The sequence below is a fragment of the Cydia fagiglandana genome, chromosome 11, assembly GCF_963556715.1.
Source record: "Cydia fagiglandana chromosome 11, ilCydFagi1.1, whole genome shotgun sequence".
Taxonomy (NCBI): Eukaryota; Metazoa; Arthropoda; class Insecta; order Lepidoptera; family Tortricidae; genus Cydia; species Cydia fagiglandana.
The window spans coordinates 8,909,100-10,004,844 of NC_085942.1; the positions used below are offsets into that span (position 1 = coordinate 8,909,100).

The window sequence follows — 1,095,745 nt, forward strand, 5'->3', positions numbered from 1 at the left end:
AAGATCGCGAGTGTTCTCAACTTCGTTTAGTTTGCAATCGTCTATATAGTAGTCGGACTGTGTTACATTTTGTTTTCGGGTGAATTTTATATGGATGCATTTTTTGATATTAATGTGCATTAGGTTATGCTTACACCAACTACTCAGTCTTATAATATCGCTTTGAAGTAAGGTGATATCTTCAGTTGTGTTAATAACGCGTGCGAACTTAAGGTCATCTGCATACATAAAAACCGTAGAGTGGTGGAAGCATTCAGTTACGTCATTAATAAATAAGTTGAAAAGGATAGGACCTAAATGCGAGCCTTGGGGTACGCCAGATGTTATATTATGATAAGACGATTCGTAGCCATTTACCACCACATAGAAAACCCTTTCAGTTAAATAAGACTGTAACCACTGTAACACATTGCCTGATACACCATATGCTGATAATTTGTACATAAGTATTGAGTGAGAGACCTTATCAAAAGCTTTACTGAAGTCAGTATATATCACGTCCGTTTGTTTACCTGCGTCCACAGCATTTGTTAGTAACTCGGTAAATGATACTAAGTTTGTACATGTCGATCTAGAACTCACAAACCCATGCTGATTGTCAGTCAAATAAGGTTTAAGATGTCTTTGTATATAAGGGTAGATAAGGGATTCTAAGATCTTAGCATAACACGATAAAATCGATATTGGTCTATAGTTTGAAACTATGCTATCGTCGCCTGATTTAGGAATAGGGACAACCTTAGCGATCTTCCAAGCTATAGGAAAGACTCCAGAGGAAAGTGATTTGTTAAAAATATGCCATAAGGGCTCAACCAACTGAGATGCACAAGAAACAATAAAGATAGGTGGGATACCATCTGGTCCGGCTCCTTTGCTACAATCCATACTTTTCAGTTTAACAAGTAGAGCTTCTTTGTCTATGATAACAGATGATAAGCATTGGCTATTGTTGATAAGGGATTGTGGTAACGGTGATTTATGTTCTAAACCGACATCATAAGAATCGGTGATGTACACCGAGGAAAAGTAGGATGCAAACATGTCGCAGATTTCGGTATTATCTGTGGTGGCCATTGACCCGTGAGACATTAATGCCGGATAAGCACTTGACCCACCTCGCTTAGCTTTTAGATGTGACCAAAATAATTTAGGATTTGCAGTAAGCTCATCTTCCACCTTTGATATATAAGCATTGTACCCAGAGGCGTAACTAGGGGGGGGTTGGAGGGGGCACGTGCCCCGGGCGCCGTCCAAAGGGGGGGCGCCAAAATGGGCAAAATACCTCCCATAGAAAATGGACCAGCCAAAATGTAGGACACAGCCAAATTTTTTTTTCGCGACTTGCTCAGTAGGTGTAATCCCAAATCTCCCTGGCAAGGAAAATGCAGTTATTTTTTAGCCAACCTGTATACAGGATGGTCCAAACCTTGACGTCCAAAAATTTTTTTTAGTATCGTCGTCGTGGGTTATCAGAATATATATACCCCATGATTATAAGCCGATTTTTCGTAGTTTACGAGTTTAACTTTTAACTCTTGTTAAGAAATTCCGGGGTGAAGATTTGCTTTGCTTTTATGTCTTCTAATACATGTTCGTGGTATTTGCACATATAACATGAAATAGCGATGGGGAAGTGACACCATAAAATAATAGTAGAAATAACAAAAGAGGACTTTTTTAATGAATTACTAATTTGGAAGCTTTCCACCTCAGTTCCTTTGACCGGCGACTCTGAAAAATTAGGACTATTAAGTATCACTTTTTTGACCTTTTAAAAAAACTTAGGGTCTAGCAGTTTCTAAAATAACAAAAAGTCCTTGAAATCGCTTGTATTTTATCATTATTTATTTTTTATTTATTTAGGTAAGGGCAACATCTAAGCTTGAACTCAGCTCAACTCAGCCAAGTGAGGATGCTGTTGTTTTAGCAACTGCGCCGTTGGTCATAGTCCGGGAGCCGCATGAAACAAACCTCATCAAAAAATAGAATATACCTACCCTGTAGAGGTACCTGACATTTAGTAGATTCCAACGCACTTGGTCGGCCTAGGCTTAACCTGGCAGATTTTGTACAAATGGCAAAAACGTTGGACAAAAATTCATCAAAAAAAACCTCATCGAAAAATAGAATGAAACTTGTATGGTAGGATACCTGACCTTGAGGACAGTAAAAAAAAGTGGTCGGCCTCACCTTAGCCTGGCAGTTTTTGCAGTCCGACCAGATTTATTGGGTCACGTGAGAGCTACAATTTACCTCATCGAAAAATAGAATGAAACAAACGGATTATAATAGCTAAAATAAGCCTGTCGACGTATGTCTTGGTCGGCCTCACCTTAACCTGGCAGTTTTTGCAGTCCGACCAGATTTATAAAAAAATCATCAAAATTTTTTTATCGAAAAATCGTATGAAACTTGTATGGTACGATAGCTGCCTTTGAGAACAGTAAAAAAAAAAGTGGTCGGCCAAATCCTGTGTTTGCAGGTTCCTGTGTCCGACCAATTTTGTGGTACCACGTGAGAGCTACAATTTACCTCATCGAAAAATAGAATGAAACAAACGGATTATAATAGCTTAAATAAGCCTGTTGACGTATGTCTTGGTCGGCCTCACCTTAACCTGGCAGTTTTTGCAGTCCGGCCAAATTTATAAAAAAATCATCAAAAAAATTTTATCGAAAAATCGTGTGAAACTTGTATGGTACGATAGCTGCCTTTGAGGACAGTAATAAAAAAGTGGTTGGCCAAATCCTGTGTTGGCAGGTTCCTGTGTCCGACCAATTTTGTGGTACCACGTGAGAGCTACAATTTACCTCATCGAAAAATAGAATGAAACAAACGGATTATAATACCTAAAATAAACCTGTTGACGTATGGCTTGGTCGGCCTCACCGTAGCCTGGCAGTTTTTGCAGTCCGACCAAATTTGTGATACCACGTGACAGCTAGAATAGGACACACACATGCTGTATTCCATACGCATCATGACTTTGTGTACCTATCTGATGGGCGGGCGTATATGAAACGCCTTCTTGTACGTGCAGGTGATCCAGGTATACACCAAAGCTTAGTTTTCAATCGAACACTTGTAATATAAGAGGAAAAACTGCACGTGATCCTTCCAAAATTTAAATAAATGGTAAAATGTTCCTCCACGATGTTCTCAACGGGCATCTAGACTGCGTTGGATTGCTGTCACAGTTAGGGCTCCGCGCTCCCACGCGCCGAACTCGTCACACCACACTATTCCATATTCCCTGTCATCGTACCAATTATGGCCAAAATTCTATCCTGAGTAGAATCGCACGTACCTATAATAAATCGTTCCAAAACATTGACCCTTTCTTCTCCTCCAGACGTGTTTTCAAATCACAAATTGCAAAGCAACTTTCCTGGTAGTCACGCACTATCACACCCACTTACACACATACACTCACCCACCCACCCACCCACACACACACACACACACACACACACACACACACACACACACACACACACACACACACACACACACACACACACACACACACACACACACACACACGAACACATAAATTCCAATAAATGCATACAAACTAATAGATTCGCTCGTTTATGTAGGTACTGTATGTATTTTTATTTTACTATTTTTTATTTATTGTTTACGCAAAATTAGAGCTATACCTACTATTTTAGGATTTTTTTTCCAGTTTACAGTTATTATTAATTTTTTCTCTTTTTCCTTGTACCGTAAAGACTTACAAATTAAGTTATATTTACGATTCTTGTACAGCACAAGTTACAAGTCTACCCACAGATGATTTTTTATTATGTATAAATTACAGGAAGTTCTGTTATTGGCTATGCTATAAGTTCTCATGTTTTTTGTATATTATTTAATGTAAACGCTGTTGAACTTCTCAATAAATATAAATAAATAAAAATACACAAAATAACCTCACATATATTAAGTGATTATCTTATTGTTATTTCTTCGACTCGCAAAGGCGTTATGTGTCCTTCAAACCATTTGATCTTACACATTTCATCTCTTAATGTCCAGCCACAATGTGTTGCATCAAATTTGATGCAAGTGGATTCTGCCGCACACTGCCACATTGAATTTATGAAAGCCGCCCGAAACAAGCCATACGTCAACAGGGTTATTTTAGCTATTATAATCCGTTTGTTTCATTCTATTTTTCGATGAGGTAAATTGTAGCTCTCACGTGGTACCACAAAATTGGTCGGACAGAGGAACCTGCCAACACAGGATTTGGCCGACCACTTTTTTATTACTGTCCTCAAAGGCAGCTATCGTACCATACAAGTTTCATACGATTTTTCGATAAAAAAAATTTGGTGATTTTTTTATAAATTTGGTCGGACTGCAAAAACTGCCAGGTTAAGGTGAGGCCGACCAAGACATACGTGAACAGGCTTATTTTAGCTATTATAATCCGTTTGTTTCATTCTATTTTTCGATGAGGTAAATTGTAGCTCTTACGTGGTACCACAAAATTGGTGGGACACAGGAACCTGCCAACACAGGATTTGGCCGACCACTTTTTTTTTACTGTCCTCAAAGGCAGCTATCGTACCATACAAGTTTCATACGATTTTTCGATAAAAAAATTTTGATGATTTTTTCATAAATTTGGTCGGACTGCAAAAACTGCCAGGTTAAGGTGAGGCCGACCAAGACATACGTCAACAGGCTTATTTTAGCTATTATAATCCGTTTGTTTCATTCTATTTTTCGATGAGGTAAATTGTAGCTCTCACGTGGTACCACAAAATTGGTCGGACACAGGAACCTGCAAACACAGGATTTGGCCGACCATTTTTTTTTTACTGTCCTCAAAGGCAGCTATCGTACCATACAAGTTTCATACGATTTATCGATAAAAATGTTTTGATGATTTTTTTATAAATCTGGTCGGACTGCAAAAACTGCCAGGTTAAGGTGAGGCCGACAAAGACATACGTCAACAGGCTTATTTTAGCTCTTATAATCCGTTTGTTTCATTCTATTTTTCGATGAGGTAAATTGTAGCTCTCACGTGACCCAATAAATCTGGTCGGACTGCAAAAACTGCCAGGCTAAGGTGAGGCCGACCACTTTTTTTTTACTGTCCTCAAGGTCAGGTATCCTACTATACAAGTTTCATTCTATTTTTCGATGAGGTTTTTTTTGATGAATTTTTGTCCAACGTTTTTGCCATTTGTACAAAATCTGCCAGGTTAAGCCTAGGCCGACCAAGTGCGTTGGAATCTACTAAATGTCAGGTACCTCTACAGGGTAGGTATATTCTATTTTTTGATGAGGTTTGTTTCATGCAGCCGGCTCCCGGACTATCAAGGATTATGTTACAAAAAGAAACAATAAAGTTCAATAGTTTTTTTTTAAATTAAATCATCACCCCAGAATTTCTTAACAAACGTTAAAAGTAATAAAAATCATAATTCGAAAACTACGAAACGTCGGCTAACTTACATATTCTGATAGCCCACAGCGTGAGAAATTTAAAAAAATTATGGACGTCAAGGTTTGGACCACCCTGTATAAGACATGCCGTGATAACATCGCTCGTTCTGTGATACTAGAATATCGTGAAAAACCTGTGTCAGGTTTCGATGTGGGATCAGGACAAACTAGTCCAATTCAATCCCACCAAGACTCAATTTTGCGCGTTTAGGGCTAAGAAAACCTCATTTTTCAAGGCACAAGCCTTCCCATCTCAGGGAGTATTGGGAGCCTCGGTGTTGAGATCTCCATCAGTGACGTCCAATAATTTCGTAGCCACCTTGCTGGGTAGGCTGCGCTCGTATCCAAAAAAAAACTCGGTGTGCTCAATAAAGGGAGGCGATACTTTACTCTGGGGTAGACAGATCCCATTTATTGAGTACTGCTGTCACCTTTGGGCAGGAGCATCTGGATGCCACCTTGGACCCTTCAAATCAGTCCAAAGGCGCGCTGTACCTGTGAATAGTCTACGATCCCAAACTCACAAGCGATATTGAACCTTTAAGTCTAAGGAGATCTCCAAAAAATAAGTGTATAAGTTTTAAAATGGTCGGCAACGCGCATGTGACCGCTGACCATCAGGTGGGTCGTAAGCTTGTTAGCCACCGATGTACTAAAAACACTTTTTTGTCTCAATTAAAAGTAAACTGTAAGTAATAAGTAAAAAAGTAACTCTTTCGTTAGTTCATTTCGTTTGAGGGGGAGGGGGGGCGCAAATTTGGTGCCTGCCCCGGGCGCCATATCCTCTAGCTACGCCTCTGATTGTACCGAGAGGTAGCCAGACACTCGCATCGCTTGCTAAGCAATTTTAGCTCTACGGCATCCATAGGATTTTTGTATTTTTTATAGCGAACCCTTATTTTATTTTTCTCATTTAACGCTCGTTTTAAGTTCTTATCAAACCATGGGGGAAAACGGTTGCTTTTAGGCTTAGCAAGTGGTACGTGTCTTCGAATCAGCTGTTTGACTACCTCTGTGAACGCGCTTAGCATGTCGTTTACGTCGGTGAGGCCAAAAAATATATCATCCCATTGACAATTACTAAGATCTGCTCGTATAAGGTCATATTTGGCTTTGTAAAAGTTTGGCCGGGTGTTAACATTATTGTACGACAATCGAGGTGCGCTTGCAAACGTAATAAGAACTTCAAGTGAAGGATGGAAAGGGTCTATATTGCTCAGAGGACTTACATTTTGAGAAACATTACATGACGCTACTGTAGACATGACTAAATCTAAAATACGACCCATATTATTAGTAATAGAATTGAATTGTTTTAACTTGGTAAGGTGCATAAAATCGATTAAAATATTGCTAAATCCTAGTGCTATGTAATTACCGTCATCTTTTTGTATAAGATCCCAACTAATGTTTCCCAAATTAAAGTAATAACAAAAACTAATCTGTAATAATGTAAAAATATTGTTTTTCTGTAATTAATCCTTATAACATTAAACTAATGATGAATAGAAGTTCATTATTGTATACTTTTTAAATGCCAACTGATATAACGTAGTAGGTATTGTTACTCATATAGTTAATTGTGAATGCGATTGGTGTATTTTGTCACTATATAAATACCTACCTGTAATTCTAAGTAGTACCTATTATGGAAAAAATAGGTACTTTTTGTTATTACAAAATTATTCCGTATGTTATGTTACTTGTTATTATTATGCAATTACAATTACTATTATTAATAGAGTCTGCAAAATAATTAAATTTATTTCAGATGTCTTTAATGTATTGATATAAAAAAATGTAAAAAAATGCATGCTGTATGGATTTTGAATTGTATTTTTTTTTCTCTTTTTTGTATTTTTGAAAAGGGAAGATGTCATATTATGTATATGTGGGTAAGGAGCGATTCTGTATTTGTAGGCCTACCCGTCTATAAAAATAAACAGTCAGTCATTGCTTGATCTTGTTGTTTGATTGGAGTGTTCCCTATACTTTTACAGTATTAATTTCTTTAAAAAAATATTTGATCTCGCTTCCTTAAGTGAGCTTCTAGTGATTAGGCTATTCGTTAATAATGTTAAAGAAATTTAAATCCCATCCCTCTCTGAGATATGATAAAAACAGACACAATATTTGACATTGACTTTCTGAAGAATCATATCACAATTAGCAATGAATTCTCCCTTACTGAATCTGCGATCGGAGGAGACAGGTAGGTCATGGTTCTATCCTCCTGAGTCCCAGAGGCCTTCATAAAGGCTTTATTCCAAAACGTAATTTGAACTTTTGGGTGTATCGCATAAAGTAGTGCAAAATATTGGAGCCGCAAATTTGATCAGTATGGCGCTGTAAGGCCCCATACGTTTTGTGGTGTGTTAGGTGTGTAGTTTAAAATGAGCCTTCATGCATTCTAATAAGGTTTTATAGCGTGTCATTTAAATTATTTGGAGCTGCAATACTTTACACTTTGTAGCATTCCTTATACACATGGCACACAATAACCCTTCTCTGATGGAAAGCCACCTTTTACTTAATCTATGCTACGAATTTAGCCCACTTGGGAGTCTAAAAACTGAAACCATTTATTTACTTGATTTCATTTATTTCTTTACATAATGCATACACCTTCCACTAAGTAGTTAAATGTCATTTCTATTCATCGTCGGTCAAGAGTGTAACGTGTAAGCTGTGCTAAATAAAATTAGTCCGATTATATTTTGATATAAGTCGCACCAAACAAAATCTGCAGCGGATTTGATAGCCCACGCAGTGTGTTATGTATACGTCATAATTTCATAGACGTTTAAAATTACACTTGCACTGCGTGGGCTATCAAAATCGCTGCAGACTTTTGACGGTCTGACTAGGTGTAGTTACTTTGATTGAATTAAGAATGGCAGCAAGTTTCACTGTCACCGACAATATCTACCTAAGGCCTTACCATAACTAAAGCTATAAACATAAATAATATTACACCTGTATCGGACACCATTCGGTCTCATTTTTATTTTGTACCAAGTCATAAAGGGTAACTCTATGAGACACTCATTTCAATTATCAATTTTATTCCAGAAGCGTGTGTGAAAAGTGGGGGCCACCGCGAACATCGAAGAGGAACGTGTATCGTACAACGTTTTACAGTACATATGGCCCTTTAAACTTTTGTCATACGCACGAAAAGTGCTATTTTACGCACTAGTGCAGGAAAATAGGACCATGTGTACTGTAAATTAAACTTTTGCCATCTCTATCACTGTCGCATTATTAGAGCGATAGAGAAAATTTTCGATAGAGTAAGAATTTCGATAATCGATTCAATATTCAACAATGATATTCTACTTCAATTGATTACCTTATTGATGATTTCGCAACAGTACCCGAGGATTGCAAATTAAATCAAAATCTTCATCATCAGACATTCTCCTGGAATAAAACAGTTACAGTAAACTATAAGAAAATCCTTAATATTCCTATACCTAAATGATTGATGCGTAAATGCATAGTCAATGTGGTATTTTAGTTCTAAAGTATACATGTATAAGTTATTACACTGAATTCTTGTTTATACTCTAAAGGTACTTAGTCATGGGATGGGATGGCTTTATACTAGATACATAGAATATGGAAATATTAACAATTTCTTCTAGGTGCAAAATTATAGGCTGAAAAGCAGAAATCCATCAGTATTTAGAAAACATAGCCCTGTTCAGCTGGTAATGCCAAGCACTTTGTTCTTTATGTACTTAGCATATTTACTCATTTCAACTATTCACCTTTTACAATTAAAAACTACCCACCTTAAAGAAAATATGACATGGAAAAGTGTAATCACATTGAAAGCTTTTGAGTAAACTTCTAAGTAGTTCAGATCCGTGCTAATTCGTTCTAAATCGCGCTTGGGTCTTGCTGCGTGTTTTTTGCAGGCTTGCCGACGGTTCCACAGGCGCTGAGCTCTTACCCCACCCAATGTACATGAAGACTGTGGAATACGAGTACATAATTCCAAAGTGTGGGCCCGTATCTTGGCGGACGCGTTTGGCAGGGTTCTGTTTCTCGGGCTGGCGCGGCGGGTGGTTGATGCCGAGCTCGCCGTTCCCGTAGCACCCGGCGATGCGAGTTTGTGGGAACGACGCTCGGAAGTAGTCCTGCTCGACTTCGTGCTTTTGGTCGCGTCCGAGGCAGGAGAGTTTGATTGCCACGCTGTGTTCGAACCTTGGCACTTGTCCTGCGAACTGTCATACAAATGAGGCTCCCATACAACAAACGTGATTTTTGACCAAAGTTAAGCAACGTCGGGAGTGGTCAGTACTTGGATGGGTGACCGTTTTTCTTTTCCTTTTTTTTGTTTATTTTTTTGCATTATGGCACGGAACCCTTCGTGCGCGAGTCCGACTCGCACTTGCCCGGTTTTTTTAATGTCTTACAATCAGCATCAAATAGATAATGACGACCATGAAAGGGGTCAAATATATTGTAAATAAGTAAGTAAACACTTTATTGTACGGAAAGGACGTGTAGGCCGATGTATTGGGCTTCTGTGGCCGTCATGTGCATGCCCTTTTTATCTGTATTTTTTTTATATTAATATTATAGGTTTTTTATGTAATTCGACATTAAGAGACCATATACATCTCTAAGTAATTGTAATACGTTAGTTTGAATTGTTAGTTGTATTTTATAAAATTGTTGATGTATTGTTATTATTTTTGCTTGTATGTAAATTCAATGTTGACGTGTAAAAATGCCCTTGTGTCCTATTTGCTGAATAAAGGCTTGGCCACAGACAGAGCGCGACGCAGCACCGCGTCCGCGCCGCGTGATGACGACGCCAAGCCTGGTCAAACAGGGCGCGCGCCGATCGCGCCGGCCTCACGCTCTCAACACGCCCTCAAGGCGCGCGTGAACGCGGCGCGGCCGCGCGGGAACGCGGCGCACCGCTCGCTGCCTAACGTCCGATACTACTGATGTGACATTGCGCGACGCGGCGGGCCGCCGCGTTCGCTCGGCGCAGCGCTGCGCACGCGCCGCGCGGACGCAAGGGGCCGCGCGGCGCGGGGCGCGACAGAAGCGGGGCGTGATACCGGCGGGACGCAGTCTGTTTGACGTCGGTAACCTGTTAGCATGTGCCGCGGTCGCGCGGCGTGGACGCGGCGCGGACGCGGCGCTGCGTCGCGCTCTGTATGTGGCCAAGCCTTTAATGTTGATGTTTGTCACGTCACTGTCTATTTGATGGACTGCACATCTTTATTTACATTTTATTACAATGTAATAAAGATAAGTCAACTAATACATACATGTGAAAATTAAATACCTATAGTCAGTTCAAATAACATATTCACTAAGTAAATGATGCAATCGAGAAACAACTTTACAAACACAATTAGCTTAAGATAATATATATTATGTAAAACGTTCATAAGTGCTTTTTTATCGGCCTACATGAATAAAGTATATTTGACTTTGACAACACCAAAATTGTTGAATGATCAGACATCGTAAATTATATATCATTTTCGGTGCAGCGGAGTGGTGTTATCGGAATTAATTGATATAAACAATTTCAACCCTAATTATTAATTAATTATATCAATTCCGTTAACACCACTCTGCTGCACCAAAAATGCTATAAAATTCGATGTCTGTTGACGATAGTGATATTGATATATCAGCGCTATTATTTTTTTACATTACATTTTGTTTAAATGTCTGTGATTGAGTGTGTTGCTTACACTAAGTTTTAATTTATTGCCAACTCACCTCAGTGATTGCACTGCTTATTCTTGACTTGGCCCAGTCCGAGGTATCAATGATTAGCGAGTACACTTCAAAGTTGTACCTGTCAGCCTTCTCCTTATTATCCTCACCCTTAGGTGCTGTAAACAGCCCGATGGAGATGAGATTCTCTGTGATGAAGTCTTTGCCCTCATTCACTTGGTCTACAATGTGGTTTAGATCACTCTGTTCAAACATTGTGTCCTCCACTATGCATCCTCCCAAAGCATATGGAACATCAGGTTGCCTGAAATGAAGGATCATATTTTAGATTTAGAGAGTATGACAGCAAATAAATACTAAACACACTAGCCATTGTAAAATGAATCAAGGAGAGCAGTGGATCACAAGCTTTTTTGTTCTACTACTTCTACTGTCATTTTTACTCATGACGGTCGACGCAAAAAGAAGGGTGTTGTATGTTTGACGCCAATGTCTGTCTGTGGCATCATAGCTCTCCAACGGATGAGCCGATTCCGATGCGGTTTTTTTACGTGACAGCGAATGCTGTGAATTTTAGCTATGTTTAACACAATTTAACAATTTAAAGAGTAGGTACCTAGCTCTTCTCCAAAATGATTTATGACATTTTTTGCATAAAATGGATTTTATTGGCATAATATAGCATAGTAGGTTTTTTTAATTGAATTAGTTATCTAATAATAATTTTCCCAGAAGTTGAATAAGTTTCCCAATAAAAAAAAGAAACCTGTTATTTCTTTCTAGTTGAATTTATAATATGGTACTCATACTTACACTTCCTTTATATAATTTAAGAAAACTATATCCTGCACTGAATGCAAAAGATATTTCTCAGTTACATAAACAATGACTCCCTTGAAGATTCTAGTTTCTGAGATTCTATCTATTTCTCTATAGAAATCAGATTTTATATCTCCTTTAGATTTAATGTTTATTACATGGAATTCTACATCAGGTAGCTTTGGGATGTAAACTCCTCCGATGAATGGATTTGAGCGGACAAACATGTGGCGAGTGATTGCATGTTCATAAGTTACAGACTGTGGAAGTGGCATGTATGAGAGGTACTGAGCTCGCACAGTCAGCATACAATCTTTTGGAGCACTGACATATCTCTGCACCAGATCCAGCACTGTAAATACAAAGTCAAACTTAGTAGCCTCCTAAGACCCACCATCTAAAGTTTTAATTTTTTTTTTATTTGAACCTTATTCTATGAGTAAATTAGTACGAATTTCGTTTGTTTTAAAAAGCAATGAGACAAAAGAAATGCTACTTTATTTGGTTCATGAAAGGTCCAAATTAGGTTGCACAAATATGTACATTGTAATGTACATTTAGTCTCAGAAGGTTAGAGTTTATAAATCAGTAAAATATTTCACAATAAAAGATTGATTTTAACTTACAGCAATGTTCCTTTTCACAGGGGGGCATACAAGGAATGGGGCAAATGACTTTACATTTGCATGTTATGTTGAAACCGGCTGTGTTCGCAAAGGTTAGTACAGCCAAGGGCTCCGTAGCAAAGTTGGCAGACTTCTTGTACTCTATCCCCACTCTAGACGAGCAGCAAGAATGCAAGTCCATAACAAAGTCTGCCGGACTGAGTTGCTCCCGCTCCAATGTGTGTACAGCAGAAAGCCATGTGCTGCACACAAGCTTAGCTAGCATCTTCTCCTGCCAGCACAAGTTGCTAATAATTTCTTTGGCTATTATATAATTAGAAGTAACTTTTTCTGCCAAACTATTACAAGGCTTAATCTGATCATCCCTTACTAATTCCCTTTTTTCTAGATAAGCTAAAATGTTGTCAGGCAGTGGTAGTTTCAGACATTTCACAATCCCATGAGGTGTTGTTGCCTCGCCAGCCTCTCCGGCGCCCTCGCTCCCAGACTCGAGAGTGTCTGCCATGGCTGATGCTATAGCTCAGTTACGATCTCGTCATCAGCGTGGCGATTCAGTGGATCGCCTTTTAGTATAGCTATTATGAAGCAGTACAGATAAATGAAGAAAAATATCAAGTAATACCCGACATAGATCATCACATCGCGCAAGTGCTTCTTCAGCTGTCCGCGGTTGTGTATTTCGGCTGGATCGTAGGCTCCGAGGTTACCTTGTGGTATAGTAAAGTATTCGTAAGTTAACCATATGAGCATAGGCAGATTTAGCAGGAATAGTAGCAGCTGCCCGTGCAGTAATAACAGAAAAGTCATGAACGAATGTCCTATATATTTTGGTAGCAGCCAATAGTTTAGTTTGTCACAACATTCTTGAGCGTTCAAGTAGTCACATTCTAAGTCAGATAGGGTAATAATAAAATAAACTAATAAAAATAATATCGCTCCACTATCAATGAGAGACAAAGAAAACAACAGAGTTTCGCCTAATATCATAACTTGTTTGGACAAATACGCTTTCAGATAAGATAATACTATGTAAAAATAATAAAAATACTCAAATTACTTTAACTTAAATTGTCACAAACTAAAGGTATGAAACTGTTCCATTTATCTTGTACACTGTAGCACTCTAGTTCCACAATTTGGTTGTAAAATACGCCAACAGCTATTTTTTCATGATATTTTCACCAAGATCGCGAACTCGGCGAACTGCCATTTTCTTCATATGTCAAAAAAAAACCACAGACTAAAGACGCCACAGACAAGCAATGATCAAGAGCAAATCAAGAGATGAATCGAAAATGACGAAACGAAACGAAACGAAATACAGTCTGGCAAACCAATTTTGCCAGTAGCTGTAGAACAAAATACTATAGTCTGTCAAGCCATTTCCGTCAGTAGGAAAAAGCGGCAAATTTAAAAAATGCGCGCGCGACAAGTTATTGTCCCATAGAAAATTTGAATTTCGCGCCTTTTTCTACTGACACACTTGTTTGATCGGCTATAATTTAATAATAGCTGTAACAGACTTCCGCACCACGACCTTGGTGCGCCACACGCACCCATAAATGAGAGCGGAAGAGATTAGGCCTCATTCGCACGACAACTTTTTCAACGCGCGTTAAAAAAGCGTTTGAATGACACAAATGGATAGCCTTGTATGTATTCACACGACAGAGCTGGCGCTTTTTATCAAGCGTTGTTGGATTTTCGACTTTAAGCCTTGGTCAGTAAGTCGAGTTTAGAGTGCAGACAGATTTAAGCGCTTTTTTAACGCGCGTTGAAAAAGCTGTCGTGCGTATGGGGGCTAAGAGCCAACAGGAGTGGTCATTCCTCCATACAAACGTACTCTTCGTTTTCCTCCGTGGTTTTTGAAGCTAGAGCAATGATTTTTTCGGGGCTCGGGTAAATCCATTCGACCCTCTCAGCAAATATCTATCCTATTTTCATAAGGTGCCATAATATGTGCACTTGTCTAGATTCTTTCAAACTAATCAAGAGAGCATTACGAGTAAAGAATATAAATAAAGTTTATGTGGGGGGAAGACACACCTAGTCCAAGCTGCACTCGTATCCAGAGTAAACTTACATTTATTAGGAAATCTCGAGGTCCTTAATAAAAGAATATTTATTTGTGTCAAAACTTTTAATGTAACATTCTTTCCTTAAGCTAGTACACAAGGCTTCAAATACAGGGCAAGGTATAAAACTTTGATTACCATAGAATCGACTCTATCACAACGTATTTATTGATTATTGGTTTTTCTATGATTTATATCTTATTTTAGAAATCGGGCTTTAAGCCCAATATTGTGTACGCTATATTAGGTACTTAAATCAATTAAAAATGATATCTAAGCTGGTTTATTGCGATAATAGGTATAATTCAAAAATAGTTCAGCATTAGTCACGGTCATAAATGTGTATACATTTTTCAAATTAATTACAATGAAATAAGGTGTAAATTTGGTGACGACCCTGACTACTTATTTCGACTTTTGCGAAAATATACCAAACCAATATAGCTACATGTAATTGATATTGTTGATTGAAGCCAATGTATAATACTTAATGTATAAATACTCGCATTACAGAGAGCTAAAGTACGCATGTTAAATTCAGCACGATTTATTTATCACTTCGGAATATAATCTAGTTAAAACAAATATTAAAACTTTCCTAAAATAATTACAACAATAACAAATATGCAGATACATAAATACTATTTATCAAAACATTAATCTCACTTAGTTTCTCGTTAAATACATTTAAACTAACTCTTAAAAGAGTGAGTATGAAAGCCATGAAACACACAAGCTTGTTAAATGTGGAAGTCGATTACGAGTACACAACAACAAATGGAAATATACGTCTACCACGCACGTTGACTCCAATCATTGGCTATACAGTGTAGGTACATTTTAGATAATGAGCAAATAGATTTTTATAAATATTTAAATCTAAAGGGTATTGTTAAAATTTACTTAGATAATGGAATATTACTTATGTTTACAGATTACTTAATAACCAAACAGCAACTTGATATTTGTACCAGCTGTTTAGCGTTGTGTTGCTTATTGGTTTGACTGGCAAAATAACTTAATTCTCTGCAGGTGATAAATACGATATTAGTGGTTGAAATTTATAGAGCCACACATACAAGTACATGGGTTGTATATGTATACGTACATCCTAAAAATTATACTTTATAAATCAATGTTACCTTACATTCTATTAGCACCAACCCTTATATGACTGCACTTCAAAATACAAGCGCTTTTAAAGTACGGTCACATATTTAAACCACCAGCTTTAATAATTCAGACCAATCTCTATATATTTATATGTGCAGAAAAAGCCCAGATTAGGTAATATAATTTGTATATAAATATAGATTATGCATGTTATATATATCACAAAGCGGAAGATGAATCTAAAATTATTTAAACAGATTGGCACAAGCGGGCAGTAACGCCACATTCGTTGTTCTAAAGGTATTCTGATAACATTATACATAAATGCAATTAATGGCAATTTACTTTCATAAAACTATGTTTCCTTTCGCTCTTGTTCTGGTTACACTAGGGTTATGACAGTAACGTAACTATATAGTTAATATAACACAAATAAATTAGTGAAGACCTCACATATCGCAATGAACACACCCGATCAAAACAAACGGTACACCATCAAATAATGAAATAAATAATTATAAATAATGCAGCCAAACAATTACACAAACAGGCGAGGGATTTGAAGAAAGAATGTACAATACCGCCTCCGCAGTTCAATCAAACAGCAACTTACTTATAATGGTTCACCTATCCTACACTTTAGACAATAATAAATTGGAATGATATATTTTCAAGAATGTAATGTTTACGTAAGAATCCTTTTAGTTAAAACAAAATGTTAAGGACAATGTTTAATTACACTCTCCAATACAATAAATTGTTATAACATTTTGATTTTCTACAGTCAGTTGCAAAAACAGCCACGCGAGCGATGTAGGCACATAATTAAATTATCTGTAACGACTCTCGTCAATAAAATATTATTAGGTACTATAGAGAAGCCATATTAAACAATGAAATTGTCGTAATCGCAACCTGTACCACGCGACCGTGAAAATCATGGCGCTTACGCGTTTAGATCGCGAGATTGACGCTCCGCTTCCATATTTTTTTCTCGGCCGGCAACAACTCATGACGGTTCTCTGTGCTGTGCCGGTTCCATACGTAGTAATAATAGTTCAATGGGCTCGTGCAGATTTTAAGCAAGACATTTTGCGAGGCTGCTTCTGAAGCTGACTTTAACTCAAAAAAAGGATTATATATGCATTACGCGAAGTTTTAAAGGAAGAAAGTGATGTTTAATAACTCTTGCCTCGGCCTGCCGTGTAATTGTCTGTACGCGCGGAGCCGGCTCCGTGCTTTAACTAAATGATTCGTATCTAACTTTGTTCCCGAGCTGGTCCCACCCATGACGATGGCTTGTCAACGTGCAATTATCAAACTCTCTCCAAATAACTTACTGTCACAAATATGCTCAGACAAATTATTGCACGAATTATTGGTTCCGCTGTTTATATTGTCGACAGAGGCTAGAGTGCAGGGGCTCTGCATGTTGCACTTCAACAAGACTGGAATGTCATACAATGTTTTGGGAAATAGCTTCACATACGACAGAGGCATCATACAGCATTTTTGTTAACTAACAGAACATGAATTTGTATATTAAATAAATAATAATTAACACGACGTGTACGTAGCAGGTGTCTCGAAGATCGACCGTCGGTGCCTCGACAGAAACATCTTTCCTAATGATAAATTTCCCTTACGTTTTAAGTCATCGGGCGGAATGCAGAAATCCACAACTATGTTGAGTATTATTACATTATACTTTCAATATATACATAAGTAGACAATGCCTATACACACTAGTAATAGTACATAGAATGGATTCGATAGGGTCGAGCGCCGAGCGATGACGGCGACGCTCAGATAACGATATAATGAATAATTAGACTATATTATCAACTAGCGGTACAAACGAGTCGCCTCAACTGTTAAGTACAAAACACCAAAGTCTACAACTAACTCTATCGATGCCAACACTATGTGTTTAAACATCACCGAACTCCTCCTATCTAGTCAATACTAAGGATCCCGATCCCGAAGGAACGGGACACCGGAGACTAGCGCGGGTCGCTACGCGGCGAATAAAATTAGCGTCACACTCCACTTCGCGACGTCACTCCGACTACTAGAGATCATAAATTTTAAACGACACCGAACGCGCATAAATTATGTTTAACGATACAATTTGAACTACCGAGTAAGGCATTCGACGACGCCCGCATTGCTAGTTAGACGGGGACACCGCAGGCAGCGCGCGGGGGGTCAGGTGGCGTCGTACTCGATGCGGTCCCACGAGTAGTGCTTGCGCGCCGGGCGCGGCGGCGGCCGCGACAGCACGGCGCCCAGCAGCGGGTCGCGCTGCGGCACGTGCCCGCGCCCGAACAGGTTGGGGATCAGCTCCGTGTCCATGTAGTCGTACGCGTCGCCGTCCACCGTCATGTTCGACCCGATGTCGATCCCGAACTCCTTCAGGTCGAACTCGCACGGCCGCTCCTGGATCATGTCCTCCTGGAAGGACGGCAGCGACAGGTCGTCCATGTCCTCGAAGCCGGCTCTCGTGTGGTCGAGGATGTCGCCGTTGGTGAGCGGGGTCATCGCCATGCGCTCGGGCGGGTCCTCGCCGATGTCCATCGCGGTCTGCGAGGTTTCGTCCGCGTGGTCCGTCTCGCCGGAGAGCAGCCCGAAGAAGTCGTCGTGGTCGCCGGACGTGGGATCGGAGCTGAAGTCCGGGTGGAAATCGTTGTTCGTCAGTAAATCCACGTTGAGTTCCGGGTCGATGTCGGCGGTGGTCGAGTCTATGTCGCAGCGGTTGCCGTTGACGGCGTGGAGATCGGCGTGGTTCATGATCTCGTTCTGGATGTCGTTGAGCTCGCGCTGCAGCTCGTCGGCGGCGAGCGAATCCCGCGTCCGGCCGTCTCCGAGAACTTCGGCCGGCGAGAACGCGTCGGCGCTGTCGCTCAAGAACTCCGTCCGCATCGGCTGGGCCTCCGCCGCGCCCACCACCGAAGGCGGGAGCTCGCCATTTTCCACAAGCAGCTCGATGACGTCGTCCATGTCCTCGTTGCGGTCGTGCAGCGTCGGGAGCGGCATCGGCGGAGGAGGCGGCGGCGGGGGCGGCGCGGCGGCGCGCTCGGGTTCGTAATGCGGCGAGGGTAATATCGCGATGGGGACCACCTTGACGCCGTTCAGGATGTAGTTGGCCGTCTTGGCGGCGGTCGGGTCGACCGCGTCGGCGGCGGCGGGCTGCGCCACGGTGAAGAGACGCACGAGGCGGTCGGGCGCGGCGTCGGCCGTGGCGAGCACGTAGCGCGGCGGCGGCGCGGCGGGCGCGGCCGGCGGCGGCGCGGCGGCGGGCGCGGCCGGCTGCTGCAGCGCGTCCAGCTGCGCGCGCAGCTGCGTCACGCACAGGTGCGCCTGGAGAAGCCTCCGGCTCTGGTCGCTGGCGGCCGCGCCGGCCGCCTCGCGCCTCACCGCTTCCAACTGCTGGCGCGACGCCTCCAGCTTCCGCTCGAGCTCCTCGATCTGTCTCCGCTGGGACTGCACGATATCCTCCGCCGGCTCCGGCTCGGAGCGCGACTCGGGCGACGCGACGGAGGCGACCGAGGCGACGGACGCCGGCGAGCGCGGGGGTTCCTCCCCCTTCTCCAGAAGGAACGGTCGCAAACGGCTGATCAGCTGCGGCTTCGGTCCGGACACGCGCAGGTTCCGTCGCTTGCATTCCGCCCGAAGGTCGGACACCTTCATGTCTTCGTACCGCGTCGGCACGTGATGCAACGTAACGTGCAGCGGCGTCGGCGGCGGCGGCGGGGGCGGGGGCGCCGAATACGCGTCCGAGGAATCCGACGCGATGGAAGCGGAAGACGGCGCCGGCGACGCCGGCATCAACTGCAGGAGCAGCTGCTGCTGTTGGAGGAGCAGCTCGTACGGCGTCTCGGTCGAGTCCGGGGGCGAAGGCGCTTTATGCGCATTCGGGGGGCCTTTGTATTCGTGGAATTTGAAGCGCGCTTTCGGCTGCTGCTGCTTATGCTTGGTCTTCTTGCGGTTTTTGTCGGCTTTGCCGGGGGCGGGGTGTTGGACGGGGGCCGGGGAGGGCGCGGGGGAGAGGAGGCAGGGCGGGGAGGGCGAGGGGGAGATGTCCTCGGGGGGCCCGCAGTAGGAGGAGGGGTGCTCGGGGCGGCCGGAGGCGCCCTCGGAGGTGGCGCGGAAGGCGAGGGTGCCGGACTTGACGGCGGTCTCGATGTCCTGCTCGGTGTGCAGGATGTTCTTCTTGATGAGCTCGAGCGGCCCGGGCCGGTGCGACAGCTGGTCGTTGAGCGCGTCCGCGAGCCGAGCCTTCTTGAGCATGCGCTGCTTCTCCGCGAGGCTCGGGTCCACATGGCTCTCCTGTAAACATATTCTAATATTAACAATAATAATAATTACGAGTCTGCTAGTAATTAGATAAAATTTATATCGAGAGATTCTAAACGCTATTTGCTTATCAAAACAAGCGTAAAACGTATCCGCATCTAATTTCCAACAGGAAGCACTTATGTAACTCGCAAATACACATAGGACCAAGAAATTAGGCAGGCGGAATACCATTCTAAGGAACTATATTTATTTATTTGTTATTTCGATAAACAATGGTAATTATTATACCTATTCCACATCCCATGTTAAAATTTGCCAAAAATCAATTTTAGGTACAGTCACCACACGGGGTTTCTTATGCCATTTAGGGCTCTTGTTAAATTGGAAATTCTATAGCGTAAGTATTGAACAACCAATTTAGCTGGGACCCTAAATGGCGCAACAATCGCGGAGCGTAATGTACATCAATTTCTTGTAAAAATGGAGAGAACTCGATCATAACCAAAACATTACATATTACCATTAGTTGTAAGATTAAAATGTGTCACTAACGAAATTGATCCATTGTTGGTCTTAAATAAATTTAATTTAACTTTTTTTATTGAAAACACTGACCTGTTCCAAAATATGCCGTCTCTCAAGTTCTTGACGATCTGGTCGTCGCTGGATTTTGGCTTTTAGCAGATCTCCAGTTTTTGCTCTCTCTAGTTGCTTCGACTGTTCGAAGTAAGCGGGTGGCGTCTTAAGTGCTGTAAAAGAACAACAATAGTTGTTTGATTTATCCAGAATACACGAAATTCTCTTCTTTTTATCTTTGATGTGTATCACTTGATATGTTCTCGCCAGTGGAGGCAGATCGATTGAACTTAAAATATAAGGGACAAAACACCAATTTTCCTCAAAAATAGCAGAAGGCCCTTTCGTTTTTATTTTCATAACTATCGTCATTCAAGTTTCATTTAATTCAATAATAACATTTGCTACACATCGTACTGAGATAACTATATAAAGCAATAAACATAACTTTGACTACGTGTTGTTTACGTTCACAATCTTAAATAAAGTACGCAAGCTAAGTACTTACGAGGCATGATCCCCTGCGCCACCAGCTGGTTTATGGGTCTCCTCATCATCAGCTTCACCTTCAATGCTGAAATTACAAGCATAGGTTACACTTACAAATAATTTCAATAAAACACATAAAACGCACATGTTAGGGACAATGCCAAGGGCATACTACATTCTGGGAGCAATTATTTCCTTAATGATTTAATTGAAAATAACTGAGTCGGTTTTCCGCCTTATATTCCTACCATCATCGTTTATTTCTTTTTTTATTGATGCTACCAATGTTAGCTTTTCGGTATGATATGTTTAAAAATATAGATGGTCAAGCAGATCTTGTCAGTAGAATAAGTTTTTGGCAAAAATTTCATTTTTGGTACAAGCTTTTATCGCCGACTGTACTTTTTTTCCACAGGCGACTAATGCTCATCGAGACAATTCTAAAAACCCCAAACACAATTAGGTTTTGTTGTTTTATCACAGAGTTCCTATGGCCACCTTCGGTCTCCATCATCAAATTAGCTCGATGACACCATAATATTGCATTGTCACCCGACTTACGCATGTATGCAAAATTTCAGCTCAATCGGAAACCGGGAAGTGGATCAAATTTAACTTGCAAGATTTGATTACAGACAGACAGACAGACAGACAGACAGACAGACAGACAGACAGACAGACAGACAACGGTCAGGTGAAACTAAATAAAAGCTTGTGAAAGGCGGCAAATTTGAAAAATGTAGGCGCGAAGGGTTATCGTCTCATAGAAAATTTGAATTTCGCGCCTTTTTTTTTACTGACAAGATTTGCTTGACCATTTATAACTGAATCGGTTTTCCGCCTTGCGTTGTTATTATCTACTCTACACTGATGCACCTCCGAAACACACGCAGGAGTGTGAATGAGACTGTGCTGTCGTAAATAGCGAGATCCAGCTCGCGCACACGCGGATCCGTATCCATTGTGAATACCGCTTTAATATCCTATCAACAACACTGTATTCTTTTTTTATTTATGTTACCGGTGTCAACTTTTCGATTAGAATGCAGACGACATCGACAGTGTACGATTACCTTTTGCATACAACTATTGTGTATTCATATGGATTCATATGCCGGACCACTAGAGATGGGTAGTGAGTAAATACTCACGGATAAATACCGAGTAAATACTCAGTATTTACTCAATTTACCCGTATTTACTCGTTTATACCCAAATTGGTGGGTATAAACTATTTAGAGTGCTGAAAGGGGCATATAAATTTGAAATATAGGTATATTTTGTAAGCCGCTACTGGATTACGTACTCAAAATTGTGAGAAATGTATTTTTAAGAGGGGCACTCCATACATGTAACTAATTGTCACAAAAAAAAAATCTCAGAAACCACCAACATTTTGCACATCATTAAATGGGTCTTTAAAAATAACTGGAATGTTTCTAAGAACATTTTTGGATAAATTGAATATTTTTGGAAAAAAACCCTTTCGAAAGGCCAAAATAATGTTTCCCTCTCTATAACTTTAGAACCAAAGTTCAGAAAAAATATGAAAACATATCGGGAGATTAGCCGCATAATAGAGTACAAAAAGCAATATTTTGAACATCATCGGTTGAGCCATTTTTGAGTTTTCTTTAAAAAACCCTTAATAAAAGGTCGTAAGTGCCGCGTAAACACGCACTTTTGCGCGACATGCACTTATCTAGAACATCGGTAGAATTTAAGTACTCATATTTTTAAAGTAAATACCTTCTTATTTAAAACATAATTGTTAACAAAATTTTCCTCTCACTAATAATTACCTTTTTTTCCTAAATTAAGCGTCCTCTATGCTTTTTATTTTAAAGATATTGTTAATACACGTTAGCACTCTTCAACAAAAGACAATTTTGTTCTTTAATCTCACTTTTTGAATATTTTATAAGCAATCGTTTTTACCCACCTAAATGAGTAAATACGGGTATTTATCGGGTGCTTTGAGTAAATACCGAGTAAATACTCAGTATTTACTCACCCCTACCCATCTCTACGGACCACAGTTTATGACGCCCGGGGTTAAAAAGTATGTTTTGTAAATACAAGGAACCGTGCAAACGGAGACTGTGCGCACATTTCAAGTTCGTTATCTATCTTCATCGCTTTTGACTTTAGTAAATAGCAACAGAAAATTAACTAGCGATCATCATCAGATTCATCTTTGGTTATGTGGGTCAGGTGGTATTTTTTTTATTTAAGGTAATTTTCAATAAATATAATAGTGGGGTGCCACATATATGTAGCACATATATGTGGCACCCCACTCATTTTACTTTTTATTGAAAATTACCTTAAATAAAAAATAAGAAGTGGTGCAAGTATACTTGCATAGCCACTTCTTAGGTATTTCGCCATGTGCGATACAACTGACGGAAATCGGGGTTTAAATACATAGTTTATTAAAACCCCCTATTTTCTACCTCAACTGGCAAATTAAGGTACTTAATTCTTCTCGTGGCAAATACGAAATGCTAGGTGTCTTTTATATGTATAGGTCAGCAGAAACGCGTCACGCGTCATTCACCCTTTTGCTATGCGTTCGGGAACTCCTCTAAGTGGTTATAATATGTATCGACACGTGTTTATGACGCCAGGTAGTTTGACGTAGAGGTAAATATAAGAGTGTACGTGATCGATACGTCGCGATGTATTACGATTCATCGATTCCATTCGGGTGTAGGCGCGTTGTTTGCGTGTATAGACAAGCAAGACGGGCGGACAACGCTGGCCGCCGGCCAAAGTAAACAGTGCACAAGGAAACTAGTGTTATGCCGCGACCGTATTACAGACGAAACATTCACTACCACTGGGCCGAATATTGTGGGTTACTGGGCGCCGCCATAACCAGAACGGTTTTAACATGAACTTACTTTAGGCGCATTAATTAATTTAAAGAGGATTGTTACCATATAAAATTATCACATATTGCATCCCGGGATGAGGTTAGGTATAATTTATTTTCTATTATTTGCTTTTCAACTCCACGTTTGGGACGTTTGTCATTTGACGTTTGTCGTTGATTACGTATTTCAATGCCATCGGAATGACGTAAAAGCAGTGGGCCCACTCAGCGGTAAAAATATCATTAGGTACGTTAACTCTATCCTAATTTTAATAGAAGAGGTTTCGAGATACGAAGTCCTACACTCCTAGCGATCTAATTTTGAATTCCTTGAACAGTTTATCCGGAAAACAACAATCTTACTTTGATCGTCGTTTGGTAGATGATGTTGAACTTCGGTCTTACAGCGATTTTATCTGCCGATCGTAAAAACGTTCATTTATTTTATGAAGACACGGGTACATGTTTTGTTTTTGCCGTTTGTGTTGACAGCGTCTGACATGTGATTCGCACGGCTGCTCAATTCACAAAACATTTTATCTCGTCTGTTCGTTCGTTTCTAGCATATCTGGATCTCGAGATCCCGAGGATCAGAGATCAGACTTAGACTGGTTCGCTTTAGGGTGATTTGTTCCGTTGTCGTGAATCGCACCCCGACGCAGACGGCACAACACAACAACCGGATGTGTTGACACCGTCGGCATTCTAATGCGGCCGTGGACACCAGCCATTGATCGAAGATAACACCTTTATAGTTGTTGAACTTCCAGGCGCACGGAATCATCTTGATTAACCCTTAACCTTAATATAATAAACCTTAAGATATTACGCACACAAGGTAATAAACATTAGGATAAATGCCTAATGCATTCTGTGACAGTCTTATTGCGGACGTTATTATTATAAGGATTCATCGCGCTTCGAGGAAAACTTCCTTATAATAAGTTCACTGACCGGAATTAAAAATATTATTCAATTGATGATATCATTACGTCCCGTATTATCATTGGAAGAACTCGAAGTCTGGCAGTTGACTAGCCACGTGGCGTTTTAGTTGGTCTTTGATCAGTCTGACTTTGTTTCGGTCTAGGGCAAATAAATCATTTGTCAGCGACAAATGATAGTTTAATCTTAATCATCAATCTTTTATCATACAGTTCATTGGCAAACCAACTATTTTACCATCAAACTTCTACGTAAAATTCACGCTTCAACGCTTAAGATGCGTCCTGTGCTGTTTATCAAAAGCTTGAAACTTGTAATACAAGTGGAAGTCCCTTTCTTAACAAAAGCTGTCAAAAAGGGACGTCCACCTGTGTTACAAGTTACAAGCTTTTGATAAACGGACCCCTTATCAGTCTTATCTGACAAACGCGACACACATGCGCCTATTTACAAAGGCCCTGCATTACGTAGTTATAACTCTCGAACAGTGCGTTAGTTCTGGATGCACCTTTAGACCCTGTGTTCAAACGGCGGGTAAGTTAGTGATACTCTGGCCTAAGGGTCATGAAGGCATACAATCTTACGAGGGCAATAAAACTAATAATTGAATGTGTATACTTACATTCCTTATGTTTGCCCATGGCTGGCTGCAGCGGGCTGTCGTCCACGACCACCTTCGGCGGCGACACGCGCGGCGGCGAGCTTGCCGGCTCGCCGCCGCCCGCCTGGCGGCTAGCCATTTCCTCTGCGCCCGAACTGTAACAAACAATATAGGTATTGTTAATGACTCCCCACAAATAGTTTACAGGGCCTAAAAGGTATGCATCCAAGGTCACCAGTATGGAAAAAAACAAGGCCGTGTCGCTGATAGTTTAAAAGGATGAGTTCTTACTAAAAAGCGGTTACTTCGATCTCGAAATAAAAGTAACGAAAGACAAAAGGATACATGTCGTGTTTTGTAAAATTCTTTCAAAGAATTCAAATTAAAGAACAAATTTCATAATTAAACTCGTCTGGTAAAAGTGGTATATTGTGGAAGTGACACATTACTGTGGTACTTTATTTCGATATCGAATACATCAATTAAGATACCTAAATCAAACTTTGAGAAATCATGCAAATATTTGCACAACTCTTTACGATTACTCTACATAGTCTATTACATAAATAAATTATGTGGATTGGAATACTGCGGGCGCAGCACGGTTCCATTTTTATCGACTATCACTATGCGCGTCCCTTTCGCACTTACATACTTGTTAGAACGTGACAGGTATGGTGACAAGGGATAAAAACGCCACCGTGCCACGCCGCCTGGTCACGCGATCGATGCGTATGAAAATGATTGCAATAAACAATAACGAGTTTGGTTTTCCCGAGTCAGTTCAAGTGATTCATGTCGATAAATAACATGATATTGTTATCCCTAAAACGCTTATGATATGTGTCGAATGATATGAATGTTGCTGACATAGCTTGAGTGAGGATACTTGAAGGGAAATCTCGCTCTCCCTCTTTAGAAATCTTACGTTTTATGTTATAAAAATATTAAAATTTTTGGAGGTGGCCAAACTAAAAGCTTAGGCCTATTGAGAACATCGAAAATCGAAATCTCTCTAGCACATTCAAGCGACAGAGAGGCAGATACGGAAAAAAAATGTTTATCGTTGTTATTGCGGTAGGTTCTCGAGGAAGCGCAACTCCGTTGCATTGAAACGTACACGTGAACTTAAGCTACATTTTGCAGCAAAATTGCTAAGTATGAAGCTTTAATACCACTGCCTGAAGAAAAATCAGGGTTACAACATCAGCAAACAAAATACTGAAGTCGTATAAATCGCTTCTAGTGTAATTAGTTGAAGTCGTTAGACCCAATGTAGAGTCGAATTAAAGCAAATGAGTTTCGCAATACCAAGGAGGCTGTTTTGCTATACCGTGCCCCTAGATAAAAATTCGCTAGTAACAAAGCTAGACCGCCCTGCCTTTCATTTTCATACGGACACCGTGGGGTTTGCAAAAGTACAAAGTTAACGTTAAGGGGGTTATTCCCACTATTTAGTTACCACCAAGTTCTTACCAGTGGTAACTACTGGGATTTTTTTTCCCACCTTTAACCAGCGGAAATAACCCGTTTAGGGGGACAATCGATTACGCGGTGGCTGTACCTGAAGGTGTCGTCGTTCGGCGATGTGGCGGGCGTGCCCGGCGAGGTGGGGGTGGTGGAGGCGGGCGAGGCAGGCGAGGCGGCGCGGCTGCGCTCGCGTCGGTGCTGCGGCTTGAACCACTCGGGGTAGATGGCGCTCAGCGTTTCCACGAGGTCGTGGTCCAGCGTGACGCGCCACGACGCGCGCCCCTCCGGGCCCTCGGAGCCGCCGCCTCCGCCGCACGACGATCGGCTCTCTGGATAACAGATAACATTTTGTTAACGTACATTCGCTTTTATAAGTATGTACTCACTGTATGTATTAGCCACCCGGTAACAAGTTTTGGTTTCCAAATAAATGAACCGCAAAATACAGTCGAGTTGCAGTAGCTGTATGAGCTCTCTGCGATTTGCAATTTGTTAAAATTTGCAGTCTCTTATTCTTTATTTTAAGTACATAATTAACAAATCGAATTTTGTCGTTTAGGGTAACTAAAGAAATTAACCCCAAAGTATTATGGATGTATGAAAATAGTTAAAATGAAAAGCAAACATAAGGAAAAACAGCGATAAGTCTGAGACTTATGTTTAAATTAGAAACCATAAATAATATTCATACAGATAATAAATAATTAACAGTTTTGATTTCAATTAACATCAGAGTTTACCGCACTTTAGTCAATTATTACTAAAAAAAAATAAACAAATTAAAATAACTGAACGCTGTCACAACTGAAACGTGCGTGGTAGTGACATCGGAATTGCGTACGGCTCAATACACTGGGTGCGGTTGGGCGGGGTAGACTCATGGCCACACTCGCGACCCAATGACTTCTGATCTATTTATTAGTTCCGTTAAAAACTATTCATGCGTGTAATCTGACAAAAAAAGGATAATAAATAATCGTTTGTGGTTTATTGTCGTGGACGTCGCAGTCTATTTTTGAATAAGTATCTCGCTAACGATGTATATAACAATGAAAGAAATACAAGGGCTTAGTAACTCGTGACGCACACAACATTATTTTACTGTGGATAATATCGTTTAACACTTTGAATCCAAAGCAAAAGTATCTTCCGAGGGGAACCCGGGATCTTATAGGCACCCGGGGTATTATGGTCTCCCATTGTCCTGTCCACACTAGCCCGCACACGCCGTAGGCAATAGCTTGGACGGGCGCCTATCGCTTTTAAGAGCATACATTGCCTAACAAAGAAAATTAAAACGCTTCATTTGTTTGATTAACGTAATAAAAAGAAATCAATCAAGAGGAAAACTTTCAGCTTTTTTTGAAATTCAGTCAAAACTTGGCTCAAAATATTCTAAATTTGCAATTGGCTTTCAACACTGACATATTCTACTAATTTGCATTTCTATAGGTATCCTCTATTTCTTAACGACATTAGCGTCAAAGCACAATAACATACGAGGCAATTTATATAAATTATGGCATATTCACATTATGACGTTAGTTTGCCCCATCATGTATATATCTCCGAAAAAAGATGGCAGAATTACGCAATGTTTAAAACTCGCTATAAAGCTGGAAATACGATGCGGAATAAATAAAACATCTGTCGGCATACGCGATGTATAAAAGTAAAAGTTACGTAAACAGGTGCAGACTTCCAAAATGTGGAATATTATTATATTGTACATTTTTGAAAGGCAAATATTTTTGCCTTGTTTGTTTAATAGAGCATTTATGTTGGCGTCGCTAAGGAATCTCCGAATTTGGTTATATTTTCACGTTTTTTTTTCCAAGATACTATTACAATCCTAATGTAATTACAGACAAGTTACACTAAAGAAAACCTGTCACCATCACACCAACAGTAGTTCCTGAAATTGAAGATTTTTATTTTCTACTGCGGCATTGTCAGTAGGTATTGATTTAATGAAACAGTTAATGCTCTGTCAGGAGATATGCAAGAAATGCGATCAATAAATTATCGATATCAAACCTATTACTCGTACCTACAACTTTCTACTGTCTAAATACAACATTCCAACAAAATTTGTAGTAAAAATAAATATGTAACTTATGCATGTATTTTACTTTGACCCTGTATTGTATACCTATAGTAGAAAAGATGTTCAAACATAGCCTAAACTTTCAATTAGCTACTATGATGTAAATGCCTGTTTTATATCTGTGTATATCATAATATCGTATTGTAAACAAACTCGCGCACGTGCGTACGACTGACTCATTACAAACTTTGAAACGAATTATGGCGGAGCACGTACATAATGTTGCAGATTTCATGAAAAAGTTCCTATAGCGAACATCATAACTAACAGTGATCGTGAACTTTTCAGAACGGCGCTAAGAATCATAAATCATTAACAATTTACGCTTTTCAAAAACATATCATAGAAACTGTACTCACACATTTGTATTTTTAATATCAGCACACTTTATTAAGCCAATAATTCATTGTTTCTTGTTGTTTTAAAAAATATTTTAATGTCACTTAGTGTAGGTAGATTTGTTATTTTTGCCACCGCTACTGCAACGTGGAACTGTCAACAAGGTAATGATTCGTATCATTTCTACGCTTCCCACGCGATTTTATTATGTTAATGTGTCATATTGAGATAAATTAAAACCGGTCGGTCTGTGACTAAAAAAACAATTAATACGAAAGAGTTTCAAGTGGCTCTTTTGATTTGACATGTCGTATCCTGACCAAACGTCTCCGAATGAATGGGGCCGCTAATAAAGTGTCCCAACACAAAATCATAACTCAAAACATGACTTTTGAATTAGCTAACCTTAAATTTAGTTTATAAAGTAGATCAAGGTTTACATTTTGTGTGAAGTCGGGTCGCAGTTGCGCCTAAGTAGCGGAATATCACCGGGAGGATAAAATAAAGTCGGTAACTTGGTCGCATGCGCCTCACGTCAATCAAGATGTCAGTCAGCGACGTCGCAAGCGCCGCTATTTGATTTTTAAAGATTTCTTTAGTTTCACCAAATCACCACAATTCATGCCAACGTATGCGTACTAAAACAATTGCTTGTACTAAAACAATCACGACGAGGCAATCGGATTACTAAAGGATAGGTACCTAGTTGTTTATGCAATATGTTGATGTCATTAGGTAAACAGAACGACAAAATCAACGCTTTCATATTCACTTACAATTTTATTTTTTATTCTATGAGATTTAATGTTTATATTAAAACCAGAGACTGTGGACTGCGGCAATCCATTATAGTCCAATTTATAAAAATATAGACCGGTATGAATAAACGTCAGACAAGCGCTTATTTATTTGCTTAAACTTTACAAGATTTTCACAAGAATCCATTGAGGTCTTGCAGTAAAAGTAAATAAAACCACGGTAATCGAATTAATGACTAATAATTACCAAAGAATAATTATCTGGACAAAAATAGATGTCAGGTAAACGGAATATGGTATACATAACTGTCGAAGGAAACAATTATTTGCAGTAACCTTTTTACGCATTAATTGGCCGCCCGTGACTTTTACTGATCGACTTTACTTGATCTGTTTGTCTCATTATGACAGCTGATGTAAGAGCTCCGAAGGTCCGCGTGACGGAGGCTATGAGGGTGACGTCAGGCTGTGCACACGGTCCTACCGATATTGCGTGGGCGCAGGGCGCAGGCACCTGCTCAACCCACGTACGGCTTGATCCTGGAGACTCATGATCTTACTCAATGATTTTGATAACAACAAGTTATGCCATATTGTTAACTGACAAAAATCGTAAACCTAGCAACCTTTAGCTGAGCCCTGAGCTTTAACCTAGCAAAACTTCGGTGACGAATGCATACGACACGCGATGACGTCATAGACAGCGGTACGCTATTAAGTTTTTGTCCAGTCAAACAAAAATAGGACAAATTAGTATCTCACAGGTGATAATTTAGCGTGAGCTTCCTAGAATTTAGGTCGTGCCCAGTTGTGCCATGTATCAGATGCCCGGTTTCATTAAGGCGTCTATTCCAAGACAAACAAACAGCATTTTCTCTATAGTACTAAGCTAAATATGATTTGTTGGACGAATCTCGGAAACGGTCGGCGACGGCGACAGAGGAGTGACCCCGATTTGTTGCCGCGCCTGAGGGCCTACCGCGAACCACGTTCGACGTGTTGCCTCCCTGTCACACTTACGTACTAATTTACAAGTGCGACAGAGAGGCAACACGTCGAACGTGGTTCGCGGTAGGCCATCTGCTGTAGCGACGGGAGCACGTTCGCAATGTAAAACATCTAGCTAGACTACTGGTCGCCTCCTTGTGATTAGACGAAGCTCTGTCAGGCATGCTTGTCCATGAGTAGAAGATTATCAGCATATGATAAGATTGTATGCGGTGATAGCTATAGGTAGGAGAACGAGCATAAAATAATACACATGTTTGACGTGTTCTCCATTTGCAGGGTTTGAGAAGGGTTTGTATGATTTTGTGTAAATGTTATTTGTGAAAAACAAAGCATTAGCAGATTCCGGGCAAACTGTTGAGAGATTGGAAGGCAACACACGAACCGATGACGGAAGCCGATATAAACTAAGTTTAGAAGACGCCCTTGTCTGGGCCCTAGCGAGGTTATCGGATTAGGACGAGCGCCCGTCACTGACTCATTGTTTGACTGAGATTGAACCGAAACACATTTCAGCAAAAATCAACAAACACTGTTATGTTTATATTCAAATGGACCATAAAACGATGTTTGATTAATCGCAAACTTTAAATTGTGGCATCATCTTTCGAAAACGAATGAATTTTAAGAGCGGTTAAATAAATAATTACACTTATAATCTTATGTAAACAACATGGTCAGGTTTACTAAAAAATGTAAAATCTTAAGTGGATTGCAAATGGCGCCACCAATCGCCTGCAACTAGCAGCACTGACGTGACGTCTGTAAAAATATTGCTCTGAGTAATACGTCCGGCGATAATTGACGAAATTGTTGACAAGAATATGAATTGCTATCTAAGTAAATTACGACCGGTCTGGCCTAGTGGGTAGTGACCCTGCCTGCGAAGCCGATGGTCCTGGGTTCGAATCCCAGTAAGGGCATTTATTTGTATGATGATACAGATATTTGTTCCTGAGTCATGGGTGTTTTCTATGTATTTAAGTATTTGTATATTATGTATATCGTTGTCTGAGTACCCACAACACAAGCCTTCTTGAGCTTACTGTGGGACTTAGTCAATCTGTGTAAGAATGTCGTATAATATTTATTTATTTAATATTTAAGTAAATACACAATATAGGAAACATGCCTAATTAATAGTCGACAATGTATCGAAGGTAACGTGGCATACTATAAACGTACCTACTTCTAACCGAACCCCTCTCTTATGAGCCTAGCCACCTTGAACTTAGTGTACTGACGTACTTACCATCTTGCCCGGTGCTACAACATGCTCACCATGCAAATAGTCCAAAGACTAACAAATCTACACGCAGTCTGTTTGCAATTCGATAATTAGGGGTCAGCAAACCGCAAGGATAACTGGGGCTTTCGAGTCGCTACCACGGTTATTCTAGCTATATTAAAATTACCTAATATAATAGGTAAGGGGCTATTCATAAATTCGTCATTTCAAATTAGGGGGGGAGGTCTGGACATCGGATGATGACGTAGGAGGAAACGGGGTCATTCGAAGCATGATTTTTTGGGTGATTTTAGGGGGGGGGGGGGAGTTAAAAATCGAAAACGTAATTTATGGACAGCCCTATATCTATTGATACCAATGCAACTGTTGATTGAAAATTCGGTTTGCTCTTCTTCTAAAAAAATATATACATATATTACCAATATCATTAGTGATTTGACTGATTTGCCTATTTCACTGAGCGAACCGTAAGTATCCAAATGGTTTTGATCAGAAGCGCAACCAGAATTGCCGAGTAGTTCGCTTGCACAACGTGTATATGTTTGGCATACCGAACTAGGCTAAATTCGGATCTCAATTGACTTTCGTAAGTCGATGAATGAAACGCCGGCAACGGTAATGTTCTAGCCGATTTCTTTACCATACGATTGAAAACACGTAGCTAAAACGAACTAAACACCTGACTTAGGCAACCAGTAATCGAATCTAACAACAGCTTTAGGTACTTTAAAATCCGTCAAGCCGTTTGAATTGTTAGTGTAAGGAAGCTTGCTCATCTAATCTACATTTGACTACAATAAACATTCAGTGGAAGAAATAAAAACGCTTCTATACCAAGTAGGCCGTAGTCAAATTTTGAAATAGAAATATAAAACCATTAATGGGATTATAATTAAACGAAACAGATGTAATGAGTTAATGAGACAAACATAATGTTATAAACCACATAGTACGAAGTAGGTTTATGGACGATTTCAACGATTAACAACAACAGATCATAATATTTACATTGTCAATAAATGCTATAACTGTTTTATACGAAATTGCGAACTGGGGGAAACGACCTATGAATGTGTTATAATGCTCCAGAATCCAGAATGCATATGGACGCAATAAAGACAAGTAATGTTACACGACAAGTTATAATAATGTTAATTCTGAAATAGTATTAGAAATAGGTATCAGAATTAATACGCCATATACGACTACATTTCATCAAAAGGTTCATTATTACACTGAGCTTAAAGAAACTATTTTAAAGTTCATAGAAAACGCTAAAGTAATGTGCAATAGATAATCTAGATACTGTCCAGAACTGATTAAAATAAACCTAGTGTTTAGAATAGGTAAGTCTAGGCTGGAATGGAACCATAACCGGCTGATGACGTAAAAGGATGTTTTCAGCGAGTCGGAGGCCGTCTGTTTATCGTCGGAGAACAGTTAGAGCTGCCCAGACTGCTCCTATACGGTGCAGCTGTAAAAACACTCAAAATTACCCTACTTCTAAACCCGCAACGCAATCAGTGTACAATTGTATGCGAAAACCTGTCAAGCAACGCCTACGTAATTACAACACAGCAACAGATGAAATAAAACAAAGAAAAGCACAAAATCAATCCAGTTGTCAGCAAAACACGCACGAGCCAAAAGATGACAATTAAAGATTGCAACGTCGAAGTGGAAAAGTCTGGACTCGTTTTTAGAGAGTATAATTTAGACTTTTTATGTCTTCGATTCTTTACATTTTAAGATTACAGCTGCCGAATAAAATATATCTTGGTTCTTACGTATTTAGCGGTAAAGGTACCTAAAGTTATATCCAAACTATGATTAGAAATAAAATGTCTGATCCGCAACTCACCAGCTCGTTCATATGCTACTAAATCATTCAAAAATAAGTCCACGGCAGTGCCGCCGACTACCAATAAGTCACATAATAAGATGTAGTAAAATAAAAATACGCACTACCTAATCCAAGGCCAAGGAATTTTATAAGCTTTTCATTCGGTATACATATGACTTCCTGACTTGTAATATTACCACATTACTGTAGGTAGGTATCTAAAATACGATTTAAAGGAAGTTTATATTATACTTGTTTTCATGGGAAACCTTGGTCTTGTTTGATATTAATAATTACTTTTAAAGCTTATGGTACTAAACCTACTACATTGAAATTTGCATTTGCACGGGACGGGACTAATTATTTATAAGAAAGAAAGAAAGAAAGAAAATACATTTATTTAACGCCACAACATATTACATCTAGAAAACAAAGACATACAAACATAAAAAACATTGGACGCTAAAATAGGACCCCACTCAGCATAATGCCGCGGCAATCCGTGGCGCTGGTTTTCAGTGGGGACCTGACTTAAAACTATGAGACGACAACACATACGCCAGCGACACACAAAAAACAGACATAAAAAAGAGAGAGACACTAAAATTTATACATACTGAACAACAACGAAAGAAAAGGAAAACAAAAAAAAAAAAAGAAAAAACATACTAATAACATATAAAAAAAAAACCACACTGAATTATACAATATACATCAAATTTAAAAATATTAAAAATAAAAAGAAAAACTGTAACCTAAAAACTTAAAAACTACCCACAAACAAATTATAGTTATTTTAATAGAATGACGGTATCAAACCGCAAAACAGTCTAAACTAAACTACATACGTCTCCAGAGAGATAAAGTGGTTAAAGTGGTTAACGTCTACGTTTGTTACTTATATTGCAGTGATGTTTCAATTTGTGTTTGTAATAAGTGAGAACGACATTTTGACTTGAAGCCACTCAACGACTTCAGCGAACGGATTGGTGGAGGCAGGTCATTCCAACACTTCGTGGCAGCGTACCGAAAACTGCCGCGAAAGGCCGTAGAATGGTGACGAGGGCAAACAAGTTGCAGATACCTGGATGATCTGACATCTGAGGATCTGGAGTTATGAGCCCAGGTTAGCTTATCGTAAAGGTACGAAGGCACCCGGTAGTGCACAATGCCAAACATAAGCGACGCTAAATGGACCTTTTGACGCGTGGACATTTTCATAACGTGGTTTTTATTCAAGTATGGTGTTACGTGCGAGCGGGGAGGGATATCAAAGCAAAAGCGTGCGTATAAAATATAAGTAGGTAATTATTTTCCCTTGCTGATAAGAAATCGTTGTCTCCATTTGTCCTGTTTGGGATGACCATATGTAAAAAAAAATCACTAAAGATGCCTATAATATCCCTCAGTTGCTCTAGGTCCTAGGGAAATCCTAGAGCCTATGATCTTATCATCCAATACTAAAAGTATGTGTTACCTATAAGAATAATTTTCCTTAAAAATATGCCTAAATAAAAATCCCGACGAAATGAAAACAAAAGGAGTTCATACAGCAACACTCCTAACTGTGCATCGGTGGATCTTATTACAAAAGGCATAAGGTCCACCGATGTACAGTTAACAGTGTGCGGGCGATGGTACCATGAATGATGAAACAAAGGTCAAATAAAAATCATTTTTAAGAGGATCAGGTACAGCGAAACGTTAGCAATAAATATTGTCAGTGTGACGCTCGCATAGGCAAGCCAAAGCAGTTTGGTATTTTCATCGGCCGCCGGGCTCGGCCATGGAACATTATTTTAGTAATCGGACGGCTACTATTTTTTATTAACTGGGAATAAAATTTAAATATGTATTAGCCTAGTCATTTTAACAAGTCTCTCTCATAAATTCTTAACTATGGCTTCTAGCTGCCACTTGAGAGTTCCTGGCCGCGTAGCCAAGATGCCAATCGCTCACGCTCCGTAGCGATCGAAACGCAACTGTCACTGTCGCTCTAATACGGAAGAGTGATAGAGAGACATAAAGCTTTTCGTTGTCGAAGCGATAGCGATTCTAACCTTGGCTAGGCCTACTGGAGTTCAATTGCTAACATATAAATTTTTCGAGCGTGCTACACATTGCGTCGATTAATTTTTCGAGCGTGCAATGTGTATGTAAATACTCTACGGGGCGAAATAGAGCCAAATAATTCTAAGGAAATGGGGCATTAGTTAGAAGAAAATAAATATTGAAACGAAACGTCATGAAAAACTTCATCCCGCGTAATACAGTTACATTTTCAGGAATTCATTTAAATTATAAACAGATCTAGTTGTTAATTTATATTCTTTATCTTTTAGTTCTATCAGAGCAGTCACGTCTTAATATGCACAGAAGGACTAATCCCATAAATCATAATGTATTAGGTATAAAAGTAAAATTGCTTTTTACTAGTACTTAATCATTAGGTACAAACATCAACTATTTTTCGGTAATCCTTAGAACTATTATACGAATATTTTGTTTCAAATGACAATACTTAGTTCATTTTCATAATAGACTTAAGAATAATCGCTTAATTTGTTGAAGTTTGTACAAACTATGTAACGCCGTAAATAAACCACAGACCAATGATAACAATCAGATTTTGTACTAAACATGTGAAATGTATTACAAACGATCTGTGACAAATTGACGAGACTTTATCTTTGTTCTAAATATTCTCATTCCGAAGTTCTGTCTTTTCGTGGGTTTGGAATTCAAAATAAAATTTTGAAAGTCCAACAAAGCGAGCTCGAGTAACCTTGGCGTTGCGAGGCCCGAGGAGACAGTTATGTGAGCGCGATAATACCGGCGAAAGATTAATTCGAATTTATAGTCATTGGCAACAGAGCAGAACTCACACTAGACAATTAACTGAAACACTTGTAATGTGTCTCACGGAGACAGTATGAAATAACTTTCCCAGCGATACTGCCACGATCATTGCCTTGGCAACGTTGACCAGACTGTTGCAAAGTAATATGCCTGATTAAATGCCATCCATCGAAGATTTCCAGGTTAACCAATTGGCTACACATCTGCATGTTATGGAGGTAACTCGTCTAACAGACAGAACATAATGATATAAACAAAATTAACAAACACCCGAAATATTTGCCTCAAATATACTGATCAAACAAGCAATTTCAGGAGAACACGCCATTAAACTTTCAAAATTTACGGGCAATCAATCAGTATAGACAAGGTAATTTAAGAGGCAATAAGGTTGTGTTATGGCTAAACAGTTCCATCGCGTCGGCCGGGGCTTGCACGTGAGTCCCATTCATCCGTCATGTTCCACGTGCCGGGGTCCGCGCGCTGGCAGCGCGCCGCGTGACGATTTCACGATCGTTTCCATGGGACATTTCTGTATAATGTCACCTTTTTAACTACTAAAGTGAAATATAAATTGCTATAAGACTTTAAGAGTCCAACAGTAATACCGTATGTAAGATTCACCTATAAAGCGATCAAATACAAATTGGTACTGCCTGAAAAACTAGCTCTTGGCCGGCGCTGCGCTGAACGCAACTACTCGGCCACGCGAATAACAGACGAGCAAAACGAGCTCTGTTTTAGGTCAACGTTGAACAAATACCAAACGGGTCGTTCGGACGCTTCCGTGGTCTATTTCTGTTCTGCATTAAACGACGGCTGGCGAGGACTGCGGTGCGACTTTCGCGACGTGTGCGCCGAGTCGCTGCCGCTCTTTCTCGTTTTATTGCATTTTCGTTCTACATACCCACTTTGAAATCATAACAATCAAACATTGAACCACAAAAATGAGAAAACAACTATTAGTAATTACTCCAAGTAACCTTTCGTGTATCATAAAATCCATATTTATGAGTAAGCTGTTTAATTTTATTGTATGTAAACTTGAAGAAAGCTACCGTGGTATTATGGATCGAATGTTAGATTGAAAGCATATTGCGGAAGCAATCTCAGCATTTTGCGGAGTAGTGCCGAGTGCGATCGGTCGTCGTCTCCACTCTATAATCTAAATAAGGAGCAAAAGTTCAACGGCCGCCTCAGCCGACTAGGAAGAAAATTTCGAGATGTCTCTACTGATTTACATGTCCACTTTAAATAGATCATTGCCCCAAAAAGGAAGGATTAAGGGATTTCCTTCGAGCGCGAGACTAGACTTTGCTCTAGGTTCACGAGATGCTTTCATCATCATTGGTTCCTTGTGATAATAAATAACAACTTATAGTGTTTTCTATCCCGGAAACTAACTTTTTATACGCTGGTCTGACACACTAACTGTCACTTCCCTTTATTTTATGTCTCAGATCAAATATAAATAAACCCAAAACAAGATCAACATCCTGGAAGAGTAAAACTCTTTTTTAAATAAAGTGGATTATATTCGGATAGGTCGTTTGCATTTTGAACTCTTTCAATGTGCTCTTGCAAGAAGAACCCATAATAAATCAATCATCACGTTCGTCTATTATTGTCGAAACAATGACCAGTGCTATGGACCATTAGTAATTAACTAGGTCACCATATACCTGCCTACTTGAGCTGGATTCAATAAGGTCTTATGTACATAACTTCTGACAGAAAAATAGTATGAAAGTAGAATGCGAAGAAGACCACTTTACTTCAACGGGAAGATAGCGACGCGACGCGTGACGTAGCTGTTGGCAACCGCTGGGGTGTGAGACAGGAATTGCGTAAAGGTGTCGTGAACACTTCATTCGAGACTCACTGAGAACTTTTCACGACAACGAAAGTACAGAAATACCATTAGCGTCCGTCAACAATGTCAGAAATAACTCGCAATAGTCACAGGTTACTAATCCACTAGGCGGAGTCTGTTTGTTTATTGACGAGGATGACGATGCGCTAGTAACCTTAAAACAGTCATAAACGATGTACATGAAAATACGCTTAAATCCTCTGATAGTTAGCTGTTATTAGTCCAGTCTGCAGTAGGTATAATAAAAATCATATTTACGAATTAAAAACTTTAAACGGCTGCAGTCGAATGACGCATACTTATTATGCGACAAAATGAGGAAAGCTTCAAGCAAGAGTTAGCTGAATAATTGAACAAACTACGAAACCTAAACGCGGAAAAATCTTGGACTTGCTCCAAGCAGCTGATTGATGAGGATGGTCATTTCGTACACGGCCAATCCCGAGTTTTTTCTTATTATTTAGCGGAGTAGTGGACGAGTCTATTTCTGTGACCCGAAAAACAAGCCACCACAAAATACGCCAAAATATTTTACACAAAATTTAGTCGTAGGTGTTTGTGCGCACCACACGTGTAATTTATGATCGGTTAAAATAAAGGTGGATTTTATCCAAATATAGAAGAGGAAACTTAGAATTTATATTGTTAGGTATTTTAGATTATTTTTGGTAGATTGATATAAACCTGAAAATAATGGTTTACGAACAAATATATTTCAGAAGAGACATAATACGTTGCTAACACGCTAGTAAAACCTGAGAAACCACGTTAAATCGACACCGTTATGCCAACCGCAATCTACATTTATATATGGAAATAATTATACGGTGCGGTAATTTTTGGATTGTGCGTTGATAATATACATTTTAATAAAGTAAATTAATATTTTTTATTCTGAATTTTGAATTTGATAATGATAGTGTTCGTTGCGATCGTCAAAAATTTCATTCATCTTTTCTGCCTTTTTGAAATCTTAACTTTACGGACTGAAGAAATTTGTCGAAGCATACATAATTACTATTTTCTAATACACTTAAGTCTACTCTTTTGATTAGCATTATGGTATAAAGAGCCCTATACCCTATGGCATTTTCTCCGAATCTAACGGCTTACCAATTTGAATTCTGGGCCACGTTAAACCTTTTCAGTCTCAATAAAATTCCTCATAACTTTCATATTAATACTCATCGTTATCATCAGCATGTTTCAACAACGGATAGAATCAGTTGTATGCGCGTTATGTTTCTCTTTTAGTGCCATAAAGGTTTGTTAAACCAAGTTATGGCTATTCGGTATTATTATTATTCAGAGCCCACTGTGTCCCACTGCTGGGCAAAGGCCTCCCCCCTCTTTCTCCACTCGTCTCTATTTAGTGCAATATCTGGCCAGCCTCTCAAGAAGGAGTCCAAGTTATCCCGCCATCGCCGACGAGGCCTGCCGGCTCCCCGGTTAGACTCGTGGGGCTCCCACTCTGTGGTTAACTTGGCCCACAAGTCGTCCGGCATTCGGCAGACATGACCAGCCCAGTCCCATTTTAACTTGGCCGCTTTCCGAGCTACGTCTATTACACTCTAAAAAAAATTTGGTTGGCCCTATCAATATTTTGATAGTCGTAATCAAGCATCTTGATTCCATACGAGCCTAACAAGGACTTCGACATTTCAAATAAGGTAATTCTGATTGATCTTACTATTGCTATGTAACTGAGCCAACTAAGATCTTGTTCAATATATACATGAAAAAGAATTATGGTAACTAATTGACCCTAGTAAGATCAACTAAGCTTGATATTTATTGAATCAACCTACGTTACATAATTATGTCAACAAGTTAATAATAGATGCAAGGTATACAATTGTTAGGATTAATCAATACCTACTTTATTAGTTCAATCACAGATACACTTATTGTTTTAAGTAATCAGCTTTCATTGATTTATATAAGATCGTAATTGTTGTAATTAACTTAACGTCAACTAAGAAGAAACTGCTCTTAGTTGGTCTTCATTTTTTAGAGTGTATTCGAGTTTTAGAGCGCAGCGTGGTGTTTCGGACTCGATCCCTTAATTTTACACCTAATATGCTGCGCTCCATAGCTCTCTGGCAAACCCCGAGTTTGGACTTCTGAGCTTCCGTCAATGACCAGGTCTGAGCACCGTAGGTGAGAACTGGAAGTACGCACATGTCCATGAGCCTACGCTTGAGTGATAGAGGTAGGTCTCCCTTCATCAGGTGTTTCATTGACCAATAGCTCTTCCAGGCGTTTTCGGTGCGTCTTTGGACTTCTTTCTCCTGTCGCGCCTGGAAAGAGACTATTTGGCCAAGATAAAGGTATTCTTGGACATATTCGGTATTAATTTATCGAAATCGGTAACTTCTACTTCTAATCTAACACTGAAAGGCCATACTTAAAATGTGAAAGGAAGTAATGGATCATTTAATTGTACGCTTGCAATGCAGACGTGGGTGTGCGGTGCGCCCAATGCGCTTACCGACTAGATAAATCTAAATGCTCCACATTTCGCGAACGTTAACGTGCTGCGAAATTGAGAAGTAATAAAAAAATTCTACCAGCTGTTTCCGTAAATTAGTTTATAAGTTTGTTTCATTTTTGATTGTTGCTTAGTCGATAGATTCCTATGTGTAAAAGACACGTTTAACTATAAAATATATTGTGTGCCAGAATTGTCAACGTTACAACCGTTACAACCCGAAACTCTATTGCGAAGCAGCGCTGGTGGCCTGCGGTAAGAGCGTGCGGCTTTCAACCCGAAGGTCGCGGGTTAAACCCCGGCTCGTACCGATGAGTAGTAAAACCTAGTGTCTACGCCAAGTGTTGGGATTAGTTGTCAAGCTAACCCCAGGCTCTCATGAGCCGTGGTAAAAAATGCCGGGATAACGCGAAGAAGAAGAAGAGTACCCGAAACTCTGTTGCAATAGTAACGATATGCAGAACTATCAGTCCTTCTTTCCTCTGCGGCTATGCTCTTAACAGGACTAGAGAGAGCTGAACTGACGTCGGCAGCCATAAGACTAATTAATTATATTGATGTCGTCCCATGACAGTTCACATTTGAAATTCTGGTACTTATCTACAGACCAAGAAAGTTTGTCATGCCAAATCCTGTTGTCAACCAGTTTGTAGACATGTATAGTGAAACTTCTGCGTAGTTCTAATCACTCTAGTTTCTGTCTACGTGACTGCCACTAAGCCAGCAAGGGCAGCTCATTGTCATCTTCAACACGTATTGGTAATGTCCCAGCTTTAGTAGATTTGGAACCATGAATCAAAAGTAGGTGGTACACTTGGTACTAATTTGTTATTTATTTATATAGCGTCTATTGTTATACGCATGTTGTCTTATTTCGAGCGTAACTAATTAGTGTTTGTCCCAGACTTACCAGAATTATTGTGGATTTGCCAAACATTTAGCCGGTCAGAAAAGAGGAACGTGAAGGTTAATTACCTGCAAATACAAAATAAAATATAAATACAAATTAGACCCAAAGCTTAACATACTTATAATTTAGAGTGGGGATGGGGCTAAGGATATTAACCCATTTATGTTACTAAAAGTAGTAAGTCCATTTCCTCCAAGGCATATCGTGGACCTTTTCGTCTGAATGAAACTTGGTTAAACTGACATATCGGCGTTCACTGTCGACCCGGAATGCAAAGGGACCTTTATAAAACCGTACTCTAATCTAACCAAGGAATATCTAATAAGATTATATGTAATTATGTATTTGCCCTAGGTATTAAAAAAAATCAGTAGACATCCTCTTTTTTTGAAGAAGAAATAATAGTTATTTGTTTTACAAGGGGGCAAAGTTGTTGTTTAACCGCTCGTGCTAATATTGATACCCGAGCAAGGGAAAGATTCCAAAATTCCACGAGCGTAGCGAGTGGTTCAAAAAATGGAATCTTGAGCGTTGCGAGGGTTTCAAAGCACGAGAGTTAAACAAAATTTGCCCCCGAGTGAAACACAAAATTTTTCGCCACACCAACCCGAGAAAATATTAAATGTAAAATATCAAACAAAATCAAATCCAAGTAACATATTTAATATTTATCGTCCATAATCATCATTTAAAAGTCAATTCTACCAGCCAACATAAGAAAACAATTCAAAATTTGCATTTGATTACTTTGCCTCACATGTGAATAAAATGCAACTTTGCTATCAGTTCTTGAAGTGCAAAGTAAGCCTTTCCCAGCTAGTGTGGTGAAAAATAATAATCACATTCTGTAACAAGTGACGAACAAGTGTAACAAGTGAAGTGAGTGAGTGAATTATTTAACTGGCGTTTCGCCGCCTCGCTCGAGCACAATTGTATTCAGTTGATGACAACGTAATCACAGTTGTCCCTTCGTTAATCAGTGTGTTTAATTGTTTGTACTTAACTATATTTACATTACAGTACACTAACTCTCGCCTCTGGGATTCAAAACAGACATTTATTTTAGATTCTGCTTCTGACTCTTGCAGACCCTGGGCTATGAAGCAATAAGGTAGGTATCGCCCACACTGTTAACTGTACATCGGTGGACCTTATGCCTTTTGTAATAAGGTCCACCGATGTAAAGTTATGAGTGTTGCCGTTTGTACATCCAGTCGGGGCATATTCGCTAGATCTGAACGCACTTATTTATCCTACACTTATTTATTTTAAATCCTACACCGGAACATGCGACACAACTGAAAACCGCCGTGTGTCGCCGAAATAATTTTTTAACTTGTAAGATTTTACTATGGGCCTTAGTTGCCTGATAATAAATGATATTTGATTTGATTTAGATTTTTATATGTGAAGATATCACCGGAAAACGCTAAGACATGAGTTTGAGACAGATATTATTTTGGGAATCTGCACCAGCCGAAACTAGAAAACGACTACTATGAGGAATATTACGAAAAAGGAATTGCCCGCGATTATCTGATCTTTGTTTGTCTGTTACTGAGTTAACACTTGACAAAATGGCACGAAATATCGTAAAAGATGCACGTGTTCTCTATTCTATCTTTGTTTAAATAAAAACAGAGTGTAGCAGTCGTCAGACACATGAATGTCACAATAATAGACTTTATTGTCATAACAAAACAATTTACACCTCCTGCGTGCCTACAATGAGAGAACGTTCCAGCCCAGCTGCTGGCGTGACTATAGGCTGGTGATTACGGTTATATAATATAGTAAACATGTAGGATACGTGACAGCAAAATTGATTATCGATTTCCTGCTTCCAGCACCCACGAAGCCAGTACAATTGTCAACTAAAAGACGCAAATAGACAATAAGCGGTAAACAAGCAGGAGTAGCGCCGGCACCGCTGCCCACGCGCATCGCGTTTGTCTGCGCAAATGAGCCCTAAAGATATTTTAACGCGCTTACTAAACCGAAAAGCATGCTGCTAATCGTAGGACTTTAAAAACTCTCGTAAGATTTTATGAGGACTTTTAAGCGAGTTACGTGAAAGGGTTCCAATCATGGGAAATAATTTTAAACTTAATGAAAATATATTTTTTTACTCATTCACCAACTAAAACGTGACCTATGGTGTACTTATATATTAAAGAATTATAATTACTTTCCATGATTCGGACGTTAAATTATTTTATGCCAAGGCCTAAGTGATAACGGCATGAATTAGTGAAATTAGTGAACAAATTTATCTTATCATAAGTCTTCAAATCGCTTTTTATCGTTTAAATATTACATAATTTGTTGATGCAACGTAGTGACTCATGCTTGGTTGATACGGCAGTTACAACTTTCCTTATAACAACCAAGAGCAAAACCAAATTTCACGCAGCATGCAATAACTACATGTAATCACACGATAATGTATTCTAAACATGAGCGTAAATTGGTTTAACAATGCTCGCCATACAAATCAGCTTGTCACCTACGATTTACCTGTATCGCTTTATAGGTCAGGCGGCTGAAGTTCGTTAATCTCTGAACTGACAATTATTTTCGAGCGACGGCGCACCGCGATCACCGTATCGACAAGCCAAAAGGATCGGCCATTCTGGCGGTGTACCAAGGAACGCAATAGCCAGCCTAACTAATGTACATTTCGCGACCCAAGTTGGCATTTTGTCCGATGACTGTGACATCCGACTAATCTACTAGACCTGCTTGGCTTTAGATGTGACATAATTCCTTTACAAGCTAATCGTAGATAACAGAATATAGTAAAATGGAAGATGCCGATGTCATTACGTCAATCCTTTATTTTTACATGTGTGGCTATCTGTAGCAATCCGTTTATTCTAAAAGGATGATACATTTAAAGCAATTAAGGAAAATGACAGTGTAGAGGTGTGACCAAATTTGCGATACAACACTTTCACTTTCATGAATATCATGATCGCTAATTGCATATTTCCTATCTTATATTTATTTGTGCAACGGCTAACCTAACTCACATTAATACGAGAAGCAAGTAGCCATTAATTCAAAATACGTCACAAGTTACACGTATGTCGCACATTAAACTATTTTATTACAATGTTGCCGGAGCGTAATAGGTACCTTGTTGATTTTGGACGTGTTCGCAAGACAGGTGTGTGCATTACTGTTATTTAAACGAGTCGTTAGATCCATTTAACTTTGTATGTACAGTAATATACCAGCGGATAGCACGAGAGGATTTTGTTTATTCACCGTCTAGTTTTCTTTAACGGTAGTCGGTCGTATTACAAGAACAAATAATATATGTAATGAGTAATCAAGAAATAACAAACTCCAAATTACATGCAAGTAAATTAAAGATGAATAGTAAGTGCCTAAACAAATATTGTATATTGTAACAGCAACGGATTCCACAATTCAACGATTTCTGTTAAGTGTATGTCGTAATCTTCTATGCAAAACTTGTTTTCGCGATTTAAGGTTTAATCCTGGAATTTCATGTTCTTCAGTGTGACCTAGATAATCAGTTAGTGTAGCATGAGTCATGGCCAGACCTTGAAAATATATTATGTGAAATGGTGCATTAAATAAGACGTGACAAAAGATCGTATCCGCAATTTGTTAGGTCCCTGGTCATGACATTTTGCCCTAAATATTTCTACAAATAACACAAAGTCACATTAAGCATATTTGTTGACACAAATCGATGATAGATCGCCGAATGATTTATGTACAATGTACCAACGGAATATAGATATCACAGCTTATTTTGCACATAGTGTGGCGGAGGTATCACTATGACTGGAGGTATTAATGATGAAATAATCTCTCTTTCTTCTCTCGAGACATTTATTTTAATAATAAGGTTATTTGACCTGTTGTATCTGAGTGAGGGCTTGATCCATCTCTCTTAAAAATTATAACTATACGGCGACCATTACCACCAGACCACCATCCACCCACCACATGTCCCCAGTTCAATGTGGGCACTGGGACTCGGATTCATCGTAGCAACAAAGTACGGATCGGTTTCGCAAACCCCCGCGTATTTCCATCGGAGTCGAGCGCAGCGCGAGCGTTACGTTGCGAAATGGTCTGCAAGCGCCAAGCGCACCCAACATTGGGGAGGCAGAGGATGACGCCCTCAGATGACACCGCCCAGACAGAAATAAATGTGCAAGCTAAACAAACCCGCGGCATTTCCGGCGGCACGCGGACTGACACAATAAAGTAAATATATCTGCGAATTTACAGGGTGTCCACATCACCAAATATAGTTAGTTTTTTTAGCATTAGAAAGAACTCCACAGAAGCAAGCGTGCACTTTTTATCAGGCTCTTTAATTGTTAATAATTATTGAATTATCTACTGTAGCATGGTCAATGCATATAATTTACTTCAAATTATTACCGCTAAAAGTGCCGGATTTGGAACCACAAGCTTACTTCTGCGAAGTTCTTTCTAATGCTAAAAAAACGGACTATAGTTAATTTTTGGGTCATACCTTTAAATATAAGCTCAAAACAAAATTGTACTGTAAAAATATGAATGGTTTGTACTCCAGATCTATTGGTATCAAGATTCATTTTAAAGTTACTTTCGGGTATTTAAAATTGTCAAAATATAGCAACTCAGAAAGTAGAGCCAAACAGAGCCAACAAATTACCTGCAATTGACCATGTATGGAAACTAGATTTAACACCAGATTAGTGATGAAATACCAGACGGATAAACGGAGACCGGGCATCAGAAAGTGGACACCCTTAGTGCACGCGGAGGCGCGGGGTGCTTGGCACGGCGAATATTCACGTTTTGGCGAAGCTACGCCATGAATGGGCGTAATATTATGCAAGCTGGCCTTTCGCCTGACTCACTCATACATAATTAACTTGTCTAGAGTGCCTCGAGTACCATGCAGCTGTATTGCATATTTCATAAAATATTATTTATGCGTTCTGTTTCATAGTGATTTCAATTAATGGAAATCTCACTATTTACCTGGCAATGAGGACGACCAATTGAATTGTATTGATATGACTTGGAACGGTTTCACATATTTATTGCAGGTGCATATGATTAAGGCAGGTGAAGCGAAGAGATCAGAGTGCATTCATCATTTAACATTATGATAAATACTTGCAACTCGTTTGAGGAACGTGACAATACTTTGCGTTTACATACAAGTGATTTGCCAATTGCCATACCTTACATACTGTGTACTTGTAATTTGTAATACAAGATTTGGAACTGAAATGGTTCTCAGGACATTTTTTCCTAGTTCAGAAGCTTGCCAACTATGCATAATAATCGAATAACACGCTTAAGACTGATTGGCCTAAACCAACGTACATTATAAACAGTAAAATTATAAAACTACAATAAATAACACTCGTTACATTTCGTTTGTACGGAAAGTTTGATAACTTTCTTACATCGGCAGCAACGTTAACATGTCTGTTTAAATGTAGGTGAAATGTAGTCATTGCGACTAGTGTGTATATTAGAGGTTTAACTAAGCGATAAGTCTAAAAATAGCCTGGCAAGAACATTTAATAAATCATTAACCTAATACTAATACGCTAACCCTAGTCGGTGTAATAAGGATTACATATATTAACAGGTGCAATTGCTATGAAATAGTATTTTATGCAACAGTTTTATAAGAGGGGTCAAAAAATGTGAGTGGCGTGGGTAACAATGTGAGCCGAAGGCGAACATTGTTAATAAATACGCCATGAGCATTTTTTGACTACTTATACAACGTTGCATACAATGCTTTTTCTATGAGTAGGCAATATTAAATAAAATACAAAAAATTATAAACAAAATTTTATTTATGAAAATGTCAATGTAAATTTTGGATAGTAGGTATTACTATATGTATGTAACTGTTGTCTGCGACAAGCACCCAAAATACTAAATATTACTGCAACCTGTAACAAGAAAAAGGAGAATTAAATAATATTCAGTTTCAATGCAAAAATATAAAATGTACATAAATATAGCTCGTTGTACTGTGTACCCTAAATCAAAAATTTTTGTAACATATACCAACCTTGCTTAAAAGATAAATCTGATCCGGTGCTTCCAATTAGTCTTTGAAAATACACCAAAGACGTTTTCAGAGACTGACGAAGTTTTGTGCTCCAATCTCCACGCCATAAACTTCTCGTAAGATTTGTCGTATAGGTGCTGCGATTTAGTATTTAGGCAACAAATTTTCGGTCGCTGCTTGTGCTGCAGCGGATATTTCTTCAGGTGTAGAAACAATGTTGTCCTCTTTGTCCATTTTCAACACTTTTTATGAACGCAAAACAAATAGTAACGCAAAGTACTCAAAGAACAAGAAATTACCGGGAAAGGCGGGAAACGAGAAACAAACGAATAATGTCTATGGTTATGTTTTTTTTAAAGCCGTTACACACTACCGCACCGCACCAGGGTCGTGCTGCTGTAGGGTATAAAAGTATTTTTTATTATGTTGGTAGCAATGAACTCAGTACAAATTTGTTTCTTTTTTAATAAAAACCGTATGCATTTGTAGGAGATGCAGTGCCCGGTTATGATCTTCGTAACAGACGAAATGAAAGTCTTTGATGTAAACACCAAATGTTATATTTCAGAGCACAGCACTCATACGTTCAAATGATGCACAACAGTATTTACAATATTAAATTCAACGGCTAAGCAAAATAGATCGACATTTCTTATTGACGTGCCGAGACGATGACCTAGAGCGAGGTACAGGCATGCGCGAGTGCGCGCGCAACCGTACCCGCCACATGGCTCCCCTCCAGAGACCGTCACTACGGGCGAGTATAATCAGGAAATCTCACTATACGACCTGAACGTGTAGTGATGATTTTTCTTCTTTCGGGGTTAATACTCTCTTGGGGAGTATGTCCTCTAGCACAGGTGCTATCTTCTACTGTATAAGCCGGCTTGAGACGATCAATCGACACCGTGACGGGTTTCCCTTTAATGGACAGTTTAAAGACCTTTTCAGTTCTTTCCAGCACCAAGTGTGGGCCGGTGTATGCTGGTTGCAGAGCACCGCGCAGAGCGTCTTCTCTTAGGAACACGTGACTGGCAGTGGCTAGGTCCTTAAAAACAAAGATTGATGGGTGACTGTGTCTCGATGCTGGCTTTGGCTGAAGCTTCTCAGTAAGCGACCGAAGACGAGCTATATAGTTCGTCACATCAGTCGTACAAGTTGAGCTTGAATGAAAGAATTCGCCAGGTAGTCTGAGACTCTCTCCATAAACGATCTCAGCTGACGAAGTTTGCAGATCTTCCTTAAAAGCACTCCTGATCCCTAGCAGGACTAAAGGAAGTGATTCAGTCCAGTTCTCCGATGAGTGGCAGGTGATAGCGGCTTTAAGTTGCCTGTGAAAGCGTTCCACAAGACCGTTACAGGCTGGGTGATATGCTGTCGTCTTTTTGTGATGGAATCCAGATATTTTAGCAAGGTGTTGAAATAAGTTTGATTCGAATTGTCGTCCGCGATCTGTGACGATTGATAAAGGACATCCAAATCTTGCTATCCATCCAGACAATAGAGCCTTTGCAACCGTTTCAGCCGTTGCGTCGACGATTGGTATCGCTTCAGGCCATCTTGAGAATCGGTCCACGGCAGTTAGGCAATAACGGAACTCATTGGACGGAGGAAGGGGTCCTATGAGATCTATATGGACGTGCGCGAATCTTGCGCGTGGCAGTTCGAAAGTGCTTAGAGGTGCTGTGACGTGCCTCGTTATCTTCGCGCGTTGGCAAGGAATACAGGCGCGTGCCCAATCACGACAATCTTTTCGAATCCCTGGCCACACGTAGCGTGTTGCGACTAGTTGCGCTGATGCGTTTGCCCCGGGGTGACTCAACATATGCAGGCTGTCAAAAACTTGTTTTCGCATCGCTTGCGTAACGAAGGGTCTAGGCTTCGATGTACTGATGTCACAGTACACTTCAGTATTGGAACCAGGAAGCATCACTTTTGTTAGTCGCAGCGATGTGCTATTATTGAGAAGTTCTTTAATTTCTAGATCTTCGTGTTGAGCTTTAGCTAGTTGCGTAAAATCAATTGGTGCATGAATTTCTTCTATGCGCGATAGGGTATCTGCCACTACATTGTCTTGGCCAGCAATGTGGCGTATATCAGTGGTAAATTGAGACACATAATCTAAATGTCGAAACTGGCGGGGAGAGCACTTTTCTTTTCTATTGTGGAATGCGAAACTTAGCGGCTTATGATCAGTGTATATTGTGAAATCTCTAGCCTCGACCATATATCGGAAGTATTTTACAGCTTCGTACACTGCAAGGAGTTCCCTGTCATATGGCGAGTATTTCTGTTGAGCTGGGCTGAGCTTTTTAGAGAAGAAGGCTAGAGGTTGCCATAAACCATGTTGCTGTTGTTGTAAAACCGCGCCTAAGGCGGTGTCAGATGCGTCACATACAAGTGCGAGCTTTGCTTGGCAGACTGGATGGGCTAGCATGGCGGCGTTGCAAAGCGCCTCCTTACACTTGTTGAATGCTTCCAGTTTGCTACTTGATATATCTACAGGCTGCGAGTTTTTAACAGGACCTCCGAGCAAAGCATTTAAGGGAGCTTGAATACGCGCGGCGCTAGGAATGAATCGTCGATAGAAATTGAGCATTCCTAAGAATCTTCTGAGCTCCTTAATGGTCTTGGGTGCTGGGAAGTTCTTAATCGCTTCTACCTTCGTATCCAGTGGCTTGGTTCCGTTAGCTGAGATGGAATATCCTAGAAAGGTGATTTCTGGAACTGCGAATATACATTTAGCCGTATTAATTATCATTCCGTATTCTTTAAGTCTGGAAAAAACAGAACGAAGGTGTACCTCGTGTTCTTCGATATTTTTAGAAAATATCAAGAAGTCGTCGAGATAGGTATAACAGAAATCCAGACCCCTCGTCATCTCATCCACAAAACGTTGGAAAGTCTGTCCGGCGTTGCGCAATCCAAACGTCATGTAGGGAAATTCAAACAATCCGAACGGGGTCGTTATGGCGGTCTTTGGGATGTCCTCTTCACTGACAGGGATTTGATTATATGCCTTAACGAGGTCTAGTTTAGAGAAAACGGTACAGCCTGCAATGCCCTGAGCAAAGTCATGAATATGGCGTATTGGGTATTTATCGGGTATGGTCCGCGCATTTAACATACGGTAATCCCCACAAGGGCGCCAGCCGTTATCCTTTTTTGGAGCTAGATGTAGAGGTGATGCCCATGGACTTTTTGATGGCCTAGCAGTTCCGTCTTTAAGCATGGCTTCGAACTCTTTTTTGGCAATTACCAATTTGTCCGGGGCTAGGCGTCGTGGGGACGATGAGACAGGTGGTCCAGGAATGGTTTTGATATAATGGACGGTGTTGTGTTTGGCGTGACTTCGGACACCTGCGGGATGGGTTATCTCCGGATACTCTTTTAACAAGCTGTGCCATTTTGAATCGCCAGTCATTATTTTAACTGAAAATATCTTGTCTGACGAGGGTGCGACTCTGCCTGTTGTGAAAATTGTAGTGGTAGCATCGACCAATCGTTTTTGACGGATGTAAACCATAAGGTTGTAATGTCCTAGAAAGTCAGCTCCGATAATTGCTTTACTAACATCGGCAACGATGAAACGCCAGGGGTATTCGCGGCGTAGGCCCAGGTCTAGGATTAGGTGCGCGTAGCCGTAGGTGTCGATGGGGGAACCGTTGGCGGCTGACAGCTGGTAATTTGTTTTAGAGCGGCGCTGTTTAAGTAATGTGTGCGGGAAGACGCAGAGATCACTGCCCGTGTCAATGAGAAACTGCATCTTGGTATTGCGCTCAGTTACAAACAGGCGACCTGAAGTGCCGTGGCAATCGTCCGTCGCCATCACTGACTGCCCGGCAAGTTTTCCGACGGAAAATCACATGGCTTGTCACATCTTGTTGCATTTTTCCCGAACTTGGCGTGATACCAACATACGGGAAATCTTTGATAGTTCGATGATGAACGCTTGACGGACTTGCTGCGTTGACGGCGTGTTGACCCGGAACGATACGGTGAGCGAGATCTATTTAAGTTAGTTTTCAAGCTTTCCATTTCTTTCCTTAGTTCTGCGATTTCGGTTTTTAGTTCACCTAGGGAAGAGCCAGGAAATTCTGATGACGTTGACGCAACTTGTGGAGTTGAAGGTGCGATGTCATGGACTTTGTCCGCTAAATCTGCTAGTACGTCAGGGGAAGCGTCAGATTGCACAGCGATAACCGTTTGAATGTTGTGGGGCAGGCGTGACCTCCAAATTGACAGCAACAGATCTTCAGCCAGCGTTGGCCCGCCTAGGTCTCTGAGGTGCCTGAGGAACTGCGATGGTTTGCGGTCTCCAAGTTCTTCATGCATCAGCAGTTGTTTCACCTTCTTATCTTTAGAGGCGGAGAGTCGTTTGATTAGCTCTTCTTTCAGTTTTTTGTATTTATTTTCGGCAGGTGGTGAAACAATCAAATCTTTAACTTCTTTGCAGTGTTGTTGATCTAGATGACTGATCACATAGTTGAATTTAGTCTGGTCTGCCGTGATATTCGACAAGCTAAATTGCCCTTCTATCTGAGCAAACCATATCTCGGGCTCCTCCGGCCAAAAAGGTGGAACTTTGACGCTTACGCGACATACTTCGGGAGCGGGTGTAGTAGGGACCGGCTCTCCAAATGCTGCAGGTTGCTCGGGCGCGTTGCCTTGGGGCGGTGCTTTTGTTGTGTCGTCGCCGTCGTCGGTCATTTTCCGCGAGGTTTTATTTTCTTTGCTTCGTGTTCGGCGGGGTCACCAGTGTAGGAGATGCAGTGCCCGGTTATGATCTTCGTAACAGACGAAATGAAAGTCTTTGATGTAAACACCAAATGTTATATTTCAGAGCACAGCACTCATACGTTCAAATGATGCACAACAGTATTTACAATATTAAATTCAACGGCTAAGCAAAATAGATCGACATTTCTTATTGACGTGCCGAGACGATGACCTAGAGCGAGGTACAGGCATGCGCGAGTGCGCGCGCAACCGTACCCGCCACACATTCAATCGTTTGTCACGTTGGTAGCAATGTACCGGTATGTGGCACCTGCTACCCTGCACTAGCTTACCGTATCGTAATGTCTCTAAAACGACACAAGTGCTTTTTTGGGCAATAGACTATAGACTTTTAAGGAGTATTAATAATGTATGCCCTTATATGTTCGTTCGTGACTATGTAAATGACAGATAAAAGTACACGAGTAGAAAAAAGCTTTTATGCATGTGTCCAAAAATAAATTCAACAGATTTAATAAAGTGACACATTTGTTTTTCTAACGTGGGTTTCATGCATATTAATAAATCTAAATGTACAATTAGATAATTATATTAGATTAGTCATGTATTATGACTATTAATAATCTTGGGACGTTCCACAGTTGGCAGTTATTTCTGGGACATAAAGGGAAATATTATGAATAATATTTAGTCTCTATAATACTGACAAAACACATTTAGGGCCACTTGCATCATTCTACTAATCCAGGGTTAACCGGTTAAACCTGGAGTTGCCATGGTTACCAGTACAATTTGACATTAGGTTAACGGTTTAACCGCTTAACCCCGGGTTTGTGGGTTGGTGCAAGTGGGCCTTAGGGTAATAAATAGTTAGACAGTATGGAGGATAAAGTATCCTATTCTGTTACTATAACTACTATGTATTTCGGTTAAAATAATCTTAGAAAATGTCAATTATTAGTGGTTATGGTAAACTTTCATTTTAATTTCGATACATATGAAAGCGCTCTACATAAGTAGGTAAGATACCTATATTTCCTCCGTTGATAATATTACTCAAAATGCTAGGAGTACAATTAATTATTTAGGAGTACCTGGCCACTGCAAAATACCCCTACAGCGGCAATCCTGGCGTTGTCTGTTCATTAAAATCTTGAGCAAGACTCTATCGTGTCAACGAAATTTCGCGCCCATGATAGTAATAGGTACAAATAAGTTACTCTGCTTTTATGATTGATTACTTTAGATTGAGTAAAGCTTAAGAAATTGTTTTGGTGTAAGTATTTGCATATCACGAGTGATATATACCTAGGTAAATCGCTATCGCTTGGTGCTTGTAAGCTTAAGAACGGCTTCAACCTTTATTACTCCGACACGTCTGAATGAAACAACCCGTTCCAGGTGATAAAATTAATCGAAGCAAATAATACAAACATAACTCCACCGGCATGGACGGCAGATTGGCAACAATTCGGCGTCTATCTATTTCCAAGCAAATTATCCTCATGCATGAGTTATGGACTCGGCGTGACGACCGGCGCGGAGTTTGCCAAAACGAGGATTATGACTGACCTGACATCTGCTCGACGAACATTAACAATGTACAACATTTTTGTAGTCTTAAACCCAGACTTACATTGGTTGACCTTCGTTTGTTATATCGATACAAAACGCCCTTTACCTCACACTTTCTGTACCTACTATTCCTTGAGGCCCCTGCAGAAGCATTTTCATCAAATTATTTCCATCTTTGCATGGCGATGATGCTTAGTGCAGGTACTGCACAAAATCAATGATAAGATCAATGATCAAAGAAAGATATGAGAAATCAATGTGACAAGGATTGAATGAACCCATACTGGAATCTCCTTAGCCTAGATTAGTTTTTAGATATATTCAAACACCACATCTGATAAATAAGAATATCAGGATTTTAGTTGATCTCGTACTATTTCTAAATACGTAGAAAGTAATAAAATGCAACAAAAAAAAACGCGGAACATAGATTTGTCTTCGATGTCGTTATACAACAACGTACAAAAATATTTTTATACTCAAAGCGGATCAGAATAGTGCCTTGCGTCAAATACATGCATTCCGTGTGATTCAAGAAATAATTTTATCTGTAGCAGTTAATATCCATGCCATAATCGGCAACGGCGACCCTAGCTAATTACGAGCGTGAGCTCTGATATGGCTGGCAAAGCCGAACTTTTAAAAACTCTATCGCAGGTGGGGCAGTAAAGTTGACCAGAACTATTGTAAGTATAATTATGGGAGGGTTTCGGCCGGGATTTACGTATCTGACGTTTCGCATCGCACAATGCATAGCACTCATGAAACTTCATGCCTTGGTGGCCAGTTGAAGATGGGGTAGGTAAATGAATATTCTTAAAAGAAGTCTAGATTAACGTTGTTAACACATGGGGTTCCCCTTTCTGCTTTAACAACATGTAGCTTCGGATGGAACGTGTATTTTGTCCTAATGATTATCAAATAGAGATTTTGGGGTCTTTATGGAGCATAAATATGTGTTCCTGGAAGAACAGGTTCTACGAAGCCTTCCAATCTAGTAGCTCCTTGGCAGATTATGCAATAAGGACCGTTCACAGCACTAAACTTCCGAGTCGGCCTGTCATGCCTCGCAACAAGCTATTTACTGCTTTAAAAATAAAAAAGCGCCTGGGCCAGACCAAATCAAAGTAGATGCATTGAAGTTAGCGGGTCCTGCTTTTTACTGGGCTTTAACTAGAGTTATAAACTACGTCCTAATAACCGGCTACTATCCAAGGAGGTGGAAATTAGGCGAATGTATTTTTCTACACAAAGCTGGGAAAAACTATAAGGACGCTAAATCTTATAGACCCATTACTTTACTGAACGTCATGGGGAAGATTTGCGAAAAAATAATATATAGCCGCATTCTAAGGGCATGTCAACATTTAATTCCGGATTACCAGCATGGTTTTATGCACAAACGAGGCACAGGAACACAGATTCTGCGAACATCAAAATATATTTCAGATGCTTTAGAAGAAGGGCACAGTGTTGCTATGATTTCAACGGACTTGAGTAAGGCTTTTGACTCAATAAACCACAAAGGCCTTACATTCAAACTAATGGAAAAGGATGTCAGTAATAATATCATCAAAATGATTGAAAACTATTTGTTGAATCGAAAAGTGCGAGGAAGGTTCCGAACTACAACCGGAGATGAAGTGGAAGTCCCGCACGGAGTGCCTCAAGGGTCCATCCTGGGGCCTTTAATATTTAATCTGTATGTGCATGACATACCGAAGTCAAATATAGCCGGGCAGATGCTTTCACAGTATGCCGACGATTTGTGTATTTTAAATTCAGCACTTCGGCCGGATCAAGCTACACGGCGCGCTACATGGGCTGCGAATAAAATAGTCGATTATTATGAACGTTGGGGACTACGCTGTAACGTTGATAAAACAGAGTGCATAATGTTCACTAATAAAAGAGTACGTAGTGTACGTAACCCAAACGGTTATAAACCGACAGTTAAATTAAAAGGAGTCCATCTTGAATACAAAAACTGTGTTCGATACCTAGGTGTCCAATTAGATAAACGACTGAGTATGAACGAACACGTCAAAAGCGTTGTAAGAAAAGCTAAAAGTGTTAGAGGAATGTTAGCACCTATAATCGGCTACTACTCCAATGTAAACATAGAAACCAAACTAAAGGTTATTCAGGCATGTCTCCTGCCTGTACTAGACTATGGAATAGTACAACTACTCCCACGAGTAAGCAAGACGAACCTTTTAACGCTTGAGAGGCAATACCGCATGGCTCTTAAGTCTGCGGGAGGGTTTCCTCGTTCAATACCCACAGAAATGTTATGGGACTTACTAGATGAAGACCCATGGCATATTAGACTTCATGACTTACACCGTGACATGCTAGATAAGCTGAATAATTTGTGCATCCCGGGGTTAGAGAACCCTGGTCCACAATATGTTAAGTACGGTCAATACAACCCGATGATGTACAGTAACAGAATCGGCGAAATAGATTATGTCAGTAAAAAAGATAGACATAAATACGTGAGTAAAAGGAGCACACCCTCGAGGGAACATCTTTTAAAATAAAAATTAAGTGATAAATAATAAAAATATAATAAAAAGTGTAATTAAGTACATTACTTTCCTGTGAGCTGTAAATTGGCTACACGACATAAAATAAATGTATAGATCTTTAAGACATATTACATTAAGAACACACCCCCCTTTGGCGGACATAATTGTATGTAACAAAAATGATAAACAATAAAGAACTTTCTATTCTATTCTATTCTATTCTATTCCTCGCAACAATTATGTCAGTAACACAGCCCAGCTAAGGATATTGCCGTATTTACAATTGAGCTTCCGTTCAACTGTATACCTTATAACAATCTAATAAGGTAGACGTTTATTTGGTTTTTGCAATGCAGTTAGTGAAGATATTTTCCACAATGGGCGGCTCGAATCATCGGAACAGCCTAACTGCACGCTCGGCTCTATAACGGCTCGCCAGCGAATATTGTATAAGAAAGGTTATTTTTGCCGTCGTCCAGGGTCGCACCGCGTAAACACTGCCGATACATGGCAGAAATGCCTCGAAACTGCATGCTTTGCGCAAGCACGTATTGTGCGGATGTTTACTATTATGATTATCTGCTCCGCGGCTGTTGCTAACTGAGACTTTTTAATTTATTGCCCAATATGTACGAATACTATATTTAGATGCATCTTTATATTCTTTCAATATGTTGAAGATGAAGGATTCATACTTGGTATGATTGATTCGGTTGAAGCTGTCGGCTAAATATACTTCCAAAAATTCTGAAGATCATATGTTTACACAGTTGTTGCCTTTATGCTTTAATTGGGTTAGGAAAATTTTATTGAATGCAATGAAAAATGCGTTATACGAAATGTAGGTCATTGTGATTTGTGATTAACGCTCATTAAAGTTCAAAAGATGGGCATAAAGTTTGAAATATTCGTGTATAAAAAAATCTATAAATTGGCTAGAAACTAGTGCAGTGAATCATGCATGAAACGCGCGCGCACCTCCTCTTGCATTTAAAACATTGACGTCAAAAACTTAAAACGTACGCCAAGGATAAACTCAAACTCCTGTTTCAGTTATGTAAATATTGTAATTTGCATATTAAAATTAGCAAGCCTGTTCATAAATGCATAAAACTTTTTACATACACCAAACATCAAAGTCGTTAAAATAAAAAATAAATTGCTTTGAGACTAAAATTTAGCCGCGCCACGCTGAAAAAGTTTACGTAAAAGCTTCTAATGTCGTACGTCCAAGGCGCTCTTTATTTTAGAATGTATTTGGGGATGCTTGGAAGCGTGGATGTCGCTAGTAGCATCACATTAATTTAACGGACTTATGAAATCCCATACGCAACGCCCTCGTGTATCCGAATGTGTTGTTAAAATAAAACTAACAATAAACAAAAACGTTTCAAGAATCCGATTGTCTCACGCTAACAGTTGAAAACATCTTTACACTAGCTATTTAGTTTGTATAGGTATTATCAGACTAGGCTAAAGTAGTTTTTCCGTAATAAAACTGTATTTATAGCCAATCTCGTTTCGTATATACGTTCGTTTGTCACTCGGTTGACAGCAGAGCGAATCAACTACCACTTAACGACAGCACTAATTCACAGACGTGAGAGGTGCACTAGCAACCAAGAAAAGTATGCGAGCAATGTTCAGAAAAAAGCTGACGAGTTCGGTTAGTATCTGCTGCTAACTCATATCAAAGTAAAAAGTAACACTGCTGAGTCTACTTATATGTTTGACACAATATTTAGAAAGCGTGAAAGAACACATTTATCAAAACATTGCTTGCATTTTTTATAAGTGAAGAAACAAGTTATGTCCCGCCGCCATAATATAATGAAAAATTTGTTTCATGTTAAAATCACAGCAACGATTTCCCAGAAATATTTTGGAAGGCGGTCGAAATATGTCTAAATGCCACTTAGCTGATAGGTGTCACAGAGGCTGCCCTAAATACAAAACTATCTTTGGTATAAAATGTTGTGGAGGCAGAGAACTCGTGTGATTAATATTCTTATGCCGCGCCAGAAATTTAATGAATTAACGGTGTATACGTTGATTCGGTATATAAGTAGCTGGGTTTAGAAACTGAAAGTGGTTTGTCAGAGGCGTGTTGACACGGGTCCAAGATGCTGTCGTTAGATATCGGTAATATGGTTTGCATGGCCGGCGCAGCGGACATACCTTGCGCTAATCGCATGCGACGACACCCCCTCGTTTATCATAATACCTAATACATGTTTGGAAGCCAACATGGTCGTGTTATGCTCGCGAGTTTATGGCATTATCGGTAATGCATTTGGCAGTAAACCACGGCCAACACTAACTCGATCACTACTCGTACTTAATTTTGTCCTTAAGAAAATTTTGTCAGATATTTAATCGAAATAATCGGAATTATATTTACATTATTTTTATTTCAAACACACCAGCCACCGGTGAGTTCAATTTAAATGGTTCAAATTCAATCTAATCGCTAGACAGATGTGAAGATATAATTTGTCGGGTGACAAGGAGTCACGTAGTTTGTTAGTTAGCTTTCCTGCTATTATTACGAACTTACGGCATGGAAGCAAAATCAGTTTTTTACTACTCGGTTAAAAAACGGCATTAAAACTGGATAATAGGAGATAGAAACATCATAAAGACCAACGAGGTCAAGGTGCATATACAAAATGAGGACAAGTAGACTAATTACCCGCCCACGTTGTCGATAAAGCTCAAATTGTGTGTCTTCTATGTAAACATTTTTTCATGTACGAATACAGCACATAAACAACCACAAAAGCAGTATTGAATACGGCCTGTATACTAATTCCAACGTTATAGTTTCCATTTTTAAAATCTCCAGCGTAATTAATTTGTCAGCTAAAGTTGATGATTAATACTATAATAAAAGATATATTAACGATATGTAGACAGTTTAAATTCAACAAGTGGTTTATATGTGAATTACACAACCACGGACAGTCAGTGCCAAAATTCTATTTGTGACGACAAACCGAGACGGGTATATTTAACTGCCACCCATAAACTGTCGAATACTGTCTCTGACACAACATCGAACGAAACAATATCACTAACGCAACAAGGTAATGTCTTCATTAAATTCATGCATGAACCGTATCAAGACAACCTCACGGATGCGAGACACAGTGCATGATGCGGAAAGTTTTGTTGATTTTGACGAAGTTAAAGTCTAATTAGACCTCAGCGAGACTTACAAATTAATAAAGGTATTAGTGAAGTGATCCTATTAATAAGGAATATAAATTTCCGTTAGTTACAAATCAGATCGTCTATGAAAACTAGCGCCATAATTTGACATTAGGTACGTGGAGTTAGGTTTGGGATACGCCACAACCAATTGATCCAACTTTTCCTGACCATCTACCACTAACCCGAAATCAGAACGTAAATATGTTTATCGTATTGTGTATACACTCGCTTTCATTGTAGGCAGTAGCCGGAATAATGCATTGTTTGTAACTCATCTACGCAAACATTCCATTCTTATGCGCGACACAATTCGCATAACCCGACCTTTCAGCTCAGTGCATAAATAGATCTCACTCGGACTTGGGCGGAAAATTACAAATTCCATACTCGTGATTGCTAATATCTTATTTGGCCCGATTTTACTAAAATTTATGATTTAGGTATTTAATCTACGGTTAAATGTTTAAATTGTATAGAACTCTACTTGGCTGGTCGGATTGAGACTAACGTGCATTCTTACTGTAACTGCACCAATATGTTGGTCATCTTCATCTAGTTAAGGATTCTCGTCGTCGTTAAATTGTTTATCTCGTAAAAATTGTCTATTATTTAATAACCTACGTACAGTACGTACTTTAAACCCTTTATTTATATACCTATCTATTACATGACGGTACATTTGTATATTTTGTATGTACAAAAGGCAAACGTATCCCTTTAAGGTAGTTTCTCGCTAACTTTTGATATAGTTAATGCAAAGGTGTGGGTGGCTGTTTACTGGAGCATTGATGGCCAAACGTCGGACTATAGGGGGCAGTTTCAGGGCAAGGTAAGGTTTACAAAAAAATCTTAACTTACGAGTGTTATAATGTACCTAGTATTTGTAACATAGTTAATTAAATTAGTTACCCGTTATCATTTATTCATCTTTAATGTGTAAATACTCATTTCTCACAGCTGCAATTGTCTGAGTGACGGATAAAGCCAAACGAACTTTTTAGCGATTTTGACTTATGTGTAGTTCAAGTACGTTTATAAATAACGCAGTTAGTTCCTATGATATTTGGAATTTCACATTATAAATACTAGGTACCAAATACTAAGTACAAATACTCGAAAGTGAATTGATTGATTTGCGAACCTTACCTATCATTCTGACATGCCACGAAAATGCCCGCTGGAGTCCGACGTATGTTGATGGCGTTTAAAATTTTAATGGCTTTTCCTGTACTTGACTAAGGAAATCTCGTGATGCGCCGGCGCGGGCGTGGGCGGATGATTAAACCGCCCAGCTTGAAAACAACGGCTCCGTTACGACATTCCTTACTGGAACCAGAGTTAAGGAAAACAAGGTATCTCTCACCAGCTCACCACCATAAACACAATCGGGTACTTCTCGTCTATATCATCTTTCCTGGTACCAATTTTTTTTCTGAACAGTCCAATCACACTTATAAACAACACAATGCTCTAAAAGTAAAAGATGCAGCAATCCTAAGATTTTCAAGAGCAACTATCTGCTGGCCGTCCAATTACTTATACGGATACAGAGAAAACCAGGCCTTGGGCAGCCAGAGAATTTAGCCTTACGGTATTTTTCCTTTGGCGAAAAGTTTGTAAATACCGAATGTAATATCGTACCAAGAAGTGTCTGTTTATCTTAACCATTCTAATATATACGGGGGCTAAAAAATAACTGCATTCCCGTTGCCAGGGAGGTTTTGGGATTAGGTATACTGAGCAACTTTTACTATGGGACCAACCCCATACGAAATAACATCACGAAAATAACATTTACCCTCCTATAGAAAATGGACCAGTCAAAATATATGAAACAGCCAAATTATTTGTCGCGATTTCGGGTTTGGTCCCATGATAAAAGTTGTTCAGTATAATCCCAAAATCTAGCAACGGGAATGCAGTTATTTTTTAGCCACCCTGTATATTAGTGCAATAAAATAAAAAGTATCTATTCTAGAACAAAACAAGGCCTCGGTTTCGACATCATTCACTGGAACCAGAATTAAGGGAAAACAAGGCCGTCACCGGTGACTCGTAAACGACCCACTACTAATAGGACTAATCGTATCAAAATAACCGCTATCTTTTAACAGGCCATGATTTACTGCTGTATTATGACATTTGTTGGTTTTATTATTTGTGGACGATTGTTTTTTTAACTAAAGTAATCCCTCTGTCTGTCTAAATTAATCAATGAGAATTTAATATGACTTTGAATCATTTCACGGTCACATCACGGTTTATGCTCACTTGTTTTAAGTCTCGCGCGACCTGTGCACACCGGCTACGTGTACGTGACGTGCACGTGCGCGTGCGGAGTTGTAGTATCCTATGAGAGATGGCACACCGCTTGCGTGACGTGTGCGTGTGCGGCTCCAACATTTTAGCGCACGCACACGCGCACGTCACGCACACGCAAGCCGGTGTGGCTCGGCCTTAAACCGTAAAATTATTCAATGTTAGTATATCTCGCAACTCACAACAGTTCAAATTCGATTCATATGACTTTATTACGTGTGATAAAACTGATAAAATAGAAACGAAAACAGGAAAGCTTTATTACTTGCCCCTATTTTGCAGTGTTCGGACTAAATGTTCTAGCCGTAGGTGTTATGGTTTACGGCAGCAGTCGGCAACCTTTTAGCAGCCAAGGGCCACATAGCAGTCAACGAAGTGGTCGCGGGCCGTACTTTGTTAATATTTATGACTTTATCAGACATTGTCATTTGTCAATATTACATACAAAATAGCCAGGGAGGCTCGCGGGCCGCTGGTTGCCGACCGCTGGTTTACGGAGCTGGTAATTGAAAAGGTAGGAACCATAAAATCTGTCAATGCCTGAGCCCTGACAGGACAGTCTGATTTGTATTTAAACTAACGAGTATTTATATGGTATATAGGAGCTTTTTTAAAAAAAATATTATTTAACAGGACCTTTATACACTTGTAGGTACATATCGGCCCTATCAATATACGAGTACATATAGGAGCTTGTTAGGTACAGTCAAGGAATTTAAATTCCGACCCATTTCGTACTTTGTCACAGTGACAACCGTATGAGGTCTCTAGCGGCTTTCATATTGATTGTCACTGTGACAAAGTACGAAATGGGTCGGAATTTAAATTCCTTGACTGTACATAAAATTGCGACTAGACTCACATCTTGGCATTGGCAAGCAATTTTACATGTTTGTGGAGTAAACAAAGACAATATTAGCATAAAGCTTTATTTCTGGTTATCACCTACTAATTACTTTATGTTTTATTTTCAAAATTTATCAAAACACACACTGTTCTGTCTTACTGTTTAGATCAGTTCTGTTAAAATTGTATGAAAAAAATATTTAATCCCATTCAAATATTTAATATTTAATATATATTATATTAATATATATTTTAATATTTGTTCCTGAGTCATGGGTGTTTTCTATGTATATAAGTATGTATTTATCTATATAAGTATGTATATCGTCGCCTAGCACCCATAGTACAAGCTTTGCTTAGTTTGGGGCTAGGTTGATCTGTGTAAGATGTCCCCAATATTTATTTATTTATTATTTATTTATTTTCTAATTCTTTGAACGTGAGAAAGAAAGTAGACACGAAAACTAGTTCGCTTCTTCGTATTACGTTTGTATAAACAATAAAAAACGGGCTAAGTGCGAGACTGACTCGCGCACAAAGGGTTCCGTACTATAATGTAAAAAAAGCAAAAAAAGAACGGTCACCCATCCAAGTACTGACCACTCCCGACGTTGCTTAACTTTGGTCAAAAATCACGTTTGTTGTATGGGAGCCCCATTTAAATCTTTATTTTATTCTGTTTTTAGTATTTGTTGTTATAGCGGCAACAGAAATACATCATCTGTGAAAATTTCGACTGTCTAGCTATCACGGTTCGTGAGATACAGCCTGGTGACAGACGGACGGACGGACGGACGGACGGACGGACGGACGGACAGCGAAGTCTTAGTAATAGGGTCCCATTTTACCCTTTGGGTACGGAACCCTAAAAAACATGCTAAGTGCGAGTCTGACTCGCGCACGAAGGGTTCCGTACCATTACGCAAAATACGGCAAAAAAAATCACGTTATCACAACTAATATTAAATCAATTTAATATTAGTTGTTATAGCGGCAACCGAAATACATCATCTGTCAAAATTTCAACTGCCTAGATATCACGGTTCATGTGATAGGTACAGCCTGGTGACAGACAGACGGACAGACAGATAGACAGACGGACAGCGGAGTCTTATAGTAATATGGTCCCGTTTTTACCCTTTGGGTACGGAACCCTAAAACACAATGTCAAACGCTGCACGATCTAGATCCAGCGAACGCGTAGATCGCTAGGAATATCTTTAGCCACCCTTACTCACTGGAGTAAGTAATATGTGTCACGGCGGCCGGGAATGGAAAGTGCATATAAATAGTGGCCAGAACGCTCCCGAGTGGGCCGTCTTATGTAACCGGGACGCAGACTACATCCTGTAGATTCTGTAATACTCTGTAATCGTGGCCAGGCGTGGCTAACTCCGCGATTTCGTCGCTTTGCTACAGGTAGCTAAAAGTACATCCGTTCGACCCCAATTTTGGGGTTTGCCATAAGCCGCGCGTGGCGCTGTCGCCACCTAGCAGCCATATCTCAGCTGATCGTGACAGACGCGTTTTGTTAGAGAGGGAGTCTTCTGTACCTAGTACTATTATTTATTCTGTGTCGTGGCAGGCGTCCATAGAACTTCAACGCCTAGGCGTTGCCGCGCCTTGCCTAAAATTTGCTCATACATATGAGCACTTTTTCTACAGTCCATGAAGTAGATGAATATATCTACCAGTCTTATTAACGCACTGCAACTGCTCTGTATTGAATGGAAAGTATGGAAACATATTTAGTTTTAGGGATCTAAATTTTCTAAATAAATACAATGAATTATAACTAATATACAGGAAAGAATACTTAAATTCGTTATTGTTATATGTATTTGGTTTGGCAACCCCTACATAGATAAGATAATCGGATTCCGCTTACTAAAAGTTGTCTAGACGAGATTGCTTTCTATAGATAAGCTGGCTGTTTGTCTGCTTCTAGTTTAGTTTTTCTCATTTTTTTAGTTCAATTACGGTGTGCAATTAAATTTCTTTTAGGTTATTATATTAGATAGGTACAGTCAAGGAATTTAAATTCCGACCCATTTCGTACTTTGTCACAGTGACAACCGTATGAGGTCTCTAGCGGCTTTCATATTGATTGTCACTGTGACAAAGTACGAAATGGGTCGGAATTTAAATTCCTTGACTGTACCTGTAATACCCGCGAGCTGTATCGTTAATTGTATTCATCAATATCATACTACGCCAATGTTTAAATTTGTTATTTACAGTTAGTAAACGTGCATGCAAATTAATTTAGAGCTCGCGCTCATATTTTATGGCATCGCTTGCTGTGCTCCATCTAGTAAGCGATCTGTGACTGTAAGATCTCGTAAACACGATCTCCGTCCAAATTGTCTCCGCACCTCCTTAGTTGTGGTTTTTAAGGTTGGCGTTACAAACCTTTGTTATGCTAATGGGGTTTAATTAAAGCCGATTTTATCTCTGCTTTGTTTAAGAATGCTCGTCGTCGTGACTCTGCTTCTGAATGACAATGTAGGTCAACTACGCATTTAGAGAAGTTTTCATTTTTATTTAAAGCCTTATCCTAAACTTTAAGTTTAGGATAAGGCTATCCTAAACTTTACGGGACTGATTTAGTTGCATGTTTTATCCCTTTCTTACAAATACATAAGTCAAAATGAGAGATAAGGATAAACGATTATTAGCTAATTGAGGTCTGTAGCGCGTTTATGTTTATGGGTTTATGCTTTAAATAAACTCAAAAGCAATTACAATGGGTAATTTTGCTAGTATTTCTACGTTTTTTACTGCTCTTGAATGATTTCCGCTGACAACTAAAGGGATAATATTAGTGAATTATAGCAGCATTTGTATTAATAGTGTGGTTCTAAAATTAATGTTTCGTAAATAGGCAATGTATGTCGATAAGTTAAAACAATTTTTGTATTCTTTCAATGATCTTATTAATTATGCTATGATCCAACCATGCTGATTTCATGGCATTACAATTTTTTTCGTATGGCTTTTTGTGTTACTCTACTTCAGAGTAACAATAAAGTACCGTTAGCAAAAATAAGTGTTTGTTAAAAATAAAATATTCCCAAAATTTGTAGCTAGGCATACGTTAGTAGATACCTAGATAGGTATATGGATAGGTATATGTGGTAGGTAGATAGTGTTCAAAGTTTTTTTTCTGTAAAATTTAGTGTTTAGTTGCCGTTACCTTTATCTAGATTTATCCATTGTTAATTACATTTCCTTATACATAATCCATTATTTATATCTGAGTCAAAGAATGTTGCACCGTGCATTATGCACCGTGCGAATTCCATTCACACGCGTAAATGCAATCGTGTGAGTAAAGAGATAATTTGGTCTCGGGACTCGCATCGTAACATGCGTTAACCATACTTCGGGTTACACTTTGCACCTTTAAGATGAGAACGCATTAAGTATACCATTTAGGCCGATGCAATTTGAACTCTAATGCTTCTAAAGAAAGTCTAAAATAGGAGTAGCTATGTAGTTTTTCGGTGTCTCACTTGCATAATTGGGGCGTGTCGGCGCACGCGGCTAAAGTAATATACACATTCAAGCCCATATGTTTACTGTTACCGCTTACTAGGGCAATCATTAACGTAAATACTGAAAATGCCGCGCAATAGGTTCTTATGCACTATTAATTTTATTCTACGAATTATTTATTACTTATTTCGATAACTGGGTATTAATTTGAATCGTTTACGACGAATAGGTTCTTATTGTTTGTAGAATTCGAGCCCTTCGAACCGCCTAAAAATATAACTGAAATTCAATTTACAGAGAAAGAAAATCGCGCCAATCGCGCCATCTTATCTTGGCGTGCAACCGGTTGCACTACTTGCAAAACTTGTTCTCCGTTTTTAACTTTACTGTTTTATATTGACTAATAATGGCGACAGAATTAAAGACAATAATTGGATATATGTAGTTTACTTTCGAAAAAGGCACGTGAGAGCAGATCTTGTGTGATACAGGAGTAAAGAAACGAAACAGAGAATCATATCAACAGAGCTCGGCGGGGGTGAGCCGTTTTCAGAGTTTGCACAACATGGACATGCCTTGTCATTCGAGGGTAATATGTGATGTAATTTAATAACTAAAGAAATTATTTTATTTAGGCTGCCTTTCCGCTACGATCTAATACGTCGCCATTAAATCAAATGAATTTTATAGCAAGCTTTTTTAGCAAACCTCTTCAAATAATATGTAGGTATATCTATCCATATGCTATTATTAAAGTTTATTTGTACGTAAGGCATTGTCATTTTAGTTTATTTATAATTAATAAAGTGTTTTTTAAATATTTCTTTCTAAGGTGTATCTATATTAATATCGACACTTGACATAAGTGACTTCAAAATGGCTCACCCCTGCCGAGCTCTGCATATCAATCATACAACTGCTGTTGAAATTGTTACCGCGCCATAGTCTACACGACGCTGTCGTCGGTACGAAATGCCATAATACACTAAGTGGCGAGCGCTTTAGTTTTAGCGCCATAGTAAGATGTTACTCTGCTTTCGTTATTGCTGCGGTAGTGACAGGTGCTTACCGTTAAGCGGCGTGGCGCGGCGCAGACGCCGATTAATTAGGATAGCTCGTCGAGACGCGAGACAGCCGCGGCCGGCACGCGATATGAAATCATCCGCTATCACTGCAGGGCTGCTCCCGTTTGACCACTTTACTATAGGCGTGAAGACTTAATATATTTGTAAATAACGATTCGAAAGGGCTTGTTGCTAGGCCAATTAAATAAATAATGTTTTGACTTTGACTGACTTTTGAAGCAGAGTATAGGTCGCCGCGAGGCAGTGTTAACCGCCTAGCACGGGATGTGAAATTATCCGCTATCACTGAAGAGCAGTTCCCAATGCTTGACCACTTGACTACAGGCTAATATAAATTGGTTAAAGCAGACCTCTGATTAATTAGGTTAATTCGCAGATAACAGCCCACTATAAGTAGGTATGTCCAACGCTGAGGTGCGGTCTGCCTCCGTGTGTTAGACAGTTGTTACTAATGAATACTGTACAACATAATAATGAAGAATTCATTTGAAAGTAACTTGAATATTAATCATCAAATTAATCGTACGTCAAGCCACTTTAAGGATTTATAGAACCAAACTACTACAAGAACCTTAATAATATTATACAACTTAATCTACAAAAAGTGATAGAAGCGTTACAAAACAGCTAATAATTTAAGAGGCAATATAAGTTTAATTACATTAACGGACATTGAACTTAAGTTGAAAATGTTTGCTAAATTGACTCACGTACGGTGAACCTAAGTTTACCACCACGTTTTATTATGTCAGTCAATGAATAGAAGTGTCATAATACTTATAATAGGAAATGGTTACCTAATGAAAGTGTCATCAAATCTATACCTGTCACGTACGAATGTTATTTATTTACCTACGTTATTCGCTAACGCTTTTACGTAGGTGTGGTGTAGGTATGCATTAATTTCCAAAAGACTAGACAAGCCAAGAAGAACAACTCGAAATAACGTAAAAGGGGTAAAATAGCAAAAACTGAACTAATTACCGGTCAGTGGAGGGCTGACACCATTTCCCCCAAAAGAAAAAAAACTATTTCACGACAAAATGATTTGCTTAATACTAGTTATTACGATCTTTATAACGAAGGGTATAAAGGCGATATTCGCTAGGTGGGTGTTGGTCTATATAGGTGGGGGTACAGCTGTCAGTCAGCGACGCACGTGGCGGAGTGCGCGGGCGGCGATTAGCGCGCACCGTAATTACACGGGTCAAACGTTCCAACTACCAATTATACGATGTCTTTATAATTATAAACAATCACCTGTTGATATCGAGGTGCAAGAAAGTGATATGGATCAGTAAAGTCTCGACTGATTAAGATTATAGACCATAGGTATAGCCAGAGTCCTTAGACGGTTCAAGAACTTACGAGTATATGTATGCGATTTTCGACAGATTACGGCATTTGTTCGATCGACTGAATTAATTGTACTCTGTAGTTAGCAATGTATCGAATATAACACCTAACACCGAAATATAGATACCTACAAAGTAGTCATAAACAGTCATCTACTTGATAACATGATAACGAATACAGTTATATGTATCAATAGTCTTAAATGAAATACCGTAGCAAATTATGACGAATTAGATTAAGATTAGAGGTCAACTTGGTAGTGGCAATTTATTTACACGATCCGATCAAACGCTCGCTGTTTGATATTGAAGTGCCTGAAAGTGATAGCATGATATTCATAATGATGGAAAACTTAGTCGATATACCATATCGGCAAATTATTTAATAATCTGGTAAATAATACCAATGGTAGCAAATTTTCCATCGTTATAAAATAATAAAAGAATGATAAGAAATAAAATGTTAAAAATATATAGGTATGTAGCTATAGTATCTCTAGCACTCGTAAGATAATAAATGGATCGAAGTATAACCTGCATTTTACCTAAATTAAATGCTTTAAAATAACTGAAAATGCCTTGGTGTCACTAAAATATTTAATGAAGAAATAATATTTTCATTGTTTTACTATTTTGACGCTCAACATAATAACTGTAGCTCCTTATTTCAAGTTGACAAATGATGCTGTAACTAAATCGATTACAGTTAGAATCCAACTGTAATAATGCCTAGTTTCCCCCTCTGGGTTGGAAGGTCAGATGGCAGTCGCTTTCGTAAAAACTAGTGCCTACGTCAAATCATGGGATCAGTTGTCAAGCGGACCCCAGGCTCCCATGAGCCGTGGCAAAATGCCGGGATAACGCGAGGAAGAAGAGACATGCTTTTGGTAACTGTAGCTACCAGCTGTCACCCTTATTTTATTATAATAATAGAGGTCACTGAAAAATATCAAGCATGTGAGTGGCTATAATCCAACTGTAATAATGAAAGCTGGAGATTTTTCAATATAGTTATTGTGGCTTGGTTATCCGCCGCAAATGTAACCGAATTATTGCTATTTAGCCGCAGGGAACATACATAGACTATACCTTGCAGTTAAGATCGTGTTTTACTGGCGTTTTGAAATGCAACAGATTGTTACATGTTAATTAAATGCCAAAAAAACCGTAGAAAATGTATTTCTGTAAACTTGCGACGAAACAGGTTTCAAATCTGCAAAACTTCTCATATATGCTTGTTTTTTTTTTAATAGTTTTTTCTTTGAAACTAATCGCAGAAAGATAACATTACTATCATCGCGTGGCTAAACTGGAGGCTGAAAGAAAATAGAGCTGAAACCAGGTTTGCAGCCTTCATATTACTTTACTAATCTGTACCTAAAAGTTGTCGGCTATTTGTTTCTTTTTTTCTAAAAGTTGTTATAAACATTTGGTACGGTACCGTCGCAGTGTCTGCAGCGCTTCGGCTCCGGGGGTGCGATCTCGTCGCCGAGCTCGCGGTGTCGTACCGGCATGGCAGCGCATCCCGCGCCGGCGCCGCCACCGTGCTAAGCGCGCGCGCAAGGTACCGCTCTACCGCTCCTGTGGCGGTGGCGGCGATGCAGCCACTAAACTGATCCACGCCGCCCGCCCGAGCCGATAGGCGGCGCCCATTCCATGGGCTATTTTGGGCAGCTGTGACTCATGGCTCGAACTGCCCGCGCGCAGCGCCCGCGCATCACAGGCTCTAGCTACCCCGGTTAAGCCTACCCGCTGTTTTCGGAGGCTCGATCCGAAAGGCTTTTCCGCGCATAAACCTGACCTATTTGTCGATAGATGGCACTGTACTGATTGCGATATTTGCCACGCAGGTACGGTATAATTATTATTTTACGGGGTTTGTATAAAGCATTGTTTGTGATTTGTTTTTACATGAAATTCAGACATTTAGGACTAGTCATTAAAGTAGTCGTCGTTTCATACACTATATTTGTGTGTTGTGTCTGTGTTTTAAAAATCTGTGCCGATTTGTAATTGATTTACAAGATAGTTTATTTGGGGTCATGACTTTTAAAACCACTCCTAATAATGTTGCAAACAAACCGAATTGTTGTGAAGGAAAAGTTTCCACTGTAGTATAAATAACAAATTAAAGAAGTAGGCCAGGGATAACCAGGTTTGGTTTGGGCAATAACATTCTATCCCACATACCACATCATAATATTGGGAAATCAAACAGGGACTTCTGAGCTTTTCATTTATTTGTGTACAAGGAAAAGTTTTAAAAAGAAATCACAAAATATGGTGACATTATTTTGTCTGTCATAATTTAAAAAAAAAGGCTGTAGCAAGTTCGTCACCAAAAGTTTATTAAATTGTTAAATTTGTTAAATATCAAAAAGTGCGCCATCTACTCGAGAATAGGCTAAAGTTCCATCTTTCCGTGTGATGGCGCCATACCTATGGCCTACTCTAGAGTAGATGGCGATATTTTTTGATAAGTATTTACAAATTTAACACATATCTGTCAAAGAATAAGGATCAAAGTCAAATTGCTTTCTAAAAGTTTTAAACATCTGTCGAAAGATGGCAGTAAATTCGCTCTGACTACATAATTTACTTTGACAATCTGCCTCTATTTAAAATTCTCTTTGATGTTACTAATATAAATTATATCATCCAATTTATAAAAAAAATCCAGGACATTATACACGGTGTAACATGAGGAAACCGAATAATTTTAACCACGCATTTCTGAGATCAAAAGAAGGAAAAAATGTAATATGAGTTTAGGTCAATTTCGCCAAAAAAAATGTTTTTTAAATTTGTTCGAATGTATTTGTACAAAAAAATAAATGTTATTGGTAAACTTGTCACTTTTTGACACCTGTCAATAAGGATATTTAAAGACTATGTCCCCTGGCAGCAACATCACCATCAAAAAAAGGAATCAAATAAGGAATGCGACTGAAAACTTTGTATACCACCTATTGTACCCTTATTTATGCAAATAAATATTTTTGATTTGATTTGATTTGAAAAAGGCCTTTTACACTCATAATCATAATAGCCTTTATTGCCAAAAACTAAAACAGTATTACATTATATATATAAACAAATTTACTTAAAAACTAACACATCGTATTCACCGGATTAGTGTTCAGCGTGTCATCTGACACATAGGCCTCTCCCAGCTGCTTCCATTCCTTTCTATCAATGGCTTTTCTGGTCCAGGTGGCGCCCCCTATCGACTTGATGTCATCCATCCATCTTTTAATTGGTCTACCTCTTTTTCTGTTACCGTCTCATGGTTGCCAGTCTGTAATTATTTTGGTCCATTTTTCCTTACTATCCCGTGTCATATGGCCTGTCCATTGCCATTTTAACTTTCTTACTTTCTTGATTACGTCTTCTATTTTCGTTTTTGCTCTTATTTCATCTGCTCTTTTACGATCTTTTAATGTGATGTTCATCATACTTCTTTCTATTCCTCTTTGGCAGGTTCTAAGCTTTTGGAGATGTTTCTGAGTCAGTGCCCAAGTTTGGCAGCCATAGGTTATACATGGGAGCCCATGGGGGCCTTTTACACTATGTAACAATAAAAACTTGTTTTTTTATTAATTAATATTATCTCTGAAACTAGGCGAATTGCAAAAAAGTTTATAGGACATTTTTGTCTCTAAATATGATCAGGAATACGCTGTTAAAATTATTCGGTTTCGTCATGTTACACCGTGTATGTAAGATTAAATCTTATAAAAATAATAGTTCTACTGTAAGATACAAGTGTCAGTTGTCATAATTTGTTTTGACAAGACAAATTACATAAGTCAACTGTCTATTACATGCATCTGCAGATAATTTATCTGTTTATTTTAATAGCATGACTCATACACTGATGTAAACAATAAATGCATTAATAATCCATGACTTTTAGAAACTGACAAATGTAAGTGAAGTTGAATTGAAGTAATGAAATTAGAATGAAATATAGGTGAATTATCGTTATTTGTTTTACCAAGGGAGCAAAGTTGTTGTTTAACCTCTCATGCTAATATTGATACCCGAGCAAGTGAAAGATTACAAAATGGAATCTTGAGCATTGCAAGGGTTTCAAGGCACGAGGGTTAAACAAATTTTGCCACTGAGTGAAACAATTCTACCAGCAAACATAAGAAAACAACTCAAAATTTGCATTTGATTACTTTGCCTGACATGTGAATAAAATGCAACTTTCTTATTAGTTATTGAACAATCAAGCTCTCTTGATACTACAACAGCCGGTATAGGAGAGTCTTTACCAGCTGGTGTGGTGAAAAATAAATTATACACGACCTATTATCACATATTACTATAACTTTAGCACATATTACAGGTATGGCTGGTCATTTAAATAAATAAAATAATCAACTTTATGCATGTACAGTTGGTATTCTAAAATCAATTTTTTTAAAGATTTTACCCAATAAATTAGGTAATTACCAAATCAATTGTATCAAGTTATGTTTGACCTATTTCCTGGAGGATTTTGCATACTTAACCTCTAGCCGCCAAGACGTCAAAATTTGCCAAGGAAAATGCAATTTTGATTTGTGAAAAAAGATTCAAATTAGAATGGAACCGGAGACCGTTTTATAGGTATCTGGGCAGCTAGGGGTTAAATACCTATATAACAATGCATTATTACGGTATTTATCATTTATTTCTGTGTTGTTGAAATTATCATTTTTGTTAGCCCTTTGAACACTTTACATTATAAACAAAAATGTCTGTGCCATGCCAAGGTCCCGGCACAAGCGAGCTAATGTAAACCTTTCTTGTGTGAATGTTACTTTGAGAGTGTATGTCATATTACCTATAGTTGTCCAGTTGTGTAGTAGGCACAACTAATATTGTTAGTCCTCGTGGAGTTTAGGTGATCTTGGGGTTCAGAAGGTTAAGTAAGCATTTAATTTTCAGTTTTTATAGATTTAATAAACCCTTGCATCCTGCTACTCCAAGGTTTTGTTATTACTGAGTTGGTCTCATGACACAAATAAGATCTCTGTAGATATTAGTTCCTGTCCTAGTTTATCTCATATTATTATTGTATCATTCTTTAGAATACTGGAGATATAGAGTAGTTATTATTATTATGTTGATAAACAGTGTAAAAGAAACATGCGTTCATTGTACATGCTGTTTACTGAATCCGTCACCTATTTATTCAACGAAAGTCTATTGCGTCTAAACATAACATTATGAATAAGACTTGTTGGCAACCAACAACCGTGGTAATTATTTCAATGTACTAGACAATATACAGTTATCATTTTCGGCGTCCGCTGCCCAGATTCCAGAAAGTTAATAATAATTAATACAGAAGGTGTCTGATTACAGACACCGATACAATCAATGAAATGACAGCTGATTTACATGATGTCATACACGAATTTTGTCTTGACTATTACTTATTAAATAAATTCTATTCCATAAGAGTATGTATTATCAAAACTATGACCGAAGACAAATGCCTTTGGGTATAAATAATCGGTTAAAGTAGATCTTATCAATAAAAAAGATACAGCTTGAATAACTGTGGGCGGCGTAAAAACACTAACCTTTATATGTAGAACAATTTTTCTTTGTGAGATATCTCCGCAATTGCTTGTTAACTTGGTACGTCCAAAGTCACTAAATATTGCTTCACCACGCCACTAAACTTAAACATAGCACAAATGTAAAAATAGTTACTCTCACTGGGTACATTGTTCAGCCATTTTCAATAAACATATACATACAGACTGCATAAAACGGTACTGGCACAGTTTAATTGCTGTCAAAATATGCTAAATTTCACCACCGAGCGTTTACTATGAATCTTGTCTCGTCGAACTTACTTACCACAGATAACTCACACGACAAATATCCATACTTCACCGTAATGTTGGCTGTATGTAATGTCCATATGTTTTAATATAGTCTGTCAAACCAGTTCCGTCAAGAGCGGCAAATTTAAAAATTGTAGGCGCGAAGGGTTACCGCCCCATAGAAAACTTCGCGTGTTCTACTAAAAGTTGTTTGACCACCCATATACAGTGTGTGTCTGACCATGGGGCTTTAAATCCAGAGCTCGATTCTACTTGCTAAACTGACCTACTTTTACTATGGGTCCAACCATAAAATCGGGGATTTTTTTTTGACTTTTCCATAGAAAACGTCGACATCTGATCAGCCAAAATGTATGAAATTGTAAAAAAAAAATTCGGGATTTTGGGTTTCGGGGTTGGTGCCATAATAAAAGTAGCTCAGTTTAGCGAGTAAATCGAGCCCTGGATTTAAAGCCCGATGGTCAGTAACACCCTGTATAACTAGCCTGGCAAACAACTTTTCAGTCAGTAAGAAACAGGAAAATTATACTCATCCTGGTTTTTTTTCGGTGCTAGTACTAGCGTAAGATTAAGAAAGTATGATTATGTTTGAAACATGAAATGAGACACACTTTGTCAGTAGGCTAGAGCTAGAGTATAACTTGGTATAACGATGGAGAAATAGACAATGCCTTTCTGTCCCTCTATAGTTCGTTTTTTTTAGCATTAGAAAGAACTCCGCAGAAGTAAGCGTACAGTTTTTATGAGGCTCCTTAATTGTTAATAATTATTGAATTATCTAATGTATCATGGTCAATACATATAATTTACTTCAAATTATTACCGCTAAAAGTGCCGGATTTGGAACCACGAGCTTACTTCTGCGAAGTTCTTTCTAATGCTAAAAAAAACGAACTATAGACCAAGATAAGTCTTACTATTTTGATAATAGCACACGCAGTTACTATCTATACGCACACGTCATAATTTCATACCCTTTATAGGGTATAAAGATACAAAGGGAAACACAAAGAAAACTATAATATTGTATAGTGTATTATTATAATATGCACATTACTTTCAGTTTATAACATTATTTATAAATTAGATAAAATACATTGAAGGCGTCTAGCGTCAAAAAACGATCAGTATATAACAAAACACCTTAATTAAGACTGAAAAATGCAGATAATTGTATTTTAAACATAGTAAAGACCTAATATTTATATAAAGTACAAGATACAATATAATATTAAACAGGAAAGACATAATTAAAAGCCCTTTCTTAACTAAACACCTTCAACAAAAAATGTTGATTGATGCCATACAACCACACAACAACAGTAAAATAAGTTTTTTTGCTAGTGATAATAGTAAATCGTAATTACCTACACATAAATTAGGCAAAAACTTGGCAATAATTACAAATCTTATTATAAATAAATACTTAGGCGGGCAAACACTGGAATCGAATTGAGTAATATCATGTGTTTCAATAAATATTGATTATTAATTATAATTTATAATGTAACCCCTCGACTAACAGCCTACACAATGTTAGAAACTTCTTAATCCCAGGGGTTTTCCACTGTTTATACATTTTACGTGTGAGATATCGCGATCACGAGGCTCGAGGGATTGATAGAGATTAGTTCCACTAACTAAAGAATCTCAATTTGTATTTTTCAATGGTTTGTAATTAGTGATCCAAAAGACTCGAGCCCTGTTAGCTTTTTTTAGGGCTCGCCTCATCTCTTGACGCCTTAGGCTTTTGGATCACTATTTGTAATCATCTAACTATTTGAAGTTTGGTGCAATTTAATATTGTAATTTGACATTAAATTGCAGCAAATGCTTGAAGCTTTATATTTCATGATAATTCCATTATTATACATCCATATTAGTATGCATATGATATACCACTCAACCAGACGAAAGAAGTCTTGAGTTTGAGCGCGTACAACTTTACAAAGAACAAGATATGATTTTAAGATTTTCTATACAAACAGGGGACCTTAATACACTTTAAACCATGATGTTAGAAGTGATTTTAGTGCATTAAGAAAACTAGGTTGTATTACTATAAACACAATGTATTCTAAGACAAATTTTTCCAGAAAACATCCCTCGATTTTGTATGGATCTTTCCCTCTCGTTTTACTCTGTAAGACCTAGTTTCTTCACATAAGACTAGGTTCTAGGTATTGCCGAACCGGCAGCAATTTCCTTCACGCATTCAAACTCAATAAATAAACAGTTAATTTTTATCTACATGATTCAACTACGTTGCAAATAAAACTTTTCAAAAGCGTTTTAACACAGATCCGACAACTTTGGTTTATCTATTGCCGTTTAGTTTTACGCGGATGTTGTATTGAAATATACATATAGCTTGGCAAAAAAGACTAGAAATTAAAAAGTGGCAACACTGTAGTGTCGTCCCTTTCAAACCAATATATTATTATATAAGAAAACGGGATGACACTACAGTGTTGCCACTTTTTAATTTCTACTCTTTTTTTCCAAGCTGTATTCTTTTAATTTGTCTACATAGCAATCATTTATATTTTTGGTAACGAGCACTAGATGTATCACTAACAATTGAACTGTAACAGACAATCATATACAAGTAACAGGTAATCAGAATAGTAAGCAGATGGTATTCACGCGATTCAATCGATATACACATGATGATTGCAATGAAATACGAGCGATATGTTTCAAGTAATGTTTTGGGTTATCTAGTAAAAGTAGATGAACTCTTTCAAGTATCCTCCTTCCAAGGGATCAAAATTTAAAGCCAATTTTATTCGTTAATATTGTGATCTATACATTTTTTGGCTAGACCATCAAGTAAAGCTACTTTCTAGTCCATGTCCGATTTCACTTAGTATACTAAATTAGCTAAAATGAATAAACTATTAGCTCACTGGGGACCTAATTCACACTACTTAAAAAAATATTATTCAAGTTGCGTTACCACCCACAACCGTATCGCGTTTCGGTTTCGCAGCCCTAGTGAATTGTAACTAAATTGTTTAAGCGTCGTGATAATATCAGCCGAAAGACGTCCACTGCGGGATCTAGAACATAGGGGTTCTTACATAAGACGTACAGCTACCTCTTTTCACACATTTTTCTAAGAGCGAAAGAGAAAGGTCAGTATATCTCCGCCGAAAAGTCAGATGTAATAGGCTTTAAGTGTATATCTTATTTTATTTCCCTGTCCCTCTTAATAGAAAGATAGCAGAAAGTATCTTCAAAAAGCCTAATAATAACCCATATAGTCTTGCGATTTTTACCAATCAGGGGCTTTTTAACAGATGCCTTTCTGGCTGTAAGTTAAAGTTCAAATTAGTTGTCTATTACAGTTCAGAGGTTTATGTTTAGGGTCACCCCACACTGGCGTCTTCCGAGCGTCGGCGTCTAGCCAACTCTATGGCTGCTCGACGCAACTACGCAGTGACGCCATTTTCCAAGACCCCCGACGCACAAAAGACGCCAGTGTGGGGTCTCTCTTAGTATTGCTGACTCTAACTCTCCTGTTGTAAGCACGTGCCGTTCTGCTTGAGGTGGTCGCTCTGTATGGCCTTCATGACGGCGATTTCCTTGACCTCTTTGCGCGTATTTCTCATCTCGAACTCGAGTCGGTGGCTGATTATTCGTTGCACGATGTCTTCTGTTGTCATGGAGTTGCCGGATTTGATAATCTGCAATTAATTTTTATATCAATAAGGGTCGGTTGCACCAAACTGTTCGTATCGTTAAAGAGTTCGCTAAATTTTTATGTATGGAAAGTTTCATAGTAAGGCGCCGGGGCGCGCCGGCTGACGTTGATCAGTCTGTCAAATGTGGTTGGTGCAACTGGCACTAAGTATAGTGATAAATTCACTGCAGTCGGGTTATTCCCACCTATTAATTGCCACCAAGTTCTACCAGTGGCAACTGAGAAAAAAAATCCCAGTAATTACCACCAACTTGCTAGGGAATAACCACTGCAATCGTTTCGGTTGCAGCTGTGTTCAAGATCTAGATACCTATAGAATAAATAAAGTATTTTTATTGTGTATGAATTGATCGGCAATAGAGCGGTGAGGAGGATATGCCATAGACTACATACTGGTTTGGCTCCTAAAAAAAGGCAGTTGAATGAAACCAATATGTATAATCTGTGGGTGTCAGTACTTATAAGTTATGATTATGACCTAGCCTAGTCCATCTGACTCTGACAGCTGTCGGTTCACATTTTTCACTGATCGTCACTGTCGTTCCTTGTATTTCCCCAACCACGCAATTTACGCATAGTTAATAAATATGACATTTAAAACAACATTGTCGTATATTTTTGCTCTAGTCCAGCGGTCGGCAACCTTTTAGCAGCCAAGGGCCACACTTAACAGTTAACGAAGCACATAGCAGTTAACGAAGTGGACGCGGGCCGCACTTTGTTAGTATTTATGACTTTATCAGACATTGTCGTTTGTCAATATTTCATACAAAATAGCCAGGGAGGCTCGCGGGCCAATAGTGAGAGGTTCGCGGGCCGCATGCGGCCCGCGGGCCGCTGGTTGCCGACCGTTGCTCTAGTCTGTGACCACCACAGTCAGCCATAGCCAAAAATTGTACAGTTTAAAAAGAACCTCAATATATTCTAATAAAGTTTACAATTGCGTGCTATATAAAAATGTTAATAGACTAGTCACCTTAAAGCAGCCTCGCCGCTTGGGCACGGCGTAGGGGTCGGCGCCGTCCGCGTCGCGCGCGATGGCGGTGTCGCCGTGGCACACCACCTGCACCCTGAAGTGGTCCATCAGCTCCGCCGTCACCGAGTACGGCGCACCGATTACCACCTCGTGAACGTACTGGAAAAATAAGGAAATTATGGTTGAGGATAAGTAAATATACTCAGACACACCAAGTTTGTCAGTAGACAAAGGCGCTAAATTCCAATTTTCTTTGGGAAGTGAACTCTTCGCTCCTATATTTTTAAGGTTCCGTACGCATAGGGTAAAAACGGGACCCTATTACTAAGACTCCGCTGTCCGTCTGTCGTCTATCTAAATTATTCTTACCTAAACCCGCCAAAACCTAGTCACTAACTGAGGCGCAGAAATCTCGGCTCAAGGTTTACCAAAAGGCAATGGAGCGAAGTGTCCTGGGTGTCCGAAGATCTGACAGGGTGAGGAACACAGAGCTTCGCTCTCAAACCCGAGTCGTTGATGTTGGGGTGAAGACCGCCAGGCTAAGGTGGGACTGGGCTGGACATGTCTGCCGGATGCATGATGACAGATGGGCCAAAATAGCCACTAGCTGGCATCCCCAGGGTAGTCGTGGCAGAGGCAGACCGAGAAAGAAATAGCGGGACGACTTGACATTCCAGCGGGATTGGCGGGACCTTGCTTAGCACAGGGAGGATTGGAAAGGGAGAGGGGAGGCATTTGCCCAGCAGTGGGACACACACATAGGCTAATAAAAAAAACCGGGCAAGTGCGAGTCGGACTCGCGCACGAAGGGTTCCGTACCATAATGCAAAAAAAAAAACGGTCATCCATCCAAGTACTGACCACGCCCGACGTTGCTTAACTTTGGTCAAAAATCACGTTTGTTGTATGGGAGCCCCATTTAAATCTTTATTTTATTCTGTTTTTAGTATTTGTTGTTATAGCGGCAACAGAAATACATCATCTGTGAAAATTTCAACTGTCTAGCTATCACGGTTCGTGAGATACAGCCTGGTGACAGACGGACGGACGGACGGACGGACAGCGAAGTCTTAGTAATAGGGTCCCGTTTTACCCTTTGGGTACGGAACCCTAAAAATTAAAAAATTGTTACCTTGCAAGCAAGCACGGATAAAACCCGCTCGTGCAGGTTCATGATGGGGTAGTTGGAGCCCTTGTAGCGGTTGACCTCGAGGTCGGTGTGGAGCCCCACTATGATGAAGTCGCCCTGCTCGCGCGCCGCCGCCAGGAAGTCCAGGTGCCCCACGTGGAACAGGTCGAAGGCGCCCGCTACGTACACCACCTGGAAATATTTCCTTGTTATAGTCCGTAGTTTTGTAACTGAGCCCGAGCTAATCCTATTGTCTATTGTTAAGTAAAACCGCTCGTGCCACGTGCCACAACCACCTGCATAAAAACCTGCGTAATTCGGTTACTGAGTGCCGGCGAGTCGAACACTACAGGATCAGTCTAAAATGTGTCATCGAGATGCGTAACAAAGGCGCGTTATCGGAGAGCGCACCTACACTGGTTTTTTGAGCGTTGGACTAGCCCGCGCTCAGGTGCCAAATAGAATGAGTATGACCCTTTTTTGCAGGTAAGAAGCACGTGCGGTTTTACTTAACAATAGACAATAGGATTAGCCGCCGGGCTCTGTTACAAAACTACGCACTATAACCTTTTGGACACCAATGACCCATATATCCGAGCGTTTCTTTTATTTTTTGCCATTTTATATATTGTGACCCCTTTTGTCACTTTTGTGTTATTTCTAGTCAGGATCGCGAGCCCTTTTCATCCTTATAGTAGAAAAAAGTGGTCTAAAATTTCCATACCTTTTTCAAACTTTCCTTTTTGTTACCGCCATACAAAGTGTATGGGAAAATGGTAACACAATGGGAAAAACACTGGGACATTTTTTTATCCCATTAGAATCGAAAGAGCTCGTGATTCTGAGTAGAAATAACACAAAAGTGGCAAAAAAAGGTCACAATAAATAAAAATGACAAAAAATAAAAGAAACGATCATCCGCACCGCAGGTTCAATACCAAAGAACGATTAATCGGTCACAGACCACAGAGCAACATAGACCTACTTGCATATACATAAAGTTCAATTTCAGTTTTGACACTTCGGTGACGTGGCGTCCGAGTGACAGCTTTTGTGTTTGACACGCCGTCGAAAAGGTTAAATCAAACGAGCAGACGGATCGCCTGATGGTGAGCGATTACTGCCGCCCATGGACACCCGCAACACCAGAGGGGCTGTCCGTTGCCGGCATTTGAGATAGGAGTACGCTCTTTTCTTGAGGGTTTGAAGGTCGTATCGGACCGGAAATTCCGTAGTTGACAGTTCATTCCACACGCTTATGAAATGTAAAACTTTATTTCAGGCAACTAGTAGCTAAAGTTCGTTTTTTTAGCATTAGAAATAAGGTAAACAATCTTGATGTGTCTTTTAATTGAAAAACACATTTTTAAAATAAGTTACGGCAAATATGTAACACTTACGAATCTAATACGATCATGTATATTCTTCTGCTTTCATAAGTAATAGTCACTGATTTTTAAAAAGCGTTTTTGAATTAAAAGACATGTCAAAGTCACTTACCTTCTTCCAAGTTCTTTCTAATGCTAAAAAAAACGAACTGTAGACGCTCACCACAAAAGAGTTAAAACTCATGTCCGTAGCTATTCAACTCACCTTATCTGTAGGCTTCGGTGAGAGACCACTACTGAATTGTATGATCTTCGGCGTAGTAGGCAGGAACTGCGAGCACCCAGTGTAAGGTGACCGCGCCGAGATTTGACGAGTGCTCCAACGTAGTAGTCACTTCTACCAATCGTTTTATTGTCTCTTTCTATAGTATGCGCCCATGTCTTTCATCTCACCTTATCTGTAGGCTTCGGTAAGAGACCACTACTGAATTGTATGATCTTCTGCGTAGTAGGCAGGAACTGCGAGCACCCAGTGTATGGTGACCGCGCCGAGATTTGACGAGTGCTCCAACGTAGTAGTCACTTCTACCAATCGTTTTATTGTCTCTTTCTATAGTATACGCCCATGTCTTTCATCTCACCTTATCTGTAGGCTTCGGTAAGAGACCACTACTGAATTGTATGATCTTCTGCGTAGTAGGCAGGAACTGCGAGCACCCAGTGTATGGTGACCGCGCCGAGATTTGACGAGTGCTCCAACGTAGTAGTCACTTCTACCAATCGTTTTATTGTCTCTTTCTATAGTATACGCCCATGTCTTTCATCTCACCTTATCTGTAGGCTTCGGTGAGAGACCACTACTGAATTGTATGATCTTCTGCGTAGTAGGCAGGAACTGCGAGCACCCAGTGTAAGGTGACCGCGCCGTGCGGTCTGTCCCGAGATTTGAAGAGTGCTCCAACGCCACGGAGTACTCTTTGTCACCTCTCCTGGAATGCAGACCAGCCTTAAGTGCAACATTTTACATACTAATGAGAACAGTATGATATGCAGACATCGGATTATAGGGGGTAACATTTAATGATAGGTAGGGAGTTCCTATATCGGTAAAGTCAATAGTGTATTTGACTACTAGTCAAATCAGTTTCTTTTTTCCAACCGTCAAAACGATTTGGCTTTTATGGAATTTATATGAAACACCAGCAAGTGGCGTCACGATCAAATTACGTACTCTTTACAGTTTTATACGGGTTTTAAAATAGAAAATGTCTATATAAGTGCTCTCTACGTTTCTCTATTAATATTCTGGTGATTTATTCATGCATAATAATTTATTTTAAATACAGTCAAATACCCTATTATCGCTGCTTTTCTAATATACTAGTGATACAGATGTAGTGCGTAATGGCTCCTCTACACGATGGGCCAACGCCGGCCAATCTTAGGGACGCATTTATGCGTTAGAGGGAGCAAGTGATATTGCTATCTCATTCTACCGCATTGCTGCGTCCCTTGGAGTGGCCGGCGCTGGCCCATCGTGTAGAGGAGCCATAATATGTTCCACACTGCGCACCGCCTCGTTCAGATTGCGCGCATAATAAACGTACCGTACCTAACTCAAGCTAAGCGTGTAATCTACAGCAAATATGCGTGAGAAACGTGTGTGAACTCACGGCGCATTCGCTAGATCTGGACAAACTTTCATAATAAGGCTCAACCAAATATACCAGAACGAATGGTAATCTTAGATTTACAACTAGCATAAAAAAACCATATGTAGCGAAAAGCGCCTACGAATAGAGAACCGGCCTAGCGGGTTGCTGGCAGTGAAAGTGTTAAACTGCTGAACGGATTAAGATGAAATTTGGTATGGAGATAGTTCGAGTCCCAAGGGTAGGAGTTTTTATCGTGGAAATCATGATTCAACGCCGAAGTCACAGTAGTAGGCACAGACAAGACATCCTCCAGACTGAGCATATTAGCGCTACCCCCTCTGCCACAAATATACGATAGTTTTACTTCATTTTCGAGTCGAAGTGTCTTTGTGTGACGCCAGTGTCTTTGAATGGACCAATCACGTCACGGGACTCGCTCACCTCGTCCCCCGCACCTCATGTATTTTTGGCAGCATCGGTTTCATGAAATAATTACAATTACTCTAAACTCCGTCTAGAGGATTCCTAGTCTATCATCATCATCATTTCAGCCTATATACGTCCCACTGCTGAGCACAGGCCTCCTCTCATGCGCGAGAGGGTTTGGGCTATAGTCCCCACGCTAGCCCAATGCGGATTGGGGACTTCACATACACCTTTGAATTTCTTCGCAGACGTATGCAGGTTTCCTCACGATGTTTTCCTTCACCGAAAAGCTAGTGGTAAATATCAAATGATCATTATCTCTCGTCATCATGTGTTCTTTTAGGGATGTGAAAAGTCGATTTTAATCATGTTATATATCGATAAACGCTACACAGCGGAACGAAATAGCTATTAATTGAAGCTTCAATATCTTCGTTAAACATATACATAATTGAAATGCTAATGAATAATAAATATATTAGAATATAATAAAATATTTCAATTATTGCGGAACACATATCTTAGTAGGTATTTATGTATTTTAATTAAATATCTGAACTTTCCCTTGGTTCCCTGCTGGGGCGTGACGATAAAATTGTGATCTGATAACCACAATAAAGAATAAAAGCGTTTTTGTTCATTTTAGATATCGTCAAACCTTTGAAGTAAAATTAAAATTGTAAGAAATGTCGATAGTTTATCGATATGACTTTATCGACATGGCTACAGCAAGGTGGTGTTAAATTGTTAATCGTACGATCTGATCATTTGTCGATCATCATCGTACTCATTGGTACGAGCCAGGATTTGAACCCGCGACCTCCAGATTGAAAGTCGGGCGTCATATCCACTCGGCCACCACCGCTTCATTCCTAGTCTATGGTAGTAGGCATTAGTTTCAAATATAAAACAAAAAATATTACTTGAAATGTTCTCTGGTGAGCAGCAACATCCGCCCCACCAGATCCGTCGTTGATACTCCGGCAGTTCTTTGCACCTCTCTGAAATAATATATAAAATACAATACAAAAAATATTCAACGCTTACAAATACTCCCTTGGTCAATTAAATAATCCCAAGGATTTTGACAAATTATACGAGCAGTAAAACTTTACAGCATTTAATAACTGAAGCTGGAATCGTCTTGCACAATTGTGCAAGCTTTTGTATGGGCTGACGTTTATCTGACATGGCTATTTGTACCTTACGTACAAAGCATGTAGAAATAGCCATACATTTGATGTGCCCCTCCCCCGCAAAAATCGGCGGACGTTTTTGTACAGAAAATGACAGCCAAGGCGTCTCCAGTTACTGAATGCTCTAAGTTAAGAGTAAAACGATGAATTAAAAAAATATGTACTTTTTAATCTTCTTTTAGTGTCATTTATTATAAAAACGTGTAGTGTCTGCAGTTAAAAAAAATACTACTTAATATATGCCCAAATTCCCTATTTCATTGGCTGTCTTAGAAAATTTAAAGAAAATTTAAGCCACGAGGCAATGAGTAGAAAAATAGAGCAACTATTTTCATGACGAGTTTTTCTTTTAACGCATTCACTGCCAGGGGGCGTGGCCTAGGAACAAACTTGTATGAAGGTGAATGCACATGTGCGTTGGGGGCAGTGAATGTGTTCAGTGTTCCCAACTTGGCATAATTGATGCCAGATCTGGCATATTTTCACTTGCTTTGGCACCAAAATTTTCCATTTAGCATCTGGCATATTTTTTAGCATAATTTAGTCTAAGCCAAGTTTGCACCAACTTGGCAGCAACAATATGCGCCATCGCCTTATGTGGTTCATATTTTCATATGAATTTTGACTTTTGGGGACGGATGGACGTCGACGGACTATATAAAGTTGGTCAAGCAGATCTTGTCAGTAGAAAAAGGCGGCAAATTTCAAAAATGTATGTGTTTTAAGTATCTAATTTCAAGTTGACATTTTAGCATTTTTTTTAGCATATTATTCAAAAAACTTTGGCATAATTTTGGCATAATCTAGACATTAGTCTAGCATTGTTTCAAAATCCGAGTTGGCAACACTGAATGTGTTAACGTGAGTTATATCGGTACGTCATACATACCTATATCTGCCCGCTTTTTTGACCAAATGATATGTATCAATTCCATCTGCAGTTACTGTGATGTCATCTGTAAAAATAAAATTACTTATATCAGTATCAGGATTGCTAGAGCCAAACCAATTTTTAACTGCGCCCCTCTTAATATCGAACCAATCAATTCAAATCACTAACACCGCCGACACTACCCGGCCCGATCAATGGTACGCGTAGGTAAGTACATAATGCGATGCGACACCATGAACCAGTCCTTGAGATACTGACATTTCTAATGTGATCATGTAATGTTTTCATCTACCCTCAACTGGCTTAATTAAGGAGCCATTTGAGGATAGATTTTGTTTACTTTTATTTAAATAAGTATCTAAAGATACAGACTATAGCTATGGCATAATTTCTAAATTCGTAAGAACTTTACAGTCTTTAACAAATTAAAACTATATAAACGTTTGATACTTATTCCGATGTATGGTTTAACGAACCTTCATAAACAAGGCCTAGTAAATTTAAAATCTTCCGTACTAGTACAATTAATGTGACGTTTTACCAATTCATACGTCACAAAAGTATTGCCTTGAATTTTATTCTAATCACAAGGTCATAAGTGAAAGGTCAGTCAGTGGTGTTTTACGTAGGTGTGCCCATATCCTTACGAGTAGACTTACGAGTAAGGGAGGATACTCTTTTTCTATTGTTTGTAAATATTTTGGCGAAATTACAAAAAGTGTTTTTTTTTATTCTGGATTGACACCCTGCTAAAAACCACGTATAGTCCGGTAAATTCTTTTTTTACTTAAACTTGTGTTAAGTTCCAAAGGGCTATTAAGTTGCACTTACTAACAAAAACATTTTACAAGTTGGTCTATTACGAGATTTACGAGACAATCTTGCACAGTATGTTTGGTTTTGGTTAACCATTGTATTTTAATTTAATGTCAGTATCACTTAAAATATTATATTTATAATTTTTTTAGAACAACTGTTTCCTTATTCTATCCTGTTTCCATCAGGTAAATTCAAACAGGCAGAACCACACCGAAATTTATGGCAAATTTTACACAGTGACGCATTGCATTTTCTCATACAGATAAGTTTCATCATAAATGATGCATCAGTACTCTAACCGTCAGTGTGGAGAATTCCTAATGCAATGTTATCATACAATCGTTTTTGATACTTATCTTACATGTGACCATAATATACTTCACGTGTGCGTAAATAACTTGGCTGTAATTGCTTGAGTCATCCATTCACAAGAAGATTGATATTCCGATGAGATTATCAGTTTTTTAAATACTAGATAAACTAGTGAGTAATTCAGTCATTATTGTAATGTTGTTATCATAGTGTTATTTAACATATAGGAATTAGGATAATTTCATCAGAGGTACAACATTTTTGTGATGATTAAGATTGTTAGAGTCAAAATGTGTGAATGACCAGTTAATAGATGATTGTTGTAATGAAGTCATCCTTTTTGTGAGCTAGGTGAATCAAAAAATATTTGTGTATTTCGAGTATTTTGTGCTATGTACCAATTAGGCTGATTCGCCAGTAACTGGCCACTTTTAGTAACTGGCCGCCCGAAACTAAATATGGATTCTATTCACCTATAAATAAAATTCATTTTTTGTTTAAGGAGGCCAGTTGTTGAAAGCTGGCCAGTTATTGAAATCTTATACTAAAATGAGTTTTATTTATAGGTGAATAGAATTCAGCTGTTCGTTTAGGGCGGCCAGTAACTAAATATGGTCAGTTACTGGCGAATTACACTAGAATATTCTCATGAATATTTAGCAATTGGTTTATTTATTTTTTTATACTGACATTGATAGTAAATGATAAAGGATGGTAAATTTGGAGGTACTACTGGTTTGCAACATTATAATGCCTGTAAATAATGTTGCAAACCAGTAATAAGAGTGCTTTACCTAGTTTGACCTAGTAAAGGGCTCAGGGCACTATTCCTAAGAATATATTCAAATTGAAACTATAAAAATGGTGGAAGTCACCACAGTATACTAGGTTTTTTAAACAACAAACAAACAGACATACTGTAAGGATGTTTTGCTACCATGCTAATCTTCGAATTGATTCAAAACTAATGGAACCGGAACCGAAGAGGATGTGTAAATTGTGTAATACCAATCAGAAGTTCCAACTTAACACAACTGTAAAAAAGTGATAAAAATTATGTATGCCAACAGAAGGGTGAGTGCTATCAAGGAAAGCTACTAATTAGAATAAAATTATATAACCACTCAACCGTCCGGCCCACGAGACTGTTTTCCTGTCAACCGTCCGGGGTTTTTTAGCGACGCACACCCCGTGCAGCGCATTCACAACTTTCTACAAAAATTATAACTACACTGCCATCAAATTTTTTTTAGAGCTAACTATTTAGTTAGGCTACATTGTTGCATCAAGAGAATTAGTAAATAATGCCGAAATATTCCATTAGATGGCTCTGAAATCAATTCTTTCTTCCACCCCTTTGGATAGTAAGGTTCCCGCGGACGGTTAAGAGCATATTTTTTTCGGATACTATGCTATCGTCGGACGGTCAAGTGGATAAGTAGCTTTTACTATAATATTTGCCTCATTAGATGTAATTCAATTAAGTCATATTTTTATCACTATCATTGCTACGGCAAAAAGAAGCTAAGAATTAATCTTAATTTCCTCAACACCTACCATCATATCATATGTTGTAAAAAAAAGCATTGCAAATATAAAAATTTGAGTTACACCAACTATTAAAAAAAAATCCTGTTGTCTTATTTATAGATTTTTAATATTTTTAAACCCGTGAAATAAATATTTATTTTTCAGATATTATTTTTGACCTGACCATGACCTAGCGAAATTTGACCATCAAAAATCTCAAATCACGACTTACCTCCATGTACACAGAAGTCACACTGATATTTGTCCAGTGTCTCAAGGGTTGTGACGTAGGGTGCTCCCTCAACGACCTGGTCAACCCATTTAATAGCTTTCACCATCTTGTACCGCTCCTCCTGTGTAAAAACAGGGGGTCCTTTATGTTTTGCAATTTCTTCATCTGTGTGCACTCCGACTATTAGCACATCGCCGAGTGCTTTCGCTTGTCGTAAGGAGTTTGCATGACCAAAATGCACCATGTCGTAACTGAAAACATTAAAAACTAAATTTCCACCGATACATTTTGATTTTGTAACAGAATTATAAGGCCGAAAAGAATTCTAAACAGTCCTTGTCTTGATTGGCAACGGATGTAATGTTTTGTAACTATTTGTAGTAACCTGAAAAAATAAGGCGAAATATCGAGCGCTAATACCGAACAGCTGCAATAAGAGTGTAGTAATACGTATGTGTATACTTTAAATAACTTTTATTACTTCTATATACATTACTATCGAAAGGCAATGGCAATTTAAAAACATTGCAGGCAAAATACAATTTTATTATCATTTAACTTACCACCCATCACACCACACACGAATTTGTTTCTTTTCTCCATTGGAGGCACTCATTTTATCGATTGGATATAACAAATCACTTCGTAAACCTCACAATTAATTGATAATTATATTGCACGATTAATTAAATTAATATAATCGAAACATTTATTCGATTACAAGTCTCACGCCTCTCCATCCGCAGCTTTGCACACCGACTGTCATTTTTTTGTACTGTCAAATGAAACTATGACGTCAAAGCATGACGAATTGTTTTACTACGGTTTTATTAGAATTGCTGGCTAGTAAAGTTGGCGTGCTTATGTTGGTCAACATGGCATTGCTTGTATTTTCTTATAGAAGTAACTAAAAATATTCATTATTTTACTATTATATCTGAATTATTTACAGTCTGTCAAGCCATTTCCGTCAGAAGAAAAAAGCGGGAAATTTAAAGATATCCCTTAATATATAAAAAAGAGCTTTATTAACTCAGCAATAGAGTCCAAAATGTGGCATACAACCAGCGAGCGCCAAATGCTATGGATAAAAACTTCTTTAATGAGCTTGTTGTATCTCGTATAAACCGCTTGATTTTAAGGCAACTAGAGGCTTGCGACCTTCGAGCAACACGGAAGGGAGGCGGCATTCGCACTACTTCCCCTCTGCCGAGGTACAAGATTATCACGTCAATCTAATCTAGCGCGGGTAATAAAACTAGTTGCACTTGGATTTTTCACTAGACCGAGTCCAGACGCGCGCGTGAACACTGCTGCACAAAAATGCCTGTTTGCTCGGTTTTTTGTTATAAAAAGAGGTTGGGGACATCAAATTTACAAAAAGAAAGTTTTACATTTCACATGTAATATTTTATTTTACATATCATACGTTAAATTACATTTAAATACAATTATTATATTTTAGTCTCAAGTAATTGTTGGATTTATCGATTTTGCTCGCTCAGTACAAATTGCGGATCGGTCGAGCGACAAATCCGACTTCTCATCTCTCAAAATACAATGACATACTTCAACGAAAATGTGTTAGTGTGCGTGTTGTGACACTAGTCACTCGTCCGTACACAAAAAGAGATCGAGATTTGCAAGATTTGTCTTTGACGTGCGTCATTTTCTATGTATTTGTGTCGTCATTACAGATTGGATTTTGTATGTAAGTGTGTGAGAAGTGCGACTGTGTGCACCTTTCCCCCCGCGAAAAATGGCAGAAAGATTTGTACGGCGAGATATCGCTTGGGCCCCTCCCTTCCGACGTGTCGGAAGCCGGTGTTGCTCGAAGCTTGCGACCTGTATCTAGGGGAGAACAGTGGGACACGTGCTTTCGTATGTACATACGAAAGCAATTTTTGCCCTATCTGAAACGGAAATGCTTCGCCCGCGCTTTAAGCTCCTAGCGAATTATTAATTTTCTCGCCAGTAATATATTTAAAATCAGTGTTGGCCGAACGTTAATGCAATTGACCATTAAAAATTAACCATTGAAAAGGTTAATTGCCATTAGCCATTAACCATTGAAGGAAAATTAATTATCAATTGCATTGAACATCAATTTGCACTAATGTTAATTTATTACGAACCACTAACAATTAAAAAGAATTAATGGTTATTGCTTAACAAACCATTAAAAACTAAAACAATTTTTAATGAAAATTAAACATGTGATTGATAATTAACAATTAACAAGAATAAATATCGTAATTTTATAAAGACGTCCAAGGGATCAAAGGTCTAGTGCAGCGGTCGGCAACCTGCGGTCCGCGGGCCGCATGCGGCTCGTGAACCTATCACTTGCGGCCCGAGTGCCGCCTTGGCTATTTTGTATGTAATAGTGACAAACGACAATGTCTCATAAAGTCATAAATATTAACAAAGTACGGCCCGCGTCACCATTTATTTTTATTTATTTTATTTATTTTATTTATTTTATTTATTTTATTTATTTTATTTATTTTATTTATTTTATTTATTTTATTTATTTTATTTATTTTATTTATTTTATTTATTTTATTTATTTTATTTATTTTATTTATTTTATTTATTTTATTTATTTTATTTATTTTATTTATTTTATTTATTTTATTTATTTTATTTATTTTATTTATTTTATTTATTTTATTTATTTTATTTATTTTATTTATTTTATTTATTTTATTTATTTTATTTATTTTATTTATTTTATTTATTTTATTTATTTTATTTATTTTATTTATTTTATTTATTTTATTTATTTTATTTATTTTATTTATTTTATTTATTTTATTTATTTTATTTATTTTATTTATTTTATTTATTTTATTTATTTTATTTATTTTATTTATTTTATTTATTTTATTTATTTTATTTATTTTATTTATTTTATTTATTTTATTTATTTTATTTATTTTATTTATTTTATTTATTTTATTTATTTTATTTATTTTATTTATTTTATTTATTTTATTTATTTTATTTATTTTATTTATTTTATTTATTTTATTTATTTTATTTATTTTATTTATTTTATTTATTTTATTTATTTTATTTATTTTATTTATTTTATTTATTTTATTTATTTTATTTATTTTATTTATTTTATTTATTTTATTTATTTTATTTATTTTATTTATTTTATTTATTTTATTTATTTTATTTATTTTATTTATTTTATTTATTTTATTTATTTTATTTATTTTATTTATTTTATTTATTTTATTTATTTTATTTATTTTATTTATTTTATTTATTTTATTTATTTTATTTATTTTATTTATTTTATTTATTTTATTTATTTTATTTATTTTATTTATTTTATTTATTTTATTTATTTTATTTATTTTATTTATTTTATTTATTTTATTTATTTTATTTATTTTATTTATTTTATTTATTTTATTTATTTTATTTATTTTATTTATTTTATGAGCACCCATTATAACTAACAATAATGGGTGTATTGCCATTTGTCCCCACGGGGAACATATAGGAAATATATGTGCAGTTTGCATATAAATTATTCCCATTTTTCCCCACTTTATTGGTGTGGGGACAAATGGGAACACATCATTATCCGATATTTTCCCATTTGTTCCCGCCTGGAGCAGATGGAATAAGCGCTTCATATAAATGAATAAATCCCATTTGTCCCCGTTTCCCATTGTCTCCAACTCACATATGACAGGGACAAATAAAAATACACCAATAATGAGTGTATTCCCATTTAATAGTTTCAAGCAAAATTAACATTAATTATTAGTTTATGAAAAAAATATTTAATTCCATTAAACGTTAATGCAATTGAGAGTAATGGTAATTAATTTTTTGAAACTTTAATGCCATTAAATAGGCAATTAGATTGACAATCAATGTAATTAAACGCCTCAAGATTCAATTCTAACTAACTTTAATTAAATTGATGCGTAATGCAATTGATTAATTGCAGAATTAATGGTTAATGCAATTGATTAATTGTTAATTAGAATTAACCATTACGGCCAACACTGTTTAAAATCATCACTAACTGAAGGGTTTCAATAGTACTTAAACCATTTTACGGAAAATTTACCACATTAATTTATCTCTTCATTTAAAAAAAGTAGTGTGTGCCGTACCTACAACTTTCCGTTAAATGGCCCGAAACATCCCCATCCCCCATCCGTTAATTTTTCATTAATAAACTTGTCTTTACGCGATGGGCACCTAGTCATTGCACAGACATTGTTCACTATTTACTAGTATTTAGTACTTAATTTACAAAAAGCGAAATTATCTAATCGTATCAAATTCCGCCATCCTATTAGCGATTGGTTCAGTCAAATCACGCCACCGCAGACAACGAATGCGAGACGCCGTCTTGCTTGGACTTTGAAGTCTCTACATTGGTAGGGGTTACTGAAGTTATCTTTCAATCCTTGCGTTTTGTGGGTCAACAACTTATACACGACTAAGTACAAACAGACCTTTAATAATAACATATGCTTATTTATTAATATTTATATTCAGTCTTTTGCATCCGATACTCCTCCACTGGTAATAGCAAAGGTGGCCTCGCTTTCAGGCAAATCTGGAGAGTCGTAGATCTTCGCAATTCGGTTTTCTCCTCTTCCTTTTCTTAAAGAAATTCTGGTGGTTGATGCGTGAGCGAGGATATTTCCCCCAATTGGCTTCTTTGGGTCTACTTGAAAAGATAGCGTGGCTCCTGGATCGGCGGTCATCTGGTTTGTAATGAATACGGCTACATTGTATTCCTCAGATATCTGCAACGTGAAATATTTATATTAAATTCGTACCTACACCTAATTACTCGGATAGAGTACGGCGTAGTTATTTGTACTATTACTACAAAAAGTAAACAGAAAGAAGCACATATATTCGCAATACATATATTATGTATGCCTAAAGCCTAAAGCTTAAGGAATACGCAATAGAAGGACAGGCTTATGTTGGTTCAGCATTATTTTTACCCCAATAGTTAGAGGTACCAATTAGTACTAAATAGTGCTTTGAACTTGGAAACGACATTAAGCATAAATTTGCGAATTAATTTCTTCGCCTATCATTTAACTAGACACGACCTAGGCCGGCTCGCAATGTCACACGGCCTGACTAACCCATACATATTGGTAATAGTCAATAACAAAATAATGATATTAAACTTCGCTTATGAACGGTTGTGGTTAACGAGAAATAGTTTTCGAATATAATGAATAATTAGCAATAATAGCCTAAATTGTGTAATGCTCCTTTGTGGATTTTATACGCGATCATATCGTCTGTTGTATTGTGCGTGTCACGTCTCCAACGGGGCGTCACGGCATCCGGGCGGCCCGGCACGGCACGGCCCGGCCCGGCCCGGCGCCCGGTCCATGTTTGCCAAATATACAGGGCGTCCCACAGCTATGCCACATGGAGGGAAAGTACCCTGAATATTGTAGATGGAACATTTTACTGAAAGAAGACATTATTTTAATTTTAAAAACAATTTAAACTGCATTCATAGATTTTTAAATAATTACATGGTTGAACCGGGAATCGAACCCGCTACACGAGAAAAAAAAACCACCCTGTAGCTTTTTCATCCCGATCGAAAGGCTTCATCATAAGGCTAATTAAAGTACGTCCATATAGTACGTAGTTAAGTGTACCAACATGATGACGTTGATGATGTCCCTGGTGTTATAGTTTGAATAATCTCAGATGAATTTTACGGGCTCGGACCCTAATCTGTTAAACAAAAGATATTGTTTCCTTTATGCAGTGGTTACAATGCTTACTGCTAATATCCCCGACGTAAGTAAAGGGAACAAACCCATTTAAAAAGCAAATTTACCATTCTAATTATATGGTACAAATTCTTGAATCAGCTCATTCGGAGATAACACGTTTTTGCTATCTTTAAAAACAAGACCACCCTAATTGTTCTCTGAACAAGCTGTCATATGAATTTGAACCTTAATACTATGACGATAGTTGCTTTTTAAACGACATGGTTGCTTTGGCACGTGGCTGTAGACCGCTCTTAAAAGAAACAAAGGCTTTTGTTTAACGGATTAGCACCCGAACTCGAAAAATTCACCTGAGATTATTCAAACTATACCGTTTTACGCTTATGACAGAGTATAGGTAACTAGAGAAATGTATTATCAAAGTAATGATTAATATCATTTTAAACGGGCGCCATGTGCTACGTTTATCTAACTTAGTCTCAATAGTATCAATAAAGTCAAAGACCTCGGCCGAAGCCGGATGCAGTACCTACCTATTATCTGGTCACCTTATTGATCTTTAACTCATTGTGGAATGATTTTGGGGACTATGTATAGTTTGAATGAGTGTAAATATCTGATTGATCGTGACTAAGGCATGACTTTTTGAGCATACTTAAATTATTTCATATGACGTAAAGGTAAACGCAAGAACAATAAATTGGTTTGACTGTCGAAAGTTATAATGCCCTACATGGCACACTGTTAACACTTTGTGCTTAAGGTACCTACTTAGAATATTCTTCACTTTATATTTTGGATAAGCTAGATCTAAAAATAAGTGAATCAAGCATCTTGTAAAGGAACAAGCTAACAACATTTTGCATACACATGCGAACAGCATGTTTAAAAAGCATGTCGAATCATCCTATTGTTTTCTTATCGGAAAATACCAACCGGCCTGCTCCGAATCAATTGATATACGTATTTAGTAATGTTTCACATCAATCCGATCCGATAATCTCATTAGTGAGATTGTGGCATTGATAAAGGTAAATCTGCCTCCATCGCTCGAATGTAAAAGTAATAGATGCAGATAACGATTTTCGATTTTTCGATGTTGGTAGTAGGCCCCTCTGGTAATCATCATCATAATATCAGCCAGAGGACGTCCACTGCTGGACCTAGGCCTCCCCCAAAGAGTGCCACAATGACCGGTCTTCTGGTAATATTGAGTAGGTACATTTAATATCGAGTTTTGGTTTTGCGCATATCGCGCGATAGCATACCTACTTGACTCTGGTGTAATTAATAGGTCATTGGATAATTGTTATAGTTATAAGGTGACTTACAACCGCACTATCTCAGTCGGAACGGTACCTATCTGTGAATTTCGACTGTGCAGAGTCACAGGCCAACTTCTGTGTGCATATAGTGGTAATACGAGAACGCGCGCTTCCTATTACCCATTGAGGTTTCTCACCCGGAGGTTCCGCCGCACCGGGTTCAAAATCTGGCTGATACCAGTGATACCAAATACCAACGAGTTACTCCGAATTTATTTACGAAATACCTACCATTTGCTCTTCGGTAAAGGAAAATAATACGAGGAAAATGGTCTACCTTTAAAAAAACCGCATTTAACCGATTTCCAAGACCGAAGTGATCCCATAGAGTTTTGTACGGAGCTCTAAAAACGTTTCCACTCTGGGCAGGTCAGGCCATTTGTTGGCGGTGAGTGAGCTCCCCGCGCCCGGAGAACTCCACTCTAAATAACGCATTAGATGCCCATGACATCAGCATTATCAACAGTTTGAACCCTCATGGTAACATTAACACACCTTCTGCATTCGTGACAGGACTTGCGCTAACTTCTGTTGGTGGTCAGCATGCAAGCTCCCCGCGCCCGGAGAATCCGCTCTAAATAACACATTGGATGCCCATCATATCAGCATTATCAACAGTTTGAACCCTAATGGTAACATTAACACATCTTCTGCAGTCGTGACACTCGTGACAGGACTTGCTCTAACTTCTGTTGGCGGTCAGCGATCTCCCCGCGCCCGGAGAAGTCCACTCTAAATAACGCATTGGAAGCCCATGATATCAGCATTATCAACACTTTGAACCCCAATGGTAACATTAACACACCTTCTGCAGTCGTGACAGGACTTGCGCTAACTTCTGTTGGTGGTCAGCATGCAAGCTCCCCGCGCCCGGAGAATCCGCTCTAAATAACACATTGGAAGCCCATGATATCAGCATTATCAACACTTTGAACCCCAATGGTAACATTAACACACCTTCTGCAGTCGTGACAGGACTTGCGCTAACTTCTGTTGGCGGTCAGCAAGCTCCCCGCGCCCGGAGAAGTCCACTCGAAACAACGCCATGATGGAGTCGATGATCAGCAGTTTGAACACCCCGCCCTCTTCGTGAAACTTCGCTGCCACGTAGTCTAGGAGCTCTGCCTTGAGAAATATGTTAAAGTTAAAATTTTTAGCACGTGATAATGAAGAAGCTACTAAGGCCCACTTGCACCAGTCCACTAACCCGGGGTTAACCGGTTAAACCTGGAGTATGTATAGACATTAGTTATAAGAAACATGTACCTACCGTTTGTGCCCAAATAAGCATTAAAACATTTATTTTAGCCTTGTTTACCGGATGTATAAGTTAAACGAATAGAATTTGACGCTACGCGGAGTAAGGCCGTGGCCGGCTTTTGACAGCTGAAGTAGATTGAGCTGTAGTGGATTGTGAAATGTTAGCGTTAATCTACTTCAGCTGTCAAAACTGCGGCTTAAGCAAAAGTACCGTGAGTACAATTTATAGTATTGTACTGGATGGATGGAGGACGATGTCGTGGATAGGGCGAAGTGGAGAAGCTTAAGCAGGAAGCTGACACCCCCCCCCCCCCCGCACCATGTGGGATAGATAGCTAGGAAGAGAGAGAGATAGAGAGAGTATTGTACCTGATGCTCTGATGTGTAAGCTCTAGCGTAGAGGACGTTATCTAGGACAGCATTCTGGTCCAAGTTGAATCTGTCAGCAATAGGACGAAGTCTGTCGGGGCGACTGAAATGACGCTAAGGAAACTTTGCAGTATTTTCAATACACTTGTAATACTTGTAGATATACTAATCGATACTAATACAAAAAATAAAATAATACCCAAATTACTAATAACTCCACGCAAAGTTAGCAAAAGCAAAAGCAGAGCAAAAGCTAGTATTTTTATTTTAACAAGATGATATATATGCGCGATAAACTAGTACCATTCAACTAACTACGCATTTATGGGCTATTCTTATTATTGCGCATTTAAACAGGTACATAACACACGTGTATAGCTAATCTCATACTTGTAATAAGTATACTTAACTTAATGTATTATTTCTGTTGGCTAAATCTGTAAATAAAGTATTAAAATATTCGTAAAAGTATTAAATATATCTAATTATGAATGTGATTATATGACTAAAATTTATTATATTACAAGAAAACAAACATTCGTGTAATGTTCGTGTAACATAGAGGTCAAGGCCGAACTTAATAGATGAGCGACTTTATTAAACGACTTCCTGATCCGGTCCGGTGCGAAGGACCGTGACCTTCATTACATCAACTTTTTCGTAGTTTTCGACCTTAACGCTATTTAAATAAAGATGGTAGGTTACGCTACGGATGATGATAGGTGGTGCTATACGAGTCACAGACACGCCGCTCAGGAGTACGCCTTGTACTTAATATATAATAATTCTAAGCTTAATAGAATATAATCGTCCCCAGACATTATCTAAACGCGAGATCTAAACGCTTCATACCTATAAGTATGTATTTAAAGGATACAACGTGTGTTCGGTATCTAGGAACATAACCTTCCCTCCTTGGTAGCCGCTGGGCGAAGGTATCTGTGTGGTCACGCACAGAGTGTGAGACAGCTGGGTCTTCCCTGTACGAAACTCTCCGAACACTTCTGTTATTGCCATTGACTCTATTCCACCAGCCAACAGTTTACTACGAACAAAATAACATAAAGATTTTGCTCTATCCTATGGTTAAGACTGAAAATACTAATACTCACTCTAATTCGCTACTTCCCGTACTAATTTTAAACACTTGCTTTCGTTTATCGCTTACTTCTAAAGCAGTCATGAAGCCAAGAGTAACAACCTTTTGACATGCTTCTTTAATTTTGTCTACTTTTGCATCGGAAAAACCTTTTATATTACATAGTTTTTTCTTCGTGGACATTTGAATACCTTTGATGGTACAAATGCCAGCCGTTTTCAGTTTTTTAATATCGGCTACATTTATGCCATGCTTTTGTAATATATCAACATCTTGAAAAAAAGTTTCTTCTTCTGTGTCTGATACATTTTCATCGAGACCTTGTTCAAGCATTGTTAAAATTGTAAACTGCTGTTTTAAATTATTGATCCAATACAATGTAAAACTTTGGCGCCAAATTTTATTTTTTTTAGTCAATATATATGCACGATGGAGCGTCATTTCCGTTTCCGTGACGTACAAGAAATTGGTCAGAGAGCAACGAAAATTTTATTACTCAAGATAATTTAAAATAAATATCTGAAAAATTAATTATTTTCGTGATATCAGTGAAATTTTCTAAAAAACAGGTAGAATTAATTGAATATAAAATTATTTTAACGTCTCATCCTTGCGTCTACATAGGGCTTTTAAAAATAAAGAAAATTGTCTATTCCTATAATTTGCAGTGTTGCTAGCAATAATTTTTATTTCCCCGACAAACTCAAAGAAAGTTACGTCTTTACACAACTTGTCAATAAAAATAGGTTATAAACAGAGATACACGTGGAAGTTCTTTAAAGTCTATCTTACTTTATTTACAAATCCTGTATTTATATAATTAATTTTCTTATTACTAAACTAAATGCTGACTTAACAAGAAATCGATTAATCTCCTTTGCGATATGTGTGGCAACATTATTAAAAATAATAACTTTAGTCTTTGATTTGACTTCGTTGAAAGAGCTTGTTGCGGCGCATTTTAGAGGATTTTTAATTATAAATTTATAATTACATCAAGAAATTTACCGTCTATCCCATCTCAGTTAAGGTAAGGGGGTAAGTTGACCCTACGGAAGTACTGAAAAGTGATTATTTATATTATGTTCATATATTTCCTCCTATATCACAGCCATGTTGAAGTAGTGTTGATTTTACTAAGTTTTCATCAGTTTATCGTCTAAGAAAGTTAAAGTTGTTCACAAGTATATGTGAAAGACCCAAGTTGAGTTTGTGTTGTGAAAGTAAAAAGTTAAAAGTCTATCAATATGAAAAGTGTTATAAAGTGCCACCGAATCTGGCGTCGAGGCGTCATCTTTAAGGTAAGGCTGGATGTGTCTTCAATATACATCAGAACGTAGCATTATAACGGTTGTGACATCGGCCAACAAAAAATCACGTACATAGCAGTTATTCAATATTGAACATTCGTAATTTCATGTTATTTCTTAGGTTGGTTTGTACTCAAGTGCAAACAATAGTTTTGTGTCAAGAATGGACATTAAATTTATCGGCAATGAAAGCTGAGCTTGTTCTTATCTTCAGTCTATATGCAAAATATATTTTCTTTTCATACATGAACTGTTTTGTTTCCATATCACTTGCTTGCGTATAATATAAGGAAGTGTGTACTAACTATCAAGTATTACATTTTGGTCTGAAATGCAAATTTAACTAGTAACTATAAACTCAAGGAATGCTTTTGGGTTGGGTACCTTGAGCTACATTAACAATCTTCATTTAAGTCATACTCTGTTCTCAGGGATGGATTCAGAAGATTCGCGTGATGGTCAGGGAGATGCACAATCATCTTCAAGTAGTAGCAGCTCAAGCTCCAGAAGTCGTCGGAGCTCATCATCAAGTGTGTCATCTAAAAAAGATGCAAAGTCACCTCCACATTCTCCCCCTCGGTCACCACCGCAGTCACCACCGCGGTCACCACCGCGGTCACCACCACAGTCTCCTCCGCAGTCACCTCCAACGTCACCACCTAGATCACCTCGCTCACAAAGTTCCGATTGCCCAAGGTCTCCGTCACCAGAGATCCGCTCACGATCCCGTTCACTGCGGTCCCAATCTCCTAGTAAAGCACGCTCCCCCAGTAACTTGAGCGGAGCTCATTCAGATATAAATTCACCTGAAAATTCTATGCCAACTTCACCTGCTGGACCAAAATCCCCAGATGCTCCAAAGTCTCCCAGTGAGCCTGGTTCTCCTGACAACCGCGAGCAATACTCAGCGCGACATTCAGGTGGTGAAGGTCCAAAGACTCCCCAAAGTCCTAGCAGTTCAGTCCGGTCAGGTGCCGGATCACCCGACACTAGGTCTCGGCCTGCTTCACCTGACTCTGCATCACAGGCAACATCTCCTTCAAGAAATCCTAACCAAAATTCTCGTCCTTCAAGTCCCTCTCCAGATAGGAATTCATCTAGATCATCAGTAGTAATGTCACCAAAAAAACGAGAATGGAGCCCTAAAGAAAACTGGAGGAGGCATACTAAAGCTGAACAGAAAATGGTGCCTAGGTCACGAGAAAGAAGCAGATCGGAATCTAGTCAGTCGAGTAGAAGCTCTTCTTATAATAAGAGAACTAGCGCTAAGGACCCTGCTACTGAAGAAATTTCTGAAGGTAAATGTTGTGATTTTAAAACTGACACGGGATTTGATCCCGTGCACTTACTTTCACTATTTGGCCAGACGGTTCAAACATGTCGTGAAATTATGACTGATAATCATGTTAGTTAATCAGCATATCAATCCCTGTTCACACTCATACTTACAGGGAAAAAATTGTTGTAATTGCTACCATAGTGCGCAAACAAAGAGTCTGTTCTGTAACAGCACAACTAACTGTATTGGTTGTAATGACTGTTCATTACAACCAATTTTCTGCATTATTGTTCCAAATTAGTATGATTATGAAACAAGGGTATCAATATATATTAAACAGAAAAATTATCAGTTTAATAACTAAAAACTTAAAGTTTAAACGCAATTTAGAGATAAATGAGGGGTCCCTAGGCCTAGTTCATTTATTTCACCAAATAACATTTAATTTATAAAAATGCACGTCACATACAATATGAAATTTGATATACGTAAAGAACCCATGAATTTAGTCTTACAATTTATTTATTTTCTATTAAATATATTTATTTTTAGGTGAAATGGAATCAGATCAGGAAGAAGATAAAAAATCTAGGAGTAAATCACAAAGTAGCGATAAAGCTGATGCAAAAGATTTGAATATCAGCCATGAAGACCTATCAGATGTATCAGATCTAGACTCTTTAGGGCCAGATGATACTGCTAAAGGATCAAAGGTAATCATTACAAAAAATTATATAAATTACATTAAAAGTTTATGATCTTAAACCTGATAAACAGATTGTCTTGAAGCTTAACACATTCACTGCCAGAAACACTAGGCGTGTTCTCTGTTTTCCACAAAGCGGATAAACCACTTAAACTTTTGAACGCCACATTCATTTGCCGTGCCACTGACGCCATGGGGTAAAATTTAGTTTTGTGAATAAATAATGCCAACCTAAAAGTGGGGCATTTTTTAGTAGATTTTAATCAAAAAACGATCGACGTCAAATGCCGTCTTTGGCGTCGTTGTCACGATTTTTGCGTTGACGTCAATTGCCGTCTGTGGCGTTAGTTAATCGGCTATGATTGCTACGGATGTAGAGAGAGAGAGTAGCGTGCGCTGGTAGTGTATGCGTTAAATACGGGCTAATCTTATCTTGCTTTATTGTTCAATTATATTTTCTATATCCATCAATTTCAGCCTAAATCTACACCGGCATCTCCAGAAAAACTTGAGGTTAATGGAAATAATGGGATAAGCTCGCATTCATCACCTAAATCAGACAGCGGAAAAGTAGACACACCTAAGCTGGACAAAGTAAGTGTTTTATTGGTCAATCGTTGATAGATTTATCTACATAAGAATTGTGAAAATTATCTTATATCAATTATGCAACAAAGGAGTTTAAATATTTCGTTTATTAGAAATTTCATCGCCAATTCTATAGTCTGTATCTTTAGGTATTTAAATAAAAGTAAACAAACAATTTTTACATAATTGGGTAGTTATAAGATTTATTGGTTAACCAACCAAATACAAAACCGCCTGGATCTGTCACTGATCGACCTGACTTTAACCTACATTATTTGATCATAAATTAATAATATGTTATAAGTAAGCTATACTGTGCCCTTACAGGGTCCATGTGAGACATTGTACATAATATTATACGTGACATCTATACTGTACCATGGTTGCAATAAAGAATTATGAATTAAAATTATGAAAAATTAACCTATTGATCCAGGTTCCCCTAGAAAAGACCAGTAACACAGAGGATGGCGAGGAGCAACTAGACTTTGAAGCCGAGGAAGGTGAATGTGTGGAGCCTAAAACTGCTGAACAAGCTAATGGAGATGGAGAAATTGTTGAGCAAGGTGAATATATAGTAAATTATTTCTACAAAACTTATTGAATAGTTCTCCATAAGTAAATACTCAGCGTCTTCACACAAAGTTCTATGCAGGGGAGTCAGCTATCTAACTGCGTTTAGCACTAAGTAGCATTTTTGCTGGTTAGCTGTCTGTACAAGCACAAAATAAAATAATAAAATATTATATAATACTTATAAATGAAATGGCGTATATCGAATAAATTTTAGGAGCAAACGAGCTGTCTCGTGAGCAAATTGTTCCCCTAAGCAGCTTGGTCTGTGAAGATTTGCCTCGCTCGAAATATAGTGGTAGGGGCCGTGTGAGTGATTGATCCTTTGCCCTTGTGACTTGTGAGGCGTCCCATTCTTGTTACCCCGCTTATTGAATACATGCCTGAATAAGATGGCTTCTATATAAATTTTTTAATATCCTATTCACATACCTACTATATTATTTTAGCTGAAGAAGTGAAGCCGCGCCGAGTATCTAGAGGCTCATCTCTTGAAGAGGGCGAAGTGTCAGACGAGGCCGAACGTCGGCCGGAGGAGAGCGAGCCTCGGCCCGTGTGCCGGTTCTTCTCGCGCGGCGCTTGCACGTGGGGTGTCAGCTGCAGGTGAGAGGCTCGTACAAAAGGGCGAAGTGTCGGACGAGGCCGAAGGTCGGTCTGAGGGGAGCGAGCTGCGGCCCGTGTGGTTCTTCTCGCAAGACGTTTGCACGTGGGGTATCAGCTGCAGGTGAGAGGGTGGTACAAAAGGGCGAAGTGTCAGACGAGGCCGAAGGTCGGCCGGAGGAGAGCGAGCCTCGGCCCGTGTGCCCGTTATTCTCGCGCGGCGCTTGCACGTGGGGCGTCAGCTGCAGGCGAGAGCAAATGTCGGACGGTCCATTAGCATATATTATAATTATTTGCGATTTGTATGACTTCCTGGTACCTAAGACACTACTACTAATCTCACCATAATGGGCCTATCTTGCGCAGAACGCTGTATCAATAAAGATAATGGAATATTGGAAATCCATAAAACAGACATATCCAGCAGTGGACGTGACTGAAGTGAGCGTTTCTTTTATACATCTCCCCATATACTTTGTATGGCGGTAACAAAAAGGAAATTTTGAAAAGTATATGGAAATTTTAGGACACTTTTTTTCTCCTACAAGCATGAAAAGGGCTCGGGATCTTGATTAGAAATAGCAATAGCCCAAAAGTGGCAAGAAAGGTCACAATATATAAAAATGGCAATAAATAAAAGAAACGCTCAAGCAGACGGCGCCGGATAAGATAATTGATAAAATATGATTTGTTATAGGTTCCTACACCCGGGTGTGACGGACAAGGGCAACTACAACATGTTCGACGTGGTGCGGGGAGTCCCTGCGGCGGGCTACACGGCGCCGCCGCGCGACGCCGCCCCGCCCGAGTCCGCCTGGGAACGAGGCCTGAGGACTGCCAAGGAGGTACACGCATACAACAGATCGTCGGGTGACAAGCAAAAGTTACTAAGTACTATCAAAAAATTAAAGTAACAATGCACTTTATTACACTTGTAACACGGTTTATTGTCCAATAATTTCAATGGTGTTAGTTAGTGACTTTTGCTTGTCACCCAACGAGATAATATAATAGGGCATTTGACTAGTAGTCAAATCAGTGTATTTTTTCGAACAAAACAATTTGCCACAATGGAATTTATATGAAAGTTATGAAACATTACACAATGACGTCACAGTCAAATTACGTACTTACTCTTTATACGATTTATAAAATAGAATTTGTGTCTAAAAATATTTCATGCATGATGTGAAATAATTTATTTTGAATACAGTTAACATCCCTATATGGTCAGATGTAGAGAAAAAGTACAACTTAGAATCGGATGATTTTCAGTGACTTAAAAACTACTATTTGGTATCTACACAGAAAAAGTGCGGGCAAGTGCGAGTCGGACTCGCGCACGAAGGGTTCCGTACCATAAAGCAAAAATAAAACGGAAAAAATGCAAAAAGAAAACGGTCACCCATCCAAGTACTGACCACGCCCGACGTTGCTTAACTTTGCTCAAAAATCACGTTTGCTGTATGGGAACCCCACTTAAATCTTTATTTTATTCTGTTTTTAGTATTTGTTGTTATAGCGGCAACAGAAATACATCATCTGTGAAAATTTCAACTGTCTAGCTATCACGGTTCGTGAGATACAGCCTGGTGACAGACAGACGGACGGACGGACGGACAGACAGCGAAGTCTTAGTAATAGGGTCCCGTTTTACCCTTTGGGTACGGAACCCTAAAAACAGACGTTACAGACGTAAAAAGTAATATAAAAAATAAAATATTTGTTGAAAGTTTGTCATTAGTCTGGCCATTTATTTAAAAAGCCAGCATTTACTATCATAGGTGAGGAGCCGACTAACGGAAACCAACCCATTCCAGATGTTAAGGATAGCAAATAAACGTAAGGAGCAAGACATGGACTTCGAGGAGAAGAAGCTACACCTGTCCGTAGGCGGAGTAGTACACGATCCTGACGCGGAGCTGGCGTACGCGGCCGCCGCCGTTGGCGCCTCGCCACCCCGACATGAACCTATGCGCGATCCGGACGTTTTCCGGCCAGGGTAGGTCTCCACTTAATAGTACCGACACTGAGACTCAAGTAAATGTACCAATGGAAAGCCTGGATGTTGCCAAGGTTCCCGATTTATTAGTGATGTACCGACTAGTGATTTGGCCGACTAGTCGGCCGGATCAGTTTCGTCTAAGTTCGGTTCAGATGCACTTAAAAAACAACCGTTTTACCTCTTTCGTCGCGCTATTCGTCATATCATAGTAACGCTGAAAAATTAAATAAATGAAAAAATCCTAATATATTTTATACGACAACCGAACAATAGGACAAGAAAGCGACCAAGCGGTCAATAAAAGTCAGTAAAAGTTTTCGTAAGCACCCTAAATAGGAATTTGGGTAAAATAGGTGAAAAACTTATATGGTAAATATTTGCTGTTTATTTCTGTTTGCCCTGTTTTTCTGCTACTTATAAAGTGCCGACTAATCGGCCATTTTTGCCGACTAATTGCCGACTACAAATCAGGCCGGATTCAGGCTTTCCCGACTAGTCGGTACATCCCTACAATTATACTTCTTTAATAATGGTCCGATTGCGCTTAAAAACTGAAAGTTTATCTAAATTCTAAAACATCAATATTCATTTGAACAGACATGACGTTCACGGTCCGTACGGGCCTATGTACCGCGGTCGCTTCCCGCGGCCGGTGCTGGACGAGCGGGAGCGTTTCTTCGAGCGCGAGCGTGTTTATGAGCGGGAGCGGGGCTACGACCGGGGGCACTACGACGAGCGCTCCGTCATGCCCGAGGAACCAGCCTACCATAAGGTATGTGTAAACAGAGGCACTCTTAAATAAAACTTATCCGATTGCAATAAAATTTACGATAGATATGTAACTGAGTTTCAAATAATGTTTTTTTTTTCAAATTCAAAATCATTCTAAGAGAGGCTGTAACTGAGTTTCATATAATGTTTTTGTCAAATTCAAAATATATTTATTTCAAGAAATTAGCATTCCAGTGACCAACTGGGCTCAGCCTGTAATGTGGGTGTTTAAACGCGAAATGAATCGAAAATAATTTGAAGTGGACTGTATGATTTTTACATTAAGACGAAAACTTTCTTTTGCTATTAAATATTTAAGTATATCGAATTCACGAGAAATAACAACTTAGAACAGTGCACAATCACATACCTTTACGTTGATGATGGTGAAGGTTCGCGCAGGTTCAGGCTCGCTCCCTGAGGATTCCAAGGTGTTAGACGTGCGAGCTCGGCTTACCGTTACCTTAACCTGGAATACCTCTCTGCAAGGCCTGCCACTCATCCACGCGCACAATGTAATTGGCACTTCTCTAAATTAGTCCGAAAGCACAGAATCTGACCGAAAGTTGGCTTTACAATAATTCTTTCACAATTTTAATTCGGAGCAAAGTACTTCTAGTTGGCCGATAAGAAGGTTAATGGCTGCCGGAAATGGCTAGTGTTGTATGTAACTAACCCTACCGGAAGTTAAAGGCTAATAGAGATGTCACCTTAAATCGATATTCAAACGAAAGTTGAACATTCCGCTCACCTAAATATGCAATATTTACGCTGTAAATAACATTAGAATCCGACAAAATACTTAAAACTAACATACTATGCTAAGTGGTGATACTAATTTAGGTGATTAGTTTAAAATTGGTAAAGGGCACAGCTTCACGACTGGGCGTTTATACTGTCCAGTGGCTGTGCGGATGGTGGCGACACGGCAAATCCCGTCGTTACCGGGATGCAGTTGTACGATGCGGCCTAAGGCCCAATTGAGTGGACTACATTGCTCGTTAGCAATGACGACAAGATCCCCGACTTTTATGTCAGGTTGTTTATTAAACCATTTATGGCGTTGTTGTAAGGTGTGTAAGTATTCTAAGTGCCACTTACGCCAAAAATCCTGATGGATTTTTTGGAGTAATTTCCACCTTTGGAGCGGACCTATTTTAAGATCAGTCAGATTGCTTTCTGGCAATATCGTGAGGGGCTCCAATGTGAGGAAGTGACCAGGGGTCAACACCGATAGGTCATTAGGGTCCGAACTGACTGGGGACAGAGGCCTCGAGTTCAGCATAGATTCAAGTTGAGTCAATACCGTGTAAAATTCCTCATATGTCAGACGTTGTAAGCCTATTACACGCGACAGGTGAGTTTTCACCGATTTTACTCCAGCTTCGGCTAAGCCAGAAAAATGTGGACTACCAGGCGGGTTGAACACAAATTCTATTTGTTCCCTTTGGGAAGCTTCAGCCATTAAATCCTTAAGCAGGTTGCAGGCACCTACAAAATTTCTGCCTTGGTCCGATATAATTCTTGCGCAGCGACCGCGTCGCGAGATAAACCGGCGCAAAGCTGCCAAGTAGGCCTCTGATGTGAGCTCAGAGACGAGTTCAAAATGAACTGCCTTAGTAGCAGTACACACGAAAACACAAATATATGCCTTGTACGATTTGCTGCCTCTTGCCCTACCTAACGAAATAGTGAAAGGTCCAGCATAATCTACTGCAGTAGACGAAAAGGGTTTCAACTGGCTTATACGAAATGACGGTAGGTCTCCCATGAGAGGCGGTGGGGCCATTTGCGGGCGCACCCGAAAGCATCTGAGGCATGACGAGACAACGGAATGAATCGCGCGCTTGGGCGAAAGAATCCAAAAATCCTGAGCAATGAGGTTGTGCAGGGTTTGTAAACCCGGATGGGAAAACCTGCGGTGATATTCCTCGATCACCAACGCCGTGAGCCGATGTTCACGAGGCAACAACATGGGGTGTTTCCTTTCATAGTCGAGCGTGTGGTTATGGGTTAACCGTCCGCCCACCCTCAACAAACCGTCTTCGTCAATGAACGGGTTCAATTTCCGAAGAGGCTTGTGAAGTGAGTTAGTTGAACCCCTTTTGATGAGCCGAATTTCAGTCGAAAAGACATGCTCCTGGACATGCCTTACGAGAAATCGTATCACCGAATTGGTTTCACACGTCGACAAGGTCTGTGTCGAGGTTCTCGCTGCGGGATTCTTCAAATTATGAAGATAACGAAAACAGTATGCTAATATATTAACGATACGACGAAATGATGAATATTTCAACAAAAGTTGATCGACAAAATCTGAATTTATGGCACTAAACAGTGTCAAAACCTTTTCCTCTTCGAATGCGGATCCGTCACTTTGGGTGAGGTGCCTTGGCCAATCCTTTTCAGGACGCGACAACCATGCAGGTCCCGCCCACCATGACTTACACTGCACTAAATCAACGGGAAGTAATCCACGGGATCCGTGATCCGCTGGGTTATCACCAGTGGAGACATGGTGCCAACAATCAGGAGCAATTTGCTCTCGAATCGCTGCAGTCCTGTTAGCAACGAATGTTTTCCAACGAGACGGACATGATCGAATCCATGTCAAGACCACGGTCGAGTCTGACCAGGCATATGTTTTAGCATCATAATGGAAGTCCTTTAACGCATGACGAACGGACGCTACGAGATCCGCCAACAACACTGCCGCCAACAGCTCCAATCGAGGAATGGACAGCCGACGGAGTGGGGAGACTTTACTTTTTGCACAACAGAGACGAACAATAATTTCTTCGTCATCATTAACCATGCGACAAAAAACTATTGCGCAATATCCTCGCTCCGAGGCGTCACAAAAGCCATGAATTTGAATGTCATGGGACAAAACCATTCGACGAGGGATGGAGAGTGAACTCAAACACGACAACTGAGATTTTAATTTGAGCCACTCCTCAGCGATAGGTGCGGGAACATCCTCATCCCAGTGGAGCCCGGAAGACCATAAGAGCTGCATCAAATATTTCGCAAGAAAGACCACTGGCGAAAGGAATCCTAAAGGATCAAAGATCCGAGCGATCTCTGAAAGAATCGACCGTTTAGTGCAACGACACTCTACGTTAGAAGTTTTAAACGAAAATGTGTCAGATTTAGGTTGCCACAGCAACCCTAGAATCTTTAGGGATACGTCATGAACGTCCTCGAAATTTCGAAAATGTTCCGAGTATAAATCGGAATCCGACAAATCTGCAAGGAAACCCTGATCGTTGGACGTCCATTTCCTTAAATGCAAACGAGCAGAAGACAAGATTTTTACTAGCTCGTCACGAATGAGTATCGCATTTTCTACCGAATCTGCGCCTGACACGATGTCATCGACATAAGTATCCCTGTTGAGAACTGCAGCACCCAGAGGAGCGGTATCGTTAAACTCCTGCGCCAGCTTCGAAATACACCACAGTGCTTGGTAGGGCGCGCATGACACGCCGTAAGTGACTGTAAGCAAGCGAAAGTCCTTAACAGGCTCCGAGGGAGATGGCCGCCAAAGTATGCGTTGATAATCGCAATCTTGCTTATCGACCAGAAACTGGCAGTACATCTGTTTAATGTCCCCAGTGAAAACGACAACGTGCCATCGAAACCGAATTAATAAATCGAAAATATTCTTTTGCAACTTTGGGCCTGGCAAAAGAGTGTCATTCAGGGACTTTCCGCGGCTATCCTTGGCACTTCCGTCGTACACCGTCCTCAACGGGGTAGAAACCGAATCGGGGCGTAAAATTCCGTGGTGGGGTATGTAATAAAAGGGGCCTTCACACGACGAAGGGGCCCTGACCTCCTCCATATGACCACTATCCAAATAGTCATTCATAAAGTTGACATACGCTATCCGAAAATCAGAGTTAATATTAAACTTCTTTTCCAAATGTAGAAGTCGCTTAAGTGCGATTTCCCGAGAATTAGAAAACCGGGGGCGATCCTGAAGGCTATCGAAAGTTAATGGGACCACCATTCTTCCTTCAGGACTCCGACAATATTTTTCACCCATAAGGTTTTCACACGACAAGTCATCTTTTGCCAAAGTAACAGAGTTTGGGCGAACGACATTTTCTATTTCCCAAAACTTCTTGATACTGTTGTCCAAAGACACCGACGAAACCAGAAGACACTCCTTGGAATTTCTCAAAGAGCTGTCATCAAATCGACACGATAAATTATTTTTAGGTGATACAGTGTTAGGACTTACGACATTTTTTATGTCCCAAGACTGATCCCTATTCTCCCTTATAGAGAGCGACGAAACGTGATAACAATCCTTGCTTATTTCAGAAGGATTATTGCGAGAACGACAACGAGAATGCTCCATATCAATACCACAGTCACCCATCACTAGCCAACCAAAGACAGAGTTAACCCCAGCCGGTTGACCCTCCTCACCCTTCACTAATCCAGGTAGAAGGGATGAGACCATCAGACCCACATTGATCAAAATATCAATGGGTCCTGGTTGGTAATATTGAGGATCGGCTAGGTCCAGATCCTTTAGATGGGTCCATGCAGAGGTATCCAGGTGATCATATGGCATATCGGAACAAATATTTGATAGCACGAAGGCTTCGAACGAAAACTTATTATTTCCTTTTGAAGGGAATAATTCACACACAACAGAAACACACGAACAGGCACCAACTGTCCCGTGCAATCCCTCATGCGAGCAACGGCAGTAGAGAAAACTACTGGAGTGTCATTAGTATACACCGATAATGTTGTCAACGGCGAAGTGGACTTTGACCCTTGACCACTTTCATCAACCTTTTCAAAGTGAAGCAACGAGTTGTGACGATTACTACATTTATCACAGCGAGCAGTTGACTTACAATGCTTCATACTATGGGATGGCTTCAGGCACACAATACAAAGTTTATTCTCTTTCACCTTGGAAAATCTGTCATTTGGCTTTAATTCTAAAAACCTGGGACATTTTTCCAGCTCATGGCCAGCAACCACACACATTGGACAAGTTAAAACAGGTGCTGAGGGCACAAGAAGTGAGGATTTATTTTTACTTTTATTACCACTTGGCAATGCCCTAGCGTCCGCCACCTCTAAGGCACGGATCTGTTTATCAACAAATTCTTGCAAAATCTCAAAACGAGGGATCTCATTTGAGTTAAACTCAAGTAAAAAAGCCTCCCGTGTTGACTTATCTAATTTTCCCCATAATAAATGAAAGAGCATAAAGTTTTTGTCTGGTAAACCAAATCTGTCTAATACTTGCAATGTTTCTTTAAATATACGATTTACTTTTTCTAATTCAACTGCAGATTTTGATTTGACCTGATCACAATGTAACATTTTCTCATAGTAACTGAAAGCTATTTGTCGTTTCCTGTCATAAAAATCATTCAGCGCATTGTAAGCGTCAGTGTAACTTTCATACGAAATTGGGTAGTTCTTAATTAAATCGAATGCCTTACCTTGACACGATGTCAAAAGGTAATGCAGCTTTTCAATATTCGAAATGTTTCGTTTATGAATTAATGAATCAAACAATTCTTTAAACGACAACCAATTATGTAATTGACCATCAAACGGTTTTATAACAATTTTAGGTAACTTGGCCGAATTGTTTTCACTTTTGAATAGTTTCTGATCACTTTCATCGCATACTTTTATGGCAGGAACCAGTTTCCGTAACCTAGTTAAAACTGACTTTACCTTTTGTTCGAAATCGACAGTAACCGAAAACTCCGTATCCATGTCTTTCGTTTTAAGCATAATTGCCTTTTGAGCGCGATGAAAATCTTTAATTATAGGAGTTAAATCTCCTTCAACATAACCTTCCAAATTCACAGAATCATGGAGCAGTTCTAACCGCATGACCGCGTAACCCCGCTCGATCATGTCCATGTCAACATCTCTATTGTTTGTATCACTTTCCGAAACCATTTTTCACGCAATAACCACTGTTTTTATCGAAAAACAACGAACGAAAACTACAATCAATCAATTTTTGTGTATTATGGCTCCATCAGGGCTTGATGATTCCGCCAGTGTCGAGGTTGGATAACACACGGCCAGTATGATATAGATCGTCGGTGATGTATATACGGTGTTCGGTAGAGTATCCATCCACCCTACAAACAAACACAAGCCATTCAACCTACGGACAACACGACTACTTACAATAGTTAAAGACGTCACAAATCAGACAACATATAGGTATATGTATGTATATATTATTAAGGTTATTATAACATTTACTAGATCCATCACCTGTCAGTATACTCATATTTCACAGTTTGAACTCATTCTTAGTCAGGAATTTATTTAAGATATCACCAAATGTGGTATACACTAGAGTTAAGAGGAAGTTAATATTTATTGGACGGCTTATCTCACGTGGGAGAAAATCATATATTGGATAACGTATTAAGGGGCATTCCAAAAGTATATGGTTAGTAGTACCTTCGTCCAATCCACATTCACAGATAGAGCTGTCCCTTATTCGCATCTTGGCCAGGCGCACTGGCGAACAAATGTGTCCAAGTCGTAATCTGATAATATTCGAAGTTGCTACCTTAGAATAGCCTTTGTGCTTGAAAAACCAGGGTTTAGGAGGGATATTTGTGTAGTAATTAAAAGCCGGTTTATAGCTGACTGACGTTTATTGTCAAATCATCTGAAATCTCATGTGCCAGTATAGTAACAACCTTTTTACAATCGTAGCATCTCTCCCTCTTAAGTTAGCTGCCGGGTATAATAAAATAAAGTTTTAACTAAACGTTTAAACGATTTACCATAATAACTAGAACACAACCAGAAACATAAACACAGCTAGAATTATTTACTGACTAACACTACACTTACTAAGCTAGACTTTTGGGCCCGCATCCAAGCGCGCAACGCACGGGCGGAAGCATCGGGCGGTGGCGCGGCCGGAGCAATCGGAGCATCCACCGTTGGCGTAGGGACTCCCGCGCTACCGGGAAGGTACTGCGTCAAAGGCTGCTCCGATGTTGCCAGAGCTTCACCGTCCGATACATCTTCAAACGCTTCGTCAGCACCCATACCCTTGATCTACATGCCTTCGCCATTCGATTCCCTGACCCATATCAACCGTATACGAAACTGGCCCAGTATGCGACTTAACCCTACCTTCGGACGACTTCTCCCCCCTTACGATCACAGTTACGATAGGTATTGGAAAAGAAACGCATTAAGAGCAGTAGGTACGTCCGCGCCTTCGTGTAGAGCTCTTTTCATAGCTTCTTTAATTGTTTTTGTCGCATTTTCAGCGGCACCGTTGCCTTATGGCCTGTATGGTGCTGACGTAACGTACTAAATACAATATTCTACAAAAAACTTCTTAAACTCATTAGATAAGAATAACGGACCATTGTCGGTCACGAGCTGCTCAGGAAAGCCAAACCGCGCAAATACGGATCGGAACGCAAGGATAGTTGTACGAGCGTCCATGTTTCTCATCCTCACAGCTCGCGACAGACGGCCACTCAAACAAAACATAACCATGAATTCTATTTAACACGGAATCCTTCTGCGTTTCATATTTGAAACTAACTGGTGACGAATCTTCAACTAATTGAACATAGCTTACAGACTCCGAGGCTAAAGGCGCTGCTATCAACATAATGCGCGTTTACCTAACAAAACTAGTGTCGCCTCTAAAAAGGCCTGCTTACAAGCAGAATCCCATTTCCAAACTTTGGTTCTTACCAACGCATGCAACGGATGCAACAAAAAGGGCTTACATTTGGTATAAACTTTCCGTAATAATTCAACATCCCGAGAAAACTTTTAAGTTGCGATACCTACGTCTTTCGGTTCTTGAACATTGGAAATGGCCTCTAGCTTAGTCCTATCTGGTCGTTAACCATCTCTGTAATTAATGAAACCTAAATAGTTTACTTCATTTTGTAACAACTTACATTTGCTTAATTTTAAGGTCATTCCCATGGTGCGTATAAGCGTTCAAGTACAGCGCGCAAGTTTTGCATGTGCGGCTGTATATTAGGCCCGGTCACGCAAATGTCATCCAGGAAAACAACACAATTAGGAATCCCGCGCAGAGTTTCCTCCATAAGCTTTTGGAACCTCCCCGGAATGCCCAAAAGCCCATACGGTGTGCGACGGTACACAAAAGTACCCACATGAGTGATGATTGCAGTGTACGGTTGCGAGTCCTCCGTCAACAGACACTGTTCGTAAGCGTGACGTAAATCCAGTTTAATGTACTGCTCCCCCCCGCTAAGATTAGCGAACAGCTCCTCTAAGATGCGAGGTAAAGGATAATAGTCACGCTTAAGCTTAGGATTTACCGTCACCTTGCAATCACCACAAATGCGCAATTCTCCATTTTGTTTAACTACCGGTACTATTGGTGTTCCATAGTCAGAATGATCAACTCGGCACAGGGTTCCGTCGCGCTCCAGACGTTCAAGTTCGCGTTCAATCCGTTCGCGCAACGCGAGCGGTACCGGCCTCGCACGAACATAAACAGGGTCGTGTTCTGTGAGCTGTAATTGAATGCCTTTTTTACAAGTACCTAATTTATCCGTGAACACCTCTGGGAATTCACTACACAGCTGGGTCACCAGTCCGTCCTCCTCCACTATCTCATTTATAGTTATCTGGTTGACCTTAAGAGCACGTAACCATTCACGACCCAAAAGGGGCCGCCCTCCATTTGGAATGACGTACAATGGCAAGTTAGTTGCTCTGATACCGTTTAGCGCAACGTCAACCGATAAATGTCCAAGGGCTTCGATTGGTGACCCAGAGTAGCCGCGGAAGATACTATCATTAGGTTTAATTATTTTATGAGCAAACTTCTGCTTATAAAAGTCCTCATTAATAGCAGAAATACGACTACCCGTATCGATCTCACAAACAACGTCTTGTCCATCCACATTCAATGTAATAACATAAGGTTTGTTACCTTGCGGTGAAACTTGAATGTTAAATAAATCCTCATCAGATTCTTCGTCCATGTAATTTTGCCGTCCGAACTGTCGACAAGCCTCATCGCGTCCTTGACCGCACATCACCTTCAAGTGACCGCGCGTGTTGCATTCATCACAGTTGTAATGCATATATTTACACTTGTCCGGCCGGTGCGCCTTCCCGCACCGCCAGCACTGCGCCTGGTTGCCGCGCGCCGTGCCGCCCCGGGCCGCGGCCGCGCCGCCGCAGGCTCCGGGCCCGCGCCTGTCGCGCCGAGCACTCGCGTGATGCAAACCTTCGCCAATATCGCCGCCGCCGCCGTCGCAGCCCGAGGTGCTCGCCGGCGCCACCACTGCGCCGCTCACCTCCGCGTGCTTCTCCGCGGCCTCTAGGGCGAGAGCCAGCTCCACCGCTTCTTTATACTGAATATTTTTTTCAGCGAATATCCGAGATCGCATCGCCTCGTTTGCCAGTCCCGACACGAACTGGTCGCGCAGATTCTCCTCGAGCTTGGTGCCGAAACTGCAAGTGCTCGCTAAATGCTTTAAGTTCTGCAAATATTCTGCGAGCGGCTCGCCGACTCGCTGTCGGCGCAGCCTAAAAACGTGCCGCTCGGCAATCTCGGATCGCTGCGGTTCCAAATGATCAGTTAATAATTTTACCAGCTCTACAAATGTTTTGGCCTCAGGAAGTGTCGGTGAACACAAATCGCACATAAGAGTATACGTGGCATGCCCGACAACTGTTATCAGCAGAGGCACCTTCAGTTCGGTCTTCACTTCATTTAATACCATGTACTGTTCCACTCTGCGGATATATGCCGGCCACTGTTTAGATGTCAAGTCAAACGGTTCCAACTTCCCGAAAGGCATTTTTAAATACTAAATAGCCCGATAAATTAACTGAAAATACAAATAAAATCCGAAATCCTGTCGCCAATGTAGTAATTAAAAGCCGGTTTATAGCTGACTGACGTTTATTGTCAAATCATCTGAAATCTCATGTGCCAGTATAGTAACAACCTTTTTACAATCGTAGCAATTTGGTTGCAGGTTACCGTAGTGTTGACCCTTGGCTCTACGTGAGAGTTGCCATGATTTATTCCAATTTTCAAAAAGCAGACATCTTATCGAAGATCTTATGTCTCGAGTAAAGCATTTTTGGTCAGAAGCGAAACTCTGGTGTATGGCAGCTTTTGCACATTGGTCCACGACCTCGTTACCAGATATGCCTGAGTGGCTAGGGATCCATGCTAAGACTACTTGCAAATTGGCATCATGACATTCTCTAAGTTTATCTTTTATTTTTAAGGTAAGGTAGAAGTTATCCTTGGAGTGAAATGGTAGTCTCTTCAGGTCCTGTAAGCAGCTCAGAGAATCAGTCAATATTATACTTTTATCTTGATTATGCGATTGAATGTAGGAGATAGCTTCGTATAGAGCAACTGCTTCGCCGGTAAATATTGAGGCTTGTGGAGGGCTTTTATTATTAAGTACTACAGTGAAACCTGGTTAATTGGCACCTGCATAAATGGAAAACCTCAATAATTGCAACCAAAAGTCCGGTCCCGGTCCCTTGAGACCAAAAGGCCTCTATAATTGAAATTTTGGAACCTCTATAATTGCAATTTAGATTTTAGTGTTTTTCGTAATTTTGCCTCTGTAATTGACCACATCGCAACTAAGACCTCTATAATTGACACTGCGTTAAAAAATCCGTAATAATTGCTCTTTTTTTTACCTCTATTATTGAAACGAGTCTTACTTATTACCTCTGTAATTGAAATAATGTAGTTGTAGACAGCAGAAACAATATTTTAATAGCAACGATCATTTTATTTATATCTTCATCCAGAATTCAATTTATTTATTGGGTATCTATCACAGCCTATAGTAGGTGAAATAATTTTGTTAAAATCAAAAACAAAGTATGCTTTTTACATTCTAATAAAACTTTCTTCTACAATTCAATGGAATTTTTAAACCCAAATGAAAATAAAAAATAAAGAAAATAAAGTAGTAATTAATGTAGTGTAAAAGTGCAAGTATTGACAGAAGCTATATATAGCTTTTTTATAGACTAGAAACCCAGAACGTAAGCGTGTAAATCTACTTTCAATGGTTATTTGCACCTCTATAAAAGAAATTTGTCAGAACGCAACCTTTATTAATGAAAACCTCTATAATTGACACAACGATTTTTTTGAACCTCGTTAATTGACACGACCTGCTTAAATGAAAAACCTGGTTAATTGACAAAAAATGGCCGGTCCCTTGAGATTGCAATTATCCAGGTTCCACTGTATTTTATATTTTGGGATCCAAACCGCTGATCCTACAGATTCTGTTGGGTTTATTTTAGAGGCATCTGTGTAGACCTGTAGCCATCCCTTAAATTGTCTGTCCATAATTTGGTTAAATATTGTGTTTGCATTAGGGGTTTTTTTAGAAATTCCCAAGTCTAAGAGGACTGTGGGTTGAAAGACTAATGTGTCGTAATTAAAGCAGAATATTTGATTTTTATCAAATTGGTAAGAATTTATATTGCAGTACTTTTTGTAAGATTTAATTAATGGGGGCAGTTCTTTATTTTTCCAGTAATTAGAGTCAGGGGTTATATCCATTAGGGCTTTACATTTTGGTAGCAGTGGGTGATTCTCATATTGTATTATATTCATAAGAAATCTATCAGCCAGGTACTGTCTTCGCATTATAAGAGGGGGATCTAGACATTCCACTTGCAGAGCATTTATTGGAGATGACCTCATGGCACCAGTCACAATTCGCAGGCACTTAGCCTGGATTCTATCCAGTTTACCCAGTGCTGTCATATTACAGGGTTCCAAAATGAAACTAGCATAGTCAAAGTGGCTTCGAACTATAGCATTATACAGAATTTTCTGGGTGTACGGGTGAGCCCCCCATCGTATGCCAGACAGTGAGCGCATAGCATTAATACTTATTTCGCATTTTTTTGCAATATAGTCCAAATGGGGTTTACCAGACATTTTGGAATCGAGCAGAACTCCCAGAAATTTTACCGAGCTAACAATTTCAATTTCTTGGCCCTCCAAGGTGAGTTCTATAGGTGGAATATTTTTTTTACGAGTGAATACTACTGACATTTGGGGACGGATAGGGAAAGTCCATGAGCTTCGAGGTAGTCTCTTAGGTAGAACAGGGCAGAGGTCAATCGGGACGAGCATTCTGCAAAAGATGAGGCGTTTTTGTAAAGGACTATATCGTCCGCATATTGCAAAATATTGCAGAAGGAGTCTACAGTGGGCTCCAGATCATAAGTATAGAGGCTATATAGGATTGGGCTGAGGACAGACCCTGCCATACTGGCCTGGGCGGAAGAACATTGCCATTTGAACGGACACATATGAATCTGGCCATAAACAAATTGCTAATTACATTTGTCAATCTTGAAGGGATATTTAACCGTTCCATTTTTTGTTTAAGTAGTGAGAGGTTGACATTGTCATATGCAGCTGCAATGTCCAGGAAGACCGCTATAGTTTGCTCATTATTGCTAAAGGCCAGCCGAATATCTGTGGTTAGAATGCTGAGACTGTCAACAGTGCCCCTACCCCTGCGAAATCCGAATTGCGAGTTAGCCAGTATGTTACGGTTTTCAAGGATCCATTCTAGACGGTTTTTGATTGCATGTTCCATTATTTTAACCACAACTGAGGAAAGAGCTATTGGTCGATATGATGAGGCTTCTTTTGGGTCTTTGCCGGGTTTTAGTATTGGGATGATAATTTGAGTTTTCCAGGGTTCGGGGACAGTACCGGTGATGAGAACATGGTTTATTATTTTCAATAAGTATTTTTTAGTGGTTTCAGAGGATTGGGTTATGAATGAGAACGGTATCCCATCGATGCCAGGAGAGGAATCCTTTAGGTGGTCCATAGCACATAGTAATTCTGGGTAGGAGAAAGGGTCATTCATTTTATCTGTGTTTTGGTCCACTGCTATGAATTGCGGGAAGAGATCTTCATTTGGGGCATAGGGAGGAGACAATTTATCTATAAATGCTGGTAGCCAGGTATTAGTATCATTACACAAAGAGTCATTAAAAGTTTGGTTCCTCCGGAATGCCTTTATTTTTTTCCATACTAGTGTAGATGGCGACCTTGGAGATAGGGACTTACAGAAACTGGACCACCCTTCAGCCTTTTTTTTTGCAAGCAGCCTCTTGGATCTAGCCTTCGTTTTTTGTAGGTTTAGAAAGTTTTCCATAGTGAGATTTTCCGAATAGATTTTCTCTGATTTTTTACGGTCTTTTATTATATTTGTACACTCCAGGTCCCACCAGGGGGGGGAAGGAATCTTGCGGGATTTTGTGTTTTTAATAGGAATAGATTCATCTGCAGACTGGCAGATGTGCTCTATAAAACTAGTGTATAATTCTGTAAAATTGTTGTGATTAATTTCAGGCATTGCCTTTATTCTATTTTCTAAGTTAGAGGAGTATTTATTCCAGTCCGCCTGGGCCGTTTTGTATTTTAAGAGTGGTAGAGGTATGTGCGCCGGGGGGCAGGGTCTAAGGATGGTGGTTAAAATAGGGAAGTGATCACTGCCATATGTATTGTTTAATACTTTCCAAGAGGTTAAGGAGGCCAGGTTTGCGGAAGCTAGAGTGAGGTCCAAAGCACTAGGATTTTGCAACGGAGATGCCCTCCTAGTATTCGATCCATCGTTCAGTACACATAAATTTAATTCATCAACCATGTTTAATAAAAAATAGGAGTTAGAATCGCATATAGGGGAGCCCCAGAGCGTGTTTTTACAGTTAAAATCTCCTAGTATTATATATGGCCCAGGAACACTGGAAATTAAAGTTTGAAGTTCTTCTATTAAGTTTCTATTTGGTTTAGGAATGTAGACTGATATAAAGGTAATGTTGAGTACTTTAGCAGCAGTAATAAAGAGTTCTGAACTGTGATTTATAAGGGGGAAGACTGTGTATGTATAATTTCTGTTGATGAGCAGGGCGCACCCTGCACCATTTCTTCCATCCTTTCTGTCATCTCTAAAACAGGCATACCCTGGGATCCTGAAACGTGAGCCGGGTTTGAACCATGTTTCAGATATGGCAAAAAGGACAGGTTTGAATTTGTTAATTAGGTGGGTTATTTCGGTTTTTTTGTTCTTAGCACTCTGTGAATTCCATTGAAGGACCCTGGGGTCCATATTTTGTGATAAGGGGGAGTATAGGCTGTAGTTGATGTATAACATTGTTCGGTAGTGTGGACCCACTTTTCAGTATTAAATTAACTAAATTGACTAAGGCTGCTGTGAGGGTCTCTAGAAGGTACTCATTTTGGGAGGCATCTCCTTTGTTATCATTATTATTGAGGGCACACCCATTAGGCATAGCCGTCTGTGGGTCTCTGACAATGTCCCTATGTGCCTGCATGTTGTAAGATGGGGCGAGAGGTTGGCGGGGTTTAGGGACTTTATATATTGTTTTGGTGTATGACCTAGGAAGTTTTTGGGAAGGACCTGCCGGTTCTTCTATGTAGTTAGGTATTGGAGCATAATGTACCGCTGGAGCCATTCCAGTGAATGTCGGTGGGAGTTCAAACATCTTCTGGGACATTTCTGCATAGCTCATACGTATTGGAGGGAAGCGTTTGGAGGCCTCCAGGTAACCTAGATTTTCTTCAGCCATTAGTATTTTAATGGATTTCTGTCTTTTATGCTCTGGGCAGATTGGGTCAGTTGCCTTGTGGCGACCTGAACAGTTAATGCAGGTGATCTTATCACCGGTAACATTGCATGACTCACCCGTGTGATTTTGGGCACAACAGTAACATGTGGGTTTTGACCTGCATTTAGCAGCGATGTGACCAAATTTACAGCATGCCCTGCATTGGATTATGGGAAGGTCGTATACTTTGACTGGCATGGCCATGTCAAAGAGATATATTTTTTCCGGAAGGTCTTGGGAGTGAAAGGTTATAACAATTGTCTTGGAGGGGACCCACTCTGGTGGCTGGCCCTCTCTGTGAACCTTACGGGACAGTCTTCTAGCTTTCATGATGATGCGGAAACCGAAACTTGAGGGGAATTTGATAGCGTCAACTATTTCATCAAGAGTCCAGTCTGTGGGGATATCCTGGATAACCCCCATTCGAGTAACAAGAAACCTTGGTATGGAAGCAGCTAATTTGTTTTGAGACAGCTTGTCAGATTTGGTGAAATTATTAGCCAACTCGGCCGTTTTGAAAGACACAGATACTTTATTACGTCCAAGGGATTTAATTGATCCTTCGATAATACCATCGACTCTGTTTTTGTGTAATAATTGGGCTACTCTAAGTGCTTGTAAGGTTAATGCCGCGGACGGGTCTGGCTCAACTCTGTTAATGTGAACTACGAACGGTCCTTTGTCTGCCTCTGAGTATTTTAGTGGGGGATCGGAATCGTTATAGCCAGGGGCCACATATGTTGTTTGATTAGAATCCCCCGGGGGATGTGTTTTTTTGGACTTTGAAACGGTATCGTTTTCCGATCCCCTTTTGTTCGAGGTAATTTGGGAGTCCATGGGCGTATGCTCGTGAAGGGAGGAATTTGCATTCTTACCCTCATTTGTCTTTTGTGAATCCAAATCACCTTGTAAAATGGCGCCGGTGACCCCCCTCAGGGGGGTCGGTTTTACCCATAATTACGCTAGTTACTTACCCTATTTCCGTGTGTGTTAGTACCTTATCCACCAAACTATCACTACAGGTATAAATTATGCTAATCACGTCCACCGAAAACGATTTTCTCTGACTAAGGAGCCCGAGCACGTGTGTACACCAACGCAGTGACGAGCAGAATCGAACGAAAACTACGAAAAGCAAAAACAATATTATTGTCGCGAAAGTTGACAGTTGACACAAGTGACAGTGACAGTTAACCGAATTGTTGCCACAGCACGAAACATAGACTACGATATGCCGAATGGAATGAGCGGAATGATCTGTTACAATGTTGCCAACTAAAATCTACTAATTTCTACTACTAAAAGCCACACTTCCTGTCAGCCATTAACCGAACTGAGAAAATAAAAGTTTACCCACAAGTTTATTACGAAAATATTACGACACGACAAATATGATATTTTAATGCAAAAATAGGTAACTTTTCAATTAATCCGGCCGAAGGAACAATGTTTAAACGCGAAATGAATCGAAAATAATTTGAAGTGGACTGTATGATTTTTACATTAAGACGAAAACTTTCTTTTGCTATTAAATATTTAAGTATATCGAATTCACGAGAAATAACAACTTAGAACAGTGCACAATCACATACCTTTACGTTGATGATGGTGAAGGTTCGCGCAGGTTCAGGCTCGCTCCCTGAGGATTCCAAGGTGTTAGACGTGCGAGCTCGGCTTACCGTTACCTTAACCTGGAATACCTCTCTGCAAGGCCTGCCACTCATCCACGCGCACAATGTAATTGGCACTTCTCTAAATTAGTCCGAAAGCACAGAATCTGACCGAAAGTTGGCTTTACAATAATTCTTTCACAATTTTAATTCGGAGCAACGTACTTCTAGTTGGCCGATAAGAAGGTTAATGGCTGCCGGAAATGGCTAGTGTTGTATGTAACTAACCCTACCGGAAGTTAAAGGCTAATAGAGATGTCACCTTAAATCGATATTCAAACGAAAGTTGAACAGTGGGTCTTAGAAAAATACAGAATACCGATATGTTGCGGGTATTATTTTTAACAGACTATAATATTTGGTATCATTTATTTTTTCATTTGTGACTTTTCTTGTACACTCACCTATTTAGGTTGTTCTCTAAACCGGCGCGAGCCAATGTTCGATGGTTTGCCGCGCGATATGGAGACAGGGCTTTAGAAGCTTTTGATTCTGGACAGAAATGAAATGGATTGTTGTCAAAAAAAAGGTGTGAACATTTTCGATTTTGTTGCTGAAAGAAATGTTTTTACACAATTTAATGGCGATTGTTTAGCGTAGCCACTTTCACGTAACATCATGGGCGGGAGCTGCCCTGAGTGTCCTATAAAAAAAAATCTTGTTTCTTTTGTGTCATTAAAAAAGTTGACCAATAAATGTTACCGCAGCGCCGCGTCCGATCGTCGCGCGAAGTGATCGTCCAACGCGCCGAAGTGGAGCGCCGCGAGGCGCGCGAGGGCCGGCGGGACGGGCGCGAGGGCCGGCCCCGGGACGCGCGGGACATGCGGGACCAGCGGGACATGCGGGACCCGCGGGACATGCGGGATCCGCGGGACGGGCGGGACCCGCGGGACGGGCGCGGCGACGACTGGGCCGACCCGTGGATGCGCGCCGAGCCCGCCGCGCGCCGCCGCCGCCCGCCCTCCTCTGACGACTCCTACTCTTCCTCTAGGTATGTATTGTTCAACTGATTCTGCAGATGATAGGCTCGCTAGAGCGGATGAGTGTGACGTGTGACTGCGCAACGAGGTACCTATTTTTTATACTTTTGAGGGTGCTTTAACGGTGATCGCCGGCGGTTTAATAGAATCTATTCGTTCTGCGCCCACAAATGCATCATTATGAGAAAATATTTTTCATTAAATTGTGTATCTACAATGAAAAGAAATTAAGGATCTCCCAGTACAAAAAGTTCTGGTAGAACAACTTATATACGGAGGAATTTGCTTAATACTGCATTATATTACAACATTATTACTGCTTATGTTGCAGCATAACTTAATCAAATTTTTATTAATGGAAACCTGCGATCACCTAGTTTTATGTACCATAGTAGTGTAGCAGTCAAATGTGTATGTTAATTTTGAAATGGTACCACATTTTCGGTCGGCCCCCTTCCGCCGCGCACTAAATTTGTCACGAGTTCGTGTTTATTTTCAAAAACCACGCGTATTTGTCCAATTTTATTTTTTTAAGATCCAAATTTCGAATATATTATTGATATTTTTGTCATATATATTAATTTGAAATTTCTCTCCGCTTTCTCCTCTTCCCCTGGCTAATGGGTTTCATTTTCATAACTCTCTGACGGTGTTTTGGTCTGACTCACCTGTCTGATTTTCAATATTGTTCAAAATCCACCACCATTAACATGTAACGTATGCATGCACCATCGGATCTCGCCTTGTCGTGGATGTGTGTGTGCGCGTGTGTGTGTGTGTGCGTGAGTATCCCTCTCCCGTCCCGTTGACTCCGCAGCTCTTCAAATTCCAGTTCTCGCAGCTCGCGGTCGCCGGGCGCGCGACGCAAGAGAAGGGCCTCGTCGTCTTCGAGACAACGGTTAGTATTGAGCGTTGCGGTACTGTTACAGACTATAAGATACAACGGCGTATGAAGCATACTTTTAGAGATTATTTCACAATCAAAAGTCACAGGGCCCGTTAATCATAATGATCTTCATAATATAGGTAGGTAGTTTTGGTCTGTATTAGCTAGGTAATAGAGGGTCAGTCAGACTGACTGTAATTAATTACTTTTTTTTTCTAAAAGTCAAAGCAGCCTAAAGTTACCAGATCAAAATTCTCATATTTCGGAACCACGGTAATTATAATTCGGGATTCCGAGATTTCCGTGTTCCCGGCATTATAAGATTTCGAGACATGTTAAATTTTTGATGTGTACTATCCCAAATTCAATTCCTATTTTCGGGACATAGCAAATATCCCATGTTTGTTTTTGGTGAATGTAGGTTAATATATTTTAATATCGGTCCAATCCTCTATTAAAGTCGGATTAGTCAGTTTTTTACTTTGACAAATATTGCCGTTGTAACCTATAATTCGTAGTGGCTCTACTGCTTGCAGCTAAAAAATAAACAAAATGTAGACAATTAAAATTGGCACCTACTAACACAAACACTTAACTACTAACCTAATAATAAACACATTACCCTCCTTTGCGTCGCGCAGTCGGGTAAAAATAACAGCATGTTTGAAACTCATATAATTCATTGTTTATTTTTAGCTGCATATTTATTGTAGTTTGATCACATCCAGTGACACTTTCTTAGTATATATTTTTCAACGATATCTGGAAGTTAACAATGTTTTACACTCGTGTTCTTGTTTATGATTATGCATCGTAGAAAATATTGAAGCATGTAGGTAGTTATTAAAGTTAATAAAGTCAGACCGTAAAAAGTGTGCAGCGATTTTGATAGCCCACGCGGCGAAAGTGTCATTCTAAACGTCAATCTTCTATGATATTATAACGTATACACTTACACTGCGTGGGCTATCAAATCCGCTGCAGACTTTGTTTGGTGCGACTATAACATATATTACTAGAGAACAATCAAATTATTTTTGAAATATTTTCCGCCTCGGCCACCAGTGGACTTGGCCACTTTTTCTTTAGTGTATGATATCTATTTCAGTTTATAGTTAAAGTATATATGGTTACAATCTCTTTGCATCGTTTTCCTTACTTATTATGCAACATTTTAAATCATTTTGTTGGCTAATGTTGACAAAGCACGCACAGACAAATGTGGTTTATAGGTACATAAGAATGTTATTTCGGTCGTAGTTATTACTTATGTTCTGGCCAACCGAGATGCCTGACGAAATATTTCTCGAGGCGTGTCGAGTCCTGACTACCAAAGGTTTTATATGTCCTACGCTCTAAACTAAGTACCGGCGTCTACTTAAAGCTGGGTATTTTCTGATTACGAACATTAATTAAACTTGTGTTTGACGTCGTACTGTTTTAGCAAAAATACCACATTTTTAAGGACGCCCCAGGGATGCCAAAGATATCAAATTACTAATTACGACCCGCCATTTTCAAATATGTACCGTGCCTTGTACAAGATCTATAGAAATGGAGATGAGTGTGCCCCTGCTCGGTAGTTCGTTGGGTACCCGGACCGTAAGTTCGTACTTTCCCGTCTCAGGGGCCACCCTAGCGTTGGCGTCTTGTTAGCGCTATGGAAAATGGCGTCGCTGTGTAGTTGCTAGGTTGCTCAGCAGCTATAGAGCTGACTAGACGCCGACGCTATAATTATAGTCGCTAGTGTGGGGTGGTCCCTAGAGACGGGAAGGTACGAACTTATGTCCGGGCCGATCGAGCCACCGAGCACGGGCACGTTATCTCCTTTTCTATAGATCTTGTAGTGTGTGGTCTCGCTAACCCTCTTGTGGCGCAGACTGTCGCCGTCGGTGATCGTGCGCGAGCGGCGCATGGCGAGCGCGCGCGCCACGGCCATGAACCCGCCCGCGCCGCGCCGCCGCGCGCCCTCGCCCGCCGCCGCGCGCCAGCTCGCCGCCAACCCGCCCGCCCCGCCCCGCCACAAGGTAATGTCCGCCACTCCCTCTAGCGCGCGCAGACTGTCGCCGTCGGTGATCGTGCGCGAGCGGCGCATGGCGAGCGCGCGCGCCACGGCCATGAACCCGCCCGCGCCGCGCCGCCGCGCGCCCTCGCCCGCCGCCGCGCGCCAGCTCGCCGCCAACCCGCCCGCCCCGCCCCGCCACAAGGTAATGTCCGCCACTCCCTCTAGCGCGCGCAGACTGTCGCCGTCGGTGATCGTGCGCGAGCGGCGCATGGCGAGCGCGCGCGCCACGGCCATGAACCCGCCCGCGCCGCGCCGCCGCGCGCCCTCGCCCGCCGCCGCGCGCCAGCTCGCCGCCAACCCGCCCGCCCCGCCCCGCCACAAGGTAATGTCCGCCACTCCCTCTAGCGCGCGCAGACTGTCGCCGTCGGTGATCGTGCGCGAGCGGCGCATGGCGAGCGCGCGCGCCACGGCCATGAACCCGCCCGCGCCGCGCCGCCGCGCGCCCTCGCCCGCCGCCGCGCGCCAGCTCGCCGCCAACCCGCCCGCCCCGCCCCGCCACAAGGTAATGTCCGCCACTCCCTCTAGCGCGCGCAGACTGTCGCCGTCGGTGATCGTGCGCGAGCGGCGCATGGCGAGCGCGCGCGCCACGGCCATGAACCCGCCCGCGCCGCGCCGCCGCGCGCCCTCGCCCGCCGCCGCGCGCCAGCTCGCCGCCAACCCGCCCGCCCCGCCCCGCCACAAGGTAATGTCCGCCACTCCCTCTAGCGCGCGCAGACTGTCGCCGTCGGTGATCGTGCGCGAGCGGCGCATGGCGAGCGCGCGCGCCACGGCCATGAACCCGCCCGCGCCGCGCCGCCGCGCGCCCTCGCCCGCCGCCGCGCGCCAGCTCGCCGCCAACCCGCCCGCCCCGCCCCGCCACAAGGTAATGTCCGCCACTCCCTCTAGCGCGCGCAGACTGTCGCCGTCGGTGATCGTGCGCGAGCGGCGCATGGCGAGCGCGCGCGCCACGGCCATGAACCCGCCCGCGCCGCGCCGCCGCGCGCCCTCGCCCGCCGCCGCGCGCCAGCTCGCCGCCAACCCGCCCGCCCCGCCCCGCCACAAGGTAATGTCCGCCACTCCCTCTAGCGCGCGCAGACTGTCGCCGTCGGTGATCGTGCGCGAGCGGCGCATGGCGAGCGCGCGCGCCACGGCCATGAACCCGCCCGCGCCGCGCCGCCGCGCGCCCTCGCCCGCCGCCGCGCGCCAGCTCGCCGCCAACCCGCCCGCCCCGCCCCGCCACAAGGTAATGTCCGCCACTCCCTCTAGCGCGCGCAGACTGTCGCCGTCGGTGATCGTGCGCGAGCGGCGCATGGCGAGCGCGCGCGCCACGGCCATGAACCCGCCCGCGCCGCGCCGCCGCGCGCCCTCGCCCGCCGCCGCGCGCCAGCTCGCCGCCAACCCGCCCGCCCCGCCCCGCCACAAGGTAATGTCCGCCACTCCCTCTAGCGCGCGCAGACTGTCGCCGTCGGTGATCGTGCGCGAGCGGCGCATGGCGAGCGCGCGCGCCACGGCCATGAACCCGCCCGCGCCGCGCCGCCGCGCGCCCTCGCCCGCCGCCGCGCGCCAGCTCGCCGCCAACCCGCCCGCCCCGCCCCGCCACAAGGTAATGTCCGCCACTCCCTCTAGCGCGCGCAGACTGTCGCCGTCGGTGATCGTGCGCGAGCGGCGCATGGCGAGCGCGCGCGCCACGGCCATGAACCCGCCCGCGCCGCGCCGCCGCGCGCCCTCGCCCGCCGCCGCGCGCCAGCTCGCCGCCAACCCGCCCGCCCCGCCCCGCCACAAGGTAATGTCCGACACTCCCCTCCCTCTAGCGCGCCGTTCACTGCTCCCACACCACGCTTGCGTCCCGACCGCGGCCTCCCCCCTACCCAGACTAGTCGTTTCTTTTTTCAGTTTAGAAATTTTATAACTATAACCTCAAAAGTTGTAACACTAATATTTTTTTTCCTCCAAAATTAAATAAAAACTGTACCACTAGGTACTTTTGAGGTTCGGTATAAAAAATCTCATATTAAAAAAACGGGGTATAGGTAGTCGCGCTCGAATAACCTGCCAACCCATTTCTAAACGATACTATAAAATGTAGAAAGGCTCACCGGGGACCGGGGAGGCAAATGACGGCATGACCTAAAATCATAATGAAGAACCATCCGGTTCTGATTCAATATTCAATAATAGTTTATTTACTTTATTTCCACTCGATTTCAGGATGAAATTGATCCATATGGTCGCAGCAAAGCATCTAGTCGAAACAGAGACCGAAAACGATACTCCAGATCATCTTCATCTGGTTCAGGTATGCCACAATCAGAACATTTTATTTGTCTTAAGTACAGCGTACCTATACATTTTTCGCCTTATAACAAAGGTGTAAGGTGCAAAAGTGGAAACATTTATTTAACGTCAACTTTACCAATATAAAGTTTACTTGAATTTGAATGATTGTACCGCCTCCGTAAGGTTAGTACGTCTTTCGTCGGGAACTGTACACGTTTTTATAACAAAGTCCCCACTGATGTAGTGAATTTACCACTTCACAAATTTAAGTCGCACATTAAGCACTCCTTGTTATGTAAGGCGTACTACACTGTAAATGATTTTATAAACGATAGAGATGCTTTTAAGCCGGTAGCTTGATTGGTTTCATTAGTATAATAAGAATTAAATAAATATTGTTTTTTTTTTTACACTGAATTAAATATGCTAGTGTCCAGTAGAATTGACACATGAGACAATGATGTTCTCGCTTGATTATATTGTTTAATTTAATTTTAGTTTTGGACACTTGGAGACCTTATACATCTCTAAGTACATATTTATTTATTTGATTTTTATTTTTGATTGTACATACTTACCTATATTTTTAATGTTTCTGACACTTAGAGACCTTTACATCTCTAAGTCAACTTAGGCTAGTAATTATGTGAAGCTATATTACTGTCTTTTTATGTAACATATGAGCACAAAATGCCGTGTCTTACAGCTACATGTTATTACTATTTTAATATTAATATAGGCCGGTAGCTTGAACATGTCATGCTCGCTTAAAAGTCTTTGCTTACGGTGGCGTTGTTGATCGGGTCGCCACTTTCCCGAATGAAGGTTGAGGGAGGCGATGGCTGAGATACGCGTCATACTCGTGAACGGGTGCTGTTTGTGGAGACTGGTCTGTTAAGCTAACACGAGCTATTATACTTAGTAACTTTTATTAATTAATTACAGTGAGACGCCTCATTCTGTTCTCGTATGTTTCTTTTCTTTTAATGAATGTATTAATTATACAGGATATTGACTCTTGGAGACCCTATACATCTCTAAGGATAACTTGATAAACTATATAATCTTATAGTTCTGACACCTAGAGACATTTACACCTCTAAATATTATAGATTTTTTGTGTGTGTTTTTTTATCTGTATTTTGTATGTAATTCGACATTAAGAGACCATATACATCTCTTAGTAATTGTAATACGTTAGATTGAATTGTTAGTTTTAATTTATAAAATTGTTGATGTTATTATTTTTGCTTTTATGTAAATTCAATGTTGACGTGTAAAAGTGCCCTTGTGGCCTATTTGCTGAATAAATGTTGATATTTGATATTTGATATTTGATATTTGATATTTGTAATCTTTCAGAATCGTCATCATCCTCCAGTGAATCAGAGAGCGAGTCTCATTCGTCATCTTCATCGGGAAGCTCCGGGGCGCGGCGGGCGCGCCAGGCGCGACTCCTCAACGCGGCTGCGAGGCCTAGGTAAGCAATAACAACTTTATGCCCATGTTAATAGGACTTAGAATCTGCTTAGTCGTCCAGCGAGTCCAACGAATTCGTCAACTTCATCGGGAGGCTATGGAGCGACTCCTCAACGCGGCCGCGAGGCCTAGGTAAGCAATAACAACTTTATGCCCATGTTAATAGGACTCAGAATCTGATTAGTCGTCCAGCGAGTCCAAAGAATTTAATTCGTCAACTTCATCTGGAAGCTACGGAGCGACTTCTCAACGCGGCCGCATGGCCTAGGCAAGACGACTTAACATTTCAAAAGGTCCAAAATCGCCTCAAGTGAGTCGCAGAGCGAGTTACACAGGTCATTATCGTCGGGCTTAAAACTAAAGAGTGGCGAGCGCGCCAGGCGCGACTCGTATAAGCCTTACTGGCCTGCGCAAACCTGCGGAGAGCATTCAAATTTCCGTACTTGGCGGGACGAAGTTGATAACTCGAGATATTCTACCGAAGAAATTTGAACTTAAAACAAAATTACAGGTTCACATTTCTTAAATTTTTTCCCGCCAGGTATCAACTTCTTCCTGCCGTGTACGAATTTATTCCTTAATGTAATTGGAATAGGGAAAAATGTACAGTGACTTTAAAGTGATTTGCGCTGCGCTCCGCCGGTTTTCGCAGGCCTTAATAGGATCAAAACGACTTTATTCCCTTTAGTTAAGATTCAGAATCAAGTAACAATTATTTATTTACGAATGCGCAGTTGTATCTTCTATATTTTTTCAGGTTAAATGCTAAATCCAGTGCCGGCTTAGCAGCTGCAGTCTCAACAACAGTAGCAAGTAAAAAGGAAACCACTAGTGATAAAGGTGAGAATTATTACGTAACTATCCAAAATACATGGCTTGTCAAAGACATTCTAATTATGACTTGTGTGAAAACAGATCTAAAAACAGACAGTCATCACTAATGTTGTGTTAGCATTTGTTACGAATAAATATCATATCACTAAAGGTTACGTCACACAGGCGCGTTTTCCGGGCCCAGTGAGCGCGGCGTGAGCGGTTTATACGTAAAAGCGGCGCGCCCCGCTCACGCGCTGTCCGCAAAACGCGCCTGCGTGACGGAGCCTTTAAATACAAACCACAAGACGTACATCAATAATGACAGTGGCTCTGATTCACTAACAAACTCACCATATTTTTTTAGAATCCGGTGGCAAAAAGCGGCCAGCTGGCTCACCGCCCAACTCGGGACCAGCCAAGAAACCAGTCTCTAGGAGAGAAGAGCTCCTCAAGCAATTAAAGGCGGTCGAGGATGCCATAGCCAGAAAGAGATCCAAGATTTAAAATAGTAATGTCACACGATGATTTCCGCCCGGTCAGCTAGCAGGGGTGGCTAGCAGTACAAAACACGACCCACGTTCTAAACTCAAACTATCAGTCTCCATCCAGCCAAACGCAATTGTCGTTGAAATCAGAACAAGTGAACGAATTATGTCGTGTTAGTATAATTATTAAGCATTTAAGAATTTGTGATGTTCATTGACTTAACCAAAATGATATATCAATTATAGGTCTTATAGTGTTGTAGTAAACAGATTATTTTAATATGTATACGAAGCGGTATAAGGTCTCAAATCTGACTATGTACTCGTAAAACATTATCAATATTGAAAAGTGGAAAATGTATTTTGGTGTTGTTTGTTCGTCACAATGTGAAAATTGAGGGGAACCTAGTTTAGTAGGTTTAATGCTGATTACGTAAGGACATTAAGAGCTGAAGAATAAATTCATTATTTTATATGGCAATCGTTTTATTTATTTCACAGTCAGAACATAACTTTTCTGGCTTAATCTTTGCTAACGAGCGTCAATCAGGCAAAAGTCGTACAACATTTCGGTGTATTGGTTGGCAATTGACATTAAAAGTTTTGAAAAAGTTGTTTCATGGGACTGTAACTTGTAATGAACCCAATCTATATTTCCTCGATGTTATATTTCGGACCAGAACCTGGTTTTGTCCAGTCATGAGAAACGCACTTAGAGCGTTATATGCAACGAATCCAACACCGCAACTCTGGGCTTCTGAGAAACTGAATCCTCCCTGAGATATAAATCCTATGATTTCCCTTGCTGTGGAATGTCGAACGGTCTTTATGCCGGAGGGCACCCATAGTTCTCTCATTATTTTTACATATTCCGACGGCTCCTTTTGGGCGCTCGGTTTTCGTCGAACAATACCGTTCTGAAAAAAAAAAACTAATTAAAATTTATTTCATATAAATTATTTATTTTGTGTCTCCTTTTGGATTTCACGGGCCTATAAATCCCGGTCTTTTGATAGGCTTGCGTGGGGATATAGATCCAACACGTAGAGGCCCCTTGGAGAGCTTTAATGTCATGTAGAACGCCTGCAAATTGTTTATATTATTATCATGGTGACACATTAAATTTATAAATGAGGAGAAATTTCTATTTGGTCTACGTAGGTCTTTGATTAGCCGCAATATAAGTGTACTAAGATGTTTTACAACTCTATATGTGACGTTCCACGGTAAAAGGTACCTTATGGCGGCTGGCGCTTACGTCGCATAGCGCTGCAATAATATTGGAGCGGCGTTAATAATAGCGTAAGCGCCAACCGCCATAAGGTACCTTTACCGTGGGACGTCACATATCCGCGAGCAAGCGAATGTTGCGTTAAGCATTTGCTATAACAAGAGTTCGTATAATATATTTGTAGTATGTATTTTATAAATATGTGGTAGTTTATATATATTTTATTTATTTATGTAGTTCATAACTTATAAGTATAGTTTAGTTAGTTTTTATGAGTATAGTTTTCCTTTTTTTAATTCACTTAATATATTTCTCTCTGCACCAATTGCAGGTATCTCTGTTTGACTGGTAGAGAATGCCATTTGGCATTTAGTCCGCCATTTGTACATTGTTGTATATATTTTGTGCAATGAAGTATAAATAAATAAATATTCTGTTAATAAAACTTACTGTTGTTGTTTTATGCTTCTTTAGTTTGATCTTCCGTCTCCTCAGGCGTTTCATGTCAGTTATGTGTGTTACCCGTTTCTCTTTTCTTAGTTTCTCGTTGGGGTCTTCATGGTGGGGTTCGGATAACGTTTTGATCGTTTTGTCGTCTCCGGGCAGTGGTAGACATAGATGGGCGTGCCTTTTGAGAGTACCCTTGCCTTTTATTTTAATGTACACAGCCACTAAGCAGGACTCTGATTTGTTCATTTGAGGGAGAGCTTTTTTATTCATCACACAATTCTATAAAAGAAATAAATTGATTAAATTATTTTATTAAAAAAATATATCTTCATCATAACAATCGTATTGACTGTTTTTACAGCTGAAGTTTGTGCTTTTACAGCTGATGTAGATGGCGCAGTATACTGTATATTATGCGGTGCATTAGAGCGCCATCTATCTCAGCTGGCAAGCATAGGAGTACAAGTTTATAGAATTCATTCTACTATAACTGCAGAGAAGTTACCTGTACTTGCTCCAAAAGTTTCCTATCCCGCACAATAAAGAAGTCATCCACTGGACTTGACGTCCAATCTTTCAACAAGATCATCCACGGGCAAAGGAAAGGGCTGTTCACGCCTAATTTAGCGTAATTAACTCTCTTACTAGGAGGTAGTTTGAAATATCTTTCTTTTAACTCCAGTTCTATTCTTTTCTCTTCGGCTTTACCTGCTTCGGAATCTGGAGGTATGTGGTGTTCACCCATTTCAAAGGCTAAGCTCTCGGTTTCTCGGAGACCACCAGACCTTGCTCCGAACATGATGAATGTTTGCCAGAATTGCAGGCTGTAGCCAGAGGGTATAATTATATCCCATCCACAACCATAACCTGAAATGTATAATAGTTATTTGTTTTAAACTTTACCCAGTTGATGTTTAACTACTAATAATGATACCCAAACAAGCGAGAGTTCCTTATGAAATAAAAATCTTGAGTGTTACAAAGGTTTCATGGCACGAGGTAAAACAAACTACGCTACTGAGTACAGTTAGCATCGTATAGTAGGTTTTCGAATAGTTTGGAACACCATATAATTAGTATGGCGTACCGAACTATTTGAACACTTTGGATGTTACCTACTATACCTCGTTTTTTTTAGCATTAGAAAAAAGGTAAGCAATCTTGATGTGTCTTTTAATTGAAAAACACATTTTAAAAATAAGTTATGGCAAATATGTAACAATTATGAATCTAATACGATCATTTATATTCTTCTGTTTTTTTTTTTTTTTTTTTAATAGTTACTGAATTTTAAAAAGCGTTTTTCAATTAAAAGACATGCCAAGATCGCTTACTTTCTAATGCTAAAAAAACCACACCAATGCGAGGAAAATACCAACTGTAAAAAATTAAAACATTACAAATCAAATCCAAGTGCTACTTAATATTTATGATTCAAAATCATCATTTAAAAAATCAATTCTACCAGCCAACTAACAGTATTGTACCTATAGAATTTCATTATAGGTACTATGATGAAGATCTACATACTTACCAAGTTTCTTAATACTAGGTTCTTGTGAGCCTGGCCTCTGCACTAGCACAACAGGAACACTTTGCAGAGCAGGATCGTTCGCATTCACCTCTCCCGGCACCAACTGAGTCTTGGTAATGTGAGCTATGAACTGCCCATTGGTCAACCTGTTCTTTTTGATAACATCATGTACACTTGTATCCCATAAGGGTGATTTTGCTGCTTCATTCGGTATGTCAAGCAAGGATTGTGCAAGTATTGGTTCTGTGTTTTCATATTTAGCCTTTGTGCGGTGTGAAGGTCGACTTAGTCGTGGATCTTTGACAACTAATCCCACTACTGTTTTTGGTGGCAACTGAGAAGGTGAGCTCGCCTTACTGATCTCTTGCCAGTAGTCATGCTTTTCTTTTAAATAGAAATCATCTGTTTCTTTAAGGAGTGCTTGCCATTCTGAGGTATCATGCTCATTTACACATTTGAGACTGTGAGTCAATATTGCATGGCTGTTGGGTCCCGTCAATCGGAATCTGTTAAATATGCCCGGTAACACTTTGAATTTAATATTTTCTGTAAATTTATTAGTGGTTTTTCTTTTTTTTATTGTTACATCATGTTCATCTGCACTTGTAGGACTTAACATGTTTGTTAAAGCTGATTCTACTTGTTTTATCTGAGATGGATGGACAAATAGCCACAGGACCTTGTTTTGATTATCAGCGGGGAGCCAAATAAAGGTCACTTTTCCAATGTAACCAAATGGATAAGAGTTTGATTCATATAGATGTATAGTACCTTCTCTTTTACCAGTTACATAAGCTTGAGCACAGATGCCAAGTCCACAGACACAACTGGTCAATGATGAAAACATTTCTTTTATTAACGCTACTGGTCCTGTAACTTGTATTGGTGTAAGGTATGAGACATCTTGTAGTAAACAGTGAGCAGAGGTGGCCCTGTAACACATTCTGAATGCTTTGTCACAGGGCGCGAGGGCCAGCCAGTGCCCCCAGCGCTCAACCATGTGGAATCTTTTAGCATGCCATATATGAGTTTCTAACCAAACATTTCGCTTCTGCCGTCGATTATACTCATCTAACAGATTTCCCGGCCGTCTGCGATATTTTCTAGACGGCCTCTTTTGTTTAGGGGGTAGACCACTCTTTTTTAACTGCTCTAAATGTCCTTCACGTAATTTTCTCGGTAATCTCTTGCAGTTGTGGCTCATGACTCGCCGGCGCATGTGAACAGGCAGTGTTTGAAAGATAAGCTTAGTTTTGCTCGGGCAAAGAATGCTTTCAGTCATTGCAGCTATTTCTATGCTTCTAGATGTAGCAAATTTCAAACTATTTGCTGAAAAGGGCAGCTCCTCCGTGCCGCCCAAGGCAGCATCGAATTCTGGCGCGGCCATTGTAGCTTATGATTCCTATTTCTGTGCAAAATTACATTGATAAACAGAAGAAATTATCTAACACAAAGTATCCTTATTGTGTTTTTATTAACTTAAAAAGTTTTCAGATAAATCACTTCAACATAACCTTCAAAACTCTCATACGGCTGTTACTGTCACTGTCAGCGCGACGTGAACATGACAATGACATATCTGAAGCCGTAAGGTCCAAATCGAACTTGTGTCTATGTTGTGAACAATCAAATTGACAACTTGATCAGAAATTTGATTAGAGTCACTAGAATCACCAATTTTATTTTAGATTAATGATAATAGTAGAGTGCTCGAATAGAAAAAAAAATACGCGCATAGTAGCACGGAAAATTGGTATTTTTGAGTCGATCACAATCTGTCCCAAGGTTTGGCCAGACGGGATGATTAAAGTAAAGTGTCAATTTTATGCCATAATATAATTATAGTCCGGTAAACAAGTTTGTCAGTAGCAAAAGGCGCGAAATTCAAATTGTCTATGAGACAATTACCTTTAGCGCCTAAATTTTTTGAATTTGCCGGTTTTTTTAATGACGGAAATGGCTTGACAGACTATATTATCCATCGTATTTTTACAGAAACTTATTTTGCTATTTTAGACAGTCTCGGTACAGAAGAACTGAGCTTGACTAAAGTAGCATGAAAAATACGACAGTCTTCGAGATAATAAGATAAAAAACAATTAAAAATTATGCACTAACACTAATATAGTCCGACAAGAAATTGTAGAAAATTATTGAGGGCGCCACTTCCTACGTAAACATGGCAACAATTTAGTATGGATTTTTTTAGTACTATTTTATGTCGCACTATAGTTTATTTAGGCGTTTACGCACTTGGCGACTCGGCGGTTCGTTGCGTAGTGGCGGCGCACAAGCGACTGCTGGTCGCCGGCGACCACTAGGAACACGGGTTCAAATGTAAGCGTTCATACTGCGAGGTGCGAGCAACTGTCGAGTCGAGACGAAAATTTTGTATCTGTCTCTCTCTCGAACATAGTTGTGAAGAACACAACATGTTTTAGTGATGCTTGCGCTCGGCTTGGTGGCCTCCTGGCCCTCGTTGCCTATGTTTTGGTCGCCATGCAGGCTGCCAGATGCCAGAGTATAATAGCGTAGGTAGTTGGTCCTTCGAACCGGATAATATGTAGCCGCCGTGCAGGTAAACTGATATAATCTCCAAAGATACAAGGGTTATTGCCAAAACGGTTAAGTGCAGAAAGTGGTGGTTGATAGTATGGAGGATGATGAAAGAGTGATTTGTTGCAAGTGTTAGTTAAATAATAAAAACCTGAAAGACTGTGTAGTGTTATTAGTGTCAAACTTCGGATTTCTCGGCGTGTTACAGCCACCCCACACTAACGTCTCGCGAGTGTCGGCGTCTAGTTAACTCAATGGCTGCTGCTCGACGCAACGTTAGCGCAACTGCGTAGCAACGCTATTTCCCGTAGCGCTGACTAGATCAAGACTAGATGCACAAAAGACGCTAGAGTAGGGTGGCCCTTAAAATCCAGCGCAACGAAATGGAGTCATCCCGGCTCCCCTATAACTACCTGTATTGAGCTACAAAAATACCCCGTAGGTTATACACAATTTTTTTTCCCGGACAGATCCTTATAAACGCCCGATTATCAAAACACTCTTTTATAAATTATATCCTGTAGAGAAGCCTTTCAAATCTAAGATGTGCAAAGTGTAACCCTTTTTAGGGTTCCGTACCCAAAGGGTAAAACGGGACCCTATTACTAAGACTTCGCTGTCCGTCCGTCCGTCTGTCTGTCACCAGGCTGTATCTCACGAACCGTGATAGCTAGACAGTTGAAATTTTCACAGATGATGTATTTCTGTTGCCGCTATAACAACAAATACCTACTAAAAACAGAATAAAATAAAGATTTAAGTGGGGCTCCCATACAGCAAACGTGATTTTTGACCAAAGTTAATAAGCAACGTCGGGCGTGGTCAGTACTTGGATGGGTGACCGTTTTCTTTTTGCATTTTTTCCGTTTTTTTTTTGCTTTATGGTACGGAACCCTTCGTGCGCGAGTCCGACTCGCACTTGCCCGGTTTTTTCAATGTAGGTAGATTCATTATATCTTAACACAAGAACAGTCGGTACAGTCAGTTGACAAGGGTAGATTCTTTTAACGCGTAGTTTGATCCACTACTTTTGATGTTGTCTGTACAACAACTTTCTAAAACACCTTTTCGACAAACACTTTTTGAATTATATGATGACACGAAAACTACGAAATGAGATGAATCCTTGCCTTCCAGTGCAAGATGTATGTTAGGTACCTAGGTAATTTTTACCATAATGTCCGTAGTTAAAGGTGGTAGAGTCTGTGCGGAAGGAGAAGAGTCGTGGAATGTATGGGGCCCAATACACTCCACGACTTTTCTCTATCAGACTCTACTACAGTCAGGCGTGGCTCACTCCGCGATGTCGTCGCATTGCTACAGGTAGCTAAAAGTCCATCCGTTCGACCCCAATTTTGGGGTTTGCCATAAGCACACCTGAGGATGCCGAAGGAAGATCGGGCAAAGTGGAGAAGACTGAGCAAGAAAGCAGACCCTGGCGCTAGGCCGGGAAAACGCTAGGTTGAAGAAGAAGAAGAAGCCGCGCGTGGCGCTGTCGCCACCTAGCGGCCATATCTGTGCTGATCGTGACATACGCGTTTTGTTAGAGAGTGAGTCTTCTGTACCTAGTACTATTTATTTATTCTGTGCTACAGTTAGGCTTCTTCGTACAAGACAGGAAAACAGTTTGGGTGAAGCTATGGGCAAATTCGTGGTTGAATCCGAAATAAATTAATTGTTATTTTTAATCGTTAGTTTTTCATCGATAAGCGCAGACATGGTGAGTATATATTTGGCATAATTACTGCGCTGAGACCTCATCCGTGACCGTTACAAAAACTTAAAGTTTTCTATCTTAACAATATTTAGGTACCTATAATGCTATTAGTTCTTATTGGTTAATATCGATATTGGATTATCTTATCAAATGTGACGCCTTGTTTTGCGTTTATTTTGTGCAAATGAGTGGATTAACTATTTTTAATTATTTGGTATTAATGGCTTGAAAGCAGATATGAGCGTACACGGACTCGCACGAGACTGATTAGACGACGCCCAGGATCGTGGAAAGTGGAGGAAAGCAAGTAGGAAAGCGGATTCTGGCAAAGGCCGAGATAATGCTAGGTAGAAGATTTGATTCTGTGATCTGTCGGTCTGTATGCCAGGAAACCTACCGTAGTTTTTTCATGAAAAAATATTTTTAACACGATATATAAACCTATTGTGCTTATAACTATTAACACCAAAATGCATGTTTCGTAATAAATATTGTTAAATGACACTGTGGCTGGTGGTCTTGGAAACGAATTTTTCCAAAAAAAAAAAGGTTCTTACTTGAAGTACACAATTAAATAAATTCGTTGCGCGAAAATACGGTCAATTGATGAATGCATCAACAACAAACGAGAAGTCATCTCAAAAACTAGCTAATCAGTAAGTAGGTGTGTCATATAAACTTATCTATTGCTTATCAGTCCATCAGTAGGTAGCCATTCATATTCGTACATTCAATTCGTCTGTAGGTGATAGGTATTTTGTTGATAATCCATCCACACAATATATTTCTGATCGCAATCTCTTAGGTATTAACATTGCCTACCCAGTACTTACCTACAATGTATTTATACCTAAATACATACTACATAGTTCATAATTTTGACAGAGACAGGCACTTTTAGCCGAGGAAAGTGGTGGAAAAGTAATGCCCGCCTTCCGCTGCGAGCGGAATGGGCTCCGTACGGAGTCCGTTCAAGTAGCAATGGCGAACTGTATCAGATGTGCTTCTACTAAATAAAAGTGAGCGGAGGGTACTAAAGGGTTCAAAGAGTCACGAAAGTGTTCGCAGAGCCGAGCGGATTCCTCACACGACTATTAGCATCACTGGTTTTCATACGAGCACTTCCATCGCGTGCGAGTCAGCAGAGCGGACTAAGCGAGTAAAAATGAGTCCGCTGTGTCATGGCGTCTCAGGCCAGTTTTGAACGGACTCCGCTCTTATCCGCTCCGCAAAAAGTGCAATGGCAGTGGAAGGCAAAAGCTGAAACTCTTTCTTAGTGGAAGTGCACCACTATTCTATTTACTCCAGTCCGTTGCCGCTGATTACCATTTTTGGAAATGTTGTTCCACAGTAGGATTCCAGTTCATATATCTGCAGGCCGTTTAGCAAGAGCCGCACTCCGTGGACAACATATGCGTTGCGCTGCTTTGAAATAGATAAAAGAAATGCCAAACGTTTGGTCAACCTTGCGAATATCTGACACATGGGGCATAATCATCAGTGTGCCATCCCGATTGGTCTTGAGTTTAATGTTGTAAGTTCACTCCAGTTCTTGGAGGCATGGCATGCATCAGTTTCTTCAACGGCAATTCAACCCCAGCAGGTCTCTCCAGCGCCCTCACGGAAGGAGCTCTCCATGCGACTTCTGTAATTGGAATTACTCTTTGAACATTTAGAAATAATCTGTAGAAGGAGGCGTAAGTAAATAAAACTCAGCTTCTCATTCTTTAGACCCATAACACACATTATCTTCACACACACACGAACACATCACATCAAACCAGCACAACTCGAAAATTTGGATAAACCTGACGGCTGACCTGCAATTAATGCTTCTCTTTTTCTTTCACGATCTTTTGCGTTGCCATATCCCTTCATATCGACACGCCTGTGGGTGAAGTGTAACGGCCTGGCCACGACATTGCGCGACCAGGCCGCGTAGCCAAGATGCCGATCGCTTACGCTCCGTAGCGATCGAAACGCAACTGTCACTGTCGCACTAATGTGGAAGTGTGATAGAGAGACATAATGGTTTTCGTTGTCGAAACGATAGCGATTGTAACCTTGGCTAGGCCGGCTGTACAGATGTGCTTCTACTAAATAAAAGTGAGCGGAGGGTACTAAAGGGTTCAAAGAGTCACGAAAGTGTTCGCAGAGCCGAGCGGATTCCTCACACGACTATTAGCATCACTGGTTTTCATACGAGCACTTCCATCGCGTGCGAGTCAGCAGAGCGGACTAAGCGAGTAAAAATGAGTCCGCTGTGTCATGGCGTCTCAGGCCAGTTTTGAACGGACTCCGCTCTTATCCGCTCCGCAAAAAGTGCAATGGCAGTGGAAGGCAAAAGCTGAAACTCTTTCTTAGTGGAAGTGCACCACTATTCTATTTACTCCAGTCCGTTGCCGCTGATTACCATTTTTGGAAATGTTGTTCCACAGTAGGATTCCAGTTCATATATCTGCAGGCCGTTTAGCAAGAGCCGCACTCCGTGGACAACATATGCGTTGCGCTGCTTTGAAATAGATAAAAGAAATGCCAAACGTTTGGTCAACCTTGCGAATATCTGACACATGGGGCATAATCATCAGTGTGCCATCCCGATTGGTCTTGAGTTTAATGTTGTAAGTTCCCTCCAGTTCTTGGAGGCATGGCATGCATCAGTTTCTTCAACGTTAATTCAACCCCAGCAGGTCTCTCCAGCGCCCTCACGGAAGGAGCTCTCCATGCGACTTCTGTAATTGGAATTACTCTTTGAACATTTAGAAATAATCTGTAGAAGGAGGCGTAAGTAAATAAAACTCAGCTTCTCATTCTTTAGACCCATAACACACATTATCTTCACACACACACGAACACATCACATCAAACCAGCACAACTCGAAAATTTGGATAAACCTGACGGCTGACCTGCAATTAATGCTTCTCTTTTTCTTTCACGATCTTTTGCGTTGCCATATCCCTTCATATCGACACGCCTGTGGGTGAAGTGTAACGGCCTGGCCACGACATTGCGCGACCAGGCCGCGTAGCCAAGATGCCGATCGCTTACGCTCCGTAGCGATCGAAACGCAACTGTCACTGTCGCACTAATGTGGAAGTGTGATAGAGAGACATAATGGTTTTCGTTGTCGAAACGATAGCGATTGTAACCTTGGCTAGGCCGGCTTCGGCTAACTAAGGCAACAACCACAGGTTGGACAGAGACACAGCGATCAGGCCTTTCGTTCCCACATATGGTTGTCGCCTTAGCCGAAGCCAGTCGCGCAATGTCGTGGCCAGGCCGTAAGGCCCTTCGCCGAGATGAGCGGGTTAGCGAATAGTATGAGCAACGCTAACTGGCGTGGACGCGTGCGACGGATTTTATCCACGTTGGTACCCGCGGGCGTGCACCCGCGCTAGTCAGCGAAGAGTTTAAGGTTCCGTCACACAGGCGCGTTTTCCGGGCGGGGCGTGAGCGTTTTATATGTAAAAGCGGCGCGCCCCACTCACGCGCCGCCCGCAATACGCGCCTGTGTGACGGAGCTTTAGGGCCACCCCACATTTAGAGTCTTTCGAGCGTCGGCGTCTACAACTCTCTGGCCGCTGCTCGACGCAACGTCGACGCAACTGCGCAGCGACGTCATTTTCCATAGCGCTGACCAGACGCCGACGCTCGAAAGACGCTAAATGTGGGGTGGCCCTTAAGCGTAGGTACGCCCCGAGTGTCGAGCGTCAAGCGGAGCGGGCGCTCTGTGAATCATGGGTTATTCGTGCACACAACTCAGGCAGCTCACATTTCGTAGTTTGGGTTTGCTTGATTGGTTGCTAGATTTTTGTTTACCGTACAAAGGAAAGAGATATGGCCCGAAAGTTTGGGCAAATTCCGATAGCATACAATGAAGTGAATTTGGCGGCGTAACACATGAACGCTGCACGCCTCATTTGTGCGTAATGTGCGTCCACTCAGATCATAACATAGGTACAGTCATCAGCAATAGTATCTTACACAACTAGGGCCGCAAAAATATGTGACACGTTCTTATTTGGAGCGCAATAAGAGCGCGTAATATATTTTTGCGGCCCTAGTTGTGTAAGACACTATTGCTGATGACTGTACATATTCGTACAATGACATAACATGTCCGAATGATGATTATTACTTGTCCGAATAAATAGACAGTTGCTACGTTTTTCTGACATCCTATTACTTTCCGATTCTTCTACTTCGGACAGTAGACCCATGGTGACCATGGTAGACCAAAAAGAAAAAGGGATCAGTAAAAATGGGAAAATGCAATTAATTGCAATATACGAAGTAAGAAGAGAGTACAATACAATTTTGTAGGTAGTTGAAAAATTTGGATATTCTCTAATAACATCGTATTTGTGTTTATAGGTACCGCACAACTACTTTGCAAGTACATATGTGACGTCCCACGGGTAAAGGTACCTTATGGCGGTTGGCGCTTACGCTATTATTAACGCCGCTCCAATATTATTGCGGCGCTATGCGACGTAAGCACCAGCCGCCATAAGGTACCTTTTGCCATGGAACGTCACACATTACACCTATACCTAATAGTATTAGGTATACCTAAGAAAGAAAACATGAAGTAGAAAGTGCTCGCCTCGCTCGCGGTCGCTATATGTACTAATATTGCTTACATTGACTCGCTCGCATTGGGTATTCTGCTTTAACTGAATTATTATAATAAATACTTACGCATGTTATTCACCGTAAACAAGAGTCAATTTACGTCAATGATTCAAAGATAAAAATATTGTGGTTTCATTGACGCATTTCCGTTAAATCGAAGAATACGACTACTCATGCATTTGTTGATTTGTTGTTATGTGGTTATATAAGTAATATTAAGTATAAGGAAATTAGTGAAATTAATAACTCACACTGCTTAGAAAACAAGCTGATTCAGTGCAGAAATTGGATCAGAATAAATCTACTTCATGTTTTGGAATAAATATAGATATTTTAGGAATTACATATATGAGGGGTTAATTCCACCTAAATAGGGACATGATGGGACAATAGTCAACTTTGGATATACTTAGTAACATATGTACTTCAAACTCACATGGAAAGAATTTAGTGCAGTGGCTAAAAAATACTTTTCGGGCTAGATGACAACTTAAAATATCTTATTGATACTTTTATGATTTTGTCGGTGAGATAGCCGCACCAATAACTCAAATAACTGCGAAGCCTGACTTTCCACGTATTAATTCAATTTGTTCCTCCCGCCGTCATAAATATCCATGTCAATTACATACAAACACAAATCATATGGAGTTGACAAAGGACCAGAAAATAAACCTATAATACAATACAATACTCTTTATTGCACACCTCACGCAGTTTACAAAGCAAGAACAAGCAGCTCATGTATGATGATGATGAAATAAACAAGATAATATATTGTTTATATTGTGATTTCGATGGTAACATCAGATGATCATACGAATTACTAGTAACGTCAGTTAAGGCATATTTTGTCAATTTTCTAATGTGTGTTTTGTTATTTGCTACTGGCTACCAAGTACCTACCGGAATGTTCTTGTTCCAAAAAAAGTATCTTTCTAAAAATTAGGTTGTCTGAGAGTTAAGTACAAACATTGTATATTTGTATCCTAAATCGAAATTTGCGACGTCGCTTCAAACGTAACTTCAGTTATTACGGTGGAATTACCCGAGGGACCTTATGCTAAAGACAGGCCTGCCTTAGGGCTTATTTAGACGATGCGAAATCTTGCATGCGAGTTTTATTACATTGCGGTTTTTGATCGGTCGGTTGAATTGGACGTAACCAACATCGCATTCGAGTTCGCGCGCCGTCTAAATCAGCCCTTAGGCTAAGGAGGAGCATTTCTTCAAGATTTCTGACAAAAGGTAGATTAAGACAAAGACATAAACAAAACAGTAAATTCAAATAAGTAGATGCATGGAGAGTTTCAATCTTCGTTCGTCTTCTTTTTTTGGACGCAGAATTCGACCGGAGCTGGAGCGGAGAACATATCCGTCGTCATAGGAACAAAATTAGCTTTCACAATGATCTCAGAATATAGAACAATCTGTCAAATCATTATGAAAACCAGTTTCGTCTTTCCTTTTCTTCTTAGCTTCGTTCGTCCACCTCGTGCGCAAATTGAAGAATCGTTTCGTGTTTCGTCCTTTACATTTTCTTCGTTCTGCTGGTACAACAAAATAAAGCATAAAAGAACAGTTTAACAGTCATTCTAGGAACTGGGTTTTTAACGAAATTCTAAATATCAAGTAAATTTGTTAATAGTGGAATAGCAAGTTCGTTAGGTATTAGGTCTATCATATTTACAAAATACAAAAAAAATACAAAAAAGTTTATTTACAAATTTAGGTAATATACAAAAATATAACTATATCCGTCAGAGACCAAACTAGGCTGAGCCTGTATCTTGGCCATCCGATCTGCGAGTGTGGTTATCAATGTACAATTTTACCTTTAAGATAGGTGACTTGATAGTTAAATGTCTGAAACTAAACAAAAACAACCTTATATCTACTCGTGTATAATATAACTATAGCTAGACTTATGGAATGACAATTGTTCCCGTAAGAGGGCATGTTACATGCAGGACCTAAATAATTATAATAGCTGGGTTTGTGATATATGTGTGTGTGTGTGTGTGTGTTTGTGTGTGTGTGTGTGTATGTGTTTGTGTGTGTGTGTGTGTGTGTGTGTGAGAGAGAGAGAAAGAGTTACCTATTTGCGTGTTGCAGCATTACTTTGCCTTTAAACATTTGATGATGTCCTCTGTGTCGTCGTAAGATAGTGTGAGTAGCCACTGTTTTACTTCGTGTTTCGCTCTAGGGACCGATAGACATTTGATGTTACACTTATTACAGATATGATTATATATTCTGTAGTGGGCGTAAGCGGGTGATCTCCTCGCGAGGGCAGACTTGTAAGGAGGGAGTGCCGCCCTGTACGTTCGCTTGCTTAACATGTTTTCATGTATATTAGAGCCTATAATGTTACTGTGAGTGTTTGTGACCGCCTTGATGATAAAGAGTTGTCTGACTCTTAGGACTTTAATATCACGGTACAGCAGATTTGTGGGGTACCTATAAGGCTTTTTTACCATAACCTTTAGTACTGCTCTCCGTGCACGTTCTAGTGGCAGCAGGTGGGTCTTATTCGCGTAACTTATTCAAATCATGTAACCTAAGTATCGTCTCTTTTACCCTTTCTTAGGTTCCTTATTCTACTAGGAGACCGAAACAAGAATAGACGGTAAAGCATTTTAGGAACGTGATGATACTGATGATAATTAATAGTTACCTACATAAATAGATGTCTCAATGCTGTATTTGAATGAGAATGCTGGGTCTCCCTTAGAATCTTTTCCCTTTGCAATTTTTTTCCGTCAGTGGACTAAAAGAGAAGAATCCACTAGTTCAATTAGGTTAGCATTCCAGGAATGTGATGTTAAACAACAGTTAGCTCCATGAATGGGCTTGTCATCGCCCGATTGGGTGAAGTATGCGTCGGGAATGGGAAGTGACGCGGGACGCTCCCATTAGCGCAGCGTGCTCGAGAATGACATCATGCTGACTCACCACCAACAATGCTTCTTTCCTTCTGCTAATTGTCCGTTGCTATCTGTAACACAAATAACGGTTTGCTCAGTCAGGGGATATCGTGAGAAGCAACATTTGAAATTGCTTGTCTTGCGTTTTTGCATATTGATCGATAAAGAAGATAGATGAACCTTCGATTTTCGCGGTAGTATTAGAAAACATGTCAGATTTCCCATTTCAATACCCAGGAAATTGGAAATCTTATGTCTTATAAGCTATTTATAAACTATGTTAAATCTACGTTATAATTTTAGATAGGGAATACGCATGTGCTCTGCTTCCGTTTTAGGAATACCTATTAGGAATTCGGTACTGCCAAAACGGGCTTATCTACTGACAGAAGGGGCCAACAGAAATTAGTGTCTAATCAGTGTTTGTTATTTGTTATACTCCGTTGATTGTCTTAAGAGTGGGAGTGGACGTTGGAAGTCAGACTAAGGTCGAACGCTTACCCATTCATTACAACTCATTTAGACATATTGCATTTACTTAACTGTATTGAGCGACTAAAATAGTAATAAACGAAGGCGGTGGTGCGGTGGTGGTATGATTGGTAAAGCAATGCGGGCTCACCCACACCGTATGTTGGCATTAATTAGGCGCGACGAAGAGTGGCCGCAAATGGCGCGGGCCATGTTGGGCTGCGCGCGGGAGTGCCGGCGCCAGCACTATCCGCTTCACCACTCGGAAGTGGCATTGAACGATCGCCCAATTGACGAAAACACGCACATTTTCTACGTGAATTATTCAGCTTTGCTGTAGGAAAGTAGACTAACTTCAAGTCACTGGCGGGGTGCAGGTGCGAAGTGCTGACGTCACATCCGGCGCCGGCGCTGGCTCAATGGGCGCACTATGTGGGCCACACGTGTCACCCTCCCCCCTCGAACCCTCACGTACCCGCACCCAGCACCCACCAACATTGCTCTAATTGCTGACAACTATGGGAAACAGCGCGAATGTTCCTTTTTATCGCTCAGTCTGTTTACACTTTTGATAATAAGTAAAGGTTCCATTTTAAACTACCCACTTTTATTTCTTTACCATAACACGTCAATCGATGCTTCGTATAACATATAGATTGAAGGCGATACTACCTAATTTCTTGACAGAATTGGATCGTGTGAATAACAAATATGTGTCGAGGAACTGATGCAGAGGCGTGCGAACCAGACAGAGCGTTGATAACCACGCATCAGTATTGGATGATCGTGAGATTGTCTCGGCAAAGGAGTGGCGACGCAACCCTCCCGGCAGGTGTTCGTCGAGGAGCGCCGAGAACAATAGCCGGGAGCGAGAATTTAGGGCAAGAAGTGACGAAAGTCCCGGTGGCAGCGGCGCCGAGCAGAATGTAGGCCGGGTGACGCTGCGACTATTGATAGTGTGCGACCGACCGCTAGGGCTCACTGTCAAGACCTTATGCATTATCCCACTATCCCACGCTTGCATAATACATCGCCTGCAAAGCTAGCGATATAAGGCCGGTGATTTGACAACACAGGATACGTACCTACTATTAGAAATGAGTCATTGGTCCATATTGGTTCGGCGCATCCGATAATAATGATGTAAGTAGAACACGTCTTATATGGGCCTAAAACGATTACTAATCGACTTTGATATCATACCAAATCGGAATTGAATGCGACAGGGTGCTTAAGAACTATGTTTTAGATGCACCTACCTACGAAGAAAATGTTAAATCGTGGGAAGACGCAAATCGTCTTGCTCTGGCTGTTTTTGCAAGACATTTACTAATCTAGGGTCGTCAGAACTCTTAGTTGGCTAGGTGAATGTGAGATTTGGAATCATATCGGATTTAGAATAGTGCTACAATCTACAATGACGACATATTCAGCTGGATTCCGTACCAATAAACAGCTGATAGAAAATGTCATACGGGTAAGTGTACAGAGAGCCCTATAGCGGGCAGTGACCGGCGACCGCTAGTCACAGCCATTATTCGCCTAACAATCGAGTGCTCCAGAATGCAAGGTGCCTTTAAATGCGAATTCGTATAAGTATCATTTATTATGCACATCGTCCGCTGCACCGTTAATGTGTTATTGTTAACCGGCTTAAACACTGCCATTGTAGCGAGCTAGGCTCTTAGTCTTAACTTACAAGTATAATTAATGTGGCACCACACAACATATTCGCGTTACGTATGTTAAACAGTTAAGCAACTCATTGGCTGCAACTTTGTTAGCAAAATGGTTGTTGCTTATTGGGAACGCTTCGAGTATTTTGCATGGACCTACAATGCGCCATTGTCAACTTTCTATGTCGTATTTATGAGAAAGGCAATTTCAACACTTTTTGTTTAACTTGTTAAACTGTTAATGCATTAATGAAGGCCTGCCTGTGGTATCTTATTTAAACACCCGCATTCCTTAAATTGTTATCATCAGCAATAAACACATAAGTAAGAGATAGTTAAGTAGTCTCGGATTGAGATCTCGTTCGTTATCAAGGTATCTCGCTTTCCGGTATCACCGGTGCGGGGTGAGGGAGGTAGAGCGGGACACGGGCGCAGGTAAGTATAGAGATAGAGCGAGCATTCCGCGGCTCTAACGGTGAGTTATTTCGCCGACCACACAGCGGCAGCGGCGGCGCGGGCGCGTGAATGGCCGCGTGCAGCGCGGAGCCTGCAGGAGCCCCCCGGGCCCCGCCGGTGCCCCTGCGCGCATTCCGTCGAGCGCCGCAGTGCTAGGCGCTTGCGCAACCTCTGCCGCCGCATTCCATTCATAGCGACCGAAGCGCGAATCAATAAAAGGAGGGCTTTGTACCTCGCGCGAGCACCGCGACGTCTCGCCGCGGCCGCGCGCCGCTCGCCTTCCCGGAATGGGAAAATGAGCGCGGTTTTTGACATTTTAGAGCGTTACGCCACATTTCTTCGTAATCGTCACGGCGGTCGGTCGGTGTGAATTCCGTCGGACGTTGACCCACGCCGTCACTGCTTTCTCCGACTCTATGTTTGCTATTGGAACGAATCTATTAATTGGAGTAACTTAGTTCACACATCGGCGTGGAAAGTAGACTGATGAGATTTGCTAGCTATACCAGGCTAGGCTCCGAAATGTCTACCCGTATCTGCTTTAAACTCAGCCGTGTCATAACGTCTTGTTTACGTTAAAATTGAAATAACACGTAAGTAAACTTAGTATTGCTTCGTTGGGATATTTAAAATCGGATGTTATTGTTTTATTGTGCGAAATTTCATCAAAACGGGTCGCGACGTCAGTGTGTCCGCGAGTGTTGTAATTACACGCACAATGGCTTCGATACGCCGATGAGCTGACGTCAGTACTAGTCTCAAATGCAGTGCCCATAGGTATGCATTCTAGTACGATGCGAGCGCAACGGCTCTATTCTGGAAATTTATAGTTTGCGATGTCATCGCGCGAAGTGTTTAGCAGCTTAGCAGGACGTGTTGCATCTGATCATGATAGGTCGAGTGAAGTGCAGCCGCAGCACCGTTGACAGAATCAGGCCGCGGTCGTTCGCGCAGCGCACTCTAGTGCCTCGTGTCGACTGCAGGCTGCATTCCCTCGCCGCCCGCGCCGGTGAAATGTCACCAAACAGCATTCCGAAATATTTGAAACGACCTTTATGGCGCGAAAGAAAGTGGTCGGGGCAGGGGGCGAGGGGGGTGCGGAGTGGGGGCCCGCGACCGTGGGACAGCGCCGCGCGCGCCAGTCGCACGGCGCCCCCCGCCCGCGCCGCTTGCCTCCCGCATTCCAGCGCGCCTCCCTCCGAATTTATTCACCGCGACTGTGGAGGCGCTAGAGCTGCGAATGCAATCGCCGCACACTCAGCCTCGCAGCGAGGCCCTCGCTCGAATGACACCTCTGCCCGATAAACTTAATGTTAATGCAATGTTTACACTACTCGATGTAGATGCATAATCTGACCAAGACTGAACCTTATGACTAAGCTGCTTTAAATCATTTTGACATGTCCATAATAAAACTTAAATCTTTAATAATTCTTACAAAAATTTAAAGTTGTCAACAATTTAGGGGAAGAACTTTGTGAAGTTCCCTAGTAAAAATTTGAACGCTTTAATTTTAATGAAGCGGGAACTTTGGCAGACGGGAAGTCTCGTGCTTAGCCTTGCTCCACTTTTTGACAGATTAGTGAATACTGTAAATGCGGCTATCGGATTCGGGTCGGTCGCGTGTGCGGGCGGCTAGTGCGCTCGTGCCAGCGGCGCCGGCAGTCGCGGGGAGCTGCGCGACTGTCGGCGGCGGTGGGCAGTTGCGACGTCGCAACGCAAATAGCCCGTGACGCGTCGGGCGCTGCACTTTCGCGCGGTCACGAGCCCGGCGCCGCCGAAGCCAGACGCTCGTAATCGTTCCTCTATTTAAAAACGTCGTCGACGCCGCCAGCGGCGGGGAATGCGCGGCGACAATGCACGCGGCTATTCGCGGCGGCTGACAGCGTCAACGACCGCTCGCAGCGGAAACGACACACTTCCAGCCCGGAAACATGCGCCCGCGCCTTAAGGGACCGCCGAGCTATTTATAGCGGACAGGGCGCGATGCACCGGCCGCGCGCCACCCGCCCCTGATGTAATGCATTTATTTCCGAATCTAGACACCGAGACGAGCTTTACAGCCGTATTCGAACAATGAGATACGTCAAATACTAGATATTGAAACGATATGGATTAGATATGTCAGCGTCAAACAAGTGTCAAAATTGTCATTTCTTCAAACAAAAACGTCACTTTTGACACTGACATATCTAATCCATATCGTTTCAATATCTAGTATTTGACGTATCTCATTGTTCGAATTCGGCTGCTCCGTTGACCGAATCGTCTCGGTCTTTCCGTATATAGCTGCATTCGAACAGGGGGCCGAATTTTGAATTTCGACCACTCGATTTCGTGTATTTCGTTAAATAATATCTCCAATACTAGGCACTTAAATTCTACTAATAGAATTGAAATCGAGTAGTTAATACGACTAGATTCCAAATTTCGATCGCTCGTATTTCAAAAATTGGCATTTCGCCGTTTGATGTGATGAAATCGAGCGATCGAAATTCAAAAATCGGCCCCCAGTACGTATTTGGAACCGAAAAGCGCCGCGACCGTTCGAGTCGGGGTGCTTAAAATTTTGGCACTGGCTATCAGCCGGACCTATTTCGAGATCAGAACAATGTACTTACATTATTGAGAAGTCTTATTTTTAAACTGTGACTCTTGTTTCTATTCGTAGCGCCGAAAGTAACGTTACTGACAGTCGGATCACGGACTCGTGATCGGTTTTGTCTCGTCCCGCATATTAATAAACTTAATCAAGATTGTTTACAGCACTCTTCTTCCGTTCCTGTCTTTTAAGAAACAAGATCTAACAGTTAGCCTTATTAGAACTAGGTATATTATTCATAGTCCCTAGAAGGATGTGAATGAAGTAATGAGGACATTAATTTCCGTCCTCTTGTAAAATGTAGTCGCCCCTTGATTAATAGATTTCAAAAGAAAAGTTATCACACTTAATCGAAGTTTCTTAAAAATAGTTGGATTTATGATTGAAGTGCCGAATCCGATGTTTCGAATAGTTACGTAGGCAGGTAATGACTCAATCACACCGCCACTCGCTAGGATTACCATTGATTGCTTTCGTCATAGTATTTCTTAACTTAGATGTTGGACTTATCGGAAAAACGTTTAAATTCTAATGAATGCAATCAATAGGTACTTACCCAATTATAGTCTCTCTACATGTTTTATACGATTTGCGTTTATCTAAAGAAATCGTGACGTCCGTGAGATTCGCGAGTTACTTAAATTTAGTATGTAGGTCAGGATTTATTAAAGGAAGTAATTGAGGTAGTTGTATTAGAAGTCCGGTATCAACTAGAGACACGGCACGGCAAAGGCTTCAATGAGGTGCTCTTACATCATTGTACGATAAGTACCCCAACTTAAGTACGCATATTGCCATACTAGCTGCATAAAAAAGTGGATACTTATGTCACCGACTGTACGTAGGAAGTAAATAACGTCTACATAAATTAGCCTTATTATCAGTTCGACATCAGAAGTCACACAAAGTGAAATATATCTCGTATTATTTACTTTACTCCATCCCTTAATACAAGTTCAAGTACTTTTTTAATTAGCAAGTCCAACAGGGCACTTTACATGTTTCGCAAGTCCTGTCTTAGATTGAACCAAAAGAATGATGATTCTTAGGTTTTAAGTAAGTATGATTGAATCTCTACTTGCAAGTGGGGAATCTATCTTTACATTTAATCGACCAAGTGATTAGTGACCACATATAAAAGCCCTCAATCGTCCGTAAACATTTGCGTGCGAAATGTGTTGGCAGCAAAGAGAGGTGACGTGAGACAATGAGTAAGAAGAGCTTCCAAGGAGGGGCGTGCATGAACTATAGTGGGCAGCATAGGAGCAGATTTTTGGCGCGAGCCGTAAATGTGACGTTTATGCTTCCTATGTAGCCCACAAGATGGCAGAACCTACTATGCACAAGGAAACGTACACCTACCTACCTACGTACCTAGGAGAACGGTAGATGGCAGCACTTGTTTTGGCAATGTACATGTGCACATATGTTTCCGATTCAGGCCACGAGATGGCAGGCCCTCCAACGCGCACGGTCCCTAGAGAAGAACGACCACGGCTTACTGTCACCACTGTCAAGAGTAAAAGTCCAAGTAAAAGAAAACCAACATCAGTTAAATAATATTTGCCTTTCGCTACGAAGAATTTTTTGTCATAAGAATCTGAGCTAATACTCTGCATTAGGGCAGCTGTATGGCTTGGTCTGTCTGAAGTAAGTACATCAGAGTATACTGGTCAGATTTTGCAAAAAAACGCCAGTTTGTAAGGGTAACCAATTGTTTAACTCTGCTGCCTTTGCTTGGTTTAAAGTCCAAGAAATACTAGCTAAGTCGATTGAAAGTTGCGTGTTCATGGTCTTACAAAAAAGACCAATAAGTGTTCCATGAACAACGTTTTGCACGGAATACGAAGAAGGTAGAAAGTTTTGGAGTTGAGGGTAAGAAACAAAGCTCGCAGGGGGTAACTATGAATGCCGGGATGGACGGCAAGATGAAAGAGACAAAGTACTTACTAAAACTCAGTCAAGTCAATTAACGTAGCGACAGCCCAATAGCCGCAGGGTCGCTCCCGCGTCCGTTCCGGTGTATACGCACCTCATTATCGGACACCAAAGAAAGTAAGGAAACTGTACAATGTAGGCAAAAATAATATCCATGGTGATTTAAAAAAAATCCTTCGATCACTATTCATAGCACCTGTATCAATTACTAATAAGACAATTAAGCTTGGTGAGATTAATTGATGTAGTTATACTCGTAGACAAATTATGGAGCGTATAACGCTCAAATCTAGATTTGTCCAATGAATTAGGCATATGGCTATACATATTTGAGCAAAATCATAACAACAAAATGATAAGGTAAGCTTATAAGACAATCAAAAAGATGACTTCGCAGAATTCTTCTTTATTCTCTCCCAGGGACACAAGAAACTAATATAACTAGTTTCTTGATTACATAAACAACGAAAACTTATGAAGTCAGAGGTAGGTTCGTTAGTTATCATGTGTAACCCTGATAACGATTTACTGTCAACTGTGGTCACTTCTAGAGTACACTGCCTAGGCTAGGCAATAGGAGTGCCAGATTCAGATTGGATGGCGTTTTATTCTACGTCGTTAATAGGATGGACTAGCCTCCTAAGGCCCAAGGTCCTACCTGTAGTACCTCCTTATTTCGACGAAATTTAAATCCTATACAATGGGAACAGAGTCGCTTTTGCTTTGTTTCGTTAAATTTTCCAACAACGCGAAATCAACTTTATTTCCTACAATATACGTTCAAATTTCAGTGGCAAATTTTGGATTTTTTATTTGTATGGTTGGGCCTTAGGAGGCTAGACTAGGCAATCAAGAGTTTTGAGGTTTGTTCACCACAGAGACCAGTGGCGTAGCGTCGATTAATGAAGCCGTGGTCGAAGTGGCGAGGCCTTTTCTTTCACTGTGCCCTAAAGGGCTTCGCGCGAGGCCCTCCTGGGGCCTAACGCCTAGCTACGCCACTAACAGAGACAGCCCTAGGGCCGTTCCGGTGCGCACCCGCGGCTCATTAACGGCCACCAAAGAAAGCGCAAGCGCAAACCGGAGATAAGGTCAATAAATGCTCGCCAACACTCCCAAATCTTATTAATAAGTGCTGATAACATCTCACAGCAATTACCTCAGCGTACGCTGGGCTAGTGTAACTGATTTCTGGGGTTATTAGAGGAATGTACCTACCTACCTATTCAACATACATGTAAAGCCTGACCAGGTATATATCGTCGGGTGACAAGCAAAAGTCACTAATTAACACCATTGAAATTATTGGACAATAAACCGTGTTACAAGTGTAATAAAATGCATTGTTACTTAAATTTTTTGATAGTACTTACTTAGGGACTTTTGCTTGTCACCCGACGATATGATCATTGTCAAGAGGGCGCTGTTATTCTCGTGAATGGGTGACAGTTCAATATACCTATAGTATGAAAAAATTCGTTACGTTAGATGCCTACCTAAAGCAAGCCTAAGTCAATAAAACCCGCAGTACAATTGTATTGCGGGTTACAGCATTATTGCTTTCCAGTGACGAATTTTATTATCTTTTTGACAGACTATTTAAAAATCCCTATAAAAGTCAAGTTTTCTACGGGACCTATTCCCTATAGTTTATGGAATTATTTAATACTTTGATAATTTTTAAGTAGACGTTTGTGAATTTGGTTAAGTCAATATTAACCCTATTCAAAGGCAATAAATTTGAAAATGCTACATAAACTACCAACCACTGGTATTCCCATCATGCTACTGGTATTTCGGATGTCAATCAGGGTTTTACCCAAGTCGTACCAAAGGAATTTATATCTAAATAGCTAAAGAATGTTGACACAATACTTCAACAATGATTGGATGCCAGGTGGTTCAACGACCGGTCTGGCCTAGTGAGTGACTCTGCCTATGAAGCCGATGGTCCTGGGTTCGAATCCCAGTAAGGGCATTTATTTGTGTAATGAAGTTCATGTTCCTGAGTCACGGTTTTTTTGTATGTATTTAAGTATTTATCGTTGTCTGAGTACCCACAACACAAGCCTTCTAGAGCTTACTGTGGGATTTAGTCAATTGGTGTAAGAATGTCCTATAATATTTATTTATTTAAGAGAGAATTTGAGACACTACGTTTAGTATTCGATGGTGCAAGCACACTCAAAATAAAAGGTGTTCCTCGGCGCTTGCACTTGTCCCGATGTCCGGCGGCGGTCCCTAATGGCCGCTACGTGCGGCGCGCCTCTCGCATATTAACTCCACGTAATTAACCGACATTTAACCACTTCACACGGCTAATCACGAATACGTAAATATGACATGACTTTCAATAGGGCACGCTTTTCAAGCATACGGTCCCCTATAGACGCGCCCCTTTGTTGCGGTCGTTGGTTTGTGATCATTAAGGCATCCTAGGTTATCATTTAATCAGCTATTACAATATTGTTATGGATAGGTGGATATTGAACGGTATGTAGAATTTTAAAATGATAGTCTTACAACACAACACAATAATAAAATGTATAAAATTACAGGTTCGGGCTAGAATTGTGGATAAAGTGAGGGGGCCGACTTTCACCGCAAGATTGCTACGGCGCGCCGCTACGCCGTGCTACGCTTGTCTACGAGATACAGAAAATCGCGAGTGCCTCCTAGACTTTAGGTACATAGACCGTATGCTAGATGCTAATTATAATTACTTACATAATACTTCTACAGCTAAGGCGCGATGCAGGCCGGTGTTTGTAACGATACTTAAGTGCTCCTTGTTTTAATCGTAAGGAATGTTATCATTATCAAAACTTGTGAAATTTCTACACGTCTCCTTAGATAGGTATAGAAATGAACTTGTAGTCTAGACGTTCTGAAGTGTTGTCGGTCAACACTTGGCATAATTGCTGACAATGCAATGTAACCAATTAAGATAATCTCCATGTACTTGACATAGAGATATCGTAGAATACTTTCAGGAATGTGTCTCGAAGTTGGACTATCAATGAAACTAACTAGTCAACAGTCAACCTATGATTATTATCGATTCAAAGAACTATAAAATAACATAAGTGCAAACTGTGACTATTTAGTTTTCATTTTCTCTTCACAATAGCATTCGTGTAACAATTGGTAAACACGTCTAATGCTTTCACAAGACAAATGTTGCCGACGCTTCGCATTCCTACCGATTGCGTACCCGCTTATTGAATTATTTACTAAGAAGACAAATTCCAGCGGCAGATCATATGACTGCGCGAGGCGGCCGCTATCGCTTTCAAAGACGCCGGTTCTAATGCATCACACGGCTCGTATTCAGTTGTACAATTTTTATTTATTTTCAATGTGGCATACAGCCAGTAATTATTGTTTAATCTATGAGGCGAGCTCGGAGTGCGGGCGCGGGGCGCGCCGCGCTGGCGCGTCGCGGTTTCAAGGCGAATATTGTGTACCTACATTTCATTTTCAGGGCGACATCTTGCGAGAGGTCACCGTGTGTCTAGAACCTAGATTCCGTGTATTGTTTCTGCGGCGGCGGCGCCAGGGCGCGGCGCGGCATGTATTATTCAACGCGCGGGCGCTGCGCGGGCCACGACCCGCGCCGAATTCTGTTAGCCTCGTCTCCCCCTCCTCGCCTCTAATTACATACTAACATGACCGACATTACCGTGTCACGATTATTTCGATTATCGTTTAAGTCAACACTGCTCGTCCGTTCACAATGGGAGGACCAATTTATGTATCTGGGGAAGTAAACGGCTGTCACACGTTAATGCCCACTGTGAATGACGTGCGAAACGGTCTCAAAGATGTCGGTCCTATTAGGATATTGTCTGGAGCTATTTCTACTAGTGTCATAAAGCATATAGTAGGTATATGTAAGCTGTGCGTGTGAGGCGATCGCGAAATGGGGGGCGGTGCTCGTGTGCCGGGTCGGGTGTCGCGGAATAGTCCATTGTCGCGACAGCGCGCCGGTAAAGGGGTCAAGGCCTCGTTGGCGCCTACCTCACCTTTGTCATTTTATATATCTAGGTAGTATAGGTACCGAACTAGACCACAGCGAACCGGGATGTTCATACCTTCAGTGTTTATCTGTATATGTATAGGTACTACAGGGGGCCTAGAAAATATTTCAATCTTAAGCTGGGTATGATGATGATATCAAAAAAATACTGATTCCTTAATTACTTTTCGTACGTATTGATTTAATTTAGGGTCAAATATTTTAAAGATAAAACCTAACCTAACGAGGACCATAGTTTTTTAATAAATAAATATAGTAATCATGATTAAATTTCATTGGTCTAAGCACAAGCGTAATGGAACAATCACACGGTCCTCTCGTGTTACCGAAGGCCTTCTATCGTCAAACTAACATTGGCCTATTTGCCCGCTTTAACCTTAAGTTACAAAATAATACCTCGAACTACCAATAACCTACTTGCGCGTTGCGGAGATCCGATGAATTATTTATTTAGGTGTGTATTTATTCGACCAAGCTTTTGTACATAGGTATATTGAGGTTTTGAAAATTAAGCAGAAAGATTTTAATAGTTTTACAAAAAATACAAGGAATATGAAAACGGGGACCCTTACTGCATGGACAAACGATTCATTGAATGTAACTCGTTTCGCAGAATTTTCATAAAGTAGGTACATACGAGATTTTTTCTCCGAAATTGTTAACTTTTGCGAATTATCATCCCTACCTAAAGCAAGTCTAAGTCAATAAAACCCGCAGTACAATTGTATTGCGGGTTACAGCATTATTGCTTTCCAGAGACGAATTAGGAGGTATCTTTGCGTTAACCGACTATTTAAATATCACTAAAAATTTAGTCAAAAGTTTTCTACGGAACGGAAATCTAGCAAAACGGAGCAGTAAAAGTTATATGAAAGCTTCGTTAAATTTAATAAATGTCGTGTTAAAGTAGATAATTTAAAGTTGGGAAACATAGATTGACGGCGCGCAATGTTGTGCGAGTGAGCAAACGCAGCCGGGCGAGATGTTGAGGCTCCGTTTAGGTGTGAACTGTGAAGGTCATTGACCGATAAGGTTTACGCCACGCCAAGCTCCTTCCCACCTCGCGGTAGGCATCGTGTCTATCACCAACGTATTGCCAAAATACCTATCACTAGTCGCTAAGCGCTCGTATTCCTCATTAATTAATTAATAATTAGTTAATTACACTCGACCATAATTATTAATTACATCTTGGCTTTGGTCGGGTGGTATAAATTGATCACACAGGGAAATGTCTTATGGCATGCGATTTTAGTTAAGTTTATTTAAATGTATAATTTATCAAGGTACTTGTATATTATTTGCGCACCAATAAACTTCATAGCCCGCGCAAATAGGTATACATATTTCAAACCATTATTCAATTATCATAACATTTAACACGTCCGTAATATTTGATGTAGGTACTTCTACTCGTAGGGTCTAATTTTAAAATTGTATGATCATGCTAACCCATTATAGCCTGTGTTTTAGTTTTGTCTATATGTACATAACAAATTATGCATGTTAGCTCAACTCAATGACCATAACTCATTAGCACGTGTATTGCGATTTTTTGGGGGCGATAGACCAAAAGAGAGTTGGGGAGAGGAAAGACCCAATGGAAATTCGAATAAGGTGGTGGTACTAGTGCTCGACATGCTAATCCCCAATAGATGACACCCTGCTGTCTCCTTTATTGACAATGACTTAAGTTTGAAGATGACATGTACTGGGACCGCTTCGCGCCAGTACCACCACCTTATGGGTAATGGAGAGTTGCCTCGATTTTGCTTGAAGAAATAGGTTGCAAATGAGTAATAATAATTACCTATGGGCCCGATTCGGATTATGAAATAGACATCTATTAGACATATTTTAGACATCACCAAGATACGATAACGATATGTTTAAGATCTAACCTGTCAAATTTGACATTTGCGCGATTCTGGAGATGCTCTTGAACGATTTCCACAGGATCTGACTTTTGACTCTATCTAACGTAAAAGTGAGATTGGTTGCCCGAATTGCGCTACAAAAGAGAACTAGTTGATATCTAAACTATAACGTATCTAGAAGAGATCTAGTACGTGTCGTTTCTTGTGAATATCTTGAAGTTCGAATACGGCAGTATGTCAAAAGAAGATAAATGTCTGAGGTGAGGATCTACCGCGAAAATAGTCATTTCTTTATGTGCCTCTCTACCACTCGAAAATAGTCATAGAGAGGAGATAACGAAATTTCGATTTTCGCGGTACGAGGCCCTCTGATTTGTGGGTCCCCATTATTGTTCAAGAGCTACGGCGTAGCAAGTTCGTAGCAGGGTGCTACAATTTTCTCACGAATCGTAGTAGTGAAAGGATCTGCAACATGAACCGCTATAGCATTACATAAACAAATCAGAGATGTCCCAGCATTCTTATTTGAATCACTAAGTAAATTGAAAATCTATCTAGTACTGTGTCTGTCTAGCGACTGTAATATAATAAATAGGGTAATTGCGTAAGTTTACCGTCCAGTGCCAGTTTCCGTCCACTTGACGGATTAGCAAATAATACATTTCATTTTTAATTTGCTAGTTGCGAAATATAATTATTATGTAGAATTGTAGATAATAAATTGATTAGATATTAGGATTGCAATAAGCCCAAATTTGTGAAGAAATGATGGTTTATATTCAAATTTCGTCAAGTGGACCGAAAACTAGCGCAATGAACCTATATGGTCAGTTTGCCTGATTTTACGTCAACTCACTGTGGCGCACCATACGCATAAAACGAATGCTTCAAAGAAAATTAAGCCGAGTATTGAGTGTATTTTTATGTGGTCAAACACTCCAGTGAGCCCGCTTTACATGTAATTATCTATAGTCTGTAAAGCAGGGTACCGCGAAAACCGAAATTCGCAAATTGCGGGGATCTTTCTCTTTTACTCCAATGAAGGCGTAATTAGAGTGACAGAGAAAAATGCCCGCAATTTGCGAATTTCGGTTTTCGCGGTAGCGCCTCTGGCTCCGTAGACAACATGCCAATCGCTAACGCTCCGTAGCGAACGAAACGCAACTGTCACTGTCACACTACTATGGAAGAGTGATAGAGAGACAAAAACCGATTCGATGTCGAAGCGCAAGCGATCGTCACCTTGGCTAGGCCGCTTGGTAGGTAAATTCTAGGGCCTAGTGTTTCAGCAATGGCACTTTTGATGGCAAGGCTCGTTGAGGGGTCGACGGGTTGCGGAGGGGGGGAGGGGGGCGCTATCGCTTTCGGCGCGAGCGCAAGGTGCACCTTATCGCACCATTGTTCGCGCCGACAGATTTATTACTTCCCTTTGCCCTCAATAAGGGCCTCTGACCTGCAAGTGCAACGTGCAACTGATTGTTGCATAATCGCGACCAGGGCCCTTGGGACCTCGGACAAGTTTAAAGTCTATTTTACGCTTTTGTTGTTTCAAAACATTCCTGCATGTTCGCTATCGGAGTTTTAGACCTCAAAAGCTTCTTGGGGATCATAGTATGAAATGGTCCACTAGATTTTTAATTAGTACTACAATCTATTCGAAATTAAACTAACATATTCTCCTAACCTACCAAAGTTCAATAACAAAATTTTCATATCTAACTTAGTTAAGTTACAGTTGTACCTATTATTTTGTCGAACTCCATGTTGTTTGGCACAAAAACGACTAGAATAGACACATTAGCGAGGTTACAATCGGGAGTCGAACCCGGACCTCACGTTCAATAGGTTATCTGCCTCGGAGTAAATCGTTCCACAACAACATTAATGTGTCACAATATTAATTAAAAGGTTTCATTCATTAAACGTACCTATTTAACTTGCAACCTCTGCTATATTTGCGCATCATGTCATCTGTCCTCTTCTGTTGTGTTTTGTTTCTTCTCTGCCACAGAAACCCGCTGTTGGCTGCCGGATTACCGCGACCTCGGCCCCTGAAAATACCCAACGAAACGAAGATATAGACTAGTCGCATATATTTTTTTTAGGTTTAGATTCCTAGCTTTAGTTTATGTGTTTAGGGCAAGTTTAGAACTAAGAAAAGTGACACCTATTTACTTTAATTTATGTCTAATTCCTTGTCGATTATCCTAAGTCAACAGTTTAAATTTCAGGAAAATAACGTAAGTTTTATTGTCATTAGGTAAATATAAAAAAAAAAAAACACTTTTCTTATTAACATTTAAAAAATATCTGTTTGTGAAGGCTTCTATCTTACAACAATTATTAAAATCATAATATTCCACTTCATAAATTCCTAATAACTATTCTTTTCTATCTATTCTATTATTTTTCAAAGGAGAAAGAATTGTCAAAAAAGCCAAACTTGAGCATTAGTGTTAATAAACGATTCTGCAACAGAGTGAAAGTGGTGAAGAGAATAATTTGGGCTACATGTGTGTGGGAAGTAGTAAAGCGGTGGTGGTAGTAACAACGAGACCAGGGACAGAGTGTGGGGCCTACTCAGGGCTAGCGGTGCAAGTTCCCAGGCTCTGCCGATCGACGCCCCGAGATAAGCCCGCTCCTAAGCGAAACCCAATAAGCCATTTCCTTGAATTTCTCAAGCGGACCGCTCCCGTGAAAAAAAAACGACCAAAAAACCCTTCAATAAGGCGGGAGCGCGAATAAGAATGGCCCCGATTCTGGGAAGGTTCGGCGCCGGTGGAGTCTTTACATCCTTTTGTAATGATCGCTTTTTTTGAAGAGACTCTTAATGGCTTGTCGTGGGGCTGGGAATGTCAGAATGGCACACAATGTGTGAAGCGGCGCGGACCCGTCCGCTATCTGACGTTCGGTTATCGAGCACGACTTTTGAGCCGGAAATAGGGTGCTAACGACGACACATTTCAACCGCCACGGTCATATATAAAAACGGGGTAATAGAGTTGTTATGACACGGATAAAGTAGTGCTATAATTAAGTAGGGAATGACCCACGTTCGGAAGAAGCGAGAGGAAGTGCTTATGAAACGTGCGCCCACGCCAGTTCAGCGGAAACGGACCACGCACTCCGTGCCTACTTACCGTTGTTCGCAGTAGGCGGGGAATGAGTGGCAGTGTGACAGGCCAAAGGGCGACCACGTCAGGGCACATGGCATGACGTAGCGCACCTGACTCATCTCGTCATCACACGCTCGATCTTACACATCTAGGGCAATACGTAATCAAGCTAAAATAATCGTGCTTCCGTCTACGTCACAAGATAAACAACTTGCCTAATATTTCGTTGGGATTTCTAAGCACATCAAATAGTTAATGGCTACGTGGGCACCATTTTAAAAACGCCTGTAAACGCGGTAGTCACATTATATCTGCTTTTTTAAAGAAAGTCTTCCGATGGTATTGTAGGTATTGCAGTTACAGTCGTTTATAAAAATTCTACTCAATAAAATAACTATAAAGTATACAACACATCGTTCGCAGACGTTTCTGCTTGTTAAAAATTAAAATTATAAAGTATACCTACCCTCATTCAAACTTTATTATCTACCAATATTTTATATGATTTGATATTTTAATTTGTAAAAAATCTATGAATAGAAATTCTAGAAATAACAAATTTTATGTTAAAGCTTTAGGTTCCATTTTGAAGGTAGGATCAGCAGGTGACCTACCTACATAATAAAATTAAAAATAAAATATATCTTAGATAAACTGGCATAAAATTAATTACGGTAAAAAAGAAAAATAGGGTAAATGATCCAGATAAGCATAATGAGGGTAAGTCGAGGGGGCAATGAACAGGGGTTAGATCGCGGGAGCGGGACGTCGCGCTACGGTCGGCTGCTCGGGTTGCCAGCCAACCGCCGGCAACAAATACCTTCAACTACACAACTACGATTTAAAACTGATCAGAAATATTTGAAAACTAAATAATGTTTGAATACCCGATATCAGTTTTTTTGACAGTTGCAACCATAATGGCGTAACCGTTGCCGATAAAAATTCAAACAAAACGGATGAAATTACTGTTTTTAAAAAGCATTAATAAGTAAACAGTGTAGATAAAAAATAAAGGGTGAAAAAAAAAGTTATAAAATAATTCCATCTAGTCTTACGATACCGGGCGCAACATTCCATTGTAACAGACGGAGAATCACCATTAAATTCACTATGCACTAGGTTTTCACAGTAAAACGAGTCATGAATGATTGAACGACACTTTGTTTCCAGCACATCGCACGAAATCCGGCCCCGAATGGCGGCGCTCACTAAAAACGCGATAATACAAAAAGAAGTCAGGGGTTACGATGTTATCGATGAAGACATGAATATTCGAAGACGCGAGGGTCGCGAGTGAACGGCCGGCGTAGCATCGCGCCGCGGCGTGAATGGAATCGACATTTTATGAATCGAGAGCCGTCGCTCATTGACCTGAGCGAGGCGCCGACGCAGCGCGGTGCCGCAGGCAGCAGCGCGGGCGCAGCCGTCGTCGTCGCCGCCAGCGCAGGTTCCGGTACTCGGCGGAAGTGACGTTCCGACCGATCATGGCGGCGAGCGCGCAGGAAGTGCGCAGCTTACCTACTATCGGGATGTCTTCGTCGCCGGCGACGGCGGCGCGCGCCCGACCACCGTCGCCGCGCAGTACCGTGCAGCTCATGCGCGCCCGCAATCGCAGATACCGATATCCGCAAAAATGCGTGCGATCACTGACTCGCGAATAAATTATTCGAGCTGTTATCTAAAAATATTCGTGTGCGGCGCAGGGCGCGCGCAGCTCGAGCGATGCGGAGTCGCACACGCGAACCACTTCCCCGCTGCGGGGAGACTGATGAGGGCAGGCCGCGCCGGCGCCCGCGGAGGCTCCGACGCACGCGCACACCGCCACCCGTCCCTTTCCGCGGGCTCTAATCGCCCGCGGAGCGAACGGGACGACGACACCTTATTATCACAGCGCCGACTCGTGAACGCCAATAAACCGCGGAGTAGGGACAAAATATTCGACCTTCACTTTACGTGTACGTGTACGCGCACACCGTGGCAAGAAACGGTCGCGACAAGAACCCACACATGCGCAAGGAGCTGCGCAAATTGCTCGGCCGCCGCCGCCGCCGCCGCCACGCCGCCCCGATGTGCTACTTTTGACAATTTTTCCAGAAAACTGACATGCAGCGTCGCCGTGAGCGCGGCGCGCCCGCGGGCCACGTGGCAGGTCGGCGGTGCCAGCTCCCTTGTCGACAACTCACGACCACATACAATCTACACAGTCACAGACCATGCGATATTAACACACTTCACGAATTAAACTATTGATAAGAATTAAAATCACCAATACCCGACAAAAAGAATGACAAAAGATTCCAATGAAACTATTTGTGACTTAATTACCTACCCAGATTTATTCCGTAGATACCTATTTCCATTTGTAGGTTAAACTGGTTTATATAATTGATTTAATAATGATCTACTTGATAAAATTCGATACGAGCAAGTTTCAAATTTTAATTGATGGTTTATAAGTAAATATTATTTAAAAAAAGATACATCAAATAAATTAACATGCTCCAAAGAGCACCCTCTTTATACTTGAACTCCACTTAAGTAACTCAATCTAAACTCGAGCCACTTCTATTCACGATACTTTTATTTGAATTGAAACGTTGTGTACTCGTAGAAACTTTAAAATCTACCTACCCACAGATATTGATAAATCAAAAGTACAAAGACGCCTAAATAGAAAGTAGCTACCTTTATCGAATTTAATTACTTTTCAAAAGAAATAAGTAAAAGAAACACACTTTGCAGTAATATTTTAATATTGCTTACATTATATTGATAAAATGTTCAGTACAGTAAGTATAAGTAAGTATTTTAATTAGTAAACTTAGGCTTAAAAATAAGATATTTCTGTAAGTCGCTAAAAAAGGGGTAGTTTAAAGCTATTAGGCACTATAAGAAAAAATAACTAGCTACGTACCAATATTCCTAATACATATTATTATAACATAACTTCTTTTCGTTTTATATTTTGTAAAGGCGTTTATTTATGTATAATTAATTAATTACTTTATATTTTGGCAACACTCGGAACTTGTCACCGGTGCTTTTTATCTAACTTTATACTTCCTTAATTTTAATTAAAATCATTTATTACGAAGAATTTCTTCTCTTAGCACCAAGTAAGCGTTAAACCAATATTTTACAAAAAAAGACCAAGTGAACAGAGGTTGTGGTAATTATTTCCAAGTATCAAGGCCGATCGAATCAAAGTACATAGATTCATTAGATGCAAAGAGAGTTTGCAAATATATAATGGCCATTGTCCATGTCCTGTCTATTGGCCATTGTGTCTAATATTATTTATATTCCAAAATTTTTTTTTTACTTTTACAAATATTATCTAATGGATTTACAAGTAGCTAAGACTTCTAATTATTTTGTTTATACATAGTTAAAAAAACTTATAACATTAAAAACTCCTAGTGTAGTTATTTTATGTATCAATGTGTTACTAAAGTAGAAAAATAAAATGAAATTAATAGTAATGAAATGATCTGTAGATTTATCTCATTAACATAATGTTTAGTCGTGTATTTGTTTGTATCAAATAAGTTAGTTTTATTCGTGGTCGGTCGGTGGTGGTATGTACACTTTGATATATTTTTCCTTGGGTTAATATTGTATAGAAAAGCAGTTATCGAAACATTTAGGTACTTAAATGATGACAAAGAATTTATTTCATTATTAAAATAATACAAACTAAACATGAAACTAACATTTTATGTTTCGGTAAATTGCACTGTTCTTAGAATATATTTATATTTGATTCTAATTATAAATGTCATGTAAATTGTAATTGTCATATGTTTAATTAGGTGCATTAACCTTTCATCTGTCTGAGCACTGATCAGTGCGTACGAATTAAAATCCTTTGTTTAATACAATAGATTTAAATTCGTTCCCACTGATCAGTGCTTAGACATACGAAGGGTTAACTAATTTCGGTATAGCCTTCCTAAATATGATAAATATTCATGTTCGTCTAAATGGAATTATTTATTGTATGTTTGGTTTTCATACTATATGTAAAACAATTCTACCTATTTCAAAGCACTTTATACATTGCATATTTTATGCATTAATAAAAATACAATAGGTCCCTATTAATTTAATAATTGGTACATACTTATTTAATTTTGTGGTAAATATTTAAGGGCTTTAAATTTTATGATAAATAATAGAAATATGAAATAAATTAACAAAAACCTATGTATTTGCCTGTCTTCATATGGTTCAATAATGTATACTGATTCCTGAATATTGATAAATCCTAATTTCTAGTATGTATATCTAAACATTTTTTTAGTTATATTATATTATATGTATTACTATTTTAAAATATTTAAATAGAAAATTATTTTAATATTATTTAACACAGGCGCCCGTTTGTGCACCTTTATAGTAAGCTAAGGAAACGTTAATAACTAAGTAAATTATTTATTATACAAGTATTTTGTATTATTTTTTGGTTTTTTATATTACCTAATCTTTGATAAAAATGTAAAAAATCGCATAACCTTTTAAATTTAGTAAAAAATCTTACACAATAGGCTACGCTAGCGCTCCACGCTACGGGAAAGATTCATGTTTACATAAAAAAAAATCTTATTAATTTTTTATTCTTTATTAAATGTCGCTAATAAAATAATCTTACTTCCTGATAAATAATTAGATTTAAAAAGTCATAAATACTATTAAGAAACCACTTAAAACAGGAAAAATTATACCATATTCGCGCACTTTCATAGTGCTCTCAGAAAAGGTTGACAAAACATTGAAATATTTAAAATTGTAATTTTTTTTGGCGATTACGGGTAGGCGCAGAGTTGTAGGGGCGGTAGGTGCGTAAAAAGTGTGGCGGAGATGCGTAGTGCGGGGCCCGGGAGCGCCGGGGGGTGTGCGCCCGCGAGCCCGCGCGGCGAGCCCGGCGCGCCCGCTCCTACTAAACCTTGTGCAAAAAATATTTCTATCTTATTTTATAATCATCGCTGAATATTGAAATTTAATATTAAGTAATTAATTAATCATTTAAAGGCATTTAATTTGTAAATATTTTTTTAAATATTTTAATAATATAAAATAATTAATTGACATTGATTCTCTAAGTAAATAAATATGCAGCGAAAGCAATAAAATTATAAAAAGCTATTAAATAAATGTATTCGATTCCTATATTAATGAAACATAATTACCATTATGAATAAAATTTGTGTGCACATTTAAGCTTAAAAATAAGAAGTTTTCATTTAATTTTAAATATCATATATTATAAAAAAGAAATTGACACCTAGGTAAATGGTTAAATAAAAAAATGTCGCATTGCATATATAATATAATATATCTTCTTTAAACAATCTATTACCTTTTGTAACTATGAAATACCTAGTTGATAATTGTTAACTACAGTATGGTTAGGTAGATAAAGAAAACTTTGTTAAGGTATATCTAAGAAACATTTAGTAGATTTAAAAAATACAGTGTTTAAATCCTATATACGGGCGAATATTTAAACGGTAACCACCAGCATGGGACCTAATAAGTACTTATATTAAGATATTTTTTTCTAAGAAACAATGAAAATATAACTTATAATTTCGATATAATTTTTTGTATACCTGTCTATAGGTTTTCTTTTAAATTTTCACTTACAACTTATATATTGTAATTTAAAAGTAATTGTTAAACTTTATTGCATAAAAAGTGACATTAATATAGTTTTCTACTAATAATTACATGAAGTAACTATTATAGTCAAACCCGTATCGCTTTCGGTACAAAAGTGCCCATGATGCTCACAGCATTACCCCGCTGATGGCTTAATATAGTCTCTGCACCAGAAACAATTCGGAGCGGGGATTCTCTCCCTTCTTGTTAAACTGCTTTAATTTTTAATTATAGACTGACCGCATAAATGTGTGGTCGCCTGCGCGGTACGGGGGCGACGGGGTAGGACAACCTCCCCCGCACCGTCCCCGCCACCCTTAGTCGTCATACCCCGTCGCCCCCGTACCGCACAGGCGAGGACTCATTTAAGCGGTCGATCTATAATTGCTCTTATTGGTCTAACTGTGTACGTAGATCGATTTTATATATGTAATTATGTTGATAATAATTATTGAAATAAAAAAGGTCAAGGGTCAGATGCAGATGGCGGTGATCTTGGACACGGCGCGGATAGTCCGCCGGTTCCTCTCTCTGCAGCCTGACCACCGGCAACTTGGGCCTTGGGCCTTGCTTTTTGTATGTATTTTTTATTGTTTTGTTAATGTTCTTATATTCATATCATAAATCACCTAGCCTAAGAGTTGAAATAAATAAAGAGTTTAAAATTAATATACAGGGTGGAAAGGCACGACGATCCTTCCCGGAAGTATTAGGTCGTTTAAGTGATACAGAGCAGATTGGTAATGGTAAGAATCGTTAATTGAGTAAAAAATAAAAATACCAAATTTTCTACTTTTTAACTGTGGTGATAACCCTACAGCATGTGCACATGACGGCTAGATTAAGGATCTCCGTCGGGAAAGCTCGGGACTTTACGCTTTTTTCCGATCGTTGACAGAAGCGCAATGATGTATGAATGACGCATAAATGACAAATAAATCAAATGAATGCAAAAATATTACAAACAATTTTATTACTTTCCTAGATAATTACTTTTTGACAATATTTAACACTATCTTCTCTTCACATACGGTGTTCAAATGTACCTACGTGTCTTATAATGTACGCCGCAGCCCGCACCCGAGCCCGCGCACATTGCCCATGCGATAGTTTATGCTCTTCGTCATTTTTCCTCCGCAGATTGTCAAAAGCAGCAATTAGCCTTTAATGTCTCATTTCGTCCGCAGTTTCACATTCCGTTTGGTACACCACATCTTTTACACAGCCCCACAAATTTAAATAACCACGAGCATCTAACAATGGCATTTTTATTTGAAGAATATGAAATAAAGTAAATATGAAGTAAAGTTCAATGACAATTTAATTTAAAACATCAGACGTCTTGTCTATTTCCTACCACGCAAGAAGGTTTGTTAGTTAGGTAGGTATTTAAGAAGTATTTATTCTTGATTTATTCTTAGTATTTCATTTTTGCAAGTTCATTTGGTAAATCAAACACAACCTACTTGTAATTTTTTATTATTTTAGATAGTTTCCAATTATTCGAAAATAATTTTTTGAAACGTGTTAAGAAACTAAAACCTTTTTATCAGTCAAGGAAACGAGAGATATTTATAAGACGATTGCGTACTTTTGAGTGGTTGTCAATGTCACAATTTGAACTGTCGTTGTAAACAATGTTGTGGTTAGTATTATTAATATTAAGGAATAACATAACTACTTCATTCAAGTATTAAACAAGTGGAACCACTAGGAAAGCGAAAATCCTGCAACGATTCTTACCGTGTTGTAAGTAGACCTAAGTATGGTTATATGGCAACAAATTAGCATAATTTCCTGTCGTATACTGATTGTTTACAAGTAAGTTCATTGACCCTGTCACCTGTTAGGGTTAGAACAAAGTAGTTTTTTGCATGGATGTTTAAAAGGCCATAATTTAGAAACGGTTGCCTATATTAACATAGTTTCTATGGAGAAAATATAGAGCTTAGGCTAAACAATCCCCCTTTTGCGGAAAGGATCGTCGTGCCTTTCCACCCTGTATAAACCATACAAAATAATTCGGCCCGCAATGTAAGGCAACACACAAAGTTACGAGATATGAACTTTTAAAAGTAACTGTTAACGCTTGTTGGCAGTTACTATAAAAAGCTCGTATCTCGTAATGTCATGTCATGTTATGTCTCATAATGTCTGCACCTACATTGCTGCTCGGTTTTTCAAAAATAAATTACGGGGTCATAATTAAGTGTAAACTTATAAAAACTTCTTAATTAATAATGTTAATTAATAAATTTATACGGATAAATTTTACATCTGGTTTTATTTATTGCCCGTGTTAGATTTACACACTGTATACCGAATTAAAAAAAACACCCAAAAACCGTCCTTAACATTTTTGTCAAAAACCGTACCTGGGCCCGCTGATTAACAGTCCGCCGGACGGTATCGGCCTGTCAGTTGTTCGGAACTGTCAAAATTTTGTTCTAACTGACAGGCAGATACCGTCCGGCAGACTGTTAATCAGTGGGACCCTGGAAAATTAATCCTTAAATTTAATTGGACTGTGCATTATTTAATATGTATTTAAAAGTCAAGTTGCAATCCCGCTTCCGTTGTTTAACCCTTTACCAGGTTGACATTTCAAAAATTACAATCGAATGTCAGTCATCGAAAATAAAACACATGTTTGAAGTGCCGTATGTGGGAAATATAATTATATCCCTTAGCCTGGTAAAGGGTTAGTAGGTATGTTTAGAAAAAATTGAAACATCATCAAAATAGCCCTCAAGTTCCATCATTAACTGCTATAAATTCTTAGATATCTGCAGTGCGAAATTGATATAATTTGCAATTAATTTACTTGTAAATCTTATTTATCCCTGGCCTTGTTTAGAATGATAAAAAAAACTTAACAAGCGCTTAAGTTACAAAATTATTATTGCATATGTTTGCACAGAAGTCCAAACTCGGGGTTTGCCAGAGAGCTATGGAGCGCAGCATATTAGGATTATTAGGTGTGCATGAAACTAAGGGATCGCATCCGGAACACCACGCTGCGCTTTAAAACTCAGATAATAGATGTAGCTCGAAAAGCGGCCAAGCTAAAGTGGGACTGATGGGCTGGCCATGTCTGCCGCATGCCGAACATCTTGTGGGCCAAGTTAACCACAGAGTGGGTGCCCCACGAGTCAAACCGGGGATCCGGCAGGCCTCGTCGGCGAGGGCGGGATAACTTGGACTCCTTTTTGAGAGACTGGCCAGATGTAGCTTAAAACCGGGACGAGTGGAAGGAGAGGGGGGAGGCCTCTGCTCAGCAGTGGGACACAACAGGCTCATAATAATAATATGTTTGCACAGCCTTTCAATTTTGCAATGCTCAACTCATATATTTGATTCAGCAAATAGGTAATTAAACGAAAATTAAATAAGCCCGACTATTATTTATTCTTCTAAGGTTTGGCCACTAAAATGTTAGGATTTTGGTATTCTTTGGATTTATGACATGACTAAACTTGATCAATCGACATTAGCCCATGTGTGATAGCAGAAATGTTTCTACATCCATGTTTTACGTGCTTTTTGATAAACACCAATTGCCTTCTGAGGTGTTTCTGACGGAATGAGATGGGGTTCTTCAAGACGCAGGTATTCAGGGTTCTCAAAGGTTGGCAACGCAAGTGGCTCCTCTGATGTTGCTTATGTCCATGAGCTGCGATAACTGCTTCCTATCAGGCAGCTCGTGCGCTCGTTTGCTTCCTAGTACTTAAAAAAAAGAAAAAAAAACTTCTTAGGTACCTACACGATTTTATTTACCAGTAAATCTGGTTGTGGATCTTGAGTCTTAAATGTATTGCTATGTTTGTGCTTCGTCTGCAATGATTTGGTCTTTTCAGAGCTTCTACAAGACCTTTTCACCGCCGACCGGTCTTGTCTGTAGCAAAAGTACCTATTGTTAATACTCTATTTAACAGCTTTGAGCATCCCTTCGTTGAAACTGCTGAGCCAAAAACAAGAAACTAATACGTAGGTACTTGATCTTAAATAATACTTCTCTTTAAGTCCAGTAAAGCCTGACCAGGAATATATGATCACGCGCCATGTTGCGTAAAAGGAACTAATTTTTTCATACTATACTGAACTGCCACCCTAATTCAATAATAAATAATAAATATTGGGGACATCTTACACAGATCAAGCTAGCTCCAAATTAAGCAAAACTTGTACTATGGGTGCTAGGCGACGATATAGATAAATACATACTTATATATATAGGAAACACTCATGACTCAGGACCAAATATTAATGTTCATCAAACAAATAAATGCCCTTACTGGGATTCGAACCCAGGACCATCGGCTTCGCAGGCAGGGTCACTACCCACTAGGCCGGACCGGTCGTCAATGAGAATAACAGCGTCCTCTTGACATAATGATCATATATATATTACTGGTCAGCATAGAAGTAGGATCCTATAGAAGTGCTATACGCGTGCCTACAAAGCGTGCGTGCGAGGGACAAAACATACGCCATGCGACACTATGATTGGTCGAATTTATTCGTTGCCCACCATAATACGTGGTGGGGAATAAGAAAAAATGTGAGACTGTGACAAGGACAAACAGTAATAGCGCTTTTCGTTGCTACTCCTACTGAAAGATACATAAGACTATCCCGTTCGGTCATTTCCCCCCACCCCTCATATCATGCCTAATCCAGTTATGTGCTATATGCTAGATACCAGATTCATGCTGGTCAGGCTTTACCTATATAGGATTGCTGTCAATGGTTTTCACAATTTTCGCAGTGGTACCCCGCTTGAATGTAAGTCTCATCTAGCAAAGAGGGGTTAGAGCTTGGCAAAAAAGAGTAGAAATTAAAAAGTGGCAACACTGTAGTGTCGTCCCGTTTTCTTATATGTATTGGTTTGAAAGGGACGACACTACGATGTTGCCATTTTTTAATTTCTACTCTTTTTTGCCAGGCTGTATGTACTTATGTGTATTTCAATATAATTTAAAAAAAAAGACTGTGTGGTATATCGCCTTGGCATCCGGCGCTTATCAACTCGTAGGGCTGTGCCTATCTAGTCTTGCTCTCCTACCAAACTCCTTGATAAAACATACTCTTCTTGAAACTAGTTTTCACAAAGGACCATGGGCAACTTTGTATGGAGCCTTGACCCAAAACCAACAGAGTTGAGAGTTAGGTCATTAAATAGGTATTTCTCTGTACTTCATTTCGTTCTATGGACACCAAGCGGAATTCCATTGCAGAACTGAGATATTGGTATTTTAGCCAAAATGTTGTCACCCTTATTACCTAAGCAATAGGGTCCAAGTAAGTAAATTAATTGCTGCAGGGTAGATGTTCGCGCACCGCCGGGCGAGCACATTCAATGATTTGCCGCGCTCGCCCGGCGGTGGACTCTATTGCCTAGGTAATAAGGGTGACGACATTTTGACTAAAATACCTGTATCTCAGTTCTGCAATGGAATTCCGCTTGGTGCCCATAGAACGAAATGAAGTACAGAGAAATACCTATCTAATGACTTAACTCTCAAGTCTGTTGGTTTTGGGGCAATTTTGACGCATAGTCCTTACGATTTTTACAGTTTACTACATAATCAGATAATCACGCCCACCATGGACCCGGGTATGTCCTTAAACTACGTCCAAGACCACCGGTGGACGGGCAGCAGCGTCCCTCAAATTCGGTGTACTCGACTGCGATCGCCAACCCGCCTGCCAAGCGTGGCGATTATGGCATTCACCCCCCATAAGGGGGAGGCCTATGTTCAGCAGTGGACGTCTTATGGCTGAGATGATGATGATGATGATGACTACATAATCGGTTACCTACATGATGGTGCATAATTAATGTTCATAACAGTTTTTACGCTTTTTTGTGTCTCAGATAGATTAGTGTGGGTTTCTATTGTTTCTCATAACATTTTGAGTCATAATGTATTGTTTGTCCGCATTTTTGTTAGTCATAATTTGGTTTTTCTCAGAAACGCGTAACTTTTCAGGATTGCCATAAAACAAACCTTTATTTTTTTTTTGTTGACGGAGTGGAAAAATGCGTTACGCATTCCCCCGGCCTGGGGAGCCATGGGGGATATGTGGGACTCCCTCCTGCAACCGCCCTCTCATGTTGAGAGGGGGAGAGGAGGTATACCCACTAAAAGCCACTCCGGCGTCACCCTTCTTACCGTTTTGAAGGAGCCATGGGATGCCTGGGATTCTACCATGACTCCTTCCGGTGGCCCTGGCATATCTTATGCCAGAGTACCCACACCGATGAAAAGGAGAGTCAGAGACGCTTGACCCTCCGCCAATCGTGTAGTGCCGTTTAGCGCGGGCTCCCACAGCCCGCTGGCCTTACTAGGGGTTTAGGCGGGCGGCAAATTATGCCCGTCTTCTTCCCCGCCGTCTGCGTCGGTTCGGGTGCGCGTCAGCCCTGCTCTCACGCTCCCTTTCCGCGGCCTCCTTCTGTGAAATGACTATCTCACAGAAGGAGGCAACTGCCTTCCATTTCCTTTCGCTGCCCAACATAGCTGCTACGACGTTGCGCAGCGAAAGGTTTCCCACTCCAAGAGCCGCAGACATGGTGCGACGCTCTACGGCCCAACGACTGCATTCTTCAAGCGTGTGTTGGGCCGTGTCATCCGGCGCGCCACACTCATGGCAGTCATGGCAAGCCGGGTTGGCCTCCCTCTTTATTTTGCACAGGTAATGACCGAAGCATCCGTGTCCGGTCATCACCTGTGCCAACCTAAATGTAACGGTCCCATGAGACCTCTCTATCCACTCCATGAAGGACGGGAGTACTGCCTCTATGGTATGAGTTCCATAGGGATAGTTCTCCAGGTCCTCCTTCCACCTTTGCTGCATCCGTTCATGCGCTTGTTGACGCGCCCTCCGCAGTTCTTCGGGTGCAGGAAATTCATTTAGGGCCCTGCACCTGACCCTCTCCCTATGCGCGTCGGCCAGCACCTGAGCCTCTAACTCCCATGGCAACGTACCCGCTAAGGCGCATGCCGCTGCCCATGATACCGTTACAATAGCCCCGGATCATCCGGATAGCCACCACCCTTTGTGGTCTCCGGAGAAGGGCCTTATTTGTTGAATTCGCCATAAAACAAACCTAATCTAACCTATCTATAGGCTAACCTTACGTAAATCCTGAAAAGTTAACAGAAGGGAAAGGAAGGAAAGGAAGAAGAAAAGAAGAAGGAAGAAGAAAAGAAGGAAAAAGAAAAAAAAGGGAAGAAGGGAAGGGGTTAAGGCTTCGAGCAACACGGAAGGGAGGCGGCATTCGCACTATTTCCCCTCTGCCGAGGTACAAGATTAGCGCGTCAATTTAATCTAGCGCGGGTAATAAAACTAGTTGCACTTGGATTTTTCACTAGACCGAGTCCAGACACGCGCGTGAACACTGCTGCACAAAAATGCCTGTTTGCTCGGTTTTTTGTTATAAAAAGAGGTCGGGGACATCAAATTTACAAAAAGAAAGTGTTACATTTCACATGTAATATTTTTTTTACATATCATACGTTAAATTACATTTAAAATACAATTATTATATTTTAGTCTCAAGTAATTGTTGGATTTATCGATTTTGCTCGCTCAGTACAAATTGCGGATCGGTCGAGCGACAAATCCGACTTCTCATCTCTCAGAATACAATGACATACTTCAACGAAAATGTGTTAGTGTGCGTGTTGTGACACTAGTCACTCGTCCGTACACAAAAAGAGATCGAGGTTTGCAAGATTTGTCTTTGACGTGTGTCATTTTCTATGTATTTGTGTCGTCATTACAGATTGGATTTTGTATGTAAGTGTGTGAGAAATGCGACTGTGTGCACCTTTCCCCCTGCGAAAAATGGCAGAGAGATTTGTACGGCGAGATATCGCTTGGGCCCCTCCCTTCCGACATGTCGGAAGCCGGTGTTGCTCGAAGGGTTAAGGTTTCAGAATTATGACTAATGATAATCTGACAATCATTACATAATGACATTAAAATTTGACTTTTAATAATTATGTCAAACGAAGGGATCCGAAATTTGTATTTCAGTAAGGGAATGGAATACCAATTCCATCTGTCCAATTTCCTTGTAATGCGTATTTTGTCTCACATTTTGCATTAATGAGAGAGTGAGACACAATGACATTTGGCCAAGATATTGGACAGATGGAATACCACCCTAAGACACACTCTTACTCCTTCCTATTACCACGCACTTTTACTCCTACGAATATTTTTGAACGTATGTATTAATTAGGTATATAACCATAAAGTGGTTACTTAAGGTAAAATCAGCCCGACGTCCATATACTCGTATACATATACCTACGTAAGTACTTACTAAGTATTCTACTCCTAAAGGTTCCGTCACACAGGCGCGTTTTCCGGGCGGAGCGTGAGCGTTTTAATGTAAAGCGCTCATGCGCCGCCCAGAAAACGCGCCTGTGTGACGAAGCCTTAAATCCCCATTTACAAGTCGCGATAACATGCATGAAATATTCGATACATTGCTGATTACAGAGTACAATGAATTTAATCAATAAACCAAATACCGCCATGTAACCATAGATGTAAGTAAATTGAGGTAGATATGGTACCAGGCGCACGATCGTGAGCCATTAAATATAGGTTCCGGAACCTATATTTAGTTAGTCGTATGGGTGACGCCAACCTGTCAAGTTGTCAAAATCGTTGGATCAAATTTTAGTTTAGTCAACTATGAACGTCAGACGTCTACATAAATAAAAGGTCATTGCATGTAACGAAAATCGCATGCAAGTTCTTGATCCGTCTAAATGAGACTTAAGAATTACTCAACTATAAATACATCTAATACATACATAAACACTCATGTCAATAAGTAAAACAAATGAAACCGTGAAAACATAAAACTATGTTTTAGACTTTGTCTGATGTCTGTGTAGCCAGATCTAATTTAAAATAATGAACTTACGGTACTATGAATAAAGAAGTTCATACCTGATTTGATTATTTATGAATGAATATGGTTCAGCAAGTGGTATCAAATTAAATTAGTTTTCTGAGCCGCGTTTAAGTTTTAAAAGATGACAACCCTACGCCAGCGCGCCATCACTGCCACCGCTACTTGTCATTCAATTTTGAAGTGTATTGTATGGTACCGAATGCATATAATCGTGTGCGGTAAGATTTTAATACGTATTTATATGTACCTGCAACTAAAAAAAAATAAGTATGAAGGTTTGATGACTGATGATGATGATGAATGATGATATACTACAGCTAGGCTACAGATATGGCCGGTAGAAGTCAAAATAAAATAATTATGCTAATACTAAGACGTTTTTGTACTTTAGGTTGTGTAATCAAATGTTTGTCAAAGATATGTGCATTCCTCCATATATAACTAAATTAAATACATATCTGCTCATTATTTCAATAAAAACAAGTCAGGACAGCTAAAACCGCACGTAAATTAAGAAATTAATTACGAAAGTTTACGAAGTTAGTTAATGTGAAGCGAACAGACACAGACAAACAACTTTTACTAAAAGCTCACTTTAATTAACACGAAACTTGAAGATGCAAGTCCTTATCTGAGAATGTTTTACCTCATGTAAACAGAAGGCACGATTGTGAAAAGGCGGTCATTGTCCCATCTGCTTATTGCTCGATTTATATTAAGATTTATTTGAATGTGATTTGGGTTTCTCAGCTGCAGAGCGGGATCTGTGCCGTGACAGGGGCCGAGGAGGCGAGGAGCGCGGGCGAGCAGCCGCTTAATTCACCAAACATTTCGCTCCAACTGTGAGCTCGTCTCTAGTATAACTCCATTTCAAAATCCGTAACAACTATGCGTAATCGACGATTACACTTACGCTGGTCCGCTTGCGCGCGACGGGCTTGTAGCCTAGTAACCGTCGTGAACAAGAGCTCTGCACTCATCTTCTCTCAGCCGTGACGTCCGGCGGGGTCAGCGAACGCAGGGCCGGCTTCCTTGTGCCGCCACCGACCCTCCGAGATGTCATTCATGTGCTCTCCCGTCCCTTCCCGGATCTCGACTTCTAAACAACCTAACTCATTGTCGTTTCGTCGCGCGCCGGAAGCTTATCGGCACCAAATGATCCCAAATTAGGAGCGAGGTGTGCAAGCGAGCAAATCGGTAAATAATCACGGAAGTGTGTTCTCATCATAAGGTGTTTTCCATCAATTGTTTAATAGTTATAATGAATCGTACAGGGATATGGACAGATGGGCACGTGGTCGTGTTGTTCGAGCTGAGGCACCAGCGCAAACAGATTGATCGCGGCAATGCGTGACACGTGCAGTCCACGCTTGCGGGCCCTTCTATTTGTAAACCGGCGCCGAGGGCCGTGCATTCCAAGCGCGCCTTCGTGCTCACTGCACCACCCCACCATCACTGCTGTGCCACTCTAAAAAGGAACATGTGTCACTAAACTCTTGCGTCTGTAGGATCTTCCGAGGTGAAGGCAATCGGTATGTTCTTCAAAAACAAAACATGTTCCATTTCAATTTCCACTGAGGTAAGGTTCTTTACTACTACGAACTGGTAGGTATGCAATATTCCAATACCTAGGTATGCAAAAGATACAAAGATTCTCGGTGCACACGGTCTAGGCCGAGAAGGAGTTATTAAAAATCAACATTTCTGCATGATACTTTCTATTTCTACCAATTAACTGTCTTCTAATAAAGATGAATGGGGAAATAACATAATACCTATGTATATCTTTCCCTGTAATTATCAGTAGAAAATGTCCTACCAAAAGGTATCTAAATCCTTTAATGTGGTATTATTCATACAATTACGAGGTGCGGTCCAAATATTTCTGGCTGGAGAGATTTGGCGGTATAAGAAACATTTCATTTATTCTGTTCATAGTTTTTAGGTTTCTATTGTTTGGGGTTTTGATTTCACGGCGGGTAGAACAACAGGAAGACTGAAATTTTTAGAAACTGTCCTTTTCATTTTCGACCGTCAAAGCATGGAGTAAGCAGTTTCATTTAGGGGAGTCTATAATGAGGAACCTAGCTGCGGCGCCTGTGTCCGACCTAATGAGGCTCTTCCTGAGGATTGCGTCAAGTTAGTGGTAGCGTATAAGTTCCTTCTGAGTGACCGAAGACTGAAGACCAAACAAATACCTAGCGGCAAGAACAGGGCTTTCTGAAACTTCCGTTTTTAGGATTCTTCATGAACATCTTCATCTTCATATGAATAAAGTTAATGCTAGGTGGGTGCCCAAACTTACAGCGAAGTGAATGAAAAGCGTGCTCTCAGAAAAGCACGGACAGAGTTTTCTGAAATCAAGTTACTGGGGACGAAACAAGTACAAAAGCATTTGATGAGCCCCTCTCTAAAAGAGAATCGATGGATTGGCGTCGTCATGGTGAACAGTCGCCGTGGAAGGCCAAGGTAACGCAATCCACTAAAAGGATAATGGCTACCATATTCGGAATTGTCCTTTAAGTTGTTCTTTATTGTTACTATTTGGCTGCTCACAATAACAATCCCCTCTGTCGATGTTAGAAGTAGGCAGCGGAAATGAATATTACTTAGATACTCTCCTACGTGTAATTTAACTGAAATTTAAACTGTAACCTTTATTTTTCATTGAACCGTTATTAGTCACGGTTTTAACCTCTAGCCGCGCAGACATCAAAACTTGCCAATGCAAATGTAATTTTGATTTGTCAAAAAACGATTCAAATTAGAATAGAACGGCCTTACTTTTTATAGGCCTCTGGGCGGCTAGAGGATTAAACCGTAAGTATTGTTACCTAAGGAAATATATGAGCTGTTTCAGAAATTTATAGTAATGACAATGGGCGATAGGCCTGTCTGGTCATAGTACTCATTAACTTTGATTAGAGATTACGAATTATAAATAGGTACCCATTTTTATCCTTCACGGTAAAACCTCCATTAAATTCCACGACTTGGAATCCAAGAATAAGAATACCCCTACATGGGCATAAGTTTAAAGTATCTAAGTAAATAGCGGGCATTGATAATGAGGTGTACAGTAAAGGCGAAGTACGGCGCTGCATTCCGATGAATGGCAGGGGGGTCCGCGGGGGCGGCGCGCGGGCGGAGGGGCGCGCACATGCCAGCGCGTGCGCCGCGCTGCGTTACTAACAACCGCTAGTACTCTAACAGGTGGCTACTTCACTAACAGCATTTTGGGTTAAGTTAACATTTTGAGTATGAGGATTCTGGCCTACTTATACCTGTACAATAATGCTTTATTCTAAAACGCTTTATAACTAAACTATCCTATAACAAATCGTGACCACACGATTAAGATGCGGCGAATAGGTTATAAAGATTAGTAGGAACACTTAAAAATACTGCAATAGATCTAGTAGCTCAGTTACAAAACAATTGAACGGTTTATAATGAGGGTAATCAAAATGTTTTATTGTAACGGTTTTATAATAAATTAATAAACTATAAATGGAATTTCGCAAAAGAAACGAAGAATTCCCAATTAGAATATTTTTAAACCTGTAAATACCTTGACTACCTACTAGTAAACATTCTTGTATCGAGTAATTAATTAATTAATTAAAAAATACTCTTTACAAATAGGTATTACAATATCTAAGTAATTATATCTATTAGCATAAGACGGACAAATATACTAAAGGCCGATAGACTGGAAAATTGCAATGAGGAATGGACAATAAGAGTGAGGCCACACTGTAGGTACAACTTTGTTAGGTAATTAACTCCTTAAAAAAATATTATTACATTGGTTACAAGGTATCATTCGTAATCGTGCTCTATTAAAATGTGCTTTATATTGATTTACAATTAAAAAAATACATAATTTACAAGTAAAAAAATCAAATACTTCACACAAGCCTGCAGTAAAAAGTAGATGACCCAAGGGTCAATTCATAACTGTCAAGATTTATTTCTCAACGTATAAAGATGAGACATATTTACCTAATACATAACCTATTATTTACTACATAACTTTTAAACTGAGGGTAGTATAAAAACAAATTTGCAAAATTTAATATAGCGGTAGTTTGTTACATACAATATTTTTTGTAGCGTTACGAGTATGTATTGTTTAAACTCATATCCAATATATCCATCCTTGAATCGTTACAACCGCATGTCCTCCGTCAGGCGTGGCTCACTCCGCGATTTCGTCGCTTTGCTAAAAGTACACCCGTTCCACACCAATTTTGCTAGCCATAAGCCGCGCGTGGCGCTGTCGCCACCTAGCGGCCATATCTGTCCTGATCGTAACAAACGCGTTTTGTTAGAGTGTGAGTCTTCTGTACCTAGTACTATTATTTAAGTATTCTGTGCCTCCGTAAGAGCGACTGATGCATAGAATCTACCTATCCAATCGTGAGACGACATACACAAGCGTCGCGAAGCAGTCGAGAAGAAGAGTCGAGTTTGTGAACAAGCCTTGGTATATCTCTGCAATAAGCAGCTATATAGGGTAAATAGTCCATGAGTGGCCATCGGTTAATAACTGGCCACCCTAAACTAAAAATTAATTCTGTTTATAGATAAATAGAATTAATTTTTAGTTTAGGGTGGCCAGTTACTAACAGGTGGCCAGTTATTGACGAATTACCCAATGCGCAACTGCTCTAACTCGAAATGATTATAAAGTTTTTATTTACAATTAAAATAAACATCAATATACATAATTACGTAACTAAGCGGTTAAGGATTTGTTAAAAATATATCATGAAATTCATGAAAAGTTAAACACATACTTACACGTGCTATAAGTAAATGTCTCTACCAACTAATTTCCGAATGCAGTGGACACCTTGTTTATTGACTTACATAAGTTCATTGACACGGAATACTTTCGTGTTCAATTTCATTGTTTACAGTACTGCAGTCCGCAATGCTCAGGGGGTCTTATTCAGAGACGAAAATGTAGTACCAATATAGTAACTCCCAATACAATATCAATATCATTGAGTCGTGTATTATGCACACATCAAGTTTTTCGGTCAACAATCTTCGAGATTACGTACTTTTAGTGATTTATATCATCGGGAAACTTCAAATGAAACCAAATTGTTAGTTAATAGGTTCACGGTCGGTAGTTAATTTTAGGGATGGACAGACACCGAATATGTATTAAAAGAATGTCATTCCCAGTCATCGTATCATGAAATGTAAATCATTCAACATTAACAGGTAGTGTAGGAATATTGAGAAAACATCAACCAGTTTGTAGAAGCCCGAACGACGAAGCGCGGGCGCAGCCGTTCCAATCGATATTAAATTTTGTATCGACTGTGAACTCGTTATAACTTGACACAGAGATTAGTAACAAGGATGTGTGGTCTGAGGTCGGACTTGCACTGGTCATAGTGTGGCGAAGTACTTAGTAAATATTTTGTATGTCAGCTCGCGGCGTCGATTGACGAGGTGTTTACTGGAATGTTAATCACCGGTGCAGTGTCGCAAATGACTCATAACGATGCTTCGAACAGCCTCCCGTGCTAGATATTAAGAGCACCTTGCCCGTGGAATGCGGATGCTTCTGAGAACCTCGCAATCAATATCTTTGCCACTTATGTGTAACTGGTAAAATACTCAATTAAGCAGCATAATCGTTCCTCTGATTTGAATGATTCATAGCGCCTGCTGTGGCACCTGGCACCTGTTCATTAAAAACGATCACTGTCATTAACCTAATGTCAAACGTGAGACAGTATACCGTAGTTGGCCTGTGTGATATTTAATAACTTGGGGAATTAGCAAGAATTCTAATTGGACAAGAAATAATGGGTAGTTCAACGTGAAATACTGGACTTTCATTGAAAACTTAAAGAAACTAGAATAGCAAAGCACAAAAATAATATGAACATTTATGATGCGAAATAAATAAAAGCTTTTCTATGTGTCTTGTTCAATTACAGTTGATTTCAGTGGACCGCGTCCACAATATTCTAAAGTGATTCATCCTTAATTGACTGGCTAAAGGCTCTAGTTTGACATCTAAAAGCCAGTTACTGTCTAGATGTACAAAATCACCGTGTAACTTATTTACCAACTGTATGAGACAAACCTAGAGTGTAAAAAATACTTCCAGAAAGTAACTGCATCTAGTCCACCGGCATTTTTATGCATTTGAACGTCTTCTCCAAAACATTTACTTAAACACAAATGTGTACTCGTAAACTACGCAATACCCACCACAAATCAGGAATAGGTCCCCGCAGGCAGCAAACATTTTAATACGGTTTAGCATTCAATTAAAAAAAAGATGTAAAATGCATTCGTGTGGTGCAGCTTGCGCGCGTGCTGCGCAGGTGCGCGCGCAGCCGGCCCGTTGCGCGAGAATTCTCCACCCGGTCAATTATGTCTTAGGGCTTCTTCGGTTCTCTACTTAGAGCATTTAATAACTGGAGTTGCCTTTAAGAGCTTACCCCTCTGCCGAAAAACTTGCACAATTGCAAACTTGACGACCGATCTGGCCTAGTGAGTAGTGACCCTGGCTGTGAAGCCGATGGACCTGGGTTCGAATCCCAGTAAGGGCATTTATTTGTGTGATGACACAGATACTTATTCCTGAGTCATGGTTGTTTTCTATGTATTTACGAGTAAGTATTTATAAATTAAATATATCGTTGTCTGAGAACCCACAACACAAGCCTTCTTGAGCTTGCTGTGGGACTTAGTCAATCTGTGTAAGAATCTAAGAATATCCTATGATATTAATGTCCTATAAGACCTACAATATTGTGCAAAAGTTTTAATTATATGGACTGACATCGCTATTTGTACGTTACGTACAAATCATGTAGAAATAGCAATAGGTACATTTGACGTCCCCTCCCCCACAAAAATCTGCAGACAGTTTCGTAAAGACAATGACAGTGATGACATCTCCAGTTACTAAATGCTCTAAGGTTCTCTAACGTCCGGTTTGCTTAGCTTTCACCCCTGCCTTTGCAATTCTGTAGGTACAGTCAACGGTAAAAATATGGGTGTACAAATAATTTCAAAAATATGTCCCATAACTCTTATGTCAGTGAATTAAGAACTATGGGACATATTTTTGAGTAAGTTGTCTACACCCATATTTTTACCGTTGACTGTACGTGTGTGATAGCTTTTGATTATTTCATGTCTGCTTAGTTACTAAGTGGTAGGATAAACGGTCTAGTGAGTTTTTACAATCCGTTCTGTCATCATTATGTAGTGACCGATAAAACGTCTTAAAGTAGCTCAGAGGGAACAAGGTTATGTGGTTACTTTTCACCTGATTAATTACGTATGGGGTCTTTAACCTCCAATTTGTTAACGAAGCTTTCACATCTACCTTTGCAATTATGTACGTTTGTGATAGTCTTGTGTGTTAGGTATAAACTTTGACAAATTTCACAATCAGAATGATGCGCTGACCGCGCAATACCATGGTAAAAAAAGATCTGAGAATAGTCACATATTAATCTGTCCTTACATTTATATTAAGTAAGCTTCCTTCGTATTGTACGTTTGGACAGTTGTAAGTATGATTATGGTCTGGACCAAAGCTCCAAGAAGTCTTGTGACGCTGTTAGTGTTCTTAAATTTCCATACTGGCAATCATAATCATGCAGTCATTGCATTGTTAAAAATGATTCAGAGTAATGTTTTTGAGAAAGCTTTTTCAAATCTATAAGTAACTCGCAGACCACGAGCACCTGTACAGTTGCGATAATTGTGAGCGCACGATTATTTCACGTGAGCTTGAGCCGAATCCGCGAAGTAGGACAACTAAATCAACTAATACAACGAAAATAATAAGACGACGACCTTTGTGTGGACAAAAAGCTGGATGCCAACTTGTTTGGTGTTACGGTTAACTTTTCATTCAGTTGCTATCAAAAAATACAGGTTAGGTCGAAAGCATTCGGGTCCCTATTATTTAAAAAGCTGGCAAAGTGCGAGTCGGACTCGTCCACCGAGGGTTCTATACAATTTTATTAACTTAGAAGTTTGTTTTTTTACAGATTCAGGTGACGGAGATAAGGGTTTTGACAGACAGACGGACGGACGGACAACAAAGTGATCCTATAAAGGGTTCCGTTTTTTCCTTTTGAAGTCCGGAACCCAATCTAATTGTAGTTTCGTGTCTTTTATTTACAGAAGATGTAGCTTGGACCACGATTATAATACGCTTTTCGTGTTGCTTTAATAAGTATTCACTGCCAGCGCAAGCTACGCGCTACGCGTACCTACTTAAGACGAAACAGGAGCTGAGTTTTAAACATTTTAAGTACATATACCCGTCTCCCTAACGGAAGCGGCTCCTAAAACTAGTGCGATAAGCGATAAGGACAAGGCGAAAAATCCTGCGTAAAAATCTCAAAAATCGAAGTTTCGTACTCGACTGTTTCCTCCTCCAAAACTTAACCAATCGTAACCAAATTTGGAAATCTAAATGATTATGAAATTATCTGTGTCGGAGCGTTTTGATTTTTTGGCTAATTGATATCAGTTTTGAATACTACGCCTCTCATTGCGGCATAGTCAATGAGGCCATTTTGGCCATTTTTGAAGAACTCTAGCGCCTTAAAAAACAAAAATATCAAAAAAAGCAAAACGGTCCAACACAGATGTTGACAATATTAATCTGTGTTGAAAAAATCATTGCTCTAGCATCAAAACCCACGGAGGAAACAGTCGAGTACGTTTGTATGGAGAAATGACCACTCCTGTTGGCTCTTAAACTATCTTCAGCGGATTACGTGATTTATCCGCTTTGTAAGCGAAAAGCTCCTATGAACACTGAACCTGCCTAGGTCGCTGGCAGTGAATGTGTTAAAGAATGCTGACTTATGCTTTAGCTTCTCAAAAACAACACTTAAAAGTACCTCTAGGTGCTTGATACGGATAAAAGTGCTTAATGTTAGGTATAATAAATAAAAAGATGCAGTCAATGGTAAAAGAGACCCGATAGGCAGACAGTGGTCAAAATTAAAGTAGCTACGGGCGTGAATGGCTAAATGCTGCAGAGAGTTAGACCAAATTATAGAAAAGTTGGAGATTGTCCCGAAGAGGTTATGTCTATCAATCCTGTATTTTTATAGCTTATCTCGATCACTATACCCTTTAACACACATTATTTAAAGTAATTTAAACCTACCACAACGATTGACAAAAAAGTATGCACTTACTAAGTAGTTCAAAATAAATGCGACGTTTTGCAGTGAAAAGGTTAAATTCCAACGAAATGGAGAAGGTTTTTTATAGCGATTGGGACACACCTGAGCTGCACCTGGCTACAAACCTCATTTTCGACCAACATGTGTGGCTTGGGTGGATTCCATTATCCAAGACTTTCAAGACGTTTGGGGTAGCGAAGACGCTAGGAATTGAACGTTCAAAAATCTCTGGAAATAGATAGAGTGCATGGCCAAGCAATAAGAAGTTATAGAGGGAAATGCTAGGAACACAATTTTTGACTACGTAACTTTGTTTGGACTAGTTAGGAGGTGAACATATCAAAAGTCCCCGGCCGTAGACCCGGTGCTGGGGGGTAGAGGGGGGAAAGAAGGTCTCATTTTTCGGTTTTTCACTTATTTCTTGGAAACTTTGCGTCTTAGCGACATGACTACTACACAAACCAAACAAACCAAGACAAACCAAAAGCTGATAAAATTTGTTACAAGTTTTATTCAGTCAAGTTTTTCGATATCTTGAATAGTTTTTGAGATATCCGCTCTTGAAAGTTTATTTAGGGCTTTCAATTTTATCTTGATATCTACATTAGTGACGCTGCTAGACCGTGTTTGGTATCATTTTCGTATAAATCGGGGGTGCTGAATTCAGTTTTTGTATCACATTGACACCATTCCTAAGAAAAAACATATAAACTTTAAACAAATACCTTTTTTTTTTAAATTCCTCTTCACGCTTAAACCGCTCAACCGATTTAATTGAAATTTGGTATACAGATATTTCGAGTCCCAAGACAGGACATAAGCTACTTTTTATCTCAATAATCATCCTTTAAAGTTGTGAAATGGAGTATGGGGGGAATTCAACTTCGTCGACGAAACTGAATTCCTGAGGTTAATACTGCTCAAGGTAAGGTTTGAAGTCATGTTTGGTATCATTTTCATCTAAATCACAGATGTATTCCGTCCTAAATTTCATCTAAACCGGTTCAGCGGTTATTGACTCCCCATACAAACTTCCACCCCACTTTTCACACCCTCAAAAGATGCTTTTGGTTATTAAAACTATCCTATATTCTGTGTCGAGATTGAAACTATTTCTATACCAAATTTCAACGAAATTGGTTCAGCAGTTTAAGCGTGAAGAAGGATTTAAAAAAATATATTTTTTTTAAATTTTGGTTTTACTTCGGAATAGTGTCAATGTGATACCATAAATGAATTCAGCACCCCCGATTTATACGAAAATGATACCAAACATGGCCTAACAGCTTGACTGACGTAGATATCAAGATAAAATTTAAATCCCTAAATAAACTTTCAAGAGCGGGTATCTCAAAAACTATTCATGATATCGAAAAACTTGACTGGATAAAGCTTGTAACTAATTTTATCAGCTTTCGGTTTGTCTTAGTAGTCATGTCGCTAAGACGCAAAGTTTCCAAGATATCAATGAAAAACCGAAAAATTCGACCTTCTTACCCCCCTCTACCCCCCAGCAGCGGGGCTACAGCCGGGGACTTTTGATATGTTCACCTCCTAACTAGTCCAAACAAAGTTACGGAGTCAAAAATTGTGTTCCTAGCATTTCCCTCTACAACGCTTTTTGAGCATTCATTTCTTGACCTACTTTTATTGAGGATGATTTTATTTACCAATATACAAGAAAAGCCACGAAGATCTATTTACAGATCTCGTGTTGAGTTGATGTTTTATATAATTACATAAATTGTATTGAAAGTGTATTCATAAGAACATTTACGGTAATCTGATCTTTACAGAAATACAAATGCAACTAGAACTAGGTATACATACTCGTAGAGTCGGGTCACGCTAAGTTTTCATGCCAAATGCTACATAACGTATGTAGGTACTTATAAGGATATGTATGCATTTTTACTGCAATGTTAGCGTGCACAGAGTCTATCTATAAATACTACATATAAGCTTTCGCATTTAGAGCGAACTTCGCCTTCGTTCAGCAGCTAAATACCTACAGATAAATTTGAAACGGATCTTAGGAACGTCAGAATAATTTAATAACTAAAGAGGACGCAGAGCGAAAGTAGAACAGGGTTTGTCAACATGGACCGTCAGCTGGCCCCGACGATAGCGCTTATCGCCCCGGGACATAGTCCGCTCATTCACAAGCTAGCCCATTCATGCGCCCGCTCCCACTCATTACTTCAACCCAATTTAGTCTTTAAGTTGCTTGTAGAAAACTTACAATTGCTTGTAAGATTGACGAGGGCGGCGGGGCGAGGGGTAATATAGATCGAGGATATCGCGGGGTCAGCGCGGATTGCAGGCGTTCGATAAACGACGCAGTGCCAAACAGCTATCGAATGAAGTGCACAAAGGCTTGGAACTTCATTCACTTACTTGAACACGTGTATATCCAATCAATGGTCGTCAGTAGCGTCGGATGTCATCAGACCTATTTAGCTATTGCGTGTTAGCATTAAACGTGATAAGAAATGGTATGGTTAAATACTAGTAAGTTGAGAGTGTTTCAAGTAGGTACATATTTGCTTATTCTTTCCTTACGCCGCGGATATCAGCCCTCATTTCGATTTCATTGAGTAAAACGACATAGCCTTTACCTTTTTTACCTACAACTGTTTGGTCTCTTATTCTAGAAACTATTAGGTACCTTGACTTAATAAGAAAAATCAAAGGAAAAAGAAACGCTGTTGAATTAGCATTACTTTGGACACGTGTTTCATGTATGACAGATACCTTAGGTACCTCTTTGATTTTTCCGCAACTTCTTGAGATTATTTCTGAGTCATGCAGAGACAATTTATGTATGGCGCCAGTATTCTTGCATATCTTGACCATTGATATTGCCTCATTGATTCATCAGCTCTGCTAGTTACGGGAAATCATGACACATGAATGGAAATTATTTCCGGAATAATAAGTCTACTTTATGTGTGAATAAGTTAATGAATGCTTCAGGATTCAGCCCTGTTGACTTTTGACATCACATTGAAGTGACTCATTTCACAAATATATCATTTGAATGCTTTAAAATATCCGTTATTCTGGGAAGACGGAAGTTTATCATTCATAGGTCTCGATGTGTCATCATTCGTCAGTTACGCGATGTTTTGAAACAGCAATTTCGGAGTGATTTGAAAGTACCCTAACCTTTTTTATATGCCCTTACCCTAGGACCCCTAGGTGGACTGTGATATGGGTGCATGTTCGTAGCCATGAATGCTTCTTTTTCATGGAAAATTTGTAAATCGTAAGTATAAAGAGAACTAAAAGAGGTCAAGCGTAGTCACTGATAAATACTTATGGGTTAGTCCCTATCTCTCTACAACGAGAACAATAAGAAACGTAACTAGTCAGTAGGTAGCTACCCTATCACGCACAACAACCATGTTACCTACATCATTAGGAAGCTCACCTAATTATACAAACCGTATTCTCACGCACTAAAGCTCACTCTCGGAAAGATCTTCCAACGTAAGGGGCCCACTGATTAACAGTCCGCCGGACGGTATCGGCCTGTCAGATAGAACAAAATTTTCACAGTTCCGAACAACTGACAGGCCGATACCGTCCGGCGGACTGTTAATCAGTGGCCTCCTTAATTACACTTGTCCAATTTCACTCTCACTCTCTCATTAAAGCAAAATATGAGACGTAATACACATTGGACAAATATATTGGACAGGTGGAGTGGAATACGTAGGGCTCGCGGTCGTGTCCGTGATTCGTGAACCCGTAGCCGTGCGCCCGGTTTGTGAATCACGGCAACGGTTTTCTGGTCCGTTCCGCACGTGACATTCGGTTACGTGAAATTAGGGTACGTGAATCCGTGTAGATCCGTGTAGGCGTGATCACGGCTTCACGTATCATAAGAACACGCCGGTTCGGTCCGCCCGCGACGTTGAGTGAAGATAGATACGATGCGGTCTCTAAGAGCTACGAATAAAAATGTATCGTGAGTTTTTTATTCATAGCTCTAATTCCGTTTCATTACTTTTGAAATAAAATTTATTTCCAATAGTACGGCCTTTTAAATATTAATCAGTAATAAATTAAAAGAACCAAGCATTAATTACAATGAATAGCTACTTTAATAAAAGGGTTGCTAAAATAATACAACAACACTGTATGGGGTACAAAAGGTTTATTAAAATAATTTGCTCAACTTTAAAATAGATATATTATATACTAAGTGGTAACTCAATTCAATAATACATACTTAGTCCTTATTTATTTTTCTCCCGGGCGTGTCGAACCTACGAGACGTGCGATAAGTATTCAACGGAACCGAGCCCGAAGCTCACGCAGGTACGGGCTACGTATCATGGCGTGTCACGGCGTGTCACGTGAATCCGGACGCGAACGCAGGTACGAGGTACGTACCTTGCCGTGTTCGTGAAATTCGTGATTTAGTACCGCCGGGCTTAAGAACCCGTAGCTACGGATCGGCGTGTATCACGGATATCAGGAGCCCTAAATACGACCCATACAGGGTTGTTATACTTGTTAAGGCTCCAGTACACAGTGGTCAAGGATGGTCCATGCCAAGCCATGCTTTGCAATGCGCAACAGTAGGCCTATATCACGTAGGTGTTCACACAATGATGCATCAAAAAAATAAACAAAAATAAAAATCAAAATTGCAGGCTCTGATTGATATAAATCTATAATAAACTGATAAGTCTCTTCATTGCTCCACAATAATGACATTTTGGGATATTAACATTTAATCAAGCGGTCAAAAATTCAAGAAACTAAACAAACAATGGCGACTGTGTGTACACCACAGGCCACGGTACGCCACGATTCCTTTGAAGTGTGCCAAAAAACCGACAACTCCCCGATTGCTCACCACGGCTGACAACTGACGGCAGTCGTCCGCCATTGCATACCATAGCCCCCTGTACACAATGGCCAGGGTGTGGCATGGCCCATCCTTCACCACTGTGTACTGGGGCCTTTATGCGTGGTGGACGAGGATACTTCAGTGAACATTCCGCAAGAGGGCGAACGCTGCAGGTGACCAAGCCTATCTTATTTTGTTAACTCTGTACATTTCCTAAGTACCTATACGTATTCAATTAAGGCAAATAAGTAGAATATTCATTCCATTGTGTGGCAGAAGCATACGCATGAGAGGGTTGCGATATTCACGACTGACCTTTTGCCTCGCACTTTAGCATGTGCCTTGATTGACAAATGCGTCGCAGTAATTGCTTGAACTGATTTGCTACGCGCTGCGGGCTATCTTATCGAGAGAGAAACTGGTGAAGGAGCCCTTTGGACTATGGGCCCGATTCGGATTTTGAAATAGACATATATTAGACATCTTTTAGACATCACCAACATACGATAACGATATGTTTAAGATCTAACCTGTCAAATTTGACATTTGCGCGATTCTGGGGATACTCTTGAACGATTTCCATAGGATATGACTTAGAGATCCAATTCACATCTAATAGATATCTTACTCTATCTAACGTAAAAGTGACATTGGTTACCCGAATTGCGCTGCAAAAGAGAACTAATAGTTGATATCGAAACTATAACGTATCTAGAATGGATCTAGTACGTGTCGTCTCTTGTGAATATCTTGAAGTTCGAATACGGCAGTAGGTAATACATACCATACCTACATATTAATACTGTCTCCAGCACAATTCTATTTCGAGCTATGTCCCCTATAGCTTGTCTTGATGAAAATTTCGCGTGGTTTTGTCTGTCTGTTGAAAAGTAAAGTAAAATTAGCAAAATACTAATAATAAATATGTCATTACTTTTCCCGTTTCATAATCTAAAAAAATAGGTAAGCCTAGCATGAACCAATACAGGACAAACGCCTATTGTTAGCCTGCATCTTCAGGTACATGGGACTTCTCTGGCTAAATTTAGTAGAGATTTATCAGACAATTTTTTTTAGAAAGATAAAATTCGTATCGCTCGTCATTGCATGCTAAACAAGTTGTTTCTATCCGTGCTGAAGTGAGTGAAGTGAGCTTATCTGAATTAATAGATAGTTAGCAGGGCACGGTCGGATTAAATTATTAATGAACGCCGATTGTTACATCGAAGGAGAGCTTATCAATCGGTTTCATATTATTGGACGTCATAGGCGCCGTCGCAGAAACTAACGATTTATCAATGTAAACGGTTTGTTTACACAGTTAACCGTAATCTTATCCGGTGACCTCCTTACACTCTCCCGTTTCGAAATTGTACCGTCGGTATCGCGCGGTGTCCTTAATATGAGTCGACGGAAGTGCGCGGTCGACTTCGAGCAAACGTTCATTCATGTTGTACCTACGTGTTTATTTAGTGGCCGATCGTACCTACCGCGCTCTGGTGGAGATAATGCCGAGCCCTAAATGGGCTTTATCCTCCTGCCGGTCAGACATCAAAACATACCAAGGCACAGAATAAATAATAGTATATACTAGGTACAGAAGACTCACTCTCTAACAAAACGCTTCTGTTACGATCAGCACAGATATGGCCGCTAGGTGGCGACAGCGCCACGCGCGGCTTATGGCAAACCCCAAAATTGGGGTCGAACGGATGTACTTTTAGCTACCTGTAGCAAAGTGACGAAATCGCGGAGTGAGCCACGCCTGACAAAGGAAAATACAAATGATACAATTTTGATTTGTCAAAATAAAAATTCAAATTAAAGGGCGATTCTCAGAGATGACATTCGGTGCCTGACTTCGGTGCCAAAAATTTTTTTTAACTTATATAATATGCGAGTTTATTTCCTAAAATCTACCCTTAATATAAAAAATATTGGTAGTGGAGGCCTCCATTAGAACCTTATAGTTTTCAAGATATTTGAGATTTAAAAAACACCGAAATCATGTGCAGGCACTGAAATTAATTTGCGTCACCGAATTCAATAATGCTTACACCAAAATCACATTTAGGTTTTATATCTCAATTATATAATTATTTTAATCATATTTTTCAATCCTATTTGTTGATAAGCGATGTAACAAGGCTAATGATCTCGAAAGCTTACATAAATTTAATAGATATAGACTCAAGATTTTAAAATAACCAAATTACGGCTTGTAAATCAACATCTCTAGAAGATATCCCACACTATATGACTGGCCTCATATAATAGGGTGATGTGTGGTCCTGAAACGAGTTTCAGACATGTCGACATTGTCGACCACAAATTCGCACATTATAATCATTTATTCATTGCATTATTATATCCATGAAGGAGAAGATGTTTGTTTCACGCAATCCGACCGCACACGCGTCTAAAAAAAACTTATGTTACCTGCACCCGATAAACAATACACTCTTGAGTGGTGTTCAATGCTCATTAAATATTTAATGTACTTATAAAGCAATGTGATGCAATACGGAAAACAAGTATTTTTTTAATAAAAGAGTTTAAAAGCGTGAACTCCGTCAATTTAAAACTATAATATTTGAAGTGGTCGAGTAATGCTTGAAGATCCAATTACCAATTAATTATGATCTCCAGCACCCTCAAACACTTTAGCTAAATTGTAACAAAGTTGTTGACAAAGACATAAGACATTGAGGATTGTCAAAACATTTGCTGTGTTCAATTTCTGTCTATGGCTATCCTTTAGAAATATCGATCAGTAGGTACGCTCAGTGCCTTTGAAGCGATCTCGACATTAGAATGCTATTTTATTTTTAATCCCTTGTTCTGTACATCCTGTCCCTTGGGTTCACCTTGCATAGTACTTACATACACAAGTTATTTTAAATTTGAAACTAAGGCGCTTAGGGTGACTTGTATGGTCATGAGTCCAAATTGGATCAACTGAAACGACGTTATATACTTCTTCCACCACAAATACTTCTTATTTATTTTAAAAGAAGTGGGATCTAATTGACTACATTTATTTAACATGGCTGACATGTTTAAAGGTATCGAGGTGTAGGGCCTCCGGTGATAGAAAGGACAACGAACATAATTTACTTAATTGGTTGGAAAAGAATATCAAGACAGAGAAAGAAACATTGGGTCTATACGTCTGGTTTAAAAAACTACTCATAGTGAACTAGTGATTTTGTGTACCCACTATGACATAATTTACTTACAAACATCATTTTACGTTTGTACAACGTATCTTTCACTTTTTAGACATGATAAATTAGTACAACAAAGTAGTTTACAAAGCAGGATTTGAATTCAGTGATCACTTTTTTGATATCGGTGGTCAAAAAATCCACCGAAACCAGGGAAATCAACACCAGCGATATCAAAATTAATCGCTTTTTAGCAATTACAGAAATAGCATGAACGATACAGAGGAGATGTAATAATGGTGGATTTACATACTTTCGATGACTTCTTATTCACTTACATAACGATAATTGCACTAAAATTTTCGGAGTAAATTGCACCACCGATCTCAAAAAAACATAGGACCAAACCCAGCGAAGGACGGAGAAACGTTTAAAAAATCACTTTATTGTACTGTGACTGTACCTCTACTTTATTCAACGGTTAAGGCACAACTAAAGCATACGTCATGTTTGAGACACTGAGTTCTTGGTCTACAACTTTGAAGGAGTACTGACATGTTTTGCAAATTACACCGATATCAGTCACTAGCCCGGGACACATCGTAAATTTGGTTTTATTCAATGTGTTGAGCAAACACATTATTGTGATATAAAGAATATGATAAGCTAACTAATACCCTATGCGTGAATACCCATAATAACTCCGATCTAATGCCCCATCTTGAGTAATAATTTTTTGTTTCATAAAATCTGGGTGCGGGACACGCCCACCGAACATCATTTTTGGCATTTGAATTTCTTTTTCTTGTATTATATAAATAATAAATAAATAATTTGATAGTGTCCCAGACAGAATATAAGCTGAAGATCATGCCTAAATTAATTCAGATTTATTGAACAGTAAATTCAATCAATTACTGCCCCGGACACGTAAAAACGGCCCTCCTGAGAAATGCCCTAAAATGGAACAGGAGATCTTTCTATAGGCCTCTGAGCGGCTAATAGAGGTTATAGATAGTCCCGCTGCCGTATTCGAACTTCAAGATATTCACAAGAGACGACACGTACTAGATCCATTCTAGATACGTTATAGTTTAGATATCAACTAGTTCTCTTTTGCAGCGCAATTCGGACAACCAATGTCACTTTTACGTTAGATAGAGTAAGATATCTATTAGATGTGAATTGGATCTCTAAGTCATATCCTGTGGAAATCGTTCAAGAGTATCTCCAGAATCGCGCAAATGTCAAATTTGACAGTTTAGGTCTTAACATATCGTTGTCGTATCTTGTTGATGTCTAAAAGATATCTAATAGATACCTATTTCAAAATCCAAATCGGGCCCCCGGTGGCGCGGCTCCTGCCTCTTGCCCTACTGTGTGGGCTTTCAACTACGATCATTATTTTCCTGTAGGTAAATATTTAGTTACTAGGTTATTAACAGCTACTGAAATAAGAAATGTATTCCCAATATTGGCTATATGTATTTGGTTTTGAACAGATGAAATTGACATCCATTTTGTATGAGGATACATGCATTATCTACACCTGGAATGGCATAGGTAATAATATATAAATAATTAAACAAACATAATTAACGGCGAAGCTTTTCTCTGGATCTTAGTTAGGGTTGCCAGATGGCCGGGATTTGGCGGGACTCTCCCGATTTTTAGCACGTGTTCCCGATTCCCGACAAAGTGTAAACTGTCCCGAAAAACAGCTTCACGTTATAAAACAATAATTTCAAGTTCTGAACCTGTCGTCGAGCGAGCGAGCTGATGTAGTGCCAATAATTTAAAATATCGTTGTTTTTAATACAATTACTTTAATTTGAATGTATTTTTTTTCCCGACTTAAGTCCCAAAATCCCAAAAAAATGTATTGTTTCCCGATAATAGCGCTTTTCGATCTGGCAAGTTGGCAACCCTAATCTTAGTTACAGGGGGTAAAGAAGTCACTGAATGATTATATAGAGAAGTATTTCATTAGTACAGTCACCTGCAATAATATCTTACTCTTCAAAGGCAGCAAAAATATGTGACACGCTCTTACTGCTATTGGAATGTCAATGTCAACTGTCACGAATAAATATTGTTCCCGTAAATAATAAATGTTTTAATTATATAAATAGTCAAATAGTGTTTACAACATCACCAAAAATAATAATTAAACACCTGGGAAGTATACCAGCGTTTTTACCAACGCAATAAACCGCAAACAGTGTCCTAAATGCGCGAGTGAAATTTTTAAAATTTTCCTGTCACCATGTCGAAAGATGACTCCACGAAACCTCCAGACCTGCGTACCGACGTAGCAACGTCCAGCACAGCGGATGTATGCGCCAAATGCCACGAGACACTACCGAAACGGGATCGTCTCACATGCTGTGCCTGTGAGCGTACTTACGACCTTCCCTGTGCCAATGTATATCATGGATTATTTGATTTAATGTCAACTGAAAGAAAATTAAATTGGACCTGCAAACTTTGTCGCAATGCTCCAAAAACAGGTAAAACGAGCACGCCAATTAAAAACACATTGCAAAATTACGTGTCAATGGACGATTGGCACCAACTTCCAGACACAGACTCGGATGACTCCAATGTAACAATACGGAATAAAGGTCACACATTACACAGCCTCGACGACAGTTTGTTAATAATCTCCCGTAAAGATCCGGATCTAAGTCTAAAAAAGAACAATGAAGTACTCTCTGATATCATACTTACCGAATTAAGAAGCTTCAGATCTCAAATGACCCTGCAGCTTGAACAACAAGAGCAACGATTTACCAACCTAGCTGATAAAATAGAAACTAATATATCTAACCTCTTTCAAAAATATGCTACATTAAAAACGGAATTAAATAACATAAAACTATCAGTTGACGCTACAAATATTCAAACAGATAACATCTTAAGAAAATCTAACTCAAATTTCCAACGTATTGACGAAACAAACAAGAAAATCTTAACCCTTGAACATGAAATGGCGTCCTTAAAACTTCAAACTCAATTATTGGAAAATAAATTAAAATCCTCAGGCTCGGACCGAATAGTGCCTTCGAATAAAACCGAACAACCCAGCAACAATAACTATGTAAGAGACAGCCCAAATCATAATTTCACTGGACCAAGTCATACTGAATACGTGAGGAGGCTGGTTCTCTATGGCTTAAACGAACATGACCGTGAATCCGAACCCATACTGATAGATCAAGTACTAAATCTGTTCTATGACATCTACAACATCGACTTAACTGGGCAAATCGAGGAGATCTGGCGAATAGGGCGTAGAGGCTTCAGGCGCCCTATTGTCATAGAACTTCTAAGTAAGAGAATGACGAAGTATATTATAGAAAACGCCTCATACCTTAAATACACAGGACTCTTTGTGTCAGAGTTTCTTGATCGTGACAGCCTTCGAACCAGAAAATTACTCAGAGAAAAACTACGAGAAGTTAGACAAACCGGACAAAGCGCAGTGATACGCAATAACAAATTATTTGTCAATGGGAAAGAGATGCCCCTCCAAGAAGTATACGCCGATAACGAAGATAGAAACAAGACTATACCCGCAACAACCTTAAACTCAGAAACGTTACCTATTATGCGCCTCACCGGAGATGAACCACAACAGACGTTATTGAGAAACCATCCGCCGACACCAAACACACAGCCAGCGTCATCTGTCAAAACTTTTCGCCCCTAAACCGACCCAATCTACAATATTATACCAAAACACGCGTAGTATTAGAAATAAAATTTACCAAATTGAGTCACTTATAGATGATAAGCCGTTTATCGAAGCCTTATGTATTTGTGAAACGTGGATTTCAATGTCTAAGTTAGATTTGTTAAAACTAGAAGGATACAACTTAGCGAGTTATTACTGTAGGACAAACCACGAAGGAGGTGGAGTTTGTATATTCCTAAAGGATACAATAGAATACTTAGAGTTAACAGATATTAATAAATTATCCATAGAATGTATTTTTGAAACTTGTGCAATCAAGATTCGTAAACTAGATTTAATATTGATTGTAATTTATTGGCCAAATAACTCACGAAGACCCGACTTATTTTTTGAACAATTAGATAAACTCCTTCAACTCGTTAACATAAAGTACAGTAAAAAAGACGTGATTATTGGTGGAGACTTAAATGTCGATGTATTAAAAACATCAATTCTATCTCAAAACTTGTTAAACCTATTCAGAAACGCAAACTTTCATCAACACGTAAAAGAACCGACTAGAATATCACAGAATTCAAAGACATGTATAGATATTCTATTCACGAACTTTGATATCAATAATATAGTTGTTGACGTCGTTGAGCTTGGCCTTTCGGACCATAGAGGAGTTTTAGTGACTACTCAAAACATAACAAATAAGACAAAATACTTACGTAATCAATACTCTTATATGACCCGTATTTATAACCAAAGAAACATATACAATTTCAAAACTGAATTACAAAATACAGACTTTACATCCATGATTAACCCTCAAAACACGATAATTGAAAATTTTGACCGATTTCATACTGAAGTTAAAAACCTACTTGATCGATGCATTCCAAAAATACAGTTTAAACCGAAACCTAAACCAAAAAGACAATGGTTAACTCGCGGCATCAAAATTTCATCTGAACACAAACGCCACCTAAAAATATTGATGACTCAAACTGACGACCCAGTTTTAAAAAAACATTCTAAAACATATGATAAAATTCTCAAACAATCTGTATACATCTCCAAAAAAATTAACAACATTAATAGAATAAACAAATCTAAAAACAAAGTAAAAACAGTTTGGCAAATCGTGAATGAACAAACAAATAAAACCAAGACAAAAAAAACCGAAAATATGAGCCTAAACATAAATGGTAGTATTACAAACGATCCGCAACTAGTAACGAATACTTTCAATACCTTTTTTGCCTCCGTAGGATCAACAACTAGTAATAGTATACCGCACGGCCGCCCTGTCATTAACCCAACCAGCAACACATTTTTCTTGTCGCCTGTAGATCCCTGCGAGACGTTCAAATGTATTAAACAGTTAAAGAATAAAACTAGTCATGGAATTGATGAAATTCCTCCCTCACTTGTCAAATTATGTGCCACTGAATTGACAAATCCTCTCACGGACCTAATAAACCAATCCTTTTCCTCAGGAATATTCCCAGAAAGCCTTAAAATCTCACTAATAAAACCGATATTTAAAAAGGGAGACCTTTCAGACACCCAAAATTATCGACCAATTGCTTTGCTCAATACCTTTTCGAAGATCTTTGAATCCATTATGACAAACCGACTTACATCCTTTTGCAACAAATTTAATGTGTTTGATGAACGACAATACGGATTTAGGAAACAAAGATCTACCACACTAACAGTATATAAATTTGTTCAAGAAGCGTTAAAATTAATTGATAATAAGAAATACGCGTTCGGGCTGCTCCTGGACATGAGTAAAGCATACGATCGAGTTCGACATGACATACTCCTAAACAAACTATACGGAATTGGTATTCGTGGCACCGCGCATAAATGGTTTACCTCTTACCTAATGAACCGCCAACAAATAGTCGAAATAGAATTCTATAATGACAATACTAAAACATTATCCAAAGTTCGGTCTTCCACAATTAACACAACTTGTTCTATCCCACAAGGTAGCGTGTTGGGCTGCATCTTATTTATACTATATATTAATGACTTACCAAAATTACTTAATACTAATATCAAATCCCTACTCTATGCAGATGATATTTCTATCATATTTCCCAGCGCGAACACCGCTGAAGTTACGAACACCTTAGACACAATATTTAATACAATTTTACCTTGGCTTGAAGATCATAATCTAATTATAAATCTGCAGAAAACGAACTTAATACAGTTTAGACCCTACCAAAGATTGGCCCTAGAAATAAATTATTCATACCTATCACAAAATCTAGAACTTACCAGCACTTGCCCACTACTTGGCTTGAGCATTGACGAAAACTTTAACTGGAAAGCCCATGTTAATAAAATCTCTGTTAAATTATCCAGATTTGCTTATGCTCTCAAACAAATATTAATAAATACCAACTTAAAAACTGCTGTATGTGCTTATCATGCTTTTGCCCAGTCATGGCTGCAATATGGTATCATTTTGTGGGGCAATAGTGTAAACGCTAAAGACCTATTTTTACTACAAAAAAGATGCATACGAGTTCTAACCAAGATAAGTAATGAGGAAAGTTGTAGACCACATTTTACGAAATTAAATATTCTCACCCTTACATCCTTATACATCATAGAAACCTGCAAATTTGTGCGAAAACACGAGAGCTTATTTGTAAAACCCCAAAATCCCATACCACAACTACATAACTTACGTATCCGCAATAAACTTGTACAAGCAGTTCCCGCTAACCTACATTTCTTCAACAAAGGCCCTTACTCAATGTCCATTCGAATATATAACCACATCCCTCAGTATATAAAAAATGAAAATAAATATAATAGCTTTGTAAATAAGCTCAAGACTTACCTTTTAACCAAATGCCCATACACTTTGCAAGAGTTTATGGACAATTAAATAGTAAAGTATATGGACTATAGCATATTGTGACCTATTTAATTAGTTTAATTACCTAAAATAATAAATATAGACAGTCAAACAAGTTTGTCAGTAGAAAAAGGCAAGAAATTTAAACCTTTTTTGGGATGCGAACTCCTCGCGCCTACATTTTTCCAAATTTACCGCTTTTCTCTACTGACGGAAATAGCTTGACAAATTATAAATAGTTATATAATGTATGAATGTTTAAATATCTTACTTTTTTTACGTATAATATGTTGCCACGCCCTAGTAGGGTCCATGCTGTACTGAATGAAACTTAAACACCTTTATAAACACCATGGATTGCATCGAATAAATGATTATGATTATGATTATGATTACAAATAAGATCGTGTCATATATTTTTGCGGCCTTCGTTGTGTAATATATTATTGCAGGTGACTGTACATTATTAGTATTTTGGTTTAAATGGCATCATAATTTATCATTTATAAAAAATCGATCACGTGGGAAAAAACTAATGTTGACATGAAGTTATACCTAGGTACCTAGCGAAGTTTATGGAGTAATTGATTGTATGGCAATAATTCAACGTATAAAACTGTGTAATGCGTATACGCTGCTTTAAGTTTCGGTATACTTGGTCCATAAGGGATTACAAATAAGATCAACAAAACAAATGATGTAGGTATAGGTATTTAACATTTTATAAATGCAAGACGATATACAAACAAGGTAAAATATTATCAGTCGTGTCCCGTGCTATGTTGTTTGGGAATTCCATTGTTAAAAAATAAGGAAATAATACATAGATTATGCATAATTAAATAGTATAAACTAATTGACCTAAATATGATTTATGACTCTACTAACTGGGACAAGTTACGAAATTAAATGTGTGTCAAGGAGACTAATTTAGGATAACACTCTGTTGACACACTATCAAAGTAAATAACATACACGAATGAAACAAAATGGTTGCCTGAAAGAACCATGTCTTTTATTTTTTTTAAATAGAACTCATCATAATCTGCAATATAAATATAATTGGTCAGAGAGCGTCAAACAAACCATTAACATCATCATGTTATTTACTTTATACCTGTATATGGATATTGTTAAGGTGGGTCTACGCTAGACGAACCGAGCACGAGCGGAGCCGTTCTCGGCTTCGTCGTTCGCGGCGTCAAGTGTGGACGCACAACGAACACGACCAAGCGCACTGCGAGCGCGAAGCATATCCCTTTGTGTTCGTCAAAAAACCGACAACTGGCGGAACGCAGCCGAGCACGAACGAAACGCTAGCAGCGCGCTCGTTCGTGGCTTGTAAGTCGGTCCACATTAGACGAATTGTGTTCGGCTCGTGCTCGGCTCGCCTAGGCGTCTACGCTACCTTTATAGGACTATTACCTCTATGTTTCATAGTACATATTATTCTGGTCTAATGCTCGGAGCAGTTGCTAATAATGCGCTCGAGCACAAAGGGCCTACCGCGAACCACGTTCGACGTGTTGCCTCCCTGTCACACTTACGTACGAATTTACAAGTGCAACAGAGAGGCAACACGTCGATCGTGGTTCGCGGTAGGCCCACAGGTTGGGCTACATAATAAAAGGACATACTCTAGGCCTGTTTCTACCAAACATCAGGCCTGTGATGGCTCCTCTACACGATGGGCCAACGCCGGCCACTCCAAGGGACGCAGCCATGTGGTAGAATGAGATAGCAATATCACTTGCTCCTTCTAACGCATAAATGCGTCCCTTGAAGTGGCCGGCGTTGGTCCATCGTGTAGAGGAGGCATTAGAAAGCGAATCTGTAGTTCTATAACGTAAGTGGTATCTGTTTTGTGATTCTAGGAAGCCTTGGCTGCTTATCGCGGTTGTTTGCGGAGCGCCAGCGCCTGGCGGAAGCCGCGGGAGGCAAGGGTGCGCGGACGCAGGCTAATTGCCGGGAGTTTTCGGGAATTTTCGGAGGTCGGCCCGATAACCCAAGCCACCGGATGTCGATACCGCTTTGATGCGATGGCGCCCCCATAATACCGCGATATATGTATGTAGGTTGCTGCTTAACATTATAACTGTAGTCGATTCACTTATCTGAAACTTTGACGACACATTTCGCATGCCTACATTGGTTATGTATAAAGGTACGCCTTCGGATTTGGTGTTAAAAGTGCGCTAAGAAAATATTGATTGTGTAATCATTTGCGGATGCGAAATGTAATGGAATTTATGGTCCGAGACGGAACTAGAAAAGTAGGTGCGCGAAATTACGTTTATATTATTGCGAAACGAGGTTCACTTTGACTTCCACAGAAATTCTTAGAGATTGGTATATAAAAAGGGGTTAGGACCTTGGTAAATAAACTTTGCATTCACCAAACTCAAAACAATCTTTAAAAAATAAGTGGCTGTGACATACACGGACAGACAGACAGAAAGACATGACGAATCCATAAGGGTTCCGTTTTTTGCCATTTGACCCTAAAATGACTGATGAAATGATTTACTTAGACTAACTAGCTAGGTTAGTCAGTGAATTTGTTTATGTAAGCCAAAAATAGGACCTTTTGGACGTTTGTTATTAATAGAATAAGACTTGCATGTCACATTCGGTATTCGATTTTGTTAGAATTCTCAAAGCGGTCAGACGCAATTTTTTCTACTAGTAGATGTTTTCGTGACAATTAGGTGTCTGCTGCCTAATTTTCTGAAAAGAATAGATCGATTTCTTACAGATTCAACACTTGATTGGTTTGGAATGATTCAAAAACATATGAGAAGCTTGCCAGACTCCTAGATATATTGTGTCAAACTATATGATCGCACTGGGAGATCGAAGTTCGTGTAAGGTCGATGGCCAGGAATAGAAGCCCAGTCCTTGTGACCGATGGTATCAGCAAGTTTTATTAGAGCTCTAATGACCGGAAATAATATTGAGATAACCAAAATATAATTGAGGCTTGCGTAGTTCATAACTTCATATCAAAGAAACAGCACATGAAACTAACTTGTTTATGCTGATGTAAGAATGCTGAAACTATGTTTTCAGATCTTATTACATTTTGCTTAAAGTTCATGTTGGCGTGGCGCTGGTCAGTTATCAAACGCTTTAGTATTTGGTGACGGTAAATTAGTTTGAGACATCTCCATCGAGTTGATGTTAATGTGACAGATAAGGCAGTGCGATGTTGAGAAACAGTAAGTTGAAAACTTGCGTCATTTCGTCACATTCTCGATGATAATAAATCAATTTATGTCAATGGGAGTGTTTATTTCATATTTGTACGGTTCTTTTTAAGGTAGCTATGGTGCATTTTTTGTTTTTGTATCCTGTATATGTGTAGTTGTGCACATACCTACGTTTGTCTGTTTGTCTCTATCAAATACACATTAATATATTATTTACATATGTAGTAACTACAGACAAATAATTTAATTTCGGAACTATTTCGTCACAGTGGAAGGAAGTCATCAATATGGAAGTCGCTAGAGACCTCATACTATTCATTACTATTGTCACTGTGACAAGGTACAAAATAGGTCGGAAATTAAATTTAGTATAAGCTGCTGAAAAGTCATGTTGGGTAAGAGAAACATAAGTAGTTTAGCAGTTCATTTGCTCAGGCAAGACGGACAGTATGATAATTCCCTACAGCGTTTCACTTACCCAATCTTTAACCTTATGCAATATGTTTATAGGAATGGGCTGAAGACAAATGTGATATTGGATAAGTTAACTCAACGTCATCAAAAATCACTGAAATTAGTTAACAACTTATAAACCTTGTAAGGTAAATTAGGTATGTTTCATCGATTCTGATGTTATCGTTTATTTTCTACTTCAAACTATGCACAATATTATGAAATTACTACATAAACGTTGAATTTACGAATTTAACTATGCACGAAACTAAGTAGCGGCTGAGTAGTTAGTTAAACGACATCTATCCAAATTGCATTAATAATAGTTATAACTGTTATAAGTTTATTGAATTACATACGGACGGGACAAAATGATAAAGGTTCCTTGTTGCCATTTAGGCTATAGTACCACAATAAACGTACAACTTTGTCTTACAGGTTCAGTTAAACGTACAGTCACCTAATGTCATTGCTGCATAACGGCTCATTTTAACAAGCTTTTATTAGGTCGACCTGTATGTAACTATGTAATGGAATCTAAGGTAACTAATTTAACCAACTTCCAAGGATCGTAGCGTCATGAACATTGGCAGCTGTATGTAGTTCTGATGGCAATACAATAATATGGTACTGTCGAACTGATCGGATGATGGAGACAGGAGGTGGCCATAGGAACTCTGTGATGAAACAACGCAACCTAATTGTGTTAGGGGTTTTCAGAATTGTCTCGATGAGTACTAGTTGTCTGTTGTAAGAAAAGTACAGTCAGCGATAAAAGCTTGAACCAAAAATGAAATTTTTGCCAAAAGCTTATTCATAAGTAGAGATTAGAGATTCATGGCTGGCATTTACAACGTTTACCCACTACCCGGCCAAAGGCAAGCCAGTGTATACTTGCCGCTATTCTTGAGGCCAAATGTCCCTAGCAAGCAAATCCAGATATACTTAATGGTTTGTGAATATTTAGTATGGATTCCGGGCCTATTTTAACATTTTAAAGAGCACACTTATTTTCAGTGTCGTACATAAACTTCCACTACAAATCGTAGATATAGAATAGTGGCACTTTACAGAATTTTTACGTTTGCTTTAACATAGCGTCACCTTGTGCAATTTGTGCATTACGTATACATAACTGGCGTGCCAGAATTCGGGTGGTAAGACAGGGATTTCGTCCCTGGACGACTCGCTTGGGCCTCGGTGGGACCCGTGGCTACACGTAGGGGTGTAAGGCTTAGTGTAATGCCAAAGACCGACAACCACTAAGGCCGAAATTCAACACGATCTAATAGTGAAAATCGGTTAAAAAGCAAAAAAATGGTGAGCTTTCTAATCCCTGCGAAAGCCGAAAGACTTCGTACACTCTTTAGCGGCTGTACTCGTTTTTGAGAAGCTCCAGACGATTCCTACCTGTAGTATCGGCAAAGGCGTGGTGGTGATCCGACAACAATGGATCCCGCCGCATTCACGCATTGTTCTTATCGCGACCTATTTCGGGTGCGCATAATTAGTGGAACTAACACTCGCGCCCGCTGGCGCCCGCGCGCCGCCCGGACATGTGCCCAACACACACGATTAACACTATATATTTATTACACGACTGCCCAAAAAAAGGATTGTTATGCTTAATTATTGACGCATTATCCTTTCCGATCATCTTTATCCTACTAATATTATACGTGTTTATTTTCGTATATTTGGAATCATTCCCTTATAAAAGGGGGTTAAAAAGGACGGGGTTTTGGTAAGGGACTACGAGATGGGCAAAAGGTGTAGCTTAAAAAACCTACGGAAATAAAGTCGAAGGCAAATGCTTATTTAGTTATCAAATGAACTCACCCTGAACTTAAACCTGTCCTTCAATTTATCGACAGTCACATCTGAAACAAAAACAAAATAATTATATTTATTTTACTTTGACATATATACAGAAAGTATTACGTCAAGACAGTATAGTACGGCGCAAAAGTTTGCCATCTAAGTAACCAAAACCTTGGACATGCAGACGTGCATAAATAAATGAGGTGGTTCAAACTGGCTCACGCAAACGTGGTCAAGGATCGTCTCGTGCTAGATCCGCCGTCTGCTGGCAGTTTTCGGTGCTCCAGAAACCGCAAGCGGGGCGCCAGGCAGACAGTTTGCTATTAATCGATTACAATAATTGAATTACGTGATGACGTAGTGACAGCTGCGCAAGCGCCGGCGAGAGGCGCCGCAGCGCGCCTGTGTGCGCAGCTGGCGTGACGTACTGTTTGAGAAAATCAAAGGAAAACCCACGCGAGCGCGTCTCGCACTCTCGCGCCTCAGCCGCCCGCGCCGCTTTCATTTGCAAAATACAAGTACTAACACCTGTAATCCGGTCATACATAATGCGCAAGAGAGTGGCCTCCCTTATGCCCCGCGTTAGGGACAGCCCCAGCAGTCTTCTGAACACTGTTATTGACAATTTACAGTGTCCAATAATAGTTCTCAAATGGAACGCTATGCACTTGGACCATAGAGGTGCTGTTAGCCAAATTTAGTTATTTAAGTAATAGATTTAGTTTATTTTAATTTAGTGTATTAATTATGTAATGTAATTATTGCAATGTATGGATCTTGTTATCCGAAATAAATATATTAAATAAATAACGAGCACTGTTTTCGTTAGTGGCCCACGGTGGTTGTTGAGCCCTCTGCCCTGTAAAGAGAATTTTCTTTACATCACTGCCCTCACTGCTTGACATCTTACATCTTTTTCTTAACTTCTTAGTTTTAATATGTAGGTATACTACTTATGTATTATATGGTATGTATTTTACAAACATTTAAATTTATTATGTAAAATTCAATATGATTATTAAATTTTACCAAGGTTGGATAAATGACGGTGGAACAACACATTAGTCAAAAGGTTATCAAAATTCACACAACGTAGAGCGAAGAAGCACGCGGCTAATGTGAACCCAGGATATATAAATTTGAACAGCGCAATAACTCTGTCATCATGGACAACGCGTGCTTGAACAAAAGTAGATTTCACTTAACCATTGTCGCGAACGCACGAGAATATCGACGGCGCGTGCCGTTCAAACTGCAGCCACCGTAAACTATTAATGACACTTAGAGCCACTTGCACCATTCCACTAACCCAGAGTTAACTGGTTAAACCTGGAGTTACCATGGTTACCAGTACAATTTGACACTATGTTAACGGTTTAACCACTCAAACCCAGGTTAGTGGGATGGTGCAAGTGGGCCTTAGAGCCACTTACACCATCCTACTTAACCCAGTGTCAAATTGTACTGGTAACCATGGTAACTCTAGGTTTAGGCGGTCAATCCCAGTTTTGTGGGATGGTCCAAGTGGCACTTACTCGTATATAGTCACGCCTAGCTCCCGGATAGAAGAAGTAGGCAGATACCACGGATTTCCACCGTCTTAAGGCTGTCCACCACGGCACCACAACAGCAGCGATGGGGGACGTTTGTTGCAGACACTAGTTATGAGCAAACAAGTCGCCAGTCTTAAGGTGGAATTGTATAAAAAAACCGGGCAAGTGCGAGTTGGACTCGCGCACGAAGGGTTCCGTAGCATAATGCAAAAAAAAAACAAAAAGAAGCTAAAAGAAACGGTCACCCATCCAAGTACTGACCACTCCCGACGTTGCTTAACTTTGGTCAAAAATCACGTTTGTTGTATGGGAGCCCCATTTAAATCTTTATTTTATTCTGTTTTTAGTATTTGTTGTTATAGCGGCAACAGAAATACATCATCTGTGAAAATTTCAACTGTCTAGCTATCACGGTTCGTGAGATACAGCCTGGTGACAGACGGACGGACGGACGGACGGACGGACGGACTGACGGACAGCGAAGTCTTAGTAATAGGGTCCCGTTTTACCCTTTGGGTACGGAACCCTAAAAATTGCTAAGGAGCTTCTAGGGCTTAAAAGGTACAAAACCTGCGCGGTGACTAGAATACTGACTGGACACTGTAAGTTGAACAAACATGTTTCAAATTGGTAAGAAACAAGATGCTACCAGGAGACAGATGAGACTGATGCAATGCACGTTCTCTGTTCCTGCCGACCAATAATGTCAAAAAGATGTACCTACTTAGGGCGGCACGTATTGCAACCCTATGAGGTACAGAACATTACAGCTCAAAGAATCTGGAATTTTCTGGATGCAACGGACATTAGTAATATATACTTTGTAAAAAAAGCAAAAATCAGGAAAGGTTAGAGGCATTTGTACCTTCGACTGAACATCTAGCGACCTTCACCAAGGAGGAGTTTTGGCCGAAGGGTGTCAAGTTTCGGCGGTTCCGTGGATGGCTCCCGGACACTGCGGGGTTGCAAACTGCATCGACCATGTGATTTTTTCGTGTTTAGTTTTAAAATACATTTATTTGTATAATATGTATGCTAGTTTTTAAGCTACTTATGTTTGTAAGCTACGTATGTATATACACTTTGCCCTTACAAATGCCGCGCAGAGTTATCTTGCTCTGGCTCTAATTCTATTTTGAACAAGTAGAATTTCTGTACAATTAAACGCTATTGCGGCATGTGTAAGTACAATGGAGATCTTGTGGGTCCAAACTTAGATATTTTAGTCAGAACAAAGCCTGGTTTTGCTTTTGGGCTGGAGCATCAGAGGCCTGGGTCTCCACCATATATTTCTTGATTAATTAGGTAGCGAAGCTGACCTAGTCTTATTTAAGATGCAATTCTTGACTATAGGTACTTTGAAAAAAACTCGCATCTTGTTATATCAATCAAAAGAAAAATGTGGTAACTATGTATAGGATGCATAAAGAGTTACTGCGTTTTAACTTTGAGTAGCAGTGCAAGATACGAGATTATTTGAAAGTACCTATAGTGAGTCTAGTGACGAATTGGGCAATAGCCTAGGTAATGAGAAGGAGGGAAAATCGGCTCCGTTTTTCAATACTCTTTGGTGACCTCGTGTAGGTACCTATATAGAGACTTGTGTGTTTATGGTCAGTGGGTATATATTTTTTATTCGATTTATTTTCGGGCAAATTTTATAAAGGTACACACACGCGTAGGTAATCCGTGGCAAAATTTAATCGGCCTCAAAATTTTAGGAAAAACAAAGTAGCCTGTAAACATCAATCATATACATATAACGTTGGTTTGTTTAGAAGGCTCGTTTAGTTTTCAAAATATGTTAAGCACCTAGTAGAGTTGATGTCAATTACCTATCGGTGCGAGAAACATAACGAAAGTTTTAAAACCCTGAATACGCCTCAATACAGCAGTGCAGTGGTATTAGGCGCCTGGCGCCTTACAACGGACTGTAGCGGTAAGTACCATATTGTTATCCATTTTTGAACCATCGTTGCATTGAAATAGAGTTTAAAGTCAACAATCTTGCATCACGATGGCTTTTACAACCATTTGAGGAAAGAAATAAATTTTGTCATGTCACTCATGGTGCGTTCATGTACTATTTATTTCTTATTCCAATTTGATATGGTGATCAATTTGGTTACATATTTACGAACTAGACTATACCGCATTTATTTCAAACTTCCTTAGTTAGAAGATATCAGCAAATAATTTAAACTACTTGATTTTCAACCTTAATCAAAAGAACATAGAGTCGTTATTACAAAAAATAATTTTAAATATCAAAAAAGGACTGTGTTTTGTTGTAGCTAAACGGATTGCTAGATATTGGTTCCAAATATTTTCACGAAGCAAAGCAAATAAGTTGAATAGACTTAGGAATGGGATAGGTATAGGTAGTTACTAGGTATTACCTACCTAATATGCGATAGAGCAATTTATTTCTCCTAAACACACAACTGACGGTACGGTGACGGTGTTGTGTTTAAAATCATTGTTTAAGTGTGTCTAATATAATGTCCTGATTATTTAATTTTTAAAATATATTATGTATATTTTATTAAAATTTTTAGTTTTATAAAATTAACCTGAATTTATGCAAAATTAAAAACCGGAAGTTAGAAGCAATTTGTTTAAGCGCTACCTAATTCATATCTGATTTTTCTTAATTTAATTACACATTAAAAAAATCATACGTTTAGTAAATTGTGATTTCTAAATAAATGTAAAAATTAAAATTATAAATATATTTTTTTAAATCTTTAAATTGTGATTAGTATGATTGATGGAAATAAATTAAGTATTAAAAAAATAAAATAATACAAATAATAAAGAAATGTACAAAAATGTCGCAGGCTCGATTCTCAATGTGTGGGTGCGCGCTCGTGTGCGCGCGGTAGGTACGGCGGCGAGAGGCCGAGCGGGGGCGCGCACACGGCCACGCGACCCAATCCCCGCGCGGCGCGCACGCACACTACCGCGCACCAGCCACCGCCAAAAACTAACTTTTCCCACTAAAAACATGCACATTTTCTGCACGTTTAGGGTGTGAGCGACCCCGCGCAAGACACCTTTTCCCATTACGAAGATCTACATTCACACCACAAACTTAAAACTGTATGAAAAAATTTCACAAAAATTCGCATTCCTTGCTACGCCTTCGTCACTTTAAATATTTTTTTCTTTTTTTTCTTCAATATTTTCCTGGAATTTTATACATCGTTGAAAAGCTATTGAAAGGCGCTATCTAATTAAGGAAACGATAATAATGTGTGGCTTACCGTAGCCGCTACAGATAGGTTTGAAACCTACGCTGTTACTAAGGGCTCGTATTCGGGAAAGAGATAAAAATATTGAGTTTTTATTTATTATTCAGTTAGAGGGTAACATGTGTATAAATAATATGCATTGAAGTTAATAATAGTTTGCATAGTTTGGTTGGTAAGCAAGAATCGCGGGGGCCCGCCCAGCGGCGCGCGGGCGCGGGCGGCCCGGCCGCTCTGCGCCCCTACGCAGACATATTAGTGAGAAAAATATCTCTTCCCATCTCACATCTTTTTCTGCCAGGACACAGGCGCAGACCCTACGATCAATATTATCCAGTAAAAACAGATTTAAATCGCATCATATTCTAGGGAAAATTGTTGAAACTTTTCCAACCTCATTGTAACTTGAGCGACGTCATCGCGGTGCAGTTTCCAAGTGAGGTTCACGAAAATATTCTATAATCGTTAGAATAATTCCAACCATCAAACATATACATAAATATTTATAAGTAATTGCTAATTGATGTAGGAAAACATATTAAGGTGTATTTAAAATAAATTGATAGAGCGCGCAATTAGTAGAACTTAAGGTGGCGATTTTCCATTATTTCTGCTGGAGTGTGGGTAAAATTTTAGATATATTAAACAAACTTAGTGTTTTAATAATATGATAATATTATAAAAATGTTGATAATGTTTATTGTATAGGTTTTTCTCAGACATGCGGCGTTGGGCGCAGTGCGCACGGAGGATCCCGCCCAATTCGACTCTAACAATGGCTTAGGTACCCACTAGTCGCAGAAATATCTATAAAATCCAAAAAATTTCCAACACATTAAATACCTTTGTTGAACTAGTATACCTATTATTATTTTTATTAAGTGATTGTTTTCACTGAAGTCGGCTTTTGAACTATCTTACTTATAAATATTTTTGTACCAGCAGATTTAAATGTTCCATAGATGGTTCGTTAATTTTTGTATTGTAGATAAAAGTGATATTGAGGCTACTAGCTACATACCTAAAGGCTTTAATTAGGCTCATAAAATAATAATAATAAATTAGTAGTTTACAATAGTCCCAATGCCTGCTGAGACCGGTTCATGGGTGTCTATTGTTGCACCTGTGAACGGGTTCCAGCAGGCGTTCTACATGACATTAAAGCTCTCCAAGGGGCCTCTACGTGTTGGATCTGTGTCCCCACGCAAGCCTATCAAAAAACCGGGATTATAGGCCCGTGATATCCAAAAGGAGATACAAAATTAGTAGTTTTATAGGTAATTAGTTTGGAGAAAAAAGATATACATACCAAAATAGATAAATATAAATAAACCTTTGACCAAAGCTTAGAATTGAATACTTACCCAACGTTTAGGTATTTTGAGATTAGAGAAGCCAATTGTTATGTATTTTCACACTCATGTAATTTGGAAATATTAAGATTCAGTAGATATATAGCATAGCAGCACTTTGTTGGGAGTGTAACTAGGTATACCTATTTAGTATTTATATATGTTATAACCAATGAAGTTACCTACATATAATATTAAAAATGTAATAGTGATAGATCCCTTAGCATCTGAATCCCATTTAACATGTTAAAATATTTCTATTACCTAAAGAAAATATATAGATAGGACCAGTAGAGTAGAGTTTTACCAAATGGCTTCCCGAAACGCATATGAATAAGAATTTAAATAAATTTTATTGTCCGCTTCCTTCGCAATGTAAAGTTCACGTTAAAGTCACCCAAGCGTCGGAGACTAGTGGTACTATTATTTAAATGGGCGACATAAATAAAAGCGCTAATGATGGAGTTAAGTGAAACTTTACGACGGGGGAAGGAAGGGGCGGAAGTAAAGGCGCATACACGACTACACGTGCGCCGCATGCGGCGATAACGCACTTCACATTCTAATACAAGTTCGGTAGATATACTACGAAATACTTATCTACCCTAGACCAAATACACTACATAAGTAATCCATTGTGTAAGGTAGGATTATTGCATACGAGAGTCTAATAGAATAAGTGTCACTTGCACCGTCCCGCTAACCCGGGGTTAACCGGTGAAACCGAAAACCCAGTGTCAAATTGTACTGGTAACCATAGTAAATCCAGGTTTAACCGGTTAACCCCGGGTTAGTGGGATGGTGCAAGTGGCCTAAGAGTATCTTCTATTAGGGTCTTCAGATTCAGACCTTTGCGAAGAAGAAAAAGTAAACATTTTTCCCCCTTTGGGAATCAAATTGCAATTGGTTTCAAGCACAGACGATAGAAGTATGTACTACTAGCGGTTTTATAAGGATGCATTAGTAACCAGAATATGTTTACTAGGTACCTCTACCTAAGTGATATGAGAAAGAAAGGAGCGAGTGCTGAGGACACGAAAGACAGAGAAGACTGGGAGAGAAAAACATGTTGTGCCGACCCCACATAACGTGGGATAATCGCAGGGGAAAGAAGGAGAAGGTACCTACCTGTGTTAAGAACCTATAAGCACAAAATAACTTACATGCATGCGTACATGCATGTAATATGACTTTATGATGATTTGAATGAAAAACCATTTTGTCAACCAAGCACAAACTAAAGTTGAAAGAGGGAATATACTTATCTTATTTGTTGGCCTGCAAAGTGAAACAATTTCAACCATTTACGGCCCCGACACTATCATTAGCAATGACATGAAATTTCATCACGCTCCAGCGTTTGGTCCAGTCAGGTCATGACATTCCTAAATCTCCCCACACACTTATCAGTATTTCTATCAGTATTTTCATCATTACTGCTCACGGGGAATTTTAAGATATTATTTTCCTAACCGTTCTTAGTTATGTTGTAGTGTACGTTTTGAAGAACACAAAACCAAGACATTATTCAATCATCGATTCAAATATTTCTAACCTGTCGTAATTATACTATCGACGCTTATCATTAACAGTGGCACAACTCAAAATGAAATGCTATTGCATTTAATATTCTATCTTTTACTGGTAAGATTTAAAATCGAATGGCATTTCATTTTGTTTTGTGTCACTATTCATGATAAGCAACGCTATGTACTGTGGCAACTCTATGCCCGATGAGCCAGAAAAATGCAGAAAAAGAAATAGTTAATTGAAAAGAATATTTATTTGTTTCAACCTTTTCGTGCGTGCGTGCGCCATGACTGTGTGAAAGATTGGTAGTTAAAAAATGTATCCAAATATTTTTTTTATTCTTACCACGAACCGGGAATCAAACTATTCTTAAAGTACAATCAGCATCATATAGTAGGTAGCATCCAAAGTACCTATTCAAATAGTTCGGTACGCCATACATACCTATTATATGGTGTACCGAACTATTTGAATACTTTGGATGCTACCTACTATACGACGCTGACTGTACCTACTGGATTCTTCTGTTATGTAAGAATGTATAATTTGGTTAAGAAAAAAGGTACCTGATATGTAGGGATTGCAATCCGGTCCGGCGGATCCGGTAATCCGGCCGGATCTGGCACATTTTTCAAGATACCGGATCCGGCAAAATTCACCGGATCCGGTCTCGGATCCGGTAAAGTGAATCAAAGCGCTAAAATATAAAATAACAGCTTAAAACACTGCTAAAATTTAAAAGTTCTCGCCAATATTCGAATTTTCTCGCTCGCAAACAGCAACACAACAACTTGTTTGTTGGTTGACGCCAGTCTTCTAGCCGACGAAATATGTGTAGTCGTAGCGTTGAGATTTCCGTGCACCGTAAGTACTGGATTGGTTTATATTCAATTTATTGTGTAGTTTCATTGTAATTTAATGTACATGTTCTTTCGTTTTATTTTGTACAAACCATTACAGCCCACTTTAAGACACAGGTTTTTGGGGTATCCAAAATACTAATACTTGTACATAATTATATTAATTATTAAAAAAGTGGTTAGGATTTTGCTGATTAAAACTAGTCGGGGTTTCTGCGGTTGACCTGACGTTTAGTAAAAACAATATCTGTGGAGGTTCGAAGTAAGGAGGTATAAAAAAAGAGTCCGTCATAAAGCAAGTTCGAACGGGATAGTCTTATATGTCAAAATGAGAGATAAAGACCAAAACGAGAAGATCAAAACTATTCATAGCTAATTCAGGTCAGTAACGCGTTTATAAATAATGCCATAAACCAGAGAGTTTACTTATAAGATAGATGCATATTTACAACATGTTATTATACAAAATAGGTATGTTGACCATATTTTAAAAAATATATTGAACTCTATGCACGAAATAAAACGCAAAAGGGAATATTACGCAAAAGTCGGCGTAGGGTCCACTAGCAAATTCAGAGGGTCACTTCGAAATGCGAAAATCGAAATTTCGTTATCAGTCTCTAACGCTCGAATACGCAAGAGTGATAAAGAGGCAGAAAACGAAATTACGCGGTAAGCCCTCAGTATGTGCTAGAGGCGCCCCCTACGCAGAGTATTGCGTAATATTATTCTATTTCCCTGAATAGGGAATATTAATCGAAACTCTGCGTAGGGGGCGCCACTACCACAATCCATCACAATCTGGGGGTCTACCGCGAAACACGAAATTTCGTTATCTAACCTCTCTATCACTTTTCATCATCATCATCCTTACTTTTGCATATTCGAACGATAAAGAGGCAGATAACTTTTAGATTTTCGCGTTTCCCGGTAAAAATATAATTAAATTGTTGTAAACAACATAAAATAAAAGGTTTTTAATTTTTATTTCATGTATGGAAACTTTTAGAAAGGGACAGAGATTTTCTTTGTGCATCGTATTCTGCATGTTTTCCTTTTTTCTTAAGAGTCAAGTGAAAATAAACTTTAGAGCAATGATAATAGAGTAGGTATACTTCACTTATTGATTTAAATGCCAGTAATGACTCTTGTTAGTATAAAACCTTCTTCTAAAGTACTTTAAATGACGGAATGAGGGATTAGAGTGATGCGCTCCACTCACTATCAGTATAATGTCATTATTTTGACATTTCTTCAAAAATATTAAAAATGTTTAATAACTTCATTATCGTCCATCATTCTTTCTGCCATTTCTGATTCCATCATTCAAACCTTCATACCTCTCAAACCGCGTACAGTACGTCGAAATAGAGCATCACAATTACAACACAGATACAATAGACTATGTCCAATCTCAAATAACAAAAGTAAACCAATCGATACCCCAGGGAAGTGTTCTGGGGTGTATTTTATTTCTGATATACATAAATGATTTACCCAAAATAATAAATAGCCCATGTACCTTGTTTGCTGACGACATTTCATTTGTTATATCGTGCGATAACGAACAAAATTTGAACAGTGACTTAAACTCTACCCTAGAAGAAGTTATAACCTGGCTTGGTGACCACAACTTACAAGTAAACTTCGATAAAACGAAAATTATACAATTTAAACCTTTTCAAAAGCGAACATTAAACATTAATTATTCTTACAACAATAATAAAATAGAATCAATTAATTCAACAGTATTTTTAGGTATTAACATTGACTCGGCCCTTAACTGGAAAGATCACATAAATAAGATAAGTAGCAAATTAAGTAGCTTCATTTATGCACTATATCACCTAAAAAAATGTACTGACATAAAAATAGCCACCAATGCATACTACGCCTATGCTCACTCTTGGTTACAATATGGAATCATACTGTGGGGAAATAGTCCAAGCGTGAACAATCTCTTCTTACTACAAAAACACTGTGTTAGGATCCTTGTAAATATTCATCAACTGGAAAGCTGCAAACCTCACTTCATAAAGTTAAGAATCCTGACCTTAATCTCCATGTACATATTGGAAGTGTGTCTATTCGTAAAGAATAATGGAAACCTCTTTCCTCAATACTCGCGAGCGGCCCACCTACGACCAAAGACTAGACTAGCCACACAAAACTCTACTTTACAGATGATCCATAAAGGCCCTTTTGGCATGGCCATAAAAATATATAATAACATCCCAAACGAAATCAAAGAAATAAATAATTATAGTAACTTTAAAAATACATTAAAAACTTACCTAGTAAAAAAAGCGTACTATACATTAAATGATTTTTTTAACGAAAATATGGATGAATAACCGAGAAGATATAAGTTTGGAAAAAAGGTTACAAGAGAGACCATTGTAAATCATACATTAGCCCTTAGGAATTGGCCTATGATGCATGTTATCTCATAAGTTAGTGTTAAGTATATTGCTATACCCTTACAGGGTTCATGTGGAACTGTACTAGTAGTTTTTAAGAACTGTATACTAATATGAGTGCAATAAACAATTCTGATTCTGATTCTGATTCAATTCACTGTCAGTATAATGTCATTTCTAGTATCATTACTTTGACATTTAACTCCAATACTGACGGAAATTATTAAAATAAGCTTCATTACTTGCCGTCATTCCTTCATGACACTCCCTACACTATCACTAATAAGAAAAGATATAATCAGAATTTGAGCCTTAGAATATGAAGTAGGATAAAACGAGTTCTGTAGACATACTGCCGTATTCGAACTTCAAGATATTCACAAGAGACGACACGTAGGTACTAGATCCATTCTAGATACGTTATAGTTTAGATATCAACTAGTTCTCTTTTACAGCGAAATTCGGGCAACCAATATCACTTTTACGTTAGATAGCGTAAGATATCTATTTGATGTGAATTGGATCTCTAAGTCATATCCTCAGGAAATCGTTCAAGATTATCTCCAGAATCGCGCAAATGTCAAATTTGACAGGTTAGATCTTAAACATAACTTTATCGTATCTTGGTGATGTCTAGAAGATATCTAATAGATATCTATTTCAAAATCCGAATCGGGCCCTTAGTCAGGGGTTTTAGCGCGACTAGCATAGCACAAAGGAAAACGACACCGCGGCTACACGTGGAAGGCAGTTCCGAGTAGCAGCCAGGTAAACAAGGCGGTACTCGCAGTTGCGCTGACGCCGCCAGCGCAGGGCTGCACCGCGCGAGAACCCCCCTATACACAGTATACACGGTGTAACATGAGGAAACCGAATAATTTTAACAGCGTATTCCTGATCATATTTAGAGACAAGAATGTCCTATAAACTTTTTTGAAATTCACCTAGTTTCAGAGATAATATTAATTTAAAAAAAAAAACAAGTTTTTATTGTTACATAGTGTAAAAGGCTTTTTTGATGGTAATGTTGCTGCTATGGGACGTAGTCTAAATATCCTTATTGATTGATGTCAAAAAGTGACAAGTAACACTTGGCAAAAAGTAGGTTTTACGAAAAAAAAATGTAAACATCAATTTTAAGTGACAAGTTTACCAATAACATTTATTTTATATGTACAAATACATTCAAAAAATTTAAAAAACAAAACAAAAAAATTTTTTTTTGGTGAAATTGACCTAAACTCATATTATATTTTTTACTTCTTTTGACCTCAGAAATGTGTGGTTAAAATTATTCGGTTTTCTCATGTTATAATAAAGGGTTTTTAATAGTTTTTATTTTAAGTTGTACCTACACTTTTTCTATTTTGGATTTTTGTATGTTATTTCTTATTCAGAATCACGAGCTCTTTCGATACTAATAGGAGAAAAAAATTGTCCCAAGATTATTATTTCCATTACCATTTTTCATAGATTGTGTATGGTAGGTAATAGTAACGGAATTTTACGGAATGGAAGCACCTAACCCAAAATGTATACTTTTGGGACGCTATTTTTCCATTATTGGCGTCAAATGAGAGATTTTGATTAGAAATAAATAAAATCCCAAATCTAAAAAAAAGTGTAGTAAGAGTATAAGATCTATATATAGTAGGATGGCTCACAACATTGGCCAGGATCCGAAAGAATTAAACCAACACGAAATCTTAAATAGGTACTGTTTTCAACTCGGTTACTCAGTCTCCTTTCCTCTTAAAAAAAGCGTGAAAAAAATCTACGGTACCTAGGTAGGTATCTAGGTACCTATCACGTTTTGGCAATTAAATTTAAATGTTAAGTGGTGTTTCTACATTTAAAAGCATCATTTAATCAAGTTCAATACCTACTCCACATACTTGCTTTTAAATAAAAAAAATATATTTTAAATAGGTTTTCGTGTCTATAGTTCGTTTTTTTTAGCATTAGAAATTAGGTAAACAATCTTGAAGTGTCTTTTAAGTGAAAAACACATTTTAAAAATAAGTTACGGCAAATATGTAACAATTATGAATCTAATACGATCATTTATATTCTTCTGCTTTCATAAGTAATAGATTTTGAATTTTAAAAAGCGTTTTTCAATTAAAAGACATGTCAAGATCGCTTTCCTTCTTGCAAGTTCTTTCTAATGCTAAAAAAAATGAACTATAAGGTATTGGAAATGAAAGAGTATTATAATATTGTGACTGTTTACGTGATAATGAGTGCCATCCCTAGAGCCCCTAGCTATGCAAAGTATTATTATCTATGCACCTCTGCGGCACTAATAATTATACATCAATACTCGTATTTTCCTCATTCTGTAGGTTTAAAAAACTGCACATGAAGCTCAATCGATTCAAATTGTTGTGAACTATTTATTTCCATAAGTAGATCTATAAATAATAATTTTACTGTTAAAATAATTAAGTAAGCTATCCTTGCTCATACATTACTTAGATTACAATAAATATATTCCTATGTCTATATTGATTAATCATTTATTTTCTATATACATTTACTTTTTTGCTTTATGACTAACTAATTATGCGGGTACATACATATTATAATAAAAATGTCATATGAATCATACGCCTCCGATGAAGGGTTTCATTATAAATTGTGTCGTGTCAAACACAAATCAAAATAAACAAAATACTTAATTTAACCACAATCATGTACATAATATAGATATATTCCTAAATTAAAAACCTTCCAATTTAAGTAAATATTTATGACGATTGTATTTTGAACTGAAATTGAGTTGAAACGACATAAATAATTAGGTAAGAGATAATAGGTATGAGACGAGCCACAAAATGTACCCCTATTTCTAAATATAAAAGTTTTATCCTGTCTATTTCGGTTTCGAACTAAGTACCTCCTATCTATAGTGATTATTTTTAGCTGTGTCCCCTTCTCAGTTACGTATGAGATTGATTGTATACAAAATGCTCGCTTACACGGACGCTTAATCAAATGCCTGAAAATATTTTAACTCGTGACTAAATCAGTTGAGGTGATAATGATAAGTGACACGCTTTTTTATGAGTAAAAATAGTTCAATACTAAGTTGCAAAGGGATACTTAAAGGAAAATAGCATATTAGATCAGACCAGGAGCCGTTTTCTAGGTTTTTTCGGCTGCCAGTCGGGTTTTGTGCCAATCCCATTAAAAAAGAACATGAGTTTGTCATATACGATTGAACTTTCAATATCCAATGACTTTAGACATCCGTTACAACATCGAATCACACTATTTTCTGACGGTTACTAATAATACTCGTTTCTTGTGATCAAATGTAACTTGCATGATTACAAAAAATGTGAATAGTTACCACTCTATTATCAATGACATAGAGGCCCAATTTTGTTGGTCTAGAAATCTACTGTTGACCCGATTCGTATTACAATGTAAAGGATCTTAACTGTAATACCTTCATCTACGGTCTCTATGTGAGTAGATCTAGGATACATTATCCAATAAAGAGTCGGTTGACTTTTATATGTGAAAGCAAATGTCTTTATATGGCTAGTAGGTAATATTAACTTTATATACCTACTTATTAATACTTTTATATTATTGAATATCTAGAATCGATAAAAAATATGGTAGTTAATGATTTGACAGTCAGGAATTACGTACTTTCTTCACGCCTATGTACCTTGAATTTTTTAAATAATATAGGGAAATAGGGTACATCGCCAATTACTAGCCACCCCCCAATTACTGGCCACTTAATTTGATTTCTATTTATAGGTGAACAAAGTTCATTTTAGTATATAAGGTACGAAAATCTAATTATTAGCCAGTTTTCAATTACTGGCCACCTATTCCAAAAATGAATTCTATTTACAGATAAATAAAACTCATTTTCAGTATAAAGAAAATGGCCAGTAACTGAAATTTATCCACAACCCACTCGTTCAATAACTGGCCGCCTCTTACAAAAATGAGTTCTATTCACCTATACACAGAATTCATTTTAGTATAGGTGGCCAGTAATTGAAAACTGGCTAATAATTGGCGATGTACCCTATATCGCTCTTTATCTTAAAATCGGAGTTATGATATTAAAGCGATGTCATCTTGTTCTAAATTGAGCTGAATAACTTGCTAGGTATGAAATAATGATATTATTAGGTACCTATTACCTACTTAGTTATACAAAATTATGGGTATAAGAATAATGATGTTAAATTCATAAAACTGTTGAAGTAGATACGTATCCAGATTGTGAAATTCACAAGTTAATTTGCTTTCGTAATACGTCTATCTACCTCTGTTTTATTAATTTGCGTTATTGACGACTACTCGGATTTCAATAATTTCAATATATATTATCAACAAAGTATTTTCATCGCTGAAATACTTTGGTATACCTACTCAAGGCGATAACATTTATAAAGCGGCTCTAATTACAATGTGCTATACTGTACGTGTGCTCGATTTCCCTAATCGTGTGGAGCTGCGCCGGCGCTGGGGCCGCGAGGGTGCCATTACAGACATCCACGCCTTCCGACCACCTACCAGCCATCGTCCAAGCCGAAACTATAACACTTAAATCCTCCGTCCGATTCGCGCATCTACGTAACGACAAGGACAGCGCGTGTCGAGTAGACTTCGAAACCGCGGCAGCCGAATATGAATTTGCCCTTTGACGCACATCGCATTCTTATATACCGAAATGTATCTACAATTACATACGTAGATAAGTAACTAGACTGAATATCAAAAGTAAATGGAAATTGTTGTCATTTACTGTGAAGCTTGTGATTTTCTTTATTTTCAGGCATTTCTCAAATGAAAATATATTCTGAAAGCTCAAATGGTAGCGTTTTGCACACGGATGACTTGCTACGATGTGTGGAGGTTGATTGTGTGCTGGTGTGCGTACATTTGTAGAAGTAATTTGTCTGTATTGCTAACGCGCATGTGTGCTGTACTCCTCGTGACCATTCTCTGGGTTCGGAGCTAATGGAAATTGAAAGAACAATTATTGCTTTTCATGTACCTAACAATGCCAACGCTAATGTGTAAATTACTAACTTGTAATAATTATTGGCAAATCTGGTTTTACCATACCAGTATTGAACGAGCACAAGCATTCGACAAGGCACAGTGGGTTGGTATAGGTAGGTATGTATATGTGCTCGCCTGTGTTAATGACCTGTCTATGAGAACTGACGATGACGTTCAAGCGACACGCTGATAATGAGATTAAAGTTGATTTTTATTCACGTTATTAAATTGGTAGTCGCCGAACGCCCGCATTATATTCCCTGTTTTAAAAGTTATTGTTAATTCAAAATGGTACATTTAAAACTCTTCTAACAAGTTGCATAGATTTGATCAGTTCCAATCGTATCGTTTATATAAGTACCTTTCTTCCTTCCATGTGTTTGTATTAGTAGTGAATGTTAAGCTGGCCATACACACTAGGGTATGCCTGCGCAGTTAAACTGTACAGGTAAACCCTAGCTGGGTGGAGCACACATGGCAGCAGGAAACCTGCACAAACTCTCAATTGTGTAGCCATGGCACCGTCGTCAGCTGTGCTTGATGTTGACGGAGTACTTTGAAAGGAATTTAATATATATCCTGAATATTACCGAATCTATCTAAAGATATCATCTCAGCCTATATACGTCCCACTGCTGGGCACAGGCCTCCTCTCGAGCGCGACAGGGCTTGGGCTATAGTCCCCACGCTAGCCCAATGCGGATTGGGGACTTCACATACACCTTAGAATTTCTTCGCAGATGTATGCAGGTTTCCTCACGATGTTTTCCTTCACCGAAAAGCGACTGGTAAATATCAAATGATATTTCGTACATAAGTTCCGAAAAACTCATTGGTACGAGCCGGGGTTTGAACCCGCGACCTCCGGATTGCAAGTCGCACGCTGTTACCGCTAGGCCACCAATCTAAAGATAAACTGAAATAATTTAATTTGTTCTAATACTATCTAAAGATGTTAAATAAACCCTATATTAGAAAGCAGGACACTATAATGAGAACCTCCTACCTGTACAGTTCAAGAGCACACAGGTAAAAAATATGTATTTTAATATTTGCGCAGGTCAACTGTGCGGTCGTAGAAAACTGCACAGTCGAATGTCACAGACGCTCCGTTTTAACTGCGCAGTTGAACTGTGGAGGTAAAACTGCGCAGGCGTTTAGTGTGTTTGGCCAGCTTTAGCGTCATTTTCATAAAACGTTCGCAACGCAGGCGAAACATTCGCGTGCATTGCTCAGCGCGGCGCACGATTAGAGGTGGTTGCATCGAGCGCGGGCGCGGGTCTGCGGTGACCGCCCGAGGAATGCAACAGGTAACCGATTCCAAGAAGGCCGCGGCCCGTTACCGCGCCGAATATCTCCCAGTCAAAAGCGCCGACAAGTGCGGGCGAGCACTTGCGACAACAGTCCGATGCCGATGCGCCCGGCCCGCTGCATTCCAAGCGACATTGAGTTAGAAACCAGTCGGAGATCGACGCATTCTCTGCTGCGCACGCTCCCGAATATCGATGCCTTCAAGGTCCAGAGGCACGAGTCGACCTGCCCGATTCGAACTTTAACATACGTCAAATATTACGGCGATACGATATGGATTAGATATATCAGTGTCAAATGTGGCGTTTTTGTTTGAAGAAACGTCACATTTGACACTATCCAATCCATATCGTATTTAGCCGATATATTTGACGTACCTATTCTAGAGTTCGAATCGGGCCGTACGTTATTCTTTGGCTTCAACAGTTATGCGCCAGGGCTACACGCTTATTTAAGAAACCATAATAAGTAGATATTAACACTTAATCCCTTATTGCCACTTCATTTTCCAAACAAATCTGCGTAAGATATAATTTACACAGATATTTTTACAGATGATGTTACGGGGTGGTCATTTTTGCCTTAACTACATTTTATGACTGTGCCCTGTAAAGTATTTAGTGATATCCACATGATATGCATCATCTTGTCAGAGACAGCTTTTGGCAATCGAACAAATATAAATTGAGTCTAATTTAAATTTACCAAATATGGACTGAAATTTCTTGTTATTGCACTTTCCAACTAGTAGGTAGATGCACCATATATTTTACATGATTACAATATTATAACAAGTAATAAATCACACTCAAGTTTTGGGTCAATTGTATAGAAATTCCATAATTCAGATTTCGTTGCTCTTGAGCGTGTATGCCTTTTACTACTAGTTAATTACTTAGTACAAAAGGTACCTATTGATTATTCCTCTCAACACATTAGCAAAGGTCTTCTGGTACTTTTGATTCGATTTAATATATAGGACCCAATTTGATGGCACCATTTTCTTCTGTATTTCTTCTATTGCACTTGGTTAGATTCTCTGTCACAATGCCATCAAAAACTTTTTGGGATAGAATACTCTTTACTTTAGGACCAATTTTGAGCTCCTTCAATTAACAGAATATGTCCTGGATTTTTTTTGGACGATATAAATGACATGGCGTGTTCCTTCATGGATCAAATAGCTATCATCACTAAAGCAATGTTGGGATCTCTTTCGTATTTACATTAGCATAAATTTTTCGACTGCTTTATCATTATTATCTTCAAATAACTGCCACTAAGCCTTCCAGCCTTTCCAGAAGTTTTTAAAATTAATTTAATTTCAACAATGTTTAACCTCTGGGCTCATGTCTGCCGCATTCACCCTGAAAGGTGGACCAAAATGGTTACCGAGTGGGACCAACGGAACACCATAGATGGTGCTGGCTGGGGTGCAGGCAGACCAAAAAGGAGATGGCGGGACGACTTGGATGCATTTTATCCGGATTGGCGGGCACGTACAAACGACAGGGCTGAGTGGAGGAAAGGAGGGGTGTTCTTTGCCCCGCAGTGGTGTTTAACCAACTTATTAGTTCAAGATGAAACGTTCCAAACCCATTATCCATATATGTACATAGTACCTCCCCCGCTAAGCTAGCTAAGATGCTAGAGGCTCTCAAATGTACCACAAATGGCAGCAACATAGTTGACACGCACTATATATTCTTGTCGTGTCCCCGCGAACACCCCTCTACACCAATATAGCGCTTTTAGTGGTGAAGTTCTAAAATTAAACAACTTTATTTAGAAAGGTGTTATGATATGCATCTATGAAAAGAAAGCAAGCGTAACTTTATGGGGGTTCGAATCCATAAATACTTTATAGAAATAACGATAATCAAGTGGTACTTAAGCTTTTAATTGTTGTGTATTTTTGGAGACAGGAATTGGAATATTGTTACGTACTAGTTTATACAGAAAATTTGCCAAGGTAAGCTTTGCACCGTAATAAAGTAGAGTGCGTCTTAGCTAACCCTGCGCCGTTTTTGGCATATTTAACTGAGAGTGAAGGATGCCTGAAAAAAAAGGTGAAGCGTACTTTTATGGTGACACTTACACACTTTGTAATTGCAAAATCTTTGAGAGTTAGTCTGTCTATAGGTATCTGCTCAAGAGTTGAATTGCTGTACTCTGAAAAACAGGAGAAACCATAGAACGCACTAAGAATTATGATTTTGAACTTTACTTTTACGTTACAGAACTGCTTTTAATGCAATTCAAACAGTTTTTTTTCTGTACGTACTATATTTGAAATTCTATTTTACATTCCCTTTCATCTTTACAACGATACGGCATCTATTTATGTAAGGATCTGCGGCGCAGCCTTCAGGGCAGCTCTGAAAACTTTCAGGGTTACATATGTTCTACTTCCGCTTTAATATGCCGAATGAATCATCATAAAGACATCCTACAACAAACATCCTAGATGTGCCTGTGCGTAATTTGCATATTTTTAAAGAACATTACAGACCGTGGCTTATTGAAGGGTTCCTTAATAGCTGATAGAAGAAACAATATAATTGGCTAATCGATTGTGAATCTGTTTTTCGATAAAATAAGTATGCATGCATACTTTATTGGCTGTATCTTGTAATTATATTCGATGTCATTGAGTTCTGTTATTGAAGTGTATGCCGGGCCAAATTGCAATGCCCTACGCTAGGTTATTCTAATCCACCGCCGGTTAAAAAACATATAGTCATGTCTCTGACTAAAATACCAATAATACCTATATAATCATCATCATTAACTTAAGAGTTATTTTCTTGTCGGTGGAATATCTTCCAACTTTCCCTATCTTGCGCCAGCTGTTGGACTTTTGGATACGACACGACCCCTACTTTTTCTTTCACTTGCTCCAAAAAGCTGCGTCTGGGTTTTCCTCTTGCCCGCTTGCGTTCTATCCGCCCCTCCAGCTGTTAATTCTGTCTGTAGTAACATCTCATACAACCAATGGCAGAAACCGGCCGAAGACCACCCCGTGTGGCATCGTGCTATTCACGATGGTCAATCCAAGCACGTCGATGCCTGATTTTCCTCATTAAAAGAAAAACGCATGAGGCGCCACGAACAGGCCTCCAACCCCCGCCCACCTGGGGGAGCATACACCTGTTGCGTGTGTGGCCGAGGGATCCTCTCTCGTATAGGGCTTTACAGCCACGAACGCAAGTGTCGTAAACAGGATGCTGCTTAAAACAAACTTGTAGATTTCTAGTTTGACTACGGAACCCTAAAAACATGTCAATTGTGTTTGCGCGCTAATTGTTTCGGGGGACAGGAGGCAGTTCCGCACAGATGTAGCTGCTGCGCCACACATGCGCGGAAATACTACTCTTCCTGGTTTGCTTTAAACAAGTATGAATGGACCAGTCGTAGGATTTATTCGTCGAACAGAACTGACAATTACCTCTGCACTCTGGACCCTAGTATATGTGCAAAGTCGGGCTCGAAACGTAGGAGTTAATCTCTCGTCTCGTTTGAGTTTAAATTTTGCGTACATTAGTACAGTCAGCATCACAAGTAGTGTATGAAACAATGCACCAAAAGTATCTTCCACCTTCAAATACTTTTCCAAATATCTGCAACTCCCTATCTCTTTTTGTAAAGCTATCAGAGAATGGTAGATAATTTTTGTATACAGGGCGTCCCACGGCGATGCCACATGGAGGGAAAGTACCTTAAATATCATATATAGCATATTTTGCTGAAAGAAGACTTCATTTTATTTTTAAAACTAAGTTAAATTGCATTCATACTTTTTTAATTTTTTTTGAAAAAAAATGTATGGAAAAAAATTATCGCGTCATTGGAGGAAAAGTACCTTAATTATTGTAAATGAACATCTTACTGAAAGAAGACATTATTTCGATTTAAAAAAACAAGTTGAATTGCATTTTAAATAATTTCATGGTTAAACCGGGAATCGAACCCGCTACACGAGAAAAAAAAAATACCTTGTACCAACAAAATAATTCTCACATTGAAGCCTTTCGATCGGTATGACAAAGCTACAAGGTATTTTTTTTTCTCGTGTAGCGGGTTCGATTTCCGGTTTAACCATGAAATTATTTAAAATGCAATTCAACTTGTTTTTTTAAATCGAAATAATGTCTTCTTTCAGTAAGATGTTCATTTACAGTAATTAAGGTACTTTTCCTCCAATGACTCGATAATTTTTTTCCATACATTTTTTTTCAAAAAAAAATAAAAAAGTATGAATGCAACTTTACTAAGTTTTAAAAATAAAATGAAGTCTTCTTTCAGCAAAATATGCTATCTATGATATTTAAGGTACTTTCCCTCCATGTGGCATCGCCGTGGGACGCCCTGTACTTATAGTATAATAATTAGGTAGGAAATTAATATTTGAATATTTTTTCATAAACAATAAAAGCAATAAGATGTTATTGCAAATCTCTTATTAAAATAATTGCTCATAATGTGCAACTTGTTGAGCCGCTATTAAGCTCATAACTCATAATCCTAGATATTAAGCCCTCGTGCTTTTTTCATTACACCTAATTATCGAACTTTGAATTATGTTAATCGCAATTAAGTGTGTTGTAAAACGTCATATGAAACGCGTGTGTTTTGGTCATTACACACATCGGCAATGACCAACGTACTATTATGACTGAAGTAACCCCAGGGAAGCTTTTCACATTAATAACAAAGCTTTAATTACGAACGGAAGAAAATGTTAAAAATATCTATTTCAGTACAACCCTTGATCTATATAAGAAACATAATGATAAAAACGTGAGCAATATGTCCGTGCCATGTGATCTCCACGCCGCCCCACCGGAAATATCAACGCAATATATTTTGAGGCGAGCGCCCCCTGCGACGCATCTCAATCATCCACTAATAAGCAGACGGAAGGAAAGTAATCTAGACAAAAGTTTAAAAATAATGCATCCAGGAATAGATCGAAAGGTGAGCTTGAGCGCGGCGGCCCCACGGGTTAAAAATACAAGCAAGTTGCGACGCCGGGCGCCCTACGCTGCGTGGCTGCCGAACGCTTATTGTCGAATGTCGAGAGTTCAAGCCCCAATACTCATAAACTGTTTTCTTCCAATCATGTTTCTAGTATTTTAATTTGATGCTCAATTTCGTATCATCTATTCTAATTCAGGGTCAACGAAGTTACAATGGTCAGACCGCACTGCGCTCCGGCTCTGCCTGACACTGCATAAATATCTGTGAACTACCTCCGAATTTTTGACAATTTATTTAAGTAAGTCCTTTGAAAACTATGATGATATCCCTCCAAAGTAGCTTTTATCAATTTAAGCTAAAGTCGGAATACTCCACCACCAACCTAAGTCAAAAGTAGATCTTGACAAAAACGTGTCATATCACGCGGCTTCAAATACCTAGGCTTATAGTCGAGCTTATACGTAGGTAAGTATATCTATACGCATGTATGGAAAAACTAAGATCAAATCGCCTTACGTGATATGAAAGGATGACGGAGGTGTAAGAGGAAATGAAAACCAAGGAAACAGTGGATTGACTGTTAGAAAGAATATATAAAAACAGGAGAATGATGAGATTACAAATGACAGAGATGTATGGAAGAAAAAGAGATGGGAAAAGGGCAAGCAAATGCTGTTCTACATAGATGATAATGGTATCAGTTTGTTTGGAAATTTGGAATAAGTAAGTAGAATTTAATATGCTGCACATCGCATCGTACCTACATTGTTTGGCCATTCTGCCCAGCAGTTATTATTAAAGTATATTATTTTGGTTGGTTTTTGACAATGAAACCTATGGGGCAGTTACAGGTATGACATTTTTATCAAAATGTTTGATTTTTCTATGTGCGCTTGGCAGGATAGTCGTGTTTAAATGAAATGACGGTCGCGGTGATTTGTTAATGATCGATTTGGCAATAATGGGTAGTTGGCTACCACGCTAAAAAACGTCAATGCAATTGGTATTCCGTAATATTTCGTCAGCTTCCAAAGAGGTACGAGTATTAGGTTGTCTAATCAATAGTATTTTTAATACAATTCACTAGTTTTGGACGTGCCGTCGTTATGGAATAACACAAATTAAATACTTTTATCCAGTTTAAAAAAAACAACAAGCAGAGGCCGAGAAATATTTTCGCGCAGGAGCCAGCGTTATTCGACATTATTTTTCTACATGTTATAATATGTCATTTCTTATAGCTATTATGAATTTATGGTGGGTCTGATGTAATCTGTAGACGGACAGTTTCTTAAATATGTCCTGATACTATTTCCAAGCTTGATAATTTAAACTCAAATAGAAAATTAAGTAGATAAAATAATTTCATTTGTTTCGAAGTTGCCTTTAGTACTCTGTATATGTTTAGTCTTAAATGTCCCAATTAACTAATTGAATAAATATTAAATTTCTTTGCCTAATACTCATTTGACATCGTATGACACCAGAAAAATTGGGTAAAAGGACGCCCGTCACGAACTGTCATAAAATGAAGTCGGATTCAATTCAGTTCGCGGCGCCGCCCGCGCTGTGAAACGCAAGGGACACTTTTTGTTCATGACACAATATTAATCGCTCCCAGCCGAGACGTGAAATTTCAACCACAAATATGCCGTTCTCACGAAAACGGCATACAAAAGGAGACATTTCCAAAAATGTAAGCCAAGGATTGAGTATTGAGTGGTTGTGCGAACGGCGTGGGAGAGTTGCCACCTAATTCATAAAGTATTTTGTTAAGTATTCTCCAGCATAATTTGGCCTTTAAATCCTTAACAACAAATCGCAATCAGAGACTACACTGACAGTGGTTTCCCGGGGGCGTATTTAGCATTATGAGCAATCAGACTCGCGCCTCGTGACTAATGCATCGCTGAAAACTTAGAATAATGGCGGATAATTAACAAAACAATCGTTTTTAAATATTGTCATTTTGTGAAACCGGCAATTGGCCGGGGTTAAAGTGGCAGAAAGGAAAGTTTGTGACGCATCCAGTACTCATTAGCACAGGGCTGTTTACTTACCACTACTACTACGGCTACTGGACCAGTGTTTGTCTGACCTCTTTTAACATATATTCGTATTAAATCCACGGGTTAATTTATACTAGATTGAGCTGTCAGTCAAGTACCTATGTAATGGTTTGAGGTAAATGTATAATTCGCCGGGCGACAGGTTTCTAAAAGGTAAGGATGAGTTACTACATAATGTTTATATTCATCAGCGGGCGCAGCACGGCTCCATTTTTATCGACTATCACTATGCGCGTCCCTTTTGCACCTACATACTTGTTAGAACGTGACAGGCATGGTGACAAGCGATAAAAAGGCCACCGTGCTAAGCCGCCAGGCCAGCTATTTATATCACTGTATGAGTAAAAAATAAAAAGATAAGTCTGCATGGCATTTGCAAAAAAAATGTGACAATATCATCATTAATGTCAAATTTATATTGGGAATATAACGTTTGAATAATACTCTCTGACTTTGTTATATTTATTCAAATTGCAAGTTACCTTAGACGCACTTTAACGTTCTTACTATTTTAACATATTAATTGTAGAAACGGACTAACCTACAAATTAAACGTTATTACTATTACCTACCGCCTAAATACCGAGATAAAAAGCGCTATTCATTCATTTCGCTTCCATAATAATGATATTCGGCGTGCTGTTGGTGTGCGATATCATCTTTATGTTTTTATTAATTTCTTTACTTGTATGCGTACCTACTACGAAACGGAATAATCTCATTCAAGTTTCTAGATAGGATTAGGATAGATTCTTCATTAAGATAGAAGAGATATGGCTTAAATGTTAAGTGGAATTGTGTCTGGTAATAAAATACCATCATTTGTGAGCAGTTTAAGACTAATTAATTAAATATTAGGCGAAAATGTAGTTGATGCGAGCGACGGTCTCCTCAAAATGGATTCCAAAGATTTTGTGAAGTAGAGAAGAAAATATCAGAGAGCCGATTATGCAGAGAGCAGATGCTTGGCTGGCATTGCACAATGCGAAGGGACACAGACAAATATACCTATCCTCCTTAAATAAATACCTGTCGCTAAATACATCTAGAAAACAACACTAGGGAACAAAAAGTTGAAGCTCTGAATACAAATAATTAGATACTTGTATACACACCAAACACCACTAGATTAAGATAAGCTATTCTAACATCAGCAATTACCATTATATGAATTAGCCGTATATATTTACCGCTGGCCAAAGGCTTCCCCCGAACAAACAATAGTACGTACAACGAAGGGTTCAGCGACCAAGATTCCGTTTTAAGTGTCCGGCTTACACCTGTAAGTAATATTGTAAGTGTTAAACATTGTAAGCCGGCAACATTGTGATTGACTCGCGTTTGACCAATGGAAAGAGGCCTTTTGATCAGTGTGATCGTGAGATACTTAGTCGGTGTAATATTTGGCAGTTAGTCCACTGGCACCATTCACTAACCCAGCGTTATCGTTTAACCTGGAGTTACCATGGTTACCAGCATAATTTGTCACTGGGTTAACGGTTTAACCGGTTAAGCACGGGTTTGTAGAATAGTGCAACTGGCGTTTAGAGGCTAACTCTGCACCCACTTGGCATACGAGGTGCGGTCCAAATATTTCTGGCTGGAATGGTTTGGCCGTTTAAAAAAAAGAAAAAGTATGTCATTTTAATTGTTATTTATCCAGTTCTTTTGGATATAGATTTTGGGTTTCTATTGTTTGCGGTTTTTATTTCACGGCGATTAGAACAACAGGAATGGAAACATTTTTTCAAGCTTACAGCGAAGTGAACGAAAAGCGTGCTCTCAGGTAGTTTTGGATGCCTATGAAAAACATGGAAAGAGTTTTCTGGAGTCAATTGTTACTGGGGACGAAACAATGGTTTTGTACTATGATTCCCTCTATAAAAGAGAATCGAAGAAGTGGCGTCGTCATGGTGAACAGCGGCCTCGGAAGGCGAAGGTAACGCAATCCACTAAAAAGACCATGGCTACCATGTTCTGGGATTGTCAAGGAATACTGTTGATGGACATAAAAGAAAGTAATACCACGATGACTGGCAGCTCCTACGCTACCCTTAAACAACAGTTACGAGAGGTGATCAGGCACACACTTCGGGGAAAACTTAGCAGAGGTGTGCGCCTTCTCTACTACGATGCGCCCATTCACACTGCTTTAATTAACAAGGCTGCTGTTGCAAAGTGTGGCTTTGAGGAAATTCGCCACCCGTCGTATAGTCACGACCTGGTCCCTAGTGACTACTATTTGTTTTGGAAACTTAAGGCAGACTTAAGGGGAAGACGATTTTCTTCAGATGGTGAAGTGACCCATGCGGTTTACGCCCATTTTGAGGACAAACTTTCAGAGTAATTTACAAGGGTATAGAAAAGCTAATTTACAGATTTAAAAAGTGATTAGATTAGATTTAGAATAGATTAGGTATATCTTATTTTCTATGTCAGGCCGGAAACTTTTAGACCGCACCTCGTACGTCTTAGTGTGAAAATGCCACCATATTTGTCAAACTCCTATGAAAATAGAACATGACTTATAAAAGTCAGTATAAACTGACGAGCATCGGAGCAAAGTTAACTTACAATGGACTCAACCAAAATAATGAGAATGACATATGTTTTTGTTTTGACATATCGCTGGCCCAATATTACAGGGTTCTATGTTTCACTTTTATCGAACTGCAATTTGGACATTGTCATAGTGACATTAAGTCGAATTTCAACTATCTTGAAAATGTAACATAGAACCCTGAATTATTGGGCCGGCGATATTTCAGTCACAAGTAGGTACCTAAGCCCAAAATCCTCAGTCAATGTTTTGATGAATATGAATAAATATCCGGTAGTGAGATAAATATATGTAGATAAGCAGTGTTGCCAACTTGGCATAAATGATGCCAGATCTGGCACTCGCTTTGGCACCAAAATTCTCCATTTAGCATCTGGCATATTTTTTAGCATAATTTAGTCTAAGCCAAGTTTGCACCAACTTGGCAGCAACAATATACGCCATCGCCTTATGTGGTTCATATTTTCATATGAATTTTGACTTTTGTGGACGGATGGACGTCAACGGACTATATAAAGTTGGTCAAGCAGATCTTGTCAGTAGAAAAAGTCGGTAAATTTGAAAAAAGTATGTGTTTTAAGTGTCTAAATTCAAGTGATACTTTAGCATTTTTTTAGCATAGGTGTTTCAATAATCTTTGGCATAATTTTGGCATAATCTAGACATTAGTCTAGCATTTTTTTACAATCCGAGTGGGCAACACTGTAGATAAGTGGCGAAGCGGCTCGGCCGTAAACAGACTTAGTGAGGTTCATTCAATTAGTGTCCGGATCTTGAGCGGGAGTCAGGGGACGTCATTGAAGGGCCGCCGGTTAGGGTTGGCATACACTGCGGACACTTCTTAGGTGTTCAACAACGCCTTGAACAATCTAACTTGAACAGTTTACAAAATATGACACTTTCAATGATACGCTCATTATTTTACATTATCCTGAATAACTTGAAAACAAAAGAAGATCGAGGACTGATACTAAGCATAGAGTGTTCTCAGGACCTGCCAGTACACCACCTGAAAGATTGACCAAATCTGTCGTTGGGGGCACTTCTTGTTCGCTTAGCCTGCTAGACCCTATAATTTTTATTTTACCGTTCTATCGCCATGCATGATTTGTGTACCTACTCTTGCCAAATTGCAGATTTCTAGCACTAACGAGAGGAACAATGCTGCGAACGGACAGACAGCCGGACACAACGTGACTATACCTATATGGATCCTAGTTGACAACGGAACCCTTAAAAGAAGTAAATAATAAGTGAGTAGAATGTATTTAATTAAGCAAAGTGTGTCTCTTTCGATGTAGGGAGATTTCTCGTATAAGTAGAGTTTAGCAGTATTAATTGTTTTTACATTAAAAATAAATACTGTTGGCAGGTAGACAGTTAAACACCTATTGGTCTGCCATAATAAATACTGTTGAAAATAGATTATTATCATTTTACCAGAAATAAAGATTCTGCAAATAGACTTATTGAGCTTCTGTCTTTGATAAGTGATATTACAATCCTTTTCACTTAGAGATAATTAATTCAGCACAGCCAACAGATTTGACCTGATGCGGATCAGTGCTCATCGAAGTGACCCTGGCTCTATCTCGTTGTCAACCCTAGTGGTGGTTCGGGGCCCAGCCGAGGGGCGGGGGACGTCGACGCGCGGGGAGGGGAAGCCGGGAGCAGGAATATTCAAAGCGTGAGAACGCCGCGCGACCCGCATGCCGCGGCTCCACATATCTCACGCGCAACCTCGGAACATTTGCCACGCGACCACAAACCTTAACACAATATGCTGAAGTTCACAATACTCGCCAGTCGAAATGTGGTTATCGCTTGGAACATCGAGGACAATACTTTTCTAGTTTATGGCTGGCATTGGCCTGGATACTGGCGATGAGCGCGCACGTCCACTCACTGCTTCTTTTGCCAAATCAAACTTCATATGCGAAATCCTGAGAATCTAGCCAATCTTTAACACTTACTTAATCAATAGGATACCTACTCAAAAATTTTAACATTGCAGCAAACAGCCCAAATTCATGTTTAAATGACATAAATTTTAACATTTTCTAGTTAAAATATGATCACAATTTAGAAACAAACGTCTAAGCCTATGCAATACTTACCACTTAAACCAGAAAATAACGGAATAGACAACAATAAAACCACTTACTTTACCGTCTAAGATATTCGCGCAAAAAATTCGCGCTGCAAAATGAATGTACATGTATAGATAAACTACAATTCTTAATGTTAATCTCTTCATATTTTACAATCCTTAACATCTTTAGCACGTTCCCAATGCCTGATCTACCACAAGTTTCACATTTCAAATTCACATTTACATGATTGCGCATACGCTGACGTTAAAAATTCTTACGACAGTTAATGGTCCTTTTATTAGCGGCTTTGGTTCATGTGACCGCGCGGTGGGCGTGCCGTAAAGCATTTTCTTTAGGATCTGATTCATTGGAAGTCGATCTAATTTTTGCGGTGAACTCAACGTTCTGAGAAACATTGAGAAAGGTTACATTAGGTTGTCAGGCTGTCCAAGTCGGCAACCGGAGTAGGACGACTGGAGGTCGCACAACTACTGTGATCCTATATGTGTACTTACAGTCACCGTTAAAGTTATCTGTAGCTATCTGTACCATACAAGGCGCCCAAAAAGTTACTTCTGTAGTTTAGATATTTCTGAGTAGGTACCTACATAGCAAAAACTTATTCATAATAATATATAATTTTGTTAGGCAAATATTGTTTCAATTGCTAGGGCGGTCCTACGGTCAATCTCCTTGGTCTGGCATGATATGCTCAAGGATCGACTGTAGATATAAATTGATCGATCAAGGCTTTACTTATGATGTCGCAAGGCAGGCAGACGACCCACCGTCTGCTAGTCGGACGGCCGGATGCATTTACACTTCACACCACGGCTCTATACAATCACCTTGAGACATCGACGAACTCCTAAATATAGACATCGAATTACGTACTTGACGCGACAATACGATATTTCTTACAATGCAATATTTAGTTAGGCAACCAATTTTTTTATGATTTTGCTATGTTTTTAAGCAAAAAACTTGCCCTTATGGGTACGTAAATTACCTTCCTAATATCCTCTAATCACCTTTAACTCACCACCTATTCAAATCAATCTTATTTAATAATGAAGACAGGCCAATTATCCTTTGATACGATGTGTCATATTCATATCCAGCACTTTCATAAAATACTACATAGGTATGTTGATATGAATCACAGCGGTGACCAATTAATTTACCTTGAATCGTTACTGAATTTCTGAGAAAACGATTACCAAGCGATTTGTCAAATATAATGAGCCAACTTGTCTAGACATCTGAAGAACTATTGCATTTTTTTGGAAACGCGAGTGACGCAAAGTGAGAGAGCTAGTCGGCAAATTTCCTAGAGGGTCAGGGGTATGGGGAGTGCGGGGGCCGGCTCGATTCGGCGGGCCCCGAGTGCGATGACCTCGTGAAAGGCGCGCAGATCTGAACACCGATTCTGCTAACCGAACTGTTAGCGAACTGCAACACCGGCCCTCGCACGAGAAACTCTATAAACCATGCACACAAGACAACGGTGTTCAGAAAAATTCATACACTAAAATTCTGAAGCTGAAACGCGGTTGCGTGTAAATAATTTACGAGCTCAGCTTCTGAATCAGAGCTCAAGAAATCAAGTTTCGCAAGAAGATAGTGAACTAAACTGTGCGAGAACTTCAGTAGAACGTTATATTTGGCTTGCGAAAATGGTTGCGTAGAGTTCGCGTGGATTTTCGCTGCGGTCGGTGTTTGGAATCGGCGCGGTGCGCGCGCGCCGTCCGCTCGCCTTTTTACGCGCTCTTTCCCGCCGCCAACCCCGCGGGCCCCCGGCGCGGCGCGGTCGCCGCCCGCCAGATAGCGCCCGCCGCCGCCAGCCGCTACCAACCGCATCGCTGTCTGCACCGCTACTATATACCTATTTAATTTATGACATATTCTCACTGATTTACTGAATTAAAAATGTAAACGGAAAGTATATACATTATAAGCCGCTATACCCTCACTAGAGAGTAGAGAAACATATATGTTTATGTCACGTTTTTCCTATCTTAATGTAATTAGACATCAAATGTGGACTTCTGTGTCATACGTATAATTTAACAGCAATTCCGTATTTAATATTTTTTCAACGTTTACTTACAGTAGGTACCAACTTGACTTTTTTTATCAGTTCAAAATATGTACCTACTCACCTATATAAAAAATTTGGTAACTATTCTATATGCCAGTGTTTTGTGTTGTTGTCATGTATATAATTCAAATTCAATATCATATATTCTACTACAATCACGGAAAGTAACAACTGAAATGACTATTAAGTACTAACTACGCTCTGTACGTGCCTCCAGCTGATAACCGCGAGCGGGCCGCGCGTGGACGTGCCCTGGCCGCCGCTCCGCCGCCGTTTCGCCCTAATTAAACAATAATCGAAAAACTACAATGAACGGGCGCGCGGCTCCGTCCTCGATGTCCCGCGCCCCCCGGCCCCCTCGCCCCGCATGACGTCATTGTTGCACTCTGCGCTGGTCGGCATCGCCTCTCAGTCTCGGGCCTCCGATAGGTACCAAATTGCAAAAACTACCGACCAAATTTGCAAGCGTCCATCGAGCATTAAACGAAACGCGACGGCCTGAAACCCAAGCGTTTGTCACATCGCAACTTACCTATTGTCTGTTTTTATATAAATGAAAACCAATGTTTAGCATAAGTAACTATTTAACTAAGCAACATCATGTTTTATTCTTGTTAGTTAGTGAAGTCGGTTATGTCGTCATGAGTATTGTCGTACTGTTATTTATTTTAAAGGGGACAGTTTCAACACAGTTATCAGCTGTTGTTGTTGTGATGCGGCGCGGCGGGCGCGCGGAGAAATTGCGTGTTTACAAAGAGATGGACGGTCGGGTGCGGCGTCACCGATGACGCGCGTCACGTCACGCATAGCCCGGCCACTCGCTGCACTCGCCGTCAACCATCGCTGGGTGCAACCAGTTACAATAGCTTTGCGCAATATGGCAATATGTCTATCATACTAACTTAATAACACACAAACTTTTTGAAGCGATTAAGATTAGTTTGTATAAAAGTGTTACTCAAGTGTGACATCACTAGCAATTTGCCATAAGAATGATAATGTCACAAGACTAGTAACGTCGCATACTAAATTTCGCATTTTTAGTGCCTGAAAATGTAGATAAAGTAAAGTTATCCAAATGCGACTTCACAAAAGTGACTATCCCTCTGAAGTCATATTAAAGTAACTGCGTCACTTTGACGAGTCGCAGAGTACTATATTAGTAGCTATATATGTGACGTCCCACGCATAAAGGTACCTTATGGCGGTTGGCGTTTACGCTATTATTAACGCCGCTCCAATATTATTGCGGCGCTATGCAACGTAAGCGCCGGCCGGCATAAGGTACCTTTTTCCGTGGAGCGTCACATACAGTCACTGAACTCTGACGATGATAGTCCTCTCTCTATATAAATAGGTTAAAGTCAACATTACGAGTACAGTCACCTGCAATAATATGTTACTCTTAGAACGCCGCAAAAATATGTGACACTCTCTTATGGCTCTACAAATAAGACCGTGTCAGATATTTTTGCGGCCTTCGTTGTGTAACATATTATTGTAGGTGACTGTACCTTACTTTTTACCTGAGACAACAGGACTTATGGTAACATTCCATTTCTACCGGTACTAAACGCGTCGCTGTCATTGTCAATTTCCATAGTAAAATTGACAGTAGTGCAGCTGTCGTTGGAAATGGAATGTTACCCTTACTCGTATGATTCGTACGATTAATGTAGGTACTTTGTAAGGCAGAAAGGAAACCGAAAAAATATGATTAGTGCTAATCACTACTACTGACTAGAGTCACTAGAGGTATTAACTGGTATAAATCTGTGAATAGCACAATCGTGACGCTACGGGCGCGTCATAGTCACCAGCGCGTCACAACTGTAGTACCTCGAATCACTCTCAGGTGGAGGCTTAAACCGTAAATATCTACTCGTACAATACCATCAGTTTAATGTTAAATCCAAAGTCACCCGCTTGAACACATATATATTAAAAAAAATGTTACTTTTGTACATTACCAAATTGTGCAATAGGTAAGCATTTAAATTTCAGATATTTAGCTAACTCTGCGTGGTGTTTGCAATGACAAAGTGTGTCATCATTATGATCTCTATAAAAATATAACGTTTATAATGACACTGCTTCATTTTGTTTATTCAAGTCGGTGCAAAGTTAGCTTAGACGGCCTCTACACTTGTCTGACGGAAACAAAATAGATATTTCCTTAACTAGGTGCTGAACAATGAACATCAATACGACTTTCAAATGGACACCATAGTTCGTTTTATTTAAGCATTAGAAAGAACTTGGAAGAAGGTAAGCGATATTGACATGTCTATAACTACACTAAAAAAAAAGAACTATAAGTAATTAAATTTGTGAATGAATGAAACTATAATGTTAATGAATTCCTAAATCATTAACAAGTAGGTATGAACGGAGGTGCGGATGGTAGAGCTGGGCGTAGAGTTCGCTGTACTTGAACGAAGGTTTTTAGATATACCTATATACATACGTATACGTAATAACCAAATTATAATTAGGTAGGTACCTACCATAGGACATTACACACATTACATAGGTACCTATGCAATGTTTAATTGAATGATATATGTACGTAACAAAACAGTGGTTTTACATAATAATATATTTAAGCTCAAAAATGTATTTCACTCGTACGAACTGCAAAATATAAAAGTAACATATAATTTGCACCTAAACAATAATGCTCTACATTTGCTCTAGATTTAGCTCCGAAACCGACTTTATCTTGTAAACAATAAGGCTACGAATGACGCACGCAGCGGACTATGTCCCACGTCATTGTCATCATCAATTTAGTTTGTGGATAACATAACCGCGATTTTTTAATTACTGTTTACAGTTCGTAATGTTTTCGACATTGATACACACAGGGAACAGATTCTTGTGTGCTTTATAGGTTCTTTTACTTTAAATTTAGGACTTACGGCTCGATTCGGAAAATGAATTAGATTTCTACTAGACTTCAACAAGTTACGATACGCATAATTTAAAGATATTTGTAAGATAGATATGTCAAATTTGACGTTTCCGCGCTTCTGGAGGTCCTCATGAACGATTTCGACAAGTTATGACTTAGATATCCAAGTCACATCTAGTCGATATCTAATGTAGATCTTAGTTATCTCAAAGTCCGAATAGGCTTGTTAGCCTGTCATATTTGATATCTATACGTAGTACTAACCTAACATAATATTAACCCACTTGTATTTAGTATTTTACAACTATGTAAGCATTTGCTTATTTAGAAGCATAAATCCTGTGCAAGTCACTATGATAAAGGTTTTGTAAACCAATACTAAAATCTGAAATATACAAAATACCGATTTATCGCTTCAATAACTGCAATATAGGTAAAGTATATGGGCCCGATTCGGATTTTGAAATAGACATCTATTAGATATCTTTTAGACATCACCAAGATATGATAACGACGTGTTTAAGATCTAACCTGTCCAATTTGACATTTGCGCGATTCTGGAGATACTATTGAACGATTTCCACAGGATATGACTTAGAGATCCAATTCACATCTAATAGATATCTTACTCTATCTAACGTAAAAGTGACATTGGTTGCCCGAATTGCGCTGCAAAAGAGAACTAGTTGATATCTAAACTATAACGTATCTAGAATGGATCTAGTACGTGTCGTCTCTTGTGAAGTTCGAATAGGGCAGTATGGCGGAACTAGCCTTTGCATGTTTGTGTTCAAGATGGATAGATGATTGGGATCTGGAGCCGACTTCGCTTGGGAAATCAAATAACTGATAACATCCTTTTAAATTTAATTTTTAACAAGCAGAAACGTCTGCGAACGATGCTATTTTTTTTCCACTTTTATTCTAAACATCCTTTTATATAGTAAATCAATGTCCGATCGAAACCAGACATTTTGGCCCAAACTGAACCTTCGGCTGAAACATGATTTTTATGCCGAAACCGAAAATATAAAACACTGAGATACTTACAATACATGTAGGCTCCATGTAGATCATGCGAATCCTTAGGTACCTCGTTGCCTAGCTAACATATCAATATCAACTAAGTATACGCTAATCGCGTCTACTTGGACCATATCATCTTTACTTATTTTATTAGTGTTATTACCCTAAGTGGTGTCTACGAACCATTGGTTATTGCTCAATATTGAGCAATTCTCGTAGCCAGGGGAGCCCCATGCGGGTAAGGGACCGCTTAAACAGCCAATGTAAAAGTAAATGACGAAACCAGGGGTATTACTTACACATGACACTCTATTACAACCGTGTAAGATGCAAATTAGAATGGCGTAACGTGAACACCCTAGACAGCTAGCTCATTAAGTCTGAAGATAATTTTATGTCTGGTGCGAGTGGGTACGATAGCTTTACGTTAGGCATTTAGATATTGTTTACATATTCATTATTTACCTTAGGGTAAAATTAGCGTGGAAATCTGATCAGCAATCTGGAAGGTATAGGTACAATCACGGGATCAGGTCCAGTAAGTGGATCTCTACCTACTTGTGATAATCCACGTTTATTTAGCCTTAAACTAATAGTAACTAAGGGACAGGTCTGTGATATAGGTCTCTAGGAATTATAAATAAAATTTCAGTGGATATCAGTTAAAAATCAAACTTAGTACTCTTTGCAGGCTGAAAGGGCAGGGAGCTGGTCATAAAACCGACAACTGGCATAGCACGTCTAACTAAGAGTGGCAGATAAGATAAGAGAGCAGAGAATCTGGCGTTTTGGCGCGCCTTAAAAGTGACCTATGTCCAGCAATAGGCTGATGCGAGTGGATGATGAAATAACACATCCTTAGAAAGAAACTCCAGCACTAGGGTCAGTTGCACCAACCACAAAAAGCGTACTGATCGACGTTACTCAGCAGTGAACTATGAAACTCCCCATACAAAAAAATTTTGCGAACGCTGCTGTTTAGTGTTTATGTTAACAAATGGTTGGGTACAACCGACCCTTATTGTGGAGTGTAGACTGTAACTTTTCGTGATGAGGGGTTCGTTGGGTGAAGCGTAGAAACTCGCCGCTGGAACGCGCTGGCCGTCGTGCTGTCTCGAAGTCCGCTATACCTCCATTTACCGGAATATGTGTTGTGTGAAATAAAAACACATATATCTGAGTTTATTTACTGGAGAGTGTTCAGGCAAGTGATAGAGTTAAGCTCTCTGAGTTCTCTGAATATGCTACAAATGGCGCGGGTTTATATAGGAATGGCCGGGCGATTTGTATCTCTGAACTAGTGGGCATTATATGCAGAGTGAGTTTTATTTATTTCTGTCAATCTCGTTAATTATAAGCACGTATGAAAGGAGCACGAATCCTAGACTTATAAATAGATACAATATTAAGCACGTATGAAAGGAGCATGAATCCTAGACTTATAACTAGATATAAAACATTCCACGCAATTCATTTGACATAATATGTGAGCACAAAGTAAAACATGATATAAAAAAGTAAAAATAGTAACCTAAACGTAAAGACTAATCTAACACATGCATGACCCTAATAGCTATTTACGACAGTCTCCCCCACGTGTGTTAACACCGTCTTCATGCGCGGAGTAAATGGGGATGAGTCTAGAAACTGGGCGGCGGACGTCACCTGCGCGTGTGCGAACAATGGCCATCCAGGCCAGGATATAGCTGGGCGATTACGCCTCTGGGCCACGTTCCTCGTTACTACGTCACCTTCATGCAGTTTCTTTACGTTTTCTTAGCGAGCAATACGGCTTTGAAAACCTCGGCGGCAACCAGACTACCAGCGGTGGCGCGAACTAACCGTACATTATCAATGAACGATCGCCACGCGGGTGCGAGTGAGACGGATATAGGCCTGTCCCAATCGATCCCTGTCCGCCAAACGAAACGTAACGTATCGCGATCTTGCTCTATTATTTCGATCTGTAAAAACATCTGTTTGACGTCGGCTAACACCGCGATTTTACTTTCGCGGAAGCGCATTAATACGCCAAAAAGTGACTTTAACAGGTCGGGGCCAGCCAACAGCGCGCTGTTAAGCGAACGTTCGCAAGCTGTGGCGGCCGTGTCCCAAACTAATCGCATTTTGCCGCGTTGCGGGTGAGAAGTTGGGAAATGCGCCAGAGGCCACGTCCGGGGTGCCTCGGGGGGCGGTGGCGAGTCTATTTTCTCCGCGTAACCTTTGTCAAGCAACATACACTTTGCATATTCGGCTTTAAGTTTCGCATCGTGGTCTAGCTTTCGTTCTAGACTGTACGGCCGTTGCAATGCTTGCGCTTGGTTATTGGGGAGTTTCTCGTCATTTGACCGCCAAAGTAAGCCCGAGCGATACCTTTGCTCCCCCGGTATCTTTTCGCAGGTGGCTTCTAGTAAATCTAGCGCACGTTGGTGGGGGTCGGCCCTAGGTAACTTCTGCGAAACGCCTAATGATTCTACCTCAGAATGCCGTTTCACAAGTTGTAAGGCCTCGTCGTCCGCGGTATTAGGCTTTGCGTGCCCAACCAATTGTACCGCGGGCGCGATTCTGTCCGCAGTTCCGTGTAGCGTCAAAGTCATTGTCGCGCCTTCGTCAAGTGGCGCGAGGGTTTGGACGGTACCTAACGGTTCCGACACCTCTACAGGCATGACTTTGTGACACGTCTGCGGCAGTCTAACATTGAGTACTGCAGGTGCTGCCGGGACTCTATTACCGCTCGCGGACGCGGCCGCGTTTCGACCGTGTAATAGTTTATTATGTCCGGCTTCGCACTGATTCATGCCACACGCGACATATTGGCACCCATAAGGCTTAGGGTGACTCGCGCCTAAACATCTACAGCACAATTTAGCACCCTTTGCCAAGTCCCATCGCTCAGATATAGTCGCGGGTAGAAATTTCGAACACTCACTAACTTTGTGTTCTTTGCCGTTCTTACATATGGCGCACGCATCGCGCGAGACAGAGACAGACGATGTCTGCTGCCTGGGCTGAGCTCTGGTTGACGCTGGCTTTTTCTTTAAATTACCATCGCGGTGCTTTACTTGAGCTATAGTCGATTTACTAGTACGCGATCTATTTCTCGTATCACGTGTGTATGATTCGTGGGAATCTGACTCCGAATCCGAACTATAGTCGCGAAAGGACGACGCGGGGGCGCGGGACCTAGCGAGAGCGTGGCTCGATCGACTGGGTTCGCGCACAGAGGAAACCGCGTCTCCTTCATTTCGCGATCTACTAGACGCATCACGGTAGAATGCGGGGGCGCGAGACCCAGAGAGAGCTTGGCTCGATCTTCTAGGTTCGCGCACAGAGGAAACCGCACTCACTGCACTCCGTGACTCGTCAGACGTGTCACGGTAGAACGCGGGGGCGCGCGACCCAGAGAGAGCTTGGCTCGATCTGCTCGGCTCGCGCACAGAGGAAACCGCGCTCACTGCATTCCGTGACCTGTTAGACGGCTTATGTCGGTTTATGCGCTTGGCCGCAGTGCTAATTTCGTTAAGAAACTCGGAAATCGCAACTAACCCGGGTGATTCTACGTTAGACTGCCTGTATTTGGCCCATTCATAGCGCACTATCAGATTCAACTTATCCACGATTTTATTCACGAGCTCAGGCGCGTGCAAGTATTTCTCTTGACGCAAGGATCTAATGGTGGCGACGGCATTCGCTACATGCGCGGCGAATGAGGTTATATTAGAATTGTCTTCGGATAAACGCGGCATGCGTTTAACGTTATGAATTTCCGTAAGAACAATCTCCTCAGGGTCGCCGAACTGCCGTTCCAGCGCTTCCATTATCTCGTACGGATCCTGAACCGTGTACATTATTGATTTTACGGCCGTCCGAGCTTCGCCCTTAAGTGCGCGCCTAATCCGACTGACGTTATTGACGGCACTAAACATGGGCGACGTATCTTCGAACTCTGCCCTAAATGATATCCACTCGGTGATATCTCCGCCGAATGTAGGCAATTCCGGCGGTTTATGGTACATTGGCGCGTAGGTACCGTGCGGTACCTCTACAATGCGCGGGGGTGGTCTGCTAGCCCGATCGACGGCTGCACGCGGCGGCGGTTGCGTTTGCGCGGTCTCTTTCGGCGGCGGGATTTTAACGTTTTCCTTTGCGATCTCGTGCTGTAACCTAGCTTGTCGTTCTACCCAACTTCTAGTCCGTTCTTCGACGGTCGCGTCACTGCTGCCGACAGACTGCGCCTTCAGTTGCGCAACCTGCAGCCGTAAATTTGCAGTGTCGGACTTTGTCTTAGTAGCTTCGACGGTCGCGTCACTGCTGCCGACAGACTGCGCCTTCAATTGCGCAATCTGCAGCCGTACATTTGCAGTGTCGGACTCTGTCTTAGCAACGGCTAGACGGGCTTTACGAACCTCGAGCTCGGCCATTAGCACGGCCAATTGATTATCGCGTTCCCTAACCAATTTGCGACTCCCATGTGAATCGCGATTAGACGGCGCCCGCGACGGCGATGGCGGCGCATCGATGTCTTTATTCACTAGCGTACCTAATCTACTACGATTTACTACCGTGGCATCTAACGTCTCCGAGTGTACCGACTCGTTTCCACCGGTAGTATTCGGGTTGCCACTGGTGCCCTTGCTCCACGTATTTGTCTCGCCGGACGTAGTCTTACCGGACGAGGGGGTAGGGGTGTCCATGTTCGGTGCGGGCGCAGGCGGGCCCTTGGTGCGTGGTCGTAGGCTCCTTGCTTCCTTTTCGGACATCTTTCTGGCTGGAACCACTTCACTTCACTTAACACACGCGGGGGTCCCTAACTTGACCTGCCTATATCTATGACTGACCGTTACTGAGCGTAACGTCAGTGCCCTAAGCGTAGCGTGGATCCCTCGTGGCACTGAATCTCCCGCAATGGCAAAGTGCTATGCCTAGAACGTTCGAAAGCAGTGTGTGGGTATCAACCATGTGACACATGCAACGAAAGTTGCCAGGACACGTGAGCGGAGGACGACCTACGACGCTGCACGGTCCGACCGGCAAGCCGGTAAATGGGTTACGGAAAGGTATTGGGGTTGGGTCTAAGCCGAAGCGAACCTCTAGGCCCAGCGCGTTCTTTATTCTGTCTTGCCGTCTGAGTCAAGCAATGTCGCTTAAAACTCAGCGCGTACTTGTTTCTTTCTTGCCGTCTGAGTTAAGCAATGTCGCTTCAAACTCAGCGCGTACGTGTTTCTTTCTTGATGTCTGAGTTAAGCAATGTCGCTTGAAACTCAGCGCGTACGTTTTTCTATCTTGATTCTGAGTTAAGCTATGTCGCTTGAAACTCAGCGCGTACGTTTTTCTATCTTCATTCGGCTTCAGAAGGACCAAACTGTGGAGTGTAGACTGTAACTTTTCGTGATGAGGGGTTCGTTGGGTGAAGCGTAGAAACTCGCCGCTGGAACGCGCTGGCCGTCGTGCTGTCTCGAAGTCCGCTATACCTCCATTTACCGGAATATGTGTTGTGTGAAATAAAAACACATATATCTGAGTTTATTTACTGGAGAGTGTTCAGGCAAGTGATAGAGTTAAGCTCTCTGAGTTCTCTGAATATGCTACAAATGGCGCGGGTTTATATAGGAATGGCCGGGCGATTTGTATCTCTGAACTAGTGGGCATTATATGCAGAGTGAGTTTTATTTATTTCTGTCAATCTCGTTAATTATAAGCACGTATGAAAGGAGCACGAATCCTAGACTTATAAATAGATACAATATTAAGCACGTATGAAAGGAGCATGAATCCTAGACTTATAACTAGATATAAAACATTCCACGCAATTCATTTGACATAATATGTGAGCACAAAGTAAAACATGATATAAAAAAGTAAAAATAGTAACCTAAACGTAAAGACTAATCTAACACATGCATGACCCTAATAGCTATTTACGACACTTATTATATCGCTGGCCCAATATGACAGGGTTCTATGTTACTTTTTCAAGATAGTTGAAATTTGACTTAATGTCACTATGACAATGTTCAAATTTCAGTTCGATAAAAGTGAAATATAGTAATAGTTTTATATATAAAACTGTAATAGTGGGCCGGCGATATAGTATCCCCGGAATGTCAGGGCTGAAATACATTACTAGATTGGCACTTCGGGGTTGACAACAACGTCAAGGGATCACGGTGATAACACGTCAGGAATCAGTTAAAGAGGTACCTATATTAGGCTTGGCGCAGAGGGTGTAAGTGGAATGATCAGCGCACGCCGTATCCAAAATTTGGTGAGTGGACAGTAGTTGGATAGCTCTAAAAATGAGCAGATTGCAGTCCCATTTATGACTTCGGCATCCTTCAGCAGTTTCTGACTAATCCCCATGGGAATGTAGTAACGAGCACACGACATTAATATGTATGTTTATCATGTCCAGTCGAGCATGACTCAACCAATGTTAGGACAAGTAGGTCCAAAGTCTAGCAATCGTTAGTCAGCCGTTACTAATGAGTGGGTGAGTACGTGATGCATAAACAATAACTTAGGGCGTCGTGAAGATTAAGATCCCCCAAAGATCAGGCGGAATTGGATATACCTAGAGTTAATACCCGTCAGAGCACCTTACGAAAATTTACGAATGGTTTGTACTTACTGTGTCGCAGTGGCCGCGCGTCAAACATATCCATAGGCAAGACGGGGCTAATTTGGCTTACATATTTCCTTTACAACTCTGCTCAAACGTCCAAAAACAGGCAAGCCGGTGGGAATCGGCTTTTATGCGCTTTTAATACGCCGCCACTGCTGTGTCGTTTATTATGCACTATTATACTACACATCTTGAAGCAATTGCAATTTATCTTACTTTCATTATTGATGTTATTATGCCCTAAGTTTCTGCATAATATAAATCTTCCAGTGCAAGAGTATCGGTAGCGTTAACGATTAAAGGCTTTATTTAGAGATATAATTTCCTAGTGTGAGTTTTTAACGTATTTTAGAAACCATACGAATGTCTGCGGCACATTATGTCTATTCTTTAACCTTTTAACCGCCAGCAATTTTTGATCGAGCGTGTTCGTGTCGCCACCGACAGTAATTGTACCACGCAGAGTAAGGTTGGCATAGTTACGGGAGTTATAAATGTGCTGTAAAAACCAAATCAGATCTTTGTCTTATTTATCAGACTGTGGCGAAATGAGCTGGATATGTAATGTCTTATATATCAGACTCTGGCGGTTAAAGGGTTAAATAGGTATTGATTGTCATATATGTAAAATTATGTTAAAACGCTCACAATACTAAATTAAAAAGCAAAAGAATCTTTAAGCTCAATCGGATTAATAGATTCGCAAAGAAAATAGGTTATGCTCTAGGCTAGGAGGTGCAAATAACTTGCATGCATGCAAATAGCGTGCATTTTCTTATTGTATTGCACCGTAATCAAAAGTCAAAACGCGCAGTTGCTGCTTTGATGGTTACAACTGTATGTTTATTTTACATAAAAGTACTAATTTTATGGTAATTACATTCTTTCATTTTGTTATCATTGACCACTTTGAATAAAATAGTATTTTTAGTATAAAAGGTACTTACTAATTGTGGTTATAAATCAGTATGTGGTCATTGATCAGATAATCATATGTAAGCTAAAAGGGGATCGTTTTAAAATAGTAACTGTTAATTTCAGTTTAAAATAAGTAAGTGGGGGCGCAAATCCAGCGTGACTGGCAGGTGTGCGCGGACGCAGCGCGCGCCGCGGAATTGCGACTCAATTCAACTTTACATTCCTGCAAGTAAAAGTCAACCTTAACACACCATCATGAAGTCCATTGTTGCTCGATAGCAAAAGGCCATGTGCATTCTTGCATTAATGATGCGAGATTTTGTTACGTAGGCAGTAAATTTTATCGGCGTTATCAGAAAGACACTGAATATTAAATGTTCGTAAAATTATAATACTACATAGTTGGTGGAGTAATAGTAGTTTAGTATTTACTTAAGAGTCACACGAACTCGTCTCCAAAAACCCGCTCCCATACAATTCACCGAAGTTATTACGCTCTCATTTAACGTCATAACGTCATCGTAACGTCACGCTTAAATGACATGAAACTTGGCATGAACATTTCCGTTAAGAGACCCACTGATTACCAGTTCGCCGGACGATATCAGCCCCACAATTAAACGCAAAATTTGACAGCTCCGAACAACTGACAGGATGATATCGTCCGGCGAACTGGTAATCTGTGGGCCCCTTAACACATAAATAGGTACCTATCTATTTGTCTGGTACCGAGTAGTTTTTGTTGCGATACATTCAATTGTTAGACAATGAAAACAGAGCAAGGAGAAGTTTTGTATGTAAAAATATCACTTGGTATTAAAAATTTTGCAACGATACCTAACTAGTACCAGATACCTGTAGATCCTAAATGTTCTTGTTAAATTTAATGTTATTTCAGAATGACGTTTTAAAATGAGAGCGAAACTTTGATTAAGTATGGCGGCGGCTAGTTTCGGGCGACTCTTAAGTCATTCTAACAGGAAACTAGTCCACTTAATCATAAAATAAAACTTTAAGTGTAGGTATTAAGCTTGTTTTCGTCTCTACCAATACATTGGTGCCTACTATGTCCAAAGTGTATACTTGTTTTTACTTAAAGACTATCAGGCCTATTCGGATTTCGAGATAATCACAAGATCTAGAGACGATTTATAGATAGACTAGATCTACATTAGATATCGACTAGATGTGACTTGGATATCTAAGTCATAACTTGTCGACATCGTTCAAGAGGACCTCCAGAATCGCGGAAACGTCCAATTTGACATATCTATCTTACCAATATCTTTAAATTATCCATATCGTAACTTGTTGAAGTCTAGTAGAAATCTAATTCATTTTCCGAATCGAGCCGTATGTAGAAATGATGGATAATCTGCCGTATTCGAACTTCAAGATATTCACAAGAGACGACACGTACTAGATCCATTCTAGATACGTTATAGTTTGGAATTTTTTAGATATCGGGCAACCAATGTCACTTTTACGTTAGATAGAGTAAAATGTCTATTAGGTACATATGAATTGGATCTCTAAGTCATATTCTGTGGAAATCGTTCAAGAGTATCTCCAGAATCGCGCAAATGTCAAATTTGACAGGTTAGATCCTAAACATATCGTCATCGTATCTTGGTGATGTCTAAAAGATATCTAATAGATGTCTATTTCAAAATCCGAATCGGGCCCAATATGTAGGTGAATCGGTGCTATTGTAGCTATTCATTTCTTGCACTGTACCTATCTATTATATATTGAAAATAGAGAATAGTTAATAGAGATTAAACACAATGACATGCACATACCAGAAAACATGCATGACTTACACAAAACACTTGAAACACATATGCATACATTTAGGTACACTATTCAGTAGCTTCTGCCCGCGACTTCGTCTGCGTTGCAATGATGGTGATGTTTAATAAAAACTATTCTACTAGACTATAGTCCGTCTTTTTTAGCATTAGAAAGAACTTCGGAGAAGTAAGCTTGTGGTTCTAAATCCGGCACTTTTAGCGGTAATAATTTGAAGTAAATTATATGTATTGACCATGCTACATTAGATAATTCAATAATTATGAACAATTAAAGAGCCTTATAAAAACTGCACGCTTGCTTCTGTGGAGTTCTTTCTAATGCTAAAAACAACGAACTATAGAATGTCCTTCCTTCTTCAAACTATCTCCATACCAAATTTTATCTACCTATAGTGGTTTAAGCATGAAGAGGTAACAGACAGACATTCAAATGATTCCTATCTAGATACGCTGTTTTGCTGTAACAGGGCTGAATCGCCCTAATGCAAAATTCGCATTGCAGATGGGCGTTGATCGCCGGTTTTTTTAACGTCATTCAAATGAATGTTGCAATACGAAATTATGTAAAAGGTCAAAATAAGACTGTTTTTATTCAGATACGAAAAACGCATATCTATAGGTAGGTAATGTTTTCTTTTTTAACATAGCATGAAATTGCATTCCATCAAGTTAAAGATCTATTATAAAGCACATGTAGAATCTATATTACAATATATTCAATTAACGGTTAATGAGCTTACTTGGTGATTTGCTGCTCTTTTGTTTTCAGAAGACAGAATGTAGCTGCATTATTTGAAAGTGCATTAAGACGCGCGTTGGAATGAGGATCATCACCCGTCGGCATAGAGTCGAGATTAGGCGGGCGGTTGGTTTAGTTGTGTTGTTGTGCGCGCGCGTTTCGCGGGTTTTTCGATGCGCGTGCAGCGGTGCAGCGTGCGCGGGGCGCGGGCGCCGGTCGCAGACTGCAGCCGGGGGGCGACGTCACCCCGCGGCGGGGTTACCATTTTTTGAGAAGTTTCGGGAACAACATAAACTTTCCCCGATAGATAAATCAATGCATCTATTAGGTACCTTAACAATCTAGACATCCTTTGATAGTGATTAATCGAAATAGTCACTTTAAACGCCAAACCCCAATATGCAAGGAGGGATTTATGATTTAATATTAAAAGGTACTGTAATAATACTAGTAACTAATATTAAAACGTTTCTGAGTATTTTATGCATTCGTTCTTAGACCATTATCATTATAGAGGATGTTTGTTACGGGCGGCAAATTATTTATAAAGCGGCACGTATTTTTTTAGTCATACTTAACGTAACGTAGGTACCTAACGTTTGAAAATCATGGCATAAACTTGTAGACGAGATAAGTATGTATTGTATGTAATATGTATCTAAATAAATGAAAAATATTCATTAATGTAAAACGTTAAAAATGTTAAAAAAAAATTCTAATTCTTAACGTTTAAAAATATTAAGAATAAAGTGAACAAAAAAGAACCTCGAATCATGGTAACCCTACCTACCCCCGCGCCCTCTGACCACCACAAAGCTGTCAATGGAAATGAGGTTGCGTGCCGTAACGTAAACAGATCAACATATTCGGACGTTATCACAATACACTTTGAGTGTAAGTACAGCGACAGGCGTGGCTCACTCCGCGATTTCGTCGCTTTGCTACAGCCGCTACAGGTAGCTAAAAGTACATGTACGTTCCACCCCAATTTTGGGGAAAGCCGCGCGTGGCGCTGTCGCCACCAAGCGGCCATATCTGTGCTGATCGTAACAGACGCGGTTTGTTAGAGAGTGACTCTTCTGTACCTAGTACTATTATTTATTCTGTGACAGCAATTAGATCCCCTCTCTGTCTGAAAGCAAGTCATACAAATTTCATTTGTATCAATCTATGTAGCGCAACTGACAATTTCAATGTTTGTATGAAGTTGAATGTCAGTGACAGATAAGACAGATTAGATTGCCAAAATTTGCATTATGATCGAGGATGACAATATCTAATTGACATAGAGCTGATCCGATGCTGTAGGTAATCGGAAGGTGGCCATGGCAACTCTGTGATAATGATAACTCATTAATCAGTGTTGAGTCTGTTTGGAAAGAGAAGAGTCGTGGAATGTAAGGGACTGGAACTGGGAATGCACAGAACGTGCCCCCTCTACACTCGTGCGCGAATCAAAGATCCATCAACATCATCTCACAAAATCTCAAGAATTCCACACACACATCTGCCCATATCCATGCCCGTAAGTTACACTTTTAATTAATTTTCGCAAATGGGTCATTCCAGGTGATTTCAACAAATCGAGTGTGCCGTATGATTTTTGATTTGTATAAAAAAAATTGAGGATATACTTCATGGTGGCAGTAGTGCTGAACCACCACCAGTTTTTTTTTATCTTTTAATTTCCAAGTTTTGCCCATTCGAAGTTAACAGTGGGGTTAAATTCCTGCTTGTACAAAATCAGACCTAACTTTTTTTCTATAAAAGGTAACGAAATAATTATTACTTTTTTTGATTAGGTAAGAAATGTGGATATTATACTGTATGACAAAATTTATCTGAATTAACTACAAAAAAAAATGGTGACCACCCGAAGTGTATACCTAATTGGTCAATTATTGCAATTTTAAATTGGTGCTTGTGCCAACCCTGGTGCATATCAAATATTACTTTTTTCTGAAATATAAAGTACTTGCCGTGTTCATCTTGTGAAATTAATATCTAGACACGCGGCAGCGTGTCAAGCCAAGTTCAAGCAAAGGAACTGGCTAGCCAGCGCCGAGTGTAATATTACACGAACCACTTGGTGCCACTTTTGACCCTTCTATAACTCAAAACATCTTTGACGTAAACACATAAAACTACGTGTGTTTAGTTATATCCATAAGGATATCTAGAAGCCCAAATTTCATGAAGCTAGCTCAAACGGTTATAAAGCTATGAAGGTCAAAAAGTCGTAAATTTTAAGACTGACTTATGACTTATAGTACCTAAACCTAACCTACTTCCAGATGACCTAGAAGGATGAAATTTGGAATCCAGCTTGGTTATTGTGTATAACCGTAGGAAAAAATCTAAAAATAAAATAAAGTTAAAAAATAGGGTCCCCATACAAAAAAACCACTTTTTATTGGGACTGACATATAAGTACCTAAACCTAACCTACTTCCAGATGACCTAGAAGGATGAAATTTGGAATCCAGGTCGGTTATTGTGTGTAACCGTAGGAAAAAATCTAAAAATAAAATAAAGTTTGAAAATAGGGGGGGTCCCCATACAAAAAAACCATTTTTTATTGGGACTGATATAAGTACCTAAACCTAACCTACTTCCAGATGACCTAGAAGGATGAAATTTGGAATCCAGCTCGGTTATTGTGTGTAAGCGTAGGAAAAAATCAAAAAATAAAAAAAAGTTAAAAAATAGGGGGGGTCCCCATACAAAAAAATATTTTTTTATTGTAGCGTTGGAACCGTTACAAGCAGATATTTGAACTACCCCAATATGTGTATTATTATATTTGCTATATTAAAATAATGTTTAGTCAAAAAAATAAGTGGTGTCCCCACACAAAAAACTTTTAATACGCTCTAAACAACCGGCCAACGGTGTGTCGTCGGCGGCGCGCGGTACCACATAATTATACAAAGAACAGAAGTAAAAACCATACAGCGGAAACACAAGAAAAAACATTAAATCTCAATACCTGCCTAGTTTTCTTTACAAAAAGTATTGATATCCCACCAAAAACATAAATGTAAAAAAGGAGAGCCAAGTTCAATACAAAAATTATGCTTGGCTGTGGGGCTCGCCGCAAAAAGAATGGAGATCTAAATGAGTGCCACTGCCAAGTTCTATGCAAAATCCAAATATGTATTTATAGGAACAAAATAACATTATAAACAAGTATTAAACTCTATTTCTTTGCTTTATTGGATACCTATAACAATTGCTGTTATTTAAAAAAATGTGAGATCTTAAAGTAGGTTAGATTTGGCTTGGCCAGGTTTTATCAGAATTACAATATATATAAAATGATTGATATAATGAAAACTGGCCAAGTCAAATCTAACCTACTTTAAGATCTCACATTTATTTAAATAACAGCAATTGTTATAGGTATCCAATAAAGCAAAGAAATAGAGTTTAATACTTGTTTATAATGTTATTTTGTTCCTATAAATACATATTTGGATTTTGCATAGAACTTGGCAGTGGCACTCATTTAGATCTCCATTCTTTTTGCGGCGAGCCCCACAGCCAAGCATAATTTTTGTATTGAACTTGGCTCTCCTTTTTTACATTTATGTTTTTGGTGGGATAATTGTGTTAGATCAATTACTTCTAATAGAAAAATGTAAGTGAATATTGAGAAATTCGGAAAATGCTCGTGTTTGACTCTAAAAAAATCCATGTGGGAGATAAAATAAAAATTTGATTTTAGTCAGCAAATATAGCTTATATCTTCGTTAATTAGATTTAGAAAAAAAAGTTTTGTTATTTTGCCTATTTTTTGAAATATGATTTTTTAAACTGCTCGTCTCATACATTTTCGCTCTTGTTGTATTTATGCAGATTAAAATACATATGACCTTAAACTTATAAATATGAATGAATTCGATGGAAAAATATAAATAAAATCCAGACGATTGAAATTTACTTTATATATTTACAAAACAAAAATCATTTGCAAACCTTTGCTACTTCAAAATTTTCTGAAGTTGAATAACGTCGCACTTTTAATTCATTTTGAGAAATGGGAACGAAGCTATGATAAGAACGTGTATTTTTTATGGTCCTTATATTTTTAAATATTTAGATATACCTCAGCTTCTTCGACATCTGATTTTGAGACGAAAAAGAACTTGATCCCATGAATTTGAACAGTCAACTATTAATAACACAAGCACTTACTTCAAAGAGTTTGCACCACTTCATTATCTCCTAGATAAATACGATTTCCTATAGAACTTCGATAAGGATTATAGGGCCGTTTACTTATGTTCGTAATTTAGCCATGTAACATGCAAATAAAGCTTGTTAACAAGTCAGGAGGCGTCGGTTATTCACTACACGGCTAAATTAAGAAACATTCGCAAGAGATTCACAATCCTTGTCAGGTAACAGTGCATTGTCGAATTTCTACCCTCATTAAATTTACAAATGAAATTATTGCCATGTCAAAAAAAATATTTGAACATAAAAAACGTAAATAATATCCGTATGACCAATTACCGTCCCATTTTTATTAATTTATAACATAAAACATTTTGTATCGATAGTTGTAAAAAGTAGCATGTTAAAAAAATCATATTTCAAAAACTAGGCAAAATAACAAAACTTTTTTTTCTAAATCTAATTAACGAAGATATAAGCTATATTTGCTGACTAAAATCAAATTTTTATTTTATCTTCCACATGGATTTTTTTAGAGTCAAACACGAGCATTTTTCGAATTTCTCAATTTTCAATTACATTTTTCTATTAGAAGTAATTGATTTAACACAATTATATTTATTTTACAAGATGAACACGGCAAGTACATTATATTTCAGAAAAAAGTAATATTTGATATGCACCAGGATTGGCACAAGAGCCATTTTAAAATTGCAATAATTGACCAATTAGGTGTACACTTCGGGTGGTCACCATTTTTTTTGTAGTTAATTCAGATAAATTTTGTCATACAGTATAATGTCCACATTTCTTACCTAATCAAAAAAAGTAATAATTATTTCGTTACCTTTTATAGAAAAAAAGTTAGGTCTGATTTTGTACAAGCAACCTTTTGGGTGACCCCTCCTGTTCTGCTGAGGCTGTTGCTGATGTGATTCGGCAGGGAATGGAATATTTCATTCCGTTCTCCGACCTATCGCTCGATCACAAGACCCGAGCATGGTACAATTCGGACTGTGCTAGAGCCGAGGCCCTTAAGCAGTCTGCATACCAGGCTTGGGTATTAGCCCGCGATACCAAAGCTGGAGCACAGAGGGTTCGCGCGAGGAAAAAAGCCTTTAACTCAGCTGCCAAGTCCTGCAAACGGGTGCTTCAAAAGGCTCGATTCGACCACGTCAGTCGAATAGGGGCCAAACTCGCCTCCTACCCTCCTGGTAGCAAGCGGTTCTGGTCCCTGTCGAAAGCGGTCGAATCCAACTTCTGCCGACCCACATTGCCACCTCTGCAGAAACCTGATGGGACACTGGCCCACTCCGCGACAGAGAAAGCTAACTTGTTTGCTTCTCTGTTTGCGAGCAATTCACGTCTAGATGCAGGCTCAAAACTTCCACCTACGCTACCTCAATGCAGTTCCTCTATGCAGAGAATTGCTATACATCAAAAAGAGGTACGCCGAGCTCTGCAGAATCTTGACGTGAATAAGGCCAATGGACCAGACGGTATACCTGCACGTGTACTAAAGCAGTGTGCGCCTGAGTTGTCTCCTGTACTGACACGCCTGTACCGCCTCTCTCTCCAAACAAGAACGGTGCCGAAATCCTGGAAGCTTGCAAACGTGCAGCCAGTACCCAAGAAGGGTAGTCGTGCTGATCCCTGCAATTACCGACCAATCGCCATTACCTCCATGCTCTGTAAAGTCATGGAAAGGGTACTTAACGGCAAGCTGCTGGCATACCTCGAAGCAAATGATCTATCTGCTCAGTGACCGTCAGTATGGCTTTCGCCGAGGTCGGTCTACTGGGGATCTTTTAGCGTATGTCACGCACTGCTGCGGCGAGGCCATCGAGAGGAACGGTGAAGCGCTTGCTGTTTCACTGGACATCTCGAAGGCCTTTGACAGGGTTTGGCACGCAAGTCTCCTTAGCAAGCTTCCTGCATACGGCATCCCTGCTGACTTTTGTAGCTGGCTATCTGATTTCTTGAGTGAACAGTCGATCAGAGTAGTTATTAATGGCTGCTCTTCGGACCTCATGGCCATTGACGCTGGTGTTCCTCAGGGGTCTGTTCTCTCCGCAACCCTTTTCCTGCTCCACATTAACGACATGCTGCAACCCAGCATTGTAGGTTATGCAGATGACAGTACGGTTGTTGAAAGATATTTGGCTAGTGCAGGGGACAGCAGGGAGGATATACGTTCACAGAGAGAGGCCATGGTTGAGCGAATGAACTTGACCCTTAGTCTCGTTTCCCAGTGGGGTGATGACAATCTGGTCACGTTCAATGCCTCCAAAACGCAGACGTGTCTATTTTCCGCAAAACGGAGTCCATTCGACCTGACTCCTTCTTTCCGGGGTGCATCTGTACCTATTGCCGACAGTCTGGAACTCCTCGGCATGGAGCTGAGTTCAGTCCTCAGCTTCGGCAGCTTCATTGAGTCTAAAGCTCAAACTGCGGCCAGAAAGCTGGGCGTCCTAAATAAGGTGAAGCGATACTTCACACCTGGACAGCTTCTAACACTTTACAAAGCTCAAGTCCGGTCGTGTATGGAGTATTGCAGCCACCTGTGGGATGGCTCAGCTAAATACCAACTCGCCGCTTTGGACTCAGTGGAGCGCAGAGCCAGGAGGATGATTGGCGACAAGAAGCTAACGGCTAAGCTTCAGTCTTTGGCCCATCGGCGGAAAGTCGCCAGCCTGTCGGTATTCTACAGGCTGCACTTCGGGGAGTGTGCCCAAGAGCTACACGAGCTTATACCACCGTCCCCATTCTACCATCGGACTTTTAGACGCACGGCCGGTTTCCATCCTTACATGGTAGATATTCCACCAATTCGCACGAAGCGCTTTGCTTCTACTTTCCTTATGCGAACTGCCAAGGAATGGAATTCCCTGCCGGCGTCTATATTTCCGTGTTCTTATAACCCGGCAACCTTCAAATCAAGAGTGAACAGGCACCTTCTGGGCAAGCTCGCTCCATCGTAGGCCACGTCTACGCCTCGGCTAGTCTGTGGCCATGAGTAAGCCCATTCATAATAAAAAAAAAAAAAAAAAAAGCAAGAATTTGACCCCACTGCTAACTTCGAATGGGCAAAACTTGGAAATTAAAAGATAAAAAAAAAAACTGGTGGTGGTTCAGCACTTCTGCCACCATGAAATATATCCTCAATTTTTTTTATGCAAATCAAAAATCATGCGGCACACTTTTTAATTCAAATTTGTTGAAATCACATGGAATGACCCAAATGTCTTATTTTCCATTTTTTTATTAGCCCGCCGCCAAAAAATAATAATTCAGGCGCAATATAATTTGTCTGATTCTGGAGACGAAACAGGATCGGAATCCGACTTTCGAGGACGTGTTAGTTTAGATGTGTTTAGCTACATACTACGGGCTACTCTTTGCTGGACCTTATGTCTTTAAAATAAGGTTTACGAATTGCTAGTTATCATTGTGAACGATGGTATTGGTACATGTTAGCGGCACCTCAGGAGGCGGTTTATGATTAGGTGGCGCCACGCACCGCGGGACACCGACGTGCGCTCGACCGCCTATTTGTATCGAAATACCAATGGCTCGATTCGGGAAATGAATTGGAGACTCACTAGATATGTGACGTTCCACTACAAAAGGTACGATTCGGGAAATGAAATAGAGATTCACTAGATATGAAATAATGAAGATATGTGACGTTCAACTACAAAAAGTACCTTATGGCGGCTTATATCACATAGCGCCGCAATAATATTGGGACGGCGTTAATAATAGTGTAAGCGCCAATCGACATATAGCACCTTTATCCGTCGGACGTCGCATATCTTTACTATATCGTATCTAGTTAATCTCTAATTCATTTCCCGAATCGGGCCGTAAGAAGCCGCAGCGGGCATGTTTGAGGACATACCGATGCCGTGGAAGCCTTCACTATGTAACTCAAAACTGGTACTTACCGACATGCTGCATGATTTGCTCCTTTTCGTTTCGGTTTTCTTGAACTAGAAGAAAGCAGAAGGCATGCAGTGGTGTTCAGTTGTTATTGCGAGCGCTCGTACAGTAACCCCTTTTTGACCTCCTCCAGATCTTGAACATTATAAGGTGCAATTTGATTGAAATCATGTTGTTTAGACAATAACAAGGTTAAGTCCATGAAGAGCTTTAGGTAAGACAGCGGTCGGCAACCTTTTAGCAGCCAAGGGCCACATAGTTGTTAAAGAAGTTGACGCGGGCCGCACTTTTGTTATTATGTGTGACTTTATCAGTCATTGTTGTTTGACAATATTACATACAAAATAACCATGGGGGCTCGCGGGCCGCAAGTGAGGTTCGCGGGCCGCTTGTTGCCGACCGCTGAGGTAAGAAATGGTTACAAAAAAATCTAGATCTATTTTGCCTTAGGTATAGTCCCTTGACAATAATATGGCTTCTAGTCTAGCTATCGCCAATACAGTTTATAGCGTTTATTCTGCTAGCAACTAGGCTAACACATGACAGCCGAGGCTATGGTGGCGGTATTATTGGTATCTGTAGCACTAATAGACGGAGGTACCCGACTGCGACTTTCGTCCAGTCCGCATATCTCTTATTCGCTCCCATTCATAGCTGCGTCCTTAAAGGACGTATGGCGAACCACATTCCACTCAATCGAACAGGCCTCGGACCGTACCAAGCTGCGGTACGCCCGTCAATAAGTGTCTTTATAAGTGCTGCTGTCTATTATGATAACATGCTGTTTTAATCATAACTACCAGAAAACGCGACTACCATACAAAAATTAGCAGTGTTTGAATTACCGAGTCATTGTTTTGTTAAATTTTAACTATAACGGTTTCGCAGAAATTTATAATGTAATGAGGGACTTACGAATATAGAAAAACGATCTAGCTCAGTCTTATTTTTTTAAATCGACGCGTGTTCGGTTGACTTTGCAATAACGGTGACTGTTTCTGTCAAGATTTCTTAATAAGAATAAATACAACTTTCTGCAGACTATAATCACAGTTAATGCACTCCGGTCATCTCCCAAGAGATACGAATATTTAATATTATATCTTTGATAAATACATTTCTTGTCCAGTTTTTAGTGGATCAGTGACATTTAATTCGAAGTAAGTGTGACATAATCACTTGAATGACATCTGCCAAAAATAAAACTTTTCCTAGAATATAAGCATAAGGACAGCCTCACACGGCCGAAATGAATCTCAGAAAGCCCATACAGTGTCACACTTTTTTTCAGATTATACATTTCACAAATCGATCTGTATAGAACTTGTAGAATATCGAATGATACTGACGAGCGTTCTGAATTCAGAATAGGTACCTATGAAAATTTAGATTATGGATTCCCGATATCGTTTTGATATCGGATTTTGAGTTCGAATCGGCCTCCCGGACTTGCTACAGCTCAGCGTGCTACGCCGCCGTAGCGTAGCTGTGCGATTAAAGTTAAATAATCTGAAAATCTTGACCCAAAATAAGATACGAAATACTAGTAATACAAACCACTTCACGTACATAAGTCAACTTTGCTGAATTAATAAATTCAGTCAGCATAAAATTTAACTATCTACTTGTAGAAATTGTTACAAATAAAATATTAAAGTATATGAACTGTTGATTGGTAAGATTATGGCTGTTTTTTTAAAAGTGCGAGATTATGTAACAAAGGTGAAATGGTTTGTTTACATTGGTGCTGACTGTATCACACTTAAAGATTAACTAACAATTATTTATTCACAATATTTAAGTTTCATTCATTGTTATACGCAATGAGGTACGAGCTTTTAAAAGCTAATATTTCCTGGTCTACGAGACTAAGTTATCTCAAGAATATTTTCCTTCCTTATATTTTTCAACCGACGAGTGAACTAACAAGTAGGTACGTAGGTAAATACCTACTCTGCCTACTTTTTTTATACCACAACGGTGACCAACACTCACTGTAGCCTAGACTTTTGACATCTGCAACTTCGGGGGCGTTACATGCGCGTTGCCCTTTAGACCCTGTACACCACTTTTATGTACTAGTATCGTATTAAATGAACTAAGAAAACAACTTCTATCATTGTTTGAGATCCACTTTAGTTCACACAGCCTTTGGAATGTTTATATTTATGAGATATGTCATATTCACTAAACACTTACGGTAATTTTAACTTTCGGCTCGATTCGGGAAATGAATAAGAGATGCACTAGATATGAAATACATAGTAAAGATATGTGACCCCTTTTTAGTATGGCTTGTTTTTCACGGGAGTTTTGTCCCTCAATACATTGTAGGACTCGCAGCTTGAAATATTTATAATATTAGGCGGAAAGCAATAATCATGGTGGTTTCTCATAGCTCAAGAATTATTAATAGGAGCTACAGTTTCCTGTTGTAGATAACCCGATTCGCGGAAAAGGACTTGATTAAAATAATAATTAATAAGGACTATAAGGAGTTAAACAAAAGATGTAATTACATGTTGAACTATCCTATTATTGATTTTTATATATGAGAATGAGTTTCAAGGAAACATCTTCAACTCTTAAATTGATAGGATTAGGAATGTTCTCTAAAACCCAATCATAATTCTAAATATATATAAGGGCCACTTGCGGTGTCCAAGGTTAGCCACTAAATCGGGGTTAACCGGTTAAACCCGGAGTTACCAGTACAATTTAAACCTGTGTTAACGGTTTATTGGCTAACCCTGGATGGTGCAAGTATCCCTAATAATCCCAATGTAGAAAGCTCGCAGCTTTTTTGTCCACGACACCAAAATACAACTATTCTAAATAGTGATATCATAAATGGTCTAAAACAGTAAATGTTCATTAACGTGAGTCTGTTGACGATCATGCAAAACAGACCGGCACTGTAAAACGATAAGCACTTTCAAAAGGGAGTACCTATTAGGAAAGATCTCTCGAAATTTTCAGCATATTTACTTGCTACGGACTACGGCATAGCTCTGCGAAGTGAGCAGCGCAGTGAAACTATTTGCATTTATTTATTTGAGCCTAAAGTGCCCCATTGCTGGGCAAAGGTGCCATTTAACGTATCCCGGAGTTGACCAGTTTCTGTCAAAGGCGTCGAGGTCACCTCCCCATCACCGTCGAGGTTTACAGCGATCTCGGGATAGATTTTGGGAGACCCAATTTGGTAATAATAATTAATGAACTATTGTTTTTGAATTCGAAACTTTTTATGGTGTAAGTAATTAAAAATAATTGTAGGTACACAGGACTCCATAAGGATAAAATAAAAATACGTACAATGCTGCATTTTATAATTTATTTTAAAATTAATATAACAAAAAAAATACCATTAGGTTATTAGGTACATTACCTACACATTAAATTCGTATATCTCAATTCTGCTAAACTTATTTCAATGTTTATTGATTTACACGATTATCTCAACGCCGGTTTAAGGTAAACGAACTAGTGCTCGACATGCTAATGCCCAATAGACGACACCCTGCTGTCACCTCTATTGACAATGCCTTAAGTTTCAAGATGACATGTACTAGGGCCGCGTAGAGCACCAGTACGTTTACCTTATTACTCGTAGAGCAGCTGCGTTCTCAGAAAGTAGTTACCACACGCTACCAACTCGGTTGACATTTATTTTGTCAGTAGCACCTTTTTGACAACTGACAATGATAACGTTGACTTAAAACACCTACAATAGTTATTTGTTTTACAAGGGGGCAAAGTTGTTGTTTAACTGCTCGTGCTAATATTGATACCCGAGCAAGCGAAAGATTCCAAAATTGAACCAAGAGCGTAGCGATAGGTTCGAAAAATGGAATCTTGAGCGTAGCGAGGGTTTCAAAGCACAAGGGTTAAACAAAATTTGCCCCCGAGTGAAACACAAAATTTTTCACCACACCAACCCAAGCAAATATTAAATGTAAAATATCAAACAAAATCCAACCAAATTAAATCCAAATGAATGTTATTAAATATTTATCATCCAAAACACGATTTAAGTCAATTCGAGCAGCAAACATAAAAAACAACTCAAAATTTGCATTTGATTACTTTGCCTCACATGTGAATAAAATGCAACTTTGCTATCAGTTTTTGAAGTGCAAAGTAAGGCTTTCCGAGCTGGTGTGGTAAAAACATATGCACCACCCCATCACCGTACAAATTTAAGGTATCGGAAAACTCATTAATTTTTTTGCGTAATAAATATCAATTATAATTTGCGCAGCGTAAGAACCAATATTTAACAGACTTAATTGTTTTTAAATACGTCTTTTAGGTGTGGTGGGCTACACTTTACAATATGTATGGAGCTTTGGTGCTTAGACAAGTAAACGTACCGAACTAAGGATTCTTACATGCTATCGCAGTTTTTTAATAAATGCTTCCTTTGACCAAATACAGTCTGAATTGTGGAAATAAGTACCCTACATTTAAAGCTTATTTAAACTTAACTGAGCACCCATTAGCCTCACGCGGCTACTCAAATGCATTTAACATTAACATCAAATAATATCTCTGTGCCATTTTAAACACAAATAATAAATCTAAATATTTAGTTAATATTGTCTTTCATAATTTAGTCTAATCCGTTGTGCGCACTGAAAAAATATACCTACTATACTGCAAAACGTAATTCAAGACCAAAAAAAGTGAGACAATGTTGCCATTGCAATAATTTGTTTCTAAAATTGTAAATTCCTTTTAATAAATAATCACGCTAAGATAATTTATTCATTAGTAATTTAACTCCTACTATTAAAAAAAAGTACTTTTATTTATTTATTTGTACATAAATACAAGACGCGCTAGTAAAAAAGTGGCAACATTTCTTACTTTATTTGGTCTTGAATTACGTTTTGCAGTATAAATAAAATAATAATTATTCATAATGATGGACTTCAGATTTTTGTAGCAGTATGGTGGGTATTAAAGAGCTTGGCACAAAATGGAAATTAAAAGTACCTACCTACAGTTTTAGGGAACACAGCGACTTGCTGTGGGAGCATTCCACGGGCTGTCCCGTACAAACGCATTTTATTACCTGTGTTGCGACTTTTTTTTCGGCATTTAAAGCAGGCGATTATTTTTCTGTGCATATTTGTGACCATTTGTCATAGAAAAGGAAACTCTTGTACCTGCAAATCTTCAGAAAATTCGCGTATGTACGGGACAAGCGGTAGACAATTTTATGGAATGCTCCTGTGTCGTATGGTTTGCTCACACATTTGATACTGTATGCCATTGTCATTGTCATATTAATCTTGGGCATCGTCAACTATCCATGTTACAACGTTATGTGCCTAGTCTAAATAAAATTTGGTAGACATAATTATTCTATTTTATACAGCAGAGATGAACTAAAACCTTGATAGAAAACGAAGGATTAGTTTCTTCACTATTATTTCGAAATAATTATAAAATCTGTTAATTATAGATATAGGTAGTTATTAATCTTAATCGCTAGCCTTTGTTTGCTTCAACATTGAAGTCTTTTAGAACTATGTGTCACTAAGATCAATTTCTACGATATTATTGCGGATTTGTCCGGGGAAAAAAGGCCCATCAGTGCTTTTTTCATAAGGTAAAGTGCTTTGGCAAAATTACACTGGCGTCACTTCTTTCCAAGTTTCAGAGGTCCACTTTGCAAAGATAAAAAATTATGCTTAAAAATTAAATATTTTAACATTAAATTACAATACTTACAATGTTTCAACTCACCGGCAATTAAATAAAATATGTACGAGGAAAAAGTTATGGTCACCGAACGTATCAGAAGTATCCATACACGGCTATCGCCGCATTTCATTTCCTTTCAGAGAAACAATTTTACCAGGATAATTACATTAATTAGGCAGTTGATTTATTTAGAAGTAGGATAAAATATTGTTGACCTCGTCAAAACTAGGTAGGTACTTAAATGTGAATAGGTATAGGCACAACCATGTGTGATAAAACTTCAACGTTATATAGATACGTTATGCTTTGTGTAACTATTCGAATTTTCTGTTGTTGTTTTATAACTAGTATTTCTAACAAGTAGCAGAATTGTTTACACTGTATCGGTGGTTATTTTAGGTCAAATTACTGTGGGAATTACCTATTTAAATTACTCGGAAGTAAAGTCAGCTTCTGATAGCGTGTAGCGGTTCGTATTACGTGTAATAAAATCGCAAACTAAATGCATTCTTAAATTTACATTTATTAATTGATATCAATTATTGGCCGTACCTTAATTAGTTAACATTATTATATCGTACATATTTACAAGGAATATCGTATTATTGCAGTTATTAGGTATTTCTTTAACCGAAAAAAACTACATACACGTAATAAATAGTTGACAATGGCAACTTTGAATACTTTAAGTAATTTAATAAGATTAGATGATGCGTTTTAATTAAATGTGCATATTTCATCATCATCATGTTTGTCAGACAGTTATTGTCCAGTGCCGACAAATTGACTATACAATAATTATTAGGTGTATTTAATATTTTACTGAACTACATTTTGGGCTTTTTATTTGGAATTTAGTCAATATTACAATAACATAAATGTTCTAAAATTGTTTTAAGGATTTAAGGACATTCATATTTACTTTATACTTATTCAGTTAATTTAAGCTAATACATATTAAATGGACACAGTCGGCCATAATTGATATTAGTTCCTGAGAAAGTAGTTTCGAAGGTGAGAACATAAGCGACAGACAACTATAGTAGTTTTTTGTAAGAAAATGAGCACAGGATACTTAAATACCATAGAAAAAATATCACTAACATTGAACTAATTTTTTAACAATGCAAGGCCCGGTCATATGGACCAACTCGGGCCCAATTTATTTGGTGCACAAATTGGGGCATCTGCAGTTGCAATTACAGAGCGCAAGATAGACCAAAAAATAAATCCGTACACGCCGGGAAGAAGTTGATAAATGGCGAGAAAAATTGAAGAAACTTGAACTTTACGTAATTTTATTTTAAGTTTAAATTTCTTCAATAAATTATCTCGAGTTATCAAATTGTACGGAAATAATCGTATACTATTTCAGTACATCACCAACATTAAATATTAGGGTAACATTCCATTTCCAACGACAGCTGCAATACTGTCAAGTTTACTATGGAAATTGACAATGACAGCGACGCGTTCAGTACCAGTAGTGCAGCTACCATTAGAAAATAGTTACCTATGGTTCCATAATTACTTCATATTAGACTTCTTTCCATACTTTTATAACTCCTCAGTTTTCAGTTTGTCTTGCGCTCTACAGTGACTGTTATCCGGGAGCCGTGGTCGCGGTGAGAAGACACGAAGGGAAGCCGCGGGCCGTTAGCCGAGCCCCACGTCCAGGCACATCATCACCATGAAGCCGGCGATGCAGCCCCAGGTTGCCAGCTTGCCGTTGCCTCTGTTCATAGAAAACATCAGTTGGCTATTTTCTTTAACGATGTTTAAACAGGATTTAAATGAACGGAGATGGGAGTTACAGTACGGGCTAGTAAAAAGGATGATATTCGTGAAAAATCTATGAAGTAGCAATCAATCGTGTATTAATCTTCCGTTTCTTTTACAAGCTTTTATGAATCGAGCCATCATTTTATAAATATATTTCTGGACTTTTTAAATAATATCGGCCAATCCTGTAATAAGGACTAAATGACTAGATAAGATACCCTAGTACACAGTAGAAATAGAAGCTATTGAAATAAATTACAAGACGTAATTTATATCGGATTGTAAATTATGAGACTTTGTTTTAGAGTAGAAGGAATCCAGAAGTTTTCATTAAGGGAGAGTTGATTAAATAATTTAAAAATGTCCACAAAAATGTGCAGACGGTTAAGTTTTCTGGACTCTAACGACTTACTTAATCAAAATGTTAGTACCTACCTACCGTGAAATGTCGCCTATTAAATCATAGGATGTTATGAGATGAAGAATCATATTAGGATGATTGACACCTGATCCATACGCGATCAAGTACCGTTCCATTAAAATAATGACACGTTTCTTTAAACTCAGTACGAGGAATCCACTGATAAAACGGCATTTCAAGCTAACGCGCACGCATAGAATTATGCTTGTAGATTTATGGTTAATAGGCTCATAGTATGTACGCGAAATATACAATGAGGACCGTTATAAAATTCTCGTATAGTCCGAGCCATTGAGAAATAAACGAGCAAACGATATTTGAATACCAACGAGCCAGCAAAATTACGATACGGAAAGCGGCGTCATTCTAGGACGTGCTTTTGACGTGCCATACTGATACCGAAAACGAATTGGTTTTGTGTGCTTGCTTGCCGAGTACATTTTGGAATGTAAAGCCAATTTGACTCGAAAAACAAACATAAGGTGACGTGGCTATGATATCGTTAAAGCCTGCCCAGGAATTTATCTGGAACTAATTTTTTCATACTATACTGACTGAATAACAGCGCCCTCCTGAGAATTATCACGTAGTGGCAGTTCGGCTGTGTCCATAATAGCGATGAAAAATATTGCGAAGTGACCGACTAGGATTGGAAAAGGCAGTGGCAGTGTATGGGAGTGCGATACTTAACATAACACTTGACGATAAAACTCTACTCATTAATTGGACAAAATATATGTGTGCAGTAGAAATATAGATGTATCTACCGTGCTTTGGTAGATACATCTATATTTCTACGGTTTTAATGATATAGCAGGCAAACAAGTAGACGAATCGCCTGATGGTAAGCGATTACCGTCATCCATGGACACAAGGGGGGTTGTTAGTGCGTTGCTGGCCTTTAAGATGGGGGTACGCTCTTTTCAATTGATATTATATTTGTATTGAATTGATATTTCTGAATAAGGTGCAAGGACGCCGAGGGCGCTTGCGGCTCACGCGTCCGGATTTAGAGAAACAATAGTCATTGATAGCCGGCCGGAATCCGATAAGTGGAAATATGGCCGATTAGAATAATTCCTCGTAGTCAGTAGTTTAACGGCTGTTCGACAACCTTTATTGAATTATGAACAATTTCTCTTGGCCTTTTATAGTTAATTGGATATTGAATGTAATTTATCATGATGGTACCTAATACCTACCTATAACCGAAAATTAGGTATTGAACTAAATTAAATAAAACATGAAAAGAAAAATTTACAACTCATATATACTCCCAGTATTAACATATGGCTGTGAAACCTGGGCCTTAACCAAGGAAAATGAGCACAAAGTCAGTCACTCAACAAAGTATGGAGAGGAGTATGCTAGGAATAAAATCAAGAGACCGATGCAGACTTTCAGATATTAGGAAAACGACCATTCGACCAAAATAGAAGACGTTACCCAGAGAATCCGAACACTTAAATGGAAGTGGATAGGGCACATGATGCGCTCACAAAAGGACAAAAGATGTCAAGAGGTAAGAAAACACCACAATGTAAACCGTACAAGAGATGGGAGGATGATCTTCCTGTAGACTGGAGAAGACTCTCAAAAAACCGCGAGGAGTGGCGTCGCCTGGAGGAGGCCTATGTCAAAGACAGCCTGACAAAGAAAAATAAACAAAAGAAAAGAGTAGAAACATAAATAAATAAAACATAGATAAATACTTGTATAGTGTAAAAGATAATGTAAAAAAGTATACGTCAGAAATAAAGGCTATTTCAATTCAATTTAAATAAAACATACTTAAATACATCAAGTTTTATGATTCTCTTAATATACTTATTACAAAATCTGAAAAGATAACTTGCAATATTGTTCGCATCGACAGCTTTGAGAAAAGTCTTCGATAAAGGAACACTTGAAAAATATTGTTCTTCAAAAATTGTTCACTATATTCCGTTTGATACCGTTCCAGCGATTGGATGTTCGCGTTAGGTAGGTGCTCATAATTTACAATAATTAAAATGCGAGCTCAATAAACCTTCATGTTTTAATACAAAATTGATGCATGAGCCTATTTGAACCGCTGCAGCTTCTAGCATGCGCTGGCGAATACCTACGCATGCTAAAAGTTTCTTTCGGAAATGTATGCATTGATGCTACGAGTTCTTCGACGAATTTCGTTCAGATATTCCTGTTTCATATCCTTTCTCGGCAGAGAAAAAAATCAAAAGAGAAGCATAGTCAATTAGCGAAAAAATTCCAAAACATTGGTTTTGCCGAAAATTGTTTCAGCATTACAAAAATTTAAATTCCACAAGACTAAATCTTATCGTGTAACGTTTGCAAGAATGTTAGGAAGAAACGTTATAAGCTCGTGACAGAATTTAAGAGTTGTCTAAATCGTTCGTAAACCAGTTTAGCGGGCATTAAAGCACAGACGAGACAAATAATTCAGGCAAGTAGGTCCTTCAAGATAACGCAAACGACGTCGCACCCCATTAAAAAACGCATAACGCTTGCAGAAATTGTTTCTCCGTATAGTTTTGTATATTAGATAATATTCCGATCAACGAAGGTTTTTATTGTATGTTCCAATAATTATTTCGTTACATGTTATGTTTTATGTTATCCTAACAAGGACAACAAGCAACCAGTAAACTAGCTGTACTAGAGTTGGAAGCAGAGTCATCTCGCTCTCACAGGCCTAATAAAAAGTTATAGCGATACGCGACCAACACAATGGCAGCTATAATCATACCTAGGTCACTTGTCCTGTGTTCAGGGTAGAATTTTTCAAGCCGAAGTTTGTCGCGGCTAACCATTAAAATAATTTATACAATAATTTCAGGTCAAGATTTGACTAACAATTATGTAGATACGTTTTGGTACATAACAGAAGTGAATAAATGATTTGAGGTTTTTATAAAATGTAGCGTATGTCACCCGGGTCATAAAAAACGATGACACTTTGTTCATAATAATAAGCCTATAATAGTTTCGACACTACGGTACAACATAGCTACGTAATAAGAATACAAACATGTAGTTAGTAGCATATATATGGCGACACATAATAGTACCTATGCTACTCGTAGTATCATGGTGTCATCGGAAGATCAGCACTGCCTTGTATACCCTTTTTCCCTTAATGAGTTACTTACTCCGTTGGCTAAGAGACCCAAAGTAGGTCTTCGCCAGCGCGCCCTGTCTTGTGTGATTTCCTCCTAGTTTTATGCGTTCAATGATATAGGTCTCTATTAACCAGTCGAGTTCACGTACCTATTTTTTTTTAAATTATGAATGGGCTTACTCATGGCCACAGACTAGCCGAGGCGTAGACGTGGCCTATGTACCTATTAGGCCCTTTTAGTCGTCATATCCGCTAGTATCTTTTCGAGATGACCAAGCCAGCGGAGTCTTGCTTGATGTATCCGATTACATCAGGTTTTCAAGTTCTTATTATCCTCCAGCTTAGCTATTATTATCTTCCCGCTGTGTTAGCCCCAAGATCTTCTGGAATATTTTCCCTCTCAGTGACAAGCAGCTTGTTTTCTTCCTTTAGAGTAAATGTCCGACTTATTATTAAAATTGATATAATGACGGTTTCGTAGATACGTATCTTGGTTTACCGGCGCATAATTTATGAGACTAAGAAGTATTTGTGAAAGGCTGCTGCCCATCTTAGAGCACCTTGAATGCAAAATTATATTTCCTATCTGCAGTGCATGCCATTAATGACGCAACTTAGCTATTTGAATTCTTTACTCCACTCCTTTGTACAGGACGTCGTCGACAATTATAGGTACATTTTGTGCATGCCAGGGTGTTCTTGCACAACCTCTTTTAATGCCGCGAACAGTAATGTTATATACTCCTCGCTCTGCCTTAGGGTCGGTTGCACCAAACGGTATGTCACCGTTAAAGCGTTCGCAAAATTATTTTGTATGGGAATTTTCTTACTTCACTGCTGTTTGACGTTAATCCGTGTGTAAAGTGGTTCGTGCAACTGGGCCGTAGTCGATAAAAAGAATACCCAAATGTACATCTCAAATAATATCAAGTATGTTGCGGTTCAGACCTCCGTTGACCGGAGTACGTGTACTTACATCCGCCTTGTAACTCGGCACGGGCGACTCCGGATTCCGATCACGTCCCCCGGGAAACCCCAACAAGACATGATTCGCACCTAAATATAATCTGACATCATGAAAACGCGCGGAATGCCGGCGCGCAATTGAAGCTGACGTGAAATTAAATTGGGTGTTAAGTAACCTTTTTTAAGCGGTGACGGAAGATCATGAATACCCAAATTCTTAATACTTAGTTACAGAGTAAACCAATATAAACACAGTACAGTAAGTACTAGTCGTTTTCCAGAAAAAATTTGAACGGACTAATTTTAAGTTGACTGTCCAATTTTGGCTTAGATATCAAGTCTAAAAAAAATGTCCGGTAAGCGACGAATGCAACGAGTATTAATTTTTTTAAGCAATGGGCATTCGATGGTAAAGTCGTAGTGTTAAAAACCGGGCAAGTGCGAGTCGGACTCGCGCACGAAAAGTTCCGTACCATAATGCAAAAAAACGCAAAAAAAAACGGTCACCCATCCAAGAATACTGACCCCGCCCGACGTTGCTTAACTTCGGTCAAAAATCACGTTTGTTGTATGGGAGCCCCACTTAAATCTTTATTTTATTCTGTTTTTAGTATTTGTTGTTATAGCGGCAACAGAAATACATCATCTGTGAAAATTTCAACTGTCTAGCTATCACGGTTCGTGAGATACAGCCTGGTGACAGACGGACAGACGGGCGGACAGCAGAGTCTTAGTAATAGGGTCCCGTTTTATCCTTTGGGTGCGGAACCCTAAAAAATGGTTGCTCATAATGTATTATCATCGAACAATGTAACTTATGTCAACAACGCTAGGTATTTGTATATCGCGCACCGCATTGAAAGGTGATTGAAAACAAAATGACCTGTCATTTTCTTTGCGCAAACATGATGACATTAATTAATAACCGTGCTTACTATTTTCCTACCGACTACCAAAAACAAACCTAAACGGACTTTATACACTGCAACATAACTGCAACTGGGGAAATGGGCAGTCTAATAGTATCTTCCTCTTAGCGCTTTCCCGATCGCACTTCAAAGAAGGCCCTGGGTCCGCTGATTCCATTGGTTGATTTATCGTACCTAATTAAATACCAGAGGCGTGGCGTCCACTGCCTAACTGCTATCTGACATTTTAGCTCAGAGGGTTGCTTGGTTTTCTCACGATTTTTTCTTGGACTGAGCTGTAGTGAGTATGTTTGTACCCTTACGTAGCATAGTAAGTTCTTCGAATACGATCTCCTGGCGTTCTAGCATAAGGGCTCATTTAAACGTTGCGAGAAGTCCACAATGTAACTAAAGTCCGCCGTCTAAATCAGCCCTAAGTAGCGTTCTCGCGCGCGAGTCTATACTTGAAGTCGCGCTTGATGTATGGACATAGAGTCGCGCGAGAACGCAACTCATGCTAGCAGGTCTGTTGGACCTACAGGTTGATTTCTGTCTACAATCGTCGATCTTTTTGCAGAGTTATTTAAAGGAAATTTAAAAACTGTTATAACTAAGTATTTTGTGTTTGGTACTTTAAGAAGATTCTCTAGGACCGGTGCACGGTGGTCACTTGAGGCAGTTATTCAATATTCTAACTTGCTGAACATTCCTTTGAAGTCCAAATTAGCATTTGCTTCTATGCTAATGTTTGACGCAAATCACTGTCATTTCAGAACTTGTTTACCTCCTCAGCAGTTCTGTGTTTACAAACAGATTACATACTAGAGTCAGTCCAAGAAAAGTCTGCAGCGGATTTGATTGTGTGGATGTGTTATTTTAAACGTCAAACTTCTATGAAATTATGACGTATAAATAACACATACACTGCGTGGGCTATCATATCCGCTGCAGGCTTTTCTTGGGCCAACTCTATTAATATAATCTGTTGATTGCCAGCACAGGTCCACTCGTCGATTTCTATTAGGTAAGTCTATCAAGCTTGTAATGCCACTTGGATTTGACGAAAATATTCAGAACGATTTGGGTAAGATCGACATGCATATTGCGAGCGGTTTCAGGAGCCCGCCCTAATGGCTGATTTACACGGCGCGCGACATCGCATGCGATTTTAGTTACATTGCGGACTGTTGGTTACGTCCAATTCAACCGACCGATCAAAATCCGCAATGTAATGAAACTAGCATGCGAGTTCTTGCATCGTTTAAATGAGGGTAGTAAGCGGGGGTGCAGCACTGCGCTGGAGGTAGGTCAGGGAGCGTAGCCGCGCCGGATTCCCAGACGGTGACGTAAGCCACAGACAAACTAGAGCGGCGTCACCGGCCCCATCCGCGTAATTTCATATATTTATTATTGACAGTGGCGAGACGGTGACAAGCCCACGCTGGAGCTGTAAGCGAGGCTGCGGCCGCCCTGCGCGCCACTGCAAATAGACGCGACGCGACGCGCCGCGCAGACATTGCTTTATATTCGGATTATAGTTGACATTTCATTGAAATAACTAACTGGAAATTATTGTAGCTTTGTTGATGTTTGGGTGGGATGTCTGGCGGGAATAGGTTGATATGTTGAGATACAGTTTAACGTGAAATTAACAAATCAGTTTTTCGTTTTTACACATTTTGCGTTTTAAGATCCAATTAGTGACCCGGCGGCTTCGCACGGGTTAACAAATTATACACCTAACCCTTCCTCAAGAATTAGCATTGACAGGTGAAAACCGCATTAAAATCTGTTTATTAATTTTTGAGTTTATAGCGAACAAACACTCAAACAGACAGACGCGGCGGCGGTTTGCACCATTCACTAACCCGGGGTTAACCGGTTAAACCGTGAGTTACAATGGTTAACAGTACAATTTGACACTGGGTTTACTGTTTAATCGGTTAACCCCGGGTTAGTGGGATGGTGCAAGTGGCGCTAAGAGTAATTTCATTTGTTAAATACCAATAGGTACCTGTCATAGACAAGCGCATACAAATTCTAAGCAGTAAAAAGCTTTCTCGCTATCCGACCTTTAAAGTATGTGACCCGCTTTACATAATGTTGAACACGTGGTCATGTCCCGGAACATTGTCCACAGACTGTCAACCGTACAGTCGCCATCAAATATATCGGAGCGGCCAAGGCGCTCACAGATATCTAAACCCGCCTTTATTGTCAAGGCTTTAGAGTGCGTGTTCAGATATTTTGACCACCCCGGCCGCTCCGATATATGTCATGGCGATTGTACATGCTCCACAATGCAGCGGCAGGCGCCATTGCATTCCAAGCCGTGATAAGAATGGGAGATAACGGTTTTGTAGTCAAACATTTCGAGTGTTTTATCAAATCGTGTGCAGTTGCCGAGAGTTGACACATATGGGAACGAGAGTGCGAGATTCTTCTTACGCTGAAACATTAAATATTTTCGTTCCAGATAAAATTATCTTAGTTACCATTAGGGTAGAAGATAAAGATTTTATTGCTCGAGTTATTACAATTGACAACCGCTGACATTTATTTGAGTCTCACGCAATGAAAATAGGGGTAGGTTAACTACTTAGGTTTGGAAAACTAAATAACATAATCAGGTTTACTACATCGACAGGTGACGGGAACTCTAAGTCGCAACAGTGGTTTATAGAGGCCATTGCGGTACGTTAAATGTAGGTAGTCGTATTAAATACCGTAAACTGGTACCTATCATGTAAAGTATTTCTGTTAAGATTGCCAACCAAATCATAACATTCATAAGCTCGCGATTAAAAATCAACTCCCTTTCCAATTCCTCAAAAAACAATGATCAATGTTAAGCCGGATACTCATTAGCGAGCCGTAACCGTTGCTTGTACTGTAACCAAAAAAACATAGCGTGTCCGTGGTTCGCAGGTTTGCGCGCTTTAGGTAGGTACCTACTCCGCGAAGCAAAGTTACTCTACCGGTAACCGTCATTCATCTTCCTTCTTAGGTAAACGCTAAAGCGAATCAAAATACCCGAATCAGCCACAGGTAATCTATATTTAGAAAAAAAAATTATTCATGATTTTGAAAATAGTCCAACTATTTTCTTTAATAACAAATTCGTCATGCGGCTATTAGCTGACAAATTCAATCAGGACCATGGGCCAAATCACCACTTCATGTCGCGTCATTAGTAAGTGAAACAATGAAGGATAAACTAAGAAAATACTCCTATGAATGTTAGAAGAAGGAGCCCGTTTAGTGGGTGCGACGGCCGTGTGGCCGCAGCCTAGCCGTCGCGGCGGCCAGGGTGTGAGACGGCGCGCCGCTATTTCTGTCGGGATATTTGCGTGCCATTCCGTCGCCACAACACCACCGCTGCACTATTGTCTCGTTTAATACGAAAATTGCTCTTTAACATGCTCTGCTACGCTCAATTAATATGAAGAAAAGCCGAGGAAATTTCAGTTGACACGACACTAAAGTGGAGTGTCAGTCGTAAGCTACCGTATAATGAGCTTCCCGTGCGGCGGCATCTAGTAGGAGTATCTTTGTTTATTTATGATAAACAATCATCATGTTTTATAACAATGTTAATCGGGGTAAGTGATGCGCGCGCGCGCTTCGCGTAGGCGTGTCAGGTGGTCGCACACGCATCTACACTCTCTCTAATTAATTTAACTTTACACGCGGTACACTTTAACCGTAATTGATAAAGATAAACAAGGTGTTCCTTGCACATTGCTATATTTATATGGTAATCAGTCGGCTTAGCGTAGACATCTGTCCTTCGTCGACGCGTTAAGTCAAGATAACACATAATAGTACGTTAGGAAGCGGATATGACAATGCGAATCCTGAGCTGCTTGCGAGGATACATCAACAATTAGTCAATCAGGGTTTACTGGTATCGAGGGGCCGAGACCGGTCGCCGACAATGCTCGAGATGGACAATAACCGTCGGCAAGGGGAAGTGTAACCAAGACGCAGTACCCACGGTCTTCACACGCTAACGAACTGCGATGTTCCCGTCCGATCCCGATATGTCGAATATGGAACAATTCCTTTCTTGATTGTTCGCGACCCTCGTCAATCCAATTATGACAGCAGCCGAAGGCGGCCAATCACAACGTCGGTAACCAATACAGCTTATTGTTATTTCATGTGACATAGACAAGCTAGAACGGTATGCTTCGATCAGTAAACATAAATCCCATTGTCACAAAAGCTGAAACACCAGCATGGACCTCGAAATTAACAGTTAAAGAAATAAATAACACATCAGTATCGCATTTAGATATTTATGTACCTAATGCCTAATGTTATTATATTCAAAGCAATTATTCACGAAGCAAGACAAAGTTAAAGGAAACTCGTGTCCGTCTAAAACTTCGATGAATAAGATAAGTATCTCTAACACATTCATTGGATGAATCGGGCGTTTGGAGAGGATGAGTACCGCCGATGACACAGTGAGACTAACCATTCGTATACCTTATTACAAGATGTTAAGGTCTTCTAATGGGTATTATTGCGTGTCATCGTTTGATCACGGGGGCAATAAAGGGTAACGTTATCGGCACCGGAACCGGGATAAGGGCCGGGCCGTCTGAGAGGGGCACACAAAGCTCGTCCTCAAGCTTTGTGGGTCAATCCCAAGGACACAGCTATTAGTCCACCGTCTAGTCTCGTTGGGGGAATAATTGGTACTTTAGAATATTTTATTGAGCTTTTGTTAGGAACTTGTTAGTGTAAATTTGGGACTATATATCATGATTTATGTGATAAAAAAGTCAAAATTCACACACATACCTAAGTATGTATGTGCATGAACATACCTAGTATTGCTAGGAATTCAAGTACAAGCATTAGGTATAAATAATAAGATAAACTAAGATTACATCAAAAAGCAGCTAAGCTTGAAGATGTTGAAGAATTTATGTCGTGCGAAAACACAGAAAGACTAGCTTATTACGAGTAGCAAGATACTTCTGAGTGTTCAACACAAACAAACAAACAGCGCCCTTAAGAGGACCCATCGTTAGTTGGCAGTTGGTAGGTGCATATACATATTCATAAGATTGTTGGTGTCATCGGACACTTGCCGGCGTTCACACGGTTGCAAACATTAGAACGTCTCATATGCCTGAGTGCGGAGATTTACATACCAGTGAAAACTTTAAGCGTAGCGATGAGAAAGATGAAGTTGTGATTCAGCAAAACCAGTATAGGTACACGGAAAAGTTCTTTCGAGTCGTTGGCAAGCAAAACACCAGTACAATTAATACCAGCCAGTGTGGATACATAAAACACTACTCACGAGGCATTGGCTTCGGGGATGATGTCGTCAGCGACGACGTATATCATCGCGCCGGCGGCGAAGGCCAGCGCGTAGGGCAGCGCGGGCTCTGCCGCCGCCACCGCCACCGCGCCCAGCACGCCGAACACTGGCTCCACCATGCCGGACAACTGGCCATACCTGAACAACAAAATAGACATGATTGACTAAGTAGCTCTCTAATTATAGACGCAATGGATGACCCCAACAACTACATGAAAGCTCCCATAGAACGGTTATAAGGGATGATCGGCGCCGAGTGATAAAGCCTGCCACTCACAACATGGCGATACGAAATTGTAAAATGTGTATCGACGAAGAAGAAGAAGTAACACTATATTTTATGTTCTCCGTTCTTTGTGATTAAGATTTAACTAATAAGTAAGTAGTTACATGTAATTCAATTTTCAATTCATCTAAATCTTCTTGACTATATGTATAATACACCCCGCTAAAGTCAAATTACATACTCTTTTTGGTTCTGAATAAATAAGTATGTATGTCGTCGGCCTAATCCCGCCAACCTCCCCCGGAGGAGTTCCGAGGTTTGCGACTATAAGGGCTGGTTGCACCAAACAGTCTGTCACCATTAAAGCGTTCGCTAAATTTTATTGTATGGGAAGTTTCATAGTTCACGGCTGATTGCCGTTGATCAGTCTGTCAAGTGTGGATGGTGCAACTGGTCCTAAGTACATATATATTGTTGTCCAAGGTAGCAATTACTAATTTCCTTGAAATGGAGTTACGAAGTTTGCGACTTAGGCCGACGATGAATAACCTAAATTAAACACGTTCTAAGAGTATTGAAAAAAAAACGTAAATTTTAAGCTTTTCATACCATTTACAGGAATGACTGTAATATTTTACAGAAAGCTCACATTTTCGTAATCAGTTACCTACGGCCTACTACGTTGTGTTGGTACCTGCTCTACGAAGTTCATGTGGGCGTTGCCGTTTATTACGCGACCGCGAACGTTTCATGAACGAGTCTGACTATAGAGTGTATAGAGTGAATCATCTGAAAATCTCACCATATTGTACCATTTATAATGTAGAATCATTTAGAATAACTCATTTATGTACCGTACATTACAGGTAATACAGTAGACGAATATCTAACACGAAAAGTAACAAGGATTAACGATTTCAGAGTGTTTTAAAGACATGTTTGCTTCCGCGCCGCGTCGGCGTGGTACATTAAAAGGGCCCCGTATCCAAAATACTGATCGTGGAGTCAAGTATCAGTGTGTTGTTAATTTTCACGTATGCGGGGTGGAGGGGTGAGGCGCGGTGCGATGCCGAAAGAGGCCGCTAACGAATTGTTTTGGTGAAAGTGCGGGCCGGTGCCGCGACCACATTCCGACGGACTGGTCGTGGAGTCGCCTCTGTGGGAAACGCCGCCAGGGCCACCCCACACGACGTTGCAGCTCATACCTAATCTCCTCTCGGACCAATCATCTTGACTTTCCTTTTGAGAGACGCGCGGTAGCCACATAAGCATTGCCCTTAAACTTCAGGCCATTTTTCAGGGAGCCACACGAAAGCAACTGTTTGCTACAAATGCGTTCGAACAGGAAGCAGATAAGATTAAATATTGTTGTTATTGACAAGGATATATTATCATTAAGAACTAAAATGACCTACCTACTTCATAAGGAAATAAAGCTCGAATATTATGACATTGCGGCAAGCCGATACAAAAGGAGAGAATGTCCACGAGAAAGTTTGGAAAGTAGTTGTGTAAGGATACGATAACAAGCGTATGGAAAAAATTTATAACTTTAGGTTAGGTAACTTTCAGTTAGTGTATGTGTTGGTATAGCCAAGTGCCAGTTAGGACAAACGAGTTTATTTAATAAAGAGAGTGATATTTTCCACGGTTTTCATGAGATTATTAAATACTTCATTTGTCGACACACCGTGATTAATTACATCTTTTTTTCATACCAAGAGATTAGTTTCTGAAACGAGGTATGATGTTGATGAAGATACCTAGTCAGCGCCAAGGAGTTAGCCGTCGTCTAACACTACTGAAATGTTCTAAGATTACATCACCTGAAGCTATCGGGGATTAGTTTCATTTATTGAGGTATTCAACGGTTTACCTATCTGCCCCCAGATTTTTTTCACCAACCAAGAAAATACAAAATGCTTAGATTAGGTAAAGCTTTAGATTTTTTTTTGCAACCCAGCTCCATGCACATGCAGATTTTCTGCCGAGTTGTTTCCGTTTTTGCCAGTCAGGAAGGCATTATGTAAGTAACGTTTGAGCCACTTTGAGCAACAGGTCCCTTATATCTGAAAGAACTTTCTTGAGCATTTTGAATTAGTTTTCGCTCATAACGCTGAACATTTTCGTTTAATATTTTCCTTATTGGTAAGGTAAAGTACCTACTAGTGTTAAACGCATCAAAGTTGTATCTCAACGCAACTCTTTATGTTTTTGAAACACTTTAGTTTGCCTATGCTTCAGAAACAACAGCAAAAATAAGGGTGGAAACTGGTGTTCGTTAGCTCGGCGGAGCCCCAAGGGCCGGGTAGCCGACCGCCGCGCGACGTGACGCTATGCCCTTACGCTATCGCATGCATTATTCACAAGCGGCGAAAGCAGCAATTTGCGACAATATCCACCGATTCGCAGAACCGTTTGACTGTTGAGCCGCCGCGCAAGCAGGATGCGTGTGACACGGATGAATTTGAATAAAAGCTTCTACGTAAGTAATACGTTTTGTTAAATTGTTTGTGTGCGGACAAAATAAGAAATTAATGTTACATCAAGGGAATAGCGGTGACAATTATATGAGTAACAACTGCGAAAAATAACGTCAATAATCATACGTTCTGACGGCAATTATTTTATAACATAACAGTTGTATATTACCCTACTTGACAAATATCACAACAGTCGACGCCATCGCCACCACTGTGTCATTCTAAGCAATATACCAACGCACGTTCCATCTTATGCCAAGTACCATCCGCTAACTAACCTAATCCTATTAGGCACGCTTCTGCTTTCCATCTCCTATATAAGTAATAATTAACTTGATAACAACAATTGACATTTTGAAATCTTGCCAGTAGGTGCAGATTGTATCATATGTGCGTTGCTGGCCCTTTAAAGACCTTGTAAAATATGCACTTAAAACTGCCTCCTTCCTTCTTTACACATACAGATATATCTCAACAGCTCACGTTCAAAGAGTATCCGTAAATGTCTAATTGTTCCACATACAGAGACATACTGCCGTATTTGAACTTCAAGATATTCACAAGAGACGACACGTACTAGATCCATTCTAGATACGTTATAGTTTAGATATCAACTAGTTCTCTTTTGCGGCGCAATTCGGGCAACCAATGTCAATTTTACGTTAGGTAGAGTAAAGTAAGATAGATAGATAGAGTAAATATCTGTTGGATGTGAATTGGATCTCTAAGTAATATCTTGTGGAAATCGTTCAAGAGTATCTCCAGAATCGCTTAAATGTCAAATTTGACAGGTTAGATCTTAAACATATCGTTATAGTATCTTGGTGATGTCTAAAAGATATCTAATAGATGTCTATTTCAAAATCAACCATCGGGCCCATAACTTTGTGGTTAATTTATTAAAGGATGCTAGATAATTTCGACGCGTAGTCTGATCTGCTACTTTTGGTGCTGACTGCACATCTCCCATCGTTTCCTCTCGCCAAGTGTCCTGCCCTCCTCCACTTCAACTGTGCTAATAATTACGTCGAATCAATGAATAGAGACGTTAGCTCTGGCTCGACTTTTATCAACATTTACACGCGATCTCGCTTCGACACAGTTGATGGCTCTATTACCCCATCCGTTTACGTCAACTTGAATAAGAAATTATCGCATTTCGTTATTCTGTGATTTCCAAACTACGTAGTGCTATCGTAATGATGATCAGACTATCAATATGCGTTGATGTATATATGAAATAAACGTTAGATACTATTTATAGTTGTATAATGATTATATGACTATACAGAGATTAAATTTGAGTTTTCTGTTCAGAGCTATTGGGGAAGCAAATACCCTTAATTTAGGCAAATAATAAAGGCTAATTTAGTTCCAGTTATCTCAACTGGTATATTAGATGCCTCGCCATTGTAAATTAGGCTACATTACCTAATTACCTTAACTGCCGGAAAAGAAGAGATAACTTTTGCATCTACGAGGCCCACAGAATAAAGAATTCTAACTGGTATAGATGACATAGAGAAAGAGTGTTGAATACATTGTATACTCGTATGTAGAATATGTCAACTCCATATTCATTATTGTTATAGCGATAACGTTTCAGCGAATATCTAGGTAAGTAATACGTTCATATGACTGTATAGCTAATTCCGACGCTCAAGAACAAAGAACCTAGCGAGCGCCTCAGATTGTGACGCAGGTACGACTTAACAAAATTCTTGATCGTAAGTCGTCATCGTTCAAAATTGCAAGTCGATCATACAGTCTAGGAGGGCGTTTGAGAAACGCGGGGCTACGGCGCAATTCACACCGCAAACCGGCCGCGATTGCGCAGATCAGCGCCATCAAGGCTGGCAGCGCCTTCCGCGACCGCTTCTTCGGGGTCCGACGACGGCGGCGTCGTTCTCTCGATTTAATTATTCGGCTCCGAAGGCCGATCGCCTGCGGCAGGCAGCGGGCGGTGCTCTGCGACTGGTTGGACGGGTGCGCTGCGCGCTGCGTCCGGAAGAACGCGCAGACAGCGCGCCGCCGACTGATCGCAACGCGCACCAGACTCCGCGGCACCGCAGCGACACCGCATATCGGAATCACGCAACACACAATTTCGAAATAGACGACTTTCTCGGGTCCAGTTAGCACTGCATACTTGACCACACAGAGTTAACAGTTGCGGGAGCGGGTCGCGGGTGCCGCGCCGAGCACGCCGGCAAGTCCGCCGCCGCACAGTCTTGTAAGATGCATTGCGACACCAAATGAAAACATGACGACCGACTTTATATATTTAAACGCGTCGTAGACATCGTTAAAAATGTAGCGAAACGACCTAAAATTAAACGACAGTTTTAGATTTAGTATCATGTGATTATACAACGAATCGACTATCAAGGAGTCTCATACGAGTAGGAGTTTGCGTGAAGCCATGCTCTATATGAGTCATGTGCGCGGTGAGAAACGTTTGCTAGACGCATTGTCGACAACAATGGATCACTACACTAAGTACTTGATCTCATTATGTCATATAATGAAACAAAAAATGAGTTTGGACTCTACGCCCCAACAAATAGTGTGAATCTCATTACTGGCAGTGTCTGCGCCCGATTCTAGAAATATGTTCAATACATGTTTGTTATAGAGTAGGTATCACGTGCATAATTTAACGTTAATCTCAATAGTAAGAAGTAATAAGTCAATCAAGTTAGTCGCATTTTGGAATACATTTTTTTACGTTCTTCTAATTTATAAAGAATTTAATCAATTCTTTATTGAGAATACGTTCTTTTAAGCATTAATCTTCTTAACGACTTGGTAAATACGTTCTCAAAGCAGCATTTTAATGATCCTATACTTTACCAAGATTTTATATTATAGTTATTTTGCTTGCAAAAGCAAGGTAATAGAGCAGACATTTTATCCAGCCATTGTAATGGCTGCATAAATAATGCATAAGCCATAGGGCCGCAACATATATGAAATTCATTCTAACCGGAATTACCTATTAGTCTGTTCGAGATTCTGAAAACGGTGAAAAATAGAGATAATACTCCTAAAAATACGTGTTGTAAAAAAACCTCATTAGATTCGTCATGATGCCTAGAAAAATGTATTCGAAGCGTGTATTAGCACACAAAAAATATGAAAAGTTAGAAACAGAAAAAGGGAGAAAAAAGTAGATATTTTTTATTGCCCCCATATATCTCATAAAGTAATAATATTTAAGAAACCAAAATAAATATTATAAAAGAAGAGGATAGATATTTCCAATCAAACATTCCATACTTGCAGAATTGTATCTCCATTATTTATACTTTTTATTAAACGCTGAATACAGCCCTCCGCGCCTCATTTTCGGGAAACGCGCGCGGCGTGAAAAAGCGATTACGTAGCATTAAATATAATTTTTAAAGGTAATAAATAGTCATTGAAAAAAAATGATGTATTTAAAACAGGTCAACAAATGTACTACTGGTAAAAATTTATCTTAAAGTTATTTTTTCAAAAGTTAGGCAATTGTTAATTAACAAAATTTTCTCTAAATTCCTTCTTTATTGAAAACGAAAAAAAAAATGTATATAAATAACTATTGTAAAATTTTCTCGCATTCTAGACCCCTTCTCATATACATGCTTAATAAGATCATGTTGTTAAAAGTTCTGAAAAGATTAATAGATTGGTTATAATATTGTTTTATATATTACAATTTTACCTTGATTTTTCGTTTTTCGTCAATTTTCTATGTTATTCTAAAACTTATTTTAAGGAAAGTATTAACTTCATTAAAATATTTATAATGTGATCTTATTAAGCATCTATATGAGAAGGCCTCTTAAGAGCGACATAATTTTACGATAGTTATTTGCCCAATTATGTAATATGTACAGTCGACGTCAAAGAGAAATTTACAGCCAAAGTAACAAAAAAATGTTTACACGACCTAAATGCTATGACAATAAAGTCGTGTAAATAATTTTTTGTAACGTTAGTCGTAAAGATCTCTTTGACGTCGACTGTACAACACCACGCCTATAACGCTGGGCGGGGTTATTTCGGAAATGGCACCACGGAATAAGGAGAATATAGGGGGCAATCCTTTTCTATAGTACCTACGTTAAACAAGCAATCAAAGACGCTATAATTTTAATGATTTTAATTAACTTACTTAGATCCGCATCGCATGGAATTCAATCATTAGTAAGAAAGTTTACATGTTTCGATGTTTGTTACGCAATCGCTCTCAACTATCAATATCAACTTGAAGGATTTGGATGAATATATTGGCACTTGTACATATAGTTTATAAGATAACGAAAGATAAGATAGCGAAACGGTATTAGCAAAATGGGGGCGGAAAATTATAAGAAAGTGTGATCTTTTGAGAGTTGGCAGGGCAATTTAAAATATTAGGTATTACAAATATGTGACAGTTTTGATACCCTGATAGGTTGCAAGAGTACATTTAAGCTACTGTAATTACTTATCATTGTGTGAGCAGTACGCTTGTTTTCCACCAACGTAACAAAATAAAATACAGAACCTGATCAATGGTTATAGCCGTTATAAGCTCTTTTTTTTTTAGTTCGTGGCCGGATGAAAACGACTGAAAGACTCGAGCTGGCAAATTTTTTTTATCCGATGGTTGCACATCATGACGGGTCCATGTATGTGTGAGCGTGCTCATAACAACTGTTTATGACCTCTGCTGTTTGCACGCGATAATCGAACAATGCATACAATATTCCTTAGTTATTGTTGTACACGGCTGACAACGACTGAAAGTCTTGAGCGCGCCATAGAGCTGGCAAACTTTTTTTCTCCGATGGTGGCACATCATGACGGGCCCACATTCCTCGCTCCGCGCATTCCTCGTCGCGCGCTCACAACAACCGTTTATGACCTCTGCTGCTCGACTTAACTGCTTGTACGCGGTAGTCAAACAAATTGCATACAAAACACCTTAGTTATTTATCTGTGGCCGACTACTATCGAGACTATTGCGCCCGGTAAAATCGAAATTGACACTACAAAGACTACCTCGTGGTTTGCAAATGCCTTGCAAATGCTTCCATTTAATATTATGTAAAATATTGCAGAAATTTTGGTTAGGTACGTGGTGTTTTGCCCAGGGGATTCCTGGCATTACTCATTGCTTTATTTTTTCCTAGGGTAAAGCAAAATTATACACCGCATTGTTCTATGCGACTATATTTTTGTTTACATATCTACATCTACTTATTTGTTGCACTGGAAAAACCTCAGTATATGGGCTGAAAGAACGCACTAAAGAGCTCGCGAATGTTTTCCATCGATCGCTGTACTAACTAGCATTTTCTAATGATCATTCGCAGACCGTATGTCTTTGGTATAAGGTTTAAGAATTGTCAGTTAAATGTGTTCACAGTGGTACTGGCTTGCTCGGGCCACATTCCTGGCGCCCCGCATTCCTTGCCGCGCACTCGCTAACAGTAACACTCGTTTATGACCTCTGCTTCTGCCGATAACTTCTTTCCTTTACAGGTTGATAACAGGGTAATTGGCAGTAAAAGAAAAATAACTATGCCCAGATTATTTATACTTGAACTACCTATAAACAAGTAAAATCTCACTGAGTAGGTACTTCTAGGTAATTAAAAACTAAGTAAAGAGATGTTGTCAATCGATAGGTAAATTCTCTAGAAGCAACACCCCTTTAATAAAGTATCATCATTAAGCCTGTGTAATTATAAAATTATAAACTCAGAACGACCTACGTATATTTAAAACTTGCAAAAAGCACCGACAAGACATAGGGTAAAGCGGCATCCCTTTAATTATTGATACGTCCAATTTAATTACAAGGAAATAGTGGCATCCTTGCAAAAAGTGGTGTAAATGTCAGGTATTTTAGGTGACGAGTGTCAATTAAAATGTTACCCTACAGTAAGTTCATAGAGCGTGTCCACGACACCGACAACACGTCATGAATTTTAAGTTTTATTCTACTGCATATTTTGAACAGTCATGTTTACTGGTACTGGTAGAAATATTTCTAATAAAGAAGAGTTTTCTGACTGATACGTAGTAAAATTACCTATCCCATCAAAAACATAAATGTAAAAAAGGAGAGCCAAGTTCAATACAAAAATTATGCTTGGCTGTGGGGTTCGCCGCAAAAAGAATGGAGATCTAAATGAGTGCCAAGTTCTATGCAAAATCCAAATATGTATTTATAGGAACAAAATAACATTATAAACAAGTATTAAACTCTATTTCTTTGCTTTATTGGATACCTATAACAATTGCTGTTATTTAAAAAAAATGCGAGATCTTAAAGCAGGTTAGATTTGACTTGGCCAGTTTTCATTACATCAGTCATTTTATAAAGTTATTCAACATATAAATAAATAAATAAATAAATAAATAAATATTATAGGACATTCTTACACAGATTGACTAAGTCCCACAGTAAGCCTATAAATACATATTTGGATTTTGCATAGAACTTGGCACTCATTTAGATCTCCATTCTTTTTGCGGCGAACCCCACAGTCAAGCATAATTTTTGTATTGAACTTGGCTCTCCTTTTTTACATTTATGTTTTTGATGGGATATCAATACTTTTTGTAAAGAAAACTAGGCAGGTATTGAGATTTAATGTTTTTTCTTGTGTTTCCGCTGCATGTTTTTTACTTCTGTTCTTTGTATTAATTATGTGGTGCCGCGCGCCGCCAACGACACACCGTTTGCCGGTTGTTTAGCGCGTATTACAGGTTTTTGTATGGGGACCTCCCCTATTTTTTAACTTTTTTTATTTTTAGATTTTTTCCTACGCTTACACACAATTACCGAGCTGGATTCCAAATTTCATCCTTCTAGGTCATCTGGAAGTAGGTTAGGTTTAGGTACTATATGTTAGGCACAATAAAAAAGAAATTTGTATGGGGACATGGGGACCCCCCCTATTTATTAACTTTTTTTTGTTTTTAGATTTTTTCCTACGCTTACACACAATAACCGAGCTGGATTCCAAATTTCATCCTTCTAGGTCATCTGGAAGTAGGTTAGGTTTAGGTACTTATATGTCAGTCACAATAAAAAATGGTTTTTTTGTATGGGGACCCCCCCTATTTTATAACTTTTTTTAATTTTTAGATTTTTTCCTACGCTTTCACACAATAACTGAGCTGGATTCCAAATTTCATCCTTCTAGGTCATCTGGAAGTAGGTTAGGTTTAGGTACTATAGGTATGTAAACTAATTTAAACAAGTTAGAATGTATGCAACTAAAACTAATTTAAACAAGTTAGAATGTATGCAAGTTAGATTCCTGAAACTGTTAGTTAATAATAAAACTAGAGATAAAAATAAAAAAGACTATAGAAATTTGTTTAAAATATGTAATATTCTTCCGGTGAGCCTTAAGCATAAATATTTAATTTTGTACAACAATCATGGCAGTCGAGAGCATACCCATTTACACCATAACGCTGTTTGTGGAACCAGGTCGGTGTCTGCGGGCAAGTTTGTTGTGCCGAGGGTTACTAATTACTACGGCGATAGATGTCTCCACAAACGCCTTCCCTACATACTCAACAGCCTGCCCTCTGACATCAGACAGGAAGCCAATAAAGTAATATTTGGTAAAAAGCTGCGTAGTTACCTCGTAAATCGCGTGTAGCAATTGATGACATTATTACTAATGATAGATGTTAACTTTTTTTCTAATATAAGAGAGTAGAGACTGCACGATCCCACAGTCAAACCGTGTAAACTGTTTTGTGGGACACTGTAATTGTATAAGATGTATATTTTTATGTTAATAAATAATAAATAATAAAAAAAAATGTCAGTCAGTCTTAAAATTTACGACTTTTTGACCTTCATATCTTTATAACCGTTTGAGCTAGCTTCATGAAATTTGGGCTTCTAGATGTCCTTATGGATATAATTAAACATACGTAGTTTTATGTGTTTACGTTAAAGATGTTTTGAGTTATAGCAGGGTCAAAAGTGGCACCAAGTGGTTCGTGTAATATTACACTTGGCGCTGGCTAGCCAGTTCCTTTGCTTGAACTTGGCTTGACACGCTGCCGCGTGTCTAGATACCATCACGAGACGCACGTAGCAGACTTCAGTAGGTAGGTATGTTACGTAGGTATAATAATAGGTATAAGTTTTTTTATACCTACGAGTGTCTGCATAATTTGGAAACGTCCTAAGTTACCTAGGTATACCTACCTTATATTAGAAACCTGGGAAAACATAGGGTAAAAAAGGTGGAAAGGTGATGTCGACTCCCAAACAACAAGTCCAATAATTATACAACAAAACGAAACGGTAGCAAAAACTGGTGTCAATTTCTGGCATTTTTTGTGATAGTACCAATTAAAACGTTTTGCCATTTATGGGTTATATGTATATATGAGTCTTACCTTATATGGGTTTATAGAGCGTGTTTATTACAACGTATCATCGACTTTAATCGTTACTCCACTATTTAAACTGTCCTGGCAAAAATATTTCTTAAGAATTTTCCGAACATTAGCGTAAACGCCGGGAATGTGGGATATGTAGTAAAATTATTCCGTATAGGGGACGCGTACGTCCGCAGTGGGGTTATTCTACATTACTACATACGAGTATACCTTCCGGATATTTCGTTGGAGTGACGATTCTAAAGAATTTTCGGAAATAATGCAAAATCACAAATGTTTCTAAGAATGTTACAAACGCGAAAACCAAGGATGCGGGATATGTAGTAGGTATACTTATTTAGGTAGGTATCATAATTCTTTATAAGGAACGTGTAAAACAGGCACTACGAACAGTATATAGGTATGTCTCTTCTATTTTCAATAGGTTTATTCTACTGTTTTAACAGGTCCGGATATTTAATTGTACTTGAATATTTTTTTTAACGCGAGGCGAAAAAACCGAGAACGCGGGGCTTGGAGTAAAATAATTCGTTGAGGCCAAAGTACTTAGTGAAATTATTCCGTTTAAGGAAGGGACGAGTGAGGCAGTCTATACGATTATTCTACTTTTAAACTGGTTCAGATATTTAATTTTACTGGTAGGTACAAATAGTAGTGTTACGGATTTTTCAAACGTGAGCGCGTAATGAGGAATCCAGGAATGCGGGGTATGTAGGTATTATGTAGTAAAATTATTCCAAACAAAGAATGGGTGTGAGATACACAAGGGAATACCTAAGTTTTATTTATTTATTGGTCCAGATATTTAGTTAAACAATAACAAAAGTTTCATAAGAATTTTCCGAACGTGATATCGTCAAGAGGAATGCGGGATATGCAATATAATGATTCCGTATAAGGAATTGCCGAAAAGTTGCGCTGTGAGTGAACAATACCTACATTTCTTTTATGTTTAATTTGGTTCGGATATTTAAATACACAGTAGCAAAAGCTTAAGAATTTTCCAAACGTAATCGCGAAAAGGAGGAATGCGGAGTATGTAGTAAAATTATTCCGTATAAGGAACGAACGAGTGAGGCAGTCTGTAGGATTATTCTAATTTTAAACTGGTTTGGATATTCAATGACCCTCGTACAGAAGTTTCATACATTTTGAATTTTCCAAACGTAATCGCGAAAAGTTGTAATGCGGGGTACGTAGTAAAATGATTCCGTATAGGGAACGTGCGGACACTAGGGTGGACGAGGTCGTCGCTCGCGCAGGATCCCACTCGCGCGCATTCTTCCCGGCGTTCACAACAAGTTAGGAAACGAATTGCTTTGGAGGTGCTAGTGCTACTGAATACCGACTTGAATACACACGGGAATAATAAAAACGTGTTATTATATCAGGAATTCCTTTCCTCGTTACTTCCTCTTAGTGCCACACTAGCATCCCCCGAGTGTCGGTGCCTAGTTAACTCTATGGCTGCCGCTCGACGCGACGTTGGCGCCACTGCGCGTTGACGCTATTTTCCACAACGCTGACTAGACGCCGACGCTCAAAAGACGCTAGAGTGGGCTTGCCCTAAAGAAATGAACACTAGCGTATCTACAGGCGGTTTTCGTAGCGCTTGGGCGGACCGGCGCGGCGGGCGGCGGCGCCAGCGGTTCCCGGAACACGCCGGAATGCGACTATTTACATCTTTTACCTATTTGGTAACGTTTACAATACGTACACGTACTACAATGCGACGCTACGCGGTAATGATGCAAGCGTCTTGCGCGAGTACGAGGAAAAAAGTGCGTTTTTGGAGTTTGCAATTGTAAAACGCATTTGTGGTCGGCTAATTGTACCTCCATTAAGTGAACTATGTTTTAGGTTCTTCCCACAGCTATTTTTGCCCTAAAGCTTTACTATACAGGAAATAAGGATATAGGCACACTACACTTGTTGTTTTGGTTTTTTAAAAATGTACATTTCAAAAGTTTTTCACAATTACCGTAGCTTATGGGTTTGTACTGTTTGCAGTGCCAGGGATGTCACAAGCGCATTGTCAACTCTTAATACAAAATGTTCATATTAAATTTAACTTAATGTAGACTAGAATTACACATTTTAAATACTTAAAGAATAAGGCGATATTTGCATACATAAGTACTACAAATATTATTTGTAAAGCAAAAAGACACGTAGCTAATAATTAAAATATATCAACCGTTTGTTAATTTGCATCAGAATATAGAGAAACATCAGCACAAAGCTAATGCTTAATTCAACATAACTTTTATGTCTAATTATAACCCAATAGCCGAGGGAGCACGGACGCAGTACAAGGACAATTACAGTAATTTATTTACGACCTAAAGGAGTCTTCGTAGCGTAACGTTAAATTCTCGATACAGTGCTTCTTAGCACGATTTATCTAGGAAGTTATCAATGCTAGCGGTGTTCTTGCAGCATGCATAGTAACTTTTTTGCGCGCTCTCCGCGTGTGAAAATTAGACCGTCAAACGGCACTATTTATTACCCCTGGGACTATTAACAACTGTGTATACTCGTACTGTACAATTCGAATATTTTACACCATAGTAGATAATTTTGAGATCAAAAGTCTTATATTAAAAGGCATTTAAGACGATGTAAAATATGTGCTCTCAAAACTGTTGATTCTCAAGATTCCAAAAAGCTCAGCATTCCTAAGTATTCCAACAAGACGCAAGCACTCCACGAATTACTTTTCCCTGTAGATAGACTACTTTTAACAAATCTACTACGAGGCGAGTCGGGTAGCTGAGGCCGGCTGCAGTTGCTAAATGAATTAGCCACACAGGAATGGGGTCGGCCAGTCTGGCTGCGTTGGCATCCGGCCTAACGGCGCGCGGGCGCATTCTCTAGCGAGCCACATCCAAGCGGGAGACAACATCTAACACTACCTACTTTAAACGGTGGCGTGATTAGAACTCCAATTTTAACGGGTCGTCTTAACCCTTTGACGGTGTGATACTGATATCTCAATTTAAACACTTGATTTCGGATATCAATTCCTTTACGCAGGCCGGAAAATATGTTGTAGTAGTTCAATAATCCTGGCAGTTTTGGTTGTTGTTATATATATTTGCTGCTACTGAATAAAGGTGCACGCTAATTAACCCCCTTATTTACCTCAGCTAATTGAGGCCTGTGGCGCATTTTGAATAACGCCATAAGTCTATAAGATCTAGACGGAGGCGAGCACATCTTTCCCTACTTGTTAAAACGGTGGCAAAGCGTTTTCTCATTTTAAATAATAACTTGAAAAAAAAAATAGATTAAAGGTATGTTACATTTTTGGTACTGTGTGTCGTTAATCAGTTACGCCTTTTCAATCTGTCCCTTGAGGTTTTTCTTCACTCATTTCTCACAGAGGACGCGTGATTCATCTGTCCCTTGAGATCGTTTTCACGTAATTAGCGCTACTAACTCTATCAAGCGCGCCTTCAGTGATTCGACTGCATTTTCATGCATAAAGTGTATGACGGGTAACTTGAAATGTGAAATGACTGAAATGATTCTTAGGCCCACTTGTACCATTCTACTAACCCGGGGCTAACAGGTTAAACCTGGAGTTACCATGATTACCAGTACAATTTGACATTGGGTTAACGGTTTAACCGCTTTATCCCGGGTTAGTGGGATGGTGCAAGTGGCGCTTATACACTCTTATATTCACTTTGTTTCTTTCTATTTTTCCCGCTCCTATGTTTGCATTTTTTCTACGAAAATGTCCTCAGTCGCGTTGACAGAAGCTTTTATAACTACACAGTTACACAAATACAATCTTCAGAGTTTTAACGCTGATGACAGATTCTTTTATTCGGACTTTTTTCGTAACAATAAATTGAAAGAAAAATAAGCTTTAATAATTTCATAAATTGTCATAGAACTGTTATAAAGCGGCTTATAAATAATTCGGTTGTTTCACCAGAAAATGAACACCGACTTTATTGTAGTATTAAGAGTGAATGTGTTGGATGTGTTTTCCGGTGGTCGATATAAAATAATTTAAAGCGTCTGGACTGTCCATGTCCAGACTGGACATGACGCGATGCGTCTGACTGCGGCTATCAAAGCATCCACTGCCAACTAAATTTATTTTATAGTTTAACGACAAATTGTTGACACAAATGATACACTAGTGAGTTAGAGGCGGGGGAAAACATTAAGATCCGCAGTTTACTAACATAAACTGGTCTGGCGAGAGGATTAACGACTTCGGGAAACATAATTTCAGGTTTTTTGAGCTTTGCTTCGGCCGCTATTAGGGAAGTGTTCAAGCAAGGCGGCTCCTATTATTGTGAACTGATCAAACAAACGGCACGCGTGGACGTTTGCCTTTGATGAAACTTGAATGTCGACTTAATTTATCAATAATGGACAAAGTAACTTTAAAACAAAAATCGGGCGATTTCACGAGAATGTCGCTTGGGAAATGCCATTCTTCTAATATTCTGAAGATGCTGAGAAAGCGATATTTGGTCTGGTGACTTGGCTAACAAATTGGCATTACGAGTATGTTCTCGATCTTTACTATATGTGATTATCTGCCATACACGGCAAAATAATTTCCCAAGCGACATTGTCGTTGACAGTCGCAAATGACTTACCAAAACGCCCTCCAAGTGGAGAATCCCGCGGCTTGAAGCGGCAAACTAACCGCCAAGCCCTCTGGAAAGTTCTGGATGCCGATGCCCAGGGCTAGTGTCCTGTTCACAATAGAAAACATAAACAATAAGTGGATTGGGTTCATTAAGTTCTCAAAACATTACACAAGATAACTCATGCCAAATATACAATATTTTCCTTCAAAAACGAAAAATAAGTTTCCAAATCGTTTAAGGAATGCCGTCAGCTCTGAAGTACTCACAGTCGACGTCAAATATACGTTTACATTTTTCGCCTTATTACAAAGAAGTAAGGTGCAAAATTGTAAACATATATTTAATGTCGACTGTACAAACATTACATAGAAAAACAAATTAAAATAAAAACATAATATAACCGAATTGAAAACCTCCTCCTTTTCACAGTTATTTTGAAGTCTTTTAAAAATGGTTCTTCTTTGGTGGTTTGTCCTACAGATGTACAAGCTGTAGTTGGAGTGTTATCTGTATTCTATCAAGCATTACCTATGTCGCTTATTTGTGTAAATTTTTTGAAGAACAGACAACAATATGAGCGGATGGCATCCCTCAAGTCACGTAATAAACATCGCATTCCAGAAAGATATCCGGGCGTATTTTATTAATCTCCCGCGTGTTAAACTACATATTTAAACAACTACTGGCTCAATTTACAACGTAGTAAACATTACATAAATAAGCAATGTTTCTATTATGAAACTATCTGTCGAATTAGCGTCATTCATATTATATTATGCGAAAATATTTTATTATATCTGTCCGTTGCTTAACGTTTCACGCTTAAACCGCTAAGCTGATTTAGATGGAATTCCGAATGGAGACACCTAATTAAAGTTCCGGAGAACGTCACAAGATAATCACGGTAATTTATTTATTTATTGTATGGCATTCCAGTTACTGGATTCAAATTATATATAAATCTAGAGATTGAGGTTTGCACTCTTTAGATACTCGTATCGATGGCCCTTTCACTGAGGTTCGGAAATTTTCCCCTAAGTTTATGTCTCCCAATCATCATATTAGGATTTGAAAGTGGTGGAAGCTTTAATGAGAATGCATGTAACATGTAACAAACTGTCAGGTTCTTCAAAATATGGTTGGTTTATTGGAGAAAGTCACCATATATCCTTAGGTTCTTTATATGAGATGAGATGATGAGAATGTCCACTTCTATATTTTATGAATTTTCCTCACAAAAAATCAAGCACGTACGCAAAACTAACGAGTAGAGTAGGTAAGAGTAACTGGACTGGACAGATACCTCGTTATAGAGCAATTGTTCAAAAGAATAAAGTAGTAGGTAGTTGCGAGTTAAAACATTGTTAGAACCTTTTTGCTTAAGGATATAAGTGCATTCTAAGCGGGGACGTCTGGCAGCGCTCTAGAAATGCGATTAACTGTATAACCTGTGATGCCAGGTTTATACCTTTGCTTTGAATAGTCACAGAGATATTGTATGTATTTACGAGCAGGTTAACTTTGATGACAAGATGTCAGCTTTATACAAAATGCAAGGATATTATCAATCTTCGGACAGTAGCGTTAAAACTACTAAGCGGATTGATAATATTGAAGTGTTAATCAAATCGTTTTTGCGGCAATAACATACTCTCCTCTCGTCTCCACACAAAAATCCGTAACCGGGTTTAAGGTACTTTTTACTTGATAGCGAAAGCTTTTAACGGTTTACGTCGCTAGTATGCCATGGCACGTTAAGAGGAAAACGGAATTATGTGACAACAATGCAAAGTATATCAATTCAAAATTTGAACTACCGATATGTTAAATATAATATCCGTCATCGTATTCAGTGTAAAGCTGTTTATGTCTCCCAATCATCACATAAAAATAATATTAAATTTATATTCGCTACTTAATAGCACATTTTATTGAATTGAAGTTTTAACGAGGTCCGTCAACTTAATACACATCAACTAAGTACAATGAGTAACAGATATTGTGGTGTATATCTTGCTAAATTGGCTCTTAATGTTTACAGATTAAAGGTGTACCTATTTACGTTTGGACACGACATATCGCTGGGTGTATACGTAGCGGAATGCGCAAGGTTCCTGCTGAGATGGTTAACTCAATAAACATGCACGAGGCGGCAGAGCCTTTGAGGAGGAGAAAGCTGCCGCGGAGCTACTGCTGAATTGTAGGAATGTACTGGACCACGTGCTGCTTGCTTAGTACCTTCGTCGTCACAATTAACTGTCCATTTATAAACCTTATTATAATGATATAAGGACTAACAGTGATCAGTAAAGTGGCTGTTAGTGTTAGTGTGTACTAAGCATCCACTTTTCCGATCCCCGTGTTTATCTTGATCATCGACCGTTTTATTACTTTTATGGCGATTCATGGAATCCATTGACAAATCGAATACTTGTGAGTATACTAGTATTAGCAGAGCTCGTGGCTCCGACTATTTGATATGTATGGTGTAGGTAATCTTATTTATTTTAAGTATTGACTTATAATAATGTACATGCGATTAGTCGAGTTAAAATCAGAACTTCTTACTGCGCTGAAGAATTATATGTAACGCTTTATTTACATAATATTAGCAGGCGTTCTCTTTGTTATTTACTTCTGGTCAAAATTATATATGTTTGGACAAAGCCGAAATGTACATACATACTATGCATTAGGGTATTTAGAACCAGTATACAAAGTATCATAACAATCGGTGTAGCGGTTACGAAGAAATTAACAAATTACGATTTTTTTACTTTGGAGCAACCTGTATGTATTAGTAGCTCCTGAGGTAATAAATAGTATGAAACCTCTTCTTCTACCTTCTACTTTTGATTATCTTTTTTTATTTTTGACATTAATACGATTCTGACATTTTTGACTTTTGTTTTTTTTTGTTGTCGATTATTGGAAATAACTTTTGTTTGATAATTTAATTTTTTATCTTTTGTTGTAATTAAAAAAATATTACCGTTAGAGCATTTCTGAGAAGTAATCCTTCGTGGGATTTCAGGGTTTGTCCAATGGCTAAGGTCACCCTGTATATCGTTATTTCTAATTAGGCTCAATTATAAAATAAATAGCAGGATATAGTTTGTTATCTTCTTACAGGATCGTTAATTAAGTATTTAACTATTATATTTATCATGCTATAAGGATGTATACACGTGTATATTTATTATTGCGCAATGCAGAATATAATAGAACCAAGTCAAATTTGATTTTAATAATCAGATTTGTCAATCAGTGTAAAGAAATGTAACTGACGTGATCAATTACCTAAATAATTACTTCTAGTGTTGTACATTCAAATGAGCCGTATTGCATTGGCGACACAGTAAGTTATTCAGTTATGTTATGTGGCAATAAAGTTATCCCGCAGTGACAAAATAATATCTTACGCACTATCGGCGCTTTAACAGTTTTCTGTGTCACGTAAAACGGCGAGGCCCGCAACCTATTATGTCAACCGATACAGACATTTCGGTGAACTGAATGACTCGAGTCCGGACATATCCGAATTCCAATTACATCACAGACGAGTCCATTTCACTTTCCGACCTACCCGGAAGTGAATTCCTAAGCACGAGCATACGGCGCGGCCGAATTTTCAGCTGGATAAGCCAAACACGACCGAGTGTCTAAGACTATAGAGTTCCAGCAGTAAACTGCAGTAGAATGTGTCGAAGGCACGCACGAATCGCCGAAGCGGATGTGAACGTTCGTAAGCGCCGTACAAAATGCAGCTCAGTTTCAGCGGTTTAGAGCATAAATTGTTTTGACGGGTCGGTCGCGAAAGTACTGACAACTTTCACGGCCCGATGGGGGAGCAAGAGACGGCGGTGGCGCGAGGCCCTGCCGACGGGCCATTGACGACATCGTGACCCACATACCGAAGCTCCATTCATACCGCGGCGCGGCGCGCGCAGGACCTGCCCGCACACTTGACTGCTGCGACACCGGAATTTCCATCGACTTGCACAACTCGCTGTCGAAATAGGACTAGGGTGCCGGAGCCGCTGCCGAGGCCGCTCCACCACACTTGTACAATCAAACACCTATGATACGCGCAATCAACAAGCTAGACATGTCTTTCTTTATAAACCAGCAACACGAATGTTACGTACGCACATTGTTTATGAAACTGGGCTTAGTGACCTTAATGAAATAGTCGATTGACGAGCTTTATGAAACTAAAACGCCGTGGAAGCTACAGCAAGTGATGTCATCAGAGCCAGCATCACGCACGTCCGCAGATTACTGGAGGATTAAACGTGAGAAACACATGTTCACTCACACGTTCCCATTTATAAATTCTTCTCATACGACCCGCGCAATTTAGAACGTTTTATGTTATCGAACATTCATAAAACGACTATTCGGAAACCTGCTAATTGCCATCAAACAAATTAACTAAAACGTATTAAATGTTTGTTTTTATATTCGTAAATAGAAATCATGATCAAATTGAACATTAAGCCTTCTATTGATAGAGCCATGTCAATGTTTCAGACGTTAAAGAAATTCAGAATCGTAGTAAAAATAAAGATCTTAAAATATGATTGAGTTATATCTTCGTGATCAGTTTAGACGGAGTTTTGTGAATAAATAAACGAATTTAAATTAATAGCCGCTAGTTCAGTCAAAAACATACAGACAAGATTTTGATGTCATCTCGTTAGATTGAAACGCAATCTAACTAATATCTGTTTTATTTGTAGTTTGACGTATAGGTACATTTCGAGCATTGGTCTAATTGCGCTCGTATAATGTATAAATAAGTCTTGTTTCTTTGTCTCTAAGACGACACTTAATTCATATAGTGCGGAAGATGGTAGCTTGTCGGCAGCGCGCTTTGTCTCGCCGAGTTGGAACAAAGCGATTGATAAGCGAATGTTGAATTGGCATTATGTGGTGGTTGTGATAGGTGTCGCAGGCGCGGGTGCAGACGGCGTCGGTGAGAGGTGAGGGGAGGTGTGGTGAGGCCGAGGGGGCGGGTGGGGGAGAAGGGGGGGCGCCGGCTGCCAGACAGCGGGGCTCCGCATGGGAGGCTAACAGCAACCTCTTGCATCGCTCACTGCTCACCGTCGAGACGGATACGCGCGGAGTATGCTCCACTTAGATGTTGGTTGGTGTTTCGCGCAAAATTTGTTGACAAATGAGTTTAGCAGCAACAGCGCAAGTTAAATCGTTTATTATCATTAATAAAATCATATCATAATCTGTCAGCAATAAATTTACTTTTATAGTGCTAGTTAAAATAATATCTAAGATTATTTTTGTAACAATTGTATTTATTGTATTTAACACTTACCTACTTGCTCAAAAACAAGAGAGCAAAGATGGTTTTAATTTTTACTACAAGTAGGTACTTACACAGTAAGTTTTAAATCACGAGCGTAACGAGAGATTACAGACACATTATGAACAGAATTTATTCATAAAGTGGCATTGCACCTTTGCAGCTCGCTGTAGGTACATTCGGTTTTGTTCACTGTTGCAGAGTGTTGCCCTAACAACTGGCTGAGGTAAATCATTTTTTTTAAGTGATTTTTCTGTACAACAAAAAATAGAGCGTTTTGATATTAAAATTCAATTCGTATATTACTCACAGACACAATAATCAACAATAGTATTCCAAGTAAACTTATTTCAAATTCCGTAGCTTTATTTACTTTACACTTACCCCCTTATTCATAAACGTTTACTAAAGTTGACAAGCCGATAATAATCGTTTGTCCCTTTCCATCATACCAATACGTCGGAAAGGGACAGACGATTATTATCGGCTTGTTAACTTTAGTAAACGTTTATGAATAAGGGGGTTAATCTACGCTAGACAAAACCAAGTAGAGCATACACCACGACGGCGGCAATCTTGGGGCCGTTGGCGACCGTTACTTGTGAAAATTATGTTTAAGAGTTGCGGCGCGGGCGCAACTCGATCACAGTATAAATAATTAATACTAACATTAAGTACAGTCAGCAGCAGAAGTAAATAAGCGGACGAGATGCCCAAAATGATTTGAATAACTAACACTGTAAGATTGAGAGTGTGTGTAGATAATTTTTAGGGTTCCGTACCCAAAGGGTAAAACGGGACCCTATTACTAAGACTTCGCTGTCCGTCCGTCCGTCCGTCCGTCCGTCCGTCCGTCCGTCCGTCCGTCCGTCCGTCACCAGGCTGTATCTCACGAACCGTGATAGCTAGACAGTTGAAATTTTCACAGATGATGTATTTCTGTTGCCGCTATAACAACAAATACTAAAAACAGAATAAAATAAAGATTTAAATGGGGCTCCCATACAACAAACGTGATTTTTGACCAAAGTTAAGCAACGTCGGGAGGGGTCAGTACTTGGATGGGTGACCGTTTTCTTTTTGCTTTTTTTTGTTTTTTTTTTGCATTATGGTACGGAACCCTTCGTGCGCGAGTCCGACTCGCACTTGCCCGGTTTTAACACTTTGCTCGTTTAGGTAGGTACCTATTTTTGCTGCTTTTGTACTAATAGGAGGTAGGAGCAAAAAACGTATGCCCAGGCCAGTCAAATATGCTTGCATATTACATATATAAGTCATATTATGAGTTTCATCGCACTTTCTGGTACAGCGTTATTTCTTTTACATGAAATAACGCTTACGCGTACAGGGAGTAATGGCGAATATTACTCCAAAGAGTATAATGTTTTTAAATTTATTCTGTCACTTCAACAAAGAGATTATGAGTCGAATATTTTTATACATTAAGATAGCTGTTCGTTATTCGACTCAATTTTCTAGAGTCGCTATGTGCCGAGTGCCTTTTATGTCTGACGTGCAAGTTAAGGGGCCCACTGATTACCAGTTCGCCGGACGATATCAGCCTGTCAATTGTTAGGAACTGTCACCTTTTGCATTTAACTGACAGGCTAATATCGTCCGGCGAACTGATAATCTGTGGGCCCCTTTAACGATGGACCAGTATTTGTAGGTAGTGCCTAAAAATTTATAGGTATTTCGGTTTTAAATATTATTATTTCGGAGAATAAAGGAATCTCGATTCGAAAACCCTTATCCGAGTTTGCAATATTAGTTAATTGATGCATATTTTAAGTAAGTATAGTTATTGGTTAGTTCTTGATGAGCACGAACGTATAATCCATAGGTACCTATAGGTTAACTAGAAAAGATCCCTCTTAGGGATAAGTTCGCCCTTGTACTACGTATTTATGTTTTATCTGAAGAACCATTAGTCCTTTCTCTTCGTAGAATAAAGTGTTTGTGTTTACTTACTTACTTACGTATAAAAAGAAGGAAATCGGAATAAAGTCTGTTGACTTCCCTTCGAGCTTGTGATGACGGTGTGAATAAGACAGCTATTCATATTGAACATACTCTACTAGTCGACATACTCTAGTCTAGATAGTCGCAATCTCCTTGAATGAAACTAAAAAAGTATGAAAAGTATGTACTTAATTTTAGAATTCATTTTTCTTACACTGATACCAACAATTTGCAATGTAGTGAATGTAACCCTGTCTATTTAAACCAGCATCAAATAATTATCACATAATTACTAACTAATTAAGCTGATTGATTGACCAAACAATGACAAGACGAACAAACACCGTCGGCCACTCATAAATAAGTCAACAACTCGATATCTAAAATCGGACATAAAATATGAATCGGATGATTGGAATGTAAAATGTGGGCATTGGACGAACGAGCAATTAATAAATCAACAATCGAAAGCGTAAAAGATTAGCGAGATGAGAGCGCACCGCCGAATTCCGTGGCAAGGATCGGGGCAGGTGAGAGGCCCAACAATTGACAGACTGTGTCCCACAGACACCGCATTCGCATTAGACATTTATGCTAACAGATGGCGTTAGTAGTAATACAAAGTGTTATTCCTTTATTGATTTTTTTTTAGGTTTATCAAATGATATTTTTGTTTAATAACGAGTCTAGACATAATTTTAAATTACTATGTTAAATCTCAAACCTAACAGTGCCAGTTTTTACGTAAACCGCAAGAATGCATAGATTGTCGAATAGTGATGAATTGATGATACGCGAGCGCCACATGTAAGAGAGCACACCGCCGAATTGCATGGGTAGGATTGAGGCAGATACGTACGGCTACCACGAGCTGGTACTGACATATTCGCTAACGTCTGCGTAACTTACTTTACTTACTTCTCTACATCTTGCTCGCACTACAAAAAGTGGTAGCCGTAAAGAAACATTAATAACGAACAGACTATGTCCCACAGACACCGCATTATGAAAAGTTTACGAAGACTCGCGATCACCACATGGTGACAAGGAACGTCTAGGTTTGGCGAAGGCGACGCTAATGCGATGTTCGCGAACCGACCTTGTACACTACACACAACCCATGATGGTAACAGGTTATGAATTTGATCTGGATTTATTGTAATCTGTCAGTTTGAAAAGTTACGTTTCTGGTTGTAGAAATGTTTAACCCTGATCTGGATATTGTAATCTGTCAGTTTGAAAAGTTACGTTTCTGGTTGTAGAAATGTTTAACCCTAACACAATTATTGTTGACATTCCTTTATCTCATACAATGTAAGAGACTTTAGTTTAGAGGATATCCCAAAAGTTTATGTATTTAGTATTTCTGTAGAGCGGTCACCACGATACAGGCCTAGCCTAGCGTGGGACCACTGAGCTAGTTATGAAATTTTATCTTCTTTCTTAAACGAATTTTTATTTTATTTATTTTTTATTTTATTTACTAAATTAGTATGGGAGCGTAGCGCAAACTTGTGGTGACCTGAACTGGCTTCTACGATCGGTCTAGAAGACAAGTGATCTGTGATAGCGACAGTCCGATTGCCAAACAAAATTTACACCGCATTCAGATCACTAACTGTAAAAAGGCATCATTAAAATGACTAATCAAACGATCAACATTCAAGAATCCAGTAAATGTTAATTATATGTTGGAATTTATTGAAATTATTCGAAATAAATTAATTCTTGTAGAGATATTGAGTGGAAGGCTCTGGTCGAGTATGGAGGTTCGGTAGGCTCCCGTGGACCGGTTGTGGTATGTGGTCCGTCAACCTCGCGCGCCAGCTCCCGTTCCCATCGCCCTGGAGACCCATCTCACTTGAGGCCTATTCGATGCTCACAAATTGATCTGATTTGGTCATCATTCGCAGTGCATCTCACTTGAACTTATATAATTGTGTAACCGAAATGCACCACGGGTAATGTTAAAATGAGACCAATTTATAAAGTTCGAATAGATCCCCAGCAGTATTACCGGCCCTCTATTTCTTATTGTTTTACTATATCAACTGACGAACATAGTTCTTTGTTTAGATTTCTTTTTGCATACAGCTAGTCCTCAGGCAATAAACAGGTTTGATCGACGTTTAAGTTTTAATTGGAATACTGGGAATGGAGTCTGCGTTTTTCGTTTATGAGTACAATTTTCACACGTTTTTATAACTACCTGTGTGGCTTTGACATAATTGCCGGCGACGATTTCAATTTTACACCTAACACCTACGTTCTATTGCTATTAGAAAAAGTTACAAGGAATAAAAAGGACAAATAAACTATTTGCATTCCTAATTAAATGTGTTGGCAAGTGTGAAAGTAACATGCATTTACTTATTTAAGCAACGATTGGAATTGGAAGCCGGAGGTAGGTACAATGGTTCAACTAGCCCTATGGTGAAGTGCACCGAGATTGGCGTCGGCGCCGGCACGTCACGCGACCGCATTCCATGGCGCCTCCATTCATGAAGCGCGAGCGAGAGGTCACTGAAGACCTTTGGTGAGAACGAGACGGGCGACCGAGCGCCGTTACCCTGTATGGGAATGCAATTCGTAAGCGCACGCGCATGGATTTGATGCCGGACTTGCTGTGTCTCGCTCCACGTGAGTGCAGGGCCCTAGCGGCATCCCCTTCCCGCCCCGAGACGCTCTTTAGCGCAGCAAATCTACCGATGCCTCTGTTTGCATACTGCCGGTGTGATTTGATCGATCGCCAGTTTCCTGTGAGAAATACAGGTTGTTTGTCGAGTCAGGTGGCGAGCTGCGTTACCGTTAATTCTTTGTGTGTGTCCGGACCGCACGCAATGCTCGTTCTTTATTGTCTTGTCTATTTAAGTCACATGATTAAACATCGATACCGAAAACAGTCAAAAACAATTTTGTAAACAAACGAAGTGCCGAGGTAGAGAAGTCAAACAAGACAGCATTCTTATAAAACATATGCGCTTAACTAATACGTGCGGCGCCTTTATTGTGTTCGAGCTACCTAAGTGGAATGTGGTTAGGGCACGATACATGACCCATGGGTAGCTTAAACAGGTTAATAATATTCAACCTCGTGCTTAAGTACGACGTTAAATTACATGAGCGGTGTTCAAATAACGTGTGGAAATAATTGTCTCCATCGAGAAGTGAAGATCTGATCGGTAGCTCCGAACGAAACGTTTCTCGAGCAATACAAGAATAGAGCATTGTCGCCCCGATTCTGCGCCGCTTAGTCACGTCCGCCTATAAACATACAATAGCGAGAACCCTAAATATAGAGCAAACATTATATTTTGGATGCTTTTTTTAAACTTTCGAGAGAGCGGAATTGGGTTGATTTAAAAAAAGACGGTATGAATCCGTAGTATATTACTTTGGTTGAATTTCTAAATAATTACCTAATGTGAATGGCGCTTAGCTTATAACACAAGTTGTCCTGTTAAACATGCCCATCAAATCGTGATATTGTTATTTATTTATGTTTATAAAACGTATACTTACTTGATTTTAATTTCTAAACACACTTTTAAACTTGACGATACCTATCATCAAGTTTACTTGGTTTATAATTTCTGAGTGTCATCGAAGTGAAATTATATTTCACCTAACATACCTACAGAGTATATATATAGATGTGAAGGTAGGTAATTACAAATGCGGCCTATTTAATAAGCATTATGGATGCTTTTATAATGGTTGTTTTACTGATATTCAACAGCCACCAAAAAATGCAACATAAAATGAGCTCGTGGTTTACTCTGATGTTTGTTAAAACTATAAGTTCTATTACAAATTAAGAATTTATTTCGTGTCCATATGTATATTCGACTGTGCTAGCTAGGAGTGACCGAGAACATATCATCCCCATCTCTGTAACTCAAATATTCCAAGAGTGCTACATACACATTCATACATATTACCTACATTTAGCAATTTCGACTACTTCAGTAAAAAATACATTATAGGGTAATCTATTCACAAATTGACATATACCAAAAGTTCCGAAGTGTAAAAGCACAATGAAAAAAATGTACATACAAAAATTTGGTACCAAGCACATGTTATTCATAAATTAAATTAAAATACGATGCCGTATGAACACAATCGTCTAGCCTTACTCGTAACCTAAATGCCAGCAGCTTAGTTCCGAGAAACACAGGCAGGCTCAATACCTAATACGGACCCTTTGTGACAAACATCTTATGCAAAATACATGATGTCATTGCTGAGCAATATGTAGGTACGTGCATAAGGCGCCGTGCATGCGGATTTCCTTCGGCTAATGCAACATTCCTTGCAAGCCTTTCGGGTTACTCACTACTGCGGATTTCATTGACAAACATTGTTTTAACTTTACATTACCTCTAGAGTATATCGTCCTCGAACGCTGTTATAGCTAAATGTGATCGTAGATCATATTTACACTGGTTATTCTAAAGCGATACGCTTAGTAAATGTTGTGAATGAAACCTGGTAATCGTGCCGATGGTAAGCAGGTGAATTATGAATGGGCCACGTCATTACGCCCACGCACCAACACGCACCGGCACCGACGACAATTAGAATAAGTGGGCACTCCTCCTCCTACTTATATTCAATTTGGTCAGACAAATCGATTGTCGATCAAGTCATCTTGACTTGAAGTTACTTCAAATAAGTAGCTACAACGGTTAATCTCTTTTGTAGTTTATGGCTGATTCGTTTAATATATAAGACTGAGAATGGCTAATAATAATAGCAATATACAAGAGATTTGGCTGGGGAGAGGAAAAATAACTTCCGAAGAACAAGAAGTGCTAAACCGAGGGGAGCAGATAGAGCAGAGGTATAGAAATAGAAGACTATTTTCTTCTAGGCATCTAATATATCAAGAATTTATGAGGAATAATATCTAAGAAAAATGGGATAGAAAATAGCAAGAATGAAAAATATGGAGTAGATCACAAAGAAATTGAATGTCATATCTTATTAAAACATCAAAGATGGGTTTAGATCTTTCTGTCTCGCGGGGATTATTTTCCGGCCATGTTAACTATCGAATTATTATCGAATTATATGAATTACGAGTATTCCTAGACGCAAAAGTTTTCGTGGGAGTTAGTAAATTAAACTACATCAGCGGCAGGATATAAGATTTAAAGAGCAAATTAGTAAGTTATCTGTATCATAGTTGTGTTTCATCATCATCATCATCATCATCTCAACCATAAGACGTCCACTGCTGAACATAGGCCTCCCCCTTGGACCTCCATACGTGCCGGATGGGAGGTGAATGCCATAATCGCCACGCTTGGCAGGCGGGTTGGCGATCGCAGTCGAGTACACCGAATTTGAGGGACGCTGCTGCCCGTCCACCGGTGGTCTTATAGTTGTGTTTATTTTTTACAAATTGACCTGGAAATAACTGTTCTTGTTTTCTCCCAGCTTACGGCGAGTAACGACGCAGAAATGTATAGCTCACTTGGTTAGTAATATCCACTTTTGCATGCGTCAAATCAATATAAAAGACAGGTAGATCCACTCCCGTATAATTAACATGCACATACATAAAATAATGTTCAAGCTCCTATAATGGAGTAATTATAGAAAGGGTAAGCCCGCAATACAATGTCGATGATATTACATAATGCAACCAACGTCAACCCTTATAGTTGAATAATGGGAGCTGTAAACTAAACGCTTAATAGGCAATTAGATCGGTGACGCGCGCGTGACGCAGATGCGCACGCCCTACGTGGCCTGCATCACCAGCGAATAAAGCAGCGGTCGGCAATCGGCAACCTGCGGCCCGCGGGCCGCATGCGGCTCGTGAACCTGTCACTTGCGGCCCGAGTGCCGCCTTGGCTATTTTGTACGTAATAGTGACAAACGACAATGTCTCATAAAGTCATAAATATTAACAAAGTACGGCCCGCGTCACCTCCGTAAACTACTATGTGGCCCTTGGCTGCTAAAAGGTTGCCGACCGCAGGAATAAAGGATCCTATTAAAGTGCGAAGTCTTAAATGGAAAACGCATATATATGAACGTACACTCGTACAGTGGTCCTATTGACTAAGTAATATTTTGTGACTATTAACAATTAATTAGACAAATATTAAAAAGCAAAAGATAAAGACGTGGTCAATTAACAAAGAGATATAATTTTCTCAATCGCGATAATTATAATTACTCACTTATACGATGTTTTGAACAACGAAATTGAACGGAAGTTTAAGTTTTTGCGGACAGTATTTAAATGCAGCATTTTTACGTATTTGTTACATACAGTGATGTATTTATTTATCAACCTATGTAAAAAAATGGAAATTCTATATCGTATCTTTTTCAGCCTCAAACTAAACCCAGGTGGTATTTATTATTTCATCCGGTAATTCGTTGGTAGAAATGTTCTATGGTCAGGTGCATTTTCCTTTTTTGGCGGAACAGTTTATATTATATCATAAATCAAACATAACTTTGCAATAATGCCACCAGTGGCAGTCAGGCAGGCGTTTAAGTTCAAATGAGTTATTAAAAGCTCCCAAAAAAAGAACCTCTCAATGAATCAAACCATCGAGAAATCCACAAAATCGCAATAAAAAAAAACTAAAGGGTTGCACTCCGGGAGTGCCGGCAGAAGTGAAAATTCAATGACATTGTAACAGTTTTTCGATCAGGTCACGTGTCCGTCTTACGAATCATACGGTCACGTGACCTGTCGCGAGTTTAACATTTTATCCCCATCACAAAAAGTGCACAGCGCCTGTAAAGAAGTTTTCACTTCAAAAATTTTGCAAACCTGCATACTTAAGGTGGTTCGCCTAGGTTACTCAAAACTTAACTCTCGCTAGATGGCACCACTTTTGCAAAATTTCAGATTTTATTTTTTTGTGAAATGGTCTTGGTATTTGTATACTTAAAAGTATGTTTCGCGCACTCTTTAAGTAAATATTGAACTATTAAAATAAACATTGAATACTTCATTGTGCAAAAACCACCTTTTTAATTCGACGGAGTGTTGCTGTCACGCTTTTTCCTACTATTACTCACACATGCAAACAGTGTTTCCGTCATCCTTGTAGTAGACAATTTCACACAACGTAACTATGTTGCAATAGCGTAACGGTATGTTCGTGGAAATACGTGCAAGAGGATTGGGGTTCAAGACTGGTGCGAGTAGGTAATTTCTTTTTGTTTCTCCTTTGTGTTATCTTACCTTTAAACGAGCAATTATTAGATATATAATTATTTATTTATATATTTGGATGGTATCAGAAACGGCTCTAACGATTTCGATGAAATTTGCTATAAGGGGTTTGATCTCTTAGCTAGGTCTATGAGAAAACGCGCATTTTTGAGTTTTTATGTTTTGTAAGCTTTGGTCGGTCTCCCAGATATTCAATCTCCGCTTGGCAACTAATCCCAGAATTGGCATGCGCACTAGTTTTTACGAAATCGACTGCCCTGACCTACCAACCCAGAGAGTAAACTTATTTGGATTAGTCCGGTTTCCTCACATTGTTTTCTTTCACCGAAAAATAGGTATCGGTGTATAAATAGGTAGGTATCAAATGCTATTTCGTACAAAAGTTCGAAAAATCATTGGTACGAGCCGGGGTTAGAACCCGCGACCTCCGAATTGCTTTCCGCTAGGCCAGCAGCGCTTCCCCCACATACTCAGTGTTATCAGGTTTTTTAAAAATCAAAAACGATTACTTATGAAAGCAGAAGAATATAAATGATCGTATTAGATTTATAATTGTTAAATATTTGCCGTAACTTATTTTTAAAATGTGTTTTTCAATTAAAAGACACGTCAAGATTCCATTATTTTTAACCACAGGAAATTTTATACACTTCTTTTTAGGGTTCCGTACCCAAAGGGTAAAACGGGACCCTATTACTAAGACTTCGCTGTCCGTCCGTCCGTCCGTCTGTCACCAGGCCGTATCTCACGAACCGTGATAGCGTAGCGTTCACAGATAACGTATTTCTGTTGCCGCTATAACAACAAATACTAAAAACAGAATAAAATAAAGATTTAAGTGGGGCTCCCATACAACAAACGTGATTTTTGACCAAAGTTAAGCAACGTCGGGCGGGGTCAGTACTTGGATGGGTGACCGTTTTCTTTTTGCATTTTTTCCGTTTTTTTTTTTTGCTTTATGGTACGGAACCCTTCGTGCGCGAGTCCGACTCGCACTTGCCCGTTTTTTTTTTGCTTTTTTTTGTTTTTTTTTTGCATTATGGCACGGAACGGAACCCTTCGTGCGCGAGTCCGACTCGCACTTGCCCGGTTTTTATTGCAGTGAGGATGTCCTGATTGTAAAAATCAGAGAGATTAGGTAGAGTATAATTTCTAATTATCTTTGTAAAAATAAAAGAATACGTGTAGCCCATACTTAATAATCGATTTATGATAATAAGAAAAATTAAATAAAAAAAAAAAACAATACGAAATTTAGGTGTAACAAAAATACAAAAAGTTATGTTCCAGCATACAATTACTGGGGATCGAACCGGGAATCTTCCGTTTGCAAGCAAAAAAGCGACTGCTTGCATAACACGCCATGATAGTTCTTAGCTAAGCTGACGAACTTCTCGCTTAGGTCAATTAACTACCTGTCAAATATCAGTGTCAATAAAATTGCACTAAACATGACGGCACTCCAAATTCGAGCCGTGGTCAGCCCGGCAACGTCGGAAATGGTATGGCAACGTCGCAAATGTATCTGTACACGACATTTGTGACACACACATACGTAAAATTGATGAAAAGTTAACTATGATTTTTGCATGATTTCTGTATGAAACATTGTTTTCCTGTTAATTTCGCGCAAACGAATATTCGAAAGAAGATAAATGCGGAAATATTTGTGTACTAATAGTGTGTAGTTACTTAATGAGCTTTGATTGAATTTTGTATGAAAAGCGAACCACCTTAAATAAGAATGTCTTGCCTACGCTAATAAAGGAGCGATTGTGGCCAGTTTTAGCTCACGATCCGTCCGGCGCCGTCGGAGCGCACAGGAAATCGTAAAAGCGCATCGAGAGCGTTATTGATGCGTCTTCCGGAAACGCGTTTTCCGGCGTGGCCACTTCCGCCTAATATCCTTCGCTTTATGAGCGCCGCGAGCCAAACTCCGCTATTTCGGGCCGCAATATCCTCATATCTAATCAAGGGATTTAAACTGTAAATAGTACAACCAAATTAAGGCCAAATTAATACATCAAAGGAGCTAATTATAGTTTTTCATTGGAAATGAAAACACGTTAATAGTTTTTGAACATCTGTTGCAAAGTAATCAATTTAGCTAAGACGCCTCCGAAAAGTTTCATTTATTGGGTAATTACAAAAAAATATCTGCTTTGAATGTCAATTTTACGCAGCTGATTCACTGTTGTGCTGATTCACAGTGATGATTGTATGACAATAAATAATACAACTCGATTAATGTTTTCTTAAATAAACATAGATTAAGATGTTTATATAAAAAAAATCGTTACCTAATAATTCCCTACTTTTTATGTTTAATTGCACCTATATTTTTATACCGATTACCCAGTATTTATTATATCTTAAAGTCAGAATGACCCTTGAAGAAATTACTTGTAGACATCTCAATACTAATTGCCGTTCGACATACAAGTTAAATGTCAATTCTAAACGCTATTACAACGCGCGCTAGCCAAGAATTCGTTGTGAAATGGCATGTTTGGTATTGTTTGTGGTGGAGGCGAGAAAAAATGAAAAAGCAAACAGTTGCGCATTCCATTCGGGTATGCACGTGGCGCATTCCGCCGGGGTCATGCGCCACGCGCAACAAGTGCAACGATCTACCGAGCCACGGAAACCTGAATTCTTTAACCCTCTAGCCAATGTCTAGTAAAGTAGTTACATTAAAAGTTGCCTAAATATCGGCTAGGACTAATCGATGTTTGTATTCATTAGTTTTAGTCAAAAACATGAGATATTTATGTGAAGTTACGTTGGTTTGTAAAGTATCGGTCCGGAAGTATAGCCAATATAAACACGTCAATGAGATACCTGAGTGTCCTAAAATTTGCTATAGGTAATCGAAGTGAATCTGACCAATTCTATATCATAAATGGGCAAGTTATGTGACTTAGTAGGTATTTCTCTCCCAAAATACCTTCAAGGAGCAGTTTTAGGTTTTTAGAAAAAGGACGAACGTTGGACAGTAGGTTTCGATGACGAATCTTCAGAAGGTTTTCTATGTACATTAAAGTAAAGATATATTGCAGGTAGCAAGGCAAGAGGCTGTGAGAAAACGGCATAACGAGTGGAAACTAGTAAAAAAGAAGACTTTCAGGTCATCATTACAGCCCCAAAATATTACAGGTCATTCTATCTTTCTGGAAGAGCGATCGGCATCGGTGAGGAATGAGAAGTTGTGACAAAATACAGAAAGTGTGTGGAATCGCAATAACTAATGGGAATTTGCGAGGAAGAGGATTTTAAGAGATAGGACGCCATTAAAAGCATTAAAGTCACGCAATGCCCCACGAAAGACTAATGAAAAGCATGTTTGGACAGCATTTCATTCTTCAAGAAGAGCGACACGCGCCCGCACGGGGTATGAAATCGCAATAGATACCTACAATTAACATTAACAAAAACTTTATAATCATCTAAGGTACAGGCGACTAATCAACGACTAATCAATGACAAGTTTAGATAGCATTTCTATACCATTTAGAAGAGCGATTCTACGTCGCGCGAGGCGCAAACTCGTAATAACGACAAAACTAGTGGAAATGATGATTTTTATTTAAGAAAACCTTTTTTAATCATGTTAGTCAGATATAAGCCAGTGAAAAGCTAATAAATAGCATATTTAGATAGTAATTCATCCTTCAGACAAATCAGCGAGAGAGAAAAACTGCAGCGCGGAGTACACTTGCGCTATATATGCGAGAAAACGCAAAACTAGTGGAAATTATGATTTTAATCTAAGAAAAAAATTTTTGTACTCGTGTAAGTCAGGTCCAGGCCAGTGAAAGGCTAATGAATAGCATGTTTAGATAGCATTCCATCCTTCAGGGAGAGCGGCGCGGGGCGGGAGCCTTGCAGGAATGCGGCCGGACGCCCGGCCTGCCCGTGCGCCGCGCCGCAAGCGAGAGAACAGCTATTTTTTTAAGGATAGTGCAAATATTATAATGGAAACTTGACGTTTAGTTCCGCTGGGACCAAACCAGAAAATAGTTATATAGGTTCGGTAATATAGACCGCAATTGACGGACTGATCAACCACAGCAAAGTTAAGCAGAGAGAACTTTAAATATTTGCGTATAATCAAAGATTAACAAACTTCATTAATATTACAGACGGTTTTGTGCAACCGGCCGTTATAGGGCTGTTAGAAAAGTAAATAACTATGTATGTGTTAAGTTTTACTGGCTGACTCTCCATGTCTCACTGCATGTGTCTTTCTCGATGTTGCTTCTATTTGAAATTGTCTGTTTTTTTTTTGAAGTTTTAACAAAAATTACAACACTGCAGGTACCCTAATTTAATTTTTCGCCAAACTGTGAAGTCTTTTGTTGGTGGCCAAGTTGGTATGTGAAAGAAAATACAAAAAATTTGACATTTGTAAATTAAATTCGTTGGAATGATAATAACTACGACGAATTGACGCCTCTTTATGTGGTGGTACTTTTTTTAATTTATCGCCCCGCCGGTGCAAGCATACTTAGTAGCAATTTTGTTTTATGGATACCTACAACGAAAATTAGCGAATATATAAAAATTTTACCTTCCAATAAAATTATTATTATGTTTCCTATCCACATCGGATATCTTCATTGAGAGAGTAACGCGATCGTTGACCAATGATGCCGCTAGCGTCTATGTAGTCGCTCCGCCCCACGCCGTGACGTAGTTCCGCTTCCACTTCCTGCGAACCGTTGCTCGCTTCCCGCCACTCGCCACCGCCATGTCATTGTTGAGGAGAAGTACCGTCGGCATAAAAGTAGCCTAGTAGCCTGCCAGGAAGGCATTACTCAGATATCCGATGTGGATAGGAAACATAATAATAATTTTATTGGAAGGTAAAATTTTTATATTATGTGTTCCGTACTCCACATCGGATATCTTCATTGAGACCTGTTTATTATCTCCTGGTGGCGAGTTAGCGCGGGCGCGCAAGCGATAGGGCTACACCTACTGTCATAGAACTCAGAGAACGAATAAATATGTATACACCATATTGCAACCCATGAAATCACAGTGACTCGTTATAATGTGAATTACAGGAAATTGAGAATTGAAATTGTAATCTCAGGTTCGAATCTGGCGTTAAACTGGTTTAAGAGAATTCTCATTCGAAATCGCATCCGATCCGCAGAATCTCGGCGAGTCATGTTCCCAATTAACATAAGCGAAAATATCGCTAAGTGAATAGCTTTCCAGCCAATTTAGTTATTAAGTACATCGTGGATCAAAAGCAATCGTAGGCGAGGCCGGCTTGGATGAGACTGTGGCTGAAAGAAATAAGCGAAGTGTCCCCTAACATTTTGTGTAATTCTCGCAAGGTGACGTACCCAGACTACCTACTTATACTGGGTCTATACTTTATTCCGGAGCTTCTAAGAGTCCAGTCGGTAAGACACGTTATCTGGTTTAGAGCCGAATTTCGGACACAAAATAATAGCGTTAAAGTTATCTTTGTAATTGCCCGGGCTACAGTGTAGTAGAGTAAGGTCATTGACCCTGCTGCCTGATGCTAACAGCAAAAGTGCGGCAGCTATTCTATCGTACTTCTTCTAACGTACCTAACGTTGTAGGGCTATTTAAATTAGGGCAAGTAGATGTCTCGCGTCCCAAGCTGGTGCTTTGGGAGGCGCTGGTCTCGCTATTAATGGCGTTGGAAGAAGGCATAGTGTCCGATAGTGGTTCATACACAGCACTTGTGAGAGGCTTATGAACGAGTATCGTTCTGAAAGCTAACATGGATAATAGAAATAGACGTCTGAGATAGCTCGCTACTTCACTGGATAGAGGTACCTGGCAGTTGATCTTATTTTTGATGCACCATAAAGACCGTTTCTACATTGTGGCCGTACATGCAGCCTAGACAAGGGGACGATCTAGGGGCTCCCGTTACTGTTTTCTATACAAACACAGTACCGGAATCGGGAATATCCGGTTCTTCCATATTAGTGAGACAGTGACAGTTGCGTTTCGTTCGCTACGTAGCGTTAGACCTTGGCATGTTATATGCATGCGCCAAGTCACGCCAGTAGCGGACGTCACTCCTGATCCCGCCAGCTCGGTGTTGGAGCGTCCTATCTGACAGGAGCTACGCCTCATTCTTAAGGTCGTTGACTCGTAAGGGAGGGCGGTCTGACGTTGTGTTCACTAGGACCGCCAGTAAATTGCAAGCTTACCACAGCTGCTTTAAGACTCCTTATCACGCCGTCGCAGTACACAGACTAGGCTGGGAGGTGGAGATATCCATGCCAAGTCTCACAGGCAGCTGTCAAAGGTCGTGGTAGCAGTTCAATGAGTCTGTTAAGAAATACCGTGGCACAGTGCGAGGGCTCTCGAAAGCGGAGGCCGGCCAACAAGGCGCCTGTCAGGTGAAGACAGTCTCGGCGGCTGCTGAGCGCAGCTGCCACTCGGGCGCGCAGTGACTTCTTGATAAACCGTTGCCCTCGGGGGTTGTACCGACCTGGCAAGTAGCAAGCAACCAGCGCGACCTGTAGACGATCTGCTGGCATCAGCAGTTTTTGCGACAGCCGTAGTAACGGAAGGGATGTAGTGTCGCCGTCGTTTTATGTATACTGTACCGGTGCGGTTGTATGTTTACACTTCTGTCGTCAGCGCTGCAGATGCGGCCCGTTAACGGTTACTCTTCGCTGAAAGGGCCTTACCTCGTACATTGTCTACCAATATTGGAGATTGTAACGGACTGCTTGCATAAGATGAGGAAGAAAGTGGTGCGAGGCTTTCGGCAGCTCCGTGTTGCTGGGGACTGCGAAGGCTTCACCTTCCTCCATGAACTAAAGTTTGCGAATTTGAGACTGAACAGAAGGCATTGAGTCTCATTTCTGCGAGAAACTCTGCAGCAAGGCAGGCCTGTATGTCGCGAAAAAGAAAACTTTCAATCGGTGTGTTGTGCCGCGTGTCCCACGTGATGTCTAGGAGCGTGATGGTCTAATTCGCTTTATCCGAAGAGACACCCTATATCGAGTTAGTATAGGGCATCGAGTTAGTAGCATGCTTTTAAGGAAATCGAACTGATGAAATCAAGTCTAAAATCGATTTTGGCGCTTTGCGTAACAAAACTGTTTCGATAAAGTCGAATACAGACAGATGGAAACTGCTGGAGTCCTCCTGGCCCCTTTCTCTTAGCACCGGAAACTCAAGCTTGTTCAGGCGCAGCGGGTTTATTTGTCCCATTTTGTTTATTATGGCTTTTCGCACGAGTTCGTCTTTGTAAGACGGAACTTAAGCTGGAGAGCGCGAGCAAGCAGAGATAATTATGTGAAGTCTGCAGACCTTTTCGATGCCTTTCACCTCGGTTTCGAGCGGTCGCACAGGGCCTTGTCGCTAGCTGTTCTCCGGTTGGACCACTCCATGGCCTCGAGAAGTCGTAGGAGCTTCGAAGCGACACAGCGAAGTCGATCAGCACCTTTATGAAGCCCGGGAACACGACGTATTTTCCTCTGAGTATCGACATATCTTACCGCTTTCAACTCCGGGCAGTCGAGCCGCGCTAGGACGGGGCTCTTTACGACCTTGTCTGCCGTCGCCGGAGGATTCTTTAACCGAAACCAAGAGCTTAGCGGTCTGTTCGTGCTGTACCATACCATACCTATACCTGCACCATAGCTATAGGCGCCTGCGTACCTCAATGGAACCATGTGGACAGGACAAAACTGATACTGTGGCGCCCAGCGAGCAAGGGACGACATCGTCGTAGTTGCAGCATCGGTGGACAGCATCGGCGTGATTGTGGCAACCGCCGCCGCTCGGGAGGCGCCGGTGCGTGAAGCTAGGGGCGCCATCGTGGCGGCCGGCTCGGGGGGGGGGGGGGCACCGGTGCCTGAGGCCGGGCGGCTCATGGCGGCCGCCACTGGTTCGGGAAGCGCTGGTGCGTGAGGCGAGGACCCATAGTGGCGGCCCGCTCTAGAGGCGTTGTCGCGTGAGGCGGGCGGCTCCATCGTGGCGGCCGCCGCCACGGGCTCGGGAGGCGCCGGTGCGTGCGGCGAGAGGCGCCATCGTGGCGGCCAGCTCGGGAGGCACCGGTGCATGAGGCGGTCGCCGTCTGGCTGGCTGGTCTGGGAGGCACTGCTGTGAGGCGAGAGGCGCCATCGTGGCGGCCAGCTCGAGAGGCGCCAATGCGCAGGTGGTGGTGCCATCGTGGCGGGCGGCATCATCGTGGCGGGCAGCGCCATTGTGGCAGCCGCCGCCGCCGCGTCGATGCGTAATGCGAGAGGCGCCATCGTGGCGGCCAGCTCGGGGGGCAGGCGGTGTCATCGAGCGGGCGGCGCCATCATGGCGGCCACCGTCGCCAGGCTCAGGTGCGAGAGGCGCCGTCGTGGCGGCCAGCTCGACAGGCGCCGGTGCGCGTGACGGACGTTACCGGCACGGGAGGCGCCGATGGCTAGGCTCGTAGTTGCACGCATCATCACGGCGACGCTGTTGCCCTCGGCGGTGCCATCGTGGTGGCCACCACCGGCGCGTAGGTCACCAGCGACGTCATGACGGCCGGCAACCAACGCGGCGATCGTCGCTGTACTCGTAGCATTTCCACTGCTTACACGTAACTTACCTTCCTTCCGCTCGAGCAGTCGGGACGCAGAAGCGGTCCGCCTTCACCTTGGCGCGATCCACCCGCGATGCGCCCGCAGCTGCAGGAGCGGGCGTGTGACGTCTCGCAGAGCCACGCGGATCTCTCGGAGTCCCGCTGGACTGGAAGCGTCCGCACCGCAACTGCAGCAATAGGAGCGGGCGTGTAACGTCTCGCGGAGTCCCGCGGACTGGAGGCGTCCGTACCGTGACTGCAGCAACAGGAGCGGGCGTGTGACGTTTCTCGGAGTCCCGCGGACTGGAGGCGTCCGCACCGCGACTGCAGCAACAGGAGCGGGCGTGTGACGCCTCTCGGAGTCCCGCGGACTGGAGGCGTCCGCACCGCGACTGCAGCAACAGGAGCGGGCGTGTGACGTCTCTCGGAGTCCCGCGGACTGGAGGCGTCCGCACCGCGACTGCAGCAACAGGAGCGGGCGTGTGACGTCTCTCGGAGTCCCGCGGACTGGATGCGTCCGCACCGCGACTGCAGCAACAGGAGCGGGCGTGTGACGTCTCTCCGAGTCCTGCGGACTGGAGGCGTCCACCGTGGCCCGCAGCGTCGCGGTGTCTCGGAGTCACCTTGGACGACAGCAGAAGACGCGGCGCGCGCGGGCGGGGGCGGGCGCCGGGCCCGCGCCCCCGCGCCGGGGGTCGGGGCGCCCCGGTCGCGCCGCAACTAACAACACGAGGTAATCCCAGGCTACTGCCTGAGAACCCTCCTTTAGTGACGAAGTAGCTTCTGAACGCCAATAAAATTAGAATATCTTAAACTGGCTCACCGGATGGTTCGAGACAATCCAAACCTCCTTATCAGCGAAGCGCGGCGCCCGAAAGCAGCGCGCGCAGGCCGTCCGCCGCCGCGCCGCCGCCGCCGCCGCAGGCACGATGACCGCACGTTCCCTCTCCGATGCGGAGCGACTTGTTACCACTTGTTAACAAAAACCACTGACGCACTTCCTACTTCGATCTCGAAAATGCGAGTTAACGGTAACGATTTTAGCAGCATGGAATGTGAAAATTAATTTAGCAAGAAAAAAGTGGGTAGAATCGAAAAGCTCCGTTCGATGACTTCGATCGCGAGACCGCCAAAAGACTAATAGTGGCGATCTCTGCCATATCTCACTATTTAATCGACCGAGCTTTGGATCGGAAATGTTAAAGCACCATGCTGCAAAAATATACGCAAAAAATATTTGCGGACCATCGGTCAAGACGGTCGACGAAACAATGACATGGCGGTGGCGAGTGGCGGGAAGCGAGCAACGGTTCGCAGGAAGTGGAAGCGGAACTACGTCACGGCGTGGGGCGGAGCGACTACATAGACGCTAGCGGCATCATTGGTCAACGATCGCGTTACTCTCTCAATGAAGATATCCGATGTGGAGTACGGAACACATAATAAATAAATGACACTTAGTATTGTTAAACCCGTTAGGAAACTAAAATTTACGATGTCCACAAAATGTGTTAACTTTCTTTTTTCTCGGCATTTTTATCTGTAGGTAATATTGTAAGCGATGATAGATTTTTTGCGATGTTTATTAACTTCCGATGGTGTTCAATTTTAATGTTTGACATGACATTTATTATTTATATATTACTCAAATAAAGTGACAAAGCATTACAGTAAAAACCAAGGCACTGTGAAACTACAAAACATGACACATTGCAATGTTTACTCCGATAAAAAATCGACAGGTGAAGGCTTTCAGTCATCACCGCCACATTTGCACTCATCTTTCAAATAGGTAGTGTATATACTTTATTACGGATAATCCTTGCTAATTGTAAGATCTTTAGGACAATAATAACGCCTTGTTATTATTTGTGCGTCTTAAAATATGAAATAGCAGCTTTTATTAGGCATATAATAATTTAATTTGGCTGGCCAATTTACGAAGTAAGTACCAAGGTACTTCGTAACTTCGTATACTAATACGTACATATTAGTTCAATTGAAACCCAAAACAAGCTACCTAGACCTAGAGCTGTACTGTAACCATAATTAACAGTTAAGTAGAGGTAGGTATCCGAAGATGATGACCCGGTGGAGAGAAATGGAGTAAAAAAGAATTAGCAATAATAAATTATATGAAAATTACTAATTAACATTAGTAAGATAGAGAATAGACTATTTTGTACATTTGTACGTTTATACTTAGCGCTTCTAAATGAATCTAAAGACAGTAATTAAATTGTCTGAAAGTAATAAAAGCTATAAACACCCATGTTACAAACGATGCGCCTATAAAAAACCCGAGGCATTATCAACACCAATCGTCGAACGCGAAACCTCCAACCGACCAAAAGGAAAAAAGATCGAAGCATCTAACGCTCGGTCGCATTCCCGGTGCCTCGTAAATTAGGGGCGCGCATCGGCGCCTCGAGGAGCGCTTGTTACGATATGTTTCGAACAAATCCCCGACGGTGTTAATCTGCATAATAACAGCTCGGCACAAAGCAGTCGCCGACTCCCATTACGCGCGGGCGCCACTCGCCCGCGAGATCTCCTGCGGGCTGCGGTCAAATGTCCAGCGATTGTCAGCAGCATTTCGCTGGCCCAATATCACATGGTTATATGCTTCACTTTTATCGAACTGAAATTTGAACATTGTCATAGTGACATTAAGTCGAATTTGAAGTATCTTGAAAATGTAACATATGACTTTGTAATATTGAGCCAGCGACAGCGTATTATGGACGTTATGGTCCTTGTCCGACATGACATGACAAACTCACATTTCTTACTATTACGTTGTGTTATAGGAAGTGCCGTTTGGAATATCAAGGCATACGCGATAAGTGTGACCGTCGCATAGACAAATAAAAAAAAAAACCAACGAAGAAATACTCTGCTGATCATTATCATTGTTTGTAATACTTATACATATATCATAATTAAGTGTAAATTTGGATCCGGAATGTTATGTTATAGTTGTCGGAAATGTTATTATATCAATATAAATATGATTATTTTTAGCTTGGACATAATGGCGATAAATGAACTGATTATTTAATAAGAACAAAATACAGTTATGTGTTATGTACAATATTTTCCTCATAATTTCTGTTAAGGCTACTTTTCCGCCTATGCCGTTAGAGTTGACGCATTGATTTAGTAATACAAACTCATTTTTTTTCAAGCCCTCCAAGTTTGCCATTTAAGTTGGCTATTTGCATATGAAAATTAGAGCACGATTAATAATTGAGTGGGAATAGGATATAAATGTATAAAAATAAACACCTTTCAAACTAAGTAGTACCTACTTATAAAATAAGTTCCGCTCGTGGTTAGGCGTGTCCCAGGGGCGCAGCGCGATATAACGCGTCTTCCCAGCGCCGACTAACTACCATGTTAAATCGACCGCCTTATCGCATACCATACAACCGCCCGCTACTTCTCATTCTGACAATCACATGTAACATTGTATAACATTGTACCTATTACATTCCATTCTTAATCGATGCGTTATGGAGAATGATCCGCGTTATGCGATAATTGTTGTGATTCAAATGCAGTTGGATAAGGCTTGGCGTCTTTAGTAGCTTCGGTCTTTGGATTGAAGTTTATTGCGATTTACGTAAGCTTTTAGGCATGCGACAAGCACGAGTTAGCATTACTAATGATGAGTTTATTACGCAAATTGATATTATTTATAGTACTGTAGGTACTTATTAGGTACCACACCGTAGTAAGCTGTCAATGATCTACAGAATACAGAATGTCAGAAAAATATCGGTTAAAGCGTTAAGACGGCCTATAGTTAACCAATTCAGCCAATGGATACGGTATCTAAGTGACCTAATGCTCGAATATTTGGATTAAGTCTTTCAAAAATGTTAATTTTTGCTCTGCCTTTATTTTTAAACCGTAGTAACCGTTGTATGGACTACTGGACGTTGTACTAGCGACCTGCCCCGGCTTCGCAAGGGTTAACAAATTATACACCTAAACCTTCCTCAAGAACCACTCTATTGACAGATGAAAACCGCATGAAAATCCGTTCTGTAGTTTTGAGTTTATCGCGAACAAACATACAAACACACAAACGGACAGATGCGGCGGGGGACTTTGTTTTATAAGGTGTAGTCATAATGAGTTTTATGGCAAACTTACAAGGAATGGATTATCATAACAATGAAAAATGCTAACTGTACGCGTTATCGTGCAGAGTATTAATCGTTTCAATGTAATTAATCCTAAAGTTACCTCGTCAGAGCCGCAATTATTCCTATATTAATAAAGGCGATGCATAACCGGCGGCAACAAATAATTGTTACTCAAGTATCTCCAAAGAAAACTGCAGAAGTTGCAGTGAAAGACAAATACACGTAGACTATTCTAAACCTTATATCATTGTAATAAGGAAAAGTATGTTTATATATTTATGAACACGACAAGGAAAGTACTACGTTCATTAATAAGGGTGTTTTTGGCTTGTGGTAACACCACACCGCTACCCGCTATTACCTGTGGCATCAAGAATGCCGATATAATATTTCGAGATCGTTTTTTGCGCTGCAAATATAATCGGGATCGGTTTTAGAATATCGGTTACTCGAAATCACAGGCAAGTTGCGATTCGTACACAAAAATGAGTTAAGAAAGTATTTTCAGGCAACTTGAATATGTGGCGGCGCGTCCATAAAAGCCGATTCCCACCGGCTTGCCTGTTTTTGGACGTTTGAGCATAGTTGTAAAGGAAATATGTATTAAGCCAAATTAGCCCCGGCTTGCCTATGGATATGTTTGAGACGCCGCCACTGATATATATACAACTAAAGACAACAGGTATTCTCCAATTGTGGAGGACTTTCGCAAGAGGATTTAAAGAACTAAGGAAGCCTCAGACTTCGCTTCTCTTGTGTAGTCATCAATGCCCACTGCATCCCTGACGGATGATTGTTGCAACGCTGTGTCAAGAGCGGCATGCGACAAGCACGAGTTAGCATTAATAATGATGAGTTTATTACGCAAATTGATATTATTTATAATACTGTAGGTACTTATTAGGTACCACACCGTAGTAAGCTGTCAATTATCTACAGAATGTCAGAAAAATATCGGTTAAAGCGTTAAGACGGCCAGTTAACCAATTCAGCCAATGGATACGGTACCTATCTAAATCACCTAATGCTCGAATATTTGGATTAAGTCTGTCAAAAATGTTAATATTTGCTCTGCCTTTATTTTTAAGCCGTAGTAACCGTTGTATGGATTTGGCCAATGCATTTCCGCCTATGGCTATACAAGCCTATCGCTGCACGGCACTTCTTGCCGCATAAGTCGCATGTGTGAATTTGTTGCGCCTCTGAATCCGAGACCAGGCTAAGTACCAGCCCGATGACGCCTGTGCCTTTTTTTAAACATAACCAATATAACCATTTAATGTTTGTAGTAACATATTAATCGTTTTAAAATTAAGATTCTTCGATGTACTTTTGAAATTACGTGAAACATTTGGTTTACTTTTTTATGTTCGCTGTGAAAATTAGTTGGGTTGTGTGTAAGTGAAATACATACATAATTTATTCGAATTTAGCGCGACGCCCACACTATTGTACCCACTTTCAGTCAGAATTAAATGGAGAGAACATAACTGAGAGCATAAAAAAACTGTACTTTAAAACTGTCAATGTACATTATAGTGAAGTGGCAATATTAGTGTATTGTGAACATGGCTGAGAGCCCACGCACAGACGCGACAATACGTCAAGGTTGGCTTCAATGACACGGCGGCGGCGAATTTTTCAGTGAAATAGTTTACCGGGCGGGTGACGGCAGCGTCTGGCGGGTCGACGACCTCGGCACGCTGTTCGGCGGCGAACCGATACTCATGTGCTTTGGTACCTTGCTGGCGATAATGGTTCGATTGGGGTGAATCAACTTTTTAGTGTCACTCGTTGCTATGACTACCGTTCGTTGTTCAGGGGAAGAATAACTCTTAAAAATTACGATTTTATGGCTACTTTAAATAATATTTAAGTAATTATTACCCTCTTCGGGTAGATTGCTTAACGGTATCCAGTGGTGGATTAACTTCTTTGTGTTTTTGTTTATAATTTTGCAAGGCACGTTTGGTAAATTAAACATGCATTTTTATGGTAATTATGAAATCCATCAAAACCCTGATACTTAAGTTCGAAATTCAGAATAATTTACATGTGAAGCTTTCTTTAAGAGTTATTTACGCTACAAGTGCGAAAAATTGGAAATTCGCAACGAGTGGCAAATTTCAAAACACGACCGAAGGGAGAGTTTTATATCGACACGAGTTGCGAATTACCTATTCGCACGTGTATTGTACAACGTTTAACAGTACATATGTGCTTATTATAGCACCTGGTGTCGTAATGTAGCACCAGATTTACTGTAAAGGTTTTTATTGAATTGGACCTTCGAAATGTATGAATAAACCTGGCAAAATCGACTGTCTGGCGAAAATGAGAACGGCAAGCCAACAACCAGTAGGCGTTACCGGCTTATGCCAAACATTCGAAGTTAAAAACAATCTGGGATAGATATTTTTAATTCACAAATGTCAATACATGAAATTTTACGTGTTCATTTTAGTTTATTTGGGCCGTTTCCCGATCTTTAGTACTTAGGTACTTTATTTTTTAACGACTTCAAAAACAGGAGGAGGTTCCTATACCGTCAGAACCTTCTAATTTTAGATTTTTAAAGTTTTACATTATTTCTACTCAAATCAGTGGCTCTTTCTATAGTTTAGAAAACAGTCCCGTAATTTCCATAAAGTACCAATACTTCCACATTATTACCTTTTCCCTATAAACTTGAATTAGGTGTTCGAAAAAAGTAATAATTAACTATTATAAAAAGTGGTGTGTTCTTTATTTTAGACCACCCATTTGCAAAAGTACTCAAAGTTTCGAGTTAGCTTACACTGTATTATTTAGAAATAGAGAATGAAATAACAGTAGAAACAAAGTCATACTGCTAGTTTGGGATGCAGATCGTTTGAGTTAATTTTTTCTACCCAATTTTAAAACAACTTTTTAAAAATATTTTACATACCACCTAAAGTAAAACAAAAATGCTTGAAAAACCTAAAAACTTCGTAAATTTCATCATGTAGGTATTATATAGCTGTATTGAAGTAATTGTCGTAGTGCTAGCGGACCCTATTCATCCACACAATGATTAATTTTGGATTAATAAATGATTTAAACATATAATCCACTTAAACGGAAATTAATTAACGTTGTTTTATTCTTTTAAAATTACCATTCAGAACTAAAATGTTCATAAACATATATGTACATAAAAAAATTAACTATCAAACCAAGTATCAAAACAATTTTTTTAAGTTTCTCTTATACTTTATTTAGTTCGCGCTATTTTTTATTTTCAAAAAGTATAGTACAATTTATATTTAACTTAGAATCGCCAAATGCTACGTTGATTTACGCGAAATGATGCGCTCATTTTAAATTTGAGTACCTTAGTTTAACTTAGATTAAGGCTTAATCGCGCCGATACTATTTTATTTATACACTAGTGTTGTAACCGTAATAAGGTGATAGTGCGGGCCCTATGCCGCTAGCTGCATCCCGCTCGCGCCCGCTACTTATCAATGAAATTCCTGCGCGCCGCTCCAACGGTGCCTCGCGTTCCTTCTGACGTAACAAAATGGCGGCACACATGTGCGACTGAGCATTCCTAAGCGCATCCCTCTAAACGTAATTTGACAAATCTTATGTCAATTGGTAACTAATCCGACTAATTAGTCGATAAGTAAGATTTAGATGAAGGTATAACAATGCATAAAGGAATTTTATATCTTTTTATTTTTTTTAGGTAAAAAAGAACTTTCTAACGACTGAAGCAGCTATTTCTTATGTGATAAAATATTACATTTAATATTTTTTGATCCGCAGTATTTACTAATAAATTACTTTATTACTTTACCTAGAAGAACTTATAAAATGTGATTTGAAGCGTCATCTATTGACTATAAGAAAGAATAATAAGCGCCTGCGCAGTATTAGAATGCAGAAATAAGAGAACTCACGGTAGATGGCAGCAGTAAACTATTACTGCTGCCATCTACCGTGAGTTCTCTAAACGTTACAAAAGCCTCCACTAGATGGCATGAACGTTAATGTAAAATTACCAGTTGGGTTTTATTTTCTGTCATTTAAAGATCATGGGAGAACACAAATTAAGTCTTACGTGCCTCACTTCAACGAGGTTTTTTTATAACGTAACCAAGTGGCGGCACATATTCTTAAGCAGATCCTTCTTAATTTATGTTTCAGAATGACTGTTTTTAGTCAAGTAAAAACCAATACACAATACGACTAATACATATACGATAAGAGTTGGTAAGCTAGAATTGAAAAAAAATCTATGCAATTCGATTACAGAAATCGATCTGAATTAAAAAAAAATGTGACTTGAGTCGCCATCTATTGACTATGGAGCGAAATATTTAGAATACGAACATTGCCGGTAGATGGCAGCACTTACTTATAAACGTGTCGTAAATTTGCAAGACTAACGCTAGATGGCATGATTCTTAATATAATAATCCCTCAGAAGACAGCGATGCCGAAGCACAGTATTTACAGTGAAACCTGGATAAGTGGGATCTCAAGGGACGAGCAAATTTGTCTCACTTAAAGAGGTTTACCACTTACCCAGGCTCCCAGTTAGCCAGGTACAAATAAATTTTTGTCTCATTTATAGAGGGTTCCATTTATAGAGGTGAGAATAGAGTATATTTCAGTTATAGAGGTGGTTAATAAGGTATTTAGTGATTATCTTTAAAAATAAATAAGGTAAAATAATCCTTGTCCCTAAATATCTTTTAAGTCTGTTTAAATCTTTGAATTTATTTTGAATGATTCTTCAAAGGATAGATATTTCAAAATTAAATTAAATTTGATACAGACTTCATTGCGTATTAGAAATTTAATAAATGAAAATTGATTTTTTCGTGTTACTTATCAAAATTTCAGCTTTCGTTTCGATAGTTTTAACTACTTACATAAATTAACTAAATCAAACTTGAAGTTATTTAGACACAATTAGGCAAATGCGGAATTTGTGGATAGACTAAGAGTTAGTAAGAATACGGAAATTGTTCAATGAAGTCCAAGTTAGAGAGGTCATAGATTGACGTTATCTCAGATACAGAGGTCAATTCCCTATAAAATTCTAAAAAACAATTAGGAAAATGTAATCTTATAAATATAGTCTCAGTAAAAGAGGTAAAATACACTCTCTGTCTCAATTATAGAGGTAATTGTGACTATAAAATCACAACAACGAATTCCAGTTATAGAGGTTCGTTTTTTCTCAGTAACAGAGGTAATTCAGTGCTAAAGTGTCGGGACCGCACCATGCGTCCCAGCTATAGAGGTTTCTCACTTATCCAGGTCCCACTTAACCAGGTTTCACTGTATTTGGCAAAACTTAATTTCAAAATAGGTAAGTGTGGAAATAACGAAATGCACGATAACATCCCAGTATCCACCATAGATAGACATAATCTTAAGTTGGGCATTGGCGGTCCGGAGCAACATGTTGGCGCGCAGGTTTACGAGGTGTACTACAGAAGTAAAAACCACGCTCTTTAGAGCTTTCTGTCAGTCATTCTATACCTGTAGCCTGTGGGTCAACTATACGCAGCGGACCATCAATGCCCTCCAAGTTCAATATAATAATGCGTTCAGGATGTTGTTGGGATTGCCGCGCTACTGTAGTGCGTCAGCCATGTTCGCAGAGGCGCGCACGGATGGTTTTCACGCCATTATGCGTAAACAGGTCGCCTCGATGGCACGCAGGGCGCGGGCCAGCTCCAATAGCATCCTCAACGCATTAGCAAACCGTTTAGACTGTCCACTCACTAAAGTGCTTATCGCCCTACATGTCAGGCCCCGGATTGCATAACTTAGTTTGTTTAGTTTAATTTAATATTCTATATTATTTTATTTTTATTTTCAAAATTTCAAAATTATTGATCTAGACATGGTTATATTATATTAATTGACATACATAATTTAAATTTACATTTGTTTTTATTATTTTTATTTTTATTTAATTTAATTTATTTTAATTACAATGTCTAAATGTGAATTTTGAATTTTTGAATTTTAATAATTTAAATTTAATTTTATTATGACTTAAGTGTTAATTTAATTTAAGGAATTGGTGATAATTAATTATTTATTTTTAGTTATTTTTGTAATTATTATGTATATGGACTGTTTGTCTGAAATAAACGTTACATTACATTACATTAAGTACTGTCCCAAAAGATTCAAAATCAAATGATGACATGACAGTTGTCGGATTGCAGAATTTCCGCGATGCTTTTTTGTGCGAGGGATGGATGAAAGTTCGATGTTTAAAGGCGTAAATACAACCATGCGTCGAACCATGCATGTTGTTGAAAAATTTGGTATATATCTACAATCTACAGCTGACTGTACAAGCTGTTGGCGTTTCCACTGCGATTGTCTCCCCAACCTCCAGCATAAAAGCGACCTTGGCGCATTAAGATAAAGCTCAAAATCCAACAAACCTGGCGACTTGGAAGGAGTTGGCGACGTCATCGCTGGCCGCCGCCGCGCCGAAGGACACGCCGACGGCGAGACCCTCAGGAATGTTGTGGACTGTAATGGCGACCACCAGCAACATGATGCGTTTCCACTGCGACTGTCTCCCTGACCTCCAGCGTATAAGCGACGTTGCACGCATTAAGATAAAGCTCAAAATCCAACAAACCTGGCGACATGGAAGGAGTTGGCGACGTCATCGCTGGCCGCCGCCGCGCCGAAGGACACGCCGACGGCGAGGCCTTCAGGAATGTTGTGCACGGTGATGGCGACCACCAGCAACATGATGCGTTTCCACTGCGACTGCCGCGCTTCCAGCGACCGCTGGAGGCTGTCGCGGCGGTCACCCTCGCCGTTCTCTGTGGGTTTCTGGAATGTACAATAGGTAGTTTTATGAACATGTAACAATCCTTTAGGTACCTATAAATATTCGATGTTAAAAAAAGGCCGGCTGCGGTTTTTAGGCTTCGCAAGCAATTTCAATATGCAACTTCCACTTCTCGATTTACTAACGATAACTCTTAGTTACATTCAAGTCAAGCCGATCAAGCGGTGTGTGCCGTGCCTAAGAATTAGACATACACATGCGTTCGAAGAACATAACGCCCCCCCCCCCCCCCCTTTCTATTGTCGGATGAAAATGCAAACCAATTTTATACTATGGAGTTAAAGTCCGTCTAAGCTAATTTAAAGCACCGACTTGAACAGAACAAAGTGAAGGAGTATCATTATAAATATATTTTTATAAATTTGACATTAATGATGACTTGCCATTGCCACACTTTTGTAAGTGCAAATGCCATGGAGCCCATGGAGAATTAGCTTGGTCCGACTTAGTAAGATACGTACGAGTGCACGTAGGAAAAATATAATACCCACATAAGTATAGCCTCGTGCCGTCCACCATACAAAATTATAGCCAAGGAAGTCAGAATCTTGTTGTATTTTCAATTAGGTATAATTTCATTTGTTCGGAAATATTACGAGACAAATTAAATGCTACCTACTTTGTTTTTAATTAAGGTTGACATTCCATTGAAACAAGTGTACATCCTATATTGTGCACGAGGATAGTAGGAAAATTTCATTTTTATTTTCATTTTATTACTGACTGACTACGTGACTACGCTATTACCCATTAACCCTTTACCAGGCTAAGGGATATATATTTCCCACATACGGCACTTCAAACATGTGTTCTATATTCAATGAGTAAAACTGACATTCGATTGTCATTTTTGAACTGTCAGACTATTACCACACTATTACACAGTAACCACACTATTACCCATGAAGGAGGTAGATGTATTACCGAGAGCGAGTGCTGCGAGTGGTGGTGCCGCCGGCGCTGCGCCGAGTGCTGGCTGTTGATGCAGTCCGCGAAGTCGCTCGGCTGGCCCGGGTCCAGCGCGACCACACTATTACCCATGAAGGAGGCAGATGTATTACCGAGAGCGAGTGCTGCGAGTGGTGGTGCCGCCGGCGCTGCGCCGAGTGCTGGCTGTTGATGCAGTCCGCGAAGTCGCTCGGCTGGCCCGGGTCCAGCGCGACCACACTATTACCCATGAAGGAGGCAGATGTATTACCGAGAGCGAGTGCTGCGAGTGGTGGTGCCGCCGGCGCTGCGCCGAGTGCTGGCTGTTGATGCAATCCGCGAAGTCGCTCGGCTGCCCCGGGTCCAGCGCGACCACAATATTACCCATGAAGGAGGCAGATGTATTACCGAGAGCGAGTGCTGCGAGTGGTGGTGCCGCCGGCGCTGCGCCGAGTGCTGGCTGTTGATGCAATCCGCGAAGTCGCTCGGCTGCACCGGGTCCAGCGCGACCACAATATTACCCATGAAGGAGGCAGATGTATTACCGAGAGCGAGTGCTGCGAGTGGTGGTGCCGCCGGCGCTGCGCCGAGTGCTGGCTGTTGATGCAGTCCGCGAAGCCGCTCGGCTGCCCCGGGTCCAGCGCGACCACACTACTACCCATGAAGGAGGCAGATGTATTACCAAGAGCGAGTGCTGCGAGTGGTGGTGCCGCCGGCGCTGCGCCGAGTGCTGGCTGTTGATGCAGTCCGCGAAGTCGCTCGGCTGCACCGGGTCCAGCGCGACCACAATATTACCCATGAAGGAGGCAGATGTATTACCGAGAGCGAGTGCTGCGAGTGGTGGTGCCGCCGGCGCTGCGCCGAGTGCTGGCTGTTGATGCAATCCGCGAAGTCGCTCGGCTGCCCCGGGTCCAGCGCGACCACAATATTACCCATGAAGGAGGCAGATGTATTACCGAGAGCGAGTGCTGCGAGTGGTGGTGCCGCCGGCGCTGCGCCGAGTGCTGGCTGTTGATGCAATCCGCGAAGTCGCTCGGCTGCACCGGGTCCAGCGCGACCACAATATTACCCATGAAGGAGGCAGATGTATTACCGAGAGCGAGTGCTGCGAGTGGTGGTGCCGCCGGCGCTGCGCCGAGTGCTGGCTGTTGATGCAGTCCGCGAAGCCGCTCGGCTGCCCCGGGTCCAGCGCGACCACACTACTACCCATGAAGGAGGCAGATGTATTACCAAGAGCGAGTGCTGCGAGTGGTGGTGCCGCCGGCGCTGCGCCGAGTGCTGGCTGTTGATGCAGTCCGCGAAGTCGCTCGGCTGCACCGGGTCCAGCGCGACCACAATATTACCCATGAAGGAGGCAGATGTATTACCGAGAGCGAGTGCTGCGAGTGGTGGTGCCGCCGGCGCTGCGCCGAGTGCTGGCTGTTGATGCAATCCGCGAAGTCGCTCGGCTGCACCGGGTCCAGCGCGACCACAATATTACCCATGAAGGAGGCAGATGTATTACCGAGAGCGAGTGCTGCGAGTGGTGGTGCCGCCGGCGCTGCGCCGAGTGCTGGCTGTTGATGCAGTCCGCGAAGCCGCTCGGCTGCCCCGGGTCCAGCGCGACCACACTACTACCCATGAAGGAGGCAGATGTATTACCAAGAGCGAGTGCTGCGAGTGGTGGTGCCGCCGGCGCTGCGCCGAGTGCTGGCTGTTGATGCAGTCCGCGAAGTCGCTCGGCTGCACCGGGTCCAGCGCGACCACAATATTACCCATGAAGGAGGCAGATGTATTACCGAGAGCGAGTGCTGCGAGTGGCGGTGCCGCCGGCGCTGCGCCGAGTGCTGGCTGTTGATGCAGTCCGCGAAGCCGCTCGGCTGCCCCGGGTCCAGCGCGACCACACTACTACCCATGAAGGAGGCAGATGTATTACCAAGAGCGAGTGCTGCGAGTGGTGGTGCCGCCGGCGCTGCGCCGAGTGCTGGCTGTTGATGCAGTCCGCGAAGTCGGTCGGCTGCCCCGGGTCCAGCGCGACCACACTACTACCCATGAAGGAGGCAGATAGATGTATTACCGAGAGCGAGTGCTGCGAGTGGTGGTGCCGCCGGCGCTGCGCCGAGTGCTGGCTGTTGATGCAGTCCGCGAAGCCGCTCGGCTGCCCCGGGTCCAGCGCGACCACACTACTACCCATGAAGGAGGCAGATGTATTACCAAGAGCGAGTGCTGCGAGTGGTGGTGCCGCCGGCGCTGCGCCGAGTGCTGGCTGTTGATGCAGTCCGCGAAGTCGGTCGGCTGCCCCGGGTCCAGCGCGACCACACTACTACCCATGAAGGAGGCAGATGTATTACCGAGAGCGAGTGCTGCGAGTGGTGGTGCCGCCGGCGCTGCGCCGAGTGCTGGCTGTTGATGCAGTCCGCGAAGTCGGTCGGCTGCCCCGGGTCCAGCGCGACCTCACTACTACACATGAAGGAGGCAGATGTATTACCGAGAGCGAGTGCTGCGAGTGGTGGTGGCGCCGGCGCTGCGCCGAGTGCTGGCTGTTGATGCAGTCCGCGAAGTCGGTCGGCTGCACCGGGTCCAGCGCGACCACACTACTATGCATGAAGGAGGCAGATGTATTACCGAGAGCGAGTGCTGCGAGTGGTGGTGCCGCCGGCGCTGCGCCGAGTGCTGGCTGTTGATGCAGTCCGCGAAGTCGGTCGGCTGCACCGGGTCTAGCGTGACCACGCTCGTTGGCACCGGCGGCCGGTTCAGCGCCGTCATCATTTCCAAGTCTTCTATTTTCTCTTTGCCCTCTTTAGTTTTTGTTATGGCTGGGGAATGCAATATAAAAATTTATGAATAGTCGGTTAGATAACATATACTGGTATTATAGAAAATTTACCTACTTAGTATTATACATATTTTTAGACCATTAATAACGTCGTTATCAGAGGACGGAATTGCTCATGGCAAAAATCAAACGTCAATAGAGTTGGAACATTGAATTTTATCGACTTTTTCAGCTATCGATAAGTTTAGTCACCTTTAACATTAACCTCTTTGATTAGCTAGTTTTTTAGGGTTCCGTACCCAAAGGGTAAAACGGGACCCTATTACTAAGACTTCGCTGTCCGTCCGTCCGTCTGTCCGTCTGTCTGTCACCAGGCTGTATCTCACGAACCGTGACAGTTGAAATTTTCACAGATGATGTACTTCTGTTGCCGCTATAACAACAAATACTAAAAACAGAATAAAATAAATATTTAAGTGGGGCTCCCATACAGCAAACGTGATTTTTGACCAAAGTTAAGCAACGTCGGGCGAGGTCAGTACTTGGATGGGTGACCGTTTTATTTTTGCATTTTTTTCCGTTTTTTTTTGCTTTATGGTACGGAACCCTTCGTGCGCGAGTCCGACTCGCACTTGCCCGGTTTTTTAATAATGCAGTACTAAGTTGTTTTTTAAATTATCGTTTTGTTTATTGACTTTTATTTAAATGTTATTCCGTAACGTTCATATGAAGTCTATTATTATTTGCTTATGGATTTGAAGTTTAGTTTTGTTAATAAATAAATAAAGATACGCTAGGTAAATATAATTTCAGTTGATAGTCGATAAAATTCAACATTCCAACTCTATTGACGTTTGATTTTTGCCATGAGCGATTCCGCCCTCTGGTCGTTATATTAGGCCTTTATTGTACTATTTAAAATGTAGGCCTACAGCGAACCACGTTGGACATGTTGCACTTGTAAATTCGTAGGTAAGTTAGACAGGGAGGGAACACGTGGAACGTGGTTCGCGGTAGACCCTCATATTCTTTAGCTTCAAAACGACCATTCGCTTTTTTATGTAAAAATAATAACCACATTGGATCTGTGATATAAATGAGTAGAATCTAACATAAATATGCCTTCTGATATTAAATCCTATTTCCTTTTTAAAAACCTTTATACGCTACTAAATTTACAAACGATGCAAATAATTAGATTAGCATGTAAGTAAGTGTACTAGTAGGTACAATTAGCCATGTAACGACACGTGCATTGACGTCATTTAAAACCACGAGGCGTTCAGTTTTAAACAAACACCATAGATAAAAAGCATATAATAATGAGATATTACTCTCAAACGTGCAATCAATGTAACAAAATGATATCGCAGAACGCAACACACTGTCACTTGTAGGTAACATAACATCAACTGCAATGTAAGCACATAGATAACTAAAAGCGCAAATATATAAATCGAGGCGCGACGCGCGACTCATGTTTAGGTAATCAGCAATGGCTAAATATACTAGGTATCCCAAAGGCATAGGGGTCATCCATTAATTACGTCACACCAATTTCTAGGTTTTTTGACCCCTCCCCCCCCCCCTTGTCACACTTGGTCACATTTGGCAAACCCCTCCCCCCCTAGTGTGACGTCACATTTTTTCTACGAAATCGCCAAACCGAATTAAGTAAGTACCTAAGTATTATTAATATTTTATCAAAATATTTTTGACGATATAAATATTAGTAATTTTATAACCCAAAACTGCTTAGGAAAGAAAATTAAACGATTAAAAACTATTTTCGTTTTAAAAACTTGTTATTTAAATGTACAGCGAACTAAATAATTTAAATAAATTTTCGGTTACTGATGAAGTTAAAGTGACGTCACAAAGTTTGTGTCTCCCCCTCCCCCATGTCACAATATGTCACATTTTCTTGACCCCCTCCCTCTCCCTAAACGTGTGACGTAATTAATGGATGACCCCATATGCTATGCATGAAAGCGAGTCTATGTATAGGTATGTAACGCAATAACTTTCCCAATATACTCGATAAGAAGCACAGATGGTTTCTCTCTGCGGTCCCATCAAATCCTCAGACTCCATCCACGAGCGAACAATTTCAAATGATCATGTCGCAGAAGAATTGCATAATTAACACGAGTAATCAGTTATGCAGACTGCAGCAGGGCAGATAAGGAGGCAAATTCAGATATATAAAATATGATACCAATTCCATTCCTACCTCAGTCACGCAATCAAACTAGTGAGCGCGAGGGTGACGCAGATTGAAACAAATTGATATCATATTTCACACATCGAAATACGCCAAGACTGCGATAACTTATTTAAATATACAGGATATTTCACATTCCCGTCCTATAGTTGACATAAATCGGAGTATTTGAAGGAAACTGCCTTTGTCCTTGTTACGAACGTATAATGACGACATATATCACTATAAGTAAGGCATAAAGTCGTTCATTGTTAGCGATGATAAGCGGTGCCTTATGATAGTTATGATAGTCCGTCGCCAGTAGTAAATTGTAAGCCTTTGATAAGATATTAATCTTTGAATGCAAAGATTTTTATTTCCTTGGTAATAACAAAAGGGTTTGCATTTCAGCTCTTGTTATGATAATGAGAAACTAAACATTGGTTTGATTAACATCTACGTGACTTGAACGACGTAAATAATATATGTATAAATGTATTAAATAAAACAGCTACCAACTATAACTTGAAACTTTAGGTATTTCAATGAAACTAAACAAAATCTACCCTCAAATGGCTGCTTAAGCCCGTTGAGGGTAGATGAAAACATTACGCTATCAAATAATGTAGGTTAAAGTCAGGTCGTTCAGTGCCTTGTCGGTTAGCCAATAAATGGTATAACTACCCGAAAATGTACATATTGTTTGTTTACTTTTATTTAAATACCTAAAGATACAGACTGTAGTCTCAGCCCACGTTAAAAGGTGTGATATATTTTACACCATAACGAAAAAGTCATATTTTGAGGGAGATCCAGTGATTTATTATTAAATGTTATTAAATATATGTCAGTAACATCCTTTTAAATAATAATAAAACATATTCCTTCAATGTATGTTATTCCATTCAATACAAAAATTAATTCAAATTGGAACCATGTGTCCATACAGTATAATGTGTGTATTGTAGAGACAGTGTACAATTTGGGTAGAAAACTTTAAAAAAAATCATGTTGGACACATTAATTTCATATACCCAAGCAAGGGTTTCTACTTCAATATGACAAGGTTCCAAAAAACAACATAGTTGCAACTTATATCAGATGACATAGGCATACAAGGGTGTGACATGTTGGTGCAACAAGGTACTGCATGAAAAGCTTATCACCATATAAACATGTATCAGTTAGTCTGAACCACTGACTGCCCAGACACTAAGCACACACTTCGTATTTGTACAGTATGCAAACCCTTTTATCCCACGATATATTATACGAGTACAGTCGGCACCAGTAGCAGATGAAACAAAACGCCAAAAATATCTGCCACCTTCTAGTACTTTTCCATATAAAAATAAATCTTTACAATCCTCGTTCAAAATTTTCAAGTTTTGTACCATTTTGTAAGATTCGGCTAGGTCGAAAGATTCGGCGGTTTTTTGGCTGAAACCGAAACTACGGCCGAAACCCGATTTTTAGCCGAAACTAGCCGTAACCGAATCTTCGGCCAGACACTAGTGAAAATATCTACACAACCTGACTTCATACAATGAACAACTTGATTTTTTTTACCAAATGCAATAAATTACCTCCTTCACTGCAACCTCAGATAAACATACATACATACACATGAACACATATGTGTGATATGGTATTATGAATACAAAAGTCGTGACTTAATTTTTATACCTTAGTCTATAAATAACTTATAGACATCAAAATATGTCTATAAATAATTTATAGACATATTCTGAAGATATGCTCACTGAATTGTCATGAATTTTTAGCATTGTGTGCAGATTTTTGAATTTAGAACAAATTATGAAACTAATTGAATTTTATGCTGGCTTTCAATTTCAAAGAGAATGAATATACCTATATAATTATTGGGATATTGTTTCACAGTGCCAATGCCTTAATAAAAAAATATTTATGTGGCAAGGTAATTCGAGGTTAAATCATAAAAAGTAGATATATAAAATCCTTTTTCTTATCCTAGTTGTTGAATTGATTAAGATTTTAAACAAATACTTCACACCAACAAACAAAAAAAAAAATTATACATATACCAAAACCAAATGTTGAACCACCAAATGATTGAAATCTGCTATTATTGTTACCACATGTGCGCAGCGCATTCATGTAATTCAATAAAAACAGTCACATCATTGGACCGGCTTCCAATCCCTCAACTAACTTACTATAGAAATACAATTAGATTAATGAGACTAAATTGAGTGACTATCTAGCTATGGATAAAATACATGACAGTGTTGTTCAAATAACTGAGTAATATCAGCAACCATGTGGCCGTATTTTCCCAAATATTTGTACTGTCTCTCTTTCTTAATAGCACAAATGCAAAAAAGCAGCCATAGAATGTTATTACAAACCACCAAGTAAAAGATTAATACAAATAAGTTTTTGGCAAAAATATCATTTTTGGTACAAGCTTTTATCGCTGACTGTACTTTTCTTACGACAGACAACTAATACTCATTGAGACAATTCTAAAAACCCCTAACACCATTAGGTTGCATTGTTGCATCACAGAGTTCTTATGGCCACCTCCTGTCTCCATCATCAGATCAGCTTGATGGTACCATAATATTGCATTGTCATCCGATTTATACATGCATGCAAAACTTCAGCTCAATGGGAAACCGGGAAGTGGATCATAATTAATTTGCAAGATTTGGTTACAGACAGACAATGGTCAGGTGAAACTAAATAAAAGCTTGTAAAAAAGATATATTTGAAATAGTATGGTACTTACACATCATCATGTTGGTTGAATTGAGTCCCAAATAGTCTAAGAATACATCCGTTCCAAATACAAATACAGCTCCAAGCAGGAACCCCGCAGCAACAGGCAGGAAAGAATATTTGCCATATATCCCTTGTTTCTCACAAAGTGTTATTGCTGGGTCCAAGAGTGACCAGTATGATGCCGCAGTCATAACACCAGCGGCAAAACCAAGTGAAACATCAAGAAGTTTTCTCTGCAATTAAACATGTTCAATTAGCATACCAAATCACATTATCATGTGTATAATAAGTGTGATAAATTTAGTTATTATTTACAATTTATCCAAATTCTCCTTTTAACTTGATTGATTGGGATCAAAATTCAATTGGTAGCAAATGTTTCAGAGGTTCCTCTCACTACTCATCGTAAGAAACTCACGAGAGATTTCTGGTCAGTGTACAATGTTCAATGTTAATATCTAATTTGTAACTACTTATATCAAAATATTCATTGAGTTTTTTAATTGTTTTCGTGCATGAGCACATCACATAATTCTTGTCTTTAGAGGCTTTCATAACTAAGTTGTAATAAGTTTCGTACCTGTTTTCCTCGTACAAAAAATACTAAAGAAGCGCCGGCTGCTGTAAGTCCCCACGTCAAGAGAGTCCCCAGAAGGGCCTGGGTCACTGCCCCGTACCCTTCAATCATCTTGAATTATGTATTTAAGTCACTAATTTGATTATTAAGTACTCTTGGTTGTTCATCTCTTCCACGCGAGATGTTTTTAAATTAATTGCAGCTAAACATGTCCTATTTATATACCTCGCGGGACTAAGTCTACGTGCGTGTTCCAACTGTCAACTGTCACTGTCATTATACGTCAGTTGACTTTTTTTAAACAACTAGGGCTTGGATGCGAGTCTTTTAAGCCTCAGTCGATAGAAAAAGTTTGGCAATAATCGTTTGTCAGTCGAGCATAAGCGGAAAGAACCTCGAAAGAACCGCACTGTCTTTTTCTTAAGGCGATATGATTCGACTCATCAACGAATCTGAGGGGGTGAGGTGCGCGGCAAACCGTGAAGCCCCGCCCGCGCGTCCCGAACCGCTCGACGAGCACGTGAGCGCGCGCTGTGCGCGGCGGCGATAGCAAACGGGTCACAGTATAAGGATCTTATGATGGCAGTATTTTAACCATACCGTGCAAGGGTCACGTTTTTATAGTTTTTATTGTATATGTATATATTTTTTGCATTACGTGTTTCTGATCATAATATTTAGAATTATTATTTTTACAGAGCCATGTGTACTTATTATTTAGTGATCGGTAACAACGTTTTAATTTAATGGCAGCGTAGTAGAATTAAAGTACCGAAAGGAAATAAACATTTTAAGGTGACGGTCAATTAAGGTAAGGTATTGTTCATATAAAGGTAGGTAGGTAAGGTAGGTAGGTAGGTAGGTAGGTAGGTAGGTAGGTAGGTAGGTAGGTAGGTAGGTAGGTAGGTAGGTAGGTAGGTAGGTAGGTAGGTAGGTAGGTAGGTAAGGTAGGTAGGTAAGTAGGTAGGTAGGTAGGTAGGTAGGTAGGTAAGGTAGGTAGGTAGGTAGAACCTTAATCAATCGGGGTGAGAGATTATCATTTTACTCTTAAATACGACAACCTGATAAGAAAACGCAAACATAATCGAAGAGTTTGTATACTACATTGTAAAACACCGGTTGAGTAGAGAGTAATTTTTTTTTATATGACAAATGGTATTCGGTTTTTGAGTATCAAGGCATACCTAAATAAAGAACACTATTCAATAAATTTCAGCAAATCGCTTGAATACATCCCGAAAAACAATACATTAAAGAAAAATAATAATAAAATCATAAGTCAAAAACTGTCACTAGTAGGATGTTGATACTCAGCAAAAATATCCTTCATTATAAGAGGTACTCACAAAAAAAATAATTTAATTTTTTTTTATCGGGTTTAGGGAAAACTCAGTTAAAGGTCAGATGGAGGAGCGGATGATGGAATTGAATTGATTGGCAGAGCTAGACAAAGATAAGTCTGCAACGATTTTGATTTGGTCTAACTTTTAACTTTTTTCATATTATGAGAAAGCCACATAGTGCTTTCGGTGGGGGGTGTTTAGTATTAATCCTTAATACCTACTGCTATACTGATTTACTTGAGGTAGCGAGGCTACTGGCCGGCGACACACAAGCAATGGTCTAAAAAGCAATAACTAACGGTGTCAGTGTCACCAAAACATCGCGACAGAAAGGATATCTGAATTCGCAAAATATACCATAAAACAGTGCCTTGAAATAACGAGGAAGCCAGCAGCGAGCAATCCACCCGCCGAGGCCTCTGCCAGCTGCAGACCACAAAATCCCGGTAAGCCCTTCTACAATCTGGTAAAGCAGTATAGTGTAGCGAAGGAACTAACTTAAAAAAATACAGTCCACTGGCTTTACGCCACACGTACATACCGTAATGTAACAAATTATTTTCAATATTATGTTTTGTTTCTTCCAAATATCTATTAAATAATAAACTGATTGTTGTTGAAAACCTGTTCAAGGACGCCGAATTAATATCTACTATTCCACGTCCTTGAACAGGTTTAAAACATCAATCATTTTCGTTTTCTACCAGATATGGTTCAGTCAAATTAATTTCTTCTACCTTTCTTAGCTAAACTCTAGTTCTACCTAAATTAGCCAGACTCTAAAACCAGTACAGGCAGCAGCAGATATAGATAAGCAGAATAACATGTTCAAAATGATCGACACAGACCTTATTATCTTGACATTTCCGTGTCATCATTTTGATTACTAGGCCCCGTAGCTATTTCTGCTGCTGACTGTACAATCCAGTAAATTTTAGTGAAACTTTTATATTTTTATTCAGTCTAGCGTATGCTTTATGTTTATTTATTACTATCGACCCGCCCCGGCCTCGCGCGGGTTAACAAATCGCTTAATAATCCTATAAACTTTTGTATAGGATTTTGCTTTGTTCGTCATTCCCGCAGCTCGACTTTCGGCCTCGCCCAAAATTACTGGGGGTGGAGCATGCTTGGACATTCGAGATAAAGCTCCGGGCCTGACGACCCTCCGCGGGGTCGGCCTTCAGCCTCCTTCGGGCTCGCCTAACCTACTTGGAAATTTGAATTTGGCCTGTGTCCGCCGCCATTTTGGATTTTTCCAATTTTTTTTTCACATAGTAATCTTGGGCCTCCAAGCTCGCCGCATGCCAAATCTCAGCGCACTCGGACCAACATGAAAAAAATTAAAAAAAAAAGTCGCCCTGTGTGAATTTTTTTAAATGCAGTTTGTTTTGTCTTGGGGCCCTCTATGACATTTGGTCGAGCACCCCCTACCCATCTCGCACCGTTTAAAAGTTGCCATACAAAATTAAAATGACCATTATTTCCGCCATCTTGGATTTTTTCCAAAAAAATTTTTTCATAGGAATTTAGGGGCCTCTATCTTCCGCCATGCCAAATCTCAGCGCGCTCGGACCAACTTGAAAAAAAATAAAAAAAGTCGGCCATTTTGAAAAAATTTAAATGTATTTTGTTTTGTCTTGGGGCCCTCTATGACATTTGGTCGAGCACCCCCCACCCATCTCGCACCGTAATATGAATACTTTTTGAGATATTGGGGAAATTAAAGATCTCTACTTTTCCCCCCTTTTTTTGCTTATAACTTTTGATATTTTGTGTGTGCTACTACACGCTTCGAATACATTTTTCTAGGCATTATGACGAATCTAATGAGGTATCACACGTATTTTTAGGAGTATTATCTCTATTTTTCACCGTGTTCAGTTTCTCGAACAAGACTAATACAATCAAGCACAAGATGAACTGCCTGTAGGCACTTGGAACTCTCAATTATATTTAATTCATGTCGACCGTGGTCAAATATTAAAATTAGTGATATGTATTTAGTTCTTAAATAATTGTATTGCGATATGCCTATTATGGTAATTTTTTCAATTAATTCAATTTGACATTTTATATTTATATAAATTTATGATTATGATGATGAATTTGCACGCTTGACGGGCCTGGCACGTTGCATGCGATCCAAAGCCGGGCGCCTTCGGCATCCTCATACTAAAAGCGTACCACTATACATATATTGTAACATCCCCATACTGTGTCAATCCAAATAAATAATTTCTGATTTTCAAAGGAGTCAAAGAGCACGAAGGAATATAATCATTTTGCAGATCGGACGTATATCGTATATCAGTAAAGGTGAAATACTGTAAATATATCATACTTACATACTCACAATTATATTATCTAGGAATATAATATTATTTACCTACATTGAAATTGGTTGCTGACCTAGTGAAAATACTGAAATATTTTAACTGTTGATGTAGTAAAGCTAGGCGCTTTCAACCACCTCGTAAAGTATTAGATGCTTCTGTTATCAGAAAGTGTGTTTTTATAGCACTTAGTGACTTTTTCTTACGTTTCATATGCTTTGTTTCCCATTGTTTGTAAATGGTAAAATCACGTGACCGCGCGGAACAGACTGACGCAGGTCCGTCCTCTACAAGCGCTGCCGCGCGACTGAAGAGGGCGTAAGTGCGTTCGCGAGTGATTGCGCTTGCGGATTTAGTAGGTATTGAAACATAGAAATTATTTTAATGATGTTACCGAGACAAAGTGATCCAAAACGTCTAGATTATCTTATTACCTATACATTTGTGTAAAAAACAAGTCAAAAAAGTTTGTATTGTAGATATGGTTTGGATTTATTGTTAAAAAAAGGCGTAACTTTGGAATTTTTTTCTATCGAGCAAAGTTTATCTAATCATGTTTTTGAGATCCAAAACGTATCTGCCAGATCCTTAAGTATAAGATATATTTTTTTCACAATTTTAAAACATTGTTTCTTATATTTCTAATGGATTCAAAAAACTGGTTCGCTTAGCTCCTACGGAAAAAGCACGCCTTAAGCCCCCTCCAGACTATGCGCGTGAATCGCGGGCGAAGCCGCGAACGTGAGTGTGGAGTCGATTTCGCTGTCTGCGAAAATCGACGCCACACACACGTTCGCGGCTTCGCGCCGCGATTCGCGCACGAGTGTGGAGGAGGCTTTATGCTAGGTATAATGACCCTAAAAGGAGGGATGTGTAGAATTGGACCAAGAAAGGTCTGGAAAAATTTTGATAGCATGCCTACGCAGTGCAAGTGTTAGGTATTTATTCGTCAAAATTTCAAGGCCGTAACACACTACCGCATCGCACCAAGGTCACGGTGCGCCACACCCATTAGTGTGAGCGAGAAAGAAATATCTCTTTCTCGCTCTCTCTTACTGGTGCGGGGCACCAAGGTCGCGGTGCGGTCCGGTAGTGTGTTAGGGGTGGTTAGGGTTAGGGCTATCATAGAGGTTTGCCGTTTAAAATAATATTTGAACTGCGTGTGCAATTCAAATCGTTGCAGGCTTAATTTAATTCATTGATTATAAACTTGGTCAAGCAGATCTTGTCAGTAGAAAAAGGCGGCAAATTTGAAAAATGTAGGCGCGAAGGCATAGAGCCTCATAGAAAATTTGAATTTCGCGCCTTTTTCTACTGACAAGATTTGCTTGACCATCTATATTATGTAATTGTGATTTATCTTATCTCTAATAAAGAAAAATCAAATCTAATGACTTGAATTTCAATTTCCAATAATTTGATAACGAAATTTTTATCACGTACGGAGCTGATCTCATGATGTAGTCAGAATGTGACCAGCCGGCGAATTAATTATGGATGGCTTTATCCATCTTAATCCACGTGATAAAATAACTGTCTCATTTTAACACCATGGGATAGACAGTGACGGACACCGTTTTATCACGCTGTCGCGTAGACAAGAACGACCATCATATCCGTACAGAGGAACTTGTTGTTGTAGGAATGCAATCAATCACAACGAGATTGGGCTCATTAAAAACTCGGATTAAAAAGGTCTCAAGGATGTGAGGCTAGGAGATAAGGTTTCGATATATACGATAAAATATGATATAATAGGTATCATTAACAAACTTGGTGGGAAATTGTCAAGAAGTCGTTATCGTTACTAAGGTAAGGTTCATTACTTCACCTGAGTAACGCCTATTATAGGGCAGGGGTCATCAAATGGCAGACCGTGGTCCGGATGCGGACCCCCAACCATTTGTTTAATAAACTCAAGTAGAAAGGCGTATTCGAGTTTGGTCTCATAGTAAAAGTTGCTCAGTATAATCCCAAACCCAAAACCTCCTGGAATGCACTAATTTTTTGGCCATAGGATTCATGCAGTGGAAGCGTAGTGGTACCCATAACCTAATAAAACAAATATTACTTTAATGGTCATCATCATCTTCCTGGCGATGTCCCGGCTTTTTGCCACGGCTCATGGAAGCCTGGAGTCTGCTAATCCCTGGAATTGGCGTAGGCATTCGTTTTTTACGAAAGCGACATTAGTACAAATGTTGATTTTATTTACTTATTTCATACGTAAAATACCATGGATGCAATAAATAAACGATTATGATTATATTTATTGCAGAAAAGAAATCTTATCGTTACAACACTCCAACTTAATGCCAAAAAGCAATCTCTGCCAATCAACCTTAAGGCGAAGCACAGAGATAGGTAAAATATAAAGTATAGTACTTATAGGTATTTTAATGTTTATGACCGAGCGTTAGCGAATGTCTACGTTTGCCAGCTACCTATGTCCAGCTTGGGCAAAAATGCTGTTCTTTTGTGAAATGTGGTGAACAGGTTTGGATAGGTAATCATAAAGTTTTTTTTGTCAATTAAATTTTTGGAAATTGTTCTAATAAATGGTGGAAGGTGGAGTCATGGGGGATTCGCCAAGCTACAGCTCACAGAGCCATAGTGGGTATAGAATATTTCGGGGTCCCTTTGTTTCCCATAAAGTTTTAAGTCATAATGTATCGTTTGTCATATTATCGCTAGTCATAAAACTGAAACCGATAACTTTTCAGGATTTTCGTAAGGTTATGCTGTAGATAGGTTAGGTTAGGTTAGGTTTGTTTTATGGCAATCCTGAAAAGTTACGCGTTTCTGAGAAAAACCAATTATGACTAACGAAAATTCGGACAAACAATACATTATGACTTCAAACTATTTGGGAAACAATAGAGACCCGAATATTTCACATAAGTATGTCAAAATATGTGTAACATTTAAAAAGGATTAGAAATTGTCATTCTAATTGCCAGTTCTACGAGTAATAGATTTCTACTCGGTGATAACATAACGGCGGTAATTTATTTGAATTTTTTGCCGGCGCCTTGTCTTGCTTACCCGAAACTTAGGTATAAGTACCTAATTAGCATGAACAGAACATATACATGAACTAAACTCCCATAAGGTAGAGGCATAGACTACTAAATTATACCTACTTATAATGGATTATACTTAAATAGACGTTTAAATTCCTAAGAAAAAGCCTTTCTCTCTGATCCCTATCTCTGTTTTAAGTTCCTTACTTCATTTCAATTCTAACGTTCATTCAGAAAGTACCTAAACGATGACTCACAGTACAGTGGCAATGCCGCGATAAAATAATATAATTTTCATTATATTAGAGACACGTAGTTTATCTCATTAAATCCCACAGCAAACAGCTATTTTATCACTTAAACATTGCCATTAAGAAGTCACGTCGGCATTTAACTTACTAAAACTTAATTTTGTAAATACTGTTTTTATTACTTGACAAATCGAGTTAAATGTTATTTAAATACGTGGGAATTGGAACAAAACGTGTGTTTTCCGTATTTAGACACGGTGGTAGTCACATAGACGACAGTTAGAAAAACAAATTAATTTCATGAAAAGATACAACTTCCGTATTTATTAAATTAATCTGTGGGTATAATTAAGAGGTTTTAGAATTTACACAGTAAGAAATTAGACAGTAGGCAATGATAAAATTACTTACTGACAGAAACTAATTTAACAAAAATGTTCAATATGTACATATAAAACAGTAACAGATGAACTATTGAAGATTTCATCCAGACAAAATTAGCTTAGAGTTTATGAATTTGGGTAGCAGTTGTATAATTTTAGTTTGATATGTTCCCTGAGTTTACTGTAGGTAGGTAGGTACCTACTTATTTACCTGTGACGTCCCACGGGTAAAGGTACCTAACTTATGGCGGTTGGCGCTTACGCTATTATTAACGCCGCTCCAATATTATTGCGGCGCTATGTGACGTATATAAGTGCCAGCCGCCATATGGTACATTTTACCATGGAACGTCACACCTATATAATACGGCTTAGAAAATTTGGAATACAGTTCGACTGACCTCAAATTTAGTCCGGAACAAAAACGTCTACTTACCCTAAATCTCAATTGTTAGCGATAAAATAATATTAAGCATTTAATTGCGATGACTCGTTTCTGTCTCATTCAATACGGACATCTTAATTGTTACCGTTATTTTTTCTCTCTTAGTATAAAAGTCCAATTAATTAAACTGCATATTTTACCGTAATATTGGATGAGAATATATTTAAATAAGAAAGTAAGTAGTTAGACTAAGATCTAACCAAGACCAAGATAAGACAGACCAAGATTAGATGCAGTGGCGGATTTGCCGCCCTAGGCCCCAGGCCCTGTAGCCGCCCCTTTCTCAGCACCCATTGTAATATTGACTACATTAAGAGTTATTTCTTGTTATCATCATTTAATTTTATGTCACAATTTGCCTCTCCTAATATCTTGCCGTCCTAGGTCCGGGCCAACTTGGCCTTATTAGGGCATATCCGCCACTGGTTAGATGGCACTTTTGTAAAGCTCAGAAATGTGATCAGAAGATATTTTTGCGGCCTTCTTTGTGTAATAATATATTATTCCTACTCGTAACATAATTCCAATATGGCTGAACTAGCAAAATACCCGGCCGCGCTGGCTACAAGCCAGGAATCCTAAGGTAGGTAGGTATTATTGTAAAGACTGAAAAATTGAGGAGGACTTATGATGAGGCCCCCATCCGACTATTTTTCCATGGGACTTCCTCAGATACCTAGAGTTGTTACACCAGTGTGTACCTACGACCAGTGTTGGCCGAAACGTTAATGCAATTGAAGATGTTAGCCATTAACCATTATAAATTGAATCGTAAACTCTAATCGTCCGTTACGGTTTAAGGTTCAGTTTATAATGGTTAATGGCCAACATTTTGAATTGCATTAACGTTTCGGCCAACACTGCGGTTACGACCAAATGGAACGTCAGCATAACTATTCATGTCAACAAGCATAACAGTCAATAATGCGCGTATGTAGTGCATGTAGGTTAGGTTAGGCTAAGTGGCAGTTCAAGGTAAGGCTTCAATCGTAAATGCTGGGCTGAGTATTCCAGTAACTATTGGTTGTAGGTAGTAATCGGAGGCGCTACTGGCGTACTCGGGAATTATGTCCCGCTGTATGTGGATTACTTACGCATTCAAACGAGTCTTAACGAGGGAAGGCCGTTTGCGATTACTCTATTTTCGTGGAAGCTTAAAAGTGAAGGTTAAGAAGATGATAATGATTTTGTATGACATAAACACAGACATAAATAATGACAACTAGATAAGTACAGCTATAGTAGTGGACCCTATAATGGACGTGGAACCAGTAATGGGACAAAAAAACATAATTCCTCTGAAATAAGTATCTAAAAGTAGTTTATAAACACTGGCTGTATATTATCATAAATAAGAGTCATAGAGCTGTTTCAGTTTGAAGTTTTATTAAATTTGGTTGTTTTTTAAGAAATTGGCGTCAACCTAAAAGTTGTCGTGTCACTGAAAAAAAATACCACTACGAATTCTTAACAACTTCGCTAAGAGAGGTGAGTTAATTTATTAAATTTTAATTAATTAATACTTGATGAAAACTAGAATGTGTTTTGTTAATTGCATTTACCATGAGATAAAGGTATACAACACACTATGTTGTGACTCCACGGATGTAAAAAAATAGTGGTATTTGGCCCAATCCCATTATAGGAGCTGTAAAACTGCGTACCTCCTATGATGGGACAAATGACAGAATGATGCTTGCTATGCCATAATTTCATGTTTAAACAATACAGAACTAAAATGTAGTTAAGAAATATGTCAATCAGGAGGTATTCTCGGACTTCGGATAAATTAATATAGTTTTTCCAAACTTTGGGTTGTTAGTTAGTGTGGGTCCAATCTTGGTAGCTCAATTTGAGCCACTTTTCGATTTCCGATTCAGTTGAAATTTTGTGTAAGTACGTAATTAAGTATGCAAATCGAATGATAATGCAATATTATGATAACATGGACCTGATTTGATGATGGAGACAGGAGGTGGCCATGGTAACTTTATCGCATTAATCAATCAATCAATCAATCAATCAATTTATTTAATTCAGACCATGTCCATAGTGTTAGTATACATTCCCTTAATATTATGTTAGTACTTAAACCTATACAAAATTATAACAAAATTAATAAATTATAACAACTTATATACTAAGCCTCTGGAGCCCATATGTACATCGTCCCAGTGTTTCCAGAAGGCGCAAGCAGGTGACTCTAACACTAGGCGCAAGAGGCTGTTGGAACTGTCACGCACGCGACGCATCAGAGAGGCAGTTCTGTTGCGTATTATCGCACCGAAGCTGTTAGTGTGCGCCTCCGCGAACATTCCGGACGCGCTGCAAAAACGAGGCAGTCCCAACAGCATCCTGAACCCATTGTTGTACTGGACGCGCAGGGCATTGAGGGCTCTTTTAGTATAATTTGTCCACAGGCTGCACGTGTAAAGGGTCTGGCAAAACGCTTTAAATAGCGTTACTTTGACATTCCCATTACACCGCGCAAACCTGCGAGACAACATATTACAACGCACCGCCAACGCCCTACGCTCCCTCTCTATATCTACGTCATCGTGGAGATTTTCGGTCACCCAGTGTCCGAGATACTTAAAGCGCGTCACCCTTTTAAGAGCGACACCACACAAGCTGACAGGTGGTAGTTCGTCAAAAGCCTTGTTACCTGCTTTAAAAACTAACAGTTCGCTTTTACTTGTGTTGTACCTCAGACCATGAGCGACCGCATAATCTTCACACACCTTTAAGAGTTTCACTAGCGCACTGACTGATGGACACAGCAGCACCATATCATCTGCGTAGCTAATGTTGTTCACCGTGGTGCCACCTATGGAACATCCGATCTTCGTGCCGCTGAGTCCAGCAATCAGCTCATCCATGTACAGATTGAATAAGCGCGGTGAGGTGAGTCCACCCTGCCTCACCCCGCACTCCAACCTGTACACGTCCGAGTGCGCGCCCGCCCATCTCACCTGGTTGGTTTGATGCCCGTACCAGTACCGAAACAGGTTAATCACCTCCCTCGGAGTGCTCGTGCCCTTTTCCATCTTATCCCATAGTATGTCATATGACACCGTATCGAACGCCTTCGACAGGTCCAAAAAGCAGGCAACTACGGGAGTTTTTCCTTCAACATAGTACTTAACGGTATGCTTGAAACAAAGAATGGCGCTCTCTGTTGACAGACCCGGTTTGAAACCAAACTGCGCGTCATGAGTTTGAATGTGCTTCGCCAGTAAGTTATCAAGCAGACCGTCAAGCACCTTGGCCACCGTAGTTGCCAGTGATATTGGTCTATAATTGGAACTATCGGAGGCGTTCCCAGTTTTGTTTTTTGATATTGGGACAACTATCGTTTTCATGAGATCCTCCGGAAGATGACAATGGCTGATACACAAGTTAAATAACAGTTTGAGCACTCGAGGTAAGTGAACACCCGCATGTACCAGGTGCTCTATACTGAGCCCGTCATGCCCCGGGGACTTCCCTCTGGTCATGGACTTAATGATGTGGTCAACCTCCTTATAAGAAAATCTTACTTGTACATCGGCGTGACGACCATCAGTAGAGAACACCTGAGCCATCCGTTCAGGGACCTGTTTTACAGTCTTGAAGGAAGCTCTGAACAGATTAGCGATGTCAACCGGTTCACAGAAGCCGTCAACCGCGGCAGGGACACCCGTTTTGGGATTTAATTTATTCGTGTGCTTCCAAAACTTTGCAAAGTCTTTGGCTTGGTGGTGAGTAGCTAATATGTCCATTTTAATTTGAGTCTGATTGTCCTGACACCACTTCAGCCTATCCTTGAATATTCTCCGAGAAGAACACATGTCTTCATAAAACGGCCCTGCCCTTGGTTTCCCAAACAGATGCCACTGCCGAAAGTACATCCTTGCACGCTCATGAGCTTCCCTCATGTACTTATTCCAACCGACAACCTGCTTGCGCTTACATTTCTTGTTCCTACGACTCAGTTTTGAGGCTATCTGCAAACAATTAATAATATCAGAGTATAACTTATCTAATACAATTTTATGGGAAATGTCATTACAAAACTTATTACTACAATTAATACATTCGCTAGGAAAGTCAATTTCTTTCAACTTTTCATTACATATTTTATTATACATATTTATTTGGTCACAATCTCTCTCGCCCCATACATAATCATTATAATTATTATTGCACACTGGTATAGCTATATTTACATTATTTATAGACATTTTAGTTTTAATAAAGACAGGAAAATGATCGGACCAGTAAATGTCGTAATTTACACCCACATTTCCCCACACGGCTTCACTCACATAGGTATACGTACCTGAATCACTGCCCAGCCACTCCAAGTCAGCGCAGCGCCACTCCTGTTCTGTACAAAAAGCATAAAGTTCCGAGTAAAATGGTTCACCCGGGTGGGCATTAAAATCTCCGAGGATAAAAACACAGTCCGCATTCAATGACTCGATAATCGCACTGACTTCACTAATGCACTCAGTAAACTCGGGCAAGTTTGATGACTCATCAGTAGGCATATATACCGAGAATATTAACAACGAACGCTCGCCGATTTTACCACTGATAGCCGCCACGCGCACACTACTGCACTCAATCACCTTAACCGACGTAAACAATCCCTTCTTGTACATCAGAGATACGCCACCAAAAGGTCTTCCTCTTAAAATACCCATTGATGTATCCACGGCCGATTTACTCGTATATTCAAAGTTGTCATCAATGCTCCCGATATAATTCACGTCGTGGGGCAAGAGCCATGTCTCCTGCAGGGCTATGACGTCTGCAGACTTACATAACTCTCTAACCCCATCTACTGACCTGGTCACGGACTTACAATTAAAGGTAACTAATGTCAATTCTGCTAAAGATCTGTCCTCCATAAAATATATTATGTTAGTTACTTTATTTCGTTACTATTAGTCTTTCTACTTTTAAAATCAACAAACTTACGGAATATTATTCCGTCTGGCCATAAGTCTCTATTCATAAAAACTGCGAATTTATGCCGCGGAATAAGTACTTTGTATGAGTCATGCGGCCTCTGCCTTTGTGCGACTATTTTCTGTAGATCGACGCGAACTTGGGTTTTTTCAAAAATGTACTGGCAAATATCCGTTATTGATGCGTCCTTGTCAACATTATCTATATAAAGCGGGATCTTAGTATCCGCTGCTTTAAATGAATTACGCGGGTGCGTTACCGCCTTGCCTGTCATTCCTATAAATCTGTTTCTCAACCTATTTCTTTGCATTACTGTCCATTCGCTATCCGGCTCGCTCAATTTCCATTCACCTCCCGCCGCTACTAATCCTGCATAGGTTTGTTTACATTCCGCTGCATTAACCTGAACGGTCCTCGGCGATGATCGCTTCGCAGGCGCGTCGACCTTGTTCACGACCGTATTAGTAGTCGGTACGCTCCCGCGTTTCCCACGTAGGCCCTCTCCCTCACACTCGGGCGCAATTGTTTTCGCAACCGGTGAGCTAGGAAGCGTGTTGGTAGCCGAGTTCGACACCGCGCTTACGGTATCGAATCTATCGCACTCGCTGCTGCATAGACGTTCGGTTTCGGGCGCATTCGGAGATTGTACCGAGTTAACTGTCTGTCTCTCGCAAGTTATCGGTGCGGTACTAATGGCTGAAGGAGATGGCAAATTACTTTGTTCTTGTGACACATTTGATTTTAACGGCTTTGACGTTATTGACTCATCAACATCAGCTGTTTCTTTGTTTGATAAATCTAAGATTCCTGACGGGCCGCTATCCTGTGTATCTAAAACAAAACTCAACCGATTTGTATAGTTACCACGTCGATTTTTATTTACAAATTGAGCACTGTAATCGTAGTTATTTAACAACGAAGATTCTCTTAAATGCAGAAATTCCTTTTTTAAAGACTCACATTCCATCTTTGTTGCATACTCTCTCCTGATTGTATCAATCTCTTTTTGTAGAATAATAACATCTTTTAGCAATCTAGTACAGTCGACGTGATCAAAAGTTACAGGTGGAAGTCTCTGCAGGTCTCTCGCGACAAAAATAGGCATCTGTTCTGGGTGTAGACGTCTAATAAGGCTAACCATATCCTGGATATTCCCATTTAACTTTTGCTTTCTCCGCACTATGTTCCGGTCATCTGTTTTGATGGAGTCAAACAGCAGCTTTTTTGCTTTGACTACTTCCTCCTCCGAGAACGCAGTGGAACACAAATTGACAATACTGTCGTCCTTCATCACCTCAACTTTGTTCTGGATAAACGCCAGAAGCTCGTTTATCACTACATTACAATTACTGCACTTCAACACGTTAGAGGTCATTGTCCTCTCTTAACCCGACTCGAGCGGCGCATAAGCACGTACGATCGCTTTGGCGCGTAGCACAAGACTGATGAAACCCTAACTAATTGTGTTAGGGCATATTAGAATTGTCTCGATGGATCTAATACAATAATAATTGGCTGTGGAAAGAAAAATACATTCAGTAATAAAAGCTTATGCCAAAAGTTGTTTTATTTTGCCGTAATTTATTCCCCATTTCAATATTTTATACTGATAGAGCAATGTCCATTATAGGGGGCCCATTACTGGATCCACGTCCATTACCGGGGGCCCATTACTGGAACTTTGGTGTCCATGACTGGAGAAAAAAAGCATAGTTTTAATTTGTTAAATATGTGGAAACTAATTGCAGTATCTTTGATACAACACGCCTAAAACATGAAAGACGGATAGGACTTTCATCTTTTAACACGCTAAGCGGCAGACCATTTACATGTATAAGGGAAATATCATAAATACTCCAAATTTCCTCTTAAATGTCCCATGACTGGTGCTGTTACTATAGTAGGTGATTCCGATAGAGAATGAGATGTACTAAGTACCACCTCCATCGAATAAATGTTTCGTGACATGGCAAGGGGTTCAACAAACAAATGGGTAATATTGTGATAACTATCACGTCGACATGTGTAAGATTGCCGCTGAATGCATTGAGTGCTGATGACATTCATAAAATTGGCAATGTCCGGATTTATTTGCTATTCGAATCTGCTTCTTAAATAAAGTTAATTGTTGGGTGTTCAAATAAGAGCTGATTGTTTAAGCCCTACCTTATCTAATGGAAGGTACTCCACGTCATTTAAAATCCGACATGCTTATCACAAGGCATTCTTTAACTTTGCTCTTAAACAATGCCCGCAGTTGCCGTTATTCTAAGAAATAATATTTTTAACAATTACTAACCTGCTATTATCTGTAATGACAAGCTTCCGTTTAATTTGAACTACAATTTCTTTGTGTCTCATATGTATAGATCCTAAGTACTGTCCAGCGCATTGACCATCCGACTTATCGGTTTTGAGCTACAATTTTATCCGTATAAAGCGTAAACTGTTTGCATAACGGGCCGTTCACACGGCCATCCACCACGGATGACCGCCGCTCATTTCGGCCGGACTAATCGTAATTTCAGACCGCTAGGAAATAGGGCAGAAAGCTGAGGCCGGAACAAGCGGGCAACTGGCACAGCGAAAATTTGAATAATGACGCTGGTAGCGGGAGGCTTGAACGCTACGGTGGCTGCGTGCGTCTTTCGGTTCAACTCGTAATCAGCGGGGTATATCGAGCCGTTTTGTACTAGCTATTCATACTCGGGTGGTTAGTGAATGAATTAATCAGTTTACTTTACGGCAGCGCGAGGCAACGATCTGCCTACTGACGCGTGGCAGGCGCTCGCGCATGCTAGGGACGCGTTCGTCCCATAGCAATTAATTGCAGTCCGTGTTACGGCGGCGGCGTTGATTAGCGGGCAGTTGATGGGGTTATTGATAAAATACTTCGTATTAACAACGGCCTCAACGGACGTAATCAACGGATTAAAATCTTCACCGCCACTATACCTTCTTTGAATTGATAGTATGATCCCTATAGGTACCTATATTGTATATGTAGATAGGTAGAGGTGGAGTAGATGTAGAGATATGTAGGTCTCATGTTCATTAGCTGAGTAAAAAATTGACTTAAGAAATTAATCTAATAAACATTGCAAGTTGAATCAAATGAACTATAGCGAAATTTTCTTAGTTACCTTACCTCTCGCCTTCACCTATTTAGGCAGGTTTATTCATTCTGTACCTACAGGTTGTTAACATTTCTGTACACGGCTGTCACGGTGTGACACTCGATTTAGCGTTTTTCTGGCATAAGAACGGTAATACAAATTATATACGCGTTGCAAAGTTAAGCGAATGTAAAGGCGTGAGTGCGAATTTCAACCATTTATATACACGCAAGTTGTAACGACCTGGATCTTTACAACCATTGTGTCACTGTCTGGGGTTCATAGGTATAGTCTGCTTCCAAACAGTACTTAAACCTACATATATACATACATGTCACCAATTTCAATAGGTACAATCAAATATCACTCAAAGTGATTGATGTTTGATTGTACCTCTACTCAAAGTGAGAGAATATTGCGCTGACTCTGGCTTTCAGTGTGATTGATTTGATTTGATTTTTTAATAAGTTGTTAAATAATATCTACTCTAACTTTATCTAACTTAAAATGTATATGATCGATATACTTATCAGGTAAAAATAAACATAGGTAGGTACTTTATAAACCTATTTTACCTCATAAACTTACGGAATAAAATTAAATCATTAATACAGAACAACTTTCAGGAATATGTAGGTATCTGGGTTGTAGCTACCTACATATATACACATTCCTGAAGATTATAAGTATTTGAGTAGGCACGCGTGCCATTTTAGAATCAATCTCAATTGGAAAGTTCGCTAACACTTGGCGCCCTAACTTACGAAAATGGTTTAACAGAATTTAAATTGGTTCACCATATTTGGAGGTACTGAATGTTATGAGATTTATTGACATCTAAAACGCACCTGATGCATTTATAAATCCCTCGCCGAGGTAGCTATTGTAGCTAAACGACGGCGATTGCCTCTGCGCGTCGCTCTGGCCGCGTAGCCAAGATGCCGATCGCTTACGCTCCGTAGCGATCGAAACGCAACTGTCACTGTCGCACTTATATGGAAGAGTGATAGAGAGACATAATGCTTTTCGTTGTCGAAGCGATAGCGATTGTAACCTTGGCTAGGCCGGCTGATGTGTGTAACTGCTTTCCATGCACATTACGACGACGGCGCCGATTACGTAGCGGTGTTGTTTACTGTTGATATTGATTTCGGAGCGCACACGCATCTGTCATCACGCATCAGGAAATAAATGTCTTGCTGGGCCCTTATAGACATGTGCAATATAGGTATCTACTTTACTCCACTAGGCTCTATTATTATGAATAAATAAGTAAGCTAATATAGCATTAGTACATATCATTATGAGCCCATGCTGCTGGGCAAGGGCCTCCCTTCGTTTCTTCTACTCGTATACATCCCTATTGCCTGAACCCTCCCACCAGTTTCTGTCAGAGGCGTCAAGCTCGTCCCGTTGTATGCTACAAAAAGCTGTAAAATACCTAAGCCAGTAGGTAAAGTAAACCCTACAGAACATGAACGCTTTTGACTTACTCTCCCAAGAACTGTTTGAGCTAAGCCACAGTTTGACGAAGAGACAGCGATTACGAATCTATTAGGGTTTTTTCATTGATTGGAGTGCTAGTTTATAGAAAACGCCAATTGAAACAGGCAGTGAGCTAGGTAGAGTCTGGTGCGGAAAGAGAAGAGTCGTGGAATGTATTGGGTCCCTTACATTCCACGACTCTCCTCTTTCCGCACAGACATTAAGGAAGACATGATTTTTTGTCACACCTGTCATGTCAATAATTTTTTACACTTTTTATTGACGATTGACGTTTAATTTAATGGCGATAAACGCTTTCCATCTTGGCTATATCCCGCAGCCCTAGAAACCTAAAAGATTAATTTGGTTGCTAATCCACATTAGATGCAATAAGAAAACCGCTGTTAAAATAATCTCAGGCATTTTTTCATTATCCGAGATCCCAAGGCCAGTGTCACTTCACACCTCTAGCGTCAGCCGACGTGTCCATCAATCATGCGCATTCACTACGGGCACGGGTAGGGTCACCACCTTACATCGGATTTCCTATTTTATAGGACAACTAAATTGAAAATTCGGGACAAGTAGTATTTGGAACTTTTATTTGTTGAAATACTAAAATCTAAAATCATACATTTTCCTTTCCTTTAAACTGAAGTAGGTATGTACAAGATACACTATAGTGGGTCTGTGAGCTGTAGACCTCGCGCGTATGCTTAAAACTGATGAATAAATGTGTGGCTCCGCCATTTTGAATTTATTTTTAAACTGAATCGACGAAAAAAATTTTCCTCGAACTTGCTCACAAAATTTCACGAGAATCGGTTGAGAAATGCGACCTGTAGGTAGTGGAGAACTCCGGACACACGAAAGCATTTTTGGTCAAGCTGAAACGAAAACCTTCGCTAACGCTCGATCAATAAAAGAAAATTAACTTTAAAAAAATAGGTACACACTGTAACTTTCCGAATGAAAAACTTTATTTTAAAATATGGCGCTGGGTACAATGCATGTTACGCAGATTAAAAGTGAAAAAAATGCCTCGAACTAAAGGCAGAAAAAAATATTCTGTCTCGAACTCCACAAATTTCGGGAGATGACCTAATTCAGGGGCGTGACCATTATGTTATTGTGTTACTTGTTGTTTTATTTTATTTTTTGTCACGAATAAACGCTCTCCTATTCTATTCTATTTTATTTTAATCAGGTTGTCCCGAAAAATTTGGGATCTCTGGTCATCCTAGCTACGACCGATGATGGCGGCAAAAACGTCGGCACGCGCATGCCCAGTTGCAGCGGCTTCCCTTGATGCGCGCTTTAATCTGGACCATTTTACTATTACACTTTTTTCGAAAACTTAATCTACGAAACTAGGGAATAATAAAATAACCGGATGCTAAGATGTAGATTTAGCGCAAAGTCACTAGGTGTTGTGTAGATTTGATTGCACGCAGAGAAGATGGCCGATGGGGTCGAAAAGTGCTCGAGTGGAGACCACGGACTAGCAAGCGCAGCGTAGGACGTCCACCCACAAGATGGACAGACGATCTTGTTAAGGTCGCCGGAAGACGCTGGATGCGGGTCGCTTCCAACCGGCACGTATGGAGGTCCAAGGGAGAGGCCTATGTTCAGCAGTGGACGTCTTATGGCTGAGATGATGATGATGATGATGATGTGTAGAATCTGGCGCATAAGTAATTCGACGAATCTGAGTTAACTATGACCTAACCTACTAGATTTCTTAGGCACGAGTCAATTTGGATGCCTTTAAAATAATGCCTTGATAGAGTTAATAGATATGCATGCGACTTTATGTAGATCGAGATGTAAAAAAATTGACTGTAGGTTTTATTTTTACTTTTGTTAGACGGGAAATAGGTGACAGCCTATTTGAGTTGATTTTTGTCACGAGAAATCACTCCTAGTACATAAAACCAGATAAAAAATACATATAATTAGTGAATTATTGGTTTAAATTACTTATGTTCTAATTTAGTAATTAATCTATCACCTTATCAGATATCTATCACCTTATTAACCTATCACCTTATCAGATTATAACCTAAAAGTTCATAACTGACCCCCATACCACGTTTCCGCAACCTAATGTTCGTTTAATCGGAAATTGATGAAGCGATAGAATGCTCCAGAGCGGAAAAAGGTCTGTCGATGAGCATATTTCCGTTAATTTATATCCACGCCGAGTATCTGTATCTAGAACATCTAGATCGTATTCTATTCTGTCTCCAGAGTAGGTACCTACATGGCTTAGTAGTTAGCAGTCTAAACGAATTGCATGATAAGAAAACATCAAGTTGCATCCAGATGTAGTGATACGCCACGTCCGCACTAATTTCCTTTTAGATTAGACGGCCCATTAGCGTGACTTATGCAAGTCTCGCATAAAACGCGCAATCTAGGGGAGACCGAGGTGAGTTGTGACAGAGAATAGTTGTGACATCGTCGATTTTTGGAATCTATTAACTCAAAACTAGGTCCCAATAGCGCGCGTTTATTAGTTCAAGTTACGAGCTAACAAACGCACACTGTTGCGAGCTCGCTAACAGTAATTAGATTCCAAAAAATCGACGATGTCACAACTCTCCTCTGTCACAACTTAGCTCGGTCTCCCCTACAGCAACCAATACATGTCGTGCACTCGCGGTGCATTCGCTAGATCTGTACGTCATTAATATCATTATTATACTTACTAATCGTAGTCCTTAAACCTTTATTGATTGTAAAAGTCATAGCCGTAGTTCATTAAAAGCGGGTTCTTACATGAAGAGTGTAAAAATATTGTGCATGGGCTATAAAAAAAAAAACTCTACTTAATAATTACTTTATTAAGTGCTTTTTGATTATAGTCTATGTGGAAACCAATACAAACTACGGCTCTTCTCTTTCCGCACACACTCTAACGGTTGAGAGCTTACAAAAACTTTATTTTTGCCACTTATATCTGATACCAATTATTATTGTAAATGTTAATAATTAAAAAAAGCAATTTATAGGCCCGTGAAATCCAGAAAAAAAGCAAATCATCAATACAAATCATAAATCCTCAAACTATAAGCTCAGCCTGCGTAGGAATCTAGTCCTCAGGGAAATATTCAACTTTTTTGGCTCTAATTAAATAGGTATCTGTACCTAAATAAAATACAAAAATACATATAAATTATAAAAAATAATATTCTATTAATTTCAAGTACATACGAGTATAACTACTAGAATGAATACTCGGGACAATTGTAAATTACTTTGATTTGAATACACACGGTCATGCTTTCTTGCGTTCAAGCTTGCGTTGAAATGAAAGCACAGATCATTTAACTAGACGGAGCATATCAGCCTAGCAACTGCTAATTTTAGTGGTGTCCATGTCTACGATTTTTATGCAATTATAAATATCAACAAAAAATAGTTCTCTAGGTAACAAGAGTGTATGTATAATACATTATTATATAACACATTCACTGTCCCCATACAAAATTATATGACAAAGTCACACGTCCAAGTGTACTTCCACATTGAATTTATGTTGTGAGTCCATATTGGAAGTAGGTCTCATGAAAAAATAATTCATGACCCCTTATTGGGCACCCGGACAGGGAACGTGTAGACCGAGACCGTGTGTTAAGATAACCATGGACCACGTGTGGAGTGTGGACTGGTGTCGCTCGCGGATCTTGCGGCTATAAGCACTTTTTAATGCTAAATCCCCCGGGTTTGTCCTTAAACTACGTCCAAGACCACCGGTGGGCGGGCAGCAGCGTCCCTCAAATTCGGTGTATTCGACTGCGATCGCCAACCCGCCTGCCAAGCGTGGCGATTATGGCATTCACCCCCCATCATGCAGATGGAGGTCCAAGGGGGAGGCCTATGTTCAGCAGTGGACGTCTTATGGCTGAGATGATGATGATGATGATGAATGCTAAATCTATATATCGTAGTCTGCGGTTGAAAGCATCTCAAAGCAAATACAATCGGCGACATGGTGACGCGTGTCAGACGCACGCAGCGCTGACTGTTAAATTGACCTGACTGGCTGTCGCGGGCCGCCGGCGCTTCCGCGACAGCATCCTGCGGCATTTGTCCATCTGTCCCCTGTCGTTCTTGAGGGGACATATGGAAAATACGTAGAAATGATTGTTAGTTGTATTCTATTGCAAACAGGAAAGAACTCTACCTAACGAATATTGACTCTTGCTTGGAGATATTATATTAAATACTTAGCTATGATACATAATATTCCACTGTTACTGGCTGTCCCAGGCCGCCGGCGCTTTCCTGCGATATTTGTCCATCTGTCCACTGTCGTTTTGGAGGGGTTTGTGGGGACATATGGAAAATACGTATCTGTTTTGCGAAAAGCTTAATTTGATAACTAGAAATTGTTGTATTCCATTGCAAATAGGAAAGAACTATACCTAGCGAATATTGTCTCTTTTGCCTGGAAATGCTTAATAACTTAGCTATAATACTAACAATTATTATGATATTCGACTGTTATTATATAGACTGGCTATCGCAGGGCACCGGCCGGCGCTTTCACGACAGCATCCTGCCCTGCGGCATTTTTCCATCTGTCCGCTGGTATTTTGGAGGGGTTTGTGAGCAAATATGGAAATAATAGTCTATTTGTTTACTACGTATTACTTACTGTTAGTTGTATTTCATTATTAAAAATGAAAGAACCCTGCCTAACGCCTAACCAATATTGTAATTTTTACCTAGAAATGTTAGATCAATTACTTAGCGATGCATCGCAAATGCTCAGTACAAGGTTATTGATAAGACCATAAAATATTTTTGGATAGATTTTAAGGCCAAATACCCCATAGTGGACCCCCATTTCAGTATTAAGTACTTCTTATAATAGGTCATGTGTAAGTAATATGTTTTTATTTACTTAATTACGTAATTAACTAACTAAGGTCATGTGTACGTATGTAATTTGAAATACCACTTACAGCTAAACAGTCTAAACACTCCCGTTTTGTTATTAAAACTTCCGTAAAAGATAGATAACCTTACACCTTGGCTGGTGCTCTATAAGTGGTAGTGAAATTGTTAATTAATTACAATGGGCTGATGGGTGCAATGGTAATTATAGTAAAACACAAAATGGCTAAAGCTTAATAGAGGTATCGCTTTTTAAATATATTTCTGAAACGTACAGTAAACCAATTTGATTCCTAGGCCACTACTTATGGAACCATGTAATAATGAATAAATTCAGAGGTAATCTTCTATGACTGTGCTTATTGAGTGATGTATTTCATGTCTCTAGTAGTTAAAGCGACAAGGTCGTATATAGTGGCCTAGGAATCAAATTGGTTGGCGTACCTACGTGGGCTAATTGATCACTAGGTACTTGTCCCATTCGCAATAGGTGGTACTACTTAACCCTACTTTGACACTTGCGCGAACAAATTAAAAGGCTGCTATTTAACTGATCACCATATTTAATAAAATTTAATACCAAAAAAATCTACTTTACCACCCTAAAATAATGAATGATCACCAAAATTATAACACCATTTTAATGTGAAATGATTACCAATTTTATTACATTTTACTATCCTATTAAAGGAAATGACACCAAATTAATCATTATTAACCCAAAAATTGTAAATAATTACCAAATTTCAAACCCCAATTTAATGTCAATAATTGATAACCAAATTTTTACATCGTGCTATCCTATTAAATAAAATGACACCAAAATAATCATTGTAAACCCAAAAATAGTAAATGACCACTAAAATTAGAACTCCATTTTAATGTAAAACTATAACCAAATTTTTAAATCTTGCTATCTTATTAAAGCAAAGCAAAATTTTCTAGTAGCATTTTGTTTCTGTATGGGTTGCAGTTCAAACCTAATCTAAACTACTTTTCTAGTAGCATTTCGTTTCTGTAAGGTTCGTAGTTCAAACCTAACCTAACCCACTTTTCTAGTAGCATTTCTTATTTGGAAGGGTCGCAGTTCAATCCTAACCTAACCCACTTTTATAGTAGCATTTCGTTTCTTTATGGTTCGCAGTTCAAACCTAACTTAACCCACTTTTCTAGTAGCATTTCGTTTCTGTAAGGTTCGCAGTTCAAACCTAACCTAACCCACTTTTCTAGTAGCATTTCTTATTTGGAAGGGTCGCAGTTCAATCCTAACCTAACCCACTTTTCTAGTAGCATTTCGTTTCTTTATGGTTCGCAGTTCAAACCTAACTTAACCCACTTTTCTAGTAGCATTTCGTTTCTGTAAGGTTCGCAGTTCAAACCTAACCTAACCCACTTTTCTAGTAGCATTTCTTATCTGGAAGGGTCGCAGTTCAATCCTAACCTAACCCACTTTTCTAGTAGCATTTCGTTTCTGTATGGTTCGCAGTTCAAACCTAACCTAACCCACTTTTCTAGTAGAATTTCGTTTCTGTGTGGGTCGGAGTTCAAACCTAACCTAACCCACTTTTCTAGTAGCATTTCGGTTCTGTAAGGGTCACAGTTCAAACCTAACCTAACCCACTTTTCTAGTAGTATTTCGTTTCTGTAAGGTTCGCAGTTCAAACCTAACCTAACCCACTTTTCTAGTAGCATTTCTTATCTGGAAGGGTCGCAGTTCAATCCTAACCTAACCCACTTTTCTAGTAGCATTTCGTTTCTGTATGGTTCGCAGTTCAAACCTAACCTAACCCACTTTTCTAGTAGAATTTCGTTTCTGTGTGGGTCGGAGTTCAAACCTAACCTAACCCACTTTTCCAGTAGCATTTCGTTTCTGTAAGGGTCACAGTTCAAACCTAACCTAACCCACTTTTCTAGTAGTATTTCATTTCTGTAAGGGTCGCAGTTCAAACCTAACCCACTTTTCTAGTAGCATTTCTTTTCTGTAAGGGTCGCAGTTCAAACCTAACCTAACCCACTTTTCTAGTAGCAATTCGTTTCTGTAAGGGTCGCAGTGCTAACCTAGCCCACTTAACTGATAGCAGTACAAACCTAACCTAACCTAACCTACTTTTCTAGTAGCATTTCAGTATGCCTACCTAAGGTATGCGGTGCGGGGTACGGGGGTTGAGCGGGAGGGGCTAGTAATTTTGGCATCATTTTACTTTATTTGGTAATATGTATAAATTTTTTGGTATCATAGTGGTTTATTTAGGTGAGAATGTCGCATTTATTTGGTTTTCAAGATTTGGTGATCATTAATGATTTTTGGTAATCATTCAATATATTTGGTATTCGAATACAATTTGAAGTGCAGTCTTGTCTTTGTAAAGTGTATCATAATATTTTACTTAAGCGAGTTGAATGGTTTATTGAAAAAAATAATTGCCTATCGCCTTGTACAACCGGTTTCCGAAAGTGTAGATCAACAGTAGATAGTCTAGCATCATTAGTCTCTGATATTCAAGTAGGTATGTCAAACAATTACCCCACCTTAGCGTGTTTCATAGACATAGACAACGCGTATAATCACATAGATTTAAAAACTTTATTAAGCTTAATGGATCAGATAGGTATAGGCGCTAAAATTTGTCGGTATGTCTGGAATTTTTTAAAAAAGAGGATACTTACGATTAATACGGATGATATTTGTACAATTTCTAGAACAACCGGGATCGGCTTAGCGCAGGGGGACCCGTTCTCTCCTTTGCTATTTAATATTGCGACTATGAACATATGCAAAAATGTAAAATTAGAAAAAAATAATATTAATATTTTACAATATGCGGATGATTTTGTTTTATATACAGTATGTCGAACATTAAAAGATGGCGTTCACGAATTGCAAACAGTCTTAGATGTTTTTGCTCAATTGTTGTTCCATATGGGCTTAGACGTATCTGTAACTAAAAGTAAAATCTGCATTTTTAGACGGGGTTATTCCCGAAATACCGTAAGGCTTAAAATTAACAATACACCGTTAGAAGTGGTAGATACAATTAAATATTTGGGTCTATGGTTAGATAAAAATTTAAAATGGAATAAACATATAAACGAAATTATAGAAAAAAGTTTAAAATTATTAAATACGTTTAAGATTTTAGCAGGGCCAGGTTGGGGTGTCCATCAGGATAACTTAAGACGGCTATATATTGCAACCATACGCAGTAGGCTATAGACTATGCTAGTTTTTTGTACGGAAATGGTCACAAAAGTAGTTTAATTAAGTTAGACCGGTTACAAAATCGATGCATGCGCACAATTGGAGGCTTTATTAAAAGCTCGACAATTCACGTAATGGAATCCGAACTTAGCCTTCCACCACTACATATACGCAGATTTTATTTAGCAAATAAATTTTGGCTGAAAACGAAATCGTATGAGAATAACATAGCAATGGAAAAAATAGAAAAACTATATATTTCAATGGGAAACCTATATTGGAGACGTAAGAAAAAACCTTTATTAATTCAAGCTCACGAATTTTTAGAAAATATTCAAATTCATACTTCACGCCAACTTGAACTCTTTACACTGGATACGTGGGTCAGCAGCGTGGATCTTTCTAATGTAATCTCGCTGTATATTGAAGGTGTGCAGATATCAAAAAAGAAGTTGAACGTTCATACCTTAAAGGAAACTTGTCAATTATTTTTAAAGAAAAAGTACCCTGATTACTATTTCATCTATACTGATGGATCTAAATGTGCAAATGGTGCAGGTGTGGCGATATTTGACCCTCAATTAAACAGTTGTGTAAAACTTCAAATTAATGATAATATTTCTATTATGTACATTGAATTGGTAGCGTTGGCAGAGGCGATTGCATATGTCGAATCATTTAACTCTGGAAAGTTTGTTATATGTACAGACTCTAGAAGTGCTTTACAATATTTGGCTCGATGCACCTCGAGCTTTCGAGGAGCACCGATAGCCTATACTATTCTTAAAACTTTAAATAAACTGTCGGGGTCAAGTATCAAAATACATTTGCAATGGGTGCCATCTCACATAGGTCTAACGGGGAACGAATCTGCTGATAGATTTGCCAGGGAAGCTATAACAGAAGGAATAGTAAATACTTGTTTGCCATACCATACTGACTGTCTAAACTTCGCACGTTCTAAATGCCGAGACTTATGGAAGGAGCACTTTGACGAGAGGTCTTTAAACAAAGGAATATGGTACAGAACAATCCAACCTAATCTGTGTCAAGTGCCATGGTTTAGAGGATCTGGTATGAGTAGGTTGGATATTATAATAGCCCTCAGACTTCGATCCGGACACATTCCACTTAATAGCTTTGCTTTCTTGATGCGCAAGAGTGATACACAAAACTGTATGGAATGTGGGACAAGAGAAGATGCTACTCACATTATGATGGAATGTATCCGAAACGAAGCAGAAAGGCAAGCCTTTGTAATTAAACATAAAATTAACCTATTGAATGTGGGTACATGTAACAATATTTGAGCACACCCTTTATCAAAAGCAGCTAAAGATTTATATAAATTAGTTAATTTTGGAATTAAGCGTCGGTAAATTTGTAATTTTGATTTGTAACAATGGGGGTGACATCATCAAATATGATAAAACCCTTTTATTTAATAAAGATTTAAAAAAAAAAAGTATTTTTTGGTGGTCATTAAACAACTGTACCGCTATTCGGAACCTAATAATAATATTGAGAGTGGCAACACTGTTGACGGTCGTATTGTCCTTTTCTATCATATACGTCCCTCTCTCTCCCACACTCCCACCACACAGCAGTTTGCTTTTTGGCGGTTGTCGCAAGAACAAATTTCCAACTCATTGGCTTGCTGTTTTTCCATCTGGAAGGTCGTGAAGCTAAACTGCTGGTGAGTTTTTGAATTTGTATCCCAGTTTAGCTGACTATATTGAAAAACAGTTTCTAACGGCTTTTGCCGTTCGAAATAAACATTTAAATTTAGTGTCCGTTAAACTATCTAGCAAATAAAAACGATCCGGAATAGTATGTGTAAGTTTTCAAAGGCTGCCTGCGCGCACCGTGGCTATGCTAATGAAAATACTAAAACACATAATGTTAGAAAACACATCGAGCTGGTAAAGCGTGCACTTGTCACCATTAGAATTTAATTAATATTATACCTACATTAAGTCTCTTCTGAGTCTTATTACTTATTACTTTAAATCTTTGTGTGTCTATAATAACGGTTGAAATTAGGTATAACACTTAAATGGTGATGTGTGGAAGCATACCCTTCAGTTTTCAAGTGATTTGTGTTTTCGAATACGAAAGGATCGGATAGTTAATACGTGTTACGTAGAACCTACGTATTAAGGTAGAAGCTTATAGACGTGTAGGGTTTATCTGTCCAAGTATCTATCAGCAACTTGTCGGTTTATCCCGTTCCGGGTTAAATATAATATTGCAAAATTTTTTGGTAATAAACTTGCTGATAAATAACGTGTACCCGCTTAGGAGTCGACGAAGCCCCGCTTCGCGGGGCTTCTATTTCCGCTCTGAGGGACACAAGGTAACGAACAAACCTACATCGCAAGCATTGCACTTATTTTTGTGGAAAGTGAGTACTTCGGCAGTACGTAAACTTAAGTCTGACTAGATAAAGAGAGAGATTAGCATGGCTCTGCGCAAGAATGACATGGAAATCCTTAAGTATTTCACTCCTTATCTACCAATTTATATCTCTCCAACTAGATCTTTGATTAAAAAAAAAAATTGTTAAAATGTAGGTAGATAGGTATCTCTTTAAATAAATAACAGGTACTAACAGCTTAAAAGAACTCTTGCATGTAGTTGCTATATGTGCTTGTATTATTTTGGATTTGAATAACTTGATTATTCAATCTTTAAGCCTACCTACCTACCTACATAAATAGTACCTACACTTGTAAACGTTTTAAATAAAATCGGAAGCCTGTGACTTGAAAGGGCATTAACGATATGGGAATGTTTAGATTGATTTATTGACGAAGACGCATGGTTTGCTTCATAATTTCAAATTATATTCGCTAACGGTAGAGTTGAAGTTTAGTTATGGGTAAATCCTTTCCCCTTGTCGAGCGAAGAACTCGCAACTAAGGGAATATTACCCATAAACTTCATTTGAATGATATTCTTAAGCTATGTCTGTTATGGTTCCACCTGCGTAAGGTGTGCCTAAGAGAATATTCAGTCACAAACTAACGTCAAGTTATTTGTGATGAAACCAATATGTTGTGTACTTACCTATTTAAGCCTGCGCAAGGCTGCCATGTTTCCACCTGCGTAAGGTGTGCCAAAGAATCTTTGATTCATTCACAAACTGATATCAAGTTATTGATGATGATATTACAACCTATATAAGCCTGCGCAAGGCATGTCAGAAATTAAATGATATGGTCATAACACAGGCGAGCGAGTAGGCCACAATCATAAAAATATAACAAAGATGAATATGTAAATACCTCCTTTTGGACAAAGGACAAGTGAAAAGGGTTCTAACAAAATAATGTTCTGGGTAAAAATCAGTCGAAATAGGCTTCGTTATTCGAGGTTTCATTTTTGTTTACCAATCTATTTTAAGGGTCCCGGACACCCTATTGGCTAAAACCAAAATTGGACTAATTAACATTTCTAAAATTATAATATAATAGGTATAAAATAACCTAAGATTCCAGGCCTATCTCGACTCATTTTTATTTTAAAGATGAAAAAATCTTTGCACCCTAATATAAAATTGTGGTCTGGAGACGCTAAGCCTCATAACGTGGGTGGCATGGATAATACTAAGAGATTTAGTCACATAAATTCGATCATAAGCCCAGGCAGAATATTGATATTTAGAATAAGGTGTGGTCAATCCTCCAAGGTCCAGATAATCTGTGTACTCTAATTAAATCAGGCTCACTTAAGCTCACGACACAACATAGCTTACGTTTCAATTCTGAAATAAGCTATGTTTAATATCACTCATGGTGTGAAAATAAAATTACAAGAGCACAAACAGCCTGCTCAAGGTGTACAAAGGGTTCCGTTTAGCGGCCCTATGAATATCTAAAAAACCTTTGAAGTCTATGCCTGCTATGACAGACTAGAAATTAATATAAATTATATTTGCCTCGAGAGCACTAGTCTTTCAGTTACCATTTTTACGAGTACCTACCTATGTAGGTACACGACATAACCAAGGTTACCTATTTAATTATTATATCCCTGACTGGCATGGTATAGGAAAATTGTCATGTGCTGCACAAGCATGTTGGAAATAAAAATATACAAAACTGACCTAACGGGGCGTTTATGAATGCTTTATTTTACACCCTTATGTCTGCCTTGTGAACCTTGAGGATTCGAATCACCTTGATCGTAAGTGCTCCTATGCACAGATTAAGTTTATTTTAAACTTCCCATGCACTAATCTCAAGGGCACGTGCTTCTATGCACGGACCAAATATTGTTATCACTTAATTCACTTATCATTATTCGTCATAGTTTGATACTATACGTTTAACAAATGTACCCACCGTGGAATGTAATGTACCCAGTCATAAGGTTTTTAATAAACAGTGACTTAATGGTTTGCACGAACGATTCTAGTATAACTTCTGGGCGGTCACGTCTAGGGCATGACCCTCTAGTTCTCAATTTATACAAAATTATAGCATTGCGATACTGTTTGCTTTGCACAGGAGCAAGCCTTGCGAAAAGGCGAAGCTATTTTGAAAGGCGAGTAGGTACTTTTCAAAAATACATTGTAATATATATAAATATGGTTTTGTCGTGGAACAAGTACACCCAAACAAATGCAGTCATTTATTATAATATGTTGGCAAAACTCTGCAAAAGAGTTATATAGTCTGTCTGTACAGTGTAACTTGAAGGCATCAATGCACATGAATCTCTTGAAACATGGTGGATCAATTAATGTACACCCCGTCTGTGTCTTGCTCCTATTACCAAATCCACAAGTTAAGGACCTGAACCTATATATAGGTACCCTTCTTGCTCGAGACCTGTAAAAAATGTACACAATAATTTCATGCAGTCAAGTGTTGGAAAAGTAGGTCCACAGACTTAGCGATATCGTGAATATATATCCAAGAACTCTGTATATTGCCTCCCAGGAGGCGGGATGTTATTAGACTAACCTATAGTAGGTAGTAGGCCAGAGATATAGTATAGAAAAGTACACTGGCCCAAATTAAGTAATATTATATTTCAGAATATAAAATAATTTACAATCTTGCTATTATTGAAATATAAACAAGTAACAATTATCCTTAGTTCATAAGGAGGATAAGTATACCTAAATATCTAATAGATTCGACAAAGTGTTGATTCTAGCATTGGATAAAATAGCTCCCTCTTAAAGGGCCTCTGCGCTGTTGGCTTTGGGGCCACAGGCGCCCGGCAAATGGTAGGGTTTCCCACAGCAAATAATGTAAAATCACGAAATAAGCACATAAATTTGTATTTCGGTTAAAAGCACCTATGCGATGAGCTAGGGTTTCGAATTAAGTATCTGATTCCTTATAATTTACACACTGAATAGAGAAAACTGAATATTCAGAATTAAGCAATGTCTATGAATAGTTTACAGGAATTAAGCCACTTTAGCGGTCAGAACCAATAAAGTTTTAAGGCTTATGTCTACCAGGAGGCACCAGATAAAGTAAACCACTAAGAAACTACTCTTACTACATATATACAAATTTTTGAGTAAAATTAAGGTTATGGTAGCTAAACATGAATTTAATTAGAATGACTCTGCAAATATTATTGATAAAGTTCTGTAGCAATTCTACACAAGAACACCACAAAGCGTCATAACTAGTGCCACAGCGCAGTGAACACATGAGTGTTGTGGCTTAAGCTCTCATAGTAACCTTCACACTTTTAAGCAAGGTTTATTTATGTACACTGACTTGCGTTCTCGTTAGTAAAGCGTTTAAAAGGGTTAAATGCATTTTATAGCTATAACTATAACCTATAACCAAGTATATGGCTTACAGTCATTAAATAAATTTAGTGATTCCCTATGACATTTCAATAAGTACCTAATTTTATTAACTCTGTTTGTGGTGATAGTGATATAACGAATAATTAAAAGGGATTCTGGAAATAAGAAATGTCCTGTCCTTGTTATATTCCTGCAACTGCTTACTTTACTATTATAGATAATTATTATCAAATTTGATAATAATTGCGACTTATAAATAAAAACGACTCTAGTACTTTATTATTTTTATCTTTTCATACTTGAATTACATTACTCCTTATAACAGATGTGTATGCTCCTTGAAGAGTAGACTGACTTATCACATCTTCTTTTACCTAGTTTTCACATACATTTAAGTAATTAAGTATAGCACCCTTGTGGTGACTCACTTATTCTTTTTGAACATTTATAAGTACATTAAGTACATTAAGTACGTATATAAAATGTTAAGTTAGAATCATAATATAATGGAATATCAAATTGTATGCTTTACTAAATACCTCTCTCCTCACAGGTGTTAAAATAAAGGGTGTACTGCATAATTAATTAAACACTCATAATATAATAATATTACATATACATAATAAGTACACGTACAATCACATTGGCTTGGCGTCTTCCCACCACCAGGCGATAACAAACACGTCTCAATATTATTATTAGGTTCCGAATAGCGGTACAGTTGTTTAATGACAGCGTTTTACACAAAAATAAAACGCTAATTAAATAACTTACCCTATTCGGAACCTAAAGTTTTAATCCTGCCTGGTGTAAATATGTATAATTTTGAGACAATGAGTTGGAAATTTGTTCTTGCGACAACCGCCAAAAAGCAAACTGCTGTGTGGTGGGAGTGTGGGAGAGAGAGGGACGTATATGATAGAAAAGGACAATACGACCGTCAACAGTGTTGCCACTCTCAATATTATTATTAGGTTCCGAATAGGGTAAGTTATTTAATTAGCGTTTTATTTTTGTGTAAAACGCTGTCATTATATTTGTAGCCAAATTAAAAGCCTACCCATGTCAGGTATGTTGGTCGCATTTCGAAGGTGGTTTTAGTGTCAGAGTGCGTTAAAACAGGGTCAAATGTTAATGGTTTCACTTATCGTGCGTACTGTACCGTAATAGACTAATTACCAACAACTTTGTTAGCATGAGCTTTCATACGGGACATTATCACTCAGGTATTTTTTTGTAGGTAGTCAGAATTATGGCATAGCTTTACTTTTTTTCAACGGCTTATAGGTATTTCTTAAGAAAATAGGCTGTTTGAAACATTGAGTTCGCAAACGTTCACGTGGTAACGTGAGCAACCACGTTAGCACAATGCGGATTGGAGACTTCACGCGCCCCAATTAATGTATATTATAATTATTATAAAACTTATAAATACTAATGTAGATATGAGTAGCAGCCCCATTAGAACTACCTACATAATGTATATATCGCCGTGTGCCTGCTACACTGCCACATCTCAAAAAACCGTTTTTTCGAGAAATCGCGTCTCAAAGTTTTGAGAGTATAGTTCAGGGTGTTTAATAGGATCTTACTCCTTTAGTTTTAGGTCTATGAATTTAAAATTTAGCTTTTTTTACTCGGAATGATATAACCTTCCTTATGATCACGCCACTTTTTAAAAGAAATGTATATTTTTTAAGACACAAGGCCCGAAAGACAGGTATTTAGAGTTGTGGCCGTATTGCAGAAACGTTTTTTAAAGATTTTGAGATGCGGCCAAATTTAAACACAAAATTATTGGATAAAGGTTACCATGCAAATATAAATAAAAACACCAAAATAGTTAAAATCCCTTTATTTTTACCCGACTACGGCAACGCAAAAGGAGGGTTATGATTTTGACCGGTATGTATGTGGGTATGTATGTATGTATGTATGTATGTATGTATGTATGTTCATTTGTTCCCTCATAACTTCTAAAGTACACATTATAATTTGACAAACGATATGTCATTCGAATTATCTTAATCGTCCGCTGGTTATAGGCTATATGAAGTCACAAAAAAATGAACAAGGCGTCCTCTAGAGGTCATAAAGTCACGAACGAAAAAAATAAAAATAAGTAATGATTACGTGATGTATATCATTTGAAAGAGCTCAGTTATCACATTTCAAATACCGGGTGTGGCCTGTAATATGAGCAAAAAATTTAACCGTAGGCTGTACTCCTCATATTGACCAACATTTGTTCAGCGACTTTTAAAAATTACTTGTGGTTTGATTTTTAATACACTTTAAAGTTTATTGTAAGACGCAATGCATTGCGAATTTTGTTATGTTTAAGGCGTGACAAGCAACGTCAATCACAATGATAATGGCGTGGCAATAGCGTCCATTGAATATAATATTTATTTTGTATGAAAAATAGGGAGTCTAAATACTTCATAATTTTTAAAAGTTGTTGAACAAAAGTGTCACCGTTTGAGGAGTACAATCTATGTTTTAATTATTTGCTCATGTTACAGGCCACACCCGGTATATAAATATTGTTAGCTTTTGCGACCGGCTTTACTTGCATGCACCCGATGAAACATTAATTTATCGGGTAGGTAATTCGAACTACGAATCTACAAGCGCTCTGGATTCTATCCGCGTATTACCCGACTACGGCGATACAAGAAGGTATTTGCAAAATAAATTTGTTTGGCCGCTATAAACAGTGTTTTTTTTAATGACCTGCAATATTTTATAACGTGAATAGGTATAGAAGTCCAGATCAGCCAAAATGTATGAAACAGCCGTACAAGAGACGTAGGAAGCTCGCTGTACGCGTTCCAAAGCCGGGCGCCTTCGGCGCCCTCAAACTAGAGGAGTCGGGCGTAGCCTGACGTACGTGGCGCGCTGCAAGCAGTCCAAAGCCAGGCGACTTCGACTTTCTCATACTAAAAGTGTCGACATACGTGACACGCTGGACGCTTACAAAATCCGGGCAAATGCATGAAACAGCCGTACAAAAGACGTGCGGGCACGCTGTACGTGTTCCAAAGCCGGGCGCCTTCGGCGCCCTCATACTCAACGCGTCGGGTGTAGCCCGTCGTCGTACGAGGCGCACTGTATGCGTTCAAAGCCGGGCGCCTTGGGCGGTCTTATACTAAAAGAGTCGGGCGTAGCCCGACGTACGAAGCTCGCTGTACGCGTTCCAAAGCCGGGCGCCGAAGGCGCCCTCATACTAAAAGAGTCGGGCGTAGCCCGACGTACGAAGCTCGCTCTACGCGTTCCAAAGCCGGGCGCCTTTGGCGCCCTTATACTAAAAGAGTCAGGCGTAGCCCGACGTACAAGACACGCTCTACGCGTTCCAAAGCCGGGCGCCTTCGGCGCCCTCATAGTAATAGAGTCGGGCGTAGCCCGACGTAGGAGGCGCACTGTACACGTTCCAAAGCTGGGCGCCGAAAGCGCCTCCATGCCAAAGGATAGCGCAGCCCGATATATGTGGCGCTCTGCGTGTATTTCTGTACTGGGGATGCCCTCGAAAAGTAATATAAAGTGACTTCGAATAGGTAGTTAGTAACGAAGTCATGACCCCAAAATTAATTAAATAAAAAATAAGTTCAAAAACTAAAACCCGACTACTGCAAATCGCGCTCTAAAAGTATGAAACAAGATAGAATTCTTATCTGAAGTTATCAAACAGGAAATATTATAAATGTTATAATTTTTTTAATAAAAAAATACAACGTAATATGTATAATTTACTACATTATTTATATTTTTACAGAGATTCAGAGGATAGCTGTGGTCGTATGCCACTTTACCTTAAAGTTTATAATCGTGGCATACGACCATGCACGGCGATCCTTTGAATATCTCTGTAAATATATCAAAAATGTAATACATTTTATTACGTTGTATTTTTTTATTTAAAAAATTATAACATTTATAATATTTCCCGTTTGATAACTTCAGATAAGAATTCTATCTTGTTTCATACTTTTTAGAGCGCGATTTGCAGTAGTCGGGTTTTAGTTTTTGAACTTATATCAACTTTGATAGGAACAAGATCACTGTACGCGATAATAATAATATGTGTAACTCAGCTAATTATTATTTTCTAGGACGCAACTCAAAGGCTTCATTTTAAACGTGTGCTTTATAGCCACAACTCAAAAGTGGCTGTATTGCAGGGAATTGTCTGGCAATTTATGGTCAAATGCATAAGGCCACTTGTGAGAAAAAGGCTCTTAAAGACCTTTTTTGCTATGGCTCTCGAAATAAGGTCGTAAATTGAACAATTTTGAATACGAATCTGCAATAATCCAGAAAATCAAAAATTTTGAATTGTGGCAGTATAGCAGGCACACGGCGATATACATAGGTTTTTTTTTTATGTAATAGTCAGCAAACGAGCAGACGAGCCGCCTGATGGGAAGCGGTCATCGTCGCCCATGGACATAAGCAACACCACAGGAGCCACTTAAGCGTTGCCGACCCTTGAGAACCCTAAATACCCGCTTCTTAGGTATCTTGTTTCTAATTATTTTATCTAGCTGTAAAGCTCTTTGGTTTTCAAAGTATCCCCGTATTCGTTTTACCGGCAGTATAGAATGATGTAAACAACGCCTTGCTAGGTCGACTGCTTACCACGATAGTTTATGTTAATTTTATGACCGTACATTGCAATCTGAGATAAATTACATGCTGTAAAGGAACATGTCTAATGGGCAATATTATTTAATTAGTTTTTAACCGACGCAAAAAGCAAATGGGGGAGGTTCTCAATGCCTCAGAATATTTTTTATTTTAAATATTACATTTTGGAAAGTACTTTTACGGTTTAAGGAAAAATATTATAGGTATGATTACCTACCTTTATTAAATTCCCTATTCCCTGCTGAAGCCCTTTGATCAGTGAAGCTAGAAAAAAGCTTTCGAAAACTGAAAATAAAAACAGTCATAATGTTTTCAAATTTACTCATATTAAAACTTCGCCTAAGGAAACTGAAATTATTACTGAGACGGTGACAAACAATAAGCATACGACCCACCTGATGGTAAGCAGTCACCGGTAGCCTATGGACGGCTGCAACTCCAGAGGTGTAACATTTGCCGACTCTAACACTGCGCACCCTCGTTGAGCGTACATTAACATTCTTATTAATATCTGGGAGACCGAGCTTTGCTCGAAAAACATATCAAAACTCAGAAAATATGCGCGTTTTCCCAGAGATAAGACGTAGCTAGATTGATTTTTTCCCCTATAACCCCCGTATAGCAGATTTCATCGAAATCGTTAGAGCCGTTGCCGAGAAGCTCGATATATGTATATAAATAAATAAATATACAAGAATTGCTCGTTGAAAGGAATAAGATTTAGCTTATTTGAAGTTATATTAAAATTCACCTAAACTGAAAATTAGTATAATTTAAAATAAAAGTACCGCTGTGAAGATACATAAGTGCGATGGTTGACTAATAGAGAATGCCATTAGGCATTAAGTCGGCCATTTCTACAATAAAGTTTAAATGAAAAAATTTGTTAATCTTATCTTAAGTACTAGGTATTCCAATTAAAACCCAGTTTTCACTCCACTTAAAGTGCATTTAGAGTTCACGATTAGGTCGGTCACAGTCGCGGTCCGCCGCCCACAGCTGCCAAGCCCTGCACCACCTGCTGCATAAAATATTGCCCACTAGTCTTGAACCAATCAAAATAAATTAATGAAACTTTGACTTAATCACTTCCGACTTTGTTAGGAATGACAGGAACAGATTAAATATCAGTCAATGACCGCTATTATCAATTAGTTTATTTTGAAATAAAATATACCTATTGATGCGGCTCTAGTTAGTTCTGTATGGGTAGCAAATAAGTCAATGCGATTGATGCACTCATAAATTTCTGGACATCATGGTCTTTATAGTACCAGCGAAGAATGTAGAGATAGACCAAGAAAAGTCTGCAGCGAATTTGATAGCCCACGCAGAGCAAGTGTTATTTATACGTCATAATTTCATAGAAATTTGACGTTTAAAATGACACTTGCACTGCGTGCGCTATCAAAATCGCTGCAGTATTTTCTACGTCTGACTCTACACTTTACCTGCCCTTATTGTTATACGTTTGAAAGATAGATTTGCACGCTAACAAAATAATCTTATAAATTATATACAATCGTCTACGTACCTATAGATATCTGCCACAAAATTCGATTCCCACCAGCTTGCCAAACTTGAAGTAATTTAACACATCCTACAGGTGTTTAAAAAGCAGGCCAGTTGACTCCGACTTGCAAAATTGTCTCTAAGACTTAGGTAAATCGACTACTGAACAAAGAACAATAATATAATTTCAATAGGAACTCGACTTATTATTTAATCTGTACCCATCTTAGAATTGATTGACTTTCTATAATAGTGGATCTAATTTTAGAGTGACTCGATAGACTCAATGAGCCCGTAGAATAAAACTATTTAGTTTATCTTATCATGCAATCGCTCATTGCGAGTTATCGATGAACAGATTATTGCGACCTGAACATAACATCGGTGACCCGATCAAGCTTCGCCGGCCAACTTGAAGCTGCCACTCATCTGAAATATTCCGCGGTCTCTCCACGCGAATGTCACGGTTCCAAAGGCGTCCGCCGATAGAGCCCAATTCCCCTAATCCGACGCCAATCAACTATGTGGATCACGAGATTGCCGAATTGCGAGGCGGATCGGTGATCGTGTCGTGAGAACGGGTAAAGTACTGAACAGGTGGTGCCCTCCCCAAGTAACTGTTCCACCATCATCAAGCGCGCAAGCCGAGCGCGTACGGCGCAGTCCCGTCTCGAGACGTCTAAGCGCACCACGCGAGCTCAGCTACTCGTAGCTACAGCTACCGGTAACAGCACGCGGACGACCGCACGCGCGAACTTATCCAGTGCTCGAGATCGAGATACAGTGCCGAAGTGATAAAATCAAAAAGTTGTTTTTGATAATTAAAGTGACCGTTACTGGGCTTTGATACAAGAGTAGTCGAGTGCCCAGACGATTGAAGGTTTTTTCACAGTAGCATCAGGGTAATCGGGGCAGATAGCATTAACGGTTGGCTCGGCGCTCGACTGTGGCCGACCGCAAGCATGACGAGCGCCGACTGCGCTCTCGTGCTGCTCTTGCTGGTACATGTTGTTTTTGTTATTATGTATATATATATTTTAAGAAAAAATCAAGTACGGTATTAAATCCCAAATAATATTATAAATGCGACGGAAACTGTTTCTGTCTGTCTGTCACATTCAGACTTAAACCGTTGAGTAGATTTAGAGTTTGGTAAGGGGTTAGTTTCAGGATCGGTTAGTATGAGACTTTTTATCAATCATCAATACCTATCATCATATATCAATTATCAAGCTAGTATAAGCTTTTCAGCGCCGATGACAAGTGTTTGATATTAAGTAAACTTCTAAAGTTTGTTTATGATTCAAATTTTGTGCATGTAGAAATTATAGAATAATTGTGAGGCAAGGCACTACACTTGCGATGCGAGTGTGAGCAGAGATACCTACAGGTTCGATTCCTAATCTGCTCCACTTAAATGACGCATAATACGCATGTCCATTAATCCTTAATGGCGAATTATTCAAACACTTTTAACTTAACGGACTAAACCTAAATTAACCATACGTGACTAAACGTATGAATTAACCATAGCATTAGGTAAGTTTTTAATAATTGCTGACACACATAAGTACCTTGGTAATACCTAATGCAAAACATTTCCAAGCTAATACTTATGTGCTATTTTCAATCTGTTAACTTTATACATATTATTGTATTGTGTGGTTGTTGCTTGGTTAAATCCTAAAGCAATTTAGATCGATATCGATAAAGTTTTGGTTAAATAATTTATGATTTAGGCATTTCAAGTAAATCAATTGGTGGATCATATATATTATTTAGCCTCGGACTTAATTTATTTAAAAAATCAGTCAACATAGAAATGCCTTATTTTGTGTTTACGGTGCTTTCATTAAAGACTTATCGATTGAAATAAACAGTTGTAGGCAGCAATAAAGTAATTGACGAGTGCGCATTAAATGTATCAGTAAATGAATACTTTTAGTTAATGCAGGAAGCGAGAAAGGCCATTAGGGCGTCCTCCATTTACAAAGAAGATTCGTTCGGCCCGATTTCCCACCGCTCGTTAAGGGCTTACCTTAAACTGCGGTTTTATGACGACTATTAAAGTAAGAGCAACTATACATACCGTAAAATCCATCGTGACCTGCCTATGAGCATAAAAGATACGTGATTGAAGCCATTATAAATTAAATTTCACGCTTCGGGGATTTGTGTTAAATGCAGGCAAAAAGTAACAAGTTTGGCTTTGATGGGTATCTTTCGGGAAAGCGTGTAGATGACCAATTTGTTAATGTTACCGAAATAAGTACTTACCTACAGTAGATTGACACTAGTTTTTAGACGATCAAAATTTAATTGAGTAGGTAGGTTTCTAGAGTCAGCCAAATCTATGTTTTAGTAAAAAAATTAGAAGATCAATAAAACAAGTAGGGTGCAGTGCTCCCAAAGTTGAGTCAAGGTAAGCTTTTATGGCGGCAACGCGCGTGTAACTCCACTGCAAGCGCCCATAGGCTATGGTGGCTGCTTCACATCAGGCGGAGCACGCTTGTTTGCCACCGTCTTCTCATGTCAAAAGTTCTTAGAACTGATGAATATAGATAATTAAAATAGATAAAGGGCGATGATGTTTACGTTGCATAGTCATTAATAATAATAACCAACTGTACAGAAGGAAGGTGATGGTCTCGTGAATTACCTAAGACGTATATCATTAAGCACGTGCGGTGCAACTTAAAGCGTTTTAACTCAAAGTGCTGTTGCTTATTTATTTGAGTACCTACTTTTGACCGCTTTGTCGCATTCAAAACATTAAGCACACACCAACATTTTTGGTACAAGTTAGCAAAATAATATAAATATTTCTATGTGTTTTCATTTAGATAATGTAGGTTAGGTATTTTCTAGGCATTCTAAGTTACACACATAGGTATATACGGACATTTATAGTTACCCATACAGTTTTATCAGATTTGGTTAGATTGTTAGACGATCTATATTCCGATTATTTAGCCTTATGTCATTCTTTATTGGTCATTAAAATTGATAAGCATAGCTTGTAGCTTTTAAAACATCATAAAATGCATAAAGCACGGTAATGTAGCGTAATCATTATTTTATCAGAGGAAAGCTCGGCTAGACCAGAACTGCCATTCCAAATGCTCACCTAATTAGGTATAATTATACAGGTGAGCCGAAGGCAGTCTAACAAGCCAATTCGAAAAGTATATACACTGACATCAGATTCTGATGATCAGAATGATATCTTAATGATGTCATTCAGTAAGGTGCATTTCGCTCGTACATGTCCATACATGTACTGGCGCGAGCGCAATTCACGATAGCTAATTGACATCAGTTTAAACAAACACACCCCTTTGGTGTGGTGATGGCGGAAATTTAATAAAATTACAATGACTCACTTCGGTCGTGTTTTTCTTTTAACCACTCGTTGCGAATTTCCTATTTTTCGCACTTGTATCGTAATACTATTTCAACACACTTCCTCGTAACGTGGAACTTATTGAAGCGCTTTTAGGATCATAATTCTAGATACAAAACGCCTGCTTCTTTTTTCCGTGGGTATATTATCGCACTCGTCTCGTACACATTGGTCATTGTCATTCGGAGCTATTCGGGAAATGAATTAGATATTAACTAGATACGATATAGTAAAGATATGTGACGTCCCAAGGTTAAAGTTACCTTATGGCAGTTGCTGCTTACGCTATTATTAACGCCGCTCCAATATTATTGCGGCACTATGTGACGTAAGCGCCGGCCGCCATAAGGTACCTTTGTCCGTGGAACGACACATATCTTCACTATTTCATATCTACTGAATCTCTCATTCATTTCCCGAATCGCGGCGCCGGCCGCCATTAGGTACCTTTTGCAGTGGAACGTCACATATCTTTACTAATTCATATCTAGTGAGTCTCCAATTCATTTCCCGAATCGATCCGTTTGTATTACACACATTGGCTTTCTTATTGCGCGCTTACGTGTTTTTTATTCGCCTAAGGCTCATAAAAAGCATCACGGGACTCGTACTCGTACATACAACGACACACTTTGAACAGTTGCAATAAAATGTACTATTTTTAATTAAGTAGGTACCTAATTGAAGGTATAATGTTACGCTGGTCGGCACGAGAACTACTGCCGTATTCGAACTTCAAGATATTCACAAGAGACGACACGTACTAGATCCATTCTAGATACGTTATAGTTTAGATATCAGTTCTCTTTTGCAGCGCAATTCGGGCAACCAATGTCACTTTTACGTTAGATAGAGTAAGATATCTATTAGATGTGAATTGGATCTCTAAGTCATATCCTGTGGAAATCATTGAAGAGTATCTCCAGAATCGCGCAAATGTCAAATTTGACAGGTTAGATCTTAAACATATCGTTATCGTATCTTGGTGATGTCTAAAAGATATCTAATAGATGTCTATTTCAAAATCCGAATCGGGCCCCTAGCCCGCGCTAGGGCATGCAGTAGAATGCAGTTCTGCCAAAGGCTTGAGAACCGGCCGCTAATTACTGCACGAATGCTGCATAATATTAATATTCCACTAGTGATTAGGGCTGCCTCCAATATTTACAACATTTTGTTTTCAATACTTACTTTTGTTTAATATGGGTTTACTAATTTACGTTTCAATTCTTTTTCTAGGTAGGTACATTGTTTTTGGAGTTAGATTTAGAAAAAAAAATAAAAAACAAAAAAAAAAAAATTATTAGTTACTTTTAAATTTACTTAATCACAATAGTCGCGTCAATTCCTATTGTCGATGATATAATCAATTAATCACCCATCACTATTGTAAAAAAAAGTTGCATAAATATTTTGCCAACCCTAACTGATCCATTCGATCAAAATGATCGACGCAGCCACTCCGCGCACGCGCCGCGCCCGCACACCTAAAAGCACGCGCCATAAAGCTCATAAAATACTTGCACCTAGTTACCTACTCATTCTTTCAACAACTTATTAACATTTTTATTATCGCATAGGTACACATAACGTTTTATTTAACATAATAATTAGACCTGTTTTAAGTTGTTAGGTAAATAATTTACGGGGCAATAAAATAGCGATAAAAGTAGTTGAGATTTTAATTTGGTTAATAAATAGTGAATATGAAATATCAATTTTAAAGAAATTTTAGAAAGGTACATAGTTTCCTTCCGTATTTCTGTAATCAGACAGACATAAGGTTCAAAGGACGTTGCGCATAAGATGATAAACAGTAAATGAAGAAGATTAGGGTTTTTTATTCACCTACAATATTAGAGCCGGACTATGCTAACTCTGCATGAAATTTGCAATGGCAAAATATGGCAATGTCATCAATAATGTCTAATTTCTATAAAAATATGACGTTTATTTATAATGACAAACCTCACTTTTTTATACTAAAGTTAATGCAAAATTAGCTTAGACGGACTCTAGGGTTTTGTCAGGTTCATTTAGGTTATCAAACATTTATTGTTGGGGTAGGTAGTGCTTTACAATCCTTAAAATAAAAACTCACAAATTTAAATTAGTACTTCCTGTATTCTATGACTCCCTTCCCCAGAACCAATCAATTTTATTGATTGATACCTACAAGATTTATTGTAAGTTTAGAGCGATATCAATAAAAATATTCAACGTACCCGTTATATTCACAGTTCTTAACGATTAAAACGATTTGTAAACGCAACTACTTCATTCTCAGCGCTATCTAAATGTCCTATCTGCAGAATAATGCATTACGGAATGAAATGGAACTGTAGTTACATTTTAACTGAACAGATTTCTTAACGAGTTAAGAGGTTTAGCTGCTCCATAAGGAGGCACAATGGTATGTACAGTGGAACCTCGGTAGCACGAATCTGAAGGGAAATGACAAAAAGTTCGCGCTGACAAGTTTCCGTCTTACAGAGGGTATCGACAGAGATGTTCTTATAGGTTTTTATTCATCATAAAGAGGATTCGAGTTACACAGGTAAAATGAACGAAAAATTAAGGAGGTAATTATACAAACGTAGGTATAAAGTACGGTCTTATTATTTTGTTCAAGTTACAGAGGGTTGTTGACAAATAATTTCGAGATATAGAGAATACGTCTATTTTTAGTGTTCCGTACAAAACTTTGTTTACGGAACACTTATGGGATCACTTCGGTCTTGCAAATCAGTTAAATACGTTTTTCTCAGAGACCGTTTGACATAGATACCTAAAATTTGGAACAGTTATAGCAATTACCACCACTCATATTTTAAATAAGTCAAAACTGCTTATTTCTTATTTTGAGTTATAGAGGTGAATTTTCAGATTTCTAGCTATGGAGGTTTAATTCGTACTGGATAGCCGTGAAGGGATTCGTTAATTAATTAGTCTTAATAAGGCTATCTAAATACATATTTCGAGTTATGGAGGTTTTGGGCTTTGACGGGAAGGGAATACTTAGCATTTTATTTCGTGTTAACGAGGTTTTCGTCTTATCGAGTTTCGAGTTAGCGAGGTTCCACTATAGTATGTAGTCAGATTGTGGGCAACTACTTGTCGACGTCTAAAGTGACAACCACCGTAATGCTATCTCTTTAACACTTCCATGTTCTTGCCAAGAGTGAGAGAGATAAGAATATATTAAAGATGAGACAGTTTCTGCGGTGCGCACGGTAATTAGCTTCACAATTATCCCAAATGGCCTGGGAATGCGATAACGTGCCGTGGGACCGCGAATTAAGATCTGAGACATCTAATCTCTGCTTTAAATGCGCTATTTATATGTGACACTACAAATTAAATTACTCCAAATTAACGTTTTTATTAGTTTTTAATTAACGCTTTGTGTCCAAATAATTCGGGGGAAGTTATCGATAGCCCCTATATACTCGTAGATTCTAACAATGGCGCGCATTTTTACATAGTGTACCAGGGGCCCGTTTCTCAAAAGCTTGTAACTTGTAATACAAGCGAGTGTCACTTTTTGACAGCTTGTGTTAGAAAGGGGCTTCCACTTGTATTACAAGTTACAAGCTTTTCAGAAACGGGCCCTGACGTAGATAATAAAAAAATCGGCATATTTCTTAATATCTCACTGAATTTCACATATACTACAATATTTATCGTTATGGCGAAGTCGCAAAATACACTTTTACTTTTCTTTAAATACACTCAATAGAAATTAAAATAGTCACTTTATATAATTATTGTAATTTGTAATGTATTTATTATTATAACGAGCCAATGATTCTCTCGTAACTCTATATTAGTCATCATCATCATCATTTCAGCCTATATACGTCCCACTGCTGAGCACAGGCCTCCTCTCAAGCGCGAGAGGGCTTGGGCTATAGTCCCCACGCTAGCCCAATGCGGATTGGGGACTTCACATACACCTTTGAATTTCTTCGCAGATGTATGCAGGTTTCCTCACGATGTTTTCCTTCACCGAAAAGCTAAATATCAAATGATATTTCGTACATAAGTTCCGAAAAACTCATTGGTCCTCCGGATTGAAAGTCAGACGTCATATCCACTCGGCCACCACTGCATATTAGTACCTATATATATTTAATTTTACAGTTGTTTTATGTAGGTATCTATAATATATGTATATCTGTTGGTACAATACAAGAGGAAGTCCCTTTCTAACAAAAGTTGTCAAAGAGTGATACCCGCTTGTGGTACAAGTTACAAGCCTTTGAGAAACGGGCCCCTAGCCGCATATGTTACTTCTTATAAGCAGCAAGGCAGCAAAACAACCGTTGTTGAACTGGCCGCACGATCAATTCATTCAGCGCCTTCACGCACAATAATCAGAGTAACCCCGTTTCAGAAACCGTTTACTCGACTGAACGCGAATTTGCATACAAGCATTCGTAACAGATTATCTGTCTGATGTTTCCGCACGGACGTGACCTCTTGGAAACATTGACTTATTATACTTCGCAAAGACGGGCCCTAATATTAGGAAGTGGGAAAGTTCATTGGTGTACAGTCGCCATCAGATATATCGGAGCGGCCAAGGTGCTCACAAATATCTGAACACGCCTCTATTGTCAAGGCGTTAGAGTGCGTGTTCAGACTTTGTGAACACCTTGGCCGCTCCGATATATCTGATGGCGACTGTACAAATGGCGTTAGTGCGAATTTTCGTTGGTGTACAGCATGTTCGCTTAGCATAATATGTAGGTATGAAAAGGCCCATCCTTACTATATAAATCTTTGCTCGGAAATAGTCACGGTGGGAGAATTATATGTGACGTTCCTCGGAAAAGTTACCTTATGGCGGCTGGCGCTTACGTCGCATAGCGCCGCAATAGTATTGGAGCGGCGTTAATAATAGCGTAAGCGCCAACCGCCATAACCTACCTTTACCCGTGTGACGTCACATTAGTGTAATGACTCTATTTTAGAACCTCGATAGGCAATTTGAAATAGATTAACGTTATTTGTAGTAGATGAGGTTTTGGTAATGCTTTAAGAATAGGCCATAATGTCTTTATTGTAATTTCTGCTTCCTTTAAGTTTATAAGCAATACGAGAATACTTTACATTATTAAAAATAATTTAGTTGTTACATTTAATCTATATTTTATTATTAAACATGGGTATTCAATGATATGATATAGTATTATAGGAAAGAGTTATTAGTAACTATAGATACAATACCATATACAGAACGTCAGACAAATTTAATATGTATACATAAACCTCAATTAGCTAATAATCGTTTGTCCTTATCTGTAACTTTGACTTATGTACCTATTTGTAAGAAAGGGATAAAACATAATTTAACTAAATCACCATAAAAATTTACGAATAAGGTGATGGTAAAATACTTAGGGCCCGATTCGGATTTTAAAATAGATAAGGTAAAAGTACGCTTCACCGAACGCTCAATATCCGTCCGTATCACCGAATTTCTTCTATTTTAGGCTATAAGTCGATTATTTACAGCTTATATTTACTTGCGTATTTTTTTTCCACGAGTTAAATACCTATACCTTCAACTATGCCTCAGAGTCGGCCAATTTGTCCCGCAGTTGGGACGTGGCAACTGATCGAAACGGATCGTTGCTGCCGATTGCCACTTTGTATGGGCAACCTTAAAGAAATCGGTAAGAAGTTGCGTATATTTCTTAAGGCCATAAAACCTTTTAAATTTATTTCTGTGTTTCAAAGTATGGTTTTACAGTGTGATTACCTAATTAGTTTGTGTATTTTAGTAAATTTAATTAATTTAGTGCAGTCATATTATCAGAAATTAAGCTTAATGTGAGTTCGGTGATGAGTACACCGACAATTTGATTGGAAGGTATTATCGAACAGCGTCCGGAATCAGGGAAAGCGTATGTTTTTGAAATTATTTTTTTAATGGTTGATTACGAACTATTTAGATTAACTACCTAATTTCACAAATAACTTAATGTATTTGTAATTTTATGAGCAATTGCCGAACAGCAATATATAGGTTATATAGATTATTATAAAACTGCGTTTGAAATGTTCATGTTTTACGACTTTTTGGCATCAAAATAAGGTTTTTGGCAAGACTATTATCAAACAATAATTTTAGATATTTTACGTCAGTATTAACAAGAACTTTATACATGTACGGTTTTGTAATGGATTCAAGTATTAAATTTAATGATAGATTTGTAGTTATACCACATTGATTACGATTAAAATACTATTTTTAAAATCCGTTCGCGAAATAGGTTCCACATATTTTCCATGTTTCGTTCACCGAACGGCCGTTCGGTGAATGGTACCCATGGTCTCTGCTACCGAACTCATGTTTGCGTTGGCCATGTTTCTATACGACGTTCATGAGAATATCATCCTTATTACGATAACGGCTAGGTCGATATTTATGTTTATTTTTTGTGACCATTATTTCAATGCCAGCGCTTTTCAAACTTTAGACATACTTATTGGACGCCTGATAATAGTCTTGGAATGTGGACAAAAAAACTGAATAGGATGATAAAAATAATGGAGCATGATGTTCAAAAATTTTTTTTAGATTCCTCTCGTCGTGGGCGATTGTGATTTTTTTAACTTTTATCTTTTGTTATGAAATCCGGGGTTCCCATACAGGGTGGCTAAAAATTAACTACATTCCCATTCCCAGGGAGGTTTTGGGATTATACTGAGCAACTTTTACTATGGGACCAACTCCGAATTCGTGAAAAAAAATTTACCCTTCCATAGAAAATGGACCAGCCAAAATTTATGAAACAGCCACATTATTTTATACATATGCGTACATGTTTTATAATTGTTGCGTACCTTACTTACTGACTTATTTTTCAAAAGAATTATTTCAATAAAAAAGACACGTCAAGATCGCTTACCATCTTTATAATGCTAAAAAACGAAGCATATAGTAGGGATTTAATAGTGAACTACTGAAGTTTGAGCACCACTCAACGCCATAATTTCATACAATTATTTCCTAGTTCGGTAATGCGGGCTCCCTATTCGGTATAATGTGCAAATCACGTTTCTTAGTTCGGTAAACGGTACAAACAAGGAAACTGGAAGAAATGACTTTAAAAATGTTTTTAATACACGTCCAATCATTTCAGTAATTTATAGGTATGTTTAAATGAGGACAAATTTATCTATGTTTCTATTTTAGTATTGAACATATTCGTAAGAAAATATCAGAACGAATAAAAAAATTAAACGTAAGTCTAGGGCTTAAGCATTCGGTGAAGCGTACATTTACCTTATCTATTAGATATCTTTTAGACATCACCAAGATACGATAACGATATGTTTAAGATCTAACCTGTCAAATTTGACATTTGCGCGATTCTGGAGATACTCTTGATATGACTTAGAGATCCAATTCACATCTAATAGATATCTTACTCTATCTAACGTAAAAGTGACATTGGTTGCCCGAATTGCGCTGCTTAAGAGAACTAGTTGATATCTAAACTATAACGTATCTAGAATGGATCTAGTACGTGTCGTCTCTTGTGAATATCTTGAAGTTCGAATACGGCAGTTAGTTCTAGTTGTGGTATTTGCGGGAAACGCGCCGTTTCTCTGGATCGGGTTTGTTTCATTGTGGTCAAGTCGAAGTTTTTCTTTTAGCCTTTTACGGGTAAGGTTAATACGGTTATAACGAGTGTTAGATTACTGACCTAACCTAACCGTATGTGGATTTGGTAAAAAATGTTTATGTTACTAACCTAACCTAACCGTATGTGGATTTGGTGAAAAATATTCATGTCCTTTTAATTTTTGTAGCTGTCCAGAAAATAATAGAAAACCTAAATATTTCGCTTAGAGTAATCGATATTAAACTTTTGTGAGACATATTACACAGTTTAAACATTTTGCTGAGAGATTTAGAGCACCTAACGGGAAAGGAGAGAAAAGCTAATGGGTTAGGAACTCCATACCACGTTGTGCTGTGTGTGTGTGTTGTTAAGGTTAGCTGGAAGAGATCCCTTATAGGGATAAGTTCGCCTTTGTACTTCCATTCCTGTAATTTATTTTTGTAAACCTGTCTTGTGTACAATAAAGTGATTACTACTACTACTACTACTACTACTACTTGTGCTATTTTAGTTTAAATTTTCTTTAATAGGTTAAGTTGAATGATCAAGTACTTATATGGATCAAGTCGTAACAAAGTCATTTTCGGCCTGCGTGTGATTGGAAGCATGAACAGGGCAGATTAACTTACTTTCAAAGATCATTCATCTGACCTCACGTCCGTGAACGGATTTAAACTGCCTCGGAATCAAACGGCAAAAAACATTGCCGGTCAAATTAAGACGAAAAAAAGATTATAGGTGGCTGATAAGATTGAATTAAGTACAAAAGAAAGTTTGCAAGTCGCATTTTTGATTTGGCCTTTAACCGAGATTAGGTTAAGGAAGCTCATGATACGCTGTCAAACTGTCCACATGACCAACTTATTGTGGTATTGGAGATATATTTACGGATTTTAATCTACTTAGCTGATAATCGCGTCCGCATCGCTATTACCTGACAACGTTTAAGACTACTTTTTAGGGTTCCGTACCCAAAGGGTAAAACGGGACCCTATTACTAAGACTTCGCTGTCCGTCCGTCCGTCCGTCTGTCACCAGGCTGTATCTCACGAACCGTGATAGCTAGACAGTTGAAATTTTCACAGATGATGTATTTCTGTTGCCGCTATAACAACAAATACTAAAAACAGAATAAAATAAAGATTTAAATGGGGCTCCCATACAACAAACGTGATTTTTGACCAAAGTTAAGCAACGTCGGGCGTGGTCAATACTTGGATGGGTGACCGTTATTTTTGCATTTTTTTTTTGCATTATGGTACGGAACCAATCGTGCGCGAGTCCGACTCGCACTTGCCCGGTTTTTTTAAATTATGTTAAATTACGAATTATGACGGTGTATTAATAATGGGTGGAAGTCTTTTTCAACATAGTCTGATGATGGTGACGAATCAGAAGCAAAGAAAAATAAGAAAGAAACTTTATATAAAAGAAATGCATAATTTAACCTATCTCTAACAAATCTCTACCCTATCTCTAGTTATATTAATTGAAATATTAATTCTATGATAATTTTGTATAATTAATTAAACGGTATTTATATTAGTCTGCATTAAGAAAGGATACTCCTATAATAGTTATATACATAGTTATGTGACTTATGTGCAGGGGCCCACTGATTAACAGTCCGCCGGACGGTATCGGCCTGTCAGTTGTTCGGAACTGTCAAAATTATGTTCTAACTGACAGGCCGATACCGTCCGGCGGACTGTTGATCAGTGGGCCCCTTTAGATAGATATAATGATATGAACTATTTTGGTTAGAACGAAAGTAAAAGTCTAAACTTGCGGCCAACGTAAATGTAAGTTTAATGACATAAGACGGTATCTAATTCTAATGTTTTGAATAAGAGAGTGAAGTTGGACTATTATAAGTTAATTAAGTTGCGGTTTAGAGGCGTCTATCAGCGGTCAACCAGATTAGAGGATTCAAATTACGTTACGTCTCAAATTGCAGAACTTTCTCACAATCTAAGAGTACACTTTCTATTTACCAATCGAAGGACACTGAAAATGTACAGACTTCATTGTTTTTAACTCACATTTATAGACAGCTCTATCGCTAATTTCTTTTATTACCTTTATTTAACCGGCTAATCGCAACCACCGAAACCAAACCAGTGAAACCTGTGTCAGGCGTGGCTCACTCCGCGATTTCGTCGCTTTGCTACAGGTAGCTAAAAGTCCATCCGTTCGACCCCAATTTTGGGGTTTGCCATAAGCCGCGCGTGGCGCTGTCGTCACCTAGCGGCCATATGTGTGCTGATCGTGACAGACGCGTTTTGTTAGAGAGTGAGTCTTCTGTACCTAGTACTATTATTTATTCTGTGCCTGTGTCGAAACTTCGGTAAATGAAAGGTTAATAAAATAAATTCGCAATAAGTAGACCCGCCTATAAAAGTGAGTAAATAAAGTAAATATGTGTTCAAAACGCGAAAGTCTGTCATATTTCATTGAATTTGTTGTAACTAAATTACAGTTAATGGCCTACTGTGATGTACCTACATAATAGATAATAGGCAATAAAAAATAAGTAGGCCAATATCCAGAGTGATATCTAAAATAAAAATGCCTAATACTTTCTCCGTTATTTAGATAATTAAAAGAATAAAAGGCGTCATCGCGGTGCCGTATTAGACAGCAAATTATGTTTTATTTTTTAATTTATCAGCTATAGTAGATCGATTACTTACCGATTCGTTAGATTAATTCCTTTTGTTAACAAAAATATCTTTGCAACTGCGGCAAACCCAAAACAGAAGGGTTTATTTGACCTGCCGGCCTAGCCAAGGTTACAATCGCTATCGCTTCGACATCGAAAAGCATTATGTCTCTCTATCACTCTTCCATATTAGCGCGACAGTGACAGTTGCGTTTCGATCGCTACGGAGCGTAAGCGATTGGCATCTTGGCTACGCGGCCTGAATATTTAGTTGGAACGATTTTTACATCTTGTCTGTAGATATTTATTTTATACTCATATGTATGATAACATTGATAACGATCCTGACCGTTTTTTTAGTTATATTTATGCTTTTTTTAGAATAAGTTTTCGTTTTCTGTTATAAGTATACAGCACAAGCGAGGTTTAGGTAAACCCACGATCATACTACCACCACACACGTATAAATTAATTTTGTATTAAGCAGAAAGGTTTGCAAACTATTATTTCTAAGCTTTACCATGGCTTTACACACATATATGTATTTGTGTCATTATATTAAATGTACGACTAACAAGTGAGTCATACTTAATAGTATAAGTGACGTACCTTACTTCCTTTAGCACCTTGTCTTCGGTCTAAGTCTAAACCATCAAATATTACCTAGTACCTATAGGAAAAGTGTCCCAAAAAGTAATAACTAGGTGACTATCTAAAATTTTTGTACCCATGACCCTGGTAAATACCGGTATACATAGTCAAACTTACAACATTATCGTAGTCCGGCCTTCCTAACATTATCAATTCTTATACATTGTATTTGTGGGCCACAGCCGCATCTAGCGATTCCTCAGATAACAGACTCTTAATTGTTCGCTCTTCCCTTCGGCTAATTGGAATGCTTATTGTTGCAGATTCCCGCTGTACTCACACAGGACTACGATGGTGAGTCTTTGTTATATCTACTTAACGTAACTAACTTAATAATAGGTAACAAATACGAGAAATCTACTCGCAAATTAAATGTCTGTAGTTGTTTCATTGTCTGTATTATTTTTGAAGTACAATTAGGTAGCTAAAACAATTATAAATCAATGATGCATTATAAAAAGCTCCTGTTTTAAAATAGAAGTTGTACAACGGTCCTGAGGGTCCTGAGACTAATTTGTACAAATAATACATGAATACATCGAATGATTTCATAAAAATGCCAAAAAATATGAGAATGATGATGCTAATGTATCGTAAAATGTGCATAGGTTTGCTACAAAATTTGAATTTTAAATATAATTTAAAATTATTATATTCTGGTAGGTATGTTGGTATATGTATATGCCGATTTAAAGAAGACCATATCATTACTACTATCATGTACTTTGTACCACTTAAATGAGGTTAGTTAAAACTGTTGGAGCACAATAACCCAGTGGGGAACAGCATCTGTTTAATTCGACTAGTCCTAAATATGTAACATACATTTGTATATGTATTTATCTCTCGTTTTCTAATTTGGAAATAAAACTTGTCAAAATTGGACAAATTGAATGGCAAGTGGACAATGGCAATGGTACATCAACCCAAAAGATCTAACAATCCCCGCCGCCCTCAATACACTTGACTAGCTATTGATTAACGCCTATTAGAAGTCATAACTCATATATCTAATAAGCGCTTACAACATTAACGCTCTCACCGGCGTTCAAGCTTAGACAAAGGTAGCGATCCACTTTTGCCTGACAACGTAGGTAGGTAACACGAGCAAACTTAACGGCCTGCCATGACATTCCCATAGCTTCCTAGCATTTAACTTCAAAGAACCTAGCCTATTCGAACTTATAGTAATATCTAATCAAGTTGATATTTTCGTGATTGGAAAATCTCTTTTCATTACGGCCCGTCCAAACCTAGAGAAAAATGTCTTTATCAATAGTATAAATTTCTCTATATCAATAGTAGGTAGGTAAGTATATCAATAGCAAAAAATTATCCATCATTAGTAATAGTAGTAGTGCCTAACTATACAGCCTATGTAGGTACCTACACTATGTATGTATGTATATTATATCAATAACAACTTTCGGACACTAAACGTACTGGTGCTCGACCCGGTCAATAGATGTGACAGCAAGGTGTCATCTTTTGAGCATTAGCCTGTCGAGCACTAGTAGCGTTTACCTTATTGCGCAGTCAAATTTATACTGGCCAGAATAACACATTCGTTGCATTGGTATGCGGGCATGGCCTAAGCACGATTATCTTCTAGGCTAACTCGTTATTTGAGATTTGAACATATCTTATATCTCTTTGAAATAGGTCTAGCCTAATCAGATACAGTCATATTTATTGCCAATAAAACATAATGTCAATGCTAAAAGAATATCGTATCGTGCTCCATTGAAATAGGTCGAACATTCTTACGGAGATCCTTGCTTATTTCCTTTGAAGTGTGTCGTGATGATTTATCGATTATTCAATTCAAAAGACATTCAAGAGATAACTCCGGCCTAGTATACGTAAATTGAATACATCATAATTCATTTACTATCATAATGATCATAAGCGGTAGATCTGCGTCACTCTACATATACATACCTAATACCCAATTACCCACCACCCACAAAAGACACAATACGCGAGTAAAGAATGTAATTTACAAAACATCGCATTTGCATTAGGTTTATTTTCGGGTTGCGCAAATTCGATCATATATCAAGCTTTCGTTCGCAGCTTAAGTGGTTGCCTATCCGTTTCCGTCGCAACATACATATTCTTTCCCTCCTGTATGTAACGCTGTTTCATCCCAATACTCCTTTTTATCTCAAAACTCAGTTTAAATTTCTTTCCTCCATTCGTTGCTCGCAAAATCTGCTACTGGTTCCCCCTCCTTCTTCTTCAAAATTTTACATTAACTCTTTCAGTTTTCGCGCTGTCCGGCTGTGGAATGCTCTGCCTATTGATATCAAACGTGCTAAATCACTCTCTATTTTTAAAAGCCTCTTAAAAAATCATTATTTGTCTCTTTCATAAATTTTTCATTTTTTTTTAACTCCTTATTGTTTTATAGCCTCCTTTGTCATCTATATATTTATTTGTTATTTATATAATGTTTATATAGTAATAAATGTAGTATATTTTTATTTCTTATATTTGTAGTATATGTATTTTATTTTATTTTTATTATTTGTTTTATTTTCGCACCACCCGTTAACTTGTTTCGCCTTCTCACTATCTGAAGGTTGTCTGGAAGAGATCGCTGTTTAGCGATAAGTCCGCCTGTTGTTACCTACATATTTGTACCTGTTCATACTTTTGTACCATTTCTTTTGTAGTGTGCAATAAAGCATTTTATTTTTTATTATTATTATTATCGTTTAAAAATTAACCTCCACCACAAACACTGAAATTGCCAAACTGTCACAAATTCAAAACACGGCGTCGTTCTGAAATTAGTGGAAAACTAATTTTCCTCGTGGTACAGTCGCCATCAGATATATCGGAGCAGCCAAGGTGTTCACAAATATCTGAACACGCCTCTATTGTCAGGGCGTTAGAGTGCGCGTTCAGATATTGTGAACACCTTGGCCGCTCCGATATATCTGATGGCGACTGTACTTCCTGTTATTAAGTAGAGAGTAGAGATGCCCCAGATAGTGGTTTTGGCGGAATACCGAATATTCGGCCTCTCTCTCGGCCGAAGTGCCGAATATTCTTAGCTTATCACAATTTCTTAAAGTATGCGTGAATCACAAATAATCAAATTGTATAGTAATCAAATATCTACAAATTAAATTACTTCATTCGGTTACCACTGAATAAACACAAATAGGTATATCTATGCATCTGTTTAATCTGCGATCTAGTTCATAAGTAAGCTAAGTCCCATTGAACGGCATTTAGATCCCACTAATTGATTACAGTAACGGACATCCAATGCACATTCTCGAGCGGCGGCACGGGCCTGCGGGACTCAGTGACGGCCCTGCTAAGGAAGCCCGAGGGCTTCCGTGGAGCCCCGCTGTTCGCCGATGACCGCGCGACGGACCCCGTCTCCGACCCCGTCTGCCAAATCCGGCCGGAGCCGGAGGACCCCACGGGGCTGCTGTACAGGCTCCGGATAACGGACTTTACGAGATGCGGAGTACTGAAGCGGAATGTAAGTTCATAGATATGCCGTCAGCTTCAAAAAATGTATTCAGATGATCGTTACAATGCAATTAAGATAAAAAACGAACACCAGCCGGCGTATTATGGATGGCTTCAATCATCTTTATCCACGTGATAAAATAACTGTCACTTTTTAACACAGTGGGATAGAAAGTGACGGACACCGTTTTATCACGCTGTCACGTAGACAAGAACGGCCATTATATATATCGAACAGGAGGCCTAGCCAAAAGTAGAGCAAAAGTATTTTTGAAGAACATATATAAAATATTATTATTAAGACCCTCTTCATGAAAGAAAACAATGATGATCATAGGTAGGTACTTACGAGATATTTTGTTCTGATATTAAGCACTTGCATTTTTGTGTCAGGCGAGCCACTTGTTCCTAAAGTCAAATTATACTGATCAATCCCCCTAACTACATACCTACGCTATTTAGCTCTGGCTACCATATTTCTGCCTACCTGAATCCCTTCAGCTTGATAATATACTTTCTCATTCGTACTTAATAATATAGATTACCTAAGTATGAATAAGAATGAACCTACAGCTAGTAATAAAATGGATATTAGAAATGTTAGCAAACACATGCGTGAAAATCACCGCACCTCGACAATTTCGTCAACATTGCCATAACTCGTTATATTTATGTGTCACCGCAGATAATAACATTTCCCGTTACTAACAGTATGGATGTGAGTGGCACCAGTACTCTCCAGTGCCTAACTAAACTATAGGTACAGTACAGCTTAAGTAGGTACCTACACTATACGATTAACTAGGCCTAGACTAACGCTATTGAGGTGAGGAGAAAACGAAGTGGCTGTGTCGATGCACCGATTATATGGAAATGTAGTTTAGTTTTAACCGAGAACATGTCTCTTAGAACTGTTAACCTTTCTTTGAACCCATTGGCAATATATTGAGCAATTTAAAATAGACGACGATGTGATTATTATCTAACCTACACAATAAAAGTAAGTACTTACCTACTTATAAGTAAAAGGACATTAAAGCTCTAGTAAGCAATTTGTGGTGGAATGGATGGTTACCCACTAAATAGTGCCTTTGCGTACCTAATAGTTAAGATGGTAAATGTGATGTTTTGTAGGCACCAAATGGGTATGTATTAAACCCATAAAATATTGCTAATAAATCTATGAATGGGACGATTTTCTCCTACATTATAAGTATATCATCAGTATATTGCCTAGTCGTATTAGCTGTTCCCAAAATATGTGGAATTGTGGACTGTACCACCAATATAATAATTATATGGGTTACGTAGGACAAATACATACAAACGTGCAGCCCTCGTGGTGCTACCCCAAGGGGATTATTACCGGAATGAAAATGTTTTAGTTATGTCATTTTACTCATCTACTTAAATTGATTAGGCAATTTTACACATGTTTTAAGCAATAAATGAAAACAGGTAGACCATCAGCTATTCATAATATGATAATTGATAACGAAAACTACCTATGGACAATAATGTGTCTGAAACTACCGCACAAGCCGCTAGCTAGCTAGAGTCTACCTATTTTCCACATGCATTGTCTACTTACGTTAATTCTTTTATATGAAAAAAATTGATATCAATGTGATTTATTTGAAAGCATTTGTGTTGCGTGCCACTTTTTCTTTTAACGTGGTATACAGTTATGACGAGTCCAACGCGGCTAACGAATCGAAACAAGGTGGTAAAATTGGATACCATTAATACCAGAACAGATATGAGGCCCGTTGAGATGTTAAATTGTTATTACTCCTTAACTTTACTTTTGCGTACTTTTGAAAAAAGTGTAAGTACTAGTAGCTTTATTTTCCTTATGTAGGCTGCTTTTCCACTCTCGCTGGAAAATGAAGGCATACCAACATCACAATCTTACACAGCCCGCGTAACCAATATGTATAGCCATCTTAAATAGGAAGTCGCGCCTCAGGTAACTAAAATATTTTCTCTACCAAATGATTTATTGGTAGGAAATAACAACTACTTACACTAGGCCGCGCCGGAAAGGAATTCGATATACCGATGAAATTGATATACTTACATATTTAGATGGATCATACCGAATAACTTTAAATAACTAGCTATTAGAAGCTCGTCTATCACAAGGCGCTAAACTCGCGCGCGAAATGGTTTATCCCTCATTGTTCGTAATTTCCCATATTTATATGTAAGTAGAGACATTGTTAAGTATCTTACCGTATCTTAGCCGTATAACTACTAACGTCTTTATGTCGAGACGCCACGGTGGGATCGATTTAATATGTGTAAAAATAGGTCAATAAATTTCCGAGAAAAAAACATGTGATTTTCTTTGAACCGATAATTATTACGCATCAGTTGAATTATTAGACCGTAAAGTGTAGGTAACATTAAATTACTATGAGGACAGACAAAATTTTTCAGCAGTTAATAAAATTTATAGGAACAAAGTACGAGTAAGTACATCTCGGATGCCTTTACCGAAATTAATACTTGAACTATACCTACTTGTTTAATTTTTTAAATATCTTTAACTTATATTTGAATTTGAATGGGCTTATGAGTAAGCCCATTCATAATAAAAAAAAAAAAAAAAAAAAAAGAATAAATACGTATATTAAGTACCTACTTATATAAGGTACCTACTTACATACATATATAAGGTGTGGAGAGATAATGGGATCATAGTAGGTAGGTATATTTCGCCAAGATAACAGAACACTTTATTAACCGGAATAGATGTAAATATTATTTTAAAAAAAGTTTTGGGTACTATTAATATTGCATTGTCACCCGAGTAAATAAATATGCAAATTTTCAGCTTCATTGAAAGTCGAAAAGGCGATCAAATATTACTTGCAAGATTTGAGCCGTACAAATATGTATAATAGTATGTATTACCAATTATATACACACATAGATACATTACAAGTTAATAAAAAGCTTGTAAAAAGCTAGTAATAAAATAGTTAAATAAAAGAGAAACACTCTTATTGTCCTCTTGCTCTACCTAACCCCATATGAAATATCAGAATATCACCCATACCCACTGACACTACAATCGTCGACTTAAAGGCTTCGTCACACAGGCTCGTTTTGCGGGCGGCACGTGAGCAGGGCGCGCCGCTTTTACATATCTATAAAACGCTCACGCGCCGCCCAGAAAACGCGCCTGAGTGACGGAACCTTAAATGTCCATGTATCTTCTCTTCTGTCCCTGTGAAAAGGTCCATAGCCAATGGCCAGCAGTGAAATGTAAACACTGATGATGGTAGTACATCTAGGTAGGTTAGTACATCTAAGTAATATTACTGTATCAAGACTTTAAACGTACTTACTTACTTACTTACTGACGTGGCGCAGCGACCCGAAATGGATCTTGGCCTCTGACACTAAGGAAATCGAAGATCTAGTGGCCGAGCCCAATATAGTAGGAGAAACGAAAGCCTCAAGACTCCGATGGCTCGGGCACGTGGTCCGTATGGGATGGGTGAAGACTTTAAACGTCCTACCTTTTATTTGTAGGGCTTCGTGCACGTGCGCGTGTGGTTCCCGCAGTTCCCGGGCGTGGTGATGCAGTCGGACCAGGAGCTGATCATCATGTGCAAGCCGCCCGAGCCCACAATCATCGAGAACAAGGCCGCCGGCTTCGCTGGGAGCTTGTGAGTACCTACAAAAAAATAAATAGATGACATAGTGCCAGTTGCACCATTCGTATTTGACAGACTGAACAACGTCAACCTAGACTTAGGTCTATAGCATACGCCAACTCACTTTCATGCATCTAACTTAAATAGAAATAGCTTTAGACTAATTACAGGTACTTAACTATGTACACATTTTGTGCAATCCACTTTTATATCATCTCTCATGCCCCAGCCCACACGGCGCGCGAGTGTCCGGCGTGGTGGAGGAGACGCCGGGCCGGCTGGAGTACGAAGTGGCGCTGTACAAGGAGGCGCCGCCGGTGTCGCGGCACACCAACCACTCCGTCGACCTGCCCGTCGATCAGGTAACTGCTGTACGTTCATTTATATCATCTCTCATGCCCCAGCCCACACGGCGCGCGAGTGTCCGGCGTGGTGGAGGAGACACCAGGCCGGCTGGAGTACGAAGTGGCGCTGTACAAGGAGGCGCCGCCGGTGTCGCGGCACACCAACCACTCCGTCGACCTGCCCGTCGATCAGGTAACTGCTGTACGTTCTTTTATATCATCTCTCATGCCCCAGCCCACACGGCGCGCGAGTGTCCGGCGTGGTGGAGGAGACGCCGGGCCGGCTGGAGTACGAAGTGGCGCTGTACAAGGAGGCGCCGCCGGTGTCGCGGCACACCAACCACTCCGTCGACCTGCCCGTCGATCAGGTAACTGCTGTACGTTCTTTTATATCATCTCTCATGCCCCAGCCCACACGGCGCGCGAGTGTCCGGCGTGGTGGAGGAGACACCAGGCCGGCTGGAGTACGAAGTGGCGCTGTACAAGGAGGCGCCGCCGGTGTCGCGGCACACCAACCACTCCGTCGACCTGCCCGTCGATCAGGTAACTGCTGTACGTTCTTTTATATCATCTCTCATGCCCCAGCCCACACGGCGCGCGAGTGTCCGGCGTGGTGGAGGAGACGCCGGGCCGGCTGGAGTACGAAGTGGCGCTGTACAAGGAGGCGCCGCCGGTGTCGCGGCACACCAACCACTCCGTCGACCTGCCCGTCGATCAGGTAACTGCTGTACGTTCTTTTATATCATCTCTCATGCCCCAGCCCACACGGCGCGCGAGTGTCCGGCGTGGTGGAGGAGACACCAGGCCGGCTGGAGTACGAAGTGGCGCTGTACAAGGAGGCGCCGCCGGTGTCGCGGCACACCAACCACTCCGTCGACCTGCCCGTCGATCAGGTAACTGCTGTACGTTCATTTATATCATATTTCATGCCCCAGCCCACACGACGCGCGAGTGTCCGGCGTGGTGGAGGAGACACCAGGCCGGCTGGAGTACGAAGTGGCGCTGTACAAGGAGGCGCCGCCGGTGTCGCGGCACACCAACCACTCCGTCGACCTGCCCGTCGATCAGGTAACTGCTGTACGTTCTTTTATATCATCTCTCATGCCCCAGCCCACACGGCGCGCGAGTGTCCGGCGTGGTGGAGGAGACACCAGGCCGGCTGGAGTACGAAGTGGCGCTGTACAAGGAGGCGCCGCCGGTGTCGCGGCACACCAACCACTCCGTCGACCTGCCCGTCGATCAGGTAACTGCTGTACGTTCTTTTATATCATCTCTCATGCCCCAGCCCACACGGCGCGCGAGTGTCCGGCGTGGTGGAGGAGACGCCGGGCCGGCTGGAGTACGAAGTGGCGCTGTACAAGGAGGCGCCGCCGGTGTCGCGGCACACCAACCACTCCGTCGACCTGCCCGTCGATCAGGTAACTGCTGTACGTTCTTTTATCACTTATTTTATTATGCACACTAGAAGAAAATACATTAATAAAATAAAAATAAAGGAAGAAATCGTACTTTCCGATAACCTAATACTCAAACACTAAATTTACCAACTTTTCATAGCATTATCCGCTACCTATATTTTGGTTTTAGAAATAATGAGAAAAATATGTAGTTAAATGTAACTTACAACTTTCCCCGTGTGATGTATAGGTACGAGTATATTGTATGTACCCCGTACTTATCTTTAATTTATACAAAAGGTTTTATTTCAGAACAAAAAAGGTATGCTCATAAGATACCTCTATTATTGTGATTTGTCTCTGAAAAAATATGCCTTCAGGCCAGGATATGGATCTGAGCTGATGAGACCAAGGAAACACGTCAGTTCGGTCCTAAATCCTATGATTTATTTAAGAGACAAAAATAAACCGGAACTACACGAGGTGTTAGGTATAGATAATGCGCATCACGGCCCGATTCGAAATTTAAGATACGTCGATTAATAGATCTATCTAATCCATATCGTTTCTAGATCTATTAATCGACGTATCTTAAGTTCGAATCAGGCAGGTTTCTTGATCCGCGACGGGTGTCCGAGACGTATCGAACAATACGCAAACACGACCTAGTCCACTTTCTGTATTGCTGGACCGGTAGCATGGTCGCATTTATATCGATCATAACTTGCAATTATATACATACAGTCATGTAGTAGTAAGAGATGAAAGCTTTATGTAGGACATTAAATATAGACGCGTTCGTTCTAGCTAATCTAGCTGAGTATAGTATCTAATGATAAAGATAAATACGGTAGGTACGTATGTATAACTTGCACTTTGTGAAAAAGCAAAGGAATAAAATGTATCTAGCACATATATTAAAACTTATACTTAGAAGCAAGGAACTGACACAGGCCAAATAAATGCAACAAGCTTTACAACGTTTTGAATTGGACATAATCTTTCCCTGATCTCTGCCATTGAATACCTACATTTGTGTTTTCATATGTACATGATCCCGTAACCTTATCCAAAAAACATGACATAAATAATAAAAAGAAAATGTAATGTTTCAGGCGGTACCCATCGGCACGAAGCTGCAGCTGCGCGCGCGCATAAACCCGGAGTCTGCATGGCGACACATCAAACTGCTAGAAGTGGCCGTGTCGCCGGACCCGGACCGGCCGCACGCGCCCGGCGCCGTGCTGCTCGTCAAAGAGGGGTAACTTTCGTAACCTAAAGGCGTATCCAGACTAGTCAATTTTTCGCCAATCTGATTAAATTGCCCGATCGAATCAGGACGTGCGGACGCAAACACCAATTTGGCGCGCAGAATTAAAGCGCCGATATTGACCGATGTTAATATTACCGATAAAATGGAGTGCAGATGCAAGAATACCAATTTGTGACGCTAGTATTTTCGTTTTGGGGCATTTTTTCAATTTAGGGGGCTCTAATATATCATAAATCTAAAATTGGTGATTAAATTGGAAATTGCCACCAATTTCATTTCTGATCAAATCAGTTTGATCACCTCTGTCTGGACTCTGGCCACGCCTTAATTTATCAATCGTAATCAACGGGCACCAGAGTGGCTACCGCGAAAACCGAAATTCGCAAATTACGGGGATCTTTCTCTTTTACTCCAAAGAAGGCGTACAGAGAAAGATGACCGCAATTTGCGAAATTCGTTTTTCGCGGTTATAACCCAGTATAGAATATACACCGTAAAGAAGTAGACAGAACTGGTAGAAGACAGCCGCGTTCCATTTTAAAACCTGTTGATGAATATCATTTAACAAACAAATTGTACTCACATAAAGAAAACTGCATCGGAATACTTAATATCATGACAAATGTTATCACGCCAGCAAACCTTGCAGAACACCTTAAGAACAAGTTTTGGATGCACTTGCTTTCACACTTTATTCCTCTGACCGGTTTAATACTACATGCACTTTACCTAACTGCATGTGATCCCAAAAATGCGGACACCTTTCGTTTTAATGCAGAGCGGTCACATTTACACAGTTATATACATTTCGCATATCGGTGAAATCAAATTTACATTCGTTTTCACGCGGGACTGGATCTTTATATGGTGTGCGTAAATGTATCCACGCATAATTGTAAAACATATGATATGCGTAAAGGGGTATGGAACGACCAGAAAGATCGAGGGCATAATTCAAAACTGTTTTTTACAGTTTATGACTTTGTCAATCTAGAGTACCTATACCTATCTAGATGACAAAGGCATACTTACATTTACTTTTATCAGTGTGTTAGACCTGCTATCGCTAAAAAATATTCCTATAAAAGCAACCGAAATTAACACGCACGATTGTAATTTTCAGTTGCCGAAACCGCGACTTTGCGTCTATCATCCCGCACCAACCGGCGAGATACCGCGAGCGCCACAATGAGGTGTTCCTCGACTTTGAGGCGTTTCTCCTGGCCTCCATGAAGGAGCGCTCCACCTTGTGGATACACTCTCAGATCAAGGCCTGTATGGACGCTGCGGATTGCCAGCCGGATTACTGTCTGGATTTATTCGAGCCATCCGGTAACTAACATACAGCTGTAGCAACATCAAGATATAACACACTTACTTTTAAAACATAATGTAAGTATGTCGTTACAATGTGATTGCAGATGTTTATAATGTTACAATCATTCCTCAGGTCACGGTCGCCGTCGTAGGTCGCTCCCTGACGCGTCGCACATACACAATATAACCAGCTCTGCCATGGTCGCGGATAACGGAACCACACCGTTCACGAGGTTCAAAGAGAACCTCGAATACACCGTCGTGATGCCGGGTGAACTGTTCCATCGGACGCCGCTGGAGGGGACGTGTGCCACCTCCATGATGGTCGCTGCCGCGTTAGGGGCGTTGCTGTTCATGTCAGCTTTGCTGGTAAGATCATTATACGGGGACCACCTCGTTTACGAGGTTCAAAGAGGACCTCGAATACACCGTCGTGATACCAGGGGAGCTGTTCCATCGGACGCCGCTGGAGGGGACGTGTGCCACCTCCATGATGGCCGCTGCCGCGTTAGGGGCGTTGCTGTTCATGTCAGCTTTGCTGGTAAGAACATTATACCCGGACCACCTCATTCACGAGGTTCAAAGGGAACTTCGAATACATCGTCATCATGCCAGGAGAGCTGTTCCACCGGACGCCGCTGGAGGGGACGTGTGCCACCTCCATGATGGTCGCTGCCGCGTTAGGGGCGTTGCTGTTCATGTCAGCTTTGCTGGTAAGATAATTTCACAACGGTGCCACTTAGTTCACTGGGTTCAAGGAGAACCTCGAAGACACCGTCGTGATGCCGCGAGAGCTGTTTTAATTCAACGGACGCCGCTCAAGGGGACGTGTGCCACCTCCATGATAATCACTGCAGCGTTAGGCGCCTTGCTAATCATGTCAGCTTTGCTGGTAAGATCATTTCACAACGGTAGGTACTTAACCAACTGGTGGCCAACTGCCACATATAGGTACCTATATAAATATAATACATGTATTCTACTCCATAAAAAAGTATATTATCATTCTAATTATGTATAATCGAATTGTTTATTGCTTTTTCAGATGTGTTACCTGGCCACACGCTTGAACTCGACAATGCTCAAAAACAACAGTTTACAGGGGCCGTCGGGCAAAAGCTTCGAACAAATTCTTAGGGAGCTTGCACACCACTCACTTCCAGACTCTGGCTACACAGGGCGCCCCACCTTACAGTGAAAATAGTATTATTTTATACATAAACTTAATTCATTCATTATTGAATGCATATTGTCTAAGATCTTACGTTCTAATATATTATAATTAGGTTACCTCGTAGCACGTATTTATTTACTTAGGTAAATTATTTATTAATTTAAAATGTGAACTTATGACTGAAAAACCACAAGTTATGTAAGATAACTATAAAATTTTTCAGTCATGACTGTTGCTTATAAAATAGAATATATATAATGATGTATTAGATTTATTAAGCTAATTAATAATGTGATTATTATAAGCTTTAAAATAAAATTAACTAAAACTAATTAGTTTTATTTTCATACAGCTTTCAAGTTTTAAAGAAAATAATAAGGTTTTTTTACGAACCATGTGAATAAAGTTATTCTTGTCTTAGGGGAAAACTCAGTCAGCAACAGAAACCTATTTAATTTCATCTTGTAACTACATAATCCCTGTAGACTGATCTTCCTACGTACCTAATGAAATATTTATATGCTACACTTATAGTTCGTTTTTTTTAGCATTAGAAAGAACTCCACAGAAGCAAGCGTGCAGTTTTTATCAGGCTCTTTTATTGTTAATAATTATTGACTTATCTAATGTAGCATGGTCAATACATATAATTTACTTCCAATTGTTACCGCTAAAAGTGCCGGATTTTGAACCACATCCTTACTTCTGCGAAGTTCTTTCTAATGCTAAAAAAAACGGACTGTAGCGCGAGGGTTGAGTCGATTCGTACCAGAGGGCCTACATATACTTACTTTACTCTTTGGTGCCTACCTACGTTCAACGTGTTCTCTTGTGTCCAATTGAATTTCAGATCAAATTGGCAATTAGATTGTCTCGTTTGGATGAGCCTTAACTTTTAATTACGAACGCTTCCTTTGTAATGTCAGTTTGACATTGACATTTAACTAGAAATTGAAAACAAAAAAAGTGTATGAATCGATTTCAGAATTAATTGTTCAGAGTTAATGTAGTTATTGTATTCTCTTTACTACTAAGTAAAAGGATTGGTTTATAACTCGTAAGGTTAAATACCTAATATCAAGACTGATAATGAGTAAAAGGAGCGCAAGTATGTTAGGAGACGCGTGTAAAAAAACTACCAAACAACCAAGACACTGGTCGCTAGGACTATTAGGATCCATGAAAGACCCAGAGTTAATCGTGAAACAGTCTGACCGAGTTGTAATTATTCGAGATAAATATCCAAAGGCCAAAGTTCATTACCTTATACTGCCGCAGGAGGACATAAATAGTATTTACAATCTCAATAAGAGTCACATTAGTCTCTTAGAAGAATTCGGTGATTTCTATGAAGAGTTAAAAGAAGACCATCAAGGAACCACCCTCAGGGCTGGTTTTCATGCTGTGCCAAGCATGCAGCGGCTTCACATGCATGTTATAAGCACTGACATGATTTCACCATGCCTGAAAACAAAAGTACATTGGAACAGTTTTGTTACAAAAAACTTTATTCCTTACAAAGGCAAGTACTTCTTAAATGACGATTAATGATGCTGTTTTGTTTTCTATTGGTTATGTACTGAATATCTAATGTTTTTTTTTTTTCATTACAGATGCACTAAGTGAGCTGAAAGAGAATGGAAGTATTCAGAAAATATCTAATGAGGCTCACAAGACTCTAATGGCTACGGATTTACAGTGCAACCAATGTAATTTTAAGCCTAAAAATATGCCACAACTTAAAGAACATTTGTTCTCTCATGCTAAATAAACATAATATCTTAAATTGAACCACTTATTTCTTTCTTAAATTTATATTCTTACTACCCACTTCTAGCAATAAAAGACAGTTTTATTTATTATTGGTTCATTACATTCACAGGGTTTTACACACAAACAAGTGAGGCTGTGGTACTAGGTGTTTTGGTAGTATGGGTATTTGTAATCTGGGGTGCCAAATATTTAAAGAAACCAATATTCTATATACTTAATTGCACTTTATTCATTGCCAAATAGATGTTCCATATACCTACAATATAGACATGCCTTAATTTTACAATATTTTGAACTTCTTTTCTTACCTATACCTATTTTATCTTACCTATACCTAGTCAATTAGCTACTGTACAATAGTACACATACTGTTAACTACACTTGTTATCATTAAATGGTACTTTGCTAGAGCGAGGGCTTTCATCTAGAAGTGATGTAGAAGTATCTGGACTTTCGTCAGCATCTGGGGTGTACAAGGACTGATTTCGCCTTTTAAATGTCTTTTTTCCTACTGACAAAGGCGTAGCGCATTCATTGGTGCTATTTATCTGTGAAGGTGTCTCCGGAGAGAACAAAGAGTTTGTATGAGACATCTCACTGTCACAATCACTGGGTGTCACTGGTGCTGGTAATGACATTTTTGCTTTGACTGGTGTTGCTAAAACGCTCACTGCTGGCTCTGGACTAGTAACAACATTGCTAGATGTAATTACATTTGGTTGTTTCATTACCCTTCCGGTTCTTGCTGTCAATACTTGTAAGGGATCATCAATACATAGTTTTTCACACAAGTTCACAGTTTGCGGGTTAGCAATTGGATCTGTGGGCACACCACGGCGAGAGTTGGGATCATACACCGGAGCAGTCATTACAAAATTATCCTCCTTTATTAGCAAGTCTCCCATTAAGTTAACAACTGCTTCTTTTTCACTTGTTGTGGGTGTGAAATCATATCTGAAATTCATCAAATGTATTTTAGAAAAAAAAATTCTGTACAAGAAAAATACAAAAATATGATGTTATAGGTTGGTCTTTTTTGAGACTTACCCTAACTTACATGGTTAAATTAGTCAGAAAATAAATAACAAATCAGGTCCATAAAACTTATAAAAATAACACATTCCGTGCCAGCGCCAGCTATGTGCTACGAGCGTAACCGATAACACGGGAAAAACCATACGTAGCGAAAAGCGCCTACGAACAGAGAACCCGCCCAGTGGGTTGCTGGCATTGAATGTGTTAAATCTTGTTTACACAATAAAGTATAGGTTTGAAATGATTTTCTACTGTAACATGCACATTTTGTCATACACGGTGGGACAGAAATGTAAGGTTAGGTATTTTGAATAGACACCTTTCATTGCCTCCTGGACCGGGCATATGACAGTCAACATTTTTAACTGACATAAGATGGTTTGTATTCTTCAGTACAGCCAACCACTCCACATCATATCTCAGCTGTTTATCACCATCATACTCTGAAGGTACATCTAATATTTGAAGATGCCTGCGCTTGGGCAAGCATTTATCAAGTGCCAGGAACTTGGTTTCACCCTCTTCATGCTTTACCAGGGCTGCAAAAAGGCAGTGTAAGTGTGCAGCAAACCAATAGTCTGGTTTTAGCTCTTTCAGCAGTTTCGTGGCAGGAGGACTTCCTAGTTGTTTAGATTCAATGTCATCCCTGAAAAACAAAAAAAACAGGTTTTAACCATAACCATAACAATGACGTAAAAATGACAAACATGATATATATCTACCTGAAAAATGGTTTTCTTCTTAATAATTCCTCTTTATTCCCGTAATCAGTGATACCTTCCGGCCAGTCATGAGACAGCATGACATGCACCTTCTCCTTCAGTTGACTTAGACGGAAGACATCCAGGGCCCGGATGTGGTACACAGATCGTAAGGAGTTCTGGTTGTACGGGGGACACTCCCAAAGGCCCTGGAGATAGTCTCTTCCTTTGAAGATTCCTGACATACCTGAAATAATTTGTGCAGACTTTTTGATAAAAAAATCAACACTTTTTAACCTCTTATATGTCAGATAACAAATTTTGGTTTCAATACTTATATTACTATTCTCCTTGTGCCTACACTAAATAGAAGTTTGATGTATTCATGGTTAACCAATTTGACAATTTGAGTGGATGTGTCAGGCAACTGTCCTGTAATATAAGTAATTGCACATCCTAAAACACTTTTCTCAGAATATACAGGTAAAGCATAAAATTTTATTTAACTCAAAAGGAAAATATAATGTAAATTTAGTGTTACCTCCAATTCTCAAGTTACCGAACTTGACCACACCAGCTCTACCCATATAGTAGATGTTCGGGGCCACCCATCCCCCATATGGGAGCTCTTGCAGATAATTGGATGCTTCATGGTTCCCGCCAATGAATATCGTCAACACTGGTGCCTTTTCCTCACCACTGTAGTACCTGAAAAATAATATTGTTATGAATATTATTATTGAATAATATTGCTAGTCACATTGTCTAGACCATTATTAATAGCCAGTGTAGACGTGAGGAAACTGCCTCGTGCGAATGCTCACTCTCTGTGGACCCGACTAATGTGATAAACATTAAAACATAACCTACTTGTAAAATGTGCAGATGTGCTGGTATTTTTCAGGTACTGCCATTGCTCGTAGATCATCTTTATTCCGCACCGATTGGAAATCTCCGCAGCATATCAATAAATCAATCTTTATTCCTTCCCTCTCTTGTAAAGTTTTGATACATTCGTATATTTTTTCTAATTCGCCATGGGCACAACCTTCGATGGCAATTTTCATGTTGACAAAATTTATTTATTAAAGTATAGCTTTCGTTCAAAGTTATGGGACAATATTTACCACATTCATTCAACAACGCTAAGTAAAATTAAATTAGAAATATGAAAAAACCCCAAAAATAAAGCAATAGTTTGACAACAATCAAACTGTCAGATCAGATAACTGTCAGTCTTATGCCACAGATAATAATAATGCAAGCTGCAAGCAAGATACAAAATAAATGATACAATTTGACTTTGATACTAATGATTTGTACCAATATAAGAAATCCTACTGCTATAGTTTGGCCCAAGACCAAAGAACTGACTGTCTCGTTTTAAATAGAGACAGAGAGAATCATACTGCCTTTGTCTTACGCTAGTACTAGCACCGTAGTACCCAAAAGAAAGGCATGAGTTTAATATTCCGTTCTTACTCACTGACAAGTTGTATTTGCCAAGTTATTTGTATTTGTTATAAACAGTGGCCAATTTCATAAAGCTACAAGTTACAATTTACAAGCGGAAGTCTCGTTCTAACACATAGGGTTAGAAAGAGACTTCCGCTTGTAAATTGTAACTTGTAGCTTTATAAAATTGGCCACTGGCCTCCCGAACCGCGACTTTGGTTCGGTTATGATATCTCCTTCTCGCTCTCACTCATAGCTCCATACTTAAAGCTGTAACAGACGAGCGTACCGGACCGCGAACTTGGTCCAGTCCGAGGCCAGTAGATCATGTGTAAGGTGGTCTGCCTTACACTCGATAAGGCCGCAGCTATAAGTGAGAGCGAGAAAAGTATATTTTGACAGGACCAAGGCCGCAGTCTTGTACCCCCGTCTATTGGTGCTTTTTTCCTGTCTCTACAACATATACCTATACTTGGTCAAGCAAATCTTGTCAGTAGAAAAAGGCGCGAAATTCAAATTTTCTATGGGACGATAACCCATCACGCCTACAATTTTTAAATTTCCCGCCTTTTTCTACTGACAAGATTTGCTTGACCATCTATATCTCTGTTATTTTCAGGAGGAAGTATTCTGAAAAAGGCCAGATGTATGAATCCTGCTTCTATAGAACATTTATTCAAATACAATAAATTCTGCGATCATATATAACCATGGATACCGCCTTTAGGAACATTACCGTTCAAATTCTTGGGCCAAATTAGCACACATACACAATTACGCCTACATTCAAATAAGACGACGTGTTTACAGAGCCTGTAATCAAAGCTGGTAAACGAAATAATAGTCATCTTTATTACACGAATGGTACATAGCTAAGTGTAGATGAAATGCATATAATGTCAATAACTACCAATCAGCGACATGAATCCGCTAATAACCTTCTTGCTGTACGTACTGGCCGCTGAGAGTTCGCGGTCTATATTTGATTAGAATATGACTTGGACAGGGACAGGTTTATGCCATACATTGAAGAACCAGTCAAATAATTCACGTATAATAATTTAATGCAGATTAAAAGATAACTAGTTAAAATGTTGTTATGAAATGACAGACTAACTCAACATAAGTAAATATATCATTGTTGTATAAATGTATTCCGCTATAATAAGTATTTTGTATATTTTATTATCAATCTGTATGGCAGTGCGAATTCACGTTCAGGTATAGTCTGTCCGTTTTTCTAAGATCAAGTACGCCATAGTAAATGTATGGCGAACTTGATCTTAGAAATCGGACTGGCTATACAGTCTGCAAAATTTACACGGGTACACGAATCGGGTCAAAAATATTTGAACAGGCGGAGTCACAATAAATCCCCACTTTCAGTTCAGAATATTTTATATGTATAAAGCCGGTCAAGCAAGTTTGTCAGTAGAGAAAGGTGCAAAATTAAAATTTTGTATAGGACCACAGCCGTTCGCGCGCTTACATTTTCTAAATTTGCCGCTCTTATAATATTTTAAACTTTCGCGTTTTGAACACATATTAACTCACATTATACGAAACGAAACTGATTTACGTCGATAAATCAAGGTAATTGAATATAATTCGCGTTAGACCCGTCTATAATATGAGTTAATATGTTTGCCGCTCTTTTCTACTGATGGAAATGGCTTGAGAGAGAACCTACATATATGTGACAGTAGAGGGTGGATTCAAATGATCAACATTTTCAGATAATGTGTGTATTTGTTAAATTAATTCAGTGAAAGCATGATAGGAAAAATGTATCTACATATAGGAGACCGGGTATGATTATATCACGGGTTATATCTCATGAATACGTAGAACATATTCTAGATATCTTGCCAGGCATCCACTCAATTTCATGTCTCTCTAATTGGACAGCTTTTTTCCACAGTTCTCTGCGAATAGCATCTTGTGGGAATCTGAATGGAAAGTAATGTAAAATGACAATACCAAATTTGATTATTAATTTGAAATTACTAGGTAGTTTTTTTATAGCTCCATCTCATGAAATAAAAAAGGAAAATACAAATCTGTAAGAAGGAATTTATTACTACATTTATAATTATATAGAAAATACCTAAACAACACACAAGTTAATAAAATAGTCTACTTCATTTAGCATAACACCATCCCTATTATCCTCGCAATTTAAAAAGTCGTATGTTGTTATGAAAGTCGTATGCAGTTGTTACGTTTTAGCTTAGCACGGTAGTATTGCAAACAAATCGTCATGTTTTTTCCAAATTTTACTGAAGTTATCTGTTTACTACAAGTGAAAAGTGATTCCACTGTCCTTGGTATGAACTAAAATAACTTCTGCACCACTTCACGACACATGAATATATTTTTAATTACAAAAAAACGTTGTTTTTATAAATCAATTTAGCCATTTGTCACTGACTGTCATCTCGGTCGTACTGAGATTGCCAATCGAGCAGTTTGTAAGTACCGCCTATCGCGGGGTAGTTTGCGTTGGGTCATAATTGAGCGGACAGAATACTTCCATGTATAGCATTTCGCTGAATAAATTAGATGAAATACAAGATTTTACGCATTTTTTTCTGTGCAACCCTATTACTACCGTTTGTAACCTTGTCATAACTCATAAGGTATGGAGGCAAAAAGTTACTAACCTAGAAGCAAGTATTTACAAATCGAAATAAAGGATTTTTTCTACTTGTGTACTTTTATCTGTCATTTACATAGTCACGAACGAACATATAAGGGCATACCAAGGCCCCTACGTTTATTGTTCTATTTGACGGCGCAGCAACTAGTATCATTTCTCTCTCCTCGCTCTTTTAAAATGCCATTTGTCAAAAAAGGACAACCATACTGCTGACAAGGTAAACTTCAAATCAAGTGTTGCCTTTTTTGATGCATCCAAGCTGTGAATGTGTGCGTAAAAGCGTGTATGTGTGTTCTTTTAGGGATGTGAAAAGTCGATTTTAATCATGTTATATATCGATAAACGCTACACAGCGGAACGAAATAGCTATTAATTGAAGCTTCAATATCTTCGTTAAACATATACATAATTGAAATGCTAATGAATAATAAATATATTAGAATATAATAAAATATTTCAATTATTGCGGAACACATATCTTAGTAGGTATTTATGTATTTTAATTAAATATCTGAACTTTCCCTTGGTTCCCTGCTGGGGCGTGACGATAAAATTGTGATCTGATAACCACAATAAAGAATAAAAGCGTTTTTGTTCATTTTAGATATCGTCAAACCTTTGAAGTAAAATTAAAATTGTAAGAAATGTCGAGAGTTTATCGATATGACTTTATCGACATGGCTACAGCAAGGTGGTGTTAAATTGTTAATCGTACACTAAACAAAAGTGGCAACAGTGACAGCTCGCTGAGACACCGTCTATATATATATTATGTCTATGGGGCATACATTATTAATACTCCTTAAAAGTCTATAGTCTATTGCCCAAAAAAGCACTTGTGTCGTTTTAGAGACATTACGACACGGTAAGCTAGTGCGGTGCCACATACCGATACATTGCTACCAACGTGACAAACGACTGAATGCATACGGCATAGACTTATAATATATAAAGACGGTGTCTCAGCGAGCTGTCACTGTTGCCACTTTTGTTTAGTGTACGATTAACAATGTGGCCCACGTTGCTGTAGCCATGTCGATAAAGTCATATCGATAAACTATCGACATTTCTTGCAATTTTAATTTTACTTCAAAGGCTTAACGATACCTAAAATGACCAAAAACGCTTTTATTCTTTATTGTGGTTATCAGATCACAATTTTATAGTCACGCCCCAGCACTCCCAGCAGGGAACCAAGGGAAAGTTCAGATATTTAATTAAAATACATAAATACCTCCTAAAATAGGTGTTCCGCAATAATTGAATTATATTATTATATTATAATATATTCATTATCCATTAGCATTTCAATTATGTTTATGTTTAACGAAGATATTGAAGCTTCAATTAATCGCTATTTCGTTCCGCTGTGTAGCGTTTATCGATATATAACATGATTAAAATCGACTTTTGACATCCCTAAAAGAGCACACATAAATCGTTGCGATAAAACTGTGCAGTCCGACTGTGCGATAAATCGAACGTTCCTAGTGCCTCCACACGCCTCCGATATCGGCGTCGGTCGTCAGTTCTCCGCAGAAGCTCACGCAAGAAACATGTTATCCATGTCATCAAAGTTAATATGGAAGTTTAGTTTTCTTAAATTTTCTAATGTTCCGCGCAACTTTCTTATTTTTTTTCTGTCATAAGAAACTTCTCCTGACAATAACCAAACAATATATGACAATGTATACAGGCAGAGAGTGTGGAACTGCATCTTACCGAGCATCTTGAATAGATTTTCAAAGGAATTACTAAAATTTATAGAAGGACGGACGAATAGACAAGCAAGAAATATTATTAAAAAATCATCATCATCATCTCAGCCTATATACGTCCCACTGCTGGGCACAGGCCTCCTCTCGAGCGCGAGAGGGCTTGGGCTATAGTCCCCACGCTAGCCCAATGCGGATTGGGGACTTCACATACACCTTTGAATTTCTTCGCAGATGTATGCAAAAAAAAACCTAAAAAAAAAACCTTAAAAAATACCTAATTAAAATAAGAGGGCAGTATACCGAAATCACCGAATTATATGACCTATTATGCTATTATGTACCTATAAAAAATATTAATTATATATAAATATTTAAAATAAGACTCCTTAACTCAAAAAATCTTTTAAAGTTAAGATTAGTAGTTAAGCTTGATATTATATGATGTGCATATTTTACTGAAATAAACAGTTTAAATTTAAATTTATTTATTTTTTGCTTGACCAACTTTAAGACAAAAAGAATTAGCGAAATTGGTCCAGCCGTTCACGCGTGATGACGTGACCAAGAGAAATATGGATTCATTTTTATATTTTTCATTACATTTTTCATTATTTACTTGAGGAACGAACGTGCGCACACAAGCAAGCTACGTGAAGTACTGCCGAAATGACCGATCGCCATCCACACGCAACGATAAAACTGTGCAGTTCGCTTCGACAACGATTTTTCTGATATAATTTGCAACTGCCACCGATCAACGATTTATCGTAACGATTTGTCATACACACGGTTCGATTTATCTGCACAGTCGGACTGCACAGTTTTATCGCAACGATTTATCGTTACGTATGTAGCCGGCAATATACGCTTTTACGCACACATACACAGCCTGGGCGCATCAAGAAAGGCAACACTTGATTTGAAGTCCACCTTGTCAACAGTATGGTTGTCCTTTTTTGACAAACGGCATTTTAAAAGAGCGAGGAGAGAGAAATGATACTAGTTGCTGCGTCGTGAAAGAGAACAGAAAAGGTTGGGCCCTTGGCATACGGTTATTAAAAAAAATCAAATTTGTACTGAGTTCATTGCTACCAACATAATAAAAATACTTTTTTTGGTATCATCACTATTGGAAGGTGGACTTCTAAGGCCTGTAACACACTTACAGCACCACGACCCTGGTGCGGTGCGGTAGTGTGTAAGGGCTTTAAAAAAAACATAACCATAGACATTACTCGTTTGTTTTTACGTTTCCCGCCTTTCCCTGTAATTTCTTGTTGTTTGATTACTTTGCGTTACTATTTGTTTTGCGTTCATAAAAAGCGTTGAAAATGGACGAAGAGGACAACATTGTTTCTACACCTGATGAAATATCCGCTGCAGCACAATCAGCGACCATAAATTTGTTGCCTAAGTACTAAGTCGCAGCACCTAACTATACTACAAATCTTTGAGAAGTTCATGGCGTGGAGATTGGAACTGGAACACAAAACTTCGCCATTCTCTAAAAACGTCTTATTGGTGTATTTTCAAAGACTAATTGGAAGCACCGGATCAGATCTATCTTTTAAGCAAGGTTGGTATTATATTATAAAAATTATTGATTTAGAGTGCACAGTACAACAAGCTATATTTATGCACATTTTATATTTTTGCATTGAAACTGAATATTATCTAATTCTCCTTTTTCTTGTTACAGGTTCAGTATTAATATTTGGTATTATGGCTGCGTGTCGCAGGCAAGAGCTACATACATATAGTAATAATACCTACCTATTATCCAAAATTACATTGACATTTTCATAAATAAAATTTTGTTTATAAATTTTTGTATTTTATTTAATATTGCCTACTCATAGAAAAAGCATTGTATGCAACGTTGTATAAGTAGTCAAAAAATGCTCATGGCGTATTTATTAACCCACTCACATTTTTTGACCCCTCTTATAAAACTGTTGCATAAAATACTATAATTGAATTTATATCAGCATCATTAGGTAGCGGACAAAACAACGCGCCAAAAGTATCTAGGTACAATTCTCTAGAATCGTTTCACATACAGAAAGAGATCACGTTGAGATATAGGTATTATAGGTACATATTTTTACAGTTTGCGCTCAAAAGTAGGTACCTACTGCCACACTCTTATCACTACCTACATCTTATAAAACAAAGACCCCTGCCACGTCTGTCTGTAAATGTATTTATGTTCCCGATAAATTCAAAAACAACTATATACACAGATTTTAATGCGGTTTGCACTAGTGATGTACCGACTATTGATTTGGCCGACTAGCCGACTAGCCGACTAATCGGCGCTCGAATGGCCGATTAGTCGGCCGACTAGTCGGCTAGTCGGCCAGATCATTAGTTTCGTATAAATTCAGGTGAAAAACAATAGTTTTGCTCTTTTGGTTGCGCTATTCATATATTAGCTTGGCTAAAAGGTGTTCTCGACAGGTTCAAAGACCTATCACAAGAATCCTCGTTCAATTTCTGTCTTTCTTTTATTTTGCGATCCTGAGCAGACCGTCAGTAGGTACAACTTGTAGGAGGTATTTCCAAGGCTCTATTTCTCGTACGTAGTTGCCAGTTAAGAATTAACCTATCCCCTGTGGTCAGAGTGTTTATGAGCAACGTGCCCTGTTTATGTCTCTAAATTTTGCAATTACATTAATAGTTCCCCATGGCTCCACCATAAAAAAAAAAACAAAAACTGAATTATAATAAAATCCTTTAAGTATAAAACTTGGCCATAAAATTACACGAGAATCAGTTGAGATCGACCTGTAGAGGAATACAGCAGCCCACCACCATACGATAACGACCAAACGGTCAATTATATGAACAACAGTTTTCACACCCTGGGTATTTTGGTAAAATAGACATAAAACATATGGTAAATATTGACTGTTGGTTTCTTTTTTTCTGTAATTTCTGTAATTTCTGTTTTTCACTTATAAAGTGCCGACTAATCGGCCATTTTTGCCGACTAGTCGCCGACTAATCGCCGACTACAAATGTGGCCGGATAGTCGGCTTTCCCGACTAGTCGGCGACTAGTCGGTACATCCCTAGTTTGCACCTATCAATAGAGTGATTCTTGTAGAATGTAGTGTTTTTATTTGTAAGGTTTTGTGTAATGTGCGAAGCCAGGGCGGGTCGCTAGTTGTTTTACATAAGTAGAGTTTTTGATAAAATTATAAGTGTAGGTAGACTCAGACTACTCAACTAGATAGGTAGAGTAAGACCAAGATAACACTGCAGCAATTTTTATAACACAAAGAAGGGAGAGAAACACAGAAAATGATATTAACGGTTTACGTCGTAGATTTCTACGACGCAACGTCAGATCGTGTAATTCGAGTTTGGCCCATGGTATCGACGGCATCGCCATTTACGATATCGTGCCATGAATCAATCAATGCAGAGGGCCTACCGCGAACCACGTTCGACAGAGAGGCTACACGTCTCCTCTGGGCTATAACCGCGAAAATCGAAGATCGCAAATTGCGGGCATTTTTCTCTGTCACTCTAATTACGCCTTCATTGGAGTAAAAGAAAGATCCCCGCAATTTGCGAATTTCGGTTTTCGCGGTAGCCCCTATGATCGTAAATTTCCATGACACGATATTGCAACAAGACACAACGTCGCATCGTGTATTATACGACGTGTACGTAATTGTGTTATGGCTCTTAGATACCTACGTTTATTTACGTATGTTTTATAAACTTCAACTATCGATAAATTGACTAGTCGTCTTTATTAAAATATCGGACCAGAGATTCCTCCTTGACAACATCATTAGCAGTTAGGTTGGGTAAACTAGGTAAAATTAGATCGCGTTAATTCGCATTGGTTAGCAAAAACACGTTAATTGTTACGAACGCCCCGGGAAATTATGCATGATACCCGCACCATTTATTGAATCAGTCTATATGTCGGCGGCCGATCGTAAAATCAGGCATATCGTGAAATTCCTAGGCATATCGTAAAACGTGAAAATCTTTGACTCGTTCCCTGAGTCGACGGCGGGGCTCCTATTTCTGGGCAGTTTGCCCTTCGGGCATCTGAAGCAACCTAACGAACCTATCTTCCCTATATATTGGGTTAATGTGACTATCCTCAAAATAATACACAGGAACATTACGATCTGCCTGATCTTACGATCGGCCGCCGACATATACATAAGTATGTAGTAGGTATAGGTTCCTTTTAACATTGTCTTACCTAGGTGGGACATACCCATGTACAGTCACGACTAAAAATAGGTACCATACCATACCACCCATAACAAAAATTATAATTGTAACCAAAAATGTGTGCCCAAATTTTATCGTGTGCAACCTTTAGCATATGTACTTATTTAAGTTCACAGTAGATGAAATGCGATGAATGCCAAATTAAGGAAACTGCCCGATTCGAACTTTAAGATACGACAAATATTAGTTCTAGAAACGATATGGATTAGATATGCCAGTGTCAAAAATGACGTTTCTTCAAACAAAAACTTCACTTTTGACACTGACTGACGGATCTAATCCATATCGTATCTAGACCTAATATTTGACGTATCTTAAAGTTCGAATCGGGCCGTTCTCGTTGATTACGCGCACTTCACCAGCAAGATGTACAAGCAAAATGGAATCAAATTGACAAGTTAACATTTTTAAACTTCCTTCATGGAGGAAGCTTATAGGTACAGTTAGTCACTTGCAAAACAAGCACGTAGATCTCCGTTAGTAGGCACGTATAGCGTGACGTCAGAGCGGCTCGCTCGCGGCCAATCGCGGGCCGAGGCGGCGCCAGCGCACGCGCGCACCGCCCACCGCGCCTCTGTGGGAAAATGAGGAAAACTGCACCGATTGCGCTGTGTAAACAAACATTATGGATATACCTAAAAGTATTGTATGTAGGTATCTACACTTTAAAACTCCGTGCACGGATCACTGTGAATGCATACTACTCGTATGTAATATATCCATACATTTTTTTTATTGCTAATGAGTGTACTTTGTATTTCTACTTATTTTCTAGGGACCTACAGATTGATTAAATTTTATTTCTTATTTAATAAAAAAAAAGTGAAAACAATGTAGTTATATTAAGAATAATAATAAGAATAAGAGATGTTTATTAGCACAAATAATAATAACTAATAACACAATACAAATATTTTATTTGTATGTTTAAAGCTATTTATTTAGGTAGATTAAGTAGTTTCCTACCTCAAAACATAGGAAATAAGTAGGTCACACAGCTATTTACACACCTAAGTACACAAATGCGTAGATAGTTGCGGTAAAAAAGGATAATAAAATACTTAATACGTTTGACTGTTAAGCTGGCTTTTAAATGTCTGTATCTTATTATTATTAACAATTTATTATAGTTAGGTAAAACACAAGAGAGCTTTTTGTGAAAACAATATAGGTACCTGTACCTACCTACTTAATCAGATATTATTTAAAAAAATCAAAAATACTCACTCGTATCCCCTCTTTAAATATTTATGTACTTAGTTGTATTTTATTACAAACATAGGATTGCTGCAAATATTTTTTTATAACACAATAATGCCGATACCATATATAAATACTAACTATAGTACTTAAATAAACAAAAAAATGAAAAATCATATCAGAGCCATGCGCGCGCGCCCCTTCGGCCGAGCATTTATAGTTATGCGTTGAGCATAAGGAACTCTTTATAGTCCGTGCGCGCGAGTGGATCGCACGCATCTCGCGGCTCTATTCGGACCCCTTTCCGTGTTGACAAATATTTGAAACAAAAAAACTATAGTGTGAAAATGAGTTGGGGCCCCGAGCACGATCGACGGATGGAAATCAACGAGGCGGTCGGCAAGCTGCTTCAGAACTTCAATTATGAGACTATTGTCCCACAACCCTCCAGGTAAGCGCTTTAACTTTAAAAATTCTGAAAGGAAAAGGATCTCAATTCGGTTCTATGATTTTTTAACGGCCTTCAAGCCTCGTCAGTGACCCTGGCTACGAAGCAGGAGGTCCTAGGTTCAAATCCTGGTAGGGCATTTGTTTGTGTTTTCATCATATGTTGTATTTGTTCCTGAGTTATGCATGTTTTCTAAGTATTTAAGCATTTATCTACATAGAACAAACTTGTACGACGATGAACGCATATGTGCGTTGGTGGCAGTGAATGTGTTAAACAACATTTTTGTGAAGTTCGAGTTCTGATGATGGGTTCCGTGAGGAATTTATGGAAGTCCTTACTATGCATTACTTATATTTATTTTTGCATTTTCATCTAAAAACCAAAGGAACTGCTGTTGAATACCAGAAAATTTGACTTCTCCATATCAAGTATTTTACATCTTTGGGCTATTTGTTTGAAGTATAGATGGTCAAGCAAATCTTGTCAGTACAAAAAGGGAGCGAAATTTAAATTTTCTATGAGACGATAACCCTTCGCGCCTACATTTTTCAAATTTGCCGCCTTTTTCTACTGACAAGATCTGCTTGACCAACTATAGTTGTTATGAGTTGTATGAGATGCTAATGGTTGTAAACAATCGTAATGGAATTTCAAATGGTTTTGTGCAGTCAGTTTTTTTTTTCTATTATAGGTATTAAAGTTTTTTTTTCTGAGTTTTGTAGGGTTTATGTGGAGCAGGTCACTTTCTTGTGAGGGAGAGAATTTTTCTAATGTATTTACATAGGTCACTAATGTCACTATAGTCTGTCAAAAGTGTCAAACAACTTTGTCAGTAGAAAAAGGCGTGACTTTCCAATTTTCTATGGGACGATAACCCTTCGCGCCTAACATTTTTTAAATTTGCTGCTTTTGTTCTACTGACGGAAATTGCTTGACAGACTATAGATAAGTTTTGCAACTTGCACATAATATACTTTTTATAGTTGGTCAAACCAATTTGTTAGTCAGTCAACCAGAAAAACTATAGGTACTCATCCTTTTCTTATGGGTGCTAGTACTAGTGTACGACAAAGACAGTATGATTATCTCTATGATTGAAATGACAAACCATACGTAGAGTCTGGCTAGCCAAAAATTGTTGACAGATATTTCGTTGTTGTATCACCAATTGTCTATGATTTGAAAAAAAGCTAAAAGTCAGTTGTCGATTTATGTCATTCATTCAAATTGTTTGCGGTTTTTATGGGGTTTATTTTAAATAATATTAATAATTTCTATGCTGAGTGAGGTTCACAAACTATTATTTAAGCTCGTAAATAATTACGACAATGTGCGAAGTCGACGTGTAGCGTTGTATAATGAAAAAGTGCAATGTTTACAACTTCTAACCAAATGTAAACAAAATACGAGGTTGGTGCTCTATAAATATTTTGATACTTTAAGTACTAGTTCTAACATTTGCCGATTACTTTGATTAAGTACGTGAATTTATTAATGCCTGAATCTCATAAATAGGACAAGTGTATAAAGAAACGGATAAATTAAAAGTTCTGAAAAATATCTATAAAATCTAAATATTGGAACGTAAACATGTGTGTTTGTCGTTGACTGTACTTTAAATAGTGGTAGAAATTATGTGAGCTGACTTTGAGTGCACTTAAACGTTTATTTAGCTTATTTCCTTAGGTACCTTATTTGTGCACAGAATATCAAAGATATTGTCTAGTATCAAAACTATAATTCCTACTACACAAAGTGTGACCAGCCCAAGATTTTTTGAATTTCCCGCCAATAATTTAGGTAAAATTTCAGTAGCCAGACTCTATGTCCTTTGACAAACCATAGACAATTTTTGGTGGAAAAACTATTACTTTTTTAATTTACTTACCTGTCTATTAAAAAAATAATATAAATTTCAAAAATGTCAACGTGGGCTAAAGACGATCCCATCAAAAACAAAAATGTAAAAAAGGAGAGCCAAGTTCAATACAAAAATGGGGGTCGAGTTGCACCACGTCCGTAGGAATTACCCACCGCTACCCTACACGTGACCCCTGGGTGGTGCTAAAAGTGCAACAAACTGGCAACCGTACTGTCTTCCATAAGATCTCACGGTTCTTACTACACTGTTCTACCAAAGATGCCTCGCTATGCTCAGAAAATTCGAATGCGTTCTCAAACGCCTACTACCAGCACTGCACAGTGCCAGATGACTAAGGACGTAGGGCCCTCAGCCCGAGTCTGCTCTTTAAATATAGAAGGCATAAGCCAAGCTAAGTCCGAATGCATGCACAAGATTGCCATAGACTTTAAAATTGACGTCATTTTGCTCCAAGAGACCCACGCAGCCGACCCCATACAACTCTCTAGAAGGGGAACTATCCCTGGCTTCCACATGCTATGTGCTACGTACCACGCTAAATACGGCACGGCTACATACATACGGGACAACCTTTTGCCATCGGCTACAATTTTATTCAACTCCATAAACGATGTGAATATCGCAATTACAACAGTGCAAGTGGGAGAAACGAAGATCTGCAACATCTACAAACCACCGAATAGTCCATGGCCCCAGCCAGCACTTCCAAACTTCGGACACCCATCCATCGTAGCAGGTGATTTCAACAGTCACCACACCACCTGGGGCTATAAAAGTAATGATGGTAATGGTGAAGCCATTGTGGAGTGGGCAGATGAGTGCAATTACTTTCTGGTATTCGGGAATAAGGATAAAGGCACCTTTAAATCTGCTCGTTGGGGCCGAGAATACAATCCGGACCTAGCTTTTGTTTCCCTTGACTGCAACCAAAGTCCCATACCCGTAAACAGAACTGTACTGCAGGATTTCCCACATAGCCAGCATCGCCCAGTCCTTCTAGACCTCGGTGTTAAGATTCCAATCACCCAGTCATACCCTGTGCCACGCTGGAACTTCCATAAAGCCGACTGGGGAAGTTACACCAAGGTATTGGATGACTCAATCAGATGGATACCACCCCTAGTAGAAAATTACGAAAGATTTTTAAAATTAATAATCTCAACGGCTAAAAAATACATTCCACGTGGTTACCGCAAGCAATACATACCTTGCTGGAACTCTGACACCGAGGCCCTGTGGCAAGAATACAACAGCTCTGCGGACAGCAACGTCGCCCATGCCCTCATAGCATCCCTAAACCGAGCACGCCAGTTAAAATGGGAAAACACAGTACAAGGCATGAACTTCACCCATTCAAGTCGTAAAGCATGGCACTTACTGAAACGACTCACATCTGGACCTGGTGGCCAGGCGAAAAGAAGTAAAGTAAGCCCAAACGACATAGCGAGCCGAATTGTAAACCTGTCAAAGGCACCCAGCCACAAAGCCCACACTCGCGCCGTCAGAAAGGAGCTGAAACTGCTGAAGTCACAGTCTGTCACGGATCCTCACTTTAGTCGCCCGGTGACTGCTGATGAAATAGAATCCGGCATCAAGTGCATCAAATGCGGAAAGGCCTGCGGAGAAGACTACATCTTCCCTGAGTTTATTAAGCACTGTGGACCCCGCGTGCAAAAATGGCTTGCAAAGTTCTTCACAACCATCATCAACTCTGGGAAAATTCCGCCCTCCATGAAACTGGCGAAGATAACTGCAGTCCTTAAACCTGCAAAACCGGCCGACCGAGCAGACAGTTACCGCCCAATTGCACTACTCAGTGTGGTGTACAAACTCCTCGAGCGGATATTGCTCAACCGCATTGCTCCAACCATCGATAAATACATCCCACAGGAACAAGCAGGATTTCGCCCAGGCCGCAGCTGTAGTGACCAAGTCCTTGCGCTCACGACCCACTTGGAAAAAGGCTTCGATGAGAACCTGAAGTCGTCGACTGCATTCATAGATCTGACAGCTGCCTACGACACCGTGTGGCGGCACGGCCTCCTCTCTAAGCTCCTCAAGGTGATCCCATGCCTAAAAATATACAGAGTCATCGAAGATTTTCTCACCAACAGGCCATTCCGCGTCCTTCTCGGGAATGAATCAAGCAGTACTAGGGTGCTGAATAATGGGCTACCGCAGGGATCAGTCTTGGCTCCCACTCTTTTTAATTTGTACATCTACGACATGCCAGAGACTCAATCGAGGAAATTCGCTTACGCTGACGATATAGCGTTAGTCGCGCAGGATCGCAATATAAGCACCACTGAAAACCGCTTAGAACACGACCTTGCTGTCATGGACGAGTACTTTACCCGCTGGCGCCTATGTCCTAACACCGCGAAAACTGAAGTGTGTTGCTTCCATCTGAACAACCGACTAGCTACCAAGAAACTCAGCATCTCGTTCAGGGGCTCCGTGCTCAATCACAACCCGTCTCCCAAATACCTAGGTGTTACTCTGGACCGAAGTTTGACTTACAGCTCCCACCTCACCAACACCGCAGCAAAACTTAGGACCAGGAATAACATTCTACAAAAACTAACGGGGACAACGTGGGGAGCCTCGGCTAGCTGCCTACGAACATCGGCCTTGGCTCTTGTATACTCAACAGCTGAATACTGCGCCCCCGCATGGCTCAACAGTGCCCACACGAGCGCCATTGATACGCAGCTAAATGCTACAATGCGCCTCATCACGGGATGCATGAAGCCCACCCCTGTGCACTGGCTCCCAGCTCTAAGTGGAATTGCGCCTCCTCACCTCCGCCGCAAACACCACCTGCTCAGAGAAGCTGACAAAGCCCTTGAACGCCCGGAACTACCCCTGAATAGAGACTTGGCTACGTTCAGGTGCACAAGGCTGAAGTCCAGAAACCCACCGGCTCTCCTTATCCACCAACCACGCTCCCAGTGGAACCTGAACGACGCCTGGTCCGAAGAATGGTCGCAGGCAGACGTTCCATCTGATCTCTTTGAACTAAACCCGCGGAGCCACGCGCCTGGTTTCAATGAATCACGCCGTACCTGGTGCATGCTCAACCGCCTGAGAACAGGAATTGGCCACTGTGCCTACCTCCGGAAAAAATGGGGATGGAGCGACCAAGAATGCTGCGAATGCGGTTGCCCAAAGCAAACTGTTCGGCATATTGTTTTGGAGTGCCCACTCACAAAGTACGACGGCCCAGTGGAAGATTTTAAGACCATAACGAGTGCAGCCATCACCTACTTGGAAAAATGTAGATTTAGATTATAAATTAGCTATGTAATGAATGAACAGTGTAATGTTAATGCCATACGATAAATAAAAAAAAAATACAAAAATTATGCTTGGCTGTGGGGTTCGCCGCAAAAAGAATGGAGATTTAAATGAGTGCCAAGTTCTATGCAAAATCCAAATATGTATTTATAGGAACAAAATAACATTATAAACAAGTATTAAACTCTATTTCTTTGCTTTATTGGATACCTATAACAATTGCTGTAATTTAAAAAAAATGCGAGATCTTAAAGCAGGTTAGATTTGACTTGGCCAGTTTTCATTACATCAGTCATTTTATAAAGTTATTCAACATATATATTTTGTAATTCTGATAAAAACTGGCCAAGCCAAATCTAACCTACTTTAAGATCTCACATTTTTTTTAAATAACAGCAATTGTTATAGGTATCCAATAAAGCAAAGAAATAGAGTTTAATACTTGTTTATAATGTTATTTTGTTCCTATAAATACATATTTGGATTTTGCATAGAACTTGGCACTCATTTAAATCTCCATTCTTTTTGCGGCGAACCCCACAGCCAAGCATAATTTTTGTATTGAACTTGGCTCTCCTTTTTTACATTTATGTTTTTGATGGGATATCAATACTTTTTGTAAAGAAAACTAGGCAGGTATTGAGATTTAATGTTTTTTCTTGTGTTTCCGCTGCATGTTTTTTACTTCTGTTCTTTGTATTAATTATGTGGTGCCGCGCGCCGCCAACGACACACCGTTGGCCGGTTGTTTAGCGCGTATTACAGGTTTTTTGTATAGGGATAGGGACCCCCCCTATTTTTTAACTTTTTTTATTTTTAGATTTTTTCCTACGCTTACACACAATTACCGAGCTGGATTCCAAATTTCATCCTTCTAGGTCATCTGGAAGTAGGTTAGGTTTAGGTACTATATGTCAGTCACAATAAAAAAGAAATTTGTATGGGAACCCCCCCTATTTATTAACTTTTTTTTGTTTTTAGATTTTTTCCTACGCTTACACACAATAACCGAGCTGGATTCCAAATTTCATCTTTCTAGGTCATCTGGAAGTAGGTTAGGTTTAGGTACTTATATGTCAGTCACAATAAAAAATGGTTTTTTGTATGGGGACCCCCCCTATTTTATAACTTTTTTTAATTTTTAGATTTTTTCCTACGCTTTCACACAATAACTGAGCTGGATTCCAAATTTCATCCTTCTAGGTCATCTGGAAGTAGGTTAGGTTTAGGTACTTATATGTCAGTCACAATAAAAAATGGTTTTTTTGTATGGGGACCCCCCCTATTTTATAACTTTTTTTAATTTTTTTGATTTTTTCCTACGCTTTCACACAATAACTGAGCTGGATTCCAAATTTCATCCTTCTAGGTCATCTGGAAGTAGGTTAGGTTTAGGTACTATAGGTATGTCAGTCAGTCTTAAAATTTACGACTTTTTGACCTTCATATCTTTATAACCGTTTGAGCTAGCTTCATGAAATTTGGGCTTCTAGATGTCCTTATGGATATAATTAAACACACGTAGTTTTATGTGTTTACGTTAAAGATGTTTTGAGTTATAGAAGGGTCAAAAGTGGCACCAAGTGGTTCGTGTAATATTACACTTGGCGCTGGCTAGCCAGTTCCTTTGCTTGAACTTGGCTTGACACGCTGCCGCGTGTCTAGATTTACGAATTCTATACAATACAATATTTTTATTTCGTACAAAGTTTAAAAAATCATAAAAGAAAGTAAATGTTTTTACAGTACATATGGTCCTCTTTTCCCGCACTAGTGCGTAAAAAGCACTTTTCGTGCATATGTCAAAAGTTTAAAGGGCCATATATGTACTGTAAAACGTTGCACGATGCACGAAACACGTGCGAATTTGTAATTCGCAACTCGTGTCGATTTAAAACACTCCCTTCGGTCGTGTTTGAATTTCGTCGCCACTCGTTTTGAGTTTCCTCTTTTCCGCACTTGTATCATAAATAACTACATACAGTGGAACCTGGATAATTGCAATCTCAAGGGACCGGCCAGTTTTTGTCAATTAACCAGGTTTTTCATTTAAGCAGGTCGTGTCAATTATAGGGCATTTCTCAGGAGGGCCATTTTTACGTGTCCGGGGCAGTAATTGATTGAATTTACTGTTCAATAAATCTGAATTAATTTGGGCATGATCTTCAGCTTATATTCTGTCTGGGACACTATCAAATTATTTATTTATTATTTATATAATACAAGAAAAAGAAATTCAAATGCCAAAAATGATGTTCGGTGGGCGTGTCCCGCACCCAGATTTTATGAAACAAAAAATTATTACTCAAGATGGAGCATTAGATCGGAGTTATTATGGGTATTCACGCATAGGGTATTAGTTAGCTTATCATATTCTTTATATCACAATAATGTGTTTGCTCAACACATTGAATAAAACCAAATTTACGATGTGTCCCGGGCTAGTGACTGATATCGGTGTAATTTGCAAAACATGTCAGTACTCCTTCAAAGTTGTAGACCAGGAACTCAGTGTCTCAAACATAGTATGCTTTAGTTGTGCCTTAACCGTTGAATAAAGTAGAGGTACAGTCACAGTACAATAAAGTGATTTTTTAAACGTTTCTCCGTCCTTCGCTGGGTTTGGTTCTATGTTTTTTTGAGATCGGTGGTGCAATTTACTCCGAAAGTTTTAGTGCAATTATCGTTATGTAAGTGATTAAGAAGTCATCGAAAGTACGTAAATCCACCATTATTACATCTCCTCTGTATCGTTCATGCTATTTCTGTAATTGCTAAAAAGCGATTAATTTTGATATCGCTGGTGTTGATTTCCCTGGTTTCGGTGGATTTTTTGACCACCGATATCAAAAAAGTGATCACTGAATTCAAATCCTGCTTTGTAAACAGTTTGTTGTACTAATTTATCATGACTAAAAAGTGAAAGATACGTTGTACAAACGTAAAATTATGTTTGTAAGTAAATTATGTCATAGTAGGTACACAAAATCACTAGTTCACTATGAGTAGTTTTTTAAACCAGACGTATACTTAGACCCAATGTTTCTTTCTCTGTCTTGATATTCTTTTCCAACCAATTAAGTAAATTATGTTCGTTGTCCTCTGTTGCACCGGAGGCCCTACACCTCGATACCTTTAAACATGTCAGCCATGTTAAATAAATGTAGTCAATTTTTAAAATAACTTGTGTATGTAAGTACTATGCAAGGTGAACCCAAGGGACAGGATGTACAGAACAAGGGATTAAAAATAAAATAGCATTCTAATGTCGAGATCGCTTCAAAGGCACTGAGCGTACCTACTGATCGATATTTCTAAAGGATAGCTATAGACACAAATTGAACACAGCAAATGTTTTAACAATCCTCAATGTCTTATGTCTTTGTCAACATCTTTGTTACAATTAAGCTCAAGTGTTTGAGGGTGCTGGAGATCATAATTAATTGGTAATTGGATCTTCAAGCATTACTCGACTACTTCAAATATTATAGTTTTAAATTGACGGAGTTCACGCTTTTAAACTCTTTTATTAAAAAAAATACTTGTTTTCCGTAGTGCATCACATTGCTTTATAAGTACATTAAATATTTAATGAGCATTGAACACCACTCAAGAGTGTATTGTTTATCGGGTGCAGGTAACATAATTTTTTTTTAGATGCGTGTGCGGTCGGATTTCGTGAAACAAACATCTTCTCCTTCATGGATATAATAATGCAATGAATAAATGATTATAATGTGCGAATTTGTGGTCGACAATGTCGACATGTCTGAAACTCGTTTCAGGACCACACATCACCCTATTATATGAGGCCAGTCATATAGTGTGGGATATCTTCTAGAGATGTTGATTTACAAGCCGTAATTTGGTTATTTTAAAATCTTGAGTCTATATCTATTAAATTTATGTAAGCTTTCGAGATCATTAGCCTTGTTACATCGCTTATCAACAAATAGGATTGAAAAATATGATTAAAATAATTATATAGTTGAGATATAAAACCTAAATGTGATTTTGGTGTAAGCATTATTGAATTCGGTGACGCAAATTGATTTCAGTGCCTGCACATGATTTCGGTGTTTTTTAAATCTCAAATATCTTGAAAACTATAAGGTTCTGATGGAGGCCTCCACTACCAATATTTTTTATATTAAGGGTAGATTTTAGGAAATAAACTCGCATATTATATAAGTAAAAAAAAGATTTTGGCACCGAAGTCAGGCACCGAATGTCATCTCTGAGAATCGCCCTATAGAGGTTTTCATTAATAGAGGTTGCGTTCTGACAAATTTCTTTTATGGAGGTGCAAATAACCATTTAAAGTAGATTTACACGCTTACGTTCTGGGTTTCTGGTCTATATATTGCTTCTGTCAATACTTGCACTTTTACACTACATTAATTACCACTTTATTTTCTTATCATTTGGGTTCAAAAAAATCGCTTGAATTGTAGAAGAAAGTTTTATTAGAATGTAAAAAGCATACTTTGTTTTTTATAGATCAAAACTATTTCACTTACTACAGGCTGTGATAGATACCCAGTAAATAAATTGAATTCTGGATGGAGATATAAAAAAAATGATCATTGCTATTAAAATATTGGTTCTGCTATCTACAACTACATTATTTCAATTACAGAGGTAATAAGTAAGACTCGTTTCAATAGTAGAGGTAAAAACAAGAGCAAAAATAATGGATTTTTTTAGCGCAGTGTCAATTATAGAGGTCTTAAGTTGCGATGTGGTCAATTACAGAGGCAAAATTACGAAAAGCAATAAAATCTGAATTGCAATTATAGAGGTTCCAAAATTTTAATTATAGAGGCCTATTGGTCTCAAGGGACCGGGACCGGACTTTTGATTGCAATTATTGAGGTTTTCCATTTATCCAGGTGCCAATTAACCAGGTTTCACTGTATAAAGATAAAAAAAATAGGTACCTATAATAAACACCACATTCAAATTTTCATAAAAATATTAATCAATTTTATAGGGTTCCGTACCCAAAAGGTAAAACGGGATCCTATTACTAAGACTTCGCTGTCCGTCCGTCCGTCCGTCTGTCTGTCACCAGGCTGTAACTCACGAACCGTGATAGCTAGACAGTTGAAATTTTCACAGATGTTGTATTTCTGTTGCCGCTATAACAACAAATACTAAAAACAGAATAAAATAAAGATTTAAATGGGGCTCCCATACAACAAACGTGATTTTTGACCAAAGTTAAGCAACGTCGGGCGTGGTCAGTACTTGGATTTGTGACCGTTTTTTGTTGCATTTTTTTTCCGTTTTTTTTTCATTATGGTACGGAACCCTTCGTGCGCGAGTCCGACTCGCACTTGCCCGGTTTTAAAATTTTAGGTCTTCATAGGACAAGTAGAGGTACCTGCCTTTTAATATTTTTCAGTTTTTAGGCAATGTATCTAATACACGATGCTTACATTTTGTAATAACTGGATGATTCAAAAGTTGAAATATTTTTAGGGTTCCGTACCCAAAGGGTAAAACGGGACCCTATTATTAGGGTTCCGTACCCAAAGGGTAAAACGGGACCCTATTACTAAGACTTCGCTGTCCGTGCGTCCGTCCGTCCGTCTGTCACCAGGCTGTATATTTCACGAACCGTGATAGCTAGACAGTTGAAATTTTCACAGATGATGTATTTCTGTTGCCGCTATAACAACAAATACTAAAAACAGAATAAAATAAAGATTTAAGTGAGGCACCCATACAACAAACGTGATTTTTGACCAAAGTTACGCAACGTCGGGCGGGGTCAGTACTTGGATGGGTGACCGTTTTTTTTTTGCCGTTTTTAGGGTTCCGTACCCAAAGGGTAAAACGGGACCCTATTACTAAGACTTCGCAGTACGTCCGTCTGTCACCAGGCTGTATCTCACGAACCGTGATAGCTAGACAGTTGAAATTTTCACAGATGATATATTTCTGTTGCCGCTATAACAACAAATACTAAAAACAGAATAAAATAAAGATTTAAATGGGGCTCCCATACAACAAACGTGATTTTTGTCCAAAGTTAAGCAACGTCGGGAGTGGTCAGTACTTGGATGGGTGACCGTTTTTATTTTTTGCTTTTTTTTTGATTTTTTTTCGCATTATGGTACGGAACCCTTCGTGCGCGAGTCCGACTCGCACTTGCCCGGTTTTTTGCATTATGGTACGGAACCCTTCGTGCGCGAGTCCGACTCGCACCGGTTTTTAGGTATAGATTGTTTGTTTTAGAAAAGGCGGGTTAATTAAGTACTTAACACAGTTAGTAGACTAGTTCATTTATTAATTTAGCATTTTGTACTCATACATCGGCAATATCGGCATAGAGATTAAGGCATACCGAAACATGATACCCTCAATGAGGTTTAAATTTCGTAAGCTCATGCAGGGCCGATAGCGGAAACGAAGCTCTCGAGTGCTTCTACATAGAAAGGGATAAAGATATGCAAACTAACTCACGGCCGAAAGAGCACGCTGCATTTCCTTTAAGTGGTGTTAATAATTCAAACTTATTTATGGGCGGGTCTTACAGAACTACCAAATTAAGATAAACAAATGAACTGTTAGCGGCATATGAAAGAAGATGTGATGTCCACTCAGTCATGTTAGTGCGATAAGAAGTATAACAACACAACCGTTTCGCTTAATTTATTATCATACTAAGAATTAATTCATTAATGACCTGTGTAATGATGTCACAATATTGATGATACTTGAATAACCTTACAGATGTTAAATGAGTAACTACTGCGTTATCTTGGGTATTCATTGTTAAATCAGTATTGTCACTAAAAAAAACTACCTATATACCTACCTAATGGCATATACCTACTTGGGTGACTCAACTTTTTTTGTCATTTGTTGCCAATTGCCTTGATTATATACGTTCTCCAGTTCTTAAAATTCCTAATTTTATGGTACATTCTTAAATTTACCAAACACGATTTTTTGTGGTGGTCATAAGCACTTTCCGTAAACGGCCGTCTACTAACATTTATGTAACTTTGTAACGTAGGTACGAAAATTAACAAATATTAATAATGATACATAAAGTTGTACCTATATGTATTATGCTGTCAAACATTACACTGCTGTTACAGTGGCTACAGCCTTCGTTGGCATGATGTGTATCAGGGATGGAACGATTCCATAATTAGCCATTAGCAGATAGATACGCGGGCCCGGGTCAAGCGGCTTCATGGAAACTCGACCTGCGCTCTAATTGAATGCCCATATTTTATCTCTTTATCTCTTGCTATGTAGGTAGACATTACTTATAAACTGTTTATCTATCGGCGCTTCAAGTATTCTAATTATCTAATATTTTAGACGCTTTGATATGTGTCAAAATAAACCTTGTTCCTTTAACCTTATCCGACCTTACAAATTTTGTTCGCTGAGAATCGTATACAATTAGGGTATGATAAATTCGGGTAAATTGAAATAATAGGACCAATTAAATAGGTACCACTTATAGGTGCCTCTTAGAGAAAAAAGAGGCATACAAATTTTGAAAATAAAGTTATATTTTAATAATTTGTATGCCTCTTTTTTCTCTAAGTGGCCTATCCCAAAAACTTTCAGTGATGTCTATGTATTTACTTACCTAATATTAGTAACTATACATGCACTTTTGCATACACACTATAAGCACAGCTGATAAGCTCAATAACGGCTGCTGATAAAAGCACAAAAAAGAGTCAAATAAAAGTGAATTCCTTGATAAGCTTATCTCTTGCAAAGAATTTGCACAACTTCAAAATATTTAAGCACGACGTAGATACAAACAGTTTATGAAAGGCACTATAGGTACCTACCATTATATTTCAGTAAATGTGGCAAGCAATTGTGTTAGGATTAGAAGGTTGACATTACTTCTACATAGTCTGATCGAGGTTAACTGCTTTCGCATCTTAGATCACAGGCGAAATTTTAATTTTGAATCTCAGATCTACAAAATAATAATCGAACCTCGGTTCCTTTCTTATAAAATTAAATAAAGGAGTAAATGGTAACCGCATTTTTTAAAATTAAATAATAAATACCAATTAAAATTAACCTACCAAGTCCACCAACTTAATTCGTAACGAAACAGAAACCTTCCGATGGCTTTAAGACAGGCCATAGGCTTGTTTTTACAGTGAACTCCTAGGTAGTAAGCTTTTTTTATAAGTTTATTCCTAGGATGTCGGAACCTCGTGTAGGGTAGGGCGCGGCGTGTGACCATTTTTATCGTCGTCTTCCTGCCTCCCCGATTTATTTCCGCATGTGATAGCGCTGCGCAAACATTCCCATTGTGGGGTTCTTATCTGCCCCAGAGGCTCTCCTCGGAGCCCTCGTCAGGAGCTTGAGGCTCACCTTGTTAAAACATTATAAAAGGTATATTTAATTAAGATTATTGATGGTTAAATTGAAGTTGTATTTAATTATTTGTTTGTTGTTTGCTTCGAAGTAACGATCAAAGAATAGGTTAATACTACTTACTACTACTTATATGTTTTCATTATTAAGTTTGTGTAATGTGTGTACCTATGTTTTATCAATCAATCCGAGTAAATTAGACCGTTAATCTTGTCAATGTTAAGCGTAAGCGCTGTTAGATACCTACCTATTGGTTGGTATTACATATAACGTAGTTTTTGTTTAACAAGTATAGTTCCACAAAGCAAATTTGTTAAAATTCGTTGTAGGTACGTATATATTTGCTAAGTTTAAAAACAACAAGCTTTGTTTTGCTTTGTAATATTGTCCCCAAACTATACATTATACATAATTATTGTAAAGTAGGTACCTACCTATTATTACGTATAACAAACTATCGTTGCAGCAAATGTTTCAATTAAACGAAGTAACAGGAGTGCTACGGCAGCTAAATTAATTAACAACTGGAAACATTCCTATAGGTATTATGTTTACTGCGCGATTAGCACCGCCATGCTGCCCGGCTTGCGGCAACACTATGTAGCGCTTCAAAATATATGACCATATAGTATATAGGTGCAATAAACGCATGTTTGAGGATTTCAAGATCACATCACTACTAGTAGATAAATATTCTCCTAAGTGGTTTGAACATTAAAAAACATTTACGTTACCTATTCGCACGTGTATCGTACAACGTTTTACAGTACATATGGCCCTTTGAACTTTTGACATCGCACGAAAAGTGCTATTTTACGCACTAGTGCGGGAAAATAGGACCATATTAAATAACTATTTCAAACTTTAGCGGACCAAGCTATTATCTCGCCACAAATTTTGACGCGACAGAGTGCGTGTGAAGATGCCTAATAAATTTCTATCTAGATAAATATGACGTTTCACTCACAGACTTAATTATTTTAAGGTCTATGCAGAGTTAGCTTGGTCCGATACTATTTCCATAATGAATAACAAAAGAAAGCTAACACGGTGCCATGAATTTAATGTTTAATTTAATGACTTCTGCTGCTATATAACATTTTTGTCTTCCCTGGACTAAAACTGAGTTGATGTTATAAATGTTGTTTTCAATGCATAAGGGGTCATCCATTAATTACGTCACACGTTTAGGGGGAGGGAGGGGTCAAGAAAATGTGACATATTGTGACATGGGGGAGGGGGGAGACACAAACTTTGTGACGTTCATCAGTAACCGAAAATTTATTTAAATTATTTAGTTCGCTGTACATTTAAATAACAAGTTTTTAAAACGAAAATAGTTTTTAATCGTTTAATTTTCTTTCCTAAGCAGTTTTGGGTTAAAAAATTACTAATATTTATATCGTCAAAAATATTTTGATAAAATATTAATAATACTTAGGTACTTACTTAATTCGATTTGGCGATTTCGTAGAAAAAATGTGACGTCACACTAGGGGGGGAGGGGTTTGCCAAATGTGACCAAGTGTGACAAGGGGGGGAGGGGTCAAAAAACCTAGAAATTGGTGTGACGTAATTAATGGATGACCCCTAATGCCATTGCTTTTTTTTAATTCCAATTTTTTAAATTAGGTTAGTACTTGATACATGTCCCTGAACTTTATATACATCAGGTAAGCTTTGTCCTAGAATACAATCTGTCAATCAAAGACGTGGCTCTAATCCCAGCCGCGGCGCGGTGCACGCGTGTGCGCAGTGATTGTAGCCTCCCCTGTAAGTGGGGGCGCAAACACCGGCTCACAGGTGCCGCCCGGAAGCACCCTGTGTGCTCGCCGACCACTTCGCGACTTCATTACTGTGTAGCGGTAGCGGCGAACTTGAGATTATCTCGCTTTGAAGAAAATAGTATGCGTCTTAGGGCCAGTTGCACCAACCACATTTGACAGACTGATCAACATCAGCCGGCGCCGAGCCCCATTTAAATCTTTATTTTATTCTGTTTTTAGTATTTGTTGTTATAGCGGCAACAGAAATACATCATCTGTGAAAATTTCAACTGTCTAGCTATCACGGTTCGTGAGATACAGCCTGGTGACAGACGGACGGACGGACGGACGGACGGACGGACGGACGGACGGACGGACGGACGGACGGACAGCGAAGTCTTAGTAATAGGGTCCCGTTACCCTTTGGGTACGGAACCCTAAAAACTAGGTCGGTACCTAGTCCAATCCGATTCCCGATTTTTTGAGTTTCACTGAAAGTGAATCATGGCTAAATTGCATTAACACGTTTGGTACATTATAAAATATATCATATAGGTAAATATAGGTATTCTGGTATAGGTACATACCCTCATCATAAGTATCATATTTGATAATTCAATTAATGCATTTAAAATAATCAATTATCTCGAAATGGGTGTTTTCGAGATAATTGATTATATAATTGATAGGGTGTTTTCGTGCTGATTATGAATAAAAAATTAGAAGCGTAAGGGCTTAAAGATTTTAGCGGTGACCACAGAAAAGACTCAACTTAAAATCTATGAACCCTAATCTTCTTAAGAGAATGATATGTGTTTATCACGAATAAATGCGATGGTTATGATTACGCTGATTATGATCGAGTAACGGGCCCTGTGGCCGTGTTAGTAGCGAATCTCCAATTGAAAGTCCAAACGATGACTAAGATTAAGGAAGTCGCTTAAAAGCTCCTTTCGCCGATATTTGCCGAGATTTTACCATTACGTAAGGCATTGAACATACAATTTGTAGGTGCGTGTGGGCAAGTCGGGCCTAAATATTGACAAAGTGTAATCTGGGCGGAGCGGTGGCGCGGTTAGCGGGCGCGCGGTAATGCGCTCGGGCAACATTAACACCAGCCGAGGCTCTTCATTACCGGAGCCCTACTTATTTGGCCACCGCTGCCCGCTAAACGATATTCGCGATGCGGTGATGTTTGCTGCGTAGATACGTGTTGCCTGGCGGGAACCGTTTATTTTATATGAATTTTATGGTACCTTAAACTGTTTAAAAACTCTGGAAGTAAAAAGTCTCTTGGTATACTTACCTATATAGTTTTACGATGACTTTTCTACACTCACACGAGTAAAGTAATGATATTATCAAAACTATAACTAAAATCAGAAAAAAATAAACGGGGCTTATTTCAGTGTTTTTGGAAAATACAAATAAACAACATACGGTAATGTAGGTACTGTTATACATAGGTATAACAGTACCTAGTAAAAAGTAGGTAATTCAAAATGTAAATGTAAATGTAGTACCTAGTATAATGTAAAACGTGCATTGTAATTTTAAATTATAGAAAAAAAACTGTGGCTTAACCGGGATTTTTGACCTGTGATTTTCTATTTCGTTGGAGCCGAACCTCCCCAAGTAAACTATGGAACTTGCCACCAACAACTGACCAATCTGTAATTCCAATAGGCTTGACTCAGCAAACATGGTTGCTATAGGTATGTTTGATAGAAGTTACCCTTGTCTCTACATATTTTCAGTACCTATTAGGTTACGAGAAATAGATAGTAAACCTACCGCACATCAGCAATCGAGGCCGAGTGGACGTTATCAGCGTATGTGGACACAGATGTGTTCCCATGCGTCTTCACCCTCCGCCACTAATTGAACGTCATATTATCACGCGACACTGCTCAAGGATAACTCATGCCTGCATTCAATCTAAACTTGACAAATGGTACTTGAGAATTTATTCTTATATTTTGTGAAAACGCTAATTTTTCCCGGCTCTGAAATGCAAGACTTTCATGTTTGTAGTCAACTCTTCTCAGCGGATCCACAACGTTACTTCTTTTTTTGTACAAAATAATGTTTAAACGAATTTTACAGTTACATACTATGGACAAGCGTAGTAATAATTACACCGAATATTTAGGTTATGTATATTGAATTATAGTTCGTTTTTTTAGCATTAGAATAAATTAGGTAAACAATCTTGATGTGTCTTTTAATTGAAAAACAAATTTTAAAAATAAGTTACGGCAAATATGTAACAATTATGAATCTAATAGGGTACATCGCCAATTACTAGCCACCCCCCAATTACTGGCCACTTAATTTGATTTCTATTTATAGGTGAACAAAGTTCATTTTAGTATATAAGGTACGAAAATCCAATTATTAGCCAGTTTTCAATTACTGGCCACCTATTCCAAAAATGAATTCTATTTACAGATAAATAAAACTCATTTTCAGTATAAGGAAAATGGCCAGTAACTGAAATTTATCCACAACCCACTCGTTCAATAACTGGCCGCCTCTTACAAAAATGAGTTCTATTCACCTATACACAGAATTCATTTTAGTATAGGTGGCCAGTAATTGAAAACTGGCTAATAATTGGCGATGTACCCTACGATCATTTATATTCTTCTGCTTTCATAAGTAATAGTTTTATATTTTTATAAAGCGTTTTTTCAATTAAGACATGTCAAGATCGCTTACCTTCTTGCAAGTTCTTTCTAATGCTAAAAAAAAACGAACTATGTATATGTATAAGTCTGACCAATAATACGCAATCGCATATATGTACTTAGGCACTAATAGATTAAAGCCAATTGCATCCGGCATGCATCCGCCAATCGTGTGTCACTGTTAGCAGAAATTCATCTCGCTTATCGAATGGGTCGCTCCGAGGTTGACCAATGTCCGCACTGGTGGGTCTTGGTAGTTTATCTACGAGTTGGTATATTATATACTTTATCTACGCACATATCATTACTGCTTTAAAATGCATTCAGAAACCGTAGGAAATGACCAGCATTATCACAACCAATTTTACTATGAGAACTTTCTTATCTGTGGTAGTAGGTAAAATTTGTACTTTAAAGTTATAACTTTACAGATTTTTGTAAGGTTATGAGTTTTAAATTTGGAACAGCTGTCAAAACTCAAGTGGGTGTCTATTCTAGTATCCATAGATATTAAAACAATTATCGATACGAAACGTCAATTCGGTATATTTTTTTAATATAAACCGTACGACATTTGATCTCGAGTGGCATGAGAATAGGGACTTCATTCTTTTGTCTATGAATTAAAAAAAAACTACGGATGCGTGACATTTGTGAAAAAAAGTTTTCATTTACCGCCATTTGACTTACAGTTTCATCTTTTAATTAGTTTTAGTTTATAAAATTAATTTTGATAAAATATTAATAATACTTAGGTACTTACTTAATTCGATTTGGCCATTTCGTAGAAAAAATGTGACGTCACGCTAGGGGGGGAGGGGTTTGCCAAATGTGACCAAGTGTGACAAGGGGTGGAGGGGTCAAAAAACCTAGAAATTGGTGTGACGTAATTAATGGATGACCCCAAAACGAAGCGCCGGAAGCTCTGGCCCGGACCCGGCCCGATCTAACGTGAGTCATCCTTAATGTCGATCCGTTACACACCTTACAACAACGTATTATTTAAATGCAGATAACGACCTGTGAGAACGCTAACCCCTTTCATTTTCACTGATAAGTGATAGTATTAAACCGCACTACTTTACTATGGGTATTTATATTACTAAACGTAAAATTCCACAACATGATAGTTTGGTAACACTCCCTACAGCACCCCTTATGTAGATTACAATTGTTCCCAGGCCTCTTGAGCCGAATCAATTATTATCACGTTATCTACTATCGCCAGGTGATGTTCAAATACCCACAAATCTCAATGAGCTGGTAGCTTTAGAGATAGGTAATTACATCGTTCGGGTTTGATAAAACATGTTCGAGTGCCAGAATAATGATTACGAACGCGACGGCTGCCGGTCGGTTTTACAGCGCTATTAATTGTTTAATGGTCGTTGTTACATCGACTGTAAAGATAACTGCGGCCGAGAGGGATGTTTAGAAGACTTCAAGACTTGGTGATGGAAGGGGCGAGGGTATTTAGTAGCAACCATCTGTTTACATAGTACGTCATGTCATACGGCAGATTAAGTGTTTTTTTATAGGACATTTTTACACAAATTGACTAAGCCCCACGGTAAGCTCATGAAGGCTTGTGTTGTGGGTACTCAGACAACGATATAAATACTTAAATACATAGAAAACAACCATGACTCAGGAACAAATATCTGTATCACAATACAAATAAATGCCCTTACCAGGATTCGAACCCGGGACCATCGGATTCATAGGCAGGGTCACTACCCAGACCTAGGCCAGAACGGTCGTCAAGTGTAACGTGCCTATTCAATTCTTTTAGTAGGTACGTATTATTGGTAGAGCGAATTAAGTTAAAAATACTTTCAAAACTCATATTTTTCATCTAGATATATTATATATATCTCATATGTTTCGAATATTAGAACACTGAAGACCACATACGAAGCTACACATTAATCTTCAACACTTATTGTCACCCTTAACAGCTGAAAATATCGAATCATCCAAGGCGTTTACTTTAAGTGCCATTACTCGTAAGCTTAACAGTTGTAACATTAAAACCAGTGCCCTGCGCATCTGAAACCGTCCGATGTTCTGACGCTTGCAAATTTATGTAGCTGTAAGTTGTAACGATGGTTGCGCCGGCGCATCTCTGAGGGCAGAAATAGCGTGGGCGGGCACGTCACAGATGACAGCTATCTACGTTACTCACGTTTATGACTTCCTCGGCCATTCAGTCAATAGCTCAAAGCGTGTCTAGTTATGTCAACTAGCACAGATTCTGAAAATAAAACATTATGGTTTGATTTGAAAAGTAGACATTACAATCATGCATCATCTGGGATCAGCCGGCCTATTATGGATAGCTTTATCCATCTTTATTCACGTGATAAAATAACTGTCACTGTTTAACACCGTGGGATAGAAAGTGACGGACACCGTTTTGTCACGCTGTCATGTAGAATAGAACGACCATCATATCCGTATAGAGCAATGCAAGATCAATTTTACAAAATAACAAACTATTCGAACAAAAATATTAAAGTTCCATATGATATGAGGTACCTAATTAAGGATAATCTTTGAGGCGTTAAATCCTTGAGTCATAAATAGGTAAGAAGTACTTCTTTGGTATTTAAATCATCATTTCAAAATTTAACCTTGCTTGCTAAAATGTTAGTTATGGTTTCTAGTAACAAAAGCTATTTAGAAAAATGTTTCGGTAGGTAATCGTAATCTTTGTTTATAGCGATTAATCATTTTCGAATAGGTGGCTACGTGTCATAGGGAAGCTGAGCTTTTCAAAACAAAGCTATGAATTATGCTAGCTAAAACTAGCCTACCAAAACATCGTAAGTATAAATAACATAATTAAGCGGGAGTCGGTACGGGTCAAGTGTTGTACCTCTACTCTACAGCGTTGATGTAAAAAATAACCTACATACTTCATGTAGCGTTCACATATTTGTGGTTATAAGTATGGTCAGTAAAAGAAACTCGGGGATTAGTTAAGTTTCTTATTGAGAGAGATTTTTCAGTAAGTGTTTTAGTTATTCTTGAATAATAGAATTATTTATTGCCTATCCACGGAATAGGGATCCTGAAGTTCTATATGTACCTATCATACGGAGTACCTATTAGGCATCGTTTTATTTAAACAAATAGTCGAGATTGATAATGGTGGCATCAAGGACACAATTGCTTGCAAATAAGTTTATGATTGTGTGAGTGACGTTCCTATTCTATATTGTATTGCACTGATTAGCACGTATTAAGTAGGCAACTATGGGTAGGTATAGGTACAACAAAATTCCACACAAATAAATCGCTTAAAGTGTTCCTTTATCGTTACATAATCGTCTCAGAAACTTTATCAAAACCTCTTCAAAACAAAATCGTGACCTTATTTTTTTGCAAAACACGTGTCCCGTCCAGTGCTTAGTACTCAAATCATAGCCAGCACATGCGAAGTACCCTTCTAATCCTAAAATAAAAACTAGTGCTCACATTAAAATATAACCCATTACCCAGCCACATACAGATGTATAGACGAGCCGGCTGTGAAATATGGCTGTAAATCATTACGTTCCACTATAATAAAACTTTTTGTCAGGCAGCCGTTCAATTATGATTTTAAGAGCTTTTGAAATTAGAGTATCATCAAAATTAACAAGGGAATAAAAAATAAAACGCAACATGATTTAAATTATGTCATTGCTTAAGTTGAAATCTTAGTTAATATTTTGTTTTTAAGAGTATTGTTATACCTCATGTCAAAAGCGTCATAATGGTCTTAATAAATGTAATTGTATCGAATGATACATGCATTTGCTGCATCGCGAGAAGCGTATTGTGTGCACTTAAGCGATTCGAGTAGATATCTGTGATTGTCAGTGGCGGAGATGTTACTAACCAGATGGCACAGCGCGGTAGGTCCACTCTTGCGTTTCTACAAGCTCATGCTGGTTTCGCTTCAAACATACTCATAATCACTACCAGATTGAGCTCTGGAAATCTAAGACGCGTAGTAAAATAAAATTCCCCTAATATTGCTGAGTTGAATTGCTAGAACCCGTTCCCACTAATAAACAAGGAAACCGCCCTAGTTCGCCGAAGCGGTAGGTAATTATTTCTACTCATATTGCTTCCCGAGTAATCCGTTAGAAATCGATCGACTTTTAGTGGCGTGTCAGTGTTTGAAAAAAGCATAATTTATTGTCAGCATTCAGATCGCAAGGAAACCCGAACGGCACTAGAAAATAAAAATGTAATAAAACGAGAGTGGTTTATGAGCGTAAAATGACGGGAGGCGGCCGCGTGGTTTTAACTAAATCAGTAAATATTTGTAAGTTATGTACTGTGGTAAATATTGATTTCTGTTTTCAGCGGCTTTAAAAATATCCCGGACGCTTAATTAACTGAACATATCTAAAGCTATGATAATACAATGGAGTTCAAATAATTTTTTTTAGTACCTATGTATTTACTTTCTCCGCTCAGGTACTTATTATAGGAGTAATAGAATAGGTACCTACATATCTTTATTTGATGGCTTCTTTATTCCCCAATAATGCTTAGAAAAAAATCCAAAAGGTAAATGCTTTTCTATGTCTATGTTACGTTTACATAAACTTAGTTTTTTTATACTTAATTACCTACCTATACAGTAATTGCCGAAATAGTTACTCTTGTAGTTCCATAGATATTTTTCAAAATTTTATGCCAACTATAAAATTAGGTAGAAATTGTAGAATCCTTCTCCAACTACTACTAGGCCATTATTTATTATTTATTGTGGTGTTGTGGGCCTTTGAGTGTCGCATCGACCAGCATTGATCTATTGTGACGGTATCGGTACTACTACTAGCACAGAATTGATTACATGTCTCCAAAGTCTCTTTTATGTACGTATAACCGGATGACCACACTAACAATAATATGAATTATGTGAAGATTTCGTTGGATTCGCTTCGGATTTATGATTTCAAGTTACGAAGACTTGTTTAAACATTAACTTTTCAAGAGTGTGTTTTAATTTATTTTTTAAGTCGCCACTTAATATGTTCGGTAACCTAGTCATTATCGCGCACACGCCGAAAAGCCCAGCAATTTAAGTTCGAACGCTCGCCGGCGCGTCAAGTGCGCGTTTCATATTGTTTATGTCAACATTAACTTTTTGTTCGGTTTAGAGTCTATACTCGAACTATTTATAGCTTTAAGCGTTACACTTTGGGTTGTATACGTATATGTAGGATCTATGCGTTCTTAAATGTACTAAGGTACTTTAGATATGTGGATGTAACTGTAACTATGAAATAAATAAGGTTAACTGCGTATAAACTCTAGAGCTAGATTTCTTTCTATGCCAATGATATGCTGTAGAAGCTCCTTTCTGATGAATTCGGTTTAAATGTCCTAGATCCAGAAAAAATTATTGATTAACAACGTTGTTAAATTTTATTGTAACTATGGAAAAGTTCACAGTTTACTGCATAGAGGTGTTGATTAATTACTTTAATTAGTCCGTCTACCTATTGTGATTAATGCAACAAGACCTTATGCAACCCGCTTTTGACGTGATAACGTCTTATAAATCGATGAACACCGGTAAAATAAAATGCACGAAAAAATGTCACGTTATGGACAGAGGGCCTACCGCGAACCACGTTCGACGTGTTGCCTCCCTATCACACTTAATACGAATTTAGAAGTGCGACAGAGAGGCAACACGTCGAACGTGGTTCGCGGTAGGCCCTCAGATCTCCATGGTAACGTTACGGCCACTTATTCATCAATGTTTTCTTCTGACGTTATCACGCAAAATTATCGTCCGTAAACCGATTTTACAGAGAAGTGGATCTTTTTTTAAGCAAATAAACGATTGTTTTTGTTACAGAGGTGGCGGCTACAACCGGCGGCAGCACGTGAAGCGGCCGATGAACGCGTTCATGGTGTTCGCGCAGGCCATGCGCAGGCGGCTGTCCGAGCAGCAGCCTGCGTTACACAACGCCGAGCTCAGCAAGTCATTGGGCTCTATGTGGAAGTGAGTATCATGACTATTAAGGGCCACCCCACATTTAGCGTCTTTCGAGCGTCGGCATCTACAACTCTATGGCCGCTGCTCGACGCAACGTCGACGCAACTGCGCAGCGACGTCATTTTCCATAGCACTGACCAGACGCCGACGCTCGAAAGACGCTAAGGGCCTCCCCGAAAGACGCTAGATGTGGGGGGGGCCTAAATGTGGAGTGGCCATAAGGATGACTCACGCTAGACCGGGCCGTGCCCGGGCCGGGACGTCCGATATATCATTTTCTATGACGGCTGATCGGTAATTTCGTGGTTCTTTCCATAGAAAACGAAGCGACGGAGGCTCCGGCCCGGCCCCGGCCCGGTCTAGCGTGAGTCATCATTTAATGCCTCACTACACACGTAGTGTGATATTTTGATCTTAGAAAAACAGTTTTAACTTGCAAATCATTGCGTTAGAACTTAGAAGGTACGTAATCCAATACGCGAAACTCATTCGTAAACAGTATATACCCACGAAGACTACCAACACTATGAATTAGAATTTAGATAATGGTTAGAAAATCCTGGTTATTTAATCTCAAAAGTTTACGTTCAAGCTTAGTTTATGTGTTTATAAGTCGACTTTAATACGGCGGCGACAAACTTTATGCTCTGAAGCGGAACATTGACATGTTGATGGACGTAGCAAGGACTTGTTTGAGGGCCTTCGGCGTAATACCGCAAGTAAACAACACAGTTTATATCGCAAAGTGCGCCTAATAGGTCCCATATGTGGTATATTATTTTTCGAATTGATTTGATTTCCTACCTATTCATTCTAGTGTTATTAGTAACTTCAAGGAGAATCTAATCCTTTTAATAATATACCTATCAAGTAGAGAAGGTAATATTTAATGGCATCCTAGCCTAGTCAGTTAGTGACTGCATATGAAGTACGGAAGTCCCGGGTTCGAAACCCGGTGAATAGTGAATTCACCTACGACCTACACCTACGACCTATACATTTATTTTGTGTTAATCACAAATATTTGTTCCTAAGTTATGGATGTATTCTATGAATATAATACGTATATACCTATTCTTGTATATACTTATAACTAGAGTTAAAATTAAAAACTAAACCAATGTAAATAATAATCTAATTTTCTAATATACTTATTTTATGTTTCGTGGTCTGGTAGGTGGCGGTGGTGGTGTTGGTTGTGGTTCACACAACACAAGCCTAACTGCTTACTGTGGAACCAGGTCGATTTGTGTGATTGTCCCATAATATTTATTTATTTAATATTTGGCAATTATCTACTAAAATTCCTGTCAAAATGTGTAACCCGAATTGACCGAGAAACTCGGAGAGCGGCGCGTGCGGCGCCCAGCGGCGCGCGTGCATCGATTGTTTACTCATTAAAATACTATCGCTGCCACAGATACCATCTCTAACTGTCGGGGGCCCGGGAGGTCCGGATTAATAGAAAACTGTATCGAAACAATTCGGAAATGATAATTTTGCAATCGCGATGACATAGTTTTCACCAACCTTTTAGGCTATCTATCAATATATTAGACTAACCCCCGTAATTCATAAAACTTTGCGGGACTGATTTAGTTAAATTATGTTTTATATCCCTTTACTCCCCCTTACAAATACATAAGTCAAAATGACAGATAAGGACAAACGATTATTAACTAATTGAGGGTTGTAGCGCATTTATGAATTAAGGGGGTGAAAATTTAAACCCCGATTGTAGTGCAACCCATACCCCACACCGAGTCCAATTGAAAATCTGAACCATCCTTGAGTAGGTATTAAAAAGGTATAAAATCACGAAAGTCTAACACAATCGATTACTTCTATAGACCGAAGCTAGCTATATAAATTACCTATACCTATAAATTACAAATCCTTTCCGACACACCCTAACAATAAAATTTGGTAAGTATGTAGCTTAGGCGATAAAAGTCGTTGGAGGGCACCTGTTTTTCACGGACGATTCAACTTTAACCGAACATGCATTCAGACTCAGACACTAAAGTGCACTCCTATGTCTCCTATTGACCACCCGCGCATTATAACTGCGCTTATTTTAAAGGCAAAATATGAGATTAAGGGCTCCGTAGACGATGATTCGACCAGTATTTTGACACAATACGTAGTAAGGGCAAACGCTTGATCATAAAAGAAAATAGTCGATGAAAAGAGTCTGATTGCTTTGTTGTGATTGGTCGGCTCTCGACTGTCATCGAGCGATGCTGGATCGCGGTCGAGATTAGCAAGGTCAGAGGTTTCCGCGGACCCGTGATCTTACATTTCTGAGTACCTAATCATCTGTTTGTTTCTAGACTGGAATGTGTAATCATTAAGATAATCCATTAATTTGTACAAATTGAGGAATTTTATCGTACTGTGATAGGTATTAAAATGTGGAGGTGGTATGGTAGACGGGCTTGATTCTGTTTAGATATTCATACTGGTACTCTTACAAGCATAGAAATAGAACCTGTTAACAAAATTATACTTAGTTCTGCTTACACATTCTAAACCACCGAGATATGTCCTAGTCCTAACAAATTTGTAGTTGAAATACCATCGCTACATATGTCTAAACCTAATTAATGTGAGTCGAGTCTATTTTTCAAATCCAGCCTGCCATAAATTATCACTATGAGAACTAATTATACCAGTTGCAGACATTCGCCCAGACGGCCGTAACACGGTCATCGCACAAGATCCCAAATATTTTCTATTCCTTGAAGAATTTAGATAAAAGATAACGGCCACCTACAGACGTTATACTCGTATACTGGTATTAATTTCTAAAAACTACATTTGAATATATAGGTATATGGATATCCTGACAAATTCTAAACATCTTCAAATCGGTCTCTTAAGATGACTATTTTCCATTTTTCGCTACCCCAACGCACCCAATGCTTAGGAATGTTTATTAAACAAAAATACAAGGGTAAACAAAATCTAGCTCACTCGGGTTTAACTTATTAATCATTGTGTATTATGTGCCTAAGTCTAAGCTAGATTGAAGCTCGTGAGCATGGTCGGCGCGGCTGCGCGGGCGCCGTCTGCGGCGCACGGCACATTAGCGGCGGCCGGCGCATCTGGAAATAGTCGCGACGCGAGATACCATCGCCGCCTCTCCTCACAATGATTCAGCATTCTTGACCATTCTCACAATACCTCGTGGCCCTATTATCAAATAATTAAACTTGAGAGGTTTTTAATAACTTATTAATTTGTTACAGGAGTTTGAGTGAAGACCAAAAGTTGCCATTTGTGAAGGAAGCTGATAAACTGAGGACGCAGCATAAGATCGAATACCCTGACTACAAGTATCAGCCGCGGCGTAGGAAGCCTGCGCCGACGGCGCCGCCGCGACTCAAGCGCGAACCGTCATTGGAACGATCACAAATAGACTTTTCTAGAATAGAAGTAGACGGAGGTTTATTAGAGGACGGGCCTCCGGACGGTGCGGAGTTGGATCAGTACCTGAAACCTACACATGCCTCACATTCGGCGGAATACCACGAGCTGCAGCCGCGCTACGTCGCGCACGCCCACCACGCTTCCGCGATCTACCCCGCGCCCCCGAATCTCTACCCGCCTTGCCACGATTGGGTGCAGTACCCACATCCATAACTCCAAACATTTATTTATGTTAAACGAGACATAGGTTTTTTTTCTACTTTATGATATAGGTCACTTGACACAGTAGCGCCGCCGCCACATGCTTTCCGTGGAAGCGCACGTGCGTTTACTTATCAAAGCGCAACGCAACACTAAAATATTTAAATAAACAAATTCGGCATCAAGATCTCTTTCACGTTAGTTACAAATCAACTAGATTTTATAATTGTTCTCGTAACTCGTGATTCTAATACTTCTAACTGCTTACGTATATTATTGATACTATATCTAGATATTCCTTTGATTCCAAAGTTAATTAAATTTCTAATAGGTTCCTAGTCTAAGTTAATTTGTAATTAAGTCTTTTATCATTCATATTGAGTAAGTAAGTTATAATTTGTGATTAAATAGTGTAAACTGAAAGTTGTATAGTTATAAGTAGTTTGATAGGTAGGTATTTACAAACCCTGCAGTCGTGCTTAATAAATAGGGTAAAGGCACCAGTAGTCAGCCTTATAACGACTTTTTTAAGTTTGAACGTTCGGCATTTCTACAGGATTAGTCGGATAATTAAACAAATGACATACTTAGATCAATTGTTTATCATAATTTTAAAACAAAATATTAAAAAAAATAACAATCCTCTTTATAATATATCTAATTAAGTTTAAACAAAAAGTGGCACTTTTCTCCAGTAGTCAGCCTCCAAAATCCAGTAAGCAGCCTCTGTGTACCCAGTACTCAGCCTTTATAATATTCATAATAATTTGATCAAAATCACTTATATTTATATCATAACCAACAATATGATTATCATTGTTTTTTCTTATAAGTACATACAATTCTTATGACACGAAATTTGTTAGTTAAGGTACTATATATGTACTTAACTAAAAAAGTTGTCAAGCGGACCCCAGGCTCCCATGAGCCGTGTCAAAAATGCCGGGATAACGCGAGGAAGAAGAAGGTATCTATTCGGTACATGTAATGAAACGATTCTATGCAGATCTAACTATCATTAATAAACAAAGTCATATACCTACCAGGAAAAAGCAAAATGATAGTTATGTATAGTTAACGTCATAAATATGTATACACTTTTGAACCTTATTTCAATGAGATAGGGTTTAAAAATGTGGACACATTTTTGGCGGCGACGTACCGAGCAACGTCAATGGCTGAGTATTGGATCCGCGAAGTGAAGTGAAGAAGTTCCAGTGGTCAGCCGCATTATAACGTAATTTCAAATGCGGCTGACTACTGGATTTTACTTAAAATTGCCTAGGGCATGCCTAACTAAATTTGAAAATGTAAATTTAACGGTCCTAACGGTCGCATTGGCTCGAAAATAATAAAATAAACGAATAACCCAAAGGTCAGCCGTGGGGGGCTGAACACTGGACTTATCCAGTGGCCAGCCCCCTCAATTTATAAGTGAAATATTGATATTTTCATCAAAACATAAACCAATTTAATAGATAAACTAATAAACAAACCAATCATTAACAAAAATAATAACTTATAACATTAAACCATAGTTTTTCTTGCCTGTTAAGAGAACACCACGTGCAGTAAAAAATATGGCGGACATGACACTTTTGCACTCGTTGACAAACAGCACCTGTATGAACGAGTATATTTCTTCCCCCCGTTCCCTCACCGCACCTGACGGGTGACGTATTAACCAATAAGGAATCAAAGCTCCTATTTGAGTACTCGTGATTTGTTTAAACGAATATACTAGATATTTATGACCAATAAACGACTCAAAAGGCTGACCACTGGTCCCTGGCTGGCCACTGGTGCTGTTACCCTATTCATGAGATCAATTTGAGTAATGAGGATCTGAGGGGCTACCGCGAAAACCGAAATTCGCAAATTGCGGGGATCTTTCTCTTTTACTCCAATGAAGTCGTAACTAAAGTGACAGAGAAAAATGCCCGCAATTTGCGAACTTCGATTTTCGCGGTTATAGCCCAGATCTCGTGACTTTACTATATGTTGGTTTTGATACCTGACCCTTATTAAGTAGAGTCCTGAAATGGACAAAATACGAGCAATAAAGCAATTTACATTAAATAAGCTTGTTACAAGATTTTGAACATTTGCAATGTCGCGAGTTGCCAAAAGAATAATGGCGCACTGTGGCATAATTCCATGCCACAGTGCGCCAGAGGGCGCTATCTACTCGTACTAGGAAAAAACTCTAAACCAGCGGTCTGCAACCTTTTAGCAGCTAAGGGCCACATTGTAGTTAACGGAGGTGACGCGGGCCGTACTTTGTTAATATTTATGACTTTATGAGACATTGTCGTTTGTCACTATTACATACAAAATAGCCAAGGCGGCACTCGGGCCGCAAGTGACAGGTTCACGAGCCGCACGCGGCCCGCGGGCCGGAGGTTGCCGACCGCTGCTCTAAACGAAAAAGTTCTAAATAACTAATACCATCAACAGGCATCAAGCATAACAGAAATGCTTGCTATAAATTTCTTAAATATGAAGGTGTTCACAAACGCGAAAGCTAATTTTGTTAATTCATTCTCAAAGTAGTTATTATAATTTATTTAAAATAGTTATACTTATATGTAAGGCAACATTATCATTGTTAAATTTTAATCAAAATCAATAAAACTGATTTTTACAAAATATTTTGTTTTAATTATGAGGAATAAGCGTTTATGTTAATAAATAATTAAAGTTTCGATACAGTAAAAACACGAAAAAAGCGACAGTAGGTAATAGGTACAAATACCTAGTTATATTCACGCACACGAAATATTGCAGAACTTAATACTGGACTTTTTTAGCTAACCCATTACATGCCTTATGCCCTAGCTAGGCGTATCAGGTTAGTCGAATCAAAAATACCAACTGATAAATAATTTAAGAGAAAAAAAGTAACATAACCCGACTGAGTATTTATTTTAAATACCGGTGCCAGGACGCGTAGCCAACGTACCAATCGTTTTAACGCTCTGAGGGGCTACCGCGAAAACAGAAATCCGCAAATTGCGGGGATCTTTCTTTGTCAAGAGTAAAAGAGAAAGATCCCCGCAATTTGCGAATTTCGGTTTTCGCGGCAGCCCCACTCTAGCGTATCGTAGTCTCTCTTCTCTTCCATACTAGTGCAACAGTGACAGTTGCGTTTCGTTCGCTCGGAGCGTTAACGATTGCACGTTGGCTACTCATCCTGTTCAGAAACCGATCAGGCTTTACGGAGCAGACGTTGTACCTAATTTGAAAATCAGTACGGATATGATGGTCGTATTTGTCTACGTGACAGCGTGATAAAACGGTGTCCGTCTCTTTCTATCCCGCAGAGTTAAAAAGTGACAGTTGTTTTATCACGTGGATAAATGTGGATAAAGCGATCCATAATAGGCTTGCTGAAGAACTTAATAGGCAGTCGCGATATATCGGAGCGAACTCGGTGCACATAAAAAATATGTGAACCCGACTTTATTGTCACGTGCCAGCAAAAATATCAACCACAAAACAATGTTTATTAAATGAACTATGTTTATATTTTGAATTTTGACCCTAGAATTAGTCAAGCAAACATCAACCCTAAAATCTGCATACCACATGCTATGCATGCAGCAGTGCATAATAGCAGAGTTCTTGGAAGCATTATCCAGTAGCCGCCGACCCGCCGCTTCCGCCCCGGACAGAGCCTCCTTGTGTTCCCCCCTATCTTATCACTCTCATTTTTCGCGACCCACTAATGAGGGCAGGCTATCGCAAAATATGCAGTCTTCGGGGCTTCAGGATGATTTGTCTTATTGATGTATAGCCGGTGATAATGATGGATGGATGCTTTGTTTTTGCTTGGAAAATTACACGTATGACGTATGATCACGGTTGTCTGACCATTGAGAATACGGAAAACTACCGAAATTCGAAAATCGTCTATCTGCATCTCTATCGGTCTTCCAAATTTAGAGTAGATAACAGTTGACACAAGAATCTCGATTTTCGAAGATTTGGATGACTTTTGTGTCCTACATAGGGCCATTTGCGCCATTCAGGGTTAGCTCCCTGGATGGTGCGAGTGACCCATAGAATATTCGTTGACATCCTTAAGTTAATTATGTATCTAGGGATGCACAGATCAGTGCTAAAGCATACCAAATATTAATTAGGCAGTTTTTTTCTAATTTGTTCTACGAATCTCAATTAATATAATACCTACCGAGTACACCATTAATTGCCGAATTTTAGCAAATCAGCTGAAACTAAATGTTCCCTAACGGTGATAAATTTCCCAGATTTTGCGCTTCAAACAAAAACAGGCGTCAAAAAAAGAGGTTGTTATGAATCGGTAATGGTGCATCGAGGACTGCAGAATGAAGATTGAGTGCAAATGGGGCGCGCGGCGCGTGCGCAAGGGGGTCGCGTTACACGCGAGAACTGACGGACACCGATACTTGGGCTGTATTCGGCGTGTTTTAATGTTAGCTCCTGACATGACGGTCGTAAAGCCTTTTATGTCACTGATAGTTTCTGACATTGCAACTCTTATGTCAATGTCGGCCGGAACATTTTACATTGAAAACATGTACATAGGTACAATTTAACGCAACTTTAGTAAGTCCAGCTTAAGAAATAATTTCGCGCCACGCAAAGTTTCGAGGTGATGACTAAAACATATGAAATTTTCTTCTGATGTCCGAAACACATTAAATGATATGGTTACGATGTTCTATTTCATTTACAAGCATAGCTAAACATATACTTAATAGCGAAATCCCTGCTAGATATATCAATTTGCACTCCCTGTCTCTATATTATACTATGTTGCGTACTACCTACTGAACACTTGCTTCATTTGATCCAGTATATGTAACTATTTATTTGGTCCAGTATATGAAGCTTAGTTTTTGTGGATTTCAGTCATATTTACATCGGTAAGCTTGAGACGGTTGATCGGTAAGCGGAGGGAATAGGTCAGAAGCCGATTATTAAATTTCGAGCGCTCGATTTCGTCACTCGAAAAGTGGAAAACGGTGAAAAGCTATTTTTGAAATACGATCAATACACACTGGGAATCTAGTGGTATTAACCAGTCGTTTTCAATTCTAAGTAGGTATTAGTAGAATTTAAATGCCTAGTAGTGGACAACGTAATATTAAAGGGTACACGAAATCGAGCGCTCGAAATTAAAAATCGGGCCCCAGTTCTGTCGGGTTTTTGTGGGCTGACAGTCATAAGGTACGTATTAATTACTTAGGCGGGCGGCTGCATGCCCAATTTTACGCTTTAATTTGTCCCAGTTTTTTGTGTTTGTGTAATCCTATCCAATGGTGTTGTGGCTGTCATCAAAGCTAAGTTTTCCATGTACCTACCTACTTTACCTCCCTAGCTACGCACTTATAAGACAAGGATTTTTTTTGTAATATATTATGGTCTGCATATACTTTAACTATAAGACTTATGTTATAACGAATAAATATTCTGATTCTAATCAATATTTACGTTTCCGTTAATTTCTGAAAGCATATAGGTATATATTTTAGGGCAGGATAAATTACGGCGCGACGCAATTGCATTAAAAAAAATTCAGTCGTAGGTAAATACAAGTCCTTCTGCTTGTAATAGGTACCTATATCGTACGAAAATCCCAAAGTTCATACTAACTACATATTGATATTTATTACGCCGGTATTATGTAGGTATGTAAACCTATTTAAATTATTTTGGACGCCTCCGAGATGTCCAAGATCATGTCATCTTTGGCACAGATTATATAATAGTTCTTACGAACAGATACTTATCTCTCAAACAAAACGCAAATACCTACCGTTTTGATACCTATACAATAATACAATGGAGTGACCTTCAACGCGCCGCTCCCCGCTCCGCGCGCACCGGCACAACGCTAGGGTTGCTGACGCTTAGAAATGATAAATAAATACCTACTTAAACAGCGGAGAAAATAAAAGGAAAGCTAAATCTTAAATTATACCTAATATTCCGATTATGCTTTAGTGTTTGCGAAATAATCATTTTAAAAGGTCATATGTCCCTGCAGTAACCGCAGTGTTTACGCCGTTTTATAAACCGCGCAATAATCCCAGCAAGAATTAGTTTTAAAACTTCGTGTAATTTAAAACCAGATAGAGATTAATGTTACACAATAAAGAAAAATAATAGAAACCCCATGAATACAGGTAATTAATTATAAGTTAACCAGAGCAAAAATGAGTAGGCACTTTCCGGTGTAAAGTTAACTTACTGTCGCTTAAATAAACATTTACCAAAATAAATTAAAAATTTGCTACCTATTTCAAATAGATAGATATCTAAAACTATACATTTGTCATACATAATAAACATTACATGTTTAATTAAAGAAATTCAATAGTAGGTAGGTACCTACTACGTAGCTTGTAACTATCGTAAAAACTGACAGTGCGGCGCGCGGAGACGTGCGTACGTGAGCGCGTGTGGCAAGTGGCAACCAACTGGCTTGCTTTTCTACCGTGAACGGGAGCAGATTCGTAGGTATTGATCCGAGCTCGCGCGGAAAGTTCCATAGGCCTGTCAAAAACTTTGGCCGTTAGGAGGTTAAAATCTAAGGCTGAAATACCTAGTTACCAATGACACATTAAGTACGATTCCTGCTCCGGATAAGCAAGGATCAAAGGATTCCAGGCCCAAGAAGCTCAAGCTCAAGTGGCTTCAACACTAGCGACAGTTTGTGTGAAACCTCAGAGATCTTATTCCCATGACTCATCAGGCTGTCTATCTCTTGAGAACAACCAGTTCAACTGAGACCACCAATCGCCCGTTAGAAGCATGAGTCTTTAAGTCAAGTTATTATAGTCGCAACGCATGTGAGCTCACGATGGAATGGTTTGTGAATTAGCTTCCTACCAACACTCAGCAGATAGTGGTAAGCTGACACCGCCGCGTCTGGTACGCATCGGCGAATCAAAACGTACGATCGAACATGTGTGGAGCAACCCGGCCGGAACCCTAGCTGCGTTACATCACGTTCGCGCGGTTTTGATTTGTTCTCGTGTAAATGCAAATAATACTGAATTTTCATAGGTACTCTCACTCTGATGGTCAGAAATATCAGAGGAGCCAAGGTGCTCACAAAATATACATATTCAGAAAACTTCTATTATGAAGATGTTAAAGTATAGGTACGAGTATGTGAAGGTATAACCACCTTGGCTGCTCTGAGGGGCTACCGCGAAAACCGAAATTCGCAAATTGCGGGGATCTTTCTCTTTTACTCCAATGAAGGCGTAATTAGAGTGACAGAGAAAAATGCCCGCAATTTGCGAACTTCGATTTTCGCGGTTATAGCACTGATATTGTTTCTGATAGCGACTGTACTTACAAGTCTATGGCACGCTTACGTATTACGCTGCTTACGTTTTTGTCCATATTGAATACTCGAGAGGTGTCACATGTGCATTGCCGATCTTTTTTCTGTTTCTGTATTCGAAAGGGTCTGGCCGCGACTATTATTATTCTGGTATTTTTCTACTGCTTAATATTCTTATTAATAGAAAGTAGTGCTTTCTAGCAATGAAATTATGAACGAGAATCTATTACATAAAGGAGAATCTAATACTTGGAGGTTGCGGGAGGCAGGTATGCTATAGTTGATCATGATCAAGCAAATCTTGTCAGTAGAAAAAGGCGGCAAATTTATAAATGTAGGCGCAAAGTGTTATCGTGCCATAGAAAATTTGAATTTCACGCCTTTTTCTACTGACCGGATTTGCTTGACCAATTATAATATTTTATGGTCCCTTTGTAACTTATTTAAGGAAACCTATAACAATGAAGTGTACAATGATGAGTGTAATGCTCTGAGATCGAGTTCAAAGTACCTATCAAATATAAATACTTATCTTAGCCCTCTGTGCTTTTAGTACTACTCTGGATCTTAAAACTTGGACGACCAAGCTTACTATGATAATAATAAAATGATCACAATGTTCACAACCAAAGTTCACAAAAAAATAAAAATTACCATGTGACTATATGACAGAAAGACTATCCAAACATTATAATGCCGGCTACATAGACATCGTTACGATTTGTCATACACACAGTTCGATTTATCTGCACAGTCGGACTGCACAGTTTTATCGCAACGATTTATCGTTACGTATGTAGCCGGCATAAGGAAGCTGGAGTACCGTCCATACAAAAATATTTATCATAAAAATACTGAACCAATAACATATTGGTACAAACATAAGCAAAGAATACATAAGCAGAATTTAATAAAAAATGTACTCTGGCAAACCCACTTTGCCAGTAGAAAAACAACCCTTCGTGTTTATATTTTTATATTTGCCGCCTTTTTCTACTGACGAAAATGGCTTGCCAAACTATAGTTGGGTGATTTTCAAAATGATTTTGCCGTCATGTTGGTACCCAGAATATTAATTTGATATGGCGGGCGTTGCCTTATCTGTGCTTTTTTCATATATTGCCATAATAAAAAAGTAAAATATTTTTTTGTAACATCGCCATCGTTGAAGTCAAGGGCCCAACGTTTTCTCTTCTCTTTCACGGCGCAGCAACTAGTATCATTTCTCTCTCCTCGCTCTTTTAAAAATGCCGTTTGTAAAAAAAGGACAACCTTACTGTTGACAAGGTGGACTTCAAATCAAGTGTTGCCTTTCTTGATGCGCCCAGGCTGTGTATGTGTGCGTAAAAGCGTATATGTGTACTCTTATAGGGATGTGAAAAGTCGATTTTAATCATGTTATATATCGATAAACGCTACACAGCGGAACGAAATAGCGATTAATTGAAGCTTCAATATTTTCGTTAAACATAAACATAATTGAAATGGTAATGGATAATGAATATATTATAATATAATAATATAATTCAATTATTGCGGGACACCTATTTTAGGAGGTATTTATGTATTTTAATTAAATATCTGAACTTTCCCTTGGTTCCCTGCTGGGGCGTGACTATAAAATTGTGATCTGATAACCACAATAAAGAATAAAAGCGTTTTTGGTCATTTTAGGTATCGTTAAGCCTTTGAAGTAAAATTAAAATTGCAAGAAATGTCGATAGTTTATCGATATGACTTTATCGACATGGCTACAGCAAGGTGGGCCTCATTGTTAATCGTACACTAAACAAAAGTGGCAACAGTGACAGCTCGCTGAGACACCGTCTCTATATATTATAAGTCTATGGTTGAAGTGCTGTCCATGAAGTTATATTGTTTAAACTGGAGCGATTTGTCACTTTTTTTGCCACACTAATTTGAACTTTATCACCGAGACAGAAAGTTGTTCGTACCAGACTAGAGAAAACGGTCCACATGAGATAGAAAACCCGAGCCCTGTGTCTCACTCGCACATGTTGCCAATGTTAAAAAGATACCATTGTGGTAGAAATTATATCAATATACTACTGAAATTCATTATCTTCTTATAATATTTTAGTGCTATATTCCGATTACAGTTCTGATATATTTTAAGTAATTTGTTAATTATTATGATGTTAATATTATTAACTGATTAAGCCAAGCATGTGTACAAGAAAAAAAAACAGTAAATTGAATATGGTAGAAATTGTAGTAACTTGAATATTAATTGGTATCCCCAACTTGATGACGTATTTTTCGTGTATTTACAAAATACGTAAATGGCGCCGCTTAGCATTTATTCATAAAATATTTTAAAAAATGGTTAAAACATGTTGTGTGTGGGATTCTAGAAGTGAAAGCTACGCTGATTGTGGAATATCTTTTAAGGGTTGGTCACAATTATTCAATTTTACGATAAAAATACAAGAATACATTGTCAAACTCATTAGGGTGACCATGATGTCGGTACGATTTAGGTCGGTCTTACAGAATTATTATTACGTACTTAATGTAAAAATAAGTTTAGGTGCCTAAATAGTATACTAATAAATAAATAAAGATAACTATACTTATTTCGGCATGTTTAATTATTTGGTTCACGTAATGAGAGCTAATAATTGCCAAAAATTAAATCCAAAGTCCTTAGACATTACAGACTCATATTTATACATAATATTTAATTACTGAAACGTTAATTCTATCTATTTATATATATGTAATCGATTCTATATAGGTTGAACACATATTTCCGTCCGTATACAACGGCGGCAAATTTGAAAATTTTGTTGCAATTACAGATCTACGATGACGCTTACGCTTAAAGAATAGCTAAAGTATGCAAAAGGGAAGTCATCACGTATATTAACACACCATGAGTATGATATTGATAGTGATAGGTATTTTGTTAAATTATGAAGAGCATAAATAGTGTAAGATACCGGTTTACACGGTTAAATGTAAGTTTTTATTTCGTTGTGTGCTAATATTTTATCATTTTAGTCAATAATCAAGATAATTTCGTGTAAAAACATAAATTGTTACGCAACGCTAGGGCTTGACAAAATGACTAGTATCGATAACCAGTCGGCATAGTAATAATAACTACAAAGTTATTTGCGAAACAAGTGTTAAAAGTAGGAATTAAATTCGCAATGAGTGGTGATTAATTAAAACACGACCGATGGCAGTGTTTTTGATCGATACGATTTGCGAATTACCTAGTTACCTAGTGCAACTACAACGTTTTACCCGACCCTGGATATCTGTCTCGCTCTCTCTTATAGCTGTGTCTTTGATGGACGTACGGCGGACCACCTTCCTCACAATCGACCATGATCGCATTGATAGCGATCCAATACGCTCATCCCATCCGTAATAGATTTTATAACGACTAAAAGCTTTTATAAAGACTAAATTAAGTAAGGTTGTGTGAAGCGTTTTACAGAAGGGAAAATGACTATCCATCTCTTTTCTGGGGCAATTATACTAGCATAGGGAAAATACAGTATTATTCTCTCTGATTATGTGCGAATGAGAAAAGAACCTGGCCAAACTATATAATCCATCTTATGCTAATATCCCACATTCATGTGACTTATGGTCACCCTAATTAGAAAGAGATGCAGGGCTCAAGTTTAACCTCTCATGTGGACACACTTTTTGGCCAGTGTACACAATCCGGATTATTAATTCTAAATCCGTGGTGCTGTCAAGCTTGCTGTCAAGTGAATTGTCTGATCTGACGTTGTCTGACAAATTGATTGTCAAAAGAAATAAGATCCAGTCTTAGTGATGATTTGTTTTTCATTGAAGCTGATGGGGTAAATATTATCCAGGGATGATAACAAGTCGCCAAAGATAAGTTCTGCACTAAAGTATTAATGGCCAAACTACCGAATGGCTGGTTTCAGCTGGTGAGTGATTGCGCATTGTTAAGAATTAAATATTTTTTGACTGTGTTAGTAATTGTTTATATGCGTGTATTGTCTTCCCTGGCAGCAGTAATTGGGTGAAATTGATCAATTGACTGCCCATTGTGGTCATATATCTACAGCTCGGTAGCCTCGCGTCTTAGATCATGTTACGATGGTACTTTACATTTTTGTTGTATATGTTTAGAACGTTACGAAATGTTAACGTTGGGAACACTCAATTCGGTCACCGGGTTTATGAGCCATTATATACAGTCAACAGTGACACACACCTGGATAAAGCTTACTCATTATTTCTCTTTACTGAATATCTAAATACTAAACTATAGTAAATTAATCAAAATTAAGCATCCCATATGAACAATATTCAATAAATTATTTCTCTCACAGTACATTGGATGTTTCAGGTACCTTTCTGAAGGCTTCCAAGTTATAATCGAGAAGTCAAAGGAAGCAAAATGCTCTTTACAAGATGTACAGTTGCGTTTCTTGTGCCCTGACGATTTAGAGGAAGTGAGTATCTTTACATTGTTTTACTAATATGTATTCAATATTTTAAATCTTAAGCAAAATTTATATTACTTATGGAATTTTAGAAAATGTTCCAGCAAAACAACTAAAACTTTAAAATTTCTATTACTAAAGTAATAGTTTTAAGTTATTTTTTTCTTAGGTAAGGAGTTTGTGCAGAGAATGGTTCCCCATAGAGTACCCTCAGTCATGGTACGAAGACATCACTTCATCGGAGAGATTCTTTGCTCTCGCAGCAGTATACAAATCACAGATTATTGGTCTCATAGTGGCAGAAATTAAGCCATATTTGAAGCTTAACGCTGAAGACAGAGGAATATTATCAAGATGGTTTGCCTCTAAGGACACACTTGTTGCGTATATATTATCTTTAGGTGAGTTTCTTTTATTTATATTTTAGGAAGTGGATTTTCGGTTAGTTTTCTGATATGAAAGTTTAAGTTAATCATTTATTGTATTCAATGTAATCATGTCAAGTAATCATTTCAAACTATATATTGTAGTGCACTTCAGTAGTTCATGAAAAGTAGTCAAGGTGCAGAGATGTGAAAAATACTTTATAAAAAGTATTTAAATACACAATACAAATACTTCCTTGATAATACTATTTCAAATAAAATACAAAATAGTTTTCTTCAAAAGGTATTTAAATACAAAATAGGTATTTTGCATTTTGTATTTGCATTTTAAATACAAGTATTTCAAATAAGTCACATCTCTGTCAAGGTGTATGGCTAAAATAAGTTCTTCAACTTTAATACATGTGTCCTTCCAAATCTGACCGATGGCTGCAACGGAAATTTGTTATGAAGATCATTTATGTACTTGTATACACAGATCTACTTTTATAACAAATATGTAAGTGGTTATCAACAATTTTTTTAAATTATTATTTTCTATGTGTCATAGGGGTGGTCCGGTCGTACCGGCGCTCCGGAGTGGCCACACTTCTGCTGGATGTGTTGCTGAGCCACCTGGCGGGCGCTGCTCCACAGCCGCCGCACGACCACCGCGTCAAGGCCATCTTCTTGCACGTGCTCACCACCAACACTGAGGCTATACACTTTTATGAACAAAAAAGGTTAGTGCTGATAGATTTATAACTACTGTTTTGCATGATAAAGGCTGAATATAAGCACTGCTTGCTGCTCTGAAATGTGCCTTGGGCGACAACTATGCACAGCAGCATGAATAAAGGCCGAGCCACACCGGCTTGTGTGTGCGTGACGTGCGCTAAAATGTTGGAGCCGCACACGCACACGTCACGCAAGCGGTGTGCCGTCTCTCATAAGGATCTGTATACTACAACGCCGCACGCGCACGTGCACGTCACGCACACGCAGCCGGTGTGCACAGGCCTTAAGGACGCATACACACCATATCTTTGCTCACTGCCATATACACTGCCTTGCCCCTGGGGCAAAATGGCAAAGTGTAAACAAGTAATAAATTTTTCTGATATAATTAGTCCTACTATGGCATAAATGCTATTGTAGACTTAAGTCATTTTTAGGGTTCCGTACCCAAAGGGTAAAACGGGACCCTATTACTAAGACTTCGCTGTCCGTCCGTCCGTCCGTCCGTTCGTCTGTCTGTCACCAGGCTGTATCTCATGAACCGTGATAGCTAGACTGTTGAAATTTTCACAGATGATGTATTTCTGTTGCCGCTATAACAACAAATACTAAAAACAGAATAAAATAAAGATTTAAGTGGGGCTCCCATACAACAAAAGTGATTTATGACCAAAGTTAAGCAACGTCGGGCGTGGTCAGTACTTGGATGGGTGACCGTTTTTTTGCATTTTTTTCCGGTTTTTTTTTAATTTTTTTGCATTATGGTACGGAACCCTACGTGCGCGAGTCCGACTCGCACTTGCCCGGTTTTTGTTTTAATGTAAGTTGGATAAATTTGATGTGGTTGTTATGACACAACTTGCCTGGCTTCGTCTTTCCTTATTTCCAGCCTTATGTAATATTAAAAATCATTATTATTTCCCAGCGTAAACAAGTTATCCTGATTTTACATTATTATACTTATTTCCTTGAAATAAGGTCGCGTTTTCCAATAATCAAAGTGGTGCTTAAAATTATAGTCACTAGATTTCTCGTTGGAAGTAACATAGGTACAACTATAAATACATTTTTTCCATTTTGCCTATAATTCATGACGCGTCACACTTTCGTGGCTTCCACAGAACCGCGCCTCGTACATGAATCATACGAAGGTAGATAATTAAAGAGGTTATCCAAGGTCAAATAAATGCTCGAATCATATTTAACAATTACTATGATACCTATAACCTACATAATTTGGCAACATATTATATTTTTTTTTATGCAAACTCAATACCCACAATATTATTTTGTCTGTTCTGATTAAAATAGGTATAAATGACCAAAACGTTATCTTATTGCTATCAGGTTTAGTTAAGAACAGTTTACTATGTCATCTAATCTAGATGAGAAAAGTAGATTATTTTGATATCATAAGCACTAATGCACTCGTATATGCGAGTATTCTTTTTATCACCCTTTGATCTTATCACAAAATATTAGTATTTTTACACTTTTAACATTAAAATGTTTGTATGATTTTTCAATGCAAAATAAACATAGCGAGACCAAAATTAACATGATAAAAGGTAGATAGACAGAGACAATAAATTTGGAATTCATCAAACCTTTTTTTTTATTTGCATCACCTTTTCAAACTTATTATGCACATACTACATGAGTTAATGTTACTAAAGAGCTAAGGAATTTAAGATATTGAAGACCTGCTGATCCCGTAAGTCACTTTGAACTACCTTCTACAAACATTGAGTAGTATGGTTTACCTATTTAAACAATCTTGTGTCAGATGTAATTTTTTTTATAATAAAATTGATGAAAACTGCTGTCAATTTCGATGCATATCAAATTTATTCATATTTTTTTGCAAAATTTTAAATCGGCGGAAAAAGTATAAAAAGGATTTATTGACGTGTTGGCAAATAAAAAAATATAGAGAAATCAGTTTGATATGCATCTGCACAGTTATACCATTTTCCTATACACCGCTGTCTAACGTTTCAGATTCCGTCTGCACTCCTTCCTTCCCTACTACTACTCGATCCAGGGCCGCAACAAGGACGGGTTCACGTACGTGTACTATGTAAACGGCGGTCACGCGCCGTGGGGCATCTACGACTACGTCAAGTACGTGGCGCGCGCGGCGTGGCGCGGCGGCGGGCTCTACCCCTGGCTGTGGGGCAAGCTGCAGGCCGCGCTCACTATCGCGTGGCACAGGTAGTTAATCTATAGTCTGGATGTGTTTTTATCACTTACCGCTGTGGATAAAACAACACCAAACAACAACCGTAAGGCCTTGATTTTCGGTTGACGCAGTATGCGTAGACCGCCACATGGTAGAACAGCAATATTGGCTTAACGTTCCATAGAAACGTTCTACGCGCGTAAACAACGTTTTACGGGCGATTTTTTAAATGTCTAAGTAATACTTGCTGAGGCTTCGGCAGTAGGATCCCTCACGATCTGAGTTCTGACATTGATGTAAAGTGAGTGACATCTTATTCATACGATAAAAACGCGATTATAAAAGGCCGCCTGGATTGTGTTTTGTGGAGAGTTGTGATGACGTTGGTCCTGTTTGCTTTATGTAGGTATACATATACATACATAGGATCTTAAGAGAACATTAATTGGGTTGTACTGTGTATAACCCGATCGGTACATGTGCATGTACATGACAAACTTAAACGTGATTTCATGTTATGAATAAATTAAGTTTTAATTATTTTGAACCATATCCAATGTTGATATTCAGTTACAGAAATACATATGTCGTAAAAATAATATTATAAGCGATTAGGCTGTGCGTGAAAACATTACACACCTTTTTGGGTGTACATTCGAAGTCTTCATATGTATATACATATATTTATATATATAAGACCGTGGCAAATGGAGGCACATTGCGAGGGCTGCGTTATCCACAATAGATACGTCTCATCATACAACCACGACCACTCTGTCAAGAGTGAACGACTGAGGAGGATATTTCTTCACAATATTCCATTGATGTGAAGTGAAAAAATGTAAATATGGCATTGACTATTAAAAAATGTTCAATAATAAAGTAACAAACTGACATTAACTGGATTACATCATTTGTGACGTCCCACGGGTAAAGGTACCTTATGGCCGTTGGAGCTTACGCTATTATTAACGCCGCTCCAATATTATTGCGGCACTATGCGGCGTAAGCGCCGGCCGCCATAAGGTACCTTTTTCCGTGGAACGTCACATTTGGACTCTTATCGGATTGTTATGTTCCTAGACAATGGATATGATAAAGCGTTGCTGGACTTTCTTGTTTCATCCAACAACTTAGGCGCCCCTTCACAAGTGAACTCGCGAATCGACAACAACCTAACATCTTTGAACGACTGTAACAGCCTTATTTCCTTACAGACCCGCCGCGAGAAAAACGCCTTTAGTGATAACGCCATAGAGTTGCCTTTCGTGTTTACTAACTCCTAAGATAATATTAACACCGGACGACGAGCTGTATCATTTTCTAACGTTCTGCGACTTTCTCTAATTATATGTACATATAATATCGACATTAACTGTTAGTCTTCTAATGTCTTATTGTTAACCTGCAACTTTACTTTTAAAATAAATGTGTGTGTTTCAATGATATAGTTTTGACTTGCAATACGCTTTTACTATGCACTACATTGATATAGACAGCAGAACTAGCTAAGCAGGTTACTTATCACTTGATCAAAATGATTAATATGATTATACAATCTACCCGATTTTAAGGTAACTTTAAGGTAAGTCAATTAATGGATGGATATGGATTAGATGGGTCAGTGTCAAAAGTAACGTTTTTGTTTGAAGAAACTTCACATTTGACACTGACATATCTAATCAATATCGTTTCTAAATCAATTAATTGACGTATCTTAAAGCTCGAATCGGGCCGAATGTACCTAATTGTTGTTATGAGTAGAAGAGAAAGAGCGTGGGTAGATAATTTCAACTAATTTGTCCACTTGGCAACCTTTGATGCTGATCGTGTGTATAAAGATAGGTATTTAAGAAGAAACTCATTTAATTCATGATACACAATACTAAGTTTAGCCATCAAACAAGGAAAATGTTACAAGGTTTAGTTTTTAAATTCCCTATTGAGTCATTAGCACGCTTACCGATGTCTGGTGTCTACAGGGTGTTACTGACCATGGGGCTTTAAATCGAGGGCTTGATTCGACTCGCTATACTGAGCTACTTTTATTATGGCACCAACCCCGAAACCCCGAAAAAAATTTTACTTTTTCATACATTTTGGCTTATCAGATGTCGACGTTATCTATGGAAAAGCCAAAATTTTTTTCCTGGTTTTAGGGTTGGTCCTATATTAAAAGTAGCTCAGTTTAGCGAGTAAAATCAAGCCCTGGAATTAAAGCCCCATGGTCAGACACATAATAAATCGTAAATAGGTATAGGAATGTCGTAATTGAGCTAAGCAAACCATTTATTTCAATATGATTGACGAAATATTTTAATACCTCTTGACTTCTAATAGTGCAATAAGACTCGTGTGTAAATAAACCAGTGTACTCTACTAAGATTTTAAATCAGACCATTTTCGAGATTATACCTATATGCCTTCTTCGTGTTTGTTATTAAATGCATTAAATGTAATAACTTCAAGGCAACCAGAGTGTGTGTAGGGGCTATATTTTCGTTTTTCAATAATTATTTTTATTGTATGCATATAATATACATATTTTCTACATTGTGTTTGTTGTGTTCGCAAGATCATTTACCGTTTTGTTTGAGTTTTAAAAATATCATACCAACGAATTTCACATATACAACCGCTGATATCTACCAAGACATTTCTTTGTTAACGTGTGTTTAAGTATAAATTTATATCTTGCAAATATCTATTACGTTTTCAGGAATGCCTACAGATTTTAGAGGCGCGTCGCGTACCCCGCAATCCAGTGCGAGTTTTAGTTTGAGGACGAAAAGGCATATATTTAATATCTAAAAGTATTTATGAATGTATTATTATTTTATATAATTTGACATATACATATTTACATCATGTGTGCATAGAAATCGACAAAGATATATGTGATAAATTTTAGTTTTACACTGAGGTACGTGATCATTATTTTCTTGTATTTTTGAGATATTTGGCATGAGTTTGTGGGATTACGTACAGTCGTATTGACCGAGAAATGTAAGAGACAAGACGAAGAAGGCATTGGAATTTTGATGAAATATAAAGTTGTATGTGTGCCATGGATAACTGCCAAGACATTTAAAGTAAGGTGCCTGTGTGTTCAGTGTAGGAATTGTGAATAAACATTAAGATATATTCAATTACAATCAAGAATTACATTAGTACGGTCTACTAAGGGTATTCAGCAATAATATATACTCATTTTTACTATTTATCTAGCATGATGAGATAACTTTAATGATTTTATTTTGCGTATGAAACTATAGGTAATAATATATTTTGTTAACCTTTGATTCCAACTAAAAATGAACACCACCAACTCTTGAGGTAATAAATAATTTGTAAAAGTTAATTATTGTACCGAAACCGCACTTTTACTAAAAAAAAATATCCATCCCTTCATGTTGTGATGACCAACTTGTGTATTAAATATTAATAAAATGCCACACCATACAGCGGCAAACTCCTTAACTTACGAATCATATACAATGCTTTCTTTGTGACGAAACAAATTAGGTACATTAAATAAGTAGTTTTAAGTTTATTCTTTGCATCCATATTAAAAATACATAAAATTAATTTAAACTACTTTACTAAATTATGTGGACAATTTTTATTACAATTTTTAACTACTTAAAGTATGATTTACGATTACGACTGTTTCGTTGTATAATTATGTGCTGTAGAACTCTATGGAAGCACCGTATCATGCACTAATAATTATTGTGCACTTTCCCAGGGTAGGATTGTATTGTTACTCATTGTAAACCAAAGTATTTTAATTTACATGATTTTGTTACTAGCTGTCGATGTTTTATTTCTAATTATTATTGATTAAATTATTGTTAAGTGTTTATTATGCAAACAAGTATTATTTGGATCACTACTCATTTAGTTTGTATTATTTAGGACGATTTTGTAAGTATTCATAAAATTATGTTACATTACATACATAATGTAGTACTAGGCCAATGAGAAGAGTTGAAAACGATTACTAAACCATTTTTTATATGTAGCAACCTTTACATGCATTACAAATACATGTTAGTAAATAAAGAAGACTCATCTCCCATACAGAGCCGCGAGAATCGTCGAATGTTCTAGGTGACATTAAATATTATTTTTACATTTTAGTTAGAGTTAGACCAAGCTAAGTTGGCAGCGATTTTGATAGCACAGACAGTGCAAGTGTTATTTAAACGTCATAGTTTTTTATAGAAGTTTGACGGTCTGGTATACCAAAATTGCTGCTAACATAGCTTGGTCTAACCATATTTGCGTATGAAATGGGGCTGCCACCTTCCTGCTTTTGATAATTTCAAAACGTAAAGTTGAACTTGTCTGATCGTAGTCATAGTCACTAAGTTAGATTTACTTAGAGCATAAATAAATCATTTAAGCCCTTAGAAAAGGTTTTGAAATGTGAAAACTAGATAGCGCCGTTAAATAAAAATATGCCTAGAATGCTTTTATTAAGCTTTAATTGTACTTTTGTGCATATGACAGCGGTCACGAAACTTGGCTTTTACGTTTAGAACTCATAAATAGCAGTAGATGATAGATTTTATATGAATAAGGCTAAAATGAAAAAAAAATGTAAATAGACACGCGTGCGAGTAACGCGGTGTTGTATGGAGGTTGTTCGTTTTGAATATTTCCTAGTCTCTGATTAGAATAGTTTACTTGACACATTTCGATATAATTACCTAATACCTTAGGTAACCTCGTTATACTCATGTAATTTGTTGTTTCAAGTTTCAACTCGGCTCATTGGCTTTTGTACATTATGATATCACGTTCGACGTGGTTTTGACGATCAAAATTGTCACGAACGTCGGAGAGCGGTAATCTAGTACAGGGGCCCGTTTCTCAAAAGCTTGTTACTTGTAATACAAGTGGAAGTCCCTTTCTAACAAAAGTGATATCCGCTTGTATTACAAGTTAAGTAACGGGCCCCAGGTCGATTCACAAAAGCTGGCACGAATGGAATGAATGAGTGAATAAAAATATCTATGTGTATCACAGTATCACATTAACCAATAAAATGGTGTCTCTGACTGTCTGAACGTTCCCTTCATTCCATTCCTGCCAGCTTTCTCCATAGCATATCTCCTGTTACATTATTAACGCAATTTTTGTCGATTTTTTTTTTCGCACTTTTGCCAGGTGCTGAACTCTGCTCAGTGTCTTAAACGCATATAAGCCTACATAGAAACATTAAGTTGGTATTTAAACTAGACCCACACTAACGTTAAAGGCACTGGGCGAAGTTCTTAAAATTTATGAATTTGTATATGCGTTCAAGGCACTAAATGCGTTATTTTTATATAATCGTTAAATTATAATGTAAAGTCAAAAAAATAGCGAGGCTTGTAATTTGTTGTTTTCACCCTGACACTACTTCACAGTCACACATAATGTTATACCTACTTAATAAATTTTATGATTGAAACTATTTGTACCCTTACCACGGAGAACATAGCTTCCAAATAAATATCATTGTTGACTACAAATCTGTTTTTCAATCCGGAGGACAATAAAACAAAGCCACCGTAACAATTTCAGAAAATCTTTAATTTTAATAATTGCTTCTTTTTTCATCAACTATGCTGTACAAACTATATCGCTTAAATTAGAATTAGCAATTAATAATTGCACGTAAAAAAACTTAACAAATAGGTACCTTCAACTTTTCGATTGGAATGAACGACTATTACATTAAGTAATATTTTTACAATATTTATATATAATCCTACGAAATGATAACATTCAACAAGCAGTCACAATCGCCCAATGATATGTTAAAATTATTTGAATATTTTCAATATTGTTATTGCGCTAGTAGTTATGTTATAGTTGTGACTAGGATGGCGGGCGGGAGTACGCCGACTATGTGACTAGATTCTCTCTCTCCAAGGCGCCCGCCTTATGGTTCTGCCCCTTGAAGTCTTTCAGCCGGATAGGCGACGACTCGTTGCCCGAATCACACTGAAAACAACAAATAAGTACGTCTATTTACCTTATGAACGCTACAGACGGCAATTGACGTCAACGCAGAATCGTGACAACGATGCCATAGACGGCATTTGACGTAATCGTTTTTTGATGAAAATCTACTGAAAAACACCCCACTTTTAGGTTGGCATTAATTATTCACAAAACTAAATTTTACCCCCGTGGCGTCAGTGGTACGGTAAATTGATGAGCCGTTTGGCGTTCAAAAAGTTTAATGTGGAGTTTTGTGACCAAACCAGGGACCGAAACGGGTTACCAATAATGGGTAGTATCGGGTATTCCTCACTCGTACTCGTTCGTGGGTATTCGGGTAAACCTCAGGTGCTGGTTCAAGATGAGCACCAGATCGCTGTTTCGAGCTGCAGCGTCAAAAGTGAAAATAGCCCCAATGATAGCCAACCTCCGGCAGGAGACGGCACCATAAGAAGAAGAAGATCGGGTATTTGATAGAATTGTTTTTACAAACCCTATCTTTTACTTACCCGAACAAAAATCACTGGAGTTAGGTAATCATATAAATCAATGGAGTTAGGTACCGTTGGGTAAGAGCTTACAAAAATAAAACCCATTCCCTGCCAAGTGTTTTAGCATCTAGCGGCCAAACGTACAAGAAAAATTGACAGGCAAATTTGAATTAAGGGTATTAGATAATAGAGTTGATTTTGCTTTGTTTTAAAATCAAACGAAGCGAAGCAGAAGCAACTGTGTTAATTTGTACTAGGGCCATTGAACCCCAAGAGATTAGAGCGATGAAGTTATTAGGGTATATTGTAGGGTACATATCATATGGGTAACCATTCAACTGGATTATCCTATCGAAAAGATTAATCAAATGACGGGGCTTTCCGGTCCCTGGTCCAAACATAAGTAATCATAGGTATTGGGCTATTTTTCGCAAAGAGGTCCGGAACTTTCGTAGAACTCTACATTTTTTTTCCGTAAATTGTCAGTGTAAGCAGGGGTGCGAAACTCCTGACTTCGGCGAAACTTAGCCTCGCTCGGCTTAGCAATGCTCCGAGCAATTATTAGGGTTGACAAAACTTGACGTCCCTAAGATAATGGCTTGAATTTTGACAACCCTAAATAGCCGAAACGGATAGTGCCATATATTAGAAAGGAACAGCGTGATTCGACCCTGAACCGCTGTCAAACTTCGGTTTTGAGGGAAGTTTCCTTTCTGTACGGTAGTACTATTATTTTTTCACGCCACTGTTCGGAAATGTGGCAATAGATGGTCTAAAACCAAGCTGGAAAGTAGGCAATAGCTGTAGCACCTGAAGCACCACTACTACAATGTTTCATTGTTGTCATCATCTGTCATTGGTGACAGTTCGCTACAGCAATGAGTATCATTTAAAACATAAAAATCAATAAAAGGTTTTTTTTGCGCAACTTTTTCCTTCAAAAATAAAATTAGGTTATTTATAGCACCAATTTCTTGTTTAAAAAGAAAAAGAAATATCAAAACCATTCACTTCATTTTTTTTTAACAATTATCCATTCAGTTCACGCTTAAGGCGTTTTTTACTTTTGTAGCTGTTTGTGGTTTTATTAGCAAAAACGCTTCTAATTTTAGAGTCGGTTTGAAGCAAATAACAGAAAAACGCCCCTTAAAAGTGGTAAAAAAAGTAAAAAAAGGCGGGATCTGAAAATACCTACTGAATTGGATAGTGTAAATTAGGTTTGACTAAAAAATATAAGAAACGCGTATCTACGCTCGCTATAAAAATGAGTTCTTCTAGTGAAGAAAATTATATTCTTACGCCTACCGAAATTCAAGAGACAGTACAGGCAGTGGCTAGTAATTTGCTACCAGAGAAATCGGGGGCTAGTACTTATAGTTATGCAAATGTTTTCTTATTTCCTCGCAGTAGTCGTGAAAAGCACTATGTAATCCCTCGGCCGGAAACGCTAAAGATGGACTCGTATTATTCGAGGGCCTCCACTAACGTGTCGGCCCTCGAACTCACTCGTCCATCTTTTAGCGATTTTCCGTCCTCTCCTACAATGTACTAATTCTGTGGTGTGGGAACCGTACGTTAGGTCCTAGGGAGCCCGAGTCCTGCAGCAGCAGCTCGCTGTCGGTGCCGCGCTCCTTGTTCTTGAGGATGGAGCGCGCGCGCGAGTCGCCCTCGTGCGGCCACCCGCCACCGCCGCGCGCCTTGCCGTTCTTACCTGCATACATAACAACAGGTCAAAATTTCAATATCGCCCTCTCTTACCACATTCATTGCCACTACGTGCTACGGGTTACGCTCGTAGCGCGTAGCCACGTTTTTGCCGTATGGAACGCGTAGTCGCTACGAACAGTGTACCCGACTCTCGGGTTCTTGGCCCCAATGTGTTACTCGCTTGTCCCATTTGAACGAGAGAACATAAGAGTAGGTGCTAGTGTTTCCCCTTCATACGAGTAGGTACATCAATGCCTCCTGTTATAAATTTTGACACCGAGATCCATTCCTTATTCTACCTGAATTAATTTCTCAGATAACATTTTCTAAGTCCAAGAAAAACAAGACTCAAAAACACATTATACTGAGAACTAGTCAATTAATGTGTCATTCCAGACTGCCAACCAAATATTATTGTTACCAAAAAGGATGTGGTGGTTGATTATCCTCGTGGCTATCCCTCTCGGAGGTCTCTTCTCCTCCTCCGCCCATTCCTGCAACACAAACACTACATGTAACAGATTGTAGAACGCTAATACATATAGGTTACGCCTACTTACAAACGTGGCTGGCAGTATCCTATTTTAGTTTACTCTATCTTTGAAGTATCGGGGGCGTAAAAAGGTAGGGTACATATAAACAACATGGATCCACATGCACATTTGACGTGACACAATACGTAATACCCACATATTAAAGCTACTTCGTGCATCAGCTTATGAACTTGGAAATGTTAGGAAGTCGAAGAGTGGTGAGACTTCGCGTCATACCGTCGTCTCAGATAAGAAGAAAGCCCCAGGAAGCCGTGAAGACTAACCTGTTGGAAACGTGCCTTTCTGTGTTTGGGCTTGGAGTCGTCAAACGGGAGGCCAGGGGCGGCGAGCGGCTCGTCGATGGGCTGCGGCAGGCTGGTGCGCGAGGCGTCGAGGCGCGCGGGCCCCGCGGCGGCCGCGGCGCCGGCGCCGGCGCTCGCGCTTGCGCTCACTCCGCTCGGCGACAGACTCCCTCGTGAGCCGCGCGGACTTTCCCCCTGAGAACTTTTCGCACACAACACGCTCCCGTCCCCGGACGCACTCTTGCGAACACCCTTAAACTCTGTCGCTCCGCCCCCACTCGCGCTGCCTCCACTGCTACCGTCCAGAGGATTCACATACAAGTTTGATGAGTCGTTCTCGCACGTGATGTCGCCCTCTGAAGGAAAAGGGTGCGTAAGGCATGATGCAAATGTATCTGCAACGTAAGACATAAGACGCACATAGAGCCGGGCACAACCACGCGGACATAAGTCATAGGGTGTGTGCTGCTCGTAAATGATGCAATGAGGTGATGTAACGTGCTATACATAGATACGTATGTACACATAAACAATCGTAGGAGGACACTTATCACTGGAACACTTCCACAATTGACAAGTCTACGGGGTAATATCTATTCGTAATACCTACTTCTAGATGATTTGGAATTCCTAATGAGGTACCTGCACTACTATAATGTAATTACATAATCTAATAAAGTATTTAAGTGAATTGACGTATCTTGCTAGTTTTCGGGGTGAACTATATGATGTATCTACATGGTATGTTTACTTATAGTCTTTATATGTTATTCTACAGTCTAGCGTGATGACAAGCATTTATCAATTTCACTTCGTCTACATATCTAGGATGTTCTACTCAGGGTACCTAGTCATCTAAAACGAATGGTCCACTAACCGTAACACTTTCACATTCGAGGGAAGCCAGTGCTGTCAAACTGGTTTAACTTGACAGACATTCAGATGTACTCTATGAGTAACCACTGATGAAACTTGGTGTATACCTGTTCCGTGTTGAGATTTGTTAGGTAAGTGGTGTTTGTGCCAGTGAAGGCAGTGGTTACATACCAGGGCTATCAAGGCTGTTCGGTGTGGCCTCGGGTAATGCGCGCGGTGCGGGGTGACGGTGGAGACAGGCCAGCTCCACGCACACGGGCTGCCGCAGGTCTGACGTTGGCATTGGCATCAGTTGTTCCGCGTCTATGAACTCCTTGTAACCCTATATCAAACATTCTTATTTATATCCTCTACATTTCAAGATATAGTTACGTATTATGTAGATATACGAACGGGATCAACTCGAAATACGTTGCCGCTTGAACTTCAGAATTCCGAAGTCCGTTCTTAACTGACAGTTTGATGGATAATAAACGAGTGTACTTACTGCTACCGCCTTTCGAAAGATTTGTTAGTAAGCAGAAACTTTAAAGACCATGTTATAGACATGTTATTTCACAGGATTCTCTAGAAAATTTGAGTTAATCAAAGGAAATCAGAAGCTGCTGTTATATTGACCCGGGTTATAATCTTAGTACCTTGAACGTGCAAAAACAACACTCAAACTCAGAAGGCAGCTGATCCAAGTCTAACTGTTTGTCAGCCATCTTCTTTTCCTAGAAAAAGAGAGATCATTAATAGCTACCTACAAGTGGGTTCTATATTGAGGTTAACAAGCAATTCGACATTCGGACATCGACACTTATTAAATTACAATATAAAGAACTACCTAATATGCTAATTAAACTATTTCGATACTTATAATAAATAAAAGCTGATAGCTGAAAGTTTATGCAACGAGAGATCGGAAAAGTCCCGTTACAATGGGCTCGCTTTCCAACCCAAACCTTTATCAGGCTGAACTAGAAGCTATATTAAAGAAGTATCATAGTGTTATGCATCTAAATTGACTACTATTAGCGTAAAACATCTGTGAGTTCTTACTGGCGTCGGTTCGGGGTTTATGAGCAAGCGTTTTTCCGGCGAGTCCGGCCCCTCGGTCGAGTAGCGGCGCTCTTTCTGAGGGCTGCTCTGAAACTGTGACTTTGTGTGTTATCAGCAAGCCAAGTGCACGTCAACCGCCCTAACACGGGTGCGTCCCAAAACCCATGCGTGATGGTTAAACTTAGTGCTGTGCTAGCAGCTTTAGGAAGGAGCTAGTCAGTAAGTCTTTAACGGTAGTAATAAGTAAATTTCATAAATAATTTCAAAGTAAGTTCTGGTATTTATTGGTGCAACGTATAATAATCAATTTAAGGGGAGTAATTTGATAAAGTCAATTTCAATAATACAAAAAACTACACACATAAATACGTAAAAAAATATATTTAAAAGAAAATACTATTTTTTATTAAATATTACCTCGAGAGTGAATTGGCTAAGGTAAGCCATTGGACGCACCCAGCCATTTCACGGGATCCTTACCTGGTTGGGGTCAGTACTCTGCTGGAGCTTATTGCTGACGGCGTGCTCGTACTGCTTATAGCAGCCGGTCGAACCCGGCCCATCGCCCTCCAGGCTATTGGCGTCCCCCTGCGACAAGTTGTGTCCTGGAGACACACACCATCTAAGTCGTATCGCTTTCCTATTTCACAATCCTATTCCGTTTTTATGCGTATACTTTATGTAGGCAGATAGTTATATGTATTGTTTAGATTAATTTAACCGAACGAAGTAAACATTTATAAGAAATGGCAAGAGGTAAACAGCAGCAGCGTGAACTACACAACACACAATCACACGAACAGTCTATTATCCAGTGTCCTCCGGATACACACATCGGACAGTCCACAGCGGAAGTTAGTTCTAGAAAGCGTTAGGCTTACGCTGACAATGTAATCGACCTTAGATATAGTGTCTTCTTCGCACATCGCTAGCTACACGCGACGCGAGCCCGACCCCGATACGATTTACTACTAAGAGGTCGAGCGGGACGACTGTGCAAGTAGCAAGTAGCTCATCGGGCGTCGTCTCTCGCCTCAATGAGGACGCACTTGTCACCTGAAGACAAGGAATAAAACACTGAGTGCACCTCGTGGGAACGAGCGCGTGAGGTGAGCTGTAGCTGCGACGTTACGTGAACTGTTTTGAGGATGTCTGCGAGTCCGGAGTCGAACGATGCATCGTGCACTCAATCGACATTCATGCAATCACTGACATTTACAAAAAAACATGTAAAATGATAATTGAGAGCATGCATGAGTAAGAAAGAAGTCACATTCACGAGCGGAGGACACCATAATGACATGGAAAAGCGGCGAAAGCGAGCGATACGGGCGGGACTGACCTGTGTCGACGATGACGTCTATGAGGTCCATGCTCTTGGCGAAGGCGTCGCGCAAGTTGATGTGATGGAACGACACGATGGAGCCCTCTCGCTTGGCGCGCTCCAGCGCCTCACGCCGCTTCAGCGCCTTCTCGCGCCGCATCTGGTTCTTGTAAAACTCGGCGAAATTGTTGACGATAATGGGGATGGGTAACGCAATTACCAACACGCCGCAAATACAGCATACTGAGCCGATGACCTTGCCCAACGGGGTCGTGGGGTAAATGTCACCGTATCCGACTGTGGTCATAGTGATGCCGGCCCACCAGAACGTTTCCGGAATGGATATGAATTTAGTCCCCGGCTCTTCCTTCTCGGCAAAGTACGCCAGCGAGGAAAATATGAGCACTCCCATCGCGAGGAACAACATGAGCAATCCGAGTTCTTTGTATGAGTTTCTGAGTGTGAAGCCGAGCGATTGGAGCCCGGTCGAGTGTCGAGCGAGTTTGAGGATACGCAAGATTCGCATAATACGGAAGATTTGTACGACGCGACGGACATCCTGGAACTGGTCCGTCGCGTTTTTGTTCGTTTCGAGTAGGAAGAGAGATACGAAGTATGGCAAGATCGCCAGTAAGTCTATCACATTGAGTCCGCCCTTGAAGAATTTCCACTTATCCGGCGACGCACTGAACCGCAGCACGTACTCGAGCGTGAACCACGTGATGCAGACCGCCTCGATCATGGCCAGCTGCGGGTTGTCCATGGGCGCGCCCTTCTCGTCGTACACTTGCATCTGGGGTATCGTGTTGAGAGTGAGCCCTATCGTGGACAGCACGATGAAGAGAATCGATATCACCGCGATCACCTGCAAGCACGCACGGTGCGGTCAGCGGCGGCAAGGGGCTCCGAGCGCCACCGCCGCTGCCTTCGCATCGACTCTACTTCAATTATGGGTCCCTAGTGTGCCACATGTGTCAGATAGGTATATTTTTAATATATAGTAAGTATGCCAGTGTTTATACAGAGTAATAAGAGTATGTATGTCTTAAACATTTTTACAAATTAATCTACGATGATAGGTATGTTAGGTATAGGTATGTATTTACAGGTATATATTTGATAGACGATTAAAGCCAATATCTTATGTAAATATATAAGGTCTTACGGTTAATGCTTCAATTTTGGTGTAAAAATAACATCTATTCGTGTATATGTTAGTAGTGTTGTGTGGTCGAGTGTAGTAGGTAGGTATATTAAACTACTATTAGCACCGGGGTGGACGGACGAGCGTGGCCGTGGTGTGGGTGTAAATCTGAGAACGCGCGTCCGTCCGTCGCCCGTGTCGCTCGGTTAGTATAGTGTTAGTCGGAGATCACGAAGCGTTTCTAAGCACTGATGGGATTTAGTACAACGGGGCGGAAGGGAGGCGCGTGTGGGAGTCGGCGGGAGCTGGGGCGGAGGCGGGTGGGAGCCGGCAGGTGACGCTCAGCCGTGGTGGCGGGCGGCGCGGGCGCGGGCCGCGCACTGGGCACCGCGTGCGCAGGGCGCGCGCCCGTCCCGTGCCGCCCCGCACGCGGGCCGCGGAGCGCCGCCGCTGCGACGGCTGGTCACATCGCGTAAGCCCATCCCATCTTTGCAATTTTGCGACAACAATTAAGCTTTGTTTTTAGGGTTACACCCTTTGGAGAACGATCGACGCGGCTGTGAACATTTTGTAAAAGTTAACTGTAATGAAAAGTGACGGTTAAGAAACATCGCAGATGGCTCGTTCTCGGGTACCGCACATATTGTTTGTGAAACGTAATGCACATTAAATAATATACATCTAGAGGCAATATTAGCGAAATTTTCATAAAAGTATGGTACTATCCGCACATACGTTTATGAAGTAGTTCTGAATGTACAAGATTACATAATTTTTAAGATGGTACTGAAAAAGGCACGAATATTGACCCCTATATGGTCACTAGGACTTAATGTTCGTTAGCAGTGTTACAATACAATAGATCCACCTGCTTAATAAATATCTATAGTGAAGTTACAATACAATACACATCCTTAATATAGTGCAATACATTTGAATAAATATTGAAACAATATAAAAGAATAGAAACAAATCTTCAGGTAATTTACATAATCTAGTTTGTATTCTTACGAACATAATAAATAGGTACGTGATATGTGTAGGTATAGGTAGGTAAAGTTAACAAATATTAAATAAATGCAGTAGGTACAAATCCAAATAGATAATAAATATCAAATCGTTCATACTTACACAATATATACCGCTGTTGTCGAAAGAGATTGTGCTAAGCGAGAAGAATCGTTAGATAATGGGCCCAGTAAGCCATTAACGACATTGAGCACAGTTTCGACAAAAGCGATCGCAGCGCACGACACGACATGGACACAACACCACAGTTCATACCACAAATCGATGGCGACAGACATACCACTACATACAGGGGAGACAGTGATAGATGTTATTCATGCACCACAAACACAACGAAAACAACAAAGCTATATTCACGTGCTTATTTGTATTGCTTGTAAAAGCCTGCTTCGTAGGTAAGTATGCTTTTCTATTGGATTGTAAAACATTTATGTAGAGGGCAAGTTTTGACACTTTTAACGAAGCAGACTTATTGAAAACATTAGGAGGTGCTAAATATCTTAAAAGTGTAGTATATACGTACTTATATAAATATGTACCTATGTTATAATTCTAGCGTAGAGGTAAAAACGAAATAATGTAATTAATAACGATATGTTATGTACCTATACAATATAGGTTATTTAAGTGACATGTGTGTAGTAGTGTATAGGCTGGTCATGTAGGTACAAAGAGTAAATATAAGTGTACTGGACCTATGTAGTAACAATAACAATAATCGTAATGTTTGATTTCTATTGGCAAAGTGTGCATCAACTTTTAGTTTATAACTAACTACGATTTGCAAACAAACAACTGTGCAAAGACTGCAAAGTGTTATTTAATCCAGATACGTTACTAGCTCACAGTTCAACAAAAAGCTTCTACTTTAATTGTTTGATCACCTTTGATTCTTAAAATTAACATCTTAATCCTCGGCAGCATGGCTAAATGTAAATTAAGTAGTTTGACTTCAAAGGTTAGTTACAAGACGGTATAATACATTACCCTAGCAGCTATACTGGTGGTGGGTTTTTCTAGAAGATCCCAGAGCCACTTTTGGTATTGCGCGCAAGTGCCCTGGCCGAACTCTTCCTCCTCGCGCTGACGCAGACTCTCGGCTTCCTTCCTCATCTCCTCGTGGACGTGTTCCTTGCGCTGGTGGTACTTGTGTTGGCAGCAGGACTCGAGGTACAGCTCGTCCACGCCCCAGTACTCCAGGTCGTCGCTGAAGGCCAGCACGCACATTTCGTCCACAAGGTGAAGCTTGCCGGTTCGGTAGAAGTTCAAGATCGAGCTGAAGCTCTTCGGATGTCTGGAAAATAACAATGAAAATACTCATCATATTAGCCAGAGGACTACTGCTAGACAGGCCTCCCCCAAAGAGTGCCACAATGACCGGTCATACGCCACCCGCATCCAACGGACTCCCGCGATCTGTAGGTACCAGGTTGTCAGTCCACTTTGTCTACCTCCGCTGCGGCTTCCGGTCCGAATGAAAATACTAAGTATATGATATGACACAAAAACTTGAAAAAACCTACAATAAGTTAACAAGGACGAATTTTATTTCTGGTGAGACAGAAATAAAACATTACATAGATCAACTGCTCATGTAGAGTTAGAAACGCCGGGTTTTTTAACCCGAATTATAGCTGAATTTTATTGAAACTAAGAAAAAAATCTCCTCTCGAAAAAGTAGCTTCAATGTGCACCAAAGCACCTCAATACACCGGCCCGATGTTTAAAGTAATTTTCCCATTCGAGAATTCTTCTCTCGCCAATCGCTGTCCGATCGCACGACCTCTCGACGCCTTATAATTACGCCACATATTTGTGCCCATGGGATAGAACAGATTAATTTAAAAAAAAAAACAACCTACCTGTCGAAAAAGTACTCGTTGTCCTGCAGCGAGTAGTCATCGCAGAGCTCCGTGATGGCCTCGTGCGTGTTGCAGTCGCGCAGCCGGCCGAGCCGCGTGTGCGGCAGCCGCTCCAGCGTGCGCCACAGCACCTCGTGCCGCACGCCGCCGACGTTGATGATCACGCGCTTGCTCAGCGCTTTCGCGCGCATCATCATGAACGGCTCCGGCGGCAGCGACGACATCGACCTGGAATGTGCCGAGGGAATTATGCCGCATGTGCTTATTTTTTATCATAATCATATACAGGGTGCTTCCTGTAACAGGAGCAATAAATTAAAGAATGTACTCCTCAACCTGACCAACATTTGTTCAGCAACTTTTAAAAATTATGAATCCTTTAGACTTCCTTTTTTCATACAAAATAAATATTGCCTTCAATGTACGCTGATATCAGTGTGTTTAACGTTACTTGTCATGCTTTTAACATAACAAAATTTGCAATACATTGCGTCTTAGAATAAACTTTAAAGTGTAATAAAAATCAAACCATGAGTTAATTTGAAAAGTTGCTGAACAAATGTTGGTCAGTTTGAGGAGTACAGCCTACAGTTTATTTTATTGCTCCTGTTACAGAAAACACACTGTATTTAAGAGTATGACTCTTGTCGGTGGAGCAATTTCCATATTTGGCGGTCCTCTGCCTTCTCTTTGACAGCCCGATACGACGCGATATTGATCTTTTCCTTTATTTGATCCACGTACGCTCTCCTTGGTTTTCCCTTCTTCCTGTTCTATTTTTTATCACAACGTGGCAAAACAAGCGTAGAACCTGGACCATCAACAAAGTGCATCTTAGGGAGCGCTAACAGCCCTACCACCAGGAACACAATACTACGTGTACCTAAAGAGCAAGCGTCGTTCTATATTTATGTTTAGTTATCTTGTCGGTCAGTGCTGATATTCATGTCAATGCAAGCATGAGCAAGCTAAATCAATTCTGAACGTCAGAATAAGAAATAATAAAAGGAGATGCATTTAGCTTTTATGACCATTCGCACCCAGCGATTTCCTCCTTCAATAACAGCACTTATATGTTATTGAAAAGTTTAAAGATTCTACAATTTCTGATCAACTGGGCATTGAATTTTTCTAAAAAGCCCGCTCAGTGGGTGCGAGGAAATCGCTAAGAGCCAAACCTCAAATCCAACGTTTTATAATCCCTCTGGCGGTACTGCTTTAAAAGCCAGCTGCAAAAAGCATTGCAAAACAGCGGCTAAACAATTATGTTTTAATCGGTTTCTATTATGCTTCCTTCTTCTACACATAAACCTTCGTCAGCTTTTTGTCAACCACGTGTTATGTTTGCCTTAATCACTAGGTAATAGGCTAGGCTTTATGCAACTACTTCATAGCTTTGCTTTAGTGCTTGCCTAAAATTACTTTGCAATAAGAATCTTAATACGAATATCACCTCGAATACTGGAGGTCCATTGTGGGTCTGTGGGCCAATAATAGGTCAATTTTAAGTATGTAAATGTTAAAATGTTATGTCGTGGTGTATCATTAAAAGAATAAAAATGTATGAGCGATATAACTTATGTGCTTGTAGGTATTTAGCAATGTTATGCCACAGCAACTTGTGCCCTAAACCACTCTCATTGCCAGATGATTGAGGTGGTATACAATAGGGTATTTGACTACTAGTCAAATCAATTTTTTTTTTCTTACTGTCAAAACGATTATGAAACACTAGTTAGCATGTGACGTCACGGTCCAATTACTTACTAGTTATAGTTTTATACGGATTTTAAAATATAAATTGCGTCTAAAAAATAACTGCTGTATGTTACTACTGAGGTACGTTTCTCTATTAGCTTCTGGCGCTTTATTTATTGCAGGGTGTAAAATCATTTATTTTAAATAGTCAAACACCCTATTGACTATCAGTTCGAGGTCATTATAGATTAGTGTCACGATAACCACGAGACCAGATCACAGACCAGACCTCGAACAAGATGGGAGGATGATATTAAAAAGAGTGGGCACTCTGGAGGAGAGAAGCAGCAAATCGGGCTGCTTGGAGGAGATTTGGATAGGCGTATAAGATAAGATAATATTTATTCATTTAAAACTTATGCTAATTTGATTTATAGAATGGTAATTATACAATTAATACTTAAATACTACTTCATTCATGGATTCAGGTTAAGATAGGTAAAGATCAATTTAACAACATTAATACCGATACAAATGTGTATTTTCTATCTCTAATGGAAATTTGAACAATACCTAAACTAAGTAAACATTTACTTGTATCTTAGGTATGCACGTTTTGTAGGTCAGTGTATAAGTGGGGACTCAGCGAGTATGCCCAACAGTCGGCGCATACTCGCTGAGGAAGAAGAAGAACAAGAGAAGAGATCAGGATTACCTGGAGTGGGTCCGCTGTAGCTGCGCATGGCCGGGCGGCGGCGCGGGCGCAGGCGCCAGGCCGCGGTCGAGCGGCGCGTCCTGCGCGGGCGCCGCGAAGCCCATGGTCGCGCGCGGGGGCGAGTCGCCCACCGGCCAGCGCGCGGCGCCGCGGCCCGCGCCCTCGCCCCCCATGCCCGCTAGCTCATGGTGCCCGCCGCCGCCTCATCGGCCACCCACTGCCACCGCCAGACACCAATGATCCTGCACACAATATACAATACTTCTTTATACATACTGGCCGCGTATACATGCCAATCGCTTACGCTCCGTAGCGATCGAGACACAAAGCGTTTCGTTGTCGAAGCGATAGCGATGGACACCTTGGCTAGGCCGGCTGTACTTAATCGTTTCGTGAAATTTACTAACTCCGAGCACAGAATAAGTAATAGTATTATCATACAGAACGGACACGCACCGCCCCGCCCCGACTCGGATTACCTCGCCCCGCGACTGAGTTCTGACGGACTCCTGACATACTCTCAGTTCGGCTAGCAACGCCGCGGCGCGATGACGCAACGTTCAAAATGCCGATGTATTTTGCGATGTATGGTTGTTTTTCAAATTCACGAAATAAAGAATATTTATTTTTATTATACATATATTAAAAAGTAGCGTTTTGTAATTATTTATATTTAGTCCACGCTAATTGTGTATCGACAATTCGACATGACATTTTTGGTAATTTATTGCCGCACCATACTTTACGTAATATTTTACGGCCTTTACGGGTTACGGGTGAGTTCGCATATACGTTCAAATAATATTAGCTGTGACCTGTGAATAGAACAGTTTATTATAGCAAGGATCTAGGAGAAAATACCATCTTGTAAATTATGTTTGTTTCTTTAATTTTAGGAATAAAAATGTTTGATATTTACGTTTACGAGTACAACGATAACGCTCCGTGAACTCAAAAACATGTAAATAGTAGCCCTAAGCGACTTACTCACACAATGACGCGTGTACAGACGTGCCGTTCACACATATACACGCAAACGAGTTTTGATGTATGGCGTGTCCGCCCTGTGCTCCGAGTTAGTCAGCAAACTAGAAGCGTCACTTGCACCATCCCAGCCACTTGCACCATCCCACTAACCCGGGGTTAACCGGTTAAACCGTTAGCCCAGTGTCAAATTGTACTGGTAACCATAGCAACTCCAGGTTTAACCGCTTATCCTCGGGTTAGTGATTGGTGCAAGTGGCCCTAAATCGTTTTGTGAAATATAAGTAACTCCGAGTTACGGCGCGATTCGGGAAATGAGATTCACTAGATATGAAATTAGTAAAGATATGTGACGTTCCATGGCAAAAGGTACCTTACGACGGCCGCAATAATATAAGAGCGGCGCCGCGGCGTTAACAATAGCGTAAGCGCCGACCGCCATAAGGTACCTTTTGCCGTGGAACGTCACATATCTTTACTATTTCATATCTAGTATATCTCTAATTCATTTCCCGAATCGCACCGTTAGTCAGCAGACTAATAAGCGCCACTTGCACCATCCCACTAAACCGGGTTTAACCGGTTAACTCCGGGTTAGTGGGATGTTGCAAGTGGCGCTAAGGGCACTTGGCGTTCCAGGGTGTGCTAATATGTATAATATTTGCTATTATAGTATTCTAATAAGGGGTCATCCATTAATTACATCACACGTTTAGGGGGAGGGAGGGGGTCAAGAAAATGTGACATATTGTGACATGGGGGAGGGGGGAGACACAAACTTTGTGTCGTCACTTTAACTTCATCAGTAACCGAAAATTATTTTATTCGCTGTACATTTAAATAACAAGTTTTTAAAACGATAATCGTTTTTATTCGTTTAATTTTCTTTCCTAAGCAGTTTTAGGTTATAAAATTACTAATATTTATATCGTCAAAAATATTTTGATAAAATATTACTAAATATTTAGGTACTCACTTAATTCGATTTGGTGATTTCGTAGAAAAAATGTGTCGTCACACTAGGGGGGAGGGGTTTGCCAAATGTGACCAAGTGTGACAAGGAGGGGGGAGGGGTCAAAAAACCTAGAAATTCGTGTGACGTAATTAATGGATGACCCCTAAGACAAATTTCAATATGATAGATAAAGACAAGTCATAACATAACATAGAACATTTATGAATAAAAACATCAATTTTTAGTGTTCCGTACAAAACTTTGTTTACGGAACACTTATGGGATCACTTCGGTCTTGTTAATCCATTAAGTATAAAAGTGCTGAAAACACACTATTCTAAATGGGGTAATGGCTCTATAAGGACTTTCGCTACAAAACGGAATAACGCTGCTAAGTGCTACGGCGTAGCATGTGTCTACGTCTAAAGAGCGGAATTCGAAGTTATAAAATCTGTCGTTGACATGAGATTAGGTACTTGCAGTGCATCGCGCTCGCGCAGCGATCCACGAGCGAATTATGTCAAAACAAGATCAAATTGACATTATTTGCAGCGCCTAGGTCCTGGTCCTAGGTCTATGAAATACCGAAGCGACCAATTTAGTATAAATATGTGTATGACTCAATTTCTATGATATTAAGTCCGTACCTGCATAGTCCTTGACTGTATAGATAGTATAATATAATAATAAATAAAGAAAAGGATGAAACAATAATGTATCTATTTAGATCTACTTATTCAACAAATCAACCATTAAAAGATGTATCAGAAAACCGCCTAAGGAGCTAAATGCAACATAAAAGTAAACATGAATCCGCCCTATAAAATCCTTCTTATATTTATAGCAATTTCCTTTTATTACTACTAACAGAATACCGTACGAGTATAAAGCATAATCCAGATGTCGTAAGCCCAGGATGTAACTACTTATAATATAATATGGGTACAGATAGTTACTCGGCCACGGCCAAGGTTCTTGAGTGGCGAACTGGAGAATACTGCAATATTAAGCCCTCAACATGGTAATCCGAAGATCTCATAAAACCATAAAGATGATAAGGACAGAGCACGACCGGTCGTTATGGACATCCTGGGAGAGACCTATGTCCAGCAATGGAAGTCTCGGCTGATATTATGACGAGGACTATTCGTTTTATTATTATCATCAATTTAAATGTCTGCAGTATAAAAGCCTAAACGTGCTACGTTTTTCAACTCCCTTCCATTTCCGTTCACCTAATATTCAAAGCAGTAAAGTTACCGACGACAAAGAGACCCATTTCCCTGTCATAAATATTCAGCGCCCCAGGAAAGTGATTAATCGAGCATCACACGAGATAAATGTTGAGACGTCAAACTACTTTACGCTGAGACTTCACTTCACGTAATCCTCACCCCGAGGAAGTTTAATACGTCACGGAATCTATTATTTCTACAGTTTGACCGACAAAGGGATGTATCAGATTGGTACGGAGCACAGATAACATTTTGAACTAGACATACCTACTCATATAAATTGCCGTGTTATAGAGACCGCGTGCGTTGGAGGGTCTGCCATCTTGTGGCCTGAGTCGGAAACATATGTGCACATGTACATTGCCAAAGCAAGTGCTACCATCTACCGTACTCTTCGGTACGTTTCCTTGTGCATAATCTCCCGCAGCTCAGCCTTTGGTCTCGTCTGGCGGCACACATCTCTCGGGCACTTTGAGCGTCAGCTAGGCGCTCAGGGAATGTCAAATAGAAAGAAAATGTTTGCCCAACCTATTTGCCAGTAGGTTCTGCCACCTTGACATCGGTAGCATAAACGACACATTTACACCTCGCGCCTAAAATTTGACGGCTCCTATGCTGCCCCCACAGCTGCCCCCTATAGTTCATGCACGGGGCCTATGTAGTATGTTTGTGTAGATCAAACCTTGGAACCTAAGTTATAACCACTTCCTGGGGGCCTAGCCAAGATGACAATTGTATATCGACAAACGTCAAACGAAAAGAAAAATGTATCGGGATGAGAGATACAACGAAAAGTCACGTGACTATTTTCTATTTTACATTAGGATTCGTTTGGCAATTTCCATCAATGATTCTCATATTGACTAGGCCCCCTGACGTTCGATCGATTGGGTTCGAATTTGGTTTACTTATGAAAAACAGATGACATGCAATATTATATTGTGATGACATCAACTGACCTAAAAATTGCGACCGAAATTAATAAGTAGGTGGACATAGGAACTTGTTGATAAACCAATACAATCTTTTTGAATTTGAGTTTGTTAGAATAGTATCTCGTAAATAACGGCTATTTTGCGTTCCCTTTTCATGTTGCTCTAACTATCGATGTCGGGAGATTGTTTCTAAAATAGGATAAACCTATATGTGCCATAGCCCATACAACCATTTCCAGTCGCCGTTACGACGCGGTGTAGACACATCTTGTGTCGACACCGTCTGTTTCGGTCACAATTCCAGTCGCAGAGTCGTCGCCGTGTCGACACAGTTACCAGAAATGGGGAAGGGTCGACACATGACACAAAGTGACATAAAGTGTGGTCGCCGTGTGCACACATTGTTTCGGGTTTGCGACTACTTTATGCCAAAATCATTCGTTCATTCGTTCATTTTGTTCCTGTCAAATGGAAACTGTCAGATGGAAAAATAGTTAAATAAAAATAAGTGACATTAATACGCCATCTCTAAAACGGATTACAAGACGTAATTATATATTGTTTGCATTTATATTACAATAGGACTTAAATTATTATGGGGAATTAAACTGCTCGAGTGATTTGATAAACTAAGTGTAATATAATCAACGCGCCACCACATTGTTTTAGTTTAGCCGGAAATAAAATTGTTTACTTCTCAGTGCTTGTGATCGTAAATATATTATTTGATGCATTTTTAGTACTTCGATGCGTATACTATACTTAAATAACAGAAATAACGCTTTACATACTACGAAACTTGTTAATTATGATGTATAAATATGGTTTAAGGCTGAGAAATATTGCAGTCACAAAGTAGTCGCAAATGTTTCGACTTTGTGTCGACTCTGTGTAGACACATGACACGCGCTGTCAAAAGTAATAACAAAGTTACTGGATTTGCAAAATGGCTCCTTGTGTTCATTTGTTTTCAGATATTCTCAAAGTGTAAAAATGACGTGGTCAGAGATGGGACTTAATAGATTAACTGTTTATTCGACTAATTAATGGAATAAAAAAAGGTAATCCTCAAATTTTAATCACGATTAGTTTAGTCGACCTAACATAGATTGAAATTGAATTAATCTGAACATTAATCGAATAAATTATCGATTAAATCTCGGTTGGAAGTTGACAGGGGGCCATTTTTGTACGTAAAAATAATAGAAATGTCTTGCATGCAGATGGTAGCCAAACACTTTGTCATAAAAGTCGAGATGGGTGTCGATTTATAGGTTTTAGGGAGTGTCGATTTCGAAAATGATGACCATTTTGGAATCCAAAATGGCGGCCATGCACTGTGTCATAAAAGTCGTCATGGATGTCGTTTTATACGTTTTAGGGGGCCCCAATTTTGAAAATGATGACCATTTTGGAATCCAAAATGGCGGCCATGCACTATGCCATAAAAGTCGTCAGGGGTGTCGTTTTATAGGTTTTAGGGGGCCCCGATTTAGAAAATGATGACCATTTTGAAATCCAAAATGGCGGCCATGCACTATGTAATAAAAGTCGTCATGGGTGTCGTTTTATAGGTTTTGGGGGGCGCAGATTTAGAAAATGATGACCATTTTGGATTCCAAAATGGTGGCCATGCACTATGTCATAAAAGTCGTCATGGGTGTCGTTTTATAGGTTTTAAGGGGCGCAGATTTCGAAAACGATGACCAATTTGGATTCCAAGATGGCGGCCATGCACTATGTCATAAAAGTCGTCATGGATGTCGTTTTATAGGTTTGAGGGGGCCCCGCTTTCGAAAATGAAGACCATTTTGGAATCCAGAATGGCGGCCATGCACTATGTCATAAAAGTCGTCATGGGTGTCGTTTTATAGGTTTTGGGGGGCGCAGATTAATAGAAATGTCTTGCATGCAGATGGTAGCCAAACACTTTGTCATAAAAGTCGAGATGGGTGTCGATTTATAGGTTTTAGGGAGTGCCGATTTCGAAAATGATGACCATTTTGGAATCCAAAATGGCGGCCATGCACTATGCCATAAAAGTCGTCAGGGGTGTCGTTTTATAGGTTTTAGGAGGCGCAGATTTCAAAAATGATGACCATTTTGGATTCCAAGATGGCGGCCATGCACTATGTCATAAAAGTCGTCATGGATGTCGTTTTATAGGGCCCCGATTTAGAAAATGATGACCATTTTGAAATCCAAAATGGCGGCCATGCACTATGTAATAAAAGTCGTCATGGGTGTCGTTTTATAGGTTTTGGGGGGCGCAGATTTAGAAAATGATGACCATTTTGGATTCCAAAATGGTGGCCATGCACTATGTCATAAAAGTCGTCATGGGTGTCGTTTTATAGGTTTTAAGGGGCGCAGATTTCGAAAACGATGACCAATTTGGATTCCAAGATGGCGGCCATGCACTATGTCATAAAAGTCGTCATGGATGTCGTTTTATAGGTTTTAGGGGGCCCCGCTTTCGAAAATGATGACCATTTTGGAATCCAGAATGGCGGCCATGCACTATGTCATAAAAGTCGTCATGGGTGTCGTTTTATAGGTTTTGGGGGGCGCAGATTTCGAAAACGTTAAATATTTTCGATTCCAAAATGGCGGCCATGCACTATGTCATAAAAGTCGTCATGGATGTCGTTTTATAGGTTTTGGGGGGCGCAGATTTAGAAAATGATGACCATTTTGGATTCCAAAATGGTGGCCATGCACTATGTCATAAAAGTCGTCATGGGTGTCGTTTTATAGGTTTTAGGGGGCGCAGATTTCGAAAACGATGACCATTTTGAATTCCAAGATGGCGGCCATGCACTATGTCATAAAAGTCGTCATGGATGTCGTTTTGTAGGTTTTAGGGGACGCAGATTTCGAAAATGATGGCCATTTTGGAATCCAAAATGGCGGCCACGCACTATGTCATAAAAGTTGTCATGGGTGTCGTTTTATAGGTTTTAGGGGGCCCTGATTTCGAAAATGATGACCATTTTGGAATCCAAAATGGCGGCCATGCAGTATGTCATTAAAGTCGTCATGGCTGTCGTTTTATAGGTTTTAGGGAGCGCAGATTTCGAAAATAATAACTATTTTGGAATCGAAGATGGCGGCCATGCACTATGTTAAAAGTCGACATGGATGTCGTTTTGTTGGTCATGGTCATCATTTTCGAAATCTGCTCTTCCTAACACCTATAAATCAACATCTATGACGGCTTATATGACAAAGTGCACGGCAGACATCTTGGAATCCAAAATGGTCATCATTTTCGAATTCTGCACTCCCTAAAACCTATAAAACGATATCCATGACGACTTTTATGACAAAGTGCACGGCACACATCTTGGATTCCAAACTGGTCATCATTTTCGAAATCGGCACTTCCTAAAACCTATAAAACGATATTCATGACGACTTTTATGACAAAATACGTAGCGGCCATCTTGGATTATAAAATGATCATCGTTTTCGAATTCTGCACTCCCTAAAACCTATAAATCGACATTCGTGACGACGCAAGTTATCTTTATTTTCAGAACTAACAAATTGCTCCAGAATACAAAGGACAAAAAAAGAAGCGAGGAGGTAATGAAACAAGCAAAAATACAGATGATTCCTCGACGCAATTGGATGCTTCTTAACTTGTGTCCAGATTTTTTTGTCATAAAAGTTTTTATTTTTCACGTATTTCTCTCACAAGTTCCGTGACATTTCGACCTTGTAATTTTTTAAGTAAATGTTTTTGTTTATCTGTGAGGATCTCACTAGAATAATATAATCAAGATATGTTTATATTTGATAATTGAAATAGTATCGCAAAAAAAAATTATATTTGTGTCTTATATTCCTGCCGAAGACTTTTATTTTTCCTTTTCCTTCTACACAAGTTTGGTCAAGTAATAAGAATTTAGGGCTCTCAATTTTATTTTGACTTCTGTAACAGTAAAGCTACGAGGCCATGTTTGGTATCGTTTTCGTATAAATTCGCAGTACCAAATTTAGTTATGGTATCACATTGACACCATTCCAAAGTAAAAACATATAAACTTACTTTCTTTTAAACTCCTCTTCACGCTTAAACTGCTGAACAGTTTTAATTTAAATTTAGTACACATATATTTTGAGTCCCGAGACAGGACATAATAAGTTATCTCAAAAATCATCCTTCAAAGATGTGAAATGAGGTGTAGGGGGGAATTCAGAATTGACTTCTTGAAGTTAATGCTGTTTAAGTTTAGGTTTGAAGTCATGTTTATTTATCATTTTTAACTAAATCAAAGATGTAGACCATCCCAAATTTAATATAAATCGGTTCAGCGGTTATTGATTTCCCGTACAAATTTCCACGCCACTTTTCACACCTTCAAAAGATGATTTTGGTTATAAGATCTATCCTATGTCCTGTTCCGGGACGCAAACTATTTTTATACCAAATTTCAACGAAATCGGTTCAGCGGTTAAGCGTCAAGAGGAGTTTAAAAAAAACCGACCAAGTGCGAGTCGGACTCGCGTATTAAGGGTTCCGTACATTAAGTCCGACTCGCGCTTGACTGCACATTTCTAATAGGTTTTCCTGTCATCTATAGGTAAAGAACTATTTTGTGTATTCAGACAGACAGACATACAGACGCACGAGTGATCCTATAAAGATTCCGTTTTTTGCTTTTGAGGTACGGAACCCTAAAAAGATTTTTTTAATTTTGTGGAATGGTTTCAATGTGATACCTTAAATGGATTCAGCAACCCAGATTTATACGAAAACGATACCATACACGGCCTAGCACCTTCACTGATGTAGATATATCAAGATAAAATTGAGAGCCCTAAATAAACTTTCAAGAGCGGATATCTCAAAAACTATTCAACATATCGAAAAAATTGACTGATTAAACTTGTAACAAATTAAATTAACTTTCATTTTGTATAAGTGGCCATGTCGCTAAGATGCATAGTTTCCGAGATATAATCGAAAAACCGGAAAATGGGACATTCAAAGCCCCCTCTCTTCCCCCCGCTCAAGGGCTACGGCCGGGGACTTTTGATATGTTCACCTCCTAACTTGTCCAAACCAAGTTACAGAGTCAACAATTGTGTTCCGAGCATTTCCCTCTACAACTTTTTTGAGCATTCGTTGGCTGACCTAAGTAGCTTATTGCATTTCATTAAAAACTTTTCTGTAAAAGGTTGACGGGTGTTGGGTGTTTATATGGTTTTGGTCGATTATTATCATTTGCATCGCCCATGATGACTTACTAGTATTACTTACGAGCACACGAGACACTAATAGTAGTTTGACAAACCTTGGTTTTCAAGAGGTATTTTATATTGACATTTGCTGTCACAAATTTGCTGTCAGATTTAGTCGCAAACCGCACGCAAAGTGCACACAAATGTGTCGACACCTTGTTACGGAAAAGTGTACACACGGCGACGACACTTTGTTTCGAAACAATTCTAGACACATTGTGTGGACTCTGTTACGACACATCTGACATTTAGTTACCACTTTGATGATTCTGCGACTGGAATGGTTATATGGGAGATACTCGTAAAACACGTAAGTAGTCAAAGTAAAAAAAAAATTATAAATTGCTTCCGTGTCGTCACAATAGGTACGAATTAATAGACACATTTGGTTTACAAAAATTTAAGGGTGCTTGCGACATCCAGTTTAATAATTAGGTCTGTGGTACAGAGGCAACCTCATTTCCCCTGTCCGTGACCTTTTCATCCCTAAATCTGTCTCTACATGCCTCAATGTAATGTTAGTTCATTAAGCGCTAAAATTAGCTATCCAAGTAATTTCACCTGCGTCAGGGAAGTTACGAAAGATGTGATGAGACAGTTTCTATTAGAATTTAATAATGCTATATAATTGGCTCTACCTTTAGATGAGATGGATAAAAAACGGGATTCTTAAATAATCTATGGTAAATAGACACTTTGCTTGTGAACGAATTTACTCTGTATGGCAATAGGGTAGTTTGCGAGTAACTGGCAGCTTTTAGAAACTGACCGCCCTAAACTGAAAATGAATTATATTCACCTATAAACAGAATTCATTTTAGTATAAGGTTTCAATAACTGGCCACCTTATACTAAAATGAATTCTATTTATAGGTGAATAGAATTCATTTTTGGGTTGGCGTGGCCAGTTACTAATAGTGGCCTGTTACTGGCGAATTACCCTATTTATGTACTTAGTGGTTAATACTAGTATCAAGTAAGTATTTTTTTTTTCAATAATGCTCAGAAACGAAGTGTAGACATGACAAATATAAATATTAACGTCTTTGTAAGGCAGGATTGGACATTCTATAGAGTAAGAGTAAGTGTATGAAACAACCAATTCAGCTAGGACTAGGGAATGCAATCTAGATCTCGCAATTTCGAGATCTCGCTAGATCTCGCACGTATTTTCGAAATTTAACCTAGTCACGATATATGCAATCTCGGTCGAGATCTCGATTAATATTTTCGAGATCTCGAACAAGACTGAAAGTGAAATACTTTGTTTTAAGTAAAATATGACCTTAGATTCATGTTGTTCAGGCAGTGCTATTATGTGATCGGCTTTAGCTCTATTATTGTTACGCAGTTTCTAAGTAATGTTAATATGTGAATATAATTCGTGTTACTGGCGAATTACCCTACCAAATCACAAAATTTTATAATATCTGCGCCACATTATGCAAAGTCACGCTCTTGCTCACTAAAACATTGCCATTAAAATTTATGAGGTAAATAATTGTAGGTATTACACCTAGTGTGTTTTTAACCGTACAGTCGCTATCAGATACATCGAAGCGGCCAAGGTGCTCACAAATATTTGAACACGCCTCTATTGTCAACGCGTTAGAGTGCGTGTTCAGATATTGTGAACACCTTGGCCGCTCCGATGTATCTGATGGCGACTGTACAAAAACTAATCTGAATCAGCAAACACAATGTTTAGCCAAAATTATATTCAATATTTCATAATGACAAGAGTTTGCTTGGAGCCAATTAGAAGTCAGTAATTAAAAAAATATACACTGATTTAAACTTTCACGATTTTTACACGTTATGCGTATGTATGTTTTAACATTTCTGTCTGACGACCAGTCTGGCCTAGTGGGTAGTGACCCTGCCTGCGAAGCCGATGGTCCTGGGTTCGAATCCCAGTAAGGGCATTTATTTCTGTGATGAACACTAATATTTGTTCCTGAGTCATGTGTGTTTTCTATGTATATAAGTATGTATTTATCTATATAAGTATGTATATCGTCGCCTAGTACCCATAGTACAAGCTTTGCTTAGTTTGGGGCTAGGTTGATCTGTGTAAAGATGTCCCCGATATTTATTTATTTATTTATTTACCTCCGGCGTTTCGAGGACGGCGTTGTCCCCGTAGTCTCGGAGAAAAAAATAGTCTGTTTAGTCTGAGTATTCGCTTTTGCGATGTGTCACTTCGTCCATTGACCTTTATACCCTATCTGACCTCCTGGGTGCCGATTTTTGAATTTCGACCACTCGATTTCGTGTATTTAATATCTCCACTACTAGGCATTTAAATTCTACTAAAAGAATTGAAATCGAGTGGTAATACCAATATTACCAATAGATTCCAAATTTCGATCGCTCGTATTTCAAAAATTAGCATTTCGCCGTTTTCCACCGATTTTCGAGTGACGAAATCGTGCGATCGAAATTCAAAAATCGGCCGACTGATCAAATAATCGAGTGTTCAATTGAATTGATCTGATACTTTCCCCGCGTAGCTGCCGCCATTCATATTTGATGACGTTCGACGGTTTGACACAAACGTGTTTTGTGTACCATCGTTGATTGTGTGTAAACCTTACTGTATCGAGATAAAGACCACCAATGATCAGTTAAGTGCGTTGCTGCACGCTTCGAATTTGAAAATCCATTAACTTTATATAAAAGATTGATCGCACCCATCAAGGCTTACCTACCTAATAGCTACCTATTAAAAAGCCATAACATGTACCCAGATCGATACGAAAGTCCTGAATGTGTTCAATTTGGTTGCTAGTGACGCTGTACTTTGCTTACGAAAGCCATATTCGTCAAACAAAAGTTCAGGGTGAACAGCGTTTCAATAGTCGCCGTCAGGGCGCTCATAAATCACAATGGTGACGAGAAATATTATGACTAATCCCAACCTCAATAGCCGGACGTCAGCAGCGGAATAAGTCGTGGCTGGTCATTAACACAGGGTGTGAACTTTCTATATTTTCAGCAATTATTGTCCTTATTATTATTGGAATGTTGGGATGTTTCTTACTTACCTAATATTAATTTTATTCCAGAATTGTATCATGTTAATTTATTTCATTAGTTATGCTATCAGTTTAGTAAGTGTAATAACCCTTGGAGTCCGGAACCATTCGATTAAATAAATCAATCACGTTTAAAACTAAATCAATGATATAAAGTAACCCACATAGTAACGAAAATTTATCGTAGTAACGTAGATGTTAACAGCATATGAAAAAGTTAGAATGGCCTCCCGGCCCATTACTTACGATACTTTTATTCTACTACGCGGAATATGGTACGGCGTACGGCGTTGCACACATGGTATTTTTTAAGCCTGGATTGGACTCTTAAATGCATTTTTGAATTAAAAATCAGCGTCCGTTGTCTTCTACGCAATTTGATTTCACTTTAACAAATCCCGACTTACAATTGGAGCACTTAAACCGTAATATTAGCTTCACCAACAGATAATACCACCATAACATAACAGAATTACGGCCTACGCAATTTCACCCGGCGACCCAAAGTCTCGCGGGCCGCTCCGTGACATGCCTCGCTCGACAAACATACTCCCCTAGTTCCGACTACCTTGTACAGTCAGCAGCAGAAGTTGATAAGCGGGCTAGGTGTTCAAAATTACCTTGACATGCTCTTATTCTCTTAACAATAAAGTCGCGTCAAGACCATTTTGAACACCTGGCCCGCTTAGCAACTTCTGCTGTTGACTGTATAGGTAATGGGTCGAGTATATTTATATAGAGTTGTCTATCTTGAAATGAAAGTAACTTTCAGAGCGAAAGAAAATGTTACCTACAACTTGTATGATTATTAGGCAAGAGCTGCTGCGTTCATATTCGGAGATAGGTTACGGTCCCTATACTGTCGGCGCGATTCGGGAAATAAATTAGAGATTCACTAGATATGAAATAGTAAAGATATGTGACGTGATGATCCAAGACAAAAGGTACCTTATGGCGGCTGCAATAATATTGGAGCGGCGTTAAAAAATAGCGTAAGCGCCAACCGTCATAAGGTACCTTTTGCCGTGGAACGTCACATATCTTTACTATTTCATATCTAGTGAATCTCTATTCATTTCCCGAATAGCGCCGTGTGGCATGAGCGAAGGCAACTAGATGTTATTTGTTTGGAGAACATCAAGAGAGCCGCGGGCGGGCGGGGGCGCAATCGATTACCGGCTCGCGTGGCGCTCCCTGCGACCGGTATCGAGCCTTTGATCGACCCTAATCTAATAATAGAAACTACTTTCATTGCACTGACTATTTTAACGTGGTATCCAAGTATGCAACTATGCACCTTGAATAGAAAAGAATGCCTCAACCTTATTGACCGAGCGGTAGCGAAGGACTCCGTTTCAGCGGCAGATGTTCTCGTCTACAGGTCGCAATTCTCAACCGATTCTCGTGAAATTTTGAGAACAGTTTCAAGAATATTTTTTTTTATCGATTCAGTTTCCGGATTTTTTACAAAATGCCGGAGCCAAGGGTTCGTGAGATCTATGACAACTCACAGAATCACTAGTTAAAAATATAGATACTTAAAAACGTATAGTCTCTTCTCAATATTTTTCGGGTCAAAATATTCTAGCTGCGAATTCACTATAACAGATAGTAATTCATCCATAGTTAACTGCAATTAGAACACATATCCAGATATATGTGTGTACCGAGGTACACACATATTATTATAAGGGAGACCTAGATACAGCGCTTTGCAATTACGGTGTAGTTGCTAATCTAATAATACCTAGTAGTTACATTCACAGTACAATCGATAGTTTAAACTTTCCCTGTACATCTTAACCCAGAAACCTTTGCAATCACGGTCTAACTTCCGTCGTTAACCGTTTGTTACCTTCGCATAAGTTACAGTGTCTTACGGCTCGATTCGGGAAATGAATAAGATCTCTACTAGACCTCAACAAGCTACAATATGGATAATTTAAAGATATTTGTAAGATAGATATGTCAAATTTGACGTTTCCGCCATTCTGGAAGTCCTCTCCTCTTGAACGATTTCGACAAGTTATGACTTAGATATCCAAGTCACATCTAGTCGATATCTAATGTAAATCTAGTTGATCTCTACATCGTCTCTAGATCTTGTGATTATCTCGTTTCCCGAATACGCGTGTTAGATTGTTAATGCACTAACTATAAATTATACCTTTCTAAAAATAGAATTTAAATTGAATAAAAATGTTATTCAATAGTAAAGCTGCTCCCTCGCTGAGCCAGTAATTAAATATGTAATAAAAGTGGGTAGAAGTTTATATTTAGAACTATAAAAAGAAGTTGAATGTCATTTGAATTATTTCTTGCAGATTTTCATGTTGCTTTTGTTTTAAAATAAAAAAAAGCCAGCCAAGTGCGAGTCGGACTAGCGTTTCTAGGGTTCTGTACATAAGTCCGACTCACGCTTGACTGCACATTTGTAATAGGTCTTCCTGTCATGTATAGGCAAATAACTATTTAGTGTATTTTTTTCAAAATTTTAGACCCAGTAGGTTCGGAGATAGAGGAGGGGGGGTGGTCATTTTTTGGCTATTTTCTTAAATAACCTTTTAAAGTTATAAAAAAATATATCCATCTTTGGGTCACTAGTTTACATATGTGTACCAAATTTCAACTTAATTGGTCCAGTACTTTCCGAGAAAATAGCCTGTGACAGACGGACAGACAGACAGACGCACGAGTGAGGCAATAAGGGTTCCGTTTTTTCCTTTTGAGGTACGGAACCCTAAAAATTATGACTTTGTGTACATATAAATATATAAATAAATAAATATACAACAATGGGTTCACCATACTAAACTTTTATAAATACTTAACAATGGAAACTTGTCGTTTCTGAACCTACGCGACCGCAACAATGATGACATTGACGACCAAACAAAGACTGCTGTCTGTCACTATCGCGGTACCAATGAGTTTTTTAACCGACTTCCATTTCATAGAAGGAGGAGGTTCTGTATTCGGCTGTGGCTATTTTTTTTTTTCTATGTACGTTCACCGATTACTCCGACATCCGTAGTCCGATTTGAGTAATTCTTTTTTTGTTTGAAAGGAGCTACCTCCGAGTTGGTCCCATTTTAATTTGGCTCTGTTCTGATGATGGGATCCATGAGGAATTGAGGGAACTCCTCAATTTTTAAAGGCACATGCATGGTGATTTGGGTGTTTTCTTAAGCAAGTCGAGCATTTTCTCCCGAAAACCACCACTTTGATGAAGTAGACTTGATGATGATGATTGTTTTGATGATAATGATGATGATTTTAAATGTAGTATGTTCAGCGATTACTCCGGCACCTGTGATCCGATTTGAGTAAATCTTTTTTTGTTTGGAAGGAGTTGCCTCCTAGGTATTTCCATATTATTTTTGGTTCTGGTCTGATGATGGAATCCATGAGGAATTGAGGGAACTCCTCAGTTTTTAAAGGCACGTGTAAAGTGATTTCGGTGTTTTCTAAAGTAACTCGAGCATTTGCTTCCGAACACCGCCAATTTGATGTAGTGCAAGTGTAGCCTTACCACGAGTTTGACATTGACATATTCGCGAAGTTAGCGACGCTAACGTCTTCGTAACTTACTTTTTATGCATCTCGCTCGCACTAATATGCCAGTACGAGCGAGATGCAAAGAAAGTAAGTTACACACACGCTAGCGAATAAATCAATGTCAAACTCTTGGTAAGCTGGTAAGGCTACTGATCGGGGGTTAGGGTTAGGAGTTAAGGGGTCGGGTAATGGTGGTTGAAGGGCTGCTAGTTCAGGGCCGAGAGGTACATGGATAAGGGGTTGATCGGGGGGGGTTGAGGGATTGGGTCAGTGGCGGGGCGAAGGATGGATTTAGTGTAGTGACAGGAATTATAATTTCCCAGACGGACTCGAGAAAATTCCTGATTACATATTTATTAAAGTAGATACACGAATTTAGTGTTAATCATGATGTCGTTTTTCATTCATGCGTCGCGCTCTTAACAATGCGTTAAAACTAAAAATGGAAAAATAAAAACTTTTTACAAAAAAAAAGAAAACCGACTTCAAAAAGGATGAAATAAAATATTATCCTTTTTAAGTCTATGCGTTACCAACTGATATGTTTGAAGTCGGTGCCAAGCCAAGTAGTAACAATACCCGTCAAAAATAATCAGTTTTATGACTATAAATCCCATTAGAACTGTACTAATAACTAATTATAAATGTGTAAGTAATTCTGTCTGCCTCTTTGTCGCCTTTTCATGGCTAAACAACTGAACTGCTTTAGGTGAAATTTGGCAAGAAAGTAAATTCCTTGAATTGTTTTATATTTTGAAATGTAGTCCTCTGAATAAGGGACGGGAAATAACTTCAGTCCCAATCCCACGCTTGCGTGCCGACAAACATGGTACGGACTGTGCCCAGAAGGTTTGATCGTGTGTTCTTAGGTACAGTCGACGTCAAAAATATGTTTACACTTTTGCACCTTACTCCTTTGTTATAAGACGAAAAGTGTAAACATATTTTTAACGTCGACTGTACCTACAGAAAGTACGTTCATTGTCGTCGTGTAAGGCAATCCAACGTAGGTACATCCTTATCGAATCGCACCAAAATCATGGTATGCTTCAAAAGTTGGCTTGGCACCGACTTCAAACATATCAGTTGGTAACGCATAGACTTAAAAAGGATAATATTTTATTTCATCCTTTTTGAAGTCGGTTTTCTTTTTTTTTGTAAAAAGTTTTTATCGGTACTTATGTACGTAAAATCGCTTACGTACGTCGCTTTTCGGTGAAGGAAAACATTGTGAGGAAACCGGACTAATCCTAATAAGGCTTAATTTCCCCTCTGAGTTCTATGTCAATTCTTGGGATTAGTTGTCAAGTGGACCCCAGGCTCCCATGAGCCGTGGCAAAGTGCCGGGGTAACGCGAGGAAGACATTTATTGTGTTGTGGAACCACTGCTATTATATAAGTAACTATCATAAAATTTAAACAGGTTCTAATGGATAAAGTAGTATTTTAATTACAATTTGATAAGACCAAACGTAAATGGGTTTTCATATTTATTATACGGTTAAAATGCTAATTTACAAGAAGTAACACGCAAGCAACTCTTAATTTACCTTCAAACAATCATGCTCCCCCTTGCTCACAGCTCAGACTACTCTGCAGCTAACTATTACTTTCCTCCACTTTAAAATGGATTACATAAAGTATGTTGGTTCTCAAACTCACTAACCTTTCAGCAACCTTACAGTGGGTATTAACCTTTTCACTCTCAAAGCTATAATCTAGCCTTTTATATCGATAAGTAACAGGCGCGGTTCTTTTGTCTGGCTTGGACAGCTGACATGGAATTCCGAAAGTCATCGAGATCGAGTGTCTAATAGCAAATTAGGGTTCTTTCACGAAGTTATTTTGGTTTTGTTAAGGCGTTTATTTGTAGTCATAAATTGCTTTCGCGTTACCTTCATAAAAACCGGAGTAAATTTACCCTATTGTTATTTAAATTACTTGTAATGTACATAAAGATTGTAGAATATGTTTTTAAGAATACACTTACCTAAAACTTTCTTACTTACATTAGTTACTTGAAGTAAAATAAAATTACAGGTTAATTCGAACATATATTAAATATTACGAATTGAATTGGCCTCCCTACTCCTTAGTTTAGTCAGCAATCCCCAGTTTAAATAAACAATATTCTATAATTATTGGACTACTTATTTTGTTGTGTCAGTTTACTCTTCTTTTTGTGTGCCCCGTGTCTAAACTTCAACTCATGGGAAACAACTCACGAAGAGCCTGAAAAGCACGCGTCGTCTACCATCATCATCGTCATCATCATCTCAGCCATAAGACGTCCACTGCTGAACATAGGCCTCCCCCTTATGGGGGTGAATGCTATAATCGCCACGCTTGGCAGGCGGGTTGGCGATCGCAGTCGAGTACACCGAATTTGAGGGGCGCTGCTGCCCGTCCACCGGTGGTCTTGGACGTAGTTTAAGGACATACCCGGGTCCATCATCCGATCCGGGTCCGGGTCATCTTCTATCTATATATATAAATGCAAGTGTCCTGACTGACTGATTCATCAACGCAGAGCCGAAACTACAAAAGCCAGAAAGTTGAAATTTGCACACCAGATTGCATTTATAAAGTGTACAAGAGATAAGAAGCGATTTTGAGAAATTCAACCCCTAAGGGGGTTAAAAAGGGGATGAAAGTTTGTATGGGGTTAAAGTTTTCTTTTAAGCTAGGAATTTGAAACTTCGTAAAAAGATATATTATTAAAATACAAGAAAACTAATTTCAGCGTTTTTGAACATTCATCCCCTAAGGTGGTGAAAAAGGGGTTGAAAGTTTGTACGGATATCAAAAAAATTTTCAAGTGTAGGACTTGAATCTTTGTATTTAGGGATATTATTAGAAGACAGGAAAAGTAATTTCAGCGTTTTGTAAAATTCATCCCCTAACAGGGTTAAAAAGGGGTTGAAAATTTTAATCCATTACAAATGCTTTGAAACTTCGTAGAAAGGCATAATAGCCGATCACAAAAAAAGTGATTGCAACGTTTTTGGAAATTCAACCCCTAAGGGGGTTAAAAAGGGGATGAAAGTTCGTCTTCGGGTGCAAATTTTATTTTGAGCAAGGAACTTGATTGTATAAACGTTTTAAATTAAAATAAAAGAAAACTAATTTCAGCGTTTTTGAAAATTCATCCCTTATGGTGGTGAAAACGGGGTTGAAAGTTTGTATGGATGTCATACATTTATTCGAGCGCGGGATTTGAATCTTTGTATTTGGGGATATTATTAGAAGACAATAAAAGTGATTTCAGCGATTTGTAAAATTCATCCCCTAACAGGGTTAAAATGGGGTTCAAAGTTTGAATCCATTACAAATGCCTTGAAACTTCTTAGAAAGACATAATAGCCGATAACAAAAAAAAGTAATTGCAACGTTTTTGGAAATTCAACCCCTAAGGGGGTTAAAAATGGGATAAAAGTTCGTCTTCGGGTGCAAATTTTATTTTAAGCTAGGAACTTGAAACTTTGTAAAAAAGTATCAAATTCAAATACAAGAAAACTAATTTCAGCGTTTTAGAAAAATTCATCCCCCAAGGTGGTGAGAAAGGGGTTGAAAGTTTGTATGGAGATCAGATATTTTGTGAGTGCGGAACTTGAATCTTTGTATAAGGGCATAGGTACCTATTATGAGAATACAAGAAAAGTAATTTCAGCAACCAACATCAAAATCCACTTGACTTAAAACTTCATACAACTTGCTAAAAAAGAAAAGTACTTAATTTCAACATTGCTTGGATATGAAAATTATAGGTACTAAAGATGTAAAATGTTGAAGATAAGATTCCACGCGGACGAAGTCGCGGGCAACAGCTAGTCTACCATATGTATAACTAATTGTATGGCAATTCTACTTTCGCTCTCTGCACCATATGTAAGTAGATGTACAAACCAGACCATTATTTCGGAGTGGCGTGCGGGGAGCCCCGAATAACAGATCGTTTTCATAATGGCTAGAAAAACAAAAGCGACTATCGGCCTGAAGTTAACCAGTGTAACTGTGACCTCCGATTACACATATTTGGTAATTTATTTATTTATGTTAGGGAGAACCAACAGCTTCAAATTTATGACAATAGGATTTACACAGAAAGCCACATAATGTGAAGATAATTCTGGTTTATCTGACGGCTCGATTCGGGAAATAAATAAGAGACTGACTAGATATGAAATAGTAAAGATATGTGACGTTCCACTGCAAAAGGTACCTTATGGCGGCTGGCGCCGCGATTCGGCAAATGAATTAGAGATTCACCAGATATGAAATAGTGAAGATATGTGACCTTCCATGGAAAAAGGTACGTTATGGCGGCCGGCACTTACGTCGCATAGCGCTGCAATATTATTGGAGCGGCGTTAATAATAGCGTAAGCGCCAACCGCCATAAGGTACCTTTTTCCATGGAACGTCGCATATCTTCACTCTTTCATATCTAGTCAGTCTCTAATTCATTTCCCGAATCGAGCCGTGAAACAAATAGTTGCGGGCCCTCAGTAAGCAATGACAATTACCTACAGCAGAGCCCTCGCCCTCGCCTCGGCGCAATGAGCTAGCTCGTTACCGCGGCGCCACTCGGTCTCGTCATTGCGACGAGTGACGAAATGCTTCCATCCGCGAAATTGGGTCAAACTGGCAAAATTAGGTGAATCGAATAGTGCACGGCCATATAAGATGTTATTGCCGCTGTGTATCAACTATGCAAGCATAAAAGCTTTTATGATCTCTTTGTTTATCGGGCCTATATTAGTCAACAAAAAATCACATTCTACGTCCACTAGAATTGCGGGCATCGGTATTATATTTATTAAACTTTTATACATATGCATTATTAGTGTAATTACTACCTATACTGGAAAACGTAGTTTAAGACCAAAAAAGTAAGACAATGTTGCCACTGCAATAAATTGTTTGTAAAATAGTAAATTCCTAGTTTATAAATAAACACGCTAAAATAATTTATTTATTGGTAATTTTACTCGATTACTACGATTTAAAAAAGCACTTTTATTTACTTAATTTTACATAAATACGTAATTATACGTAATTATACATAAGACGCGCTAGTAAAAAGTGGCAACATTGTCTTATTTTTTTTGGTTTAATGGTAATTTTATCATTCGACCTAATTTTAAGATAAATAGTATTCTACATAGAAAATCTTGTTTACATATATTTTTCTATTTTCGTTAAATAGACTCGCTGTATTGAAGTGCAGAGTGAAGATTTATGTTTAACGAAACCGAGAAATAGTAACAACTCATGTGGTAGGTTTTTTTTCTTAGTTTCGTTCACTGTAGAAAAATACACGTGAGGTTTCCTTATACCCCCCTCCCCCAACGTGATCTATCGTGATTTTTTTCGTGACCACCCACCCCCTATCGAACCTCGCGTGATTTGTGCACAAGCCCTGACCGGAAATATGTAAAGAAAAGAAAGACACTAGAGTTATGTTTTCGCCATGAATATTTTTGTATTGATAAGGGGTTATGCACAAATCACGTGAGGTGTTTTCGGTTACTTTTTGACCCCCCCCTCTCCCCCCTGGTGATATTTGGTGAGGTTTTTCGTTACCCCCCCACACAACCTCACGTGTATTTTTTTGAATTTTTTTCATTCGACCTAATTTTAAGAAAAATTTTATTGTATATAGAAAATCTTGTTTATTTTTCTATTTTCGTTAAATAGACTCGCTATATTGAAGTGCAGAGTGAAGATTTATGTTTAACGAAACCGAGAAATAGTAACAACTCATGTGGTAGGCTTTTTTTCTTAGTTTCGTTCACTGTAGAAAAATACACGTGAGGTTTCCTTATACCCCCCTCCCCCAACGTAATCTATCGTGATTTTTTTCGTGACCACCCACCCCCTATCGAACCTCGCGTGATTTGTGCACAAGCCCTGACCGGAAATATGTAAAGAAAAGAAAGACACTAGAGTTATGTTTTCGCCATGAATATTTTTGTATTGATATGGGGTTATGCACAAATCACGCGAGGTGTTTTCGGCTACTTTTTGACCCCCCCCTCTCCCCCCTGGTGATATTTGGTGAGGTTTTTCGTTACCCCCCCACACAACCTCACGTGTATTTTTTTGAATTTTTTTCATTCGACCTAATTTTAAGAAAAAATTTATTGTATATAGAAAATCTTGTTTATTTTTCTATTTTCGTTAAATAGACTCGCTATTTTGAAGTGCAGAGTGAAGATTTATGTTTAACGAAACCGAGAAAAAGTATCTACTCATGTGGTAGGTGTTTTTTTCATAGTTTCGTTCACTGTAGAAAAATACACGTGAGGTTTCCTTATACCCCCCCGCCCCCAACGTGATCTATCGTGATTTTTTCGTGACCCCCCCACCCCCTATCGAACCTCGTGTGATTTGTGCACAAGCCCTAAGTTGAGATGTTATATACGTTTTCGTTATGCTCTATTTTATGCCCGAGCAAAGGCAACAGGGAGGGTAATGATTTGGTAAATGCAATTATTTCTGTGTACATCACAAATATTCGTTACTGAGTTATGGATGTTATCTACATATCTAAGTATGTATTTATCGACATAAGTATGTATGTATATTGACGCCTAGCACCCATAGTACAAGCTTTGCTTACTTATAGTTTGGGGCTAGATCGATCAGTTAAGATAAATAACATTTAATTATTTGACCTTAATTGATTACTTTTGAACACTTTCGCATCTATTACTTTGACTCGATAAAGTTGCATCAAAAATGCTTCAAAATGTATGATGTGTGTGTGTTACCAAACATAACAAGGTTTTGGGCTTATGTTAGTAACTATTTCTGAAAATTCCTCGTTTCTGCCAGTGATTTCATACACAAAGCTCAAAGACCTTAGAGATCATCATTTTAAAAGCTATTTTTAGATTGGCACAGAATACCCGGCGGCAGAAAGACAAACAACAGCGTACCTGAAGTTACAAAAGTCGCATTGTTTTCGCCAAAAAACCAGCAGTTTGTGAGCGAGACAGAGTATAATGCTTAATAGGCTTGCCTGGCGAGGGTGGAGACAGCCTCCGTATTGATCTCGGCGAGGCGCCGCCTGTAAACATCGCTACATTCCCAAACTTTATCTTATCGCAATAAGCTGCCTGCTGCGTTACCACATATTAGTTTCACGTACGAGTTTTGGTACCGCAAGTTCACCCATCGGCGTACTTATTGTAGACATGGGAATGACCGAGATCCGAGCAACTCACGTGACCTCAAGGAGGTTGCGGTTACGACTTTAAAATGATTACATGTGTGTGTGAACTTGACAAGGGAGGATGGCCTTGTAGATGAAGGAAAAAGTTAAGGATAACTGATTTTATATTTTATGCTTAAAATATGTAGGATATATTTTACTGTTTACCGCGGTGTTGCACGTTACTGGACCACTAAATCTATCTGTGTGAATACTGTGAATGTTTCTTGAATTGGTTTTATTTATCAAATAATTTAGCAGCGCCCTCCACTTCGTTAAAAGGATGATCTATAGAAAAATATGTGTTAGAAATTATTTTACTTTAAAACAAAAATTAAATCGCTCAATCCCCTTACTTAGGAAATACATTCGCCTGTGCACATGCAGTCACCACACGGGATTGTTATGCCATTTAGGGGTCTTGCTAAATTGGAAATTCTATAGCGAGAGTATTGAACAACGGATCTATATCTGAATTCCTAGTCTTTTCTCCTATCTTTGCATTCCCTAATATAGTTTGACATAATGACCAGGGGCCAAATTCGACATGTACAACTGTCAAATTTCGCATCCACATCAAATCAACAGTTGATTTTATTGCATACTGAGTGTTGATTCCATCAACGGTGGATAATATCATTTGGTACAACCAAAACCCCACTCTAAACTAAGGGCGGTTTGGTTTGGTTTGCTTGTCACCCTAACTGTGGATTGTTAATGTCAAATGTTGACATTGCACGTATTCGAGAACTTATGATTTTTCCCACATCAACGGGAGATCAACACGATACGTCAAACGTCGCTTGTCGAATAGGGGTCCAGTTCTCCTAACACTAAAAACCCTGTTTTGGTTTCCCTAATTATTGATTACTTATCCTAATGTTATTAAGCATATTTTCTTTTTTGCGAGGGTCGCAGTTCTAACCCTAACCTAACCTACTTTTGTGGGTTTACCCTTGAATTGCCGACAGACATTTCATCGAATGTTATTTCGAAGACAACGTTTCAAGTATTTTCATTTCATCGACAAGTCATTGCGTCGAAGAATTGATACTAGTAAATTTAAATCTGGGACTTTTAATTGGAACTCGAGTTATTTCGTATATAGTTTATATCGTGGTATTTCTTTACGGGTTTTCTTATTTCATTTTGGATTGCATTTAATAAAATTTATTACGCATAAAATTATTTCAATATGTAATATTTGACTCTGATAGCCGTTCGTTTCTGTGTGGGGTCGCAGTTCTAACCTAACCTGAACCTACTTTGAAAGCCGTTTGTTTCTGTGTGGGGGTCACAGTTCTAACCTAACCTAAACCTACTTTGACAGCCGTTCGTTACTGTGTGGAGTCGCAGTTCTAACCTAACCTAAACCTACTTTGAAAGCCGTTCGTTTTTTTGGGGGTTGCAGTTCTAACCTAACCTAAACCTACTTTGAAAGCCGTTCGTTTCTGTGTGGGGTCGCAGTTCTAACCTAACCTAAACCTACTTTGAAAGCCGTTCGTTTCTGTGTGGGGTGGCAGTTCAAACCTAACCTAAACCCACTTTGAAAGCCGTTCGTTTCTGTGTGGGGTCGCAGTTCTAACCTAACCTAAACCTACTTTGAAAGCCGTTCGTTTTTGTTTGGGGTTGCAGTTCTAACCTAACCTAAACCTACTTTGAAAGCCGTTCGTTTCTGTGTGGGGTCGCAGTTCTAACCTAACCTAAACCTACTTTGAAAGCCGTTCGTTTCTGTGTGGGGTGGCAGTTCAAACCTAACCTAAACCCACTTTGAAAGCCGTTCGTTTCTGTGTGGGGTCGCAGTTCTAACCTAACCTAAACCTACTTTGAAACCCGTTCGTTTCTGTGTGGGGTCGCAGTTCAAACCTAACCTAAACCTACTTTGAAAGCCGTTCGTTTCTGTGTGGGGTGGCAGTTCAAACCTAACATAAACCCACTTTGAAAGCCGTTCATTTCTATGTGGGGTCGCAGTTCTAACCTAACCTAAACCTACTTTGAAAGCCGTTCGTTTCTGTGTGGGGTCGCAGTTCTAACCTAACCTAAACCTACTTTGAAAGCCGTTCGTTTTTGTTTGGGGTTGCAGTTCTAACCTAACCTGAACCTACTTTGAAAGCCGTTCGTTTCTGTGTGGGGGTCACAGTTCTAACCTAACCTAAACCTACATTGACAGCCGTTCGTTTCTGTGTGGGGTCGCAGTTCTAACCTAACCTAAACCTACTTTGAAAGCCGTTCGTTTTTGTTTGGGGTTGCAGTTCTAACCTAACCTAAACCTACTTTGAAAGCCGTTCGTTTCTGTGTGGGGTCGCAGTTCTAACCTAACCTAAACCTACTTTGAAAGCCGTTCGTTTCTGTGTGGGGTGGCAGTTCAAACCTAACCTAAACCCACTTTGAAAGCCGTTCGTTTCTGTGTGGGGTCGCAGTTCTAACCTAACCTAAACCTACTTTGAAAGCCGTTCGTTTTTGTTTGGGGTTGCAGTTCTAACCTAACCTAAACCTACTTTGAAAGCCGTTCGTTTCTGTGTGGGGTCGCAGTTCTAACCTAACCTAAACCTACTTTGAAAGCCGTTCGTTTCTGTGTGGGGTGGCAGTTCAAACCTAACCTAAACCCACTTTGAAAGCCGTTCGTTTCTGTGTGGGGTCGCAGTTCTAACCTAACCTAAACCTACTTTGAAAGCCGTTCGTTTCTGTGTGGGGTCGCAGTTCAAACCTAACCTTAACCTACTTTGAAAGCCGTTCGTTTCTGTGTGGGGTGGCAGTTCAAACCTAACCTAAACCCACTTTGAAAGCCGTTCGTTTCTATGTGGGGTCGCAGTTCTAACCTAACCTAAACCTACTTTGAAAGCCGTTCGTTTCTGTGTGGGGTCGCAGTTCAAACCTAGCCTAAACCCACTTTGAAAGCCGTTCGTTTATGTGTGTGGTCGCAGTCCTGACCTAACCTAAACCTATTTTTAAAGCCGTTCATTTTTGTGTGGGGTCGCAGTTCTAACCTAACCTAAACCTACTTTGAAAGCCGTTCTTTTCTGTGTGGGGTCGCAGTTCTAACCTAACCGAAACCTAAAATTTTTACAACAGAAAAATGTATTAAAGTAATACGTCGAACAAATGAATTGCAATGTTTAGTAGTTGTGCCAATTAAAATAATTTGAAACGAATCAGCGATCAAGTAATATTCGATGAATAGTATTTCTACGCAGTAAGAAAAATTGAAATAAATAGTACCTATATGAAACAAAATAACGCCAAACAATATTACTAGTACTAACGTTTCGATGAATCGTTGTCGATGAAATAATATTCGATGAAAAGTTTGTCGGCAAAACAAGGGTACACCACTTTTGTGGCAGCAAGTTCTAAAACCTAACCATTTTTCAGAACCTTACACTATGGAAAATAATCGTTATGACCATTGATCGTTAGGGCATGTGCCCATTAGGACAAACCAGTTAGGGCAAGTGACTTTAGGACAAATGTTGTTAGGGATTCAGAATGACACCCCTCACCGTAAACGCTTACTGTTTCCGTTCCGTCGTAAGGAATAAAGGACTTTTTTGTTCAGACTGGAATAAATAATTCAATTTCAGTGATATTAATGTATTTTAGTACCGACATGAGAAAGCAGCAGTTGTGAAGGGACACACCGCGCCGAGTTTCGTCGGAAACAAAATAAGCCCAAACAAAGTTTTAAATTATTCACGATTGTTGGTGAGCGGGATCATCTTATTTGAATAACAGCACTATGTACTTCTTCGGAAGTCTTCGTGACTATGTAGATATATATATGCGTGGGAACTAATTTTGCCGTTTAAGAGAATAGTTATAGCGACTGTGCGCGTTGTGGAGGACCTGCCACATTAATGCCTAAATCAAAAACGTAATGTTTATATTGACACTTCTCTTCAAACAGATTCTGACTACTACAGTCACTGACTATTTTATTCTATGTCTATGCCTACAGTTCAATCAATCTTTGGGTAATATGGCTCCATCGATACTGTCGATGATTTCGCCAACGTCAAAGTGGATCCCACGTGGGATCGAATAATATTATTTGTAATAAATAAACTTTAGCCAGTGTACGGTATAAAACTATCAAATTATGGCCTCTAGGGCTCTAGCCAGCCACGGTTAGAGGTAGAAATACCAAATGCTCGTAGAGCACGACGTTGTTCGGTATTTGGGTTATGAGCTCTTGTAAGGTGATAGCTGGACTTTACAAGGACCGTCGTGGGCTACCCGGCGTTGACGCCAGAATGGTGGTTAAACGCGTTTCATGATTATTTTTTCATTATCTGCACACTTCCACATTAATTTACTGCATAACACGCTATCAATATTACACTTTAAACAACATTAATGAGCAAAAACAAAGAAATGAATCACGAGGCGATGTTACCAATATGGCGGTCGACGAATAATCCCATGCCTACAGTTCACGCGCGAAGGAAAGTGACGTTTCTTTAAACAGAAACGTCACTTTTGACACGACATATCCAATATCGTTTAAATATCTAGTATTTGACGAATCTCATTGTTCGAATACGGCTGTGTCGAAATCTGAAACTTAAACTTGATATTTACACTTCGCGCCATTAAGCATGAAGCTCCAGTGCTGCCCACTACAGCTCATACTAAACTTATAGGTACCTCTTGGTCGAAATTAAAACCCTGTCATGAAAACATTACAATAATGTACAGTAAGCAACAAAGGCTGCTAAGCGGGCGAGGTGTTCAAAATGATCTTAACGCGACTGTATTGTTAAGAGAATAAGAGCGTGTCGAGGTAATTTTGAACACCTCGCCCGCTTAGCAACTACTGCAGACTGTAAATACGTAACGTAGCGGTTTTCATTAGTCATATACTCGTGTTGTAGCCGAGTCCTAAAAATATTTTCAGGTTATCGAACTTCGACTGTAAGAACCTAATTTGGTAATTATTGCGCAGAGCATTAGGCCTTTACACGCAGCCTTTTACATTATTTTGTATCGAAATGACCAAATATGCTGAATAGCCACCAACAATTACGAAGTTGGCAACACGCCATAAAGTCGTTCATAATAATATTAATATTCATATAATTATTGAAAAACTTTCACTTTCTGTCTATAAAACAAAGCTAACTAACGAATGGACTACTATCATATTATACTTATTTTTATTTAGTATCATAAGATCATTAACATCCAACATTATCGCGATCTAAATCTCTTCTAAAACTTATAATATTCCTGTTTATGTCTTTTAGTAATTTAAATTTATGTAATTTAATATTATGAGAATAAATCATATTTATTCGAGATAAAAAATAAACAAAATGACAATCGTAAACCGCGATGACGTGGATTGTTGACATGTTAGAGATTACCACGAGGTTACCATTCTACGCGATCTTTTTAAACATCAGAGTAGGTTGATAGAGAGTATTCCATCTTCTAAAAAATTTACACTCAGCTGCAGAGAAAAGATACCCCCTGAAGGTAGCCCTGCATAGAAGTTTGTATGCAAAGGTACTAAGCTAATAGTAGGGCTGACTGTACTATGCATGCTACATTGGTACCGCAAACTTTAATGGGTTATTTTATTCACAGCCGTTGCCATTAAGTTGGGTTAGTATTTAATATCGCTTTAAAGGACAAAGGAAAAGAATAGCCGTTACTTATAGAGTTTCCAACAAGTTAAAAGTAGGCACGTAACCTGAATAAAAAGTTAACCAATTTTAGCCCCGCCATACATTACGTAGCGCTACGTGCTACGAGCCATAAAGTGCTGCAGCCTGCTACGGTTCGTAGCAGCCTCTACGCCTCACCTCTGACCTTTCATAATAAGGCGCTCCGGTTAGGGAATCCGGTTCGGTTCCTCTACAAAAGTGCTTTTTATTAATTAGTTAAAGCGTTGTATACTTCAGTAGCCAATTTCAGTGTAAAATTGGAACACGCTTCATGTTCTGCAAGTATAAATATGTCAATTTGGGTCCTTTAATATGTCTCATTTTAAAGGCGTAGTTATATATCGCGTAGTGAGAAACCGTAACGCAAACTATAGCACAGCAATGCCCAGTAACTCCTGTTGGTGGGTACGCTTGTGTGATCATCATTTTGATCATTGAACGGTCTGTCGTCGTCATCCTGTTTCTTTCGTTGTCTGTCGTGAACTAAAGTCGTTTTATCTTTTATATATTATCTATATAGGATGCAAACAGACGAATCGACGATGTAGCCTGTTATTAGGCTACATCGTCGATTCGTCTGTTGAACGAGTATCTGTGTGTGTGTGTGTGTGTCCTGTCGTGTCGTGTCGAATTTGAATTTAAAATGTCGGTCGTTCCTATATTATGTTTTAGTTGCTCGGATCTGTCAAATTATGCGTTTAACTGACAGGCCGATATCGTCCGGCGAACTGGTAATCAGTGGGCCCCTTTAGGCAGTATAAAATATGCCTACCCGTCGCTAGATAAGTCAATATGTTCACGGAAAGTATTGTAACGCGTCAGTGCCGTCGATAAAGATGTTATTCATGGCTCTAAGGCCACTAAGCGTACCACCAACTAACCACTAGAGCTGACCTCCACTTACCCAGAGCTGCTACGAGCCTCTAGGTCAAGTTATAATAGGTATGCTCATAGTCGAGATAAAGTGTAGTAGTAAGAGGCATTAAAATGGTTTATTCATGGGCAGGTGAGCAGGATTCAATTACAAGGATGTAGCGAGTCGTTCCGGGCCAGTTCCGGAGCGGTATTCCAACATTTAAATACTGTTATTGATTTGTTATTACTCGCAGCGCATCTCGCTCGCACCGACACATACGTACGACTAAAATGTACAGGCGAATGAAGTCAGAATGAGAACAAATCGAAGGCAATTCTAAAGTTCAAATCGGCTTTCCGTTCTGTCACGCTATTGTTCAGGTTTTTCTATAGCGCCTATAAAGGCATTGAGTGGCGGGGCTCGGGGTTAGGTAGTTACCGGTTTACAAGGGGGTTCTGATGGCGTGCCGAATTTAACTATATAAAGAACACGCGTATATATATTTGCAAGCACGTCTTTATAACTATGATTATCTACCTACTTGTACTAACATTCATAAGGTAGGTATATCAAGATTGTATTATTTGTAATCCTGTTCTGAGACTACTCGCAGTGTTAAATGGATAAGACGAACGATGAAATGATGATGTAGATTTATTTATTTGTTATTGGTTATGGTTATTGTGAAAGTATAAGCTAATTCTTCTCCTCATCTCAGAGCTTTTCCAGATACACCCTAAAGGTACCCGGTGTCCGCGTTTGACTAAACTAAATCCCCCAAGACTTAACACGCGCCAAAAATTGGCACTGTTTTTACGAAAGGCAGGATCGTCGGATGGCAGTATTGACCTTTCAAACCAGACGGGAAAATAGAGCTTACTGGGATTTGGTCTCACAGCATTTTCACCTAAAGAGCGACTGGTAAATATCAAATGATATTTCGTACATAAATCTAAGACAATTAATAGGGACCCCGTAGAAAAACCCACAGCCTCCTGTTAACATTCGGGGCCAACTGCCGTATTCGAACTTCAAGATATTCACAAGAGACGACACGTACTAGATCCATTCTAGATACGTTATAGTTTAGATATCAACTAGTCCTCTTTTGCAGCGCAATTCGGGCAACCAATGTCACTTTTACGTTAGATAGCGTAAGATATCTATTAGATGTGAATTGGATCTCTAGGTCATATCCTGAGGAAATCGTTCAAGAGTACCTCCAGAATCGCGCAAATGTCAAATTTGACAGGTTAGATCTTAAACATATCGTTATCGTATCTTGGTGATGTCTAAAAGATGTCTAATAGATGTCTATTTCTAAATCCGAATCGGGCCCGTAGAATGTGTTAAGAAGCCACAACGCCTTGCCTCCAAGCTACAAACGCACAATATTCAAATCAGTGAAGGCATATAAGGTAAGTACCCCTATTAACGAGGGGGTTAAGCAAGTTTTTCAAAAAGAGCCAAACATTAAGCATAAACCGGCGGTGTATGGACCAAGACATATTTTTTATGTTAGTTTGTTAATTAAGGTTTATATTATTTTAGTTTCTGGCCTTGTTTTAGAAAATTATAAAGGAAAAAATAATTATTAAAACCAAAATGTCGAAATCGCCTATTACCGTGGTAATGGAACACTGTTACCCAAATACCGCGAATATGGGTTCCTTTTTACGAGGGTGGATAACCCGTCGCATTTTTAGTTCCATAATTATGATAAATATTATTTATTTGACAATAATGGATAAAAAATGGTATATTTAATACCTACGCTTTTCATAAGACTTAATTAACCCTTCGAGTGGCATTGTCCTCCTCGAGGTCTCTACGGTAAGTGGCGGTGGCCGCGAGGAGGACAGACATAACAAGCCCGTTGAGTGGCGCAGCCATTTTGGAAAAATATACGTCAAGTGGCGGGGCCTCAATGGGTGATCATCGCGAATTTGGCGCGTGACTTTGTTTTACGCGGGAATTCGACCGTTAGGGAATACTATCCTTGTTTATTGACGAATGCATCTTGCAAGAGTGAGCAAGCAAGGCATAGTTTTAACGGTTTTATTTTAGGCGCGAAATGCAGCGTCGCACAGATGCCGCGAGACGGTCTCTGCCAATTACGGGCTTGTTATGACCGAACCTTCTCGCGGCCTCTGCCACGCAAAGGCATATTTAAAAAATGGCCGCGCCATTTCTCCTGCCGTTCAACCGGAGGTGCTGCCACCCGAAGGGTTAATAAATTTAAAATAAAAATAGTTGGTTCCTTTAACGCTAAAAACATCGTGGGTTACCCTTTATGAGCACGTGTAATGCTGTCGAAATTCTTGTTTAATTTATTACCTATCTACGTTAAATAAATAGATACTTAATTATTTCAACCGGACGCGGAGGGCAAATTGCGCCAAAACGTTCAAGCTATCAGAATTATATTCTACACAATATACAAGATCTATGTAAGTTAATGTTAATGTTGTATGTTTGTGTGTCTATTTTATTATTAAAATAACATAAAATATATTTTTCTACTCCAGCACTTCTATTTGTCGATTAAATGACTGCCAGTGCTATCTAAATCAACTACATTTGAAGCGCGGTGCGTAGGGGGCCGTGTCCTTTGTCTATATGAAAACAAATATCACAATAGCCAAGTGTTGTATTTAAAAAAAAAATGCTATCTTCTGGGCAAAGATCTAAAAACCAATATTTACTTTGACTTTATATATCATTTTATGTTTGCTGCCTTAGAAAAAATATTGTGTGCAACGGTACATAATTAGGTCTGAAAATTCTCGGGACTGTCTTCGGTCCTTGAATTTTAAGAATCCTTATTATGTACCTGGTATACAAAAGACTATTCAAAAGTATTAGGTATTTTAAGAATCTATTAATATCAAAGCCATGAAAGTTTTGGGTGGGTCTGTATTAGGTTCTCATACAGCTTATTACCGAGTGATGTCTTTTCTAACCATCGTTAAACGGTTCAATTCAAATAATTTTAAAACTCATTTACGACTAGTAAAAATAAATAGTTATCTTGTTTTTTTTTAATACGATCAATATGGATGATTCCAAATATTACAAAACAATGGTTAAAATAAACTTTATAACCATACTTTTGTTTTTATATCAATACTTGAACGAGTTTCTCATACAAGGGTTTCTAAGAAAACGTCTGAGAAGGTGTCTAAAATTGTAATAAATATTAAGAGTTCTTGCATAGATTTCATACCTCGTTAATAGCTCTTTAGCTTTATAGGTGGCTAAATATTTCAATAACATTTAAAGTCAAAGAAATGTGCATTTATATATGAATATAAGATCGCTCGAATCTAAAATACCGTTTCCGTTATTACCGAGGTATACCTCGAAATTAGGTGTCACACAAAGAAAATGGAACCTAACACCGATGTTTTTAATTTCCTATTTTTTTCCTATTGGCGAGCAAATATCGTAAATAAAGTATTTGGGAATCATAAAGATAGTAACTAAGAATCAATCTCAAGTCTTAGTCTTTTCAGAATATTTACCATTATTACGCTTATCACTAAATAGAATACGCGTTTACTTACTTGAGGTGTTGCGTGTTAGTATGGAGCAACCAAATCTTGCGCTCCTTATGCGCTAGTTTACGATTTTCGACTTTTTTGCGTGATGTTTTCGTAGTAGTGTTATACTTATTCGACAGTCAAAAGATAAGGCTTTATTTCTGTGTTCTTAGATTCAAATAAAGTTAATAAGCTTTCTTATTAAACGCTATTTTATACATACCGCGGTAATGAATGCCAATTTTAATGGGGTCGTTAATAGGGGTACTTACCTTAGGCTGCCTTCGCCTTAATAGGTTTAAATGTCTTCATAATTTGTATGTCAAGTACAACTCACCTGACGAAAACTTCGCACCGCACGAAAAGTTTACGATTAAGTTGGCAAGTTGTTTAACTCGGTAAAGAATGTTATCGGGCGCTCGCGGTTGCTCGACGGTAATTTAGGATCATTGGCATACATGCCCTTACAGAAAATAACGGTTGTGATACGTATCTTCGTCACGTCGCACGCGTCATTTAATCCTTGCCAGATCTAAAGACGAACAGGCACAGAATTATTCACACCCACTAGGCGTGTTTATAGCTACGGTTACGAAAAATACAACCTTCATTTTAAATAATACACACACGGACAAGTAGGGGAGACCGAGGTGAGTTGTGACAGAGGAGAGTTGGGACATCGTCGATTTTTTGGAATCTATTAACTAGAAACCAGGTCGCAACAGTGTGCGTTTGTTAGCTCGTAACTTGAACTAACAAACGCGCGCTATTGTGACCTAGTTTCTAGTTAATAGATTCCAAAAAATCGACGATATTCCAACTCTCCTCTCACCTCGGTCTCCCCTACGAGCAGAATGCAATTAGATGTCGTCATTCAGATATCTTTATATAACTGACCAACCCCCCCTACATATCAATTTGTTTGCAGGGGGGGGGGTCAATTATATCTGCAGCTTTTGAATTGGAACGTTTGAATTGGCTTAATAGTCTCAAAGCACTTGGCACTGAAAGTGTTAAGATTATTGATCGGGCATCAGCAGGGTTTTTTATAAGGCGCGAAGAAATATAAGAGCAATCGCCCTCGAATCTAATTATTCCATTACCTACTTTTAATTACATATATATATAATCACGCCTATTTCCCGGAGGGGTAGGCAGAGACCACGGATTTCCACTTGCTACGATCCTGACATACCTTTTTCGCTTCCTTCACATTCATTAACATTCCTCATACACGCTCGCCGGTTTAGGGTGCTCTTGACCTGGCCTTTCTTCAGGATTACCCCGATCTGATCAGAGAAAGTCCGCCGAGGTCTACCCCTTCCAACTCCCACTTCCACTTTTCCTACTTTTAATTGTCCAAATAGGTACCATAAATTATACATTGGTACTTTTCTTTTCCTACACGCAATACTCACTAAATTCAATGGCATTTAAATGCCATTGCCGTTTACAATTCGCTGAGCATTGCCTAAACGTTGTGAAAAACATTGCGAATCTCGTCTGAAAATATTGCCCCTTGTGTTTCCCCAGGGGGCGGGAATGTGTGTGCAATCGCCTCGCGTAACGGCCGGCGGCCTCAATCGAGGCCTATTACACGGCCTCATTGTAATAGGAAACGGGGGCAAATTTAATAGGAATTTAATGAACAGCAATCATATGTCGATTATAGCCTCATATTTTAACACTTAATTGATTTTGCGTTACCCGTGATTGCACGCGTTGTCCTGCTATCTATCGGAATAATTAATGTCTCTTATCTGACTTGCCTAAATCGCGTAATTTAGATGATACTAGAGAATATGATAGGATAACATTAACTATGCTAAAAATAAGCGCGTAGTTTGTTTTTGTGTTGGTATATTTACATTTTATTCATGAACAAATATTCATTATTCAATGAAATATTTCTTACAGTACATATGGTCCTATTTTCCCGCACTAATGCGTAAAATAGCACTTTTCGAGCGTATGTCAAAAGTTTAAAGGGCCATATGTACTGTGAAACATTGTACGATACATTCGGTCGTGTTTTGTTTTATCGCCACTCGTTTCGAATTTCCTCTTTTCCGCACTTGTATCGTATATAACTATTTTATAATTCCATCACGGTTGTAGGAATTTCCTTGCTATTATTAAATTAGGTGCACTGCCAGTCAAAAAAAAATTGCCATAACATCAGCGTTTTACTTTTTGACACGTGGAAAACCTACCTACTCCCGTATTAATAAAGATATCGCCACCTTCATCCGTGAAGAAACGTGTTGTAGCTGCACACGACGAGCGAAAACTAACGTTTCATCAAGCTAATAAATATAAAACAACGACACTCGCGCTTTTAATCGGTTTAATGCTCGCGGCAATGAACCTTTGATGTTTATTTACGATTAAAAATGATAGGTGACGTTTATTTTAACTTAACGGCTGTGAACTTGGCTGCAGCTCCCGCCACCGTGAGGCGATGCAGATGTGCCGTCAATCTGAATTGATGGCTTTAGTTATGTTTTGATAATGGAACTTAATACGCTTGCATTTTATCGGCATGTGGGGCAAACTATAATCAATTAGAAGCTAATTTTGAGTTGATTCCTTATGTTAGCTGGTAGAATTGACGTTCAAATAACGATTTTGAATGATACATATTTAATGTCCTTCATTTGGATTTGATTTGGTTTGATGTTTTACAGTTAACATGTATTTTCTTCGGGTTGGTGTTGTAAAAATTTTGGCTTTCACTCGGGGGCAAATTTTGTTTAACCCTCGTGCTTTGAAACCGTCGCAATGCTATTCCATTTTATGAACCAATCGCCACGCTCGTGGATCAATTTTGGAATCTTTCCCATCACATCGGGAATCAATATCAGCACGAGCGTTTAAACAACAACTTTGCCCCCTTCTAAAACAAATAACTATTATAGCACTAGCTCAACAATGATAGAAAAAGTTTGTGCCTGTGGTTGTAGGTATTTGTCCTACTCTTACTATACTACTTACTTACCTACTATATACAAGTCTACAGCCACTATTGCTAAAAGTTGGATCTTCGCGAATGTCGTTGGCCTCAGGGGAACAGTTTTCACATTATGATGACTTTGATTGTACAATTATTTTTTCGGCTCAGATCATAGTACTCTTAACAGATATATTCGATTCGGTAAAACTATTTGTGGCATCTCTATAGTTTTAATTTTAACGTCGATCGTTAAATCTTGCAGCGTACCATAAAATGAAGAGTGATAGATTCTCAGTGAGCATATTCAGATTCATGTAGGCATTGAACCATACATACCGAGTCACGACTTACAGTGTTAATCTCATACCATGATAGAGCTACTCGGTGATTGAATTGAAGTTTAATCGGGTTACCAATAAAAGCTAGAATTCTTATGTTTCCATTTTCACCTCAACCCGTTGTTATAAAACTTATAAAAGCGTGTACACCTTAGAGCATTTAATAACTAGAGTCGCCTTTAAGATCTTACCCCTCTGCCGATTACCTTGCACAATTGTATACTGACATGGCTATTTTTACGTCACGTAAAAATCATATAGAAATACATTTGACGTCCCCTCCCCCGCAATTTCGGCAGACTGTTATGTACAGAAAATGACAGCCATGACGTCTCCAGTTACTAAATGCTCTAAGATGTACACCAATCGATTTCAAGTCGGAATTAAATATTTAAAGCATAAACTATACTTAAACAACGTTACGTAAAAGTTAACGATACGAAAAATAGGAGATTATCTCTAACTAATTCAATTTTGCGGCTGAGATATGATCCTGCTGGCTCAAAACGAGTGAAGTAATAGAATAAATTTTCAGGCCCATCAAACTGAGCCGAATTAGAGCGAGTGACGGCAGCTAATGACAGCAATTATGGCGTTCTTTATTGGTCTTCCATCGTCGCGACAGCAGAGCTTAGTTCAGACAACGTGCCGCCGAGTTTTGATCCGACGTCATTGTTCGATAGATTATGGTAACCGATAGTCCTGCGTACTTAAGCTCTGGTAAGGCTTTGATTAGAGACTGCTTATGTATACATACATAGTTAGCAATCGATGCGCTATGTGGTTGCTGACGGTGAATAGAGAACAAAAAAAGTCATATAAATATATATGATGGAGACTGTTCATGAATAATACGCAAACTATTTTATTAAAATGATCGTGCGTCCAAACAATCACCGGCAAGCATGATATAAATAAACACATTAGTAATTAACAAATGAACTGCAGATGCGAGGGACGGGACAGTTCGCGGGTGACGTGTCGGTACGCATTTAGCTTGTATTCCTGGCAATTGGCACGCCACCGCTGGCGACAACCGCCCAATGCGGGTTTCCCTTCTTACGAGCTTTCATGTATTTGTTTTACAAACGCATTTACACATATTAACTGGTCGCGGACAAGGACAGCCTGAGTGACAAGCAGATTGCCTAGGACTAGAGAGGTGCCGACTAAATACCTAACTAACTTCATTTGAAGGTCTCCCACCGCTGAATTATATAGGTACGCATTCGATCGCGTAGGTAATGAGCTGTCTCTCGACAAAAACAAACACGTGTTATTGAAATATTTGCCAAAAAAATTCCATTCTTGTTACAATATACATTCACAATTATACAAAAGCCCCTATACTAAGTAGTCACAGAGCAAACCTTGGAATGAATGAAATAAAAACACTAAAATACTTGGCATCTATCGAACAGATATTTTATAACGTCTAAACTAAACACAATAGCTATAACTATAGTGACAATTTATATTCAGATAACGTCGTTTAACGATCGAGCCACGAGCGTGGCCGTCCCGGGTTGAAAAATACGGTTACGTAATAAAGCCTGTCCTAGTTTTAGGAAAATCGTTGTTCCCGTTCATATAATTTTCATTAGCTGCCCCTTTAGCGAGCTAAAAGTTCACGTGCAACTTATTCAACGTGATACATATATTACAATACTAACTTAATACCTATCTAAAGATTAATATTTAAGCAGTTACCTACCCAAATTTTCTATAATAAATTAATACCTATCTAACGATTAATATTTAAGTAGTTACCTACCCAAATTTTCGATGAGTTACTATTATTACGCGCTGAATAAAATTCACGTCGATACTTTCAAAGTATCGACATGAATTTTATTCAGCGCTTAATCGAAAGCATCAGTTGACACTTTTCCACATGGCCGCCATTTACCCTAAATATTCAAGTTTTAGCAGTTTCGTGTCCACAAAAAAGTGTAGATATTAGATAACCAAGTTAACGATCGGGCCGCGTTCGTGGGTCCGGGTGAAATAACGACTGCATAAACTGGCCCTGTATTCCTACTGCGTTTTAAACGCAGGCGAGTCTTCGACACGGGCAAACTATTATACGTATGAACTCTTCCACATATTACCTAGTTAGATACAGATCTTAAAATGGTGCTTGTGTAAGTCCGTCTAAAGCCAACCACTGACTAACAGTCCGCCGGACGATATCGGCCGGTCAATTGTTCGGAACTGTCAAATTTTTGTTCTAACTGACAAGCCGATATCGTCCGGCGGCCTGTAAGTTAGTGGTCGGCTTAAGACGGAACCTCTTTTGCACTGATAGGCATTGGGAATGCGTGGCCTGGTCGCGTGCTCGGCTCGAGAAGGGAAGTGGTTTTTATTCGAAGCGCACAGGCGCGTCGGCCATTTGCCTGTCACCGCTGACGACAGCCAAGCCACCTCAACAGGTACATTCGAACACGCTAATGACTGCTTTATAATAACGGTACCAACTGTTGATTCATATGTGGAAATGAAATTTTCCGTATACGCATGTCACCGTCATTATTGTTATGATGTTAATGTCACGAATGTCACATTGAAAATGTTATTTAGTTTGCTTTTCAATACATTTCAATGGCGTTTAAACTTTATTCACGAAATAAATTAAGGTAAATTGGCAGAGTCACAATTTTATTGCGGCTTAGTACCTACCACGTGTAGGAAGCTGGTCATCAAGAACATTGGGGCAAGAGAAACACTTGTAAGTAGGGAATTGCCTTGAGCAAAATAAACTATGTTCCTCTAGCCCAACATGACCTTATTATATTAATATTTCTTGTCTGAACATACGGCCTAACATAAGTTGTATAGGTAGGTACCTACATATTTTAAAATAAATTTTGACATAGATATTTCGCAGTTTTAGCTACCTAATTACTCAGTTTACGTACATTATTTATAATCTGTATATTATGTACGCATCAGAGAGGGGCGTCGACACTTGGCGGTGACACTGTAGTTCCGCAAGAAACAAGATGTTCCTCGTCCGAAATAACGCGAGTCGCCGTATGGCGCCGTCGTAGGTCAAGTCGGATATTTTCGCTCTCGCCTTGATACAGGGCTACCGCATATCATACGCGTCAGTTTAATATTAACTCTTTCGTCAGTCACCGAACTCGCGCGCGTGTCCGATTCGAATGGAACTCAAGCCCGTGACGCACTCCAGATAGATCACTTAGTCGTATAATCTCTGATAGGTACCTCACATTACCAACTATGTAGCGCACTTCTCAAGAGCACATGTATATTTATCTAACTGCGCACCTCATAACTGAAAATAAACATTCAAATGTAAAAGTTAGTTTACATTACTATAAAAATAATTTAAACTAGGCTGTACGAGTAGAACTCATTCGGTAGTCATCAAATAGATGTTATGCTTCTCGTTATGATCCACATTGCAGAGTTTTGTTTTTCATATTGACTCGTATTACCTATTTACTACCTCTGTATCTGCCAAGACAAATACATCAATCATCACTTATATTGCACATGTAGAAGAAAGTATTAAAGTACAAGAGTTGCTCAAATACACATACTTATACTAATAAAATGGGTCACTTTGTATCAAGTTTTTGCTCACATCGCACCGTGCGCATCAAGTGCACCACAAGTTCTTAAATGTAATATCATTAAATTTCAGGCATCGATGGCCCATTGATAACCTTTCTATAACATTTGATGATAACAACGATGAAACATTAATCTATTGATATTATAATGAAGTTAAAAAGTTCAATCTAAATCTTAGAGCTGACGTGCTAGCAGCTATTTAAGATTTACCTATTAGAACTATTAGAAGTCATTACGTGGAAACTAGTATGAAAGAGTCGAATGGACAAGACATTGACCTAACTATTCGCAATTAGTATCGGAATTAGCATGTGGCGACGGTACCTACCCAGAGTTCTATTACGAATATATGCCGAGTACGAGATATTTTTGCCAGCGCAGCTGTCAGATGCGACCGCGACTCATTTGGCACGAGAATCTGCGCAATCGCTACGGCAGAAATTCCTCCTATCCTATCAAAAGTTACTTTCTATTTACATTCAACTATAGTCCCTTTTTCATTAATTTTAACTTTAATGTTATGTAGGTACTTGTTAATAGAGATGTTCTACAAGATTTACTTAAAAGTAATTATAAGTTAATAATAGCTTCGCACGGGTTAACAAATTATACACCTAAAAACCTTCCTCAAGAATCACTTTATTGATAGGTGAAAATCGCATGAAAATCCATTCAGTAAGTTATAGAATTCATTGCTAACATACAAACAGACCACGCGGTGGGGGACTTTGTTTTATTTTAAGATGTAGTGATAATAATCTTTTGCGATTAGGTAGATGTTGTTTATTACACGACATCGCTGTTGGATTTCCAAGTTGCGCAATCAAAGAAGGTGCCAAAAACATAAATGTTCTATTTAACGTAAACTGTGACATTCGAACGATTTAGGAACACGTGCTTAAAGTTTATAATGGTAATTAAACAACATATACGAGTATGGTTAATAACGCGGTCTTAGCCAAATGACTTTATCATTCTCATATGTATGTGGTAATCGCATGAAACGATACTAAAACGTGAAAATATGACTTGTTTCTTTCATCTTTCTGTGTTTTTTTTTTCACAGAAGTTACATTGAGTTTGTTAACGTTTGATACATCTTTATATAGTAGGTATTGCTTGATTTAATTATATATTATTTTGTGAAGTACCTTAATAGTTACGTGTACCTACGTGGGGTGGTTTTACAAGCCAATAACTCAATCGTTAAGACCCAATTTAAGACGTCGAAATATTTGCTTATCACATTACGAGTGGAAGGCGCATATATAATTTCCACAAAGTATACATATAAGTATGTACAAGTAAATACATAAATGATGTTTGTAACACGTCATAAAACAACGTTAATTTATCGCCTTCCGGTCATTCTAGTGTTTACATGACGTCGCGGTATTTAAAACCATTGTAGTAATTCCGCTGTCTGGTTTCTGTTTACTATTCCCATCTAATTGAGACGTTTCATACGAACAACTACCTACAGCCGTATTCGAACAATGAGATACGTCAAATACTAGATATTGAAAAGATATGGAATAGATATGTCAGTGTCAAACAAGTGTCAAAAGTGACGTTTTTGTTTGAAGAAATGTCAATTTTGACACTTGTTTAACACTGACATAGCTAATCCATATCGTTTCAATATCTAGTGTTTGACGTATCTCATTGTTCGAATACGGCTGCTAGAGAGATGAAACTATTATAAAGAAAGGAAGAAAAGCTGTCAATTTTTCATAATTCTTTGGCAGTTTAATATTGATAAATAATAAATATTATAGGGGCATTCTTACACAAATTGACTAAGTCCCACGGAAAGGCTTGTGTTATTGTGGGTATTCAGACAACGATATATACCGGGTGTGGTCTGTATCACGAGCAAATAATTAAAACATAGATTGTACTCCTCAAACGATTATACACTTTTGTTCAACGACTTTTAAAAATTATGAAGTATTTAGAGTCCCTATTTTGCATACTAAATAAATATTATCTTCAATGGACGCCATCGCCACGCCATATCATTGTGCTTGACGTTGCTTGTCACGCCTTAAACATAAAAAAATCGCAATACATTGCGTCTTAGAATAAACATTAAAGTGTATTAAAAATTAAAACACAAGTTATTTTTAAAAGTTGCTGAACAAATGTCTGTCAGTATGAGGAGTACAGCCTCCAGTTAAATTTTTTACTTGTATTACAGGCCACACCCGGTATAATATACAAATACTTGAATACATTGAAAACATCCATGACTCAGGAACAAATATCTGTGCTCATCACACAAATAAATGCCCTTACCGGGATTCGAACCCAAGACCATCGGCTTCATAGGCAGGGTTACTACCCAGGCCCAGGCCCACTAGGCCAGACCGGTCATATAACTAAGCCAGACCGGTAGGTAATTATTGAAGATTTTCTTTTAGTACTTAAATATTTCACACCAACGGGTTTTCCTTGTCATTGCTCAAAGAACGGGGTAAAATGCATTAAATTTGCAAAAATATTCTTTAAAAGGGTTATTACTTAAGTCGACGTCACTCTCCGGCAGCTTGGGGCGTCGCCACGCGGTCCATAAAGTGCCCAATTTAATGGCTATCAATAATGATCGAGTTTACGACTTTACGACACCTACCACCCATTTACGACACATTGGCAACCAGCCGAACCGGTAACCGTGTTCACATTACTACGAGCAACCTGTATAATTCGAATTTTTGAAAGTGTCCAAATGTTACTTAAAAGCTCTAGAATTTGGACATCTTAAAAAATCTAATTCAAGGCAATAGAAAAAAGGTAGGAGTAGTGTACGGTACATATGAAGCCTTACCCTTTAACTACCTTACCTTAACCCTACCTAAAGGTTTTATGACTAAAACTAGATAAAACAAGTACCTCATTTATAAGGAGATCTCTACAACATAATTATTATGTTCGAGTTAAGTTTAAATATAGGAATGTAAAAAAAAAACTATAAGGTGTATGAAGGCCTGTATCTTAATCCGCCACTTTGTAAACTGGCCAAAGTACGTACAAGAGAATCTTTAGTTATTTCCGATCTAATGAAGGTTACAAATCTCTAAAAAGTTGTTTTAGCCGGTTGTTTTTCGATTCCTGTATAACCCGACACCGGTTAGAAAATGCTATCGAATATGTTAGGTTCCGTGCCAAATGGCTAAAAGTGTAGCCAGCAGTGATCCAATACTAAATAGAAGCTTTCACATTTTTCAGCATATATATATGTATAAATCAAAATAGGAGAATTCACAAGACATGTCATAAAAAATTTAGATACGTTACGTAGGTAAATATAGTTAGGTATGCAAAACAAGCGCAAGAATTTATAGTCTTTTTTGTTTTATATATAACATGACAAATTAATTGTGTTTTCCATATTGTGCATTGTGTAATCAATTCGCCTTTTATATAGATACAAATCAATGCGTATTTATTTACGTTAGGTATTAGGTATATCACACAAGAATTAGATTAGGTGGGTGATTTAATTTATTTGCGTTATGCATGTTTATTTTAGGCATATATACAATATATACAAACTCATATTTTTATACATTACTTTAAGAAGTTAAATTTTATTCGTATGACGCACACATAGAATCGATGTCCGTTAACTGTACGCTGAATCAATCTGTCAGAAATGTAACCGGAAAGGGAACACTTGAGTATTTTTTTTCCATGAACGTCATAAATAGGTATGTATCAACGCATGAACTGACCTTTCGGTAGAATCTTGACTGGGTATCTTTGCCTGCGTGTAATAGTCTCTACCCTGACGCTGATCTCTCAGCGGCCAGGTCTGACGTGCCTCAGGTTTCTGTAAAAGAGAAAACTATGTCAACATAATAAATCGATACGCCGACGACCTAAGAGCGGATATATTTAGCAGCTAGCCCTAAATTTAGATTGATAGTGACGTAAGAGTCTCGTAATATCCTCGCTCGGTTTATTTATGTCAATGAATTAATATAAAGTTCATGCCTTGTGGATATTTTATGCAATTTATGCACCCGGTAAATCTTTGTGTAAACTGCCATGTTTATAGTTCATAACCGAACGCGTCTAATATATTTACAAAGACTTTTTATGATGATGCTTGTGATATCGTAGAAAGGAAACATAGGTCCCGTACGACGCGTTAATGAAATTTGAGCAATATTAGGTACCTCATAACATAAAACGAGTACAATTACATAGTTCCGTTAAAAAAAGAGAGATAATTATCTAACTCAGCTGGAAACAAACCTTTATGCTGGAGAGGAGAAACGTTCATACACATGCCTGATAGGTCCTAAACCATGACTTAACCATTTCTTTTATACCTTTGTTCTGTTGAATACTCATGACTTAATATTTGATCAAATCTTAATAACACACACACATTACACACATTACATTGGGCTACATTATATTTTCCTAAAATTGATAGTACTTAATTAATTTGATACGTTTTCCTTCCGATTATGGATATAGTACAGTGCATCATCATTAGTGGGTTTCAGAATTGAATATCTTCCGGGAAAGGTTAAAACTGAGTAACGATTTTGTATACAATAAAATAGGATAATATTTATTTTGGATCTCAGTTCGTAGACTCTTGATGAAACAAACCTAGCTAATAATGCTTCTCCAGAGGTTTACGACATGGCAGTTATCATTAATAGGTAGCCCATTTTGCTTTGAAGTATTCTTAAAAATTGAACGTAAATTTCAAAGCTTACTTATTAAACCTGAATCGTTAAACGGTTCGCCGAAATTCTATATTCGAGTAACTTTATTGCAAGTATAAGGGAAAGCAATTCTTTCTTGAAAATGAGAGGGATTTCGTGTAACTTGGCCAAGCTAACAGTTTAAGCTGTATCCGGGCGGTATATTTTCCATGGAACGGCAGTAAAGGCCTTAAGGGCCCTCGACGGGTTGTCGAGGCGGTCACTCGCGGATCCTCGAGACGGGGACAATCGAGCCTCGAGCCGCTCTGTAAACACCGAGCCACTCAAAATGAATATGAATCACGGTTAATCCAGCAACCCTGAACGCAGCCTTATATTAATAACATCGTGCCGGTCAGTGAAACAATGCCAATCTATGCTAAAAATACCGATTCACTTGTATTAAATAATTGTGTAAATCTTCCCACCCTTATGCCGGCTACATACGTAACGATAAATCGTTGTGTATGACAAATCGTTGTCGGTTATCGTAACGATTTGTCATCCACACGGTTCGATTTATCTGCACAGTCGGACTGCACAGTTTTATCGCAACGATTTATCGTTACGTATGTAGCCGGCAGTAGCGTGATAAGCAATAACAATCCTTGTAAACACGACTCCCTGCGCCGCCTCGGACAGGCGTCTGACGATCTACGAGCTACTTTAATAATTTAAGCGTTTCCGTCAAATTTATCCGCTACTACTAGGGTAATTCCAACGCTAATAGCAGCGACCTTGGCAGTCATAAATATTTATAACATCTTTACGACGACGGTCAGTGTGAATGTCTTCTAAATCTGAACTATTCCGCCTGATAAATCCACGAATATTGATAGTGTTTAAGTAGTAGTTTGTACAAAGTAGACAAATCTAATTTAGCCCTAAAAGATAAATTATAGCGTGATCGGGGTCAACGGTGGATAAAAAACGTGGACAAAGGGATACTAAGACAGCTAGATGCTGTTTTAAGTACTAGCCCACAGATAGGTACATTATGCGATATAGCAGGTATCAATCGTTAACGCTTGACAATCCAGTAACCATCTACATATATTCTGTATCTTTAGGTATTTAAATAAAAGTAAACAAAAGCTACCCTTAAATGACTCCTTAAGCCATTTGAGGGTAGATTAAAACAATACATGATCAGATAATGTAGATTAAATTTAAGTCATGTCGTTCATTGACAGATCCAGGTGGTTTTGTATTTGGTTGGTTAATCAATAAATGTTATATCTACCCGAACATTTAAAAAATATTTGTTTATTTTTATGTATATACCTTTTAAAGAATTATACTATAGTTTATTACCTATCTAAAGCTACGCCTAACCAATAACGAGTAGGCACCACTGCGTGCGTCTTAATTTTCCTTTGTCTATTATAGAAACCAATATTTCTTTTCAGACAACATATTGTTTCAGTATTGCATTTTATAACCCATAAATCTTTTCAGGTTATGATTGTTATGAACATGAATCACTTCTAGGTTATAAAGTGTATTGAAATAACAAGGTGTCAGGATATTGGGATAGTATCTATTGGATAGTATCTATTAGTATCTATTAGATAGTAGTCAGATATACACATTTCACTCACCATACTACATTAATTCCCTTTCATGACTTCAACCGAGATTTTGACATACACTGCGAACATTCACACATAATACCTAGTTGACAATACAGTCTAGAAGACACAATTATGCTGGCTAGTCTGAAACAATCCTCGTCAGAGGTCGTTAAGGGACAGAATACACGGACAGACCAGCCTACCTCGAACCACGTTCGACGTGTTGACTCCCTGTCACACATACGTAACGTATTTACAAGTGCGACAAAGAGGCAACACGTCGAACGTGTTTCACGGTAGACCCTCAGCATTGATGGACGTGCCGAGCGCAGCAGGGGCTGATCAAAACACAACGAAGCCAATAACAAGCCTCAGCGCGCCTGCCCACCGCGCCGCTCCGCGCCACTTGCCCTTAATAGAATGTCACGGCGAACAGTTTCACCAAATTAAACTACGCGATAACTTTGGTGGGAAGTGAAATTTGGCGAAAAGTATTTGGCCCAAACGGAAGTACACCTTACTATTTATTACAATCATGGTAACGCCCGCCTATATCTACAATTTTGAGACAAATACTGAAAATTGTATATGTAATTATAGAAATTATTTAGTTAATTACCCATAGATTACAGGAACATTAAGAAAGATCATGCTTGAGCCGATAACCAAAAAGTTCATAAATATGTGAAACTATGTATGTAATAACACTTGGGCATGGGGGCGAGAGTCTGACTCGCATTTGGCCCATTTTTAGTGTTCCGTACAAAACTTTGTTTACGGAACACTTATGGGATCACTTCGGTCTTGTTGATTTTATAGTTAACAAATTCATCTCTACAACATTAAGCACCTCATTTAATGGGCATGTTATAAAATTTAACATAAATAATTTACTCTCCCTCAGGTCCACTGGCACCATTCCACTAACCCGGGGTTAACCCATGGTTACCATTTAGGCCCACTTGCACCATCCCACTAACCCGGTTAAACCGTTAACCCAGTGACGAATTGTACTGGTAACCATGGTAACTCCAGGTTTAACTGGTTAACCCCGAGTTAGTGGAATGGTGCAAGTGGGCCTTACCAGTTCAATTTGACACTGGGTTAGCGGTTTAACCGCATAACCCCGGGTAAGTGGGGGAATGGTGCAAGTGGGCCTAAATATCATAAAGATGTGTCACACCTACCCATTTAAACTTACTAATAATATCTGCTGAAAGTGTGACTCGTGTTACCTAAATAGAATGGAGATGGCTTTTGTTTCCGTATCGTGAAAACTAGGTCTTCATGAACAAGACAGACATTTGCAGGGAGAAAAGAAAAGAGTTTTCAGTGAGGAATGTCTATTCTGATTATTATTTGATTGAGTAGTTTAAAACATCATCATTTAACTGTCATTTAACCATTCAATTTTAACTGTACCAATAACCTAACCCAGTTCTCGCCGTATCCAATGAAAACACGATCGGGCCAATCCGAACTTTAAGATACGTCAGTTAATAGATCTAGAAAAGATATGGATTAGGTATGTCAGTGTCAAACAAGTGTCAAAAGCGACGTTTCTTCAAACAAAAACGTCACTTTTGACACTTGTTTGACACTGACATATCTGATCTATATCGTTTCCATATCTATTATTTAACGTATCTTAAAGTTCGAATATGGCTGGATGTCAAAATAAAGTTATAGGCAGCTGATTTTCATTATAGTTGCCTACTGCCGATACCATAAAACTGAAAATTATAGACCTTTATATACATAATATAATTTATACTGTCAGTATATCTGTCGATATTGCAATTTTTCTATTCCACATTTGTCATAGTAAACGGAAAAAAGATAAAAGTAAAGATGTAAACGTAAGAACACGTGGTTTTCGTCTATAAAGTATCATCTGTCAACACACAATTACACCAACTTAATTAAACCATTTTATTGCAGCTCCCAGGTAACTATCAAAACGAATGCCGCGTCTGTTTTCGTGGCTACGACTTTACAGAACTCGCCAAGTAGCTACCTAATTACCAACACATTTTGCTTCTATCGAGAGCTCCCTTGTATAACCTGATCTCAATATCAGTAACAACTAGGCTTAACCGTAGATCACGTTATCACAGTGTCGCCTCAGGCGATGCGGTCAGTCAACTCTGCGAATAGCGTCCCAGACGATTGGATCATTAATGAGAATTTATCACCTCGACCGCACGACTGCCTGGAATTAGAACTTTTATTATGAACACATCATAATTACCTCGTGTTTTGTCCGAACGGTATAACGACCGGTAGAATCAGCATTGTTTACGCACTAAAACGCTTTATCGCGTCTTCGAACCCGACGGATACTCGGGATTTTTTCTTTGTTCTTATGTAACATGGGTACCTACCAGTTTTGGTTTTATATAGGTAAACGGGAAAACCAAAGCGATCCGGTAAATTTTCGAATAGCAGTTGTTCTATTTAATTTAAATGTATTATTCTGCAAAAGCAATACGATATTAATTTAGTGACACGAAACATGTGAATCTTTAATTTATTATCGCATATTTACGACCAGACATAAGCTGGCTGGCTTTGGTTTAATGTCTGGGGCTTCGATACCTACTTAGTTATCATTTCAGGCGGCTTGTTTATTTATTTAACTTCATAAATATGCAAGAGAGTGCAGCCACGCGCTGCATTGTCGCAAATGTACGGCCCCTTAAAAGCTTTAGAAATACCTTTGTATTTCGGGCTTTACAGCTCGAGCAGGATACTCCTGAATAAATACTGACAGATTTCAATATTCTCAAACATAAACAATATTCCATATTTCAAATCTAAAATTAATTCTCATCTCCTATGACTCATATTTTCGATCGATAAATCTCGCAGCAAACATCTGTAAAATAATAAACGTATGGAAATGACGAGACTAATGAAAATGAAAATAAATGTATCCTTGTTTTTTTATTTGTCATGTTTTCATGGACTATGTCAGCGGTTTCATTTCGTTCCCAATTTTTCTAATTTATTATATGTTGTTATAGATGACTACCTACATATATATATATTACATTAAATAACCAAACGAATACGATATTCTTTTATAATAATAACTAAAGCACATCGATTCGTCTGAACGTAAATATGACGTACCTATCAATCGTATTAAATTGAACAATTTTTTTTTAGAATGTATGTATGTTGCCTGATTAGGTATTACAATTTCTTTAAGGTGCAGTGAATGAATATGATAATTTATATACCGGGTATGGCTTGTAATATGAGCAAAAAATTAAACCGTAGGCTGTACTCCTCATATTGAATAACATTTGTTGAGCGACTTTTAAAAATAACTTGTGGTTTGATTTTTAGTACACTTTAAAGTTTATTCTAAGACGCAATGTATTGCGAATGTTGTTATACTTACTTAAGGCGTGACAAGCAACGTCAATCACAATGATATGGCGTGGCGATAGCGTCCATTGAAGATAATATTAGTTTGTATGAAAAACAGGGAGTCTAAATAATTCATAATTTTTAAAAGTTATTGAACAAAAGTGTCACCGTTTGAGGAGTACAATCTATGTTTCAATTATTTGCTCGTGTTACAGGCGACACCCGGTATACATAGTTAGTTTAGCCGTGCGTGCCCCGGATCGCGGACATTTTTGTTAATTAATTGTTATTTTAGACAAAAAAATTATAATCGATAAGTTCGATTAAAAATATCGTTATGCATTTTTATTTAGAAGCAATTTTCATGTTAATAGCTTTTTGTGCAAAAATAGGTACTAATTTTTAATGGTGCATTTTTAAACCTATTTTGGTTATTTTTTTTCTATCGAATGGAAGTTGTTTAATAGTTTTTTCAAGTGTCTTAAGCAGTGAAAGCTTTTTAAGTTTTTAGGACATCTTCTTTGTTTAAGTTTATACATATGTATAGACCAAGAAAAGCATGTTAGGTAAAAGTATAGTTCAGTTCACATTATGAATATCAAGATGGACCTTTCACACTCCACCTCCACCAGCTCAAGCCGAAAAGTTTCCCTGATTTAAGTCTTACTATAAGTAGTTACAATACGGACTGCAAAAAGTACCTTAATGTGAGCAACGGGTTAATAAATAGATGTTTACTTTGGAACAGGTATTTACTTTGAAACAGCAATTTAGTTTGAAAGAAACACGGAAAAGTATCATCGGAAGTGAATGAGCCACAGTAGTCAAATCTGGCCGCTTGCCAGCCCCGTCGTACGCTTCGATGGTCAAGGAAAACTTTTTGAACATTAGGTAGGTATATATATATAATTATATATATATATATATATATATATATATATATATATATATATATATATATATATATATATATGTGTATTTAATATTTTGCATAGGTACATCATCAGTATCATCACAAGTCACTCTCACAATTATGTGATTTGATGAAAGTTTTAAAATTAAATATCACTTTGACAGTTTGATAATAAAATTTCAAGGATTATTATAGTAATGCTTACTATTGAATTATAAGAAAATGCTGTTTACATATAAGTAATCTGAGTAGGTAGAGGAATCGTATTTTTCCTTAAAAGAGAAAAAAACGCACACAAAACCATTCTATTCAGCTAGAAAAAAGAAAATGGCGCAACCTACTTGTGAAGAAAAAGAGACAATTTGCTTTGTCCCGCGCTGCATGTGCGGGCGAATGCCGCCGCAGTTTCCGGAAAGGCTGTTTCGAACTTAGCCGTATTTTAAAGTAACACGAACCGTAGCCACTTTGTCTTGTCACCCAATTGTTACTGCAGATTTATTACTGTTTACGAGCTAACCCGACTGCGTCACGCTCACGCCAAGCTGAGTAATGTTTATTTACCAAAGTCTGAAATGCACTTCTGATATAGTAAACTTACTAAACGTCTTCCTAACATGTTTATCCGAACTCGTAGATGCAGCTCATCTGCTGAAGTGCAGTCACTAAATAATGACGCAATGCACGCACAGAACATTCTCCTAAGCACTGCCAAATGCGCGTAACAGAACGCATCTGCGTTGATGACGCGCCGCGCAGAAATATACTAGAAGCAGTGACATTAGGCCCTGGGCAAGTGGGCACAGCTGGTTAGATAGCCGGTTATTTTCTGCAATTCGCTATGTAATAGATATAGTATATTCGTCCTGCTCAAACGCACGAGGGATACGAGGGGCTCTGGTGGACTGCCAGGGCGGGTGCCAACTGGGTGAACTCTAGGCGAACGTGCAGCCGACGTGGACGGCGCGTCGGCCTGTCTGCGGCCCACACTATCGATTTATAGCCACAAGCTCTTTTCACTTCCTAGGTAAGTTTAAATATCTTTTTGTAGACATTCTTCGATCAAACTATATACGCGTCTCACCCAATTATCTACTAATTACGTGTAGTTGTGTAATACTACTTTTAAATATATATCTATTTATTAATAATATTATTTAAAACTTACCTAACCCGGGAATTCCCCACCAGAACACATTTTTCAAAGCGATAGATTCTATAGGTAGAGCTAGTATACATATAGATCCTATGTATCCCTGTGGATACATTTACCTACCCCTACCGTATTTGGTAATATTTATTATATAATATTATAAATATTACTGCCATTTTATATTTTATTCTTGAAAACGGTTTTAGTGATTTGAATGATATTTGCAATATAGGGATTTCTATCAGGTAAAAGCTGCGGTAGCTGAAATGGTAAGCGTTGGGTGCGGTCCTAGCATCGTAAGTTAGATTTAGCCCGAAGCGGACGAGGCGATAAGATTTCCTACAATTATTATGTAGTTAGAATTTAGTATTTTCTGTCAAGTAGGTACAAAACCCTAAAATATGCTTTATTACTTAACTATGTATAGTTACAACATTAACCTCGCTGTTAAAGCTTCTCCATACACGCCACCTTCGATCAGCGGAGCTCCTAAAGCTCTCGGCTTACTTCAAGTCGGAAACGGGCAATAAATTGCTACTACGGTCATATCAAAAGCGCACATCTGAGAGCCTTCGAAAATAGGTCACGGTTGTCGGCGAATAACAAATACACGAGAATAGAAAATAAAATATCCTTGGAAACAACTTACTTCATATAAGTTGTGTTTTACTTCGCTGTAGCCTTATATAAAATGTAAGCGATGGACGAAGTTTAAGCTCAGCTGACTCCCTAGGACCAACATAAAGAGGGTCTGAAGGGTTCATAAAAAAAATATACCTAACTGAAGCTATATTATGTGGGTCAGGTCTCTGCTCGACAAAAGTTTTTTTTAATAATTCATACCTGTATCTAGAGAATGTAGCTGTGACATTTCTTATTTCAACAGTAAAATATACGTGTACCCAATACCAACATAAACCTATGAAACAGAACTACATTTACTGTACTTATTTAGGTACCTACCTATTATACTACATACAAGCGTTGTTTACTGACAGTTTTCTGTAAACAAACACATGAATTATCTATCTATGCTAACTATAACTGAAATTATAGGTATCGCCACTAATCGCTCGGTATCGAGTTGTACTCAACAACTGGCAATTCTCGTTATCGCTATTGACTGACTGTATGCGCTTAATATGTCATATATTGCCACGCGTCATCACAGGCTTATCACGCGTGATAAGCTTGCGATATGTTTAATAAGTCCCGAATGATAAAAGCAATCTAATTATGCATTTAAAGTTTATTTGTTTAAAGCTTGTTTCGCGATGTAGCGAAAACTTCAATTGGTTTCGAATAAGTAAGTCATTATATTAACATAATTGACTGCGCGTTAGCGAAGGTCTCCGTTTCAGCTTGGGCAAAAATTATTTCGAATGTCCGGATGTTCTCCTCTGCAGGTCGCAATTTTCAACCGATTTTCGTGAAATTATGTAAGCAGTACCTACCTAGGCGTATTATGTATGACTTTATCCACGTGATAAAATAACCGTCACATTTTAACACTGCGACAAGTGACGGACACTATTTTATCACGGTGTCACGTAGACAAGAACGACCATATTATCGATACTGGTTCAATTCTTTTTGTCGCATTTTAAGGTAGTACATCATATAGCACAGGCCATACGGAATGACTGTTTATTGCATATAAAGTAGGTAGCTAAATTAGGTGTTGTAAAAATCTTTAGACAGAGTGAACGTCAAAACCAAATTTAGAAATTCAAATCGTACAGTACATGCGGACAATGTATTTAAAAATAACCAGAGACACAGGAAGAGAAAGTCACTTGGATCCCTCGACGTGGGTATAAATAAACCACCGGCATCGACCTCCTCGATAGAATGCGATTAACAGCGCAGCCTTGATAATCGCGGCCGGAGTTGGCAACCGACGACATGCCATGTGCGGCTCATGTTCACAACAAATAGGAACATCGCTTACGAACCAGTATAAGTGTGCTATCAAACCATCGAAACATAGTTACTCATATAGAGTTCTCGCTATACTAGTGACGAGACGAATTGGGTTGCTAATGAGCCCGCCCGCTACGCACCCACGTCGACAGTATGAGTGTTCACTTTTATCAATACGATTTGCACTAATTGAAACGGATAGGTATGTAAACATAAACTATTGAAGACGAAATCGACGGCAAATATCCAGATTGTTTGCTTTTAGCCTACTTACTATTTTACATAAAACTTCTCACACTTTTTGGCACTAAAAGTGTTAAGTGACTACAATGGAGATAGATTGTATTTTATTGTGCAAAATACCTAATAAAATTGATCATAGTACAATATATAGTAGGCTTATGTACGAATCGTAATTCGGGTGGATGCTCGCATGTAAATGTTCATACTAATGTTTTTGCAGCGTTTTGGGGTAGGTAAGTAAGTTTGTATTTATTTTTCAGCATGTCAGTTTTGAACACAAAAATAAGGTAAAAAAAATGTCCTAAGTAATGAAGTTTTGTTGGTATATACATCAGTTTTGAATTGAACCGCTTATTGTCTCTGATTTTATGAAAAAGATTCCGCTGTTTAGAAATATTGTCATAACTGTTTCAAAACACAAAACAATAACATATCGACCAACACCCAACATAATGAAGCTCAAGTCTCTATTGTCAATACATGAGCTTGGGAAGCAATGAATGAACTAATGAAAACAATCTACGTTTACATGTGAAATTACACAGGTGTATTCGTATACAGCATATTATATGGCTCTCAACAAAAGGTCGCCGCGTTTGATGTGGTTATTAGTAGTGATGGGCAGTTCCGGCGCCCGGTATATTGAGATAAGTATAGCTGGTAATGCGACAATATTGCAGGCACCTACAGGCATCTGACAATTACGTACTTAATTTTAAAATGATCAATACTTATGTATCTAACTCGAGTGGCAGCCATACGAGAGACAGGCAAACCTATCGAAGTGTGCACGGACTAACAAGTGCAAGTGATGGTCGACGATCTGGAAAACTATCGAGAAAACCTTTGCATGACATCAACGAAAAGATTCTCCTGATGGCATTCTAACTTTGTTCACTAGTCATATTATTACTGTCATTAGCTAGACATACAACTTATGCACTCTGGGTAGGTATCCATATCCCATATACTTGCATTACCTATGTTTTTCTACCAAATAATGAGTATTATGGCGTTTAAAATAACACTTGCACAGTCTGCACTATCAAAAGCACTGCCAACTTAGCTTGGTCTAACGCTACTAACGTTATCGCGGAACAACTATCAAAATCAATTCGGAATGCCGGTAGGGCTTGCCTCGCAGTTGAATGTGAAAGCTTCGTTTCGCTTCGCTCGCTCTCGTTTGATTTGTTTTCTCATCTTATTATCGACAAGATTTTTTTCTGGAATATTGCCAGCAAGAAGAATCCCAAAGTATTAATAAAATGACGCATCACTAGTTTCATGAGGTCCGCTTCACCGTTACCGCACTCAATAGGTCACCGATGCTTCAGTAATGAACCTGCGACGCTTTGAACTAGAGCATGCGGTTTAACTCACTTGTGCGCCAATCAGTTATTTCTTTTTCTCTTTGTAACTAAATTGGTACGAGGCCCTGAAACATAATGGTGTATACGAGTAGGTATAAGTGGTATTACTGACCTTAAAGGAACGCGTAGGTTTAAATTGATGTTTTTCCCGATATAAATATGACAACGGGTACCTATAGGGTATTACGGAGAGTATTATTGAACACGTAGGTATCATAATATAATATGTAACAACTGTTCGCTCTAGATTAGAACGCAATGATTCAATCTGCATTAAAAATGTACCTATCGCATATAAATAGTAAAAAAGTTCAAGGTTTCATTGCTGAAGAGCATGATGAAGCGCTTAGAAAATATTCAGCCATCAGTCAAATAGAACTCCTCGAACGCAACAGGGCCACTTGCACCATCCCACTAACCCGGGGTTAAGCGGTTAAACCGTTAACCCAGTGTCATATTATACTGGTATCATACCAGTGTCATATGGTAGGTAACTCCAGGTTTAACCGGTCAACCCCGGGTTATTGGAATGGTGCAAGTAGCACTTAAGGGATTAATGCAGGCTGTCACGTATTGTTCTAATGTTGCAGTCCATCTGCTTTAGTCCATTCATTACCTACGCCTAATTGGGAAGACCAAACTAAAAAACAAGCCATGTAAACTTTTGGCTGTATACAACATATTCGCTAGGTTTATATGTATTAGCTACCTCCGTAGTACTTTGATTTATAGCGCGCCAACTTATTCATTTGCCCCGGTGTCGTAAATTTATCTTAACTTTCAGACAAACAACGGAATTACTGGGTCGCCTACATAATTAGGAAGAAAACAAACACATAAATTATTAAAGCAGTCAATTCCATATTAATTCATGCCAAGCGTCAATACTAATCTGCTCTCATTGACAACATCAGTGAAAAGTATTAATTTGCTGAAACATGATTAATAATGACATCTTCAATAACTTTCACGTTCTTTATTTGTTGCTAGTAATATTGTATCAGAAAGACAAATTACCGTTTTAAAACTATAGTTAGTTTTTTTTAGCATTAGAAAGAAGGTAAGCGATCTTGCCATGTCTTTTAATTTAAAAACGTTTTTTAAAAATCAGTAACTATTACTAAATGAAAGCAGAAGAATATAAATGATCGTATTAGATTCATAATTGTTACATATTTGCCGTGGCGTATTTTTAAAACGTGTTTTTCACTATAACGTATATAGTAACTATATATAATATTTTTTACTCACACTACCATTCCCCACCCTCCGCCTGTCTCAACCCCTTCCTTTTAGCATGAAATAAGTCCCGATTGACAGGTTTTTTTTTGAGAATGGTATTTTAGAGTTAGGGAAAGTGTCAATGAAAGATTATCTTTAATAAATTTTAACCAAAAAAGTATATTTTATTTTGGTAGGCTTCACCGTGTTGTTCGTAGAAGTTTGAACAAGTAGACAGCTGAACAAATAATAGTTTTTTTGGGAATTAGTGTTCATAAAGCACCATACCCAAAGAAAAATAGGTAACCAACCCTATTCTTATGACATATTAGACGTTGATGGATGCAAGCGAAAAATGTTGCATTTATTTACGTAACACTGTTCTTTCATCAAAGCACACCATCAATCATCAACTTTTGCTCTAAAAAACCCAACGAAGTGATATAGCGGAGCGGTTAAAGATGTGTCAAGAATAATTTGAATTCCAGAATATATTGTAACATTATGATGGGTTATAGGATTGCGTTGTTGGGAAATTCCATTAGTAAACCCAAGTAAAATTAATGGTCTTTTATTTTCTTATGTTATTCCGTGAATGCAGACATTCCAAATGTAACAGCTGATAGTACTGAAAATACATTGTTTTGTATAGTACGTAGGTAAAATAAACAAATCAAATTGCCTTAATGACTTACTCCGTAATCAGTCTGAAAGAACGAACACTTGAATATCTGGGTACCTAGCCATGTTGCCATCGTTGGCGACGTAGCTAACGAAGTGGTAATCTCTTTCTATCACTCTTCCATGTTAGTTTTGAGTGCGACAGAGACAATAGCTTTACGTTCGCTAATACGGGGCGTAAACGATTGGCATCTTGACTAGGCACTCTGTTCAGTTTTGGTTATTGTTATTACTATGCCTTACTTATACTAGCCAAAAGTCTGTCACCTTTGTTGCCATTCTATCGAATGCCATGTTAACACATAATTAACGTGACTTTTATTAGCATTTTCGTATTCCTGAGATTGAACAGGCAACCAATAACGCCTATTAAGCAACAGGTGTCTGTTTGGTTAGACGTCTTTATATCTGGGCTAATATCTGTTTGACAAACGCAAATATCTATTTTAATAATAAAAGGCCAAAATAATTTCAAGACCCAGAGGCGTATTCTGATTGTTATAACAGTTATGAATTTGATGATATCTGTCAGTGGGAAAAACGACATATCTTCAACCAAAAACGTCACTTACACTGTTAGATAATATCCACATCAAATCAAGATAACGCCTCTGTTTAGATCATACCTGCAATCATTTATATTTGCTAAATATAGGTAAATAGGGGGTCTATCAATGGCCCTTTGTTTGATCCGTACCTACTTAGTGAACGCGGCACCGTGTATAAAATGACAACCATAAAGACCGTTTTATCCATCTTTATCCACGTGATAAAATAACTGTCACTTTTTAACACCGTGGGATAGAAAGTGACGGACACCGTTTTATCACGCGCTTACGTGGACAGGAACGACCATAATATCCGTACAGGTCACCAGACGAAATTAATTTCACTATCAGCGCCAGTGACGAGCGGTGAGTACGATGATTATTCCACCGCAGGGCTGCAAGAACCGCCCTTTGTTCTCGCCGCCGCACGATCAATATCCGTACTACATTCACCACGTTAAAAAACAGCCCGTGCTTTCCTATATGCTTTAAATCTGAGAGCGCTAGAATTATTAGTACATAATAAAATTTTGTTGAGTCATCAGTAATCCGTGAAATAACGAAATGTCCTTCAACCTGTGCGAACCATACTGCCGGGTTGTCTGGCCAAAATGGTGGTATGCGCACGCCGACACGAAAAATTTCTGATGACGTCAAATTTAGTGCAGTGGAAACAGATCCTCCGTTATTTTGTTGCGCCTGCTCGCCGCCATTGCCGCTGGTGACGGTTTTGTCATTTCCACCACCACCCATATTATCAATAAATGTTCTTGCTCGGGGTCACCAGTTGTAGTATTATAGTGTCTTCTATTACCTTCTACTTATATCGTCCGGTTAGTGAAGCAGTAAAAATCCAGATGTTTTGACAGTTTTTATATTTCACAAATACAACACAGAAAGTTCACATGAAGGAAGAAGAATAGTACACAGCGAAAGCACAGTTTTTAAGCAAGCACAAATAACAAATAACACAAGCGCGAAAGCAAAAATACAAATAAATATCAAGCGACGGCAAGTCATAGAACAAAGGCCGAATCATGACTGGCTGGCGTGAGTGCAGCGCGGGCGCACTCGACAACAACATAAACCAGTTCCGTGGCCGGGTTTCCACAGCACGACCGGCGTGCGTACGTCATCCGACACGGCAAGATGTCAGTGTGTGTGTATGTTTATATTATATATGAATGTATAAATGATTACATAATATTACTTGTAATAATAATAATTACGTAATCACGTTATGTGAGTTGCCTACAGCTAGGTATAATCATATTTTGATGCGTGGTAATGAAATTAGAATCTACTTAATCTAAAGGTTAAACCTCTTATTTAACATCCATACTTATAGGTAATTAGAGTTTCATTTCATTACAAATCTCACAGGAATAAAGAATACATACTTTAAAAGAGAGTTGATCAAGTAGCGATAAAAGGCATCCAAATCTAATACAACAACTTTTATGCATAGCAGATTTACACTTAAAAGCAATGAAAATTTGTCACCTCATATGGAATGTTATATGTATTACATGAAATTAAGGTGATCGTTTTAAATTCTTGTGAGTACAAGATACCTAAATACATTTATAATGCATAATTTATGCTAGTAATGTAAGGATCAAATTTGTATAAAAAAACTGGCCAGTTCTTTCCGGTTCAAGTCATTTAGCTTAGCCTTGGCACCATACCTTTATCAAATTATCACTCTAATAGCTCCTGGCTCTTAAGCCTTAATTAGTAAAAGCTTCGCTAATTAACCAAGATGGTTCAATTCATCAATGAGCAGTGAACACAGGAGCGGGGGGATAGAGAGGGGCAAGTCCATGTCCGCTTTAGCTGCCTGTACATTTTATTTAAAGAAATATGTTTTAACTTGTATATCTCCCAAAGGACGTTTAAAGTTTTTGCTCTACTTTTTTAAATTCATAATAAATTCATAATTTATTTGTTTTACGAGGAAAAGCTGAAGTTGTATTTTATGTCGCGTTTGTTAGTCGTTTTATGTGTCTTGTTTTTTTTGTTCTGTACATGAATTCATACTTAATTAATACAAAGTAAATATATAGGAGGACAATGATAACATTTTCTTAATGTTCTTTTTTAATTTTCATGCACAAAAGTTTAAAACATTTTTTCAACGAGGAAATGCCGCCAGCATCCTTGGTATGCCTCAAGGGCCTATTTTAAGATTATCTATTTAGTTATTGATTTAGTTTAGTAGTACCACTGTCACAGAATAAAGAATAGTACTAGGTACAGAAGACTCACTCTCTAACAAAACGCGTCTGTTACGGTCAGCACAGATATGGCCGCTAGGTGGCGACAGCGCCACGGGCGGCTTATGGCAAACCCCAAAATTGGGGTCGAATGGATGTACTTTTAGCTACCTGTAGCAAAGCGACGAAATCGCGGAGTGAGACACGCCTGCCACTGTATATATCATTTATGTAAATAAATGTATTTTTTTATAATTAATATAAGTACATTGTACAATATGACATTTACTGTAGTAATATACAGTTCACTATTATATTATAATATTAACTTTGTACGTTTTTTCAATTGTTACAATAGTAGGTATACATACGAGGGTTGCACTGAAAATGTCGGGAATAGAGAATACTGTCGCATCTAGACAGTCAATCTTTATTTTAATGCATACTTAATCTCAAACTGACCACGCATATAAATTTTCTTTTGAAAGTAATCATTCTGTAATGCACACGGCTCATAATCCCAAAGTCCTTTTTGTATGGCGATTTTGGATCCTTAGTGGTTTTGTATGAAATTCGTGGAGTAGCCAACGGAATTGAAGTTTTTTTTACATATATATATATATATAATATTTTTTTACTGTTGTCATATGAATATTTAGGAATGTCGAAATCTGCCGATATGCAACTTTTTTGGCAGTCTTTTTAATTAACAGCACAAATGCGATTTTAATTTTTGACGTCGCTTTGGAATGACATGCTTCTTTAAGATCATCTATGGGATAAAATGAAAGTGACTTTCATATTTAATTTTAACCGCAAACGAGCGTACGATGAACTCTAGTTCATAAAAAAATAACAGAAGCCCATTGTAACTTTTATTTGTTCGCTGAGGGCATATTGAAAACCGTTTAAAAATTTGATCGGAAAAATCACTTTGCCAAAAATTCAAATAATGTTCGACATACAATTTTCAAATTGCCAGTAATTCTTAAATACAAATGACAACCAAATGAAATATACCTTAAAAGTTTTATAAAGAGTTACATTTTTATAAATTATATGCCTCTTTCTATTATGTTATTTCTAAGTGTCCCATTCCCGAATATTTCAGTGCGACCCTCGTACTCGTACATCAGCTACGAGTACCTTGACCCGTTGTATGGCGTGCCATTTTCCCCATCAGTGGAGTTTACGGCCGCCGCCCAAATATAACTTAACCGCTGCTAATGAAGTGCTTTTATGCAATAGAACAAGCATTTGCCAAAACCGCTGTGTGAATAAATTTGTACATGTTATGCTAATTTTATTTTGCTTACGTGTTACCTTTGTACCGTTTTGTGCTGTGAATGATACTTAAGTTGAGTTAATTATTGCGCCGAAAGCACAAACGGTTGGTGGAATAAGTACTTACTAACTTAGGTATATGGTATATTGAGCAAGTAACGATATTACAAAGCTAAACGAAAGCACAACATACTATATAATTAATTAAAAATAAGGATACATTTTTGTATCGAAATCCAATTATTCTATTATATTCAATCTAAATTAATCAAATTATGTCCAATGAATAATAAATAAAAATAAACCGATATGTCAAGTAAGAACAGCTTCTGAGAAGGTGTAGGCCTCCTCCAGACTTGTCCATATCTTTATCTATTTCTAGATTTTCTAGCTTTTAACATCCATCTCTTTCCAATGTGATGTACTGATGGTTTCCCATGCTTTCTACCTAATGTCAGCTGGGTCGTGCCATAATGTTAGGAGAGTCGCCCAACGACCGTTAGTCATGCGGGCGCAATGTCCCGCCCACTGCCACTTTTAGTTTTAATGAGTATCTAAGGATCTACTAGATAAGCTATAGGTTCTTATTTTGTACTTCAAAGCTGCTAAATGTTGTATGGTGTAATATGAAGAAAAAGAATTGAACAATTGTTATATACTTTTGTTTAAAGCTACAATATCATCCGTGAACTGGTCAATGACTTGTGATTTCCCACAAGTTTTCCAATATCTCGACTCCAAAGCTGTCAAAAACAGAGTACATTTCCGGCCCACTTCGAAATAAATCTTTACCGTTAGTACTATACGTAGAACAGACCTCTACGTATATAAATATACTAGACAGAATTCTCCTCTTACATAAATTATTCACAGACTGCGCTGTGCGCTGTACGTGAGCTCTGACCGGCTGAATCCAGAACACTAGACGAGGAACTTCCAATCGATAGTCCCGGAGCAGGTTGGCAGTTGCACAGAAATTAATTGGTGAATGGTACCGTTCTGGGGTAGTTTTAAAAAGTTGAGTTTTTCCGTCATGATTTAAATCATTTTATTTTTTATCTTTATCATTCTTTACTTACGAGTGTTGTAATTGTGATGGAACTAGGCTTAACTTTTTCTTAGCCTTGAGGTGGATTTTGGTAGTTGTTTTAGGTAGTGTTTGTTGACAACATTGATAACGGTCAAATACACATGAATTGAATATAGGCGATTGCAACGCATTGTTATGAAATTGGTATTACACTTTAATCAAATGATTGTCATATTTTCCGTTTCTTAGCACTTTTCGGGAAAATCACTAGCATAAGCATGAAATCTGTTTATTTTCAGGGAGAGAATTTTATTCCAATTACAGCGGGAATGCGGGCGCCGGGCGGGGCTAGGGTTCCCAGTCGTTAGATATTTCCTGGGTATGCGACGATGGAAAATATAGGTAAGGTCGAGACTTCGAGCGTAGCGAGGATAAAGGTAGCCTTGATAAAAAGAGATATGGATTGACATAAAATTTATGTCATGACATAAATAAATTGAAAAATATAATTGCATAAAGTCACACCAATAAAAGTCTGCAGCGGATTTGATAGCCTACGCAGTGTAAGTGTTATTTATATTATACGTCATAATTTTATAGAAGTTTGACGTTTAAAATGACACTTGCACTGCGTGGGCTATCAAAATCGCTGCAGACTTTTTACGGTCTAACTCTTTATTTCCACTTTTAATCAATTGTTCTTTTTTATTGTACCTATATTATAATTTTTACTGAGGTGTGCCAATATAGAGTCTATCTATCTATAGTCTTGAGAGAGAAAGAAATAATGTTTTTAGCAACTACAATGCAGATGACTCATATCATCAATGTAATTTAGGATTACGGTAGAGTTTTACAAGTTTTATGATACCTTATTGACGTGATAGCGTCCTATAAATCGATGAACACCGGTAACATAACATCCACGAAAAAGTGTCACGTTGTGGACAGATCTCCATGGTAACGTTACGTAATGTAATGGCAATGTTTTCTTATAACGTTATCACGCAAAATTGTCGTCCGTAAACCGACTTTACAGACAACCATATTTTTAGGGTTCCGTAAAGGGTAAAACGGGACCTTATTACTAAGACTCTGCTGTCCGTCCGTCCGTCCGTCCGTCCATCCGTCTGTCACCAGGCTGTATCTCACGAACCGTGATAGCTAGACAGTTGAAATTTTCACAGATAATGTATTTCTGTTGCCGCTACGCTACGTAAACGTGATTTTAGACCGAAGTTAAGCAACGTCGGGCGGGGTCAGTACTTGGATGGGTGACCGTTTTTTTTTTGCCTTTTTTTGCATTTTGGTACGGAACCGAAGTCCGACTCGCACTTGCCCGGTTTTTTTTACTGTTCCACAAATTAATTTTTGATATTAGTTGACCACATAAAAATCTGAATATTCCAGAACTTTTCCTCTATTGGGTAACCCTGCAGCGGCTGAGCCGGGTCAGCGCACAGGGTGGAACGCTGCCAATGTTGCCGCACGCGCACCCGAGCGTGGACAGAATAGGTACGTATATCACACTAAACTGTTTTCCACAACATCCAAATTTTAATTTGATTTAAATTCTTTAACTTTTGGCTCCGTGGTCAGCGTTCATTTTTGCCTCACATCCCAGTATGATAGCTACAGTATATATTACTAGGTACCGTTAATTCTGAGCTTGCTAGGCTTTGCTAGGACTTTTTTTTTCAAATTATATTCTGAATAAGTAATATTTATTTTTTCATAATAACACCAATCATAGCGGATCAGCTAAGGCAGCGGTCGGCAACCTTTTAGCAGCCAAGGGCCACATAGCAGTTAACGAAGTGGACGCGGGCCGCACTTTGTTAATATTTATGACTTTATCAGACATTGTCATTTGTCAATATTACATACAAAGTGACCAGGGAGGCTCGCGGGCCGCATGTGACAGGTTCGCGGGACGCGGGTGGCCGACCGCTGAGCTAGGGCATGAGGCATGACCGACAGATTCTGGGGACTGGCCCCATTTTATACTTTCGCAAAACAATTAAGTAGTCTTATTTTTCTCACACTCGTGTCGTTGTACAATGGCTGTTATCAAGTGTTCTATAACATTGTGTGACAGGGACAACATAATATTTAGGGCATACTGAAAATTCCTGGCCACTTAGAAAAAATAAGTCGTCTCATAAATTACAATCCAGAAAGTTTCAGTATGGCCTAAAATAAAACACTATCAATCAATACTCTCATGTTATCCCTGTCACACGATGTTATATAACGTTATATAACAATCAACGAGGGACCACAATTAACGCTTTATATCAACAAATACTTAAATATAATAAGAATCAAAACCAAATAAAAAGTACCTAAATTGGATAGCATTTCTAAGTTTCAAGGACGGTCTCAATCTTTAACCTATTGACCTTACCTCACCTGTGACATTTCTGCCAGCCTACTATTAGGTACATAAATAAATTTAATACTAGAAAGTATTATTTTTCTTATTTAAGAATTCAATTTTAAGTATATAACCGTCTAGGATACCTACAGCTTTTATATACTTGATTGCAGGACTCAATAATCAATTTGGCTTCGAGAAAGCAATATGAGAGAACGCGTTATTGTGTAAAAATACCCTAATATTTGTAAAATAAATGCTAAAGTAACTCTGTATGGCTGTTACCCTTTCACGCTTAAACCGCAGAACATCGAATAGATAGAACATGAATAGACATGACAGTTTTTATCAATAATCATCATCATTCCACGTATCTTTTAACCTACGTGCATTAAAAGTAACTAGTCATATATGTTACATTCAATTAATTGTGGGTCAGCTAGGTACACTTAACCGAACAGTTACCTAAATACCTGTGAGCTAACTAACACTTTCGTATCAAGCAACACGTTGTCAGCGCTAATATTACTTGGTAAAATCAACCATTTTTTTTAATTACTTACAGACGATTAACTAAATTACTCGGATTGTTTATGAATAACTTGTACAAATATGTAAGTACATTTTCTGCAGCTATGTAACGTTTAGGTAAGTAAGACGTAAGTACTTATTTAGAAGCGTAGGGGAGAGCGGGGTTAAACGTGCCGGAGGTAAGTTGATCCGATGGGAATAGGAACGCAAGTAAACCATGGAGCGATTCGTATGATGTTTGTCGCGAAAAGTCAGACCACTATGCGGTTGCAGGAGCCGTTTTCGTTGCTTCCATTATAGTAGAATAGTAGTTATGGAAAATAAATCAAAAACGAGGGCATAACGAACCCCACGGATAATCACATTTTTGCTTTGGATTTTTTTTACTATCTGTTGATAGTACACAATAAATTATCATATATTTCGACGAACTGCAAAATACTCTTTTAACGTGTGTGAACTGAGATTTAAATATTTAGCGGATAAGTTATACATTTTAGCAACGGAACAACCCGCCCCATAGCGGGGTTAGTTGTTCCGTTCCGACCTATCTCATAAATAAAATTCTGGTAAAAAAACTGTTTAACGATGCACAAAAATATATCGCTACTCAGAAACGCAAATAATCATTATTTAATATAGCGCAACCCACATACCTTATTCACACTGTTTTCATAGATCAAATTTGTGTTTTATGAAAATCGTCACGTATAACCCCGCTCTCCCCTACTGATCTATTAAAAATTCGATACGACACAATCTTTAGCACAACCCCAAATCGAGAAATGGGTAAAATCCGAGCATTTTACCAATTCCTACATTCGTAACTGAATAACATTGCAAAAGGTACAGTCGCCATCAGATATATCGGAGCGGCCAACGCGCTCACAAATATCTGAACACGCCTCTGTTGTTAAGGCGTTAGAGCGCGTGTTCAGATATTGTGACCACCTTGGCCGCTTCGATATATCAGATGGCGACTGTAATAGGATTAAGATAAGAAGGCTTTCAATATCTGTGTTGGGGTGCAGGGGGGCGCCAGCTGGCTGCCGGCCAACCCCGCGCGGGGCGCATCTCCCGCCGGATCTCGCTGTCTAAACAACCATTTTTGATTTATGTTATTTTAGAAAATAGCCATTTCAAGTCACAATACTGCTTTCTTATTCGAAATGAGGTCACCCAATATTGCAGAGAATAAGTATGCTTCTGTATAATACAATCTTCACTTCACTTGGTATTCGCACAGACTTCGACTATTATAAATTATGTTTATGGATTACTAATTAGTAATCCAAGATCATTAACTTAAATCAAGATTTAAGTTAATCAACTTAAATGTTTCACTTTTACAACGGATTAATTTTCCTTTATTTAGTTACAATATTTAGGATCGCATATTTAAGAAGTTCCGCATACTCAATTAAGATGTAAAACACAATACCACCCTTTTTTAAAGTCGGCTAAAAAGCTAGTACTTCCTCACAAGCTTAACATTATTTCCAAGGTATCCCGTTTTTCTTACCTATATGTATATCAAAGTTATCATTATGAAACTTCCTCGCTTCCACTCGAGCGGCCCGGCCGGCGCCGGAACTCGCCTCGCCAATCGTTACAGATTAATTTTACTCGGGAAAATAGAACTCGTATCCACAACAACTCGAGACTTTCCTCTCTTAAAGCATTGGGATTTTCAGTGTAGGTACAGAAATATATATATATATATATATATATATATATATACCTACGGGAAGATTTTTCTGGCGAATGTAGGCGTAATAAATCCAACGTTTGGTAGAGAATAAGCTTTTAGTGCCTATCGAAAACGAGTTACTTCGATATAAACATTTTTATACGAAGAAAAAAGAAGAATCCTCAAACTTATGAAAATATAAATAACTAAGACAACATAAATAAGAATAAAGGATGACTTACGTTTAACCGGGCCGTATCCGGGCCGGAGCTTCCGGCGCATGCTTTTCTATGGCATGACAGTCGATCACGTGATGCTTTCCATAGAAAACGATGCCACGGAAGCTCCGGCCCGGACACGGCCCAGTCTAACGCGAGTTATCCTTATAACCTACCTTCGAAGATCCAATATTGTGTTTTTTTTGTCAGAACAATTAAATATGTCAATCATGTACACATATAAATACCTACATATAGTTCCTGGCGTATTCATTAATTATTACTAGCAGACGCCGTGACAATTGCTACTTCATTAATATTTCACCATAACACTTGGCATCGAATGCTACCAACACCCACTTTCACCACTAGGTACCTTAGAACATGAAAGCAATCAATAATAGATAGCAGCCGCGGCACGCCGTAAGACGTAGACGGTCAAAGACATTGGATCAATATGCCAGCAATATGTAACTTGCTTCGATCCATGCAGACGTGTGCTTTTGACACACTTAAAAGCTACACTTAGATGCATTCTCATTAAAGTATACGCACATAATTATAAAAAGCTTGGACACTTTTAACAGAGGCCTTATTCGACACACTTTGAAGTGTTTAGTAGTATTGAAACACTTTGCTGTACAAAAAAGAAACATAAAACAGGAAAAATACACATCATTAGTACAAAGATGAACTTTTCCGTTTCAGGGATCTCTTCGGTTAACGTTTGAGCTATTGAGGGAGAATTGGAGACGGTGGGGTGTTTAGATCTAAAGATACCAATTTGGGTGGTTCATCTCCTTAGAACATAAAAGCAATCAATAATAGATAGCAGCCGCGGCACGCCGAAACGTAGACGGTCAAAGACGTTGGATCAATATGCCAGTAACATGTAACTTGCTTCGATCCATGCAGACGTGTGCTTTTGACACACTTAAAAGCTACACTTAGATGCATTCTCATTAAAATATACGTACATTATTATAAAATGGAGAGACACTTTTAACAGAGGCCTTATTCGACACACAGAAGTGTTTGTACCTACAAAAAGAATAGATAGTATAGAGGGGTCCTGTCATAGTAAATAAATGTTGTAGTCACTGTAAATTTACTGCCATCTATCGACACACGACTATAACTCAAAATAAACACGTACAAAATTATCAAAAATATGAATATATATGGATAAATGATTTTATTATTTCAATATCACTTTGACCCATGTTCATTCACTGATATCTATGTGTTAAAATGGTTAAATATGACACGGTTTCGTCACGCCATCTAGCCGAGAATAGGCCAAAGCTCAAAGGTGTGTACGGCATCTATCCGAGAATGACTTTTTCTTGATTTCCGAGGCACGTTTTTTTCTTAGACAATATTCATTTTATACGAAGATACATATGTCTTTGGTACCTAGTAGTAACGTAGTAGGTAAATAAAACACGTAACTGTACAAAAAAACATAAAACAGGAAAACACACATCATTAGTACAAAGGCGAACTTTTCCCTTTCAGGGATCTCTTCCAGTTAACCTTTGAGCAATTGAGGGAGAATTGGCGACGGTGTTTAGGTTTAAGATAACCTAATTGGGTGGTTCATCTCCTCTAGTTAGTTAATTTTAGTTTATTTGTAATTTTTAATTTTATTTAATCTAAAAATATAAACTGTCAATTGTCTGAAATAATTTTATTTTATTTATTTATTTTTCACTTCTCGCTCACTAGCTATTTGTATCTGCCGCCGCGGATCAGGGCCGAACCCACCCAGGGTCTCATTGGTGGGTGGGTCGTCCCTCCTGGGCAATGCTAGTGGTCGGATCGGGCGTCGCTATATTTACCAACTTACCCCGGACCACTAGTAGCGAAGTATGAGGGCCCCGCCTGGTGTGGGCCACGCCAAATGTTGTGGCATTCCAACCCGCCAGGTGTTCCTGTCCTTACCCTAGAATTCCATCTTTCAATCCCATGATCCAAAATGTCACTTCCTTTCTTTATTCCCGTCTCAACTTTCTATCTTCTAGGGTTTGCAGTCCGGAGCCTGAATGTGCGGAATAACCCTTCCGCACATTTGGGACCCGGAATGCAAACCCTAGACTTCCCTTTCACTCCACAACTCCTACTCCACTCCAAGAGGAGACAACCTCTTTAATAAACCCCAATCTAAGGTGGACCAATCGTGCCGAGAGATGCGTGGCTGAGGGGGAGCTCAGTCGCTAACGATGACCCTCGATACCGGGCAACCTCGAGGTGTATTTTGCCTTGTTCCAGCAAGCGGGGCTCTGCTGGCAACTGACCACATTTTTCCCTAGCTTCTCGTGGGATTTGTATGGAAGAAGCAAATAAAAAAACTGAAGGTACCCTGGAAGACCTATGCCAGGAACTAATGCCCCTGATGGTAGGTGCGGAAGATTCTGCCCAAACATCGGAGCAAGCCATGGAGGGAGTGGAGAGCGCCGACACGGTTGAAAGGAGCGATACTCATTGCCCAAACAACCCAACGGAGGCTCCCAACCCTGACACGCGCAAGTCCGTCAAGAAATTGACGGGCTCTGTGAAGGGCCGCTACAAAGCTCTTAGAGGACTAGGAGTGGCGCACGAGGAAGCGCTACAACTGTCCGCAAAGAGCTTTGCGGAACTTAAAAAGATGGGGTACAAGTTCGGGTCCTCACACTCCAAACCCGAGCCGAAATCGGCCAAACGGCCGCGCTCGGAGGAGAAATCGCCACAGGGTAACGCTAGCAAGTTCCCAAAGGTGAGTGAGAGCCCTACAACCCAACCCCAACCTCCACAACCCTATAACGAGGTCCTTAGCCAAGTCCGGGTCGGAATCAAGGACTCCAAGCCGATGAATGTCGCGCAATTGGGGTCCCTATGCAATACCATCCTGCAAAAGATTGCGACCCTGGAAATGGACAAGGGACCAAAGTTTAAGGGTTACGCTTACAAGCCAGGCTGGTTACTCATTACATGCAGTGACCAAAGATCTAAAGCCTGGCTTGAGGAAATAACACCAACCCTAAAACCATGGCCGGAAGCCAACCTCGGGGTCATCCCTGAAAATGAGCTTCCTAAGCCTAATATAGGGATGGTGTTCATGCCTGAGATAGACGACTCCAAGGTCAAGCAGTCGCTATCTCTACTCTATGCGCAGAACCAGGGGCTGCACACAGAGTTATGGAAGATTCTCCACACCAAAGTCGAAAAGGGCGGGGTTATGGTAACCCTGTCTCTAGACGACGTGTCGGTGGAGAACCTTCAAAAAAAGGGCCTAAAGGCAAACCTAGGTTTCCGGGAGGTCCAGTTTCGGCTAAAGGGCCAACCTAAGACCCAACAGCCAGAAACGCAACCCACCCAAAACCCTACACCGCAGCCTGCAATCCCTGTCCCACCCACCACCCTAACCCAAACACCCGCCCCAAAGGTGCCTTCCGGCCCAAAGCGGGCGGCTCCTTCCACCTCCAATCCTACTCCAGGATCCTCGGGGATGCAGCGGTTTCTCGCCAACAGGGGAGGCCACAGGGGCAAAAACCGTCCAAGGGGTAGAGGGAACGGAGGAGGCCACCAAGGGCACAACAGTGCCCACCGCCGTGGCAAATAACGACGCAACCAGGGGTAGGGGGGTGATGTTCCTACAGGCCAATCTACACCACGCCATAGCGGCCACTGCGGTCGTAGAGAAACTCTTCGGCGAAAATGGCCTGGACATCGCCCTCATACAAGAACCATGGATAAACAACAAATCCATGGTAACAGGACTCAACAGAGCAGGAAAGGTACTAATCGACGAAAAAGGTGCTAAACCGAGAGCCTGCATCGTATTTAACAAAAACATTAACTTCTTGCCTGTTGCAGAACTATGCAGTGAAGACACCGTAGCTGCCTATGTCAATCTCAAAGGGAGAGGAGCACTGAAGGTAATAGTTTGCTCCGCCTACCTGCCCGGAGAGAAGCAAGACCCTACAGCAGAACTGACTAAAGTGCTAGAGTACGCTCAGGCACAAAAGGCGGAACTTATTGTGGGGTGTGATGCCAACGCCCACCACACCATCTGGGGGAGCACTGGAATCAACAAAAGGGGTGAGTTACTATCCTAATTTATCTTTACCAATTGTCTGCACTTGTTGAATAAGGGCAACACGCCCACCTTCGTAACTAGAGCTAGGCAAGAAGTATTAGATATAACCTTTGCTACTGAAAAGGCGGCAAGCTGCCTAGTCGACTGGCGAGTCAGTAGCGAAAACTCAATGTCGGACCACAGACATATTGTGTTCAGTGTTAAAGACTCTCTAGCTAGGGAATCACTAATGCGTAGAAATCCAAAAGAAACGTCATGGGAAGCCTATAAGACTGACCTCGAAAACCGTCTAAAGGATTTACCAAAATATGTTAAAACACCAGACTCTCTCAACCTAACAGTCGACTTATTATCCGAAGGCATACTTAAGGCCTACGAACAAAATTGTCCTTTGAAGGAGTCAAAAACTACTAACTCAACGACGTGGTGGAACAAAAGGCTAGAAAACCTCCGCAGGTCCACACGTCGCATATTCAATCACTCTACCACACCGAATGAGTGGGAAAGGTATGGTAGAGCACTGACTGAATATAATAAACAAATCAGGAAGGCAAAAAGGAAGTCCTGGAGAAGGTTTTGTGAAGAGATTGCCCAAACTCACAAAGGAGCACGAATTCACAAAATACTCTCCAAGACACCAACCAACTACCTCGGTCTTCTTAAAAGACCAGATGGCACTTTTACGAACACAGAAGAGGAAACTCTAGACCTGCTCAGAGGCACCCACTTCCCCGGTTCGTACACAACCAGTAACACACAGTTATGCGCCCAAAGGAATAATCAAATCCACAGGGCACGCAATATAGACTGGAATTTGGCAACTAACATCTTTAGACCAAACAAAATTAAATGGGCTTTGGGAAAATTTAAACCATTTAAATCGGCGGGAGAAGACGGAGTGTTTCCAGCGCTTTTACAGCAAGGACAGGACCTCCTCCTCCCGCATCTGGTCAGAATATTCCGAGCAAGTTTTGCGTGGGGAATTATACCAGATCAATGGACTAGGGTCAAGGTACGATTTATACCAAAAGCAGGGAAAAAGGACTATTCACAGCCTAAATCCTTCAGACCCATTAGTCTAACATCGTTCTTACTCAAAACGATGGAAAGAATCATTGATCAGCACATTAGAGCGAAATACCTGGTGGAGAGACCACTAAGCGTAAACCAACATGCTTACCAAAAGGGAAAATCTACGGAGACTGCCCTACTCGACCTGGTTGACAAGGTGCAAAAAACCCTAGAGGAAAAGCAAACCGCTCTATGTGCGATCCTTGATGTTGAAGGTGCTTTCGACAACACGCCCACAGAGACCATACTCAATGGTATGACATCAAAGGGAGTAGACGAAATCACCACCAGATGGGTACATAGCATGCTCTCGAACAGAGTAGCCACTTTGACCATGAATAATATAGAGCATGCATTTTATACCACTAGAGGGTGCCCACAAGGAGGCGTTCTATCCCCACTATTATGGACCCTAGCAGTGGACCAACTTCTTGCAATCATGTCAGGCCAAGACTTTGACACACAAGGATATGCCGACGACCTTGTAGTTATCGTCAAAGGCCCTTGCCTCAGCACCATATCCAACCTAATGCAAGGAGCTCCAAACACAATATTCAAATGGTGTAAAGAAAATGACTTGTCCATTAATCCGAGCAAGACTGTAATAGTACCATTCACAAGGAAACGGAAGCTCGATAAACTAATAAAACCAAGACTTAATGGACAAATAATACCGTTCTCGGATGAGGTCAAGTATCTAGGGGTCACTTTTGACCAAAAGTTAACTTGGAACCCTCACCTGAGAAACACTATGCAAAAAGCAAAAATGGCCATGTGGTCATGCTGTCGAATGGCAGGAGCAAGATGGGGCTTAAGACCCAAAATTGCTATGTGGTTATACACAGCGGTAGTGAGGCCAATTGTCACCTACGCCTCCGCAGTCTGGTGTAACAAAACCAACCAAAAGACAGCAATAGACACTCTAAACAGCCTGCAACGCACGGCTTGTTTAACAGCAACAGGCGCCTTCTCCTCGACACCGGGAGCGGCCCTAGATGCACTGCTAGACATCATACCACTCCACCTGCAGGTGCAAAAGGAGGCCAAGCAGTGCGTCTACAGAATATGCACGCTAAACAGGCCAAAATGGCGCTCTCAGGCATTAGCCAATCTAAAGGCCTGGGTTTTTGCAAATAGAACCCTTAGCATGCCCACTGATGACACGCACACCGAATGTCATCTCACCAAACTGTACACAGTAGAAATACCTCCTAGAGACAAATGGATCAACAACCAAATGTACGTCGAAGAGGGAAGCCACGTTTGGTATACAGATGGTTCCAAAAAAGGCAATGATGTAGGATGTGGGATCTATGGTGAGAGACCTAAGCTCAGAGCTAGCGTCAGCATGGGCACACAGGCCTCAATCTTCCAGGCAGAAGTCTTCGCCATCAACAAATGTGCGGAGATCAACCTGGATAGAAACCTAAGACACCAGCATATCTACATCAACTCAGACAGCCAGGCTGCTCTGCTGGCACTAGAATCCCTTGAGTCAAACTCAAAACTAGTCCAGAACTGTAAAACAAACCTAAATGCACTGGCTAACTCCAACAAGGTCACACTTAGATGGGTACCAGGGCACTCCGACATTAACGGAAACGAAGAAGCGGACGAACTTGCTAGAAAGGGCGCAGACACACCCCTGGTCGGCCCAGAACCGTTCTGTGGAATCACAAAACGGGATGCATATTCTCTGCTCAGCAAGTTAGAAAAAACGAGAGCAACCGAGTGGTGGAAGTTCGTTAAAGGACAAGAACACTCGAAAGCTCTAATCAAAGGGTTTTACAGCAGAACTGCTAAAGAGCTTTTAGGACTCAAAAGGCACAAAACCTGCGCGGTGACCAGAATACTGACTGGACACTGTAAGTTGAATAAACATATGTTTCAAATTGGGAAGAAACAAGATGCGACATGCAGGTTCTGTCAGGAGTCAGAGGAGACTGCAATGCACATTCTCTGCTCTTGTGGACCACTAATGTCAAAAAGAAGTACCTACCTAGGGCGACACGTAGTGCAACCCTATGAGGTACAGAACATTACGGCCCAAAGAATCTGGAACTTTCTGGATGCAACGGGCATTAGTAATGAACTTTAAAGGGCCGTCACAATAGATCAATGCTGGTCGATGCGACACTCAAAGGCCCACAACACCACAATAATAATAAATAGCTATTTGTAAGAGCGTGACCTAATATGTACCTATATTATTATTTGATTGGGAATATTGGAATAATTAGTGCACTAGCACCTAAGATATAAGATATTGGTATACGGATACGTACGAGTATCTAAGTATTCTGACATACACATACATTATAATTTATAATACCTTTGCATATAATACCTTTAGAAATCTTATATTTCACCGGCGACAAATATTATTTAGACTACGGTGTCACAGATTATATAATAGTTCTTACGAAACGGTGTACCTAATATGTCGTAAAATGTTTTGAAATTAATGTGTAACTTCTTTAACCCTTTGTACGCCACGCCGATTATAAATGCGCCATTGTATACCTTATCAGAATGCACGAACGTTGATATTACACTGAAATCGAGAGGTCAGTTAGTATTAGACTACTCTAATAGTATGAATAAACCGTGTCGTCACTCATTTACGGTCTGAATTAATCTGGATTCTTACACTGTTAGTGCGATTAATGCACTAGTGTAAATAATAAACAAACAACAAAACAAATTACGATCGTTAAGTCCATTGTTTTAAAACATAGACTAGGAATCCTCTAGACCGAGTTTAGAGCAATTATTTCATGCAACCGATGATGCCAAAAATGACGACAAAAGGACGAGGTGAGCGAAGTCCCGTGCCGTGATTGGTCCATTCAAAGACACGGACGTCACACAAAGACACTTTCGACTCGAACATGGAGTAAAATTGCCGTATGCGTGGCAGAGGGGGGTAGCGCGACTATGCTCAGTCTGGAGGATGTTTTGTCTGTGTTTTAGGTCGAATGTTGGAGGGATTTGAATTATTTATTGGATGAATGACGCAACTGGGTACCTACGGGTCACAGAAATATGAAACGGGCACAAAGAATTGAATGTTTCCAGTTTCTCCGGTGTATTTTAAACAAAGTTTAAATCAATCCAAATAGGTAAAATCATCAATAATAAAATAGATTTTTTTATTCATTGTACGTATCAAGCTTGAAATTTTAATAAACTATATTATGCCATAGCCACCTGATATTTACAGAACAAATCAACTCAAACTTTAAGTTTTTGATTCATTTTAATCTAGCGAATTCAAAACCGTCCAATGCAAAATATATACATACCTACAAACTTGAACGCTGAAAACAATACACTCTTTTTTTTTTGGCAGTCGTGTAAAAAGTTACCAACTATGTTGAAACGTATACATAACTCGCGAATATAAAAGGATAGACCAAATTACTGAAAGTTTTGTCGTCGTGACAAGGCGGTTATGCACATCACTCAGTACTAATATTTACAATGCTTAATAGAGCCTCTCGCTACAGGGCAAACCAGAATATATCTGACCTCCAAATACGCATAGTTTTTATGAATCTGTAGGTCAACACGATTACAGCGACACGCTAACAGATGAGTCAGAATGTTAGTGAATTAGAACCAGTCACCTGTGGCGTGCGAAGCTCAAAGTGACGAGTTGGCAAATAATAACATGAATGCGCTCGCTAAGCCCACGCCTTCACAGAAAAACTATTCATAAAACAAGGTGAATCCACTTTGCAAAGTGTTGATTCACACGCTAGTAACTATCAGTAGAAATTATCATTTTATTGCTAAGTTCGTCAGGGGAATTAGCTACAAAATTTGTTGTTGCTAAGTAACCCTAGCGGTTTCAACAAATTGTATTTCTTTAGTTGATGCTACGTTCCTGAATGTCTACTTTACTGGGACCGGCCGTATTCCCCCACATGGAAGGAATAAGTACTTATTCTCAGTTACAGTTCATCATATACAGGCATCGTAAAACGGACGACACGGTCTGTACCACACATATATACATAAGCAATAAAAATATATAGGTTAACGTTTCGCTTTCAATGCTCTTGACTATCTAATGTAGGTACCAGACACTATATCTACATATAAAATTTTTGGACCTTCTTCTTTCTTGCGTTATCCCGGCATTTTGCCACGGCTCATGGGAGCATGGGGTCCGCTTGGCAACTAATCCCAAGAATTGCCGTAGGCATTCGTTTTTACTAAAGTGACAGGTTACGAAAGCGATACCGTGGTGAGGACCGATTAAGCTCAAAAACAACATATAATACCTAAATATTAGTTAATTAAATACATCCGTATTGTGTTTATTTTTGTTTGGAATCCGGCGCTGCCAGAATAAGGAACATTCGTCCTAACTTTAATCTAACGAAATCATAATGCTCTAATAATTATATATTTGAAACTTCAGAGTACATTTCAAAACTTACGGCCCGATTCGAACAATGCTTATAAGAAGTCGCAGCGGTACGATACCGATTTATAAGTGTCTAAAGTGACGTTTATTGATTGAAGAAATGTTACTTTTGACAGTGACCGATGATTTCTTGATGGAGGTGACTTCTTATAAGGGGCTATTCATAAATTACCTACGTCATTTCAAATTAGGGGGGGGGGGGTCTGCACATCGGATGATGGTAGCATGAGGTTGGAGGAAACGGGGTCATTCATTCAAATAATCGTCAAAAATAGATGACGTAATTTCTGAACAGCCCCTAAGTATTGTTCGAGTCGGGTCGTCAACCTCTTTGTACAAAGTCACCTTTACATAATACCTACAGTACAAGTACCTATGCGTTTAACTAAAACAACACAAATTAAATGAGCTTTATTAAATTACAATTTCAATTAATGAACATCAATTAAAAATACTTCAAATTACATTACTTCGTAGAATGTAGACACGAAACCTCCCAATGCGTTACCTAATATTTAACTTCCCGTAGCATGTCTACGCTCGTGCTACGCCGCTGCTGCTACGACTTCCAAGGTAATATCTGTGGCGTTGCATAGTAGATATTGTGTTATAATAAAATAAAATAAAAACAATAACGGCTGTATGGAATCCCGAATGTAGTAAACTGTGGTTGCGTCGAAAAAATATTGTGTAGAATCATGAATAGGAAGAATCTCGATTGCGTAAAAAAAAAAAACTGAGTGGAATCACGAATGTAGTAAACTGCAGTTGTGTGGAATCCATATTGTATAGGAATCGCGAATAGGAAGAATTGCGTTTGGGTTATCGATTTATAATCCTCATATACAGGCAAGAAATTGTTATTTGTTTTACAAGGGGGCAAAGTTGTTGTTTAACCGCTCGTGCTAATATTAATACCCGAGCAAGCGAAAGATTCCAAAATTGAACCACGAGCGTAGCGAGTGGTTCGAAAAATGGAATCTTGAGCGTTGCGAGGGTTTCAAAGCACGAGGGTGAAACAAAATTTGCCCCCGAGTGAAACACAAAATTTTTCACCACACCAACCCAAAGCAAATATTAAATGTAAAATATCAAACAAAATCAAATCCAAATGAATGTTATTAAATACTTATCATCCAAAATCATCATTTAAAAGTCAATTCAACCAGCAAACATAAGAAAACAACTCAAAATTTGCATTTGATTACTTTGCCTCACATGTGAATAAAATGTAGGTAACTTTGATATCGGTTTTTGAACAATCAAGAGAAGGCTCTCTTGATTGTTCAAAAACCGATATGTTTAACCGCTCGTGCTAATATTGATACCCGAGCAAGCGAGAGATTCCAAAATTGAACCACAAGCGTAGCGAGTGGTTCGAAAAATGGAATCTTGAGCGTTGCGAGGGTTTCAAAGCACGAGGGTGAAACAAAATTTGCCCCCGAGTGAAACACAAAATTTTTCACCACACCAACCCAAAGCAAATATTAAATGTAAAATATCAAACAAAATCAAATCCAAATGAATGTTATTAAATACTTATCATCCAAAATCATCATTTAAAAGTCAATTCAACCAGCAAACATAAGAAAACAACTCAAAATTTGCATTTGATTACTTTGCCTCACATGTGAATAAAATGTAGGTAACTTTGATATCGGTTTTTGAACAATCAAGAGAAGGCTCTCTTGATTGTTCAAAAACCGATATGTTTAACCGCTCGTGCTAATATTGATACCCGAGCAAGCGAGAGATTCCAAAATTGAACCACAAGCGTAGCGAGTGGTTCGAAAAATGGAATCTTGAGCGTTGCGAGGGTTTCAAAGCACGAGGGTGAAATAAAATTTGCCCCCGAGTGAAACACAAAATGTTTCACCACACCAACCCAAAGCAAATATTAAATGTAAAATATCATACAAAATCAAACCAAATCAAATCCAAATGAATGTTATTAAATACTTAATTATCATCCAAAATCATCATTTAAAAGTCAATTCAACCAGCAAACATAAGAAAACAACTCAAAATTTGCATTTGATTGCTTTGCCTCACATGTGAATAAAATGTAGGTAACTTTGATATCGGTTTTTGAACAATCAAGAGAGCCTTTACCAGTTGGTGTAGTGAAAAATATTTTATAATGTTTTGTATTTTTAAATACAATTTTATTGTATCAATCATATTTTCATACATATCAACTAGATATTACTAGAATTAAAAATTAAAATGCCGCAGGCCGAACTTTTAGACGGGGCATTTCTTTTATGATTGGGTCCTTTATAGGTTTTTTTATAGGGTCTCTATTGTTTCCCAAATAGTTTTAAGTCATAATGTATTGATTGTCAGAATTTTCGTTAGTCATAATTGGTTTTTCTCAGAAACGCGTAACTTTTCAGGATTGCCACAAAACAAACCTAACCTAACCTAACCTATCTATAGCATAACCTTAGGAAAATCCTGAAAAGTTAACGGTTTCAGTTTTATGACTAACGATAATATGTCAAACAATACATTATGACTTAAAACTTTATGGGAAACAAAGGGACCCCTTTTTGATACTGTATTTATAGGTAGTTTAAATTAGTACTAATTTATTTTTAAATTAATAAACACTTTTAACATGTGTTTATTGCTCTCCCGCGATATAGCAACAATTTCATTCTTAGGTATTAGGTTAGCGGGTTATTGGTAATAGGCTGTCAATAGCCAACTACAAGTATTAAGTAGGTTAATACAGTCGAACTGCGAGGCACGCATTCTTAATTGGCAAGGAGTAGAGTAGACAAGGGGTGAGTAAACAGCCGGGCGCGGTGCGCTCCGGGCCGGGCTATTTGCTGGACAGTATTTGCAGATCGGTCGGGAGCTGCGCTTTGCGGGTTGAACAGATATTTTCTGCTATGTAATCACTTCACTGGCTCAATCTGTGTATAATATTGTATTTAGGCGGCTTAAATTTAAGCTATGAATTCGTTCTTGAAGTTAGTCTCCTCTTTAAGGGGGCCCACTGATTAACAGTCCGCCGGACGGTATCTGCCTGTCAGTTGTTCGGAACTGTCAAAGTTTTGTTCTATCTGACAGGCCGATACCGTCCGACGGACTGTTAATCAATGGACCCTTTAAGAAGCTCGATTCGTTAAGAGCATAGTGGGGGATAGCTTCTTCATACAAACGTAGTTTCCGTTTTCCTCTCTGAATAACTATTGACATTATGGAAAGTATTTTTACACAGTTTGAATTATATTAACCATGGCTATGCCCCTTATCCTACGATATTTTTTTTATTTTTTTGATTCGTATAACAATTAGGAGCGTTTTAAATACAATATTCATACAAATTTTAAATGCTCATAATTCTCATTATAAATAAAAAGTCAAACGAAGACAGCTGTGTTAATGTATATTTCAAATAAATCTCTGTTAATAGCTGTTAATAAAATAAACCCTATTGGCTCCATGATCCCCTGCAATTTCTTTGATGATTGTAACTTTATATTGATTCTGCTCTTCAAAGCTAATAATTGCCATGCCTTCCTTGTTTCCCCCCCCCCCCCTCCTAAACTTATTTTGCTAATTCAGTTTGCTATGTTTTTATGAGGTGTAACTTCGTGAATAAGAAGGAGTTTTTTGACCATTGGGCGTTCTTTAAAACTATAATTTTATACTCATATTGAATATTGACAGCACAGATCGCTTGGATAAGAGTTTATAAATCTCTGCTGCATTGAATGCGCACTTAACGATCAATACCTCAAATTTAAAACATTAACGCGATTGTCAGACATGCGGAGCTTCCAAATATTCTTAAAATACAATGATCAAAGACAGCGAGAACAACCGTGAAGTGTCCCGCTCTCGGACTTATTGCCAAATGTTCAGTTGTCGAATCTCGATGTTGCGAAAATGGGTCACTGTGTGTCATGCACCCACATACCATCGGAGCAAACAAAAGTTTATGCTCGCAAGTGTCTCTACGAGTGTTGATTTAAGACAATTTATAGCTACACGTGTAAATTACGTAGACATTTTTATTACTCTAATTAAGACTATAACGAGCTAAATGACTGTTTTGACTTTAGTGAAAAATTTGAAGAGCTTACTCAAACATAATAGTCCTTATTGATTAATTTTACGACTAATCATTCTGAATATTTTATAATTTTCGCGCTCTCATGTAATATTAAGTCCTAGACAAATCGATGTTGAATTATAAATTCATAACTACCATTATAAGTAGGCATAAAATTATGAATGAAAGCTCGTTGTTTACCTTCCTTATAACCTTGATGTCGCTCGTGGTGAGCCTGCGCCGTGGCTGGAGACGACGAGGGCACTGGGCGGAGGGGCTCCGGTGGTCAGGTTCGGTTCGTTCACAGTCACTGGCTCACAGCACTAGCACGGGAGGTCTAGGGTAACGCGCGCACTGGTGCGGTTGGTCGGTCGAGTCGCGGGAGTCGCGCGCGGCTGGTCCGCCTCGGGGCTGAGTCCGACTGCGCCGCGCCGACTATTTGCGCCCGCTCGCCCGCCCCGCGCCGCCCGCCCAGAGCTTACTCTGCGCAAAGCACATAACTTTCTTTTGTTGCTTCCCATAAGTTTTTGTGACCTACCGAGGTCTACCGGTCACTACTTTTTGTCATGGTATACAAGTATACGAATTTTCCCTTCATGTGCCCCGCGGCCGATGCGCCGCACGCAGCCGTGCTTGGGTCCGAGTACTCAATTCTTTACTCTTGAATAAATACTGTAAAATGACTTTGAATATTTGATACTTCTGAATATTTTACTCGCAATCGAAGTGAATAGTAGAGTACCTAAATATAACTCGAATATAAATGTCCATTTTATCCTCGACTTGTGTAGGCCCTCGCTTACGCTCGGACCGGTATTCGCCGCGGATAAAATGGGTTACGTTATGCACATTATGTCTACTATTTCATGACAGTTACATAATTTAAATAATTAAGAATTGTAATTGTCATAATTAAATTTAATATTAGTAAATAAAAAAAAACGCAATATTCGATACATTGCTAACGACAAAGTACAGTAAATTCAGTAGGTACATACCGCTCGATTATCAGATTGACTGTCGTTTCTGTATTTTGTATAGATGTCGGCGGCCGATCGTAAGATCAGGCAGATCGTAATGTTCTTGTGTATTGTTTTGAGGATAGTCACATTAAACCAATATTGACGACTGGTCTGGCCTAGTGGGTAGTGACCCTGCCTGCGAAGCCGATGGTCCTGGGTTCAAATCCCAGTAAGGGCATTTATTTGTATGATGATACAGATATTTGTTCCTGAGTCATGGGTGTTTTCTATGTATTTAAGTATTTGTGTATTATATAATATATCGTTGTCTGATGAGTACCCACAACACAAGCCTTCTTGAGCTTACCGTGGGGCTTAGTCAATCTGTGTAAGAATGTCCTATAATATTTATTTATTTAAAAAATATAGGTAAGATAGGTTCGTTAGGTTGTTTCAGATGCCCGAAGGGCAAACTGCCCAGAATTATAGAAGCCCCGCGTAGCGGGGACCCCGTCGACTCAGGGAACGAATCAATTGATTTTCACGTTTCACGATATGCCTAGGAATTTCACGATATGCCTGATCTTACGATCGGCCGCCAACATAGACATGCTCAAAACAAACTCGATCGACTGATAGACGTGTCGGAAACCGGTGTTGTTCGAAGACTGGTAGCATTAACAAAAAGTCATCTGCCCCTAGCCTATTAAAACAAGTCACTGACACAAGCGTAGATTAGGTCTCGCCGGTCTCGGTCCTAGCTTTCTCGTGACCAATTACGACGCAAAGTGCAAAGCATAAACTGTATGTGTAACAGTAACAGCATGCAGCTCTTTATTTTAATAGCAAAGTATATTAGGTAAATTAGGTTATTTAGGTTGCATAAGTAGCAGCCCTTATACAAAATATTTAAAAACATTACTTAATTAAATCAGAACAAATAATGGTGATAATTATGCTATACTGTAGGTATAGTAGTAACAGGTACTAATTAATCAAAATTTCGCGGCAACAAAATTAAAATTCTTTTCAAAGCAAAACAAAAGCCGAGCGCGAAAGGCAAGTTTCTTTCTTGTTTCTAGGTGTTAACTAATATCTATAAGATACTCTATGGTTTACTAAACAAATTAGTGCTGCACTCTGGCGGCAGAACATTGCAGTAATATATACTATATACTATATATTGAGTTCTGATTTCAGATCACTGCGACCCGGTACAAAACTCATAATACAATTGTTCTGGGAGTAGAGTAGTTTAAGAGGCCGATTCTGTTTAAGCAACTTGTTATACCTAGATTTAATTTGGTTTTGATACTACCTTGACTACTGGAGCACTGTTCCTAATGGAAAACACTACAGTACAATCAAAGATCATGAAATTGCAGACATAATTATTAGGGTGGGTCACTCGTTTATGGAGAATAAAGTACTAGAGTTAGACCAAAGAAAGTCTGCAGCGATATTGATGGTCCACACGCAGTGCAAGAGTTATTTTAAACGTCAAACGACTATGAAATTATGACTTACAAATAACACTTGCACTGAGTGGGCTATCAAAATCGCAGCAGACTTTTCTTGGTCTAACTCTAGTCATCCATTGAAAACTTATAACGCGCGTTATAAAACCGCTTGAATTCGTCCGCACGCTACTTAAATTAGATTTAACAACCCATTTAATGGCTCCTCTACACGATGGGCCAGCGCCGGCCACTCCAAGGGACGCAGCCATGCGGTAGAATGAGATAGCAATATCACTTGCTCCCCCTAACGCATTAATGCGTCCCTTGGAGTGGCCGGCGTTGGCCCATCGTGTAGAGGAGCCATAATGAATAGCGCTACGCCACCGCCATCGTGTGAATAAATACACAACAGGGGGTATTACCTACTGCAATATTCTGCCGCCAGAATCAGCACTAGCACCCATCGTAAACCATTTATTATAATTATAAGTATTATAACCAGTAACCTACATACTAACCCCCTATAAACGTAAACTATTCATAAACTTTTACTAAAGTTGACGAGCCGATAAGATTATTATTAAGGGACAATCGACTAGATTGTCCCTTTCCATCATACCAATACGTCGGAAAGGGACAAACGATTATTACAGGCTTGTCAACTTTAGTAAACGTTTATGAATAAGGGGGTAATACCGTAATTTTATACTTTTGGCGTTTACGTCAAATCCGGTAATTTTGATTTTTTGCATACTTGTTTATGATATTAGGCCAATAAATAATCGAAGTTTGAGACCTCGAGCGCCGAACGCAACTTTGTTAAAAATAGAAAAAAACTGCGATAATTTCAGATTTTGTTTAGATTTGGGCGATTATAACCCTAAAGGACTAGTTTTTGATAGTATCTTCTCAGAACGCTTTTAAAGTAGACTAACGGCTCGATTCGGGAAATGAATTAGGAACTCACTAGATATCGAAATAGTAAAGATATGTGGCGTTCCACGGAAAAAGGTACCTTATGGCGGTCGGCGCTTACGCATAGCGTAGCGATAATATTGGAGCGGCGTTAATAATAGCGTTAGCGCCAACCATCATAAGGTACCTTTTTCTGTGGGACGTCACATATCCTTACTATATCGTATCTAGTTAGTCTCTAATTCATATTCCGAATCGCGCCGTCAATTTGCTACAATACGAGACTAGAATTGTCTCTGTAGATTTAGGACTTTCCGAGATAAAGCCTTTCAAAATTTATAATTTTTTGAAATTGAATTCGTATGCTGAGTGCAGTGAGTATACACTTTTGTCTCAGGGGGTGCTGCTTGGCACGATGGTTCCTAAGGTCAAACAAAGCTGATTTGGCAAGGTAGCTACAAGATCGTACCGTGCCTACCCCCCAAAAAGGGAGGGGAAAGGGTCGGATCTCCAGGTCCAATCCATAGCTTTCTTCCTGCTCTAAGCAACTAGGGCAAGCAATATATCATTTTCATTATATTTAGGGATTCCTTATTCTATAAAGTATCACTTCTATATTGGCCCATTATGATGGCAAGTGCGGTGTCTTATGGTGTCTTATAGAGGATGGCTTATGGCGCGGCGAATGGTGATGGGATGGCCGCGGTGTCGTGTTTTCGTACGCACAACATCAAAGGGCCAGCGATAGCGGTACGCATCTACACGTGGCCCAATCCACAGTGCGTGCCCAAACGCGGTCGAGTGTGGACATTTGTGGTCAGTATCAACTTACGGTTTTTTTTTTAAATTAATAATGACGAGAAATTTAATCTTGTCAGTAGAAAAAGGCGCGAAATTCAATTTTTCTATGGGACGACAACCCTTCAGCCTACATTTTTTAAATTTGCCGCCTTTTTCTACTGACTAGATTTGCTTGACCAACTATAATCGCCCAAATCTAAAGTAGCTAACACACTATCGCACCGCACCAAGGTCATTGTGGGACGCACCCATAAGTAAGAGGGAGAAAGGGATATCGCTTTCTCCCTTTTACTTATGGGTGCGTCCCACAATGACCTTGGTGCGGTGCGGTAGTGTGTTAGCTACTTAAAAGACACCCGAAATATTCGATTTTTGACAAAGTTGCGTTCGGCGCTCGAGGTCACAAACATTGATTAAGTATTCATTCGACCAACATCATAAATAAGTGCAAAAAATCCGAACCAAAATCAGAACTACCGGATCTGACGCAAAAGAGCCTCATTACAAAATTCGACAAAGTTACTGAATTTTACGCCTCCCTGTCACATTTACGTAAGAATTTACAAGTGTGACAGAGAGGCAACACGTCGAATGTGGTTCGCAGTAGATCCTCTGTGCCTTAAACTGTTCTTTGACATTGATAGATCAAGGCCTCCTAGTGAGTATTATATTCTTTGATCAAGGCGGTTGTTTACAAAGAGCCCACCGGGAAACGCAAAAATCGAAACTCGGCTATCTGCCTATTTATCGCTCGAATATGCGAGAGTGATAGAGAGGTCAGACAACAAAATTTCAACTCTCGTTTGTTTAGTCCCTTAGATTGTGACTGATTGTGGTAGTGGCGCCCCCTACGCAGAGTTTCGCGTAATATTGCCACTCCGCACCAAGGTCGCGGTCCTGTGCGGTAGTCTGTTACGGCTTTTAACATATTGCATCTGTGCCACCATGTGTCAAAAATGTCAAAGCAAATGAATGTAACAGCTTTTCGCATTCCTCTGTTTCTGTGGATTACGGCGGTTAACTACTTTCTGCAAGGTTTATCCACAAAATAAAGTTATCTTGGCATTTATGAGGCTATTCTACGCCTTTTTACATAAATTACATACATAAACGTAATATATGACAAACGAACAGCTGTAAGGATCCTCAAAAATGCTTTTAAGTTAAACAACCAAATTTTCTAAGTATTTTTTAACAGTAAACAATAAAAGAACCATGGCAAAGTGGAAATTATGTCGTCATGAGTTTGGCACTGAAGAGTTTACTTTGGAGGAAGACACAAAAATATCCATTGGCAGAGGATACGACAATAAAATAACTTTGTCGAGCATAGTGATATCGAGAAATCATTGTGTTATAGAAGCACAAAAAGACTGCATTTTAATTACAGACTTAAAAGTAAGTACTAAACTTTTTTTCTACTTAGCCTCACATGTGCATGTCATACTTTATCTTCATATTTGATGGGTACCTGATGATTCTCCGAGAAATTTTTAGGAGATTCGATTTAGATTCGCCTACAACGATTCGCCGAACATCGTTTCGCAGAGTGATTTATTTGTAAATGTAAATTTTGGTGGACTAATGTTACGCAGACTCTTGGTTCACATATAGTTAATTTCGCTTATGTGTAAATTAGCAGAACTATTATTGGACGATTTCCATTTGGCAGAGTAATCGTTTCGTTTAAGCAATGTTTAATCGAATAACATTTTACATAGAAGTCGTTATTTTCAAAACAAAAACTTAGCAAAAATAAAGAAAACCCAAATGGATGTAATAAAATATTACCCTGTTAAAGTAAATGTGTTATGTACAAGTATATAAAGTAAGTTACAAAGACAGAAGAAATACTAACTGTAAAACGTTAATCTTGTGATTAAAATGCATATTTTATAATCAATGCTTGTTTTTGAACAATAAAAATAACCTTTCAAAAGTTGGTGTGTTGAAAAGAAAAACATCCTGTATGTCAAATCTATAGATAGGTATACCTAGATGAAGATTTATAAAAATTATTAAAATGATTACATTAATGTTTTTTTTTTATGTATCCTTTTGTTAGTTGATTACCTTTCTCGGGTAATTATGACAGTTAATGAATGATTATTCTACAAATAGTAAATATGTATATCAGTGTTCTGCTTATTGACTTCTCTCGCAAACGACTACTATGCATAGTGAGATTCAGCCAATCGTTACTCTGCAAAAGAACCCGTCGGGGTGAAACAAATATTGGCGTGATTTTTCTTGGAATATCAATAGGGCACCATATTTCATATTAGAAAAAAAATAATCTATAATCATTACGTAACATACCTTCGCCCACACAGTTAAATGGCCATTGGTGGACCTTACTACAAAAGGCATAAGCTCCACCAAGAGTGATGCCGTTTGTACATTATATTGTATTCCTTACTATAATGAAACTAGTATTAGTTCTGAGTAAACACATTTATTTACTCAAAAGAAACATTACATTTCACTGAATGAGTAGTTTAAAACATATACAATTAAAAATTTATGATAATTTGTGAGCACCTACATACATAGTTGTAGCAGAAAAAGAAATACCCAAATCAAAACAAAGTTTCTATATAACCTTATTTTGGTTTTTGCACCGTTCACTATGTCTCTTAACTTGTGATAGTAAATAGTGAGTTTTGGTTGTTATCTGCTGACAACTTATACTCAGTTCCTTGTGAAGTTGTGTTATCAATTTTTAATTTCATTTTAATCAAAATATATATTTGTTAAGAGTTTTTTGTTATACTATGTTATAGTAGATTAACAATATGGGCTGTCCTATTTAAACAGAGTGAACAGCTGATTAGCTATCAATTTAGCCTCCATATATATTCGAGAAATACTGCAATTGGACTGATCTGTGCAAAATTTTTAATTCTTTTTTTGGAAATTTTTCAATTATTTTTTCAGAGCTCTAATGGCACCTACATTGGGAGTAAAAAAATACTTGTTGGAGCTACATTATCTGCAAAGCATAATGACCTAATTGGTTTTGGATGGACCACAGTAGTCAGCTCGCTTCCATCCATCACTGACAATGACAAGCATGTTTATAAATTAGTCAACGAAAACTACAATGAAACTGCATTCAACAGAGAATCTAAATATAAAAGAATACAATATCTTAGTGACAGTGATGATAACCTAGAATCTAAAATTTCTTCCATGGATGCAGGGGAGGCCAATGCAAAAGAACTATTATCTAATAAAGTAAAATCAGAGTCCAAGTCCTTGAAAAGAAAATCACTTGATAACATTGATGCTGGGAGTACGAAAATTAAAAAAGAAGATAATCTAACTGATTCTAGTTTAAACAATCAAGTAACAAAGAAAGAAGAGGACCTTTTTAAACAAAGCACAAATGTCATCAACCTTTTATCGGATAGTGATAGTGAAGTAGCAACCAAAGATTCTAAAAAGAGCTTACATGACACTAAGAAAGTTAAAATGGATCCTATCTTAGAGGAACCACCAAAACATGAAACTAAGAATATTAAAAACAATCCCATTTTGGAGGAACAACCAAAACGTGACACTAAGAAAATTAAAATTGATCCAATTATAGAGGAACAACCAAAATTAACAGTCAAAGAAGAAGTAATGAATACTGAAAATGAAATATCCGATTATGAAGTGTTTGATGTAAAGCAAGAGTATTTAGGATTTGATGATAATGAACTCATTCAAATAGAGGATAGTGATACTGATAGTGAATCAGAACAATGGCTAATGAGACTTTCCCAAAGCTCTCCTGGCAAACCATTCATAAGATGCAGCAATGAAATAGTTCCTCAGCAAGAGAACACATCATACAGCCAAATCGATCCCATTATTGACTTAGATAATGATGAAGAATTCTATGATGATATAATAAGTATTCCGCCGCCTCCACAATCTAAAGAATCGGAAAATAAGATAAGTCCTAATGAAACAAAAGATGATATATCTGCAAAAAATAAGGAGTTTTTCGGCGAAATAACTGATGAAGAAGACTTTATGAATGATATAATAAGCCTTGATGCACCAAAAACTCCCACTGCACTGGAGGATTTGGAGAAAGGTGAAGACAGAGTAGATGGTTGTTCTACAGTTCCACCCAAACCTGTTGTTGAGAACCAAAATGATATTGCAAAGAAAATACAAATGATTGAGCCGCTTGTGCAATTACCAAAGAGGAAATCACACTATGCCACTAGTCCTGAAGGTAAATAGTAATAGTATATAGTTTTTAAGGATCTGATTAATTAATTAAAATTGATATTCATTTTTTACACATTACTTCATGTTATTTTTTAGATAGTCAATCTTTTATTTATCAATTTATTATTTTTATAGGTAAATCAAAAGTTACTACATCATCAAGAAGTACTTCTGTAAAACCATCTTCATCTTCGTCCTCAAAGAGGAGTAAGTCATCAAAACACTCCACGTCTAAAAATCAGATAAGTGAGGCACTAAAAGAAGAACGAAGAAAGAAATTAAGGGAGATTGCTAATAAAGATAAACAAACAGACCTAAATTCTAGTAAAACTGATATTTCGGACAATCAATCCAATAAAGCAAAGGTTAATATTAAACAAACGTCTTCCAACCGAGGGGCGTTCTTGGCACAGGAACAAGTAGCGCAAGCAATTGTAAAACCTATGGCAAGAAAAACTAGTCCAGAAAAACCTCATAAAACAAAAAGCAAGAAAACGGAAACGTCTAAAAAAAGTTCACATAGCCGGGAGGCGCGTTCCGAAGATATTGAAAACTCGAAAAAACGAAAAGAAAAAGATACTAAGCAGCCAGAAAAAGTAGAAACCAAAAGACCTCAGAAACCGTCTGACCGACGGGTACCACTGAAGAGCCTTAAACCACTGTCAGAAAGTGAAGAATCAAAGAAACCAATATCAAAAGTAGATCCCATGCCCCCTAAAAAACCAAAGAAATCAGTCCGTTTTTCTGATGCACCTCCTCAAATTGTCGAATTTGAAATTGAGCCGGGAAACAGACTGAATAAGACTAGCTCTATAAAAACTACACTTGTAGACACACCTCGAAGTATGCCGTCATTCTCTTTAGAAAAATTAACTTTAATCAAAATTCTGATATGGAATCCACATTGGCTAGATGAGCAGATTAATAATAATGAGCCGCCTCCAATATTAGGACATAATAATATTCCGTTGAATATTTTTCAAGCATTTGATAATCATCGTCAGTATGTTGGGTAAGTTAATGATAATTTGTTTAATACAACATTTAGTTGCCATGAGATGGATGTATGTGGGAATAGGGATGGGTGCAACTGGCCCTCAGTCGGTCAAACTTTGTCAGTTGAAAAAGCCGCGATATTGAATTTTGGTTACCGAATCCATTCGCACCTACATTTTTTAAATTTGCCGCTTTTTTATACTGACGGAAATGACTTAACATACTACCCTCGTATATTTTTCTCACTCGTCCATACCGTCACACAACGCGTAATCGAGAAACTTAATTACAAATACATATGTGTAGTTAAATTATACCTACATCTATAGTTCTTTTTTTTTAGCATTAGAAAGAACTTCGCAGAACTCGGCACTTTTAGGGGTAATAATTTGAAGTAAATTACATGTATTGACCATGCTACATTAGATAATTCAATAATTATTAACAATTAAAGAGCCTGATAAAAACTGCACGCTTGCTTCTGTGGAGTTCTTTCTAATGCTAAAAAAACGAACTATAAAACTACTAGCTCAACGCAACCCGCCCTCGGGTATATGTTCCATTAACAGGCCAGATAACAGAAGCTATTTTAATATTTATAAAAAAAGGTATCAGTGCCGTCGTAACGAAAACCAAAAATATAAGAATATATGAACCTGTTAGAGGAACGTTTCCTCTTAACATCCTGTGTAGTGATGAAAAGGCAGTTTGTAACCTCAATCAATGTAGCTTAGGTTAGGTTAGATTATAATCTCCATACCTTCAGTTCATAATTTATCTAACTAGCGATTTTATAAACTGACGAGTGTTTACAATTTTACGGTGACAAATATAACATTTACAGGCAAGTTGGCGACCTGCTTTTGATGGAGATTTGGGAATGTGTAACACAGGGCTACATGAGAGTAAGGGATCAGAATACTGGTGTTCCTATGAAAATTACTTCACTGCCACCTCCACCACCGAAAGAGCGCGTACACGACTTATTCAATATTACTGTAGAAAGTAAGTGAAATTCCAACTACAAGGTAAATTTTTCATTGAAAAAAAAAACACAACAGAATTGATAACCTCCTGCCTGTAAGTCGGTTGAAAATTAACTTGTATAAGGATTTAGGTTGTCTGCTATTTATGTAAGAATTATTAATTGTGTAAAAAAATATTGTGTGCACTAGCTTGAGAAATTTTGACCGCCATAAATTTGAGGTCATTGGATTATCAGAGGTCAACTTTTGACGACTTTTGAAGCGTTAACTCTACGCTTAATATACAGCGCCATCTGCATCAGCAAACTCGAAACATGAATTTATCTTAAATGTATGTACAATCAATTTATTTCTGGGTTCAACAGACGGATATACACATTTCAACCGTATTTACTTAACTTTTTGAACGCCACAGACGGCAATTGACGTCAACGCAAAATCGTGACAACGACGCCACAGACGGCAATTGACGTCAACGCAAAATCGTGACAACGACGCCACAGACCGCATTTGACGTCGATCGTTTTTTGATGAAAATCTACTGAAAAACACCCCACTTGTAGGTTGGCATTATTTATTCACAAAACTAAATTTTAGCCCCGTGGCGTCAGTGGCACGGTAAATGGATGCGCCGTTTAGCGTTCAAAAGGTTAACTATTGGGGTATCATTTAACAGACGATTTACCCTAACAGATAAGAATCATCACCGCTTCAGCACCGGAATGTGATGTATTTGCAAGTAGTTGGATGGACCTGTGTAAAGAATGTACGAAGTTCTGTGAGGCGTTGGATAAGCGTGAATCATCTGTCTTGTATTAGTTTTTCTTTCTGACATTTTGTTCTGTTTTTCCTTTGTAGACTGTATCATGTACCTTGTTTGTATAAATACTGTCTATTATAAATTTCACAGTGTATTAGTCCGCTGTAATGCTGTGTAAATTTTATGAATCAATAAAAATAAATAAAAAAAATAAAAATCATTTAACATTGTGATTGCAGTTGCTGTACCAAGGTCTGAAACTAGAAATGTACCAAGAATGGGAGACATAATGATTGTCTATTTCGGGCCAGAAAATGCAAAGAATTCAAGATTTCTTTATGTGACTAATGTCCAACAACCAAGTAAGTACTTCGAAATCTCACATAGTAATAGCATGACTTTTCTTAGAATTGAAATGGTCAACATCTCGACTGTAATTGCGATTGTTATAATGTAACGTTTGTATTGTTCTTGATTCTTCAAAAGTGCTATTTCATAATCTTATCATGAATCAATGAAGTAAAGATTTAAAGAACCTTCTGGAAAAGTCACTTTTCTGAACTTACGCCGTTTCTCGGTTGGTATCAAATGTTGCCATTACTAACATTATGTTTGGTGAATGCCTACATTTTGCATACCACATTATTCATTTGTTTTCCTACTAGTGGGTCTAGCGTGGCAGCAACGGAGCCAGGAAATAGGTTTGTTTCCAAAAAACGCATAACTTGTAGAGTCAAGTGTAAAAATATGGGTGCATATAACTTACCCAAAAATATGTCCCTTAATTCGCTGACATAAGAGGTATGGGACATATTTTTGATTATGATCTGTGCACCATTTTACAAATGACTAAAATATATCGTCTGCTAAGACCAATAAATTTATGAAAGTCAGTGTACCGTCGTTTCGTCAGATAGCGTGGAACGATACCATTGGCAACTTAGGTGCCACATAATAATAAACGCTATAGATATACCCGTACGACACCGTCTACTTCAGTGCTTCTATATATAAAGATAGCTTTACCGGCACTGGATCTAATTTTCCTAATCAATTACTTCTCCTTCCAGATAACAGACGGCCTTGTTTCACAGTAAATCTGAATGCAATATTCACTGACAAGATGAGGTCAATGCACCCTGGCGACGTATTGATCGGGAAGAGCCTAGCGTATATACAGAAAGAACTGGCTCTTTACGAAGCAATGGAGTACATGGCCAGGTCGCCACTTAGCGAGGCCATTTTAAGGCCGGAGCCTCAACATTTCCCGGAAGTACCACACCATCCGGAATGTAACATGAACTCAAGGGTAACGAGCTTATTTTATTTTTTGCATATTTATAATTCATACTTAAAAAACCTCTTTCTTCCTCAGTAGGATCATAAATTCTCTACCGTAATATATTGTACATATAAAAACATATAATTGAATCACCTTTCAGGTTCAATCCCAATTTAACTACCTACCTATCGTTACCATAGTACGGGTTCTCAGCTCTAAATAAAGTCCTATCTTTTTTTACCTACATGAGCATGTAGGAGTATGCCAAGTTAAATTCATTCCTTCGTCTGGGTGGGACTATAATTTTAAATGTTGATGGTTGCTTTAGCTAACGCTGTACGCCGCGGCACAATGTGTAGTGCCTGGATTGTCAAATGTTAGTAGAATAGGATTTGTTCAAAGGTGCACCTTTCCGCACTCTCAACTCGAAAATACTCGAAGCTCCTACTCGGAATGTACGTCTACGTCTATCAATCTATAATTATAAACGAGCAATTCTTATTGATTTATTTATATATGTATATATTTCGGGAATCAGAAACTGCTCTAACGATTTCGATGAATTTTGCTATATGGGTTTTCGGGGGCGATAAATCGATCTATTTAAATTATCGTATATGTATATGTGAATAAACAAACAATCTAGCTGGGTCGTATCTCTGGGAAAACGAGCATTTTTGAGTTTTTATGTTTTCCGAGCAAAGCTCCCAAATAATTACGTATCTAATTTGCGTAATATGTAATATTATGTGTGTTTGTAGTGGGTCGCAGGTCTAAACGACAGTCAAAAGGCGGCCATAAGCGCGTCCGTGTCGGCGGCGCTCGGCGACCGGCCGCGCATACAGATGGTGCAGGGACCTCCTGGCACAGGTGACTAAGGAAATTAAATGTTGCTTTCCATCACAGAAGGATCCTTATGCTTCAAGTACAGTCGCCATCAGATATATCGGAGCGGCCAAGGTGCTCACAAATATCTGAACACGCCTCTATTGTCAAGGCGTTAGACGTTAGGCGTTAGAGTGCGTGTTCAGATATTGTGAACACCTTGGCCGCTCCGATATATCTGATGGCGACTGTACAATAAGGACGTTTCCATCTGAAATTCTGATAAAAAGGCTCTGCAATAAGAGCCTGGGTTACCCTTCTGTGATTGAGAGCCACATTTATTCTTTACTAGCTTTTGCCCGCGACTTCGTCTGCGTGGAATTAGTGACAGCAGCTAAAGTAGGTATAGCGCCTGGGTAATGCTAATGGCAATCATTCAATTCGCGCATTGCTTACTTCAATTATTAGGCAATTCATTAACTCTTTCAATTCCTTTCCCCTTTGCACTCTCTTTAGGGATGATTTCCGACATAAAAACTATCCTATGTCATGTCCTTCCCCGGGACTCAAACTATCTCTATACCAAACTTTAACTAAATCAGTTCAGTGGCTTAACCCTTAAATGCATGATTTTTTCTTTTTGTCCGAAATTAATATATGTATCACATAATTGTTTGCAGGTTCTAGGAAAAATAGTAAAAAAAAATATAACTTAGATGTTCACTGCGAAATCAGTGTTAGAAGTTGTATTGGCTAAATCATATTTATCTAAATATGTAATTTTCAGTAATAGATATATATGATTTTTTACTACCATTAGAAAGATACACTATTTGTGCTATACCTATGATAAAGTTTTTAAATATAAAATAATTACAAACCCCGAAAACACCGTTCAAAATCACATAAGTACTAAAAATTATCAACCTATAGATTTTTGCACACTTTCCGACTTTTCGTCTTAAAATGAATGTAATTTTTATAAATTAAAAAAATTGCGTAAATTTAACCCTTTAATCATAACCCTACTACTTGACGTTTGATATAAAGGTGCATTCAAGAACGCAAGCCTTCTTTTTTTAAATCTATGAGCTTTCTAATGCTTTGTAGACATTTGGCAACACTATGCATTTAAGGGTTAAGTGTGAAGAGGTAACAGACAGACAGACATACACACTTTCGCCTTTATAATATTAGTATGGATTATTAGGCGTATAAGATTCAGTTCAACGAAATATCTCTGATAGTGGTAAGTAACCCGTAACCCGTCCGGCAGGCAAGTCGGCGGTGATCACGGCGATGGTGATGGCGTACTTCTACGACCCGGCGGAGCGGCGGCTGCAGAACCGCGGCAAGATCCTGATCTGCGCCACCAGCAACGCCGCCGTCGACGAGCTCGTCTGCCGGCTGCTGAACATCAGGCAGACGCTGCCCAAGAGTATGTTCTATTTTCATTTCCTTGGCCACTCTAAACACTTGGCAATCATCAACTCCCACGGGCTTTTGATACATTTTATTATGAAATCGCGCATGTTATTTCGTGAGACATGAATTTTTGAGAATTATATCGTAACTGCGGGAGTTCAGAGACTAAGCGTTCGAAAACCTGTAAGGATTGAAGTTAAAATGTGAATTTATTGATATCATTTCTGACTGAGCGAAACCGAAGGTCAGGTTTCTATCAAAATTCTCGTCTACAAGTCCCATTTTTCAACTGATTCTCGTGAAATTTGGTGAGCAGATTCGATAATTATACATGTACTTTTTTGTCTATTCAGTTTTAGGAAATGTTTAAAATGGCGGCGCCATGGGGGTCCGCGAGGTCTACAGCTCACATAGCCATTAGTAATAGTTTCAAGTTTGCCTCGCAATAGCAGTCGTACATCTGTATGTTCATTTTTTAAAATCTTAAGCTAACTATGTATTACGAAAATATTGGCTCGTCAGTTTTTGTTTTCTTCGACTGAGTGGAGTTCTTTTTCCCGTATGACAGACGAGCGGTTCCGCATGGTGCGAGTGGGCCGCGCCGACGCGATGCACCCGCGCGCGCGCGACGTCAGCTCGCAGGGGCTGGCGCAGCGCGACGCGCGCGTCCGCCCCGACCAACAGGCGCCCGCCATCAAGGAGGAGGTATTATCTCACTCATGGGTCACAGACGAGCGGCTCCGCATGGTGCGAGTGTTGGTCTCTTTGCTTTTTTTTTTTGCTCTGCTCTGTCTCTTACATACTGCAGTCTGGTATCAGTCCGACTTGAATTAACCCAGGTAAGTAAACGTTATTTAACGTTACTCACAAGTGATTCCATTAGTTGAATTAGAATCCCTAACTGCAATCCGCTGATAAGCAATTTAATTTAAGTATAATTCGACGCCGAGACGTGGCTAACACTTTGCGTCCCAAAAGGTTCCAGCTCGTTCTTATACTTAAAGACCAACAATGTCCCTAGATCTCGAGACTGACTGCCAAAATCAACATGTGGGAGAGCGCGAGCCACGAGTCCAAAGATCCGTCCCGCAAGGCCTACTGCAAGGAGCGCGTCAAGCAATTCACAATCAAAAGAGCACAGGTACTTATAAACTTACTAACGAATCTTTTCACATACGTCGAACACTTGTCGCTGTAGAGCAAACTGAGGCCCCAAGTCCTGTAGCTATGGTTCCATCCTTCCATCGAACCTCTTTAATTTTAGGTATGATATTTACTTTTTACAACCTTGTCACACTTTCTTTAGAACATTATATGTATTATCATTAATCCGCATTTCATTAGGTACTTCACATCTTTGATGATACTTCTGACGATCCTGGGTTCACATCCCATCACACATCACATTTTTTTTATAAATATTTTCTTGAGATATGTCCGTTTTTTTAGCATTAGAAAGAACTTTGCAGAGGTAAGCTTGTGGTTCCAAATCCGGCACTTTTAGCGGTAATAATTTGAAGTAAATTATATGTAGGTATTGACCATGCTACATTAGATAATTCAATAATTATTAACAATTAAAGAGCCTGATAAAAACTGCACGCTTGCTTTTGTGGAGTTCTTTGTAATCCTAAAAAAAACGAACTATAGGTGTGCACCTTATTGCCTCCATCAACATTTCTTTTGTTTTGCAATCAGATAAGTCTGTATTAGAATACAGAATCACTAATGAATTTTTACTTTGCTAACAAGAAATGCTGGCACTGTCCCACCTCCAACGGACTAATGTAAAAGCGGGCGAGCGGTGTGGAAAGAGCCGTTTTAAAACGTAACAAATATAAGAGCGGTAGAGTACCATTGTGTACCATTTAGAGTTGAAACTCTAGGTCCATGGGTTCCCAGCGTGCATAAGTTGTTCGCAGAAATCGCGCAGCGTCTGGTTGACGTAACTAGTGACCGAAGAGCTAGCGGCTACCTCGCACATCGTATCAGCATTGCGATACGAAATACCGCCAGCATCTTGGTACAATGCCTCATGGGCCTATTTTAGATTTTTTTTTTGCTAGCCTATTAAGGTGTCCCACTGCTGGGCAAAGGCCTCTCCCCTTGTCTTCCACGACTCCCGACATAGCGCCTGCTCTGGCCAGTTACTGAAAAAGGTGTCTAGGTCATCCCGCCATCTCCGTCTGGGCCTTCCGCGTCCGCGCTCTCCTTCTGGCATCCACTTGGTAGCTACACTAGCCCATCTGTCTGGATGCATGCGACAGACGTGACCGGCCCAGTCCCATTTGAGCCTAGCAGTCTTCTCTCCGTCGTCAGCGACGACGACTTATTTTAGATTTAAGCTGGTTATTAATTTCATTTAGTAATACATCTGTATATCTTGTTTGTAAATAAATTATTTTTATCCAGTAGAAATTGGTATATTTTTGTTGTTAAAATTTCAAATCTGCGCTTTATCCTTACTACAATGAGTGTGTTCCAGTTAGGGGGGTCTGGGGAGGGCGGCGAGGAGCCCCGGGCGGAGGACGTGGCGCGCGCCGAGCGGCGCATCATCGAGGGCGCCGACATCGTGCTCACCACGCTCGCCTCCGCCATCAACCACAAGATGCGCGGGTAACTGCACTGCAGCTCTACGACAACTACCACTTTTGCTTGATGCTTGTGTCTTGTTGTTCCCCGGAAATGCGCTTTTAGCTCTCTGGGCTTTCGGCCTTACGCGGAACTCATTGCAAAAGCATTGGCTTCCGGAGGCCGACTTCTGCGAAGACCAAGTTCTACTTCGTTTACGTTATTTGTACAACGCTTGGCACTAGACTGCCGCAGCTCGGCCTTCGGCCTCGCTATAAGTTACTTAAATTATACCTACGCTTGGGAGTTCCGGGTGAATGCTAGTAATATAATTTATTGATTTATTTATTATTCGGAGAACCAACAGTTACAATTATACAATAGTTATATATGTAAATAACAGAAAGCCAATAGACAAGATTTTAGAACTGTATTCATTTTATAGATAGACATGTAATTATTACAAAAAAAAAAATTTAAATTTTTTATTCATTAATTTTAAATACTAAATAGAGCTTAATTAGTTTAGTGTTCAAAGTTTGAGTCTAAACGCTCCAAGCTGTCACGTGACGTCACGAACAGATAAATAAACAAACTGCTGCCAAAATGTCAGTCCTAGCGTAATAGCGTAAAACAAAAGCTGTAGTATTTAATTTATCTCTCTTTCTAAAAGATCAGTATTACGTAAATATATAAGCTAAAATAATGAATAGAATAACAAGTTTTACATGTCTTATGGAGTGCCTATGTATGTGTAAAAGAACTACAATCAAGACCCTAGAGTATAAAACAAATATTTGTTACATGATACTTACGTTGCAGTTACGGATTTTACTTGAATGATATTGTTACTTGCGAACTATATGTATCAGCGATGATAAAACCATTTCAAAAATGAATCACAATAACTGATTTCACACAAAAACACTTACAGTTACAATTTAAGATAAATTATTATGATACAACTAAAATTGTGAGTGCAAATATAACTTTTTAAATTTTATTTTTTTTTGTTTCCGATAGCCAACATGGCAATGATAGTTCCATTCAGCCAAATTATTAAAAAGATTTTGGTAAAATATTGTATTATATAACATTTTATTTATTTAATAACAAATAAATATATATTTTTATATCATGTAATAATATTTTTTGTACGTAATAAATGTCTATTGTCGAAATAAAAAATACATACAGTTTTTGAACATCCAAACTCTTTGGCGGTGTCGTATGGATTACGGTCAGGTTTGACGACTAGTCTGTGGTGATTCTCATGTCATGACGTCACGCGCTCCGATTGGCGTTTGCAGTCACGTGATACTGGGCATTATTTTAAATACTTTTGATTATTTTTAATTAATTTATTACGCATATTTACACTTGCAAAATATGATTTTCAGCATTCTAATATTCCCTGCTATGGAAAAAACATAACATGTTATATATTCGCGATTCATGTCAACATGCCTATTATAGGTTGCCATCTCACCAATAACAACAGGTTAGCTATCAAATAGTGGTTATAAGCTGCAGTTAGTCATTCAAGTTGATAAAATGAAATGTGTAAAAAATACGGGATAAAGAATAATGTGTACTCATATTGTGCGCAGGTTAAAAAGACGTATCGCGTTATGTATCGTGGACGAGGCGGGGCAGGCGATCGAGCCGGAGGCGCTGATCCCGCTCACGCTCGACGTCACGCGGCTCACGCTCATCGGCGACCCGCAGCAGCTGCCCGGCTACATCTGCTCACAGGTGACATATACAACAATAACACAGTGATAATTAAAACCACAGTGAAAGAAAGCAGTGGTGGCCGAGTGGATATGACGTCCTGACTTTCAATCCGGAGGTCGCGGGTTCAAATCCTGGCTCGTACCAATGAGTTTTTCGGAACTTATGTACGAAATATCATTTGATATTTACCACTAGCTTTTCGGTGAAGGAAAACATCGTGAGGAAACCTGCATACATCTGCGAAGAAATTCAAAGGTGTATGTGAAGTCCCCAATCCGCATTGGGCTAGCGTGGGGACTATAGCCCAAGCCCTCTCGCGCATGAGAGGAGGCCTGTGCTCAGCAGTGGGACGTATAAAAGCTTAAATGATGATGATGATGATGAATTAAAACCAAAATATTACTTTGCTAATCCGCGTAAAAGATAACGTGCTAGTCAGTCAGTGCTAACCCGTTATACTTACTTGTGTATTTTATTTTATATGGATTTCCGCAAAGTAACGCCTGATTCTATTCACTATTTAACACAGTGATAGTTATTCAATATTCGGCTGACTTAGAGCGGGACCACACTGGCGATTTACGAGCCAGTTGAAAACGAGACGAGCGCGCAGCGAGTTCGCCGCGAGCGCGCAACGAGTTCGCTATGCACTGTCATACTGAAATGGGAGCGAAGTCGTTGCGTGCTTGAGGCGATATCGTTGCGCGCTCGCCTCGTTTTCAACTCGCTTGCAAATTGCAAGTGTGGCCCCGCTCTTATTGTAGACGCCAAAGGATCGTTCCGATGAGGCCATACATCTTTAGGTCGACCCCGCCCCTTTTACTACCTGCTTGTAGGGATGCGTATCGCAACCTTCGCAGATTATCGATGGTGGTATTTATAATAATAATTGGTTATGTTAGTTTTGAACGCATTGTACAATTAATATACCTATGCTGATAATTTCTAACTTTGTAATAAATACTATAAAAAGAAATAACATAATAAATATCAATGAATAAAAACTAAAACAATAAACTTAATTTACATAGTTTTCGTCGTCGGAACTGTCGGTATCACTGTCATCTTGTAAATTTATTACTGAACTATTGAAAATATTAATGAAGCCATTGGTACTATAATAAATGCTGATATATAATACTGTTTCATCGAGCAAGCGTAATTCATCGATAAGCAATATCGACTTTAGCCGCATCCTTGTTGACAGTTCGGTTTATTACCCTATCGGAACGATCATTTGGCGTCTACTATAGTGTCTCGCGCTGAAGCGCTGACGCTCAACGCCGCTATTTGTAAAAGTCGCAATATGAAAAAAAAAATATTTTTATTATTTTAACAGTACATTTCTATCAGTTATCTTGAGATCATAAAACTTTGTTGTGTTTGTGTATTAGGGTTCCGGCTTTACGCTGGCGTGATATGACGTCTTTGGATCAATATCTGCGTCTCTGTGCCTTCAGTTTCTATGGCTTTTTTTATATATGGTTGTCTGATACAAGTCCCTGCCTATCAATGTCGTCCCAAAAAAAATTGGCGTTCGAAACGCCGATGGTCCCGCCCGGCCCTTTTGTAATCAAAACTTTATTTCCACTGTTATATCACAGCGCGCAAAACGTCACGGCCTAGGCGAGAGCTTATTCTCCCGCCTAGCGAGCAGCGCGGAGAGCTGGCGGCGGACGCCGGTGGTGCTGCTGGACACACAGTACCGCATGCAGCGCGCCATCGCCGAGTACCCGGTGCGCGCGTTCTACGCGGGCCGCGTGGCCTGCGCGCCCGCGCCGCGCCCCGCGCTGCCCGTGCTGCCCTACGCCATCCTCGCCGTGGCCAGCGGCGACAAGGGCCAGGGTGAGTCCGATACAAATTGGTGGTACTGGATTAATAAAAGTCACTTTTAAACACTGAAGACTAATAGTATTTTCACGTAAGATTTATTTTTTCAAAAACTCGCACGTTTAACACACACACACACACACACACACACACACACACACACACACACACACACACACACACACACACACACACACACACACACACACACACACACACACACGGTTGTTTGTTTAAATGGATGTTAAACGTGGGAGTAGTTGAATATTAACATATTATACAGATGGTTGTTATACGTGGGAGTTGTTGGAAAAGAAAGATTGAACGAGTGAATAATATACTAGTAAGAGTTAAACTATTAGCACAGAATAAATAAGTACTACCATACAAAAGGAAACATATTGTCCCTTTCTCATATATGTTGTCAAAATTCAAGCCATTATCTTATCTGTGGTCTTGCACGCAGAGGAACATCAAGTTGTGTCAACCGTAATAATTGCTCGGAACAATGATGAACCGAACGGAACAGAGTTTGCTCGAAGGGATGTGTTTCACACCCCTGCTATTACGTCTTAAATGATGGTTTCGTACAATAACATGGGATGGCTCTTCTTTTCAAAATATCGTGCCCTAACCTAATCGTATAATATTAAACCAGGTGCATCAGGCAGCAACGACATGGAGGCGTGGGGCGTGACTCGGCTAGCACTCGCACTGCGCGAGGTGGCGCGCCGGCTGGACCTGAACATGGCCATCATTACACCCTACAACGCGCACAAGGAGCTCATCAAGAGGAACCTTAAAGCACTGCAGCAGGATCAGTAAGTATTTGTTGCCGGTCCCGTATTAGGATACACTCCTCCAATAGGGCTGTTCCTGTACTTAACCTCTAGCGGCCCACCATACAAGGAAAATTGGCAATCCAATTTGAATCAACGGTATTAGAAAATAGAGTTGAATTTGTTTTGTTTTAAAATCGAACGAAACGAAATAAAAGAAACTCTATTCCATTTAATTAAGATTTAAATTTCATTGGAGGTAATTTGTACTAGTATTAGGACATTGAACCCCAAGAGGATAAAATAAATTATTTCAAACCGTGCACGCAATAAAGCACCAGATAATTATTAGAAAAACATAGATAACAGCTATTTTTAAACACAATTTGTATTTAATAAATGGGATTGAAATATAAAAATTAGGTGAGTTTACCGTGACGTCACTATATTAGTTTTCATATAAATTCCATATTAGCAAATCGTTTTGACAGTTCTAAAAAAGAAGCTGATTTGACTATAGTCGCACCAATAAAAGTCTGCAGCGGATTTGATAGCCCACGCAGTGTAAGTGTTATTTATACGACATAATTTCATAGAAGTTTGACGTTTAAAATGACAATCGCTGCAGACTTTTTACGGTCTAACTCTAGTAGGAATGTAGCCTATTGACTTAAATCTTCTCGAGGCAGAGGTGTAGGTTCGGAACCGGTGTAGCATTATTTAACGTTCATAAGCGCATTGTAACAAGCCTACTTGAATAATAAACATCTTTATCTTTGTATTATATTTACAAAGTATTTGAACGCTTTACTATCGGCATACATTTTATATTTGCTTTGAAACTAAATACAGGCTGTATTTGTACCCTTTTATTTTTAACAATTTTTTTATCACATGCGCCATAATGGCGAACACAGTCGGAACTTTGTTAGATAAATAATGATCTGAAAGTTTAATAGTATATAAAGCGCTTGTATAGCGATCTGCTAAAATGCATGGATTTAAGGACAATAATAATGTGTGCCCTTACAGTGTCATGTACCTACCGTGTTATACTTGTAACACCTTACTGTATTTATGAACATGACTATTGTAGTCTGAAATAAAGAATTATTTTAAATCGAATTCTTTCATGAAGCGCACGTTGTAACACAAAACAGGAGTAACTAACTCATTACGCGAAGTGAAGAAAAACTAGAGTCATAATGGTGTCCACCATTATTAATAACTGGTTATTTCCTCAGATCGGAACCAGTGGAGGTTAACACGGTGGACAGCTTCCAAGGGCAAGAGCGGGACATCATAATAGTGTCGCTGGCTCGCTCGCACGGCGTGGGCTTCCTGACGGACGCGGGGCGCCTCAACGTGATGCTGACGCGCGCCAAGCACGCGCTCGTCATCGCGCTCAACCCGCATGCCTTCATGGTGAGATTGTGTTTGTTTATATTAAAGCAGTATCCAGACGGGATGATCAAATCGACCGATTTGATCAGAAATGAAATTGGCGTCAAGATTTATGGTGATATTAGAGCCCTCTAAATTGAAAAAATGCCCCAACACGAAAATACGCTTTACTATCGTAGCGTCATAAATTGTTATTCTTGCGTCCGCACCTCATTTATCGGTAATATCGGTCATTATCGGCGCTTGAATTCGGCGAGCCAAATTGGCGTTTGCGTCCGAACGATCCGATCGGGCAATTTAATCAGATTGGCGAAAAATTTACTAGTCTGGATACGCCTTAAGACTGGTGGAGCGAGACATAGTCGAGTCGCTAATCTTCCTATAGTAGACTCAAACCAAACAGACGACCGGGGTCATAAATCTTCTCATTCACGCTCGAATGGGGTGGGGTGGGGTGAGAGAGATAGATCATAATCAACGCGGGCCGTCATGATGAAATTGTTTTACTTCTACTGCAAAATAGACTAAATTTTGTCGTGTACAGTACATACTTTATATTATACGCGAGCAAAAGCAACATACCTAATTAACATACAGAATTCTCACTACCTGACAAAACTGATTTTTGACAACGAATGACATTGTCCTTCTCTGACGATACTAGAATTCTGCCTCTGGAGCAGATCTGTTCCGTACAGATCTGACAAAACTGGTTTTTGACAACGAATCACATTGTCCTTCTCTGACGATACTAGAACTCTGCCTCTGGAGCAGATCTGTTCCGTACAGATCTGACAAAACTGGTTTTTGACAACGAATTATATTGTCCTTCTCTGACGATACTAGAACCCTGCCTTAACCTTTGGTATCCTCTGGAGCAGATCTGTTCCGTACAGACCTGCTCCAGAGCATACCGAATATGATGGTCGTTCTTGTCTAGACGACAGCGTAATAAAACGGTATCCGTCACATTCATTCGCGCTGTTAAAAAGTGACGGATATTGTGTCAAGTGGATAAAACCATCCATAATAGGCCTGCATGCTAAGGAATGCGCCTTATTTATTTCATTATGCCGGCTACATACGTAACGATAAATCGTTGCGATAAAACTGTGCAGTCCGAACTGCGCAGTTTTGTCTGCCGTGTGTATGACAAATCGTTACGATAATCGACAACGATTTGTCATACACACGGCAGATAAAACTGCGCCGTTCGGACTGCACAGTTTTATCGCTACGATTTATCGTTACGTGTGTAGCCGGGGTTAGTAAAATAAGCTTTTAGCCTTTTAGGTGTCAAGAGATGAGGCGAGCCCTAAAAAAAGAGCTAACAGGGCTCGAGTCTTTTGGATCACTAAATGCGCACAAACAATTGAGTGAAATACTACCGGCAAAGTAGTTGGTAGACATTTGCGCTTTTCTATTCATTTTATAGTTATATTATTTTTCTCATTGCAGAGGAACGATCAGTGGCGTACTTTGGTCGAAGATGCGCAAAAGAGGCGAGTTCTACGGCAGCTGCCGATCAAAATGTGCCAACCTCTCATCCCCGGTCAGCCCGTCGAGGAAATACTGCAGTACATAAACTAAGAGCCATTTTAAATTCTGACCACTAATATATGATCATTGTCAAGAGGGCGCTGTTATTCTCAACTGCCGTACAGAAAGGAACTTCCTACAAAACCGAAGTTTGACATCGGTTCAGGGTCGAATCATGCTGTCCCTTTCTAATACATGGCACTATCCCTTTCGGCTATTTAGAACTATTATCTTATCTGTGGTCGTGCATGCAAAGGGACGTCATGTTGTGTCAACCCTAACAATTGCTCGGGGCAATACTGAGCCGAGCGGAGCCGAGTTTGGCCGAAGTCAGGAGTTTCGCACGCCTGGTTCAGTATAGTATGAATAAATTAGTAACAATGAAATTCCGCAACATGGCGCGTGATCATATACTTCTGGTCAGGCTTTATATCCACATTTATACAATAGACTAGGGATAGAAGACTTGCCCTTGTTGATTGAAACTAAAACCGCCTTTTATATATGTATCTGAAATGCTCGCATCGAAACTGACTGACGGGCGAAGGAAAAAAAGCTTTTTCCACTTGCTACTTTGAATAAAATTGCGCAGATACAAGGTGCTTAACCATTTTCTCTTCAGTATAGGCACAGTTTGTATTTTGTTTTTTTTTTTCAACGGAAAGAAAACGTTGTTAGGTTAAATAAGTGTTTTTCTCTGATCACATCTTAAATCTTCTAACTCGCGTCATTTTAACGATTCAAACATTAATTTGAATCTGGTTAGTCATGAAGACGAATACCACAAATTTGATTTGCCAAAAGTTGAAAACCACTCCAGAATTCACATATATTAGACAGATCTTGTATGAATCTGATGTAATAAGATGTGTTAATCCTGGTTTCACTTTTTGTTAAACTGACTTAATATTTCGTCAATGCATTAATAAAGCAAATTATTTCATTACGTTGGTTATGTCAAAAGGTCGTTTTGAGACATGCAGCAATGTAAGATTTTGTATTTATTTTGTGTGAAAAATAATGAAAAAATCTTCATGAATTTTGTAAAACGATCCGCCGTCAATATGATATAGCTTAATGCAATGAAATAAGGTCTACTAATGTTCATTTTAATGTGTTGCTGTTAGGATTATGCCATTTGTATCAGCAATAATCGATTTATTAGTTAGAATAGTAATTAATTAAACCAGTCACATGGAGCTTGCTTGCTTGATGAGCATGTATCTCTGTCGACCCCCATAAATACATTTATTCGTACAATTATGCACAAACATACATTTATACTAAAACCTTTTAAATAGGTAGAAGTAAAAGTGTAGTGCAATACTTTATTTGTTTAAAAATAAAATATTGCATTAAATGACGACAATGTTTAACCGAAATATTAAAGTTTCAATGGACTTCATTTACAATTTCTCTTTGTCTTTTATTGGAGATAAAATACCGTTTTGAAGTATGTACAAAACATTTTTATTTAGGATTTATACTTAATTAGTCTTATCTTTACTACGCTTTCGCCATATCCGCGTAAAATTGCATAATTTATATGATCAATTGATCACCTATAAGGAGAATTAAATTTAAGGAGGGAGGAGGAATACTTTAAATTACCAATGAGGAGGATTTGCCTAATGTTTGAGCGCCATCGTTACTAGTCAATTAAAGGAAAGCAACGACGAACTATAGCTCACTATGATGTGCCGTTATAGGTATGTTGTCACGTGGATGTGATGACAAGTTAGAGGAAGCTCGTAACGTAGTGCAAGGGTGTCTACTGTGTAGATAAGAGGAAGTATACATTATTATACATTTATATGGTGCCAATTTACACGTATGAAAGTATAATTTGTAGCTTTATAGTGGAAGTGGACCAAGTGATATTGTTGATGGTGATGTTTTACTTTTTAACATTGTAAAATTGAGTTATTGAATAAGTAAGTGACTTGAACTGTCGAATGCAACTTTATCTTTTTCTTGCGATTAAACTGACTGGATCGAGTAGCAGGCATTTATTTTTTATTTTAATTCATGCCTTACACCTGAAAACAGAATATGACGTTAAACACACCATTCGAATATTGTTGTTATATTTTGAATTACATTATGTACTTAAATCTAAATATCTATTCATTTATCAAGTTAGAAATGCTATCAAAATATAACTTTAATCGAATGCAGTTCGAATATAGTAATTTAAGAATATACCTATCAATGTTCATATTATATGCACTGTAAAGTTCGGTTCTCCTAGGATTATAGCGGTGCCGTCTCGATACAAAATAATACGGTTAAATATGGGTGTCGTAATATTTATTATGGGCGGCCGCTATATGACGGCACCGCTATCCTAGGAAACCAGGTCGCGTAGCCAAAATGCCAATCGCTTACGCTCCGTAGCGATCGAAACACAACTGTCACTGTCGCGCTAACATGGAAGAGTGATAGAGAGACATAATGCTTTTCGTTGTCGAAGCGATAGCGATTGTAACTTTGGCTAGGCCGGCTGAGCTTAAGACGTAACTGCCCGATTGATATAAACCGACTGTATTCCAGTTATGACTTGTGTGAGAGCTAAACGCCTGTACAACATAATGCAGTCAGTTTGCATTGACTCTAAGGGCCGACTGCAACTTGTATGGGAAGTCGACGTGCAGTTCCCATACAAATTTCAGTCGGGTTGCAGTCTGTCTGTATCGGCCCTAAGATCATTCGCCCGGTGGGCTACCGCGAATATCGAATTTGGGAGTGTCTATTTGTGAACGCCACTCATAAACACCCTCCAGACCATGCGCGTGAATCGCGGGCGAAGCCGCGAACGTGAGTGTCGATTTTCGCTGTCTGCGAAAATCGACGCCACACTCACGTTCGCGGCTTCGCGCCGCGATTCGCGCACGAGTGTGGAGGAGGCTATACATTATTAGAACGATAGGGATGGGGATACTTTGTTGGAGTTTCGCGATAACCATCCTGATTCTGCCACGTGCACGATTTTGTATTCAGCTATTTCTTTAGATACTTACTTATATCGTTACAAGTATTATGCTGTTATCGATTATTCGTAGTTAGGGACCGTTGTAATAAACATTATATACGTATCCTTTGTATCCAATAAAACTATGTTATTTTTGTATTCATCATTGTTTCATTTTAAATCCAATACGACTTTCAGTTTTCTAAAGTTTTACCAACATTCTAACGCCCTGAAACGAATTTGTAGAATACCCGCAGTCATTATCAAGTATAATTAGTAATTATTAATTACCGTATAAGTACCCAAGTACCTATAGTCCAAAATCTCCACTATGGTCCATAACTATAGTTCGTTTTTTTTAGCATTAGAAAGAACTTGCAAGAAGGTAAGCGATCTTCACATGTCTTTTAATTGAAAAACGCTTTTAAAAAAATCAAACAATATTACTTATGAAAGCAGAAGAATATAAGTGATGGTATTAAATTCATAATTGTTACATATTTGCCGTAACTTATTTTTAAAATGTGTTTTTCAATTAAAAGACACATCAAGATTGTTTACCTTATTTCTAATGCTAAAAAAAACGAACTATAACTCAACAAGGTAAAAAAAGGTATTAAAACACATTGGTTGTAAGTTATTTTTTACTCATTTACGCGTTGCAATGAATATTACAAAATGTTTAACTTTAGCCCACATTGATATAATCATACAAACGCCTAGTTTCTCCTATAATTGAGGTCAAATTAAGACTACCTAGCTACATCATTAAGGGCCAGTTGCACCAACTACGGCGACTGAGGTTCAGCGGTTAACTATGATATTTTTCATAGAAGAATAATTCGCGAACGCTTTAATGGTCACAGACGGTTCGGTGCAACCGACCCTTAGGGCCACCCCACATCTAGCGTCCCTCTAGCGTCGGCGTCTGGTCAGCGCCACTCAGCGCTATGGAAAATGACGTCGCTACGCAGTTGCGTCGAGCAGCGGCCATATAATTGTAGGCGCCGACGCTCGAAAGACGCCAGATGTGGGGTGGCCCTTAGGTGTACATGCCTGACAAGAATGTTGTCAGCAGTGTACGCTCATACAACATACAGGATGTTTCTTCAACTCTGTCATATTGTGCCAGGTGATTAAGTTAGTCCTTAAAACTTTCCTACAGGACCAACTCAAAAATAGGTAAAATTAAAACAGCTATTTCACAGATGATCAGATGTCTATGGAACAGCCAGATTTTTTTTCGCAATTTTAGGGTAGGTTCCCCGGTTAGTTTTTTATAATTTGCCTAACATTCACCTCTATTATTTTCACCTCGTAGAATATGATAAGTATTACAAAAACACCCTGTACCTATACGAGTATAAAACCGAATTTCTAGTCATTTTGTTGTCGAGAACGATTTTCTTTGCTGTAGGTATACAGCACAACCGAGGTGTGAACCCACGATTTTTGAACACCACACACATCTGAAAGGTTTCACCCAATCTGTTTAATTTATAAGCAATCCGATGTATTGGCCTCTTAGAGCATTTAATAACTGGAGTCGCCTTTAAAAAGCTTACCCCTCTGCCGAAAACCTTGCACAATTGTGCAAATTTTTGTATGGACTGACATGGCTATTTGTACGTTACGTACAAATCATGTAGACCATGTTACATACAAAACAATACATTTGACGTCGCCTCACCCGCAAAAATCGACAGACTGTTTCGTAAAAATGACAGCGATGACGTCTCCAGTTACTAAATGCGCTAAGATTGGCCGTTGAGACGCGACCTTAATTATATTATAGCTTATTGCACATCAAAAAAGGTACAAATGGTGGACTAAGTGCCAGTTGCACCAACCACATTTGACAGACTGATCATCGTCAGCCGGCGCGCCCCGCGCCTTTACTATGAAACTTTCCATACATAAAAATTTAGCGAACTCTTTAACGTTCGTAACAGTTTGGTGCAACCGACCCTAAATGCCTCATACCTTAATTTTCAATCACATTTTTTTTTCTAAATGTGCGTGCAATGTTTATTTTTGGATTAGTTTTTATCAATTATTATAAAATTGTAACTTTAGAGCGAAAGCAATAAGTACACCAGACATGTACGTATTGCATGTATGTATTGGACGGGTGGTATTCCACCTATCCAATCTCAGTGCGTCTCACTCTCTCATTACGCAAAATGTGAGATAAAATACACATTGGACCAAGATATTGGATAGATGGAATGCCACCCTACAATATGAAACAATGGACTGGCCTAAGTTGGAAGAATAAACACATAATGTTGTTGCATTTAATTTGTTTATTTTGACACGCTGTGCAATCAACGCGTATATACTATTATTTTTCACACTAGGGCTACGTCAAATATTCCAAATACGTCAAAAACATACCTAAAGCTCTGAATAAAAAAAAATACGCACAAAGGAAACATCTCTACTTGAGACTGAAAATAAATACATATTTATGGGAATAAAAACGAGCATATCACACTGTACTAAAATATAAGGCTAATGTTGTCGGCCTTACTGACCATTCGTAACTCGTATCACAATGCAACAAGGTCTACCAATGGTTTGTCAAGGAAGGGCGTTAAGAAGAATTTCGTACGAACCCGCCTGTTCCTATCTCTATCGCACGCGCGTAATTATACATATTGATGTCCTACCCATGATACCGGCGGTCAATGACACTACGAGCGGGACGGCAATATAATTATGCGCGTGCGATAGAGATAGGGACAGGCGGTTCGGTGTTCGAAATCCTTCGTGGTTAGCGTCCTTACTTAAGTGTTGTTGTTACTACAGTGTGTTATGCATTGATTATATAAATGCAAACCTACGTTTTCTTATAAGGTACTGGAGGGACGACGCATTTGGCTGTTATATAAAATGTTACTATTGCCACATTTCGAATTACCATTCATCAAATCACCATTCACGCTAACTCCGTAAAAGCTCAGTTCTTCATTATTTACAAAGATTGACAACCTTTAAGGCGACTCGGAAGGCTGCCTACGAATTTTTTCTAACAAGCTTTTGCTTAGAGCCGCCATACACGGACTGCTCGAGCAGTAACCCAGTGATCAACATACACGGACTGCTTTTGCAGCTTGACGGCATAATGAAATTTCACCGCGCAGCCAACCGCCCGAAGCAGTTGCAACTGCTTCGGGTGGTTCGTGTATTACGAATGACGATTTTGTATTGAAACTGCAGATCACCCAACGGCGACCGCTTGAAGCTGTTGGCACTGACTGCTCAAAGCAGTCCGTGTTTGGCGGCCCTTACCACAACAGACTCAAGGTCAATACGCCCTTAAGTATTCACAGACTCCTTCGAATGTGGTCTGAATCTGAATACAATAAACAAGTTCGAATATTTGAAAGAAAAATAGAAGTATGTACAGAATAAGCAAATCGCATAAGCATCATGGCGTCTCGTCACTCTGTCCTGCTTATCGCAAATGCAGTAATCACATTGGAAAACGCATGCAATTGTTTATGTTGTTCTGCTTTAATAAGGTCTCTGTTTAAATGATATTTTTCATGCAAGTACTGCATTTTCATAAGCAGGGCAGCACTTAATTCCGACCAAAATTCCGACAATCTCAATCAAAACAAGCGCCCGTTTCTACATACAGGATAACATAATATTCAAATTACAGGATGGCTATTCGCGTTGGTATACACATGCTTAATTACATGATTATTTTTTATTAAATTTTATTAAGATAACTCCTTGTAAATAATAATTATGCTTAATATTTAACCATGGAGGGGTGTATTTAACCAGTCACCCCTCCAAGCTTTGAAGAGGTTCACCAAGCCATTATGCATCTCAAGAACAACAAGGCTCCCGGCATTGATGGGCTCCCATCCGAAATCTGGAAGAACTGTGGTAGCACTGTCCAATCAAAAGTTTACGAGCTTTTGCTAAGGATATGGGAACTAGAAGAACAGCCACAAGAATGGAACGTAGGTGTTATCTGTCCTGTTCATAAAAAAGGCTCAAAAAAGAAGTGCGCAAACTACCGAGGAATTGCCTTACTCACAACAGCGTACAAAATTCTGTCCAACGTGCTGCTAAAGAGGCTGGAACCGTACGCCGAAAGAATCCTAGGGGACTACCAATGTGGTTTTCGAAGAAATCGCAGCACGACGGATCAGATCTTCTTGCTTAAGCAACTAATGCAAAAGAAGTGGGAGTACGCACAAAGCATTCACTCATTGTTTGTGGACTTCACAAAGGCCTATGACAGCATAGACAGAGGTACTCTATACTCCATTCTTATTCATTTTAACATCCCCAAAAAACTAGTTGCCATAATTACTGCAGCAACTAAAGAGAGCAGAATGCGAGTCAGAGTAGGGGGTGAGCTGTCTGAAGAATTCACGGTTATGACCGGCCTAAAGCAAGGGGATGCCCTATCGCCTGTGCTCTTCAATCTAGCCCTAGAATATGTTGTCCGGAAAGTTTTAGTGTTGGACATAGGGGTAGAGCTGAACGGCAGGCACAAGGTGGTGGGGTACGCAGATGACCTGGCGTTATTAGGGGAGAGCCGTGAACAGGTAGCGGAGGCAGCTAGTGTCCTGGAACGAGAGGCCTCTAGTTTAGGTCTCAGGATCAACCAGGCAAAAACTGAATACCTCCACATGAAACGTTACAAGAATACACGCATCCAGCGTGATAGTCTTCATGTTGGGGGTACCGTCTACCGTGGAGTTGAGAAGTTTCGGTACCTGGGATGCACTGTTACCGACACAAACACCAGAGAGGAGGAGATCAACATACGCATCCAAAACGCCCTGCGGTGCAGTGCAGCCCTCCACAAAGTGTTGGTGTCCAGGCTTCTCAGCAAACATACAAAGTTACGGATATATAAAACCGTTATACGGCCTATCCTAATGTATGGCTGTGAGGCCTGGTCCCTAACACTAAAAGAAGAAGGTCAGCTCCTGGTAGCAGAGAGAAAAGTTTTTCGCAAGATCCTGGGACCTATTCAGAGAGATGACGGCACCTGGAGGATCCGGAAAAATGCCGAGATCGAGGAGTTAGTGGCCGAACCCAATATCATCGGCGAAACGAAAGCGCACAGACTTCGCTGGTTCGGTCACCTACTCAGAATGGGAGAGGATCGGGCTGTCAAGAAGGCGTTCTTGGGACGACCGACTGGTAGCCGTCCAGTGGGTCGGCCCAGGTATCGCTGGGAAGACAGTGTGGCGGCGGATCTGCTTCAGCTTCGCGTCAGTAACTGGCAGGAAGCTGCACAGGATCGGGACAGGTGGCACGCTCTCGTTTCGGAGGCCAAGATTCTCTTTGGATCGCTGAGCCAAAATAGTTTTTTTTTAGTTAGTTAATATTTAACCATACGCTGGCCGTCTTTAATTATAATAAAAATACTCTTCAGTCCGATTGAGTTTTAGACACCGACACGTCTCGCTTAGAGGAATCTCAATACGTTTTCGTCACATAAAACTGCACTATTTATTCCAAAAGGTAACAATTAGCTTAAGGATTTAACAATTAATTATTGCATGGTATATACTGATAAAAAATAGTACGTCTATTCGATCGATTAGTAATCGCTAATCACTGTTGTGAGGCAAAATCATTATTTTAATGAATAAATCACAAATAATGTATCGACTACAACAACTATAATAGGTATGTCATTGGATACATAGAAGATTTTCAGATAGATTTCTTATAAGGCTGACTCTGGCAGTTGACTATTGCTTTTGATTTTGATAGATAAAATCTTTGCCTTATACAATAGATTTTGGACTCTAGTGGCAGCGCAACAATTTTATGTTCAAGTGTAATTTTACACTGTAAACTAGTGTATTTATATAGGTAATTACTAAATGTAAATAAACTGAACAAGGTGTTTTATATCTATCTGTAATAACGTACGTTTCGTTAAGGTTTGTTTACACTTAGTTGAGACGCCTATAGAAACACGGTAGAGTGGGGACTTAGAATAAGTTAAACTAGAAATGTTATTTAAGCTATATGTACATGGTGAAGCACAAGCTGACGAGCCGGGGTCAATGGTGCCGCGGGTAGTGGTGCCCGTTGTACCTGCAATCAACCAAACCTTCAATAACTGCACTAACCTTGTAAGAGTTCAATATGAAATATGTCTTGGTATGAGTTAAGGTCATGTAAAATTTACGCATTTATAGTATATACCACCCACCCATCAGGGGGAGCATACACCTGCCGCGTGTGTGGACGAGGGATCCTCTCCCGCATAGGGCTATACAGCCACGAACGCAAGTGTCGTTACCGGGATGCTGCTTGAAACATCTGACACAGATGAAAAGGCCTATTATTATTATAGTATATACATCGTCGTCGTGTATGTATTGGCAATCCTTTTACTTCTTAAAATTTGTATGATGCTAGTCTTGGAAAAATGAATCGAAATCGTTAGACAAATCCCACTTGTGGTACTACAATCGAATGTTTATTTATTTATTTAATCTTTACAGCACTAAAGAAAGTCTTACCATTAAAGAACGATTAAGAGCGCTCTTACAAGAAAAGTCGAAATAATGCAAAATTGATGATACTAGTCGACGAAATTCAGGACTTTGTGCTCATTATTAGAAACAATGAGTACTTGTTCCAGTAAAAGCGTCTTCTTATCTTTTTAAATATCGTTGTAAATATTAGAAAAAGGACTTATTAAATTAGTAATGATTTTTTTTCTGATGGTCGTTTCCGAAAAACCGCGTGAAGCACTGAACGGCAAGCTCTTATTTGGAAATGTTGAGAAGTTTACTCTGCTAAACCTGGCTATTTTGTATTACTAATACCCTGTACTTTAGGCATATCAAACGATATTTTTCCTACATACCTTTGAGAAAGAGAAAATCAAAGTAAAACGAACTCAATTTTCTCTCCGAAACAAGTGTCAATTTCTACGAAAATCTACTTAATATCGAAGTCATTTTCATACTCAAGCAATCTGCAACGTTTGCTTATACTGTTGGTATACATTAGTGTTTATGAAATTCTACTATAATTTTTTGGCAATTTTTTGAAAACTACTCTATATTACCGATGACGCGCGCTCGCCAGCTCAGTGCCGCGGCAGAGCTTGTACAGGCAGGATGTGTGTCGGTCGGCTCCGCACATTTTCAACGGCGACGACGAGGTTTTTTATCATTGTGTGCGGCGGGCGCCGTGTAAAACGCTATACTGTGTGCGTGTAAACCGCAACGAGAGACTTTGATCCTAGCACTGTTTTTATAGTATTATAATTTATAATGGTACAGTTTAATAAACTACCGGACAGGATTAAAAATATTTGAAACGACCTGACATTCTATATGTATTTATTTGACTCAAGATAGTACTCAGGGTCTGATGATGGAGCCGGAAGGTGGTCACCGGTACCAATCAACCATGCAACTAAACCACTTCGTGTTTAGGCTCGTTTTATTCGTCTCAACAAGATCTTTGACACAAGATAGTACTCAGGGTCTGATGATGGAGCCGGAATGTGGTCACCGGTACTAATCAACCATGCAACTAAACCATTTCGTGTTTGGGCTCGTATAATTCGTCTCAACAAGATCTTTGACACAAGATAGTACTCAGGGTCTGATGATGGAGCCGGAAGGTGGTCACCGGTACCAATCAACCATGCAAGTAAACCACTTCGTGTTTGGGCTCGTTTGATTCATCTCAACAAGATCTTTGACACAAGATAGTACTCAGGGTCTGATGATGGAGCCGGAAGGTGGTCACCGGTACCAATCAACCATGCAACTAAACCACTTCGTGTTTAGGCTCGTTTTATTCGTCTCAACAAGATCTTTGACACAAGATAGTACTCAGGGTCTGATGATGGAGCCGGAAGGTGGTCACCGGTACCAATCAACCGTGCAACGAAACCACTTCGTGTTTAGGCTCGTTTTATTCGTCTCAACAAGATCTTTGACACAAGATAGTACTCAGGGTCTGATGATGGAGCCGGAAGGTGGTCACCGGTACCAATCAACCATGCAACTAAACCACTTCGTGTTTGGGCTCGTTTGATTAGTCTCAACAAGATCTTTGACACTGAAGATACACAAGGTTTGATTATGGAGCTGAAAGGTGGCCACGGGTACCAGTCTATCATGTAACTGAACCACTTCGTGTTTAGGCACGTTTTATTCATCTCAACAAGATCTTTGACACAAGATAGTACTCAGGATCTGATGATGAGTTCGAAGGTGGCGACGGGTACCTGTCTATCATGCAGTGTTGGCATCAATCTGAACTAGATCAATCCGGATTGATCAATCGAACTGACGCGTCAATCCGAATTGATCAATCCGAATTGATCGATTCGAATTGATTTAATTCTGATTGACGCGTCAATCCGATTGAATCAATTGGAATTAACGCATCAATCCTCAATTTGGATTAAATCAATTCTCAATCTAGATTAACCTAGGGTCCCTTTCCCTTCCCTAAGATTAGTTTTCAAAGGTGTCCTTTTTAGGGACTTACTGGACTTAAAGTCGATATCTGAGGTTCCCAGAGGTTCGAAAACATGTTCCTGATGTCAGTATTGACTGATGTCCCTTTTAGGGACATTTTTCGAAATTGGCCAATTACGTTCATATTCGTAATCGATGTCGACCATAGGTCCCGAAAAATGTTTCTGACGTCAGTATTGAAGGATGTCCCTTCCATTTCGGGACATTTTTTTAAATTGATCGTTGGCACTTTAAAACGATATCTGAGATTTCCAAAGCTTCCGTAACATGTTTATTTTCTGGACATTTATGGGACATTTCTTCCAATTAACCGATTGCGTTCAAAATCGATATCTGAGGTGCCCAAGGGTTTCGAAACATGTTTCTGACGTTTCACAAAAATGGCCTAAATAAAAAGGACATTAGGTAGGTACATACAAAGTAATCGTCAATACGAATTGACGATTGAGGATTGACCGATCAATTCGAATTAACGATTAGTAATCGTCAATCTTCAATCAGTAGATTTAGAATTAGTTTCGTCAATCATCAATTCGAATTGATCGGTCAATTCTCAATCGTCAATTCGAATTGATTTTTTGCCAACACTGCTATCATGTAACTGAACCACTTCATGTTTGGGCTCGTTTGATTCGTCTCAACAAGACCTTGGACACAAGTTAGTACTCAGGGTCTGATGATGGAGCTGGACTGTGGCCACGGGTACCAGTCTACCATGTAACTGAACCACTTCGTGTTTGGGCTCGTTTGATTCGTCGCAACAAGATCTTTGACACAAGATACTACTCAGGGTCTGATGATGGAGCTCGAAGGTGGTGACGGGTACCAGTCTATCACATAACTGAACCACTTCGTGTTTGGGCTTCGTGTTTGGTTTATCACCTAGTGTCAAAGATCTTGTTGAGACGAATCAAACGAGCCTAAACACGAAGTGGTTTAGTTGCATGGTTGATTGGTACCGGTGACCACCTTCCAGCTCCATCATCAGACTCTGAGTATCACCTAGTGTCAAAGATCTTGTTGAGACTAATCAAACGAGCCTAAACATGAAGTGGTTTAGTTGCATGGTTGATTGGTACCGGTGACCACCTTCCGGCTCCATCATCAGACTCTGAGTATCACCTAGTGTCAAAGATCTTGTTGAGACTAGTCAAACGAGCCTAAATATGAAGTGGTTTAGTTGCATGGTTGATTGGTACCGGTAACCAACTTCCAGCTCCATCATCAGACTCTGAGTATCACCTATATATAGTTCGTTTTTTTTAGCATTAAAAAGAACTCTACAGAAGCAAGCGTGCAGTTTTTATCAGGCTCTTTAATTGTTAATAATGATTGAATTATCTAATGAAGCATGGTCAATACATATAATTTACTTCAAATTATTACCGCTAATAGTGCCGGATTTGGAACCACAAGCTTACTTCTGCGAAGTTCTTTCTAATGCTAAAAAAAACGGACTGTAGTGTCAAAGATCTTGTTGAGATGAATAAAACGAGCCTAAACACGATGTGGTTTAGTTGTATGGTTGATTGGTAATGGTGACCACCTTCCAGCTCCATCATCAGACCCTGAGTACTGTCTTGTGTCAAAGATCTTGTTGAGACGAATCAAACGAGCCCAAACACGAAATTGTTTAGTTACATGAGAGACTGGTACCCGTGGCCACCTTCCAGCTCCATCATCAGACCCTGTGTATCTTCAGTGTCAAAGATCTTGTTGAGACGAATCAAACGAGCCCAAACACGAAGTGGTTTAGTTACATGATAGACTGGTACCCGTGGCCACCTTCCAGCTCCATCATCAGACCCTGTGTATCTTCAGTTTCTTGTAACTTGTTTCTTGTAAATAATTGAGTACCTATAATTTCTTTCGAGTAATATACGTTCATAAGTACGAGTATGGGGTTATTCATAAATTACGTCGTTTCAAATGGGAGGAGGGGGGGGGGGGGTCTGGACATCGGATGATGGTAGCATGACGTAGGAGGAAACAGAGTCATCAGAAGCATGATTTTTGGATGATTTGAGGGATGGGGGGGTCAAAAATAGATGACGTAATTTATGAACAGCCCCTATGTACATTTGCACTGCATTTAGTATTTTCGTACTTACCAAATAACAGTTTTAGGACTTTATAAGTTAAGTACAGTTAGTGTTGTTATGGTTGATTTCAATATGCTTCACGAAGGATCAAGAATGTTTAATCCATCATTGTAGTGCGAGTGTGGTAGAAGGGATCGGAATACTGAGCTCGCACGGCCTGCCGCAGCGCGTAAAATACCTAAACTCGCTCAACCCCGAAATGTAATAGCACTCTTAATATCAAGAGGCAATCTCTACCTGGGCCCAGTTTTATAAAGTTACAAGTTACAGGTTACAAGAGTACAGGCTACAGGCACCTGTAATGCACTGTGAACGGCTACAGGTGTTTTATAAATACACATAAATAATTACAGTTGTAAAGAACCACGGTCAATCTCGATTACATGTGAAATCTACAGGTGTGAACACATCACTATTTAAAAAAAAACGTGTGTCATAGATACTCGGTTCTCTACTAAATTATGTGTTTTTGTTTGCTGTAAAATATTGATTACTGGAAAAATGGCCAGAAATGAAGGAAAAATCGAGTGGTTGAGAGCGGCGTTCCATGCCAAGGATATACTTTTTGGGCCGTTTTCAGATTCAGATTAAGTTAGATTTAATGAAATATTTACGTAATAAGTAAATAACATGTAAATAAGTACTCTTTCACATTCTTACATTAAAATGTATCGTTTCGGTAGCGGCTCAAAGATAAATACGGTGAATGCACTATACTTAAATAAAGAGACGAATGCTAATAAATCAACGACAAATATCGGCAATAATCCCTTTCCATTTTCTAGTAGATAAAATAAAACGAATCGTCAATAAAATCAATATCAAACATATTGTCACTTTATTTCCTATTTACTATATATTTCAGATACATTAACAAAAACTGATAAGGTGCATGGAAAAGTATGCATGCCCTGGCACAATCGTTGGCGTTGGTGCTTAACAATAAAGAGTAAAGTTTAAAATCTCTCAGAAAACGAGTCTACAAGTAACTGCTGTTGTGCTGTTACAGGACTCAAGACGTATGTAAGTTTTTGTTACAAGTGTACCAATCTACACTTGTAATTTACAATATTTTTATAAAACGCTTGTTCGATTATGAGTTTAAAACTATAAAACTCCCGTATTTTCGTCTATGGTTGAGCTACAGGCACTTGTACCTGTAACCTGTAAAATTGTAACACAGTACTTTTATAAAACGCAAATTGTAAAAAACGGAGCAAGTGTTGCCAGTAAACGCCTGTAAACTTGTAACTTTATAAAACTGGGCCCTGGAAGTGTTTTGAGTACTTTTGAGGTAACAAGCCTATTGTCAGTATCACAATGAAAACAAATTATATCCAAATTGAAACTAATACAGTTATGATACCTTTGGGTATGGTGCTTTATGCACACTACCGCATCTCCCCTCCCCGTGACGTGACCCCCCCCCCCCCTTTATTTTTTATTTTATTTTACTTTATTAGGTACACTAAACAGACATCGTACAATATCATGGGTAATACATTTGCACATTATGGCTTAAATCTAGCACAAGATCCAAAACAAGTGTACACAGCATGTTTTACAATTGAGCGGAAATATTACAAACTAATTAACACCATATTATAGCTACAGTGAAAAATATCAGAGAAGAAATAACTATCTAAACATTACAATATAACGAGTAACGAACTTTACATTACATTATAAAGACTATTAAAGCTAGTGTGCGTAAAGCTGGACCCAAAGGTATCGTACATACTAACTCTTTTCAAGCTGGATATAATTTGTTTGTCTTTCCCATACATTAGAACTTGACCGAATCAAAAGCAAATGTTGATAGTTACCTATTGAATCGCTTGTACTTGTTGTTGTGGTGTTTGTTGAAGTGGTGCGGGCGGCGGTCGGCGCGGTACTTGAAGCCGCCGCCGCCGCCGCCGCCGCCCCAGTGGGGCTTGTTCTGCTTCTCCTGTAACAGTTACTTTTTATTATAGTCAGTCCACAGACAAAACATCCTCGCGCTGCCCCCTCTGCCACGCATACGATAATTTTACTCCATGTTCGAGTCGAAAGTGTCTTTGTGTGACGTCCGTGTCTGTCCGTGTCGGACCAATCACGGCACGGGACTTCGCTCACCTCGTCCCGCGCACCCCCGCATTTTTGGCATCATCGGTTGCATGAAATAATTGCTCTAAATTCGGCCTAGAGGATTCCTAGTCTATGAGTCAGTCTAAATATTACTATAAAGGCCGGGAAACGAAGGGTTGCAGGCCAAGTAGATATAGACATATATAGATGGTGAAGCAAATCTTGTCAGTAGAAAAAGGCGCGAAATTCAAATTTTCTATGGGACGATATCCCTTCGCGCCTACATTTTTCAAATGTGCCGCCTTTATTTACTGACAATATCTGCTTGACCAAATATAGATACGGATAGGGATACGCGGTCGGCAACCCCGTTTCACACCGAGATTTGTAGTGCTTTTCTCAAACTTGAAATGAAATATCCATAGGCAGGGCGGCAAAAAATCGAGAAAAACTGTCTAAAAATTGAATTTAGCACGGAACAAGTACCAGGGCCTCATGAGTTACGAGAAGGTGTAAACAACAATTTACAACCATATTACTAGAATGAAGCTGGTGTGATTTGTTTGGCACTGACCTGAAAGGGGTTGTAGTTGTTGCGGTTATTGAACCGGTTGTAGTGGTGGAAGGTCTTGACCTTCTTGGTGCGGCCGCGGTCCATCTCGTCCACGCCCTCGAGCGCGCGCTTGCGCTCCTCGCGCCGCTCCTCGAATACCTGCAACCGTGTTAAAATCATTTATTTACAAACAATATATATACAGTGGTATTTACTAAAAGAAATTAATAATGGTATTACTAAAACATTAAATCTAAAATAGGCCCTTGAGGAATTGTACCAAGGATGCTGGCGGCATTTCCTCGCTGTATTGCAATGCTGATACGTTGTGCTCTTCGGTCACCAGTTACGTCAACCAGACGCTTCGCGATTTCTGCGAACAACTTATGAGCGCTGGGACCCCATGGACCTAGAGTTTCAACTCCAAATGGCATAAAATGGTACTTTCTCTTATGTTTCTTGCGTTTTAAGCTTTATTTTATTTTGTAGGTGTGTAGGGAAATTTATACGTCTAGGATGATAATCAATTATAAAAAGTATTAGAAAACAAATATTTTGCGTTACGATTCGTTAGTGGGATCGGGGTGATCAATATTTAAATAACGAACGCCGGGTAAGTCCTACCTTCAGGGTGGTTTATTCAAAACGTGGTACATTCGACTCTCGAGGTATGGTATCGAACGTACCTGGCGCGACATGGCGCTGTGCGTCCCGCCCCAGGCGGCGACGGGCGCGCCGTAGCCGCGGTGCGACAGCGCGCCGAGCTGGCGCGCCGTCTCCGCGGCCGCGAGGGGGGTGGGGGTGGGGGTGGGGCGGGCGGGCGCCGGCCCCGGCGGCTTGCGCGGCGCGGGGGGCGAGCTGCGGTCGGACAGCGGCGACATGCTGCTCACGCTCGTGTGGGGGCTCGGCTCGTTCTCCGTCCGCCGCTCCTCCGCCTCTTTTGCTCTGTTGAAACGACGATTCATCACATTCATATTTGGACCGCCATTATCGACAATACATGTTTTATTTTATTAGAAAATAAAACTACACATTTTATCTACACACATATCATAAACTCTCTATGATGCCTTCAAAATCCGTAAATAATGGCCCCCATTACGATAAACTGTTTTGTTACAGCAAATTTCTTATCTGTGCAAATGTGGTAATAGCTTCATTACTATATCAAAATCGATTTGGTAATGCATTCAAATTTCGAACATCTCTGAAAAAAAAGCAGTTTGATTTGACCCCTATTCTAATATCAGTCGAGATGACGTTTTATTCGAAATCAAATGACAATTGCATACAATATTGACAAATCTCGCATGTAAGTTGGTATCGGACGATATGGTAATCGACCCCAACTCTAGTTTGTCTCTGAATTAAAAAAAACTACAGATGCGTGACGTGCGTGAAAAAAGTTTTCATTTGCCGCCATTTGACGTACAGTTTATCTTTTAATTTGTTTTTAAGTAAAAAAGAATTTGTTTTGTTGTTTTTAAAGTAACTATAACAAAAGTTTCGTGTAAAATATGCGATAAAGATAGTTCAGAGACGCTACCTCATATCCGCGAGTTCCGCCAGAGAGGAAAGTGCCCTAATGTCGGCTGTTTTATTTAATCGTATGGCGTAGTATACATAAACATTCTCAAACAATATGTAGCTAGTAAATAAAATAATTATAAATCCACATTCAGGGTCCCGAGCCACGAGATTACGTCAGCTGTTAATCTATACAGATCTTCCGGGGGGCCTGGAAAAGAGTGCAGAGGGCAGCGCTGTATAATATGCTCAACAGTTTGAGCCTCTTCACCGCAGTCGCAGAGTCCCGCCAGCCCCATTTATGGCGGAAGTAGTTACAGCGTCCGTGGCCTGTCCTCAACCTGTTTACACGACACCAGAGTTTTCGTGGCAGGCCAAAGCCGTCTGGTTTCGCTGTGGGATCTATAGCTTGTAGGGTAGTTCCAGCAGTAACTTCGCTCCACTCGTTCTTCCAGCTCTGTTTGACGTCAAAATCCCTCAGTTTTTGGGCTGTAACGCATGCAGGGTGGCGAGACTTAAGACGTTGGGGTGGGGGGTGGCAAAAAGGCTGGTGGCAAGGTAGAGACTGTTGCGCTTGTATTTTTTCCGCTTCTCTCTTTAGCGCATTCAGTCTACGCAGATGCGGCGGAGCTATATGGCTGAGCACCGGGAGCCAATGAAGTGGGGTTGATTTAATTGTGCCTGATACACATCGCATTGCTTCATTCAGCTTGGTGTCCACTTTCTGAACATGCGCGCTCTCTAGCCAGACTGTAGGCTGTAATATGAGGTTAGTGAATATATCATAGAAAGTTTATAATATGTGTGTAGATAAAGCAGTGTATGTAACTGTACATAATTAGGCATTAAAACACTCGTGTGATACTATTATGAAACTCATTTCATTCGTTTCATAAACCCACACTCGTATTTTAATGCCTTTCATTATGTAGCAGTCACATAAACTACTATTACCCGTGCTTCCCCACATTTAGCCCGACCGGAGCATCAGAAATAGCGTGGCCGGTATCTCCTATGTGAAGTAGATACGAATCTTTTTTTTTCGTATATCGTAATTTAAAAAAAACTTGTATGAATTGAGTCGAACAACCAAAATCTGTTACAAACTAACTTTTACAACTTTGCCCTAGCGTTATTGACCTTGGCCGAAAAATTATTTATACACAGGGTCGAGCCCATTTTATTACATAATCTGCATAATTTTTATATATAAAACACGATTTTATTAACGCTTTTCGAACATTCGAAGTAACACTCTTACGAATTATTTTATTACTTTATTATTAAGCTCAAATATTCAATAGCTTCTTTATAAAAAAACTTTAAAATGTATCAGATAAGTAGAACCATCCGTTTCTTTTTTGACAAGCTGTAACCTACTACTTACTTCTTAATGGTGTCGCCGTTCAAACTAGGACTGAGCAGCGGGCCGCCCGTCTCGCTGGAGACGGTCCACACGCCCTTGGTGCCCAGCACGCCGGGCGCGTCCCGGCGAGCCTTCCGACCCTCGTCCTCCTTGTCCGAGCCCCGCTCGTCGCCGCTAGACTCCGAATCGTAAGGAACCAGCTTCGAATTGCCGTTTCCGTTTCTAGGAACCTGGTTGGAAAAGTCGTTCTTATTCATCTGCTCCTCTAATTTCTCTAGTGGCGATTTCGACGGCCTAACTAGTTTACTCGTCGACGCGGGGGACTTGTCGGGGGTAGTTCTAATAATAGGAACAGATCTGAGGTCCGGGTCGCTCTTCGACAGTTTGTGCCGCCGCGTCGCCGAGTCGTCGTCGCCGTTTTGACTCTTCACGACGAAGCTTATTCTGTTCGTTCCCGTCTTGTCTATCGTGATTTTGGGAGGCTGCGCGACTTTTTCCACCTCTCCATTCTGCTTGAGCACCCAAGGTTCGGTATTAGAGTCGGAGGTTTCCGCTTTGCTCAGGGTGCTGTTAAGGATAATAGGGCGGTCGAGCTTGGGTTCGGTGGAGGTGCTGTTGGGTTTGTTGTCGCGGTAGAAGGTGAGCTTGAGGGGGCTCTTGTCCTGGTCGGCGGGCGGCTGGGGCCCGTAGGGCGCGTCGTCGTCCTTCTCGAAGAACATGATGTAGGCGTTGGTGGCGAGCACGGCGGAGAGCGGCAGCGCGCGCACGGAGCTGTCGTCGAACTGCCAGTACTGGCCGCCCGGCGCCTGCCCCAGCGCCGTGTAGTGCCCGCAGTTCTGCCCGGGGCCCAGGTGCGTCACCAGGCTCACCAGCTTGTATGACTGCAAAATAACAAAACTTGTTTGCTAAATGAAATAAAATGCTTACCTTATACCCCCTTATTCATAAAACTTTACGGGCATTTTAAAGTTTTAAGTTTAATTATTTTTATCATCCCTTTCTTACAAATACATAAGTCAAAATGACAGATAAAGACAAAGGATTCATAGCTAATTCAGGCCCGTAAGGCGTTTATGAATAACGCCAATAATCCTCACATGAACAACGTAAATGAATAATATACTGTTAGGCCACAGTAAAAGTCTCGGAACTGCTTGTTAAAAGGATAATTATGTCACATATGACTAACTTTCACTTTGTTTATTTTAGCTCCTTACATTAAGGTGGATGTCTAGGGATGGAATGCCGATTATCAGCCAAAAGATGGCGTCACTGTGCACGAATTGTGGATTTTCACTATTTCTCCCAAAATACAAAGTTTCATAAGATGTGTTGATATGTGCGAAAACTATAAAAAATACTACATCTAAATCGAGACATGTTCAACTCAACATTGTCTCATTTCGTTATTACCGGAATCCAACTGCAAAATATTGCAATTTCTTGCATTCACGCACACTTACGTACTTAAAGTCACCTTAAAGTCAGTGTCAAATGTCAGCACATTCGTAATGTTACAGTAAAGTAACCTAGAGGGCGCAGCGGATGAAATGTTTATTGTTGAAAAAAGATTGGAAATTAAATAATAAATTCTTGTTTGAGCAACGATTAAGAATTACAACGCATTCAGAAGCAACTAATGTTTTCGACCATCAAATGTCATGTGCTCGTGGCACCCGTAGCCTCTATTTTGAAAAAAATCAGATTGTAGCTAAGATACATGGTTCAAACCCCGACAATGCCAGTTTTTTTTTATTTTATAATTTTAGCATTCTCTTTTGAATTATTTTAAGCGTATGTTATTCTTCGAAACTAAACTTACGTGAGTAAAATATTTTCAGTATTTTAATTATTTTTTAATAATATTATGGGAAGATTTATAAAAGTATTTTTATTTTCCGATTTCAAAGGATATAAATAATGATTAAAATAATTAAAAAAAAGTCATGCATGAGGCTAATTAGGATCGCAGAATAGGTATATAAGAAGTCAACTATCGACGAAGTATAGCTGGTCAAGCAGATCTTGTCAGTAGAAAAAGGCGGCAAATTTGAAAAATGTAGGCGCGAAGGGATATCGTTCATAGAACATTTGAATTTCGCGCCTTTTTAGGGTTCCGTACCCAAAGGGTAAAACGGGACCCTATTACTAAGACTTCGCTGTCCGTCCGTCCGTCCGTCCGTCCGTCTGTCACCAGGCTGTATCTCACGAACCGTGATAGCTAGACAGTTGAAATTTTCACAGATGATGTATTTCTGTTGCCGCTATAACAACAAATACTAAAAACAGAATAAAATAAAGATTTAAATGGGGCTCCCATACAACAAACGTGATTTTTGACCAAAGTTAAGCAACGTCGGGAGTGGTCAGTACTTGGATGGGTGACCGTTTTTTTTTTGCTTTTTTTTTTGTTTTTTTTGCATTATGGTACGGAACCCTTCGTGCGCGAGTCCGACTCGCACTTGCCCGGTTTTTTTACTGACAAGATTTGCTTGACCAGGTATAAAATAAGTTTCCAAAATTTTATTGAAATGATATACCTACATGAAATAATCAAATACAACACATTTACTTAAAATAACTTTTAAAATAAGGCATATAAAATTTCCAAAAAGATGAAACAAAATAAATAAATAAATACAAAAAGAAATGAGTCTTTGTTCGTGGTTTGAACCCTGTCATGCTGTTCAACTTGTTAGACTTATACTCAGTAGCTAAAAGCCACTAGACCATTTGACCATAGTAGACCCGGGCGAAAAATGCCTTCTTATTTAAGTAACCCATTACTGTCAAAAATATCAAGTTTGAATTGATTTGAAATATAATTTTTCATTGTCGAGTTATTGACATCCAAACGTTGCGAGCATGTTGTACTTTAAACCACTTGGCAACGTCGCACGGGGAATTCTTCTGAAAATGTATGTCCTTTTATATTTTGATATTTATGGATATATGAGGATTCTTCTACTTATGTTGCAAATTGATTAAATTATCGAGAGAAAAATGCTAATGCAAAGAAAACAAGAAATATCCGTTTCATTTCTCATGCTATTGATTCGGTTAAATTGTGTTCTAATGTATGGGGAAGACAAACTAATTATAGCCAGCCTTTTATGAATGTAGTATGATACCATAGGGTATGGTGCTTTACGCACACTAGCGTCCCTTCCCCTCCCCCTGACGCAACCCCCCCTTTTTGCATGAAATATGTCCCGGTACACAGTTTTTTACATTTTTTGAGGAAAGAATATATTTTAGGAAAAAAGTGTCAATGAAAGAAATAATCCTTAATAAATTCTTAATAAAAAAGGTCATATTCATTTTTTTTATATCATGTACCTAATTCATGTATTAGCTTGTCAAAATTCGAAATAACATAGTTTTTACTTAGGGTTCGAAACTCATTTATTATACACGGTGTAACATGAGGAAACCGAATAATTTTAACAGCGTATTCCTGATCACATTTAGAGACAAAAATGTCCTATAAACTTTTTTGAAATTCGCCTAGTTTCAGAGTTAATACCAATAAAAAAAAAACAAGTTTCTATTGTTACATCCAATCCGCATTGGGCTAGCGTGGGGACTATAGCCCAAGCCCTCTCGCGCATGAGAGGAGGCCTGTGCTCAGCAGTGGGACGTATATAGGCTGAAATGATGATGATTGTTACATAGTTCAAAACGCCTTTTTGATGGCGATGTTGTTACTATGGGATTTAGTCTAAATATCCTTATTGATATGTCAAAAAGTGACAATTAAGTAACACGTTGCAAAAACTATGTTTACCGAAAAAAAAGTAAAAATCCATGTTAACTGACAAGTTTACCAATAACATTTACTTTTTATGTACATACATATATACTCAAAAAATTAAAAAATTGCGGCCAAGTGCGAGTCGGACTCGCGTTCCAAGGATTCCGTATATTACACAATTTTTAACAATGTATTTTTTATTTTATTTATTTATTTATTTATTTAGATTTTTAATTCAGGGAACAAGGCCCATATTACAAATACCTTACAGACTAACATACATATGTATTTTATAAACTTAAAACTAAACATTATTTATGCGAAACGTGAGTGAAATCTTTAAAAAATCCGTAGGAGTCGGATCAAAAACTGTAATTAAGTCCGACTCACGCTTGACTGTACATTTCTAATAGGTTTTCCTGTCATCATAGACCTATTTTATGTATTTTTTCAAAATTTTAAACCTAGTAGTTTCGGAGATAAAGGGGGAGGGGGGAATAGTCATTTTTTGCCTATTTTCTTGAATAACTTCTAAAGTGTTTATTCGAAAATTATAAAAAATATATATTTGAGATCCTTACAATAAGCTCTTTCATTTGATATGTAACATGATATAGTTTGAAAATTTTTATTTTTTAATTTTTTCATTTACCCCCCAAAAGTGGCCCCCATGTTTAAAATTCATTTGTTTACAAACTTACATATGTGTACCAGATTACAACTTGATTGGTCCAGTAGTTCCGGAGAAAATCGGCTGTGACAGACGGACAGACAGACAGACGCACGAGTGATCCTATAAGGGTTCCGTTTTTTCCTTTTGAAGTACGGAACCCTAAAAACAATAAAAAAAATTGTTTTCGGCGAAATTGACCTAAACTCATACAAACATTTTTTCCTTCTTTTAATTTGACCTCAGAAATAAAATCTTTCGCATTTCTTGAGGACACCTTATATAATAAGTGTTATAAAATGAATATATAACCTTTTTTACTAAGAATTTAATAAGGAACTATTTCTTTCATTGACACTTTTATCCTAAAATGTATACATGAGGTCAAAAAAAGGAAAAGATGTAATATGTGTTTAGGTCAATTTCGCCAAAAAAAAAATTTTTTTGGTTTTTTTTTTAATTTTATGAATGAATTTGTATATAAAAATTGTCACTTAAAATGGTTTTTTTTTTTCGTAAAACTTAGTTTTTGTAAAGTGTTACTTGTCACTTTTTGACATATCAATAAGGATATTTAGACTAAATCCCATAGTAGCAACATCGCCATCAAAAAGGCGTTTTGAACTATGTAACAATAGAAACTTGTTTTTTTTTTATTGGTATTAACTCTGAAACTAGGCGAATTTCAAAAAAGTTTATAGGACATTTTTGTCTCTAAATGTGACCAGGAATACGCTGCTAAAATTATTCAGTTTCCTCATGTTACACCGTGTATAATAAATGAGTTTCGAACCCTAAGTAAAAACTATGTTATTTCGAATTTTGACAAGCTAATACATGAATTAGGTGCATGATATAAAAAAAATGAATATGACCTTTTTTATTAAGAATTTATTAAGGATTATTTCTTTCATTGACACTTTTTTTCCTAAAATGTATACTTTCCTCAAAAAATGTAAAAAACTGTGAACCGGGACATATTTCATGCAAAAAGGGTGGGTTGCGTCAGGGGGAGGGGAAGGGACGCTAGTGTGCGTAAAGCACCATACCCTAAGGTATCATACTACATTCATAAAAGGCTGGCTATAATTAGTTTTTCAAAAAGCACAATTTGACCGAATATATGAAAGAGGGTCATTGTTGTTGTAAAAGGTGTGCAGGAAATGATACGTTTCTGCACTAGAGCAGTTTAGGTTCCAATTACAAGTACGATTTTATTATTCTTTTTACAATAAGCAATTGAAATTTGGGTATAAATGGATTTGTTATACAATTTCCATTCTGATATTTGACTCCCCATTCCATAAATTACTTTTGGCCAAATTGTTAATTGAAAATACCTACTCTCAAAAATACCTACTCTCAAAAATACCTACTATAAAAATGTATTTAAAAAAACACATGCATTTTACTTTCCTCGTATGCGAAATGAAAAGTAGAGTGTTTTAACTCGGGTGAAAGGCAGCATTTTTGAAAAAAAACCAGGCAAGTGCGAGTCGGACTCGCGCACGAAGGGTTCCGTACTATAATGCAAAAAAAAACAAAAAAAAAAGCAAAAAAAAAACGGTCACCCATCCAAGTACTGACCACTCCCGACGTTGCTTAACTTTGGTCAAAAATCACGTTTGTTGTATGGGAGCCCCATTTAAATCTTTATTTTATTCTGTTTTTAGTATTTGTTGTTATAGCGGCAACAGAAATACATCATCTGTGAAAATTTCAACTGTCTAGCTATCACGGTTCGTGAGATACAGCCTGGTGACAGACAGACGGACGGACAGCGAAGTCTTAGTAATAGGGTCCCGTTTTACCCTTTGGGTACGGAACCCTAAAAGTATCATCTACTAATGTTATTGTTATGCACAAGCAGAAGATATTATAGAATCTTGTTTATTTACAAGAAGATGACATTTTTCTCCACATACCTATAGTAACAGCACCAGTCATGGGACATTTAAGAAGAAATTTGGAGTATTTATGATATTTCCCTTATACATGTAACTGGTCTACCGCTTAGCGTGTTAAAAGATGAAAGTCCTATCCGTCTTTCATGTTTTAGGCGTGTTGTATCAAAGATATTGCAATGAGTTTCCACATACTTAACAAATTAAAACTATGTTTTTTTCTTCTCCAGTCATGGACACCAAAGCTCCAGTAATGGGCCCCCAGTAATGGACGTGGATCCAGTAATGGGCCCCCTATAATGGACATTGCTCTATCAGTATAAAATATTGAAATGGGGTATAAGTTATGGCAAAAAAATCAATTTTTGGTATAAGCTTTTATCGATGAATGTATTTTTCTTTCCACAGCCAATTATTATTGTATTAGATCCATCGAGACAATTCTAATATACCTAACACAATTAGTTAGGGTTTATTTCGATAAAATTCCCATGGCCACCTCCTGTCTCCATCATAAGATCAGGTCGATGTTATCATATATAATATTGCATTATCATCAGATTTGCATACTTAATTACGTACTTACAAAAAAATTCAATTGTATCGGAAATCGAAAAGTGGCTCAAATTCAGTTACCAAAATTTGACCCACACAAACTAACAGGGCAAGTTAAATAAAAGTTTGGAAAAACGATATTAATTTATGCGAAGTCCGAGAATACCTCCTGGTTGACGTATTTCGTAACTACATTTTACTTCTATATTGTTTAAACATGAAATTATGCCATGGCAAGCATTATAATGTCAATTGTCCCATTATAGGAGGCATGCAGTTTTACAGCTCCTATAATGGGATTGGGCCAAATACCACTATTTTTTTTACATCTGTGGAGTCACAACATAGTGTGTTGTATACATTATCTCATGGTAAATGCAATTAACAAAACACATTCTAGTTTTCATCGAGTATTAATTAATTAAAATTTAATAAATTAACTCACCTCTCTTAGCGAAGTTGTTAAGAATTCGTAGTGGTATTTTTTTTCAGTGACACGACAACTTTTGGGTTGACGCCAATTTCTTAAAAAATAACCAAATTTAATGAAACTTTAAATTGAAACAGCTCTAAGACTCATATTTATGATAATATACAGACAGTGTTTATAAACTATTTTTAGATACTTATTTTAGAGGATTTGTGGTTTTTTGTCCCATAACTGGTTCCACGTCCATTATAGGGTCCACTACTATATATATTTTTGAGAAAAATATAGCTAGGTATTTTAGTTTAAAAATCATTGTTACAATAAATATAGGCTTTTCCAGAGAACATTTACCGAAACGAAAGCAGAATTCACAAGGGTTTTCGGTGGACGACCGTAACGCGAATGATTGTTTGGACTGACCTTTCTATAAATATATTAATGTATTTTATTGTGTAATAATCATAATAATTATTAAGTTATATTAAATCTGGGAATGAAATTATATCAGAAAGGAGATTCTTAAATGAGTAGGTATACTCGTAACATGCTTTGTGCATTAAATATACCTCCCTCTATTGAGTGAAAATAAAACAAAATACACAGGTAATCTGTGTTGCGGTTTTAAAGTGCCATCTGTTACACCTTTGACAAATTAAAAATGATTGCTTGTCAAATGAAGTCGCCATGTTAGAATTACACCGATACTATAAGCATCACTCACACAAACAAGCAATGAGGCAAAATTTTACCAATATTCAAAGGCTTTTTTCTTAATAATTTTAATCAAAATCTAGTATTTTTTTACGTTCTGCGAAGACAGAAATATATATACTACCCAAACATTACATATACAAGTGAAGAAACCCTATATAATAGGAGCTAGGGTGCCAAGAAAGTTGTATGAAAATCGAGCAAGGAGAACCACCTTAAATTGAATTTTCACCTCAGCAGCTCAATTAAGGGTTCTTTATTGCTCAAAATCGATGAGCAAAATTCGATGTTGCAAATAAAAATCACACAGATAATAAAATAAACTCACCAATTGTTGATGGTTATTCTTGTTGAACATGTATTTGTTGAGGGATATCTTCTTCCTGAATTGCACATGTTTAGATAATTTGCCCCCTGCTAAGGAGAATCTCTTCAAGGCAATGCAGAGCACCATTGGTGCACGCTCTACGAAAAATTGTTTTGTTGCTGATACCTAAAATAAAACAATTACTGACATTCTCATTTCATCAATTGAATTTTATTTTATTAACCAAGGTATTCATTTCTGTTTGATCAAAATCATTATATTTTTACTTTTTTTAAGTTTATTGTGAGGGACTATACCTCGTTTTTTTTAGCATTAGAAATTAGGTAAACAATCTTGATGTGTCTTTTAATTGAAAAACTCATTTTAAAAATAAGTTACGGCAAATGTGTAACAATTATGTTTATAGTTTTACCTTTTTATTACATGCTTCACATTTATACCCTAAGTCTTCAAGCCTTTCTCTTGAGAAAAATGAATCTAGTGCCTCATCTAACGTAGAATGCTTCCTTATATCTAATAACAGGTCCTGAAATAAAGTAATGAAAACAATGATTAGTCTATATGTATGTTAAAATTGAAAATACCTTTAAATTTGTAACAGAGTATGACTAAAAATGAGGCTTTCTATCAGAGAATAGTCCTTATACATGTAGCATAAGGGCCCTTCTCTGATGGAAATCCACAAATGTATATGCTAAGATCATCTAGAAATAACAATTACATGCTGTCACTGCTGACCCCACCTGAAAATGCTGATAAGTTGTCGAGAGGTGATGGCACGCAAGACATCGCACTGTGGAGCGCAGATATCCACCGAGGATTTGATTTAAGGGAGTTGTCTCCTTGCTGTACTGGTCAAGTTTGTCAGAGTTGATAAACCGTGACAGGTAACATTTCTCCATAGCTTCCACAAGATATCTGAAAAACAGTCAATTTGTTTATAATGATCTGAATTAACATATTGAAAGTACAGGGTGACAGTGACCATCTTTAAATAAATAAGTGCAAACCTCATATGTCTATTTTAAGTACATTAGAGATTTACTACTTCAGCCAACAACACCTAAAAATGCAAACCCCTTAATTGTTTTCTGAGGAGATATAACACCAACAGCTTTGTTAAGAAAAACCTCTGTCCCTACAAAAACCACATAGGGGTCGTCCATTAATTACATCACACGTTTAGGGGGAGGGAGGGGGTCAAGAAAATGTGACATATTGTGACATGGGGGAGGGGGGAGACACAAACTTTGTGACGTCACTATAACTTCATCAGTAACCGAAAATTTATTTTAATTATTTTATACGCTGTACATTTAAATAACAAGTTTTTAAAACGATAATCGTTTTTATTCGTTTAATTTTCCTTCCTAAGCAGTTTTGTGTTATAAAATTGCTAATATTTATATCGTCAAAAATATTTTGATAAAATATTAATAATACTTAGGTACTTACTTAATTCGATTTGGCGATTTCGTAGAAAAAATGTGACGTCACACTAGGGGGGAGGGGTTTGCCAAATGTGACCAAGTGTGACAAGGAGGGGGGGAGGGGTCAAAAAACCTAGAAATTCGTGTGACGTAATTAATGGATGACCCCATACACCATACACCATACAATAATTGGCCACGTTTTTTTTAACTACTGCCCAAGTAAAAATTTGAAATTTACGAAAAACTGGCATAGAGCTCGAAAAAAAAACATGCACAAAATTAAAAATTTCTAGGCCTGGGAAGATAGCAAATAACTCAACCTATCTGTCATTTTAATTTGGCAAACGATGTACCAAACACCCTGTATAATAATATATCCTCTGTAAATAAGGAGCAAAAAAAATAACTTCTAAATATTGATGAATGCAGCAATATCCTCCTAAGGCCCAGCCATACAAAAGAAAAATGCAAAATTTGCCACAGAAATTTTAACCTACAATGTAGAAAATAGAGTTGATTTTGCGTGTTCAAAAACTAAACGAAACAAAGAAAAAGCAACTCTGTTCCAATCGAATATGATTTAAATTTCATTGTACTGAATAAGTACTACAGGTAGGACTTTGGGCCTTAGGAGGATAAACTTATCTGGCCATTAATAAGAATTGGATTAGTTGATGATAAGAATAAAATAAATTAACAAGTGGTAGTTGCAGAACTTACCTCAGGAACTCGTGAGCATCTTCCTGTCTGCCAGGTGTCAGGTGGCGGCAAATTATTCTCAGTTTGGAATAAACCTGCCACGGCTTGATGGGGGCTCCGCCACTCTTCTGCGTGGCTATTAGTGTAGCGCGCATGCCACAAATGACACAAGCTTCTGAAATACAACATATTTTTTGAATATTTAATTCTCATATAAAGGAGTCAAACTAGCAACAATGCTATGGTAAGACAATATCAATTTAATTTTATAATATTACAAAACTTTTCTTTAGTGAAATACCTGGTAAAACATCAAGATAAAATATATGTAATTTAATTAGCAAACTTTGACTACATAATAAGAATGTTATGGTTATGAACACAGTAAAAATTGGTGTGTTACCTTGTTGATTACATTTTTCTGCATGTGCTCCTTCAGAAATAAGCCAGTTGGCGAATGCAGGAACATGGAAGAGTGCTTGTAGGGTTGAGTTCAGGTAGCAGGTGTTCCCAACATTTTGCATGCCAGCACCTGCCGACCAGGACCCCTGCCATCCCAATTGAAGCTTCTCAACAGGAAACAGCACACGTTTTGGCTTTGGTAAGCCATCTTCAGTTTTGTTTCCTTCTAAAAATAAATAAACATATCATAATTTTATTTTATTTCTCTATTAAGGTGTGCCTGAATTCAATATTTACTGTAAATAACAGATGAACAATAATCAGCTAACTGTCGTCATAATGGTACACAGTTTGACACCAATCACAAAATATAACCTCAACGTTGTTCTTATCATTATCACACATGCAGATTACAAACATTCCTATTGACAAATTCTGTATCAAATCGATTGATAAGTAATTACCTGATGCCTGGTTAGCTGCATTTCCGTCTTTTTTCAGTAGTTTACTGTCCAACACTGGTTTTTTAGGTCGTATGACCACGTATTTAGATTTCAGTCCATCGAGAACGTTACTTTGATAATCGCCCGATTCTTCGAATTCTATCTTTGAGAGGAGCACACTTTTTGCAGAAGAATACAGTCTACTGTCCAGCAAAGACGAACCCTGGGATTCTTCTGCGGCGAGAGACAAACGCAATGCGCTTGATACAGGGTCGCAAATGGAAGCGGGCATTTTACCTCCAAAATTGCACTATCACTTCACATAAATATTACACAGCACATTATATCTTAACCATATTCGCGAACAATTCTTCACGTAGAATGATAGTGTACACTTTGAGAATTAATATAAACATATGTATTTCAAAATAAAAAGTAGTCTTGAAAGCAAATGAATGAACAACCCAACGTCATTTGTCACACGCGCACGAAAGAAAGCATAGGGCCGAGATTGGCCAAGAGGAGCGCAACCGCGAGCGATGAAACGAACCAATCGCATGGCCGCTTCACCCCGCCGGCTGAGAACTTTCGATTTCCATGCTGCCGCCTCTCGCCACTGAATTCCCTGTGAAATTGTAAAACATAATATACAAAAACGACACTAAACAATAAAAGTAGAAATTAAAAAGGTATGTGTGACCTATATACGTTTAATTGTTTTACCCCAATTATGTCGCACAGTGGACGGCAACCGTTATAAAATTGTCTTCACATATGATGGGGTCCTTTAAGCAGACATCATTTTCTCATTCTTGCCTTAATCCAGTACATAACTGTGTCTCGCTCTCGCTAGTTTATTTTAAATGCACATGACTTGCACATGACGCATAACGATTGACGCATTCAACAAATACGTAACCGGTGTGGCAATGTGAAAAAATGTTTACCGGAAACTATTTTTTTAATACTGGCCAAACCTCTTCAGTAATCCATAGACTATAGAGTTTTCTGTAGTGACATTTGTCAAAGTCAGCAAAAATTGCTTCCCGTCACCCTATTCTTTTCTTTGATTGGGGAATTATTGGGATATTCATGGAAATATTTTCCACCATTAAAATAATATAAATTACCCTATTCTTTCAAAAAAGAATACTGGATTCAGTATAGTAAATGCGGAAGTATTAAATACGCAACCAAAGTAGCTGTATCAGTAGTGCGCGCCGGTGAAATTTGTGATCATGGCGAATCCGTCATCAGGCGTTGGTATGAATTTAGTTTATTTTTACTACTTTTTATTTTTTCATCTGATTAATTGAATTGGAATTTTTGTATTAATTCAAATAACACTTCATGTTGGCGTTATTAATTAACAATAAATATTTTTTTAAACAGTGGTACCACGGAACTTTCGTCTTCTAGAAGAACTTGAGCAAGGTCAGAAGGGAGTGGGCGATGGAACGATTTCTTGGGGACTGGAAAGCGATGATGATATGACTCTTACCCACTGGACTGGCATGATAATTGGACCCCCTAGGGTAATTTTTTTATTTGTTTATGTAATCTAAATTAAAATATTGTTCATTGAAAATGCTATGTGAAATACAAAACGACTATTTACAATAGTAGAACATTATAATTTTGTATTATGAAAAATCTATGACTGTTGCTAAGCAGCTTCTACCTTGGTTTGAGGTTATGGTGTATTATTAATGTATTCATGAATGGTAATAAATTAATCATTAACATTGTCAATATACGGTCTGGCAACCATATATTTTTGATGCATACATAACATGCACATTCAATTAAAAAGTAATTCAATTATTCCTTTAGCTAGGTATTGATAACTCATGAGTCATGTATTTATTTATTTATTACTTAACTGTACAACACATACTATGGATCAAAAAATGTATAGATACACACAGCCCTGACACTCTGTTCCAAATATTTTCTTACTTTGCAGACTCCATATGAAAATAGGATGTACTCACTTAAAGTTGAATGTGGCACTCGGTACCCGGATGAACCTCCAACTGCTAGATTTATCTCTAGGATCAACATGAATTGTGTCAATAGCCAGACTGGACTTGTAAGTATACTCTATCATACCAACTCCTACTATAAGGTATATAAAAAAAATTGCTGAAGGGGACCATAACCTTCTCTGCATCAAGAAGGAAAGATTACTCTTCTTGGCAGCTGACTGTACTTTTGATATCTTAGTCTATACTAAGAATCAACTGTTTTGACATCAAGCAATTTAGCATGTAGCATCTGATTAATAACATTATAAGTGTATGTAATATTTTGCCCAAAAGTCCCGAGTAGTCAGTCCTAATCAATAAATTATCATTAGAACACAGATGGTGGAAATATCCATATTCCACATTAACTATTGAATTGTCATTAGTAGCAGCCAAGGGCCACATAGTAGTTAACGAAGATGACGCGGGCCGCACTTTGGTAATATTTGTGACTTTAGCAGACATTGTCGATCGTCAGTACTTCATACAAAATAGCCAGGGAGGCTCGAGGCCGCATGCGGCCCGCGGGCCGCTGGTCTAAAGGCCTGTCTTCATATTGCACGGCAAACTATCGAACATTGGCTCGCGAGGCAGCCGCGCGCAATGCATACCGGGTTGGCTCGCGAGCCACGCCTTAAGCAGTGTTGAATATGAGTACTTTAATAATTTGAAGATGCAACTAGTGTCACAGCTTTCCATACAAAAACATGGTTTATTTTTAAATGCATGCCCACATCTGTGGAGTTTAAGTTGAACATCAAATAGAGGATGCATAATTACTATAATTAGATGTTGGGCATAGAATCTTTATCTGTCAACTTCCTGATTGACTGTAGTCACTTTGAGTTATTAGCCGGGTCCACACAGAGCGAGCATACGAGCCAGGCAATTTCCTCGCGCACAAAATGGCCAGTGTAGACGTGATTCGCGCGAGCCACCGTTTTGTTGCCGAGGAAATTACCTCGCTCGTATGCTCGCTCTGTGTGGACCCGGCTATTCATGTATCTCTTCCATGAATACTATGTTGGTTGTCTTTAAAGTTTCAGACAAGATTGGTCTCAGCTATGACATATGACTTACAAAAAATTGGGCTATTCCCACTAGTTACCACCAAGTTGCTACCAGTGGTAACTACTGAGATTTTTTTTTTCCCACCTTTAACCACTGGTAACTACTAGGGAGTTCTTTTTTATTCCATATATTTGTGCAGGTGGATAATAGACAAGTGCCTATTCTGGCGCGGTGGCAGCGTGACTACACCATTAAGACAGTGCTGCAGGAGCTGCGGCGCCTCATGACACTCAAGGAGAACATGAAGCTCTCACAGCCCCCGGAGGGCAGTACCTTCTAGTTCCTCACTAACCGCGTCTCAACATACATACCCAATCTACTCTGACACCACTCTTTACATTTCATAGGTTAAATGTTTCATAAGGAACCTTACCAATGTGCTTATCTTAATAATTATGTTGTGTTTGAAGAGTCAAGTCAGATTATGCTAAGAGTTATTCATTCAGGTTCAGTGTTTTGTGCATTTATTTAATATGCTATTTAATTTACCTTCATCAAGGTAGATTGGGTGAATAGAACTTCTAAGGATCATTTTTAAGAACCCCTTGGCTCTTAAAAACCCATGTAACGGGTAACACCCATTTATTTATCATATTACCTAAATTATTGTGGCCTTTAAAAAGTTAAACTTGCTTTGGTATTGTTAAGGCTAGTTTTACCATCTGTACTTTAGGTATGTGATTTTTATTCCTTTGTTTATGAACAGAGGATAGACGAGGCGTAGTAATACGATAACTTCTTTTATCACTGTTCATTGAGGAAGGAATGACCTAGACTTGCTTTTTTATTCTCATCTCGTATTTAAAATTAATTAGTTTAATTTCCCTTTTGGAAAATAATATCTTGTAACAGGCATTCTGCAGGAAGAAATAGCATTTTTTTCTTGTAATTTTAACATGATCAAGTGTAAAATATTTAAGAAAATGATTTATTTCTTAGGCACATAAGATAAAGTACTACTGGTTAATTATAAAGCTTTGCATATTTTAAATATTTCTTTAAATATACACGAGCATTATTGTAATAGGTACCGGCGGCTGGACGGCGGGGCCCCGGTTGGCTGTCAGCTTGTGAACTTAAATCCACACATCCAATTTATCCACTATTCATGAATTAATTGTGACAACCAAATGCTAAGTCAAATTGTTTCATAGCATTAATATTTTTACCAATGTATAACTAGCAAAGGTAAATAAATCAAAACTGTCATATATTTTGAGACTTATTTTAATATCCAATTCAACCTCAACATTGCAGAGAAGGTACTTACTGAAATAGCAAGTTAACATCTATCCTCATACCAAAAGTTATATAGGTATAATTGTCGTCATACACGGGTTTATATAGTGAGTTCGATAGTAAATGAAGAGCATGCTGCTGCTGTTTTGGAGGTAGGTACCTATAAGCAATTAGGTATTACGTTGTCTTGTTTCTGTTTGAAAAAGTGACCGTATATATAGTTTCTTGTAGGTTATCTGTATAAAGACATGCACCGAGCTTTGTTAGTTTGTTTGGTAGAGTAGAAGACAAGCGTGACTGCAGTAGGCAGAAACAAGACATTTTTGACTCAGGTTATTTGTTTAAACTTGAATAACTGTCAATAGAAAAGAATGCATAACGGCCGTATAGATAGATAGATACAGTCGCCATCAGATATATCGGAGCGGCCAACGTGTTCACAATATCTGAGCACGCACTCTTAACGTCTTGACAATAGAGGTGTGCTCAGATATTTGTGAGCGCCTTGACCGCTCCGTTATATTTGATGGCGTCTACAAATATGGGTATAAGGAACAAAATGCGGTAAAGAGAGTTCCCTTTTCCAGGCTGCACCAATCTTAATTCATTGAAAAGTCACATTTCCCGAAAGTGCAATGTAATTTGAACCTTAAATCGGAATGCTAAAGTTAAAATTCTATTGGCATGTATGCGGTCGATAAATCGACCTGGCCTGGAAAAGGGTTAGTACTCCGTTGGATTACTTCCAGTTACACTGATACGGATCCGCATGATGCCGCTCCGACGTGTGAGCGCGATGTGCAGCATCCAATGTGAAGACCGTCTGAATTCTTACCTTCCTTCAAACACCTTTGGAGCCTATAAATCGTAAATAGTCATTCCGCTTCTCCGTCTGTGTTTTTTAAGTGACTATTTCTATATAATGCAGCTTTCAAGAATTTCAGGCCAAATAAAGCTGATTTGATAGATACCTATTAGCCTACCTAATCGAACTATCATCCGTATCTGGAGTGAAACACATTCCTTGCGCATCATTGGTCGATTTGCAGCCTTAGGCACTGGTCCCACCGCGAGCTAGTAAGCTATGAGCTATCGGCTGTAAACACGAACAAAAGATAAGCACTCCCGTGTAAATAAGAGACACGGCGACATTTATAGCTCACCGCTGGGCGAGTAACTATAAATATCGCCGTGTCTCTTTTATTTACACGGGAGTGCTTATCTTTTGTTCGTGTTTATAGCCGATAGCTTACTAGCTCGCGGTGGGACCAGTGCCTTATATTCATTTTCCAGTAGGTATATGTAGCTTGGCCTTGCGCCGCAGTAGCTTGCTAGCTAAAATGGCAGCTTAAGAATCTATGAAAGACAGTAAGAGGGTCATTCCCCCTCAACAATTTCATTCCCCTGGCCATACCTAAATATTCGCAAATTCCCAGGATATTCTGCTAATAGTACATAATATAAAGTTAATATTCCTCTAATACGATCTTTGATCGTATATTATCTTCAGGTGACAACCTAAACTCACTTATTTTCAAAAAAATAAATAAAAATCAACCTTATTTCGGTACTAATACGGTTCACTATGGCTGGGAACTTGTAGTGGTAATTAGTGAGTTTTGGTTGTCGCCTGACGTTATATGGTCAGGCTTTACCATAAAACAAGGTGTTCGACACAAATACATTTAATAAATAATATTACACACAATACTGCAAATTAATTTCTTCTATAAGGGCCTCTGGCAAGAAAACTATACAAGAGGGTGGTCATTTATATCCCTCCATGAGGAGGCTTACTTAAAGAGTATAGTAAGTATATTAGGGGCTTCCTTAAATTAAATTTAAAGCTACATTTGTAATATGGAAGAAATGACGTTTTATTTATTCGTTGAGGTATTTAATTGTTAGAAACCAAAATAATTCAGGGATTCAACTGGGTGGAGGGTTATACACGATTTCGCCCTTTTAGTGAAATCCAATATAATATAGAATCTGAAATCAAATGAACGATTCTACAAATAAAACTTAATCATATTGTGATAAATTTACTGATACATAAATACATACAAGACCTATTTACTACAAGTCGTGGACAATTGCAAAAGCCTAATTAACGCCAAATACAGATGGCAACCAGGTACACAGTTATTAGAATATCAGTTTAAAACGCCTTAAGCTATCCACTTCACTCGTATAAATTTAATATAAATGTATAAATTCAAAGCTCGGATAATATCTGTATTATTGCACTGAAAACCCCGTTGTTTTAGTAACTGCTTCGGTGATAGCGAAAATACCATACGTTTACATTTTACATGCAATAAATTACAAAACAAAATTGAACATGAGCTTCTTTATAATATAACAGTAGAAAAATATAGGTACATTAAAAAAATCAGAAAGCAGCAGATTGTCTATAGAAATATTATATTAGATTTACAATGCCTGCAGAAATAAGATAAGTATAGCAATAAAATTATAATGTACCTATTCAAGCATTTAGCGTTCCCAAACTGCCACTAGGTACTACACAATTATATGTACCACGACACCAAGGCGCTAGTCCCCATGCAGGGACACTATGCTGACGGTCCCATGACATTTATGTTATGAGAATAAAGTGCAATCAAAAGCTTATTAAGAAAGAGAAGTACTATATTTGATGAATCGGCCAATAAATTACGCAATCGGACATCGACAATGAAATAATATTAAGGCATTCAGAACTTCACTGCAAACCACAAAGTTAAATGTAATAATGAGTATGTTAGTAATTTTGTTCATGGCGCTAGACTATCTTATTTATATAAGTAGGTAGTAGATATAGGTACGTATATTTCGATTAAATACACTACTTCACTCCAGTTTCTATAGGTATATTGAATTTAGTTTATTTTACATTAAAAATCATCTTAAAAGTGTCCTGTATAAAGTTAAAATAACAAGCACCAATAAAAAGTCCAATCTCAAAGTACATTATTTATGAAAGATTTAAATAAATCGTAAATTGTATAGACGTTGGCACCAACCAGGACAAAGTGTTGTTAGTTAACAAACAATTTATTAATCTTTGGTCTTGTTATTTTATTGCATCATCAATATCATCATGTTATCAAAGCACCCTGAGGTAAACAGAAGTCAAATATTTCATACCTACTTCTAAGTCCAACCCAACAAGCCGCAAAATGTAGAACAATAATGTATGTCAAATAGGTAAATGAAACGACAGTTACCGTTAGCACACATGATGACATATTATCAGAACCCTAAAAGCGAATTACCAAAACTATATAAGGATCAGATCAAAAGTTATTGAGTCACACAACAGAAAAAACTGCATCACAAAATTTTGTGACTGTCAGGGTAACTTCGTCTTAGTATTCATTATTATCCACGAATAGGTGAACAGTGACATTCCTAATATTTTTGCTGTGCGACGTCTAGAAATTTGGATCAGACCCACAATTTTATAAACAACTTTAAACGACATATTCAACTCGCAATGTAAATGGAAGTGTGAACCGATATGCATACTGGGATACTATATTATTGATACAAAGACGTTTCGAAATACACGAGATAGCATATCGCTGGTCCAATATTACAGGGTTCTATGTTAAAGATATCAAGATATTTGAAATTCGACTTAATGAATAGAATAATGTCACCATGCAATGTTCAAACAGCTCGATAAAAGTGAAACATAGAACCCTGCACTGTAATATCGGGCCAGCGATTTAAAGGTTCACGGATTTGATATTGGCATCACATCACTGCAAGTCAAACATATCGGCACCGATGTTAAAAGAGGCTCGCAAGCCGTGACCCGTCTTGTGGATTCGATGGCGGAGTTTAAAAAGCTGGACCTCTCTGTTAGCTGGTACTCAAGCACATCAAATTTGAAAAAGTTAATTACAATATGAACGTTTCATTTTTGTGACTCGACAGACCTTTTTTGGACCAACAGCTGGACTCCAGCCATGAGCCCAAGTCGAACTAGACCTTTGTAATAAAACGATAATGTTCCACCAAACTGAACGAAATAATCTGTACTTATTTTAACATTATATATGAAATAGACTATTTATTTACAACAATTTAATATTTATGTACACAGATATTTATGTTATACATTTAACATTTTTTCATAGTTAACATTCCCATTTTAAGACACATACAATTTACAAAACCAATCAACCTAGTAACAGAAAACACATCTAATTTAACTAACATGTAGGAAATGCCACAGTTTCATACTAAACAAACTAGCAACCAACAGTTTTCGGAAGTTGATAATATTCTAAACGATTAAAACGACTGTAATCCTACGAGCAAGTTTAATTATTTCTTTGATTATTGGTCTATGTTTATGTTTATGCTCAGCACAGTTATGAATTGTCAGTACTTTGTCCTATATGTGATGACGATGAGGTTCAATTCCTACCCGTGAAATGAAATGGAGTAACCCTGTTTACCTATGAACCATCTCAGGAAAAATAGAGAAATGTTTCGTTATGTTGGGGTTACCGCAAATACAATAAACCAGGGCTCTCCAAACCCCGGCCCGCGGGCCATATCCGGCCCGCGACGCGTTCCAATCCGGCCCGCCGACACCCAAAGCGTCCGGCCCGCGGGAGCCAGGCTCTTGGAGACCCCTGTAATAAATGATGTTACAGTTGTCTTGAGCGACGAGGAGTCGACTGAACAGTACAAATGTAATACACTCATCAGCATCACGTTTTAATCAACTTCGATATCACATTCAGCCAAGACATCCTTCTGACGATAATCATTATTTTTCAAATATCGCACCAACATAATCGTCCTAGCAGAAATGTAACCTTTCGATATGTCTATCAACTATAACGCATCGATTATTCACTAAGTCGACAACGCTACGGGGATGCATAATTGAAATTATTAAATAAGTTTAATTTATTGCTTTGTTCAAGACGGCAGTTCCGCACCGGACAATCGTTAGATTAAACTAAAACTTTCTTAACTAGAACTATCTTTTGGCGGCGCGTGGAGCGAGTCGCGGCCGACACGACCGACACAACAGTTACCGTATCATGTAGCGAGGCGAGGGCGAGTGCAAGTCGTCGCAGGTGGGCGCGCGACCGTCAAACTCGCAAACTTAGCTCCAACGGATCCTCCGCGAGCCGACCGGCGCCCGCGGCGGCCGCGTCGAGCGCCACAAACTCGAGGAGACGGCTCAGGCACGAGTCGTCGGTCGTCCTCAGAGCGTCCTCGCCGTAACAGTCCACCGGGGAGGCTCGGCTCGCCCTCGACAGCGGAGCGGGGTCACGCCGCGCCGGGCACTCGGGGTCCCGGCGGCGGCGGCGGCGCTAGCACAGGCCGTGCAGGCGGCGCTGCGCCGGCTGCGGCCGCGCGGCCGCCAGCAGGCGCAGCAGCGGCCGCCCGCAGAAGGCCACCAGCCCGCCGGCGCCCGCCCAGCGCGCCGCCGCCGCCTCCTCCACCTCCGCGATGCGGTTGAGCGAGCGCGACTCGCGCAGGCGGGACTCCTTGCGGGCGGCGCGGCGCCGGCGGCCGGTGCTGGCGCCGCCCTGCTGGCGCGCGTCGCCGGCCGCGCCACCGCCGCGGTCGGCGCCGGCGCCGGGCGCGCCCTGCAGCGCGGCGCGGGCGGCGGGGCGCGCGCCGCGGCCGCCGGCGCCGGCGCCGCGCTCCTGGCTGTCGCTGGAGTCGTCGTGCGAGTCGCGACGCGCGCGCTCGGGCGGCGCGTCGTTCTGCTCGGCGGCGCGCTTCTTCTTCTCGGAGTCGTCGTCGGAGAGGTCGGAGGAGGAGCAGGAGCCGGCGCGGGGCCGGCGGCGGCGCACGTCGAGGCGCTGGCGGCGCGCGGGCGGCGGCGCGGGCGGCACGCGCGGCGGCGCCTCCGCACTCTCCGCCGCCGGCGCCGCCGCCGCCTCCGAGCTCTCCGCCGGTGCCGTGGGAGGATCCGTCGGGTTATCTTCTAGATTCACCTGAAGAGATAATTTAGGTTAACTGGGAACTTATACTTTAAATACCCACTGACAGGTATTACGTACTGATAAATTGATAGTTTAATAGCGTACGATAGTAGCTGCTGCACTCGCCTAATCCCATTACTTGTCTCACTTCCCGGGCATAAAAGGGCTCATTCGTACGCACTTGCAGTTGCAACCGCGGCATTAGGTCGGCAGGCTGCCCACAATGATACTCTTAATACTGTACCCACTGTAGGCAGATACTCGTTACATACGGACCCGGGTGAGCGTGACGGCGAGCGCGGCGGGCGGGCGCGCGACGCGCAGGCGGCCCTCGGAGCGCGAGCCGCGCCGCGCGTCCGCCACGCGCCCGCCGGGGCTGCTCTCCTCGTCGTCTTCTTCTTCGCGGACTATGCTGCACTTTCTTGACCTCTGTGAAACGTAAAAGGGTTAGAATGTCCGTAATTACGTTGACGCACGAGTACCCTCAAGAAATGATGACTAATTTAGGGCTGATTTAGACGGTGCGCGAACTCGCATGCGATTTTAGTTACATTGCGGACTGTTGGTTACGTCCAATTCAACCGACCGATCAAAACCCGCAATGGTATGAAACTCGCATCGTCTAAATCAGCCCTAACGTATGCGGAGTGAAATTTGGTCAAAGTTTGTTATATAAAATATAAAAACACAAAAATCTAAATAAAAAATATGTGTTGCCAATGTAAAGCCAATATATCTGTCAATCAGTTTGGTAAGTCTCATAAAGATTGGTTGTTTAATTTTGTAATTATGGTAAATCAACAAGAACGCCGTCGTCAAACAGTATGTAATTTCTATAGTAGCCATCCCCTATGGCCGAAATCAAAGGTGGTGGAACATTTTGTGCAAATGGGTGAGAGTCGAAGCACTATTTACAATATTCTGGCGTCCTTTGCCTTGATGAAAACCACTGCCAGAAAGCCTGGTTCTGGAAACTATTCCGTTTATAATGTATATATCAAGGCTTAGTGTAAAAAATAGGTTACTCCCATGCGAGATGCTTTACGGCAGTTCTGTGGTACTTTGTCCATCGCTGTCGAAAACACAGATGTCGGCATTTTATTCAGCTCCGATTTTATTTTTCGAATCAAACTCTGTAGATTTTTGGGGCGAAAATTATTGCAATATACTCGCCTCTTTAGATTTGCCCAAAAATCTTCTATAGGGCGAAGTTGCGGAACATTAGGTGGATTTGATGTCTTCGGTACGTATGGGATGTTTAACTCCGCCATTTTGCAAAGGGTTTTTTTGGAATAATGGCTTGAGGCTAAGTCTGGCCAAAACACTACATTTTCTCCTCTATGACTCGTATTTATGAAATCCCGCACTAATGGCAAACAACGCTCTATGTAGCGGTCGGCGTTCACAGCTAAACCTGACTCAAAGAATACAGGCTTAGGCATTCCGCGTCGACTGATGGCAAGCATAGCAAAACTTTTTTAGGAAATTTTGTATGCTCAACATATTTCACGTTCTCATCGGTTGGACCATTGGTGTTCTCAAAATAGTAATTGCCTTGCCACTCGTTTCCATCTAACGTGAAATATGACTCGTCATCCATAACGCAAGTGACATTGTTTTTAGCGTAAAATATTTCTTTGACTAATTTACACAACCGTACTTTCTGAGTGATTTCTTGGTTTTCAGAGACAGTGGGCTTAACTTTTCTACATCGCTTATCAATGCCCATGTCTTTAAGATATTTTTTAACAGTTTTGCCGTCAGTTTTAAATTTTCTTCCGAGCTCTCTATAAGATTGTGCGACACGGCCGGCCGTAATTTTCTTTAATCGAGCTCTCTCAGAAACCTTGCTCAAGCTGGAATAGTTTCCAGAACCAGGCTTTCTGGCAGTGGTTTTCATCAAGGCAAAGGACGCCAGAATATTGTAAATAGTGCTTCGACTCTCACCCATTTGCACAAAATGTTCCACCACCTTTGATTTCGGCCATAGGGGATGGCTACTATAGAAATTACATACGGTTTGACGACGGCGTTCTTGTTGATTTACCATAATTACAAAATTAAATAATTTTTAAGAAAAAAAACCGACTTCTATGGGGGCCGGTGAAAGATTATTGTAGATGGTATACTATGTAGAAAAGGAGGTAAAACCACCCACTTTTCTACTAGCATTTCGCTTCTGTAAGGGTCGTAGTTCTAGCCTAACCTAACCCACTTCTCTGATAGCAGTTCGGTTCTGTGAGGATCGCAGTTCAAACCTAACTTAACCCACTTAACGGCGCATGCGGTGCGGTGTACGGGGGTTTAAGCGGGAGGGGTTAGTAAGATTGGCATCATCATACTTATATACTTACACATTTTATGGTAGGTATAACCATAGTGGTTTATTCAGTTAAGGTATCATAGTGGTTTTCCGGGTCAAGGTCCGGGACCGAGTCCGGGTCTGAGTCCGGGTCCGAGTCCGGGTCCGAGCCCGGGTCCAAGTCCAGGTCCGCGTCCGGGTCCGAACCGGATCCGGGTATGAGTCCGGTTCTGGGTCCGAGTCCGGGTCCCAGTCCAAGTCAAAATCGAAATTCGTAATCACCAAATGTGTACTATGCGTTGTTGAAGAGTTCTGTTCTGGTCATCATCAGCAGTTCCATTTCATCAAATGCGACAGTTTTTAATGTAAATGCTTGATTTTATGATGAAAATACACAAAAATCTATGCGTATGCCTTTAATATTTGAGGAGTTCCCTCGATTCCTTATGGATCCCATCATCAGAACTCGAGCTTGACAAAAATGTGGCTTAAAAACTTAACTTGCTTAACAAACATAACGAAGAGGAAAAATCGCCAAACGTGAACTATGCGTCGTTGAAGAGTTCTGTTCTGATCATCATCAGCAGTTCCACTTCATCAAATGCGACAGTTTTTAATGAAAATGCTTAATTTTCTGATGTAAATACACAAATCTCTATACGCATGCCTTTAATATTTGAGGAGTTCCCTCGATTCCTTATGGATCCCATCATCAGAACTCGAGCTTGACAAAAATGTGCATTAAAAACTTAACTTGCTTAACAAACATAACGAAGAGAAAAAATCGCGAAACGTGAACTATGCGTCGTTGAAGAGTTCTGTTCTGATCATCATCAGCAGTTCCACTTCATCAAATGCGACAGTTTTTAATGAAAATGCTTGATTTTTTGATGTAATTACAAAAATCTCTATACGCATGCCTTTAAGATTTGAGGAGTTCTCTCGATTCCTCATGGATCCCATCATCAGAACTCGAGCTTGACAAAAATGAAGCTTAAAAACTGAACTTGCTTAACAAACATAACGAAGAGGACAAATCGCCAACCGTGAACTATGCGTCGTTGAGGAGTTCCGTTCTGATCATCATCAGCAGTTCCACTTCATCAAATGTCACTTTTTTGGATGTATATGCTTGATTTGATGATAAAAACCCAAAAATCACTATATTTTAAGATTTGAGGAGTTCCCTCGATTCCTCATGGAACCCATCATCAGAACTGGGTTTTGACAGAAACGGGACCAATCTGTATGCATATACATTCAATCAAAAAAATAATTTTCAAAATCGGTCCAGTAATGACGGAGATATGGAGTAACAAACATAAAAAATAAAATAAATAATAAAAATAAAAAAAATAATAAAAAAAAACATACAACCGAATTGATAACCTCCTCCTTTGGGATTTGGAAGTCGGTTAACAACCAATCTTTATGAGACTTACCAAACTGATTGACAGATATATTGGCTTTACATTGGCAACACATATTTTTTATTTAGATTTTTGTGTTTTTATATTTTATATAACAAACTTTGACCAAATTTCACTCCGCATACGTTATGCGCGCCCATCAAGCACTCGTCCAAATAACTGAAAGGCATAGTTTACACAGGTTCATTCAATAATCCACACCTCTACGCGGGATTTTATATGCGTCATGAAAAATGTTCAAACCATTGCTTTAAAATTTCGAATCGATTCATCCGTTTAGTGTTGCTGCCGTTGCTGCGCAAAAACACCGATATACATAGCCATACCTAAAAATTTCGGAGATGAAGCGAAATGAGGCGGAATTAAATTTGGGTAAAGTTTGGATATGTAAAATGTAAATAAAAATATCAAACTGAAATGATATCTAACTGCCAATTTAATGTCCGTAGAAGGTAATATCTGTCACTTAAATCTGGTAAGTCTCATGGGAATAGGATTATTTCTCTTGAGATGATGATCAATCGAGAAAAACGACGGCGCGAAACTGTAAGTACAGTAAAGGGCCAAAAAGAATGCACATCGGCAATCATCGCATTTCCGAATACAAACGAATGCTCATTTCCATGTACATCAATTATTAGGTTATTCGTTTATCAGAATTTGAATTTAGAACTAAGTACTTTATTGTTGTTTTGTTTTGATTTCACGTGAAATATATAGAGCTGTAAAACACGATGTAACTATTTTTAATTATTGCTATGTTCTTGTCAGGGAAAAATAATCTTCATAAATATATATTTTATATAAGATCGACAAAAAGTGTAATATTGTAATGACAAATCTCTGTTGAACCTAAATAATTACTTACATTAACATCCTCATGTTTTTTAAATTGGTTGGCTTCAGATAAAAAATATTTATAAACATTGTGGATAATTTCGCGTGACTGGTAGAGTAACGGCTTACCTTTTTTCCCTATAATAGTACAAATTTAATTTTATAGGGGTTTTAGCAGCTCTATATATATATTGACTTAGATAGGCGACTGCACTCTCTCGCATTTGAACCATGACTGACAAAACAAACGTCATGGTGTGTGCGACACAGATATCGCTATACGAAGTCGAAATTAGCCGATTGCCTCTTTCTAAAGCTCGATGTGCATTCTTTTTGGCCCTTTACTGTACCTATAGTTTGTAAGCATGATCAATACTTGGTACTTTGTGAGTTGTGTATCCAATTGTTACTTCTGTGTATCTTCTTGTCTATAGGCAGAACCGAACTAGCCCTGTTTCTACTTATTACCATATCTATATGTTATATTTAATGGAACTATAGGTCTTTTTGTATATCTACAAGCTTAAACATATTTGTATGTGACTGTTTGTTTCCTAAATAAATTAAAAAAAAAAAACAAAAACAAAAAGAAATAGGTGAGAGCTGAAGCTCTGTTTATAATACTTTTGCATTATTTTTCTTAGTAGCTGTAGGTAGTTGCGCCAGTAGCAGTGGCGTAGCGTGAACTAATCTAGCCGTGGGCACAGAATAAATAATAGTACTAGGTACAGAAGATTCACTCTCTAACAAAACGCGTCTGTTACGATTAGGATAGAATATGACCGCTAGGTGGCGACAGCGCCACGCTCAGCTTATGGCTAGCCACCAAAATTGGTGTGGGACGGATGTACTTGCTACCTGTTGCAAAGCGACGAAATCGCGGAGTGCGCCACGCCTGCCGTGGCCGAAGTCGTATCTAAGAGGCTTTTCTTTCAATGTATATTCCCAAGGTAATAAAAAGGGTTGGCTTCCGCGAGGCCCCCTTATATGCGTGGGCGAGGGCCCACTTAGCCCACGCCTAGCTACGCCACTGGCCAGCAGATTGATTGGTTTGACGGGGCTTCATTGTTGAATGTGATACTTACGGGGGGAGCATCCTGTGGTGTGCGAGGCGCGGTGGGGAGCGTCGGCGGCGCCAGCAGATTGTTAGACCGGGACCCTCCTCGCGACACACTCAGCACCTCGGGCCTTCGGGCCAAGTTTTCTTCTTGCCTGAACAAATAAAAATCCTGTTTTGAAAAGATGATTGCACAAATAGCGGGAACGAGAGCATGTGACTGCCGGCGCTTTTCTCGAGGTTTTAAAGTGTTATGTTTTAATAACAAGGCTAAAGAAAAGAGTACTCAAAACAGTAGCAGAGGTATAAATGGCGGTTACTCCACCGACAAGAATTGGGCTCTTAAATACTCAATGATGATGTAAGGCGGTATTTGGGTTGATTATCGTTGTTGGTATTAACACTCCTGTCCACCCTTTACTGGTCCGTGCGCGCGGCGCGTCATCGTGAACCTATTTAATATTGGGCTATAGCCACGTCAGAAAAAGTTTATAATTTTTACTCTTCTAAAAATTATAAAACAAAGCAAATTACTGAACTCTAAAAATAAACCTACCTTTTAGCTCTAAGCTTCCTCTCAGCCAACAAATAATACGTAGCAGTTATATGATTATATTCATTCTTCTCCAGCGCCTCCAATATCTGTTCCTTGGTCGCCACGCTGACCATTCTCTGCATGATGTTCGCGCGGTCCTCCTCTGAGAGTTGTTCGCGAGTCACGAGGGGCGTGTCACACTCGTGCGATGGGGCGGACTCGCCGCCGGTCACCCACGGGTCGGCGGAGATCTCCGCTAGCGTGGCGCGCTTCTCTGGCTCGCGAACTAGCATACGTCCAATTAGCCTGCGGGCAAATGGAAATTAGACCGAAAATATGCTGTCATTTAACAGTGGTATAAAACGATGCTTTTAGACTATGTATTCATTACCTCGAAATTTCGGAACACTCACGATTCCTAAGCTAAGTAAGGGATTAAGCGACGTCCGAAACGTCAACGTTTAGGTAAAATAATAAGTGCAAATTTAATCATGTTTGCAATTTCATAATTCATAAGAAAGTGCTGACAATAATAATGAAATTACCGGCACTTTAGATGCATTATCCTAGACTGCCGAGTTAAATTATTGTCCAGTTGACAATGGATCGCGTGATTGGCGTGATTATAGCCACTTATGCAATTAGAAAATCGGTAATATCATGCTTTACTTACTTTTTACAACCTGTTGATATATGCGGTGGTATTGTGTATTTACAGTCCATGATCATCGTTAGCGTTTCACTGTCATTGGCTTCTTGGAATGGAGCTTGCCCGCACACGAGCATGTAAAGAATAACCCCGAGCGACCACACGTCCACGGCGGGCGCATCGTACGAGTCCCCTAACAGAATCTCAGGAGCCGAATAAGCTAAGGAACCACAGGAAGTCTCTAGTTTTTGTCCGGGACAAAATTTATTGCTAAAACCAAAGTCAGTCAATTTCACTACACCTAATCTTTCGAAGAAAACTACGTTTTCAGGTTTCAGGTCTCGATGCACAACATGTAACCTGCAATAAAGACAATAACAGCGATTAGTGACGTGACGTAAACCTTGTAATGATCAGCAATCATTTGTGTACTTTGTCTTCCCGTCAAACCCATAATCAATTAGCCTTTGTAGTTAAAAATAACAACAATGTTGGGCATCAATGGCACCAACGTGACTTTAAGTTAGCATTTTACACGATTTAAAATGCTTACGTTTTATCAAAGAATAGTCAATAATAAAGAGTGGTATAGTATGATTTTTTCCAGTTTGGGTGCTAATCCGTTAAACAAAAGCCTTTGTTTCTTTTAAGAGCGGTCTACAGCACGTGTCAAAGCAACCATGTCGTATAAAAAGCAACTATCGTGATAGTATTAAGGTTCAAATTCATATGACTGCTTGTTCAGAGAACAATCAGGGTGGTCTTGTTTTTGGAGAGAAAAACGTGTTATCTCCGAATGGGCTGTTTCATGAATCTGAACCATATAATTAGAACGGTAAATTTGCTTTTTAAACGGGCTTGTTCCCGTTACTTACGGGGCTATTAGCAGTAAGCATTGTAACCACTGCATAAAGGAAACAATACCTTTTGTTTAACAGATTAGGGTCCGAGCCCGAAAAAATCACCTGAGATAATTCATACTATAATGTCGAAGAAATAATAAATGGTGGTGGTAGGTATTTCTAAACTGTGATTTCACTCCACTTCCTAAATTAAGAGCCTTCCTGGTTGCTTAACAGGCCCTAAAAATTCAAATCTTAAATAGAATTATTATAGATTCATCAATATCCCCTCTATTAACACCTACTCTTTGTTTTTTTGGTATATTCACCTGTGGCAGTATGAGATTGCACGAACTATTTGTCGGAAATAATTGCGGGCCAGAGACTCCGACAAGCCAGACTCGTGCCTCATGATGTAGTCGTACAAGTCGCCGCCGTCGCCCAGCTCCAGGATCAAGTACAGTTTGGTTTGTGTGTTTATTACTTCATATAATCTTACTACGTTGGGATGTTGGACTAATTTCATGCAGTGAACCTGAAACAATACATCTAGATTTTACGAATCCCACCAAATATAACCCTAAGATGACCCCAAGGACTTGGTTTGTGACATAATTTTGACACCAACCATCTTAGGTTGTAGAATACTACATCCAGATGCTGTTATACACTGGAAGCACTGAATCCATAACTCAACATAGTCTAAAAGGCTAAAAGATCAAAAAGATAGCTCAGATGATGTGAAGATCAGGGAATCTAAACTTCTGAAATATGAAATTTAAAGACTAATGTGAGAAAACACAGGACCTATTTATTGGAGATAAAGATAACAAATAAAAAACTTAGTGCAACTACCAAGCCAATAGATTAAAAACGCGAAATCTCTACCAAAGGTAATAAACATGGATTATTTTATTTAGCGATAAGACCGCCTATTGCTACCTTTATTTACATTGTAAATAAATCTGTTATTGAATTTTTCTTTTGTGGTGCAATAAAGTATATTTACTTACACATAATGAGATTAGAGGATTAAGGGGATTACAAACCTCCTCACATATACTACGCACTTACACACTATAAGTGTAAAGCGGGCCACAGACCATCAGTTTTAACTGTTCAGTCAAACTGTTCAGTTAAAACGTATGTGTGTAGGCAAATTTTTCAACTGCACAGTTCAAAGATTTGCCTACACACGTACGTTTTAACTGAACAGTTCGACTGAACAGTTAAAACTGTGCAGTAAAAACTGATGGTCTGTAGCCCGCTTAAACCGCCTGCCCATTCCACAGCACAGCACAGCAAAAGTACCAATACGAGAGATGTCCAAAGAATGAAGCTAAGGCATGCGCAAGTACAGAAAAGAAGGAAGTGATGAAAAAGGATTACTCAAGTTTTTGGTACATTGTTCAAGAACAAGTGGAAATAGGTGACTTCCAGTACTGGTCTTATTTAATTGTTATAGTTTTTGTAAGAGATTGTTTTTTTTTTAATCTAATTTTTATAGAGGCTTTGGACACTCTGGGTGAACATGTCAGCCTCATGTAAGAGATTGTGTTATGTAATAAAGACAGCGGCTGAACTCTATATCTAGCCATGGGATAAGTCGCATCTGCGAGGCCCTTTTCTTTCACTGTGCCCAAGGGGCTTTGTGTGAGGCAGTAAGGCAACTCCGAATTTGTATTTTTGTTACACGCTTTATACTTGCAATAGCTAGACCTGGTGTCTCATTCAGGATTGCTTACTTTATACACTTTGATCACAAATAACTACTATTATTCCACTACGGATCTCCTCATTATTAAGGTATTAGGCTCCCCCTTTCCTGGCTTCCTTGCGCTCATTGGGTTCACACTTTGATAATAAAATATTAAATATGTAGAAAAACAATCTTACCTCTTGAAATAAATGTGATGTAGAAACATCATCTAATTTGCTCTTGTCTATAACTTTCACGGCAACTTTTTCTCCAGTGAACACATGCCGAGCCAGCTTGACCACAGCAAAATGCCCGGAACCCAGGGTATCCAGGAGGTCATACAACCCGGCAATTTTGGTCTCATATGGACCTCCTGCCATCCCCACTCCACCTCCAGCGCCTCCTCCGTTGTTATTCATTTTATTTCTTAAACAAATATACACATTAGAATTCAGTTTGGTAGTATAAGTGAGTATTAAAACAGACCAACTAGATATTAATTTATTATTAAAAGTTGAGTTAAGATGACTGTATAATCAAATATAGTAATTATGTATTCATGAAAGTAACTTATACTATCTAGTATTTAAATGAACAAAAGTAAGCATTATCTAAGCTTATCCAAATGAAAACATAAATGTTAATCAAACATGCAAAATTATCACAATGTAATATTTCCAAATTCTGATTACATTAAAATACAAATAAATATTTATATAATACGGGTACACTGTTGTTGATAAGTTCATGTTTATCAAAAAAATATGGGGGATGAAGGCAGGTATTAGACACATGACCTAGTTTATGATATTACTAATGTATTTGGTACACAAATGGACATATATTGTATAATGTAATAGATATAGAAGTGCCATCTAAATAATAAAATACTCGCTTACCTACGTGGAAAATTTTATTATTTTATAATAAGCAGAGAGAACCAACACTAGGGTAGAATCCCCATCAACTTCCTTCGTGCGTCATAGTTGGTGATTTCAGAGCCACACTAACATAATTTGAAATAGTAATTAGTCTTTGTAACAACAAAATCGCATTATTTAGTTATAAAATTGTAATATCGAACGTAAGTAGAAATTGATTGAAGTCACAATTTCGCCATTTCACAAAACCAGTTCAGAAACGCTAGCAGTACTATGCTATGCTTGTGCTTGGCATCGTTTGGGACTCTAGCAGGCTGATTTTTGAACGTTTTGAGCTTATTGCACACTACCGCGCTAGAGGAAGCTGAGAAAGGAAGACAAGGAAAATAAAATTGGGTTGTTATTTTATTGTCATTCACTAAATTATAAACCTATTAGCCTAAGCGCCCACCACGATTTTAATTTTTGCGACACGATTTTAGAATCGCGCTGTAATTTATCGCAGAAAATTCACTGCACGCACTGCGATGAAAAGTCGACGATTTGTTCTTTCTCGACATGGATTTCGTACCAGTCGCTTGTCGTGAAACAATATGCAAACGCTGTATAGCCCGCTCCACACTCGTGCGCGAATCGCGGCGCGAAGGCGCGAACGCGAGTCTGGAGTCGATTTCGCATATCAGCGAACTAGACTCCACACTCGCGTTCGCGGCTTCGCCCGCGATTCACGCGCATAGTCTGGAGGGCGCTTATGACTATGAGTATTTATACCACAAAGGTGATCTCCTTCTATTTCTATAATTAAACGGTCAACATCTAGCGTCTCATCATGTGACTCCATTATGCCAAGCGCGCACCACGACTTTTTGTCGCGCGATAATTTAGTCGCAGAAATGTAACGTATGTGTTTATATGGCAGTGCGCGCATATGAGACAAAAAAATCGCAGCGATTTTAAAATTGTGATTGGTCACATTTTTCCGCGACTGCTCGCGACGCGATTGTCGCAAAGTGAATTGCAGCATACGGAGTTGTATGGCCCCGCGCGCACTGCGATAATAAAATCGCACCCCGGACCTCAGTCGGCATTTCGCTCTCCAAGCGTCAACATATCGGAACCTGCTTCTCTAAGCCCGCGGGGTCATACAACTCCGTATGCTGCAATTAACTTTTCGACAATCGCGTCGTGAGCAGTTGCGGAAAAATGTGACAAATCACAATTTTAAAATCGCTGCGATTTTTTTGTCGCATATGCGCGCACTGCCATATAAACACATACGTTACATTTCTGCGACTAAATTATCGCGCGACAAAAAGTCGTGGTGCGCGCTTGGCCTTAAGCATTGAGCACCATTTGAGAAATCACAGAAGCTTGATAATGTAAATTTAAAAGTGTACAACGGCCCTAATATAAGAAAACACAAGTAAATTTAACTGTGGCAACATTTTGTAGTCGCTGTCATTTTGACATTTCTAACATGACATTGACATTACAACAACCGGGCGGTTTTCTTTTTCCGACCGACCGGACCGGATGGAATATATTTAACTCCATAGATTTTAACTCATTATAATAACTACAATAATTAGTAAACTATCCAGGATGGTGCTTGGCCACAATGTGTATCAGGGACAGAGAACGCAGGATGTAAAAATAGCTCAGGACATAACATTCGAAACGATGCTTTTGAGTAACACTACTTTGGAAGGTTTAAAAAACTCTGGTTTCCATAAGCCTTCTCCAATTCAGTTGCATGGCATACCGTTAGGGAAATGTGGATTTGGTAAGTAGACCCTAGACAGAATTTCACTCAAAAATACCTTGTTTTTAGTGTTCCGTACAAAACTTTGTTTACGGAACACTTATGGGATCACTTCGGTCTTGTTTTTTTATTACACTCGGCTAAACTTTTGCAAGTCTTTGTAACAACTAACCTTATATATATTTTCAGATTTATTATTAGAAGCTAAATCAGGAACAGGAAAAACTGCTGTATTCACAGTAATTGCTCTGGAAAAAATAAATTTAAATAATGGCCTGCAAGCGGTAATCCTAGCACCAACCAGAGAAATTGCTGCCCAAATTTGTGATGTAATTAAGCAAATTGGAGGACAATACACAGGTAATTAATGAGCATTTTATATGGTGAGTTAGGTAATCTGGGATATGGTGGATCATGTGATAATGTTATATGATTTTTAGTTATACAAGTGAAGTTTTCATGATTTGGTTTCATCATGTTAAAGTACTAATTTTCAATTCAAAAGATCTAAAATTAGTATTCAATGAAAATAATTATACATATGTATTAAGAAATAGTATTACTATTTGCTGTCATTCAATATAAATTGTCCACAACTATCTTCTGAATTCCCAGAAATCTAGTAAGTAGAGCAAATATCCTGGCCTACATTCCTGCCTGTAGAAAAATGGATAAAATGCAATACTTCCGAGAGCAAGATTCACAACTAGAATCTTATTTTATTATAGACAATGCTTTTTTTAAATTTATGTTGTTGTCTTAAAGGTCTCACAATTGAAGTTGTTATGGGTGGCCTACCAGTGAAGGAAGACATCACGAAATTCAAAAAGAAAGTTCACATAGTAGTTGGCAGCCCCGGAAGATTGCATCACCTCATCAGAGATAACCACATTGATGTATCCACAGTCAGACTTTTAGTTTTGGATGAAGCAGACAAACTAATGGAAAAAAGTTTCAGGGCAGACATTGAATATATATTTTCTGCTTTACCACTGCAGAAGCAAATTATTTTCAGCAGTGCTACATTCCCAGAAGAGTCTAAAGCTTTCATTAATGAATATGTCCAGGTTTCTCAGCATGTGTGCCCAGACAGTAATAGTGTCCTATTGGGAATTTCACAAAAAGTGACCACAGTCAAACATAATACAAATATTATTAAACAAACACAACATAGATTTGAAGAACTCCTTAACATACTATCAAAGAGAGAGTTCAAACAATGTCTGATCTTCTGCAACTACCAAGCCAGAGTAACAGATGTATACAAAATGTTGAAGAAGGCTAAATGGCCTGCTGAGAGGCTGTACGGCCAACAAGAACAGTTGGATCGTTTAGAAGCATTAAAAACTTTACAGGAATATAAATGCAGGATACTGATAGCAACAGATCTAGCTGCCAGGGGCCTTGACTCTTCTCATGTAGATCTAGTTGTTAACTTTGAGATGCCTTACGATTGGCAGACATACTTACACAGGATAGGCAGAGCTGGGAGATTTGGAGCCTATGGCCTAGCTGTCACTATTATCAATCACCAAGAAGAAACAAAATTCAAAGAGTTATTGAACTCTATGCATTTCCAATTAGACATAAGGAACTTTTGGAATGATGAAGAGTTTCAATATAATGAAGATGATTCTAAGACACCCATTAGCATACCTTTAGAACACACCATGAGCTTGTTGAACATAGATGAGGATGAAACACCCAATAAAGATAGCTATAGTGAAATATGGAATACATTAGTAGGTGAAACAACATGTAATGGTAATGCCATAGAAACATTTGATACATTATGCTCATCATTCATGGAAACAAAAGACACAATTTCAACATTTACAGACCTGTTAGATTCATTTCAAAAGAATGAAGAAGAATGTATTGAAGATACCAATGCATACCAATGTCTTGCTCAGAAGATTTCAATAGCAAAATATAAACAACACAGACAACAAAATAGTTGTCTTCATGACAATCAAGTAAAGACAGATGTGGAATTGGAAGCAGCTTCAGAAGAAGAAATCACTCAAGATTATATTGAACCTAAATCTGAAATAACTAAAAGGAAATTAAATGGTACAAATAATAGGAACAGACAATTAGAAACCTCACAAAGAAAATCACGCAAAAATACAAAACATGCCTATTCAGAAGAAATACAATTTGAAAGCTCACAGAGCAAAGCATGCCGCAAAAGTGATAGATATGTACCTCCAAGAGAGAACTCACAAAGAAAATCTTATACCAAAACTGAACAATATGTTTCTTCTGAAGAAAGTGATGACAACGGATATAATACAGCATCATATGATTTTAAAAAATCTCAATGTTATTCTGCAAATATTCAATACAATACACATAACACTAGAAATAACAAATATTCATACAAACCAACAACACACAATGAACATCTATATCAACTTACCGATGAATATGTCCAATGGTACAACACTTTGAAATTAAGAACACAGCAAATTGAAATGGCTTTATATCTAAATGAAATGTCGCAATTGTAATTTATTAGAAAACCTACCAAGATCTACCTATATTTATAAGTAAAACAATTATATATGTAAAGATTTCTTTATTAATTACAATTTGAATAAAGTTTTTTGTTTTAATACAAATAAATAAATACATCGAAACACATCACACGTAATAATAAATGCAAATGAGGCCTAGACGTAATATTTCTAATGGTTGCTTGATGTTATATGCTCGCAAATAAAATTATATCTATGTAGTTCTGTGTAAAATAGGAATGGTAAAATAAAATAACAACTATAAATAAAAACTAGGGGACAATCTTACAGAAAATCTAGCCAACCTATGAGCTATAGTTCGTTTTTTTAGCATTAGAAATAAGTTAAACAATCTTGATGTGTCTTTTAATTGAAAAACACATTTTAATAAGTTACGGCAAACATGTAACAATTATATGAATCTAATACGATCATTTATATTCTTCTACTTTCAAAAGTAATAGTTACTGATTTTTTAAAAGCGTTTTTCAATTAAAAGACATGTCAAGATCGCTTACCTTCTTTCAAGTTCTGTCTAATGCCAAAAAAAACGAACTATAGCTATGGGCTCTTGTATATCCGTACGATAAAGAAGCAGCTAGATGGATGAGCGAACAAAGTGGTCTCTGTAGGCCCGCCCTCTACTCCCAAACTAAGCTAACCTAATGATTCAAGTCAGAATCACAAACCTATCATCGTCAACAATGACCATTCGGAAACCTTATTACAACGAGATAAGGTCTACCAATTGTCAGTTAAGTAAGATCACATTTTTTTAACCTGAAGTAATTGGAACATTAGGTGTTAAGTTAATAATATTTATATACCTTCATGTTTAAGACTGTGACCACCTGTGTGATTTTATGGCACTATGGTAAAGAAAAGTCTGCAGCGATTTTGCCCACGCAGTGCAAGTATTCTTTTAAACGTCAAACTTCTAAGAAATTTGTCGTATAAATAACGCACTGCGTGGGCTATCAACATCGCTGCAGACTTTTCTTTGTCTAACTTTTTTTTCTATGCAGACACATTTCTTGTCAAGTGTCAGTCACGCGGTTGGTGACTACACTGTTCCGAAAAAACTGATTGCTTCACCATTTTGGGTGGATTTCAGATTTGATAATAATCTACCTAATACGAAGACACATTTTTTTGAAATAATAATCTGTTCTATAAAAAGAAAATCTTACGACTAGGTAAAGAAATAAAGATGAGCTAGTGTTACTTACATACAATTAGCATATTATATTTATGAGGTCTCTATTTAATTACCGCTCAATAGCTTCAAATTTAATATGTAATTGGCAACATGAATAATTATTATGGACAAATACCTACATAACAAAATATTTAGTATTTGAATGACGCATTATTTCATTAAAATTATCTACATTATACAATACAAATAAATAGTTAAATACAATCACTTTCCGGATTGTTGAAAAACTAGTTTTTAAAAATAAAGAAAATCTTTGTACACACCTAACACTCCTATTAACTGTACAGTCGCCATCAGATGTATCGGAGCGGCCAAGGTGATCACAAATATCTAAACACGTCTCTATTGTCAAGGCGTTAGAGTGCGTGTTCAGATATTGTGAACACCTTGGCCGCTTCGATATATCTGATGGCGACTGTACATCGTTGGGCCTTATTACAAAAGGCATAAGTTCCACCGATGTACAGTTAACAGTGCGGGCGATGGCACTTAGGGTCGGTTGCACCAAACTGTTACGAACGTTAAAGAGTTCGCTAAATTTTTATGTATGGAAAGTTTCATAGTAAAGGCGCGGGGCGCGCCGGCTGACGATGATCAGTCTGTCAAATGTGGTTGGTGCAACTGGCAGATTTGACAGACTGATCATCGTCAGCCGGCGCGCCCCGCGCCTTTACTATGAAACTTTCCATACATAAAAATTTAGCGAACTCTTTAACGTTCGTAACAGTTTGGTGCAACCGACCCTTAGTCTACCCATCCGGAACAGTAGTAGTGCTCTACATTGGCGGTAATAAAACGTTATATTACATAGTGTGACAGGGACACCATAACACTGCCACGTTGTCCCTGTCACGCGATATATAACTGCCTGTATGGGAGCACCATCAGGAGCCAAAACTATTTCTGTTTGGGTTATCTTAATAATGAGTTGCTTTGGCCTTACTTGTCTGGTCTCAACTCCATCATATGACCAGATGGTTAACCATCTTGTTACTATACAATTCATTTGTCACCAAAGTACCAGATTTTTAAATCAGGTGAAAGTAAAACAAAAAACTTGTAAAAACCATACATGATTGCGTAATTTACTCTTACATGTCTAAATTAAACATAATGACACATCAAAAACATAGCCACAAGATAAATTAATATTCAATACTCATTTACAATACAACACCTGTATAAATATATCATTAAAAATACTTTGGTACAACAAAAACTAAGTAAGTATTATGCCGTGAAACTACCTCATTTTATTTTTACTGACTTGGTTGCTTTATTTTACTATGAAGTGGTGGATAGAGGAACGTGCATGAACTGTAGTGGGAGTATTGTACCTTGATTATTGGCACAAAGTTAAGTTTCCGATTTAGGCCACGAGATGGCAGATGCACGGTCCCAATATTTATAATCTTGACGGTATTACCCGTCAGGAAATGGCTGATGACAACAAAACAACAATATCCGACACGAACAAATAAATAGGTCCTAGATTCGGATATTAAAAGCAGCAACTACTTAGTCCTTCTTTTCATGAGTTTCTGAAACAAAAATATAATAATGAAAAATATACATCATTAGTTATTATTATTTACCTATATGGCCTTTGCCCAGGAGTGGGACACTCTAGGCTCATATAAATAAATAAATATAAATAATGTAATTGTTACACAAGGTGGATTTTTAACCTTTTGACCGCAAAAGACGTCAACAGACGCGGGCGGCTACAGCCCAATATCAACCTTCGTGCATTCCAGCAAGGTTCACAATGACGCGGCGCGCACGATACGCTCGCCGTTCAAAAGGTTAAATGGGGCACTGAGTGGTGTACTGTATTCCAATTTGTTGCCACTCGTGACCATACATGATGCGGGAACAAATGGGAATGCAAACGTAGATACCGAATACCCACAGTCAGCGACAAAATTGTTAATTAGAACTAATATTTCTTCATGCCATTTGCCTTCAAAAGCTGGGTTTTATTAATTATATTTGGGTTAGGGTACCTAGGTAATACAGAAGTCATAAATGAAAGACTGCAAATATACCTGGCAGCTCCTCCTCGTCGGCGTCGAGTATGTCGGCGCAGCACACCGAGTAGCAGATGAGAGACAGGAAGCCGAGCGGCAGGCCGAACACCAGCGCCGTCAGCACCGGGTTGCCGCGCCACATGCTGGCCAGCGAGCTGCGCGCCTCGAACAGCGCGCGGTACACGCGCACCCACCACCCGTTGCCCCCGTATGTCTGTCAAACAAAACACGTGTTGAGCCCTCGACTAGGTCACTCTGCGATTTCGTCGCTTTGCAACAGGTAGCTACAAGTACATCCGTCCCACACCAATTTTGGTGGCTAGCCATAAGCCGCGCGTGGCGCTGTCGACTCCTAGCGGTCATTTCTGTCCTAATCGTAACAGACGCGTTTTGTTAGAGAGTGAATCTTCTGTACCTTTGTACTATTATTTATTCTTCGCCTCGACTCCCTTGGAAGCCCTCCAAATGTCAAAAGCCTCTAATAGCGTTATTCATAAACGCGTTACTGGCTTGAATTATGACTTATGCATGTATTTGTAAGAAAGGGGTAAAACAAAATTTAACTAAATCAGGCCCGTAAAGTTTTATAAATAAGGGGGTAAGTCCCCGGGATATTTTGACATTTCACATAGGACGTACAGTATAGTACATTCCATATTTAAGTGGTACCGCCGCGTTTTGTCTGTGTGTAATCATTGGTGCTACCATTTTAATAAAAATCATGGCCATTGAACTCTAACCACTGTACAGAAGGTTCAATTTCCTTTGACGCACAAGAGTCGGCTAATATTTTACTGCACACATACTAAAAATGTATTAACCGACCTTGGAATTAAGGATTTATCACACTTGAGTGGCGCGGTGTGGGATAAATGAGTTGTCTAGATAAGCATGCACACGTACCGGCGCCAGCTGGTTGTGTATCTGGTCGAGGAACACGAGCACGGCCTCCGGCGTCATGAGCACGGGGTCGTCGTCGGGCATGTGGTGGTGGCTGGTGGTGGAGTTGAGCACGAGCAGGTGGGGCGCGGTCAGCTCCGACATGGCGATGGAGTTGGCTAGCTCGAGGGAGCCCATCCAGCCGAATTGGAAACGTGAATGGAGTGTCTTCTTCTTTTTCCTGTAAATATATTTACATGATATTACTTGCTGAATGCAAAGTTCGTGGGATTAATATAATACTATGACAAATGACCTAAAGGCGGTGCCTGAGAACAGACTAATGGGCGCGGTAAACACATTGTAGACAGGTCTATCTTGACGTAGATCTTGATGTCTGACACGAATCATACAGTTGTGGTATCAGGCAAGCGAATTTGAACCTTATTTAAATATTCAACTCCCTGACACCAAAAAATTACCCGACATATATCCAATAATAATACCTCATATAATACTCACTTAATAATACCTTCAACCATGTCCTTAAAGTCCCTTTCAGTTTGGCTTATCTCGCTCAGCTTATTCTCAGAAACCACAGCAATCACTATATATTTCTCTGTGTCCATGAGGTGATGAATGTTGGATCTAGTGATTTTAGGAAAGAAACCGAATCTTTCTGAGTTGATCCATTTATCTAAGGTCGTGTTTAAGGCTTCTGTGTCCTCTATCACAGGGTGAGCTGAAAAGAGAATGGAATACAACATAATTATAGGATACTGAACTTTTGAAAGTTGATTTAACCCTTTATAAGGCATAACGGTGTCAGGAATTATGCAAAATTGAATCCTATCACTATGAAAGTTCTAAACCAGGTGGGAAATATATTCCCTCTGCCTTATAAAAAGGCTTAATGGATTAGTCTTACTTGTAGAGTTTCATTAATGCAGGTTACGCGTAGGTAAGCGCAAATCGATTTGGGTGAAAACGCAACTTATTGCGTCGACGGCAAATGAAAATAATTTCACCTTACACATAATGTTCGCAATTTAGCTACACTGATAAGATGAAAAAATGAAAACGGTAAAAGCGGACATGAAATGAAATTACGAAAATGTAACTAGTTTTTTACCAAGTGATATAAAATAGATGTTGGGTATTGTTACAATTTATACGTAAGACAATAGGTAGGTCAAATGTTTTTTTAAATGTTATCATTATCAGACTAAAATATTTATTGGAAAATATTACATTTGCTTACCATCAAAGAAATATGCTTCATCTTCTTTGTAACAGAACACCGCAGACTCATTTGGTGGGTTGATATCATTCTTGACCGTCTCATGGGACATGGCGTAAAACCAACTGTGGGGTTGGTACTTATCGGCGTGCCTTATAAAGATGTCCTGGAAAAAAGAAATGGTTTAAAATTATGCTAATTTACAGTTTAGGGGTGGTAGGTATTCCATCTGTACAATATATATCTTGGTCCAATTTGTATTTTGTCGCACATTTTGCTTCACGAGAGAGTGAGACGCAATAACATTGGACAAAGAAATTGGACAGGTGGAATACCTTACTCACGTATATTTTAGTCACTCACTAAGTTGTAAAATCATAAAATTAGCTTAATGTTATTATGCAATGTGCATAATGTTAGTAGCATTATTTTCTTAATTTATCTTTCTTCTTAGGCTAGGTCATTTATAATATGAATATAAAAGTAAAATATAAAAACACTTACAAAACAATAAAAAATACATATAAACACATTATAAAAAACGTAACCTAGGGTGCCGCCGGCAGCGGGGCAGGGCCCAAGCTGCCGGTGGTCAGGGCCGCAGAGTGAGGAACCGACGTACTATACGCGCCGTGTCCAAAATTACCGCCTTCTGCATCTGACCCTTGATCCAGCCACCCAGCGAGAGTCTCTCTAGGTGTTGGTCAAGACTCTTCGCTATGAGACCGTTTGCTGACACGACTATCGGAACAATGATCGTCGAGTCAACATCCCACATGGCGGTAATCTCATGAGCTAAGTCTAGGTACTTGTAGGCTTGTAGCATTATTATTATAACCCCTGTTTAAAATCTTTATAAGGGCAACAGATTCAGGAATTAGAATCGTCGCAGACTTATTAGGTGTTCTTCACATTGGATTTGAGCGCGCGGGACATCGCTATATCTATACATATAATAAAGCTGAAGACGGTCGAAAGTCTGTACATGGAAGATATTTGAAAAAAAGTTGGCTGGGGATACTTAGAATCGATAACAGAACACGTTCCAAAAGTTTTTAGAATTTTTGTCTGTTTGTCTGTTTATCTGTTTGTCTGTTTATTTGAACGCGCATCACGTGAAAACGGCTGAACGGATTTTGATGAAAACTTTACTAATCTGTCGAGAAAATCCCCGGCCAGGTTTTAGGCTATAAAAATTCAACCCCTAAAAGGGGGGGTAGCCAAAACTCTCGATTGACTTAAGTTTGCCCCTGAATCTTATGGCGCTACTTAGGAAGGAGGGGCAAACTTTTTTCAAATATGTGCTACCACTATAGTAAGCAAGTACCCTGGTAAACTAACAGATGGCGCTGAATTTAATACGTGTTGACATGAATAAGCCACCGAGGAAGGATTTTGCCAAATTAACTCTAAGTTTAGAAGAGAGGGTACGTATATCAAAAAAAATTATGGAATAATTATGTTGATTTAATAATACAACAAAATTAAACGAGTAGGGTGACGGCACCAGTAATGGACACGGCACCAATTATGGACATTTTTTACGTTGATCGAATTTATTAAGCAACTGTCCCAACATTTTTCAACTGGCAACACTAAAGCATAACCAATAGACGTTTGAGCTGTCATTTTGACACATGTCACCAAAATCAGCCGTTTTGTTCTAAGATGGCTGCAAAGTAAAATCTCGTTGCGGGCAGTGGTCATAAAAATCCGTTATTGTTGTTGAAATTGTTAAGGAGGTGAGTACATATTTGTGCATGGTGTTATCTTGTGTTATGTTGTAATGAGATTTAATGTTATTTTTACTGAATAATACTATATTGCAAGTAAATTGAGCTAAGTTGAATATGTCCAATCACAGCAATAAGTTTTTTGTGGGGTTTGTTCATTACTGGATTCGATATTTTATGAAATTCAGTAATGGACAAGTGTCCAAGCTTAAGCTTTTTATTACTTTTTTAGTTTATTGTGTTAAATTATTTAATTTATTGCACTAAACATTTGAGTTGGGTTGATTTCGTGATTGCTCTTTATTTTCCAATAATGGACGATGTCCATAACTGGGTATTTTTAGTTGTCCATAATTGGGCTCTTTGTTTTGTCTTAGATGGATGGATAAATGTGGTCGGACTGCAAAAACTGCCAGGCTAAGGCGAGGCCGACCAAGTGCGTTGGAAGGTACTAAATGTCAGGTACCTCTACAGGGTAGGTATATTCTATTTTTTGATCAGGTTTGTTTCATGCAGCCGGCAACCGGACTAAAACTCTTATAGTATAACTTAGAAATCTAAATGAAAGTTCAAATAGCGTTAATAAAAGTTGATTTGTGACATCATTTGTTTCATTTATGTGTTCAATACAAAAGTGTCCATTAATGGATGTTCATAATTGGGTCCATGTCCATGACTGGGTGTCCATTACTGAATTTTTGATGTCCATCAATGGTGATTTCGAAAATTTCTATTTATATATTTTTTATTAATTATGTATTAAACATACAGAATTTTTGGTTTTGTTTAAATGTTCCTCATGTATTTAAGTGCCGAAAAAAAAATCACCATTTTTGTATCGTCAAAAAACATCCCATTTTTAAACGAAATTCTAATTTAGTGCGCTTAACATGTCCATGATTGGTGCCGTCACTCTAGCGCTTTCGAGTGAAGCCAAAGAGCGAGCAGTAGAAGAGACGTGATTACATGCATAGATTCGATTTCAAGCCACTCTTTTGCAGTTCGGCGTTAGGTCTTATGCGAGGCCTTCTACCTTACGGCAAAGTTGATCTTCTGCTTTAATTACACTTGGGCGTGGATCCAAATCCAAGCTTTCCTCTTTCGCAGCTGGGCCTTCTGCCTTGCTTACACTTCGCCAATTCAATTCACTTGGTCAATTCCAAGCTCTGCTTTCTTGCATCTTTTCACCTCTCTTGCATCAAACAACCTCGCTGAGACCCTTAAATATCGAGCCCTATGCGAAGCTAGGCTGATAAAAAACTGTCCCATCCCTTCTCTGTATGAAATCCTAATTTCGCGCCTGGTTGAAACTAAAAGTAAAAATGTACAACTGTCTATCAAATTGTGTTTTTTATATCGAAAAATTTTCGCGCTCGCTTCGCTCGCGTATTAATAACTTTCTAAGGTCTGATAAAGGTGACATTCGGGTGGCGAATGCAGCAGCATTACTCTGTTGCAACGTTACTGCTGCAGCACTGTAAATTTTCATGATAAAATGATGTAAATGATTTCCATACTAAAAGTAAAAATCTACAACTGTCTATAAAATTGCGTTTTTTTATCGAAACATTTTCGCGCTCGCTTCGCTCGCGTTTTCAATCACTTTCTAAGATATGGTAAAGGTGACATTCAGGTGGTGACTGCAGCAGCATTACTCTGTTGCAACGTTACTACTGCAGCACTGTAAATTTTTGTGATAAAATGATATAACTGATTTCCATACTAAAAGTAAAAATCTACAACTGTCTATCAAATTGCATTTTTTTTATCGAAAAATTTTCGCGCTCGCTTCGCTTGCGTTTTCAATCACTTTCTAACATATGATAAAGGTGACATTCAGGTGGCGACTGCAGCAGCATTACTTTGTTGCAACGTTACTGCTGCAGCACTGTCAATTTTAATGATAAAATGATGTAACTGATTTCCATACTAAAAGTAAAAATGTACAACTGTCTATCAAATTGCGTTTTTTATATCGAAATTATTTCGCGCTCGCTTCGCTCGCGTTTTCAATTACTTTCTAAGGTATGATAAAGGTGACATTCGGGTGGCGACTGCAGCAGCATTATTCTCTTGCAACGTTACTGCTGCAGCACTGTCAATTTTCGTGATAGAATGATGTGTTTGATTTCCATACTAAAAGTAAAAATGTACAACTGTCTATCAAATTGCGTTTTTTATATCGAAAAATTTTCGCGCTCGCTTCGCTTACGTTTTCTATTACTTCCTGAGATATTACAAAAGTGACATTCGGGTGGCGACTGCAGCAGCATTACTCTATTACTACGTTACTGCTGCTTCGCTCGCGTTTTCAATTACATTCTAAGATATGGCGATTACAGCAGCATTAGGTTTTCTGTTGCAACGTTACTGCTGCAGAACTGTCAATTTTCGTGAAAAAATGATATGACTGATTTCCATTCTCAGCTGTAATGCGGCAATGAACGTCACTCAATTTACCAAAAAATTTCAATGTAATCTTGATGACCCTAGGGAGAGGGGGAGGGGGCACCATGGTCTAGAAATGCTTAGGGCATCAAAATATCTTAAAATATTTTATCTGGACTACAGTCCTCTAGCATATCCATGTGTCAACTTTACTTCAAGTTCCGCCTCCGGGGGAGAGGAAGAGAAATTAGTATTAGAAATTAGCCGCTTACTGACACAGACCGAATTCCACGCGCGCGGAGCCGCGGGCACAGCTATATATTATTATGTGGATAGAGCTGTCTCGCCCACACACCAAAGTAGCGTGCGGATCCGCATCAGTGTGATAACCGCGTTATGGACGAATCACTCCACGTTCATTAATAAAGAAAACCCAAGTAATATGAAGTGAAATTTTGACATCAAGGAAAAGAGGCATTTGATTTCCAGTCTGTTAAGCTACTTCTATTTTACCTATCCAAACCTTATGAAATAATATGAAATACATGTCTGTTTTTATTAGCTTTTCGGTGAAGAAAAACATCGCGAGGAAACCTGCATACATTTGCAAAGAAGTTCAAAGTTGTATGTGAAGTCCCTAATCCGCATTGGGCTAGCTTGGGGACTATAATAGCCCAAGCGCTCTCGCGCAAGGGAGAAGGCCTGTGCCTAGCAGTGGGATGTATATACCTATATAGGCTGATTTATTTTATATGGTTTTAATAATTACCCATAATGGTCCCTGCTGTTTCCCAACAAACCCGAAGAACACTGGATGTGCCTCCTTAAGATACCCCAAGCTATCAGCTTGTGTCAACCTCTGCACTGCCGGCTGGGACATGCGCACCGCATAGTTCACCATGTCCTCTTTCATCCGCTCACCATTGTACTCATAGTGTTGGGAGCCTTTGATGCTGAAAATATAAAATAATTAGATTAAATCAATGATAGGCCCGCAGGACATCTATCAAGGGGTGGGTGCTTTGCTTTAAACATTTCCTGATTGAAAAACATTATAATTTGGCAGTGGCAGCAGTAGATATGCAATATATATATGTGACGTTCCACGGGAAAAGGTACCTTATGAGGGTTTCTAGTTTCGGAGATATGAAATGTTTTGTAAAGAGGTGAAAAAATGCTAAATTTTTTTTTATTGTGTGATCTGAAACCTTAATGCGTAACGTTTGTTTACCTGTTTTTATTTTTGTTATAAGTTAGTTATAAGCCTAGTAATGTCGTCTCAGAGTTTAGTAGAAAAGGTACCTTATGGAAAAAAAGATTGAAAATTCCCAAAAAAACTAGTCAATACGGGAAAAGAAGTTTGGTAGAGAACTGTATTAGCATTCTGCAAAACTAATTTGATAATTTCAGTTCTGGTTGGGGCGCCTAGCAAATATTATAACCGTACATCGACCGACATCACAAATCCAAGTAGCCTGCTATTATACCAAAGTTACTCTCGTCAAGTCTTTCTTAACTAGAATAATCTTCATTCGGTTTGGTCGCATGCAGTAAATCAGCCATTGGTTTGCTGAAAAATGCCAATACCCGACGCATTACCTTATGGAATATATGAGGTCATTGAACCTCAATGCCGCTTATCTTCAATGGCAACGAAAATATATTATTGATAAGAAATAGACGATTTATACCATCTTTACCCCAAAATATTATTAGTTTATCCTAACTGTTCCATCATCATCATGCCTCATCATGTAACTTGACCATAAGGTACCTTTTCATTACATACAAATTATTGGTCTTTTTTAAGATTATTATGACGAAGAACTAATTAAATTTGTGGCAGTTTAATGTAGATTAATATTTTCTATTCATAAAAGATAAACTGTAATGTGATTGATGTTTTGTAGTGATGTATTATTAGATTTATTTCCATAAGGTACCTTTTCGTAAATGTATGGAGCAAATACTGTTATTGTTATGTAAGTTTAAAGTGGCATAAGGGGTTAAATATAGTATTTAGTTGGGGTTTTAGGATTTATTTCATTTGAATGACAGAATTTCTTTCATATGTGCTCAGAAAAATTGATTGTGTGTCACATTAAAAGTAAAAATATTCAATTTTGTGATTTTATATGAAAAAGTCAGAAAATACATTTTCACCTCTAAATCGGTATTGTTTTTTGCTTAAACTGTCTGTCAGTGTCGTTTAGTCATATATTTAGTCATATATTTATTCAAAAAAAAACAATACAAGTATTGTGTTTGAAATACATGGCTTAAAACTAAAATTATTAGACACTTAATAAAATGTAAAGATAATAATGTAGGTATCATAAATGTTAAACATTATCATAAATTTCATCCACTGTGTAAAAGCAACTTCTCAATAAAAATCTTTTCAAATCCCTATGAAACAGCGAGTGATCCGTAATGATTTTTAGTTCAGTAGGCAATCTATTATAAAGGGTTATGGCTTGATGAGCAACGGAATGCGCAGCAACCTCGAGTCTAGGACAGAAAATAACTTTCATATTTTTGGTGCGCGTAAGTAAGCGTTCATATTGCTCTTCACAAGACTCGTTCTTAAGAAGCTTTGTGAGCAGTAGCAAGACATACAAACTAGGCACCGTGAGAATTCCTAATTCTTTGAAAAAATGTCTACACGAAACCCAAGGAGGTATGCGAAACATAGTACGAACTGCTCTCTTTTGTATTATAAGAGCCCTGTTAATATTATACTGGTAGCTGTTTCCCCAGAGTTTAATGCTATATCATCATGGACCTAGAATACTACGGACGTAGTTTTGCTAAGACAAAGACTGTGATTCCATCATCCACCAATTTCCTAGTATTTACGCGTGACACACACACATTGACAGTTATCTCAATGCCCTCATCCACCAATTTGCCGTCAGACGGATCAAAACGTCAGTGAAGTAAATTTGTCCAAGAAAAATTTAAAATATGCCGGCATGTGTACTTAAAACCTGCAAGAATTGTACCGATCGAAAGAAAAAAAGTGACGGAATAACTTTTCATAGCTATTTTTATCAATTATCATGGTATTGTACATAAAATCTCCATATTTCATTGTTTATAAATGCGAAACAGGAGTGTGACCAGGAAGTTGAATAGGGTAATTTCCCGAAAATAGGGTAATTGATGCCCTTCTTATTAAATCATTATGTATACTATAAGCGATCATTTAGGACATTTAGCTAAATAGCTAAATTATTGATTTTGCATTTCAAACTAGGTCGGTATGGTAATTTCCCGATAATAAGGAATTTAAAGACGTTTACATGAACAATTTTTGATAGCTAACGTTTATTTGTTATGTAAGGTAAACATACTCATGGTGCTCGACGCGGTCCCAGTCCAGTACATGTCATCTTGAAACTTAAGTCATTGTCAATAGAGGTGACAGCAAGGTGTCATCTATTGGGCATTAACATGTCGAGCACTAGTACATTTACCTTATATTAATTTTTTATTTAAAACCAGATATGTTACAAGTTAAATATCATTAGGTATTGAAAATAATTTAATAATTTTATAGGTCTTGAAAATGCGCATTGTTGCACAATTACTTTGTGCAACAATGCGCATTTTCAAGACCTATAAATTCAGTTAGGTAGACACTTTTTTATCGTCTAACGTAAAACTGTACTATTTTAATATTTGAAAACAAGGACGACATTGAAAATAATTGTTTCACCATTAGGGGAGAATTTGTGTTACATGGTATCACTCGTCTACACGCACACTTTCAAACCGTCCGCCATTGCAGGGTCACAGTTTGTCTTAAGTGACATTCCCTCTGTCAAATATATAACTCTATGGCTATATCTTAGCTTAGATTCTATCAAAGCGTAATAGACTGACTTGAGCTGATCAATTCCCATGACCTCCCTGAGACACCGTAAGGCATAGCATGATGATGCAATAGAGCCCTCGACAACCTCCAGCTCATGTTTCCAATTTAGGTGGGAGTCTATGCGCACACCGAGACATTTTATCTGGTCTACTACATCTATGACAGCTCCATTTATTGACACGTCAAGTTTGTCTGTCTTCTTCGAGTTATATTTAAATAATATTAATTTAGTCTTATTAGTGTTTACACGTAAATTATTTTTTAAAAACCAGTCACTAAAGGTTAAGATTGCATCATTCATAATTCTATTTAGCTCATCAATACTATCAGCACAAACAGTTGCAGTTGTATCATCTGCATAAACCGTCAACTTACAATTTTTAACTTTAATATTAATATAATTTATGAGGTCGTTAGTAAATACGAGAAATAGTAATGGACCGAGAATGGAACCCTGTGGGACACCTCGTTTAACATCAACAACCTTAGACGTAATAGATTTTTCGTGATAGTTTTGAACGTTCCGTATTTCTACAAATTGTTTTCTATTTTCAAGATAGTTTAACAGGAGCCGGTATGCATTGCCTCTGATTCCATAGAAATCAAGCTTTTTCATAAGAATCGCATGATCTACTAAGTCAAAAGCGGAACTTAGGTCAATAAAAAGACTCGCCACTTTTCTTCCTTTGTTAAGCTCTTTCACAATATCATTTACAAGACAGTCAATAGCGTCAGTGGTACCTATGTTTTTTTGGAATCCAAATTGCCGAGGGTTGATGATATCATACACAATAAAATGGTCTAAAAGGCGTGATTTGATCAGTTTCTCAAAAATTTTTGAGAGGACTGGAAGTAGCGATATCGGCCGATAATTTTTAAGGTCAGTTTGTGATCCTTTTTTATAAATGGGAAGAATCCTAGCCACTTTTAATTGTTCAGGAAACACTGCAGATTCGAAGCATTTGTTAAAAAGAAAAGCCAATGGTTCCGCCAGTAAGTCTATACAATCTTTGATCACCGAAATCGGCATTTCATCGAAACCACTAGATTTTTTGTTATCCATACTTTGAACTATTTTCATTATTTCAATTGAAGTTACTGAATTAAAGGATATGTCATTGAATTTCCTATTATTAGATTGATCAAGGATATGTACAGCTGAACGCAAATCACCGGTGTTTGGGTTATTACTGTGATCAAAACCTTTTGAAAATAAGTTAGCCACCTCTTGAGGATTTACAAAAACATCATTCTCTACTTTCAGGATAATTTCACCAAGTTGAGGTTTGTGAGATTTGTTACGATATTTGTTAACTAATAGATAAAATTTAAATCTTGAGAGCTCATTGCAATCAATCGTGAAAATGAAAGAAAACTTTATTTTTAAGAGATTGGTTAGTATACACATAAATCAGTCGATATCAAAAGTTTCTATTTGCATTACAGAACAAGTCGCAATATTTTTTTAATCTCAGATATATAAGGTATTATTATTTGTAGTCAACTATGTAACTTACTTCAGGAACATAGTTTTTTAGGCGGCTAAACTTAAAACTTCTCTATCGTAAAGTTGCTCATTTCACAACATTATTTTCAAAAAATCATATCTCTGTAACTACGCAACCTAGGAGGTTGATCTTTTGTGTTATCGATAGCTTATTTATTGTAGATTACTGGGGTATGCATAACTCCATACCCGCCATAAGGTACCTTTGACCGTGGGACGTCACATATGTGCAGGGCTCACAACATACATAGTCCTCAACTGATTGGGCTGTTTTAGCATCCATGAGTGGTACAGTCAAGTATAAAGACTTAATACCATGGCTGGGCGAAGGAAATCAGTGGCAACCCCTCCCCCCTTGCCTTTATACTCAAGTGACCCCCCTGTCACTGTAAAGCTGGACCCGCCCTTGAAAGAATGAAGCCAAATTGTCTGTACGGAAAGAGAAGAGTCGTGGAATGTAAGGGAACCCATACATTCTACCTGCAGTCTCTATTAAATAAGTACACTTACAACAGAATGGTAGGATAGGCTCGAACTTTGAAATGTGTGGCAACTGCAGGGAACCTTGTGCAGTCAACCTTAGCCACTTTAATCTGGCTGTTGTAGAGTGACTGCGCGACATGGGCCCAGATAGGCTCAATGCGACGGCAGTGTGCACACCATGGTGCATAGAACTTGATAAACCACATGCCTTCATTGCTGATGTCTATGAATCTATCACTCAGCTCTAACACTCTAGAGGAAGATACTCCACACACAGCTGAAAGAAAATAGACACATGTGAAAGCAGTATTTTAGATTACTAATATATGAATATATATGAATTGAATTTGATATCACCCCAAAATACTGAAAATACCTATTTACCCATGTAAATAGAGGTAATACAAAAACCGGGCTAACGCAATTATCAATACTAATTTCACTGCTATCATAAGGATTTGCATTCACCGGTAGTTTTTGTCACGATTCTCAAACATTGCATAGTTACCTAGTGATTATACAAAAATATGTATTGTAAAATTATTGAGCATAGCACAGTGATTCGAAAATTTATGCAATACGTCGTTTAAATATCAAATATAACAACATTTAAAGAATACTACTAAGAAATAATAGTGTTTATTAATAAAATTGATACTAATACTAACCTGTGAAAACTAACAAACAAAGCTTAATTAAATTACACATCTCCATAGCTTGCTCTTTGCGGAGCAAAGATATATGTAAAATTAGCTATTTAGAATATTTTGTACTCTTATTTAATACTAGTTTACTTAACATTAGCCTAATAAGCTTAAAATCAATACACTATAAACTTTAGAAGATCAGCATACTACGGGAGTATACCTGTCAAAAGTTGTATTTTTGTAAAACCTTATGCCCCGACAATAATAACTAAAATTGAATGTATGTGTTTGCCCACTGTACCTTGACAGCTGTCAATTTAATGTGAAGTGTGTTCCAACTACTTATAAAAACGTAGAAAGACAGAACGACGAGCGAGTAAAAGTTAAAGGGATAAATATATTTTAAAATATAATATTACTATTTTTAAAATATTTGTTAAGCACACTGTTAAATTAATTGTACATTAGAATCATAATTCAATACCTAAAAACACAATGATTAGGAAGTTATCAATATATCGGATTCTATACTATACTGTCGTGTTCAAAAGTGATAATGTAATCAACGTATTAAGCCAAGCGCGCACCACGATTTTTTGTCGCGCGATAATTTAGTCGCAGAAATGTAACGTATGGGTTTATATCATAGACATAATATATATATAGACGTAGTCTCAGCGAGCTGTCACTGTTGCCACTTTTGTTTAGTGTACGATTAACAATGAGGCCCACGTTGCTGTAGCCATGTCGATAAAGTCATATCGATAAACTATCGACATTTCTTGCAATTTTAATTTTACTTCAAAGGCTTAACGATACCTAAAATGACCAAAAACGCTTTTATTCTTTAATGTGGTTATCAGATCACAATTTTATAGTCACGCCCCAGCAGGGAACCAAGGGCAAGTTCAGATATTTAATTAAAATACATAAATACCTCCTAAAATAGGTGTTCCGCAATAATTGAATTATATTATTATATTATAATATATTCATTATCCATTAGCATTTCAATAATGTTTATGTTTAACGAAGATATTGAAGCTTCAATTAATCGCTATTTCGTTCCGCTGTGTAGCGTTTATCGATATATAACATGATTAAAATCGACTTTTCACATCCCTAAAAGAGCACACATATACGCTTTTACGCACACATACACAGGGTGGGCGCATCAAGAAAGGCAACACTTGATTTGAAGTCCGCCTTGTCAACAGTATGGTTGTCCTTTTTTGACAAACGGCATTTTAAAAGAGCGAGGTGAGAGAAATGATACTAGTTGCTGCGTCGTGAAAGAGAACAGAAAAGGTTGGGCCCTTGGTTTATATGGCGGTGCGCGCATATGCGACAAAAAAATCGCAGCGATTTTAAAATTGTGATTTGTTACATTTTTCCGCGACAGCGCGCGACGCGATTGTCGCAAAGTGAATTGCAGCATACGAAGCTGTATGGCCCCGAGCGCACTGCGATAATAAAATCGCAGCCGGGACCTCAGTCGGCATTTCGCTCTCCAAGCGTCAACATATCGGAACCTGCTTTTCCAATGGAGTTACAAGATGAGACGCTAGATGTTGACCGTTTAATTATAGAAATAGAAGGAGATCACCTTTGTGGTATAAATACTCAGTCATACAGCGATTGCATATTGTTTCACGACAAGCGACTGGTACGACATCCATGTCGAGAATGGACAAATCGTCGACTTTTTCATCGCAGTGCGCGCACTGAATTTTCTGCGATAAATTACAGCGCGATTCTAAAATCGTGTGGCAAAAATTAAAATCGTGGTGCGCGCTTGGCGTTAGTTCAGAAGAACTTCCGAATTTCAATTTCATTCATTTCATTCATTATCTATTCTGTCATATCATATGTCAAAGAACTAAACATTTTCATTCACCGATATTCCAACCTCAAAAAATATATCTTTTCTTTCATCAAACCAACATAGATTGCCTGCATGTGTCCTACTAGTCTATCTATTGAGTAACTTTCACTTTCAACGTCACTCCGTTAACCGCTTTCCATGACGCTACAGTTACTACGCGTCATACGTAATTCATTTGCATTTCGTTCAGAAAATTGCATTAATTTGAATCGCCATTGCAAGTTGTTACGTACGAGCGAATACCGTTATTCGGAGTGGGGGCAGAGAGTAGGACGCGCGCGGGGGGCACGTATCGGAGGCGCGGGAGCGCGGCGAGTTCACTCTGTCACTCGGTCATTACGGTATTTTTCTATAGCGCGTCCCACATTTACGATCGTGAAAGAAAAAGTGACAATGCCCGAAAACAAACCGTTTCAACGCCTTCCGAAGAATGTCGTACCTAAACATTACGATCTAGAACTGGTGCCAGATCTCGAGAAACTAACGTTTACGGGAAAGACGGCAGTGAAAGTATCGGTAAGAGGGAATTTCATCATTGGTAGGTCTGGTCGCCGCAAATTATCTCGTTTCAACATGACGTATTCACTTTCAGATCGTCAATCCTACCAAAGAGATAGTGCTCAACTGTTTGGACTTGGATTTGAAGAGCGTTAAGTTACAGTTTGAGAATGGAGAACCTCTGTCGCCGGTGGAAGTGCGGCTCAGCGCAGCCGAAGAGACGGCCACGATCGCGTTCGCGGAGACGCTGCCGGCCGGCGATGCCGCTCTGCAGTGCGAGTTCACAGGCGAGATCAATGACAAGATGAAGGGGCTGTACCGCAGCAAATACCTGACGCCGAGTGGCGAGGAGCGCCACGCGGCCGTCACGCAGTTCGAGGCGACAGACGCGCGCCGCTGCTTCCCGTGCTGGGATGAGCCCGCCATCAAGGCCACCTTCGACATTTCCCTACGCGTTCCCGCCGACCGTGTCGCGCTCTCCAACATGCCCGTGAAGGAGGAACAGATAACTGACAACACGCGATTCGTGAGGTTCGACACAACTCCAATCATGTCCACTTATCTGGTAGCTGTTGTAGTGGGCGAGTATGACTATGTGGAGAAGACATCGCGCGACGGCGTCTTGGTGCGCGTGTACACGCCCGTGGGCAAAAGCAAGCAGGGCATGTTCGCACTGGAAGTGGCAGCCCGGGTACTGCCTTACTACAAGGAGTACTTCGACATAGCCTATCCGCTGCCTAAAATTGATCTGATTGCTATAGCAGATTTTTCAGCTGGTGCTATGGAAAACTGGGGTTTAGTGACATACAGAGAGACATGCTTGTTGGTGGATGAGGAACACACATCTGCCGTGAGACGGCAGTGGATAGCCCTTGTGGTTGGTCATGAGTTGGCTCATCAGTGGTTTGGCAACCTGGTCACTATGGAATGGTGGACTCATCTCTGGTTGAACGAGGGTTATGCATCATTTGTGGAATTCTTGTGTGTTAACCATCTGTTCCCTGAGTATGATATTTGGACTCAGTTTGTTACTGAAACTTACATCAGGTATGTAAAAAAATGTTCCTAGTGTATATGAGACCTAAAGTGCATATTTTTTATGTATAATAATGTGCATTCTTGGCATGATTCACACAATTTTTGATATCTTTGTGTAAAAGAAAGTGCTAACTTGGCATATGGCCAATGCATATGAACATGAGCCATTTATAAATAGTGCCAAGTCATCACCTTTTGTTGTTCCTATGCACACAGTTTTATCAGTAGTTATCATTCTTTGGAATTAATGTTTCTGAGATTGTATTTTTTCTAAATTATATTCCATTAACAATGTTTTTGACATGAAACATTTGGAGAAACATGGATTGTAACTCAAAATTGTATGCTTTGTGCTTCCACTAATATTTATGTACGTTTTCAGGGCTTTAGAGTTAGATTGTTTGAAAAACTCACACCCCATTGAAGTGCCAGTAGGCCACCCATCTGAGATTGATGAGATATTCGATGACATCTCATACAACAAGGGTGCTTCTGTCATTCGCATGCTGCACAGATATATTGGTGATGATGATTTCCGTAAAGGAATGAACATCTACCTTACCAGACATCAGGTGAATTTTCTTGCTGTTTACTTCATATTCTTCATAATCATTAAAATCTCACCAGCTTAAAACAAGTCAGCCAGAAGTGACCTTGAATTTTTAAATCAAGTTTTGAGGTTCTTTGGCGACCCAATATCAAGTTAGTAGGAGTTTAGTTTGCAGCAGAGGCGTAACTAGGGGGGGGTTGGAGGGGGCACGTGCCCCGGGCGCCGTCCAAGGGGGGGGCGCCAAAATGGGCAAAATACCTCCCATAGAAAATGGACCAGCCAAAATGTAGGACACAGCCAAATTTTTTTTTCGCGACTTGCTCAGTAGGTGTAATCCCAAAATCTCCCTGGCAAGGAAAATGCAGTTATTTTTTAGCCAACCTGTATACAGGATGGTCCAAACCTTGACGTCCAAAAATTTTTTTTAGTATCGTCGTCGTGGGTTATCAGAATATATATACCCCATGATTAGCCGATTTTTCGTAGTTTACGAGTTTAACTTTTAACTTTTGTTAAGAAATTCCGGGGTGAAGCTTTGCTTTGCTTTTATGTCTTCTAATACATGTTCGTGGTATTTGCACATATAACATGAAATAGCGATGGGGAAGTGACACCATAAAATAATAGTAGAAATAACAAAAGAGGACTTTTTTAATGAATTACTAATTTGGAAGCTTTCCACCTCAGTTCCTTTGACCGGCGACTCTGAAAAATTAGGACTATTAAGTATCACTTTTTTGACCTTTTAAAAAAACTTAGGGTCTAGCAGTTTCTAAAATAACAAAAAGTCCTTGAAATTGCTTGTATTTTATTTTATCATTATTTATTTTTTATTTATTTAGGTAAGGGCAACATCTAAGCTTGAACTCAGCTCAACTCAGCCAAGTGAGGATGCTGTTGTTTTAGCAACTGCGCCGTTGGTCAAGGATTATGTTACAAAAAGAAACAATAAAGTTCAATAGTTTTTTTTTAAATTAAATCATCACCCCAGAATTTCTTAACAAACGTTAAAAGTAATAAAAATCATAATTCGAAAACTACGAAACGTCGGCTAACGTACATATTCTGATAGCCCACAGCGTGAGAAATTTAAAAAAATTATGGACGTCAAGGTTTGGACCACCCTGTATAAGACATGCCGTGATAACATCGCTCGTTCTGTGATACTAGAATGTCGTGAAAAACCTGTGTCAGGTTTCGATGTGGGATCGGGACAAACTAGTCCAATTCAATCCCACCAAGACTCAATTTTGCGCGTTTAGGGCTAAGAAAACCTCATTTTTCAAGGCACAAGCCTTCCCATCTCAGGGAGTATTGGGAGCCTCGGTGTTGAGATCTCCATCAGTGACGTCCAATAATTTCGTAGCCACCTTGCTGGGTAGGCTGCGCTCGTATCCAAAAAAAAACTCGGTGTGCTCAATAAAGGGAGGCGATACTTTACTCTGGGGTTGACAGATCCCATTTATTGAGTACTGCTGTCACCTTTGGGCAGGAGCATCTGGATGCCACCTTGGACCCTTCAAATCAGTCCAAATGTACCTGTGAATAGTCTACGATCCCAAACTCACAAGCGATATTGAACCTTTAAGTCTAAGGAGATCTCCAAAAAATAAGTGTATAAGTTTTAAAATGGTCGGCAACGCGCATGTGACCGCTGACCATCAGGTGGGTCGTAAGCTTGTTAGCCACCGATGTACTAAAAACACTTTTTTGTCTCAATTAAAAGTAAACTGTAAGTAATAAGTAAAAAAGTAACTCTTTCGTTAGTTCATTTCGTTTGAGGGGGAGGGGGGGGCGCAAATTTGGTGCCTGCCCCGGGCGCCATATCCTCTAGCTACGCCTCTGGTTTGCAGATTGAGCAATTGACAAAATGTTGTATGTGGTAGGACTTTCATTACACAGATTAAACATTTATAAAGTAGGAGTGTCTTGTCCTTAGTCCTTACTAATTCTTAGTAATACAGAATTATTATCACAAGTCGCATTTATCAGTATCACTGATTAAACAGAAATGTAGTAATGTACCTACAAAACTTAGAAACATGCATTTTATTGCATGATATATACAACTTTGTTGTTTCAAGATATCTTCTATAGACCAAGATAGCTAAATTCATATCTGAATGTCGAAACAAACTAAATATTTAGTACTGTAGCATTTAAATGATGTTTTTTTCATTTCAGTACAAAAACACTTTTACTGAAGACCTATGGGCTGCTTTGGAGGAAGCATCAAACAAGCCTGTTGGGGCTGTGATGTCCACATGGACTAAGCAGATGGGTTTCCCAGTTGTACAGGTTGGTTGAGATTCACAAGTCATACAAATATGTTGGAAAACTAGAATATATGTGACTTGGCTTAAGTCGCAAACATCGGAACTTCTCCGGGGAGTTACGAGGTTTACGGAGAAGTTCCGAGGTTTACGACTGTAAGTATTGTTATCCAAGGTAGCAATTACTAATTTCCTTGAAATGGAGTTACGAGGTTTGCGACTTAAGCCGACGCTATACATATCCCTGTCCAAGTAGTGCTAAAATTATAGCAAATGACACCACATATTTGAAGACACTATTTTAATAACAATGGGCCTTAATCATAATGAGTCCCTCAACTCGATTGTCTTTGAGTACATTAAATTCATTGCCTATTGTGAGGACAGACAATACTCTTTATGAAGTTAATATAAACATGTTTAAAATATACATGGTGTGTGGTTGGCAGGTAAACTCGACACAAAGGGGCAATGACCGCGTGTTGACGCTGACTCAGCAGAAATTTACCGCGGATGGTAGCCAGGACCCGCATGATATCCTATGGATGGTGCCTATTACTATTTCTACACAGGAGTTTCCTTCTAAGGTAAGATATTGATATCGATATGTAAGTAATTAGTGTAATCACTACTACTTAGCCACTTTCAAACAAAAACAAAAATCTTTGCTGTCTTCTTTATTGAATATTTTTGTACTAATTATAGTTCGTTTGTTTAGCATTAGAAAGAACTTCGCAGAAGTAAGCTTGTGGTTCCAAATCCGGCACTTTTAGCGGTAATAATTTGAAGTAAATTATATGTATTGACCATGCTACATTAGATAATTATTAACAATTAAAGAGCCTGATAAAAACTGCACGCTTGCTTCTGTGGAGTTCTTTCTAATGCTAAAAAAACGAACTATAGTCCCTTGCAAGCGAAAATGAACGTTAATTTCAAAAGTCCTGAGCAGAAATTACTTTGCGAGGAACTCTAGCATATATCGCTTTGGATCGTGTACAACCGCGCGGTAATAATAACGCGGCAGGAACTTGTTTGTATTTTAAGTTTGGCGCCAGTGGCTCGGAGGCAGTGCCGGATTTACCACTAGGCTGAGTAGGCTGAAGCCTAGGGCGGCAGATTTTAGGGGGCGGCAAAGGGTCAAAAAATATTTTATGTGCTGTTCAGATAGGGTCGACCAGAATTTATTTGTAAAATTTAAATAACAAGCATTATATGTCGATTTTGCCGCCCTCTTTCATGTCAAGACCCTTTATATTGAGACAGACAGACGGCGGGACGGACAACAAAGTGATCCTATTTGGGTTCCGTTTTTTTCTTTTACCTACTATTTCCTTGAAAAAATTTCGCGCTCGCTACGCTCGCGTTTTCAATTTACTAACTACATTTTTTGTGACCCATCTGACCACCATCTCACTACATTGTGAGTTTGGGATGGTCGTCGATGCTTGTGTCTTCGTGGTATTGAATCTCACTAAATTGTTCCGATCCCATGCTGAAACTCAGGATGGATAGATCTCTTTCTGCTCTCGATATCAGATATAAACTTTTCATGACTTTCCAGCACCACAGAATGAGGGATATTGGCACGGCCTGTGTAATACGTATCCCTACTACTGTCATCTCTGCAATCTGCAGAGACTACCGAACAAAAAGCTAGTGATCCATTTGTATAGCATAATCCCTCGAGCAGACCCGATGCCAGGCCTGACCGAACTCCTTAGCTATATCCAGCCTGACTGCCAATGCCTCACCTTGATTCTCAATGGCCGGCTATGGTGTGTTGTACTATAAAATTAAACGCCTCTGATAGGAAAGTACTTTAAAAAACCTATAAGCGAGGCGGAATAGGGGCGGCAAAATCGGCATAGCCTACGGGCGGCAAATGTCTAAATCCGGCACTGCTCGGAGGCCTACCGTGACCTTCGAAAATCGAGTTAGACCAAGATAACAGATTGTTTTTGACAGCACATACTGTGCAAGTGTTAATAATACGTGATAATTTCATATAAGTTTGACGTTCAAAATAACACATGCACAGTCTGGGCTATCAAAATCGCTGCAGACTTATCTTGGTCTAACTCTTTCTTCTCTCTCTAACTAAAATAAGACAAGAGCGATAGAGATAGGATAGTCGATCTTCGAATTTCGATATTCGCAGTAGCCTTTGCAGTCACTCCAGATAGATTATCTTGTCATCCTTAATCAAAATAGATCTATTATCTTATCTGCAGCCTTGGAAGAGAAAAAATTCACATTGACATAAATATTTATCTAGATTTCCTTATTGATAGCGCTTCACTTCCTTATTCAATAAAAGTGTCAATACTCAATGATTTGCAGCTTCCACATTGTGCATATTGTGCGTTATCAAATAACCAGCGTTCAGATGAAGATTGCTGCAGTGGCGGGCATTATAAAATAAATAAACACATTGAAGTAATAATATTTATTGATTTATGGTATTGTTAGTTTAATGTATTTAGCGCTATGTGTACGGTACTTGGGAATAGCGACAAGTTATAGGTAGGTATTTAATGAGAATCGCTACTTATATAGATTTCTAGTACAGAAAGCGCGATAGAGATAAACCATATTTAAACTCACGGCCCTTATAAGATTTTCGCCATAGACGTATATCTCAGGACTGGCCTTACAGGCAATAAGAATGGGGCATGAATGGGGCCAGCACAGCGCTGTGACACCGCGACAACGCGATTGGTTGATGAGTTCGCATCACGGGCGCGATTGGTCGCAACTAGATGTAGGTGTAGATGACTGCACAATTGGCTCGGATTCGTGAGTGACACCGCTGAGCTAGCACTATTTTTCTTGCCCGTAAGGCCCGTCTTGAGATATAAGTACATCAATGATTTTTGCTCACATCTAAAGGCTCCTCTTCACGTTGGGCCAACACCAACGCCAACGAGGGACGCATTTATGCGTTAGAGGGAGCAAGTGATATTGCTATCTCATTCTACCGCATGGCTGCGTCCCTCGTTGGCGTTGGCGTTGGCCCAACGTGAAGAGGAACCTTAAGGATGCAACGCACACAAATAAAACAAAAGTGGGTACTTTTGCGGTATATGTGTGTCTTATCCTATAAAATTACTTTAGATGTAGGCCAATAATTGTCTGGGAGACACTGATCTTTAGCGATAAGAGTTTTTTTTGTGTAACCTCTATTCTGCATAACCTAGTTCCTTTATAGCGGCTGTTATTCGAGGTGTGCATTAAATAGGTATTGTGTTGCATTAGGCGTAGTTGCTCTGGGGGCAGACACGCTGCTTAAAATGATTTATATTTCGTTATAGTTCGTAGCTTCGTAACTGAGCCCGGCGGCTAATCCTATTGTCTATTGTTAAGTAAAACCGCACGTGCTACTTACCTGCAAAAAAGGGTCATACTTATTCTATTTGGCACCTGAGCGCAGGCTAGTCCAACGCTCAAAAAACCAGTGTAGGTGCGCTCTCCGATAACGCGCCTTTGTTACGCATCTCGATGACACATTTTAGACTGGTTCTGTAGCGTTCGACTCGCCGGCACTCAGTAACCGAAGTACGCAGGTTTTTATACTTTTTATGCAGGTGGTGGTGGCACGTGGCACGAGCGGTTTTACTTAACAATAGACAATAGGATTAGCTCGGGCTCTGTTTGAAACCTACGAACTATACCTCATGTAATATTTTCCATTTTCCCCAAATATATGTATACTTGTTTTTAATTAGATAGCCTTCATTAAGATGTGTCCTACTTAGTGCACATGGTGTTTTAATGACTGTTGTTGTTCTCAGGTGGCATTGTCTACAGTTTTGGAAAAACGAACCCAAGAAGTTGTCCTAGAAAATGTTTCAGAGTCTTCGTGGGTTAAATTAAATCCTGGCACAGTAAGTTTATTAAATTATATTTTTCCACATACATATTTTCTCTCTCTATACCTAGTCTTGATGGTTTTTCAACAGGTCAAATTTAAAGAGATTCAGATTTCTGAGAAACATACATGATACATCAACTTAAAAACACTCCTTCCTTCTACGACTGTTATATGTGACGCTAATATTAGCGTAAGCGCCAGCCGCCATAACGTACCTTTTGCCGTGGGACGTCACATATTATTAACATACACTTTTAGATTAGATAAGTTGAATAGTATCATTAGCAAAAACAAAGGATATCGATTGAATGTCGGTTTAGGTATCTATTGCCGTATCAGTGTGCACTGTGATAAATAGGATATGAAAGCAAGATATGAACCTGCTTTTAAATCATGTTTTTGTCGTAACAAACTGTGAAATGTAGTATGTTGATGGGTCAATGACCTATAATGAACTAAAGCCTAACAAGTTCCTTTTTAGCCCTCGCCACGTTGCGGATTTTCGATGGAACTAATTTATTTTAATGGCAATTATTTTGTTTGACATCCGACATTGAAAGTCATTGAATGTCACCGATGTAAACAAATCGAAAATGATTGTAAATATTTCAGGATAATAATATATTTTGCAATCAAAATGCCCAAAAAAATTCACACCGATGCTAAACAAATAATTTTAAATACATTAAAATACTTGCGACAGAAAAAGGATACGGGATTCAGTAGCATTCCATTAAACAATGTTGTGAAATTATTTGTTGACATGACGGGTACTGATTTTCATAGTGAGTTTGTAATAAACTGGTTAGTTTTGTACTAAATATGAATATTAATTATTAAATTATTATTTTTCTCATTTAAGGCGTCTTTAGTGCTATAATCAAAAATATTTATTATAAGAATGAGCCATTACCACCACGAGTGACTGAATCTGGTAAATATATATACGGAGGTCGAATATTTAGAATCAAATTATGGCGGATAGGTAAATTATTCATACTTAATTATCAACTAAACATGCTCTTTCGATTGGGTTTCGATTGGGAAACATACTTCTACAACTCACATGTACATAATTGTATACCTCACTCGCTCTTGCACGATGCCAATACACACTGTCCCGACTATTCATGACGTACACGTATTGTTGCTATATGTAAGCTGTTTGTAGCGACATTATATCAGGGCTAAAAAAGAACTTGTCAGGCTATACATTTCACAGTTTGTTACGACAAAAACATGATTTAAAAGCAGGTTCATATCTTGCTTTCATATCCTATTTATCACAGCAAGCAAGATATGAACCTGCTTTTAAATCATGTTTTTGTCGTAACAAACTGTGAAATGTAGTATGTTGATGGGTCAATGACCTATAATGAACTGATAATGATATTTTATCAGGTCACATTGTTTCGACAAATTTTAGCAATGTACGGATTGTACGGTATAATAATTGTCAGTTAGTTTTAATTTTTAACAAGCAGAAACGTCTGCGAAAGATGCAATTAAGCTTAGAATAAATATAAAAGTGGAAAAACTACTGCAATTGAATAAAAAAAATCAAATAAAAAAATCAAATCAAATTATTCCAGAGGCCGTGAGTTCAAGTCTCACCCAAGACAGTAATTTTCAACTTTTAAATTTATTCTAAGCTTAATAAATTGTCAGTTAGGACCGTGAGTATGGCGGTCCAGAAATATAAACTTATGAATATTCCTTCTCCATAAGGTTCTTTTTTTATCCAAGTTTGTTTTAATCTGTTTGACTTATGTATGAGTAAGAAGAGATCAAACAAATTAACTAAAGGAGACTTGTATAGACCGGGCGGTTTATGAATATATAGATGGTCAAGCTAATCTTGTCAGTAGAAAAAGGCGCGAGATTCAAATTTTCTGTGAGGCAATATCCCTTCGCGCCTACATTTTTCAAATTTGCCGCCTTTTTTACTGACAAGATCTGCAACTTTAGGTATAAATTGATAAAGTGTAAACTAGGTTTGAATATGAATAATTGCAACAGGTGGGTTACTACCGGACTCGGTATGAGCCCGGCATGCTGGCGCAGCTGGTGGGCGCGGTGCGCGACGGCTCGCTGCCGCCGCTCGACCGGCTCGGGCTGCTCGACGACTGCTTCGCGCTGGTGCAGGCCGGACACACGCACACGCACGAGGTGAGCTCATAGCTAATACCAGGCGTGGCTGACTCCGCGATTTCGTCGCTTTGCAACAGGTAGCTACAAGTATATCCGTCTCACACCAATTTTGGTGGCTAGTCATAAGCCGCGCGTGGCGCTGTCATATCTGTCCTAATCGTAACAGACGCGTTTTGTTTGAAAGTGAATCTTCTGTACCTAATAGTACTATTATTTATTCTGTGCTAATACCGCGTTATTGACCAACCGAGAGACAAGTGCGAGCGAAGCGTCACGCCTTCTGCATGAGCAAATTTAAAGTGCTTTCGTATGTCTGGCTGTTCTACATAGCATTTCTTTACCGATTTTCGTGAAATTCTGTCAACATAAAACTATTAAAAAAATATGTGTTTTTTATGTCGATTATGTTTTTAGATTTTTTTTCAAAATGGCGTATTGGGACTCGCGAGATCTACAGCTCACAAAGCCACTAGTTACCTCAGCAGCACTCAAAATTCAACCATTTATTTTTTGCATATTTTATACAGTTTTCGTGAGTTCACGCACAAATATATCAACTAACACGCCTATGTTATCCAGCCGAGTCGTGCTTTCGCTTATAATTTATTTATTTTATACTCCACTTCCCTTGTGTTAGTGGAAATACCATGTATGGATATATAATGGGCGAAAAAAACAACTTTGCATTCTGTCAGACGGCTAGCTGGCTCATTTACTACATGCTTAAAAATCATGAACTTCCTTAGGCGTATATATGCAAATTAAGCAGTATCAACAGGAACAAACTTTAGAAATGATAGTTTCACTCAAACTTATCACGCAACACATTAAATAAAACTATTGAAACGGATTATATCGCGTATATTGAATTTATCTATATCCCGACGTTTGGAACCCTTTACACAGCGTTCGTGGTTAAGGGGTCACGAAAAACTCACGATAGATCACGTTGGGGGAGGGGGGATAAGGAAACCTCACGTGTATTTTTCTACAGTAAACGAAACTAAGAAAAAAAACCAACCACATGAGTAAATACCTTTTCTCGGTTTCGTTAAACATAAATCTTTACTCTGCACTTCAAAATAGCGAATGTATTTAACGAAAATAGAGAAATAAACAATATTTTCTAAATAAAACACTATTTATCTTAAAATTAGGTCGAATGAAAAAAAATCAAAAAAATACACGTGAGGTTGCGTGGGGGGAGGGGGGTAGCCAAAAACCTCACCAAATATCACCAAGGGGGAGGGGGGGTCAAAAAGTAGCCAAAAATACCTCGCGTGATTTGTGCACAACCCCTAACGGGTGACTGAGTAACAACTACACTGTGCAAAAATAATGAACCATCATAACTATAAATTTTAAGGTCAGTTTTACATGCAAAATTGACCGAAGACAATATTACGCACTTGTTACAGTCCCTGAAACTCATGGAGGCCTTCAACAACGAGAACAACTTCACCGTCTGGTCTTCAATCTCCAACTGCATGTCCAAACTGAGCGCGCTGTTCTCCCACACGGCGCTAGACAAGCCGCTTAAGAACTATGGGCGGCAGCTGTTCGGACCGGTCACTAAGCGCCTGGGCTGGGACGCGGAGGACAAGGAGAGTCATCTGGACACCCTGTTGAGGAGTCTCGTGCTTAACAAAATGATCAGCTTCGAGGACCCGGACACCATTAAGGAGGCTAAGAATCGGTGAGCTTCCTTCATTTTTTTATTTATCTTTTAGTATCATCATTCATCAATATTATCCCCCATTTTTTTTTGATGAGTGTGAGATGCGAGTCCTTTAAGCCATATTATCCCCCAAGTCATAAACGTTTTTAAAGAGGACTAAAAGGGTTTTCATTATTTTATGTACATGGAAATACAAAATTACATTTGATATTGCTACACATTGTGAAGTGACGCATTTGGTTAAATATAGTTGTGGGATTTCCTCTTAGTGATAATGATAACTAAAGTAAATAAAGCCACTTGACTGTTATTCATTGCAATAGATAACGAAATCGGTTCAACCACAACACTGCTTCCTTGTGGTTTTATGCAGTTTATTCTTGCATAATAAGTAAGATATACCTACATAAATAATATTATATACCTAACTATATGTATTAGGTATATAATATTAAATTAGGTTATATGTATTAGGTATATAATATATGTATTAGCTATGGGTAAATAATATGTTGCGTTTATTATTCTGTTAGTTTGTTAATAAAATTAATGAAGTACCATCGTCTTTTGGTCACCTCTTCCTAATGTACCTATACATATGAGACCTACATACTTATATGAGAAATTTTGTGAAGAAATGTTGATTGCTGACTATTACGCTCTAGGAATAGTACATATATCCATATTTAATATTACAAAGCCGTGTGGCGCCTCCTTTTAATAACGTTTGCGGTTTTTCAAGTATTAGAAAAAAATTTAGTTTTTTTTTAATTATTATTGGTGGTATTGGTAATTCTTGCAGGCTTACTTCAAGGTGACCCCAAATGTATGTTTGTAATGTATTGTTTGTATTCTCAGATTCGAGAAACACGTATCGGGTGCGGCGACATTACCAGCGGACCTGCGCTCGGCGTGCTACCGCGCCGTGCTCGCGGACGCGGACGAGGCCACATTCCAGCGGTTCCTGGAGCTGTACCGCTCGGCAGACCTGCACGAGGAGAAGGACCGCATCAGCCGCGCGCTGGGAGCGGTCAAGGACCCGGAGCTTCTGAAGCGTGTGCTGGACTTTGCCGTCTCGGTGAGTCTGTCTTACAGGTCTACACTTCCGCCGATGAAAAGTTAAGAGTGTTAGTTAGCCCAGTAATTTACGGGTACAACTAAAAGGAGATGCGATTGGCAACGCCTGTGTGTTTTAACCTCATCAAGTGACAACCGAGATTTCCAGAGCTGCACCACTTGGTCACAGAGCAAGAAATAGTAAAGCCTGTCCGATTTTCTAAGATTAAGTTCACCATAGTCTTACTATGGCGTACTTGATCTTAGGAAAGTGGACAGGCAATAAGAGCCAGTACATTTGAAGGTCGCGTTGTGGTCATGTCTCTGAGTCTCTCGCATAGAGTAATTATTTATTAACTAACAGCGGCTTGATTGAGTTGTATTCTATTATTTCCTCTCTTGTTTCTCCAATTCAGGATTTAATGCCCATTATTAAAGTGATCTCACTCCTCTGTTCATGTTGTGCAATGTGAAGCCCCGTCTCCATATCGCGCGGCAAGCTATCGAACGTTGGCTCGCGCGGCAGCTGCGCGCAATGGATATCGGGCTGGCTCGCGAGCCAACTCAATCATTGGCTTTTTCTATTGGCTATTCTTCGTTCCTAATAATTATTTTTTGTGATATAATGTGGTCGATCATCGGATCGCCTGCCGTGCGCGGCGGCCGCGCTATAGTTCAAGATAGTGCCAAAATTGGCTCGCGAGCCAATACAGGTTTGCCGCGGTCGAACAATGTTCGCGCGGCCGCCGCGCGATATGGCGACGGGGCTTGAGAGAGTCAAAGATTAATCCTGTGTTTTTTAATTGTAGGATGAAGTGCGCGCCCAGGACACAGTGTTCGTGATCGTGTCGGTGGCCGTCAGCAGGAACGGCCGCGACCTTGCGTGGCAGTTCTTCAAGGACCACTGGCAGGACTTCATGGATCGCTACCAGGTTCATATTTCTCTCTTTAATTCTGATTCTTACAGGAGTAAATATTTTGTAAGGTGGCTACCGTCGGCGAGATAAAAAAAAAATTTAGCCTATACACGTCCCACTCCTGGGCACAGACCTCCTCTCAAGCACGAGAGGGTTTGGGCAACAGTCCCCACGCTAGCCCAATGCGGACTGGGGACTTCACATACACCTTTGAATTTCTTCGCAGATGTATGCAGGTTTCCTCACGATGTTTTCCTTCACCGAAAAGCTAGTGGTAAATATCAAATGATATTTCGTACATAAGTTTCGAAAAACTCATTGGAGCCAAGATTTTAACCCGCGCACTAGAGTTAAAAAAATGCTATTGAAAGTGTGACCAAAATTGCGCAGTGACTGCTGCCCAATTCGGATATCGCTGCAGAGCAAGGGATAAGTGTAGATCCTGCACTACAACTATATTACTGTTTACAGGGCGGCTTCCTTCTGGCGCGACTAGTGAAGTCTACCACCGAGAACTTTGCCTCTGAGTCGGCCGCCCAAGAAATAGACGAGTTCTTCCGCACACACCACTCGCCCGGCACCGAGCGCTCCGTGCAGCAGGCGCTGGAGACCGTGCGGCTCAACGCGGCCTGGCTGCGCCGCGACCTCGCCTCCACCACCACCTACCTGCAGTCCTACCACTGACGGTAACTACTGTCCTCACTCACACCACTCGCCCTGCACCGACCACACCGGTTATTCCTACTAGTTACCACCAAGTTGTTACCAGTGGTAACTACTAGGATTTTTTTTCCCACTTTAACTACCGGGAAAAGTTAATTATCGCAGGTGACTATAAAAAACATCCTGTACATATTTATACTGTTTTTATTAGTATTGAACTCTAACAATATTTTGATGGTAAATACTGCGAAAAAAAACCCCACTTTTAACCACCACAAAACCGAGTTAGTGGTAACTACTGGGAATTATTTTTCCAGTAGTTACCAGTGGTAAAAGGTGGGATTGTTTTCCATTTGTTACCACTGGTAACAACTTGGTGGTAACTAGTGGGAATAACCCGACCACGCTTGTAGCCCGTTTATAAATTAGGAGGGCACTCACCAAATTACTAAAAAAAGAAAAAAAAAAAAGAATAAAGAGCATGTTGCGTCATATAGACATAACCATCCAGAAAAATCCAATTTTGCAAAGCACTTATTAGATACAGGCCACATTTTATCTGAGAATCATTCTTTTGATGTTTTGCATGTTTGTGAGAAGGGATTGCGTTTGGGTGTTCTGGAACAACTGGAAATAATTAGGTACAACAATAGGGGCATGATTCTTAACGAACAATTGAATGTTGCGTCATCGCCGTTATTACGAATTTTTCCATCTCACTCACACTTGCACAGTAGGGGGAGTGGTCAAGGTATAAATATGGCCGACCATTCTGGACACGTCATTCCGTTGCCGGACGTCAGACCGTCAACAGCTCCTGAGGATGCCTCGTAGAGAGGCGAAACACGTGTCGAGTATTATTCTTTTGGTGGTGGTTTGTTATATTTATTTGCGTATTTATTTTTGCGGTGGGTGGGTGGGAACATTAATTGTATGCAAAAAATACGCAAGTAAGTATAACGGGTTAGCACTGATTGACTAGCACGTTATCTTATTACGCGGATTAGCAAAGTAATATTTTGGTTTTAATTACTATTGACATGTAAACTTTTGACTTCATGCAGTTTTCTTTTGTTTCAGGACCAAATGACACAAGACTGAAACTACAACGAAGTCCAGTTAACGTTTCAATAGATCTTTATCCACTGAGCTGAGCTGCTAGCATTTTGAGTTATTTATTTTCCAGTGACATCGTTATATGTTAACCGTGACATTGAAAAAGAGTATTTTAAATGTTGTTAATATGTTTATCGTATTTTAAACCTAATATAGCCGAATTAAATTAAACAGCAGTAACAGGTGGGACATAGGAATGAAGTAGTATGTTTCAATTTGTTGTTGTTTTATAATATTCCTGTCTGTTCATTTCATTTGTTTATAAAAACTATACGAGCACTTTCGATCGCCATGTCAAATCTAGAAGCTTAGTCTAACTAATTAATAATATCGTAATTTTATAGGTCTTAACTATCTTACCGTTTACGAAGAATACTGCAAAAAAGCTGGGAAAGAAAATAATTAGTCACAAGTTTTCTGTAAACTTGAGTTCATTTTGGGTTATTCCCACTAGTTACTACCAAGTTCTTACCAGTGGTAACTGGGTTTTTTTTCCCACCTTTTACCACTGGTAACGTGGTAACTACTGGGAAGAAAAATTCCCACTAGTTACATATTCCCAGTAGTTATACAGGTGGAAAAAAATTCCCAGTAGTTACCACTGGTAAGAACTTGGTGGTAACTAGTGGGAATAACCCTACATTTTGATTTAGATCAGGACTAGGTAGGTACACTGAAAACGTATAATGGCAGTCTGTTATCAAAGAGGTATTGAGCATGTTAGAAAAAAAATCTCTTATGCATTTAGACCGATTGTGCTCGCTTAAATTCGCATTTATGTTAGTACAATGATGACACTAGTCACATGCGCCTAACTAGATTTCCGCAGCGACAAAGGAGCTAAGACAAGTCTTATCATAATTTGTTAACAAATACGGCCCATTGTTATAACACTTCAATACTCTGCAGAGTTTCAATGGTCTATTGTTAGAGAAGCTATACTTACAGGATTTAACATGTATTATAATGTGTAAAATATTATTTTAATTTATGTTTAGATTATGTTACGAGTTTTGTAATATTGGTGCTGAGAGCATTATTTTTGTTTTATTTCTTTATTCTGGGGAAAGTACAATTTGTTTCTAACATTAGTGTAAACTGTATACCGACAACAAACCTTAGTAGCGTATTTAATTTAATTTACCAGTGTGCAATAGTTTCTTACGCCCACCATATAAGTACCAGGGATGTTGCGAATATTTGCATCAGCATCCGCATAAAATCGATGCGGAGCAGATGTCGACCAAGTTGGTTACAGGAACGTATTAGCGGCGGCGCCGGCGGCGTAAGTGCTAGGTAATTTTATATAACGAAATCGTCTAGATCCTGAAAAGTCGGCCAAGTTACTGTTTATCAAATAAAACGCACCTATACAAAACGTTTCGTTTTTTGAAATAAAAAATGCTAAAAATGTAATATTTGACTTTTTTAAGTACGAAATCATGACATCCGCATCCGCGGATGTGAGGCTTTAAATATCCGCATCCGCGGATGTCAAAAAATCTGCATCCGCAACATCCCTGATAAGTACCAGTCGACTTGCACACGCATATAATTTTAATTAAGTACCTACATTTAGCAAATTAATCGTTTAGGGGCGTGCAAGTTCAGTCAAAATTTTTGTGATCTTAAAATAATTAAATGAAGTTACCATCGTTTATTAGTGTCTTATCGCTATCATTGCTGAATTGTTTTGTAAGACTGTGTTATTGCAATAAATGGTACAAGAACATGATGGTTTTGTTTGTTGTGTTAAGGTTCTAATCACAAAGCTAATGGGATGTGGCGTTCCACGGGTATATATCTTACGGTGATCAGCGCTTACGTCACGTAACACCGCATTAGTATTGAAGTATCGTTAACACATTCATTACCACTAAGTGCTACGGGTTACGCTCGTAGCGCGTAGCCACGGTTTCGCCGTATGTAGCGCGTAGTCGCTACGAACAGTGTACCCGACAGTCGGGTTCTTGGTGTTGAATGTGTTAATAATAGCGTAAGCGCCAACTACCATACGGTAGTAGCGTACCGGCACCTATACTCGTAGAACGTTAGGCCAACAAAAAGATCCACTTGTCCAAACTAGTTCAAAGAGCCAGAAAGCAGAGCGATTGGTTGAAGTAACGTTTGACCACGAAGGTACACTTGGAGTCTTTGGTTATGAGACAGCCTGTATAATGTCTACATTTAGATGATGCTTGTAGTTTCTGTGGAACCACATTTTGAATAAAGCCAGAATATATTTTGTCGTGACAAGGCGTCAGACGTCGTTGGCATTGTAGAAAAATTATGATTTGTTGGTAGGATGGGGAGATAAATAAAAAATAAATTTGGTAAAACAATACATCTATTTATATTGCACTATAACATCTCACTTGGGTATTGTACAAATCGGGTGTAATTTCGAATTCACTAAATATAATATATTAAAAGGAGATACACAGATGCCAATAAAATTCTAGCAGGTGCATTAAACATAGGTACGGAGAATAGTTGCCCATTAACCTTTTGGACGCCAATGACCGATATATCCGCACCGCAGGTTCAAGGCCAAAGACCGATTAATCGGTCACAGACCACAGAGCAACATAGACCTACTTGCATATGCATAAAGATCAATTTCAGTTTTGACACTTGGGTGACGTGGCGCCCGAGTGACAGCTTTTGTGTTTGAAAAGGCGTCGAAAAGGTTAACAAGTCAGGGTTAAAGTAGACACCAATTTTGTCTACAGGGAACATTATTTATTCGAGCAAAACACATCTTCTTATGACTAATTGAAGATTTGAAGCTGTACAAAAATATCTCCGGCATTTATAATATACAATTCTTACAGCTTAGCGATGCTTACAGACAAGAAATGTTACAGGCACGGAACATTAAATTTAAAACCAAGAATTATTAGGCAGATAACTTTTAACATTGTAGTTATTGCTTTTTAAGATTTCATTACAACCGTTGTAAAGCAATGGAGAAGGAATCTCGCCTCGTCAACAATGTGAGATTTATATACGTAACACACTATATTATTTTACTAATTTAATTGTTTATATACAAAACACGCCGTATTTACCTATACCATCCATGGTCCAGTTATCCAAGTACTGATCACTATAAAACTGACTCCTCATGTGTCCATTTCCTTTCAAAACTTAATTCTTTTTATAATATTCCGGTTCAGATTATTATGGTAGTTTCAATCGACAGTAGGAGTTGTTTACATGAAATTTGAACTACAGGAGATAGTAGTTACATGTAACTGTAAGACTAGGTACCTCTATATCGAAGACGTTCTGGCACGTTTATAGTGTAAACGTGTTCAAATTACAATTGACATATTGCTATTCCACCACAGATGATACGACCTAAAAGGCAACTTCAAACCAATATTTCCTTTCAATTACGTATCTACTATAAATTTTGTATGTTACTATGAATTATTTTAAGTAGATAGGTATTCTATTTTAATTTTACTCACACTCACGCGCCGCAAGTCAATGCAAACTGTATGACACTATTGTGACTAAAACCTCCCTAATTTTCGATCATTGACCGACATTCAAATTATCCAAAGGCAAAAATTTCAGTGTCCGAATACTTTTGCATTCTTGAATCATAGCATGAAGTACGTATAAACATTAACCCTTTTCCAGGCCGCGCCTATCTACAAGGTTTTCCCGAAAAATCCAAATATATTCCAGTTAATCCAGCTTTGATGATTCATTTGAAGACAACTCAAATTTTCCGAAAGTGCAAAAAGTGCAATGTAAAGTGGAATGCTAAAGTGGTCGATGATCGTACTATGCCTGGAAAAGGGTTACTTATATTGCTGTCCCGCTTGCACAGTGTCATTGACCGCCGGCATCGGGGGGATAGCAATATAATTACGCGCGTCCGACAGAGATAGGAACAGGCGGGTCAATTCGCGAAATTCTTCATGCTTTTCGTTCTTACTTTAGATAAACAACAATGTTTACTTTCACAGTTTGCATTGACTTGATGATACAGTACAGTAGTAAGTATATAAATCTATTAACAGTCTGTCTACGTGAATCCCCAGTCTATATTGTTATTGCAAATCTTTTAAACACACTACACGCGTTAAGAATACATACTTTTCATTTTCTCATTACACACTACTTTAAAACTGTCACAGGATTACCGAATAGGAAATGCTAAGTACTACATTTTGTTTAGGTATAAATAATTCCATGACTAGAAAAATCCAAACCGATACAACAATATGCTCGATCGTTTATTGTAGTAGGCGATACGTCAGGCATAACGTGAAGAACGTGGGCTACGCTGCTAATATTGCTATGGGAACCGATAATTTGACCACAAGGCAACGGTTATGGCTGGCGCTCACTAGCGGCAACGAATTTTTAGATACGAACAATAATGAAACTTAAAGTAATGAAGTTACAGGTGAAATTTCAATCTCCACCTTGAGCATTTTCATTATCAATGAAATTGTAATTTTCAAGTTCATTGTATTCATTTATAGTAGTCTCGTAATTGTTCGTGTCTAAAATATCCCCAATTTTTTAGTGGGCATCGGCCATGATCGGTTAAATACCTTGTTATCGTACGTTGCTAACATATAATACGATAATATGCCTGAAATAACACCTTATTAAACTTCAAGAGCACTTCTTTACCATTCTATTTGCAAAGCATATATTTATATACGATACACATCAACCATCTGCCTTGTCTTCTAAAAGGAAAAACTAACCAGAAGGCTGATGTGTTCTGGTACATGCAACGTTACTATACTTATAGTACTAGTTGCCGCCGAAAAATTATGCTTAAGATTAAATGCATCGTTTGTTTTAGAAAAACGTGGCATTCATAAATATAATGCTTGGTGTTTTAGTCTAGGATACGACTGGTCTGTGCAGAGTATCACGACTTAAGGTGGTTCTCCTTGCTCGATTTTCATACAACTTTCTTGGCACCCTAGCTCCTATTATATAGGGTTTCTTCACTTGTATATGTAATGTTTGGGTAGTATATATATTTCTGTCTTCGCAGACGTAAAAATATACTAGATTATGATTAAATTTATTAAGAAAAAAGCCTTTGAATACTGGTAAAATTTTGCCTCATTGCTTGTTTGTGTGAGTGATGCTTATAGTATCGGTGTAATTCTAACATGGCGACTTCATTTGACAAGCAATCATTTTTAATTTGTCAAAGGTGTAACAGATGGCACTTTAAAACCGCAACACAGATTACCTGTGTATTTTGTTTTATTTTCACTCAATAGAGGGAGGTATATTTAATGCACAAAGCATGTTACGAGTATACCTACTCATTTAAGAATCTCCTTTCTGATATAATTTCATTCCCAGATTTAATATAACTTAATAATTATTATGATTATTACACAATAAAATACATTTATATATTTATAGAAAGGTCAGTCCAAACAATCATTCGCGTTACGGTCGTCCACCGAAAACCCTTGTGAATTCTGCTTTCGTTTCGGTAAATGTTCTCTGGAAAAGCCTATATTTATTGTAACAATGATTTTGAAACTAAAATACCTAGCTATATTTTTCTCAAAAATATATAGGTATGTGGAGAAAAATGTCATCTTCTTGTAAATAAACAAGATTCTATAATATCTTCTGCTTGTGCATAACAATAACATTAGTAGATGATATTTTTAGGGTTCCGTACCCAAAGGGTAAAACGGGACCCTATTACTAAGACTTCGCTGTCCGTCCGTCTGTCCGTCTGTCTGTCACCAGGCTGTATCTCACGAACCGTGATAGCTAGACAGTTGAAATTTTCACAGATGATGTATTTCTGTTGCCGCTATAACAACAAATACTAAAAACAGAATAAAATAAAGATTTAAATGGGGCTCCCATACAACAAACGTGATTTTTGACCAAAGTTAAGCAACGTCGGGAGTGGTCAGTACTTGGATGGGTGACCGTTTTTTTTTTGCTTTTTTTTTTTTGCATTATGGTACGGAACCCTTCGTGCGCGAGTCCGACTCGCACTTGTCTGGTTTTTTTCAAAAATGCTGCCTTTCACCCGAGTTAAAACACTCTACTTTTCATTTCGCATACGAGGAAAGTAAAATGCATGTGTTTTTTTAAATACATTTTTATAGTAGGTATTTTTGAGAGTAGGTATTTTCAATTAACAATTTGGCCAAAAGTAATTTATGGAATGGGGAGTCAAATATCAGAATGGAAATTGTATAACAAATCCATTTATACCCAAATTTCAATTGCTTATTGTAAAAAGAATAATAAAATCGTACTTGGAATTGGAACCTAAACTGCTCTAGTGCAGAAACGTATCATTTCCTGCACACCTTTTACAACAACAATGACCCTCTTTCATATATTCGGTCAAATTGTGCTTTTTGAAAAACTAATTATATCCAGCCTTTTATGAATGTAGTATGATACCTTAGGGTATGGTGCTTTACGCACACTAGCGTCCCTTCCCCTCCCCCTGACGCAACCAGGGTGGGTTGCGTCAGGGGGAGGGGAAGGGACAGGAAAACAAGAAATATCCGTTTCATTTCTCATGCTATTGATTCGGTTAAATTGTGTTCTAATGTATGGGGAAGACAAACTAATTATAGCCAGCCTTTTATGAATGTAGTATGATACCATAGGGTATGGTGCTTTACGCACACTAGCGTCCCTTCCCCTCCCCCTGACGCAACCCCCCCTTTTTGCATGAAATATGTCCCGGTTCACAGTTTTTTACATTTTTTGAGGAAAGTATACATTTTAGGAAAAAAGTGTCAATGAAAGAAATAATCCTTAATAAATTCTTAATAAAAAACTGTCATATTCATTTTTTTTATATGATGCACCTAATTCATGTATTAGCTTGTCAAAATTCGAAATAACATAGTTTTTACTTAGGGTTCGAAACTCATTTATTATACACGGTGTAACATGAGGAAACCGAATAATTTTAACAGCGTATTCCTGATCACAATTAGAGACAAAAATGTCCTATAAACTTTTTTGAAATTCGCCTAGTTTCAGAGTTCATACCAATAAAAAAAAACAAGTTTCTATTGTTACATAGTTCAAAACGCCTTTTTGATGGCGATGTTGCTACTATGGGATTTAGTCTAAATATCCTTATTGATATGTCAAAAAGTGACAAGTAACACTTTGCAAAAACTAAGTTTTACGAAAAAAAAAAACATTTTAAGTGACAAGTTTACCAATAGCATTTAATTTTTATATACAAATTCATTCATAAAATTAAAAAAAAAACCAAACAAAATTTTTTTTTTGGCGAAATTGACCTAAACACATATTACATCTTTTCCTTTTTTTTGACCTCATGTATACATTTTAGGATAAAAGTGTCAATGAAAGAAATAGTTCCTAATTAAATTCTTAGTAAAAAAGGTTATATTCATTTTATAATACTTATTATACAAGGTGTCCTCAAGAAATGCGAAAGATTTTATTTCTGAGGTCAAATTAAAAGAAGGAAAAAATGTTTGTATGAGTTTAGGTCAATTTCGCCGAAAACAATTTTTTTTTATTGTTTTTAGGGTTCCGTACCTCAAAAGGAAAAAACGGAACCCTTATAGGATCACTCGTGCGTCTGTCTGTCTGTCCGTCTGTCACAGCCGATTTTCTCCGGAACTACTGGACCAATCAAGTTGAAATCTGGTACACATATGTAAGTTTGTAAACAAATGAATTTTAAACATGGAGGCCATTTTTGGGAGGTTAATGAAAAAATTAAAAAATATTTTTTTTTAACTATATCATGTTACATATCAAATGAAAGAGCTTATTGTAAGGATCTCAAATATATATTTTTTTATAATTTTCGAATAAACAGTTTAGAAGTTATTCAAGAAAATAGGCAAAAAATGACTATTCCCCCCTCCCCCTTTATCTCCGAAACTACTAGGTTTAAAATTTTGAAAAAATACATAAAATAGGTCTATACCTATAGATGACAGGAAAACCTATTAGAAATGTACAGTCAAGCGTGAGTCGGACTTAATTACAGTTTTTGATCCGACTCCTACGGATTTTTTAAAGATTTCACTCACGTTTCGCATAAATAATGTTTAGTTTTAAGTTTATAAAATACATATGTATGCTAGTCTGTAAGGTATTTGTAATATGGGCCTTGTTCCCTGAATTAAATATCTAAATAAATAAAATAAAAAATACATTGTTAAAAATTGTGTAATATACGGAATCCTTGGAACGCGAGTCCGACTCGCACTTGGCCGCCATTTTTTAATTTTTTGAATATATATTAGGGATGTACCGACTAGTCGCCGACTAGTAGGGAAAGCCTACTATCCGGCCACATTTGTAGTCGGCGATTAGTCGGCGACTAGTCGGCAAAAATGGCCGATTAGTCGGCACTTTATTAGTGAAAGAATACCATATGTTTTATGTTTATTTTACTAAAATACCTTATCAGGATGCATACGAAAACTTTTGTTCATATAAATAATTGACCGTTTAATCGTTATCGTATGTCGGTAGGCTGGTGTTTTCCTCTACAGGTCGATCTCAACTGATTCTCGTGTAATTTCATGTGCAAGTTCGACAGTTAATTATTTTTATTGTTATTTAGTTTTTTTTTTAAATGCTAGAACCATGAGGAACTGTTATTGCAAAATTTAGAGACAGACAGGGCTCGTGAGGGCTAGACGTTGCTCGTGAAGACGCTGACCACAGGGAAAAGGTTCTTAACTGGCGACTTCATACGGAAATAGAGCCTTGCAAATACCTCCTACAAGCTGTACTGACGGTCTGCTCAGGATCGTAGAATAAAAAAACGAAAGACTGAAATTGAACGAGGATTCTTGTGATAGGTCTTTGAACCTGTAGAGAATACCTTTTAACTAAGCTAATATGATGAATAGCGCAACAAAAGGAGCAAAACTATTGTTTTTCACCTGAACTTATACGAAACTAATGATCTGGCCGACTAGCCGACTAGTCGGCCGACTAATCGGCCATTCGAGCGCCGATTAGTCGGCTAGTCGGCCAAATCAATAGTCGGTACATCACTAATATATATGTATGTACATAAAAAGTAAATGTTATTGGTAAACTTGTCAGTTAACATGGATTTTTACTTTTTTTTCGTAAAACATAGTTTTTGCAACGTGTTACTTAATTGTCACTTTTTGACATATCAATAAGGATATTTAGACTAAATCCCATAGTAACAACATCGCCATCAAAAAGGCGTTTTGAACTATGTAACAATAAAAACTTGTTTTATTTTTTTTTATTGGTATTAACTCTGAAACTAGCCGCATTTCAAAAAAGTTTATAGGACATTTTTGTCTCTAAATATGATCAGGAATACGCCGTCAAAATTATTCGGTTTCCTCGTGTTACACCGTGTATAATAAATGAGTTTCGAATCCTAAGTAAAAACTATGTTATTTCGAATTTTAACAAGCTAATACATGAATGTGCATCATGTAAAAAAATCAATATGACCTTTTTTATTAAGAATTTATTAAGGATTATTTCTTTCATTGACACTTTTTTCCTAAAATATATTCTTTCCTCAAAAAATGTAAAAAACTGTGAACCGGGACATATTTCATGCAAAAAGGGGGGGTTGCGTCAGGGGGAGGGGAAGGGACGCTAGTGTGCGTAAAGCACCATACCCTATGGTATCATACTACATTCATAAAAGGCTGGCTATAATTAGTTTGTCTTCCCCATACATTAGAACACAATTTAACCGAATCAATAGCATGAGAAATGAAACGGATATTTCTTGTTTTCTTTGCATTAGCATTTTTCTCTCGATAATTTAATCAATTTGCAACATAAGTAGAAGAATCCTCATATATCCATAAATATCAAAATATAAAAGGACATACATTTTCAGAAGAATTCCCCGTGCGACGTTGCCAAGTGGTTTAAAGTACAACATGCTCGCAACGTTTGGATGTCGTTATATAAGATAAGTCGACAATGAAAAATTATATTTCAAATCAATTAACTTGATATTTTTGACAGTAATGGGTTACTTAAATAAGAAGGCATTTTTCGCCCGGGTCAACTATGTTCAAATGGTCTAGTGGCTTTTAGCTACTGAGTATAAGTCTAACAAGTTGAACAGCATGACAGGGTTCAAACCACGAACAAAGACTCATTTCTTTTTGTATTTATTTATTTATTTTGTTTCATCTTTTTGGTAATTTTATATGCCTTATTTTAAAAGTTATTTTAAGTAAATGTGTTGTATTTGATTATTTCATGTAGGTATATCATTTCAATAAAATTTTGGAAACTTTTATTTTATACCTGGTTAAGCAAATCTTGTCAGTAAAAAAACCGGGCAAGTGCGAGTCGGACTCACGCACGAAGGGTTCCGTACCATAATGCAAAAAAAAAAACGGTCACCCATCCAAGTACTGACCACTCCCGACGTTGCTTAACTTTGGTCAAAAATCACGTTTGTTGTATGGGAGCCCCATTTAAATCTTTATTTTATTCTGTTTTTAGTATTTGTTGTTATAGCGGCAACAGAAATACATCATCTGTGAAAATTTCAACTGTCTAGCTATCACGGTTCGTGAGATACAGCCTGGTGACAGACGGACGGACGGACAGCGAAGTCTTAGTAATAGGGTCCCGTTTTACCCTTTGGGTACGGAACCCTAAAAAGGCGCGAAATCCAAATGTTCTATGAACGATATCCCTTCGCGCCTACATTTTTCAAATTTGCCGCCTTTTTCTACTGACAAGATCTGCTTGACCAGCTATACTTCGTCGATAGTTGACTTCTTATGTACCTATTCTGCGATCCTAATTAGCCTCATGCATGACTTTTTTTTAATTATTTTATTCTTTATTTATATCCTTTGAAAACCGGAAAATAAAAATACTTTTATAAATCTTCCCATAATATTATTAAAAAATAATTAAAATACTGAAAATATTTTACTCACGTAAGTTTAGTTTCGAAGAATAACATACGCTTAAAATAATTCAAAAGAGAATGCTAAAATTATAAAATAAAAAAAAACTGGCATTGTCGGGGTTAGAACCATGTATCTTAGCTACAATCTGATTTTTTTCAAAATAGAGGCTACGGGTGCCACGAGCACATGACAGTTAATCGTCGAAAACATCAGTTGCTTCTGAATGCCTTGTAATTCTTAATCGTTGCTCAAACAAGAATTTATTATTTAATTTCCAATCTTTTTTCAACAATAAACATTTCATCCGCTGCGCCCTCTAGGTTACTTTACTGTAACATTACGAATCTGCTGACATTTGACACTGACTTTAAGGTGACTTTTAGTACGTAAGTGTGCGTGAATGCAAGAAATTGCAATATTTTGCAGTTGGATTCCGGTAATAACGAAATGAGACAATGTTGAGTTGAACATGTCTCGATTTGGATGTAGTATTTTTTATAGTTTTCGCACATATCAACACATCTTATGAAACTTTGTATTTTGGGAGAAATAGTGAAAATCCACAATTCGTGCACAGTGACGCCATCTTTTGGCTGATAATCGGCATCCCATCCCTAGACATCCACCTTAACTAATAATACTAATAATCTAAGGCCGAATACACACGAACATTTGGAAACGTTACCTTGGAAAGTAGGGTATCTAACACATACAAGGTATCAAGCATTTCTGTCGTATGGATACGAACTTAGGTGTTCACATCACACAGGCACACGCACACTCAAACTCACAACTTCGGACGGTATAGCGACAAATTAAAAATATTGTACGCTCATTTCTTTATAAATAAAATAGCCAAAACATGCAAATACTGAACTTTTCTTTAAATGTATTGTATTGAACTTCCCATAATCTTGACTAGATTTTCAATACGAAAACGTTCATAAAAGTCTTTATTTTATGTAATATCCGCTAACATTTTTCCGGTTCCATTGAGTTGAGTGGATAGAATAGTTTTCTGTAGAAATGTGAAGTTTGAAAGACAAATGGAAACTTTCTCTAAGAAATTTATACAATGTTACGGAAAGTAGATTATGTTACAAATGTGTCGCTTTCAGGAAAAGGAACCTTGATGTGGTCGCCGCTTAAGCTATTATTAACGTTTCGAGACCTATGCACTTACCAAATTCAGTTCCCTCTGAGAACAGCACAAATAATTTTATTATATTTTATGAACTGGGAAAACAGTGCTACACACCAAAATCGTCAATCGGAAAAAAGAGTTTTAAATATGATTATATTGTTATACAGTATTATATACTATAGAGGCCTTTACTGAAGTCTCATGGCTCTATAGGTATACCGATAATGCAGATCTTATTTACAAAGAGGTAATACATATTACATAAACTGTACCAATTTAAACTACGAAATTCTAAAGGAGGTTATTTAGAATTTAATACAACGGAAATACACATACATCATGGTACTTAATACTCGTATTTATGTATTGGTATAGAAGAAAAATACACGGGTCAAAACGGTTAAATTACATGATTACATTTAGGCTCTTTTCAAAAATTTCACTCAAGTAGATGCATTTCAGTATTTTCAATAGATAATCTGCTCATATCTGCTAAAAATCACGCAAATAATGTAAACACTTATTAAAATTATCCCATTTTAATTTAAATATGTACAAGCTGATTAGTAAATCATTACATAAATACTTTTATAATATTCTTTTCAGACGCAGTTCCCGACATAACATTTAAAACAATTTGAGCAAATAGTTAGAACTTGTTCATATTGTGTGTTTAGCAACGGTAGGTGTTCTGAACTGTTCTGCGACGCTTCTGCAAAACGATCAATACAAACAGTTCTAGAAGAAATATTTAACCATTTATGTAAATATAATAACATATCTTAATAATTACAAAAACTAAACAATTGACTTATCCTTATTTTCTATATAGGTACCTAAATAAATAGGTATAAAATCAAAATATGTATAATTATATTGCCATTAAATCCAAAGATGAGCAATAAACGAAATCAATAATAAAAGGACCAGAAATACTACATTATAAATAAAAATAATACGTGCGTCGTAAAAATATAAATATTTTCATTTTGTAATGTTTCGTAGTTATTGGATTTAGACCAAACGAACAAACAAACATATAGCCTGCAATATATTGCTAAGAAAATTTAACATATCGTGCTGGAGGCTTTTTCGTTTGTTTGACCAAATTCCACAACTGGATGCCGCCATCTTGCCCATTACTGATGATCAAATCGAGGTCTATAAGTGTCTGCAAGGTGGCGCTATAATAAATGAGTCAAAATTAATTTCGTTGCAATCTTCCCCCTTATAGGTAATCTGTATACTTTATAATGAAAAGTTATGTATCAACAAATCATTATAAATTATAATTTAAACTAAAATAGAACCGCTTTGTTTCGCTATACTAAGAATTGGAGATAGGAGATAGATTCGGTAATACAGTGAAACCTGGTTAAGTGGGACCTGGATAAGTGAGAAACCTCTATAGCTGGGACTCATGGTGCGGTCCCGACACTTTAGCACTGAATTACCTCTGTTACTGAGAAAAAACGAACCTCTATAACTGGGATTCGTTGTTGTGATTTTATAGTCACATTTACCTCTATAATTGAGACAGAGAGTGTATTTTACCTCTTTAACTGAGACTATATTTATAAGATTACATTTTACTAATTGTTTTTTTTAGAATTTTAAAGGGAATTGACTTCTGTATCTGAGATAACGTCAATCTATGACCTCTCTAACTTGGACTTCATTGAACAATTTCCGTATTCTTACTAACTCTTAGTCTATCCACAAAGTCCGCATTTGCCTAATTGTGTCTAACTAAACAACTTCGAGGTTGGATTAAGTTAATTTATGTAAGTAGTTAAAACTATCGAAACAAAAGCTGAAATTTTGATAAGTAACACGAAAAAATATTTTTTTTATTTATTAAATTTCTAATACGCAATGAAGTCCGTATCAAATTTAATTTAATTTTGAAATATCTATCCTTTGGAGAATCATTCAAAATAAATTCAAAGAAATATTTAAACAGACTTAAAAAATATTTAGGGACAAGGATTATTATACCTTATTTATTTTTAAAGATAATTAGTAAATACCTTATTAACCACCTCCATAACTGAAATATACTCTATTCTCACCTCTATTAATGGGACCCTCTGTAAATGAGACAGAAATTTATTTGTACCTGGCTAACTGGGAGCCTGGGTAAGTGGAAAACCTCTTTAAGTGAGACAAATTTGCTCGTCCCTTGAGATCTCACTTATCCAGGTTTCACTGTAATTAATTATTATATTATATTCGGCTAGTTGACATTACACCACAAGAGTTTCATCATGCGGCATGTTGAATCCATGGGATGTTATGATTATTTGGAGAATGGTGATTTATAACACTTTAAACTCTCGCGTTTTGTACACATATTTAATTACACAAACGGGTCTACCGCTCAGCTGAAACGTCGGAATTAAAGGTAAAAACAATGAAATTATATCGTGGGAGACCCGTTTGTGTAATTAAATAAATGGTGATTTATTTGCGAGTCCCTTCATCCCTTGCTTTTGACCTATTAGTTTCATCTTTGGCTGCGAATTTAATTGAATCATTTTCAAACAGTTTTTTATAATGATACAGATGAACCGAATATTCGGTTCGGTAAGATCTGAACCGTACTTTCGACCCATCTCTAAAAATAATAAATGTACCATTTTCAACCAAAAGTGTACTTGTCGGTTGTCAATAACGCACTATTTCCATATAGCTCCGATTTAAAATCAACCTTATCGACAACTGACAATGTGTTACGTTTCGGTCGAAAACGTCACAAATACTGATCAAACGGCATCATACAACATGACGTACTTCAGTAGTAGCAATGAGAATAGAGTGTATAGATGCGGATTGTTTAAGTAAATTATGTAGCCGCTGTAAATTTACTGCCATCTTTCGACAGAAGATTATAACTGTTAGAACGCCATTTGACTTTGATCCTTATTCTTTCACTGATATGTGTTAACTTGTTAAATATTAATATTAACGCCATCTACTCGACGGTAGGCCAAAGGTATGGTGCAATCTTTTCCAGCGATGGCGCCATAACCTTCAGCCTACTCTCGAGTAGATGGAGTTAATATTAAAATTTAACAAAATTAACACATATCAGTGAAAGAATAATGATCACAGTTAAATGGCGTTCTAAGAGTTTTAATCTTCTGTCGAAAGAATGGCAGTAAATGTACTGTAGCTACCTAATTTACCATGACAGTAACTCTCTAATTCAAATTCCCTTTGGTAGTAGTATTGATTGCAACGAAAATAATTTCTCACTTGTACCTGTTGAATTGATGTGGTTACTCAATGATGGTGCACCGCGGCAGGTGCTCGTGCAGATAGTCGAAGAGCTCGGGCGAGGCGCCGGGGCAGTTGGTCAGCTCGAGCTCGCGGAGCTGCCGCAGTTGGATCAGGCTTGAGAGACCGCCTGACGTTAGAAGCGGGCAACCTATAGATAGATAGATAGAATACTCTTTATTGGCACACCTCAGTAAAAAGATACAAAAGAAAAGTACAATTGAATAAATGTAGACCCCACCTAGAAGCTATTGAAATTATATACAGATAATGATGCTGTGACTATATACAGGGCGATCAATCTAAATGGGTCAGTATGGAGAAGTCTGAAACTATGTGAGATAGCGAAATCTGTTCTTAGGAACCGCGGCGTCGATTTTAGATTTAATAATAATGACATTCAAACTTTTTTTAAAACTCATACATAACTACTAAACTATTATGTTACTAATGGCAAGTTGCGCGTTCCAGGATTAGCCAACTAACTCGGAGTTAACCGTTTATACAGGGTTAAAGTGTACTATATAAACGGTTAACACTGAGTTAGAGAGATAGACCCAACTTCCATCCTACCGACTGCGCCAATCATGCAAACAAACCCTGAATTTTTTGAAGATCCCAGGGATTAAGTGGAAGCGACTTCATCATCAAGAGACGTATTTGCCACCCTGACACGTGAACAGAGTTACTAATAACTGCATCGTACTGAACTGATGTATGCCACGTTTATGTTTATGTGTGCGCCCAATGACTGTAGTATAAAAGTTCCCAGTCACCGGTCAGTGACAGCAGCTGCAGCGACCGTATGCCGCAGAGATGTTGCACGGCAAAGTCACGCAACTGCTAGCATCAACCCACGAATAGCCCACGTGACCCACCCCTATGTTAATGTGTACGTATGCGTCCAATGACCACAGACAACGTAACGAATATAAAGTTCTTACCGGCCAGTGACAGCAGCTGCAGCGACCGCATGCCGCAGAGATGTTGTACGCCAAAGTCACGGAGCTGTGAGCACCAGCGCAGGAACAGCGCCACTAACGATTGCATCGTACTGATGTAACCCACGCCTATATCCGTTATGTGCACGCAACTGGAATCACAAAAATTAAATTAATTTAAAACTTTGAGATACGAGATAATCCAAGATATTTTGGTTTAATGAAAAATGCTTAGAACAACAAGAACTGCTTATAAAACACACTGCGTTCGGATTAAAGTTTGAAAAAAAAAAGCTAAAGTAAGGACGCTCAGCACGAACAATTTTGTACATTGACCCGCCTGCTCGTAACTCTATCGCATGCGCATAATTAATTAATTATATTGCTGTCCCGCCCATGATGCCGGCGATTAATGACAGTACTTTGGATTAGAGTATTAGAGGATAGTCAAAAATACACAGCCATCCTCGTTTAAAGCGTAGTGAAGTTGTAAACCGAGCAAGCGGTTTTACTTATAAACAAAGGATTAGCACTATTAGCAGCTACAAATCGAAAGCCTATAACATCATACCGGGCCAGAATCAACTCTTCAACGTGGTTGAGGTCACATCAAGCAAAGCAATGAACTTTAGCGCATAGGCGCCGACACCAGCTCATACCCAAACTTCGGAGCCGTGGCCATTTCTTAATTTGGTGTTCAATCATTCGTCACTATTGTACGCGCTCGAGCGTGGGAAAGGAACATACCGGTCTAGAATCAGCTCCTCCAGGTGGTTGAGGTCGCAAGCGATGTACTCCAGCGCGTTGTCGGTGACGCGCGGACACCAGCTCAGGTCGAGGCAGCGGAGCCGCGGCAAGTTCTCAGCTAGGAGTTCAATCATTCGTCACTATTGTACGCGCTCGAGCGTGGGAAGGGAACATACCGGTCTAGAGTCAGCTCCTCCAGGTGGTTGAGGTCGCAAGCGATGTACTCCAGCGCGTTGTCGATGACGCGCGGACACCAGCTCGTCAGGTCGAGGCAGCGGAGCCGCGGCAAGTTCTCAGCTAGGAGTTCAATCATTCCTCACTTTTATACGCGCTCGAACGTGGGAAAGGAACATACCGGTCTAGAGTCAGTTCCTCCAGGTGGTTGAGGTCGCAAGCGATGTACTCCAGCGCGTTGTCGGTGACGCGCGGACACCAGCTCAGGTCGAGGCAGCGGAGCCGCGGCAAATTCTCAGCTAGGAGTTCAATCATTCCTCACTTTTATACGCGCTCGAACGTGGGAAAGGAACATACCGGTCTAGAGTCAGCTCCTCCAGGTGGTTGAGGTCGCAAGCGATGTACTCCAGCGCGTTGTCGGTGACGCGCGGACACCAGCTCAGGTCGAGGCAGCGGAGCCGCGGCAAATTCTCAGCTAGGAGTTCTACGCCCTCATCCGTCACTTTGCTGCACCCGCTTAGTGACAGTACGGTCAGGTTGGGAAGTGAATGCACTGCGGGTACAAAAAACATGTTACATTATATTTTCATCTCTCCTGTTCGGAAAGTTTACCTTTCATAGGCAGATAACCGGGTGGAAAATTGCATTTCCCACCCTAGGGTGGGAAGTAATTTTTTTAAAATTTTTACTTCGAGCAACGGCTAACAGCAATATATGCCATATTATAAGCTCTCATATCAGCTTCCGCATGGCTGAAATTGGCGCCGTTTACATTTTCAAGTGATTCGAGTGACTTATAGATATGTGGTTTACCTATATATCTGTTAAGAATTTGTTCTAAAGAATTATACTTACCAATAATAAACCTACATTTCTCGTGTTTAACTTTCCTCATAGTCGAAATGAAAAGTAAAGTGTTTAACTCGGGTAAAAGTAACCATCTCACCCTCGAACTATCGGCGCTCTCTCTTCGTTCGAGCGCCAAAATATCTCGGGTGAAATGGTTTACTTTCCACCCTTGGTTAACAATCTACTATTTACGTGAAGAGTGAGACGGTAGATCTATGTAGTCACTTTTTTTGAGTAATAAATATGTTTTCAGATTTTCATATTTTTTGATGTAAATGCTTTTTGTTTGCAAGCTTATGTAGGTCTATAGTTTTGAATTTACTACATCACAATTAACCGTTTCAAACGAAGGCGAATTTAATTAATAAGCCCAAGCGAATGCTTTTTATTAGTCATAAGTACATAATAAGTTAATACATACCTATTTTACTCTTTGGTTGCAAAGGTTGCAACCTAAAGTGTATACATAGTTTCTTCTTAGTCTATTTTTAGTAGATTGGAAAATAATTGGCGCTTTTAAACTTTATCGTGGTAGAACACGATTTATCGTGACGACACAACAGGGACCAAAATGTCGTGAATCGTGAAAGTTTAAATCAGTATTTTGCTCCTCTGCTGTGTTGTGACGACAAAATCGTATAGTTCGATAAAGTAGAAAATAGTCCAATCGTCGGTAATAAATGTTTGTCTGAAAACATCTTAATTGAAAACCGGCTGTAAAACTCGAAATCCGGTTTTCAGTTAGCTAAATAAAACGAAATTGTTTTAAGCACATCACGGTGTCATATATATTTCAATGAAAATGTATTCGTAAATATTTAACGTACATTTTAGAAGGTTAATCTAATTTTATTCATTTCTGAAATAAAAGTAGACGATGGAACATCGCAATCTAATATTAACATTACGGCCAAGCAAATTGGGTGTGTACGGTAATTTTAACTTAGCAAACAAACTTGCCAAATTAGTTGAAATGCCTAGGGCATTCAGCGGCGTAGGAAAATGTTTTTTCTCAAAAATGGACGGCAAAGTCGACTTTGCCGTCTAAAAACTAGGTCGCGAAGCGCGTAGTTTATGGTCAGTCAAAAATTAAAAAGTTAAAAACATTGCAGTCTCGATTTTGGGACTGCAATGTTGTATACAAATTCCATTATTTGTCGAGTTCCAAACTTTTTAAAAGTTGAAATGACCACATCAAATGAAGGCACAGGCCCATTAAACAGCCAAACAGATGATTAGTACCGCGACTATTTAGATGTCTCAAATAGGTTGGCGTATTTTTGGCAGAAAAATACACTTCAATTTTTTTATTAAAAAAAATAAAATGGCGGCATGGGCTTATTACTGTCAAAATATATATGTAAGAACGTTGCTTTTGTAAAATATTTCTATGATATTTATATTTCTTGCACCATTTTTGAGAAAAGCACTATCAAGGCCTGTTCACTTCCTAAGAAAGTTATGTCCCCAAATAATTGCGCATGTGTGCGCCTGAAGCTTCTATGTGTGCGTTGGCCTCCGAGAAAAAATTGCGAGTAATAAAAATAAAAACATTTTTCTACAGCAACATTGCTCCCAACTCTGATTTAAATTATCACGAATTTTATACATAATTAATCATAAAACGGGACTTAAACGCTTAAAACTTAATTACACGCGATTAAGTTTTATAATGAATATTTGCTTCCAACTGTTTTTATCAATATTCATAAAATATATGGAGGGTAGGTACGTCTACCCACCATAAAAAAAAAATATTTGTCAATGACTCTGTCCAACTGCTAGCTGCTGTGGTTAAAGTTCATGTCGAAAATTTTATTTATTAAATCTTTAAATAATAAATACAACGTAGCGGTACAACCACTTAAGACTGTAAGTCTGTACCTACATAGATTACAGCAATGCACATAGAAAATGTGCTAAATGCGGAGCAACGGCTGTTGAAGCAGCCAGAGTGAAATTTATACAGCTTTAGTGGGTTCAGAAGGAACCGAGTCATAACGCATCTGGAAAGCGTATTAATTAACCGTGAAGAAATGTATGAATGAATACAAGTTAGAAATCTGTGTAAAATGCCGTGTGTAAAGTGTAGTGTATCTGTGTGTAAAGTGTAATAGGTAGGCATGCCTAATGTTATTTGTATAATACTGAAAACTTTGTGAATGCGCTTTATTAATGTCTATTTTTATTAAGTTGCCAGGGTTTAATTTTCAGTGTATATTTCTATATGTAAAACATAATACAATGTTATAAACATAAATATGCCTTTTATTTAAATCAATAGATAAATACCACAAACAAGGGGTAATATTTGCATCTTTCATATATTTCGTGATATGAAGATAACAAATATGTTTATCAACATAATTACTATATACCTATAATACCAATACCCGCCAGGCTAAACCGGTTGTCAACTTTAGTTCCATTGGTACACATTGAGGGCGCCAGTAGTATAAACGTATAAACGGTTGGGGACATTTTTTTGTATGGAGTTACCGTTCTTCTCCTAGTGAGTATTATATTCTTTGAGCACTATATATGACTCGGCTGGAAGGCTACTTGCTGGCTTCGGATTCAATTAAACGGACTCCCAAGGTCGTCCGTTTAAAACGAATCCTCAGCCTGCAAGTAGCTACTTCCGAGCCTCGACAATAATGTACTATTTTCTACTCGGGTACTTTTATCTGTCATTTACATAGTCACGAACGAACATATAAGGGCATACATTATTAATACTCATTAAAAGTCTATAGTCTATTGCCCAAAAAAGCACTTGTGTCGTTTTAGAGACATTACGATACGGTAAGCTAGTGCAGGGTAGCAGGTGCCACATACCGACATTACTACCAACGTGACAAACGATTGATTGCATACGGTTTTTATTAAAAAAGAAACAAATTTGTACTGAGTTCATTGCTACCAACATAATAAAAAATACTTTTATACCCTACAGCACCACGACCCTGGTGCGGTGCGGTAGTGTGTAACGGCTTTAAAAAAAAACATAACCATAGACATTACTCGTTTGTTTCTCGTTTCCCGCCTTTCCCGGTAATTTCTTATTCTTTGAGTACTTTGCGTTACTATTTGTTTTGCGTTCATAAAAAGTGTTGAAAATGGACAAAGAGGACTACATTGTTTCTACACCTGAAGAAATATCCGCTGCAGCACAAGCAGCGACCGAAAATTTGTTGCCTAAGTACTAAATCTCTTCTCATACGACAAATCTTATGAGAAGTTCATGGCGTGGAGTTTGGAGCACAAAACTTCGTCATTCTCTGAAAACGTCTTTGGTGTATTTTCAAAGACTAATTGGAAGCACCGGATCAGATCTATCTTTTAAGCAAGGTTGGTATATGTTATAAAAAATTTTGATACACATTTTTAGGGTACACAGTACAACGAGCTATATTTATGTACATTTTATATTTTTGCATTGAAACTGAATATTATTTAATTCTCCTCTTTCTTGTTACAGGTTGCAGTAATATTTGGTATTATGGGTGCTTGTCGCAGACAAGAGCTACATGCATATAGTAGGTAATACCTACTATCCAAAATTTACATTGACATTTTCATAAATAAAATTTTGTTTATAATTTTTTGTATTTTATTTAATATTGCCTACTCATAGAAAAAGCATTGTATGCGACGTTGTATAAGTAGTCAAAAAATGCTCATGGCGTATTTATTAACAATGTTCGCCTTCGGCTCACATTGTTACCCACGCCACTCACATTTTTTGACCCCTCTTATAAAACTGTTGCATAAAATACTATTACATTCAGCGTAGGCGAACTATATATCGATTCTCGCATCCTGCGGTAAAAAAGTGATTACGTCACTGAGCTCACATTTACGACTTTTACTTGAGCAATGTCGATGTTCGATGAATGCTAACATTGCTAACGCATTTCAGGGCAACGATCTCTAGTTTGACTGTCGAGTTATGGGGTCGCAGATGGATTATGTTTACGATGTTTGCGACATCGAGTATTCACCCTGCGGTAAGTCGTCTGGGGGAAACCATAAAGGTTTCGTACGAATGCTACTTGTAAATGCTTAATATGCAATACTCGAATACATTTTGTATACAATCCCGTCCTTGCGGCTCTTAATTGTAAAATGAAAATTCTCAAAGGTATTTCAATTCGTTTGTGTTGGGGGGTATACCTACGCTGAAACTACCTAATAAACAGTGAATAGATTCAGGCGTTACGTTGCGGAAATCCATATTAATGACAGCGTTTTACACAAAAATAAAACGCTAATTAAATAACTTACCCTATTCGGAACCTAATAATAATATTGAGAATGGCAACCCTGTTGTCGGTCGTATTGTCCTTTTCTAGCATATACGTCCCTCTCTCTCCCACACTCCCACCACACAGCAGTTTGCTTTTTGGCGGTTGTCGCAAAAACAAATTTCCAACTCATTGTCTCAAAATTATACATATTTACACCAGGCAGGATTAAAACTTTAGGTTCCGAATAGGGTAAGTTATTTAATTAGCGTTTTATTTTTGTGTAAAACGCTGTCATTAAACAACTGTACCGCTATTCGGAACCTAATAATAATATTGAGACGTGTTTGTTATCGCCTGGTGGTGGGAAGACGCCAAGCCAATGTGATTTATACATGTACTTATTATGTATATGTAATATTATTATATTATGAGTGTTTAATTAATTATGCAGTACACCCTTTATTTTAACACCCGTGAGGAGAGAGGTATTTAGTAAAGCATACAATTTGATATTCCATTATATAATGATACTAACTTAGCATTTTATATACGTACTTAATGTACTTATAAATGTTCAAAAGAATAAGTGAGTCACCACAAGGGTGCTATACTGGTACTTAATTACATGAAAACTGGGTAAAAAAAAAAAGATGTGATAGGTCAGTCTACTCTTCAAGGAGCATACAACATCTGTTATAAGGAGTAATGTAATTCAAGTATGAGAAGATAAAAATAATAAAGTACTAGAGTAGTTTTTATTTATAAGTAGCAATTATTATCAAATTTGATAATAATTATCTATAATAGTAAAGTAAGCAGTTGCAGGAATATAACAAGGACAGGACCTTTCTTATTTCCAGAATCCCTCGGGATTAAGTAGACGAATATTTTAATTATTCTTTATATCACTATCACCACAAAGTTAATAAAATTAGGTACTTGTTGAAATGTCATAGAGAATCACTAAATTTCTTTAATGACTGTAAGCCATATACTTTGTTATAGGTTATAGCTATAAAATGCATTTAACCCTTTTAAACGCTTTACCTGGCTTTACTAACGAGAACGCGAGTCAATGTACCTAAATAAACCTTACTTGAAAGTGTGAAGGTTACTTTGAGAGCTTAAGCCACAACACTCATGTGTTCACTGCGCTGTGAGCACTAGTTATGACGCTTTTTGGTGTTCTTAGCGTTCAAATGGTTAATGTAGAATTGCCACAGAACTTTATCAATGATATTTGCAGTCATTCTAATTAAACTCATGTTTAGCTATCATAACCTTAATTTTACTCATTAATTTGTATATATGTAGTAAGAGTAATTTCTCAGTGGTTTACTTTATCTGGTGCCTACTGGTAGACATAAGCCTTGAAACTTTATTGGATCTGACCGCTAAAGAGGCTTAATTTCTGTAAACTATTCATAGACATTGCTTAATTCTGAATATTCAGTGTGTAAATTATAAGGAATAAGATACTTAATTCGAAACCCTAGCTCATCGCATAGGTGCTTTTAACCGATATACAAATTTATGTACTTATTTCGTGATTTTACATTATTTGCAATAACTGTGCGAAACCAGGGGGTCCCCGACCTTTTGCCGGGCGCCCGTGGCCCAAAGCCAACAGCGCAGAGGCCCTTTAAGAGGGACCTATTTCATCCAATGCTAGAATCAGCACTTTGTCGAATCTATTAGATATTTAGGTATACTTATCCTCCTTATGAACTAAGGATAATTGTACCTTGTTTATATTTCAATAATAGCAAGATTGTAAATGTTATTATATATTCTGAAATATAATATTACTGAATTTGGGCCAGTGTACTTTTGTATACTATATCTCTGGCCTACTATATAGGATAGTCTAATAACGTCCCGCCTCCTGGGAGGCAATATACAGAGTTCTTCCATATATATTCACGATAGCGCTAAGTGGTGGGGACCTAGTTTACCGACACTTGACTACATGAAATTATTGTGTACATTTTTTTTTTTACAGGTCTCGAGCGAGAAGGGTACCTATATATAGGTTGAGGTCCTTAACTTGTGGATTTGGTAGGAGCAAGACACAGACGGGGTGTAAATTAATTGATCCACCATGTTTCAAGAGATTCATGTGCATTGATGCCTTGGTTACACTGTATAGACAGACTATATAACTCTTTGGCAGAGTTTTGCCAACATATTATAATAAATGACTGCATTTGTTTGGGTGTACTTGTTCCACGACAAAGACATATTTATATCTATTACAATGTATTTTCGAAAAGTACTCGCGTTTCAAAATAGCTTCGTCTTTTCGCAAGGCCTGTTTCCCATTTTTATTGTGCAAAGCAAACCGTATCACAATGCTATAATTTTGTATAAATTGATAACTAGAGGGTCATGCCCTAGACGTGACCGCCGAGGTTATACTAGTTAGAACCGTTCGTGCAAACCATTAAGTCACTGTTTATTAAAAACCTTATGTCGTGGGTACATTACATTCCACGGTGGGTACATTTGTTAAACGTATAGTATCAAACTATAATGAATAATGATAAGTGAATTAAGTGATAACAATATTTGGTCCGTGCATAGAAGCGCGTGCCCTTGAGATTAGGGCATGGGTAGTTTAAAATAAACTTAATCTGTGCATAGGAGCACTTACGATCAAGGTGGTTCAAATCTTCAAGGGTCACAAGACAGACATAAAGGTGTAAAATAAATCATTCATAAACGCCCCGTTAGGTCAGTTTTGTATATTTTTATTTCTAACATGCTTGTGCAGCACATGACAATTTTCCTATACCATGCCAGTCAGGAATATAACAATTAAATAGGTAACCTTGGTTATATCGTGTTAGACGTGCGCGCCGGTCGAAAAAAATCGGGCGGCGGCGCGCCACGAAAAAATGCACGGCGGCGGCGTAACGCCGGCGGCGTGGGATTTTCAATTTTTCAATATACGTATAATGAGAAACCAAGATTTACTCTTAAATCAACACGGGAAAAATCTCAAAAAGACTGTGTTACGTCGTTTTTTTGGTTTATTGTAGAAATATCATGAAATAAACATATTTCAGTATGTTGGACGTTGCCAGGATCGGTGTAAATAAAAAGATACGCCGCGTAATGAAAAGACGTCCAGTATTTTGGACGTTGCCGAGTATAGACTACCTATTTTACGTGCATAAGGTTTTTTTTAGTCCAATTCATGTTTTTTTTAAATAAATATAGAATAATTGCATTTTTTAATTAGAAATACACTTACTGATAATGCCAACTTATGTAATGAATTGAAGTAAACCTATTATTTTTATATTTTTGGAATAAATTTATAGTTCGTATGTGGTAACATTTTACCAGTCACCAGTCTTTGACGTCATTTATTTAACATTAAATCAAACAGCGGGTTATCCTAGGAAGTAATAACATCTAAGCAATGGTTTTTACAATAATGCATGCACTTATCAAAATTTTCCTAACAAATTTCTCAAATGAAATCGGGTATGTCTCTTGATGAAAACAAATCCACACACAAACAGAAAACAAACAAGCACACACACACACCACATCCACAGGGAAAAAATCCATAAAAATATTTTTTTATCTATTTGGTTCATTACGTAATACGGCAAGTAATGACTTTTTAAAATGTTTTGAAACACCTAACATACCAGAAAATTTAATAATTTTACTCTTCGCGTACTTGGCAACGTCTAACATATTGGACTTAGCAAAAGTGCCGTGTTGTCAATTACAACGGGCAAAATACTGGACATTACACTTTTTACACTTGTTTTACCCATAAACAAAAAACATTTTTATGTAAATCATATTGCCACGTAATAAACAGACCAGTTAGTAACCTATTACACGTTTTATTTTAACGCTGCTTAATACTGTCATATAAAAAAAAATTATGAAATATGGGTAAAATGTCAGTCTGTCGGATGCTTCCTTGCAAGTTCTGCGTTCTGTAGGACTTTGTCAAAAAGATTATGTTTATGTTCACACTGGTTCCCAATATTTTCTTATTTACTCATACTTAAAAATAACATATCATTCAAAGGGACAAACATATCATTCAATCATTCGAGGAAAGTAACGCAATGCTTTAATATTTGGTGCAGATTTTTTTTTCTTGTCATGTCCATTATAGTGGACTTTATCGATTTAAGGGTTAAAATAAATCAAGCAATGAATGTAAATAACGACGGAACATCGGAATCGGAATGCTAATGCTAATAGGCACGTCGCACGCGCTTTATGACAATTGATTTTAAATTTGTACTCTTGCGGACTTTGTCTCGGCGCGAATTTTGTACTATCGGCGGCGGCGGCGGCGCGCTGACTCCTTATGGCGGCGGCGCGCCGCGGCGGCGCGCACGTCTATATCGTGTACCTCATAGGTAGGTACTCTTAAACATGTTAACTGAAAAACTAGTGCTCTCGAGGCAAATATAATTTATATTAATTTCTAGTCTGCCATAGCAGGCATAGACTTCAAAGATTTTTAGATATTCATAGGGCCGCTAAACGGAACCCTTTGTACACCTTGAGCAGACTCTTTGTGCTCTTGTAATTTTATTTTCACACCATGAGTGATATTAAACATAGCTTATTTCAGAATTGAACCGTAAGCTATGTCGTGTCGTGAGCTTAAGTGAGCCTGATTTAATTAGAGTCCACAGAGTAGTTATCTGGACCTTGGACGATTGACCACACCTTATTCTAATTATCAATATTGTGCCTGGGCTTGTGGTAGAATTTAGGTGACTAAATCTCTTAGTATTATCTATGCCACCCACATTATGAGGCTTAGCGTCTCCAGACCACAATTTTAAAAGTATTAGGGTGCAAAGATTTTTTCATCTTTAAAATAAAAATGAGTCGAGATAGGCCTGGAATCTTATGTTATTTTATACCTATTATATTATAATTTTAGAAATGTTCATTAGTCCAATTTTGGGTTTAGCCAATAGGGTGTTCGGGACCCTTAAAAAAGATTGGTAAACAAAAATGAAAACTCGAATAACGAAGCCTTGCCTATTTCGACTGATTTTTACCCAGAACATTATTTTGTTAGAACCCTTTTACTTTCTCTAAGAGGAGGTATTTACATATTCATTTTTTTTTTTATATATATATTTATAATTGTGGTCTAGCCTGTGTTATTACCATATCATTTAAATTTCTGACATGCCTTGCGCAGGCTTACATAGGTTGTAATATCATCATCAATAACTTGACATCAGTTTGTAAATGAATCAAAGATTCTTTGGCACACCTTACGCAGGTGGAAACATGGCAGCCTTGCGCAGGCTTAGATAGGTACACAACATATTGGTTTCATCACAAATAACTTGACGTTAGTTTGTGACTGAATAACAGATTCTCTTAGGCACACCTTACGCAGGTGGAACCATAACAGACATAGGCTTAAGAATATCATTCAAATGAAGTTTATGGGTAATATTCCCTTAGTTGCGAGTTCCTCGCTCGACAAGGGGAAAGGATTAATAGGCACTTTTAGAAAGTGTCATTCACGGTGACGCGCAGATTTGCCATAACTAAACTTTAACTCTACAGTTAGCGAATATAATTTGACAATATGAATGAAGCAAACCATGCGTCTTCGTCAATGAATCAATCTAAAGATTCCCATATCGTTAATGCCCTTTCAAGTCACAGGCTTCCGATTTTATTTAAAACGTTTACAAGTGTAGGTACTATTTATGTAGGTAGGTAGGTAGGCTTAAAGATTGACCCTCTTGTATGTAGTTACATATAGAATAATAAAGTTATTCAAATCCAAAATAATACAAGCACATATAGCAACTACATGCAAGAGTTCTTTTCTTTAACCTTTTAAACTGTTAGTAAGTACCTGTTATTTATTTAAAAAGATACCTATCTACCTACATTTTAACCATTTTTTTTTTATATCAAAGATCTAGTTGGAGAGATATAAGTTGGTAGATAAGGAGCGAAATACTTAAGGATTTCCATGACATTCTTGCGCAGAGCCATGCTAATCTCTCTCTTTGTCTAGTCAGATTTAAGTTTACGTACTGCCGAAGTACTCACTTTCCACAAAAATAAATGCAATGCTTGCGATGTAGGTTTGTTCGTTACCTTGTGTCCCTCAGAGCGGAAATAGAAGCCCCGCGAAGCGGGGCTTCGTCGACTCCCAAGCGGGTACACGTTATTTATCAGCAAGTTTATTACCAAAAAATTCATTTTGCAATATTATATTTAACCCGGAACGGGATAAAACGACAAGTTGCTGATGGATACTTGGATAGATAAAACCTACACGTCTATAAGCTTCTATCTGAATACTTAGTTCTACGTAACACGTATTAACTATCCGATCCTTTCGTATTCGAAAACACAAATCACTTAAAAACTGAAGGGTATGCCTCCACACATCACCATTTAAGTGTTATAATTTCAACCGTTACTATAGACACACAAAGATTTAAGTAAACTAATAAGACTCAGAAGAGACTTAATGTAGGTATAAAATTAATTAAATTCTAATGGTGACAAGTGCACGCTTTACCAGCTCGATGTGTTTTCTAACATTATGTGTTTTAGTATTTTCATTAGCATAGCCACGATGCGCGCAGGCAGCCTTTGAAAACTTACACATTATTATTCCGGATCGTTTTTATTTGCTAGATAGTTTAAAGGACACAAAATTTAAATATTTATTTCGAACGGCAAAAGCCGTTAGAAACTGTTTTTCAATATAGTCAGCTAAACTGGGGTACAAATTCAAAAACTCACCAGCAGTTTAGCTTCACGACCTTCCAGATGGAAAAACAGCAAGCCAATGAGTTGGAAATTTGTTTTTGCGACAACCGCCAAAAAGCAAACTGCTGTGTGGTGGGAGTGTGGGAGAGAGAGGGACGTATATGCTAGAAAAGGACAATACGACCGACAACAGGGTTGCCATTCTCAATATTATTATTAGGTTCCGAATAGCGGTACAGTTGTTTAATTAAAAATTAACCGATTTGCAAGACCGAAGTGATCCCATAAGAGCACCGTGAACAAAGTTTTGTACGGTGCTCTAAAAATATTACTTTGCTAATCCGCGAAAATATAACGTACTAGTCGATCAGTGCTAACCCGTTATACTTACTTCATGCTACCTTTCCACGTATTAGCAAAGTAATATTTTGGTTTTAATTACCTAATAAACGGTGATGACTTTAATTAGTTAGGTACCTATATACTTGGTTCTGGTTTAATCGAGACTGTATCTATACATCTTATAAAATAAAGTACCCCGTCGCGTCTCTCTGTTTGTATAATATATGCTAGCGATAAACTCAAAAACTACTGAATGGATTTTCATGCAGTTTTCACCTATCAAGTGTAGTATAATTAGTAGTAGTATTAATAGATTGACTCTTGAGGAAGATTTAGGTATATAATTTGTTAAAGTTTACCGGTGCGAAGACGGGGCGGGTTGCTATAATAGTATTAAAATATATCAGTAATAATCTAATTTAACAAATTATAATTAGTCCAAATCCGCCAAAACTATTTTTAGGAATATTTACGTATTCCACGACGCCTACATTTGAATGCATATTTAAAAAGAACCGGTCGCTGGTGCAGATAACAAAGAGACGTTTCGAGCCGTTTAATTATTTGTTTTACGCACTACGCCAACTCTTGGTCCGTGTAACTGTAGCTCTTATAACCCTAGCAGTAAGGTTTAAGATGGACTAAAGCGTGTTACAATACGTATGCCAAGCATTTTATTTAACTAAAGTATTGTAGGCATGCGAGACCGGGCACAATGCTAAGATCGGTCTCTTGACACGGAAACACGAATGCATGTGGATGTAGAGCACTCAGTTGGACTAATTGGAAGCTCTCTGTTATGCTCTTTGAACATGTTATACCTATTTCTATTTCAGGTTCAGGCTTCATCTATTTTTAGACCTTTAATAAACTTGCCTGGATGGTACGTGCGGGTTCTTGGAATTCGATTTGCGTCATGACTAAAAAGGTCCTTTTTACTGCTGAATACTGTTTGCGAAAACTTAAAGGGCTCACCCGGATCACATTCTAAATAGTTTTCAATTACTCTTTCATTTCATGTTTTTCATACTTTTTGGACCCATCATGGTACATAAGTCACAATTAAATTTATAAAAAATATCAATAAGTATAAAATCACAAAAAGGTTTTTTGAGACACCTATTATTTTTGAAAGAGAGAAAAGTATGGGACGTTCCTTATAATTTGTTTCTCTTTTTCTTTCTAGTAGTTACTAACGAACGATCAGAAAGCTAAATCGAGGCGAACGGACAGAGAGACGGTCATGTACTCACACAGACCAACCCCTATAGACCGAGCTTATAGGACGACTCGCGGTCACCGCACGTATGGTGTATAGGTCAAATATAAGATTGCTCGCGCGCCACTCCGATCAATTGCGCCCAAGATTACGACCTGTTAGCAGTGTGCACGAGTCTCAGAAAATAAATCGTAAACTATTGAATTCATTGGGAAATCATGGGATATTGCAGCATAAAATGGTGTGGCAAGTCATCTAAGACTTCTACTTACAAAACAGACGGAATAACATCCCACTGGAAAGTAAAATTCATTATTTCATTGAATAATGTTTCTTGTCCGCGGGGTTCATTTTATAATGGTCACTAAGCAGAGGCGCAGTAGTCCGTCCCTTTTCGTCAACTTTAAAATGCAATGTGCTATCCCTTTCCCTTTCGACTAGTGATGTGACGATGATGGTTTCGTCAGTTGCGGAAACTTCGTGCTTAGTCATGCCGTATTGTACAGTCAGCAGCAGATATACCTGAGCGGGCAAGGTGTCCAAGAAAAAATATACACTTCAATCGTCACAAAAATAAGGACATCTAAGATGTCATTTTCACGTAGGCTTTCAGTTCGTCACAAATACCTTAACTTCTGAGTTTTTCTTTAACACATACACCCTTATTTAATCACAATGACAATAACGGTTAAAAAGTCAGTGGTAACTAACAATCAAATTCAAGCTGCTGTCATTAATACCTACACGCACTGCCAATCACGTACGTCAGCAGCCAGGGTGCCACCAGTTGCTAAGCAGTTGTTATTTCAATGGTAACTAACCATCAACATTTTATCTGTTTAACTTTAAAATAAATACTGTAGCACTACGAATTGACACCTCCTTTCTTAAAGAAGTATTTTATCGTTAAGTGTCAAACTTATACAATAAATAAGTAGGTTCTACTAGAATGATCGGTTTTTTTATTTTAACTGTCATATGCGGCCGTTCTTCCAAACCGTTGATCATATTATATACCTATGTTAATATATTTATTTAGCCCACTTATTGTAGTAAAATATACTATACAGGGTGGCCCATTTAGATCGGCCAGTATGGGAAAATCTGATACTATAAGATATACACCGATCTCTTCTTAGGAATCATGTCATCGATTTTAGTAACACGAAAAACTGCATTCATACATTAAAAAAAAATGTGTACTCAGCTCGGGAATCGAACCCCGAACGGTTTGAAAAATAAAACTAAGACTATTTCTATTTAGATATCGATTGTGTAGGTCTTAAGCAATAAATGTTACTATGAAACATGATGTCTGAAATTAATAAAATGCATTGTTTTCATATCCTTTAATTTAATTTAGTCAGTTTTCGAAGAGACCAGCATTTTTAGGGTTCCGTACCCAAAGGGTAAAACGGGACCCTATTACTAAGACTCTGCTGTCCGTCCGTCTGTCCATCCATCCGTCCGTCCGTCCGTCTGTCACCAGGCTGTATCTCAGGAACCGTGATAGCTAGACAGTTGAAATTTTCACAAATGATGTATTTCTGTTGCCGCTATTATAAGTAACAAGAAATACTAAAAACAGAATAAAATAAAGATTTAAATAAGGGGCTCCCATACAACAAACGTGATTTTTGAGTAGTAAATATCAAATGGCATTCCGCACAGGAGTAATCTAAGTAACGCCCACTGCGGGTTCAAACCTACAACGTCCTGATAGAAAGTCGTACATACGCTACATGTGACATTATCTTCAAAAATTATATAAACTAATGCGAAATTAACATAAAACCAGAAGACACAAATTAATAATAGAAATGAAACCCAAAAAAAAAAAACAAAAAGCTGTAATATCTCTAGGTGCGTACGACTGAGATTTGAACCCGCGGTCTCTGCTTTGAAAAGCAAACGCCTGTTACTGAGACCACGACGTGCCTTGACAATTGGCTCTAAATTCGGCTTCAGTTAGCTTTTACTATGTGTCATTCGTCTTGACGATTATGTTAAAAGAAATAGTTTGCAGTAAGTTGACCGAGAGGCTCCTGTCAAATGGTTGAAGGGCAAAACGTGAGATAGATGTATGTGATGACAAGACTGTACTGCTTTCGATGATTGTCAAAACGCTTTACCTGAAATTAGCATGGCTATCTTTTATTCAATATTCGACCATACTTGTATGCTTTAAAGTCTATTTTTACATATTGTTCAGATATATTTGACACGTTGACCGCTTAGATACCATTGGTTTTTTGACAGCTAAGGTATCAATGACTTGTTGTAAGTGTAGAAATTAATTAATAGCGACTGTTAACATATTTGTGACACGTTGAGCGCTCACAAGTAAATACTACCATGACAGTCAACAACTTTTTGACAGTTTAAACGTTTACCTCTCTTTGAGCACCTGGAGTGTATAGCGACATCTGCTGCTGACTGTACCATTTTAGACATAATATGTAGGTAATATGTTTTTAGAATCCTCTAGGCCAGCGGAGCCGCATGTTATAAGATGGACCTGATGATGAAAGACGTGCGAGGGAACTCGGTGTTGGTTTGTAATAGACATATGTTGTATGGGTTTTTTAGAATCCTCTAGGTGAGCAGTTAGGTCTCACGTCACGAGATTGACCTGATGATGAACTTCAAAGAAGTGCGAGGGAACTCGGTGTTAGTTTGTAATAGACATATGTTGTATGGGTTTTTTAGAATGCTCTAGGTGAGCAGTTAGGTCTCATGTCACGAGATTGACCTGATGATGAACTTCAAAGAAGTGCGAGGGAACTCGGTGTTGGTTTGTGATAGACATATGTTGTATGGGTTTTTTAGAATCCTCTAGGTGGGCAGTTAGGTCTCATGTCACGAGATTGACCTGATGATGAACTTCAAAGAAGTGCGAGGGAACTCGGTGTTGGTTTGTGATAGACATATGTTGTATGGGTTTTTTAGAATCCTCTAGGTGAGCTCATGTCACGAGATGGACCTGGTGATGAACTTCAAAGAAGTGCGAGAGAACTCGGAGTTGATTTGTAATAGGCATATGTTATTGGTCCATTTGAATATGTTTTCAATACAATCTTCTATGACCTTAATAAAAGGGACAAAAAAAAAATTATGATATTTTGGCGACACTTTTTTTCTCGTATCGAAAGAGATTGCGATTATGAGTGGAAATAATATTAAATTTCTAAACTTTAAAATTCAAGTTCTGGGTACTTTAAACAGAAATGCCCTAATATGTTAAGTAAAATTTTCAGGTACATTGTTAAATTACTTAATGAAATATTAAATTATTCAATATAATTATTAAGTAAGTTTACTCTTAAGTATACTAAATTAATAAGTAAGTATAAGTAACAATTTTACCACAATAAATTTCGGTATCACTAGTAGCAGTACCCACTAGCTGTAATGAACATGTCCCATCCCTACGCTTACACGTATCAGCGCGCCATGTTTGAAACGACCAATCGCAACGCCGTGAGCACCCCTCCCGCACCTCACAGTTTGGTGTTTTGCGTCGGGAACAAAATGGCGAATATTAGGTTTCTAGAGGCGGTGTTCTGTGTGTACTCAGGCTGTTACTACTCAACTTAATTACCTACCCAACTAGCAAAAAAGTCTCAGATTGCGCACTTTATAAGAGTAGTGAGCTTATAGCGCTCTTATTTTTGTTTTGAACTTGTCATCGCTCTTATATTAGTCTTAGACAAGCTAATACGCACTTTAGTAAGTTTAGTCTTATTACCTAGTCTTATATATGTATATTAGAGCATTTTATAATACCATTATAAGCCTCTCGCTCTTACAATAACATTTACTAAGTCTCATTGAACTTGAGAGTACCTGGTCTTATATCCACATTCTCTAAGTTCATTTGATCTTATAATAGACTTTCTAAATGCTATTATAAGAATGTAAGACTAATATCAACATGGCATAATACTATTATGAGCCTCTCGCTCTTACAATAACATTTACTAAGTCTCATTGAACTTGAGAGTACTTGGTCTTATATCCACATTCTCTAAGTTCATTTGATCTTATATTAGACTTTCTAAATGCTATTATAAGAATGTAAGGCTAATATCAACATAGCATAATACTATTATAAGCCTCTTGCTTTTACAACAACATTTACGAAGTCTCATTGAACTTGAGAGTACGTGGTCTTATATCCACATTCTCTAAGTTCATTTGAACTTATATTAGACTTTATAAATGCTATTATAAGAATGTAAGACTAATATCAACATAGCATAATACTATTATAAGCCTCTTGCTCTTACAACAACATTTATGAAGTCTCATTGAACTTGAGAGTACGTGGTCTTATATCCACATTCTCTAAGTTCATTTGAACTTATATTAGACTTTATAAATGCTATTATAAGAATGTAAGACTAATATCAACATAGCATAATACTATTATAAGCCTCTTGCTCTTACAACAACATTTACGAAGTCTCATTGAACTTGAGAGTACCTGGTCTTATATCCACATTCTCTTAGTTCATTTGATCTTATATTAGACTTTCTAAATGCTATTATAAGAATGTAAGACTAATATCAACATAGCATAATACTATTATAAGCCTCTTGCTCTTACAACAACATTTACGAAGTCTCATTGAACTTGAGAGTACCTGGTCTTATATCCTCATTCTCTTAGTTCATTTGATTTTATATTAGATTTCTAAATGCTATTGTAAGAATGTAAGACTAATATTAACATAGCATAAGAACACTGTAAGTACGTACTTTTCTGATCTTACTAAAGCTATAATAAGATCAACAGCAGCACTTTAGTAAGATATTAGAGTGATATAAGATCAAGACACTTATATCACAATAGAGAAGATCAATATCAGATGGTTTGATCTTAAATCGTTTTTGGGAACACTATTGTTAGTATTAGTAATTCAACATGGCCACATCATTTGTATTCAGAATGCTTAAAATACTCTAATAGTGCGCTTGAAAAATGCACCTACATCAATGGCTGACTATCAATACAAAATAAAGAAATAAAATAATTATAAAAATATTCAAATACCATATTTGAGTAGGCGCATAAAGTTTGAAGTGTAAAACAGGGTCTACTTTACAATAAATAATATTTTCCCATGTGAATACTTACCCTGAAACATAAACAGACGATGATAAACAGCACGTTATTATATTTAAACATAATTCATAAAAAGTATGATAAACACTTACACTAATATGTTTTTGTCACGTTGCAGTTAATTTCACCCGTATATTTATACTTCACAAATAGAATGTTTCAAACCAAAATAAGCTTATTTAGGCTTACAAGATTCTAACGTTCGACCAATATAAGCCTATGTAGGCTTACAAGATACTTACGTTCGACCAATATAAGCCTATGTAGTATGTAGGCTTACAAGATACTTACGTTCGACCAATATAAGCCTATGTAGTATGTAGGCTTACAAGATACTTACGTTCGACCAATATAAGCCTATGTAGGCTTACAAGATACTTACGTAAAAGCGATATTAGCCTAAAGCAGCTTAATATAGTTTTGAAAAAGATTACTGTGAATGCAAACAACATTCAATTAGACTGATATTAGAACGATATTAAAATAAATACGCTTATGCTTTGTGCCCAAACCCGGGCTTATACGATGATATAAAATCAATATAAGAGCGACAAAATTGTAGTCTAGAGACTGTTGTTAGCGTGATTTTGCTAGTTGGGTACTACTACTACATAATAAGCTAATTCTCAGCATGCTGAGCAAGGCACTCTGTTTGGGTGGTAGCCACTAACGCTCCTAATTCGTATTGGATAATACTCACCAATTTTGAGCACGCCTTGATTGGTGGGCGCCCAGCAGCTGTGCAAACTCACCACACTGTGAGGCGCTCTGTTTGTGTTGTAAGTGTAACTCTTGGCTTGTACACTACACGTCTCTCGTATAACACTCACCAATAATGACGACGCCGTGATTGGTGGGCGCCCAGCACCTGTGCAAACTCACCACACTATCTCGTATCTCTTCTCAGTCGTACACTCTTGTCAGAGTGGTCGTGGCTGTTTGGATGACGCACATAGCTGGTCTTCATTTGCGGTTATGTTGGTGGACTTAAAACTTTTTCTTGCGATGTCTCTCCATTTCTGACGGCGTTGCTAATTCGTATAGCACTCACCAATATTGACGACGCCGTGATTGGTAAGTTCCCAGCAACTGTGCAGCCTCAGCACGCTGAGCGAGGCGCTCTGTTTGGGCGAGAAGTAGCCGAGCGCCGCATCCGTTACATGGTACGCTTGTAGGGAGAATTCGTATAGGGACGGCAGGAGTTGCGCCACTGCTCCTACCTATATTTAAAACAACTTATCAGATACCGAAACTCTACGATCAAGAATTAGAGTTGAACTAGAGCATTGCGTTTAGTTTTGATTACGGTGTTTGAAAAGAATACCTACCGTCATATCTAGTCTCTTCTGGTCTCATCACCTGTCTTGCTAGGTGATGACACAGTGATATGGTATCAAAAGTATAAGTACCATCCACTTTAAGTTCAATTCTATGGGTATAATTTGTATAGATGAGTGTAAAAAAAAACAAGTTACCAATTATAAAAAAACGCAAAATAATATTAATTTAAGTACTCTAAAAGGGTAAAAAACCCGACAAAGATATAATACCCTCATTTTTGAAGGCTCGAAGACTTTGCACGAAGTTTTACAAGATCACAGCCATATAAGTAATTCTCGATTGAATCCAATTAGTTTGAAAATTAATCCGTTGTTTTGAAAATACTTACGGCTTCGTCAGCAATGTTAATGCAGTCAGTAAGCGTGAGTGAGACAATTCGTGGAGTTAGGCATGCCCATAAACCAGCTTCTGTTATTTCATTGCAACCAGTTAGTTCTAGTTCAAACAGAACCTAAAAAGTGAAGAAATCGATTAAATAAGATCACCTTACAGCAAATAAGGAATATGTATTACAGTATTAAATTTTGCCTTTATTTCAGAATTTGAAGATCTGTTACGATATTAGTAAACTGACCTGTAGGTGATCCAAAATCGCTTCAAGCCCTCTATCTGTTATTGTGCATCCTTTTAGGCTAATAGCGTGGACGTGGTGAGCCGACAAGGGAAATTGTCTTATAAATTCATTAATATCATCATCACTAGCCGAAACTAACACAACCCCGCGGATTCCTCTTCTAACTAAGGAGTTATAGAACCTCTGCATGCAGAAGCCGGTGGCCGAGCGGAGCTCGCGGCAGTCGAGGACCGCCACCAGGCCGGTCCACCACCGCGGCGACGAGTACAGCACGTCGCGCCACTTGGTGCAGACTTGAGCCAACGTCCGTCGCTCGTTGGAGTTGAAATACAGGAAGAACTTTTCGAGGAAGCGTTCCTCCTGGACGTACTGGGTCCAGACGAGGGGGCGAGGGGACGGGCGCCGGCGGCGGGGCACGCGGGGCGCGGCGGCGGCGGGCCCGCAGAGCGCGTTGGCCACGCGCTCCACCACGCCGGGCGAGCGCCGCCGCCCGCGCAGCCCCAGCCCCGTGATGCGCCGCGACAGCTCGGCCGACGCGCGCTCCACGACGCCCTGCGCGGACACCGACGACATCTTCACCTTCACGCGCCGGATCGTGTCCGCGCCGCGCCCCGCTGCGCCGCCCCCGCCCGCGCCCGCGCCCGCGCCGTGCTCGCAACCCGCCACCGCGATACTGCACACAACCAAAAAAGGTCACATTCACAAGCATCTCTACTAACAATTTAGATTTGGAATATTATAATTGATTACATAAAACGAATACAGAAATGATTGATCTTCTTCTTCCTCGCGTTATCCCGGCATTTTGCCACGACTCATGGCGGCCTGGGATCTGCTAAGAAATGATTGATAAATAAATATATTTTGGGTCTATATAATAAACATACAATCATTAAATGACTTCAAAATTCCAAAAGGAGAAGGTTCTCAATTCAGTTGTTTTATTTTATTTTATATTTGTTACCTCAAAAATCTGTCATTTCTAAAATGGTTTGAAAATTATTTCTTTTTTTGACTGAATGTATAGACATGAGGAATAGAGGGAACTCCTCAAATCTTATAGACATAGGTACATAGGTGATTTTTGCACTTTCATCACCTGCTTAAGCATTGCATTTACATCAAAACAGTGACATTTTGATGAAGTGGGTGGAACTGCTGATGAAGACCAGAATAGAACAGATCAACAACAAGATAGTTAAGTTTGTTCAGCAAGTTAGATTTTAAATAATATGTCACTTGGTTCTTGGTTCAAGTTTGATACTGTCCGGAATTTGATTGAAAATTGAAATACAATTATATTGTGGCCCATTTTTGAAGATAGCTAAGTTAGCTTTTGGTAGGAGTAATTTGTTTTTATATTGGCTTCTAGTTTTTGACGTTTCCGGTTTTATCGGGAATAGGTGTGGGTGTTGTCGAACAAAGAGGGCCGCTTCCATTATAAATATTGAGGGTAGCGTTAACAAATTAAGTTTAATAAAATGGGGGTGGCGACTATTAGGAATGTGGATACTCGTATTAGCTAATATGCGGATAGATATACGCAAAATACACAGACAACGCAGATTCAAGGTTAATGTTAGATTTTAGTAAGCTTAGCGCATAAGTATATCTAGCTATTTTTGTTTTGGGACTTTGAATGTGGGTTTTCCAGTTTAAACTGGAGTCTATTGTGATTCCTAACAATTTAAATTCGTTAACCTCTTCAATTTCAGTATTATTTACTTTTAATTGTAACTCTAAGGGTTTCTTTTGGATGGGTTTAAACTGCATAATTTTGGTTTTTTTTAATGTTTATTTCTAAATTGTGGTCCTCGAGCCACTTCTGGATGGTAAGGAGCATGTGGCAAAGCTCTTTGTTACATTCAGTAGAATCCGTACCATTAAGTAGCAGGGAAATGTCATCCGCGAACATAACACACTTGACATTTGCGTCCAATATTTTAGGCAGGTCATTTATAAATGTAAGACAAGAATCGGGTACATCCGAGCACACTGCCCTGTGGAATTGAGCAGGTGGTCGACCGCAATTGCGAGGTGATCACCGTAACCTCCCGAGCCTTGTCATCGTAGTTATCTATTTGCACAACCTGTTTCCGATTTTGCAGGTACGATTTGAACCATTTATGTAATATAAAATCAAAGCTTTAGCATTTAAGAACTCCCACAGGATGGATTATTGGTGCCAGTGGAAGGGGCACTGAGGGCAACTACCTGATCCTGTACTCCTACACAAAAATGGGCTTAGGATACCCACCCTGACTTTATTCTTTACTATGATGAACGTGGGGAACTAGCGAGGGGAGGCCTTTGCCCAGCAGTGGGACACTTAACCAGGCTAACAAAAAAAATGATGACCATTTAAAGACTTTAGAAAAAAATGCTTCAACAATTTTTTTGCCAAAAACTAAAATAGGTATATGCCAATCAATTTCATTCATTACATTTGACTAAATCATATAATATTTATTTTGGAAATGATTTATGATACTCCAGTTATAATTTTATTTTATATATCTAGAATAATAACCAAAAAATACTTTAATTTATTGGAAGGGAATTAATTGAAATAAAATTATGAGTTACGCAACAAAAGCAAGCTTCAATAATAGATGATTTTTAGAGCTTGTTCCATTAAATAATTAGTTAAGTAAAATGAAAATATGACTTCAATAAAAACCTTAATATCTATGTGAAATACAGTATATCCTGATTTTATTGTTCTTTATTTTTAATAATATAATACAAGCTAAGAAACCAACACCTTCTACGTTTTAAGGATTTTATTTTATGTTACAGTTTTCACCTCTTTTATTACATAGGCAGATTAATAATCATGATATTTGAGTCGAGTTATTATGAATTAATAAATATACTTCTAGCATTTTAATTTACCCTTGTATCACATAAATCTATCGAATGAAATATGTGCAATTCCTATTTTACTTAATAATTTAAAGTAGCTCTCAATAAAACGAAATAAACAAAAAAATCGATGCAACTTTATACAGACCTATATTTGATGTAGTAGACATAAAAACACCATTATCACGTTTATGTCAGCATATTTGATTTGTTTTAATTTAACACTATGCACCATTAGCGAATGTTATTCAGTATTTTGCAAAACTTAAAATAATAAGAAGCTCAAATTAGTTTCGCTCAGCAGTCTCAGCACCTTGGAAGAAAAATTAATCGACTAAATAAGAAAGTTAATGTTGACAGTCAAAGTTGTGAAGTTTCAAGTATTCTTAAATTATTCGGCTGTTCTTGACGTTTCCTACGCGTTTTCTTGTCTATGTATGTCATAGGCATTCATAGGTCATAGAGGAAATGTCGAAAATGTCGTCAATATTGTTTAAGCTCATGGTTAAAACACTGTACAACTAAGGCATAGCACATATGCTGGTCTAACACATCTTGTCAGTAGAAAAAGGCGCGAAATTAAAATTTTCTATGGGTCGATAACCCTTAATTAGAAATAGTGAAAGTTAGAATGTTATAGATTAATTAGAGAGCCGCTATGAGGGTGGCATTTGTAAAAACCCTCTATAAATATAAAGATTGAAAAAAAACCCCTTAGCGCCTACATTTTTTGAATTTGCCGCGTTTTTCTACTGACAAGATTTGCTTGACCAACTATAAAGAAAATACAACCTGTTTCCCATCCCATAATTTGTCTTTGATCCTTTGCTTTGATCGCAATCGCATCGCATGTGGTGTTTTGTTTTGGTTTTGCTTCGCTGAGCTTTTGCGGTTTTGCCTGTAGCTCAAGCTCAAAAAATATATAAAGCAAACAAAAACACAATTTGTTTTGCAATGTGTAAGTAGATATTTTTTTGTTTATGCAGTTTTTTGTTGTTTATGCAGTGTTTGTAATACTTTGTCTACCTTTGCAGATTTCGCAAAGGTTTAAAAATTCCTTTTACCAGTCGTCATGATGCAGCGTGTAACTCTGCTACTGTCTGGTGTGCCTCAATATGTAAGTTATGAAACTTTAATTTGAATTATAATTAGACGTCCCCGCGCGTGCCTCCTCGGCCGAGGCACGTCACTGGCCGTTTTGTGCGCGAGGAGCTGTTGGTCTGTGTGGGGGCGTGAGGGTCCACATAATTCCTGGCTATTCATGGCAATCTAACCTTAACTTACAGGTAACTCTTACGGAACTAAGTTGCAACTTAGATCGTTTATTTAACACAGATGAGATTGGGACGTTTAAGATACGCGATTTACCTAATCACCCTCAAACCAACAAGCGGCAAATAGCTCTAGACTTTTTATCAAGTTTTGATGCTATGGTCGCACAAGGAAAGTTAGAGGGTTATGAGTACACAATGAAAGACGGCCGGCAGTACACACTGCGGGCTAAAATCAATAAGTCTGAGGAATATCAGTGCAAGAATTCCCTCATCCCAGAAGAAAGTGGCAGTACAATCTGGTATGGAGCCGACTGGCAGACTTTGGCATTGCTACCCAATGTGGATGGAGAAATGTACCATAGAGCTAATGCTCAACTTGATGTAAGAACTGTTTATTTTCTTTTTCTGTAATATTTCTATTACCTTTGCTCTTTATTAAAAATTACAATTTTTAACTGTAGAAAATTACATTTTTAATTTTCATATTTATATTGAATTCAATCTTCTTCGTCGCGTTATCCCGGCATTTTGCCACGGCTCACATAGGAGCCTGGGGTGCGCATGACAACTAATCCCATGATTTGACGTAGGCACTAGTTTTTACGAAAGTGACTGCCATCTGATCATTCAACCCAGAGGGGAAACTAGGCCTTATTGGGATTAGTCCGGTTTCCTCACGATGTTTCCATTCACTGAAAAGCCACTAGTAAATATCAAATGATATTTCGTATATAAGTTCCGAAAAAGTCATTGGTACGAGCCGGGGTTTGAACCCGCGACCTCCGGATTGCAGTCACACGCTCTTACTGCTAGGCCACCAGCGCTTATTGAATTCAATATCACAATAAAAAGTTAGCACACAATTACAAGCTATTCAACTTGAAATTGTAAAATTATGAAGAATTTTTATAATTAATGATATTCTAGAATGCTGTCTTATCTCAGATACAAACATAGTTATTGATAGATATAATACTTGACATACAAAAATTAAATGATGCTACATAGTTGATGACTTTCTGTAACTGTGATTGGTATTCCTCCTATCCAATTTCTTTGTCCAATGTGTATTGCGTCTCACATTTTGCTTGTCTTCTTTTTATTTTAATTTTCTGTCTAAGTTTTTTTTTTCTGGCTTACTCCCTGCAATTTTGCACAGGGTGAATTTGACAATGTCGGTGTTGACTTTCACACGTGAGCAGAATGTTCGGTATAATAATATTGCATTTTTGGGAGGTGTGTAAGTTAGCAGTGGTTTGGTATTTTTACTGTCATGCTGTTTAACTTGTTTGAAATAAAAATAAAAAATAAATAAAATATGTAACAGCTTAAACAATGACTTTAAAGATCCTTTAGTAGGTATAAGAATGAAAAGTGTAACTAATAGGGCGTCCCCTGCACTACATCGGGAGCGTTCAAGTATTACGTAACGAATTTGGGGGGAGGGAGGTCTTGTAAAACGTTACGATGCGTTACAGGGGCGGGAGGGGGGGTTCGAACTACGCGTTACGTAACATTGTTTTTTAACCCTTCAGAACGGTCGCGTAGAGAGATTCTCTCACTAGGCCAAGCAATAAGAAGTTATAGAGGGAAATGCTAGGAACACAATTTTTGACTACGTAACTTTGTTTGGACTAGTTAGGAGGTGAACATATCAAAAGTCCCCGGCCGTAGCCCCGGTGCTGGGGGGTAGAGGGGGGAAAGGTCTCATTTTTCGGTTTTTCACTTATATCTTGGAAACTTTGCGTCTTAGCGACATGACTACTAAGACAAACCAAAACCTGATAAAATTTGTTACAAGTTTTATTCAGTCAAGTTTTTCGATATCTTGAATAGTTTTTGAGATATCCGCTCTTAAAAGTTTATTTAGGGCTTTCAATTTTATCTTGATATCTACATTAGTGACGCTGCTAGACCGTGTTTGGTATCATTTTCGTATAAATCGGAGGTGCTGAATTCAGTTTAGCTATCACATTGACACCATTCCTAAGAAAAAACATATAAACTTTAAACAAATACATTTTTTTTTAATTCCTCTTCACGCTTAAACCGCTCAACCGATTTCATTGAAATTTGGTATACAGATATTTCGAGTCCCAAGACAGGACATAAGATACTTTTTATCTCAATAATCATCCTTTAAAGTTGTGACATGGAGTATGGGGGGAATTCAACTTCGTCGACGAAACTGAATTCCTGAGGTTAATACTGCTCAAGGTAAGGTTTGAAGTCATGTTTGGTATAATTTTCATCTAAATCACAGATGTATTCCGTCCTAAATTTCATCTAAACCGGTTCAGCGGTTATTGACTCCCCATACAAACTTCCACCCCACTTTTCACACCCTCAAAAGATGCTTTTGGTTATTAAAACTATCCTATGTTCTGTGTCGACACTGAAACTATTTCTATACCAAATTTCAACGAAATTGGTTCAGCAGTTTAAGCGTGAAGAGGGATTTAAAAAAAAATATTTTTTTTAAATTTTGGTTTTACTTCGGAATAGTGTCAATGTGATACCATAAATGAATTCAGCACCCCCGATTTTTACGAAAATGATACCAAACATGGCCTAACAGCTTCACTGACGTAGATATCAAGATAAAATTAAAATCCCTAAATAAACTTTCAAGAGCGGGTATCTCAAAAACTATTCATGATATCGAAAAACTTGACTGGATAAACTTGTAACTAATTTTATCAGCTTTCGGTTTGTCTTAGTAGTCATGTCGCTAAGACGCAAAGTTTCCAAGATATCAATGAAAAACCGAAAAATTCGACCTTCTTACCCCCCTCTACCCCCCAGCAGCGGGGCTACAGCCGGGGACTTTTGATATGTTCACCTCCTAACTAGTCCAAACAAAGTTACGGAGTAAAAAATTGTGTTCCTAGCATTTCCCTCTACAACGTTTTTTGAGCATTCATTTCTTGACCTACACGCATTTTTTAAAACGTGATTTTTCTCAAAATTTCAGATGGAATGACCACTTGAAATTTTTTTCCTTCACAAAATTGCTTGCTTGCTTTACAGGATAGTGAATATATATATTTTAAAAAACTCTAAATGTTAAAAGCAAAAAATATTTATCAACAGCTGTGATAGATTTTCTCATTACTCCAGTAAAGTAGGTAACAAAAAATGCCGCAATTCGGATGGCATCGTTTATACTTCGGCTGTCTCCGTAGACTCCAATCGCCATATTAGAAATTATATACAGTCGGACCAAGAAAAGTCTGCAGCGGACTTGATAGCCCACGCAGTGCAAGTGTCATTTATACGTCATAATTTCATAGAAGTTTGACGTTTAAAATAACATGTGCACTGCGTGGGCTATCAAATCCGCTGCAGACTTTTCATGGACTGACTCTATTGATATTTTATCGGGCCTAGTGGGTAGCCACCCTGCCTACGAAGCTAGAGGTCCCGGGTTCGAATCCCGGTAAGGGCATTTATTTGTGTGATGAGCACGAATATTTGTTCCTGAGGTATTTGTTTTCTATGTATTTAAGTATTTATATCTATTACATACATATATCGTCGTTTAGTACCCATAACACAAGCCTTTATTGAGCTTACTGTGGGGCTAGTTCGATTTGTGTAAGATTGTCCCCTAATATTTATTTATTTATTTTTATATTCAAAATACACTGTTGTATTGTGTTATGTTTTCTATTTGTAAGATTTTCTCTCATCACAATAGTAATTATTGTGGTATGAAAGATGATTGGTCGGAAGGGTTAATTAAAAAACTAGGGAATTAAAATCTCCCAAGTTGGCAACCCTTTTCGTTTATTTTTTACGGGGGATTCCCGATTGAACAGTACGTATTTTTTCTCCCAAGTTGGCAACCCTTTTCGTTTATATTTTACGGGGATTCCCCGAGTGCTTCAAGCACTCTACCGACTATTGTTTTATTGTCAGTATTCGAGTGCTGCGTAATACGCCGAAGCTGATTGCCGTAGTGAGTGATATTAAATTGAGTTCATATCATTGTTAAAGAGAGTACTTTATGTCCTCAAAAGAGGGAGATTTGTACCATCAGTTGTTTTTGGCATATAAAATCTCTCATGCTGACTTGCCAGCGCAACTATGCCAAAAAAATACTAATGAAATCTGGAAAACGGCTAAAGAACAATTAAAAAATAAAGAAAAGTTTATAGAACATATAAATGATGTTATACGAGAGTTCAAGGTGAAGGCCACGAAGAAGAAAGCAACAATGCTTAGTTATTTTACTCAGGTAAGTACTGTTAAAATGTAATAATAATTACAAACCTAAATTGTTCATAAAATAACTGGTCATAACTTATATATTTTTAGCTACATATGAAGACATCAAACACGCCAGCAACATCAGCAGGGCCCAATGTCCCATGGACTTCGCGTACTCTTCAGCAAAAACAGGTGCGTATGTGCACTTTTTCAGTACAGTTTTCTAGGTCTGGATGTTTATATAAACAATATGTGTAGTATAAATCATTGAGCATACATAGTTAAGGGAATCCTATAAATAAATCTGCTATCGGGAGTAATAATATTTGTTTATTTGCATGAACAAACAAGTAGTTTTACAAGGTCTTAAAAATAGGTATCTACAGTTATAGTATTCAGCCTGAGGTAAGGCGTGCAAATTAAGGATGTACTTTTTATATCATGGTGTCAAATTTCATGCAAAATTAATTAGAATTTAACCTAATATTAGCTATAATTATTAACCCCCTTATTCATAAACGATTACTAAAATTGGCAAGCCGATAATAATTGTTTGTCCCTTTCCGACGTATCGGTATGATGGATAGGGACAAACGATTATTATCGGCTTGTCAACTTTAGTAAACGCTTATGAATAAGGGGGTAAATTATCAATAAACAACAATAATTTAGAAAGTAGATACAGAACTATATCATTTCATGCTCATTATTAAAATATTCCTTAATTGTGTCAAAACACCTCTCATTGAGCCATAATATCTCCTTATGGGATCGATTGTCGGAGTCGGTGGAAGAGAGAGCACTACCCACGTTGAGCGAAGTAAGACTATTAATGAGAAAACTTTAGACAACATGGACATCCCGTCTACGGAACCACACACGATTTCGATTGTTTCAGACATCAATACAAATGTTCCAAACTTCTCAAGAAACTCTTATGAAGAAAATTAGCCTACTTCAACAGATAATAAATGTTCTTACTGAAGCAAGAGACACTGGTATAGCCAAAGATGAAGTTCACGAAGAAATAAAAAAACTAATGAAAGAATTGAAAGAAGAACAAAAATGTTAAAAGAAGAAAAGAGACAGTGCCAAGTGAGCAACAAAATTTCGAGCCAAAGAAAAACTTGAGAAAGCTGAACGTCAGAAAAACAATCCTTCTGCAGTAAAACCTCGATCTGGCCCTGGGCAGCTCCCTTTGGTTAACTCGCAACCTGCTCTCCTAGAGACCATAATTAACATTGCCATTCATGACAGCGCTGCTGATGAACGCCGCCGAACAGAAATGATAAGAAGTTGTCTTACTCTGTCCGATCTGCATGAGAGGCTGTTGTCGATGGGATTCCAAATTTTTCGAAGCGGCACGTATCTTCATTTACTTCCACGCGCTTCTGATACTCAAGAGGGAAGGAGGCACGTACGCACCGTCCCCGTAAAGTTAGCAAGACCACAGACCGAGATGCACAAAAAGCACGAGGATATTGAATTCTGCACTGCTACAATCAGGTCCTTGGAGTCTCTCGCGTCGCTTCTGGGACCGCAGAAAGTATTTGTTCTTTCTCAAGACGATAAGGCCCGTGTACCAAGAGGTTTACCGGCAGTGAAAAGTCATAGTCCACTTTTAATGCTTATGGAATACAGAGTACTTTTACCTGACCATGACTGGGTCGTAGCAGAGCGACACAAACTTATTCCTTCAGTATACCCCGGCGTGAACGTGGATTTTGACGGTTTCGGTAAGGAAGAAGCTGTTGGTTACAGCGGGCCGACACACATATCTACAAGGAGTGGGAAACACGCATCCTCCACAGCGAACACCCATGCTTATGATTTCGAATGACTTTTATCAGTGTCTGCATTCAAACCCTTAATGATGACAGAATCGAACACCGTGAAGCCAGTGATCATCGTTTTTGTAGATGGTGGGCCGGACGAAAACCCGCGTTATCGGAAAGTCAAGAACTTTGCCATTCAACACTTCAAAAAATACAACCTGGATGCCATGTTCATAGCGACTAATGCTCCTGGGGGGAGTGCATACAACCGAGATGAACGACGCATGGCCCCCCTCAGCAAACGACTGTCAGGCGTTATCCTGCTGCATGAACATTTTGGTTCTCATCTCGACAACATGATTTGGAAAAACGCAATTTTCAACACGCTGGGGAGACTCTTGCTAAGGTCTGGAGGGAAATTAAAATTGACAACTACGATGTTTCGGCGGAATATAGAAACCCTGAACATAGCTTGCAGGATCCAGCAGGACCTAATATGGCGTGGTATAGCGCTCACGTCCGTGAATCGCAATATTTCTTGCAAGTTATGAAATGCGCGGATGAATCCTGCTGTTCCCGCTTGAGGAGTGCATTAAAATCTGTCTTTCCAAAAAGTTTCCTGCCGCCACCCTGCCCAATCCTTCAAACCGCAAACAAACTCGTGGTACCTAGTCTGATAGATAAAGGATCATGCAAGTTTTCGCCACTTCTTGTGAGGTTGTCTGTTGATCTGTCGCCTTCTCTAGAAGGGTTTAAGCAGATGCCTTACGATTTTTTTTGCCCATCAGTACAAACCGCGGCCTAAAGAACCGAATATGTGCAACCTGTGGGATTTATTTCACATCCCACAAGAGTGTGCAACTGCACAATCGTTGCATGCATGGCAAGACTGCCCAAGACCGCCGTGAAAGTCGAGTACGGCCACAGCGACTTGCTGCAAGAAGGGCAAATGAGCTTCTCTGCATTGTGCGCCGCTGTGAAACATCGTCTGAGGATGCTGATTGGCTCGACGAAGACGAAGTTGATGCAAGCGGGTTAACAATTCCGGAACCCTCTTCGTCTACTCTCCGGATGCCAGTAATGAAAGAATCTGAATGGCTGGCAAACCCGTGGACAGAGGAGCAGTAACTCCACTTGAATTGTTTTTTTTTTACCATCTACTTATTTTAATTATGGCTGATTTTATTTTAAATGTTTTCGTTTTCGTTCGATCGTATTCTTTAATACGATTATATTTTGACAAATGTATTCTATTTCAGTTAAGTAGGTTTATGTTTGTAATTGCATTGCTAAAGGTAAAAATAAATTATTAAAAATTAAATTTGTTATTTTATTTTAGTAAAACGCTAAAATAGGAGAATGCATGAGAAGAACAATGGCGAATAAAGCAAAAATTTGTGTAAGGACAGGGCCAAGTCAGGAAAACGACGTAATAAATGTATGATTACAAAAAAAGAAAAAAAGAACATTAGAAATTTCTTGCTTTTAAAAACAAGACATTTCAAATGTTAATTAATAATAATAACGCGATTAAAACAATAACAAAGGTATTTTAGCGACTTTCCGGTACTTTACGCCACATAATTGTGGCCTTTAGGTAAAAAAATTGTCACTTGATGGTTATGTAACGTTTTACTAGGGGGAGGGGGTACAGAAAAACGTTACGGCGCGTTACATGGGGGGAAAAGTCTCAAAAATGTCCAAAAATTGCGTTACGTAATACTTGAACGCTGCCCTTCATCTATAAGTCTGTATATTTAGGTATAAGGTAAGGTTTAGGTGTAGGTAGGTATTTAGGTATATTTAGGTAGGAAAACATTACATGATTAAATAATGTAGGTATATCTTATACTATTAGTTACACTTTTCTTTCTTATACTAAAGGATCTGAGTTGGTATCTAAGGTTTAGTTATCACATGATTAAGATAGTACAAAATATAATGCCCAACTCTTTGTTTTTCAGGCCCAACTTGATTTGTTGAAAAAACAGCAGCTAGTAATAGAAAAAGAGAAAGAAATACTAAGAGAGAAAAGGAGACTGAAGCGGGAATATGGTAGTATGGTTAGTTCTTTCTGTCAGTATGAGATTCCTTCCTGGCCGTGGATGGAGCAACTTTACCAGTATATTGAGGTAAATAGTCATTTAAATAATTCTCTTGGACAAGCTTCATTGCTGCAACATCTGCTTGGAAATTGGAATTTCGACAACTTTACACCTGAGGACATTAACTTTTCAATAATTTAATAATACATGTAGCTCCCTTCATCGGTCATTTGGTTAAATAATATTACTGATATATTCATGATCACTCATATCTAACCATCTAATAAACTAATTCTATTAATTTTTAACTTCATGGTATGAAGGCATTAATAATAAGTAAATATGTTTTTGATAAATTATAATTTATAATATAAAAATTTTACCTTCCAATAAAATTATTATTATGTTTCCTATCCACATCGGATATCTTCATTGAGAGAGTAACGCGATCGTTGACCAATGATGCCGCTAGCGTTTATGTAGTCGCTCCGCCCCACGCCGTGACGTAGTTCCGCTTCCACTTCCTGCGAACCGTTGCTCGCTTCCCGCCACTCGCCACCGCCATGTCATTGTTGAGGAGAAGTACAGTCGGCATAAAAGTAGCCTAGTAGCCTGCCAGGAAGGCATTACTCAGATATCCGATGTGGATAGGAAACATAATAATAATTTTATTGGAAGGTAAAATTTTTATATTATGTGTTCCGTACTCCACATCGGATATCTTCATTGAGACCTGTTTATTATCTCCTGGTGGCGAGTTAGCGGGCGCGCAAGCGATAGGGCTACACCTACTGTCATAGAACTCAGAGAAAGAATAAATATGTATACACCATATTGCAACCCATGAAATCACAGTGACTCGTTATAATGTGAATTACAGGAAATTGAGAATTGAAATTGTAATCTCAGGTTCGAATCTGACGTTAAACTGGTTTAAGAGAATTCTCATTCGAAATCGCATCCGATCCGCAGAATCTCGGCGAGTCATGTTCCCAATTAACATAAGCGAAAATATCGCTAAGTGAATAGCTTTCCAGCCAATTTAGTTATTAAGTACATCGTGGATCAAAAGCAATCGTAGGCGAGGCCGGCTTGGATGAGACTGTGGCTGAAAGAAATAAGCGAAGTGTCCCCTAACATTTTGTGTAATTCTCGCAAGGTGACGTACCCAGACTACCTACTGATACTTTATTCCGGAGCTTCTAAGAGTTCAGTCGGTAAGACACGTTATCTGGTTTAGAGCCGAATTTCGGACACAAAATAATAGCGTTAAAGTTATCTATGTAATTGCCCGGGCTACAGTGTAGTAGAGTAAGGTCATTGACCCTGCGGCCTGATGCTAACAGCAAAAGTGCGGCAGCTATTCTATCGTACTTCTTCTAACGTACCTAACGTTGTAGGGCTATTTAAATTAGGGCAAGTAGATGTCTCGCGTCCCAAGCTGGTGCTTTGGGAGGCGCTGGTCTCGCTATTAATGGCGTTGGAAGAAGGCATAGTGTCCGATAGTGGTTCATACACAGCACTTGTGAGAGGCTTATGAACGAGTATCGTTCTGAAAGCTAACATGGATAATAGAAATAGACGTCTGAGATAGCTCGCTACTTCACTGGATAGAGGTACCTGGCAGTTGATCTTATTTTTGATGCACCATAAAGACCGTTTCTACATTGTGGCCGTACATGCAGCCTAGACAAGGGGACGATCTAGGGGCTCCCGTTACTGTTTTCTATACAAACACAGTACCGGAATCGGGAATATCCGGTTCTTCCATATTAGTGAGACAGTGACAGTTGCGTTTCGTTCGCTACGTAGCGTTAGACCTTGGCATGTTATATGCATGCGCCAGTCACGCCAGTAGTGGATGTCACTCCTGATCTCGCCAGCTCGGTGTTGGAGCGTCCTATCTGACAGGAGCTACGCCTCATTCTTAAGGTCGTTGACTCGTAAGGGAGGGCGGTCTGACGTTGTGTTCACTAGGACCGCCAGTAAATTGCAAGCTTACCACAGCTGCTTTAAGACTCCTTATCACGCCGTCGCAGTACACAGACTAGGCTGGGAGGTGGAGACATCCATGCCAAGTCTTACAGGCAGCTGTCAAAGGTCGTGGTAGCAGTTCAATGAGTCTGTTAAGAAATACCGTGGCACAGTGCGAGGGCTCTCGAAAGCGGAGGCCGGCCAACAAGGCGCCTGTCAGGTGAAGACAGTCTCGGCGGCTGCTGGGCGCAGCTGCCACTCGGGCGCGCAGTGACTTCTTGATAAACCGTTGCCCTCGGGGGTTGTACCGACCTGCCAAGTAGCAAGCAACCAGCGCGACCTGTAGACGATCTGCTGGCATCAGCAGTTTTTTGCGACAGCCGTAGTAACGGAAGGGATGTAGTGTCGCCGTCGTTTTATGTATACTGTACCGGTGCGGTTGTATGTTTACACTTCTGTCGTCAGCGCTGCAGATGCGGCCCGTTAACGGTTACTCTTCGCTGAAAGGGCCTTACCTCGTACATTGTCTACCAATATTGGAGATTGTAACGGACTGCTTGCATAAGATGAGGAAGAAAGTGGTGCGAGGCTTTCGGCAGCTCCGTGTTGCTGGGGACTGCGAAGGCTTCACCTTCCTCCATGAACTAAAGTTTGCGAATTTGAGACTGAACAGAAGGCATTGAGTCTCATTTCTGCGAGAAACTCTGCAGCAAGGCAGGCCTGTATGTCGTGAAAAAGAAAACTTTCAATCGGTGTGTTGTGCCGCGTGTCCCACGTGATGTCTAGGAGCGTGATGGTCTAATTCGCTTTATCCGAAGAGACACCCTATATCGAGTTAGTATAGGGCATCGAGTTAGTAGCATGCTTTTAAGGAAATCGAACTGATGAAATCAAGTCTAAAATCGATTTTGGCGCTTTGCGTAACAAAACTGTTTCGATAAAGTCGAATACAGACAGATGGAAACTGCTGGAGTCCTCCTGGCCCCTTTCTCTTAGCACCGGAAACTCAAGCTTGTTCAGGCGCAGCGGGTTTATTTGTCCCATTTTGTTTATTATGGCTTTTCGCACGAGTTCGTCTTTGTAAGACGGAACTTAAGCTGGAGAGCGCGAGCAAGCAGAGATAATTATGTGAAGTCTGCAGACCTTTTCGATGCCTTTCACCTCGGTTTCGAGCGGTCGCACAGGGCCTTGTCGCTAGCTGTTCTCCGGTTGGACCACTCCATGGCCTCGAGAAGTCGTAGGAACTTCGAAGCGACACAGCGAAGTCGATCAGCACCTTTATGAAGCCCGGGAACACGACGTATTTTCCTCTGAGTATCGACATATCTTACCGCTTTCAACTCCGGGCAGTCGAGCCGCGCTCGGACGGGGCTCTTTACGACCTTGTCTGCCGTCGCCGGAGGATTCTTTAACCGAAACCAAGACTTAGCGGTTAGGCTTAGCGGTCTGTTCGTGCTGTACCATACCATACCTATACCTGCACCATAGCTATAGGCGCCTGCGTACCTCAATGGAACCATGTGGACAGGACAAAACTGATACTGTGGCGCCCAGCGAGCAAGGGACGACATCGTCGTAGTTGCAGCATCGGTGGACAGCATCGGCGTGATTGTGGCAACCGCCGCCGCTCGGGAGGCGCCGGTGCGTGAAGCTAGGGAAGCGCTGGTGCGTGAGGCGAGGACCCATAGTGGCGGCCCGCTCTAGAGGCGTTGTCGCGTGAGGCGGGCGGCTCCATCGTGGCGGCCGCCGCCACCGGCTCGGGAGGCGCCGGTGCGTGAGGCGAGAGGCGCCATCGTGGCGGCCAGCTCGGGAGGCACCGGTGCATGAGGCGGTCGCCGTCTGGCTGGCTGGTCTGGGAGGCACTGCTGTGAGGCGAGAGGCGCCATCGTGGCGGCCAGCTCGAGAGGCGCCAGTGCGCAGGTGGTGGTGCCATCGTGGCGGGCAGCGCCATTGTGGCAGCCGCCGCCGCCGCGTCGATGCGTAATGCGAGAGGCGCCATCGTGGCGGCCAGCTCGGGGGGCAGGCGGCGTCATCGAGCGGGCGGCGCCATCATGGCGGCCACCGTCGCCAGGCTCAGGTGCGAGAGGCGCCGTCGTGGCGGCCAGCTCGACAGGCGCCGGTGCGCGTGACGGACGTTACCGGCACGGGAGGCGCCGATGGCTAGGCTCGTAGCTGCACACATCATCACGGCGACGCTGTTGCCCTCGGCGGTGCCATCGTGGTGGCCACCACCGGCGCGTAGGTCACCAGCGACGTCATGACGGGCGGCAACCAACGCGGCGATCGTCGCTGTACTCGTAGCATTTCCACTGCTTACACGTAACTTACCTTCCTTCCGCTCGAGCAGTCGGGACGCAGAAGCGGTCCGCCTTCACCTTGGCGCGATCCACCCGCGATGCGCCCGCAGCTGCAGGAGCGGGCGTGTGACGTCTCGCAGAGCCACGCGGATCTCTCGGAGTCCCGCTGGACTGGAAGCGTCCGCACCGCAACTGCAGCAATAGGAGCGGGCGTGTAACGTCTCGCGGAATCCCGCGGACTGGAGGCGTCCGCACCGTGACTGCAGCAACAGGAGCGGGCCTGTGACGTCTCTCGGAGTCCCGCGGACTGGAGGCGTCCGCACCGCGACTGCAGCAACAGGAGCGGGCGTGTGACGCCTTTCGGAGTCCCGCGGACTGGAGGCGTCCGCACCGCGACTGCAGCAACAGGAGCGGGCGTGTGACGTCTCTCGGAGTCCCGCGGACTGGAGGCGTCCGCACCGCGACTGCAGCAACAGGAGCGGGCGTGTGACGTCTCTCGGAGTCCCGCGGACTGGAGGCGTCCGCACCGCGACTGCAGCAACAGGAGCGGGCGTGTGACGTCTCTCGGAGTCCCGCGGACTGGAGGCGTCCGCACCGCGACTGCAGCAACAGGAGCGGGCGTGTGACGTCTCTCGGGGTCCCGCGGACTGGAGGCGTCCGCACCGCGACTGCAGCAACAGGAGCGGGCGTGTGACGTCTCTCGGAGTCCCGCGGACTGGAGGCGTCCGCACCGCGACTGCAGCAACAGGAGCGGGCGTGTGACGTCTCTCGGAGTCCCGCGGACTGGAGGCGTCCGCACCGCGACTGCAGCAACAGGAGCGGGCGTGTGACGTCTCTCGGAGTCCCGCGGACTGGAGGCGTCCGCACCGCGACTGCAGTAACAGGAGCGGGCGTGTGACGTCTCTCCGAGTCCTGCGGACTGGAGGCGCCCACCGTGGCCCGCAGCGTCGCGGTGTCTCGGAGTCACCTTGGACGACAGCAGAAGACGCGGCGGCCCGCGCCCCCGCACACGCCCCCGCGCCGGGGGACGGGGCGCCCCGGTCGCGCCGCAACTAACAACACGAGGTACTCCCAGGCTACTGCCTGAGAACCCTCCGCGAGTGACGAAGTAACTTCTAGAATATCTTAAACTGGCTCACCGGATGGTTCGAGACAATCCAAACCTCCTTATCAGCGAAGCGCGGCACCCGGCAGCGGCGCGCGCAGGCCGTCCGCCGCCGCGCCGCCCCCGCCGCCGCAGGCACGATGACCGCGCGTTCCCTCTCCGATGCGGAGCGACTTGTTACCACTTGTTAACAAAAACCACTGACGCACTTCCTACTTCGATCTCGAAAATGCGAGTTATCGGTAACGATTTTAGCAGCATGGAATGTGAAAATTAATTTAGCAAGAAAAAAGTGGGTAGAATCGAAAAGCACCGTTCGATGGCTTCGATCGCGAGACCGCCAAAAGACTAATAGTGGCGATCTCTGCCATATCTCACTATTTTAATCGACCGAGCTTTGGATCGGAAATGTTAAAGCACCATGCTGCAAAAATATACGCAAAAAATATTTGCGGACCATCGGTCAAGACGGTCGACGAAACAATGACATGGCGGTGGCGAGTGGCGGGAAGCGAGCAACGGTTCGCAGGAAGTGGAAGCGGAACTACGTCACGGCGTGGGGCGGAGCGACTACATAGACGCTAGCGGCATCATTGGTCAACGATCGCGTTACTCTCTCAATGAAGATATCCGATGTGGAGTACGGAACACATAATATTCATTGAAATATCATGTACCAGTAAGGCCCCCCCCCCCCACATCTGGCGTCTTTCGAGCGTCGGCGTCTACAATTCTATGGCCGCTGCTCGACGAAACGTCGACGCAGCGTCGACGCAACTGCGCAACGACGTCATTTTCCATAGCGCTGATCAGACGCCGACAGACGCCGACGCTCGAAAGACGCCAGATGCCAGATGTGGGGGGGCCCTAACACATCATCAACCTATAGTTACTGCGCCAATACAATTTCGTATAAACCGCCAGTCATGCAGATATTAGTGTAATAAAATGACTACAATTACCAATAGTCTCACAGTTACGATATTTGTGCTATAAAGGCTAAGCTTAGAAAAATCCATTTGTAAGTAACCACCGTACATTAGAGTATGCGAAAAACTTCCAGTATGCCTCGGAGCTTAAACTTTTTTGTATTGTTGAAGTATTCATTGATATTCCAGCATGCATATGATGAAAGTGAAGCGTCATCTTCCAAACGCTCGCGTTCTCGATCGCGGGACCGACGCTCCAACTCTAGGTACAGGTCAAGGTCACGAGAGAGAGTTCACCATGATTCAAGACGCAGATCGTAAGATTTTCATATTTTTTATTCTATTAGACTAGACTATACTCTGAATCTATAGGTACTTAAATAAAAGTAAACAAATAATTTGTACATTTTCGGGTAGTTATAACATTAGAAATAACAGATTTCCATACACTTACGTCAAAATCAATATGGATTGACAGCTATCCCAATCCCTTTCTAATTGCGATTCAGTAATACTCTCAAATGCCAATGCCCACAAGTATAACAATTCAGTATGAAGTTCAGTACTTCAGATAAATTCTAGAGAGACACAATAAGCATTTCAGAAATACTAATCTAAAATATTGTCTTATCATTTTGAGTTGATATTAAATTGTAATTTGCTTTTTCTTCGAGATCTAAAGACCGTGAATCAATATTACCACAAATCGAGTGGCACGACGAAGAGCGAGCAAAAAGAAGTGATCATAGGTCACGCTCTAAAGATAGGTCAATGTCATATGAAAAGCGGACCAGAGATCAAAAATCCGGTTCAAGAGAGTATAAAGACCCAGGCTCTCGAAAAGGGTCTAGACAGAGGTCAAGGTCAAAAGAGCGTCAGGATGACAGTCGATCTTCCCGAAACAGAAGAATTCGTAGAGACCGAAGATCTAGATCAAGAGAGTCGGTTCACAGAGAAAGCTCAAAAGAACAAATAACGCGGTCATACGAAGGGCGTCATAAAAATAACAGATCCTCACGGGAGAGAAATTACAGAAACCTCCGATCTACGTCAAAAGAACGAAGGGCATCGAGAGATGGAAGGTCACGATCGAAAGAGCGTTGGTCAAGGTCTAACGAACGGGGCCATTTACGCCGGAGGTCTTGTTCGAGGGAAAGAGCTTATAGAAACCTAAGGTCTTGTTCGAGGGAAAGAGCTTATAGAAACCTAAGGTCTACATCGAGAGAACGATATTATAGAACGCAAAGGTTAGTAAGTTATTTTTATTTATCCCAAAATGTTCGATAATCCACTATAAGGAGAACTAAATAAAATAAACACATGTACCATGTACCTGTCTAAAATGGGTTTGGGCCGGCCATGTCTGCCGCATGCACCCACAGAGGTGGGCCAAAATAACCACGGTATAGGTGCCGCAAGACGGGCGAGGATGTGGTAGGCACAGACGGAGATGGCGGGACGACCTGGACGCATATCTTAACGACTGGCCGGAGATTGCCCAAAATCGAGACGAATGGAAACCAAGGGGGAGGCCTTTGCCCAGCAGTGGAACACCGTATAGGCTTATAATGATGTAATCAGCGGCAAGTCACCGCCTGCCTCGATAACTTGTGAAAACTTTGTTATGGCAGGTGTCTGACCTCTCGAAAATAGCCCAGTCTCATTGCCCATCCAAACTTCAATCTAATGACCGGTATACTGTTCACTTTTTCTACAATAGTCCCAATGCCTGCTGAGACCGGTTCATGGGTGTCTATTGTTGCACCTGTGAACGGGTTCCAGTAGACGTTCTACATGACATTAAAGCTCTCCAAGGGGCCTCTACGTGTTGGATCTATATCCCCACGCAAGCCTATCAAAAGACCAGGATTTATAGGCCCGTGAAATCCAAAATGGAGTACAAATAATAATAATAATAATGTACCTGTCGTTTTGAAAGTTACGTTAAGACTCCGTCCGTCACACAGGCGTGTTTTGCGGGCGGCGCGTGAGCGGGGCGCGCCGCTTTTACATATAAAACGCTCACGCCCCACCCGGAAAACGCGCCTGTGTGACGGAGTCTTTATTGTCGTTAAACTGCAAAACGTAATTCAAGACCAAAAAAGTAAGAAATGTTGCCACTTTTTTACTAGCGCGTCTTGTATTTATGTAAAAATAAGTAAATAAAAGTACTTTTTTAAATTGCGGGAGTAAAATTACTAATAAATAAATTATCTTAGCGTGATTATTTATCAAAATTAATTTACTATTTTACAAACAAATTATTGCAGTGGCAACATTGTCTTACTTTTTTTGGTCTTGAATTACGTTTTGCAGTATAGGTAATTAAAGCATTATTATTTGTATTTCGAATAAAATTATGTTTCATTCATTCATCCATTATATTATACTTAGTTATTGTCGCCCTTATCAACAGCCAATACTTAGTTATTGTCGCCCTTATCAACAGCCAGTAATGTCCTTTTTGTATGAAAGTCACTTCCTCTTTAAAGGTCTAGATCTAAAGAGCCAACAAGATGGTCAAGAGAAAGACGGTCACATTCAAGAGAACGCATGACGGGTTCCCACGAAAAACGATCAACGTACCGGCGATCAAAATCACGGGATCCGAATACTCATATCAGTGACCGAAGTACTCGTATCTCAAGTACATATTGGCATCCCAGAAGGTCAAGGTCATGTGAAAGAAGACCTAACCTACCACTAGCTATAATGCCTGGGAGCCCTAAACGGCTTAAGTCACCAATTGGGATGTAAGAAAATAATTTTCTAGTAACTAATGATTAGTAATGATTCTTAGTGATTGCAAATCTGTTTTGGTCTGTATCAAAATTGAAGGCATTTTGTGAATAAGTCACGTTTTCACGCTTGTATGCTGGCACACAGTGCATGTTTTACTTATCTACTATTTATCTTGAGCAAAATGTTATAGTCTAATAAAAATTACTGAAAACAATCTGTCAGAGCTTAAAGTCAGATATTTATTTCAAGGAGCGGAGATGAAATATAATGTGGGCCGATCAAGCTAGTTCGAGAGATCGGCTCACTTTATATTTCGTCAACCTTACCTATGTTGATAGATTATAGTTATACTTATGTACATTTTTTATTTTTTTAGTAAAATAGTTTCATATGAGGAAGATTATACACCAATAAATAACATGAATAGTAAAACAGGTGTTCAGGTTGATAAAGAATTTATAAAAGTAGAAAATGAGGGCGAAAATACAGTTCAGGAAGAAGCTACACCTGCAAACAAAAATAAAACATGTAACATTATGAAAGATAAAAAACAGAAAAACAAGGAAGAAAAAAGGATAGCTAAATTCAATAGTAAAGTAAAAAAGGCAGATATGTTAGAAGCTAAAGTTAAAGAATTTGCCAAAGATGTTATGGTCCTACTCATCATATTACTTGAAGAATTGATGAATAAGGATAAGTTTAGATTATCAGCCTCTAACAAAGTGCTATTGTTAAAAAAACTAGAAAGAGTAGTGGAAGAAAGAATCGAACCGCTAGCGAGGTCGAAAAAGAGCACAGATGTTGAAGTGCTGAGGAAATATAAGAAGCTATATCCGAGGGAAGTTGATTTACTGTTGATAAAACAAATGCTGGATAAGATTCCTAAAATAAAAGTGCTAGAACCTCAATCGGCTGCTACTGGTAAGCCTCTCCAATTCATTGTTGTAGTAAGTTAGTATGAAGTATATGGACTTTTATCTGAATTAAAAAACAACTATTATACCTATAGTTTTAGATAGGTATAAGAAATCGTTTTTTAACCTGATAATATATAATAGCTATTTCTTTTACAAGGGGGTAAAGTTGTTGTTTAACCGCTTATGCTAATATCGACACCCGAGCAAGCGAAAGAATACTGAGCCTTGCGAGGGTTTCAACTGTTTCAATGCACGAAGGTTAAACAAATTATGCCACCAAGTGAAACACCACAATTTTTCACCACACTAACGTGACGAAAAGACTAACTGTAAAATATCAAAAAAAATCAAATCCAAATCAGCGTTATTAAATATTTGTCATTCAAATTTCAAATCATTATTTAAAATTCTCATCAGTGGCGGATTTGCAGTCTTTGCCGCCCTAGGCCCCAAGCCTTGTAGCCGCCCCTTTCTCAGCATCAGCACCCATCATATTGACTACATTTATTCAGGCAACGGAAAAATATATTATAGAGGGAAATGCTTGGGACACATTTTTTACTTACTAACTTTTTTGGACTCGTTAGGAGGTGAACATATCAAAAGGGTTTGGTTTGGAGGTCACATTTTTCGGTTTTTAGCTCAGAAACTTACGTCCTTGTGACATGATCATAGGAACATAGGTTTTACGAATAAAATAAGCAAATACTTATTCATTTTAAGTGACAGTTTTACCAATAACATTGACTTTTTATGTACCTACAAAAACATCCAAAAAATCTAAAAAAGGAACATAAGAAAAACATTTTTTTTTGCCTATTTTCTTGAATAACTGCTAAACTATTTATCCTAAAATAAAAATAAAAAATTTGAGATTCTTACAATGAGCTCTTTGATTTGATATGTAACACAGTACAGTTTGAAAAACTCTATTTTTAATTTTTCTCATTTACCCCCCAAAAATGGCCTCCATATTTAAAATTAATTTATTTACATTACACGTCCATCTTTGGGTCACAAACTTACATTTGTGTGCTTACTTGGTCCAGCAGTTTCGGAGAATATAGGCTGTGACAGACGGACAGTCAGACGCACGAGTATAAGGGTTCCGTTTTTTACTTTTGAGGTACGGAACCTATAAACTGGGAACAAGGCGCGAAGGCGTCAACAATATGCGAAATCGACGCCACACTCGCGTTCGCGGCTTCGCGCCGCGTTTCGCGCACAAGTGTGGAGGGCCCTCCAGATATCGTAAAAATTGTAGCTTGTAGCAAGTTAATCAACTTTCATTTTGTATAATGATCATGTCGTTTAGAACGCATAGTTTCCGAGATATAAGCGAAAAACTGAAAAATGTAACCTTCAAACCTCTCTCTTCCCCCGGCTCAATGGCTACGGCCGGGGACTTAAATTTTGATATGTTCACCTCCTATTAGATAGTCCAAATAAAGTTAGGTACAAAGTCAAAAATTGTGTTTCAAGCATTTCCCTCTGTACCTTTTTTGAGAATTCGTTGCCTGGCTTAATTTTGAGTTATTTTTTGTTATCATCACCGAATTTTTTGTCACAATTTGCCGCCCCTAATATCTCGCCGCCCTAGGCCCGGGCCTACTGTGCCTTATGGGAAATCCGCCACTGATTCTCATCAATTCTATTAGCCAATATCAGTGGGGAGACACTCCTGACTTCGGTCGAACTCGGCTCCGTTCGGCTCGGCATTGCTCCGAGCAATTATTAGGGTTGGCACCACTTGACTTCCTTGTGCGTGCACGACCACAGATAAGATAATCACTTGAATTTTGACAACCCTAAATAGCCGAAAGGGACTATATATTAGAATAATTATTATTATTGGTGCTATATATTAGAAAGGGATAGCACGATTCGACCCTGAAATCCCTGAATCGCTGTCAAACTTCGGGTTTGTAGCAAGTGTCCTTTCTGTACGGTAGTACTATTATTTCTTCTGTGCCAACATTAGGAAACAACTTCCATTTTGCATCAGATAACTTTGCAGATCTGTTTTTTTAACAATCAGTTGTTGTTGTTTTTATCAGTTGGTGTGGTGTTTTTTTTCTTGACCCTAATTCCCTAATTATGGTTTTTTTTAGTTACTTCCGAACATTTGGTGCCACATACGCTGGATACCGAAATCTGGAACGTGGAAGACGTAGAAGAGCAACAAGTATGTATATACATATATAGCTTTACATTGGATTACCGTTTTATGGCGTTATTTATAAACGCATGTTAAGTCTAACAAGCCCTTGATAATTATTTGTCCTTATCCGTCATTTGTGACGTTCCACGGAAAAAGGTACCTTATTGCGGCTGGCGCTTACGTCGCATAGCGCCGCAATAATATTGGAGCGGCGTTAATAATAGCGTAAGCGCCAACCGCCATAAGGTACCTTTACCCGAGAACGTCACATTTTGACATTTGTGTGTGTTTTAGAAACAAAGAGTATAGTAGAGAGGTAAAAAAAAAATTACGCAACGGGGATCACAATTTTACACCTTATGCCTTACGCCCATGATGCTAGCGGTCAATGCCATTGTGCGAGCGGGACAGTAGTATAATTTTATGCGCGTGCGACAGAGATAGGAACAGGCCTTACTTTTACAACTGACCATCGGTGGACCTTATTTCTTTGTAATAAGGATTACTTCGTCTGTCTCTCTCACTGTCATTAAATGACTCATTTAATAATGAGAATAATGTGGCTTTATTTTTTTAAGATGCCTATAATTACCCAAACTACCGCATTATGTATTTGGTTTACCTTTTTAGGACCACAGGAATAATTTGACACTACCCGAAAATGAAATACCAATTATAAGTATAAACGAAAACTTATCACACATCCAACAAGAACCAACAATAATTGATTTAGATTTAGACACTGGAACATCTTCACCAATGATTAAAAAAGAAAAGATTGAGGTCGAGGAAAGACCTGTAACTATCGATATAGACAGCGCCGAAAAACCGGTGCCAAGGCATCCTCAGTTCATTGTCGTCATCAAATGCCTCGTTAAGAAAATGAACAAAGTGGGACTTCGTCAACTTTTGCATAAAAATAATCTAAAAATTGTACATTTTAATTTGGCACTGAGGCATATTTTGAGACATATGTTGAAAGGGCAAGGTAAGCATTATTATGGTCACCGTACATCAACCAGTTAACCTTAGAGCAAGTACACTATTATTTCCTTTTTGCAGGATACGTACCCAGACTAGAAATTATTTCTAAATTCCGAGAAGTGTACCCATTGGAGAAAGATGAAGAATTTGTGAAAAATGTCATCAAAAACATCAAAGGTGGGAAGTATCCTGGATGTATGGACGTAGTTGAAGTGATAGGTATGATTTGTCCTAATTTACTGTACACGTTAAATCAAAATAATTTCATCATGGAACTTAAGTACAGTCGCCATCAGATATACGAGGGCGGGATGATAAGTTTCCGAAACGGCACAGAAATAAGACAATATATATAAATGTTATATTTTATTTTTCAACGTAGGTCCCTTCTGAGTCCACGCACTTGGCCCAACGTTTCTCCAAGGCTATTATCCCATTTCTAAAAAACGATTCTTCGAGTCCCTCAAAATACCTATTAACAGCTTCTATGACTTCAGAGTTCGACGAAAATTTTTGTCCGCCTAGCCACTTTTTGAGATTTGGAAACAAATGGAAGTCGCAAGGGGCCAAATCTGGTGAATACGGGGGATGAGGTAACAATTCGTAGTGCAAATCTTCGATTTTAGCCATTGCAATTTTAGCCGTGTGAACAGGGGCGTTATCCTGATGGAGTAAAATTTTTTTCTTATTTAAATGAGGTCTTTTCTCTTTGATTGCGTTATCGAGGTTTTGTAGCAGATCAGCATAATATTGGGCGTTAATGGTTCTTCCCTTTTGAAGGTAATCCACGAAAACCAGTCCTTTGGAATCCCAAAATACGGTTGCCATTACTTTACCGGCTGACAAAACCACTTTTGCTTTCTTAGGGGCAGGTTCACCCCGATTTGTCCACTGCCTAGACTGTTCTTTTGTCTCAGGCGTGTAGTGGTGGATCCACGTCTCGTCAACCGTTATGTAGCGACGTAAAAACTCGTTAGGATTATGCCTGTACTTCTTCAAACACTCCGTCGAAACATCCTTGCGGGTTAGTTTTTGCTCGTCTGTTAAGAGACGCGGCACCCAACGAGCACAGAGCTTGTTCATTTCCAAGTGTTGGTGCAAAATGTTAAAAACACGTTCTTTTGAAATGTTTACCATCTCTGCTATTTCCACCAACTTCACACGGCGATCATCCAATACAATTTTTTTTACTTTGTTGATAATTTCCGGAGTCGTTACCTCATTGGGCCGTCCGCTGCGGGGAGCATCTGTACAGCTCTGCCGACCACGTCTGAAGTCGACAACCCAAGTGTGAACTGTGCTTAAAGAAGGCGAAGAAGATCCTAAAACGCGATCCAGTTTGGTTTTAATTTGTGTTGCAGTTTTGCCTTTCAAAACATAAAACTTAATTACCGCACGCACTTCCGATTTTTCCATTTTCACGAAAATGAATACAGTTTTTCTTTAGGTCGCTTTAATATATTATTATTTATATTATAAAAACTTGATATTGCTTCCGCATTAACGTAAAAGCCAAGAGGTTAGAATGACATTATTACTTTTTTAATTATATTTTTTTTAATCTTTCATTTCGGAGACTTACCAGCCAGCCCTCGTATCGGAGCGGCCAAGGTGCTCACAAATATCTGAACACGCCTCTATTGTCAAAGTGTTAGAGTGCGTGTTCAGATATTATGAACACCTTGGCCGCTCCGATATATCTGATGGCGACTGTACGAAATAGCATTTGGTACTTATCTGTTGCCTTTGTTGAATGAAAGACAGGTTTCTTTCAACAAAGGCAACTTTTCAATCAGTATCGCTCTGAGGTGGGAGCTGTGGGAGGTCAATTCTTGGGATTAGGTTGCTGAGCGGATCCCAAACTCCTTAGCAAGCCTTAGTAAAAAAATGGGACAACTATGAAGAGATGATTCAATTTAATGAAATATTTGATTTCTTTTTTAGATAGTGATAATGACATCAATGATAGTCCAGATGAAGTGGTTCTCATAGAAAAACCTCAAATTCTTGTAACTGTGCCAGATAGCGATGGTAAGTCAAAATCATTATTGATTTTTAATGTAATGAGACAACGGAGACTTTCTGCAGGATGATTCTCACATGAAAGTCGCCCAACAGCTGTTTTTACAAACTTTTATTTAGTTTCACCCGGCCCATTGGCTGAAGCGTTGTAATCAAATCTTGCAAGTTCAATTTGACGCATTTCCCGGTTTACAGTTTATTAGTAATTTCCAGATGGATATGGATCAATCTATATATATTATATTATTATTTACAGATGAAGAGGATAAGAAGCCAATAATTGAAGTAACTAATCTCGAATGTGGCCGTACACGAGATATGCCTTCACTTAGTCCAGAAAATCCTGGTTCAAACGTACGGTCGGTAGATTCCCCTTCACCTGGGCCAAGCCAAGCCACTGTTGTTGCAAATCCTGGCCAAACCGTCAGCAGCCCAGTCAATGGCAACATAGACAAGCCAGCTCAAGATATGCCTAGTTCGGTCAATTCTAGTCGCGCCGAGGTAACTCCTCCCTGCCATGCTCAAGCCATGAAAGACGCAACCAATCTTGGTCTGGACACGACGGGCCCTGCAAAACTCGGTCCAAATAAACAACTGGCCAAGAAGGTAAAAAATACACTTTTCATTCTTGTCTATGAAAAGCTAGATGACCATAGAGTAGCCCTCTTTTACATTTATCCCGCCTATAGCTGTAAGTCATACCTATGTGTCGTCCATTAATTAAAATAACTGCAATTAATTGATTCTCCAAATCTACAATGACCATAATACCATATGAATATAGGAGGTAGAAGATTGTTTGATTTGTGTTCGCCACCAAGAGAAAACCTTACTGCGCTTTCAACTTTGCTAAAAAAACCTTCGAGCAACACCGGCTTCCGACACGTCGGAAGGGAGGGGCCCAAGCGATATCTCGCCGTACAAATCTTTCTGCCATTTTTCGCGGGGGGAAAGGTGCACACAGTCGCATTTCTCACACACTTACATACAAAATCCAATCTGTAATGACGACACAAATACATAGAAAATGACACACGTCAAAGACAAATCTTGCAAACCTCGATCTCTTTTTGTGTACGGACGAGTGACTAGTGTCACAACACGCACACTAACACATTTTCATTGAAGTATGTCATTGTATTCTGAGAGATGAGAAGTCGGATTTGTCGCTCGACCGATCCGCAATTTGTACTGAGCGAGCAAAATCGATAAATCCAACAATTACTTGAGACTAAAATATAATAATTGTATTTAAATGTAATTTAACGTATAATATGTAAAAAAAAAATTACATGTGAAATGTAACACTTTCTTTTTGTAAATTTGGTGTGGCCGACCTCTTTTTATAACAAGAAACCGAGCAAACAGGCATTTTTGTGCAGCAGTGTTCACGCGCGCGTCTGGACTCGGTCTAGTGAAAAATCCAAGTGCAACTAGTTTTATTACCCGCGCTAGATTAGATTGACGCGCTAATCTTGTACCTCGGCAGAGGGGAAATAGTGCGAATGCCGCCTCCCTTCCGTGTTGCTCGAAGAAAAAAACTAAATAGCCAACCGGTAAATTTTTGAGGGTTTTTAACGCTTCATTACCGTCTACTTACTTTTTGGGATTATCCGACATGCGGTATCTTATTCTTACATTAGGGTGGTATTCTACCTGCCCAATTTCTTTGTCCAATGTCAGTGCGTCTCACTGTCTCATTAAACCAAAATTTGAGACACATTGGACAAAGAAATTGGATAGGTGGATTATGTACCGCCTTTAGATACGTTATTCTTAGGCTCCGTTTCCACCAGAGATATCAGAGAATGCGTAGCGAGGGATGTGTTTGTTAAGAACCAATATAATCACTTCATTTACCTATCCTCGTAAATACGTCATAATTTAGAAAATCTTCATTTTTAGGGTTCCCAAAAACGGGACCCTATTATTACTAAGACTCCACTGTCCGTCCGTCTGTCTGTCAACAGGCTGTATCTCATGAAAGTCATGAACCGTGACAGTTGAAATTTTCACAGATAATGTATTTATTCTGTTGCCGTCGAATGTTATTTTGTAGTCGTGTGCGATTTTTCAATGTCAAAATTTATATTGACTGTCCTGGATTATACATTTTTGTTTGGTTCATTTTGTTTTAGTTTGATTTTTCTACATTAAATCAAGCAAGCTTTTTGATATTCAATTTATCGTCTAGTGTTTTTTTCTATTTCTAATCAAAATAAATTTACAATAAAGATTCATTTCATTATTTGCAGGAACCGAAAAAGACCGCGACCGCTGTGGACGCGGAGGATATGCACATCATAAAAAGTAAATATATAATTGACTACATTTTATTTATGGAAAGCAAGCTATTGTGCAAAATTCTAGCCCGTTACAACTAGAGATGCAACGGATAGTTGTTTGGCCCGATACCGTATACCGGAAGACGAAAGAGCAGAATTCTTTCGTAGTGCTGAAATAAGAATTAGATCGAGAGTAAAAACAATCTTGTTAAAAAACCATCGTATAAATCGTGGAACTGCCATGAATATTTATAGACGTAGCTTCCCGGTGCAAAGTTACGATATATTAATTAGCGATGTATGTGCTGCATTGGACATTAGCTTGCCAAATTGTGCTGTAATGTAGGGGATCAGACTAGAAGTTCAAAATTGTTACTTTCTAGTTACTGTGAACTCATGAGTATCGTAAAATGAGTCGTTTAGAAACGGAAAGCGTTTCATTTGTACTGGAACGTCCTAATAAGCGCTAATCACAGTTATGAAAATTTTCCACCACAAAGGCTTATCTATATGTTTTATATACATACAGTATGTGTCTGACCATGGGGCTTTAATTCCAGGGCTTGATTTTACTCGCTAAACTGAGCTACTTTTACTATGGGACCAACCCTAAAATCGGGGAAAATTTTTTGGCTTTTCCATAGAAAACTTCGACATCTGATCAGCCAAAAATGTATGAAAAGTAAAAAAAAATCGGGATTTTGGGGTTGGTGCCGTAATAAAAGTAGCTCCGTTTAGCGAGTAGAATCGAGCCCTGGATTTGAAGCCCCATGGTCAGTAACATCCTGTATAAGCAGTGCAGATATACCATGTGCTTTATCATTTTTAGTTGTGACTGAAAATCCTATTCAATTTACCTAATAAATTTTAATAACAGCCTGATCCCTTATTTTGACTTCGGCATGCTTCCTCTCACAGCCTCCATAACTCTCCTTATTTTGCATGTACAGTCAGCAGCAATAGTTGCTAAGCGGGCGAGGTGTTCAAAATGATCTTACCACGACTTTATTGTTAAGAGAATAAGAGCGCGTCAAGGTAATTGTGAACACCTCGCCTGGCAACTTCTGCTGCTGACTGTACAAGAACATATCTTTGCAATAAGGTTTACCAAATTGTCAGTTAACAGTCCGGACGATGTTAGAACCTTTTCATCAACTCCACAGGGCAAACCAAATTAATATGTATTCCAAATCTAGAAGAATAAGGTCGACTATATTCATATAGGCATTTGAGATCTGACGAAACCTACGTTGCTGATATATTTGGTCTTAATACTATTAATGAATGCCTTCTTATATATGAATCAATTAGCATTAACGTTGTCACAGCAAACATTACAAATACTGACAATTTTTTGTCAGTTACGAGTATGATGTTCGTATTACTTCAGCTTTCAAATTTGTGGCCCCAATATTTTGCACTATTACGCTCGTTATCATTATACATTTGTCTTTGTGGTAGATTTAAATAAATGTGCACATCCGTTTACGCCAACCTCGACGTTGCCTAGAACTAAGATCGGTCTTGGACGTCGGGTAAAGAAACCAAAACCACGAAAGCGAGAGCGTACCGGTAACATATCCATAACATGGAACATACGTAGCACTAAGTGGCACGAGTTTATTCATTTTAGAAAACTGACACGACATACCTACTTATATCACCACGGTATATAGATGTAAATAAGTTTTTTTAGATATTTTACAATGCATAACAAAACACAAAGTACGAAGTATATAGAATTTTCACTAAGTCTGATGTAAAGTAATTGTAGATATTTTAGAATCGTAAAAAATTTACCGACTACCAAAAAAAGAGTTAAAAGTCATATTTTCGGCAGGAGTAGTTACTCAGATATGATTGTATTCCTAAGCACCTCTTTCGCTTCATTATGCATTACACCCTTCCAAACGCTTCGCTTCGCTATCTATGAGACAAAGCTCACAATAGTCACATAAATCACACATCATCAAAAGTAACTTTTATTCGTTTAGGTAAAGAAGCTCTACATTCTCCCGAGCCCAGTGACAACACAATTCAACCTGGCACAGCAAGCGCAACAGAAATTCAATTAATAGACAGTCAACATTGCGCTGAAAGGATTGAGGAAAGGACGAGTCAAACACCTAACGATTACTCTAAAGATAAACAGAGAGAAAACAGCAATGTAACAGAATATGACAACGATAAATTAAAAGACGAACCAGTTCAAGACAATCTCAATACAAAAGAGAATAAAGAAGACACCAACAGCAATAAATTAAAAGAGGTTTCCGTACAAGACAACCTCAATTCAAAAGAAAATAAAGAAGAAAACGACAGCAATAATCCAAAAGTTACAGCGATTACTATTGTGACATCTATAGATGACCTACTGGCTAAAACTACTAATGCCAATAATTCAGAAGATGTCCCAGTCCACGACATTAAAGAAGAATTGGAATATGAGGAAGATAGACCTGACAATTCTTCTCTGGAGCTTGTGCCAGATAGTGGTCCTGTAGTAACATCTATTACTATAATGACGTCAGATGCCGAGTTATATTCAATAGGCCAGGATGGTCATAGAAATGTTAATAAAATTAAGAATGAAGAAGACGCGGACGAAAATTTACTTAATGACATTGAACGAGACATTAATAACGATAAGTTTAGCTTAGAAATTAACAAAGAGTATAGTTTTAATAATAGTATACAATCGGGTACTGTAGAACATAACGTCAGTGTGATAAATTCGGAATTTACTAGTGATAATATAATTATACCTGAAGAGAACAAAACAGAGGATGATGATGAAACTATAGAGTCTATCGGCAGATTTGTGGCATCTATGTATTAAAATACCTTATTAGCTTTACGTCAAAGATACTCATCTACGAATTGTCAAGCAAACTCTTTAAGTTTTATATTAGAAATTCGCCTGTTACTACATTTCCAATGTAGTAGTTGACCCCCTTATTGTATGATATCCTATATTTGTTGTGGTTACACTATAGGCAGTAACGAAATAGATTAGGTATAAAGTAACTTGCATGTCAAGTTAAACAACAGGTTGTTCATTACCATAGCGATATTTTAGCATTACTATTATATTCTCTAGTCTATAGTGAAGGTAAGAATCCATGAGAGATGAGTGTGTATTGATCCGGCATTTCTTTTGTTGTTCTTTTTGATGGAACTTTACCAGGTCATCTCTGGTGGATACTCCCCCTACAACTAGGAAGCGCCCGAGGCCAAAAACCGTGATGTTAATTATCCAGATGTTATAGTCATTAGTATATAAAGATTACGTACACTTTTTTATTATGTTTCTTATTGAGTTAAAATGGTTAATAAGGGTGTTACTCGTATTAGATCTACCTTTTGCCAGAAATTTTCTACTATTTTACTGCTACGAGCGAGATGGAAATAATATATTCCTCTGTTCCTCTTTGCAGAAAGTTTCCGGCGACCGTATAGATCTCTATTATAACCCTTTTGTTTTTGTTGTAGTAATTGTGGCTCGACAAAAATACGTAATACGTTCATAAAATATCGGTTACGCGCTAGCTATGAATGTGTTTTGTTTTAGCTTATATTTGCCACATGGATATTTTTACATTATGTAAGAGATCGTTTCATTTAGTATGTATATTTTGGCGGTTGAACCGCCATCAAAAACGAATGGAGCCATTGACAGTAACAATTAACAAGGGATAAACTACGGTGTTACTGCCGAATTATTAGTGCTAAAGAAAACTAGAGCTTTTATTTCTACACTTTACTAGTCGTATAAATACAATTAGTAAACGCCATTACTCGTATTTGCATTCCGTTCCGTAGTAACATCTGCATCTGGATGTTACTGTTAACTGAATGCAAATAGTACTTAATAGCTCAATACGGAATTTTCCACTTTGATATTGAGCTTTATAAAGAAGCCAAATGAGTCAAAAACGTTCGGTAAACCGCGCATCTTTCCTGTGGACATAATAAAAGTTAGCTATTTGAGAACATTTTACTTTAAAGTTTTATTTTAAGGTTTTAATCACACAGCTTAAAAGAAATAGAAGGCTTAATCATGTTAATTTGGATTTGGCAAGGAAATTAGGCTATAAATTCCATTAATTTATAATGTCCACAGAAAAGACACCCTTAACCCATACAAATAAGTTTTTGACCCAAATAAATGATAAATTATGATGCGTATTTTTATATATTTTTGTGCTCCCATTCCGTTATTTTCATACAAGTGTAAATTATAATAAAAACCGGGCAAGTGCGAGTCTGACTCGCGCACGAAGGGTTCCGTACCATAAAGCAAAAAAAAAAACAAAAAAAAGCAAAAAAAAAAACGGTCACCCATCCAAGTACTGACCCCTCCCGACGTTGCTTAACTTTGGTCAAAAATCACGTTTGTTGTATGGGAGCCCCATTTAAATCTTTATTTTATTCTGTTTTTAGTATTTGTTGTTATAGCGGCAACAGAAATACATCATCTGTGAAAATTTCAACTGTCTAGCTATCACGGTTCGTGAGATACAGCCTGGTGACAGACGGACGGACGGACGGACGGACGGACAGCAAAGTCTTAGTAATAGGGTCCCGTTTTACCCTTTGGGTACGGAACCCTAAAAACAAGATTGGGATGATGAGCACAATATTTTTTTCTCAAATTACTATTAAATGATTTAAAGTCCAGTCTAATAATAATATTTATTTACCATTTTATTAAGAACACATGTAGAAATTAAGCATAGGTACATAAAAGTATGGTAAAAAGAGATGTCACTTGATGAACGTTGTTTGTTGGTCAGTTGGGCTCAAATATTTCGATTGGGCTTTAAGAGGCCATAATTATAAGTTATGAGCACTTATTATATTTCATCTACATGGTCGCCGGGCACTTTTTGTAGCCTATCGGTTTTTCTAGGGAAAATGCCCGTCGATCGTGTAGATACTGTAGATGGAATAAGTGCTAAATTAATCACTTAAGGTTGTAAAAAAGATAAATGTGATATTAAAAAGTTATATGTTTCTAAATGCTTTTTTTTACATACCTACCCGTTTTTAGGGTTCCGTACCCAAAAGGTAAAACGGGACCCTATTACTAAGACTTCCCTGTCCGTCCGTCCGTCTGTCTGTCACCAGGCTGTATCTCACGAACCGTGATTGCTAGACAGTTGAAATTTTCAGATGATGTATTTCTGTTGCCGCTATAACAACAAATACTAAAAACGGAATAAAATAAAGATTTAAATGGGGCTCCCATACAACAAACGTGATTTTTGACCAAAGTTAAGCAACGTCGGGCGTGGTCAGTACTTGGATAGGTGACCGTTTTTTTTTGCATTTTTTTTTATCATTATGGTACGGAACCCTTCGTGCGCGAGTCCGACTCGCACTTGCCCGGTTTTATTATAAATACCTAGTAGGAAAGGAATTCTAGAAAAGGCTCATGTGTTATAGGTTCTTATCAACTTACATATAAAAGTTGCTCTATGTTCTTCGCAACTTACAGGCAGAATTAGCGCCTTATTATTATGGCCTTGGAGTAACAGCGACAGTTGCAGCGTCGTAGGTGTAGACACTGAAGAGTGTAGAGTTGGTGTAGAGTCGCCATCAGATAGGTATATCGGATCGGCCGAGGTGTTTAAAAATTTCTGAACAAGCACTCTAATAGCTCCTTGACGATGGAAGCGTATTCAAATATCTTCAAACATCTTGGCCGCTTGGCCGAAGGTTAAAAAAATCTGTCGGAAAGTTGAAATTATATTTACGTGTATGTGAGTATGTGATCGATAATCGTAATCTTTATTCGTTGGTGTTATCTCTTCGCGCCTATAATTTTCGAATCTGCCTCTTTTTGTAACTGGCGGAAACGGATTGCGAACGTCGCACGTTTTCTTGTCTATCTATTTAAAAAAAAAGATATGAAGCATGTTTAAGCTCATGCTTAAAACGCCGTTTTCATAAGGAAATAAATAAAATAAACTGTCAGTTCAGTCAGTTGTGTACCCGCCGTTGCAGTTTCATAACCTAAATCTTTTCTCTCCTATATCGTTTAAAATAAATTAAGTTCTAAAATTACTTTACGAGTTTCTGTGGTTTCTTGAAAAATGGAGTTTGTTGATGCGGTGCCGATAACTTTCAAAGAAATTACCCCGACTAGCAACGTACCTGAGAAATGGAAGGAAGTTATTCTAAACACAGGCAAGTAATTTGTTTGTTTACTTGTATTACTTCATTTTACTGTCACTATACTGTTTCTTATTACCGTTGGGATGCTTTTGTAAAGTTTAGGTTTCTCGATTTGCTACATTTCAGTTTATCCGTAATAATACTTTGTTTTTTAGGCGGTACACACAGCACATTACAAGACATTAAGCTGCCTCAGAGGGCTGGAGGATATTGGTATAAGGATTCAAAGAAGGCTAACACTAGAAATCGTTTTATATACTGGTATGTAGTTAAACAATATCTGACAAAGTTTACATTATTTTAAATGTAATAAGTAAAAAATATAACTTATTTTTTAGGCAAACTACATCAGACGCTATTGAACTATCAGAAGCCTCGCTAGATGTGAACCTAACTAGCAGTAACCTACGATGCAAAGTGGCTCCTGGAACCCCGCCCCTCAGCGGGATGTCTGTTTATGAAAGGACAGCATCCCAGGACATTGTTATCTTAGCTGCTACCGTATCATCAGTCCATAGACTTATATTTCCACATCCTGAGAGTATTGATAAAAAGGTACCTGGAAGATTTGAATTTTATTTGTTCATATTTACTTCTAATCATAAGTTTTCTTTTTACAAATTGTAATTACTCTATTTTATTAAATTTTAACAAAGTAACTAAACTTATTGTATTTTATAGACATAAGCAGTTTTGTTCCTATATTTGGAAAATTCATTAACATATTTTGCCATGTTAATAGTTGGTCATAAAATAGTCTACTAATTGTTTTTGTTCCAGTCCACCTTTGGTTCTATGAGCAGCTCTACACCTTCAATATTCCATGACACGGGCGCCATCAATAATCCTAATAATTATCACATTCTTAATCAGTATTCAAATCCAAGTAAGTTTCTTTTCTTAGATAAATTAATCTTCTTCTTTCTTCTTCCTCGGTCCCTCATTGCTGAGGATCGCGACCATGTATGCTACGTCTCCACAGTGTGCGATCATAAGCCATATGGGTCACGCACTGCATGTTGCCGCCAACCACTCTTCACAACATCCGACCATCTCGTGGGTGCTTTTCCTCGCGCTCGCTTGCCCTCTATTTGGCCCAAGATAATTTGTCTTTCTAGGTCGTGCTTTTTAGACCGCATGATATGACCAAAGAAGCTGAGTGCGCGTTCTTGACATTTTGTAGAGAGCCGCGTGGTGATCTTCAGCTCCTCTAGGATAGACTTGTTGGTTCTCATAGCCGTCCAGGGTATGCGTAGGAGCCTTCGCCAACACCACATTTCAAAATCGTCAATTTTTGCCCTGTCGCGACTTTTCAAGCTCCATGTCTCGGCACCGTAAACGAAGATCGAGAATACCAGAGATCGGGTCAAGCGCACCTTGGTTGAACGACGAATACTTCTGTTCCTCCATATCTTGCCGAGGTTCGCCATTGCACTTTTTGCCATGCCAGATCTGCGGCGTATTTCACCAGTGCAGCCACCGTCACAGGTTATCAGCGACCCGAGATACACAAACTCACTCACTTTTTCATATTACTGAGTGCATCGGTAATGGGAAGTAGATTGGCTCGGTCTACCACCATTACTTTCGTTTTGGAATGGTTAATCTTAAGACCAAGCCTACTACTCTCAACCTCAATTTTCTTCAGAAGAGTTGCCATCTCCTCTTCGCTCGATGCCACTATCGTCGTATCGTCTGCGTATCTCAGATTGCTGACCCTGTGTCCACCCACTACGATACCGCCTTTCCAGCCGTCCAATGACTTCCTCATAATATGATATAGATAAATTAATGCTAATCATAAAATGAGGTTAAACATCTAATAGGCATTTGCTCCATTCTATTTGATTTTAAAACAAAACAAATATTTATTTGTGGATTGAAATTCGAATTGCCAATATTTCTTGTATGGTGGGCCACTAGCGGGTAAGACATTTATTAATATTAAGTAATATAAATCTGTAGAATACCATATGCTTTTATGTCAATCTTTAAATTATTCTGCAAAAATGTGTTCTAATGTAAGATAATAAAGATTGATCTTTTTTTTGTAAATGTTTTCAGCATCTTTTTATATTTATGTGGTAAACAGCTCACAGCTGTATGTATCTGCATAACATCAGTATTCTTTACTGTTTGTCTTTGCCATGAGTTCTTCTTGATATAAAACTGTTGAAACGGATTATATCGCGTATATTGCCACATCCCAAACCACCATGAACGTTGTAAAGGGTTCGAAATGTCGGGATGTAGTAATATACGCGATATAACCCGTTTCAATAGTTTTATTTCATGAGTAACTATTGCGGTAACCAAATACAATATTATGAGATCTTCTTATTAATTTATGCTCACAGCGACTGGAGTGGCACACACTTGCGCATCCCTCCTCCTTGATAATGGTGAAGCGGTATTTGCTCTCGCATTTGGCTATGGCGGGGAGGGCGGCTTGTTACTGGTCAAGCTGCCTGTGGCTGGTTCCGCTGTTACTACATTACTGAAGAGAGAGTCTACAGTTCCAAGATTTTTGTCCGGCATTACTGGAGCACTTAGGTAAGCTATTATCACCAGAGCTCATACTATTACAAAAACAGAAATGGTTATAGAACAGGATACTTTTTGAATATATTTTTTTGTTTATGTCTTCTAATGTTAATTTAGTGTTTAATTTAAACACCAAGATTTTAACTTTCGTTTAATTTCCAGAGGAAAAAATGTAGACAGCATAGAAACATACGGCGTAGTGCTCACCCACGGGCTGGCCATAGCGATATGCGGCGACGCGTGCCTCCGCGCGTGGGCCGTCAACGACGGCGGCGCGCCTTGCGTCGTCACCCCGCCGCTCTCGCAGACCGTCGTGCGGCCCAAACCGCCCCGTGAGTACACTCACATGTAGTCTAGTAGAAATAGTAGAATAGATGTAGCATTGACATAAATAAGCCAAATTAGCTCAGGCTGGCCAACTGTTGCCTACGACGTGCTACTATTACTATAGTAGTAAACATATGTACAATATATAATCTGTTCGCTTTTCTAAAATCAAGTGCGCCACAGTAAATCTATGGCGACATTGATCTTCAAAATCGGACATGCTATACAATATCCAAATATTCTGAATTCAATGTGAAACTGGTCACTCATAGATACTTGGTAAAAAAATACTCACAAACTAGTGGTATCATTAATAAAACATAAACTACATAAATAACTATTTCAAATATCCACCTTGTGCCGAAAATAAATGTTTTTATGCAGTATGCAAGAACAAAATTTTACTATCTTTAATTTTCAGCACACGGCCACATGCTACAAAAGACAACCGGGCCAAACGGAGACGTGACACTGGTGGCTTATCTCTCGTTCCCCAACGAATGCGAATTCGTCGTCATGAAGATGCTAGACGCCGGCGCGGGCGCCGTCAAGTTCTCACACGTTTGTCGCATTTTTGGACCGCAGGTGAGATGCTAATATCTACCTTATGGTAATAGGATTAGGGACCTATCTCATCTCATCAATCTTTAAAGCCGATTATTAAAATCCCGAAATCTTCATTTGACTGAGCGCGTTTTTTTCTAAAAAACGTTGAATTTTTAGAGGGGTCACCAATCTAACCTAACCCAATGGCTTCTACAGGATGCCTAGCTTATTCAAAAGTTTGGAAAATAACGGTCTTTGAAAAAAACGCGTCAAGATAAATGAAAGATCGGCAAATGAAACATCGGGCAAACATATTTCGAAGTTGCGACATGTTATATCATTAAATGGTTTTTCGATATCATTTGGGATCACAGCAGCGCTTAGCATATTTGCTGTATCTTTAAAATTCTTTAAAAAATCCTTTCATGCCTTGTAAATTTTCTTGTTGACAATTATAAGTTTTCTGGTGAGATGGATCCTTTTAGCGGGGCAGAACTATCTCCATAGTTTATCATTAGAAATATTATCCTGTGTTCCAGTTGGATCTTCTGGATTATACAATAGGCTGCGGAGATGGCAGTGATGTCATTTGGGCCCTTTGGAGTCAACCTGATGGAGAAACTATCATAACAAGTAAGGAACATAATATTGTTTTCGGTTACGGCGATAGTTACTCATGAAATAAAACTATTGAAACGGTTTTTACGGTTATCGCGTATATTGAACCCGTATTGAATTCATACTATACGTCGGGATATAGTATGAATTCAATATACGCGATATAATCCGTTTCAATAGTTTTAAGTATTTCATAAGTATGGAACATTAGGATTTTGTCACAGATTATTTTATGTAGGGATTTGCAATCCGGATCTTATTATATTTTTTGAACAAATGGATTGAAAATGCCACTTGCTTGTCAAGGCTTTGTAAGTGTGCACACCTACACTATCTACAGATGATAATGTACTTTCTTCCAATGTCTGCCAAAAGAGAGCGCCAATAGTTCGAGGGTGAGATGGTTACTTTTACCCGAGTTAAACCAGGGCTGCCAGTACATAAATCTTGATTATGCGATCCTGTGCCCGCAATTATACGAAATTCGATTGCATTATACGAGTACAAAAAAACTATTATTTTAAATCGATTTTTTAATAACTGGTCAATTTCGGTTTTTGCGGTAAGCCCCCAAATTGCGGGGATCTTTCTCTTTTACTCCAATGACAGCGTAATAAGAGTGACAAAGAAAGATGCCCGCTATTTGGGCACTTGGATTTTCGCGGTTTAGCCCGCGTCGACGTGTATTTTTGTAATTGCCGTTCCATTAAATCGTATAACAGTATTGGCACACTGTTTTTTGAAGCATTGACAGTCGTTTAACATCGGTGTTTTTTTCGTATCCAAGTATACCGATTAACCAACTATACGACATGTATACGAAAATAATTTCATTATACGAATTTCGTAGCCTATTATACGATCTGGCAGCCCTGAGTTAAACACTCTACTTTTCATTTCGACTATGAGGAAAGTCAAACACAAGAAATGTATGTTGATTATTGGTAATATTATCATTACATTACTTTCATTCATTCATTCAGTTTCACTTTTTTTAAGGCGCGTATACATTAAGGAAGATACATCCCAATTTAAGATCGGATTGTCTATGGTTTTCGATTTTTATTTCGATTTCAATAGGGCCGCTCATCTGGGATGCCACATGTGTAGACACCCTAGCGCCGTCTCATCTAGTCGCCACGTCTCAGAGAGCTGGCGGCGCGGCAGCAGCGGCTGAAACCCTAAAACGCCGCAAATATGCTGGTCTTAGGGTCGGTTGCACCAAACTTTTCGTATCGTTAAAGAGTTCGTAAAATTTTTATGTATGGAATGTTTCATAGTAAAACGCTGGGGCGCGCCGGCTGACGTTGATCAGTCTGTCAAATGTGGTTGGTGCAACTGGCCCTTACAAACAACCACATATTTGCGGCGTTCGCGGTAGAGACCCTGGGGCCGTGGTGTCGTGACGCTCACAATCTTTTTAAGGGCCTAAAAAAAAAGACTATTGGAAACCACGGGTGACCCTAGGGCTGGCTCATTCCTAGGCCAAAGAATAGGCATAGCTATTCAGCGTGGGAATGTAGCCAGCCTTATGGGTACCCTTCCGCAGGGGACAGATCTGGGGGACCTAAGGTAGGTGGGTAAGTTTTATTTATTTATTTTATTAGTTTTAGTTTTAATTTATTTAGTTTATACTTAATTTTAATAATAGTTTTTTTTTTTTTTTTTATTATGAATGGGCTTACTCATGGCCACAGACTAGCCGAGGCGTAGACGTGGCCTACGATGGAGCGAGCTCGCCCAGAAGGTGCCTGTTCACTCTTGATTTGAAGGTTGCCGGGTTATAAGAACACGGAAATATAGACGCCGGCAAGGAATTCCATTCCTTGGCAGTGCGCATAAGGAAAGTAGAAGCAAAGCGCTTCGTGCGAATTGGTGGAATATCTACCAAGTAAGGATGGAAACCGGCCGTGCGTCTAAAAGTCCGATGGTAGAATGGGGACGGTGGAATAAGCTCGTGTAGCTCTTGGGCACACTCCCCGAAGTGCAACCTGTAGAATACCGACAGGCTGGCGACTTTCCGCCGATGGGCCAAAGACTGAAGCTTAGCCGTTAGCTTCTTGTCGCCAATCATCCTCCTGGCTCTGCGCTCCACTGAGTCCAAAGCGGCGAGTTGGTATTTAGCTGAGCCATCCCACAGGTGGCTGCAATACTCCATACACGACCGGACTTGAGCTTTGTAAAGTGTTAGAAGCTGTCCAGGTGTGAAGTATCGCTTCACCTTATTTAGGACGCCCAGCTTTCTGGCCGCAGTTTGTGCTTTAGACTCAATGAAGCTGCCGAAGCTGAGGACTGAACTCAGCTCCATGCCGAGGAGTTCCAGGCTGTCGGCAATAGGTACAGATGCACCCCGGAAAGAAGGAGTCAGGTCGAATGGACTCCGTTTTGCGGAAAATAAACACGTCTGCGTTTTGGAGGCATTGAACGTGACCAGGGCCCAGTTTTATAAAGTTACAAGTTACAAGTTTACAGGCGTTTACTGGCAACACTTGCTCCGTTTTTTACAATTTGCGTTTTATAAAAGTACTGTGTTATAATTTTACAGGTTACAGGTACAAGTGCCTGTAGCTCAACCATAGACGAAAATACGGGAGTTTTATAGTTTTAAACTCATAATCGAACAAGCGTTTTATAAAAATATTGTAAATTACAAGTGTAGATTGGTACACTTGTAACAAAAACTTACATACGTCTTGAGTCCTGTAACAGCACAACAGCAGTTACTTGTTGACTCGTTTTCTGAGAGATTTTAAACTTTACTCTTTATTGTTAAGCACCAACGCCAACGATTGTGCCAGGGCATGCATACTTTTCCATGCACTGACCTTATTAGTTTTTGTTAATGTATCTGAAATATATAGTAAATAGGAAATAAAGTGACAATATGTTTGATATTGATTTTATTGACGATTCGTTTTATTTTATCTACTAGGAAATGGAAAGGGATTATTGCCGATATTTGTCGTTGATTTATTAGCATTCGTCTCTTTATTTAAGTATAGTGCATTCACATTATGGTAAAGTGTACTATTCATAATTTTCGATACACACCGTATTTATCTTTGAGTCGCTACCGAAACGATACATTTTAATGTAAGAATGTGAAAGAGTACTTATTTACATGTTATTTACTTATTACGTAAATATTTCATTAAATCTAACTTAATCTGAATCTGAAAACGGCCCAAAAAGTATATCCTTGGCATGGAACGCCGCTCTCAACCACTCGATTTTTCCTTCATTTCTGGCCATTTTTCCAGTAATTAATATTTTACAGCAAACAAAAACACATAATTTAGTAGAGAACCGAGTATCTATGACACACGTTTTTTTTAAAATAGTGATGTCCTTCACACCTGTAGATTTCACATGTAATCGAGATTGACCGTGGTTCTTTACAACTGTAATTATCTATGTGTATTTATAAAACACCTGTAGCCGTTCACAGTGCATTACAGGTGCCTGTAGCCTGTACTCTTGTAACCTGTAACTCGTAACTTTATAAAACTGGGCCCAGATTGTCATCACCCCACTGGGAAACGAGACTAAGGGTCAAGTTCATTCGCTCAACCATGGCCTCTCTCTGTGAACGTATATCCTCCCTGCTGTCCCCTGCACTAGCCAAATATCTCTCAACAACCGTACTGTCATCTGCATAACCTACAATGCTGGGTTGCAGCATGTCGTTAATGTGGAGCAGGAAAAGGGTTGCGGAGAGAACAGACCCCTGAGGAACACCGGCGTCAATGGCCATGAGGTCTGAAGAGCAGCCATCAATAACTACTCTGATCGACCGTTCACTCAAGAAATCAGATAGCCAGCTACAAAAGTCAGCAGGGATGCCGTATGCAGGAAGCTTGCTAAGGAGACTTGCGTGCCAAACCCTGTCAAAGGCCTTCGAGATGTCCAGTGAAACAGCAAGCGCTTCACCGTTCCTCTCGATGGCCTCGCCGCAGCAGTGCGTGACATACGCTAAAAGATCCCCAGTAGACCGACCTCGGCGAAAGCCATATTGACGGTCACTGAGCAGATCATTTGCGTCGAGGTATGCCAGCAGCTTGCCGTTAAGTACCCTTTCCATGACTTTACAGAGCATGGAGGTAATGGCGATTGGTCGGTAATTGCAGGGATCAGCACGACTACCCTTCTTGGGTACTGGCTGCACGTTTGCAAGCTTCCAGGATTTCGGCACCGTTCTTGTTTGGAGAGAGAGGCGGTACAGGCGTGTCAGTACAGAAGACAACTCAGGCGCACACTGCTTTAGTACACGTGCAGGTATACCGTCTGGTCCACTGGCCTTATTCACGTCAAGATTCTGCAGAGCTCGGCGTACCTCTTTTTGATGAATAGCAATTCTCTGCATAGAGGAACTGCATTGAGGTAGCGTAGGTGGAAGTTTTGAGCCTGCGTCTAGACGTGAATTGCTCGCAAACAGAGAAGCAAACAAGTTTGCTTTCTCTGTCGCGGAGTGGGCCAGTGTCCCATCAGGTTTCTGCAGAGGTGGCAATGTGGGTCGGCAGAAGTTGGATTCGACCGCTTTCGACAGGGACCAGAACCGCTTGCTACCAGGAGGGTAGGAGGCGAGTTTGGCCCCTATTCGACTGACGTGGTCGAATCGAGCCTTTCGAAGCACCCGTTTGCAGGACTTGGCAGCTGAGTTAAAGGCTTTTTTCCTCGCGCGAACCCTCTGTGCTCCAGCTTTGGTATCGCGGGCTAATACCCAAGCCTGGTATGCAGACTGCTTAAGGGCCTCGGCTCGAGCACAGTCCGAATTGTACCATGCTCGGGTCTTGTGATCGAGCGATAGGTCGGAGAACGGAATGAAATATTCCATTCCCTGCCGAATCACATCCGCAACAGCCTCAGCAGAACACGAGGGGTCACCCGAAGAAAAACAGACCTGCCGCCAGGGGAAAGACGCAAAGAAATGCCGCATCTCATCCCAGTCCGCTGACTCGTATCGCCATACTCTCCTCGTGCCCCTAGGGCAGAGATCAGGAGGAGAGTGGATCGACACGGATTTCACTAGACAGTGATCGGACGATCCTAGCGGAGCTGAGACCGAAACCGAGTGCCTGTCTGGATCAGTTGTCAGCAGAAGGTCAAGGCAATTGGGTGTATGGTCAGTAACATCCGGTATCCGCGTCGCAACATTTACCAGCTGGGTAAGGTTTAGGGATACAGCAAATTTGCGCGCTTCCCTCCCAGCGTGGCAAGTATTCTTGAACGGGAACAGCCACTCCTCGTGGTGGGCGTTAAAGTCCCCAAGGAATACGAGTTGAGCCGCAGGGTACCGCTGTTGGGCTTTATCTGCCATCTCAGTAAGGTGGTCAAAGAGCCTAGTTGTCTCCTGGTTTCCGCTGTGCGATCGGTAGACACAGGCATACAGAGTTTTCTCTGAGCCCGAGTCAACCATAATCCACAAAGTGGAAAACCCGGCAGCCTCAAAGCAACGGAGACGCTTGCAGCAAATGTCATCGCGGACGTACACACAGACCCCAGCACGTGCTCTGAACTTATGTTCCAGTGAGTAGCCTGGGTAGTTGAGGTACGACGCGTCCGCTGGGGTTTTGATTTGCGTCTCCGTCAAAAAGAATAGGTGCGGTTTTTCGGTTTCAAGATGGTGGTGGACCGGATCGATATTTGAGTGCAACCCCCTGATGTTGGTGAGGTGCACTTTCAATGGGAGGAAGTGCAAGTTTTGCTATTGAATAAATTATATTTTATAGGGTGGGAAATTAAATTTTCCACCCGGTTATCAGCCTATGAAAGGTGAACTTTCCGAACAGGAGAGATGAAAAATAAATGATTTTACACCATGCATGAAATAAAGCACCAGATAATTATTATTAGAAAAACACAGAAAGGAGTTATTTTTAAACACAAGTTGTATTTAATAAATCGGATAGAAATATAAAAAGTAGGCGAGTCGACCGTGAACCGTGACGTTTCATATAAATTCCATAGTAGCAAATCGTTTTGACAGTTCTAAAAAAGTAACTGATTTGACTAGTAGGAAAATACCCTATTGTTGTTGTTATTGGCACAGGTAGCACCCTGAGCGCGGAGGTGTCGTGGCGCATGGTGGCGCCGCGGGAGGCGCCGCCGCCGCTGCCCGCGCTGTCCTCGCACCAGCAGTACCGCGAGCGGCTCCTCACGCCGGGCCTCTTCCCACCGCAGGTCGTCAGAAAGGCTCTGGCCGTGAGTACCAGTTACATCACACACGCAGATCGATTCAGATCGTCGACTTGTAAGCGGCTTGCATTAAGAGAATACACCACCGCGGTAAACGCTACGTCCAGCTGCTGATCCTCATAGAAATCGTTATTTCTTCGGTCACTTTTAGGGTTTATTAGTCACCTGGACACCCTTATATTATAGTTTCGCAATGTCTATCTGTCTGTATGTCCGAGGCTTTGCTCCATGATCGTTAGTGCTAGAAAGCTGCAAGTTTGCAAGTTTTTTTTTTTTAATTTTTTTGCTTTGTCCTAATATTTTGAACCACGGGTCCAAAAAATATGAAAAAAAATCATGAAACAAAAGCTTAATATATACTTTCAATGAAAACTATAGCAAACATGATCGGTCTAGTCGTTTTTGAGTCATTGCAAAAAATCTTCTCTTCTTAGTAAAAAGACTAAGTGCTGCAAAGCCATTATGATTTATGATACTTACTAATAGTCCCCGTTTGGCCTATTTTGACAGAATGGTAACTACGAAACCCTACACTGACAATGGCCCGACATGCTCTTGGCCGATTTGTTCATGTGAAATTGCCTTGATCATAATCTATTTTCGTTTCCCGTAGATCTACCGGCGGACGTGGGGCAGCAGCGAGTCAGCGAGCGAGGGTGACCTGAGCGAGTCCGCCATGAGCGCGGTGCAGGCGCGCCTGCGGCACCTCACCGCCCGCGCCGCCTCGCCCGACCACTCGCATTTGATGCACAAGTAACTACCATGAAGGCTATACAGTAACTGATGTTGGCGTTTTTCAGACGATATTGGCGGAACCCCTGTCTAAACCAGCGAAATTCGTGTACCATTTTTTTGATATCTCATCATCATCTCAGCCATAAGACGTCCACTGCTGAACATAGGCCTCCCCCTTGTTGGGGGGTGAATGCCATAATCGCCATGCTTGGCAGGCTGGTTGGCGATCGCAGTCGAGTGCACCGAATTTGAGGGACGCTGCGGCCTTGTACGTAGTTTAAGGACATAACCGGGTCCACCGGGTCCGGGCCGGGTTTTGATATCTAGTAACACTTATTGAAACTCATGTAATGTAGAGGCCTTTTAAATCCGTAGATTTAAAAAAAAAGTAACTACCACGCTCTATAGCTTATTATTATTAGCAAAGAGATTTTGAAATAGAGAGTTACTGTGGTGGTAAATTATGTAGCTCTACAGTAAAATTACTGCCATCTTTCGACAGAAGATTAAAACTGTTCGAACGCCATTTGACTTTGATCATTCTTTCACTGATATGTGTTAACTTGTTAAATATTAATATTAACGCCATCTACTCGAGAGCAAGCTGAAGGTTATGGCGCCATCGCTCGAAAAGATTGCACTATACCTTTGGCCTATAGTCGAGTAGATGGCGTTAATATTAATATTTAACAAGTTAACACATATCGGTGAAAGGATAACCTCAAATGGCGTTCTAACAGTTTTAAAATCTTCTGTCGAAAGATGGCAGTAAATTTATAGAGGCTACATAATTTACTTTAACAATCCGCCTCTATACACTCTATTCTCTTTGTTATTACGCATAGATTTAGCGACGCTCGTATGTAGTGAACGAGTAAGCTGGCTTTCCATCCGAGCGGATTGGATCTGCAGTGAACTACGCAGAAGTAGACTTTATTAGTTATGATAATTCTTGTCTCTCTCTCTTCAATCGGTCCCTCATTGCTGAGGACCGTGACTCCGTTTGATTCCGTCAACTAGTTGTCTCCATCGGTCCCGTTCTTCTTGTAATTAGAAAATTTTCTTGTTCAGATGCTGGTCGGATTTGTATAGCTGGTGCATGCAGTACATGGAGGGTCTACAAAAGCCTTTGGGATTAATGGTTGCGAAATCGGTAAGCACAATGTCTCTATTTATTAATTTAGTCGCTCTTTTTCACGACCCATAATAACCACACCACTCGTTACATTCTCTAGTACTTAACAGCTCACGGGAAATAGTCGATTAATTCACTATTCCTATAAGGCAGCCATTCTCAAAGTGTGTTCCGCGGAACCCTAGGGTTCCGCAAAGCCTCTGTTGGGGTTCCGCGAAAATATACTTGTAATAATAAGAAAATAACCAGCTCTTCTATAGGTATATCTGGTCCACAGTGATGAACGAAAATTTTTAATTTGGGGTTCCGTCAAATATTTCGCTTGCCGAAAGGGTTCCGTCACCAAAAAAGTTTGAGAATCGCTGCTATAAGGAATATACAGATTCATTTTATATGTAAAGGATTTTTTTCAATTTGGTTCTGTATTAAAATAATATTTTCACCACACCAGCTCGGAAAGGCTTCCTTTGCACTTCAAAAACCGATGGCAAAGTTGCATTTTATTCACATGTGAGGCAAAGTAATCAAATGCAAATGTTGAGTTGTTTTCTTATGTTTGCTGGTTGAATTGACTTTTAAATGATGAAGTTGAATGATAAATATTTAATGACATTCATTTGGATTTGATTTGGTTTATTTTTGTTTGATATCTTACAGTTAATATTTTCTTTGGGTTGGTGTGGTGAAAAATTTTGTGTTTCACTCGGGGGCAAATTTAGTTTAACCCTCGTGCTTTGAAACCCTCGCAACGCTCAAGATTCCATTATTCTAACCACTCGCTACGCTCGTGGTTCAATTTTGGAATCTTTCGCTTGCTCAGATATCAATATTAGCACGAGCGGTTAAACAACAACTTTGCCCCCTTGTAAAACAAATAACTATTTCCGTTGTATAAGGGAGAGATAAATGTATTCTCTTAATGCAGAGCTGTGACGTGGACAACGGATGGTGGTGCGGCGTAGTCGGGCGTGCGGGCATCTCTCTCGTGCGCGAACTGGAGCCGCTCGAGCGTATGATGTTGTCGCCAGATGTCGCCGCGCTAGACTCGGGTCAGTGACGATACACATGTAGAGCTGTGACGTGGACAACGGGTGGTGGTGCGGCGTAGTCGGGCGTGCGGGCATCTCTCTCGTGCGCGAACTGGAGCCGCTCGAGCGTATGATGTTGTCGCCAGATGTCGCCGCGCTAGATTCGGGTCAGTGACGATAGTTGATTTGATACACATGTAGAGCTGTGACGTGGACAACGGATGGTGGTGCGGCGTAGTCGGGCGTGCGGGCATCTCTCTCGTGCGCGAACTGGAACCGCTCGAGCGTATGATGTTGTCGCCAGATGTCGCCGCGCTAGACTCAGGTCAGTGATAATAGTTGTTACACATGTAGAGCTGTGACGTGGACAACGGATGGTGGTGCGGCGTAGTCGGGCGTGCGGGCATCTCTCTCGTGCGCGAACTGGAGCCGCTCGAGCGTATGATGTTGTCGCCAGATGTCGCCGCGCTAGACTCAGGTCAGTGATAATAGTTGATACAAATGCAGAGCTGTGACGTGGACAACGGATGGTGGTGCGGCGTAGTCGGGTGTGCGGGCATCTCTCTCGTGCGCGAACTGGAGCCGCTCGAGCGTATTATGTTGTCGCCAGATGTCACATATAAAGATATGTGACATATAGATACATACGACCATCGGCTCTCGATGTCTATATGGTTCCGAATTGCATTAACCCGAGACGCAGCTTTCTTCTGGAACCTATAAAATATACGCCTAAACTTAACTTATAAAACAATAAAAAGCAGGTTTATTAATTTAGCAGTGGTGTTGTTTAGGAATGGGTGGTGCCGGTGAGCTGTCGACGGACGCGGTGCGCGTGGTGGCGGCGGGCGCGCTGTGGGAGCGCGCGGCGACGGCGGGCGGCGCGGCGGAGCTGGAGCGGCGGCTGTTCGCGTGCGCCGCGCCGCAGCACCGCCTGCTGCCGCGCCTGCTGCACCTGCTGCTCGCGCCGCCCGACCACGCCGACACAGACTCCGCCCTGCCGGTAAGGCTAGCTTCATACGTGGTGGCGGCGGGCGCGCTGTGGGAGCGCGCGGCGACGGCGGGCGGCGCGGCGGAGCTGGAGCGGCGGCTGTTCGCGTGCGCCGCGCCGCAGCACCGCCTGCTGCCGCGCCTGCTGCACCTGCTGCTCGCGCCGCCCGACCACGCCGACACAGACTCCGCCCTGCCGGTAAGGCTAGCTTCATACGTGGTGGCGGCGGGCGCGCTGTGGGAGCGCGCGGCGACGGCGGGCGGCGCGGCGGAGCTGGAGCGGCGGCTGTTCGCGTGCGCCGCGCCGCAGCACCGCCTGCTGCCGCGCCTGCTGCACCTGCTGCTCGCGCCGCCCGACCACGCCGACACAGACTCCGCCCTGCCGGTAAGGCTAGCTTCATACGTGGTGGCGGCGGGCGCGCTGTGGGAGCGCGCGGCGACGGCGGGCGGCGCGGCGGAGCTGGAGCGGCGGCTGTTCGCGTGCGCCGCGCCGCAGCACCGCCTGCTGCCGCGCCTGCTGCACCTGCTGCTCGCGCCGCCCGACCACGCCGACACAGACTCCGCCCTGCCGGTAAGGCTAGCTTCATACGTGGTGGCGGCGGGCGCGCTGTGGGAGCGCGCGGCGACGGCGGGCGGCGCGGCGGAGCTGGAGCGGCGGCTGTTCGCGTGCGCCGCGCCGCAGCACCGCCTGCTGCCGCGCCTGCTGCACCTGCTGCTCGCGCCGCCCGACCACGCCGACACAGACTCCGCCCTGCCGGTAAGGCTAGCTTCATACGTGGTGGCGGCGGGCGCGCTGTGGGAGCGCGCGGCGACGGCGGGCGGCGCGGCGGAGCTGGAGCGGCGGCTGTTCGCGTGCGCCGCGCCGCAGCACCGCCTGCTGCCGCGCCTGCTGCACCTGCTGCTCGCGCCGCCCGACCACGCCGACACAGACTCCGCCCTGCCGGTAAGGCTAGCTTCATACGTGGTGGCGGCGGGCGCGCTGTGGGAGCGCGCGGCGACGGCGGGCGGCGCGGCGGAGCTGGAGCGGCGGCTGTTCGCGTGCGCCGCGCCGCAGCACCGCCTGCTGCCGCGCCTGCTGCACCTGCTGCTCGCGCCGCCCGACCACGCCGACACAGACTCCGCCCTGCCGGTAAGGCTAGCTTCATACGTGGTGGCGGCGGGCGCGCTGTGGGAGCGCGCGGCGACGGCGGGCGGCGCGGCGGAGCTGGAGCGGCGGCTGTTCGCGTGCGCCGCGCCGCAGCACCGCCTGCTGCCGCGCCTGCTGCACCTGCTGCTCGCGCCGCCCGACCACGCCGACACAGACTCCGCCCTGCCGGTAAGGCTAGCTTCATACGTGGTGGCGACGGGCGCGCTGTGGGAGCGCGCGGCGACGGCGGGCGGCGCAATCACCATATGTATGCCTTTAAGATTTGAGGAGTTCCGTCGATTCCTCATGGATCCCATCATCAGAACTGGATTTTGACAAAAACGGGACCAATCTGTATGCATATACATACAATCAAAAAAATAATTTTCAAAATCGGTCCAGTAATGATGGAGATATGGAGTAACAAACAAAAAATAAAAAAAAATAAAAAAAATAAAAATAAAAAACATACAACCGAATTGATAACCTCCTCCTTTGGGATTTGGAAGTCGGTTAAAAAAAACATACAACCGAATTGATAACCTCCTTCTTTGAGATTTGGAAGTCTGTTAAAAATAGCCAAAAAATTTCCATTATCCCTCCCCCAGGGCCCCTTTATCTCCGAAACTACTGGGTCTAAAATTAAAAAAAAAAATACACAAAATAGTTCTTTATCTATAGACGACAGGAAAACCTATTACAAATGTGCAGTCAAGCGTGAGTCGGACTTTGTACGGAACCCTAGAAACGCGAGTCCAACTCGCACTTGGACGGTTTTTTCCCGTATACTGTATACGGATTTCTATCGAATACTGTAATGACAGCAAAATTTGTATGACAACCTTCAAAATCGTTCACACGGCGGCGTCTATGCGGGAAAGTCGTCTATGCGTGTGAACGATGTTGTCTAACTGTCACACGACACTGTAGTCGCAATCGAAGTTTAGGTGATTTTTCTGCGGAAGTTTTTTGTTTGAACCACTCGTAACCTAATAACAAAACTTCCGTGAGACACAGACATATGAAATATATTTAAAACGGGTCACTCACGTATTTTAAGTCGAAAAACGCTCGACATGTTTCACTCCCTGACGCAAGCTCCTGATGACACTACTCGGTACGGAGTGAAACATGTCGAGCGTTTTTCGACTTAAAATACGTGAGTGACCCGTTTTTAATATATTTAATACACTCGTCACCTGGTTACACCCGGTATACTCACACTCGCTGACCTCGCTGTAAGGTAGCGGCGCGCAGCCACAGCAGCGTGCGGTGGTGAAATCGACGTCAAATTGTTCCCTAGAACAGAATTACTTATTCCTCTTATAGTACAGTCATTATATCCAAAAAACCGACCCTACCCGTGAATAATTAGTTCTTGGATTTTTTTTTCGTAGGTCCCTCGGGGGGGTCACTGGGAGTGTAAATTCAAAAAGTAGGCTAAATCAGGCACCTGCGTATATTCGAAAAATGTTTTTTTCCAAAAAAATGGTTTTTCTTCAATAACTCGGCCATTCTTGATTTTACAGTAAAACCGTAAGGACAAAAATTGTAGGAAATTTGATTCTCTACAAGTAAGTCCAGTCATTATATCCAAAAAATCGTCCCTTCCCGTGCATAATCAGTTCTTGGATTTTTTTTTCGTACGTTCCTCGGGGGAATCACTGGGAGTGTAAATTCAAAAAGTAGACTGAATCAGGGTCCTGTGTATATTCGAAAAACGGTTTTTCTTGAATAACTCGGTCATTTTTGATTTTATAGTAAAACCGTGAGGACAAAAATTTTTGAAAATTTGATTCTCTACAAGTTTGATCCTCACAATTTTTCTTCTAGGATCGATAGTTTGGAAATAAAATTTGAAAAAGCGACAAATTCAAAAGATTTTCAACATTTCGTTTATTTTCAACTTTACGACATAAATGAAGAGGACTAAACTTGTAGAGAATCAAATTCTGAACAATTTTGGTTCCCACCTTTTTTCCCCCAAAATTAAACCTGAAAAACGCGACAAATTCAAAATATTATCATTATCTCCTATGTTCCACGCTTTACGGCATAAATGAAGGGAAACAAACTTGTAGAGAATCAAATTTACTAAAATTTTTGTCCTCACGGTTTTACTGTAAAATCAAAAATGACCGAGTTATTACAAAAAAACCGTTTTTCGAATATACACAGGATCCTGATTCAGTCTACTTTTTGAATTTACACTCCCAGTGATTCCCCCGAGGGACGTACGAAAAAAAATCCAAGAACTGATTATTCACGGGAAGGGTCGGTTTTTTGGATATAATGACTGGACTAATTTGTAGAGAATCAAATTTCCTACAATTTTTGTCCTTACGGTTTTACTGTAAAATTAAAAATGGCCGAGTTATTGAAGAAAAACCGTTATTTTGGAAAAAAAAACCATTTTTCGAATATACGCAGGAGCCTGATTCAGCCTACTTTTTGAATTTACACTCCCAGTGACCCCCCCGGTGGGAACTACGAAAAAAAAATCCAAGAACTAATTATTCACGGGTCAAAATCTATAATGACTGTACTATTAGTTTCAAACTTTTCATTAGTGGTACCTACATGTATGTAAACATGAGTGCCGAATAACAAATTAGCAGCAAATGTGACTTATGTAGTTATGTTTCAGACATTAGCACCGAGTCAAATAGACGAGCTGGAAGCAGTCCTGGAACCCATCAAAGACTTACAGAATGCCGTCTTGGAGCTAAACGACGCGCTGAGGCTAGATGTACCCGACATAGATACATCAAAATGTAAGTAAAACCGGAGTATAGTAGATTGTACTACAAGAGCATAAAGCGATCCAATTTTTATCCGAGGTAATTTGACTGGCAGTTTGTATGGCAAATTTTGGACTTTAATACTAAGTTAATAAGGAATTTTAATAACAATATATTTAATAAGTTAATAAGGGTCGTAATAGATGATTTTACTTTATGCACTGGAGCTTAAAACGCTATTTTATGTCATCTATGCACGACTTAAAGTCGAACTTTACGAGCATGAGATGTGAAAAATGCATTTATAGCCATTATGAATTATTTGTAAGAGGTACCGAAGATAAAAATTGATATCTCTAATGGTTTGCTAAACTAAGTAACATTTTTGTAATTTGTTGATTTGTTTTTTAGGCGAAGACGAAGACCAAAGTGAATACGACAGTTTATTTGCCAGCGACCTTGGCGTTTCAATCGTAACAGAATCCATACGTCAGATGGCAGAAATGAGGTGACTATTATTTTATTCACACTTTTCAACATATTACTTGTATGCGGTACATGAGATGCGTTGCTCGCATGAATTTTATCTAGCGCGTGTTTTTTTCTTTATATATTAGACTATTTTAAGTTTTTTATACGCATGATGAATTACTGATGGCTCTAAAATAACTAATTATGAGTTGAAATGTCATGTTGAAATTGTAAATAAATATATATAATACTGATTTAACAAACTTTGGTTTAAAATACTTATCGCAATATTACAAGTATCGTAATTATATTGGTAACTGTTGTAACCAGGTTACGAGTGGTTCGCGGCGCGCTGGTGGCGCTGGGCGTGGTGCGCGGCGCGGGCGGCGTGCCCGGCGCCGGGCACTGCGCCGTGCACTGGCAGGCCTACCGCGCGCTGCTGTGGCTGCGCGCCGCTACCTTACAGCGAGTGTGAGTATATCGGGTATACCCAGGTTTAATTTCGGCAAAGAGATGAAATATAGAAATATTGTCAAATACATTTACTGCCATCTTTCGTTGACAATATTTCTCTATTTCAAATTCTCTTTGATCTTGATCTTGGTCTACACGACTACCAGTTGTTGTATCGCGTCTCGGTAATGAAACTAATGAAGTGATCCTGATCTGTGACCGTGTGCGACAGGGGCGCGGGATCGCTGGAGCTGTTCCGGCTGAAGCTGGGCGCGCTGGGCGGCGCCGGGGCGGCGGGGGTGGCGGGAGGGGGTGCGGGCGGCGCGGCGGCGGGCTACGCGGCGGGCGCGGGCGGCGCGCAAGCCCGCCGCCACCTCGCGCACGCGCGCGCCAGCACGCACTGGCACCAGGCGCTGCCGCTGCTCACCTACCATCTGGCGCATCAGCTGTATCCTTTTTTATTTACTTCCGATATAGACTGGGAATCCTCTAGACGGAACTTAGAACAATTATTTCATGAAACCGATGCTGCCAAAAAGGGGTGCGGGGGACGAGGTGCGCGAGTCCCGTGCCGTGATTGGTCCGTTCAAAGACGCTTGGGCATCACACAAAGACACTTGATCGAAAATGAAGTAAAACTACTATATTTGTGACAGAAGGGGGGTAGCGCTACTATGCTATGGAGGATTCCTAGTCTGTGACTTACGAACACTATGCTAGGAACGTATCGTCATCGAAGCACGATCCTCGAGGTATTGTAAATTAACCTGTTAATGTAATTATTTTTTCTCCATCGTTGTCTGCTGCTGGGAGACTCGCTGAGAAAGTCTGAAGTCCGCTGCACGACCTAATTCTAATATTGATTCTTCCTCACGCTATCCCGGCATTTTGACACGGCTCATGGGAGCCTGGGGTCCGCTTGACAATTAATCCCGTAATTTGACCTAGGTACTAATTTTTACGAAAGCGTATGCCATCTGACCTTCCAACCCAGAGGGGAAACTAGGTCTTATTGGGATTAGTATTATTGTTATTGCCCAGCTATGTCTATAAATTTCTTTAGCACAGCTATTCAGTTGGGCAGTAAGTGGAGGCTTCGAATTCGGCTGGTGGCTGGCTTCCATCAACCAGCCGCGTTTGGTACAAAGCTATGTCTCGATGCTCGAGCCGTGGTGCGAGTGGAACGCTTGCTCACGTAAGTTTAACTTATATTTCAATTAGTATTTCAGCCATAAAACTTATTTTGATATCTGTTTTGTTTTGATGTCTGTGTTGTTTTTTTTTTGATGTTTGTTTGTGTTTTGCGTGTTGTCTTATTTTGACATTAGGTGGACTTACCTTCTATGGGTAGATATGTCCTTAAACTACGTCTAACCAAAATAAAAGTAGAGCACCCCATACAACCATTTCCAGTCGCCGTTACGACACGGTGTAGACACATCTTGTGTCGACACCGTCTGTTTCGGTCACAATTCCAGTCGCAGAGTCGTCGCCGTGTCGACACAGTTACCAGAAATGGGGAAGGGTCGACACATGACACAAAGTGACATAAAGTGTGGTCGCCGTGTGCACACATTGTTTCGGGTTTGCGACTACTTTATGCCAAAATCATTCGTTCATTCGTTCATTTTGTTCCTGTCAAATGGAAACTGTCAGATGGAAAAATAGTTAAATAAAAATAAGTGACATTAATACGCCATCTCTAAAACGGATTACAAGACGTAATTATATATTGTTTGCATTTATATTACAATAGGACTTAAATTATTATGGGGAATTAAACTGCTCGAGTGATTTGATAAACTAAGTGTAATATAATCAACGCGCCACCACATTGTTTTAGTTTAGCCGGAAAGGAAATTGTTTACTTCTCAGTGCTTGTGTTCATAAATATATTATTTGATGCATTTTTAGTACTTCGATGCGTATACTATACTTAAATAACAGAAATAACGCTTTACATATTACGAAACTTGTTAATTATGATGTATAAATATGGTTTAAGGCTGAGAAATATTGCAGTCACAAAGTAGTCGCAAATGTTTCGACTTTGTGTCGACTCTGTGTAGACACATGACACGCGCTGTCAAAAGTAATAACAAAGTTACTGGATTTGCAAAATGGCTCCTTGTGTTCATTTGTTTTCAGATATTCTCAAAGTGTAAAAATGACGTGGTCAGAGATGGGACTTAATAGATTAACTGTTTATTCGACTAATTAATGGAATAAAAAAAGTTAATCCTCAAATTTTAATCACGATTAGTTTAGTCGACCTAACATAGATTGAAATTGAATTAATCTGAACATTAATCGAATAAATTATCGATTAAATCTCGGTTGGAAGTTGACAAGGGGCCATTTTTGTACGTAAAAATAATAGAAATGTCTTGCATGCAGATGGTAGCCAAACACTTTGTCATAAAAGTCGAGATGGGTGTCTATTTATAGGTTTTAGGGAGTGCCGATTTCGAAAATGATGACCATTTTGGAATCCAAAATGGCGGCCATGCACTGTGTCATAAAAGTCGTCATGGATGTCGTTTTATACGTTTTAGGGGGCCCCAATTTTGAAAATGATGACCATTTTGGAATCCAAAATGGCGGCCATGCACTATGCCATAAAAGTCGTCAGGGGTGTCGTTTTATAGGTTTTAGGAGGCGCAGATTTCAAAAATGATGACCATTTTGGATTCCAAGATGGCGGCCATGCACTATGTCATAAAAGTCGTCATGGATGTCGTTTTATAGGTTTTACGGGGCCCCGATTTAGAAAATGATGACCATTTTGAAATCCAAAATGGCGGCCATGCACTATGTCATAAAAGTCGTCATGGGTGTCGTTTTATAGGTTTTAAGGGGCGCAGATTTCGAAAACGATGACCAATTTGGATTCCAAGATGGCGGCCATGCACTATGTCATAAAAGTCGTCATGGATGTCGTTTTATTGGTTTTAGGGGGCCCCGCTTTCGAAAATGATGACCATTTTGGAATCCAGAATGGCGGCCATGCACTATGTCATAAAAGTCGTCATGGGTGTCGTTTTATAGGTTTTGGGGGGCGCAGATTTCGAAAACGATAACCATTTTCGATTCCAAAATGGCGGCCATGCACTATGTCATAAAAGTCGTCATGGATGTCGTTTTATGGGTTTTAGGGGGCCCCGATTTAGAAAATGATGACCATTTTGAAATCCAAAATGGCGGCCATGCACTATGTCATAAAAGTCGTCATGGATGTCGTTTTATAGGTTTTGGGGGGCGCAGATTTAAAAAATGATGACCATTTTCGATTCCAAAATGGTGGCCATGCACTATGTCATAAAAGTCGTCATGGGTGTCGTTTTATAGGTTTTAGGGGGCGCAGATTACGAAAACGATGACCATTTTGGATTCCAAAATGGCGGCCATGCACTATGTTATAAAAGTCGTCATGGATGTCGTTTTATAGGTTTTAGGGGGCCCCGCTTTCGAAAATGATGACCATTTTGGAATCCAGAATGGCGGCCATGCACTATGTCATGAAAGTTAACATGAGTGTCGTTTTATAGGTTTTGGGGGGCGCAAATTTCGAAAACGATAACCATTTTCGATTCCAAAATGGCGGCCATGCACTATGTCATAAAAGTCGTTTTATAGGTTTTAGGGGGCCCCGATTTAGAAAATGATGACCATTTTGAAATCCAAAATGGCAGCCATGCACTGTCATAAAAGTTGTCATGGGTGTCGTTTTATAGGTTTTGGGGGGCGCAGATTTAGAAAATGATGACCATTTTGGATTCCAAAATGGTGGCCATGCACTATGTCATAAAAGTCGTCATGGGTGTCGTTTTATAGGTATTAGGGGGCGCAGATTTCGAAAACGAAGACCATTTTAGATTCCAAGATGGCGGCCATGCACTATGTCATAAAAGTCGTCATGGATGTCGTTTTGTAGGTTTTAGGGGACGCAGATTTCGAAAATGATGGCCATTTTGGAATCCAAAATGGCGGCCACTCACTATGTCATAAAAGTTGTCATGGGTGTCGTTTTATAGGTTTTGGGGGGCGCAGATTTAGAAAATGATGACCATTTTGGATTCCAAAATGGTGGCCATGCACTATGTCATAAAAGTCATCATGGGTGTCGTTTTATAGGTATTAGGGGGCGCAGATTTCGAAAACGATGACCATTTTGGATTCCAAGATGGCGGCCATGCACTATGTCATAAAAGTCGTTATGGATGTCGTTTTGTAGGTTTTAGGGGACGCAGATTTCGAAAATGATGGCCATTTTGGAATCCAAAATGGCGGCCACGCACTATGTCATAAAAGTTGTCATGGGTGTCGTTTTATAGGTTTTAGGGAGTGCAGAATTCGAAAATGATGACCATTTTGGGTTCCAAGATGTCTGCCGTGCACTTTGTCATATAAGCCGTCATAGATGTTGATTTATAGGTGTTAGGAAGAGCAGATTTCGAAAATGATGACCATGACCAACAAAACTTGTCGTTGGTGTCGTTTTATAGGTTTTGGGGGGCGCAGATTTAGAAAATGATGACCATTTTGGATTCCAAAATGGTGGCCATGCACTATGTCATAAAAGTCGTCATGGGTGTCGTTTTATAGGTATTAGGGGGCGCAGATTTCGAAAACGATGACCATTTTGGATTCCAAGATGGCGGCCATGCACTATGTCATAAAAGTCGTCATGGATGTCGTTTTGTAGGTTTTAGGGGACGCAGATTTCGAAAATGATGGCCATTTTGGAATCCAAAATTGCGGCCACGCACTATGTCATAAAAGTTGTCATGGGTGTCGTTTTATAGGTTTTAGGGGGCCCTGATTTCGAAAATGATGACCATTTTGGAATCCAAAATGGCGGCCATGCAGTATGTCATTAAAGTCGTCATGGCTGTCGTTTTATAGGTTTTAGGGAGCGCAGATTTCGAAAATAATAACTATTTGGGAATCGAAGATGGCGGCCATGCACTATGTTAAAAGTCGACATGGATGTCGTTTTGTTGGTCATGGTCATCATTATCGAAATCTGCTCTTCCTAACACCTATAAATCAACATCTATGACGGCTTATATGACAAAGTGCACGGCAGACATCTTGGAATCCAAAATGGTCATCATTTTCGAATTATGCACTCCCTAAAACCTATAAAACGATATCCATGACGACTTTTATGACAAAGTGCACGGCACACATCTTGGATTCCAAACTGGTCATCATTTTCGAAATCGGCACTTCCTAAAACCTATAAAACGATATTCATGACGACTTTTCTGACAAAATACGTAGCGGCCATCTTGGATTATAAAATGATCATCGTTTTCGAATTCTGCACTCCCTAAAACCTATAAATCGACATCCGTGACGACGCAAGTTATCTTTATTTTCAGATCTAACAAATTGCTACAGAATACAAAGGACAAAAAAAGAAGCGAGGAGGTAATGAAACAAGCAAACATACAGATGATTCCTCGACGCAATTGGATGCTTCTTAAATTGTGTCCAGATTTATTTGTCATAAAAGTTTTTATTTTTCACGTATTACTCTCACAAGTTCCGTGACATTTCGACCTTGTAATTTTTTAAGTAAATGGTTTTGTTTATCTGTGAGGATCTCACTAGAATAATATAATCAAGGTATGTTTATATTTGATAATTGAAATAGTAACGCAAAAAAAAATTATATTTGTGTCTTATAATCCTACCGAAGACTTTTATTTTTCCTTTTCCTTCTACACAAGTTTGGTCAAGTAATAAGAATTTAGGGCTCTCAATTTTATTTTGACTTCTACAACAGTAAAGCTACGAGGCCATGTTTGGTATCGTTTTCGTATAAATTCGCAGTACCAAATTTAGTTATGGTATCACATTGACACCATTCCAAAGTAAAAACATATAAACTTACTTTCTCTTAAACTCCTCTTCACGCTTAAACTGCTGAACAGTTTTAATTTAAATTTAGTACACATATATTTTGAGTCCCGAGACAGGACATAATAAGTTATCTCAAAAATCATCCTTCAAAGGTGTGAAATGAGGTGTAGGGGGGAATTCAGAATTGACTTCTTGAAGTTAATACTGTTTAAGTTTAGGTTTGAAGTCATGTTTTTTTTTATCATTTTTAACTAAATCAAAGATGTAGACCTTCCCAAATTTAATATAAATCGGTTCAGCGGTTATTGATTTCCCGTACAAATTTCCACGCCACTTTTCACACCTTCAAAAGATGATTTTGGTTATAAGATCTATCCTATGTCCTGTTCCGGGATGCAAACTATTTCTATACCAAATTTCAACGAAATCGGTTCAGCGGTTAAGCGTCAAGAGGAGTTTAAAAAAACCGACCAAGTGCGAGTCGGACTCGCGTATTAAGGGTTCCGTACATTAAGTCCGACTCGCGCTTGACTGCACATTTCTAATAGGTTTTCCTGTCATCTATAGGTAAAGAACTATTTTGTGTATTCAGACAGACAGACATACAGACGCACGAGTGATCCTATAAGGATTCCGTTTTATGCTTTTGAGGTACGGAACCCTAAAAAGATTTTTTTAATTTTGTGGAATGGTTTCCATGTTAAATGGATTCAGCAACCCAGATTTATACGAAAACGATACCATACACGGCCTAGCACCTTCACTGATGTAGATATATCAAGATAAAATTGAGAGCCCTAACTAAACTTTCAAGAGCGGATATCTCAAAAACTATTCAACATATCGAAAAAATTGACTGAATAAACTTGTAACAAATTAAATTAACTTTCATTTTGTATAAGTGGCCATGTCGCTAAGATGCATAGTTTCCGAGATATAATCGAAAAACCGGAAAATGGGACATTCAAAGCCCCCTCTCTTCCCCCCGCTCAAGGGCTACGGCCGGGGACTTTTGATATGTTCACCTCCTAACTTGTCCAAACCAAGTTACAGAGTCAAAAATTGTGTTCCGAGCATTTCCCTCTACAACTTTTTTGAGCATTCGTTGGCTGACCTAAGTAGCTTATTGCATTTCTTTAAAAACTTTTCTGTAAAAGGTTGACGGGTGTTGGGTGTTTATATGGTTTTGGTCGATTATTATCATTTGCATCGCCCATGATGACTTACTAGAATTACTTACGAGCACACGAGACACTAATAGAGTTTGACAAACCTTGGTTTTCAAGAGGTATTTTATATTGACATTTGCTGTCACAAATTTGCTGTCAGATTTAGTCGCAAACCGCACGCAAAGTGCACACAAATGTGTCGACACCTTGTTACGGAAAAGTGTACACACGGCGACGACACTTTGTTTCGAAACAATTCTAGACACATTGTGTGGACTCTGTTACGACACATCTGACATTTAGTTACCACTTTGATGATTCTGCGACTGGAATGGTTATATGGGACAGCGAAAGGTTATCTTCCTTGAATGTGGAGCAGCCCAACTAGGTAAGTATACCTCCACTTTGCAGAAGACCACTGCCGTAATAGCACTGTTACATACTCTGTAGGTATGTAGGTATAGTTGCGTTCCTAATGGTGAATAAGATTTCCAGTGCTCCCGAAAATGAATCCATATCCGTAAGCTTTTTTGGCTGACAACGCGCGTGTGACTCCACTGGAGTTGCAAGCGCCCATAGGTGCGATGGCTGCTTTACATCAGGCTGGTCGCACGCTTGTTTGCCATCGTAGTGGTATACAGGGTGTCCCAGAAATCGACGTCAAGCCGTAAACGGATGATAGACCAAGTCATAACAGTTATCATAAAAATACAAAAAAAAATCCAACTCATGTTTTTTAAAAATTATGGTCACTTTAAAAATTCACTAAAAAATCCACACCCTGTAATGGTTCTTTAACTCTTGTTACTACAAATTCCATAATTTATTCAAATTTTTTTATTATTGTGTATTCTTGAATAATTACAGGTTGTGGATTTTTTTGTGAATTTTTAAAGTGACCATAATTTTTAAAGAACATGAGTTGGTTTTTTTTTTGTATTTTTATGATAACTGTTATGACTTGGTCTATCATCCGTTTACGGCTTGACGTCGAATTCTGCGACACCCTGTATATGTCGGCGGCCGATCGTAAGATCAGGCATATCGTGAAATTCCTTGGCATATCGTGAAACGTGAAAATCTTTGACTCGTTCCCTGAGTCGACGGGGCTCCTACGAGGGCTGGCTGGTAAGTCTCCGAAATGAAAGATTAAAAAAAATATAATTAAAAAAGTAATAATGTCATTCTAACCTCTTGGCTTTTACGTTAATGCGGAAGCAATATCAAGTTTTTATAATATAAATAATAATATATTAAAGCGACCTAAAGAAAAACTGTATTCATTTTCGTGAAAATGGAAAAATCGGAAGTGCGTGCGGTAATTAAGTTTTATGTTTTGAAAGGCAAAACTGCAACACAAATTAAAACCAAACTGGATCGCGTTTTAGGATCTTCTTCGCCTTCTTTAAGCACAGTTCACACTTGGGTTGTCGACTTCAGACGTGGTCGGCAGAGCTGTACAGATGCTCCCCGCAGCGGACGGCCCAATGAGGTAACGACTCCGGAAATTATCAACAAAGTAAAAAAAATTGTATTGGATGATCGCCGTGTGAAGTTGGTGGAAATAGCAGAGATGGTAAACATTTCAAAAGAACGTGTTTTTAACATTTTGCACCAACACTTGGAAATGAACAAGCTCTGTGCTCGTTGGGTGCCGCGTCTCTTAACAGACGAGCAAAAACTAACCCGCAAGGATGTTTCGACGGAGTGTTTGAAGAAGTACAGGCATAATCCTAACGAGTTTTTACGTCGCTACATAACGGTTGACGAGACGTGGATCCACCACTACACGCCTGAGACAAAAGAACAGTCTAGGCAGTGGACAAATCGGGGTGAACCTGCCCCTAAGAAAGCAAAAGTGGTTTTGTCAGCCGGTAAAGTAATGGCAACCGTATTTTGGGATTCCAAAGGACTGGTTTTCGTGGATTACCTTCAAAAGGGAAGAACCATTAACGCCCAATATTATGCTGATCTGCTACAAAACCTCGATAACGCAATCAAAGAGAAAAGGCCTCATTTAAATAAGAAAAAAATTTTACTCCATCAGGATAACGCCCCTGTTCACACGGCTAAAATCGCAATGGCTAAAATCGAAGATTTGCACTACGAATTGTTACCTCATCCCCCGTATTCACCAGATTTGGCCCCTTGCGACTTCCATTTGTTCCCAAATCTCAAAAAGTGGCTAGGCGGACAAAAATTTTCGTCGAACTCTGAAGTCATAGAAGCTGTTAATAGGTATTTTGAGGGACTCGAAGAATCGTTTTTTAGAAATGGGATAATAGCCTTGGAGAAACGTTGGGCCAAGTGCGTGGACTCAGAAGGGACCTACGTTGAAAAATAAAATATAACATTTATATATATTGTCTTATTTCTGTGCCGTTTCGGAAACTTATCATCCCGCCCTCGTATTTCTGGGCAGTTTGCCCTTCGGGCATCTGAAGCAACCTAACGAACCTATCCTACCTATATATTGATTTAATGTGACTATCGTCAAAACATTACACAGGAACATTACGATCTGCCTGATCTTACGATCGGCCACCGACATATAAAAAATAATCGCCCGTCATTATCACGTACTCACGTTCATTTAACATGATTAATTTTATTACACAAACGGGTCTACAACGATATAATTTCATTGTTTTTACCTTTAATTCCCGACCACACCACCCACCGAGTCTCCGTGACCACAGCTGGTGTAGCTCGGCTGAAACGTCGGAATTAAAGGTAAAAACAATGAAATTATATCGCGGTAGACCCGTTTGTGCAATTAAATATGTGCACAAAACGCGAGAGTTTAAACTGTTATGATGAATTTGTACGCAGGCCAGTTCATCCTCGGCCTGTCACTCCTGGATTTATCGGACGCGGAAGGCGCATACACGGCCTTCTGCAAAGCGGCGAAGGGAGTCAGCACGGAGCCGTTCCTGCGGCAGCTGGTCGCGGCGCCCGACGCGCGCCTCACGCAGCACCAGGCGCTAGTGCTCTATTATATGAAGGTACTAGACCTTTCTGGGGAAAATGTCATATCATATACTTGTAACCCGGGCTTACTAATAATACTCAGCACGCGTACCAGTACAGGTGTCTGATTCTAAGTATACTTATAAGTACGCGGGGGAAGTTTACAAGTTTTTGGCTGTGCCGCAAAAAATGTTCACCAGATTTAGCTCGACTATGCACCTTAGAATTACATGAACGTTAGGCTATGTCAAAACCAGAATTTAAGTTCCAAGTTCCTTAACTTCCGCAGACGGAATAGACATCTTGTTTTTTTGCGTATGTGTAGAGAGTACTAATCCTGTTTGTATTGTTTTAGGTGATAAAGTTGTTCGAGATCCACGACGCAGGCGCTTGTGTCGTGCGTCTAGCGGAAACCGCCATCAGCATCGCCGACAAGAACGACCCTAATTTGGTACGTAGAAATTAAACTTCATAGGCGCCCTTCTCTTATATATTTTTATGATTGTAAAATTGCATGCATCGATTGCCCCATTGTATTGTTTCGAATTCGACCTGAGTTGAGAAAGATGTCCTCATCCAGATCTTCTCAATTTCTTTTGAGTCCTTTTGTACAGTGAGCAGCAGAAGTTGCTAAGCGGGGGAGGTATTCAAAATTACCTTGACGCGCTCTTATTCTCTTAACAATAAAGTCGCGTCAAGATCATTTTGAACACCTCGCTCGCTTAGCGACTATTGTTGCTGACTGTACAACTTAAACTTTAAAGAAATGTTCTCATATTTCGTGGCACGCTGTTTCATGGATTATTTTTAAGAAAGTCTGTAAATATTAGTTTTCATCGAAGTATCCTATTGTCGCGGTCAATTGACGTAAACCAAAAATGAAGCTGTAAATCAAACCAATGATTTTACAGCTCGCTTTTTCCTACCATGTTAATTTATGCCAAGCCAGGCGTGGCTCACTCCGCGATTTCGTCGCTTTGCTACAGGTAGCTAAAAGTACATCCGTTCGACCCCAATTTTGGGGTTTGCCATAAGCCGCGCGTGGCGCTGTCGCCACCTAGCGGCCATATCTGTGCTGATCGTGACAGACGCGTTTTGTTAGAGAGTGAGTCTTCTGTACCTAGTACTATTATTTATTCTGTGGCCAAGCCGAGCTTTTTAACTAAACTCACTCACTCACTTTTCACTAAACCGAGTGTAACCTTGAGCTGTTTTTCGTAGCCAATGTTCCAGTGGGTGGTGTTCAAGTGGCACCTGGCAGGAGGACGCGTGGAGCGCGCGCTCAGCGCCGCGGCCGCCAACCCCGCGCCGCACGCGCGCGCCGCCGCCGCCGCCACGCTGCTTACTACGCTGGGTAACTACACTTTATAGCTTCTCTACACGATGGGCCAACGCCGGCCACTCCAAGGAACGCATTTATGCGTTAGAGGGAGCAAATGATATTGCTATCTCATTCTACCGCATGGCTACGTCCCTTGGAGTGGCCGACGTTGGCCCATCGTGTAGAAGAGCCATTACACCGACTAAGGCCCAGTTGCACCAACCACGTTTGACAGACTGATCAACGTCAGCCGGCGCGCCCCGGCGCGCCACTATGAAACTTAAGATACAGTACATCGAGTATCACGTAGGCGGTTATCAACTTATCACACTGGATGCGATTCGCACGTCGCTCCGACGCTTGAGTGAGACAACTCTATGCGCGTATTATAGCGACATCCCGCTTGTTTTGTGAAGTTAATTTTACGATCACTCTCTACGAATCCGCTGTACCAAATTTTAATTTCAAAGCTAGTTATTATTGAGAGCCTCTTGTGTCAAACTTTTTTAAAGTTGTGTTAAAGCTAGTAAATTTTTTTTTTACCACGTCAAAGGCGATCATCTTTTTATTTTTCCGACTTCTCCTTCCTAATAACTTTGCATGTAGCCAATACTGTTTTTTTCTGTTGATTAGCATCCCGAAAACAACTAAGCGCCCTGGTATCATGCGGCGCGCTAGCAGCAGAGGCGGAGCGCGCGGCGGCGGCGCGTGCCAAACTACACGACGCGCACGGCGACAACCCGTACTACGACTTCTTATACGCCCTGCACATATCTAGGCATCATTATAGAAAAGGTTAGTTGGGATACTTATAGTGTTTCTGTGTGTTATAGTGTCACCGAGGCGATGAGTGTACCTTTTACCCGATTGTGAAATAAATACTTTGTTATTGTTGATTTCGTGCAGCGCATTTATGACCGAAAGAGTGCGCGTGTGGAATCCGAGGATATTTCGGGAATCTTGGAAACTGCTCTAACGATTTCGATGAAATTTCGTATATGGGGGTTTTCGGGGGCGATAAAGCGATCTAGCTGGGTCTTATGTCTGGGAAAACGTGCGTTTTTTAATTTTTATATGTTTTCCGCCCTTTCTCGGTCTCCCAGATATAATAGGTACTATTAATTGATTGTTGACAGCGGCGTCAATAATGTATGAGCGCGCGGCCCGGTGTGCCGCGGAGCGCTCGGAGGCGGCGGACGGCGGGCGCGCGCGCTGGTTAGCAGCCGCTCTCACGTGTCTACGGCTCGCCAAGCCCGAGCACGCCTTCCTGGCGCGCCCCGCGCCGCGCGCGCTGCAGGTGTGTGTCTCTATACTGTACGCTCGGAGGCGGCGGACGGCGGGCGCGCGCGCTGGTTAGCAGCCGCTCTCACGTGTCTACGGCTCGCCAAGCCCGAGCACGCCTTCCTGGCGCGCCCCGCGCCGCGCGCGCTGCAGGTGTGTGTCTCTATACTGTACGCTCGGAGGCGGCGGACGGCGGGCGCGCGCGCTGGTTAGCAGCCGCTCTCACGTGTCTACGGCTCGCCAAGCCCGAGCACGCCTTCCTGGCGCGCCCCGCGCCGCGCGCGCTGCAGGTGTGTGTCTCTATACTGTACGCTCGGAGGCGGCGGACGGCGGGCGCGCGCGCTGGTTAGCAGCCGCTCTCACGTGTCTACGGCTCGCCAAGCCCGAGCACGCCTTCCTGGCGCGCCCCGCGCCGCGCGCGCTGCAGGTGTGTGTCTCTATACTGTACGCTCGGAGGCGGCGGACGGCGGGCGCGCGCGCTGGTTAGCAGCCGCTCTCACGTGTCTACGGCTCGCCAAGCCCGAGCACGCCTTCCTGGCGCGCCCCGCGCCGCGCGCGCTGCAGGTGTGTGTCTCTATACTGTACGCTCGGAGGCGGCGGACGGCGGGCGCGCGCGCTGGTTAGCAGCCGCTCTCACGTGTCTACGGCTCGCCAAGCCCGAGCACGCCTTCCTGGCGCGCCCCGCGCCGCGCGCGCTGCAGGTGTGTGTCTCTATACTGTACGCTCGGAGGCGGCGGACGGCGGGCGCGCGCGCTGGTTAGCAGCCGCTCTCACGTGTCTACGGCTCGCCAAGCCCGAGCACGCCTTCCTGGCGCGCCCCGCGCCGCGCGCGCTGCAGGTGTGTGTCTCTATACTGTACGCTCGGAGGCGGCGGACGGCGGGCGCGCGCGCTGGTTAGCAGCCGCTCTCACGTGTCTACGGCTCGCCAAGCCCGAGCACGCCTTCCTGGCGCGCCCCGCGCCGCGCGCGCTGCAGGTGTGTGTCTCTATACTGTACGCTCGGAGGCGGCGGACGGCGGGCGCGCGCGCTGGTTAGCAGCCGCTCTCACGTGTCTACGGCTCGCCAAGCCCGAGCACGCCTTCCTGGCGCGCCCCGCGCCGCGCGCGCTGCAGGTGAGAGGACGGATCCGAAGGAGCCCTGATAACTTAATGTAAAACACCGGCCAAGATCATGTCGTGCCATGCTCAATTGTAGGGTCCCGTAGTTGCCCATCCGTCTCAATAGGCGGACTTAAAAAGGGAAATTTTAGTAGATGGACTACGGACATATCAAGCGAAAGTGGTACGAAAACATTTTTCGTACCACTTCTTGCAAAAACAAATACGGCGTAAAAAATAATCAGACGGATAATCCGACAGACAGAAATAGCGAAACTACGTATACAGATTCGGATTCTAGTCGACTGTGGACCCTATAAGAGCCAGCCCATTGTACAGACGGTTACAAATTGTAATTACCTACCTATTCCAGGTGATCGGACCTGACGAGCTAGCAGCAGAACTCCGTGAAGAAGTTCCGGACTCCCTCGATCCCGTACAGCAGGCGTTGCTTGGTAAATATTTACTACCTATAGGCTATAATACCTACATGTGGCGATTTTAAAATTACTAGTCATTGAATAGTACTCATAATCATAGTATTCATTCCTATTTTAGGAGGCGGAAACATCGATTTCGACGGGCTATACCAACACCTGAAAGACGCGAGTGCCGAAACTCTTTTAAGCGTCACCAAGCGCGCTATCAGTACTGACCAATTCCTGCCACGGTGGTTCCTACAAGCTTACATGGTATTGTTTTTTTATATATTTTTAGAATTTTAATAATAGTTTATGCAAATCATACATAGCGGGAGACCCTAAAATAGATACCATTTCAATACTCCATAGCTATTTAAGTGACAGATTACAATAAAGTAGATTTTATTAGTTATTAAATTCATGTTGTCAGTCACGAGTACGACAATAGCCACGAATCACGTCAGCCAGTACTCAGTAAACGCAACATCGGCGAACCATCCAACTAAAAGTAGATATGAGTAGTAAGATGGCTCGTCGAGGGTTTCATTTTTTCTTAGAAAATTAAATCATAATTTTAAAATCATCCTTTAACTAACCTAAGGGCTAAACTATAAGCACAGGGCGGACACGCCATACATCGAAAATCATTTGCGTTTATATGTGTGCACGGCACGTCTGTACACGCGTCATTGTGTGAGTAAGTGGCTTAGGGCTGACTCGTGCGGCGCGCGGGGAAGGCGAAGCCGAGGTTTGCCGAGGCCGGCCGAAGGACACGACGAGCGGCCCGCTGCGTTGCATAATTCGACCGAAATACGTATAAAAACGAAATATAGGTTTATGTTTAACAAAATATAGGTTTATGTTTTATTTCGCTCCAATTGTTGAATTGGCTTTGTCAGTTTATAGTCCTGCACGTACTTGGACTTTCAACACGCCATTATTAAATGTACCTTATTGTTGATGCCTATTGATTATTTTATATAACATACATAATTACTTCTTAAATTCTTAAAATTAAATTAAAAATCAAACGCGAATGTCCCGCGACCAACAAGTTATTTTTTGTGAAAAGAGTGTTAAACTAAAAACATTTACGAGGAATATCTGTGTAGAAGGTCTAGTTACCTTAGGTACAGTCAGCAGCAGAAGTCGCTATACACTCCAGGTGCTCAAAGAGAGGTAAACGTTTAAACTGTCAAAAAGTTGTTGACTGTCATGGTAGTATTTACTTGTGAGCGCTCAACGTGTCACAAATATGTTAACAGTCGCTATTCATTAATTTCTACACTTACAACAAGTCATTGATACCTTAGCTGTCAAAAAACCAATGGTATCTAAGGGGTCAACGCGTCAAATATATCTGAACAATATGGAAAAATAGACTTTAAGTAAAGCATAAAAGTATGGTCGAATATTGAATGAAAGATAGCCATGCTAATTTCAGGTAAAGCGTTTTGACAATCATCGAAAGCAGTACAGTCTTGTCATCACATACATCTATCTCACGTTTTGCCCTTCAACTATTTGACAGGTCGAGCCTCTCGGTCAACTTACTGCAAACTATTTCTTTTAAGAGAATCGTCAAGACGAATGACACATAGCAAAAGCTAACTGAAGCCGAATTTAGAGCCAATTGTCAAGGTACGTTGTGGTCTCAGTAACAGGCGTTTGCTTTTCAAAGCAGAGACCGCGGGTTCAAATCTCAGTCGTACGCACCTAGAGATTACAGCTTTTTATTTTTTTGAGTTTCATTTCTATTATTAATTTGTGTCTTCTGGTTTTATGTTAATTTCGCATTAGTTTATATATTTTTTAAAGATAATGTCACATGTAGAGTATGTACGACTTTCTATCAGGACGTTGTAGGTTTGAACCCGCAGTGGGCGTTACTTGGGATTACTCCTGTACGGAATGCCATTTGATATTTACTGCTAGGTTGGATATGTTTAACACCTTTACTGGCCGTGCTCCTCACGTGGGGCCATGCCACGGCTAGCCTCTATTACAAAGCCATAAAGTTTACATGTCAGATTGGGACAGTGAACGTATTACGTTTCAATTCAATTATTTTCTCCTTCGTTCTTTGATCGATTAGGGGCATCGTATTTTAGTACTATACAGGGTAGCCCATTTAGATCGGTCAGTATGGGAAAATCTAAAACTATAAGACATACACCGATCTCTTGTTAGGAACCATGTCATCGATTTTAGTAACAAGAAAAACTGCATTCATAGATTAAAAAATAAAAACCGGGCAAGTGCGAGTCGGACTCGCGCACGAAGGGTTCCGTGCCATAATGCAAAAAAAAAAACGATAATGTCATCCATCCAAGTACTGACCCCGCCCGACGTTGCTTAACTTCGGTCAAACATCACGTTTGTTGTATGGGAGCCCCACTTAAATCTTTATTTTATTCTGTTTTTAGTATTTCTTATTATAGCGGAAACAGAAATGATGTATTTGTGAAAATTTCAACTGTTTAGCTATCACGGTTCGTGAGATACAGGCGATACAGCCTGGTGACAGACGGACGGACAGACGGACGGACGGACGGATGGATGGACGGACGGACAGACAGCAGTCTTAGTAATAGGGTCCCGTTTTACCCTTTGGGTACGGAACCCTAAAAATGCTGGTCTCTTTGAAAACTGACTAAATTAAATTAAAGGATATGAAAACAATGCATTTAATTAATTTCAGACATGTTTCATAGTAACATTTATTGCTTAAGACCTACACAATCGATATCTAAATAGAAATAGTCTTAGTTTTATTTTTCAAAACATTCGGGGTTCGATTCCCGAGCTGAGTACACATTTTTTTTAATGTATGCAGTTTTTCGTGTTACTAAAATCGATGACATGATTCCTAAGAAGAGATCGGTGTATATCTTATAGTATCAGATTTTCCCATACTGGCCGATCTAAATGGGCCATCCTGTATATATTTTACTACAATAAGTGGGCTAAATAAATATATTAACATAGGTATATAATATGATCTACGGTTTGGAAGAACAGCCGCATATGACAGTTAAAATAAAAAACCGATCATTCTAGTAGAACCTACTTATTTATTGTCTAAGTTTGACACTTAACGATAAAATACTTCTTTAAGAAAGGAGGTGTCAATTCGTAGTGCTACAGTATTTATTTTAAAGTTAAACGAGAGTTAAACAGATAAAATGTTGATGCTTAGTTACCATTGAAATAACAACTGCTTAGCAACTGGTGGCACCCTGGCTGCTGACGTACGTGATTGGCAGTGCGTGTAGGTATTAATGACAGCAGCTTGAATTTGAGTGCTTAGTTACCACTGACTTTTTAACCGTTATTGTCATTGTGATTAAATAAGGGTGTATGTGTTAAAGAAAAACTCAGAAGTTAAGGTATTTGTGACGAACTGAAAGCCTACGTGAAAATGACATCTTAGATGTCCTTATTTTTGTGACGATTGAAGTGTATATGTTTTCTTGGACACCTTGCCCGCTCAGGTATATCTGCTGCTGACTGTACTTTAAATATTAAATGTTGGCTTAACATTCACAAATTCAACGAACGGGTTTTAATTCATATGATATTATTATTTTTACGCAAAAGTATAGCCTTATTTACTGATACATATTTCGTCTCTTTGGAAAACTATATTATTATTCATTTCTACAATAAGTAGGTATCCGTACTACCCGTACATCGCACAATACACCGGCATTTTGAACGTTGCGTCATCGCGTCGCGGCGTCGCTAGCCGAACTGAGCGTACGTCAGGAGTTCGTCAGAACTCAGTCGCGGGGCGAGGTAATCCGAGTCGGGGCGGGGCGGTGCGTGTCCGTTCTGTATGATAATACTATTACTTATTCTGTGCTATAAGTTTAATATAGGCGTGTATTTAGAATGTAAGGTTAAGATCCCCTTGTAAGGATAAAGGTATTACTATACAAAGGTTTACTATGTCAGGGTCGCTTATCAGTAGAAAAGGCCCGAGATTCAAAATTTGTATGAACCCTTCGCTCGTACCGCGCCTACATTTTTCAAAGCCACCTGACAAAGGTGAGTATTAGTTAGATATAAATGTAACATAACCTTTAGCTGCCCAGATACCTATAAAAGGGCCTCCCATAGCATTGTACATTGAATATTTATTTTGAGAAATCAAATATGCATTTGTTTCGGTTCATGGGTGACTAGAAAAAGTTTTGGTTGATCAGGAGCGCGACGGCGCCGGCTGTGTCCGCGCGTTGCTGAGCGGCGGGCGCGCGCTGGAGGCGGGGCGCGCGGGCCTCGGCGTGCTGCGCGCCGCGCTGCGGGGGCTGGCCGCGCACCAGCCGCCGCGCGCCGCGCCGCTCGCCGCCCTCGACGCGCTGCGCGCCGAGCTGCAGCCGCACGCCAGGCGGGACCCGCACTCGGAGTACGCTCAGGTGTGTTCTAAGTTCTTGTACTTTACCTATGTTTCATGTTCAAACACCGGCGAGGAGGCCCACATTCACTTGTACAATGTTAAAGGACCCCGGACCTAAAGTATGAAAAATGTGGTTTCAGTTAAATATCTTGAGATTTTGATATGTTATAGATTTTAGAGTCCTGAACAAGTCTCTAGGGGTTTCCGAGTCCCTTTTAGAATTTCGACTGATTTTGTACTAGATAACACAGTAAAAGAGGATCCATTTGTCGCCAACATTTGTCACATTCCATAATCAGAGGCCTGTATTTTTTTAAATATACAATTCGTAATTTAAATGTTTACAAGTGACCAGTAGTGCAAAACATTCAGTGTGGCCTATGTAACAGGGGTATCAAAATTGCGGCTACACATTTTTCTAGATATATAAAAATATGTGTTAGTTTAATATTATGTTACTACCTGTGAGTTCCTATAATTGGCTTTCTGTATCCACTATAATTTCTATGGTATTGTCATAGCTGTTGGTTCTCCAAAAAAATAAAATAAATAAAAAATGTTACAAAATATTACAGTGAAACAATAATACAACGAATGGTCATTTTTCACTCCATTGTCATTACTACAATTATTCTACCCAATCTAAAAAACACATTTATTTCAGATGTACGACGAGTTGAACGACTTGGTAAAGGAGTACACAGACACACTAGTGAGGACATCGGAAGATATGAAACTGGCGCATCTCAACTATTCCACTGTTAACTAGATCTAAGTAAACCATTCATAATATAAATAAAACGCGTAAATTTCAGAATGCATATTTATTTTAATGTCATGTAGTTCACCTTCAACAATCACCAACCTTCACCTTCAAATTAAATAACCCTAAAATTAAATATAATTTCACAAAAATACAATGCATACAATATCCCAGCACTTAACAAATAAATGCCACTTTTCAGACGATAAAACAAGTTTGTATACGAGTACACATTATTCGACATAATGCCCATCACTACAGATCTATTCATGGATATACTTAAGTAAATGGCTTATGCTAAATTTACTAGTGTCCGGCCGAAGTATTGGTTTCGACATAAAAATCAGGTTTCGGTTTCGGCCGCAAGTTCGGTTTCGTCCAAAAATCGGCCGCACCGAAACTTAATTTTTCGGCGCGGCATACGAAACCAAACCTTCGACAGAGACCTAGCACTATTAAGAGGAAAGGTGACGAGCGCTTCTCTATCTCGTAAGACCCCCCACATAAAGTTTTCAATTTTTTTATTTGAACCTTATTCTATAAGTAAATTAGAACACATTTTGTTTGTTTTAAAAAACAATGAAACAAAAGAAATGCTACTTTATTTGGTTCATGAAAGATTCAAATTAAATTGCACGAATATATACATTGTAATGTACATTTAGTATCAGGAGGATATCTCTATAGAAACGTACCTAGTCCCCATTTCTTCTCTGGATATTGACATTACCTATGGTAAAAAAATTTACATAGTTTTATGTATATCAACTATGCTAGGAGCAAAAAGAAATAGCATACATACAACATTTTAATGCCTTTTACTGTTATAAATTACCGAGACCGAGCGTTAGCGAACAAAAATACTTTCGTACTTAGGTCCGAATGTTCTCCTCTACAGGTCGCAATTCTCAACCGGTTCTCGTGAAATTTTGTGAGCAGGTTCGATGATTAAATAGATTTTTTTTAGTTCACTTTTTGGATTTTATTTAAATACCGGACCCATACATTATTTCAATTTTAAAGTTATGCTCGCGAGGTCTACAGCTCACAACTCACTTGTAATAAAAAAAAATCGAAAAAGTCAATTAACTATCATAGCTGTGGTTGATATACATTAAATTGTGTTAAAATATTGTCAATATTGTCCAGAGAGGAAAATGAGGTTTGTATGACAAGGTTTTCGCGCGGTCCTCTCCTTTCCCGCCGGTGTACAATAGGATACCTCAGTATATCCGAGATGCAGCTTCCACCGCAGCATTTAGAACTAGGCTACGCAAGTGGCTGCTTGATTTAACTTTGTACAGCGTGGGAGACTTTTTTGAGTTACCATGCACATAAATTATGTAATAAATTACTATTGACATTGGATTATTTTCTGATAATTAATGATTAATTTAAATTATGTAACAACATAATTATGTTATAGTTATACAATGTATACCTAATTCCTTTGACATGTAACATTGGTGTTATCAATAAATATTTGTATTTGTATTTGTATTTCGTCTTAATTTAGCCTCCTAAGGCCCAGTCATACCAAATCCAGAATTTGCCACTAAAATTTGAACCTTTAGTGCAGGGAATAGAGTTGATTTTGGTTTTGTTTGAAGATTGAACGAAACAAAACAAATGCGACTCTGTTCCAATTGAATATGATTTAAATTTCATCGAACTGAATAAGTACTATAGGTAGGACCTTGGGCCTTAGGAGGTTAGATGAATAATATCATGGAATTATTATTGGAAGATGTATACAGTACTGTATCCGTGACTATATCACGTTTTAGCGCGTGTACACAACCTTCACCTTAGACCAAACACTTAGTATTTGCTGTACATACATTGACATTGAAAATTATGTACACGATACAATTCATAAAAGCTAAAATACAGTAGTCAAATACATATTTTCAAGGACATATTATGTCACGTTTCGTATTGTATCAATATACTTAGCGTATTTAACTTTACTAAGTTGCGTTTTTCGTTTGCGTTTACTATTCGGTTTAGTCAAATCAACGAATACCTACCAAATATGGACACGACTCACTCGTTACCTATGTTATATCGTCGTAAGTAATTACACGTTCCAACACAAATCCAAATATAGTTTGGAACTTTTGAATTGCACTAAACAAGCAATTTTGATTTAGACTTTTATTTTCCACTTCTATCCTTAAATGTCCTTTAGAGATTTTATTATGACATAGTTTAAATGACAATATCAATATTTAGAACCTTGTCTTAATTACAATAATAAAGGGTCCGTCACACAGGCGAGTTTTGCAGGCAGCGCGTGAGCGGGGCGCGCCGCTTTTAAATTATAAAACGCTCACGACCCGCCCGGAAAACGCCTGACGGAACCTTCAATAAGAAAAATTTTAAGTCTTGACTACTCTGTCTGAATTGTATTGTTAATAATAAGTTAAAATTTACAATAATACTTAAAATAAATTATAATATTCATGATCATATATCATAATAATCATAAAATTGTTCTTGTCATTTCAAGGGCAACATAACCAGTATAACCACTTATTTTTTGGGTTTGGAAACCGTAAATTCTTATAAATAAGTTTATAAGAATTTACACGTTTCGTTTCGTTTATAAATGTGGATTAATTAGAAAGTTATATAGCTATACTTATCATTCTTTTGAATGTTATGTAGTTCAGCGTCTAATGGTTGCGCTTTTATCATGCATCATATATGAGCATTATTGTTAAAAAAATAAATATAGAATGTTTCAAAATTGAAAACTTATTAAAATATGTTTCCAATTTTGGAACATTCATTAGTAAGGAATATAATACTGTACCTATTTATTAAACAAAGGGTACCACTTTTGAAAACAAAAGGGAGGCCTTAGCCCAGCAGTAAGACACTAGGCTCATAAATAAAAATAACATTTAAAACTATCACCAAATGGTAACATCTGAGCAATTAAGTTGCTTAGCTGTGTTTAGCTCTAACTCTCATTATGCTAAACACTAACTTAACAAGCTTCTCGTAAATAAGAAACATCAATGCAGCTGTCATTACTGTTTGTAGTAATTTGGCTTCAAGACCACGGAACATTAGCCATGGGTTTGATTTTACATCTCTGAACAGAGGCTTCATGCTTGTACCGGAGCGCAGTCGCATCTGCACCAGTTGGAGTGGGTATGTCACTGTTGTTGCAATGGCTTTAGCAAAAGCTCCCACCAGGAAAGCAGCGTAATAGCTCTTGAAATGCCCAGTTGACACGAGGTGCCTTTTCAAGGCCTCATACACCATGAACTGAATGGCCGGGTTTGAGACCAACAACAGTGAAGGAACAGTACCTGACCACAGACCCTTGACTCCTTCTTTCTTAAAGAGTGTGACTAGACCTTCAAATAAGCTGCTGTAAGTATTATTTTCCAACTTCATTCTTGTGTTTACAACCCATAGGGGTGAAGTAATAAGTACATTGATACTACCTGCTGCAATACCATACATTAGATCTTGTATTGCTGATGAGTTTGTAGAAGCAGTTCTACGCAATGCATGGAATGTGTAGAAATATACAAAATTGGAAATAGAAAGTGACTGCAGTACTGGAGCTAGGCCTCTGTACAAAGAATCAATACCTTCCTCATTTGCGAGTTTTATGAGTAGTTCCCATGAAGATGAACCTTGATACTTGTTGGAGTCTTCAACTGCAAACACACATATCAAATATTGAGAAGATCATCGATAAACAACAAAAGTATGCATGTTATATACAGAAACTATATAAATACCTTGTAACCTTGACCTCAGTGTATCTAGTGGATAAAATGCAGCCATACTTGCAACACTTCCCTGAAACAAAGAATACATTGATTGATTGATTACCTACTGTTATATCAAAACCTGTTATTATTATATTATTAGGTATGTATCTATGGGCCTTAGTTGCCTGATTATTATATTATACATATTGTTTAATACATTAGCAGCTAAATCTAAGCTACTTGTTAAATATATGCAACTTTTCGGCAACAAGTAAAACATTATAATTGATAAATGGGGTTTTTATATAAAAATGCATCATACAGTATCATCATCATACTGTATAAAGTACCAAGGTACTTCCTTCTATATGGAAAGCCACAAACACGCAATACACATATGTATAACATATACATTAATTTCTTTTTTATATTAAACACGTTTGTTACGGAGATTAGAATTATTTTATTTATTAATTTATTAAATAATATTCAATCCATAGCAAAGATCAATTGTTTTGTATGAATAATAAGCAGGTGTTCTTACCGTAGCCCCAGCCAGGGCATGCACGAGGGTCTCATAGCTGAGTAGAGGAGGATTTGGAGGTGCCATTTTTTTGTATTATAGGGCTTTTAGTTTACAATTATTTCATTCCATTTCCAGATTTTATCACAACCATGTATTGTAGTATTCAGTGCAAGAGCACTAGCATTACAGCCACTGTTTCTTGAGGTTTGGATAACGCAAATAAAAATTAGTTTAATTAAATTATTACATTTAAGTTATTTTATGTCTGCACTCACGCGCGTCTTGCACACAAACTAATCGTAAATCGTAATCAATTCGATAATGAGATTAGGTAGACAGAGGTAGACTACGGGGTATGACATTGACAGCTTGTGTTTTTTTTTGCAAATAGTGTTGATACCAATACATGACTCACATGAGCATTGTATTTTCTGCTAATAAGTGAGTACTTCTTATCATAAAATATAATACCTTCTTATTCTTTTAACCACTACAGTTGATATAATTGAAATTTAAATAATGTTCCAGTTTTAAGTGCTACATAATCATTTTTTTTTTTAAACAATTATGGCCTGGATGCGAGTCCTTTAAGCCAAGTCTTTATTTTGCTATTTTTAGAACACTTCATTTTAAAGAGTTAAATGGCAAAGAATGCACTAATAATTTTATTACAACACACTTCACTTTATATCTTCAACACTGTTGTTTTTATATACTTGTATAATGGAACGTAACTGTCAACGTTTTTAAGAATATCGGTGAGGCGGCGGGGGACATTATTATCAAACACTTCACTTAATTCACTTGCAAGGATGAGTCTTTCAAACGCAAACACTTGGCATCTAAATATAAGGTGTTCAACATCTGCAACGCTACCATTCTGGCAGTGAGGACATGTACCATCGGCTATAATCGAAAATCTGGCTAAGTGCGCTGGTGCACAGTTGTGACCAAACCTCAATCTATTGATGGTGGTAATAAAGCTACGACTTCCCATCTTTATCTTCTCATACCAAGGCTTTCCAGGTAAGTCGGTTTGAATACTAGCGTACCATCTTCCTTTTGTCTCTCTATCTTTGGTCCATAAATCTATCCACATCTTAGCAACAACAGTCTTAACAGAAGCTTGACAATCAGTTAGTGGAATTCTAGTACTACATCTTACATCTAATTCGTTAATACCTAAATAAGCAGCTTTGTCTGCAACTTCATTCCCTGTTATACCAGTATGGGATGGAATCCACATAAAATTAATATTTACATTATTATTTTTCAATTGTAATAACATATTTTTAATTTTGTACAAAATAAAATTATCTTTATAATGCAATTGATTATTCTGTAATCCATAAATTAAGCTAAGTGAATCAGTAAAAATAAAGAAATGCTTATATTCTGACACTCTTATTATAACTTTCAGGGCTTCAAATACAGCATATGCTTCAGCCGTAAATATGGAACATAAATCATGCAACCTAAAGCTTTGTACAAATTTAGTCTGAGGATCATACACTGCACTTCGAACATGAGACTCTGCTTTACTACCATCTGTGTATAATTTGTAATAATTGGGAATTTGTGACAAGAAATGTAGGAAATCAGTATTATTATTGATCGATTTTGTGCATACTGTAATGTTTAAAAGTTTACTATTAAAGCTGTCTTCATAACATGGCCAAATTTCATTTTTATATACATTACTAAACTTAGCTTCCACCTGTAAGAGTAATGCTGTTAACTTAGGAATTCTGGGATGACTCTTTATTCTTCTTATTATACTTTGATTATTTTTAGCATATATCTTAATTAAATATCTATAAGCTAACAACACCCATCTGACAGGTAAAGGCATTGTTTTAGTCTCTACTTCCATTGCTCTTATTGGGGTTGAACACATTGCCCCCGATATTATTCTCATTGCCTTATTTTGAATTATTTGTAACTTATGTGTATGATCAGTATTCATATGTACAAGAAAACTATAATCAAAGTGACTTCTGACTAGGGTTTTGTACAGTAAGGACAGTACTTTAGGGTCGGCACCCCACGATATACCGGCAAGACATCTCATAACATTTAAACCTTTAACAGAATTAGAAATTATGTGCTTAGCGTGTAGGTCAAAATTTAAATGATTATCTATAACTACGCCTAGAAACTTATGAGAAGGAACTTCTCTAATAATCTCATTATTATATACAATATTTACAGGTGTTGCATCCTTGCTCAATATTAATAACTTGCTTTTGTCAGGATTTATCTTTAAGTGTAAATAATTATTGTAATAAACATGAAGTTCATTTAGCGCATTATTAATGTGAGCTTTAGCTACATCTAAATTAGAATTAATAGAATATATTACAAGATCATCTGCAAATTGCAGTATATTAACATTACAACTATTTACAAATGAGTTTATCTCACTAGTATACAAATTATACAGTAGAGGAGACAGCGTTGCTCCTTGCATTGTGCCTTTAAAAACTTGTCGTGGTCCATGTAATATGTTATTAAATTTAACATATAGCTCTCTATCATCTAAAAAATTAAATATCCATTTGCATAATTTCCCAGGGATATTAATATTAGACAAAACTTTTACAAGTATTGTAGGATCAACATTGTCAAATGCTCCTTGTACATCTAAAAATATACAAACAGCATGTGACTTGTTATAGTTGGCTAATTTTAAATCCGATATAAGAGATATGAAGCTGTCAGAACAGCTTCTACCTCGTCGAAAGCCGTTTTGAAATGGAGGTAATATGTTATTTGCCTCGACATACCAATCAAGTCTAGTCTTTATCATATTCTCAAAAACCTTACCAATACATGATGATAGAGAAATTGGTCTATAGGAATTAGCCTCACTAGGAGGTTTGTCTGGTTTCAAAATAGGTATTACACATTGTGTTTTCCAAGATTGAGGTATTTTGCCATGTATCCAAAGTAAATTCATAATTCTTAGCAAAACTTTTTGACCATTAACATGCAGCTTCTTTATAAGCAGGTATGGTATATCATCTAAGCCTGGGGTAGTATTTTTCCTAGATTGCAGACTTACAATGAATTCCTCCCAAGTAAAAGGTTCAATAAGGTACTTAGACTCATTATTATCATTGTTACTTTCAAATAAACTTTCTATAGAGCTAGGATCGTTACTACAACCTTGGGTTAGTTTAGTTATAAATGGTTTTATAAATTCATCATTTTTAATTATCTGCTTAGATTTTAATCCCTTAAAACGTTTAATATTGTTCCATATTAACCCAATAGGTGTACATCGATTTAAAGAAGCACAAAAACTACGCCAACTACTAGTTCTTTCCTCTGCTATAGTGCGTTTTTTAAGAGCAACAAGTCTCTTGTACGTAATATAGTTTTCTATAGATGGATTCGCCCTGTAATATTTTAATGCCTCGTAGGCTTTAATGACACTATCCTCACATTTTTTATTCCACCAAGGAACCGGTGGTCTGCTTATAAAGTTTGTATTTTTAGTGAGTTTTGGGATACATTGTATTTTTAATAGGTGGAGTTCAGAACTAAATTTGTCATATAATTGTATAGGATCATTCTCATTAAAAGGAAAATTCGAGAATACCTCTTCTGAAAGCTCTTTATATTTATTCCAGTCGGCTTTAGTATATATAAATTTATCTATTGGATCACTTATTTGATATTTTTCAATAGAGGTCAATATACTGAATATAGTAGGGTAGTGATAGCTGCCCATAGGGTCATCGTGGACTTGCCACTCGCACAGAGGTGCTATACTGGCACTGCACAAGCTAACGTCGATCGCTGAAGGATTTCTATTGGGGTAAGTAACTGTAGTTGGGTTTCCGTCATTTAAGATACATAAGTCTAAGTCACTTATAATATCGAACAGGGTGTTACCTCGAGATTGGTTAGTAGCGCAACCAAACGCTGTATGATGTGCATTGAAGTCTCCTGATATTATTATAGGTGTTGGTAATTTCTCAATTATATTTTTAAGTCTATTTAGTCTTATGTGTGGACGGTTTGGAGGACAGTACACACATAAAACTGATAGAGGCCCTCTGTCAGTCACAATTGAGATTGCTACATTTTGAATACTTTCATAAAAGTTAGTCTGTATAAAAGTATGTTTATATATATTTTTAACAAGTATAGCAACTCCGCCATGTCCATTTTTACCATATTTGCAGTAAATATTATAATTAGGTATTCTAAAAGCAGTAGTTGGTTTTAACCAGGTTTCATTAAGAAGACAAACATCAATATTATTTAGTTTTAAAAAGTTAATTAGCAACGGTTTTTTATTTGATATAGATTGAATATTGAATTGAGCAATACGAATGTATGTAGGGTCCATTATTTAATGTTTTTAATAAGCATATCTTTAATAGAATTATTAGTGATGGGGTTGGAATCAGTCTTGTTGGCTAATTCTATGAGAGTGCTAACCAGTGCATTCATTAAATCTGTATTGTGTAGTAATTCTTTTTTAATGTCAAATTTCGGTGTTTCTGCTGGTGTAGAAAGAGCAATTTTTTGGGATTGTGTTTTAGTTGTTTTTTCTGGTCTTACAATTTTGTTTTTGTCAGGTAACGCCGGATACTCGACTTTTCTCGTGTCAGCCTTAGAAGCATATGTGATGTTTGTCTTCTTTTCCATTATTTTTTTAAGTTTTACAGGACAAGCTTTTGAAATTGCCAAGTGGGGGCCGCTACAATTGGCACAACACAACTCATTCGGTCTGTCACACTCCTTATAAAAGTGGTCGCCCGAGCAAATGGAGCAACGCTGTTTTCCGTTACATACTTTAGCTGCATGATTAAATTTAAAGCATTTGAAACACTGCAGTAGTGGAGGCACATATTCAAATACTCTGTACGAGAATAAATCGTACTGTACATTGTCCGGTAGTACATGCGACAAGAACGTAATGCTCACTGTCTGTAAGGGAACGCGATCCTGCCCGACTTTTTTCGTGAAGCGGCGGACCGCAATGATCTCATAAATAGAGCTCAACTTCGAGTATAAATCTTTGTTTGAGATATTGACTGGCACAAATCTGATTATCCCAGTTTTTTCGATTTGGGTCGCCGGTATGTACGCCTTCATGTTATTTTGCGTCAAAAATGCAGTGTTGTTGAGAAAATTGTTTGCCGTATTATACTGCTTGAAAATGACTGCAATTTTGTTAGCGTTTACGCGTTGTATAGCCGTTACACCTTTTATGCCATTTGTGAATATGTGGTTGAGAAATATTGGACTTTTATTTCCCAATCTGTCCTTTGCGTCCACATGCTCGACAAAAACTTTAAATTCTAGTTTTCCCGAGTTTTCCGGGTATAGTCTTTTGTAGTCCGGTTTAAAGTACGGTAAATAAGCACTAGTAGATTGCTCACCCCCGCCGCCATCGTCCGTGCCGCCTTGGCCGTCGGTTTTGGAGCGCTTGAGGGTGGGCGGGTTTTCCCCGCCCCCCTCGTTAACTGTCATTGTTAGAACACTAACTATAATTATTTACAACTTTTAACATTAAATATATACAAGTTAAGTTAGTTTAAACTAATAAATAACAATTTTAAAAGTTGGAGCGAAAATTTTCCGACTACTTTTTTAAATTCCCGCCAAAGAATCCCGCTACATAATCAAAACGTAGCAATTTTATTACAGTTGGCACCAGTTGGCCAAACCAATTTGTCATTCAGTAAGAATCAGGAAAACTATACTCATCCTTTTCTTTTGGATGCTAGTCCTAATGTAAGACAAAGATAGTATGATTATCTCTTTCTATGATTGAAATGAGACAGTCCTTTGATAAACTTTATGTTATTTTTGTACAGTCTGACAAAAAAGAATAGAATTTAAAAAGTGGCAATACTGTAATGTCGTCTCGTTTTCTTACATTGATTTGAAAGGGACGTCACTACAGTATTGCCACTTTATAATTTTAATACATAACTCAAAAAGTGGTAATTTTAGATTAAAGCATGGTAACTCTGAAAACTGTCAAGTTGACAATGTATTTATATATGTATTTTTCTTTCGAAAAGTTGTAAATCTATTTATGTTTGAAAAGTTGTGTTTTACTCTTTAATTAATATTGTGTTGATTTTATTATTAATTCTATAATTATTCTGTGTTAATCGATAGCTTAACTAAAGATGTGATATGATAAAAACAGTTGTGTTAATTTTCTAGTACTGAATCACAGTTCACAGGATGAGGGTTTTTATGGCAGAGGATAATCTTTGTGCTCAAAATTTGTTAAAACTAGTTTCACACGGCAATGCTATAATAGCAGAAATCCTAAGGCTTAAGGATCATATCCCGCCAATATTTTTGTAAGTAATTTTATTGATGAAGTAAATAGTAGAGATGCACCGGATATTCGGTTACTATCCGGTATCCGGCCTATACGGCCGTGATTTTAATATCGGATAGTGACCTACTATCCGGCCGGATACCGGATAGTAAAATTGCTTGATTTCGGTGTAAACTAATTGGATTTAAGAAACAGTCTTGATCATAATCATACTCGTTTATTATTTTAAAACAATTTAAACATTCCACTGACTTGCACGCGCACTCATTTCGAACCTAGAAATGTGTCCGCGCGAACGTTCACTAGGAAACAGGTCAAACCTGCAGAATGCGCACCTGTAAAACCGAAATGTAGGTATAGTTCCGCTGGCCGAATATTCGTCGGCCGGATTCCGGATATTCGGCCGATGGTCAGGCCGAATATCCAGTACTGCGGCCAAACAACTATCTGTTGCATCTCTAGTAAATAGTTTTATTCTTGTAGTTTCTATGTATAGTAGGTACACCTCATTTTAAATATTTACATATAGAATCGTCTTATTTTGTAATATGAAAGTCTTTATTAATAACAAACAAAATGAAAAAAAAAAATTAAAATCTTTTACATTACAATTCAATGAGTTTCTAAGACACCTCTTAAGATGAGACCTCCAAAAAGTGTGTATAAATATGAATATTCAATGGCCGGGATATTCCACACAGAGCGAGCATACACGCAAGGCAATGGTCTGTAGGTTTTGAGCATGAGGAAATTGCCCGGCTAATGGTGTGATTTTTTATTGTTACAGCTTAGAAAATAAAGAACTTCAGCAAAAGTATCAAGATGTTATCATGGATTTTGGATATTTCAAAATTGCCGACAACCAGGAAAAAAAAATCAATATGAATGTGGTAATTAGTTCTAATTAGTCATTAACGAAACTATTATAATGTTTTTTAACCTTGGTCTAGGACTTAATGATAACATCACATAGTTGTGCAAAATATGTTACTGTTACTGATTATTTATTTACAGATATCAGCCAAAATAAGGGTGACTTTTTAGGGTTCCGTAGCCAAATGGCAAAAAAACGGAACCATTATAGATTCGTCATGTCTGTCTGTCTGTCTGTCTGTCTGTCTGTCTGTCTGTCTGTCCGTCCGTATGTCACAGCCACTTTTTTCCGAAAGTATAAGCACTATACTGTTGAAACTTGGTGAGTAGATGTATTCTGTGAACCGCATTAAGATTTTCATACAAAAATAGAAAAAAAACAATAAATTTTTAGGGTTCCCCATACATAGAACTGAAACCCAAACATTTTTTTTTCATCAAACCCATACGTGTGGGGTATCTATGGATAGGTCTTTAAAAATGATATTGAGGTTTCTAATATCATTTTCTTCTAAACTGAATAGTTTGCGCGAGAGACACTTCCAAATTGGTAAAATGTGTGTCCCCCCCCCTGTAACTTCTAAAATAAGAGAATGATAAACCTAAAAAAAATATATGATGTACATTACCATGCAAACTTCCACCGAAAATTGGTTTGAACAAGATTTGGTAAGTAGTTTTTTTTAATACGTCATAAACCGTAAACCCCAATTTTATTTTGTTACTTGCTGTTACGGAACCCTTCATGGGCGAGTCCGACTCGCACTTGGCCGCTTTTTCATGTATTCATGTGTAAAATGTATTGACCATGATTTTGTATTTTTCTGCAACATTTAATATGAACAAGTAACTAGACCTAAGATCATCAGAATTCAATATTAATGCTTTAAAATTGCATCATGGATAATTTCACATGGATTTGTTAGTTGCTGAATTTTCTTGATATCTACCTACTTCAGTTAATGTTTAGATGTTTTGCAGTGGACTGATAGTGATGATGACACTTTTTTTACAGAAACTGCAAGATTTGGATGATGATCTCAAAGAAAAGTATCTAGAAATCATAAACCGTTTTTACTTGCTGTTTGAAAACATCCATCAATACATAATTGATCTGAACTCATTTGTGGAGCAGCTATATGATGGGGCATTCATTCAGCAAAACATTGAGACTGTCATGAAAGATGTTGAAGGAAAACAACTACTGGTATGGGATTTATAATATCATAATTATTTTATTTTCTTTATACAACAGGGCTGTCAAGTCGCAACTTAGTAATTTTTCTCACAAGCAACTTGAGTCATGTTTTCAAATACAGACCTTGCTATGTAGACAATAAGGTTCAAATTATAAATAGTTTGTTTGTTAAAATAAATTATAACATATTCTTGGACTTAGCTCTTGATACTGTTTCATGTAATTTCCAGTGTGAGTCTCTTTACTTGTACGGCTCCATGCTGCTGCTGTGTGACCTCTACATACCAGGCATAATACGAGAAAGACTCCTAGTAGCCTTCTACCGCTACAGCACCAGTCAATCCCAGTCTAATGTCGACGATGTGTGTAAGCTGCTGCGGGACACGGGATACGATCAGTTACACAGAAAGAGGCCCGCTGACTATCCAGTTGAATATTTTGGGTAAGCAACTTTTTTACTAGGTAATGAAGGGTAGCCAAAAGAAGAGAAGACTATTAGGGCCACCCCACATCTAGCGTCCCTCGAGCGTCGGCGTCTGGTCAGCGCCACTCAGCGCTATGGAAAATGACGTCGCTGCGCAGTTGCGTCGACGTTGCGTCGAGCAGCGGCCATAGAATTGTAGACGCCGACGCTCGAAAGACGGCAGATGTGGGGTGGCCCTTAATGTCAAAGAAAATAAGGGGCAACCCATCAAGAATACATGAGACTGCAATATCGGTTATACAGATGCCATCAGATATATCAGAGTGGTCAAGGTGGTTAAAAATATTTGAAGATGCACTTTAACATCTTGATAATAGACTAATAGAGGTTTATCTTGACTCCAATATATCTGATGGCGATTGTAATATAATATGATGTGATTGTGATCTACTGAAATTTTAGATACCTAATAACCTTTTTAATTTGCTATTTTAGGCGCATAAATATCCACCCATACTTCATCGAGAAAGTGGTTGGAAAGTTGAGATCAGAGGACATTTACAACCAATTAGCCGTATACACGATGCCCGAACACCAGGCCTCCGCGCTCGCCACGCAGGCCAGCATGCTCGTGGTATGTCTATTCTTCATACCACAGTACCTACATAACGATGTTTCCAAAATGAGAGAGATAGCCGATAAATTCTTCCCAAGCAACTGGATCGTCCCTATCTACATGGGGGTCACCATCAATGTCATAGATTATTGGGAGAATTTCAAAGCTGCGAAATCCGCACTCAGCAATACTTGCAACAGTAAGATGGTCAAAGATGTGTTCTCTAAAAGGGGAAGCGCCATACCCATGCTGATCAATAAAACTCATCAGCTCTTAAAAGAAGGCGTGATGACTGACGATTTTGTTCTCGATAACATCAATAAAATACTGAATTTGCTGATAAATTCAAACTTCGTTTTACGCTGGCTTTTGCTTCATAATAGCAACGTGATATTTTACGATAATAATAAAAAGAGCAAGCAACTAAAGGAGCTAGTCATAAAAGAGTCCAACTATGATGCATTGAAAATTTTAGAGCTGCTTATAAGCACTGCTGAGTTAGAATTGAAGGTCAGAGAAATGCTGAACAGATTACTAGAAAGCAGGAACGAAACTTGGAATACTAGTAAGGCTGAAGCATTGGATGCTCTGAACAATCTAGCAGAACTGTTCTCAGGTGACAAATCCTTCGCAAAAGTCCAAGGGAATGACCAGTTAAAGCAATGGTTCACCAATATTGCAAATCAGATCAAATCTGTTGGTGATTCGATCAGCACTAAGTCTATGAAGAAAATTACGCAGCTTATACAGGCTTTAGATGAAGTTGAAGAATTTCATAGTATCAAAAGCACTTCCACAGTTTTACAGTTCCTTTCGGAAACCAAAGACGCATTAAAAAATGCACTAAGAGCTGCTTCTTTAAAAGACGACTCTTTGGTAACCTTAGAAATTGCAGCTGATGTCAGTTATGCATGGTGCATTATCGATTCATACACGCAGTTCATGCAAGAAAGTATAAAGGACAATCCTGCAGTCACAAGTAGATTGAGAGCCCTATTTCTTAAGCTTGCAAGTGCCATGGAAATACCTCTGCTAAGAATAAACCAGGCTCATAGTGATGATCTTGTGTCAGTTTCACAGTACTACAGTAACGAATTGATAAAGTATATCCAGAAGGTGCTACAGATTATTCCAGAGATGGTATTTAGTATAGTCGAGAAAATTATTGATCTACAGACGTGGACTATTAAGGAAATACCGACGAGGCTAGATAAGGAGAGGCTTAAGGAATTTGCTCAGCTGGAACACAGAATGGAGGTCGCGAGGCTTACACACTCCGCGTCTACATTTACGACAGGTTAGTTTATAATCCTATGAACACCAAAAATAATACCAATATGGTTTATCTACAAGCAAGGTAGGTATGTAGGTCATATTTGTGTATGGGAGGTCGCAAAGTAAGTAGGTATTTTTCTAATTAGTTAAATTTTAATTTAAGGTATCCTGGACATGCGCTCTACTCTAGTAGGCGTCATAAGAGTGGACCCAGCAGAACTATTAGAAGAAGGCTTGCTAAAAGAGCTTGACACCCACATTAGCAAGAAGTTTGTAGAATTCCTGGAACCCCAGACTAGGAAACCTTTAGCTCCAAGCACGTTGCTATCACGACTACAGAAGTTGGCGGAAAGTATGGATGGTTATAAACGGTCTCTGGAGTATATCCAAGATTACATTAACATGCATGGGTTACGGATTTGGCAAAAACAGGTATGCACAAGGAAATTTGATAGTTTTTCATTTTGCGTTGCTATTGTCAAAGGTACAAAGGCGGTTTTTTTTTATCCCCTGCGGCAGAAATATAAAATATCTTATTAATAATGCCCTACTTTTAATTTAAGCAACGACCGACACACGCAATTGGAGTGCTCTGTGCACACAAGTACCTACGAGTACTCTGATTTGTACGGTTTATTAAAATTGAGTCTTATCACTTTAAAGTAAAGTTCAAAATCGTTGTCGGATATAAACATTAAGCATTGGGTATGCAAATGCATATAGTTACATACATTTAGGAAGGATAACTTCCTTATGATAGCTGCATACACCAGCAGCCACCTTTATTGCGTCGGTTTGGCCCGAGGGAAGTAGAGTCAGACGTAAAAAGGCAGACATACATTTTAACTTTTTAAATTGTTTAAGGTATCCGCCATAATCGTCGACAGTGTTTCCAAAGAGATCAGCTTGCGTAAAGGCGTGACGCTGTACAGCCCCTCCGCGGGTTTCATGGGGAGCCTTGCGAGACAAATTGTGCAGCTTACTGATGCAAGGTACTTTATTGCTTATATTATTTACGATAGAGACTGTAATATTTAACTGAAGTATATGCAATGACAAACCGCCACACATAGTTGACACAAAGTATTGTCGATAAGAGTTTCACATATGTTACGATTGGTACGCGTAAGTCTTTCTTCACATATGTTCCTATTGGTAGGCGTAAAGTCTTTAAAGTCATTGCATTGTAAGTTTTTACACCTTCCTGTATTTAGTGGCTGACGTCATTTCAGGAAGGTGTACTTAGGTCTACTACTTAGTTAATTGTTGTGCAAGAAATTGTGTCTCACCCTTAAATAATTCTTCAGCTATGTTCAATCTTTTCTGATAATAATGTTTAATTTTTATGTCAGGGTTTGCTGCTACATCAGCATTTGTACTGCTTGGTACGACATTAAAACTCAAACTGAAATAGTAAACACAAAAACTTTCGCAAAACTGAACGAAGCCATAGGAGTGGTGGGTCTACACGGCCTGGACACCTTGTTCGCATTCATGATTAAAAACCAACTACACACAGTGCAGAACATATTCAGAACAGGACAAGAGAAGATCAACGTTAACACGTTAAACGCTGATGTTAAAGACACTGAACTCGCAATAACTAAGGGACAGAAGGTTTTCCAGCAGTTAGCGGATGCTATAGTGCTGATTGGGAGTTTACAAGTTCTCAGAAGGCATATAGCTTACCAATTGAATATCTCAGCGAAGTTTGACTCTGCGCATTTGGAGTCGTCTCTGCAGACGATGAATGAGTAAGAAGAGTTTTTACTTAACTTTTTTAACCTCGTGAACACTTTAAACGAGACGGGACGATATCTTGTATATTATTCAACGTACTTACGTTCTGACATTTCAGACTTGACTTAGAGACCATGGTCTCAAGATTAAACAAGCGGATATCAACATATCATAGCTTGATGTATGTGCAAGTTTCTTTTAGCTAACCTTATTGTACCTTTTAATTTTATTGTACAGTCGAATAGTTTAATTTTAATTTAATTTTATTGTAATTCTATGGAAGTTTTCTGGAATAAAACAATTTCATTTCATTTCATTTCAATTCTCACTTGTCCAGAATGTTGGAAGGTCATGACATTATATGTAGGTACAATGATTACAATTAAATAAATTGAATATGGAAAAAAATGAAATGTTAAAATAATCTCTAAGACACTGTCAATGGTCACAAGCTTAAAAAAGTATATTTTTTTCGTTTACAGAGCATTACTAAACGAATTAAAGTCTGAGGATCCCGAGCCAAAACAGAAAGTGACATCAGAGCTTTTGAAATACTTGGAGGAGTATCTAGTGAGGTGTGGAATATACGAACCATTCGACAAAATCTACATCAGGAACGCAACGGAATTCAACATCTCTGACGTAGGCCGTGTCTGTGCCACTTTACTGATATCTCAGCTGGGCAAAATGCAATTTTGCACTTCTACTGGTATGTAAATCAAGGTATAAGTCAGTTCAGGCTTTGCTATGAAGGGGGGCTGTCCCGCGCTCATAGCAAGTATACTATAGAGAAAAAACATTCATGACAACATGCCATAAAACAACTTCGTAATTTAGTCGGGTTCATTGTTGCCCACCAAGCACTGGTGGGTAGGCACATACAAGAAAGATCAATACGCCTACCTTTTGACGTAGCAGTTCGAACTTTTTAGAGGTAAGTAGGTAGAAATGAAACAAAAAACACTCCTTTTTTGGGCAGTTGTGTAATGAAACTATGACAAGGACAACCAATAATAGCGTTTTCTGTGCTATACCTACTGAATGTTCCATAAGACCATATAGCTCGTACGCTCATCCCGCCCTTCCGCCTTACATCTACAGTATTGTTGCTCTAAGGTCCCTCGGGACAATTTTGCCAGTGTCAAAGTACACATTGCCTTAATACATGGGCAATAAGGTCGAGAATACATATTTTTGCCACTTTATCCGTGCCGGTATTTAACCTTACTTTGACTGTACCTAGGTATATCGCGGGTACCTGTGTACCAGTATCTATATTTTTAACCTTATTATCCTTTCAGGCGATCTTCTCGCAAGGAAATCTGGTGACAACATTGATGGCTACCCGCTTTTGGTGGGCATATACACGCTTCTGCGCCAAGCTGGAAAGGATAATATCGAGACATTTGTTGGGTTCTTAAGTGTCTATATGAAAGGCATTAGTTTATCTAAGTGAGTATGGAAGGTGGACGTTTATAATGGTCCAAGTTTTAATAACCATAGAATAAATAAAGTACAGGAAATTCTCTCGCCTAATATTTTAGCTATTCTGATTGAAAACGACGTTGATTGTAAACTGTAGTACCAGGCGTGGCTTCACTCCGCGATTTCGTCGCTTTGCTACAGGTAGCTAAATGTACATCCGTTCCACGCCAATTTTCGTGGCTAGCCATAAGCCGCGCGTGGCGCTGTCGCCACCTAGCGGCCATATCTGTCCTGATCGTAACAGACGCGTTTTGTTAGAGAGTGAGTCTTCTGTACCTATTATTTATAGTAGTACTAAAATTAAGATGCTTCTAGTGATTGCCTAAATCGTTTCAGTTCAAAATTAACCTTCATGCATTCGAATAAGGTGTACTATTGCGAGTTTAAGCATTAAGATAATCGACTAATATTATCGACTGCCTGAGGCTATTAATAAACAGTAAAAACTGATTGAAATATTATTGATGCCCAACACAATTATAATAAGGCGACACGTGTTGTGCGTTCCATAATTTTGACCTAACTAGTTGGGTGGTGCATCTAATTCTAATGCCCTTATTACGATGTCCATAATTTGATAACATACAAAATACTAGCCTTTCCCCCTTTTTATATTTTTTCCTAATCATTGTGACTATTGAGCACCAAGGAGGGTCTACTCACCACCTTTCCTTTTTATGTAAAATTAAAGCTTAATTTATAACAAATCAATATTAAAATAATATAATTATTCACGTTTTCAGGTCAAAATCATCAGATGGATCTTGTGAGGGTGCCATGGTTGGAAGAGTGTTAGAAATATTCTGTGAAACATTCAAGTACAGTTACAATAAAATTGAGGATAAACTCCCAATTGCTATGCTAACGCAAACATTCCAGAAATAATTCATTCTAGGCATTTATACATAAGAAACAACTATATTTAAGAATACTGTTTATATATGTCATAAATTATAATCAACTTGTTATTTTTATATAAATTTAGTTTCATGAACTTTGTTTATTTATTTATTTAACTTTAGTGTAATCTTTAAACATATGCATTTCTGAAAATAACAGCACTTTCATGTCTCTTAAGTATAATTTTGCCTGGCAAGCTCTGGATTGAATTGGGAATTATATTTTGGTTTAACTCTTGTCACACCAGAATCTGGCTGCTTTTGAGTAGTTGTAGGATTGAGGCCGCTCAAAAACATCTCCGTCTTCAGTTTCTCTTGTTGTTCTCGTTTCAGTCGTTCCTCTCTAAGCTTGAGTAGCTTCTTTTGTTTTTCATCTTTGTCTCTCTTGTGCTTTTTACTTTTATGTTTATGTTTACTCTTTCTTTCTGGACTAGTCACAGCCATTTCTATTTTCTTTGAACTTTTACTTGTAGTCACAATATTGTTTTTTCCAGTGCAAAATTGAATAAACTTCTGAATTGGATCTAACTTTTGCTTAGCCTTCCAAGCAACTTCTCCATTTTTGATATCACTCTCTTTTGTCCTTGGTTTGCCATCTTCATCTCTTAGTACCAATTTGTCATAAGTATCCTTGATTTCACCAGACCTAGAAAACCTAGATGCATCTGGTAACACTTCATACCAATTTTTCTTTTTGAGTGCTTCATTTGTATCCTGTCCCAGATAAGTTAGGTAACCAATTTTCTTTTCATATTCTTCCTTTTTTTCTTTTACTTCTTTATCATGATCTTTATTGGTTGCTTTAACAGCATGTTCTAAGTCAACAAATAAATTGATATGCTCTTGTTGTTGTGGTTGGGATGTTTCAGGTTGAGGCTCTTGATCACTGATGCCTAGTTCTAGCAACTTTTGCTTACTTTTATGTTTCAGAATGTTGAGTCTGGCTTCCCGATCTGCATTTTCAATTCTTAATCTCTCTTCTTTTTCTTTTTCTGCTGCTTCGGCTTCATCTTTTCTCACTCTTGCAATATTCTCTTTTGTCCTTACATGCCATCTGAAATTAAAATCATGTGTTTAATTCCGATGGTAAAACAAATGTTTTACTTTGCTGATATGTAGACTGCATAAAAATATAGAATATATATTTGTTTAGAATAACAATCTGTGAGTAAACATGAACCTTTAGAGTTTTTGAGTATCTCGCTACAGGATACTTCTGGAATACACAATTTAGGCAGTGTAAATTGGCAGGCAATTTCATTGAAGAATGAATTGAATACAAGGGATATGCAATTAGTAAAACTACTTGCCTTTTTTTAGGTAGGATATTCATTGTGAAATCTTCCCCGCTTAGGTCGTAATGAAGCAACAACTAGAATTAACAATAAAATAAATATCGCTATTGATGGATTTCATGAAATGAAAACATTTCAGTTTCATTGACGTTTCTGATGTTCCATAAACAAGCTAGGTTTGACAAACATCGGAAGTATACACCTGACCCCCATATTTTTTTGTTATGTTGGCGTGCCTGATATATACAGAGAAATAGTCAAGTTTTATTTTTATATGGCAATTCTACAACAGTCGAGTTGGATTCTCTATGGAATATATACGTCAACAATTTGGATCATTTTCTCTTTACGTTTACATTCAATGTTATTTCAAAAGCGTCATTGAATGCAGCGTAATACGGTACACTTTGATTTTTACAGACACTTGAGTCGACGTATTTTATAACGTAAACATATCCACCGTAGAGCCTAAAATGGACGCGAAAAAACTTAGCTTGAGTTTTACTTATTTCACTGAGAATCAAATAAAGTGAAACCTTTAAAAAGCATATAATAATAGATTGTTTGCATATTGCATTACCTTAAAGTAGCTACTTTACAGTGACAGTGAAAGACATTATGTAAACTTGTAAGAAATTTATTTTGTGTTACTTTTATTAGTTGTTTGATTTATTTATGCATATAGGTTATAATATATAAACTAAATAGAAACTATGGAAGTTGTGGAAGAGTCTGCGGTCCAGAGTGTTTTAAGCGAGGAAATAATTATTAACGATGGGACGGCTTGTATATCCAGCGCGGCAGACGAGATTACGAGACAGAACGGTGTCGCCGAAACTGGAGCCATGGCCAACTGTGATTCAGTGGCGGTGGCCGAGACCACCGTTCAGGATCAGATACAGGTCGACAGCACGACAGATCATACGCATGTGCCAGTAGATACAAATAAAATTAGTGGACCAATATCTGTAGAAACTGTCGTTTCTACTGAGCCTAGTGCTGAGGCAGTGCCATCAACTACTGAAGGCGATAATGAACTTAACACGGAAAATCAACCGGAATTGATTGCCACTATCCCAGAGTTGGCTTCTAAAATACCTGAAGAAATATCAGAGTTACTTGTTGGTCAATCTGAAGAGATTATTGAAGAAGTTATTCCACAAGCAGAGGGATCAACAATTGAAATGAATGTTGAGTCTAGTGACCAAGTGACTTTTAAAACTGAAATATTAGTTGAGAGGAACGAAAATGATGCTAACGAGATTGATAAAAATGTAGGTCATGTTGATGAGCTTGATGCCTCCAAGAGTATGCTCAGCGCATTGAGTGATGTGCTGCACTCAGACAACATGGAGAACAATAATGGTTCTGTGAGACAAGAAGTTTTAAACAAAGAAGAATTATTAAACATCTTGGAAGGCAATGTTGAACAGACTGATGAACAGTATAGTAAGATCATTCCAGATGATCATAAAATTGTTAAAACCATGGAAGCCCAGATGGCTTTACAACAGTTGACAAGATTAAAATCTGTTAGAAGCCAGAACCCGAGACAAACACCCCGGAAAAAAAAATCAGGGAAAAGGCTTTCACAAAATAGTAGTGATAAATCTAATAAAGAAGAAACCCCAGCAGATGAAAATGAGGTGAATTCTGATGAACCTAAACCTAAAAAAATTACAAAAGTTTCAGCCCCGTCTTCTAAGACTTCAGATGTAGTGGCTTCAGATAGTAAAACAAGCAAAAAGGATAAGAAAACATCAGAAGAGAAACATGAAAGTATGTTTTCGGAAACAAAGAGTAAAAGAAACAGACATACAGATTCAGAAACAACAATCAATGAACCCAAATCAACTGAAGCTAAGAGTAAAAGGAATAGAAGAACTGTAGACATTGTTTTGAAACACTCTGAAAATCCAACTGAAAGTAGGGTAAAAAAAGAGAATGATAATGCATCCACAATTGCTAATGATATGGAAGGAGATGAAGATGATGACACAGAGACTGATGGTAATAAATCAAATAGTGTTAAGGATAAGATTGTTAATGACCTGGTGAGAGATTGGGAAGATGATGAACCAACAAAAGATGATGCTGATGAAAAACTATTGGAGGAAAGTCAAGGACTTATCAAGTCTACTGAACCACTTACAACAGCAATAGAAACTGTTGCCGAGTCTGACCGCATTGATGGGTCATCTATTGATTCATCCACCAGTGACGGTGCCGCAACAAATAAGATTGCAGATGATGGTCAGCCTCAGCGCAGACTTGGTAGAGTTATTAAGAAAAAAGTTATATTTGACCCTGATAATCCCGACACATTCACAAAGGGTAAGCTTCCTGCCAAGTCTAAAGAAGCGTCTTCTGATAAAGAGCAGCCAGCTCCTAAAAAGATTAAGACTGAAGTTCAGCAGAGGCCAAAATCAAAGTCTCCAACAGGAAAACTGCACTGGAAAAAACCACCACCAAAAGCCAATAAAGGAAATAAAAGACTTTCTGAAGTTGATAAGTTATTAATGGATGAGGGTGCTGTAAATATGATATACCAGCTTACACCTGAAGCTCCTAAAGGTAAAAAGAATATGAGAACCAAAGCAGAATTTATCAAGAAAATCCAGAGTTCAACTCCAGATGGCAAAGAAATGAAGTTTAGGGAAAGAAAGAAGGAATGTCTCAAAGAGGAATCAGAAGCTAAGAAGATTTTAGGTGGAAAGCAAAGGGGATCTCTGAGTAGTTCAGTCAAGTCAGTTGGTGAGGACTTTGAGACTCACAGTGCCGATGACTCAATTATTTACCGTCGTCATTCTTCAAGCTCCTATTCCAGCAACTGTATGAGCCCACTCAGGCTTAACGACCAAGATTCCAGCGTGTTACAAGACACCTCGCGTATCTCCCAGCAAATGGCAGATAGTCTGAATATTTCTAATGCTGATGAAGAATCTGGTGACCAAAAATCTGAAGTATTTATGTCTGATGTGAATATAGCATCACCTAGTGAAGTAATCAATAAAAGTGATTGTTTGTCCATTAAACAAAAGCTGAACTCCAAACTCCAGAATGTTTTAAACAAAAGGAAACGTGATAATACAAAGACAGATAAACCTGCAAAACAGAAGAAAGTGGCTCCTAAATATGACGAAAATTCTTTTAAGAAAGAGGAAGAACAACATCTGTCCAAGCTAAAGAACTTGTCTGTGAAATTTGATCATAATTTAGCAGAAATTAACGTAAAACGGAAAGGAGATCAATATACTATCGAGGTTTGTAAATATTGCTAACTTTTGTACTTGTTGATTCATTTGATAAAAGCTATAAGCTATAACATTTGTTCAATCTTATTTTCAGACTTTGAAAGACCTGGAACTGGCGTTAGCATACGTTAACAACAAGGAAGACATCGCCGTGACTCTCCTGTCCTCTGAATGTGGAACACTGTGCTCATCTATTGATTTAAGTCCCCTGCTCACTGAGGATGTGGAGATCAGAACTACCAATGCTGTCTTATTAGCAGAAACTATAAGGTGCCTAATACATATAACTACGAACTACCTATACTTTATCAAAATACGTTTTTCTTAAGTTAACTACAATAAATATTTAGTAGGGAGTGCCAATTTCTGTCCTGTTAATAAAATTTCTTTTGGGTCTCTGGGTAGCCATTACTTAAACTGATTAGAATTTTAAAAGCTAATGGGTACACGGCTACACGCTGCTCATTATTAAGTAAACTGTGAGACAGAAAGAGCGCAAGTCACGCAACTGCGCTTTAACGGCGAGTTATGCTAACTAGTCTTGCTTACAAAACATTGATTTGCCTTGAGGCCTTCTGGCGCGGATACAAGCTGGGCCACCTTCCACTAAATAGGCGTGTTTAAAATACCGTGAGAATCAGCTTGTGTGAATACGATACTAACCTACTACAGTACTGTAGTTGTGTGTACTATTATACCAACTTGTTAAATATGATAATTTTATCGTTTGTCACTGCAGATCGCTGTTGAGCACAGTGGAGCAGCACGGCAAGCTCCTGTGCGCGGGCGTGAGCGGCGCCTGCTCGGGCGTGGGGCTAGCGCTGGCGGCGCTGGCCGACGTGGCGGTGGCGGGCGAGCGCGCCAGCTTCGCCTTCGACGGCCTGCTCGTCGGCTCCGCGGCCTTCGTAGCACACGGCCGCCTGCCGAGACCCACGGTCAGTACTGTCATAGCCACCTGCCCCTAGGCGCCATAGACCACCTCAACTACAAGATGAAACTTAATGAGTGTGGTCCCCACACTTAAGCGCTCACGTATTCATTCAGTAGTAGCGCGACCGCATATTTTAGCGTACGCAATTTCGGTAATGCAATGTTATGGCATCATTAAGCATGGTTTCCTTACCTGGGTGTGATGATTACCGCCATTTCTTTCGTTGCTTGAATTTATAGATGTAAAATTAGATTCCCTGCTCACATGGCTTACTCTATGCTATGGCAAAGGTAAGAAACCACGAGGCGTTCTGGTTATAAGAAGTTAACTTTGTAATATATCAACCTAACCCCATTAGGCAGAGACCGAATAAAATAAAATATTTTATTTGTTTTTTGCCAATAAAATATTACGGAATAGGTTTTCTACTCAATTTTTAATATCTATAAGTAGAATACGTGTATAAAAATGAGTCTTTGCCCATTTTGCATTTTAAAGCACTTCCTTTACCTACATTACGTATACGTACATTCTAACTTACTGTAGATGCAGAATAAGAAACACATTAAATAACAAAAAATAAAATATAACATTGATCATAATCACAATTTTAATAATTCTTATAGGATATATGAGTTAAGTTAAAGTTCGTCTAGAAGCCTACCTACATTATTATGTAATTCGATTAGTAGCACAAGTGTAGTCAACGGCGCAACTGCCAGATAAGCACGGACTGTCACTGATGGGGGTATTACTTTATTTACAGGTTGATAACTTGATCGTGTTCGGCCGTAGACTGTCGGCCGAGGAGGCGCAGCAGGCTGGACTCGTCAGCCGAGTGGTGTGGCCGGACCGGTTCCACGACACGCTGCGGAGCATAGCTAGAGACATCGCCAAACAACCTACCAGGGTAATTATATTTATACGAGTCAATATTATTTTGTGTCTGTCCGCTGAAGAGGCACAGTTTGGCGGCCTAGTCAGCGGTGTGGCTGGATCGGTTCCACGTGACACTGCGGAGCATAGCTAGGGACATCGCCAAACAACCCAGCAGGGTAATTATATTAATATAAGTTACATTTTTGAGTACTCGATACGGTAAAGCGATTGTGCATTAGGGTGGAGCGAAATTCTTTTTTTTGGATTTTGGATTTCTAATAGTGATAAAAAGTTGCCTTTAGGGTTTAAGATAAGAAGTTATTATGACGACTTTACTATTAAAAGGGAGTAAGTGCCTCCGCAAGGTCAATGAACTTTTGTATGAAATTTTTTTGTCCTGTATATAGCACCAACTTTGTTTAAGGATTATTTGGACTTAAAATGACAAATTTAGGTTTTTTACTTATTAATTATTCTTTTTTATTTAAAGTTATTATTTAAGGTGAATAAAAAGTTCAATCAGACATTCACCTCTATAGTAATTATTGACTATACCAGTAGTCAAATATGGGCCGTATCCACTGCAATGACGTATATTTGAAATCTAGTAAAATTGACCAAGAAGGGGTAAAAAAGTATGTTTTATGTCTTCATTATATCAGCGATGAAAGTAAATCCATGCTTTCAAAATATAGATACCAATTTGACGAAATTTTCTGCGAATTCCAGTTTTCTATCTGATGATTAAGTGGAGGAGGGATATATATCGCTTTGGCCTTAAATATTGATTATAATATTATAAATAGGTACACAATTATATTGTTTCTGAATTATTTATCAAAGTTGATTATTTTTGTTTCAGAAGACACTTAGTTTGTCGTTGTATATAACTTATATTGTAATTAATCACGTTTAATATCTTGTCGTCCTGAAGTGGGTTATACGATGAGAAGAGTGTAGTCTTCAAATATATTGCAAAACTTTTTCATCATCATCATCATCAGGCTATATTAGTCCACTGCTGGACATAGCCCTCCCCTAAAGAGCGCCATAGCGCCCTGTCTTCAGCTTGCCGCATCCAGCATCTGCCTGCAGTCTTTCGCAGATCGTCATCCCACCTGGCCGAAGGGCGTCCTACACTACGTTTGCCGAGTCGCGGTCTCCACTCAAGAACACGTTTCCCCCAGCGGTTGTCGGTTCTTCGTGCGATATGGCCAGCCCACTGCCACTTCAGCTTGCTAATTCTTTGAGCTATGTCGATAACTTTGGTTCTCTGTCGAATGTATTCGTTACGAATCTTATCCTTCAGAGAAACTCCGAGCATAGCTCTCTCCATAGCTCGCTGAGCGACTTTGAACTGGTGGACCAACCCTACCGTGAGTGTCCATGTCTCGGCTCCGTAGGTCATGACGGGTAGGACGCACTGATTGAAAACTTTTGTTTTCAAGCATTGCGGTATGGATGACGAGAAGACTCGGCGTAGTTTCCCAAACGCTGCCCAGCCCAGCTGGATCCTCCTCTTGGCCTCCTTCTCGAAATTGTTTTTACCTAACTGTAGAATCTGCTCGAGGTAAGTATATTCCGAAACGATTTCGAGAAGGTGGCCATTTACGACTATCGGTATTGGATCAATGTGGCCATTGATCATGACTTTAGTTTTATCCAAATTCATGCCAAGACCGATGCGTCGCGAGGCCGCAGCTAGGCTGTCCAGCATCCGGTTCAGCTCCTCTAGCGACTCCGCCACTATGACTATGTCATCTGCGAATCGTAGGTGTGAGATGTAGTCGCCGTTTATGTTAATGCCCTTACCTTTCCAGTCCAGCGTCTTAAACATATCTTCCAACGCGCTTGTGAACAGTTTCGGGGATATAACATCCCCCTGTCTCACCCCTCTGCGCAATTGGATAGGTTTAGACTGCTGACCCTGTACTTGGACACTCATGGTGGCGGCTTCGTAGAGACATCTCAACACCTCGATATAACGATAGTCTATTTGGCATCGCTGTAAGGATTCCAGAACAGCCCAGGTCTCGACAGAGTCAAAGGCCTTCTCATAGTCCACAAAGGCTAGACACAGGGGCTGATTATATTCTTCGCACTTTTGTATAATCTGCCTCACTGTGTGAATGTGGTCTATGGTGCCATATCCTCCGCGAAACCCTGCCTGCTCTGGCGGCTGGAACTCGTCGAGTCTCCTGGCAAAACTTTTTATGGAGTCAAAATAAAAGAAAAAACTCTTTTAACACCTAAATGTATTCCAATACATATTTATCTAAAGGAAAGAACCTTTTAAAAAAAAAGGAAAACAATATTTAACACATACATATGAGAGTAAAAGTTGCTTGCACTCACGTAGTGTTGGTGGTTCCTTCTTAGGTATTTGAAACCATTTATTATGGTTTATTTAACTGGGAAATGGATAATATCGAAGAAGGAAAACATATTTTTATGATATACAATAATCAATACATACATATCATGTTTTATTTTTTTATTTCGGTTATTTTCACTTTAGCGATGTTGATGCTGCCCGTAATGGATTTTAAAGGCCCATTTCATCAAGCAATATATTTTTTTTATAATTGGTACTTATATTTTTAATAAATATTTGTTTACTTAGGTGCTTACAATAACTGTATAATTAAATATTTCATCATCATCATCATCATCATTTCAGCCTTTATACGTCCCACTGCTGAGCACAGGCCTCCTCTCGAGCGCGAGAGGGCTTGGGCTATAGTCCCCACGCTAGCCCAATGCGGATTGGGGACTTCACATACACCTTTGAATTTCTTCGCAGATGTATGCAGGTTTCCTCACGATGTTTTCCTTCACCGAAAAGCGACTGGTAAATATCAAATGATATTTCGTACATAAGTTCCGAAAAACTCATTGGTACGAGCCGGGGTTTGAACCCGCGACCTCCGGATTGCAAGTCGCACGCTCTTACCGCTAGGCCACCAGCGCTCTATTTTATATATAAACGTGATTAATTATAATATATTTTTATATCTAATTAAATATTTAGGCAGGAAATAAAGCTTTAATATCATTTTTGATGGTTACACACGTGTCACGTTTTTCCACTTCTTTAAATATTTGAAAGGTGATGCGGAGGCACAAGATGACGTCATAAAAAAATATAAAAAATCACACAATATACTCTTACCATAAGACAACTTTTCCGCACTATTAGAATTGAATCTACGAATAAAAATTTTTTTCCATACAAGCGCGCTCCACCCTATTGTGCATACGCACTATACAAATCTATAGATTAGATTAGATTAGATTAATTTATTTCTTATTGAAAATTACATGATATTTAACAATGTCATAAATGTCATAATGTTTCCAAATAACATGAATTCACAAAAAGATCGTCAGATTGTAAACAATAATAATAATCTTTAAAATAATTAAAAAATAAGTAAAAAATATAAAACAATCAAATAATCATAATAAAAATTAAAAGTAATAGTCAAATACAGTAAAATAAAATGTCAGAGAGCGTAATAAACATACTAAATACAATACATAACAGAACATCACACAATGATATACATAATTACAGCCATCTTGGTGTTGATAATTTTATACATTATCATTTATCACTTGACACCAAACATGCTAAGGAGCATTCCACGGGCTGTCCCGTACAAACGAATTTTATTTCCTGTGTTGCGACTTTTTTTTCGGCATTTAAAGCAGGCGATTATTTTTCTGTGCATATTTTTGACCATTTGTCATAGAAAAAGAAACTCTTATACCTGCAAATCTTCAAAAAATTCGCATTTGTAGGTGACAGACGGTAGACAATTTCATGGAATGCTCAAATCGCTAACTTGAATCTTATTCAATACAAAAATGAATCCCATATTATTGCTGCACCAGGGGCTAATAATCTTCGTAACTATAATCGTCGCTGATGCGTTCACAATGAGCCCGCCATCCCTTCCCCCGGTAGAGAAGTTCAGACATACTGATCTCCGGCAGCCCTCCCCCTTGCACACAGATATGATGCTTAGGACACTTGCACGACTGATACAACGCAAACAAGTCCTCAGTAACATGACCGCACAACTCTCCTGTCTTACAAGAAGGCAGCGCAGCACATCGATATTGACTAATATCTTCGTTTTCTATAGTAGAAATCAACTTCCAATATGTGGGGTGCCGACAGCGACATTTAAATGTGATTTTAGGAGGCGCGAGTTGTATGTTTTTGTGATGTAAGCTTTCTATTTGTTCGGGGTCGATGCGGGCGTACGGAGACTGGACGGTCAGTGGAACGTCGCCGATAGAACAATCCGGCCAGTCGGTGATAGGTTTACAAAACTGAAAAATAAAATATTAAGTGTAGTAGTTTAATATGTTTAACACGATAAAATCCGTCATGTGCGATCTGCGTCTAGTTGTTAGATTTACTTAAGTATCCTCGATATCCTCATTTTTGAATAATGGGAGGTACTTGTAGGTAATTTGTACTTACGAAATTTTGGAGGCACGGCAAGAGATTGTATTTTATAGTATCACTACATCAGTATTGGTTGTGCATTACCAAATATAAACATCATGATATAGTATCCACTGAGTACATAAATTGTATGAGATATGAGAAAGTCAATTCGAAGCCGTATTTGTATTCATAAGAAACATTTAAAGGCGTAATTTAACAGACCCCCAACAAAAGGTACAGTCGGCGCGAATGCAACGTTGCACCACCGCCGCGCAGCCCACACTCGCTCTGCCACGAAGCGCACACTGCGAGCGTCAAGAGTGTGCACGCTAGACGTTAACGCCACAAATGTACGATGGTCGGCGAATATGCACGCCCGTGTAGCTCGGAGAGTGCGTTCCGTGACCGAGCCATCAGTTAGGGCTGATTTAGACGGCGCGCGAACTCGCATGCGATTTTAGTTACATTGCGGACTGTTGGTGACGTCCAATTCAACCGACCGCTCAAAAACCGCAATGTAATGGAAGTCGCATGCGAGTTCTCGCATCGTCTAAATGAGCCCTTTTTATCTCACTTGGAAGTGCGCGCGGTTGTTGAGCTCGATCCGTTGATCTTGCGGAAGCAGCGTGTCGCAGCGCGCGCGGCGCGGGCAGCGGCACAGCCGCACGAGCGCCGCCGGCCGCCAGTACCGTTGCAGCACGGCTGCGCATGCCGTGCCCGCCGTGCACTCGGGCAGGCTGCGTTCGCTCTCGTCCTGGAGCAGTGGATAAAGCTTATTCTCTGGGTTCCTAGGATAGCGGTGCCGTCATATAACAGCCGTCTCCGTACAAAATACTACGACATCTATTTTTAGCCGTATTATTTTGTATGGAGAGACGGCCGCTATATGATGGCACCGCTATCCTAGGATAATCGAGCTTTAGCGACTTAATTGGGTTATTGACTGGTTAAAACAAATGTATGACTGTGTGTATAGCACGGTCAGAACGTGCCATGTGTGGCCCTTGGGTTAGGGAAGGACGATGTCGACCAACAAATTCCTCTTGGAAACTACTTATCCAAAATGGAAACCTTCGAGTATAAGATAACAAAAACTGCAGTTCTACGAGTACCTCTGTATTCTATAATCGGTTGTTACTTCATGTGTGATTACTGATTAGAAATAATTTATGTTACTGTGAGTTATCGGTAGGTATTTAAGCACGAAAATGAATAAGTACAGACGATTAAGAATGAGCAATAGGTAACAATCGGCCTCATATATATTTTAGGTTTGGGTAATCAAATTAAAAATCCATTATCGTTAACTTTCGGAAACGAAAAAACTATTTAATTTTTCTCCGTGTGTATAATCTGTACAACAGGAATAGCTTAAATACAATATGTTTGGTACGCTAAGTCCATCGTTAGTAGTTTTTACTAAATATACGATACTCACTATACCATAATAATATAAGATAGAATCCTGATTTTCTTGACATGTAACGTGCAAAGACAACGCAACTAACAATATTCCGTAGACCCACATTTGAGAGCAATATCGTCTTTACTACAGCTAAATACACATAGCTATAGCAAGCGACGATTATGAGGTCGTAACCCGTGGCGATAAAAGCTAACCTTGTATGTGTTCGTTTATTATGACGGGAATAACTTTTTGTGTAGGTAGGTAGGTATGTGGGTAAAATGCTCCAAGCTCTTGTTTATTAGATGTTATGCATATAAATATAAGATTTCATATTGCCACTCATTGCCATTAGCGATATTAGAACTGCAAATTTATTAGTAGACACGCTGAAATTCTTGTCGGAAATAGAAAATGCCCATTTTTAGGTCAGATATAAACGTATTTGTACTTAACTACTGCCTCAGTTAACTGCTTTAGGTTTTTCCATGTTTATGAGTGCTGGTAGTAATCAAATAAAAAATCTGAGATAATATTTCATGTTCATTAAACAAGTATGTTTCTTTGCAGACTATCTTGGTGAAGAAGCAACTTCTGGCCTTGAACAGGAGTGAAAAAACATTCCAATCGAGTTTGGAGATGGAACGCGACCTCCTAGTCGATTATTGGACGTCCAACGAGGGCATGGAGGCGCTCCGAGCTACCCTGGACACAGCCTAACTCTTGACAGCCATGTTACGGCTCGGCGACATTGAGCGACTCGCGACGGCGGCAGAGACAATCATAGGTGGGAACGAAAGGTCCGATCGCTGTGTCTCGCTTCAACCTATGGTTATCGCTGCCGCCGTCGCAAGTTGCTCAATGTCGTGGCCGAGCCGTTAGGGGGGCTAGACATGAATGTAAATTAAGAACTCAATTTAGAATTTAATCATAGCCAGTAGTTAATATAAATAAATTGTGACACTTTGAATTATTTTATTTGTCAGCTACATATATGTGTTTGAAGACATATATGTACATCTATGTTTAAGTGAACATTTTGTTAAATATTGGTACTGAGTTTGATTTCAATGGACTGCAATTTAAATGAAAACACAACTAGAAGATAATTAACTTCTTAGTGCGTATGCTTATTGGCTGTAGTGACAAAAATATAATTTGTTTTTATCTACTCGTTGTATAGGTACTTTTGCTGGCTCGTTCTTTTCTGTAACATTTATTTCCATTCCTTTATCGCTTCATTGACAAAGACTTTTTAACTGTCATGAAAAACATTTGTCATTAAATGTATTTCTTTGCAATATTCTTGTTTATGCAATACAAACAATAAATATATAAGCATAATCACTTTCAAGTTCTAATATGTATAAGTAATTATTTTAATCATTAATTAATAACCCAATATAAATGGTAAATATACGTGTCGTGAGTTGATTGTGGACATGTTCCACTTAAAAATATTTTGATTATTATTAGTAAACCTTACATTATGTGTATGTCAGTGCAAAGATAAATTAGGTTCACTACCTTGCCTAGGGTAATCTTATATTCATCTGAACGAAACTGCTTCATTAATTTTAGCTCAAATTATATTCCACGGTTGAAAAAGAATCGGATTTATTTAAAATGGAGCAGTTTTTAACGGACTAGGTGTTATTAGATTTAATTACATTATGTTATGTTATAGATGAAATTGTTTATGTTAGTTGTTTCAGATTTTAGTTTATGATTAATCGCAATAACGCAAAATTTACAAAAACGATATTGTGTTCCTCTCTTTTTATTTGAGGTGATGTGCAGAAATCCTGGTCATGTATAAACTCTTAGCAGGGGTGTAACTATACAAGATTTCATGAAATTAATTGTTACGTATAATAAATGAATTGTCATAATAAGTGGGTACTATGCAATAGTAGGTATATTACATACCTAAGTCAGTAAAATAAGAAATGTCTTCGCCTCGGCCGACAAAAACATGTGTACATGTGTGTTTATTGAGGCGTCCTTATTTACTGACCGAAGTGAGTCTAGTACTTTTCTTTCGACGGAACCGGAACACCTTCGTTTAACGCACCGGGCCAAATGTTGACGCTTTATGGCCGAATGGCATAACATATAATAGTTTAATATTTCGACCAAAGACAACAATACGACCTAACAGCAACACTTCACTTTAAGCCGACGTCGGTGGACCATGTCTTTGCAATAATGTTGACGAATTGTTAGTTAAAATACGAACCATGGTACTGAACAGTGGCGGATTTGCAGTCTTTGCCGCCCTAGGCCCTGTAGCCGGCCCTTTCTCAGCACCCATCATATTGACTACATTTTGAGTTATTTCTGGTTTTCATCAGCGAATTTTTACCATTTTAAATTTGCCGCCCTAGGCCCGGGCCCACTTGGCCTTAGGGTAAATTTAATCCGCCACTGACTGTGAATTTAATATTGGACCATATTCATAAAACCACGTGTTACGGATATAAAATGTTTCTAATTCTATTAAAAAGAAAATTTACATTAAAATATAAGCAATTTTTTGAATTACAGTGATTTCAATTGTTCTTAATTTAATTCCAGAACTACTGTACGTAGGCGCCTGTGCTTAGAGCATAGCAACAATTGCGAAACTTATATTCCGCACATTTTGGCTAAGTCCTCTTTCATTTTGCCTGTGATGTCTAACGAAATACTACGCCTGGAATTGGACGAAAACTTTGATGGTTATTGAATAAGTACCTAGTGGCATTCCTTTATTCGATTCTTATTATAATAATTATCGTTTCATTTTCTAGATTTCATTTCACTGTGTGTATTACCTTCTTATAGTGCAATCTCAAATAATGTTCACAGACGTAAGGTAAATACCGCAATGATGTTAAAAGCATGATTTCTAATTCCATCTTAATGCCAGTGTCGCCTTACAGAATATTAGCTGTACTATCTTTTCCCTAAGTAGTTACAATAGTTTCAACGAATTATTATTTTTAAATGCATTACACTCCGATGTCAAGCACAAGACACAAAGGACTTCAATCGTCTTGCTGAGTGTACGGACGGCGAAAAACATTGCTTATAATATCGTTGTATTAAGTAAGCCTCCCTGATGTATTGTCTTACTTTTATAATTTATATAAATAAAGTGCCTTTCTTAAAATATCATTGTTTTAAGTGTAGTTAGATTAAGGTATGAACTACACCTAGATGAAGTCCGCATTCAGGCTTTCCCCACACATACTCTAAGCCAGTATACATTATCCAAAGTGAGCCAGAAAAAGGCACCGAAATATTGTGCTGTTGCAAAGTTATGTATAAGTATACAGAATACATTAATTATTTCTTTTTCAACTTTCACATTGTTTCATCTTTATGTTGGATCTAAATCGCAAATAAATCTGCCCTGTTTTTGAATAATTATATGTAATTAATTTGGATATAAGCTGAATTATGACTTATGACTATCTGTATTTTTTGTATATTATTAAATCTAAACATTTATGTTTACCTACTTGATCACTTACTGTTATATTTAGTTCATTTAAATGGTTGAATAAATCGTATTTTATTGTCGCACCGTGAAGTCTCATTTTAACTACACTTTAAACCATAGAACAATTTGATTTGAAACGATTGCTAATATTAGAGTTTAATGCAAGTATCGAAAAAAAAACAGGATGTTTACTGTGTACAAGCTGTACAGTGTGTATAAAAATAGTTATTTGCGATACAAGTGCGGAAAGTTGGAAATTCGGAACGAGTTGCGAATTACATATTCGCACGTGTATGGGTGATATTCCGTCTGTCCAATGTCATTGCCTCGCACTCTCTCATTAAGCAAAATGTGAGACAAAGAAATTAGGTGGACTACCATCCTATCGTACAACGTTTTACAGTACATGTACAGGTAATTCGCAACTCGTGTTGGAGTTGCGGATATATCGATACGAATTACTAGCGTGAATAGAGCTGGAGAAGATGCAGTTCAATACAAAGAGCATGTGCATGCTACTTGCGCATGTCACATGCCAGGCACACGCACGATATACAAGAGGTCGCGAGCAACTGATGCATGTGGCTTCAGCATGCTGTTTCCCTGCATTTGAACTTGCGCGGGTTACATACGCCATGTGCAATAGACAATGTAGGTGCGTTCGTTTAACGCTTTTACGTTGGTAGCACCGGTCAATTGTCAATGTCAATCCGGTAATGTTCCGGTTTATAACCTGTTTACGAATAATATTTATTTTTGGTTTTCGCCTTTCGTCGTTAATTGATATATATTTTTTAACTCATATTTAACTTCTTGCCGTACACCGTGTATCGAGAGGATTTGTTTTTATACAACTGGTGTGTCAATGAGTAGAAGCCTGTGTTTCAGTTAAATAACTTGTTCCAAATGCAATATGCAAGAAGTAGCAGTCTTCGTTTGTAGTTTTTGTAAAGACACATTCGATTGTAAAGATGATATCGCATGCCATATACTAAATACCCACAATAGTAATAAAATCGTAAAAAGGTTACGAGAGCAGCTAACAAAGTAAGTAATTAAGACTGTATTTTAGTGTCACGACATGAAATTGCTAAATGTTTTATCCATTTGACTTTGTTCCAGACTAAACACCAAGTCGTCCAAGCTAAAACCTAGTAAATCATGTCAAAAACAAGAGAAACCTGGCTCTATTCAACAGACTAAGGTTTGATGTTTTAAGTTTGGAATTTAATAGCTGATAAATGTTAATTAACATTACTTCTTTAGTTTAATTCCATTATTTGCTTTAAAAGAATGACCAGAAGACTTGCATAAATAATTACAACTTGTTTTACATTTATGGCCAGGCCACATTGGCTATGTGTGCATAGACATGCATGTGTGCATTGTAATATACAGACATGAGAGAGGACACACTGCTTGCTGTTGAAAATCTAGCTGTTTCCTGTTAGTTACTGATATTATTATATTGTATGCTGTAGTTATTTATCTAACCCATATTTTTTTTTTAAGGTGAAGAACCTTGAAAAAGAATTTTACTGTGATATTTGCTACTATAAAACTGTTCATCGGTCTACATACAAGAGGCATTTGTTAAAACATGAAAAAGTAAGTATGAATTTTTTCATAGCTCCACTTAATTTTATTTTAGAGTAGTAGAGGTATTTATAATAAATTGTACCATGCTAATCGATATTAAACTTTCGTGAGACATATTTTAAAATGTTTATACAACAACCATGCTATGTTTGTACCATGCTAGAAAAAAAACGAGATGTGTTAATCTATTTAAATTGTTACAGGATGGAAGACAACACAAATGCACATATTGTTCGTACTCAGCCGTACAGCCACATAATCTAAAAGTTCATCTGAAAACTGTACATCCATTTGGTGCTGTGGAGCCTGTTATTATTGATCAAAGTCAAGTTGATACTTCATGGATATACTCATGAAGACACATACATCACTGGCTCAGTGACCCAAAGAGGATCTTGGCCTCTCACACAAGACCGCGCCACTCTGCCCTATTCTGTGCCACTTTACGCCAGTTGGGTATTCCGAGGGCGGACAGGTCTTTTTCGGCTTTGTCACTCCAGCGGAATCTGGGACTCATCAAGACAACATCTTTTAAATAAAACCAACAAGCTATAAACATTATTAACATTTTATTTCAATTATCAAACTCTTTCAGCAACATTGGAGATAATAGGTTTAGGTCTAGATTTGAAAATCAATTTCTTTTTGACCACAGCCTTAACTTTATATTGAGTTTTAGAATCATCTGTAACTTTTTCAATCACCGCCATGGGCTGTTCCATTTTAACTTCTTTCCCGTTAAGAACATGGTGTCCTAGGATTAGCACTGGATGTTTGTTGCGGTTGAAGAAGTGGAGGTCACCGATGACAGTTGGCCCAGTTGGAGATTCCTTCTTCATTTGGATAAGACCCTGTAGCTCCACTATGGCCCACTCTGGAACACCACTCTCGCTCTCCGTTTTACTGTAAATAATTTAAAATAGATAGGTATGTGATATAAAAATAAGTTAGGTGGTACGTGAGGGTTTTTTGGAGGGTGAGTTGAATAATAAATAAAAAATGTATATATTGCGACAATTTTATTTTGTCTGGAATAATTTCTCAGGAACCTGAAACAATCAAGTCTTGTTTAGTTTATCATTGAAACATCGTTTTTTACAGATATATTATTTTTACTATGCTTATGAAAACTTAAATTTTCATAAGCCTTTTATAGCATCACGTAAACTAGTCGTATGCGTCACATTTTAAGGCCAAAGTACATCGGCTGCGTGTACGACGTGCACATGCGCTAGCCGCGCCTGCACACGCTACGCAAGCGGTGTGCCATCTCTCATAGGAATCTGTATATTACATCGCCCACGTGCACGTTCACGCACACCCGGTGTGCACAGGCTTTTAAATATGACCAATGGCGTCCAACGACCAATAGATGAACAACCAGCCGGCCTATTATAGCCAAGGTGACAATCGCTATCGCTACGACAACGAAACGCTTTGTGTCTCTCTATCACTTATATATTAGTGCGACAGTGACAGTTGCGTTTCGATCGCCACGGAGCGTAAGCGATTGGCATGTTGGCTACGCGGCCAGGCGACGAAATACGTACCTATTAGTAGCGGAACTTCTTGAAGAGCGGGTGTTTGTTGCCGGCGTTGCGGCGCTCCAGGTAGAGCGCGTCGTCGGCGCCCGCCAGCGACGCCAGCGAGCCCCCCGCGCGCCGCGCGCCCCCCACCGCGCCCTCGCGCTCCTCCTCGCACTCCGTCTCCGACGCGGCCAGCACCTGCCACCAGACCAGAGGTCACTTTCCCGTTACATAACAAGTACGTAAAACGACTCGCAAAAAATACTCAATGGCGCTCCTGATACCACAGAATCAATAATAGTACTAGGTACAGAAGACTCACTCCCTAACAAAACGCGTCTGTTACGATCAGCATAGATACGGCCGCTAGGTGGCGACAGCGCCACGCGCGGCTTATGGCAAACCCCAAAATTGGGGCCGAACGGATGTACTTTTAGCTAGCTGTAGCAAAGCGACGAAATCGCGGAGTGAGCCACGCCTGCTGATACCATTTAATACGAGAAAGCGATTATTTCTGATATATACACTACATGAATCAACGAAAAGTTCCTGAGGTAAACTTCAGCTGTTCAATAAAAAAAGTTAGAGAACATAATTAGCTCGCAGAGTAGTCTTATTGGTAAAATAAGCCTAAAGTGGATTATGTGGGTAGTAATCTATTTCGGCAAACAAAAATTTCAATAAGGTTAATCTACGTGTACTAGGCAGTAAGGCATGGTTACATCTTCATCTATGTAAGTAACTGTAGGTAGTACATATGGTATCGTATTTGGGTCGTCCCATTCGTTTTTCGTCAAGTTCTTAAATTAGTCCTATTCTGCTTTCGTGACCCATTCTACATTCGTCACAATCGTCGGTGGCTTTCAATGTAGAATGCGTGACGAAAACAGAATAGGGCTAATTTAAGAACTTGACGAAAAACGAATGGGACGACTCAAGATGATACCGTACATACGTATACCTGGTAAAACATTCGGAATACGAGTTCTGTGCAATTTGGAGATGAGGAAACGGGTACGCCACAGTACGCCTAAGCCCTCCGTCAGTCTTCTATAACCTATCGTTTACAATCTTGCTCTTACTTTCCACATTGCACGTAGTAAGTAGTTAGGTACGAACTATTGTTATATACACCCAACGCTCGTGTTTACTGACCTGCTGTAATAACAATCCTTGCTCTTCGCGTGTGCCGTAATACAGATCTGGTTCCGTGTCCATTCCTTTCAATTCAGTTATTACCTGGTGAAAATAAAATTTAGAAATATCAAGTAAAAGTAAATAATAAATCCGGTCAATAACCCAAGATAAGAGTTAATACCTTAAATAAATACAAAATCTTAGGTACCATTCTGGCCAGCGTTCGTGACCTAGCAGTAAAGCGTGCGACTTTCAAACCGAAGGTTCTTAGGATTAAGTTACCGAGCGAACCTCAGGTTCCACAAATGAGCCGTGGCAGAATGTAGGGACAACGCTAGGAGGAGGATGATGATCAAATCACGTGGGACGTCAGTCTGTAAAGTGATGAAATTATCCTGAAATATTGAAACGTGGTAATATTTACCAGGCCACATGTTCAGAGACAGGCAGGAAAAATGGTGCAAGATCGTAACGGATTGGTACCCAAGAGGTTGCACACGGAGCCAGAGGAGACCTCGAACAAGATGGGAGGATGAACTCACTCACAGCGGGCCCGAACTGGAGAAGAGTGGCCCATGACAGACCTCAATGGAAAGAGCTAGAGGAGGCCTTTGCCAAGCGGCACACTGAGCTTAGAGACATACTCTAACTCAGAATAAAAGGGCTTAATAGATAGATTATTTACCTTATAACTGTAACCTTGGTTGACGAGAAACCGTTGCCTTTTGCGGCTGTAGGCCATTTCTAACGTGTCCTGCGAGACCAACGTGTAGAAGAACGCATTGTATTCCTCGGCTATGGCTCCTTTCTTTGCTCTTAAAATACGACCTGAAATATATTATAAACTATTATTCTGTTTTGGTTCCTTCCTTCTTAACTCCTAAATCATATGGCTTATCAAAGTACCCTCATTGAATCGGCAGGTAGCGCACGATCGCGGTTAAGACAAAAATGTAATGGAAAATGTATTTAAAAATGTAGAAGGCAATGTTACTCGTACCGTACAGAGACTTCCGACAATAAGATTTAGAAATACTCATAGATGGTTTAAAAACTACTCAAAACGCAAAATACTTAGAGCTAAATAGAATTGAAAACGTACCTAATCGTTGTGCTTCCTGCCGCCTAGACCCGCCGTGCGACGAAATCTGAATCAACACATTAGCCTCCGGCAAATCGAAACTAGTGTCAGCCACTTTGCTCACAAATATCGTGTTCACTTTGGGGTTGAACTTGAAGTTCTGCAGAATCTGTATCCTCTCGCTCTGCGAGGTGGGCCCGTAGATGTAGGGCTTGTTCATTTTGACGGCGTAGTGGCGCAGCGCGAACACGTTGTCGGAGAACACGATGGTCTTGTCGCCGCGCCGCTCGTGGTAGCGGATGAGGAACTGGCAGGCGCGGAATTTGGACGGATTCATCACGTATAGCAACATTTTTTTGTTTATTCTGTAAGAAATATGAAAGTTTTTACAAGCAATGAAGGGAAGTTGGAAATATATGATTAACACCAAGGCCACGAGTAACACGCTCCGCGCGATAACGTGACTTATTCATTTAATATTATAAATTAAGCAAATGGCCCCGCGTTGGGCGCCACTTTAAGACCCTAAAACAATATAGGACGCGCTGTAAGCATTATTATACCTAATAGCATGGATTAAGATATTGTAATGGCATAATGTGACAGCGACTCACTTCTGTATAAGGTACTCGCGGTAGAACTCTGGTATCATGGGGCACCACACCTCGGCGCACTGCACTCGAGCGATGTACCCGTTAGCTTGCAGCTCGAGCCAGTTGGCTTCGTACAGCTTTGGTCCGATTAGGAAGTTCAAGTCGGCGATTTTGTCGTCCTCTCGAAGGAGTGTCGCCGTTAGACCTGAGTAATAGCACAAATAGATCGTATTACAAATACAGAATTGTATTTGGTTGTAATTACGCGAGCGTCATGTCGAAAACTTTAGTCGAGAACATTGTATTTATTTTGCATGTGCGATAGAAGATTGTACTAGAACAGTTTACGAATCAGCAAATTACATTAGTAATTTATTTATTCATCAAAAATGTAAAATTATAAAAAAACAGAATGAGCAAATTATTATACAAATAAAAAAGGCTAAAGGGGTCTACTAGTTCTTGTATTCATAAAGCGCGGAGAGCGCTACGACAGAAACGTAAACTACAGTTAGAACGTAAAATAGTTACCGAGCTTGGCGTGCGAGTGCACGATGGTGAGCACGCGTCGGAACATTTTGGCAGGGATGGTGTGTACCTTTAATTAAAAACATTCCATTTATATTTATTATTACTTAAGTCTTTATTCGAAGTGGGAGTACTAAAGCTTTGGAACATATGTGTACGACGTTAGCGAAGGGACCGGTAACTACTTGCATGAATTTCGAAGTACGATATGCAGTGAGTATGCGGTGCTTTCGCCAGCCCTGGATGGCCCTTAACATGTTTATAGGTGCATGGACTATAGGGGGCAGCATAGGAGCCGTCAGATTTTTGGCGCGAGGCGTTAATGTGTCGTTTATGCTTCCGATGTAGCCCACAAGATGGTAGAACCTACTATGCACAGGGAAACGTACCGACGAGAACGGTAGATAGTAGCACTTGCTTTGGCAAGGCAGACCCTCCAACCAGTTCGCCGGGCGATATCAGCCTGTCAGTTAAATGCAAAATTTGACAGCTCCGAACAACTGACAGGCTGATATCGTTCGGCGTACTGGTAATCTGTGGGCCCCATTCACGTACTGTTCAGGACTGGCCCTACGGACACTAAAAATGGTACTAGTTCAGCGGTGTTACTCACGAATTTTAGCCAACTGTGCAGTCTAACGCAACTAGTTGCGACCAATAGCGCGTATGATGCGAACTCATCAATCAATCGCGCGCGTGATGCTAACTCATGAACCAATCGCGTTGTAGCGGTGTCACACCGCTGTACTGACCCCTGTTACGCCTCATTATTATTGCCCGTTAGGCCAGTCCCTAGATATCTATGTCAATGGTGGGCCCCTTAAGTGTAATGCTGTGCTATAGGACATGTGGATACCTCGTCGAGCACGACGAGCCCCCACTCCTGCGCCTGCAGCCACTTCATGGTCTGCTCCGCCTCCCACGAGCGCCGCTGCCCGTGAGTGATCATGGAGTACGTCGTGATCAGGATGCCGGCGCCCATCGGCTTGTCTTTGGCTTCTGATGTGAATCTGGTTGGAGGACATAAATCAGCACAAGAAACCAAAAGATGAGTGATTTTTAGTGAGACGAGGCAATTGCGTTAACTGTTGGCGACATCCGTAAACGAGCAATAGTCTCAATCAAATTGCGTTGATATCGATTAGCCGCGACGGTTGGTGTGGTACATGCGACGTCTTCGCGTTCTTAATAGCTTAACTCGGGAGTTACTTACTGAATATTCACACCTTCGTTAACCATCAACAAAAGAAACTGCCATGACCTAGGGTCGGTTGCACCAAACCGTCTGCCATCGTTAAAACGTTCGCTAAATTTTATTGAATGGGAATTTTCATAGTACTCTGTTGAGAGATGTTGATCAGTCTGTTAAGTGTGGTTGGTGCAACTGGCCCTTAGTGACAGCATGTCAGTTTAGTAGTATTAACAAAAGCTACAACATCACAAAACAGTTAAAGATCACCTGCAGATCATGGAGTCGTCCGCTGTCGACCAGCACTTGAACTGCTGCTTCCACTGCTCGACGGACACGCCTGAGTTGCAGAGCACGAGGGCTCGCTTGCGCACCGTGCACACCGCTGTCACGCCCACTAGCGACTTGCCCGCGCCGCACGGCAGCACGATTACGCCTGACCTGAACAAAATACGTAGAAAATAACATTCTATCCTCCTAGAGTCCCTACGTACAATTTTTTGTACATATTCCAAAATCTATTTTGTCCTTTTATTGTGTAACTAATGGTTCCAATTTCAAAAACAAAACAATTGCTTCTGGGTCTCAGGAGGATATAGTTGGAACAGCACTTCAAAGATTGCCCTTCCCGTAGCAACGCAGGCCAACGTTAGTAGTTTATAAGTGGCAGTTGTTTTTGGTTACGTTCCTACTGTCGTACTGCTGCGGAGAATAATTTAACTGTGATATAAATAGCTATAGACTTTAAGTAGCTTGGTATTGGAGGAAAATGGTCAATGTCAATAAATGTAAAAATTTGTGATTTTCCACCCATAATTCGATATCGTCTCCAAAATATTGGAGTCAAGAAGATTTGAATTCACAATCTTTCTTGTTTTGTGTCGAATCATGGGTTGAATGGCTGCTTGCTACCATTGGCAATGCCGTATAAATATGGAACTCAACTACTGTTTATACAAGACGAATTAAATTCCATTGAATCATAAGACGCGTCTCGACACCAGTCGATGCGAATAGTACATAACATCCATACTAATATTATAAATGCGAAAGTGTGTCTGTCTGTCCGTCTGTTACGCTTAAACCGCTGAACCGATTTAGTTGAAATTTGGCATAGAGATATTTTGAGTCACGGGGAAGGACATAGGATAGTTTTTATGTCGGGAGTTATCCCTAAAGAGAGTGAAAAGAGGGGGGGGTGGGGGTGGAATTAAGAGAGTTAATGAATTGCCTGATCACTGATTGAAACTTATGCAAAAATGGATTGATTGCTATTAAACTTTATTCAGGCGCTATGCTTACACTAGCTGCTGTTACCGATTCCACGCAGACGAAGTCGCGGGCAAAAGCTAGTATATGATACGATGTAGACTGACCTCGCTCGTCCGTTGCCGAACATTTTCCTCAAACTCTTCTCCTGGTAGGGCCGCAGAACAGCTGTCGGCTTCAGGTCGATGTTGATGTCTGGATTCACGGAGTCGTTTCGGAAATCGTATTCGGCCAGCAGCGGATGCTCGAGCTCTATGCACCGTTTTTGTATCACCTGTACATAAACATATCAGTGGTAGAATAGTATTGATAGAACCATAGTTGAGGATCACTAATTCGCCATTTGAATGAATGAATGATTGTTTGTTTGCGTGTGTAAACGTAGAAGTTTTCGAAAAGCAACCAAAAGAAAATTTTGTCAGTAGAAGACTGACCGCACGACCGCTTCCCTACAGGGACCGTGCGCGTTGGAGGGTTTGCCATCTTTTGGGCTACATCGGAAGCATAAACGACATATTTACGCCTCGCGCCAAAAATCCTATAGCTCATGCACGGGGCCTACTCCACGATGGAATGGCTGCATTAGGAGAAAATAACTCAATCTGTAAGACAAGACGACAGTGTTTTGGCCTATAATAGTCGCAAATAGTTCGTTAGATTTTTAAGGCTTACCCATTCCCTAGCTAGCTCCTCACCTCAATCTTGTCAGGGTCGACTTGAAGGCGACGGCGGTGTTAACGGTGAGGTCGGTGGGTTCGACCACATCCTCCTTGTCTAGTTGCTGGGAGACCTGACAATCCTCACCTCAATCTTGTCAGGGTCGACCTCAAAGGCGACGTCGGTGTTGGCGGCGAGGTCGGTGGCCTCGTCCTCGTCCTTGTCTAGTTGCTGGTAGACCTGACAATCCTCACCTCAATCTTGTCAGGGTCGACCTCGAAGGCGACGGCGGTGTTGGCGGTGAGGTCGGTGGCCTCGTCCTCATCGTCGTCCTTGTCTAGTTGCTGGTAGAACTGGCTGATGTCGTCGGGCACGCCGTTCGCCGCTGGCTTCTCTTCGCCTACTGCGATTATGAGATAGAGTTTAATGAGAATTACAAAAATGTCTAGCATAAAAAACAAATTAGAAAATGATGAATAATTATTTTCTCTGTCAGAGAATCATAGACTTCACAGGTAGTGTGAATTTTGTAATACATAATTCAAATTTATTAACCGAGTTTAATATGCGGAATATATTTCTTCACTATGATACCTCGTTTTTTAGCATTACTAAAGACTACATGATTTTGACATTTTTTTTTATCGACTTGCGCTTTAAAAAGCAAAAGAATGTAAATCAACATAAATATACTACATAAATGTTACATATTTGCTGCTGCCTTATTTTTTGAAAGAAACACGGCAACACCGCGTAGCCTTTTTCTAAGGGCTGATTTAGACGGCGCGCGAACTCGCATGCGATTTTAGTTACATTGCGGACTGTTGGTTACGTCCAATTCAACCGACCGATCAAAAACCGCAATGTAATGAAACTCGCATACGAGTTCTCGCATCGTCTAAATGGGCCATAATGCTAAAAAAACGATGTATATTTATAGTTCGTCTTTTTAGCATTAGAAAGAACTTGAAAAAAGGTAAGCTATATCTTGACATGTCTTTTAATTGAAAAACGTTTTTTAAGAATCAGGAACTATTACTTATGAAAGCAGAAGAATATAAATGATTGTATATTAGATTCATAATTGTTACATATTTGCCGTAACATATTTTTAAAATGTGTTTTTCAATTAAAAAACACATCAAGATTGTTTACCTTATTTCTAATGCTAAAAAAAACGAATTATGAATTGTTTTTCAGTGTACCAGTAGTGTGTGGTAACGCCGCGGGCGCGGCGGCGGGCGTAGGCAGCAGCTCGTCGCCGTCGCGTCGGAGCCGGCACTGTTGCACCACAGGGTCCCGCAGCAGCTTGTGGAGCACCTCCACGTGCTTGCTCTCAACCAAGAACCTGGCATCAATCATGTCTATATTGTTTCAGTGTACCAGTAGTGTGTGGTAACGCCGCGGGCGCGGCGGCGGGCGTCGGCGGCAGCTCGTCGCCGTCGCGTCGGAGCCGGCACTGCTGCACCACGGGGTCCCGCAGCAGCTTGTGGAGCACCTCCACGTGCTTGCTCTCTACCAAGAACCTGGCATCAATCATGTCTATTGTTTCAGTGTACCAATAGTGTGTGGTAACGCCGCGGACGCGGCGGCGGGCGTCGGCAGCAGCTCGTCCCCGTCGCGTCGGAGCCGGCACTGCTGCACCACGGGGTCCCGCAGCAGCTTGTGGAGCACCTCCACGTGCTTGCTCTCTACCAAGTACCTGGCATCAATCATGTCTATTTAGGGAATATGACGGATCAATCACATCATCAATATTCGTAAAGGAGATGAGATATCCATGTGACCAGTGGCGGATTTGCAGCCTTGGCCGCCGTAGTCCCCAGGACCCTTTTTATGTACTAGTCGCCGTTTTCTCAGCACCATTCTATATGATATGATTTATTTATCTCACAATATACAATGTCACTTAAAATTACACATGATAAATTTTTAGGAATTTAAATTGTGAGTTTTTATAGAGTAGTTATATAGACTGCCGCCCCTTCTAACCGCCCTAGGCTAGGCCTAGCCTAGGCTAGGTGCGGGCCTAGTTGAGCCCTAGGGTAAATCCGCCACTGAAACTACTGAAAGCGACCAATTTAGTATAAACATGTGTAGGTTTCGTAATTGCCATAAGATTAAAGGATCAGATTTCCAGTGTATTTTAGTGATCAGTAAGAGATTATATACTAATGTGGCGTTAGCTCAATTCATTATCAAATTAATTCTAAAATTACTCAACATGTAAATTCAGAAAATTTATAAGCTAGCCAAATATTTGTGACGTTCCACGGGTAAAGGTACTTAATGGCAGTTGGCGCTTACACTATATTATTAACGCTGCACCAATACTACTGCGATGCTACTAGAGGTAAGCGCCAGCCGCCATAAAGTACCTTTTCCCATGGAACGTCACTTTTAATGTGATGGCAGCTAAGTTAACCAGTTAAACAAGATTGGTTATTCTCACCTATTGTGTTTCAAGACAAGTTTAACTTTTCCATAAGACAATGTGCAAAGAGTGATGAATTCTATGATGCCGGCCGGCACAGCACACTTGCTGAGCCTCTGCAGGTACTCTATGATGTCTGTGGTCTGGAGACCAACAGAGACAGCGGCATACAAACTGTATGCTGTTAGTTTATATTCGTGGATGTGTTGCGGTCTGAAAATGCAAGTTTTTACGTAGTCATTTTATTGTCAGAAACCGGAATTTTATTAGGAAATGGTGTTTTTATAGTAATAATAATTCATAATTAAGTATAATGATATTACTGATGCTTCATGCATTCATTTATATTTTAATCTATGTTTATTTTATACAACTAAAGGGTAAGTATAATGATATTAATGATGCTTCATGCATTCATTTATATTTTAATCTATGTTTATTTTATACAACTAAAGGGTGGTTACCTTTTGTACTTAAATCAAACCCCATGATTCAATCAAATCAAAATAAAATAAAAAAGGTTGGGACGGAATACTTTTTTTCGCCTTGCGCGCATCCGCCAAGTCTGTACGTACAGTGCGATAAAAAATCCAAAAAATTAAATATTTTATCAGGCAACTATGGCCCATAGATACACATCTTACATACTAATATACATACAATAATAATAATCTTAGAAACTAAAAGGTTTTTAGTAACAACAGTTTTATTTTTTGCTGCATCATCATTCTTTAGTAGGATTCAGCAGACTCCCACGGAACTGCCGTAATATCACACCCTTTGCCAGAAACCTGCTAATAACTGAAAGAAGAAAATTAGATCATTAGAAGTAGAACTTACCTGCACACTGGCTCTGCGATAGCAATAAGGAAGTCATGCGCATGTTTGTATACTGGTGAGAAGGCTTCCAGGAATATGTGTCCGTTTGGTGCCACCCATAAGGGCCTGCTGGCATTGTCAGGCTTTAGAGCCATCTGATTCCTGGACAGAAATAAAATTTCAAGTTAACATTTCAGAACCCCTCCCGGGTATACCCTATACCCGGAAGGGGTCCTAACACTACTAGATTAAACAAAATAGTATTTAGTGTAAAAATAGTTTGTACATGTGTTTAAGGAATAAAAAGGCTTTTTATTTATTTTATTTTTTAACATTTTAGAAAAAAAAAGCAAACAAATACTGCGCTGGGGCTCCTCCACCAAAATGAATTTAAATCTCAATCCCTTCATTTTCTTTTTCTTATCATATTAACAGCAACAGCTTTAAGCAATATAGTATCCCATATTTACTTCAAAGTTCAAGGTTACTTCAAAGTTAACAATTTTAGGCCAAAAAACTGGTTATCTGTGTTAATTAGTTTAAAATCGTTTTTTGAGATGTCAAAGACAAACGCAAATATGTAGATTTTGTATATGTAAGATTCTTCAGAGCAATCTAGTTACGTAAAAAGTGTTTTTAGACAATGTTTCATAAAATCATACAAAGATAAGTATTAATTTCTTTCAAAACGAGATTTGAGGAACCAATAGCCGCTTGTCTAAATTTATCTGTAGTACAAATGTAGGAGATATGATTCAAAACTTGTCAAAAGTCAATGAAATCTGCAGCTAGCTCCTTAAATGACTGTCTCAATAGTGACTAATAGTTCAATTTTAGTAAAAATAGGAAAATAACCCATAAAACATGGTCATCCGGCTGAATGAAGTACATTTTGTATTAATGTAATATGGAAACCCTTCCAAATATAGTTTGGCCTAAATATTTGAAGTGACAGCTTTATATCACTCATCATGTCATGTAGCTAGTATAAATGAATTTTATTTTAATTGTATTCGTCTTGTTATTTATAAAATAAAGCCTAAAAAGCTTACCTGTAATCTTTAGCTCCAAACTCATCTTCAGGTACCTGATCATTCTTCTCTGCATCCTGCATAGCAGCTCCGGGTACACCAACATTGTCAGGATTATCATCATCTACTAGGTCTATAGTCATATCTTCTTCCACTTTCTTCTTCTTGCCTAAAATTTAAAAATATTGAGCAACAGTGTTCCTAAACATAGTATGTCCAAGCAAGAAAAAAAAAATAAGCAAAATTTATTATGGTTCTCGTAAATTAACTATTGTAATGTGAAAAAGACTTACTCGATCTATCACTGCTTGATTGTTTCGAAACATATTTTTTGACTTTCTTTGGAGGTCCCATACTGAAGTTACACTCTCAAAAACTTCTATATTTATGTTAACGTAGTTTAGCTTATAAACAAGGGAAATACTGTTTTATGATCTTAAGAACAAAGCCGATTGGAGTAATTCACGAGGGTCGAAACGAGTTAGGTTAATTAAATAAGAATATAATTATTTAATTAAAATTAGTAATTTGAGACGCAGCAAACCTGTGTCCCAAAATTCGTATGTAAATGACATTGACGTATTTTATTTGACGTTTAGTGCGAGCACGTATTGTTATTGCATCGCATTGTTGTTGCCGAATGCCGTGATGCAAAAGCTTTTTTAAAAAAATGGAACCAAATAAAGCTCTCCTATAGGGTTAAAACAAAAAAATACCAGAGTTTGTTATTAGGTTCCACTTTATATATTTTTTTAATTTGTATCTTGAACTGACAAGCATAAAAATATTGCGCACAAAACGCAATCTAATATAAAGAAAAAAAAAACTAACCTATAATAGGCTGTGCGGCTTATTATTGCAATAATATGATGCGAAACTTCAAAAAAGACTCACCAGTCTACATATATCTGCATTTTTACAAACAAAGTTGCAATGTGAACTTAGATAACAGTGCAATCGGTACAGCAACCAATAAAATAAGAAAATTTCACAAGGTTCGCCTGATTCGCAGTTTACGCGCCTTGTCTGACATTTGCGTGAATATTGTGAGTAATTTTTGTTTTGTTTGATAGCTTTGTGTGAAACTTTGTTAGATTTGTCGCTAGATGGCGGAGTTTACGTTTCCCAAATGATTTATATAGGGTTCCGAACCCAAAGGGTAAAAACGAGACCCTATGACTAAGACTCCGCTGTCTGTCTGTCTGTCAACACTAACCAGGCTGTATCTCATGAACCGTGATAGCTAGGCAGTTGAAATTTTCACAGATGATATACAAATATACAAGTTGCCGCTATAACAACAAATACTAAATAAAAACTTATACTTATAAATATTTAAGAGGCCCATACAACAAACGTAATATTTTTTGCGTAATAGTACGGAACCCTTCGTGCGTGAGTCCGATTCGCACTTAGGCCATTTTTTACATCCTGGACCACCTTCTCCTAAAGTAATCCTTAACTTAATGTACTTACATAAAATCTGATAAAATTTAAGAAATGTATTGAGGGAGCCACTGCGCTTCAACAGGCAACAAGTTACACGATGAAAACATCCAGCTCCACGTTATTTTTTGACATACCTGTATAGAGTTAGTCCAAGAAAAATCTGCCGAGATTTTGATAACACACACCCTAAAGTGACAAGGTTCTATATCTATAGTGGCCTAGGATTGAGACCAGATTTTTTTGTCTTGCCCATATTTGCAACGCACCTTATGTATTCTAACATTATATCAGGTAACGTAAGGTCAGTCGGGATAAGTGCGCCTAGTGGGTAACTGATGTGATCCAAGATACGCGAAGAGGCGTAAGGCAGGGAGACGTTATCTCTCCGAAACTGTTTACCTACTGCCGTAATGGAAGACTTCTTCAAGCTCCTGGCGGCGTAGCACGGTGGCGTTTTTATCCCTTGTCACCATACCTGTCACGTTCTAACAATTATGTAAGTGCGAAAGGGACGCGCATAGTGATAGTCGATAAAAATAGAACCGTGCTGCGCCCGCTGGAATGGGAAGGACTTGGCATCAACATCAACGGCGAATACATCATTCACCTTCGGTTTGCCGACGATATCGTAGTCATGGCAAAGTCGATGGAGGAACTCAGCATGATGCTCGATGACCTCAACCGAGTTTCACAACGGGTGGGCTTGAAAATGAACATGGACAAGACGAAACTTATGTCAAATGCCAATGTTGTGCCCATCCCAGTCTCTGTTAGACAAGTAGTCCAACTTCGAGAAAGAGGTCAACCGCCGAATCCAACTCGGTTGGGCAGCGTTCGGGAAACTACGTAATGTCTTTTCGTCCGACATACCTCAGTGCCTCAAGACGAAAGTCTTTAAGAGCCCTTCAATGTGCACACTAGCGCCACTGCTAAATAATCGTGATTATTTAAATTTAACGACAGGTATTTAAAAACTAGTTTGATGTATTCAAAAGGTACTTAAATACACAATACAGTTCGTAGCGGCCCCCTTTTTAAATATCTTTCGTGAAATTTAAATAATCACGATTATTTAGCAGTGGCGGTGGCGCTAGTGTGCACGTTGAAGGGCTCTTAATCAATGTGTGTTACCAGTGATGACTTACGGCTCCGAAACGTGGTCTTTCACTATCGGCCTCATCTCAAAACTCGAAAGTCGATCTACGAGCTATGGAGAGAGCTATGCTCGGAGTTTCTCTACGTGATTGAATCAGAAATGAGGAGATCCGTAGACGAACTAAAGTCACCGACATAGCCCACCGGATTAGCAAGCTGAAGTAGCAATGGGCAGGCCACATTGCACGCAGAGAAGATGGCCGATGGGGTCTAAAAGTGCTCGAGTGGAGACCACAGACTAGCAAGCGCAGCGTAAGACGTCCACCCACTAGATGGACAGACGACCTTGTTAAGGTCGCTGGAAGACGCCGGATGCGGGTCGCTTCCAACCGGCACGTAAGGAGGTCCAAGGGAGAGGCCTATGTTCAGCAGTGGACGTCTTATGGCTGAGATGATGATGATGATGAGATACTTAAAGTACATAACTATTATTGACAACCCTCTGCGCGATGTACTTTTTCCCACATTCCTATCTTGTGGCACGGCACGGCACCGTCTTAGGGAGTCAATTGCAATATTATACACCGTGTTTTTATTGAATTCCGTTAACTTCGGGGTATGATTAAGAACGTTTAAGAGAACTAAATGGCATAGTTAATAAAAAAAAAATTTTTTTTTTTTTGCTTTTTTTAAAACAAAAAAATAATTTTAAAAAGTAATTAAATGTAGCATATAGCGTTGTTGTAACACGGGCATTACATTTATCTCAACCACACAATTGAAATCTGTGACATATCAATGTCATTTCGAACATCGATCGACCGAGATTGTACTTAAGTTTAGTAGCAAATGTATGAACTCATTCTAAACACTAATCAATATGTAAACCGGCCCTAAGGCAAGTGTACACGCTTGTAGGGGCCTTATAGGAAAAAAATAAATTATTGATTATCTCCGAAATGGAGTTTATTAGAATATCGGTGTCTTTGAGAAAGTTACTTGATTTAAGCTCAGGAATGCACCCTTGAAATTAACGGAAAACAAAAAAACACGGTGTATAATCTGTGGTCTTAGTGCGAAGCGCAATACCTACTTTTTCTCTAAGTGCTTCGTGGTTTTTTTGAACCCGAATAACTTGTGTTTGGATTATACCAGATAAAATTCTCAGGATATATCAATAGTGGACTGACGTGGTTTGACGACCGGTCTGGCCTAGTGGGTAGTGACCCTGCCTGCGAAGCCGATGGTCCTGGGTTCGAATCCCAGTAAGGGCATTTATTTGTATGATGATACAGATATCTGTTCCTGAGTCATGGGTGTTTTCTATGTATTTAAGTATTTGTATATTATATATATCGTTGTCTGAGTACCCACAACACAAGCCTTCTTGAGCTTAATGTGGGACTTAGTCAATCTGTGTAAGAATGTCCTATAATATATTTATTTATTAATTATATTTATTATTATTTATTTAGTGGACTATAAAAAGTTTCTGTTGCATAGCTCTTATACTTTAGATTTTATTGATATCTAACTCGCTCATTCACTGAATGATCATCAACATTCCTAGGGTACTCACTGAAGTCCTAGATAACTGAAATTTGGTATGTAGGTAGTAAATGTAGTAGGTACTAGTTTACTTACATACCAAATTTCAGCTTGTGTAGTATATGGAACTTTGTATGAGACTTACGCGATGCTGATCTGAAAATTGATATAGGTTCTCCTTCTTATAAATAATAATATTACATATTGCAGGATTTTTAGTAAATCAGCCTCTCGATTCTACATATCGACAGAGATGAATATAGAATTAGACGAAGCTAAGTTGGCAACGATTATGTTAGTACAGACTGTGCAAGTGTTATTTTAAATGTTACCATTTAATAGAAGTTTTACGTTTAAAATAACACTTGCACAGTCTGTTCTATCAGAATAACTGGCAACTTAGTTTGGTGTAACTCGATCATTAGATTGGAGAAGTAACATGTTTTAGGTCTTAAAATAATAAAAAAATCCATGTTTTATTATTGGTAGGTCATAATTTAATGCGGTTTTTTTAATTAGTAACATTTGCTTCTGCTTTTACTTATTTAATATGACAATGGAATATTGTTCGTTATCTAGATAATTAATATTCTGAAACTATTTTAAACAACTTTTATATTTCGTTAGCAATTTGTACAATGACTGCTTTTACCACCTCTCGTCACAATTCTAAGGCTATATAATAACAAGGTGATACATTAAGCAGGCATTCATACGTAGGCCCACGGGAAACTGTCTACCTGCCAACTGGCGACATTTCGCTGACGCAATAAGAAATTTAATATAGCACGTAGCTTAAGGACCTACCATACTGGTCCATTTCGAAGCATGATTCAATGTATGTGTAGTGAAGCGCCTTATGGGTCGTGTTTTTGACACAGAGCCGTCGAACCAGCATAATTAGGCCTTTCCTGACTTGACAGACACAGAATCGGTGCAGTAAGCAGTTTTGATTGGCGCCGATATTATAGCAATTCTGTTATACCACCAAGTCAGCTAAAGGCCTTTAACCCTTTACCAGGCTAAGCTGGCTAAGGGATATTATATATTTCCCACATACTTCACTTTAAATATGTGACTGACATTGGATTGTCATTTTTAAACTGTCAGCCTGGTAAAGGGTTAAGCTCCATTAAGGTTAGTTTTATTGGACTAGTCAATTGCAATACCCAGGCCCGAAATACATGAACAAAATGCGTACAGTTTAGCGAGTTGGCGGATAAAAAGTTGCAAGGAACCATTATCTTAAAAATATATTTTGTTGTTTATGGTTTTACGTCATATAAGCATAAAATTATAGGTACACAATTTATGTGTCAATATGGACTGAATTGTCTTTGTTAATTGTAGTGGCAAGATAGTTATAAAAATAAATCAAGTTTAGCTTTTAGTTGAGTTTGAACAGTGAAAATAAAAACTTCATATAATTATGACAGTGGGTTTGCTAAGTGGCAGGTTGGGCGCCACATTCACGGACGTATTGTTGTACGCATAACGAGTGTGTTTATTAGTCCTATCGGATAGATTTCAAGTCTATAGTTGACTCAATAGGACACTCAATCAAGCGCGATAGACATTCAAAACACGCCCGTAACACCCAGGGTTTTAGGACACCTTTTTACATTTGTTATAGTGTTTTTCTCGTAAATGTGCATAACCATAAAATAGGCAGTGTACAAGTAAATTGCACATTCTATGCTGTTATCTGTTGAAGAAAAACACATGTTCTTTATTATCTGATTGTAACAGATAGCGGCGTCAAAATTTAGGTACGCGAGTAAAAACTTACAAATGAAAAGACGACCTTGAATCAATTCAGTTCGGCATCAATGGCCTCAACTAAATACAGAAAAAATTGCCGCCAGAATGTTATACAATGCGGATTATGATTAAATTAAGCAGTTTGTGTTTAAATGTCATGTTTAAGCACTTGTTCAAACACATTTTATTTTTAATGAAATAATTTTATTCACGTACACATGTTCTGAATAATTTGATACTAAAATAAATTAAAAAAATTTGAAGATAATTGCCAAAAATAAATTAGAATAAAAAATAGCTGCACCGAATCTCAAATTGAAATCAGAACACGTGTACCTGGTTCCATGAACAATAAATACCTAATATAAACCTAAATCAACCAATATTTTATCAACAATGTCTATCCCTAATGAGATTTCTATATCTGATTGTCAGTATCGCATACTACAGCGCGAAAACTCACTAGGACACTATATTCATCCAACATAACGATTTTCTTTCGTACATTGGTACTCATTTGTTAGGAAGGGAAATAAAGAATGGTAGATGTAGGAATAACCTTTCGTTTAGAAGTCAAAGTTTTTGAAAGGAGTGCAGTGCAATGAGGGTTTCGGCGATCGAGATTTTCACTAGATGGCAGCACCATGACGAGAGGTCTTTTTGACAGCTGCTGTCAAAATCCACTAATAAAAAAAACATGGTTAAACATGATTGGTGGATTATGATAGATAGACCTCTCCACGGTACTGTCATCCAGTGAAAAACTCGATCACGGAAACCCTCATTGACAAATTGTAAAAGTTGATATTCTTTATATCGTAAATGTGACGTAGTCAAGGTAGTGTAGGTTGTGTTGGATGAAGGCAGTGCGCTAGCGGCCCGCGGCTCGCCAGCCGTGAACACATGGACCGCGGGGAGCGGGCGGAGGCACAGTAAGTAGCATCGAGATTTCAACATAAATATGGAATGTAGTAAACACTCAATTGAAAAGACCCTCGGATTCTGGCAATTGTCCATTATTAATCTAATATTAAATTAGAGATAATATTTACAATAAAATAGTCACTATGCTATGTAAATTAATATTCCTTGCATTTACTGTACTGATATAGGATATGTTTTTATACACCATTATAAATAAATATAAAAGTTGTTTAAACACAGATTTATAGCTGCTGTATAGAAATTATTTTTTAAAATAGGTTACTTAAATATGAAACTGTACACTGCAAAGACATTAGCTTATTGACTGACCTTCTCCATAATATACAATATCATCAAGGTTACAATCGAAAGATTCATTAAATATTATATACTTTTAATTGTTTCTATTTGAATTAAATTTACCTAAGACAACATACTTCAATGTAGACTTTATAGTGTTATATTTTTTTATTTATTTCAGTCTTAGTTTTTGCGAAACTCAAGAACAATGCGAGGAACACGGACGCACACGCTACGAACGCGATACACACCTACACACACTAGCGGGCTGCGAGACCTCGTCTTATGAACATAACTTCTCAATAGAAACAATTATCTCTACGTCTAAACCGATTAAAGTATTAAGACTAGCGTCGCTCGCGGCGGGCGCGGGGCGCGACCGTCACATATCACAAACGTCCCCGCGGCCCCGTCCGGCCGAGGCCGGGAGTCCCAAATAAATAAATACCAAGTCTATAATACTCCGGGACAAGCGAGCACCTCGGCGAGTCTGATCGTCCCGATAATGGAATGTAAGCGTGATATGGTAGAGGGAGGCGCGGGCCGGGTGACGTCACGCGTCGGGCGGCGGCGGCGGCGTGGGCGGCGTCCGGCGCGGCACCATCACGCACGGCGGCGGCGGCAGCGCCGGCACCGGCACCGGCACCGGCACCGGCACCTGCACGCCCGGCACGCCGGGCCCGCGCGCGCCCATGCGGCCCCACCAGCGCGTGGCCTTCTGCAGCAGCCCGTCCTTCTTGTGGCTGCCTCCCGCCGCGTCGCCGCCACCCCCGCCACACCCGCCACCCCCGCGCCGCGCCTCCGCCCACTCGGGCACGTCGCTCACGCACTTGTTCGGTGGAGGCTGAAAACTTCTCATCAACTCGGCTTGCTGAAATCGGAAACGAACAATCGTATTAATGATGTGAAAATACAGATTTATCACCGCTCATCGGCGGCCACGGATAATCTGAAGCGGTAAGGACAGTTACTTTTTTTAGTGGTAAATCCAAGAACTATCTCGCTGACAAAAGTAACCATAATAACCATTTTCACGTTGTACTTGCATACACGTGACATAGTTAATCCCGTAATCAAAATGAGATGCATTTCGAAGGATGCCTTTCTCTTTCAGTCACAATATTTTTTACAGCGAGTGTACCTATTGTTTTATTTTTAACGTATATATAAGGATCCATGTTAGTTATTATGTTCGACGTCAAATTAACATAAATGGCTTCCTCCGATCATTATTGATTAAGTACTGTTAAGATTCCATAAGACTTGCGATCACGCCTCGAGGCGTGACGTTCCTATCAGGATCGAGTCACTGCGCTATGTCGTGTATCACTTGCCCTCTTAACGTCACTAATGATACGCTGATACGATAGCGTGGAATGGGGCATATGTGAGGTTAGCTTTGTGTAGCATAGTTATTAGGTACCAAAAAACAAGGGAACAGATTCAAACTGTCCGAAATTAACGAAGTTTAACCCTAAATCTCTAGCAAAAATAATATCGGTATCGCATATCAAATCAAATGGATAACCACTACCGTCACGCCACGCAGTGTTTGTATCTTTTTTATCTAGATAAGTGGGTAGACAGAGTTTGTTATCCGTACCCTTTTCAAGTTACATGATGGCATGAGATACTTAGATTAGGGTTATAGATAAAATTGATAAGTGACACTGTTTTACTAAGTGCAGCCGAGATACATGGAGAAGTCGATTCGCTAAAATAAGTAACATCGTCGCCGTATAAATAACATCTCAAGCTTCGTGTCTCTGATTGGTTGACGCCTGCACTTTTCTCAAACCGCAGTGGAAATGCACAGGATAATTACCTGATAAGGGACTCGTAACTGCAAATGGGCGTCCTGCCCGTATTCGCCGTCCGGCAACTGTATGCTCGGTGGCAGGCCGAGCCGCTCGGCGGCGGCCGCAGATCGCGCTCTTGCGTCTTGCTCCACCATCTCTTGAATTCTCCCCACCATCGCCTGTATTCGCTGCTGCTTTTCCCATTCTCTGAAATTATTAACATAAAGCTTTAATCTTGCTGGTCAAGGTAATTGCAATGATTGATGGGTGGGTAATCGCAGAGCATTTATGGGTGTCTGAAGATAACTTTGCCAAACATCAAGTAAGCTATACATTGGTAAAATTGGCACAGAACTGAGGAGAGTGGCTTAGTTTTGAGACATGTAAGTACCTACTGTTATAAAAGTGGAAGAGTTTGTCGAGAGTATGAAGGGCGTTGTCCTTCGTGGTAATAAAAAAAAATTAAAGACTGCTGTTAGGCATAGGGTATGGAAGTTTAATGTAAGGGGGGAGAGTTGGATTCAATTGGCATCTCGAATGAGCATAAGAGAATGCTGTATGTATCATTTTTACTTTTACATTTTTTTAAATAAAACTATTAATTATCAACATCTCTGTCCTAAAATGTCAAAAACGGACATATCAGAATTTCCCACGTATGACAAGAATGACCGGAACATATACCAATACATTATTCCCTTCTGTCTCGATCCCACGTGACAGGGTCCACAAGTGCAACGATAAAAATCAAGCTATTGAAAGCATGTCAAAATTTTTGCGAACAGAGACAGTTAAAATGGAATGTTTTAATAAGGCAATACTATTTCCATGACGTGCAGTGTTGATACGAAAGATAAGAACATGATAAAAACGTCTTCATTGACTCTACTTATTCTGCAGAAGCCAACGACCACAAGCCAACTGCAGTTACATACATACAATACATAGTACGTATGGCACTCGCCGTTTAAAGCCCAGAATGCAAGTAAAATCGTCTGTCATGATCTCAACTATCTCAAGAACAGCTCTCGCTTGAAGCTTGGATATTTGATAAAATCTCTTGCATGCGCGTGTAAGATTAGTGCAAACTTCGTGCTAGCGGCGTGGTCAGAGCCCATACACGGACATAGACAGATATAGCGATAGGTAGTTATGTGCCAGCATTTTGCAGCTCATTACTCAACTAGTAGGTTAATTGTAGCTGGTAATGGTTTAACTCAAGATTTAAAATATTTAAAGAATTTGGCTTTGTGGTAGGTAAAAGTTAAGAAACAAGTATATTTTTTCCATAATTGTTATATATACATGTATATGTATATACTGAAGTTTCAGCAATATATAGAAGAGCAGTGTTTTGTTTTGATTGGTTATCTTAATTTCTTTGGCGTTTCCAGAACGGCCCGTGCCGACCTCAATATGATGAACGATGAACTCTATATCGCAAATAAGAGTAAGTACCTATATCGCATGTAGTACCGTTATTTTCAGTTATTTCATTAGATAATTATGCACAACTCAAATTTGAGAACATTATCAAATTATTTTTATCAAATATTTGATTTTGATTTGTGTTTTTAAGTAGAGTAGATTAGTGGTGGAGTGGCCTAGAGGTTCATGGCGTTATCGTTAGCTAAAGACGCCGGTTCGAATCCGGCCGTCACCCATACTCTAATAAAACATGGTCTTCTCTTCCCAAAGTGACACAAGCCTACGTCACAATAACATGGCCGATAGCGCTATACTATCGCATATTATCATATAGCGCTGTCGCATGATGACGTAGGCTTGTGTCAGTCAGGTGACCTAGAAAAGACGGGAAGAGAGTACCAGGCGGAGTATATTATTATACCATGCCTTCACTACTGGAGGGCTTCGTCACTTTTTCTTTCATATATGACATGATTGAGATTATTTCTGACTGACTGGCATATTGTAATGCAGAAAGAGATACCTAACTAATTATTTCTAAAATTCTCGAGCGTACATTTTGGACAAAGCGCATTTATTAGCAAGTAGGTACATTTCCTCGGATGATATTAATGATATAATTACACAGGTTTACAGTAGGATACCTACCCTATTGTTATTTTTTTGGATACTTTGGTCTGGGTTCGAAATGACCTATACTTTTTGAGAAAATTATCAGGTTATTAGGAGTCGTCCATTAACACACGAATTTCTAGGTTTTTTGCCCCAAGTGTGTGATGCCACATTTTTTTCAACGAAATCGGCCATTCGAATTAAGTTGTACCTATTATTAATATTTGATCAAAATATTATTGAAAAAAGAAATATTAGCAATTTTATAACCCAAAACTGATGTTGATGAGGAAAGAAAATTAAACGAATAAAAATGATTATCATTCCAAAAATTTGTTAATTAACGAACTATGTTAGTTGACGTCGACTCCCCTCTCCCCCCTGTCACAAATCACATTTTCTTGACCCCCCCCTCAACGTGTGATGTAATTAATGGATGACCTCTTATCACTGAAATCGGTAATTCAATTTGAATGAAAATATTTACATAACGTTAACGTAGCGTATATTATCAAATCGATTAATGATCAAACACTAATTATCTACTCTACTCTGAGGCAACTGTCCTTTCGAGCCCTGACTTTGGTCCACTAACATTATTATTCATCCAAGGGTTGTCTCAGTAGTCAACAATCCTGTTTTGTTTTACAAGGGGGCAAAGTTGTTGTTTAATCGCTCGTGCTTATATTGCGAGGATAAAACAAATTGTGCCATCGAGTAAAACACAAAAAATGTCACCACACCAGCTTGTAAAGCTGCCCTTCTAAGCTAGAAGGACGTATTTTCAATGAAAATTTAATGTAAATACCGCTTTTTATAGTTCGTTTATTTTAGCATTAGAAATAAGGTAAACAATCTTGATGTGTATTTTAATTGAAAAACACATTTTATAAATAAGTTACGGCAAATATGTAACAATTATGAATGTAATACGATCATTTATATTCTTCTGCTTTCATAAATAATTGTTTTTGATTTTTAAAAAGCGTTTTTCAATTAAAAGACATGTCAAGAAGATCGCTTACCTTCTTGCAAGTTTTTTTTAATGCTAAAAAAACGAACTATAGCTTAGGAGGGCAGAAAGGTTCAAAAACTGATGAGAAAGTTGTAATACTCACGCAGAGTGGTGATGCCTGTGCTCGTGTCGCAGGCGCGGCCCCCCCGGCGCTCCGAGCCGCTCCATGCCCGCGCACCCCGGCACTTGTACCGAGAGCATCTGCAAATCACAACACACTGCTCTCACTTATGTGGTCCACCTCAATATTAACCTATAATCTACGCGGGGAAGTTTAAGGAGACAAATAGACGGAAAGTCTGTCCGGAATAAGACGTAAAATTAGGACGCGGGGACGGACAAAAAACTTGACACAGACCAGGTACAGAGGTTTCCGTGCTTGGTCCTTAAACTAAATTTAGAGCCAATTGCCATATCCAGGTATTGGTCCTTTTACCAATAGATAGATACGTACCTACAAGTATGATACTACTATCAATGCATCCAGAAGGGACCAGTCCGGTATCCCTTTCGAGGGCTTTGGAAGGGGTACTTCGTTAGACTTTGCTTACCAAAGCCGTACTGTTACCTAAAACCCTTTCATTTGGCTTATTAAGCGCTTTTTAATGGCTGATTTAGACGGCGCGCAAGCTCGCATGCGATTTTAGTTACATTGCGGACTGTAGGTTACGTCCAATTCAACTCACCGATCAAAAACCGCAATGTAATGAAAATCGCATGCGAGTTCGCACGCCGTCTAAATCAGCCCTAAAAAGGGTTAAGCGGTCTTGTCCTCGAATGTCTGATATCCGTTCCTCAGCGCTAACCTCCTGAAGAGGTATCCCTTATGCCATTTTCATCTTGCTATTCATAAAAATAGGATAAATAATTAAATATTGCTAATTTATGTTTTAAGTGTACTGGGTGTCTTACCGCGTTGACAGCACAGGTGTCATAAATTTTTTGAATTAGGAAGGGAATCCCCTTCCTACGCACTACGCCTTTTATGTATTTATGTATTAGGATACGCTTCATATTATTGCTTTTATTGGGCAAATCGGTGTAAAGTTAAAAATAGACAGAAATATTTTCTTTTTTATAAGCCCGGGGTACATTGATACGTATCTTAGAGCTAAGGGCTACCCACTCACAAGGGGCATGAATGATTTTTATATGTATTATATATAAAGGCTACCTATACGTAGATTTCATATTTAAAGTTATCTCTACGATGAGTTACATTCGTTACAATCAGAGTTAAAAGTTAGTTTGATTAAAACTAACATTGAAAATGGAAACGTTATTCTTAATTAAATCAGCTTGATTGCGACTTCATTCACGAGTAAACACCAATCTGATTGAATTCGATAAGATCAATTCTTATGATTTTTAAATCTCCATCATGATTTTGAAAAGTGATGAAATTATTTGAGCAGTTATTTAAAATAGATTAAACCATATTTGTGGACCACTATTTATTAACCCTTCGCATGTCGAAGCGAACGAATTTAAACGTATTGTATTAAACAAAGGATTTTAATTCGTGCGCACTGATCACTGCTTAGACAGATGAACGGTTAAACCACGTTTAGTGGTAGAATTGCATTGAATTTTGATATAATAATACATTATTTAACAATATATAGGTTCTAACACATAGGTACCTACTTGAAAGAGATGTTTCAATTGTGAAATGTTCACTTATTTTAAATAACTAATCAACATTTAGTTTATCTGGATCGGGGATGACTTAATCATGAGGATTTTTAGTTAAATTACCGATTTTAATCACGAGTGCCCATCGCTGGTATTCAATGTCGTTGCCTATGTCATTATTTTTCTCATTTAATGTTTCTTTTGTGTGGGACAGTAGGGTAAGTATTTGACCTTGACTGTGACTTACATTTAAAAATCTTTTATTAAATGTCATGCAGTATATAGCAGCAAATGGTTTTTGTGCAGATACTTATTTTATATGGAAATTGACTTGTCAGTTGTATTTTTGTAACACTATAATTAGTGCATACAAATGCAAGAAGAAACGACTCGATCTCTAGAGGCATTAGCATGTAGTTTGCAAATACGTAAATAATTGCAAATGATGTCACCGTACGGGAAATCTATTTTTAAGTAGGCACACCCTCTACTTAAAAATAAAAGCACAGGGTATACTGGGTTTACTATACGAGATTAGATTTATATTATGTAATCCTTATACTCTTAGAAAAAAACTGGCTAAGAACATGTCGGTCCATTCGGCCGGTTACCTAGGGTTTCATAACCTCTGCGCTGAAATGCTTTAATCGGTTAAACTTTGAATGTTTTGCAAACGAATAAGCTAATTTAGGCCTTTTTTTATAATTTTGCGATGTCGTGGTAAATTAATTTTTACGATTTCCTATAACAACTACAGTACGATCCACATAAAGTTGAATAAATTAAAAACACCGTAAATGAGAGCAAAAAACCACTTTTGCTAAATAAAAAAATAACACGTGGTTAATGTTTACATTAATCACGCTCACTGGGCTGAGCCGTGGACATGGCCAAACTATCTCATATGGAACCCTAAAAAGTAGATGTCTTTGTGTGATTATCTAGGATTCAAATGTTTATTTAATGTATACTTAATGCTAACATAGGTTACCTATACCATATATAGGTAACCTATATGTTAGCTGACTACCATTATTAAATTGCACAACGGGACTTAATCGCTTATTTAAGTTTTAAGATTTACCTCCGACGTTTCGAGGACGGCGTTGTCCCCGTGGTCTCGGAGAAGACTACCATACCTACTACCACCACTAACCACTACCACCACCATATCTACTTCGTTCTCACGCTCTAGGCTAAGCGATTAGAACAAATTTCCACGTAATAAGGGGTCGTTAGATTCAATTCAGATAACAACGTTTAATAACAAATTTAAATACCTATGTAACATAGAGAAGATAAGTACCTAACTATATGAGGAATAGGTACAGACAGATTCAAAGTCATGCGACTTTTGGTAGATCGATATATATTAGCCGGGTATGTATGTATATGTAGGTAAACTTAATACATCGATCATCGATGAAGTCAAATCGATAAGTTGACATACATAGTTCTTTATTCGACGTTGCGTAGGTATCTATTAGTTCCTCCGTCGTCCTCGAAACGTTGAAGGTAAATTTAAAAACTTAATTACTAGTAGGTATAGATTAAGCCGCCCCATTTTAGTAAATAATAATTAATATCTTGTTGTTGAAGATCAGTAAAAAATGTATAAAAAGATATACTATTATTTTAAAACATAAGGTATGTTTACCTCCTTTTGATAATTTTGCCAATGGTGCTAGGTAGTTACCTGTTTAATATTCTTAAACAGAGGGTTTAATGTGCCTCAACATATCGGTTTACTTTTCAAAGTATATTACGAATGATAAATTGATAATATTTAAATTAGATTCGCTCGAACTACTAGGTAGGTACCTACATTTTTTATTTAGTAGGTAATTAGGTAGCAGCTGATCTAATGACAAGCGATAACAAGTTGGGTACGAATTCTTGATTTTTAATTAAATAATAGGTAGCCTTCTCTACCTATTACTTAATTTACACATTTGTGCACAAATCACGCGAGATGTTTTCGGCTACTTTTTGACCTCCCCTCCCCCCACACAACCTCACGTGTATTTTTTTGAATTTTTTTCATTCGACCTAATTATAAGATGAATAGTATTGTATATATAGAAAGTCTTGTTTATTTTTCTATTTTCGTTAAATATACTCGCTATTTTGAAGTGCAGAGTGAAGATTTATGGTTAACGAAACCGAGAAAAAGTATCTACTCATGTGTTAGCTTTTTTTTCTTAGTTTCGTTTACTGTAAAAAAATACACGTGAGGTTTCCCTATACCCCCCTCCTCCAACGTGATCTATCGTGATTTTTTCGTGTCTCCCCCTATCAAACCTCGCGTGATTTGTGCACAGGCCCTAAGTATTACAATTAATGAATTCATTAGATACTTAAGTAGTAAAATGAAATGAATTCCGCAAACCTAGGCAATAATGGTACGTGGTTAATAAAGGTAAATAATTAAAAAAATAGAAGAAACAATGTAGAGCGATTAGGCTTATCGGCTTTTTAGTGTTTAATAGTAGGTAGATATATACCTAGCTAGGTGGTAGGGTAGTAAGTACATAACTTTGCATATTTTGACTCCTAAAAAATTTATTATGTCCATAAAATTTAAATATTGACCTAATCTACTTAATCATAATAATCATATAAATTAAGTACAGAGTTGTCTGCCATTCAACTTGAGGTAGACTGATAATTAAAGTAAACAGCATAATTATGACAAATCGTTAATAATAAGACATTTGTAAAAAAATTAAGTCAATAGTGTTGCCGTCTGGTAAAAAACAATACGATAAAAATGTCTAATAAAATTTGCTCACAAAGTTATTTAACATTCAACCCTGGCATAATAGCATAAACATGTTAAATTACACAAAATTTAACGGTGGGGATATTTTCACCTCTGCCTTTTAAAGGCCATTAAAGCTGCTGATTTTTAAATTAAATGATAAAATTAAAATCCAATTCTTGGAAAAGGTTTATAGGTATTTATATGTACCATTTTTTGACTGTCATTTTGTAGGTACAGTCTAGTCAAAGAATTTAATTTCCTACCCATTTTGTACTTTGTCACAGTGGCAATAGTATGAGGTCTCTAGCAACTATCATATTGATTGTCAGTGTGACAAGGTATGAAATGGTTCAGATATTAAACATGACAGATCATCATTAATTAAAAGTGTAAATATAGTGATAGTGTAAAAGATAAGCATACCTACTGGTATTACCAATACATGGTAAACCTAGGTATACTATTTTTGCTATTATTATAAAAGTATAGGTAATAAAGAATTGTTAAAACATTATTTTCCAAGATTATTATATACATACTTTTAAATAGCCAAATTTCATTCATACATATGCTTAGTTTCTCATAAAAAATTATAATCAGTCCCTTTCCACCCGGAAAATTGAGATTTGCTAACGTATTAATGAATTTTAGAGACATGTTAAAATACTTAAAATAGACATTTAGGTATGTAACTATAATCAATACGCATAATCATATCAGATATCAGATAGTGGAAAGGGTTGTCATTTGACATACTTATAAGTGTGACTAAGAGGCCACAAATTTTGGTTCAGACGAGAGAAGAAAGTTTACTAGATAGAAATGGTTTTCAGTTTAATATTTGTACTATTCTTATATTAACCGTTACTTTAATATAATTTAGTGTAACTACACTGAGAGAAAAGACTAACAAAAACACACTTAGAATTACAAAAATAAACTTAATCCGGGGACAAGGAGAGTCAACTAATAGGAACAAATTGACTTTTGCAATTTCTATTAGTTCTTGCAATTTCTATTATGTTTTTGTTGAAATTAGATTTGGGATTACTGAGCTGTTTGTAGAAATAAATAAACTTTACAGAAATAGTGAAACATCCATAATTATTACTAAAATTTATTTTTTTCCCCCAGTACAGAACTGTTTTTTAATTCCTGGTGATGATTTTCTCTCAGTGTACTACAATCTAAGTACTTATTATGTTGTCCAAAAGCGCAAATAAATGTTATGACTTGCCTACTACATTGTATATAACGAGCCCCCCGAGAAATTAGTCAAAACATGTTGAATATGCATAGTATGTGCATATTCAAATGTATCAAAGATGTCTATTATATCTATCTAATATGTCTAGTGAATGCATTTGTTTACAGTGTTTATATTTAGTGGCTAGTGTCACATATATACTTAATATACTTAATTTGTCTCTTATCTCCACTATGAGCCCTATCTTCAATACAATAACATTATATTTATGCAACAAGTACTTAACATGCTTTAGGAGTATTAACACAAAATCAGTATTGAGAATTTTGAATAACATTAAGCGTTGACTCAATTATGTCGAAGATAGTCAATAAGGATCACATGAATTTAAATACATATTTTGTTTAGTTATCAGTTGTTTCAAGGGGAAAAAATATTTAATGACAGAATTTAATTGTGCTCTTTGATGCCACTGGTTCAATTAATGAAAACATTTAGTAAAAACAACTAACTAAATTGAAATAATACAATGTTATTGCTCTATAATTTTGTTATACTAAGTTGTTGGTCTGTGTGATGTCTCAGAATGCATAAATTAGAGGTAAATCATAACAAGGACTGAAGTTGTTGGGTGCATATTAAGCCTGATAATGATAACCAAACAATCACAAGAAAACTACCTACATAACTCAAGTGTATGTTCCTTCTGATAAACATATTTGTTGGACTAGTGCACATAATCAAAAGACTTGTCACAACTAAGGCGAGAGGTGATTACGGAACTGTCTGTCATGAAAATTTATTTAAATTTACACAAACAACGTCTGGGTGTGACGTTGCTATCGGCGCGCCTCTTATCACTTGGCATGCTCCCGCCGTCTCGCGGCCGAGCTGCCGACTCTGCCGAGTGCCTCGGGCCTCACTTCACTCCCTTCCACTACAAATCAAACACTCCCAATATTCTCACTCGCCTACATTCATTTACTAACATTATTGATTCAGTGTAATCCTTTACACCATCTTAGGATGACGGTAAACCATCGGTAAGTCCCCTAAGTGGAGCAAAGTTATTATTTACTATAATCATATGTGATATTCAAGCTTGCGTGTTCCTATTTTTTTGCGATTTGTATGTAAATTACTCACTATTTGAAACGTTGTCGTCCACAATTCTTGTAGGTTTTTCACCTATTGATGACAGTTAGTGATGTGCTTGTGTCCAATGATTAACGATGATACGCTGAGGAGTTAAATCGAATCGATCACTCGATTTTTTACGGTCGCCGTATAAATCCACACAGTCACTGACATTTAAAAATTTGTTTTCGCGAACTGCTTCAACATTGGCTTTAAACAAAACAATCACAGGGCACTAGACGGAGACTACAACACCCGTAAGCGCTTTTGCAATAATTAACTATCATTCACTAATAAATAAAATATGTTTTTAAATGCAATAACACTATAAAAATAAATTACTTTTGAAATAAGAATAACATATAAATTCCACTATCGCGTGTTTTGTCTTAGAGTTGTTTTTCATATTGGCAGGAAGACGCCTGCCATCGAGCGAGTCTTGTTATTCAATGACGCGGACGCGGCGCGGTGTTCGCAGTCGCGTAGCGGGGAGAAAACGGGCGGGCGGCGGTGCACCGGCTGCCGCCGATGTCGTCTCACACTAGCGTAGGCAGTTGTGTGTCACGTCGACCCCGACACACAGACGTAACCTGCTATGTCTAGCCGCGTCTGTGTGCTCAACAGCCGACACAATACACTACGTGTGTGCGTTCAAAGGTAAAAGTGTGAATAATGTTAGTATCAGTACGACGTACATATGATTCCGCACACATGTAAAAGAAGCTCGATTGCTGCCACCGCGCCGCGCCGTCGTATGTATGGGCACCTATATGTAGATATTAGCGAGCGATGCGATGACGCGTTTGTCGGCTTGCGAGACGAGACGAGACGGTTGGCATTGCTCAATGATCGAGGTAATCGTAAGAGTTGTAACGAAATCGAAGTAGGTGGATACAAATCTAGATATAGCAGAAACAATTAAGGTATATTCGGGTAATACCGAATGTCAGATAATTCCGAAATTCAGATGAAAATCACCCTTAATTCCATCATAATAAAAGTCTCTTTTCGGAATTATCCGACAGTTTTCGACATTCGGAATTATATACCCGAGTAAACTTTAATCCATCCTCTTTAACTTCAAAATAATTACAATTTCTCAAACTTTAAAATCTTTAAGTTACGGATTAACCGTTATCGCAGTTTATCCTCACATTTCATAATAAATATCACTACGTCACAGGGTCAAAAAGGTCTTTTTTGAAAATATGTATTATGCAGTAGGTAAATGTAAATTCCCTTGGTAGATATTTCGTTAATTATCATAGTTTAATGTGTTAATACACATTCACAATAATGCCAATAGTGAAGCTATAGAAGTCCTTTATCATTGATTTAAATTAAGTGAATTGAAAAATATCGATACTTTAATTCAACATCAATCCCTAATTCCATCACTAATTCGAATTTAGTTCCAAAACTCACGTCACGTCACACCCGAGACCCTATTCGACTTGTCAGAATGTGCCAACGTGACATAGCCATAATTAAATTTGTCATTTACAAGAAAATACTCGAAAATAGTGTCGTGTCAAATAGCTCACTGGATAGATGACTACGTATTTCCCTGAACAGATAGATTTTGACCTTAACTATAACCATTATATCATAGTTATACCCCTGACCCCTTAACGAATGTATTTATAATTTTTTTTAAGAATGGCGGTTTTGATAAGCAATCGGTAATATATGCCTAAAATGAAGAACGAGGTAAAATCAATTTTGTACGATTTCATTGATAGAGCGAAGTTGAAGAAGTAGACAGGAAAGCGGATATCCAGCCCAATTCGAATTTTAGTTATTCGATCTGTTTACGTATTACACTCTCCGAGGAAGGAATTCTGTAATTCCGTCATTGGGACAATTCCGTCCACGAGCTTATATTTCTTTATTTTTCAATCGTAGGATAAATAGTTATTTCAGTTATTTGTTTTTTTACTTTGTGGGTGTTTCAACACACGAAAAGTAAAATACATTTGCAGTATTTGCACCCGTGAGTAACACAAAACTTTTCACCTCACTATAGCGAGGAAAGTGCAACATGCAAAAAAACAGCTTATGAAAAATAAGTATTGCTTTGTACACATTATAACCATCATCAGGTTAATTATAATAATCATCAATATAGTATAACATTATTTAAAATATTTTTGCGGCAACAAACTTATTTCTGCGTTTTTGACAGTTTCCCGTAGTTCCACAGGCGTTAAGTAGATTATCTTCATCGCTGGAATCACTCTTTTTTTACGATATTATTATGACAGAAAACGCTGGTAGTTGTGTATTTTTACGCGAGTCGGTGTGAAATGTTTTAAAGTAAAAATTTTGTTGACAATGTTGACATTTCTGACGATGCGACTCAATTTGTGCGTTCAGAATTATATTCAACATCATTATAAAAAAAAAACAAATGTTTCTTATGTAATTTTAAGGAGTCATAAACCTTAAAATTCCATAAAATCATTATTATATTTATACTTATATTTGTTATTTTTTTATAAAATTTTCAAAATATTTATTTAATGATAATTAATATCGAACGAACCATTATTATGAGCGTTTTAAGTTTTGTTATCTGTCAAAACCTACTTAAACACGACGATGTTTATAATTTTATATTTTTTGTTGATTAACCGTTTAAAATATTTTTATACAATTTTTAATTGTGGATGAATGTCGATGAGTATTCGAAGCCTACACTGCCAAGAATGGCGGACGAAAGTTTGAAATGTCACCGTATTTAAAAATGATTTCGCTTAACATTTATTTTTGTCTGTAAGTGTAAACTCGTCAGTCAAGGTGTTTCGTCAGGAAAAGCTTTGGCAGACTTATAATATATTCTTGAAATATAATATTCTTGAAATGAGGGTTCATACCTATAACCGACTGGAATTGGTTTCATGGTGGTATCAGATGGGTTAATTTAGGGGTCCCGATGGTCACCTTTAAGAGCGTCTGCCAGGCACTTCCGGTAAAAAAAATACTGACAGACTTCGCTTTTCTGTGTCTACATGTAAATTTCTAACTGCTGCCATAACTATTATTTCGTTATCAGATGGATTAAATCAGCTCCCCTTTTTCGCACCGGAAGTGGCCTTCTTTTTTGTACTTTCGGCAAGTTTCGCCGTGGTAGTTGCATCTGTACGGTAAATTATACGGCTATTGCTGAACCAAAGATTTCCTTTGGTAGGATTGGTCCTGAAGGCCTAAGGATGGATTTAAGAAGTGGAGCCACCGCGATTTTTGATGTTAGTTTTTTGAGGTTTTGGCAGCTTCTGCTCTGGAGGAAAATAGGGTCTCAATCTTTATAGAGGCATTAATTATGCTACTATTCCAAGTTTGGTACCATATTCGTATGACTTAAGGATGCCAAATTCATTTTAGGACTCATATTTGCACGATAAAGATGTTAAACTACGTATAATAAAATAAAAAAGTATTTATTTAAAAAAAAATTAACACAAAAAAAAAAATGGCATAATGATTCCTAGCCCTCGTCCTCCAATACCTCTGGATCCAATTCTAATCATCTTCAATGAGTGCTTCGCGGTCCATTACACTGTAAAAAATATAAAACAATGATTACCCAAAAAAGTAGAAACAAACAAGCAAGCAAACTAAAAGCGAAAGTTATTCGAACATAAATATACCTGGAATTATCGCAGTTGCCATTACAGGTCTTGCATAGGAGTGTGCATGGCATTCCTTCTCGCCTACAAGAACAACGGCCTCTACAGCTGTTCTTACATCCACATTTTACCAGCTCTCGCGCCGCATCCCAGATACTGTGCTGGGTTGTCCATATTGGCTGCCATTGTGCTTCCTTTTCAGTCCATCCCCAGTTTGATGGGGAGGGAATGTCGGGTGAGGAGTCAAAAGCTTGTCCCCATATATAACCTGCTTGGTAGGCTGCCCTAAGTCTATGCATTTTAAGAGCATCTCTTGTGGGGGGGATATTCTTATTCTGTAAAGCCTTATTCTTTGCGGCACTGCAAAGCCCAATCAGTGCGAGTGCGAGGCAATGTGGTATATAACTACATACCTAAATAGAATTGCGTATTATTTAAAATTCATATTACAACTAACTGTTGCCCGCGACTTCGTCCGCGTGGATTGTTATCTTCAACATTTTACATCTTTAGTACCTATAATTTTCATATCCAAGCAATGTTGAAATTACTTTTCTTTTTTAGCAAGTTGTATGAAGTTTTAAGTCAAGTGGATTTTGATGTTGGTTGCTGAAATTACTTTTCTTATATTCTAATAATAGGTATGCCCTTATACAAAGATACAAGTTCCACACTCACAAAATATCTGATCTTCATACAAACTTTCAACCCCTTTCTCACCACCTTAGGGGATGAATTTTCTAAAACGCTGAAATTAGTTTTCTTGTATTTTAATTTAATACCTTTTTACAAAGTTTCAAGTTCCAAGCTTAAAATTAAATTTGCACCCGAAGACGAACTTTCATTTCCCTTTTAACCCCCTTAGGGGTTAAAATTCCAAAAACGTTGCAATTACTTTTTTTGTAATCGGCTATTATGAATTTTTAAGAATTTTCAAAGCATTTGTAATGGATTCAAACATTCAACCCCTTTTTAACCCTGTTAAGGAATTAATTTTACAAAACGCTGAAATTACTTTTCCTGTCTTCTAATAATAGCCCTAAAAGTCCCGCGCTCGAAAAAAATTTTGATATCCATACAAACTTTCAACCCCTTTTTCACCACTTTAAGGGATGAATTTTCAAAAACGCTGAAATTAGTTTTCTTGTATTTTAATAATATATCTTTTTACGAAGTTTCAAATTCCTAGCTTAAAAGAAAACTTTAACCCCATACAAACTTTCATCCCCTTTTTAACCCCCTTAGGGGTTGAATTTCTCAAAATCGCTTCTTATCTCTTATACACTTTATAAATGTAATCTGGTGTGCAAATTTCAACTTTCTGGCTTTTGTAGTTTCGGCTCTGCGTTGATGAATCAGTCAGTCAGTCAGTCAGGACACTTGCATTTATATGTATAGATTTATTTTTATTTTTTATTTTTACTATCTATTGACCTAAATATTATTTCAGAACTGACATTTAAACATTCGATTTAAGCGAAAATGATACCAAACTTGACTTGTATACCTAAACCCTACGCAGTTATTAACCTCAGACTTTGTTAAGGCTAAAACCCCCCTCCCCCCCTGCATGAAAAATTCAGGTGGATCCACTTCGTAAACCTATCTTAGGGATCCAAAGATCAATCCTGCCAAAGTAAATCTTTGGTTCAGCAAAAGCCGTATTCTTCGTTTTTTTGTAGTGTACCATTTCCACTATGGCAGACTATCAAATTCGGACAGCATCATTTTTATGGGAAACCCATGTGCATTTCATTCATCCCGGTATCATGTTGGTTCGAAATTTTGCAGTCGGCTCTTCTACTTTCAATTATTATATTTTTTATTATAATTTGTTGCCAACTGTGATAGTTAGTAATATTCATATTCATATTCATATTATTTATTCACAATATTTATAATATTCCATGACATTTTTTAATAGAGAATGCCGAAAGGCATTAAGTGCGCTCATCTTACTTTTTTGTTATATACAATAGTTTAAAATAAATATACGGTAAACATTTTAGGAGGCAGCCTACATGCAGAGTCCGAAAAAGGATCGATCTAATAATCCGTTATGTTCAGCGCTCATGCGGAAAGCGATTCGCAAATAGCACTGTGCATTCTCCAGATATAGACACCTATTGCACCAACTTGACAATTGACACCTGACACTGACATTACTGACAATGACCAGTACATTGCCTCACGTTTAAAGCCCCCTCCAGACTATGTGCGTGAATCGCGGCGCGACGTCGCGGAGCGAACATATCGCGAAGTTGACGTATGACTCCACACTCGCACACTTCACGGCGATTTCGCAGTTTGGTTTGCGGCAATATGGCGGAAAAGCATCAGCTGATCGAGTTTAACTGTTAGTTATCTATGGCATCATACGTAATTTAGCTGTTTTTCCATTTTGTTTTATTGTAAAACCGTAAAATATAGCTGCTTAATATAATATAATCATTATATAATTCATATTTATCTTGCCACAGAGGAGCCAAAATATTGTGTAATGTGGAGTCTTGCAAGTTCGCGCTTCGCGTCTCCTTTGACGCGGGCCGAAATACCGACAAAAAACGGAGAACAAGGCGCGAAGGCGTGAACAATCTGCGAAATCGACGCCACACCCGCGTTCGCGGCTTCGCCCGCGATTCATGCGCATAGTCTGGAGGAGGCTTTAGGTCGGTGGGTAACGACGGTAGTACAGTCAACGGTAAAAATATGGGTGTAGACAACTTACTCAAAAATAAGTCCCATAGTTCTTAATTTCACTGACATAAGAGTTATGGGACATATTTTTGAAATGATTTATACACCCATATTTTTACCGTTGACTGTACCTACACATCATCAATGTTTACTTGTTTACCAGCAGCGATGTACAGTCACGAGCTTTAATTTGGGACCCATTTCCATTAAATGTTGTTAGAACATTCGTAATGCAAAATGCAATAAGGTTGAAACTTCAGTTCGATGGTGTTGAAATGTCAAATTAAGACATTTAAAAGTCATAGCGAATTGAAATGATAACCTCTTTGCAAAAAGTTGTCACTCCGGTTTTATAATCTGTTTAGAGTGACATTTCCAAAAATATTATTTCACAAATTGACGTAATTGAGTGGTTGCCCCTAGAAACGTAAACGTAAGTAAATGTCGATAGTAAACAATGACATTATGTCAATGATTTATGACACTGCGTTAACATATTAGCTCTAAATAGCGTCAGTTTGCTACACGATATTCAACCTTAGGTGGGCGTGTGGGGTGGGTCAGTGTGAGGCGAAAAGTGTCAGTGTGGTGAAACGGGTTAAAACTAGAGGGCAAGAAAAGGGGTTAGAGTCAACTCACGGGGCAAGCGGCGGCGGCTGCGGCGGCAGCGCGCCGGCGGCGCAGGAGCGGGCGGGCCAGCGCGCCCGCAGCGCACGCCACCACCGCGGCGCCCGCGCATGCGCCCGCCCACCACCACTCTGGAATACAACGAGGATATCTTCAGATGAAGGTAATATTATGAATGGAGAACAGTCCTCATGAGTAATTTGACAAAAAAAACATACAATTCGCTATGTGTATAGATTAATTAATTATCGGCCCATTAAAGTTCACATGCCGTGCGATGGCCTCGCTTATTGTTATCCCGCCACCACGGAGTTTGCACATATCCAAAGGTAGGAAGTGTTTTTTATTTCCGTTCACTGTAGTAGGTAGTGCGTTGATTATGTTTTCTTATCACAATTTTCATATGTGTTTCACTTAAACGATTTGGAACGGATATCAGACTCGATTTTATAGTTTAGGTGCATTTGACATGTGCGTAAAGCAGGTTTAAATGGAGGAGCAGCATCCGCAGTTTAAAAAAAAAATTTAGTACCTACATATTTGTTTTTACCCACAGCCCTTTTACTCACAGGTGATTTGAAAATCAAATATTATACCTAAGTCATGTAAGTTAGAATCGGCCTCCGGCCACTCGGAAGTACCTAATGTTATGTTAAATGCCGCGCGGCTAGGTACAGAAATTACTTCTTTAATAATCATTGAGATCTTCGTGTGACGTTTAGCCGTGATAATGATAATACGAAGAAGAATTCAGTTACACCCTTAAACCCTTAACGATGTTCTGATATTTCGTGAAACGGAAAACTCGACCCGGCCATCGGAAATCCATGGTACACCGGCCATCGAAAGTGACTTGATAAAGTTTCGATATAATAAGCGCTTATTTATGCTCTACAGATTACGACGTAGATGTCACTACAAGCGTAGCTAGCTACGCTTACTAACGCGACCACTTGGCACTTTGCTCAATAGCAAAGAATTGATTGGAATAGAGTAGTAAATGATTGACAACTAAAGTTGATGACGTTTTACAACGCTAAAGGCGCCGTGAATGAACTATAGGGGGCAGCATAGGAACAGTCAGATTTTTGGCGCGGCGTAAATGTGTCGTTTATGCTTCCGATGTAGCCCTCAAGATGGCAGGAGCTACTATGCATAAAGGTACCGACGAGAACGATAGATGGTAGCACTTGCTTTGGCAATGTACAGTCAAGGAATTTAAATTCCGACCCATTTCGTACTTTGTCACAGTGACAACCGTATGAGGTCTCTAGCGGCTTTCATATTGATTGTCACTGTGACAAAGTACGAAATGGGTCGGAATTTAAATTCCTTGACTGTACATGTGCACATATGTTTCCGATTCAGGCCACAAGACGGCAGACTCTCCAACGCGCAAAGTCCCTATTATATGTCTTGTGATATATGAACTGCCCTACCGTAGGGTCCCCGGCCGGGCTTATTTAAAGAGTGAACTCCAAAAATGAAATTTTGAAACTACTTACATTGAACTGTATTGTATGTATGTACTTACATATATTTTATCTACCATCTTTAATAGCTGGCTGTTCTTATAACTATCTTTTTGTTTAAGCTTCTGTAGCATAACATATTAGAAAAAAATTGTTTCGGACTATGAAAAGCCTCATGTACTTACCTATTATCTATCTATGGTAGCTATGGCTCATGTCGATTTTTTGCACTTTCAGGAATTGTTTCTCGCTATTGATGCGCAAGCCGATCAACAGATTTTTATGTACAACTGAAATAGAGCTGTGATTGTGTATGTACTTCCGAGACGAGATATAGCCATTTATTCAGCCATGAGCCATCTAATCACATGTTTATATTTCATTACCGTCCGGAATTGAGTGAATCAGAGTGTCGTTACGATTTGGGCTTCAGCCGCATGTGAGGTCAGGAGCATAGATGCCAATTGAATTTTACCGTTTCCTTATTTTAAAGCAGATAAGCATATTGGGCGCAACGGGCGGATAGCAACGAGACGGCGCGCGGTCGGAGTTGTAAACATGGATTGGAATATTCGAACTACCTATGAGTTTGCTGCATTGCTATTTTAAACTGAGACCAGGAAATAGGAAATGTTCAACAGGTATTTTCCTACTTTATACGAGTATCTTTTGATACAAAAACATAGAGCCAAAATGGTAACTATAATGCCTAATAAGTAAATAACCATTTTGTTTTTGATTCATACCCACCAAGAACATGGTTAGATTATCGTGAAACTTATTTAAAAAATATTGAATATGGATTTTTTTCGGGGTGAAAAATTGTAGAGAGCGTTTAAGAGTGATTACTGATGAAACACGAGCTAGAGTGCTTATGTGTTTATATGAGACGCTATTATCAACTTGTGGTATTACAAATACAAGTACCTACTTAACCAACCGGACCAACCAGATTTGTCCATGTTCTCGTCAAACTTATCTATACCTTAATAAAACAAATAATATAATTAGCACCATATTTAAGATTTTGCTGGTGTCATAGTCCTTTCTTAGTCAGGTCAGCAGGTCTGCTAGGATAGACATCTGCATATCTATTTTTGCGTAGTAGGCAAGTGTGCTATTCAATTGTATTTTTATTTAGATTGAATGCAAACTTTATGTAAAACGATAGGAGCAAATAACATAACAATACCTACACGTGCTGGTGTCATTCAACTGTGCTGCATATTTTGTGTGCTGGGAGCGTAAGATTTACGTCGCGTACCTATTTGGCCGTAAGGCGTGTTAAGGATGTTTATTCAGTGCTTGTTTTGATGTCGAAACGGTCAAAGTTATACCTACTTGGCAGACAATTTTGGCACGACATTTAAATAATTAAAAACTGGTAAATACACCAGATAAACTGATGTTGAATTTTATACATAAAAGGATATTTAGAAGCATTTTTTCGCCAGTTACGTATAGAGCAATAAAAGCAAATGCAGGTTGTAATCGAGGTAACGTGTAAGCAAAGTAAATGTTTATGCTTACCTATTTCATTTAAATTCATTCTTGCATATCTAACCTATGTATCATTGCGGCTAACCTAAGATGTGATGTATATTTAGGTCCAGAGTGCATTATTTCTATTTTTATAAAGGAGTTTGTTTGCGTGGTCGCGCTAATTTTAGCAAACCTTAATCAGAATATCTCACTCCACAACCCGGCGGCCCGGCTGCGACTCGCCACATTATAAGATCTCAGGGATATCTTTCATTCCAAGAGAAAACTGAATGTTCGTGTTTCATTTGCCAAAAGACATGTTATTCCAGCAATGCAGGATTCATAATATTAAGCATGAACGTATTTGTTGTCATATTGCATTAGGAATTTTCAAACGCAGGTACTTAGATATTTGTCAATAAAGTTTAATGTCCTAGTTTCTAAGCTACATTGTAAAATATTATGTGGTTTGTTGAACACAGTGTCTAGTTTATGATGCTACCTTTATACTATGTGTGTATTACGACTCGAACTCTGCTATATCAACATTACAAAATTACATATTAATTTAACCGATCGCTGTACTCCTTTAGGTAGGTATGAATAAAGAAATTAAAACTGCCTATTTAATGTACATAGCTAAAACCTCTATGCAGATGCTAAGGAGAGTACCTAAGTAATGCGATTGTTACGAGGATAGTTCGCAGTCCCAGGTTAAATGCAGTAATTTGTAGTGCCGATTGAGCGGCGTTAGTCATACACGGAGGCGGATTCCACAGCCGCGGTGGAGCGGCCCCGATCAGCGGCGGCTGGGGCCCAAACAAACGGCATGTGGTCGCGCGTACTCGACAAAAATTCGACATCGTTCGCCCAAGAATGCACAGTGACGCTATTTATAGCGCATGCGAGGAGCGCGGGGGCGGCGGCGACGTCTGGTGTCGGTCTGCCGGGGCCTGCCGCCGATCACCGAAATAGCTTCTCCAGCTGGCGATACCTGGCCACGTGGCGCGCAAGCTGCCCTACCTGCCCTCGACTTCTCGCGAGGCCCGGGCGTCTTCACCACTCTCCGCGGTCCTTCATCACAGCTAGCTACCTAGCGCAGCTTCAGACTATGATCTGACTATTTAGCGCTCCGAGACAGATTGGCTTACTATAAGCTAGATCTGACGTGACACCCAGATACGTGTGAGACAATACGCATCTGTCTCGAGAGAGAATTTATACAGAGACCTCCACTTGGCAGGGAGTCACGCCAATTGCGTCAACTGTGTCGGTAAAACTAAGGGAGTTTATTTAGATGTTTGCAATTATCTGATAAAATTCACATTTCAATGTTTTTTTTAAATATGTATTTGATTTGATATCGATATGATATATCATATCATGCAATATATTGCTCTAAGATGTGCATCGTCCCTACTTAAATAAATGCGGCCGAGATGATGCATGATGCATGCATGATGCAGATGCATGCATGATGCATGATGATGATGATGAAGGTGCAGTAGATTTTAGAAAAGTCGTAGCGCTTTTTTAGGTCACGATACAGTTAACAATTTTTTATTAGCAATTTTTTTATAGAAGGCCACTTCATCAATTCAGAACCTTACTTTTTGCCTTTGGCTTGATAGAAAAAAACACCGAAGCTAAAATAATAAGTGAGAGTGAAAGAAGAAATTGATCCCACGGGGCCTTAAGAGCAATAAATATTGTATCAATATCAAATTGATAAATAACAGTCTGTATACCGCCCATGCAATACTGTAAGCAATACTTACATATTGCACCAAGTGGGAATATAATATAAAAGTCAGCTAACCAAATTAGCATCGGGCTAACTCAAAACAATGTTGTTTTTTTCTCTAAAAAAGTTGTTGCCAATGACGACGGAGCGAACAAACAGGGTTATCCATTTCAGAAGGGCCGTATAGCAGACCTATAAAAGCAGTTCATGATATTTCTGCTATTATGACATTACGACGATAACTTTTCTTGAAATTAGAAATAGTGTGTCACCTTCTTCATATTTCACGGGCGGGGCGGGGCGTACTGAGGGCGACTTACGCGTACCGAGGAAGACAAAACCTGGTCATAATATATTGCTGCGCATATTATTCCAGTGTCCTTTTAAATATAAAGTTCCCCGTGTATAGTATTAATGTTACACAAACATACAGTACGTAATAGATAGGTGTACTTTGCACTCAGTGCAGAGCAGACGTCAGCTCTTAAGTAGGTGTTGATTTTAGAAATTCCCAGACAGTGAATGGGTGTCAGGTCTTCTTGATCAACAATTCCATTCACTCAGTTTGACGAAAACATTGAACCCCATCTGTCATTGGAAACGCAGAGCCAAGACTTAATTTATCCCAGTGATGATATTGCCAATAATCCAACGAACATTAAGGGATTTTCTTTTATCTTTCCAGTAAAAAAGAAACAATACCTACCAACGTAATATTTTCTTATATGCTCGTTATTCTAGTAGCTAGCTTTTTTCCACGAGTTTCCAAGCGTTTGAATAACACAGATGGATATATTTATTAACGCGATGGCGGTGGCGCTTTATAGTGCGTTGTTGGATTTACGACTTTGAGCATTGACCTTTAAATTGAATTTAGCGTGCGGAACTTCTAACGTCAGGTAGAACTTATAACTCCTTATAGCATCGCTTTTTAAACCCTCGTGCGAATGATGAGGACTTAGACTTAGAGGATCTTGGCCTCCGATCCGACAAGAGAAAGCTACTTTTCTTTGAAATCTTCATCTTCAACCTAGCGTTTTCCCGGCCTAGCGCCAGAGTCCGCTTTCTTATTACTCAATCTTCTCCACTTTGCCCGGTATTCGGCATCCTCAGATGTGACATTGTTTTTTTTTTCATGTGAAGCCAGCGCTTTTTGGGCTACTTTTCTTCGAAATATTAAAAATAAGTAGGTATTTACACAATGTTAGAGTCGGACCACGCTTACTCTACATGGCATTTGCAATGACAAAGTGTGGCATTGTCATCATTAATGTCAAATGTCTATAAAATTATGACGTTTATAATCTTTTTCATATCGCATGCTCTGAAAGTGGGTCGTTGTTGTTCTAAATGGTTCGAAAGTGATACGTTTATGCTCTAGTGCAGAAAAGTGGTGTACTCTTCTGCGTCCCCGTCCCACGAACAACTGGGTGGAAACAAAATGGAAAAATAGTGTCTTTATTTCCTCGCCTGGAACAATTGGTAATTTTACTAATCCCACGTTGATCCTTTTTTTATAAAAAACGATGTAAGTGAATTGTGAAAAACAAATTATTCTTGATTTCTTTCGTTGAATTCTATTTACTCGATTTCATAAGGCGGGAACCAAAAGAAATACACCAAAAATATTTTTTTTACCTTACACTTGCGTAAATGAGCAAAGGCATCAGAATCTTATTATATACAGCCACAGTTAAACGTTTGTACGATATTAATTTGATTTTTAAAGTTATTTAGCACTATATTCATGAAAATAAAATAAAATACAAGATAAAAATTACTTATATTATTAATTAAATTGTTATTTAATATTTAAAATACTTTTATTATGTTATTACGTGGTGCGGCGCACCAAGGTCGCGGTACGGTCCGGTAGTCTGTTGCGGCTTTTAGAACGAAAAAGTATAAAATTAAAAAGTAGAGGAGGCAATCCCGCTGATTTTCATACTATAATGAACAAATCATTTTAAAATTACTGCAGTTTGTTAAAAAATGTGTGTTTTCGTAAATATTGCAATCTAAAATGATTTTCGCTAGGGGTTATTAATCTTCACACATGTAAAGTCTCCGATTGCAAGTAAGTCCTAAGGAAAATAAATCATGGCCGTAGATCTGTTAGGTACTTCCAGTACTGATTTTGCGAAATTAACTTGTCTTATTTGGTTTCCTCGCATTCGATATGAAAAGTAGAGTGTTTAACTCGGGTGAAAGGCACCGTTTCTGTGGGTGCGAAGGGTCCGAAATGGGTGCCTTTCAACCCTTGGTTAACAATCTACTATTACTCACTTTGTTCTATTCGATGCAAAATTAGTTTAAAACGCGAACTCTAACTACGTTGATGTACCTATGCAGAGTTGGTCCCAAAAACTACGTTTAAAATTGCCCTTATGTCCGACACCAGCTCATCTCTAAATTGATTATATCTGAGTCAATGCCGCAGTCTGGTTAAAAATGTGATCACAACAATGTAAGCGGCTCGTGATAAGGGGGTAGTGGGAGGGGGGCGTCGTCTAGACTGAGTGTAAACAGCGTAATTAGGAAGGTGGGCGCGTAGGCAGCCCAGCGGCCTAGCCTTGCGTCACTCCGGCGCGGAAGTTGCCCAGCGACAATCATACCTGAGTGAGTGATTCAACCAACATTTTAAAGTGGCCGCTGACAAAACAGCTTGCCCATTTTTCCTGTGAATCTTATGGGTTTACCCGATATCAAATTCTCATTTTCGTAGGTATCGTCTTGGGTCGTCCCATTCGTTTTTCGTCAAGATCTTAAATTAGTCCTATTCTGCTTTCGTCACTCATTCTACATTGAAAGCCACCGAAGATTGTGACGAATGTAGAATGGGTGACGAAAGCAGAATAGGACTAATTTAAGAACTTGACGAAAAACGAATGGGACGACCCAAGACGATACCTTTTCGTATGCCTTAATGGCATTTCGAGCTAATCGAAAACATATGTATAGCGTAAAGTGTCATTCTATGGAACTTGCTAACTATGTAAACAAAAGTCACTAGTAAATTTATCCTTCAGAGAAAAATTCAATATGGCGGTTTTTGTTTACATAGTTAGCAAGTTCCTTTAAGTAGGTATATTCGATAGTTTGCGCTATCGCCTATAAAGTACCTAGTACAAATAATTAAAATAGACTAAACGGGTAGCATTGAAAACATGAATAATAAGGCGTAGAAACAGAAAATTTAAGGCATAACGAGTAAATCTTATAAGAGAAAGCTAACTCAAAATTGTGGTTTTGAATTTTGACACGTTTTACCTAATCAAGGGTAAATGGGAAAAAATTACACGGAAACTAGACTATATTAGCAAAGGCACACTCCCACCAAAACCTTAAAAGGTTGAAGTTGACTCAATGGGGAAAACTCACGAAAGCATGTGTAGGTAATTTTAATTTACTTCCAGTTGTACGAGTACCTATCCCGGTACAACCCGTACCCCGTGTGCGATCGTTACCCGTAATACCCGTATACAAAAGGTAGGTAGTGATGTTGGCGAGAGACCTGAGGAGCAAAATTTTAAACAGATATTTATTTTAAAAGTAATATAGGTAAAAGAAAAAACCCGGGCGAAGGCCATTTCTTCCGTCTCCAAAGTCGCGCGGCGTGCCGTGCCATGCCCTTCTAATTTCTGGCTCTACGCCCCCTCTAACGCTAGAGTGACTATCGGCGGGATTCGGGAAATGAATTAGAGGGTCACTAGATATGAAATAGTAAATATATGTGACGTTCCACGGCAAAAGGTACCTTATGGCGGCTGGCTCTTATTACGCTATTATCAACGCCACTTCAATATTCAGCAGGGGCAATGGTATAGATGTCGGCGGCAAAGAAGGGCAAACTGCCCAGAAATAGGAGCCTCGCGTAGCGGGGCTCTGTCGACTCAGGGAACGAGTCAAAGATTTTCACGTTTCATGATATGCCTAGGAATTTCACGATATGCCTGATCTTACGATCGGCCGCCGACATAGATATTATAGAAAATTTGAGTACGGAACCCTAAAAAGAAAGAAAAGTTTGATTAACACGGACCAGGGCTATAAGTCCATTTTCTGGACCAGCCTAAGGTGCTCTATCGTTGGTTAGAAGGTTATCCTATCCTAATTCCTAATGGATTACCATTAGGTACTGGACACGCAGTATATAGGCAAGTTACGCTGCATACTGAATGCAAAATGAGATCGACTCTGCCAATATCGTCCAGCGTTTGTTAATTTTTCGACGCAAGATAAGAATCCTGGCCAGTGACACATATTATTCATTTCGGGTATCGGTGTAATAAACGAATTCGTTGCGGTCGTCGGTCGGGCAACCGAGGATGCATTGAACGGTGACATAAACGACATGACTTGCGCTCCACACTCGCCACGGGTTCTTGAATTGAGCTAAATTAACCAATATAAAAATGTGTGAGGATTTTATCCGTACAAACGCGGTCCGTGCCCTCAAAATTATTCAGTGACGCGGTTTGCAGATTTTTTTATACGGTTGCCAAAAAATAGGAATAGCAATCATGAGGCCTTTTTCTAGTAATAATGTCATCTACTTATTCAAAAGCTTAGGGCCCGATTCGGATTTTGAAATAGACATCTATTAGATATCTTTTAGACATCACCAAGATAAATACCGATATGTTTAAGATCTAACCTGTCAAATTTGACATTTGCGCGATTCTGGAGATACTCTTGAACGATTTCCACAGGATATGACTTAGAGATCCAGTTAACATCTAATATATATCTTACTCTATCTAACGTAAAAGTGACATTGGTTGCTCGAATTGCGCTTCAAAAGAGAACTAGTTGATATCTAAACTATAACGTATCTAGAATGGATGTAGTACGTGTCGTCTCTTGTGAATATCTTGAAGTTCGAATACGGCAGTTATTCAATATTTTCGTAATGCATGCATTGATTTCATGAAAGCAAATCAATGTCGTGCCCTGCGCGATTATTTGATGAAATTAGTGTCGTGCAACTAATTTCGTAGTGTAGGTATATGCGACGTGATAAACTAGTGTCGCGAAAGTGCCTGCGCGGTGCGGACATGTAGCTTCGATGCTCATGGGGCCATGTTCACTGCGATACTGTGAATTTCATGATACTAATTATTTCACAAAATTACTTTCGCATTTATCGATTCTTTCGTGAAACCGATTTCAACATGCATTACATGTAAATTCCGCTTAACACGTGCTGTCTTTCTCCGTTTGTTTGAAAATCGGAATATCCGTTAGTTTTGTTTGGATTTACAGAAGTGGTCGTATTTTGCCATGTCACGACTCGTCATTTAAACAAGTTGAATTCGCGTCAAGTAATTGAGGACCGTCACCGTCAGTGATGAAGGTCACCGCGATAACGTACGGTCACCTCGCAGGATGCGTCCCGGCCGTGCAGAGGCGCGGCCGCGCTATTCGGGTTGTTTGTCAACGTCGCTCGTGGTGCCGATGTGCTACGCTATAAATAAAAGCACGACGCGTGCCGGCGGCGCGGCGGGCGCGATCGCTGCGACCACAATCGCCATTGTCTATGTGAATGCAACGCCACATTCAGGGCCGTTAGTGTATTTGCTACGATGAATGGCGAGTGTCGTAACGTATGATGTGATGACACGCCGTGTCAACACCGTTCGTCCTCGAAAACAGGTACCGACTGTCGGTGGTCAAGATTTGCAGACGGTTGGGCAATGTTGTCTCGTGTCTGCGTGAATCTTCTACGCAATTTTAACTGACAGGCCAATTCGAACGTACACGATACATAATGACACCTAAGGCTACGTTCACACGGCGTCATTTTTCCCGTATACCGTATACGAGATTTTATCGAATATCGTAGTGACAGCAAAATTTGTATGGCAACTCTGAAAATTGTTCACACGGCGTCTATACGAGAAAATCTCGTATTCGAGACATATTTTTTACCGTATACCGTAGGGTCTTGCAACTGGGAATGCGAGATTCTCGAAACGATTTTATCGAATGCGATACTCAGTGGCGCTTACGTTTACGTTGAGTCGTTCACACAGACAAACTGGTTTCTCGTAAACGAGACGCGCGAGGGGGCAGGCAGCCGGCAGTTGTGTTAGAAACGTCGTTAGCAAGGTGGTCTGCTCCAATCTTATTAATAAATTGTCAAAGCTGGCGAAAATAATTAAAAAACACACGTCCATCATTTCTGATGTCTTGAAAAAACGCTTCGAATCTTCTTTGTCGGTGTCAACCTGTTTTTAATGGTGGTGTGGCGGCAGGTAATTGCATCGAATAGAAGCCGTGTGAGCGGCTGTCACGTATACGGAAATACCGTATACGTGAAAAAACCGAATGGATCTTGCGCCGTGTGAACAGACGTCCCGTATACGATAAAACCGTATGCGAGAAAATATCGAATCGAATAGTCGCCGTGTGAACGTAGCCTAAATGATTTCACTCAGGTATCGTGCATTTCGCTCGTACTTGTCCGTGCATGTATTGGTGCGGGGGAGACGCACGATAACATCATTCAAATATCATTCTGATATCAGTGTACGTTCGAATTGGCCTATGAAACATAACATACGTCAGTTGTAAAATTCGAATCCTCACTGGGCCATAACATTTATAATAATGATATCTAAATACTTCACCTACCATCATCGATTTAGTTCTTAAGAGGTCTCTTACACTAGGTACCTAAGTGCTTAATTATAATAGCAACGAAGAAAAATAAATATTAGCATATGACATAAGTATTTACGTACCTACTAAACCTAGTTGTTTTTTTCTGAAATATGAATATTTAACATTTATCTCAATATAAAAGTAGGTAAATAGGAACAAGGTTTAAGTGTAAGCACGAGTAAGTATACAATACAAGTACCTACCCAACAACCCACCTAGGGGCATTGTTGATAGGGCCACGTTTGTTATTTCAAAGTGCGTGATTAAGTAATGAAAGGTAAATTGGTTTATTGACTTGTTCCAATTTCTATTTTATTTTAACAAAGACTAGTTACGAAATTAAATTATAGCCATCGAGATTATTTTATTCCATTCTTATGTGTAACTACTTATTCAATATTTTCAATCGGTTGATTAGAGCTAACTCTACCAAAATAAGTCTGCAGCGATTTTAATAGCCCTGACTGTTCAAGTGTTATTATAAACGTCAAACTTCTATAATATTATGATGACGTATAAATAACAATTGCACAGTCTAAGTTTATGTATCTAATATACCACATTATTGTTTTAGTATGTAAGAACACAGAGATGATTTACAATTTAAATTGGTAAAACACGCGCAAATTAAACATAACGATAAGCAGACGTAACATGAAGTAGGTACTTATTAACTTATAGACATAACAATCGGTCAGTAACGACTTTAATTAGTTAATTTATAATCTTCGTACCTCTGTGCCGACAAAGAGCGGATTTTATCAATGCTAAGCGGGCGAGGTGTTCAAAATGATCTTGACGCTACTTATTGTTAAGAGAATAAGCGCGTGTCAAGGTAATTTTGAACATCTCGCCCGCTTAGCAACTTCTGCTGCGACTGTACACCATAATTCTGATCATACTTATGCTATCCGAACACAGACATTTCGCTTAAGCCGACCACTGACTAACAGCACAAAACAGATAGGTACAGAAGTCAATCACATGTATGTACTTTACTTTTCATACCTACGCTCGGCGGTCGCTCTAGGGTTGCGAACTATGGCTTCTGCACAAAAAACTATCGTGGTAGTGGCACTCGTATCTATCGTATCGTATCTCGTATCTAGTTGTTTGATATATTGTTGAGGATGAAACGGGAAAAATGTAAATATAAATCAATAATAACATTAATAACTCAAATAGGTATTTGAATTTTAATGTCATTGTTATATTACTTTGTCACAGAAAATATCTTGCGATAATTTCGAGATTGGCGAAATGCACGATTATTAAATTTTAAAGTGTAATAAATTCGAATTCTCATGTATAATGTAATAAATTCGCATTCGCATTCTCTCTAAAACCACTGGTAGTTAAAAAACGATAATTCACGGTTTAATGTTGAATTTAAACAACCGTCCACTGTACCAGTTATAATAACTTTTCTTTTTGTTTCTCCATTATTGCACAAAAAAGTTCACAGACGCGTGTCTCAAGCGGATGGCACTCGCGCTCGCAGTGGTCCCAACCGGTCCGAGATATCGTGTCCGTGAGCAGTGTCTATGTGTGCGTTGCTCGAGCGCGCTTTGTATGTAGATTGATTTCTGTACCTATCTGTTTTGTGCTAACAGGCCGCCGGACGATATCGGCCTGTCAGTTAGAACAAAAATTTGACAGCTCCGAACAACTGACCGGCCGATATCGTCCGGCGGACTGTTAGTCAGTGTTCGGCTTTAGTGTTTAGGTATTGGCATTTAATACTTCAGTTTATTATGAATGCCATTTATGACACAGTACTATTGGTGGTGTACATGGGTGGCTAATAGTTCATTTAAGAATAACCTTTTAAATTATCTCTCTCACACAGACTCAGTGGTCACAGAGCATTTTGTTTACAACCTTCAAAACTTAGTAACATCAGGAGTGGTTTTGACTGAATATACACCTACATCACAACAAATTTTACGCTGTTTAACATTTCGGAACAGAACAACTTTTTTTGTGAGTGATGAGATTGAGAACCATCCTACATTTTTATTTAAGTAGGTATTTCATTTTAGTTAGCTAGGTAGTGTATTCTTCGTAGGTACTTTATTGATTGATGAATGAAGCCGAAACAGGTCAAAGGAGGGTACTTAATCGCATATGTACCTACACATAGCTGCATAAATTGGGAACGCACTTTTGTAGCTCACTGTACAAAACCGTATTAGGAAATTATATAAAAATGTATTAAATGGTAAGTATGTAAAATGTATTTGTTATTAATATATGTACAATTTAGACGTGCGCGCCGCGCCGGCGCCGCCGCGCCGCGCCGCCATTCATACACGCCGCCGCCGCCGGCTCATCCACTCGGCGCGCCGGTGCACGGCCATTATATGAATTTTTCGATTTTATTTTTTTATGGCAAATCTAATGAGATCCTAACGATTTTAATGCCTGAACAAACGTGAACTAACGTCGCCCGATGACTTCACATAGTTAATTTGGCTGATTTCGGGGTGGGGTGGTTAGCGTGAAGGCATCCACCCCACTTTGAAAAAATTTAAAAAAATTAAGGAATCGGGGCCCTAACGATTCTAAGGTCTGAACAATCATGAACTAACAAATAGCTTGCTATCTAGACCAAAAAAACTTATAAAAAAAAGTGTTTTGGGGTGGCTAGCGCGAAGACAGACACTGCCGTATTCCAACTTCAAGATATTCACAAGAGACGACACGTACTACATCCATTCTAGATGTGTGCGCCGATTAAAAAAAGATCAGCGGCGGTGTTTGCCAAAAAATCGGCGGCGGCTACGTGTTCTCGGCGTGACCTTGAATTTCAGGTTTCTTAAGAAAAAACATTAATTTGTTGTTTTTCTTGAAAATTTTATCAATGCAGGTTACTGGTCAGTTAACTACGTATAGTTTGAGTATACTGTCAGTAAAATAGGGTTTGTAAATGAATATAGGATAGGTATAATAACTTATTTTCCCTAATAACTGGCTTGCATTAAGAGGTTACCTGGTCCCAATGCCCTTCGATCCGATCTGTAACTCTCCGTTTTCTCAAGCTTTCCATGGCTTATCCTGTTTAAAAAAATGACGTACTTTAACAAAAGAACTCTACATATCCTTGACATTTGCTAGACTATAGTGGACTGCTATGGCTTCTTTTTAATGGTTTTCTTGTCGTACAAGCATCAGGCTCTCCGAGACTACCTTCTTTCTCGTTTTCTTATTACTGAGGTTCGCGACTACATGTAATTTGTCTTCCTTTCGTGCGGTCATAAGCCTTATGGACTGCACGGTGCAGACTGCTGCAAGCCGACCTCTTCATAGCGTTCGACCATCTCGCACATGCTCCAACTCGAGCACGTTTGCCATTCATTCAGCTTAAATTGATGTGTTTCTCCACATCATGCGTTGGATAAAATGCCCGAAGAATCTAAGGGCTCACCCATGGCATGTTAGGAAGAGATGAGTGGCGATATAGAGCTCTTTGAGAATGGAGGGGTTTGTTCTTGTAGCTGTCCAAGGTATAAGCAGCACTAGCAGCAGTCTTCGTTTGTTCGTTAACAGTTGACGGTGAATACTTAGGATTACTCAGTTACTTTAATTGGTGTGTCAAGTAGTTTCTGCAACTGGCTATTCAGTTTCATTTAATTAAAATTGATGTATATTTGACAACTGTAACATAAATAATACAAAAAATCCATTTCGTAATCCAAAAACCAACTTGGAATAGCTAATTAACAACACTCAAGGTCACGCCGATTTCACGCCGATCATTTATCGGCGGCGGCGGCGTGGTCAAAAAACCCGGCGGCGGCGGCGCGCCAGCGCCGCGCACACGTCCAATCCATTCTAGATACGTTATAGTTTAGATATCAACTACTACTACTAGTAGCATTGCAATTCGGGCAACCAATGTCACTTTTACGTTAGATAGGGTATTTAGATGTGAATTGGATCTCTAAGTCATATCCTGTGGAAATCGTTCAAGAGTATCTCCAGAATCGCGTAAATGTCAAATTTGACAGGTTAGAGATCTTAAACATATCGTTATCGTATCTTGGTGATGTCTAAAAGATATCTAATAGATGTCTATTTCAAAATCCGAATCGGGCCCACAGAACCCTTTTGATTAAAAAAAAATTATGTTAGAATCGGGGATATATATGTTCAAGAACAGCGTGTGCGTAAGTATAATGCTAGTGAAAAACTATAGATAGTTAAATTTTTGCAGTTTTTAGTAGGTAATACCTAAATGAAAAAATGTGCTACACGCCGGCGCCGCCGCGCCGCGCCGACCAAAAAAGCCGGCGCGCCGCCGCCGGCAAATTTTAGGTCGGCGCGCACGTCTAGTACAATTACATGATACCTATTCTATTTTGTTGTTGAGAGAAATGTTATAAGTATATTTTATTATAATTTGTGAATCACTAATATATTTACGTAAACCTGTAACGTGGTCTAAAGTAAATTTAATGTATTTTGATTAAGGTATACCCACTAACCGAGCTCGGCGAGTATCTGCTCCTAGCCCAACGCGGGTTATTTCCATCCCCACGCCGGCCAACAAAACATGGCACCATACGACAACAATGTAGTCGCAAGTATTTTCACATGCGATCTATACCGATTTCAGGCTTACTCAGGAAATAAACACAACGCTGAAAAAGGACATTAGAGAACACTGAGCTCAACAGTGCGCGGAGAGCTAACCGAGAAAATAAAGCAGCAAAGGTTCGGTGATTGAGTTTAGAAAACATGTGCGCTACTCGTCGCGATTTTAAAGTGCCTACACTGAAGAGCAATGTTTTTTTTTATAAAATGTTCAGGTTGAAAAAGAAAACAAGGATACTAATACCGAGCTATTTAATCACACTTTACTATTAGGTACTCTTACTTGTAATATGGGCCTTGTGCTTAAACAAAAAAAAAACTAGGTCAGTAACAATGGTACTATAGAACAAAGGTAACTTAAGTAGGTATACCTGGGTATCACGAGTACATGGGCAGAAAAACAAAAATATGTTCATTCTATAGGGTAGGTACCCGAAAGCTAATGATGCTGGAGCCTAATTTCTGGATGTTATAATACTTATAATTCCCCAAAACCAGTCCCGACTTAATTTTAAAACAAATACTGGTAATAAATCTGTGTAGGTATGATATACCTCGGATACTTAGCAATTCTCTAAATTGATAAAACTTGCTAATTGAAGCATGCGATGTACATCCGCATACTTACAAGTTAAATCTATCTTTAGGCTTTTGAAAGATGACTCAAATAAAATGTTTATGTAAATGTCAACAATTGCAAATATCGCAGGGGAATTATTAAATCGAATGTCTGATCAACTCCGAATATAGGTAAAAAAAATCCCGGCAGATGTTGTGTCATTTCCTTTAACTAGGTGGCTTAGTAAATAATTGATCCAATCCGTGGGTTAGTAGTGAATTGACCGAAAATAGTAACTTGAAAATGACCAGTTTATCTTATCGTTCATGATGGTTTTTGCATTATTTTTGGAGAAACTTTGTGCTGTGTGTGAAGACATGATGATGGAGCCGAAAGGTGGGAATAGAATTACATATTAGAACCTCGCAACGGAACAAACCTTATACCTTTTAGCCTACTACTTTGAAAGAAAAGAAACAACCATGATTGGGTTTCAAAACCTTAAAATGCGGTAAAAAGTCTAGTTACTCGTACACCGAGATACCTACCTAGTCCCAAAAAGGCCAAACAACGCTTTTTACATATAATATACGCTTACGATGACAATTTCCCTGCAAAATTGTATCTTCTCATTACTAATAGAGGTTGATAGCCAGCATAGTCCACGCATTAGAAAACAGTAGAAAGTTAATGCGTTCCGCGCAGCATAAAATTTATTGGACAGTGTGCGTGCGCATGTTTTCCCGTCATTTTTGCGCGCGCGTAGGGCAAGCGCGATCTCGATTGTTTTCGTCGTGTTACGTGGGTATTTCGGGAGCGCGCACACGGGCACGGCTGCCTGCAAACTGTTATATACGGCTCTAGAAGACCACTGTGTTATGGCTCTTCTATGTCCCATGAAAGTGGTGGGATTGTGATCTTTTATTGTTTAACTTTTGCGCATCACTACACGAGTAGGTACTTTGGTGGCGTTGGATTTTCCTATACCTACCTATGCAAAATATAATACAATCAGAATATTTATATCAAAAAGTTCATGAGCAACATTCAGATTTTAAAGATCTGTTATTGATACTCGTAATTAAATAATGACGTTACTACCCGCAACGCATCTGCTGACCCCAATAGGGACGAGCGAGATACAGGTACGATTATATGTTAAAACGACATCAAATTGACATCAATTTGTAAAATGTAAGTTCGATTTGGCCTCCAGCTCGTTCTTTCACTCGGGTTCAAACACCCTGCAGCATATTATTTGCAGAGATTAGTCATATTGACGACGCGTCTGGGGGATTGTCAATGCAGGTGTGACGACAATACAATGTGCACGTGTTTGCGTAGGTGAAATCTTTTCATATGCATTTACATTTTGTGGGACAGATTGGAAACATATGTAAACCGACCATATTTAATTGAATTTATAGAAAATATACCCGTAATTGTATTTGACGGCCTTTGTAACCTAGTCGGTGAGTTCGGTGCATGACTAGCCCTACGAAGAGTGAGGTTCGGGGTTCGAATCCCGGTAGTAAATACAATGAATATTAAAATACAACTTTTCCATAAAAGGGGGCCGATTTTTGAATTTCGACCGCTCGATTTCGAGTATTTCGTTCAATAATATCTCCACTACTAGACATTTATATTTTACTAATAGAATTGAAATCGAGTGGTCAATGCCACTAGATTCCAAATTTCGATCGCTGGTATTTCAAAAATGAGCAATTTCGAGTGACGAAATTGAGCGATCGAAATTCAAAAATCGGCCCCCTGTCTAATTTATACCGGGTGGGGCCTGTAACAGGAGCAACAAATTAAATATATATTTACATTATACTGTCGTCTAGTACCCATAACACCTACCTTAGGAATTTTTAGGAATTAGGCTGAGTTGTGTAAAATCGTCCCTATATATATATAATATTATTTATTTCTTTGTGTCTGGAAAGGTAGATACCTATTTATTTGTTTTTGGGGGTTATTTAATAATACAAACTTGTAGGAATTACTTCTACTCTGAAAAAGTCGAAACTGTATTGAATTGAAATCAGATAATAAAATTCCAATCTACAAATGTCTGCGTGTTCTACGTACAAGTTGTGCGTAAGCGGAAATGAGATGCATTAAACAACACGATTTCAATCTAATCTCAATAATTTATTTTAATTTTGAGGATTGTAGTATTATTGTCTAATAAATCATATTAAAATATCTCAATGTCTGTTATCGATATCACGAAAGAACCAAAGCCATTGTCCAATAAAGGTGTGATAACACGTCAAGCTATTTAAAAGTATTGTAGATAACGAGGTTAATGTATACACTCAAAAGTAATAAAAACGTGTAAATTAGTTAGGAAAATTCTAAATAGGTTTTAAATTCTCTCGAAAACTCATGCATAAAAAAATATTAACAGTATATACATATATAAAACTGTATATAATTTTTACACTGCAGACAAAGAGGGTAGGCTTTCAGCAGAGGCCGTCGTACCCTCGACCCACTTCTCCCCTAAGCGCGTGCCAGTGGGCCTTATCAGGCATTATTATTATCACTTCACAAGCAATGACGTTAGTTAGACCAGTATAAACTGATCTTGATCTATACATGATTTATACAAAACTAAAGGTCAGTTACTCTGGATCGCTCGTGTGTGCGTTAAAATGTCAATAACACAGGCCGATAACAAGAACGGCCCAGCTCACTCTGTCTTATGTGTCTTTGTTGTCTGAGACTGTACGCGTATGGAATTGCAATGTTTTCAATAAGTATCAATAATTCTATACAGGTGTCTCATAGCAATGTTACTCGTAAGGCCTGAAGGCGCGTAGCTTCGTAGGTGGACCACTGCTACGGGCTACGTCACGCTTTCGCTACGCCGTGCCTACGCTATGAGTGCTGAGGACAGTATCACCACGGTCCTGTTCACCATTTTAAATATCAACTTACAGGCCAATTCGAGTTTTAGTTATTAGATCAGTATCATATGTTATCATATTGGAAATAGATTTATAACTAAAACTCTAAAGGGCCTGTTAATTTTTTATATGATGTATATTTAGTAAGGACTGCAGCCTATCACGTTTGGTGCCATTATAAGTGCCCAAGATACGCCCTCCGACGAAAGTCAAATCATATCAAAACAAATTGAAACATTTAAAAGATTTATAGTGATGTTAGTGTATACTACCCATACAACCATTTCCAGTCGCCGTTACGACGCGGTGTAGACACATCTTGTGTCGACACCGTCTGTTTCGGTCACAATTCCAGTCGCAGAGTCGTCGCCGTGTCGACACAGTTACCAGAAATGGGGAAGGGTCGACACATGACACAAAGTGACATAAAGTGTGGTCGCCGTGTGCACACATTGTTTCGGGTTTGCGACTACTTTATGCCAAAATCATTCGTTCATTCGTTCATTTTGTTCCTGTCAAATGGAAACTGTCAGATGGAAAAATAGTTAAATAAAAATAAGTGACATTAATACGCCATCTCTAAAACGAATTACAAGACGTAATTATATATTGTTTGCATTTATATTACAATAGGACTTAAATTATTGTGGGGAATTAAACTGCTCGAGTGATTTGATAAACTAAGTGTAATATAATCAACGCGCCACCACATTGTTTTAGTTTAGCCGGAAATGAAATTGTTTACTTCTCAGTGCTTGTGTTCATAAATATATTATTTGATGCATTTTTAGTACTTCGATGCGTATACTATACTTAAATAACAGAAATAACGCTTTACATACTACGAAACTTGTTAATTATGATGTATAAATATGGTTTAAGGCTGAGAAATATTGCAGTCACAAAGTAGTCGCAAATGTTTCGACTTTGTGTCGACTCTGTGTAGACACATGACACGCGCTGTCAAAAGTAATAACAAAGTTACTGGATTTGCAAAATGGCTCCTTGTGTTCATTTGTTTTCAGATATTCTCAAAGTGTAAAAATGACGTGGTCAGAGATGGGACTTAATAGATTAACTGTTTATTCGACTAATTAATGGAATAAAAAAAGTTAATCCTCAAATTTTAATCACGATTAGTTTAGTCGACCTAACATAGATTGAAATTGAATTAATCTGAACATTAATCGAATAAATTATCGATTAAATCTCGGTTGGAAGTTGACAGGGGGCCATTTTTGTACGTAAAAATAATAGAAATGTCTTGCATGCAGATGGTAGCCAAACACTTTGTCATAAAAGTCGAGATGGGTGTCGATTTATAGGTTTTAGGGAGTGCCGATTTCGAAAATGATGACCATTTTGGATTCCAAGATGGCGGCCATGCACTATGTCATAAAAGTCGTCATGGGTGTCGTTTTATAGGTTTTAGGGGGTGCAGATTTCGAAAACGATGACCATTTTGGATTCCAAAATGGCGGCCATGCACTATGTCATAAAAGTCGTCATGGATGTCGTTTTATGGGTTTTAGGGGGCCCCGATTTAGAAAATGATGACCAGTTTGAAATCCAAAATGGCGGCCATGCACTATGTCATAAAAGTCGTCATGGGTGTCGTTTTATAGGTTTTGGGGGGCGCAGATTTCGAAAACGATAACCATTTTCGATTCCAAAATGGCGGCCATGCACTATGTCATAAAAGTCGTCATGGATGTCGTTTTATAGGTTTTGGGGGGTGCAGATTTAGAAAATGATGACCATTTTGGATTCCAAAATGGTGGCCATGCACTATGTCATGAAAGTCGTCATGGGTGTCGTTTTATAGGTTTTAGGGGGCGCAGATTTCGAAAAGGATGACCATTTTGGATTCCAAAATGGCGGCCATGCACTATGTTATAAAAGTCGTCATGGATGTCGTTTTATAGGTTTTAGGGGGCCCCGCTTTCGAAAATGATGACCATTTTGGAATCCAGAATGGCGGCCATGCACTATGTCATGAAAGTTGTCATGGGTGTCGTTTTATAGGTTTTGGGAGGCGCAGATTTCGAAAACGATAAGCATTTTCGATTCCAAAATGGCGGCCATGCACTATGTCATAAAAGTCGTCATGGATGTCGTTTTATAGGTTTTAGGGGGCCCCGATTTAGAAAATGATGACCATTTTGAAATCCAAAATGGCGGCCATGCACTGTCATAAAAGTTGTCATGGGTGTCGTTTTATAGGTTTTGGGGGGCGCAGATTTCGAAAACGATGACCATTTTGGATTCCAAAATGGTGGCCACGCACTTTGTCATAAAAGTTGTCATGGGTGTCGTTTTATAGGTTTTAGGGGGCCCTGATATCGAAAATGATGACCATTTTGGAATCCAAAATGGCGGCCATGCAGTATGTCATTAAAGTCGTCATGGCTGTCGTTTTATAGGTTTTAGGGAGCGCAGATTTCGAAAATAATAACTATTTTGGAATCGAAGATGGCGGCCATGCACTATGTTAAAAGTCGACATGGATGTCGTTTTGTTGGTCATGGTCATCATTTTCGAAATCTGCTCTTCCTAACACCTATAAATCAACATCTATGACGGCTTATATGACAAAGTGCACGGCAGACATCTTGGAATCCAAAATGGTCATCATTTTCGAATTCTGCACTCCCTAAAACCTATAAAACGATATCCATGACGACTTTTATGACAAAGTGCACGGCACACATCTTGGATTCCAAACTGGTCATCATTTTCGAAATCGGCACTTCCTAAAACCTATAAAACGATATTCATGACGACTTTTATGACAAAATACGTAGCGGCCATCTTGGATTATAAAATGATCATCGTTTTCGAATTCTGCACTCCCTAAAACCTATAAATCGACATCCGTGACGACGCAAGTTATCTTTATTTTCAGATCTAACAAATTGCTACAGAATACAAAGGACAAAAAAAGAAGCGAGGAGGTAATGAAACAAGCAAAAATACAGATGATTCCTCGACGCAATTGGATGCTTCTTAAATTGTGTCCAGATTTTTTTGTCATAAAAGTTTTTATTTTTCACGTATTACTCTCACAAGTTCCGTGACATTTCGACCTTGTAATTTTTTAAGTAAATGTTTTTGTTTATCTGTGAGGATCTCACTAGAATAATATAATCAAGGTATGTTTATATTTGATAATTGAAATAGTAACGCAAAAAAAAATTATATTTGTGTCTTATATTCCTGCCGAAGACTTTTATTTTTCCTTTTCCTTCTACACAAGTTTGGTCAAGTAATAAGAATTTAGGGCTCTCAATTTTATTTTGACTTCTACAACAGTAAAGCTACGAGGCCATGTTTGGTATCGTTTTCGTATAAATTCGCAGTACCAAATTTAGTTATGGTATCACATTGACACCATTCCAAAGTAAAAACATATAAACTTACTTTCTTTTAAACTCCTCTTCACGCTTAAACTGCTGAACAGTTTTAATTTAAATTTAGTACACATATATTTTGAGTCCCGAGACAGGACATAATAAGTTATCTCAAAAATCATCCTTCAAAGGTGTGAAATGAGGTGTAGGGGGGAATTCAGAATTGACTTCTTGAAGTTAATACTGTTTAAGTTTAGGTTTGAAGTCATGTTTTTTTTATCATTTTTAACTAAATCAAAGATGTAGACCATCCCAAATTTAATATAAATCGGTTCAGCGGTTATTGATTTCCCGTACAAATTTCCACGCCACTTTTCACACCTTCAAAAGATGATTTTGGTTATAAGATCTATCCTATGTCCTGTTCCGGGACGCAAACTATTTCTATACCAAATTTCAACGAAATCGGTTCAGCGGTTAAGCGTTAAGAGGAGTTTAAAAAAAACCGACCAAGTGCGAGTCGGACTCGCGTATTAAGGGTTCCGTACATTAAGTCCAACTCGCGCTTGACTGCACATTTCTAATAGGTTTTCCTGTCATCTATAGGTAAAGAACTATTTTGTGTATTTAGATGGACAGACATACAGACTCACGAGTGATCCTATAAGGATTCCGTTTTTTGCTTTTGAGGTACGGAACCCTAAAAAGATTTTTTTTAATTTTGTGGAATGGTGTCAATGTGATACCTTAAATGGATTCAGCAACCCAGATTTATACGAAAACGATACCATACACGGCCTAGCACCTTCACTGATGTAGATATATCAAGATAAAATTGAGAGCTCTAAATAAACTTTCAAGAGCGGATATCTCAAAAACTATTCAACATATCGAAAAAATTGACTGAATAAACTTGTAACAAATTAAATTAACTTTCATTTTGTATAAATGGCCATGTCGCTAAGATGCATAGTTTCCGAGATATAATCGAAAAACCGGAAAATGGGACCTTCAAACAAAGCCCCCGCTCTTCCCCCCGCTCAAGGGCTACGGCCGGGGACTTTTGATATGTTCACCTCCTAACTTGTCCAAACCAAGTTACAGAGTCAAAAATTGTGTTCCGAGCATTTCCCTCTACAACTTTTTGGAGCATTCGTTGGCTGACCCTATTGCATTTCTTTAAAAACTTTTCTGTGAAAGGTTGACGGGTGTTGGGTGTTTATATGGTTTTGGTCGATTATTATCATTTGCATCACCCATGATGACTTACTAGAATTACTTACGAGCACACGACACACTAATAGTAGTTTGACAAACCTTGGTTTTCAAGAGGTATTTTATATTGACATTTGCTGTCACAAATTTGCTGTCAGATTTAGTCGCAAACCGCACGCAAAGTGCACACAAATGTGTCGACACCTTGTTACGGAAAAGTGTACACACGGCGACGACACTTTGTTTCGAAACAATTCTAGACACATTGTGTGGACTCTGTTACGACACATCTGACATTTAGTTACCACTTTGATGATTCTGCGACTGGAATGGTTATATGGGTAAGAATATTATTATTAGGTAAGAAAGCACTCAAGAGTTATTTAGACCAGTTGAAAGCCGATCAAGATGGTCACATTCTTTGTCCGACCGACGGTTCTTTTCGCTAAGATGAAACTTAAAAATATTGAATATTTGTAGACGTTCTATTTCGAATACCGGGTAGTCCTAATATAACATGAGGAAATAATTAAAACATATATTTCATTTTCGGCAGACAGCGACTTGCTCCCACAAGATAGGTCCCCACAAAAAGTGACGTCTATTATGAATGGCTCAAGGGCAACATCGCTGTGAGAGCTTATTTTATTATTTATTATAGTGTGTAACTTCTTTTTCACCGCCCTAAGTGATAATTCGAGATTTTTATTTAGGTAATTTATAGGTATGAATGGTATATATGATACACCTCTATCCCCGTGATTGCTTTAATGAAATGGAAGACTAATTGGGAACTTGAAGCTAAAATAAGTTTGTTTATGTACAGAAATAACATTTGAGACAGGCTTTAAACTTCATTGTTTCGAATAAAATGAAACACACACAGAGGAAAAGTGTTCTCCTTTAAAATGTTTAGCAATGTTAGTTTCAGTGGCGGATTTGCCCTAAGGGCCAGTAGGCCTGGGCCGAAGGCGGCAAGATATTAGGGGGCGGCAAATTGTGACAAAAATTCACTGATATATGATGATAACAAGGAATAAATCAAAATGTAGTCACTATGACGAGTGCTGAGAAAGGGGCGGCTACAGGACCTGGGGCCTAGGACGGCAAAGACTGCAAATCCGCCACTGGTTCGTTTGGTAATTAACGGTGATTAAGTACTGGGTAATTGGCGTTCCATCTTCCTAGCTTACCTAAATAATGTATACTTACACCTGAGCACTTCCACACATCTACTAGTTTTCTAGGTACTTTATCAATGTGTTATCTACTTACTTACTTACACTAATTTAGTTCCCCATATGTTGTGTAACTATATAAGCATTATATCAATAGGTATATGGATTATAGGTACCTACCTACTTTAATTTTTACTATAAGGACAGCCACCATTCTCAGAAAATGTATGAGCGAGTGCAGGTGCGTATAATTACCACTAACCTTAGTTACATTTTACATATATGGAGCCACAGTAACTAGAACACAGCTTGAGAAAAAAGCTCTTAATAAAAGCGATTTATCGAACTTGATAAGCCGAACATGAAGGGTGTAATACAGGGTGTGTCTGACCATGGGGCTTTAAATCCAGGGCTCGATTCTACTCGCTAAACTGAGCTACTTTTATTATGGCACCAACCCCGAAAGCCCGAAAAAATTTTTTACTTTTTCTTACATTTTGGCTGAGATTAGATGTCAATGTTTTCTATGGAAAAGCCAAAAATTTTTCCCCGATTTTAGGGTTGTCCCCATAGTAAAAGTAGCTCAGTTTAGCGAGTAAAATCAAGCCCTGGATTTAAAGCCCCATGGTCAGACACACCATGTATACTGTACGAATAGACAAGGTCGACTCATGGAGCCATCAGCCTATCATGGTCGGCGGCAGAAGCGACACGGGACACGGGTCTGCGGCACTTCGTGACCTCGCGGGTCGATGCTCCCGGCCATCTTGCGTAACTAACCCTCGCCCCGTAAAGGCTTACTCTGAATTCCGGCGTAGGGTACTCGAAATTCATCTATTATAGTAGATTCTAATTATTAACCTTCTTGACGCCATGTTAAACACAAAAGTTGTCACTCAGACGCCACGTCACCGAAGTGTCAAAACTGAAATTGAACTTTATGCATATGCACGTAGGTCTAGGTTGCTCTGTGGTCTGTGACCGATTAATCCGTCTTTGGCGTTGGACCTGCGGTGCGTATATATCGGTCATTGCTGGCGTCCAAAAGGTTAATAATTTAGTCAGTGGTCATTAGTGTAATTACTGGTGTTTATGTAGTTATGGATAGAAGTTGCCCTCGCGAGTCAATGCTTTGATGGTCCATGTATTTTGCGTAACTATCTTCACCCCATCAAGGCGTTTTCTTATCATAATATACAATACAATAAATATTCTTCATTGCTCACCAATATCAAAAGAAATATGAAAACATGATATACAAGTTATGTATACCAATGAAACTATGGTTGGCAATTGGCGGTAATGGGTTATAACTTATAACTATGTGATGGTAAGGAGCTGTACAGATACATAGGTAGTTTAATATAATATTTTTAGCCTGGGTTGATGAAAAGCTGTCTAGACTAATCTTCGTTCCACATAGAGTTGTACTTTTAATGTGTCTATCACAAGTGTCAGCAATTTGGTTTATCAAGTGACGGTGCATGTGGCCGAATACAGTTAAGAGTAATGATGCAGTAAATGTTTGACACTTGACGGTCAAGAAGGCTTATTAGCATTTGCATTCTACTCTTGGTAAGGGTGAGTATGAGGCATGGCACACTGCGTCCGATTCGCACGTCGTTCGTCATGCCGTAGTACATATTTGTAGACATGCAAGATGACAATAAAATAACTTCTTTGTTACCTACAAGTAAACAGTATTTCTGGCGACAATACAAATCTAATGATTGTACGGTTGTCCTTGAAAGTCTGCCATCTGCATTAAGATAATACCAATGTAGGTACCCTAGATAAATCTGTACTAAATAGGTAGGTATGTGTAGGTGAATGCGATGAACCCGGCAAGCCGCGTACAATCAATAACAAAAAGCCTCTCGCCCCGCACTTCTACGAGTACTTATTTTTGGTCGAAACCTAAAAGCCTCCTTTTTTGGTTTAAGTACTGGCTGTGGCAAGTATCATCTAGTATGTAATGACATGTTAGGTCAATGAATAGACATAGATAGTAGACACATGGAGCCAGTCTAGAGACGGGAGCGGCACGGGAGTCTGGCACGGCGGTTCGACGACCGGCTCAGGGCCGTTATAGGCGTCTATTGAATTGCGTAACCAACCCCCGCCCGATTTCCTGTAACTACTATTTTTCATGTATGGGAAAATTTTAATATGCAAATGCTCATTTGCTAAGATAGATCAGGTTTTTGTAAAACTTACTTGCTGGCAGCATGAAACTATACAAAAACAATAAATAATTTATTGAAAAAATATTATACAGTGTTAACTAAACTAAGAAGTGTTATTATAGAAAACCGAGTATGAACATCTGTAGCTGTAATTACATAAATAGTGCAGTACATATATCTTTATTGGCATAGTCATGGCGGATTGCAATGAACTGAAAATATAATATTATTCTGTTGAATTCTTAATTAATACGTGTTTGACTATTTTGAGTTCGGTAATTTAATTTCCTTTTTAATGATAGAATTTAAGTACAATATCTACCAACGTTTAATTTGATACTTGAATATTCTTCGAGAAGTTGTAGTATGTTTTTACATATTCTCTAAACATACGAAATTGTATCGAGGAGAACCATATTCTATGTATTCACATTTAGCTATCTCCCTCCGTCCCAACATGATGAAATATTTAAATGAATGACATTTATTCATCTCCCGTCTAGACGGTGCGTGTTGTCAGTTTTTGTCGTGTATTTTTTGTTACAATTAGTGATACTGCGTCAATTATATCATTATAATTAATTAGTTGCCTACTTGTATATCATGTAAAGGAACTAAATTAAAAGTAATCACAAACAGATAATTTTATCTCAGTTGCCACACTTGCAACGAAGATCTGTGCTGTCATCGTTACGAGCTGCCCTAATTAACATTTGATCGCTCGCGTTCATTATAAATATAAATAATTATGTAAGTAATTTCTATTCGCTTATCGCCGGTTCAACTGCCACTGTGACCTGTCTGTTTGATATACGGTGCACGGTTTAAATTCCAAGAGTCATGACGCAATATTTTGTCTAGCGCATGAATGCCTACTCAGGTGGTGTTGAAATAGTGAAGGTTTTGAACACTGAACAGTGTGTGGTGTGCGGAGTGCGTGCGTCCTGAGCGGGTGCCGTGGAGGGAAAGCGATAGTGGTGGCGGGTGTCTTCGGCGGGGAAGGGACGGAACCTTCGCTCTGATAACCCACATCCGCGCCGCCCGCCCCGCCGGCGCCGGGCCCTCCCTGTCTACACGGGTAGCTGGATTTCTATACATACATTATATGTAAAGCGGTAACGCTTTGTTCTGATCAGGCGGCCTAGCCAAGGTGACAATCGCTATCGCTTCGCCATCGAATCGCTTTGTGTCTCTATCACTCTTCCATATTAGTGCGACAGTGACAGTTGCGTGTCGATCGCTACGGAGCGTAAGCGATTGGCACGTTGGCTACGGGCCCAGGTGCCTACAGTTTAGGTGTAATTTATCCTAATGTAATCAGTGTCTATGTCAACGATTACTAAACAAGGTTCGGCTAAAGAAAACCGACTCTGGAAGCTGTCGTTTCTCAGTTATAATAATAAGGAAATACGATCGTGATTGTAGTTAAATACAAACGCACTTGATAGCATCAAATGTAATCACACTACTATTGTAGAGTTAATGTAGAACTACGTTTAGGTAATGGTAATGCTTCAAGGGTTTCTGGCGGAACTGTATCTACATAGCAGTGGCGGCGCGTCAAACATATCTATAGGCAAGCCGGAGCTAATTTGGCTTACATATTTCCTTTACAACTCTGCTCAATCGTCCAAAAAACGGGCAAGCCGGTGGGAATCGGCTTTTATGGATGCGCCGCCACTGCTACTTACCTACCTCTTTTCTAGACAACGTAGGTACATTTAACTCCAAATACCTTATGATAATTGCATTTATACATCTTTTTTTGTAAACATCCATTTCTCTCAGAGCATGCATGCTGTGCACCATATTAAATATTGTACACCATAAAATATGGTAGACTGCGGAAAAGGACTTATCACCATTAACATTTTTTATATTTTTACCTGTGGTCTGACGATAAATAATTTATATTCCTATTTCTAACTAGACAATTATTGTCAGAACTCGTGACAGATGTTTTATCCCACGATAAACGATAAAAATAAACACGACAATCATACTTTTGCACGCGGGTATATTTATGTCAGAAAATATGAATTAGGTAATTATGCCTTGTTATAATGGCTAACAACCTAACCCGTAGACAGTCACACCGAACTTCGGAAATTTGCCCGTTTTTGTGGTTGTTTTGGAACTTCTACTTACTATTGAAATATTATCCTGTGGCACTGACACGTCTTTAAGATGCCAGTTCCTATGGCTCTCTTAACGCATTATTAGTCCTTCCAATAAACAGTAAAACTTTGTTAACTGGGACCTGGATAAATAAGATACCTCCATAACTGCAAAGCATTCATACAAAAACCTAAATATAACCTAGAATAAATTTAAAAGTGGAAAAAATTACTGTCCTATAGTGAGACAGTTATTTTCTCCCAAGACAGTAATATTTTCAATTTTTTTTAATTTATTCTAAGCTTAATAGCATTGTTCGCAGACGTTTCTGCTTGTTAAAAAATAAAATGATTACAAATTCTCCATTTGGCTCTTGATAGGCACCGTCATTATCTGCTAGCGATATATAATACATATTACGAGTACATATGTAGTATACTAATGAGTTATTTAATGTTCAACTGCATCTCCATTATACTTGAGTTTATGTTTACAGATAACTTAGAGTCAGACATGACGTGTGAGTAAATACACGTCTACTTGTTTATCACTTTGAAAACAGCTCGTTGCATTTAATTATTTAGATGATTGTTGGTTTAAATCGACTAATAATTTGTAATACATGCCACGTTCGCATAAGGCATACGCGAAATCAATCTGCTTCACTTGCTACTTGAGTTCGTGATCTGTCAGATTAGAAGTAGGTAATTGTCAGTGGTAGCGAAGTGGCGCGGGCGGCGGCGAGTGCGGAGCCGAATCGGTATAGGCAAGGATAGTGCACTGACCGGTGTGTGGTGTGGGGTCGGGGTCGGGCGCCGGTGTCGGCGGGTGTCGGGGCGGCGGAGGCGCCGCGCGGCCGGTGTCGTTGGAGGGCGCGCTGGCGCAGGCGGCCGCCGGCGGCGCATCTTCCGCGGCGCGGGCGGCGAGCGGCGGCGGCGCGCCGGCGGACGGGCTGGGGGGAGGCGCGCAGAGCGCGACCAGCCGCAGCAGCGCCACGCACCACCACCAGAGCACGGCGGCCAGCGCGCGGGCAGCGCGCCCGACGCGGCCCGGGGTCCTCACGCGACCGAAATACGCGCACCCACGAGCTGTGCACCGGCGCACCTCGCTCTCTTACCCGGGTACGGACAGCTCGGGGCTCGAGGCGACGCGGGAGCGCGCGCGCGGCCACACGGCGACTGGAGCGCCGCTCCCGATCGCGCACGACCGCGCCCGAACACTATTTCGGGATCGACGCTCCGCGCCGCTGCCGCCGCCCGCCCGCCGCACGCTGCCAATTTTACGCAAAATTGCGGGCGGGCGGTGATGCGATATGTACTGCACCGCAGTCACCTGCATTTGCACTATCGTGCGCTAATTAAAGCATTTCCTTTTTTCATTGAGGAGGTCAAGCGGGCCGGTGCGGGTCCGGAGCGCGGACCCAGCGCCGACGCCGCCGCCGCGCGACACGTGCGCTGCCCGTCCACTCAAAATAGTTTGCGCCGACGTGCTGCTGGGCCGTGTCAATAGATACAATGTCGTAGCTATTGGCAAGGAAACAGAGACGCGCACTATCTCACTGTCTCGCGCTCTCTGTGTTGTGAATTCTTATGCACGGTTTATATTTAGATGTAAAATTATTTCTGATATAGATAGGTGTTTGACATTACGTTGAACTCTCATACCAAGCCGAGTTCCACCTGGATAAATATGCTGTGCTACTTGAGATTTTGGATAACAATTTTCATGACTCTATGAAGCTTTTTAGTTTTACTTTGTAGATGAATATATTTTTGTATTTTAGCGGGGGCATTTAAACATAAGCTACTAAATGCATAAAAAAAACTAAGTGCATATGTCGCAGTCAAAAGTGTGAACTGGTCAAAAGAACTTTTAACCGACAAAAACAGGCAAAACTGCTTTTGACTGAGCATGTTGGTCAAAAGTAGTTTTACCTGAAAATAATTGGTTAATAGTAATTGTGACTGTTACTATCAGTCAAAAGTACTCCCAGAGATAGGTAGGTTAGGGTTATTTTTTTTTGCAACGCCCTAAAAACGAAACTGCTGCCAGAAATAGGTATGATTTTCAGGTAAAACTACTCTTGACCAACATGCTCAGTCAAAAGCAGTTTTGCCTGTTTTTGTCGGTTATAAGTTCTTTTGACCAGTTCACACTTTTGACTGCAACACATATATTATTGAACCTGATTTAGGTTTGACTGTGTAGGTACCTATTAGTATTAGGTAATAAACGGCTTGCAAGAGAGTAAACATGTTGTTAACACCTCGTGCTAATATTTATACCTGACTAAGTAAGCGAATGATACCAATTAAACCACGAGTGTAAAATTGAATCTTGAGCGTTGCGTGGGTTTCAAGTGTTTAAAGAATCTTGTCTACTGAGCAAACCACATCACTTTTCACCACACCGATGCGAGGAAAATACTAATTAGAAAACATATCAAAACAGATCCAATTTAACGTTATTCAATATTTACCTATCAATAATTCTAAATCGTCACTTAAATGCCAACATGCGAAAACTCACTCTTGTGGATAAAATGCAACTTCTTCATCAGTTTTTGAAGAATAAAATAGAGCTACCTAGTGTTTAAGAGCTACCTAGTGTGGTGAAAAATAATGTAACCTACTTATTGAAGTGATGATTATTCTTTCAGTGATTTTAACATTCCACAATGGACGGCAGAGGGACGACAATCTATTATGGCTGTTGCTGTCTTAGAACTGTTGCAAAAGTGTTCAGCTGACAGCTATTAATAATAGTTCCAAATCACTCCAGAGTAGCGCCAGAGTAGCTAAAAACGTAGGCGTTATTGACGGAGTGAAATGCGCTGTCAATGATTTGATTTTTTTTATCAAATATTCTAGTTTTTTGACGGACACTTTTTGATACATGGAAATTGTATTCTTTACCTCTACCTTCCATAATTTTCACCATAATATTTGATATTGAGCCATATCTTCGCGTACAGATACAGAGCAGCAACAAACTGTTTTATATACAGTTGCCAACTGATGCCTACCGGAACTTACACAAAAATATATAACATGCATTTGGTAACGTCTTGGTAACGTTAAGAGACGTTGTTTAAGTATTTGGTCAAAAATCAACAACAAAGTCCGAATCACTCTGTGTACTAGTAGTCCATGAGTTTATTTCTGGATAACATGGGTTTATTGGGTTTAGATATGAAGCTTTGAATGAAAATAATCGGCAAGATACCAAATTACAATTATAGTACAGTCGCGTTCAAAATATGTATACAATTTTTCACCTTATGCAATTGGGTTAGGGTGAAGAAATGTAAGCCTGTAGGTACACATAATTATGAACTCCACTGTACACAATTGTATTTCTTTCATAGGGTTCTACATTTTATAAGAATTTCCGCGAGTTAGTAAAAATGCGGCCTTTATGATATTTTTTTTAACTTCCAATATTATTTTTTTTTTTTTTTTTTTTTTTTTTTAATTTATTGAACAATAAGCTAAATAACGTACATTATTATTACAAGACCCATCGTGGGCAAAACCTTGAGGAGGTTTGTATGCCGATGGGGAGTTCGAGAAAATAACATGACAATATACATATCTATCTTATACTAATTAAAATTCTTAATATATGTAACTAAAGTCGTTAGATTGTAACAAGTGCGTCTTAATTACTTTTTTTCTATTTTTCCCGTTTACATATTTTAATCTAGTATCTTCTGGCAAATCATTTAATATTTTAGGCAATATATATGTATACAGTCTAGTGCCATAAATGTTCTTATATTTGGGTAAACAATATTTGTTTTGGCTCTGTAAACTTCTTAGTTTTGTACATCTTATATATTCTTTTAGTTTAGTAACATGGTGATATTCTTCAGTTAGTATGGCTAGTTTACATTTATTTTGAACTGGGAGTATATTACAGTATTTGAAAAGTTGAGAGTAGTCTGTTTCGTGTTTCTTTTTTATATGCTTAGGTACAATTGTCTTCAGTAGTCTTATCTGTAGGTTATATATTTTTTCTATATATGTTTTAAAGGTTCTACCATATGTACTCAGAGCGTAACCGATCACAGAGTCAGCCAGGGCTAAGTACAGCATACGCAAGGTTTTGTACGGTAATTTGTACCTAAGGGTTGACATTTTACTTAGAATTGCTCTTAATTTATCGCACACATAATTAATATGAGGTCCCCAGTTGAATCTATGGTCGATTATGAGCCCAAGATACATGTGTTCTGTGACTACTTCGATTTTATCACAGTTACAGTTTGTGATATTATGTTGGTGCAAGCAGCTATGTTGGTGTGCAAACACAGTAATGTCATGAGTGGTTTTATTGTGAGCCGAACGGATATGCATTATTTTCGTCTTTTGCGCGTTAATTACTAAACCGACGTCGTGCGCCCATTTGCAAAGGGTGTTGAAGTTAGATTGCATTGTGCGCTCGGCGGCCGCTATGTCACGGTCGGCTGTGATAATGCATGTGTCGTCCGCGAACTGATAGACAGAGCCCTCGGTTATTATGTTGCACATATCATTAACATACAGCAAGTACTCAGTTGGGCCGATTATGGATCCTTGTGCCGTGCCTTTTTCGGTTTTTATTTCGTCACTGTATGTGTTGTTTATCTTTACTCGTGTGTGTCTATTTTTGTGATAGTTTTTCAGCAAGTTAACTAAAGGGCCCTGTATACCGCTCTGCTCTAGTTTGCAATACAACGTTTCATAATCTAACATTTCAAAAGCTTTGCTAAAATCAATGAAAACAACGAGTACATGCCTTTTTTCATGCATGTGCTCGTTGATTTCATTGTTAAAGTCACAAAGTAGCTGAGAGGTACTCCGATTTTTTTGAAAACCGTATTGTTTACTGTTTATTATATTGTTTTGATTCAAAAAGTTACTGATTTCGTTACCGAGGTATCTCTCAACTATCTTATCGATACACGACAATATAGTAATAGGTCTATAGTTGTTATAGTCTTTATGCGCTCCTTTTTTGTAAATAGGGCGTATTATACCAGTTTTGAGTTGTTCGGGGTATACAGATGTGGCAAGGCAGGTATTAATTAAGTGAGTAAGAATTGGTGTAATGTTAAGACAATTTTTTTTTAATGTCTATGACTCGAATTTTATCATACCCCGGGCTTTTCCTATCATTTAAACCTTTGATTATTTTAGAAATATTGTCACATGTCGCTTTTTTAACCCTCATTGCCACATCTGCGGCCCCGGCAAACCCCGTATGGTCGAGCATTTGTATTTTACATGGGACTGATATTTTATTTACATTATTATGAAATTCTCGGGCAAAATTACTACATATTTCTCTTTCGTTCATTTTAAAATGTTTCATAATTACCTCATCAATAGAAGAATTTATTTTGCCACACAGTTCATTAATTATGCGCCATATTTTTTTCGAATTTTTAAAATTTTTAGTAATTTCTTGTTTAATGTACCTATTTTTAATAAAGTTAATATATTTATTTGTTTTGTTACGATACTTATTATATAAAATTCTGTTTTCAATTTTTTCCGGCGCTTTTCTCCAAATTTTATACATTTTATCTCTTTGTTTACACATTATTAACATCTTTTTATTTACCCATTTACATTTAGTTTTTATATTTTTACACCTTATTGTCTTTTTACATTCATCGTATGCATTTTGTATTTTTTCCTTGACGAAGTTAAATATTTTATTCGGACAATTGTAGGCGAGCGCTTCATCCCATTCAACCTGCTGCAGCGCAATATCGACCTTATCGTTGTCTAACACGGTGACTAATCGCGCCGCGGGCGCACGGGCGCTTGCGCCGGCTATCGCTAGCGCACAGCCTGTTATGTAATGATCCGCAATAGATATGTTAATGACCCCGGTATGTACTGGGTGGCAATTAATCGGCCTTAAAAAGATATGATCTATACAGGATCTCGATATTATGTTTCCTTTACTTTCCTCTCGGGTGAATTGACTTATGCCACATTGTAGTCCTAGTTCAGAAAGTTTATTTAAATACATAATATTAATACTATTTTGTTTTTTCAAGTCAATATTCATGTCCCCAATAATTATTACTTTATTTTTGTCGGAGATGTGGTTTATAGTTGTACATAACTCGTTTACAAAGTGCGATTTGCATTTATCGGGCGGTCGGTACACCGCACAGATACTGATTTTTTCTTTGTTGTTTATGTCTATGCGCCCGCATAACGATTCAAAATGTAAAGACGCGTGAGGGATCAGGGTAAATGGGATGGTTTTGCGTACATATAATATTATTCCCCCACCTTTCCGGTTTTTTCTAAGATTAGTATGCATGTTATAATCCGCTAAATTAAATAATGATTTACATGTATCGGATATATTAACTTCCGTAAGTACAATTAAGTCTATTATGCGACTACTATGTGTAACTATGTATTCTAAATGCGAGAAATTTAATAACATCGATCTTATGTTTACATGCAGTGTAATAAGATATCGACATGCTGTTGGAATAGCACTTATATAATCGTTCCAACTGCTGAAAGTACCTTCGTTGATGTTGAGTGAGCTAGACATTTAACAATTTTTCTATAGGTAGGCATTTAGATGTCTTTATAGGTGTGAAGAGTCACTGTCACTCCGTTTTGGAAGCCCAATATTCAATATCACTCACCGATCTTATAGGGTGTGTTTTACCTTGCTCGTCCTTCTTGATAAGTATGCATCCTTTTTTACACCATACAAACTTGTACATATTGGTTTCCTTTAGCTCCGACTTGGCTTTCCAGAGTAGGTAGGCGGTCGTGGGTGATAAGGCCTCACGCATAAAGATCCATATGTATATTCCATTCGCAATTTCACAGTAGGTATATGAACGGTACTTATTATTATCTAACACAGGGCTCTCCAAACCCCGGCCCGCGATGCGTTCCAATGCGGCCCGCCGACACCCTAAGCATTCGGCCCGCGGGAGCCAGGCTCCAGGGGTTCCGCCCTAACAGCATTAACCGATACAACGCTCACGGCCCACGGAGTTGGAGCCTAAACGACTAAGAGCCAACTGCTTTCAGCTTTGCGTCGTTTCCTAATACAGCCAAGATTTAATAAGATGAAGAAGAGAAGAATTTATTGAGATGCACTACGAATAATGTAAAATCTATACCGAATCAAGTTAAGATTTAAAATGTTCGAGTCTGTCTCTACGCTGCAGGCCTGCAGCACGGTGCACGGTGCACTGACCGCCCGCGACCGTCTGGCGTGTACACAAACCTGAATTGTCCGCTGTCAAATTGTCTCCCACATAGCCTTTAAGCTTCGTATGAGGAACCGGCCTTTGAAAAGTATTGCAGGCTTGAAGGTGTTTTCTGTGTGAAGCAAGTTTTTCTTGTCACTCGTACGTTCCCCGGACTAACGCCCTGACAATAGAGGCGTGTTCACATATTTGTAAGCGCCTTAGCCGCTCCGATATGTCTGATGGCGACTGTACAACCCATACAACCATTTCTAGTCGCCGTTACGACGCGGTGTTGACACATCTTGTGTCGACACCGTCTGTTTCGGTCACAATTCCAGTCGCAGAGTCGTCGCCGTGTCGACACAGTTACCAGAAATGGGGAAGGGTCGACACATAACACAAAGTGACATAAAGTGTGGTCGCCGTGTGCACACATTGTTTCGGGTTTGCGACTACTTTATGCCAAAATCATTCGTTCATTCGTTCATTTTGTTCCTGTCAAATGGAAACTGTCAGTTGGAAAAATGCTTAAATAAAAATAAGTGACATTAATACGCCATCTCTAAAACGGATTACAAGACGTAATTATATATTGTTTGCATTTATATTACAATAGGACTTAAATTATTATGGGGAATTAAACTGCTCGAGTGATTTGATAAACTAAGTGTAATATAATCAACGCGCCACCACATTGTTTTAGTTTAGCCGGAAATGAAATTGTTTACTTCTCAGTGCCTGTGTTCATAACTATATTATTTGATGCATTTTTAGTACTTCGATGCGTATACTATACTTAAATAACAGAAATAACGCTTTACATACTACGAAACTTGTTAATTATGATGTATAAATATGGTTTAAGGCTGAGAAATATTGCAGTCACAAAGTAGTCGCAAATGTTTCGACTTTGTGTCGACTCTGTGTTGACACATGACACGCGCTGTCAAAAGTAATAACAAAGTTACTGGATTTGCAAAATGGCTCCTTGTGTTCATTCGTTTTCAGATATTCTCAAAGTGTAAGAGCCATGCCGTGGAATAAAAAAAAGTTAATCCTCATATTTTAATCGCGATTAATTTAGTCGACCTAACATAGATTGAAATTGCATTAATCTGAATATTAATCGAATAAATTATCGATTAAATCTCGATTGAAAGTTGACAGGGGGACATTTTTGTACGTAAATGGAATAGGATTTGCATGTAAATATTTCCCACCTTTTCGGGGCCAAATGGGAACACACAATATTTGGATGTATTCCCATTTATTTCCGCAGGGAACAGATGGAATAGGATTTGAAAGTAAATATTTCCCATTTTTTCCCCCCTTATCGGGCTGGGGACAAATGGGAACATACAATTTTCGGATGTAATCCCATTTATCATTTATCCTCGCAGGGAACAGATGGAATAAGATTTGCATGTAAATATTTCCCATTTTTTCCACCTTATCGGGGTGGGGACAAATGGGAACACACAATTTTCAGATGTATTCCCATTTATCCCCGTAGGGAACAGATGGAATAGGATTTGCATGTAAATATTTCCCAATTTTCCCACCTTTTCGGGGTGGGGACAAATGGGAACATACAATTTTCAGATGTAATCCCATTTATCCACACAGGGAACAGATGGAATAGTATTTGCATGTAAATATTTCCCATTTTTTCCCACCTTATCGCGGTGGGGACAAATGGGAACACACAATTTTCGGATATAATCCCATTTATCCTCGCAGGGAACAGATGGAATAGGATTTGCATGTAAATATTTCCCATTTTTTCCACCTTATCAGGGTGGGGACAAATGGGAACACAATTTTCAGATGTATTCCCATTTATCCCCGTAGGGAACAGATGGAATAGGATTTGCATGTAAATATTTCCCAATTTTCCCACCTTTTCGGGGTGGGGACAAATGGGAACATACAATTTTCAGATGTAATCCCATTTATCCACACAGGGAATAGATGGAATAGTATTTGCATGTAAATATTTCCCATTTTTCCCCCCTTATCGGGGTGGGGACAAATGGGAACACACCATTTTCAGATGTAATCCCATTTATCCCCGCAGGGAACAGATGGAATAGTATTTGCATGTAAATATTTCCCATTTTTTCCCCCCCTTATCGGGGTGGGGACAAATGGGAACACACAATTTTCGGATGTAATCCCATTTATCATTTATCCTCGCAGGGAACAGATGGAATAAGATTTGCATGTAAATATTTCCCATTTTTTCCACCTTATCGGGGTGGGGACAAATGGGAACACACAATTTTCAGATGTATTCCCATTTATCCCCGTAGGGAACAGATGGAATAGGATTTGCATGTAAATATTTCCCAATTTTCCCACCTTATCGGGGTGGGGACAAATGGGAACACACAATTTTCAGATGTAATCCCATTTATCCCCGCAGGGAACAGATGGAATAGTATTTGCATGTAAATATTTCCCATTTTTTCCCACCTTATCGGGGTGGGGACAAATGGGAACACACACTTTTCGGATGTAATCCCATTTATCCTCGCAGGGAACAGATGGAATAGGATTTGCATGTAAATATTTCCCATTTTTTCCACCTTATCGGGGTGGGGACAAATGTGAACACACAATTTTCGGATGTATTCCCATTTATCTCCGTAGGGAACAGATGGAATAGGATTTGCATGTAAATATTTCCCATTTTTTCCCACCTTATCGGGATGGGGACAAATGGGAACACACAATTTTCAGATGTACTCCCTGGCGTGACAATGTGACGTAACGTGACAGGTGCGACATTTCGACAAGTCTCATTGTTGCTGACGTCACAGGCATCCATGGGCTACGGTTATCGCTTACCATCGGGCGGGCCGTATTCCTGTTTGTCACCATCATTGTATTATTTTTAAAAACTTTATTATATCGGCAAAAACAGGTATTTCTTTTGCGATGTTTATGATGATAATGATGGAAATTGTCACAAGATTTCAAAGAACTTTCGGTAATTCTTGAGTTCTGTGTCGGAATTTCGTGACAATTGTCGTATTTCTTGTGACAAATGTCATTAGCTTCGCAAAATAAGTACTTATTAACTGGCGATATAGTGGAGTTTTTTTTTTAATTAACATGTTGGTGGCAAACAACCACACCGCCCGTCTGATGGTAAGCGATTACCGTAGCCCATGGAGGCCTGTGACTTCAATTACAGTGATGTAGACAATAGGGAATATTAGGCAAAGCTCTGCGTAGGTGGCACTAGTAGTACACATACAGTAAACAAACATGCGTCACTACGTCACTCACATATCGCCTATCGTGAAACACGACAATCGAGGGTTCGGTTTCTGCCTCTCTATCACTCTCGCATATTCGAGCGATAAAGAGGCGGATAACTAAATTTCGATTTTCGCGTTTACCGGTAGGCACTTGTTAACAAACCGCCTTGATGCATCAATGTCATATTTTATTGTCTTTGAAAACTTGTCAAAAAACAGTTTAAGGCACAGTATGTATAAGTTAGTCTATGAATTTACTGAGTCGGTAGTGCTGCACTCTGGCGGCAGAACATTGCAGTAATATACCCTATTGTTGGACCTGTCACGTCCTAAAACCTATAAAACAATATTCATGACGACTTTTATGACAACATGCGTAGCCGCCATCTTGGATTATAAATAATATGGTCATCATTTTCGAATTCTGCACTCCCTAAAACCTATAAATCGACATCCGTGACGACGCAAGTTATCTTTATTTTCAGATCTAACCAATTGCTACAGAATACAAAGCACAAAAAAAGAAGCAAGGAGGTAATGAAACAAGCAAAAATACTGATGATTCCTCGACGCAATTGGATGATTCTTAAATTGCGTCCAGATTTTCTTGTCATAAAAGTTTTTATTTTTCACATATAACTCACACAAGCTCCGTGACATTTCGACCTTGTAATTTTTTAAATGTTTTTGTTTATATATGCGTATCTCACTAGAATAATATAATCAAGGTATGTTTATGTTTGATGGTTGAAATAGTAACTCTAAAAATTATATTTGTGTCTTATATTCCTGCCGAAGACTTTTATTTTTCCTTTTCCTTCTACACAAGTTAGGCCAAGTAATAAGAATTTAGGGCTCTCAATTTTATCTTGACTTCTACATCAGTAAAGCTACGAGGCCATGTTTGGTATCGTTTTCGTATAAATTCACAGTACCAAATTTAGTTATGGTATCACATTGACACCATTCCGAAGTAAAAACATATAAACTTATTAAAATACTTTCTTTTAAACTCCTCTTCACGCTTAAACTGCTGAACAGTTTTAATTTAAAGGTACACATATATTTTGAGTCCCGAGACAGGACATAAATCAGGAAATAAGTTATGTCAAAAATCATCCTTTAAAGGTGTGAAATGTGGTGCAGGGGGGAATTCAGAATTGAATTCTTGAAGTTAATACTTACTGTTTAAGTTTAGGTTTGAAGTCATGTTTTTTATCATTTTCAACTAAATCAAAGATGTGGAATTGTAGACCATCCCAAATTTCATATAAATCGGTTCAGCGGTTATTGATTGTCCGTACAAATTTTCACACCACTTTTCACACCTTCAAAAGATGATTTTGGTTATAAGATCTATCCTATGTCCTGTTCCGGGACGCAAACTATTTCTATACCAAATTTCAACGAAATCGGTTCAGCGGTTAAGCGTCAAGAGGAGTTTAAAAAATACCGACCAAGTGCGAGCCGGACTCGCGTATTAAGGGTTCCGTACATTAAGTCCGCCTCGCGCTTGGCTGCACATTTCTAATAGGTTTTCCTGTCATCTTAATAATCGTGATAGGTAAAGGACTATTTTGTGTATTTTTTTCAAAATTTAAGACCTAGTAGTTTCGGAGATAAGGGGGGGGGGGCAATGGTCATTTTTTGGGTATAAAATCAATTTGTTTACGTTATATGTCCGTCTTTGGGTCCCTAATTTACATATATGTACCAAATTTCAACTTAATTGGTCCAGTAGTTTCCAAGAAAATAGGCTGTGACAGACGGACAGACATACAGACGCACGAGTGATCCTATAAGGGTTCAATTTTTTCCTTTTGAGGTACGAAACCCTAAAAAAATTGTTTTTAAATTTTGTGGAACAAAGTTTCAAGAACGGATATTACGGATATCTCAAAAACTATTCAATATATGGAAAAAATTGACTAATAAACTTGTAACAAATTAAATTAACTTTCATTTTCTATAAGTGGCCATGTCGCTACGATGCATAGTTTCCGAGATATAATCGAAAAACCGGAAAATGGGACCTTCAAAGCCCCCTCTCTCCCCCCCGCTCAAAGGCTACGGCCGAGGACTTTTGATATGTTCACCTCCTAACTTGTCCAAACCAAGTTAAGGAGCCAAAAATTGTGTTCCAAGCATTTCCCTCTACAACTTTATTGAGCATTCGTTGCCTGACCTAGTAGCGTATTGCATTTCTTTAAAAACTTTTCTGTAAAAGGTTGACGGGTGTTGGGTGTTTATATGGTTTTGGTCGATTTTTATTATTCGCATCGCCCATGATGACTTGCTAGAATTACGAGCACACGAGACACTAATAGTAGTTTGACAAACCTTGGTTTTCAAGAGGTATTTTATATTGACATTTGCTGTCACAAATTTGCTGTCAGATTTAGTCGCAAACCGCACGCAAAGTGCACACAAATGTGTCGACACCTTGTTACGGAAAAGTGTAGACACGGCGACGACACTTTGTTTCGAAACAATTCTAGACACATTGTGTGGACTCTGTTACGACACATCTGACATTTAGTTACCACTTTGATGATTCTGCGACTGGAATGGTTATATGGGAAGCTTTGCAATCCCCTAATAATAGTACATTACTACAGAGGCCGGGACGAAAGGGGTTGCCGGCCGAAGACATTTTAGGATAGGTCTGAGCGCGGGCAACCCCATTTCCCGCCGAGGTATGTATAGTGCTTTTCTCAAACATGCAATGAAATAAATAAAATAAAAAATCCACGAAACCCAAGTTTTATTTATAGAAAAAACTAAAAGTAAACTACACCCAAAATATAACCAACACGTACCTATATCATTATCACGCGTATGTTTTACACGAGTCGTGTATTTTTACTACCCGTATATTTTCATGTATCTTTGATTTTTTCGCCTTGTATCCGTCTGACTGTCGTTTTCGTCACATAAGTTTACATAGCCTTTCATGTTGATATCATGTTTCACATACATCGTTGCTTTATGCATGGAGTAAATAAGTATAATTTCCACAGTGTTGACGAATTTGTAGTTACATTCATTTAAAATATGCCACAAAACTGTTTCTAATAAACTGTAAGCCATTTTTCTTAGTTTCTCAAATAATAAAATTGCCATAAGCATTAAGCAACCATATACATACTTCGTCTTTGACTTGGCGGCAGAGGCAGCAAGTTATTTAAAATCAATTCTGCTTACGCTGCCAATTCCAACACCTACGATTACAATTAATTTCATTATTTCGTCGGCACTCATATTAAAGTAAAAAACCGGGCAAGTGCGAGTCGGACTCGCGCACGAAGGGTTCCGTACCATAATGCAAAAAAAAAAAAACAAAAAAAGCAAAAAGAAAACGGTCACCCATCCAAGTACTGACCCCTCCCGACGTTGCTTAACTTTGGTCAAAAATCACGTTTGTTGTATGGGAGCCCCATTTAAATCTTTATTTTATTCTGTTTTTAGTATTTGTTGTTATAGCGGCAACAGAAATACATTATCTGTGAAAATTTCAACTGTCTAGCTATCACGGTTCGTGAGATACAGCCTGGTGACGGACGGACGGACGGACGGACGGACAGCGAAGTCTTAGTAATAGGGTCCCGTTTTACCCTTTGGGTACGGAACCCTAAAAATCAACAACGCACCATAAATCCAATAAAACAGAATGAAAATTTTTCAACTTTACCTCCATAACAATTTAAAAAAAATAACTACGCGTGTTGAGTAGACCTTTTTACCGCTAACGTTTAGATGAAATATTTTAAATGATTTTATTTGTGTAGTTTTTATAATTTAAAATTATAAAATTTGGTTAATAATGTATTATTTATTAAGTTCATGTTGATTTTATACAAATAAAACTGCAAATTATAGCAAACATTGCTTTTTGTTTTTTTTTTATAGGCGTAGTGGCAGTGTCATTACGAACCATAAAGCCAATACTGCCTCTAGTTTTTTTTAATGGATGAATGCCACGATGCTGTGTCACAAATATCTGTGAAATGAAAATTAAAAAAGAGGACTTTGCCGGCCTAGGCCTGCAAGATTTGTATGAAATTCCATTAAATACCTTTTGTCCTAGCCGCACCTGAAACGTCATACTTCGCAGCCTATTATAAGGAACATAACATCAATATTTCATTGCATGTTTGAGAAAAGCCCTTTTTCGACTTGGTGATGTGAAAAAAATATTACGGATACCTATTATACTTACGGAGTAGTTGGGGAGCAGACGATGCTAAATGTGTAGTTACTGGAGCATTGTGCAGACCTATTGGAATCGAAATACATATTAGATGATAAGAAGAAAAAAAGTTATATAAAGTTTTTTTTCCAGCGAGCCGGAAAGCGTCTACAATTTTTTTTTAATATAGGTTGGTGGAGGGTTAAAAAAAATCGCTAAGCAGTTTGTGGGTTTGGTCGTTTTTGTCCACGTTGATTCTATATTTTTTATAACTTAATATAACACTTATTGGTAATATATAGGCATTTTCTCTGACGAACAAAAGTTTGACGCCTAATTTTTAAATTGTAACCGTCAGATTAAGGAAATGCGTGCAAATAATTATCAGATTTAGTAATAGCATAATTATAGCGTTAATTTGGACTAATATGACCAAATCCACAATCTGCTTAACAATTTCTTGAACCCCCCACCAACCAAGGGCTCAACATAGATGGCTAAAAGAGGTAAAGGTAGACTACACGGGGTATATAACTAGCAAGATATCACTCATATCTGACGCGCTCGAGTGAACACAAAAATCCCCTCTTGGGCTCCACTACTAGAGGGAATAGTTTTCGAAATTTTATAAGGCCGATGTACAGTCGCCATCAGATATATCGGAGCAGCCAAGGTGCTCACAAATATCTGAACACGCCTCTATTGTCAAGGCGTTAGAGTTCGTGTTCAGATATTGTGAACACCTTGGCCGCTCCGATATATCTGATGGCGACTGTACACAGCAGTGTATTGCGCATGCAGTACGGTTCCGGCTTCTTCCGCAACCGGTTTGGTCAGGCTTTTAAGCTTAAAGCGGAAAAATTGTCAAGTGTTCTTCTCCCCTGTACTTAATGGTTAATTCGAGGTAGCTCTAATATTATATTTCAATATAAAATATACATTGTATGGTCATAATGGCGCGAGTGTCGTGTGTTTAAATTGGCAATAGCGTTTCTGTACGACTCGCGTTTCGCTTCTACCCCATTCAACGAATATAAAGGAGATTTAATAATTTTAATAAAGTTAAATACGTTACAGTATGATGAGATGACAAAGATTTTTATCCACGTATCAAAAATGAAAAACTCCAGTTTTTTAGTATCTTTCCATGTATTTACTCGTATCATAAGAATGGATGATTATGTGGTGACTTGAAATAGAAAACAATTATAGTCAAGTAGACTAGACTGATATTAAATAGATATTTAGATACGCGTTTTTAAGATCATTCATCGAAGAAGAGATCTGTTTGCGAAATACGAGTATGATGAACTACCGATGTTTGTATGTAACTATATGTAAGTTGTCTTCTTCAAATTATTTTTCGACCACTTGCTGGTTGCAGATTGAGCTAGTGATCCGAAAGGCTCGAGCCTTTTAGCTCTTTTTTTAGGGCTCGCCTCATCTCTTGACGCCTAAAAGGCTACAAGCCTATTTTACTAGAGTCAAGAGATGAGGCGAGCGCTAAAAAAAGAGCTAAAAGGCTCGAGTCTTTTGGATCACTAGATTGAGCTAGATTTGGGCATAAGTAGTTATGAAATATTGCTACGCAATACGCAATCTTATGATGGGGGTCGGATATGTCCATGATAATTCTGTGATAAAATAACGCAATCTTTTTCAACTTAATGGACTTAGATTTGTTAGAATCGTCAAGTTGAGTATTAATAGATGACTGTGAAAGAAAAGTACCGACCCTCGGCTAAACTTGTAGGTATAAAAAACTTTAATTATAAAATAATTAAGGTTTTTATTTATTATACACACAATATATTATATTATATTAATAATATATTATATTATACACACAAGCTGTTAACTTTTGTCAACGTATCCGAGCGCACACGAAACTCTAGCTTATTATCTCTCTTCTCTTATTATTATTCCACAAAAGTACTTACATAAAAAATAAACACAGAAAAACATAATGTATACATTTTAAAATGCTGTAACGTGAAAATGGTAGGTAACTGTACGGAGTGAAACTAAACCTTTCATAGATGATGATATAATATTGATCAGTAGCGGATTTACAGTCTTTGCCGCCCTAGGCCCCAGGACCTGTAGCCGGCCCTTTCGCAGCATCCATCATATTGACTACATTTTAAGTCATTTCTTGTTATCATCAACGAATCCTTCGTCACAATTGGCCGCCCCTAATTTTTTGCCGCCCTAGGTCCGGGCCTACTAGGCCTTAGGGCAAATCCGCCACTTTTATTGATTATAAAATCGACTACATCTCTTCTTCTTTGACTGGGCTCACCCGGCGAAGGTTGCTTTAAACTTTCATTAACGCGGCGACGCCACCCGCCGTCTGCAATTAGGTACATTCGCTATTTACAAATTGTCTTTTTACTCGGCTCGGCTTGTTCGTGCGATATGTTTCGTCACTGATACTACTAATTAAATGAATATTTTTTTGTTATTATGGCTCGTTGTTAAGTAAAAAATAATTAATTAGGTACGCCATAAACTTGCTTACTTGTCTCGTATTGATTGTACTTTACATTTGCCTAATAAGTAATAAAAGTTATAGTAATTCAATTCATAAACCCTGAATTCGATTACTGAGTGTATTACTTGTAGTGATTAAAGTATTAAACGTACACACTGGACGTGATTTATTATAACTTGATTCAAACTGAAATTATTACGGAACTATTTACATAGAATCATTACGTCTCTACTTTGAAATATTCTCGTATCTCGCACTGCTACTCACGAGTTAAAACGCAGTACAAGTAACAATATATGCATCCCATACATTATATATATAGTTACCACATTTTTGTTTTGATTGACAGAACAAGATACGAGTTTTTTTCCAAGTAGAGACGATTAGCAGAATTGAAGCGAGTGAGCGCGTGTCATAATAATCTGTACTCAGAGTGCGTAGTCAAGATGCAAGATGCAAATCAATAAATATAATTCAATAAAGCTACATCTTGATGAAATCGCTAATAAAAGTGAACTCTAGTACTGGTGAATAAAACTCAAAATATCATGATCAAATATATTTAGATGCGAGGTCTGCAAGGCAACTTTACAATTTCTATTCGAATTTTAAACAATTAACGATACAAATTTAAGCTCACTGGCCAGCAATTTCGGAAGTTCGGAACTAAAGTTTTTCAATAGAAAGGAGGATGGGTCAATTATACATAGTGCTGTAGACATTTTGGACTAGTCATTGAGTTTTCACTTCTGTCGGCACTCCCGGAGTGCAACCCGTTGTTTTTTTATTGTCAAGCTTGACGTGGGTTTCGTCATTAGTAAACTAAAATTGAATTGGGCGGGACATGTTGCTAGGCAGAGTGATGGCAGGTGGACTAAAATGTTAACAGAATGATGGCCGCTTTCAAATTAAAGAAGCGCCTGGCGTCCGGCTCGTTGGGTGGACGACATCCGGAAAATTGCGGGTCACTTCTGTGACTTCTGGATGAGATTAGCTCAGGACCGGGACCAGTGGCGTACTAGAAGAGAGGCCTATGCTCAGCAGTGGGCGATAAAGGGCTGATATGACGATGATGACTGTCAAGCTTGCGTAGACTTCTGTACCTACTTACAAAAAAGAAATTCGTAATAATCCGGTTCAGATGGATATATTTATTTCTTAAAGAAAAAGACACAGTATTTTACACAAAAGGATAAAACAAAGGCTTTCACTAATAGATCTGAGAGAAGAGAGATAAACTTTTCCGCATTTTACCATATGGACAACGCGTTGATGTCTTTTACACGAAATAATACTTAATAATATGTTTAAACTTGTCCGGCTGCATGCGCGATACAAACTAAGTAGCCACGATATAAACTCCAAACAAATATCTTTTATTTACAATATCGTGCTTGCTCAAATGCTATGTTTTTTCTGGTAATGCACGGTGCGGCAGTCTGTCCGGCCGGCCATTCCTGAGTGATCTGTAAATAATTTTTCACATCACTTATTCGAAAAAGGGCTTTTTCTTCCCCGCTAGGAGGGACCAAAGTGGCACTTTTCTTTTCTTCCCTAGAAGGGATCAAAGTTGTACTTTTCTGTTCTATACACGATTTTTTCTTTATTCTATTTTTTTTTGGTCAAATAATATTTTGGAACATAACAATTTCCTCATAGTTGATGTAAAAAGCAGTGTGTGTCACACGGTAAGTATCAAAATTATTTCGTCTTGGGCGTTAACACTTGAATCCCTCATTACGCTCAGGACCTACACACAGCACTTTAGAAAACTTCGCTTCATTCAGGATTCAATGTACGCCCTTGACGGAAATATATCATTTTGATCCCTTGTAACACAAACTACTATTTCGCCACACCAGCTGGTAAAGCCTCTCTTATTTGTTAAAAACTGATGAGAATATTGCATTTTATCCATAGGTGAGGCAAAGTAATCAAATGAAAATTTTGGGTTGTTTCCTTATGTTTGTTGGCTGGCAAAATTGACTTTTAAATGCCTGACGATTTTGAATGAAAAAAATTTAATACCATTCATTTTTAATTGATTTGTTTTGATTTTGTTTGATATTTTACAGTTAGTATTTGCCTTGTCTTGGTGTGGTGAAAAATGTTCCGATTCAGGCCACAAGATGGCAGAGCTTCCAACGCGCACGGTCCCTATAAGCACCGCAGGATTTCCACCTGCATATAGACTTGTTCTACATTTTTATTTAAATACAAAGACCAATTAATTTTATTCATAAACATTATGGCAATTTACTGCCAATTAAAATAATATATAAAAATAATTTACCCAGGTTCAAGTCGTGTCATACCAGAAGGTTAAGGAGTTGGCAGAGGACCGGACGAGTTGGAGACTGCTCCACCGACAGAGCACAGCTCTTAAATATAAAGAAGAAGAGCATGTACCCAGACTTGTCCGAGTAGAAAATGCCAAATTGGAAACGTTCAAGCGATGGATGGACTCATAGACTAAAGAGAATAGATAGTATAGAGGGCTATTGCCAAAGTAAATTTTGTAGTCACGGTACATTTACTGCCATCTATCGACACACGATTAAAACTTAAAATAAAATTTAGAATGTATAAATTAATCAAAATACATTTACGGATAAATTATTTTTATTTTTTATTGTTCCATACTGACCCATGTTCTTTCACTGATATGTGTTAAATATCAAACGGTGTCGTCAACGCCATCTAGCCGAGAATAGGCCAAAGGTGTGTGCGCCATCTATTCGAAGATAACTTTTTCTTGATTTCCGAGGCACGTTTTTTTCTTAGACTTTATTTATCTTATACGGAGTTATATATCTCTGCATAGACGGACCTATGGACATGGTGACGGCGATGTACGAGTATAAAGCGAAACTTGTACAACGTATACCAACACTATAAAAATTCCTTGTTGAGGACGGAACACTAAAAAAACCCAAAACGATTATTTTACAGATAACTTTTACGGGTGTAATAATTTTAACTTTAACAGTCACAAATAAACGCGATATGCGTTTTTTAACCAATAAGCCGTTATAAATTTATTCGCAGAATCATAAATAACCTACATAAAATGTAAAATAAAGATTTGCAAAAAAAATAAAGATCGTATTACGGGTATAGGTACCACAATACGCCAAACCTTAATGCATCTTCATTAACATTATACAATACTTATAGGTATATGTCTATAATGTTAGTGGTTTGACTGTTTACATATTTGCCACTGTTATAAATTTATGGGAATCGAATACACCTGTATCAAGGACATGAAGCCAATATTTACATTTTAAAATTATAATTAATAACATAAACTGGCTTGTTCTACAATGTGCTAGTGGAAAATCAATATTTATTTAAGTCAGACAATATTTGGCATGGTACGCAAGTTTTCAATATTGGGATATTTTGATCGAGCAGTTATATTTCGCCTTAATATATGGCAATTGTCATTCCATATCTCAATTTCGAACATCGTAAGTTTTGAAAGGCCGCGCGCCTTCCATAAAAATGTGACGGACGAGCTGGAGTGCTTTGACCGAAATTGAAAGGAATTTGTTTGCTTTGTTTGCGGCGCGGTGCCGATGCCGTGTCGTGGTAAGAGTGGGCAGCGGCGTAATCAATCGGACTTATCTGTTTACGCGCCGAGCGTCGACCTCGCCTCGCCACAGCGAACGGAGCGCAGCGATCCTACTGCATACAAGCACAGAAGAAATAATAGTACTGCCGTACAGAAAGGACACTTCCTGCAAACCCGAAGTTTGACAGCGGTTCAGGTGCGAATCATGATATCCCTTTCTAATATATATGGCACTAGAAATTTATTTAGGGTTGTCAAAATTCAAGTGATTATCTTATCTGTAGTCGTGCACGCAAAAGGAAGTCAAGTTATGCCAACCCTAAAAATTGCTCGGAGCAATGCTAAGCTTTGCCACCTTTTTCTACTGACAAGACTGCTTGACCAACTTTTATAGATCACGAAATATATAAATAAATATATTTTCAATACTTGGTTGGTCTAACAACTTATTAGAAAACGTTCAAAAATTTCACAATTCACTGTTGTCCATCCACTTTCAAGTGTTCTAAATTGAAAATGGCTTAATGGATTAGTCCAAAATACATACCAAGTGACTGTAAATATATTATCCTCTTTATAATGTTAAAAAATAATTAACCAGATATATCAAAAAATAAGAAAATATATAACATCAAGTTGAAAAAAAGTATTATTTTCTGTTACATTAAACTGCAATGCAACTATTATTAAAACAAACAACAACCCGGGGGGGGGGGGCCTCCATGTTATCATTTGCAGGCGTCATTTTCAAAATGTATATAGCCTGTGTCACCACCACAATTCTGACGAATTCAACATATGACAAAAACCGTCCAGCCATTTGGGCTGTAGGGCGTGTCAAATAAATAGACATATACCCATGTAGAAGGCTTACAGGATACCTTTTTTACAAGTTTGGAAAATTTTACGGTTTTTGAAAAAAAAAAACATGCGTTCGCTCAAATGAAACATCGGGCAAACGTATTTAATTTTAGAAGTTGAGATATGTTACCGTTGTTATTATTGTTGTACGCTGTGCGCGTCTCGGCCGCGGCTATCGCTTGCAGTGCACCCGGTATTCCGCTTTGTTCTCCCACTATCGCTGTTTACATAATGCACTACCACATACTAGTACATTCATGTGTACGATCGTTAATTAATTGACATGTGAAACCAAGCCCAGTTATGTTCGATTCTAGGAGTCCCGTTTTTACCCGACTGCGTCAGATGGAGGGTATGGAATATTATGTATTTATGTCCATTATGAACGGTTTTTAACATATGAGGTGTCGTTGAATTTGTCAGAATTGTGGTAGTGACATAGATCATAAAAATTTGGAAAATGGTGCCTGCATATGAAAAAGGAGGAGGGGGGTATATTTTTTTTCCCCATAGCAATATAGGTATTAAATGAAAGCTAGTGAAAATATCATTTCATAAATATATATAGCAGCGGGTTTTTCTTTTTTATAATTAATTAATTTGTTACCGTACATACTAAAATATAAAATCTTACTACTTACCTAGGTTCCTGTCTTTATATACCTAATAAGTTTAGTATTAGGCTTGTGTAAGAAGCCTGACGGTAAACTGCACCTCGTATATCGGCACTAAAATATTAATCTTTCAAATTTAAAGTAACACACATATATCTCTACATAAGTGCGGCCCATCGAGATAAGATATAGATCGATGTTGATAAGTTTTATCACTATCTTGTTAAACTACTGTTTACCTACCTACTCGTACTCGTATTTATTCACTTATTTTGTCTCCATTGTTGGTATCCTAGGTAGTGGTCAGCTTACTCTAAAAGATACCTATACGCTACCGCAAATTACGAAATTGTGACTTACATATTTTAAACACATTTGGATCTTCGGGACAATATAATACAAAATGTATCTAAGTATATCACTGGTCGAGTTCAAATTACACGGTCAGGCGTATGGGCCATGTAATACAAGACTACGCCAAAACCGCACAAAAATCCTACTTAAGTAACTCGACCCGCGACTTGATGCATCGTCGTGGTGCGGTTTGGCTGCAGGGTAGACCGGGGTCAATATGTATATCAGTTTGGAAATAACGATTCATTATTCAAAGTTAGATAGAAACTATAAACTATTAAGACTAACACATTTTAAGGCTCATGCTCTATCGCTTTAATTTTTATTTTTGTGGAAAATTTATTTATCAGCACACCATCATTTTATGTTTTTTTTATAGAATTATGATGAAAAACCAATCGACCCCATCATTACTAGGGGTAGTTCGGGAGATTTGTAAAATACGACCGATGGTTTAATTGCCCAGTGGTTCAATCGACCACGACCAACCCTACCTCGACAAAAAACCAAAGGAACATTTCCGTGTAACAGTAATTTAAGATAAGATATGAGATTAAGAGATATGCGATTATTCGGTAACGTAATATCGCTTAAAAACCACGCAAATAATATTCAAGTGAAACATGTGATACCATCAAGAGTTACGACGAGTGAATACTTAGTAGGTAAGCCTACACAGTACTTACCAAAGTTACCTATATAAATGTGAATAATAAATTATGTCACAATATTTACTTTTGTCCACAGTGATTCTGTAAAAGGTCTATTTTTCTACTCAAAGCTCGAGTTTGTTTTTAATTTAAATCTATATTATCAGTACCAAGTCAGTATTTTGAAAAAATCACATCTCACATACCTATAGTCTGTATCTTTAGGTATTTAAATAAAAGTAAACAAACAATTTGTACATTTTCGGGTAGTTACCATAACATGTATTGGTTAACCAACCAAATACAAAACCGCCTGAATCAGTTACTAAACGACCTGAATTTAACCTACATTATTTGGCCATGTAATGTTTTCATCTACCCTCAACTGGCTTAAGGAGCCATTTGAGGGGAGATTTTGTTTACTTTTATTTAATTACCTAAAGATACACCGCCTTATTCATAAACGTTTACTAAAGTTGACAAGCCGATAATAATCGTTTGTCCCTTTCCATCATACCAATACGTCGGAAAGGGACAAACGATTATTATCGGCTTGTCAACTTTAGTAAACGTTTATGAATAAGGGGGACAGAGTATACATAGTTACCACACTTTTGTTTTGACGAATAGAACAAGATACGAGTTTTTTTTTTCAATGTAGTCGGGGACGACACGATTATGTCCTGACCGATTCATCAGCGCAGAGCTGATATATTAAGTAAAATCGGGTAGGATTTTTTTTGAGTCAGGGGTTTGAAACTTCGAATAAAGACATGTATAGAAAACAAGAAAAGTATTCTCATTGTTTTTGAAAATTGTTCCCTTACTTAAGGGAGTAAAAAAGGGTTTGGAAGTTTGTGAAGGAAACGGTTCGAGTAAGAGACTTGAAACTTCGTAGATATATTAGAAAAAAAAAGAAACCTGATTTCAGCGTTTTGAAAAGGGTCGTTGATTAAAGGGAGTTAAAAGTGGTTTGAATATTTTATCGGGCACCATTTTTGAGCGAGGGACTACAAACTTGTCATAAATGATAAATTTAATATCGGTTAATTGTTGGCAAATTATTAAACCAACTGCTTTTTTGGAGCTGTGCAGCAAGCACAATGTTAATGTAGAATTACATACAACCACCTTAAAATCCACGCGAGCGAAGTCGCGGTGAACAGTACATACTTATATACGTATGTATATTCAAATTTTTGAGTTTAAGTTTCGTAAAAGTAGGTATGTACTTACATTTTTATTGTTTGCTTGTGTGTTCGTTCGGGGGTCATCGTATTAGAATGAAATCTGTATAAATATTCTGAAAATACCGTCGAAATAAACAAACACGAGTACCTATAGCAGGCGATATTTACCTACCACTGCGAATGCACCTTGTCTGAAGGTTATTCGAGTCAACAAGACAGGTAGTCAACCTGACTCTGGAATACTTAGGTACAAAATTGTTGTGGTCGTATTGTGGATGAATATTAATTATTTGAATTACTATATCTTTATCAGACATCAACGCAAGTGTAAGAACAAAGAATCCAATTAAAAAACGTTTACACATGAGTGTCTGCGGGCCCTTGCATCGAACCCTTAACACTTAAGTCCATAAATAGACGCTTTATCACTTAAAGTTTAACGTCGACAACGTGTATGTTTTTTTTTTAATATAGATTAAATAATTCCTCGGTATAGGTAGGGTCAGATGAAGTGCATCGTTCATTGGTGTGTGTTGCACTGTTTGGTTGTGTGCGTGCGTATTGGTCCGGCGGCGCAGCCTCCCGCGTCTGCGGCCTGTCTAGACGCTCCCCCTCCCTCGTTGCCCGCCGCCCCTCCTCACCTCTTGCCTCGCCCTGCGGTGCAGTTCGCCCGTTGCTCCTTTCACTGTACCTGGCACCAGCTACTGTTTTTCTAATGGCGAACTCACAAAACATTAAACAAAACAAAAGTGCACTAATTAGGAGTTGAGAAGTATCTATTTGCTTTGAAATGCAAATAATAACTTAGCAGTTTTATTTTCCAACTAAGAAAAATAATAGAAACTAACTTTACAAATTCAATGCTGAAAATTTTGTATCTGGTTACTATGCCTCACATGTGGATAAAATTCAACTTTTTTTTATCAGTTATTGAATAATCTAGAGAACCTTTACCAGCTCGTGTGGCGAAAATAACTATTGTTACTATTACGAGTATGTAATTACACAAAAATTGGGACTCGGAACTATGTATGTGTTACACCGGCCAAAAGGTCAATTTGTAACAACAAAACGGTTTGCGGATTGATCAAAATTTATTTCTTTATTACTTTTTTTATATACTACGTCGGTGGCAAACAAGCATACAGCCCCCCTGATGGTAATTGGTCACCGTAGCCTAAATAACTCAATGAGTTCGGCTAATATTTTATTTAATACCTACGTAAAATTCGATACACATTGCTCGAGTACTGAACATTAAGTAGAGCACGGTTGCTCTGGTTGAATATGTAAGTGGTGTGCATCGACCTTTACTGGTTGTCTGAGTCTAACCTTTAGCCTTCCGACAATGAGAAAAAAATTTACCGTTTATTGGAATGCACTGCTTAATCTAGTTACAACGTGGTATTTAGGTATATTTGCTGGTGCTCATTGGGAGGTGCGGAACAAAAAATATGGTTGCCTAGCCCAAACCTGGCACTTTAACCCTTCTTTGCATGGTGATGGAAATTTCCATCATAACATTGTCCTATGAAATAAAGGTGCTTTCGGAGGTGATTGACATCTATTTTTAACACTGTCAACTTTCAACACTAATCCATTTTCTGATTTTTGACATAAATTTACGCAGTATTTTAATTTATAAAAAATACATTTGTTTAAAGACGAAGTTTCGGAAAATTTGGAAAACCTGGAAGTTGATGATTTTTAGTAAGTATGTGATTTTGGGCAGATTTTTCAGGGTTTGTAATTATTTTATATTTACAAACTATATCATAGGAATATCACAAATAGTGTACCTTTCTGATGGCAGTAATTTTACAAAAATATGATTTAGCCTACGCAACTTCTGACACTGATTTCGCAGTGAAAATCGATGATGTAATTTTTTTACTATTTTTCCCAGAATCAGTAAACAATTACGTGACACATATATTAATTACGGGCAAAAATTAAAAATCATGCAAAGAAGGGTTAAAGTATTCACTGGGGTGCAAATAAATAGGGTGCTGTCTGTAAAGTTAAGAAAGGGTGATGACGTGTTAATTTATTTTTAGTTATATTCATGTTCTTCGTGTCCGTGTCCATATCCATCATCGTCATCCTCATTTTCATTATCCTTCTTTCTCAATCGTATGGGCTGTGACGACAAAATCTTAACATTAATTTTCGCATATACACAAAATATTTTATTTAAGAAATTAAGATTCTCACAATGAGCTCTTTCATTCGATATGTAACACGATATAGTTTGAAAAACTTTATTTAATAATTGTCTCATTTAAAATCCAAAAGTGGTTAAAATTCATTTGTTTACGTTAAATGTCCTTTGGGTCACAAACTTACATATATGTACCAATTTTCAACATAACTAAATAATAAATAAAATAAATAAATAAATAAATCTTTATTTCCAAAAATACAAATTACAGAGTGTGGCAGGGGTCTCCGCACTAGGCTTCGCCTGTATCGCGGGGTACCAGGAGTACATTAAATAAAAGAATTACCTATAGAAACATAAAGTCCAGCTTATGGCAAAATAAACTTATTATAACTAACACAATCAAAGGTACTTATATATAACATTAATAAGCTAAAGTACTTTATCTAAAATAGCTTCTGTCTCGGCATAACTAAGAGAGCTTAGGAATTTAAATAGTTGTTTTTTTGCTTCTATAGTGGTGCTAGATCTAAGGTTACAGTGTTTAAGAATGGAATTGTAAGTCGTAACTCTAATGCGATCTCCAAAACGTTTTCCAAAGGCGGATCGTACTTCGGGAATTGGTAGATTGAAGATGCGTTTTTTAACTAAGATATTATATGAGGGCAATGTTTTAGAGACTTTGTGTGTGCATAAACAGATTTTGTGTAAGAATAGCTGTCGGACGGTTAAAACTTGAGTTTGGGCGTAAAGATCAGAGGTTGGAAACCGATAGGATTTTTTGAACATCACTTTTAGTACAGAGCGTTGGGCCCTTTCGATTTCCAACATACAAGTCTTTGCTGCACTGCCCCAAACTGAAATACAGTAACTGATCACAGACTGACAAAGTGCAGTGTAAATCATTTTTAATAGTGATTCATCTGCAGAATTACGAAGTTTTTTGAATATATATATTGACTTTCTAATTCTTCCGGAGAGATTATGTATATGGTGTTTAAAGTTCAGCTTATCGTCAACTAATAGTCCAAGATATTTTATAACATTAGTTTTCTCAATAGAATTACAGTTGCAGGGGCTTAAGGGGAAGTTAGTACAAGAGTGGATGTTTATTGTAGGGTTGAAAGATGGTTGTGACGAGGCGGTTTTGTGAAAACAGAGAAACTTAGTCTTATTGCAGTTCAGAGTCAGAAGATTGGCACGGAACCAGTCAGATGCAATTTGCATGCCCTTTTCAGCTGTGGTGACTGCATCCTTCCAGCTTGTATCATTAAAAAGTATTACTGTATCGTCTGCATAACACAGAATTTCAGAATTTGGAATATTGAGATTCAGGATGTCATTCATGTATATCGTAAAAAGAGTGGGACCAAGAATGCTTCCTTGCGAAAATCTTCTGGATTTGGCGACGAAATTAGTTCCATTGGTAAAGTGTTTTGTTTGTTTAAGTTACAAATATTTTTGACTACGTTCCATAGTTTTTTGGTATTATGGTTATTAGCAGAGAGTTCATGTTTCTCGTGTTGTTCTTTTAGTTTTTTTAATAGGTTATTGCAAAAATTCTTGTATCTACTATAGGTTAATTGCAGTACTGCATCATGCGGATACAGTTTTGATTTTAAATGTAATCTGTCACGGTGTTGGACTGGTCCAGTAGTTTCGGAGAAAATAGGCTGTGACAGACGGACAGACAGACAGACGCACGAGTGATCCTATAAGGATCCCGTTTTTTCCTTTTGAGGTACGGAACCCTAAAAACTGGCCAATTGCAAGTCGGACTCGCGCACGAAAGGTTCAGTACCATTACGTACAAAATGGCAAGAAAACACGTTTGTTGTTTAGGAGCCCCACTTAAATAAGTATATATTTTATTTTGTTCTGAATACAATCGTTTTATTGCACTGACAAAATATTAAATTACATAAATTACTAAAAGACATAAATAGGAATATAAAACTAAAACTAACTACAATTAAAATAACTATAACTAAAAATTAAAAATACCTATCAAAATTTGGTGCTCAACACGCAGGCAGCGTTCCCGCGCTGTATTGCGATTTTGGTCTTAGTATTTGTTGTTATAACGGCAACAGAAATACATCATCTGTGAAAATTTCAACAGTCTAGCTATCACGGTTCATGAGTTACAGCCTGGTGACAGATAGATAGACAGACGGACAGATGGACGGACAGCGGAGTCTTAGTAATGGGGTCCCATTTTTCCCCTTGGGATTCGGAACACTAAAAAAGATTGGTTGCCGGCTCTAAAGTCTAATCCTAAGGTTTTGTTTATTCAGTCGAGCTTAATTTTTTGAAGTGTTTTTCAATAAAAGGATAAATCAAGATCGCTTACCTTCTTTCTAATGCTTAAAAAGTTAATAACAAAACCTTTTGTCGCGTAAAATCTTTCTTTATTTTTTAAATATTTTAGGAATTTTTCAGTCTCCTAGTTTCTATGTGATTGGCATTTACTGTCTGACAGCCAGTATAATCTAAATTATTAAGTGCTTTTTGTTGTATGTATGTACATAAATTTTCATTGAATTTCATATTTTTTGTTGATATGTATATATTTTCACAAAGCACTTTATTTCTTTAATATGTAATAATGCAGTGATATTACTTACATTATAGAATAGGCCAGTGGTGGGCAAAGTACAGCCCGCGGGCCATCTCCGGCCCGCGAATGGATTTTATCCGGCCCGCCGCCGGTGCTATGAAGTAATTAGTATATGGGCTATATGGCATTGGCCCACGATTATCACAAATCAAAATAAATTTTGGCTACAATTCTGGCCCTCCACTTAAATTTTCTAAACTTTCTGGCCCCCTATGAAGAAAGTTTGCCCACCACTGGAATAGGCAGACAGACAAAACAAACTATGTACATGATATTTTAGGAAAGACGACGCCCTTATACCACTAAGTAATACAAGTATCTTGTTTCAGTGCAGTCTATACGGGTACACAGTAGCCGAACATTAGCCGGACGCGAGGCTGCGCACATTGCGCCGCAGACAGGCAAAAAGGCAGGGAATGTGAGAACCACAGGCCGTGCCGGGCGGACAACGTAATAAATAAGCCCGCCAATGCACCGGAGGCCAATTCCAAAGAAACATTTTGATTTCTAAACGATGTAATTTTGTCTTTGTTCTTGTACCTGTATTGGCGCGAACCAGACGCTCGGGCGAATGATGATATTGATGACAAACAGACATTATTTTGATGTAAAATGTAAGTTCGAATCGGCCTCCCAGTTACAATGTTGCTCTGTAAAAAGACGAGCGCTGACCACCTGCCGGCGGCCGCGGCCTGGCTTGTTGTTCCATCTGCTTACAGCATTCGTCTGAGGCGAACTATAAGTTGTTACTTTACTATAGTTCGTTTTTTTAGCATTAGAAATAAGGTAAACAATCCTGATGTGTCTTTTAAAAGAAAAACGCGTTTTAAAAATCAGTCACGGCAAATATGCATCGATTATGAATCTAATATGATCGTTTATATTCTTCTGCTTTCATAAGTAATAGTTACTGATTTTTAAAAAGTGTTTTTCTATTGAAAGACATGTCGAGATCGTTTACCTTCTTTCTAATGCTAAAAAACGAACTATAGAGCAGCATTCAAATATTATCAAACTGCACAACGGGACTTAGTCGCGTATTTAAGTTTTAAGATTTACCTCCGACGTTTCGAGGGCGGCGTTGTCCCCGTGGTCTCGGAGAAGACTGGCTCAAGATGTTGATGTCAACTTAAGCCAGTCTTCTCCGAGACTACGGGGTCAACGCCGTCCTCGAAACGTCAGAGGTAAATCTTAAAACTTAAATATGCAATTAAGTCCCGTTGTGCAGTTTGATAATGTTTAATAATCGTGAAAGTTTAAATCAGCATTCCAATAATTCGAATTTGATATTTACTTATTGGATACCTAAATAGCAATACATCTCACAGTTATATGTATTTAAAAGGGTTTTAAGAAAAAATAGTATCGTTTACTTTTTTTTAAAACATAAATGGTGCGGTCTTTCTAATTACTCAGAATCACGAGGACAGTATTTGCAAATCGTAAGTCATTTTTGTGACGGTCGACCGGTTCATACAAAATGTATGTGAAATGGTGTCATGCAACTGCCAAAATAAAACAATTTTTCGGTACAAAATATCACCCAAACTTTCTTTGAAAAAAGTATTTTGTTTTAGATAATGCCCAGAACGGATAATGATGGCTGTTCTTGTCTACGCGACAGCATGACAAAACGGTGTCCGTGACTTTCTATCCCACGGTGTTAAAAAGTGACAGTCATTTCACGTGGATAAAGCCATGCATAATACGCCTACTGATAATGATAAAGCATGATAAGTATGTGAATTCCATGTCGCTTGCTGGCTTAGAAACGTGTGTGAGGCACTCCAAGATAGTCCACGAGATGCTAAGGAAGACGCCTTCCCAAAGAGGGTAGTTCAAGGAAAAACGTTTGAGAACCTTAGAAATGATTCTACGTAATCAGGGATCATATACATATATTGGTTAATTTAAGACGATATCTCGTCAGCGTATAACTAGCTAGCGGTTAGAACACTAGATCTGTACGCTACAGGCCAGTGGGATTAACAACCTAGATGCTTTTTTGGTCTGTTTTCTAGGAACGCTCTCTAGTTGTGGGAAATAATCTAAGAGCTGTTGAACAACCTTGAAATCATTAATTACCAAAGGCGACGTTGCGTTTCAAACCTTTGCTTTTGTATATGTAGAATTTCAATGCAAAATCCCGTAAGACATAAGACGCAAATTCATTCTCACTCTCATTCAAAAATATGATGAGTGATGACATTACAAAATTTCATTAAGTTGGATCTCACTCGCGCATATACATTAGGCGATTCAACATGCGGAAAATTCAACTTTTTGTAAATCCAACATTTTAGGAATTCAACTTTGTGGTCCTGGAGGGATTATTTTACTGTGCATATTTTTACCATTTGTCCTAGAAAAGGAAACTCTTATACCTGCCTGCAAATCTTCAGAAACTTCGCGTTCGTACGGGACAACGGTAGACAATTTCATGGAATACTCGTAAAAAAAGTGATTAAATTTGTAATACTGACTGCCAACAGTAGTACGAGAACTATGTTTTATTATAAAAATATAACTGAAGCCTTTTGTAACTTTGAGCCCACTGAAATCGCATAAAATTATGACTTGAAAGATTTCTTGGTAAACAATTCGAATAACGCTCGCTCTACATACAATTTTCAAATTACCAGCAATCATATATATAAAATTGAAAAACCAGAACGGGATAAAAAACGAGAGAAGAAGCGAGATGGCGCCTTACAAATTTCTAAAAAAGTTTTTGACACGTTTCTCGAACACGACGCACGTATGATAAGAAAAAACTGTTCCAATCTATTATCTAAATATGAGAATAGAACTAGAACGTAAAATTTATCGCTTTCGATGCGTATTTAATTTAAAATAAGCAAATTAAATTTTCAAAATAACTTTATTCGGCCATCTCTCGGCAACTCTCGGTTGCTTTCGTTTGGCGGTGCTACAGATTAGACCAAAAAATCCGTAAGTTAAAGTAAACTAAATTATGTTCGTCATGTTGGTATACAGGTATTTCTGAGTTTTTTTACACGAAGTAAAATAAAAAGTGCTGCCAACCTCAACCTTAGTCCATAGCCCATACGAGTGACTTATGCCATTTATGACATAGGTATCAATCAAATTAATATTATCGTATGATTATCGTGTTAATAATTTGTATTTTATTGTTTTAAATTTCTTTTTGAGTTATATTATTCAGATTGACTTTCACGGCTTCGGCAAACATTGCCATTCGTCCGGGGAACGGGCTGCCGAGATGGGCCAGAGAACCCATCAGTTCAAGGGATAGTGACCGTAATAATGTGTGTGTGATAATTATACTTTAATGACTTTACAGATATAACCAATTCGGGAACTGTTTTCTCGCGTAATACGATACGACTCGACCAGGTAGGATTTTTTCTTCTTGCTGAACAGTCACCATCAGATATATCGGAACGGCTGAGGTATTCACAAATATCTGAACAATGTAAATTATAATGTAGTTAAAGTGCATGCTCAGATATTTTGGAGTTCAAGGGTTGCTCAAGATCTGATCAACCTCGGCCTCTGGCGAGAGCTATCGCAAGACCGGGAAATATGGTGTGATCTGGTGTCGGAAGCCAGGACTCATTTTCGGTCGTTGCGTCACCGTAGCCGTCGTAAGTAATGTCAATATCCAGGGAAATGGGGACTATTTACGTTTGTATGAAAATGCGATTTATGGACGGGACGGTGGTCGTACATATTCGTCTTAAGGCGGAAATTATTCTAATGAACGTGTTTGCAATTGGGCTAAATAATAATTTTGGGTTAGCATTTGAATCACGCATTATAGGGAGGGGCGGGGGGAAGGGTGGCATTTTATAGGGGTTGGTCACCCCTTTCAAATGACACCCGATTTGTGTCTACGAGACGCGTAGTTTTTTTATACGTGTTTGAAGTTGCGTTCACAACACACCTGACTCGCTGTCAAAAACGAAATACAGTGCCAGAGTCACCGTCAGGTACGACGACGAGCGAAGCGAGGAGGAGTGTTAGGTATCTTGCGTACACAACACATCCGACTCGCTGTCAAAAAAGAAATACAGTGGTCAAAAACATGTATACGGACAAAGTGCTCAAAGACATGTATACGGACAAAGTGCTCAAAAATATGTATATTCCAAATTGATTACCCTTTCGTACGCTTTGGTTGTATTATTGAACATAACCTCAAAAAATAAAAATATATATTTTCGTGGTAACTATTGATTTCCTAAGTTTGGGGATGGGTTGGGGGGGGGGGGTCCTACTCCTTCCCCCCTCCCTATGATGCGTAGTTCAAATGCAACCCCATAATCTTATGTTGAAACAAGTTTAAAATAAATACCTACGTAGATGAAAAAATACAATCTTGCCTTTTATCTAATCACATAATTTTAATATACAGTGTGTTTTTTTTAAGTGGGACAGTATGGGGAAATCCTAAAGTATAAGAGATACAGGGAAACTGTCTTAGGAAACATTAGGTACTTTTTTGTGAAAAAAAAATTGGTATAGTCAAAATTTTGGTCAAGTGTGAGTTGTCCCTAAAAATGATTAATTTTGATGAAATTTTTTTTTGACGCACATCTACTCAGTTTCATGAGGGGATCATTTTATTGTATGGGAAGAAAAAAATCGGGACAGCACAAGTTAGGTAAATTTAATAAAATAATTTTACATTAAAGTAAATGTTCAAAGTGGCCTCCCTCTTGTCGAATGCAGGCACGAGCGCGTTTCAGAACACCTCTGGTAGCTTTAGACAAGGCGTTGTGATGTATGTTGTTCAAATGATAATGCACTGCGTCTTTTAACTCTTGTACCGAGTTGTAAGTATCTGCATAAATTCGACCTTTAAGGTACCCCCAAATGAAAAAATCCAACGGTGTTAAATCGGGTGAACGTGGTGGCCATTTAATAGGGCCATTTGTGCCCATCCAGCGATCAAGAAAATGTTCATTTAAAAACTGTTTCGTAGCGATACTATTGTGGGCAGGGGCGCCGTCTTGTTGGTAGATGATATTATTCAAATTATTTAATGGAATTGCCATATCTACTAAATCCACAGCCATGTTTAATATTTCCTGATATTTTTGACTATTCAATGTTCCATGGTAAATTTTAATGGCAAAGATTTTATTATCTAATATTGCACACCAACAATTAAAGGAAAAGCGGACCTGGTTATGGGTTGCCGTAGTTCGGAAGGGGTTTGTACGTGCCCAAAAATGATTATTTTTTCTATTGTACATGCCATTGTTTGAAAAATTGCATTCATCTGTCCAAATAATCCGGCTTGGAAAAGACGGGTTTCTAATCGAGCATGCTACAAACCACTGGCAAAATGCTAATCTCCGGTCAGTGTCTCCTGGAAGCAATGCTTGTACAAGATGACCTTCTATGTAACACTTGTACTTGTAAGCCTTCAATACCTTTCGTACTGTAGATTTATGCACACCGATAGTGTTAGCAGCTTCCCTCAATGAGGCTTTTGGGTAGGCTTCAAAATATCCTAAGATTGCGATAGTTGTAAATTCATTTATTACTGTGGCTCGTCTCTTCCGTTTTAATTTAAAACAGCCTCCCTTTCTTAAATTTTTCACCAGTTTGTCAAAAATTTTGCGGTCCGGTTGATCGCGGTCCGGATAACGTTCCCGATACCACTGTAACGCATTCACAGAGCTACGATAATTTACAAAATACGCTTCAATTAAATCTACTTTATGCGAGTTTGGTAATTCCATGACGAAAACTTAACATAATGTTAACTTTAAACAATGAAATATCAAGTAAAATACTGTTTGTTTCAAGAAGTTCCAAATTTAAAATTTGTTTTTTTTTTAAATTAGATTTGTAAGGTAAGGCTCGCGTAAGAATATCTTAAAGTATTTTAATCCTTTTTAAACCAAATAAAGTGTTCCAAATTCAAATGTAAAACTGGAATAGGCAATATTTTTTAAATAAAAACCTTGCAGTGGGCAGTGGTTTTCAATTTACACGGGTTGTAAAAATGAAAACGATTTTCTTAAATTTGACTAACTTCTGCTGTCCCGATTTTTTTCTTCCCATACAATAAAATGATCCCCTCATGAAACTGAGTAGATGTGCGTCAAAAAAAAATTTCATCAAAATTAATCATTTTTAGGGACAACTTACACTTGACCAAAATTTTGACTATACCATTTTTTTTTTCACAAAAAAGTACCTAATGTTTCCTAAGACAGTTTCCCTGTATCTCTTATACTTTGGGATTTCCCCATACTGTCCCACTTAAAAAAAACACACTGTATAGAAATTTGCGACTTAAGTTATCCAAATATCGGTTACAAATAAGAAGTCCCTATCACAGTTATAAACCCTGGCAGGGTTCAATACATAATAATATCGGTATTTAACTAAACATAAGACAAACTCTTTATTTCATTTACGCGAGCGGAGCTGCGGGCCCGTCTAGTTCTGAAATAAAAATGGCAGCAGGTTGAAATATGCCTCAAGAGCTAATTATTATGCTTTTTGATATTATTTTCATAATTTTTATGCTTTTTGATACTTAAGTACATGATCTCTAAGTGGCCCATCCTATGGCTTTTCAGTGTTTACTATGTATATTTAAATACAACTAAGTATGCATCATATCATATGTCGTGTATGAAACGAAAAGCTAAAAGAAATCCCTTGTGATATGCCAATCAAAAATAACGAGAAGTAAAGTCTGGTACAAAGCAGCCAAGGACCATATTAAGAAACAGAAAATCTATAACAATATGATAGCAATTAATATAGATACAGATGTAATGCATAATTGTTTTCCATTGTTTTTCACGGAAACGTACGAACATGTCTTGCTATTTCAGTCAGTTTATTTCAGCGTTGGTCCAAAAAGTACTGAGGTTGACTGAAGTAGCATGAACGACCATAGAAGTAGCATGATGATGATGATGATGATGAGGTTGACATGATACGAACGTTTCCGGGAAAATAATTATGCACTACATCTGTTATATCAGTAAAAAAGTCATGGTCAGGGAAAGCTGGAAGATACTCCAACGACAAGACAATACCTACTTATCTCAATATGAATGATGATGAAAATGATCAGTAAATCATAAAACAGAATACATTTATTACCTTCAGGACTAGCAATAGTGAGATGACAGAAGGTAACAAGCGCCCTCGAAACCCTAACCTGGACCTTATAAATGCCTATGGCACTCCATAGTCATGTTCGGAGTTTCGTTACGAGATCCAGTTAAAAACGGAATCCATTGTATGACGGCAGTTGTAAAGATCCTTAGCTAGACTTTGACTTGACTGATGTGATGACCAGCGCGCCGTGATCATATGCTTTCTAGAGTGACCGAGTGCACGTAAGCAATTCAATTTTGATATCATTCTGTTGCGATAAACACACATTCACGAATTGGACTCCTGAATTACAGGCGAGTGTCTACTTGTCTTTGCATACAAATATGAAATGTCTGTACCGACACGCGATGTTATTAGGGAAATGGGAATCGTTTGTTAGACTCAAAAGCTTCCATGTTTGTCCATAATACTCGTAGTATTTAGGTACTTTCTATGAATGGACGTAATATTGACTATTAAGGTTGAATTTAGTTAATTTGACTTATGTTACTGTTACGCGTTACTAACGCGTTTTAATAGGGTCTTGATAATAGGACTTTGTACCCTGTTGTCCGTTGCGCTGGGACAACCCCTAAGTGACAATAGTTAAAATCGTTAAAGCCAGCCCCAAAAGTACCAAAATATATCGGAATGACAGATGCGCACGAAATGTCACCTAACAAGGAGAAGTCTGAGCCGGACAATTGGGTAACTGTGCGGCTCCGATTTGATTTCTTTTGATATACACCCAAGGCCAAAAGTATGGAAACAAGCTTATACATACTTTGATAGAAAAGTTTGATTTTATATTATTCATTGGCGATTTGAAAATAATATGGTAAAATTAATAATAGAACATTTGAATAGTAAATTACTCAAAATGCTGGCTATGATAGAGAGGAGGATTTTTGTATGGTGTCCATAGAGAAATAAGCCCTTTTGAAAAGACTGTCCTCAACTATCATCTTTGTCCTAACTTTTTTTTATCTTTTCGATAATATTTTAGGATATTTTGATATGCAGCGGGAATTTTTAATATTTTGGGATAATAATTTTAGGATACAAGTATACAACAAAGATAGATACATGAGACATTAAAGAAAACAACGTTGTTTCCATACTTTTGGCATTGGGTGTATGTTAGAGATTAGAGAGTGGTAGTCTACAATAACAGATACTTATTTTTTAGCTGCCTCAATTGTCCTTACTCCCTAGCGGGTGCTGCTTCTGCGTACATTCAGCAGCAGAAGTTGCTAAGCGGGCGGGGTGTTTAAAATTACCTTGACACGCTCTTATTCTCTTAAAAATAAAGTCGCATCAAGGTAATTTTGAACACCTCGCCCGCTTAGCAACTTCTGCCTCTGACTGTACGCCCCATGATGACACGGGCAAGGGCAACATCCGCTCGGTGTACCCCTCACATTTCATTACAGTTTCAAAAGGGGCTCTACGTGTTGTTGTACGTAGAAATGTCCAAAATACCATTGTCCCGTGATAGGTAAAGACATACAAAATAGCTAATTCGTTAGGTAGGTTTAGTACCATCAGGTTGATAATTTAAATTTATACATATTTTGTATAAATGTTAATATCCAGAGAGGCCAATGAGGACTATTTTTGTATGCAGAAACGGTCGGCGCCTTTTCCTCTTAACCCTTTACAGTCCGTAGCGGCAAGATACTTGCCATCATACTTAAAACAAAAACGCATCAGTCACTACTAAGTATAAGAATTACGGTTCGAAATCGAATAACAAGCGAAGCCAACCACATCCGGCATGACTTTAAGTTTTATCTAAATGTTGTGTTCCGACTCTGCGGGTTGTACACGTTATTAATGAAGCGTAGGTACCTACAGCTAAAAGTCCAGGATACGGTAAAGGGGCCCACTGATTAACAGTCCGCCGAACGGTATCGGCCTGTCAGTTGTTCGGTACTGTCAAAATCTTGTTCTAACTGACAGGCCGATACCGTCCGGCGGACTGTTAATCAATGGCCCCTTTAAGCATAATTTATTATCTATAAATTGATATATTTTATAAATAGAATATTACGCAGGTGCCTATAAACTTTGTTCAGATAGCAGTGTGAGAGATTTAAAGATACAGTAAATTATTGGTACTTATGAGTAGGTATATTAATTTTTTCTTGATCAAATTAATTGATTTATGTAATTATACCTACATGTACATGTTGATAATTTTAAAATATTGCAGTTAATACTGTAAGTCTCAGACAGACCCAACGCAGATAACAAAATCACGTGGCGGATTATTATCCGAAATCGCCCGATTCATCGAACACTAGTATAAAGTATAAATATTATGTATTATCATATCTTATCATATCCTCTAACACAAATCCAAAATCCAAAATAAAATAAAAAGTTCTTGTGTTTGGTGACCAATCACGTGATGATTTTTTTCATTCTACAGACATATTTCATTTTTTATATTGTTTTGTTTTACATACTACCACAATACGGTACCGTCATTTATATTTATACCTCAGTCACAGAATAAATAATAATACTGTACAGAAGACTCACTCTCTAACAAAACGCGTCTGTCACCATCAGCACAGATATGGCCGCTAGGTGGCGACAGCGCCACGCGCGGCTTATGGCAAACCCCAAAATTGGGGTCGAACGGATGTACTTTTAGCTACCTGTAGCAAAGCGACGAAATAGCGGAGTGAGCCACGCCTGCCTCAGTAGTTTTGTTTAGCATGGGTTTCTCCACGAAAAGAAAGACGGAAAGATGCAGTATGGTCGTATCACTACAAGTTCTTTTCTTCATACTTTATACCGGGTGGCCAAAAAATAAGTGCATTCCCGTTACCAGGAAGGTTTTTGAAATATACTGAGCAACGTTTACTATGGGACCAACTCCGAAATCGAGAAAAAAAATTACCCTCCCATAGAAAATGGACCAACCAAAATGTACGAAACAGCCAAATTTTGGTTTTGTTGGTTCCATAGTAAAAGTTGCTCAGTATAATCCCAAAATCCCTGGCAACGGGAATGCACTTATTTTTTGGCTACCCTGTATGTCGCGCGTGCGAGAGGCGCGGCCATTACGTGAAAGCCGTACTTTGGCCCGTGACCTCCTGGAGCCGACGTCTAGACACATAGACGTGGTCTAGATACTAGACTGGTAAATAGGCTGGCTTCACTCCAACCGCAACTGCCTACCAAAGGTGTATTTCGTCGCCGATTTAAATATTCATGTCACTTGGAATTCAATTCGCGTTTTCCTGCGTTGCTGTTATTACGAATCAGAATCAGAATCTTTGTTATATTTGAGATAACATGACTGTATCGTTAATTATAGAGACAACTTTACCTAGCCGTTTTTTTTTGGTATTATATTTTTATTTCAAAACTACACATGTGTTCAATTAGTGCTTTAATAAGGTACACATTTCGTCCTGGGAGCTCGACGCAAAGCATATCGTTTGGATGAAATTTACCCAATCCTCTCGAGTAACAATAGCGAGTGCGGACAAATACTAGAAGAAAAATTGCGGTTTGCGAACAAGACAATATCACACCAAAAAAAAATCGTACTATGTAAACAGCAATTACACATGATTCGTATAGCGAAACATCTGGACATAGTATAAGCATTTCTTTTCGTTAAAAAAAAAGTTTAGGGTCTGTGCATGGTGGCCTTTTAGAGAATATGGCATGCTACTTACGACAACTATGACTTTGACATCTAATATAAGTATCATGGAGCTTTTCTATCGACCTGCTCTAGCGATGGATCAACGCCATGAATGTCCGTTAGGCTTTGGTTTTAAGTTTATTCTTCTAGCGGTCTCCGTCATTACGCTTGCATCAGAAATTGAAGGGATTCCAAAACGTAGAGTGAAAAATCGTTTTTATGTAAAAATAAAATTCACCACATTTATTCCGCAGCTGCTTAATTGAACAGTCATGAAGAGGACACTTAGATAACATGTTTTGGCAGCCTATTAACCTGTTGTTACTTTAAATCGTACCAAAGAGTCGGTGAAATAGTCTCAAATCCAGCTTGATAGGCTTGTCCGGACTGTATTTGCTATACGGTATTAAAAGCATCATAAAGTCCCTAAAATAAAATAAATGTCAAACCTTCTTAAATCAGATATAGCTTAAAAATACCCCGAGATCAAACTCTTAGAACATAGTAATACAAAATAATACACGTGCTAACAGTTAGACCAGGTTTAATCTGTCCCTATACTTAACGATTCAGTCTTTAGGTACAATTATGGTGTTAAATTATGTACAGGTTTCTCTATGTCTTACCCACGGGTGCAGGTATACAAGTTTTTGATCGCATGCAGCATCTTAACTATAGGGTAGCAATTTATATACAGCATAAATTACACCAAGTTAAATAAACAGGACAGGAGTAACGTCACAAAATAATTTTACAATTTTTCAAAAGCGTTTCAAAAATTTACCACTTTATACAGGGTGGCCAAATAAGAGGTATACACTTTATTTTTGAAATTTTATTCTATAAAATATAAAAAATATTAAGTATTCCTTGTTAAATATAATATGTAGGGTCAGCAATTACACATGGAAAATAATGTCAGACAAATGTCCACCTCTAGCAGCATGGCAGATGCGAACCCTTTTCATCGCGTTTTTCATCACTTTTTCACACATTTCTGGCGTTATCTCAGCGACAGTGTTTCGAATATTTTGTTTTAATTGCTGAAGGTTCGTTGGCCTATTAGCATATACACGTCCCTTTAGATAGCCCCACAGAAAAAAGTCAGGAGCTGTTAAATCAGGCAATCTTAGGGGCCAGTCAATGTCACCGTTTCTCGAAATTAATCGACCGGGAAACGTTACCTATTTTTAATGTTTCTATTGCGTTTTAATGATTAAAACACGTTGTTCCGTCGTAAAACGCTCCATAATAAATTTGCCGTTTCTACACAAACGAATTTTCATGTAATAACTGTCATATTTACCGCCAAAATAAAATGGCGGCAAAAAAAAGTTGTATACCTCTAAGTTGGCCACCCTGTATATCTTGTTTGTAAATAAATAATTTTACCTAGTGAATTATGTGTCTCCTTTTGGATTTCACGGGCCTATAAATCCCGGTCTTTTGATAGGCTTGCGTGGGGATATAGATCCAACACGTAGAGGCCCCTTGGAGAGTTTTAATGTCATGTAGAACTATTACCTAGTGAATTATTATTATTACAAAAATGTCCGTATCAATTTATGAATAAAGTTAAAAATTATAGTGATGTCAACTGTGAAAATACTAAAAGTAATTAATAAAATAAATATAATTAAATTATAGCCTTTGATCGTTTAGGTACTCTTTAATTGAATAGTAACACTTTTGCAACAATAATTTAATTAATTTTCTCTTAAATAATTTCAAACTTAGTTGTAGGATGTCATTCGGCAATCTGTTATTAATGATTGTGGCCATTTTTACCACTCTTGTTAAAAAGAGCGGTGTTTCCGGCTGGTATTCGCAGTTTGTAAAAATGTTGCGGCCGCAGGACGCGGTCGATCATGAGATGCTAGATTAAACAAATTTAAATTATTTTTAACAAATAAGGCCATTTCTAAAATATACAATGAAGGGAATGTCAACAATTTTAGTGAATTGAATGCGGGCACACAGCTTTCATCAGTATTTAAGTTTGTCATAGATCGAATACATGTTTTTTGAGCTTTAAAAACGTCATAAGTATAGCTAGGGATGTCCCAGAAAATTACTCCATACCTTAATGTTGAGTCCACTAAGCCGTAGTATGCACTAATTAGAGCTTTGCTATTTACAAGTTTGGACAGATTGCGAAGTGCGTACGCTGCACGCTGCTTTGTTGATTTTTTTACATATTTCGATGCTTTGTGCTTTCCACTTCAAGTTACAGATTACGAAAATTACGTACCTGTTAATAATTAATTTAGACATGTTTTACACAAAACGAGGCGTTTTGAAGGTTTACGAATACCTATTCGTAAGATATTTAGTACCTCATACTAGATGACGTGCCTTCAAAACGCCTCGTTTTTTGCGATGTATGATAAAATCCTGTGTAGGCGGTCTAGCTAGGAAAACTGGTCTGGGTATTCACGAATCACGATTACAATCCGCACTTGAATAGTACCTACAAGTAGATATATTATCGATTTTCGGATTTCCGCCGCACAAAAATCAACGAACCATAATGATAGATAATCTGTAGCAAACGATTGTAATTATCTGTCTGGCCTTGAATGGTAGACTAGTGCGATTACCTACATTGTGTCACAGCTAAATCCATTGATAAAGTAGTGTTTGAATTCAGATTCCAAATTTACGACCGTCAAAACGTGACTGTTACGATAGTGTTATGTCTGGTTGACATCCTGGGCAGACATACATATAATCGGAGTTATTTTGTTAAAAAGTCATTGTAGATATTGCGAATTTATTTAGTTTGCACCTTTGTTTTCGACGTTTCGATGCAGGTTACACTTGATTTGTATAACTGATGTCCTAGAAAAATGTCAAACCAGATATTGTGTAAATAGATTGAGTAACTACCCATCGAAAGTATGAAAAAGTTGGGAGTGGCTCTGCGTGCGTATCTCATATATTTCATTAAATTGTTGAAAGGGCATCTACATAGGGTTAGTGCCGGCTCCGCGCACACTTTCAAATGTGTAGAATATACGAAAAAAATACATAAATAAGAATGATGTAATTAGTCCATATATAATCTTATGTCAGGGCAGTTTAGTTCTAATCTAAGTTTACTTTCCGTACTATCGAAAATGCGTTATGTGGAATTCTTAAAATGGATTTTCTACAAAGTTAACCGTCAAAAAGGTGCAGGCATTAAGTATATTTAGGTATGTTCTTGAGTGTACCCAACAACAAGAATACGATACTTATGACAGCTATGACTAGCTCATGTTTCGCTGGAAGTTGATCGAGTCATAAGCAAGCTTTACCGAGTACCTACTCGGTAGAGTTGCGGTCGCGACCGTATTAAAAATTCGTCTGCGGCCTGTCTAGACGCGGTCCGTTTACAATGTGACGTGATACTGCAAATATCTAGCTGTGTGCGCTATTCACACACAATACATACGTAATTAGTAACGTGCTATGCGCCTAAAACAAGCGACTTTTCCTGTATGACTATGTATTCTCAACTGCGTCTGATTCACAATGAAGTGGTGAGTCGATTACTGGCGGAGGATGACATAAATAACTGCACGCTCTAAGGGCCCCCCACATCTAGCGTCTTGCGAGCGTCGGCGTCTGTCGGCGTCTGGTCAGCGCTATGGAAAATGACGTCGCTGCGCAGTTGCGTCGACGTTGCGTCGAGCAGCGGCCATAGAGTTGTAGACGCCGACGCTCGAAAGACGCTAGATGTGGGGGGGCCCTTAGAGCGTGCAGTTATTTATGTCATCCTCCGCCAGTAATCGACTCACCACTTCATTGTGAATCAGACGCAGTTGAGAATACATAGCTAACGCTCTAAAAACATTAGTGATTTCTTTGTGTGACAATTGTAACTTATAATGAGAACAGGGGCAGTTTCTAGGCAATTACTTACCCAACAAAGAAGTTATTTCCAACATTAGTTTTTTTTTGGTTTAATTGATTTTATAAAAAGTGTGCCTACGCCTTTTATTTTTTCTAACAAATAATTACAGCAAGCAATGTATCCTTGCCTTGATTTAAGTCAAAACGTCGCGTTTACTGACGCGACGTCACAACTGATCACGATGTACGAAATACATTGTTGCCGCTCAAAAATAATGTATGCTCTGATTAAAAATTTGTTTCAGAATTGTTTCATTCATAGCACTAAAACCTACGTTTCGTTTGAGTTAGTGGTTAAATCATAAATACACGAAGTATTGACATAAAACATCCTATTCCGCCCGGGGCCTATTTGAAATCATGATTTTTCACATATCAATTTGTTTGTGCGACAGCTGGTACATAAGGATACGCTCGACTTCATTTGGTTTTGTAACTTCAGCCCTCGAATTTTTAGACCTAAAGTAATTACTTATGTACCGTTGCGTCCGTTGCACACTATATTTTTTCTAAGAGAGCGGCAAACAACTAAAATTAGAAATGATATCAAAGTAAATATTGGTGTATTTGTCTTTGCCTGGAAATCAGAATAAAAAAAACAATTGTTGCATAATATCGTATGAATATCCCTAAGAACTTTGCAGCTCGCCGCCGCGCTTCTCATGAAGTTGATTTCGATCACACTGGCAGTCATTTAATCGACAAATAGGAGTGCTGGTGTAGAAAATATCTAAAGTAAAAGAACTATGCAATTGAAATTTTATGTTTAATAAGTCCACTATTGACATCAAATCCCGAGAATGTTGTTTAACTGGTATAATCCAAAGCCAAATTATGGGGGTTCAAAAAATCCACGAAGCGCTTCGAGAAAATCTAGGTAATTAGGCATTATTATGCATAAGTAGTGCCCTTTACTTGGCTCATCTTGGCGTAGGCCGTGCCTCCAGATTTAATAAAAAGCCATTGAGCAAAATACAATTTTGTAATTAATGAGAAACAAAAATGCTAAGATATCATTAATATTATGCCATTAAAACATCTTTCGATAAGTATCATCAGTTGCTTGTCACGCGCTTTATAACCTGCCGGCCTAGCCGAGGTTACAATCGCTATCGCTTCGACAACGAAAAGCATTATGTCTCTCTATCACTCTTCCGTATTAGTGTGACAGTGACAGTTGCGTTTCGATCGCTACGGAGCGTAAGCGATGTGCATCTTGGCTACGCGGCCTGGTTAGACGGCTCACACAGGCCACCTTAAAGACCATTCAATTCAATTACAAGAATAGAACAACGCTTTAAAACCCCATTGTTGTAAATGGTAAATTCAGAACAGTGCCTAGTGCAAAGAGGTCCGCAGAGGAGAGAGTGACTCGGGCGTCTAGAGAGTTTGAATGATCTCTCTAGTGCAGAAGGAAAATTTCATTACAACTGCATTCTGCACCCGTACAGTATACATCAGGGCCCTATTTCACCAACGTGACAAATGTCGCATTTGTCGACATCACTGTTACTGACGTCACAGGCCTCCATAGGCTACGGTAACCGCTTACCACCAGACGGGCGGTGTGGTTGTTTGCCACCAACATGTTAATTAAAAAAAAACTCCACTATAATATCGCCAGTAAATAAGTATTTATTTTGCGAAGCTAATGACAATTGTCACGAGAAATACGACAATTGTCACGAAATTCCGACACAGAACTCATTTGCTGTCAAGAATTACCAAAAGTTCTTTGAAATCTTATGACAATTGTCATCATTATCATCATAAACATCACAAGAGAAATACCTGTTTTTTGACGATATAATAAAGTTTTTTTAAATAATGCAATGATGGTGACAAACAGGAATACGGCCCGCCCGATGGTAAGCGATAACCGTAACCCATGGATGCCTGTGACGTCAGCAACAATGAGACTTGTCGAATTGTCGCACCTGTCACGTTGGTGAAATAGGGGCCAGGACTACGCTCACTTACCCCGAGTGCATTCACAAATAATTTCTATTGTGTGCTCGATGTTGCTTTGGTGCAATTTATCCGCTTACATACTAATGTTGAGTGCTAGCTGGCTCATTAACTGCTAAAATTTAAAGTGCTGTAAGTAGTTAATGCAATTTAATTAAAAAAGCTAGATATAAAGCTCTACTTTGGGTGTATATGAGTTTTTGCTTGGATCTGTTTGATATACAATTGAACAAAAAAACATTCACCTACTCGTACGGTTCTACATCAAAGTTTTTGTAATAATGACAGAAAAGGTTGACTCCCGAAAGTCAATATGTCAAATATAAGAGACTCTTAAAATTATTTTGTTAAAATGAAATGTATTTTTATTGCATGATTAAATTTTGGCAAATACCTATGCTTGACAATGCAAATCAAAACCTTAGGTACCTACTAAGTTGATTGACAGACAATGCTTCGCGAGCATTCGATCAAAGTCACGGGGTCAAAGTATTAAAACATAATGAAACTCGATAACTGATTATGATTCACTGGGCCACGTCGGCCGCCTGTCTGGTGCCCATTTCAGACATTTGTATGCTGTGAGCACGACTTAAAGTAGGATCGTGAAAACGCCATTTTATATCATTATATTCCTTAGAGGATATAACCAAACGGAGACGCCTTGTCTGTAATTTTCTGTGCAAAACAGTCTTCCGATTTTTGCGGGGGAGGGGCACGTCAAATGTATAAGTAACTTAAAAATAGCCAATGTGAGATTAACGTCAGTCCATACATTAGGCGATTGTGCACTACAATAAATTTTACTGACCGGCACGGCAGTCCGAGCTTTTACGGTCCGATATGGCCCGCCATTAAATGTATATAGTAGCTTGTGCACTAGACGTAATTTTACCGTCCGATATTTTACTATTCCCCATTCCGGACCGTCTTTTTCTGGTCCGAGATGACAGCTATGAAAAACGTGTTTATGCTTGTGCACTGCGTCTGGAATTAGTATTATTCATGACTTGGCCGGGCGGGGCGGGCTAGGGGTTACCTCTCTTCATATCATATCATATCTTCATGCCACTGCGCCGTACCTGCGAGTAAAAAGACGGACAAGTGCACAAGCCAATCATTCGTTTTTTTCATGCCATATCGGACCATGAAAACTCGGACTGCCGGACAGTAAAATTCATTCAGTAAATTTCACATTCACAATCGCCCATTGTGGTCATCCATTGGCCGCCCAGAGGGGAACACCTGTTAATGGCTTCTCCGTTTGGTTATATCCTCTAAGTTATATTCAGTGCACGAGGACAGTAGCATAAGCCACATGAGGACATGGCATGAGGTCCCGGGGCGCCTGCTTAATACTAATGTATCGCGCCTAAACCCAACTGTCAATCCTCAACTCAACATGGGTACAGTACTAGCTTAGCATAAATAAGTACCTAGTAATAACAACATACTATATATTTTTCTATGCTTTAGGTACACTGTAGTCGTGGTACAGCTCGTTTTCTCTTGCTTCGACAATGCTATGATAGTAGGTATGATTTACGACCACAACAACTTTGGCGTTTGTAACTGTTTAATGGTTACTTCATTGGTTACCTCCAAGTGTATACTCTGTCCGCTTTTTCTAAGATCAAGTACGCAATAGTAAATCTTTGGCGAACTTGATCTTAGAAATCGGACAGGCATTCAGTAAAGTAATGAGATATACCTACGATATATTTTTATAAATATATATTTGATATAATTGACTACTTCAGAAGTTCTGTTAACTTAAGGCTTAAGACATCCAGTTTATTGTAGGTAATTAAAATACAGTCATATTAAGTCAGAAACGGCGGTGCTCTCCGTGATGCATACGATGTAGACAGCAAAAAAAGGTTAACCCAGACTTTAATATGACAGTCGGGCCGTCTCGAGTCTAGACGCGTCGTTCATACGCGTCTATCTGCAGGCCGATCTTGAACGGACAAAAAGTAATAATTTAGAAAGAGCGTCAGAAAAACGCAGTCGCCAATTAGGAGCTGCATGGCCGGTAGCAGGCTAAAACTAGTCCCAAGTAGCTATTAACTCAATGTGAGGTGAAAATTGTTGGTTTCAACCAAATTTTAGTATCTTATTCAATATGGGTACCTAAGCATAAGTTTGCTATTTATTTATGTACATTCTAACTAGAAGTATTTATGATATTGTAGCAAAAAATAGGACAAGTGTGAATCAGACTCACCCACCGAGGGTTCCGTATTTTTAGGGTTTCGTAGTCACCTAATTGTAAATAACCCTTTGCGTACGGAACCCTAAAAATGGTTTTGGTTATTAGTATTGAAATTATAGTTTTTTAGGTTCTTATAAATGTAAAGTTTGTAATTATGGACTAAAATAAGAATCTATAACTGAATATAATACCTACCTAATGTTTATCAGCATTTTATTCAGTTTCAGAACTATACATTGCAATCGGCTTGTCTACAAAGTTATTGCCGTTATGATATGCCGACCTCAAACGTTTAAATGAACAAACTTAAGAACCTCAGGGCCCATCACCAGCTAGGTCTACAAACTATTATCAAAGTCATTGTACCGACTCGTCCCCGCAGGTAGCCTGTAGTCCAACCTCTGTAGTTGTTACTGCTTACCGCACGCAGCCGAATCCAACGCTAACACAAAACCAATATTATTATGTTCCTAAGATTCGTAACAATTATGCGTAAGCGGAAAGCGCATTTACACTGGTTAATCTGTATCTTCGACTATAGTATTGGAACTGAATTGGAATCACACCCCAGGACTCGCTCGCCTCGCAGCGCTATCATGGTAATTATCTTAGTTTACAACTCCCTTACTTTCAGACAGTAGCGGGTACAGACGTATTATAGGTATATGGCGCTGCCTACGGTGAGTTACAGTGCAATTGTCGAACCGACCGGTTGCAGCCCGACTGAGATGCCTATAATAGGCTTGCCTCGTTTTGTACCCGTCTGAGGTAAAGGTTGTGATTAAATAATTCCACCGATTGGTTACTTGATCTCGCTTTCGATGATTTAGTCTGTATACGCATGATTGTGCAGCAAACTTGAATATAAAATTGCTTACAGCATTACAGCTGCCTACGTTTGCTGGTAAAATTTGACTGACAATTTGTATGGCACTACATTGCTCGCAATGCTTATGTTTGTATAACTTTCCGTTACTTGTATACCTATCTCTCCTTGTGCATTCCTCAGGCCGTGTAGGTACCGACTTTTTCCCGTTCTTCTCAAAAGTCAAATGTTGAGTGTTTCGAGCCGAGGTCGTACCTATATGTACACAGTGTCTGACAGGTGATAGGTATGTAGGGTTGGTCGGTCGCAGCGGCCGCTGCACCTTGTGGTGGAACTGGTCGCGAGGGTGGCGGCGCGGGGCGGGGGGCTGCACGAGCGCATCGACCTCGCGCCTCCACCGGCGCGAGCGCAGCGCAAAAAACCGCCTAACCCCAATTTCGGTAGCCGTCTGGCGATCTCTCCCGCTGCTGGCTGATCGCTGCGCAATGTTATTGAGTAGCATATAACATGACGCGTGCTTAACAGCGACCCGATGCTGAGCATCGAGCATCTAGCTCCCTTTTTCTAGTAGTAATATTATTTATATAGTCGTTTGAATACAGTATATTAAGAAGAAACACTGTATTTTTGGCAATTGTATAGGTAGGTAAGGTACTCTGTGTAACAATTGTATACTCTGTTCCATGTATTTGTGGGCTGCCAAATGAGCGATACTGTGTGATCGACCGTTGCCCTAAACTATAAGTAAGTAATCGGCCCAGTTTATAATCCATGGGCGACAAAACACCTGTCACGTAGCAGGAGATTAAAAGACAGATTTGACTTTAATATCTGCCACACATTTGAAACTGTAATTGGCTTCTTTCTTACGATTAGGTATCGAATTACTTATACGATTATTTATAGGATATATGAATGATAGAGAGCTCTGGCCGCTCCCTGCATTTGACAGACACGCGCGTGCAAACACCGGTAGTATCTACTTATAGCAATACAACACTTAACTATTTAATCATTGAAGGACGCACTTTATCTTTTAGCGATATAAATATTTAAATAGTCCGTTAATTGAGTCGACGACGACGATGGTGTACATGTATGTATGTATATAATTAAATGTCAGATGTCACATCGATTGCGTTGCGACACGTCGCATTACGCATATGTGTAGCCTTTAGTCTTAGTCTAGGAACCATTTGTAACATTTGAGCTTCTCTAATGCTGAACATAATATTTAAACTAGCCTTGAACTCATGATGAACTGACCGACGAGACGCTCGCTTTTGAACCTCACAAAATGTATAATTTGCTAGCCGATTGTCCATTGTGTGGTGCATGGTCGGATAGAGACGCTAGACCCGCCTGCGCACCGCCGCTCTGTTTAATCAGGTGACATTACGTCTTGTTTAAATAATACGATGATTACGTAATCACTAATCACGCTCGCTTCTTTAGACAGGTTGAAAGGTACTCAAAAACAAATGAATTCTAGCCATAATACGTTGAGTACCTAGCTATTTAGTTAAATATGTACTGGGATGTCTGGGATAAGGTGGGTCACACATCTTACAAATACTTATAGTTACTATTTACAGGATGGACCAAAAACCAAATATATGTTGACAACAATTGTAACTGCAGCTTATTGTTGATAAACCTTAATAAATTATACATCCAAACCTTCCTCACGAATCACTTTATTGCTCGGTGAAAACTGCATGAAAATCCGTTAAGTAGTTTTTGAGTTTATCGCGAACATACATACACATAGACAGACGCGACGGGGAACTTTGTTATATAAGGTGTTAGTGGTTCTACATCAATTACATCATAGTGATAAAAAAAATAGGATGTTTATTATGTTCATTTTGGTGAATAGGTATCTAGATTGACGCGGTGATCTTGAACCAGATATAACCGCTGAATATTGAGAGCTTGATATTGAGTTCGGGTGTAAAAACATGGTAGGTTGTTGGTACACTCAAATTACATGAAATACGGAGAACACCAATACTGTAATTAAGTGATTAGGTATATACCTAATCCGTAAGTACATTGATGATGAACGATAGCCATAGTCTCGACAGCAGATAGTGATTGCTGATACCATCTTCACAATTAAAAAGCAGGTGCGTGGAAGGTATTAAGTGCCTAGATACGAGTATCTGTATGGCGCAGGTTATAGTCGCAGACACACCTACTAGTACTACTACTACTACTCCCATTGCTTCGAGCACTAGCAAAGTCAGACGACTATGGTCTCGAGATTCGCACACCTATACACAATTGGAGATCTGACTTACACTGGTATTTTAAGACAAGTGCGTTAAGTGATGGACGTAACAATCCACTTGAGAATGCAGCCACTCATGCACGTTTCATACGAAAAATGGCTTTCATAGTATCAGTTTTATTACTTCAGGTGATTTCAGTTGTACCTATATGTAGTCTGGCTGTGTTATTATGTTACACTACGAAGGCCGCAAAAATATCTGACACGATCTTATTTGTAGAGCCATAAGGGGGGCGTGTCACATATTTTTGCGGCCTTCGAAGAGTAACATATTATTGGAGGTGACTGTACCTACTATCTAAAGTCAAAGAAGTGACTTCCGCAAATCGTTAACGTTTACTTCTTAGTAAACATTAACGATTTGCGGAAGTCGATGACCGATTCTTGATTGTATCGGCGTTACCATGACGTCGGAATGGCTATAAATAGGAAAAGCTCAACGCAATTTTCTGAAAGTATTATGAATGTGTGCAATACCTACTAAAAGTTTACATACTTAATGCATATGTATGGGTACTCTCGTTCATTTACAGTGCGGTCTAATATGAGTACGTATTTTAGTTATAGGTATAGTACTTATTTTTGAAGACAGTTGCATTTTAATTGTATATGTGCCGTGCTTTTATCAGGTAGGCATGTGCATACTGACTTGAATGTTATCTTCGACTACCCAGAAGTCACATTAGGTTACTATTTGTATGTCGCTGCAGCGGTGCACATACATATATCACAGTATCGAGAAATGAGGGCCAGAACGAACGCAAGATTCATTTTCCGTCATGGCTAGACACACATTTCATACCGGTCTACTACGAAATACACTCCAATGTTTGTTCCGGTACAGAATTGCGTGGAATTTTATAGTGTTGAAACAAACGTAGATTAGATGTGATTAATGTTTTGACAAGGTAAATCACCGTTTTAAGTTGTTCTAAGGCAAGTTTCCAACTAACTGCGGGTTGTAGGAGCGTGTTTAATTGCCTGGCCGACAATTAGGTACGCTACGCTCCGGGCGTGATAACTTGCTGTCTATCGGACGAACCACTCATCACAAGAATAACGCGATATGTGCGTCTAGGTACCGCACTTATTTCAGACGTTTTTCTACTGATAATGTTACACATATATGAAGTGTTAGATGTGTAAATGTTGCTGCTTGTTTGCTTTTTCTTTATCAGAAACGACGCAGTTTTCTATTACCTTTTGCGTGACTGATTGGAGACATGTAAGCAATGGCTTGCAGAGCCAAAGGTTATCGATCTCTGTTAGAAGCATTTGGCTAAAGCAGGCGTGGCTCACTTCGCGATTTGGTCGCTTTGCTACAGGTAGCTAAAAGTACATCCGTTCGGCCCTAATTTTGGGGTTTGCCATAAGCCGCGCGAGGCGCTGTCACCACCTAGCGGCCATATCTGTGCTGATCGTAACAGACGCGTTTTGTTAGGGAGTGAGTCTTCTGTACCTAGTGCTATTATTTATTCTGTGGCTAAAGAAAGATGTAGGCTGGTACAATTTTGATTATTTAGTTATAACATTAGATCCTCATCTGCCTGTAAATTTACAAACTCATTTTACTTCATATTTTCTTGACATGGTTGTACAAAATAATATTAACGCCTTTATGGAGGAATCTGTATACCTCATAATATACTCATATTCTGTACTTATAAACCCTTTTCCGGCCGCACCAATCTACAAGGCTTTTCCAAACAAACCAAATATATTCTGATCTGTAATTTCAATACATTTCCCGAACGTGCAATCTAATTTGAACCTTTAGGGCCCCCCCCCACATCTGGCGTCTTTCGAGCGTCGGCGTCTACAATTCTATGGCCGATGCTCGACGCAACGTCGACGCAGTGTCGGCGCAACTGCGCAGCAACGTCATTTTCCATAGCGCTGACCAGACGCCGACAGACGCCGACGCTCGAAAGACGCTAGATGTGGGAGGGCCCGTACTGTGCCTGGAAAAGGGCTACAGGGATTTGATTACTTCAAGCTTAAAATGTCTAATGTAAAAATAAAGAAGGTAAGACAGTAATTTTTCCACTTTTAAATTTTTTCTAAGCTTAATAGCATCGTTCGCAGACGTTTCTGCTAGTTAAAAATTAAAATTAGGTAAGTACCTAACTAGCTACCTACATAAATAATTTTATTTTAAATGAAGCTCTACGTGTATATAAAACGTAGAGCTAATAAACAGACATAAATTATTATTGAAAACTTTTACTGTCTGTGTTATGAATGATCGAGCATATACGTATAACGTAATTTCACTTACCTTTTTAGTGAAATCCTATGCTGCAATCACCACAAAGTAGCCGTTGATTGCCCAATGTAGCCTGAAACCTGAAATTTGGACAACTTTGTTACGATACATTACGAGGAGAGATAGTTTCCGTAAGGAACCAGGACCAAGGACATGAATGAAATTATAAGTATGTGCCTAAATAAAACAAACAAATGTTTTAGGTAGTATACCTATTCTGACATAAGTATATCGACTAAGGCCCACAATAAGCTCAACGACGCTTATGTTGTGGGTTAGGTACTTAGACAATAATATGTAAAATTAATATATACTATATATATAGTAATATATACGTAAATACACAGAAACACCCATTAGTTTCATGAAAATATTCATAGTAAGATATAAACTTGCTCTAAATTATCTAAATATGTACATACATACATTAAATGACGAGTGTTTGAAAAATTGTACAGTAGTAATAATAACGTGGGCGTGGTCATGAGTGGAAAACCAAGTACTGAGTACTCGCTACATAGTATAGTGCACCGCTAGGTATATTGCAATATTACCGTTTAAAAAGATAAACCGGTGATCGAAACAGTGCATGGCTGGCCGCGTATTCCCATTAGTCTCGTTCGCGTTAGCGAGCTGACTTTTCGAGCGGACTAGGATAAAGGTTACATTTAACAAATGAGAAACGTAAAGGGAGGTTATATTGGTACGTCAGAGCCATGGGCTCGTTGGGGTTTTGGAATGACAGGGCTGGCCGGCGGCGCGCGGCGCGCGGGGCCGTCTAGACGCTACGTCACGCGGCCTCGCGATACCACGGTAAACAACAGTGTGCACTGACCGAATATGGCATCCAGCTCGCCAAAGCGGTCACCCTGCGTACATATCCCATGGGACGGGGGCCAACGTGATAGCTATCGCTATGACTTTAGATTTGGTATTAATCACACATCACACTAACTTGAATCTCATGGGAGCCTGGGAGGGCAGGATTGATTTTAATGTGTACTTCATTGAAGGGCAAAGAAATCAGTACCATAAAATATGCCTACGTGGCAGTAAAATTCAAGATTGAATTTTTAAATTATTAATTGTGAAATGTTAATATACATATACAACACCGTACAAACCTACATACTCGAAGAACTCAAGGTGAAAGAGCTCTCAGCTACGGTCAGGGCGCGTATCCTCAGATATTTCGGTCATGTGACCCGACGTCGTGGAGAGCAGGCCATGGAAAAACTTGTTGTCCAGGGACGAGTCAATGGCTGTAGGTCAAGAGGGCGTTCCTCAATGCGTTGGACGGATCAGATAAAAGCCCTTACCAACATCCCACTTAACACATGTGCCAGAGAAGCATCTGCCAGGGAGAATTGGCGTAGAATCATTCAATGTGACCAGGACTGCTCTTCCAAGAGTAATTCGACTGAGAAGAAGATAATATACCTTATAGGTGTATTGTCCTATTTAAAGTAGACCATCACTACTATGTATCATCATGATAAATACTTAAATGAGGTTGTTATATAGTTTTTAGTTTTATAACTGTTGGAGCACAATTACCCAGTGTGGAGCAAAGTAGGCACGTACGTTTTACGGTAGATATGTACATTTTGTACAATATTCCGGCTACAAATTCTTGCCTATTCCGTCATTGTTGTCTTTTGAATATATGTATTAATAATTTTTTTATGACATTAAAGCAATATGACCTCCTAGTATTTAATCCAATAAAGGAAAAAAACTTACTTACTTATTATTGTCTTGTGAATTTTTTATAACGGCACCATGTACGTAATAGCGTCCTATTACGTTGGATGATGTAAAATTTTTTCTCCTCTAAAATTTCTACGGTTTAAGCATTTATAAAAAACATGGGATAAAAAATCTTCGGAAGTACATGGAAGTTAGCTCGGAAGTAAATGAATTACAACTCTAAATGTAGGATTAATAAAACCGCACTACAATATTTTTGACATTGGCTACGTCTAAATTGAAGAATAAACGATCTTTATCTGATGTACCGATTAATTTGTGTTAAATCATCAGTCTGTGATCGATGAGCTCAAGTTTTAGATAAGCTTACAGTTGATTTGCGTATATTACAACAAGTGATATGGGGACCAAGTGGATACTTATGGAAAACAATGGTATGTCACCAGCGAATTGTTATATGATATATTACGCGAATATTTCTTAATTCTGGTAGTCATGTCTCGAGATTCCACGTTCAATCTGCGCACCCCACATAGTACGTAGAGTCAGACCAAAAAAATCTGCAGCGGATTTGATAGCCCACGCAGTGCAAGTGTCATTTATACGTCATAATTTCATAGAAGTTTGACGTTTAAAATAACACTTTCACTGCGTGGGCTATCTAATCCGCTGCAGACTATTCATGGTCTGACTCTAGCTGTAATAGTAGATGAAATAATTTTTGAATAGCTTTTATTTTATGGCTCTCATGCATGACAGGTAAGAGGGCCTATACCTCATTATCGGCACCTAAATAATAGCTGGAAACTTCTACCTTATTTTTAGACAACAGTGTTAATTTTCCTACTAAAATATGGTACTTTCAGATTTCAGTAACATTTAATTTTATAATTATATAACTGTTTATTCTACTTATTGAATGGCTAGACTGTTATCGTACTTCAGTGTATGTATGTCATATCATATCTGACATATTGATACGGTTATGTTATTCAAGATAACCAAGATACTCGTAACAGATACATCCCAAAAGCCGAGCTTACGTCATTGGAACCCATGAGCAGAAGTCTTAGGAATGCTGAAGTTATTTTTAAATTCAGTTGATGCGGATGTGAGTTGGGGAAGCCCAGGTACCGGCGGACGTATCGGGCCACAGATCTTCCACACTAGATAGAGCAAATGAGACGACTCGTGTCTACCATGGATAGGCGGATAAAATCTTTTAAGAATGGGTTAGCTTAGCGTTATGCTTTTCTGTGGACATGATACAATTAAAGGACATTAAAGTCTCATTTTCCTGATGACCCAGACGCAAAGTTTCCAAGATATAAGTGAAAAACCGAAAAACGAGACCTTCCTACCCCCTCTACTCTACCTTCCGGGGCTACGGCCGGGGACTTTTGATATGTTCACCTCCTAACTGGTCCAAATAAAGTTACGGAGTCAAAAATTGTGTTCCAAGCATTTCTCTCTACAACTTTTTTTGAGCATTCATTTCCTGACCTAATGTAGGTAAACGTATGTATAACCCAATGTTTGTATCTACCTGAAACTGAAAATAAATCACTTAGGTAAATTAAAAACTGAAAGTAAGAAATAAAGCTCAAGGAACAAATTCGTGTGGGGTGTGAATAAGAAGTATGGCTCGCGACGTACCAAGTAAGTTTTGACTAGTTAATATGGTTCAAAATACGCGGAGTCTATTATAGGTAGTCTTTGCATGGGTCTTATCTATTGCAGACTTTCCTGGTATTATAATATGGGGGTCACATCACACACATGCACATTGCCAACGGCTTAATGCATTTGCGTAGTCATGCTGGTATACATATGTCTTACGTACATATTATATTATATATTATGTATTTGTGAAACCTGCTGGTTTTTTTAGATCTGTTCAATTTGACATTAAGTCTACATTACGAAAACTGAGCAGCAAACATAGTTAAATTTTCTTAACCCTCTTATGCATACAAGATAATTAAATATCATTATAAATATTGTAAAAAAAGAGTTTTAACTACTTAACTAAATACTTAACAAACAAATTTTACAAATATAGTTTGAGACCCTGTGATTCAAATGATAACTGAAACAAATCAATAATTCCGTTCTCTTATTACTGTGTTTCGAATACAGAACTAGAACCCCAACCAGCAAGTTCTTAAAAGTATACAAACGTACTTTTTGATATCACGAACCAAAGATAGATAGATAGATAGAATACTCTTTATTGGCACACCTCAGTAAAAAGATACAAAAGAAAAGTACAATTGATTAAATGTAGAGGCAGACAACAGGCATTCTTATCGCTAAAGAGCGATCTCTTCCAGACAACCTTTGGGTAGCGGAAACAGAGAAGTAATCGAAAAAGTAGGTGTTGCAAAGAATATATTATGGAGCCTACGTTCAAACACACAATAATATACTATGTCAAAAAGGTCCCGATGACGAATTGAGAAGCTCCTCCTTTACTCGTGTAAGTATACTTAGCTGTCAATTTAACATAACCTAGAGGCCTATTCTTATAGGTATTAGGCCAATTACCTATCCTATAGATAGAGTATAGGCTATAGTTAGATAAGTAGGTACTAGATAACTTAGCATACAAAAATATTTAAATCGAATCCCCGATACCAAATAGTTTTTATGTCTTTCCGGACCCCATTCTTTACGGTCCAAATACCTACCAGTCCTGCGACACGATATACTTTTCTATGTATGTGTAGCCAACTAGCCAGACATGAACAAAGCCTTCCCGCTCGCTCCTATAAAGAATAATGCCTAAATAAGTAGTTTGACCCAGACACCGTAATCACTTTACTAGGTCACGCTGCGAACTCAATCCTATCTAGACTATTTCAGCTTTTAAGTAAATAACTTAAGTAGGTACCTACATACCTAACTACTATTTTAGGCAGGGATCGCAAAATTTTATGGAGAAGAACCAACCCCAGTAGACATTTTCAGTGTCAGAAAATTTAAAGAGCCATCTATTTTAATTTGGCTGTTAAATAATCTTATGTTATTTTGTTAGGAAATAATTATTTTTCATTATTTTTCAAAAGAGCATAACTAGAACTTGACGGTAGATATTGCAAAAAAACAGATTCTGTCTGATTTGACATGATTCTTCCAATATAAAAATAATGCCTAGGATTTCTCACCGACAGCCTAAGCTTATCACGGAAACAAATTAAAAAACTGTCACTTATTAGCAGACATCGTAACTTTTACAGCATTTTTGGTCCAGCGGAGTGGTGTTAACGGAATCGGTATAGACAATTTGAACCCTAATGATTAATTAGCATTAATTACGTTAATATTAACCTTAATTTACCATTTCAGTTGGAATGATCTATACCAATTCCGTTAACACCACTCCGAGCTCCGCTGCACCAAAAATGCTGTAAAAGTTACGATGTCTGCTTATTAGATTATTTTTATTATTGCTATTTAACTGTGATAGCTTAGATATTGATATCGAAAGGACACGGCAAAAAAAATCGTATGGGACTGACGGAACTACAAACTAAATTCTTACTACAAATAAAATTAGTACACGTACTCTGACTCTGTGTTTCCTTTTAGTTTTAACTATTTAGTTGCACAAAATAATGATGCCCGCATTAGTCATGCTCGTCTAGGTCGGCTCTGTTTATTAAGAACAGGGGCATCATTTGGTTGTTCAGCAATTACTAATATTAGTGTGCGTGCGTAACGTCGAGGCCGGGATGAATGGGCCAATAAACATCCATTGAATAAATAGTTTGTCTGTTTCCAGGAGCGGCTACAAACTTTGAATAACGTACATAGTTATAGTTATAACTAAACATACGAATGAACGTGAAATAAAAATATTAAAACGGATTATATCACGTATATTGAATTCATACTACATCCCGACGTCTCAATTTTGCATGTATAACCTGGCCTTAAAATTTATAGTTTATGATGGTTCATTATTATGTAAGTGAGTAGTTTTTTTGGTTTTTTCTCAGTCACCCGTTGACCACGAACGCTGGGAAGGGTTCGAAACGTCGGGATGTAGTATTATGAATTCAATATACGCGATATAATCGGTTTCAATAGTTTTATTTCATGAGTAACTATCGCGGTAACCGAAGACTATATTACGAATGAACGTTTTAACATTCTATCGCGGACAAGTACACTAACAGTTAAGTAATCACAATAAAAAATTGATCGATTCCAATCGAGTAGAGTTGATTTCGCTACCAGTGTTAACGTAAATGTGGTAGGGTAGGTAATATTTATGAGAATAGACTAGAACTCGGAAAAATGTTGGTAACTGCAAATATTATGGGGTCATCTGTTATTCACATTTGATCTCCAAAACATTTTTGATGAAGTGGAACTGCTGGTGAAGACCATATGACCATGAAAGATAGAAAAATATTCTTGAGTAACTTTACATCGGCAGTTCAGCACATGTTAATCATCAATGATTATAATCTTTCTGATATAGGTATATTGGTATTTCATGATACCAAATAATTTCCACCAAACCAGTTCATAAACGCTCTCTTAAATACGTATTTATTCAAAAACCGATGAGAAAAATGCATTTTATCCACAAGAGTGGCAAAGAGTAACTTGATGCAAATTTTGATTTAGTACCTCACGCTGGCTAGTGGAATCGAGTTTTAAGTGATGATTATGAAAGATAAATTTAGTAACGTCTAGCGACGCTAGAGGTTCATTTTTAGAATCTATTGCTTGCTCGGGTATCAGTATGTTACGCTCGGCGAGGGATTAAACAACAATTTTGCCCTCTTGTAAAACAAATACCTATTGTTTTACCCATACTTAAGAATTAGTTAAATGTCGCTGTGCGAGTTGGATTTCATCACAAAACCGTGACACGATAATTTTATTAATCACTCCGATTGAGTCATCTAAATGTTATCACATATCACGGACACGCCATCGCACGAGCCGGCGGCATGCAACGCCGCAGCACCATCCATAAGATCAGTGTAAACAGACTCTTTTTCAATGCTCGCGAATGAATGAAAGTATTTTAGTTCAGTTCATTGATCACAGTTGCAGCAGCGCCGGGAAACGCTATGGTCAGACGGAATCGTTTCGCTGTCGCGTGCTGCACGCTTAATGTGATGTAAATTCAATGAACATTTTAGTTTCAAATCGTTGGGCCGTGGACATTACTCGTAAACGCAGCCTGCTTTGTCTACCAATAGGGGTATAAATTTACAAAACTTGTAGGTATTATATATGTATATATGTATATGTATAAACAGGTGCTTTACGAATATACAATCAGGGACCGTTACCGGTATAACTAAAAATCAAAATATCGTATAGCATTCACAAAATTTTTTTGTTTAGAATAGTATTTAGGTACCTAAGCATAATGATTGATCAGATTAGCTAAGTGCTAAAATATAGGTAGGTACATAAACCACCGCGATACCGAAATTGGATACTGGTTAATAATTTGTATACACTAGGTACATCTTATAAAACAAAGTCCCCCGCCGCGTCTGTCTGTTTGTGTGTATGTATCTTCGCGATAAACTCAAAAACTACTGCCGGCCTAGCCAAGGTCACAATCGCTATCGCTTCGACAACGAAAACCATTATGTCTCTGTATCACACTTCCATATTAGTGCGACAGTGACAGTTGCGTTTCGATCGCTACTACGGAGCGTAAGCGATCGGCATCTTGGCTACGCGGCCTGAACGGATTTTCATGATGTTTTTACCTATCAATAGAGGAACGTTCTTACGTTTAGGTGTAGGTATAATTTGTTAAGGTTTTGTGTAAGTGGCGGTGCGTCCATAAAAGCCGATTCCCACCGGCTTGCCTGTTTTTGGACGTTTGAGCAGAGTTGTAAAGGAAATATGTAAGCCAAATTAGCCCCGGCTTGCCTATGGATATGTTTGACGCGCCGCCACTGGTAACCCGTGAGAAGTAGGGGCGAGTGGCTAGTGGAAAATATACTTACCGGTACAATTACGCTTCCATGTCCGTGGGGTTGAAGAGTTTAGCAGAGATAACGATTTTTTACTACAATTAATTAGTTTTTAATATCTAATCTACTACGTAAAATGCCAAATTGAACATATTGATTTCATCTCATCAGAGCTAAATCGAAAATATATGTTAAGTTGATTCAGCCCCGTATCGTATTTTCTTGATGGTATCATTAGTTGTATTCTAACATTACATGTATATGTTAGAATACAACTAATGATACCATCAAGAAAATACGATACGGGGCTGAATCAACTTAACCACTACGATGCTCGAAAAGTAACTTCCGACAAAGAAAAACAACTAAATAATTAAAAATAAATATAAATAGTTAATCAGCTAAGTAAATTTTCCGTTATAAATGCTGTAAATATGTAGTACTTACTGAGATTTGATCTATACCTACCGGCTAAGGCGTGGAGCCAAATATCTAGACATACCATGTCGTATTATTACATTGGAAAAACATAGCCTTTTCGTGATTCGCGTAAATAACATATAAATTGAAAAACAATCAGAATATTGTTGCACGCCATCACTATATATAAAATTTAATCATCCACATACCTACTTACTCGTATATATCTTTATAATTAGCTATATTTAGTATGTTATATCACGCTATCTATTCTGTATCGTACAAAATGATAATAATATATAGTTACAACATCGAAACACCTCAAGAAAATCGCACAAAAAATACCTAAAGAATACTTTTTCTAGCGTAAATGTCACGCTTCTTTGCCTCTAGTTAACGTACGCAGCAAATTTGTTAGAGCAGTTGAAATGAATTGTTGCACAATCAGGGAACAAACGAGGTGAGCCTCGTTAATGTGACGCGCTCAATTTAACCGCCACAGAGTTGCTTGACAAACCAGATAATTTGTCTAGACGGATTGTAACTATGTAGGTACCCGCTTTTGTAAAGCCTGGGCACACTTTAACCCTTTACCAGGCGAAGGGATATATATTTCCCACATACAGCACGTGAAACATAGGTTCTATTTTCGATGAGTAAGCCTGACATTCAATTGTCAATTTTCAAGTGTCAGCCTGGTAAAGGGTTAACGAGCAAACTGAAGTTTTAACAACTAAAAACTAACAGCCAGTTGCAGAAACCACTCTTGACGAACTGATCAACTTCTCATAACATAAAAAACAAAAGCTAACCGTGACAGATTGATTAGTGCAACCGACCTTATAAAGGGTTTTTATTGCTGATTAGAATCAAGTATAGCCTAGGTACACTGGTGTTAAGGTGGGATTACACCAAAGTGCGGCACAAGCATTATTGTATATGCTTGTGCTGCACAGTGCCGCACTCTGGTGGAATCCCACCTTTATGACGTGGATCTAAATCCACATAAACATTTGTTTATTTGTAGAGTCTGGACTCTGGACAGGCCGCTTTAAGCAGCAAAAACTGATATACAGGGTGTTTGGTACATCGTTTGCCAAATTAAAACGGCAGATAGGTTGAGTCATTTGCTATCTTTCCAGGCCTAGAAATTTTTAATTTTGCGCACGATTTTTTATTTAGCTCTATGCCAGTTTGTCGTAAATTTCAAATTTTTACTTGCGCAGTAGTAAAAAAACCATAGCCAATTTTTTTTTCTAGGCATGAGTAGATAATGGCATATGACTCAACCTATCTGCCGTTTTAATTTGGCAAACGATGTACCAAACACCCTGTATACCTACATGTAACACTATTCGGTCTTCTCTTCCACCTGTATTAAATGGAAATAAAAGGACCCATCTTATGGTTTATGGTGGAAGCTAGAAAACTTGGCTATTTAGTCGCGGCGCACTCGTGCAAAGGACGCTGAATCGTAACTGTGTTGCTATTCTTTTAAGTCGTCGTGTGACTTACCTACGTGAGATGCGCCTACAATCTACCTACATCTTCGCATATAGTATGGAACTAGGTTTATGTGCAATGCCTCAGCAAACGCTTAAAACTGGAGCGTTCATGTTTAACCAATGATTAGATTTCACGGTGTTTATTGCTTCTTGCAAATAGCCACTCTACAATAACTGAATGGTCTTAATGATGGAAATAAATGGTGAACCTAAGCCATTCAATGCAATTACCTACTTTAATCTTAACATTGTGTATACGGCGTAATGTAGGGGGGATGCCTTATTGCAAACATTTAATGCTTCTCTCCTATAGGCTAGTTTTCAGAATATAAACTTTCCAACTTTCTTTATTGATGGCTCTTGTGCCATGTCGTGTTTAATTGGCCAATGTTCATTACCTAGGTAAGTACAGTTAACAGTAGGTAGTACTTCTAAGTGCTAAGCGGGTAAGGTGGTCTAAATTACCTATACCTACACGCACTTACTTTCTGAACAATAATGTTTCTCGCCCGCTTAATAAATTTTTAATATGACATTTCATCATGGGCCTCGCAAGAAATCAAATATGCTTGCGACCAATAAAATACAAACTGTAAGAATAGAAGTATGGATAAGATGATATCAACCGACTTTAGTCAGACCTATTGAGAAATGTAGATAATTTGAAGAAAAATTGGGTGTTGTACCTATTACATTTGGCGTGTTTGATTACACATAAGGTGTATTCGGGTAATACCGAATGTCGGATAATTCCGAAATTTAGATGAAAATCACCCTTAATTCCATCATAGTAAAAGTCTCATTTCGGAATTATCCGACAGTTTTCGACATTCGGAATTACCCGAGTAAACCATACTTACACCTTTCTAGGCGAATTGTTAATTTTGCCTCTAGAATATTTTGAGACAGGTACCAATTAATTAAGTTTTTACCAAGTAAATTAAATGAACTATAAATAGCTATATACTTTTAATCACTGCAGTTGCTACCCGCTTCTGTTTCCGCCCCCGCTGCCTTCGGTCCGCTGGTCTTCGAATTGCTCTACACGCATCGTCGCATGAGAAAAATGTCTACCAACAGCCTACAACAGTGAATTAGGTATCAATAGAAATTATAGCAACGCCAAGAGCGATACTCGTGGTAACTATTCGTCAGGTCATTCACTGCCGCCGCCTATATGCTACATTGTTAACGCTATAAATACTCACAGTATTGTGGCACAACCATTATTCTTGGCTCCTATTTGAACTAATACACTATTATGCTATACGTGTGAACACTTAACACAGCGTTAGGTTAGGATAGCTTAACCATTCTTTTAAATGTGCCTAACAATAGAGGTTGTGCACATTTCTTGTGGAAAATTTATTGATTAAATTTGTATAAATTATTTAGATATAGATCTCTCCGTTAAGAATGGCTTACATGAATAAAATTGTGATACGGTGCAAAATTCTTTAATTATATAGTCGCAGCGCAGCGCATTATGTTAGAATATTTATTTATTTACTTTTATACTAAGCATACCTACGCTGCTTATTGTATTGTAATGGTAAAATTAGTATTTTAGTTGGGTGAAGTTGGGCACTAACAGTGAAAAAATGTGAGTGTTTTAGTGAGAATACTGGTTTTCGTAGATATTGTCTTACTATAAGTACTTCTATAAAACTAAAATTCCATTTCCAATTCGTTATCTATGAGTTGAGCGATAAACGAACACGTTGGAGATAGTTCAGCAGGTTGCATATAGGTACCTATATGTTTATCGCAACACAAACATTTGCCCAGACAGGCAACCTAATAACGTGTTGTGTAATACTGCACGATCACGGTGTCATCATACGAGTACATATGTATAGTAGTATGTAGTGACAGTATGCCGCAATTATTATGACTTTGTTTTGTCTTGGAGATTCTGTAGGTAATCATAATTAGGTAATAGCTACCATGTTTACAAATATAACGACGTTCATAAGTGCATTGTAATATGCTTACTTGAATAAACTATTTCATCTTTTAACATTTTGTATATTAAATATTGCACGTAATATACAAATACATACCTACCTACAGAAAAATACCAAAATATGTAATTCAAAATTATGTATAGTAGTGGACCCTATAATGGACGTGGAACCAGTAATGGGACAAAAAAACATAATTCCTCTAAAATAAGTATCTAAAAGTAGTTTATAAACACTGGCTGTATATTATCATAAATAAGAGTCCTAGAGCTGTTTCAGTTTGAAGTTTCATTAAATTTGGTTGCTTTTTTAGAAATTGGCGTCAACCCAAAAGTTGTCGTGTCACTGAAAAAAAATACCACTACGGATTCTTAACAACTTCGCTAAGAGAGATGAGTTAATTTATTAAATTTTAATTAATTAATACTTGATGAAAACTAGAATGTGTTTTGCTAATTGCATTTACCATGAGATAAGGTATACAACACACTATGTTGTGACTCCACAGATGTAAAAAAATAGTGGTATTTGGCCCAATCCCATTATAGGAGCTGTAAAACTGCGTACCTCCTATAATGGGACAATTGACAGAATGATGCTTGCCATGCCATAATTTCATGTTTAAACAATACAGAAGTAAAATGTAGTTACGAAATATGTCAATCAGGAGGTATTCTCGGACTTCGGATAAATTAATATCGTTTTTCCAAACTTTTATTTAACTTGCCCTGTTAGTTAGTGTGGGTCCAATCTAGGTAGCTGAATTTGAGCCACTTTTCGATTTCCGATGCAGTTGAAGTTTTGTGTAAGTACGTAATTAAGTATGCAAATCGGATGATAATACAATATTATGAGAACATGGGCCTAATCTGATGATGGAGACAGGAGGTGGCCATGGGAACTTTATCGCAATAAACCCTAACTAATTGTGTTTGGGTATATTAGAATTGTCTCGATCGATCTAATACAATAATAATTGGCTGTGGAAAGAAAAATACATTCAGCGATAAAAGCTTATAGCAAAAATTGATTTTTTTGCCGTAATTTGTATGAAACAGGTCCTACTTATACTGCCGGTCTAAGCATCATTTAGGGGATGATAGGCAATAGGCACGAAACATTAAAAAATTGTCGGTGAAATAGGCGAAATAAAGTAAGTAATTAGGTACCGAAGCGAAGTGCTGGTCTAGACCAGTGGTTCCCAAAGTTGACTCTGATCCAACCCACCTAACAAAAATTGCCAATTTTGGGGCCCAACTCTTGGCTGTCTTAAAAAGGGGGCATAAATTTATTATTGGTAACACTCAGCTTTCCTAGTAGTTTCAGGGCCCACTTAATATTCGCTTGCGACAGTCGCGACCCATTAATATAAGATGCGACCCATAGTCGTATATGGTTTAGGAAGTGCTGGCCTAGACACAAGAGATGTTGGCGTTTCAGCCGCTTAAAAGGTTTCAAATAGTACCTATGTAGTATGTACATAAATTTAAATGAAATAATTTGCAGAGCAGCAATATAGGATGATGAAGAAAAATAATATTTTATTCCCCAGGTAAATTAAAAAGTCTAAGTCTAAACTCCAGTAATTTAATAAATCCACTTCACTCAATGGTAAAGCCACCAGTAAGTCTGAGCCTACCGTCTGGTAATGAAATTACAATCACGTAGCCGTGTTTATCTGGGTCTCGATTGCTCACGATAAGAAAGTTAGGCATGGTGGCGCAGTCGGCATACTTTATGAAGATCCCGGTACCAATAAAAATAACCACCTCATTCCTGAGACTGAATTTTGGACCGATGTTTCTCACACGTCGGACTCACAACCCATTGTAACTCATAAACTGTGCTTCCGATTTAATCAACTGTTTATGAAAGGTTTACTGCTAGGGTAGTAAAAGACTTAAATAGGTAGTCGATTACAGGAATACAATTAGAAGACTTATTTTATAAGTGTTCCGTAAGTCTTTAAATATGGTGAAAAACAACATTAGAAATGGAAGTTATGCTAATTTAAGCGCTAAATTTGAAGTAGGTACTGAAAAACATTAAAAATGTCTTAGTTCAGCGTTCACGGACGTGGAGACATGTGGCTCTAGAAGAACATAATAATTAGTAAGTAAGGTATGTCGGGGTACTTGGGATAAGTGCGGACTATTTTACTACTAACCTAATCCTAACTACCAGCTAAGAAATCGATCGACACATCGAAAATGCATCGAAGACCTTGTGGTCCATGAAAGAGCTACTTACCTATTGAAGAGCAACCTTTCATAGACACCAAAGCCACTGAGAAATGTTAACAACCTCTATCCATTGTTAGGTCATTAACGGAACTAACGGAAGCCCAGAAGTCCTGACTCAAGATTTGCCAGAGAGCAATGGAGCGCAGCATACTTGGAAAGTCTAATTAGTTATGAATATAAAAGGAAAATATAAAAAGTCATACAAAATTCACTCAAATTACATAAAACCTAACCTAAGGGTGCCGTCAGTAGCGGGGCAGGGCCCAAGCTGCCGGTGACCGCGGTGGTCAGGTCAGAATCGCAAAGAGAGAAACCACCGGACTATCCTTGGCCTTCTGCATCTGACCCATCGTCAAGCCACCTAGCGAGAGTCTCTCAAGGTGTTGGTCTAGACTCTTCGCTACGACGAGACCGTACGCTGAAACTACTAAAGGGACAATGATACGGTATTTCGTTTGTGTTAACGTTAACAGATGCAGCGGGGCACTTTCGAGTGCGGGATGATATCAACTAATCGAAATATCTTCCATGTTTTATATTATTAACTAGAGCGCCATACTCGTATATGTTCTGATAGTGAAAAAGATGTTTTGTGTGTATTTTTTTTTTTAATAATTAAATATTATACTACATTTTTACACAAATTGACTAAGCCCCACGGTAAGCTCAAGAAGGCTTGTGTTGTGGGTACTCAGACAACGATATATATAATATATAAATACTTAAATACATCGAAAATAACCATGACTCAGGAACAAATATCTGTATCAGCATACAAATAAATGCCCTTACCAGGATTCGAACCCGGGACCATCGGCTTCATATTCATAGGCAGGGTCACTACTCACTATAGTCCGTTTTTTTTAGCATTAGAAAGAACTTCGCAGAAGTTCGCTTGTAGTTCTAAATCTGGCACTTTTAGCGGTAACAATTTGAAGTAAATTATATGTATTGACCATGCTACATTAGATAGTTCAATAATTATTAACAATTAACAAGCCTGATAAAAACTGCACGCTTGCTTCTGCGGAGTTCTTTCTAATGCTAAAAAAAACGAACTATAGGCCAGACCGGTCGTCATAAGTATTATGTGTGACTCTAAGTAAATAATGTAAAACATGGAAGATATTTCGATTAGTTAATATTACCCCGCAGTCGAAATTGACCCGCATAGATAATTGAATATTTATTTATTGAGAACACAATAAGTTCTGTATGAAGATTTCCGTACTACCCTCCTAGCAAAGATGATGTAAGAGGTGCGTGAGGGGCAGAGTCGCGGCTATCGGTGGTCACCGTTGAGTCACGCGCCCGCTGTCTGCCATTGTTTGGCGGCGGCGGCGCTGGGAACTAGGCCCGCGCCCTCGCGCCGACCTTGTCTCGACACGGATTTATTGATGCGTCACCACGGGCCGCGCCAACTCGACAGCCACGGCGCTAGGCCGAGTCGCGAACGAGTTAGCAAATATAAAAACGTTGCGTTTAATGTCCTAAGTGCACATTTTTAAAGCTACATAATCGCAAAGTTTCATTCATACCACTTTAAAATCGCCTATTAATGAAACAGGTCATAATACTCTACTACTCGCCTAAGATAAGATAATATTCTGAAATCCCAAAATCAAGCCCTCCAATTGCACATAATATTAAGCACCCCCGACTCTGCACTTTCAAATCTTCAACTCCATAAACGTGCAATAATATCGACGTTGCCGTTGCAAAACTCCTCCGTGCACATTGAGCGGCGAACACTAAGCACATCAAAAACAGGCTTGCATAAACAAAAACTTGTTTGGAATTGAAGTTAATAGTGCGGGGACACATGGTAGGCGCCAGACGTCTAGACGGTCGGTCGCGACTCGCGTCAGCCTGAAGGCTCTTCAGGAAGGCCGCCGAAATTCCGCCTCCCCCCGCCGCCGCCGACCTGCGTCGATTACGTGACTCGGCAGTCGACGTCTACGCACTGCATATATACACACGTATTGTATGCTCTCACAGATTAAGGTGCATTGTAGAAATTTGACGGTAGGTACGCGATATTATTTTAATGATGTTGAGAAATATGTATGAACTTTCGCGGTAGGGTTTCGTTGCCTAATACTACATTTCTGGCAACTTGGCACCATTAGCGGAATCGTGTACAGCATAGATATGAGATTGAAGTGAAAATTGAGTTCTAATTCTACAGTTTTTAAAATGGTAATTAGTTAGAAAGAGTATATTTAATAATATTAAATGTTTAGATTTAAAGCAGGTTTTTACACACTTTTATAGCCTCACTCATATTATATTTTTTTCTTAGTTTGTATGTGTTTGATTAAAATGATGTAGGTAACTTAAATTCGAACCCCTGCCTGATATTTAATTTAGTTCAAACTTGGAGTACTTACTTCCGTAATTCCGATGACAATGCAATAGTTAATATGCTAACAGCTAATGAAGCTGACTTGATGATGCAGTCGGAACGTAGCTAAAGGAACCCCTCGATAGAGGAATACAAAGTCATCGAGTTTAGCCTCATTAGAATGATCTCGAGAGGCACTTGAGATATGCATATGAGAAGTACTGTCAGGAATAGAAGTGAGTGTCACAATTTTCTGTTTGACAGTTTGTTTTAATTTTAAATTTGTAATTTTAAAATTACTTGTTTGTAATTTTACGACGGCATGAAACATGCATTTAACCTTACACTTGAATAAAGGTAGCCGAGTAGCAGATTTGGTCCGCTGCGCTGTATTAATGGACAAGACCGCTCAAAGTACCTACTCTATAGTTCGTTTTTTTTAGCATTAGAAAGAACTCCACAGAAGTAAGCGTACAGTTTTTATCAGGCTCTTTAATTGTTAATAATTATTGAATTATCTAATGTAGCACGGTCAATACATATAATTTACTTCAAATTATTACCGCTAAAAGTACCGGATTTGGAACCACAAGCTTACTTCTGCGAAGTTCTTTCTAATGCTAAAAAAAACGAACTATACATGGATTCGCAAAGTTACCTTACGCTACGTCTTACGTAGGCGAACAACGCGCGAACGCGGCGCGGCGCGGCGCGGCGAAATCAATCCTTTGATGCCCATAGAAGTGTCCTACGTAAGCGATCTCGTTGCGAACGCGGTGCGGCGCGATTTGCACGCGAATGTCAGGCGGCGCGGCGCGGCGCGGCGCGGCGGCGGCCGCTTTCGCCGCGCCGCGCCGCGCCGCGTTCGCGCGTTGTTCGCCTACGTAAGACGTAGCGTTAATGGAAAAATGTATTGACACGATGAAGTAATTTTTATCCCGTTATATTTTGAATATTTACTCAAAATGAAATATCCTGAGAATTGAAGAGACTTACCTAACCCAATAAGGCGTATTTTCCCCTCCGGGTTGGAAGGAGAAGTAAGTCAGGTAATACCTACCTAAAAAGGTTCTGCGCAGGGCAAACATTATTTAAGCACTTAAATTATATTCATCATCATCATCATAAGCGATCTGCTCTTCTTTCTGTGAGAGGTATTTGAAGCATTTGTAATTTTGTAATAGGCTCTTGTCTTTGTCTTTAGTTAGTGGTTGCAAAACTTGCAGACTAACTTAACTTTACTTAGGGTATCATAATAATAAACAAGATTTTTGTGTAATATCTAATGATTATTAACTATAATTAAATTTTGAGACAAGTAGGTAAATACCTACACATATTATTATTTTGCATGCACATGTAGTAGCGCTTTGTATTTTAATCTGTTCCCAAAAAGTTAATTTACGAGTATATAATTTCCTTCATCGTCAAGATCAGCCTCGCTTTATAATTGCAGTGACGCATACAAGAATACGTAGTAACTGAAAGAATCCGATAAAAATAAAATAAAAGTTCCGCTCGACTCGACCTTAAATAACAAGTCCATTTTGCATGAATACGCAATGATCATCGCTTGTGCGACATTCTCATACATACTGCATATGAGTGCATTTCGAAGTACCTACAGTCGTCGTACTCGTCGACCAGATTATATGTGCATTCGCGACGTCAATGTACGGATTATTTGAGAAGAGTGAATTGATGTCGGTGCTGGGTCACAGTGCGGTTAAGAAAATCAGTAGAACCTACTTGAACCAAGGTACAGTCAGCCAAGAAAGTGGTCTACCACTTTTCGACTCTATCATCTGATTGATAGAGTCCTTACCTACAAAAGTCCCTTCATGAGCTTTTCACTAATTATCAGATTATCACAGCAGTATTTAGACGTGTTGTTTGAAATGAAATGCTGGTTAATATTTTTTCTAAAAAATACTTTAGGTAAGTACCGTTTAACTCAGTCAAGTTGTTATTTGATGAATTTAGTGTGATTGAAAATTTGGCTGCTAGTGACTGATATTCGTGTTTCTCGGTAGTTAAGTAAAAAAGAGTAGTTACATTTTAACCATTCTTCTTTATGCGACTACGACACTGGCCTATAATAAGTAATAACAGCACTTCATGAAACATTGGACAGAAAATCTGATTTGGAGTATTTTTGATATTTCGCTGATACATTACGCGTTAAGAGTTGAATGTATTCGTCTTTTATGATTTCGACGTGTTTGATGAAAGATACTGTAATTGGTTTATAACCAGACATCGTAAATTTTTGCATTTTTGGTGCAGTGGAGTGGTGTTAACGGAATTGGTATAGATAATTCCAAGTGAAATGGTATATTAAGGTTAATATTAACGTAATTAACGCTAATTAATCAATAGGGTTGAAATTGTTTATACCAATTCCGTTAACACCACTCCGCTGCACAGAAAATGCTATAAAATTTACGCTGTCTGTTTTTAACGTAGCATAAGTCCATTCCGATATGCTATGTTGCCATTTCTTTTAAAACAGACCGAAATTAATGAAACGCCAAACTTAAGCAGGAGGTCAATTTTTTAAATTCGAGGGCTCGATTTTGTCACTCGAAAATCGGTGGAAAACAGTGAAATGCTAATTTTTGAAATACGAGCGATAGAAATTGGGAATCGAGTGGTATTGACCACTCGTTTTCAATTCTATTAGTAGAATTTAAATGCCGGGTACTGGAGATATTATTGAACGAAATACACGAAATCGAGCGGTCGAAATTCAAAAATCGGCCCCCGGCTCGATGGTTCTTGTTTAAAGTTAAATGTTGCCTGTGCTTAAACATTGAGGTTAAATACTTATTTCACAGGATTTTTTACGTTTCATTGTTGGTGCCACATCCATTATAGGGGTCTAGATATGGCACTAGAATAATGTTGGTATGTATGGCACTAGAATAAGGTTAACTACTACTACTACTACTACTAACTAGAATAATTATATTTTGTGATAAATCGATATTTATATTTAACACAATGCCCTTCGAATAGTAAGTTCTGGCAGATAATTAATAATTCCTCTGCTTTGGCCTTAACCAATTAGCCATACGAAAGTAAATAAGTTTTTGGCAAAAATATCATTTTTGGTACAAGCTTTTATCGCTGACTGCAGTCAGACATGTACTTTTCTTACGACAAACAACTAATACTCATCGAGACAATTCTAAAAACCCCAAACACAATTAGGTTGCGTTGTTTTATCATATCAGAGTTCCTATGGCCACCTCCTGTTTCCATCATCAGATCAGCTCGATGGTACCATAATATTGCATTGTCATCCGATTTATACTTACATGCATCCTAAATTTCAGCTCAATCATTGGATCATTGCAAGTATTGCGACGAGATGCTCTCCAGTGATGTCAAAATGAGGACAATTTAATGACGACGTCCTAATTACATTTCTACCGGCCAATACAAAACCGATCAATAAATGATCTCTTCGTGATGCAACTGATTGTGCATTTCTACTGTGACGGGGTGCAGCGGGGTGCGGTGAGGCGAGGGGTGCGGCGGGCGATGCACTCGCTGCAACTGCACAATGCACCGCCAGTACCACCCGCCGCCCCCGCTGGACATTGCCACCAATTCCATTTAAAGCTTTCCAAATCACTGTTATGCAAACTTTACGTATACAAGGAATCAGGCAATGAAGAAATTTCCATTACGTAACTGTTGCAAAAACATTTTGGAGCAAAATATACATTGGATCTATATAAGGTTTCGACCACAGAAAAAGGGGTGCTTTGCTAGTGTGTTAAAGGTTTGAAATAGCAGGTTACTTTTGTTTGTGAGAAGTTGGTTTGTAGTGTAGATATTATGATATATAGAGAAAAATAATATAAGTGGCGTTATAAGGGAAAGGTAGAGCAGTTCAAAAGGGAGACCTCTACGATCATCCTCTAACCAAATCCAAGACTCAATAACCTTAATGAAATCTAAACTCAAAATCTCCAGCTTCGTAGGCGACCCCGACTCTAGAAGGTTACAAAATTATTTAAGAATTGTCGTACACTACGAAACGTATTTTTTATTCACAGTCGCAGTTCATGAAAGTTAACTCCGATCTCTACCCACTTCTCCTGAAAAACAGGTGTATCTTGAAAACTTACAATTTGGCGACATTAAGTAGATTCATTTACAATATTTGTGATAAATAACTTGATTACTGAAAATTAATTTTCTTTAGTTTATTTCAAACAGGAACCTAAGTAGAATTTACATCTGTGCACATTTTAATGTTTCGGCCTCTAAAGACGACTGTCGACGCGCTTATTAGCTCGTATTATCGTAAGCACAGAATATAGTACTAAGTACAGAAGACTCACTCTCTAACAAAACGCGTCTGTTACGATCAGCACAGATATGGCCGCTAGGTGGCGGCATCGCCACGCGCAGGTTATGGCAAACCCCAAAATTGGGGCCGAATGGATGTACTTTTAGCTACCTGTAGCAAAGCGACGAAATCGCGGAGTGAGACACGACTTTCGTAAGTAGCGAAGCCTGTCACCGATATGATTCGAAGGAACATGCCGCAATGTGACCTATGCATACAAATATGCGAAAACTTTACGCGTAGTAAGAATCGCCACATTAAAAGCGCTCTCGATGTAATGACATCAAAGAGTACTCTAACAATTTTATTTTTCACACTTTATACCCCTTTATTAATAATGAAATGTATAATTGAATAGCGCCATGGAGCGCAGTATTCTAGGTGTTAAACTAACTGATCACATAAGAAACACCACGCTGCGCTTCAAAACCCGCATTGCTGACGTAGGCGAGAAAACCGCTAGGCTCAAATGGGACTGGGCCGGTCACGTCTACCGCATGCATCCGGAGAGGTGGGCTAGCTTAGCCACCAAGTGGATGCCGGTAGAGGGACGTGGCCGCGGTAGGCCCAAACGGAGATGGCGAGATGACCTGGACAGCTTCCTGAACAACTGGCCGGAGGAAGCACCAAATCGGGAGTCGTGGAAATTAAGGGGAGAGGCCTTTGCCCAGCAGTGGGACACTGAAATAGGCTAGGAAAAAAAAATAATTGAATAGATATATGGTAGATATTACAACAAACGGCTCGATTCGGGAAATGAATTAGACTCTCACTAGATATGAAATAGTAAAGATATGTGTCGTTCCACTGCAAAAGGTACCTTATGGCAGTTGGTGTCGCGATTTGAGAAATAAATTAGAGATTCATCAAATATGAAATAGTGAAGATATGTGATGTTCCACGGCAAAAGGTACCTAATGGCGAACGGCGCTTACGTCGCATAGCGCCGCAATAATATTAGAGCGGCGTTAATAATAGCGTAAGCGCCAACCGCCATAAGGTACCTTTACCAGTGGGACGTCACATATCTTTACTATATCGTATCTTGAAATTGTTTTATTGTTATAAATATTTAACTACATTTTTACAATGTGAATGTATGTAATTTTAAACATTTTAATAAATACAAAATATAAAACTACCTACACCAAATTTTTAATTAGGATATCCACAACGCAGGCTTCGTCAGGTGATATCGTATCTAGTTAATCTCTAATTCATTTCCCGAATCGCGCCGAAAATCTTGTTATACCAACATTACCAACAGACAAAAGAATAATAAACCTCATCAAGCGTACACGAATGATCTGTTGTACCTAAGTAACAAAACAAAAACAATGCGGTTGTCGACCCAAAGGATGTTGACGATAAAAAATGTGCACGGAAGTGCGTCGGCGAGGCGGTAAGATGGAAGTCCTGTTGGGGCACCGCGCCGTGAAAACGCGGAGTGGCCGGATGCGCGCTAAAACACCGCGCGTGTAGCGGACGCGCGCTCCGGCGCCCACGCCGCCGCCGCGCCGCTGCGAGAGTTGCGAGACGCCGCCCGCCGGACTCGGAACACAGGTAGACTATGGTTGCAGCGCATTGATTATTAGGGCATTGTCCCGGAATCCAGGACAATATACACTTCGATAGCTACTAAAAATCGGGAGCAAACGATAAAGCTGGGCTTTCACCATAGCATTTAATGACAACTGATCTAAAATACCAAACAAAATACCATAAAAACATAGACAAAATGTATAAAAAGTATAAATAACATATAAAACATCAAATTAGTCCTCGACATCCGTAACATCTATACGGCCGCTGGACACTTTTTCTAGAAAAGTCGGTCAACGGATGCTACCATCCTAATAGAAGTTTTCCGCTAGATATGGTGATGTCAAAAAAAATATTTTGGTGGGATGGTGTTCTGTGTTTTCATCAGTCTCTTCTCTTGTCATCAGTTAGTACGGCGACAAGTTACAATAGAATAGAATTTTTAATAATCGTGTCGGTCGTCTTAGATTCGGTCTATGTCGTTTCTGCTCCGTCCCCCAAGCGGTTGATTTCCCACATTATATTGGTAGCCCGAAGGTACTAGGTATTGGAAGCATTTTTCGTGCCTAACTACAGAAAAGTCAAAAAATTCAGTTCGATGGTTTTTAGCGTGAATTAGTCCTTCATGCTCATGAATTTGTAACAGAAAAATTTATTTATTGATAAAAATGTTTACATGACGTTAGAGTAATAAATTATTATTTATCTACTCGTCGACTATAATTCTTGAATTAAGATTTCATATACCTAACTTCAATTGGGTATTTTTAATGTGTGGGCTCCCAACTCAACTATAATATTCATTACGATACAGTTTAGTCAACTATAATGAAATTGACCAATCACAGCTCTCCGCGATCGAGAGGACGAAACAAAACCATAGCTCAAATTAATTATTTATTTTAGGTTGTATAGTAGAAACAATTGGTTCATAAGTCAGAAACGAGCATGTGACACCCTTAAAATAGCAACATCCATAGACTACGAAAACCACTTAGTGTTGCTTGTTAGTCTCCATAGGCTACGGTGGCCAAAACCGAGAAAACAACTGTCTAAAAATTGAATTTAGCGCTGCACAAGTACCAGGGCCTCATGAGTTACGAGAAGGTGTCGTTGACCAACGCGCCGGGCGCGGCGGCGGGGGCGCGTACCAGTATTAAGGTATCGCGGCTGCTCGCGTATCTTAGCTGTGAATACTTTTGGTTTGATTTGTTTGTATGATTCTACTAGTTTAAAGTATTATTTTTTTTGGCTCGTAGATAAAGTATTGTATACAATAGTGATATAATCAAGCTTTTCAATCTCGTACCTAACTTAGGCAACTCAGCAAGCTTCGTTGCCTAAACACGGTACTCGACTGAAAAGCTCTCTATTATATCACGATTGTATAAAATACTATAGTATTAGAGTAAAAACTAATGCGTCACGAATCTTAGAATGATAACAACAATAATAGTACTTATAACAACAATAATAAATAGCAGACAAATTATATTGGAACAGTTGAGCACCTAATAATATCCATCGCGTCACAAAAAGGGACAAAGTTATATGCACATTTATAAACGTAAATATGGAATTTATCGCCCAGTTCATTTTTTGGGAATGGATTACAGATTATGTATGTAACATATATTTATATTATTTGATTTATAAGTAATTAATCACTTTTTTGGGTTTGGAAATCATTGTGAAACGAACACATATATATTCTAGTTAATATCCCTATTCTTAATTTTTTTTATAAGGTTGGTTGTTGGAATCAAACATTGTTTTAACTACAGTAGGTAGGTATTAATTATACACAATATCGAGGGAGTAAATGTACATAAAACTAAAAATTTAATAAATGCCACAACATTATGTGGCCTTTAAAATGTTAACCCTTTAATGTTCGAAGCTGTCAAAGTTTAAAACACTTTTATGGCTATTTAATATTTTATTACCTGACCGATACCTAAACATTTTATAAGGAAAAATAATAATCTATTTGATACCTAAATTGAATTACTTAATTATTTAAGTGTCTCTGTTTGGAAGGGATTACAGATTAAATCTTGCTTTGCCCAATTACATACATACATGAAAAGTAAATGTACCCTTGTAGTCGCCCTTATCCTTTTTATAATCTAATATCTCATAATTAGGAATAGCATAATATTTATGACATATTGCCGTAAGGTAAAAATCAGTTGCATCTCACATCCCCTAGATGTCACGGAGACAGTACCTAAGTAATAATCATTAATTATGGCACAGAATAAATAATAGTACTAGGTACAGAAGACTCACTCTCTAACAAAACGCGTCTGTCACGATCAGCACAGATATGGCCGCTAGGTAGCGACAACGCCACGCGCAGCTTATGGCAAACCCCAAAATTGGGGTCGAACGGATGTACTTTTAGCTACCTGTAGCAAAGCGACGAAATCGCGGAGTGAGCCACGCCTGATTATGGCCACTTGACACTTTGTAATATCATAGGTAATATGTTGAATCGCATCAAGGTACGTGGTATCTATCTATTGCATGAAGACCACAGTGGATGGGCATGTTTATAAGTATATCTAGTCAGCAAGGACAAGTTAGACCCACTTGCACCACACCACCGGGGTTAAGCGGTTAAGCCGTTAACCCAATGCCAAATAGTACCAAGGCAACTCCAGGTTTAACCGGTTAACCCCGGGGTTAGTTCATGTGCAAGTGTCCTCTATGTGTTAACTGATTATAAATATGACCTTACCATTACTAAGAACGTCGTGTTTATCGGTTAACCACATTTTAATATGGCTGATCAGCGCGCTAAAGGCGTTAATGCTAATATTTATGCTTTCATTCGAAAACAAGTAGGTTCATAACCCTTGTGAAAAATCTGTAAGACAATACGGCAAGTTGACAATGAGTAATTAAAGGCATTGTTCAAGCGGCTCCGCGTGCATCCACGCACTGCCTCGTCATTCCCTTCACCTACAAATTACTAGCCTCAGTCACCAGAATCAAAAAAGTTCTTGATGTCTGTAGGTAACATATTGTTTCAAAAGACATCAGATGACACGGAATTTCGAATTATTCGAACACAGTGTTGCTAACCCGCGATTTTTCAAATTTGCCGCCGTTTGCTACTGACAAGATTTGCTTGACCCAGTATAGGTACCTACCCACAACGGAATTCATTCAAATGTAATTCAAATGAGGGCCCAAAATCATAACGATGGGTTATAAAATAGAAATTGTGTTCAAAAATAACTGCTGTCTACGTTTCTCTATTAATCTTCTGGTGCTTAATTTTTTGCATTGTGTAAAATAATTTATTTTAAATACAGTCAAATAATTCCGCGATATTTGCTTATTAGTAGTTATTACCCTGTAGCCAAGCGCTCGATTGTCGTCTTCGTGGTAAAAAATAAGTAGGTACATTTGCGTAATCGCGGATCATATTATGCTGGTTACGTGCACTCGGGCATTACTCGTTAAGCGCCTAATGCAACAACCCTCGGTTTCAAAGTCGTTGTTCTTTGCTTTGTGGTCCCTACCCTGACACCTGCCACCTTCATTCGTCCTACAACACCTTCGGTATGATTCAGCCTTATTTACGAGGGACATTCGCTCGGTAATGCACAATGGAATGCCCACTAAAACCCGAAACAAAGCCCTGGCGTACTGATCGTGACTAACGATGCTACTTTATCATTTTATGGTCGGTACTCGCGGAATTTTGATGCGTTAATGCACCGGAAAATGAAGCAAGTTAAAGTCTCAAAGCATTTTGTGAGTTTCGCAAGTGTAATGCCCTTTTCAGTACCTATATATTCATTATTCGTTAAAACAAAGCTAATGAATAGGTACTGCAGGAGCGTAAGAAAATTTTCATACTAAACCATATAGCAAAATGTGGTAGGTCCTATGTGTATGTTTGACATATCTCGCAGGCTATACATATATGGGGCATTATCTATGAAAAGGGACCTTATTGTCGATGGCGCTTACGCCGCACAGCGTCGCGCGGCATTGTATTTATATCGGAGCATCGTTAATAATGGCGTAAGCGCCGTCGACAATAAGGTCCCTTTTAATAGATAACGTCACATATATGTAATAATTAACTCCTACATTGTTTTATGTAGGTATGTAATAAAAAAAACACTAACGTAAAGTGGATATCAAATAGAAATGGTAAGCAATAACCAATAAGCAGATAGGATAAGTATTATCAACTTAGGGGATTTATGTTTTCCCAAATGATAAACTCTTTACATATATGTAGAGTCTAGAATGTAAAAATATATCTTGCATTTTATAACTTTATTTCAATTGGATAAGGTCGTCTTTGATATGAACCGAATCTACGTTACCCTCCATTTTATTTAGAAGAAAGTTCGATTTATAAAGTACCTGCTTGGGTTTTATAGAAGCCCCACATGAGCAATATACTCGTGCCGGGCTCTAAACCGCCGATCGAAAATGGATCGCAAAGCTTCGACGCAGTCGTACAAAAGGTACTGATTGCTGTCTTTGAAAGTGACCCTAGTTTCATAGCAGTCACCTGGCTGGCACGAAGTCTGCCTTTAAAGAAATCGAAAGAAAATATACGTATATTGCTCAGCTAAAATCAGCTTTAACTTTCAAGATATTTTATGAAACGGTTTCTAGCAACGATAGGTAGATACAGCTGCAGTAATCGTTATTTATGTTATGTCGAATGTCTGGTATTGACTGGTCCATAGTTATTTATTGATAAAAACAAAGAAAGGAATAAACAAACATAATAAAACTTACAAAACTATAGATAAAAAATTAGTCCATAGTTGAGTTTTACAAATTTGCAATGTAGGTATCTACTATCTAGCAATCGATTTTTTTGTAGGTACTTACGCATTAATGAGGAGCGCTGGTGGCCTAGCGGTGAGAGCGTGCGACTTGCAATCTGGAGGTCGCGGGTTCAAACCCCGGCTCGTACCAATGAGTTTTTCGGAACTTATGTACGAAATATCATTTGACCAGTCGCTTTTCGGTGAAGGAAAACATCGTGAGGAAACCGGACTAGTCCCAATAAGGCCTAGTTTACCCTCTGGGTTGAAAGGTCAGATGGCAGTCGCTTTCGTAAAAACTAGTGCCTACGTCAAATCATGAGATTAATTGTCAAGCGGACCCCAGGCTCTCATGAGCCGTGGCGAAATGCCGGGATAACGCGAGGAAGAAGAAGACTTACGCATTAATGACCGTCGGTTATCTTTTCATGTAAGTATACAAAACTGCCTAGTTTATTTAACTCAAATATACAATTTATCATGAGTAGGTATTATGAGTGTCACGACTTTACTAGTACTCCAACAAATTATCAATTTGTTTATGGCTAACGTTAATAGTTATTTTCTACATCTATTCTAGACTAAAATTACGACAGTAAACAAATTCTTCTACTTAATAAAAATAGTATTGTTATATACGTACAAGAAACTTTCGAGCTCTTAAATATAGATCTGATGCATATGTATGCAGCATTCACGTCACCGCGCATATTTTTGATATAGACGAGTTTTGCATAATGCAATCAAGTTTAATAAATGCAGATTATTTCGTCTTTACGAACCGGTACCTTCTAGAGCTTTACAGTTTAACACTCCTGTCATTTAAAAAACAATGTCTATAACATTGCCATTTCCATTGCAGTGGTTTATTCCATGACCGATTTGGGAAAACATATGACGGTTTGAAAGGTCACAAGCCCTATTTAAATGACGAGGTAGTTGAGTTGTTTCTGAAAGAGCGGAGCGGCGCAGCGGTCGCCGCGGGCGTCGCAAGGGCGTCGCGTCGCATGCAGCGCCCTTGTGCCCTTGCGGAGTCGCCAGACGGTACATGCACCCTGCACACGCCTGCACCCCCCTCCCCGGGCCCACACCGGCCCGCGCCCACACCGTGATGCTGCATTTTAATAACCCTTATGATTATAACTTGCCATCCCAATCGCTGAAACTGATATGTACTTAAATGTTTCTGATTTGTTGCCCGTTTTGCCGGTAAAACGGTTGAAGGGAGTTTCATGGCTAATCGTTACGTTATTTTTACACGAAATATTTTAATAGTATTTATAGTTTAAAGTTTAAACTTTATTCGACTTTATTTTATTTTTTTAGTTCTACCTTTTGTGGGGCTGCAACGTTCACTGCATATTTTTTTATTTTAAACATGTTTTTTAGAATAAGAGCGTTTTCACATTGTCCGATCCGTTGTCGGATTTCCGATGACCTTTGGAGAAAAACAACTGCTAAAGAGTGCTGCAGCTCTACGGTACTTAGTCAACAAACAATAATTAAGTAAATATAAAATAAGTTTTTGGCAAAAATTTCATTTTTGGTACAAGTTTTTATCGCTGACTGTACTTTTCTTATGATAGACAGCTAATACTCATCGAGACAATTCTAAAAACCCCAAACACAATTAGGTTGCGTTGTTTTATCACAGAGTTCCTATGGCCACCTCCTGTCTCCATCACCAGATCAGCTCGATGGTACCATAATATTACATTGTCATCCGATTTATACATGCATGCAAAATTTCAGCTCAATCGGAAACCGGGAAGTGGATCAAATTTAACTTGCAAGATTTGATTACAGACAGACAGACAGACAACGGTTCATTATTGTTGTTTTTTAACCGACTTCCAAATCCCAAAGGAGGAGGTTATCAATTCGGTTGTATGTTTTTTTATTTTTTTATTTTTTTTTATTTTTTTTTTTATTTTTTATGTTTGTTACTCCATATCTCCGTCATTACTGGACCGATTTTGAAAATTCTTTTTTTGATTGAATGTATATGCATACAGATTGGTCCCGTTTCTATCAAAACCCAGTTCTGATGATGGGTTCCATGAGGAATCGAGGGAACTCCTCAAATCTTAAAGGCATACATATAGTGATTTTTGGGTTTTTATCATCAAATCAAGCATATACATCCAAAAAAGTGACATTTGATGAAGTGGAACTGCTGATGATGACCAGAACGGAACTCCTCAACGACGCATAGTTCACGGTTGGCGATTTGTCCTCTTCGTTATGTTTGTTAAGCAAGTTCAGTTTTTAAGCTACATTTTTGTCAAGCTCGAGTTCTGATGATGGGATCCATGAGGAATCGAGAGAACTCCTCAAATCTTAAAGGCATGCGTATAGAGATTTATGTATTTACATCAGAAAATTAAGCATTTTCATTAAAAACTGTCGCATTTGATGAAGTGGAACTGCTGATGATGATCAGAACAGAACTCTTCAACGACGCATAGTTCACGTTTCGAGATTTTTCCTCTTCGATATGTTTGTTAAGCAAGTTAAGTTTTTAATGCACATTTTTGTCAAGCTCGAGTTCTGATGATGGGATCCATAAGAAATCGAGGGAACTCCTCAAATATTGAAGGCATGCGTATAGAGATTTTTGTGTTTACATCAGGAAATTAAGCATTTTCATTAAAAACTGTCGCATTTGATGAAGTGGAACTGCTGATGATGATCAGAACAGAACTCTTCAACGACGCATAGTTCACGTTTGGCGATTTTTCCTCTTCGTTATGTTTGTTAAGCAAGTTAAGTTTTTAAGCCACATTTTTGTCAAGCTCGAGTTCTCATGATGGGAACCATAAGGAATCGAGGGAACTCCTCAAATATTAAAGGCATACGCATAGATTTTTTTGTATTTTCATCATAAAATCAAGCATTTACTTTAAAAACTGTCACATTTGATGAAATGGAACTGCTGATTACGAATTTCGATTTTGACTTGGACTGGGTCCCGGACTCGGACCCAGAACCGGACTCATACCCGGATCCGGTTCGGACCCGGACCCGGACCTGGACTCGGACCCGGGCTCGGACCCGGACTCGGACCCGGACTCAGACCCGGACTCGGACCCGGACTCGGACCCGGACCTTGACCCGGAAAACCACTATGATACCTTAACTAAATAAACCACTATGATTACCTACCATAAAATGTGTAAGTATATAAGTATGATGATGCCAATCTTACTAGCCCCTCCCGCTTAAACCCCCGTACACCGCAACGCATGCGCCGTTAAGTGGGTTAGGTTAGGTTTGAACTGCGATCCTCACAGAACCGAACTGCTATCAGAGAAGTGGGTTAGGTTAGGCTAGAACTACGACCCTTACAGAAGCGAAATGCTAGTAGAAAAGTGGGTGGTTTTACCTCCTTTTCTACATAGTAGGTATACCATCTACAATAATCTTTCACCGGCCCCCATAGATCGGTTTTTTTTTCTTAAAAATTATTTTATTTAGTTTTTAACCGACTTCCAAATCCCAAAGGAGGAGGTTATCAATTCGGTTGTATGTTTTTTATTTTTTTTTATTTTTTTTTTATTTTTTATGTTTGTTACTCCATATCTCCGTCATTACTGGACCGATTTTGAAAATTATTTTTTTGATTGTATGTATATGCATACAGATTGGTCCCGTTTTTGTCAAAATCCAGTTCTGATGATGGGATCCATGAGGAATCGACGGAACTCCTCAAATCTTAAAGGCATACATATACATATAGTGATTTTTGTGTTTTTATCAAAAAATCAAGCATATACATTCAAAAACGTGACATTTGATGAAGTGGAACTGCTGATGATGATCAGAACGGAACTCTTCAACGACGCATAGTTCACCTTTGGCGATTTGTCCTCTTCGTTATGTTTGTTAAGCAAGTTAAGTTTTTAAGCCACAATTTTATCAAGCTTGAGTTCTGATGATGGGATCCATGAGAAATCGAGGGAACTCCTCAAATTTTAAAGGCATGCGTATAGAGATTTTTGTATTTTCATCAGAAAATCAAGCATTTTCATTAAAAACTGTCGCATTTGATGAAGTGGAACTGCTGATGATGATCAGAACGGAACTCTTCAACGACGCATAGTTCACGTTTGGCGATTTGTCCTCTTCGTTATGTTTGTTAAGCAAGTTTAGTTTTTAAGCCACATTTCTGTCAAGCTCGAGTTCTGATGATGGGATCCATAAGGAATCGAGGGAACTCCTCAAATCTTAAAGGCATACGTATAGAATTTTTTGTATTTTCATCATAAAATCAAGCATTAACATTAAAAACTGTCGCATTTGATGAAGTGGAACTGCTGATGATGATCAGAACAGAACTCTTCAACGACGCATAGTACATGTTTGGTGATTTCGAATTTCGATTTTGACTTGGACTGGGACCCGGACTCATACCCGGATCCGGTTCGGACCCGGACTCGGACTCCGACTCGGACCCGGACTCGGACCCGGACTCGGACCCGGACTCGGACCCGGACTCGGACCCGGACTCGGACCCGGACACGGACTTGGACCGGGACTCGGACCCGGACTCTGACTCAGAGACCCGGACCTTGACCCGGAAAACTACTATGATACCTAAACTAAATAAACCACTATGATTACCTACCATAAAATGTGGGTATGATGATGCCAAACCCCTCCCGCTCAAACTCCCGTACACTGCACCGCATGCGCCGTTAAGTGGGTTAGGTTAGGTTGGAACTGCGATCCTCACAGAACCGAACAAAAGTGGGTTAGGTTTGGTTAGAACTGCGAGTCTTACAGAAACGAAATGCTACTAGAAAAGTGGGTTTGATTAGGTTCGAACTGCGATCCTCACAGAACCGAACTGCTATCAGAGAAGTGGGTTAGGTTAGGCTAGATAACTACGACCCTTACGGAAACGAAATGCTACTAGAAAGTAGGTACTGGTTTTACCTCTTTTTCTACATAGTGCACCATCTACCATAATCTTTCACCGGGCCCCATAGAAGTCGGTTTTTTTTCTTAAAAATTATTAGACTAAAGGTTTGGATAATAAATTCGGAAGCTATGAATATATTACAGCCAAAGAAAATTATATCATATCGTTTTTATATAAATAATTCAATCATCTACATATAATGTACGGAAAATCCGGTAAAACTTATAATGACTCCAGGTTTGTCGTTATAGTATATATAGAGAATCCCATTACAAATTAAGTACTTGTAAATTAAGTTCTATGTATTGTACTGTATCAAATTTATAATAAATAAAAACTCAACTGCAACTAAAGTACCTATATACCTGCGGTAAATATTAAACATTCGCTTGCCTGCGGTGGCGACTACTCTGCCTGTCAAGCCCCAGCTTGACGAACAACTTTGCCTCCAACGAAACCTAAAAAAACACCAACTTATCCCAGACCAACCAGAATTAAACTTGCTATATAGGTACGTCATTTATTTTCAGTATCAGATCTGTAGGGCTACAAAGGTTTATTACTTACAGTATTTGTCAGTAATTTATTAAGAATTACTGACTTTAATCGTTTTATTACTTACTGACTGACCTGTCTTTAAGTACCTATAGTCGATGGTGATGGTCGCAGTGCCGACAGAGCCTAAGATAGAGCTCAATGGTTCTGTAATAGAATAGCCTTCACTCTTGCTTTGAACACGCCTAGTCATAGGTAATTATCAGGAAATACACTGGGAAATACATACAAACGAAAGAAACGAATTCAAAGAAGAAATACTAGGAAAATCGTTTTTTGCCGCGATCGAGCGGATTATGATGATGATGATGATAAAAAGTGTGCTTATCAAAAACGCACGTTCCAATGCGTTGATGTTGGGCGATGGGTGATAAAACAGGGAAGGATGAACTACTTATTATGTCGTGGAATGTAAGTACTCACTATTCATCTGATGGAACACCGATAAGCGAGCGGCTCTACATCGGTGTTGAAGACCATAATAGAGAATATCTACCAGTGTATCATTCCTAATAATTACGAGAACTATATGTAACTTAATAGGGACAGCTCAACTAACATTAACGCTATATTTAGGGATATATAATCTAATAATAGGTACATGGTATACATTACGAGTATATTGACCAAACTACATGTTTGCAAGGAATGGTACTTAATGGCGCAACGGGACCACTTAAACACTCAGCTAAGTATTGTGCTTGTGGAGTGTATAACTCTTTATTACATACTCGTACAGCAAGTAGAAGTAATATTTGTGTGACAAGTTTAGTGCAAAGGTCCCACTTTATCGATTTTGATGAGTTACGGGCAGATAAATAAAAACTGATGGCAAAGATTTATATATAACGGTTTAAATAGCCACAAGCTTTATCGAAATGAAGAGGTATGTAATAAGTACCTACTTACCTGGTTGAGTTGAAACTAGGTAACTAGAGTATTTAGTAATACATAAGTAGAAAGTAGAAGTAAGAAATTTCAATAAAACAAATCAAGCAAATGGAGTACCTATACTACCTATAACTTTCTCTTGTCGGTAGGTACGTTTCGTACTCATACAAATTCGCGGCAACTTACAACCCCCCTGGTGGTAATCGCATGCCATCAGGAAATTCGTCTGCTCGTTTGCCTCCTTTACCTATTAAAAACATAAGATAAGACTCACTCCGATGTAACTTTTCTGGCTCCATGAATCTTTTCTGGCGAGTCATGAATCATTGATGTTATAAATAAAACATTATCGGCCCCATACGTCTTAATATCAACCTCATATCAACCTGCGTTGAGGTGAAGAGGTCAGGTTGCAGCTAACCTTGCAAAGTCACTATGGTGTCTGGAGGACGCGCGGACGCAGACCCGTCTCGCACCATTGCCATTAATCCCCGTCACCAAGACACCTCAAAAGCCAGATCAATTACGGGTGCACGGAGTCATCACTAATCCCAAAACGAGAATAAATGGTCTGTAATTAATTTAAAAATGAGCGCGGTAAGAATTAATTGCGGTGTTTTTGTCTAGCCGCCAGCAGACGATGATAGGTCTAGTCTAGAATGTCTAGATCCAAAATCTGAACAAGTATAAATCACATTTTTTGTGAATATAAGATAAAGGTATACCTATTAAGTTTATACGTACCTACTCGTATTTTATGTCATGACGTCACGTACCCGATGCTTTATTCGCAAATAATATGGGTTTGTAACAAAAGAGAGGGCTTGAAAACTTTTCATTTTATTAAATCTTAATAGCCTAATTTGAAATTTTACGTCTACTTTATATTAAAAATGAGAGTTTATTGTTTAAATACATGTATGTCGAATGCTGGCAAAATTCATAATTCATCAAGGTTTTGGTCTTAGCTGTGATTAATTGCACTTAAAAAGTATTAATTGTCTATTTGGCCAATGTTCTAAAATAATTGTTGATAACAAAATGTCACATTTATTAGAGTATTATTTTAGTGCTGATTTTTGATTTAAAAATATTTTTTGTCAACGCATTAGATTCATCGTAGTAGGTTAGGCTCAGAAGGTTAGGTATACACGGTGTAACATGAGGAAACCGAATAATTTTAAGAAATGCATGATTTCTGAGGTCAAAAGAAGGAAATAATGTAATATGAGTTTAGGTCAGTTTCGCCAAAAATCAATTTTCCTTTGGTTTTGTTTTTTCAATATTTTTAATGTATTTGTACATAAAAAATAAATGTTATTGGTAAACTTGTCACTTAAAATTGATTTTTATTTTTTTTTCGTAAAACCTACTTTTTGCAAAGAGTTACTTGTCACTTTTTGACGTCTATCAATAAGGATATTTAGACTACGTCCCATAGCAGCAACATCACCATCAAAGGCCTTTTACACTTGTTTTTTGTTTTTAATTAATATTATCTCTGAAACTAGGCAAATTTCAAAAAAGTTTGTAAATAGGACATTTTTGTCTCTAAATATGATCAGGATCAGATGTTAAAATTATTCGGTTTCCTCATGTTACACGGCACCGTGTATAGTCAGGAGTAACGCCAAACGTTTCACACACCTAGTACTTAATTCGTGACGAAGTGACGTCCCTGTCATCAGTTACTGAATTAAATAAGTAAGGTGTGTGAAGCGCTTAACCGAACTGTACCTAAGTGCAATTCCAAACTGGATGTCGTGGGTTCTAACGATTGTCGAGATAATAACACTAATATGTATCACTAATTACTGGTTACCTGCTCGGTAGTGTTTTGTGTTGTATGGTATTGCACCTACTCCCGAAGACGCACTGTGATTTTTCAACACAGTGAATATAATACATTCTATACATACTTATAATCGACAACGTTCTTGTGGCAACACAAATGGTAGCAAAGGGCAACATTTAAACAAGATTACCGTTCTGTCTCACGCTAAGATAATTTATACGACTTAACTCTGTACAATTTGGAATTGTAGCTTAAACTGTTGCAGGGCTGAGACATATTTACTTCGCCTAACAAGCGCATCGACGAAAGCAAAACCAAAATAAACGTGAATTCTGATTTCTAGTAGTTATGGTACATATCGGGCTCAAATTATACTGGGGATTGATGGTCGAAGTAGACAAAATGTTTCGTGAGTTAACGTAGCCAGGAAGGGATGGTAAGGGGGTGGCGACAGTCGGCGGTGGAGTGGGGTGCCGGGGTCAGACGGCGGCGTTCAAGGTTAAGGGCAGACGGAAGTACTGGTGACGTCCCCGTCTACCCTAATGTTCGCCAACCCTCTAATAACAAAACCAATATTGATCTTGTGTTATTCAACATACAAAAAAATAGTGTTTCCCGCTTACTTTTAGGACAGGCTACTTTCCTGTACAAACATACATTCACAATTTCCCACTAACATTAGGTACATATCTCTCTGGTAAAACTTTCATAGCTACGAGTAAACTACGAAACTGATATGATGAAACTTGGCATGTAGCTAGAAACATATCCGCTAGGTATGCATATATACTGGAGTCAGTTATGTAACGCTGCCATACATGACCCAAAAAAATTTTATTAAGCTATGAGCTTCATCACATCTGATATTTGAGTAATTCTAAGCATTTCTAGCGTGAAGTGGGGGGGAGGGTGGGGTACAAAGACGGCCGCCATCCGTCATCTTTAAAAAAAATCTACTCTGATCCTGGTGGGTACTAGGGCAAGTTTGGTATCATTTTCGTATAAACCAAAGACGTAGAATTCATTGCTGATATTTGTTTTTTCAATTTCATAGTAATTTTACAAGAAAAACGTAAAAAGGTGAAAAATTTGGTTGGAGATTTTTGCTACGCGGAGCCGAAACTACAAAAGATAGAAAGTTGAAATTTGCACACTAGATTACATTTATAAAGTGTACAAGAGATAAGAAGCGATTTTGAGAAATTCAACCCCTAAGGGGGTTAAAAAGGGGATGAAAGTTTGTATGGGGTTCAAGTTTTATTTTAAGCTAGGAATTTGAAACTTCGTAAAACGATATATTATTAAAATACAAGAAAACTAATTTCAGCGTTTTTGAAAATTCATCCCCTAAGGTGGTGAAAAAGGAGTTGAAAGTTTGTATGGATATCAAAAAAATTTTCGAACGCGGGACTTGAATCTTTGTATTTGGGGATATTATTAAAAGACAGGAAAAGTAATTTCAGCGTTTTGTAAAATTCATCCCCTAACAGGGTTAAAAAGGGGTTGAAAGTTTGAATCCATTACAAATCCGAGTAGACACACATTTCTTATTGGCTCCCAGGCTTGAAATGCTTAGAATTACTCAAGGAACATATGTGATGAAGCTCATAGCTTAATAAAAAATTTTTGGGTCAACTTTATAACTGCTTCCGCTAATATGAATATGACTCATGTGACATAATGAGCGACATAATTCAGTTTTTGAAAGCGACCACCCGATGACGATGACAGCTAGTGAGAATAATAAACAATATGTATTTAAATTTTAAAATACACATAACAATATCTTGTTTTACGGTTTACCTAGAAAAACTTCATTGCTAATTATATTGTCATAGTTTGCATTTTCAATAGGTACCGTTTAGCTCGTTTTAAATTATTTTTGAACGTTTAGGTATGTCGTCACTATGTGACAAAGCTACAACAACTAAATACCAAATGTCTGATATAGCAATAGGTACTTTGGTCTTTTATATATATTTTTAAATAAGTTATAATAAATTGGAATAGGTATACCTATACAACTTTGTTATAACCGTAAAATATGGATACTTATTACATATTTTTATTCTGCTTATATTATCAGCTATTATTTATTTCACGAGATGAGTTACAATGGAGTGAATTTATAATATGCCGCCGGTCCTGACTTTACAATGCCGCGGTCGTAAATGTTACAAGCACCGTGAAGGGCGGGCGGCGAGAAACGAGCTACGTAAGTAATTACGTAACCAGACAAGTTTTCTGCCCATCTCGACTAGACCTATCTTCTTCACTCACATGTAGTGTGAAAAGGTGATACTATTTTCTTTGAAACTTGAAACACTGCTACTAATTACCCATCCTTGTCTTTCAACTTTAAACCGTTCTGAATAATACATACAGTACATTTTTGAATTTAATTGTCGTGCAGAATTTGATCTTAGCGCGGAGACATAACAACGGGTATAGATATATAGGTAGCTCGAGCAGACTGTTCGACGTCGAGCTATTGCCATTAAGTGACGTCACGGATGCCACGTGTACAGACCCACCAACTTATCAGCAGGACAGAACAAGCGATTACAGACTTTATGGCGACGGGGTAAGAACTTGAGATGTGGCAGATGAGTTGGCGGAGGTGTTAGGGGACGAGCCAGACTGGCCGATGATAGCGAGCGCCCCGGTTTCTAATCAGACTGCACAAATTAGTTTTTACGCGTAGGTACTTCCAATAATAACTTAGCCGTGACATCGGAAAATGTAATGAGTTTTAGTCAACTCCACGGAAATTCAATTATGAACTTCGGATAGGTATGTGACATGATTTTCATGAACGTTAAATGTTAATCTGAAATGACAGTGAGCAGCAGGATTGGTTAAGGTTGTGGTGTTAACTATTCAAAGTGATAGTCGCCGTATTCCGTACGTCAAGGGCTCTCTGTCCGTCTGTCTCTTTCTATAGGTTATGCGAGCTACATTCCATAAATTTTCACAGAGGTTGTTTGCTATTACGGCTATAACATTAGAAAATGTATAGGGCCCTGATGCCCCTGATACAAGAAACTTGTTGGAACAAAGTTCCTGAACAGAACAGCTTAGAAAAGTACAGAACAGAACAAAACAAAACATGAGCATGAGCGATGATGAACATGAACACGGCACCAGACTTTCTTAGCGGTATCGGATCTTTGGGGGCTGTGGTGATATTCAATTCATACTTCCCGATTCGAACTTAAAGATACGTCAATTAATAGATCCAGAAACGATATGGATTAGATATGTCAGTCCGTGACTAGTGACTGACATATATAATCCATATCGTTTCTAGCTGTATTAATTAACTTCTCTTAAATTTCGAATCGGGTCATAGTCAGATATTTCCACTTTCAGCTTTTTTACGCGTGTATTAATCGTTCGAGTCTCCCAAAAACTTTTATATCTTCTATTAAAAACGAACAATCTCATCGCCATCGGTATTGAAGCGTGTCGAGGCAACTAGTGTCGCCGACGGATATGAATCCTTCCTCCACGCTATCGGCCGGCACTTTTGTTAAATTAAAATGGATGAGGTTTAAAGTGGAGCGGCCGTAACTAACAGTTGCCGCGCCGTCTGCGCGATTACCGCAATCTGCCGCGCGTTGTCGCGGCAACAAATATTACTGACTCGCTGTTATAGTGTGTTTTTGTTATGTCTGACGGACCATACTCTGAGCCGTGATAATATAGGTCATTACCAGACATAGGAATTCGCGGGCCAAATTGTGAATTAAGTAGTGTAAGTTAAAAATTAGTTTATAATTGCCTAATCGTTTTAAAACAGCTTACATTTTGCTGTAATTAGTACCATAAGTGCCAAACATAAAGTCTTAATTCACAATTTGCCCCGGGGATTCCTAAGTCTGGTCATTACTATGGAGCCAATCGCTAACTCCCAAATTCGCTAAACAAAACTGCCGTCACATACTTCTTGAATTAATAGCATAAAGGTACGTTTGTTATTCTTTCAGCAATAACTACTGGCCTGCCAGGATCTGAATAAAATTATTAAGACAGATATTTTTGAAAATATTCTATATTAATAGTAACATATAGGTACACCATATTGTGTATATTGATGTATATTATGTATATATTTTTTTGGAAAGTCCAATTGACGAATTTCACATAGCGAAAAAAAAAACTGGTCCACACAGCAGCAGCTTTTTCTTTGCGGACTCTATAGGAGGTGGTCTACACGCCACAAAATAGGACGACGCGTGGGGTCGCGCTCCCTCGAGCCCTGGCTCCCGCTGATTAAGGATTACGGCCCGATCCTGTTACGCGGGTATTCAGACACATGAACAGCTCACTCACATTTTAGCGAAGAATGAAGGCCAATTTTCAGCACAACACATCTACACAGCACATCATAGATATGTTGTGCGTGTCACTATTACAGTCCGTTTTTTTAGCATTAGAAAGAACTTCGCAGGAGTAAGCTTGTGGTTCCAAATCCGGCACTTTTAGAGGTAATCATTTGAAGTAAATTATATGTATTGACCATGCTACATTAGATAATTCAATAATTATTAACAATTAAAGAGCCTGATAAAAACTGCACGCTTTCTTCTGTGGAGTTCTTTCCAATGCTAAAAAAACGAACTATAGTCACACCCAACACATCTTTTTCACTATCTGGACATTATATGGCACTTTATAGTTAATAATGTAAAACATGAAAGATATTTCGATTAGTTAAGATTATCCCGCAGTCGAAATGCACCTTATTCGCGATGGGAAATTTTTTTTACTTGAAAATGTGCCGTTAAGGTCATTAAGGACGGTTAAGTAGCAGCGATATTCGCTTCGTAAAAATGACACTAATTAACACATTCGTTCGTAGTCGCTTCCCTCTCCCTCTACCTATTACAAAGCGGGAAAACGCTGGGATTGCTGGGATCGAACCGTGTTAAAATCCGACTTTCCTCGCCACTTCCTCATAAATAATATTTTATCATAGGTAGATGATATCATGAATGAAAGTTGTAGCGTAGTGTAGTATATATAGTGAGTAATATTAGGTCACTTTCAGCTCTACCGTGCATGCAATTGTTCATGTGTCGACACATCTATCGATCTGTTCAAGTTGCTGACTAAGGATTACGGCCCGATCCTGATACGTGATGGGTACAGTCGCCATCAGATATATCGAACCGGCCGACCTGCTCAAAAATATGTAAACAAGTGACTAGTTTCTTTGTGGCTTGACCCACCCAACTACGTAAAAAAAAATTAATCTGTTTATTTTCAAGTCATAGGTTAGTTTTACAATCAATCTCGGTTACAATCTCTATATTTGGAGATTATTTTAACTAAGCTTAATAGCCTTAATTAATATGTAATTTTTTTTGTTTTGTTACTGTTAGTTACGTATGCCGGTGGATATTGAGATTATATGGACACTCCGCCACTGCTATGTACAGGGGTATCCTAAGCGTACCTACTATCATGACACTTATCGTAGGTATTTATGTGAGCACTGAGGCCTATACCTCAGTGGTTTGCTCCGCAGTGCTCAGTGCATTTGCAAATATAAGGATTGCAATAAATAAGTTTTAGGATTTTTACGATTTGACACTAGGCTATTAGGTAACACGTGTTAGTGGATGTAAATACCCAGGTGCTATGTGGTATTAACATATACAGTAAACACGTAGAATAAGTCAATGAACGTCGGAATAATAAAACAGGCGTAATTTTTACGATACACGCGCCGGCCGTAGACTACATTTAAGTGCATAGTGGGTTGCGTAACGAAAAGCTGGGACGATAACATGACAAGTTGAACACACGAGAATTGGCATGATTGACAATATTGTGTTACTGGTATTGCTACAGCGTCTGGCACGCGATAGTGGAAACGTTTCAATTTCAATCATAATAAAACAACTTTACATATGTAGTATAAAGCTAAGTATATTCGGTTTCTTCTGACGATATTACAAGTTTTATATGATATTTGTGACATATAAAGTATACCTACATCAAATTCGCAGAAAAGGCTCTTCTATACATATAATATTATAGTGATTTTTTTCTTAAACAAAATCTGTAGTAGTTAAATATGTATTATTGTCGCCATATAACAGTAAGTACCTATACCTACAGTGTGTATCATACACTTTAAAATTTGTAAGGTAGGTTACCTATAATAATAAAATTTCAGACATTGTATAATATTTATAGTAAAGAACTAAAAGAACCCACATTAAATTGTTGTGTAAAATTTTTACAATTTCATATTATAGGTACATATCTAACTACTTATCTTAATTTTTTTTAACATTTAGGTAAATTAAAAATAAAATATTGATCCAACATATTTTGCTTATAAGTCAAATTATACAGAAAGACGTATTTTGTTCTATATCATGGCAAATCCAGACTTATATGGTGATTTAACAACAAAGGTAAAATAACAGATAATAGTATAAGTACCGGGGGCTATAAAAATCCTTCACAATAAGCTTTAAGTTGATATAAATAGCAGTCTAGGTTTAGGTACGTATATAAATTTCCATAATGCAATTCGTCTAGACACAAGTGGCGAATGCGCTCACAGTCTGGAGGTGAACCGAGTCACAGCGCCTGCCTCCAGTTGAAGGCAAAGTTGCAACGCAGACGCTAAATGACGCATAGACCTATGCGATGCGTCTAATGCAAGGTGACTCCAGACGGTAGACGTATGTTATAATATACTTATTAACGTTTCCCGACCTGCTGAAGAGAAGTAAATTAATAATAAGCCATTCTATTTGTGAAAAGTGATGTAAAAATACCTATGTACAACAACAACAAGAACATTCCAGGAAATTCTATATTTATACACTATTTTTTATTTGCGTTTTACCTGTATTTTATAGATTGGTATAGTTTTTAATTAATATAAATAAATAAAAAATAAATATGAGGGGACAGGGGACATTTTGCACAGATCAATCTAGCCCCAAACTAAGCAAATCTTGTACTATGGGTGCTAGGCAAGGATATACATATGTACTTATAAACATAGAAAACACCCATGACTTATCATATGATTCATGATATGGTTAGATACATTACTCTCCAAGTATATAAAATATTATTTATTATTGATTTATAGGCCCACTTGCACCAACCCACAAACCTGGGGTTAAGCGGTTAAACCGTTAACCTAATGTCAAATTCTACTGGTAACCATGGCACCTCCAGGTTTAACCGGTTAACCCTGGATTAGTAGAATGGTGCAAGTGGCCCTTAAAGAATATGTAAATCAAAAATAGCGCATGTATTGACGGCTAATGTCAATGTACTTTGATGAAAATAATCGATGCACTCGTGGTACCTATTGGACCTGGGTAACCGAAGAAGCTTATTTTCATGACATTGACACCCAAAACTAAAGTCAGACGCTCGTTAAAATTTGGAAAATCCGGCCATTATACGTGCATACAAAAGGCAGGTAAAGGTCACACAAAAAAACGGCTATGTCACCGCTTGCAGCGGTTGCATTGTGGCATGACGACCTTGTCAGTTACCTCATACATCGGCCATGTGATGCGGGATCGGAGGGTCTACCACAAATCGAACCAACGAACCACGTTCGGACTGTTGCCTCCCTGTCACACTTACGTACGAATTTACAAGTCCGACAGAGAGGTAACACATCGAACGTGGGTCGAGGTAGGCCCTCGGAACCTAATCGGCATTGACCAGCGAGCTAGCACAATGAATGTCTGCGTCGCATCACGATTGTTTGTCGGAGTCTAGACAGGCGGTGAGAGGAGAGGACAACAAACGAGCCGTGTGGAACGTCTGAAGGTGAGATGCGCCGGCCTTTTAAATGCATCGTAATTGGTTTGCGACCGTCTAGACGCAGTCTGCACGCGTCTCGCTCGCTCTATGGCCAAAGAAAGAATAATTACTGCGACACGTCTAGCCTGCGCAGTTTCTACAGCATACCTACCTACCTGGGGCGTATCTCGAGCTGCTTTATTTGTTAAAGGGAACACTGCATTTGTCGGAACAAAAGCAGCAATTCAAGGCTTAGAGCTTGAATTAACGTTAGTATTTAGGTAGTTAGGTACCTATCTAAATCCAAATTATTCATATCGAGATTAAGTTAATGATATTCAAAGTGGATATTAGTGGGATTCTGATCGTTTCATATAGATTACAGAAATAGATCTGTGTGATTCGTTTAATTCTAAATGAGACCCTCTAATATATGCAGGTAATAAATGAACCGTTTATATACTGTTCGGATAGGTAGGTACGCAAACAATGAGAAAACTATTAGTATGAAAAATACGAATATGGTGCCGTTGCCCTTACAATTGTTAAACTATAACATTCATAATTGATTTGTTATGATTTTTGTTCGGAATTCTTTATAGTAATTATATACTTGCGGTAATGCAACTTCCTTCCTCCCTTTACTGAACTTTACATAGCGCTACGAAATAACCAGCTGCATGGCATTTTACGTCCTATTGTTACCACCACTTTACGAGAAACTATTAACGGTGTCTATGAAAGGCAATAATTTTAGACGGAAAGTAGGTAATGGCACGATAATGACCAATTACTTCGGAACAAAGTAATATATAATATCACTAGCTTTTGCCCGCGAATTTGTCTGCGTAAAATTTGTAGGTACCTAATACTTCCATATCAGTAAATTCCGACCAGGGGGTCCGACGGAAATATCCCTTACTCAATTAATACTTAATCAATGCTAACTCGTTATACCTACTTACTTGCGTATTTTTAAATGCAAATAAAATGTTCCCACCCCATCGAAAAAAAATACTCAAATAAATATAACAAACCATCACCAAAAGTACCTACACATCATCTATAATAACAGAATTTCTTTTGGCAACACGCGTAGGTAACCTAATGTTTTATTCTTCCTGGCAAATGCTTGCCTAATAAAGGAAATAATCTTTCTTAATAATAATCGAATCACATTCAACAGTAGGTACCTAAATGCCTTAACGTAAATTTAAATACTTATTAGCGATAAAATTTAAGGAAACCTCAGATCTTAGTTAATTCTGGGCTATTAATTTAAACGAGTTGCTAAAAAATTATGGAAAACGATTCCCCACACATATGGCATGGCAGATTGATGGCGTATCGAAAAAATAAGTACCTATCTACCTATTTTCTAAGCTAAAACTTGAGAAAGTAAGACATAAGTAGGAGTAAAAAGGGTTTTACTCTCGTAAGAGATGATTTCCGTGATGAAAATATCATATCCTTTCCCGGAACTATATCTCCATATCAAACATCTAAATCGGCAGACGGACATATAAAAAGACGGAATTAGTTTCGCATTTATACCTCCTAATTTTAATCGGCGTGTAACATGCGTAAGGCTACTTATGTCTTACTTTCTCGAGTTTTAGCTTAGAAAATAGGTAAGTAGCTTATTTTTTCTATACGCCATCAATCTGCCATGCCATGTGACGATACCGGGGAATCGTTTTCCTTCATTTTTAGGGTTCCGTACCCAAAGGGTAAAACGGGACCCTATTACTAAGACTTCGCTGTCCGTCCGTCCGTCCGTCCGTCCGTCTGTCCGTCTGTCTGTCACCAGGCTGTATCTCACGAACCGTGATAGCTAGACAGTTGAAATTTTCACAGATGATGTATTTCTGTTGCCGCTATAACAACAAATACTAAAAAAACCGGGCAAGTGCGAGTCGGACTCGCGCACGAAGGGTTCCGTACCATAATGCAAAAAAAAAAAACAAAATAAGCAAAAAAAAAAAACGGTCACCCATCCCATCCCATCCCATCCCAAATAAAGATTTAAGTGGGGCTCCCATACAGCAAACGTGATTTTTGACCAAAGTTAAGCAACGTCGGGCGTGGTCAGTACTTGGATGGGTGACCGTTTTCTTTTTGCATTTTTTCCGTTTTTTTTTTGCTTCATGGTACGGAACCCTTCGTGCGCGAGTCCGATTCGCACTTGCCCGGTTTTTTTAGCAATTCGTTTAAATTAATAGCTCAGAATCCAGAATTAATTAAGATCTGAGGTTTCCTTAAATTTCATCGCAAGTAAGTATTTAAATTTACGTTAACATTTAGGTACCTACTGTTGAATGTGTTGCAATTATTATTAAATTTATTAAGATTTTTTTTCCTTTAGTAGGCAAGGATTGGCCAGGATGAATAAAACATTAGGTTACCTACTCGTGTTGCTAATAGAAATTCTGTTATTAGGCGATGTGTACCTGAATACCTACTTACGCAAAATTATTTGAGAGACACAAGTTATTTTACAGACACTATATTTTAAAAGGAACAAAAGAATATTCTAGGGATGTTCAGCACCCCTTGCAGACGTTCTAGGTATAAAGTCGGGGTCGAAAGAGGGTGGATGCGACGCAGGAGGCGCCCGGCAGGGAACTAGGTCAAGTGCGAAAGCACAAATTACATTTTTTGCCTGATTGACCAAGCAAGAAGGGTGTTGTTTACTTAGTGTATGTTGTGTATGTTTAGTATATACACATACACAACATACACATTTCTTGAACACTCTATTCATGTATATATACTTAGTCCAAAATAGGAAGATGGATTTTAACGTATGTATAAGGTGAGATTTGTCACATAGGAAAGCAATAAGACTAGTACATGTTCGGTATACGTATATATTTAGGTATATATTTTTGTGATGTCAAATATTTTCATTGACTCATTGAACCTCATGAATAACGATTTCATCACCCTTTATACGTTCCCCAATTTATACCCGACCACGATAATCTAATGCGGATTAATGGATATCACACACCTTTGGATTTCTTCCCAGGTGCATGCAGGTTTACTATAGTTATGAAGTTATGATTTCCATTACCAGAAAGAAAAGAGTAGGTTATAAGGTATATAACTATAAGTTGTAAAACTTTGTTTCGAAAAACTTGTATAGATAGAGCCGGGGATTAGACCAAGGATCTACGGTTAAAAGCCACAAGCTTTGATACCGCTCGGCTAGCGGTGCTACTGTGATTCAGTATTGAGGTAATTTAATCAAATTACTTATCTAACATTTCCAGCTATGGATAGGTGTTAATTAGAATTTTGTTTAAAACCATTGTTCATACGTTCTGCATGAAGTAAAATTTGTCAAACGTCACCCACGGCAAATACCTCGCATAAAATAAAATGTGATATCGGAAAGCTTATCATATGAATGGCTGTCAGTCGCGCTCGCACAGGGGTCGTTATATTAATTAGTTGTAGGCCTGCCCGACGTCTAGACCAAGACTCTTATTCCCAAAAAACCTAACAAATGAATCAGGTAAGCCAGTGTAATGTGGTCTCTGATTACTTATGGTTGTTACCGATCTCGAGCCCTCAATTATACTGGTATTCTATAGTATGCTTGGGTAGTGGGAATATGAGATCAGGTTGAGCCCCTCACGCACATCGGAGCAGACACTATGGATTGTTATAGCTACGTGCATATTTGCTGATTACTTGTAATAGCGGACATAAATACGATTCAAAACAACAGTAGAAAAGAAACTATAAATTTAAAACGCTGGTACACAATATTCACATTCAGAATATGCAATGCATGGGCACCAGATGAGCATATTTTTATTTATGGCGCTACGAAGCACGCCAGTGTACGTACTTTTAATCAATAACAAAATTTAAAGGTAGGACTTTTTTTTAAATTCAGTTATATGTTTTCTTTTACGCTAGCCTTGGTCATGGTCATGTCCTTAACAATATGAGATTAGTAGGTATTGCGAAATCTTTAGTAAACATCAAGCGAGATCCTGCAGTCACGAAACGGCAGCGGCATTCAAATGTGTTATTTAGCGGATTTTAAGATGAACCAACCTTTAGTCAGCAGGTTTTGCATAATTTTTAGAGCGATGAAAAGTAAAGCGATTTTTTTTATATATACGCAGGTATCTGTAGTCTATTTAAATTCTACAAAGCATACTGAATAGAACGAGAATAGAATGATGAGATTGATGAGTATGTGATAAATGTGATAATGTTATATTGGATTGTTAGTAAGTAAAAGTGCTTACAAGAAAGCGTCACCGAAGGACTCGTTCGATGTTCACAAAACTACACGACACGATACACATATAGGTAATACACATGAACTCAACACATTATTTAGCACAATACCAAACACAACATTTTCAGATTTTCAAATTGACAACTTCAATTTATGGCGTAGAAAAAGGGCGGGAAACTTCGACCTGTGCGCGCGTATTTTTTTTACATTTTGTAAAATTTAATTATTTTTGTGTTAATAGTGGTCATCTCAGTGTAAATAGTTTGTAAATATCATTAGTAGTTAGTTTATTATATTTTGTATATATAAATTCGTCATCTAGGTAAGTTTATTGTACATTTTACACCGCCATGAGCGGTGACGACGGGGAGCCTCACGACCCAGGGGGAGGTGGTCCTCCAGTTTCTCATACAATCACTATTGAAAGTCATGCATCTGATCAAGACATGAAAGAATATCACAGTGTGGATACAGACAGCTCTGTATCTTCTGTGGTCAGGAAACGTAGGACAGCATCAAGGAAGATTTGTCGTCATTGCAACAAAAAAAAGCGACATAACAAAGACAAAAATAGGGATAGGGAATCTATCCAAGATAATTGTGATTGTCAGGGTTCCTCAAACAGTAATCATAATAGTTCACATTCTCAAGCTCCACTTACAGCCCGTGCTCCTGCTCCGGCCTCGGCCCCGGCTCCGGCCCCGGCCCCGGCTCCGGCCCCGGCCCCAGCCGCGAATCCTGCTGGTATTACCTCCTCTCAGCCCACAGTCACGGTTAGGAACCAATATATTCATACAGATAGTTCACCATACATTGTACACGTACAGAAGCAACAGGAATCTAACAGCGATGGCACCTCAATGCATTCAGTTGCTTTTGGCAACTTTTTAAAGCGCAATAATTTTAAAAACATCGTAAATGGCAGTGTTAAACGTATAGGCCGCAATAGAGTCTCAATGTCATTTTCAAAATATGAGGATGCCAACAATTTTCTGCAAGACAGCCGACTGAGTGAGAATAAATATAAAGCATTCATTCCATCCTTTAATGTCATCAGAATGGGTGTAGTTAAAGGTGTCCCATCTGAAATGTCGTTAGATGAGGTGAAGGATAACATTAGTGTTCCGGTAGGTTGTGGGGAAGTCTTAAAATTAAGGCGGATTAATTATAAAGTCATGGTGGAGGGTTCTCCAGTCTGGAAGCCATCACAAACAGTAGTACTAACTTTTGATGGACAGGTTCTACCAAAACGAATTTTTATGTGTTACAACGCTCTTCCAGTAGATTTGTATGTTTATCCAACAATTCAGTGCTATAACTGTTCCCGGTATGGCCACACACAGGTGCAGTGCAGATCTAAACCCCGTTGTTACAAGTGTGGCCAGAGTCACACTGGGTCCTCTTGTACTATTGAAGAGGATTGTGCTTCTTGTTGCCTATGCACTGGCATTCACTTTGCTACAAATAAGACTCGCTGTCCAGAGTATGAAAGACAGAAAAATATCAAGCTTTCCATGGCTCAAAATGCTATTTCTTATATAGAAGCAACAAAACTGCACCCTCCTGTGACTAAACCGTATGCAGATGTGGTTATGACCACTCCAACATCTCTCCCGACCCAAATAACTAGAAATAATAGTAATTCAGGCACAACTACTCATTCATATAAAAAAACAGTCTTTCTCAAACCTCGCAGTTTGCCAAAATCCCAGAAAGGTTTTGACACAGCCTCACATTACAATTTAGCTAAAGATTACAACATGCCATCTCCCTCCGGAAATGGTTGTGCCATTGTGCAACAATTAAACAATAAAACTACCAATGACCTCATATTAGAACTTATTCAACTGTTAAGTATTAATTTACATAAAAAACATTCAGAACCGTCCAACGCTGCGCATATTAATACTAGTCCTTCTCATGGATCCTCCAACAATGGCCAACAACTCCAAAATCCTTCAGTGGAATTGTCGGAGTATCAACAATAAAAAAAGTGATTTAATCCATTTAATCAAAAAGTATGACCCATTTGTTATTACCCTATCTGAAACTTGGCTCAGGTCTGAGTCATGTTTCAGAATTCCTGGCTATGCATGCCTCCGCGAAGACAGGTCGGATGGGCATGGTGGTGTAGCCATCCTTGTAAAAAAATCATATCATTTCTCTCATGTTCCATTATCACCTCATAATAATGAATTTTCCATCATTTCAGCACTTGTAGATAACATTTGTATAGTTTCAGTGTACATACCTCATCCTTCGCTTACCATACTTAGTGAAGTAAGAAATATTATATCAACTCTTCCTACTCCATGTTTGATATTAGGAGATTTTAATTGCCATCACCCTGCTTGGGGGTGTTTCAATTCAAGTAGTTTAGGAGAGGAAATAATAGACATAGTCGATTATTATAATTTATGTATATTGAATTCTGGTGTTCCCACACGTCGGTCTGCTCCCAATGAAAATCCTAGCGCATTAGATTTATCAATTTGTAGTTCTTCCATTTCACATTCCTTATTGTGGGAGGTACTTCCACTTTCCTATGGCAGTGATCATTTTCCAATTCTTATTTCTTTTCCTATTAAAAATAAACCAGTTCTTAAAAGATCTCCACTGTTAGCATATAAACTTCAAAATGCAGATTGGGATAAGTTTCGCAAACATATGGATGAGAGGTTGAGTGAATTACCTGATGTATCTCGGGAACATTTGTTTAAAACTTCTGATGCTTTTGCTAAATTTATAATTAATATAGCTGATGAAGTATTTCCTCGTAAGAAGTCCTCTAAATATAATATTCCCAGTCCTCCATGGTGGGATTCTGAATGTTCAGAAGCTGTTAAAAAGAGAAAACAGAGCGAGTTAATGTATAATAATAATATGAGCGAAGAGAACTTTAATTCCTTATTAGTTACTTTAAAAGAAACAAAACAGTTTTTAAAGAAGAAGAAAGTTGACAGTTGGAGAGCCTTTTGTGCATCTTTGAGTCCCAGTACTCACCCGTCAGAAGTTTGGAGGAAAGTTAGAATGTTTAGAGGAGCTTTTGTAGAAAATAACGCCATCAATCTTGAGCCTCCAGTAGCCGAGAAATTTTTAGATAAATTAGCTCCTCCATTTGTCCCATTCCCTGTGTGTCCTGAACTGGTTTCCCGGTCCAATATTGATAATGATAACATGCAGCGTTTTAACAGTCCATTTTCGTTATTGGAGCTAAAGAATGTCTTATCACATGTTATTGATACTGCACCAGGATGCGACGGTATTCCATATTCATTTTTGAAACATTCTAGTGACAAGGTTATAGGTTACTTTCTTAATATCATCAACGAGATTTTTATGACAGGTGACATTCCACAAAATTGGAAAATACAGTTGGTGTTACCCTTTCTTAAACCTAATAAACCCCGTAATGATCCGAATTCTTATCGTCCAATTGCGTTATCTTCTGTTTTGATTAAGATTTTAGAACATTTAGTTAAAAATAGGTTAGAATGGTTTATTGAGAGTAAGAAATTATTACCCGATATTCAATATGGTTTTCGCAAAAGCAGAAGCACTTTAGACTGTGTGGGTTTGTTAGTTTCTGATATCCTTTTAGCTTTCTCGAAACGGGAATATGTCGTAGCTTGTTTTATAGATATCAATTCTGCCTATGATAATGTAAATATATCAATTCTTGTAAATAAATTGTTCCTCTTGGGAGTTCCTGAACGCTTGTGTAATATTATTGCTGCTATGTTTTATGAACGGTTGATTAGGTTAGATTTAAATGATAAAGTATTACATAGGACAGTTTGGAAAGGTTTACCACAGGGTTCTGTTCTAAGCCCTTTACTTTTTAATGTATATACATACGACCTTAGTTATAATTTGCCAAATTATACATCCATTTTACAATATGCCGATGACATAGTGCTCTACTCTAGAAATAAATCCGTTCAAAAGGCCTGCGAAATTATAAATACTAGTTTGAAGGAACTAAATGTCTATTTGAATAATAATGGATTGGACCTTTCAGTTCCGAAAACCTCTGCAATTTTATTTTCTCCAAGGAAAAAAACTGTTAATGAAAATTTATCCTATGGTGGATCTACAATTTCCTTTCGTGATGAAGTTAAGTATTTAGGAATGGTTTTGGACTACAATTTGTCAGCTAAGGGTCATTGTAATTATATTAAAGGTAGATGCGAACGCTCATTAAACATTTTGAGATGCTTGGCTGGTGTATGGTGGGGCAGCCATCCTTTCTATTTGAAGCTTATTTATAATTCAGTTATAAGAAGCGTAGTTGATTACGGTTCTTTTCTTTTAACACCGGGCACAGAAGATGCCTTTAAAGTATTAAATGTCATACAGAATAAGTCACTAAGGACAATCCTTGGTGCTATGCGAACCAGTCCAGCTAATGCCATGCAAGTGGAATGTGTTGACCCACCTGCGCATTTGAGACGTCAATTTTTATCCGATAGATTCATTTTTAGGACTATGCAATTTTCGGTACATCCTCTTATCACAAAATTATCAACTCTTTATGATCATATGCAGTCGTCTCCATATTGGCGTAATAGAACTCCTCCTTGTATAATTAATAGCTACCTTAAATTTTTGTCTCTATCTTCTCCTACTGTTAGACATATTAACCTTCCTATATACGAGAAAGATTTTGACTCTTTGATTATTTCTCCGCAAGTATTTCTAGACTCCAATATTTCTAAGGATAAAATAAGTGCTCAACCTGTATTTAACAACTTAGTGGGCGAAAATTGGTCTGGTTGGCATCACATATACACAGATGCATCAAAACTTTCTACGAATAGTTGTGTAGGGGTTGGTGTATTTCATCACCAGTATAATGTTGTACAAAAAGTTAAACTTCCTCCGGAATCTTCGGTATTTACTGGAGAACTATTTGGTATTTATAAAGCTGTTGAGTATGTTTGCATGTTCAATTTAAATAAATGTGTAATTTTTTCCGATTCTAAAAGTGGTCTCCAAATTCTTTTAAAATCACCTTTCAAAATGACAAACAGTTACCCTTTGTTATATGAAATCCGAGACATCTTGTTAAAATGCGAAAAGAAAGGGCTTACTATAAATTTTGTATGGGTGCCAAGTCATTGTGGAATTTCCGGAAATGAGAAAGCTGATCGTCTGGCCGTAGATGCTGTTGCTTCTGGTGATATCTTTCCATATAAAAATTATTGTCATGATCTTCTGTTGCTCCCCAAAAGATATCTCAGGTTAGCCTGGGAGTTCTTTTGGTTTTGGAGCAGCCTGGAATCTGGAAATTATTATCTTAAGATTCAAAATGATATCCCTATAAAGCCGTGGTTTTACAATAAAAACTTTAATAGACGCGAAATATCATGCTTAACACGCATGAGACTGGGCCATACAAGTGCTCCTTCTGATCTTGCTAGATTTAAATTTATTGATGATCCTAAATGTGACTGTGGTGCTGAGGTGGCTGACATTAACCATATATTCTTTTCTTGTCCCTTATACGATCGCACTGTTTTCATGGAAACTTTACAATCTAAACATATTCCCTTTCCAACTGACATCCCTTCCTTGCTTATTAATCATGATTTATATAACATCATAGCATGCTTCATCTTTCATAATAATATAAAAGTATAGTCTTTATAATATCAAGTATATGTATCACGTTGTATTCTTATACCTGACCTGACCACTTTTTCCAAATTCCGTTCCTTTATTCCTTTCCGCGTTTAATTTCCTACCCTTTTACTTGACGTTGGCTACGGGCAACACCGCCCTCAAGTCCATACAAAGAAAAAAAAAAAAAAAAAATTATGGCGTAAGGTTTATGGCGTAAATACGACCTTTTTTGTTGTGAGAACGCTCTCGTAAAGTAACTTAGGTACGCTTCTGTTTGAAGTTTATAATTAAAATACCTACTTAGTTAAATTATACATCTAAACCTTCCTCAATAATCACTTTATTAATAAGTGAAAACAGCATGAAACTCCGTTACAGCCTGGCAAAAAAGAGTAGAAATTAAAAAGTGGCAACACTGTAGTGTCGTCCCTTTCAAATCAATAGATATAAGAGAACGGGACGACACTACTCTGTTGCCACTTTTTAATTTCTACTCTTTTTTGCCAGGCTGTAAGTAGGTTTTGAGTTTATCGACAGAAATAGGTAGGTATATACAGACATACGCGGCGGGGATACTTTATTTTATAAGGTGTTAGACCAAGCGCGCACCACGATTTTAATTTTTGCGACACGATTTTAGAATCGCGCTGTAATATATCGCAGAAAAAGTGCGCGCACTGCGATGAAAAAGTCGACGATTTGTTCATTCTCGACATGGATGTCGTACCAGTCGCTTGTCGTGAAACAATATGCAATCGCTGTATGACTGAGTATTTATACCACAAAGGTGATCTCCTTCTATTTCTATAATTAAACGGTCAACATCTAGCGTCTCATCTTGTAACTCCATTGGAGAAGCAGGTTCCGATATGTTGACGCTTGGAGAGCGAAATGCCGACTGAGGTCCGGGGTGCGATTTTATTATCGCAGTGCGCGCGGGGCCATACAACTCCGTATGCTGCAATTCACTTTGCGACAATCGCGTCGCGAGCAGTCGCGGTAAAATGTGACAAATCACAATTTTAAAATCACTGCGATTTTTTTGTCGCATATGCGCGCACTGCCATATAAACACATACGTTACATTTCTGCGACAAAAAGTCGTGGTGCGCGCTTGGCCTTAGCTAGTGTTGTAAAAAAAGTCGTCTATGGCACCCAATTCACCCATGGCACCTACATTAATATAGTTTAGTGTCGGACGAGCGCTGTAAGAATTTTATTGATAACCAAGTACCCTGCATTGCATCAATTCCCAGTAGACCTTCGGCCTCCAGGTCGTACCTACATTATATATTAAATACGTTTATATAATATATATTAACAGTAAGTACCTAAGTTCGGGAGACCGTCTAGTCTAGACACGGAGGCGTAGGCGGAAAGGTTAGGGCGGCGAGAAACTGCAAATCTCTCCGGGCGACGGCGAACTTCTCATGAAATGTAATATGCACGATGTTGTCACGAGGCAAAGATATAGCTCGGTGAGCGGCGAGTCGATATGCAAAATACTACTATGATCTAAGATCAGCTCATCATCACCAGCGTATTAATCTGCCGGGCAGAAGCTCTTTTCGTGAGTTATGTGGTATTATGCAGTATCTTTTTTCCGAACAGATATTACTTCCTGGTAGAGAACCATTTCAGGGATAAGTTCGCCTTTGTACCTTTATTTCTGTAAATATTATGTACACCTGTGTTGGATGCAATAAAGTGATTACTACTATATACTACTTACCTAAATTATATATGGTCCAAAAATATTGCTTTGCACAGTTTGCACCAAGATAGCAAACTCAGACATTTTAAAGTCACATGCATAAAGCACTAGAATGCTACCTACATGTATCAGGGGTCCTAGCCGCTGGGGGAGTCCCTGCTGTTAAAGGCTCACAGGACTAGGGGTGCCTCACCAAACTGGCACCCACAAATCGTCTGCGGCCCATGGGCCGACCGCCGCCGGGGGCGTACGCAGTCGAATGCTGACAGTGATCCTGCGGCGCTCCTCTACAAGGCGGAGTTGGCATTCGTTGGTGGTTTTAGACGGTAGTCCTAATACTGGTTAGTCCGTCATCGCTCCTGGTTCCCCCGGGCCAGGTGGCATGCGTAAACGCATTTCCCCAACGTTAAAAAAAAGGGGTCCTAGCCGAGATGACAATCGTTGATAGAAAACGCCAATCGTATCTTAAATAATCCATGGAAAGACACGTGACTTTTTGTAGCATCTGTGATCCCCATACATTTTTAGGGTTCGGTATCCAAAGGGTAAAAACGGGACCCTATTACTAAGACTATTTTCTATTGTGAGTTGAGGGCTCCGATACAACAAACGTAATTTTTTTGCGTATATAATGGTGCGGAACCCTTCGTGCTAATCCGACTCGCAATGGGCCGGGCTTTTTCTATTCGTCTGGCGCTTGTCTATGTATGATTGTCATCTAGGCTAGCCCCTTTTAGGGCCCTTAAAATCAGCAATTTATGCGTTCCACTTTCCAGTCGATCCGAGGGGTGGTGATAGGGTTTCTGGTTTCTCGACCTTTTTAATTTCTCGAGGCACGGGAATTCTCGACCAAGATTTCTCGAGTTTCTCGAGTATCTCGAGAAATTTTGAAAGCTCCAAAAAACATCATGATATTTAAGTTTTTTTGCTTTTTTACAATTCAGACTCGTAGGAATCGTAGGTGAGATCAATAATCAACCACAGGGTACATTTTTAGTCACCATAAATTGCACTTAATAATCAAAAATACAACAGCAAAAAAAGCTACAGGTGCAGGCGTGCGCACCGGCGATGTGTATTTCTTTAGGTATTCAACAAAATGTAAACAAACCACAATATGGTATTTTATTAGGCAGCAATATTCAAGTCAATTTTAACTCGATGTGACAAAAGTTACAGAAGTTTTACTACATAATATTAATTACTCATACTTACTCAACGTAACAAAAAAGCCGTTAAAATTATAATATTTTACTAATAGGAATATATCGGAATGATTTGATTTATCAATAGTAAATGTTTTAAGTAGGTTCCTACCTGAAAATATTAAAAAAAACATTGTTCATATTTATTTAACTACCTAAAGAAATACATTATAGACACATCATGTGTTATACGCGTGTTTTCTTTTTACTTATCACAAGAGATTTATTTCTCGAGTTCTCGAGGCAGTAAATATTTTTATCCCGTCTCGACTTAGGACAAATTTCTCGAGATTTCTCGCCTCGGGAATTCTCGAGCAGAAACCCTAGGTGGTGACCAAGCTGAATAGAGAGCAAAGCAATACCTGTCCTAGCCTAACTAAATTAAATTACCTACCCAAATGGCTCTTTAATCCTGGTGATTTATCTACTTAATTTAATTACATTTATTGCCGGTAGTAGCCAATCGTAATAGATGGCGGAATGCAAAGAAATTAACTATGTTTGGAGCAATTTGCGGCTGACAGCTCTGTCGGGCGTCCGAACAGTGATTGGCTTTCATTTAGTTAGTCCACCCTTCCCCTACAGACGTATTAACATCCATTAGAATACAAACTTGATTGCGGCCTGTAATTCGTTCGACAATTCGATCAAATTCAATGGATCAAATTGTAATAAACAACGAGGGCCGTAGCACGCGATTATCTAAGGTCTGTTTATAGTTTCCGGATATCCGTTTCGAGTTACCGCTCTAGATATCAGCTTTACGAGGGACTCCAAATTGCTAGAAGGTATATATGTATATAATATGGTTCTGTACGGATATGATGGTCGTTCTTATCTACGTGACAGCGTGATAAAACGGTGTCCGTCACTTTCTATCCCACGGCAGGCGTAGCTCACTCCGCGATTTCGTCGCTTGGCTACAGGTAGCTAAAAGTACATCCGTTCCACCCCAATTTTGGGGAAAGCCATAAGCCGCGCGTGGCGCTGTCGCCACCTAGCGGCCATATCTGTGCTGATCGTAACAGACGCGTTTTGTTAGAGAGTGAGTCTTCTGTACCTAGTACTTTATTTATTCTGTGCCCACGGTGTTAAAAAGTGACAGATATTTTATCACGTGGATAAAGATGAATAAAGCTATCCATAATACGCCGGCTGAAGTTAATAAAATTCAACAGTATGAATTTGAGACGTCTACACCCAAAAAATTGTATACCTATACCTCTAGTCATTCATCAGATTAGTTAGTTACGAATAAGATGAGTGTAAGTAGGCACCTGTAAATTTGCAATAAATATTATAATCGTATTTGCTAGCCATTTTCTGTGACTTCAGTGTCAGAGGGCCTATCGCGAAATACGAAAACCGAAATTTTGTAACCTACTTGTTTATCGGTCTTACATGGGTAGGTACTCGTATTCGAACGATAGAGCGGCAGATATATAAATAGGTATCAATTATAATTTTTCGAGGTAGGGCCTCAGTTGTCTTCAATCGTGATCCACGTCAAATCGTCAGGTAGGTACCTAAACAAATGAATTCGTGAGACTCGTGAAGGCAACTCCTCGTAAGTAAGGTATCTAGTTGTATTGTTGAAGTGCTTTTTCAGCGTCCATATCAAAAGTGCACGATGGAATTTGTACTTTCCAGAGCCTTCATTAACCCTAGAGTAGTCGCGCCTCTCCGTGTAACGCGAGTGCTCGCGTAGGGAGCATTTTGCCGCCTATAATAAACATGAGTTTTTGTTTAATATAATAACTAAACCATTTTGTTATAATTTTTATGGGATAAAATAAATCAAATTCTGATAGAAAAACTAACTAGTGTTATAATTTTATACTTAAATGTACTTATAAAAAAAATTAGGAAATCTTAGGTAAACATTTTCGAATTTTAACACGGCCTTTGCCTTAGCTTACATAAAAAAAAGAAATATTGATATTTTTAACTAAATTAAACGTTTTGATTATCTCCTATATTTACATTTTAGTAAAACAGTCCTGGTACATGGATATACAATGTACGTTGCACAGTAACTTTGAACTTATATTGTCCTCTTTTTGGGCCTCATATTTTCCTTGTACGGGCGTAGTGCACATAAGGAGATTTTGTTCCCTAATTGTTTCTGTAAAGTATTTACGTTAGATCTTTTGATTAAATGTGGTATAAACATAGCTCGAAGAATTTCTTTCAAATACAGTTCGTCACAATAACATGTGCTTAGTAATTTCAAAAAATAATAATAAATGAGGATAAATTAAATAATTGTATCTATTATTTTTACTTTGTTAATATCAAAACAATATTAAACTTAATAAAAACTATTAATAATTTGACTTAAGAAAAAAAACGGACCCCAAATTTAACTTACGTGAGTAGTCGCGCGGTGAGCAATTTGCCGCCATACGGGACACAGCGGCAGCAAAATTTGGTTCCTGCAGTCACCCACGTACGAAATTTCTCCAAATTTGGAAAATAGAGAGCTAAAGAACGCATGAACTAGGACGCATGGCCTTGACAAACGAACCATTTTCAAGTAATCACAGTTTTTTCGCCGAGGGCGGCAAAATGCTCATAGCGCGAGCACTCTAGGGTTAAGACAAAAGGTTATGAAGGTCGACTGATTTGGTCGTAAAGTCGCTATAAATAAATAATAAAGTAATAGTGATAAAACGACTTTGATATTATTAATATATCAAAAAAGATAATTTCATTTGATGCTATTACCTACATGGAATTAGGTATAATTTATTTTGGTTATTTTTCTGCTTGTCCAAAATGTTGGGTTAAAAATAAAGTAAAAGAGTTCGGCCACGTTGAGGTCATTCATTATCAAAGCTCTTAAGCTAGGTACCTTTTTACAACTTCCAACTAAAAAAGTAGGTAATCCTGTTTCAAAGGGCCAATCATGCTGATAAAACCAACTAAACCAAGACGAAGCACGCGGCTTCTTTGTCTAATGTCAGTGGCTCACTCTCTCGCAAGCTTTCCTTGTCTAATGTCAGTGTCTCACTCTCGCATTAAGCAAAATGTGAGACGCAGTACAAATTGGACCAAGAAATTGGACAGGTGGAATAGCACCCTAAGTTAAAGTTACGAACGCAGGCATCGGTTGCGCAGTGCAGGCCGTCTGCCCTTCCGTTGCCCTCCGCTGCGTCTAGTCTAGACGTACGCCCTATTGCCCCTTTGTGAGGGCCGCATCAGTATAAAATTATTCGAGGTTGCTTAACGGACTTGTTACAAAGGTCTCGAAAACTTAAGTAGGTCTCAAGCAACGCGGTCGCATAACAATGGATGAAAGGGTCAGCCCTAGGACAACGTAAATTGGAAAGCCACCAGCGTCTTGCTTAAGATAACGCTCTATTATTAGCCTCTGCATTCAAATTAGTTTCTAACTTAGGGACGTGAATGGATCGCTTTAATTTCATTGGAAAAAACCTTTTAGGCGAGTTTTGTATTGAACGAGAAAAGTTTTCGTTTCAAAACACCTTCCATTCAAAATCACATCTTCCATTCAAATTAGCAATACCTAGGTGCCAACAGAATCTATAGGTAATCGGGTAATAAGTACCATTATGAGTAGGTATCATTTTTAGGGTTCCGTACCCAAAGGGTAAAAACAGGACCTTATTACTAAAAGACTCCGCTGTCCGTCTGTCTGTCTATCTATCACAAGGGCCATCTGTCTATCTATGTATGAACCGTGGTTGCTAATAGGCAGTTGAAATTTTCACAGATTATGAATTTCTGTTGCTGCTATAACAACAAATACTTAAAAACAGAATAAAATAAATGTTTATATGGGGTCCCCCATACAAGAAACGTGATTTTATTGCCGTTTTTACGCAATGGTAAGGGAACTCTTAGTGCGCGAATCCGACTCGCACTTGGTCGGTTTTTTTAATCTTAGCCATGCTGATGGCTTCGACAATGCCTTAGAAATCCAAATTGAGAATGTCAGGCAAATATCAATGCAATGCAATTACGCAGAGTTGGTACCTATAATATCAAAGATAATTATATTTTAAAATGGAAGTTCCCTAGTCAGGATTCCCATCAAAAGGTCAGTATTTTGGGCTACCATTTATTTAGACCATAAGAAGAAATGGCAAAATAAACTACTTATGGCAAACCCACTTCGTCAGCGAAATTCAAATTTTCTATGAGAGGAAACCCTAAGTGAATACATTTTTTTTTAATTTGCCGCCTTTTTACTGACGGAAATGGTTTGTCAAACTATAGTTAAAATGCCCTAACTTAAAATACAGTTCCTGTTAACCACCTACCGCTTGATCGATTGCAAGCACTTGGCAACTGACGGTCTACCGTAAAAAACGAGATTTCGAAAAAAAGAAAGAAATTTGGATTTAGACTTTTCGCGGCAGGCCCTCTGATTCCCTTTGTAAACGGTACAGCGTTTCGCTGAGATAAATGTTAGTGTAAAAGTTTAACGGCAAATAAATGGAGAATTCCGCACCTGCGCCCGGCCGCCGCGAGCCTTCTATAGATCCAGTGAAGGCGCAGGGAATCCTGTAAGTCCTGTAACTATAACTACGTATTTCATTGTTTTGTTGAACGCTTAGTCCGGGAGATTTCTTCTTGAATTAAAGCATTGATTGTTTAGCCTCTTGCGTGAAATCGAAAAAACACTATCAGTTACTTTACGAGTAGGTAGGTACCTACTACAACCAGGCTGGGGGAAAATTCCCAACATTTGCGATGTCACAAGTGGGCAAAAACAATGTGACTAAGCTTAAGATATACTTAGTGTAAACGTGTAAACAAGGTTACACTGTGTCACAATTGGTCAAACAAATAATAGAGTTTATTCCTTGTTGTGTCCGTTGTGTCCATATAACTTTGACATTCTTTCCGAGGTTAAAATAACTCAAGACCAGTTTAGTCAATAAATATTTATTCAATGACCATTACGCTGGTTTCGGCCAAAGTACGTAAAAGCAACCGTAGCAAATTCCTCCAATATTCCACAATACTCACAATAGTAGGTAACAGTCCGACTCATGCTTTATCAATCGTGGTTAGTACAGTTAAGTGTATTATGGTTGCACACATCACATCATACTCAAAAATATGTCCCATTATGTCAGCGAATTAAGAACTATGGGACATATTTTTGAGAAGTTATATGCACCCATAGTTTTACACTTGACTGTACAAGGCCCAAATTATGTAACTTTGACAATCTTATCGAATCGCTGATTTACGAAGTTATAAATGCTCTGTATCTAATTAGCTGAATTGATTTTTTTTTGCCATTGTTAAGTCTGTTTTTTGCCTGGTTCATGATATGGAATTGTATCGGATCAAAAAAGCATTTTTTGGTAATTTAAAAACCATTTCTTTTCTTGGTCTAATATATCCTGAATATATCTTATCCACTATAATCTTGTAAGAAGTAGGTAACTGTTACACCATATTATCTAATAATGCAACTGTAACCATATTATCTAATAATGCAAAGATAAAGACCAAAATCTATTTAATTAATACGATCGCTAAGCACGCTATGGCTAATTTGAAAAAATCTGTTTGTAGTTCATCTTTAACGCGCAAGGAGAGACACGCGGCGCGACAGTGGAAGCAGAAATGGTCGTTCTACACCCAGCTACGGGAAATGCAGGAGGAAGAAGCCCTCAAATTAGGTAGGTACCTACCTATTACAATAGAGCTACAATACTAAGAATAATCTATCGATTTCAGCAACTGCTTATTTGTATTAAGATTAGGAGCGAGGCGTGGATCGCAACATTTAGGTGGTTTAGGTACCTAATTATGTTATGTCCTTATGGCTAAACTTTAGAATATTCTGAATGGAAATATTTTATACGGAATTAATTTAATCACAGCGTAGGTCTTTTTTTAATGTCAGGCTACACATACTTTATTAGGGTTATTATTTTACTGTAGATTTATTTTTCTAAAATATAAAATTCGGCCGATGACCCATTTATCCGTATTTAGGCATGTCAATGGAGGAATATCGCGCGGGGGTCCGATCGATGAACTGTCAGTCAGAGCCGCGACAGTACCCTGTGCAGGTGGACCCGTCACCGGCCCCCTTGCCTCCAACTTCCTCAGGTGAGCACCCCCAAACCATTTATATCGTTGAGTGAACATAATGGAGGATTACCGAGCGGGAATCCATTCGATGAACTGTCAATTAAATCGCTGTATGTCTAGTAGAGTTGGACCACTCTTTGCAGTGCCAGCCAGAGTGTGACGATCCCACCCTAAACGTAAAAGTACTATAAAAATGTGACGTCAGTCTACCTGCCTAGCTAGTTTAGGTAGCATAGTCAACGCGGCCTTTCTACTTTCCTAATTTAGTAGAATGAAATTAGTCTACTGCTAAACTATAGTCTATGTATAGACCGACCGCTTAAATGAGTCTTTTTTTTTGACGGAGTGGGAATGCGTTTACGCACGGTGTGTGGGACTCGCCGCTCCTTTCCCCTCTCCTGGCAAGAGAGGGGGAGAATTTGGCCCACTGACATTCACATCATGACATTCCACCACCACGGTTATCGCCAGGGCCCCCTCACAATGGGGGAGGATCAGAAACGCTTGATCCCCCCTTTTCCGACGACGTGTATGGGGCCGTGCAATGCGGGTTCGGTGCCCGCTGGCCCTACTGGGGCTCGAGGCGAAATGAGTCCTCGCCTGCGCGGTACGGGAGCAACGGGGTAAGACGACTAAGGGCCAGTTGCACCAACCACATTTGACACACCGATCAACGTCAGCCGGCGCGCCCCGGCGCTTTACTATGAAATTTTGCATACATAAAAATTTAGCGAACTCTTTAACGATACGAACAGTTTGGTGCAACCGACCCTAAGGATGGCGGGGAAGGTGCGGGCGGCAGGCGAGGACTCATTTATGCGGTCGGTCTGTAGTTATCTACTAAAGTTGTACTTACCCAATATCCTACACCGGCAGGGATGGTGGGCCGGCGCGCCGTGTGCCCGCTGGAGCGCTACGGGCGGCTGGTGCGCACGGCGCGCGACTACCCCACGCGGCCGCCGCTGCCGCCCGGACAGATCTACGACCCGTACAAGCAGACCATCATATTCCTGGGGTACAGTATACTGACTGCTTCAATTGGCAGGCTTATGTGACGCATGATCTATGCCAACGAAAACGATTAGACTATGTAATATAATGACGGGTCTGGCAGGGTCGCCATGCGATGCCCATTGACGGAGTAAACTGGGACTTATTATAACGGGGACCCTCGGTTTAGGCTCGATTGAGTATGCGGGGCCCGCGAGTACTGGTTCTGCTACACTTCATACTTTGCCTCTGGATATGCAGCAAGAAAATTGAATGTTTCTAGTATACTGCTTTAACACAATTTTTGCCACCCAGCCAAATAAGACATCCGCGCCAGGGCCACAACAATTTCGTCACATAAAGCAGTAGTACCACGATCCCGACTATCGCGTCGTCTGGCCTGGGAACGAAATCATAAAATACCCGATAGTCGGGTTTTCGGCACTGAATGTGTTAAGAAAGCTGGACATTGTTACGTATTCAAACCTTGCCTCCTATCAGTACCAGTCGTGTCTTCACTATCAATACCTACTTATCATTATATACCTATGTAAAGTTCCTAACCCGAATGTGGTTTATTCCTAATCGTTCTTGAGAGCCATAGTCTAGTTGTGCATATATACTTGGTCAAGCAGATCTTGTCAGTAGAAAAAGGCGGCAAATTTTAAAAATGTAGGCGCGAAGGGATATCGTCCCCTAGAAAATTTGAATTTCGCGCCTTTTTCTACTGAGAAGATTTACTTGACCTTCTATAGAAAAACTTGATGTGATGTTGCAGGATCGACGTAGGGGACCCGATATCGTACAAGCTACCGGCGGCGCGCTGCGAGGTGACGGACGAGATGTGGGCGCGCCCGCAAACTGTCGCCGTGGATCCTCTCGCCGACCGTTTAGCCAAACTGTAGGACCCCTATAGGTCGGAGGGCGCCGTGGTGGGGTGTCAGCGATCCCAGTGCGCCCTCACAAACGGTAGAGAGGGTGAAACGCCGGAGTGGGTTTAGTGGGTAGGGAAAATTCTCCCCCTCTTGGCTGGAGAGTGGAAAAGAGCGTGCATAACCACACTCCGTCAAAAAAAGGACCCCTGTATGTAGTGTATGTCTGTACCTACTTTTGCACGGGTTTTCTATATCGAGTTCTTTTCTTACGCGAGAAAATAGCATCTGCAGCCACTCGTACTCCTTTCAATGTTTAGAAACAAACGCACGTTGCATCAAGAATTTTACATATGTTCTTTGTTCTGTTTGTTTTATAGTAGAAAATCATCTTTGATGTGTGATTTCACGAAATCACAGGCAGAAGACATTTTCTACTAAGATAAGGAGTATGTGTGAGGTGTAGAGGACCGCAGAAGCCCTTTATTTATTAATGTGAAGATGTGATGTGTGTGTGTGTGTGTGTGTGTGTGTGTGTGTGTGTGTGTGTGTGTGTGTGTGTGTGATGTGTGTGTGTGAATGTCAAGTTTAAGTTTTCGATTTACGACCTCAATATTCCAGAAACTCCAAAGCGCATGATCTCTGTAATTGGAGTCAAATAGTGAAATAGGGGCCAAATGTTAATGTACCTATAGTAATACAAAAACTACATTAGATATCTGATTTTTATTTCGATTTGTCCATTAAGAAAGTGCGTACTAACATGAAGCAACTCAGCCGACGTTGAAGTTCCTCGTCTTAACAGCAGTGGCCGGCAGCTGGGCAACGATACTCTCTGGTAGTACCTCTATCGCCACCGCTTCTGACTCGGCCAGCCAGTGGAAACCGGCCAGGTACTAGAACAGAAAACGTATTTTTATTCAGACACTTTACCACTAAAAGGTTAGCTGAATACACATTAGCGATAAAGGAAGGGTTTAATAGTATTTTATGCAACCGTTGTTTAAGAGAGGTCAAAAAAGGCGAGTGGCGTGAGTAACAATTAGAGGCGAAGCCGAAAATTGTTAATAAAGACGTCACGAGTATTTTTTGACTCAGTTAAACAATGTTGCATACAATACTTTTTCTACGACCAAGCACTTACTTTGAACTAAAATTGTAAATTTAACAAATATTTTTAAATCAAGAAGTAGCAAAAATGGAGGATACGGGCGGGAAAAGAATGAATGAATGAATAACATTTAAAAAAAATGTCTATGGTTCACTTATTTGTCAGAGATGACATTTAAAATAAGGTTGGCAACACTGTATTTCATTCAATATTTTTTAAGTGGTCACTACACAAAGTATCGTAAAATCGCCAAAAAGATACTGCGTGTATGCACAAATTCTTTTTTGGGGAATAGACTGAAGACGTGTTTTGACAACTATAAGGTAGGGTTTTAAAGGTGTGTGCACGACCCTTTATATGACAAATGGGGCATTATCTATGAAAAGGGACCTTATTGTCGATGGCGCTTACGCCGCACAGCGTCGCGCGGCATTGTGTTTATATCGGAGCGTCGTTAATAATGACGTAAGCGCCATCGACAATAAGGTCCCTTTTCATAGATAACGTCACAAATAAAAGTACGGGAGTAGAAAAAAATTATTAACTGGGGCTGTAGCCAAGATTATAACCGTATATCGACGACGCCAATCGAAAACTAAAAATGTGACTGGACGACAGATGAAACGAGTCAACATTCGTTTTAGCTGTCGTCACGTTAATTATTTAGTTTTCGCATGGCGTTTGTCGATATACTAATGAAATTTTGAAATGATTAGAAAATTAATTTTCACACATTAACCCCCTTATTCATAAACGTTTACTAAAGTTGACAAGCCGATAATAATCGTTTGTCCCTTTCCGACGTATTGGTATGATGGAAAGGGGCAAACGATTATTATCGCTTGTTAACTTTAGTAAACGTTTATGAATAAGGGGGTAGTATTTAAGTTTTTTCGCGATTTCTCCCCTAGCTTGCCCCCAGACGATTGTCAAAAATGTGGAATGTAGAATTTACTCAACAAGACTACATTATGGAGTACTCTGGATTCTTCGAAATAGGAAAGAGCAGGTTTTTAAGAGGTTAGCAAAGTGTCACACACACACACCTACACACCTGGTGGCCTAGCCAAGGTGACGATCGCTTGCGCTTCACCATCGAATCGCTTTGTATATCTCTATCACTCTTCCATATTAGTGTGAAAGTGACAGTTGCGTTCCGTTCGCTACGTAGCGTTAGCGATTTGCATGTTGTCTACGGGGCCTGGAGTAGCAAGGGCAAATAGGCTACAGTTACCGTATAGTGGACTGTACTGCACTCCTATTTGCCACTTGTTTGATATTAAAAAGTGGCACTTATCAAAACAATTCTTCATTCTTGTAACCCATTTTGATTGTGATATGATAGGTACCTAAACCTAATATAATGTTATATAATGTCTTGTTATAAATAGGTACCTTGATTGGGATAACTTTTAGCGCCGCCTTTTGTGCTTTCTTCTCTTTGCGATCTTTTTTCACTTCAGGCCCATCGAGGTCATACATCTGAAAAAATTGAGTTTTGAATTAGAATATTTGACAAGGAAAATTTGACATCCTAACCAGACCTAAATTACAGGCATGTACTGTTACTTTATTGCAACGAATAAGAAAATTCCAACTACAATTTTAGCTGCCTAATGTGTCCGGAGCGCTGCTCAGCGGCGCGGTCGTGTCAGTAGTAATAGCAGGCGTGGCTCACTCCGCGATTTCGTCACTTTGCAACAGGTAGCTACAAGTACATCCGTCCCACACAAATTTTGTTGGATAGCCATAAGCCGCGCGCGGCGCTGTCGCCACCTAGCGGTCATATCTGTCCTAATCGTAACAGAGGAGTTTTGTTAGAGAGTGAATCATCTGTACCTAGTACTATTATTTATTCTGTCGTAATACTAGTAACGTAGGATGGTGTAACAGTGCCCTGGCCTCACTCATCTGATGATGCCAAGGAACTGCTTAATACTTATTTTTCCTCTTTGTTAAATGACATTTAACAAGTACCTTTAAGTAACATTAAATATATAGTTAAATTTATGTAGTTATAGACATGTATATTTTATATTACGGGGGTGGCTTAGCGCATTGCTAAAATATATATTTTATAGCCTATATTGTGTCCCACTGCTGGGCAAAGGCCTCCCCTGTCTTTCGCCACTGATCACGGCTTTGTGCGTGCTCCCGCCAGTCGCCACAGAATGAGGCCAGGTCGTTTCGCCATCTCATTTTTGGTCTGCCTCGGATAATCTGTGGTGCCCTTTCGGCCGCTATTTAAAATAAGTTAAATAAATGAAAAAATTAGCTACCTACCTTAGCGTCCTTCGACGGTCTGTCCATCACCCAGAGCGAGGTCTCGTCTTGGAACACGAGCGCGTTCCTTGCGGGGTGCGCCGTTATACTCTGGATGGCAGACTCCCGCTCGTACCACGTCGCAGGCAGCCCGTAGCGCGGCCACTCTTCGAATTTCTTCTCGGCGAGTTTGTACTCCATTAACTGTAATTCCATACATCAGATTATAAATGTACGATTCACATAAAATTACGAGAGTCGGGGTGCGTCTTCCAACTTGGAGCGAAATATACCAAATCGCGCCGCGCGCTCACTACGGCCCGCGACGATAGGCACTACCATTGTAATTAACAACAAAATTATAGTACCTACAGAATAGAAGGTTCCAATTCGTTTAAACATATTTCATCTTTTATTTAGTAGTCCATGCCTTCAATCTGTTAAAACTTTAAGAAACTTTTGGTCAACATAAGTGATAACTATAAGTCAGGTCATAATGCCATCTCTTTTACTCTTGGTTAATCTGAACAAGGGTAAAGGAGTTAGCATTGTGACCTGACCCGCCACTTAGTTTTGCGGCATATAAGCTTCCCTTGTCCCGGGCACGCAGCTACGTAGGCAGCGTAGCGTAATGCTCCCACTTCTGTCCTGTGTGACTCCAGACGGGTCTGTGTCCTAGTTAATTAACCCTATACAGTAGCGATCAAAAGTATTTTGACAAACGAACTTCTTTCAATATGTTTATGAATAGGGTATATATTTAATCATTGCGTTACGATTATATTTTATTCACCCTTCATTTGTTACGTTTCCACTTAGATTACAAAAACTAAACAACAGACTTAGAATTAAAACTGATAATTTGCGCTACAGGTAGATCAAAAGTATTTTGACACTTTAATTAAATGGTTTTGCTGAACTGGCAAGACGGTTAAAAAAAAACATTTCATTAATATTTAATGGCATATCCTCTGGCTTTCCTCACAGCAGTAAATCGAGACGGCATAGAGTCCCCTAACTTCCGTATATGATCATATAGTATGTTCGCCCATTCTGACTGAAGACCTTGGAAAAAACCCCATTGTTTGAATTATTTCTGCACCTCACACTGGACGATCCAACGCTTTCTATAAAAGCTCTATAGCATTAAGATCAGTACCTTGACTAGGCCACTCAAAAACCTAGATTTTTTTGCATTAAAGAAGCCTTTACATGATCGGATTTGTGTTTGAGGTCGTTATCATGCTGAAAAACCCAGCGAAGTGGCATTATTCTTTTGTATATGGTATCATTTGTGTGTAGAGTAAATTTTCATATACATATCGATCCATTATCCCATCAATTCGTACGGGAGGCCCGACTCCATGGCGAGAAAAATATCGCCAAGCCATTACGTTAGGGCCACCAATGCCACCAGGCTAGACTGGGTGGGTACCTGGTATCGCACAACGTGTCTTTTGTTATTTGGACGACGCACATACTTGATACCATCCGACGACATTAAATTAAACTTGCTTTCGTCACTCCATAAAGTTTTTGAGCAATCGGAACTTGTCCACAACTTGTCACGAATCGCGAATGCTAATTGGGATACCTTATTCTTTGTCGAAATATGTATATTTTTTTTAATGGGCGTCGACCATGTAATCCATGCTCTAATAAGAGTAGTTTAATAGTAAAAACAACAACCTTTACATTATAGTTATTTATTAGTTAATTTTTAATTCTTACTGTACCGCTTCCATGGGTGTTCTACTGAAATCTTTTTTATTACACGATCAGTTGTAGAAGTCGTTTATCGAGGACAACCGCTTCTATGCTTATTTGTGATGCAGTTTCGAGCCTTGAACTGCTTATTCCAGACAGAAATCAGATGCAGTGATACACCAAAAGTCCGCGAAACCTCAGCTTGCTACTTATCTTTCTAAAGTGCAGCCGCACCAGCTTGCTTGAAATCGTTCGAATATGCTTTATGTTTGGCATATTAAGAGAAGTATTCAGATGTAATTACTTCCAAAATATTTCAATTCTGCGGCTCTGTTCTCAAAAAAATTTAAAAAAAGAACCGTGTCAAAATACTTTTGAACCCGTAAATTGTCATTTTTTGTTGCCAAGTTTATATTTTCATTCGATGAAACTAAGCTTTTTACGTGTTTCAAGAAGCTTTTAAGCCAATGATTAAATTATCAAAAATTCATTTGAAAAAACTAATATGTTTCATACAATACCAAAGTTATTATCATTGTCAAAATACTTTTGGTCGCTACTGTAGTAGTAGTTAAGCAGTACTTTAACATTTAAAACTGTACCTTTTGATCCACATATGTGATAACCAAGCTCTCCTTATCCGTGTCGAACGCCATGGCGGATGGAACACAGTTATACGTCGGCAGCGTAGCGTAATGCTCCCACTTATGTCCTGTGTGACTCCAAATGGGTCTATGTCCTAGTTAATTAACCCTATAGTAATAGTTAAGCAGTACTTTAACATTTAAAACTGTACCTTTTGATCCACATATGTGATAACCAAGCTCTCCTTATCCGTGTCGAACGCCATGGCGGATGGAACACAGTTATACGTCGGCAGCGTAGCGTAATGCTCCCACTTATGTCCTGTGTGACTCCAAATGGGTCTATGTCCTAGTTAATTAACCCCATAGTAATAGTTAAGCAGTACTTTAACATTTAAAACTGTACCTTTTGATCCACATATGTGATAACCAAGCTCTCCTTATCCGTGTCGAACGCCATGGCGGATGGAACACAGTTATACGTCGGCAGCGTAGCGTAATGCTCCCACTTATGTCCTGTGTGACTCCAAATAGCTATGGCGCCCTCTGTGTCCGCGGCCACCAAGTATGCTCTCTTTGAAGGTGTCTTCTTGGATAATAGTAGATGTAAGATGGAACCCGTTTTCAGATCTGTAATGCGAAAGGGGTTTTGTCAGTACAAAAATGATGATAACACAAAGAACATCGCTTGCACCATAAGTGGCATGTGCTCAGTAATGGGACATAATTGTGTCGCTTAACTTCAAACTCGGGTAAATCCATTGGACCCTCTCAGCAAATATCTACCCTATTACGTTTTCTTAATACCAAAATCGCATAATCTGACAGATGGATTTACCCGAGTTTGAAGTTAAGCGACTCAATTATTTAGAGTGATTATGATGAAAGATTCATTAGATAGGTATCACTCACAAGGTGGCTGATTTCATTCTTGTCTCCGTTTTTAGGGTTCCGTACTCAAAGGGTAAAAACGGGACCATATTACTAAGACTCCGCTATCCATCTGTCAGTCTGTCTGTCATGGACTGTGATAGCTAGGCAGTTGAAATTTTCACAGATGATGTATTTCTGTTGCCGCTATAACAACATATACTACAAACGTGATTTTTTTCCGATTTTTGCGTAATGGTACGGAACGCTTCGTGCGCGAGTCCGACTCGCGCTTGGCCGGTTTTATTGAACATATATGTTAGGGGGCTCACTCACGTTTGTTAGTCCTGAGGGTCTGTATGACCGTGGCGCCCGCGCCGGGGTCCACCTGCAGCACCTGCAGGGCGCCCTCGCTGTGCACCACCATGCTGCGAGAGTCCTCCGCGAACACAATGCGGTTACAAAGTAGTGTCACACTGGTGATAACCATTTATCACCAGAATGGATCGGCCAACTCACGTTTGTTAGTCCTGAGGGTCTGTATGACCGTGGCGCCCGCGCCGGGGTCCACCTGCAGCACCTGCAGCGCGCCCTCGCTGTGCACCACCATGCTGCGAGAGTCCTCCGCGAACACAACGCGGTTGCAGGGTAGTGTCACACCGGTGATAACCATTTTGGTAAGAGATGTGCTTGACTCATCGTCGTCCTGTTGAGAGACCCATCCTAATGTAATAGTTATTTGTTTTACAAGGGGGCAAAGTTGTTGTTTAACCGCTCGTGCTAATATTGATACCCGAGCAAGCGAAAGATTCCAAAATTGAACCACGAGCGTAGCGAGTGGTTCGAAAAATGGAATCTTGAGCGTTGCGAGGGTTTTAAAGCACGAGGGTTAAACAAAATTTGCCCCCGAGTGAAACACAAAATCTTTCACCACACCAACCCGAGGCAAATATTAAATGTAAAATATCAAACAAAATCAAACCAAATCAAATCCAAATGAATGTTATTAAATATTTATCATCCATAATCATCATTTGAAAGTCAATTCTACCAGCCAACATAAGAAAACAACTCAAAATTTGCATTTGATTACTTTGCCTCCCATGTGAATAAAATGCAACTTTGCTATCAGTTCTTGAAGTGCAAAGTAAGCCTTTCCGAGCTGGGGTGGTGAAAATAACTATTACTTACTACATCAAAGATGTAATTTTTAGTAAAATAATAGGGTCACACAAATGTGAAAGGACTATTATCGTTGCTGCCGACCTTACCTAATTTTTTTACGCAACACGAATAATTTATGTGTAAAGTACTATTTTTCTAAAAAGAATAAGAGAAAAATATATTTTTTAGGAAATGTACGCAGGGCAGGGCCAAGTACGGTGCCTAATAGTTGGCCAAGCGAAATGCGTGCTTATTCAAATATTTCCAACACCCGAAAAACGTGCTTATTTAGAAAAAAATAATGGTTACTACTGGCTTGAAAAATCACATACCATTAAATCAGGTAAATTATTACTTATTATTGAAAAAGAAAACATGAATTTATGGAAATACTAGGGAATGCAAATCGGTTATTTTTTGTATGGAAATAATCGGTTTTTAACCGAAACCGCGGTTATTTCCATACAAAAAATAACCGATTTGCACTCCTTAGTAAATACCGTGTTAATATAAATGTTAGTGTTATAATTAAAAGATACCTACAGTTTCCAATTTTAACATCCTTATATCACTATCCGTGCCATAAACTATAATCTCGCCTGACGGGGATATTTCACAGCATCTTATAGTTTTCTTCTTCTTAGCCTGAATAGCCACTAGTTTGACTGGACTTTGGCCAATTCGCAAAGCCCTCCGGTTGCTGTTTTGTAACTTGATCGCTTTATTGATTGCCTCAGTGGAATCTACTTCCAGCTTGGTGTCACCGTTAGTCACCACAGTTTGTTGTTCATTGTCATTTGAGTATACCACTTGGCCTTGTTCGTTGAGTGCAGGAGAACCTAATCTCCAGACTTCTAGGTGTTTGCTATACCTGAAAAATTTAATGGCATAGCTATTAAAATAGGTGAACTGAAAATGTGAGTATATCTGTATTATACGAGGGTCGCACTGAAATATTCGGGAATGGGACACTTAGAAATAACATAATAGAAAGAGGCATATAATTTATAAAAATGTAACTCTTTATAAAACTTTTAAGGTATATTTCATTTGGTTGTCATTTGTATTTAAGAATTACTGGCAATTTGAAAATTGTATGTCGAACATTATTTGAATTTTTGGCAAAGTGATTTTTCCGATCAAATTTTTAAACGGTTTTCAATATGCCCTCAGCGAACAAATAAAAGTTACAATGGGCTTCTGTTATTTTTTTATGAACTAGAGTTCATCGTACGCTCGTTTGCGGTTAAAATTAAATATGAAAGTCACTTTCATTTTATCCCATAGATGATCTTAAAGAAGCATGTCATTCCAAAGCGACGTCAAAAATTAAAATCGCATTTGTGCTGTTAATTAAAAAGACTGCCAAAAAAGTTGCATATCGGCAGATTTCGACATTCCTAAATATTCATATGACAACAGTAAAAAAATATTATATATATATATATATGTAAAAAAAACTTCAATTCCGTTGGCTACTCCACGAATTTCATACAAAACCACTAAGGCTCCAAAATCGCCATACAAAAAGGACTTTGGGATTATGAGCCGTGTGCATTACAGAATGATTACTTTCAAAAGAAAATTTATATGCGTGGTCAGTTTGAGATTAAGTATGCATTAAAATAAAGATTGACTGTCTAGATGCGACAGTATTCTCTATTCCCGACATTTTCAGTGCAACCCTCGTATGCCATATAATCTCATTTTATTTGATTTCAATAAAATTTGAAAAACCGGCCAAGTGCGAGTCGGACTCGCGCATGAAGGGTTCGATATCATTATGCAAAAAATGACAAAAAAATCACGTTTGTTGTAGGGGAGCCCCGCTTAAATATTTATTTTCATGTTGTTTTTAGTATTTCTTGTTATAGCGCAACAGAAATACATCATCTGTGAAAATTTCAACTGTCTAAGTAGCTATCACGGTTCATCAGATACATCCCGGTGACAGACAGACGGAAAGACAGCCGGACAGAGGAGTCTTAGTAATAGGGTATTTCGCTAGTATATCTGTGTAAAATTTTCTTATACCTTAGGAGTAATAGTTTTTTCTGTTCTGCAAGTGACGACCGAGGCCCTGGTATCATGGGAGGTACTCTCTTAACCCATTTTGGAGGAAATCTTGATAAAGACAGGTACCCATCATTACCAACAGAAATCAAAGTGTCTTCATTCATAACTAAATCCCTGAAACCAAAATCACAGTATAAACAATTCATCATCATCATCCTCATCATTTTACCCTCCAGTAGCCCTCTGCTAAGCGAAATGTTTGGAGGAAATGAAAAAACGATTACTTGAGCACTTGTTTCCGCCATAGAGTAAATAATAGTACTGCCGTACAGAAAGGAAACTTCCTACAAGACAGTGGTTCAGGGTCGAATCATGCTGTCCCTTTCTAATATATGGCACTATCCCGTTCGGCTATTTAGGGTTGTCAAAATTCAAGCCTTATCTGTGGTCGTGCATGCAAAGGGAGGTCAAGTTGTGTCAACCCTAATAATTGCTCGGAGCAATGCTGAGCCGAGCGGAGCCGAGTTTGGCCGAAGTCAGGAGTTTCGCACCCGTTTCCGCTTCCATTTATTTTCAATTTGAAAAACATTCGTAATTTAATAATTTAATGAAAAATATATTCGCAGTTTTGTTGCCACTTCAACTGTTTTTCTAATGACAATAAAAAACTGAAAATTGAGACACAAAAAGTAGGAAAACAACAACTTGAAGAGTAGTTTCCACTTTTTTTACCTGCACTATGTGCAAGCGAAGTTATGTGCTTTTTCTGGATGGGACTATCTTTTGAAATTAGTTAGAGAAAGGATTCAGATTACTATAGAATATTAGAATTTTTATCTTATACCTAACATCATGCATGTGTATGTGGCGCACAACATTTTTCATCCACTGCAGGGCTACTCCGCCGCAATTCTTCTCAACCTTCTGGTATGACATGATTATAGGATCTACTCCACTGCAATAAATCTGTTCCTCATTGTCACTCACTGCAATCGCCAGTATATCAGCTTTGTGTGTTTTGTATGATTCAATCTGAAAATGTAATAAATATTACATTTAATTACACAAACGGGTCTACCGCAATATAATTTCATTATTTTTACCTTAAATTCCGACATTTCAGTTGAGTTGCACCAGCTCTTGAGTCTTTCCGTGACCACAGCTAGTGCAACTCAGCAGAAACGTCAGAATTTAAGGTTTGTGTAATTAAATATGTGTACAAAACGCGAGAATTTAAAGTGTTAAATAGATTATAGACTGAACCACTGAAATTCTGTACATAATAACAATATGTCGCTTTCTAACACAGAAGGGTCATTATCATTATGCTTCAAGTGCAATAAGGATGTTTCCATCTGATATTTCAACAGAAATTCTGATAGAAACATCCTTGTTGCAGCTGAAGCAAAAGGACCCTTCTTTGATGGAAAATCACATTTTATTTAATACGTACTGACAAGCTAATGAAATTTTATTCTGTACTGGTCATTCGAACTGAATAAAATATTCTGCTGTATTTTATTTCATTTATAGGAAGCTTTCTAAGGGCTAACTGTGAAAAACGAAGATCGCTCTTTCATATTTGTGCAAAAGAGAGGGGAATAAAGAAATTTCGATTTTAGCTTTTTGTGGTAGGGCCTCAGATGTTGTTAACTAAACACATGTTCTAAGTATCTGTGTATTTTAATCCTTCCATATAAAGGACCATCCTTAATTTGTTAGTAGTTTTATCTAAGTCATCCATTCAGCACACAGATAACAAATCAACAGCACTATCATTATATTATGTCCAGACATAGGAATCCGCAGGGCAAATTGTGAATTAAGCGTTTATGTTTGACACATATGGTACTAATTACAACAGAATTTAGGCTGTTTTAAAACGATTAGGCAATTAAAAACTAATTTTTTACTATTATGTTGTACTACGATCACAATAGATCAGGAATGGTCGCAGTGATACATAGGCTTTGGAGCCTTATATAGCACCTAATAAAGAAGATTATGTTGTACTTAGTATCATAAGTGCACAAACATAAAGTCTTAATTCACAATTTGCCCCGTGGATTCCTATGTCTGATCATGTCATACCATTGGATAGGGAAGATTTGCATACCTGATCACCAAGTGCACTATCCCAGAAGGTAAGTCTGCCCAGACTATCACCAGATACTATTATGTTGTCAGATAAAACTGCTAGGGACCAGATAATGACATCCTTCATTCTCTTTGAGCCACTCACAGACAGTTTGGTGATTGCATGGCCGGTGTCCGTGTTCCATACTCTAATGGAATTAAGAGAACCTGAAAATCATAACATGTTACAACACATCATCACCATTATATAACATCAAAGCAAGCAAACTATACATATAAATAAGATCAATGTAGCTAATTCTGTCATAGGGGCTATCCCGTCCACTAGCATTTTTCTTGAACAGCAAACATTGATAATTTCATTGACAAAGCCGTAATTGCTTTAAGTTTCAGCAATCAAAAGCAAATGTTTTTTCCTATTATTGAAAATCAAAAAAATATATGTCTGTGGGCGGAATAGACCCTATAACGGAATTAGTCACATTGACATTATAGATATTTTGAATTCTATGTTTTATGAAGCGAAAGTAGATAGTGGGTTTCATTAATTATGTAGCAAATAACTCTACACTACTAAAATAAATAAGATATTGGAGAAGGTTTTACATTACCTGTTATGAGAAAATTTCCAGTTTTATCAAATTTACAGCACATGATCCTCCCCTCTTGCTTGTCAAATAGCTTGGCATAAACCATATCACCACATTCTACATTGAATAAATTGATATACCCTTGTTCTGTTCCCACCGCTACCATAGTGTTGGCAGCGTTCAGATCGAGGCACCATGCCGCATAACCTGTGAGTAGTACCGAGTTCTTAACCACTAGTTTCTCCAAATCCCACTCAATTAGCGAGCCAACCAAGCCGGTTGATAACAGCCGGTTCTCCACCCAACACAATGCTTCAATTGATCCATTTTCAACACCAGGAATAAACTTAACCAAATAAGGTGTAAACTTCAAATCCCATATTTCAATAGATGCATCAACTCTGAAATGTTTAAAGTCAATTAATGAATAACATACGCAAAAACACGCGGAAGGCAGTGATTGTTTAAAAGAAAAACTTACCTAGCTAGAGCAAGTAGTTTCTTGGTCTTATTAAAAGAAACACAACTAATTGGTTCAGGCTTAGGTTTATAATATCGAACCCTATGCACTTGGCTAGCCATTATAATAATAGGCTGAAATAATTGTTTATAACCGCAACACACAAAATATTCACATGCTTTCACGATGAAAAATGAGCATGATTATGACACATTAATGACATTGACAGCCAAGGTAACCATTTGTAAAGCTTGTTTGTCGCAATTAGTATTTTGTAAAAAAATATTTAACAGATTTTTTATATTTCAGGTAAATTTCATAATTAAGAATTTGTTCATCCTTTATATTAGCTTCAATAATGATATACAAAAACGTTTCAACATTCCACACAATTTAAGATATGTAACAAGCCTTGTAAACGCTTTAATGTTGCCATAAAAAATAAAACCGGTCTTGACAAGTTTTGTAATGTTATTTATTGCCTATGGCAGCATTGGCAGCCCGAGCCTTCAATAAAAAATTGATTTCTCCATTGTTAAAGTCGCAGGTGTTTCTTCAAAAAAATAGAAATAGCCGTGTTATCAAAAGTCTAATCAGTGTTGTTAAATTTGCAGTTTATAAAATGGGTGACGGCCAAAGTGAAAATCAACCCCTATTAGGGGATGGTAAGCGGATAAATGATTTTATTGTTTTGACAGCTGATGATTCAACTAAAAACCATTTGTATTTTTTTTGTTGCTAAACAATGCAATCGGCTTATTTTGGGTCGTTAACATCGCGTAAATTATCAAGTGAACTGTGAAGATTGTGTAATGACTATTCCTGTTATTGGAAGAGCCGGTAATATGTGGTTACGTATTTGTTTTTCTTGACGTAAGTATGCTTGCTTGACAGAGGAGGAGGTAAATGTGGTGAGCACGATATCGCCGATCGGTCCCGACGAGCTCCCTCCGCCTTACCAGCAAGCGGGAATGCCCTTGGTGACGTGCCGCGTGTGCCAGGCGTTAATCGATATATCCGGGAAGAGGGAGCAACACGTCGTGAAATGCGTCGCGTGCAACGAAGCCACGGTACTATTGCACTATTAACACTACTCATTTACCTTAATACTTGTGAAAAGACACTGAGCAATGCTTGGCGGAACCTTTAGCCTAACCTGGCAGATGGTGTCCAACTTGTCCAAGAACTCAATGCTTATTGGACACTTTTGTCATCGCCATTCATATTCACTACTCCTCAACTTGCAAACGGTTAGAAGTATCTGTCTCCAATTTGTATAGCCGACAACCCCAAAAGGACAAATTATTTATCTTGTAAAACCTTCGATGTGGTGTAAGTCTTCATTATCTTAATCTTGTTAAACAGTAAGTAAACAATACCGTCCGTGTCCCACATTCACCCTACTTTTGAACCAGTGTTCTTTTCGTATTATGTTACATCATGGATTACACCAACCGCTGAAGTGTATATTTATTTACCTAATTCACCAAAATAATGATGATTAAAAAACATATTTTAGTACAAGTTGTCAAATAGGTTATTCCCTGAGATGTGACATCAAATTTATAAAAGTATACTATTCCTTAAAAGTTTGAATATTGATACATTTTCCATGATACTACTAAAAAGTTAAATAATAATAGTTTTTCTCTTAATATCTTTAAGTAAATTTTAAATCACCCTTTCATACAAAGATCCACAACATCATCATCTCGGAATCATTTTTGAGTGAAATTTCTTCATTGATAATCCAAGTTATAAGTGTTGTTAAGCAAATTCGATTCAAATCAATATTCAGCAGTATATTCCCATTTGCCCCCGCCCCATGTAACCCACCGCTGTATATGAGGCGGGGACAAATTGGAATGTCTGTTAAGGAAGCGGCTATACCCATCAGTGCCCAGCTGGCTATTCAGCCACTTTTTGTATGAAGAAATAACAACCATTCAGACAGATATTCATCCAACCTTAGATTTTCCTATTAATAATAACTATAAGACTATCAGTTTATATGCATAATGCCATTAATGTTTGAGGTCATTAACCACAAATTGCAATACTTGTACCAATTATTGGTTACATTGTAATTATCTACAAATACCAAGTTTTAGTTAGGAACACAATCAGTATTTAAGCTGATAAGCAAATTATTATAATAGGTAATTATAGTTACTAATTTGTTAAGCAAACATACAGAGCATGTATATGCTATGTAAAGATGTATTTTTTGCTTAACATTTTTTTATTTTGGAAACATATACAATGGACCTTATTACAAAAGGCATAAGGTCCACCAATGTACAGTTAACAGTGTGGGCGTTGGTACAAAGAATCACAAATCATAGACGTGCGCGCCGCCGCGGCGCGCCGCCGCCATAAGGAGTCAGCGCGCCGCCGCCGCCGCCGGTAGTTTAACCCTTTGACCGCCGTTGTCCGGTATAGAAGACAACGATAGAACGATACGCTGGCGCCGTCGTCTTGTATACAAGACACAAATTCAACCACTGAGTTAATGTGAAAATAATAACAATTGCAATTTCATTTACACTTGTGTTCATATTTAAGGTCTTTATTTTTTCATTTATTTGCTTTTTAAGCCGCTATATAAATCCCTTCTTTTATAATAAGGCATTTAAAAAAATTGCTCCAATTTTCAACATTTTTCATGTTCCTCGTCGCCGTTGTCTTGTATAAAAGACAGCTAGGGATGGGAATGTTAACTCGATATGGGAATTTTTAAAGTAAATATAAAGTCAGAAATATGTTTTTATCTAAGTATTTGAACACTTGTTAATCGCCAATTTTTTTTAACGAATAGTAGGTAACTACTTACTAGAATACGTAGAACGAGAGTCAGACAGGCATAACTATATTTAAAGTTCAGGTAGCTTCTTTAGCTCTATAAAGTAGAGTCAGACAAGTAAATTTGCCATTGTAGATTGTGGACTATTTAATTGCAGAAGAGATAAATAAAAAAAATAATTGATGTTATTTTATAGCTTAGTGGGAAGGGATACACCGCAGCGACCGCTTCGCACAAGTGTGGTACAGGGACATACCTGTTTATCAGACTTTACTTTTATTGTTATAACATTGAAGTTAATGTGTAATTTTTTTGTAACAAGTCGTTGAACGTTTTTTTGATAAGAGTTTACCTATAGATTAATGTAAACCAAACTGAAATTATAATGATAGATTCTAATTCCGGAATAATATCTTCACTCATTAAAAATTCAACCCACGTGTAATTTTCACTAAAACAGGTCCGGTATATTGACTTTATCGACACATGATGCGCAGCTTTAACGTTACGCCAATAAAGTTTACGTACCGACAAGCGCTTACGCCGTTGACCTAGAGACTATTATTACTTGATCCGCGCGGAAACAGTCCTTGTCGGTCTGCATTGCGGGCAGTCCATGGGCGCCGTTGTCTTGTATAAAAGACTTCTCGTACAGCCTAGTGCGGCGATATCACGTCTTGAATCGACATTGTTTAGTGGTTGTTTTTTATGTTAAATCCCTATATTTTAAAAATTTTCGGGTGTAAAACATATGTTTAATTTTGGCAATTTGGAATGAAATTAAAACAGGATAAGAACAAAGCTAAATTAAAAAGATTTTTACCATAATATTGTAAATATCGATATCACTATTTGCAATCCCTAAACTTTTTATTAGTTGTTTACTTAAAATTTGCTCTGGCGTGTGAGTGAGCGTCTTTGCGGACTAGGTTCGGCGGCCAAAAGGTTAAAATTCGCGCCGAGACAAAGCCCGCAAGAGTACAAATTTAAAATCAATGGACATAAAGCGCATGCGACGTGCCTAGCTTTAGCGTTCCGACTGTTCCGTTTTTTTTAAATTCATTGCTTGATTTATTTTAACACTTAAATCGATAACGTCCACTATAATGGACATCCCAAGAAAAAAAATCTGCACCAAATATTAAAGCATAGCGTTACTTTCCTCTGGTAGCGTACTTACACTTGAATTAAGGCCTGATTCGAAACAAATTTGACAAATTCAGAGTGATTTTTCTTGGATATTTTCTAGCTTACTTTATATATACACTACGACATTATAATTATCAGAATCACAAAATTATTATACCAAAAAAATTTTTTTTTATCAATTCTAAGATGATCAAAAAAATCAAATAAACGCCGCCGTCTTTTTAATTAGGCGCCAAATTGCTGTCAAAAACTTGATAAGTATGGAAGAAACTTGCACATAACTAATTTCCAACATAACCTGTTACCTAATATTATACCAATACTGAAAGGTAATTTCATTGCAATATCCATGAAACAATGAGGATCTAGACATATCTTCAAATATCTGGCGTATCAGGAATTTCGTCGATGTGGTGTCAGTTACCGGGCATTGGTTACTTTTCGACAGAGAAATCGACACCAACATCACTAAAAGAAACGGTTCGCAGCTTTAGTTTAATAATGCGGATTTCCAATATTACTTTGATAATATTTGGAGATGATCCACGATGTTTATGAGGCAATCAGCATGCTTAAGCCAGTACCCTCGAAATCGGACCAAAAAACTTGATTCAACAAAGTCCCACAGTATTGACCTATTGAACGGTATGGAGTGGAGTGTCCAAGGAATTAGTTCGTTAAAACAACAAAAACTATATGCAATATAATATTTCAAAATAAACATTGTTCTTGATAGGACTCAAACTAAGAAACTGTCAAAAAACACTGTCGGATGTATGATGGAGGGCATACAACAAAACTAACGACAGGAGCGGGAAGAAATGGAAAATGATGAATTTACTTATAAATAACAATTTTTAAACAAATTTTCAATAAATTATGGAAAAACAAATCTTGATTCAGCTAGCTTCAGTACCATTAATAGGGTTTTCAATTTGGCAGATTGAATTCGAATCAGGCCTTATATGTTATTTTTAAGTATGAGTATATAAGAAAATATTGGGAACTAGTGTGAACATAATCTTTTTGTCAAAGTCCTACAGAACGCAGAACTTGCAAGGAAGCATCCGACAGACTGACATTTTACCCATATTTCATTATATTTTTTATATGACAGTATTAAGCAGCGTTAAAATTAAACGTATAATAGGTTACTAACTGGTCTGTTTATTACGTGGCAATGTGATTTACATAAAAATGTTTTTTGTTTATGGGTAAAACAAGTGTAAAATGTGTAATGTCCAGTATTTTGCCCATTTTAATCGACAACACGGCACTTTTGCTAAGTCCAATATGTTAGACGTTGCCAAGTATGCGAACAGTAAAATTATTAAAATTTCTGGTAGTTTTTGTGGTAAATAAATTAAATAGAGGGATGTTAGGTGTTTCAAAACATTTAAAAAAGTCATTACTTGCCGTATTACGTAATGAACCAAATAGATAAAAAAGTGAGTTTGTTTGTTTCCTGTTTATGTGTGGATTTGTTTTCATCAAGAAACAGACCCGATTTCATTTGAGAAATTTGTTAGGAAATTTTTGATAAAAGTGCATGCATTATTTTAAAAACCATTGCTTAGATGTTACTGCTTCCTAGGATAACCCGCTGTTTGATTTAATGTTAAATAAATGATGTCAATGACTGGTAAAATTTTACCACCTACGAGCTATAAAAATCCAAAAATATAAAAATAATAGGTTTTACTTCAATTCATTACATAAGTTGACATTATCAGTAAGTGTATTTGTATTTGTATTTCTAATAAAAAAATGCAATTATTCTATATTTATTTCAAAAAACATAAAATGGACTAATAAAACCTTATGCACATAAAGTAGGTTGTCTATACTCTGCAACGTCCAAAATACTGGACGTCTTTTCATTACGCGGCGTATCTTTTTATTTATACCGATCCTGGCAACGTCCAACATACTGACATATGTTTTTTTCATGATATTTCTACAATAAACCAAAAAAACGATGTAACACAGTTTTTTCGAGATTTTTCCCGTGTTGTTTTAAGAGTTAATCTTGGTTTCTGATTATACGTATATTGAAAAGTTGAAAATCCCACGCCGCCGGCGTTACGCCGCCGCCGTGGATTTTTTCGTGGCGCGCCGCCGCCCGATTTTTTTCGACCGGCGCGCACGTCTATATAGTCCTATAATTTTCTAACTATGGGATTTTAGATAAAGAAGAAAGTATATCAATTAACAGCATGTGGTTAACCAGGCATCTAAAATCCGTATAATGGGTGTCAAAAAACCGGGCAAGTGCGAGTCGGACTCGCACACGAAGGGTTCCGTACCATAATGCAAAAAAAAACAAAAAAAAAGCAAAAAAAAAACGGTCACCCATCCAAGTACTGACCACTCCCGACGTTGCTTAACTTTGGTCAAAAATCACGTTTGTTGTATGGGAGCCCCATTTAAATCTTTATTTTATTCTGTTTTTAGTATTTGTTGTTATAGCGGCAACAGAAATACATCATCTGTGAAAATTTCAACTGTCTAGCTATCACGGTTCGTGAGATACAGCCTGGTGACAGACGGACGGACGGACGGACGGACAGCGAAGTCTTAGTAATAATAGGGTCCCGTTTTACCCTTTGGGTACGGAACCCTAAAAAATAATTGGCTTTTCCTAAGCATTGGAAAGAAATTAGATGCATAAAATAAGGTGGATTTTATTTTTATTAAGTCTTTGTTCTGACAATAAAGCTGCCTAGTAACTGTAACTATCGTCCATGGCCTGACTAGATATGATAATAAGTTGTTATTATAAACATGAGACTAACTTTACAACTATGTGCCAAGCTTATGTCAACTATTCTTCAACCAGTCGTAGTTGTCAAGTTGAATATATGATTACTAACATTACTGACAAACACTTTTAACCTTTTAACCGCCAGCAATTTTAAATCGAGCGTGTTTGTGTCGCCACCGACAGAAATTGTACCACGCAGAGTAAGGTGGGCAATAGTTACGGGAGTAATAAATGGGCTGTAAAAACCAAATCAGATCTTTGTCTTATTTATCAGACTGTGGCGAAATGAGCTGGATATGTAATGTCTTAAATATCAGACTGTGGCGGTTAATACTTACTTCACTTACTTAATTGGCAGTGACTCACTCATAGTTCAGTAACAGTGATACGCGTATTGAATAAAAATGAGTCATTTTTTAATGTAATGTTTCTATTTAAGCTAGACAAGAATTTGAGAAGCGTATATTTGCCCGGCCACGTAAAATTTTTCACTGAACTTTAAGGGCCCCCCCACATCTGGCGTCTTTCGAGCGTCGGCGTCTGTCGGCGTCGGTCCAGCGCTATGGAAAATGACGTCGCTGCGCAGTTGCGTCGACGCTGCGTCGACGTTGCGTCGACGTCGGCCATAGAATTGTAGACGCCGACGCTCGAAAGACGCCAGATGTGGGGGGGGGGGCCCTAAAAATCTATTAATACAAATATTTATGCAATGTGAATATTGTGAATAGGATTCTGACGCTTACCATGTAATCCGACCTTAGTGAGAGTAAACCAGTAAACAACTAAGTGTGTAGCGAGCAAGAAATGTTGTTGTGTAGACAAGCGTTTTCCCAAAAACAGGAAGGTAAATTTGCATACAACTATAGACTTGCAACTTGTTAAGTGCCTTACCAATGAAAAAGTACCAAATACTCGTCATTCCGATTTAGTTAATTGGACAATGGACACAAACAATTAAATTTCGGGAGTTTTTACGGCCAATATTTCGTTTGCTGCCTGGAATATACATAGTAAAATATTACAGCAGTCGAGTTTTCATTACTACACCATTTTAATTCAATGGACTACATAGCTACTCGTATGTAGGTATATGAACGTAAGTGCACCTAAACTGAAGCAAATATCGAGTACTCGCCACTTGTCGCCGCAAGGACAATATTCGTGGACAGTTGAACGAAATTTAATCCGCGCGGTCAAACGTCCGGATATTGACCCACATCGCAACCAAATAAATAATCTGTCTGGCCTTTCCGTTTCAATCGGTCGGTGTAAGCCGTACTTTAAAAAGTGGGACACTTAAAACGGATTAAGTAATAAGTATGCACTTTTTCATTCAACTAATTTTCAGTATAGATAACATTATTATATTTCATGTAGTAACAGATAGGTACGTGACTATGACACATGATGTGTAACAGGATATAATTGATAACACTTTCCGAGTGCCTAAAAATCTCACTCCCAGAAAACTAGAGTTAGAAACGTAAAACTTCTATGAAATTATGACGTATAAATAACACTTGCACTGCCTGGGCTATCAAAATCGCTACAGACTTTTTTTAGTATAACTCTACTTAATCATGCATTTTCCCAAAATGCGTTTTTATTACTCAAAACTTATTTACTTTACATCAACTGTATGAAATGCGTGACCTGCTGATTCTTCAATATCGTAACTCAAATATCTATCAAACATCATCAAACATCAACATTTATTCAGCAAATAGGCCACAAGGGCACTTTTACACGTCAACATTGAATTTACATAAAAGCAAAAATAATAACATCAACAATTTTATAAAATAAAACTAACAATTCAATCTAACGTATTACAATTACTAAGAGATGTATATGGTCTCTTAATGTCGAATTACATACAAAATACAGATAAAAAAACACACACAAAAAAAATCTATAATATTTAGAGGTGTAAATGTCTCTAGGTGTCAGAACTATAAGATTATATAGTTTACCAAGTTATCCTTAGAAATGTATAAGGTCTCCAAGAGTCAATATCCTGTATAATTAATACATTCATTAAAAGAAAAGAAACATACGAGAACAGAATGAGGCGTCTCACTGTAATTAATTAATAAAAGTTACTAAGTATAATAGCTCGTGTTAGCTTAACAGACCAGTCTCCACAAACAGCACCCGTTCACGAGTATGACGCGTATCTCAGCCATCGCCTCCCTCAACCTTCATTCGGGAAAGTGGCGACCCGATCAACAACGCCGCCGTAAGCAAAGACTTTTAAGCGAGCATGACATGTTCAAGCTACCGGCCTATATTAATATTAAAATAGTAATAACATGTAGCTGTAAGACACGGCATTTTGTGCTCATATCTATATATATAAATGCAAGTGTCCTGACTGACTGATTCATCAACGCAGAGCCGAAACTACAAAAGCCAGAAAGTTGAAATTTGCACACCAGATTGCATTTATAAAGTGTACAAGAGATAAGAAGCGATTTTGAGAAATTCAACCCCTAAGGGGGTTAAAAAGGGGATGAAAGTTTGTATGGGGTTAAAGTTTTCTTTTAAGCTAAAAATTTGAAACTTCGTAAAAAGATATATTATTAAAATACAAGAAAACTAATTTCAGCGTTTTTGAAAATTCATCCCCTAAGGTGGTGAAAAAGGGGTTGAAAGTTTGTATGGATATCAAAAAAAAATTCAAAACTTGAATCTTTGTATAAGGGCATAGGTACCTATTATGAGAATACAAGAAAAGTAATTTCAGCAACCAACATCAAAATCCACTTGACTTAAAACTTCATACAACTTGCTAAAAAAGAAAAGTATTTAATTTCAACATTGCTTGGATATGAAAATTATAGGTACTAAAGATGTAAAATGTTGAAGATAAGATTCCACGCGGACGAAGTCGCGGGCAACAGCTAGTGTTACATAAAAAGACAGTAATATAGCTTCACATAATTACTAGCCTAAGTTGACTTAGAGATGTAAAGGTCTCTAAGTGTCAGAAACATTAAAAATATAGGTAAGTATGTACAATCAAAAATAAAAATCAAATAAATAAATATGTACTTAGAGATGTATAAGGTCTCCAAGTGTCCAAAACTAAAATTAAATTAAACAATATAATCAAGCGAGAACATCATTGTCTCATGTGTCAATTCTACTGGACACTAGCATATTTAATTCACAATGTAAAAAAAAAACAATATTTATTTGATTCTTATTATACTAATGAAATCAAGCTACCGGCTTAAAAGCATCTCTATCGTTTATAAAATCATTTACAGTGTAGTACGCCTTACGTAACAAGGAGTGCTTAATGTGCGACTTAAATTTATGAAGTGGTAAATTCACTACATCAGTGGTGACTTTGTTATAAAAACGTGTACTATAGCTAACGTTTAACCCTTGCAGCCTATAAGGAACGCGCCACCAGGCAAAAAGTACGTGCGATGCCCGTGCAACTGCTTGCTGATATGCAAGTCATCGTCGCAGCGCATCGCGTGCCCTCGCGCCGACTGCAAGCGCATCATCAACCTGGCGCCCTCGCCCGTCACGCCGCCCGTGCCCACGCTGCCGGGCATGTGCCGCGTCGTGTGTGCGCACTGCCAGGACACATTCTTGGTAACGACTCGTTTTTTTTGTTTATTACGAATGGGCTTACTCATGGCCACAGACTAGCCGAGGCGTAGACGTGGCTGACTTGTGTTAGGTATCTATAGATGGTCAAGCAAATCTTGCCAGTAGAAAATGGCACGAAATTAAAATTTTCTATGAGACGATATCGCTTTTCGCCTACATTTTTCAAATTTGCCGCCTTTTTCTACTGACAACTATATACTTGCAACTTTTTACTAGAGCGTCTTGTATTTATGTAAAAATAAGTAAATAAAAGTACTTTTTTAAATCGTAGGAGTAAAATTACCAATATATAAATGATCTTAGCGTGTTTATTTATGAAAAAGGAATTTACTGTTTTACAAACAATTTATTGCAGTGGCAACATTGTCTTACTTTATTTATTTGGTCTTAGAACTACGATTTTCAGTTTAGACAGGATACATTCTTGATAGTTTACAAAGCTTCTAGGCGGTTAGGTCAGGGCTGCCTACAAACTTTAACTGAAAGGTAGATAACCCTGACTGAAAGCTACGGAACCCTTTAATTTATTTTGGGTGGTAGTGGATTTACTGGATTTCTATTTTTTTTTATATTAGGTGGTTTAACAAATTCATAAAGCCAGAGATTATAACTTACAAATTAGAGCAGGTGCTCTTAGTAGGAAAATAAAATATTATACTAAAATAAAAAATTAAGTAAAAAGTGAAAATTCAGAGCACTTAAATAGTTTGAAAATAGTCGATATCTACAGATAGGTAGGTACGTTGTTATTTCAGAGTGTGACTCAGAGCAATAAAAGATAATCTGTCATGCTCTCATCAGTCACGCTACGGCGGTCATTATTATATCAACTTATAGCGCTTACGTTATTAGGTACTGGTGTTCAATATAGAATGATGCGAAAACATGTTTAAGTACTTTCTTATTGCCCCCCCCCCCCTTATTGCCCCCTAGTACCTCTTGGAACCCCCCAAAACCATTTAACCCTAAAACTTTTTTCATTTATTTTCCCAATATGTAATATGCTGAAACGGACAAATATCGTTTTTTATTATAGGAACCATTTAATAAAATGCGAGCTCTCTACCTACCTACATGTTTTATTAAAAAAGAAACATCATGGTGTTACATTTTAGGTTAGGGTTTGAAAATCTAATTGTTATCTAAAGTATTAAATGTAAGTTTTATTGCTATTATATGATTTTAATAGTATGACCTGCACACGATACCGAAACTCTGTTATACAAATGTAATAGGTTCCCCGCGATATGGGTGTAACCTAGTGCGGGGGCCCTTGGTAACTATGTTTGTAACACTTTTTAGAAATAAACTACATATTCATATTCTTATCTGCGGCCCATACCTACCAACCCAACTTACCCAGCCTGTTATCCGTTTTCAGTACCAGTTGCTGAAGAACGCCCCGGTGCGATGTCCGCACTGCCGTAAGGTGTCGTCGGTGGGCCCTCGCATGGCGCGCCTGCGCGGCTGCATCTTCGCCGTGCTCGCGCTCATCGTGCTCGCCATCGCGCTCGGCGTCACGCTCGGCACGCTCGCCGCCGCCAAGAGCCACGGCACCGGGATATATGTAGCCTACGTCGGCGCTTTCCTTCTAGCCTTCCTTCTGTTCAGTCGAGCCGTGTACTACTTCGCCATGAAAGTCAGCACCATCGAGGGCCCCATGTAGAACTCGCACTGAGCGTGATCAATTTGTGATAACCTATGACTAGGAATCTTTTATAAGAATTTGTTAATTCCATATAGCATTCTTACTTTGTAATAATGATTTCCGAGTCTTCAAATTATTCGTTATCTAAAATGCCATTTGTACCGCTTGCGAATATTTTAAGGCAGTCTCTATTAAAGCATGAGGAAAATTCGTTTCTGATAAATACTTTGAGATTACCTATTTAAAATATTGGTTGACATTTTTATGATGACGGAAATTTAGTTGTAGGCAGGGTTGTTGTGTAAATTAATAGTAATCTTGATTTTGATACATAGTTATATAAATAACGCATATATCTAACTGTAAGTATGTAAACTATATAACCTTTGTGTTGATCGAAGTGTCTCATCTATTTAATGGTGCCTGCACAGATTATTATATAGGTCTGTTATAAATTGTATTGTAACATAAACAATGCCATTCTTTACGTTAGTGATGAATTTTATTTTGAGTTTCGGTGTAAAACTAAATACAGTCCATACAAATAAAGCTCCAAATACCTTTTTTAAATCAGGCATGTGCACTTCATTAACTCGGCTTGAAATTCTCAGATCACAGCTAGTTTAATGTGTATAATATCGAAATAAAATGTTATAATTGTAATATTTGAGTGTAACATTTGTATATATGTAACTTATAGACTGAATCAGCTTGTTTTTATTTCATTCGAGACATTGAAATGATTTCTTCTGTAACCAGACTAGACTAGCTTTAATTGGCGTATGTAGGTAATTACTAATTAGCGTTTGTCTTCTAATTTGTCCTTTTTCTTGGTTATCGAGGATATGGGAGCGCTAAAAATCTACAATTATAGCCTAGCCTTCATCATGTCGCTTATAAAAAGGAGAGGTATTTAAAATTTTCAAGGAAGTTATTAACTATAGCTACTTTACTCTCGTTTTTGTAGTGATGTAATGGTTGACCGGACTAATCGAAACCGAAAAAGGACATATTTTTGTTTGCAGGCTATTGCGTATGCGACTATTGTGTCAGACTATAATACTATATTGTAAGGTGTAATATTTGTGATTAATTCACGTATCAAGTATAATATTCGCCTTAAATATAAAGCAATGGATTACCATCGATCTCTTGTTTTATCTGGCTGCCTTGTCTCTCCACGCCTTACGGTATTGTTTTTCTTAGCGCCACTTGCACCATCCCACTAACCCGAGATTAAGCGGTTAAATCGTTAACCCAGTGTCAAATTGTACTGGTAACCATGGTAACTCCAGGTTTTAACGGCTAACCCAGGGTTAGTGGAATGGTGCAAGTGGCCCTTAGTATAATTATGCTGTCTATGTTGCGGATAGATTCGAGTAGAATATTAAAAAATCAGAATACAATGAATTAATTAGCTTAACGAAACTTACAACACCTACTAGCGAAATGGAGTAATTTGTTAGAACTCCGCTGCCTAATATTTTAAATATGGCACCAACGTAGTAAAGTTAGGCCAAAATCGTAGCTCCGAGTTTGACAGCATGATATATGTCGTTGTACGGCGCCATTTGTATAGGCCCCGTGCATGAACTATAGGGGGCAGCATAGGCGCCGTCAGATTTTTGACACGAGGCGTAAATGTGTTGTTTATGCATTCGATGTAGCCCACAAGCAGAAATGTGAAAAATACTTTATAAAAAGTATTTAAATACAAAATGCAAATACTTGATATACTATTTCAAATGCAAAATACAAAATAGTTTTTGAAGACAATGAAGACAGTTCCATGTTAAAAGAATGAGAGAGTTGCCAGGATTGTAACATCAGAAGAGATTGTAACTCCTACCTAAATTACCTACTATAAAGTATTTTGTATTTTGAAAATAGGTCCCAAAACTATTTCAAATAAAATACAAAATAGTTTTCTTCAAAAGGTATTTAAATACAAAATAGGTATTTTGTATTTGCATTTTAAATACAAGTATTTCAAATAAGTCACATCTCCGCCCACAAGATGGCAGAACTTACAATGCACAAGGAAACGTACCGACGAGAACGCTAGATGAGCAAGAGCCACTTGCTTTGGCAATGTACATGTGCACATATGTTTCCGATTCAGGCCGCACGGTCCTTATTGTGTAACAAAATTGTTGAATGTCAAATTTTGAAATTCAACCTTACCACATAATGATTTATTAGGTATTATACGGAGGCACACGGCGCCATCATAGTACAGCACAGTAGCTGTCAAACTCGAAGCATGAATTCGTCTTAGACTTAACACATCTGGTAAAATCAATCTTTGGTATAGCTTAATAAAATATTTGCTACAAATATTTCATATCTTTACGGTGCTTAGCTTAATGTGTTTACCTAATAGTTAGTGCGAAGTAAAGTTAGTTCGCTTCTCAAATTAGTTATCGATTAATAGTTTTTAGCTTTTAATGTGTGCAATAAGTATTCATACTTACCAAATTGTTCATGTATTGAGGGTCACGGCCCGTTTTTAATGGAGAGACAAGTTAGATTCACACGCCATTTAAATAAAGACTGGTGGCCACTATTGGCTTTGTGCGGTTTCGTAGTGGTGGAACTAAAAGCTAAATAACTATAGGTACCTACTATCAACTGTACAGACCAATATCAACCTTCGTGCGTTCCTAAAAGGTTAAATATGGCGCGCCGCGGACGATAGGTGTAACATTCAAAGGGTTAAAAAGCCTCTGCTAGTAAAGCTGATCACCTTTTAAGTCGTTTCTTCAACACTTACTTTAAAAACGGCAGTATGCTCTGGCTAATATCTCCAAATTAATCATTAATTTGGTGATTTTCCTAGCTTTTTATGCGATAAAGATAATAATAGGTATGTTTCTGGCCCGTACCGGGGAATTTTCATCGTTGGATGGGCTAAGATATGATATTGGTTTTAGGCCCGACCCGAACTTTAAGATACGTCAATTAATAGATCTAGAAACGATATAGATTAGATATGACAGTGTCAAATGTGACGTTTCTTCAAACAAAAACTTCACTTTTGACACTGACGCATCTAATCCATATCGTTTCTAGATCTGTTAATTTAGTTCGAATCGGGCAGTTTATATCTGTAACTAGTTAGCAGGTGCGCAAAAATATGTGAATCACTTTGAGCAATATTTCTAACACCATATTTCCCTGTGCTATTTAGGTATAGATCATAGCAACACAGATAATAACTAATGAATAGTAAAGTAATAATTCGTATAACTTTTTGATAACCACCTACTCGAAAAACGAGTACTAATATAGAAAGGCTAGCTGTTTTTATAATTATTGAATTTGACTAATAATTAGTTGATATAACGTCAATATTTAACATTCTGTACAATTTATTTAAACAAAAATAAATATTATATGTTGCTTGTATTCAACATTTTGATATTATTTGTAGGAACATATATACAAATTAAGTTCAGTAAATGATTTGCCATTCAATAATTCTCTCGACGCGACTGACCCGGATTCAAGTTCTTTTTGCTGGCAAATTTAGACCCTACAGTTGAGTCATTGATAAATAGGTACACATTTACCGATGACCTGTATTTCACTTGACTTTGAAATGACAAAAGTTTATTTGGCTTGCGCTAAAATACTTAATAACTGGTACCTACGTTACTTCGGTGTCCAAAATTTGGGTGTTAATAATGTTTGTAAGGGATACTCGGAAAATACTCAAGATTATAGTTGTTATCTAAGAATATTTATTTTATTTCGTATATCTCCTTAGATTCCTTCTATGTATAAACGTGAGCCAAGTGATTAAGTATTTTCTCCTCGTACTATAAATCAATTTCGCTTTTTAATAACAATGTAAATACTAAGCGACGGAGTTCCCACGCCATTGTCTAATTTTTTTTGTGATAAAACAGAATACACTCTTGGAGTGTTGCCGGTTAAATCGGTTACTGAACTTAAAATACTTAATATATTAGAATTATTAATATTTTCATAAAAGGCTAGGGCTATACATGTATTTGTAGTTATAATTATAAGCCAAATAAATGGTATTGATGTAAATCATTTGGGATTTTCTTTTCTTGGGAGCGCAGAAGAAAACGAAGAATGTAAATTAAATAATTTATATTTAAATATATTATTGGTAGGTAGGTACATTTTGATTACCTTGTGTTTCGATATATTTTGAAGAATTAGATAGATAAAATTATACACGAAAAATCGGTAAAATCTGTATTGAAAAAATATTTCTAAAAAATTAGTTTTCCTTACTATCTGTTATACAGTATTTGTTTTTTTTTATCCAGTTTCATTTGTAGACATAGATTAAAATACAAAATAAAATAAATGAAAACGTAACTACTTAAAATAAAAGTAGAAAAATCATTAACATACTCATGATTGTCATTCAATATATGTATAAAAAAACAGCTACCATTAAATTCTGTTATGATTAGTTGTTTGAGTTAGGCCCGTATAAATATTGAGGGTTTGGATATGATTTTCATATGAGTAGACAAATTATACCTTGATACATATGTATGAAATAACTGTTCCTTTTTACTATTTTTCCTACATTAGATATCGATAACTCGAACAAACAAAAACAAACGATAAAACTTATAACCATGACATTATGATTTTTTACGTAGAATCTAAACTCTACTTACGACTAGACATCAAAAGTTACATTCAAACCAATCATTAAGAACATAACAATTACACACCTGCTCACATACAAAATAGTGTCTTAAGAATTGTATTCTTTTTAAATATTTATAAATCTAGACAGATTTGAAAGGAATGTCGTCGCTACACGTCTACTACACACAAAGCGCCATCGATGAATGCGTTAATAGTAAAACTTACAGCGGAAATGTACAACGTGTTATGTGGGGATATTATTGTTAGAATCTTTATAAAATTTAAATAATATTATTTTAGTTGCAGGGCCTGATATAAGTCGCAGGGAAATGAAGAGCCCCAGAATGCAACAGGGCGGTTTGACAATCATTCCAAGTGTAAGATCTGGCCTCTCCACCCCACCACACATTTATTTTTTTCTCATTTATGTAGATATGATCACAACAATAGAAGGAAACCCATACGGCACCTTACAGACTGTTCTTCTGCTTCCAAGTTCTCGCTACTCTCGAAAAAAAAGACGAATGCGAATTATTATAACCCTGCGGTGAGCAAAGTATTTTCTACTCTAGGTATTTGTAGTTAATGTTCATTTTTGCTTACAGGATCAAGCAGAACAACAATTATACATTTCAGTTTTTTAATGAGAGTGGCGCTGCTCTGGTGGAATCTGACTTACGACCCTGCAGCCAGTGTTTAAAGCTAATGCGACTTGTCATACGAGTCCTTGTGCTGGTAACCACTGACGTATCCGGAACCGTCCACCAGATCCTTGCGGCCGGCGATGCCCTTGCCCTTGCCGGTCTCGTCGAACCGGTTCTTGTGCGAGCCCGTGTATTTGCTGGTGTCTGTCAGGCGATCCACTGTTGCTGCGGCTGAGGGGGATTTTGCGACCTGGAAGCGGGGAGATAGTACAGTCAGCAGCAGAAGTCGCTATACACTCCAGGTGCTCAAAGAGAGGTAAACGTTTAAACTGTCAAAAAGTTGTTGACTGTCATGGTAGTATTTACTTGTGAGCGCTCAACGTGTCACAAATATGTTAACAGTCGCTATTCATTAATTTCTACACTTACAACAAGTCATTGATACCTTAGCTGTCAAAAAACCAATGGTATCTAAGCGGTCAACGTGTCAAATATATCTGAACAATATGGAAAAATAGACTTTAAAGCATACAAGTATGGTCGAATATTGAATAAAAGATAGCCATGCTAATTTCAGGTAAAGCGTTTTGACAATCATCGAAAGCAGTACAGTCTTGTCATCACATACATCTATCTCACGTTTTGCCCTTCAACCATTTGACAGGAGCCTCTCGGTCAACTTACTGCAAACTATTTCTTTTAACAGAATCGTCAAGACGAATGACACATAGCAAAAGCTAACTGAAGCCGAATTTAGAGCCAATTGTCAAGGCACGTCGTGGTCTCAGTAACAGGCGTTTGCTTTTCAAAGCAGAGACCGCGGGTTCAAATCTCAGTCGTACGCACCTAGAGATTACAGCTTTTTGTTTTTTTTTTGATTTCATTTCTATTATTAATTTGTGTCTTCTGGTTTTATGTTAATTTCGCATTAGTTTATATAATTTTTGAAGATAATGGCACATGTAGCGTATGTACGACTTTCTATCAGGACGTTGTAGGTTTGAACCCGCAGTGGGCGTTACTTAGATTACTCCTGTGCGGAATGCCATTTGATACGTTTCATCGTTTCATCAAAAATCACGTTTGTTGTATGGGAGCCCCACTTAAATCTTTATTTTATTCTGTTTTTAGTATTTCTTGTTACTTATAATAGCGTCAACAGAAATACATCATTTGTGAAAATTTGAACTGTCTAGCTATCACGGTTCCTGAGATACAGCCTGGTGACAGACGGACGGACGGACGGATGTCGATGGACAGACGGACGGACAGCAGAGTCTTAGTAATAGGGTCCCGTTTTACCCTTTGGGTACGGAACCCTAAAAATGCTGGTCTCTTCGAAAACTAACTAAATTAAATTAAAGGATATGAAAACAATGCATTTTATTAATTTCAGACATCATGTTTCATAGTAACATTTATTGCTTAAGACCTACACAATCGATATCTAAATAGAAATAGTCTTAGTTTTATTTTTCAACACGTTCGGGGTTCGATTCCCGAGCTGAGTACACATTTTTTTTAATGTATGAATGCAGTTTTTCGTGTTACTAAAATCGATGACATGATTCCTAAGAAGAGATCGGTGTATATCGTATAGTATCAGATTTTCCCATACTGGCCGATCTAAATCGGCCACCCTGTATAGTATATTTTACTACAATAAGTGGGCTAAATAAATATATTAACATAGGTATATAATATGATCAACGGTTTGGAAGAACAGCTGCATATGACAGTTAAAATAAAAAAACCGATCATTCTAGTAGAACCTACTTATGTATTGTATAAGTTTGACACTTAACGATAAAATACTTCTTTAAGAAAGGAGGTGTCAATTCGTAGTGCTACAGTATTTATTTTAAAGTTAAACAGATAAAATGTTGATGCTTAGTTACCATTTAAATAACAACTGCTTAGCAACTGGTGGCACCCTGGCTGCTGACGTACGTGATTGGCAGTGCGTGTAGGTATTAATGACAGCAGCTTGAATTTGATTGCTTAGTTACCACTGACTTTTTAACCGTTATTGTCATTGTGATTAAATAAGGGTGTATGTGTTAAAGAAAAACTCAGAAGTTAAGGTATTTGTGACGAACTGAAAGCCTACGTGAAAATGACATCTTAGATGTCCTTATTTTTGTGACGATTGAAGTGTATATGTTTTCTTGGACACCTTGCCCGCTCAGGTATATCTGCTGCTGACTGTACGAAATTATAATGCAAGTAGCAAGATTTTCTAAACGAAGCGTTTGTTGACTAGGGGTTGAATTTAGCTTACAATTATATAGGTACTTATTCAATTTGACATTTTAGTAAGGACATAGATAGCTAGGAAGTCTAGTAATTAGGTACTAGTATTTACGAGGCATCTTCACAGCCCATCACGCATAGGTAGGTACAGTCGACGTCAAATATATGTTTACAGTTTTGCACCTTATGCCTTGGTAATAAGACGCAAAATGTAAACATAACTTTGACGTCGATTGTACCTGAATATACAATTATACAGCTCCTATACGTGGTTGGGCAGTATACATACATACATTGTCTTGTTTTAACAACATTTGCTATAGGTAAAGATTATACCTTATGTTACAATAAGCTAAAAATAGTGGTCTTTGATATGGTTTAAAAATAAAGATAGGTAGATAGTAGAGACAGATAACAATTTCATAACTTATCTTCAAGGGTATCTAATAGCTATGCATATGCAACCTAGGTAGGTATGTTAGGAAGATTAATAAGCAACTTACATGAGAAGTCAACCCTGGCTGCCCACACGTCGTCAACTTCTTCTTAATCTCGTCTAACTCGACCTTCTTGCTCTTCGCCAAGTCATCCAGGAACTTCAGGTAGTCCGCCTCAGCCAACTTCATACTCTTGAGCTTCTTGAAGTGAATGGCCGTGTCTGTGGTGGTTATCTTCTTGCCGTCTATCACTTTGGCCTGTTTCATCCATTTGTCGCTCTGGGACAGCGTGATGTGCTTGCCGTCTGACTTCGGGTCGCCGAATTTTGAGAAGGCTTTGAAGGCGTCCTGCATGGAATGGTGAGGATTTTTAATCTTAATTTATATGACACGTACTTATGTAGAGAAGAGGTACCTATTATCTCTGCATAGTTATTAGTTTTTTTTATTATACATAGAAGCTTAGGCCTATTTACACATTTGAGAACTGAACTAAGTAGGTACAGTGAACTGTAAAAATATGGGTGTAGAAATCGTCTCAAAAGTATGTCCCATAGTTATTAATGTCACAGGGAATTAAGAACTATGGGACATATTTTTGAATAAGTTGGCTACACCCATATGTTTACAGTTGACTGTACATATACATACCTAGTTATTGCATAATAACCCCTGCAGCGCCATCTGTTCAGCCATCGAATTTGCGGATACCATATTTTGCACTACTTTACATTAATGTTCTTTTGACTGTGATAAAACTAAAAGTACCTATTGTTCCGCAGACAATTGTACTGGGTCCTATAGTCGGCACAGCTAACCACTCATAGACCTTATATCAACGTTATAAGGTCCGTTAGAAGTCAAGTTGTTAGTACCTTAAACGAGACGGCATTGTCTTCAGGCTTGGTTCCGTTGGTCGCGCCCGGCGCGGCGCCATTCTCGAGCTTGACGGCCTTCACCTCCTGCGTCACCTGCTCCACGGAGTCCTGAGCCTTCGCTTCTGACATGCTGACTGGAAACGTTTGGAAAATAAAGTAAGTACAATTTTTCAAATGAACAATGATCGGTCGAATGACGATATGTTAAAGAGCGCGGCGCGCTCATTCTTTCTTCCGTGGTTAAACCATTAAAGTACCGAAATACATGGTGATTCAGGACGTGAGCAGGATTAACCCTACGGATCTGGAGCGAACGATTGGCAGCTTGGCTAGGCAGCAGGAGCCTATTAAAGTAAGTAGGTACATATATAAATTATTCCTTAACGTAACTAACTAAGAGTCTAAGACCACCAGGCCCGATAGATATAGGGCAAATGTGAAATGACCCAACTCTATGTTGCAATATATATATGTATTTTAGCTGCAAGCGATAAATTGTCATAGGTAAGACTAAGATAACGTGGTCGGTCACTCAATTAAAAGATAACTTTATAAAAAACGTTTGCGTTGGTATAAGTTGGTATTACCTAGAAGAAAAAATGCGCAATTAATGGAATTTTAAAAGTCGATATACCTAATGGGTATTCTCATTAACCTTCTATTGTTCCCTTTACATATCAATACTTTATTTGTATTGCATCCTCTTTGGTTTTAAAATATCAAGCGAGTGGATATAAGCCTAGTAGAATTGAACTTCAAACCTAATAGTATATGAAATGCCAAATTCAAACTTTACACCTTACCTAATACTTAGCTAAAGCTATAGGTCTCTTCTAAACTTCTAAAACTTTTGGGTAAAACTCAAGATTCTGCGCGATGAAAAAAAATCCCCGTTTATTAATGTTTTGTTTTTATTAAGTGCCAAGATACTGATAAGTTATCCGTTATCGTTACAGACACGATAGGTAGCGTCATATTTACCAAATTACCAATTTAAAGTGCATGTAAGTAGGTATTGTATTACAAAAACATACCAACCATTACCAACGTCAAGGTAATATTGTATTAAAAACGCGGGTCGGGAGTGATGTCATCCGTAATAACCAAATGCGAACCGTTTTGCTTTTATCTAATACCCCTCGCAATAGGAACGAGAGTCGCGGATCACATGGAACCGCTAAAACCGGCAATTACATCACCGACCTTGCTAACTAAATGTTTTGCGAAGTTGTTGATAATGCTCACGTTAGTTGAGATTCCCGTAATTCACAGTATTCATTTGCATACACGGAAAGGTGCAGCTCAAACGACATTAACTTTCGACAATCTTGATTATGGCTAGCACAGAACGCGACCCTTAGAACTTTGTCATAGTGAAACTTTAGGAGGTCACACGTTACATTTAAATGCATTTGAAAACGAAATGTATGGTTTTCCGGTGTCGTGTGAGTACAGAGCGGTCTTAATATAATCTAGGGATTTAAATCCACAAGTTATCTAGGTAGGTAGCTAGTATAATTATGCCAGACGTATCTACAGTAGAGCTCAAAATGATCAGTCTTGACAAAATACGTTACTTTGCTAGATAATTCAGAGACTTTTTCCGCTATATACACTTCTGCTGCTGACTGAATAAAAGTGGGTTGTATGAATTGTATAGGGGCTTATAAACAGCAACACGCGGAAATGGTATTGCGACTGCCGATGCCGACTGCTGACCCAATTTTCAGCTGCACTACCCACTTCCTACCTATGAAAGATTAAACTTGTTATGAAATACTCCTGAAGAATGAACTCATAGACGCAATAGTTTGAAGACTTTGAAGATTAAAATAATTAAGAGCACTTTATTCGTAAAACAAGAAAACTGAAATCTGCTCATGCAAAATAAACATGAAATTTAAAATTGACTCGACAAGCGCGCGGGGGCCGTAACAATATGCTATTACACCTCCACAGGACTGTGGGTGCTCTACCTACCCATTAATACTTATAAAATCTAGACTAAATGATCTGACCTTAGAGATCAAGGTAGCGTGGTCCCTGTATACATACCTACATTATATATCCTACCCAGCAAACATTTTTGGTCGATATTCCGAAAAAGCCACCTATTTTAGGTCGCACAATTTAGGAGACCAAAATGAGGCACGTCGAATCGACGTCGTGGGCACGTGCCGGCGACATAAATGGGGAAAAAACGCACGTGCCGGCGACGTATTTATTGACGGTAAATTAGTGATTACAACCATTAGGTCAACACTAGGTCATGTTTCCGATGTGGATTCGACGTCGCCACGACGTGCCGCGTAGTGAAAATGTACTAATTTGGTATTCTTTACCACCTTTAGACGTGATGGCGACATATTTTTATCCATATAATTACTCTGCGAGGCAATATTTAGATGAGACGCGATGAAGAGAAAAAGAGACACAAACATTTTACGCTTATATATTCTTTTCACTCAGAAACAAAATGTCTAACAAGAAAACAACTTTAAGTTGTGCAATGATAATGGCGGCCACTAAGTCATGTAAAATAATTTAGGCCGATTACGCTGATGAAGAACGATGAAATCTAGTGCACAGAAAATTTTTTCGTGCAGTATGTTAGGTTTACATACAAAACTATCGATGGGCTTTTGAAATATTTAAGTTTTCAACATTTTATAAAATCAAAATGCATATATTTGCTTGTAATTGAGTGTTGTAATTGAATATTTGTGTGTGTGAGTGTATTGACTTGATCAAAAATATTGTTTTATTTTGAATATTAGCACAATGAAGTACCGTGCGATGGCACCATTCAAGATATAACAACTTAAGTTATGCAATTTCATATTTAGCATCTCGTTATAATGAAAGAAAATGGCGGCACAACCTTATGGTATTGATAGTACTTTACAAGTGATTTTAACTATATGGTCGCAATTTGGTATCTATTTTAAGTAACATTTACCTAAAATTAGTAGCTAAATCGACATAAAATCGACGACCTAAAGGTCTCCGTATAAGAAATAATTACGTCGAAAATACACCTAAAATGTCTTATTAGTACATTTGACCTATTGGTCAGACTTTGCAGTTAATTTTACCTAATATTTCGACTTATTTTCAACCATTAAGTCCCTGACTTCATGGTCCCCGTATAAGAAATAATTACGTCGCATATACACCTAAAATGCCTTATTAGTACATTTGACCTATTGGTCAGGGTTCGAAGTTAATATTACCTAATATTTCGACAGATTTTCAACCATAAAGTCCCTGACTTCATGGTCTCCGTATAAGAAATAATTACGTCGCATATACACCTAAAAGGCCTTATTAGTATATTTGACCTATTGGTCAGGGTACGAAGTTAATTTTACCTAGTAATAGGACTTAATTTCAACCATTAAGTCCGTGACTTCATAGTCCCCGTATAAGTAATAATTACGTCGCAAATACACCTAAAATACCTTATTAGTAGATTTGACCTATTGGTCAGGGTTTAAGGTTAATTTTACCTAATATTTTGCCTTATTTTCAACCCCTAAGTCCCTGACTTCATGGTGTATTTATGAAGTGAAATTTACGTTTTATTATCCCTATATTTTGACTTGGAAGTAAAAGTGTACAATACGTAAAATAATTGGTGACTTAGGACGTCATTTTCACTTAAATTGGAAAAATCTTCTTCGAGCCTAGGAAAAAATACTTAAAATGTTTGCTGGGTACTTGCTATACCAGTGTGCATCAATACCTATGCTTGGCAGTGTTTGTTCATATTGTGAGGACTTCACTCAACAGAGCAAATAGGTACCTACAATATGAGTCATCATGTAGTTTATACTTATTACCATCTTGGTTCAGGAGTGTTTATGTGCTCTACTTAGCGCACTGATAACAAATCTCTGCTAAAGTACTACTTACTTCCTAATCAGCCTTAAAATACGAGACTTATCCGAGTTGGGCGCGTTTTTATTAAAGTTTTGTTAAAACATACTTGACGTGGGACGTGGGCGATGCACAAATTGGGCGGCTATTTGAAATTTCCTTTTCCATTTCAATAGCTACACAAGTCGTTTATGTAAGCAAGCTTATTGAATAGACAGCGCAAAATTTTTGTTTTGTTAAAAATGCGAAGGCTATTTATTGCACCGCCAAGGTTTCATACGTTTATAAATTTCTTTGTTAAAAAGTTTTCAAAGAAATGTCGCAATGCGTACTCTATTCTAAGTCGATGGAAGGTCAAGCATGTGAATAAACTAATGGGGTTTTTAAGCAGTCCTGTCTGTGTTCAATAGGGGCTCTTAAGGACTAGGCACGCTCGTGCCATATATTTACTTAAATGTTGCAAGTACGTCTTAGTTTGCGTGACGATGGTTGATTAGTGGCACCTTCTCCGACCTACTTCTGCTTGGCCCATATTTATGCAATTCCGGCCATCGCACTCGGGCGGGTCGCGCTAGGGCTGTAAACCACCGTCCGCCGAGCATATCGCCTCATCCGTACCAGAATAATGCGATCTCAAACTACACGAGTTAGTTACGAATAGTAGAGTCTGATTATACTAGAGACGAGCTAACAGTTTGAATACGAGTACAAAACGTATAGAGAATAGTTAGATGTGCCGCGCTCGTTCCCACGTGCCCGACGAATTATTAATTGCAGAGCCTCCGTAAACACTGCAACTGCGATCATTGAAATACAGTGCATGACATTAAGTATTGAGGTTGTCGTTGATTTATGCTCCAAACTCACATGGCGTAGTCTAAGAATGATGCATGTAGGTACTTATAATGTAAGGACATAAGAATTAGCTCAATTAGCCAACAGTAAATAAAAGTCGAAATCAACTATGGCTGCATGTCTCTTTTAAACTAAAATAGCAATCGATAAATATTTAAATAAGTGTTTTTTTCCTATTTGATTACTTTTTTTCTATTATTATATATTCAAAATTAACTATGGTTAGATACACCGCTTTAATTAGTGCTATAGGTATGTCTTAACTGCACTGAGTAATTATTATGGGCATAAAAAATGTTAGGTATAGAAAAATCACAAATAGAATTTCCCCTAAGTATACTTAGTCAATACTCGATTCTGGATACCTACTCCTAACAAACGTTAGTATCTATTTTGTTTCATGATATAATTATACTTATTCCATGCGTGACCCACTCGACAGGTCTGACGTCACCCCATTATGATACGCTATTTTCCGACCGTGAGTCATGATGCCGAAACAAGGCCCGCGAAGGGACAGCCAAGGGTGCCAAAATAGCCCCTTTCGGCTTTCTTTAATACATCTACAACTGCAATCGATATTTTCTAATCAACAAGCAAAATATACTCATGACTGACGTGTCACTTATCATTATCACACAAGCCATTCAAGGTTAAAAACATAACTCGTTGTTTATTTTGTGTACAAGGATAAATGTATTAAGCCGACAAATTTGTAGGTACCTAAACAAAAAGTAAATAATTGGTAGAATACAGGAAAAAACTCTACTAAGTCACGAGTGAGAATCGACGTAATTTCAAACTCAATAAAAAGTAAGTACTTAATAGAATGTTTAATTCAACTGGTTAGGTAATATATCGGTCAATTGCTACAGGAAGATTTTATCGCTATTTTTAACCATGCCAAGCCCACATAAAAATATGTACCTATACTTATTGAAAAACTTTACCTACCTATTTACTTATAATTAAATGAATTAATTGAATTACAACACTGTATATTCTTACAAAACACTACGGACAAGAGTAGGCACACCTAATAGTAACCTTCAACGTGAGTAGCATTGCAAATTCAATTATTTTGTATGCTAAGCCTAATGAGAAACACAACGACATATTATGTGATGCTAAGACTCAATACCTATACATAGGTAGTTATTAAATAAGTTGAGGTAGAGGCACATACAGGTGAAGATCTAAAAGTCAGTTACCTTTAATGCAACAGTCAACTCTACAAAACGAAAAAATAAACTATAACCTATACGTTAATTACTGTCGCACAACGGAAAACTGCCGAGGAAAATTTAATTGTGTGAGTTAACCCTTTTCCAGGCATAGTACGGACAGCCAGGAAAGTGGTCAACCACTTTTCGACTCTATCAATCAGATGATAGAGTCGAAAAGTGGTAGACCGCTTTCTTGGCTGACTTTACCTACCTAAAAAACATAGTTCCTAAAGCTAATCTCGACTCTACATGCCGATTGAGGTGCATAAACTTCAATATTTCCACAAGTAATAATATGTATATAAGTCAATGCTGTTTTATCGAAAGTAACCACGTTTCCGATAAGCGGAACCTGTATACCGAGAATGTTTTATAAATGTTTTCACTAAAATGTAGCTAATACATACTATCTGGTTAGCGCACTTTACCGCTACAAATGGAGGGAAATCTGGAAAGTGAAAATATCGTGCGAAAAAGCAGACAGAATGTAAACGGCCTTGCAAGTTTCTATATCGGAGATTATGGATAGCTTTACGGCTTTAATGCTCTACCGTACTTTCTCTGCGTATAAACTAGAAGATAATCCGACCAATTGAAAATCCAAATGCGATGTGAAGGTATTTGGTAGGCATTTGAACGGAGCTACTTAAATTGCGTAATTTGTGGTCATTTGCCGTTAATTGAAACTAAAACATCAGAGTGTCTAGTCAAGATGCCAATCATTTACGCGAATCGAACGAAACGCCAATTACGCGTATTCGGGAAACGAGATAATAACAAGATCTAGATACGATATAGAGATCAACTAGATTTACATTAGATATCGACTAGATGTGACTTGGATATCTAAGTCATAACTTGTCGAAATCGTTCAAGAGGACCTCCAGAATCGCGGAAACGTCAAATTTGACATACCTATCTATCTTACAAATATCTTTGAATTATCCATATCGTAACTTGTTGAGGTCTAGTAGAGATCTAATTCATTTTCAGAATGCAGCCGAATGTCTCTGTCGCACTTATGGAAGAGTGATAGAGAGATGACCGTATCGCTCGCTACGGCGCGAACGATTGGCATCTTGGCTAGGCACCCAGTAAGTATTTAACTAATTAAGCACCTTTTACAACCCAATTATTTAAATGGTGGATTGTGTTAGTACATACATATAAATGTATTAATTTACATTTTTTCCGACGTAGGTACCTACGAGGTATTGACGATGTTCGTGGTCACGTGTAATAGTTCTATTTTCCAGGCATGTACAGTCATGTCTGAAGATATCGATACGGACATAGTGCCAAAAATATGTACACACGACTTTGTTGCCCATAAATTAATGGTACCTAGTGTTTCGTTATTTTCAGACGTGACTGTACGTCAGAAATAAAAACAATACCTTCACAACAATATAGTTCTACCTTGCCGAAATAAATAGAGAGTATTTTGACTCGAATTTTATCGACGTCGACAAATACCTAAATAGTTAACGGTAAGTATTTGTGAAACAAAAGAGAACTTTGTTTTCCCCGTATAAATGGTAATTTTGAGCTCAAGAATACCATAACAGAAGAGAGAAGTGGTGGTGAACCTTAAGCGTAGCGAGGGCCCCAAATAACTCTAGTACCTAGTGACTGCTACATTCAAGGTTACAATTAGGTGTCTACGGCTTTAATCTTAAACAGCGAGATATTTATGCAGTATAGATACAAATAAGGCAATTCTGAAATGGTAGTGAGACTTGTGAGTATTAATAGAAATCACACTATTAAATCAAAAGACAACTGAAACAAAACACTGCGATAAGTGTTATCTAGCAACAAATTGTGCTCGTTTGTAGAGTTGCAGAGGTGAAATTGGTTTTAAAAGGTGAACTGTGTGCACTTTACGAGTACCTATTGAATCGTAAACACATACGGAATGACATCATGGCATCGTCTGGGGAACTGATGCTACGAGCGCGGATTTTCAAGGTTTTCTGACAAAACTGGAAAAACTAGGTATTTTTCTTCAGAGAGTGTATATGTAACTACTTTCTCTCTTCTCTTGTACTGAACTGTGACGCGGTGGGCAAAGTTATGTTGAAAGGGCAATGTTTTAGTATTTTACGGTACGTAGGCACCTACTTATTTTTTTGTACCGAAAGTCTGTTCAAAACAGGTAATTATCGATGTGCAAGTTTTTTTTACGAATTTTTAGATAAATATGGAACTTATATGTCCATTTGTAGAAACCCAAACAAAGTTTTCTATTCTGATTTGTAGATATACCTTCACAAGTAGAACAAAAACTATTTTATAACAAAAGTCACAACTCTAATTAAGAACGTAAGTGGCAGCTAGTAGTTAGCATAAACTCATTAGCTGTTGTATCCGTAGTCGTAGTTTATATACGTAGGTACATTACAGATGGATAATATACAGGGTGTTTGGTACATCGTTTCCCAAATTGAAACGGCAGATAGGTTGAGTCATTTGCTATCTCCCAGGCCTAGAATTTTTTAATTTTGCGCAATTTTTTATTTTTTCAGCTCTATGCCAGTTTTTCGTAAATTTCAAATTTTTAGTTGCGCAGTAGTAAAAAAAAGATGCCATTTTTTTTCTATGCATGAGTAGATAGCAAATGACTCAACCTATCTGCCGTTTTAATTTGGCAAACGATGTACCAAACATCCTGTATTTATTGTAGGTAAATAAAGCGGGTACCTATCAGTAAAGATGCGCACATAAATTTAGTTGACAAAGTGTTATGTTATCCGAAGTGCACCTACCGTGACAGTGTACTCTACCGTTACACTTATCAATAAATTGCAAGATTAATGATGATTTCGTAACCTTGATAATGATAACGATTTATCGCGAGGAAAATTGAAAATACATCGAAAACAATGCCACGCAGCGCTACATTGATTGGAACATTTTTTTACCTACATATGAAAGAGCATCTTTGCTCAAGTTGGATTTTATTGTCTTTATAAAGTTTACGTTCGAACTACTGTGTAGCTAATAAGCGCGTTAGAGCTTGACTCTTAGATTATTCTGAAGACCACGCTCGCTTAGTAGCTATTGCTGGCTGAAAAACAAACAGCCTTCCGGTAATAATTACATATTTGCGAAGAATTCTCACAAAATACTTATAAAGTCTAAAACAAACTCAGATAGTTTAGCTATAAAATTAACACAACGTTTTGTATAGTTGTGCCCTCACCGAGCATTTTACAACCCCTAGCGCCTCCTTTGTTTTTGTTACCCTTTTATTATGAAGAAGGGATAAGTGCTCTTCCTAGTAGATAACATATTATGAATACGTTTGAATAATATAAAATATCCAGATAATCCTACACCCCCTCTAATAATTATATTTCAATTTTCATTAAAAATAATTAAATATAGGGGAACCATAATCATACCGCGATCTTATTCCCGAAAATTCAATAGTAACGGCTAGGATGCGCCCTCTTAAAATACCTCGGATCATAAAACATGCACGCACACAATAAATACATCAATATAAATAGACTCACATAAATATGTCTGGATATGAGATAGGAAATGAGATCACATAGACCGTGCGTAGCGGGAAGGGACGGCGCGGCGTCTTCCGCGGCTGCACTGATACTGAACCAAAGCTAGAGCTGCCCTGTTGTTTGTATCGTACTCCGCGCGCAAGCTAGCAACCTATAAACCAGTATAAGTTTAATCTCCGATAACGTATGGACTACGGATCTCCAGGTCATTTATATACTGGATATCAAGAGACGAACGTTCGACTACGCTTCCCAACAAGAGTCGGGCATTGTTGACAAGCGCGCGGGAGATGGGCGCGGCGAGATTCGCGCATGCGCCCTCGACATACGTCCAGGAAAAGAAAGTCATAAGCACATATAGAGTCTATACACACGTACGATGTTCTTTGAAAGAGTTCGACGAGGGTACATGTTATATATTTGTTCCGTATCCCAGGGCTGTTGTCCCCTTCGTTCATAGTTAGTCGTAAGCGAACCATTATAGAAGGATATCCGTTTGCGTAGAGTTGCTAACGGGCTGGAGACAAATTATATACTGGTCCTACTGAAGCCATTTACGGGTACGAGATGAACATCAGTCCATATATATCCTATAGACTTATAGAACCTCACACTCCCTAGTGCGTGACAAGTGCCCTAATTTAATAGTCTCTTGTCAAACACGTACTTATTAATTATGACAGTAATATTCACCTGGGACGATCAATTACACGCCTTGCTTAATTGCTCGGTAATGTGAAGGTTATGCCTACAACACTACACAATGATAAGTTTCTGAAATAGATGGTAGGTACCTACTTTGAATCTCAATACATACAAACATTAGGTATACGATACCTACGTAGATCTCTGAAAGTATCTAACCTATTTTGATACAACTTTCTATTAGTGCCTAGTATTTTAAAAAACATTATAAGGTATGATTTTAAACAACATAGCTATAGGTACTTAGAGCTACGGGTCTCTTTTGTGGAAAATTAAAACAGCGTGTCATAGGAAACAACAGGTAGTGGGCAAACAAAACTTTTGGATCATATCTTAACAGTTTTGGCTTGTGAGAAAGATCATTTTAATTATGTATGTAATAATTTAATAAACAATGTGACATCCAAATATTATTGACGATAAAAACGCCCCCTAACAACTTCTATATTAGGTAAGTAGGTGTTTGAAAGCTCCATAAAATAATTTTGTAATATTTGGCCTTCAGGCGCTACCAAAAACGAGCAAGGTGCGTATAAAACGCTAATCTGTAACCGCCCTTATACTCGTACGATGTCTCAACTCAACCAAAATTGTAAGAGAAACTTCGCACTAAATTGACCTTTTCCGTGCGATCTGTTTGGGAACTCTTTGTATTGTAGGTAGTTTTACATGTAAAGCACCCATTGTCCGACTACGTGTCGTTTCCAAGCAACTATTTGAATACAAACACTGCCAATTTATTAAAAAGCAATTTCGCTATTACAATTAGTAACACAGTACATAATACCTACGTAACAATGTTATGTGCGTGTCCATATATACCTACCTATGTATATAATATAACAGCCATGTTTATTGCTAATTTTAACAGTCGACGAATAGACACACGGATAATTCTGTAGGTCACCATGGAACCTTATTGTCATCTGAACGTCTGAACTAATATTCGAGTTGTTGTTAGTTGTCGACCACTAACAAACTTTGCTGACCCTTGGTAGACCTTATTCTTTTTAACCCTTTGACCGCCGTTGTCCGGTATAGAAGACAACGATAGAACGATACGCTGGCGCCGTCGTCTTGTATACAAGACACAAATTCAACCACTGAGTTAATGTGAAAATAATAACAATTGCAATTTCATTTACACTCGTGTTCATATTTAAAGTCTTTGTTTTTTCATTTATTTGCTTTTTAAGCCGCTATATAAATCCCTTCTTTTATAATAAGGCATTTAAAAAAATTGCTCCAATTTTCAACATTTTTCATGTTCCTCGTCGCCGTTGTCTTGTATAAAAGACAGCTAGGGATGGGAATGTTAACTCGATATGGGAATTTTTAAAGTAAATATAAAGTCAGAAATATGTTTTTATCTAAGTATTTGAACACTTGTTAATCGCCAATTTTTTTCAACGAATAGTAGGTAACTACTTACTAGAATACGTAGAACGAGAGTCAGATAGGCATAACTATATTTAAAGTTCAGGTAGCTTCTTTAGCTCTATAAAGTAGAGTCAGACAAGTAAATTTGCCATTGTAGATTGTGGACTATTTAATTGCAGAAGAGATAAATAAAAAAAATAATTGATGTTATTTTATAGCTTAGTGGGAAGGGATACACCGCAGCGACCGCTTCGCACAAGTGTGGTACAGGATCATACCTGTTTATCAGACTTTACTTTTATTGTTATAACATTGAAGTTAATGTGTAATTTTTTTATAACAAGTCGTTGAACGTTTTTTTGATAAGAGTTTACCTATAGATTAATGTAAACCAAACTGAAATTATAATGATCGATTCTAATTCCGGAATAATATCTTCACTCATAAAAAATTCAACCCACGTGTAATTTTCACTAAAACAGTTCCGGTATATTGACTTTATCGACACATGATGCGCAGCTTTAACGTTACGCCAATAAAGTTTACGTACCGACAAGCGCTTACGCCGTTGACCTAGAGACTATTATTAATTGATCCGCGCGGAAACAGTCCTTGTCGGTCTGCACTGCGGGCAGTCCATGGGCGCCGTTGTCTTGTATAAAAGACTTCTCGTACAGCCTAGTGCGGCGATATCACGTCTTGAATCGACATTGTTTAGTGGTTGTTTTTTATGTTAAATCCCTATATTTTAAACATTTTCGGGTGTAAAACATATGTTTAATTTTGGCAATTTGGAATGAAATTAAAACAGGATAAGAACAAAGCTAAATTAAAAAGATTTTTATTAAATATTGTAAATATCGATATCACTATTTGCAATCCCTAAACTTTTTATTAGTTGTTTACTTAAAATTTGCTCTGGCGTGTGAGTGAGCGTCTTTGCGGACTAGGTCCGGCGGCCAAAAGGTAAGGTTCACGAATGGTTATCTGTGTTACAACAAAATATAACAAATCATAACATTAGGTGGAGTGATTGAGTTGAGTACCTAACGTCACTAAGTTAAAAGTACTTCTCCACAACACAATCAACTGTTTATTAGATGCGTAAATTTTGAGACACATTTGACAGCTAATATAGATGGCGTCGAACGGCTCCATACATTATGCGGTAACTCTGGTTGTCGAAAGTTTACATATGACAATTTAGTTACCACAAAGCCCATCTTTTTCAGCTGCCAATGGCATGGCAATGGCATGGCATGATTTTTCTTATACTTTATACATTCAACATATACACAACCTTTGTATCTTTGCCCTATATGTAAGCTTCTGAGAAATACCAAATCCCTACAATATCACTGCAAAACGTAATTCAAAACCAAAAAAAGTAAACAATGTTGCCACTTTTTAGTAGCGCGTCTTGTATTTATGTAAAAATAAGTCAATAGAAGTACTTTTTTTTAAATAGTAGGAGTAAAATTACGAATAAATAATTTATCTTAGCGTGATTATTTATCAAAATGAATTTACTATTTTACAAACAAATTATTGCAATGGCAACATTGTGTTCCTTTTTTTGGTCTTGAATTACGTTTTGCAGTTATAGAAGAAGGTTCCACAGTGGCTTACAATAACATACCACATGTCATCCGCCTTAAAGCTTTAGTAGGTATGACATTTAAAACTGATTATGGTTTGGGGCAATAAATATCAAATCAATGAAATAGTAGCAAATGGGCTACTAAGTATTTCAATTAATTCATAATAAAATATATAAGTACCTAACAGGTATAAATGATAATTATAATAGAATCCCAAGATAATAAATAAAGAACTGTCATACAGTTAAGGACATAAATAAAAATATTATATATTATTAGCAACAAGATCTCAATACTATCACTGGAAATAACTCTACAGGTACTTATTATAGACAACTGAACTTATGCAGATGTGCAAAGTGAGTTAAATATGCCGTGAAAGTCGCAGCTTTACTAGATGACGCTAAGTCAACGGCCTATTTCGTGATGATCTTGTGAAACTTATCATCAACGCCATAATAATTATTACAAAGATGTGATTTACACTGATGGTCAGCAAGAGTATGGCTGACATTGCTGTTAATACTAGCGCCACCTAGTATAAACAATATTTTAGCCCCCATTATCACGACAGCTTTTTCAACGCGCGTTAAAAAAGCGTTTGAATGACACAAATGGATAGCCATGTATGTATTCACACGACAGCGGTGGCGCTTTTCATCAAGCGTTGTTGGATTTTCGACTTTAAGCCTTGGTCGTTAAATCGAATTTAGAGTGCGGACAGATTCAAGCGCTTTTTTAACGCGCGTTGAAAAAGCTGCCGAGCGAACGGGGTCTAAATTATGACTTCATCTGTCATTTATCAGCAGTTTTTTTTGGGACTGGGATCAGTAATACTGTAAATCGGTCTCTTTTATTAAAAAGGGGCGGGAAGTGGGAACCCTATTTCTATATAAATATTTTGAACACAGCTCATCAGCTCATCACCATATAAACTGATATATAATTACAATTATGTAGCGATGACTACAATATAAAATACAACCGCAGAGTTACCTAAGTTTCGTTAAAGTCCCTATGGTTCAAAATTGCATTATTTCGTTTTTCTAAGTACTCAAGTAGAGTAGTTTCAATTTGTCGGTATGTGCGTTTATAATATAAAAGGCGAACCGATAACTTCATTCATTTTGTATTACAGTGTCAAACGAAATTGAAACTACGACCACCCTTTGAACAAATTATAGGCTAATCCCGATTCTACTAAGTAAGGCAAGCATAAGCCGACGTATGATCATTATTGTCTAATATGGCAAGCAAAACAAAAACGTGTTTATAAAAATCTTGGCATGAGGTCAGTAACGTTGCATACACATTTATACTGAAACACACCCAACTCGTCAGCACAAAAAGGCGCGAAATTAAAGTTTCGTATCGGAAGTCACCTCACGCCTACATTTTTTAAATTTGACGCCTTTTTCGACTGACAAGGTGGCTGTGCCAGAGTATAGAAATAATGGCACCTCATAAATGGGTACTTGTTTACTTCAAATTGGCCTACTACAATCCCTTGTGAGCGGGGCGCGATGAGAGCGACGCGCTTAAGGCTCCGGGGGCTCCCTACCCGAACTTAGCCTTTCTGATAACAAACGGGGGCAGCGGAGCGGCCGCGGCGGTTACGCCAACCATAAGTGTCGGCGTCCGCCGCCGCCGCGATAATCGGCGGCTCTTGTGGTTCGCTCGGCTTGCGATCGCGCTGGCCGGCTACGTACGGTCTATCCACCGGCGCGACCCTCGCGAATATAGGCATAGGTCTCCGGGGGGAGCCAACGTTGGATTTCCAGCCACCCTCGGGGGGCGCGGAGCGGCGGGAGTGGCGGCAGCGGCCCCGGTAAGCAGAGGCCGGCCATGTCCGGTCTATCCACCGGCGCGACCCCCGCGAATATATAGGGCTCCGGGAGGAACCAACGTTGGATTTCCAGCCACCCTTGGGGGGCGCGGAGCGGCGGCAGCGGGCCCGGTATTAGGCAGCGGCCGGCCACGTCTGGTCTATCCACCGGCGAGACCCTCGCGACCGGACGTTCATGGGTCGAGCTAGGGGTCGGGGACGACATCGCCGCTGGCGTCATGGCTAGCTCCCGCTCCCTGCGGCTGCGGCGGCGTCAACCTCATCGGCGCGACTAGCTGCCTGGGACGACCGTCTTTCTCAACGTGCTTCGTAGAGCATGCCGGTCTCATCGTATGGTGGATTTGGTGTAAAAATCCCAGCACTTTGAATATTGAAACACGGAGCGGCGCGAAAAAATAAGAAAAAAAAAATATGTTGGCAATATTTAAATAAATGCAATAAATACGTGATTAATTTAAAAAACCCATTACGACAAGCTAAGATTTTTACAAACAAAATGAATAAGTACACAAAAAATAATATCAAAAATACCTAGTACGTTATTAACGCTTATTAAGTTATCACAACGTAACGAAAATTAACCTATAGTTTGCACTAATAATTGTCTAAGATCGATAACACTAGCCTCATTTAATAGTAGATTTTATCGCCGTAGATAACAAGTACTTACTCGATGTCTTTATTCGTATAGTGTCAGGCGCAACTACTACAAGGCCAATTTAAAATACACTAGTCAAGTCCTTTAGATGAAAATAATTCCTTTTGAGTTAAAAAGAATATATGGAAGTAGTGTTCTGCCTGTTGTATTTTTAATATCACAGGAAAGTAGGTTAACAGATTGTCTACCTTATCACCACTCGTTGTTTGAGTAGTAACTCTTAGACAGCTTCCGTCTAATAAATATCTTTAAGAAATTCCAAAATTCATAATTATCATCCCATAAGAATTATTATCATCATATGGACTAATATTGCGCTAAACAGAGCCGTCTGTTAACAATGTCACTATTTTTGAAATATAGGATCAATGGAAAAATTTACTTCTTGCCATGCCTTAAGTCGTACACACATCTAAGATTTGTCATACGACAATGAAGGATATGATGGAAATATTTGTCGCGGACTGTAAGTTAAGGCGACAGACTGGTATCCCAGAGTCGCAAGCTCGTGTATTGCCCAATTTTTTTCATTGTTCCTTTATTTAAGAAATCTGTTAGACTGTTGATCATGTTATGACGGCAGCAGTGACATCAAGTCGCCCAGCTTAGGTAGAACCACGTCGGGTAGCGGCGGTTTCTTTTCATTCCGGATCTTCTCCAAGTCTTTAGGAGATGTGACCCCGGATAGCACTAGGAGGGTCTGGAAGCCGCAGCGGACTCCCAGCTCGATGTCTGTGTTGCATCTGTAGTAGGAATAAAAGTGAATTAGAAAGAGGGTAGGTCGCGTAAAGAGATGATCAAAAGGTCAATTATTCAGAGTAATTAGGGATGAACGCATTCATTGCAAGGATGTGAATGGGTATTTTAGTAGGAAGTTACATTTTGGTGCCGTGACCAGGATTTACTGAATAGCCTTTAAGGCTACAATCGCTGTGGAGTGTAGGAAGTCTATAATTATTTAACCTTTAATAAAGCACAGCACGTCAGCCGTCACTTACTATAGGGAACTCACAAAACAAACATTGTAGTCATACTGTAATAACCTTTGCGACGCCGTGTCAAACACAAAAGCTGTCACGCGGACGCCACGTCACCCAAGTATCAAAACTGAAATTGAACTTTATGCATATGCACGTAGGTCTATGTTGCTCTGTGGTCTGTGACCGGCCATTGGCATCCAAAAAGTTAACCATGTTAGCTTAAAATTATTACATAAGTAACTGCGTAAACTGCGTGTCTATATACCTGTCGCCAATCATGAGAGTCCGCGCCGGATCCAGCCCGCAGGACTCAAGAAACTTCCTGACGTAGGCGTGGGGCTTGCCGAGCACGAGCGCCTTCCGCTCCGAGCACGTCTCCACCGCGCGTACGATGGTGCCCGTACCCGGCACTACGATAGAGCCGCCTGAAAACAAACCCGCAAAAGATTATATAGGTATGCATTTTGTTGAGATTGTATTCAATATTCAATAGTTTATTCTGCAAGTAGGCCACAACTGCTCTTTCACAATACAACATTAAATGTTGTATTGACTTGCGAAAGAAAAGTATAACATTATATTTCACAGTGTCATCAATGTCATGTATAGTGACATGAAAAATACATAGCAACATTTATAAATACAACAGCCAATTGTAATTGCCACCCTGCCAGCCATTTGTAATATACATAAATAAATAAATAATATAGATGCGTAAGTTCAGTACTAAATCGTCCTATAACGGCTCAACAGATTATGGTGAAATGGTGGCATGTTACAGATAACTTACTGGCAGGCAGGTATGATAGGTAATATTTTAATCTAGGGATTCATCGCTTCACCAAGGGGTGAAATGTAGGGTAAAAGTGCAAAAGCTCCATACACAAAATTTAAATTTTATAAATAAGATATGATCTAAATGTAACCTACCTTTTGGAAACCTCTCATCAGTATTAGTTGCAATGAACAGGCAATCCTCGGACGCGAGGTAAGAGGCTGCCTTCATGAATTTCGGATAGCTTACATGCTCGTCAAAACCAACCACCACTGCTCCCACTTCAGGGTCTAGGTCTGATGGCTTCATTGATTTGAAATCTGGTTTTACATGATCAGGCTGAAAAAAATATTTTTAATAAACAAAATATCTGAATATATTTTCTAAGTTATGTTCAATGTTGTTAATTTTTATTTTGCCTGGTGCCAGTAATCTGGTGACATAAATATGGCCATATTCGTCCTAATATTCATGTTATATTATCTTATTGGAGACAACTCTCTTAAAAGCAGATATGAAACTTTGAAAATTAAGTTAAGCAACCACTATTATGTTAAAATCGGCCTTAGTGTGATGTCATGTATCAACCTAATGCCAATAATCCACTTCGTGATTTGTTATAAAGATTCATTACATCAGAGATATAAAGTTCAACATTGATATCCATTGTGCTCTTGCCCTTTGCCCTGAATTACTATAAAGCCCGTCTCCATCCGCGGCACACCATCGAACATGTTCGATTGTTTGCCGCGCGATATGGAGACGAGGCTTAACATCCTATTTTTTTTTCATATCGTTAGTGTTTAAAGTAATTTCATTACATCTAAGTACATAAAGAAAAAACATCTACAGATATATTTAAATGCTTTATTTAATGTTTTTTCAAGTACCGGTGCTAGTAGTGCTGTTACTCTACAGCTAACTAAGATTTACGTGTATGAATGGTAGTAAGCTAAATAAGTTAAGGTAGTGAGCAAAAAGATACTATGTCCCATTCTAAAGGGCCATGAGAACAGATCAAAGAAAACATTTACACCCTTAAATAAATTAATAAATTATTTAATTTTGTTCTGAATTTTAAACTTTTGAACACCACAGCTATTTATATATCATGCCATAGTTAACCTTATTGCAATGCATGAAAGTTCACTTTTAAGAGTGCCTTTGCAAACCTGTGGACAACTTTAGTGGTCAAAAGGTTAAATTTTATTCCTTTTTGCCAGAGTTTAGATTGCACAGTTACAACATGGAATACTTTATCAAAGCAGTTAAATTTTCCATTCCTTATTATTAAAATGAACTTACTCCAATTCCTGTATGCCTTATTCCAACTGCCTTCAACTCTTCTCCTATACCATTAGAACCAACTAAGTACACTTTCTTAGTAAATCCTATACCTTTGAGGTAGTGTGCTGCTAGGTATGCTGTGGAGAGTATTTCATCCTGAAAATAATCATTACAATATAATTTTATTTTCTGTGACAGGAAAATCATAGGAAGGTAGAATATAAAGAAAATAAAATATAATATCGGTAATTTGCAAGAAGTTTACCTTAAACACTCATTGATTTGAATAATTCTAAATTGCCTAAAATCTAAATTTATTTAAAAATATCTTTAACCCGAATTTAAATACGCCAAAATTCTGGTTCTATTTTGTGACAATGGATTTCAGACATTTTTAAATATGTAATTGATAAATATATTTATTGTAGTTTACCTGACTAGCAATAAATCCCAGCTGCTGTGCTTTTGCTGCAAAATCACTGCGGATCTTTGTAGAGTTATTAGTTACGTAAAATATTTTCTTTCCAATTTTTCGAAAATAATTCATTGCATCAGCTGACCCTGGTATTGCATTATTATCGATCCACAGAACACCTGTAAATATAATAATAAGAAAGTAGAATGCTACTTTTAAGCAAACTGAAATTGTACAGTAACTGTTTAAATAATTGGAAATATCGTTGTCTTACCGTCACAGTCAGTTAAAACAGTGTCAAAGGAATTTAAAAATTCCTGCACTTGGTCTTTACTTCCTTCATGAAGATTAAAAACGGCTGATCTAAACATGTTTCTGGAGGTGCTAAAACTTTTGGACTGAACTAAAGAAAGGGTAGAAGCAAGGGAAGAGGTATATTTGCTTATAAAATAAGCATTTGTGTTTAAAAAGTGTAGAAATTTCACCATTACTAGTTTAACATAGCGAAACCTCTTCAACCAAGCCAGCAACCAGCAGCACCACGAGAATTCGGAATTCGAGGACTCAAGGACACGGCTGTCACTTTTGACATTAAAATGACATTCGGATCAACCCACTATTTAGAACGCTCTTTGAAATCAATAAACTTTCATTGCGGCGTTATAAAAAGTAGCTCGTTCCGCTTTAGGTAGTCCCTTTTTGACATTGACATATGATAATTTAAAAAAAATCTAACATCATCGAATCGAACTCAAAAATTGTAAACATTGTTATGTTTTATCTTATTACTGTAAAGAAAAATACATATTTATGCTCGTGATTTAAGGTAATAGCTTAATCAAATGAAATACAGAATATATCCAAAAGGCTAGATCCTACTGTTTTATAACAACTTTTACTTACATTAATTCAACTTAAAATACGAACTTGTTCCAGCTGATTTGACTACTTCGTTGATACCAAAGTCCACTTCGCCAAGTTTACCGGTGTGTAATTGCCTAAAATGGATAACTTTGACACTATCATCGAATCGGTACAAGGGACAATTAAAATAGTAACGTATAACAAGCCCAAGAGGAAAAATGCAATTGACTTTGATATGTACAAGAGAGTGACGAGGATCCTTAATGATGGAGCAAAAGACAGCAATGTGTCTATGATGGTGCTAACTGGAGCAGGGGAATACTTCAGCAGTGGCAATGATTTGGTTGCCTTAAGGACAGCCCATACACCCAGTTTCCTCACAGTGCTGCATGATTTTATTGAGGCGTTCATAACATTCCCCAAGTTACTGGTAGCTGTTGTGAATGGACCCGCTGTAGGCATAGCTGTGACCACCCTGCCACTTTGTGACTTAGTGTTTGCTGCGGAGAATGTAAGTCATTAATTTGTAATGTCCTATTAATTAATCTAGCAAGCTAAGATATGGTTTTGTTGTATTTATGGCTTATCTGAAGCTTATAATAGTTTCACTTTTACTAAACTGCATCAAGATTAATAGGATGTTTTATTGAAATTAATAAGTTTGGTTTTTGGCCAAAAATATCAATTTTAATGATCAATGGATAACATAGAGACTATTATTGAATTGGTACAGGAGCTAGAATTACATACAACTACCACTACTTACGTGCAATATTATGTAAAGGCAAGGAAAGCATAATAATAATTATGTTCTTTGTTATTTATGTTCTTATATTATTAGTTTGTGAATTATTTCTTAAGCATTTTTGAGGTAACCTATTAGTTGGATTTGAACTGTGATGAGTCATAGTAACATCAAATTTATTTTATATTTTATTAAATGGTATCTAAAAGTATTTGTTGTATATTTCAGGCCTTTTTCTACACACCATTTGGAAAGTTAGGTATCACAGCAGAAGGATGTTCAACTTTTACATTCCCAAGGATCATTGGATATGGAAAGGTAAGATTATTTCAATGTACCAAAAATATTATCATTAATTGTGACGTTCCACGGCAAAAGGTAGGACCTTATGGCGGCTGGTGCTTACGTCGCATAGCGCCGGAATCATATTGGAGCGGCGTTAATAATAGCGTAAGACCTAACCGTCTAAGGTACCTCTTTCCGTGGGACGTCACATTTACGAGGCAAACAAGCAGACAAATCGCCTGTTTGTTTATTATATTTCTGGTTTATGAATGTAACATTCTTTTATCCCTTCTAGGCTTTGGAAATGCTAGTGTTCAACCAAAAGATGAATGCCAAGGAGGCTCTAGATTATGGGTTTGTTAACTGTGTTTATAAACCAGAGGAAGTCCAAACCAAGGTATGGAACAAGCTAGTTGAAATATCTAATGTATCAAATGATCTACTGGCAACAACTAAGAGATTGATGAGAGGTTCCATACAAGACAAGTTGTTGAAAGTGAATGATGAAGAGATTCGTCTACTGAATGAGGCTTGGTCTTCTAGAGAGCCCAATCCAAAACATTCGGATATTATCAAAAGTAAAATTTAAAATAAAAAGTACCGAAATAAGTACCTAATGCATTTAAAAATAATAAATTTTATTTGGTATTAAGGTAAAAATAGAATTTAAACAGTATAATTATTGTATAAATATGTACAATTAATTAATTATGTATAACAGAAATGTGATATATGATATTGGTAATTTGGTATATAGGGTTTGCTTAAGTCGCAAACCTCGGAACTCCTCCTGGGGAGTTACGAGGTTTACGACTTTAAGTATTGTTGGCTAAGGTAGCAATTACTAATTTCCTTGAACTGGTGTTACGAGGTTTAGGTTATTGCGACTTAAGGCGACGATAGATTTTTTTTGAAGTGCAATATATTTCGTTTAGTTTGAGTAGTTTCATGGAAAATGTTTTATTTTTTTATGTTTGAAATTGACACTGCCTATTTTTAAGTCAGTTTAGTTTACTTTCTACGTGAGTAATAAAATAGTCAATAATATTATACTATTTTTTTTTATAAATATTATTTCCTTAATTACCCACCTTAATTAAAATTACGTACCTAATTAATGAATCAGCCATCTAGATTTGCCAATCAATTCGGGCAATCTAGACTCCTTGATTGTCATGACTATTTATTGTTATCAATAGTTATTGAGATCGTTATCGCTATGCATGCTAGAACTTCGAGCTACGCGTCGATCACCGACTTCTTTCGTCCTAGCAATCCCAAAGGGCTGCGGTCTAGAGACCTGAGCACAACTAGGTTGAATTTGCTGAAACAGGAGATACAAACGGATGCACATCTCATTCCTCTCAGTAAGTGTTCGTTGAATTGATTTGTTCTTATATTCGTATATTGTATTCTACGCCGCGCCCTAGGAAGCTTAGCGAAAACTGCGCTACGCGACGAATGCATCTATCAGAGATGTAGTAGTACAGTGAGCGGAGATATTAAGAATGAATTCATTCAAGAAGTCATATTCACAGCCGGACACAATTGCCTACGTTGCGAATCCAATTGGGCAGATGAGTCACAATGTGCGTAAGAAACACTGCATTACTGTATCGATATTATACTGACAAGTAATTAAGGTGCAAGGCTATTCTAATGGTCCTCTACACGACGGGCCAGCGCCGGCCACTCCAAGGGACGCAGCCATGCGGTAGAATGAGATAGCAATATCACTTGCTCCCTCTAACGTATAAATGCGTCCCTTGGAGTGGCCGCCGCTGGCCTATCTTGTAGAGGAGCCATAACACAATGACGACAATTACAGAGGAATTTTACAATCGATTCACAACCGACCCTGTAAATGGACTGACCAGTGCGAAGGCCGCCGAGTTGTTGAAATTCTACGGGCACAACGCGCTGACGCCCGCGACGCAATACGGGTGGCCTAAAGTACTTTTAAAATCCATGTGTACAGGTAAATAAATGCCTATGCCTACAGATTCTGATTGAAACTTAATACCGGAGCCGAGGAACAGATCGCTTTGCCGCTTATGCTAACAGCTTTAGTCATTTGTTTTTGCGAAAACGCGCTTCTAACGCAGTAGACAAAACTGCTCTGCCAGAATCGGAATTATATTGAATTATATCGGAAGATCTCTAACCGTCCTAACGGTTTTTGAGTAGTGGTAGACTAGTCAGCTTTAAATGCTGTTAAAATAGTAGGTATTAGTGAGCGTAGGCTAACCACTGGAAACATTCTAATCCATTGACCGGACGTTCCCTTATAATAGGATTCTCCGTATTGATTTGGCTTGGCGCTTTACTGTGTTTGGGCGCGTACCTCCTCGAAGCGTCATCAAAACCGATCCCGAGCCGCGACAACTTGTACTTGGGATGCGTCCTCATAGCTGTTGACGTCATTTGCGGACTTTTCAGCTTTTTTCAGAACTACAAAAGTTCGAAGGTAAGTGGCCTTTTGTGATATTCTTTCTCAGATTTTGTGATGGTATAGGAATACTTATTCCTGTGACCCTATAAGAAAACACAGGGGCCCCCCATTTTAAGTATTGCGCAAAGTGTCGTCTATGTTTTTGATTTGAATCGCAAAGTGACCTTCCAACGCGCTCAGCACAAGGCAATTCTAAAAGTCTGTAGGTATACCTTAATGTATGTATAACCTCGAGCCTCGACTGTTCCCCAGATAATGAAAACTTTCAACAACATGATTCCCACATACGCCCAGTGCACTAGAGATGGCGTGCTGAACGTCGACACCAATGTCAGGGACCTAGTCAGAGGGGACTTGGTCCGCGTGCAAGCTGGGGACATAGTGCCAGCTGACATTCGCGTCATAGACAGTAAAGGTTTCAAAGTGAGTTAAATACGTTTTATTTAATATATTTTGGCATAAGTATGCTACATAAAAGACTAGATATTGTAGGTATTGCCGCTGAGGCCAATGTCAAACTTCCTAATGGAAGCTGGAGAAACCTTTCCGGTAGATAATATTTGGATTACAGCCGGCAAAATAAGTTGAACAGGTATATTTCATATACCTACGCTCAGTCAACGTGAATACCTATCACGCCCCTTCAGCAATATCATAACTGTTCAAAATAAGTTGTCTAAAAAGGGTTAACTTGCCTTTGGGTATTCAGATTTCTAGTTACACCGGTAACGATCCCTGATTCCAGGTAGATAACTCATCGCTAACTGGCGAGTCTGTGGCAGTATGTCGAAGTAACTCGGAAGGCACTGCCAACATACTAGAGTCCCCTAATGTCGCCTTCTTTTCTACGCAATGTGTCGAAGGCTGGGCTACAGGTATAGCATAAAAATTGTCATACATCTTCCCCGTTTCCGTCATCAAACTTGCAGGCGTAGGTAGCGTCTTTGTGCCTCTTACATCCATCATTATAATTTGCACCATTATAATTAAGCGAATAAAAAAAAGCGACTCCGGACCGGATTTCGGTTTTGCATTTACATACATACATATAATCACGCCTATTTCCCGGAGGGGTAGGCAGAGACCACGGATTTCCACTTGCTACGATCCTGAAAAGTCGAAAAGTGCTCGAGTGGAGACCACGGACTATAGCAAGCGCAGCGTAGGACGTGCACCCACAAGATGGACAGACGACCTTGTTAAGGTCGCCGGAAGACGCTGGTCACTATGGAGGTCCAAGGGGGAGGCCTATGTTAAGCAGTGGTCATCTCAAAAGACGTATGGCTGAGATGATGATGATGATGACGATCCTGACATACCTCTTTCGCTTCCTTCACTTTCATAACATTCCTCATTTCTTCAGGATTTTCCCAATCTGATAAAGTCCGCCGAGGTCTACCCCTTCCACTTCATTTTCATTTAAATCTTATTTATAGGTATCGTCATGTGTACTGGCGATCTAACGGCCTTAGGTCGCGTAGCTGGCCTAGCCACCAGAATCCAGCCCAAACCGTCCCCGCTATCCCAGGAGATATCTCGGTTCATGCGCTACATGTGTATCTGGGCGCTGTGCCTGGGTGCATTCGTGGCGAGCGCGTCGCTGGCGCTGGATTATCCGTTCATGCAGACCATCATATTCGTTATTGGAATCATTGTTGCTAATATACCTGAAGGTGAGAATGGACTTGACGCTAAAACTGGCTCTGAGTAAGTTCATTTGTTGATTTTTTTAGACCGACCGCCGTCCTTTGTGTTTTATTTTACAAAACATAAATTACTAAGTAAGCCTTATTTTTTATGTTTCTGTGGCTATGATTCGACTTATATAGTGATGTTTGAATTCATTTAAATTTAAATATTTGTTTCCATCTATAGTAAAAAATGTAATAATAATTAAAAAAAATGTAGGTACAAGCAGCGACACTCTTAACTGACCAACGGTGGACCTTATACCTTTTGTAATAAGGTTTACCGATGAACAGTTAACCGTGTGGACGACAGTACCGCAGGCGAGTTCACTTAAATAGTGTTTGACTTGGTATGTCTCCCATCACATCAGGATTGCAACCAACAGTGACAGCATCGCTAACGCTAACCGCCCAACGCATGGTCAAGAAGAACTGCCTGATAAAGAACCTAGACGCCATTGAAGCTTTAGGAGCTTGCACTACTATATGTTCAGACAAAACTGGTACCCTTACTGAGAATAAAATGTGCGTGTACGATGTGTGGACGTGGAACAAAACCGTGACAGTATCGCAAACGACTTTTGAAGGTAGTATATTAAGGTGTATTCGGGTAATTTCGTATAACGGATAATTCCGAAAATCAGATGAAAATGACCCAAAATTCCATTATAATAAGAGTCCGTTTTCGGAATAATTATCCAACGGTTTTTGACATTAGTAATTACCCGAATATACCTTACCATTAACACGTTAATTGCCAGCGACCCCCTAGGCGGGTTCTGTATTCGTAGGCGCTTTTCGCTACATACGGGTTTTCCCATGTTATCGGCTACGCTCGTAACGCGTAGCTCACGCTGGCACTGACTTTAGACAAATGGACATTGTGTGCTACGAGTGCTACGCCGTAGTCGTAGCCCGTAGCATTGCTTTCCCACTAGCTAGGCCTACTGAGAGGCTGATTCTGCTGTCACAATTTGATAAAGTTTTCATTTTATTTTGATATGATTTTAATATTGCAATATTATCTAAAAAAAATCCTTAATTGTTTTTCATAAATAACTCGTAAACGGTGGCCCGTAGCAAAAATTGTCTTATACGTAAATAATCTGTGTAAAATTTAAATTTGCTACAAATCATTCAACTCGTCTAACACTTTTCGTACCTATTAAATTAGTAGTAGGTAGGTATAAGTACATTTGTTAACCTTCCGCTTCTATTTCCAGATGCTATGCGCAACAATCAAGGTAAATAACACGTAGTACGTAAAAATTCAGGGGTTCCCAACCTTTTTCAGTCCGCGACACCCTAGGTTGTAAGATTAAAATTTAATCTCGGGGCCCTAAACTATAGCTATTCGAAATAGATAGGTGAATACTAGTTACTATATATAGACATAGTGAAGAGGACTGGCTCACGTCGCCCCTATTTACTGTTTACGGAGCACCAGGCCGCCACTGTTCGGGGAACCCTGCTGTACTTAGTTTGTTGTTAGTGGCATTTTTAGACTAACATGGTGCTCCCGAATCATTTGATGTTTGTATATAATATGACTACCTATGTATTCTTGTTAGCTTTTGATTTCGAAAGTGATTGTGTGTAGATTTTCCGTATTTCTTTCATATTACCTTTATTTTTCCAATCGTCGTTAGCTTACGCTGCTCTAATCAGATGTGGAGCCCTATGCAGCAGGGCCACATTCAAAGCCGACGGCACCATCCATGGAGATGCTTCCGAGTCCGCCATCTTGAATTTTGTTAATAAACACGGTGACCCAGTGTCTTTGAGGAACCAGAATCCTAAAGTAGCGGAGATACCTTTTAACTCTACGTATAAATACCAAGTACGTAATTAAATCTTCTTTTCACTTCTCATGCTCAAAAAGTGCACCTTTATGTAATAAGTATATTTAGGTAGGTACAATTAACTTTAGATCAATATTATTATTTTGTGGCAGGTAAGTGTGCACTTGGATAAAAACACTTCGCGATACTTAGTTCTAATGAAAGGAGCTCCAGAGATTATTATAGCTCGGTGTGACACAATAGCCATGGATAAAGATACAAAGGCCTTCACCCGAGAAATGAAGGAAAGAGCAGACTCTGCTGGAGTAGAAATGGCCAAAACTGGTAAAATATTTGAGTATGTAACTACTTTTACCTATCCAATGTCTAACTTAGCAGCAATGCAAAGATATTGGATGCACAAGAAAATTCGCAAAGCAGTGCAATAGGTAGTTTTGCTCGCGAGAAGATAACTACAATTTGACGTTAGCATGAATTGCGTTCTCGCGCGCAACTCCATTCATTTTGCGGAACTTCAAGTATGGAATCGCGTGCGAGAGTGTAACTCATGCTCAGTCTGGGGACCTGTTAGTTATGCTAGTAAAATATTTTTCGGAGAGCTTAGCATTTTTCCTTGCTATCTCTGATACCTACTAATACTCTCAACCTCTACTCCTATGGAATAGCTGGACTGAAGTAAAATAATTACAATTTTGTTTTAGGTAAAAGGATTCTTGCGTTAGCTGACCTAGTTTTGGATAGTAGTAAGTTTCCACTGAATTATAAATTCGATGCCGAAGATGCTAATTTTCCAGTGGACAAATTACGTTTTGTCGGAATCTTGGGACTAATGGATCCACCAAGAAAAGAGGTAAATAGACCTCGTTGGTAGGTCAGTGAAGGCCTTTTTTATTACCTATTACCCATATAACCATTCCAGTCGCAGAATCATCAAAGTGGTAACTAAATGTCAGATGTGTCGTAACAGAGTCCACACAATGTGTCTAGAATTGTTTCGAAACAAAGTGTCGTCGCCGTGTCTACACTTTTCCGTAACAAGGTGTTGTCACTCTCCCCCTTCCTTAACCTATATAAATAAATATATAAATACATAATTCCCTAATTACACTAATATTTGGCCACGTGATCGTCTAGTCTAGTAGTTAGGACCCCTCTGAAGTGAACCGAGATACCCCAGATTCTTTAATGAGTAACAGCTATATTTTGGACTCTAATTTTATTTTACTTTACCTAGATTGTAAGAAGATAATTATGGTACTGAAGATATGTTTATTTATGATATTAAAGAATAATCTGAAGGGTATTTTAATTGAGTCTCAGACACAGTATATTGAACAAATTTCAAGGCAAGATATTATTGTTTTTGTTAAATATTCGAATGGTATGAATATAATATGAATTTAAAAATGTTTTTGGTAAAATCCTGCTACGCCTATTAAGCTCCCGGGGTACTATAGAGGCAGCACTCCTGAGGTAAGCTCATTTACTCCCTAGCATTTTAAGGATAATTATATTTAACTATCATCTTCTAAACGACGTGTGATTTACTCACACATACTGCCTCCATATTTCGATACAGGTCTGGGAGCTCTTAGTCCGATAACAATATCAATCGGATCACCTACCCTACCTCTAGCCAGACGGGCTTTGACCAGCACTCCGGAACCTATGCGCACCTAGATGACGATGGAAAGAAGTGCCAAAGTATCCATCAGTCATCAAAATTACTTATCTTTTTTATATTCAAAAGCTAGGGATACTAATCCCTTAGTCCCATTCCCCAGAACTGATAATATAGTCAGAATTCCTAGTTCTCTAGATGTATAAACAAAGTACCGAGTTTATTTGCTAATTATTATGTTTATTGAAACTGAAATATCAAGATGAGCATTATTTCACTCAACTTTTCCCATTGAACTACTCTTGTCTTGCCAAAGGGGTCCCTAAAACAGAACTAATCTTCGATCCGTCCATCTCAGACCAGCCTGTACTCCTAAACCCAGCTTGATATTTAAGTATTGATCATGAAAACCTGATTGAAACACTCAGTACTTCGTCCCCACACCAGAAAACCAGAAATATAAAATAGAAATGTTATAAAACCGTTAATGATCCCCATATAAATTAGAAAATAGGAAGATTTAGACAGTAGAACCTTCACCTTTTAAACACACATATTTTAGGATAAAGAATCCATATTTTTAAACCCTTAAAAATAAATATATTATTATTATATCAACCATATCAATTTTATAAACTAGAACTAAAAGAACCCTAAAAAAAACAACAAATGAGTGTGTGATTCTACCCTAACTCTAACCACTGTCCCTAATCTAGTATAACCAAAGCACAGTTCATTCTTACCATTGACCTGGTACTTTGGAATATACGCAAGTGTAGTCCCTACGAGAAGCTGTAATCATTCAGCGAGCGATTCTGAGAATTTCAACCTATAGGCTCGAGTTATTGCCCCCCCCCGAGGCATTTGGTACAAAGACCGGGTGGCAACTCGGGTAGGACGACCCTATTGTGTCTAAGAATGGTATAAATAAATATATTTAATATACGAGGTCCCCGAATACTGTAGGTTTCAAATGGGCCCGGATTACTCCAGATGATTCACACGTGAAATCTCCCATTTTACTAGCTACAGCTGGACATCGGTAGACCAAGGAGGGAGAGATATTTGGCTTTCTATGTAGGTAAAAAGATAAGCCCCAAGCCAACCCTCATCTTGGTAAATAGGAAAAACCTCCTTCCATCCGTCGTTTGTCACCGTTAGGATAACAGATGAAAGGCTAGACAAACTGTCTGTCTAGACACTGATTTGGTTTCGAAATATATAAAAATAGTCTAGGAGTTTTCGGGTACAATTTTGAAACAATTATCCTTAATTATTCAATAATAATGCCATATAATAGACATTATATTTAAAACAAATAACTAAACTGAATCTAATTGATTTCTATGTCAAGAAGGCCCAAAATGATAGTGAAATACTCAGTACAGATGCATTAAATTCCAACGTTACGAAGTATTGACCCCGCACTGTCCGAACAATAACACATCTTCTAACTCTAGCCTTCCGAAAACATTCGTCCCCGAAAGCCAACGATAGATAACCAGAGTATTCACTAGACTCTAAACCTTCGTTACAAAACTCCTATTAAAAATTAATAGCAAAGTGAAAATACTCCGCTCGAATAATACCCAAGCTTAAACATTATGAAAACAAAACATTGCTTCCACAATGCCAAACAAAGATACGAATTCCAAATATTAACTCTATGAGACAAAGACATAGTCTTTTCCTCGATAAAGCCAAACACTTAGAAAAATGAACAGAGTTTTTCCACTCACCAGTAATTTTGACGCACTTTATGAAAACCAAAGTCAGGTGTCGGTCCGGATGCTGAAGATAAACTAAACTTGTGACCGCTCCTCTCAGCCCTTTTATATGATTCGTTGCTAACTCAGACACGCTAGTTCAGACAAAACATCTGTGCTGCACCTGCCTACTTGAGACATCTCTTCCAAGAATCATGTCCGAAGTACGAGCGCACCTGCGCGCCACCCCTAGTTGAGACAGAACAACTGCCTACCTCAGACATCTCTTCCAAGAATCATGTCCGAGTTACGAGCGCACCTGCGCCTCCACCCTTAGTTCAGTCACATTCACCTTGAAAATGATACCTATCTTCAACGAATTATCTACAAAAATCAACCTTACATCTTTCACTTAAGAATTATTTTGGCCCGACGAAGTAGTTCAGACACGCTCTGTAATTGAGACATTTGATACCTCAGAACCAAAGGTCGTAACGACACATTATCTGTGTAGCCCTTGTGCCTCACACGTAAGATTTATTTTTGATTGATGTCACTTCCTAGAGCCATCTATGGATTTCTTACGCAACTACTTGAACGTTAGGTGTCTCGTTGATAACGCTCCGTCGGTCAATACATAACTTGTTATGAACTTAATTCCCTCCACTGCCCACAGATGGCGTTGTTATCAAACGTTTTAACTTAATATTTATATTGAAGTATGAGTAAAATCTAATTCAATTTCATAATTAAGGCTTTTTATTACTTAAATGTTTTATATTTATAGATAGGGCTTACGGCTAGTTACAGTGTCGACACATTTGTGTGCACTTTGCGTGCGGTTTGCGACTAAATCTGACAGCAAATTTGTGACAGCAAATGTCAATATAAAATACCTCTTGAAAACCAAGGTTTGTCAAACTACTATTAGTGTCTCGTGTGCTCGTAATTCTAGTAAGTCATCATGGGCGATGCGAATGATAAAAATCGACCAAAACCATATAAACACCCAACACCCGTCAACCTTTTACAGAAAAGTTTTTAAAGAAATGCAATACGCTACTAGGTCAGGCAACGAATGCTCAATAAAGTTGTAGAGGGAAATGCTCAGAACACAATTTTTGGCTCCTTAACTTGGTTTGGACAAGTTAGGAGGTGAACATATCAAAAGTCCTCGGCCGTAGCCTTTGAGCGGGGGGGAGAGAGGGGGCTTTGAAGGTCCCATTTTCCGGTTTTTCGATTATATCTCGGAAACTATGCATCGTAGCGACATGGCCACTTATAGAAAATGAAAGTTAATTTAATTTGTTACAAGTTTATTTAGTCAATTTTTTCCATATATTGAATAGTTTTTGAGATATCCGCTCTTGAAACTTTATTTAGGGCTCTCAATTTTATCTTGATCTCTACATCAGTGAAGGTGCTAGGCCGTGTTCCACAAAATTTAAAAACAATTTTTTTAGGGTTCCGTACCTCAAAAGGAAAAAATTGAACCCTTATAGGATCACTCGTGCGTCTGTATGTCTGTCCGTCTGTCACAGCCTATTTTCTCGGAAACTACTGGACCAATTAAGTTGAAATTTGGTACATAGGGTACATCGCCAATTATTAGCCAGTTTTCAATTACTGGCCACCTATACTAAAATGAATTCTGTGTATAGGTGAATAGAACTCATTTTTGTAAGAGGCGGCCAGTTATTGAACGAGTGGGTTGTGGATAAATTTCAGTTACTGGCCATTTTCCTTATACTGAAAATGAGTTTTATTTATCTGTAAATAGAATTCATTTTTGGAATAGGTGGCCAGTAATTGAAAACTGGCTAATAATTGGATTTTCGTACCTTATATACTAAAATGAACTTTGTTCACCTATAAATAGAAATCAAATTAAGTGGCCAGTAATTGGGGGGTGGCTAGTAATTGGCGATGTACCCTATATGTAAATTAGAGACCCAAAGACGGACATATAACGTAAACAAATTGATTTTATACCCAAAAAATGACCATTGCCCCCCCCCCCTTTATCTCCGAAACTACTAGGTCATAAATTTTGAAAAAAAAATACACAAAATAGTCCTTTACCTATCACGATTATTAAGATGACAGGAAAACCTATTAGAAATGTGCAGCCAAGCGCGAGGCGGACTTAATGTACGGAACCCTTAATACGCGAGTCCGGCTCGCACTTGGCCGGTATTTTTTAAACTCCTCTTGACGCTTAACCGCTGAACCGATTTCGTTGAAATTTGGTATAGAAATAGTTTGCGTCCCGGAACAGGACATAGGATAGATCTTATAACCAAAATCATCTTTTGAAGGTGTGAAAAGTGGCGTGAAAATTTGTACGGACAATCAATAACCGCTGAACCGATTTATATGAAATTTGGGATGGTCTACAATTGGGTAGGTAAAGTTTTTTGAAGATAGGCAAATTATATTTTTTCCCGATAGTATTCATTATAGCGATCACGGAAATGCAGCTCTTTTATTTTTATATCATTTTATTGATTAAATATAATTTTTTAAATGATCGATATGACGTTTGTGAGGTGAAATGGCAGACTCGAGTAATTAATTCCTTGGCGCGTAGTAAATGGGACGAGATAGAAAAAAAATCGATGTCAACTGTCAGTGTCATTCTTGGAAAATAACTTGCAAATAATTGGAAAATAATGGTCGGACGAAACATTTGTGTTTTCTTGTAATTGGATGTCGGTGTGATTTCTAGAATAAGTATTTTTAACGTCCCTAGCACGATCAACACGGATATTTTGATAATGATAACGATTGCTTTCGACTACTTGGCACTGCTTCTTGGAGAACATTTTCATTAACACCTCCACCACGACTCTTGGACTGCTACACGAGTCATTTTGGATCTCAGTATCAACACAATAGATGGAGACGATCCCGGAAACGTTCGAATGGAAATAGAATATTACAGAGATGAACTCAAAGTGCGTCGTACCGTCTTGTAGGAAGTACAGACGTTACTTTCCAAATTCAGCGTATTTGAGCACACCAAAGTCTTTAACAGCGATTCGGTGCCAAGCTTTGAAGATATATTGGCCAAAATGGTAACTTATACGTTTGTGAGGACTATATAAACGTGATTGTTGTATTATACATACATAATGATTAAGATTGTAATAGTGTTAATAACTAGGTCGTTATTGGCTATTATATATGGGCTCGGCAAGGTGTTCACAATATCTGAACACGCACGCCCTGATAATAGAGGCGTGTTCAGATATTTATGAGCACCCTAGCTGCACCAATATATCTGATGGCGACTGTACTTTAGAAAACTTATAATATAAATCCAAAATAATATAATATAAATCCAGTAAATTTCGTTTCGTTTTATTTTAAAATCCACAAATTATTATCCTTAAGCATTAACATTACAACAGTATATAGAATCACGCTGTGTGGCGTGCCCTTGAAGAGAGTTGAGAGGTTCAAATATGGTCAATATGGATAAGTATGTCTGTAGGGTAAATGTGCTTCACGTTGGGGCCTGTTTACATATTGATTAGTGTTGATTGCGGGTTTAATACATTTGCCACTATACACAAGTAGCAAGTGTATCAACTCGCAAAAATACTACATTTTTGCTTCCATTGAGGTATACATAGTAAGCACTATTCTCAAATTATGTGAGGAAATAAAACAAATTCAATTTAGTAAAGCGTATTTAATAGGGGTAAAGTGACGCGAATACAATTAAAAAAACAACGCATATTCTTAGTTTATATTAAATGTAGATGGCTTTTTAGTTTTCACTTGGTCACAGAAATACGCTAAAAACCACTTTCAGAGTAGGTGTTTCTTGCGTTTTGGCTGTCCTTCTTGTGTCCTTCCACAGCATGAGCATGTCGTAAGTCCTGTTGTATTTGTCCCAGGACTTAGCAGGAAGCTAGTTATTCATTATTAAGTTTGCTTCTGCTTTAAAACGAGGCGGTGCATGCCGTTTATTCCAGGTCGTTTTCGTCACTTGAACTCATTTTGTTTATTACGAGTATTAAAATAACAAGCGGTAACTTATTGAGTATTGCACTGCGAATAAACTTTGCCGCCTTTTATTTGCATATTTTTTAAAATTATATTACCATAGATACAAAGCATACGGTACGCGCATGCGTCAATCCGCGCGCACCGCGCAGCGCCCTTTCGCGGTGCTAAAGCGGTATCCAGACGGGACTGATCAAATCGGTCGATTTGATCAGAAATGAAATTGGCGTCAATCTCCAATTTTAGATTTATGGTGATATTAGACCCATTTAAATTGAAAAAATGCCCCATAACGAAAATACTAGCCTCACAAATTGGTGTTCTTGTGTCCGCACCTCATTTTATTGGTCATTATCGGCGGTTGAATTCGGCGAGCCAAATTGGCGTTTGCGTCCGTACGTCCCGATTCGATCGGGCAATTTAATCAGATTGGCGAAAAATTGACTAATTTGGATACGCCTTAAGCAACATCGAGTTCACGATAATTTGACATATAATAATAATAGATTTTTAGCATAAGTTGCATTTCATAAAACTTAACCCAAATCATTTGTACATTTTCAAGTCAAAGATAAAGACATGTTGGTTTTAAAATTTTAATAAGTATAGACCATAACATTGTCATGATCTTGTAACATTGTTAAAATAAGAGAGTCTCCCATTTTCATTTTATTGCATTTTTTATAAAATGTCTTTAGATTCTCGGGATATCTTGGTCCTAATTCGATTGCTCTTTTTTATGGAAATAATTATATCCTTCAGATTCACAGGATGCTCGAGGCTTAGCCGAATAACACTGCAAGGAAGTATGTCATGGCTCAATGGTTCTAATTAGCCATCAGTATAATACCGCCAATGAATGTTTACATCCACCTGAAAATAAGAACAACATTCATAAAATGAGGATAACCACACAAAACTAACAGATGGTTGAAATTGTTAGAAAAAATTAGACCGATTTCTTGTTTACGAACTTAACAGCTCATGGCAATTTAATAATAAAAATCAAAACACAAGTGAAGAAAGTTTTCTGTACCTATGTATTTCACGGATACGTACTCCTGTACGGCCATTGCTCCTCTAATTCAACGGCATTGTGCTTATCACTGTTATGATAATAATTTCAAATTTGTAGAATCTGCTCGCAATCTCGTATGAACTCGCTTATTTTTCTTGCAAAACTCTGTCCAAGGGTCAGCGTAGGGGCCGTCGTGTAGGGGTGGGGAAGAAAACGTTGTCCAATAATTTATGCAGTGCCAAGTTATCGAAAGTAAATTCAATCTTTGTCCAAATACGCGCAGATGTCGTGGGGAATCAGAAGTCCGTGGGTCGTGCTGAGGTCGCCGAAAATCTCAATGATAACATTAATAGCAATTCGCAAGGTAACATGAGGCTTGTCCGTTATTTTTCGGGAATGAGAGCTAAGTGACACTGACAGTTGACATCGATTTTTTTTCTATCTCGTCCCATTTACTACGCGCCAAGGAATTAATTACTCGAGTCTGCCATTTCACCTCACAAACGTCATATCGATCATTTAAAAATTTTTATTTAATCAATAAAATGATATAAAAATAAAAGAGCTGCATTTCCGTGATCGCTATAATGAATACTATCGGGAAAAAATATAATTTGCCTATCTTCAAAAAACTTTACCTACCCAATTCTACATCTTTGATTTAGTTGAAAATGATAAAAAACATGACTTCAAACCTAAACTTAAACAGTAAGTATTAACTTCAAGAATTCAATTCTGAATTCCGCCCTGCACCACATTTCACACCTTTAAAGGATGATTTTTGACATAACTTATCATGTCCTGTCCCGGGACTCAAAATATATGTGTTCCTTTAAATTAAAACTGTTCAGCAGTTTAAGCGTGAAGAGGAGTTTAAAAGAAAGTATTTTAATAAGTTTATATGTTTTTACTTCGGAATGGTGTCAATGTGATACCATAACTAAATTTGGTACTGTGAATTTATACGAAAACGATACCAAACATGGCCTCGTAGCTTTACTGATGTAGAAGTCAAGATAAAATTGAGAGCCCTAAATTCTTATTACTTGGCCTAACTTGTGTAGAAGGAAAAGGAAAAATAAAAGTCTTCGGCAGGAATATAAGACACAAATATAATTTTTAGAGTTACTATTTCAACCATCAAACATAAACATACCTTGATTATATTATTCTAGTGAGATACGCATATATAAACAAAAACATTAAAAAAATTACAAGGTCGAAATGTCACGGAGCTTGTGTGAGTTATATGTGAAAAATAAAAACTTTTATGACAAGAAAATCTGGACACAATTTAAGAATCATCCAATTGCGTCGAGGAATCATCAGTATTTTTGCTTGTTTCATTACCTCCTTGCTTCTTTTTTTGTCCTTTGTATTCTGTAGCAATTGGTTAGATCTGAAAATAAAGATAACTTGCGTCGTCACGGATGTCGATTTATAGGTTTTAGGGAGTGCAGAATTCGAAAATGATGACCATTTTATAATCCAAGATGGCAGCTACGCATGTTGTCATAAAAGTCGTCATGAATATTGTTTTATAGGTTTTAGGACGTGACAGGTCCAACAATAGGGTATATTACTGCAATGTTCTGCCGCCAGAGTGCAGCACTACCGACTCAGTAAATTCATAGACTAACTTATACATACTGTGCCTTAAACTGTTTTTTGACAAGTTTTCAAAGACAATAAAATATGACATTGATGCATCAAGGCGGTTTGTTAACAAGTGCCTACCGGTAAACGCGAAAATCGAAATTTAGTTATCCGCCTCTTTATCGCTCGAATATGCGAGAGTGATAGAGAGGCAGAAACCGAACCCTCGATTGTCGTGTTTCACGATAGGCGATATGTGAGTGACGTAGTGACGCATGTTTGTTTACTGTATGTGTACTACTAGTGCCACCTACGCAGAGCTTTGCCTAATATTCCCTATTGTCTACATCACTGTAATTGAAGTCACAGGCCTCCATGGGCTACGGTAAACGCTTACCATCAGACGGGCGGTGTGGTTGTTTGCCACCAACATGTTAATAAATAAAAAAACTCCACCATATCGCCAGTTAATAAGTACTTATTTTGCGAAGCTAATGACATTTGTCACAAGAAATACGACAATTGTCACGAAATTCCGACACAGAACTCAAGAATTACCGAAAGTTCTTTGAAATCTTGTGACAATTTCCATCATTATCATCATAAACATCGCAAAAGAAATACATGTTTTTGCCGATATAATAAAGTTTTTAAAAATAATACAATGATGGTGACAAACAGGAATACTGCCCGCCCGATGGTAAGCGATAACCGTAGCCCATGGATGCCTGTGACGTCAGCAACAATGAGACTTGTCGAAATGTCGCACCTGTCACGTTACGTCACATTGTCACGCCAGGGAGTACATCTGAAAATTGTGTTCCCATTTGTCCCCATACCGATAAGGTGGGAAAAAATGGGAAATATTTACATGCAAATCCTATTCCATCTGTTCCCTACGGAGATAAATGGGAATACATCCGAAAATTGTGTGTTCCCATTTGTCCCCACCCCGATAAGGTGGAAAAAATGGGAAATATTTACATGCTAATCCTATTCCATCTGTTCCCTGCGAGGATAAATGGGATTACATCCGAAAATTGTGTGTTCCCATTTGTCCCCACCCCGATAAGGTGGGAAAAAATGGGAAATATTTACATGCAAATACTATTCCATCTGTTCCCTGCGGGGATAAATGGGATTACATCTGAAAATTGCGTGTTCCCATTTGTCCCCACCCCGAAAAGGTGGGAAAATTGGGAAATATTTACATGCAAAGCCTATTCCATCTGTTCCCTGCGGGGATAAATGGGATTAAATCTGAAAATTGTGTGTTCCCATTTGTCCCCACCCCGAAAAGGTGGGAAAATTGGGAAATATTTACATGCAAAGCCTATTCCATCTGTTCCCTACGGGGATAAATGGGAATACATCCGAAAATTGTGTGTTCCCATTTGTCCCCACCCCGATAAGGTGGAAAAAAATGGGAAATATTTACATGCAAATCCTATTCCATCTGTTCCCTACGGAGATAAATGGGAATACATCCGAAAATTGTGTGTTCCCATTTGTCCCCACCCTGATAAGGTGGAAAAAATGGGAAATATTTACATGCAAATCCTATTCCATCTGTTCCCTGCGAGGATAAATGGGATTACGTCCGAAAATTGTGTGTTCCCATTTGTCCCCACCCCGATAAGGTGGGAAAAAATGGGAAATATTTACATGCAAATACTATTCCATTTGTTCCCTGTGTGGATAAATGGGATTACATCTGAAAATTGTATGTTCCTATTTGTCCCCACCCCGAAAAGGTGGGAAAATTGGGAAATATTTACATGCAAATCCTATTCCATCTGTTCCCTACGGGGATAAATGGGAGTACATCTGAAAATTGTGTGTTCCCATTTGTCCCCGCCCCGAAAAGGTGGGAAATATTTACATGCAAATCCTATTCCATTTACGTACAAAAATGTCCCCCTGTCAACTTTCAATCGAGATTTAATCGATAATTTATTCGATTAATATTCAGATTAATGCAATTTCAATCTATGTTAGGTCGACTAAATTAATCGCGATTAAAATATGAGGATTAACTTTTTTTTATTCCACGGCATGGCTCTTACACTTTGAGAATATCTGAAAACGAATGAACACAAGGAGCCATTTTGCAAATCCAGTAACTTTGTTATTACTTTTGACAGCGCGTGTCATGTGTCAACACAGAGTCGACACAAAGTCGAAACATTTGCGACTACTTTGTGACTGCAATATTTCTCAGCCTTAAACCATATTTATACATCATAATTAACAAGTTTCGTAGTATGTAAAGCGTTATTTCTGTTATTTAAGTATAGTATACGCATCGAAGTAATAAAAATGCATCAAATAATATAGTTATGAACACAGGCACTGAGAAGTAAACAATTTCATTTCCGGCTAAACTAAAACAATGTGGTGGCGCGTTGATTATATTACACTTAGTTTATCAAATCACTCGAGCAGTTTAATTCCCCATAATAATTTAAGTCCTATTGTAATATAAATGCAAACAATATATAATTACGTCTTGTAATCCATTTTAGAGATGGCGTATTAATGTCACTTATTTTTATTTAAGCATTTTTCCATCTGACAGTTTCCATTTGACAGGAACGAAATGAACGAATGATTTTGGCATAAAGTAGTCGCAAACCCGAAACAATGTGTGCACACGGCGACCACACTTTATGTCACTTTGTGTCATGTGTCGACCCTTCCCCATTTCTGGTAACTGTGTCGACACGGCGACGACTCTGCGACTGGAATTGTGACCGAAACAGACGGTGTCGACACAAGATGTGTCAACACCGCGTCGTAACGGCGACTAGAAATGGTTGTATGGGTAGTCATAGTCAAATTTGCGAGAGGACAAATTAGACTGCTAAAGTTAGGTATTTATTTCCTCGTATTTTTAAACTTATCTCTCATGCTCTTTGACATGATAAGGTGCTGTCAGCCATTCAGCGCGTCCGCGCAGCAGGCGTACGCGTAATGATGGTGACTGGCGACCACCCAGAAACGGCGCGCGCGGTGGCGGGCGAGGTCGGCATCGCCACGACCGCGTGCCACGTGATCACGGGCGCAGAGCTGCGCGGCATGAATCCCGACCTGCTCGACTGGACCATCGACAAGTACTATGAAATTGGTACCTACCTATACATACCTGTTCGTGTCTGGATCATCGTAAAATACTGTGACATAAGTAGTTGACTTACCGCTTTGTAAATATTTAAAGTAAATCAAATGGTCAGCTAAGGGTGTTACCGTTAATAGACTTATTGTCAGTATTTATTACCTATCCAGCATTTTTATCGTCCGTATCAGTTAGAGTTTTATATATAATTTACACTTTCTTTAACGTATAAGTATTTACCTATTCCCCTTGGAAACCTCTTTAGAAACTGTATCTACCTTTAAATATGCTAATGTTTGGTAACTTTATAGTTTTTGCACGGACCTCACCCACTCAAAAGCTACAGATAGTGGAAGCATGTCAACGGCGAGGCGACATAGTGGCGGTGACGGGCGATGGCGTCAACGACGCGCCCGCGCTGCGTCGTGCCGACATCGGCATCTCCATGGGCATCACAGGCTCACAAGTAAGGCAGGTTCCTACACACGAGTCTAATACTTACTTGAATGGCGCGGAGACATATTATTAGTGGTGGTGACGATATCTGCATCATCCAGCACAACAGGCTCACAAGTAGGGCAGGTTCTTAGTCTTACAGACAAGAGTCTTTCAGAACTTGTAATAAATTCACCATACTCTCTTGTTTCCGTCCCTGCCAATAGAATACACTCAGCAGGTTATGGGCCCAGTTTACCACTTACGACACACACAGGTGCTAAAAGAACTGCCAATTATTTACATTAGAAGCAATATTCTACACTCACTTTCAAGCCACAGGTCATTTACGAGTAGGTACCTACATACTATGTTTCCACTACTTTTCAGGTATCGAAACAAACCGCTGATATAATTTTGATGGACGACAATTTCGCGACCATCGTCACAGGAATAGAGGAGGGACGGAAGATATTCGATAACTTAAAAAAGTCCATTTGTTACATACTCATATCGAATGTGCCGGAAATCTTCCCTGTGCTGATGTTTATCTTGTTTTCAATACCACTGCCACTGGGTAAGTTTAAACGAACACAAGCTTCAACTAACGAACTTACGAGCTCCAATAATACGTTGACAAATACATTTTAGGAATATTTTTCTTGGTTCCACGTCTTTTACAAAATCATTTGCCTACTCGCAGAATTTCTCATTACACAGTTGTGTAGTAATTTCAGGTGTACATAATCTGATAAAAATGGTCGCACCAATTCTTGGGGTTTGATTTTTAAAAGCGGTCCCTTAGCGAGTTGTGGCAAAAAGCCGGAATAACGATCCGGTCACACTGACGCGGATCCGCGAGGCAGCGCTTTGTACCTACATATACGAGTACAGCGACGTCCCGTTTGCATACCGGCTCAACGCGCGGATCCGTGTCAGTGTTACCGAACCGTAATGCAAACATCATGACAAAAGTAGGTAACACATTTCAGGAGTAATGACAATCCTATGCGTGGACCTCGGCACGGACATGTGGCCAGCCGTATCCCTCGCTCACGAGCGCGCGGAGTCGGACGTGATGGCGAGGCCGCCGCGCCGCGGCCAGCAGCTGGTGTCCGGGCGCATGCTGCGGCTCGCCTACGGACACCTCGGGCTGGTCGAGGTGGCCGCCGGCATGTTTGCATACTTCGTGGTCATGGCTGAACACGGCTTCTTTCCTGATGTTTTATTTGGTAAATTTGGATAGGTATCGTATCACCTACCTACTTAAGAGGATAATATTTCAAACTTTCAAATACGCCTGCAATATGCATCTCGGGCTGGTCGAGTACAAGTATCATTTTATTTACATACCTGCCTTTACATCTCGCATCGAATGATGGTCCGAAACTTGGTCCCAATGACAACTCCTACAAGTCTCTTTTTGTTGGGCTTAATTAAAAATAATAATTTAAGAAATATTTTTATATATAAATTAATTAATGTGTTTTACTTCAAAAAAATACAAACATGTTAAGTACGTGACAACTACTGGATATAAAATTGAACAGGGACCATCATTCGATGCGAGAGGATATCTATAGTTGCCTAATGGTGGTGTGTATAAAGCACCAGTAAATAACGATCAATATTAAATCATTGTAACAACTCTGGCTTTACAGGCATACGAAGCGACTGGGACAACGAAGCCGTGAGCGATCTCCGAGACTCCGTAGGGCAGGAGTGGACGTACGAGGCGCGCATGACCGTGCAGCGCGCCAGCCAGGCTGCGTACTTCGTGGCCGTCGTCATCACTCAGATGATGAACGGAGTCATCTGCAAGACGAGATACAATTCCATTTTTCACGTTGGTAAGACAGTAGGTAACCTGTTCACTACCACATCATGAGGCCTTTAATATCTTGACAGATGATTTATGCAGCGTCTGTATGCGGGGACAATGTCTCTCGTTGCTGTAAGTATAAGCCTATGAGGAACCGGCATTTGCGACCGCATTTGTGGCAGCTGAACTTGGGAGACATTTCGGTAGTAACTTCTGGTCGATTGTGCCTCTTTGCGCGTTTCCAGGCAAGGTCTTGGAACCATGCGATGTCTTTAATTTCGCGACCTTTCGATGGTACCCCGCCATCCATCGCGATCTATAGGGACACATAGGAGGTAACCTGTCAATATTAGCACGACGAGTTAAACAACAACTTTGCCCCCTTGTAAAACCAATAACTATTACCTATTTATTACACAGCCCCCAGGGTTATGACATTTAAAAAGCTAATTTAGGTACTTAAACATACCTAACACTATTAACAGTAAGGTGTATCTACGTATACATGTAAGGAAATCTGTAGCTATTAGGTACACTTGACCATCAGATTACACATAGGTACTGTGGTACTACCTAGTCATTAATAGAGAATGTATCTTCATACATAGTTCTAGATAACCTTAGTAAAGAATTATCACGTACCTACTTAGCTCGTACGTAGTTAAGTTTAGTGTTCACACACATGACAAGACACGTGACTGATGTTTACAATACATTCTTACTGCATTTCCTATAGATACATATAACGACCACATAATCACAATTATGGTATGGGATTGGTCCGTCTCAATTTTGCGGCATCCTATAGTCTGATCGATTATTAAAAAAAATTGGATCGACTTCGGTTCCGCAATTAGGCCGTGAATAAGTACTTAATTAGTACCTACGCTCGCTATAAGGGGTAACAAAAGTTATAAGTCGCGGTACTTAATATAGGTATAACCGATAGATACAATTAATTGTTTGTTTCAGGCATGAAAAACAAGGTGCTGAATATGGGTCTCGTGGTAGAGCTGCTCGTTGCCTGCCTGGTTTGCTACTGCCCGGGCGTCAACGACTTTTTCAAGGCATACCCTTTACGTCTGCGATGGTGAGGATTTGCAATAATTTGCAGTTTTTCATAGACCGTGCGCATCGAAGGGTCTTGTGGCCTAAATCAAAAAGTTAAAAGTTCATACATTGACACTATCTTCACGTCTATGAGATTCAGCCCCATAGTCCACACTAGCACCTCTGCGTGTTAGACAATCAGCCAACAGAGAGCTCAAGTTCTGCTCTCCTTTTCCCCGATACTTAGAAGAAATTTTCGAGACATTTACTTTAATACATTTTGTGTCAAAATAATGCTCGACTTCTAACCAGCGGGTAACTAAGAGCCACTTGCACCATCCCACTAACCCGGGATCAACCCGTTAACCCAGTGCCAAATTGTACTGGTAACCATGGTAACTCCAGGCGGTTAACCCCGGGATAGTGGCCCGGGATGGTGCAAGTGGCGCTGAGTAAAATAAATAGCGTAAATGAATATTTTTATAAATAAACAAAGGCATTATCTATGTATTTTAGTAACACTCGTAATGTGGTGCAATACACTGAAGCCACAAATTTAGCAGCTAAGGGAGTTATCGCTGTATAAAATCAATCATTATAATTTTCATCACACTTGCTCGGAAAAGATGTATTTACACGTAGGGCTTGCGGGCGGGAAATTGAAATTTTCGCCCTAGGGCGGAAAAAATCTTTTCCGAGCAAGTGTGATGAAAAACACTTATTTACACGTAGGGCTTGCGGGCGGGAAATTGAAATTTTCGCCCTAGGGCGGAAAAGTGTTTTATACAGAAGTTTGTTTTTATTAATTCTCATTTTTCCTTACAAGTGTGATGAAAAACATTGTGTGTGCCACGGGCGGTAAAGAAATTCCGAACTCGTGAACATTTTAAGCCCTCGCTTCGCGTCGGGCTTAAAATTGACACTCGTTCGTAATTTCTTATTTCCCGCCCTTAATACACAATGTACTATTAATAGGTATTCGTTTGGCAACTGCAACTCTCTGTTGAAATTACAGGTGGTTTCTGGCGCTCCCCTTTGCGTTGTTTATGTTTGTGTTCGACGAATTCAGAAGATACTGTATAAGAAGAGAGTTATTTGGTGGATGGTTCAATATGCTCACGTACTACTAAACAGATAAGAAAAAATATAAAGTTAACTAAATTAGTAGGAATAGACAGGTTTTATAAAAAAATAAAACGAAATATTCAAGACATGAGCCATTTTTATTTGCCTCGCTTTTTGATCCCACAGTGATACTCCTTTTACCTATAGTCATAAGTATCTAAACTAATTAAATGAGCAACAATAAACACATCACTCAGGTCACAAATAGAACTTAGTCAAAGGTACCTACCTATACAATGATAATAATGCTACTTTACCGATAAATCATGATCAACTGTGTACGTCACAAAGAACGGTGTACACCGGATGCGTAGATAAGAGTACACGTGCACCACTTGCCTGGAATGCCTGGCATCATCCTAAAGTTAGACCAAGCTGAGTTGGCAGCGATTTGATAGCCCAGATTGTGCAAGTGTTATTTATGCGCATTCTGTGCTATAAAATCGCTGCCAACTTAGCTTGGTCTAACTCTAGCATCAGATGTAGGTACACGTGTAAAAACTCATACTTTAATTACCAAAACGATCAAACATGTTACGTTACCGGTGACATCTTTTTTGTTCGCATTTTGGTCATATTGTATAGATTTTTTTATAGACTGTACCAGTTAAAGTAAGGCACAAATGAGATGAAAAGATACCTTCCTTCATTCAAATACATACCATCATCCCTTAATATTAAGTGGCAGAATATATTAGTATCAGAAAATAGTAGATCAGTAAATAGGTACATTTAAGAAGTTTCGAAATTGGGTAAATAAATTCACGTATTAAAATTCAATAGAACTCTAATAAATATTACACACAATAGATTGATTTAATATTTACACTACCTACTAATATTTCTAGTTAAGAATGATCCTCTCAGTTAAACTTTGTGGAGGAACTAATCTGACTTATAATCACCTAATTGTTTTGATATGAATAATGTAGGTACTCAACTATAAATATACTGAGCTCTACGACATTATTACACAATTTCATCGGCTTAGTCAGTAAACATATATTATTATTTATTAAGACACTTCAATTTACAAAATGAATATTAATGACGATAAACAGTTCATTTTCACGGTAACATTTCAGGCAGTTCGCAGAATTATACTCTTGAGCCAACAATTTGTAAATCACAATCATATTGCACATTAACTTATTATTTTAATAATCAAAATCAGAATACAAATTTATTTAAATACACAGCCAAAAGATATACATGACGAAAATATACGCATACTTCATAACATGTGAAATGATACTGATAGTTCTAAAATCCACGTGCAAGGGCTTAAAGTTCCTTTTTTTTTCATTAGAAAAAACGTAAACAATCTTGACAAGTCTTTTAATCGAACAACACTTTTTAAAAATAAGTCACGGCAAATAAGTAACAATTATGAATCTAATACGATTATTTATATTCTTATGCTTTCTGAACTAAAGCGTTTTTCAAGACACCGCAACTGGTCCGGATTGGTAGGACAACCAGCGTCTGCAAATCCGGACCGGATGTGACGAGGAAAAGTAAATGTTAAAATATATATCTAAAACTTAAAGCGAACTTCTGACTAACAAATAAATCGAACACAAATTACTTGGTGTTAAATATTTAAGGAACATCGTTACGGTGAAATCATTAGAGACAATAAAATCAATTAGGTTTTGTGTGATGATGACTGTTAACATTTTTACTATATTTTAACACAAGTTTTAAATCAATATAACACATTATTCCTTTGTCACAATGATTTCATTGCATAGTGATATAAAATAATATTATTTTCTCCAATATGCTCGGAAATGTTCACCTTACTGTAGCAAAAATACTACGGGAAGTTCTTCGTTAATGTCAAACTCTAATTAAAAAACATCAAACTATCGCTGTCCTGTTCTAGCGGACGGGAAGTAAAAAAACACTACAGTAATAACTTATTACTGTAGTGTTTTTTACTTTTTAATAATAAAAAACGCAAACGGCCAATTATTATTGCCGCGAGCCGCTTCTACACGACCCGATCAGCTATCATTTCACGTGTATGATCGTGCGAATACTGCTTAATAAAATCAAAGATTATTTTTATATTTTTTTTAAATCTCATCCGTGTTCATAAAGCTTATATAGTTTGTCAAAGAACTTTCTCATTTCAAACATAGACAAAGAGAATCATACTATCTTTGTCTTACACTAGTACTAGCACCCAAAAGAAAAGGATGCGTATAGTTTTCCTGGTTCTTACTGACTGAAAAGTTGGTTTGACCAACTATATTGCACAATTATATTGAATGAACGAATACTGAATGGCAATAAGCTTGTAACTTTAACTTTTAAAAATTAATTAAAGAGGGAAATTGTTTTTGACATTTTGGATGTGAAGGTTTGATTTGAGTGATGCTTGATGGTTAAATAATAATTATTTTAGCTTATTTCCTCGCATGTTTGGAGAAAAGCACTATATATGCCTCGGCAGGAATAGCAATTCGTGGATTCGTCTTCTTTGTCGGACTCCGCTTCGCGTCGTCCGACAAAATCGAAACTCATCCACGAATTGCCCTTTCCCGGCCTCTGCAATAATGTACTATTCTAATAACTAAACAATCGTAACGCGAAAAACCAAAGTTCTATTAAAAAATTTTTTTTGAGATTAAGTAGCATGAATCAATAAGACACTGTAATATTAATCTTAATAAAAACCAAAGTTCTATTAAAAAATTTTTTTTGAGATTAAGTAGCATGAATCAATAAGACACTGTAATATTAATCTTAATATTACAGTGTCTTATTGATTCATGCTACTTAATCTCAAAAAAATTTTTTTAATAGAACTTTGGTTTTTCGCGTTACGATTGTTTAGTTATTAGAAATAATATTATTTTATATCACTATGCAATGAAATCATTGTGACATATATATCTTCTTAATAACAATATTTTTCAATATTTATCTAGGTACATTATTATTACAGAGGCAAGTATTATGCGAAATATATTTTAAGTAAACAGTTAAAGTAGCTCGAGTTTCTTTTTAAGTCCACTTTTAAATATTCTAAGTACTAGGTACTGAAGCATCAGTTAAGTTTAATTTTTAAATCAATATTATAAGTCTGTAGTCGAATTCCCCTAAAACGGTGAAATTTGTACAGTAAAAGGTAGATAAGTCACTGTAATTAAATTAAACATTTCACAAAATCAACAGCTGTTAAAAAACATGTTATACTATCAAACACGTCAAAAGTCAAAACGTATCAACTACCTAACGAAATGCGAAAGACAGTACGGTCGTCAATCTAAAAAAGAGATTGAGTTCTTTACACTATTAAAATATTGCGAAAAATTTAAAGCTAGAAGTATTTAGAAGAGTTGTGCTTAGTAGAAAAGAGTAGGAATTGTTGAAAATACATACAAGTAATCGTTTTGAATGTGATTAGTTTTCAGACATCCACTAGCTAGATCCCAAAGAAGTATCTGGAAAATCACACTAAGAACTGCCATATTTCGCAATTCGTAGGTACAATACAAGAAAAAGAAATTACATTGTTATTGGTGCTTAACCTACACAAAACTGGAAATGTTATAAGATTCCTAACTTTAGGATCCATAGAAGTGGTGATCGGGTTGATATCAGTTAATGTTTATTTTTAGAGAATAGAGGTCAATGAGGTTAAAAAAATCGAATCACATAGCAGAGGTAGCCCTTAGCTAGGCATTACGTTCAGCGAATAAATATTTCATTTGTACGCCAGCGATTTTAAGATTATGTAGCCGAGCCGTCTCGAACGCACAATCTGTGTCCTTAAAATGCCGAGTTCCTATAAACGCCGTAGAAAATGGCTTAACAACCCGGTATTCGCAGTCACTGGACCCAATCATTGAAACGCTAAGTCGGGTAACTTTGTCCCTAGAGGGTAACTTTGGCCAATGGGATTAACTTGGTATAGGTTTTAGTATAGCATTGAAAGTATGGCACATTGTTATCTGGTAGGTTTTAGCTGACCGTCCACGTTTTTATGTTTCTTTATTAGACCCTCCTATATGTGGTTTTCGAATGGGCCAAAGTTGCCCCCTATTGGGTTAAAGCAGCGGTAGGCAACCTTTTAGCAGAGAGTAAGAAGAGAGAAGAAACGGAGGTGACGCGGGCCGTACTTTGTTAATATTTATGACTTAATGAGACATTGTCGTTTGTCACTATTACATACAAAATAGCCAAGGTGGCACTCGGGCCGCAAGTGACAGTTTCACGAGCCGCATGCGGCCCGCGGGCCGCAGGTTGCCGACCGCTGGGTTAAAGCAACGTACGGTCTAGTGGTGTGCGCGTGAGTGCCGCGCGGCCACGACATGCGCGGCAAGCGGACTGCGCATGTCCGCGATGGAATGCCGCGCCTTTAGCATGGCTTCCTCGCGACACACGTCGTCCTGCAAGATGCACTCCATTATCTTAGCTACAATTGTCGACGGTGGTACATGGGGATTCCCTGAAATCAGAAAAGCTTGATGTAGTTACATACGTAATAAGAATCTTGATCTAAACTGATGTGCAAATAGTTATCATCCGTATTTTGGTGAGAAGTCATGAGTCATGACCTTGTTTGTGAGAACACGACGCGATAAAGTTAAACTCGGAATATACACAGTAGCCACACACCTTTTTTGTTAGAAAACAGTTTGATTGCATACTTAAATGTTGGCAGTGTTTGTAATACGTTGTTATTTATAAAATTAGCTATTTTCCTTGTCTCAAGTAAAAACAACTCTTGCAAGTTATGCAATACTCAATTTTCCTCATTCAACGGTTTTCGTATTAATAATTCGAGGACATAGTAGTCTTGGACATTACTTTTGTTTTTCCTATGTTTATAGTTAATGGAGAAAATATTTTTTAGGGTTCCGTACCCAAAGGGTAAAAACCCCTACCCTACTAAGACCCTATTACTAAGACTCAACCGTCCATCTGTCTGTCACCAGGCTGTATCTCATGAACCGTTATAGCTATACAGTTGAAATTTTCATAGATGTATTTCTGTTGGAGGATTCCATACTTTTTAGTATTTGTTGTTGTAGCGACAACAAATACTAAAAAGTACGGAATCCTCGGTGGGCGAGTCCAACTCGCACTTGTCCGGCTTTTTATATCTATATGTGGACACTTAAGTCAATTGGTGGACTTAGTGATCACACCGTTACAATGGAATTTCAACCTTAGCATTCAGATTTAAGGTTCAACTTCGATTGGACCTGAAAGGGTGACTCATTTAGAAATGAAACAAAACTTCTAGATCAGTGTAATGGTGTGACCTGAAAAAGGATTGCTAACAAATACAAATGTATTCTATATATACTTACTGTACAGCAATTTCCGGCACCGCAATATGGCTGGCGGAGGGCATAACTTTCATGAACCGGCAGACAGGCGTGCAGTGTTCTGTTAGTAAGGTTGTTAATTCGCAGTTAGCATTAGTCAGTGTTATTAATATTATTTACGGCGTAACCAAAACATTATTAGTAATGTAGGTATTCCTGTTATCATTTGCATGTTTATGGTCGCTGTTACATAAATAGATACCTACACAATTATAAACTGAAATATGGTTAAATAAGCATGTTATTGTGGGGGAAAATATACAGAGGCGTTTGGTAGCTAAGCTAATCCTTTGTAATCCTTTAGGCGCTTAGCACACTGGATGCGCACGTGGCTCCGGTGTTTGAGCCAAACAACGCTATGCACGTATTATAGTTACATCCCGCTCCCGTGAGTCATATCCAGTGTGCTAAGCGCCTTAAGGAAAAGACCGATCTAGAGTTAACCATTACTTGTCTTATGCGGTCCAAGAACGAAAAAGTATCACTTTAAAACATGCACTATCGCGCGTTATATAAAAAAAAAAAACAAAAAAATATTAGACATGTATTGTTATAAAATAGACTATTATTTCCTTAAAGCTTTGTACCTTGTCAAGGCCGTAGCGTAGGCCCGTTATGGGACAATGCCTTAAAAATATCGAAATGCAAATAATAATAAGCAAAGTACCCACAATGAATGAAGTTAATTTTATAGATTATTATTGTAAACAATTGGTATGATTAGTTGTAAACAATGCTGCCCCATTTTAACTATAAAACTCCCGCGAGTCTCAAACATAAATTATTATTTTTTAAACAGGTCACTCACATATGATTATGTCGAGCTATTCGACATAATAATACGTGAGTGACCCATTTAAAATCATTTTAATAAAAGCTACCCTACCTTAAATTCAAGTCGTAACTACTCGTACGTACTGTCTTAGACCTTGTAGAATTATCTAGTTATCATTAGTGTAAGTTACATGAAATGAGTTATGTGATACTTGATAATATTTTCTTACAGATAGGTACCATTATCGACGCAGTTAATTAACCAGTAAACAACAGTGTAACTACTACAAACGGTCAGGGTTAAAGCTAATAACTGTGTATCTTTTAGAAAGCACCTGTGTTCTATGGTAGGTATGCTAAAATAACCCTTCATATGGCGCCTGTCAAATTAGATCATTAAAAAGGTGACCTTGACATTAAAACAATAAATTAAAATTCCCACGCACATATATGACACCATCATAGTGTTAACAAAATAACTCATTCCAAAATCGACCCTACTGTCTTGACGTAAGAATGCAAATTGATTGTTTTTGTAAATAAAGATGAACTTACGTACAATACGTACATCGTTACACGTATATTCGATAAATTGTTACCTGACACCATAAGCATAAGCAAATTAAAATAGCTTAAATCTAAAATTGCAGGCTTCCCACACCCACCAGCCCACTACTATGAAGTTACAATCAGTTATGTTAATATTTTGATACACCCTGTATGATTACAAATATTGATAACCACTCACCAGTCAATCCTCGGTACCCAAACACTCCACAGTCGTGCATGCGCATGGAATGTTGCTCATCTTTGATAAACTTATCCGTACTGATGCCTTTCAGCTAAAAATAAAACAAATTTAATTTTTCATAAATAAGTCACAGCAATTATGTAACAATTATATTTACTCTCTTTTTCATAAATAATAGATACCATTTTTTGAAAAGCATTTTTCACTAAAAAGACATGCCAAAAAAATGAGATAGAAATAATGAATGACATTTATTAATACTTACTTTAGATGGAACTAAAAATCTATCAGGTATCCTTTGTAATTTCTGTTGTTTCTCACTAGGTCCAAAACCCAAAGCCAGTAGTACTGACTCGGCATCCACTTTTCTAGCTCCGAGCACATTCAGAACCGAACTGCCACTCGATCCACTTGCATCTGACTGAAATTAAAAAATAACTATAAACACTGAATATTCCTTACAAATAAGAGTATGCTTTTGATGATAATTATTGCAGTGTCGATGAAACATTTAAGATAATTATAAGAAAAAAAAAGATCATAAGAAAATTAAAGACAAACCATTTTTCTTACCTGAAGGGAATAATCTCTTAGAAGTGGATTTTTCAGTTTAGGAGAATAACCCTCAGACTGAACAGAATGATCTCTCTGTAACCGTTTCCTAACGTTGCCTGGAGGTGCACTTGCAAGCACCCCACTTTCTAGCGATTTTCTTTTCCAATCTTTAGGAGTGGGTACATCTAAGTTTCGTTCTTCTTGTACTTCATCCGTGGCCTCTACAACCGTGTTATCAGTAACCGATTCAGCTTTGCTATCATCAGATTTGACTACTTTAAGGGTCTCTTCATCTGGTTTCTCAGCGTCATTGTCGACACTGTCGGCCGGGAGCGAGTCCAGCCACTGCTGCACAGGACTGCTGCGGCGCATATCATCAATCACTCCACTTAACCACCCCCTAACTTTCCGCTCTAATATTGAAGACACTGACTCATTGAATGTATCTGAAAACCATTACTGTTCAGTAGCTTTACTCAATTTATACATTTAAGTGTGAAACGGATGTTCTCAAATGTTTATTATTATCAGAAAGAGCTGTACAATAGCACATTAGCATTAATAATCGCCAATTGTATAACTAAACAAATGGAATGAACCATCACGAGACAACACAAGGAGTATATTGTTTCGGTCACACCGCGGTAGGAGTTTACAAGGACAACTAGCTTATGTTCGCTGGCGAGACCAACCTTGCTTGGGATCCATCCTTAGTAGTCAAGGTAACGCAGCATGCAATATGAGAGGATACTGATATGAAACATACGTGCAAGATGTATACAAAGCTCACAATACTTGTTTACTTTTTATAAGAAACTAGACTGGCTTACCTTCAAACAGAAATTTCAATTTGTAGTTAACATTTTAGTTTGCCCCAATGCCGAGCCTTAGATAATGTGCATGGGTGTCACGTTTTCACAATTTCGCAATAAACACTAAAGATGTAAAAGAGAAAACAAAATTAAATAGTCGTACACACAATATGACTGGGGACAAGACAACAAATATTAAGTCTGTCTATTGCTTTGGTATTGAAATAAATAAAATTATGAGATAAAAATTTATGTTGCTAGGCGCAAAATGTCTGACAACTTGACAAATGACAACAATGACAACTTGTCTTTGGCTGCGTTCAGAGACGGTGCAGCCATAAAGGCCCCTGTACACAATGGGCCAGCGTGGGCCAGTCTGGGGGACGCTTTCAAGTGATTTTGCTATCTCATTCTACCGCATGGCTGCGTCCCTTGGACTGGCCGGCGCTGGCCCATTGTGTACAGGGGCCTTCACGAAGGCACGCATATACCACTTGTATAGGACCTTCTATGAGCGTCTAGAGTCGGACTAAGAAAAGTCTGCAGCGGATTTATTATGTATACGTCATAATTTCTTAGAAATTTGACGTTTAAAAAAACACTTGCACTGTGTGGGCTGTCAAATCCGCTGCAGACTTTTCTTGATCTGACTCTACCATACGGCGGGCCATGAATCTTAAGCGCCCTCCAGACTATGCGCGTGAATCGCGGGCGAAGCCGCGAACGCGAGTGTGGAGTCTAGTTCGCTGATATGCGAAATCGACTCCAGACTCGCGTTCGCGGCTTCGCGCCGCGATTCGCGCACGAGTGTGGAGCGGGCTTAGTACAAGGCCTGTTCACTTCCTAGTTATGTCCCCAAATAATTGCGCATGTGTGCGCCTTAAGCTTCTATGTGTGCGTTGGCCTCCGGGAAAAAGTTGCGAGTAATAAATATAAAAAACATTTTTCTACAGCAACATTGCTCCCAACTCTGATTTAAATTATCACGAATTTTATACAATATGAATCATAAAACGGGACTTAAAGCGCTTAATAGTACATTATTGCAGAGGCCGGGAAAGGGCAATTCGTGGATGAGTTTCGATTTTGTCGGACGACGCGAAGCGGAGTCCGACAAAGAAGACGAATCCACGAATTGCTATTCCTGCCGAGGCATATATAGTGCTTTTCTCCAAACATGCGAGGAAATAAGCTAAAATAATTATTATTTAACCATCAAGCATCACTCAAATCAAACCTTCACATCCAAAATGTCAAAAACAATTTCCCTCTTTAATTAATTTTTAAAAGTTAAAGTTACAAACTTATTCTGCCATTCAGTATTCGTTCATTCAATATAATTGTGCAATATAGTTGGTCAAACCAACTTTTCAGTCAGTAAGAACCAGGAAAACTATACCCATCCTTTTCTTTTGGGTGCTAGTACTAGTGTAAGACAAAGATAGTATGATTCTCTTTGTCTATGTTTGAAATGAGAAAGTCCTTTGACAAACTATGTAAGCTTTATGAACACGGATGAGATTTAAAAAAAATATAAAAATATTCTTTAGCCTCCTCCAGACTATGCGCGTGAATCGCGGGCGAAGCCGCGAACGCAAGTGTGGCGTCGATTTCGCAGATTGTTCACGTCTTCGCGCCTTGTTCTCCGTTTTTTGTCGGTATTTCGGCCCGCGTCAAAGGAGACGCGAAGCGCGAACTTGCAAGACTCCACATTACACACTATTTTGGCTCTTCTGTGGCCAGATAAATATTAATTATATTATGATTATATTACATTAAGCAGCTATATTTTACGGTTTCACAAGAAATCAAAATGGAAAAACAGCTAAATCACGTATGATGCCATAGATAACTAACAGTTAAACTCGATCAGCTGATGCTTTTCCGCCATCTTGCCGCAAACCAAACTGCGAAATCGCCGTGAAGTGTGCGAGTGTGGAGTCATACATCAACTTCGCGATATGTTCGCTCCGCGACGTCGCGTCGCGATTCACGCACATAGTCTGGAGGCGGCTTTTGATTTTATTAAGCAGTATTCGCACGATCATACACGTGAAATGATAGCTGATCGGGTCGTGTAGAAGCGGCTCCCGGCAATAATAATTGGCTGTTTGCGTTTTTTATTATTAAAAAGTAAAAAACACTACATTAAACAACTGTACCGCTATTCGGAACCTAATAATAATATTGAGAGTGGCAACACTGTGTTGTCGGTCGTATTGTCCTTTTCTAGCATATACGTCCCTCTCTCTCCCACACTCCCACCACACAGCAGTTTGCTTTTTGGCGGTTGTCGCAAAAACAAATTTCCAACTCATTGGCTTGCTGTTTTTCCATCTGGAAGGTCGTGAAGCTAAACTGCTGGTGAGTTTTTGAATTTGTACCCCAGTTTAGCTGACTATATTGAAAAACAGTTTCTAACGGCTTTTGCCGTTCGAAATAAATATTTAAATTTTGTGTCCTTTAAACTATCTAGCAAATAAAAACGATCCGGAATAATAATGTGTAAGTTTTCAAAGGCTGCCTGCGCGCATCGTGGCTATGCTAATGAAAATACTAAAACACATAATGTTAGAAAACACATCGAGCTGGTAAAGCGTGCACTTGTCACCATTAGAATTTAATTAATTTTATACCTACATTAAGTCTCTTCTGAGTCTTATTAGTTTACTTAAATCTTTGTGTGTCTATAGTAACGGTTGAAATTATAACACTTAAATGGTGATGTGTGGAGGCATACCCTTCAGTTTTTAAGTGATTTGTGTTTTCGAATACGAAAGGATCGGATAGTTAATACGTGTTACGTAGAACTAAGTATTCAGATAGAAGCTTATAGACGTGTAGGTTTTATCTATCCAAGTATCCATCAGCAACTTGTCGTTTTATCCCGTTCCGGGTTAAATATAATATTGCAAAATGAATTTTTTGGTAATAAACTTGCTGATAAATAACGTGTACCCGCTTGGGAGTCGACGAAGCCCCGCTTCGCGGGGCTTCTATTTCCGCTCTGAGGGACACAAGGTAACGAACAAACCTACATCGCAAGCATTGCATTTATTTT

The 1,095,745-nt window shown here is 38.9% G+C and overlaps 42 protein-coding genes and 1 long non-coding RNA gene across 63 annotated transcripts; 19 read left to right on the forward strand and 24 right to left on the reverse strand.

Moving 5' to 3' along the window:
* Positions 1–8,046: 8,046 nt before the first annotated feature.
* On the reverse strand, positions 8,047–13,131 carry LOC134668885 (uncharacterized). The gene is made up of 4 exons (XM_063526373.1): positions 12,627–13,131; positions 11,995–12,352; positions 11,224–11,485; positions 8,047–9,698 (listed from the first exon to the last, which is right to left on the reverse strand). The coding sequence occupies exons 1-4, from the start codon at positions 13,129–13,131 to the stop codon at positions 9,342–9,344; spliced, it is 1,482 nt and encodes a 493-aa protein (XP_063382443.1). The 3' UTR covers positions 8,047–9,341.
* Positions 13,132–13,139: 8 nt separating this feature from the next.
* Positions 13,140–13,660, reverse strand: LOC134668887 (protein cornichon homolog 4). Its single transcript, XM_063526376.1, has one exon. It carries the CDS (start codon positions 13,611–13,613, stop codon positions 13,140–13,142), a length of 474 nt encoding a protein of 157 aa, XP_063382446.1. The 5' UTR covers positions 13,614–13,660.
* Positions 13,661–14,747: 1,087 nt separating this feature from the next.
* Positions 14,748–75,524, reverse strand: LOC134668882 (myocardin). 3 transcript variants are annotated; one of them, XM_063526365.1, is made up of 6 exons: positions 75,324–75,524; positions 27,167–27,401; positions 25,624–25,757; positions 21,198–21,263; positions 20,729–20,862; positions 14,748–20,143 (listed from the first exon to the last, which is right to left on the reverse strand). In XM_063526365.1, exons 3-6 carry the CDS (start codon positions 25,739–25,741, stop codon positions 18,023–18,025), a joined length of 2,439 nt encoding a protein of 812 aa, XP_063382435.1. In that variant the 5' UTR covers positions 25,742–25,757; positions 27,167–27,401; positions 75,324–75,524; the 3' UTR covers positions 14,748–18,022. The 3 variants fall into 3 exon arrangements, with proteins under 3 accessions (XP_063382435.1, XP_063382434.1, XP_063382436.1); XM_063526364.1 differs by lacking the exon at positions 75,324–75,524 and adding an exon at positions 71,186–71,360; XM_063526366.1 differs by lacking the exon at positions 75,324–75,524 and adding an exon at positions 29,539–29,678.
* A 1,088-nt stretch (positions 75,525–76,612) lies between these two features.
* Positions 76,613–90,566, reverse strand: LOC134668879 (ethanolamine-phosphate cytidylyltransferase). Of its 2 annotated transcripts, none has more exons than XM_063526361.1 (8): positions 90,358–90,566; positions 89,795–90,045; positions 86,899–86,965; positions 85,737–85,814; positions 83,562–83,718; positions 81,408–81,596; positions 80,276–80,434; positions 76,613–79,282 (listed from the first exon to the last, which is right to left on the reverse strand). In XM_063526361.1, the coding sequence occupies exons 1-8, from the start codon at positions 90,408–90,410 to the stop codon at positions 79,106–79,108; spliced, it is 1,131 nt and encodes a 376-aa protein (XP_063382431.1). In that variant the 5' UTR covers positions 90,411–90,566; the 3' UTR covers positions 76,613–79,105. The 2 variants fall into 2 exon arrangements, with proteins under 2 accessions (XP_063382431.1, XP_063382430.1); XM_063526360.1 differs by having other exon boundaries at positions 83,562–83,721.
* A 3,706-nt stretch (positions 90,567–94,272) lies between these two features.
* On the reverse strand, positions 94,273–99,962 carry LOC134668526 (meiotic recombination protein DMC1/LIM15 homolog). Its single transcript, XM_063525971.1, has 5 exons — positions 99,620–99,962; positions 99,385–99,552; positions 98,508–98,610; positions 97,836–98,003; positions 94,273–94,584 (listed from the first exon to the last, which is right to left on the reverse strand). Exons 1-5 carry the CDS (start codon positions 99,937–99,939, stop codon positions 94,327–94,329), a joined length of 1,017 nt encoding a protein of 338 aa, XP_063382041.1. The 5' UTR covers positions 99,940–99,962; the 3' UTR covers positions 94,273–94,326.
* Positions 99,963–100,526: 564 nt separating this feature from the next.
* LOC134668881 (serine/arginine repetitive matrix protein 2) lies at positions 100,527–133,238 on the forward strand. The gene is made up of 16 exons (XM_063526363.1): positions 100,527–100,644; positions 101,348–102,214; positions 102,748–102,908; positions 103,379–103,495; positions 103,926–104,055; positions 104,512–104,665; positions 105,360–105,507; positions 106,483–106,664; positions 107,265–107,439; positions 124,504–124,787; positions 125,594–125,674; positions 127,542–127,689; positions 129,915–130,002; positions 131,346–131,463; positions 132,220–132,302; positions 132,643–133,238. The coding sequence occupies exons 2-16, from the start codon at positions 101,350–101,352 to the stop codon at positions 132,780–132,782; spliced, it is 2,874 nt and encodes a 957-aa protein (XP_063382433.1). The 5' UTR covers positions 100,527–100,644; positions 101,348–101,349; the 3' UTR covers positions 132,783–133,238.
* Positions 133,239–133,375: 137 nt separating this feature from the next.
* LOC134668880 (ribonucleases P/MRP protein subunit POP1) lies at positions 133,376–137,489 on the reverse strand. The gene is made up of 4 exons (XM_063526362.1): positions 135,979–137,489; positions 134,950–135,311; positions 134,445–134,723; positions 133,376–133,680 (listed from the first exon to the last, which is right to left on the reverse strand). Exons 1-4 carry the CDS (start codon positions 137,363–137,365, stop codon positions 133,381–133,383), a joined length of 2,328 nt encoding a protein of 775 aa, XP_063382432.1. The 5' UTR covers positions 137,366–137,489; the 3' UTR covers positions 133,376–133,380.
* Positions 137,490–267,353: 129,864 nt separating this feature from the next.
* Positions 267,354–338,700, reverse strand: LOC134668894 (zinc transporter ZIP11). Its single transcript, XM_063526391.1, has 7 exons — positions 338,445–338,700; positions 337,872–338,097; positions 332,745–332,935; positions 328,995–329,194; positions 295,140–295,238; positions 279,373–279,531; positions 267,354–268,589 (listed from the first exon to the last, which is right to left on the reverse strand). The coding sequence occupies exons 1-7, from the start codon at positions 338,550–338,552 to the stop codon at positions 268,511–268,513; spliced, it is 1,062 nt and encodes a 353-aa protein (XP_063382461.1). The 5' UTR covers positions 338,553–338,700; the 3' UTR covers positions 267,354–268,510.
* Positions 338,701–376,632: 37,932 nt separating this feature from the next.
* On the forward strand, positions 376,633–403,092 carry LOC134668527 (uncharacterized). Its single transcript, XM_063525972.1, has 9 exons — positions 376,633–376,825; positions 390,444–390,474; positions 393,447–393,682; positions 397,216–397,352; positions 397,570–397,711; positions 400,197–400,342; positions 401,478–401,686; positions 401,805–402,040; positions 402,717–403,092. The coding sequence occupies exons 1-9, from the start codon at positions 376,787–376,789 to the stop codon at positions 402,867–402,869; spliced, it is 1,329 nt and encodes a 442-aa protein (XP_063382042.1). The 5' UTR covers positions 376,633–376,786; the 3' UTR covers positions 402,870–403,092.
* A 708-nt stretch (positions 403,093–403,800) lies between these two features.
* On the forward strand, positions 403,801–404,636 carry LOC134668528 (aprataxin). The gene is made up of 2 exons (XM_063525974.1): positions 403,801–404,367; positions 404,459–404,636. The coding sequence occupies exons 1-2, from the start codon at positions 403,935–403,937 to the stop codon at positions 404,614–404,616; spliced, it is 591 nt and encodes a 196-aa protein (XP_063382044.1). The 5' UTR covers positions 403,801–403,934; the 3' UTR covers positions 404,617–404,636.
* Positions 404,637–404,837: 201 nt separating this feature from the next.
* On the reverse strand, positions 404,838–407,565 carry LOC134668889 (uncharacterized). The gene is made up of 5 exons (XM_063526378.1): positions 407,225–407,565; positions 406,896–407,062; positions 406,376–406,601; positions 405,973–406,299; positions 404,838–405,572 (listed from the first exon to the last, which is right to left on the reverse strand). The coding sequence occupies exons 1-5, from the start codon at positions 407,419–407,421 to the stop codon at positions 404,990–404,992; spliced, it is 1,500 nt and encodes a 499-aa protein (XP_063382448.1). The 5' UTR covers positions 407,422–407,565; the 3' UTR covers positions 404,838–404,989.
* A 10,245-nt stretch (positions 407,566–417,810) lies between these two features.
* On the forward strand, positions 417,811–446,233 carry LOC134668529 (transcription factor SOX-8-like). The gene is made up of 3 exons (XM_063525975.1): positions 417,811–418,099; positions 441,977–442,123; positions 445,369–446,233. Exons 1-3 carry the CDS (start codon positions 417,996–417,998, stop codon positions 445,760–445,762), a joined length of 645 nt encoding a protein of 214 aa, XP_063382045.1. The 5' UTR covers positions 417,811–417,995; the 3' UTR covers positions 445,763–446,233.
* A 10,633-nt stretch (positions 446,234–456,866) lies between these two features.
* LOC134668893 (N-alpha-acetyltransferase 60) lies at positions 456,867–465,341 on the forward strand. Of its 2 annotated transcripts, none has more exons than XM_063526389.1 (6): positions 456,867–457,030; positions 457,456–457,561; positions 457,722–457,953; positions 458,489–458,660; positions 460,657–460,869; positions 462,055–465,341. In XM_063526389.1, exons 1-6 carry the CDS (start codon positions 457,014–457,016, stop codon positions 462,092–462,094), a joined length of 780 nt encoding a protein of 259 aa, XP_063382459.1. In that variant the 5' UTR covers positions 456,867–457,013; the 3' UTR covers positions 462,095–465,341. The 2 variants fall into 2 exon arrangements, with proteins under 2 accessions (XP_063382459.1, XP_063382460.1); XM_063526390.1 differs by having other exon boundaries at positions 456,868–457,030; positions 463,557–465,341.
* Positions 465,342–466,399: 1,058 nt separating this feature from the next.
* Positions 466,400–560,854, reverse strand: LOC134668892 (potassium voltage-gated channel protein Shab). 8 transcript variants are annotated; one of them, XM_063526381.1, is made up of 15 exons: positions 560,610–560,853; positions 523,422–523,519; positions 479,560–479,801; positions 478,600–478,626; positions 477,147–477,374; positions 476,272–476,578; positions 473,130–473,976; positions 472,268–472,392; positions 471,788–471,880; positions 471,382–471,459; positions 470,915–471,065; positions 469,850–470,262; positions 469,454–469,526; positions 468,900–469,036; positions 466,400–466,834 (listed from the first exon to the last, which is right to left on the reverse strand). In XM_063526381.1, exons 3-15 carry the CDS (start codon positions 479,730–479,732, stop codon positions 466,736–466,738), a joined length of 2,751 nt encoding a protein of 916 aa, XP_063382451.1. In that variant the 5' UTR covers positions 479,733–479,801; positions 523,422–523,519; positions 560,610–560,853; the 3' UTR covers positions 466,400–466,735. The 8 variants fall into 8 exon arrangements, with proteins under 8 accessions (XP_063382451.1, XP_063382455.1, XP_063382450.1 ...); XM_063526385.1 differs by having other exon boundaries at positions 469,850–470,223; positions 471,788–471,886; XM_063526380.1 differs by having other exon boundaries at positions 471,788–471,886.
* LOC134668891 (uncharacterized) lies at positions 548,811–550,694 on the forward strand. Its single transcript, XM_063526379.1, has 2 exons — positions 548,811–550,534; positions 550,614–550,694. The coding sequence occupies exon 1, from the start codon at positions 549,088–549,090 to the stop codon at positions 550,357–550,359; it is 1,272 nt and encodes a 423-aa protein (XP_063382449.1). The 5' UTR covers positions 548,811–549,087; the 3' UTR covers positions 550,360–550,534; positions 550,614–550,694.
* A 4,702-nt stretch (positions 560,855–565,556) lies between the features above and the next one.
* Positions 565,557–587,696, forward strand: LOC134668959 (uncharacterized). The gene is made up of 16 exons (XM_063526469.1): positions 565,557–565,944; positions 567,484–568,777; positions 568,909–569,785; positions 570,614–570,774; positions 571,755–571,877; positions 572,586–572,824; positions 573,559–573,667; positions 574,899–575,060; positions 575,616–575,752; positions 576,069–576,188; positions 577,533–577,663; positions 579,229–579,373; positions 580,960–581,200; positions 581,844–582,006; positions 583,209–583,389; positions 584,827–587,696. The coding sequence occupies exons 1-16, from the start codon at positions 565,762–565,764 to the stop codon at positions 584,956–584,958; spliced, it is 4,398 nt and encodes a 1,465-aa protein (XP_063382539.1). The 5' UTR covers positions 565,557–565,761; the 3' UTR covers positions 584,959–587,696.
* A 2,468-nt stretch (positions 587,697–590,164) lies between these two features.
* LOC134668896 (uncharacterized) lies at positions 590,165–591,650 on the reverse strand. The gene is made up of 2 exons (XR_010098838.1): positions 591,488–591,650; positions 590,165–591,334 (listed from the first exon to the last, which is right to left on the reverse strand). It is a non-coding gene; the product is annotated as an uncharacterized LOC134668896 (long non-coding RNA).
* Positions 591,651–593,270: 1,620 nt separating this feature from the next.
* On the reverse strand, positions 593,271–615,827 carry LOC134668965 (ubiquitin carboxyl-terminal hydrolase 36). The gene is made up of 11 exons (XM_063526477.1): positions 615,348–615,827; positions 614,885–615,109; positions 614,503–614,656; positions 613,093–613,267; positions 612,762–612,875; positions 612,350–612,514; positions 604,019–604,878; positions 601,791–602,049; positions 601,126–601,263; positions 600,311–600,432; positions 593,271–593,965 (listed from the first exon to the last, which is right to left on the reverse strand). The coding sequence occupies exons 1-11, from the start codon at positions 615,616–615,618 to the stop codon at positions 593,932–593,934; spliced, it is 2,517 nt and encodes an 838-aa protein (XP_063382547.1). The 5' UTR covers positions 615,619–615,827; the 3' UTR covers positions 593,271–593,931.
* Positions 615,828–616,334: 507 nt separating this feature from the next.
* LOC134668897 (ubiquitin-conjugating enzyme E2 variant 2) lies at positions 616,335–619,639 on the forward strand. Its single transcript, XM_063526392.1, has 4 exons — positions 616,335–616,589; positions 616,719–616,861; positions 617,293–617,418; positions 618,564–619,639. The coding sequence occupies exons 1-4, from the start codon at positions 616,565–616,567 to the stop codon at positions 618,702–618,704; spliced, it is 435 nt and encodes a 144-aa protein (XP_063382462.1). The 5' UTR covers positions 616,335–616,564; the 3' UTR covers positions 618,705–619,639.
* Positions 619,640–621,332: 1,693 nt separating this feature from the next.
* On the reverse strand, positions 621,333–636,150 carry LOC134668898 (SNF-related serine/threonine-protein kinase). Its single transcript, XM_063526393.1, has 8 exons — positions 635,883–636,150; positions 635,181–635,409; positions 633,614–633,819; positions 632,467–632,802; positions 631,815–632,099; positions 631,287–631,413; positions 625,909–626,061; positions 621,333–625,644 (listed from the first exon to the last, which is right to left on the reverse strand). The coding sequence occupies exons 2-8, from the start codon at positions 635,400–635,402 to the stop codon at positions 625,012–625,014; spliced, it is 1,962 nt and encodes a 653-aa protein (XP_063382463.1). The 5' UTR covers positions 635,403–635,409; positions 635,883–636,150; the 3' UTR covers positions 621,333–625,011.
* A 1,254-nt stretch (positions 636,151–637,404) lies between these two features.
* On the forward strand, positions 637,405–640,231 carry LOC134668899 (uncharacterized). Its single transcript, XM_063526394.1, has 3 exons — positions 637,405–637,647; positions 637,816–637,986; positions 638,392–640,231. Exons 1-3 carry the CDS (start codon positions 637,467–637,469, stop codon positions 640,137–640,139), a joined length of 2,100 nt encoding a protein of 699 aa, XP_063382464.1. The 5' UTR covers positions 637,405–637,466; the 3' UTR covers positions 640,140–640,231.
* Positions 640,232–642,053: 1,822 nt separating this feature from the next.
* LOC134668975 (protein disulfide-isomerase TMX3) lies at positions 642,054–656,346 on the reverse strand. Its single transcript, XM_063526489.1, has 8 exons — positions 656,173–656,346; positions 655,532–655,781; positions 650,404–650,587; positions 645,535–645,679; positions 644,796–645,015; positions 644,298–644,514; positions 643,413–643,608; positions 642,054–642,905 (listed from the first exon to the last, which is right to left on the reverse strand). The coding sequence occupies exons 1-8, from the start codon at positions 656,216–656,218 to the stop codon at positions 642,883–642,885; spliced, it is 1,281 nt and encodes a 426-aa protein (XP_063382559.1). The 5' UTR covers positions 656,219–656,346; the 3' UTR covers positions 642,054–642,882.
* A 1,766-nt stretch (positions 656,347–658,112) lies between these two features.
* On the forward strand, positions 658,113–675,582 carry LOC134668964 (puromycin-sensitive aminopeptidase). Its single transcript, XM_063526476.1, has 12 exons — positions 658,113–658,552; positions 658,629–659,581; positions 659,955–660,144; positions 662,307–662,420; positions 662,845–662,982; positions 666,190–666,282; positions 668,289–668,438; positions 669,839–670,116; positions 670,957–671,176; positions 671,964–672,086; positions 672,543–672,757; positions 673,815–675,582. Exons 1-11 carry the CDS (start codon positions 658,175–658,177, stop codon positions 672,753–672,755), a joined length of 2,850 nt encoding a protein of 949 aa, XP_063382546.1. The 5' UTR covers positions 658,113–658,174; the 3' UTR covers positions 672,756–672,757; positions 673,815–675,582.
* A 597-nt stretch (positions 675,583–676,179) lies between these two features.
* Positions 676,180–712,176, reverse strand: LOC134668997 (F-box/LRR-repeat protein 16). The gene is made up of 7 exons (XM_063526514.1): positions 711,508–712,176; positions 711,262–711,384; positions 710,644–710,812; positions 691,415–691,610; positions 690,140–690,288; positions 685,399–689,346; positions 676,180–678,762 (listed from the first exon to the last, which is right to left on the reverse strand). The coding sequence occupies exons 1-6, from the start codon at positions 712,078–712,080 to the stop codon at positions 689,198–689,200; spliced, it is 1,359 nt and encodes a 452-aa protein (XP_063382584.1). The 5' UTR covers positions 712,081–712,176; the 3' UTR covers positions 676,180–678,762; positions 685,399–689,197.
* Positions 712,177–715,208: 3,032 nt separating this feature from the next.
* LOC134668900 (uncharacterized) lies at positions 715,209–745,282 on the forward strand. Of its 4 annotated transcripts, none has more exons than XM_063526396.1 (15): positions 715,209–715,330; positions 715,407–715,489; positions 715,659–716,027; positions 723,598–723,765; positions 730,173–730,300; positions 730,658–731,230; positions 732,476–732,736; positions 733,102–733,646; positions 735,754–735,827; positions 736,434–736,791; positions 736,866–737,006; positions 738,732–738,818; positions 739,066–739,415; positions 741,065–741,119; positions 743,089–745,282. In XM_063526396.1, the coding sequence occupies exons 2-15, from the start codon at positions 715,445–715,447 to the stop codon at positions 743,931–743,933; spliced, it is 3,999 nt and encodes a 1,332-aa protein (XP_063382466.1). In that variant the 5' UTR covers positions 715,209–715,330; positions 715,407–715,444; the 3' UTR covers positions 743,934–745,282. The 4 variants fall into 4 exon arrangements, with proteins under 4 accessions (XP_063382466.1, XP_063382467.1, XP_063382468.1 ...); XM_063526397.1 differs by having other exon boundaries at positions 723,598–723,696; XM_063526398.1 differs by lacking the exon at positions 730,658–731,230.
* A 1,805-nt stretch (positions 745,283–747,087) lies between these two features.
* Positions 747,088–785,530, forward strand: LOC134668994 (nuclear pore complex protein Nup160 homolog). Its single transcript, XM_063526510.1, has 27 exons — positions 747,088–747,286; positions 747,430–747,535; positions 747,613–747,829; positions 748,055–748,160; positions 749,632–749,827; positions 749,981–750,150; positions 750,567–750,730; positions 751,231–751,324; positions 757,359–757,510; positions 758,118–758,257; positions 759,311–759,392; positions 760,300–760,423; positions 761,197–761,405; positions 765,166–765,292; positions 765,671–765,767; positions 766,061–766,201; positions 766,416–766,631; positions 767,260–767,378; positions 776,056–776,228; positions 776,549–776,644; positions 777,415–777,547; positions 778,148–778,309; positions 778,651–778,811; positions 780,266–780,347; positions 780,451–780,584; positions 784,523–784,726; positions 785,378–785,530. Exons 1-27 carry the CDS (start codon positions 747,193–747,195, stop codon positions 785,480–785,482), a joined length of 3,804 nt encoding a protein of 1,267 aa, XP_063382580.1. The 5' UTR covers positions 747,088–747,192; the 3' UTR covers positions 785,483–785,530.
* Positions 785,523–790,074, reverse strand: LOC134668979 (peroxisomal membrane protein PMP34). Its single transcript, XM_063526493.1, has 3 exons — positions 789,758–790,074; positions 789,241–789,301; positions 785,523–789,156 (listed from the first exon to the last, which is right to left on the reverse strand). Exons 1-3 carry the CDS (start codon positions 789,821–789,823, stop codon positions 788,429–788,431), a joined length of 855 nt encoding a protein of 284 aa, XP_063382563.1. The 5' UTR covers positions 789,824–790,074; the 3' UTR covers positions 785,523–788,428.
* A 5,727-nt stretch (positions 790,075–795,801) lies between these two features.
* LOC134668961 (WASH complex subunit 5) lies at positions 795,802–804,663 on the forward strand. Its single transcript, XM_063526470.1, has 11 exons — positions 795,802–796,077; positions 796,846–796,948; positions 797,947–798,138; positions 798,360–798,571; positions 799,049–800,466; positions 800,608–800,876; positions 801,309–801,436; positions 801,797–802,198; positions 802,667–802,893; positions 803,486–803,636; positions 804,413–804,663. Exons 1-11 carry the CDS (start codon positions 795,956–795,958, stop codon positions 804,552–804,554), a joined length of 3,366 nt encoding a protein of 1,121 aa, XP_063382540.1. The 5' UTR covers positions 795,802–795,955; the 3' UTR covers positions 804,555–804,663.
* Positions 804,591–806,038, reverse strand: LOC134668978 (leukocyte receptor cluster member 1 homolog). Its single transcript, XM_063526492.1, has 2 exons — positions 805,879–806,038; positions 804,591–805,622 (listed from the first exon to the last, which is right to left on the reverse strand). The coding sequence occupies exons 1-2, from the start codon at positions 805,899–805,901 to the stop codon at positions 804,743–804,745; spliced, it is 903 nt and encodes a 300-aa protein (XP_063382562.1). The 5' UTR covers positions 805,902–806,038; the 3' UTR covers positions 804,591–804,742.
* Positions 806,039–806,325: 287 nt separating this feature from the next.
* On the forward strand, positions 806,326–820,364 carry LOC134668962 (uncharacterized). Its single transcript, XM_063526471.1, has 5 exons — positions 806,326–809,126; positions 809,212–809,387; positions 809,857–810,052; positions 810,815–810,958; positions 817,365–820,364. The coding sequence occupies exons 1-5, from the start codon at positions 806,577–806,579 to the stop codon at positions 817,512–817,514; spliced, it is 3,216 nt and encodes a 1,071-aa protein (XP_063382541.1). The 5' UTR covers positions 806,326–806,576; the 3' UTR covers positions 817,515–820,364.
* LOC134668983 (uncharacterized) lies at positions 814,752–817,021 on the reverse strand. The gene is made up of 3 exons (XM_063526498.1): positions 816,828–817,021; positions 815,964–816,143; positions 814,752–815,268 (listed from the first exon to the last, which is right to left on the reverse strand). Exons 1-3 carry the CDS (start codon positions 816,915–816,917, stop codon positions 814,828–814,830), a joined length of 711 nt encoding a protein of 236 aa, XP_063382568.1. The 5' UTR covers positions 816,918–817,021; the 3' UTR covers positions 814,752–814,827.
* A 632-nt stretch (positions 820,365–820,996) lies between the features above and the next one.
* Positions 820,997–822,330, forward strand: LOC134668986 (zinc finger protein ZFAT-like). Of its 2 annotated transcripts, none has more exons than XM_063526501.1 (4): positions 820,997–821,328; positions 821,404–821,485; positions 821,800–821,889; positions 822,084–822,330. In XM_063526501.1, exons 1-4 carry the CDS (start codon positions 821,195–821,197, stop codon positions 822,234–822,236), a joined length of 459 nt encoding a protein of 152 aa, XP_063382571.1. In that variant the 5' UTR covers positions 820,997–821,194; the 3' UTR covers positions 822,237–822,330. The 2 variants fall into 2 exon arrangements, with proteins under 2 accessions (XP_063382571.1, XP_063382570.1); XM_063526500.1 differs by having other exon boundaries at positions 820,999–821,328; positions 821,794–821,889.
* Positions 822,331–822,430: 100 nt separating this feature from the next.
* On the reverse strand, positions 822,431–835,169 carry LOC134668992 (chromosome transmission fidelity protein 8 homolog). Its single transcript, XM_063526508.1, has 2 exons — positions 835,039–835,169; positions 822,431–822,783 (listed from the first exon to the last, which is right to left on the reverse strand). The coding sequence occupies exons 1-2, from the start codon at positions 835,056–835,058 to the stop codon at positions 822,462–822,464; spliced, it is 342 nt and encodes a 113-aa protein (XP_063382578.1). The 5' UTR covers positions 835,059–835,169; the 3' UTR covers positions 822,431–822,461.
* Positions 822,646–834,699, reverse strand: LOC134668996 (general transcription and DNA repair factor IIH helicase subunit XPB). Its single transcript, XM_063526513.1, has 16 exons — positions 834,438–834,699; positions 834,166–834,313; positions 833,135–833,275; positions 832,313–832,507; positions 831,420–831,562; positions 830,115–830,260; positions 829,311–829,477; positions 828,205–828,375; positions 827,602–827,755; positions 826,749–826,815; positions 826,239–826,422; positions 825,646–825,989; positions 825,229–825,371; positions 824,562–824,645; positions 823,431–823,604; positions 822,646–822,783 (listed from the first exon to the last, which is right to left on the reverse strand). Exons 1-15 carry the CDS (start codon positions 834,496–834,498, stop codon positions 823,434–823,436), a joined length of 2,319 nt encoding a protein of 772 aa, XP_063382583.1. The 5' UTR covers positions 834,499–834,699; the 3' UTR covers positions 822,646–822,783; positions 823,431–823,433.
* Positions 835,170–841,632: 6,463 nt separating the features above from the next.
* Positions 841,633–890,596, reverse strand: LOC134668661 (sterile alpha motif domain-containing protein 1). The gene is made up of 6 exons (XM_063526102.1): positions 890,376–890,596; positions 890,044–890,315; positions 859,784–859,902; positions 846,179–846,276; positions 843,047–843,227; positions 841,633–842,092 (listed from the first exon to the last, which is right to left on the reverse strand). Exons 1-6 carry the CDS (start codon positions 890,594–890,596, stop codon positions 841,775–841,777), a joined length of 1,209 nt encoding a protein of 402 aa, XP_063382172.1. The 3' UTR covers positions 841,633–841,774.
* Positions 890,597–1,002,729: 112,133 nt separating this feature from the next.
* On the forward strand, positions 1,002,730–1,006,311 carry LOC134668530 (uncharacterized). Its single transcript, XM_063525976.1, has 5 exons — positions 1,002,730–1,002,859; positions 1,003,884–1,003,990; positions 1,004,310–1,004,426; positions 1,005,285–1,005,423; positions 1,006,177–1,006,311. Exons 1-5 carry the CDS (start codon positions 1,002,789–1,002,791, stop codon positions 1,006,301–1,006,303), a joined length of 561 nt encoding a protein of 186 aa, XP_063382046.1. The 5' UTR covers positions 1,002,730–1,002,788; the 3' UTR covers positions 1,006,304–1,006,311.
* A 670-nt stretch (positions 1,006,312–1,006,981) lies between these two features.
* On the reverse strand, positions 1,006,982–1,019,321 carry LOC134668901 (U3 small nucleolar RNA-associated protein 4 homolog). Its single transcript, XM_063526400.1, has 11 exons — positions 1,019,153–1,019,321; positions 1,018,693–1,019,072; positions 1,018,101–1,018,288; positions 1,016,829–1,017,016; positions 1,016,003–1,016,158; positions 1,014,512–1,014,839; positions 1,013,324–1,013,510; positions 1,012,341–1,012,564; positions 1,009,665–1,009,847; positions 1,008,777–1,008,863; positions 1,006,982–1,007,166 (listed from the first exon to the last, which is right to left on the reverse strand). Exons 1-11 carry the CDS (start codon positions 1,019,251–1,019,253, stop codon positions 1,007,044–1,007,046), a joined length of 2,145 nt encoding a protein of 714 aa, XP_063382470.1. The 5' UTR covers positions 1,019,254–1,019,321; the 3' UTR covers positions 1,006,982–1,007,043.
* Positions 1,019,322–1,019,637: 316 nt separating this feature from the next.
* LOC134668903 (type 2 phosphatidylinositol 4,5-bisphosphate 4-phosphatase) lies at positions 1,019,638–1,031,939 on the forward strand. The gene is made up of 4 exons (XM_063526402.1): positions 1,019,638–1,019,796; positions 1,020,026–1,020,201; positions 1,029,247–1,029,456; positions 1,030,856–1,031,939. The coding sequence occupies exons 1-4, from the start codon at positions 1,019,754–1,019,756 to the stop codon at positions 1,031,138–1,031,140; spliced, it is 714 nt and encodes a 237-aa protein (XP_063382472.1). The 5' UTR covers positions 1,019,638–1,019,753; the 3' UTR covers positions 1,031,141–1,031,939.
* A 3,288-nt stretch (positions 1,031,940–1,035,227) lies between these two features.
* LOC134668904 (tubulin polymerization-promoting protein homolog) lies at positions 1,035,228–1,049,555 on the reverse strand. 2 transcript variants are annotated; one of them, XM_063526403.1, is made up of 4 exons: positions 1,049,457–1,049,555; positions 1,039,973–1,040,109; positions 1,039,164–1,039,445; positions 1,035,228–1,036,657 (listed from the first exon to the last, which is right to left on the reverse strand). In XM_063526403.1, exons 2-4 carry the CDS (start codon positions 1,040,102–1,040,104, stop codon positions 1,036,466–1,036,468), a joined length of 606 nt encoding a protein of 201 aa, XP_063382473.1. In that variant the 5' UTR covers positions 1,040,105–1,040,109; positions 1,049,457–1,049,555; the 3' UTR covers positions 1,035,228–1,036,465. The 2 variants fall into 2 exon arrangements, with proteins under 2 accessions (XP_063382473.1, XP_063382474.1); XM_063526404.1 differs by having other exon boundaries at positions 1,039,973–1,040,105; positions 1,049,457–1,049,553.
* A 5,739-nt stretch (positions 1,049,556–1,055,294) lies between these two features.
* Positions 1,055,295–1,059,660, reverse strand: LOC134668902 (glycerol-3-phosphate phosphatase). Its single transcript, XM_063526401.1, has 6 exons — positions 1,059,381–1,059,660; positions 1,059,125–1,059,285; positions 1,058,710–1,058,847; positions 1,057,560–1,057,743; positions 1,056,895–1,057,054; positions 1,055,295–1,056,392 (listed from the first exon to the last, which is right to left on the reverse strand). The coding sequence occupies exons 1-6, from the start codon at positions 1,059,592–1,059,594 to the stop codon at positions 1,056,221–1,056,223; spliced, it is 1,029 nt and encodes a 342-aa protein (XP_063382471.1). The 5' UTR covers positions 1,059,595–1,059,660; the 3' UTR covers positions 1,055,295–1,056,220.
* Positions 1,059,661–1,059,838: 178 nt separating this feature from the next.
* On the forward strand, positions 1,059,839–1,062,047 carry LOC134668531 (enoyl-CoA delta isomerase 2). The gene is made up of 4 exons (XM_063525977.1): positions 1,059,839–1,059,932; positions 1,060,043–1,060,481; positions 1,060,944–1,061,033; positions 1,061,296–1,062,047. Exons 2-4 carry the CDS (start codon positions 1,060,110–1,060,112, stop codon positions 1,061,587–1,061,589), a joined length of 756 nt encoding a protein of 251 aa, XP_063382047.1. The 5' UTR covers positions 1,059,839–1,059,932; positions 1,060,043–1,060,109; the 3' UTR covers positions 1,061,590–1,062,047.
* A 69-nt stretch (positions 1,062,048–1,062,116) lies between these two features.
* LOC134668906 (sodium/potassium-transporting ATPase subunit alpha-like) lies at positions 1,062,117–1,084,530 on the forward strand. Of its 2 annotated transcripts, XM_063526405.1 has the most exons (18): positions 1,062,120–1,062,367; positions 1,062,829–1,062,978; positions 1,063,295–1,063,467; positions 1,063,705–1,063,875; positions 1,064,198–1,064,327; positions 1,064,889–1,065,125; positions 1,065,512–1,065,727; positions 1,066,364–1,066,384; positions 1,066,790–1,066,980; positions 1,067,095–1,067,266; positions 1,067,644–1,067,792; positions 1,079,826–1,080,024; positions 1,080,324–1,080,478; positions 1,080,838–1,081,024; positions 1,081,440–1,081,679; positions 1,082,109–1,082,297; positions 1,083,242–1,083,359; positions 1,084,335–1,084,530. In XM_063526405.1, exons 1-18 carry the CDS (start codon positions 1,062,220–1,062,222, stop codon positions 1,084,447–1,084,449), a joined length of 2,961 nt encoding a protein of 986 aa, XP_063382475.1. In that variant the 5' UTR covers positions 1,062,120–1,062,219; the 3' UTR covers positions 1,084,450–1,084,530. The 2 variants fall into 2 exon arrangements, with proteins under 2 accessions (XP_063382476.1, XP_063382475.1); XM_063526406.1 differs by lacking the exons at positions 1,083,242–1,083,359; positions 1,084,335–1,084,530 and having other exon boundaries at positions 1,062,117–1,062,367; positions 1,081,440–1,081,693; positions 1,082,109–1,082,227.
* Positions 1,084,531–1,088,706: 4,176 nt separating this feature from the next.
* Positions 1,088,707–1,092,908, reverse strand: LOC134668907 (uncharacterized). Of its 4 annotated transcripts, none has more exons than XM_063526409.1 (6): positions 1,092,703–1,092,908; positions 1,092,565–1,092,581; positions 1,091,891–1,092,318; positions 1,091,583–1,091,738; positions 1,091,315–1,091,408; positions 1,088,707–1,088,906 (listed from the first exon to the last, which is right to left on the reverse strand). In XM_063526409.1, exons 2-6 carry the CDS (start codon positions 1,092,578–1,092,580, stop codon positions 1,088,734–1,088,736), a joined length of 867 nt encoding a protein of 288 aa, XP_063382479.1. In that variant the 5' UTR covers position 1,092,581; positions 1,092,703–1,092,908; the 3' UTR covers positions 1,088,707–1,088,733. The 4 variants fall into 4 exon arrangements, with proteins under 4 accessions (XP_063382479.1, XP_063382481.1, XP_063382478.1 ...); XM_063526410.1 differs by lacking the exon at positions 1,092,703–1,092,908 and adding an exon at positions 1,089,775–1,089,853 and having other exon boundaries at positions 1,088,733–1,088,906; positions 1,092,565–1,092,694; XM_063526411.1 differs by lacking the exon at positions 1,092,565–1,092,581 and having other exon boundaries at positions 1,092,703–1,092,907.
* Between the last annotated feature and the right edge of the window lie 2,837 nt (positions 1,092,909–1,095,745).

Coding starts and splice junctions, on each gene's coding strand:
- LOC134668885 (XM_063526373.1), bottom strand. CDS start 13,131: ATGGCAGACACTCTCGAGTCTGGGAGCGAGGGCGCCGGAGAGGCTGGC. Junction 12,353..12,626: donor CTGTGAAAAGGAACATTGCT/GTAAGTTAAAAT, acceptor TTGTATTTACAG/TGCTGGATCTGGTGCAGAGA. Junction 11,486..11,994: donor TTAAATTATATAAAGGAAGT/GTAAGTATGAGT, acceptor CCTTCATTTCAG/GCAACCTGATGTTCCATATG.
- LOC134668887 (XM_063526376.1), bottom strand. CDS start 13,613: ATGATATTAGGCGAAACTCTGTTGTTTTCTTTGTCTCTCATTGATAGT.
- LOC134668882 (XM_063526364.1), bottom strand. CDS start 71,258: ATGCCGGTACGACACCGCGAGCTCGGCGACGAGATCGCACCCCCGGAG. Junction 25,758..27,166: donor CCGAACGACGACACCTTCAG/GTACAGCCACCG, acceptor TGTTTGTTACAG/TTCGGGCGCAGAGGAAATGG. Junction 20,863..21,197: donor GGCGCAGGGGATCATGCCTC/GTAAGTACTTAG, acceptor GTTCTTTTACAG/CACTTAAGACGCCACCCGCT.
- LOC134668879 (XM_063526360.1), bottom strand. CDS start 90,410: ATGAGTGCCTCCAATGGAGAAAAGAAACAAATTCGTGTGTGGTGTGAT. Junction 90,046..90,357: donor CGTGTGTGGTGTGATGGGTG/GTAAGTTAAATG, acceptor TAATGTTTTCAG/TTACGACATGGTGCATTTTG. Junction 86,966..89,794: donor TGACTTCTGTGTACATGGAG/GTAAGTCGTGAT, acceptor TTATTTTTACAG/ATGACATCACAGTAACTGCA.
- LOC134668526 (XM_063525971.1), bottom strand. CDS start 99,939: ATGCTTGAACAAGGTCTCGATGAAAATGTATCAGACACAGAAGAAGAA. Junction 98,611..99,384: donor CTAGATACCGAACACACGTT/GTATCCTTTAAA, acceptor GCGTCATTTCAG/TCGCCCCGACAGACTTCGTC. Junction 94,585..97,835: donor TCCTGTCACGACTGCAGAAG/GTGTGTTAATGT, acceptor TTCACGTTGCAG/ATATCTGAGGAATACAATGT.
- LOC134668881 (XM_063526363.1), top strand. CDS start 101,350: ATGGATTCAGAAGATTCGCGTGATGGTCAGGGAGATGCACAATCATCT. Junction 127,690..129,914: donor CCGCCCCGCCCCGCCACAAG/GTAATGTCCGCC, acceptor ACTCGATTTCAG/GATGAAATTGATCCATATGG. Junction 131,464..132,219: donor AACGCGGCTGCGAGGCCTAG/GTAAGCAATAAC, acceptor ATATTTTTTCAG/GTTAAATGCTAAATCCAGTG.
- LOC134668880 (XM_063526362.1), bottom strand. CDS start 137,365: ATGGCCGCGCCAGAATTCGATGCTGCCTTGGGCGGCACGGAGGAGCTG. Junction 135,312..135,978: donor ACCTAGTATTAAGAAACTTG/GTAAGTATGTAG, acceptor TATACATTTCAG/GTTATGGTTGTGGATGGGAT. Junction 133,681..134,444: donor AGAAGCATAAAACAACAACA/GTAAGTTTTATT, acceptor TTTTTTTTTCAG/AACGGTATTGTTCGACGAAA.
- LOC134668894 (XM_063526391.1), bottom strand. CDS start 338,552: ATGATTGAAGGGTACGGGGCAGTGACCCAGGCCCTTCTGGGGACTCTC. Junction 329,195..332,744: donor ACTCGCAGCACTCGCTCTCG/GTAATACATCTG, acceptor TGTACATTCCAG/AAACCCACAGAGAACGGCGA. Junction 268,590..279,372: donor ATCCCCGAAGCCAATGCCTC/GTGAGTAGTGTT, acceptor TTCTATGAACAG/AGGCAACGGCAAGCTGGCAA.
- LOC134668527 (XM_063525972.1), top strand. CDS start 376,787: ATGACGAGCGCCGACTGCGCTCTCGTGCTGCTCTTGCTG. Junction 397,353..397,569: donor GCCGGCTTCGCTGGGAGCTT/GTGAGTACCTAC, acceptor CTCATGCCCCAG/CCCACACGGCGCGCGAGTGT. Junction 400,343..401,477: donor GTGCTGCTCGTCAAAGAGGG/GTAACTTTCGTA, acceptor TGTAATTTTCAG/TTGCCGAAACCGCGACTTTG.
- LOC134668528 (XM_063525974.1), top strand. CDS start 403,935: ATGAGTAAAAGGAGCGCAAGTATGTTAGGAGACGCGTGTAAAAAAACT. Junction 404,368..404,458: donor AAACTTTATTCCTTACAAAG/GCAAGTACTTCT, acceptor TTTTCATTACAG/ATGCACTAAGTGAGCTGAAA.
- LOC134668889 (XM_063526378.1), bottom strand. CDS start 407,421: ATGAAAATTGCCATCGAAGGTTGTGCCCATGGCGAATTAGAAAAAATA. Junction 406,300..406,375: donor AGAAGAAAACCATTTTTCAG/GTAGATATATAT, acceptor TTTGTTTTTCAG/GGATGACATTGAATCTAAAC. Junction 405,573..405,972: donor GGTCCAGGAGGCAATGAAAG/GTGTCTATTCAA, acceptor GATGAATTTCAG/ATATGATTTCACACCCACAA.
- LOC134668529 (XM_063525975.1), top strand. CDS start 417,996: ATGAGTTGGGGCCCCGAGCACGATCGACGGATGGAAATCAACGAGGCG. Junction 418,100..441,976: donor ATTGTCCCACAACCCTCCAG/GTAAGCGCTTTA, acceptor TTTTTGTTACAG/AGGTGGCGGCTACAACCGGC. Junction 442,124..445,368: donor TCATTGGGCTCTATGTGGAA/GTGAGTATCATG, acceptor AATTTGTTACAG/GAGTTTGAGTGAAGACCAAA.
- LOC134668893 (XM_063526389.1), top strand. Junction 457,954..458,488: donor TGCGTATATATTATCTTTAG/GTGAGTTTCTTT, acceptor TATGTGTCATAG/GGGTGGTCCGGTCGTACCGG. Junction 458,661..460,656: donor CACTTTTATGAACAAAAAAG/GTTAGTGCTGAT, acceptor CTAACGTTTCAG/ATTCCGTCTGCACTCCTTCC.
- LOC134668892 (XM_063526380.1), bottom strand. CDS start 479,732: ATGGGGGGCGAGGGCGCGGGCCGCGGCGCCGCGCGCTGGCCGGTGGGC. Junction 469,527..469,849: donor GAAAGGCACGTTTCCAACAG/GTTAGTCTTCAC, acceptor TTTGTGTTGCAG/GAATGGGCGGAGGAGGAGAA. Junction 466,835..468,899: donor CGGGCTCCCTAGGACCTAAC/GTACGGTTCCCA, acceptor TGTTGTTTTCAG/TGTGATTCGGGCAACGAGTC.
- LOC134668891 (XM_063526379.1), top strand. CDS start 549,088: ATGGAAGAAGCAAATAAAAAAACTGAAGGTACCCTGGAAGACCTATGC.
- LOC134668959 (XM_063526469.1), top strand. CDS start 565,762: ATGGCAAAGTGGAAATTATGTCGTCATGAGTTTGGCACTGAAGAGTTT. Junction 568,778..568,908: donor CTATGCCACTAGTCCTGAAG/GTAAATAGTAAT, acceptor TTATTTTTATAG/GTAAATCAAAAGTTACTACA. Junction 579,374..580,959: donor CCGGCTACATCTGCTCACAG/GTGACATATACA, acceptor GTTATATCACAG/CGCGCAAAACGTCACGGCCT.
- LOC134668965 (XM_063526477.1), bottom strand. CDS start 615,618: ATGCCCGCTTCCATTTGCGACCCTGTATCAAGCGCATTGCGTTTGTCT. Junction 615,110..615,347: donor TGCAGCTAACCAGGCATCAG/GTAATTACTTAT, acceptor ATTTATTTTTAG/AAGGAAACAAAACTGAAGAT. Junction 613,268..614,502: donor GATGCTCACGAGTTCCTGAG/GTAAGTTCTGCA, acceptor ACTGTTTTTCAG/ATATCTTGTGGAAGCTATGG.
- LOC134668897 (XM_063526392.1), top strand. CDS start 616,565: ATGGCGAATCCGTCATCAGGCGTTG. Junction 616,590..616,718: donor GAATCCGTCATCAGGCGTTG/GTATGAATTTAG, acceptor TTTTTTAAACAG/TGGTACCACGGAACTTTCGT. Junction 617,419..618,563: donor TCAATAGCCAGACTGGACTT/GTAAGTATACTC, acceptor ATATTTGTGCAG/GTGGATAATAGACAAGTGCC.
- LOC134668898 (XM_063526393.1), bottom strand. CDS start 635,402: ATGAATAACAACGGAGGAGGCGCTGGAGGTGGAGTGGGGATGGCAGGA. Junction 632,803..633,613: donor GCAATCTCATACTGCCACAG/GTGAATATACCA, acceptor TCTTTATTGCAG/GTTACATGTTGTGCATCGAG. Junction 632,100..632,466: donor ATATCAACAGGTTGTAAAAA/GTAAGTAAAGCA, acceptor ATTTGCCCGCAG/GCTAATTGGACGTATGCTAG.
- LOC134668899 (XM_063526394.1), top strand. CDS start 637,467: ATGGTGCTTGGCCACAATGTGTATCAGGGACAGAGAACGCAGGATGTA. Junction 637,648..637,815: donor GTTAGGGAAATGTGGATTTG/GTAAGTAGACCC, acceptor ATATATTTTCAG/ATTTATTATTAGAAGCTAAA. Junction 637,987..638,391: donor AATTGGAGGACAATACACAG/GTAATTAATGAG, acceptor GTTGTCTTAAAG/GTCTCACAATTGAAGTTGTT.
- LOC134668975 (XM_063526489.1), bottom strand. CDS start 656,218: ATGGAGATGTGTAATTTAATTAAGCTTTGTTTGTTAGTTTTCACAG. Junction 644,515..644,795: donor ATGGTTGAAGGTATTATTAA/GTGAGTATTATA, acceptor ATATATTTACAG/GAAAAAGAAGAAGACACTCC. Junction 642,906..643,412: donor CGACGAGGAGGAGCTGCCAG/GTATATTTGCAG, acceptor TTTTTGTTTCAG/AAACTCATGAAAAGAAGGAC.
- LOC134668964 (XM_063526476.1), top strand. CDS start 658,175: ATGACGCTACAGTTACTACGCGTCATACGTAATTCATTTGCATTTCGT. Junction 660,145..662,306: donor TCTACCTTACCAGACATCAG/GTGAATTTTCTT, acceptor TTTTCATTTCAG/TACAAAAACACTTTTACTGA. Junction 666,283..668,288: donor TTAAATTAAATCCTGGCACA/GTAAGTTTATTA, acceptor TAATTGCAACAG/GTGGGTTACTACCGGACTCG.
- LOC134668997 (XM_063526514.1), bottom strand. CDS start 712,080: ATGTCGTCGGTGTCCGCGCAGGGCGTCGTGGAGCGCGCGTCGGCCGAG. Junction 711,385..711,507: donor CGATTTTGGATCACCTACAG/GTCAGTTTACTA, acceptor TTCACTTTTTAG/GTTCTGTTTGAACTAGAACT. Junction 689,347..690,139: donor GCAGCTGCTGTCACTGGCCG/GTAAGAACTTTA, acceptor ATCTATCTATAG/GTTGCCCGCTTCTAACGTCA.
- LOC134668900 (XM_063526396.1), top strand. CDS start 715,445: ATGATGCAGCGTGTAACTCTGCTACTGTCTGGTGTGCCTCAATAT. Junction 723,766..730,172: donor AACTTTACCAGTATATTGAG/GTAAATAGTCAT, acceptor TTGATATTCCAG/CATGCATATGATGAAAGTGA. Junction 732,737..733,101: donor CTTAAGTCACCAATTGGGAT/GTAAGAAAATAA, acceptor TTATTTTTTTAG/TAAAATAGTTTCATATGAGG.
- LOC134668994 (XM_063526510.1), top strand. CDS start 747,193: ATGGAGTTTGTTGATGCGGTGCCGATAACTTTCAAAGAAATTACCCCG. Junction 776,645..777,414: donor ACAAGAACGACCCTAATTTG/GTACGTAGAAAT, acceptor TGTTTTTCGTAG/CCAATGTTCCAGTGGGTGGT. Junction 784,727..785,377: donor GGGACCCGCACTCGGAGTAC/GCTCAGGTGTGT, acceptor CATTTATTTCAG/ATGTACGACGAGTTGAACGA.
- LOC134668979 (XM_063526493.1), bottom strand. CDS start 789,823: ATGGCACCTCCAAATCCTCCTCTACTCAGCTATGAGACCCTCGTGCAT. Junction 789,302..789,757: donor ATGCCCTGGCTGGGGCTACG/GTAAGAACACCT, acceptor TCTTTGTTTCAG/GGAAGTGTTGCAAGTATGGC. Junction 789,157..789,240: donor ACTGAGGTCAAGGTTACAAG/GTATTTATATAG, acceptor GTGTGTTTGCAG/TTGAAGACTCCAACAAGTAT.
- LOC134668961 (XM_063526470.1), top strand. CDS start 795,956: ATGAGGGTTTTTATGGCAGAGGATAATCTTTGTGCTCAAAATTTGTTA. Junction 796,078..796,845: donor CATATCCCGCCAATATTTTT/GTAAGTAATTTT, acceptor TTATTGTTACAG/CTTAGAAAATAAAGAACTTC. Junction 802,199..802,666: donor TCTCTGCAGACGATGAATGA/GTAAGAAGAGTT, acceptor TTTCGTTTACAG/AGCATTACTAAACGAATTAA.
- LOC134668978 (XM_063526492.1), bottom strand. CDS start 805,901: ATGAATATCCTACCTAAAAAAAG. Junction 805,623..805,878: donor AATATCCTACCTAAAAAAAG/GCAAGTAGTTTT, acceptor TTTTAATTTCAG/ATGGCATGTAAGGACAAAAG.
- LOC134668962 (XM_063526471.1), top strand. CDS start 806,577: ATGGAAGTTGTGGAAGAGTCTGCGGTCCAGAGTGTTTTAAGCGAGGAA. Junction 809,388..809,856: donor TTATTAGCAGAAACTATAAG/GTGCCTAATACA, acceptor TTGTCACTGCAG/ATCGCTGTTGAGCACAGTGG. Junction 810,053..810,814: donor GCCGCCTGCCGAGACCCACG/GTCAGTACTGTC, acceptor CTTTATTTACAG/GTTGATAACTTGATCGTGTT.
- LOC134668983 (XM_063526498.1), bottom strand. CDS start 816,917: ATGTGGGTCTACGGAATATTGTTAGTTGCGTTGTCTTTGCACGTTACA. Junction 816,144..816,827: donor TCTTATATTATTATGGTATA/GTGAGTATCGTA, acceptor CCACTGCTCCAG/GACGAGAGCGAACGCAGCCT. Junction 815,269..815,963: donor ACAACCGCGCGCACTTCCAA/GTGAGATAAAAA, acceptor TTTATTTTTCAG/TTTTGTAAACCTATCACCGA.
- LOC134668986 (XM_063526500.1), top strand. CDS start 821,195: ATGCAAGAAGTAGCAGTCTTCGTTTGTAGTTTTTGTAAAGACACATTC. Junction 821,329..821,403: donor TTACGAGAGCAGCTAACAAA/GTAAGTAATTAA, acceptor ACTTTGTTCCAG/ACTAAACACCAAGTCGTCCA. Junction 821,890..822,083: donor ATTTGTTAAAACATGAAAAA/GTAAGTATGAAT, acceptor AAATTGTTACAG/GATGGAAGACAACACAAATG.
- LOC134668996 (XM_063526513.1), bottom strand. CDS start 834,498: ATGGGACCTCCAAAGAAAGTCAAAAAATATGTTTCGAAACAATCAAGC. Junction 829,478..830,114: donor TCGACCCTGACAAGATTGAG/GTGAGGATTGTC, acceptor GTTTATGTACAG/GTGATACAAAAACGGTGCAT. Junction 826,816..827,601: donor GGCTCGTCGTGCTCGACGAG/GTATCCACATGT, acceptor TTTTAATTAAAG/GTACACACCATCCCTGCCAA.
- LOC134668992 (XM_063526508.1), bottom strand. CDS start 835,058: ATGCAGATATATGTAGACTG. Junction 822,784..835,038: donor ATGCAGATATATGTAGACTG/GTGAGTCTTTTT, acceptor AATTATTTACAG/TAAAACGGAGAGCGAGAGTG.
- LOC134668661 (XM_063526102.1), bottom strand. CDS start 890,596: ATGCAGGTGACTGCGGTGCAGTACATATCGCATCACCGCCCGCCCGCA. Junction 890,316..890,375: donor CCCGAGCTGTCCGTACCCGG/GTAAGAGAGCGA, acceptor CGGTCGCGTGAG/GACCCCGGGCCGCGTCGGGC. Junction 842,093..843,046: donor AGTTACGAGTCCCTTATCAG/GTAATTATCCTG, acceptor TTCCGATTTCAG/CAAGCCGAGTTGATGAGAAG.
- LOC134668530 (XM_063525976.1), top strand. CDS start 1,002,789: ATGGAGAATTCCGCACCTGCGCCCGGCCGCCGCGAGCCTTCTATAGAT. Junction 1,002,860..1,003,883: donor GTGAAGGCGCAGGGAATCCT/GTAAGTCCTGTA, acceptor ATCTGTTTGTAG/TTCATCTTTAACGCGCAAGG. Junction 1,005,424..1,006,176: donor CAGACCATCATATTCCTGGG/GTACAGTATACT, acceptor GTGATGTTGCAG/GATCGACGTAGGGGACCCGA.
- LOC134668901 (XM_063526400.1), bottom strand. CDS start 1,019,253: ATGGCTAGCCAAGTGCATAGGGTTCGATATTATAAACCTAAGCCTGAA. Junction 1,017,017..1,018,100: donor ATAGTGCACTTGGTGATCAG/GTATGCAAATCT, acceptor TTACATTTTCAG/ATTGAATCATACAAAACACA. Junction 1,009,848..1,012,340: donor TCACATATGTGGATCAAAAG/GTACAGTTTTAA, acceptor ATGGAATTACAG/TTAATGGAGTACAAACTCGC.
- LOC134668903 (XM_063526402.1), top strand. CDS start 1,019,754: ATGGGTGACGGCCAAAGTGAAAATCAACCCCTATTAGGGGATG. Junction 1,019,797..1,020,025: donor TCAACCCCTATTAGGGGATG/GTAAGCGGATAA, acceptor CTTGCTTGACAG/AGGAGGAGGTAAATGTGGTG. Junction 1,020,202..1,029,246: donor TCGCGTGCAACGAAGCCACG/GTACTATTGCAC, acceptor TAACCCTTGCAG/CCTATAAGGAACGCGCCACC.
- LOC134668904 (XM_063526403.1), bottom strand. CDS start 1,040,104: ATGTCAGAAGCGAAGGCTCAGGACTCCGTGGAGCAGGTGACGCAGGAG. Junction 1,039,446..1,039,972: donor ACAATGCCGTCTCGTTTAAG/GTACTAACAACT, acceptor CATTCCATGCAG/GACGCCTTCAAAGCCTTCTC. Junction 1,036,658..1,039,163: donor AGCCAGGGTTGACTTCTCAT/GTAAGTTGCTTA, acceptor CCCCGCTTCCAG/GTCGCAAAATCCCCCTCAGC.
- LOC134668902 (XM_063526401.1), bottom strand. CDS start 1,059,594: ATGGTGAAATTTCTACACTTTTTAAACACAAATGCTTATTTTATAAGC. Junction 1,057,744..1,058,709: donor TAAGGCATACAGGAATTGGA/GTAAGTTCATTT, acceptor TATTTTTTTCAG/CCTGATCATGTAAAACCAGA. Junction 1,057,055..1,057,559: donor TGATGAGAGGTTTCCAAAAG/GTAGGTTACATT, acceptor GTTTGTTTTCAG/GCGGCTCTATCGTAGTGCCG.
- LOC134668531 (XM_063525977.1), top strand. CDS start 1,060,110: ATGGATAACTTTGACACTATCATCGAATCGGTACAAGGGACAATTAAA. Junction 1,060,482..1,060,943: donor TAGTGTTTGCTGCGGAGAAT/GTAAGTCATTAA, acceptor TGTATATTTCAG/GCCTTTTTCTACACACCATT. Junction 1,061,034..1,061,295: donor GGATCATTGGATATGGAAAG/GTAAGATTATTT, acceptor TATCCCTTCTAG/GCTTTGGAAATGCTAGTGTT.
- LOC134668906 (XM_063526405.1), top strand. CDS start 1,062,220: ATGCATGCTAGAACTTCGAGCTACGCGTCGATCACCGACTTCTTTCGT. Junction 1,065,126..1,065,511: donor TGTTGCTAATATACCTGAAG/GTGAGAATGGAC, acceptor CCATCACATCAG/GATTGCAACCAACAGTGACA. Junction 1,080,025..1,080,323: donor CGACAAGTACTATGAAATTG/GTACCTACCTAT, acceptor GTAACTTTATAG/TTTTTGCACGGACCTCACCC.
- LOC134668907 (XM_063526409.1), bottom strand. Junction 1,091,409..1,091,582: donor GATTTTTAGTTCCATCTAAA/GTAAGTATTAAT, acceptor TTTTATTTTTAG/CTGAAAGGCATCAGTACGGA. Junction 1,088,907..1,091,314: donor TGGGTACCGAGGATTGACTG/GTGAGTGGTTAT, acceptor TTCTGATTTCAG/GGAATCCCCATGTACCACCG.